The sequence below is a fragment of the Miniopterus schreibersii genome (assembly GCF_964146895.1).
Source record: "Miniopterus schreibersii genome assembly, chromosome: 7".
NCBI lineage: Eukaryota > Metazoa > Chordata > Mammalia > Chiroptera > Miniopteridae > Miniopterus > Miniopterus schreibersii.
Genome location: NC_138108.1, coordinates 79,600,703 through 80,638,202, shown reverse-complemented (window position 1 = coordinate 80,638,202; position 1,037,500 = coordinate 79,600,703). Strand labels below are relative to the sequence as shown.

General features: G+C 41.4%; 1 protein-coding gene across 3 annotated transcripts; it reads left to right on the top strand.

Moving 5' to 3' along the window:
• Nucleotides 1-89,895: 89,895 nt before the first annotated feature.
• On the top strand, nt 89,896-816,307 carry CNTNAP5 (contactin associated protein family member 5; the record flags this gene model as incomplete). 3 transcript variants are annotated; one of them, XM_081142434.1, is made up of 24 exons in its annotated part: nt 89,896-89,977; nt 250,694-250,798; nt 271,418-271,611; nt 399,177-399,324; nt 419,992-420,195; nt 436,213-436,397; nt 449,816-449,959; nt 472,688-472,952; nt 491,311-491,460; nt 494,236-494,407; nt 528,969-529,075; nt 559,183-559,302; nt 585,721-585,921; nt 664,427-664,583; nt 679,482-679,609; nt 679,748-679,918; nt 683,823-684,041; nt 691,375-691,614; nt 705,465-705,686; nt 757,941-758,071; nt 765,166-765,253; nt 804,964-805,182; nt 806,762-806,833; nt 809,253-816,307. In XM_081142434.1, 24 exons carry the CDS (start codon nt 89,896-89,898, stop codon nt 809,447-809,449), a joined length of 3,921 nt encoding a protein of 1,306 aa, XP_080998560.1. In that variant the 3' UTR covers nt 809,450-816,307. The 3 variants fall into 3 exon arrangements, with proteins under 3 accessions (XP_080998560.1, XP_080998561.1, XP_080998562.1); XM_081142435.1 differs by lacking the exon at nt 806,762-806,833; XM_081142436.1 differs by lacking the exons at nt 757,941-758,071; nt 765,166-765,253; nt 804,964-805,182; nt 806,762-806,833; nt 809,253-816,307 and adding an exon at nt 708,992-709,048.
• Nucleotides 816,308-1,037,500: the final 221,193 nt, after the last annotated feature.

The following is a 1,037,500-nucleotide window of genomic DNA, read 5'->3' as shown; positions in this document are numbered from 1 at the left end:
GTGAGAACTGGTATCTTTATTATGTTGAGTCTTTCAACTCATGAATGTGAGATATCTCCATTTACTAGGTCATCTTTTATTTATTTCATTAGTAATTTCAAATAACTAGCTTACATATTCTATAAATATTTAAGTATATATCAAGCTATCCCTTTTCCTTTGTAATTATTGTAAATGGTGTTTTTAATTTTGGTTTTCTTGTGTTTATTTTTTACACATTAAATATATACAATTTTTATTTGTCAATTATACCTCAATAAAGTGGGGATTAAGGGAAAGAAAAAGGTTATTTGTTAATTTAATAAATATCTATTAAATTGGGATATGCCATGCTTCAATCCAACATAGTGGTAAATAAGAAACAGTCTTTGGCTTCATGGAGCTTATAGTCTAGTGGATTATACTTGTCATCCATTAAAAAAATCAAAACCTAGGCTGCCACATGATGGGTGGGGACTCTGGGCTCTATGCATTAGTATTCTCAGTGAACAGAAAGAAGGTGGAACACACAAAACTGAGTGGTAGAAAGGGCAGTGAGCACCAAGTATTCTCCGTGGCCACAGAACAATCTGGTCTATGTGCTTGTGTTGTATTGTCCCAGGGCTGGTTGTTGGGGTTAATGCTAAAGATACTAAGGGCTGTAAAACACCCAACTCTCACCCCTTTCTTCAATTTCGTGCCCAGTAAACACTGTCCTTCTCATAACTCAGCTTCCCAGATATGGCAGAGACAATTACCTTCCTAATACTTTTCTTTTCTCTATTTTTTTTAAGGTTTTTTGGAAAAGTTTTTTTTTTATTTCTTTTTTACTTTTTTTTTTTTAAATATATTGTTGAAAGTATTAGAGATGTTCTGTTTTTCCCCACATTGATCTCTTCCACCCCCCATCCACCCCACCCCCAGGCCTCCACCACACTATTGTCTGTGTCCATGGGCTATGCATTTATGCATATAAGTGCTTTGATTAATCTCTCCCCACCCACTCCCCCACCCCTGCCTTCCCACTGAGGTTCATCAGTCTCTTCCATGCTTCTCTGTCTCTGGATCCACTTTGTTCTTCAGTCTATTTTGTTTATTAAATTCCACATAAGAGTGAGATCATGTGATACTTGTCTTTTTCTGACTGGCTTATTTCACTTAGCATAAAACTCTCCACTTTAATCCATTCTGTCTCAAAGGGTAAGCAATCTTTCTTTATTACAGCTGCATAGTATTCCATGATCTAAACATACCAAAACTTTTTTATCCACTCATCTATTTTTTAAAATTTATATTTATTTTTTAAAGTGTTACAGATTTTCCCCTTTCCCCCCACTGGCCCCCTCCACCCCACTTCAGCCCCCCAAGCCTCCCAAGCCTTTACCACACTATTGTCTGCGTCCATGTGTTATGCATATAAGTTCTTTGGATTTTTGCTGATACATCTCCTAGGGCAAGGGAAACAAAGGAGAAAATAATCGAATAGGACTACACCAAAATAAAAAGCTCGGCACAGCAAAAGAAACCATCAACACAATGAAAAATCATCCCATGGAATGGGAGAACATGTTTTCCAATGATACAGCTGATAAGGGGTTAATTTCCAAAATATATAAAGAACTACAACTTAACAAAAGGAAGACAAACAAACCAATTAAAAAATGGACAAAGGACCAAAGTAGACATTTCTCCAAAGAGGACATACAGATGGCGAGGAGATATATGGAAAAATGCTCAAAGTCACTAACCATCAGAGATGCAAATTAAAATGCAATGAGGTGTCACCTCACACCTGTCAGAATGGCTCCATCAACATGCATGCTGGCGAGGGTGTGGAGAAAGGGGAGCCTGGTGCACTGCTGGTGGGAATGCAGACTGGGGCAGCCCCTGTGGACAGCAGTATGGAGTGTCCTCGAAAAATTAAAAATGAAACTGCCATTTGACCCAGTGATCCCACTTCTAGGAATATATTGTAAGAATCCCTAGCATTATTTACAATAGCTAAGATCTGAAACAGCCCAAGTACTCATCAGTATTCCCATGTTTATTTTTGGTATATAGTAAAGCAACTGATTTTGGGGTGCTGATCTTGGATCCTGTGACACAGCCAACCTCACTTATTCATTCTAGGATTTTTTGTTTCTTTTGTCTTATAGATTACCTTGGGTTTTCCATGTACACATTAATGACATCTCTTCATTTCCAATCTACATGCTTTAATTTATCTTTTATTACCTGAATGCAATGGCTAGAATTCCAGTACTATGTTGAATAAGAATGTTGAGGCAGGCATCCTTGCCTTGACCCCATCCTAGAGGGAAAGCATTCAGTCTTTTGCCATTAGGTAGGGTGCTGTACTTAGGACTTCTGTAGATACATTGGTCTACCTGCTGTGTTAGACCAATTAATATTCTCTTGCAGTCTCAGATGGCAGTTTAATTTATTTTTAAATGCATTTTTCTTTGCATATCAGTTCTCTTATTTCTTTTTCTGTTTTTTTTTTTTGCTGTTTCCAGTCTTCTATGAAGTCATGTAAATGATTTCTTTATTTCTGATGTTTCATTTGTTTTAATTCTAGAATTTCCATTGTTCCTATTTTTAGTTTCCTTTGTGTTGCTGAAATTCCTCATCTGATCATGTATGCCACCTTTTATTCTTTTCCACTTAGTTCTTTTATATATTTATCACAGTTACTTTAAAATCCTTGATCGGGTTGCTGCATAGCACTGAGTGGTGGTCTTGGATGCTTTGGGAGTATTCTACCCAGTTCAGTTGCTTACCCCTGGGTCTGTGCCGTGCTGCTGCTCGCAGCAAATGGCCATGAGCAAGAAAATGCTGACGGTTTTAGACTCACTCTGAGGTAAGGTTCCCTGGGAACTCTCATTCCTTCACGTGATCACTAAGTTTGATCTGAAGTTAGGCTGTCTCCTTCATTCACTTTGCGATTGCTTCCCCTGGCTCTGGACCCAGTGGTAAGAGCACCCATGGGTCTCTAGATTCCTGGGAACAGCCTGTTTCTTTCAGAAATTTAGATCATTTATGTTTCTTTGTTTTCTGAATAGGTATATTTTTGTTATTATAATATCAGTGGGCTAGTCTTTTGCAATTTCTTACAATTTAATAAGAAGAAAAGTACAGTATAATCATTTTAAATAAACATCTTCTCACATTATTCTTGTCAGTGTCTTCTAGCTTATGGTCTCCAAGTCAAAGTCGAAATCTCTAGTACAGGCTGCCAGGCCCAGAAGACCTGGACTTCAACTACCGACCTTATCTCACCTGTCCCTGGTCTTCTCTCGACACATCCCTTGTGCTCCATTGGCCTTGCCATGTCTCTCACAAGCTGTACCCATGTCCACGCTCACTCTTCTTCTTTCTTCCTTCAGAGGTGCTCCTCTCCAAGACCAGCATGCACCACCCTTATCTCCTTCAAATCATAAAGGCACAAAACCCAGAAACAAAGAGAACACAACAGCAATCAAAAAAAGGAAAAGAAAATAGAAGCAAACAACTTCTCGCAGTGACTTTTCCTGGCCATGCTATTTAAAATTGTACCACCGCTCTTTAAGATATATTTGCTCTTCTCCTTCCCTGCTTTCAATTTCTCCACAGCATTTATCGCCTTCATGCAGAAGGTGATGAGGTGTGTGTGAGGGGTGTGTGTGTGTGTGTGTGATTTATTTATTTATCTAATCCTCACCTGAGGATATTTTTTCCATTGCTTTTCAGAGAGAGTGGAAAAGAGAGAGAGAGAAACATCGATGTGAGAGAGACACATCTATTGGTTGCCTCCCCCACACACCCCAGCCGGGGATCTAGCCTGTAACCAAGGCACAAGCCCATGGCTGGAATAGAACCCATGACCCATTAGTCCATGGGCCAATGTTCTAACCACTAAGCAAAACTGGCCAGGTCATATATGTGTAATTTAAACATTTATTATCTTCTCCCCAATTGAAGAATGTAAGCTTCATACAATCAGGGACTTTCGCCTGTTTTCTCTGCTGTTGATTCTGCAGCACTTCAAATAATGCTTGCACATATTAAGGGAAATTCTAGGAGTACTAAGGAGATGAATGAGACAAAGTATGAAGTATATTATTTCCTCTTAAGAAAATGTGTTATGAGAATGTCTGTGCAACCTCACTTAAATAATACTTAATGGAGCCAAGTAACTAAGCCTCATATGGTCAAAGGAAGACATACAATTGATTTATGGAAGGAACTTAAACAAACCTTTTCAAAAATTGAATGAGTAGAAAAATAGAAAAACAAACAAAACAATTAGTAATTTTTCTCAAACTTCAAAACATTAAACCTGCAAGACAGTGTCAACAAATCAACAAACAACTTGTGCTGGCGAGGGTGTGGAGAAAGGGGAGCCCTGGTGCACTGCTGGTGGGAATGCAGACTGGTGCAGCCACTGTGGAAAACAGTATGAAGGCTCCTCAAAAAATTAAAAATGGAGCTGCCTTATGACCCAGTGATCCCACTTCTAGGAATATATCCTAAGAATCCTGAAACACTAATCAGAAAGAATATATGCACCCCCATGTTCATAGCAGCACAGTTTACAATAGCTAAGCTCTGGAAACAGCCCAAGTGCCCATCAGTAGCTGAGTGGATAAAAAGCTGTGGGACATTCACACCATGGATACTATGCAGCTGTAAAGAAAAAGGATCTCATACCCTTTGAGACAGTATGGAGGGACCTGGAGAGTGTTACGCTAAGTGAAATAAGCCAGTCAGTGAAAGACAAGTGTCACATGATCTCACTCATATGTGGAACAGAATGAACAAAAACCACCGATGAACAAAATAGATCCAGAGACACAGAAGCATGGATCAGACTGAGGGATCTCAGAGGGAAGGTGGGGGTGGGGGAGTGGGTGGGGAGAGATTAACCAAAGAACCTAAATGCATATGTGCGTAACCCAGGGACACAGACAATAGTGTAGTGAAGGTGTGGGGTGGGGGATGGGTATGGGGTAGAAGAGGTCCATGGGGGAAAAAGTAGATATCTGTAATACTTTCAACAATAAAGATAAATTAAAAACCCTGCAAGACAGGATGGACTGTTTAGATTCATTAGAATACATTTCTGCCCCATGTTTTGCTGCCTTTAATTTGATTGGCTCTGCCTCAGTGGCCTTGCCACCTAGCCTCTCATGTGAGAGACGGAAGCTGGGTCTGATTTTGGAGCCCATGAGAATGCAGGGTGGAGGAGTTCTGAGAGATGGGCTTCGAGCTCAGTAAGTCCTGGTTTATCACCCAAGTTCCGTATGCTACTACTATCTGTGGAACTTTCTCAAGCCTCAGTTTCCGTATGTGAAAGTGAGATTATTGACCTCATATGACTACTGTGAGGATTAGATATAGCAGGTGTAAAGAACTGTGCACATAATAGTGACTCAGCTGATGGCAGCAATTGCTGAATTAATGTGCTTAGAAGTAGCTTCAGAACAGCCTATGCAGGCTAACCATGCAAAAACACTGGCTGCAAGTCTTCCCCAACTTTTGAAAGACCTCTGAGCCTCAGGGGCATGGTATAGAAACTTTATAGGATACAAGATATTCAGGTATATTTGTTACAACAATGAAAATATGAAGTAACAATTTGGACATGTTTATAAATACAATGATTTTAAATAAATTAATTAGAGGTAGATAATACATATTTATATAGAGAAAACTATATATTTTATATAAAATCATGTGTGTATTAACTAATTTTTGCTGAAGTTTTCCAGGCTCTTCTATGTATCCAAACAAATAGGAGACATCAAAACAGCTCAGTTCTGTGTAATGCAAAGAGAAGGGCACAGCTGAGGAGACTGAAAAGCTGAGAAGAGGGAAAGGAAGCTGTGCTAAGTTGGTGTGTAGGAAGTCATGTCCATATGAGAAGAGGAAACAGAGTTGGAATGTAAAAAATCATGTATCTTTGCCTTTATGGTACTGATTTTCATCTTTGGACAAGTCACTTTACCTGTGAGTGCCTCAGGTGTTTTACCTGTAAAGTGGGTTCTAACATGTTTCTGATTCTACACTTAGTCCAGCTTATCCTAGAGCACTCATTCCCTACATATATACCCCAGTTCCTTCCAAAGACATTTAGACAACTTACCAAAAATGTGGATAAATAAGATACAATAAATTTTAAAAATTAAAGAAAAATCAAGATAAAGTATTAAAATAAAACCACAGCTAAACATAGAAGTGCATCCATGCAGCATCCACTTGCACATTCCTAAAGATGGTCTATTAGTTTAGTTCAGAGTTTCTTAGACGCTAATGCCAAAATAGAGCAACTAGAGGTTACTAGCTTTATATTGTGAAAACACATGCCTCCCTAGTGCTTAGCAGCCAAAAGGCATTGTGTGTGTGTGCGTGTTGATGTGTTGAATAAACCTGGTGTGAGCTTCCTGGGGCTGCACACATTGTCCTGGGAACAGCTGGAATGGAGAGCGTGATCCCACATCATACCTACGTGAATAGGTCTCCAACCTCTGTTTATTTACAATCATCATAGACATATGTGGCAGCTTTGATGCCATATGCACAACTAAGGCACTAGAAAAAGATTTCAAAATGGCTATTTCTAATAACACGGATAAAATAAGTCACCTATTCTGAATCACTGTGATGTTTCAGAGTATCATGTCATCGGTTCAAGCAGCCTAACTCCAAGGATATTAACTTGTGTCTGTTGCTCTAAAAAATGCAGACAGCAACACCTCTACTAGCAAAATGTTTCTGATTTGGAGGAAAAGAAATGATTTGATTTTAAGCATCCTTCAGTGACTTTCCTACATTAGCATGCTCTTTATTACACAGGTCAGCAGAAATTGTGCTTCCCCCACTCCCTGTTTTAGCAGGGCAGCTGCAGGAAAAGAATCTCCCACCTGCTGGCCTTGAAACTCTGATCTTGGCTGTCTCAGGATGCTCATCTGTAGGAGTCAGTGGTGTTTGCTGGATGATTACTGCTCCAGGCACCAACCAGCTATCAAATCAGAATTGGAAAAAACATGGTAATTATCTAATGATAATGTACATAAACCTGTAAAATAGCCTTCAAATATTATGTATTGTTGTTATTGCCCATAGACGAGATTTGTGTTCTAACTACAAATGGAATACAGGGGATACTAGGACTGAGTATAAGTAAAAGTTATGGTGATTACTAATGCATTCTCTGGGCAGACTATAATTGCAACACGACTTCCTCTATGAATAAAAAATATATTTTTAAAAAGTTCTCCCTTCCTTTGAGCAGATGGAGCTTTATACCAGGGCATGCGGCTTGGGTAGGCAGCATGTGCCAGATATCAGCCCCTAGCCACCCCTTTGGCTGGGCAGCTTTGGACAGGTCCCAAAACACAGCAGAGCATGTGCAATCCTGAGTTAGTGCCACTAAATGAATGCCAGAGTAGTGAAAGATTAATTAGAAAATTACAAAGCAATATTATCCTTAAGATATTCAAAGAAGTAAAGCTCACTTTAGGCAAATTTTTTAGAAAGCTTGAGGAAAGACAAAGGAAGAACAATTGCATTTTAAAGACAGGTAGGGTTTGCATGGTAGAAAAAGTCATTAAGCTACTTTCAGTTGGCTGGCGGAAACAGAGTGAACGAAAGTATGAAGATGGTAGAGGGTAATTTGTGGGAACAGCTGGTAAAAGCATTTGGTTGAAACTGTCGATTTGAGAGTGAGAATTAGGATATAAGAGTATAAAGGCAGCTTGGTGTCAGATGCCAGAGGACTTCAGATATTAGAATAAATAATTTGTTTTGGAAATTAACCCCTCGTCTGAGCTGTTTGTAAATATCCTCTCCCATTTGGTTGATGGACTTTTTGTTTTCTTGGCAGTTTCTTTTGCTGTGCAGAAGCTTTCAGTGTAATATAGTCACATTCACTTACTTGTCCCTTACTTCCTTTGCTTTTGGGGTGAAATTCATAAAATGTTCTCTAAAACCAAGGTCCATAAATTTAGAGCCTATGTTTTCTTGAAATACTGCTATTTGCAACAACATGGATGGACCTTGAGAATGTTATGCTCAGCAAAAGAAGTCAGGCAGAAAAACCTAAGAACCATATGATTTCACTCATATGTGGGATATAAACTGAAATTCATAGACACAGACGGCAGTGTGCTGGTTACCAGAGGGAAGGGAGGAGGGGTAACAAAGGGTAAAGGGAGCCAAATATATGGTGACAGAAGACAATTTGATAGTGAGTGGTGGCACACAATGCAATATACAGGTCATATGTCATAGAAATGTACGCTTGAAACCTATATGCTCTTATTAACCAGTGTCACCCCAATATATTTAATAAAAAAAGAGATAGGGTGGCAGAATAGATTTTTAAAAAATAAAGAAATTAAACTCTGTCTTTAGGCAAGAGAAAATCATTGAAGCATTGAAAGCTCACTATTAATTTTATGCCATTATTTTACATTTTATAGAGGAGAACCCTGAGTCACAAGGAGATTAAATGCTTTTGTTCATGGCCCCATCTACTTGTGACAGAAACAGTCTAGTAAAAAAAATCTGTGTTTTTATTCATTCTATTATATTTCACCTTCATATTAAATAAATTATGGTAAGTCTAACCAGCAGTATATTTAGAAAATAAATATTCTGTGGTCAAATAGGGTTTATACACTATATATAATGTGTATCAAAGAAAGGTAATCTATTAATGTAATGCATATTAATAGATTAGAGGAAAAATGTAATTGTATCAGTACATGGAGATAAGCCACTTGATAGAACTCACAGCTGATGTTATACTTAATGGTGAAAGGCTGGCAGTTTTCCCCTTAAAGTGAAAAATAAAACTCGGATGGCCGTTCTCACCACTCCTGCTAATATTTCACTGAAGGTTCTAGCCAAGGCAATCATGCAACAAAAACACACACAAAAAAGATATTGACATTAGAAAGGAAGAAATAAAACCATCTATATTTTCATGTAACATGATCTTATATGTAGAAAATCCTCAGAAGCATTTAGGAATCTATAAGAAAATTTAGAGCTAAAAGTTTAGTGAGATTGCAGAGTACAAGATCAATATGCATAAGTCAGTTATAATTCTACACTAACAATAAACAATCAGGGAATAAATTTTTTAAAAATTTCATTTACAATAGCAACAAAAGGAATATATTAATTAGTGATAAACTTAAAAGGAGTACAAGGCTTGTACAACAAAAACTACAAGACATCCTTAAAAAATTTAAAGAAATACTAAATTAATGTCAATATTTATGATTCACGAATTGGAAGACTTAATATTGATAAAATGGCAATCTTAGCTAAATTATTCCACTGATATAACTCAATTTCTATCAAAACAAGATGAACTTTTTTTAAAGAAATTGATTATCTAGCCCTAAAATTTATATGAAAATGCAAGAAACCCAGAATAGCCAAAATAATAATAAAAAGGGGGAAAAAAAATTAAGAGACTCACACTCCTTTACTTAATTCAATACTTACCACGAAGCTACAAAAATCAATTCTGTGTATAATTGGAATAAGAATAGACAATAGATTAATGAAAAAGAAATGAATGTTCATAAATAAAACCATGCATTTATGGGACACTGATTTTTCACTAAGGTGTCTTGAAAATTCAATCTAAGAAAAAATACTCTTTTAAATAAGTTATGCTGGGACAACTGGTACTCTCATACAAAAGAATGAAGTCGGGCTTCTACCTCACAAGATATACAAAAATTAATGACAAAAGTGTCAAAACCCTGTAAGAGCTAAAATTATCAAACTTTTAAAATAAAGTATATGTGTAAATATTTGTGACCTTAAATTGCTAATTGTATCTTAGATATAACTCTTAAAGCCTAAGCATACAAAGAAAGTACAGGTAAATTAGATTTCATCAATATTAAAAACTTTTAAACATCAAAGGAAAATATCAAGAAAATGAAAACCAACTCATAGAAAGAGTGAAATATTTGCAATTTTTGTATCTGATGAATGTAGAATCCATACTATATTAAGAATTCTTACAACTCAACAACAAAGAGATAACCCGATTAAAAAATTGGCAAAGGACCTGAATAGACATTTCTCCAAAGAAGATACACAAACACATACAAACATGCTAATCACATGTCATTAGGTAAATGTTAATCAAAACCACAAGATACCACTTCATACACATCAAGATAGCTATAATCAATGAGTCATATCATAATAATTGTAGACAAATATATGGAGAAATTGGAACTCTATTTGTTAAAATGTAAAATGATGCAACTCCTATATAAAACAATCTGACAATTCCTCAAAAACTTAAAAATAAAGTTATACAACCCAACAGTTTCACTCCTCAGTGTATACCAAAGAGAGCTGAAAATGTTCACACACAAATGTGTATATAAATGTTCATAGCAGAATTATTCATAATAGCCCCAAAATGGAAACAACCCAAATGATCATCAACTAAGAAATAGGCAAACCAATTGTGGTGTCTATACAATGGAACACTATTCAGCTTTTAAAAAATAAAATATTTATAGATGGTATAATATATATCAATTTTTAAACATACTAAGTGAAAGAAGCCCAGATACAAAAGGCTACATATGGTATAACTTTATTTATATGAATTGTCCAGAAAAGGCAGATCTAAGATACTAAAATCAGACTAGTTGGCATGGCTGGGGGAGAGAAGAATGTGGAATAGTTGCTAGTGGATGTGGAGTTTCTTTTTTGGGGTGATGTAAACATTTTGAGCATTAGTGTTGATAGTCACACAACACTGTGAAATACTAAAAATCATATACTTTAAAGAGGGTGAATATTACAGTATGAAAATTATATATCAATAAAAAAGGTGCCAAATCTAAATGTGAAGTGCAATCCTAGATTGGCTCCTGGAAAAGAAATAAAGACTGCTGAAAAGACATTATGGAGCCCTGGCCAGAGTGCCTCAGTTGGTTAGGCATCGCCCACTCATGGAAAGGTCACCGGTTTGATTTCCTGTCAAGGCACATACCCAGATTGTGGGCCTGATCCCAGGTAGGGGATGTGCAGGAGGTAGCTAATTGATGGTTCGCTCTGACATCTTTGTTTCTCTCACTCTCCCTTCCCTCTAACAATCAATTAAAAAAAATCTTTTTTAAAAAGATGATAATGAGACAATTAGCAAAACTTGAATAAAATCTGTGCTTTAGGCAGCAGAAAATTATCAATATTAAATTTCCTTTTTGGGGATAATTTGGGAAGTTGCACTGAAACACCAGTGGGAAAGGGTTTCCGTGATGGCTGCTTGCTCTCTAATAATTCAGAAAGATAGAAAAATAAGTCAAATGTAGCAAAATGTCAGCAATTGCTGATTCTGGGTGAAGGGCATAAAGATATCCTTAGTATTTTCCTTGTCATCCTTATGTAAGTTTGAAATAAAAATGCTTGTTTCAAAATAAAAACACTTGCGATGAAGTCAAAAAAACAAGTGAACAAAGAAAACCCAATCTATCTAGCAGCACGTGGATATGGTCCTTTCTAAAAAATGGAGAAGTTTCCGGGCTGGGCATGGCTCAGTGGTTGAGCCTCGACCTAGGATCCAGGAGATCATGGTTCAATTCCAGGTCAGGGCACATGCCGGGGTTGTGGGCTCCATCCCCAGTAGGGGGCATGCAGGAGGCAGCTGATCAATGATGACTCTTCCATCACTGATGTTTCTATCTCTCTCTATCCCAGTTAAATTCAATGATTCTTCAAGGTTCCTTATCTCTCAACCTGCTAGTAAGAGTAAATGTATAAAATGCAAAAGTAACCACTGAAAAATAAAATTTCTACTATGCTGTAGGGAAAAATCAGCAACACATGGGCATTTATCTGTTGGATTTAAAAAAATATTTTACTATCCATATTTGCTTGTATGTACTTACATTAATATAGTTTATAAAACAAGCATGTGCCTAGTACCATTTGTTGAAAAGGATCTCCTATAGGGAAATTATTTTGCCTTTTTTACAAATAATTTTCACATATCTGTGTAGCTCTGTTTCTGGATTACTTATTTTTTGGAGGGTTACCTATTTTGTTTCATTGATCCATGTGTTTATTGTGCTTCCAACATAATAACCCCTTGATTACTGTAGATATTTATCAGGCCTTAACACTGGGTAGAATGATTCTCCCTACTGGAACAGTTAGACATCCATAAGCAAAATTTACAAAAGAACCTCAAACCAACTTCACACATTAACTGAAAATGGATCTCAAATTTAAATGTAAAACACAAAATGATGGTACTTTCAAAAAAACTAGAAAAATAGTTCAGAATCCATAGTCTAGGCAAAGTCTTCTAAACTTAACATCAAAAGCATGATTTATAAAAGTAAATATTGATCAATTTACTTCATCAAAATTAAATACAATTGCTCTGTGAAAGATGTGCTTGAGAGGCAGAGGAAGTGAGAGAAACTACAGAATGAAATAAAATATTTGAAACTTACATATCTGACAAAGGATTTGTGTCCAAAATATATAAAGAATTTTCAAAACACTTCCTGTCAAGATGACAGCATAGGTAAAGATGGTACTCAAATCCTCCCACAACCACAAGTAAACTACAGAGCAACCATTATTCTGAACGCCTGAAATCTAGCTGAACAGAAGTCCTATAAATGACAATGTAAAATAGAAGCCACATCAAGATTGGTAGGAAGGGTGGAGATGCTGAATGGGCTGGTGCCCCAATCATGCGTGGAAGTTGAAATTCGGAGTGATCCCCTAGCCTGTGTGGCCCAGGTGGTTGGAGCATCGTCCTGTACACCAGTAGGCGGCAGGTTCAGTTCCCAGTCAGGCACATTCCTGGGCCATGGCTTCAATCCTAAGTCAGGGTGCATGCGGACAGCTGATCAATGTTTCTCTTTCTGAGGAGTACGGGGTTTGGCCCCACACCAGGCCCTCCAGTCCAGGGTTCCAGTGCCAGTAAGTTAAGTGCTCATACCTCTGGATATAAAAACGAGTTGGGGTTGCAGCTGAGTGAGACAGAGAGCAGCTGGAGGCCCAGGCATTCCTCTTAAAGGGCCCCCACGCGGGCCTGCTTGGACTCACTTGTTCTGAGCTCCAGCGCTGAGGCAACAGCTCAAAAGGTACAAGGGAAAGATGGGGAGAAACTGAAATGGACACGGGCCGGAGGGGCAGCTTCCTCTCAAACAGAGTAACTGGCAGAGGCCATTGTTCCCTAGCCGAGCCATTCCCCTGCAGGGCTGGCAGAAGGGTGTCATGTTAGTCCCCAACAGCCTGCTGACACTGTCCGCCCTGCCCTGGTGATTCCCTGAGACCCTGCCCCACCCAACTTGCAGGTCTAACCAAGGTGTCTCCAGTGGCTTTTCCATGCAAACGGTCTCTTAGGTCATGCTTCAGACTTTCCAGAACTCTTTCAAACAAGCAGCATCTGGCCCCTGAATACCCCATACTTCTTGATAAGTGGCCCCAGGCCTGGCACTAGTGGCAGCCAGCATTGGTTCTCATCTTGGCGTCTCCCAGACACCTACGAGACCAGCAGAGTAGCAGCCACCTACAGATCACTTTATAGTTTGTGCCGTGTCCCTGGCAGGGTATACGCAGTGGCTGACCTCGCACCTCATCGGAGGCCCAAAGCCAGTGCAGTCTGTAAACAGCTTCAGATCACCCAAATTATGGCCCAACCACCTCCGACAAGGGGCATGCTCAAGGGGCACACTTGGTGAAAACCAAAGCTCCAGTAAAGCAAGTGCTGCTCCCTGCGGTTGGCCACCACACATCAGCTCCACTGCTATAGTCACAGTCCTCACTACCAATCGGCATGGGTGTCAGTCCGTCCGAGTGACATGCCAAAGCAATCAAGGCTGTCTACAAGGGACTCACTTCAGATCAAAAGACACACAGACTGAAAGTAAAGGATGAAAAAAGATATTTCATCAAAATGGAAACAAGCAAAAAAGCTGAGATAGCAATATTTATACCAGATAAAATAGACTTTAACAAAGGTTATAACAAGTGACAAAGTGGAACTCATTAACTCCACTTCTGAGTATTTATTGGAAAAAACACAAAACAGCAAATTGAAAAGACATATTCACCCATATGTATATTGCTGCGTTATTTACAGTAGTCAAGATATGGAAGCAAACTAAGTGCCCATCAATAGATGAGTGGATACAGAAGTGGTGCATGTGTACAATGGAATATGATTCAGCCATAAATAAGAAAAAAATATTGCCACCAGCAACAGCATGGATGGACCTAGAGGATATTATACTAAGTGAAATAACTCAGAGCCCTAGCTAGGTAGCTCAGTTGGTTGGAGCATCATCCTGATATGCCAAGACTGTGGGTTCAATGTCCAGTCAGGGCACATACAATAGTAAACCGGCAACTACATGGATGAGTGGAATGGAAAGTAGACGTTTCTTTCTCTCTCTTTCTGTTTCTCCCTTCCTCTTTCTTTCCCTAAATTCAATTTAAAAATTAAATAAAAATAGACAGAGAAAGACAAATGCCAGATGATTTCCCTTATATGTGGAATCTAAAAAAATAAATAAATAAATGAACAAGTGGAACAGAAACAGACTCATAGACACAGAGAACATATTGATGGTTACCAGATGGGAGAGGGGCTGGGGGGCTAGGTTAAAAAAGTGAAGGGATATAGAAGTACAGATTGGTAGTGACAGAAAAGTCATGGGGGTATAAAGTACAGGATAGGGAATATAGTTGATAATATTGTAAGAACTCTATATGATATCATATGGGTACTAGGTTTAACAGGGTGATCACTTCGCAAGTTATATAAATGCTAATCATGAAGTTTTACACCTGAAACTAATGTAATATTTTACATTAACTGCAATTTAAAAAGACAAAATAAAAATAAAAAAAATAATAATGAAAAAGAATTTTCAAAACTAAACAACATGGAAACAAACAATTCACTTAGAAAACTGGCAAAAAGCATGAATGGACATTTTAGCAAAGAAGATATACAAATATAAAATAAGCACAAGAAAAATATTCAACAACAGTATAATCAGAAAAATGTAAATTCAAATAGCAATGAATTTCAGTACACACAACACAGAGGCTGAAATTAAAAATAATTATGGGAACACCAAATGCTGGTGAAGATGAAGAAAAACTCATCATTCACACACTGTTGGGGGGATTATGCAATGGTAAGCAGTTTGGTAGTTTCTTATAAAACTAAACATATAACTAGCATATAACCAAGTAACTGCACATGAGTATTTATCTCCAAGATATGAAAACTTATGTTCCATTGAAAACCTGTACTCAATTATGCATAGCAGATTTACGCATAACTGCCAAAAACTGAAAACAATACAGATGTTCTTTAATGGGTGATTAGTTAAATATCCTGGAATCAACCATCCCACAGAATACTACTCGGTAACAAACTATTGATGCACCCAACCATATAATTATTCTGAAAAAAAACACACAAAACAAAACAAAACAAAAAACCACAGCACTAATCTCAAAAGATTACATAGTGTATGATTCATTTTCATGACATTCTTGAAATGACAGAATAAATGTAATAAAGAACAGGTTATAGTTACTAGCATTGAGGGGCCAGGGGAGAGGTGTAGGAGGACAATGAATGCAGTGCTAAAAAGCAACAGGGGAAGACTTTGTGGTGACAGATCCACTCTGTGTCTTGGCTGCATCAATGTCAGTATCCCTGTGTGATATTTTACTATAGTTTTGCAGCATGTTACCACTGGAGAAAACTGGGTGTGTTAGTTTGCTAGAACTTCCCTAACAAAATACCATGGTTGGTCTGACATTTATTTCCTCATGGTTCTGGAGGCTAGAAGTCCAAGTTCAAGGTATCTGCAGGTTTGGGTTGACCTGAGGCCTCTCTGCTTGGCTTGCAGATGGCCGCCTCTGTGTCTGCATTCTAGTGTCCTCTTCTTATAAGGACTTCAGTCAGATTGGATTAGGGCCCACTGTAATTACTTTATTTTCCCTGAATTACCTGTTTAGAGGTCCTGTCTCTAAATATAGACACATTTGAGCTACTGAGTTTTAGGACTTAGTTAAATATTGAGGGTCACAATTCAGTCATTACAAAGAAATCATTTTCTGCATTATTTATTATAAATGTATGTGAATCTATAATTATCTCAAAATAAATAGTTTAATTTTTAAAATAATATGAATCATAAATATCCCTCATTATATTAAGAAAATTGCTGACACCCAAAGTGTTGCAGTTATTTTGAAGTTGTAGGTGCTGTAAGGTAGCAACAGGCTACAATTCATTATTTCATTAAATTGAGCTTTTAATCAGTCTCTAATGAGTATCTTTTGTGTCAAGATATGTAGCTTTTTTAAATATACAGATGAGTAAGATCTAAGTTACTGTCATGGTTAATTTTATGTGTTAACTTGTCTGGACTATGTTGTGCCCAAGTATCTGGTTAAACATTATTTGGAATTTGAGGCTGTTTTTAGATGATTAACATTTAAATCAGTAGAATAGTAAAGCAGGCTGCCCTCCCTGAATTGGATGGTCTGCATCGAGTCAGTTGAAGGCTTGAATAAAAGAAAAAGGGTAACCTCTCTTGAGTGAGGGAGAATTCTTCCTCACTGCCTCCCAGCGGCCCGTTCCTGCCTTTGGACTCAGAGTAAAACATGGGCTGCTCCTGGGTATGGCCAGCCTGCACCTTCAGCCTGGAGCTGCACCATCAGCTCTCCTGGGCCCCTACTGCTGAGCTACCTGCAGATGTTGGAACTTACCAGTCAGCCTACACAATCCTGATTGAATTCCTTATAATAAATATAATAATAATAATAATAATAATAATGCATCATAAATATATACTTTATATCCTATTGATTCTGTTTCTCTGAAGAACTCTGACTAATATAGCAGCTACAAGATTCTCTTCAAACCTGAGAGCCATTTCCGCAGCCCCAGTGCTCGGGGTTTGCCCTTCTTGGTTAAGCACATCTGGGTAGCTGAGTGCTGTATGTCTCACACAGGATTTGGCTGTCAGAGGAACAGTGCTGCTGTTGAATGCCCTGGGCAGCCCAGGTGTGCCTTGCTCTTGGCCCTGATGTTATTTGGGCAAGGGTGCAGGACTGCCCTGCTGTAGGGCAATATCCTTACTATTTCCTTAGTGTCCACCTTCCTGGCTAGAATGAACATGACTGGAAACAGGTGATTCCAAGCTAACTTCTCTGCAATTAGAGCATGGTGTGAATGAAGCTCCCTGAGAGAATGAATATAGTGAGTATGTTTATGCTTTATTACCTATATCTAGAATAGCACATTTGGAAGCCATCAGATAGGTGATAGACAAGTGGATGGATAGATATATAGACCTTTGGAATGAATGAACAAACCTTCTCACATTGTATATGCAAATTTATATCTGAGATGCATTCATGTATGTTATTGAGTCTTGTCTGCTTGTCTAAAAGTAAATGAGTCACACACAGGCTGTGGGTAGCAGGTAAGTACTTTCTGCCACAGATTTTGTTGTCCATAGTGGGTTCTAAAAGGACTGGTTCTATGAACCAGGAGATTGTAGTTCGATTCCTGGTCAGGGCACATGCCCTGGTTGTGGGCTAGATCCCCAGTGGGAGGCATGCAGGAGACAGCTGATCAATAACTCTCTCATCATTGATATTTCTATATCTCCACCTCCCCTTCTCCCTTCTTCTCTCTGAAATAAAAAAAAAGATATATTTAAAAAAAAAAAAAAAAAAGACCGGCAATTGTACCCACATGCAAAGCCTTTCTTCTTTACCCATGGATATATGCTGACTATAAAAACAGGGCAATTGTTGACCTCAAATAATCTCAGTTTTATGTGCAGGACTTCCTGGACACTTCTTAGATATTATTCTCTCTTAATTAAAGTTTGTTCAAGTTAAGTTTTCTAGAGACGGGGCAGACACCAATGATGGCACAACACTGTGAAATCAAGCACTCTGGAGAGCCACAGATGCTGCACTTAAACAGCATCCTTAATCTTTCATGGTGGGCTCACAGCTTCATTTCCAGATGAGACTCGTTAATCGTGGGGCACACCTTACAGATCCATATAACATACTTAAAGAAGGGACACTGACCTGGTTGCCCGAGAGTTGTGATTGCTCTCTTTCCTATGAGTACTAAAAGCAGCGTAGTAAGATGTTTGACTGGACCAAGGGAACCTGTCTTTTTAATATACACTTAACAAGTCAAGTCAACAATCTCATTTAGGGATCTCTCAAGACAGAAACATAGACAAGCAATGATTCTTGATCTTTTCCCCTAGCAGTCAAAATTTCCATCACTCAAGGATTTCTTGAAACACAATGAGTAAATGTCAATATTACTGTTGTTAGGATGTCACTGTATTATTCATAATTGTTTCCTGTGTTCAGGGGCTGGGCTAAGCATGAAATCTATGAGCTGTTCTGACAGGAACACAAAATGAGAGTGGGATGTGGACTGTCATTGATTTTGAAAGTGTGACTGTCCAGGGCTGAGTCCATGAACACTGGAGGGGTAGATTAGGGTTCAGGTGACAGGAGCTGCTGCAGCAGTAAGTGTGGGAATTATAGTAACAACTGTAACTGTGCGCAGGAGTTCCTATTGTATGCATTTTCCTAATGCCTACTTTTTATTCTATATGAGCTTTCACTTCATTTTAAAGATTTTGGCTCTGAAATGCATGCTTCTTGTTCACTGGGCCTCTCTGCACAGAATGTGCCTCCCTTCAAGTTGCTCATTTCCCCCTCCTTGGCACCTTTCCTCAAGCTCACCCTATGCTCTATTCAATAAAAAAGCATTGTGCTGGTTGTACACCCTTGTCTCTCGACTTCAGGCCTGCACTTTTATACTCTGTTGTGTGGTGCTGAAGCTGAAACTAAAAATCACATTTCCACTTTGTCAGTGGCTCTGTTTGGCTCTGTCAGTAGGGGAAGAGGAGGCGCTGACAGGCTGGAGTGGGGGAACCAGCTAGTCCTTCTAGCCCCCTTCGGTTTTGGTGAGGATCCATCAGCTTCAAGTCTTCACTGTGTTGGCTGTAATTCACACCAGGAACAGTAATTTAATTTACTTTTCAGTTTTTCCAAAGTTTGCGGGACTGGTTTCATTGTGTTCCCTCAAAGAATCCCCTCCTCAGGGGTGACATTTCCATGGTAACATTCAGATACACCAACCCCAGGCTAACCCAGGGCCCCTGGACTAAAGGCTTCTGCATTCAGATAATCTCAGCTTTACCCACATGCTTCAGCCAGCCTTCTAGGTGGCAACTAGCTCAGTGATGCTTTAGTGCTCTCTCATCACATTTTAATTCTTTATGCTTGTTAATAATTCTTTATATCCACCTTTTTTCTTCTGCTAAAATATCCAACATGATTTGTCTCCTGCTTAAACTTTACTTGATGGAAGAACTGGTAATAGGAATAGGTCCAGCAAAAAGACCCACAGAAAACAAGATTCAGATATTGGTTTAATGAAGAGTTAGGAAAACTTTTTCTGTAAAGAGCCAGATAGTAAATATTTTTAGCCCCATGGACCATAAAATTGGTCACAAATACTCAATTATGTTGGTACTGCATGAAAGAAGTAATATACAACGTGTGGACATGTGGTTGTGGGCAGGCTTGGCCAATAGGCCATCATTAGCAATCACTGGTTAATGGACAGAGATCCAGGGTGGATTCTGAGATAGGAATCCCAGGACTGGTTGGCTGCAAAAGAGCTCTCTGTCTAAGCAGAAGTTTCATACCTGCCCCTTACCTCAGGCTTTTTATCTCAAAAAGCAGGCTTCCAGGATCAAATATCTCAGTGCTTTCCTCAGCCTCTATACTTCTATGCAACTAAGAATTGTTCATTTGACTTAATTACATATCCAAGAGCAAAATTTGGCATATAAGACAGCTGTAGCAGTGGACCTGCAGACTGACAGCTTGGGGAGCTCCACTGACCTATTCTCTAGAGAAACTGCAGGAAGTAAAAAAAAAACCACCATTTAAGATCTCTGAATATGGTCCTGAGTATACACAGCAAACAAAGAATATGTTTAGACAAGCAAGTCTACTTCAGTAAGAACAGTCAAAATCTTTAATATTTGAGCCAAGAAATATGGGAAACTCACAAGTATGTGAAAATTGAAGATAAAAAACTAAAACATAACAAAACAAAAAAACACAATCCTATATAACCAATGATGAAACCAAAATGGAAATAAGAAAATACTTTGAGATTAAAGATGGCAGTGGACTGAGTAGAAGCTACACTGACACTTGCCAGGGACAAAAATGGAATTACAACTAAAATATAGATAAACCATCCTGAGTAATCAACTGCAACTGAAGATGAGATGGAGAGCTCCCTCATAACCAAGGAGGAAAAGTGGAGACCACACAGAGACTGGTAGGAAGCACTGGATGTGCTCCCACAGGCATCAGTTGAAGTTCCAGGGGGAATATCTCAGCTGTGGGGGTTCCCACTGAGGACTCTGGGACCTAAACCCCAGCCTGGGCTTTCCAGCCAAGAGCGCCGGAACTGAGAAACATGCCCACATAATATCTGATTGTGAAAAGAAGCTGGGTTTCTGTCTGACAGGAAGAAATAACTGATTATGCAGGCACCCTTGTAAGGAGCCAACACACGAAGTTTCCTGTGCAGCCACTCACCTTGGGATCCAGCAGAGGGAGGCCAGAGTGGACTGGAGCTGTGTGGAGTGAATCTAGGGTTGTGAGCTCCAGAGATAGAGTTCAGAGGTCACCCCTCTGGATTCCTGTGCCAAGATATTCCCCCAAACTGCAGAAGACATCTTTCTCAGGCAGACATCTATCTTTCAAGCAGCTTTTCCTGAGTGCAAGCAAGTGCCACACCCTGCTGGAAAACCTCTCACCCTACCCAGTGGAGTTTATATAACCTGAAGCTCATTAAGAGACTGATAACAATCAGCTGCCCCAATCTGTGGAGTTTCTACAGCCTGAGGCTGATTAAGAAAATCAGATTAATCAGTCTGCAGGCAGAGGCAGACCTCAGAGTACTTTGAGCCTTTGCCTCATCTGCTTCTGGACCCAGGCCTTGGAAGAGCAGACTTTGGTGTGCATCTTGGTCCTGTCTAAATGCACCCAGCCCCACAGAGGGTACCTCAAGTTGAGGGTGTTGATAGCTCCAAACAGGGTACTCAAGGCCAGTCACAAATAGCATCTGACACTGGCCTGCACCAGAGACCATCTAAAAAGACTGAGAATCCTAGCAGGTCCACCTAATACATAGAAACAAACCGAAACAGGCACCCAAAATGGGGAGACAAAAATATAAGCCCCAAATGAAAAAACAAGAGAATTCTCTAAAAAAAAAAAAAAAAGCTAAATGAAATAGAGATAAGCAATCTATCAAATATAGAGTTCAGAATACTGATAGTAAGGATGCTCAACAGTATGGAAAAAGATATGGAAAGTATGAAAAATGACCAGTCAGAAATGAAGAATGACATAGCAGAAATAAATAATACATTGGAAGGAAGAAACAGCAGATTAGAGGAAGCTGAGGATAGGATCAGCGAATTAGAAGACAGGGTAGATAAAAGCACTCAATCAGAGACCCAAAAGGAAAAAAAAAAAAAAACAATTAAAAAATAGGAGAACAGTCTAAAGGATCTGTGGGACAACATGAAACATAACAATATTCGCATCATAGGAGTGCCAGAAGAGATCTAAAGTAAGGAAGGGTTAGAGAACGTGTTTTAAAGAAATAATGACAGAAAATTTCCCTAGCCTGGTGAAGGAAAAAGTCACAGAAGTTCAGGAGGCACACTGATGCCCAAGCAAGAAGAATCCAAAGAGGCCCACATCCAGACACAACATAACTAAAATGCCAAAAATTCAAGACAAAGAGAGAATCTTAAAGGCAGCAAGAGAAAAGCAATCTGTTACCTACAAAGGAGCTCCCTTAAGACTGTCAGCTGACTTCTCATCAGAAACTCTACAGGCCAGAAGGGAATGGCATGAAGTATTCAAGGTAATGCAAAACAAGGATCTGAAACCAAGCCTGCTCTATCCGGCAAGACTATCATTCAAAATAGATGGTGAAATAAAGAGCTTCCCAGGCAAAAAAAGACTAAATTAGTTTATCTCCACCAAACCAGCATTCAGGAAATGTTAAAGGGACTTCTGTAATTAGAAGTAGAAATAGAAACATTGCAAGAAATGTTAAAGGGACTGATGTAATAATAATAAGAAATAGAGAGAGAGCCATAGGCATAAAGAATTAAAATGACACTAAATAAGAACCTATCAATAATAACCTTAAGGACTTTAAGGGAGAGATCAACACCAATACAGTCATAGTAATGGGCTTTAACACCCCACCCCACTAATTTCACTGGATAGATATTCCAGACAAAAATTCAACACAGACACAGTGACTAAATTGCACACAAGGTCAGATGAATTTAATTGATATTTACAGAACATTTCACCCTAATGCTGCATAATATACATTCTTCTCAAGTGCACATGGATCATTCTCAAAGATAGATCACGTTAGGACACAAAACAAGTCTATACAAGTTCAAGAACTTTGAAATTATGTCAAGCATCTTCTCAGATCACAATTGCATGAAATTATAAATCAACTACAGTAAAAACACTAAAAAACATTCAAACACTTGGAGGCTAAATAGAATGTTATTAAATAATGAATGGGTTACCAAAGAGATCAAGAAAGAAATCAAAAACTTCATGGAAATAAATGAAAATGAACACACTACTCAAGATCTATGGACACAGCAAAAGCAGTCCTGAGAGGGAAGTTCAGCACTATAGGCCTACCTCAAAAAGCAAGAACCATTTTTAGTGAACTATCTAACTCTACAAGTTAAAGAATTAGAAAGCTCCTGGAAAGCCATCTGGACCAGGGCTTTTGTTTGCTGGGAGTTTTTTTATCGCTGCTTCAATTTCATTGGTTGTTATTGGCCTATGTAGGTTTTCTGATTCTACCTGATTCAATTTTACGTGATCTCACTCACATGTGGAATATAATAAACAAAATAGACTGAGGAACAAAATATATCCAGAGACACAGAAGCATGGAACAGACTGAGGGATCTCAGTGGAAAGGCAGGGGTGGGGGTGGTGGGTGGGGAGAGATTAATCAAAGAACTTATATGCATATGTGCATAACCCATGGACACAGACAATAGTGTGGTGAAGGCCTGGAGTGGGGGCAGATTTGGGGCATATGTGGGGGGGGGATCAATGGGGAATAAAAGGAAGGTATTTGTAATACTTTCAACAATAAAGATAAATTTTAAGAAAAAGAAAATACTTTGAGATGAATGAAATTGAAGATAAAACATCTTAAAACCTGTAAGATGAATATAAATCATTGCATAGAGAACAATTTATAGCTGCAACTCTCTGTGGTATAAAGAAAAAATATTTCAAATTGATAACCTAACATTCCAGCTTTAAACACTGGAAAATAGAAGAAAAGACTTACCTAAAACGAGGAGAAACAATAAAAATTAGAACAAAAAATAATGAAACGGAGCCCAGCCGGGCATGGCTCAGCGGTTGAGCATCCACCTAGGATCCAGGACATCAGAGTTCGATTCCCGGTCAGGGCACATGCCCGGGTTGTGGGCTTGATCAATGACTCTCTCATCATTTATATTTCCATCTCTCTCCCTCCCTCTCCTTTCCTCTCTCTGAAATCAATAAAGATATATTTAAAAAAATAATAATAATGAAATGGAGAATAGAAAAACAAAGAAATAACAAACAAAAACTGGTTCTTTAAAAAGATAAAAACAGCTAAAAAATTTTTAGCTATATTGACTTAGAAAAAAGTAGAGAAAACTCAAGTAAGTAGAAACAGAAATGAAAGTTGGTGCCTTAGTAATGATCTTAGAGAAATATAAAGAATTATAATGGAACACTCTATACAAGTGTATGCCTACAATTCAGATAATTTAAATGAAATGACAAAGTCCTAGAAATACATAAGCTACTGAAACTGAGTTAGATAAAATTAGAAAATCTGAATAGAACAATTTAAAAAGTGGTTGATAAGTAATAAACATATAAAGAAGACTTAATACCAATTTCTCACAATCTTTTCAAAAAATAGAAGAGCAGCAAACACTTTTTATCATTCTATTAGTCTAGTATTATCTTGACCCTAAAACCAGATAAAGTTATTACAAGAAAACAATAGACCGCTATTGCTTATAAGTTTGGATGCAAAATTCTCAACAAAATATTGGCAAGCCAAATCTACTAGCATATAAAAAGAATTATACCCCACAACTAAGTAGAAATGCAAGATTGCTTGAACATCTAAAATCAATTATTATAATAAACCATGTGAATAGAATAGAAAACAGAAGACACATGATTATTTCAGTAGATACAGAAAAGCCATTTGACAAAATCTAATACCTTTTTATCAATTTAAAAAATCTCAAAAACTAAAAGGAAATTGCCATAACATAGTAAAGGGTATATAGAAAAGAAATCCACAGTAAAAAGTATACTTAATTTTGCAAGACTGGCTTTCGCCCATGAATTTAGAAACAAGACAAGAATGTTTGCTTTCACCATTTATATACTGCTTTTTTAGTCAAGTAAATTAGACAACAAAAGGATAAAAAGACACCCAGATTGGCTAAAAGAAATAATATTATCTCTATCTGCAGATGATAGAATCTTATGTGCAGGAAATCCTAAGGCAGTCAGTAAAATACTGTGAGAACTAACAAATGAGTTTAGTAAGGTTACAGGAGGCAGAATCAATACACAAATATCAACTGTATGAGCAATCTGAAAGAAAAATTTTAAAAATATTTTATTTACAATACTATTAAAGATAATAAAACAATTAAAAATGAATTTTACAAGAAAAATGCAAAACTAATACCTTATAAAAATTATAAAACTTTGAAGATATTTTTAAATATCTGAATAAAAGAAACAAATATGCCATGTTCATGGATCAGAAGACTTTAAGCTGTTTAAGATGGTAATGTTTTTCAACTGCCTTCTTTGTAGAAATTGGAAAGCTGATTCTAAAATTAATATAGCCTGGCTGGGCATGGCTCAGCGGTTGAGCGTTGGCCTAGGATCCAGGCAATCGGGGTTCGATTCCCAGTCAGGGCACATGCCCGGGTTTTGGGCGCAATCCCCAGTTGGAGGCGTGCAGGAGGCAGCTGATCAGTGACTTTCTCATCATGGATGTTTCCCTCTCTCTCTCCCTTTCCTTTCCTCTCTCTGAAATCAATAAAGATATATTTAAATAAATAAATAAATAAATAAATAAATAAATAAATAAATAAATAAATAAAATAAGATTAATATAGAGCCTGGCTGGGTGTGGTTCAGCAGTTGAGCATTGACCTAAGATCCAGGCAATCGGGGTTTGATTCCTGGTCAGGGCACATGCCCAGGTTGTGGGTTTGATCCCCAGTCAGGAGTGTGCAGGAGGCAGCCGATCAATTACTCTCTCATCATTGATGTTTCTATCTCTCTCTCTCCCTCTCCTTTCCTCTCTCTGAAATCAATAAAGGTTTATTTTTAAAAAATTAATTAATTAAATTAAATTAATATAGAATTAAAAGGGACATAGAATAGCCAAAACTATATTTAAAAAAAAAAAATCACATTTTTATGACTCACACATCTAATTTTAAAACTTATTATAACACCACAGTAATCAGAAAAGTATGAGACTGCCATAATAATAAACATACAGAGAAACTGAATAGAATTGAGACCCCAATTCTAATTCTTATATCTATGATCAACCTATTTTGACTAGTGGTCCAAGATCTTTCAATGGGAATAGAATAGTTATTACAACAATATGATACTGAGACAACTGGATAACCACATGCAAAATAATAAAATTGGACCATTACTTCACAGCATATTAAAAAATAAGTTAGATGGATCAAAGGCCAAAATGTAAGAGCTAAAGTTAGAAAACTCCTAAAAGAAAACATAGAAGTTACTCATCATGACCTTGGATTGAGCAATGGGTTCTTACATATAACTCCCAAAGCAAGAGCAACAGGAGGAAAAATAAATAAATGGAACTTCATTGAAATTAAAAACTTTTGTGTTTCAAAGAACACTGTCAAGAAAGTGAAAAGAAAATTGCGGAAAGGAAAAATAATTACAAATCATACAGCCAATAAGAGACTTTTATCTGAATACGTGAAGAGCTCATACAGCCTCACATTAAAAAAGACAATACAGTTTTTGAAAAATAGGCAAAAGACCTAAATAGATATTTCTCCAAAAATAACTCACAAATGGCCAGAAAGCATATGAAAAGATGTTCAGCATTATTCGTCATCAAGGAAGAGCAAATAAAAACCGCAATAAAACAACACTCACTAGGAGGACCAGAATTAAAAAGGCAGATAGTAACAAGAGTTGGTGAGTTATTAATTTGTAGTATGCAAGGATGGAAAGAACCCTTGGCATAAGGTGGCTGTATGAATTAGAGGGTTGAGCACCAAGTCAAAACCCTTGCTTGGTGCTGGGGAAACTGAAATAATGCACCTACTTTTGCAAGTAGTTGGCAGTTCTCAAATAATAAAACATAGAGTTACCATACGACTCAAAAATTTTACTTCTGGAGAACTCTTTTCCCAAAAGAAATGAAATATGCCTACATGGAAACTTCTACAGAAATTATTATAGCAGCATTATGAATAATACCCCAAAGTTGGAAACAACCCAAATGTCTGCTAACTATGGTTTAGCATAGTTAGCTAATGAATTTTTAAAAATGTGGTGTATTCACATTAAGGAATATTATTCGATCATAAAAAGGAATGAGGTACTGATATACATTGATGAACCTTGAAAACATTATGCTGAGAGAAACCAGTCATGAAAAACCACATGATATACAATTCCATTTGTATGAAATGCCTGGAATAGACAACTCTATAGATAAAGTACATTAATGGTTATTTAGGGCTAGGCTGGGATGAGGTAAGGGTGTTGATAGCTAAAGTGTATCAGATTCCTTTTTGAGGTGATGAAAAAGTTTAAAAGTTGACTGTGGATTGCATACCTGAGGGCATTCTAAAAATCAATCCGTCAATAAATAAATGTGCTGATCATTTTTTTACTAAAATTATTTTTGTAATGAAAAGACATGTGTTTTGTCTTAAATGTGTCCAAACTAAGAATATAGCCTATGGGTGAACTGGACATGAGTTGTGTGTCTTTTTTCCCCCTACCAAATAAATTAGTATAAATGAGAATTTGAAAAAGTAATATATTGAGTAAATTCTAAAATTTTAGATGTTATTAATGACTATGAATCCAAACTCTCAGTCTATTTTCTTATCTCTAATGTAGGGAGGGTGATTAACATTATCACTTTTAAGATCTGGCCTTCCAGGTCTTATGACTTTATGTAATAGGGTTCTGTATAGTGGTATTCAATGGTAAAGTGTGCCAACTCTGGAATTAGACACATTTTGAGTGGAGTTCGGGATCAACTATTTACTACCTGAGAGAACCTGAGAAGGTAACTAACTTTTATGGATCTCAGTAGCTTAATTTGTAATATGCTAGCATGGAAAGAACCCTTGGTATAAGGTGGTTGTATGAATTAAAGAGAGAACCAACGTACAGCACTTAGCAGGACCCCTGGCACATGTAAAGCATTCATTAAACATCAACTGTCATTATCATTCCTTGGGAAATGTCAAAAGGGTCTTCTACTCAGTGCATAAAATATTCACACAACTACTATAGACCGTGAGAGGTGGCGCCATAAGAGAGTACTTTGCCTGATCACTCTTATTTTGGTTTTAAATACTAATTTGAATATAAAATATATTTGTTTCTCTTTAAATAAGTTGCTTAATGTAAAAATGCACACAAGTATGTAAATACAAATTTAAAAAACAGAGTCCCACAGCATGAAGATTATCACTATTAACATTTTGTTATATAACTCCTTTCAACCTCTTTTGTGTGTGTATATTTTATAGCTTCATTTTGTTGTTTTGTTTTAATTTAATACAATTTTTTTCAGACCAGTTTTAAGTTCAGAACAAAATTGAAAGAAAATCAAAGAGATTTCCCATGTATTTTTTGTTCTCACACATGCATAGCCTTCCCCATTATCAACATCACTCATCACGGCGGCACATCTGTTACAGCGATGAACCGGCATTGACACATCATCGTCATCCAAGGCCCACAGTTTACATCATGGCCCACTGCTAATGTATAATGTATAATGGCATGTAAGCATACATAGCACCACTAATAGTCGTTACAGTATGATTGCCTATATTTCCTATGCTGCACTTTACAGCCTCATGACTATTTTGTAACTACCAATCTGCTTCTCAATCCCTTCACCTTTTCCACCCATTCCCCCCCACCTTCATTCTGGGAGGCTTGTTTTCTGTATGTATGCATATCTAATGATATGTATCCATCACTTTATCATATTGAGTACTTATTTTCTCTGCTCCAAATATATGCTCTGTTTTCTGCCCATTCATCGCTCTCCACCCCACTCCAATCCCCAGCGACCACTCACCCTTTTACTGTCTCCATTGGTTTACCTTTTACAGAATCTCATACAGTTGGAATTCATATAGCATGTAGCCTTTTTTTATTTTTTTTTTAATATATCTTTATTGATTTCCGAGAGAGGAAAGGAGAGGGAGAGAGATAGAAATATCAATGATGAGAGAGTCATTGATCGGCTGCAGCCCGCAACCCGGGTATATGCCCTGACCGGGAATCGAACCCCGATCACCTGGATCCTAGGTCGATGCTCAACCACTGAGCCACACCAGGCAGGGCGCATGTAGCCTTTTCAAGTTAGCTTTTTTCACTTAGAAATATTTTTAAAGGTCTTTTCATGTCATTTCATGACTTATTAGCTTATTTCTTCTTAGCACTGAGTAATATTCCATTGTTTGGATGAACCACAGTTTATTTATCCATTCAACTACAGAAGGACATTTTGGTCTCCTCCGAGTTATGGCAAATATTAATAAAGCTGCTATAAACATCCATTTACAGGTTTTTGTGTGTATATAAATGTTCAAGTCCAGTGGGTAAATACCAAGGACTGGGATTGCTTTGTTTTGTAAGACACCACCAAGCTTTTTCCAAAGTGGCTGTACCATTTCACATTCCCCAAGCAATGAATGAGAGTCCTTGCCATTCCACATCCTGGCCAATATTTGCTCTTGTCCGTGTTCTGAATTCCAACCATTCTAAATAAATATGTAATATCATTTCACTGTTCGTGGTGGTGGTGGTGATGGTGGTGGTATTATTTCCTACAGTTCACATTCAATATTATTTTGCATTATTTTTAGGTGTACAGCATAGTGGTTAGACGATGGTATGCTTTACAAAGTGTTCCCCCTGATATTTCCAGTACCCACCTGGAACCATACATAGTTATTATTGATTGCATTTCCTATGCTATACTTATATCCCCATGACTACTTTGTAACAACAAATCTATACTTCTGAAGCCCTTCACTTTGTTTACTGAGTCTTCCAAACCTCCTCCCCAGCTGGCAACCATCACTATGTTCTCTGTATCTATGAATCTGTTTATTTTTTGTTTGCTTATTTATATTGTTCTTTAGATTCCACATATAAGTGAAATCTAAAATGGTATTTGTCATTGTTGTTTTAACTTGCATTTTAAGGATGACATGATGTTGATGTTTTATAGTATACATGTATATGAAAAACTTAGCAGGAAAATATTTTCTATATCCTATATTCTATATTCTACATAACATACTTTTTTTTTTCCTGCTATGCTTTTGGCTTAATTTCCCAGAAATTTTGCAAACAAATTTTTTTGTTTTGTTTGTCAGAACAGCTTGTGATTACAATGGGTGGGAAACTGTAAAGCATTGTGATTGATTAAGGATGTTGATTTTATAATCAGGCAAACCTGATGTCCAATCCTGGCTCTGAAACTTTCTATGAATGAAGAGTTGTTCCTGGTGCCTCTTTGAAGTTATGTCTTCTCAGAGTAAACTGTGGATAGTACATAATTTTAAATTTGTAATATTTGTGGGAAATTTAAAAGCAATAGTGGATTTAAGCATTTAGCACAATTCAAGATTCATAGGATTTTTCCAATAAACAGTAGTCATTATAGTTATTTCCACAATTTTAATGACTAAACCAAGCCTCATGCATCTATTGCCTCCTCTCCTTCCAGGACCTTTGCATTTTTTAATTAACAACATGATGGGTACCTTTGCCCATGAGGACTTTTTACAATTAAGACTTTTTATTTTAAGGACACAAAATTTTTCCAAAATTTGAATTCACAATGTGTATGAGTTAGGCTGTCATTTTACTTTTGAGGTGGCCCAAAACAGATAAGTAGGTGTTTGTACTCTCAGTGTCACACAGAACTGACAAGGTGAGGTCCAGTACCTGGGCCTCTTGGCTTCCATTTCTTAGCTTATTTCAACATACTCGCTCTGTATGCCCCTTGCAGGAGGGAAGATGTTTTTCACACCTTTTTGTATGACTCATAGCAACCAAAGTAATTCAATTTGGAGAACATTTATTCACACGCACACCCAAATATCTCACACACATCAGTGAGTGATAAATGTAAACACTTGTCAACTCTATTCAGAGTAAAACACCTTAACTGCTGACATTCTAGTGGAAATGTATTACTCCTAATGGTCAGCCACCATTCCTATCTTGGTCGGTAGGATATGTTTTGTTTTGTTTTCTTATAGGGTCAAAAATAGCAGAGAACAATGGTTTATATTAAGTCAGCGAGGAAAGGAGGATTTGTGGTGAAAGAGGTGAGAGAAGACAAAAAGAACTAAGTCTAAGAATCCAACCCATTCATTGAGTTTTTATATTTCCAAACAACTGTTCAACTTAGTAAAAGAATATGTCAGTTAATCAAGATTTACAACTAAAATAAATTATTTTTGTTTGCTTAGCTGTCAGATTACTGAGATATGAAAAAAAAAAAAAAAGTCCTCGAAGAAGCCAATACATCCCGAGGGCCAGAAAGATAGTCAAGACACAACCTAGAGGGAGACAGGCCAGCATCAGACATTGCCCAACAATTCTCAATGATGAAGATTCTTGCAAAGGCCACAGGGCGACTAGTTGGTTATTTTCTTCTGGCACAGAAGCCAACTCGAATGATCAAAGTAAAATTCAATGACTACAGAGGAAAGGCACTTGAGCGGGAAACCCCAGTATCTACTAATGTCCATTCATCTCAAGCTTAATTTTTTCTACCAATATATAATTTTTCTACTTACTGCTGTTCAGTTGAATTTAATAATTAATTTAAAGTGTAATTCTTATCAGAATTGTGGATCTCACAGCTTTAGTCTGTACTGGTCATGCAGTGGGATAGAGAGGGCATGGACTATGATATCTGACAAAACTATTTGGCTTCACACTGAATAAACATAAGCTTTGTCAAACTTTACAAGAAAAACACAATTTCCCTGCTCACAAGAAGGCAGCAAAAGTTAAGTAAAATTTAATATATACACATTCTTGATATACTGTACAAAATGTGCCAAGAAAACACCTTCGGGGAAATAAAAAAAAAATATTTTTCAAAATCCTAAAAGAAATTGATTTTTCACTGAAGAAAAATTGATTTCATTTAAATCTACAATAATCACAACAACAACAACAATAATAATATAATGAACAGATGATTGAATACATCTTAGAAACTAGGAATTGCTTTACATGAATTACCTGTACTAACACAATGTTCACAATAACCCAAAAACCCTACGAGGCAGGTGTTATGCTCATCTTCACTTTTCAGATGAGAAAGTCTTAATACATATATAGATTAACATCACACAGTGCTTGGTGGCAGACTCAGGATTATGACTCAGGTAGTCAGCCTTTAGAGTGCACCCTTTGCCCACCTTGCCGTATGTGTAAGTCAGGATAGATAAAGTCATGCTCCAATAACCATTAGTCTCTAAATCTCAGTAAATTAAAGCAAAAGATATTACTCCCCACTCATTCATGTCTATGTCTACACATAAGGTGTCTAATCCACAATTGCCTCACACAAGGCGTCCACCATCTTGAGTTGACTGCCATGAAAGTGAGAATAAAATGAAATAACTATATTAATGGCAAAAGAAGTAACAAATATTGAGTCAATTTACATTTCACTGGCCGAATCATGTCATATGGTCTTGCTCCACTTACTGGCAGTGGCAAATGCAAATTACCAATGCGGTTACCATGAGAATGACTAGAATACTGGTGAAGAACCTGGCTGAATTCAAGGCTAGCCATCTAAAAACACACATACACAAACATACTTGCAGTCACATGTATGTATGTACTCAAACCCATTGAAAAGCAGGGTATATATTATGTCAACATATAAAAGCAGACTAAACATTTCAGTCCACTATATTTTTCTTTCTTTTTTTGTAACAAATGTATCTTTATTAAAGATTAATTTGTGTTAATTACTCTGAGGACTATATGGTAAACTATGATGCACAATGTCTATATTTTAAAAATATGAATTTGGACATGCAGCATGTCAAATACTTACAGTCTCAAGTAGAGTGAGTCTAACATCAAACTCTGATATTTTAATTAATCTGTGACCTGGTAGGTACATCTTACTAAGATGTATTATAAATTAACTTTTTTTTTACTTGCCATCAAAATAGCAGAGTAAGTAAAAGCAATACTCACTCCTTCCCAAAATCACATCGAAATTACAGCTAAATTATAGAGCAATCATAATTGAAAACCACTTGAAGACCAGCTCAACAGAAGTTTTATAACTAAAGCTATAAAGAAGAAGCAATGTGGAGATTTGTAGAAGGGGTAGTGATGTAAAATGAGCAGGTCCCACACCTATGGGTAGAAATTAAGAATCAGGAGGGATATCTCAACTGTGGAGGTAACTCCCTGACGAGCAAAAAATCACAGCCCCACACTCAGCTTCCCTGCCTGGAACACCAGTGTCAAAAGAAGAATCCCCATAACATTTGGGTGTGAACCCAAGTGGGGGCTTGTATACGAGAGAGAGGAAGGGTGGCTGTAGTCCCTGGTGTTCTTCTTCAGGGGCTGTGCATGGACTAGCTCACTCACAGACTCACTTGCTCTGGCCTTCAGTATGGGGGAGACAACTCAAAGTATCAGGAACATATCGGGGAACATGAATTGACTGGCTTCAGGGTGAGAGCTGAAGGGGTAGGGGTCAGGGCAGTTCTATTTGGGGTAGAAGTGCAAGTGCTATTGTGTGTTTGATCCCGCCTTCCACTCAGGTGGCAGGTGAAGGCAGATGCCAAATCTGAGCTTTCCATTAACCTGTCTAACGCCTTTCACACTGCCACTGTGATTCCCTGAGACTCTGCTCCACCCAACTTATGTGCCTAGATTGAGCTGCTTTCAAAGTTTTCCCACACAACTGGCTTGTCTCATTTTGCACTGCCTACTTTACTAAAAATCTCTCAAAAGTCCACAAACCTCAAACAAGCAGTAGCTGACCTTGGCATGCCGTGAACCCCTCTTAAACAGCCCCAAGCCGGCCCTAACAGCTATCAGTCTCAACTTGAATTGTAACTCTTATCAGGTGGTCTCAACGTGGCATAAACTGCAGCCATGCTGGCCTGGAATGCAAATTCAACTAAGCTGCCACAAACCCAGCACATTTGAAAAAGTAAACATTAATTTATAATAAAAATTGTCAGCAAACTGGGGATAGAGTGAACATGCCTCAACATGATAAAGGCCATTTATGTCAAACCCACAGATAACATCATATTCAACAGTAAAAAGCTCAAAGTTTTTTCTTTAGGCTCACGGATAAGGGGAGAATGTCCACTTTCACCATTTTTATTCAACATAGTACTGGAAGTTCTTGCAGCCTGTACAAATCTTTTCTTCTGAGTTGGTTCTTTTGTAGATAGCATATACATATAACTATAGTTTGCATGACAGGGTTGGGTTGAGCCTCACAGTCCGCCAGCCTGAGGGTCAAGCCCATTCATGAACTGGACAATAGTAATCAGGACACCATTACAAAAGAAGGGCTCACATAAAGCACACATGGGACATTTTTAGAGCACTCAGCTCAGGATATCAAGGAGACTGCACTACTGGGTCCCATAAGACACCTACTACAGAAGCAAATGCAAGAATGGAGGCAAAATGGGGAAACAAAGAAAAAGGCCCCAAATGAGAGAACAGGAGAATTCTCCAGAGAAACAGCTAAATGAATAGAGGCAACAATTTGTCAGAAACAGACTTCAAAGCAATGATTATAAGGATACTGAACAGCGTGAAAAAGGACATAGAAACTAAGAACAGTAACCAGTAAGAAATGAAGAATAATAGATCTGAAATAAGGAATACATTGGAAGGAACAAACAGTAGGTTGGATGAAGCAGCAGACTCAATAATCAAATTAGAAGACAAGGCATAAACATCACTCAATTAGAGGCAAAAAGAAAAAGAAAAGGAAAAAGTAAAAAGCATGAGGATCATTTAAGGGAACTTTGGGACAACATGAAATGTAACAACATCTGCATCATAAGGTTAACCAAAAGAAGAAGAAAGTGAGCAAGAGATAGAGAACCTCTTTGAAGAAATAATAACAGGAAATGTCCCTAATCTGGTGAAGAAAAAAGTCACACATATTCAGGAATCACAGACAGCCCCAAGCACGAATCCAAGGGCACCCACACTAAGACACATCACAATTAAAATGGCCAAAGGTAAAGACAAAGAGAGAATATTAATGGCAGCAAGAGACACAATTAATTACCTTCAAAGGAGCGCCCATAGATGTCAGCTGATTTATCACCAGAAACACTATAGCCAGAAGGGAATGGAATGAAGTATTCAAAAATCCAAGGCCACTCTCTCTAGCAAGGCTATCATTTAGAATTGAAGGTGAAACAAAACAGTTAACATATATTTATTACCACCAAAGCAACATTGCAAAACATGTTAAAGAAGCTGCTGTAAGAAGAAGAAGAAATATATAGAGAGAAGAACATAGACATAAAGAATAAAACTGGCAATAAATAAGTACCTATCATAATAACCTTAAATGTCAATGGATTAAATGATTCAAATAAAAGATATAGGATAGATAAATGTATAAAAAATCATGACACATGTATATGCTATCTACAAGAAAACCAACAAAGAACAAAATATTTGCACAGGCTGAAAATGAAGGGGTGGAAAATAAATGTTCCATGCAAATGGAAACAGACAAACAAAAAAAGCTGTGGTAGCAATACTTATATATGACAAAATAGACTTCCAAAAAAGGCCACAAAGGAGACAAAGAAGGACACTACAAAATTCTAAAGAGATCAAACCAACACGAAGATTTAATCCTACTAAACATATATGCAGGTAATATAGGAGCACCAAAAAATATATGTATTAAAAGAACTATTGGTAGACATTAATGGAGAGATTGACAGTAAAACAGTCATAGTAGGAGAATTTAACTGGTTAGATCTTCCAGACAAAAAAATCAACAAGGAAATAGTGACCTTAAATGACACATTCAATCACATGAATTTAATTGATATTTACAGAACATTTCATTCCAAAGCTGTAGAATATACATTCTTCTCAAGTGCACATAGAACATCCTCAATGATAGACCACATGTTAGTACACAAAATAAATCCTAATAAATTCAGGAAGATTAAAATCATATCAAGCATCTTCTTGGATCACAATGGAATGAAGTTAGGAATCAACTTCAAAAAAAAATCAGTAGACACGTGGATAAAAAAGCTGTGGTACATTTACATAGTGGAATATTATACAGCTGTAAAAAAGAAGGATACCTTACCCTTTGAACTGCATGGATAGACATAGAGACCATTGTGCTAAGTGAAATAAACCAGCCAGAGAAAGACAAATATCACATGATCTCACTTATATGTGGAATTTAACGAACAAAGTAAAATGATGAACAAAATAGGCCCAAAGGCATGGATGCATAAAACAGATGATAAATCTCAGGGAGGAGGGGGAGGGATGGGAAAATAAGTTATGCAAATAACTTATATGCATATATACATAGCCCGAGGGCATAGACGATAGTGTGTTGAAGGCCTGGGATGGGACAATGGCTGGGTGGAGGAGGGGAAGTGGAGTGAAAATAGAGGACATCTGTAATAATGTCAACAATAAAAATAAACTTAAAAAAACAGCAAAAACATTCAAAAATGTGGAGGTTAAATAGCATGTAACTAGACAATGAATGGGTTACAAATAAGATCAACAAAAAAATGTAAAAATTACCTGGAAACAAATGAAAATGAAAAGTCAACAACCCAAAATCCATGGGACATAGCTAAGTAGTTCTGTGAGAGAAGTTCATATCATTATAGGCCTACCTCAAGAAGCAAGGAAAATCTCAAATAAACAATCTAATCCTACATCCAAAAGAACTAGAAAAAGATTAACAAGAAAAGCCCAGTGTAAGTAGAAGGAAGAAAATAATAAATATCAGAATAGAAATAAAAATGTAAAGACTAAAACAAAGAACAATAACAAAAAAGAAACAATACAAATGATCCATGCAACCAAGAGCTGATTCTTCAAAAAGATAAAAAATATTGATTAACCTTTAGCCAGACTCATCAAGGAACAGAGAGACAGCACACAAACAAATAAAATCAGAAATGAAAGAAGAGTACTAACAACTAACTCTACAGAAATACAAAGAATTTTAAGAAAAAAATATGAACAACTATATGCCAAAAAACTGGACAATCTGGGAAAAATGGACAAATTCTTAGAAATATACAATCTTCCAAAACTGAATCAGGAAGAAACAGAAAACATGAAAAGATCAATAACAACTAATGAAATTGAGGTGAAATAAATAAATAATAAATAAATAAACAAACAAACCAAAACAAAAACACAGAACTTCTAACAAACAAAAGTCCTAGATTGGATGGCTTCACAGGCAAATTTTACTAAGCATTAGAAGAAGAATTAACATCTATTCAAAAAACTATTCAAAACTTCAAAAAAATCAAGAGTGGGGAAGACCTTCAAGCTCTTTTTAAAAGGTCAGCATTGTCCTAATTCCAAAATCAGATAAAATCACTACAAAGAAATAAAATTATAGGTCAATATACTGATGAATATAGATGCTAAAATCCTCAACAAAATACTAGAAAATTGAATCCAGCAATACATTGAAAGGATTATACACCACAACCAAGTGGAATTTATTCTGAGGATGCAAGGCTGGCACAATATTCACAAATCAATAAATGTGATATATCACATTAACAAAATGAAGGACAAAAATCCCATGATCATATCAATAGATGCAGGGACATCATTCGATAATATACAGCAACCATCTATGATAAATCTCTCAGCAAAGTGGTAATAGAAGAATCATAACTCAATATAACAAAGGCCATGTAAGAAAAACCTACAGACAATATTATACCTAATGGGCAAAATCTAAAAGCATTTCCATTAAGATCATGAACAAGACAGGAATTTCAACTCTCATCACTTTTATTCAACATGGTACTGGAAGTCCTAGCTAGCAGTAGTGATCAGACAAGAAGAAAAAAGAAGGCATCATAATTGGAAAGAAATAAGTAAAACTGTCATTATTCATAGATGACATGATACTGAACATAGAAGACACTAAAGACTCTACCAAAAAACTACTAGATTTAATAAATGAATTTGTCAAAGTCTCAGGATACAAAATTAATATCCAGAAATTGGTGGCACTTTTATACAACAAGAATAAACTCAAAATGGATAAAATACTTAAATGTAACACATGAAACCATCAAAATCCTAGAAGAAAACATAGGCAGTAAAATCCCAGGCATCTCTCATAGCAATATGTTTGCTGACACATCTTCTAAGGCAAGGGAAACAAAGAAAATAAACAAATGGGACTACATCAAAATAAAAAAGCTTCTGCATAGCAAAAGAAACCATCAACAAAATGAAGAGGGGGCCCGCTGTATGGGAGAACATATTTGACAATGACACAGCTGATAAAGAGTTAATTTCCAAAAAATTTAAAGAACTCATACAACTTAACACCAGAAAGACAAAAAATCCAATTAAAACTGGGCAAAGGACCTGAATAGACACTTCTCCAAAGATGACATACCAATGCCCAATAGACACATGAAAAAATGCTCAATGTCACTAATCGTCAGAGATGCAAATTAAAACCACAATGAGGTATCACCTCACACCTGTCAGAATGGCTCCATCAATAAATCAACAAACAAATGTTGGCGAGAATGTGGAGAAAAGGGGAGCCCTAGTACACTGCTGGTGGGAATGCAGACTGGTGCAGCACTTTGGAAAACACTATGGAGTTTCCTGAAATATTAAAAATGGAACTGCTGTTTGACCCAGGGATCCCACTTCTGGAAATATATCTTAAAATCCCTAAACAACAATCAGAAAGAATACGTGCACCCCCATGTTCATGGCAGAGTTACTTACAATAGCCAGTATTTGGAAACAGCTCAAGTGCCCATCAGTAAATGAGTGGGTAAAAAGAATGGTAGAATTACACAATGGAATACTACCCGACTTTAAAAAAAAGGAACTCTTACCCTTTGTGACAACATGAATGGGCCTGGAGATTATTATGCTAATAAAAATAAGCCAGTCAGGGAAAGACAAATACCACATGATCTCACTTGTATGTGTAATCTAATAAACAGAATAAAGTGATGATAAAATAGGACCAGAGGTATAGATAAATACATGGGACAGAGTCACAGATATCAGAGGGGACAGATGTTGGGGAGATTGGAAGAGATTGTATGCATATATACATAGACCATGGACAGAGAAAACAATGTCGTGAAGGCCAGGGGTTAGGGGCATATGTAATAATGTCGACAATAAAAAAAATGGGCTACATCAATCTAAAGAGTTTTCACACAGTGAAAGAATCCATGAACAAAATAAAAAGACAATGTACTAAATGGGAGAAGATATTTACCTGTGATACATCTGATAAGAGGTTAATATCCAAAATATATAGAAACTCATAAAACTTAACACCAAAAACAAAGACCAAATATTTTATTAAAAATTGTCATATGACTGGAATAGACGTTTCTACAAAGAGGAGATACAGATGGTAAAGAGACACATGGAAAGATGTTCATCGTGAGAAATAATCAGGGGAATGAAATTAAAACCACAATGAGAGATACCACCTCACACCTGACAGAATGGTTATTATCAATAAATCAACAAACAAGTGTTGGTGAGAATCTGGAGCAAAGGGATCCCTCATGCACTGTTGGTGGGATTTGCAAACTGGTAGAGCCACTTTGGAAAAAAGTTTGGAGGTTTCTCAGAAAAATAAAAGTAGATCTACCATATGACCCAGTAAATCCGGTTGTGGATGTTTATCTGAAGAAATACTGAACACCAATTCAGAAAGATACCTGCAGTCCTGTGTTTATTGCAGCATTATTTACAGTAGCTGATATGTGGGAGCAACCTATCGGTCACATAGATTTTAAATAGTTAAATGGTGATTGGAGATAATACAAATGAAGTGTAGGGCACTGTTTCAAAAACAAAATTGAGAAACTCAGAAACAAAAAGGAATATATCATATTGCTTAGAAATACAATAGCACTTTAGTCTGGGTAACAGAGACAGTGGCAGCTTAAGCTGCTGGATGGCCATGGGGAAGAAAGAGAGTCAAGACATACAGTCATGAGCCCCTGTAAGATGGGGATATATTCTGAGAAATGGGCCATTGGCAATTTTGTCCTTGTGAAAACATTATAGAATGCACTTACACAAACCTAGGTGGTACAGGCGGCTCCACAACTAGGCTACGTGGTAAAGCCCATCGCTCCTAGGCTATCACATGTACAGCATGTTACTACACAGAACAACACAAGATTAAATCAAGGACAAGAGAAGTCATGCCAGCAAGAGGCACTGTAAACACAATGTGTATGAGGCCACTGCCTGTGTTACACAGCATACTGTTTCACAGCAAACATTTTTTATAAGTAGAAAGAGTCCACTCTAAAATAAGGATGAAAAGTTCAGCATAGTATAGTAAATACAAAAATCTGTAACATAGTCATTTATTATAGAAATCAAGTATTATGCACTGTACGTACCTGTATGTGTTATACTTTTATACACCTGGCAACACAGGTTTGTTTACACCAGCATCACAACAAACTCAAGTAATGAATGTGTTGCGCTATGACATCATTATGGCGATAGCATCACTAGGTGATAGGAATTGTTCAGCCCCATTATAATCTATGAGACTGCTGTCATATATGGGGTCATATGTGTTGTTTGGCATTGACTGAAACATTAAATTGTGGTGCACAACTACTTTAGAGGAAAAATGAGAAGAACTCAGCCTTCTGTGTAATTCAACAACAACACTTAACCACATTCTCTGTCTCTCTCTGCCAAAGACTCTGACTTCTTTGTATGCAGGAACAATATTTCACTAATTTGTGATTCATTGGAGCCAACCATCATATCTGATAAATTCTCAATACGTATTTGATAACTATCTGTTTATTAGGTAGTAAAGATGCAGCTATCTCTGGATGGATAAGCTACCTGTTCTGTGTTGTCTTACCTAGTAAGGGTAAAAGAGCAAAGCCAGAAAGTACTATGCTGAAAAAGATAACACCACCCCAATAAATCCTCTAGAGCAAGACTAAATATGAGACCAGGACCACTGTGTGGAGCATGTGTAGATTCTAACTAAAGGCTATGTTGCTTCTGTGGAGCTTAGATAATCCAATCCATTGCTGCTAAAATAGCAGGAGAGCTAGTATAGTGTAGCGATTAAAAGAGTGTACTTGAGTCCTGGCCAGTGTGGCTCGGTTGATTGTAGCATTGTGTGATGCACTAAAAGCTGGCAGGTTTGATCCCAAGTCAGTGCATGTGTAGGAGGCAGCTGTCAGTGTTTCTCTCTCACATCAGTGTGGTTTTCTTGTTTGTTTTCTTTTTCTCTCTCTCCCCTCCTTTCTCTAAATTCAATAAAATCAATCAATCAATAAAAAAGAATGTACTTTAGTGTCAGGTTTAAATCCTACCCCTGACCCTTCCCAGCTATGTGACTTTGTGCAAATTACTTAACACCTCTGCTTTACCACCTGTAAAATGGGTAGTAATAGTAATACATACTGTAGTAGGCAGATTAATGGTCCCCCAAATATGTCCACATTCTAACCCCTGGCACCTGTAAATATGTTATTTTCCATGGCCTGGGGGAATTAAGGTTGCTAATCAGCTGACCTAAAAATAGGGAGATTGTCCTTGATTATGTGGGTGTGCCCTAAGCAATCCTCAGAGTCCTTAAATTTAGGAAACACGGGTAAAAGGGTGATTCTCCATTCATGTAGCATTAAAAAATGGCTCTACTGACTGCTGGCTTTGAAGGTGAAAGAAGGCCATAAGACAAGGCATGTGGGCATGTGGGTTACTCTAGACTCTGGCAAAGGCAAATAAGTGGATTCTCACTTAGAACCACCAGAAGAAAGCTGGCCTCCCAACACCATCATTTTTAACCTAGGGAGACCCATTTTGTCCTTCTGACCTCCAGAACTGTAAAATAATAAATGTGTGTTGGTTTAAAAACATAGTTTAATTCTTAAAACATATGTTGAGTTCTGTTATTTTTTTATTCAATTGCATAACTTGTTGTAAATATTAAGTTGATTTTACAATCATTAACAGGTTGTGACCTAAAGTTTGGGAAACACTGGATTAAAGAGGTTAAATTAATTAACCAAAATATAAGAGCTACTCAGTGTTTGCCTGGCCGGGTGTGGTTTAGCCATTGAGCATCGACCTAGGATCCAGGCGATCAGGGTTCGATTCCCGGTCAGGACACATGCCCGGACTGCAGGCTCCATCCCCAGTTGGGGGTGTGCAGGAGGCAGCCTATCAATGACTCATCATTGATGTTTCTATCTCTCTCTCCCTCTCCTTTCCTCTCTCTGAAATCAATAAAGATATATTTAAAAAAAAAAAAAAAAAAAAGAGCTACTCAGTGTTAGAGACAGAATTCCAGTCCCAGATTTCCCAATTGAAAGCTTAGACAAAGTGCTGTTATAGACATGAAATTTTGTTTCTCCAGGGGATGAACAACATATTTATGAATTTGCAGGAGTTTTCATTGGAAACAGTTCACAGAGAAACACAGAAGGAGCTTCCACCTTTCACCCAGAACTGCTCATGTGTGCTTGTGAAGGTTGCCTGTTACCTTAGGTAGCCCTCAGTCAAAGCGCGCTCCTGAATGGTTACTTTGGAAGGCCAGGCGAGGTGGGGGTTGTGCAGAGGACATGGGCACTGGAGTCCAGGAGTACCCAGTGGACTCCAACTAGTTCCACTGGATGTGTGGGCACCATGTACAGTGTGGGGAGGCAAGCTGATGGCTCCAGCATCTCTAGGCTTTCTGATGGTGGGTCTTGTACCCCCCCCCCCCCCCCGACAGCACAACGATCCTCATACAGTACCCAGTCAGGGAGGCCCAGGGAGTCTCCCACATTGGCCAAGATGTCACACGTGAGGTTCTTAACACCCAGCACCAAAAACTGAATGGATAGGGCCTAGCACACCCAAAGCTAGAAAGAGGAATGAACAAGGCCCAAGTGTACTGAAAGCTAGCAACATAATTGGATTGGAAAAAATGCCCTCCCGACACTATCCCTATAAGAACTGAAGGCTTGAGTAGGGACTGGGGGTGGCCTTTGAGATGGGAGACCACCCTTCTCCCAGGTCAGGCACCTGAATAAAACCTCTTTCTTTTTGCACCAGCACCTGTCTCAGGAGTTTGGCTTTAATCGCAGCAGGCAGCAGAGCCTGTGTTTTTTGTTACAGCTAGATTGTCCTTGAATTGGGAATGCAGATCCATTAGGCAGTTAACTTTGAAGATGTTTTGCACAACTGCTGTTTTAAGTGTTTTTATAAAACTCAACACTGTCATTAGAACTGTGAACTCTGCACAGTGGTGATATTGTAGCTCATTAGGTCTGTGCGAATTTTAATAAAAAGGAGAAAAGTTGCATGATATACTTAATGCAGCAAGTTTAATGCTATAATAAGTACATAGCATAGATTTTTTTTTTCTTTTTCTCTATTAGAACTGTATTAATCTTGGATCAAGTACACACACATTCATACACACACACACACACAAGAAACTACCTCACAGTCACTGAAATATAAACATATTTTATCCCAAATGTCCAAAAGCCAAGTGGGAAATGTAACAAAAATTCAACAATAGTAGGAAGGAACAAGGCATAGTAGATTAGGGACAAAATGGATTGGAGGAAAATAGGAAATAGAAATAACTCTTGTGCTTTGTCCATTCTCCTAAGCAGAGAGCTGCAGCCAGGCCTGCTCCCACACCAGCAGGAAGCACTCACCTGTGGAGGTGAACAAAGAGAGGACTCCAGCTTTGCTCATATGTCTCCCACTGCCCCATCACTGGAGTATGAGGGGCCGCCTAGAGTGACTTCCTCACTTGGGTGAGACATTGCCTGACCTGGAAATGAGATGGTGCTCAAGTCCCACTGGGTGGTCCCCCTTGAACAGTATACTCAAGGCAGCCTGAGCATCACTTGGCAAGAATGAGGTAATAGAAGGCATAGTAGGAGGAAATTAAAAAATACATACATATTTCATAATTTTTCAAACATTAAGAATAGATTCTTCTATTTTTTTATTGTCTTCATGATCAAACAAGAGAGACTCAAGGGGTCATCTCATATAAGTCCTAAAATGGGGTTTAAACTTATTCTACATCATCCCAAACCAACAATCAAACTATATGTGGTGAAGGACCCCCCACTGCTAAATTTTTTCAATTATTGTGTAATGGTGCATATGTAAAATATAAAACAACCTGCATGATGTATTAATTTCAACTTCTACAAAATTTCCAAACCTTTTATTTACTTTGTCTACTTATCCCATTTTGGACTGGCAATAAAAACTGTTAGCAATGTTCTATCCTGTTTTAGTCCCTCCAGCATAACTATGCTGATCATTCAATTGTATATCACTGTTACTGCATTTTCTGCACTCAGAGAGAGTGGAAACAGAGCTGGGGGATGGAAAAACAAAGATGATCCAACCCCATGTGTGAAGGGACTCTCAGTCCAGCCAGAAACATGAAGGTTTGATGACAATTTCCAGAAGGGAGTGTCCAGAGAATGTGAATGAGTACTCGGAAAACTATAAGCAGTGTGGTGTACGGGAACTTAGAGCTCTCTCCCTCCCACCCTCATGAGCTGGTCTTTCCATCTGATGAAAGGCCATGCTAGTTTCTCCTTAATTTCTTCTCATTGGTTCTGGTTATACCTGTGAGGCTCAATATCAATTAGGGACTTTATCATCACTAATGAGAGCGAGAGAGAGAGAGTAAGGTGAGAGGGGGAAAAAGAAAAGAAGGAAGGAAGGAAGGAAGGAAGGAAGGAAGGAAGGAAGGAAGGGAGGGAGGGAGGGAGGGAGGGAGGGAGGGAGGGAGGGAGGGAGGGAGGGAGGGAGGGAGGGAGGGAGGGAGGGAGGGAGGGAGGGAGGGAGGGAGGGAGGGAGGGAGGGGGAGAGGAGGGGAGGGGAAGGAGGGAGGGAGGAAGGGATCTCAAATTAAATTAGCTCTAAAAAAAAGTAAAGAGAATTATTTCAAATCTCACAGAAAAGGCCCCATTTTCTGTTCCCAGAATCTCCAGCCCATTTCTCATTGGTTTCCTTGGCACCTTCCCCTAATCCTGTCCTGATGCCAGAGTGCTGTGGAATATGCACATTGTCAGAGCCTCTCACATTCTACTCCTAGAGCTGTTTGCTGTTTCTCCACCTAAAATTACATGACTGATGATTAGGAAAGAGTGAATTCTCTGAACAGAGATTAGGAAACACTCTGGAAAGAAGGAGAATGCACATGGAGGAGAAAGGTCAGGGCCAAAGAGGTCCTGGCTGGCAGCACAGCTTGCTCCATTCCTCTTGCACAGCAGCGCTGGAAACATCGGGTGCAGTCTCTGAGTGCTCCTTAAAGTTAAACAAGCCACTTTCTTTCAATGTGCCCCACATTTCTGGTTAACTCAATATATTGGTCTTCATATTTAGGAACAGAAATATACCAAAATATCCCATTTGAAAAATGAGATATGAAAACTTTTCAGTGACTTGCCAGTGGCTCTTAGAAACAAATTTAAAAAGCTTTAATGTGACCCAAAAGACCCCACATAACCAGCCTCTGCCCCCACATCCAGAGGCTCCTCTGCCACTCTGCCCCTCCTCTCAGGATATTCCCACCAAGCTAACTCCCTCTCCCACCGGGTGTCTAAGGAAAACCCCTAGCACCCTGGGTCATTGCTGTGTTTTTCTCTGCTGAGAGCATTCCTTGCCCCACCACCTGCCTAGTCCGCCTCTGATCACCCACCTGCCGTCTGAGGTCTCAGATCCAGTGTCTGAGTTAGGGGGAGGCCTCCCTCTTCAGTGCAGGCTGTCCTTCAAGCACACTGAACACAGAGCTCTTTTTGCCTCCCTCCTTCCTAAGGCACAGAGGAAAACTGTGATTCTACAGGAGTCGTGATGTCCGACTTCCCCACTAGAATGAAAGCTCTATGAGGATAGGGAACTCGTCTGTTTAGTCTCTCTAGGCTTAGTAAAGCAATTCACATATTAGGCATTTAATAAATATTTGCAAATGAGCACATGAAGCCTTCAGCTTCTATTAATATTAGGTAAAACAGCTGCAAATCTGCCTAACTCCACAGAGCAGACGCTAGGCCAGATTTGCTTAATCTGTTTTACTCTTTTTAATTTTTAATCAATTATCATGGAAGAGAGTGACCCTTGGTTCTGCCAAACACAGCTGAGTGTAAATATGTGGAGGTACAATTTTGAAACGATCTCTTACCTGCAGGAAATATAATTTTCCTGAGAAAAGCAGACGGTTATGTTTGGGGAAACACCCCGATGCACTGTTTGTGGAGGAGGGGAGAAGGCTGGAGTGTGGATGAGGCAGGAAGCAGACAGCACATGCTGAGAGCCCTGCTCCCAAAGCCAGCAGCCTTGGTTTGGGCCCCTCTAGGGAGAAAAGCCAGAGAGCGGGAGGCTGAGCGAGAAGGCCCTGCGTGGTGGTGAGAACAACAGGGACTGGAAGCTGGGCAGTCGGCCGCGAGAGGCCAGCGGGGACAGCCGGTGGAGGCTGGCCCGGGGACATCTGAGCCCGGGGATGTTTCCCGTTCAATTGCAGGGTGCTGTGCAGCTGTGAGGTGCCCTCGGCTCCCTCCTCCACTCCAGACAACCTCAGCTCTAACTCACAGGCGCTTTGTGATTTTGTTTTATCTTTCCTGAAGTATGGAAAGCGGCGGTGGCCTGCCTGGTGTGAGGGGGCGCAGGGCAGAAACCGAACTTAGGGGCAGACAAGCTCTGAAGATATTTAATTAGCAGAAAGCAGGAAACCAGAGGCTCATGAGGCCATAATATGATATCAACTAGAATTCCAAACAGTCTGGAGGAGAATTTGGACTTCCTCAGGCTCAGAACCAGTCCACCTGATTTTATTTAGATCCCAAAGCACTGGGTCGCCCCACAGGACCTCTGCCCGAAATGGAGGAGGTGATGGCCGAGTTGTGCATGTTTGCGTTTACCTGTCCTGCTTGCCCGATCGGGCAGCAACCTGGGACCCTCCACGCGGGGTTCTCGTGGCCTGGAGACTATGCACTTTGACGCACACGTGAAATGCTGATGGCAGCAAAACCCTGTTGAAAATAAAAGCACCCAGTTCAGCATCCTCTGTTGCCATGCTGATTATTGGTGACTATTTTGGACATACACATGGCATTTTTATCTCTGTCTTCTCTGCTCATAATTTATTAGCTAAAGTAAGCCTTAAAATAGAGTGTCTTTGTATAAATGAGACCCAAATTATGTTACTTCTTAAGAACCGCCAGCTGGTATTTACGGTGCACTTCCTGTTCCCTGGCGCTGGGCTGGTCCCTTCCCACCCACAGGATCGAAGTCTCAGGGCAGAGCTGCTTCTCGGGAGCTGAGTGCCCGGCTCAGGGCGGCACAGCCAGAGGGCAGACAAATCTCACACTCAAGAGTGTCTGTCCAAACTCTATTTACTATTTACTAACTACGTCTCAAGAAAAGGTAAAAGTGAATTTGAAAAATAATGAAAACTTAAAAGCACAACTTGAATCACTCACCTTGGAGAGAAAGGAGCCCACTGACCTTCACCAGCGAGGCGGATCGGGCCAGGCCGGGTGGCTTCTCCAGATGCCCAAGGGGCTGGGCTTGCTCAGCAACATAATTCAAAGCTAAACAGTGAGAAAGGAGAGCAATTTGGAAATCATTTCTTTTTAGCAATAGGGAAGTTAGGAAATATACCCATTTTAACTTATTTTTACTCATCTCTACCTTCCATCCTCTTGGCCAACTTGACAAAAGTTTGTATTTGGCTGTTTGCATCCTTGAAAGTAGTATGTTGCTTTGTAGTAGCATGGGGCTTGAGATAGCATATTTCAGTAGTGAGCGGAGGGGGGAGGGAGGCAGGGAGGCAGGAGGGAGGGAGGGAGGGAGGGAGGGAGGGAGGGAGGGAGGGAGGGAGGGAGGGAGGGAGGGAGGGAGGGAGGGAGAGAGAAAGGAGGGAGGGAGGAGGGAGGGAGGAGGGAGGGAGGGGGAGGGAGGGAGGGAGGGAAGGAGGGAGGGAGGGACGGAGGGAGGGAGGAGAGAGGGAGGGAGGGAGGGAAGGAGGGAGGGAGGGACGGAGGGAGGGAGGAGAGAGGGAGGGAGGGAGGGAGGGAAGGAGGGAGGAGGGAGGCGGGAGGGAGAAAGGGAGGGAGGGAGGGAGGAGGGAGGGAAGGAGGGAGGGAGGGAGGGGGGAGGGAGGGAGAGAGAAAGGAGGGAGGGAGGGGGGAGGGAGGGAGGGAGGGGGGAGGGAGGGAGGAGAGAGGGAGGGAGGGAGGGAGGGAGGGAGGGAGGGAGGAGGGAGGGACTGAGGGAGGGAGGGAGGCGGGAGGGAGAAAGGGAGGGAGGGAGGAGGGAAGAAAGGAGAATGCAAGGGGTAGAAAAGTAATATCACAGGCAACAAGTCCTTTTGATTTTAGAGGAATTAGCAGAGAATGTGCTATGCTGCTACCTTCTACCTATAAAATGTACAGATCCCTGAAAATGTAATCAGAACATCAATGTCTGAAACCTTTCATTTACTTTACCGGTGTAAATGCTGAGCACATCTGCTTGCATACGTGTTCATATGCACATGCAATGCACGCACATGAGTTAAACTAACAGTATGTGACACCATCACGATGTTCTAAAATACTTCTTTATAGAATTGTATCGTTAGCACAGCTATTCTGAAGCTCTCACAAAGAACAGAAATAGATCTTTCCGACCCACACGTTTAGCGTTCTCGCTCACATCCTTACCTTCCAGAACTGGCCGTGCCAGGAGGACGGCTGCGGCCCCCCCTGCGGGCGGCGCGACTGCTACGGCGTCGGGCCGGCGCCTTCCTCAGCCTGAAGAGCCTCAGGGCAAGAAGTGCTTCCCTGAGGTTCTTCCTAAAATTTCACCCCCGGATTTTGGCCCAGAGAAACAAAGGAAGTCTGTCAGTCTGTCTTTTTTTTTTTTTTTTAAATAAGGTTCCTTGTGCATTTTCTTCTTTGGTTAAAAGTAACAGCATCTCTGTTTCTTCTCCCTTGTCTCGGTAGGAACCTTAAACATTTTCAATATTCTACATGGATCAGAATCTCAGTTACTATAAAATTATTTTTAAGTCCCTGAGATGAGAGACACCAAAGGAAGAGCCTGAGTCTGAAATGGAGACCAAGGGTGAGGGAAACGAGGAAAATCTCCAGGTTTTCCTTGCAGCCAGTTAACAACACCGTCCCAACCTGTAATTTAACTCAACTCATTATCTGCACTCTGTCTTATTGCAAAGCCCTTTGTTGCCTGAATGTATAAATAAGACACGCTTCTTAAAGAAGGATTTGAACATGTTGATAAGAAACAATGAAAAAAGTATTTCATTAATAAAGAAAGGATGTATTGATGTTTCGGGGTATAGCTCTTGTGTTCTCTCTCTACATAGTTATGTTTGTTTGACAAAGCTGGATCGCATGCACTGTGTTTTCAAACCCTTTGGAAAGATCCTTTCGCCTCCGAGGCCCCACTGCAGGGCTTGCTGCTGACCCTGTGCGGATGCCTTGCCGGGCCTCCGGGGTCCACGCGGGACAGTGTGCAGGCTGAGCTGGGGAAGCCATGTGCAGGCCTTGGTGAGTGGATTGCGACCCTCTTTCCCCCGATTACAATGCTTTTATAATCTTTTCACACGTGATCTCTCTCCTCTCCTGCCTCTCTCTCTCTATTTTTCTCTCCTTTTTACATCTAAATTTCAAATAGTTCACTCACTAAAGTCATTTTTTTTTTTTTTTTTGTGGATTGTTGTGTTAATTTGATTTAAATATTTGTTCTTTTAAGGAACTTTGAAAGCACTTAAAACTTATAAATGTTCAAGTGAAAAGTTGTTTAAGAACCCCAGGCTGTTTCAGTTGGGTTATATCTGCCTCAAATTCAGTCTTTGGAAAATGCATTGGATTCTTCTACACCTTTTCCTAGCTGTGGAAAAACAAATCATGCAGTCAAATTCTCATAATTTTTAGGATGGTTTATTTTCACTTTAGCAAGCTTTTCCCCAAAGATCAATCTTTCTGAGGTGAAGGGAGCAGTGTCTAACTGAAAAGAGAGATAATACACAAAATAAATCAGTACATTATATAGCACATTAGGAGATAAAAGTGCTAAGGAGAGAGGTAACAAAACTATCAGGAGAATACAGATTAGTCTTCCAGCAGAGAGGTAGTTTGCAAACATAAAGAGTGGTCAGGGAAAGTGATTTTGAGAAAGTAATGTTTGAGCAGAGACTTGAATATTGAGAAAGCCAGTTTTGTGAATACTGGGGAAGAATATTCTAGGTAGAAGAAAACATGTGGAAAGACCTTGGTGCATTAGCAAGCTTGGCCCGCCCTCCCTGGAGCCTGCAGGGAGCTGAGTGTGGCTCAGGAGGCTCGAGCCAGCGGGAGGGAACAGCAGAGGCCTGCAGGGTATTTCGGGACACCAGACACTGCAGAACCTTGGAGGTCAGGGTAAGGCAATTGGTTCTGCTCTTCATGACAGAGGGACTCTTTCAGCATTTTGACAGAAGAGAGACACTATCTAAATCCTCTTTTCAAAGGCTCTGCCTCTGTGTTAAAAAGCAGTGAGGACGGAAAAGCTGGTTTCAATCAAGAAGCTTTGTAACAGTTCAGGGGAGAGCTGATAGAGCCCAAATAAGAGGGTAGCAACAGCCGGTGCAAAGGGGTGCAGTCTGGACGACCTCTGAAGAGAGAGTCAGCATGGCATCTGATGGATTGTCCTTGGAGATGAAGGAAAGGGTATGTGCACTGGGCAGCCTCGACGGGCCAGGACTGGGCCTCCTGAGCTCAGCTCCTCTCTCCTTGTGCGTGTGGGAGTCTTATCTTCTGTTAACTGAGGAGCCAAGGTTTAAGATCTAACACAAAGCAAGTCATCACAGAACATCAAAAACAGAGTGGAGCATAGAAACTGTGTGTGCCCCTTTATTTTACAGGTGTGAAAAGTAAAGCCCAGAGAGGAGAACACAGTTCCTCTGGTCCTTTATGCCCCTTTCCCTCCGTTTGTGTAAAGTAAACCTGCAGTAAGCAGAACATGGCACAGCAACATCCACGGATCATGTCCCAGCTCGGCGACGTCAGCCGCGCTCCTGCTCAGGTCACCGCCCGGGATCAAGAATATCCCAGCACCTCGGGAGGCCCCTCTCCTGCCTCCCAGCGGCTGTATGTCCTCCACAGTGACAACCACTCCCTCGAGTCTTAAACCGTAGGTTTTGCCTGCTTTGGAATTTAAAAACAATCATATGGCACACCTCTTTATTCAACATTATTTTCATGAGGTCCATGTGCTGCAAAGTGTGATTGTAATTTATTTTCATTGTAATGAGCTGCTCATAAATATAAAGTAAACTGACCCAGCTTACTGTCCTCAGACTTTTGAGCTGTTTTTTTCTCTCTTGCCTGTTATGATCAGTATTGCTATGAATATTTTAGTATATGTTTGGTGAACTGTTTATTTCTTACCTGAAGTTATACAACATTATAAATTAAAGCTTCACCTCTCTTCAAATAGCCCAGTGGCTTCACAAATATATTATTATTGGATGATTTGGCTTCATCCAATGTGATTCCCCAGAAAATTTGTTATCAGTTACACTTCACAAAAACAAAAATTTGTATGCCTCTCAAAGATGTGATTTCTGCCAACTCACTTGTTCCTACAGATTCTCTAGGAGGTGGCAGGACGCTGTTCTTGCAAAAGGATACTTGAAGCAAGAGAGCATTAAGGAGGGGGTGAGTCCCACAGGGTGTGATTCTTCGTCCAAGCCTGGCCACACACGGCATGGGAGAGTGAGTGCTACTATCCAAACGAAGACGTTGGTTAGAAATACCAGGAATAATAATAATATAATAATAATAATAATAATAATAATACAAGTTCTAAATTATTAAGGTAGGTGGCACAGTAATGCAGTAAATAGAATGGAATCTGGACCTGAACTGCTTGGTTAGATTCTCAGTCTGCCACTTTCCAGCTATACAAACTTGTTTGCCTCGAAGTTATCATCTGTCGGATATGAAAAATAATACTACTGACTTCAGAAGGTGCTGATTTAATGAGGTGACTTGTAAAGGACCAGGAACTCTGTTTAAAATACAGTAAGCATTGCACATATATTGAGTTACTATTTTAATCATTTTTTAGCATGTAGCTACATTATTTCTAGTTTTTTATAACCTCTCAAAATATCTATAACTATTTCTAAACATATATAAAGTATCCTTTTATGTTTTTATATTTAATTTTCTAGTCTTATGTGCTTAATATGGTTTCTTTCTAAAAATAATGTATTTTCTATGATACATCATTAATTTTTTTTTTAACTGTTTCAATGAATCAAGGACAAATCTAGGTGGACTTTTCTTATAGCCTATTTTACAGATTTAGTTTTGGAGACCCATATAAGTTAATAACTTACTCAAGGCTTTGCAGTTTATTAAGTAACCAAATTGATATCTGGTATTCTGCACACCCAGTGGTTTTTTGCTATTTCTTGCTGCCCCCTGTGGCTTAATGGAAAAATTGAGTCTTCAATGGGTTTGACTGTTAAGAGCTAGTTTTAACACCTGTGTTAACTGGATACTGCGGTTGTAAATCTCCATTTTTGGGCTGCAGGAAGGACAAGCTTGCCTACATTGTCAGACCAAATTTTGGTTTCTCATTGATTATTTTGAAAGGTCGTAAAGTAGAGAAAAAAACAAAAACAAAGCAATCCATAAAATAGCATGACTATTTCTGTTATTTCTTTGCAGCACTTTTAAGCTCTATTGAAGCTCATTTCTGTTGTAATTTAAAAATAATTAATAGTAAATAAGAAGGTTCAAGTGAGAGGCTATTGTGTTTTCCATTAGCTGCAACTAAAAACCCGACAGATGCACCGAGAAGCTAAGGACTCTGAGAAGGAACTGGTAGAAGGGGCGCGGTACAAAATATGATATTTGTGCCACAACTAAACTGACAGTAAGATTCCCCATCCTTTCTTTTTTTAAATTCTTTTTTCCCCTAGACCAGATCCAGTGATAGCACACTACTTAAAAATATGCAGCAAATGTGGACAGAAAACGCTTGAAAAGAATCTCTCTGTTTCTGGTACAAGTAGTGGGAAAGGGAACATTCACGGGGCAGATGTGTTCGGATAAAGCCCACTAGTTTTTTAATTGTCATTGCTGTTCTCCCCAGCCTGCCACCCCGCAATCTCAAGTAGCACAGATGCAATGCCAAGTGAGAAAACACCTAAAATTCCAGGGGAGGGTCATCTGTGGTCTCAAAAGTTTGAACAATCCCCACTGATTTTCTTTTTCTTCTCCTGATTTCTTATGTCTTGTCCCCAGAGACAGACGACACACATAGTCACAAAAAGTTCCCTACAAAACAAGAAGAGGAAGTCCTGGTTTTGTTGTCTGAGGATTTTCAGAATGAAAGCTTCAGGGAGATCATAGAGGGGAAAGATCTCAAGAAATTATCCCATAACGTTGTGTGTGAACTTCTGAGCTCGCCCCGAATCTGTGCATGTTCAACCTACAGACCGAATACGTTAGGAACAGAGCCCATGACCACTACCAGGTCTCAGGTGGCCGCTGAGTGCTGCCGAGGAAAGGGGCTGAGCTGAGCTGCAGGGGCTGTGGAAACCGGCCTGACCGGGGAGCCCGCAGGCTGCAGGCCCTGGCTCCTGACCACGACGCCTGCTGGGAGGCAGAGTGCAATGTTTCTAATAGGACTTTGACACTCATTACGTCGTATCCAAATGCATAAATATAGGCCTTAACTTCTGACACGTGAAGGAGCAGGGAATCGTGGCATCTTGCACGGCAAAAAACGCCGACTGATGTTAACTCTGAGGTGACCGAGATGCTGAAATTATCAAATAAACATTTTAAAGTAGCTCATGATCCAAGAAGGTTGAAGGCTTTCGAAACAAATGAAAAAATAGAAAAGCTCATAAGAAAAGATAAAAGATATAAAAATATATAAAATATATTTTAAATATATTTTTAAAATATAAAATATAAATATAAAAAAGAACAAAACAGAAAATTTACAAATAAAAACATAACTTTTTAAAAATTACTGGACGGGTTAAATAAAAATTGAAGATAATAGGGAAAATAATTAATAAATTTGAAGCTGCATCAATAAAAATGATATAATCTGAAAAATTAAGGAATAAAATAACAACAGAAAACAAGGACTTGTAAAAACATAACAGAGCCTCAAAGACCTGTGAGATCAAACCACAGATCTAAAATTTATGTTATCAGAGTCCAGGAGGGAGAGGAGAAAACATGGCACAGAAAAATTACATATATATATATATATATATATATATATATATATATATAAAATAAAGAAACAATAGCTGAAAAAGTTGGTAACATTTATAAATTAAAAGATACAAAATTTCAGTGAACCCAAGCAGGATAAGTTCAAAGATGCCCATGCTCAAATGCATTATAATGAAACAGCTGAAAACTTAAGAAAAAAAGATTAGAAATATATTGAAAGGAATGAAAGAAAAACAAGTAATTACTTATAGGGGAACAGTAATTCAAATGGTGAAATTCTAAGAAAACACAAAACAACCAAGGAGGGCAGGAAAGAGTGAAGCACCATTGATTGTGAAAGTGATGAAAGGGAAGAATTGTGAACTCAGAATCTCCATCCATCAAAAATCCTTAAGGAATAAAAGTATAATGAAGAAATTCTTAGAGGATAAAAACTGATAACATTTGCCAGCAGCTCTAAGAACTTGCTCAAGGAAGCTATTCAGAGGGGAGGGCACTTGCACCACTTGGCACTCTGAACCTGCCGCCTGAAAGAAGAACAACAGAAATTTAAACAAGTGGTTATGTATAGTAAACAATGGCAAACTAGAGCTCTCCTCTTACGTGTTTAAAAATACGTGTGGCCCAGCAGGCGTGGCTCAGCTGTTGAGCATCGACCTAGGATCCAGGAGCTCAGGGTTCGATTCCTGATCAGGGCACATGCCCGGGTGGTGGGCTCGATCCCCAGCAGGGGGCGTGCAGGAGGCAGCCGATCAATGACTCTCATCACTGATGTTTCTCTCTCTCCCTCTCTCTGAGATCAATAAAAATATATTTAAAAAATATGTGTGTGGCAGTAAAAGCAAAAATTCTAAGGTTGCCTGGTGAAGATTTAATATGTAGACATCATATAAATGACAAGTACAACATACAGAGATGGTACAAACTGCCTGCGATGGGAAGGCTTGCACATTCCACTGGAAGTGATAAAACTGTAGGTAAAACTGTGGGACTCCACAGCAAATAGAAAGAGAATCGATTTATTTTTTTTTTTGTACATACATTTAAAAGTTTGTAATGAAAAGGTTAACGAACACAAAAGGTTAAAAACACTAAGTTGTTGCATATAAAGAGGCATAAATATGCCCCTTACTGATGAATTTATTTTCAGCTGACAGTCGTATTATATTGTGTGGCGTTCTGAGTCTCTTTGGAGCAGAGTATAAAGATGTCAAGCCAGTGGGCATTGCCAAGAGAGCGGCTCCTCTGGTGCGGGGATCTGTGTTAGCCAGTGGCAGTAAGAGGGCCTGAGGCCTGATGTAAATTGAAAATGGCAAAGCTAATCATAAATTGAATACACTCATGAAAGCTCCATAATTCTCACTGCAGACATTCTCAGTTTGTAAAATAATAAGAATGAAGGTTCTAGAGAAGACAGACTGTGCTGCTCCTAGCTTATGATCCTGCCCATAAAATCTGCTGAGCCTTTGCTTCTTTATTTTAAAAGGGGTCTGATAGGAAAAACTAGGCTGGAGGAGTCTGTACAGTGCCTGGGACACGGTAACAACTCAGCACAGGTTAGCGGCTATGGGAGTCCGTTCAACATGTCCACGCTCTAGTCTCCAGCACCTATGAATATGTTAGCAGGAGGGGCTTCGCAGATGTGATGAAGTTAAGGACCTTGAGGTTGACATGAATTACTGGACGTGCCCAATGCAATGACAAGGGTCCCTCCATCGGAGTGAGAGGGAGCGGTGAGAGCCGGTCAGAGCCTGTCTGAAGATGCTTTCATTGGCGCTGAGGATGACGGAAGAAGCCATAGCGAAGAACTGCAGCTGGTCCTGGAAGCTGGAAAAGGCAAGGGAATAGAATTTCCCCTGGAACCCAGAAGGAGCCGACTTTCCTGAAACCTTAACTCAGCCTGGTGGGACCCATTGCAGCAGCCTGAGTGTCTGAACTGTAAAATAACACGCTGGTGGTGTTTTAGGCCACTGTAGTGGCAATTTGTTGCAGTATCAATAGAAAGCTTACAATTATTTTAAGCAAATAATTTCTTTCTGGTTTTATTTCAATTTATAAAACTGCTATTCTACCACTTTTGAAACGTTTTTCAAATTCTGTACTATTTATCTTATAGAAAGTGGGTGTTTATAGACCACCCATGAGTGGTTCCTGTGAAGTGGATAGAACTCAGACCTAGAAGCTGGGCACACCTGGACTGGAACCCAGACTCCAGCATTCAGCAGCCCTGCGACCTGGACATGCTGTTCCCTGACTTCTTGTGCTTGTTCCCCCATAACGGATACAGAGACTCAACGGTTGCTGCCTGCAGGGTTGCTGTAAAAAGTGAGCTATTGTCACAAATCATGTAGCACAGGAAATGACTCTGCTAGTGGCCATCAAATGAGAATTATTGAGATTTGTGTTTACCCAATATCCCCACTCTACAAAGGAGAAGACTGAGGCACAGAGAAGGCAGGAGGCTTGGCCGAGTCACATCGCCGATTCCGAGGATGCGCAGGACTGAACACACATCTTCCTGCTCTAAGGCAACTGCAAGCTCATCATGGAGTTGCTGTTTGTGAGTATCTTGACTTTCCTTTTTCTCTAGGAAACTTTGAGGAGTAAGCAGAGGCTTACACGCGAAGACTGTGGGTTCTGCACGTCTCCTTGTAGAAATTACTGCTCTGGGCTCACAGTGAAAACTCACATTTCCCTTTTCCAATCTCCTCTATCACGTGATGAAGCATTCTTTTCAAAGGAGCCTTTTTCAAATTCCAGTTAAAATCAGCTTCAAGTAAAGCTGCCTCCTTTATCCTTGCAAAAATAAAGACCTCCGGTTTTCTCCCCTCCAGCCATCTTCCTCAGAAGTAAAAGCAGTCAGATGTGGAAGGACAGCACAGCGATCCCCGGCAGGCTCGGCCTCCCTGGCCCTTGCTCCCTGAAGCAGCCGGCCGGGCGCAGCCGGGACGGGGACGGGCTCGCGGCTGCTCGCCACCTGGTGGGCACTTTCACTCACAGGAAAGTGTTTGCCAATCTAGTTTAAAAGCATCTTCGGTTGTGTTTTCTGCAGTGAGTAGACCCACTGATAGGAGGACACTTATTAGCCTGACTTTGAAAGAAAAACGACCTGTGTTATTTAGCAATCAGTTGTCTAGCAGTTACTAACTATGTGTTAGGTGTTCTCAGGGAGACCTTAAGCACCCCCAGTGGGGCCTGCAGCTCTCACGGCTTAGTGGAAACGCCCATTGATTACTTTCTTCACAAACTGTTTCATATCCTCCTTCAGTGTTGCCGTGAACTTTAGGGTCTATAGATTTCAATTTTCTTGTTTCTGTTTAAATTAAAGTTATCAGGGTGACACTGGTGAGTAGGATCAGATAGATTTCAAACGTACATTTCTAGGAGACATGACCTGTATTGGCCCACCGCCCGGAGTCGAGTCGCCTTCTGTCACCGTGTGTTTGGCCCCTTTACCTTCAGCTGCCCCCCGCCTTCCCTCTGGTGACCGCCACACTGTTGTCTGTGTCTGAGTCTCGGTTTCATATCCCACGTAGGAGTGGGATCAAATGGTTCTTAGCTTTCCCTGTCTGGCTTATTTCGCTTAGTGTAACTTTCTCAAGGTCCATCCCTGTGGTCACAAACGGCAGCGTTGCATCTTCCTTACGGCTGAGCGGTGTCCTCTGCGCACATGCCCCACATCCTCTGTCCAGCTCTCTGTTGAAGGACACTTGGCTGTTTCCATGTTTTAGCCACGCGAATAATGCTGCAGTGAACACGGGTGCATTTATTTTTGTGATACATGTTTTTGAGGTTTTTTGGGTCGATACCCAGGAGAGGGATGGCTGGGTCATATGGCAGCTCTATTCTTAATTTTTTGAGGAGCTGCCGGACTGCTTTCCACAGCGGCTGAACCGGTCTACATTCCCACCAGCAGCGAGTGACCGTTCCCCTCTCTCCACAGCCTCTCAACACTTGTTATTACTTGTTTTGTTGATAACAGTCATTTTTACAGGTGTGAGGTGGCATCTCCTTGAAGTTTTGATTTGCATTTCCCTAGTAGCTAGTGAAGCTGAGCATCTTTTCATATCTGTTGGCTGTTTGTATGTCTTCTTGGGAGAAGCGTCTGTTCAGGTCCCCTGCCCAGTTTTTAATTGGATTGTTTGTTTGGTGTTGAGTTGTATGAGTTCTTTATAATTTTGGAAATTATCCCTTGTTGAATCTGTTGGTTGCAAATGTCATCTTCCATTAGGCTGGCTGCCTTTTTGTTTTCTTGTCAGTTTCTTTCCTGTGCAGAAGTGATTAGTTTGATATAGTCCCATTCATTTATTTTTGCCTTTGCCTCCCTTGCCTTTGGGGTGAAATTTATAAAAATCTTCTTTAAGACCAAGGTTCATGAGTTTAGTACCTGTGTTTTCTTCTGTGTAATTTATTGTTTCAAATCTTATATTTAGGTCTTTGATCCATTTCAAATTAATTTTTATACACGTGGACAAATTGTAATCTAGTTTTATTCTTTTGCATGTGACTTTCTAATTTTCCCAGAACGATTTATTGAAGAGGCTTTCTTTTCTCCATTGTGCTTTTGGCTCCTTTGTAAAAAATTATTTGCCCATATACATGTCAGTTTAATTCTGGGCTCTCAATTCTATTCCATTGATCTGTGTGTCTGTTTTTCTGCCAATCTCATGCTGTTTTGATTGTCGTTGCTCCATAGTGTAATTTGAAGTCAGGTAGTGTGATACCTCCAGCTTCATTCTCTTATCTCAAGATTGCTTTGGCTGTCTGGGATCTTTTGTGGTTCCACACAAATCTGATGAATTTTGTACTATTTCTTTAAAAAATGTCATTAGTATTTTGATGGGGATGCATTAATTCTGTATGTTGCTTTGGGTAATATGGCCATTTTAACTATTTTGATTCTTCCAATCCAAGAACACAGGATATTTTTTCATTTTGTTATGTCTTTTAAAATCTTTTAAAATAATGCTTTGTAGATTTTAGTATATAGGTCCTTCATATCCTTTGTTAAGTTTATTTGTAGATATTTTATTCATTTTGCTGCAAATGTGAAATGAATTGTGTGTTTTTTATTTCTTTCTCTGAAGTTTCATTGTTAGTATATAGGAATGCAGTGGATTTTTATACATTGATTTTTGTATTCTACAACTATACTCTATTTGTTTATTGTTTCCAACAGTTTTTGTGTGGAATCTTTAGGGTTTTCTCTATTTAGAATCATGTCATGAGCAGAATGTGACCCTTTCACTTCTTCATTCCATTTGGATCTCTTTTATTACTTTCTAAAGAAGGCTTCTTAAAGAGACACGACCAAGCCTCTTTGGCCTGGCTCCTCTTTACACCTGCATCCCCATCTTTGATCATTTCGTAATATTCCACTACACTCATCCTTTGCTAGTCAGACTATACAAATGTAATTACCTGCCATGGACTGAATGTCTGTGTACTCCTCAAGTTCATGTGTTGAAATCTAATTCCTAATGTAATGGTATTTGGAAACAGGGACTCTGGGAGGTGATTAGATTATGAGAGGTGAGCCCTCATTGTGGGATTAATGACCTTACAAAGGAGATACCTGAGAGAGCTCGCGTCCTCGCCTCTACTCTCCACCAGGTGAGGATTCAGCCAGGTGTCCACCTGCAAACCCAAAAGAGTTCTCACCAGGAACTCCGTCAGCACCCGGGTCTTGGACTTCACAAGCTCCTGGACTGTGAGAAATAAATTTCTGCTATTTAAGCCACCTGTTCTATTGTATCCTGTCACAGCAGCCCACACGGACTAAAATAACATCTGTATGTGCCACACTCTCAGCTCCCTTTCCTGTGCACCTGTAATTTTCACTTCATGGAATGACCTTTCTCCTAGTTTTTTAATGTCATATTTTAGTTAACGCAATATATCCTTCAACATATAATTAATATGTTTAATGATATTAAATGTTTAATGATATATTTTGCATTTGCTTTTAAGACGACATTTTAGCCCTGGCTGGTGTGCTCACTTGTTTGGGTGTCGTCCCACACGCGGAAAGGTGGCCTCTGGACTCCTGAGTTGCGGGCTGGATCCCCAGTAGGGGGCCTGCAGGCAGCGGCGGATCAAAGTTTCTCTATCACATCCATGTTTCTATCTCCCTCTCCCTTCCCCTCTCTAAAAATCAATAAAAAATCTTTAAAAAAGACTAGGTTTTCAAGATTTAATTATGTTTGACACTCACAGGACATTTCAATTCAATTAAAAATTTAGTCCAGAGTCCTCTGGCCCATATTTTAAATGCTTAATAGCTACATATGAGTAGAGGCCACCACACTGGACATTGCAACTCTACAGGGTCCTGGGCAGATCACCTTGACATAGTCATGACTGAAAAACAAAAATGGTGGGATGGTCATAAAGAAACTGGCAATACCGGCTGCAGTATCAAAAGAATGATTAAGTATTGACTGGGCACCTTGGGAAAGTGAGAGTTGAAATGCTATCTTTTTCCTCTTTAAATTCCTTGCTTTCATGTCTGGCTGTTTTCCATGAATTTCTCCACTTAGCTCCAACCTTGCATTTTTTGGGGAAGGAGAGCAGCCCCGGCCTTCCAGCCCTCATGCCTGCACGACCCCCTGTGTTAACACTCGATTCACTGACCTGAGCTGAGATGGCAGATTGCTCGGCAGCCTCTCACATTAGATGGGCTCCTTGAGGGTGCAAACTAGATGTTCCTTCTCCCCCATGCCATGGTCACTCATGGCACAGACAAGTGACAATTACTGTTTGCTCAGGAAATGGACATCAGTCTTTTTTCATAAGCCTTAATTAATCATTCACCTGAATGTGACCTGAGGAAAATCACAGGGTCGGATACTCCTGCCTTGTCGCCACAGAAAAGCTGTCTGACTCCATTTATCACATATATTGAGAATAAACTTTTGGACCTTTATTCTATAATATGTCTTTAGAGCATTTTGCTACATCTCATTAGAATTCCAACCTCTTTGGGGTGGGAGTCTTTTCAGGACACTATTAGATATTGCTAAATGTGCTCATTGACCGTGACAGCTCCTGAAGGTAAGGTCTTTTGGGAGCAAAGCAACATGGGAAAGAGGGATTCAAATATCATGGAGCAAACAGGACATGCAAAAGATGGGAAAATGGTAAAAACAGGCATTTCTAATTTCACATCTTTGCCGATCAATAAATCTACATTCTGCTCAAAGACCTAAAGTGGGTATGTCATTAAAGTTCAGAGATTGATTCAGTCAGATCTGCATTTGAATCCAACTTCTTTTATTTCTCAGCTCCGTGACTGGGCAGGTTCTTCATGCTTCTTCAGCTGCGTCTTTCATAACGGAGAAGGGGGCACACAATGTGTGTCTTGCGGGGGCACTTAGGGGTATGATACACGCCTGTTGAACACCTTATGTGATATTGGAGTCACAGCAGGAGCTCAATAATGTCACCACATAAATCCTTTTGCCCTGTTCTGGAGAACATCCATGATCTGTGAGCAATCTGATATGTTGCCCGACTACTTGCCTGCAATAGGCACCACCATCTGTTTGCTGTGTGGGCTCCATGCCCTTGGCCTCTGTCATTTCCATGTGCCTTTTCTGTGTCGGAGTGTTGAGCAGATTTCTCCCAACTTCAGAAGTAAACAGGTTCATGGGTGAGTTTTAGGGAAAGCATGTCGGTTGGGGTGTTCATTGTGTTTGGGGGTGAATAAAGAGGAACATTTCCTTATTACTTGGATTTTGCGAACTATTTACTTTGCCAGCTAAAATGTCTGCCTAGAAGGTTTAATATAGTCTATGTTTATTGGTGTCTTTTGTGTACTAGCCTTAGAGCTGCTTTGTTCATCATCTGTATCATTACAGAGGGCATTTAAAAGTTAAAAACTATACTTTGTTTTTCTACAGTACTTTTCAATCTTACCTGATATGAGCTCTGAATGCACTTAAACAGCATGCACAGCCTCAGCACAGGGATACCTTTATTGCCCCAAAGAGGGAGGCTGCATTCCACGGACTCACATCAGCTCAGGAAGAAAACCTCTCAGAGGTCAAATCACAACTGCCGGGCGTGAGGCTCAATCACAGAGACCCTGCAGGGCCTGCCTGGTTTAGGAGAAATTTGCTGATGCAGTTGGGTTTGGCTGAGCTTGAGCTCGGAGCTCATAATATCCTGTTCCACCTCAAAATCAAATACAAGTCAATCAAAAATTATTTTGGGCTGTACTGGGGAGGAATGATGGAGATGCAGTTAAGCCTAATAATGTGTCTGCCAAGCTTCCTCCGTTTCCACAGCACAATTAAAAACGGCAGCTCCAGGCATAACATCTATCTGGCCCCATCTGGGGTATTTACCTCCTCAGGGTTGTCTACTACAGTCATCATCCTAAGAGGGCAGCTGTCAGTAATGCAGGCTCAGTCTTTTCCATCATCAGTCATACTAATTAAATCAATAGTCCACTAGCAAAACTTGTTTCCTAAATTCTATAGGATTTGGCAATCATGGCCCCTGGGGAAAATACATTTTTAGATTTACTAAAAGAACATTCTAGTTTCTGAGTCAATCTTTTGATGAGTTTAAAAATACTGTAAAAAGAGACAAATAAACAGCTGAGGAAACTGTCAATTAGAGCTCCATAACCTCTCTCTCTCCCAAAATGTACTGAGTTCATCCACAAATATTTAAAAATCTATTTCCCAAACTTGTACACATAATGTATGTATACGCACACATACACAAGCACATACTTACACATTCCCATAGAAATGTATGTGAACTCCTATATGCGGTACATGATGACAACATTGGATTCACCTTTAGAACTCAAGCTGAGTCCCGGGGGTGGGCAGGGTATTTCTATTCTAGTGCTTCCCTAGTGCCTTCTATCAAAAGCAAGACAATGTAGCTAAATTATTATTATTTTAGTGTAAATCTGTAAAGACTTACTTTTTGAGAACATAATTGTATTTTATTTAGCTGAAGTCTCCTTCAGCAAATCACACAGGGATTAGTATATAGGCAGTGCTCAAGAAATATAAGTAAAAGCGTAAATATAAAATACATTCAAATTAGAGTAAACATTAGAGACTAATTGCTCACACAGTTTTGAGGACACGGTAATCAGTGGGTTATGATGTTGGGAAGGTCATAAGAAGGTGAAAATAGGTTACTAGTAAGTGTTTGCAAGGAATTTATATTTATCCATTTTAATTTTAAATGGCATTTTGAGTTTCATTTTTAATCCTAATTCACCCATTCACTCAAACATATAGTATATTAAGTTGCTTTTTTGAATCACATGGTATAGTAAATCCCAGGTTGTCACGATAGACCTTGAGGACAGTAGTGTGTTCTCAAGGAACATGCACTCTAACGGCTTCACCTCTGAGACAATGACAGATTGCTTTAAACAAATTCCTATTTTGAAAACTGAAGAAGGAAAAATATCTTTAGTTGTAGGTGATAACACTAAAGCTCAGGCCATTTAAGTAACACACCCTATGTTGTCTACAAGGGGTTGGTGTAGTTTTCAAACCCAAGATGTCCCACCTAGAAGCTCTTCACTTTTTCTCTGCCCCACAGAGCCTTCAATAGACAAGAGCTTGCAGGTAGGTGCAGGGCCTGGTCTGTGTGATGGTGAGGAACAGGCCCTTTCTATAATAAGGTGCTTAACAGCCGCACAGACTTGGTTTCAGGTGTGATACATGAGGGAGCCACTTACTGACTGCTCTGTGCAGCTCCTTCTCTGAGCAGCATTTAGGCACCAAGGAGTGAAGGTTGGTTCTCTAGACCTTTTCCGCCGCTCTAGCTCCAGGAGCTGACCACATCACCTTGCCTCACCCCAGCCCCAAATTAGTTTTCAATAAAAAGTATTTTGGCTACCAGCCATTTTTAGAACCATGGAAGCTGACTTTAGATCCAGCCTGAGCATGATTCCAAAAACAACACCATAAAGAGAATCTGTGGCCTGGAGAGCTTGGGCCGGATGGACAGAGGCTATCTGAGAGCAGCATCCAGTTCATTAGCTATTAATAACAAGGAGCCTGCCTTCCTGGGCCTGCTCCAGCCTGCTAATAGGTGCTCCCTGGGGGTGGCCTCCTCCCTCCTCGGCTGAGCGGAGCCACTGCTGAGGCCGCTATGGACTGGAATTATTGTTTCTAAGAGCAGGACCTTGCAGAGTTCTAACCTCTGAATGACTTCTGGGTTCACATGGAAGAATTCTGGCTTCCTGGCCCTCTAGCCCCCAGACCCCTCATGCGTTGAGGGCATTTGGCATGTCATCTTCCTCTTCTGTTTCCATGTAAACACCCCCTTTAATAAAGGCACAGGCAATTGATTTAGTCAAAGGTTAACACCAGAGCAATCTAATCTTGCTCCCTACCCTTCTCATTTGGTTCAGCAGATATGAGAAATCACAGCGGAGGGAGGAGGGGAAATCACAAGCCAGCTTTATAACGGGATAAATCAGAGAGCAGCTGGGCAGGGCTTGGTGTAGGGACTAGAAACCTGCCTTTTCAACTGAGGTGTTTGGGTTTTTAGGTTAGCAAGATTCTCATCACTAGGTTTTTTGGGCAAGACACTTCCTCTTTCAAGGGCTCAGTGTTCTGATCTATTAAATGACTAGGGTTTTTAAAACTTGCCTAATTATGAGAATAACAGGAGATACTCATCAAAATACAGATTTCCAGTACCCAGCTCAGATCAATCAAATGTGAATGTTCAGAGAAGAAGAGGGCTCCTCGGTGTTGCTGGTGGCTGGAAGAGCTCAGGCACGTTGGGTCAACCGGCCCTGGGCTCTGGTCCAGCTCTGATGTTTGGTCCATGTCTGATGTGATCCTAAGGCACCATTACATTTGGATTATAGATAAAAACAAAATCAAGGCTCGGGATTTTTTTCATAACTTCTTTGAAAGTGGTAAAATAAAAGTCAGAATGTGAGAAAGTCATGATAAGCCACAGAAAAATTCAAAAGGCAAATAAACTTATTTTGTATCTTCCCAAACTCCCCTTTAGAGGTTCCTGCTCTCTTGCTCTCCCTCCTTTCTCCAGTTCTTTGGTCCAATGCTGAGCTCTGACTTATACAGACTGCACATCATGCCCACCTAAAGCCCTAGCACCCCATCCTGTCATCAACTCTGTCTCCTTAGACAGTATCTGAGAACAAATTAACATTAATGTGTTAATAACTAGTTTGGGCATAAATGTATTTCCTCAGGAAAGTATTTGCATTTTAACTAGAGCTATCACCTACATTTAAAGAATGGTTCTCTGTTGGCGTTTTGAATAGCATGCACTGTCTAGTGAGGAGATTGTGGGGCCAGTGGGTTGCTTCTCACACACTAAATCACATCAGACCATCATAGAAGAAAGTGTATTAGTGGGGCTTTACTTTTTAACACTAGGCTAAAAATCTTTCTTTTTCATCGACATGAAAAAGAATTTTGCAAATTTAATCAAAAACCCACTTAGCCTTTTCTGATGTTACCAACCAGGTTATTATTTTCCCCCATTAGGAGCCTCCCTGCCTCTCAGCTCCTGCCGACACTGACGCCTGGTTCTCCAATGCAAATGTAAGGATCAACTAGAAGCGTATGAAATATGTGCACCTTTGAAAGGTTTAGAAAGGAATTATGATGGTGTCAAAACCACACATTACTGCATTTGAAAATAATGTAGTCTACTTTTTTCTGTGAAGCTAAATGGACACATTTGATTTTCTAAATGTTTGCAGCATTAATACCAAACACTTGAAGATGTTTCTATGTGCAGATCAGACAACAATTGGAGGATGATGTTATAGGAAAAGACATAATTTAAAGAAAAATATCTTCACTAATATTCATCTTACCGAGTTCACATAGCCCTGAATAGGTAGGCCAAATACAGATTTTTGGTTTTATAGAGAAACACACAGTGGCTCCGTGCCGAGGTTCCCCACACAGACTTCTTGGACAGCAGTGGGGGCCCTACCCTCTTTAAACTGAGTTCTCAGGCAAGTGAATGAATTCCCTATACTTTAGATCTCTTATCTAGAAAGTGAGTATTAAAATACTATGCACACAGTAGAGTTTCTGTGAAGAATAAATGAGGTAATGCACCCACGAAGCTTAACATGGTGCACTAGCACCCAGTTACCACCTAATGTTAATCATAAGCATTATTGTTACCCAATTGTCTTCTTACCCAGAGGGATAAGTTGCTGAGGGCAATCTTTGCAAATCCAGCTCTTAATTACAGTCTGTCACTTTGGTCCAACTCATGACCAACTTCCTTACAACATGCTGAATTAAAAGGAAGTCCCAAGGATCCACTTCTCCTTGAGAATTATACCTGGCAGTGTTGTCCCAAGGCACCTGCTCCAGGCTTCCTCCCTGTCAGCCACTTTCCAGGCTGGCGGGACCCTTTCTGACCTTTCCTTAGCAGTGCCTCCTGCAGGTGGGAGGACAAGCTCTAGGAGAAGAGCAAGAAAACACTCTCTCCTTGCTCACTACAGGATCCACCAATAAAAACAACGGACAGACATAGTCATTGAAAATTCAATTGTAACTTGTTCTACATGTGTCCATTTTAATATACTCACTAATGATTTCAATGTCAGTGAAACAGGTGACCCTTGATGAATTCAATAAATATTTATTGAGAGCCAACATTGTGGTGTGGCAAGTGCCATTCTAGGGACAAAAGATAGTGATGAAAAAGACAAATAAGTTTTCACTCACATGACAATATAATAAAGATCATGATAGATGACAGATAGATAGATGATAGATAGATATAGATAGGTATAACAAATGACTCAATATAATTATCATATGTGTCATAAAAGAAAAGTAAAGAAGGTCTAATATACTCAAAGATTGGGGGAAAATAATATATGATAATTGGACAGGTGAAAAACAGATTGCAGTTAAATGAATAAATAAGGGGAAAAGGTGTTCTATTCCAAAGAGAAGAATACACAAGAAGGTCATGTAAAGGAGGGCATAGCAAGGAAAAGCATGGTGCATAAAAGGAATTGCAGACGGAGCAAAAAAGTAGCGGAGAAAGAAGCAAGGCCAACTCATTCATGGCCTGAGATGCAGTATTAAAGACTTAAATTTTTATGACAGCCGTAGAAAATCATTGGAATATTGTTACTAGAAAAATTAAGAGTTTAGGATTATTTTGAAGAGGTCACTCTGGTTGCAATATAGATAAACAGAACTTGTAAAAACATATGGTGGGTATAAGAAGAGATGAAAAATATTTGATAGGGGAGGTAGCAGAAATTCTAGATGAAAAATTTAGTAAAAAGGTATTGTTTCCTACAGTGGGCAACACCAGAGTAAGATCGCCGGGGCATGCTGAGTCTGAGGGCTCTCTAGGGCACCTAAGTGGAGATATTTGGGAGAAAGCTGGATGTGTGCATGTGGAGGTCAGGAGAGTGACCTTGCTTAGCACATAATGTCCAGCTTTGAAGCTGTGGGAGTACAAGGATTACCAAGGTAAAGAGTATATAGCAAAAAATAAAACAACCTAAACTGAACCTTGAGTAACTCCTAACTTTAAAGACTCAATATAATAAAATAAACTTTATAATGGAGCTTTCAGTGAAACAGGTGTTCAGCTAAAAGTAAAATGCTTTTCAAAGTGAGATGCAGCAAGCAGTTATTTGAAATCAGAGAATAGTTATTCAGGAAGCACTGATTCAGGCAGAAACCAAACTAAAGTTCTGATTAGGAGACAAGGGCAATGGGTATTTATCGGAGAGGGAAGAGGAACAGTTACATGGATAAAAGGGAGGCATTTCTACTGATGCAGATGAGGGACCATAGTGACACTAATTCTATCCAATGTTTTTAATTTTCCGTCAATAGTCACGGTCTTGTAAAAATAATATTGGCTCTCTTGTTATCCTTGCAAACAGGTCTTTAAGATGGAATGTGGCTTTAGGCCCAGTCCACAGGTTATTCTGTGACATGCAAAGCAGTTCCTCTGGCAAGGCAGCTCTGACTCCATTTTAAAGTGGTTTTGTTTATATGATTTTTTACACAGGAGACAGTGAATGATTCACAGCAGCCAAGAGGGAAGAGTGTGTCAAACAGGAGAATGGTAGAGTGTGGAGTGCTCCCAGGAGGCCAAGTGTGCTGAGGAGCAGCAGGACCAATGGTTCTACCATCATGGGGTCACTGGTCATCACACCTGGAGTCCTTCTGATGACTTGACATAGTTGGTTTGTGACTGGGAAGGAAAGAAACCGAGAGAGTAAATTTGGATAATGTTTTATGTTTGCCATGAAAGAAAGGAGAAAGCTTATAAAAGTTTGACGGAGACTTGAGGTTGAGGCAATTCAAGTATAAGACTGTAAAGCAGTGACCATATTTAAAAACTGAAGGATAAGATCTTTATACTAGATCTTATCCTTCAGTTTTTAAATAAGTTAAAATTTAAAATTTAACTTATTTAAATTTATTAAAATTTTAAATTTAAATAAGTTTAAAAATAAGTTAATCTATATCTCAATTCCTGAGAAAGTAAAATGAGCCAGAGAAGAAATGAAAATATGGGTTTTAAATTGGGAAGAAACATCCTAAATTGTTTTCTGGTTATTAGGAAATGATAATATATGAACACATGAAAGTTCTAGTAAATGTTTAAATCATTCCTTCCAGGTTTTCCACTCCTGGTTCCAGTGCTGGAGTTTGAGTAAGTGTGACTCACATGACTAGTCTTCCTTTTTCAGTGGCCTTTCGACCAGGACAGCCTAAGTTTAGAACCAATGTAAAGACAAGTGCATGTCACCTTGAAATCCAGTTTGACCTTGATGCCCTGGCTGGACATATTCTGAATTGTTTCACTTAATTGGAAAAAAAAAAAAAAAGATTGAGTGTGTTCTCTTTTAGAAAATAGCAGCAAGGGAAAGCATTTCTGAAAATAACACTGTCTATTTTTTCCACTGTGCAACCCATTCCATGCCTGCAGCCAGCAGGTAGAGGCCAGCAATGGTTCTAGGCCACAGTGTGCCCTGGCTGGCGCGGGGCGCTGCGGACACCCAGGCAGACCACCGGCCACGCACCCAGACCTAGGCCTGGCACGCTCTGTTTCTCAACCCTCATCCAGGTAATCTCTGTAATAATCAGAATACGGTAGGGTTATGTTACAAAAATAATCCGAAAAGTTTATTTCTTGCTTTTCTCACATGCCTATTTCAGTTTTAAGGGGAAAAGGAGTTCAGACGACTGAATGATCCACTATCCCCTAAACATCAAAGCCCACAGCCTCCAGTCTATGGAGCAGGAGAGAGAGGGAGCTGGAAAGTTGAATGTCAGCTTTTGTGCCTCAGTCCAGAGGGAAGCCTGTTATTTCCTCCCACAGTCACGGTGGTCAGAACAAGACACTGGGCCCTGCCTGGCTATAGGGGGCCTGGGGGCTGGGGTGTAATTCATGTGAGTCTGGGAGACACCACTGTTTGGCCACAATCCACTCTTCTGGTCACAGAGCATTTCTTCATTCTTACCCCCCAACACACACACACACATAACACATTCAACTCTTCAACAAGTGAAACAACCCATCATCTCACTCATCCAGGACATTAAGCTCAAAGCCTGGGATCTCTGGGTGATGTTCTATGGTTTCATTCCATGGTTCCAAACAAAACTTGTCTTAGACTAGAGGTCTGTTAACCAAACAGAAAAATCATCTACGTGATCTGTACTGCACTGATAACACGGAATAGAGACAAAGTGACCACAATAAGACCCTGATCCCATTCAGAAAGGGATGGATCCCCAGAAACAGGAACCCGCATCGGGTGAACATTGTCCAAGCCCCCTGCTCTGGGCCAGAGAACCCTTTTTAGCTAAACTTAGTTCTGGTCCCAAGAGCTGGAGGCCTTCATTCTGCCGTCTGCAGTGCTCGCTTTCCCTTTGTCCTTCTGGGGTGTATCTTGCTAGTGTTGAGACTCCCCTTTCTCTTGGGAGCTATACAACTCTCGGAGAAAATGGAAAGGCCTAAGAGTTTTTTTGATTCTCAAATAATTTATAATTTAGCTTAAGCTTCCAATTTCTTAACAATTCAATTTTCTAAAATAAATTTAGTAGGTTTCTTGTTTATTTAATAACAATTTAAAGTCAATGTTTATACTCAGGTTCTCATCCTCAATTCCCCTTTTCATTTCAAAGGGCTGCTTGAGGCTTAAGATGGTTCATTGAAACTTAATAGCTGCAATGACACTCACCTGTGTCAGTTCATTTGGTGGAAAGATTTCACTAGAAGCAGGTCCTTAACCTTCCTGTTGCCCTGTGGCTTCCTTTTTACTTGAGAAGTTTTAGCAATAGGTGTGAATACCACACCTCTCTGATATTTGTCAAGAAGCTGAGTTTAAATTGATCTCTGTCTCTCAAAGATCACTCAATATTATTTCCTAGACTTTAGGATCTCGAAGATATCTGCTCTCTCAATATCGCAAGGCTGGGTCTCTGCAGTCACTCTGTTCTATTTATTTCTGCTTGACACCTGACCAGTTTGTTCCTCAGTTGGAAGCTTTCCGGTGATGACTTCCCAAGTGCGCTCTGCAAATACTAGTCCCCCTGGTATTTATTAGCTCATATACGGACCACTGTAAATGCCTCCTCACCTCTCTCCCAGCAAGTTGCCTCTGCTCTTGTAATGCAGCTTCCGTTTTCCACCAGATTAAGATGATGAAAGCACAATTCTGATCCAATTATCTTCCTGTATAGCCAGGGGAGCATTTATGTGTTGAGTACCTATTCTGTGCCAGATGTGGTTTCATGGGTTATCTTATGTAATCCTTACAGCAACGTGGTAGATAATTGGCCCACTCATTCACCCATGTCTCAGGCACAGGGAGGTGGAGCAACTTTTCCACCTTAAAGAGCGTTACTGGCACAGCTAGTTGTGGACATGGCTGCCTCGATTCCAAACCACTAACTCTCATTTCCTCCCGTTCTCGCCTATGAAGGAGTTAAAAGAATGGGTGCAAACTATAACCTCTAAGCTATTAAGCCAGCGTGAGTCCGGGGGATGGTTTAGATTTTGCGCATTGCAGATAAGGTTTGTCTGAATTAAAATGTCTGAGTCCCAGGTACCTTGGTGTCCTTAAAAAGTCACTGCAATTTAGCACATCTCCTTGATATATTTAGAATGTCAGTTGTAGACTTTTTTGATAGGTTTCTTTCACTTTCTACTTTATAGAAATCTGGCAAGGGCTAGTGTGGGTGAAATGAGGGAAGCCTCCTTCAAGTGCAAAGTGACAAGGACACTTCAAACTGCAACCTGGTGACCACATTGTCAAAATACTTAATTTAAGGAACTGATAGAAATAGCACTTGGATTTTTTTAAATGCAGCAATTTTGTCTCACTCCTTTTCTCATTTCTTTATTCATACTGTGGTACTTTTAGATTTTCTTTTTAACAGAAAATGCTGCTGTTTGGAATTTTCAGTTCACATGCTCTCTTTTCCAGTTCTTCCACACTCCCAGAAAAACATTGCTTAAAGCTGCCATTGTATGTCTTGGAACTTAATGTACTCCATCTTTTCTTCTGAATATTAATCTTGTCATGGCTATTTTTGTTAAAAAGACATAGCCCAAAATAAAAGTAAAAAATAATGTTTGTCCACAGTGTGTTAAATATAGTAGCCCCATGCAATGTTTATAAATGGCCCAAGAAAGTGATATGAATTACAGTTTTCTCAGTGATCATGCTATCCCATCACTCAGCCTTTATTTTTTGCAACTAGTGACAAGCAATCACTTCAGATTTTTTAAAAAATATTTTTCAGTTATAAAACAATACATAATTTTAAATAATGTAAAAGTTTAATAAACTAGAATAACACCATCACAAAAAGACAAATAGTTTAAGATTTTATGCTCATACATTTTACAGAGCTGTTCACATATACTGTGTATATAACATCTCTTGATTTTTCTTAGAAAACAGAGGCATGCCTGATATCTCTGAAAGTATTGGTAATGACTACCATATTCTAATCCATCACACCTCCATTTAGTTAATCCATCTACTACATTTACTTCATCTGCCTTTCAAATTTTTGGAGAGTAGGGGTGTAGGGGTGCTGGAGTAAATATAAGGTTGCCATGGATAGCCTTTTAGTGTTATTTCCTTAGAATTGATCCTCCAAATTGAGATTGCTGGATCAAAGTTTAGTGATGTTTTCAAGCCTCTGAATACATATTGTGAGATTGTTTTCCAAAATGGTCATACAATTTTAGTGTTTTTACAGTAAGTGACTGGTAGTCCTCTTACTCCAGCCAATGCTGAGACTGACTAGAGAAAACACCATCTTTTTTTGATAACTAGTTTATGTTAAGCATCTGTTGTGTATTTAGCACTACAGTAACTGCTGAGATTTTTGAAAGTCCTTGAAGTCACAATATTTCATTTAGGAAGCTTTGCAAACAGGTGCATTGCTAGACAGTTTACAAGTGGAGCATTTGAGGCCAATGACAGTCCAATGATTTGTCTCCAGCCATTCAGTGGAAGAGCTGCGATTGTAGGTCATATCCTGCACCCCTCAGGTGGTCCCTCTCCCTCTTTTCCATCTGGTCTCATCTGGGTGACCAGCGTGGGTGCATTCATGCAGATAGAGTCACCCTCCACCCACACAGCACAAAGACAGGCCCATGGCCTCAGGGTAGCCACTTTGTTTTTTCTTTTTTCTGTTGAACACATCCCCTCTGATGGATCCCGCTAAATCCTTTTAAAATTGGTTTGGACCCATACTGATATAAAATTCTGCTAAGAGCTGAGATAGACGTTTAACTTATCGGGACAATTCTTTTATTTCACAGGAGGAGGAATCCGAGGAAAGGAGATGGGACAGATTCATGATGGCCCAGTGAGGTGATGTGTTCATCACTGGCAGTAAATGTAGGGTCCGTGGAGGAGGTGTAGTACAGACCCGTGCCTGCGCCCCGCACACGGCAGGGGGCCAGTCGCATCTTCTGTTTTCCTCCCTCCCATTCTGTCTTCCTCAGCCACACACTGTTACGAGATTCTTCATTGGAAACATGCAGTGAAATCTCACATCTATCTCTCGCTTCTCACAAGGTTATCTGATTGTAGGTTGACTTTATATTGTTAACCAGCAGTAATTAGAATGCTAACAGATAGATTAATTTAGTCATCATCAGTGGTGTGCTTTCTTCCCTCCGCGATGTCCATTGCTTTGTTGTGAAATTATCTTTTTAGATCATTAATGGACATGCAAAACTAAAGAAAAATTACTAACAGGAAAATTCCACAGTGTTTTTATTCTAGCGCATCTGTCTACATGTCTGCTTATTCCATTATGTTATTAGTTTATATATATTTAGAATTGCATATTCTTATTAAATTTTGACTTCATATTGTATGTTAATTTTCCCTTAGTATATAAGGCAATTTTTAGGTCTACATTTTCTCCATAATTATGATTTGAAAAGTTGTTTAAGTTTTCATTTTATGTATGCATAACACTTATTTACTAACATCATATCAAATGGAAAGACTATTTATATATTTTTACTCTTAGTAAGAAAGCTGGGATAAATGTTCTTATGCATTTTCATGTTTTATCTTGAGAAAACCTTTTCTATGATGAGTTCTATACTTAGAAGGACTTACCTGTGGCCGTTCCAGGAGAGTTCCATCTCAGGATGAGAAAGTATGGGCCTTTTGGCAATTCTCAATGTATACATTATAATTCCCTTCCTAGTGTATGATGCTATTTCCATCGATTCTTACAAACATGTCTAAAGTTGTGCAACCATGGCTAACCCATTTTATTATAGATTTTAAAGTTGTAACCTTTCTAGCATAATAAGGAAAGTTGATTGGGATATGTACTAGTGGAATACACACCTCTGTGCTGGGGTTTAGTTTGGGAAAAATAGGACAACATATGATTCCTCAGCATGTATAATAATTACAAGTGATTAAATAATTGAAAGTTCAGACATTTTTAAATTGCTTTTTCTATTTCTGTAAAAAATGTCATTGGAATTCTGATGAGGATTAATTTAAATCTATGGATTATTAGTATGGACATTTTAATACTATTAAGTCTGCTAATTCATAAAAATGAAATAACATTATATGTTTTAATTATTTTTATCAATCTTTTGTCAATTTCAGTAGATAAGTATTTCACATATTTAGTTAAGTTTATATCTAATTATTTTATTCTTTTTTGGTGCTGTTGTAAATGGGATTGTTTTCCTAATTTTTTTTCAAATAATTATTAGTGTGTAGAAAGGCAATTGATTTTTGTATATTGATTTTGTATTTTGTAACATCACTGAGTTTGTGCATGAATTCTAATAGCTGTGTGTGTGTATGTGAGTGTGTGTGTATGTGTGCGTGTGTGTGTGGAGTCTTCAGGGTTTTCTATATAAGACCTTTTATCTGCAAACAGGGACAATGCAACTTCTTCCTTTTTAATTTGGATGCTTCTCTTTGCTTGTCTTGTTTAATTGCTCTGGCTGGGGTTTCCAGTACTAAGTTAAACAGAAGTGGTGAGGGCGAGCTCCAGATCTGAGAAAAAGCTTTCAGTTTTTCATGGTCGAGTATGATATGTGAGAGACAGGGATGTGTCCCTTCATTTCTTAGTTCTTCCGGCTAGCCTAAGACTTAAATTGATATGAGACAGATTAACGGTAGGAAATGACCAAATTTAATTACAAATGTACATACTGAGGTTTCATAAGAATATGGGGCCCAAGGACAAATCCAGAGTTAAGGTTTATTTGCCATTTTGAGCCAAGGAGAAAGGGGAGAAAGGTAGTTGTCTAGGACTTCAAAGGGGAGAAAGGCAATTCACATAGAGATGGAAAAGCAAATGTTTCGTACACCAATATTTTCTGGTTCATCTTTAACAATGGGACACAGAGAGAATTTTGATCAAGTGAGCCTTGATCTCTGTCTGTCACATAATTCATAGCAAACTAAAGTTTTCTATGATGATGGCTTCTTGGAGCAGGTCCTTTATCTAAATTTTTTTGCACAGTTATGAGGAAGGTGAAAGGTTCTTTCTGAATCTTTTGTTTCTTAAAAATAACCAGCTTAAAATAATCAATAGACCACAAAAGGACATATTTTTAAAGGGGAAAACTCTGCTCCCCCTCAGATGTTAGCTGTGGGCTTTCACATGTGGCCTTTTGTATGTTGAGGAAATCCCTTCAATTCTCAGTTTGTTGAGAATGTTATCATGGAAGGATGTTTAATTTTGCCACATATTTTCTTTAATCTATTTAGGTGATTATATAAGTTTAACCTTTATTTTATTAATGTAATGTATCACACAAATTGTTTTTTGTATATTGAATCATTTTCATCCCAGCGATAAACACTACTTGGTCATGGTGTATGATCCTTTTAATGTGCCTTTAAATTTAGTTTGCTAATGTTTTGTTGAAGAGGTTTTTTGTTTTTTTGGTTTTTTGTTTTTAAATCTATATTTATTAGGGATATTGACCTATAGTTTTCTTGTAATGTCTTTGTTTGGCTTCAGTATCAGTGTAACACTGGCCCCACAAAATGAGTTTAGAAGTGTTTGGTGCTCTTAAAATTCCTGAAAGAATTTGAGAAGAATTGGTGTTAATCATTTGAATATTTGGTAGAATTCACCATTAAAGCCATCTAGTCCTGGGTTTTTCTTTATAGAGAGATTGTTGATTACAGATTCAGTCTCCTTACTAATTATAGGTTTGTATAAACTCTTTGTGGCTATATGATTTGATTTTCTTAGGTTGTATATTTCTAGAAATTTATTAATTTCTTTCAGGTTATCCAGTTGGTATATATTTTTATGACAATCTCTTATGATTTTTTTTAACTTTTGTGGCATTAGATTTAATGCCTTCTCTCTTGTTTCTGACTGTGTTTGAGTAGTCACTCTTATTTTTCTCAGTTTAACTAAAGGTTTGTCAAGTTTCTTTTCAAAAATCCAACTCTTACTTTTCCTGATTTTTTCTATTGTGTACTATTTTTAGTTCTTCTATAATTTTTATTATTTCCTTCCTTCTAAAATTCTAAAATTCAGATGGAACCCAAAGAACCCTGAATTGCTAAATTAACGTGATAAAGAACAAAACTGAATGCATCACTCCTCCTGGTTTCAAAATATATTATAAAACTATAGTAAATTAAGACAGTAAGATCCTGGCATAATGGCAGACACGTAGTCCAATGGTACAGAGCTGAGGGCCCAGAAACGAATCTATGCGTACATGATCAACGCGTCTTCTAGAGGGTTCCAAGAGTACACAAGGGGGAAAAGATAGTCTCTTCAACAAATACTGTTGAGAAAACTGGATATCCCCAGGCAAAGAACTATATTGAACCCTTATTTCACACTGTACACAAAAAATCAACTCAAAATAAATTAAAGACATAAATGTTATACTCATAGGGGGAAAAATCACTCTAAAACTTCTGACAGAAAACATACGGGAATAGCTTCATGACGTTGCCTTGGAAATGATTTTATGAATATGACAGAAAAACACGGTCAAAAAAAGCAAAAATAGGCAAGTGGAGTTTAATCAAATTGAGAACTTTTGCATAGCTAAGGAAATAATCGAAGAAGTTTTAAGGCTACCTATAGAATGGAAGAAAATATTTGTAAGCTGTACATCTGATAAGGCTTGGGGTGGAGAGTGGGTGCAGGGCGGAAGGGGTCAATGGAGAAAAAAGGGGAGATCTGTAATATTTTCAACAATAAAGATTTTAAAAATGAGTAGTTCCTCTAAGTATTCAAGATGTTCCTAGATTCCAAATACAGATGTTTGTTATCATTTAAAAAAAAAAGAGTTCATTTCCAAAATATATAAAGATCTCTTACAACTTAATTACAAAACAAATCTAATAACTCAATTTAAAAAGTAGGCTAAAGACTTGAATAGACAGTTCTCTAAAGAAAACAAAGAAATGAACAACAGGTATATAAAAAGATGTTCAATGTCATCAATCACCAGAAAAATTCAGATCAAAACCACAATGATATCACCTCATATTAGTTAGCATACCTATTATTTAAAAATAATAATTGCTGGTAAGGATAAAGAGAAATTGGAAGCATTATACAATGTTAGTTGAAATGTAAAGTGGTGCAGCCGTTTGTGAAAACAGCGTAGAGATTTCTCCAGAAACTAAACATAGAACTACCATGTGATCTAACAATCAAACTTCTGGGTTTTTATGTAAAGGAATGTAAATCAGAATTATAAAACAATGTTAACACACCTGTGTTCATTGTGGTACTGTTCACAATAGTCAAGATGTGGAAATAACCTAAAAGTGCATCAATAGACGTATGGACAAAGAAAATGACATATATACAGGCAATAAAATATTATTCTTTATACTTAAAAAATGGAAAATATGTAGTGTGTGACAAATGCATAATCTTTGAAGACATCATCCTAAGTAAAATAAATTCATCACAGAAAGACAAAACTTTATAACCCCACACTTATGAAGTACCTAGAATAGTAAAACTCATACAACCAAACAGTGGAATGGTGGGCACCAGGAGCTTGGAGGAGGGAGGATGGAGAGCTGTTAACCAGCAAGCATAGGTTTTAGTTATATGAGATAAATAAGTTCTAGATCTGCTGTACAACGTTGTGCCTACTGTTAACAATACTGTGTTGTACACTTAAAAGTTTAAGATGGTAAATCTCATGTTCAGCGTTCCTACCACACAAATACAAAATAAAATTCAATACATTTAAAATCATTGTCATATCTTATAGCTCTACACCATGATAGTAATATCTATAGCCTTTTCTAAGCCTAAACATGAAAATGGCCTTACTTCAGATGATTAATATTTTGCTTTCTGTACTCAAATCTCCTTTCTTACTAACCTAAAATACAGACAACATTGACCCACTCACTCCATCTTCTCACTGTCTGTATGCATCCCGGGCACACAGCAACCACTGTAGACTGCTGGAAAGGTCCAATTTTTACTCAGCACATGGTACACAGACTCATGGCTTTGAGCCTTTGCCTCCTGGAGAATCCCCTCCTTTATGTCCATAACAGATGAACTCTACCTCATTGATTCCAGGTTCAAAATTCTTAGTCCTGCTGAGTTCCAGATAGGCAGGCTCAATTTATTTCTGTTCTAGTTTCTCTTAATTAAGTTATCATTTATTATATATTTAGTGGATTTGTTGTCCACCTCGCCATCTGCATGTGGGAACATTTTAAGGACAGGGGACATGTGTTTTTTTGTTGTTTGTTTTTTGTCATGGTAAGACAGCTAGTGCAACTGTCATGGGACCTGGCACCTGGTAGGTCTTCAAACGTTTGCTGAATATATAAATTCCACATTGTTTGACTTCTCTAATCCACATACTAAATTCTAAAGCAAAAGTTTTAGAACTACATCAGTAATAAAGTCCCCAAGCTTTTGATTCTACATCAAGAGCATCAAATACGTCTATGGAAATTGCTCCCAAAGATAATATGCGTGATGCTTTTATCAACATCCCCACCATTCAGGGCTGTGCAGAATTAACCCACACGGGGGAAAAGTGCAATTGCATGCCCTGTCTGCAGCTCCTGATAATCAGAGCCAAATAACCTGCAACCCTAAATCAGTCCAAGCAGGGAAATGTGATCTTTCATGAATTAAACCACATGTACCAAAGTCTTTAATTTTCTTCTCAGTTACAATACATTATTAAGTGACATTACCATCTTCCCCCGTTTCCCTCAAAGCACATCTGGTCTGGGCTTGCTTTGTTTTATGTTTGATAGCAGAACAAACGTCATTATGGAGTTATGCAAATCATTCAAAAATGGTAAGCTGAAATAATTAAAATCGCCCCTATGAAAAGCCTGATCAAGATTAAATTGGATATATACTTTATTCATACACACTCTTCCCCCCAAATCTAATTGAATTCCATCCAATCCTGTAAATCTAAGATTGCACACTGGCAATTCATACACTCACGCTGAATCTAGTTCTCATTTTCATCCAATAAAACACTGCTAGAACACCAAGATCTGGATTTTGAAATCCATTAATCTGGTTTTCTGACAAATAAGAAAAAAATTGAAAATGCCATTTTATATAGAATGTCAGTAATATAGCAAGGACATTTCTAAAGAAACATCTGAAGTTTCTCCATTCTCAGTGCTGTTATGGGCAAATGTTTCCCAGAGTTATACACGAGGGATGGCTCCTTCTTAAACCAGGAAATAACACTGAACCAAAGGAGAACTGTGCACTGAGGGTGGGGTCACAGTGGGTAAATTCTGAGCGATGAGATTTCCTGGAGAAGTATTTGTCTAGTAAAGTTTGCACCTAACTTTTGAATTTCATCATCCAAAAATCTGATCTTCCTCAATCTCTAATCATTCTGACAGAGCTTACTGAGCTACAACTTTTTGTTTTTACTCCAAAGACCTCTTTAAATAAATTACTTTTCATCTCTTTTTTCCTGTTATAAATTTTTTAGTCAGGCTTTATTACGGCTATTTCTTTTGGCTGTGTGGGAAACAAACTCTGAAACTTGCTATTAATTCTTCATGAAAATAAGTTATTGTCCACCAGAAACAAATTGCCAGACAAATGTCAAACACTTAAAAAAATTGCATTGCCACTTTCTAAACGTCTTGTTTTTCCAAGAGAATGTAATTATATTTGATAATGACAATAACTGTGATCTTGTTACATCTGTGGAGCTTTGCTATATGAAAAGCATTAAATAGTACCAACCAGGAGATGCTGGAAGTTAAACTATTATGCTTAATGACACTGAAATATGAATAACAGTGACCATTTAATGAGCACTCAAGCACCAAGCACTGCATTTCACTTACTTCATCTCTGATCCGCACACATCCTTACTATTGAACATATCCTGCTTCACAGAGAAAAATAATTTAAATAATTTTCCCTCTGTATCATATGCCTAAATTGAGATGAAAACTTAATATATGCCCAATACTCAGAACACCAAACCTCGAATCCATCGGCTGCCATTTCTTAGGGTAAAGTGTTAGAGATACGTGAAATGAAAGCACGTTGAGTGGAGGAGCCACTTATTATCTCATTGTAGCTCCTAATGCATCTGTAAGCAATGACCTGCCTCACATCAGGACAAAGAACTATAAACTGTGAAACAATTAGTCGCTCCCCTCCTTAATCAGTAAGTTTAAAATCCCTACAATAACTTTTACTTTCTCCCCAAATAAATATTAAGCCTTTAACAAATTTTGTAGTCTGACACTCAGGTAAATCCCCTTTCCATTTGGAGGCCACCAGTGATTCTAGTTGTCTTCCTTCTGGCTATTCTGCTTCCAACCCCAAGTTTCTTAAGTTACCATCTCCTTTTCGCCTCTGTCTGCTCATAAGTTACTTTCCCAGGAACTTTTCCTGGCCTCAGGATAACGTCAGATCCTTTTTCCAGGTGTGAGTTCTCACTGCCTTGGAGCTGGCCTCTCTAGCATGTAATGCAGTTGTAATCAGTTGTTGGACACGGACTATATACACTAAATTGTGAATACTTATAAACATAAACTTTCACAGCAGTTCTCCTTGTCTGCTTGTGGGCTTCCTGGACCATTCCTTGTGCTGATCCAGGTGTTGAGTGAGTCAAAGAAATAGAGGACGTGTAGGAAGCTATAGCCACAGAAACAGAAAGGAGAGAGGGGGGAGGGGAAGTGTGTGGGTGTGTGGGAAGGAGGGGGAGGGGAAGAAAGGGAGAGACGATTAAGCAAATAATTTGTAATTAGTTTTTAAGAATGCTGAAAGTAACATCTGTATGAGAGTCCTCTATATTATCTTGACTTTTTTTTCTTGCAAGTTTGAAAGTATGCAAGATACATACTAAAATGTAAGTATGCATGGAAACATGGAGTTAATACTTCATGACGAGTTTATTGAAAGGTCGTGAAAGTTGTTCAATAATCTCCAAAGATCACAGGAATGAGAGCATTTCAATGACATATTATACTTGTAGTGAATGTGAAATGGGAAATAAAGTGAAGATTCTAACCCAACTCATTCAGCAGAAATGGTTTTAATCCTTTCTGACTAACACCCACAATTCTACATATTCAGTTTACATTTTCCAAGATTTGAGAGATCATTTTGTTAAATAACTTATTGCATGGTCTCTGATAAACAAAGGCTCTTGAAAAGCAATTCTGAGTGGATGAATGAAACACCTCGGGTCTTGTGTAGTACGCAGTATGTACCTTGTATTCTGCTCTAGTGTTGCACTTAGATTGTATCAGGGCTCAGTAAAGAGCTATCTAGTAAGTAATCTTGGCTCAGTCATATAGTTTCTATAAAAACTTCTCAACTTCTCAATTATAATGAAAGGGCAGCCATAGATAACAGCAAACAAATTAGTATGGCTTTAAAAAAAACTTTATTAATAGACACTAAAATTTAAATTTCATGTTATTTGCATGTGTCACAAAATATTCTTTGATTGATTCTACCCAATCATTTAAAAATGCAAAAAAACATTTGTAGTCTGTGGGCTGTTTAAAAGCAAGCATTAGGCCAGGCTGGACATATGGGACAAGGTTTGTGAACCACTATATTTGTACAGTGTCCCAAAAAATGTATACACACTTTAACAGCTGGTAGCTCAATGTTGAAAATAAATATATTTTAATAAACGCTGCCTTTATAATCATTCAAAGTGTATGTATACATTCTTTGGGACACCCTATATATTTGCTTTTTATTTCTTTTTCTTTCCTGATCATTGTGGCTAGAACTTTTAGTGCTATGTTAAATAAGAGTGGTGAAAGCAGACATCCCTGTCTTGTTCCTGATCTCAAGGGAAACACATTTACAAAACAAGGACAGGCTCATAGATAGAGAGGAGGCAGACAGCTCTGGTATGTGTGGGGTGGTTGTGGCCGAGGGTGGAGGGATTGAGCAAAAAGGGGAAGAAAGAGAGAACTCATGGACATGGACAACGTGTGGTGCTTGCAGAGGCCAGGAGGGTGGGACAAGGTGAGAGAGGGCATAGAGGGATAACTGGTGATGGGAAAATAAAGTGAAATAAACTATAATAATAAGAGAAATGCTTTAGTTGTTGCCCACTGAGTGTGATGTTGGCTGTAGGTTTGTCATATACGGCCTTTATTTTGTTGAGGTATGATCCCTCTATTCCCACTTTGCTGAGAGTTTTTACCATAAACAAAATAGAAACAGAGCCACGGACACATGGTACAGTCTGACAGATGTCAGAGGGGCGGTGAGGAAGCGGGGGCAGGATGAAAGCAAGTGAAGAGAATATCCAAAGAACATAATATGCATAACCACGGACACATACAACAGTGTGCTTAAGGTGGAAGGAGGGGAGGGCAGTGTCTGCGTGGAGGAGGCAGAGGGGCAGGGGATGGGGACATCTGTAGTAATATCAACAATAAAAATACAAATAAAGGAAGAAATGTTTGCCCTCAAGTGGGCAGGGTAGGGCAGGGTAAATGAGTGTAGAGATATAGATGGTATAGATGATAGATGATAGATAGATGATAGGTAGATGATAGATAGATGATAGATGATAGATAGATAGATATAGATGATGATAGATGATGATAGATGATTGATAGATAGATGATAGATAGATAGATGATAGATAGATAGATAGATAGATAGATAGATAGATAGATAGATAGATATAGATAGATGATAGGTAGATGATAGATTAGATAGATGATAGATGATGATAGACAGATGATAGATAGATAGATGATAGATAGATGATAGATAGATAGATGATAGATAGATAGATAGATAGATAGATGATAGATAGATGATAGATAGATAGATAGATAGATAGATAGATGATAGATAGATGATAGATATAGATGATAGATAGATGATAGATAGATAGATAGATAGATAGATAGATAGATGATAGATAGATGATAGATAGATAGATAGATAGATAGATAGATAGATAGATAGATAGATAGATGATAGATAGATGATAGATAGATGATAGATAGATGATAGATAGATAGATAGATAGATAGATAGATAGATAGATAGATAGATGATAGATAGATAGATGATAGATATAGATGATAGATAGATAGATGATAGATAGAGGATCTATTGGATATATGTTACTTCTGAGCATTTACGACGCTGAGTAATAGCACGATTAACCAAGATGATGCAATCAGAACCTGTGCACTTCTCCCTTAACAGCTTTGTGCTTTGGACAATGTTACTTAAATTTCATGAGTCTCAGTATTCTTATCTGCCCAATGTAGCTAATAATACATCCTCTAGAATTGTGCCATGAGTTCTAAAAGAAAAAACAAGGTCAAAATTCCTATCGTAGTTTGGTAGTTAATAAACATTGTTCTACTTTCTTCTAGAGAACTTAACTAGTAGTGGCTTAAACAGTACACACACTCATTGTTCTGGAGCAGAAGTAACCCTATTGCAACTAAGACCCACACAATGTCTCTCTTTGCTTTTTGCCCTCTCATTATCCAGGCCATCTCCTCATGTTTCCAAGTTGGCTACTATAAATACAAACCTCCTGCACTCACGAGATATTGTCCATGCTCTGGGGACAACTGCAGGGACAATAGATTTTTATTCACACTCTTCTCCCTGTTCCAAGAGAAGAAAATTTCCTTTCCCCTTGTTGGTCAGAACTGGGCCACACGGCACATACCAGAGAGTCACTCTCTAAGGGGGAAGTAATTTCTCAGGTAGGCTGGTCAAACCCTGATTCCTTCTCCAGCCTGTCTGCAACCAAGGTAGAGGTTGGAAATGGCTGTTGATTAAAAAAGCAGTAATGGCTGTCACTTTGATGGACTTGAAAAACTCAGCATTTGGCTGTTTCTCATGTATAAGCATTTATTATTTATGTTTATATGACCGCCCCATTAGAAATTGTGGGGCACGTAAGAATCACAAAGACAGGACAGAGCATCTCATCTATGGCACTTATTTAACCAAAAGTAAATGATACCTGTGGAGGGACGTCAGTGTTGCTCAATAAATTAATGCTGGCTTATGGAATTATCGTGGTGCCTCTGACTAATAAATTATGCATATTTCCCATAGAATGGGTAATTTTTTTAGGTACATGCATATATTTTTACTCTAAGGATGAATTGACGAATGAAATGCATGAAAAATCCAGTGGTTTGGGGCTGAATAAATTGTCTTTCTTGAGTTAAGACATAATCTTTATAACTCGTGACTGTATAAGAAAAATATTTTTACATGTGTTACTCTATTCACTACGCAAAAGTACCTAAGCCAGGAATTATCACAACTGACAATTTACAGGTGTAGAAAGAGAATCTCAAAGAGACCAATTTATATACTCAAGGTCTCATACCTCCTCAGCTGCAAAGCCAAGGCTAATACTCAGGGTTTCTGATTCTAAGCTCAGAACTCTTTTCATTAAAGCACTGCAGACAGGTTTCTCCTGAAACATGATATATATCACAAATGTCTTCTCAGTGACTGTAGGCAGAACTTCCTTCAGAGAGCCAGAAATAAGTGAAGAAGAGAGGTTTTTTTTATACATATGTTTCTGAATGTGGCATGGCTGGGTTTGTACAAATGCAGCTATATATACTTTAGAGGGTGACATCCTCCCCCAAAATAAATCTAAGAATTTGAAAAATACACAGCTAGGAGGAGTTATCAAGATATTATCCTAAATTGCATTCCTATTGATTATTCATTAATTTAACATCCTGATTTCTAAGGTAAATAAGGAGTCTCTGAATCTGGTAAAAAGCCTGGAAGGTTGACAAAACCATTTTATATCTAACATCATTCATTCATCATGAAATTCTTGAAAGCCTACTATGCGTGCTAAAGACTCAAAGTTGAATGCTAAGTGATAACTACTCAGAGTTAGACAAATACGTGAACAGCACCATGACCATAATCAATAAAGACCTCAAGAAGGAAGTCTTAACTAAATTTGGACTTGAATGCTGAGTGCTAATTAGCCAGTTAGAAAGGAGAGATCCATAGAAGAAAGAAAGAGTAGTGCTCTCACACGGCAAGGCAGGCTACCGACTGAGGAACATGCATTCCAAGCGAAGGCATTTAAAACGTTGTTCTATTTGCAAGAGACAGGTGATGGACATACGTAGTTTTGATGCCCAGGATGAGTGCTCTGGGGACAAGGCTGTGCTTAAGGTAGACCAGGAGAAAGAAGTACTGCTGAGAGGCTCAAATGAATTCTTCTCAACATTTGGCTGAGGCCCATTTGCCTTAATAGAAAAGCCCACTCTTCTGCAAAGCAGACTTTGCCTTCATCACCCTTAGACTTGACTTTCCTATAAAGGCAAGTGACCTGGCTTAGCCTGACTTGAATAACAGGTGACTGAAATCTCTTTACCCCCATAGAGACAAAGAAGCGCTTCATTATGCCAGTTCCAAGTTTTCCTCCCCAGAGAAAACAATCTGCCAACTTACAAGCTCCGATAGCCCTTATTATCTGAACCAAGTGTCACTTAATCACATACCAACTGTTGCCTTAACTTTTTAATGTATTTACATGATGTTTTCCCAAATCATTTTTGGTTCCATAACAGCAGAAAACTTTTTCCCACTTCTTATACCTGTAGGTTTTGTATATTACTGGCTACACATACTATAAAAAGGAAAAATAAGACAAGAACAAAATTAAAACATTAGAAAAAGAAAGAATAAAAGAAAAATAATTAAATTAACTTTCGCTACATCATTTTTTAAAACTTTATTTTGAAGATATGGGTGGCACCAGAAGTCATTGTTCAATCCTTACAACGTATTATATGTAAGATTGAAAAGATCCAAAACTTCTGCTACTGGAAACAGCATAGACTCTGCGTTGTAGACTCTGCTCCCATGCAGAGCGTGCACTCACATGTCACAGTGACTTCCAACTACCTGCTTTCTAAACATAAAGGAAGCAGAATGGGGAGTTTCCATTTTCAAGTGCTGTATGGCTGAGGCCATTTCTTCTGGATGATGTTTAACATATCAGTCTGCTTGCTCTTAGGACCCCATCTATAAATTGGGATTCTATATGTTTTACAGAAATGCTGTATGTCTTACAGGAGGATCACGAAATCAATGAGACAAACCAGCTGTTGAATATTTGAAGGCTAAGATTCCAGCTCATGAGTGGTTCTTTCCCTTCTCCTCTTTCAGGGAGAAAGAAACGGGAGCTCTCAAGGGAAAATAGAAGGGAATGAAAGTTTCCCATTCCCTATTAGGCCATCAACCTGCTCGATCGAAGCAGGGCTTTAAGCCTCTTCAAAACAAGGTGCTCTGGAAGTATGACTTTCTCTCCTACAGCTATCATCATGAGGGGAAAGGAGAGATTATTCTGCTTCTACTCCACTTTTCAAAAGGAATGTTTATCAGACTAAAAGGCTTAGAAAAGAATGTCAATAGGTAAATATCAATCTGGCTGAAAACACTTTTAAAAGCATTAATATTCCACAGCTACTAAAATCTTGCTGGCAGAAGATGGAATTGTTTACAGTGTTGTGTGAGGAGCGGCTGCTGGCCCCTCGCCACACGGAGTGGCCGTATCCTCACTGAAATGCTAGCAGATCTCAGACAAACGTCTGCTGTTCAAGGCTCAGAGCTGCTCTGAGAACAGGTGCGCTTGAGAGACAGGGAAAAGCTACAACTGTAAACAGAACTTCGGTTTCGGTGCAAGGTATGTGCTATTCACTAGGTCTGCATATGGACTTCAGTAAGGCAGAGTTCCAACGTCTGCTAATCACCCGAAGGTCATCACAGTTTGGGAGCTCATGTAACAAATGTCCCTGTCTGCCTTTTAATATATAATCCAAGCACCTTTATTGTCAGAGATTCATTTTAAGTCATTCTGTCAGAAAATAAAGACACCACCTTCCATAACTTTTGAAATAGTTTATTTAAACAATTTTGAGAGGCGTGGAAAGTGGGGTGATATAGTGGAACACTAGCCTCAGTAACTAAAGGCTGGTGTTTTCTGGGTACCATGTTCCCATTTGTCATCAGAGAGGACCTGAAGCGTGGGCTGGTGTGTGAAGCAAGGGCCGAGGGGCTGTGAACGGCTACCACCGTCTTCCAGAGGAACGGTCAATACCTGCTAGCGCTGAAGGTAAGCGTTTCCTGGTATCAAAGTGTTTACTCCCAAGTACATGCTTGAGGAAAACCAAGAGATAGTACAAGATCATATAGTGTATATTGAGAAAAAAAGACAGCAGAATTAATCTGTAGATTAATAAAGAGAAGAATTAATGAATATGTTGTGGTGTACACGTAAAATGAAATATAATACAGCAGTTAAAATGAAAGAATTCGGACCACATGTGTCCAAATGCAAACGTTCCAGAAACAGAATGTAGATAAAATTGCAAGGTGAAAAAGAAACAGTGGGATCCACTTACATATTGGTCAAAGGCGATCGAAGCCGTGCTGTACGTTGCTGAGGAATGAAGATGCGCGTGGTAAATGCACAAACACATGATCTATAAGAATAAGAAACAAACCCACAAGTGTTTACTTCTAGGCGTGATGGGAGGTGGATGGGCGCAGGCAAGGATGCAAAAGGGACTTAAATTACATGTGAAGTATGTTATTTCTTTCAAAATGTCTAAGGGTTAAAAACATATAAAGCTAGATAAGGGTTCATATTTTCTCGTCTAGTCTCTCTAGTATGATAAAACTGGCCGTACAGTGATTTTAAACCTGGGGTCCTCCAAGGCCAGGCTAGGGCTGCAGCGCCTGGGGGCCTTCAGAAGAGAAGCCCCAGCCTCCTGCTCCTGCTCCCCAGGCCGGGCTCCTGCTCCCCAGGCCGGGCTCCTGCTCCCCGGGCTCCTGCTCCCCAGGCCGGGCTCCTGCTCCCCGGGCTCAGCCCCGGGCTCCTGCTCCCCGGGCTCCTGCTCCCCAGGCCGGGCTCAGCCCCGGGCTCCTGCTCCCCGGGCTCCTGCTCCCCAGGCCGGGCTCAGCCCCGGGTTCCTGCTCCCCAGGCTCCTGCTCCCCAGGCCGGGCTCCTGCTCCCCAGGCCGGGCTCTTGCTCCCCAGGCCGGGCTCCTGCTCCCCAGGCTGCTGCTCCCCAGGCCCAGGCTCAGCCCCGGGCTCCTGCTCCCCGGGCTCCTGCTCCCCAGGCTCAGCCCCAGGCTCCTGCTCCCCAGGCTCCTGCTCCCCAGGCTCAGCCCCTGGCTCCTGCTCCCCGGGCTCCTGCTCCCCAGGCCGGGCTCAGCCCCAGGTCCCTCCTCCCCAGCCCGGGCAGCAGGGCCGGAGAAGCCGCCTGGGCTTTGAGGTTCGCGGTTCCGGCCCCGGCGCGCGCAGGGCCTTCCCCCCGCAGGCAGAGCGGGGGCGAGGGGAGCCCCGCGCCCGAGAACCGCGGAACGGGCGGCTCGCTCTCCGGCGGGGCTTGGAGGCAAGAGGGTCTGCACTCCCCCCGCTGGAGGCCCTCAGGGTTCTTCCTCCCGAGCGCGGCGGCCGCTAGGGTCCCGCCGGCGCCGGCCCCGCTCCGGCCAAAGCCGCGGGCGGACTCGGGTCCTGGCGCGGAGGCCCCTCAGCGCGCCCGGCAGCCGGACCCGGGTCCGAGGCCGTCGGCGGGAGCCCTGCGGCTGCGGGCGCGCCGGGGCACGTGCCCCCTCCAGGCTGCCCCCGGGGCTGCGGCCCCTCACTTTGCTCGCGTCTGCGGGCGCCCGACGGCTTCCAGGGGACAGTCGGGGCTCAGGGCGAAGCAGGAGCGCGGCCGGGGGAAGCCGCGCGCCAGAGGCGGGCTCGGGGCCGGGGGAGCCCAAGCTGCCCGCTCCCTCTCTCAACTTAAACCCCTCGGGCGGAGCCCTCGGACGGAGCCCCACGAGCAGTGCGCGCCCCAGCCCGCCCCCTCCGCCCCCCCGCTCGGCCCGTCTCGCGGGCACGGCCGCCCGGCCCCCGCACCTGCGCTCACGCGCCGCGCGGGGCAGCACCGGCCCCAGGTGCCGCGGGGCCGAGGGGCGGGGCCGGGCGCGGGGCGCGGGGCGGGGCGCACGTGCGGGTACAGCCGCCAGTCCTGCTCTCAGCGCCGTCGCCCCGCAGCCTCCACACTGGGGAGCACGCAGGGGAATCGTGTCGCGTTATCCGCCCCCCCCCCCCAAAACAGCAGCAGAAACAAGAGCCTCTCCTTAGTTCTTTGCAGACCTTTCCACGGGATGTTACTCTCGCTGATGCGTTTCTTCCCGCTCCCCTTAGTGTCCCTTCAGCAGCGCCTTCCAAAGCCTGGCTTAAATTTCAGTGCCTTTACCCAGCCCCAAATTTGGGGGCAGGGAGGGAAGAGTCACAGGGTCCCCTTCCCCTTCCCCGCCCCGGGTCCCCCTCCCCCTTCCCCGCCCCGGGTCCCCCTTCCCCGCCCCGGGTCCCCCTTCCCCGCCCCCAGCGCTCCGCAGCGCGGGGGCAGCGCGGGGGCAGCAGCGGGGCCGGCGGGCGCGCCCAGGCGCGGCGGGCGCGAAACGCGGGGCGCGGGGCGGGGCGGGCGCGGGGCGCGGGGCGGGCCGGGCGCGGGGCGGGGGCGGGGGCGGGCCGCGCGGCGGCGCCTATAAGGAGCGGTCCGGGCCGTGCCGACTGCGGCTCGCTCTCCCCGCGCGGCCCCCGCGGCTGCAGCCAGCTGGCGCGGCGTCTCCAGGCTGCGGGCGCGCAGGACGCGGCGGGGCGGCGGCACCGCGGGCGGCCCGGCCCTGAAGCCCGGCTCAGCTCGCGAGGCCGGCGCGGCGGCGGAGCGCGGGGCGCGGGATGGAGTGAGGCCCGCGCCGCTCCGAGGGCTGGGGGAGGGCGCGCGGCGCGGAGGAGGCGCGGCGAGGAGCGCGGCCGGCCGGCCGGGACCGGGACCCGGCTGGGAGCGCGCGCTCGGGGCGATGGATCCGGCGCGGCCGCTGATCGGCGTCGTCACTTTGCTGCTGTCCGGCGTGTGGCACCCGGGATCAGCGGCGACCAACTGTAAGTGGGAGCCGGGCGGCGGGACGGGAGCGCCGGGTCTGGGAAGGCGGGCGTTCCGTGGTGCCTGGTCCGAGCAGAAGAAAGGGGAACGCTCGCCGGGGCGGTTCCCCCGCTCTCGCCATCCCGAAAGTTAGCGGAGCTCGCACGACCCGGCCCCGCCGGGTTTCCTGCGCCCCCCCGCCCCCCCATTGCAAAGTTCAAGGCGGGGGGAGGGTCCGCCCGGCGCCCCCGCGCCCCCGCGCGGTCCCGGCCGGGCTGCCCCGGAGGGCCTGGGCCAGGCTGCCGCGCCGCCGGGCGAGCCGGGGACGCAGGGGCCCGGCCGCCGCACCGGGACCGCGGCCGTCCCCAGGGCAGCCGCGCGAGACGCGGGCCCCGGCTCTGCGCTGGCGGGAGCTCCAGCTGGGCGGCCGTGCAGCCGATGGGCGCCGGTTTAACGGGGCTGGGAGTTTTGGCCCAAGAGTCGTGGCCCGGTGTAGTCGAGCCACAGATCGATGGCGGTCTCTGTTACAGGAGGACAGCTTTGATGCCCCCCCCCCAATCTTTGTGCCCGAGAACACGTAACGAGTGTGCACTAAATGTACGCACTGTTCTCCAAGCTGTAACCTCTGCAAGTGCGGAGCATTTAATTTAATAGGCAGGAAGGCAGGACACCTGGGGATCCGCCACCTGCACTGTGTATTTAAAGAACTCAGTTTGTCAAACTTGAATAAATCTCCAGAACCATCAGAGGTTTAAGCTCAATTGCTCAGCTGCCTCTCTAGGCAGAGAAGGGGAAGTTTTCCAGCTCTGGAAACTCCTAAATGAGAAAGAATGCAATTAAGCCATCTGTGTTTTCCCAAAGATGGTTTACCAAGGTTCCTCAGTTTTCTGGGCTTGCTCCTCTGTCTGCTAACCCCTCTGGAGGCTCAGGAATGTTTAATCATATTGGTACATTTTAATACTATTGCTTGTAAATCTGAACCATCTCTGCAAGTAAGACAACTCGCTGCTCTGAGTCCCTCTTCAGTCCCAGCTCCTCAGGTCTGAGAAGGCTGGCTCCAGTAAGATGCTCAGCCCAGATATACCTCAAGGGAGAGAATTAGACAATTGTTATTCCCCAAAAACCACCCAAAGCAGAGAGTGTGTCTGTCTGTGATTCAAAATTGTAGATTCAGAATCTGTAGTTAGTGCAAATGGCTTCTGAAGGCTTTATTAAAGTTTGAATTCTAAAGCAGTGCTGAAGAGGTCAGCCTCTCTGGAAGGGAGGTCCTAAGGGCCTTGGATTGGAAATTATTTCAGGGAACAGGTAGGGACAGGTTATAATCTAATTTTCTTTCCCTCCTGCCTCCCCTCCTGCTTCCCTTCTGTCTTCTTCGTCTGTTAAGCAAAATTGTTCCCAAGGCGCTTTAGAAATACATCCGAGCCCTTTGGCAAGAGGCGGTGAGGCCCGGTGCCGAGTGGTGCCTGCACCTGCCGGAACGCTAGAGGTCAGTGTTGTCCCGGTGATGCAAAGGTGTGGCGGAGAAGCCGCCTTTCCCTGAGCAGTCACCTATCTGAAAACGGACAATTCTGAAGACACAAGATGGAGTGGGGAGTGACGGCGAAGTAGATAGAACATACTCTATAGGAATAGGATTTGGGCTTTCTTATGTAGTACGTTTTCTTAGGAGCAAAGAAAAATATAAAATGTGGAATGGCATTTTCTGTAAATTAATTGAATTATGGTTAAAATGTTATACTAAGGCTTATAAAACCTCTATGGTATGGGTTTAAGGCTCATGCTGATCATTACTAATGCAGCAATAAAGATGACTCTGAAATTTAAAATAAAACTGTGATAACAAGCTTTAATATTTCATCACTGACAGTTTAATTTCCTTATTTCCAATCACCATTTCAATGGAATGCACTCTGCTTGCTAAATATTTTGGAGCCAGTGTCCTTAAAGAGTATTGATAAATGCTTTTATTATGCTGAACAAAATGTATTAATTAAGTGAACAGTAGGCTAGCTGCAGAAAATTACTTCTGAACTCAGTAGGTCTTGGTAGTCTCCAGAACCTGAAATGCAGAACCTCCAAGGAAAAATAAAAAAGGAACATTCTACAGTTCTCCAGACATCGATTGTCCACACTCTTCGTCCATTAAACACAGGGCTTTGATCTTCCATCAATTCCAATCCATTAATATTCATATGCTTATTTTGAGGAACAGTCCATTTGTGGAAGTTTGTAAATTATTTGAAGAAACTATTTTTTTCAAGTTTATTCTTTCCATATTTTGAAATAATATTTCATGTTATTTGTGACAGTAGCTTTGAAAACGGGTAGTTATCCAAGATGCTCCGTGGTATCTGTGTGCCTGTGAACTCTGTTCAAGTAAAACCAACTTTTGCTTTCATTCTTCTAATAATAATTTGTTGTTGTTGCTAGTGTTGTGTGTGTGTGTGTGTGTGTTTAATTTTCTCATAATCTTATCAAATTTGGACATTTATCTGCAGGGGGAAAATGAATGCTTACCCACTTATAGATTTTATACATTTCTAATTAAACAAAATTAAAATAAAGTCAGGTTGGAAGGCCAGCTACAGTATAGATATTATGAATTTGTGCAGAGAGTTTAATTACCAACCAGTAATAAAAACTCTGCAAATTTCCCCATTCCAGATTTTCAGGATATTAAATAGCTACAACACATTCTTTGGATTTACCCTGAGGGAATTAGTTAATTTCAAATGTAGATATGATAGGCCAGTGTTAAATGAAAAACCCTTTTATATATAACATCAACTCCTTTGACACAAGAAGAAATGATGCAACTTGATATTTAATTGAAGTGAAACCAGGATTTTGAAATGCCATGGAGTTCTAGCCCCAATTATGCCTCAGCTAAGATGCCAGATGCTCCTCAGGTTAAGCAACCTTCCGGTGGTCACAGGCTTGGGTATAAAATAGCAACTGAGATGTATATCTACTCCCCTCAGAACAGCTGCTTAATATTTCACTGAGGAAATTCTTCAAATAGTAGATATGTTGAAAGAACATTATGATGGAAGAACTTGTATTCAGAAGATAAGAGGAATGAATAGGACACTAATAGGGTCACTATTCACTTTATTTTTAAACCATAATCAGATATTATGTGATTATAAAGAGCCTTAATTTTCACCAATAAGTTACTTCAGATGATCTCCAAGCATCTTATCTGTTTGTTGTTATATATGAGGTTCACACAGATAATAGCCTTGAGAGGGAAAAGCTCTTCGTTCTAGCCCTTCATCACAGAACTTCATCTAAAATATACGAGGGTGCCAGTCACATTCATAGATATCTTCAAATAAAGGGATGCACTACAGCTTCAGTCATCTGAACCTTATGCACAAGCCCAATCAAGAGGTAATATTATGAACAGACAAAGGTTAGGCTGATTTCTTTTGAGAGGAAAGTATTTGCGGTATATTTCTGTGGCATTTATAGTCAGCAGACGTGAAGGAAGTATGTAATGCTCATTTGGAAGAGTCCTAAAGATGTCCCCATGGTTGAATGGGCTTGGTTTTGACAATCCATTTGAATCCGCTTTCCTTTCTCTTCACATAGCCCCCATCTCCAAACCAGATTCCTGCTTCCACTACTGGAAAATGTAAAGAAAAATCTAGACTAGCAGTTTTCACACAAAGGCACAGAATTATGAGAAAATTTATTTCCATAGGAATAAGCCTCTCCCTCTCTTATTCTCAATCTGATGAATGAATGTTCTCTAAATTGCAATTTTTCATTTTTCCCCATTCTCCTTACCCTTTTTTCTTTATTGGGATCCAGTTTTCCTTTGTTACAAAACAAAGTTATGTGATATATTCTTTGAAATGTTTCTAAAAACTTTTAGTAGGTGATCAAAGCCCTTTAGTTTATATGTCAGAAATCTGCTGAAATATGGCTTTTATACATGATCTAATTATCCTTGTCATATAAGAAAGTAGGGGGAGGGTCTAGTTACCTGAAAGACCAAAATAGTCATTCACTCAGTAGGACTTTATATTGAAGCTTCTGTGTATTCATTTGGAGCCAACAATGACATTTTTAATTCATAAGAGAAGCTGTCTTCATTCATCAGAGCTCTGACACTGTCTGGCTGGTGTCCTTGTAAAGGTTATGGACTTATCCTAATGTTCTCAGTGTATTAAATAAAGGAGTTAGATCAAATTATTATTAAGGACCTATCTCATCATAATGTATTTTTATCTTTAACTACTGATGTTGCCTACTGATCATTTCATTTGGATACTTCTGGGGTGATTGTACTCAAAATTGTTAAGCAGTTTTATTTATATGAACAACATATTAGGCTTTTAATTTCTAATTAACTGCTATGCACTTTGTGTCCCTCACTTCAATACGCTAAGTCCACAAAATTTGGCCAGGCAACCCTACTAAGTAGACTTTATTAAATTCACCTTACCAATGAGTACGTTTAAGGTTAATAGAAGTTAATAAATTTCCCAGGATGATAAAGCTAATTGATGAAAAAGATCAGGATCTGGAACTATATCTACCTATCTCCAAAGACCACATTCTTTGCAATATATGAAATTAATTCCTGTGAACTTAGGGCCTGTGTGAGCATCTGTGGAAAGTTGCTTTGGAACTCCTATGGTTAGTCTCTGTAGCTCTGTCCTCAGCAAAAGATATGAGGTCACAGTTTCCACCAGAGCCAACTCTTAAGTTATAACTTAAAGCAACAACCAAACATTTGCACTATATCTGATACAAGAGGCCAGACATTACCATGGTCAAAAATAAGATGCTTCACATCTGACATGCACCAGAAGCTTTACTTTTCTTATGAGTTTCCATAAAAACTTGATAAGGAAAGAACATACACTTGATGAAGACTTGTGACCACACACACACACACACACACACACCCCAATACCTGAAAGGCACTGCTATTGATGTCATATCAGTTTATAGATGTCAGACCAAATATAGCACTGCCAAGAACTGAACTTCATCTTGACCGCTCCCCATCCTCTAACTTCTAATTTTATGGAACTTCTCACTCCACAAACAAACCATGCTGTCTCACATTGCCTCCTCCTATCATTTATTTGCTATTTTGTCTGCTTAGTTTAGAAGGCCCTTTCTCATTTTTATCTTCTCTCACTTTCTCCCAATACCACATGCACGCACACACACACATGCACACACACACACACATTTTCACCAGGCTGGGTCAAGTGCCCTTATATATTACTATTATATTTTTATAATCTTTGTCTCCTGATTAAATCGCAAGGTTCCTGATTATCATATTTTATTTGAATGTCTATATTCAATAACTAAAACATTGTACAAATGAATGGATGAGATAATAAATGAATGGTTTCCAACTAAGAATTTTTATTTCACAATTAAAATACTTATATGGTTCTGTAGCTAGAACTTTGAAATTTATTTGTTTTACATTTCTTTTTTAAAATAACAAGTATTGCTTGTTGCTTTGGAGATGCCAAGAAGTAATTAGCATGTGGGGCTGTTAGTGAAAGAGCAGACTCTCAGATCACTGTACTGGACTTGTGAGCTGGGGAAGGCCCTGCACTCACGCAGGCCTGAGGTTTCCATGATTTCATTCAGACATGATTCTACTTATGTGTCAAGTGGCCTTTGGTTCCTAAATGAGAAACCCTCTGTGTCCATCTGAGCTCAGTGCAAAGCTAGAGCTAATTTTATTAACTTGCTTTTGCAATTTTAATGAGTGTTTCCCACATAGTCTATAGATTTACAAATATATAAGAACTCTTCATAGTGCAGGGTTCAGTATAAAAAAGAAAAATGTGGGCTCTATTTAATTGGGCTTTAGCAGTAAATCACTGTAAGGATTTTTTTTTTATTGCAAACCTACAACAGTACCCTAATAACATTATTCTGAGTCTCCAATGTCGTCTCATCAAATTGTGGTGGGGGGAGACTAAAGTGTTAATGGTCTGTGTGATATTCATTTGAAAAATTTATTGAAGAAATGAGTCCCAACTAAAGGTTTTCTTTCCAAAACTCAAGGTTATTGTTTTTTAAAATCACTCTGGAGAAATAAAGATGACTAAGAAGCCCATGACCTCAAGGAGCCCTGAACATGGGCAGCCAGAGAAATACATTTTTAAACATGTCAAAGTGATAAATGCTGTAACAAAGGTAAACACAAGATGTAACGTAAGGCACAAGGGAATCTCGGAGTGCTGGGGCATCCAGGCAAGCTCTCTGAGGGGAATGAAAGTAACTCAGACTCAAACAAAGTCAGACTTCCCTGGCTGAGAAATGCAGAGAGACTCTTCCAGGCTTTCTGAGTGAAAGCGTGGGAGTGGGGTGTGTTGTAGTGGCTCTGAGGGTAGAAAAGAAACTATGGGCAAGCGTGGGGCTCCTATATTTTCACTGGTAAGCTGTGGAGAGCCAGTGAAAGATTTGTACATGCAATTAGATATACATATTTAGATCTGTTTGTAAAACAATTATTGTGAAGAATAGACTAGAATGAACCGAGGCTAATAGCGAGGAAGGCAGTGAAGAGATCAGTGCAGGGACTCAGATGATGATTCATAAGGGCCTGAAGAAGAAAGCGGCAGAATCCACAAGGTTACACAGAATCAGAAGGAAAACAATGGCCAAGTAAATTCCAAACAGGGAAATCTCTGAGCTCGCGCCCCCGCAGAAGGCACGGGTGTGGTTGAATGCCTTCTACAGCTGCTCCCGTGGACAATGAGAGCTCTGGGTGCCGGAAGGGGTGCTCTGTTCTCTGAATGAACCTCTTCCTGGGAATACCGAGTGGCCAGATTCTCCGCGGTGTGTTTCCTGTGTGCGTGATACCCTATAGCCTATGCTCTCTGTGCCCGTCATCCCGACGCATCTTCTACTCGGTAAATTATGCCGGCTTTGTCAGCAGAGTGAGAACTAGTCGTTAAAGATCCTGTAATTAAACCTCCGCATCTCCCTCCTCGCCCCCCCCCCCCCCCGGGGGTGAGCGGGATCATTACCACCCCGGGGTTGCTCCCGGGAAACAGGAGCAAGGGGCACTGGATGTGCCACATTGATTTGCTATCATTGGTGTTTGATTTGCTGGCGTGAATTCTGTGTCTCTACTTTTCTAATTTCTTTTGTGCATATTCTTGGGGGTTGATTAATGCCATCTGTTCACTGGATCAGCTAGATTGAGTTTTAAAGGAAATGTTGAAGATAGAAAGGAAGTGAAGGGAACGCCACGACACCACTCATGATGTGTATTATTTTTAACTAGCCACCTTTGGAAGCAGAGATGTTCCTCTGAAGACAGTCTAAAGAAAGTTGCCTAACAGACGGATGATTGTAGGTGTTAGTCTAGGTTGCTGTTTACTTAATGTACGTGTTCCCTCCCCCTTTCCCGCTCCTCTCTGCCACGTGGCCATGCCTTTGGGGGTTACAGCTGGCTTTTCTCTGAGCTCCTGATTGTGATAAAGTGTGAGAGGAGGGGAGAAGTCTGTGGATCCAGGGCTGTCTCTCGAAACTCTGTGGGCATAATCACCAACCGTGAAACCTCCCAACAAAGCCTGATCTGAGGGCAGCCCTGGCAGGGCTCTGCCACCCTGGCACTGGGAGAGCCCACCTGAAAACAACACCCCCACTCATCTGTCCCCAGACAACTCTCTCTAACTCCATTAGCCTCCTGAAGCTGCAAATATGGGGGGAAGCCATTCAATTCATAGAGATAAGCATTACCACACAGACCCCACTGGAGGGGAACACATAAGAAGGTAAATTGATACTGAACTACACCTGACTCAGAGAAACACCTTTTGCCAAACGAAAGTTTATTGGGTATCTGAAGAGGGGAGAGAATGTTCTGAGTTGGGGGCAAAGAATTGAATGTTCAGGGTGGCAGGAGGAGTGTGTCAGCTTCTGGCTTTGCCAGGCTCAGCCTCCCAGTTCCTTATGAGGCTGAGAGAGCAGCAGGTGGGCAAGGGGAGGTGGTAAAGGATGGTGAGCAGGGCACACGTCACACAGCTCGGGTGTATCTGCTTCCCATCTGGGAATATTTCCTGTGTATACTATCACGGACCTTGGAGAGCCGGTGTAAGTATAATACGGGTCACTCTGTATAAAATGCACAGGATGTGGGCATTCAGTGATCACTGTAATAATAATTATAATTACTGATGAACCTCAACAGGGGTTCTCTCAAGATCAGTTATAATGCTAATTAGGGCAAAGACAACTACATTTCCATTTCCACAAAGATAGAAAGGCCCACCGTCTTTCCTCCCGGAAATCAGAGCCGAGTGACTGCCACAGCAAACAGAAGCTTGTTCTCATTGCGCTCCTATGTCAGAGGGACGCTGGGCAGAATCTGTCTCCACCTGATCAAGGTAGACGATCATTTGGATTTCTCACGTGATTCCTCAGCTTTGTCGTGATATGATCACAGCTTCTGGGCCTTGGCCAGTGGACTTGCTGGTTGAAAAACTCACACAGGGAGCCTCATAAGAGAGCGGGGAATAGAGCTTCATCTATAAAAATAAGCAGCACTCACCTCCTGAACACTGAGCGGGTCCTTGCAGAAGATGTGGGGAAGTGTCTTTGAACAGACTTTGAGAGCTTTAGAGACCCCAGACAGGAGAGTGGGTGACGTGTTCCCAGTACCCTAGGCCTTCCATGTGTAGGAAACTTGGGCAGATGGAGGTAAAATCTGAAGGTTGGGAGACCTGTGTTTCCTCTGCGTGTACTGCTGAATCATGCTTTGTGTGAATAAATACTAGGAGTGTTAATGTAGGGCTAAATCAGGGGCTGGTGCAATGACTGAGGAATTGTACATACTCAGACCACCTTTACGTGCTCATTCACTCATTCATTCATTCTTCATTCATTCACTCACTCAGACATGTCTATGTGATGCAGACACTTCCCTGTCTACCCACAAAAGCCTTTGTTCATTGCAGATCAGTTGACGAGGGAGGATTAGGATTGCTGACCACAGAGCTCCAGGAACAAAAGACAGTGCTACCCCTTCAAAGCAAAGCTGTGGCACTGTGGCCTCTGCACTGTATTCTTACTGGTCCGTGAAGCGCCTGCCCCCTCCCCTAACTTCACCTGCCCTCCTCTGCCGAAGGCCTTCTCCCCAGCTCCCTCCCTCCCCCCTTGTTTCCTCCTTCCCCACCCCAAGGTGTCCTTCCTTCTTCCCCATCTCTATCTCAACTTTCTACCTTCCTTCCCTCACTCTGTTTCAGTTAACATTTACCGGATGACTTGTTTTTATGTTTTAGAGTCAAAACTAATGCTTTTCAAACTTTGCCAGAAGAAAAGAGGGTATGGGAACCAGGGACTCGGAGCTCAGCTTCAGTGGCCACTGACGCATTAATTTCCTGAACTTGATCTTAAACGCTGAGGCAAGCTTGAATTCTCCTCCGTAATATACTCATGTTTATGTTAAGATAAAAATATATTTTCCCAAAATGTCCATTAAAAGTTGATGAGCAGAGTTGATTCACTGGACCTGCGGCAGACGACCCCTGGGCCCAGCGGCACAAGCCTGGGCTTCTGGGTCCTTCTCGTGGTTCATGCCTCCCCCAAGCGAGGGGACGACCGGCCCCGGCTGTCCTCTCACGTGGGAGGAGTGGGTAGCTCCCGTTCCATTCCCGGTGGCCGGGTGTGAGCTGCAGATTCTGATCAACCAGTAAGGGGAGATGAGAAGCTCTCCTCCGTGCACAGGAGGAAGGAAGCCCACAGGCCTGCGTGGGGAACAGCAGTGGAGCTCTTGGGAGGCGCTGTGCACAGGAGTTCGCACAGACCCTCTTCAGTCTGCCCTGCACCCACTGCGGTCCCCTGGCCCTGTGCTGTCACATCACAAGCTTTACCTCTGAGTGGACGAGCTCTGCCAGGTGACAGGATCTGGGTCGAACAGGGCAGATTCTTTCAGATTGGAAGCAGGCTGAGCTCACCGGGATATTAAAGGAGATTAATGCCTCTCATGGTACAACAATCAGGAACGTTTTGACACAATCAGAAGGAATGAAGCCTGCGGATTGTAATTTTGGGACAGGGGAGATTAGACATTAGGTTAAGAAATGTGTCTCTTCCCTGGCAGGGTTTCCAAGCCCACACTGGTGGTGGGTGGTACCTGATGTGGTTCACTTTGTTCCTCTGCTTAGCTGCTGGGCAATGGCTCCTGCCTCACTCTGATGGCTTTAGTTAACATTTACTACATGACTTGTTTTTATGCTTTTTTGGTAGAAGCTAAGGCTCTTCAAATTTTTCCATTGAAGTGCCACTCACCAGCAGAAAAGTGCATTAAGATCCCAGGGGATTTGATATTTAAAGTATTCTGGAGCGAGAATGTGCTGGCTTGGATGGTGAGGTGATTAACCAACATCGAGTAGGTCGAAGGTCACACTGGGACTATAATACAGGTCCTCTGACTCCAAAATCCATACTTTTTTAACTCGGACTGTTGTTTCCTTAAACCTGAATCTAAGGCTGAGCTATTGGTAAACTCGGGGCTGTTCTCAGCACTTCAGAGCCAGTCCTCTCTGATCCCTGGTGAGAAGACCTCTGTCTAGACCACAGACTCCTCCAGTGTGGGGGCCATTTCATTCTAGCCTTGCAGGCGTCCTTCACCCCCATCCTGTCCCCATGGCAGACAGTTTCTGCAGGTCTAACCATTTGCAAAAGTCGATGGTGTTACTCATTAAAGCTTTGCAATCAACTCTTTACGGCCAAGCTCTGTGCCTATGGCTAGTGGCCTTGGATTCCACACTCAGCACCCACCTTTAACATGCCTGTTCCTGTCCCACGCTCCCCACAGACCTTCCTCACTAAATGTATTTTCATCACTACGTCATACCCAATAGTCCAAGAATTTGTTAGATGGATGTTCTGATCTTTTAAGTGATAATGAGAAAAACCCTATTAGTGATATTTAGATCACAGTTCAAATAAGTCAAGGAATAAGTGGCATTTGGTTCTGTTCTCTGTCTTCGGCTGCAGAGTTCATCCAGCCCTAGCCCATAACCCCCTTTCACCCATGGGAATGGGTGGGGAGGGGTTAACAAGTCCATACCCAATACCATTTCTCTTCATTACACTCAGCTGCTTGGTAGAAGCGGACCAGCCTGGGTGTGGACTCCATTCACCGTGGCTGCAGGGACATTCTTGGCTTTATTCTCAGCTCTCCTGCGCTTGTCCCTTTGACCTGCACTGATGCTTGGCCTTGTAAGGTCTGCCTTTGTGCCTGTGCCCCCCTTTTCAGCTATCCTCTTGTCTTAGTTTCACAGAGGCTGAGGAATTTGTCCACCCAGTATCCTCACAGTCTTCACTCTCCCTCTATCAACGGCTGCCCTGGGAAAGGACATAGGGAGTCCTGACGTGGCTCACACTGCCGCAATTAGTACACGCTGGGTTCCTGCTCTCCAGAAGAATTAGCTCCAAGGAATAAGGCCTTAGTATTTAAACTTATTTTAGGAGCAGAACTTTTTGGTTTCCAAGATGAAATCATGCACAGAATTTCAGCATGTGAATTACTAAGATTTCTGCTTCTGGGCAGCGGTGGCGAGGAGCTGCAGAATCCCAGCACTTGCCTCCTCTCCTATCTGGTTTTCACAGAAGGACCGTGAGGACGTCTGCCTTGTCCTCAGTGCAAGAATCTCTAAGTACATTGTCTCATTCACAAACGATAGGGCACATGGAGTTTCCAGTAAGGTGGACTGGCATCCTCAATGATCACCAGCACTTGGCTACTGGGCTTCCCACTTAACTCTCTGCATCAGTCTGTTGAGATTGTTAATATATATATTTTAATTTATCTTTATTGTTGAAAGTATTACAGATGTCCCCTTTTCTCCCCCATTGAGCTCCTCCATCCGGCATCTGCCCCCCCCCCCCCAGGCCTTCACCACACTATTGTCTGTGTCCATGGGTTATTCACATATGCATATAAGTTCTTTGATCAATCTCTCCCCCCCCACCCCCCCCCGACTTCCCTCCAATGCCTTCCCTCTGAGATCCCTCTGTCTGTTCCATGCTTCTCTGTCTCTGGATCCACTTTGTTCCTCAGTTTATTTTGTGTATTAGATTCCACATGTGACCGAGACCATGTAAAACTGAATCAGGAAGAATCAGAAAACCTGAATAGACCAATAACAACTGATAAAATCAAAGCAGCAATAAAAAAACTCCCAGCAAACAAAAGCCCTGATCCAGATGGCTTCACAGGGGAGCTTTCTAATTCTTTAAGTTGTAGGGTTAGAAAGTTTACTAAAAATGTTTCTTGCTTTTTGAGGTGGGCCTGCAGTGCTATGAGCTTCCCTCTCAGGACTGCTTTTGCTGGGCCCCTTAGATTTTGGGTTGCTGTGTGTTCATTTCATTTGTTTCCAGGAAGTTTTTGATTTCTTTCTTGATAATATTTTAAATGTTACCTCTGCTTGCCTAGCTGGGCATGGCTCAGTGGTTGCACGTCAACCAGGAACCAAGCGGTCAGGGTTCCGCTCCCAGTCAGGGTGCATGCCTGGGTTTCGGGGTCCATCCCCAGCAGGGGTGTGCAGGGGGCAGCTGATCGATGTTTCTCTCTCACTGATGTTTCCATCTCGCTCTCCTTTTCCTTTCCTCTCTCTCTAAAAAGCAATAAACACATATTTTAAAATACATATTACTTCTGCCAAGGTGCCTGTTTTTAACCCTTTGGAAATCTGTTTTTTCTTGTTGCTATTTTATACAAATTTCAGGACAAAAGACTCTTATGGGCATTTTGCTGATTTGAAAAGATTGTAGCTAGTCAAAGGAATGACTCCTCATTTTGACCTCCTTAGTTAATTAATAGTCAATAACTAAACTTATCTTTAAAGAAAAGTTATCTTGTGAAGGCCTTTAATTATCTACTCCCATCCCAGATATCCCCTTGGGACCTCCTCAAAAGAAGGGATTTCATGTTATACATCCAGTAAATGGCAAACTAATCACTTGATAAACTGAATTAAAGCTAGACAGGTTAAGGTAAACCCAAGTGGAGACAGCAAGCCTGGATTCGGGGCAGTCCAGGGGCAACCTCTGAATATGGGCACATATGTCAATGCTCCCTCAAAAACTCATGCCTCTAACTCCCTACTTTTGTGAGAGAAATGGAACTTGGCCTCCATCACTAAGGCCCTCTCAGAGACCCATAATGATAATTAATGGACTAGAAGTGGGAAGATTACAAATTAAATAAAATTGCTGCATGTCTGAATTCAATCTCGATTTCAGATTTTAGAACATGTTAATTACAATCACATGCTTGAGTGTGTGCTTAGAGAACCATCCATTAATAACCCCATTGCATGTAGATCTACACAGCACTCACATGCGAAAACAAACCTCAAGTGAATGCCAGCTGTCCTCACTCTGCATAACTAACAAATTTAATATAATAAATAATGTAAGACAGTGTGTGTATATATATAGTATATGTATGTACTACACACACACACACACACACGCACACACGCACATAACATACATAAATACACTTGAGCTACTTTAGCTTTCTTTCATCGTTAACATACCAGGTAGAATTTCACATAGGTATACATTCCACATGAACTGGTTATTTTGGTAAATGTCAAAATTTATTATTCCTCAAGGTCAATATTGACTTGGGTGTCACCTTTGTGATTATTTACCTCTCTAGATAATAGATTGAAGTGGGCATCTGGATGAGAATGAATATTTATTTATTGGATGAGTCTTTCCACGAAGATAGATAAATGCTGTTGGGAGGTGGACGGCATGTTCCATGCAGCTGCTCAGTTTTAGGTGGCCTTCAGCATGCAGCCTTTGCATTTAGGTTTACTCGGGGTTTTTTTTACAAAATTTTTTCCCACGTGGTTTTCTTATCTAATGGACCTAATGCAAAACTTCAAATATGTTCAGCTTGACATTTTAGTAACATAATCAGGAGATAATGATACTTGAGCATTTGGATAATAAGGCTACATGAGATTAATGAGCACCTTCTTTGGAATTTATTTACGCCCAGATAGTGTTACTTGAGAAACACAAAGCTCCCCCCACAATGATCTAATTAAAGAGGAACACAGGAAGAGACATAACATTACAAAGTGGTTCCTTAGGTTCTGAGGTATCAAGTTGATATTTTGAAATAACCTTGTTATGCGTTTTGGAGATTTGTGTGTGCCCATGTGTGTATTTGTAATGGTGCATCCTTCTTATTAACAAAAGTTAGTACCACATGTTTAGGCATCTTTCAACACATCAAACCAGGTTGAAATTCTTTCCGAAACTGTGAGTCTGCAATAGAAATAGTTCATGTTCTTGTCATGTCTCTTTTACTAATTTTGCGTACTTATTAGCCGTGTGTGTGTGTGTGTGTGTGTGTGTGTGTGTGTGTGTGTGTGTATACTCATATTTTGGCTTAGAAAGAACTGGCAAAGCATTCCAATAAAAGCATGATTATGCCAGGTTCTGTGTGATGTTCATGATGTTCTGTGCACATGGAATGTACGTGTGCTTTGCTCTGTGAATGTTCACAAACGTTGCATTCTTGGCTGTGTTCTTTATAAACGAGATGGAATTGTTTAGCTTTCATATTGACAAATCTTTTCTGGTCGTCAGTGGCCTGATAAAGACCTGCACTTAAGAAGGAATGTCACAATTACGCACAGGCTGTGACTTAGTAGTCAAGGGAATAAACCACTAGGAAAATTCATTAGTAAAGTTAATCCAAGAAACATCTGAGCAAGTGAAACAAAATCAATTCAAGGGAAGACTGTAGAACTCTATTGACATTCCCACCCTTGTTCATACATTGTTTGGGGTAAAGATCGCTATCTTTTCTGTGTAAATATTATTTTTGTTGGAAAATTCAATTTGACTTATTGGATTTCTATAGCTAAGTGTTTTGTAACTTCATTGAGGAAATAATATAATTTTGTATATGATGAAATAAAAATTCCTCACTTGGCCAATAAAAGTCTCATGTTACACACAATCCAACTCTCATCTCAGACTAGAAACTAAAGCCAAGAGAGCACCTCAGTGTGTGTGTGTGTGTGTGTGTGTGTGTGTGTGTGTGCATGTGCACGTGTCTGCTAGGAGAGTTTGATTCTTAGAAGAAGCCAAAGACACTGGAGAGTTCTCTGTCCATGACTTACATGTGTATGCACACATATGCACCCACCATCGATTACTTAATGTTTCTCTCATAACAGAAGTTAATCCTGCTAATATTAGGTCAATAATTATCAGTTAGAAGCAATTTTTCCCCAGGGGGCATTATACAATATCTGGAGACATTTTCAGTTGTCACAAGTGGGAGCTTGTACTGGCATGTAGTGGGTAGAGGCCAGGGATGTTAGTCAGCATCCAGCAATGCACAGGATTGTGACCCACAACCGGTAATTTTCTACCCTGAAATGCCAAGGTAGACAAAGCCTGAGAAACTCTGCTTAGATCTGTCATTCATGGATATTCACATGTTAATTGAAAAAAACACACAACAATATCCCATCCAAAAAATCATTTCTTATCAAGTCCAGTCCTATATGAAGACTCTTAAACTGCAAGAAGAAATAAGTCCTGGTCCTGATTTGACCACTTACTGGCTGTGTGACTTTGTGCCTGTTATTACACATTTTCCCCAAATGAGGATGCCACCTGCCCTGAGTAGCTGCCCCTGTGACTAACACATGAGATAAACTGTCTTTGAGAAGCTGTGCACACATACTCATTTTAATTTGTATTATTTAGAGAAGCAGTGACCTGGGTGTAATGTCCCACAGTCTTTCACAAACAAGGACAGCAGGGGTGATGCGGACGCAGTGTGAGCAGGGACCAGCAGGACACGTCCTGCACGGGGAACTGCAAAGTCAGCTTCAGACCACTTTCCAGTTTTTCTAGTTACCTTTTGGTTTAGCTTTCTGTCTCATCTTGGAAACCATCTGTTCCGCCACCTTTGGCAGAGTTCCATGCAAGAGCTGAAGTTCATTTTATGGTACAGTGTTTCCTAACTATTTGTCACTCATTTTCTTTCTGTAGGCTCCCTTGGCACACCTATGTATTTGAGAATTTCTGGGATGAAACTAAGGTACCAACAGTGCCTATGCGATTGCTTCCAAGTGATATAGGAACACTGCCCAGGAAAGGCCATAAATCAATTAATTCAGATGACATTTTCTACCTTATTTAGCAGCTCAAAGATCAGTCAGATAAGGATGCTAGCTTCTATCTCTTATCTGCTCTAATCCAATCTTCAATTTTAAAAATCAATTAAAGGAGACACGCAGTCTTTGATTTGCTTTCCCAATGGAAATGTGATGGTTGGCCTTGGCCTCTACTTTTTTTGAAAAGGCAGGTTACAAATTCAGAGGCTGAAGCACTGGGACATGCAGGCCTTCAGAGTTAGAGTAGGCGAGCCATGACCTGCATAAACCTATGTGGATTTCCACATTCCCAAAAGCATTCCAGAACGGTGGCTGCTTCATCTTACTTTTTCTTACAAGCACACACAGAAAATGACTTCATTGGATAGCTCATGTTCCTGCCCCACAAAAACTATAACTCCAGGGTATCCTTCCTTCCAGTGTACCCAATCCACCTCCAGGTAGCACCAAAACACTTCTCTGAGCTCTGTTCACTGGAACTTCTCAAACCACAGCTTCTCCATTTTTATCATATTTTTTCTATAAATACCTAAGGACAGTGGCCCCATTTCTCTTGGTCTTCTTATGTCTTCTTTTACTTTTTTAGAAATATATTTTTTGATTTTTAGAGGGAGATGGAGAGAGAGAAACATTGATGTGAGAGAGAAACATCGATCGGTGCTTCCTACACACCCACTACTGGGGATCAAGCCCAAAACCAGGGCATGTGCTGTGCCTAGGGATCAAACCCATGACCGTGTTGTGCGTGAGACAATGCTTGACCAACTGAACCACACCGGCAAGAGCTGTCTTTTTTTTCTGTATCTTTCCTGAGACATGACTCTTCCTCTTTGTACTTCCCATTGTCAGGTTCTCTTATTTTGTACATATTATTTTGTGTCAGTGTTCTTTTCAAAATATAGTGTCCCGAATAGAATACACTCGTTCCTTCAGTTTAGCTCTGACTGACTGGGTGTCACAATGTGATGGCCATTGGAGACCAGGACTGCAGAGAAGATTCAATTATGTTTTGCAACAACATAGGCCTTCAGGTCTAAAGTGAACAAAGCTAGAAAGCAATAAGAGCTTATTATCCACAGGCCACTGTTGCCTCTCTTTTCTCCCTCCTACTTCTTTCTCTTAATTAGTCCTCAAATGATATAAATGGCTCTCCTTACTTTGCTTAAGAATATCTTAATATTATCTTGAAGGATTCTCCTAAATTGTGTGAACTGTAAACTCTCACTTTAGCTCTATCTGTATAGATCTTTTCCAGGATCCATTCCAGCCTCCAAGTCTATCTGTACAGATCTTTTCCAGGATCCATTCCAGCCTCCAAGTCTTCAGGATTAATTAATTTTGCCATCCGGTAAACTCTGAAAACCTATACAATATACTTTACATCTTTAAGCTCTTAATTATGTACTGCCTTTATGGGTCTCCATTTTTCTTTTCATTAGTAATTTGTCCAATTACACTTCAGTGTGTGGAATTACATTTTATACAATCTCCCTTTGTAGTAATAGTAGCTACCATTATTGACTGCCTACTGTGTGCCAGACATTGTCATTAGTATCCATTACTACTAATCTATTAGCCCCGCAACCTTGTACACTTAATATTGCTTAAGAAACTTCAGTTTAGAGAGGCTAAATAATTTACCCAAATATACACACTTATTGTGCAGTTTATGCACTTGACCTGAGATCCAGCCCTGGTCTCTGATTCTAAAGCTTTATATTTTTTCCACTGAGGAAAATATTTGAGAGCCTGGCTAGCAGCTGAGCTTCTCATATCATTCTGCTGATTGGAGGAAATCAAATTCATTTCACAAATATTTTTCGAGTTCCTGTTTCAAACCAGGAACTAATTTTAACTTTTCGTGAAGAAATACATTCACCTTCTCAATACAAGCCATGGCTACTTTCATAGTGGAAGACAGAGTCCCACCAGCCTGAGGTTCCAGGTGACAGAGCTTATATTGGCTCCTAGCTAGGAGACCCCATCTGCATTTTTACCGTTGCTTACATCTTTTGAAAAGCCTTGTGGTTGCTCTTATATCTTCAGCAGTCAGGATGTAGGTGCTATGAAATAATTGTATCACTCAGGGTGGCATTATCTCTGAACCCAAGCTTCGCAAATGTAGCTTTAGCACCACCAACCACAGAAAGAAGCACTGATAATGAGGAAACACACACAGAGACATACATACGTGTGCACACAGAAACACACACCACACACACACACACACATCAAAAGAAGAGCCCATCTTTCTGGAGCACCAATATCCTTCAAAACCTAAGAGATGCACCTCACTTTAATATTAAAGAACACACACAACCAATTTCTATATATTAGTTTTGTATCCTGCTACTTTATTGAATTCACTTATTAATTGTATTAATTTGGTCGATTCTTTAAGGTTTTCTATATATAGTTTCGTGCCACCTGCCAATACTGACAGTTTTAATTTTTATTTCCAATTTGGATAAGTTTTATTTTTTTCTTGTTTGATTGCTGTGGCTAGAATTTCCAATACTATATTGAAAAATAGTGGTGAGGACATCTCCCTCATGTTGCTGATCTTAGAGGAAAGGCTTTTACATTTTTTTCCATTGAGTATATAAAGTTAGCTGTGGGCTTCTAGTATATAAACTTTATTATGTTGAGGTATGTTCCTTCTATACCCACTTTGCAGAGTTTTTATCATGGATGTGGAATTTTGACAAATGCTTTTTCTGCATCTATTGAGATGATCATATGATTTCTATCTTTGGTTTTGCTGATGTGATGAGTCACATTACGGTAACTGTTTTGTGGATGTTGATCCACCTTGCAGTCCCTAAATAAGTCCCACTTGATGGCGGTGTGTACTCTTTTTAATGTTTTGTTGAATTTGTTTTCCTAGTATTTTGTTGATAATTTTTGCCTCTATGTTCACCTGGGACATTGAACCGTAATTCTCTCTGCCTCTCTCTCTCTGTTATTTTTTTATTGTCTTTGTCTGGTTTTGATGTTCAGGATATTCTGGCCTCATACAATGAGTTTGGAAGAGCCCCTTCCTCTTAAATTTTTTGGAATAATTTGAGAAGAATAGGTATTAACTCTTCTTTAAATGTTTGGCAGAATTTCCCTGTGAAGTCATCTGGTTCTAGGTTTTTCTGTGTAGGCAGTTTTTTTGATTATGGCTTCAGTTTTGCTGCTAGTAATCAGCCTGCTTGTAATCTCTGTTTCTTCCTGGTTTATTTTGGAAGATTTTATGTTTATAGAAATTTATGCATTTTTTCTTGATTGGCCTATTAGTGTTCATAGTATTCTTTAATGACCTTTTGTACTTCTGTGCTGTGGGTTGTAATCTCCTCTCTTTCATTTCGGATTTTCTTTATTTGGGTTCTCTCTTTTATTTTCTTGATGAGTCTTGCTAAAGGTTTGTTAATTTTATTTATCCTTTTAAATAATCAACTCTTGTCTGGCAGGGCTTGGCTCAGTGGTTGAGTGTTGATCTAGGATCCAGGTGATCGGGGTTCGATTTCCGGTCAGGGCACATGCCCGGGCTGTGGGCCCAATCCCCAGTGGGGGACATGCAGGAGGCAGCCAATCAATGACTCTCTCATCATTGATGTTTCTGTCTCTCTCTCCCTCTCCCTTCCTCTCTGTGAAATCAATAAAGATATATCTTAAAAAATAAAGAAAGAAAGAATTAACTCTTAGTATCATCTTTTCTACTGTTTTACTAGAAAATACACATATGTTCCAGGGTAGGATATAAAATCTTATAAAATTTTCAAATAAAATATGACATTTCAAGCATTTCTCTGGCTTCAAGGTTAGTGGGTTTACTCGTCTCTGATTTAGAGCCTTCTCAGTACAAATCTTTGTGAAATGTACCCCTGAGTCAATCTCTATGGGCTTACAAGTTTTTCAGCTTGGCTTCCATTGAAAATGTCTTTCTCTAATTTTTTTTTTTTTTAAATACTCTCCAGAGGATTTTAGTGATTTTTTTAGAGAGAGAGAGAAAGGGAGAGAGAGAAAAATATTGATCACTTGCCTCCCATACGCACCGCAATCAGGGGTAGAACTCACAACCTAGGTATGTGCCCTGACTGGGAATCAAACCCACAACCTTTTGTTGTACAGGATGATGCACCAACCAAGACACCCAGCGAGGTCTGATTTTTTTTTTTTTAAGATAGAGTTACTAGATTGTATATGTAGAATATTATAGTTGTGTGTATCTTATCTCTCAGTACCTCTGATACAAAGCTCTATGTAGGCAGTGACAGTAATAATACTTTCTGTTTATTCTAATACCGACTGTAGACGTATCTCCACTGCCAGCTTTCTGTGCTGGGAAAGTGGAATGCAACGATATTGACGGAAGGGCCATTCCCCACCTCAGCCCCATCTGCCCCAGCCTTCTCACAGTCTTGCAAGGACTCTATTAGGACTCTTGAGGATTGCATTTTGTGTTCAAGAATTGTTGTGAAATCCCTTAAACTGCATAAGTCACTGTGTGTGTGTGCATCTGTGCATTGTTCTTGAAATAAAGGTCCTATGTTTTACGTGGTTTGCAAAACGTGACCATGACCCAGAAAAAAATGAAGAGGAAAAATCATTGAGAGCCTCATTACCCTGCACAGCCTCGGGAGGTGAGCGGAGGACCTTGCTCTAAATGCTGAGACAGTGCCTCTCACCTCCATGTGCATGAAGCTTGTTCTCCCCAGCTCCTGACTGCGTGGATGTGAGCGCAGGGAGACGGGGGGGTGTAAGAAAGAGCCCTCAAAGAAGAGAAATTGTCTAGAATGTAAAAGACAAGGACAGGAAAGGGAAATTGAAGATTTCACAATTTCCCAATGCCAAATGTGCACATCACAAACAAGCTGGAATTAACATGGATTAACATCTTTATTACAAAAAACAGAGATTCAAAATGAATATTCAGAGCCCGTCCCATTGTCCTTTGCGCTGCCTCCCCTGGCGCCCCTTCGTCCCTTCTCCACAGAGAGAAGGAGGGATGGCAGCAGCTTAATCTCTAGCATTTGCAAGTCTCTGAACAGCCACCTGAAAACAGGTGCCCAACTGAGAAACCATTGAACTTGAACATTTTTATTGCATCAGAATTAAGATGGCTGACAGATCCATTTTTTCCTTCAAATGTCAGGTGCCCACAGCAGTAAACGAATCCCACTTCTACTAGGTCAGGTTACAGGATGACGCACATTTCACAGAAGGAGACTTTCTGGAGAGGGAGGTGAAAAAACATCGCCACAGACAAAGGCTGAGCTGGAGGGCACCGGGGTCCCCCGCGTAATGCTGGGCCAGGTGAAGGCGAAGCTTGGAAATGAGCTCAGGTGGAGCGGAGAGGGGAACTTGTCCTGGGCACACATTTTTTATTAGGTTAATACTGACATGGCCTCTAAAACCTCCAATGTAATACTTTTCTTTTATACCAAAACCTCAAAAATCCCTGAGACTGAGCTTGAGAGGGCAGCATGCTCAAATCCCCTTTGCTCAGTGTCCACCGTGGTCTAAGAAGTGGCCGCTTGCCACGTGGCAGCAGTAAGTACAAGAAAATAACAAGAAAGGCCTGACATTTATGGAACACACTGCAGAGAGGGACAGTCCTGCTGTTACTCTTACTGGCACATAGAATCCTCCTGATAACCCCGCGTGGTCATTGTATGTTGAACCCTCGCTTACAGACAAGGAAACAGGGAGAGTGTCACTTGCCTAAGGTGACAGAGCTGGAAACTCAGGCCATCTGGCCTCAGGCCACTCAGTCGTCAGGTCAGAGGTTGACATGTGATCCTCATTTGACAAAGGAGAAACTGCTGGGTCAGGTGAAGACATTTGCATAAGGCTGGTCACGGCTGCACACAGAGCTTGGCCTTTCCCCAGGCCTGTCCGACTGTGCCTGCCTTTTCCGGGGCAGCGTCTCTCCGTGTAATCTGCGTCCTGCACATCAGTATATTGGAATTTGGCTCTGTAAGGGATACAGGCCCTTAAGTCTAGTGCCTGCATCAAATTAGTTAGAAGGGTGACGCTCAGCTGGCCTTCATGAAGCCTTTCACTCCAGAACACTGCTCGCCTGATGCCACTGCCCTGGACGCACTGCTGTCCAGCTTCTCCTGGGTGCCTGGTACATTCAGGGCCACTCCGTGACTTGGTTATTACAGGGATGAGCCATCGGCTTCTACTCAGAATGTGAAGTTTGCCACAAGCCGGCTTCTCTCCCTTTTCAGTCATAGCTTCCCATGCACTCAGTATGCATTTACCAAGTGCCTGTTCTGTGCAGTTTGTGTGCAATGGTGGTAAAGAGCCCGTCTTTGCCTCATGACACTGCATGTACCTGTCTAGGTTCTTGGCTGAAACATCCCTGTAATAACAGATAGATTAACAAGAGAAAAACCATCAGAACTTTAATAACATGTATATCTCTTATATACATGAGAGACCCAGTAAAAATGAACTTCTCCTGCAAATGACCCAAGCCTTCCTTCAGCTAAAGACAAAAGAGAAATGTCCAGGGGGGGGTGACCAATTATGGGAGGTGAGCAGGAAAAGCACAGTAAAGAGGTAAATTAGTTGTGCAAATTTAAGTCTTAGCCTTCTCCATTGATAAGAGTTTCTAGAGATTGTCTTCTACTTGGGGAGAGAGAGAGACACTAGCACAAGCAGAAATATTCCTGATAAGTGTAAATGCTTCTTATAAGAGGGTAGCTACTTGGTTTTCAGGGCTTCTCCTGTGTCTGCTCTTTCTCAAAAACAACCACCTCAGGATAACCCTGTACCAAAGAGGCATATTTTAGGGTGGTGTGTTGTGCCCTCCTTTACACTGGGAAGCCAGGCTCAGAGCCCCCTCCCCACCAGCACTGTGCCTGGTGCCACCACTGTTTTCATACTATTCCCTGGTCCTGCTGTTCACATGCTCGCATGGAAACAAGTCCCCTTTGCTGATCTGTCACAGCCCTTCCCAAGCCTATGCAGTTTTCCTGGGTCACAGGTGCTTTCTTCGTTCTATATTATCAGTCTCCCTATCATTACGATTTCTACTCCTCTCCAGTAGATTGTTTCTTTAAGTGAGAGTCACTTCCTCTTACCTATCTCTGTAGTAGCAGCAACTGTTCCATTAAACACACAGTTGTGTGTGGTGAGTCATGCTTCAGAGTCACCCAGAGCTGGGTCCAATCCTAGCTCTGCCCCAGAAACACAACCTGCGGGCCTCTGACCAGCTTTCCCTCTCAGGAAATTGAGAATTATTTCCCCCCGTGATTTTGAGCACATTTCTGCCAGGCACAATACTCACATGTGGTTTAGTGGATGCCATTCCTTTTTCTCTGCACCCAGTAGGCGCTCAGTAAAAGTTTCATTGGCCCATCCTGAGGTATTAACTGAGAATTAAAGTTATGGTACTCGGACACACTGGCGGGGAAATGAGCAGCTCATGCACCTGGCTCCTTTCCGATTTCAGGGTGCAGCTCTACACTGTGATAGAGAATACTTTCGACTGAATTTCAATTTCTCTAAAATATCAAGCTCACAAACTGTCTGCAGCTTTGGTTACACTTGGCATACTCTGCTCAGGGCACTGAAATAGAATTTATAGTAGAAACCAGCTCGGAAAACAAGCACTCTTCAAAGTGTGTTGTTTTGAATGAAATAGGCGCTGGGAGAACATCAATGATACTTAATCGTCCTTGGGTGGAGAGTTCTCCAGGCTGCAGCAGGCGAAATGTCCATGGTTAGCCCTGAAAGAGTCTTGCACATGATCCTCCAGTGGGCCCAGCGTTACAGGTGGCCGAAGTGGGACAGGAACTGACATGATGACGAGGGACACTATGTTTCTGGTGATATTACATCCTATGGATACATTGTCATTTGAGGCCTTATCAATTATAAAACCTCATTTTCTTCTCACCTCTTCTCTCTTCTGAAAACACTCAGAATTCTTACAGATAAACATGAAGTGTCCTGTTAGACACAAAGAGGTGATCTGAGGTTTGTTTCTGGGTGAAGATCTGGTGCAAAGCCCTCCCAAGTAGGAGCCCTGGCCTGCTTATGAGAGGCCTGCACTTGCTCCTCTAGAGGGCGTGGTGCTTATTGCCTTATACTCTGAGGCAGAGCAAGTGTTAATGGGGGGAGGTACCAATTATTTAGACTATCGAAAATCAACGCTGCCTCTAGTGTTGCACTATGGTGTATGGACGTTTGAAATGGTTTATGATATGGACCCCAATCTTAAGGAACTTTCTATCTCTTGAAGAAGCTCAGCCTAATTTTAGCAATAAATTATATGGTTTGTAACAGGAGAGCAGGGGCATTAAAAAGGGTATTGATTTGAAGCTTACATAGATTTGAGTTTGAATTCCCACCCACATAATCTGAATAAATGGTCCTAGTTCCTGTGTTTTTGTTTTTTTAATTTGTAGAATGGCTGTAATAGAGTCCATGTCACAGAGCCTTGGTAAGGATCAAGTGAGACAGTGAGATGTCCAGTTTACCTGCCTGACACGTGGTCCCCACGCAGGAGTGTTACTACCATATGCTTTCTTTTCTTCCTTATGATATTCTTTTCAATGCAAAGCAGAATAAGACTTCCCCAACTGTTTGTGAGGAAGAACCAGCCCCTCCCACACTCCTCTCTGGCCCCAACTGTCACAGGCTAACACTTTTGTAAAACACAACAAAACAAGCTACTGGAAAAGTAGAAGAAGTAACGAAATTGTAGGAAACGCAGGCAGCACTTGACTGTTATGTTCCACATAGTGAAACATGCAGCTAGCCTGCTTTAGGCTTCTCCAGGCCTAGGCTGACGTCCGTGCCTCCTCCTCCTGGATGGTGACAATGGTCCGGGGGCCTGAGCTGCTCTGCAGCATAGTCTGCACCTCACACTGAGGAGCTACCTGAAAGACGGTGCTAAGGTCCTTAAATGTAATCTGATTAAGAGTAGAAATTACTGAGTTAATCTGTTGGAGCCTTTACTTCATTGCCAATATGCACAGAAAGACCAGCCTTCATTTGCAAGTGATAATTAAAACTGACCCAGGGAAGTAATCCTGGGTACAGGGACATCAAGGCCAGGAGGAGGGAAAGGCTCAGAGGACAGTAATCGACACACCGCAGGAGATGGCAGGCATTCCTCTCAACAAGGGTCTCAGTGTCTCCCACACAGAGGCAGGGGAAATTAGTGCATGCATTTTTCAGTGCAGAACTTTTACTCATATATAGATTTCCTTTCTAGTTTCCAACCAGTAGTAATTAATAATCATTTTGCTTCCTTGTGAGTGTGGAAATCATGGGCCCTGTAGTGTGAGCGTCCACTTTCTACCTCTTTCACTGCAGCTTACACTTTAACTCACATAAATATATGTGAAATCTCTATAAAATGACAACTGTCTGTGTCACTGCCCTCCATGCTGCTAGGAGACCTCCTTGTCCTGGCTCTGGCCACCTCTGGACTCGGCGCTCCTCCCCAGCCTGCAGTGAGCTTTGCATGTGATGTTCTGGTTGTTCTGAACTGCTCACACTTAGCTTTCCATTCCTTTGCACCTTCCTGTGCTCATGCATGTTCCTCTGCTTAGCCCAGCACCAGCCCCTCCTTGCCCGGCTGACTTCTAATTATCCTTCAAGATTTACTTTCCATGTCCTCCAGAAAGTCTCCCCGACTGCCACCCCTGTCCAGGCTTGATTGTCCCTGCTCTATGTGCCATACCTTCCTCTGCAAACCTCGACTATGGAACCAGCCACATTAATCTGAAACCATCTGTTTTTCCTCATTTCTTATTCATCAGCAAATGCCCAAGAAATGTCTGAGGACTGGCTGTAACTGAGGTAGCTGTCATGGCCCTGATGAGAGGCACTCAAGAGTAGTCCTACATACTGATAAGCCAGAAAACACAATTTATTGCACAAATTGGGCTGAGACAAAGCGGAACCAAAGATTGTCAGATTCACCCACTAGTTAAACAAGAAAGACTCCATCAAGGCAATCTGCAGCCCCACCCCTGGGTACTCCGGTTCTTTGATATAAACTAAATACATGTATGTACATTTCAAGTCTAGTCAATTGTTCATCATCAGCTACCAGGGCAAGTCTCCATATCTGGGTAGCAAAGACCCGAAGAAATATGAGGCCTGGTCTAGAGTGATGGGTAGAGCACTGGATTTTGATTGAAATTTTGGCTTTGCTTCTTACACGCTCAACAGGCTTTTGAACTTTCTGAGTGTTTGTTTCCTGGACTGAAAGAGCGTGGTAATAACCTGTATCATAAGATTAGTTTGCGGGTTAAGTGGCATGATTTACATAAACACCTGGTACAGTGTCAGGCATAATAAATGGTGGCTATTATGATTTGAGGCAACTATTTTTATTCTATTTAAAAGCTTGCTTTATGGAACTCTGCTGTGTAATTTCTCATAGCCTAATGTTGCATCACCAGGAAATAAATTTGGGGGGGGAATAAGCTGAAGGCACATCACAGCATGCCTTTACTCATCTCAAAGCATTCTTAAGGAAGTATAATAAACACCTGATCTAAAGAGTTGTTTCTTAGCCTTTCCTGTATGACAAGATGTTGGAAAATTTGAGTTTTTCCAAACTGTGGAGCCCATACTAAAGAGCTAGGATAAAAAATCATGAAGGCAGGGGGAGATGTCAAAATGATTTACTGGATGAAAATACTTCATGTTGGCATTAAAGAGCGGAGTAGATTATACAGTGTGGTAACAGATACAGATATAGATCCTTAGCTAGCCTAATGGACCAGTAAAGAAGCAGAACAGAGGGCCAAAGAAATGCCTCCATTGAAGCGTAAAAATAGACTCTGCCCTTTGCCATCTCTTGAGAAATACGTGCTCTTGGCTTTTTGTCCAGATGTTTCCTTTTTAATCTGGGTGAGGGAGGATATGGGAATTTGGGCAGTGGGAAAAGGCTTTTGGTTTTCTCAGGAATGTGATGGAGAAAGATATTAAGCATTAAAAATGTTAAAGAACATATTATAGTTAATGCATTAGGACCCTTGGGCTCCTGCCCCTGACAAAGGTGAACCTAGATCATGCTTAAAAAGGAGCAAGGAGCAAGGTTACCTGTCCACTTAGAGCAGCTGGCAACACCATCACCCACCTTCAGTACCTTGGCTGAAGTTGTTTAAGACAAGACTAATGAAAAAATAAGAGGTCAGAAAGCATGAGGAAGGAGGGATGTAAGATTGAAGTTTAAGTTCCTTGGGGTCTTATTGCAGCTCTAAAATCATATTTACTGCAGCAGACTATGGCCACCAGCACCAGGGTAGCTACTCTTCTCATAGCTCCCCAGGCTCTGGAAAACATATAACACACAGCACTCAAGCACTTTCCTTTTGTTCCTTAGCAAAACTGCCTTCTTTCATCTGCCCTTTCTGAAAAATAACACTTGACTTTTCCATTTTCCTCCTTACAACAGCTCCAGAACTTATCCCTTGGCTTCCAAACCTCATTTTTGCCATTAGGACAGAGAGAAGGGCCCTTCTTGTACACAGCAGGGCTCTCATTAGAAAGTGCTTGCTGATATATTCCCACTAATTATGTACCTACCAGAGGTCATGGACTGGAACCAAATAGGTAGGATTATGAAGTCGAACCCTGTGCTTCCTACCTTGTGTGACCTTGACCAGAGTGGGCATGAGCTGAACTGATGTGAAGGTTAGACATATTGTATGTGAAGTCTCTTTAACACACAGAAAGAGCAAACCAATTTTTGTTTCCCTCTCTTGACATAGTGAGATAGCTGAATATGAGCACCTGTAAGTCTAAAATAGATGCTTCCTGAAGACAATGGTGCTTTTCTGCCTTGAAAACCTTTGACAAAGGATGAAGTTCAACTTTTCATATCTTTCCTGACACTGAGACTCATCTAACTCTTTCTAACAGCCCCCAATAACAGCCGCCTTCAAGCCCTCACCTCCTTCAACACTCCCATGTTAATTTACAGCCTTCAGATAGCTGTTTTCTGCATTTCTGGCTGCTCATTCCTCTTGCAATATCCTTCCTCCCACCTCTCCATAGTCCATGCCCTGTCCAACTTTCACAGGTCACCTCAGCCCTCACATTATTCATGACTTGTCCCAGAAGGTTCTGATGCAGCCATTCCTAACCCATGGTGGCGATCATTCTGGTGGAACACAGAAGTTGTGTAAGGTGGACATCAGGCTTTTCCACAATTCCTTAGTTACCTGATCATCACAATCAAGAGCCTGCCAAGTCTGTGTCCCTACGCTGAGCTGCCAGGCCAAGTTTCCACATGTTCTTGGTCACCCACTACTCCATGTCGTCTAAGGGGTTATTCCCATTTTGACTTCATTTTATTTAAGACCCTATCTTTTACTATCAGACACCATTATTTTTAGCTAATATCTCCTAAGTCATCAAGAACTTAGAAAAATGGAAGCCGTCTATTTGGCAAGAAATGACGAAACTCTTTATCTCCCCACCTAACAGCATGCTTATTTTTATGCCTGAGTCATTTCCCTTAAACATTCCCATACCCATGGCCATGGCTGTAGATTTGGCTTCCCTGAGACTGTAAAAATAAAACTCCTATGCCTGTCTCACCTGGGCATCTAAGCTCATCTTCTTCCTCTCTGCTGAATCTTTCCCCTTTGAATTAAAACATGTCTTCCCCCTCTCAACTTAGCATAGCTTCATCTCCTGTTACTTTTGCTTTGTTTTCAGAGACAAAGTTTTAGAAATAATCATTGACATGAAATGTGTCTAATGTATCACCTGTCATTCACCATCTACTGACCAGATGTGAGTTCCCTGAAATTCCTCTCACTCACATTTCCAGGAGGCAGCAGGTGACGGGGGAAAAGGCCCAGGCTCCAAGCTGGGCAGATGTGGGCCGAAACTGAGCTTCTCCTGTCACGTCCCATCTAAACTTGAGCAATTTGACAAATTTCTTTTTAGTCTCATCATCTCCTTCTGTAAAATTAGAGTAACTTTTCCTGCCATGTAGTTGGGGTGTGAACACAAAATGACCACAAACATCAAGCGGGATATACAGGATGGTGGGTACATTGAGCCTTTACTAATCTGACATCCCAACAAGAATTTCTCATGATAGACAATCCCTCTCTCTCTCTTGGAATCTGCTTTACTTTCCCTTCAGTTGTAGCCCTCTTTCCTAGTCTTCTTCCTGTCTGTTTCTGGTTATTCCTCCTCATTTATTTATTTTTTTACAAATTTTTATCTTCTACCAAATGCTGTGTTCTCCAAAATTCTACATTGTCTTTGCTTCCTTTGATATCACTAATAGCTTGAAAATTACTGAATCCTCATGTCCAATGCTGATTTCCTGAGCTCTATTACATGAACTGACTTCATAATCTGGAAGGATCACAGGCAAAAGAATGCCCATTCTGAGCTCATCTCTTTCCCCAGTCAAGCCCCTGCATTTCCTCACTGCACAGCAGCAGTTTTCAGGAGTCACCCTTGATTCTTTCCTCTACCTTGTCTCCCCTGTATCTGATAAATTAACAAGTGCAGCCTCAATTCATGCGTGCTGCAATTTTTACCTGGATTATAGCAAATAACTATTGAGTCACTCTGCCTCCATTTCTTGAGCTTCCAGTTCATTCTACAGATGGACAAATGTGGCTAACTCTCCCAGTCAAAACACTTTGGCAGTTATTGCAGAACAGCGTCTTTTAGAATTGTGACCCTAGAGGTACCAGAAATACCAGAAGCACCAGAATAGGCTAGAGAGACTGTTCAGCGTGCCAATTCCTAGAGTAACTCAGACTTCAATCAAAATTTCATGCCTGGGTGATGCTTATGCACAATAAAGTTTGGCTTTTGACTGTCATTATCAGCATTCTGCCACATGATTTACATGTCCATCACATGGTTTAATCCTTCCTACCACAATGATTGCATAATGTCAGATTCCTCCACTCCTGGTTCACCTACCATGCTGTCCATTCTTCTAAGACTAGCTCACATCACTCATCTCTCCTTTTAGTAGGGTTTTCCAAACGTCAGTCGTTTGTGCTTCCATACATCCAAGAGCACAGGGAAGTTGCGCACTCTTTCTCCATGTACTGTCTGAAAGTTAAAGGTATTGTACATCTCTCTGCTTTAATTGTTCATTTATTTATCAGTCTTCCTCACCAACCTAGAAACTTCCCAGTACTTATATATGGTGCATGGCATGTATTAAGTGCTAAAAAATATTTGTTAATTGAAAAATTATCTCTCTTTAAATCCTTATGTCTGCCAGTTGTCTATTACCAGTCCAGTGGGCTAAATCTATGACTTTCTGAAATTCAAGTATTAACCTTGTGTGGAAGGACTCATATTCCTGTCCAATCCTGATACTTCAGAATAAGTGCTTTTGCAAGCTGCCCCCTGCAGATCAAATCTGCCAGGAATACTTACTTGCCCTTGTGTCTGTCTTCCTCCTATTCTGTTAGGTAAATTATTGTCCCACCTATGCTAGTGATATAATTCCTTATCTTGCAGAGTTTTCTTTAAAGTTATTGAAGTAAAATCAGGATCAATGATGTTGCCAAAATGTTACTGAAGTTTTAGCTACTAATGTATTTATTGTTCATTTTTAGAAGTAATAGAAATAAAGTGCATTTTCAACAGCACTAGTGCATTTTTTACTTATTGCATTTATTCTTTACTCTTACCTTAAGCAGTACAGTTTTCCTTAGCAGTGTTATTAAAACGAATGGACCCGTTAGATTTATTTGCTTGTATCTAAAGCCTTAACTATGAAATGGACTCATTGTCTGTTGAACTGCCATCTATACATCACATAACTGTAAGCAAATAGTAAAATAACAGATCATAACAAATTTCTTCAGAAAACTGTGCTTTGGCCCCTACTCCCTAAAGGGAAACTGTGGGCTCTACTGGAACAGACACAGCTTTTCCAGTCCCACCTGCAGGGTTGGCTCCTGGCTCTGGAAGCCATTAGCTGTGGGGCCATGCACAAGGAGTCATCCCTGACCCCAGGGCTTCCTTCTGTAAACCGGAGATAGGGCATGGGGGCAGAGGTAAGAATAACCCAGAGTGCCTAGTGAGATACCTGGCACATAGTAGGCACTCAGTAAATCCATTTCCTGTCATTTTATGTTTTCTATTGTGGTAGGAAGTAGATTTGATTTTCATAGAGCCATTAAGGAGAAAGTGAGAAGCCAATGTTTTCACTGCTCCAGCCTTTGGTTTTTGTCAGCTTTGACTACCTTCTGTCTGGTTTTTCAGTAAATTATCTGATGTAAGTTTGACTGTAGTCTTTCCATGAGACTCCAAGTTCCTCCAGGACAAGAGCCTATGAATGTCAACATAGAGTGAGTGCTCAGTAAATAAAATATCTGATGGATACACTACTAAAAAGCAGGAATACCATTATGTGAGAGAAGCAATATACTTGAAATAATTCTCCTTTCTGCAAACACGGATTCCTTACAATGAGACATTAAATCTAATAGTCTATGTTTGTAAGACTTTTTCTGTGGTTGGCTAATGTCCACATGTTTACATCTCCACACATAAGAGAAGCATAAAGAGACTTTTATTTCACTGTATATAAGGGGGTCGCTGTACCTTCCCGGATCTGAGCACATAGTGGAATTCAAGGCTGAGAGATGCCTGTATCCACTTGTACCAGAAACCCAGCAGGATGAAGACATCTGTCATGATTAATCAGGCTGAGCAGCTCTCAAGAAGAAAAGCATGAGTGAGTTTGTTTTGCTGTAAAGGCCTGATCACATTAACGTGTGAGAAGGAGGTGACAGTTTACCAGGGAAAATCAGATTGGGGGACCTGTGACACTATTCAGATGCGCACGGAAGACTCCTGTAATCCACAGGAGAGCCCATACCGACCTCTGAGAAACAGTTCAGAAAAGTGCAGCCTTAGGTAGCCAAAAGCATCAACTGCAGGTAGGCCATTTATGGGGCACCTGTGTGCACCTCTGCTTTAAGGGCCCACACAGGCATGGCAGTGCCTGTGGTGTGCAGGACAAGAACATGGAATTGGGCATTAGGCAGACTTTAGTGTGGATCTTGGCTCTGCCACTCCCTGGCTGTGTGAGCTTCTGCATGCCATGTAATTTTGGTATCTACACCTGTAAGACAGAAACTAGAAGACGTTCTCACAGAGTTATCGTAAGGATTAAATAAGACCAAGTTCTTTCACATGTAGTTGTTAAAAAAAAAAGTCCTCACGCTACCCCATCTATTTCTAGGTAACTAGGTAATATGATTTAATAAACATTTAAAAGCCCTTTATAAAATTATCTCTCCCATAGTCTTGCAAAGTGCCAGAAATTTTCCTCATAGTCATTTTGTTCCTGTGGTTAAAGCAAGGAAATTCCTTGTTAAAATGCAATACTCCCCTCAGGAGAGAGATAGCATACCATTGTGAACATTAAATTCAGGTGAACATTTTGGAGGCACCTACTATGTGTCAGGCACTGAGTCTCTGTAGATAGATACACAGATACCTGGTTTGGGATCCTCAAAGGCTTCACTAAGAGAAAAGAAAGTCTGGAAATAGAAGTAGGGACACATTAGTAGCTTAGGGGATTCTCAGGGTGCTGCCTCCCAAACCCAGACCCCAAATCCAGAGAGATTCCCCACCCAGGGCAGTGGTGGTAATGAGCCTGTCTCTGTCCCATCAGAACTCTTGCTGGTGTGTATGTCCTGTGCAGCTCCATGTGAATCCAGATTGTGACTTCATGGAGAATATAAAACATTTCCCCTTCCTCCTTGAATTCCAGTGCCTCAGAGAGGGTCCAACACAGAACATATTTTCAGTATTTGTTAAATTATGTCAAAATGAAACTGTAGAGAAGATCCAAGCAGAGATACCAGGTCCTTTATTTACTCCAGAAAGTAAAAGTGGCTTAGGGCCGTATTCTTGAGACTGCAGCCACAAGTCCTCACGGAAACTCATGGATTGTTTTTTTACCCTTGTGTAGTCTGTTTCTATTTTTTCTGATATTTTTGTCATAGATGTTTCCCAATTTCATTGTTTTAAGGTTGAAATTTTCCTTTTTTGAACTGAAAGCCTTTTATATCCGCCTCCCTCCTCCTCAGTCAACTCTCCTGCCAGACTTCCTTCAGCCGCCCTGCTGTCCTGTCGGCCTTGCTCTCATGTTCCCACTGTTCCACTCTGCTCATGTTTCTCCTTTGCTGAGAATGGCCTCCTGCCCCATCCCTGGCCCAGCAAGATTCTCCTCTTCAGCCACAATTAGAGCCTTCATCCCTCCGGGAAACAGCCCTCTGATGTCATGGCAGCAAACACAGACCTCTGCCTTCTCTGTTCCAACCCTGGCTTAACCAGCGCCGTGCCATTTCGCATGCTCTTAACCGATCTTTTGTAGTTGGTTGATGAGCAGTGCTGTACCTCTCCAGATACACTGGGAGGAAATAATGCCTGCCCTGGAACTGTGGTGAAGGTTAAGTAAAGTAACAAATGAGACAAAGATCACCTCAATAAATATCAGTTCTGATCATCTCTCTTTCCTTCTCTTAATTCTTCAGATAGAGCTAATGTAACCTGGACTTTGGAGAGCGTTTATTTCAACTCACATTAAGACACATATTCTAGACTCGTGCTCCACACAAATGTTTCACTTCTCAGAACATGAAAATATCCTCTCAGCCCCCTAATGAAAGGGCAGAGGCAGCTCTGTTTATAAGCAGCAGGCTGAGCACTGGTCTATGGGGGTCCTGCTTTTCTACTTAGGAGCTAAGAGCATCAATACGTTGGTCCTTCTGTGACCATTGATGGCACATTGACTGCTTGGGCAGCTCAACAGATGAGACCAGTACCACCCTGGCAAAGAACTATGCTCTTAACAACACTGACTTCTACCCCACTTGGAATTAAAGTGTTCCTCTATGATCAATGAATTCTAGTTTTGCTTTTTAAAAAACAATTGTAGAAATTATGTTTACATCCTTCCTCCTATAAAAATATTCACCATGTTAAAAACAAATGAAAGTCTCTCAAAATACCTCCTCCTTCTCCTTCATTTGGGGACACCACAGTTAATCTAGAGCCCCGTAACTACTCCAGAGCCCCAAGGTTACTCCAGAACCCCACAGTAACTACAGAACCCCACAGCTACTCCAGAATTACATAGCTGCTCAAGAACACCACAGTGAGTTCATAAACCCACAGTAGCTGCAGAATCTCGCAGCTACTCCAGAACTCCACAGTTACTCCAGAATCCTCACCTACTCCAGATCCTCAAAATTATTCTAGAATCCCACAGCTACCCCGAGCACATCTTACAAACATCAGTTTTCAGATCTCTCATTTCCTTGGCTCATTCTCTTCTCGGAGATTACTATTCATGGGCCTTTTTTATCTCCTTAATCAGAGAGTACATTTCTTAATATAAGTAACTATTATTTTCCAGGAGTATACAGGAACTTCTGGTTAGTCACAATCAATGAGCACAACACATCATATATTAGTGTTTTATTGCTGTTCTAACAATTAGCACAGACTTGGTGGCTTAAAACAATACAAATAATTTTTCTTTCAGTTCTTTTGTCCAGAAGTCTGAAATTAGTTTCGCAGGGCTTAAATCAAGGTGTCACCAGAACTTCATCTCTCAGGAGGATCCAGGAGAAAATCTATTTTCTTGCCTCTCCTGCCTCACCTACAGGCTGAACTCTTCCCTTGGCTACTGGCTCTTTCCTCAGGTCACCTAATTAGGCACCTGAACTCTATCAGCAGCTTCAGTGATATAATATTTATAAAAGGCTCAACACAGTGCATAGTCAATAAGTACTTAATTATATAGTTTTATTATCACTGTGGTTTTATTTTATTAATCATATTCAGATTTTGTAGTAGAAACAAAAATGTAGCAGAGCCCCTCCTACAATCTCCAGGGCATAGGGTGGTCGTTGAGAATGAAATGAGATGAGGCCCCACAAGGAGGCTGGTCATGTGAGCAATAATCGCTGAAGTTCATTGAGTGGTTTTCATTTGCTAGGCACTGTCTCAAGCACTGTGTGCTTATTAACTTTTATTACCCTCACAACAATCCCCTGACAAAGGTAACCGTATTACTCCCATTTGGCAGATTAAAAAAAAGAGACAAAGTGAGGTTATGTAATTGATCCAGTTTCACACCTGACTTCGGACCAGCGCAGGCTGTCCCTTGACTGCAACTGGATGGATGAGTGTCCCCGTGAATAAGTGAGGAGATGGAAGAAGTACATGACCGCATAGAAGCATTTTGTTTGCTAAGTGGCCTGTCCCCAAAGTACTAGCGCTGCCTTCCTGGAATGAGCGTGATCGAGACCAACCCTGAGCATTTCCAAGCATATCTGTATTATAGGTAAAACAGGCATTTCTTTTTTTTTTTTTTTTAATGATTTCTTCTTGTATAATTTTTTTTTTAAAGTATATCTTTATTGATTTCAGAGAGAGGAAAGGAAAGGGAGAGAGAGAGACAGAAACATCAATGATGAGAGAGTCATTGATCGAGCCCGCAACCCGGGCATGTGCCCTGACCGGGAATCGAACCCCAATCGCCTGAATCCTAGGTCCACACTCAACCACTGAGCCCCGCCCCACCGGGCAAAACAGGCATTTCTTACAGAAGAAAAGTTCATACCTGAAATTTAAAAAATTCACAATATAAAATGGGACTTTCCAATCAAACTCTCTCAAATGACTGGGGAGCTATGATTTCTCACCTGAAGACTTTGGCATCATTCAAACTAAGTTAGCCACCTAGTTGAATTTTTCAGGGTGTTTGTGGATTGGGAATCCAATGCCAGAAAAATCACACAGATGGCAGTGACTCAACAGTGGATAGGCTCAGCTGACATCAGTTCAAGCCTTGTCTGAGGGGCCCCATGAGTGGTCTGTTTTGCTTTTTTCACCAGGATCAGGGTACATTTCCTTTTCAGTTTTCTTTGGACATTATGTGCTGTCTCCACTGAAAACGCATGTTCTTAAGGGCCAGGGAAGCCTGAAGTGGAGCAGTGTCCACTGTGCTTCATCCTAAAATCCGTACTCACTGTGCCCTATTGAATAAAGCTTCACTATTTGTTTTATTATTGTATTTCTCTTCCAAAGATGAAAAACTGTTCTAAAGCAGAGGAGTTTAACTATTGTCTTTAATCCATCATCTTATATACATTTTGCCTGTACAAATCAATTAAAATTTGATTTTGTATTTGTGCAAATGGTCAATAATCCTTTTAGCTTATATTTGATCTCTCTCTTCTGATATTCATCATTTTATTCTTTCTGATAGAAGCTACTCTGACCCTAAATCTATGAACAAAGGAAAATAAGGAAGACCTGGGTTTTAGAAAGGCTTGTAAATCCCATATCTGTGAGGCATCTCTCTGGTCGCTTTATGCAAAAAGACCCTGGAGGAGAGTGTTCTGGGTATTGTCCTCTTTTTCCATTTGGAACCAGCATTCACATTTCTATCCCCACATGGACAGAATGGTCTCTGGGAGGAGTATATCATATCTGTTCATTTGTGATTCATCTCGTTAATTACTAGAAAGTGCTCTAATCTTAGTGATAAGAGATGCAGATTATTATTGAATATCTTGCTATGTGTTTGTTTCTTTTTCTGGTTTCTATGATTTTCTCTTGATGGTTGTCTTATAGTAGCAAAAATATCAAGAAGAACTTGGGACAAGTAATATCTTTCTTTAAAAAAATCCCTAAAGGACCTGAAATATGATATAGACAAATTGTGAGCTCAGAAGTACTAGTTTATAAACTGGTAGAAACCCACAACACAGAGCAAAGTTCATTTAACACTGAATTTGAACTTAAAAGATCAAGTTATATTTTTAAGCTCTGTCACATCCAGTCATGTCATCTTAGGATAATTAACATGCACCTCCAAGTATAACTTTCCCTTTTATAAAGTGGAATATTGATTTTGATAATTTCCTAGATTCCTTACAACTTTAATATTTTATGATTCTAAATTCTACACTTTCAATTTAAGTGATTCCAAAGATATCTCCTGAAATCTTTATTCTTAGCAAAACCAGCCATAAAATAAGAAGGTCTGGTCCTTGATTTTACTAAGTTAAAAGAATTTTAAAGTACAAGAAACATTAAATGATAGTTATAAAAGCACTTAGTCTGACATATAGAATTCAGCACACACTCAACATACTCTTTCTGAGTCTTTCTATTTGCCATGCAGTACAATAAGTGCCTGAAATACAAGGGGGGGGGAGGAAGCAAACTCTTTTCCTAGAGTCTAGTAAGGCTAATAGTTATTTATTCAATTAATTGCTAATTCCAATTTAAGCTATTTAAATATGTGATATTCAAATCATTATAAGACAAGGTTGTCTCTGTTGTGTGATGGGACATCTTCTCTTCAAGAAGATGAACTGATAATTGTAAAAATAACAATTTATGCTTATATTTCATTGGCTGAAACTTAGTCTTATGCTCACTTATAGCTAGAAGGAAGTATGGGGAATGCAGACTTTAGCCATGTGCCCAGATGAAACTTAGTGGAAACCTATTAGACGTCTAGGGAGTAAAGTATCTGGCTCTTACACAAATGGTCTTAGCTTGGAGTTCCCATGGTGATTAAAGCAGCCGGTAAACCTGGCAGCTCTTGCAGGATTCACTGGCTAAGTACCCTAGGAAGCAGAGGTGGGAGATGGGCAGAGAAGTGGGTCTGAAGACAGCAATCCAGTTAAGGAGCTGCAAAAATCTTCTAGCCAAGGTATGAAGGCTTTTGTTATTATGAAAACCATTTGAATGAGTATACCTGTGTCCATTTGGGCCAATGAGATGCGCACCAAACTATGCTGCATTTTCTGGGAAAGAGAAGCCAGGCTTTTTTTTCCATTTCTTTTTTTTTCTGGAAATCATAAGAAAACATGTTGCTCTCACCGCTACAGAAAAAAACTATTTGTTGAAAAACTACAAAATGAGACTTAGAATGAAGCAGATGTTTATAGGAAGAAGAGAGCTATGGAAAGCAAAAACACACCTGCCGATATAATGGAGCAGCTAAGTCAGTGAACCCTAAGACTGTTATCCCTTTGGACTTCTGGGTAACTAAGATAAAGTCATTCCACAATAAGTACATCTGACTTGGGGTTTCTGCTACTTAGGGCAGAAACAATATAACGTATACTGTGAATGAGCCCCAAATAAGTATTAAAGTCCAGGAATTAAGAGCACCATTTGATGGTGTGTATAGTGGTGGGGTTACTGTGATTGTTTTTCAGGCACAGTAGAAACTATTTAAAATATAGGCCTTCCTTTGCTCACTCAACATATTTAGTCAGTCACAAATCTTGTCAATCCTATGACCTTCATATGCCCTACATACTTTGTTTCACTTCTAATGACATCACTCCGTCCATGTTGACATCTTGTGCAGCGGGACCACTACTGCAGGGCTCCCACTGCCGCCCCGCATCCATGCACTACCAGCCCTCTATTTTATTCAGTGCCATACAAATCTGATATTATCATTTCCTGGCTTAAAAAAAAAAAACCCACAAAAAACATTTTCAACAGTAGCTCATTGATCTTTGATAAAGTCAAAACTCCTTAAAAAGCTTATAAAGATGTCAATATTCATGATTCTGTCTACTCTTCCCACATCATTACTCACTAATCATCTACGCTCTCACGGCCAGACCTGGCCTCAACCATTCTGAACCTCTTTGAAATCCTACAAATGCATCCATATGCTTGTACTTCAATTGCCCCCCTATGTGTTTTTCACATTGATGGGAGGGTTGTTCCCTCCTTTATGACAGTCTCATTTCTATCACACTTCAGGTTTGGGCTTCAATGCTCTTCCTTGTGAAAGTTCTCTTCTGACTAAACACTCCAACAATCCTCTGCACTCACTTTTTCTCCTTCTAGGATGACCGTTTGTTCATGTCTCTTCCTTCTTGCAGGTTCTGCTCTGTCCTGTTCACTGTTGTAATCCATAGTGTCCACCTAGAGTGGGAACTCCTTACTAATTGGAGAGAGGGGTCAGATGAGCACAAGGGTAATGGGGCAGACAGTTCATAGCAGGACAGCCAGTTGAGGCAGGCAGACACACTGGTGATTAGTAAAAGTGGTTACAATTATGGAAAAAGAACAGCAATGAATTACTCAGTGCTCTATCCTAAGATCAAGCAAATGACCGTCCTTCAAAAGCATACACATACCACACTGATGAGGTCCCTGACTCAGACCCCGGCCATTTCATTCCCCCGGCCAGTTCCATTCCAAGTTGTCCAGCCTGTTTTCTATGTGCTGCACAGGTGATTATTCAGCCTAATTATGTGCATACAGAGAACAGGCGGGCGATGTGCCGGCAGCCACAGGTGAGCCAGTGTCAGTGCGCCACAGAGCAGGGTCAGAGCTCAGCTGGACTGACTTCAAGCCCCCTCATTTGGTCTTGTTTCTCAATCCCCCGAGTGTCTGTTTCCACATCTTGAAAGTGGAACTAATATTAATTCTGTAAAGAACTGTACAAATGTAGCCTTTGTATGCATAACAGCAACTATATGCTTGGGAAAATGAAACTTGTCATTATAATAACACAAAGGATCCAAGTTTAGGACACAAGAGGGGTGGCAGCCGTGACCAGCAGACCCAGGAATTCGAGTGCTGAGCAGCAGCCCCTTCCTCTCGTTGTTGTGCGCTCAGCGTAAGTGGCCAAGCTGTGATTCACAAACTAGATGATTCATAATCAAAGCAGAAGAAATCCAATTCAGTTCACAGTGTTGATACTAATGTTAGTCTCCATCTGGAGATTTATCAGCTTCACGTCCGTCTGCTTTATAAAGCTAAAAGAGGACTATGTGTTCACAGTCTGATTTCAGTTTCAAATTGAGAAATACTTTCCGAAGCTATTAACAGTAAGTGGGTATGCTCTCGAGGTAGAATATCAAAGCAGCCTACAGTCAGAGGAATGTCTCCTTGCAGCTGCCTCGGTGCTGAGATGCAAAAATCTCCACTCAGCTGCCCGGGGAATTGTCCTGACAGCATTTGTGAAACAGAATTGGGGACACAGGAAGGGGAGGGGCAGTGAGCGCAGGCTGGGTGGGGAGAGGGTGCTTGGCAGGGGTGCGGCATTCTTTTTTTCTATACCTTGTAGAGGGTTATGGACAGTGGACCCTCACAATAATCCTCTGGGATGCTTCAGTTTAATCCAAATGATTTCACTTTAGCCTTGAGCAGAGAATAAGCCCAGGTTACATTTTGAAATTATTACATTTCCTGAAATCTAAGATAGACTCTATTTCATTATAATATTTGGAGATTAGGTTATGCATATTTAAGTAGTGATGAGTATTTTTCTCTCTGAAAGTCTTATTAAATTAGTGACCTATGGCATCTGAGCATTGGATAAGCATGGCATATTTGCTCCTAGGTGTCTCAGACCCATGTCATTAGAAGATGTAATTCTATTATTGAGCTTGGAACGTGCGATGAAGAGGCATGTCACCTAGTCAGTGTTCTCAGGTCCCTCAGCTGCATTATGACATTGTCCTGACAGTGCTTCTAACTGGCACTGAACCCAGACAGTTCTTAATACTAAATACTTGTATTGTTTTCTCATTATTAAAAATCAGGACATTGGAAAACACAAATCAAAAAGAAGGTAAAGATAATCATGATAAACCCACCAGCCGTAGAAAACTAGGGGTCATGCTTTGGACCATATGCTTCAGAACATTTTTAATGCACTGTCAAAATGATTTAATGGTGCTGTCTTTTCAATATATCAATACATGTGCACATATTTCTCTGCCAATACATTTGTTTACAACCTCATTTTAAATGGCCAAATAGTATTCCGCTATGTAGGTGTTACTATTTTTAACCGTTTCAGAATTTGAGTGATTACACTATAATGTAAGGTACACATCTGTTCACCTGTTTGTTTAGACTACAAGAGTCTATAAAACAGGAGCTCTGTTTTGTTTAAATCTGTATGGCAGATGCCTTTCACTTGGTAGGTACTCATTAAATATGTTTGTGGATTTGAATTAACTCTATAAACAAAAAAGCACTTGGAATAATATGCAAAGCCTAGGAAGATCCTATATTAGTTTCCTGTGGCTGCTGAAACAAATTACAACCAACTTGATTTCTTACAACAAAAGAAATGTATGCTTTCACAGTTTGGGAGTCCAGAAGTCTGAAATAACTATAACTGGGCCCAAAATGAGGTGTCGACAGGGCAAGCTCCTGGTGGAGGCTCTGGGGGGGGGGGCATCTTCCCTTTGCCTCCTCCAGCTTCAGGTGGCTGCCGTCCTTCCTCACCTGCGCCTCATCCCTCCAGTCTCTGCCTCCGAGGTCACATCGCCTCCCCCTCTTCAGGTGTATAATCTCCCTCTGCCTAGCTCCTAAAAGGATAAATGTGGTTGCATTTATCGGCCATACAGATAATCCAGGATAATCTCTCCCTCTCAATGTCATTAATTAATCACATCAGTAAAGACAGTGAGTTTATTTTTGTCATATAAAAAAAATTATGAGCTCTTGAAATGAGGACATGGATATCTTTCTTCTCTTGAGGAGGGGATGTGCTTTGGCGCACCAATAATAGTGCATAAATTCAGCCACAGCTTTTCATCTTAGTGCTTTTCAGAAATACTAAGGGCGAGAAGAGTGTGCAGGAGGATTAGATGATCTTGTTCAAAATATCCTTTTCTTGAAAGATTTGGTGTTTGGTGAAACGAGGGCCATTATTTTCTATTGATGTAAAAGGCCCAGTGAGTCACTATTATTCAGTAGCATTATTTGAAACAAAAACCTTACTTTTACTTTTATTTCTAAATAAACTTGGTGGGTATAGCCAAACAGTCTTATGTTATGTAAATGGAGAAAGTAAGAGAAATAAGTAACAAAACCAAACAAAAAGAATCGAGGGAGAGCAAGGAGAAGAGAGCTGAGGCAAAGTCTGCTACACAGAGAGTACAGTGCAGACAGGGTGGGGCCAACAGAAACCTCTAATTTGGTCATTTCTTTCAGCCTGGGATCCCTGGGTCTTTCGTTTAATTAAATTTGCTGTGACATTGGTTAATAAAATCATGCAGGGTTTCTGGTGCACACTTTTATAATACATAGTCTGTACCCTGCTTTGTTTGTCTACCATCTCAAGTCAAGTCTCTTTCTGTTACCATATATTTGACCCCCTTTACCGTTTACTCCTCCCTTCCACCCCGCTTCCCTCTGATAACCATCATGCTGTTATTTGTGTCTGAGTGTTTGTCAATTTGTCTTGTTTGTTCATTGGTTGCTTTCAGTTTTATATCCCATAGATGACGGAAATCATATAGTTCTTGACTTTTTCTGTCTGACTTATTTCACTTAGCATAATATTCTCAACATCCATCCATGTTGTTGCAAATGGCAGCATTCCATCATTCCTAATGGCTGAGTAGTATCCATTGTGTATATGTGCCACATCTTCTTTATCCAGTCATCTAGCCAAGAACACTTCAATTGTTTCCATGTCTTCGCCACCATGGATAATGCTGCAATGAACATAAGGGTGCATATATCGTTTCCAATAAATTTTTGGGGTAGACAGTCAGAATAGGGATTGCTGGGTCATACGGTCTCTATTCTTAATTTTTTGAGGAGACTCCATACTGTTTTCCATAGTGACTGTACCAGTCTGCATTCCCACCAGCAATGAATGAGGGTTCCTTTTCCTCCACAACCCCTCCAGCACTTGTTATTAAGATTGATATTCTGAGTAGAGAGTGAAGTGTGGGGCAGATGGGTAAAGCAGAACCTATTAATTTCATCTTATGTCTCCTGTCTTCAACAATTACCTTAGCATCAGATCTGTCAATAATAATAATTGCTCCCGGCAAGGTGTGGCTCAGGGGTTGGGCGTCAATCCATGAACCAAAAGGTCACTGGTTCAATTCATGGTCAGGGCACATGCCTGGGTTGCCGGCTCTCTAACCACTGAGCAACCAGCTAGGGCTGTCCTGTGACTTTCAAAAAAACTACTTTCAAACATTATAAACCTTATTATGGTTGGTTTTAAATGTATAGGAATAAGAAAATAGTAAAACCAGTATTTATTTAGTGCATACTAATTTGAAATATTAGAAACAGTGAGAACTAAAAATTTCTTTGCAGAAACCCTCACCGAGAACCTTTGAGCAGTGCCAGGCTTCTTCTCACTGCACTGCTCTCTCAGTTCAGACCAGCTCCTAACATTTTTTCTTTCGCAGTCTCCCTGTCACGAAGTATCTCTGAGGGTGTCTTGAGTGTGGAGTTTTTGTCATTGTCACTTCCTCGGAGACATCTTCCTCGTATTCGTCACAACCGCTTTCCTCACTTATACTGACAGGTTTGCCTACACTAAGTCACTCTGGCGTCACATCTGGTCTCCTGCAGGGCAGCCGTGTCAGCATCTCCAAGACCCGCTGGTTGTTCTCTACCTCCATTCGCATTCGGTTTCAGTCTTATCTGCAGCGTTATCACTTTGCACTTCTTCACGGCACATTCATTGCTGTTGTTCAGTTCCCTTTCTCAGTCATCTCCTTCTGTGAAATGCCGCATTCGTATCCCTGGGAACAAGGAGGCAACAGGACTGCACACTTTGCTCTTTGTGAGTGGGCTGAGTACCAGACGCAAAGCGACCTATCACAGCAGACCTCGAGGGAAGTGATACAGCTGGCCACTGACCATGATGGTCATCATTATTTATAGCCTTGCTCGTGGACTAAAGAGCTAGCAGCCAACTTTGTATTTTGTGCAATTACTCACAGTAAATGCTCCCTGATAACTAATATTTGAACCATGACATTGAAGAACTTTGTTATTTAACTGCACTGTGGTGAGTAAATGTGTGCATGTCAGAAGTGTGCCAAGTGAGGACGCTCTGTACCATGAAGTAGGGACTATTATTTTTCCCCATTTTATAGAAAAGAAAATTGAGGCTAAGTAAGATTAAATTATTTGCTCAAGATATTAGTTGGTGAACCCAGAATTAAAACTCAGGCAGCCTCACTACATATAACAACAGAGCTTCATAGTCTTTGGCCTCCACCTGGGTCTTATATCCACAACCCTATCAACAGTGAGTAAACGCTCACTGCTGTTCTCAGGCAGCTCTGCTCCTTAGGGAAGACGGCTGATTCTACCGCAGCTCTAGTTCAGAGAGGATCCTTTCCTCTGCAAACAGCAGAGCCCCCAGCTTCTCCATATCCGTGACTACGGGGGAGACTTTGGAGGAACTAACTGTAGAGCATGTATGGCAGTGCTCACATGTGATGTTTGCTGTGCTCACAGTGTCCTCTACCCCTGATTATGTCCACTTGGTGAGAACTCCCAGCTTGCCCTTTCTTTTCCTGTGTCAGTGTGACATATTGGACCCTCTCCCAACTTGCCTTTCCTCTTCTTTGGTTTTCCCACAAACACCTTTTTGGTGCATTTTAAATTTTCCCTCACCCATTTCTCCCAGCATAAAAAAACTATATGCAATTCTCTTTTCTTCCCAGGTAGTTCCTTAGCATTTCTTTCATTTTCAGGAGAATGTACAAACTCTCATTCTCTAACTGAGATGAAATAAGCCCAAGTATTTGGGGTTGAAGGTATTGAATTGGAGGGCATGATTGTTGGGAAGACCGAAGGGGGTGACGTTCTCTTCTGTCCACTTAGCAAGCATCTACTATTTGTATAAGGCCAAAGGGACCACTGTAGTCTTTGCTTTCATTGTCATTGTCCAGAAGGAATAATAAGTTTAAACATTAGGGCTTAGAAAGAAATGATTAATTGTCCCAAAATGGTGGTGCTAAAGTTGGAGCCACTATAATCCTATAAAGAAACCGTCCTAGGTATGGACCCGTAACCTGCCTGTGGAGAACAGCCCTATCGCCCACCTGTCACGTTTGTAACTTAGGGAGAGAATGGACATTTCAGAACCTCAACGGCCTTGTCTATAAAGTAAAGAAGCTCAAGCTCTCATTATTAGTATCAGAAGGATTTAAAGACAGATCCATTCAAATCAAGCTTGTTTTTGGTACTTGCAAGAGAGGGGACTGTGGCATGTATAGTTATATGCAAAGTTTTATTCATTCATTTATGCTTTTATAGGATCCCTTGATATCTTTGTTCCAATCATTATAGTTAGCGAGGCCATGCACCAGTTTATTAAAGGCATCTTGGGTAGCATGCTGCCAGATGAGTCTCAATACAATACCTCAGTGTGACAGGTGTCGTCAGAGAATTGAAATCAAAATTGTAAATTTTGTTTGGGAACAGATCAGTGGCATAGATTGTCCTTCCAAGATTAACTGTATGATAAATCCAAATTCACACTTCAGCTTTAGTTCCCGGACATTTGTGCTGTCAGACATTATTAGGAGGTTTTGCTTGAAAATTCCCCATGTACTGTGACCGATGACAGTGTCTGATGAACTGAGCACATGGGCAAGGGTATGTTGACATCATCTCGGCTCCTAACAACCTTCACTATAGGAAACCTGATCTTCTGTCACACAGGTCAGACTTCAGGGCCCTTCTCTTATCACTAGCTCTGTACCTGTTCCTAGTGCTCTCTCAGGATCGTTGTGCCTTTGGTTTGAACTGGTCTCCACTCTTTGTCTTTGATTAAACAGATGGATACATGAGATTAAGTCTCTGATACCAACTTTAGAGAAAGTAGGTAGAATCAGGAAAATTCTTTTTGGCGTGTAATACAGCTGGACTTGAGTTAACTTTGGGGAGTTAGGGGGTTGGCCACGGGTGTAAAAAGATTTGAGATGTGAGCCATTCCTTCAGGCTGCGTTGCTGTAAGCACCACAGCGCACAGGGAGGGCATTTGGACATGGTTCCCCAATGCTGCACAGTACCTTCCTCAGGACTGCATAGTAACACTGAAGGAACAACGGCAATAGAGTCTAATGTATTAGAAGTTGAATTAACTCAAGCAATGCATGTTGGCTTCAAAATAAAATAACAGCATATATAGACAAACGATAAAGGAAATGTCAAACAAAATTTAGAAGTCTACTTTTGAAAGGGCCACTACTCTTTAAATTGTAGTATATAGGCATTGAATCTTTTTTTCTTGTGATTATATGTACATGTATTCCTATAGATAATGAGTTCACAAATAGGACCGTGGTTGAGATATTGAAATGCATCCTGCTGTTTTTATTCAACAACATGTTCTGGCCATCTTTCTACATCTCTAAACATGTTTTTATGGGTCTGCAACAATTCATTTTATATAGTCATGACAATTTCCTTTGTACACATTCTTAAGTATACCCTTTAGGTAAACTCTTAGAAAAAGAAACCTCAGTTAAATTCTATAAAAACACTCTAAGCTGCAGATAGCTATGAAGTGGCCTGGGTTCAAATTTCTGTCTCCCTGCTTACTAGCAATATGATGTTAGTTCTTAATTTCAGATTGCTTTTCGGCCCAAACATAATGGTTTTCCCTCCCAAGGATTATTTTTAATACTGTGGTAGAGTCTTCAGCTAGAAACAATTTAGAGTTTTTGATCCTTTGTCATGAACTAGGTATTCCACTAGAGATAGAACCTACTTCTGCCATTTAATCTCAGGACCACAATTTAATCAGCTTAACTTCTTGTAATTTGTGTTACTTTGATGGTAGAGACTGAGACAAGGACTTGGGTGGAGGTAGGTTCCTGGTGAGGTGATTCCAGGTAGAATAAGTAAGAGGGTGGGACAGTAATAGAGAAAAATGGAAGTCACTAAAAAGGGCACTGGTCTGGTAACCTCTGTAGGCAATGGAGACTCAATTCTGTGGGGTTTCCCAAAAGAGAACAGTTTCCAATTTGTCTGCCCCACGGACAGGAAGTTGGGGGTTTAATCACTGGTTGATGATTTCTTCTTGGGCATCAATTCCTCTGAATGTGTGTAGTTGGATTTAGGAGATGCAAAAGCTCTGGAAAAGACACAGGGCTGGACCTAGAAATGAGACTTCATCATTATGAGTCTGAGCTTAGCTAAAACGGTGCACTAAAGTTGCAGATGAAATCATAAGTAGGACAAGGGTATGTGATTTTCAACAGCAAAAACATTTGCTACATATTTCCAGCATAATAGGCAAAAAATCTGATCCCAGAGAGATTAATTTTTATTACTGCCTGCAAACACTAGGACAGCAGTGGCAGATCCAGGCTTCACACTCTAGTTTTTTGGCCCCAACACACATAGTCTTTGCATCACACCAACTGCCTCCAAAAAGCAGAAGCCCTTAATGTTTGTGTGGAGGACCCAGGCTCCCTGGTCTCTTTCATGGCTGCTTGGGCGGAACATGAGGCTTACCTTGTGCACCACTCATCACCCTCCAAATCTCCTGTAACCTCAGGACTTGGACATAGAGTCTGCATCTGTTTTCTTCTGCAATCCCCAGTTCCCCAAGTTACAAAGATAGTGCACATGTACATTGTATCTCAAACAGTGGGTTGCATATATTGATAGGTTGTGGAATTAATTTAGTAGGTCTTGACTAGAATTTTAAAAATAAAATGATGAGAAAAATATCAAAAGTACATGGCTCGTATCATTTAAAAAACTTTGTTTTCATGATGCGTGTGTGTGTGTGTGTGTGTGTGTGTGGTGTGTGTGAGGTTGATGAATATCTATGAAGAAGTTATGATATAATTGGTCCTGGATAAGAATCTTGAAAGTCACTTACTTGTAGATGTTCAATCCTGTTCAAAACGCATGGGACAAAATCCCAGCTCCCCCACTCATTGGCTGGATGTGCTTTCGTCTTCCTATCAGTAAATGTTCCTAACCTCAAGGGCTGTGAAGAAGAGTGAGTGGATGGTGACATATGGGACGCTGAGAACAAGGTATGACATTAAGATCCCTACGTGAGTGTTGCTTGTTATTATTGCAAATGTGTAACCAGTCATCGAAGCATAGAGTTTATGGGTAATCTTTGTTCAAGATGAAACAACAAGGTTGAAAATCACCAACATGTTCAAGTATTTGGAAAGGTACATTATTAGGACTGAATTAAAATAAAATGTTCCTTCAATTTCCCTGCAAAATGCTCCTCACTACCTTGCTCTAGATACACATTGTTGCTCTACATACACATATATATTTTAAAAATTAAACCATGAATTACTTAGGATAATTAATGTAAATCTTTTACGTTGGTAAGCTAATCTCCATTCAAAAATATGCATTTTGTCCAGTATCCTGGAGAATAAATCATCTGTATATCATGGTCCATGCCATATATAGTCTTGCAGTCTAAACAAATGACTCTCAAAAGACCAGCAGAATTATACTTTCTAAGTCAGGAAAACACAGTACCCTGCACTTCCCAACCCTGGCAGTGACCTGGAAACACTGGATGAGTGTGCTGTGTTCTATTTCCTACCCAGGGCAGTCATTTCTGAGTGTAGTGCACACCAAATTCATCTGGGAGATATTGAAGGTAGTTTTCCAGTCACATTAGACCAATTTTCTGAGAAATTCTGCTGCCCCCAGAGCCATTCTGAGGAAAGTGTTCCTGGGAGGTGACAGTGGATCTAAAGAAAAACAATTTTGAGAGTAAGCGATCTAGAACTTGCTGACTGCTCTTTCATGGTTTGAAATCATGTCATGATAATTATTTTTGTAAATATGCAACAATTATACAGTAAGTTGATTTTCACCATTCTTCCAAAACCAACCTCAGAAAATCACAAACACTAAGACTCTAACATGTCAGGAAGAATCTAAGAGATAACTTTTTTCAGAATGTTGGCCGTGATAAGAACCCATTTCCCAGCATCTTTAATGCATTTTGTTATATCTGAGACTTCCAGTGATAAATAGGCTCTGCCTCTGGTGAAAACCCTCAGCTGCATTCATAAGCAGCCTTCCAAATCATTGTAGTCATGAACCACCTCTACTGCTACTTATAGTTTTGCTTTTTAAATCACCTTTTAAATATTAGATGTATTTTTAATAGACAATGTGCATATTCTGAGTGAAAATTTTGTATATGTTAGTTTTATTTTGTTAGTGTACATTTCAATGAGAACATAACAACATGAAATATGTTAGTTCTTACACCACTGAAAATCATCCATATGGACCACCCTTTAGGAAATGTTCCTTATGAGTGTGAGCAATAACATCCCACTTATGGCACCTAACAGCCCTCAAATTCATGTACCTGCTAACATTTCTCCTCTCCAGGCTAAGCTTCCATAACTTTTAACTACCCTCATCTGAAATGATTTCCTGATTGCTCTCCATCCTAGATACCTTTATTTAGATGCTCTCTGGTTTGTCAAAGTAGCTTTTAAAATGTGGAATTTTCTTTAAGGTGTATTGACTTGTCTCTAGAAAATGTTAGTGACAAAAATTCCACTATACCTTTCTCTCCTGAATCACAGACATAAGGGCCTTTCTTCCAGAAAGTGTAAATTAATCAACTATAGGATGAAGGATTTCTTATGGTGCATTTTAAGTTCCCTTTTTGTTTCTTTGATTAGGGACTGGGTAGTGAGAGTTTGCCTCTGTACAAGAACATGCACAAAATATCACACATGATTTTTCCCAAGGGGGATTAGTGTAAGGCAAATGTGCCACCCAAAACTTTTTATTTTGAGTTATTTATAGATTCACACGCAGTTGTAAAAGATAATTAGCAGGAGGCCTAAATTTCTTTTACCAAGTTCCCCCAATGGTTAACATCTTGTAAAATGATACTATAATATCAAAACCAGGAAAATGACATTAATACAGTCAAAATACAGAACATTTCTATTGCCACCAGGATCCGCATATCTCCCTGTTAGAGTCAGTTATTTGTATGAACATAAATTTTCATTACCTGAGATAAATACCCAGAAGAATAATTACTGGGATATATGGAAGTGACATTTTTACTTTTTAAAAATCCTGCCAAATTGTATTCCAGGTGACTCTACCATGTTAGATTCCTTCTAGCAATGTGTGAGTGACCCCGTTTCTCCACACCCTGGACAGCCTTTGGTGTTGTCTCCATTTTTTAATTTTAGGTACTCTGATAGCTTCCGAATCATATCTCACTGTGGTTTAATCTGCATTTCTCTACTTCCTAATGGTGTTGACCATCTTTCATGTGCTTATTTGCCATATGAATATCTTGTTAGTGAAATTTATCTTTGTCTTTTGCCCAACTGTTATTGAATTGTTTACCTACTGTTGAGTTTTCCAAGTTCATTATATGTTTTATATACTACTCCTTTGTCTAATATGTAGTTTGAACATATTTTCTTCTACTCAGTAACTTGGAACTCAATGCCACAAATAGGGAACTTTTAGCACAGAAATTATTTTTCTAAATTACGCTTTTGATGTCAAGCCTAAGAACACTTGCTTTTAGATACCAATGGTTTGTTGCTATTTTTTCTGAAAATGTACAGTTTTATGTTTACATTTAATTTTATTTATGATTCATTTTAAACTCCTTTTTGTATAAGATAGAATTTTGTTAATGTGTTTTAGGTGCTCTCTATTAAGTTGAAAAATGTCCACTCTTTATTTTCTGAGAGTTTTTATCATGAATGAGTGTTGAATTTTATCAAATACTTTTACTGCATTAATTACCATTAGCATATGATTTTTCTTGTTTAGTCTGCTACTATGGTAGTTTCCCTTGAGTCCCTTGATTGACTTTCAAACACTTAACCAGGTTAGGATCCCTGCTGGGGTGAGGGGGTGGAGGGAAGAAACTCACTGGTAATAGTATATAATTGGTTATATATATTGCTGGACTCTACTTGCAAATATTTTCTTAAAGATTTCTGCACCTGTATTCATGAGGAAATATTCCTATATACATACTGTATATAGGGAGTTCTATACATATGTAGGTATATAATGCAGATACATTGAAGAGTTTTCCTTCCCCTCTGTTTTCCAGAGGAGATTATTTAGAATTGATGCTAATTCCATGGTAGAATTCTCCTGTGAACTCATCTGGGTTTATAGATTTCTTCTTTAGGGGAGTTACGCAAACTCTTAATTTAAGCTTCTTAAGAGTTATAGGGCTATACAAATGATATATTTCATGTTGGTTGAATTGTGGTAGTTTTTTAAGAAATTGACTGTTTCATAAAATTTCCAAGTTTATGACAGAGTTTTCTGTAGGCCTCTTATATTTTTGATGTTTGCAGTGATTCCACAGGCTTTACTCCTGATACAGGTTCTTCTCTCTTTTGTCAGTTATGCTAGTTTTCTCAATTTTATTGATCCTTTCAAAGAAACAGCATTTTGCTTCATTGACTTGCCATTCTTTTTTCAGTTTTATTGACTTCTGCTCTTTATTTTTCTTATTCCGCTTTCTTTGCTCCTCTTGTTCTAAGTTCTTGTGTTTGGAGCTTATATTATTGATTTAACTCTTATCTTATGCATGTAGTTAGTCCTATGAACTTCCCTCAGCACTCACTACTGTGGTATAAGTTTTTATATGTTGTATTTCAGTTTTCATTCAATCAGAAGTATTTTTCATTAAACTGCCTCTTTGACTGAGTGGCTTACTGTTGTTTAGTTTCCAAGTGTTTTAGGATTTCTCTGGTTTTTTGTGTTTTTGTTTTGTTGCTACTGGCAACCAATTTTATTCCATTGTGGTCAGAGTACTCACACTATTTGATTTCAAATTTTAAAAGTATTTTGAGGTCTATTTTATAGCTCATATATAGTCTATATAGTCTGTATTGGTGGAACTTTAAATTGGTGTCTGTTTGGCTTCTGTTCGTTGATGGAGCTGAGTTCTTCTGTAACATTGCTGATATGAGGTTCTGTCTAGTTGTTTTATCAGTTACTTAGGGAAACTGTGTTAAAATTCCCAACTATAATTTTGAATTTGTCTATTTTCCCTTTTGATTCTAGTAGTATTTGCTTCACATATTTTGCAGTTCTGTAGTTTGGTGCGAAAACATTTATGATGCTATGTCTTCTTGGTGTATTAAACCTTTTACCATTACATACTGCCCCTTTCTAGTTGTGATTTTCTTTGTTCTGAAGTGTGCACTTTATCTGATATTAATATAGTCACTTCTGTTTCCCTTTGATTAATGTTTCATGGTATATCTTTTTACCTCTTCTTCCTTTCAGGCTGCCTATGCTGTTATAGTTATGAGAAGATATTTATAAACAGCATAAATTTGGCTCTGGTTTATAACCCACCCTGCTAATATGTTTATTTAATTGGTGTATTTCGATTATTTATGTTTGATATATTAGAGATCAACATTTAATTTTGTTTTTTATTTATTAGCTCTGTTTTTGCTTCTCTGCTTTATTTTTCTTGTCTTCCTGTGAATTACTTAAAAAAATTTAAAATTCCATTTTGATTTATGTGGGGTGCTTGTGAGTATTTCTATATATAGCTGTTTAGTGGTCGGCTTAGGTATTACATTATATATAAGTTATTTATCAGAGTCTGCTGGTGTCATCATTTTATCAGTGTAAGTGAAGGATAGAAAGCTTAATTCCTTTTAAGTTCCTTTCCCCTCACCCCTTTATAGCATCTCTGTCTAAAATATTTCCTCTGCGTACATTTGGAACCACATTAGGTGTGTGATGATTGTTGCCTCAACTGTCAACCGTAACTTAGAAAACCGAAGGTGAGGAGAAAAGCTGACGTGATCAGCCCGTGCGTGTGCTGTGCTCTCTTTTCTTTCCTGATGTTCCAAGGTCGCTTTTTGTTCGTTCTTTGTTTAAATGAGGTGCTCTCCCCATTCTTTTAGGGCAGGTCTGGTGATGACACATTTTCTTAGGTTTGTTTTTTAATTTTATTTCCTCTTCGTTCTGTTTCCTCTCATTCCTAAAGGGTGCTTTTGCTGAGATTGTGGCTGACAGCCCTTTTCTTGAGCAGGTGAAACTGTATGCACGTGTTTTCCAGCCTCCGTGGTTTTGAAGAGAAAGCCGCTCTCATTCGAGTTGTTTTCTGGTTTATGGATAGGATGCTATTTTTCTTGGGCTGCTTCTAAGAATTTTTCCTTGCCTTTAGTTTGAAAAAGTTTAACTATGATACGTCTTGATATGGGTTTCTTTGCTTTGATTCTGCCTGAGGTTTACCCACCTTCTTCAATCCTATAGGCATACATCGTGTTAACTTCGGGGAGTTTTCATCCATCACTCCCCCGGGTTCTCCCTGAGCTCCACCCACTCTCTCCTCTTCAGGAAAACTGGTGACAGAGACTTTGAATGTTTCCTTTTTATGGACTAAGCCACTGAAGCTCTGATCTTTTCTCTTTTTTTAAAAGTTTATTTTTGTCTGTTTTCCAGATTGGGTCATTTTTACTGTTCTATCTTCCAATATTCTTATTCTTTTCTGAGTCTCTCCCTTTTTGCTATTGAACTTATTCACTTAAGCTATTACCTCAGTTATTGTATTTCTTAGTTTTAATATTTTCATTTGTTTTTATGTCTTCTATTTATTGCTGATACTGTTCTTTTGTCGAGGTTTCTAATGTTCCATTTGTCTTGTGTGCTCATAATTGATCGCTGAGATATTTTTCAGCACTGCTTTAAATCCTTGTCAGATATATACCTCATCTTGGTGCTGGCAACTATGGGTTGGTTTCTCATTGAGTTCAAGAGCTTGTTGGTATGATGATTGATTTCCAATTCGAACTTAGATGTTTTCATATTTTGTTATGAGAATCTGGATCTTAATTAAATTTTTTGTTTAACTAGCTCTTTTGGACACTGTTCTGATAGTCAGAGGGGAGAGCACCACCATGAGTGCCGTGCATGCAGCCATCAGGTACCTCACTGCCCATTGGCGCCTACTATGGGGCACCTCCTGGTGGCAGGGCAGGGTGTAGCAGCCTGGCTCCCACTGGGGTCTGCATTGGAGCTTGGGTGGGTCTGTTTACTGCCAGTGGAAGCAAGTGCTTGTTCCTGCTTGGTTCCTTGAAACCCCCAGCACCTCAACTGCAGCCTCAGGAGGGGCGAGTGTAGACTCCTCAATTCAGCCTTTACTCAGGAGAGATGGGGTCACAGTTTTTTCTCTGGTGTTTGCCTGAAGCAAAACAGTTACTGGCTGTAAGCTTTCTGACTTACCAGGTTGCTCTTTTTCCGCTCCTTTGCCGAGGAAACAGCTTGTGTCTGGATGTTATTTTGTCTTCTGCCCTTGGTGTTTGCAGGTTGCCAGCTTCATCAACTCCGTGCTTGAGATGTGAGGTAGAAAGAAACCCAAGGGCACTCGCTTCTATGGCACTTCCCACGACCCACGTTTTCTAACCAGCCTGCCTTTTTCGCTCCAAATTTCAGAGTCCTTTTATGCTTGTTTTTACAGTAATGTCTGTAATTTTCAGTTGTTCATAGTGGGAGGAATAGGAAGAAGTCTATCTACACTCTCTTTTCAGAAGGTGAAGACCCCAGTCCTTTTTCTCTTAAGTTCAAGAGGACAGCACAAAGATTGTCTTGGATTACTATGCACCAGACACACAGCCTGCACCATCTCCTTCACCATTTCCCTCCTCTCCCCAACTTTGCATATGAAGTAGTTAGGTTTCAGAAAGCTTAAGAAACTTGCCCAAGGTGGCAAAGATGAAAGACGAAATTGAAGGAATTTTGGTTCCTCGTGGGGTTAACTTCCCAGCCCATGCTGCACCTGCTCTGATGCGCCCCCCTTCAGTGTTCTCTAATATGTTCAGAGTAGAGAAAGCTTTGCAAAGAAATTTAACAAAAATCCTTCTCAAGTATTATAACAACGGTGTGAAATCAGTTACAGTAGGAATTCCTTTAAAAATTACGGAATTTAAGAATAAAGAAACCTAAGAGTTCATTTTACTTACCCCAAAGCGTAAATGTTTGGGTTGAAAATATGTTTCCTAACCCAGCTCTCCTCACCCCCCACAGCACTTTCTGCTACAATGAAGTGGCCGCCAATTAACCGGCTTATCGCTGAGCTGAATGCATCTTACTGGAGAGCAGCTCCTTGTGAATGTTCACAAGGGCACTGGGTGGCTGGAATACCCTGTCACCTCCACTCTCCCAGTGGTCCCGGTCCTCCTTCAGCAGTGCCCCTTGGGCTGCAAGGCATTCCCAGGCCTGACTGCACAGGTGTCCTCATCACAGTCACCTCACCTCATGCCACTGTGGCTTTTCTGCAGCCTGTCTTTCCTCCTGAGAGTGGGGTCAGTGAGAAACAGAGCTCAGTGTTTTCATTTTTACAATTCTAGCGCTGTCTTGGTGATTACATGTTAGCACCTCAGGAAACAATGTTGAGTGGATGAATAGAAAAGGAAAAGAAAGTATAATCACCCCCCAAATGCATCTTATCTTTGTGAGAAGGGATGTCCTATTTGAACAGGGCTTTATTTAACAAAAACCATACTATCTACATTGAAAGAGAATTAGGGATGGTTATAAAATTATACAAACTATCAGTCCCATCATCCTCTAAATCATATCAGACCTTAAGAAAAAACCTTTTGATGAGAATATTTGTTTTCCTCCAATAAAAATAAGAGCAAGGAAACTTGCAAAGAACTGCCTGAGGGTAAACTTTCCCATGGGATCGTATTGATTACTTTAGCTGGGGAGGAAGGCAAAGCCATCGATTTTCCCCCATTCTCTATGAGATTGTAACTAATCAATATCAAATATTTATTGATTAGTCCTTATATGTTCAACAATAACCTAATGGCTAAAGTAACTAAAGAAGAAGCATAATGCATGCTCTTATCTTTTATGTTATTCACAGTGTCATTGAAATGCATGGTGTCTATAGAAGAAATAATGAGTGAACTATTCAAGACAATGGAAGCAGAGCCCTGGTTCATGTCAGAATTTTATATAAACATGGTGGTAGCTTTAAAAGGAAGGGAAATATGCACTAATTGCCTACTATGTGTCACCTATTACACAAGATACAATTATACAGAAAAATCTTTCAAAATATATTAATCTTATTTTCTACAAGTGGGAAATGTGAGGCCTTGGGAGGCTGAATGCTTGCTTAGTGCTGCCTATTAACTTAAGAGGAGGACTCTCAAGTTCAAACAAAGTCTCTGCTCTGTGATGCATCGGGCCTACGGAGCTGCATAACCAGTGATGATTTACTAATGGCATGTGCTTTGGGAATGAGGGAGAGAAGTATAAGAATGGGAGGGAAGGGAAGTGTGCGTGGAGGAGGCATGGAGATTAAAGATGTGTGGGGCTTGGGTGCCTGGAGAAGGGTAGACATGGGGATGGCCAGAGGAGAAAAGATTCCTCCAAACTGAAGAGCAGACCAGTCAGATAGAGACACTTCTGGGAAGTAAAGTAGTGAATAGAGGAAAGTAAATTGCATTCCATGGGAGGAATTGAAATGACATCAGAAGCTTTTGACCAGAGGAGTGTAATCGGAGCATGAGTCAGAGACTGGCCTTGTAGCGGGACTGAACTGATCAGAATAAAGACTTAGTTTCAGTGAGGATGAGCAACTAGGGACTCAGCAGTTTTCCCAGGCCTGGATTTGATACGACAGAGGTAGTGAGAAAAGAGAGACTGAGGCCAGAAGGAACTGCTCCCCAGTTCTGGGGGTGGACTGCATGTGAGGGAAGGAGAGGAATGCCTTGTGCAGCCCAAATCTTCATGTTGTTAGAGCATGGGAGGCAACTGGGAGAGAAGGGGCTGGAACTGTGACTCATGACGTCTGCTTGCATACTCAGAAATGTGACCTTACTACTCTGAAACTCAGGTCTTTTTAAATAAGTTTTTCATGTTTATGTTGGAAATGTAAGACCCTCTCCACAGAGTTGCTAGGAAAATTAAATGAAATAAAATTTGTAAAGCACCTGGCCTGTAACAGGCTCCAGAGACCACTGTGAGGTTATACCTGTGGATGAATGTCAATGCCTTCTTGGGAGAAGAAAGCCCAAGAAGTAGGAAGAAGGTGTGTTTGACTTGGAAGCTCTCTCATGTGTTGTGCTGGGACCCCACACATATTTGGAGGAAGATACTTGACCTGGACCCTAAAGAAGATGATGAGTCCCCAGGTCACGAGGTCAGGTAACAGCCTCTGTGCACTAAGATTCTGAGGTGAAAACAGCTCAGAGCTGTCTGTGGCTACTCCAGTTGGCTTCTGTTGAGAACTCAAAGTAGACCAAGTACAGGGCCTGCAATTCCTGGGGAATGTGGAGCCTTCTGCTTTGCATAGGGCATGTCCTTGTCTTGTGTGCCATCTTTGGGACAGTCTGCGTCAGTGCCCTTTTGAATTTAGATGGATAACATTCTCTACATCACTTCTGATGCCCCTTTATATTTTTATCCTAATATGCCTTCTGAAAAATGCCTCTTTTCAATTCCACAATCTTTTCCCGTGCTTTGCAATTGTACTGCAACAATGTTAGGTTATATTATACCTATTATGTAGGGATACAAACTAAGATACAGGATGGTAAAGGAATCCATTTGGGTCAGCAGCCCCAAATTAGGGCCTATTACAGTAAAGCTAGAGTTATGGAGCTATGAGGAAAGAGAAGGCTTGAAGAGATTCTGACCATCAACTGCTCTCTGTGTTGGCCAACCTTGGAAAGGGCCAGATAATATACATTTTAGGCTTTGTAGCCTGCATTTCCATCTCTGCTGCCTGCCTGTCTCTCCTTCTTCCTTTTTTATTATTTAATAATTCTTTAAAAAGTTAAAAATCATCCCTGCTGGCATGGCTTAGTGGTTGAGCATTGACCCATGAACCAAGAGGTCATGTTTCGATTCTCGGTCAGGGCACATGTCCAGGTTGTGGGCTTGATGCCCAATAAGGGACGTGCAGGAGGCAGCCAATCAATAACTTTCTCATCATTGATGTTTCTGTCTCTCTCTCCCCCTCTCCCTTCCTCTCTCTGAAATCAATAAAGATGTATTTTTTAAAAAGTTAAAAATCATTTTTATCTTAAAGCTGTACAAACAGATCACAAGCAAAATTTGTCCCAAAAGCCATAGTTTACTAATTTCAAATTAGTTCAGTCCTTTCATTTTATAGATGAGGTTCAGTGAGATCCCAGGTGTCACCCTGCTAGAAGCCTCAGATCTCCTCACTTGCATTTTCCTTCTCACTGTAGTTTAGTATCTTTAATAGTTTCCAGTTGTGGAGATGGAAGCAGTTACTTACCTATTTAAGTCCAAGTAGAGCCATTTGAAGGGCCATGGAGATTGGGGCATCAGGCCTTGCCTCTCCCCATCTATGTCTCTCCTCATCACTTACTTTTTAACATAATTACTCATTACTTGGTCCATAGAGTGCTTGAGGTCATGTACAAATGTACAAAATTCCACAATGATTCAATAAATAAGGCAGTTTCATGAGGCACATATAAAATAGGGAAATAATAATGCCAAGAAAAACATAGCAGTAAATAGTAAAGCTTGCCTTGGACTTCCAAGTTCCCAATGCAGAGAGAAATTCATAGTCACAAATCCAGTGACCCAAGCTGGATATGATGGCAAGAATAAGGGGGGGGTCATTCAGATTCTGGGAGCCCTAGATTTTTGTCTCCATGATGTGGGAGTGGGAATCCTCACACTTTGACAAACATTTTAAGAGGAATGGTTTTTCAGTGCTCTTACCAGTTATCAATATCCGACATAACTCCTAAGTCTGACAACTGTGAGGAAGAGAACTCCCTGCCCTCTGACCTCTGGCCTCACTGTGGCTCTCAGGTTTCAGAGAATGAAGGCAGCTCTGGGGCAGGTGGCAGCAGCAGGAGCACATGCCTACCCTTAGGGCAGTGTGACCCATGTCTGCCCCACTACCCCACTGGCCTGAAGGCTTGAGGAGCCAGACCTGGCCAATCCAGCTTCAAAGGAGAATACAAATCATGGGCCAGGCAAAGGCCTTCAACACTGAAACAACTCTTTCAGCACCAGGGGTGTCACTAACACTCACCCTTTTCATTAAAATTACCAAAGGCTCTGCACACAGTAGGTACACAAAGCTATAAGACTTCCTGTCCTCTCTGCTGTAATGTCTGCCCTTTTCCAATGCACCCAAGGGTTTCCAAATTTTCAGGACAAAATTTACTGAAGTTTCCACTTCTGGCTGGTTGGTGGTTCATCATTTTGCTGACTGATAAAACGGTGGCTAGTCTTCAAGTTGACAGGGCCCAAGATGCACAACATCTAATCCTTCCTGATCTGGGCTCCACCCTCACATACACAGTCTCCCCCTCTGTCCCTGGCCTGGTCCCTCCTTAGGAAGGATTAATTTGCCCGTTGCTTCTTTGTTCTGCTTTCTCAAGCAAGCCCATGCATGCACTTGTTGGTCCCTGTCCTAGCACATGACATTATTCCTGTAGAGCCTGCTTGCCATCTCTGCCCCCACTTTCTAGAAACCACCTCCTCATTCCACCTGCTCCTTCTCAGACCATAGTCCTGATCCTGTTTCCACCCTCTGGATATCTTTCTGTGTAAATAGGCTGGGGTGGTGATGCAGTCACCCCACATTAGGAGCTCTGGTAATAAAGTCAAACCAGACAGCAACTGGCAGTTGTCTTCTAATCGTAGAGCACACTGTCCACCAAAGTCTTCCCAAGCTTAGACATTTAATTACCCACCTACCAAATACTGAAGCAGTGGGAATGTGACTTTTACCTGCCATTTCAACAGCCTGCACTCACTCCTTAGCTAGTTAGCATTCCTCTATGGCCACTGAATACTTAGTCTTCTAACCATCTTTCATTATATTTCAGGGATATGCATAGTATCCCTTTATTTCCACAGACATTTCCACATGTCTTCCCAAAATAATATTTAAGAAGTGGGCATAGGATTATGAAAGGATGGGTTTCAGCAGAAATCTATCTCTTGAAATGGCTAGATTTTACAAGATCTTCATGTCATTCATGTTTTTGTTTCATAATTATTGTGATCTAAGAGGCTGAATTTTTTTTTTTTTTTGGCCAAACCATGGCCTGTGGATCTAGGCAAACTTTTGTTGGAATCTTAACCTGGTATATTCTTACTATTCTTACTATGTGGTTTGTCAAGTATGCTGGCTTTTCTTCTCCTTCCTGTCTTACCTGGGAAGTGAGCATGGCTACCTGAGGACTGGCGGTCAGGAATAGTGAATACATTTGAAGCTTCTAGCTGAGGTTAGCATGTGATCGGTGTTCAATAAATGATACCTATTGTCATAACTCACTGTAGATTTCTGACTTGCATTTTGAAGGAGTGAAAATTATTTAAGCTGATTTAGCATCATATAAATGCTGGCTGATTCTCTGTAAATGCCTGACTATGAATGATTACTGAGATACTAGGTGTTTCAGGTTAGTATAGGAGATGGAGGAATCTTTTCCTTTTTAGAGGAACATGCAACCCATAGTCACATTAAAATTTAAAGGATGTTTGACATTGTAAAGGTAAAGCACAACAAAGCAGCAGTTGATATTTCATCTTGCAAATCTCTAGTTTGCGCTTGTTTTCACACTCTCTTTAATCTCCATACTCTGGTACAAGATAGGGAAAATAGCTCATGGAACACAGGCTGCAATAATGATAGCATTGCATTTGCATGCTAGCTTGATGCGGGTGAAAATAAAAATACTTATTTCAACTCAGTATTATCTTGCATGATTTGTGTTACTGATATCACAGCCTCCACGATCAAGAGCAAGCTTGGAAACTTGCAGATAGGACTAAATTATGGGAACGACAAATAATGAGGTGCAATGCATTCTGATGGAGGAGAAATTTGCTCATTTGTGAACTTCAGACTAATAGAGAGCTAATGGATAGTAAATACAGTTGGGTGTAGATAAATGTTGAGTAATGAGTTTTGTAACACAGACTAAAAGAAGGAATGCCTAATGAACTGGAAATGCTTCAGCACCATGAATCAGAGAAGGTTGGTGAGTTATTAGAGGAAATGATATAACTGTGAAGACTCGAAGTATTTCTCCTTTGCAGAGAGAGGCAGATGGGGCCACCAGAAGGAACTCTGGGTAATCAACATCTCATCAACAGAAAGAGCAGAAACTTCGGGGTTAAGCCTACATGAGTTTAATGTCTGATCTGTCATTTTCCAAAGTCATTTGATTGGACAATTCTATTCACTTAGGTGAGCCCTATTTTCATATGAAAATAGGAACAGTAATGTATGGCAGGGTTGTGAATATGGTGTTGTCAGTTGCAGTGATCCCTCAGCTGAACTGACACTGCTCACATTGGAGGCAAGATTTATTTCAACAATGTTGTTGCAGATGGCCTCAAAGCTTTGTTTTGTTTCGTTTTTCTAAATCAAAAAATTACAAAGCATTTCTAATATATGGAGGCAAAGAATGTTGAGAAGGGATGATTTCTCCCTAAATTGTCAAAGACACTATAGGAACTGGTGGAGACCCCAAGATTGCATGGCTCCTGTGCCTAGAACACAGGAGGTGCACAGTGAGGGGCCAATTTGGGGGTAAGGTGTGGGCACAAGATCTTATGGTAACTCCCTCAGGACCAGCAATGCCCACCCATAAGGTGATGGCTTCACCAGCGTTCAGTGTGAGGCTGTGGAATATTACAGGATAAATTAGTCGATCAAAGGCTGCCGTGTGGATACTGCCCTCCTCTTTCTACAAAATCCCAGATTTAAAATGCTGCAGCAAAATTGTCAATTTACCTTTCTGGCTTTTTCCTTGGAGTTTTAGCTCCTTACCAGTATAAGAGCAGACCTTAATGTCCAGTTTCCACAGGAAAGTGCCTGAGGATTTGCTTCTGAGGGAGTCAAGAATGAGTCTGTTCTGCTGCTTCCATTGAGGACTATGTCATCCATTGAGGACAATGTCAGATTTCTGGGATTAGTTCTTTTAACTCGTCATTGTTTTCTACTTTTTTATTTCTTTTGTTTTCTTCCATTCTTTACATTTAGTTTTTTCAGTCAAAATGTATTGAGTATACAATGTGTGGCAATCATTGAGGTAAACTTTTCAGTCTTTTTATTTAGTCTTTAAAACATCCTTATGAGACAAACACCATCATTCCCATTCTCTGGATAAAGAAACTGAGACTCAGGAAACCAGTAACTGCCCAAGGTTGCACAGTTGACAGATATTGAAATGGAGATTCAAAGTGAAATTTACCTTTCCTGTTTTCATTAACATATTCATGCTTGAACTATTTGTATGCATTTGTTTCTATTCTGTTATATAATTCGCAAAGAAATTCAGTGTCCTGTAAGTCAACTTTCACTAATTATCTTCAGTTTCCATTTGTGTTTAGATGAATAACTTACCCAGTTGCCCTAAATTCTGCCCCATTGTATATCTACCCATCAAAACTCATTCAAGTAGACCAAATGGGGCCCTGCTAAAAGAATTAAAGGGAAATCCTTTTGGACAAGAGTTACACATGGTTTCACACTCTCTAATGCAAAAAATTCCAATGCCCTTTCTTGCTGATTTAATCAGTCTCACCGCTTGCAAGTTAAGACTCATTCCTTCAGGGGTCTAGACAACTTTTTCTAAGCATATTTCTCTTAGGCTTCTTGCACAGCCCTCACATGTCTGTCTCCCTAATTATCCTATATACTCTTCAAGGGTAGACAAGCCCTATTCATACAAATGAAATCTAGTGAAACAGTTTGAGCAAATTGTTTTTCTCTCTGTGCCCCAAATAAGTCAAATCTTTTCACTTGTCTCCACTATTTCTCTGACTGGACTATTGTTATAGTTCTCTGCCATCCAAACATGGCCCATTTCTAATAATAACTAGGATTTGGGTGTTCTTTTAGAGCCCATGAAGCTTGTTCATGTATATTACCTCATCAACTTTTTTCAGTTTCTCTATGAGAAACATATTAAGCCTTCTTTTCAGATGAGACATGTAGAGGTTGGGTGACCTGCCCAGAAGATGTCAATGAAGGCTGTTGTTGCTGGTAGTCTAACAACGCATCCCGACTCTAAAGTCCACTTTTAAAAATTCTGTCATGCTGCTTCACCCAGGCTTTATCTCCACCATGATACCTGTGTTTTTTAATCAACCCTCCTCTCAACTTTCATACACTTTGATGGCAAAGAGAGGTGAATTCTACAGTCCTCCATTGTTGTCATATCAGCAACCAAATAAACACACAAAGTAAAACAGTACTCACGTTAAGCAAACACAGATTACAAATACTATTCCTAGTATCCCATCTCCTCCTGCCCTCACCTGTTAATCAACTTTACAGACTTTAATCACCATTACAGGCTTCCTGGCACCACCAGAGCCTGTGTTGTCTGACTGTGCCAGTGGCACTTCATACTGTGTTAGAGTGATCTTGTCTTTCATCATTATTTTCCCTGAAAAATGGTGGAGACAACCTCTGAAGCACATATACAGAGATGGGGCAGTGGGAGGAACCCACACAAGTTAAAGCATTAACAGAAATTAAATTTACTGACTACTACATGCTACAGATGGTTCTAATGATGTTATGTGTATTGAGTCATTTAATTTTCAAAAGAATTCTAGGAGGTGATGTACTACTCTTATCCCCATTTTACAGATGAAGTAACTGATACACAAATAAAAAAATTTGTTCTGAGACAAAGCTAGTAGGTGCTCAATTTGAGATATATATCAAGACAATTCTACCCAGAGTCTGTGCTACATGCCACCATCTACATGTCACTAACAATAGCTTTTATTGACATCTGAGCAGGTCATCCAACCTCTACTTGTCTCATCTGAAAAGAAGGCTTAATATTTTTCTCATAGAGAAATTGAAAAAAAGTTGATGAGGTAATATATATGAACAAGCTTCATGGGCTCTAAAAGAACACCCAAATCCTAGTTATTATTAGAAATGGGCCATGTTTGGATGGCAGAGAACTGTAACAATAGTCCAGTCAGAGAAATAGTCTAGTTTAAGACAAGTTAGAGTTGGAAAAAAATGGCTTGAAGAAAGGTCTGGAGCCTGAGACAAATCGACTTTATTCTTCTGGGAAGAGTGAACTGAGGGTAGAAGGTGTCAGAAGTTCTACTACAGCCATATTACACATACGAAATAATCATGCTTCTGTCAGCAACATCAGTTATCAGTCTCAGGACACTCTCCACCAGTTGTTACCGTCTCCCTTTTATTGACTAATTTGCATATATTTCAATATGTCTCCCTATTATCTATTAAGTAGCCTCAACTACTTTGCCCAGAAGTTAAGAACCTCCACAATTTAGTTTTGCTTTCTCTTCTAATTCATCTCCCATTACATCCCTCCTCACACTGTAAGTTCTGATAATAACAGGGCTCTATAGCTCCCCCTACACCCTCGAGTTTGAGGGCTTTGCTCATGTTCTTCTGTCTAGTGTCTTTCATGTTCTCTGTAGTGAAGCAATTCTTTCAGCCTCAATTCATCTATTTCCAAATCCAGGAAGTCTCCTCTCAGCACACAACTTTGATGATATACCTGTCCTCTGGCCTCCAGAGCACCAAGTACTTACATATATCTGGATATTTACTTAATATAATGACTGACAACCTTCGTTTGTATATCTATAATTCACCACAAGATCCTTGAAGTAAACATTGTCTTGCTCACTTTTGTGTCCTAACATCTAACACATGCTAAGGGTCAAAAGAGGATTGGATTATTTATCAGACTCTGGTTTGACACTTTGAATCCAGCTCTGATGTCCCCTTAATCTCATGAGTTTGACCATTACTAAGCCTACTTTATAGATGAAGAAACTTAACCTCAGAGAAATAAAGTAACATATTCAAAATTGCATATAATAAGCAATAAGTATAATGAGTGATTGATTTAGGAGAGATTCAAATCTAGCAATGTTCAGAGTTTGGCACTGGCTCCCTGGTCTGTACACTGTAACACATTGACTTTCTCCCAAGAAGTGAAATGACAAGAATCATGAGACTCACTGGAGCTAGAAAACAGAATGAGAAGGCGTTTTTGAAACACCCTAACATTCTTTTCTTATCCCCCATAGTTTAGCAAGAAAGGGGCAGGACCCATAGAACATAGAACTTGGCCAAGCCTAGATCACAGGGGTTAGAAAGGTAAGAGACTCTTGGGATAAGTCCAATAACAGTGTAGCTCATAATAAAAGTAGTTGTAGCTAACGTTTTTGATCACTTACTATGAGACATCAATGATTTGAACTGTTTTACATTTTTACATTATGTTTTCTTATAAAACAGGTATTATCCTTATTTATTAAATGAAAAAAATAAGAGAAGTTAAGTAATTTATTCTAATTTACACTAAGTGAAAAAAAAAAAAAAAAGACTCCATAACTCAAACTCAGGTTGTCTGATCTCAGGTTATACACCTGAAACAAGAATATCACACGGCCTCAATAGGGTTGGTCTCCAGTGATGTGCGGACTCCGAGTATGTCAGAAGTGTACGGGAGCAATAGAATCCCAGGCAGGTGGACAAGGGATGGTGCAACAACACAAGGAAGGATGGATGGGAGGGGGCTTAACAATCTGCCCTGGGAATCCCAAACAATTATCACAACCTCCTTTTAACACAGGACTTGGCCCATGTGTAGGAGCTAAATTGCAAATCTAGATACGGGGTCTCCAATTATAGAATAGATTCTACTTAAGCCTGTTTTCCCTGTGTCTCACAGATTTGTGGTTGTGTTCTAATTTTAATTTGTTTTAAGGTATCTTTTGATTTCTTCCTTGATCTCATAGTTAACCCATTCATTGTTTAGTAGCATATTATTTAGCTTCCATGTCTTTGTATGATTTTCAGGCTTTTTTCTTGTGATTGATTTCCAGTTTCATATCACTATGGTTGGAGAAGATCCTTGATATGATTTTCAATCTTCCTAATTTTATTGAAACTTGTTTTGTGTTCTAACATGTGGCCCGTCTTAGAAAATGTTGCATGTGCACTTGAAAATAGTGTATATTATGCTGCTTTGGGGTGAAATGCTCAAAAGATATAAATTAAATCCACCTGATCTAGTGTATCATTTAAGGCTATTGTTTCCTTGTTGATTTTCTTTCTGGAAGATCTATCCATTGATGTCAACAGGGTGTTGACATCAAAGGCCCCTACTATGACTATATTCCTGTCAATCTCTCACATTAGGTCCATCAAGATTCTCTTTATAAATTTAGGTGCTCCTAAGTTGGGTGCATAAGTTTGTAAAGGTTATATTCTCTTGTTGGACTGATCATTTTATCATTAGGTAGTGTCCTTCTTTGTTTTTTACCATATCTTTTGTTTTCTTTTTAAAATATTTTTAATTGATTGTAGAGAGGGAGGAAAGAAGAGGGAGAGAAAAGCATGGATTAGAGAGAGAAACATCAATCGGTTGCCTTCTGTACATGCCCCAACTGGGAATTGAACCCACAACCCAGATATATGACCTGACTGGGAATCAAACCAGCAGCCTTTCACAGAACAAGATGATGCCCAACCAATTAAGCCACTCCTTTGGGACTCTACCCTTTGTTTTAAAGTCTGTTTTGTCAGATATAAATATTGCTACCCCAGCTTTTTTTCCCTTCCCATTTGCATTAAATATATGTTTTCATCCCTTTTCTTTTAGTCTGTGTGTATCTTTTGTTCTGAGGTGAGTTTCTCTAGATATCATATATCTGAGTCTTATTTTCTTATAAATTCAGCTACTACATGACTTTTGATTGAAACATTTAAGCCAATTACATTTAAGTGAATATTGATAACTATATAATTATTGCCATTTTAATCTTTTAGCTATGTTCCTCTGTTTGTTTGTTTTTTCTTTCTATCATCTTTTTCTTAAAGAAGGCACTCTAACTTCTCTTGTACTACTGGTTTTTGGTGACAAACTTCTTTTGGTTTTTCTTGCCTGGAAAGTTCTTCATTTCTCTGACAAGTTAAAATGATAGCCTTGCTGGGTAAAGTAGTCTTGGTTGTAGGTCCTTGATTTTCATCATGCCGGTCCCTTCTGGCCAGAAATATTTCCATTGAGAAATCAGCTGTCAGTCTTATGAGGGCTCCCTTGTAGGTAACTGTCTTTCTCTTGCTGCTTTTATGATTATCTCTTTGACTTTAACCTTTAACATTGTAATTGTGAAAAGTCTTGATGTGGGCCTTTTTGGGTTCATCTTGTTTGGGTCTCTTGCACTTCCTGAACTTGTGTGACATTTTCCTTCACCAGGTTAAGGAAGTTTTTGGTTGCTATTTCTTGAAATAAGTTCTTGACCCATTGTTCTCTCTTCTCTTCCTAGCATGCCTATAATGCAGATGTCATTATACTTAATGTGGTCGCAAAGGTCCATTAAACTATTCTCATTTTTTAAAATTCTTTTTTCTTTTTGTTTCTCTGATTGGCTATTTTTTATATTTTGTCTTCTAAATTGTTATTTTAATCCTCTGCTTCTTCCAACCCACTGTTTGTTCCTTCAAGTGTATTCTTTATTTTAGATATTGTATTTTTCACTTCTGACTGGTTCTTTTTATGATTTCTATGTCTTTTTTCATGCAGTTGTAGTTCTCTCTAAGTTTCTTGTAGTTCACACTAAATCCCTTTAGAACACTTATAACCCTCTTTTTTTTTTACTCTATATCTCATAAATTGCTTGCCTCTGTTTCATTTAGCTATTTTTCTGTGGGTTTCTCCTATTCTTTCATTTTGGGCATTTTTCTTTATCTCCCCATTTTGTCTGCCTATTTGTGATTGTTTTTGTGTATTAGGTAGATCTGCTATTACTCCCAGTCTTGGTAGGGTGGCCTTATGTAACAGATGCCTTGTGGAACCCAATAGCAATCTCCTTGATCACCTGGGATAGGTGTTTTAGAAATATCTATTGTGTGGGTTATGTGGGTCCTCTGGTTGTAATCGAGACTTGCTTGTTATTGGCCTACTTGTGAATGAGGTCAACCCTCAGGCTTGCTGACTGTGAGGATCGACCTCTGTCACAGTGTATGAGCTGCTGTGCACATGCTGAGCACATGAAGGGTAATTAGTATTGCAAGGTCTGGCATCTGTTAAGATCTCCCTTTGTATATGTTGCTTGTGGAACTAACTGGATCTTGCAGTCTTAAGGGGGAAATTCATAGTATTACAGGCCTATCTCAAGAAACAAGATAAATCTCAAATAATCAAACTTTACTCTCAGAGGAACTTGAAAAAGAACAACTATCAAAACCCAAAGGGAAGAGATGAAAGTAAATAATAAAAATCAGAGCAGAAATTAACAAAATAGACTCTGAAAAAAAAATACAAAAGATGAGTGAAACCAAGAGCTGGTTCTTTGAAAGGATAAACAAGACTGGCAAAACTTTAACCCAGGGTGGAAAACCATTTTTCTGTGGGCCATTTGGATATTTATAACATCATTCACAGGCTATACAAAACTATCAACTTAAAATCAGCCTGCTATATTTGGTCAAACATTTAATTAACTCACCCCTAATGTGATGGATGGAACTGCTTCTCTTTGGTGAGGCCTGGGCAGGGACAGACCAAATAATTTTGCAGGCTGTATATAGCCTGCAGGCCAGATGTTTCTCTACCCTTGCTTTAACCATACTCATCAAGATAAAAAGAAAAAAGGTCCAAGTAAATAAATTCAGAAATAAAACAGAAGTAACAGCTAACACCAAAGAAATATAGAGGATTGTAAGAAAATATCATGAGCAATTATGTGCCAAAAATTGGACAATATAGAAGAAATGGATAAATCTCCAGAATCATAAAATCTAAAACTAAATCAGGAAGAATCAGACAATCTGAATAGACCGATTACAACTAGTGAAACTGAAGCAGTAATAAAAAACTCCTAACAAAGAAAAGTCATGGGCGGATGGTTTCAGAAGGGAATTTTACCAAACATTCAAAGAAGAACTAACACCTATCCTCCTCAAACTATTCCAAAAAATTCAAGAGGAGGAAAGGCATCTAACCTCATTTTATGAGGTCAAAGTTATCCTAAGTTCAAAACCAGATAAAGACACTACAAAGAAAGAAAAATACAGGTCAATATCCTGATAAACATAGATGCTAAATTCCTCAACAGAATATTAGCACACTGGATCCAGCAATACATTTAAATGGTTAAACGCCATGATCAAGTGGGATTTATTCCAGGGAGCAACATTGGTACAATATCTACAAATCAATAAGTCTGACACTCTGCATAAACAACATGAAGGATATAAAAACCATAATAATATCGATAGATGCAGAAATAGTATTTGATAAAATCCAGCACCCTTTTATAATAAAAAAAAACTCTCAGAAAAGTTGGAATAGAGGGAATATACCTCAATATAAAATAAATGATAAAGCCAATGTCATACTCAATGGGCAAAATTACAGCATTTCCATTAAGATCAAGAACAAGACAGAGCCCGGCCGGGCATGGCTCAGTGGTTGAGCATTGACCTAGGATTCAGGCAATTGGGGTTCGATTCCTGGTCAGGGCACATGCCCGGTTGCAGGCTTGATCAATGACTCTGCCATCATTGATGTTTCTATCTCTGGCTCCCTCTCCTTTCCTCTCTCTGAAATCAATAATATATTAAAAAAAAAAGAAGAAGAACAAGACAGGGATGTTAGCACTCACGCTCTTATTCAACATAGTATTGGAAGTCCTAGCCACAGCAATCAGATAAGAAAAAATAAATCAAAGGCATCCAAATTGGAAAGGAAGAAGTAAAACTGTCATTACTTGCAGATGACATGATACTGTATAGAGAGAGCCCTAAAGACTTCATCAAAAAAATACTAGAACTGATAAATGAATTAAGTATAGTATCAGGATAAAAATAAATATATCAGTTCCAATTTTATACACCAATAATGAACTATCAAAAAGGGAAATTAATACCTGGCCAGCATGGCTCAGTGGTTGAGCATCGACCTATGAACCAGGAGGTCACAGTTTGATTCCCAGTCAAGGCACATGACCAGGGTTAGGGCTTGATCCCTGTGGGGAGCTTGCACAAAGCAGCTGATCAATGACTCTCTCTCACCAATGATGTTTCTATCTTTTTCTTTCTCCTTTTCTCTCTCTGAAATCAATGAACATATTTTTAAAAGGGAAATTAACAAAACAATCCCATTTAAAATTATAGAAAAAAACTAAAATATCTAGAAATGAATTTAACCAAGGATATAAAAAATCTGTACTTGGAAAATTATAAGACACTGAAGAAAGAAACTGAAGGAGATACAAACAAATAGAAGCATGTTCTATGTTCAGAAGAATTAGCATCATTAAAATGTCCACACTACCCAAAGCAATCTATAGATTCAATGCGACACCAATGGTGTATTTTACAGTAGAACAAATATTTCAGAAATTTATACGGAACCGTAAAAGACCCCAAGTAGCCATAGTAATCTTGAGAAAGAAGAACAAAGTTGGGGGTATCATGTTACTTGATATCAAACTATACTACAAGGCCATAGTAATAAAAACAGCATGGTACTGGCATAAAAACAGACATAGAGATCAATGGAACAGAATAGAGAGTCAAGAAATAAACCCACATCTTTATGGTCAGTTAATATTTCCAAAGGAGGTAAGCACATACAATGGGGTAAAGTTAGTTTATTCAATAAATGGTGTTGTGATAGATGGACACCTAAGAGCAAAAAAATAAAATAAACTAGACCACCAACTTACACCAGTCACAAGAATAAACTCAAATAGATGAAATGTTTAAATGTTAGACCCAAAGTCATTAAAACTCTAGAAGAAAACATCACAGACATGTCATGTAGCATTTTTTAAAATACATCTCCTTGAACAAGGATAACAAAAAATAAATAAACAAATGGGACTACATCAAAACAAAAAGGTTTTGTACAGCAAGGGAACCATCAACAAATTGAAAAAGGAACCACTGAAAGGGAGAACATATTTGCCAATGATACATGTGATAAAGAGTTAATATTCAAAGTTTATTAAGAACTTATACAATTCAACACCAGAAAAACAAACAATCCAATTTAAAAATAGGCAAAGTACCTGAATCAAAACTTCTCCACGGAGGACATATGGATGGCCAAAAAATATATGAAAATATGCTCAACATCACTAATCATCAAATAAATGCAAATTAAAACCATGAGATATCACCTCACACCTGTCAGAATGGCTACCACCATCAAATCAACAAACAAGTGTTGGCGAGGGTGTGGAGAAAGGGGAACCGTCCTGCACTTTTGATGGTAATGCAAATTATATAGCCACTGTGGAAAGCAGTGTGGAATTACCTAAAACAATTAAAAGTGGAACTGCCTTATGATTCAGCAATTTCACTTCTGTGAATTTATCCAAAGAAATCTGAAACTCTAATTTGAAAGAATATATACACTTCTGTGTTCATTGCAGTGTTATTTACAATAGCCCCATAGCCAAGATTTGGGAGCAGCCCAAGTGCCCATAAGTAGACTAGTGGATAAAAAAGGTATAGTACATTTACACAATGAATACTATTTGGGTATAAAAAAGAAGTAAATCTTACCTTTTGTGGCTACATCGATAGACTTGGAGAGTATTATGCTTAGTGAAATAAGCCAGCCAAAGCAAAATAAATACCATCATTTCACTCATATGAGGAATCTAATGAATAAAATAAACAAAATAGAAATAGGCTCATAGATACAGAGGACAGACTGACAGCTGTCAGAGGGGAGGGAACTGGATGAAAAACAACTTCATAGATACAAACAACAGTATGCTGATTACCAGAGGGAAAGGGGTATGGGGGAAGATAGAAGGGGGTAAAGGAAGGATAAATGGTGATGGAAGGAGACATGACTTGGGGTGGTGAACACACAATACTATATACAGGTGATGTATTATGGAACTGTATGCCTAAAACCTATATAATTCTATTAACCAATGTTGCCCTAATAGATTCAATTTAAAAAACAAAAAAACAAATAGGTCTTAGAATTTAGTTTGAAAGCTTATTTAAATCCACTGGCTCACCAAGTGCAGTGCTAATAAATCTATGGGCCAGAATGTATGAAGGATGTACAATGGAGCCAGTATCCTCCTGACGTTTGGACTAACAGAAACAAGTCAGTGTATCAACACAGACCACTTATTTCTGGTCTTTTTCCAAATCCAATGAGGCAGATTTTGTTAGACATATCCTCTTTTTAAAGTGGATTAGTAGTTCTCTCTCAAACCAACCATAGATTACTTATTTTTACCTATCTCAGATGCTGATGGGGTCCCTGACAACATTTCACTATTGGGCCACTGCCAGCTCTGAAAACACTTGCTTATGACTTTTCTAAGACCCACAGTAGATGCTAAAGACAACCATGATCTCCCATAGACTGAACTAAATCCTGAGGCTTCCATCCCCTTCACCTTCACCTGAACCAGAATTAAATATAAAAGAATCAAAATGCATCGTGACCTTTGAGTATTTTTGTACAAATATTAAAAGCAATGCCACAGGCACAGAAACTAATCCAAGTCCCTTGGGCCACTTAAAAGAAAGTAAATCTCTACACAAAACAAATGAAGAAACTGTGAGGTAAAATTGCTAAATAATAAAATAAAGTAAATCATCCCTAGGGAATAATATATCCTGGACTCTGGTTGACTATGCATATTTGAAGAGCACAGGGCAAGAAGTGGGGTGATCAGTCTTCTGTCCATTTGTTGGCTTTGTGATCGCACCTCAGGCAGACCACTTAATCTCTTTGGGGTTCGGTTACTCCTGCTACAGAGAAATGATAACCCCAGTAGAAGTCACAGGGGTGGATATGAAAGCAATTGGAAAGCTGGCCATTCTGTCTTTCTCTCTGCTCTCATTACAATAATTCAATGAGAACCAAGCTCCTCTCTCCACTTCCAAGAAAGGAGCCTTCTTGTGAAAGCTGATCTCTCCATCTGTGCTCTGGAAACTGCCTCCCAGTCCCCCTGGGAAATGTAGCCTGCAAAAATCACTTAACTTCTCTAAGCTCCAGACTAATTATCTATGAATTTGGATTAAAAGTATTACCTACTTTCTAAGACTGCTGTAATGATAAATGAGATAAATCAAGTAAAACACTTAAGACAGTGCCAGGTACATTCAAAGTACACAATAAATGTCAGCCCTTATTGGTTTTGGCTTTCATTTCCCTACATATAAGACATTTCCAAGTGTCTATCATCTTAAATATGTATGTATAATGTAAACATAGCACATTGTATATAATCTAGCCATTCTATATAATATTATTAAAATATATTTAATATGTGAGTTTTTTTAGATTCCACATATAAGTGAGACCATGAGTGTTTGTGTTTCTCTGTCTGACTTATTTTACTTAGTACAACTTGTGGCAATCAATTCACAATGTATGTATGCCAAGTCATTATGTTGTTCACTGTAAGTTTATACAGCCCTATATGTCAATTATGTCTCAAACTGAATAAAACTATAGTTAATCATAACAGTAAATATAAAGTGTATATATCTTAACCACCATCACCTGCAGGGGGCAGATGAGAACAGGAAGGAAGCCAGCAATGGGGAGGAAGTGGCGCTCCTCTGAGCTTTGGCCTTTGGAACTATGCCAATATTTTATGCATTCTACCTCATTTCTCACATTCCCTGTCCATCCAAACTTTTGGACCAAGTGGCTAACATTTACAATCTTCATTCTTTTTTTTTTTTTTTAAGAAAAAATAAAAAAATAATGAATCCCATGTGACTGCCACTCGGCTTCATCAATCATCCACTCATGTTTCATCTATGACAGTAACATTATGTCTTCCACATTATTTTGAAGCAAATTACTGGCACACTATAACTTGTTCATAGATGTCAGTATGTGCCATTGAGAGGACTTTTGACTATATTTTGAATTTCCACTCGGTCCTTAACAAGGGAACATTGCCCATTCGAGAGAGAGTTTTGGTAGACAGGTTGGCGGTTCTACCTTATTTCTCTGAGAAGTACTACATGGCCTATCTTGCTCACAAGTGTGACTTAACCATTACATCTCAATAACTCCCACTTTATTAAATGTTTTTTTGTTTGTTTACTTGTTTGGTTTGGCCAGATTAGGCAATGATGAACACATTATCTAATTCAATGGACATTTTTAAGTCCTATTTGTACTTGATTTTCTGAGGCCTTTTCATACTTTACAGTGAGACAGATTTAAACTAACATTAACCTCTGAGATAATTACCTAACCTTGTTAACTTTTTAAACTCTTTAAAATAAAATAAAAAAGTTATATTGTAAGGCATGTAACATAATTCTTGGCATAAATGGTTATAATATGAATGAGTGTTATTAATATTACTTAATTTCTCATTTGGTTCTATGATACTTAACCCTCTTTGTTTACTTTCTACCCATCATAATTTTAAGTCACTTTTGGCAGCCACAGGTTTGTTAAGGTGGATGTCTTCAGGTACTTGGGCCTGGGCCTCCTTTCTGGCGCTCTTTATAATTGTCATGGGGGAGCACAGGTGTGGTCATTGTTTCAACTTTCATGTCCTTGGGGATGGCCCCGTCCTCCTTCTTACACTTCCTGCAGATATTTCCATTTGGGTCATCTCACAAGCTCCCAAATTGCACATGCTTGAACTGAATGAAATTTGTCACCTTCAGTCCCAAGCTTTTCCTCTATGAATTATCTCAGCTGTCCCAGTAGCTGTGGCAAATGACACTGATGAGACACACATGGAGCACTGTTTTCTGTTAGTTAGCAGTAGAGCCAGCCGTACTGGGAATGGGGGTGAGAACAATTATCACCATGGCTTTCGTGCTAACAGGTCTCTCAGAGGCAAGCAGGAGGTATTTCTACTCTGTATTTAATCCCTCATATGGGATTGCTCAAGGTCAGTTGTCACTGTACTTGTCCAACGCCTCCCATAGATTCCAGGTTTAGCCCCCAGTAACCTCAGTGTCCAGCACCTTGCCTGGCTCCCAGTTGTAAATTAACGCCCAAATTAGATTTTATGTATATCGTTGTCTGAAGTTGAGACCACTTATCGGGACACAATGGCAAAATCCTGTTTTCATTTCTTTTATAGCTGCAAAAAGCACTTGCCAATGCCTGGGTTAATTACACTTTCAAGTTAAAAGTAAACAGTACAGGGATATATGTATTTCATTTGTTTTTAAAAAAGAATAACTGTAATTTACTATCATTATCATCAACCTGAGATGAAAAAGAAGTGTGCATATATTCATTTGCTCCTTTATTCTATCAAAGATTTATTAAATTGCCTAGGTTCAACTCATTAAATTGCACACATTAGATATATACAGGTCGTTGTACATCAATTACACCTCAATACAGCTATTTTAAAAATAAATAAGTAAAAGAAAAACTGAGAGGGAGAAAACTCCACTTTGTACTTGGAAAATCCATTAATTGCTGTGAAAAATGTTATTGAAATTTTCTCCTCTCCCAGAGAGATTTTAAAACTGGACAGAGAAATTAGGTTGGCCTATAAATGTCTGAAAAGTGCCCTCAGTTGTGTGAGAGGAGTTTTCGAGGAGTAGGTGAGCTATCGGATGTAGAAATGTGGGGCGCTCACCTGGTAGGAGGGGTGGCAGCGGGCGGAACCGGGGAGGTCCGGATGTGAGACTACGGGCGTGGGCAACGGAAAGGGCAGGGGTGGATTCGCCACGCGGCGTGTGTGCTTGCTAGGAAGTGGGTGTTCCGTAGTTAGAGTACAGCACCCGCGTGGAATGCGGTCAGCGCCGAGTCCAGGCGCAGAGGTTGCCTGGGCTGCACCTGGTCTGAAGGGCTGCAGAAGGTGCGTGAGATACCGGCATCCTGTTTGGGCAGAAGGGGGACCGATGTGATGTAGGAACCTTGGGTACCTGTTTGTATGTGTATAAATGTACAAAATTAATGGTGGCTTGTAGCTTTAGGAGAGGTATCTGTATGCATGTGCGCGTACGTAGCCCCATCCGTGGCAATGTGCAGCAGAATCCTGTGCTTCTGTCCTGTCCCTCCCACCCCACTCCCACCACAGGCAGCACGCACTCCCCGCGTGGGTTCTGATGGTTGATAAAGGTAAGAGAGGCTTTAGAAGTTATATTAGTACCTCTGGTACTAATTCTAGTCTGTTACTTTCTCAGTTAAAAAAGAGCTTAGCTGCTAGTCATATTGATAGCTTTGCTTTGTGGGGGTAAGGTTTCTGCTGTCCGTATGTTAATTATTTTGGAAAACTTAATACAATCGCATTTGCAGGGTTAGAAGTGTACATAAAGATATGCAGGGAATGTGTTCGGACACACCTGTCCCCTAGAAAACCAGGTCCTCTCCCCTGGAACAAGCATTTTTAACCTACTGTGTGTCATCAGGCATTCTGCTGGTATACAGGCATATACAGACACGTCTCCCTTTCAACACACAGATACTGGCAAACAAACGAACTGCTCTGTATCTTGCTTTTTTTTCAATTAACATATCTCATGATCCCTTCAGATCAATGCCTAAAGAACTTGCTAGTTCTTTAAGATGTATATAATTACTAAATGTGGGTGTACCAGAATTTCTTTAACCCATTTCCAGTATTGGACATTTAGGTTGTAGCTAACCAACCAGTGCCATTAGAAACAATGCTGCTGTAAATAACTTCGTGCACTAGACAGTCTGCATGTTTGTGTACATATGTAAGAAATTTCTAGAAAAGGGATGACTGAGTCAAAACCTATGAACACTTGTTATTTTTAGAGATAGTGAGAAAATGTCCACTACAGAATTTCTTCCCATATACGGTCCAATCAGCAATTGTAAGAGTGGCTTCTTCCAAACATTCTCATGAAAATTGTTTTATTACTTTTTCTGATCTATTCAAATTTAATTAATTATAAATGGTATCTTGTTTTATTTAATTAGCATTTTCTGTCAGCTTTGCTTCATCTGGATTCTGTAAATTTTAACATTTTTTATGTTCGTTGTTGTCATTTTCTGGACAGTTTGTATTTTTAAGTATTTATCCTTTACTCATTAGCCCAGGAGTTGTTTTATCATGAAATTGGTGGCTTTGCTCTTGTTGTCCTTATTTAATTTCCCAGTGACAGAGTCCGCTGATGTTCTGGCTTTTATACTGATTCTGGTTTTGCTGCCTGTGGGTCCGATGACCTTGTCTGAGTATTTCTGTGTGAGAACGTAGCCGTACTTTCCTGGGGGGCATTCGTTTAGAGTGTTCTGTGGATCTTCGGGAAAGTATTCGCTCCAGTTATCAGGCTACAGAGTTTAAAATGGATCGATTACGCTTACTTTTAAAATTATATTCCTTAGGGTATCTATACACTTTTTTTCGCTCCGCTTTGTTTTTCGTGAGATGTTCCTATGTATTTTTTCACCCTGCTCTTCTTTTTTTTATACATCTGACTGTGATAGGAATTACGGCCACAGCAACCTGGGAGGCGCCAGGGAAGCGAAGGTCTGGAGGTAGGAGTGGGCCTGCCAGGCCAGACGGTGCCCTCACAAATCAGCCCCCTGAACACCAGTGGGTTGGCCATCACATTCCTGAGAAGCCAGCAAGTTTAGCCGCTAAATTGGGGCTGTGAAATGGGAGCTCGTGGAAAAGGGAAGCAGGCGTCCCAGTGTCATGGGCGCCTCTGTGGGTCCATAGCCAGCCTCTGGTGTGGGCTTAGGACCTCTCAGTGTGCCCAGGGCCTATGGGGGGGAAGCGCTGAGTCTGGATTGGGGGACAGCCAGGGCAGCTGGATCCCAGAACACCTGTCTGTCTTTTAGTCTGACCATGAAGACCTACCAAGGGAGTGCAGACTGTCTCCTAAATCTGACTCTAGTGATCCTCAGTCACTCAAGGCCATGCAGGAAAGAGAAATCTGGAAAATATATTTCCTGCTTAACAAAGTTCACTCAACACAACCCAGCTCGCCTTTGCTCACGATCGGTTTCCACTCTGAATTATTTCTTATAGACGAGTGTGTCTCATATAAAATACAGAGCTGGGGTTTGCTTCATCCAGTCTTGGAATGTTTTCTTTTTTTAACAAATGAGTTTAGCTATATAGATTTTATTCCATGGTAAAATATTTTTTCCTTAGTTCCTCAAATATTTTCTGTTAATTTTGTCTCTTGTGGCTGCATAAACCTATTCTCCAAATAGCCTATATTTTCTTGGCATTTTTGAATAATTTAGAAAGCTAAGATTTTTATAATAGTGGTTAACTTGAGCTATACTTTGTATACTATCCCTAATTCTCTTTCATTAAAGAAAGACTTCTGATTGTAACCTCTGATTATGAACGATAATTAAACGAGTCTTTCCTCTAACTTGCACTTGCCTGTCACCACCTGTCCTTTGTGATTACTCCTGTGAGTAATGTCAGTGTTCAGTCGCCATCTGTGAAAGATGAGAGGCTCAGAAGATGACTTCCTCCTGTCTTCTAACCCCTTTCCTCTCCCAGCCTTTCTCTCATGCACCATCTCTGCATTGTTAGCATGTAACACAGTTTGCGTTTCTGATATTGTTGCTCCTGACACATTTATGTCATTCCACACCAGGGCACCTCAGGCAGGCGGCACAGTGGATGCAAGTGCCTTGCCCACTCCGAGTACAGACACCACACAGGTGCTGGGACAGGGATGTCACCCCTAGGAGTCGCCCCTCCTCTGTGTGAGGGGTGCAGGCCTATGGGGAGAGGACGCCGACTTCCCCCTGGAGCCTAGGCCTGGTGTGTAGGGCCTGGCTGTAGGGCCACTAGCGGGCCCCTCGGTTCTCTTGCTGAGTCATAGGAAGGGGTATGCGCCCCTGGGAATCTACACTCAGTTGGAAAGTATCCCCTTGCCTGTCAAAGTGTAACATAAAATAAAAAACATGGGAGCAGGTCAAAGACACCAGAGAAAAGGAAAAGAGAGAGATATGCATTTTAGCAATTTCAATGACACTTTGTTTTTAAAGAAGGGACCCAGATTTTATTTGTCACTGCCTTCCTGAAATCATGTTCTCAGTCCTACAGGTAACTTAGGTACAAGATGACCTTAGTTAATGGCTCTTTTAGTGTAAATTGCATGAAATTATGATAAGTGCTCAAAGGATTATTGCAGGTTATGCTCAGTAAACCGAAAGTGTGGAGAGCGCAGGAATCACCTTCCCTTGTCTTTTACTTGCTCACTGGGTCCAGCGTTTGCAGGACTTCATTCCAGGTTTTGGGTGTTTGCTGTCAGCTCTGTGGAAGTGTCTGTGTCCCTGTTGGTGCCATCTTCCCATGAAAGCCGCACCATGCACAGACTGGCCCCTTCATACTGAGCCCAAGGCTTCCTGTGTAGGAGTGGGAAATATGCAGAGGTAGGACATGCACCACATACAGGTTCCACTTTTAAAGCCATATGTACATACAGGCATGGATTTGACACTATGGCTGGCCCTGGGAGGAGAGGAGGTTAGGACAATAAATAACTTAATCGTCTCTCCAGAACTCAGAATGGAATTGGCAGCCAAGCACACATGCACATTAAAGAGAAACAAATGATAATAATGGTCATCACGATGCTGTAAAATGCAACACAGAGCCCTAGGGAAAGAGAGGACTCTCTTTATTGAACCTGCCATGGGCGAGGCACGCAGCTAGCATTTTACTCCTGTGATCTCCTTTCCTCTTTTCACCCCTCCTGAGGGATGACGGCTTTTGGTACCTTAGTTTTACAGGCAATGAAACTGAGTCTCAGATAGCTGAGGTTGCTCCTCAGGGCCCCACAGCGGGTTGGCATTCAAAGGCAAATCTACGTGCCCCCAGAGCATTCTGCTTTGAGAGTGTACCTCCCAAGGACAGCCATCTCTGTTTATTCAGTACATTTACCATTCAAAAACCTTTCACATCTCTTACCTTATTTGATCTTTACAAAGGCCCTTGAAAGAGAACTCACCACCAGAAAGGGGAGCCGAGGACACAGAGAGGGTGAGGAGCCCAAATTCATTATCCATTCGCAAGTGTGGCTTCTCTGATCTCCCGTGATCTCTGTCTGGTAAATGAATGGACTGAAAAATGACTGTATAATCAAAGTGCAATTTGTTCTGGGTGGTACTGTATGAATAATTTATGCAGCATAAATACTGCTAGATGAAGCACTTAACTAAACCCTTGATCAGATGCCTGCTATTATCTGGCTGGCGGACAGTCAAAAGTATGAAATGAAATTTGGGCAAATTCCATACACACTTATTTGGGAAAGGCCCCTGAGGCCAAAGGGGGGACACAGGAAAGGGGGGGAACTATGGAGAGTGTGGAGAGAGTTTGGATTTCCGAGACTTTGGGAAGTCCATATGAAAACAGGCTCAAGCACAGCTCCCTGGCAGAGCCAACCCCGTGCAGGGACTGAGTGCAGGAGGCCTGGGGTCTCCTTCCCGGCCGTGACTGGGGCGGGGTGTTTCATGCAGGTTCAGCTGCAGTGACCGAATCCCACATGGTTAGGGGTGCCTGTCACGTGCACTGATGAACGTGGGTCTGCCACAGTGTGCATTTGCCACTGCATGGGACGTGAGGCTGCCGGTGTCCCCCAGCAGGTGAGACCACAGGGCCTTGCCCTGTGCTGCAAGTGGAGTGGGAAGCGGAAAGCTGCCCTCGGGCACAGACTGCAGGATGACTGGGGCAAAAGCCGAAGGGCAGCCGTGGCGGAGACGCTGAGCACACAGGGTCGAGGCCCTAAGCAGACGACACCTGGGGTTTCATAGTTTTCTATAAATCCATGTTTTCTCTCCCGCCTTCTTCGCACTGACCGTAGAGGGTGGCTCCCCTCCAAACCAGAGCGCCCACTTCTGACCTCAGTTTCTCCAAACCCCAAACCCTGAGCCGCCAGACTGTGACCCTTCAGGGTCTTCCTCGCTCCACAGTTCAACGCAGCCGCTGTGCAGGTCCCTCCACCTCTGTCCTGCCCCAGGGACAGCACTGCTGAGTTTATCCCTCACTTCCCCGGCAGCACCACCTGCGGAGTCTGCTGGGACCCTGCGATGCTCTGGATGTAATGGGGATAGTCGTGTGCCTTCTGAGGAAAATGCAAACTTCCTGAAGGCTAACAGAATGTTTATCTTCCTTTCAGGCCATTGTGCATGAACCTGGCTTGTGGGGCTGTCCCACTAAGGAAACAAAGCACACCCCTCACTGGCTGGCTTGTGAACCCTCGCAGGGTGACCTTCCAGCTGTTCATGTGGGTTGGTCACTGCTTCACATTATGGTCTTCCGTCTCAAAGACATTTCTTTCCCACTCGCCCTGGCAACCTGCCTCGGATTTCCTTGAGTTGACTGTTTGAACGTGGATGTCCAGTTTGGACCCAGCGCTCTATCCCCAACATAGAACATTATTGCCCCTTTGACCAGAAACCGCGAAACGTTATGTAAGAGGTGCTCTGACCAGCTGCCTCCCTCAGGACCGAGCCGGCAGAGCCCTGAGGCTGCTCACCTGCCAGCTCTCCAGCACAGGTGCCGTCCTCCTTCGGCATCGGCTGAGCTCATGCGTAGAGGCTTTGTTTCTCTTTTTAATTTTTGATTAAAAATGTGCTCTTAAAGATAAGTTTACACAAGAAAACTTCTTCTCTTAATGATGTATTACAAAGTGGCTCCCTGTGTAGGCACCATTTGTGTAAAAATAAACAAATAAATAAACATTACCAGCACCCAGAAGCCCCTGACTGGGCCCCAGTAACCACCTCTCCCTCCCGCTAAAGATAACTACCTCTCCTGCTGCAGTAACCATGTGCCCGCTTTCTTTATAGTTTACCTCTGCAGCAAGCATCCCTAACCGCCATATATTTTAACTGTACAAATAGAATTATTTTCTTGTGTTTCGTTTCTCTTGCTTAGTATTATGTTCCTTTGAGAATTTTTCAAGTTATTATTTGTAACTATAGTTATTAATTTCCATTAGTCATTTTGAAAATACAAAATAAACAACAATAATATTTCATACTCATCTGACAAAATGTTTAAAATTACAAAACATTGACAATATCAAGAGCAATAATATCAAATGTTAGCAAAGAGCTGATATCCCTGTGGTAGGAATGTAAAGACATACAGACACTTTGGAAACCAGTTTTCTACTACTGAATACATTTTAAGCACCATATCCTGTGACTTTACAATTCCATTCTTGGATGTACATCCCCCTGAAATGCATGCCTAAGTTATACCAAGAGTCGCATACAACAATTATCCACAGTACCTAAAAACTTGTCACTCTAATTAAGTATCAGCAATCAAAGGATAAATTATATTCATGCAATGAATTATAATATGTGAAAAATCTTTGAGCTTTAAGCTTTTTATGCACTTTTTTGTACACTCGTTCCATTTCTGGCTCAAAATAAAAAGGTTAAAAATAACCTTTATTTAAACAATTTAAATAGAATGAGTACTCTGTACCTCCATGCTGGGTAAATAAAATAATAGATTGGTTAAAATAGCTTGCCCATTTTCTGTGGGGTTATATAATGCATTATTTGTAGGGATTCATTTTTGTATTCTGGATTGGGGCCCTTGGTTTATCACACATTGCAAGTACCTCCTTCCAGGCCATTGTTAATTTGTTCACCCTCTTAGGGTCACACAGAAGTTCTTAATTTAAATTACTTAATTGTTTAATGTGTTTCTTTATATCATTGTGCATCTTGTTTAAGAAATAGTAAGATAGTTTACCAAGTGAAATGTTATTATTTTACCTTTCACATTTTTATTTATAACTCCTTTTGGAATTTAGTTTTATGTATGGTATGAAGGTCACATTTTATTTATTTTTTTTCAACTGTCCCGACATTATTGAAAAGATCGCCATGTTCCCACTGCTTCACAGTGTCACCTTTGCTATAAATCAAGGATCTGTATATATGGATCTGTGTCTAGGCATTCCAGGCTTTCCCACTGGCCTATTTGGCCTTGAGCCAATATCACATGGCCCTAATGACCGTAGTTACAGCCGCTTCTGATAGATGAGAGAACAAATCCTCCCACCCTATTCAGTAGCACCAGTAGCTTTTTTTGTCTTTTGTTTTAATTTTCCACATACATTTTAAAGCCAACTTGTCAAGTTCCAGAACCGAATATGTCTGGATATTGGTCAGGATTGTGTGGAATCAATGGATCAGGGCTGCGTGACATCTTTACAACCTTAAGTCATGAGTTCATGAACCTTCTCTTTCTCTCTTAATTTATTAGTCCTATTGTATATTTTTCTCAATACTATTTTAAAATTTTCCGCAGAGAAGACTGTATTTTTTTGTTATATTTTATTCTTAAGTATCATATATTTTTGAAGCTATGATGAATTCTGTCTAACTTTCAAATATAATCTTATAATTGTTTGTTGCCAGTACACGAAAGGAAATTTAAGTTAGAAAGCTGACCTTGAATTCACCAGCCATGCTAGACTCATTATTTTAATAATTTATCTATGGATTATTTCATATTTTCTATGTATAGAATTATATCATTCATGATTAATAACAGTTATTTATTTCCTTTTCTAGTCCTAATATTTAAATCATTCTTTGGCCTGACAGTGGATAGGTCCTTCAGTACGCCATTGTGGATGTAAGGATAATATACAATCCACCCTTCCCTGATCTCTAAATAATATCTTTCAAAATTTTATCAATAAATATTGTATCTGTTTAGACGTTTGTAGATGCTTTTTATTAGATAAAGAATTTCATTTAATATATGTGATATTTTCTTTCTTCCTCTTTATATATAGATGTGTGTGTGTAATTGTCAATTGCTTTTACTGCATCTAAGACAATATTATTTTTATTTTGTTAATAGAATTAATTTCAATGATTAATTTTAAATGTTAAATCAATCTTGTATCTTAAAATAAGCCTAAATTATTCATAAAAATATACATTTAAATAATGGAATAGAAATATATTTTGATAATGGTTTATGATTATCATGGTATTATTATGTCATGATATGTAAAATCAAAGATTCTGTATATCTTCTTTATATATGATAGATTCAGTTTATTAGTATATATGATACAATCCTTTTATATCTATATTTTATTTAATTCATTATTAATATATTTTAACTTTTTAGTGAAGCATGAAAAACATAAAGAAAATGCAAAAATCATAGCCATACAGCTCAGTGAATCGTCCCAGAATGGACACTCCCAGGTAACTAATTTGGCCAGTAATGTGCTTTGGGTTTTCTAGGTCCGTGGGCATAGAACAGTGTCCTAGACCACGCACCTAGTAAGAGTTATATAATTTTCAGAAATCACCACACCTAGGAATCTGAGACTTAAAGCCAGCAGGTTGGGAGTAACTGGCATAAGGATGATTTATATCCTAACTAAGAGCTAGAAACAAAGTGGAGTGAGGCACTGCGGGGTCACTGTGATCCCGAGGTAGGAACAGAGGAGGGGTCCTGAGGTGAAACTGGCCTGGCCTCCCTGTGACCCTGCTACTACTGACTGGCTGCTGCCCTGGACACCCTTCCTATCTCCTCTATAGCTCAGCTTCCTCGTGTGTAAAAGGAATCATTACCTTCTGTAGAAAAGTCTGCAGAGAAGAGAATGTGCTAGTTTGTAAAACACAACGCATGGCATTCAGTAGATGCTCAATAAATGTTTGTTTTTTTCTTTATATCTGCCTTCAATTAATACAAACCCATAACAATAAAGAAAAAAACATTCAGTGATTTAAAGGTCCAGGGTTTTGTTTGTTTGTTTGTTTTTAGGTGTAAAGAAAGATCTAACAAGAAGAAAACCATGGCAGCAATTACTCCTGAGGGATAGCCCCAGTCAGACATTACCTCAGGGTATGGGTGCCCCTCTGCACCCAGCACAGGGATGAAGTGGGTGTCCCTCTGCACTCGCTACAGGGATGAAGGGGGTGCCAGGTGTTCAGACTAGAAAAGCTGGGACAGGAGGCTCTGCTGTGCGGGCTGAATCCCCTACCTCAGTCCCCACAGCAGGAGTGGAGGACCTGATACTCTCCTGGGGAATGGAGCAGGATCCTGGGTGGTCATTTTCCGCCAAATTATAGGCACAGAGGAATCAAAGAGACAGGAAGGGTGACAGGGACCCTGTCAGCAGCTGGACACTGGCATATTATTTAATAGGATCGGATCACAAAGTGTTTGGGCAAAAGTGCAGTGGATGAAAAGGGAGTGAAGAAACCACTACTGGGGGTTTTATCTGACATTAATTAATTTATTAACCAATATCCCTAAATACGTTAGTGTTAGACACTCTAAGACACTGTTTTTCACACTTGGAAATGCCTGAGGGGCTTACGATACTCATAGTCGGGCTCACCCCACTGTTTCTGATTTCACTGTCCTGAGGAGTGAGCTGGGTGTTGAGATGTTGGAGGCCCCCAGGTCACTCTGCTATGCAGACTTTGGCTGAGAACCTCTGCTCTGGGGGTGCCCAGCCTTTCGGATGTCAGAGTCTGCTGAAAGCGACAGATACCGCAATTACTGGAGAGAGCAACAAGCTACGCATGGTAATAATGGTGACTGGGTTGCTGTGGGCCCTCAGAGCAGGTGCCACTCAGCCAGGCTGATCCTCACCTCCCAGGGCCTAAGCAGAACCACATGGAACAGAGAGGCCACGAGGGAGAGAGGATATTTGGGGGGAGACACAGGAAGCATCAACCGGGAAGGAACAAGGTAAACTAGGAAAACTGACTTGGCCCCTTGGAGCCAAAGGAAGTAGCCGGTGAGGGAAAGAAAAGCTAGGTTGGCACAGGTGCCTCTGAAGGACACAGTACAGCCACTATATTTTCAAGATCATACAATGTGAGTGGATTTAGATAAGAGCCATTAGTCTTAGGGATAGAGTTATATAGAGTCTAGGAATTATCTGATCTAAGGAGATGATTTGATAGGTGAGGGAACCAAGGTGCAGAAGTGTTGCTGAACTTGGCCCAAACCAGCAGCCACACTGTGTGCGGGAGAGCCTGGTTGTCATACAGGCCGGGTGCTGCCACAAGCTTCAACCCCTGCAGCGCCCTCAGGAGAAAGGACATGCATGAGACAGAATGAGCCTGTGTGTCTGAAAGAGTGAGAATACAGATTGGCATCAAGGAAAAGTGGATACCAACTGGACGGAGACAAGTGTGCTGGTTGTCTTGCTGTAGGACCTCAGAGAAGTCCTGGGCATGTCATCACCCACACTCCAGTCTTGGTCCCCAAGAGGTCTCTGTGGGAATCTGCTCACTGTGTCTCTGCTGTGGGGCTGGAGGGTAGATTTGGGAGTGAGACAGATGGGAGAACTAATCATAGTGTCACAGTTGGTTTGGGTTGCCCAGGCCTTCCGGTGTGTTCCCAGCCTTGGCCCCTTCCAGTTTATTGGCGGCACTTCTTTATCTCGAAAGGATGGAAGCTTTTGGTATTAGTGCCACACATTTGCACACTCTCACACACACATGCACACACAGAGTCGTGCACACACATCGATGACCTTTGCTTGGGTAAGCGTGGTTAAAACCATCACAAGCCGCCGGTGATAGTCTTAGCTTAGCCTGCACTAGGCGCAGCCTGACTGAAGCCCATCTCATTAATGCAAACCTGGGTGAAAAGACCCAACCCTTCCCATCCATCTGGCCTTCTAGCGCATGTGTTTACATTTCTCTTCCCTGATTTCCAAACTTACTTTCATCTCTAAATATATCTGAGGCTTTCTCCTTCCTTAGTATTTTGCTCTCATTGAAGTCTGCACAGTCAACACGGTCGCCACTCAGGTCTGGCTCCCAGGATTTTATCATCACTGAGGAGAGACGTGAACCTGAAAACACATGCCTTTGTGGTCAAGTGCTGAGTCAGGCTTTAAAGAGCTACAGTTGGAAAGCTTTTGAAGCATTTTGAATCTGAGAATCACCATAAGAAATGAGCTAAGAAACGCTTTGCCCCATCCCCTGCGGTCCCGAATTATCCAGTGCACCCAGAGTTTCCAGCCCACATCCAGCCCCGCAGCGCTTGTCACTGCCACCCAGGCTGACCTTTCCCTTCCAGGAGCATCAGCTGAGCTTTATAGTGTGCACCAAACAACTGAGCACTTAGCTCTAATTAAACGAGGTTACGTAGAATCACTTCTGTAGAAGTGCCTGCTGTGAACTGTGTGAAGCAGATGCGTGGTACTATTACCCCCATTAATTAGATTAATTGGCTTTGTGTTTCATTTTTCCACCTCAGCTCTTTGGTAAGCTTTCTACTGGAGGTTCCATGTCAGCTGATACATGATGGGAAGAGAGGAGATGCTAAATAGCTGTGGATTTATTGAAGGTGAAATCACTTGGTGGTATGATTCGTGGCTCCTTATACACAGTGGTCTCATTTCTTCCTTGAAAAGTCTCACTCATCCCTGCAGAGGGACAGAGGGACAAGGCCAGAACTCTACCATGCTATATTTAGACAGCCAGAGATGAAATTACTACAACGTGATTGATAACCTGAAGTCCAGGGAAATGATATTGCTAATTAAATCCTGAAACATTAGGCAGGATGTCAAGCACAGATATATTTAACATTGTAATAACTCTTGCTTATTTTACAAAAGTGTTTGCATGTTGAATGATTCTGGTAAAATTGTTTCTATTTGTCAGACCAGGTGTAAAGTGTTCATTTCCATGGTTTCTGCAGACATAGCCTGCGACCTCAGATAAATCCAGGCCCAGAGAGCAATTTCTCTCTCACCTCACATTCCCCCTTCTCTTCAGTCTTTCACTCAGTCTTGAAGTAAGCAAATTCCAAACTTTCAACATTTGGAAACTAAAGTGTGTGGTGAAGTAGCAGGAAAAATAGAAGTAACAAAGCTATAATTGCTGCATACCTATTTTGTGCCAGGTTTATCCACGGTTTACTAACCTTAACAGCCCCATTTCACAGATGAAAGCAAAACAGAGATGTGAAAAGACAAACAGAAAGACCCCTCCCTCCCTCAGTGGGGATGGCCAGGCTGAGGAAGGCACGTTAGGCTGTGAACAGAAAGCTCTCCGCTGCCAATGTCACTGCTCCTCCAACGAGGCCAACTGCACGTCCTCTGGGTTTCCCCTACCCCGGGCTCTCCACATATATTAAAACCTTAAGTTCAATGATAAGGAAGGCTAAGAAAAAATTATCTCACTCTAAGGAGCAGATGGAGGTGAAATTCTTCTCCAGAGATGGTCAGTTTGAAGGGATGCATCTTTAAAGCCAATGAAGAGTGAAGGCAAGCCCATGAGCCTTGGGTCAAGCAGATCTTTTGTCCCATTGGCAGGTCAGACCGAAAACTGCATGACTGTTGACACCTCTGATCCAGGAGACCCTGGTTCTATTTGTGGTCAGGGCACAAGCCCAGGTTTCGGGCTCATTCTCCAGTCTGAAATATATATATATATATAAAATAGAGATAATTTAAGATACCTACCAGAGGACAAGGGAGGGCGGAGAGGAGGACTTCCCAACATTTCCAAAATTGTGTTCATGTGTTTGCTTCGTCCCTGTTTTAAGACGGCCTCAAATATTGCATGTTATGCAGATTTGGACAGGGGTAGCAGGCACAGGCTGCTCCAGTGCAAGGCATTAGATTAAGCATGGTAAAACTGCAGAGTGAGAAGGAAGTCCTGGAAGCATGTTAAATAGGGTAAGGAAGCCTTAATTGAAGCTCGAGAATGATTGCTTTAAAATCTCTTTATCTAGGTTCCTTATTTTCTTATCTGATCGTGGAAGGAAAGATACCCCCAGCTGACCTATCTTACATTCTAACAGGCTTTCTGTCACTGTCCCAATGAATAAACTGATACTGTCCCTAATCCTGAGGGTCCGGCACAATCACAGTAAATTACATGCACGGAGGCAGAGAAAAGTCTCTGGTATTAAATCCCTAGGACCTCATCTGCATTCCACACAGATTGTCAGCTTGCCCAATTCAAGGCTGCAATCTATTGTTGTAATTAGGCTTTGGGAACCTTTTCCTGATTTCTCTTTTTCTGAGATGAGGATTTGCTATTAAAAGTATAAATTGCGAATACATTTCAGGGTATGTATCTTTCATTTTCTCTTAATCTCCAAGAAATTGCCTTTGTTTTTAGTGCTGAATCTGGGTGGCTTTAAAGTGCTAACTCTGGAAGGAGTGACCAGGAGAGGGAAAAATAAGGCTCTTCCATCCTTGAGCATCAGGGTCCTTCCCAAGCTTGAAACTGCGTCTTCAAATCTTTGTCCCACCCGACTCAGCCTCAGCTCCCCCACCTCTACTCTTCTGTGTCCCACCCAGCTCCCTGTCCCTCTTTTCTTCCTGGCTGAATCTTTCTGTGAACTGTCTGTCCTTTGGGCTATCCACGGAGTGAACCTATCATTTTGAGAGTGAAATGAATGTAATTAATCACCATGCCTGGGAAAACATGCATTCATTGAGCCTCCTCTGGCCAGCGGGGACACCTGGTCACCTCTCCTGTGCAAACCTACACTCCAGCACTCCCCACACTCCTCCAGCACTGCTTGTGAGCCACAGAATCTTTCTGACATTGAATCCTTTTATTTTGATATTATTTTCTTTTCACATGCTTTGAATATATGCTTCATCTCACCAACAGGGTTTCTAAGCTCAACACTGAGACTTTCTTCAGTGCATAATATGGTTAGAGTAAACACTCAAGCAGTGAATTAAAACAGAATATGCATTAATTAACACGGTTTGGTTAGTTTTCTCCTTTTTGTAAACTGAAAAGAAGAAAGATGATATTGTTATAGTAGTAGCAATCCCATAGACATTAGCAACAGCAGTCTCTTCAAGGTTTGATTTCTTTAAAAAGAGCTGTAAAGTAGGGTATCGGAGTAAACCTATTATCCATCAATGAGAGTGGCTGTGTTTCTGTGGATGGAGCTCTGGCCTAAGAACATTACCTGACTTGTGTTATACTCCTGACCCTCCTGGAATAGCTGTGTGATCCTAGATGTGTTATTTCCAGGTGACGGGTCCCTCTTTTTGACCTGAATATTGGGTTAACAAAACAAATTGTTCTAACTCACAGTCATACTCTGGTGATACACTGGAAGCCTCCACTCCATTCAGATAACGCTCTGCATGGGGGATGCTGTGTTGTTCACCGCATGGAAGTGTCTGGAATGCCCTAGACAGGAGAAGTAGGTTCTCTAGACAATCTAGTGTCCTAAGTGCACCAGTTCCACTGGCAGACAAGGGCGTGGAGGTGAAGAAGCATTAATTAAGTTGACCACATTGGTAACTATAGACCTGGGATTGGATCTCTGGTTTATCTGACCCTGTAATCAGGAGTTGGATTGTGTCATTGCCTCAGCAAATCCAAACATTTCCTGTGGGTAAATGATTGGGATATGAGACAGGCTGGGGACTGATCTAGGATTCATTCTGTTTTGGTGGCTCCTTGCAGATTCAGTTCACATCTGTTTTGGTGGTGAAGCTGCAAGACGCTGATTTTATTTCTCCATTAACCAAAGGGGGTGTTGTTGTTTTGTTTTGCTTTGTTTTGTTGTTTTTTTTGCATGAGCTAAATAAAAGCATAGGATAAAAAGTCCCAACGTTATATGTTTACATGCTCCTTTCCAATACGTAAGTTGTAGAAAGAAATAGACTCCTTTCCTTACAAACCCCCACCCCATTTAGATGGTGCTTCCTTTAGCCTGCCATCTTGGCACTGCACCTCATGCATAAGCATGACCTGGCTGTGTGCAGAGAATGGATGGAAACCAAGGACCCTGCAGTTCCAGGTAAGCCCATCAAAGAGCCATGAGCTGAGGTATATTAATAAATATATGCTCAGTCCATTGAATGTGTTCCATTCATTGAGAGAAAAGAGGCGTCCTGTTCTTCCTGGCAGGACAAAGGGGACCACATGAGCGTGCTGCACACACAATGCCATAGGGTGACAGGAAGCCAATCTTAGGATCAGCCTTGAGCTGAAAGATGTCTGCACACTGAAAGGGCATTCAGACACCTCCCATGCTTGTCCTCAGGAGAAGCTGCCCCAGAGCTTGGGACTCGAAGAACACAAAAACAGGAAGGTGAAGCTAGAAAGACGCAGATCAGCAGCAGTTCTTCCCAGGGTCGGCCAAGAAAAACTATCAGTGACCAACCATCAAGACCTGAAGAGAGAGGCAGGCCTGCTAACCTGAAAGAGAAGGCAGACTGACCCTCAAATGTGCCGTTCAGCAGTTATTTTGTTTCTTGATGGAAGGAACTGGGGATATGAGCAGAGCAGAGCATTGCTTTTCCTTTGCAGTTTGCTAACTCTGCAAACCCACGGCATTGCAGGCAGAGCTCACTAGAGTGAAGGGGCATGGTCATTCTCACATTTCCTCTGATGGCTTCAGGAAAGCAGAGTTTATGGCTTGTATTGCTATAGTTAGATATTTGAGTATAATGAACTATGTTCAACTCTTAGAGTTAACATTTTCCTGCACAGATAACCATATATTTCCCATGAAATATGGTATAATGGTGACTTGAATTTATCTGACCATATTAGATAATATACTTACAAGTGGGTCATCTGACTTTGCCATTACAGCAATTCTGTGAGGCAAATAGAATCAACTTTATTTTAGAAAATCAACCTCATTTTATAGATCAGGAATTTGGTTAATTAGTATTGCTCCTGGTACTATCCAAATATCCAAGCTCTATAAGCACCACGTAACTGTGATAAAGTAGTAACAATGCTAATATAAAAATAGTACCAATATCCAATACCTAATGAGCACTCACTATGTGTTGGGCACTCAGTGAACAATTATTTCAATTATTAACCTGTAGAGTAGATATATAAGTATTGTCCTATGAACTCCTGGGTTTGTTGAAGAGTTAGATGTAGTATGCATGGTAGAGGGCTTCAACATGTTAAATACTATTCAACAGTAACCGTTCATTTATCATCTTATCAACTGTATAAATAACTTTATCTCTCCAGCTCACTGAACCACATACATCTGGCACTCCTATCTGTTCTACTTTTCTCAGGCACCCTACCAATATTTCTCTCTTTAATTTCTTAATTACAATAACAGCAAAATAATAAGAACAATAATAATAGTTCATTCTTTCCACTGTAGAAGGCTCTCTGGCTCGCAAAGCATTTTATATATTTGATCTACAAATACCCTGTGAAGAGGACCGATCAGATATCATAATTCCCAGTTTCCAGAAGAGTAGATAAGAATCAGACTCACAGGTTTTTAACTAATCCCAAGAGCAAAGTGCAACTCACACCCACAGTTGTATCATTTCCTCCATAGGAACCTCGTGTGTGTCCCTCTCCCTTCCAAGCCCTCCTGCCTAGAAGAGTCCCAAGGCCTTTCTCAAACTCCTTACATTAAGAGTGTCTGCAGTGCTACTTGCTTCCCTGGTGATCTGAGCTCCTGTGCAGTCAGAGGAGGTTCTCCTACAAGGACTGTCTCTGGTTCCATTCTCTGTGGAGGACCTGGTCACTCGCATGGGGGTGGAGGGATCGTGCAGCTCTCTCTGTAGGAAATACTCTTCTGCTTATCTCGCTGGAGTATTAAGAGGTTCAACTCCAGTGTCTCTTCTCTTGTGAAATGTTAGCCAGCACCCCATCCTCAAGCATTGCTCTCTGTGTCTCTCCTGCACCCGGCAATCACAATCCCTGAAGCGAGGGCAGTGCTTTCCTTCCCCACAGAGTCACAGTTGTGTCCCACAAGCAGTCTGTGGGATCCATGAGAGCCAGAACCACACCTGGGGGATATTTGGGTGTCCACGTTCCATCACAGTAGGTGGCAAAGCTTCAGTTAATGTTTGAGTAGATACATAGATGATGATAGATAGATGATGATGATAGATAGATGATAGATAATGATACATAGATAGATAATAGATGATAGGTAGATGATAGGTAGATGATAGATGATGATAGATAGATGATAGATGATAGATTAGGTAGATGATAGATGATAGATGATGATAGATGATAGATAGATGATAGATAGATGATAGATAGATGATAGATAGATAGATAGATAGATAGATAGATAGATAGATAGATAGATAGATAGATGATAGATGATGATAGATAGATAGATAGATAGATAGATAGATAGATAGATAGATAGATAGATGATAGATAGATAGAAAGATAATAGATGGATAGAAAGATGGATGGATGGATGGATGGATGGATGGATGGATGGATGGATGGATGGATGGAAAGATGATAGGTCCCATTGCCTCTGTGAAAAGGAGCTTGTCCATCACTGCTATAAAACAACTGTGCTCTAATGGAAGCTGACATGGCCAAAGCAGTTGCCTCTTTTTCGAGGTTCCTTAATTGATGTTCTTTCCTGCAACATTACCAGTGTAATGTGCTATTTCTTTGTACATGTCTCCCGAACACATTTTCAAATGCATGTGGAGCCTCGATCTTGTTCCATTCACTTGAAAAGGCCAGTGTTGAGGTCTTGAAAAGTCTCACCTCCACGAACCAGTGCGTCTCTTTGGGGTTCGTTCTATGGGGTCATTAGTTACCTAATGTCATTCTCATTTTCTTCCTGGAATGAAAGGGAAAGTTCTGAGAGGACAGTGGCTGTCTCCATTAGCAGAAGAAGGAGTGAGACAACTCGAAAACTCCCAGAACGATTAGCCATGGAAAATTAATGAACTCAGATTTCAGACAGAATGTATGGGCTCTAATAATAAAAATTAGTTTGGGAACAATATCACACTGGGTTCTTTTATATGCCAGTCTCATCTTCAGAAAGCTTGCTGTTAGTAAAATGCTCCCAGCAAGGGGTCTAGCACAAAGCTATTTCTATCTCATAAAATCCATATTGTCCACTTCTAGTCAATAAAATACACTTTCTAATAAAACTTAATTGTGTATGGTCCTGGGGCCTGGAAATCATGTGGATAATTGAAATAAAAGGCACAGACATACAAATAATTGGCTACAGTCAGTAGTCCTAATGATCACCCCACCTGGCTTTTTGGGAATTCCTACATTTATCAACACTCTTTCCCAGGCTCATCAGCCACTATTCCAGATACTGCTCCTCACCCAGCCTCAGCCCAGAACTCCGTGCTCCCAGGAGAAACACTAAGATCGAAAGGTCACTGAGCTAATATTCAGAGCAGCTCGGCTTCACATTGCAAATGCTTCTTCCTGGCTGTGTGACGTGGGATTTTATGCCAGTGTTTCCATTTCCTCATTCCTATAGTTGAAATAAAAGTATCTAGTACAGAGATTGTTGGGAGAGTTAGTCAAAGGAACAGGGTATCCCCACATGACTAGCAGGGCTTCATGCGAACTCCTATCCCTTAAGGAGCACGGGGCCCTCCACAGAAAGGCGAGGCAAGCAAGAAGAGCCTAAAAACTCAAAAACTATAAAACCATTCTCTGCATAAGCTAACGAATGGCCAAGGTTTTACCTTTATGAAGCCTGGTAATTGCAACATTTATGAGCATCCCTGTGTGCGAAAGCGTAAGATGCTTCCCCAGGCAGCTCTAGTTGAGAGCCACGTGCGTATCCAAAACGCAACATGAGCTGTGGGGGCTGACAGCTCCGCTCCCCAACAAGGCTCGCCATGGGAAGTGGACGAGCCCTGGGGGGCCTGATGGCTTTCTGGGCCTCCTGCCTCTGCAAGGAGGGTGTAAGCTTGATTGCCTCACTTCCTCTGTGTTTCTATTGCACTCGTCGGCACGGGTTAGTAAGGATGACTGTGAGAGAGGCAAGGAAAGAATAGGCCGCTAACTCAAAGGGTCATAAGGAGAACTTGCCTTTACCACCGGAGTGTTGCTTCCCTCTGAAGCTGCAAACACCTTTCCCCTTGTGGCGACTCAGAGCTCACCTCGCCGTCTAGCTATGCCCATGCCTATTCCTTCGTCTACACCTGCTATACGCCAACATTTGCATCGCCGCCTCTGCCTACACCCACATCCACATCACCACTTTTCCACCAAAACTTAGGAGTGGAGACCTAGATTTTCGTTTGTTTATTTGTTTTATTGTTTTATTTCTAGAGTTTATACAGCCCCTAATTCTTGTCTGTGTCCTGTAATTCATGCTGCTCTTTGCCATAAGCTAAACAAGCACAGCCTCCTTCATGAATGATGTCTTATCAATGGCCTTGCTCTCCATTCATCAAGCTGTGCCCTGAACTCCTGCATAATGTATTGTTGTGATGATAATAAGCCCTAAATCTAGAGGAACTGTCTAACATTAAAGGAGGAACATTAAAATCATGCCGTCTAGATTGTCAAGGGCATGTGGTCTTTATATTTAAAGATTATGCTGCCAAATTTTCAATTAAATAGGGTTCCATTTTTTTCCCCTAAGAGTATATAGTCTTGTCTTATAATCATCTGAGGCTCTCACGATAGGGGCTGTGACTGTTTTGCCATATGTAGCCCTATAGCTGCAGCTGAATCAGAGAAGCCTGAAAAATGGCCCCAAGCCTTCATGTTTTGAGCTTTCCCATTGCTATAGTCATAGGGTGACTAGAATGAGAGCAGAAACTAACAATAGGGGGAAAAAAGTGGGACAACTAATGTTAACCATAAGACGTGTTTGTGACATGTAAACTCAAGTTTACACTGGAACTAGCTGCTGGCTGGGAGTGGTGAACATCTTCGATGCACATTGTTCAGATTACTTGTCACATTCTCTAGGAAATGACTCCATCAGAGAAGCTCCGGTCATTGTAAACAACATGCTCTTCTTTGAGCATGCTCTATGATTTTTTTTGATTTTTTTTTTTGCCCTTTTATAGGCTATTTAGTCCTTTAGGGACATCCTGTCCCAACTTTGTTAGGGAATTAGACATAACACTCTCTAGGAGGGGTGACCCCTTTTACAGGCTGGATGAAATGTCCCTTCCTGGGTTATCCTATCTCTCACTTTCTACTTTAGCATAATTCATATTTTGTTGTGTTCTGTCCACACATGTTCTGTCCATCAGCTTCTCCAAGACACACATTCTTCAAGGGCTAGATGGCCTTTCCATCTCCAGGTCCCACTGCTTACACCAGGCTCTGATTCAGCATTGGTGGTCCGTGTGTATTTTATGAATGTGCCAATGAATAAATAAATATATGAATAAATAAAGCTGCATATGACCCTTATGATGTCTTTTTAATTTAATTGTTAAAGTTTCTCTTCATATTAATTTTAATCATATTGCATGCGTATATAAATTAAAAAGAGAGAGAAGGCTCAATTTCAGTTGGTTCCACCCAGGGTTTGGTGTAGAGATAATTCCAGTGAATTCTTTTGACCTTGAATGGTAATCTAACAAACTCTGAAACCATTCACGAATTATAGAGATTCAATAGCATAGAACCCAATTACCTGAGAGAAGTCCAGTTCTAGAGAAAGTTTTCATTCATTAGTGCTCATACATTGAGCACACACAAGACAGTGCTCTTTGGGTGCTTTAAGAGAATAAAGGATAGGATCAAAACCAGCCTCTAACTTTAAGGAGCTTGCATTGCAGTGAGGAGTGTGTGGCAGGTATTTCTCTAAATCCTGTTGCCAGGTATGCAAGCAGTGTCAAAAATGCACCAATGGGATGACATTGTGTTGCCATTGATGAGACAGTGGCCAGACTGGAACATATGGAGAAGTCGGTGGTGGTTCTGAGAGACAGCAATGGCAGGACCATGGTAGCCAGGGGATTCTGAGCCTTGAGACTAACATCTTGCTGAAGTAAACAGCATGCGGAGAAGGGTACTGGGTTATAAGCCAGAAAGCAGGCCAAGAGGATACCCTGCCAACACTGTCTCTACCCTGTTTGATCCATAGTTGAGAGCAATTAAATTTTGCTGGATTTCATAAATAAGTTCAGCAGTCATCACAGATTTTCTCAATGAAAAAGAACTGAAAAATATTACATCAAAGAGGAAAGTTAGAGGAAAGTTACAGATGAGCAGGCTGAAGGCAAATAGTTGGTGGAATAGAGGTCAAAGCCCAGAGTCTGCGATCATTTGGATACAACCCAGGTACTGAGAGACACCGAGTGTCTCTGAGCTCCCCTTTCCTTTGCCTCCCCAGGGGTCCTCCCCTATAAAGCAACAAGCAACAAGAGGGGAGGGACATGCATATGCCAACACCTACTGCTTCCTAAACGCATTTGTGTCATGATTTTATACAGAGCAATTATCAATATCTTGTTTTCATTCAGAGAATGCAAAAGAATTCAGCACCACTGTCCTAGAGGATCTTACATGGAGCAGTATTGAAAATAGCTTGATAGGAAGTCTAACTCACAAATGTTAGAGACTGTGACTTTTAGGAATGAGTATGCTGGCTTTTCATGAAGACCCTCAACCTCTGCTCTCTCACTCAGGTTTCTCTAAGTTGAACATTTCCTCCCTCAGCTGCCACACAGGAGGCCGCGCCTGCCCTGGCACTGTCTGAGCAGCGGGGAAGCGGTGCTCTCCTCCCAAACCAAATGCAAGGATTAGGCCCCAGGGTTCAAAGAAAAATTGCTTAATTTTATTATTGACAGAGGAATAAGTGGCTCTATCTCTTTCTACTTAATCTCCTTATATGGCATACAAGAACCAATGGCTTGAATCTCTCTTCAGTGCCCCTCACACGCACGCACACACACCACAGAGTTCCAATTGCTGGAAAAAACCTCAGAATGCTTTCTGATCACTTTCCTGCCTTTGAACAAAGAATTATTCCCATTTGAAAGACACTAAAGAAAATGAAAGTGAAAGAAACCTGCCTAAAGTAGGCCCCGCCCATGAAAAGCAGCGGGCAGTTGGCACTGCGAAGCTGCCTCTCTTGGGCAGCCATTTGCCAACTACCTTCACCTCCGCGGGGGGTGGGGGAGACAGAGCCTAAGTGCTGACACCCAGAGATGGTGCACCTGGCACAGGAGGGAGACTCCTGTGTGCTTGGGTGCGGGGTTCTCCTGAGAATAGCAAAGGGGACCCTGCTTTGTAATCACCTGTTCCCTCTGCTTTCTCATTAGCATGCGCTGCTGCTGAACACAGATGTCTAGTTTTGAGAACTTGTGCCCAACAATGTTATTAATTATAGGGAGGATTTGATGTCTGAAAGTACATGTAGTGGGATTTTGAGCTTTGCATTTCACGGGAAGGATTGAAGTTTGATGCATTTTGATAGCGACTGTAAACAGTACACAGCTGACAAACGCCTCTTGCCAGTGTGTTCAGCCGACAGCATCTTGCCGCTGTACAGCAACGTTTCCTTTTGAAAGGACTCTCGTGAGCAGTACTTAGTTTTATACTCAGAGCAACTCATGTAAAGCAGACAGGGCAGAGGCCACCATGACTATTAACGAAGAAAAGAGGCTGGAGGTGCAGAGAGAACAGATAGGCCTTTGAAGCCAGGAAGCTGGTGCCAGCTCTCTTGACACCTGCACAGGTGTGCTTTCCACTGGAAACTGCACTTCCGATTGGCTCCTAGTTGCTAAATGTCTAGATGCCAAACGTGCCAAAATCACTCGTACCGCTAATCTGTGTTCCAACAGGCATACACACCCTCCTCTCCTGGTGTTCCCAGGAGAGCAGGACGGGAATGTTGGAATATTTTCAAGTCAAATTTGATTTCCCTCAATACTAAGGATCTTAATTCCCCCCTTTTACCTAGGAGTTTCCCTTCTAAAAATTTACTAAATAAAGCAAAGAGAAATGTACACAAACTTTGATGTTCATCTCAGAACGATGAAAACACGTGTTTGAAAATGGACTTAAGCATTAGTAGAATACTTAAGTAATTTATGTTATGTCCATCTGCTGGAATCTTATGAAGTTGTTAAACGTCATACTTACAAAGAATATTTCACAAGATACTCTTGTGACTTAACCTTAAATAAATTAAGAATAAATAAGAATAAAGTATATATCAAATTACTATTAGTCGGTATCTTATAGACTTAAAATTTTTATTTTTCCTCTTTTGTTTTAGTTGTAAAATTTTATTACACTCATTTCAGTAATAAAAACATTTTAACTTTTTTTGTAAAAACAATGAGCTAAAGGAATGTATTCTTTCATTCTGTGTGGTTCATTGAGCTCCTCTTACGTCTGCTCTTTCCTGTGGCTGGACTGCAGCAGGCCCTGCCTGTGGAACGCCAAGTTAGGGGCTGGGGAGTCGGGGGCGTGCACGACAGACAACAGCGAAAACACACACCAAATGAATAATGTAGCATTTCATTTTTTAACAAACACTTTATAATGCCCCCTGCCTGTGGCAGGTGCCACTTACATAATGAGAAAGTGACCTAGGAAGGAGAGAAAGCATTGTAGAGGATCCAGAGCCTGCAGGGCCAGGGAGAGCTGCAGTTTTCAATGCGGTGGTCAGAGAAGGGCTCATCATCATGAAGGTAGCATTTGAACAAATTCATGAAGAAAATGAGAGCTATATCCAAAACACAACCCATTTTTTGAAATCTTGTGGCCAGGTTCGTTTTCAGAATTTTCCAAACTTTAGGAACGTAATTCAATGCATGTACTGTATGTTAACTAACACTCCAGTGAGGTCTGAGACAGTGCCCTTAATCAAACACTTTCATATTTCCGCAGGGAAACATGAGTAATCCCACAAATGTAACAAATAAAGTGTATGTCGGCTCGTATTAGTTCAGGTTAGCTTTCTTCATCAAATGAGCTATGGGAAACGCTGCTTAACTCCAAATCTTTTTGGATTTCTGAACTGCAGATGAAGGTTGTAGAACTGTGATAGACCAAGTTTTAGTGAGGCTCACAATCTGAAATAACCTTCGAGAGGACCCATTGTACTCCAGATGTCTTCCTGACAGCCCTGCAGCCCCCCGGGGCGGGGGCATGCGGGAGAGTTCAGATGTTTGCAGAGGAGTGAGCTCCTTGCTGCTGTGCTGGGGGCTCCCTATCACCAGAGGACCACTGGCTTAGGCTTTGCACTGCAGGGGATACCTGCTCTGCAAGGGAGCTTGGGTAGCCCACCCCTAAGTGTTCTCTCACTCTAAGGGAAGGAGGCCATACAGCCATAACTATACTGATAATCTCCCAATGGAGATGAGAGTTGCTGAGTAGAACCAGCCCTTTACATTTGTGAACATGGTATTGGTACCTCTGAGCGATTTGACAACTATGAGTTGAAGGGATGTTTGAGTCAAGGAGGACACCTTGCTGCATGCTCCCCAACAGGGCTACTCAGGCCTTGCCCACCCCAGGTCTCCCAGGTGACCTTTCCCTGGGGTCAAGGGTTATAAGCTACTCTACTAAATTATTTTTTTTAAACCAAATTACATTGGTAAACATACTTTCTAAAATTTCCAGGCTGTTGCATGATTTTAAATATTCTCATTTGGTTTGGTTTTATATATCCTTAAAGCTAATTCGGAAAATATTTTACCTTGGAGATGTCAGATCGCAATGGGGCAGGGGCTTGTGCTGTTTTTGTTCCCTGCTATACCCTAAGATCCTTAAACAGCTATATAAAGTGATATTTATACATGATTATATGTGCATGCATATGTATATATGTATAAATACACAGAGCAAACACATATACATGGAATGAATTAATATTATCAACAGTTTTCCTTGAACATATTGAATTCCTACAAAATTAAGGGCAAATGTGCCTCTTTAGTTTTTGTACCCAGGTTAGTCACACATGTTCCACGTTTCCTTGGAACTTTCAAGGCTGTGAGTGTTTTAAATTCGTTTTTACTTCCCATCAGGCCATGCAGACCCTCCAGTCAGTCTGCTCATGTCTCCCACTCCACCCTCACCATTCTTCCAGTCATTACATCATTTGAGTTCTTATAGAAACCACTTAATTTTGATAAATGAGAGAGGAGAGGATGTGGCTTCTTCAGACGTTAGATTGTCAGGCTTGTCATGGCCAAGAAAAATTAGATACAGGAAGGGGAGGAAATAGGAGTTTGCTACCATGTGACCCAGGGCCCTGGCTATCACAGAGGAAATGAGCTGAAAAAGCTCAGCTCCACTCCAATGGCAGTGAAAATAGACGTTAATATCACACAGAGGCCAGCTTTACCGTGGCATTATCTGGATTCAGAACTCCCTTTAAGATGTGTAAGTAGAGCTAACAGCATGATTTTCTGCATTACCAATCCTAGGCTAAGCATTTTTATCAAGCAGAAGGAAAAAAGAAAGAAACAAACAAAAAGCCTAACCCCTCTTTAAGGGCCGTCACCAGTTGGGACAGCAGACCTGGAATGAGCAGAGAGGATCCCAGAGAGAAAAGGGTGCTGCCAGGCCCCTGGCACTTCCTCTCCCTGACTCTGACGACCAAGATACCACTCCAGAGCTGAACGGGGACAGCAACACTGGACGACTCACATCTGCCAGGTTAAGGGTGTGTCTCTTGTTGCCCAGTCACCCCACTGGCATCTGTGAGCAGTGCAGGGGCAAATTCTTCTTTAATTCTCACCCAAGGATTTTTTTCCATTGATTATACAGAGTGAGGAAGGGAGAGGGAGGGAGAAACATTGCTCAACATTGATCCATTGATTGGCTGCCTCCGGTATGTGCCCCGACCTGGGGTCAAGCCCACACCCTGACTGGAAATCGAACCCAAAACCCTTTTGTGCATGGAACAACACACCACTCACTGAACCACACTGGCCAGTGAGGAAGAGCAACTTGACCTTCCCAGGCCCATCCTGCCAGCAACAAGAGGGCCCTGGCATTTGACGTTGGGCAGATGTTTCTCCTGTTCTGTAATCTGTCCCAACAGTTGAAATCTGAGCTCCCAAAACCTGTGATAGCTCTGTATCAACACAAAACTCTTGGGATCAGTGGAATAGAGAAGAAATCCTTAATTCTGTCTACGTTTTGAAAAGTATTATAGAAAGTAAAGCACTTAACCCTCAATCAAAATATATTTTTTTTTCTACAAAAGCCTATAAAAACTTATTCCTCATTAAAGAAACCTAGAAAGTTTATGTTTGCTGTTTTATCAAAATATTTACATTTTTTGGCATCTACTACAGTTAGGCCAGTGTGTTAGGAAAGGAAGATTTGAAATGCAAGGACACGTAGTTCTCAATGTGCCCAAGATGTGAGTATCTCAGCTTCGGTATCTTAATTCTATACACTCATTTACTCACACAACGGAAGTTATAGCTACAAGTCAGGGTCTCTGCTAGTAATTTACCAGTTGGCTATAGGTATAGACAACTGGAGCAAATAATCTAGAGATATTAGATAATGAATTTTTGGTAGTTATTACTCAGAACCCCTTTTCCACCTTCTGAAAAGCTCTCTGTCCTTCTCTTGACATGAACGTTTATGCAGGCATTTAATGCCTATTTAACACCTACTGCGTGCCTAGGGGCATGTATAAGAACTGGAGATGCACACATAAGGGCAGCACGTGGGGACTATACGTAGAGGACCAACATGCCTGGGATGTGATGTCCACGCCAAGGCTGCTGAGTGGGGCAGAGAACGGACGTTTCTAGGAAGTAGGGAGAGCACATGTCAAGACACCATGGGAGAGAGACCCTGCCATTGAAAGACTCTAGGGTAATGGATCATTGAACATTGGGAAGCAGCCCATGATATGGGGGGAACTGGTCTGGATCTCACAATGGAGGCCTGTGGTGGGTGTCGGAAATCTGGGCTATAACCTAAGGGCAATGCCAAGGCATGGAAGGTTTCTAAACAGAGTGACAGAAACATACTCCCTCTCCCGTGGTGACTTCCCTTCTCTGACCATCCTCCTGAGCCTTCTTTCAGGGCTTGATCAGTGCTGCTGATCTTGTCCAGAGTTGGAACAGTAATGAACCAGGTTTAAAAATTAGTTCTGTCAATTACTAGTTCTGTTATTTTAGACATTGCAGTGCTAAGATACTCTTCCTTAATCGGACCTCCTAATGAGCTCCTAAATAAGTCTATGTTTTACTACTTTAAAGATGTTCTCCTCTGTTGTCTTGTGAATTTCAATTAAATATCTTAACTAGCTGGCCTTATTCCCTAAGTGGATTGCCAAGATGGATTCATTAAAAAAATAAATATGTATTTATAGAACTCTGTGTCTGAGCGATAACACATGATTTAGCCCCATGAAGTTGTCTCATGTGCCCCCATCTTCTCATCCTAAATAATCCTTCTGTTTCTTTCTGCCTGTGTGGGAAAACACCTCAGACCCAGGAGTCAGTAACAGCTTCTGTTAGTTTAGCTGGGCGTGCACTGCATGTGTACGTGGGTCCTCAGCCGTATAGCAACGTATTGATCATCTGTGAGCACCAGACACCATTAAGAAAACTATGTCTTCAAAGGTGGTGAGATGATAAGTGGAACAAGGGAAATACATTATTGGGCATCCACTAAAACACAATGGCAAGTGCTTTCCCTTTGGTGACTCATTAAATTAACTTGACTGAAACTCTTGAAGTAGATCGTGGCCAATGAATTGTATGGGTAGGGAGGTGGAGCCCGAGAGAGGCAGGAGACCTGCTGTGTGTGCTCTAGCTCACCCATCCCAAGGCACACTAGGGGAGCTATGAAATGCCGGTCCGCTGGTCCCATCCTTGCTCCTGCTGTGCATGTTCCCCAGCAAAGTGACAACAATAAAAGTGAGCAACGATTTAGCTATTATTTACTGAATACATACTGTGAGCTCGGCATTGTGCTAAGCACACTGTATCCGTTATTTCATTGATCTCTTCCATAAATGTGTATGGTAAGATTTACTATTATCCAGATTTGGTAGATGAAAGACCTGAGCCTCTGGAAGCTGAAGCAAATAGCCCAGGGCTGAGAGGTAAAAAGGAGCGGAGCTGGAATCACAGCTCTGCCTTTTGCCAATGCCTTTGTTATTAACCCTTCCGCTATGTACAATATTATAGCCATTATATACAACTTACGAAATTGGAGTTGATATGTCATTATGATTTGAGGTTGGGTAATGAGGATTGCAGATTTGCTGGAGAGAGAGCAACAGATAGCAGATGTGGGACTAGTGGCTGGAGAGAGTCCAGAAAGGTGGGGAGAGAAATGGAGGGCATTCCAAATAAGGCGACATCACGAGCAAGTCAGCATTTTGGAGAGGGACATGACAGGTCTGAGGACCATGAAAGGAACAGACAAGCCGGAATCTAAACTTCAATTTTGAAGAAAATAGCTGATAATCTTTTTCTATTATAACATACACCCCTCTGCTTGGTAATCATATTTCTCTTCTAGTTTCCTATTAAAAGAGAGTTGTAACTCAGAGACTGGCAAATGAAAACCATCCTCATTCATTAACTCTGGTTGCTATGGGAACAGTTGGTGAGGTTCCATACAGCATCCTGGATCCAAGGTCATCTAGACCATCCCTGGGGTTAGTGTCGCTTACAATAGTCCAGGAGGAATTAGCGAACCTAAAACAACCCTGAGACTAAGGCTGACGTCAAGGTCAGGATAACTGAGGGTAGATTTATAAAACTGTAACCCTTCATAGCATAATGACGTGATTTAAATAATTCATATCACCCATTGATTTTCTGAAGAAAGGAGAAAAGAGAATGACTTTGATAAAAAAAATAGACAAAAACAGCAAACTAGAAAAATATATAGAGATAAAATGTGGCGAGGTCATGTCCAATAAATGCTGCTCGATGGATATTTAAAATGACCATCGCTATCATTTCAAGAAGACAGAGAACGCTGGTGCAGAGATGAACTTCTGGCAGCACCATGCTGGACGCAGACCCTGGTTTGGCTGCCTGAGAACTGAGTGCAGTGAGGATGGGGCAGATGCCTGACTTCGTAACCTTTGATCTCATCATGTTTGGAATATGGTCTTCTTACTTACAAATTTTGCTCACTTGTTGAATACCTCAATCCTTGCCTTGCTTTCCTTGCTATAGAGGCAGCCCCCCAAGCCTGGATGTGCCTCGTTATTTTTTATCTGCTTAGTTTAGATTTCCCCAGGCCAGACCATGGCGCAAGTATTCAGCTGCCAGGAGTTTCAGAGGTAAAGAGAACAACAGTAGGGGGCCAGGAAGTGAGACAAGGAATAGAAAGAGGGTGTTCCAAAGTGGGCGTCATCATCTAATGGAGGAGAGGAGAGGTGTGGTTGGAGCTAATTCCACTGGAGAACCTCTGAGGGTCAGTGTAGAATGCACAGCTCATATTTACGCCCCCGGGGTGAGTGAGTTTTTATCAACCCTGGGTTGAAGGGTGCTTTCAAGGAGCAATAACTCTCCCGCACTTCTGTGCTGCCATGTGATGGGAAAAGAGGCCTCCTGTGGGAATAAACAGCCTTCAGATGAAGAAAAACAGGTGCCTCAGTGTGAAGCCTGGTGTGTTGAAGTGTTAGGGATGAGGGGATGGGGTGAGCTCAGCTAGCATCTGCTCTAGCCTCCCCAGCTCAGAGTACTGGCCTCCAGTGTTTGCTCCATAATTATCTTTACAGCGAATGGCAGGAGAAACGCATCCTCCAGCCCGGTGCTGCTTTATCTTGCTGCACATTCAGCCCATACAGGGAGCTTTTAAATAACCTGATGTCCAGGCTCCACTGCGGAGCAATTAATTCAGGATCTCTGGGGTGGGGCCCGAGTATCCGGATTTTAATAGCCAGGGCTGAGAACCACTGTTCTTGTTCAACTAATGAGTACATTCTTTCTACAAAATCCCTGACAGATGGCCACACAAGCCTCTTTTTGAAACAGTTCATGGGGAGGGACTTTGCTATTCTCAGAAGCAAACCGTTTCCTTTTTTGACAACACTAATTGTTCCAATTCTTTTTTTTTTGTCCTTATATTGAGCCAGAACTTGCTTCTGTACCTTTGATCAGTCATCCTAGCTCTGCACTTTAGAACAATGGAAAATGAGTCTACTGCGTTTTCTACATGGCTACCCTTTAGATATTCAAAGGCGGTGATAGTGCCCCAGCCTGACCTTCACTGTTACACTCTAAACACTCTTAGCTCTTTAAACTGCTATTCAACCTCCTCTAGCCATCTTTGAGTTTGCCAATAACATTTTTATCCTGTGGAACTGTCCACTGGACCCATGATCTACATCTGCACATGAAAACAGAAAGAGAACCATGTGTCAAAGTGTGTGTGTGTGTGAGTGTGTGTGTGTGTGTGTGTGTGTGTGAAAGTCTGTTAGTGACTGGCCCACATAAAGATATTTGCTTTATTAGCTCATTAGGAAAAGTTGAATTTTTGCTCTTTCTTTTCCGTCTCCCAGAATTCGCCTTTTCTCATCATGTTTTTTTGTTTGTTTTTTGTTTGTTTGTTTTTTGTCTCTTGGTGAACTTGGTTGAGTCCCTCAATTCTTGCATTACTTGTCAAGGCAATGCAGATATATTTTTAACAGGCATAATGTAGAAGGAAAGAGGGGAGGGTTCCACTGAGGTTTGCCACCTGCCTTTTTAACAAGTACTGAGCCCCAGGATTCATGCAGCCAAAAACAAAACAGTAAACTTCCTCTGAGGAGGAGGTATTAAACTGCTGTGGTTCTCCAGGGAAACCAATTCTTCACCCAGTGACTAGGTCTTTGGAGCTGGGCCCTTTCTGGAAAGTGCAACAGGACAAGCCTTTTCCACACCAGAGACAGCGAGCATGCCCTGCCCCCACGCACTCACAAAGCAGGACTCCAGAGGGCCCTGGAAAGTGCTTCTGAAAGAAAGTTTGAGGAGAAGGTAGGTTTATGCCAGTTAATGTAATATGATCTCAGAAACTCTGACAAATAAAATTGGCAGATGCTTGTAACCAGCAATCTTGATCTGGAAATAGAATAAGACCTTGAGACTCTTATGGTCACTTCTGAAGAACCATAAGGAGACTGTCAGGTATTCTGACATGGCCCAGGGTAGGGTGGTAGAGGAACAGTAATGATGGCTTGAGGAAAAGAGAGAGACTTGATTCAGAGATTCACCACTGATCATCTTAACGACCTTCCGAAAGTGGTCTTTGCTCCCCGAGCCTTGTTTCGTGAATCTGTGAAGTGAAGGAGAAGCGTGACCATCATGCCCATGCCAACCACAGCCCAGTATCCGCTGCGGGCATGACCTGGACTAACATCTGTGCCAGGAAGAGTGTGGACCCAGTGATGTGAGCATTTTGCTTAACAGCAAGAGTTAGAAGAGTTAGAAGGTCTTGGTCATCCCTAGCCCCTGCAGGAGCCCAGTAATGTGATCCCTTCCCATCTCTGTGCCTCAGCTACCTCTTTTGTAAAATGAAATAATAAGAATACCTACCTTGTGGGTTATTGAGAACTGAATGATCAGATACATATGCAAAGCTCCTGGAGCAGAACCTGGCACATTGTAAGCCTGCAAAGGAGTTGGCTTGTATTTAAGAATCCACCCATAAGGGTTCCCGTTAGTTCCAGAGCCTTTGAGCCTCAGTTTTTTTGGTGTAAAATAGAGGGGGAACGCTAGCGTCTTATTTTTGGTGGTTCTGTATTTATTGCAGCATTGATGAGTTGCACTGGGGACCTGGCTGCCTGTCTCCCTCACAGCCGCCTCTTCGTAGCCTGGGCATTGACTTTCCAGCACCTGGCCCTTAAACTGCATTCAGTAAATGTGAACGAATGAGTGAAGTACTGCATATAAATCCACTCGCACCTCTCCCTGTGCCTTGAGGTTTGCCCCTTTACTGCTCTGTGAAGAGGCAGCTAAGTCAGGCTCTTCGAGTCAAAAATGCATGAGGCAAGTTCCAACTCCTGTGTCCTGGTTTCCTACCTTGTTTTCCTCTCAGTGATTCTATCTTTATGGTCTCTTTACTGAACTTTCCCTCCTCACCTCCTTTTTATCGTGTTATACTGCATGTAAAATTCTAATCTATTGCAATTCCTTTTTGAAGAAAGAAAGGGGTAAATACCAAAAGGTAGAAATAAAATACTGGTTTCAAGTAAGTTATGTAACTTCTCTGAGCTCATTACTCATTTGCTAAATGAGATTTATAGGAGGCGATGTTACTAATCCCTCCAAAAATCCCTGTTGTCCATTCTTCCTGCCTAAACTCTAGTATGGTTCAAGCACTCACCTCTTCCACCCAGCTGTGTGCCAATGAGGAGACAAACCTCCTGCTATCCCCCAGCCCTGAAGTCTCAGACAGTCAGGGACGGCTGATATCTCCGCCAGGACTCTCTCTGGCAGGCCTATGTGACACAGGTTTAGTAGAGCAAAGGATTGCTTTGCTCTGAAAGAAGGTTCTTGGGGAGAAACAGCTAATTTTTCTTTCATTAGATGTCAGAACTGTGTTAGTTTTGACAATCTTGAAAATAAGGATGACATGCTAAAGGTGGGTAAAAGAAAATACAGAAAGAACATGGTTCTGGTTAACATTGTTGGGCCACCGAATTAAACAATTTTGGAGCCACTGTCCCTTTTCTTGTTAATAAGGTAATGGATCTCCCTGTTGATTAAATCCAGTTAGTCTGGCTCGCTCTGTTGCTGACTACCCAAGGCTCCCGCTTAGAGCTTTACTCCTGCCAGTGAGCTGCTGAGGACCCGGTGAGATAACGTTTACACATGTGTGCCAGGCATGCTGACACGTTCAAAAGTGTTGGTGTCTTTGTCACAGCCCCCCGCCCTCCCACTCTGAAAGGACACTTCACCTATCTCTGGCTTACCTCATAGTTACGTGTCTGCTTAAAATCTAGGTTGCTGGATTTAGCCATCCGATAGCTAAATGTAATTCATCTTACCACGGAAGCCCACCGGGGTGGGCACCTGACTGCTTTTTTCTGTTGTTCGGGTCAACCTGAGTAGCCCCTCACAGGTGTAGAGCAGCTGTACTTGAGGTGTGTGCTGGTGGCCAGTAACTGCCTGCATGTTGGTGAATGCACCAGTGAACTGCCTTCAGTGCTCAAGAATCCTAGAGTTCCACTCCCAAGTCTCCTTAAGTTGGTGCTCTCCATGAGCATCGCGACCTGGGGAGCAAGGGTACGGGTGTGACTTTAAGAGACACTCACGCTTCACGGGGCCCAGCACTTTGCTCTTCAGTCATGTCCCCTACCAGAAACAACTCTTTAACGCTGAAGTTGCATTTGTGACAATGTGTGTCTCTTAGGCTGTAAAACTCAAGGGTAAAAATGTCAAATAGTGTTGGTCTGTTGGTTTTTACACTCAGATAAGAAATTATTTAGGTGGCAACTCTCTTCATGAGTTGGAATTTTGTAACTATTCTTAATCAGGGCCCACAAACGTCCTCCAGAGTGCACAGTGAGAATGCATCACAGGCCAGATGGCCTCTGTCACAGCTCTCCGCTGGCTGTTGTGGCAGGAAATACATAGACGATATGTAGATGAACAGAAAGTGACTGCATTGCAATAGAATTCTATTTACAAACGCATGTGGCGGGCCAGAGTTGGCCTGTGGTCACAGTTTGCTGAGCCCTCTAATTAATCACTGAAAAGATCAGTTTGAACACTCTGTCTCAGTTTTGTCACTAACACACTGTAAGGCCATCTCGAAGTCATTTAACCTCTCGGCCCCGTTTTGCTCATCTGGACAATGAAAGCCCTGGGCGAGGTGATCGTCACATTCTTCTACAGCAAATATATGACTTTCTGCGATTCCGGTGTCCCAGCAAAGAGGCAGAGAAGAGCTAAGCAGGAAGGAAAAGAAGTTCTGGTCTTTGGAAAGCAAACACTCACCTCTGAGCTCACTATCAAATAACAGAGAGCGTGTCCACCAGTATAAAAGAATCGAGGTTTCTAGGGAAACTACAAGAACAAAAGCAGATCATCCAGGTTTTATAGAACTCGGGGGATGTTTATCTTGAGGGATGGGTACAACTGAAGGAGGAAGACAAGCGAGAAAGATATTGCACAGTGAGCTCCACAAACACTATGCAATATTCTTACGCCCCACAGACGTTTATTCTTAAAAATAGCCTATGCAGTTGATATTTGAATTCTTACCTGAGGAAGCTGAGATTATGAGCAGTTAAGAAATTGTCTCAAGATCAAACACCAAGTAAATAGCAGAGCTTTAAACCCACATCTACTAACTCCCACAGCCACTCTGTTTCAACCACCTTGGACCCTCCTAAGCTAATGAAGACGACGCACTTCCCGCCATGGGAATGAATACACAGAGCTACAGCTGGAAGAAGCTTGTCAATATTAGGGTGACCAAATTAACAGTCTAGATCCCTCTTGTGCCCCAACAGTAAACCACGAAGGAAGACACCACATGTTTCAGTCCTTTCTCCAGGTGTTGGCTGTCTTTGCTATTTTTTTGTTGTTGTTGTTAGGTTGAGGCAATTGACCATGGTACATGAGCAACAAACTATAAACACTGACCATGCAGGTGTAGAGAATTGTGGCATAATCAATTTAAACTTACAACAGAGTTAATTTGACACACACCTAATGATATACATAATTGAATTTTGAAGCATAATAATTAGGTATAAATGGTAAGCTATTGACATAAATGGCTGAAATTAGCATTGCCTTTGCATGGGCAGGCCATGTGTTAAATTTACATTTCTCACTTTGCTAGTTCCTTGGGATTTATAAATTATCAAATTGTTGACAGGTTTTTTTAACTGGGGAATGCAAGGCTTTGGAAATTTGGGACCAAAAGGCTATATTTATTTATGTTGTTTGTTATATTATTTCTTTATACTATACCTTACCAGTTTCACAAAGGCCTTGGAATTATCTGCAATAACGATATACAATGCAATAGGAAAATACACATGCAGTGGGGAAATATGTAATCAATAAGGAATTGATGTTCAGACCATAAAAGAAGCTAGAAGTTTTCTGTCTCTTGGAGCAATGGTGAGCTGATAATCACTTTCCTGAACTGAGTGCATAGTACATCAATTTATTTCTAATTATCTAACAGCCCTGCAAAGTACACAGTCTAATTCCCATTTCATACATAGGTCAGAGAGACACACCTCTGTTTACTAAGTTCACTGAGCTAGTAAATGAACAGAGCTGAGATGAAAACTCAGTCCGCATGACTTCAAATCATAGTCTACCATGCTGGCTAAGAGAGGACTGGAGGTGACATAGGTGAGGGTGGTGACGGGCTGGGAATTAGAAAAATAAAGTCTACATCTGGGCATCTAGAATAGTGAGGCAGACAGAGAGGACAGAAGTTGGCAGCCTTCCCTGGCCCAGGCAAACATACACACTAATGGGGACCACAGGAGAACCCTCTGGAGACCACTAGCACTTCGCAAGCACTCAGTATTTCTTTAATGATTTACTAACAAGAGATGTCAATAAATTCACAAAGATGTTAGTCATGTGGGTGTCAGTACACTGTTATTGTAGTATGTTCATTTTACTTTGAGCATTTTCCTTACTTAAAAGGGACTTCTATGCTGAAAAGAACAAAAATATCTTGAAAGGTGTGCTCATTGCATGTACAGGCAAATACAAAAACAAATGGTAACTGCCCTAGCTCAAAAGAGCTAATAATGTACTGACCTGTGACCACCCTTAAATTAAAATATAAGAAAAATTAAATAATTAGTATAATTAAATTTGGGAAATTTTGTGAAAATTTATCTTTAGATTCAACAGATGATTGTGATTGGAAATTATCTCATGATAAGGAACATATCCTTAATTATGTCTTGTGATTTCAAGAATAGTGAAAAGTAAAGTGAACAAAGGGAAATGATAAAAATGTAGCAGATGTACACAGCAAGAATGGACAGTGTGGCCACGAAGCTCTCTCTCTGGCCAGGCTGGATTCCTGTGCCATTCATCTGAATAGCCTTGGGCAGGTTTTTTACCTTCTCTGCACATATTCCATTTTGCAAAAATCCCACAAGGTAAAGGTTAAATCACACAGTGCACTTCAGTTCATGGCACCAAGCTTGGTACATAATAAGTGCTCAATAAAAGTCAAATATTTTTATTATAATAGTGAATGAAGTGGGCACATGTTTACATGGCTGGTAGGAGGCGAGACATGGCAACATGTCCTTTAAAAAGGAATTTTGTAGTTTAAATTTAGTTACTCTTGATTCCCCTCCTTACATAGGATGATTTTTGAATAACATCAAAAAGGCTTAACCCTACATTAAGCGTAGTTAGTCCACACGGCGTATTTAATGCGTGCCGGGCATTGCTCCAAGTACCTTATTGACAGTATTTCATTGAATCTTTAAAATCAAATTAGGAAGTAGGTTTTCTTATCGTATGCATTTGAGAGACAGTAAATCTAGACACAGAGATGTGAAGTGGCTGGCCAGACGCTGCCCAGGTGGGTGCAGGTGGGCTGACACACGCAGGCCGGGTGGCCTGTTGAATGCCGGATAGTTTCGCTCCAGTGTCCCACCTGGGCAGATGAACCCCTCATGGCTGACTTGGGAATGTTGGCCCTGTTACCAAAGAGGAAACAGGATTCCCTGTCTGTATTACCACCCTACCCTCATCCGTAGCTTGAAATAAAGAGGGAAAAGTAAAAATCAAAATAAGAGTAAGACAAATTTTACTAGAATTTCATTTATTTTTTTTAAAAGAATAACACTAATAGTTCTCATTTTGGAAACTAAGGAATTATGTAGTTACTGTAAGGCTATATGACTGAGTAACTATAATAATCATAACATTAAATATATCGCAGAATATATTTCAGAACCTGTTTCCTATGCATCTCCTCACATTCCTAAATATCACTAACCAAAGAGAAATCCTAAATATAGGCAGAGCATTTAACACCAAAGTTTCTCTAAAATAAATATTAGCTTTCAAAGTTTAAATAAAAGGGATACCTCGAGTTGCTAAGCAATAATGTGTCTCTAAAATATTATTTAACTGGTAATTCTCCACTACTCCTATGACCATTATAAATTTAGAATTATTGGATTTTAAATCTGGAAGCAGACCATGGAGTTTACTTGGTCTCATCCATCCTTTCATTTCAGAAATGGGGAAAATGAAGCCTAGAAATGAGAGCAGGAGGGACTGATGGCAGAGCTGACGTACCCTGACCTCACGTTTGCTATTCTGACCACACCATACTCACACCCCCAGGGTGCAGGGGAAAGAAAAAGCTTCTTCCAGACCTAGGAAGCAGGGCTATGGAAGTAGTTGCTTTGTTTATATCGTTATTGTCTTAAGAAGCCCTTAGAAAGAAACCATCTTATCTCTTTACCCAAACAGAGTTTTCATTTACTGCAAAGGCCTAGAAGGGATCCCACGCCTGGGGGTCAGACACGGTTCCGAATCTGATCACCATGAAGACCCTTCAGCACTGAAATGCTGGCTGTCAGGGACCATCATGCTGCATGAAGTTAAACACACTCTGTTCACCTTTCTCACTTACGGTCACTAAAAGCAACGCTGACTTTGCTTGAAGCTCCCATTCAGAAGGCTGTGCGCTTCCCCCTTACATCTGCGCTACAGAAAAGCCGTGACCGCCTGGGACAGCCTTCAAGGCTGCTAGCCTCCCGGCCTCATCCCGGTAGCTCCTCTGCCTGGCATCTTATTTTCCACCTTAAGAAATGGAGAAAAGGAAGTAACATTTGCTTTTCTCCCACAAAGAACAAGTCATTTAACTTGGAGCTACTGTCTCTGCCTGCATTTTTAAAGAATTAAAATCCCTCCTAACATTCACAGCTTAATCATGTGTTTCACTGCTCCAAGGTTTATCACTCTTCTTTCTTCACTTACTTGGCTGGAGCGTAACCAGACATTCCCTTTCTTACATTTGTATTTAGCCATAGTGCTTGTTTTCAGCGGATTTCAAAATACAACTGTTCTCCTATGTTGGCTGTGAAAACATTAAAATGCATGCCAAATAAGAGAGAACGTACCTGCATCCTCGAAGTCACTCAGCCTTCCGTGCAGAGATGCATTCGGTGCAGACTGGTCCAGGCCTTGTCCTAAGCAGTGGGCCTGCCCCGTGGACCCGGCATCGCAGGAGGGGTATATCCAGGCCTTCGCGGCGATACTAGTATGACATAACTTCAGGCCCTTTGAGCCATAGAAAGAGATAAACCGCAGCTAGTGCAGGAGCTCTATTTCAGAGCATGTTTTTAAATAACGTCTGTTTGAGGAAATAATACTTGAACAAATACCTGAATAAGTAAGGGAGGGGAGAATTCTCAGTGAAGGGGCCGTCCCTGGGACCAAGACACCACTGGTTTCCTGGGAGAACAAGGGCGCTAAGGGGGCTGTGTTAGCGTTAGTGTAAGTAGTTAGGTAGTTAATAAAGGGAGGGAGGAAGGGGAAACAGACATTACGCATATGAACTTGGAAGCTGAGTGAGACGTTAACCCTAATCTAGAGATCGGAACAGGACAGCAAGCTCGCTCCACCGGGAAGCACAGCATCCACAGACAGCCCGAGACCGCTGCGGCCTCTGCCCTGGGACGTAATCCTGGGCAATCCCTGAGCAGTTCCGGAATGGGCAGGCGGGGCCTCCAGGGCACTGCCAGCTGGTACTGATTATGAGGGGTGGGGAGAGTAAGAGGGACAATTCCTTTGCTAGGTCCAGTGCAGTAGAACCCAGAGGAGGGAGCAGAACTGTGGGACATGCGCAGTAGGCGCCGAGAGGGCAGGTAAAGGGGGGAGCCTGGCCTGGGCAAAGGGTCAAGCAGGATGAGGGCTGGAACCTGGGAAGGTCCAGGAAAGACGTTGGTTAGAGGAAGGACACTGCAGAAGCTGGGGGGGAGGGGTGAAACAGATTGGGTAATGTGAAAGAGCTCATTGTTCCTGAAAACCAAGAAAATATATGGAGGATTTTCGGCAACCTGGGAGAAGTTGCTGCTAGAGCCTGCCCACCCTCTCCATCGCCGAGGGTGTGTTATTTCCCTTCACCCAAACAATCTTACCACTGCCTTTAAACTTCTCCCAGCACTTGCCTTTGAAATCCTTTCTCAGGACACAGCAAAGGAAGCCATTTTCACAGGCAACTCACAGGCCAGGGTTTGAATCTCAGTTTAAGAATCAGAGCGTATGATTTTGTGCACTAGGTGAGCCCTGTGCGTTCCTTCCCCACCTCTGAAAAATGTGTAGAGTAACATCCATCACACAGGGCTGTTTTGGGAATTAAAACCAAGTGGAAGCACCTCGCTCAGATACAGTGGCTGTAACTTAGGAGCTGCATGGTTTTGAACTACTTCCCTAATCAGCCTTTGCCACAATTTCTTCTATAAGATGGAAACACCTGCATTGTTTGTGATGATAGAATAAGAAAACAACTTGTAGCTTTTACCAGAATGTCTGGTATACGGTTCACGTTACAAAGACATGAGACGATGTCATATTTATCATCTTCAGCACCTTCCTTCCACCTCCCTGCTGCAGGCATGGAAACAAGTGTTCACACTAAAGACCCGGTTTAGGAAGGCTTGATGCGCACGGCCCAGGGGTGTCTGCAGCCCCATTTCTCGCCTTTGCATCACTAAAGCCTGCAGTGGTGGCACATGAGAAGGTCAGAGGCATTAGACAGAACCTGTGATGACCTTTGTCTGCCTGTCACTAGCTACCTGCCCAGGGACAAGCGCCTTTCACTCTCAGCACCATCACACTCTGGCTGGTATCTTCCTTTACTTTATTCCACACACATTCAGAGGCCTATTCTGTCTCAGGGCACCAGACACCAAAAAAATATACAAAAGTTAAGGATATATAACATTTACTTTGGAAATATAGACAGTCAGATGAGAAGTCCCAAACGGATAGCCCATGGGCCATTCTTGGGTGGTCCATGTGTAAAAAATAACTAACTAAATAAATAGATAAATAATGTTTCAACTTAATACCAGAATTTTTTTATATTAACATTCCTAGATTATTAACTGTTGTCTGTAAAAGTATGAATATTTTACCACAATTAGACGGAGCAGCACAGCAGCTGGCTCATGTACCTTCATTTCGACATAAGCCCTCTCCTCCCAGCAACTCGCTTTCACCCCCAAGCCGCTCATCCGTCTATATCACCTGCGGTGTGGGCAGAGATTATGTGTGAAGCCTTGGTTGACTACAAGAAGGAATGTGGTTTAGACGTGGAGACTCTCCAAATATCCAGGCCACAGAACGCATTGTTCTGGATAAAACATGAATGCTAATAACCTAAACAAAAGTCTCAAAACAGCCAACTGTTTAAGCTGTGATTTGCCTACTTTGCTTCATCATTTATCGCTCATATGGCTTCACATCTGTGAGTCTGTAAACAGGACATGGACTGAATTACACAGACTGTTGTTTTGTTTAAAACTGATGTGCCATAATCCTGATTAAAACATCCTGTTTGGAAATTTATCAAGATATTTATATGCAGTTCTCATTTGAGCCAGTAGGAGCCTGATCACAGTTACTAACCTAAAGCTTAGAGCTAGTTACGCTTGCTTACCGCAGGATTTACGTACGGGGAGCCCAGTGCGAAGACGGGCGCTGCGGCCCTCCACACTTGGTCCGCTCTTCAACAAGCTGGCCGGCTCAAACCGGCGAGGATCGCAGCCTTACCTGCTTGACCACAGCCAGCTGCGCTCAGTCTCCTCTTTTACCTTCATCTCTTTTCCACTTGACGTGGTGGCAGGATGCTCCTTCCACTCCCTTTTCCTCTTGTGTTTATGAAGGTAAAATAGCTTCACTTTTCTCCTTTTCTATTGTCTTTTTGCCCCACAATCTTCCCTAAATTCTCCAATTCAACGTTCCATTTAGTAAGCTGTGCCTCATATATCTTTCTCTTTCAAAATAAAACATTTCTGCTAAAACTCAGGAATACCCGCTCAGTTTTTTCTCCCCCTGAAATCTTCACTTTCAAGTGAAGTTCTACAGTTTCTAGAAGCCATGCTTTTTTTTGTTAATGTTGCGTTTGCTCTTCAAAAAAACATTAAAGAGGCAGTCCTTGTTTAACGTATTTACAAACGTGACTGCAGAGTCAAGATCATAAGAGATTGAAACTTTCTCTCACACTCCAGAGTCCACTTTTACTTGAAAATTTTAACTTGACTCACCACTTAAAGTTAGCAAGTTAAAAAAATATAATTTTTAAAAGGTTCTCACTTTTTTCAACACTTTACAAACTCCTGGTGGGTGGGGAATGGATGGAGGAAAAAAATAAACAAAACAAACACTTCTCTTTTAAAGCATGAGTCCAGGGAAGCAGGTTTTATGTAGAGAAACGGATTTGGTTCCCATGTAGTCTCAGACGCTGAGAACAGTCCCAGGTCACTGAGAACAGATGGCCTCTGTCCATCTCCTGGTGCAGGTGCGCAGGGCCGTCTAGACAGGGACCAAGGACAGCTGAGCGCTTCCCTGCAGGGCCCGGTCATCCTCAGTGCAGGACCAGCCCTGGATGATTTCAAGAGTCAGGAAAGATCATGCACAGGGAACTGCCTTTCCCTCCTTTGGGCTAATAATTGACCCCTGAAATTTGCTGGAAAAGAAAAGAAAAATCCCTAGTGGTGTAAAACCAAGCAGGGAGTGCAAACTTCTGAATGGCAAGAAAAATGAAAGGGAGGGAACAAGGGAGATGGGAGGAGAGGTCCGATGTTGAGCGGAAGAGACGAGGGAGACCCAGGAAGGGGAGGGCATTAGAAACAGCTAATGCTCCTCAGCCTTCCTGGGGGCTGACCTGGGGAGGTTGGGGCCTGGCTGAGACAGAGCAGAACTTACTGGCCTCCAGGGCTGATGAGAGGGTGAACAAGTCCTGCCCCACGGTGCACATTTCTACGTGAGCTAAGACATGATCCCTGGTTTTCTTTGCCTCTCCCTGCAGAAGAGCCTCACTGTGAATTATTAATCACATCAGGGCCCAGAAAGCAGGGCTCTTGATTTAAGGGCACAGTGTGGTGTAGATGAGACCGATCATTTTCTAAAAGTCTATCAGGAGAGTGTCAGGGAAGAAAGTGCGCACAGACCTGGGGCTCTGGGGAGCAGAGGGGAAGCTCTAGACGCAAGGCTGAAACAGTTCCAACTTCCAGGATTTTCTTAGTGTAGCTTCTGTTTGTTTTGTAGCAGTTGTGACGGACATTAGCCTATTCTTCCTGCCCATACATGGCTCTGTTTATTGGGTAGAAAGTCACTTTTCTATTCAATTTTCAAATAAGGGTTGAAAGAGGTCTTGGAGCAAATCTGCCCCGAGGTGGTTGGATGGAAAGGGTAAGTGAGGAAAGGTTCTCTTGATTTTAAATATATCTACAAGAATGTGATGTCAGGTCAGGCTTGGTCTGAACAGAGAGCAAGAAAGGAAGAAGCAGCTGGATCTGCTCAGCATCATCTGCGTTGGGGGGACAGCGACAGGGAGCCCGGCTGCCACCAGTCCTCCGTCGGGAAAGATGGGGTATAAAGACGCACAAACGCAGAGCTGTCCTCACGTCCGCGGGCCGCCTGTCCCTCACCAAACCCAAGCTCCAGGCCCCTGTCTGTTTGGCGATACAAGCTCTCCTGCTTTGAAGTTGCTGCAAACTTAAATAGCTCCCTCCGCGGGACCATCCACACCCAGATGACATACCGACGGCCCCGGCTCCTCGGGCGGGGCCGGCGCCCACTGTGGCCCAGGCTCACTTGTCTGTACTCGGCCTGCCTCGCAGCCCCTTTCCTCCTGGCTCTCCCTGCTGTTTGCTTTGCCTTCATGTTTCCTTCCCTAGCAGACTGTGAGCCCCTCGAGGGCACAGGCTGACCATGCTGTGTTGATCCTTTCCTGCAAAACCCCTATTCCCTGCGTGCAGGTGACGGGCAGTGTGAGGGAACAGGAGGAGCTGCCGGCCGCCCTCACCGCCGCCGAGGGTCCCGGCTGGGCCGGTGGGCTGAGGCCGGCGCGGGGCGACGGAGAGGAAGGCAGGGCGATGCCCGCAGCAGCCGCTGGCCCCAGCACGGGCATGTCCGAAGAGAAGCATCGGTTCATGCACAAGGGGAAGTTAATTGTGGGGATGATGGAAAAACACAATAAAGAAAGGGCACTTTGAAAATAAAAAAACAATTAAAAAAAGAAAGGGCACTTTGAAAGAAAGGTTCAACATGGACAAATTGTCTGTAAAAATCCTTGAATTAGGGATAGAAATTGTAAAGACTTGACATTTGTTGTAAATTTTCACAGAATGCTGCACAAAATATAGTAATTAGTTTTTAGGAAAATAGTAACTGGCGATGAAATGGTACAGTCCCAGAAAAATGAAATTTCTAAGAGCTAAGGACCCAGCCCATTAGAATGACAATGTTCCAATAATTTAAATGCAATGCTCAGTTATTAATTCCTGATTTTTTTAAGGTGCACAGGAAAATGGCCATGTATTCAGAGCCCTTACTCACGCGTAGGCTCAGGGTGAGCCACGGGAAGCCAGCTGTTTCCAGCATCAGGGTAAGGTGGACAGGGGTCCGTCACCCGCCCCGTGACATCAGTCTGTCTTGCTCTTTTCCTCACGTGGGGAAAGATGGTGGACAGACTCCTGGTCAGACACATGTAGAACCTGACCGTAGCACGGCCAAGCTAGCACACTGTCCCCTGCAGGGAGCTGGGTGTGAATCCCCCCTGGGAAGGGAGACGGGGCAGGGAGACAGAGAGGCAGGACAGCCCAAGGACGGGGACCCTCCAGGGGCCGCAGGGTCTGGGGTCAGCAATGGAGAGAGTACAGGAAGGCAGGCAGCACATGGGGACTTTTATGAAGAAATCCACTTTAAGTCTTTATATGTCTTAATTTTTTTCGCCTGAAAGGGCACCGGGCGGACTTTTGTTTCAGTCACTGACATAACCTTTACTTTGCTCTCCGAGAGTTACCTTGGGAGCCCTGTGCAGATCTGACTCGTTCATTGGGCATGATTTAGTACCTGAGTTAGCTTTTCAGAAGTCTTGCCAATATTAGCATTGTGTGCAGACGCTTCTCAAATGAATGGCGCCCTGGGACACGAGTGGAGATGGTGCTATTAAATCACACAGCAGTGTCCTCTGCCACTCTCTGGAAGGAGGGCAGCGGAGCCAGAGCGGTGGCTTCCGGGTGCCACCCTGTGGGTAAAATACCAAGTCTGTTCCAGTCGTGTCTGGAGGAGCCTTCCAGCAGGCTGCTGGGTGAGAGTGGAGCAGAGTCACAGCCAGGGTGCCTTCCTGGGGCCAGATTGAGCTATGTCAGCCTCTCCCCTCACTTGGCAAAGGGTAACCGCAGGCCCAAGTAGACAAATGATCGGTAGGAAGAGCAGGTAAAAGGGCAAGAAGAGCCCACTGGGACGGATCCTCGTGGACAAGCATGCAGGCAGTCAGAGTGGAAAGACCGTGCTCACAGACCCCACGGCCTGTCCCTTCCCTTTAGTGACCTTGAGTCAGTCACCTTGACTTCACTGAGCGTTGGTCTCGTAGCTCTTAAATAAGAAACGCAGCAGGCTCTTGTGGCTGTGTTCTGATCCATTAGCCATTTGAGAAACCCCTGCTTCCTTTCCACCTCCTCCACCCCACCATGTGGGCTGATTTTTCCATTTCTAAGTTGCTGAGAACTGTAGTAACGGCCCATATGTCTGTCACTCAGATAGAAGGAAGGTTATTGCTTTTTCAAAACAGGATAGAGTTACAGCAGGGATATGAAATGTCGGCTTCCACCGAGTCATTTCAGAACCCTATGGGCTCTTCTGCCCTCCGCAAATGCTCTCCTCTTTAGCTCACTGGCCTGAAGCTACCTCTTCTTCTCAGCAAGGTCAGATGAAGACATTGAAGTTTAATTTACGTTATTTATTGAACACACAAATCATGGTGCCCAATATGCCAGCTGTAAAACACCCTTTATAGTTTTTGATCACTGGGAAAGTAGCACAAGACCATCACAAACCTTCAGCACCCAGCTAATCTGAGATTTCTCCAGACATGACATAGTGAATGACTTGTGATGACAGCTCCTGGCTGTGCACCTGGAGTCGCTGGGAGCAAGAATGATGGCGTAGGCAGTTGACCTTAGTCGGGGCTCAGCAAAGATCTGGGGATGGCAGTGCTGGCCGGAGACGCCCTTGAAGGCCCTATTATGCGTACAGTTTCTGCGTTTAGCTCAGACTCTTGACCTTCTCCTATTCCTGGTGCTGGGAATTCACTGTTTCCCTGGAGTCGAGGCCCATCTACCAGAGTGAAAGCAAGGTGTCCTCACCGCACTGGGTATTCGGTGAACTAAACGGCACGCTTTTCTGATACACGTGGTACAGGCTGGATCAAGACTTTCAGAGGAACAGCTCAGAAAGGCTTTCTGTCAGCCAATCTTGGTGGCGGTTCATGTCCTTTACCAGAAAGAGTGACACGGTGACCCTCCTCCTGGCACAGCTGTAGTTCATGTTGGCCAACTTTCCAGCCCAGCGCTAAGCTCGTCTGCTACTGTATGCTCAGCGCTGGCCACAGAACCCACCATGAGCAACACCAAGATGGTGAAGAGTTCTATCTACTTTTCTCTATCAGAATTTAATTAACTATAGTTTACTGTTTTTAAGGCCTCAAGGTTTCTATATCTCAAGTGCTTATAATAAAAAAAATTATGTAGAGAAAAGCTTGATTTTTCTCTCCCAAAATAGCAGCGAAAATGACAGGAATTCTTCAGAAGAGTGATAAATATATGCACATTAAGATAATAATTAATTATTAATTTTAGAGAGGTCATTGCTAAATAACTACTAAAATGTTTATATATTTTAATTAAAATGTCTATAAATTAAATAAATATGAAATATGAAACAGCTGTCACTGAATCACTGAGTAATGACTTTTAACACTTTGAAATCGTGGCCTTTTATTTTGCCATTTTTAAATGCTCTCTCCATATATATATATATATTACATATATAATATATAGTTATATATTATATATATAATTACTATATAATATACATACAGTATATATAATATATATGCAGTAATTATTTTATATATAATTAGTTAAGTATATAGTAATTTAGTTCCTATTTGTATAATGCATATACATGTATATGTTTATATGCTAACAATTACTATATATATGTACATATATATGTGTGTGTGTATATGAATATATATATATATATATATATAGAGAGAGAGAGAGAGAGAGAGAGAGAGAGTAATGTCTGGAGGAGCCTTCCAGCAGGCTGCTGGGTGAAAGTGAAGACAGAGCAGAGAAGAGAAAGGCTTGATTTTTTAAAAATATATAATAATTTATATATATAGTAATTGTTAGCATATAAATATATACATGTATATGCATTACACAAATGGGAACTAAATATACACATGTGTACTTTGTGTGTGTATTGAAAGTTGCTTATTTAAAACTTAGTATCCTGTGAGTAGGTAAAAAACCTGTGGTATATTTACAACATGGAGTACTATGCAGCTATAAAAAAAAGGACCTCATACCCTTTGCGACAGCATGGATGGAATTGGAGAGTATTATGCTAAGTGAAATAAGCCAGTCAGAGAAAGACAAGTGTCACATGATCTCACTCATATGTGGAATATAATGAACAAAATAAACTGATGAATAAAATAGACCCAGAAACATAGAAGCATGGAACAGACTGAGGGATCTCATAGGGAAGACTAGAGTGGGGGAGTGGGAGGGGAGAAAGTAATCAAAGAACTTACATGCATAAATGCATCAGCCTTGGATACAAACAATGGTATGGGGAAGGCCTGGGGGTAGATTGGATTTGGGGCAAAGGGGATCAATGGGGGTAAAAATGAGACATAAAGATAAATTAAAAATAATAAAAAATAAAATTTAGTATTCTGAATTTTTTATACTTCTTATATTGTGATCATCTTCATGTCATTAAATGATTTTTAAGATAAGATTTTAAGTTATTTTTATTAATTTTATATTAAAATATAGTTGACATAATATTATATTAGTTTTAGGGTAGAACACAGCGATATGACATCTATATACCTTATCAGGTGATCACCAATGTAAGCTTAGTAACCATTTCTCACCATAGAAAATTACTGCAATATTAGTGAGTATATTCCCTGTACTATATACATTACATCTCCATAACTTATTTATTTTATAAATGGAAGTTTGTGATTTGAAAATATTTTAAATTAATATTGAAAACTCACACACTAACGTGACAGTCCTTGGGGCTAAAACCACAGTGTGCGTTGGTGGGTTTGCTGTGTCCTTCCTGCTTCGTTCCCGGACCCTCTCTCCTCTTTCGTCCTCCTGAAGTGCCCAGGTCTCGGTCGGAGAGAGTGGCTGCTCCTGCCAGCAGGCAACCCCGTGGGCTGCAGGTTCCCCAAACACAGCAATGGATCAGCCAACAAGGGGCAAGACCCTCGTTCACGCCTCTCTACTGGGAGGCATGGATTAATTTGTTTGGCTGAATAAGGGAAAGGAAACACCACTTACTGAGCTTAATGATGAAATAAGTCAGAGTAGAAAGCTCAGAGCTCTGAAAATGCCTTCCTCCTCGGGGTTTTGCGGCTCCTCGGCCAGGCAGCACTCACGTTTAAGGAGACACAGGCAATCCGTTTTCCTCTGGAAGGCCTGCCGAGCTCTCTGTCCGGAGAGAGAGGGTGACGAGAACCCAGAGGCTGTGGAGTCGGAGCTCTGGACCCAGGCCTGCCTCTTCCCCTGAAACGGGCGCACCTCTGAATTATCTCTTCCTTTGCTACGTGCAATTTTTCTTTTATGTACGAGTGGAAAACTCACATTTATTTTGATGTTTGTGAGGAATAGTTACATGAAGGTCTGCACAGCGCCGGACATGCCCGCGCGTGGACTCCTGTGTGCGCCCAGGTGCGCCCGTGGACACACACTGCCCGCAGGAGCTCCCAGCAAGGCCGCGGCTCGGTGAGCGCTGGAGCGCCCCTCCAGGGATTGGACTAAAGTCCCTGCTACATTCTCTCAGCCTTTTGATTTTAATGATTTACCTTTCCCTTCTCAGCATCCACTCCTGTCACACCTGGGTTATTGGAGATGCTGAGCAACTAACTTAAGTTTTTTTTCTGAGCAAACCCAGTATATGTGTAAAAATCAACACTTTCAAACACCCCGGGCATTGCTTTGGCTGTAAAATAAATTCCTTATTATTTCTTAGTATCTAATTTTTTATTTACCCTTTAAATATGAGTGCTGCTCTGCACTCGACTTTATCCATGTTCTCGATAGTATCATTCAATTTCTGAAACTAAAACCTGGACTGACACTCTAATTATAGCCTGGCTAACCTGACAAAAAATGGGTATTACTTAGCATTTCCCATCTACTGAGATATCCTGTAGTTATTCTAACGTCTTATTTAATGTTACTGCTCTCTTATGCCCTTGTATAGTGCTATTTAGCTTGTGTTCCACTAAGGCCACCACTCCACTTTGTCTCAGTCCCTTAGGGGCACCACTCATTCTGCCCTTTAAGCTTAAAATGTTGTTGTGGCTACGATGGTGGTGGTGGTGGTTTGCTTGTGTGTGGTTTTGTTTTTTTAACTCATGAGATTAGGGCAGGCTTTTAGGGTTCCCACAGTTTTTTTAGACTTTTGGTAGTTCGCCCATTATTATAGGGTTGATATAACTTGTAAATAGATATCAGAAGCGGTAGTTTGAATAAGAACTCTGTATGAAATAAATCTCTGAATTTCAGGGTTCTTTCAAGAAATACTTGTCAAAACTCGTTCCTCATTCGCCCACCCCCGCTCCCTCCCACCCCTGCCTGCCCTGGCCTTGCACAGACATGCACTTCTGCTCACTCTACCTTTAATCAGATACGGGTCCTGGATACTCCACAAGGTCAGCTTTACTTAGGGCAATGTGTGCACATTTTTTTTATCCTTCTAAAAAATCACAAAAAATGACAGTATTTTGTAAGGTGATCACGTTATTATCAGGAGCTGCAGTCTACGAGACCAGGAGTGATCAACATTCGAGCTACAGATGCTCCCTTCAGTTATAGGAAATATAAGTCTGAAAGTTACATGGAAAGAAAGGGAGAGTTTTATTCCAATCCACTCAAAGACAAATGTCCTTAAAACTTCCAACTGCGAAAATCCAAACTCGTGGATTTAGCACAATTGATAGGCCTCCGATGCACATGGGCTGGTTCTGACTTTCAGATTTCAGGGGTTGGCGCTGTGCCTGCCTGAGGCTGCTGCTCATCTGCTCATGTCCGCTCCCGGAGGACAGGGCTATTTTAGAATACACATTTATTTCCCTCAAAACAGGGACGGTGTCAGAAAGTAAACATCTGGTGCTTTTCCCCCATCAGTGTAATTTGGGTGATTCTGCAGCAAATGAAAGAGAAGAAGGTATGTGACCTGAGAAACGTTGGGACTGTGAATATGGACGGAAATGTTTGGTTTCTGGTGTCTCACCCAACAATTAATTTCGGGAAAGAGAATTCTGATAATTTAAAAACAACTGAGTGAGAATGAACAGTGGTCTTTGACAGGACTTCGAAGAGCCTGCAGACTGAGACAATTCCCATCACAGAAAATCAATTTCCTGTAACTGGTGTAGAAGCAAAAATTTTAGGCCAACATCAGAGGTGGTTCTCAAGTGTCTGTTTTCCGCTTGTTTTCTGGAAGACCTCAATGGGGATTTGAAATAGATATTTTGTACCATTATTTACTTTATCTTCTTTTCATCAGCTTGGTGACATTATGCTTAATATTTTATGTATATTTTCAGACCCGGTTTTCTTCCACAATTAGAAAAATAAATATTGGGTGTGCCCTGTTTGCATTGGAACCTTGATGCCAGTGAGAGCTGAAGAAAAGATGAGCGTTCAGTAATAAGTCCAGTTACTGCCCTCCAGTCCTCTCCTTGGCAGGATCCCGAAGCCTGACACTGTGCAAGCTGACAATAAAATGGGAGGCTTAGAAATTTTTATATAATTTTCTTGTAAATTTAAAATGAGTTTTATTATGATTCATTGTAACAAATTCCAACAATTAATAATAATGATTTAAGAATTACGATACTTATTAAACAAAAACTTACAGGGTGGAAAGTTTTTCTGAAAGAAAAGGGGTGGAGGCTGGGTTAAGGGAGTAAAGGGGAGTAGTGGGGGACAACTGTACTGTCAGCAATAAATAAAAATAAAAATAGATTAAAAGTTTTATTGAGCCAAATGCCAGAAAAAAAACCAAAAACACACACACAAAAAAAATAAACCCCAACCAGGAGTGTTTCTGTGTGCGGCTGCCTGGCGCGGCCTGGGAGCCCGCCCCACCCCAGGGTGGGCGCCCTCTTCCCGCGCGGCCCAGGGTGCCAGGCTCCTGCCCTGGTCCCTCCCTGCCTGGCCCACTGTAACTTACTCTAGGAAGCCTGGGATATGTTTCCTGTTATATGCTTGGTAATTTGTTACATGAAGACTCATAGTTAGGAAATGTTTCCATTTCTTCACCTCTGGATTTCAGAAAATGCGCACCATGCCCCTGCTGCTCTAGCGCTGCTGCGGGACGCCCTCTGCAGCACCCCTCCTGCTGTCCTCGGAGCCGGGCCTGGTTCCCTTGTGGCCCCTCTGCATCCACACTGGGGGCCTGGGGAAGACGGTCACGGGAAGGACAGGCAGGGCCCAGAGGACGGCCACGCTCATCCGGCAGGTCTCCTTACATAGACGGAGACAGCCCAGAAAACAAAAACAGGTCACCTTTTAAACATAAAGTAACTTTGCCCTGGCCGGTGGCGCAGTGGTTAGAGCTTTGCCCAGGGATGGCTGTCTCCCTCCCTCTCCCTGAAAAGCAATGGAAAAAATATCCTTGAGTGAGGATTAAAAAAAATAACAAAAATAAATAATGTAATTTTATGTGTTTAATTTTATTTACATATTAATTTCATATCCATATTACATTTTATATATAATATTATTTCTTCTATAAAACCCTTAGGTGTTTCTTTGAGTAGCTATAGCAATTAGTACACTACCTCGCTTTGGGGGTTTATTGAGTAATTATAGAATGAATAAAAGTAAAGTGTATAAGAATTTATGCGATACTGTGTGATTGTTCCTAGGTCAAAATTATATTATGTAGGGCCCGGCTGGCGTGGCTCAGCAGTTGAGCATCGACCTAGGATCCAGGAGATCACGGTCTGATTCCGGGTCAGGGCGCAGGCCCGGGTTGCGGGCTCGATCTCCAGTGTGGAGCGTGCAGGAGGCAGGCGATCAATGACTCTCTCCATTGATGTTTCTCTCTATTTCCCTCTCTCTTCCTCTCTCTGAAATCAGTATATATTTAAAATATATATATATGTTGTATAGGAATGCCTTCCTTTTACATAATCAAGCTTTGGAATATAGAATTCAATTTAGTATGTTAGGCATCATGAAGAGATGCTAGGTGTGTGTGTCATCTATATGCCTATCGCCAGGTTTACCTTTTTCCTTCATTCTTTTGCTTTGTTTCTAGCTAATACCTATCTCCTAATGTATTTTGATTCCAGAAGTAATGCAGCTCTTTGATCGAGAAAGCAGGTCAGGGAGGGAAAGGCGCCCAGAGGAAGGAGGAGGGCCTTAGTTCCAGTCCCTGCTCTGATCTTCACATTCTGCAGCTCTGGACGTTGCTCCCTCCTGTGTGAACTAGTGAAAGCCACATATCTCTTGCCTGTTTCACAAGTTTGTGTTAAAGATAAAATAAGATTAGTAATGGATTCTAAGATATAGAAAATGTTGTATATTCATAAAATGATATTAGTTATACACTGGTGACAATAGTATTAGTTATTAACTGACTATGTGTTAACTGATAGTGTTAGTTAATAGTGGTAAACCTATGCTTAGTAAATTGCATACGATTCTCTCTTCTACCCTTTCCATTTTGATTTAATCAGTAGCTATTCTTTGCTTTATGGTGTTTAGAGATTCAAAATTGTCTATGGGACAGAAAGGTATATCATGATTATAAACTAGGTTGACAAGAAAGTCACTCAAAAATATGTTTAGTTTTAACTTGACTTATGTAGATAAAATTATGTATATTTTTACAGAGCATAGATTTAAGGATAAGCCTTTATAAATAAGATTTCTTCCCCAAAGAATTAGACTTGGGAGGACACTTTTAGTCATCGCATTAATCTAATTCTTCTACTGTTATACAAAAATAGCTATGGTTTGGTCCCTATCTGCCAATGTAGTGTTTATTTATGGGGTTATTGTTTATCCCCACTGGAAATCACCCTCCTGTTCTCTTCAAATGAAATACAGAAAGGCAGGGATCCTAACCACAGCTCTGTGCTCCTCCTTAAATGTAACGGTAGGTGAAGTTACGGACAGCATCTCATCACGTTCTTGAAAAGTTTAAAACTTTTTTTCAGTTACAGTTGACATACAATATTATATTAGTTTCCAATATAAAACATAGTGATTAGACAGTTATATACCTTACAAAGTGGTCATCCCGATAATTCTAGTACCCATTTGACACTGTACACGGTTATTACAATATTCCTGACTATATCCCTCTGCTGCACTTTACATCCCCGTCACTATTTTTATAACTGAAAATCTGTACCTCTGAATCTCTTCACCTTTTTTACCCATCCTCTTATTCCCCTCCCATCTGGTGACTATCAGTTTTTTCTCTGTATCTATGAGATTCTTTCTGTTATGTTAGTTCATTTATTTTGTATTTTTAGATTCCATCTAAGTGAAATCATATGGTATTTTTCTTTCTCTGTCTGACTTATTTCACTTGGCGTCGTACCCTTCAAGTCCATGCACGTTGTTGTAAGTGACAAGATTTCATTCTTTTGTGGCTGAGTAATACCCCATCGTTTATATGCACCACCTCTTCTTTACCCATTTCCCTACTGGTGGTCACTTGGGCTGCTTCCATACCTTGGCTACTGTAAATAATGCTGCAATGAACACAGAAATGCATGTATCTTTTTGAATTAGTGTTTTTGACTTCTTTTAATAAATACCCAGAAGTCGAATCACTGGGCTATATAGTTCTATTTTTAATTTTTTGAGGAATCTCCATACTGTTTTCCACAGTGGCTGCATCAGCCTGCATTCCCACCAACAGTGCAAGAGGGCTCCCTTTTCCCCACACCCTCGCCAGCACTTGTCGTTTGTTGATTATTTATTTTTAAATTTATCTTTACTGTTGAAAGTATTACAGATGTTCGTTCCCCTTTTTCCCCATGGACCCTTTCTACCTGCACCCACCCCCCGCCCCAGGCCGTCACCACACTATGCCTGTGTCCATGGGCTGTGCACATATGCATATAAGTTCTTTGGTTAATCTCTCCCCACCCACCACCCCCACCCCGCCTTCCCTCTGAGATCCCTCAGTCTGCTCCATGCTTCTATGCCTCAGAATCTATTTTGCTCATCAGTTTATTAAGTTCTTTAGATTCCACATATAAGTGAAATCATGTGATGTTTGTCTTTCTCTGCCTGGCTCATTTCACTCAGCATCATACTCTCCAGGTCCACCCACGCTGCCCCAAAGGGTACGAGGTCCTTCTTCTTTACAGCTGTGGTACTGATGATAGCTATTCTGACAGTGTGAGGCGATGCCTCATTGTCGTTTAATGTGCATTTTCCTGTTGATTGGTGATGCTGAGCAGCTTTTCATGTCAGTTGGACATCTGTATGTCCACTTTGCTTAAATGTTTCTTCAGGTTCTCTGCCCATTTTTGCATTTCATTTTATTCTCAAAGCATTTCTTTAGGGGGGTTGATTGCCAGTTTTACTTGATGATGAGAAACTGTGGCTCAGGAAGGTGAGATAACTTACCGACACTCACACAGATGTCAGGAAAGTCACGTTTCACCCCAGATTTCCTTGACTGCAGAACCCAGGGGTCTCTGCTTCTATTATCTCTAGAAAAAGTGAAGCTTGTATCAATCAGGTAAAGAACATTGACTTTGGCACCACAAATTCTGGAAATTACTTCATCGCTGACAGATCCAGGAATTAATACTTGGGTCTCATCACTCCTGTTCCTTAGGCATGCGTTTTTACTCACATAGATGTCACTGACTCAAAAGCTCTCTAATGTTTTCACAAGTACCGGAGCCTGGCAGGCGGCGTCCCCGCCGTGCTCTTGCCCGAGAGCCGGTTTTTGCTTCCAGGGCATTTCCCTTCTCCGGGTGCGCCCTGCCGTGCCTGCAGCGCCTACCAGGGCCCGGCTGTGCGCCGCTCCCGGAGCTCTCCCGCCTCGCCGCAGGCCAGCAGCTTAGCGCACTTCACCCTCCCGCCTGCCACCCGCAGCTCTGCTTCCGTCCTGGAAACATCTGCACCTTGGATACAGAATCTTTGTTGTTGGTTCTCATTAGCAGGAAAGATGTAGCAAATAAACCCCTCAGTGCTGAAGAACTCCCTTCCGCATTTGGCTTCCTCACCTTGTGATGGGTACAAGTCCTTCCATATTTGGCTTAGACGTCACTTCCACCGTAAAGCCCACAGGTTACCTCCGTATGGTTTAGATTCTTCTTTGCTGCGATCACCTAGCCCTGAATACCTACCACTGCATGTGCTGCTGGCATCTCAGAAACACCCATTCATGAAAAAATAAGTCAAAATTTTAGTGGGTGAATAAAATATATGCTTATAAATCAGAGATTGCTTTAAAATTCTTTATTTCTCTGATCCAATTTATAATGTCAGATTTTAAAAGATACATTATCTGCTAATTATTTTATGCTAACCTTGAAAACCATCTCTAAATTATTTTCAATAAATAGTAAAAATTTCTATCTTCTTTTGAAATACATTCAAGTCTTATGAACAATTGAAAGTGAAATACACATTCAATGTGCTGTGATCCAGTGGAATCAATTGATATTGAATTTATGTAACTGTGCTCTGCTGGGTTGAATGGCTTCCCCTCAGAAGCTATCATCTATTGCATTAATCAATCTAATCAAATAGTAAATCATAGTCATTCCTTTCTCTCTTGGCAAATGTATAACACACAGTTAATGTACTTTATTGCAACTCCATTATGGTCTTTTTCTAATTTTTTTTAATGGAAGGCTATAATTAGGTTGACTTAATTTATTCATACATTCATTCAAACCCATTTTTTTAGTATAATTTACAGAGAACTTCTCAAAGTCTGTGTGGAAAGAGATAAAAGATAACATCGTGCTTCAGATGTTCTCTTTCAAGGTGGGAAGGTAGAAATGTAGATAATTATAACAGATCACATTATTAGGTCTAATACATACAGATATCTAGGATTTTATGACAAAGAGCAGAAGGGAGAACCACTCAGATCTGGAACTCAGATGATTCCAGACAAGGTATGCATTTGCTAATGGAAAAAGAGATGCCAGGAGGGTAGCTGGGGAGGAGGCTGAGGGACCTCTGAGGGAGGGAGCAGCAGGAGCGACGGGGAAGAGACAGAGTGACAGAGATGGTTATGGGCTGAAATACGCTGGCTGATGATAGGAATGTTGGATTTGCATATCTCTGAAGAGATACAGCTGGAAATACAGGCAGGAACTACTTCTGTAAGGACGGCATGTTATGCCTTCCCGGGTTTTATTTTCTTGGGTTGAGTTAACCAGAGGAGCAGTGTGATCAGATTAACACTGGGAAAGCACTTTGGTATAGAGTTGTCAGGCAAAATACAGCTACATTTCAGATAAGTGATGAATATGTTTTTACTATGAGCTCATCCCAGTGTCCTGTGAGATGTACACTAACACGAAGTTACTCATTGCAGACTTAAAATTCAACTTCACCTGCATTGGTGTGCTAAATCTGTGCTAAATCTAGCACCTGCATTGGTGTGCTAAATCTGTGCTAAGTCTTAGCACCTGCATTGGTGTGCTAAATCTGAGCACCTCACTCTGCTGGCAGCGTGGAGAAGGAATGGGCAGTGGACAGAGCAGGCAGAGAGGGCAATTTGGGGGACAAGTCATTAAAATCTGGATTCAGCCTTTGAGCCTCAGGGGCAGTGGGGTACACTGTGCTGGATTTCAGAATGCAGACTGCCTGGTTCTGGGTGCTGAGTCAGAGAGGCCCAGCCTGTCTTTAGACCTTTAAGTTTCATTCAAAAGTCAGGGGGTGTTTTGGACCAAGCAGATGATTTTGCTGTGCAGTGTTACATATGCTAAATTGGGGAGAGTGTGGTGTATAATTATGTGTGCCCCGAGGCAGTGGGGCGCCTCAGAGGCTGTAGTGATAAACCCTAGGGATACAAAGACCCAATTAGCTATCTTGGCCCCAGGGAGGCCTTCGCAGACTTGTGCCATATTGTATATATTATGCTTTGAACTTTGTAAACTCCTCTCCCACTCATTATCTCACATTCTCACCCAGTGGTCCCCTGCCAGTCATTATTAACCCACATTGACAGACAAGGAAATCTTATCTGCAGGTATGGAAGTACTTCACTTTAGCTCCCCTGTTAAACCACTTTTTGCTCTTCAAATCTCAGTTGAAACCTTACATTTCCCACCAAAATGTTTACTGCTCACACTTTACTTCCTTGACACTTGTGATGCTAGTATTATTCAATCCAGCACAAGCCTGCTCTCTGGGACCTTATTTGATTTCATCTCATGCAAATTGGTAGAGGGGTAAGCTGCCAACAGGTGATGGCAAGTTTTTGCATCTTTCTGGAAACTTCCACAGCATCTTAGTGAGTGTTGACATGTAAAAGGCTCTTAATAAGAGTTTTATTATCAAACTGTAAGCAGCAGAGTCAGAAGTAAATGTAAGTTTCTTGGTATGAAGACCTGTCCTGCTCCTTCGGGTTATCCCCAGACCCCCTTTTTATTCTCTCTTGTTTAGCCAAGCAGAGGTCTGTTGGGGAGCAGGACACACAAAGAAACTGTAGGCCTATGCACTGCTCAGAAGGTGCCTCGTTCACCTCTGTGCTTAGTGCAGGACTGGACCTAAGCTACACTGGAGAGACAGTGCCTGCATAAACTGTGCTGGGCCACAGTTTAACAGTGTGGCAGAGGGAGGGCTCAGTGCCTGCTACTCACTTTCCCGCCTAAGAAGCCTCGATCCACTTCCTGGCTGCTGTCCCCGACGCCGGGGGTGAAAGGCGGGTCCTCGGTGCTGCCTGGGCCCAGAAGTGCTGGGCCGGGGAGTATGAGCAGGGTCCCCTCTGCGTGCCCCTAAGTAATGGCAGCTGCTTTATATTTATGAATATATTAAAATATTCATCTTACTTACTTGTTAGCACAAGAGCATATGTTCCTTTAAATACATGCAAAGTACACGTCTATATATTTTATAGGACAGTCATTGTCATTCTGAAGTGTAAAATCAGAACCCCTGAAGGACTGGTGCAAACACAACTTTCTGGGACTCAGGCTTCTGACTCAGCTAGTCAGGGCGGGGTCTGGAATGTGCAGTTTTAGCCTGTTCCCCTCGATGCTGACAGCACTAATACTGACCACACTCTGAGACCTGGGGACCCAGGATGAATTGCCTCATATTTGCCTGTGTACGCACCATGCGCATATTGGTTTATATTTGCATCTATTCTATAGTGTGTATTATTTTTGGAGACATATTATGCACATGCTGATCTGTATATTTAATACACACATATACATGTATACAAATAATGTCCATATTTATGAAAGCTGTTTATATGTGCCTGTAAGTATATATAAGTGCATATGAAAAGTTATAAACCTAAATATATATTGTATGATCACACACATGCACACACATGCATGTTTTTGTATAGAAATGTAGTTATAAGTATGTTTATAGGTGATGCTTATGCTATATATGTACATGTGTATATTATTAATGTGTTCCTTCCATTTACAAAAAAACCTCTTATTAAGTGAGACCTTGAACTCCATCATTATGTTACTGCTTGATGCTGAGCAGTGTTGAGTTTCTAGCCTGCATGCCCACGTCTCAGACTTCTTCGGTGGGATGATCTGCCCACCTTCTCTGGAGTCTCTTCCATACTCGCCACATTTCACACATGGAAGGGCCCAGTTAAATAAGTGGCATGTTCTTTTGGAAATACAAGAGCTTCCTACAAAGTCAAATCTCAGTCATTCCATGTCTTTGTCTTTTTCACAACAGATATTTTGATTTTTCTGTCATTAAACTGGCAAAATTAATGAGAATGCAGCACAAACTCAATGTGCTGTGTGCTCTGAGTCATAGCTCCGCCCCTGCTGAGAGTATGTGTTTTCATTAAAGGCAAACATTGTCTTTGGAGGAGAGGAAATGAGAACCATGAGATTAAGGTTTGACACCTACAAGAGCAGAGGTATCAAAAAAAAAAAGGACCAGAGCTACCAGATTTCATGGGACACTCAATATAGTAACAACTTCTCTCCTTCTTCTAACTGTCCTCCCCTTCTGAAGTCCTTCGCACACAGTGAGTCATCTGGAGTAACAAAGAGGCAGAAGAACATGTTGGTCTGGTATTGCTAGCTACTGTGTTTCCCGGGTGTGATCATGGTTTCTGTATATCTCTTGGCAACACACTACAATGAACCTTATCCTTAATACATAGCTATAGTGATGATATAAGGTCTTTCAGTAGCATGCTCTAGGGTTCTTAGTAAAAGGGAAGGGCCAGAAGACACATAAAGGTAGATCTGCTTCCAAAGTTTAGATGCAGACATTGAGATCACTGTTTCCCTAAAACGGCCAGCAAAAGACAGTCAGATAGTAGCCGTATGAAAATCCTTTGGGATTTGTCTGAGTACACATGTCCGGTTGGAGATGTGAGGAACCCTGGGGAAACTGCCCATTTTGAAGCAGTGAAATAGATGTGTTATATTAGGGATGAGAGGCGAGGCGTATGTGGTGTTCTGTCAACATCAAAATTTACCAAGTATAGGGCACTGAGTTGCCCAACCAGAAATATTCTTGGTTTAAAACCTGAGTTTTGCGTATTTTTATATCCATAGCTTTTATTAAGGTGTTCAGCCTGTGGCAGTTCACAACAAACATTCATTGAATTAACTGCCTGATTCAAGCTGTTCCTGCTAAAAGTTAGTCTCCCCTCCCAGCTGCCTGTTTGCAATTCTTTAGCAAGAATTAAGATTTTCTTTCATACAATGAGATAAGGTTAAACGGTAATAATGCAGACAGAGAGGAAACATTGACTTGGTACCTGCAGGTAGACATAATCAATGGCTGGCCACCTTCTGAGATTACAGCTCATTAGAAAGCTGAAAAAGGTCACAGAATATCTGATAGGGGCTGCAGATAAACACAGAGATGAGAGACCTCACTAGTTTCCTGATGTCTGATCTTTTGAGCCCACTTGCAGCAGAGGAAGGTGAGGGGTGAGGGGAACTTTGGAGTCGGGAGACTTGATGCACAGAAGCTTTCCCGGCAGATTCTCTCCCCAGGGACGTTGCTCTTAGACTTTTTGCTTGAGCAGAAAAGATATTGTTAACCCAGTGTAGAAAACAGGAGATCCTGATGGTAAAAAGTCAGAAATGGTAAAGAGGTTTATGAGTTAGCTTAATCAGTGTTTTAATGATTTGGGGGAAGGTTGGAAATCAAATCCTCTTAACAAAATGCAGAGAGAGAATATTTCCACAGTATCCAGAAGTGAAGAGCACTACCTGTCATGCTTTGGACGTTCTCCTGTCATAGAGTGAGATTAATCAGGGCTTCATGGCCTGGGGGATTTTACACCTGGATGTCTCAAGTCTGGTCCAGGCTATTGAACTCAGAACTACACAGAATGGGATTTCAGTATTTGAAGACTAAGGCTTTCCTGAGCTCTTCCATGTTTCCTTCCATCAAACAGTTAAACAGAAATTAAGCAAAATATTTAGGAAATGTGTATTCTAATCATGTGCATCCTCTAACTAATTAGAAATTGTCACTTTAAATTTTATTTCTCGTTTTTCATACAGAAAATATTTGTTGAGCAGCTGCTCCAGGTTCTCTTTTAGGTGCTGCAGGTAACAGTAAATAACACAGAAATCTCTAACTTCATGGAACTTATATACCAGTGGAGGTAAACAAGCAAAATAAATTGTGAAAGCATGTAACATGCTGAACATTTTACATTGGTGGACACCTTCATAAAGTCTTCTCCTAAGCCTATGAGTCAGGGTGAGTCCAGGAGCCACTGCTGACCCTGTGAGGAGTGGAGGACATGCAACTGGAGGGGTCCTCACACATCTGCTCCCCAACTTCTTAGTCCCTTGACCCCGGACATGTTTCTGGACCACCCTTAGCCTCAATGACTTCAGCTCCAGTGTGTGGTCTTCATAGTTCCCTTGAAAGTTTTGAGTTTATTGGAGATCACAGATGTGAAAGAGCATGGAGGTGACCAGTGAGGAGGAGAGCCTGGGGAGTCCTCACACTCTAACATACTTTTATCAACAAAACTTAGATTAATCAAGGAAAAGAATCCCTTTTTCTAAAGAGGTCTTTTTGTTTTGTTTTGTCTTGTTTGTATTTAATACACTGAAAAGAGCTCTACATTTAAGAATTGGCAGGACATTTGTCATTTGGTTGCTGATAAACTCCAAAACACCTTGTAGGTCACAGGGTGGCTCTTCTAAGTGTATGAGATGAGCTCACTAGAGGACACAGCAGACCCTCAGCAAATGCTGTGAAAGTTATGCCACAGAGCCGAGCTGGCACCACTCCGTGCCAGGCTTTCCAACTGTCTCCATTGTAGGCTGTGAATGTCTTTTAACTTCACTGAATTGTTTTTTGCACCTGAAAAATTAGGGGGAAAATCATCTTGGCTGACTATTTGTGGGGCCTTACAGTTGAGGCCTTGCTCCAAAGAAAAAAGAAAACACAAAGCCTTCATTCTTGAATTAAAAATTACAATATTCATATGTTTTGCTAAACACTTTTCTTAAGGACCCTTAAGGATGAACTTTCTCTCTCTTTGTTCCATAATGTGTATGTTATTTAAAGAATTTATTGCTTTGGTGGTCTAAGCAGGGATGTGATATAAGCCACTATTAAGTTAGCCATTGGTAGCAATGATCTTTATGAGCAAACTTCAAGGGTAGCTGTAGAAGTCATCTAACAATAACAGTTTTATCAGTTAAACACAATGGTGGGTGGTAACCAACAAGAAAACGTCTCTTAAGGAAGAGAGGATGAGTGTAGCTTCAAATAATGCACTTTCCCCATGTGTGAGCTGAAAACTCCACTGACAGATTTTACCACACTGGCCCCATGGAGCACTTATTGGATCAATTACCTTAATCTTAAAATCAGAAATACACAGCCTTGCAAATAACCGCTTCCTAGTATATCAATTAATAAAAAATGTATGTAGCATGGATGGACCTAGAGGGTATTATGCTAAGTATAAAGTCAAAGAAAGAAAAATACCATATGCTTTCATTTATATGTAAAATCTTAAAAATGAACAAATGAACAAACAAAATAAAATCAAACTCATAAAAACAGAGATTAAAATTAGGGTTGTCATAGGGTAGAGGGTGGGACATGGGGGTGAGAAGGTGAAGGGAATTATAGTTAATAGTATGGTGATAAGTTTGCATGGTTACAGATGATGACTAGAATTAGTAGGGCAATAATACTGTAAGTTATACAAATGTTGAATCACTATTCTTTACAATAGAAACTAACATAGCTAATGTAATAATGTAAACCAACTATGTTTAAATTTTTTAAAAATGTATGTAGCAAGAGATAAAAAGCTCAATCAAGGTACTTGGCAATGGCAATTTTTTACACGATATCCACTTCTCTGAATCTGCCTCTACCTCATTAAAACAAGAATAAGGGTGAGATAACAGATGTCCCCTCCACTAATAATATCATATGATATCTAGTAATACAGTTGGTAATAGCACTGTATATCAATATTAAATATCTAAATAAAATGATACATAATTTACATATATATGTAAACTCAGTATCTGCAAGACTTTAAGCATTTTCTCCAAGTTCCCTCATTTATAAAAATGATTGATTGTGAGTAATTTTTCTTGGCATCAATTTTTCAGCCTTTCTGATGCTCTGGGAGGACACCACTCAAGGTGCTTATTTTTTATCTTGCAAAGGTAGATTGATGGCTTTTCAGCTATTGAATACTAATGATACAAGCCTGACTTTTCAACATATTTTATGGGAGTCCAAAAGGTTAAATACATACTTACACTTTTTGTTTTTGTTGGTGTCTTTGAAGAAACAGTGTTCAAGAGAAAACAGTAAAATGCACCTGAGGCCTCTGGGTTTTCTGACTAAAAGCCTAGGGAAGACTCTATGTGACCACTCCATTTCACCCCTTTCCTCAGGTCAACACTATGTGTGAGGCAGATCTATATGATCCACACATGTGTGCGTATGTATAACCAGATCCGTCTCACACTTATGTTATATACACACACAGTTTCATAACTAGCTACATACCTTCTTGGTACGTGGGGAAGACCTCAGAGGATGTGTTTTGATGAACTGCCTTTGCTGTGCATTTCAGGGTGAGCTCACCCTCTGGGTTTTTGAACTTTTGTGTTTCCATATATGCTACTTCCATTTAAGAAATTTTACTTGCTTGTTTGGCATCTAGTCCTTGAACTTTTAAAAAATCATCTAATTTGTGATCAGTTACAGGTCCTATGGCTTAGCATCGATCAATATATTAACAAGGATTAGAATGTTTTCATCTGGTATCAGCAATCCCAAACCAAGACCATCTCTACCTTTTTCCCTTCCCTTCACCCCCATCATCTCAGCCCAAAACACACACACAGGACCCTGGCTTTGATCTACCCCACTATGGCCTATACCCTTGTAATGCCCAGGAAACCTAGTTCATGTCATTATTCTTCCATTGGGGATAATTGAGTTCACACTAAATTTACCTTTATGTTTAGTCTTTTTTTCAATTTTAAAACAAAAGACCACAGATTCATAACCCAAATATTGTTTCACCAACAGAAATATAGTAGAGAGGAAGATACTAGGGCTGGTACCATGAGGCTTGTTATAAGCAAAGCAAGGAATACAACTCAGGTCTTTTTTTAATGCATACTAATAACTTATTCTATATTCCAGTCCCTTTTCCCTAAAAGAGGTGAATCCTCCAAAGAAAAGTTTTATCACTGTACTATTTATGAAAGCCACATTTATCGGCAAATTTTGATGTTTACTGAAATAGATGTCTTGGGGAAAATATGGCATAAGCTAGTGATCGGCAAGTATAATTATTACCATGAGTGATAATTGTATTCAGCTTGAAGAGCACATGCTCTTTCTTTGGTAAGAAGCACTCTGATGTTATTAAATCTAGAAGTTAGTCATTATTGAGAAACTGGAGTTTCTGGACTTATTGAAATCTGAATAATTTCAGGTATATTCTTAATGTTAACCACAACTCTGAAAAGTGGGTGTTTTCCTATTAGTTTTTCAAGTGGTAATGGTAATGAACATAGATTGCATGGTTAATTTAAAAGGGATTAATCAAATTTATGAAGGTAAAAAAAATCAGTATTCTTTTTCTTTTATTTCATTAAAAAAAATGGCATCTCTGATATTTTTCCTGAAGCAAAATAAAGAAAATAGTATCTTTTAGTACTTATAAATCAATAGCATTAGCTCATATCTTTTATTCAGAATAAAATGTTTTGATGTAATCAGATGCATAATATAAGGTCATGTTTACCGTTAAATCGATATATTTTTATAGAGTCAGAATGAGACACAAAACTTGTCCTAGTTCTTAACCTCCTAATTCCTGGAATATTCACAAAGAATAATTGGGAGTCTCCACAAATACAATTATCCAAGTCACATTGCATGTTTGAACCACCGTTGTTAAATGTAAAGACTTTACTTTTAGGCATTAAGGTGTGCATTTCTCTTACTTTACTACATTGGGCCAGGAAGAACTTTGGATTACAGATAAAAATTAATTACTATGAAATTAGCAGGATAAATGTGTCATTCTATGTTCAGACAGTAAAACCTCCCAACTGGAGTAAAACCCTCACATTTATATCAAGAATAGAAAAACAAAAGAAAAGAAAACTTGTGCCAGCATTGCATAGCTTCTTGGGTGCCGAGATACGTGAGGAAATATTGTTTGAACATATTCTGTATGGCATTACCAGGAAGAGAGAAGGCTGAGGCGCTTTCCATTTTCCAAGCTCAGAACACATAAGATGATGGAACTATGTGCTCTGAAGGGAACTGAAAGGTGAACTAGATGAAAGGCATAAGGATGCAGGCTCAAGCTTCATACGTCCACTCAACAAAGAGGCCCTGGTGCTCAGGGTGCAGGGAATCTGTTCTGGAGGACCAGATGGAGATGTGGGTGCTGCTCCAATTAACTTATAGTCAAAACGAAGTGATAGACAAATGCATTCCCAAATACGACCTTGTAGTAGGTCAGGTATGCAGGCAAGCCTAGACTAGAAGAGGACCACAGAGAAAGAACAGGTGTGCGGCCCGGCCTGCCGCGGAGGGTTTGCACCTTTCCTTGGTGGGGGTTAGGTGAAGAGAAGGGGAGAAACCCCAAGCTTGGGGAGCTCGGCTTTGCCAGCTTCCTCTGGGTCGCGGGTCTCCAATGAACTTGCACTGGTGCCCCCTCCTCGCTTTTCCCTGCTTTCCTCAAGGTAGTGATCATAATGAGAAGTCTCTGAAAAACAGTACTTATTGGGATACCTAGAAGATAGATATTCAGGGGCAGGGGCTGCAGGGGCTTTTAGAAAGATAGAACAGCATTCCAAGGCCGGTGCAAAAGAAAGAACTGGCCTATTCTGATCCTGTAAAGTTTGATGTGACTGGTGAAAAGGGGGGAAGACAAAGATCAGGCCACAGAGGTAAGCAGGGCCACAGTTAATATGTTAATAATTTGAATATTATTTTTTTAAGCTATGAGGAGCCACTGATGAAGTTTAACATGAGTTGCATGAAAAAACACAAGAATAAGCTGCTTTGTCACAGAGATGACAAAACCCCTTTCCTTTGATGATTTAAGGAGCTGCAGTCTGAGTGGCTTCAGTTTTGGACCTTCCTGGGATTGGGTAGACTAACTATGACGCAGAATCTGGGATCTTCTTTCATCACCATACAAAGGCATTGAGTGGGCCACTTTCTGGGGGCCCTACAGATCCCCTCTCCACCCTTCCCCTGCTCTGGACTTGGGAACTGGGACTTCAGCAGCTGATTCACTTTCTCTCTGCGCTGCTGGGTTCTGCCCATGGTAGGCGTGAGGTGCACACACAGGGCAGGGGAGCATGAAGTCAGAATGTTTGCTCCGTGCCCAGCCGGACGTGGCTCAGCGGTTGAGCATCGACCTAGGATCCAGAAGATCATGGTTCAATTCCCAGCCCGGGCACATGCCCGGGTTGTGGGCTCCATCCCCAGTGGGGGGCATGCAGGAGGCAGCTGACCAATGACTCTCTCATCATTGATGTTTCTCTCTCTCTCCCTCTCCCTTGCTCTCTGAAATCAATAAAGGTATATTAAAAAAAAGAAAAAAAGGAAAGGATTCTTGCTCCTCATGCCATCCTGCCCCTCTCCTTCACCTCCAGCTGCCCTTTGCAGCCCTGGCTCCTCACCTGTCCCTGCGCACTGTGGATGGCCAGGGACTCCGCTGTCCTGTGTGGGTTTCCCTTTACCCACACTCACCTCGAGGACACTGCCTCTTCCACATTCTCCCAGGTGCCTGAGAGTGCCTCCTGCCTCCTGCTGGACCCCAGCCGAGTGCTGATGTCTGAAAGTCAGGTCAGGCATCTATATGGTCAAAAGCAAACTCCACAACACTCTACCTGGAAGCGTCTGCATCATCTCAGCTGTGGTAACTCCGCCCTGCCAGTTGTCAAGCTGAAATTCTCCCACCCCGCTCCCCCTGACTATCCTCTTTCCTCGTGAGGCACACACTCTGTTAGGAAGTCACATTGGCTCCTCCTTCAAAATGCATCCAGACACCCACCTCTTCTCTCCAGCCCGCTGGCTGCTGCGCAGGGCCAAGCCGTCATCACACCTTTGCAGGTTAGTGCAGGATTTCCTTCTATGTTCCCCTTGCTGCTATACTTCCCTATAGCCTGTGCCCAATATAGCAGTTGTACAACTGCATTAAATATAAAATAGATTATGTTACCCCTTAAAACTGCCAAACATCATCTCCTCATATTTTCTCAAAGTAAAGTCCCAGGCCCTCGTGACCTGTCCCAGCTTCACAGGTCACTTCCCTCTCCCTCACTCTAGGTCAGCCCCATGGGCCCCAAGCTGCTGGCCCTCGGCCCACCACTTCCTGTGCCTGCATATCTGTCCCTTAGGTGTCCTCTGGGCCGCCACCCTCAACTCCTGGGAGATGTTATGGTCCCAAGGAGCCCTACCCTGACCAACCTGCTTAGTGTTGCACCTCATCTCTTGCTTCCCCCAACACGCTCCTCCTCCTGGTCTTGCCGTAGTTTGCTTTGTTTTGTGGTATTTATCATTTCTGAGCATGCACGGCGCATGTGTTTCCTAAGGCTGCCATAACAAATTATCCAAAACTGGGTGGCTTAAAGCAACAGCAATGTATTGTCTCACAGTTCTGGAGGTTAAATATTTGAAACTAAGGTTTAAGCAGTCCTTGCTTTCTCTGAGGTCTCCAGGGGAGAATGCTTCTTGCCTTGTCCTAGCTTCAGACAGCTGCAGGCCTTCCTTGGCTCAGGGGAGCATAACTCAGTCCGTGCCTTAGTCTTCACATGATGTCTTGTCTCTGTGTCAGCACATGGCATTTTTATGTGTATCTGTGTCAGTGTCCAAATTTCCCTCTGTTTAGAAGGACCCGGGTCATATTGGATTGAGATCCACCCTTTCCAATGACCTCATCTTAACCTAATTAAATAAAATCTGCAAAGACCCAGATTTCCAAACAAGTCTACATGCTCAGGTACTGCAGGTTAGGACTTAAACATTTTTGTTGGAGGGACACAATTCCACCCATAACTCATGGTAACTTTACATTATGCATGATGTCCCTTGTGTGTGGTCTTTCTCCACTGGAGTTGGGATTGTCCAGGGCAGGGATCTGTGCCTCTTCCAATCACAGATGCTCATATGAGCCTGGGCTATGCGGGTACACAAGAGAGATTTGTGGAGTGAAGGAAATGTCTCAACAACAGGTTGTTTTAAGTATGAATGTAAATGGAATTTTATTTGACATGAAAAAAGAAATGTCTCTGAAGTTTTAGTTTGGCAAACTTAGTTTTGAAAAGCAAACACTGTGTTAAGATTTAGAAAAACACCAAGCTACTCCCCTTTCCCTTGGAAAACAACGCCTCACTGGACATGTGGGATCCCCATTTTACACTGATGATTTTTTTTTTCCTGTTCAACTGCCCATTCATCAAAGTTGAGACACTTATTTTTAAACCAATCCTTGTTAAACCCTCTGGATCTCAGACCTGAGCTTTGGCTGTTCAGCGGATGGTTGATATGTACCTTGGGGGAGAAGGGAGGGTGTGGAGGGAGGAGATGAAGGGGAAGGACAGTATGGGCGGCCACACCTCAGCCCCAGCAGTCAGGAGAAGGGAGGCCAGCGGGAGACAGGGAGGGGGTGGCCCTCATGCTGCCTCCAGTTCCAGGGCTTGTCCTGAGCTCTCATCTCTCTGGCCATAGCCTGTGCCCATTCAGTGCTGATGGCCCCGCCTCTTACTCACCCCAAGCCTGCAAGGAAGTCCAGATCCCTTTATGACTTCAGGACACAGCTGCTGTAGCATCTCTTCATTCAAATGGCCTCCTGGCCGCTCTACTTTTGTTCTCTGTGCTATAGAGCCTTGCCAACACTTGGCACATGTGCTCACTCTTCACACTGTCCCCGATGGTGCCGCCAGCTCCAGAGGCTCACAAGCAGGAGCAGCCAGCTGTCAGAGATGTAATGAAGCCCAAGCTGCACATATTACAGGTATGAGCAAGTCCCTCACACACTGGTGTGTCTAGTCAGTTCTGTGGTTGCGAACATGCAATCTTTTGAAAAGTATGCATCCACTGGCCTCTGTGTGCTTCATTCAGAAGCTGTTGAGTGATCTCAAGTATGTAAAGGTAGTTTACATCCAAGTATTAAGCTAGTAAAATAGCTATATTGTCTGAAAATACAAGCATATCTCTGAAAAGATTTACTTAGAATCATTTTCGGTATAACTTTATAACAATAATATAACAAAATGATATAGAATATATAAATATATAATATATACATAATATAATGCAAGTAATGCAATTATATATGATTATATATAACATATAATATAATCATACTATAAAAATAATATGATACCTCCATTAATTCAGTATCCATTCTCCTAAAAGGATTTCTTTTCACATTGGACACAGCATAGCAGAAGTTATCTGAAGTGTCCCAATTCAGTAAGAGATTGTTGCTATAATATCTAAAGATCTTGCACCAAAAATACTGACTAAAGGGACAACCGCCTCAATGGAAATAGGCCAAATATAAATCATTTCCACTCAGAAGAAATAATTCAGGAACATAAAAGTATCTGGAGAGAAGCTGAATGTGTTTAAAAGTTAGTCATGCCCGTGTGATCATGAACTGTGGCCTATCGACAGTCCTGTGGGAAGCACTCACTGAGTGAGGCCCAGAGGTGGGCTGGAGGAGTGGGGACAGTGCTGGCTGGTGACTCTGAGGGGGAGCTGCTGACTGCACACAGGAACACTCACTCTGCTGTGACCTTCACTCCTGTCTTGTGCCTGTGTCCTGGAGAGAGTCTCACAGGAGTCCCTGGAGCGATGCTCCTAAAAATTCTCACTTTAATGTTTCCAAGTTAGGAACTTGGGAGAGACTCGCGCTCCTCCCTGGGAGAACAGATGTACAAAACATGGCCAGTGAGTGCCTCAGGGCAGCGGTTTGCAGACCTGTTTGTAAGGGCTTGAGAGGAAGCAAGGCTGGCTTTGTGAGCCAGAGGGCCCTCTCGCCACTGCCCTGCTCTCCCTTTGCAGCAGGAAGCTGTCCCATGGGCACAGCCCCGATGGATGGCTGTGCCTGCAAACCAATAAAATGCCAGTTATAAACACAGGCATTTGTCTGGGTTTGGCCTGAGATAGTTTGTCCATTCTATATAATAAAATTCCATGACAAGGAACTTTAAAAAATATACACACATAGTGTGCACCTAGCAGGACTACACAGAAAAACCACCTAGCAGGACTACAAAGAAAAGTGTGCATATTATCACATATGAATATTGCTGTAAGGAAAGGAGAGGAGAGTGAGGTTTTACAAAAGCGAATACAAGGTGGGAGAGGGGAGAAGAAATTGACGAATATGGAACTAGAAATAAGGAACATCATTAGCTCAAGGCTCTGTACTTAAGTCCAATTTCTTTTTTCTAAACAAGGGCACACGAGCTACGGTCTTGAATAAGAGACCTCAGTGTGCTCACGACTTCTCAGGAGTGAGGTACAGTGCAGCCAACCGCCGGCTGCGAGTTAGCAGGGAATGCGGGCCTCTGGTTGGCAGATCCACACTTGTGGCAGGGAGTCAAGGAATTCGTGCTAAGTGATTTTTGCTGCCCTTCTTTTGAAAAATAAATGACACTAGATAAAAATAGCAGCATTTTTTTCTTCTTGATCAGGAAATAATGATTTTAAAAAGGCCCAAAGGGAGAAGACAGTTGTCAAGCAACACAGCTTACATTGTACAAGATTTTAGCTCTGATAAAAAGAAATGGAGCTCTGTCTTACAAGAAAAAGTGTTGGAAGAAAAAGCATGTTGCACTTATTAAAAGCAAGGGACTGGAGAGGGTTTGGGATTCATGTCTTGGATGTCCCACATCGTAGGCAAATTACTTAAACTTTGCCAGTCTAAGGTTCTTCATCGTACAATAAAGATATCTTGATAGGTTATTTTGAGGGTGAGAAGCTTAATTTTAAAAAAATAGGATGGGTACACAGTAGAACTCTTTTTTAAAAAAATTACTTTATTTTATTTTTCCATGACCATTTAAGTATTATTAATAGTTTGTATGAGGAGCAGTTCCTCATTCATATCGTTCTCCATATTTCCACTCAAAGATGATGTACTCACTAACCCATACTTATGGGCGGAGACGCCTGTTGCCACAGGATTATAGCATATTTTATGGAAGTACTAACAAGGTGTTGTCTTGAACCCCAAAGCACCTAGGTTAGCATTACTGTTCCTACAATAAAATACTCACAAAATGCTCTGCTCAAGTGGCTCAGTGGTGGAGCATCAACCTAGGATCCAGGAGATCAAGGTTTGATTCCTGGTCAAGGCACATGGCCTGGTTGCCAGCTCGATCCCCAGTGCGGAGCATGCAAGAGGCAGCCAATCAATGATTCTCTCATCATTGATGTTTCAACTCTCTCTCTCCCTCTCCTTTCCTCTCTCTGAAGTCAATAAAGACTTAAAAAAATACTCACAAAATATATTATAGAGATTAATTAAAAGAAATTATAATGTTAATAAATTAAGTAATTAATTAAAAAATTTGTAAAATGCCAAAGAAGCACACCATGATGGTTGAGGGTCACACAAGGTTATCCATAATGCCTTGATCTCAAAAGTCATATAAAATCTGCAGACTTTCATCTGCTTTCGCCCTTCCCCTGCCCCATGCCTTGGGGACAATGTTGACTTTTCTTCAAGATTCAGCTTCAACCCTTTTCCCAACATCACTCGGCCATGGGACAAGCAGTGTTCACACACCTCAGAGATGGTAAGCGGTCTGGATAAATGGCATGTACACAGTGTCTCTTGTTCCTAAATCAGTTCCAAATAATTCATATGTTTTCATTCACACACTATATATTTTCTTTTCCCTTCTAAAATAATTTTTATTAAATTGAGAGTGTATAAAATAACATTTATCAATTATGTGGAAGACATGAATAATAAAAATGAATCTATATGCTCTCCACCTCAATTTAGGAAAAATAACATCGTCAGCATGTGAGAATCTGCCTGTGGGCCCCTCTCCAATCCTACTCAACCCCAGTCCAACGAGGAGGAAGACTTACATCTCCAGTTTCACAGGACAAAAAAAGTCCCCATTTCAGGAAGGTGAAACCAATGCGTTGCAACCTTAGGATCATAGGCAGGGAAGTGGACCTCACCCTAAGCCAGAGATCTTCCTCCTTGAACCCCCCGTGCGTCACGTGGCGCTGTAGATCCTGGAGATAGGCTCCTGTGTGCATTCGGGATAATTCCAAATTCCAGTAATAAAATCCCCAAAAAGGGTTTGGATGGAGTTTCCTTTGGAATTTCAATGGTGGACATTTAGCCCTTGCTTGGTAACTTAAAGTTTGATTTGGCTAAACCTTGATATATATTGTAATAGTGATCGGCAGAGTGTAGGTAGAAATCACTTGTATTTTTTCTAAATTTTCCAAGATTATAAGATGGGTCAAGAGACTGAGAGCAAATTAATAAAATGGATTGAAGTGAACTAGGTCACTTCTGCAGAATGGTGATAAGGTAGAAAAGCTAGTAGGCATTGGACAGATCTAGTGCCACACCCAGCTCCATGACCTTGGCCCGATTCCTTAAAAGCCCCTTATAAAACCAGGGTTATAATACTTGACTCATAATTAGTATTAGGAAGAGCCTATGAGTTAATTTATGTAAGTCACTCATCACAGTGGTCCTTCCTCAAAGTTCAGTAGATGCTGTGCTATTGCAATGATAGCAGTTATAGCAAATGAAAGGGAATACACGGGCCTACACTGCAATACACTGTGTTATAGGAAGGGAAGCTCTGTCCATAGAATGGCCTCACTGATTACCTCCCTTGTCATTGCCTATCATCACTTTTTTCTCTGCCCTGGGGCTGGGACAGCTTTGTCAGTCTCCAGCTGTGTGCTCCCTCTAAGGCTATTTAAGGCCCCAGAGGTCTGTGTTGGGCCAGTAGGGGCAGTTACATGAAATAGTAAATGGAGAGAAAGCTAGAAGAGAAAGGCCCAGTGTTGCAAGGATTTGCTGATGCAAGTGTGGCTCACTGACTACAGAACAGGAGACTTGGGAGCTGGACCCTGAATAAGACTCTGCACTCGATCAAGATGCCCCTGTGATTCACCCTCTCCATAAGGTTAAGAGGAACTATTCCAGGGCGTACCCCAGGATATCAAAAGCAGGTACCTAGCCATCCTCGGCGGCAGAAGACACAAGGGTCTAGAATGGGGTGAAGTAGAGCAGGGAAATGATCAGAGGAGGAATTCCACCAGGTTCACCTCTTGTAAGGCACACACACAGCAGGAAAAAAATACTACCTTGGCAAATATCAATAGATATCAAACATGAGCGAATGACTACATATTTTCAACTTCTCAGTACTCATGTAGGCTCAGTCTAAGTCTCCCTGACAAATGTAATATTTAGTATCTGATAGCATGCATTCCCATTTTCCTAGTACACTCAGGAATGCCTTCCTCACACATTATCTGAAGAGCTAGACTCTGTGACCCGCTCACCAAAATTCTGTTTGAAGCTCTCAAACCAATGCTACGCATTAAAGGATTTATTTCTTCATTCTGTCTTCTCTTCCAAGGCTTGACTCCTAACCACTGGAGGTGGAACTAAAGCTGACAGCGAATTGAAAATCCTCTGCCTTCTTGCCCGGAGGAAATGCTTGGCAGGAGATTTCCAGTCTGTGCTGCCATCAAAGCTAAACTTAACCTTGTTCAGGAAAAGAACCCTTCACTTTCAAACCAACTCCTTGTCAGGCCCGTTCAACTTGCAAAGTACAATGTTAGGGGGGAATGAAGAAAAATAGCAATGAATGCATTTCAGTTGGAGGTTATGGAGACTTGAAATGATGACTTCTCCTGTTTTACAATGACATTAAATTTAAATATCTTGGTTCACGCGCAGTTACCACTCCCTTCATCTCCATTAATCTTTGCTCACAGTTTTGAAATATACCACTTCTGTCTTCAGCAATGAAATGAAATTTCCCCGAGGTAATAATTGCTTTCCAGTGTGTCTTTCCTCATGTTATTTGATTGTTAAAGATTTCCTCCAAAATGGGAGATATTTAGCGAACACAGTACAATGTATTTCCCTGCTATGTTTAATCTGTTCTTGCATAATTTGAAGGGTTGGGTATGGGAAAAATAGGAATTGAACCCATCTGACCATGATGGATTTGCAAACTCTGAATACAACTCAAACTTTATTGATGCTTTTAAATTATGGCACCAAATACCTGGACATGTCCATATAACATTTATAGCATTTTATGTCTTCATAGCCACAGCTAGCGTTTGCTTAAGAATCACAATTAAATTCAGGATGAGCAAAAAGAGCATTTTACAGTGAAAGTAGAACATGCTGAAGCATTTTGCCTGGAACAGACTTTTATTTTTAGCCTGTCCCCAAAAAATCATTATCTGGAGGCCTGAAATGTCTCAAAAAATCATTACATTTGAGTGCTGCTAGGTCATTTTATAGAGTCCCGTGGGAATACACTTGCTGTCAGACAGGGAAGCTCTCTGGACACACAAACAATGGGTGGTGTGGACAGTCTGCCAGAGGCCAGCCCTCCCTTGTGCTTCGGAGAGACATCCTCTCATGTACAGAGCTATAACAAACGGCAACCACAGCTTCACCCAGTAAATTATACCCAGGATTTTTTTATGAGTTATATAAAAGGTAGCATTTCCATACCTGAAATTCGATGATGTGAAGATCTCAGAATAGTTAATAATATTTATAAATATTATTTTATAAATAATTATAAAATAATCAATAATATTTATCTGCATGCAATAAGCTTAGGTCTTTTTTCTAGTGACATTTTTGGATAAATTTACATGAGTAATAGCATACAAAAGAATGCCAGAAACAAAAGGGTAGGATTTGGGATTTGGCCCTGCACTCTCCCTGATCCACTCCCTTCAGTGAGAACAGTCTTTTTAGAAGAGACTAAATGCATAAGGCAGAACCATCCATCATCCATTAAAGGGAACCAGCTGGTTATGGGGACCACCCAGGCCAGTTTATGGGCCACCCCTGCCTAGTTCCCCTTCCAAAACACAGAAAGACAGGCCCAGAGAGGCCTCATGAAATATTAAGGGGGTTGATCATTAAGGGATCATTAAAAATTAAGGGAGCTGAATTCATTTCACTTGACAAGTTTAGGATTCAAATTTATGCACTCTCTAAACATCATTTCCTTACTCAAAAATCTTTACAGAGGCCTGTTGGATAATCGCAATGCTGTAGTTACCATTAATTGAGCCCATTCTGTGTGCCAAGCACCATTCTCTCTGCTGGTGGTTCATAACAATCTTCATTTGTCACTGTCCCCTGTAGAGAACAGGCACCATCAACCCCATTTTCCAGGATGGAAACTGCAGCACAGAGAAGGGAATGGATTTGCCCAAATTTGCCAAGTCAGCCAATAGAACAACCGAATGTCCAAAGAGAGTGATAGCGCCACAGCCGTGACCTTTCCATTCCACCTCGCGCGGTCACACACTCATTGGTCTTACAGCCAGGCTGCCCTCATGTTCCCAGGCTTGTCCTCAACCCCCTCAGAGCCGTGGTTTCTTCACCCGCAGAGCGAGGGGTGTCTGAGGCTGGAACAGTTCTGGAGGGCAGGTGCCTTTGCCTCGTCAGGTCATGCTCGTGGGACATCGATAACTGTGTTCTTTGTCATCTCAGACATCATGGCTGCCCTACCTGCCTGAGATGCTTTTTCTAAAGATCAATAAAGAAGGTATTTAGATAAAACACATGTGTAAAAACAGTGATTATCTCATCAAAACTGTCTTCAAATGCTCAGTCTTGATTTCACTCCCTTCTGTGACTAGCGGCGAACGGGTCTCCTTACAGCGGCCCAGACATCTCGGAGTTTGGAAAGCCGCCCGTTCCTCCCGGAGGTTTAACGCCAGCTTAGGCCTGTCCTCCCTCTTCCTAAAGTTCTACTCAGAGGATTATTGAGCAACTGCTCTGTGATCGCCACTGTGAGGGGCAGTGACAGTCAGAAGCACGATGTGGTCCCCAGCTCTGGGAGAGCTAGAGGTCCAGAGTGTGCCACATCACCAAGGCCAGACCCTCCCCGGGCGGGCCTCCTGGGGGGGGGTGAGCAGAAAAGCCCCCAGGGGGCGTGCACAGCCCTGCACAGCGCCCTAAGAGTCGGTGGGTGGGCAGGAGGACCACGAGGTGGGGGCACTCGCAATGCGGGCAAAGGCGATGGCACAGAGGGGGATGCAGCGCGCCCGCAAGGCTGCGAATAATGGGCTGGTCTGAGTACAGACGGGGAAATAAGGAGCGTCAGCAGGGAAGAAATAACCGAAAAACAACCACGGAGGAGTATGCAGAAGTGAGGAACTAGAATTTCCTTCTGAGGCATGAGCGGCTACCTACTCCGGGCCCTGTGACGTTTCTTTATTCCTGAACATAGCGCCTGTGGCCGTGCTATGTATGAACGCCCACGGCTCTTTGGGCAGTTACGACTGGACCACTTCGCAGCTTCACGGGCTTGCCGTCTTCCATGCGCCCGTGCACAGAGCTTAGTCCCGTGATAACACTCATAGTACCTAAAAGGGGGGCGAGGAGGTAACTATAACTCAGAAATCACTGTCACGTGAGGCCTTCATCACCTCTGTTTTGCTTGACTTTAATTTTTCAATTTAGAAAAATGATTTGAAGCTTCTCCAGGCTCTAGCATAACATAATAGAGAGTCTTTCAAACCAGACAGTTGAGGGTGTTCTCCGTTCTTACCTCCCTTTCAATTCACCGGGCAATGATGATTCTTATATAACTAGATCTCCTCACCTTCTCTCCATCCCAAATGCCATCCTTTGGTCCCAGCCTTTTTGTTTTTTTCTTTTACTCTTTCTAAAGGCCTTGATTGGGTAGACCTTCCACTAACTTTCACCCTCACTACCCAACCTCCACCTTCCCACAGACGTTTACCACACACACGCCTGCCCCTTTCTCCACAATGAAATCAGACAAAGCTCTAAAATACAAATTGGTGTGACTTTCTCACCCAGAGCAGCGTTTCTCAACATTTTAAGGTTAAAATCTAAAAACACAACCATGGCAGGCCCTATTTTAATATGTCAGTATTCTTTAAGTAAATCAAATATAAGTCTAGACAAAGCTCCAAGCAGCCTCACCCTTTGCCATGTGCGTCTGTCCCCCTTCAGACAGCCCGTCCGTCTGTGCAGCAGACCAGCCTGATGCCTGGAACACTGTGCTCCAGAACTGTTTACTGAATACAAGAAAAACTGTGATAAAACGGAGAAAGTGTGCTGTGCTTGGTCTTGGAGCTTGTTATGCGCAAGCAGAACAGCTCTGGGTACAGAATTATCCTATGAACGCTGAAGAGCTGATAAGGAAGCTGTTTACACCATGTGGAGGGCAAAGTCTAAAAGGCACAGCAGAAGACACCAGAAATGTCACTTTCCAAAGGCATTAGCTAGAACTAGAGGTGATGAGCTTGAATCTGAGAAAGAAAGAATGACAGAAAATAGGAAAATTAACATATGTCCAGTTATGCGCCAATCATCAGGTTAAATGTTTTAAATGTATTGTCTTTTTATTCTCATAACCAGCCTATAATTAGTTATTATCCCTATTACACATAGAGAAGGCTGAGATTAAATAACTTTCAAAAGACATATGATTAGTAAGCTGCAGATTCACGATCTGAATTCACACTGGGCTCAAACCCAAAGTGTGGGCTCTTTCCAAATATACTATAGCCTTCATCTGGTCCAGAAACACACACACACAGCCAGATTAGAATACTGAAAGACTACTGTTTCTGTCTTTGGGTTGGCTTTAGTTTTTCATCTATAAATACCAATAAAGGTTGGTATTTGTTCAAATTATCAGTATATGTTTGTCTCATCCCTTGTAAATAGTTGGTGTTCACCTCAATGGGCTGTGCTATCAGCCAGTCCCCAATTCATAGTTATCTTTTTAATTAGGCATTTTTTCCCCTAAATTCCAATGAGCAGATTAATGACACCCAGAGATTGTAGTGTTTCCTTTCTGAACTTTACACCTAGACCTATGAAAGAGGAAGTGGATTTATGGATGCATGTGGACTGACTGAGCTGCACTTTAAGAGCACAGCTTTTTGAGTGATCAGGGTTTTCTGTGTAATTTAGCTCCACTCAATGCAGGGCCATGGTTAGCTGTTGGAAGTTCAGCTCCAGTGTGTTAAAAAGAATAAATAGATACCTGCTGAGGAAGACAAGGCTCTGGAAAAGATTCTCAACTCAGATGAGCACTGAGATGACAGAAGCTATTTTTACAATTATTCACTTGTCTCCTTTCCTACATTTCAATATTCCATTCATAATTATTTAAGCAATATGCTTTTTTAAAATTTATCTTTATTGTTGAAAGTATTACAGATGCCCCCTTTTTCCCCCCATTGATCCCTTCCACCTGGCATCAGCCCCCAGCCCCAGGCCTTCACCACAATGTCTGTGTCCATGGGCTATGCATATATGCATATAAGGTCTTTGGTTAATCTCTCCCCTTCCCTTCCCTTTCCTCTGAGATTCTTCAGTCTGTTTCATGCTTCTATGTTTCTGAATCTATTTTGTTTGATAGTGACAGTTTATTTTGTTCAGTAGATTCCACATATGAGTGAGATCATGTGACACTTGTCTTTCTCTGACTGGTTTATTTCACTTAGCATAATACTCTCCAGGAATTTCTTAAAGTAAAAGAATCATCTCTACTTTTAACTTTCAAAAACTTTATCTTATTTCATATTTTCCAAATCTTAACATTCTATACATCCATTTCTTTCATTTATTTAGCTTTGCTCAAAAAACAAGTAAATCCTAAAACTGACTTAACATTGTGCTTTTTAATTATGTTGATGGATGGGGATGGGAAGAGGGACACCAGGGTGCATAAAAGAAATGTTAAATTTAGCGAAAATTTTTAAATAGGTAAAATTTTATTTTTTCAAACATTTAATTTTTTCTTATCAGTTTCTTCTAACACCATCCAAAGTAACTTAGCCACCACTCTCACCTGCTCATATTCCAGAAATTTCAAATTATCTTTATTTATTGACTCTTACCTTTTCTACCATGAAAAATTTCTTGTCTTCTAGCTAATCCAGTTAAGCTATGAAGGCATGTTCATAATCCTAAAGGTTTAGTAGCTTTAGCATATTTGTGTTCAGACACTGTCTGAGTGGTTTTTTTTCTGGGGGTGAGCATGCTCCTCGCCTCTGATTGAAGTTGATTCTAACAACAGGCCCCTTATTTCTGACCTCTGCTTGTTGGACCTCACTCTGACTGACAAGCCTGTTATCCTATCAATGACACCCTGGCCTTAAGCTCTGCTTGGATGTGTTGTATGCTAATAAGTCACATTGTTCTTTTAGCTTCATGATGGCACCTCTGGAAGTCTAATGTAGGGCTGACATCCCTAGTAAGTTTTGGGGAAAGAAACATCTGAAAAGCAGGGGGTTAGAAAGGACGGTCTAATGAGAGTAAAGCTCAGTGGTAAACTGAAGGCATATGATATTAGGAAAGCCTGAACTAAGATCAGGTAGTGAGGGTGAAAAAAAGTAAGTGTAAATCTGAGAGACGGTTCTAAACAACACTCCAAGGTAGGACTTATATCTTTTACCCTTTAATTTGAAAAAAATATTTATTGAACATACACATAGTCCTAGATACTAACTACAATAGTAAAAAAATCCTTAATCAACATGATGATTTATATTCCCCAGATAATTAGCACATTGTATACTTCACTTAAAAGAAGTTTAAGAAACATTCATTAAATTAGATTGTCATTGATGAATTAGATTTAAATAGAAAAATAAATAAATATTTCTAGCCTGAGAATTTTTAAAAAAGTATCACCAGAGGCAGGATGGGGAGACAGGCTGTGGGATGGGGTGGTTAATCTGAGAGAAAAGTAATTTAGGAGTGTGTTTGGAACCATTGAGTCTGGGCTTTTTTTGTGTCACATCCATGGTCAGGTGTTCTTGAAAATCAAAGAAAGAAAGAACTAAACTCACAATGGTAGTCAAACAGGAGACTGACCCTGCCATCATTCCAGGGATTTGAAGCAGATTTTCAGACAGAAGATGTACAAATAGTTACAGGGACTTTGGTTAAAAGCCCTGTGTAGACACTGACTGGAGTGTAAAGTGGAAAAGGAACTTTTATTTTCCTGCTCTATATAATACAGGTGATGGGCTCCCCCTGCCCTGCTGCAGTGACCGCTGAGAGCTAGACAGGGCTCTGCACCACTACTGGACTTATCCGGTCCAATTATGATGCCACTAGAAGCACAGGGCATTTCTGCCACATCAAATCTTTCCTAAAATCTCACATAAGATTGTTTAAAAGGCCTGGAAATAATCCCACAGCCCTAATCCTTAGGCAGAACCAACTCAGCTTTTGGGTGCTGCACCCCCTCTGTCCATCCCCTGTCACTGGGTGGAGGGCATTGGGGGGCGGGGTGTCCATCTCCACTATGTTTGAGAAATTTGCCACAATTGCTTCCATTATCTTTAAAACCTGATAGAAGTCCTGACACCTAGAATGTGCTCAGTTAAAGACTGTTGGCTGAATAAATGAACAATAACCCCTGGCATGTCCAACTGAGGTATCTGAAACACAGATGAAGGGAGAAGGAGCTGGGACCCCTGCACCCCAAGTCACAGGGTTTTTATTCACAACTGTTCATAAACATAAAGTGCTTTTAAAAATATCTGGGTTAACTTTACCCCAAAGTCGACACTAGGCTTCTAGAGCTCAGAGGTTGCATCTGTGACTTTAATTCCACTTAATAAAAGCCTAGTGTGCCGCCTGAATTTGGAGATGACCTCGGGATTGAGAAGATATAACCTTCTTTTCATGTCTCATTGAGAGAGCCGTATTTCTTACTCTGCTCAAGAGAATGTAATTTATCTTTTAGGATTTCATGGTGGAAAACGGGGACAGGGTCATATTCAAGAGTCATATTAAAGCATTTGTTTTTGTAGTTTGCTAAGTGAAATTATAAGTAACACGAGGAAAAAAAATAAGTGAAGCTAAAAGTATGAGTTGTCACTTCTAACACCATTGCAGGCACTACACAAAATGCGTGTTTTATGTCCTTTGTGAAAAGTGGACCATTACACTTGCAATGCTAAGAGTAACTTTATTTCTCCTATAAATACAAGTCAGTCTTTTAGGCTCTAAATCCCCATATACAGATAATCTATTGTGGCAATGAAGACCATGCTTGCAATTTAACTTCAGGACCATGTGTAGATCTACTAGTATTTTAATAATAATTAAAAAAATAGATGTTGGCAACAAAAATGTTACTTTAAGTATAATCATTTTAAAGAGTCAATGATAATTTTTAAGAAGCTGTGTAAATATCTTATTTACTCAGAATTTTTTTTGTGCTTTAATTTTTAATTAATGTGATAGAAGGCCTTAGTATTTAACTGTACATTAGAGGAGAACAAATTATTCCTAGTTATTTAGATTGAAAATATCAAATATCATGCTTGATTTGAATATCCATATAAATATTAGGAAGAAAACAATAAGTTACTTTTCTTTTTCTCTTTTTACTTTTTTTTTTTTAAAAACATATCTTTATTGATTTCAGAGAGAGGAAAGGAGGGGGAGAGAGGAAGATAGAAACATCAATGATGAGAGAGTCATTGATGCAGCCCGCAACCTGGGCATGTGCCCTGACCAGGAATCGAACCCCGATCTCCTGGATCCTAAGTCGATGCTCAACCACTGAGCCATGCCCAGCTGGGCTACTTTTTTTCCTTTCTTCCTTCCTTTAGTTATTTGTATTTGTTTGTTTGGTCAGTTGGGTTTTTGGTGGGTAAGAGAGAGTTAAAAGAAGAGATCAGCAAAGCAAGAAAAATAGAGAAGAATTTCAAATTCTTTTGAAAACTATACACTGTTTTGTTATCCCCAAAAGAAGACTCTATCTTTCTTTTGCAGAAAAAAATAGTCAAACCGTTAAAACAAACCTTGTGAAGAAGGCCTAACTAATGGCTACCAAGCTTATGCACAGGCGGCAGGCAGCTCTGACCCAGTGGTCACCACCTGGAGGGAGGAAACCAGAATTTTGGTCCATGCTAGTCCACTAATCAACTGGATAATCCTGGGCAGTCCTTCCATCTCTCTAAACTCTGAGATTCTCATTCGCAATGTGAAGGGCTTGAATTCCACAATTTCAGAGGTTCCTTCTCGTAATTTTTTTAAATTATTATTCATTAATGGATAGCTGACATATTAGTTTCAGGTATACAACATTGTAATTTGACATTTGTATCCATTACTCTGTGCTCATCACATTAAGTCTAGTACCATCTGCTGGTATCCTCTTAGTCTATGAACCTAAGGCTAAGTCATTTTCAAATAGGACTGGGCTTGTCCAAAAGCTACAGAATGGGAGTAGATGAGGTGCTTCCATCACACCCAAAGGCCTGGATCTTTATCGGCCTGGGGGCAGGTGGGGCAGGAGGTGGCCTTTGTTATCAAGGAAACCAGCAAAGATGGCAGGAAAGTTGTGAATTGGGTTAGCATTCTTTAAATAGCCTTGTAACTTCATCTGCTTTTGCAACAAATCTTTTAGAAAAAAGGTCCATGAATGGGCTTTTTAAAAGCATAGTTTGAAAATATTCTCCTATGCTAATGCATTATGTATTTGTGAAGTGTGGTTCATTTTTGGAAAATGATCCTTGGGAAAATCGTTATGGTCTGTCTCAGGTTATGCGTTGAATTGGAAACCGAAGTTTTAGTCCCTAGGTATTTTTTTCCTGAACTTCAATCATCTCTCTCCCTACCCAAATTTCCTCACCCTTTCCCTCCCCTCACATAAATACAGATAAACATCCAGGCACACTTTTAGAGGAACTGACTGATGAACTTAGCTTTGTGCAGACACACTGTCAGAGGCTGAGGTGGGAGTGGAGACTAAAATGTGATGACAACCTGGAATTGATTATTTAAAGCCTGCAGGTGGAGCAGATGGGGCTTTGATTCCCTACTTCCCAGCCATGTGTTTGGTGTGATGTTGGCCCAGGCTCCCCAGGGCTGCCAATCACGGAGGGGGAAGTGGTAGCTTTCGATTGCAGCAGATATTACAGACGGTCATACGCTGCCTCCTGTTCTCATTCTGTGCTTTTTTCTTAAAGGGGGGCGGAGGGGTCCTATCTGTTCTCTTTCCACTGTAAAATGATTCTATGGCCGCGTGCGGGAGAGACGACTCCCTGCAAGAATGGAGATAATGCTTGGTGCATTTGAGTGTTACCTGGAGTCACCAAGACAACGGAATAATCAGCCTAGAAGGGGAATCTTCTACTTCGGGCCCTCCTGAGGCTTTCCACTACCCACACTGTCCCATCATGAATTAAGAACAAAGTGAAAACAACAAACAAATCATCGTTCTCATTTAAGCTAGCCCATCTCTTTTCTGCTTTAAGAATAAGATGTCTAAAAATAATGGGCACTTTTGGATTTAGAATGGTGATATGGACACTTTATTAATTCCCAATGACTATGGGTAATTTAATTAGAGGGCTGGCCTATTCTCAGTTTAGGTGACATCAAGTGTGTGTAAGTGACGTGGAGTTGACAGAGGGAACTGCCTGTTGGCTGGAACCAGGAGATCTTTCTCCTGATCTGAAATTTTCCCACTCTTATCAATTTTAGGGATAAGAGAGTGAATTATCGGACCTGGTCTCCGACAGCCACTGCTCCGATGCACGGGGCCCATGAGGAAAGGTGTCCTGAGGGACCTGCTCTGGATCCTTCCCTTAGCACAGGTTGTTTCAAAGGGTTTACTGGCTTCCGAAGGGGAAATATTGATGCCACAAACTTAGATCTGGGTAAGGGTGTTTCAGAGGAAGAAATGGGCAGTGGGCAGTGGCAGCTGGTGTTGGAAACTGCCCCCGTGGCAGCGCCTTGAGAATGAGGGGGCTGCACAGGGCTAGAGGAGGCAGAGAGAGCTGGGTGTCTGGATAGTGAGGTGCCTGTTTCACCGGCTTGGGCTTGGATGTGACTTTGTTGAAACTCTCCTAAACTTTCTCATCAGTTTATTTACTTCTTTACATCTCTATATTTCTCAATAGTCTAGGAACTTCTTGAGTTATGACACTTCATTTTACTCAAATCTATTCTCAATCCCTAACCAAGGTCAAACATAAAGTAAGCTCTTATAAGTGCTTGTTGGACTGAATTACATTGAAATGATTGGATCACTTCTAGTTCTACTTAGGGGAAAATAGGGTAAGGATCATAATACTAAAAAATGTTAACAGTGACACATAAGAGATGCTAAGAACGTAATGAAAAAGCTAGAGCAGTTTTATACATGTTATATGCTTAAAGAAACATAGAAATGCTATAATAAATATGATGTTTTACCTTCAAAAGGTCTTGAGTTTGCTTGTGGGAGTGTTGTGAAGGGTTGTCAGTTATGGGCAGGTGGTGGGAGCGGTGCTAGTTGAAGTCAGAGGGTAACTGTGGCTACACATGGGAATGGGACACTTCATGGTGTCTGTCATGTGTGCTGGTGTGCGCGTGTGCATGGAACTTTCCTGGGGCTCAGTTCCAATTCTCTGCATTCACGTACTGTTTTCTGATGGCAAAACAGGTGTACGCAAATACAAGATTTGCATTATGTTTAAGTTGTTTCCCAATGTATAAATAGTGTAAAAGATTTGCTTCTCCAAACAAGTGCCTTGGGGTGGGGGGGTGGGGGGGTGCCTTCCCTCAGCTGCCTTTAGGCCCAGAGAGAAGTGCCCGGCTTCCCTCTCTGTTCAGGAACGGCCCTGTCTGCTGAGGCCCTTGTTGTGGTTCCCCCCTCTCTCCTTGGTGAGGATCTGGCTCTGTCTTGTGTTTGTCAAAGACCTCAAAATATTTTTCAAATATTTGTGTTGGGGAAAAACTCCAAATATTCTTTGCCAGTTGATTTTTTAAACACATTTAACAAACAGACAAATTAATCCTTATGTTTCTCACTAATTTTCCTGCAATTAGATGAAATACCACTCCCTCAGAATTTTCTGGACAATCAGCCTCATAATGCTATGTGCCTTTTATTTAAAAATGTCAAATCAATTCTTTATGAGAGCCTTTAATGCCATGAAATTTACCTTTAAACTGAATAACACATTTCGAATTTGTTTTGACTAAAGTATGTCTAGATTTCAGGAAGGAAGTTTGCAATGTCCTGAAAGATCTATTGTAAACAAAATGAAAAAATAAAATAGGAGAGGAGTGTTTGCACTGTTATGTGAGTGCCTTTCTTCCTTCACTCACCATATCATTCTTTCAGTAAGACTTTATGAAAAGCCTATGTGTACCAGATATTTTGCTAAGGCTCCACAAAGAGCAAGCCACTTGTTGGAAGATATGCACAAGTGGATAAAAAACTACTTAACTTTAGATGACCAGTATGCTATGTAGAGCAGGATTCTCTACATGAGTGGGTGGTCAGGGCATAAGAGTCAATCTGGCAGAACACAGCTGTGTTGTCAAGAACACACCTTCCCATTGTGGCTGCATCAAAGATACTGTAGAAAGCATACTTACCAAAATTAGAGGAGGCTGGAAGGGTGCTTACTGAAATGGATATCACATTAAAGATTGTATAGGACCAGGACCATTCTCTATTACTTTGTGCAACAGAAATAAATTATTAAAACTAGAAACTCAATTTTCAAAGACTTTCACACAACTGGGAGTGAGATATTCTTAATTATTCTGTCCCTCTAGATACAATTATTACAAGGAGCTTTAGGGCCTGAATATCGAGAATAGCTCAACAATGTTTCTCCCTTTAATATTCTTCCTTCTTATGGAATAAGCTCAATAGCTGCAACTTGAGGCTTTGCTCAAGCAGTGATTCAAGGAATGGGTGGAGAGTTTGGCTTTTCAGTGAGGCAAATCTGGGTGAGCATTCTGGCCACGCTATTTTCTAGCCTTGTGATCTTGGACAAAATAACATCTCTGAACTTCAGTTTCCCCGCCTGTTAAGGAAATGCATGAATGTTCCTCAAGGTTGTTGTGAGGAGAAGGTGAAATAGCACATGGAAACAAGGAGTGTTGGCCTTGTTCAGAGCAGGTGTTAGTAAGTGATGAGCAATGCCATCTCGCTAATAGCAGTTGCTCTTTCTCTCCTGTTGTTTCAGACAACTGTGATGACCCACTAGCTTCCCTGCTTTCTCCAATGGCATTTTCCAGTTCCTCAGACCTCACTGGAACGCACAGCCCAGCTCAGCTCAACCGGAGAGTTGGTGAGTAGGGTGACTGAATTTCTAAAGCACAGTGCTCAGCAAGCATGCCCTGGGTACATGGAGGAAAGCACACCTCCATGCAGAGATCCTGGACAAGAGCAGTGCTCAGCGGGAGAGGGGCCACAGTGGGATGAAGCACGTCTCCCAGCACAAAATGGATATTCCAGTTATGCTGATTCTTGTTCCCCCAACCCACATATTCCTCCTTGATTATCATGAGAGGCCTTTGAGAAAGTATTAAAAAACCTTGCTTTATTTTTAATGTTTCCATGTGTGTTACACAAATAGCTACCAAAATATATTATTATTACTATAGCATGCTTATAATAAATATGAATGAAATCAACCAAGACTTTCTTATGATTAGTTTAATTTTTACAATAAAAATAATGTTGTTTTTTAAAAAATGTTAAATGCTATTGAGTAAAAGTAAGAATATATATATACACACACACACACATATATATGTGTACACACACACACACACACACACACACACACACACATATATATATATATAAAATCCTACCAGCTAGAGATACCCACAGTTAAATGTTGAGTGTGTACCTACAATGTGTGACAAAAATAAGAGCAGACACCCCTTAACTAGTCTCTTATGTGAAATTTCTTTTAAAAATATGATGTTAAATGTAAAATACACATATTTTAAATCAGATTTTGATATTGGCTTTTACTTTTACATATATATATAATTATATAGTTGATTTTTTAAATTTTTAATTTTTTAATATTTCACATTTGTATATCTAAGGAATGTAATAAACTCATTGCTGTGTTGAGAAATAATTTTGTATGCAATTTCAGTAGGTGCACTGATCTATTAGAAGTTATACTAATTACTCTTAGCTATATTTTGACATGATAAATGAGGCTGATCACATTAGTAAGTTTTCCAATGTTGAACTATCTTTGCATTCTGGTATAATTTCTAATTGGTTATTCCATTATTGACATTGCTTTTGTAGAGTGCAGAATGATTTAAAATGCTAACATTTTAATTGATAACTTAGAATCTTTATCAATTGTGATATTGATTTGCATTTTTTAATTTTTATATTTGTTGTTTGTTTCATACCATGTTTCATAGGTTTTTTATTTAATGGGATCAATAATTTAGAAGTTAGCAAGTTTATGGCTTTGTTGAGGCAGGAATTTAAGAATATTATTTTAAAGAAAAAAGACTGGCCAATTATAGACCCAGCAGAAAAGTATTAATAATGATCTTTTCCTAACACTGTCTTTTGCTGAATACTCTGTACAAAACCCTTATAAGGTGTTTTATCTGTGTTAAGGCACACAGTCTTCACAAAGATACAATAAGTAAACATTATTACCTTTTACCTTCAGGCAGAGTTCTTGATCTCAGAGAAATTTCATAACTTGCCTAAAATCAGAGTTAAGAGAGGGAAATGCTTGGATTCAAATCTTAATTATCTACATAAGAGGTTTTGCTCCTTACAACCACATCAGCAAACTAATTCACTAACTCATGTAAAAATAAGTAAAATAAAAAATGAAGAGGCCTGGAAACTATCGGCCAGGGTTCCAGTGCTGGCTGCATGTTCCTTCCTGCTCCCCACCTCAGGTCTCAATCTGTAAAGTGGACCAATGGGTCCTGCCTTGCAGCATTATGTATAGAATGAGACCAGACTTGCGTTTAGAAAAAGTTCCATCTCTGCAGGGTCAAGAATTTCTCTGGAACAGGGAATTCCACTTGTCATTTCAGGAAAAACCACTGGTTGGCAGATTTTTTAAAAACGTTTTATTTATTGATTGATTTGAGAGAGAGAGGGAGAGAGAAAATGAGAGAAAGAGAGAGAGATATGTCATTCCACTTATTTATGCATTCATTGGTTGATTCTTGTATGTACACTGACCAGGGATTGAACCCATAACCTTGGTGTACTTTAACCAACTGAGCACCCCGGCCAGGGCTCATGTTGGTAGATTTTGATGCCATCTCCAACAGGGCATCTAGAGCCAGAATTTGTCTCATCCCACCCAAATGTGTAGTGTTAGAACATTATCACCGCCTTGTAGTTCCTCAGCAGGTTCTGGGGAATCTGCGAGCCTGATCATAGCCCAGCTCCTCCCATAATAAACAAATATTAACAGGCACAAGTGTCTCTGATCCAGTTTATTACAATTGTCCTGATGACAGGAGAGTCTGGGGGCCTGAGCCCAAGGTCGTCACAGTGTATGCAGAGCTTCTCTTTCTTCTCCCAACCAGAGTCTAAACTAGGAAGGCCCTGCAGGAGACACAGTCATAGAGTTTGGATGCATTGGCCTACAGCTCATGTCTTAGCATAGCTCCCAGGAATGACAGCCTCCCCTCCATTCACCAAGCCCAGGCATGGCTCTCAGTAAGAAATAAGCACAGACCCTAGGAGATATCAGATAACAATTTCTCATCCAAGCCTCGTGCGTTTGAGTCACTCAGACAGCTTCACCAGTGGCAGTGCCTGAGCCCATCTCCCAGCTATTCTGAATTAATTGTCTGGAATGGGACCCAAACACAGATACAGGTAAAGTAAATAAATACAAGCTTTCCAGATGATTTAAAAATGCAACAAGTCTTGCAAACCACTAGATCGAATGCATTTATGAATAACAAATCCTTCTATAAATATTTATTGAGCACTTGTTATGTGTCAGACACTGTGCTAGAACAGGACCCATAGTTGAAAAAAACAGGAGCAAATCCTATGCACCAATGGTGTTTTTTGCAGAACTAAAACAAATAATCCAAAAATTTATGTGGAACCACAAAAGGCACAGAATAGCCACAGCAGTCTTGAGAAAGAAGAACAAAGTTGGAGGAACCACCCTAACTGTAAAACAGTATACTACAAGGCTAAAATAATCAAAACAGCAAGTTTCTAGCCCAAAATCAGTCACAGAAATCAGTGGAATAGAATAGAGAGCCCAGATATAAACCCATGTCTATATGGTCAATTAATACTGGGGTGGCAAACGTAGTTTTACAGTTGTTAGTATGCAAAACACAGTTTATTCTTGTATTATTATTTATTAATTATTGTATTATTTATTTGTATTACAACTGTAAACCTACTTTTGCCCAGCCCTGTATATGACAAAGGAGGGAAGAACATACAATGGGTAAAGATAATCTATTCAATAAATGGTGTTGAGAAAATTGGACAGTATGTGCAAATAAATAAAGCTAGAACACCTTCTTACAACATATACAAGAATAAACTCAGAATGGATTAAAGACTTAAATGTAAGACTCAAAATCCTAAAACTCTTAAAAGAAAACATAGGCAGTAAAATCTCTCATATTTCTCTCTTAACAGTATTTTTTTCTAATATATATTGTCTGGCAAGGGAAACAAAAGGAAAAAATAAACAAATGGGATTACATCAAATTAAAAAGTTTTACACAGCAAAAGGAAACATCAATAAAACAAAAAGACAACCTACTAAATGGAAGAAAATATTGGCCAATAATATATTCGATAAGGGGTTAATATCCAAACTTTATCAAGAACTCATGCAACTCAATACCAAAAAGAAAAAATAAAATTAAAAAATGGGCAGAGGACAGAGAACCTGAATAGACACTTACCCAAAGAGTACATACAGCTGGCCCAAAAATGTATGAAAATATTACTAATCATCAGGGAAATGTAAATTAAAGCCACAATCAGATATAATGGAAGGTCCTCCAAAATTAAAAATTAAAAGGCCTATGGCCCAGAAATTTCACCTCTGGGTATATATTCGGAGAAATATGTACTAATTTGGAAGGACATATGTACCCTTATGTTTATTGCAGTGTTATTTACAATAGCCAAGATCTGGAAGAAACTCAAGTGCCATCAATAGACAAGTGGTTAAAAAAGTAGTTGTGCATGTATAAAATGAAATATTACTTAGCCATAAAAAAGAATGGAATCTTACCATTTACAACAGCATGAATGAAGCTAGAGGGTATTATGCTAAGTGAAATAAGTCAGGGGAAAAAGACCAATACCATATGATTTCACTTATATGTGGAATCTAAAGATAAACAAACAAACAAACCAGCATAACAGAAACAGACTCATAGATACAGTCTGTTAGAGTAGATTGAAGTTTGCCAGAGGGGAGGGAGCTTGGGGGGCTGGGTGAAAGAGGTGAAGGGATTAGGAAGTACAGATTAGTAGTTACAAAATGACCACAGGAATGTAAGGTAAAGCATAAGAAATATAGTCGATGAAATTGTAATAACAATGTATGGTGCCCGGGGGGTACTTCAAATATCAGGGGAACACTTTGCAAAGTATGTGATTGCCTGACCACTATGCTGTACAGCTGAAACTAATACAGAATAATACTGATGTAAACTGAAATTAAAAAATAAGGTGAAAAAATCATTTACATGTATAATGTAAATTACTATGCAATTAATAACTAACTTAGTAGTAGTAATATTGACCTTAGTATTTTGTTATATACATAAATATAAATGATGTGCATGTGTATATATACATACAGTAGGTTATATAGAGTAAGTTAAATATATATATATATATATATATGTGGTTAGATATATACAGAGTCAGAATTCTATATAGAAAAAGGTGCATATATACAGGGTTGAAAATTCATATACATCCATATGTAATAGAATGTGTATATGCATAAATATATGTATATATGTATATATGAATGCATATAATAATATATATACTTATGCACACATAATACATATATAGAATATATGCATATATAGTATATATTATAATAAAATAATTATGTAAATGTTATTAAGAACAGATTGATTCTAGGGGTTTTCTAAATATAAAAATCAGAAATTTAGGAAAAAATGAAAACTTTTTATTCATTTTTTCTCCTAAAAACAGACATGTTCTGTCTCCTCTGAAATGGCTGAGAGGTAATAGTAGTCCCATCTAATGAATATTCCTGTTCTACATGACTTCCTTGAAAACTTCCTCTTTATTTTAAAGACAAAAGACATGAAACATACCTCAAAGTGCAAACTATTACACATAGTTTGAAATCTAGGATACTCTCAGACATATGGGGAGATTTAAAAGAACATCATGCTTTTGATTTGAATTCTCCATATAGTTTTTTAAACAAAATTCACAGTAGGTGCTAAAGAAACCCTACTCTGTGCTGTCACGGCCAGGTTTAGCTTTTCCCTGAATGGTTGGATGGTGTGCCCAGCTGCTTATACTTCTGTTATCAGCTTTTGCCTAGCAGCATACAACCAAATAATGCACTGCTGACCCCAAGAAAAAATATATTTATGGAGGGAACTAGAGAGTATTATGCTAAGTGGAATAAGCCAGTCAGAGAAAGACAATTATCACATGATCTCACTTATATGTGGAATATAATGAACAAAATAAACCAATGAACAAAATAGATCCAGAGACATAGAAGTGCAGAACAGACTAATGAATCTCAGAGGGAAGGTGGGGGTGGGTCAGTGATTGGGAAGAGATCAACCAAAGAACTTATATGAGTATATCCATAACTCATGGACACAGACAACAGTGGGGGGAAGGCCTAGAGGGAAGGGGTGAGAGGGCAGGTACAAGGTAGAAGGGGTCAATGGGGAAAAAAAGAGGACATGTGTAATACTGTCAACAATAACGATAAATTAACAAAACAAAAAAACACAAAAAAGAAAGGCTCCTGATGTCCAACTGGGCTCCAATTTGCAAACAGGGCCTAAGAGCCACTGATAACCAGGGGCCGCTCACACAAGCTGTGCTTCAGGGAGAAACCTGCCCTGAACCGCCCGCCTGCACAGCGTCCCTGCTGCCTGAGTCCGCCCTTCCAAAAGAGCTCCTGGAATCCTGTTTCAACCAATAAAAGTGAGGCTTTCCCCATACAATTGAAGTTGTACAGCTATATCCCCATTAGCATCTTCATTGACCAATCAGAGTGGCCCCACTCTGATGAATCACGACAGTGCTTTTGGGACCAAAGTAGAAGAATTTGGAGTCCTTATTTGCATGAGGAGAAACCAATAGGGGATTGGGGCTGGGGCTTCTCCCTCTGCAAGTCAGCTCCCTCTAGTTCCAGAAGTTCACTTTCCCTTTACAGTGAAGACTGTTTCCCAGCTGGAGTTGAAACATCAAAGAGCAGAGCTCTCTAAAGGAAGAGGGGTGTCACTGAAGAATGCCTGGGGGCCACCTCCCAGCCCTGCTCGCCTGTAGCCTTCCATAGCCGTGCTGAGTAAAATTGAGCTGTAACACTCTTGAGCTGTCTCACAATTGTGCTGTGCAGCCATGCTTATCACAATTGAGCTGTGTGCACTGAATAAAGTTTCCTTCCTCACAACACCCCAGGTTGGAGATCTCTGTTGGTATTGCATTGGCACAATGACTATTGGTTGATATTACTTAGCACTATGATAAGCCCACACTGTTCTAGGACCTTAAGATATATCATCTCCATCCTCACAACTACCCCCATGCAGATGTCATTGCTATCTGTGTCATAGGTAAAAAATGCCATTGCACAGAGAGGAAAATGACAAATATTAGAATAATAATTCTAGGTAGACATAAAGCTAGTTAATGTCTTACAAGATAATGAAATCTGGGGATTATATCTTTTCTATTGCACAAACGTAAGTTAACATGTAACTTCACAGTATTGACCAGTGAGAAGCACAACCAAATGACAAATACGTTCTTGTAGAGACTTAATAATCATTGAGTGAACTTGTTACAAATTGCCCAGGATAACATTGAAAGTTCACACAGTACCCTCTTTTCATTTCCAAGTTTTAGATAGTTTTCTCTTAATAATCCATTCATACATTCACCTAGTTTATGAATGCCTTCTCTCTGTCACCCAGCCTCTGCACACTTGTCAAGGAACATCCAGGTATCCCACCCAGGATGAATTGTAAAACCCTTGGCTTCCATAACACCAAGTCCCCTTGATTGAGCTGAGTGTGCTCAGCTCATCACTGCTGAGCTATTTCACAAAGATGAACTTCCCTGCAGGTCCTCTGACACCACTTAGAGTTAAAGTCTCTGAATCCCCTGGGAATCATAAGCAGGTTTCCCTCACCATCTGAAAGCAGAGTGGTCCTATGAAACCTTTCACAAGCCACAATGGTGTAAAGCAAAGAAGCAATTACCATTAATGGTGTAAAGCAAAATTCCTCTTGGAATTTATTTCCATTGTCAAGTACTCATGTAGCTCTTTTGTAAAATCAAAGTGGTATAATGCAAACTTTCAAAAAGCAAGGAGTACCTACAGGCCTTTGACACACTGTGAACGCGGGTGATTAAGGACGGCTTCACTGTCAGTGTGTGCTCACAGCTCAAGCACACACACCCTCTGACCTCTTCCCAGGAAGAAGTGTGCACAGCTGTTGAGTATGTCCTGTCAAAAGCAGGGATCAATCAGAAGTCGAAAAGAATATAGGAAGGGTGTGCTGATGGGCACCCTCAGAGCCTGAGTGGAGCAAGTCTAATAAGCTCTGTCGGGGACAAACTCATCTTTCTGAGAGAGAAAGCACTCATGCCAGCAGCCTCTGAGCTTAGGCACTGCTGTGGGCACAGGTCTGGGCAACCCACCCACAGAGGGTGTTGGATGGGAAGCCCCCGTAACAGCCTCTGCATGGCCGTCTCATCTAAGGAAGGGATTTGCCAAGTGGAATTTCTGTTCTCCCACCTCCACACACCTCTCAGCCCCCATCTCAACCACTCACAAAGAAATGAAAAGCAACAAAGAAAACTAATTACCTTTGGGAAAAAACTACAAAATAAATGAAACTGGATGTCAGATCGCCATTCACTTAGCTTGCCAAGTCCATCTATATAGCTGTGGCTTAGCAGGGATCTGACTTTGTCAAATGTGATTTGTTTTGTGGCAAGAAAGCTTTTGATCTGGGCATTAAAGTCAGCTGGGCTGCAAGAAGCACTTTCTGTCAGCAGGAAGCCGCGGGGCTGTGGGTTAGACCTGCTCAAAGTGAGGGGAAGGTTTTAAGTTACTTTATATGATTAAAAGCAAATAGGAAGAGTCATCTCTGGCCCCGGGAGAGGAGAGGTTTGTACTTTTCCCCCCATCTCCCTCAAATATAGTTTTGCAAACAGTTATATTTACCTTTTGTTCCTTGAAATGCTGATTATTCTTCTACACTCAATATATTTTGGAGGTGCCTGCTTGTGTAAGGTGAGAATTCGGTTGCCATGGAGAATTTGATTTTTTATGTCAAGGCATTTTGAGCTTTCTGGGCTCATGGGCTAGTGAGGAGGCTTAAGGCTCCCACCTCCCTCGAGTACAGCGTCCACACCTTTTCCTCCCTTGGCAGGGAGGTCACATGTAGCCAAGGACACAGGAAGGTCTGTCCTTGCTCCCCAGTCTGGCATATTCAGTCCCTGTGTGAAGAGTGTAGATTGGGACAGGGCGGGAATCAGGGTTCTCACAATTAGCATGATACCAGTTGTCTAGGGACTTGTTCCAGATACCTGGGTGACAGTCCTGAGGATCCAATATCACAGGCAGCACTCCAACACCCACTTGCAAAAAATAGAGCAAGTCTCCCATCTGGATTGATTGAGCCAGACATGATATGGATAGAATCTAATCTGTTTAAAAGGCAGGGAGGTGCACAGAAAGCTGTCACTGGATTCCCTCCTCTCCCCTTGAAAGGCCCTTTCCTGTTTTTCAGCACCTTTTCATGCACACTCTCCCTGACTCCCGGAAGCATGGACCCTGAGTGGGAACATGGGTGTCACCTGGGAGCTTGTTAGGTATGTAGAACTTGACCTTCATCCAAATCTGCTGGATCAGAACCTGAGTTTCAGCAGCTCCTGCATTTGCAAACTCAAATTTGAAATGCACAGTTCTAGAGCATCCCTGAATCTTCTGCCCCTTCGTTCTTACCCATATATCTCTTTTACTCTGGAATCTTGGGGGATGGAAGTGTTAACCTAAATATAAAAGGTCTTTCAAATTGAGAGGCAACAAGCATTGATTTGAGATGAAAAATAGCTATCAGTGAAGCACTGACTCAGGCAGAAACCCAAAGAGAGTTCCCTTAGGAGACTAAGGCAAAGGTTTTTCTGGGAAAGGGGGAACCACTGCATCAGTAGAAGGGAAGCCTTTCTGTTGGTGCAGAAAAGTGAAAATTGTGATGCCAATTCTAAATGTTTTTAATTTTTAGTCCACTAGTCATAATTGCTTTCTTATTGTGGGGAAAATGAAAACACTTAGGCTTTCTTGCCACCTTCTCTTGGCGAAGGCCCCAGTTATATAAACATGATATAGCACAGTCGTAAAAGACGTCATGCTAGTTAACTAATGTCTGACCCATCCTTGGCTGAGAGCCACTATTGTTGTGGCCCCTATAAAACTGCCCTGGGACTTTCAGAGGTGTGGTTTTGTCCCCAGGGTGTGGTTTGCCTCCCATGTATGCCCAGCTGGCCGCCATCAGGAAGAAGAGTGTGGATTTGTCTATCCTGTACATTCGGTTGGCTGCAACCGAATAAAGAAATGTCTCACCTTCCTTTGGCTCCACAATCTTTTGTGGGACTGTCTGGTTCTAGTGTGAACCTCCTAGGCTTTGATTGTCAGCATTACACTTATTATCTTTGCAAACAGCTCTTTGGGGCACAATGTTACTTTACGTGCAGTTTAAAGGTATTTTGCCATTTCAACATTCCAAAGGTTTGAGACCTAATACGTGCAAGGCAGTTCCTCTGGGATGGCAGCTCTGGCTCCATTTTAAAGTGGCTTCATTTTTATAACTGCTACAGAAGGAAAGCAAAGATGGATAAGTTATTATGAAGAAGGATCGGTGCTAGAAACTAGAAATTAAGCCCGATTTTTATCATTATGTTAATACTAAAATAGTTGGTGTTATTCACATTTTTAAAGATGAGAAAAAAGATTCAGGGAGGTTAAGTCACTGCCCTAAAGATACACAGCTAATTATCGGTAGGATTCGGATCTGAATTTAATTCTGTCTACTCCATATGAACAAATATCTTTATTCGTGTTGACCTGAGTATAAATGCTGTTGGCATCATCGCCACCCTTTCAGGTAATAGTCACCCCTCTCAGGCAATAGCCACCCCTTTCATTTCTAGCATTGCCAGTGTTTTAACAGCAAAGGCTGGACTTTCAGGTATCAAAGGAGAAAGAAAGACGCGCCTTCCATGCCTTTTCAGTGCTCCTAAAGTCACATTGTGGCCTAATATGCTTATGGGCAAAATTGTTCTTGACCTAGATATTTAAAAATGCCCTGGGCCTCTCTCTTACTAAGACAGCTATAGAGCATTGGGAGATGTACATGAGATATGTGTGAGAGAGATGCAGAATAGAATCTGTGATTGGACATGGGCCTTGAGATCCTGTCTCAAATGCGGTTAAGTCCAATGTGATGACCTTTTCTGTTCAGACAGAGTGATTGCAAAGCAAAATGATATTAGGATCATAGGAATACTTTTGCTCACTAAAAATATAATGCTTCAAAATTCTAAATACCCACATTTGGCCAACAAAAGTTATAGATAAGGCTTTGTAAGCCAATCCTTACATTTTTTCCTGATAGCCAGTCACTTCCTTTGACAGGCCAAGCTGACAATTTTTTCTATGTGGTGCTCTTCAGAATGCTTGCTCAGTGAATCACCATTGACATCGCTAATATTTTGCAGAGACAAGATCTTATTTGGAGATTGAGAGGTGTCCATATTTCTATTCCTTGAACAGTGTGGTGGTTATAAGGTCATTCACCTTGTAATAATTATTTGTTGGTGAGAATTTTTTGCCTATGTTTTATTTCACATTTAAAAAAAGAATTAGAAATAAACTTTTTAATGAGGACAAGCTGCAGAGCTGTGCATTGGGTTCAACAATGCCATCCTCAGTGTCATCTTCATTCTGGAGCTAGCATGGCCGCCCAGGATCTCTGCCAAATGCAATGTCCTGGGAAAGAAAGAGCTCTTGGCATTGGCCTCTTGAGGCTTCTTTTCAAGCCACCAATTGTGATTCCTCAGAACAACTGTAAGATGAACATCACCCAGGAATGTGTTAGAAAACGCAGATTGTCTGGGCTTACCTTAGACTACCTGAATCAGAAAGTCCAGTCAAATAACCCAGAAACCCCTGTTTGTCCAGGCTCCCCAAATAATTCTGATGCAGTACAGTGGGAGAACCCATGCTTAGAGCAATGGCACTTTCCTAGGACTCAGGGGTCAGGATCCGAGACCCAGACCACCCAGTTCCTCCACTCCCACATCAGCAGCAGTCCCCTCAGGTCCACTGAGCCATCACTTGGTCATGTGTCCCCCCTGGATGCCATCACCATCAAAGGGAGGAGGGGTTACTGCTGACCGGATATGGGGAGGAGGGTAACCAACCAGGCCGCTTCCTCTCTTCCTCAAGCTGTGCCTCCTGCCTTTTGTCTGGTCTCATTACACATCTTCCAGTCCAAAGAGTAACTTCTTGATGGAGGTTTGAACAGATACCAGGGTTTTCCTCATGGATAAAAATACATGGTGAAGCTTTTGGGGGTAAAACAATTAAATACGCTTCTCTTTAACCAGTTTGTGCCCATAGTCAAAAACCATATGAGCTGTCATATATTATCTTATGTGATCCTTGATAAAGTAGACTCTAACTATATAATTTTTTTAGAAGTAGAGAAATGACTGTAACAAAGTCACAGAGTAGAAAGTAAATCCCAGATGTAGACCAGGCTCCAGCTTTCCCACAGCATTGCCCCAGGAAAGCAGGACAGATGCAGGTGCTCAGCTGTGCTCACAAGAGGAAAGCTCTAAGTGGCAATACCACAGTGTGAGACTTGCAGTTTTATATGACTTCCAATTCACTTCTCCACTTTCCCTTCAGAGATCTTGGGAGAGTCTTTTTTATTTTCCTATATGACTAAAAATAGGAAGAGTGTCTTATCTTGCTGCTGAATCTCTTACACAGCTTTACTCGTGGATGGAATTCAATAATTATATATCCATTAAATCAGGAATAAATTACCCACTAAAATCCCCTGAGCCTGAGCAGCGGATGGGTAGAGTTAGACAGGATTGATTTGAGGAGTTAAAACAGAGTTATGCTTCCCCACTCTGAGAGGAGTTCTGGAGCGAGGTTAGGCATAGAAAGTCCTACAGGGCTGGGAATGTTCCCTGGCTGTGCTGTCTGACAGGCTCACTTCCAGCTACACATGGCTATTGAAATATGGCTACAGCTTCTAAGTTTATAAAAATGCCTTGGTGTTTTTATGCAAGGGGCATAAATTTGAGATGTCATCGTTGGGACTGAAGTCTCCATTTTTTTACACCCGCATGCACTCCTCATCACCTCCCTTGCTTCTTGTGTAACTTCTTCACTGTGTCAGGCGCAGCTGGATATTCTTTCTGATCCATGAGAACCTTAGCAACCCCACTCTCCACCAAGAAGATTCTTGTTGTAGGCCATCCCAACAGAACTATCGGAGCAATGAGCACCAGAACCCTTCAGCTCTCTTCTATAGACACAGAGACGCAGGGGTGTGTGGCCAAATCTGTGCACTGTCACAGGGCTCTTGGTGTCTATATCCCTGACTTCATTTTAGCACAAGGCCATCTTAGAGGCTAAGTCCGGATGGGACCTCTGTTCAAAATATCTGTGGGATTGTGATCTCTGGAGACAGGTTGTGAGGGAAGGATGTGGGGAAAGCTACCAAGAAATGTGGTCTCAGCTAAAGTCTACCTTCCTTCAGATTCCAGAAGAAAATTCTGGACCACAAGTTGCACCATAAATATTAGTCAGGCCTTGAGATGACTGGCTGAGGTAGGGACATCGAGAGTGGTAGCTTCCCAAGCAGGAAGGCTTCTGTTTGTCCCAGAGCAAACCCCTGGAGGAAGGGTGACGAGTTCTGTCAGCACCCACAGCTGGGGAATAAAGCCGCCCTCTAAAGAGGATCTGAGTGGAGCCTGAAGACATCTCCAACAGGACTACTTCCAACCCCAATAGCTCTCTCTTCCCTCACCTGCCCAAGGGTTTTCTCTCTGTGCTGCAAACACTGCCCTGCCCTCCAGCAGTCTTTAATCCCTGCCTAAGAGAGTTGTACAAAATCCCTAGCTGCCTGCTGCTCTGGTATAACCCTAAAGTGCATCCTACACTGTAGGATTATACTCACCGGTGGGAATGGCTGGCTAGGGGATGCACCTTGGATGGACTCTCTTTTATCCCAGTCTCATCTCCATGGCCTTCACCTCACTCCCTGGTGTCAATTCCCAAATTAACTACTTACACTCAAATTCGTGTCTCCTCGCTGACTTCTGGGAATCCCAACTCAGTCTCACCCAGAGAGCCCCTCCCCTTTCTTGTTCGGGAGTCAGCCTGTTAGGAACCTGGGTCTGACTCAGATCCACACCTTTCCCTTCCTTAAAGAAATTTCCCCTTTGAGCTCCTTGGTTCTTTCCTGCCACCTGGCCTCCTGCAGGGCCACTCCATGTTTTCCAATGGGTTTTTGCCTTTTCTGAAACTCACTGGCATTTGGTCACATTCCCATTCTCCTTTTCCTCAGGGACTGGTTAGTCCCTAAGTGTGCAGATAAAAGGGAGGGAGCCCCGATCAGGACCAGTATGCCATGCCCAGGTCCAATTGCACCTGCCTCGCAGCAGAAGGATGGTGCCCAGTGTGCCAGCCATCAGCCTTCCAGACTCAGGAGTTTTCGCCCGGCCACAGGGACTCTCACAAATGAACCAGTGTTCTGAGGAAGTGCAGGAAGCCCTCCTGAGCACTCCAAGCAGGCTTGTGCTGTTATCACTCTTTCCCGTCCTCTACAATGTTAAATATTTATGGGGAGCCTCTCATTAACATCACTAGGTAGTTTGTGCCTGAAACATTTCAAACCTTTGCTCACAGAAGCACTGGCTGTTTAATAATTAAAGATGCAGCTTGTAATTCAACTCAGCATCCCAGTCACTTGTGAGAGTGTCTTGTCACATTTAGGGCCTGTGTAAAACGGGAAGGCACAGGACTGGGAAACCTATTCCCTACAGTGTTCATTTCAGGGTTTTCAAAAGTGGCCAGGCTGTGTGCTTTGGACAGGTCAGGTATGAAAATGTTATGTGAGACTCTTAGCTTCTGCTGGTCTTGTACCAAATGGACTCTGGTTTTGAAAGATAGTTGTAAAATATTGCCTAGCGGAGACCTGCTAATTCATCTTGTGCCCATTTCCAGTGTGTGACATTAGTCAATTCTCATCTCCCTTCCTGAGTTAGAAGCAGAAATAAGTGTAGAAAGGGAATTTCTGCATTTTTGACCAGTTATTTTGTTTCATGCTTAGAGGCTTCCCTAGCATGTGAAGTTGGGAATGAGCACTGTGGTGCAGAGGGAGGAGCAGAGAACTGAGCATCAGAAACCTGGGTCTCATGTCTTTAAACTTTTCTTAGAATTCTCCATGTGAGCCATTTTCTGTTTGTTTAAGACACTGGTTCCTGATTAAAACTTCAGGCAGAGACAAGAGATTAGAACTGGGCTGGAAACTAGTCTCTCACCATATAACCTGGATGGGCTAGTTGGTTTCCTTGTGGCTGCTAGATTCTCTGGTGAATAGAAATTAAAAATACTATTGCTGATTGCTATGAGAATCAAGGGAGACAGTAAAAAGTCTGCAGTGTGCATTGTGATTCTCATGAGAATTGTAAGAAGAGAACAGAGGAGGGGCAGCAAGAAAGTGCCTGTCCTTGCTGCCCAGAGGCTGTGCAGATGAATGGTTAGGAGCTTGGGTTCCTGGCTCTTGGTTTTCTGTGTTTGAAAACCCCCTACTCCACCACTTACTAGTTGTGTGATCTTAGAAAACCTGCCCAAACACTCCAGCCTCAGTTTCCTCACCTGTGAAATGGGATAATAATAATACCCATCAGGCAGAGCTACTGGGATGCTGCCCAGGAGCTAAGGCAGTGCCGAGCACTGAGCAAAGACTGTTAGCTGATGGGGGACAGGAGTGGACTCTCCCAGGGCCTGTGGAAGGGAGGTGGTGAGAAGGAGCCAAGGGCTAACTGGGAGTGAAAAGAACTGCCTAAGCAGGAGGAAAGATGGGTATTTCTGAATTCATAAATTTTCAGGTGTCCTTGGCAATTATAATTCTGACATTAATTAACCATCCATGTTGAGTTTGGGGGTTAGGAATCAGACTGGAGCAGAGTGTCCATCTTTAGATCCAGAAGAAATTTCATATTGTTATTTTTGCTTGTTTTTAATAATCAAAACTAGTATTTTGTATTGAATTAATTTGGATCTTTAAATATATAAATAATGAAGCTCTTATCAGTCAAATACTGGAACTGAAACCTCAGAAGCCATCTCATCCTGTATTTCCCAATTTCCCAAGCCACTTGGCATGTCTTGCGCACCTTTCTAAAAATACAGGTTCCCAAATTAGGCTCCTGAACCATATATCAAGGGTTAGGTCAAGGAGTTTGCTCGTGTGCCCTTCACGAGTTCTCTGGGTGTTTCTGATGTTGAGCACATTTGAGAATCTCTCATCTCATCTACTGGCTGGGGTATAGCTGGGTCTGGAACCAGGTCTCATTTTCAGTTCACCTCCCTCCATCTTTTCCCCTGAAGTCCGATCATGTAGTTGCAGAGTATGAGGCTTGGGGCGAGCTAGCAATGTCCTAGATAGGACCTCCACATCATTCAGCATCCCACGCTTGAGAACTAAGGAAAAGCTCTGATGCTGCTGACATCTAAGGTGAGGTTATTTTTTCTTTCAAAATTAAAATGATTCTTGAAATTTCCACTAAATTCCTCTAAGTTTAAGCCATGGGATTTATGGAAATTGCAGTTAATAATCACTGATACCACAGCCACAATTACCATCAGCACTGTCTTAGTTAGCACCTGTAACTAGCCAGACACAGGTATCTGTGTCCTGCACCTCCAATTTAGACAATGGTTCAGACAGAAAGCGAGCATGGGTACAGGGTGTCTTTAGAGGAACTGCAAATAGTATCTTCAGGCTACTCTCATCACTTGGGAACACGTTTTTTGTTCTGTAGAAAGAACAAAATGTTTGCCATAGCAACCACGGCTACCCTGGGTACCCGGCCCATTGCCTAGGTGCAGGGAGCTCCTTCGAGGCAGGGAGGGTCCCTGGCAGTTGTCACCGAGAGCTTTCCTCCTCTCAATAGCTAGGGCTGAGGCTCCTGGGCTGGGATCATCCTTGATGTGCTAATGAGTGCTAATAGCAACACTTCCATCTGCTTAATTTCAGGGGATTAATAAATTAAGGTTTTTACTGCGGGCAAAAGGGAGATGTCATTTTTTTTTCTCTAGACAAATTTGAAGATCTCTTTGTTTTAGCATTAATTCCCCCTCTGTTTGTTTGCTTTTGGTCAGTCTTTTGTGATTTTATACTTTCAAGGTAATGGGGTGAATTCCTTGTCATTTTTTTTGTTTCATCCTCAACATAATTCTTATCATATGTGCATATGAGGAGAATAATGAGAATAAATCAGGGAAAAACTCTAAACCATGACGAGGAAGCCCAGTTGTGGATTCCTGGGGGTAAAAGAGAAATAGTTAAAGTTTGAGGAGTCTTACAAAAAGTCACAGTCGTGTATCATACCACCAGCTGTCGAGTTGCTATACACATTCTGTGCAATAAACCATATAAATATGACTAATGAGATCTCAGTTTATGAAAGAAGGACCAGCTGATCATAGAGAATAGGTTCAGTGCGAAACGCATAGAAGTCACTTAGAAGGAGCACCCTTCCGCTCAGAACTCACCACTCAGGTTTCTCTCTAGCAAGCTTTAATACTGTTGCTATCGTGGAGTTCATACAACTTGGGTTTTTTTCTCTTAAGAAGAAAGAGGCCTCTTGGAATGGAAAGATGAAGTGGAAATAAAGAGGAGGTGCAGGGTGATTTTACATTTCTTGCAAATGTAAAATCTTCTTTTTGAACATTCCTGCCAGTTTTGAGGACTTGGGGTGTGAAGGTGATACCCTGCTCACCTAGGTGAAGACGGAGCTCAGTGATAAATACGCATGTGCACATGGGGGTGAGGAGAGCTCAGTGATAAGCATGTATGTGCACATGGGGGTGAGGAGAGCTCAGTGATAAGCATGTATGTGCACATGGGGGTGAGGAGAGCTCAGTGATAAGCATGTATGTGCACATGGGGGTGAGGAGAGCTCAGTGATAAACATGTATGTGCACATGGGGTGAGGAGAGCTCAGTGATAAGCATGTATGTGCACATGGGGGTGAGGAGAGCTCAGTGATAAGCATGTATGTGCACATGGGGGTGAGGAGAGCTCAGTGATAAGCATGTATGTGCACATGGGGGTGAGGAGAGCTCAGTGATAAGCATGTATGTGCACATGGGGTGAGGAGAGCTCAGTGATAAGCATGTATGTGCACATGGGGTGAGGAGAGCTCAGTGATAAGCATGTATGTGCACATGGGGGTGAGGAGAGCTCAGTGATAAGCATGTATGTGCACATGGGGGTGAGGAGAGCTCAGTGGTAAGCATGTATGTGCACATGGGGGTGAGGAGAGCTCAGTGGTAAGCATGTATGTGCACATGGGGTGAGGAGAGCTCAGTGGTAAGCATGTATGTGCACACAGAGGTGAGGAGAGCTCAGTGATAAGCATGTATGTGCACATGGGGTGAGGAGAGCTCAGTGATAAGCATGTATGTGCACATGGGGTGAGGAGAGCTCAGTGATAAGCATGTATGTGCACATGGGGGTGAGGAGAGCTCAGTGATAAGCATGTATGTGCACATGGGGGTGAGGAGAGCTCAGTGATAAGCATGTATGTGCACATGGGGGTGAGGAGAGCTCAGTGATAAACATGTATGTGCACATGGGGGTGAGGAGAGCTCAGTGATAAGCATGTATGTGCACATGGGGTGAGGAGAGCTCAGTGATAAGCATGTATGTGCACATGGAGGTGAGGAGAGCTCAGTGATAAACATGTATGTGCACATGGGGGTGAGGAGAGCTCAGTGATAAGCATGTATGTGCGCATGGAGGTGAGGAGAGCTCAGTGATAAGCATGTATGTGCACACAGAGGTGAGGAGAGCTCAGTGATAAGCATGTATGTGCACATGGGGTGAGGAGAGCTCAGTGATAAGCATGTATGTGCACATGGGGTGAGGAGAGCTCAGTGATAAGCATGTATGTGCACATGGGGTGAGGAGAGCTCAGTGGTAAGCATGTATGTGCACATGGGGTGAGGAGAGCTCAGTGGTAAGCATGTATGTGCACACAGAGGTGAGGAGAGCTCAGTGATAAGCATGTATGTGCACATGGGGTGAGGAGAGCTCAGTGATAAGCATGTATGTGCACATGGGGTGAGGAGAGCTCAGTGATAAGCATGTATGTGCACATGGGGTGAGGAGAGCTCAGTGGTAAGCATGTATGTGCACACAGAGGTGAGGAGAGCTCAGTGATAAGCATGTATGTGCACACAGAGGCGAGGACAGAGCTCACTGATAAACTTGTACGTGTGGATCTCGTTCCTCAAAAGCCTCCTCCCATCGCCTCTCCGCCTTATTCATTTCCTAGGTTTTCAGAACTTTTTTCCTCCTGTCGCACATGGTCTTGAATAGCTCTGCTTGAAACCTGAGCACCAGGTGTTCTAAGCTCCCTGGACCTCAGGTTCCTCTCTATGCTGCGGGAAGTGGCTGCTGCGTCACGGGCGTTCTGTGTGCTGAGGTAGCTGCCCTGCAGAGTCTCAGACCCCAGTGTGCAGCGGCCTAAACACAAGGGCCACCGAGGGCTCGTCCATGTGACGGGTATCACAGGCGAGGGCAGGTGTTCGGGTCGACAGAGGTTTTCCTCCGGTGCCGGGGCAGGGGCTCAGGGTGTTTCCTGCTGTGGCTCTTCCACAGCTCGGACCCTGTTGCAGACTGTTCATCAGCAGTGGGTGGGAGAGCGGATAGGAAAGAGGCCCAAAGGCCAGCACAGAGCACACCTTTCTTCCACTCACATTTTTTCTTTTCTTTTTAATCCTCTCGAGGATATGTTTTTGTTGATTTTAGAGAGAAAGGAAGGGAAAGAAAGAAAAAATAATCATTGATGTGAGAGAGAAACATTGGTTGCTTCCCAGGCGCACCCTGACCAGGAATTGAGCCTGCAGACTTTCGGTGCCTGGGATGGCACTCAACCAACTGAGCCACCCGGCCAGGGCCCCCCTCACATTTTTCAGAGAGGACTTGTCTATGTGGCCACGTCTCTAATAGCGGGAGAGCTGAAACCTGCGATTACCCAGGCACGCTCAGTGTTACTGCTGCAGAGGAGGGAGCACAGCTTAGCAAGTGTGGGCTCCATCTGCCCCTGCACTCGTGTCCTGCAGGACATTTAAAACTACAGGCCACAGCAGGTGCTGCGCACAGTCTTTGTTTCTTTCCCTGCATCTGAATCTTCTCAGGGAAGTGGAAAACATTTCATCAAACCAAAGCTTCAGAGCACGAGCTGTTTACTGAGAGAACCCCGCCGTGCACTAGCAGGATGGGCCTGGGCCAGGGTAGGCCTGCCGCATGCTGTCCATCCCTTTGTCCACATGTCCACTCCCACATGACCAGAGGCTCTCTCTGCAGTGGGGGCTGGGCTCAGGCTTCTCAGTTACCAAGGAGAAGTCCAATCGATTTGTCCAAAGATAGCAAGAAAGTAGACTCTGGAATCACTAAAATTATTTTCAGTGACATAGGTTGAAACAAAATTCCCTCTAAATAAAAATTCAATTACCTCCCAGACCCAATGCCTTGAGCAAGGTGCTGGAAGTTGGGGGCCAAAGGCTTTGGTTCCATGTTGGGATGTCCCTGTACGTCCAGCACACTGGCAGGTCCAGGAGAGTGGCGCCCTCCTGCTCCTCTGAGGTGTGCACGGCTGTCCCCTTGGCCCTGGCTGATCTCTCCAGTGTTTCCTCACCCCGCCTCCCTGCCTGGACAGTAGCCCCACCTGTTTCAGGCTGCAGCTCCACACACTGTCTTTAGGCTTCCTGATCACCTGCCCCTTCGGCCTGTCTCTGGTCCTACTGTACCTGCGCTTACCTCTTGTGACACTTCCTTACACATTCCTTTGCACACTTTTCTTTGCACATGTCCTTCCTCAGCACCCAGCGTGTCCCTGGTGCTCAGTGAACATCTGCTGGATGAACGAGCAGGAACCTCTGAAAGGCAGAGCCAGTGATTTTTCCTCTCTGTATCCACAGCAAAACGCTGATGCCCAACAAGAAGTGTTTGGAGAGAGAGAAGCAGGGAAAGGGGAAGGAGGGATGAAGGACAAAGAAAACAAGGGGAAGGGAAGGAGATATTAATGAGGCAGGGGATGTAAAACATGTTAACAGTGAAGGCTGTAAACAAATTCCACTAAGCCTGCAGAAGATGGAAGCTGTGATGACGGGACAGAGAGAGGGAGTCCTGGAGGAAGCAGCGTTTGGGGTGGATCTTAAACCAGGAAAGCAAACTCGGTGGAGGGGAGGCCGGCGGTTGGACCAGGAACTTATCGGGGGCTTAGGCGCAGAGCCAGGGCAGAGCGGGGCACAGAGCTCCTGGCTGAGCCCGCGTCCGTCCTCTGGGAATCACCTGGTGGCCGTGTGCGATGTTACCACCCCTGTCTGACCCCCCTCTAGGAGCCGGCGGTTGGTCCCCGGAAGACTCCAACGCTCAGCAGTGGCTGCAGATGGACCTGGGGGGCAGAGTGGAGATCACGGCCGTGGCCACGCAGGGGAGATACGGGAGCTCCGACTGGGTGACCAGCTACAGCCTCATGTTCAGCGACACAGGACACAACTGGAAACAGTACCAGCAAGAAGACAGCATCTGGGTAGGATGTCTTTCCTCTTCAGATAAATGAAACTGAGATGTGACGATGGCAACTAGTATCTTTTCTGCTGCTTTTCTGTGCCCGGGCTGCGGGTAGCTTACCAGCTGTTGAGTGCTCATTCGGACATGATTAGACTACGTCTAAGCCCATCTGCAGCGTGGCTCTGGTTCCTGGACGATTGAGATGTCTCCTGCAAGTTCAGGGTTTTCCTGCTGTTCTGGGAACAGGGTAATCCACTGACAGAGTCTCACTTCTTTCATCTATGAAAACAGAAATACACCATCAGAGTCAGTTGTGAGTGAGAATGTGAGCCCGTTAGCTCAGTTATGCAGCTGGACCAGCGCTGCCCAGTTTGTGACTCTTGGCATGAGACCCTGCAGTCTCATCTCACGTTGGAGCCACTGTGCCCAATGGCGTTTATCTAAGGTTAGGAAACAATGGAAAGGGTTAAAAATGCAAAACAAATATAAAATTTAAAATCATTCTGTCTTTATAAACGATCTTCAGCTTGGAATTAAAGAACAGGCCCAAACAGGGGCCTCGCACTGTAAGTCCCCAACCTTGAGGTGAGGAGGGGTGCGGAGGCCTCAGACACCCACACACTGAGCAAAACACTGCTTTAGTTTAGAGCATCCCCAAGTGTGATTTTTCCCTAAATATACATGAATTGTGAAGATTTGGCGATTGATGGTATTATCTTCCCTTTCTTAACCCCCTAGTTCCTTCCCCGCTCATCCCTGCCAAGCGCGATTCCTAACTGCCGCGGCTTTCCACGTGGGTTTTCTTGTGCCATCCCCACTTTAATGGGGAAAACCTGCTCTTTATTCTTTGTTATTTCTTGGTTGCCCACCCATCACTATTTCTAACTGAAAATAATGGTAAGTTGAGGACTAGGATTAGTCATGGCAGACTGAATTTGAGAGTATTATCACCATCTTTATTCAGTTACTAGTAACATTAGGTTTTAATACTCATGGAGAGCATGGATTTCTTCATTAAAAAAATAAACTTTTGGAAACTATTCTACTGTTTTCTCAATTTTGAAGCCCCCATACATTTTTACAGCTTTTGTTTTGTTTTGGGTTTGAAATAAAAATTAAACACACCATCCATTTTAAGGAACAATTTTACGGATTTATGTTGACTTTAGAGGGACAAGTAGATGTGGGACTGTTTATTTCCTTTGGAGTTTTCAGTCGGAACGAACTGTTTTTCAGATTCAGTTGCATTTTTGAGATAGTTTGCCTTAATTTTTTAAAAACCCATGAGCTTCATATTCTTTAGAACCAGTAGTCTGCTTTCATCACGGCCTCTGAATGGGGGTGCGGCTCAGGCTCCTGAACTGCTGGCTTGAAGCCGGTTCACTTCTTTGCCCTGTGGGTCTACCTGCATTTCCAAGTGGCTCCAAGCACTTTAGAGACAGGGGCCTGTCCTACGGGCCCTGGCAGCCACCATGCTTATCTTTGCTGGACACAAAGCAAGGGCGAATTTTGGGATGGTTATTTAAAGTGCTGCAGAATTACTAGGGCTTCTAGAACTGAGGGGAGGAGCCTATTTCCATCCCTACCTCCCTTCAAAATAGCCTCAGCCTCCACATTTCTGGGGAGACAGCATATGCTGGGTGGGCAGAGAGGAAGGGACAGGGAACCAGGCGTGCAGCAAGGAGGTGATTCCAGTGCTGGCTTCCCCAGACACTTAGGGGCCTGCAGAGCCCTGGGAGGCAGCAGCTTCAGGGTCAGCTGGCAGGCACAAGCAGTGGGAGGAGAAAAGACTTGGGGAGGGATCATCACAATTCCAGTTGAAAGAGTCGAATACAGTGACATTGGGCATGAACACCATGATAAGTTATGCTCAGAATCAAATCTGGAAAAATGTGCATCTACTTATACCAATATTGAGGAAACTAGCAGCTACTGAACACCAACTGCACATCACATTTGTAAGCGCACGCACACACACACACAGTTGCCTTGCATTCTATAAACTCTGGAGTTTCTATGTTAACATCTCCATGAACCAGAGGCTTGACACTCACCTCGGCCTACCCAGGCTCACATAACTAGAAACCGGTGGTGCCAGAGCACAAACTAGGATTTAGTCCTAAATATACTTGATCGTAAAACTGTACTTTCTATTTCTCCTTCACTACACCTGACTTTTTAATTTTATTTTACTGAATTGCTTTACTTTTCTCATCTTAAACGTACACTTTGTCAGAACCTCTCTGTAAGAAGAATATTAAACCCCAGCGCATGGCAGAGCAGTGACACTCGCCACATGCCTTTGTTCCTCTACGATGTAAATAGTGCTCAGACCCTCAGAAGTGGTTCAGGCATGAGGAAGGCCCCGCAGAGATTCAGGCTACCTAATCATGTGCTTCATAGACACGTGTAAAATCAGAACTGTGGTTAATAATCATTGTTATTTCTACCAGATTGTTGTTGGATAAATTTTCTTGAGGGTTTTTCTCTTTTAATTTTCTTTCAAATTTAAAATTAGAAGTAAGAATGACTTTGTCAGAGTTAAGCCTGATAAAAAAGATGCGAACAATAGTCAAATGACAAGTTTTTTTATAAAACCCTCTAAGCTGTTCTGTTTAACTTTTCAGAAAAATGTCAATATCTAAAAATATCAATGTCAAATATTGACTGACTTAAGGATGGTGTATCAAAGACGGAGAGAATCTTCCGAAGGAGACTCTCACGTGGCCTTTTAAAGATCCCCCATTGTTAGATGATATGGAGTTTGGGATGCTTTCTAAAATTGATTTACCAACCAAGCCACTGCAGTGCACGCTGTGGATGGGATATCAATTTACCAGGACTTGAGAGATGTATTTTATTTTACAAAGTTCACTTCGGAACAAGAATTCTGAACATATATCTGTTCAATGTACAGTAGCAAATATTCATGCCCTAGAAATCCAATTTGTAGTGTTTCTGCTCTGGCCGGCACTGAAAGCGATGTTCGTGAGTGAGGCCACCAAGCAGCGGCTCAGCGATGCGTCGTGATTTATGGACAAGCCGCAGCCCTCACTTTGCTAAATGCTCAGGCGTGAAGGTGTCTCAGTGACAAACTTAGCAACAATTTTAGAATCTTAGCAGATCTAAAATCTCTTCCTCGTTGATTTTGTAGATAGTACAAATATTAAGACTCTAACTCTGAGCAGGACCGTTAGCTGATGTTTCATAAAATGGATGAATTTATTTGGAACAAAGGAACCTCTAATTCTCTAATTAAATCCACCCAGACCAGGGTCCTCTGTCATTTTGAAAGATATGCCAGGAGAAACACTTACTGTCTCTTGTATTCATGAATTATCTTACGTCTTGAGTCCTTGTGAGAGTCTGCAAAGCCTTCATTGATCCATCTTTTTTTTATATACAACTTCTACGTATTCTAAAATTGCATTTTTCTCTATGTGTATTGGCACTCTCCTCTATTTTCTAGAATTTATCACTCTGGATTTTCAAAGACATGTGCTTGTGCTTTAATATATAGTGCCCTTTTTAAAAATCATCTTACCCACATTGCTCATGGTCATGCACAAGTCATTCAGGATCCTTTTCCCCTTCTCCTATTAGACTAAATATCTCCTTTTCAATCAACAGTAAGATTTCAGTGATAATTTTAGTTGTATTTCTCTTGAGCAATCTCCCCTCCCCAATCTTTCTGGGAAAATCAATAATGCCAAGTATTCTACGTATGGACACAAAAGCCTTATATAAGGATACAAGTAAGTTATTTGTTTTGTGTCCAATGTCCTCCTTGGTTGCAAGTTTTACATCCATTTTGGCTACAATAGCATAGTCAGTGAACTCCCAAGAATTTAATAATTTATGACTGGGCAAGAAACAACTACAAGGATTTTCAACCCACAAGATAAACTCTACCAGATATTAAAGTGTATTTCACTCATCTCAAAGGTAATTTCTAACGTCACAGACCCGGAGTCCCATCACCTTTTGCCTTGTTTCTTGGATGTGTAAGATGAATGTATCTCAATTCTCTTAACCTCTTATAACAAGAACTTCACCACAGAACCCCATTGTGCAAAAACCAAGGAGGAGCCTTCCCTAAGTCCCCAACATCATGTCATAAGTGATGAACAGATCAAATCACATTCCCAAATGATTTTAGTTTTTAGGACTTTATTGAGCACATTGGATAAATATTTGCCTTTCTTGAGCACTTTTATACATATGTAAAAGCATTCAAACCAACTTTTTGATATCTAATTCCAAGTGTTTCTGACTTGGAGACTTTAATGTCACCTAAAAACCTTAATGATTTTCACAGTCCTCCTTCTGCATTTTATTTATAAAGATAAGAGAATGTAACAATTAGAAGCAATCTGTAAGGATCCTGGATTTTTCAATTTCTCTTTTCAGAAATAATTTGCCTTTTTAAATGTCATCTTCGTATAATCAATGGTAAAGCCATATCCATCTTTGTGGGATACTTGTTTGACTTGTCCTTTGAAAAAGTTTTCTAATGAACCCCTCTCCACTACTGGTTTCAGACAAGTATATGCTGTTGGTAAATACCTCAATATTGAGCACGAAGAATTAGTGGCCTGATTTACCTATATGTTCACTCATTTCTTCCATGTTCCCATTTATTTAAGCATTCACAATCAGCCTCTGTAATGGTACCATATATTATTCCTGATGCCATAACATAAGAAGGCTCACTCATGAAGGATGCCAGGACCACAGTGATATGGACTTTTGTGAGGGGAAAAAATCTTAAAGAGTTGAAGTCATTGATTAAAACAAGGAATTTTACAAGGCTGACATCTATGAATGAAATCAGAACAGTTTAGAGTATAGTATCCAATGGGTCATAGAGAATCCAGTTCATTTCTCTGGTGTCTATATCCCTGGATGCTCAATTCAGTGGGTCAGTTACTCATAAACTGGGCATTCATTATGAGTAGGCACTCTGTAAAATTAACAAATATATCATTTAATATCTTCTAAATAATTCTAATGACTCATTTCTATTGTATGGAAGAAGACATCAAGGCTTAAAAAGGCCCAAGAACTTAGCCCATGTCACACAAGTGGTGCTGTGGGTCCATAAAGTCTGAGCACCTACACAAACAGATAATGCCTTAGCCCTGGGTAATAGGATGGGAGTTCACACCCAGTATTCTCAGAGTGCTGTGCAACCTGGGCTGGGATTCAGGACACTCTGTGGTACAGCAGGGAAATAACCAGCTCAGCCAAAACAAAGAGGAAATTCAAGTTCCACCTGCATGGTACACCTCCTGGGAAAAAGCAAAACAAAACTGGGTGGGCATGAAGACTCCCAGAATGCATCCCAAACACAGTGTATTCTTTTCAGCTAGTTTCAGTGTATTCTTTTCTGCTAGTGATTCTACTGTTAGTGGTGTGCTCATAACTGTTTCAGAAGAAAGGTTGGGATTAGCTCTTTGACCTAAATCTTCATGTGATTATTACGTAAAACAGATCATCAGGGCTGATGTTGGGAGAGACTGATATTCATGAAGCTAAATCTCTCTCCCTCCACTGGTTACACATTGAACCCCAGCGTTTGCTCCTTCGACATGGACATGAAAATGTCTCCCTCCTCCTGCGCAGGATGGCCTTTCAGATCTTCCAACAACTATGGTCTTTGATCCCATTTAGTCACTGGCACAATCCCTCATCCTCACTGAGCCCAGTACCTTCACACACTCAACTACCTTCACAAGGTTGACGCACGCACCCTCACTAGTCCACCACTCCCCTCTAAATATACTGTATATAATTATTTTATATTTATTAATATTTAGTTTACAGTTTTCTCTTATAAAAATTATGCTTCCTCTTCCCAAACACATCAGTCCTTCACTATAGTCTTCTTCAGCTGGTATAACAGGAAGGTCTAGGTTTCCTGAGCTCTGGAGTCTTTTCTAATGTGAAGGGCTTGTGTGTTACCCAGCACTGTTCTCATGGGGTCAATTGAAAGAATGGATTACACATTTAGTCATGAGTTCTCCAATTTCATCCCCAAATGACTTCCAATCTCTCTGGGAGATGCTCTGATCTTCATGATTTATACACATTTATTCTGCCAATTTGGCTTAGAACATCCTGAGTATTGATCGCTGTTTGATATAATTTGTTCAGCTTACCAATTTTAGAAAACAATTGATTACCATAAACATATATCTTTTAAATTCTCATTATGTGACAAACACTGTGCTGTATGTTGGGCAGAAAAAGGGGCACATGATGTGATTGATCCCTTCTGAGAATGTGCAGGACCATTAAGGAGACAAAGGATGACCCTGCAGGACAGCAGGTGCGGGTGAGCAGCACTGACAGCAAGGCAGATGCATGGGGCTGTGGAGAAGGTGGGCTGGGGTTCTATGCCCAGAAAGGACTTCGATGAGTCAGAAGACAGTGATTGTGTTTGTTACCTTGGCTTCCCAACAACTGCAAAGTGCTGAGTGCCTAACAAAATCTCCACAAATACAGGAAGGATAGAAGAGAAAATGATGGAAGGGGGAAGTGTTTACAGCAGGAGAAATGCCATAAGCAAGATCTTCAAGCAAGATGTGTCAGATACATATTGAGACACACTGAATTAATCAATTAGGTACAAGATTTCCCTTGTCACTTATGGAAGGTAAAGGTGGAGAGGGGGCTGGTCAGAGATGTAGGTGCTAGCACCCCCTGTCTTCTTTACTTACAGACCAAAGAAAGTAATTCATTATTGCTAATTGGTTTTATGCTGATGCTTTTGTGTTAAATAACAAAGATCACTTACTAGAAAATGCTATAAAATACAGTGTTCAAAATTTTGTTGATAGTTTCTCCTTTGCTCTTCCACAGGTACATACATATGAGCTTTTAATATAGATATTCATTTCATACTGGTCATTATTAGAAACTCAGATAAGAACAGAGCATGCTTAGAATCTTGCCCCTGATTCAATGAAGACCAGCAAGGCCAAAGCAAGTTTTCACCATGCACCAGACCCACGGAAATGAGGCATGATGGGAAATGCAGGGGCTGTGATTGGGGTCAGAATCCCTGCACCACTGGTTGCTTGCATGGCATTGAAAATGTCACTAAACCTCACTGTGCAGCTCATTCTCCCGTCCTGGCAGACACACACCTACAATCTTCTAGGCCCTCTGCATGTTCTCCTCCACACTTCCCTGCTCCACTCCTTGGGGTATGGGCTGCCCTGAATGACAGAGTGAGAAATGCATAGGGGGGGAAAAAACCCTTCATGGTGGATCCAGCTCAGAACAGAGAAGAAAAGGCCCTCAAAACCTAATATACCCTCCGAATCGTCCCCATCATTCTATCCTAAGCACTTACTGACCTTAGAGTCTCTTATCGCTGGATGGGGCTCTGCAGAAAAGGGAAACATTGTGGATGCCACAGCTGGTCCTCAAGCCATAATCTGCAGGCTTCCTCTGGCCCTCTTATTTCACCCCGAGTCCTTGGGAGCTCCTCTCTGATGCCCACTTGCTTTCCTTTCTCAGACCTAGAATGTGCTGAGGTGTCTCAGAGAATTTCCAACAGGGGTCTAGCCTCTGAGGAGTTAATACTGCCACACACTTATATATGTGTCATTTAAGCATCTCACATGAGCAGGGAATCAATGTGGAGTTGTAGTATTAATATTCATATGGGCACCTTCTAGGGGAGAGCAGAGGCTGACAGTCTCCTACAAACCAGGTGCATTTGTAATGGGATAGGATCTAAAAGCTGATATCAAAGCTGAGGATCAGCTTAAAATTAATTCTCCCAAATTCACTGTTATTAAATTAATCTGATTGTTAAGGTACTTAGTGGTTCACAGGAAACTTGACTTAAAATCATATTATTAATATGTATAAACCAGTTAGATTTTGGAGATACTTACCTTAGATTAGGAGTAATTGTAAGTAATATCTGAAATTTAACATGTAACAAAGCATTAGATGTTTTATGTAACTATATTGAATTGATATTTGCTAGGTACAATGACTGAGAGGAAGAAATCTTATTACCCCCTATTTGTTTAGTCTTTAATATATACATTTATTAATATTTAGTTTATTAATATATATTTATCTATGACTTTGATAAATGACTAAAACCCTAGAAGGCTCAGTTATCTCCTCTGGAAAGTGGGTACAGTGAGTGTACTCACCTCAAGTGATCTGTAGAGGGGAGACTCTCAAAATTGTATGTTCATCCAATGTCTGACAAGGCTCCATAAGACATGGATTGCTGGGTCCCCCTGCAGAGCTCCTGATCCCGTAGGTCTGGGGAGAGCTGAGAATATGTACTTATAACAAAACCCTGGGAAATGCTGGTGCTACTTGTTGGGAGCTCACTTTGAGAACCACTGTGTAAACTAGAAATGTGTTAATGCATGTAAGCTTTACACAGTGCTTAATAAATAAGGGTTCTCATCACTCTCGTCACTACTAAAGGTAGGTGCATGTGATATACCTATTGAAGACACCCAGAGGACACTCACCCTTACTGGTTTTTCTTTGGGCTTTGTATACAAAATGGAAAGGAAACTTAATAAGTCAGCGTTTTGTGTGTGTGTGCATCTGCGTGTGTCTCTGTGTGTAATAAAATAAATGCCCAGTGGAGAAGGTAAGATCTCCCTGTGGTTACAGGCAAAGCTAATTACCCAGCCAGGCTCATTACAGACAATTAGCTGAGAGTCCTGATAGCCGACAGAAGAGCTAGCGAGAGAGTCTGGGGAGTCACTGACACCTAAAGAAAAGGATTCTTGGCCAAAGTCTGAAGCTCTAGTGTCTACTTGGCTCTAGCCAGACAGAAAAATCACAGGCCTGGCAGGAACCTCAAGGAGGGAAGAGTCCCTCAAGTGTTTAAAATCAAAGTGTGAAGGAAGCAGGCTTCATTAAGTTTATCGTCACAATGATAGCAGTTGATAATATGGAGAAAAACATAACTTGGTAGCAGCATCTTTCTATTCCTATTGGGTATGAGTTCCAGTTGCATAAGGAGAGAGCCCAGCAAAATAAGAGCAGAGCAAGAGCTCACCATGGGCTCACACCTGCTACGATGGCCAGTGTTCAGGGCGAGCACCCTTCCCCTGCTGCAGGGGCCCTGTCCACTGTGACTCAGGGAGAAGCTGAGGGATCTCACTGCACTGTCTCAGCTCTAGCTTTGACAACATTCTCTAACTCAGTGACTCAAGAATTATTTGGAAATTGCTTCACAAGTCCATAGAAAAGGGAACAGTGTTATTTTTTGTTTGTTTCTTTTGTTCAGTTCAGTGTGTCAGTATGGAAAGTAAAGTAAAGGAGTCATAAATACTGGACTGGAATTATTTTGGCTTGAACTTCATGGGTGTTTTGTTGTATAGGAAGAAAGATGTACTGCAAAAGAATCTCTACCAGCCCAGCCGGGAGTGGCTCAGTGGTTGAGCATCGGCCCATGAACCTGGAGATAGAGGTTCTATCCCCTGTCGGGGCACATGCCCCAGTAGGGGGCGAGCAGGAGGCAGCCAATCAGTGACTATCTCACCATCGATGTTTCTATCTCTCTCTCCCTCTCCCTTCCTCTTTGAAGCTCAATAAAAACATATTTGAAGAAAGAATCTCTACCAGAGAATCCCGGGCCCCTAAGATCCTGCCTTATCTAATTATAATTTAGGATATCTGGCATATGTTAGGCACAGTCCGTATGCAATAAATCCAGGCAACTTCAAGAGTAGAAATCCACATCCCTGGTCAGAAGTAAGATGAATGCATGGAAAGGTACACCGTGAGTGGATATGCACAAATGGGCAGCTGACGAGAGCATGAAGGTCCTGACTTGTCAGTAGAATACTTATCGATTTCCCCCCAGTAGCTTTTTTGATCCTGCACTGGTTAATCTACAGATTTGATCAATCTGACCCCATTTATGACACACTGTAATAACTGAGGGCCAGGGTCTATAATGGACCTGGAAAGAAGGCAGGAGGAACTGCTGAGGACCGAGTGGATACCCGTGAGCCCGCTAGTGCGATGTCCTGAACAGCTCAGCTGCGCGGTGGTGACGGGTGAGTGCGAAGGAGCCGGGCAGGTGCGAGGCAGGCGGGCTGTGGAGGAGAGGTGTGTGCACAGCCACGGGGACCGCAGCGGGCCGTCTCCTGCTTCACTGTCTGTGCCGGGCCTCCCCCCGGCCCCGGCGCATATTTCTGCGAGGTGTGTGTTTCAGACCTCGTGTTACTGTTAACGCCGCAAGCATGTGAGAATGCAAGCGTGTCTGTGTGCGAGAGGCAGCACCAAGCCTGGCTGGCGGGGACAGCCTGAGCCACTGCAGTTCACACACACTGAGGGGGGCCCTGTGCTTGCCGCCGAGCCCTGCTCGCGGCCTCACCCTCAGTCCCATCCCGAGCTGGCCGCTGCTACACCTCACACCCAGAGGCACCTCAGCGGCCACCCCTGCCTGTGTGCCATCTGCAGATGCACGGCAGGCGGTTCCCGGAGGATGCCCACCACCCTGCCCAGCTGCGCCTGGATCTTCTCTCCGACACAGCTCGGGGAGGCACCTGCTCAAGACGCCCTGAGTCCTGCTTCTCCATCTTTGGTGGCATTTGGTGAAACTGCTGCTTTTAGGATGCAATACTATCATTTAAGCTCAATAAATTAAATTAATTTAATATAAATTAAATTAATTTAATATAAATTAAATTAATACAGGGGTGGGCAAAAATAGGTTCACAGTTGTATGGAATATAATACAATAATTAATACATAAGAATACAAAATTAAACCGTTTTGCATACTCACGACTGAAAACCTACTTTTATCAACCCCTGTGTATATGTACACACAATATCTTTAATATTAATATTAAAGATACATATGTAGTTAGTTATAGATTTAAATATGAATCTAGATTTATAGATTTAAATACATGTGTGTATATCTTTAAATAAATTTAAATACATATACGGTATATGTATGTGTCTTACATACATGCATATACCTTACATTTTAGCATGTTTCATCTTTATTTCCTTTTAATTATGAAATTTTACCTTTCTTATAGCTATTAGGGGATTTAGAAGATTTTTGCTCTGAATATTTTATAATAAATTTTTGATATTGAAATTACACATAACAATAGTAACACATAAATCAGACCAAGTTATTGTAAGGTTTGGTTACTAATTGCCAAAGTCTTATTGAAAGGCAGAAAACAAGGGGAGAAAACATAAGACTTTAATGATATAACAATCAAGCTGGACTCCAACCTTTTACAATAGAGGTTACCTTTGAGTGAGAGGCACCGTTTGACGGGATTGCAGACTTTTCTTTTGCCTGAGTTCACCTTTCAAGCATGTTAGAAGCAATGGTATTTGAAACACATATTGAGTGTCCACCATGAGCAGCATTCGTGCTGAATGCCTTATAAACCCAGCAAAGGAGAGATTATCCCGCTCAAAAACAAGACAACGGGCTCGCGGAGATAACTGTAAGCGCTGCTCCCTGGGCATAGCAGGGCTGAGACGTAAAGGGGCGCCTGAGCCAGAGCCCGCCCTTCCCCGGCACAGGCCCCCCGCGCCCGCAGCACACCCTGGGCCAGGCAGGTGTGCCAGCTGCCTCACTCCGAGACGTACTCTAGGTCACAATGTTTTGACACCGTCATTATTTCTTGCTTTCTGTAAGCAGGATGACTCCGGGTGAAGGGACATGCTGAGGATGTTTTAAGTGTTGCTCCATTGTTCAATGACTTGTGTGAATTTCTTACATAAACGAGAAAAATAAGCCAAAGAAAATAATTAATGCATTTTGAAAATAATTGGGCAGCACTGGCAGAGTTCTGCATACTGAACACTAATAAAGAGAGTAGAGTCAGAATTAATTGTTTTCCAGTTTAACTTACTTTTGCTTACCCAACAATAAATACAAGGCTGCCAGTAACCCAATATGTACGCCATGGATTTAGATAAGAAGATGGACAAGGAGGATTTGGGGTTCAGACTGCATCAGGATTATATTGCTTCACTTGAGTCTCTTTAATTTAAAAGTATTTAATAAACTCTCTTTTATGAATGAATTTGGAGCATGAACGTTGGATTTTGGCAAACCTGAGTTTGAATTCGGATGACTTCCTAACAGTCCTCCCAAGAGGCCCTTTCCCTCTCTGAGCCGTGGAGTTCACGCCTGTAAAGGTTTGTAACACGCACCTCAGAGTGCTGCAAGGGTTCACGGGGAACTCAGTCTACGTAGGCGTCCCCTGATGTCCCTGGCATATTAGAGGTCCTCAAATCAGCATCTTGAATTCTTATTTGAAGCAAGTTTGAATGTTACCAAGACTCTGTGAAAATTCCAAAGCACAGCTTTCTTCTCTTAAATGCAAGATGGTGAAAAGGGGCCATCTGTAATACTTTCAACAATAAAGATGAATTAATAAATAAATAAGTAACAGCCCTGTTACTGCTCCCTAGTACATTTTCAGGGCCAGGAGCAATTTTAAATTCCAGAGGCCATGACATACTCGGTGCCTGCTGGTGAGAGGGAGAGGGGCCCCTGGGGCTTCTGAGCAGGTGAGCATTTCTCCTATTGGGATGCTGCTGCTCAAGGTGCTCCCACGATAGATGAAACACCTGACATTCTTGTGGCTATATCATAGTTACTAAGTAACAGGACAGAAAGGGAAGTGGGACTGGAAACAGTCAGCCACCTGGGGGGCCAGGCATTTACCAGGGAGCAGATTTGTAGCCACTGATGTTCTGTTTAAATTAGTTCTGGGAAAATCATGTGAGTTTCACTTATAATAAAAGCCAATGCCTTGGTTGAAGATAGATCCTGATGTCAGAAATCTTGCTGCAGGCCAGGAACTTCAGGACCCACTCACCCTGCAGTGCTAGGCAATAACAGCACTGCTGTGCATTTCTGAATGGTTGACTGGCCAGCAAAACAAGCCAGCCAAAATTCTGACTTCTTACTTACTTCTAAAAACATAGCTTGTTTTTCAGTTTGTTTTACTATTGACACAAATTCCTTAACCTCCTTACACTCAATAAAGACATAGTTTAACAAAGATTTTGGTGTGAGCAAACATGGTGTTATTAAGGTCTTAAGTAGCAGCTGGCCCTGGACAGAGATGTGGAAATAAGACCTAAAGCAGGGGCCAGGGGGACATCAGGGCAATGGCGACTCTGCCTGCAGACGGAGACAAGAATAAGTGCTCAGGAAAGGTCAGCGAGGTGTTTACAGAGCCACGTTCAGAATCACGCTTACCTGGTGAGACTTAAAGTACCTTTGAGAGAGAGAACAAATAGAATTAATGCACGGTTTAGAATTAAACCATCTGTGTCCCAGTCCTGACTCTGCCTGTAAGTATTGTGTGTGTCTTCAGGACCACCAGCCCTCCCTGAGCCTCTAAGGATGTGTCTTATTCAAATGCATTACTCTGTCCAGGCGCATAGTAGGTATTCATTAAATTCTGGCTGTGAAGAAATGAATGTTATATCATTTTCAACAAACACTAGCTGAGGGTATATTGTAAAGAGTCACAAGATTGAGCTTTGGGAAACAATACCTATAACATCTTTTACCTGCCCAGAAAATAACAGAAATGCCATCTGTTTGTCTGAAACACAGGACTTGTGCTGGGAACGAGGATAAGTCTGGACAGGCGTATTGGCTGATGTATCTTCTGCGTTTGTGTAGGCAAATTTCTTGTTTACACATGTTTTTCCAGTGTAATTTTTAATTGAGTCACTTTCACTCTCAAAAATTGTCTCGGGTGATAAATTATACGGTCAGTGTACTTCTAGGGCCCATTAATTCAGAGTATGCAAATTCTAATTAGCTCAGCAGAAACAAAGACAGAAGAGATGTAGCATCTTTTGAGCCAGTGTGACTGGACGATGGGTAATGACGTTAATTGATGTTGGACGATCCTTGCCCTGTGTTCATCCAGAAGATGGCCAACAATATTTTTAAGAGTTTAAATTGAAGCATGAAGAAAGGGCTGCTAATGGGGAACACTCTAGTTGTAAGCCTCTGGTGGATTTTACAAGTCCAAGGTCTTACGTCAGAGCAAGCAATAACGCAGTAAGTTTGAAAAAGCCAGTTTCTAAGGAGTTCCTACAGGAGGCTCGTGAAGACGAACAAGAAGGGGCTCACCTTCCTCAATTTTTATTAAAGAGAAATCCATTTATTTGGGAAAAGGAGCCCCATAGAATTTGGGTGAGAAAATAAGAGAAGGGTGTACTTTGGCCTCAAAGCTTCAGAAGAGCCCAGGGTCCCCTCTACTAAATTGAAGTGTGTGGAGGGGCTGCGAGATTAACCACGTTCTTTCCGTCACTTTCTGCTGGTGCGGAAGCCGACCTGCTGTGGAAGGGTGCCTGCTGATGCCCACCCCGGTTCATGGCCCCCTGGACACGCAGAATGTTGCCTTTTTTGGAAAAAAGGTCTTTGAGAATGTAAGTAGTTAAGGATTTTGAGGTGAGATGATCTTGAAATTAAGGAGAACTCCAAACCCAATGACGGGTGCCCTCATAAAAAGAGGAGAGGACACTGAGAAACATGGGAAAGGTCCTGTAAAGTTGGAGGGAGACGCTGGAGTGAGTCGCTACAAGACAAGAAACACCAGAGATGCCAGGAGCTACCAGAAACCAGGCAGAGGTGAGGGAGGAAGCTTCTCGAGAGTTTGAGGAGGAGCATCATCCTACAGGCACTTTGATTTTGGACTTCTTATCTCCAGAATGATGACGAAATAACTTTGGTTTGGTTTGGTTTGGTTTAAGCCACTCAGTTTGTGATAATCGGGATGGCAGCCCTAGGAAAATTCACTTATGACTTTGTGGAATGTGCTGATTCCACACGTGTAGCTCTGAGCTCCTCTCTCAGGGGTGGGCATGTTGACTAGCAGCCCTTGTGTGACACCTTTTAAATTCCTCCTCAGCACCCAGCTCAATGCTACCACTGGCTCAATACAGCCCAAACTCGCTGTGCATCTCAATGCTTTCCCATCCTGGAGCCTTTACTCATAGTAATACCTGGATTTCTCCTTCTACCCCCCACGTCTCCTCAACACACACATCTCCATTCCAGAAATTCTCTCTCATCTTTAAGATCAGGTTCAATCTAACCCCAGGCCCACAGGGACACTTCTGACTCAACCCTTGGAGAAGTGATTTCCTGCACACCCGCGCTCCCTGCACACCTTGTTGGGCCATCTCTTGGGACTTGTAACAGTTCTTCCTATACTTTGTCATAATCCCTCCAAATGTTGCTCCCTGTAAGTTTGTCTTGCCCAAGAAACCAAATGGGGTGATTTAGGAAGATGGAGCCCAGTCTGATTTGTATCCCCATCTGTCTACTTTGCTTTGCACAAAGTAAATGTTCAGTAGCAATGTGCAACCATTGCCCCGGCTTTCTCTTTCCACGGTGATAAAACTAAAATGTTCTCCAAAATTTCTTTTTCATTATTATAAATGAGACTTGAAAGCCATGCCATTGATGCATTTGCTAGGGGTTATTTTTTGCCCATAATTCATTAAAGCTGTCCTCATATAGAACACATATTTATAGGAACAGCGAAACCTTAACCCCAAGCCAAAAATGACCCACGCAAATGGGCTGCGTGAGGAAAACAGGCAGGGCCCTGCAGGGCAGGCCATGGCCCCGCTTGTTCGGAGGCCTGGATGTGGGCAGTGAGCGAGCTGACGAGGAGACGGCAGCAGAGCTGCCAAGGGAGAGAAAAAGAAGCAACAGTCCATTAATTTGTTCCGAGGACAGTTTTCAAGGATCGGCCATGTAATGATGCTCCTAGAATGTTTTTTGTAAATGCTCAAAGATGATATGATGGGCATTCCAAAACAATGACACCGCTGCGGGAAAGGGCTCATTATACCTAATTTTGAAGATTGTGAATCTGTTGCACAGATGGGTTACAGGGTGGCGTTTAGTCAAAAGGGCAGGGCACGTGAAAAATGACATTACAGTGCCCCAGTGGATGCCTCCGATTCACCACACCTCCTCTCACCCTTCATTATCTGAAGAGCATGAAACAATACTGTATGTTTACAATACAAGTCTAATTCCAGCTGTGTGCTGTGCTTCAGAAGAAACTGAGGGATAGAAGAGGCTGTGGCTGTGCTATTACAGTGCTTCATTTAAAGGGAGTCCATTGGACAAAAGCACTGACATGGCAAAGAGAAGGTTATGGCGCTTGCTGTAGAAGACTGGTATCTCTTGGTAATAATGCAAATATCCATCAGCGGTCAGCTGACATTCAACAATGTGAGATGATTTGAAATACGTATAGTGATATTTAGTAATACTCAAAGCAGGCATAGCTTATTTTTTTCCATAAAACAAAACATTTTGATGAGACAATATATTCTCAGATCCAAAATTCATAAGGAACATCTAAAACTTAACACCTGCCCTGGCTGGTGTGGCGCAGTTGCTTGGGTGTTGTCCATACACAGAAAGGTCCCTGGTTCGATTCCAGGTCAGGGCACATGCCTGAGTTTTGGGCTCAGTCCCTGGTAGAGGGCAGGCAGGAGGCAGCCTATCCATGTTCCACTCTCACATCAATGTTTCTCTCTCTTTCTCCTTTCCTTTCTCTGTAAAAATCAATTAAAAAAAAATCTTAAAAAAAATTAAAACACACACAAAACAAATAATCCAATTAAGAAATGGGAAAATGGCCTGAATAGACACTTCTCCAAAGAGGACATAGAGATGGCCAAGAGACATATGAAAAGATCACTAAGCAACATCACTAATCATCAGGGAGATGCAAATTAAAACCACAATGAGGCATCACCTCACATTTGCCAGAATGGCTCCATTAACAAGCCAACAAACATCAAGTGTAGGTGAGGTTGTGGAGAAAAGTGCACTGTTGGTGGGAATGCAGATTGGTGCAGCCACTGTGTAAAACAGTGTGAGGTCCCTCAAGGAATTGAAAAAATGGAGCTGCTTTATGACCCAGCAATTCCACTTCTGGGAATATATCCAATGAAACCCAAATCACTAATTAGAAAGAACACGTGCACCCTATGTTCATTGTAACATTATTTACAATAGCCAAGTGCCCATCAGCAGATGAGTGGATAAAAAAAGCTGTGGTATGTTTACACAATGGAGTACTACTCAGCCATGAAAATGAAGGAACTCTCCCCTTTTGCCACAGAGTGGAGAACCTGGAGAGTATTATTCTAAGTGAAACAAACCAGTCAGAGAAAGATGAGCACCCTGTGACTTCACTTATATGTGGAATCTAATGAACAAAATAAACTAACAAACAGGATAAAACAGACTCACAGATGCAGGGAACAGAGTGACAGCTGTCAGAGGAGAAACTGGTGGGAGGCTGGGTGAAAAAGGTCAAGGGATTAAACAAAGGGAAAAAATAAAAACATCTCATGGACACAGACAAGAGTATGGTGATTACCAGAGAGAAGAGAGATAGGGGGAGACAGAACAGGATGGAGGGAAGATTAATGGTAATTGAGGGAGCTTCGACTTGGGGTGGTGGACACACAATACAATAACACACAGATGATGTATTTTAGAATTGTATACCTGAAGTCTATATAATTTTATTGACCAATGTTGCCCCAATAAATTCAATAAAACATACATAAAATAAATAAAAGTAAATGTTCATTCATGCATGAATAGAGAAAGAGCTATAAATTTAATTTAAATAAATTAAAACACCACGCAATGTAAAATCCATAGCATTCCTCACCTGCAAATCTGATTCCAGGTAATTATAATACACATCACACACACATAGAAGTGGAGTACACTTTTCACACCTTAATTAATTTTGACAAATTACTAAATTTACTGAAGAATCATCCCTTTCACAATGTTTCTCAGAGATCTGTGCAGGGAGAGTGCGCCTCCCGGGAGATGACCCACCTGCCTGCTGCCTGCAGTGTTTGCCTTGTAACCAGGCCACCCTATACTTGGAACTGCAAGCGAGATACTATTTCTATGCTGACATTTTCTTCCCTCTTGGCTGCCAGATGCAGAGACTGTTCAGGTACCAGTCCTCATGATCTTGAATAAGAAAAATTGCTATATATGTAGTTGGAGAGGTACAGGTTCAACCCACCAGGATTTTTTAGCTGAAAAGGTCAAGGGAGAAAGGAAAGATTAGATAAGCACAAGTCTCAGCTTTATTGTGATTATTGTAGCAGCTTATTAGTTATTTACAATCCACCCATTCTAAGCAGGAGTAAAGTGGCTTGAGATGAGGTAAACCATAGGAAAATATCAAAGAAATCACTGAGGGAATCATGGAAAAGAAGACGTAATGGTACAAAGAGAACATAAAGACAGCATAAGGCTAGTGCCACACATTAGACCAAGTACACAGCAGGATTCTACAGCAAGCACTGTCTTTGCTCACATTGCTATTGCGTATGAAATACAAATGTCACTCTAAAATTAAAGATATTAAGATAGAAATAACAGCAATTTATCCCCCATTCCCCTTTTACTTCTGTGAAACCAACACGACACTTTATAGCCCCTGAAAGAGACCAGGACTTTTTGATGGAAGATAGCATAATACTTACCCAAAAGCCTTCCGGGAAGCAGCAACACCCGGGAGGCTTCATCCATCAGTGGGTGGCCTAGAGTGCCATGCCGGGGGTGGGTCAGGAGATAGAGGGGCCTGGGGACAGCAGCAGGCCATGTGAGACAATGCTCTCCTTCCAGAAATTCCACTTGGATAGAGCCCTTGTTTTAAAATATATAGAACAGTAACCACCTGCTCCAGGATCCCTAGGTAAATTCCAAGGACGATTTCCTCTCCCTCCTCCTGCCAAAAAATTAATTGGCTTCATGACCAGACTGTCTTGCTTATCCTGGCTAATTTTTCAAACATCATATGTGATTTAGAGGCTCATTCTTCTTCACTGACACTCTTGTTTAATAAAGTTCCCAAAGTCCAACCAAAGGATACATGGGGATGCCAGGGAGAAGCTGGGTCGTAAATCCACAAGGCCTGGTTTTGACTCTTAAGCCAGCTCCATCATCACCAACTTTCCTGAGCCTGTAACCAATTACCTCACTTCTTGCCTACCCAATTTCCTTTTCCACAGAATGCAAACAGCATCATCTCCCATGTCCGAGTATTCGAGAATTAGTGGGAATTAATATAAAGCATCCTAAAGGTGATGAAATATGGTTGGCATTATTAGCCCCGTTTCTTTTATGCTAACCCATTTTACCAAGGTCTGCTCCCACCCAGGCACAGAAGGGAAAGGAAACCCTTTAACCTCTAGATGTCAGAGTAAAAGCAGTCAGCCTGCCCTTGGGAAGACCAAGATACTCAAACCACGAGCACTGATAAGGGACTTTGGAGTTGAGTAACAAAGTGAGTTCATTTCAGCCATGAAAATATTTGAAATTATTTTTGTAGGTAATTGCCTAAATTGGGCTCTTCCTATAAAACAATACAGAAATGATCCTCTGTCTGATTATCTTTGAGTAAACTAAGTATTGCTCAATTCTACACACACAAACACACACAGACACACACCAATCACCATGGCCAGTAATCAATATGGGGATTAGATCCCACTGCACCAACACTAGGACTACTGATTCCTCCTGTGTCAACAGGAATGAGGCGAGCCAGAGGGCTAGCTCCCCTCTTCAAAGTTCCTTGAGGAAACCATAGAATCAGATGTCTATGAGAGGCAGGTTCAACAGCAAGGACCAAAGGCCAGGAGCAAGTCTGAACTTAGGTTGTCGAATGGAGATATCAGATTCATGGAAGGTGGAGAGGAGCCAAAGCAGATCTGGTCCAAGGTGGGGTCCCAAATGATCCTCTCTACTCTCTGGTGGCTTTGTGGACTTACTCAAAGACCAGAGACAGTTCACACAATTAGGGAGCCAAAAGCTGCCCCAGACATTCTTGCTATTTTGTTTTCATGCTTCCCTGGAATCTCTTTACAATACGTGTGTGTGTGTGTGTGTGTGTGTGTGTGCGTGCCCATGCATAGGTAAGTGTCCTTGAATGTTTGAGTTTATGTCTGTGTGTCTGGATATATTTCTCAGAAGATGACAATTTTTTTTCATGAAAGAGTCCACTTTGTGTGAAGGCCACATGCAGTGTTAGTAACACAGACCTCTGAAGAGATCCCAGCATCACAGTTGACACCCATAAACCGTGTTGCTAGAGGATCTAGGGAGCCTCCTGCTCAAGGTGCTTAGGTTGGTAACATTCATTGTTTGGGGAATGCAGGTTTTCGGACAAGGACCATGAAAAGCACTCCCAGCCTCTCTGGTAGGTGTGCTGTTTGTAATGCAGATGTCTGCCCCCACCTTGGCACAGAATGAAGCTCCCACTTTGCGTGCTCTGTCCACGGGGATCCATAAGTGAGAACTGTCACTCCCACACTGCTCATCAATGCGGGCCTGCCTCAGCCCTTAGGGTCAACTTCACTTTCTGCATCCAATAAGGTCCAACTGGAAGTCGAGCACCTCTGCACACTCCTGCAGGCTAATCACAGCTGGTTGGCTACAGTATCGGGGTCATCATCTCCTCTTGTTCGTGAGGTACTAATAGTCACTTGAATATCCATCACTTCTGTGTTAATCAATCACTGCCTTTCATACCAGCTGCTCTTAAACTCTAAGAAATTTGTACCTAAAAAGGAGGCCTTGAGCCTGTGCCTCCTGAAGGCATCAGAGCATAAGGGTGTGAGGGCAATATGCCTGAGAGAGATTACAGCAAGTTAGGGAAGGGAGGAGGCCCTCTGGCAAGGTTTTCATGCAACCAGTAAACTAATTCATGAGCAAAGGATCCAGACATGAAATTGGGCTGGTGCAGTGTGTGTGCAGTCAGCTTATCCAGGTGACAGAGGGCTGGTCTGGGAGCCCGGGACCTATCTTCTGCTCCAGCAGCACGGCTGGACTACACAAAATTAATGGGCCTTCACATTTCCATTTGCAGCCTGAGAATGGTCAAATGAATGGAGTCAGTCAGTCAGGATTCAGGTCAGTGCAAAGTCAAACATCCACAGATGATCCACAGGAAGCCACCAGAAGACAAATCACAAATTGAAGAGGCTGGAAGAATCTATCATGGTCCTGTCTGAATACTCACAGCCACAGGAAGACAAATCACAAAGTCTCAAACGTGCCTGGTGCCCACAGCTCTCCCTGCCCCCACTGCATTACCCTTGCCTGCTGAGTGAGGCTCGGGGCCTCCAACTCTGATCAGCTGGGCGACTTTGAGCAAGTTGCTTAATCTCCCCCAGCCATAGTCTCCTCATCTATAAAAAGAAATGAAAAAAGTTGCTGAGTCCATAAGATTGATGTGATTATTAAGTCCTATCTCCTGAGCCTTGCATGTGCTAACGGCTCAGCCAATGGCTATCTATAGGACTTTTATCTACAGAATTGGATGAAAGTTTGAAGTACCTTATGCTTCGATAGCCCAGCATCACCACACCTGCTAATCAGTTGGAATTTTCTTGTCTACATGACTAGAAATGACCATTTTAAAAAACTGAATTGACATGTTATTGAGCTGGATGAAATCAACCCCTCAACAATATGGACACAATATCGGTTTCTTTGCAGACTTTGGAAACTGATTTGACTCTGTTTGTTTCTGGGAGAGCGTTACATTTCACCTTCCAAAAAAAGCTGGGCAGCCCTCGGAATGATTTATGAACAGGTCTCTGATGCATAAAATCTCATTTTCTTCAGTGCATTTGTCAAAAGCTTTTCTGATGTGTGTCTTGCATAGGACTTGGTGAGTGTAAACCCCTCGGCCTCCCATGCAAGATGCGTATTTTTGCCGAAACTTTTTCTTGACAGGTCTTGGGAGGATCAGGTTTAACTGATGTGCTGAGGTTCTTCCTTTAACTCCTGCACTGTGAGCTTTACATCCTGTTTTGCTTCCCTGCGTATTAATGCTCCCATCTTCCTGTACGGAGAAAGAGAGGTCATAAAACTCAGCCCTTCCACCAATTAGGCTTTGACTGGCAAGTCACACTCTGCGTTTTGCGAGCTAACCCAGGACGGTGAGCAGACAGCACCTTCTCAGCCTTTCCAAAACGCCCCCATAGAACAGAAATCAAGTGCGCTTTTGGCTGGTTTGAGCATAATGTGGACTTATTGAGTGGAAAGACAGATGAGGGATTTTTTAACATTCTGTGAAGGCTTTAAAATTATTTACTATCCTCATTATCATTAGGAAGTAGGCATTGTTGTATCTATCTCTCCAGTTTTTCATGGAGAAACTCGATCTTAAGATCCATCATTCTTACGCATCACCTGCTCCTGCACTGAAGGCGCACGCTCAAGGGAAGACGGATGGCTGACCGGTGTCCGGTGTCCAGGGGCCTTCACAAAACATAGTTGAAAAGTTGTGAACATGTTTTCTATCAGGATGTGAAAGCTGAGTTCTCAACAAAGGGGATGCTGCTTGGAAGACGATTTGGGAAGAAATGGCTGATGAATTTATGTAGCGTGAACATTTAAAGTAAAAATTCAAATCCTCACCTTTGGGGTCATGGTGATTAATTTTCATTCCAAATGTAACTCTTTTTATAGGCGAGAAATCCAGTAACTATTCCCCTGTGACCAAGAACCCTGCGAGCCGCTGGCAGAATTAATAAAGCTGTCAGGGCTTCTTTGGAATGGTGCACATCTCTCTGTACGTCACTTAACTGTGAGGTGTAAATATGCATATGCACATCAAGAGGCTAAATATATTAGTCTTCTGGGCTTCAGTGCCTGTTTCTGTTCTCGTTTATCAATTTTTATTAAATTAGGGGAGAGTGTTTTGATACAAAAATAAATAAAAGTTATGTAATTTTCCAGGAGAGTGACTTGCATTTTTTATTCTCCCTGACAAGGGACAATATGTATATATATTCCTAATATATGGCTTTGGATAATGTAACATGTTCTGTATATAAGATTATGTTCACAGCCTGGGAGAATTTGGGGAAATGTTCCTGGCAGGCAAACCACTTTTAGGAAGAAAAAGTAGAAAATCCGGAAGCAAAGGGAAACAATGCACCTCCGTCCCCGTGCCTTTGCTATATGCAGCTTCTCACTGGCAGCCCAAGGGAGGCGTCTCTCCGAAGATCCCGGGACAGGGTAGAGGGACATGTGGTCTGCAGGAGACAGCTTCTGCTTATGTCAAGATCAAGTTTAATTCTTCAAAGTAGTGCTGTCATACAAACAAATCTCACTGAGAAGGGGAATGGCCTATGTTTACTGGGTGAACATGGGCCCAGGGCCCAGCTGGAGGCCCTACCCCAGTTGAGCTCTGTCTTTGAGTGGGTAGAGATTGGCCGGCACAGGAATGTCAGGGCTCTGTGGCCACCAGTACTCTTTCTGCTTTGAAACAGTCGAGAAGGAGGACTGCCGCTTAAAAAGAGTAACAAGGAATTCATAAATGGTTTTAATCGAACCAAGTATTGAAGATTTAGTTTAGTTTTTTGTTTTGTTTTCTTCTTCCCTTAGTTTAAGGTAAAAGATTAAAAAAAATTTATTCACTGACTGGTTAGTATATGTTCTATGTTGTTACAAATAATATAAAATTAAGGTCAAGCAAAGGAGAGGTATCATTGTCCCATTTTATAAATGAAAGAATTGTGGTTCGTAAAGATTAATAAATTTACTTCAACTCATAAGTGAGGCAATATTCTCCCTAGCAATGGTGGGGCTTGGGGCAAATTATAAATTGATATCATATTGTACTGCATGCCTGCAGATGTAAAAGCCATAAATCACATCAACTATTAAGTAAATTGTGTTCTCTCCTCCTTTGTTAACAAATATACACTCATAATGAAGTGGAAGTATAGGTTCTCATAAGAATGTACAATGCCCACTGTGCTCTGCTTTCCAACGCCGACCTCCTGGCACCTTGCAAGGAGCAGAGCTCACCTTTCCACACTGCCCATCAGCTGACGTTCGGCCATGCTTTGACCCCAAGGTCGCCCACAATAATCCTATGGTCTGGCCCATCTTCTCTGAGAAAGATGAACCTGGGAGAGATCTGCACAGGCCAAGGAAGTGAGCTCAGGGCCACTTGGTCATGGAATTCTGAGGTCTGAGTATCTGACAGAATCATGGTCCAACCTAGAATGGCTGGGGAGGGAGAGCACAGGTTTCATGAGGGCTCATCCTCTGCCAGGCCTCACAAAGGCCTCATCTGCAAGGAGAAAGTCAAGAAAAAAAGGGCCATGAAGGGGCTCCTCCCACCCTGGTGGAAAGAAAATGCTGCACCCTGGATGTAGTGACCAAAATGAATGGATTCAAACCAACACCATGTGACTCAATAGTTGGTGTTTTATCTATCTACCCTACCTTTGTGCTTCCTGGTACTTTAAAATAAATAGAAATGAATGAATGAATGAATGAATGAATGAATGAATGAATGAATGAGCAAACTAACTAACTAACAAATAAATAAAATGTGAATCAACTAACTTACCATTTCAGGAATCCTTACATGAACAAAATAAAAGGTTTAAAATGTCGGCCTCAGTGCAGAACCTCTTTTGAGGCTCTGAACCCACATCAGGACCTTCATGATGCTGAGCTAGGTGTCCTTCTTTGGTCTTCTTCAATAGGGCCTTAGGAGCACCCAGGACCTCTTCTCTTCTGGTTGAGCCTCTGATGAGATATTTGCAGCCCTGCAGATTCCCCAGCTGTGTTTCTACTGAGTCATAGCACCTCTGGGCTTCTGAGTGTCTGTTGTAGCTGGGAAGGAGAGGCTCTATGCATTAAAAAGGTAGTTTTCAAGTTGAGAAATTTATCTTAGCTTTGTTTTTGGCTTTACTTGTGTGCCTGTGAATTAAACTCCCCATTTGAGACTTTGCTATAGAGAACTAATACCAAAAATTAAGCAGGGAATGAGCTTACTTCTAAGATATTTTTAGTTTTCCCAATTTTTGATCTGGACTTTCAGTTTTCTTTTCCTTAGTTTAGCTAAGATGGATTGCTTTGGATCATGGTGTAGAAACTTTCCCTAACAATAGACTTTACTTTTAAATATGTTATGGAAATGGATGGAAATGGTCTTTAACAGAAACTAGCTGTAGAGTATACACACCAGATGTTTGTATAAGACGTGCTTTCAGAAAGAATCTGAAGCCTGAAAACTTTCCAAAAACCATGCTCTGCACCTTACCTCTTGAGAGGAAGACAAAAAGAGAAAGAGAGACATGGTAAATCATGGAATTTTTTGAGTGAAATAATATAGATGTAGCTCTATCATTACACAGAAGAAAAGCTGAAGGGGTGGGTGAATTAAATTTTAATACAATGTCTTTGCTGCTTACTATTTGTGTTGATGATTAAATTGCATTGGTTAGAGAACCAATTTTTTTATTTTTTTTAAATATATCTTTATTGATTGCAGAGAGAGGAAAGGAGAGGGAGAGAGAGAGAGATGGAAGCATCAATGATGAGAGAGTCGTTGCTCGAGCCCACAACCCGGGCATGTGCCCTGACCGGGAATTGAACCCCGATCGCCTGGATCCTAGGTTGATGCTCAACCCTGAGCCACGCCCGGCTGGGCTAGAGAACCAATTTTGTAAAGAGCCTATTTTCTCATCTGTAATATTGGATAATAGTATCTACCTTGCAAGACTGTTGAAATGACTAAATGGCAAAGCATATGCAAAATACTCTTCAAGAAGCAAGTGTTCAATAAATCATATTCATGCACTATTATTTTATTAATATTATTTTTAGAAATACAAATTTGGAACATGAAAAGAAAGATTTTTTTTTTTTGCTTTTATCAAATGACATTTATTTATTTATTTATTTTTATTTTTATTTTTAATTTATCTTTATTGTTGAGAGCATTACAGGTGTCCCATTATTCCCCCCAATTGACCCCTTCCACTTCACTCCCACCCCCTCCCCAGGTTTTCACCCCATTATTAACTGTGTCCATGGATTATGCGTATATGCATATAACTTCTTTGGTTAATCTCTTCCCACCCTCCACCCCCTTTCCCTCTTTCCTCTGAAATATGATCGTCTGTTGCATGTGTCAATGTCTCTGGATCTATTTAGTTCATCAGATTCTTTTGTTCATTAGCTTCTTCCTAAAGAAGACCCTTCAACTTTTCCTGTAGTGCTGATCGGGTGGTGATGAACTCCTTTAGCTTTTTCTTATCTGTGAACCTTTTTATCTGACCTTCAATTCTAAATGATAGCTTTGCTGGGTAGAGCAATCTTGGTTGTAGTTCCATGTTTTTCATCACTCCCTTCTGGCCTGCAAGGTTTCTGTTGAGAAATCAGCTGACAGTCGTATGGGTGCTCCCTTGTAGGTAACTAGCTACTTTTCTCTTGCTGCTTTTAAGATTCTCTCTTTGTCTTTAACCTTCGGCATTTTAATTATGATGTGTCTTGCTGTGGGCCTCTTTGGGTTCCTCTTGTTTGGGACCCTCTGTGCTTCCTGGACTTGTAAGTCTATTTCTTTCCCCAGGTAGGGGAAGTTTTCTGTAATTATTTTTTCAAATAGGTTTTCAATTTCTTAGACTCTTTCTTCCCTTCTGGCATCCCAAAAATACGAATGTTGGGCCTCTTGAAGTTGTCCCAGAGGCTCCTTATAGTATCTTCATATTTCTGGATTATTTTTTCTTTTTGCTCTTCTGGTTGGGTGTTTTTTCTTTCCTCGTGTTCCAAATTGCTGATTTGATTCTCAGTGTCCTCTACTCTACTGTTGATCTCCTGTAAATTATTCTTCATTTCAGTTGGTATAGACTTCATTTCAAATTGGTCCTTTATTATGTCATTGATTTTCTGTTATTTTCATCATACTCTTACTAATATTCTTGAGCATCCTTATAACCATTATTCTAAACTCTGTGTCTGTTAGCTTGCTTGGACCTATTTCATTTAGTTCCTTTTCTAGGGATTTCTTCTGTTCTTTCCTTTGTGACATGTTTCTTTGCCTCCACATTTTGGTGCTTCCAGGTGTTTGTTTCTATGTATTACGCAGAGCTGCTGTGTCTCCTGGAATCTGTAGAGTGGCTTTGTGTAGTAGGTGTCCTGTAGGGCCCAGTGGCCCAGCCTCCCCAGTGACCTGAGCTGGGCCTTCCAGGTGCTCCCCTGTGTGGGCTGTGTGCACTGTCCTGTTGTAGTTGAGCCTTGGTTGTTGTTGGCATCACTGGGAGGAACTGACCCCCAGGCCAATCAGCTGTAAGGAGCAGCTGCAACTACAGCCAGAGAGCTGCTGTGCTGGGGACACCCCTATGGAGCAGGATTTACTTCAGTGGGGCTTTGGTGTTCACCAAGTGCGCCCCTTGAGTGTGTCACTCGTGGATTTGGTAGGGTTGTAATCCAGAGTGGTGGAGTCTGACCACCAGGTGCACTGTCTCTGAGGTCTCCCGGGAGGTATAAAGTCAGCCTGTGCCAGTGCCTTGCCCAGGGCCACCCAGCATGAGCTACAGCAAACCGTAGTTGGCTGCTGCTTGTGCTGGGCTTGGCGGTGTCCAGGAGAGGCCCAGCTATGAGCCAATGCAGCTGTTGCTAGTGCCAGGCCTGCGGCCAAGACGTATGGGGCATGCTGCTTGTTTGAGAGATTTTAGGAAAGTCCTGAGCATGAGGCTCGAGAGGCCCCTTGCACAGAAAAGCCCCTGGAAACGGCCTGGATGAGCTGCAGGTGGGAGGGGCGGGGCCTCCGGGAATCACGGGGCGGGGCCAAAGGTGAGTCAGGTGCTGGCGACTCAAATATGGCGCCTGCCTGCCGGCTCTGTGGGCGGGGGGGACTCACCACAGGAGCCATGGCCTCCGCCAGCCCTTCTGCCCGGGAGGAAGCCGCCCTCCGCCTCCCGCCCGGATCTCAGGCAGGTTAGTTCCTCCCCGAGTGTCCCAGGTCCTTTCAGGCTGCTGCCCGGCGCTGGGCTCAGAGGGAGCGTCCGAGTGAGTCCGTGCGCAGGCCCTTTGAGAGGAGCTGCTGGGGCTCCCGCAGCCTCCGCGACCCTCAGCCACAGTCCCCGCTGGGTTCACAGCCTGGAGTTGTGGGACGTCTCTTCCCGGCCCTGGAGCCCTGGGCTGGGGGCTGCTGTGGGGCTGGGACCCCTCCCTCCTCTGGGAAACTCCCACCACTGAGATTCCCTCCCGGGTTTCAACCAGGGCTCCGGGGGTGGGCCTGGGGCCTCGTCTCTGGGATTCAGCCCCGATCCCCCCGCGTCTCCCCCCCTCCTCCCAGTCTCGGTGCTGCTTCAGCTCCCTGGCTGTGGGGCTTCTGTGCAGCCAGGTCTCAGGAGGCTCTGAGGGACGGTGGTTCTGTATTTATTTGTGATTTTGATGTGGTTGCGGGAGGCGGCGGGGGCATCTGCTACCTACGCCGCCATCTTGTTTCTCCGACAAAAAAGATTCTTATTTTTAGTTTGTAGAAGTAAGGAATTCAACACATGAATTTCCCAAGGGCTGTCTCTAAGCATATGGTGAGTAAGTGGATGATTCTGTGGGTCATCTCCTCACATACCTCAGTTCTTGATCTTCTTCATCAAAGGAGGGGGTACAACACAGAGGCGGTGGGGACAGCCTTACTCCTGATACTTGTAGCTCTGTGGCCTTAAGAAGCTCATTAAATTGTTCAGCTAAGACATTTGTGGTTATTAAATATGATGCAGGTGGCAACATACCGAGTATAACGCCTCCACATATTGAGTGTTCTATGAGCATTTGTTTTCTGTTCCCAGCCTCATCTCTAACATTAAAATGCTACCACTTTCAGCTGTTCTCATGCTGCTTTTAAAGCAGTTAGTTACCTACAAGGGAGCTACCTTAAGACTGTCAGCTGATCTCTCAACAGAAACTTTGCAGGTCAGAAGGGAGTGGCAAGAAATATTCAGTGATGAAAAGCAAGGACCCTCGACCAAGATTACTCTGCCCAGCAAAGCTATCATTTAGAATCAAAGGACAGGTAAAGAGTTTCCCAGGCAAGGAAAAGCTGAAAAAGCTCATCACCACCAAGCCGGTACTACATGAAATGTTGAAGGGTCTTCTTTAAGAAGAAAGAGAAAAAAATATATTAAAAATATAAAAATATGAACAATAAAATGGCAATAATACATATCTATCACAGCTTAACCTAAAAAAATAAAACAAAATAAATGAACAAACAGAACAGAAAGTGACTCATAGATACAGAGAATGTTTTGGCAGTTGCCAGATGGGAGTGGGGTTGGGGAATGGGTATAAAAAGGTGAAGGGATTAAGAAGTACAAGTTGGCAGTTACAGAACAGTCAAATAGTTAAAGCACAGCATAGGAGATATAATCTACAGTCTGTGGTCTCTCCAGAGAGCCCCGCAGAGAGATGAGTAGGTGCCACTGGTAAACCTGAATTTACAATGAAAGCCTGTGCCTTTGTAGTTCACTTCTTATCCTCACATTAGCTCTGAAACATACATTAATTATAGCAATAATATGTGTGTAAACACTGAAGCTTAAGACGTGTCAGAAGAACTGGTGTATGTGCACAGACCCACGTGACTCCAAAGTGTATGCACAGAGCTTCCCAAAATAAATGAAAAGCAAGCTGCATGTGTAATTTTTCACTTTCCAGTAGCCTCATTATAAAATCAAAAGATTAGCGCCCTGACCAGGTAGCTCAGTTGTTTAGAGTGTTATCCAGATACGCCAAGTTTGCGGGTTCCATCCCTGACCAGGGCACATACAAGGATCAACCAATGAATTCATAAATAAGTAGAACAACAAATCGATGTTTTTCTCTCTCTCTTTCTTGACATTATTTTAATAATATATTTTATTTAATCCAATATATCCAAAATATTATTTAAATATATAGAAAGTAAAATTATTAATCAGCTATTTTGCTTTTTTTGTACTAAATCTCTAAAATAGAATGTTAACTACTTTTTTGAGGTATGATTGACATACAAAATTTGTACATATTTAATGTGTACAAATTGATGAGTTTGCAAATAAGTGTATATTCATAAAGCTATCACCACAATCTCTGACATAAACATGTCCATCACCTCTAAAACTTTTCTCCTACCTTGTTTATTTATTATTATTTTGGAAGGGATAAGAACACACTATAAGATCTATTCTCTTAACAAATTTTAATGTTACAATACAGCAGCATTAACTAAAGACACTGTGCTGTACCTTAGATTTCTCAGGCTTATTCCTCTTGCATAAGTGAAACTTTTTCTGGCAACCACTATTTTTCTCCCTGCTTCTATAATTATACTGTTTTAGCTGCCTCATATAAGTAGTGTTATGTAGTATTTGTTGTTCTGTGTCACTTAGAATATTGTCCTCCAAGTGAGTTTATGTTGTCACAAATGACAAAATTTTCTTCTTTTCTAAGGCTTGGTGATATTGCATTGTGTGTATACACCACACTTTCTTTGTACAGTTGTCTGGCAGTAGACATTTAGGTTGCTTCCTTGTCTTGGTTATTGTAAATAATGCTGAAATAAACTTGGGAGTGCTATTATCTCTTCAAGATCCTGGTTTCAATTCTTTTGGATATATATCCAGGAATGGGAATACTGGGTTAAATGGTAGTTCTATTTTTAATATTTTGAGGAGCCTCCATACGGTTTTACATAGTCGCTACACCAATTTACATTCCAATCAACACTGTACAGAAGTTCCAATTTCTTCACATTCTCACCAACAATATATTTTGTTTTTGTTTTGTTTTTAATGTGTTTGTAATTGATTTGAGAGAGAGAGAGAGAGAGAGAGAGAAAGAAACATTATCGATCAGCTGCCTCCTGCACAACCCCCACTGGGGATTAAGCCCACAACCTGGGCATGTGCCCTGACCGAGAATTGAACCAGTGACCTTTTGGTGCATGGGACAATACTCAATCAACTGAGCCATAGTGGCTAGGGCTATATTTTGTGGTTTTGGTAATAGCCATCCTAACCAGTGGGAGGTGGTATCTCGTTTGCATTTCTCCAATAATTAGTGATGTTCAGCACCTTTTCATACTCCTGTTGGCAGTTTGTCGTGATTAGGAAAATGTTTCTTTGGGTCTTTTGCCCATTTTTAATGGGTTATAGAAATTCTCTGAATATTTTGGATATTAATCCTTTATTAGCTATATAGTTTGAAAATATTTTCTCCTACTCTATATAGATTGCCTTTCATTTTTATTGTTTCCTTTGTTGTGCAGAAGCTTTTTAGTTTGATGAAGTCCCACTTTTCTGTTCCTTCTCTTTTTTTGCCTGTGCTCTGATGTCATATCTAAGAAACTATTGCCAAGACCAATATCAAGAATCTTCTCTTCTTTGTTTTTTCTAAGAGGTTTATGGTTTTAAGTCTTACATTTAAACCTTTAATCCATTTGCGTAAAAGTGATTGATGTACCCAATGTAATCCTTATCAAAATTCCAATTACATTTTTTATAGAAATAGAAAAGTCCTTATTTTCACATGAAACCATAACAGACCCTGATTAGACAAAGCAGGTTTTAGCGAGAACAAAACTAGAGTCAACACAATTCCTGATTTCAAAATATATTATAAAGTTTCAGTAGTCAAAATAGTATGGTAATAGAACAGATGGAACAGAATAGTTATACCAGAAATAATTCCACACATATAGTCAACTAATCTTGAACAAAGGTGCCAAGAATACACAATGGGGAAAAGATAGTATCTTCAAAAAATGGTGTTGGAAAAACTTGATATTCACATGATAAAAATTGAAATTGGACTCTTACATCATATTCAAAGAAGGATATCTTAATTTAACTAGTAATATGTCATTGCTCACTAGCCACATATGGAACAGCCAGACAGATCTTTTCACTATATTGTGCTACCTCTCGAGCCATGGCTCCTCTTTTAGCACATTCTGCATATACTTTAATTTTGTGATGCTTGTGTAAGATTGAAGGGAACAAAAGTGAAAGAAAAAATCATCCTTTACACATCTTTTGTGTATTTTGCCCAATATTGAGTTTCAAAAATCATTGTCAAAATATGCATTCTTCTACCATTATCTTACATGCTTTTGTCCACTCAGTTAAGGTGACATACCTGCTTATGAACCACAGATCCCAGATTGCTCACCTTTGACCTGAGCTCCCACTTTCAAATACAGGATACACAGATCTCAAACATGGGCCCAGACCCTGCCTCATTGTTTTTATGGCTTCACCACCTCCTGGTTGTTGATGTCTTGTATTGACATAGTTTTGTCTATTCCAATGTCTAACCCATTGTTTTATGTAAATCTTTCCTCACTTTGCAATTCATAATCCCTCCATCTGTGATTACCTTGATTCCTGACCCTTGGCTCCCCTATCTTCTTAACATGATTTTTCTAACACGGCATCAGACAACTTGCGTGACCCATGGGTCTCCTCTTTCGCCTTGCCCAGCAGTGCTAGTATTCTCAGCAAGGATTACTTTCTCACTGAGCTTCGGACCGCCTCACCCTGAATTACCTGATGTCATGAGATGCCTTTCCCAGTGGACCACTGGGCACTCCAGTCCTGCATTTGATGTCAGGCTTTCTGCTCACTGGAAACCTTATGTGACTCTTAGTTGTCTTGCCAACCTTTGCTACCAATGGAACTGTCTGGTGTCTGCCAATGGAACAATTTTTATTTTTATTCCTTAATTTTAAGTTCTGTGAGTTTTCTCAGAAATAAGCCTCACATTCTCATTCAGAAAACTTCACAATGAACATTCCTCACTCCTGGGAGATATTTTAAGAGGCACAAAACAAAAAGCATGTAGAACAACTTCTTAAACAAGAGTTTCCCCGTGGATTTAGATTTGCCATGTGCAGTTCTGAAGTTAATGAGTACAGGAAACTAGAAAATAAAAAGGAAGAAAAACTAATACTGCACACCTCAGGGCAAGCTGGGCATGCTTCGGAAATGAAATGAATTAAAGTAAAAGACCTTAACAGGCAAGGTTTTATTTCTGATTTTACTTTAAAGGAAGGTTTGACTGATCCAATTAAAATCTAATTAAGAAAAAAATGGATCAACTTATCTCCCAGTTGTCATTTATGAAAATATAACCCTTAATTTATTTAAACTTTATCTACACCTAGTGAACGGCAAAGTATGGATCCATCAAAATCTGTATGTGAGCAGATAGTGGGGCCAATACAAGGGAGAGCATTCAGGCCCAAATTTCCAGCATTCCAAGTTTGGTCTTACTGAAAACTTCTTTGTCATTCAGGTAATTCAGTGACTTTAACAAAGCCCAAAGCTGATGTTAGTAAACATGTGACATGCTCTTTCCCCCTCAAATTCATCCATGAGAACTTTAGTACTTTTCTTCTCTAGGCTGATCATGAAAAAAAATCTTAATTTGGAGTTATTTTGGGGTGTTACACATTTAAAGATTAACGCAGACAAAGACTGTGCACCAGGGTTAAAGACCAGGACAGTAAGCAGTAAGCACATTCAAACTGAGTCAGATGAAAAACACGAAAAATATTACAGATGTCCAGTCTAAATATTTTGGCAGTATTGGGAATAAATGATATGTGGCTCCCATGATAAGAACAAGAAGCCCCAAAGAAAGGGGGGCACTGGAACATCATTCAGCTGACCACCTCCTACAGGCGATGGTGCTGGCCTAAGATGGGGAAATTAACTTAGTGGCCTTGAAGGGCACCTTTGACCTTGAGATTCAATCATAAAATATCCTTCTTCCACGGCCACGTGTGAAATATGTGTTCCTTTATGAATCACAGCAAGAGCAGGCTCCTTTTAACCATGTCAGGAAAGGGGACACTTGCTAATGAGGAGTGGATACTTTGACCTGGGACTTATTTTTCCATAAATAATCAACAATAGACATTGCCACACAAGGCAGGGCTGGCCTCAGCTCATTAGATGGAGGGTGGGAACCCAGGCCCTCTTTGGCCCTGGGCAACGACATTTTATTGATCATACTTGTCCTCAACCATCTGTAACCAAGAAGAGAAACCATAGAAGTCTGATAAACTACAAGCTCTGCCATTACACTTCCCATGTTTTCAAAATGAATGCCATATACAGGAGCTATCCTGAAACCTAAACAATCTATGTATACTTATTCCTGTCTCCAGGAAACCCCACTAGGCATTTTCATTTCTATGATTGGGTGAAACCACTCCTCATTAATCTTCAACTCCAAAAGATTTACTATATCCTACTATTAAAATAAATAAATTGCATTAAAATGAATATTGAGCCAATCAGCAGTTTTTTAAATTATTATTATTAGTAGCAGTATCATCAACAACTCCCTTAGCATATCAGTTAGGATAGGTTTGTGTGCTAGCAAGAGCAGTTTTAATTAGGAACTGAGGGAGTGGACAGGGAAAGATAGAGTGAAAGTATGTGTGTGTATTTGCTTTTTGCAATCAGAAATCCCGTGACAGGCACTTATGGGCTGGTGGAGCCAATGTGAAGTAACTGTCAGTGCAGGAGTAGAATTTGAATCCAGTTTTTCTGAGGTCAGGGCCCATGCATTTGCAATCATCACCATGTTAACATAGAGAAGGAGGCAGTGCCAGCCTCCGGAACAGGTCCTCTTATCACTGGCTGCGTCAGCTTCCTGCCAGGTGTCCCCTGTTTGAGCTGCGATGTTCTCGCTGTGTCAGGCTGTCAGAGCCAGTTCATCCCCCGTGGATACTGCGGCGTCTTCACTGCGTGTGATTAATGCTAAGACAGCTGAAGGGAGTGTCAGGGCTCAAATGGCATCTTTCACAAAAACAGATGTAACCAGTCCTTAAGTTAGAAATTAGATGGGAAAACAGGATCATGGGACTTGCTCAAGATACACAAGTTCATCAGGCCTAATGGAGCTAATGTCATATTCAAGAGGAGCCTGAAAATAACAAGATTATAATAAGGTATAAGCAGATTCTACTTGTTTAATGAATTTCCACCAAGGGAATCACAAATTACTATCAAAAGAAGAAAATACTTGAAAAGTAATAAAAATGTAATGCATTTGCTTCTATAGACAAGTAATCCAGACTTTAGAAAACATTTACCTTTCCCTGATTATTCATTATAGTCAACTTTGTATGGAAATAAGCAAATCTTAATGCACCAGATAGCCAATCAAGTGTTCGCTTACCCATCCACAGTCAAAACAGAGCCCAAGCAAGTCCTGACTTCAACATTTTCTGCAAATTAGAAGACACTTTTAACAAACAGGCTTCAGGAAGGCGGTACTACACCTCTCCTGGGTGATCAGAAATTTAAGAAGATGAAGGTGGTTTCAAGAGACCCAGGCGTGCCACTCCAGGATGAGAGTTCTGAGTAAGGAACCGTGACTCTGACAAAGAGCACAGACTGCAGGAGGGCTACATCCCCATACAGAATTGCAGGTGGTCTCCATCCCTTGATTGTACCGAAGCTTTAAGTGAATCTTTCTTCTCTCCATCTTTCAATCCTCTTATTCTTTCCCCGGTTTTCCAGTTTTAATCATATCCTAAATTCTGTGTGAGGAAGCATATACTTTCTTATGTAATGCTTCTACCATAATTTACCATGGGCCTTGTTTATGCCTCAGGTCATGATGTTTTTATAGTTTGTTTCTATTTATTCTCTTACTTTGTATTTAATTTTTCCTGAACACTTGCTAAGTGTCAGTGGTTTGGGGTCATTTACTCTGTAGAACTAAAAGACAAAACTTTCAAAATCACCCCTGTTTTCTGCCCCAAAGAACTGATAGAGCTCAATCTTCTGTTGACTATAAGCCAGTGTTGCCCGGACAGTCCTGACTTATGCTTATGGTCTGACATAACTATTTACAGTGAGGTTTTTCATCTTCAAGTGTTCTAGCTTGAAGGATACATTATATGCTCATCCTAGTTAGAACCAAAGGAACTGTGTGTCTAAAATTGGTGACCATGTCAGCCTGCCTTCCCTGTATAGTCTACAATAGATCAGAAACCTCGGATTATGTGAATTGACAAGGTAGTGCCCTTGGTGCATAAGAAATTAAGCTCCAGAGCCTCTCAGAAAACAGAGTCGCCCCCTAGAGTGCTCTGTGCAGCATTAGCTTATACAGTAAAAGCAATGCTAGCTAACTAACATTTGATGACTATATACTCATACTATGCTGTGCTGAGTGCCCTCAAGAACCATCTCGCCCTCAGCAACAACCCTTTGGAAAGGCATGTTTTTATCCATTTTCTTGTTGAGGACACAGAGGTTCTGATAAGTGAAGTGAGATGCCCAGGGGAATTCACTGTAACCTCACTGGCACTAAACTTGGGTGATGTATATGGATTTAATTCATCTTGGATGATGTATTAAAACAGTTCTACTCACAAATTCCAGACTCTGTTCTTGCTTGACTGTTGACACAGTGGTACAATGAGCTGGACAGAGAGATGAGATAGGAGTCCCACCATTGCACTCAATGAGTTTGTGTGATTGCCCACCTTCTGGTGAAATCTGTTAGATTCAGGAACTCATCCTGTCATTCTCCCCTACCCCCCCCATGTTAATCTCCTTACTGCCACCCTACCATATATATATATATATATATATATATATATATATATATATATATATAAACATTTTTTAACAAAAAACAGTGTGCATTTAACCTTTGACCCATGGCTTTCAGCCTTCTAGCATTATCTTTCATTAGATACTTATATGGCTTAAACATCTATTTGCTTAAAGAAAATTCAGTATTTCCCACCTTTCCTTAAACTCCCACTCTCTTTTTAAAGCTTCTTTTTTTCGATCTGTGCTTATTGACATGCAACATAATGTAAGTTTAAGGTGTAAAATGGTTCAATTGATACAGTTACGTATTGTAAAATAATTACTACCATAGCTTTAGCTGGAACCTTCATCATATCACATAATTATCATTTCTTGTTTGTGGTGAGAACATTTAAAATCTATTCTCTTGATGACATTCAAGTCGCACCTCTTTTAAATGTCCAGCCACCTTCTCTGTGGTCACTGCTTACTACGAGTTCCCTACAACACCACTTGAACAGGCTTCTTATGATATGCAGTGGACTTTTGTTGAAACTCTGGTAATAATGAAGAGTGATCGTAACACCAAAGAAGACAATGAGACATTGGAGACTGACTGTCACTTCCCCTGCACTCATCCACTATTCCCCAGCTCTGGAGCATGAACTGGCCTCTCCTTTCATAGACCCCAATTCCCCCCTCAAACACCACATCTTCAAATCAAGCCGCTTCTCTTATTCTATCTTTTTACGTAGCCCCAGGCCCCAGGAAAATAAAAATAGATTTTGATTTTACCTACAATTCTTTAAAAATTTTAAAAATAACAAACAAACAAAAGTTCCTCTACCTGAGAACAACCACTTCATCCTAAGAAGGAGGTGTCCTTTTCCTGTGACTACTGCACTCTGCCATGTAGTACCTTTGTCTAGACCTCCCCACACCAAGATATTTATTGGGCTGTTTCCATAAACAGAGGAGCAAGCCCTCTCTCTTCTCCACCTCCCTAGAACAAAAACATGTGGACATCAGCTTTTAAACTAGCAATTGTCTTCTAGTGATAGAAATAAAATTTATTTAATCACTAAAAACACATTATGAAGCACTTACAATGCTGCAAGGGTGTGAGGAAGATCACAGGCTATCCAGCAGCATCACACTGATCCTCAAGGACCTTGCAGGTCAGGCGAGAGAACGAATCCATGAAGAACAGATGAGAAAGACAAGGAGGGTGGAAACGCCAGGTGGGCCTCCCAACCCCCTCCCCTACCCAGTTACACAAAACTGGTTTGAAGATGAAAAGGAAAGAAAGCATCTTTGGAAATAAATATTCTCTTTAAACTTTAGTAAATTCATTAAAATTAATTCAATGCTTATTTATTTTCCAAACCTGTCCTTTGAGTGAGCGATGGCACCCAGGGACTTGAAGAGTCCTTTAGAATGACATTTGGTGAAATATGCTATTGAGCACTGTGGAAGTAGACAACATAGGCTAATAAAAACACTCTACCATAGAAAGTTCAAGCTGAATAATTTCTTCTCAAGACGAGATATTGCTTTGTTTTTGCACATGGAGGAATTCACAAGACTACCATCTCTATAAGGCTCATGAAGGTCAACCCCAAGGAAAAGCCAGATAATTGAGGAAACTTGGCAAGTGTGGCTTCTCCTGGGACCAATTAGACAAGAATAAGCCAAACAAGTTTTTGCTTTCTTTCCTCAGTGGCTGTTTTGCAGACCCACTGCAGGAGTGTTGCTGACGGGTTCAAAAGCTGGGTGGGACATTTTAAGCAAGAAAGTAAAATGCATCTTGTACGACTTTACTTCCCCACGCTCAAACCAAACAGCTGGCTTTTTAGTAACTCACCCAGGCACTTTCCTCACCCTAGAGTGTAGTCCCTCCCAGGAACCCAGATGGCATTTGTCTGTAGGCAGGTTGTACTTTCTGTCTCATTCACAACTCTGTCCTGACCTGTCATCTTTTCCCAGAATGAATTAGCCCTTTACCATGTTTGAGATGCAAGGATTCAAGGCAGTGTGGCTCTCAGGCTTTCAACAGAGAGATGTCGTAAAGTCTAAATCCATCACTGAAGTAGAGGTTCTAAGCAGTGGTCAAGGGCAAAACATATCATCAGTGGCAAAACAGAGGGCTTTGAAATTAGAAACTAGCTCAGTAATTTGAGTCTAATGATTAGCTACGAAGAGCCTCAGTATACTTACTTCTAAAATGAGAATAATAATAAGTTCTGAGGCTTAGAACTGAAGGGTATTAAAAGTCAGATGCTCAATAGGCTTTGGCCTGTGGTTTAAATAACTGATGTAGCAACCTGGAGCGGCTCTCCCAGCATGCGCCACTGGAACTGTCTGTGGTGCCAGTGTGTGCCCTGGACCTGAGTCAGCCTCAGAGACAGCCCTTGTCAACAGTTCAGATCTCTCCTGCACTTACATGCATCAGGTTCCTCTCCTCAGTGTTTCACAGCTGAGATTTTCCATTTATTTCTGTATAGAATTGAAATATATCTCCTATTGGCTGTAAAGACCTTCAGGACAAGTACTCTTTTGTTGTTATTGTATTTTGCATTTTGCATTGGCAGGAGCACCCCCAGGGCACACAAAGATGCCCAGCTCAAGATTAGTACACATTGAATATTGACTGAATTTTAAATCCTTGCAAAAATATTTCCCACTTTCACAGGTGAGAAAGCTGAAGACCTGAAAGAACAATTTTTCTAAATTAACATGAGTAGCACACAGATCGCCAGAGATTCAAACCTAAAAGTGACTCTCTGGAGTCCATACAGCTTCTACTAAGATAGACAATATCTCATTACTATCTTTTATGTTTTATTTTATTTTTTTAAATATATACTTATTGATTTCAAAGGGAGGAAGGGAGAGGGAGAGAGAGGGATAGAAACGTCAATGATAGAGTCATTGATCAGCTGCAGCCCGCAACCCAGGCATGTGCCCTGACCGGGATTCAAACCTCGATCTGAATCTTAGGTCGACGCTCCACCGCTGAGCCATGCGCAGCTGGGCTATGTTTTATTTTACAGATGAATAAAAAGAAGCTTAGGGGATGGTAAATAACTCACCCAGGCAGGTGCCTGAAGAGCTAGGGCTCAAACCCAGGCCTCCTCATTAGCTGTCTAGAGCTCCTTCCCTCTCACCTGTCTTCTTTTCACCTTGAAAAACATTCTCAGGATGGGCCTAGAGCCTTACCTGTCCTCCCTGCTGGCTGCCTGGGATGTGCTTGCCCAGGCAGGAGCAATGATTGTTGCCCACAGGGACCTGAAGGAGTCAGTCACCCCCAAGTCCTGGGTTGGCATTGCTTGGGAGATCGGCTTTAGTTACTACCTGCATGTTTGTTCTAGTTTTCACTGGAGAGCATTTTCTCTGAATATTTCTGACAAGCAGCCAGGCCTTTTTATTATATGGAATTGTGTCTCTATTCTAGGAGTGCAGGAGTGTAATGCTGTTGAGAGATTAAGTAAAAGAGGTGGAGATTGACCAGCTCAGGAGCACGGGGTGAGCCATCTGCCCTAGGATCAGCTGAGGCACCAGGTGAGTCCAGGTCAGGAGAGATCCTGGCAGGCAGGCCTCTGGAGCCCAGCCCTGGACTCTGTGAGTCGTGCTCTTATAAGCCAGCAGGCCTGCAGGCTTCTCTCCTTTACACCGGATGTAACTTTTCAGCCTGCCGGGTGAAATAAACTCAGGAGACAACAGGATACCTACTCTGTCTTGGCAATGTTATTTTTTGCTAAGAACCTTCGCTTAGTCTGCTGAGACTAAAAGAGGCCTTTTCCTGTAGGCTAGCCCAGTATCTGCACTTAACCTCTGTGCAAGCCTGGGGTGCACCAGAGTAGCTGAACCAGTGGAAATACCAAACTATGTTCTGGCCAATTGATAAAATGTCCAAGCTGTCCAAACGTCTTTGTGGCCACCTGGCTCGCACCCAGGAGCATCAGTCATGTCTGATCTAGCATTTAGAAGGTGCAGCTGGGGCTGCCATGGCCCTTTCTGAAACTGGTTCTCATACTATGGTTCCAGAACCCCGGTGGGCAAAGGCTTATTAACTGTCCTCAGTTCCTCTCTGCTTCTGAAGTTGCTTCGACTTCCCTGCTTTCTCTGTTAGGCTACGAACTTCCTGAAGGTAGACTGTGCTTCATGTGCTCTTTTAGCCCTAACCCTTAGCACAGAGTTGGGAACATCCTGTGGTCCCAAGAAATTGGAAGACACAGAGCAGCTTCTTTGTACAGTTTGCTGTCTGCGCACAGGTCAGCGGCTGAAGTGTGAGCACGCATTCAGTGCTGGGGACTGTCTTTCCCCAGGACCAGGACTCTGTTCAGTGTGTGAGGTCACAGGCAGTTTCTCTTCATTTCCCATTGCTACCTGGGTTCTTCTCTCACACCGGAGTCCTGCAGTTCCACAAGCGTCCCCAGATCATAGTCTTGTGAGTGGTGGCCACCTGGGCTGCCTCCCCTAGCCTGACACTCCTAGTGACACCTGGGCACAGGATGTCTCTCTTGCAGGTCCTCTTATGTAAATGAACGATTCAGTATATAATATATATATTAAGCAGTAGGAGACTAGATTACATAGAGATTTAAGACCTGGGGGGAGGACACCGGGGGGACACTGGGTAGAGGGGACCAATGTGGGGGAAGGGTGGCATCTGTAATTCTTTCAACAGTAAAAAAGTTGCTGGCCAACCTCTGAAAGCTGCTTTCTCTCTCACCCACGGTTTTGGACATTTGTGTTCTCCACATACTCACGGATAGAGCACTGCTGGTTAAAACGGAAATGCTCAAATCTTCCAGCTCTTGGCTATGGTAAATAACGCTGCAAGAACATGGGGGTGCGTGTATTCTTTCAAATCAGTGTTTCAGGTTTCTTCAGATAAATTCCCAGAAGTTGAATTGCTGGGTCATAAGTTAGTTCCATTGTTATTTTTTCTACCAGAGGGCAGGCTGACAGCTGTGTGTGTGTGTGTGTGTGTGTGTGTGTTGTGGGGGTTTTAGGGGCTGCGGTGGGGGTGGAGGGCAAAAAGAAGAGAGAAAAAAACTCATGGACACCTACAACAGTGTGGTGATTGCCTGCCGGGGGAGGGCGGGCGGAAGGAGGTGAGGGAGGCCATAGGGGAGGTAAGTGGTGATGGAGGGAGACTTGGCTTAGGGTGGTGAACACACAATACAGTATACAGATGTTGTGCTGTGGAATTGTATACCTGAAACCTGTATAATTTTTTAAGTGGTGTCACCCCAATAAATTCAATAAAAAAGGAAGAAAAATGGAAATGTTCACATTTCCCCTAGAACATCATTAAATGCAGGGAGTTTGGTCATCAAGGTGCCTTTCATCTGGAATAATATGGTTAGAAATCATATATTTATTTAGTCAATACTCAGTATTTATTGACCTCCCACCATGTGGCAGATGCTTTAAATACATTGCTTTTTCTTTTGTTCACAACACTCAAAACTGGGTATTCTCATATTAACTACGGGAAACCCAAAAGCCAGAGAAGTGGAATAATTGGTGGCGTTGGGGTTCACTTGGGTCCACCTGGTTCCGGCTCCGGCTCTGGCTCTGGCTCTGAAGCCTTCCCCCTGGTGGTGCCATGTCTGTCCCTCCCCGCAGACTCTGGCTCTCAGGAAGGGCCTGCCCATCCACCGGCAAACAGACAACTTGGAAGCAGGCTCGCCATCCTCACAGTTACAGTTTGGAGCAGTGGTTAAAAATCCCAAAATTACTTGGAGAGCTGCAAAGATTACAGACATCTAGGTCCCTCTTGCAGAAATCCTGCTGTCATTGGTCTGGAGAGGGCAGTTCAGGTGTGCACAGTTAGAAATGCGGCTGCAGAGCAGCATCCCGCATTCAGTGTGAGCGTGAATCCCTGGGGATTTGTGAGAAGACCCATGCTCTGTAGAACGGGGGTTGGGCCTGAGGTCCTACTTTGCCCCAAAGCCTGGTGTTGCTGGTCCCCAGACAAACATGTTGCCAGCCAGGCCCTGGAACTCATGCCTTCTCCTCCCCGAGACCAGTCTCCTGTCCTGCAGCTGCTGTGCTCCTGGGGGAGGTTTCCAGCCCGGGCTCTGCGCTCTGCCCTCAGCTGCTCTCCCCCTGCAGGCTCAGCAAGTCCTGTGAAAGTTCCGGTTTTGACGAAAATATCCTGTTAACGAGTAGAATAAAGGGTAGTGTGCAATGAAGTCCGGTCATAAGCTCAGTGCCTGAGTTGAATGCACACAGGGATCACTTAGCTTGTGTCCCCTCCCAGCTGGTCTCCAGGTAACCATGGCGCAGGTGTGCCCGCTGGCCCTGAGGGTGCTGCTCCTCTCGTTCACAGGTACTCACCAGAAAAGCCGCCCGTGTCTGCTTCCCACTCACAAGGAGGTGAACAGCATCGTTTTGATAGGAGATAAACTTTCAACAGTGTCAGCATGCTGTAGGCCCTGTGCTCCACACCTTAAAAGCTTCACAGTTCTATGAGGTCGACCATCCTCATTTGCAGAGGAGCCTGGGCTCCGCTTTAAGCCTAGGACAGCACACAGCTGTCACCAGCCCGCGGTACAGGAACTTGGGCCTGTGTGCTACCTGCTAAGAGCAGAAATTAAGAATAGTAGATGATTTGCAGCCTTTTAGGGCTGGAAACTTAAAAATACATATTTCTAAGCCCTCTCTTACTTCTTGATTCTCTGTATTGCTCCCTCAATAGTCTCCTTCTGTAAAAACAGTGAATTGCTGTGTTTTTATAGAAGCGTGAATCAGACTGTCCCTCTATTAAAAACAAAACACTGGATCAACTATAGAATATTGGGAGTATGTTAGCTATACCCAAAATGAGCAGCACGTGTGTCTACAGATTTAACCACCACAACAAGGGCCTGGGTCTTCAGATGTACCATCTTAGACCCCACGGATTGTCATCTGTTTACAAGTAGCTTAGGAAATTCTCCATTCACCTTTAGGTTTGGATATGACGTAGGGGTTTCCATATGGCTAGTGGTGTTGGCTTTATTTCCATAGTTAAGGAAATACTAATTTGGATATAAATGTTTTATTTTTTAAGCAAAAAAATCAAGAGAAAGCTACATCTATTTTGGTTTAGTGTTCAGAAATATAAAATTTTGAAATATAGTGTGAATTTGAACACTAAAAAATTGGGGGAACTTTTGATTTCAGTAAGGTCGTTATTTCATTTTTTTAAATATATCTTTATTGATTTCAGAGAGAGGAAGGGAGAGGAAAAGAGAGTTGAAACATCAATGATGAGAGAGTCATCATTGATGGGCTGCCTCCTGCATGACCCTGACTTGGGATCAAGCCCAGAACTGATTTCAGTAAGGTTTAAAGACTGCATAATTAAGCCAAACTGCTAAAAAAATTAAGTATCATCCAACATGGCTCCTGGGAGATGCTCCCCATTCGCTTGCTTTCCCTGTTCGGGTTATCAACATACACTCACTCTAAGTCACGTCAGCCAACCAGTCAACGCATGTTTATCAGCAGCTCTGGACACTGGACCTCTCTTCAGCCCTGGGAACTGAACCACTGAGACTAAGGCCTGCCCACATTGGGGTTTCATCAATCATCTAAATGGAAATGTTTTATTTTCCTTATTTTCTTCCTTTTATTGATCTTAGAGAGAGAGGAATGGGGGAGGCATCTATGTGAGAGAGATATATCCATTGGTTGCCTCTCTCCTGGATATCCAGCTGAGGATCAAACCCACAACCTAGGCACGTGCCCTGTCTGGCCTTGAGCCTGAGACCTCTTGGTGGATGAGTCAACACTACAACCACCTGAGGCACACAGGTCAGGTGTCTTTTCCTTATTTTTGAACTAAATATTTGTTTGCTATTCTGACAGTATTTTATCTTGCTCTAATGGAAGACCTCTAAATTCTGATAAATACTTTGCTTTGAAGTTAGTGTTCTTCAAGGTGCTTCATGTGATGGTAAAAAGAACTCTCGGATTCCTGCCATTTTAACTAAAACACCTCCCAAATCTCCCTGTCCAAACTGATTCTCCAACTCTTCCTCCTGCCTTATTTCCCGATTGGCATTTTATACTCTGTAAAATTATTTATTTATGCCTTCACACATCCTGCCCACCTTTCCTGCATTAGATGCAAGCTCTATGGCCAGAGAGGTTTTTGTTAAGTTTGACAGTATGTCATAAAAACCAAGAACAGGACCTAGGAAACAGGAAGCACTCAACAAATATTCCTTGGAGGAATGAGTGAGTGAATGAATGAATTTTAGCATGGATTGGGTAGAAGGGAAATCTGTGCTGGATGGGAGGTTAAACAGAGATAGCATTTTAGCCTTCTCTACCTAACCACAGGTTTAAGGTTTACAATTCAGTTTCCTGGTCCCCATTAATAATCATAATTAGTTACTGTTAATAATGTATTGAGCCTGCAGTGTACGATCAGTGTGATTTTGTGGCATGCGATCCAAGGGCACTGCACTTCTGTGGAAACAGCACTCGGTGTCGGCACATGTCTATGGTGTTGCGCTGCTTCATTCTCCAAAAATCTCTCGTACAAAACATTTTTTCCTTTTGCACCTTCTGGAGACCATTTCACTAATTATAGACACCTTTGATTTTTGCCAGGGATTCAAAGTTAACATTCCCTAAATTGCTTTAATAAAGATTGTTTTTAATGAAGTCAGTGACTAGAGGATTGCTAACAACAAACTAGAGGAAAGAACGTATGGTGTTTCCACCTATCTTAGTTGGTATAAAATGGGTTTTACAGGACTTACATTTATGGCCATTTAAAGAAGTATGTTTAAAGATTTTAAAAAAGGTATGAGTTTGTGTATACAACCTTGTCATCGGTCCCCGTAATATCACAACAGTATAACACTTGAAGCATAAGAAAATTGGTTTAGTTTTACAAACAAAATAAAATAAAATCTATGCATTTTTTTTCAGCCATTACCAAATGTCACACCTGCAATTCAGTCAACAGAAATTCTCTGACTGCTGTTGGCTGTGGTGGTGCGGGGGAGGTGTGTTCTCACAGCAAGGTCGTCTAGGTCACGAGGTGGGCCCGCCCTCTGGCTCCACTGTTACCTGCTCCAGCTTCTGGTGAGCCCCTGGGCCTCTTGAAGCCTCTGTTCCCTATTCTTAAAATACAGATGATTATATCCATACGTCAGAGCTGTTTTGGATAGAAAATCAAATAAGCTTTGTAGAGAAACTGGTGCAATATCAGTAACAGAGTAAGTTCTGGCAGGATAGTAGATGCAGCTATCTAAAGATACAGATACAAACTATTTTGAATGTTGCTTCTTATGTTTACATTTTATTTTTGTTGATTGATATGATAATAATTACATTAATTTATGTTTGTATGTATACATATGTTCATTATTGAAAAATTAGGAGAAAAAATGGAACTAGGATCCCTAATTCTATCACTACTCCCTACTACCATTTTAAATTACTGATAACATTTTGGTGATTTTCTTTTTCATTTTTATTAATTCTGTGAGCATTTTCATAAACGTCATACATATTTATACAAGGTTTATGATACCTTTATCATTCAGTAGTAACCTATGTACTTAATTTTGCTATTACCAATACTGGACATTTAAATTAAATTTTCATTATGAAGTAATTGTGCACATTTTTAAAATTTAAAGATTATAGAAAATAAGATTAAAAATTACACTCACTTGTAACTCCACTGGCCAGAGATAGCCACTGCTAACATTTTAAAATATTTCTTCTGGTGTTTTTTATATGCAGATATCTAAGATTTGATCCAAGGTAGCAGTCATTGTAGGACCTACCAGTATTTCTTTAAAAGGAAAAAAAGATGCTACCAAATATACATTGAACACAATGCTTTCTTATCACTTCAAAGTTTTACTTTGTATGTTTTGAAATGACCCTCTTAAATTACACAGGGAAAGGTTTGAATCATGGTATTAGTATTATTATGCATACATAAAAAGAAAAAATAATATAGAAGACAAACACAACTGTAAAGATATTTCCAAAACTCTTCCACATTTGGAGCCTCTGTCCTGAACCACCTTTGACAGGCCCATGACTGTCCACCACCATGTCCATCCCTGTGGTCTTCCACCTGGGACTGTATTTTCAACACTGAATCGCAGTATAATGTTAACACAATCTTAAAGAGCAGTTACACTCAACCCTTGTAGGACTAACCATGTATATAGCTAGTATAGTAACAAAGATCTGCCTTAGCTCTGCCCAAGTCCACACAGTTTTCATGTGGCCACAGTCTTCTGACGGCTAACCATGAGCCATTCTAGGGACTGGCTGATCTCAGGCACATACAGCTTAGAACTTGTGAAAAAGAAACATTTCACATATTTTTTACATGAGCTTTATTTAGTTTTATCTATTCTTAAATTTCCATTTAATATTAAACTGGGAACACTTCCAGTATCTTCAAGACTCTAAAATATCACTTATTTCAAAGTATTCAACAAATAAAGAGCCAAAATTCCTTAGCTTTGGAGGCTTTCAGAAAATTACCATTATTGAGAACAAAACTTGCAAACAGAAATATATTGAAGATGCTATAATTGCATGTTGCAATATCTTGACATCTGGGAAAACGTTTTGATGGAGCGTCTATTTTTAATTAGATAAATTCATATTCTATATCAGAAAGAAATGAAATTGAGAAAGCTATGACTCCATCTAACTCTAAATCTGATAAAACATACAAGAGAGTCATAGAAGCAATTTATTTGACAAGTTTTGTTGTGTGAAAATATCTATCAGGGAAAAATGCTGTGAAAGAAGACAAAATTGCATATATAAAATATTTGGGCTGGATATATAAACATGTCTGTACCAAAAAAAATAGGATTGAGAATGTCCTCCATTTAGCAAGTTTGCTCTGAATGTACCAGAGATCTAAGTGAATTTTCACAATTACAGATAGTGTGGTGTATTGAAGTCAGCAATTTTCTATATAAAAACCATAATTATGGGGGAAAAAAACTATAAGCAATTTTATTTTAAAAAATAATATAATGTTACCATATTGACAAAATAAATTTTCAATTTCAAAATAAATTTAGCCAGTGCCTTAGCACAAACAGATTGTACTAAGGCACTGGCTAAAGTGTATGAGTAAGTGGAAAAATTATTTTGCTTAATACTTTTAATATTCAAATTTTCCATATGGTTTTTAACAAATTATTTAAATGTACTGTGAAATGGTTATATTTATTTTTGGAAATAATTATATTAGCAAAAATAGTTTTTTTAATTTTAAAAAGATCATTATTATATATTATATTTTATATACTATATTATATATAATTATACATTAACTTGTTATCGAGTACATAAACATTTTAATAATTCATTTTAGTAAATATATACAATATATTACATATGAATAAATAATATATATTAAAATAGACTTCATAAATACTAAATAATAATATTTAAAGTATTTTTTGAAAAATTTTACATGAGAAAACAATCTCTCATGTGATGTGCAACAAGATGTTTCAGCCTGAACGCTCTACATTTTGGATGTTGTGTTTTGCCCTATGTGCTGATTATTACACATATTGAATGGATAGCTCTCTGTTTGCAATCGTGATCCTTTTGTTAGGATAGATTCCAAGTAGTAAATTTTTGTGTCTTGTAATAGAAACATTTTAAAATTAAATTGCATCAAAGTCTTTTGAAAGATTTTATATGTTCTTTGACTATCAGGAAAAAAAAATATTTTTTTAAATATACCTTTATTGATTTCAGAGAGAGGAAGGGAGGGGGAGAGAGAGTTGAAACATCAATGATGAGAGAGTGACTGACCAGCTGGTCACTTTTCTTCATGTATATTATTATTTTAGAAATGAGTTAATTTTCCTTCTGAGTGTCCTTATGTCAGCGGATTTCACCATTTTGTCTGTGATTTTCCTGCAGCCACTTTCCAGGAAGTAAGCATCTTTTCTGAGGAAATTGCAAGAAAGGAGTAATTAAAGGAATCTTGTAGGTGATTAAAAAGTAACAACAATGTGTGGGTAATCCTCTCCTAAGTAGTAGATTATGTTTGTATATTCAAAATAGAAAGTCTTGGAGAGCAATTATACACATTTCTATCACACCTTTTCCTTCTGTTAGTATTTCGGGCTATTCTCTTTCTGTCTCTGCCCTGTGTATGTTTTATATACGTTGGTTCCTATCATAAGGGCCACTGCTCGCTTGGCTATAATATTAGGGGCAGAGAGCGGTCTGGTCACAGAGCAGAGGGCAGAGCAGGCAAGGGGGGGAAGGAGCACCGTCCTGGGTGTAACGAAGAGGGTCAGCAGGGCCGCCGGCTGACCACCGAGGAGGCAGCAGTGGCCAGGAAACTGGCCTGCCTCAGAATAAAAGGCCTGGTCGGCAGAGTTGTCCCGAGGACAGAGGATTTAAGCAAGCTGCTGCCAGGAATGGTCCATTACTCATCTCCCTCCCACACGCAGCCAGCTGTGAGGACTCGGGAGCACTTCTGGCTGCGGGCACAGTGCTTTCAGGACTCAGGCCTCCAGCTGCCTCTACAGAGGTACTCAGGGGGCCAAAGGCTTGACGGGTCCTGGAAAAGCTGGGTGATGTGCTCACCCATGGGATGGAGTTACAGGAACTCCAGAATCCAGGCACCTTATTCAGAAGGGACTTCTGTTTTGGACACAAAGCTTCCTTCACTTAGCTTTGTACGCAGTGCAATGGTGAAAAGTGAAAACTGCGGCATCATTTTAAACAGCGGGAGCTCCCCGAGGCTGCACTGTCTAGGGGCACCTGTTTCCTCGCCACCTTGGGGCGCAGTGATTGCGTGACCAGCCACTCACTGCGAGCTCCCCAGGACGTGGTCTGTGATTGCCGCACCCACTAACCTTTGCTTTGGCGATGTGCTCTGTGATACTTGCAGTTAATAGTCTCTGAGTCTTTATTTTCTTTTCAGAGCAGTGTGTAATCTCCAAAAACTGGCCAGGGGTGCTCGCTAAATAAAGTGCAGTATCGATCACCCTCTTAGACTATTATGCCATTTGCAGTTTGTGAACTAACAGTGCCTTGATGCTGTTTCCTTAACATCACATTTGAGTCTTGTCTCTGTCTCCCCCTGCACTTGCGAAGGGGAATCGTGCATGAAGGGTTCATGCATAGGGTCCTCCTGTTGGCTCTCCTACAGTTAATTTTTGTTCATCTTATTTTGAGAAATGTCCTTTCATTTATTGCATGTATTGTCTTATTAGATTATACTGCTCGGCGTGGCTCACTCCCTCTCATTCCGCCAGACACTTTCTGCACAGCGAGCACACTCAGGACACCACTCCCACCCCCTCCACTGTGGGCTCCTGCAGGCTCGGTCCGCTCTGCCCTGCCCTGGCTCCGGCGTCATGGGCCCTGTGAGCATCCTCTGATGCGTCTGGGGACTGGTCTGCGGGTTACCGTAAACTCCCCCACTTCAGATCACTTGTGTGAGCATGCCGGCCAGCTGAGGAAGATGGTGATAAGAAAGGCAGTCCCTCTACCTCTCGGCCTTTGAGTGCCTGCTCTCTCGCTCTGTGCATTAGGCTCCTCGCCTCGCCAGAGCAGCTCTGAGCCTGAGGACGCTGAGTGCGTGAGGGATATTAGATCAGGAGGCGGTTGACTCTGACTCGCTGTGTGGTTCCCTTTTTGCCTTCTGTGGAATGTGCCTGGTCTGCTGATCTCTGGCCTCAGAGCCTTGGCCTGGTAGTTGAACCCTTTGCTGCTTTCTTTTTCTCGCATTCTGACTACATGTATTTGATCTTTGATTATATAATGGTGGTCCCCTCCTCAGTGAATCTCTTTTTGTACTTGACTACAGCTCACCATGGACTGTTTTCTCCCTGCTTTCCCTGTGTTGCCGAAACACCCTCAGTCCCTCTCAGGAACACTTAAGGGGTCCACGGGGTCATGTAGCTTAAGGCATGTCCTTTGCCAGGTGTGGGGAAGAGGGAGGCGGAAACCTGACATCACTTCCTGGAGCAACTAAAATGAGCAAGTACCATGCGGACACACAGCCGGAAGACATGAAACACGCATGTACACCTGTGCATTCCGTCACGGCACACTTTCTAAGCAGTGATTTTTAAAAGTAGCTGGTTCCCCCTTACGAGCCCGCGTGCAGATGTTTGCGGCAGACAGACCAGGCAGCTGCTCACCCCCACACAGCCACGGGGATGCCTGACCCTCCTCCGAGGCTAACGGCAGCTGTTGATGTGCTAACAACAATCAAGACAGGTGTTCAATTTGGAAACAACAATTGCCAAAAATGCGATTTCTGCCTGTTTCTATGAAACACCAGCACATTAAAGTGGGTTATGGCTTTCAGCTATTTACTAACTGAATACACAGATTGTCTGACAGAACTGCAGGGCATCGTGATTGGGTCCATTATTTGGACACTGTGAGGCCTGACCTGACTCACCTCCCTCGTCATGGTGTTTATCATCTTCGTAGTCAGTCTCTTTGTGCTGGGAGCTCTGCTGCCTGCTGGGAACAATGGTAAACAAGAGGACTAAGGCATAGTTTTACAAGTTGCATGTTCCAGCAACAGGGGGAATTACAGAAATAATTAAGCAAATGATTAGAAACACAAGTAATTTTAACTATGTTAAGAGGAAATACTTTGTGCAGTGAGAATTTATAATTTGAGCATTTAACTTCAGCTAAAGGACCAACGCAGGCCTCCCTGACGTAATTACATGGAAGAAAAATCTGACATATAGGAGGGAAAACAGAAGAGTAGACCCACAGGGGGAGCAAGCTGTGGGAAAGCCCTGAACCAGGGCAGCTCATGAAAGATGCAGCCATGAGAGGAGCCCCCTAGGTCCAGGCCAGGCCCTTCAGGCTCCAGATGGCAGTGACATGAAATCATCACTCAGACCAGGCAGCTGTCAAAGGATCTTATATGCGGAGTGGTATGATCTGACCCCCTTTAAAAATAACATTCTGGCTACAGTATGGAGAATAAATTGGGGGGAGGCAAAAGCAGTGAGGAGAGAATCAGGGACGGAACTGTTGTCAGTCAAGAAGTGAGAGTGGCACCTCCCAGCCCAGGCCTCTAGGTGAGACTTCCGGAGACTTCCTAATGTGCTCTCTGTATTTCCCAAAGTAGTCACGATCCCAGATGTTTCTTTAGAGATGACCTCAGTCATGTATTCACTCACTGAACTCCTTCATAGTGCACTGGCCCTGTGTGAGGAACGGGGGCTCAGGGAAGGAATTGTGGCCCAGGACCAGGAGCACTCTGGAAGAGCAAGGCATGTGAGGCCATCACAGGAGGAGGCGGGAGGACCACAGTTACACTGGAAAAGGTGCTGCCCAGGCCCTGATCCAGAGCAGTCAGGCTGTAGTTGCAGGGACCTGGAGGAACAACATCTAGCCAGATGTCTCTGATGGGTACTGACATTTTTGTTATTAGTTTGAGACTTAGGAGAATTGGAGATAAAACTCCCAAACACTATTTTTTAAAATTAAATCATCATTGGGGTATTAAGAAGAAAAGCTATTATGTTTTTATCTGTGCTCCTTATTGCTCACCATATGAATTTCCTACACATGCTCTCCCCAAATCCTGTTTTGTCCGGGCCTCATTTTTTCTATACAAATTCACTTCCCACTCCTCTTCAGCCATCCTTTCTTGCATTTAGCACTGCCTCCTAAATACCTATCAGTCAGAGATCATAAGATTGCATTTGACAGATTCTCCATTCATTTTGCTTAAGAAAAGAAAATGATTGGTTTATCTAGCTCATAATTCAGGATTGCACCAGTTCCATGTATCTCTGGATAAAAAAACAAACTATGTTCTGGTCTCGGCTGGTGTGTCTCAGTTGATAAGAATGTCCGTCTGCCTGTGCACCGCAGGGTCTGGGTTTAATTCCCAGTCAGGGCACAGGCGGGGTTCCAGCTTTGATCCCCTGCCCCAGTCGGAGTGCATGTGGCAGGCAACTGATGGGTGTTTCTCTCTCACATCGATGTTTCTCTCTCTCTCATTTTCTCTGTGTCCCTCCCTCTCTCCTTAAAAATCAATGAAAATGTCCTTGGTAAGGATTAAAAGTAATAATAATAATAAACGTATATCCTGGATACTTGGTCTCTCTCACTCTCTCTATCGCTCCCTCCCTCTCTTTCTCTTTCTCCGTTTCTCTGTCTCTGTATCTGTCTGTCTCTTTCTCTCTCCCCACCAGTTTTTCTAAGTCTCTCCCACCCACCTCTCCCAATCAATTTCTCTAGCTCCCACTTCTGGTTCACTACCAGGAGACCTTTCCACATGGAAGCAAGTTAGCCACAAGCAGTCCCAGGATCACAGTATGTCAAATGCAGGAGAAGGTAGTCTTCTCTATCTAGTGGTTTGGCTGAAGTCCAAAACCAAGCCCCACCTGGCTCCATCCTGGTGAGGGTATTAATAGTGGACACCAGGAATATGACTTATGATGGATCTATGAGCATCCCTGAAGGGGGAGAACTGTGAGTGGCATCTGTTCCAGGCAGATCGAGTGGCAGGCAATGGATCTGCTGCTTCTCCAAGATAGTGCCGAGTGTCAAAACCGGAACAGGGACTGAGAGAGGACAGTGTCAGGAGCACTTCTCCCAGGGCCCACCTCCTGTTTCTGCGAACTTGGTTTCTCTTCTAAACCTTTCATTCCAACACAGGTGGGAATGAAGAATTGCTCACAAAACCACCTGCATCTGTTGCATCCAGAACATGTTTGTTGGGCATTGATTCCATCTTTGATTTTATCCTGGATGAGAAATTTGAAGATTCAAGAACATTAAGCTTTGCCCCAGCCTTATTTTCCTACCGGTTGTGTTTTGAGTGCATTATGGGGTGTTCCGATCATCTGTGGGCCTTTGGGATTATTCTCGGAAGAATAGCTCCATGTACCAGAAATTAGGGACTCAGAGGTAGGAGGTCAAGGACTTGCTTTCTTGGGCTGAAATGACAAAGACTGAAGATGATGAGATGTTTTCTAAGGTACACTGTATGCTCCACGGGAATCTCTGGAGATCTGGAGAAAAGAAGGATGCTTCAGCAGGCAGATCTCACAGTTTCTCGACGTGTACTGCCTGCCCTCCCCTCTGTCCTCAGAGCTTTAGCACAGTCTCATCTAACACCTTGCTAGAGGTTGGTTAGAGATGCAGAATCCACCCACCATCCCAGGCCCACTGAATCAGAACCTGCAATGTATACAAGCCTGTCAGGTGATTTGCTACCACTTTTTGGTTAGATGAATCTCACTCTGAAAGTTTCAGTCTCAAGCACCGTGCACTTTATGGGGAAAGATTCAAGACTCTACATTTGACCATAATGTTAATGGGGCATAAGTTGTTACCAAACTCTCCCACAAGCACAGAGAATTTTAAGGGAGAAATCTTGGAACTCTCCATATATCTTTTCCTTACATAAAAACTCTCCCTTGATTGCAATATTGGAAGACATTTTTTTAAGATTAGAAAATCATATTTCCTCACATACAGATGAATGCTTGTTGTGACCTCCAAAGCCAGTCTTAGCTGCTTCTCCACAGTTCTCGCTCTGCTCCCCAACCCTTTCCTCCGCCTCCAGCCTGGTTCCTAGCATCATTATTTACCTGCTGCTCAGCTAGTGACTGAACCATTTGGTTTCCATTTCCTTTGGCACAGGTAACCAATCCCAATGTTGCTAACTAATATCAAACCAGATGTGCTAAGAATTTTATTGACTATTTTGTGTAACAACTTGAATTACAAAAAGACTCAAACCAAATTCATGGAAAATTAATGCATAGAAGATTAAAGCCAGAAACTATTTAAACAGGCTTAAAAGGTTAGCAAAGAGGAATAACAGGATCAGATTGTTTGAGTGATAACATAAGAATTTAAGCCAGAGAAAACCTGCCTCTTGACCTAAAGATTTATCTCCTAAATGAAATATCAGCTGTTTTACTGTTTTCGAATTTTAAAAATGAACTAATATATAAATGTAAAAGCACTGCATTGGCAAATTTCCCACATATGGTCCTAAAAAATCATTTTGTAGATTTATAGAATTTGGAAACAGATACTGTAAATGGGGAAAGAGCATGTGTCTGTGGACAAGACTGAGCTGGCTTCCAGTCCCCAGGGCAATGTACTGGGTCGAGTTCCTTAAACTCTGAGTTGGGTTCCATATCTATAAAATGAAAAAGACCTGTTGTACAGATTAAGTGACATTATTTATTTATTAAGCCCAATGTATACTACAGATATTCAGTAATATTAGGACAGAAAGTTGAAAGGTAAATAATGGCAGGAATGAGACTCTATGATGCTAGGGAAACTTTGTCAAGCTAATCACATTTAAAAAATCACCTTTATTTCCATATTGAGCCTCACAGACAGTCTTTGGAGAAGGAAGATGAAAATTTTTCCAATTTAATAGACAGATGGACATAAGAAGCAATGAAGTCATGTGACTGACAAGACTCCCAGCCAGTCTGTGGCAGAGCCAGGGCCACACTCCAGCTGCCAGATAGTGACAGTCTGGGGCCTTTAACCAGAGCTGTGCTTCCCCTAGGCACCAACTACTCTTCATGTGGTGTCTGTCCACTGAGGTTGTGCCCCCGTGGTCCCTGCTCCCTGCCAACCAAGCTTCCCACCAAGATAGTTAAGAGGTGGGAGAGAAAAAGAGCTCTGTACACAATCAACAGAATGCTGGCTCCGCAAAGTAGATGTACCCCAGGTACCTGGGACAGTGTTTCCCACATAGTAGGTACTGGCCATATCTGGTAGGTTAAGCATTAAGTACCTGTTTTTATATTACAACAGGTAATTGTAATATTGGGAGGCCACATAGCCTGCTCTAGGCAATTTTCTCTTGTAAGGGATTGGAATCTGTTACTTTTCATGAGGCTAAGTGGGGATGGATGAGTAATTCTATTAGTTTATAAAGAAGAATCCTTTGGGGTACTTGTCAAAACTGTAGATTTATGTTCCCACCATCACTCAGAGTCACCTGAGCAAGGTGGTTTCAGGACTGTGTTGGTATTTTGGTATTTTGTATGCGACCTACACCCTGGGACACCTGAGTTAGATTCTAGAGGAAAGGGTTGGGGGGGGGGCATGTGTGCACTTGTAACTGTTGGGTGGGAAAGAAGGGAGAAGGAAGGTGCCAAATAAGAAAGGAAACATATAAATGTATGGACCATCCTACTTTGTGGATTGGTAAATTCTTTCTCTTCTATTAATAATCACATTTATCTTTACATTTCTACATTAGGAGAAGTCAAGGTTGGTTAGACTCATAATTTACCATTATAGTTTAATTCCCTTTCTTCCTCCACCATCCCCTGTGCTGTATCCAACCACTCCCAAGAGCCCTTGTGTTGGGGGAAAGCCCCAAAAGTCTAAATTCAGGATTGATTCTGAACAGCCTACACATGGCCTTACTCAAATTCACAATGGCTTTAATAGGTGAAACTTATATCCACGGGCAAAGCAGCTGCTCCCAGTGGTGGTGGCTGGGAAGAATCCACACCCTCCCTGGACAGGATCCCTTTTTATAGGGCGTTAATAGTGAAACTATATAGCGTGTAGTCCTGTAGACCACCAGAAAGAACAATGCATTTCTAGGTTAACAGATAACCTCAGGCAGTTATCACACACTACACATTCTTTATTTTTACCATTTATTTATATTTAAATATATCTTTATTGATTTCAGAGAGAGGAAAGGAGAGGAAGAGAGAGACAGACAGAAACATCAATGATGAAAGAGTCATTGGGGGTCGAGCCCACAGCCCGGGCACATGCCCTGACTAGGAATCGAACCTCGATCGCCTGGATCCTAGGTCGATGCTCAATCTCTGAGCCACGCTGGCCAGGCCACACTACACATTCTTTAACCTCCTTCCTGGGCCTGATGATGAACTTTGGGGGGCATTCCGGTTTCCTGGGTACTCAGCCAAACCTCAGGCTACAGAGTGTTAAATAGTCACAGAAGATTAGAGAGTCCAACATTTCCCAGATGCCTTTACTGCTGGAGACATACTGCATCTAAAGTGAGTTCCCCTACACCTTGGAAAGAGTGAGAAAACAGGGCTCATCAATTTCCATACTGTCTCTTTCAAACAGCCTTTATTTTTTTTTACTTTTCATTTTTAGATCTGTTCAAACGTTTCTATTAGAGAGTTGTCAAAGGCCCCATGGGATTTATGAAAACTTTCATTAAGAAACGTAGGCAACAATTTCAAGGGTAGTGTCAAGTGTCATAGGAGGAGCTGCTCTTCAAAAGTCTGGATGAGGGGCACAGTTTCAAGTGGGGAACCAGATCCACGTGGGAGCTTGAGGCTGGCAGGAGCGTGGGGCCTGAGAGCAGCTTCAGTTACAGCTCACTCGCTAGTGGCCTTATGCAGGTGCAGAAGTAGCCTGAAGACAAATCAACCTCCATGACAGTTTCTTCACTATTTATTAAATGTTTTTTGATTAAGCTGCGACAGTGTCTATAAATAAAACTCATATATGTCTTTTGTAGTTAAAAATGCATCCAACAACCATTGAGCCCTTCATGCTGATACTGTTTGAGAATTTCAAGTACTGTTATTTTACGTCTCCTTAAAGCCTCTTCAGAAGAGCTTCCCTTTCTTACTGTATCTAATAAACTGTCATTTTTCTTTATTCCTTCTGTTAATCAACTGGCTGCTCTAACAAAGTACCCCAGACTGGGTGGCTTAAACCAGGGCATTTATCTCTCACAATTCTGGAGGCTGGGAAGACCCGTGCCAAGGTGCCAGCCAGTCAGTTCCGGTGAAGGCCCACTTGCTGGCCTACGGGTGCCATTTTCCATCTGATGCCTGCCCACATGCCTTTCTTCTGTGCATGTGGGTGGAGAGAGCTCTCTCTCCTCCTCCTCTTATAAATCTATCAGTCCTGTCAGATTAAGGCCCACCCTATGAACTCTTCTAACCTCAGTTACCTCCTAAAAGCTCTATCTCTAAATAGAGTCACATTGGGGTTTATATGACTTTAAGGTATGTATTTTTTGGGGGCCCACAATTCATCAACCATAGTCCTTATGTTCTCCAAGTTCTAATGCCCCCATAGGAAGAAGGCAACCATGTATGCAAGCCTCCTGATAGCCGAATGTGTATTCATTCAATAAAACTGTGTTAATAACCTACTAATCTAGGTTGGGCCCTATATTAAGATCTGGGATTACCAGACACTTAAATAATATGGGGGAATTGGTTATTACTGACATGATCATAGAAATAGGTTCATCATACTGTGGGGTATGAAAGAGGGAGCCCTTACTTCAGGCTATAAATGAAAATTACATGATTCTTGAAATATTAATAGAAAGAGATGTTGAGAGAAAATGGAAGACAAGAAACAGCTTGGTGCAGGGAAGGCAATGGAACCACAGGAGACGATTAGAATAGCTAGGAGCTGAGTTGGGCATGGCCACTCAGTGAGGCCTAAAGGCAGCATTTCAGACTGGAACTGGTTTATAGTAGACTTTGTGTGTCTTGTTGAAGAGTGACTTCTTTGTCCTTGAAGGCATCAAGTATATTTTAACAATGGAGTACAGTGCTTAAAATAAGAATTGGGTTGGAAATGTGTGGGGCAAGGGCAAGAGTGGGTTTGGCAATTGAGTAAGAATTTAGAATTGCTAGTGATGAGCCCTTTCACCAGAAAACTATTGAATGACTAGTACCCAATTCTCTGAATGGGTTGGAAATTACAGTGTATTCAGTTGTAGAACACTCCTCATTGTTTCTCAATTAACCCAGTGCCATCACAGATATTTCAGAGTTACTCTAGCTTGCATGTAAAATTCATACCAAAAATAGTCTGTGAAATAAGTTATCTCAATGATTATATGATTAATCATCTGTCAGGAATAGTTGGGAAAAAATATGTAAGTTACTTTTAAAAATCTGATCATTAACTATATTTATAACAGAAAATGCAAAAGGTCTACATTCTCCCTTATTATCATAGGAATTTGTTCAAGATGTGGTCACTAGTTTTAATATCACTGAAATTCACTGACATAGTCAACCCCTAGTCCTGACACTGGTCTGGTACCTCGGGTCAGAACCCCACCAGAGAAAGATATTAGCAGCATCCCAAAGAAAATCAAGCTACAGGGACTCTATTTCTATTCATGGAATTGCCTAGAAACCCCAAATTTAGTTTCTGCTCCCAAGCCTCTTTCTTTCTCTATCGTAATATACATATTTTGTCTTATGACTTAAAGACAAAGAAACAAATGAAAATTCTGGCTCTGTTCTCAAACCCCTTCAGCCCTTGGAACTTGTCAAGCAATTGGGTGTGTGCTATTTTCTGGATAATCCCACTCCTGTCCATGTGGCAAGGTATACTACGGAGATGCCAGGCAATCTGGCACTATAGGAATAACGTGGCATTCACCAGACGAGGGGGTGGGCAGAGGGGGTGGGCGGTGGTGGTTTGGGCCTGAGAGCAGATACCAAAAATATTAAATCCAGATCACTCCTGTTCTCCATTCATTGGCAACAGTTTGCCTGAGATGCCAAATTTGTCCTTGCAGATGAACTTGGTGGCTTCCTTCATTTTACCATCTTCAGTGATAGAGCTAAATCACAGACTTCAGTTGCTTTTCTTAATAACAAAAAAATAATATACTATATGATATTCTTGGTCTTTCAAAGTATCCTTTGATTTGTTAGCCAAATGGATCTTTTCAGAAATACTATAGTTTATTAATTTGTAAAGAAAACTAAGATTATTAATATTTTTCGAGTAGTGAATTCACAAATAATGTGATAATGATGCCCTGTTTTCTCCAGTTTTCAGATGCTTGTGCCTGGTGCTGGCAACTTGCAATCTCTGACTACTTCATCTGAATTACTTAAATTACAGAATGTCTGTCTGCATTCCATTACTGATTTTCCAGTTTTACAACCTGTAGTTTTCCAGTCTTCAGGAGCTAAGGAAACATAACTCAAATTAGAAAGCGCCTTGCCAAAGCCTGTAAGAAAAGCCATTTCTCCCTGATCTGCAGTGCCGTGTTTGAATATCCATAGTGGGACCTAAGAGACCCATATTTTGTCTTTGGAAGCAGGTACAACACAGAGTAGATTCATGATCTTAGCTAAGGGGACACAATGAGGCACCAACTGACTGAATTACTTTCATGTGGATAATGGACTTAGGGGCCTCCAATTGGTCATATCCAGCTTCCCCCAATCTGAGCTCAGAATTCCTATTTTCACTTTATAAATTAATAATAACCGTAGGTTTGTTTTTCCATTTATAAAAGTAATACATGCTCATTTTATAAATACTATATATTAAGAAGAAGAAAAATCTCTTGTAATCTCACCATTATTTTGGTGTTTTAAAGACCAACCATATATGTATTTAAACACCAGCCAGCCAGCCAGCCAGCCAGCGGGCCATGCACTTGTGTGTACCCTTCTTTGTTTAAGATCGTGTTTGAGACAATCTACTTTATATTATTAAAAATCTATAAAATTATTATTAAAATAAACATTAAAAGCATGGCTTTTCATGTTTGACAATTTTCACCTTGACAAAAAAATAAAAGAAAATGTATTGGAATTGCCTGTGGTATAGGTTTGTATGTCACATGGTAAATGCAGCGGGGCATACTATAGGCAAACGCATCTTTCTGTTTGATTGGCTGGTTTCGTGTGCTACGTTGCCTGTGCTATCCTTCCTCCAACTGGAGGACAGTTAATTATGGGGGTATATTTTTGAGGTTGAAAGGGAGCCAAGACCATCTGCCCTGCGGTTTTCAAATCTCAAGGGTTCCAAGAAGGTGCCACAGAGGTTGCCTTGGGCAGTAGGGCTCCCTGTTGTATTGCTAGAGCTGCCTCACTTCCCTGTTTTTTAAATAGTGTTGTTTCTCAAGAGGATTTATTTAATTTGTGTGTGTGTAAAGGTTTATACTGCCTTGAAAGCTGCTGGTCTTGTCCAATTTCTTACTCCAGGGGGTGGTCCCTCCTCCAACAGGCGTGCCGGGGACTGTTCAGATGGTATTTATCTCCCAGTGAATATCAGCTAAGTGTGCAAGTACACACCCCTCTTTCCCAGGTAAGGGCCTGAATGACTTCAAAAAAACAACCCCCTCATGCCAGCGATTGCTATTTTAGAAATCCAGGTGAAAGTCCCTGTGGGTCAAGTGCACAAACAGCATGAGAAGAATGCTGCTGGGAGCTTCTGAGAAAGAAGGCTTCTTTTTCTTGAGAAAAGTACAAAACAAACAGAAAAGGTGCGTCCTCTTGCCACCCATTGATGGAGGCCTGCGGCACCTTCCATAGCCCCACCGTCAGCCTGAGGATGGGCCAGGTGGAGGAGGGCAGAGCTAAGAGAAGCAGAGATGTGGAAATACGCCTCCAGGTGAATCTCTTCTGTCTGCCGCCCTTCCCTACCTCGCTCTCCACTCCTTTTTGTTTTAGAGCCATAGAGTTAGGCTGGGAGGGACTTCAGTGATGTAAAATGCTATCCTCACCATGCCTGCAGGCCAGACATTCTGGGACAAGCTTAGCAGCACATTGGGTACTGGAGAAAAACCAAGCCTGGGCTGGAGTCGAAGGTCTTCAATATCATTTCAAGTAAGATCAGCTAGTTTTTCTTCCTGGGAAAGTTGCCTGCCTCTCTTATGTCTCAATGATCACAATAGTAAGTCGATGGTCACCATCTATATACCACTTAGGTAGAGAACCGCTGGAAGGGTCTCTTAGAGCCTGCAATGACTATGATGTGAGTGGGAGAGAGCGTCCTTGTGTCTGTGAGAGTGGGAGTGTGCCAATGACAGTCAACACTTAGGAAGACTCTGCCAAGTTCCAGGCTCTAAAGTGAAATATTTCACATTCATGGTCACTAAAAACGTATGAGGTAGGTGTAGGTCCTCATTTTATATGATCATTTACATTAAATAGCTTCAATTAAGACTTCACATCCTTTCAGGACAGACTTTACCTTCAACTTAAATAAGTTCAGGTCTGAGGTTGCAGCCAAATGAGTTAATAATTTTCTTTTAATCCTCACCAGAGGGTATTATTTTTATTGATTTTAAAGAGAGAGGAAGGGAGAAAGAGAAACATCAATGTGAGAGAGAAATGTCGATTGGTTGCCTCCTATACATGCCTCCACTGGGGATGGACCCCCAAACCTAGGTATGTGCCCTGACTGGGAATCAAGCCAGCTGGCCACTAGCCAGCACATGAGTCAATAATTTTAATACTAATGATAGTGATGCTAATAATTTTCAAATATTTTTGGAAATCAATTATAGATTGTGGTGAACTTATTTCATTTTATAGATAAAAACTAAGCCATTCAAAGGTTAAGCAAATGTCATCACATCTCACAGCTTTTAAGTGAAGAAGCTGATTGAATTCAGGTTATCCTCAGAGGGAGCCCAGCTCTGAACCTCTCTGCTAACCATTGTTTACACTCTGCCCAGACAGGCTCCCTCCCCAGCCTCAGTTGATACAGTGATCCAGGTTATCTTCTTAAGAGGATTTTTAGAACATCAAAACTATGTTAAACAAATCTTTCGAAAAGAAGAATCAGCAATTTTTTTAAGTTTTTGCTTCCATAATTTCTGTACATATTCCTGGTCTTAAGAGCAATCAGACACTTATTATTAAAGTCTAAGAGAGAGTGTAAGCACAGATACAAGCACAGTTCAATCAACTATAACGATTTATTATTGAAATCATTAGTTTAAAACAAACAGCCTGTATTAAATTCACACATATACATACATGTTTATATTTATAGGGTGTGACTGAGTGCTACCTACTGTACACCAGCACCTGCGCCAGAGACGGGGAACTGGCAGGAGGACAGGAGATAAGCACCGGCAGCACTCACACATTTTTGAAATTGCAATAGATGTGGTGAGTTCTGGAGTGGAACCTGTGCAAGGCCTCATGGGTGAAATGAAAACACGAGCTTCCCAGGAGTGCTTCCTGGAGACGCAGCTTTGCAGAGGACTGGGAGACAGAGCTGAGGCTGCTCTGGAGAAGGAAAGCGGGGGGCAGGGGCTGCAGTCAGCGGGAGCAGCAGACACATGTCCCACCCGGTTTTGCTGGGCCACCAACTGCAGGATGGGGCTGTTGACAGGGAGAAGCAAGCAGGGCCAAGTCCTAAAGGCCTTCTTTGTCTTGAAGAAAAGCTGATATGCCTATGTTAAAGATAATATCTAATTATTGAATGTTAAGCTAGAAATCACTGTTATAATATTCCTTCAGTTCAAACAAAATGTTCGTGTAGACCACCGAGCCCTGTGCTGGAAGCATGGCCATGCAGTCGGAGACTCCTGGAGGTGTGGGTGGAGGTCTCAGCTCCAGGCTCAGTGCACAGGCTGATCAGGAGACAAGGAGAGAACCATGTGACTTCGTTTATTATTTTTTCTTTTTTTCTTTATTTTTGTTGAAAGTATTACAGATGTCCCCTTTTATATTCCACAGTCAGTCTTGATCATTTTTAAAGAACGTCTACACTTCTATTAAATTTAATCATTGTGATTGTTAATAAACCACAGGAAGAGTTCGGAAAACAGCACTTTCAGCTTTATTTTCATGATTCAGATCATGTCTGAGAATAGATAAAGGATGTTTATAAAATCCTGGGCCAGAGTATTTCTGTCATATTTCAGCTTATTCCAATGTTGATAGCTGGCCATGCAAACATCTGTTCCGTCAGCCAGAGGCCCACGCAGCCAGGCACACCCTTCACCCTCTGTCTTCACCCAACTCCCCATGAATCTTTCTAACCATCTCCTCCACCTGGGTGGTCCTGACCACTCACACCTGAATATCCCAGACAGTTTTGGGGCTGTTTTTTTACTACATGTCTGTCTCCCCTCCTGTATTCTGTATGACCTGCCTTTGGAGAGCAGAAAAGGCATCACATTCATCTTTTTATCCTTGAACGTGGCCCATGGTGCACTCCCAACCTTCTACATGATTGGCCAGCACTGGTTGAGTGAGCAACAAGACATCTATCAGTGCTTTCCTGTCCCATAACTCTATTCCTTAGTCTTTGTAGGTGGTTTTTCATATTCATTTACATGCTCGTTAATACTTAAGGCCAAAGCCCGTGCAATTCTTGCTCTTGGGTTTTCTGGGCATTGATAGGTAAATAGAGAAAAAGTGTACAAACAACTGATTTCAACATGATGCTAAGGAAATGAGGTCTCCTATTTTCCCTGTGCAATGTCTGAACTCTTTCTGCCAGGATTCTGGCTCCTGTTTCCTTAAAGAAAAGGTGAACTCTAAACAGGAACAGGCCCAGACAGGTTCACTATCTCATACTTCAGTTTTGACTTGCACATACCAGATTCTCATCTTCACCTTGGTAAAGTTGTGTTTGTTTTCATGAGTGTGTGTGTGTGTGCATGCTCACACCCGAGTATGTGTTGGCCTAGACTCCTATACATATATTATTTTGTTTTTCACTCTCCTTATGCCCCTCTCAAGTTCTCCTCCTCCTTCCTTCTTTGTTCTCCAGGTCAGCATTTCTCACCCTGGGCACAATTGGCTTTTTGAGCCAGATCAGTCCTTGTCTTGGGGGATGGACTGTGCATTGTGCCATGTTTAGCAGCAGCACCCTGGGCCTCTACTCACTAGATGCTGGTGGCGCCCCCACCAAGCTCTGACACCAAAACTGTCCCCAGATATTAGCAAGTGCCCCCTAGGAAGGTGGAGAATAAAACACCTACACCAGGCAGGCAGTGGCTGGGATCTGATGGACATGCTTTCATAACCAATTGCATAATTTATAACATATATTAAAAGGCAATCATAGAATATTTAGTTATCCTTTGTTTATTAATCCAGATCCTATTATACCCCGACTCTGCTTCCTCCAAGCCAATAGATAAGGCCCCACCTTGCTCTTTTCCCATATCCACACACCCTCCACACTGCAGGTGGGTTAACCTCTTCTCAGCCATCGTGTTCTTTTGAACAATCTCTCTGCTTCTGTTTGGGTCCAAATGTACAGCACTGCAATGAGTACCTTTGCAGTTTGATCTATGCATGCTGCCACTTTTATTCCTTGGTCTGCCTCTCTGGAGTGAGCTTTCCACACTGCAGAGTATGTATATGTTTACTGGAAATGGATGTCAATAGATTTATTTCCTAAAAGACTAAAACAATACACATTTTCTTCAATAATGGATGAGAGGACACACCCTTCTTCCTGCCTACACCCCAATCAGCACTAGCTGCCAAGGCTCCACTATTTTCCAATCCAATAAGGCTGAAGTGCATCCCATTGTCACCATAATTACATTTCCATCACTAGCAGTGATGTTGAAGAGCTGGTTTAACGGAGCATCTAACTGGAATAGCCTCTCATCAGACACTTACAGGTCAAGTGGTTACTCCTTCCCACCTTTAACTTCTGGAGCAGCTTCCCTGGACATGTCAGTGCAGATACAGGCTCACCTCACCTCATGAGCAGCAGTATGACTTCCTGGACCTTAAGGTTTCATTTACCTCTTTCATCAAATAAGCTTTTCCTCCATCAGAAAAATACATAAGGGTTTGGTTATCTTTTAAATTGATTTTTAGAGAGAGGGAAAGAGAAAGGGAGAGAGAGAGAGAGAGAAATATCAATGTGAGAGCACAGCATTGATCGGCTGCCTCCTGCATGCTCCCTACCCCAGGTGGAGCCCACAATGCTGGCGTGTGCACTGGCTGGGAATCCAACCAGCAACCCTTTGGTGCACGAGACAACATACAGCCAACTGAGCCACACCCATCAGGGCTATTTTTAAATTTTAAATTAACTTTTGTTAATTTTTAGAGAGATGGGAATAGATATATTTTCAGCATTATTCAGAGAGAAAAAGATTTTATTCATAATTGAATTGTTCTTTAGTGTTCTCGCACTTTATATTTGTATTATTTGCATGTTGAGTGTGTATTTTCCCCTCAAACAGAAAATCAGAGACCTTCACAATGGCGGGCTCTGCATTTCTGCCCCCCACGTTCAGTGTTCCCAGTGTTGAGATGCACCCCTGGGAAACGGGATCAGCTGTGGAAGGGTGGCTGCTGGTTTTAGCTTATGGGGAAACAGAGAGTTCTGTGGGGGGAAGCCATACATCAGGTCCAGGCGAGCAGCCATTCTGGGGCTCCTGCAGCGCCGTTTAAAGCAGTTACCTCAATGCAGCCCTGCAGAGGACTGGCTGGAGGAGAGAGGTTACAATGTCGGGAAGGAGGCGGCCGGAAGTATGTGTTGGGGCTCAAAGTAAGGGAAAGAATTAGCACTTTTTTACCTTGTACTTTTATCATCGAGCAAAAGGGGGAAAACATTGATTCCACTTTGAATTTTTGAAAATATTTATTCTACTACAAGAGAACATACATTCATTAGAATAAATTTGAAAAGATAACTTTTAATAGACATCTAGCAGTGGTGGTCTAGAAATTATGTTTTTCAACCAAGTATGATTGAAAGTTATTGGAAATACCTCCCAGATTCTGGTCATGGGGTGATTCCAGTCTCAATAGTATGAATTTTGGCATATTCTGGACATTTTAAAACATAAGAAAAAACAAAAAAACAAACCAGAAAGTTGGGACAGATTATATTAGAGCCTCATAAATTGGGAGCAATAAATTTAAATCTAAAATTTCTATTTTGCTATAAGCTATTTTCATATTTATTCACTTTAAAAAACAAATCTCTAAAGATAATAATTCTTAGCTAATATGATGACAAACTCAGAACTTACCAGGGCCACGTCCATACTCTACAGGTTGATTGTCTTCATTTCTGGTTCTCTCAGGAGTCAAGTGAGTAATTTCACTAGTTAGATTTAACCCGTTATAACTTGAGAGCTTACCATCTGTAGTTAGCAGGTTAACCCAAGAAATGTGACTGACAAGACCTGAAGGTGAGATAAAGGGGTAAATGGGCAAAGAGATTTTGACAGCCTGCATTAAGACAAAGTTAATCATAATCATGATCAAACCAACCAGGGAAATAAGTGTGTGTGTAAAATGGTTACTTAATAGAGCTAGTTAGATCCTGTTTGGGGAGTCTCAGCTGAAAAACAAATTGATAGATAACATTTTATTAACTGCTTCGCGATGACCTCTCCGTGCAGTGGGGATGCTCCATGTAGTAGCTGTTCACAGAGCAGGTCCCCAGATAATAAAGCCCCACTTCCTTGATCGCACAGCTTTGTGTGCTGGACCTTCAGTCTGCTAGCACCCTGGTTCTGCTCCTCTAAACTTCCAGGCACCCAAAAGTACTCTTTTATTAACATAAATTGGGTCTAATGTGTGACTAGTACTGCATAGGGGGAGACTTCGCTTCCTCTGTGGAGGAGACCATGATTTTATGAGTAAATATCTCATAAGTTGGTGTCAATGTAGAAGTCAATGCACAAGGCACAGAGGAGAGAGTTAACAGATATGCCTAGATGGGCCATAGACTCCTTCCCAGGAAAGGCACATGATCTGGGCACAAGTTCTCATAGAAGTCAAGAATTTACAAAACAGACATCTCAGCTCCATACTTCTTAACACCTTTAGCTGCTGGGCTTGATCCTAAGGCTTTAGAGAAGCCCCCAAACAGAATTCCATAGATTCAAGTCAGCAGCTAGCCTTATAAACAGCTGTGAATAATTCATGGTACAAGTATGAGAACCCTAAGTGTCAGTACCCTTCAGCAGCACCTCTTGCATCAACTAAACCATCCAAGGGAATCAGGAGGAGCAAGGGAGCCAGAGGCAGGGGTACCATCTGTGTGCGGATGTCACTCAATGCCCACAGCACCCTTACATCACAAGCAAAGGTCACACTAAGGTAGGCAGTCACCTTGGAGCCAGGAACTTCTGCGCCCTCCACCTCTGGCACTTGTTGACATAATTAAAGACACTGAGGAAGTCTCTCCTGCCTAGGCCTCCATTTCTCCATCTTTAAGATGAGAAAGTGAGGTGAGGCCTTTCCAAGCCTCCTCCCTACTGAATCTTTATATTTTAACTATTCACATATTAAAATAAGGATAACTAGGAATCTGGCTGCCTTATTTCCAATTTATTTAGAGGAATAGGAAAAAAATGACTATAAACCTCCACTATAAACCTGCACTGGGAGGGTGAGGACCCTGCCTGACCCTGCTGTGTCCACACCCTCTAGAAGTGGGGGCAGTTCAGGGCTATGTACCCGGAGACAGAGGCTCCGCAGCAGGCCCGGGGTTGCGGCCGCCGCCCGGAATCGATTAGCCTGTGACCCAGCGCATGTTATTTCATATTATGTCTCTGTCTCGCTTTCCTCATCCGTAAGACATAAAAACACCTCTTGCATACGGTTGTTGTGAGAATTAAATGAAAATCTCATGCTTAAATAAATAAGTGCATAAAAATTAGAGCAGACCTAAGTTTACGCTCGAAGCTGAAAGCCGTGTGGAGGCAGCCTTAGGGCTACACAGACGGCGGGGTTGCCGGGGGAGCAGTGGCATTGGCTTCAGTCATGCTGACTTCAGGTCCTACATGACACGAGACATGTTTTGAAAGATAAATATTGCTCTCATTTTTTATATCGTACCTAAGGTGAGCGAGGTCTAAGAATTACTCTTTTTGGAGTAGAAATTCCACAGAGAAATGACAGTTTCTAAATTGCAGACTTTATGCTGTTCCTCTGTGTTCTGTCCCATTCCCTTCTCCCAGCAAGGCTGGCCCCTGGGGCTCGGCGCTCACCTGGCTCGCACCACAAACTCTGCTTCTGTACCCTGCCTCCAGGTCAGCGTCCTGGGAGCTCCTCTATTCTTGGGCCTGTTCTAGAGCTTCGTCCACAGTGTCCCCTTTCTTCCCGAAATTAGCGCCCTCCCTCTCGTCATGCTCCAGGAGGCTGATCAGAAATCCCTTATAGTTTATCACTCCCTTTATTGCATTTATTTTTTAAAGTATAGTTGGCATACAATATTTTATTACTTTTAGGTATAAAACATTATTAGATATTTATATATGTTAGAATCTGATTGCCACACTAAGCCTAGTAACCATCTGTCACTGTGCTAAGTTATCCCACTATTATTAACTATAGCCCCTTCACTTTTTTCACACATCCCTCCACCCCCTCCCTTCTGGCAACCATCTGTCTGTTCTTTGTTTCTGTGAGTCATTTTTAGTTTTTTTTGTTTTGATGGTTTTTGTGTGTTTTTTTTTTAATTTCCACATGTAAGTGAAACCGTGTGGTATTTTTATTTTTCTGACTGACTTATTTTACTTAACATCACCCTCTAGATCCACCCATGTTGTCTCAAATGGCAGTATTTCATTTTTTTATTGCTGAGTAATTATCCATATTTTAAAAATCCGTTCATCTATCCATGCACACCTAGGTTGCTTCCGTATCTACACTATAGTAAATAATGCAGCAATGAGCATAAGGGTGCTTATATCTTTTTAAATTAGTGCTTTTGTTTTCTTTGGATAAATACCCAGAAGTGGAATTGCTGGGTTGTATGACAGTTGTAATTTTAGTTTTTTGTGTAATCTACATACTGTTTTCCATAGTGGCTGCACCACTCTGAAGCCTACAACAGTGCACGAGAGCTCCCTTTTCTCCACATCCTTGCCAGCACTTGTTATTTGCTGTTTTTATAATATCTATTCTGACTGGTGTGAGGTGGTATCTAATTGTGGTTTTGATTTGCATTTCCCTGATGATCAGTGATGTTGAACATTTTTTCACATGTCTGTTTGCAATCTTTATGTCTTTTTTGGAGAAGTGTCTTCATGTCCTCTCATCTTTTATGATCAGATTATTTATTTTTTGTTATTGAATTACATGAGTTCATTATATATATTGGATATCAACCCTTATAGCATATATATCCTTTGCAAATGTCTTCACCCATTCAGAAGGTCATCTTCTGTTTTGTCGGTGGTTTCTTTGCTGTAGAGAAGCTTGTCAGTTTGCTAAAGTTTCATTTGTTTACTTTTGCTTTTGTTTCCCTTGCTCTATGAGACATAGCTAAACAGATATTATTCAGACGGATGTCAAATAGTGTATTACCTATGTGTTCCTCTAAGAGTTGTATACTTTCAGATCTTACATTTAAGTCTTTAATCCATTTTGAGCTGGGTTTTTTTGGATATGGTGTAGAGTTGTCCCATTTCAATTTTTGCATGTATCTGTCCAGTTTCCCCAACACCGCTTATTGAAAAACCTGTTGGTTCTTCATTGTATATTCTTGCCTCCTTCGTCATCAATTAATTGACCGTATCAACAAGGGTGTATTTCTGGGCTCTCTGTTCTGTACCATGGATCTATATGTCCATTTTTGTGCCTGCACCATATTTTTTATTGTTACAGCTTTGTAGTATAATTTGAAACCAGAGAGCATTATACATCCAAATTTGTTATTTTTCCTCAAGATTGCTTTGGCTATTTATAGCTTTTTGTGGTTTCATATGAATTTTAGAATTATTTGTTCCAATTCTGAGAAGAATGCTGTTGGTATTTTGATAGTATTTGAATTGAATCTGTAGATTTTTGGGGTAATATGGACATTTTAATGATGTTAATCTTTCCAGTCCATGAGTACTGTATATTCTTTCATTTATTTAAGTTGTCTTCAATTTCTTTCTTTAATATCTTAGCGTTTTCAGAGTATAGTTCTTTCAACTCCATAGTTAAATTTATTTCTAGGTATTTCATTGTTTTAGATAAAATTTTAAATGTGATTGTTTTCTTCATTTCCCTTCTGATCATTGTTTTTAGTGTATAGAAATGAGACATGTCTACATATTAATTTTTTATATTACAGAATCATTTATTATTCTACTAATTTTGGGTGCATTATTTAGGGTGTTCTATATATAATACTATGTGATCTGCAAATAGTGACAACTTTATGTCTTCCTTTCTAAATTATTTTGCATGTTTTCAGATTATTAACTGATTTTTAAAACTTCTTTTCTTTTTTAAAATTAAAAAGAGGAAATATTAATTCACTTGTGCCAGCATCATTTGTTACAAAAACTATTCTTTCTCAATCGAATTGATATCTTTTTCAAAATCAGTGTTTTCATTACAATGCACTTAATTTTATTCCATTTTTCTATATTTTTATCTTCATTCCTGGTCCATGTTCATTTATGTGTGATAACTTTGGAATAGTTTTAAAATGAAGAAGTTTGGATTCTTGGAACTTATGTTAATTTTTCAGTATTGTTTTGCCTATTTTGGATTCTGGGTCTCTTGAATTTTCATATGAATTTTAAAACCAGCTTATAAATTTTTTCAGACAAAAATGTTGAAACTTGATAGGGATTTTTTAATTTAATCTTTTCATCAATTGAGAGTTTTGCCATCGTAATAGTACTGTCTTCCAAACCATGAACACATTATGTCTTTCTATTTATTTAAATCTTTAATCTTTTCAACAATGTTTTCTCATTGTCATTGTACAAGTTGTACAGTTTTGTTCTTGCATATTTTTTCTAATTATTTACATTCTTCATGACTACCTAGTTTTGTTTACTTTGTTTTCAGAAATTTCATTGCGTTTTTAAACTTCCTTTTTTAATTTAAATTAAAAATAATTTTAGTTACATTCAATATTATTTTGTATTAGTTTCACATTACACATGATATGGTTAGACAATCATATACTTTACAAAGTTTTAATTACTAAGTATAAAACTAAAATTGAATTTTTGTAAAATGATCTTGGCTACTGCAGCCTTGCTGAACTCAGTTTCTCTCCCCAATGTGTGTGTGTGTTCTTCATGGTTTTCTACATATGCATTCATGTCATCTGCAAATAAAGATAGTCTTCTTCTTACTTTCCAGCCTGGAAACATTTTATTTCATTTTCTTGCCTAATTGCTCTGACTTCAACCAATACATCATTACATAGAATTGATGAACGTGACATCCTTGCTTCCTTCCTAAATGTAGGAGGAAAGTTTCCCATCTTTCACTGTTAAATATAATGTTAGTTATGTGGTTTTTAAAAATGTGTTTAAAATCCTCACTCTTAGATATATTTATTGATTTTGAGAGAGAGGAAGGGAGAAAGGAATAAAAATAGGTAGACATCAATATGAGAGGGAAATATCAATCAGTTGACTCCTATAAGCAGCGCGACCAGGGACTGAACCCACAACTAGGTATGTGCCCTGACCTAGAAGGGACCCTACAGCCTTTCTGGTGCACAGGAGGATGCTCCAACCAACTTAGCCACCTGAACAGCGCTATTTACATGTTGTTGTTTTTTGTAGATACCCCTTATCAATTTGAGGAAATTTGAAACAAAATTAAAGAGACTTTCTAATAATAAATTCTTATTTTTCTAATGATAAAACATGCATAAATATTATATTAAATTTAGAAAATACCTAAACAAAACCATTACTAATAACCAATGTAGTATATACCAAGAGGAAAATATTAGATGTTAAGGTTTGTTCTCTAGTTTTCACTTTTGTAGTTAATGTTGTGATTAATATATTTGTGTAAATAAACTACCTTTTTTCTGAGTATGAATTATTGCCTCAAATATTACTAGAAATGGTAATCAAACAGCATAGACATTATGTGTGTATCTCAAGCTCTCTCTTATCTATCATCTATTTTTATCCACCTATCACTTTTGTCTGTATCTATCTGCATATATATTTTTTCTCCATATATCTGCATGTAATATTAACAAAACAAAATTCACCTAAGTAAATTTGAAAATCTAATTGGCTTTATTAAATGACTCATGAATCTGGCAGCATGCTATGTAATAGAGAGGAGTTCCCAGGGCTACAGAAAGGGCAGCATTAAGGCAGACAAGGACTTCATAAACAGAGACAAAAAATTATTTCAGGCAAGTTAACTTCTTTTTGGGGGACAAAGGGTCTATTAGGAGGGTTATCCCATTTTCTTTGTTGATGAAAAGCCCACGTGGCAGATGAGCTCATTAGTGGTGACCAGAATCTCCCAGATTGACCAGTGAAGACTCTATTCCTGGGAGAAGCCGTGGCTACAATCAAGCCAGCACTACATTGTTGTTTGGTGTTGTAGGCTTAGCCCCAGAGGCTCGATTTTGGGCCTGCTGCAGCTTTTTAACAGTAAATACATAAACAAAATCATGAATTTTTGTTTCAATCTACTCCTTCCAAGAGTATGTATTTTTATTCTTTGGTATCTTGCCAAATTTTAGTATTATTTTGTTATTTTAAAAATATTTACAAATTTATTAAATATTTATTGCATAAAATTGTTACTTTGATTAGACATTTATTTTTTTAAAAAAAATATTTCTTTATTGATTTCAGAGAGAGGAAAGGAGATGGAGAGAGAGAGATAGAAACATCAATGATGAGAGTCATTGATTGGCTGCAGCCCGGGAATCGAACCCTGATCGCCTGGATCCTAGGTCGACGCTCAACGGCTGAGCCACGCCTGGCTGGGCTGATTAAAAATTACTTTGCACTACATATTTTTCCATTTGTGTGAGAAGTTTGATTTTCTTCCCTTGTGAATGTCCTTCACAAATCTACATACTATATTGTTGGCACATTCTCTTAAATTGTCTGAGCACTTATGTAGTAAAAGCATTAATCTTTTGTCTATCTCACCTATATGAAGACTGAGGCTTTTTAACACATTAGAAATTATACTTCTAATTAAGTACTGTTTCCTTCAAAATAGTCCTAATGGTAAATTACACTTATTTCAGTGGTGGTTCCACTTATTATAACACCATGAAATATCTGTACTATGAAATGGTTTCAAGATATAAACCATAAAATTAACCCTACCTTCTTTTATCATTGTGAACCCAACTCAGTGTAACCAGCTTGATTACTCACTTATTCCCTAAACTTGAATTTTGAAATGACTTCTGGCTATTCCCAAACTAAAATCCACCTTGAGAGGATGGTATCAAAATCCATCTTGTTTTGGATGGTATCCAAAGGGTGAGATATTAATTCTAAAATACATGTGTTGGAAAGTAAAAGAATTATAAACATTTTAGGCAAAATTAAGATTGTCACAAAATGTAATCTCCCTCCAAATATGACTACTTTGAATGCTAAGATATCTATTATAGTTTCTGATTCATTTAAATAGGTACATACAAGTATGTAGAGTAATTTATTGGAATACAAATGGTTTATTCCTTTTTCACATTGTCTTTTTCTTTATGACGAATTCTCGCACCTCCACACTCATAAAATGCTATTTTTTTATATTTCTTTAACAAATTTATAGGAAGTTATTGACCTTTTTTACAAATCTTGGAATAATAACTTTACTATCTAGACTTTGTGAGGAGATATCGCTTTAGTAACTTTAAAAGAAAATGAGGTGTGATTTTGTTTGTTAGCTTAATTTACCTACCATTTCTAAACCATATTAACATCACATTATTTAGTATATATTATGTGTAATATTCTATGATTCCTTACCAGATACAGATAATTAAGAGTAAAATTCTTGGGCTCCAAAGCACACATAAGGGAGTCTTTGTGCATCCTAAGAGATAGATGGAACTGATTTCCTCATGGCCTTCCCTTTCAAGGCCTTCTTTTTGGTACTGTACCTGATATTTAAAAATACAGATAACCCAGGCTTTTGTGCGTCTTCCCAAAGATGCTACTGCCTTCAACATCATTAGAAATGTTTCCCTTTAAAGTTTTCATTTTTCCAAAGTATTCGACTTACACTGGCTGACACTCTTCTCTGATGTCCCCAGACATCACCTTATCTGTACAGGACAGATGGTGTCTTTGATAGTTACATTCATCTGGAGACAAGAACAGGTTTCAAACATCAAACCAAGAAACTCCTTCCTTTTGGGGAAGTACTAGCAGAAATGTTACAGAGAAGATGCTTCCGAAACACTGCAGGGTCTCTGAGAGCGTCCTGGTTTCGGGATGAGCCCTTTCAGAGAAATTTCTTTCTTTCACCCCAATGCTAAGGTTAAAGTCAAGACAGACAAGGTACGGGGGCAGCTCTTTCCGTCCTGTGACTCTACAGTCAGCCTCTCCTGGCTGTCTCCATTTGTCTGCTTTCTCTGGTGAGCAGGCCAGCCCACCTGGCAGGCACTCTGGCTGGTGTGGTAGAGTTCTCATGGCCTAACCTCGAACTTGGGCCATAGACAGGGATAGCCAATGGGCGGTGCAAAGAGTGCGTTCAAGTGGGCATATTAAGGCAGTTCATCTGAGTAGGTTTTCAAAGCAAAATGTTGAGGGTCAACAGACAGAAGGAGATAAGAGAATGAAGAAACTGAGGCAGAGAGAGTAAGAAGAGCAGGTCAGTCATAGAATAGGAGAAAGAAGTGTTTCCCTACATTTATCAAATAACCTGGCCAGGTTAAAGGATCTGAAGCAAATTGTATAACAATTCGTGGTGCCAAAAAGCATTTTACTTTGAAATTAATGGAGACTGACAGACATTCATCCACAAAATGTCTATTACATCATTTATAATTTAAGTTAGATGCTTACAATACTGAAATGGAAACAATAAATACACTGCTCTAAGAGCTGATATTTGCATGAAAGATTAATCAGGCACATTTAAGTGACTGCAATGACAGACGAGGAAGAAGCACAGGAAGGGCACTGAGCATAGACTTGGGAGGGGGAGGACTCTTAGAGGGGCAGCAACTGTGCTAGAGCAGCAGGGCGCTCTGAAGAAGGCCTCTCCAGAAGGCCAGTGCACGTTCGCCTTTTGATGGATACAAACAGGAAAACCATACAAACGTATCTGCTACAATGGTCTTACCTCATTTCACCAAATCCATCTGAAATAAACATTGTTAAGATGATTCACCTTCCGATGACACTTGAAGTGGTACTGATCACCATCTCAAGGAGAGAACTGAGAAGGAAGACAAGGGGAGTTAATATTGTGCTTACAGTGTGTCCAGGATTGCCTTACCCTAGGGTAACTCAATCACAAGACCCTTCTCTACATAAACGTGCACGTTTTACACATGAGAAATGGAGCCTTACCTCAGTTAAGAGCTTAACCGGGGAGCATATAGAAGGCGCGGGATGGAGCTCTCAGTGCTTCCAGGGTCTGAGAAACTGAGAAATGCTCTGTCTGGCAGAAAAACTCTGGTCCTCCAGCCACTGGTTGGGGCATCAGTTTTATACATTAAGGAGGCCACTTGATTCCTCTGGTTTATGCGGCCGCCTTGCAAAGCAGTGATATCAAGCCAAAGGTGTGTGAATGTGGGGGTGTGCAGAAAGTTATTTTTTAACATCTGTAATAAAAACTGTGACTTAATAACCACATTTCTGGGTAAAAGTGTATGCTCTAGGGCTGAATATAGATAAAATTGCTCTGCTTATGAGACAAGAAAAAATAATTTGGTGTTCCTTCAGAGTGTAAATAGAGCAAGTAGTATAATTGAAAATAAGAAATCAATGAATAGATCCCTCTTTCCAATTCCACAAATCTTTGATAAAGTTATTAAAGTCATAAAATTCTTGAGTAAAGATGTTTTGATTTGTGTGTGTGTGTGTGTTTTAAATGTCCTGACCAGGAATCCAACTGGTGACCTCTTGGTTCCTAGGTTGACACTCAACCACTGAGCCACACCAGCAGGTTGTTTTATTTTTAACAGGAGGGAATTATAAAGTGGCCTGACCTTAGGCCTGGACCAAGGGCAGAGTTGAAGCAGGATGTGCAGGCATGTGACTTAAACAGGGGGATTAGCATGAGGAAGGCCCACAGAGCTGGGTTCAGACCACACTGAGGTGCGTCTCTTTGGAAAGGAGAGACCCAGCTGATATTTTGCAAAAAGCCACAAAAATTCATTAGGAAACAGAAGAAGCACATTTTTAGTAGAGGGTAATTAATGAGATTGTGGTGCTTGGCCTCCCTACGAGGGGTTCAGGGTGTTGATGTGAATTGAAGTCTTTGATTCTTTTTCTACTTCTCACAAAACAGCAACAGAGAGGAAACAATGCAGCCACAGTGATACCATAGGATGAGAGTGTAACACTGAGCCAATGCTCTGAACCTGGGATATTTCTGCAGATTAGGGATCCAGTGCAGATGGATAATGAAGTGCAACCACAAGCAGCTACCTATCTGCCTAAGAAGCACGTTCTAGAGTGAGAGATGCAAAGTGTGTTTCAAATAGAAATGTAGCTGTCTCGTTGCAGGCCTGCTTTGGGTCAGTACAGGGGTGCACCATCTTCCCCTCCATCTCCCTGCACATGATGCTCAAATTATTACATGAATTTTCTATTCTTACAACACTGCAGGACAGAAGTAGTAATAGCTGTGCAAGCATGAGAGGAGACAAAAATTCTAATGGAAAAACTAGATCAAGGCATGGTAATTTATGAGAATCAAAACTATTATCTATGGCTGCCGACAGAATACTCATAGTAGCTCTTTCTGGGGACTACGGTTTTTCTTGGGCTTCATCCCATCTCAGTGTGTCACAGTCATAGGGAGCAAGGACAGGATGGGACACATTTCAGTTAAAGAGAGATGCATTTGATAAAATGGTTGTAGACTGCAGAAGATTGTCTAAGAAATGCAAATGGCATTATGCCTTCCATCAGGCAGATGGAAATCATTTACTATTTGAATAAGAATATTTTATAAAAACTCAACAGGAATCAAGAGGGCAGAATCACAATGAAGCAAGAGCATGTGTATATAAGGAATATATAGGGATGAAGCGGAATGAAGAGACAGCACTGTGCATGGAAATAAAAATGGATTAAATTAAACAATTAAAGGAAATAACAATTTTTAGGTAGAGTTTATTTTCTTTTTTCCTGGAGGTAGTAAAGAATATAAATAATCCTGTACATATTAAAAATAAAGGTGAGAAAAAAAACTCCAATGGATCTGGAAACAGAGTGGTTTTGGTTCCTTTGTAATGTTTACCACAACTGCAAAGACAACCATGAAACACGTTAAAGCAAAATGTCTGAGGCCTCCTACCATCTTGAGGAAAAGCCTCAATTTGTTGTGGGCTAAGTAGTGTTTCAGGGAACAAAAGGCAGAGGAGCATATTTTTAGGAACCAAGGATCTGGGCTGCATTATTTGAAGGCTGGTCTTCCAACATGGGGAAGTAGTTGGGACTAAGCAGAGTTTACACCCAACACCTTTGGGTTGGTGGGCACAGAGACTCAGGAACCTTAAAGTGAGTGTTAATAAGCAAGTTGTTAGCCTTGATCATTTAGCTATTTTAGTTGGTTCACAGTTTTATCTTAAGGAAAAGTATTTTCCAAAGCAAAGAATAAATCATTTTTGTTTATTATCAATATTATTGAATACAAAGACAGGACATTTAGTTGGTTTTAGTTCTCAAAAATTTGATATTTATTTCTGGCTAGATATTCCCTTCTTCTCTTTTTTAAAAAACTGACCAGCCCAGTTGGCATGGCCCAGCCGTAGAGCTAGGATCCAGGAGACCAAGGTTTGATTCCTGGTCAGGCCACATGCTGAGGTTGTGGGCTGGATCCCCATTGGGGACGTGTAGGAGGGAGCTGATCAATAATTCTCTCATCATTGATGTTTCTATCTCTCTTTCCCTCTCCCTTCCTCTCTCTGAAATCAATAAAAATATATATTAAAAAAATGTGACCAGATTTCTCCTTACATGAACTTTTGGTCGTTAATTTTTCATGAATGTAGTTCCCTTTCTTTTTTATTGAAGTATAAGTGTCAAACAATATCTTATTAGTTTCAGGTGTATATCATCATGGTTCAGTATTTACATGCATTATAAAATAGTCACCACATGCCCGGCTGGGTGTGGCTCAGCGGTTGAGCATTGATCTAGGATCCAGGCAATCGGGGTTCGAGTCCCAGTCAGGGCACATGCCCAGGTTGCGGGCTCAATCCCCAGTTAGGGGCGTGCAGGAGGCAGCGGATCAATGACTCTCTCATCGTTGATGTTTCTCTCTCTCTCCCCCTCTCCTTTCCTCTCTCTGAAATCAATAAAGATATATTTAAAATAAATAAATAAATAAAAATAAATAAAATAGTCACCACAATAAGCCTAGTTATTATGTGTGACCATACACAGTTATTATAATGTTATTGGCTATATTTCCTCCTCCATACATCGTAGCTTCATGACTTACTTTACAACTGGGCGTTTGTACCTCTTATTCCCCTTTACCTATTTCTCCAACTCCAACCCCATCACCCTCCTGGTAACTACCAGTTTGTATCCTATACATACAAATCTGTTTCTATCTTGTTTTATTTGTTTTTGTTTTTGTTTTTTAGATTTCACATATAATTGAAATCACACAGTATTAATATTTCTCTATCTGACTTAATTCACTTAGCATAGTACCCTTTAGGTCCATGCATATTGTCACAACTGGCAAGATTTCATTTTTATGGATAAGCAATATTCTATTGTGTATATATATATATTTATATATACATATGTTGTAATATTCCAATATGTAATAATATTATATATTATATCCATTTAACTATTATCCCTTCAACTCTTGATGGACACTTGCTTCCATATCTTGCTTCTGTATCTTAGCTATTGGAAATAGTGCTGGAATAAACATAGAGGCACATATATCTTTTCCAATTACTATTTTATTTTATTTGGATAGATACTCAGAAGTGGAGTTGCTGGATTATGTGGTAAGTCTATTTTTAAGTTTTTGAAGAGACTCCGTACATTTTTCCATAGTGGCTACACTAATTTACATTCCTATATTCCCACCAACAGTGTACAAGAGTCCCTTTCTCCACACCCTCACCAACACTTGCTGTGTGTGTTGTCTTTTTGAAGACAGCCATTATGAAATGTGTGAGGTGATATCAATTGGGGCTCTTATTTGCATTTATTTGATGATTGGAGACTGGAGAGGTTGAACATCTTTTCCTGTACCTATTGGCTATCTGTGTGTCTTCTTCATAAAACGTGTATTCAATTCCTCTGCTCATTTTTTTAAAATTGATTTGTCTGTTGTTTTTTTGATAGTAAGTTGTATAAGTTCTTTATAAATTTTAGATATTAACGCCTTATCAAATGTATAACTTTCAAATAAATTCTCCCTATTTATTAGATTTTATTTTCATTGTGCTAATGATTTTCTTTGCTATGAAAAAGCTTTTTAGTTTTTTGTTTGTTTGTTTGTTTGTTTGTTTGTTTTTTGCTTTCATTGCCCTTGCCAGAGGAGACTGGTCCAAGAAAAAGTTGTTGACTGATGTCAAAGAGCTTACTATGTTTTCTTCTAGGATTTATGGTTTCAAGTCTTACATTTAGGTTTTCAATACATTTTTAATTTATTTTTGGATATGTTTTAAAATAGTGGTCCGGTCATTTTTCTTGCATGTGGCTCTGCAGGTTTTCCAAACACAATTTTTTAAAAATACTCTCTTTTTCCCATTGTATATTCTATAATTCTAGTCTCTTTTGTTTTAGATTAATTAACTACATATTCATGGGTTAATTGCTAGGCTCTCCATTCTACTCCATTGATATGTGTCTGTTTTTGTGCCAGTACCATACTGCTTACTAGAGCTTTGTAGAATGGTTTGAAATCAGGGAGTGTGATGCCTCCAGCTTTGTTCTTCTTTCTTATGATGACTTTGGCTATTTGGGGCCCTTTGTGATTTTATACAAAATTTAGGATTCTTTGTTCTATTTCTCTGAAAACTGCCATTGGCATTTTGACAGGGATCACAATCTGTATATTGCTTTGTGTAGTATGGATGTATTAACAATATCAGTGCTTCTGTTTCATGAGCATGGTACATCTTTCCATTTATTTCTGTTGTCTTCAATTACTTTCATCATTGTCTTATGATTTCAGGGTTAAAGATCTTTCAGCTCCTTGGCTATATTTACTCATAGGTATTTTTTTTGTTTTTGTAATGCAATTGGAAATAAGATTTTTTTAAATTTCTCTTTCAGATAGCTTATTACTTGTTTATAGAAATGCTGCCAATTTCTTTATACTAATTTTGTATCCTGCTACTTTATTGAATGCGCTCATTCTAATAGTTTTTTGTTTGTTTGTTTGTTTGTTTTATGGAGTCTCTAGGATTTCCTATTTATAATATCATGTCATCTGCAAATAGTGATAGTTTAACCTCATTCTTTCTAATTTGGATGGCTTTTATTTATTTTTCTTACCTAATTTCTGTGCCTATGACTTCCAATTCTATATTGAAAAATGTGGTGAGAACGGGCATCCTTGTCTTATTCCTGATCGTAGTGAAAAAGTTTTCAGCTAGTCACTGGTGAGTATGATGTTAGCTGTGGGCTTGTCACATATGACCCTTTTTATGTTAAGGTATATTCCCTCAGCTCCACTTTGTTGAAAGTTTCTATCATAAAGGAATTTTGAATTTTGTCATATGCTCTTTCTCCATCTATTGAGAGGATCATGTTATTTTATCCTTTGTTTTGTTAATGTGATGTGTTATGTTGATTGATTTGTGAATATTGAAACATCCTTTTATTGCTGGAAGTAATGCTGCTTGTTGATGGTGTATCATCATTTTAACTTACTGCTGGATTCAGTTTGCTAATATTTTGTTGAATATTTTTGCATCTATGTTCATCACTATAATTGTTTGTGGTGTCTTTGGATGACTTTGGTATCAGGATAATTCTAGCTTTGTAAAATGAGTTTGGAAGCATTCCTTCTTCATTTTGTGGAAAAAAAATGAGAAGAATGGGTATTAACTATTTTTTAAATGTTTGGTAGAATTTACCCCTGAGGCTGTCTGGTTTTGGACCTTTGTTTTTTGGTAGTTTTCTAATTACTGATTCCATTTAATTAATGCAGGTAATTGTGTCAGGAGTGGGGTTGCCTGCAATTCCATGTGTCTGTCTGTCCTAACAGTTTCTGTGTGGATCCTCTATCATTTGTTGGGTAGAAGCTGTTCAATTGGCCCTCAGTATTTCAAGAGAAGCTGCCGTCTGTGTAGATGCAGATTCGGCATGTCCAAGGACGGAAGTGAGTTCAGGGCCTTTGCTACACTGCCATCCTGGACTTCCCTGTGTTCCTTCATGTTTATAACCACAGTAAGATCTATCATAAATTTAAGAAGCACCCTTCCATTGTGTTTCAGAGATAACTATTTTCCCATGCAAGAATTATTTTTTTTTCTTTTGAAACAGTTCTCCTTAAAGTAGGTTCATATTATTTGTTCTCCATACCTTTAGTCTTTCTTCTCATTACTTTTCTATTTTCTACATAACTTACATTTTCTACAAGTGAATAATACCCTCAAAAGTAAAAAATAGATATTTAAATGCGTGTATTAAAAAGGATTAGGTAATAAATGCTCCAAAGTCTTTTTGAAGTATTTTTCTCTGATAAAAATGTTCCAAGTAGGTGAATTTTTAAAATAAATTTTTATTTTCCCTATCACTTCTTGAAATAGGTATAATTTTTGGCATAGGTGATAACCTTATTTTAATTTTATTAAATAAGACAAGACATATGGAAAGTCTCAGGCTCTCCTTCCCTACCTTTAGCCTTCCCCTGTGTCCAGGTAGAGTGTGGGGAAGTACTGGTGGAAGGGAGCAGAACTGGTTACTGTGACTACAAACAGCCCTGCAGCAGCCTGTCACTGAACCCAGATCCATTTCATTGAGCCCTGTATCAGCCTCACTGAACCAGCTCTTCCTCACCTCCCTGTCTGCTGCATGGGCCATCATTTGTAGAAAACTTAGAAGAGCAGAGTGCCTTTTCTGTAGTCAGTTTCACAGGTGACTACAGAGTTTCTATCTCAGTCACCCTCTTGGGAAGTGACATACTCTTGCTTTCACTTTCAGGAGTGAGTCCAATGTCATGGAAGACAAAATGCTTACATAAGATTTTGGGTTTTACAGCCATTTTTATTTTTCCAATTTAAGAAATCTAAACATACAAGTGAAACTTTGACACTTTAATTAACATTTCCTGGATGCGATAAAAAACCATGGACATTGAAGAGGAAGGAGTGTGTTTCCATGATTGGAAAGACTATTTTGTGAGCTTTTGTTAGCATTTGTCATATCCAGTGTCAACCAGGCCAAGTGTAATGTTAGAATCACACATCTGCACATGAACTGGAAGTGACTACCTCTGTAGTCACCTCTGTGGGTGTTTAGAGCGGGTGATGGACAATCCCTGTGGATGAAACAAAACTTCCCTCTTGCTAAGCCGTGGCAGCATGGATAAGTATATTACGATCAAATGAAAGCGTTAAACTGGACCGTTATCTTCAGTAAAATGATAATAAAAACATGATAAAATCAGCAAGTTCTTTAGAAGATGTAAAAACTAAACATAATGGGTTGCTCCCATTAATACGTGTTCATGCTCAATGATTTTAGCATTTCTCTTTAGAAATATGCTTTGAGAGATATTGATCCATAAAATCCCAACCTGAAATATCATGAATAAGAAATAGCTAAGCACTGCTGGGAGCCGTTACATGATGTCTCGACTCAATACTGTTGGTTTTTCACATCTTAGCTCACCATTTGGTGTCTCATCATAAACGTGACCATGTGGCTTATGTTTATATAACGCACTATCATTCCAAAATCTAGGCTGCCATTCGTATTCTTTAACCATTGTTTACTTAGTGATTGGGGCTTATCTTTCAGCTTCTCTACCATGGGTGACTGCATTCGTTTAGAGGACGGAAACTGTTGTTGGCTGGGCTTGAGGGAATGAACATGATAGCACTCTGGCTGGTGTCTCAGCCTGTACTTTGTTGTCAAGTGTGATAGCTTTCAGCCATCTAAGTCTAGCCCTCTATTTGACCTTATTGCAAATGCATTCTGTGCCTTCTCAGCCTAGCTCTCTTCGCTGTCTACACCCCAATTCTTAGCAATAGATTTTATGTCAAGTGAACACATACTGCCCTGTCAATAATTGACTACACTTGACTTTTCTGTACATATTCAGTCACTTCAAAAACAGCTCTGAGCCTACCTACTGTATGTCAGTCAGTTTTGTCTAGGAACTCAAGATACACCAGAAAATAATAATAAAAAAAGTGTCTTAGATATGGTGGAGAAGACAGACAATAAACAAGTAATAAACAAATAAGTTTTACTCCTTATGATTTTGGTAAGTAATATAAAGGCACTATGATTGTTCCTAATATCTCATATTAATTGCCTGTGCTGGCTAGTAATCAAGACATCTGTTACTATAATTCTACTTTTGAGTACTTCTTTCTTCAGTGGCTTCCTGGACACATCATCATTTGGGATTTCTTCTGATATGTGGTGCAGCTTTGTCAGATTGTCCATAGGATTACTTTCTTTTTTTTAACTTGATATCATTTATTCTCATGTTTCCAAATGTTTATCTCCAAGTACTTCTCCATCCTGAACTCTAGACCTAGATCCACCTGTCTACTCAATAGTTCCTTTGCACCAATTGAACATGCCCAAAATAAAATTACTTTCTCCTCAAACTTGCCCAGCCCTCAGTCTTTGAAATCTTAGTGGATGACAACTCAGTCCTTCCAATAGCCCCCAAACCTTAATATATCACTGCAACATTTCTTCCTCTCACACCTCATAACAATCCTGCAAATATATGTATATACAGAATCCCAAGACTTTTCAGTCCCTCATCACTGCTCCTTGCTCCAAACTACTATCACCCTGCCCCTGAGACTATTCCTACTTCTGCCCCTTATCTTGATGGAATCTATTCTCAACACTGAAGTCAGAGGCATTCTTTTAAAGCTTAAATCAGTTTATTCCTCTCCTGTACTCAATCCCACCTGGTGGCTCCCTATTGAACTCAGAAAAGGTACTTAGAGCACCCTACAAAGTCATGTGACACACTCTACTCCCTGCACCTCTGATCTCACTGTTCTTTACTCACCCAGCTGCACTGGCTGCTTTGCTCTTCTTGAACACGCCAGGACCTTGGTCTAGCTGTGTCCTAATTTTAGGTCTCTCCTCCAGTATCTACATGGTTCACTCTCTACTCCTTTAGGTCTTTGTTGAGATATCACCTTTTCAAGGAACGCTTGTATGATGAGCTTCTTTAATGCTACAAACTGCCGCACAACTTTCCCCTCTGCACTCCAGCTGTTCTGACCCAACTCACCTTTTCCTGGTGTCCATAGCTCCCATGCCTTTCTGTCATACACAGCATTTACTTGCTGCCTCTCCTGCCAGAGTAAAGCTCCATGAGGGCATGAATGTGTTTTCCATTTACTTGATACTCCAAGTGCCATGAAGAATGTCTAGCAGGGTGGGTGTTCAGAACCTTCAGTGAATAAAAAGGGAATGAAAGAGTGCATGTAGTGATTCTTTATTTCTAAAGGAGGAAAGACATGCCATGATGGCAGTTTGTTTCCAGAGCTGGGATCCTTTACTTTAAAAAAATTATTGAATTTTAGGATTAACATAGTTAACAAAATTATATAGGTTTCAGGTGTACAATTCTACAACACATCATCTGTATACCCTATTGTGTGTTCACCCCCTAAGTCAAGTCTCCTTCCATCACCATTTACCCCTCTACCCTCTTCTCCCCCCCACCCCCTTCCCTCTGGAAATCACCACACTGTAGTCTGTGTCCCTGGGGGTTTTATTTGTCCCTTTTTTTAAAAAAAATATATATCTTTATTGATTTCAGAGAGAGGAAATGAGAGGGAGAGAGAGAGAGAGAAACATCAATGATGAGAAAGTAATTGATCGAGCCGGCAACCCGGGCATGTGCCCTGACCAGGAATAGAACCCCGATCGCCTGGATCCTAGGTCAACGCTCAACTGCTGAGCCACGCCCAGCCAGGCCCTGGGGGTTTTATTTGATTGTTTGTTTACTTGTTTTTGCTTAATCCCTTTACCTGTTTCACCCAGCCCCTCACCCCCCTCCTGTATAAATACCTGTCAGTCTGTTTTCTGTATCTATAAGTCTGCTTCTATTTTGTTTGTTTGTTAGAATTTTTTATAATCTTCTGGATTCAGAATGTGACTGCACTAGGAAGAATACCAGAAAAAATTAATGTAGTACATGAGGAAAGAAAGAAAATTAATAGAAGGTAATACAGTAGAACTTTAATTCTAAGAGTTGCAAGACACAGCTGTTGTCTTCCTGAGCTATTTCTCATTGACCTTCCTTCTCACATTTTACATAGCGTGTGTTAGGCACACTGTGTTTGCCGAACTAAGCAAATTCCAGAAGAGCAATGAATTACCAACTATCTATTGGCCACAAAGTTGATGTGGCTGTAATTAGTGGTTCTTGAATAGATTATTTTTTTCAAAAAAATTTTAGAAATCCTAATAGATTATTCATAAAACAGGAGGGTTGTTAATGAGGAGTCTGGGAAAACTAATTTGGGAAATCTTTGCCTACTTTGCTACTACTCTGAGATGCACAATTCACATGAATATGTAAAAGTTTAGAAATCTATTTCTTTTCCACAATAAAGCACCTAATTTAGCAAAATTGGGCTGAGTAATTTCCAGATACCTCCCAGAACATTGGTGCTGCAGAGGGCACAGTGTAGGAAGCACTGGAATGGGTGGTCCTGAAGGTCCCTTACACTAGTAACATGGAAGGGAAGCAGAAGAAAGGTGGGCTTTCCGGCCGAAGACCGGAATTTGAGCTCTGACTTTGTCACTTCTTAGTGCAGTTTCCTTGAGTAAGTCCTACGTTGGGAGGCTCACCTTATTCATCTATAGCATGAGGCTGACGGTAAACTGCTTCACCACTGGCCGTATGTGCCAACCAATAGTCCTTTTCTTCCTCTTAGTCCTTAAGCAGTTATTTCCTTAAACAGTTAGTTAAATATATCAGATTTAAAAATTTATCAAGTACAATCACACTCAATTCTGATATACACTGAAATTCCTTGGCCAAGACTCAGCCCTTCCGTAAGGAAAGAAATGTGGGTGAGTGTCCTTTATACCAGCATCTGTGTCTTTGGGAAAAGAAAATCAACCCTGGGCTGAAGCTGTGGCTCCGGAGGACCTTTCTCTAAAGTGAAGTAGCAGCCAGCCTGAGATTTGCCCAATCCTGCTTCTCAGGGTGTCATTCTAAAGACAAGCAGCAGCAGTACATTCATTACCAGCCGTGTTTCCTCTAGGACACAAGGATATACTCCAATCACAACAATAGAAGGGGTGCATTTATAATTATTGATGAAATATTTTAGTTAGGGTAATTGATTTAAAGCCATTCATTTTGTGGACACTCCGGGACACTCTCTAATCCTCTGTGTTTACAAACTTTGTAAGGTAGATAGCATCGCCCCACTTTCTAAATGCAGACATGGAGGCTCAAAGAGGACTCATGAACTAATCTCAGGTCACGCTGCTGGTAGGTGACTGAGCCGGGGTTTGATGCTGTCTCATTCTGCTTCCAAAATTCATACTGTTTAAATCCTTAATTATAGTCAATGGCACATATGACATGAACCTCCTTAAAATTTATTAGCTCCCACCATGACCAATGTGAGACCCAGAGCAAAACTGAAGAGCAGCTGGGATAAAACAAAATACGATATTGAAACCTCTGTGTCTGCAGAGAACAGATTCCTCATGATATCATTAAATTAAAAACATATATTGTATGCTCGAGGTGTCTCTTGCATCGCCAAGAGGCTGCATGCATCTCTCACTGTATCAATCAATAATAAGGGAATAGAATGCCTCTGGTGTTGGATTCTCACTATGATTTATTCTGAAACTATCACAATGCTGGCAGAAGGGATGGGTGTAATATGCGGTATGGTAATTGCTGTACCTGGTGCATATATACAACAGAGAAATACAGAGAAGTTTTTCTGGGATTTCAGGAAATAAGGCACAGTCACTACTGAAGAGCCATGATGAGGTGCTCATTATATTTCTTCTTTGCCAGACAGAACGTGTCCATCTTGAGGCGTGGGATATTTTACTTGACATTTTGGCTTTCGTTAATCCCTTTGCTCTCAGTACCTACTCAGTACACTGCACTATAGGTTTTTAAGAAATACTTGATGATGAATGGGCCAATTCTTGTGATCAGCAAGTGAATGCACATAGTGGGAACCGGGGCCCCAAAGTAGACCAGAGCACTGGGCGCTGGCATGTTGTCTGTGAACCAGGCTCTGGGACAGAGATTAGCGGTGGGAGGATTACTGGGAGGTGCTGAAAGTCATCAACCATTGAAAGGAAGAGAAGGTAGCCTCGCTAAGCAAGGGGAGAGGCTGGGGCTATGATGCAATCATAACTGAAACCTCAGCCAGTGTCACACGAAGCCCCGGAGTTGGAGAGTTCATCAGAGTTGTCCAAATAGTGCAGAGAGTCTAAGCCTTGTTCCAGACTCCCCCCCCCCCCCAAAGCAGCCTTAGGGCACAGGTCCCAGGGGAAGACATTACCTTGGACAGGAAAGTTCTCTTCAACCAGGAGAATGTCCAGAAAGGGACTCGGTTGAAGACTGTCAGGGACCACTGTCCCCATCAGCTGAGCCAGTGAGAGGCTGGGTCTTGAGGGTTGGTCTGGGACTCAAACTGGCTCCCATCACAGATGTTCCTCTGAACTAAGTCAATGGCATGTCAAGGTTCACACCTGGTGCACATTCAGAGGAAAGGACACAGTGATTAGAAGTTCAGAAGGGCCATTCAGGATAACTGTCAACTTCAGTGTCGGGCTCTGGCTTCAGGAATGGAGGAACCTGAATTTGACTGGTGAAAGTGAGAGGAGTAAGAGAGGCCTGTATGCAGAGGACTGGAGGCCCGGCTTCTGACTCCAGTGGCCCCACGGAGCGATGCTGTGCACACTGATCACTCACATCTCACATCTGAAAGCTATACGTTTGCATATTGATTTCCAAGCCCTTGGGTGTTAGTTGTATTCATGGTAAAGGAAAGGATTAGGCTCTCTGATGAGATGGGAAATGATAAAAATTCACAAAACCTTCTAAAATGCTAATTCACTATTATGGCCTTTTAATGACCTTCATTCAAAGAACAGTTACTTAGGGAAAGAAATGAATTCCCGATAGGGGCCGAGCAGACAGCTTCCGGAGCACCCCTGTTGGGCTCTGTGGATTGGAGGTGTTTCCTTCCCGACCAGTTTGTTCTGTGCCTGGTGCAGGCACAGGGCCCTGCTCCGCACCGCATGCTTTCAGACGTGCGCTATCATTCTGCTTTATGGAGCAAGAGTCCATGTTTTCATATAAAAATGTTGTAAACACTGGCTAGGCTCCCTGGATAACCCATATATTAGCCTTTTAAGTTTATGTTGAAACAATTGTGATAATAAATAGCAAGTTTGACTAATACAATGCTGTGAATTAATATAAAAGAAATACAGAAAATATAGCCTTAAAAATTAGCTTGTAAAACTTGATCATAATAAGAAGCATGCAAAATAACAAAACAAACAAACAAACAAAACACACATGCTGCTTTAGCTGGTCTGGCAGACATGCAGACGAAAGAGGTTATAGGGCACAGTGCTTATGAGGATCCGAGGAAACGAGAAAAGCCACATTCTCAGGTGTGCAGGTCAGAGTGACGCAGCCTGTAAAGAAACCATGTTTACATTATCGAGGTTAACAAATGTGCATACTGTGACTCAGCAATTTAATGTCTAGATATTTATCTCAGAAGCATACTTCACATGGGTGAACTAATGAAACAAATTAGTTTAGAGTCTTGTCTGTAATAAAAAATAAAAGGATTGGAAACAACCCCATCAGTAGAAGAGTGAGCTATGATTAAATATACACAGAAATGAAAAAGAGAGAGTAAGCACCTTGCATGTATTTACTGACATAGAGAAATATCCAAACTATGTTTTCCAGTGGAAAAAGCAAGATATAAAACAGTGGATATACCCATTCATGTGAAAAAGGAAAATAACCCTTCTATTCATACTCCTGCACTGCTGTTAGGATGGGATATCTCTGGAAAGATACAGAGAAAGCCTGCCATGGTCAGTTCTAGAGAGAGCAGCTGAAGGGCTGGGAAGACAGGGCTGGGAGGGAAATCTTTCCTCAATGACCATTCAATTTGTCATATAAAATTACTGTCTGTTTAAAATAAATAAAAATTTCTGAGTCACCTGAAAGCTGGCAGTTTGAAGAAAAGCTGATTTAGGTAGAGGAGGGAAAGAGAGAGAGAAGAAATAAACTTGTGAGAAACTGTGAGGTGACTCCCTGGGTGGCCCCTGTGGTCTCACCAGCACTCAGGCTTTGGCAGAGCACCGAGGAATGTGAGGAGGGGAGGTGATTCATGGGGAAAGGGAACAGAAAGCTGTATCCACCATCCAACCATTTCAGCAGAGTCAGGGATGCGTAGTCACCATCTCTTTAAAGGACTTTGTATATTTGCACAGAAAAAAATCTTGGAGGCCCCTGACACTAAGAGAAAGGTAACTTGTGTGGGAATCAGGAAACTCTATATCTAAATGCACACAGTCAATTATATTACATGGATTATATCATTTAATCTCATGATTCTTTTTTTTTTTTTTTTTTAATATATCGTTATTGATTTCAGAGAGAAAGGGAGAGAGAGAGAGAGAGAAATATCAATGATGAGAGAGTCATTGATCGGCTGCAGCCCGCAACCCGGGCATGTGCCCTGACCGGGAATGGAACCCTGATCGCCTGGATCCTAGGTCGATGCTCAACCGCTGAGCCGTTCCCGGCCGGGCTAATCTCATGATTCTTAACCCTTCCTATGGACTAGATGTAAATGGGGAGCTTTTTAAAATATATACTATGTCAGGGTCCTCACCTCTGACCAATAAGAACAGAATCTCTAAAGGAGGAACATAAGCAGTGATGTGTTTACCTGCTTCGGATGAGTCTTAATGGAGGCAGAGTTAAAAACCTTTATTTATTGATTTATTTTTTACTTTTTTGCTTCAGTTTTAGAACTTGTCAAATTTTGATTTACAAGTATCAAATGGCATTAGAAATGGTCAATGACACGTTTTTACCCTATAGTGTTCTAAGAATAAAGATAAGCTTTTAAAGAGCTTCTTGCAGTTTTTAGCACACAGGAAAATATTCAACAAATGATCTGAATATACATATCACATATGTGTTTTAAAAATCTCAGTGACAAGTGTAAGAAGGTCCTAATTACAGCCATCATGATTGTGCTACCTGCACATCAAATTTAAAAAGGCAGCTCCACAGGCACGTATATATGCATCCAAGTTCTTGATTACTGCCCCCTCCCCACTCCCCACTCCCTTCCCTCTGAAATGTGTCCATCTGCTCCATGGTTCTGTATCTCTGTGTTAATCTTGTTCATCAGTTTATACACCTGACTTACAGACAGACGACAGTGGAGATAAGACCTGGGGGCCTGGGGTGGATGCCGGGTGGAGGGGATCAACAGGGGAAAAAGAGGGACATTTGTAATGCTTTCAACAATAATAAAAAATAAAGTAAATAAATAAAAATAAAACAAAGCAGTTTGGAAAAATAAATATATTTTTAAAAATAAAATTAAAATTAAAAAGGCAGTTCTCTTGGCTTAGTAGAAAGTGCATCAAATGAAAATCAGAGCCATCTCAGCTCCGTTTCACTAGTACCTGCTGTGGGTCATGGGCACGGCTTAGTTCACCTTCGGTTTCTCTCATAAAAAGTGCCCATAACAATACTTACCTTGCAAGGTTATTGGGGGAAAAATAGAGACAATACCGTCACTCCTAGAAGATTTTTAAATAATTGGTACAATAATTAAAGCAACTCAATATGTAATGGGTATTTAATAATCCTAGAAAGGTCAAAATAAAAAACAACAAACAAAAAAAACCTAAGGAAAAAATATATGTGAATAATTGAGGAAAAATGGATTCAAACCATTTTCAAGTGAGAAAATACTCCAACTCCATAAAGAAAAAGAAACTGCACACTAAAGCTACATATGTGAAAGGCATGTTTTTAGAGGCCAAATGTAGACCCTGCATAGACTTTGTGCTCTGTGGAAACCTGGGGACAAGCACAGACCCTCTGCTGTAGACTTTGTGTTTTGTGGAGAACTGGGGCAGCTCAGCATTAACAAGAGAGGAGGTTGTAATGGCTGAAGGAAAAGTAAATGAGCCGTGGTGGGTAGTGTGAAGCCCTGAGAATGGGCAGTCATACAGCTTGGATATTCAGGTCATGTGCACTGGAGGCTTGCTTCTCGGGTCTCTAACAGATGGTGACTGCCATGCTCTTCTGGGTCACAGGGATGGCATAAAGGAAGGGGGAAGATACCTGGACAGAAACTCTTGAGATCTAAATGTCCTTAAAAGAAAACTGAACTCGGAGATTTGGGACATTTCCATTCCCTACTTCCCATTCCAATTCAAGGAAGAGAAAATTAGGGAAATACAGTTGAATAAGGAATACAAATTGCTGGTTATGGACTTGACATTTGACAACACGATTTTAATTTTCTAATCACGTTTAGCATGGCCATATCACTGGCCCTTGGCTGTGAATTGCGTGTACCTCACCTGGTATGGGGAAAATTTATCTGCTCTGATTTCTGGAATCTTATAAGAAGTGTATTAATCTACCAAAGTATGTGATGGAGGTTAAAATGTAAAATTAAAATAACTACTGCATGCAATAGAGAAGCTTTTCCCACAGTGTCCTCTTCTAGCATCATCGCCATACCTTCAAGGACCCGATAGATACGCAACTGGAAAGTTCCAGGATTGAGTTTGGGAAATGCTGGTTTAAATATGTTAAATAGGACTTTTATTTTTAATAACAAGGCTCCTCATAGACTTTAGAATTATACATTATGACTCCCCTCTGACAGATATGATACACGGATTTCATAAAATTGTGGGACTCATGGGACCCAAATAACTTTTTTCAGAAATATTCCAGTAATTGGTAGGAATAAAGTTGAGTAATAGCAAATGTAGGGGAAGATATGAAGGACATAGGGGATGATTTATCTGATCTTAACTTATTGTATATAAATGCTCCAACTATGAGTAATGAGGAAATAGATGGCATGAGTCTATAGCAACTCCAATTTCAGGGATGGATTTAAAAGTAAAGACACTGTGACACTCGGGAAGGGGGGCAAATTTTCAAATAAGACTGCAAAGGAAGACTTGCATTTTACTGTTAGAGGAATATTATTTTTTCCTACTGAAGAGACCTAGGACACAAGTTTCCTGGGAACATCTCACAATGCAGTAAACCAATCTCAGGATGAAACTGGAGGTGTGCGCAGTGGCAGCAAGGGCAGTTCTACAGAACTTAAGTTCCTGATGATATCACACAAGTAGTCAACCCCTAAACTTTCCCTACTTCTGGGCTTGCTAATGGATGAAATATTGAATTCTCTTTTATTTAAACCAATTTGAATCATGGTTTGTGCTATTGCAGATAAAATTGTGCTAACTGGCACATCCATAAATAATTAATAATATGACATCAATTGACAAAGAGTGGAAGAGTAACTATGTCCAAAATAATCATATTTTTTAAATAAGAAAGATGAAATATAATATGTATGTGAGCAAAATATGCTACTGCCTAGAATTTTTTAAACCTGTGGCTGAAATACATTTGAGAAATTTTGCAAACATGCCAAAGACAAAGGCAACAGAAATTATATCCTTGAGGGAATATACTACTACTAGAATTAATGACAAGGATGTGGTAAGCAAAAGGCCGGTAACAGAAGAGTCACAGTGAAAGGTGTCACTGTGTGAGAGGAGCATCACTGTCCTTGACATTAACTTGGAGTCTCTGCCTAAAGAGGAACATTGGATAGATTTTTAATTTGCCTCACTGACAACATTAACTCTTAGAGGGCATAAAAAAATAAAGAGAACTATTACTTCTTATCCACAAGGATATGTTGCTTTATAAATTAGAAACAACAGAAGACCCAGGAAGACACTGAATCTCCTGCATGTAAAGGATACTAAGACATTCATTCAATGGTAAACACAATCATTCTCAGAAGGGGAATTGTAAAAGAAATGTGTCATGAAAATTGGGAGAAAGTCCAACATGAAATTGTGATAAAAAATGTTTAGCAATGACCATGACAAATAAATTGACAAGAAATAACTAAAATATTTGAAATGATTGCATGAGGAGTTCACTGGTAAATTTAGATTTTAGCTAAATGTCTACAAATTATGTAAAGACATGTCATTAATCATAAGTACAAAAGCACTGTAGGATTATAAAGCCCAGAACAATTGAAGCTTTCAAAAAAGTGCAAAGAAAAACTTTTAATTATATTAAATACATTTTCAGTTATATTAGAAGCAATGCGATTTTATTTCTAAGGACCTCTCTTAAATGGTAATTATAAATGTGGACAAAGATTTATGTACAAAAATCTTTAACTCAGTGTTACTTACAATGATACCATATTGAAAGCACTCTAAAGACCTAAAAATAAAGATTTAGTTAATAATGATGGACACATAAAATTATCAACTAATCTATTTATTCTATCTCTGAAATTATAATTATGAATAATTTTGAGGCAAATCAAAAATTTATCAAATGTTCCTCTTTAGGCTGAAATTCCAACAGAAATTACTCTCATGACACCGTTTTAGATAAAAATAGAAGGATACAGTGATATATGTGTACTATAACCTCCCTTTTGTGTGTATGTGTATGCATGTGTATATGTGTACATGGTCAGTATAACGTATATCACTGATGGTGACATTATGAAAATTTTTGTTGTACAGTGACTTTATATTAAAGGGATGTGATATTATTTTTAAATAAAGATAAATTCTTAAACTTTAAGTTTAAAGTTAGATATTTTTAGAAATAACTATATTAAGGAAAATAATGTTATATAAGAAGGAAGAATATGTTTTGATAACCAAACAGAAAGTGAAAGTTTTGGAATTTATATCAAATATCATTTTCTTCAGATTGGAAATAACTGAACCAACATGGTCAGTAGGAAATGGAACTCCCAGTAGTGAAGGGACCATAGCAGAGAATCTAGTGGCTCTAAATGAGTTCATGTTGCCTAGATCCTGTTCCTCCAACTTGTTATATGTTTGGGCACTAAGTGCATTTACAGAAAGACTCAATATTATTTCTTTCAGGAATTATGAAGAGCAGATGTGCTGGATTACTGAATCCCAATTTTCAGGAAAGTAAAAATAATAGAGACCATAAAATATGTGCTAATGAATGAAATATTTATCTTAGGAAAAATTATAGAATGACTGAGTTAATAAATAATGTGTGAGTGCCAGCAAATGCAATGTTTGTCATTACAAACTTGTTAGAGGTCATCAAGAATAAGTCAGACCTACTCCAAAGGAATGAACGCATCTAGCTGCAACATCTTGGTTTCTAAACACCATCCCCCAATAAACATACCCAAGGATACTTAGAAAAGTGAATAATGCCAGAGCTGGGTCACCGAGAATACAAGATGGGCATAAGGCAACATCATACAAAAAGGTTAGAAAGTATTGGAGAATGGGCGGGGGCTGGTTTTGCGGACACAGAAGGAAACCTAAAAGACCTCCCAAAGCTGGAAGAATTTGAAAAAGACAAATCATGACCTTATTAAACAATAACCCATAGATTAAACCATCATCTTGATATAAATAAATAATACATAAATAAGAAGTGAGAAAAGGGACACATTTTCCTTACAAAGAATTCTAATTAACTAAAGTAGAATGAGTAAGAAAAATATAATCTCACCATGAGAATGTAATAATAATAAGCAAATAAGAATTATCCATGGATGCTCAAATTAATGGGGGAAGGTATAAAGAGAGACAAGACATCTGCATAGTCTCAAAATATCTCTCCAAAGATATTTACTAATTACAAAGAGAAAATACTAAATTTATAATAAAGAAGTATACAGACTCCACTATAACTGAATGATCAAGATTAACATCACCAGTAGTAGAGCATATCTATGTGACCTCCCCGTAATCTGATGCACTGGCAAGGGCAGGCACAATGTCACTTCTGTGGCATTCTTGCCAAAAATACATAACCTTAATACCATAATTAAAAACCACCCATGAGACCAAATTGAGGGGCATTCTACAAAATAACTGACCAATAAATACTCTGCAAGTCTGAGGGTAATGAAACACAAGAAAAGGCAGAGCTACTGTCACAGATTAAAAGACACTACAGAGATATGACCACTAAATGTCATGTGGGATCCTGGAAAAGGACAGTAGTATAAGAAATGAAAAAAATGGAAGTAAATACTGCAGGAAAGGTAATAGGATTACCCTAACATAACTTCCTGGTTTTGGTAATTGTACTGTGCTGTGATTATGCCAAGTTGTTCACAGTAGGTGAATTTGGCCGAGTAGTATACAGGTACTCTGAGTTATTTTTGCAATCCTTTGTAATTCTAAAGTTATTTCAAAATAAGAAGTTTAGGAAAAAAGATCAATCCAGATTAACATGTTCTTATATGTCCACATATATGAAATTAAAAATATATATATTAAATAATAATACTGATGAATTAAAACTTTTGGCCACAAAGTGCTGCAAATGCTTTGGTTAGAGCATCACCCTGAAAAATGTCCTCAAGAATGAATCACAAGGTCATTTTAGAATTTGGCCTGCTCCTCTTTTGTACTCAGGTTGGGATGAGTAACAAACTTGTAAGATTTTCCTAAGGTATGAAACTGGAAAGAAGAAAGAATATAATAGATAGGAAGAAGATGGAGGTTGAATGGGCAGGCCTTTCTTGTACCTCTTCCCAGGGCCAGACGGAAATAAAACTAAGATGGGAAACATTCACCTGGGGTTACCAATGAGGTCCAGTTGAGGAGGAGACTGATATCAAGGAAGGACAGAAAACACTTAGAGACTGCACCTGCACAACAACTCAAACAAGGTGGTTGGAGATGAGCCTCACCATCAACCAGTCTGGGAGGAGATTTCACCCATGACTAGCACAATGACATTCAAGACCAAATTACACTAGGAGAACCCAAATAACTTACACAAGGGATGTTGCTAGAGTATTCAGCTCAGGAGATCAAAGAGAATACACCACTGGGTCCCACAAGACACTACATAAGGCCACTCCACAAACACTGGGAGGCACAGTAGTTTGATCAATGAATAGAAGCAAATACAAAGGGAAAGCAAAAATAGGAACACAAAGAAATAACCCCCAAATGAAAGAAAAAGAGAAAACCCCAGAAAGAGAGCTAAAAAATGGAGACAAGCAATTTATCAGATATAGGGGTCAAAGTAATGGTTATAGAGATGCTCAAGGAACTTAGTGAGAATTTCAAGGAATTCAGTGGGAAATATAATAGCATGAAACAAGAAATGGAAACCATAAATAAGAATAAGTTGTTAATGAAGAATAACATATCTGACATCAAGAATATGCTGGAAGGAATAAAAAATAGATTAAATGAGGCATAAGATTGAAGCAGTGACTTCAAAGACAAGGTAGAAGAAACACCCAATTAGAGCAGCAAAAAGAAAAAAAGAATTAAAAAGGAGGAGGATTGTTTAAGAGAACTTTGGGACAACATGTAAAACAACATCGTCTTCATCATAGGGGTGCCAGAAGGAGAAGAAAGTGAGCAAGGAATAGAGAATCTGCTGAAAGCAATGATGACAGAAAACTTCCCTAACCTGGTGAAGGAAAAATCACACAAGTTCAGGAAGTACATAGAATTCCAATTAAGATGAAACCAAAGAGTCTCACTCCAAGGCAAATCATAATCAAAATGACAAACATTAAAGGCAAAGAAAGAAACTTAAAGGCAACAAGAGAGAGACAGAAAGTTACATACAAGGGAGTACCCATTAGAATGTCAGCTGATTTCTCAACAGAAACACTTCAGGCCAGAAGGGAGTGGCATGAAGTATCCAAAGTAATGAAAAGCAAGGACCTGAACCCAAGACGACTCTATCCAGCAAGGCTATCATTTTAAAATGAAGGGGAAATAAAGAGGTTGCCAGACCCAAAAAAAGGCTAAAGGAGTTTATTACCACCAAAAACATGGCAGGAACTGCTACAGGGAGTGATTTTAGAAGAAGAAATCAAGAGAAAGAAGAACATAGATATAAAGGGAAAAAATGGCAGTAAATAAGTACCAATCAATAATAACCTTTGATGTAAATGGATTAAATGCTCCAAATAAATTCCAAGAGAAACCGTAGGCAGCAAATCTCAGGCAACTCTAGTAGAAATATTTGCTGATACATCTCCTAGGGCAAGGGAAACAAAGAAGAAAATAAACAAATGGAACTACATCAAAATAAAGAGCTTCTGCACAGCAAAAGAAACCATCATCAAAATGAAAAGGGATCCCACTGTATAGGATAATATATTTGCCAAGGACACATCTGATAAAGGGGTAATATCTAAAATATATAAGGAACTTATACACCTCAACACCAGGAAGACCAACAACCCAATTAAAAAATGGTCAAAGGACCTAAATAAACACTTCTCCAAGGAGAACATACAGATGGCCAAAAGTATATGAAAAAGTGCTCAGTCATTAATCATTAGAGAGGTACAAATTAAAATGACGAGGTACCACCTCACACCTGTCAAAAAGTTTACCATCAGTAAATCGACAAACAACATGTGCTGGCGAGGGTGTGGAGAAAGAGGAGCCCTAGTACACTGCTGGTGGGAATATAGACTGGTGCAGCCACCTGGAAAACAGTATGGAGTTTCCTTAAAAAATTAAAAACAGAACTGCCATTTGACCCAGCAATCCCACTTCCAGGACAATATCTTAAGAATCCCAAAACACCAATAAGACAATATATGTATCCCTATGTTCATAGCTTTACTTACAATAGTAAAGATCTGGAAATAGTACCAATGGTCCATCAGTATATGAGTGGACAAAAAACCTGTGGTACATTTACACCACAGATACTGTGCAGCTGTAAAAATGAAAGATCTCTCTTAGACAGCATAGAGAGACCTAGAGAGTATTATGTTAAGCCAAATAAGCTAGTCAGAGAAAAATAAATATCACATGATCTCACTCATATGTGGAATCCAATGAACAAAATAAACCGATTAACAAATAAGATCCAGAGACACAGAAGCATGGAACAGACTGATGAATCTCAGGGGGGAAGGCAGGGTGAGTGGGTGGATGGGAAGAGATTAACCAAAGAACTTTTATGCATATGTGTATAACTCGTGGACACAGACAATACTGTGGTGAAGGCTTGTGGCATGGATGGGTGTGGGTTAGAAGGGGGTCAACGGGAAAAAAGGGAACATCTGTAATACTTTCAACAATAAAGATAATTAAAAAAAAGACATAGAGTGGCTGAATGGATAAGAAAACATGACCCATATATATGCTGTCTACAAGAGACCCATCTTGGAACAAAAGATACACACAGACTGAAAGTGAAGGGATGGAAAAGTATATTCCATGCAAATGGAAATGAAAAACAAAAACAAAAAAACTGGAGTAGCATTATACATATATGATGAAATAGACTTCAAATAAAGACCATAACAAGAGACAAAAAAGGCCACTACATAATACTAAAGGGATCATTCCAACAAGAGGAAATAGCCCTGGTAAAAAATATATATATTCACCCAATATAGGAACACCTAAATATATAACAAAATTCTTGGAAGACTTTAAGGGAGACATCAATAGTAATACAGTCATAGTAGGGGACTTTAAGACATCAATGGATAGATCTTCTAGACAAAAAAATCACCAAGGAAATAGTGGCATTAAATGACACACTCGATCAGATGGATTTAATTGATATTTACTGAACATTTCATCCCAAAGGGGTAGAATACACTTTTTTTGCAAGTATAAATGGATCATTCTCAAAGGTAAACCACATATTAGGATACAAAATAAATCCTAATAGAGGGAACATACCTCAATGTAATAAAGGCCGTATATGACAAAACTACAGCCAACATCATGCTCAACGGGCAAAAAATAAAGCAGTTCCCTTAAGATCAGGAACAAGATAGAATGTCCGCTTTCACCACACTTATGCAGCATAGTACTGAAAGTCCAAGCCACAGTGATCAGACAAGAAGAAGAAATAAAAGGCATTCAGATTGGAAAAGAGGAAGTGACACTGTCATTATTCGCAGATAAGATGATACTGTACATAGAAAAAGCTAAATACTTCACCAAAATCTGCTAGATTTAATAAATAAATTTGGAAAAGTAGCAGGATATAAAATTAATAACCAAAATCAATGGCATACTTATACAACAATGATGTATAAGAAAGAAAAACTAAAAAACAATCCAATTTATCATTGCAACAACAACAAAAAGATACCTGGGAATAAACTTAATGAATAATGTAAAAGATCTGTACTCAGGAAACTACAGGGCATTAAAAAAAGGAAGTAGAAGGAGACACAAAAATGTGGAAGAGTATACCATGTTCGTGGATTGGAAGAATTAACATCATTAAAATGTCCATGCTACCCAGAGCATTCTACCGATTCAATGAAATTCCTATTGAAATACTGAAGACATATTTCACAGATCTACATCAAATATTTCAAAAATTTATATGGAACCAAAACAGACCCTGAATAGCCACAGAAATTTTGAGAAAGAAGAACAAAGTTGGAGGGATTACAATATTGGCTATGAAACTATATATACCACACAGCCATTGTAATAAAAACAGCTTGGTACTGGCACAAGAACAGGCATATAGATCAATGGAACAGAACAGAGGCCCCAGAAATTGACCCATGCTAATATAGCCATTTAATATTTGACAAAGATGGTAAGAACTTACAATAGTGGTAAAGACAGTCTCTTCAATAAATGGTGTTGAGCAGGTACATGCAAAAAAATTAAACTAGACCATCAACTTATACCATAATAAACCTTCAACTTACACAAGTATGAACTCAAAATGGGTAAAAGACTTAAATGCAAGTCATGAGACCATAAAGATCCTAGAAGAAAACATAGGCAGTAAAAATCTCAGACATATCACTTAGCAGTATTTTCACTGATACATGTCCTAGGTTAAGGGAAACAAGGGAAAAAATTTAAAAATAGGACAACATCAAACTAGAAGGCTTCTGCACAGCAAAAGAAATCAACCTCAAAATGTAAAGGGAACCTAGTGTGGGGGAGAATATATTCACCAATGATACATCTCATAAGGGTTTAATTGCCAAAATATACCAAGAATTCATGTATCTCAACACCAGGAAGACAAACAATCCAATTAAAAAATGGGCAAAGGACCTGAATGGACACTTCTCCAAAGAGAACATACATATGGCCAAAAGGCATATGAAAAAATGCTCAAAGTCACTAATCATCAGAGAGATGCAAATTAAAATGACAATGAGGTACCACCTCACACCTGTCAGAATGGCTCCATCAACAAATCAATAAACAAGTGCTGGCGAGGATGTGGGAAACAGGGAACCCTAGTGCACCACTGGTAATGGCAGTGCAGACCGGTACAGCCACCTTGGAAAACAGTAAGAAGATTCCTGGAAAAATTAAAAAATTAGTTTGCCATTTGACCTAGCAATCCTACTTCCTAAGAATTCCAAAACACCAATCAGAAAGAATATATGCACCCCTATTTTCATAACAGCTTTATTTACAATACCTAAGATTTGGAAACAGCCCAAGTGCCCATACGTAGATGAGTGGATAAAAAGCTGTGGGACATTCACACCATAGATACTATGCAGCTGTAAAAAAGAAGGCCCCCTTACCCTTTGGGACAGTATGGATGGACCTAGAGAGTATTATGCTAAGCAAAATAAGCCAGTTAGAGAAAGACAAATATCACACGATCTAACTTTTAAGTGGAATCTAAAGAACAAAATAGGGCCAGAAGTGCTCGTGCGTGGAACAGAGTAACAGACCTCAGTGAGGGGGGGTGGTAGGAGATTAACCGAAGAACATATGTGCACTTATGCATAACCCCTCGACACAAACAGTAGCATGGGGAAGACGGGGCTGGGCAGAGGTTGGGTGGAGGAGGGACAAAGGGGAGAACATGGGAGACATCTGTAATACTGTCAACAGATGACAGTAAAAAAATTAGAAAGTAAAAAATAAAGAATGCAGTAGGTAATAAAATCTAGGTCCCAATATTAAATGGAAGAATTGGGCTGACAAATTATCTTAAGAGGAATAAATAGAAAATACTGCCCTTAATTTCAAAATAGCCATTCATACCAGTATACAAATGGAAGCATGGTGTCCACCCTGAACTCAGGTGAGGTATAATGTGTGGGTGACAGCTGCCATTCATTTTACAAAATTGAGTATTTTGATCAAAAGTATATAATCTAGAATATAAAGGGATTTTTATGTTTGTTTTTACAAATAGTATTCTTAAATGCAGGGGTAGGAATGTTACTGGGAAACCCCGGTGGGGCTTGGGGCTGCCTGTCACTGCGTCCAATTCAGCAGAGGCAGGGTGGAATTATATAAGGCGTTTATTGAGAAGGCCAGCCAACCAAGAAGACGGGAGGCATACGAGCATCCAAAACCTGTCTTAAGGAGTGGCCTGAGGGATAAGGTTACATAGGGAAATGGGGTAAACTGAGGCTGGGAACAGAATGCAGCTGTTGTGTAGCCCTGGAGGTCCACAGGCATCAGCTATCATTCTTGGTCATCTGGCGATGTCTGGATAAGGTGATATCTTGACTCCTGGTTGGGTCGGCCTGACCATGCTGTTCACAGATACATTGTCTATTGCTGCGTCACCTCCTTAATTGCTTTGTTTGGTGTCAAGGGGAGTATACGGGGGTAAAGGCCTAGGAAAAAGAAACTTAAGGAAACAGAAGCTTAAACTCCTGTTCACATGAGTATAGGTGTTCTATAATTTATAAGTGATATAATTATATTTCAGTTTAATTCAGGTGCTAAATCTTTGGTCATTATAAGTGCCCCTTTCAGGAATAATAATAAAATTTAGTGGGAAGTAAAAGCTGGTTCAGAATCAGGAAAAGCCTTGCAGTGGTTATTTATGAAGCCTTGGGTCCCAGGTCAATGGAGGTGTTCAGGAAGAGAGGGATGGTCAATTTGGAGCTGAAGGGGCCATGATTCTCTATACTAGAATAAATGACTTTCATAATCCTGAAGAGTTTGCCTAAACTGAAATGCTACGATACTGAAAGGTGGTATGTTCAATTCCTGTTAAGAGTACATACCTAGGTTGTGGGTTCGATCTCAGGTCATGGGGTGTGCATTTGTGGGAGGCAACCAATCAGTGTGTCTGGCTCACATCAATTTTTCTCTCTCTCTTTCCTCTCTCTCTCCCTTCGTCTTTCTAAATATCAATAAAAAATAAAAAAATTAAAATGTAAAATGCCAGGATGCTCTAACAGTAGAGTATGAACATGGGTTTGTGTTTGTGTTGTATTTGTCTGTGTTTGTGTGTGTAATAAGAAGTTGAATGTGCAATCAATATTAATATAAAGTTTCGCATTTCATAGATGCATAAATGAGCACACCAGTCCATGTTAATACGCACTTTCTCCTATTTTTAAGAAGATCTTTACTTTGATGTGAGCTCCCACAGGGGGTCCAGATGACCAACCCTTTTTCTTTCCTTTTAAGCTTAATAAAGTAATAGAAATAAGAGAATTATTCTATGAATCAGGCTCCATACCTCCAGAGAAGTGCTAGGGAAGGCATTATTGATCTATTTCCTTCAACTCATTTCCTGTATTTAAATGGAACTATTGATACCTGTCAACAGGTTTCTCCTGAGATGTGGGGGATGTTAGGCTGTGTCTTGTATTTGAATCAAAATAAGATTAAGATTTTATAGCATTGAAGTAGGAAATGTGAGGAAGTAAAATAAAGAAGTTTAGGAAAATCTTTCCCAATTACTGTCAGAGGCAGTAATTACCAGGTTTCAAAGAGAGTGTGGCAGAAAAAACGAGCTTACCAAGCAGGTAACTAAGGAGGGGGTTATTTACATCACGAACCCATTCTTCCACTATAGGTATAATAGAAGGATTTAATCCCCAAAAATGGTCTGTCTCTTTCCATGTATTTAAAGGTTTAGCATATGAGTCACTCTACTTGAGAGAGAGAGAATGAGGTAAGTGTAGAGTCTGAAGAATTGCAAAACGATCATATTAGGAGCTGCCAATAATTTCTGCAAACAAAATTTGGAATAATGCATCTTATGAATAACAATGTAAGTCATGGCTGGAAAAAAAGAAATTTATTTTGGAAAACTTTATGGTAACCAGAGAATGTAGTACCTACAGATTAAACTTAAAAAAAAAAAATCATGGAAGCTTCTGAGCTAAATATGTGGATAATGCTGGAAGAAAAGCTTTATTATTCACCTTACATGGAAATCCTAAATACCATCTTGATTCAAGTGAGGCTCTTGGCTGGGTCACTAGACAGGCAGCCTTTGGAGCCACAATTCTTATTACTCCTGGCAATTCTAGGAGCCAGTGCGAATTCCTGGGAATGCTGGTTTATGGTTTCTTGTTGCTTTGTACCCATCTGAACATCATCACATTCAATATGCTCGCAGAATTTTGTAAATGGACCCCAATGCTTACTCAAAATCTTTATCAGATGACCTGAGAGGACTGGAATGGTCCAGGTAAGCATATTTACTCTGTTAATTAAGGGCTTCATGAAGACAACAAAAGACCGAGAAGGGCTGAACTCATTCTATGAAACGAACCATAGGTGATATATTTATATAAAACACATATAATGTAATTATATGTAACATTATATATTACATATATATATAATTGAGGTGGCCATTTTTAGTATTTTTGCCTGTGTTTTTCTAGATATTTCTCTAAATATACAAGCATAAGTGTATACATATAAATGTAAAATAATACACATTTTAAAAGGATTTCCTATCATCACATGCGTATTTACCTGATTTTTTCAATAGCTCTTAATATTCCATTATGTGATCTTACCACTATTTCGTTTTTGGACAATCAGGTTGACGTAAATCAGGTTTTCATGTTTCAGAATCTTGCAGACACATTTCTTGTAAATTTGTCTTGTCAGATTGTGTGAGAACAGCCACCTGGCCACTTCCTAGGGTGAAACTGCTAAGGTCCAGGGCATGTGAATTTACATATCTATTCTCGTTGGATGCTGTTTTTTTGACCTCAGTTATTGTTCTGCAGGCATTTGTTAGTCTCTGTTTATGTTTTTATAGAAGGAAACAATGCTCTATCTCAGAATGCCAGGATGCAAGCTCATTTTGCACACTAATTATCTTGCATAGGAGACACACTTCCTCCAATGTCCTATGAAAAAATGTCCCCAGGAGGTCTGGCAGCACATAGGTGCTGACTTCCCTGAGAACTCTGCCCTCAAGACTGCCTGAGTCCAGTCCTGGGGCTCTGCTCCTGTAGGTAGAAACGGTGTGCTCCTGAATGAAGTGGATCCTGAAATAGACCCATGGATGGCTGAACCATGATGGATTAGCATAAAGACTCTCAGGGACAGCAGATGGTCAAGGGCGTTAGAGTTTAAACACATTGTTCCTGAGACCTTGCTTCTGGAAAGCCCTTCCCTTAATTCTATGCTGAAATCCAAATTGGAATTAGCACCTGGGGTGACATAGTTGTTTGTCTTGTTTTGTTTCATTGTTTTTGTTAAGATAGGAATACAGTTCATTTGTTCACTATATCCAGAGCTCTTTTTCTATTTGTTGAATTATTATTAGAATTAATGCAGATTTTGTATACATTTTAATATTTAAAGATGTCATTCCAGATATTAATAGCTGTAGTTCACTGAGACTAACAGATACCATTGTAACAATCTTTTTATTATTTAACAGAATAGGAGTAAAGGGACAACTAGGTAATATAGGCATGCCATTTATGCAGCTTTGCTAATTTAACACTCTCCACTGATCACTGGAGGAAGGGACTGGACAAAGGTAGTTTAGACACATGCCCACTAAGGTCTGAGTGATGTGGGAAGGTGCCTACCTGCCTGTCAGTCACACCTGGGAACAAATTAGTGCCAGGATGGGCTTGGCCACGGCAAGCACCCAAAGCCTGAATATCTAAACTCCTAAACAAGGAGCACGCTCTCTTGCCTGTTTGCCTGCATGCCTGCTCTCCTACGACTCCTGTTGTGGAAGGATGCACTCCTCTGCTCACGGCCATGTGGGACCCACGCAATGGACTAAGGGACTGTAATCAGCCTCAGTGCTGAACTAGACTCAGGTGCCACATGGAAGAGACGCTCTGGACACTTGCTTTGCTTTGGGTTCTACTGGAGCCCCAGCTGCACCTCTCTCAGGCCTGGTTTGAGGGGCCCGAGGCTTTGGGGCCTGAGGAACCAACCAGGCAAGTGAAGCCCCTTCCACATCCCATCCCCCCCGTGCAGGCTCCTGAAAGCGCTCTTTTCAGGGTCACCCCACGAGCCCTACTCCCACTTGTATCTGAGGAATCTGTACCATTAGTTCCTCCAGGAACATAACCATGGAGAAAGAACTGCATTTTACACACAGAGTCCATCTCTTTTCATCTTAAGAACAATGTTGTAAGTTAATATGTATGCGGGAAACGTATTTATACATTTTACGTTGACTGGTAGTAGAGCGAGTGATAAAAACTACCCGCAAACAATGTGTTAAGAAAACTGAGTATTGAGGAAGTCAGGACAATTGCCAGAGGTGGTGACTGGCTGCTCGAGGAGACACACCCAGCTGCTGCTTCACCTTACTGACCAATCTGTGTGGAATTTGCCGTTGGGGGTAAAGGGGAGTCAATATTCCCACACTAGGGTGAGGGGGAGACAGATCATCACTGCAAGTCTTTGAAATCTCAGGACCCAACACTTAGGTCTGTCTCTATCTTCACAAAGGCCTTTCCTTACAGGACCTGCTGAACGCAGCATGCCTTTTGACAGTTAATTACATATTTTGTATTGCTCATACATTTTCTTCCATAGGATTATATTATCCCTTTCCAAATTTGCAATAAAACTGTATTTAATAAATCTTTTTTTCTCCTCTCTGAAGCTATTTTTAAGATGACAGCCAGTCAGTGACAGGCAAGTTCTTTGGGAATCTACCCAGTGCAGGGAACTGATGTCCACTCTGGTGACAGAGCGAGAGTCAGACAGAATCCATGCCTTCGTGAAGTTCATATTCTGCTGGGAAGGAAAGAGAAAACAAGGACACTAAGAATAAATAAATAATTCTAGGTAATTATATGTTCCATACAGAAATGCAAAGTACCGATCAATGTGACACAAAATGACTTAGAAAATGGAAGGCGCACATTTCACTGGGGAGGGGAGGGCTGGAATTTCTGAAAAGGTGGAACTTGAGCTGATACTTAAATGTTCAAAACTGGCAGCTTGGGGTATGGGCAGATCTCGGGGAACTGAGTTCCACCCGGAGGCAACAGGTAGTGCAGAGAAGCTGACGCGGGAGCCAGTGGGGTTTGTTTTCACGGATGTGGCTGGCTGGCTGGGGGAAGGGAGCGCCTCAGGAAAAATGGTAGAGAGGAAGGCAGGCATCCATCAAGCAGGCACTTGTCGAACCTGGTAAAAGTTTGCAGTCTTCATTCAAATTGGAACAGGCTAACAACATCGTGTTTTACATGAAGGAGTGATTTGTTTTACCTGTTAAAACAATTACACAGAGTTTGGGAAAACAGACAGCAGGCAGAAAAAGAGTGACAAAAGTGAGACCCAGCAGGAAGCCATTGCTATAGTTCAAGAAAGCGATGCTTATGGATGGGCAGAATGTCGCAGCAAGGAGTTAGAAAGTGACGGTACTTGGATACAGCCCACAGGAGCCGCTGATGGGTTACCTCTGGGGTGTGAGGCAAAGATGGGAGTAGCATGCCTCCTAAGACCGGACAGCTGGGGGATCTTCACAGGGTGTTGCCTTCACTGAGACGTGCACATGGTGAGCAAGGGGGCGGTGTGAGGGGATGGGTGGGACGGAGGCTTTGCTCAGCTCTACAAAGTCTGAGCTGCCTGTAGCCACACCAGGAGATGTGGCGCAAAACCTGCGAGTCGATTAGACATACAAATGTGGGGGTCCCTGAGCCTGTCAGTGGTAGTCGCAGCCCTGGGAGTGAGTGAGATCATCTAGGAAACATCTTCCTCGGGGTGATGAAGATAATGGGACACAGGATGAAGGGCCTTCAACAATTATAAGAGGAATGGCAGGGCCAGGGTGCAAAACTGAGCAAGAGAGATGGGAGAGAGGTTGACGTGAGGAAGAGGGGGCATCGAGGGTGCAGTGAAGGAAAGCAGAAAAACAGACACGAAGAGGTGGCAACAGAGGACATGGGACCTAGGTCAGCTCTCTTATTTGCTTGCTTTTTGTCTATTATTTGTTTTGTAAATGAGGGTTATTAAGGCATATTTGCATGTCCAGGTGAATGACCCAAGAGTACGAGAAAACTGATGTTAAAAGGGGTAACTTCAGAGGGAAGGCTGGGCAGGAGAATTAAGAAATCCATAAAAGCCCTTAGGCTGGCCCTGTGTGCTAGGGTGGACACTTGGCTCGGCTGACTGCACTGCAGGGGAGGTAGTGTATTGTGTGGGTTCCGGCAGGGCAGTGTTTTGGGGATGGGGAGATGAGCTTGTTCTAGTCTGTTTCTGTTGTGGTCCAAAAACATGAGGGAGTTATCTCTGTGGGAGTGAGAAGGGACGATTGGAGATTTGAAAGAAGCTAGAAGATTGCCTGCAATCAAATTCTTGGACAGTAAAGAGTGAATTTACCTAGCGAAGCATACCTGAGTGGTTTTAGGGGTCTGCATTATAGAAGTAAGTCTACATTTATTTCCTTCCCGAGCTTCATGAGCTTGTAAAAATTTCTTAAATCCTTGAACCCAGTTTCTCCAACGATACAATTAAAGTAATAATTACTGAGGATTTGCATAACAGCCATGAGATATATCAGGCTTCCTAGAAAACAAAGCCTGAGATCAAAGCTATTTGGAGAAATGCAATTTCAGGAAAGTGGGGGTGAAGGAAAAAGGGAGAGAGAAGAGGTAAGAGAGAATACTCTTATACAAGAGGGAGATTCCAAGCCACCAGATCTCAAGTTTTCATAGTAGCCTTAAGAAGCTCCTGCACTTTGTAGCAGTGTGCGCCAGGGATGGAGAGTCGTAATTTCCTCCCTTGGCTGCATCAGTCATTGAGCAGTTAGCGCTCTCCATGTGTTAACTCTTCCTCTCATTTCCAGTTGCCTATTGGTGAGGACAGACTCTGTTCCAAGAAACCATGCCTCTGATGCAGAAGGAAGAGATGTCTGGGCTGCCCTGAGCCACTGTGCTGTCAGGTGGTGGCTGGGCGGGCTGGGGACTGGAGAGCAGCTGCTTTAGGAGGTCTTGCTCCAGAGTGGCAGCAGCCGTGCAGCAGCAACCAGGACATTAGAGCATGCAAAGCCCTGCCGCCACTCCAGCAGGGAGTGCTCGGCGCTGCTGCAGGGACCTCTGAATGGGGTGCAACACCCCGCAGGTGGGTAATGTCCTTCCCATGGTTAACAAAAACCTGGGCTCTTAGGAAGTGTAGGGAGCCGGCCTCACTCAGGCCTCAACAGCCTGGGAGGCAGCCCCTGAGCCTGGAGCCTGCGTTCTAGGCCAGATGCCAGGAGCACCTGCTCCCGGAGCCTGTGCCTGCTCCCTCTCCTTGTCCTCCATAATCGTGTATTCGTTTGTGCGTCTAGTAGGTTAATGTGTGTTCAAGGCCCAACTTCATGCTCCATCCACAGGGCTCGATTTGTTCTCGCTGTTTTCCCGTTGCCTTACCAAGGCCCGGACACACTGGGGCAGTCGCTCATACGCGAGGCAAAGCTGCTGAGCTGCGCCGACTGCGCCTGAGAGACTGGTGGACCCGTGTTTCTCCCACATCTTCCTTTCCCAGAAACCTTGATTCAGTAGAGCTAAACTCGATGTGGGCAAATTAAAAATAAAAAAATTAAAAAGTTGGGGAAAAGATTTTCCTGTGCAGTAAATGTTTAGTATAGACAAGAAGTACAAACAGGAAGTTTGAAAATATCATAAAATACTTTGATTAAAAATATACATCACTACAATTTGGGAGAAAAGAGTGTCTCCTAGAAATAGTAATATGACTCACTGTTTTCCTTTCCAAATCCCACTCAAAAATGAAATTCTGGAATTCCGTTTTTCTTTTTAATTGTTGAGTATTTACCAGTAATAAGATCATAACTGCCTTTTAAACACATTTGACACTATTCGCATAGTCTCTGGTATAGTTAATTAGCCCATAGGGTATATTCTTGCCTTTTAAAATATGTTTTTGCATTTAAGTTTATCACACCAGGGCTGGTTTGTTTTTGACAGGCAAAAGGGGCACATATAACAAATGAATTAATTATCTCCAGAATGAAGATCCTGGGAACAGTTGCACTGGGACAACAAAGAAGGAATTCCTGAGTTTCACATAGAGGAGAGAGACAAACAGACGCAAGGAAGGGTCAGGGTAACTTTGACAAAGAATCTAAACAGCAGCAACAACAAGGAAGACTGGCAGGTCACAGGTGTAAAGGTCAGCCCCAGATTCTCCAGAGAAACAATTCCACGGATGAGTGTCCCCAGAGCATGGCTAAACAGCAAAAGGGAGGTGAATTCGGTTCCATCTCACTATTAACAAACCATGTGCTAGTCCTTGCCCGTGGCCCCAGGTAACCCGCCCCTGACCAAGGGCACTCCTAGGCCCTTCTCTGCTTTCCCCTTTTCACCATTTACTTATTTATTTTGGTGGGTTTAGCTCCTCCTTTGGACCCTCTAGTTCACCTCTCCCCTGAGTACTTCCCAGCTTGGCTGATAACCTCAGGGAGTGACTTCTGACTTCCAAACTGGGATTACTTCTATTCCCACAATGGAGAAAAGTTTACCCCCAGTGCAGGCGTCTGTACGGAAAAGCCAGCTGGCACCCTGGTTTCTGCTTCCTTCCCGGCCGCACCCACTGGCCGGGTCGGCTTAGGAGAAGGGAGACAAAGCAACTGGGGTGAGCACCTAAAAGATGCAGAAGCGGGGCAGAGCTGGGGAGCTAGCCGAGCACCTAACATGCCTGGAAAACTCATCTTTCTAGCAGCTAAGGAAAAATGGCAGCATGTTGGGTTTCCTGCTCTCCCCCAAACCAGTAGAAAATACGCAGTGCCCGGCCAGGCATGGCTCAGCGGTTGAGCGTCGACCTGGGATCCAGGTGATCGTGGTTCGATTCCCGGTCAGGGCACATGCCCAGGTTGGGTGCTCGATCCCCAGTCAGGGCGTGCAGGAAGCAGCTGATCAATGACTCTCTCATCATTGATGTTTCTATCTCTCCCTCTCCTTTCCTCTCTCTGAAATCAATATAGATATATTTAAAAGAAAAAAAAATACACAGTGACAGTTTTGTGGTAAATTAACTATATTCCTTATGATTAAACTCACGAAGGAATTATTTGGTCAGACCCATAAACAAGACACTGAATGTTTTTATGGGCAGTTTATTAAACAGTAGTTGTCCATGAGGTGAAGGAACAGGGGGCCAGAGCGCAGCTCAGCAACACTTCTGTGTAAGATCAGGAGACACATCCTCTCCCTGAGGGCAGAGGGCTGGGGCTGGGACAGCTTGGTAAAGGCATCTCCAAATGGGTGTGAACAAGTGTCCCTGCCAGACGTCAGCTCACAGAGCCGCAGGCTCTCACGTCGTTCTGCGCTGTCCAGTAGAAATGTGAAGTTCTGATGCTGAACCACATGAGTTTAAACCCTGATTCTGCAAATCGCCGGAGACTCGCCATGACCAAGGCCTCTGAATTCTGTGGGTCTGTGTCTATCTAGAGATGCGTATTAGAAAATCTGTCTCACAGAGATTGTTTAGGGAATCAACTAAAATAAATTTCTAGAGTGTGAAAAATATTACATAAAATGCACAATATTTGTTAAGAAGAATGTATACGTGGTTAAAAACTTTAGACAGTTAAAATACTTTATAAGATATCAATATACTTAGGTATGTCAATGAGAACAGAAAAAATAGAAAATTTAAATAGAAAGTAGACATAGTTTGATCAGAAAAATGGATGGAATTGGTAAAGGTCCTTTGGCGAGCTCAGCTGTTACCTGTTCGCACTGCTTTGTACCTGGGGTACCCCCGGGGATGGCCGTGGGGAAAGCAGCCTCCTTCCCCTGCTGCCCGCAGGAAATTGCACTTGCACCGGAAGATGGATATTTGCAATGCACCCCTTGCTTTTCTTTGTGATCTCTTGAGTCTTCTGTCTTAGCTCTCCTGTGGAAAACCCGAACAGGACCAGCGTCAGTCTCCTTCATCCAGAGCACACTTCCTTCTCACCACAGGAGCGGGTGAGGCGAGGCACCAGGAGCAGCGGGCACAGCGGGGAAGGGCAAGGACAGGGAATGAGGCCTGGCTCCCAGTGAGAGTGGGGAGGGGGCAGGAACCTGGGCGAAGGGCGCAGAGCAAAGCGACATCTCTCCTCTCTGCTTTGCGCCCAGGAAATATCTTTGTTGCACAAAGATATTTATCAAGGAAACCTTTTAAAGGGCCAATTAGCACTTACTATACACCAATATTACTTACTGTGAAAAAATTTTAGCAGGAATGAAGAAATATAAAAGCTGTGGAGGAAAAGGTCAGATAACCTAAATGGGATAAAATGGCATAATCTCAATGATTACCTTCCATGGTGGAAAGAAATGGCTTTGATTGCCTTGAAAAGGAAAACAGTTGAGAGAATGCTAATCCTTTCAACCAGTTGTCTTTACAAGTCTGGAGGAATGAGTGAATTAGGTGAAATCTCTGATGGCGCAGTGAGTCCACAAAACCAGGCTTTGTAATGAAGACAGAGCTTTGGTGCATTTTGACAGCCACGCTGGAAATTAAGACTAAATTGCATCATAAAGCAGCAGAGCCTTGTTTTTCAGGTTTGTTTCCTAAATATAATATTTGAATAACACTGATTTTTATTTATAGTTTGTTGTTCTTGCCAAAAGAAAAAAATAGAAGGATGGAAAGAAAGGAGGGAGAGAGGAAACAAACTAAAATCTGCCTTGATCAGTTTGTTTTTTCAGTTGGCTTCGGGGTCAACTGAGGAATTATGAAAAAGAGTTTTGGAACTCTTTTTAAACATGCTCAGGCATGTACAGACCATTGAGGCTAATCTAGACTGACCGCAGGACATGCCAGAAAGTTGGGCAGCTTTTTAGTTTGCTTCGTAACCAGTTCCCAAATATTAGCTTATTTATTTTTGTTAGGCTTTTAATTTTTATTTATTTTTATTTTTTTAAATATATCTTTATTGATTTTAGAGAGAGGAAAGGAGAGGGAGAGAGAGAGAGAGAAACATCAATGATGAGAGAGTCATTGAGCCCGCAACCCAGGCATGTGCCCTGACCGGGAATCAAACCCTGATCGCCTGGATCCTAGGTCGACGCTCAAACACTGAGCCACACCTGGCCGGGCTATTTTTTTATCTAATCAATTAACCTACGTATAGGAATAGAGATCTTGAGTGAGCATAGTTTTTGTTTCATTTGCATCTGTGCCTATGTACTGTTGTATTATTTACTATAAGGTGTAGGACCTGTGTCAGGTGTCACAGTTACTTCCAAATGACGTTGGCCCAGCCTTTGTTTCCCTGGCTGTGCTGGCCTTCCCGTATTTCTGAGATAGGAAGGAATGCTGCATGTCCTTCCAATCCACCTTGGCTGTTACTCTTCAGCTTAGCCAGGATGCACGGCCTTTATTACTGAAATCAAGGTTGATTTCTCCAGGCTCTCCAGGTAAAGACACAATTTCCTCTAGTGATTTCCTAAAGGCCAGGTAAAACTAAATTGTAGGGTTTGAAGATAAGAGGAAAGCTTGGGAATATAAGTAAAAAACAAAAGAAATTACAACAGAAAATCTTCAACTTTATGGTGATATACTAAAGACGCAAGACCCATGTGTGGCCTGGCACCTCTTGGCAGGGACCCCCTGGGCGCCTCTCTCCTTCACCAGCACATCACTCAGATGCAGAGACTCACAACTGCTCCTTTAGGACACCTTTGCTGAGACCTCCTGTACTTCAAAGCCAGGGATGCAGACATCCCCCAACTGACTCCAGGGTCCTGTGAGAGGGGCAGGGTACACTTTCCCTCAGCCCAGGCTCCAGCTTGCCCTGGGCACAGTCTCTGTGCAGGACAACTACTCATGCTATCTTCTCAGGTTCTCAGCACAGTGGGCTTCTGGCTCCACATGGGTAAGACCAAGGGGCCCACTGAAGCAGTGCCTTGACTTTTCACAAAGCAGACATGCAGTTTCTCTCTCTGTGAATAAATAATGCAGTCAGCATTGAAGTAGCAGTCTGTCCAGCCTTCTAGCCACCATGGTTTGAAAAGTTTAGATTAAGCCAGAGAACCCTCTTGTGAGGACTCAGCCATATTTTAAACATTTCTAATACTTAGCTGCTGCAGCCATCATGTGCTCTCTCTAACCATTAATAAAAAGAGATAAAGAGCATGCAAATAGTGGAGACAGAAAGGATGCCTCACTGTGCCTGCAGAGAGTGATTTAGACCCCACAGATAACTTGAGCCCATCCTGACCCCATTCTGACAGGTGACCTGCACACAAGGAGAAGGGAAAGATGACCAGTGAGCCTGCAATAAGCATGCACTGCATGCAGGCTCGCCAAGTATTTTACACATACCATCGCCTCCCACCCTCATCACAACCCCTGAGATCCCCACTTCACAGAGGAGGGGACAAGGCACAGAGAGGAAGAGTAATTCACCAGGCCCCACGGCAATGGAGACAGGATCACAGCCCATGTTGTAGAATCTCACCCTCCCTTTGACTGCACTGCCTCCAGGGATTCATGCATCCCCCGCACTCCACAGGAGTCTCTGCAGGCTCAAATTAGGCTCAGTACTCCATTAAAGTGCGATCTCATGTCATGGCAGTCCTTTATTTAAAATACTTCTTATTAAGTCAACAAAATATCTATTAAAATACATTGTGTCTTACTCTATGGTAAATGCTGGGGTGAAAAAATCTTACAAAAATTAAATGTATTTAAGAAACACAGAATCTTATAGAAGAAAGCAAACATATTCATTGATAAAACAAAGGAATGATCACAGAGGAAAGAGGGAGAGCTGGCTCTGAGCTGTAACAGTCAGGTTTTAAGCATGTGTTTAATGCGTAATCCTAGAGAAGTGTGGGGGTTATCAGATATATATATCTGCAGATCAGGTGTGCATACAGAACAGGAAAATATAAATGAGAAAGTATTCAGTGTCAAAATAGGGTTAGAAATAATGCACAATGGCCATTCAGTGAAGAGGTAGAGTATGGCTCCTGTTAAGAGACAACACTGAGCAGAGAATGGACATTTGAACAGAGACACAGGCCTGGGTTCAAATTCCAGCCCCACTGGGGGTAGCTTGCTAGATTCTAGGTCTCAGTTTCCTCACTTCTGAAAAGCCCAGATACAACATATGATGTGACAAGGACTGAAGTGAGAACATGTACCTGGACTATAATCTCCTTCCAATAAATATTTGTTCCCTTCCTTCCTTTGCATGGGAATTATAATTTGTTTAATGAAACAGTCAACATTTAACACAAGTTTAAATAATTATGAATTATTTAAACTTATGAAGTTTGAATAATTATAGTTTAAGGAAACATGGGGAACTAACGATAGTATTAATTAACACTTATGCAGGTCATATATTAAGCCAGAACTTTGCATTTCATGCAGGAGCCAGTCCAAACATATCCAAGCAATGTGTCTAAATGCATGTAAGACATGCAGTGTGATCCCTCACACACATACACACACACACACACACACACCCCTCTGAACAATCCCCTCAGGAATGACCTCTTATCTGCATTTTAAAGTTGGGAAAATTTTTGAACAGGAATGTTCAATATTGCACCCGTTCTCACATTTTGTAGGTGGTAGAGCACGGTTTGCGCCTCAGCGCATGTACCAGAGTCCATCCTCTTAGCTCCTCGTGGAATGCTGTAAAGTAGCACAAAGGTGTGGAAAAAAGATTGCATGTGCTGTGGCCAGTGACAGTGAATCACCTAGTCCTTGTAGTCTGCAGTCCATGCAGGGATTGTGAGAAATAAGACTCATAAAACGGAATGGGACCAGCTTAGCAGGCCTTGAATGTCAAGCTAAGGATCTCAGAACGCCTGTTTGACTCAGTTCAAATGCTGTCAATATTGAAGTCAGGCCAAGTGTGGAATTATCAAGCTGGAGAGTGTGAACGTCATTACTTAAATCTGGGAATGAAGCACAGTATGAACAGAGCCTGCGTGTCCCTGCACGAGTGAGGTACAAGCGCGTTTATCCAGCCTTGATCCCCGGGGCCCGAGGCGGAGCACGCAGAGCTTCCTGCTTTTATGCACAGAGCGGCGGGAAGGATGATGAACTCCAGCACTGGGAGACACTGCTGCAAACTGCTGGACAAGAGCTAATCAACTTGCAGTTCTAGGGGATTTTATTGGATAAAAGAAGCTTTAATATAAAATTGTTTTCATATGAATTATTATCTCAATTTAATAGATAAAGAAGCCAAGATTCTGGAAGATAATATAAATGGCCTCTGCTACACATAAAATAATGATGGGAGGTGATTTTCAAGGGTACCCCCTCCAAAGCCCAACAACTGCACACTGAACCATGCAGCCAAGGCCCCAGCACCACTTCGCAATGGGGGAGGGGAAACAAGTGAAATGAAGAATGAAAGTGCCATGTGTTTGCCACTTTCTCTGTGCTGCAACCTCGGCCAGGTGCTAGAGACACAGAATTATTCAGGGCAGAGCCTCAAGGTGACTGCTGTCTAGAGGAGACTACATAAATTCTAGCCCTTCATGTGTTGCTATGACAGACTGGACAATAGGGACAAACAAGGAGAGTGTTACCAGCTTAAACAAAGGTTGGGAAGAGCCCACTGGAGAAGATGCTTAAAGAAGGGTTTGCTTGCTTGCTTGAGGGAAAGTTTACCTTTGTTTTTAACCTTTTTTAGACAAAAAATATGTTTTTATGCATTTCAGAGAAAGGGAGTGAGAGGGAGAGGCGGAAACATCAGTGATGAGAGTTATTGATCAGCTGCCTCCTGCACGCCCCCTCCGGGGATCGAGCCCACAGCTTGGGCATGTGCCCTGACCAGGAATCGAACCATGACCTCCAGGTCCATGGGTCAAAGCTCAACCACTGAGCCACGCCCACCAGGCTAGTCATTTGACATGGTAGAAAGAAGTCATGGTGAGGAGAGAGGAAACAGGAGATGGTTTGGAAAACAGAGTTTTATAAATTATACTAAGAAATTTGTCCTTAATCTTAAAGGTAATGAATGAACTCTCTTGTCAGATTAATTAGATGGGAGTAACACTGAGAGAGAAAGATTATCCAGAGGCTATTGTGTTTATTCGGGGAAGAGGTGATGAAGGTGGTGGTGGGGATGGAGGGAGGTAAACCATACACCAGACACTTACCTCTGTTTTCATTCACTCTGGGCCAGACCTCAGAGCTTGCAGCAAATATCCAGATATTTTATCTTGGTTTATTAGCCAAATTTGCATTATAAATTATTTATTTTAGTATGTAAAATTCTTCATTCCTTCTTTTCCTCTCTCCTCCCTCCCTCCCTCCCTCCCTCCCTCCCTCCCTCCCTCCCTCCCTCCCTCCCTCCGTCCCTCCCTCCCTCCCTCCCTCCCTCCCTCCCTCCCTCCCTCCCTCCCTCCCTTCCTCCCTCCTCCCTTTGTGCTTCAAATGTTCCCTTTCAAAAATTAAATGCATATTTTCCCTAGGAAGGGCCATTGCTCCAGTTCTTAACAATTTAAAAGAAAAAAGTTGAAAGTCAGACAAGAGCAGAAACGGAACAAAGGAGCAAGGGAGAAGAGAGGGAGATCAGGATAACCTGAGCCTACTCTATAGTTTTGCCAAAGGCTCACCCTGAGCTTACGTCAGAGTGAGAGTTTGAGATTCAAATCTCAGGAAATGAAAATTTTAAAAAAGACACGTTGTTTTTCATGTTTCTGTCTCCAGTAAGACTCTATTATTTCTCAGGGCAGTTAAATTATCTTCAGAGAAATCAGTTACTTCCATGACAGTGAACTGAGGCTTGTGTGCAGGTGTAGACATTGATATTTGGAAATGAGCTCAGAAAGCTCTGTCTAGGAAATAATGATAAAAGAATTCTAGAACCTTTTACTCATCCCTTGGCCCTCACTGAATGAGCACCAGGCTTATCCTACTCTCTGCCCAATTAAATGTGAGAGCCACAGTCTGCAGTAGCTTCTGGGGTCAACCACTGGATCCTCACAGACACTGACTGCCATTGAGGAAGAAGTGTGGGCCACATCTGCTGCCCACGGCTCCTGATACCTCTCCCTCAGACAGTTCTTGGTAGCCTGGATGGCCTAGGGCTTCCCAATTATCCACTTTGAAACTTGGCCACGGTTTGCCTGTGAAGGGCTCTAGTTTAGAATTAAGACATTAAAGTCAGCTGGTTGTAGAAGGAATTCTAATACCTAATATTGTTTCAATCTTCTAATATCTAATATTGTTTCAATCCCCTCTTCAGTGAGCCGTATTTCATTGAGAAGATGTCTTAAAACTCCTATCTTTGGTTTGTCCACCAAAAGCTGTGAGCATGAAGTCCTCTCATTATGACTTTGTGTTCATGTTTCTATGGAGCATGATTTCTCTAAGATACTCCAAGAAAAAAATTACAAAGTTCCTTAATGAACACCAATTAGGAGAACAGATGCTGCATATCTTACCTTCACTCATTCCAAAATCTGTGTGGAGGCCCCCTCACTTGCCATTCTAGGGGAAGACCTTTCTCTCATGGAGCATGCACTGCTGTGGAGAGAGACAAGCATGCAAAGTGTGATGAGTTTAGAAAGAAAAATACAGCAAGATAGGAGGGAGAGTTGTGCTGGGCAGGGGCGAAGGAGTTGGCAAGATCACCGACTAAAGCCATCACATTGTACATATAGGGGCTGCCAAGCCTGGTGGTCTTTCCATCTTGGATCTTGCTTTTTTCCCCTTTGCCCCATGGCTTCACCCTGGACACAGAAGTCAGACTCTCTGGCTCCAGGCACAGCCTCTGATGCCACATATGTCCTAACTCTAGGTCCTTTAATGCAGGGCAGGCCTCCTGTCAACCCCCCGGCTGAGTCCCCACTCCGAGGAGGAAGTTCAGAGAGCGCCCACTCCTTTTCAGAAAGAGGAGACAGCAGGGGTATTGTGTTTTTTCTGCTGTAGTGATGTGTGAAAGTCTGATTTTGCTAAGTGGGTATTTCAGCTTTTCCAGTCGTGGACCATATGGTCCAGCTGCCATATGTGCTGGTGTTACAGCTCTCAGAGCAGAGTTGGAAACAAATATATGACACTGTTGTCAACACTTGCTTCATTACCCTTCATGCTTACAACAGAAATCTCACAAACTCAGAGCCTCGAACAAACACAGCGATGGCATTGGCAAAGTTGGGTGTCCTGTGCCTGAGCTTGCTCATAGAGGAATGTGTCTTCACATGTAGTGTCCTGGTGAATTAGCAGAGCCTGGCTCACCCAGCCACACTTCCACTTAGCTGTGGGGTGATACACATGGCTTCCACATTATTAGCTGGTCATATCTTATTTTCTGGTAAAAATTGACCCAGACATTTTAATTGTCATAGGGAAGCTGATGGCCTGATTGTACATACAAGGTTTCCACTGTTCTAGGGAGAGTACTGAGCAACTTTATCCAGAAACTTCTTTAATACAAAGATGCTTATTTGAGAAGAGGCTGATGGTGATTTGAGAAGCCTTCAACTTCTACTTTAAAATAGCTTTACCAATGTCATTTCTTAGTGCTTAAAATTCCTGACATTTAGTAAACCCTACTTATGCTTGAATTATTGATGGATCAGTTTTGATTCACAAAGGAACACGCTGGTTCATCTAACTGAGAATGATGAGGAAAAGTGAGAGTTAATCAGCTTGGATGAGGGAATTGGAGGTAGAGACCCGGATGCTCATGGACAAGGGCCGCTGCACCTGTGAGAAGCCAGGATACCTGCCTGAGGTCCGGCGCTGGCCATGGACAGCACTGCAGCCTCAGAGGGAGGACATTACCTGCAGTCTTTTGTCAGCTGCCCAGTAGCTTCTGCCATGAAGCTGACTCTACCCCTCCACCGGGAATGAGCAGGAACACCTGAGCTGTGTAAGGAAGAGATTTTGGTAGCATGTTGGGAGACTTTGTATCTCATGAGATTTGTACCACAAATAATTTGATATGGACAAGTGAATAATAAAGAGGCCAATATCGTGATTTCAGGTAGGATTCCATTTTCTGAAACAGCCACATAGAAACCACATTTCAGGAGGATGACTGACAGCTAAGGTCAGGACAGCGAGACAAGAATCAAAAGGACAAGTTGGGCACAAGGACGCGTGTATAATAAAGGTTTAGTAGGGGCTGGGATGCGAAGGAAGAAGCGTTATACCCACTGAGGGGCCCCTCTACTGGCAGAGACGGGCAAGTCAGCAAGTGCTTCTGCAGTGATACTGTCCTGAGAGTGGAGGAGTCAGAGCACACAGCTCTTCAGAGCAGGGGACAGGACATCCGCGCACGATTCCTGCGAGCACAGCTCCACCTGACTGCTGGCTCCACCTGTGGTCAACATCCAGAGGGAAGGGGAGGTTTTCCCTAGGGCTGCCTGAATCCTCCAGCTTTCCTCTACTCTGAAGGTCATACCAGGCAAAGCAGGCAAGGCAGGGGGTGGCCTGGGTCACTTACGCTCTTTGCACACTATCGGGATCAAGCCAGAGAGGTGGGACCATTGATGCACAGCTATCAAGTTCTGGGTGGTCTTCTAAGCTGAGCTTAGCTGGGGAATCACAGGTACATATGCATACACTGCACTGATGGTAAGGTAGTAGGCACTGCATGAAAAGCTTAGAGGAGAAAAAGGTACTCAGTAGATTAATCCTGCCTTTAACACCTTCAAATCTATCACTTTACAGTTTCTGCCCACCACCATCAGTGGCCAGTGCCAACACCTGCCTCTCCGGTTTCCTCTTCCACCAGCAACTTGTCTGGAACCCATCTCCGCACACACCCCTGTGCAAGCCCTTTGGAACCCTGAAGCCAAGTGGGTTTATCAATTTTAGTTTTAACTCTATAGTTTCATGTTAATCACCCTCCACCTTATTAAATATGTCTTATTAAATAAGACAAGTGCACTTCTAATTAGCTCTGGGCTGCTGGTCCATTCTTAGCTCTAGTTTGCACTCTTATTTGGGCAGACCCCTTTAATGTCTTTCAGAAAATTTAAGTATGATTGACAACTAAATGCCTTGCATGGGCCTTGAGGATATTAATGTCACTGCTTCAGAATATTGCTACATAAAGGTATTTTTACACGAAAATAGGCAGTGGGCTCTCCCTCGCCTGTATTGGTGGGAATGTCTATGTACAATCTCTTTTGCATATAACATTTAATATAAGATTTACAATTGCCCTCGAGAATTTATTTTCACCATTTTCCTGATGAGAAAACCAAGATTCAGAAAAATTATGTTCCTTTGCTTATTCACTCAATCAGTAGGCAACTCTTGAATGACAGTGCGAGCAGCTTTAAGATGCTATTTGTAACTCATTGGTTTTCAAACCACCTCACAGGTGGGGCTGGCGTCACTGGGTGCCATCTCAGCATACCTTGAGAAGGACCAGGCTTCAGGCACCGGGCTAGATGCTCTGGTCGGTAATACATGCAAGCCTTATCCCCAAGGGAACTGCAATGCCTGGGGGATGACTGAGCAAATCGGCAGGCGGTCAGGGCTGGCACTGGTGCCCATCTTCTTTCCATCACACTCAACTCCTTTGCTTCCAACAGCTCCTCAGGCAGCATGGTTTGTGCGCAGAACACCAGACTTGAAATAGGAGTCTCCCCGAGAACTGCTAATATTTCCTGTTTGGTTACTGAGGCAAAAGTTGATTGTTGCACCTGTTATTTCTTATTCAAACTACAATTAGGCAAATTGATAATATCTTCCCCGTGGCACCTGGATCCCTGCAACTTCACTGCCAGTCAAAGTCATCAGTGTGGGTTGTCTCCATATGGTATATTGACTGAATCCAATGAGTTGTTCTGGTGACAGCTCACCCAGTCCGCTCTCCAGTGATAAGTGCCAGCAGTGCTCCTGTCATAGCCTCACAATTTCTGCCCTATTACCTGCTTAATAACGTGGGAGGAAAAATATTGGCAACTTCATTATGACTGCAGGTTCTTCCATTCATAAACCTCCATGTTGTTTAATACCAAGGACTGAGTGACCAAGAGGAAGGAGCTGAGTGTTGATTCGGGGACCCTCCTTTCGTTCACTGTGTGTCCCCTGCAGGCTTAGGATGGGGAAGCTCCCCGAGAAGCCCCGCCCACCACTCCTTCACTTTCACAGGCACATGGAACTCTGATCTGCAAGATTCGTTAACTAAACAGGAAGAAATGGGGAAAGAAAGACTGGCTCCTGCACCTTATTCCTGCATAGCGATGAAATCAATGAACAGCTTTGTCAAGAGCCATATCCATGACCTTTAAAAATAATAACAACATTGACCTCATGACAACAGTGCAAATTCAATATAACAGGGCTTGAGGTAGCGTGAGGGGGAAAAAACAAAGTCCTGAGAACTAGTGTATGTGATATGGTTCAGAATTAACCTCTGAGATTCCCAGAGTCTCTTGGTGAGTGGAGAACACTGAGTTCACTGACCACACAGTTGTGGGGTGTATTGCCAATTCAGAAAGGTTCAACGCGGGCGTGGGTTGGGGGGGGGTGCCCCCCCTAGTGAGAAGTGAGCTGGAACCTTCCTGATGACAAGTGGAGTGCAGTGAACTAAAATGGGCCAGGGCCCACCGAGCGTCTGGTATGGACGAGGCCCTCAAAAATGGTAGCTAGTATTGTGCCTCAAAAATCACTGGGGTGGTTTCAGAAACCTGGCATATGGGGGAGATAATGGGAATAAAATAAGAAGGCCACTAGACTTTAATCAGAATCTCTATAATCCAGTACCAATTTGATAACTTATTGATTTATGACTTATAACCTAATTTAAGCTCTCCAAAACTAAGTTCTTTTATCTCTAAAATAAAGATAATACAGATTTTTCCGTCTTACAAGGATATTATGCTCAAATAAATTGGTGAATATTGTTTGCAGTCATTGTCTGCCTCCCATCATCAAAAAATTACTGATCTGATTTCTACATGAGTTTGTTGTTCCCTTTCTGAACACATGTGCAGAATCACACCACGTGTGCTCATTTTGGCCAGCTTCTTTTGCACAGCATAATGTTTTGTTGCAGTAGTTTGTTATTATTTATCGTTGAGTATTGACTAGTATTCCAATCTGCTAATATTCTATTCTGAGTTCCATTTACACTTTTCCAATCATCTTGATGTGTAAGCTTAGATTTTTAATTTTTACCTTTCTTCCCATGTAAAACACAAACAAACAAACAAACAAGGAAAACATTTGAAGGAATACATTTTCTACTAAGGACTGCTTTGGGTGTGTTCTATGCATTTTGGTAGTGCTTTTATCACCATTTAATTCAAGCTATTTTTTTTTTTTTTAGTGTATCTCGATCTCTTAGATCTTAGGTTGATGCTCAACAGCTGAGCCATGCCGGCTGGGCAAGCTATTTTTTAATTTCCATTGTGATTTCTTCTTCGACCTATGGGTTATTTAGAAGAGTGTTGGTTAACATCCAAATATTTGAGGCTATTCTAAGTAATATATTATTATCAGTTCCTGATGTAATTTAATTGTGGTTAGAAAACAAGCTGTATGGTTTGTCTAAGACTACATCATGTAGAACGTGCTCTCTTAGTGATGCTCCCTGGGGAAAATGTGAAATCTGCGGTTGTGCATGGACATTCATTAGGCTAATTTCACTGATAGTGTTGTTTGAATCTTCTATACCCTTGATGATTTCTTCCACTTACTCAGTCAATTATTGGAAAATGTTCAAACACAACAAAAATTGAAGATTTTCTCCTTTTGTTTCTATCATTTTTTGCTCCCTGTGCTTTGAATCTCTGATGTATCTCCATACACATTTAGGGTTTTTTATGGCTTCATGATAAATTTACCCTTTATAATTTTGAAATGTTTCTTGTCTCCTGTAATATAGCCTACTTTGCCTAATATTAATAGAGGAATTAATAGTGGTTTATTATGCCTACTATTTTCATGCAATATATTTTCCCATCCTTTTACTTTCAACCCGTCAATTTCTTTATCATTAAAATATGAGTATTGCATTAAAAAGCCCATAGGTGGGCCTTTTAAAAAGTCTAGACTTACAATTTCTGCCATTTAACTAGAGTTTTACTTAATTTCTTAATGTGATTATCAATTGGGTAAGCTCAAGTATGCTATTATAAAATTTATTTTTATTTTTTCCTAATTTTTCCTTTTCTTCTCATTTTCCTGTCTTATTTTGTATTAAAGCAAGACTGCTGTTGCTTTTTGTTTTATTTTTTAACATTCTATCCTTTCTTTTTTATTGCTTTTGTGGCTATATCTTTTATTTTATTTTTATGCATCCTGAAAGTATTGTAGTTTACCTCAAAATGACATCATATCATTTTATATATAATGCTAGACCCTTCAATAGTATAATTCTATTTATCCTATATTCCATCCTTCATGGTTTCTTTGACATGTGTTTACTTCTACATATATTGTAAACACCACAGTACATTATTTTTATTTTTATTTCAACTGTGTATTGACTTCTAAAATGTTAAAGAAAAGAAAAGAAAACTAGTCGTTCATATTAACCCACATATTTACTACTTTGAGTGTTTTTTACTCCTTTCTGTACAATGAAAGTCCTATCTGGCATCAATTTCTTAAGATTGTAGAGCTTATTTAACAATTCTTAGTGGTGGTCTGTAGGTAATAAAATATCTCACCTTTTTTTATTAAAAAAAAACTGTTATAGCCTGGCTGTCATAGCTCAGCAGTTGAGCATCGACCTAGGAGCCAGGAGATCGCCATTCGATTCCCGGTCAGGGCACTTGCCCGGGTTGTAGGCTCAGTTCCCAGTGGGGGGCGTGCAGGAGTTGGCCGATCAATAACTCTCATCATTATGTTTCTAGCTTTCTCTCCCTCTCCCTTCCTCTCTCTGGCATCAATAAAGATATATTTTTAAAAAACAGAGCAAAACAAAAGAAAAAAAACCCTGTTTTATATATTTTTTTAGATTTTAAAGTTATTTTTGCTGGATATAGAATATGTTGGCAGTTTCCTACTTTTTAAAAAATATGTTTTTATTGATTTTAGAAAGAGAGGAAGGGAGAGGGAGAGAGAGATAGAAGCATCAATGATGAGAGTCATTGATTGGCTGTCTCCTGCTCACCCCCCACTGGGGATGGAGCCCCCAACTTGGGCATGTGCCCTGACCGGGAATCGAACCTGTGACCTTATTGTTCATGGGTTGATGCTCTACCACTGAGCAACACGACCTGGGTGATTGTTTCTTAACTGTCATTCTTATTGTTGTTAAATCATCGCCAGCCATTCAGCTGGTTTGGGTGACAGTCCAAGCCAGTGAACTTCAATTCCAAGCAAGTGGAATTCAAGCTTCAGGAGAGTAAGGAGACCTTTCCTTATTTTTCAGCTCCATATACAACTTCCTTTGCTGCTGTGTGGTGATTGTCTTTGATCTTGTCAGAAGAACTTGGTGAGAGTTTAGTTGTAGCTTCCTCTAGACTCTATCTGCCACTGCCTTTAATGTTTCTGAGCCGATAGTAGGCTGCTAGCTCCAGGAGGGCTTTGAATCCATACACTGCACACTTTGAGATCTCAAAACTGTGAGACCTTGGGTCTGCTTGCACATGAAACTGCAGAGCTATGAGATTGCACATGATAAGACCCTGGGAGGGTGGGACTTTGGGACTGCAAGAATCTGTGATTACAAGACTGAAAGACAGTGAGATTCAGAGGATTAAGTTGCTTGCCCAATGTTACATAATCATGCCAGGATGTTGCTCACTTTGATGGGAATTCAGGATCCCCTCCTTGGAGCACATAATAAACAAGCTAAGGATCCTATAATGGACTCCATACTAACAAAATAAGCCTTTTGTCTGCAAATATGCAACCAGGATTTCAATATCAGTGTAAGATGTACTCAGTCTATAAATTACATAGAACCCAGAGAGAGCACCCTGTCGCCCTCAGTGTAAGATCCTGTTGAAAGTTCAGTTGGATAAAAGATGCTTCAGGCCCTGGGACTTGATGTGCCTGAGGATGAGCTGTAGCACACATGATTAAGAGGGAGTCCAAAGGAATGAAAGGCTGCCCAATTAGACCATAGAAAAACATGACATGCCTTCACTCTGTCCAAAACATGTCCTGCTGGTGTGGCTCAGTGGTTGAGCATCGACCTATAATCCAGGAGATGGCGGTTTGATCCCTGGCCAGGACAGATGCCTGGGTTGCTGGCTCCATCCCCAGTGTGTGTGTGTGTGTGTGGGGGGGGGCGGCTGTGCAGGAGGCAGCCCATCAATGACTCTCTCTCATCATTGATGTTTCTATCTCTCTCTCCCTCTCCCTCTCCCTTACTGTCTCTGAAAACAATAAAGACATATTTTTTAAATGCAAAGCCACAGAATCATCACACTCCCCCTCAAAAAGATGCATATTAAAGTATCAGCTCAAGTGAATTTTAAAAAGAACTATACTTCACCAGAAAGAGTCAGTCCTAAGTGAGCAAGGGATTGAGGAAATGTTATACCTGTGCCAGTTGCTAAAGTTGGGAGAAGACATATGGAAGGACCAGCCTGCCAGATAAAGATATTCTTTTTTGGATAAAGAGAAATTGAGCAAAACTGAGAAATCTGTGGAATGTTGTGTTTGAATCTTAAGAAATTTCTCTCCACCAACTTATTCTCTTACACAGGGTTTTGTTGCAGATATAGCTGAAAAGTAGGAAGTGGCTTCTTCATAAGCCATTTTGTGATTTTAATGGTGATTAAATCAATAGTTCAATGTGACAGTTATTAGCCAGTGTGTGTTTTCTGTGCACCAGAAATGTCAGATTATTCAAGGTATTTTAGATCCAAGAGTGTGTTAAGGATACACCAAGGTTGAGTTTTGTGTCTTTGAAAATGAATTTCATTAAATAGATAAATCATTTAGTTGGTGTTCACTTTGGCCATTTGAGAAAACAATGGATCTTTCACTTATTGGCTGACATTGAAGGACATTAGCCAGCAGGCTTTATCTATGAATACTTGAGTCAGAAAAGAAGGCAGAGGGTGACTCATAAGGAAGCAAACAAATCAGTGTGCTAGCTGATATGTACGATGGGATTGATGAAAATGTTCTGTGGATACATAGTGGAGCTTGATGGTTGAACAACAATATGAATATCCTTCATGTCACTGAAGTATAGACTTTAAAATGGTTAAAATGGTAAATTTTACATTATATGTATTTTACTCCAATGGGAAAAGAAAAATTTTGACTCTAGAAATTATTTATCCAAATGAATGCCAGGAGGCATAATTTTAGCTCCCATGTTACCTGTTCCTTTGCTTAAATTTCACAAGGAAATGGGAAAATGAATTACATAAAAATTGGATCTTCCTTTTACCTGTCTTGTAACAATCAACAATGGAATCTTGAAGAGTATGAGGCTTGGAAAATCCACAGGCTTTGGAACAGGAAAAGCTTGGAACTGAGTCTCAGACCAACTACTAACCAGTTGGATAACTGGAAGAATTTTTCTTCCCCCTTTTTATTTCTTTCTAGGCTTCAGTGTTTTGTTTATATTTGCAAAATGGTAATAATGGAAAGTGCTTAGCATAGTGGCTGACTCAATTAGTAACAATTACTGCAAACAAGCCTTTCCTTCTAGCAGGGGCTGTCAGCTATCTCCCATAGCACAGGGATGGTGAGAATTAGGAAGAGCAGAACTTCATTACATTATTACTTCTAAAGCTCTTAGGTGTCGCATCTTATGACTTGCTAGGTTTGACTTATTGATGAAACTGAGGGGGCAGATTAAAGAGTAATGTACAGTGTTTCCAAAAAATATAACAACATATAATGCAGAGTTCATTTGAAATATCTGAGGGATGAGAATTTTCCCTGAAAAGCTCTGTAGAGTAACGTGTGGTTTTCCTTGCACTCTGGCATGCGAAGGAGATGCCATGAGCGACAGGCCTCACCGGGCTCCTCTTGTCTCTGCAGACCTTTGCGGGAAACACGAATGCTGATGGCGTGATGCACCACCGGCTGCTGCACCCAGTGAGAGCCCGCTTTGTGCGCTTCGTGCCCCTGGAGTGGAACCCAAGTGGGAAGATTGGCATGCGCGTGGAGGTCTACGGGTGCTCCTATAGTAAGTACCGGGGGGCACTAGCCACACAGTACAGTTTTTTTTTTTTTTAATGGGCTTTAATAACTTAAAAACATTTGGAAATGTGAAATTCAACCCAGGGAAGAGAGAAAAAAATCTATTTAGGAATGAAAGCGCTCGGTTGGAAGTAACAGGTAATAATAGCTTAAAAATAAAGTTCAACATTAAGAGCTTTTGACGTTTGAGTTGCCATTTGTCCTTGCAATAAAATAATAATGTGAGCTCAGCGCTTTCCGAGCAGGGGGTGAATACTCTAAAGCTCTCCCCTCTCTCAGAGCCAGGAGGGGAGACAACACGTCTCCTGCCCCGTGTTCTAGACAAGGAGAGGGGACATTTCAACCCAGTGTAGCCCACGGACGGCTCTCTCCTGGGCTGATGCCAACTCTTCTTTCCTCTGGGAGTCGTTTGTACTGAACTTAAAAGCAGAGCCTATCTTGTGTGAAGAGAAGGTTGTAAACATGGGGAGAACTGGCAACCGCTCTAAAATAAGGTCAAAATTATACAACAAAGGTTTTCATCCCTATAATTCTCCCCCTTCAGGTTTTATATTTAAATATAAAATTGCATAAAAATAGTTTTTGTGCCTTAGCAGTGACATTTCCTGCTTATATGCTATGGTCCCTAATAAATAAACACTTTTGATCACTACCACTTTAGTATAAATTAGTTGAATAGATTCCTGGTTTGAGTTACAGTAGGGCCTAATTAATGGGTTACACGCTTGCACTCTCTTCCACTGTATGATCAACTAAAAGTCTGAAGAATTATCTGGAGAGCTTCTTAAAAATGCATTTCCTTAGCCCTGTCTTGTTCATACTGGACCATGACTTCTGGAGAGAGGGATTCAGAAAGCTGAGTGTTAACAAGCTCCCCAGGGAAGCTAGAGACATAGAGTGTTTACTAAAAATAAAGTCCTGCACAGAGGAGATTTACTTGCAAAATGACTTTATCTTGACCAAGGCCTTTCAGGAAGGATGCGCTTTACAACAGATGTGTTGACAAACCCTTATGCCAAGGAGAGGCTGCCTTCCACTCCATCCTCACAGCACAAAACCCAGGACATCTGCAAGGCATATGCTTCCTATCCCAGCATCCTAGGGCATCCAATTCTCTTATTACCTCTTTTCTTTGTTTTGAAAATTAATCAATTAATTTTTTATTTAATTATATTTAACATACAATATTATATTGATTATATTAGTTTCAGGTGTACAATATAGAGATTTGATATTTTTACACCTTAAGATGTGATCACCACACTAATTCTAATACTCATCTGTCACTATGTAAACTTACCACAATATTATTGTCTACATTCCCCATCATCTCTTTCACCCACTGCCCTATCCCTTGGTAACCATACCTTGGATCTTTGTTTTTGAGTCTGATTTTGCCTTGTTTTATTTGCTTATATCCCCTTGTATAAGTGAAATCTCATGGTATTCGTCTTTCTCTGTCTGACATATTTCTCTTAGCATAATACCCTCTAGGTCCACCCATGTTGTCACAAATGGCTAGATTTTATTCTTTTTTTATTGCTATGTAATATTCCATTGTAATTGTAAAGCCTGAAACCATAAAACTTCTAGAAGAGCACATAGGTAGTAAACTATTTGACATCAATCTGAGTAATATCTTTTTGGATATGTTCCCTTGAGCAAAGAAAACAAAAGCAAAAATAAACAAATGGGACTCCATCAAACTAAATTGCTCTGTGTAGCTAAAGGAACCAGCAACAAAACAAAGGACAACCTACTGAATGGGAGAACACACTTGCAAGTTACATATCAGATAGGGTTTGATATCCAAAATATACAAAGACTGCATACAGTTCAGTAGCAAGAAATAAACCCAATAAAAAATGGGCAGAAGACATGAAAAGACATTTTTCCAAAGACGACAAACACATGGACAACAGACATATGAAAAGATACTCAACATCAGAAATCAGTAGGTTAATGAAAATCAGAACCATAATGAGATATCAACTCACACCTGTCAGAATGGCTTTCATCAGTAAATCTACAAACAACACGTGTTGGTGAGGGTGTGGAGAAAGGGGACCCCTTAAGCACTGTTGGTGGGATTTAAATTGGTGCAGCCACCATGGAAAACAGTATGGAGAGTCCTCAAAAACCTAAAAACATTAGATCTACCATAAGCCCAGCAACTCTACTTCTGAGTAAAGAAAATGAAAACACTAATTCAAAAAGATGTATGCACCCCTGTGTTCACTGCAGCATTATTTATAATAGCCAAGATATGGAAGCAGCCTAGGTGTGCATTGATGGATGAGTGCTAAAGATGTGGTACATGTGCTGTTACATCTTCTCTTGATGGCAGTTGATATTACTAAAAGGTTGATTTTTAAGTACAACATGAAGCTTTCATGTTGAACTAAAAGGGTTATTTATGTTATTACTTCAGCCATCTATTTTGGTTTAATAATCACATTACTCATTAACGTGTCCTCATATTTTTGTTTTCTCTCAGTCCAGTCAGCTGTCCTTGTTTTTGATGGAATTGTTCTTGCTGCAAGAAATACTCATAGCATCACTTTAAATAAAAGACTGTAGGGTTGAACGAGGCCTTTGAGGAGCACATTTAACTTCTTCTGGTGATGGTTCCTTTGAGAATCTGTCTGCAGCAAGGGATTCTCTCTTGATGATAGTGCCTACAGTGACATGCAAATTGTCCTACAGTATTAAGAGGCTCATCAATCTGCTAAGTGCTTCTGACTTTGAAGTAGCTCAGTCTTATGTGGACTCCTCTTCTTCTAAGGGGATAAACTACCCCCAGGAAAATAGCCCTAGGGACAGGAAGTCAGCCCCTTCAGGGGCTGTTGGCACAGAATGTTCCCCCTGGGATGACTGACCCTTAAGCGGGCGCTTGGTAGTGTTTGGTCACTGGTCCTGTGCTTTGGTGCTTTTTCCGTTCAGATAAAAATAAAACGTCTCACAGTTTCTACTCAAACTCACACACCAGCATGTCCTCTGAGTCCAGAACTCCCCTTCAACACCATCTTATCCCCCCTTTTACTGGGTAATTCCAATAAACGTAACATTTTTCTGTCTGGGCTATCAAACAAAACAAGAACAGCAAAAGCCCTGTGGCCCTATTTGGCAGCTCACTCTCCCCCCGTCTCCACGGAATAGCTTCTCCCCAAACCTTGTCTTTGTGACCAGCGCACCTGCTCACCTCCCTTCACACTGCATCTGATTTCAGTTGGTCTTTAGACACATGGTGGTCCATTTAATGTGTCAACTTGGCAAAGCAACAGTCCCCCAGTATTCAACCAAACACAAATCTAGGCGTGATTAATGTCTGCAATCATTTGACCTTAAGGAAAGGAGATTAGGCTCCATTTTCTGGGTGGGGCTCTCAGTCTGTGGGAAGGTTTTAAGGTTCGAGCTGAGGTTTCCTGAGGATGAAGAAATCCTCCCTATGGACTGCAGCGGCTGCTCCTGCCCGAGAGCCCGGCCTGCCCAGGCATAGGGACCTGGTTCTGTTTCTCCCGACTAAAGCAGGATGCTCAGCAGAAACTACTTCAGTCAAGACTTCCAGAGGCCTCCACGTAGCCAACCCAGTGTCACCTCACTGTTCTCACTTTACCCAGCCCTCAGTTGTACTTGGTTCAATTAGCTATCTCTAATTTTCAACCCACTTCCCTTGTCTCTCACTGTGACTGCTACCCCCTCACAGGGCTCAGTCTTGGGTTTCCGCTCTCCATCTGCCACACCCCCATCCAGCTGAACTCACAGCGTTTCAAACATCAACGTGCTGATTGCCTCCACCTCTGGCTCCTGGCCTCACCTCTGGAATTACGCATGCCTTGCACTTCATATGTCCACCTGAAAGTCTCAATATCTAAAGGAACAAAAACAGAGCCCTTGGTTACCCTTTTCTCAGACTCTGCTCACTCACATCTGCCCCACCTCAGCAACTGGGTCCACAGTAAATCCACCTCTAGGCAAAAACACAGGAGGGAGCCTGGATTCCCCTTTCCCCATAACTTCTACTCCTGTGCAGTTTATCTACAGTTCATAGAGGCTCTATCAGTTCTTTCCTCCAAATCATATCCTAAATCCATGCACGTCTCCTGCCTTCCTGAGCAGCAGCCTCTGCCAGCACCACCTGGAGTATTTAAATAGAATCCTACCTGAGTTCCTGCTCCAGGACACAATCTCCCCAAACCCATTTTTCCTGCAATAGCCAAAGTGATCTTTATAAATAAGAAATAAAGTCACACCATCCCCCTACCTACTTCACTTAAAAGTGAAGTCCTTGCCAGCAAGTAAAATTCTTTACTGAGTGTCCCATGCCCACCTCTTTAATTTCCTTCTACTTCTCTCCCCATACTACCTTCTTGCTATGTCTTCATCATGCCAGGCTTTTTCTACCTCAGGGCCTTTGCACTTTCTGTTCCTCAGGTATAGAACAATGCTTCCCAGAATTCATATGTTTAGCTCTTTTGGTCTATGTGATTCCCAATTATAATGTCACATCTTCAGAGAAGTGCTATTTTATTGTCCCTCTAAGTCACCTGCCCTACTTTCTGAGCACCCAGCATTAACCCATAGCTATATGCTGTGTTTTTGTTTTCTTCCTGGGGCCACCCACAAACCAGAATAGTGTTTGCTTTGGCTCACTTGCTTATTGTTTGCCCCCTCAAGTCCTTCTGCCAGAATGAAATGGACCTGCCCTGAGAGCAAGCACCTCGATTATTAAGTGCCAGGGCCTAATAGGCACAGATAGGAATTCAGTATTTGTGAAGTGGCTGGGAACACACACATCAGTTCAGTCTGGCTGACCCAGCATGGACAGCCCAGTTAATCAGCAATTACTTGCTTCTACTACAACCATTCTAAAGAACTATGTTTTCCCTATGTACGTATAAATATTTTTCTAAAAATTACATTTGAGTATATTGCTAAAGACTGGTAGAAATCTTATAGTTGTATAATTTCTTAAGTCTTAAACTTTTCCCATTTTGGAAATTGCTGCATAATGATTCACTCGCTCGCTCACTCACTCACTTGGCAACTTTCATTCAACACTTACGACGTGCCAACCGGGATATAAAGCTTTAGGGATATAAATAATAATAAAAAATTATACTTTTATAAGTCCGATATTTTTCCTTTAAAGCATTATTATGATTGCATTTTATTAGTAATTGTGTGACTGTTTTGTTGACAACTATCTGCCCCAGCTCAACTCTAAGCCTAGACAAGAGGGGGCCTGTCAGGTAGCCCCATGCTCTGCCTGTCAGAGTTGAGTACACAGCATCTTTTCAGTAGGTGCTGTGGAATGATTGACATTGCTGATAACCAAAGACGGGATAACAGGCATGTAAATAAAAGCCTGCAATAGGGATTGTATGTGCCTGATAGAAATCTGCAAAGGAGGCAGGGGGGGATGTAAGCAAGTGCCACTGCTGGAGTCCGAGGAGGGGACATCGTCCCCTTGCTTCCCCCCGAATCTCAGGAGTCCAGTAGTCAGGTCCTGCAGAGAGGGGCCCAGGAAGCAGGAGGGACCCGCAGGAGGGAAGCGGGGGAGCTGCAGGGTTGGTGATGCTTAGTGCACAGGAGACCGGCGATGAGAAAATGTGAAATGAGGTTAGGTCTTTCTGCGCCTGCATTTCCCACGAGGCCTGGTCTGCACCTTCTTTCCTGTAGCTTAAAATAGAACTCATCTGGCCTGCAGGAGCCCAGGCCTTTAGTGAGAGTCCTTCCCCTGAGCCCCAGCCCCTTGCGGATGCCTACCCTTTCAGTTTAAACAGCATTCTCCGCATTGGGAACTGAGGAGTTTCCTGTCTTTCAGTTGCATGTCAACACTAAGATTCTGCCCCAGAGGAAGGCTTGTGCTTTGTTTCGCTTTGTATGCCCTTCCCTCCCCAAGCCCGGCTAACAGCTCCCTGCCCGCAGATGTCCTTTAAGCACAGCCTCTGGACGCTGTGCCTTCTCCTTCCTGTGGGCCCCCAGGCCTGTCCCGCCCGTTCTGCACCCAGCCCTGCAGGAGCTGCTCCCACGGGCCCTGCTGCCAGCACTAGGGGCCCTGAGCACCAGCTTGTCCCCTTCAAGGCTCCTCACAGCCCCGGGCAGAGTGGCACTTGTTCCCAGCCCCTTCCGTCTGCAGCGCCCCCTTGGTCACCTTCCTCCAAGTACACAGACTGTGAGTCTCTCCTAACGCCACGTGGTCGTAACTGCTGCTGCTTTTTTTCCAAAATATCCTTATACCCCTTCATCAGGACGCCTCCTGCTTGCCATTCACGGCCCAGATCAAAAAACACCTACTTGTAAAGCCTTTCTGACTCCCAGACCTTGTCACTTGGCCCCTTTTAGGCTGTGAGCTTCAATTCTACTTCTTGTCTTGTTAAATTAAAGTTGGCTGGCGTGCCTGCCTGCTCCCTGCCTCTTCTGTAAGGCTGGAGCTCTCCTTCCTCTTTGCTCCCCAGGACCTCATTCAGTGTCTGAAAACTGCAGTGAGTTCCACCAAGATTTAATGTGTATTTAATTTTTTACTCAGAGGCTAGCCAGCCTTACTCATTTTTGGAACTTTTTATTGTATTTTTCAAATGTAAGTACTGTTTCTAATGGGGGCCTTCTTTCTCTTGTATGTACATATACATTTTATAGATAATCAAAATTATGAGCTTATTAGAACCTTCCTTATACGTGGGTTTCTCTAATACTTCACACTTTTTCTCATTGAATAATTGAAAGCATACATGATTATAATTCCAAAATGAAGGCTTTTAGAGCCTTATGAACCTATTCTGGTATATTCCTTATTTAAACTTCTAAAAGTAAAGCATGTCCCATTTCCCCTAAGTATTTATGTTTTTAAATCATTTCTCTTTGAAGGCCTTCATTTTCTTTTATAAATGCCAGGGAGACTGTCCCACTTACTGAGGTTGCTGCTGCGTTTATGCTGCCAGGATCAGCTTTTTGCCCTGGTCACAGTGAAACGGGGAGCAACAGATTCCTTTGTGCGTGTTCAGACATAAGCAGTGAACGAACAGTCTGCTCTTAAAAAGACGCGTCTCCAGCGAACACTCTTGACTTATCTGAGCCTGTCTCCCCACCTCCTAATGAGAGCGGTAATTACTTCAAAAACCATATCATTTTTGGTTATGATGTATAAAGCGTAGAGCAGGGTCTAGCAAGTAGCTTGTGCTTAGTAAGTGAGCCTAGTGCTACTGTAAGTGAACGTCCGCAGAGGGGACCCCGGCATCGCACTGCATGTTGCTTTGGGGCAGCATTAACCGTACCTCCCACCGGGCAAGGGCCCTCGCGCAGAGGCACATCCGTGGCTGTGGCTGTTCTGACTTCCACTGTTATAGGCGCAGGGATCTCATTTCACTGCCCCCTCCAGGTTCCCTCTCTAGGCCCGAGAGTAGAATCAAATGTGGTCTCCTAATGCGTTCTACAAGGTCTTCTCCTATTATGATTACCATTGCTACATAATTACACAGAGTGAATAATTCCATGCTAAACCAAGAAAATTATTTTAACCTTCTGAAAGATAATTATTCTGAACGAACTATATTCTCTTCTGGCTTTTTGTCAAGTTCATCTTGGCTAAGAGACATCTTGCATGCACAGATATCTGGCAGCCAAGCTCGCTGCATTATGTACTCATAAGAATTATTGAATATCTATTTCAGCACCATTTTCTCCCAGTGTCACCTCTGTTGTCTAGTGGGGTATCTGGTTTTTAAGTTTTCTCCCTCTGATCAATTCATCAGTCTTTGGCCGAACATGTTCAGGCTGATGAACCAAGTAAATGCAGGACATGGCCATGCTATATCACCAAGTTGGTGACGTAAAGATACACACTTAAAGATGACAGTATAGAATTGTGTAAAATAATTGATCTCTTGTAAAGAAGACAAAAGAAAAGCAGATGAGGAAGTCAGGAGACTCATCATGAGTTATAATTGGTGACAACTCTTTTCTTGGAGACAGAGCCAGTATCTTTCCTCTTAGTGGCAACTTCCCCATCATTAAATGTGCAATCACCATTAGAAATGCCACACCACCATCATGAGTATCTCTTCCCCTACTCTCATTTGTATGCACAGTCTGGTACAACATACTCCAAAACTCTTAACAGTCTTCCAAGATAAGGATTACTACTTGTATGTACTATAGAAGAGGAAACTGACATTTATAAGGGTGAAGTGACTTTTAAATAAATTAAGTAATTTCACCCTGAGGCAAATATTTCTTCTGAGCTCTGAAAATATTTTTTCATTTGCCTCATTGATATGGCAATTTGGTTGTGTCATAAATAGCTCCAATTTGACATATCTTTCCGGAACTCTTAGTCAGCTTGTACCTTCCAGTCACACTCAGTATCTTCTTGTGATATTTATGTATTTATTTATTTATTTATTTATAATATTTATTCCATAGAGATCAGAGTTTTATAATTGTTCTTAATCTGTATGTAGTAGCTAGAATACTTCCTAGGTCTTTTTTTCCTTTTTATTTAAATTATTGGGGTGACATTAACAAAATTATATAGGTTTCAGGTGCACAGTTCTACAACACATCATCTGTATGCTGTGCTGTGTGTTCACCACCAGAAGTCAAGCCTCAGCTCATCCCCATTTATCCCCCTATACCTTCTTCCGCCTCCCCCCTCTCCCTGGCAATCACCACACTGCTGGGGCTGTAGGTGAGTTTTTTTCCCTTTTTTTTCTTTGATCAATCCCTCCACCCCCCAACCCACCCCTAACATCTGTCAGTCTGTTCTCTGTATCTATGAGTTTGTCTCTATTTTGCTTGTGAGTTCATTTTGTTCCTTAGATTCCACATATGAGTGAAGTCATATGGCACTTGTCTTTCTCTGACTGGCTTATTTCACTCAGTATAAATACTGCCAGTTGTCCAAACTTAACATGAGAATCTCTCTTGAAAATTTTTCTCTCCCTTATTTCACACGGTAGATCAATGACCAAGTACTACCACCATTACTTCCATGAAGCATCAAAAATATACGTCTATTTTTTTTTATCTTCCGTCACCAGCCTAATTCAGTTACCTCTTCTATCACCTGAATGTTTTAGCTCAGCAACCACTTTCACTCTTTCCTTTAGTCCATTATCTCTGCTGCAGTCAACAGGATCATCGTTAAATGCAGAGCTGAGCCACTTCCTGCTGAAAACCTTTCCATGGCTCTGCCTGCCCTTTAGAACAAAACTAAAGCCTGTGTGTGAAGAACAGGCCCGGTGGGATATATAGAGAGAGGGGCAGAGAGAGAGAGGTGAGATAGATAATAAATAGATATATTGATAGATAGGTAGATACGCATCTAATAGTGATTTATATGTTTATTTAATCTTGAACTGTCTCACCTTCCAGTTTATGAGCTCCATAAGGTCAAAGACCACATCAACCTAGATGTCCAGTTTTCAGCTCAGAGAAAGGCCAATTTCTATCAACAGCAATTAAATTCATTGAATGAACAAATCTCCCCAAATGGCACACCTGGTAGGTTTCTGAGGCAGGATTTGAACCCAGTTCTGTGTTGTTCCCATACTCTTGGGCTTTCCACTATGCGTCTGAAAGTACACATGGGGAAATTGTATTACAGGGAAGACATTATACTCAACCTTCTAATGCCCATATTATTGTTTTATTCACAAGATCAAAGTGAGCAAACTACCTTTCCTGAGCATATGTAGCTGGTATGCCCAGGGACAAAATCTAGTTATTGACTAGGCCAGAAGCTGCTGGGCTAACCCACTTCTCCTTCATTATCTCTCATCTGTGCTCTCCAGCCTAACTCCGCATGAGATCACCTGATATATATCTTTAATACCTACTCTGGCCATACTCCAACTAAATCATAATCACTGTGTAAGGGCCCTGGCATAAGTGTTTTTTGTTGTTGTTCCTAGGTGATTGCTATATGAATTTAAAGCTATTTTCTCACCTGGCCAGTATTGCTCAGTGGTTGTCAACCCATGAACTAGGTCACGATTTGATTCCTGGTCAGGGTGCATGCCGGGGTTACAGGCTAGATCCCCAGTAGGGGGCATGCAGGAGGCAGCCAATCAATAAGTCCCTCTTATCATTGATGTTTCTATCTCTCTCCCTCTCCCTTCCTCTCTCTGAAATCAATAAAAACATTAAAAAAAAACAAAACTATTCTCTCAAAGTGCTCTTCTAACTCTGAGAGTACATTCTAAGTCTAAATTGTTACTTTCATATCTCTGATTGCTAATCTTAAGAATTTTCAGTGAAACATAAAAACACTTTTAAAGGCAGTATACAGTATACTAAACGCATGGGATGTACAATCAAACCAGAGATGCAAACCTATTTTATCACCTAATAGTTGTGTAATCTTCGACAATCTTGTGTCCACTGTAGACACAGGGTTTTTTTGTTTGCTTTTTCTATGAAAGAACAGGTAATAATAATCCTCATTTTGTACATGCAAATTGCTTGAAATAGGTCTTAGCATGTGATGATAAACATTCAAAAAGTATTAGCTACCAGACTGAGGAATCTCAGAGGGAAGGCAGGGGTGGGGAGAGATTGACAGAAGAAGTTAAATGCTGGTATGCATAACCCAGGGAAACAGGCAATAGTGTGGTGAAGGCCTTAGGGGGGTGCAGGGTGGAGGGATCAATGGGGGGCAAAGGGGGTCATTTGTAATACTTTCAACAATAAAGATAAATTAAAACATAAAAAATAAGTGAGAGAAAAGCATTAGCTATGATTATCACTACCTTCAGCGGATATCTAAGGGGGTCACCCCAGAAAGCTCTCCTTGCCACCCCAGCTTCAGCCGCCCTCTTTGTGGTTGTCTGGTCCTCCATGGCCACTACGACGCACGGCGGAGGCCGCAAGGAGTCGCCTTCCTCTTTGTCTCGCTAAGCTCCATGTGGCCTCACAGAGAACCTCGAAAGGCCACGTCTGCAAACACTGGAGAGGAGGGTCGGAGGGCAGCCATCAGACCTGGGGCTGGGACACCCCAACGTAGCTTTGAATTGTATTCAGGACATCAGAGCATTTTATAACCAGAAAAGGAACCAAGGTCATTCACAGTCATTACTTCATTTTATTGATGAAGAAATAGAGGCCCAGAAATCTCTTTAAATTGAGTTAGTGGAAGAATGGAGCCTGTCTACTCTTCTTTCTCTTAGCTCATATAGAAATATCTAAAAAACTGTTCCAGTGGGAGACACATATACATATAGATGTGCAGTAAAACACATTAAGTGAAAACCATGTTTTGGTTAGTTGAGGACCTAGAAATGTTTCCACAGTCAGCATCACTCAGCAGCCCCTTCCCGCTAGGATCGGGAGACGCAGCAACAACTGAAAGAAGCCCTGCTCCTTAGGACTCAGAGATTGCAAGTGGGGAGGGAAGCAGACAATTCCTGCCCTGGAGGTGAGGAAACCCGGCTGCGTGAGGCTAGCGAGGAGGGGAATCCACGGCTCACACTTTCCCGATGGGTTAGTGTGTGTGATTTTTCTGACCTTATGTCTTGATTGCCATGACCCACAGGCAAAATAGTGGTGATTTTCATGGAAACCTTAAAGGGAAAATGACAAGTGCAGCAGAGGTTTTCCACACAAGGGCAAGGCCTTGCCTCCTGCCGTTTGTTTTACAATCACTCTGTTGAAATGGTCACTGAGTAACTTACTGTTGTTCCTCCCTCTGGCCTCTAGCACTAGGTTCTGTAGATTGTTCTCAAGTAGAGTCATTAACAAAGAATGTTCAATTTTCCTCAAACATATCCCCCCCCCCAAAATAGTAACTAGTCATGGGGGGGGGGGATTGCAGTTCTCTTCTCCAGCTTTGACACAGCTATTTAAATGTCTCCTGTGTGCAAACGCCCTTCCAAGGACCAAGTGTGTGCTGTGGCTGAGGGCCACTGAGGGCCGCCTGAGGCGGGCAGTTCGCCTCTGCGTTCTGCTTTCCCAGGGGCTGCTGCTCAGTGCCAGCCTTTGCCTTGACCATCCTTTCCGTGAACTGCCGAGTAGATCTGTGAAACCCCATCTCCTTCATGAGAGCTTCTGTCATCCTGTCTGCACCTCGGTAGGGGTGACCAGCCATGTCTCACACTGCACTTTTCTCTTGGGGTGACCATATGCCCCAGTTTGCTTCCTGTGGACCTAGTCCATGCTATTGTCCCAGTTTAATTGTCCAGAGCTCCCTGCTCAATCTCACAAGTCCCTCTTTGGGTAGTAAACTGTGGGGACTGTAATTACGCCTTCCTTTATTATATTCTACTGCACTAAAGTGGTTCACCTTCTGTGTTACTGTTACTGTGTCTGAGCCCCTGAATGGAATGACCTGTGTCTTGGTCATCTTTGCATCTCACAGCTCAGCACAGTGACTGAAAAGCGTACAGAATATGCCCAATATCTGCCAGTGAACTTGGGAATAAATACATGAAAGAATTTCAACTGCTTTGGAAGTTCCCTAAGATGAATGGACTATTTTGGCCTAATCTTTGTAATTAGTGAACAGTCCAGTTGAGTTACAAAATTTGAAGTGTGCTCAGGTGTCTACAAGGCTATGGCACGTGCAGGCAGGTCTCACTATAGGAGCTCAAATGACTACTGAAGCTAGGCCTGGAACTCAGAGTTCTGATCTTTTAATACTAGGACTGTTCATCTGTGTTCTCTCCCTGACACCTACCCTGTTTTTGCCTGTTGTCATACATAGAAATGTGAGAAATTCTGTAATAAAAGCTATTCTTAGGAGTTCTCACAGTTAGACTTAAAAACTTACATAGTTTTCATAGTATATCTGAGGTTATAAGCTTCTGGTGAGGCCTGGAAATCTCTCAGAGCTGGTGGAGGATCTGTGCATATCTGAACTGACTGTGGGAACGCATGTGGTTCATGGATCGCTAGCCAAAGACCTGGAGTAAGTGCAAATGCGGTCTGAGTATCATCGTTTTTCTAATGTAGTGTTATGAGAGCAGCTTCCACTGTAGTTGTATTAAAACCATGTTACTCTGAATAGCTGAAGGTGTGAGGGGGATGACCGTCTCACTGTGCATCCAGCTCCTCCTGGCAAGGCTGAGCCTCGGCATTTGCGCCCCTGAGAAAGCAGATCCGTGTCACTGGCCCTCACGGAGCCCTTCCCAGCTCACCTGGGATTCAAGCTTGGAATCTTTTATTTAGTGGAGCCTTTTTTCACTGGTTTGTTGACAAGCTACTAACATCCATCAAATGTGTCAGAATATGCCTCCAGAACTCTGTCTTTCTCAGAAAATAAGCTATGACAGCTAGGTCAGCAATTATGGGCTCAGTGGGAGTCAGCCAGCCAGCACCGCTGGAGTTTCTTAGTGCTCAGGATGCAGGGGAGTGCGCTCCATTTACCCTGACCTGAAAGGGGAGGCTTGGGAGTTGCAGGACTCCCTTCTAAAGACGTCTTCCGTCCACAGCTAGCCCATCTCTCATGTTTTAGAAAGTCTGCCAATGTATGACCACCTTAACAAGCCACAAATTGAATTGAATTGAGTTTACAATAATCCATTTATAAAGGGGGAGAACTTGTCCGCTCCAGGCTGTAAATCCCTAAGACCCGGTCTGGGCGGCACTGTTATGAGTAAGGAGGGATGATGTCAGGAAGAGGAAAACAACGAAATACCAACAGAGCCATGTAAGGCTTCACCGCCTTGTCAGGAGACAAAGAAAGAAACTGGAACCAGCTAATTCCACTGAGAAGGGACCGGATGAGTAGCCAGGAGTGGAATGTGGGACAATCAAACAGTAACAGATAAACTTTCCACAAACCAGAGAGTTCTTTCTACAAACCAAACCTGACCATATGCTTTCCCTACTTCACATTGATAATTATTTCTCTAATGACCTCAAGGTCACACTGAAACCCACATTATTTTATTTTTAAAGGACCCTACATCATAAAACCCCTCACTCTGTCCCCAACCCCTAGACTCCCTCTGCCCGGGGATCCTATGCTGCAGGATTATCTAGAGGGCACAAGCACACAGACGACTGGGACCCAAGTCCGATTTTTCTGTCCTATAGGTCTGCCATGAGGCCCAAATCCTGTCCTTCTAGGCTCCCTGGAGATGCCGAGTGTGCCAGGCCAGAGAGCGCACCGCTAGGGCCTCCGCTGTGGCAGGTCTGATCCTTCTGGGTTGAGATGGACCCTGAGCTGTGTCCCGCGTGCGGGGAACAGGTGGCTTCTTCCCTCTGCTGGCCGGGTGCATAATTGTGAGGGGTCCTTGTCTCCACCTCAGCCCTGTAGGGCAGGGAACTGCACTGAGTTAATTAGGGTCGACCTGTGCTGAGCATGGACGCTGCCATATTAAGGGGCTTCAATAAAGGTTCAGATGCAAAAGCGTGTGAGTGAAGTGAGACCACAGAATCACCCAGGATGGAGGTTCCAGCTCAGCGGATGGTGAGGGTGTGGAGGGCATTGCATGTCCACCCACAGAGAGCCCCTCAGGCATGTGTGGGGTTTCCATGCCCCTTCCAGGAGGAGTCACTTTTCTAAGTGAACTTGCTCTCTGAAGAGCAGAAAGCACAGGGTAATTCATACCAGCTTTTAAGAAAAAGAAAACTTCCTGTTCAACTTATCTTCCTTTAAAATTGCCATCTCCGTTCCTACACAAAGGCACACGCACACTCACACACACATAAACACAGAGGCACACACACAGGCACATTCACACACACACACACACACACACACACTAGCATATACAGGTGCACACACACACACATACACACTCACACAGACACACAGGCACACTCACACACACAAACACACAGGCACATTCACACATACACATACAGGCACACACACACTAGCATATACAGACACACACACGTGCACACTAACACACAGGCATGCTCACACACACACACTCACAGACTCACACATGCACACTTACCCACACAAGCACACACATACTAACATATGCACACTCACACACACACGTACACTCTCACACACTCACACATGCACACTCACGCACGCTCACGCATGCACTCACACACACACACATGCACACTCTCACACACTTACACATCCACACACTTACACACACACATGCACACTCTCCAGCACATGCTGAGTCTCACTGTATGAAGCCAGGGACAGTCTCACAGTACTTAAGATATAATTCTTACCAATCCTCATTTCTTTAATGACAGAACAGGTATCGCTTAATGTCAAACAACTCATTGCTGTGTGTATGTCTTTGGGCAAGAACATAATCTTCCTGTGCTTTGGTTTCCCCATTTCATATATGGGGCAAACATGGACATTGCAAGGCTGTTAAGAATTAAATTAGGCAAATATGCTAATCAGTTCTTTTTGCCATAGAAAACCTATTACTAAATTCAGAGTAAGAAATCTCTGAGTTGCTTAGAGAAGCTTCGTAAGGGGGATAAAAAAGAAATATTTAATTTTCTGTTATTTTCTTTGTGCCCTCAGAACTATTCTGAGGCGATCACACACCACCCTGTCTGACAATAGGAGCCTTCCAGCAGCATTTCCTTCCTTCCTTCCTTCCTTCCTTCCTTCCTTCCTTCCTTCCTTCCTTCCTTCCTTCCTTCCTCCCTCCCTCCCTCCCTCCCTCCCTCCCTCCCTCCCTCCCTCCCTTCCTTCCTTCCTTCCTTCCTTCCTTCCTTCCTTCCTTCCTCCCTCCCTCCCTCCCTCCCTCCCTCCCTCCCTCCCTCCCTTCCTTCCTTCCTTCCTTCCTTCCTTCCTTCCTTCCTTCCTTCCTTCCTCTCTTCCTTCCTCTCTTCCTTCTTTCTTTCTCTCTCTCTTTCTTTCTCTCTCTCTTTCTTTCTCTCTCTTCTTTCTTTCTTTCTTTCTTTCTTTCTTTCTTTCTTTCTTTCTTTCTTTCTTTCTTTCTTTCTTTCTTTCTTTCTTTCTTTCTTTCTTTCTTTCTTTCTTTCTTTCTTTCTTTCTTTCTTTCTTTCTTTCTTTCTTTCTTTCTTTCTTTCTTTCTTTCTTTCTTTCTTTCTTTCTTTCTTTCTTTCTCTCTCTCTCTCTCTCTCTCTCTCTCTCTCTCTCTCTCTCTCTCTCTCTCTCTTTCTTCTTTTTTTCTTCTTCTTTTTTGTGTTGTTAAAGAGAATCCTCTTCCAAGATGCTTGTTACTTGTCAATGGAGACGCTGATGTCCATAACAAAATCATTCCCCAAATTAGGTACCAAACCAGAGGATCAGGGCCAACTGTTATAATAATACCTAATGTGAAAAACCAGCATAAAGTAGAATTGTTTTTCTTAAGAGCAACACTATACACATATGGGCCTTTATTATTATCATTTTAAACCTGTTTTATCCAAGTAAAGCTGGGAATGCTGACTACTTCACATGCTCCAGTGCCTGGGGGATATTAAGTGTTCAGTTGGGGAAAACTTTAATTCTTCTTAAAAAGTTATTTTTTTTACTCTCTATTTTTCCATTTGTGAAACAACTTGTGTGTGGCTCAATTATGAATTAATTAATATTGCACAGGTCCAGGGTGTTTGCTGAGTTCTCTTAGATTGGCATCATGTCTCTCATTAGCCGTCCGTGGTGTCAGGAGGGCAGCCTCCACTCTCCCAGGCTGATTCTGTGATTCTGTGCTCTCCGGGGCCTCTCGCCTCTACCCTCCACACTCCTGCACGTGTGAGCAATGCAGGTGTCACCCCCCAAGGGGCTGTGCCCAGGGAAGGGAAGGGAGCCCTCCTAGTGTGAGTGGGGGCCACGTGCTCGCAGAGCAGGGACAGAGTGCACACTCACAGAGTGCACACTCACCCACAGGCACACACACACTCACACATGCACCCTCACACACACACTCACATGCACTTGCACACTCCTGCTTGGAGGGGAGTCAGGGCTGGGGACACAGTAGCAGAGGAGGTGGGAAAGGAGTACAGAGCCAGACCCTGGTGGATTTCAGAGATCTGATTTAATTTCAATGCAAGGGGTGTTTAGTGAAGGGCTTCAGCTAAGGCGATGTGTAATGTTACTTAGGTTTTATGAGAAGGAGAGACTGAGTCAGAGGGAGGTGAGGGAAAGTGAATCAGGAAGGGGGGAAGAGGTTGCTTTAAGAATATGGAAGGTGACAAGGGCTTGAGCACATGCCTGCTCAGTGTGATGTGAAGGGTCCTGAGCCCCAGACTCAAACAGGATTTCTCCGCCCTGTTCTTCCCATTGTCCCTGTTGCCTGAGTCAAGCCTCTGTCGCTGCAGCAATTCCTTTGGATTAATGACGAAACGAAGGAGTGGGATGCTATTCCGTGACCACTCATTTCCAGGTGTGAGTTTTAGGTAATTCTCACTGTGACTTTTCAGGTTAGGTTTCTCTTAGCTCTATTTTACAGATAAGAACACTTAGGCTCAGAGAAGCAAGACAGGTGCCTCAAGGTTACCTGCCAGTCGGTAGCAAAACCAGAATTGAAGCCCAAGTTGTTAGACATCAACAATATTTTCTTTTGTCCCCATTATATCGGTTGGCTAAGTTTTCTTAAGATCTCATAGCAACTCAGACATGTGTTTTCTTACAGATAACCTATGTCATCTAAACTTATGCCATCAACTTTGTCACTAGATTAGCTAGAGAGCGAGGAGGTGGAATTGGATCATAAATTGTGATGAATTGGAGGAGAGGGGAACCATGCATCGGGGCGGAGGGCTCAGGAGTCGGGGCACAGCAGACCGAGGCGCATGGCACACGTGTGCCTTTTAAGCAGCAACAATTTCGACCCCTGTCCTTGGAAGCCCTCGCCCCCTCCCATGGCGGTGCGTGAACTCGTGTTTCCCGCCGCAGGGGGTGCACCTCTATGTCATCACCTGCCACGTTGGCATCCCTGCCCGCACTTGGCACATCGTGTCCACTCACTCCCACTGCAGCCCCTAAGGGCCTGCTCCGGACCCAGAGTCTGAAGCGGTGGAAGAGGGGAGCCATGAGAAGCGAGCCTGCGGGCACACCCCACACACCATGTGCAGATGAGGAGTTTCGACTAGAGCTGAGAAGCTGACGCGTGGCGGAACGGGAAACTCGAGGCCAACTCCACATCCCCTGGGCAGTAAATCAGAAAAGAAATAGAGTCTTTTGTGTGAGGAGGTAGAGCCTGAACTAGAATGGACTGGACAGGAACTCAATCGGCCTAGTCATAGCAATTGCTATTCATACTCCTACTACTATTGATTTAACACAAATAATGTGCCAGACAGGATGGCGTCAATTTATACGTATTATCACTTTATATGCATTTGCATATTAATTCTCACAGCAGCCTTCTATGAAGGACATAAATTACCCCACTTTATAAAATCAAGTCTTAGGTAGAGTTTCCCAAGGCGACCGGCCCGTCAAGCCATGGCCACTGTACTTCAGGAGCCCCGGCCTCCGCGCACTCCCGGCCTCCTGACTGAGGACAGCTTGCTGCCCATAGTCTCCATGTGCTTTCCGGACAGTCTGGCTCAGCGGACAGACGCAGGGCACCGATGGGGTGGGAGGAGGGTCTGGAAGTAATGGGGTGCTTGTGAAATCTTTCTCTATCTGGGCCAGTTATTTTTAAGGTCTTGTCAGCCATCAGCAAACTTTTGGTTAAAACCAATTTACTCGTAAGGCATAAATTATAAACTTGTGTTTTAAAACTAATTACAATAAAATATGATTTCATTTTTATTTTCATTTCAGAACTTCAGTTTTACAAACAATATTTCTAGGTCATTGGTCAAAAAAATCTTAATATATCATTGTGTATGCTCAAGCTGTGAATTTTAATTTTGGTGCATAATGAAAAATTGAGTTTTTTTAGTACTTTATTTCAAATAAGACTAAACCCACCCCCTCTGAGCAGACATTTGTCACCATCTCACCCACATAAGACATTATATAATGAATCTGTTTCAAGTTATAATTAGCTTTATTTTTCTATTATAAAAGTAATAAAAGTTCATTATGAAGTTTTTATAATTAAAAAATAATGTGAAAATAACTTATAACAACACATCCCAAATAGAGTCCCTAATAACTTATTTTTAAAGACTTATTTCCAAAGCAGTTTTAGATTCACACCAAAATTTACAGTTTTTTTATACGCCACTGACCCCAAACATGCACAGCCTCACCTGTTATCAGCAACCCAAGGAAAACGGTGCATTATTACAACCGGTGAACCTAACTGATACATCATAGTCAATCACAACCTATCGTTTGCTTTCCTGCTCATACATGGTACTGTGCAGTCTGTGGGTTTGGAGAAATGTAATGACATATATAGACCATTAGGTTATCATGCAGGGTATTTTCACTGTCCAAAATATCGACTATGCTTTGCCTTTTCATACTTCCTCTCCAAACCGTGGCCACCAGGATCTTTTTGCTGTCCCCATAATTTTGCCTTTCTCAGAATGTCATATAGTTGGAATCATACAGCAGGTAGTCTTTTCAGACTAGCTCCTTTCACTTTGTTATAAACATTTAATTTTCCTCCATGTCTTCTTATAGCCTGGTAGTTCATTTCTTTTTAGGGGTAGGTAATATTCCATTGTCTGAACATACCACGGTTTATTTATCCACTCACCTACTGAAGGACTTCTTGGTTGCTTCCAAATTTTGGAAATTATGAATAAAGCCGCTTTAAACATTTGCGTGCAGGTTTTTGTATAGACATAGTTTTTACTCCTTTCGATAAATACTGAGGAGTGTGATTGTTGAATAGTGTGATAAGAGTATATTTTGCTCTGTAAGAAACTGCCAACCTGCTGCTCCACATTCTCACTAACTTTTGGTGTTGTCAGTGTTCCAGATATAGGCCATTTCAGAAGGTGCGCAGTGCTATCTCATTGTTGATTTCATTTGCATCTCCCTGATGGCATACGATGTGGAGCATCATTTCATATACTTATTTGCCATCTGTATATATTCCTTAATGAGGTAAAAATCCCTATTAACTTTCTGGCATACAAATTTTAGATATGTTTATACACATCCACTACTGAAGTGTGTCTAAATTATAATTACTTGATCTCCTTTTGTTTTAACAATAGTAAATAAACATTCTTGTATATAAAGACTAGCATGATAACTATCACCAGCACAAGATAAAGGCAGGGATGGTAAGGACGCAATATATTTGCCTGTTTTCCAATAGTAAGTCTTCCTTACTGCATATTCTGTTCTACGGAACCCAGAGAAAATCTCAGAATCCTCAGCACAGGGTTCTTAGAATACAGTACTTTTCAGTCAGAATTGAATACTACACTATGTTTTCACCTCCAACCTTAAGCCTGAGAGGAGGGGATCAAGCAGCTCTTACTATCAAACTAAATAACAAGGAAAACAAATCATGAGATACTGTTATGACCCGGCATCTGACACAGGAGGTCCTGCCATAGGCATTTGTCCTATTCTCAGCCTGTTCCCTCAACAAAACTGATATATCACTAATGAGAGGTTTTGCTTCTAGACTGATGATCAGTTCATTTAACTCAGTGTGTGGTGGTTGCTTGTACCTGAATTATTCCCCCGAGTCTAATTAGGATGGGTCTAGCAGATATACTTCCCCTCAGAACAACAGGTCCTTCCAGGTGTCCAAAACATGCCTCTGAAATGGACAACTGAGCTGGGAAGCAGGACTGGCAGTTGGGGGACATGCACTGATTTTCCTCTCCTCTATTTTGTGCCCAGAATCCGATGTTGCTGACTTCGACGGCAGAAGCTCCCTTCTGTACAGGTTCAATCAGAAGCTGCTGAGCACCCTCAAAGATGTGATCTCGCTGAAGTTCAAGAGCATCCAAGGAGATGGGGTTCTGTTCCATGGAGAGGGTCAGCGTGGAGACTACATCACCCTGGAGCTCCAGAAAGGGAGGCTGGCCCTGCACCTCAACCTGGGTAAGGTCAGGCTGTGGGCAGCTCCCTTTTGTAGCAGATCACACTTCCCTGTCCTCCTAGTGTATTGGCTGGAAGTCCTTGGAGCACAGGCCAAGTGATGTATTTCTCTTATCCATGTTGGAGAAAAAAAATACACATTTTGAAATGGTGAAGCCATATATAGTATTATTTAAAATGAGACTATATTGGTAGGTAAGAAGAGATACAAGCTAATTGCTGGGGTTTAGTTTGCTGGTTATTTATTTAATTATTATCTATCTACCTTTTAATCTGTTAATGTCTTTTTAAAGTAATTGAGCAAGTTTAAAATCACACACTGACCCATGCGCACAGTATAATGAGGCAGGCACACAGTCCATTCCATTCAGTATGTTTATGAAAGTTAAGCTCCAGGAGTGAAAAAAAATAGAGAGGAACATTTTAATTCTTTATTGCTTTTTAGAGGGGAGAAGGGTGTCCTGTGTATGAGGAAAGTCTAAGTTGCTGGCCATTCCTGTGTCTTGCTGAGGGACATACAGCTTTATTTGGGTGTCTCGGCTGTGCCAGGGTGAGCTGTAGGCTTGCCAAATGCCAGCTGCTTTCGTACAGCACACCCCACCTTCTGCACGTTTAGGAGGAGGGCTTCTCACCAGGGGTGGGCTTCTGTCACGGCCTGCCTCACCTCCGGCAGATCTACATTCCACTGCAGCCAACCTCCTGTCCCAGAGGAAGAGGCTCACCCTCCTGTATATGGTCAAAGGCACTTTGAAAGGAAGGGTGTGCCAATTGCAGAAGGCAGGGAGCAGAGTTCCAGAAGATGCAAAGGCAAGTCAAAAAGAAACCAGATGAAGAGCCAGGTGGAAGAAAAAGGAAGTGACCATTTTGTAGGAGAACGACTCCCTGCCTCCCATGAGATAATTGTTTGTATTAAGGAAAGGGGTGGGCATTATACCTGTGAAAGGGGATTATCAGCAAGTATGCACTCTCAGATAGTAAAGGAGGAAGTCATAGCAGAATTTAGTATGTAAGTTCAAGTTGCACGGAAGACAAAAAAAATCACAGATAAATACATTTTAGCAATTAGCAGGAGAGACATGGGAACAAAGATTAGTTCGGACTCACCCAAAAGCCAAACAGTGTAGGTCTTTATCATGAAGGGTTTCTGAGTATCTTCTTAGCCTTGTGAATATTGGCAGGGGTACCAAGGAGAACGTCAACAATCCTCAATGTAACTCATAAAATTGCCACCTAATGCATTAGATTAACTATACACCAAAGACATTTCTACAAGCAGAGTCTTAGAAGAATGCAGCAAGAGGATTTGGTGGTAACGTAATTGCTTGTAGTTCAGCAATTTATCGATGAATTACCTGAAGGGCCGACATACTAATATTCAGCAGAAATGCATTGGTTCATTAACTGGCCCTCAATTTCCAGGGAAGAAGTATGAGCAAATGAAGTGGAGCCCCCCTCCCCCAAGTACACGTGGCTTAGAGAGCACTGTGGGCTGTGGGTGAAGTTACTATCACTTGCCAATATAGCAGGTATCTTCTACTGGGAATATTAAGTCTACCAATTACTGCTATTCAGATTCCCAGTTCCTATAAGCCATTCATTCTCTACAGCTTTGTTTTCTCAGCGTAGCGTGATGGAAAGGAATAGGTGTGGTCATGCAGCAGATTTCATTGTAACTGCAGACGTGTTGGCTATATATTATGGGGAAAGTTGCATAACCTACTAGTCTTTTTTACTTATTTTTAATCTGGGCTAATAATAACTATCTTGCAGAGCATGGACATAAAAACCCAAAAATACTATAGATGAATAATTTATGTCAGCAAGTAAACATAGGGCAGTGTCAAGAACAGAAGTTCCTAATATTCATCTATTCAATAAATATTTGAATGCCCCACGCCCTGTGCTACACCAGTCTTCCTGAAAAGAAATGGGTATATTAAGGCAAATAGGACCTGCTCCTTGTGGTGATCCATAGAAGACAAAGGAAGTCTTTTTTCCCTCCAGATTCCATCTTCCCTACATCTCTAGCCATGGTGGTGACAATGTAAAACCTCATTTAGTAAATGATTCAGTAGTAAGAACAAATTCTGTCTGTATTTTTCATAGTTTGGGAATGCTTTCATCTTTTTATCTGCTCATGGATTCCCCCATTTCCATCAGTCTCCATGGCTGAGTGTTTCCTGTACTTACAAGGTTAGGCAGTCACCTAGGATAGTGGTTTAGTAGCTCCTTCTCTAGAGAGACAGGGCTGTATGTCAGTACTTTACCTCTTCACATCTCAGTTTTAGCCAGCAGATCCCTGAGAGCATTAACTTAGAGGAAATTGCTTTGAATTGTCCTTAATAAAAATTCTGTAATGCAGGTTCCAGGAAGGCAATATAACACTTTGTTTATTGCCGCAGCTCCAGAACCTAGAGGGCACCTACCTGAGATAAGTACATGAGGCAAATGGAGTCCATTGGAAAAAGGGGTTTTCATTTCAAACATCAGGACCTGACACAAATACACACTGTTCCCACTGGACTTGCTCACCGCCAAGTCTATGCTCCTAACTTCCTCCGGAGCTATTCTCTCCCTACAACTCTCCCTGATGTTGCAGAACATCCACAGTGTGCTGGAATCCTAACCAATCCTCAGAGCAGTCCTCGTAGTAAGTAAACATTAGCCTCAGTTCACTCATGTGGAATATTGCGCTCAAAGAGGATAAATAACTAGTTTATTTTGCACAGTTAGTTATTAGGTTAAACTACTATTAATATCGAGTTATATCTAACCAGGTTTTCTTTACTATTATTTTAAGATTATAAAATATGCCAATGGTACATCTGATAAGGAGTTAATATCCAAAATTTTTACAACTCAACACCAAAAAACTCAAAAAAATCCAATTAAAAAATGGGCAGAAGACCTGAATAGACACTTCTCCAAAGAGGACATACAGATGTCCAAGAGACATAAAAAGATGCTCAACATCAATAATCATCAGAGAGATGCAAATTAAAACTATAATGAGATATCATTTCGCACCTTCCAGAATGGCTGCCATCAATAAATCAACAAACAACACCTGGAGAAAACACCCTTGTGCACTGTTGGTGGGAATGCAGACTGACGCAACCACTATGGGAAAGAGTATGAAGGGTCCTCAAAAAATTTAAATGGAGCTGCCTTATGACCCAGCATTTCCATGTCTGGGTATATTTCCAAGGAAACCCAAAACATTGCTTTAAAAAATATATGCACCCCTATGTTCATTGCAGCATAATTTACAGCAGCCAAGAAACGGAAGCAACCCAAGAGCTCATTAATAGACAAGTGGATAAAAAAGCCTTGGTACATAAAAGAGAATGAAGTCTTACCATTGGTGACAGCATGAATGGACCTAGAAGGTATTATACTTACTGAAATAAGTTGGTCAGAAAAGGACAAATACCATGTGATTTCACGTATGTGTGGAACCTAAAGAACACAATAAGTTAACCAACAAAATTGGAACAGACTCATAGAGACAGAGACCAGACTGAACTTTGCAAGAGATGGTGTTTGGGAGACTAGGTAAGAAAGTTTAAGGAATTAAGGAATAGAAATTGGTAGTTACAAAATAGTACAGCATAGGGAACATTGTCAATAATATTGTAATAACTACTTATGATGCCAGGTGGGTACTGGAAATATTGGAGGGAACACTTTGTAATGTATATGATTAAAAAAAGATTATAAAATACGTGTCAGTTTTAGAAAAACTAAAGAAGAAAAAACAATTATAACAAAGTGAAGAAAAAAAATCACTTGAAATCCTATCACCCAGTCATGTCACCTATTAAAACTTGGGTATAGATTCAAGTGTGTTTCTTAGTTATTTACATGATTTTAAAAAACATATTAGGTAATATTTATGTTCCTTTCAAAGTGGGAATAATTCATAGCATCCATAATCATATTTATGTATTTATTTTTTGAGAACTGAAGAGAGGGGGACGTAGGGGAGAGGGTAGGAAAGAGAAGGAAGGAGGAAGGAAGAATCCAGGTGGACCGGCTGCAGAATCACACTGGGCCAACGGGGAGGGAGGTTTTCCCTCCAGCTCATGTGGACGCTCCAGCAGAGTTTCCTTTAGTGACAAGTCTCCAGAGTGAGTTCCTTATCTAGCCTCTGTCTTTATAATTTAGACATTGGATACGGTGGAGGGTTTGGTACCATTACAGGATGCTGAGGGTGGTCCTTGAGGACAGGTAGGCTGTGGTTCTCTCCTTGTGACTCCTTTGCCCACCATCTGACTCGCGTTACCTACTTACCACTACCATGGCTGACTTGGATGGGTCAGTTCTGTGGTAAAATTGAGCTAGGTGGACCCCCTCTGATTACTTTCTAGGGAAGAAAAGTGATTTTTCTATAGCTATGAATAAGCAGGAGATTTCTTCTCTCAGTCCGTAAGGAGATTATAGAGATTCCTCTCCTCAGTTTGTGTGCATCACTCAGGTCACCTGTGGCAATGCACCCTCCTTACATTCATGGCAGCACAAACGCTCACGTACAGGAGGGGATCAAAGAGCAGCAGCATTACCTGACCGGGAACTGCTGTAAGAACTGAGCAAAACATCAATAGAACATGCGGGTCACTCATCCTTACTAGAGCTCGGTGCCTTTGAGCTGAAGCAGAGGTCTGCGGATCTGCAGGAGGTACAGGGGAAGCAAAGTGAGAATCCTGGAATAGCAGAAACAAGCACATGCAATCAGGGTGTCTGGGGCCAACCATGGGATTTACAGGTGAAAGCCCCTGAATGCATGACAACCCATTAAGATATCTTGAGGTATCAGCGAAGGCTCTGAACATTCTCCAAAGAGTCAAATGGACATTTACTTTACCTCTTTTAAAATTCAGGCATTTTAATATGCCAACCGCGTGTACTTATACAATAAGTATATTAAGTACTCTGGAATAATTTTTAAAAGGTGCTGGTTTTTGCCCAGCCAGGCATGGCCCACTGGTTGAACATCAACCTAGGATCCAGGAGATCCAGGTTTGATTTCTGGTCAGGGTACATGCTCAGGTTGCAGGCTTGATCCTCAGTCTGAGTGTGCAGGAGGCAGCTCATCAATGATGACTCTCTCATCATTGATGCTTCAACTGTCTCTTTCTCTCTTCCTTCCTCTCTCTGAAATCAATAAAGATATATTAAAAAAAAAAAAATGGTTTTTTTGAGAACCAGCACTTAAGCACAACACTAGACATTTAAAATACATATTTAATTTATATCATGTGGGGCATTGTACAAACTATATGTAACCCCATTTTACAGATGAAGGAACTGATGGTCAGTGTTGCCCAGTCAGTTTTTCAAAGTCATATATTTGCATAACTGTAGACCTGGAGTTAGAGGCATCTTTAACCCTACACCAATGTGCTGACATTAATGATTAAAATTCGTACACCTTCATAAAACAATTGCATATTAAATATCAGCAAGCCTATATGCATGTGTTAAAATGTGAGAATGGAGAGAGATGGGTGGGAGAGAGGAATCCAGAAAGGCTTTATGAATTAACCTTGAGTTATCTGGAGATTTTATTATTAAAAAAGAGGAAGACAGGCATTTTAGCCAAAGTGTCACTGCATTTTTCATAAATTTTCTCATTCGTGTAATAAGAACTTGTTGAAAAAATACATTAAGTCAGGCACACAGCTAGGCACAAGGGTTTCAAATTTAGATTTAGCAGTCCCCGTTTTCAAGGAGCTCCCAGCCTGATGGAACGACTATTTCTATTTACTCTAACTCTGTAATATTAACTAAAAATATGTAATTATGTATCATCAAAACCATAGCCTTTTCAAAGATAATAAAGTCACAGAAAATAGATACAAATGAGGGACAAAATCTGAGTAATAAACCTTAAATCTGGAGAGTGTTTTATTGAAACAAGAAAGCTCCTGGGATTCTTAGATGGTGGCAGATTGAGTGGAGGCTTCACTGGCATTCTCCCAGGAACAAACTGGAATTACAACTAAAATACGGAAAAAACACCCTAAAACACCAACTGAAGATAGGCTGGAGATCACCCTCACAACCAAGGACCTAAAGTGGAGACTTCACAGTGGCTGGTAGGATGTGCCAAGGTGCAATAGGGCCGGCCGGGCTCCCACAGGCAGCAGCTGAAGGCCCGGAGGGAGATCTCAGCCATGGAGGTTCCCATTGGGAGCTCTGGGGCCTAAACCCCAAGCTGGGCTTCCCAGCCCAGAGCTGAGAAAAGTGCCCACATAAGACCCAGCTGTGAAAAGCATCAGGGTTTCTGTCTGCCAGGGAGAAATGCCTGCAAATGCAGGCACCTCTTAAAGGACCAATGCACAAAACTTTATGTGCAGCCACTCACCTTGGGCTCTGGCGGAGGGAGGGCAGAGTGGACTAGAGTTGTATGAGGAGAATCTAGGGATGCTAGCTCAGGGGATAGAGCTCAGAGGGCAACCATCTGGATTCATGTGCTGAGTCATTCCCTCATACTGCAGAGGACATCTTTCTCAGGCAGACCTTTGCCAGCCAGGCAGCTGTTGTCTGGGGGGAAATAATTGCCCCATCTTTTGGAAAACCTCTCGCCCCACCCTGTGGTGTTTACGCCTTGCTGTGGTATACAACCTGAGGCTCATTAAGAGACTAAGAATAGCCCAGCAGGGTATGGCTCAGAGGTTGAGCATCGACCTAGGATCTAGGAGATCGAGGTTCAATTCCTGGTAGGGGCACATACCCGGGTTTTGGGCTCAGTCCCAAGTCAGGGGTGTGAGGAAGGCAGCCGATCAATGACTCTCTCATCAATGATGTTTCTATCTCTCTCTCTCCCTTTCCCTTCCTCTCTCTGGGGTCAATGGAGATATATTTAAAGAGAAAGAGAGAGAGAGAGAGAGAGAGAGAGAGAGAGAGAGAGAGACTAAGAGTAACAATCAGCCTAGAGGCAGAGGCAGACTTCTGGGTATTTTGATTCTTTGCATGATCTGTTTCTGGACCCCTAGACATTGGTGTACATCTTGGTCCTTTCCAAATGCACTCAGCCCCAGCAAAGGGAGCCAAATGCTTTAGATTGCTGATAACTACAAAGAGGGTACCCAAGTCCAGTCACAAACAGGATCTGAGATTAGCCTGCACCAGAGACCCTCCAAAAAACTCTGGGAATCCTAAAAGATCTACCTTATACATAGAAACAAACCCAAACAGGCAGTCAAAATGAAGAGACAAAAAAAAAAAAAAACACACAAACAACAACAATAAGCTGCAAATGAATGAACAAGAGAATTCAGAAGAACAGCTAAATGAAATGGAGATAAGAAATCTATAAGATATAGATTTCAGAATATTGATCATAAGGACACTCAACAGCATGAGAAAAGAAATGGAAACTATGAAGGAAATTAAGAATGATATAGTAGAAATAATAATAATAATAAAAAAAAAAAACATTGGGAGGAATAAACAGCAGATTAGGGGAAACTGAAGATTGGATCAGCGAATTAGAAGACAAGGTAGAAAAAATAACTCAATCAGAGAACCAAAAAGAATAAACTATTTAAAAAAAACAGGAGGACAGTCTAAGGGAGCTGTGAGACAACATGAAATGTAACAATATTCATATCATCGGAATACCAATAGGAGAAGAAAGTGACCAAGGGATAGAGAACCTGTTTGAGGAAATAATGGCAGAAAACGTCCCTAACCTGCTGAAGGAAAAAGTCACACAAGTTCAGGAGGCACAGAGAGTCCCAAGCAAGAACCCAAAGAGGCCCATGCACAGACACATCATAAACAAAATGCCAAAAATTCAAGCCAATCTTTTTTTTAAAAAATATATCTTTATTGATTACAGTGAGAGGAATGGAAAAGGAGAGAGAGATAGAAACATCAATGATGAGAAAGTCATTGATCAGCTCCCTCCTGCATGTCCCCCACTGGGAATCGAGCCTGCAACCTGGACATGTGCCCTGACAGGGAATCAAACCTCAGTCTCCTGGATTCTAGGTCAATGCTCAACCACTTAGCCATGCCTGGCTGGGCAAGACAGAGAGAATCTTAAATGCAGCAAGAGAAAAGCAATCTGTTACCTACAAAGGAGCTCCCATAAGGCTGTCAGATGATTTCTCATCAGAAACTCTACAGACCAGAATGGCATGAAGTATTCAAGGAAATCAAAAGCAAGGATCTGAAACCAAGACTACTCTTTCCAACAAGGCTATCATTCAAAATGGTGCAATAAAAGAGCTTCACAGGCGAAAAAAAAAAAAAAAAAGGCTAAAGGAATTTGTCACCACCAAACCAGCACTGAAAGAAATTTATAGGGACTGCTATAATTAGAAGTAGAATGTTTGGTAAAGCTCCCTTGCGAATCTGTCAGGACCAGGGCTTTTGTTTGCTGGGGGTTTTCTTTATTACTGCTTTGATTTCATCAGTTGTTGTCCTATTCAAGTTTTTTTTATTCTTCCTGATTCAGTTTTACACGGTCTCACTCATATGTGAAATCTAATGAACAAAATAATATGATGAACAAAATAGATCCAGAGACATAGAAGCACAGACTGAGGGATCTCAGATGGAAGGTGGGGGTGGGGGAGAGGGTGGGGAGAGATTAATTAACGTATATGTTTGTATGCTTAACCTATGGACACAGACATTAGTGTGGTGAAGGCCTGGGGGTGGGGAAAACACGTGGGGTGGAGGGGATCAATGGTGGAAGAAGGGTACATCTGTAATACTTTCAACAATAAAGATAAATTTAAAATAAAAGAAGGTTCCTAACAACTCAAGATATGTTTTTCATTGCTGTAGTGAAACATGAGGATTTGCTCTAATTTGAGGGCTAAGCTCTCTGTAATCATATGACCTCCTGTTAGTGTCCTTTTCTTCAGGTCTTCCTTGAGTACTTCAGAGAGTATTCATTAGCTCTGCATATATTAAAATGGAATTTTTATGATACTGAATATTCTACAGAGGTGAAATTTGTCTTTTCATTCTACATCATCTCTTTCCCCCTTAGTGCTGCCCCCATTTGTTTTCCACCAAGCTCTCCCATTTGATCCATGATATTATTTCCCAAGGTCCTCTATTCCTCTACATAGCTTATGTATGAGTGGTGGATTCAGATGGTCAGAACTTAAGAAACAAGGCAAAAGAGTATCATATTTTTTTCCAGTGGGGGTGGTGTGAGACTTTTAGCTTTGGGGTCAGATAGAGCTGACTTGTAACCCTGATTCTTTGCCTCCTTGCATAAATCATGTGGCTTCTTTGAGACAGAGCTGCTTGCAGGGTTGTCTTCAGAAGCAGTCAAAATAACATACATAAAGTCTTTACCTAATGTGAAAAGTTCAATAAATACCAGTAAATACCAGTATTTATAATCTGAAAAATTAAAGGTGGGACGGTGAGTTCTAAAGACCCAAGAGAGGCAGGCATCAGGTACATCCACATGAATGGCTATTTCAACAGGGAATTGAGCCTCTCTAAGAGTGAGTTTTTGCTGAAATAGAGTTTTAAACAAGAGAGCTTCCAACCCTTTTGCTCAGAGTATGTGAAATTCACAGATTATGAAAGTTACAGTGGCATGCATTTTTTAACAAAGATAAGATTTTTTAAAATTATCTTGTTAGCCTAAAAGTTAGCCACTACATATTTTTATTGTTTTTTTTACCTCCACAACTGTGCAGGAAATTTTTATCTTGCCTTAATCAATTGCAAACTAGGGAAAGCTAGTATTTGGACCTCAGTTGTCACTAAAATAAAACTTGCAATATATAGTCCAGGACAAAGAGTTTTATAATCTTTTGAAAATTGTTTTATTGTTCTCTCTGTAATGACATTTCTAGGCAAGTTGAGGTGTTCCCTGGGATGAGCACCGTTTTTTGTTCTCATAACACCTGTCATGGGTATACAATCCAAAGCCCTACTTGATGGACTGCAAAAATTCCATTTCTGTAATTGCTTAAACAAACCAACTTTCCCTCAGTTTGTTTTAACACATGGCTTCTGAGTATTAGCATAGAATAGGTAAAATGAAGAGTTGAGTCAAATTTATTCATATCTGTCTTTTATTAGTTAATTTAAAAGTAAGTTGATTTGAAAGAATATATGCACCCTTATGTTCATTGCAGAATTATTTACAATAGCCAAGCTATGGAAGCAACTGAAGTGCTTATCAACAGAGAAGTGGATAAAAAAGCTGTGGTACATGTACACAATGAAATATCACTCAGTCATAAAATAAGAACGAAATCTTAACATTTGTGAATTAAGAAGTACAAATCAGCAGATACAAAATAGTCATGGGGGTGTAAATTACAGCATAGGGAATATAGTCATTCATATTGTAATAACTGTGTATCATGCCAGGTGGGTTCTAGAAATCCTAGGGGAAACACTTTGTAAAGTATGATTGTCTAACAACTATGCTGTACACTTGAAACTAATACAAACTAATATTCCATGTAAATTATAATTGAAACAATTAAAAAAACTATTGAAAAAGCAAAAAAAGTAACAATGAAAGAGAGATTCAATAATTTACACATTACTCATATTGAGTTCAATGAGTCAGCTATCCAGGAAAAGGATTATGGTTTTAAAAAGTTTCTTTTTCTCATTATAAAAAAATCATTACACTCACTCTAAAATATAGACCAAAAAATAGAAAATTAAAACCTCTGTGAATATTTTAGTAAATGCTTTCTTGAGTTTTATATTCTTATCTATTTTTTCTATAATTGTAATTTAGTCTATGTTTATATTTTCAATTTATTTTTATATATTTTAAATCAATAAGATGTAAATTATTGGATATCCCCTTTAGTCAATGTTATTTTTTATCTTAAGATAATATAAGTACTTCTTAAATATTATTCAGATTTAGATGCCTTTATAATATGCCATCTGGTGATTCTAAGTTTATACAAAATTCTTTTTCTCTCTTTCCAAATTATGGAATCTTATCTCCAATTTTTAAATTATTGGACATTAAAAAATATTTCATTATATTTTAGATTGCTTACTTAGGGTAGATTTCCAAAATGTAATTTAGGTAAAAAGTTATGAAAACTTTTTACATTCTTCAATATTTATTGACATAGATGTTTTTGTCTGTGTGTGTTTGTCTGTTTTTTTAAGTTTGGTGGATTTCATTTTGCTTTATCTGTGGGCAATGAAAAAGAATTGACTAAGTAAATAAGTAAACAAAGAGCAATATTAATTCAGTTTTGAGGAAAGGTCAACAAATTGCTTTAAATATTTATGAAAATGTCATGAGGTATTTTACATGAAAAGGAAAATGTGTTGACTAAGATTTTTGCTTTCACTAAGTGCAGTAAAGAGAAGTATCTGAATTTTACTTAAGATGGTGTACACTTTTAATCCTTCGAAGGCTTAAGTTTATGAGTGAAATTATTGGATGAAATGATAATAACAAACTTTGTGGCCCGGCCGGGAGTGGCTCAGCGGCTGAGCATCAACCTAGGATCCAGGCGATCGGGGTTCGATTCCCGATCGGGGCACATGCCCGGGTTGCGGGCTCGATCAATGACTCTCTCATCATTGATGTTTCTACCTCTCTCTCTCCCTCTCCTTTCCTCTCTCTGAAATCAATAAAGATATATTTAAAAAATAAAAACTAAAAAAAAAAGTAACAAACTTTGTGGACCAAGGTTAGAACACAGGGTAGGAGGCAGCCCCTGCTTCCTGCTGCTCGGGTGACCTGACCCACACGACGGTGGTGATGTGGTGGCATCAGCTGAAGGGGAATGGGGCTGTAGCAACCAGCTTGGAATTTTACTAGTCGAAGTTGGGACTTGAAGATCCCAATCGACATACTAAGAGAACCGTGATCTAGTCAATGTGACAAATCAATTCATTCACTTTAGTTGTATTTCTCAAGACATTTAAAAACTGTACACCTGATGTACTTAAAAAAGATCATTCAGATATTTTAAAATTAGGACTTGGGATAAGTAGGTAGCCACTGACTAATATAAAATAAAGGTATAACTGTATCTCATATCATATGCCAGAATAAATTCCACACAGAAAATGGGAGAGCTCTTTAATAATCTCAGAATAGGGAAGACCTTTAAAACTATAACACGAATCCAACAAGAAAAAGAAAACACAAAAATATCTCAGTGGTAAAAAGAAACAAAAACCAGAAAAAGAAAATCAAAAGTCAATAAATAATAGCAAAAAAAAAAAATAGTACCAAAATTAATATATTATAGACAACAAACTAAATATAAATTGATAAAAAATGATAGAAAAATAGGCAAGAGGTGTGAGGAGATAGTTCCCAAAAAGATAAATAGAAATAAAAATATTTTAAATCTTATTTATATTAAGAGAAGTGTATACTAAAACTACTCAGAAATATAGTGCTTTTACATCTCAAACAGGCAAATTCCAAAAGCATGAACGTATTTGGTTGACAAGCCTTTGCAGAAGAGGCAGTCTCATAAATTGCTGGTAGAAGCTTAAATAAGCATAACTTTTATAGAGGATGATTTGGCAGTGCTTACTTATCAAAATTGCAGCCATGAAAACCTCTGACCACCAATTTCTCATCTAAAAATGCATACTACAGAAATTCTTGCACACATAAAAATGACCTCTACATATAAAGTGTTTTAGAGTTTTATGTGTCAGGTATAGACAGGAAGCCCAAAGATGTATCAGTAGGAAGCTGGTTAAAAATATGTCATATAAATTATTTGGTTAATCTCTCCCCCCCACCCCCCCACCCACTCACCCCATTTCCCCTCTGAGATGCCTCAGTCTGCTCCATGCTTCTGAGTCACTGAATCTATTTTGTTCATCGGTTTATTATATTCTTTAGATTCCACATGTAAGTGAGAGGATGTGATACTTGTCTTTCTCTGACTGGCTTATTTCACACAATAAAGATAAATTAAAAAAATAAAAACAAAAACAAAATACAACAAAGTACTTTGTAGGAAAAAGAATGCCATATATAATTTAATGGAATACTATAGAGCTATAAAAATGAGAAAGTTTTGTTTTGTTTTTTACTTTTTGATATTTTAAATTATGCTGATATAAGAAACTACCAGGAGATAGTAAATGAAAATGAAAAGGTACAGAAAAATGAACATTGCATTTCATCATTAGGGTAAAATTTAATGAGAGGAATAAAGAATACATATCTTTGCTTGCTTACATTTGCTTAAAATTTTCTTGATGGAGAAACGTGACATTAGTAACCTCAATTACCTACAGGGGACATGGGCCGTACACAGGTGGAGGCAGGGATGAGAGGAAGATTCATTACTGTATCTAAAAAGACAAATAAGAAATAGTATCATTCTTACCTATTCATAATTAAATTTGTCTTTTGAAGCAGGAGTTATAGTGTAAAATATATTAAAATCCTTTCTATTAACCATTATTATTGGCTCTATTAAAGAACTCAGTACATCACTAAACCCCACCCAACGGCACATAGAACAGATAGCTGGATTAAAATTGTGTGATTCCTGTGCCCTTTTCTTTCTTGTTGTGATTTACAGTGGCTTCGAATCTTTGTTTTGGACTTATTACTAAGAAATCATGTTAAATGTCCTTTTCCTTTTTAAGAAAAAGCAATGAGGTACATATCAAATTCAAATTGAAAACTCTAATATTAACTTTATTAACCAGAACCAACAATTTATATAAGGCATACTCTTTCCCTCAACCAATTATTAGCTCTTTTTTCCTAAAATTTTTCTTCTTTTTGTTGCAAATATTTTTATTCTTTTTTATTGAGGTTTAATGGACATTCAATAAAATGCTAACATTTAAATTATACTGTTATGTGTTAACCTATATGCATACCCAGGAAATTGTCACACTAGTCAATATGCCTCTCCTTCCAGCACCTCACATATCCCCACTTAGTAATTTCAGCATTTTTGGAAGATTCCATAAGATTTCCTACAGTTCTGCTTCCTCCTTTCTCGTCTGGACAGCTCTTCTTCTTTGTCTGATTGCACCGGCTAGAACTTGCAGTACAGGTCGAGTAGACGTGGCAAGAGCAGTCATCTCTGACTTGCCCCTGGTCTTAGCAAGGAAACATTCATTTTTTTTCACCATTAAGTGTGATGAAAGCTGTAGGTTTTTGTAGATGATCTTTATCAGGTTCAGCAAGTTTTTATTTTGTTTTGTTTTTTAATTAGGAGTTTGCTGATACACAATATCAGGAATCAATATTGAATTTCTGTTCAATGTTTTTTCTTGGTCTGTTGAGACAATTGTGTTTTATTGTTGCTCTTGACCAATCATTAGCTCTTGGATAAGTTTTACTTTTAAATAAAAGGGGTATGTGACTATATGTGCATGTGTGTGTGCGTGTGTGTTTGGGGGGTTGTTTTTTGTTCTTATTTCTTAACTGCTGCAACTTTTCATTTACCTTCTCAGAAACCCTAGAACTCACCCAAGTCTTTCCATTATTACCCCATCTCCAATACCCAAGTGACATGGAGGCTACCCCGTCCTCCCTGTGCCCTGTGTGCCTAAGCCCCTTTGTCCTCGAGTACATGTAGGCCAATATTACTGCCAGTTTCCCTCTAATCAAATTTCATAGAGCAGCCAAGGTAACCTTTGCTAAATGTTAATCAGAGTTAGTAACCTATGATTAGTAATTCACCTAAGGCTCCCATTCCTCCAAGGTACAATAGGAGCTGTAAACTCCCACACACTAGGACAGTAGTCCTGAGTGATAAAGCCAGACCCGTGTGAACATGACACTGGGCCATACGGGATCCCTTTGCCATGTTCCCAAAGCCTCCTCCAGCCCTGGCACCTGCTTCTCCTGACTGTGTAACCATGTTCCTTGTCTGGCCTAACAAATCTCAGACCGATCACTGCTCCATGAGGAGGCCTTCACAGCTCCCTACCCTGCATTGCCTTGGCTCCCTGCACTGACTTCTGTGCACCACAGACACACTTTCTGTGGGTTTACTTATTGAAAGTCTCTGTAGTAGACCTTCCCAGAGGGCAGTGTGCCTTTTAATTCTGTGTCCCCTTCATTCCCTTCATGGGTTTATTTCAATACCACCTTATAGAAGGAAGGAAGAAGAAAGGGAGGAAGGGAGGGAGGGAGGGAGGGAGGGAGGGAGGGAGGGAGGGAGGGAGGGAGGGAGGGAGGAAGGAAGGAGGGAAGGAAGGCAGGAAGGAAGTTAGGAAGTTAGTTAGGAAGTTAGTAAGTTAGGAGGAAGGAAGGAAGGAAGGAAGGAAGGAAGGAAGGAAGGGAGGGAGGGAGGGAGGGAGGGAGGGAGGGAGGGAGGGAGGGAGGGAGGGAGGGAGGGAGGGAGGGAGGGAGGGAAATAAGACAAATTTCTATGGCATGGCAAGGTGGAAAGGGCCAAGTGGACCTGGACTGGATCCCTGGATGCACCTCTGGGGCATGCAAGCTTAACCTCACTGAGCCTCAGATTCCTCCTTTGTGAAATGCAGATAATAGTTTTGCCTTAGAGAATTAAAAATGGAGGTTATAAAATTTCTACTTAAGTGCTGTTCATAGAGCAGGCAATTGAAAATAACAGCTAAATGATTAGTTCCTTTCCTATGGCTTTGCCTGCAGACTTACCTAGCTCACTGTGAGCTTATCCAGGTCACTCTCCTCTGAAGCACAAGACAAGGTCCACTTTCTCTAGTCAACAGCCATTCAAACAGAGAGAATGAGCATTATTTCTACATACCATGACCTCTATTTTCAGTATCATTCATGTAACCATTAGGATGAAGTTCCTTTATTATTGAATTGTTCAGGTCCTGAAAACATGTCATTTTGTGCCTAGGAAGGGGCAGGGTGTCTATCAATTGACCTAGAATTTGTTCCTGGAATTTGTGGGCAAAGCTTGTAATTCCTTCACAAGCCCAGCCGAGTTCTGGGCCTGCAGAGAGAGAACCATCTTTGCCTTTACAATAGAGAAAGCAGCCTTGCTTGTGGACACTCTTGTGCTAAAGGCTGCCCTCAGGCACAGGTGCCATCCTGTCTTCCTCTCCCCTTCACAGATGACAGCAAAGCCCGGCCCAGCGGCGGCCCCCCGTCAGCCTCCCTGGGCAGCCTCCTGGACGACAGGCACTGGCACTCAGTCCTCATCGAGAGGGTGGGCAAGCTCGTGAACTTCACTGTGGATAAGTACACACAGCACTTCCGGTCCAAGGGAGAGGCCGATGCCTTGGACATCGACTATGAGGTGAGTTGATATTCCCTACAGACCCCAGGTGCCTTGCTCAGGATCAGTATGAAAATCAGTAAACAGAAGAGCAAGAGAGAAAAATCTTACCCTGGGGCTTATCTCCCCTTCCGCTGAAGCCCAGGCAGCCTACAGTGGAGAAGTCCTGGAGAGAGCATGGAGAAAAGGCCCTGGAAATAATGGCGGTAACCCACAGGCATCAGCTAATTGTGTGAAATTTCAAATCAGCAAGTCTCATTTGTATTTCTTTTTTCTTTTTTTTTCCCCTGCTTGTAGCACCATTTAACACTATTTAGTCTCTTGGTTAATTCAGTCACTCTTTTCAAAAATTAAATTCAATTAGCTGTGGTTACATATCAATTATACCTCAATAAAATAGAAATTATAAATACTCAAAGCAATCTAAAATATGCACTGTTGGCACTTGTCTTTACCATTCCTAAGCAAACTTTTGAGTAATACCCATGAACAGTTCTTTCTTTCTTATAGAAGAGGCACAATGCATCAATGCTACAAAACAAAGAAGGTTGTGCAAAGTTCTGCAAAATGGAAGCCAAAAATTAACCATCTTTGCCGTAGTTCAACTCAAAAAATATGTGTCGTGCCTCTACTGTATACCAGGCTCTGCTCTAGGCAATAAAATTAGAGATTACTGAGGCAGAGTTCAGTTGGAGAAGCTTACAGTCTAACAAGCAGCAGACCTGGAATAGCTGGTGCAGAGCAAGGAGGTGAAAGCTATGGTGGAGAGCATTATTGCTCACTGTGGTTGGTGATTCCTGGGGAGAGGGCACTTAGCTCAAATTAAAAAGATGGCCACGGGCTTCCAGCAGGAGACACTGCTAAATCTCAAATGAAGTGTAGGTTTGGCACGATGAAGAAGGTTAGAAAGGTAGGTCAGGCCAGAGACCCCACTGCAGAGCACAGGGCATAGCTGTCACAGTCCATTCTTTATAGGGTTTTAAACAGTTGTGTTGGTGCCAGCTGCTACTGACTCATATGGGCGAACTGGAATTTCAGGAATTTTGTAAGCTGGCTGGTAAGCACAGCCATTATTAAAAATTAAGTTATATAAACTTAGAATTAAATGGAGTATTTTAAAAGGTAATACATTTATTGTTTCTTATTTTACTATATTACATCTATCTGTATCTTTCTACCACTCCATCTATCTATATGTACTCAAGGCTGTAACTGTGTGGTGGGAATGCATTCTATTGGGCTGTTACAGTACATATCTTCCCAAACCCATGTTCAGTAACATTCCTATGACAGCTTGAAATCCACCATGGTGGAGATATTTTCACCAGGGATATTGGAAAATATTATAAATCACGTTTTGATTTGTTTTATTGATTGTCTAAACCACTAATGGACTAACTACAACCTGTAGGCCAAGTGTGACTTAAATCCTGTCATCCTCCAACCTGTATGTTAAGAAAAAATTGTAAAGGGCTGTCAAATAAATTAAGAAATAAAAAAAGAATATGTGAAATAGACTGTATATGATTACAGATAAAAAAAGTTCAGTGAAAATTCAACAAAAGTATTCTATAATAAGTAATTGGTTATATGAAATTTACAATAAAAATTATTGTATATTATTTTTTTGTAAATTATGATTATACATTGTTTATAGCAGTAAAATAATCATATGTCTATTTACATGCACATAAGCACACACACATACATGTCTATGTGTTGGGGGGAGAACAGTGAATAGCCAGATATTAAATATCATTATCAACACACCACTTGAGGCAGGGGATAGAGTGAGATAAAACAAGAGTGAGGAAATAACCCAGATGATGAGTTATGTGAGCCATGTTAAGGAACTTAAACTATGGGGAGTGAGTGAATGCAGAAACTAAACCCAAGTTCAGTTTCCTGACACAACAAAAGTCCAACTCATGAATGAGACAGGTGCTGGTGAGAATGAAAGTGGTTTATTCAAGTGCCAGCAACTTGACAGCATGGGGAATCCTATCCTAAAGCCCATCCTAACAGCTCTAGTCAAGCCAGATAATTATATAGGGTAAAAGGGAAATGGGAGTTGAGCTGGGGGGAGCAGCAGGGGATTTTTCTGCAGACATGCAGCTTGACTTGGCTGGTCATCCTGTTCCTGATACTAATCTTGCTCTCCTATGGTTGGCTGGCGAGTCTGCACATCTGGTCGTTACTGAAAACAGGAACACTGTGCCCTGCCAAGACACTTGAGCAAAGCTGTGTGATTTCACAAGTATATAAATTTCTACTTTATTGTTAGTTAACTTTTGCTAAGATTTCAAGGTTAGCTAGCTCTATGGTAGCATGAGGAGCCGCAAAAGGATTTTTTTGCAGGATGGTGACATGACCAGTTTTATGTTTTAGAACAGTAATTCTGAATGTATGTTTCAGGAGCCAGCCCAATTAGCATCCCATGGAAATTAGTTAAAAATGAAAATACTTAGGCTCCACTTAAACTTACTGAATCAGAAACTCTAACAGAGGGGCTCAGAATCTGTTTTTTAAATCCTCCATGTGACTCTGATGCACCCTAACATTTGAGAACCGCTATTTTAGAGCAGTTACTCTGAAGCAGTTTTTCTGTAACTTAAACTTCTGGGTAGGTGGAAGGAGGGGGTTGCCGGACAGATGGTTGAAAACCCTGTTATGAGACAACTTCAATAATTAGTGGGATACAGAATAGAAGAGTAGGGGTGGAGATGAATAATTAAAAAAATAAAATCTGATGTATTTTTTTATTCAATCACTATCATGAGCTAAAAAAGGTTTTCTCTTTTGATACTAATCTTAATTTAGAATATTGTGGATAAGATGTGACATTAATTAACTTCAAAAGAGAATTTGTCATTCTGACTCAGAGTTCAAGATACTCAGTACATTTTTTTTAGTTGCTTATAACTAGAAGTCTATGGATATCAATCATTCTTATTTTTCAACTTTTTTCAGTGATTGAAAAAAAAGAATATGCACAATATTGAAATTATCTTAAAGCAAAAAGACATCTTTGATGAACCTGAGTACTTATTTCTAAGTCTCACTATTTCCCCATATACCTTACCCCTAATGGCATTAGATGATTGTAAAGTTCAGCTTGTTGCCTTCTTTCACATCTATTTTAAGATTATGCCTATCTGTCTGTGGTCTCCCATGTAGAGAATCTGTGAAATCACAGCAGAATGGCATTAAAGAGAATGTCAGCATTTAGGGAAAGAAATCCAATGAAGTCACTCAACTTATGAAATTGGAAGAGATTTGTTTTAGGAAATGCCTAAACTTCTTGGTACTTCATAAAACAGGGTTTCCTAGTAAAAAACATATCTCGAACTGTTCCTATGAAACAATTTCTGCTTCAGAAAATGAAAGCCCCTTCCAGAGTGTGCAGCCAGCCAGCTTACTCCAATAGTCCTGGAAGGAGACAGATCGACTGGAATGGCAACGCTGGGATGCAGGAGACTTGTATCAGGAGATATCAGGAAAACTCTGTAAAACTGGAGCTCTCCAGTTTGTGAAGTTCCACCACAAAGGCCATTGAAGAGGAAGAGCACAGGGCACAGAAGGCTGTGCTCTAATCACTTTACCATTAACTAGTTGTATAAATCTGGAAAATGAAAACTCTTAGCTTCTGTTACTCAGAAGGAATATTAGCACTCTTATTGGAAGGTGTATAACTGGCTAATATTTAAGTCTAAAGTCTATTTTTTAACAGTATTGCTCATTAATCAGAATCTTAGTGATTTATTTGATTTTTGCTATGGTCTCATATGTGCACATCTGAGCCCTGGACTCCATCAGCTGTAAGGCACACAAACAAGGGCTCAAAGAGTCTTTTGTCAAAAAAAAAAAAAGAAAAGCAGAAACAATGTATCCCTTTGCTTCTCACTGGAATGTCATCCAGGTGAATCACTCAGCCACGCGGCTTTCTCCAGTGCTTCAGGAAGACTCCAGCAATTTGCTTCACTTCCAGCCTGGAGCAGAGGGCTTCAGAAAAGAGAGATTTTAGGGTTGTAGAGACTCAATTTCTCTGAGGTCCTCATAGTCCCTAAGGTCTTTTCTTGTCAAGATTACTGTGATCCTATTTTGCATATCTGTCCTACAAGAAACAAAACTATTGAAAAATATTTTTAAAATATATGATTTATATGTTCTATACTAAAAAGGCATTTTATAAAATAAAAAATAACATATTTTAATAAGACTTATTAGTAAAAAAAAAAACCCTAGATTAAATCAAACCATCTAAATATTAAAAAATTACATATGTGTGTATATATAATCTTCAAAAATGTTTTAAAGAAAATGTGAGATTTTTTTTTTTGTTTTTCGTTTTTCACTGAAAATATTTTATTGGCCTTTTGGATAGAAATGAGAATTTATTTGCCAGGAAGGATGATCCCGTTATACTTCTGCTGGAACCAGATTTTGGCCTCCTCTTTGCTGATTCTGTGTTTGTCCCCAATGCAGCCTGTCTTGCATTTCTTGTCTGCAATACTGAAACCTGGCCTACCCAGCACCACATAGAAGTCCAGGCCATAGATACCAAGGCTTGGGTAATATCTGATACCCAGATCAATGTGTTCTTAGATCCCAAAACCAAAGTTTCCAGTATCTGAGAAGTTATTTTTTTGTAATTCATACTCTTGAACCTTTAGACCTCTCTCCAAGATTTCTTCTGCCTTGGCCCCACAGACTATGCAGTGGACGACAATTTTTTCATTTCTCCTGATGCCGAAGGATCTGACAGTGTATCTGGCTTTGGAGAACACATCTGTATCTCATCATGGCACAGGATCAAGGTGAAAAGGAGAGCCCCATGAGGGAACTCCACACCCACAAGCTCTGCCTCAACATCTCTGTGGGGGAAAGTGGACACAAACTGACCGGGGAAGCCAAGGTCCTGGAGATAGTGTTTTTATAATTGAATATCATGGGAAGTCCTTCTAAGTATGATGTAAATTTCAAAAACCTGGAAATACTGTATATGAATAATTTTGTCCAAATAAAAATGCAAAAAATATATATTCACCTGACCTTTCACAAAAAAATGCATATATAATGATATCACCTCCAAAATAACTTGAAAACATACTTCAAAATTTAATTAAGAAATAAAAACTTCTACAAATTATTTTTAAAAAGGTAATTGAACGGATAAATAGGTAAAGGATATGAATATATTAAAAATACAAATTATTCTTAAATATATGAAAAGATGCTCAACCTCACTCAAAAAGAGAAGTACAAATTAATGGTACAATAATATTTTTAACTTGGATTACAAAGACCAAAAGCTTTAGAACTTTGACCTGGAAATGAAGAAACAGAAGTATTTCATACATTGTTTGTGGGACTGTAATTAATACAATATCAAACAGAGGGCGATAGCTTTTAAAATTTGAAATATGCCCATTTCAACTCAACAATTCTGTTTCTAGCAATTTATCCTACAAGTATATGCAAGTGAGTGCCATGGGCAATATTTTATGAATAATAGAAAATTAGAAATTCCCCAAAAGTCCACCAAAAGGGGGTTAATAAAAACTTATGGTAAGTCCATAGGGAAACAGACCCTCCAGGGTGCCAAGTGAGCTCTGCTACCCGAGAAGCTGTGCAGCCGAGGCCCTGCCCGACAGTTGGTCTGGGTCTGGCAGGACACCTGGAGGTTGTCCTGGAACGCAGGGAGAGGAGGCTGCAGGGAGCGGCCCCCAGTTCATCCCGGCAGGCCCCTGTTCCTGCCCCATGTGGGGCTGTCGTTGCAGTTTCTCATCGCCTCCTAGGTACCAATGAGGCCTTTCACCCTGTCCTCGGAGACTGGAGTGCACCACATAGAGCCGCTCACCTGTCTAGGCTCAGATGCCCAGAAGCCAAGGCTGCCAGAACTAGCACTGTAGTCATCTGATCTGTTTTGTTTTAGTTCTGTCTTTTGGTGTGTGGGGCAGGGCCATGGGCAGCTGCAATGCTTGGCCCCTCTTCCTTTGCTGTCTGTGTGAATCAAATCTACCTGAGCTGAAAAGTAGTTCCTTCTCCTTTACCCTCACCAGCCCATCAGACAGGCCTTGGACCTGGGCTCACCTGTTCCCTGCGTGTGCTCGAAAACCCACGAGGAAGTATTACACACCCGTGAAAAGCATGAGGCAATCCTACATGTTCTGATATGAACCATCTCCAATAGAAATTATTCAATGCAAAGAAAAGTCAGGGTGCAGTGCATTGTAAACACCACCTGTGCTTCAAACACAGAAAAGGCTGTCTAGACTTGAGAGCACAGAGGCAGAAAAAAATATCTGGGGGGTGTAAAGAGATGGAGAAGGCGGATAGTGAGAGTGGGACCCACAGAGAAGTAAGCTAGACATTTGCATTTTATTGTTTTTTAACTTTTTGAATTTTGTATGACATGCAAAAAAAAAAAGCATTTCAAGAAGAAACCAAGTCAAATAGAATATATGACTTAAAAGTTATTTCTTCTAACTTCCTAAAATTGCATCGTCTGATTTGTATTTAGTCTTTTCCAAAAGCACATCACTTTATGTTATTAATTCCTTATTTTTAATCATCTCCCTCATCATCTTTGTCCCAGATATAGGATTTAAGATAATAATAAGGGTGGAGATGTTCTTTTTTACTTTCACTTATTTCTATAAGATTGTGTCTAGTACAGAATAGACAATAAATATTTGTTAAGTAAATGAAGAAAGCTGCTTTTTGTGAATTATGAAAGGTAACAACTCATGCGTTGCTTCCCATCAGAAGCTTCTAACAGGTCTCAGGTGCTCAGAGGTCGCCTCTTGCTTTAGTTGATGCCGCCTCTCCGAGAGCTCAGACACAATTAAAGGACTGACCAGACACAATGCAACCCTTTATTTGGTGTTTGAAACAACTACCAATCACTAGAGAAACTGTTTTCCAAATTATGTGGTAGTATAGTTATTGACCCTTTTTTCCTTTGGAAAATATGTTGCAAAGCTAAAGTAAAAGACCTACACAGAAGACAATAAATAGAAGAAAATAAAGTAAGGAATAAAATGAGCAGATTCAAAGTGGGAGTAATGAGAAAAAAATAGGAGAAAAAGTGTTCTTATTTTGAGTGGCACTTTATGATTTTGTTTAATCCCTTACACAGTCATGTGAGGGACTTTATTATGCTCTATATCACATGCATAAAACCAAGACAAGAGAGACTGATGAATCCCCATCCCTGTTCCCCAACAGCCAGAGTAACAACCACAGGATTTGTGCCCAGGTCCCTGTAGCCATTGGACGGGAGGTCTTTCTAGTCATCAGGCTTTTCTCTGAAGGAGAGTTAATCCTGTAAGATATCAGCAGGTTCTGGAACCTTATCCTGGACTCTATATGAATTCAAGTTGAAACCACATTACCTGGGTCCATGGTTTCTTCCTAGTTTTAAATTTAAGATGTGATCTGTGGACTTGCTAATTTTATGTCCGCTTAGGGGTTATTTTTGGAACAGTGAAATGGAATATAAAGACTTCTCTTTAATGTATATTGAAAGTAAACTAATTGTGTGGAACATGATGGAGGGAATATTTTATTGTCAGTATTATACACAAGAAAGTAATTGTTTTTGTTAACAAGAACTAAAAAACCATAAAAATTCTTGTTTGATTTTAGCTACTGTCAGGGGGGTGGAATAGGATTTAATTATCTAATAAGACATTTACAATTTGCTGAACTTGGGCTAAATTATTGTGATCATCAGTAAAATAGTATAAAGTTAGACAGACTCTAGTCCAATGCTTGTAGGACCTGAGGCAAGAGTGCAAATGGAGTCCCACATACCAAAGTCAAAATATTTGAAGGGTTAACAATAAGAGAAACAACTTTTGAATAAAATATGCTCTCTTCTTCTACTTTGACAAATGTACCTTGACAAACATATCCCACAGGCCCAAGTCTTATCCGCACTGTAAACAGCTGCCCCATGGCCACCCCTCAGCCCTGAGGCCCATGTCCACCACCAGGAGGCCAGAGAGGCAAGAGAACCGTTCAGGGCCTGAAAGCCGTTCAGAGCTGTGCAGGTGGGGAGCGCGGGCGCCGTGTAGGAAGATCATGGCTTAGAAACATGGTGCCAGCTGGAGTTCTTCACCTTTGGCTCCGAGCACCTCCTCCCACAAGTCAGGGGGAGACAAAGGATGGCCACAATGGGCTCTCCTGGTTATCAGTTTTTAGCAGGAGCTCCTCTGGCCTGGCTGTAAGGAGGATACTGAAGTTAGAATTTCCAATTGCTTGAATACTGAAATGTATATTATTTAAGCTATTGTCTAAATAACCTAAGGTAAAAATACTGTACATGCATTCAGACAAAAAATATAAGTATATGTTGAACCAATAAAGTTGTGTCAGCACCTGATTTCTGTGATTCTGTAAATGGGTGTTTGAAGACAGGAACCATAAGCTAGCAACTCCTCAGGTTTGGGCCAAGAACAACACTACCAATGACAAAGAGAGAGCTGAACCCAGCCAGTCAAGTTTCCATGTGTATTCAGGTGCAAAACCTGCCAGGAGCTTGAGGACATTGGGCTGCTCGGGCAGAGAAGCCAGGAGGAGCTGGTTTACATGTCGAGGAGACAGTGGTGGTCTCTGCTGCTATACTGTACATCACCTCTCCTTTTCCGCCCCTCGGGGACACTTCAGGAACTCTCCGAATGGCAGGTGGCACAGTTTGTGCAAGACTAAGGTGGAACTTTCCATTTGAAAATGGGAAAGTGTCAGGCAGACTAGGAAACATAGTTCACCTTAGCCTGGGGCCTGACTCATTGAGAGGGTTACTCTGTGGAACCAGACATGGGGAGCTGGAGGCCAGGCAGCGTGCAGGGTGGGCGAGAAGGGCCGCAGACTGGAGGCTGGTGTGCCAGCATCCCCCACTCCTGACTGCATGGCCTGGTCAAGCCGCTACAGCTCTGTAGGCCATTGGTTTTTCAGCTTTACATTGGAGCAAAGGGTCATATTCAACTCAAAAGTTAGAGAAAAATGAGAAAGAAAGGTCCAAGCAGAGTGCCCACTATACAGGGTGGGACAAAGTAAGTTAACAGGTTTTCATATGGACAACGACGCAACAATTCATAAATAATTACACAAGAATAAACTCTGTGTTTCATGAACTCAAGGTTGTAAACCTACTTTTGCCCCACCCTGTATGAAACCAATCGATAACTGCCACTATTGCTATTACTAAAATAAAACCTTTTCTTTAAAGAAAAAAAAATACATCGATTTTTTTAGAGAGAGGAAGGGAGGAGAGAGGAAGAGGAACATCGATGTGTGAGCAGACCCTCTCTCAGCTGCCTCCCACACACCCCCACCAGGGACCAAGCCTGCAACCCGGCAAGGTGCCCTCGTGGGGCTCAGAGGAACCAGCAGCCTTTTGGGGCACAGGGCTATGCCCAACCAAATGAGCCACGCCGGCCAGGGCTGAAGGCTTTTCTAGGAGAGTGTTGAGGCCAAGGGGACAGCAGTTGGGCCTGGGTCTGAAGTCAGCGTCTGAATGGGGGGTGGACTGGGACGAGGCAAGCACCCTGGGCAGGAAGGCGGCACTTGATATCCACAGGGGAGGCTTTGTGGATCGATGCTTCCTTGTACAAACCTGAGGCATTAGACGGCAGCATGGGTGCTAATAAGACACTTAGCAGCAGCAAAAAGGGTTGTGGAGATCAAGGTTTTTCTTAACCATTTTAATTCTTGTTAATATTTAAAATAATTGAGATTTCTGGTCTCATTTGAAATGGCAGAAATTAATCAACCTTTGACGCATTCTAGAAGGGCCGTGACCTCTCCACATTGTTCAACAAACACCAAGCCGGGGAAGTTTTAAAAGTTTTAAGAAGCATTAAAGAAGACAGTCACTTGGATCCTTCTCACATATGCCTCCCTGACAAAGGGGCTCTCAGGGCGACAGCGAGGAAATGCTGACAAAGAGAAGCCTCAGAAGCATCAGATGCACATGGCAGAAAGGAGCCTGCAGGACAGGGAAAGCCCAGGGTTTAAACCCCGGAGGAAAAGCCAATGGGGGGGATGAGCTCATCGCAGTGAAGGTTTCCTGCATCAAAAAAAAAAAAATCACTGAAAATACAGGGACCGTGAAATTCCAGCCCGGCCCCTCTCTCCCGCTCTGTCTCCTAATTAACCAGACGCTGGGCGAGCCCGGGGCCTGCTGGAGGAGCGCAGGGCTGTGGAGCCCCAGCTCCCTGACCCGGGGGTCTGTCTGTCTATTAATATAAAAGATCACTCAGCTTAATGACTATTAGTTAAAATATCCATGAAAAATATCGCAACCTTCAGACTGCAAAATGTTAGAAAAGTTGCCGTTCATGTAGTTTTATTCAGAAATCACTGCAGTGATGCCACACGGGGCGTTTCTGAAGAGCCTGGGCGCCGGGGGTCCTGCGCCCCCGCCTCCGGCTCGCGGTCCGCCGCCCGGGGCTGCAGCGCCGGGGCTGGGAAGGGCGCTGACCCGCAGCCGGGCCCTGGGAAGGGCGCTGACCCGCAGCCGGCCCCTGGGAAGGGCGCTGGCCCGCAGCCGGGCCCTGGGAAGGGCGCTGGCCCGCAGCCGGCCCCTGGGAAGGGCGCTGACCCGCAGCCGGGCCCTGGGAAGGGCGCTGACCCGCAGCCGGGCCCTGGGAAGGGCGCTGACCCGCAGCCGGGCCCTGGGAAGGGCGCTGACCCGCAGCCGGGCCCCTCCTCCGGCCCCCGCTGACCCGCAGCCGGGCCCCTCCTCCGGCCCCCGCTGACCCGCAGCCGGGCCCCCTCCTCCGGCCCCCGCTGACCCGCAGCCGGGCCCCCTCCTCCGGCCCCCGCTGACCCGCAGCCCGGCCCCCCCTCCGGCCCCCGCTGACCCGCAGCCCGGCCCCTCCTCCGGCCCCCGCTGGCTCGTCCCCCGCAGGCTCGGCCCTGAGACAGGGCGACCTGAAGGCAGCTCCGCTGGGGGAACAGGGGCCTGCTGGGGGCCAGGGGGTGAGAGCCCCAAACCCTGGGCCCCACCCCCAGGCACGTCAGGGTTAATTATGTATTTCACAGGTTTTTTTAAACTAATATTTTCATTACAAAAGGAACTTGTAGCAACCCACTAATGTAATTCACCGCGCCAGCAGACTGAACGTGGACTACCCGCTGCTCTGGCGCACGGACTTCTGAAAAGGCAACGGATAAGACTAAGCATTTAATTCTAATTTCAAACTGACGATAGCTTACAAATAAATGATTGATGTGTAAATGGTGGTAGGAGACCTATTTAATGTGATGTGCAGTTAGAGTCAGTATTATATGTTCTTGGAAATTATATAAAAATAAACTCCTTTTTGAAAGTTATACACATTGATTTTATTTAATATTGCTTAAAAATTTTAACTAGATTTTAGAAAGTTTTGACCAAGTCAAGGAAATAAACAAAAATGTATAAAAGTTGAGAATACAAAAGTAAAATGTTTTAAATGTCATATGATAATCTCCTCAAAAATTCAACCAAATTAGCTAAAATTATTTAATATAAAAGTATCTAGATAAACCAATAAAATTGGAAATTCATAAAATTATATAATAAAATGTTTAATGAATTAAAAAATTCACAATGAAAATTTTCTAAAGAATAAAATTCACAAGAATTAATTTAATGATAAATATGTGACGTAGGGAAAGAAAATGTTAACTGTAGGTACAGGGCCTTACCAAAATATTTTGAAAATAGAAAACATACTGGGTTCTTGGAGAGGAATATGAAATATATTTAAAATATCCATTAATCTCCAAGTAAGTGTGTTGATGAATATAATAAATTTTCAATCAAAATTTCAACAGTCTATTTAAATAAAACTATCCTGAAATGAAACTTTAAAATAAAATGCGTAAGTATATCAAATAATTATCTTAACAGAGTAAAGCAATTTTAATTAAAAATGAGCAGTAGATAAATAACCCTTATTATATATTTCATGTATAAAGAAACAATCTTTAAAAAAATAATGTGGAACTTATGGGGAAAATAGACGTCTAGCAGTAGCCTTTGGTATATCAGTTAGCTATTCAGCTAAAGAGAGGCAACCTGATTGGAAAATGCACCCTCCTGAAACACACCCAAGCATTAGGTAGTTTAAATACATGATGAAGTCACATGTCAAATCAATGAGGAAAAATGGGTTTCTCATCCAATGGTGCAAAGAGAAATGTAATTATAGAAATTAACGTGATTTTTTTGCATAACAGGAAGCATATTCATAAGAGGTCAGGTTTGGGTTTTTTTGTTTTTTTAATGGATTTTATTTATAACTGTATAAAGCACTTTTTAAAAAAATAGTAGATAAAATTTTGTAAGAACATTATAAAGATGTCTCCGTTAACTCACAGGTTTTTTAAAAATAATATTTTCATTACAAAAGGAATTTGTAGCAATTTTTACTGGAAAGGAAAGTGGCAAAGAACACTAGTGTCCCATATCCTTTCCAGAGAAAATTACTATTAAGTTTCTGTGTTTCCTCCAATTCGTATTGTAAGAACAGTTTCTTATTGTTGACCTCATACCTTACATCTGTGACTCCTGCATTTTTAAATAAACATTAGTCTCACTTCCCATTTTAGCACGTGTTTAATACTATTGGCAACTAAGTGGGATTCCATTATATTGATTCTTATTGACTTTCTTTAAAAAGCTGCATGGGTGCCCGGCCAGGCGTGGCTCAGCGGTTGAGCATCTACCTGGGATCCAGGAGACATGGTTCGGTTCCTGGTCAGGGCAGGTTCCCGGGTTGTGGGCTTGATCCCAGGTGGGGGCCTGCAGGAGGCAGCCGGTCAATGATTCTCTCATCATTGATGTTTCTATCTCTCTCTCCCTCTCCTTTCCTCTTTCTGAAATCAATAAAGATATGTTTGAGAGGGGGGAAAAAGAAGAAGAAAAAAAAAACTTTGTATGGGCTATTTGAGATGTCCTGATTTTCATCTTTACAGAACATAATTTGTGAACAGTTGTGCACATAAGGTTTTTGGTATAAATGCAGGCTTAACACTAGGTCTCTCTCTAGCTGAATGGAGGACTATTTGGTTGGTCCCTTGGCTTCAGTTTGGCCACATTCTCTGAGAAGTCTGCATCAGAGAGAAATATAAAATTGTTGATTTTCTTTCATTTTTTCCCTCCTTCCCTAAATTGCTGTTTTATTTAGTATTAAAAAAGGTAGAGAAAGGAAGTAAATTGTTTTGTAAAGTGAGCTCTTTAAAAGCAATCAATTATAGTTATTTTTATGTGGACTGATCAGTATCCTTTAAAATGTAATCAAGTGGCAGCTGTAATTACCTAAGCCACTTGGCTCAAGCAGACAGCTAAATCTACTGAAACTCACTTTCCTTTCCTGTTCCTTCAGAGCTTGTAAGTAAGGTGTTCTCTTTTGTTTTCTTTTGTGTTTTTTCTCCTCATAAAGCTTAGTTTTGGAGGAATTCCAGTTCCAGGCAAACCTGGGACCTTTTTAAGGAAAAACTTCCAGGGATGCATGGAAAACCTCTACTACAATGGAATCAACATAATTGACCTGGCTAAGAGGCGAAAGCATCAGATTTACACTGTGGTAAGTCGGCATCCTTTCAGCTTGCTGGTTTCTAACCCTTTACACCCTCGGCACCTCTCCATCATAGGCTTATAGTTCCCTTTCGGGGGTCCCACCCGCCTCCCATGGAGACCAGGGAGGGTGCAGGGACTGGGTCAGTGTGAATTGTGTTATTGGGAGAAACAAATGCATTAGAGGCGCCTGGAGAATTTCCTGTTCCTGGCTGAGGGCTGGGTGGCAGCTGTGGGTAAGCTTCACACTCCACACGGGGCTAACATGATTCTCTTTATTACCTCTGGGAAATGAAACAATAGAAGGAGAGATTCTATTAAATTCTTATTGTTGATACTTAAAATAGGGCATTTTGAATGAGAGGTTAAACTTTTGGTGTTTTTGAGATTCCCATTCAGCATTCATCATGCTGGCAAGTGAAATAATTTTTAATTACTGAATATTTGTCTTCTCCAATAGATGTGAGTTTCACAAGGGCCAAGGCTGTCGTTTTCTTTGTCACTAGTGCATTCACAATGCCCAGCAGGGTGTCTTGCACATGATCTGTGCTCACTAATGCCATTTCCAGTTCTAACTGTGGATTTGTCTATCTCTCTTTCCAGGTCCATCGGTTTTTGGGTCATACATTTTAGAGCTCTGTACATGCACAGTAAAGATTGTGTCTTCCTATGGAATGGCCATTTTATCAGTACATAATGTTATTTTCTGTCTATGAAAGCTTTCTTTCCTTATTATCACTGGACTGTAGCAAATGTCCTGTATCTCTGCAAAGTCACCTCCAGTACCATCCCCACAGGGAGTGGGTGGGTTCCTCATTACTGCCAAGTTGGGTAGAAGTCCAGGCTCCAGGCTCCATGGGATGTGTGGTCGCCACTGAAACTACAGGGAGAGGCTTCCCACGTTCTGGCAAAGATTAAAATCCAGGCTCCCTACTTAGTCTTCTCTGGCACCTGGCTGGGAGCTTTGGGCACCTTGTCACAACATGGCTGGACAGCAGTGGGCCACAGCTGTTGCTATGGAGCTTGGCTGGCTTAGAGCAGTTACTGTGTGGAGGTGTTCTGATTTACTGTGCTTCCTTTACTGGTCCTTTGATTACACAGAACAGATTTCTCATGCGGATTTTTTTCTGCACCAATTGGTCTCTCTTGGTGCTAGCTTCTTCAGCAGCAAGTTTAGACTATATAAGGCCAAATGAAAATCTAGGGAACTCACCACTGCTGTTCTTTGGGTCTCAAAATCCTTATACATGCTCGTTTTTTTCTCTCCACCATTCTGATTCTTATTAGGTTTATTTTACACATAATCTTTAGGGTTTTTAAGTTGTACTTTGTGGTAGAAATAAAGAAAATCACACTATTTTATCTTCCCAGAAGCAGAATTCCCTAAAACAGACATGCATTTAAAACCCATGACAAGACTGGGCCATCCTGTCATGGACAGGAAAACCCTGATTCTCTTTGCAATCTGGCCACTGGCAGTCTGGTCAAGCTGAGATTTAAATGACCTGTATGTTTATTTTGTCCATTGATAAGTATAAACTATAATGGATATTTTCTATTTGGGGGTTCCATAATTTAGCACATTTTTAAAGTGGCCCAGTGGATTCCAGGGTGTGAGGCAGGGTTGCTCAAGGGAACTCACACTTGGGTTAAAGTTTGTCAGCATTTTAGAAGGTTTGTGCTAAATGTCGGACTGTTAGTTCTGAAGAGTAACAATGATGCTGAGAGGGTTTAGTTGCCTGACTGTGGCTCTAGGGGATACACTGACTGGCTCATCCCTTGACTCATGACAACTCTCCCACCACATGTGCTTAGGTGCCCATCTCCTGATCAAGCTAAGAGCTAGCTTGCTAATGACACTTCTCTTCAGTCTAAGTCAGGAAACTGGGCCATGCAGAGCAGGCCCATCCATTCCCCAGTGTTATTCCTAGGAGATATTTCATAATGTACCAGTTTCATGGACTTTCACCTGCCGATGCAGTGGATCACTCACGGCTAGGAGTGCAGCTTAGATTAACGTCATGACCATCAGCGCCCTGGAGAGGCCAGGCAGTGCTGCTGGCCACTGTGCTAGGAGGTGGCAAAGCAATTGGGAAAACAAGGCGCTGAGCAAACATCGCTCACTTTCACTGCTTTCACCGGGCTCCTCCTCAAAAGCATGAGAGCCTGAGCCTCAGATTTAAATCAGATCCTATGGCAACGTTCAGGACAGAAATCTCATGCATACCATGCGTTAGGAAATATTTTAATGATGAGATATAGTAGATAAGTCGCTGAGTGTGCAATGCAGAAAAGGGGAAATAAGGGAAGACAAGGGAAAACATAAATTTCTAAATATTGGCAGACTCATCATCTCCTTTTCTGAGAGAACCATTAATTAAAAATGTAATAAATGTTTTGTTGAGTTTAAACTACTGTAGCACTTGCCGAGTTTCCTGAAACTTTGCCAGCACGCTTTATTCCTCAGGGCCTAATTGGCCGCATTGTTAACATGAAGCACGAAGAACTCATTTAGCACTAATGTACTTGGAAAAAAATCCCAAGAAAATTGTTTCACTTTATAGGTAGACAACCTTTTGTTTTAACCTTGACAATTTAAAGGGAAAAAAAAACATTATTTTTCTTACAAATTGCTTTCATCACCTTGCTTAAGTGAGAATTCATATCACACACACACACACACACACACACACACACACACATATACCTAGTCTTTTTTCCCCCTTTAGAATTCCATGGAGGAAGGAACGGTTTTCACTCTTAATTACAATTACAAAGTCTTTTATTCCCCTAGTCTGGCATAAAGTTTCCCCAGGACATAGTATCAGCCACCAAGACAGCTTCGCTGCCAGTCACTAAGTCGCTCTTTGCTAAGTGAGGGCCTTTAAAAGGGTGGTGCCAGGGCCCTTTTCCAGTGCTCATAGACTCTCTCCCAGTTACCGAGTCCTGGGGTTTCAGAGTTTAACGGAGGACTCGAGAGCCAACAGATCAGGCTGTGAGTGTATGGAAATGCCCATAAATTACAAAATATGATTTGAGGCTCAAGGGAGCATGGCCTGGGCTTGGTCCAGCACCAGCTTCTCCAGCAGGCTGCACTCAGCAGCATCCCCACAGCAATTTGTCATTCCTTTCTTGTGGGACCTGCCCACTCCCTGGAGACTGAACAGCTGCTCTATGGGGATAATTGGATTTAGTCTTTATAGCTTTATTTGACTATAAGATGATCCTCCGCATCCGGAAATGCAGTAAAACTAACAGCTTAAAATAGACATAAAAATACCCCACTGTTCTTCCTGAAATCTTTCATCCTATGCTAATACACCACAATATAATAAACACTCAGGAAGTGAATGGCCCATTGAAGTGTGTGTACAGTACCTGTAATGTGTATTATTATATAAATAGGAAATAGATTGCCCTGCTAGTTTCCTGAAAATGATTAATTTCATACCTTCCACTTCATACTAAGTGATTCTTTCTCTGAGCTCTCCTTTCTGATTGTTGCTCACCTGTCCTAGAGGCAAAGAGAGTAATATGATTGTCTAGGAGTTGGTTGGGGTCTCACCAATTTATTTTACTGTAAAATGATTTTTTTATTTAAAAGAAGAGCATAATAAAAGTGCTCATGTTAATGTATTTTGTCTTCAATAAAAGGGAAGAAAAAATAAAATAGTTAATAGCAGGACTATGGCTACAAATTGGCTTTGGAGCTAACTGATCCTGTCAATTCACTTCTGTGCCTTTGTCTCCAAATAGTGGAAATCAGGAACCTGGATGGGCCATGGCCAATACTGAGCATTTACAGATACCCACATCATTATGGCCAAAATTGCTAAATAGTTGCAAAATGAGTTTCCACTCAGTTAGGGGGAAGCCGCATAGTCTCCTCAACCCACTGCTCCAGGCGGCACCGGTGCAGCAGGATGGTGGGTGAACAGCTTAGGTTCCTAGTCCCCAATCCAGGCTCTCTCAATGATGCAGCCTCTGGCACGTTACCAAACTTCAGTGCCCTCATATGTAACATGGGAACATCTTAATATCCACTTCAAAGTGTTATTGTGAGGATTACATATCTTAAGTTATATAAAATAAAATTAAATACGTAAGCGGAGACAGTTATAATATCAAACTCAAAGTGCTATTGTCAAGAGTAACTGTGTATTTTGCACAATACAAGGTCCACAGTAAGCACTCAGAAAGTTGGAGCTATTATTAAGTAAAATTTATACTCGTCATTTGACTTAAGTTGCCATGCAAACTAGTATTTATTTGTCATCTTAGATAGATAATTAATGGATCACATACAGTGTTTGCATTCTATGATCCCAACAATAATAAAAGTAGATCAAAGAGAGCTCCTGCTCTACCTCCTGAGTGTGAAGATGAGTTTACTCCAATGCTGTATGAATTATGAAGTGGGCTTTGGATAAAGATATTACAGACTTATCCATCTCATTCATTTGAGGAAATTAATGGCCAGTTCTAGACTAGATTTGGTTAAGTGATGTGCCCCTTTAAAACAAAGCCTTCAGAAAAGCTGTGGGCGGGTATAACAGGCATTCTGAGAAACAGTGTGTGCGGGAAGGGGCGAAGTTTATCATCTTCTGTCTACATCTGGCTGTCATTCACCTCACTGGAGCATGGTTGTTTATTTCTTGTAGCTTTGAAGCCAAGAAAATGCACCCAGAGATAAGTATAAGTCTACAAATGACATCAGACACACATTCATATCTGAATTCACACACACGCACACACACACGCACGCACACACAGTGGCCTGGCAATCTTTGTCTTACCTTCCTGTGACCCAGAAGCTCATGAACGTTGCTCAGAGAAAACTCCCTGGTGTCTAGTGAAGCCTGTAATCTCTTCTGCTTGTCCCTGGGATCATGTTTCATCCCGCTAGTGGCTCTGTGATAGATTACACTTTGCTTGATGGGAGACATCATCTGAAAAAGCACTGACACATCAGGTCTTTTCCTAACACTCCCACTGCCTTCCACTGCCATTGGCCAGCCTGACATTCACATCACCTGCTTCTGGATCTTATGCTCCTCACACCTGGAAATATTACTTCCAAGTTATTAGCATCCAGAGAAGTGACTTCCTTCCTTTCTTTGAGGAAATTGAAATCGTTTCAAGGTCATATGAGAAATAATGTGACTGAAAATTTAAAAAATAAAATAACTGATTTAAATGGTCATCCTCTGTGAAAATTCTCCTACCTTAAATCAGTGCTATGACTTTCTTTTTGAAGGTGACCAGTTTCATTAGCTCATATAAGGAAATCATTACTTGAAGTTATTAGAAACCTAGTTTAGAATGTTGAATATATATATATATATATATATATATATATATATATATATATTTTTTTTTTTCCTTGATTAAAAATTTGGACTATACAGAATGCCCAACCAGCCAGAGAGGAAAACACTGTTCTCGTGTATATGTATTTTATTTTCATATTTTAAATATGTATTTTATATAGCATGGACATATTTTATTGACAACTTTATATCTTGCTTTTCATGTTTATTTTACTTAAATATTGTATGTCTTCAATTTTTTTATTAAAATTATTTAATATCTTTATAAGCATCAAAACATCATTTAAATGTTAAAGAAATTCATTATAGTTTATTTAAGATTCTACCATGTTAAAATTTAGGTTGTTTGAATTTTTACTGCCAAAAATAATAGTGAGATTACAAATGTAATGCAAATATAAATTTGTGACTCAATCCATATTGTTGAAAGTCTTTACCAATTTCCATATCCACTCACAGTGTACAGAGGAGCAAGACTCTCCTGCCAGTTTCACCTCATGCTTTCTGGCTCCTTGAATATTCAAATCATTTTTAAAAGTATGGGGCTAAATGAAAGTTGAAATCAACTCAGTTTCTTTTATGCAAAACTTTCAGCTAATGAGCTGAGCATGTTCTTTTTATGTGTTTGTCCCCCCCCACCCCCCAATAATAATAGCAATGATAGTCCCTTCATTTGGAGACACCTTGTTTCAGAGAATGGTCTTAAAGACAATGTCAATGTTAATGCCACAGGGCATGAGAGGAATGACAGATGGACCTGCGTTTATATTAGTTCTTCTGACCCTGAAACATCTGTGAGAAGCAGACAGGAGCAGGCATTATCACCTACGCTTTACACTAATGGTACTAATGCTCAGGAGTAGGCAAAGTCAGCAATACAGAGTCAACTACTGTGTCATTCACAGCCTTCTCCCTTGTCTTCTGGAAAGCACTACACTATCAGCTGTTATTCATCCATCTCTTCCTCCCAGGGCCCTAAATGACTTTCATGTCAAAGTGAAGAAAAAATATAGGGCTGGACAGATCATGAATAGTGCCTCTTACCTGGGATTTGAAGACCAATGAGGTGTTGCAGAAATTGCTCCTACGTAGTTTGTTAATTGTCAAATAATTTTCTCTTGGGTGTCTCTGCAATGTAAGAGATTAGGGGCAAAATCCTTGCCTTTGGCAAGAGAAAGAAAGGTGGCAGGAGAGGGTGGAGTGTCTGGGGAGAGCCAAATCCCCTTGTACCTAGATGGCTGTGACCTTGGCAGGAGCTCCTAACTGGTCCCATAGCCCTCAGTATGTCCAGCCCCTGGCATCTGGCTGCCAGGCTCTTCCTTCTAGGTTTAAGGAGATGGATGGGATTCTTGCATAGGGATTAAGGGCTTCCTCAGAAACTCAGCCATCTGTCACCAATGGCTCTTGTATTTCTATAAGGTGAATAGAAACTTTTGTGCTTGGGTTTTGAATCCATCATAACCCATTCTTCCAATATATAAAAGTTTATTTTCCACAGTTTCTCATCAGTGCTTCTTCTTTCTCAGAGACTTGTACTCTTCCTGGAACTCACTAAATGCAAATCCTCCTCAAGGCCTCTTATCCTGTGCTCCTCCCATACTAGTTAGGATGCCTTTCTCCATCTTTTTCCATGACGCAGCCCCAAACTAGCCATCCCTCTTCAGGCTGACAAGTACAGTTAGCGCCCTATACTTACCTGATTCTCAGAGGTAGAGCAGGGCTCTGGAGCTCCCGAGCTGTGTCAACCATGGAACCTTGAGTTTTGCCCTGTGGAGAGGCTCAGGGGGTAACTTCAAGCCAGGCAGGCAAACCTAGGTTTCAGCGAGCTACATAGGGGCTTCGGGACAGTGGCTATATAGCAAACAATTGGGAAGTTTCAAAATTATAAAAATGGAACCATGGTTAGGGTGTACTAGTATGAACCCTCCACTTTCTACCCTTAGTGGGTCAACTCCATTGGGTTGTCTGTGCTAAGAAGAGGCATGGGGCCAAGTGCAGGCTGGGTAAATGTAAGCACTATGATCCAGGAACAGAACCCACCATAGGCTTGGGAAAGTAGAGGTGTCCAGGGGCTACATTGCTGGCCGTGCCTATTGCCTCTCAGATGTGCCTTCTCCTCAGAACCTCCCTCAAGCTCTCAGATCCATTATGCGTTCCTTGCTGTGAACCTCACACTTACACAGTATGATGCAACTTAGTGCTTGATTCTTTACTGTCATCATCATCATCATCATCATCATCATCGAAATATAGCTTTTGAGTACCTACTGTGGTCACAGCTAATTATCCTTCCCTCTAATGAGTGGGGAACATTACACCTCTCTCTGCTCCAGCATCCACACGCCATTTCAAAATTCAGAGTTCAACGCTGATGCTCTTACCTTGGCCATCTCCTCGCACTTGCTTTCTGCTCCCCTGCCCATCAAACATTTTGATGGCCACCCCTCTTCTCGTCTCACTCGCCTCTATGGTTAGACATGCACTTTTTGCTTGCTTCACCACCTTAATTACTCTCAACAAATAACTCTGTTTTTCCATTTGGTGTTCCAACTTTCTGCTTCCTTGCTCTGACTACACCTCATGTCCTCCAGCCCACAAGGCTAACAGTGCTTCCAAATATCACACACCAACCAGTGCTCACTATTGCCAAAATTCAAAGACAGCTTACCAGAGATTATAAGGAGAAATCACAGGGCTGGTAGTCAAGAAAGACCTAATGAAAGTGTGGGAACTTGACATGAACATTGAAAAGTGACATCTTTTAGATACCTTCAAGGTGATAGGAGTACAGTCCAAGTCGGGGAATGGTCTATGCAAAAGCCCAAGTTGGGGACCTAAGTGTTTCCGGGAAACAGTATGTTTTATTCTAGTCTAGTTGTTTGCAAGTGTTTTTCCTATCATTCTTAGTATTTTGTAGGCTTCGCAAAATAAACAGTTTTCTTTGTCACTCAGAGTTGAATATGTGACAGGAGATTTATAGATGAAGGTACTACATGTTGAGAAAAAGTATGACCTTCGAAGCCAGTAACATTAAATCTCAGAACTACTGCATAATAACTATAGAATCTGGATATCATAGTCACTCCTGAGATATTATAGGCATTGAATCATTAATAGTTAATAATAGTGTCGCAGTTATATGTATTGCCCCACTTTGCTCATTTCTTATTGTATGTTCCCCACAAAGACATAGTTCTATGATTGTGTCCATCCTGTTCTGTAAATAGCTTCTACAAGTACTATGCTAAAGACTTGAGATCAGTGATTATTAATATGTTAAGGGACACCTACCCCTATAAAAATATAATGAAAACTATGAGCTCATTGTATTTTGAATAGCACTTTGGGAGCACAGAGATGCCCTGAAGCCTATCCATGCACAACAGTCAAGAGCTCCAAGTTAAATTTTAAATTAAGAGAATAGTAGATAATATTAAAGCTTTTCTCCAGTTTTACAAATCCCTAATCATCTTATATAAGTGTTCCTTGTTCAATCACCAGGGATCTGAATAAGTAGAGACTTGACCCTGGATCAGTCCCATGTGGGATTGCTGGGATAGCTTCTCAGAAATTCTCATCTTCTTTCACAAGATTAGAAGATATCTGTATCTGCCAAGGTCCAGGTTATTTGAAAAGGAAAATTTTAATATAAAAATTGTTAGCTACTAGAAGATGGTTAACTACTAAAATGTTGTTTAAGAGGGAAATAGCAATTACAAAAAGTTAGATACTTCCTCTAGGCTACGAGAGAGTGGATAGTGAAGAAACAAGGGGCTAAGAGAGCTCTCCCTGCCCACCTCCCAGGCTGAGATTCGGGGGAGTCATGAGGTTGCCAGGGGAATCATGCAGCCCGCAGAGAGCAGAGATCCTTGCCAGAAAGCGTGGGTCTGAGCTGCCTGTGGAAGCTCACAAATGGGGAGTGTGGGTTGAGTCCACAGCTGGAGCTCAACTGTGCAGAGCCACTGGGCTCCCACTGACAAACAATCATGGAGGAAAAGAACCCGGGAGGGAAGTGTCTTCCAAAGGCTATTCCCCGGGGTGCCCCTCTAGTGCCTTCTACTTTCAGAGCCTAACTTTTGGCAAGGGAACAAAAGATAAATGTTTAAGGGGTCCAACTCCCGTAGCAACAGCAGGACGGAGAGAGTGGCATTGGAGCTGAGGCTTGGAAATGGGTAATTGGGACATTAGTTTTTTCCTTTTAAAAACACAGATTAAAAATTAGATGCCCTGGACATCTACAAAAGAGGTTGGGAAGACAACAGGAGGCACACGCATGTTCATGACTTACTGTCGCCTGCCATAGCCTTGGACAATAATGGCATGTCTCACAAGTGTGTGGATACAGAATCTCACACACAGGTCCGGGCTCATGTGAGGGGTAAAATATCAATTATTTAGCTTGGTCATTACATATATGCTTAATAGTGACACTACATTCACTCTCTTTTATGGATCCATGTAATTTGTTACATGAGAAAGAATTTCTCATGCTCAAAAAGATTAGGGCCTCAGTAGGTAGACATGCATTAGAAGTACCCACACAGTTTACCACGCTACATAAATTGTGCCAAATGTACATATGCCACAGTTCCCACAAAACTTCTCAGATTGTACCAAAAGATTTTCTCATTCCACTTACTCTACTTACTCTCCCTTCCTCCTTTGAAATTGTTTTAATTTCCGGCTATATCTTTTTCATTTTCTCTGGTACCTTAGTTCAGCTCATCACTCCCTGCCTGTCATTCCTCAGGGTTGCCCACTCTTTCCCACGGTGACAGGAAGACCTGACATTCCCCTACCTTCAGGCAAGAAAGTAAGCCCTTTGAAAGGCATTCATATCAGCCCTCATTGATCCAATACAATCAATGTCTCATCTATTTAAAAGTAATGATAATTTAAAAATGCAAATGAAAAGATTGACTATGCCTTTGAGAAAGTAGCTCTGAGATCAGAGCGAGGCCCACAGGCCACATTCAGTCTCTGTTACATTCGGTGTGTCTGGTACACACCCCATGTTTGAACCGATCTGGGGTGATGGAACACCTTAACCCCCAGATCTGCTGCAGGTCTGTGCCGCGTGGGGAGAGCCTGTAAGCACAGAGGCTGCGGGCCCATCCCAGACTGTGGGTCGTTCAGTGCCCACTTCCCCAGGTGAAGGGGCACAGACAGCCCAGCAGACGCCCTCAGCTTCCGAGGCTGGCTTTGGTGCGTGTTCTCTACCCCACGTGCGTGGACAAATAGAATCTTCACGCTGGAAACATATTAAAACCCCCTCCACATGCTGTTGGTAAACTGGGAAGCCTGTGGGTTATCAGACTTAATTCAGTGTGTGACCATGGAAAGAAGCAAGGCCAGCTAAGAAACATCTCTACATGGTTTTGCCCATAAGATTAAGCACTGATGACCAGGGGTTGGTGACCTATGCTGTGAGTCAGGGTCCAGTGGCCATGACACAGGGTCCCTGCGGCCCTCACACCCTCCGCAGGCAGCAGGGGTCCCGGGTTCATAGAGTCCTGAGGTGACCAGGGCACACACTGTTCCCAGAAAGCACAGGAGTCCCAGCCCTCTCACCAGTATAACAAAATAACAACCTAGAAGCCAATAAGTATTTTGAAAATAATACATAATTCCGTTAAAAATTGATGGTTACAGGTTACAGGAAATTTGGAAAATACAGAAAAGTAGGGGGAAAAATGACATGCATTCTCACAATATTATAAAAATGTATATTTTCTAGTCTACTTTTTTAAAGGAATAGTCTTTAAATATTGTGTGGCCAACTTTTCTCTTCTTATCTGGACACCAGTCAGATGGTTTGGAAGGCCCACTCCAATGACCGAATTCTGTCTTACTCACCTCTTCAATGTCCCATCTCCAAAAACGGCCTGGGTCCTAGATCCCAGGGGCTCCACAGAACCCAGGGAAATGCAGGTCAGCCCACAATACTCGCTAAGGTCTGGTTATCTGGAGGCCACTTCGCTTGCTTGTATCAGCTCTTTGTTGCACATATGCAAACATAATTTTCCTCCAGCTTTTCTAAGATTTTTGGATGGGCTGACTACCAAATTGAGAAGAAAAATGTCCAACATTGATTAGGGACGTACATGCGAGGGAGCCAGGAGAAGATGAGACCCGGAGCACACGGCAGGAGGCGCATATGCTCCTCCGGACTGAGAGGGAAGGCAGGGCTCTGGGGCTTCACGGGAAAGCGGGCAGTTTCCGGGTGGATGGGAAAGAGCACGCCTGCGCTGAACAATCTCGCTGGCCACCCAGGGACCATGGGGCACAGACGGGGGTCCGGCAGACAGGCTGTGCAGGTTCCTCCCTGCCTGCCGCCCTTGATTCACCCTGCTGAGGGGGGTGCTGGGGGCGTGTGCTGTGGGGTGTGCTGAGGGGGTGTGCTGAGGGGGGTGCTGAGGGGGTGTGCTGTGGGGGTGTGCTGTGGGGGGGGTGCTGGGGGTGTGCTGAGGGGGTGTGCTGTGGGGGGGGTGCTGGGGGTGTGCTGAGGGGGTGTGCTGTGGGGGGTGTGCTGTGGGGGGGGTGCTGAGGGGGGGTGCTGAGGGGGGTGCTGAGGGGGATGTGCTGTGGGGGGTGCTGAGGGGGGGTGCTGAGGGGGGGTGCTGAGGGGGTGTGCTGTGGGGGGGGTGCTGAGGGGGGTGCTGAGGGGGGTGCTGAGGGGGATGTGCTGAGGGGGTGCTGAGGGGGTGCTGAGGGGGTGTGCTGTGGGGGGTGCTGAGGGGGAGTGCTGAGGGGGGGTGCTGAGGGGGTGTGCTGAGGGGGTGCTGAGGGGGTGTGCTGTGGGGGGTGCTGAGGGGGATGTGCTGAGGAGGGGTGGTGAGGGGGATGCTCTAAGGTTTCCTTCCTGAAGCAGGTTTTTCTATCTGAATTTCTTTAGGCAGATAAAGGGGGGAAGGTCAAAGGTTCTTTCTGAGTCTATTGCTAATTAATAACCAGCTTAAAATTAATATCCAAAAAGGCATATTTTGAGGTACCAAAGCTCTACTCCCCTTGAGACTCGCCTTTAAACTTTCAATAAGAAGTTTCAGGATCTAGAAGCTCAGTTGGTAGGTTGCTCCATATTTCATTGACCTAATCACTCAGTCCTGAGAATAAGGTTTTTCTGTTTCACCTTGTGTCTCATTTCAGGAGGGAATGAGGAGAATGGGCTCCCAAATTAGGCCTGTATTATGTAAGTAAGCAATCAGGTGTTTAATAAGAGGCGTTTCTATGGAAACGAGATGGAAACAAAGGCTAATGTTTAGAGCAGGTTATAAACAGTTTTTGAGCCTGAGTGGCTGACAGGTCAGAAGGTTTCTAGCAGCGGGCTCTCAGCTTCTGTGGTGCGAGGGCGGCAGTGACGACACCCGGGATTTCCCTGCTTTGCCGCTTCAGCGACTCTCCTCATGTCACTGGGGGGTCAGGCAAGCTTTTTGTTTGTTTTTTTACATTCCAAAAGACGTGAAGCATCTAAACATGAGCATTTCCGTTTCTCTGAGGTTCATATGAAGTCAACTGGGTGCAGTTTGCAGGCTTCAGGAAAAAGGGCCGTTTTATTCTCAGTGACTAAGTCAGAGGATGGGAGAAAATTGAAAATGTTGGATCAGAAATTTGCAACCAAGTATTTGAGAAAACTCGAAGAATACAGCATCCAGTCCAGGTTAAAGCTAAATAACAAAAACCTCAAATAAGTTAATAAGACTAGACTAGAATTTAATATCCATAAGAGTGTGTGTAATAGTTTTTACTGAAACACACATTTTCTCTCTAAAATCACCCTCATGTTTCTAACCACAGATAGCCCAATTAAACTGATTTATTTGCAAGTAAGTGTAGTTTCAATAAATTTGCCCTTTTTTTGCATAAATACAAAACAGCAATCGATCATATAGGCTCTTTTAAACCTGCTTTGCTGGAATTTTTCATAAGAAATCTTCAGGTTGAACTTGAAACAGACTTTTGAGTCCAAGAGTCCAAAACAAATACAAAGTCCCTCAGACTATGCCTGCAGGACCTTCAGATTTGGGTTCACTTTCCTCCTCTCAAGTTCCCCCAAATATTCTGATGTTTGTGCACCTGCCAGAAATTGTCCTTCTTTTTTCACCTGGTAAGGCTGCTCTGGTTTTCCAAGGGTTTCACTGGCTCTCACCATCAGTCCTGTTTCTCCAGGCTGTCTGATCACATCTGAGTCCATGAAGGTCTCTCAAACATGACAGCTGAGCAAAAGCCTTGCTAATATCACCAGTCTCCAGTTGTGTCATGTTGCAAAGTGACTAGATTATTATTAAACTTATGCAAATGACCAGATTGCTATGAAAATAATACTCACTGAGTTTTTAAATTCTGGAGGGATGAAGTAGGGAGAAAACGATAAATGTTTTAATTCTGCTTACAAAGGTATAATTTATCCAACTGCTCTAGGTCATGTGTAATTTAAGACAAACAAGTTTCCCTATATCAGGAAAATAAAGTATTAAAAAAAAATTCAACAATATTTTAAACAGAAAGTCATAAAATTATAATCATCTTCATTAATTCAGTCTCATGTAATTAATTATTGTTTATCCTCATCTTTTGTTACTAGTTTTATGAATCCAGTTTTTCTTAGAGTGTGGCAAATCGTCCCGTTTAAAGGTATGATCTGAAAGTTCATCAGAAACCTGTATTTTAGAGTAAGTCAGAATTCTCTCAATGGCTTTCTAAAGATGAAACATATTTGTAAAAACAGTAAAGTGAAACAAGAACTGTCTATAAATGACAAAAAAATAAAAGAAAAAACACACACCTTAAAATGACATGGTTAAAGTTCTAAAAACAATGCAATTGAAAAATAAATTTGCTTTTCTTTATAACACACAACATTTTGAGATAGCTATAATTCCAACTGAAAATATTGTATCAGGACATATCAGAATTTTAGAAATTTCAAACAATTCTTTACCCATATAATACACCTTAGAGGTTTTTCATCATTTATTTTACAATGCTCCCCATGCAACTTAATGTACCAAAAACTAAATTTTGTGAGGTATTCCAGGTCAAGGAAAGACTCTATTTAAACCTTGAATTTTGAGAAGTTTGTCAAACACATGAAAAGGTTTTGACATTTGACTAACAAGATCACAGATCATTATGAAACAATACTTAATTATCCACTTAACTAAAGTGACAATAAAAGATTTAAAGACAAATACAAAAGATTACATAATTGTTAGAAAACTTTAGTTCTTACTATAGAGGGGATTCAGTTTTCCTAAGTGGTCAAGGACCTGATTAACACAACAAAAAGCTCAGACAATTATTTTGGTAAAACACAGAATCTTGGCTTTCCAGGCAGAAAACATTATATAATCTTATTAGGAATAAACCAGTCAGCAGTGGGAAACTGCCTTTTTAATAGAGAAAGAAAACCAAACTAATTTTTCCTGACCTTACTTTTGGTATTTAAATTCACTTAATTAAGTTCATTCCAATTTCATTCATCTTATCACACATGGAATTTTCTTTCTCAAGATTCCATTTCATAAACCTCCTACAACTTTCATTGTAATTCCCTCAAAAAATGCATCTCCATAATTTATACCTTCTTTTACCCAAAAACATGCATTAATTTCCTTTCATCTTAATTAGAATTTTTTATTTTTATTTTTAAAATATATCTTTATTGATCTCAGAGAGAGGAAAAGAGAGGGAGAGAGAGAGAGAGAAATACCAATGATGAGAGAGTCATTGATCGAGCCCACAACCCAGGCATGTGCCCCGACTGGGAATCGAACCCAGATCGCCTGGATCCTAGGTTGACACTCAACCGCTGAGCCACGCCTGGCAGGGCTTAATTAGAATTCTTAACCGTTAGAAACTTTAATTTCTAATAAAAAACTAAAAGTAAGGAGCTAGCTTTCTTTAGATTGGCAAATTTATAAATATATTTTGTAACTTCTAGAAATATAGGTTCTTTTATTTTATTTATTTATTTTTTGTTAATCCTGAACTGAGGATATTGTGTCATGAAAGTTACAAATAAAAAACTTGGAAAACTATTTCTCTAACCTTCTTCCTTGTAGATAAATAAGAAATAGAAAAAAAATTAATTATGTGAATCAAAATCAACATATTCCACCACCCAGAGAGAGCTAGTATTTTGCACATTAGTCTGTTCTATGCCTACCTACTTCTACAGGTCTACTTTATCTGATTTATATGTGCACATTTGTATTATGTTTCCTTTATTTGGTACTATGTTATGAACAATTTTATGTTTACCATAAACATTGCTATTAGTGACAAGAAAAGAGTATGTCATGTGGATATACCATAATTTACCTATTCCTTTAATTTTAGACCCAGGTTTGTATTATTATAAATAATGCTGCTTATTGTATAAGTCTTAGTCCAATGTCAAATTATTTCCTGAAAATAGATTTCTAGAAGTGAAAGTAAAGTACCAAAAAGGACTATTAATATTTTTTAAACTTCTTGATTCATATTTTTAAATAGCTTTGCACAATATTTAGTGCAAGCAAAGAGTGTTTAGAATAGAGTTAGAGCTTTACTCTGTGCCTTGAAACTAACTAAGAGCTTATAGGTTCAGTCATGGGTCTGCTTTTCATGACTTTCCACTTCCCACCCCCAAGGATATCCTCTGGATTTTGCTTCTGGGTAAAAGGCACTGCTCTTTGCAAACTCCAGGAACTCAGGTGGCAGCGGTCATCTCTGAGGCAAAGGGAGTAAGCGCAAAACAAGGTCAGAAACTGGGGGCACACAGGCAGGAGCGGGGGACCTGGGAGCTATAGGCCAGGGACAGGCAAGGGCAGGGGAGGGTCTCTGAGGCCAAGGGCAGTATGTGGCTCTCATGGGACCTCTGCTTACTGATGGGTGTAAGCAGCCCCCTCATGGGAGGCCAGAGGAGAGAGCCACGTGGGGAACCACCCGCCAACCTACCTCGCTCTTTGGCCGTCAGTTGGGTGTTTCCTCCAATTTAAAGATGCTTCTCTCCTGCGTGTCCCTCAAATGAAAAGCCAAGAAAAATTATCTCTATCCTTGAGGTCTCCTTTGGCAGAAACAAAATGCCGCATTGTGTAGATTAATGCCAAGCACCTATTCTACTTTAAATTAAAAAAATGCCTTTTTTTGTCTTCTCACACTTTAATCCAAACCTATCCCCAACCCCACTCCTTTCTACTTATCGCCCCAACTGCAGATCAGAAAGGCTCTCATGCACTCCTGTTGCACCTGCTCCAGCAACACAGACGGCTCTGATGCACGTAACTACGGCTGTGATGATGGCCCATGTCCCCATCCCGACGCAGCACAAGCTCCAGGGGGACGAGGGCTGAGCCTGCCTGTCTCCTGGGCTGCGTCCTTCCCAGCAGGACCAAGCCCGGCCCCTATGAACTACTTAATCCATATCTGCTAAGTAAATCAACTCAAGAATGCAAGAGTCTATCTCCACACATAAAACATAAAAAAAAAAAAGAGCTTTAAATTGCTCCTGCTTTTCCAGAGCTTGTGAATTGGGAAGATAGCTTTAGCTCACAGGGCACCCTTCCCCTTCCATATGCTGACAGCATGCTAGTCAGTCCTGGTTGTTTTCAGACAAATCAAATTAGAAATGGTTGTACTCATTTGGAAAATCAAGAATGGCTTTGAAATCTTTCCCCGCAAATTAGATTGAATCAAGATCATTTTCCCCATCTCAGAGATGCTTGATTGTCTTTGTTTGGTGCCTCATAATTGAAACCCAGCTCTGCACTGCTAACTTTCTTTTTTTCCCTGTTCACCAGGGTGTTGTCATGTCTGGAAGATGATTAAAAACAAAACAAACACCCTCGATGAAAATACTTTGTAAATAACAGCTTAGCACAGTGATATTACCCTTGGAAATATCATATTTAGAAAACTCTAATACCAGTCAAGGCAAGCAGAACTTCAAGCTGGGTCCTATGCATTCCCTCCAGGCCTCAAAATTTGTTTTTTGTTCTGCCGTATTGGACATGTCACCTCCACTCAGGACCAAAGGAAGGGATGCACCAGACTTGGCTGTGTAGCCTTCTAGGTAGACACCCATCCTTCACTTACCCGTCCCACCTATGCAGTCCCTTGCTCTCGCTGCTGCCTTGAACCCCAGACTTCATTCAAACTAATTCTACCCTGGGTCAAAGCCTATTCCCAAACTATTCTTAGAGTTAAACAAACTCAAAAAGAGTCTGAATACTTTGCTACAAATCAATGATAAAGATTTATTCAAGGGTCTTAGGGTTTGCAAACTGAAAACACTATCAGGCAATACCCCGAGTGTTCCAAAGAGGAAAGAAACGATGAGGGTTCTTAGAATAATAACTGTTTTCTTGAGTGGAGTCAGGCCAGCACGCTCAGCCTCCGGGTTGGTCTGTGATGGTGATCCTCCAGAGGACCTGCGGTCTGGATAATGGATGTCAGGTCGTCTTGATAATTCATGACAGGTGGACAGTAAACATTCTTTGTTTAGTCCTTCAGGAGGTAATTAGGGTGTTATCTGGAGATTTCACATATATTTAGGCATTAAATCAGGACTGAAAATGTCCAACCCTTGACCTCCCAGGCTAGTTAAAATAAGACTAGAATTGTCTCCTCAGCCTCAACCTATTTGATTTTTGTAATTTAGCATCTTACTACAGTGAATTCATTTTAATTCGTCACTCTTTCCTCACTACCTATGACCTCAAGTCCTTTTTCCACAGAGTGGCCCACTCTTTAAACCTCTCCCCTTTTACCTCTTTTTCTATGGGGCATATCTGGCAGTGAGACTCCTATGCCTGGGTGCTAAAGCCCCTGGGTCCCAGACCTGTCCGATGGATTTCTGGTCTAGGTACCCTTCCATCTGATGCCAAACCCTCCCACACACACATCAGAGGCATGAGGAGGGTTTTTGTCCTGATGGGCATACAGGGGAACAATGACCAGCAAGTGCAACAAACACTTTATATGATTGTAGTGAGGTTGTGGCTGCCAGAGCCCCGGGACTGATGCAGCTCCTGGGGAGCCAGGCCCATGTCTGAGGCTGCAGCATCCTAATCATGTCAGGTCCCCTGCACATCCTGGGACCTCTGACCTTGCATTCTCCTCACATGCCTTTTGTCTACAGCTTCTCTATTTTCAAGTTATCGATTTAAAGCAGAGCTAAGAATAGCTTTCTGGTGTCTTCCACAAAATAACTAAGTGGCTTTACTATAACAGGCAGTAGGTGGGTTTGGGTAGTGAAACGAATCCAAAGGAATGCACTTGCCAAATCGAGATAACTAGAGAAAGATGGTAGCTATCATCACTGCCCAAAGTTTGATTGAAAAAAGTGCCCACAAGTGAAACATCTATAAGCATGTCTTCATCGAAGGGCCCATTAGCCATAGCCTATGGCCTGTGCAGCCAACACGAGATCAGCAAGTAAGTAGAAATCTTAAAAGGGAGTGGACCCCTAGCAGAGAGATAAGGCAACACCTAGGTGAGAAATTCTGTCACAGTTAGCTTTTGCTGCTAAGGGCTAAAGTTTTTCATGTACATTCATGACCTCAACTGAAATAAGCAAGCACATGCGTTCAGTCAGAGAACACAGTACAGCCATCTGTGAGTGCCTTTCTCCTCACTTCTGCAGGTCCCTGTTCTAGTTGAGTCAACCATGGTATTTTCTTCCACGCTGAGGCCTGGCTAGCAACCCCGTGGCCCATGAACAAGTGGTAATGGGCTCCATGTTTAGGAATGTTTGAAAAACACTGTTTAACACAATTCAGCCTGTCCCATCTCTCTTGCACTCACATCCAGACCATGAAGGCAGTTCCCATATTGTGTCCTGTGTCCTCAGGCAGAGCAGCATCTTCTGAAGCGGGCCCCTGGGTACCACAGAGAAGCTGCTTCTGACAGTTAATCTGATTGGCTCTGGGGTCACATGCAAAGACTTAATAGATTCGAGTTCTCTCTGTTAGGTGCTCCTTGCCCATCTAACTGTGATATCTCCTTTTTGAGCCCCTCCATCGTGGAGGAGGCTTTTTTTGGGGGGGGGGTATTGAATGTCAGTCAGCATTTGACTTTGGATTTGGTGGAAGCCTGTCAAGGATGCGTTTGGAAGGAGGGCGCCACTCAGAACCTGAGTCTCTCTCACTGCTTTCTTCGCATTTCCCTGGCACAGCCCTTGGGCCAGCTCCCAGCTCAGCGGGTTGCCCATCATTTCTCTCACTGCTTCATCTCCAAGAGAGCCGTAGCCCCTGCAGCTCCTGGCCATGTTAGCGTTGACCTAGCATCCGCGTTGTAAAGTATTTTAGGACCCTTTTTCTGAAAAGGGGAGAGGAGAATGCATAGGCAATGGGTTGGTTGTTAGACCCTATTTTTACAAATTCAGCTTTGTTTTTAAAACTATGCAATAGTATCATCTTCTCTGCTTCCTACTTTTACATCTTTATTTATAGAAACTCTCGCTCTGTTCCCTGAAGCTAGAAAGAATGGGTAGGGGAAAGGCCTGGGTTTCCTTCCTTATGCCTCGAAATATTGTAAAGTGAGGGCTTTTTAAATGTAAATACTTGGTTACAATTCTCCTGAGAGCAACAGAAATGATTCAGAGATGCCTCTTCCTGCCCAAAGTGAACAAAGGTGGTAAGGATAAGAGTGTTCAGCGTCAGGTACCCAAAGAAAGAGGCAACCGGTGCGAACCCTAGAGCCTTAGAATCCAGTTCAACAGCCTCAGGTTGCAAAAGAGGAGGCTAAGCCTGCAGAAGTGACCCCAGGAGAGCTGAGCTGGGATCACTCACGTCCCGGGAGAGCTGGGCCAGACGGGGCATGGAAGGCATGTCCCACCCACCCCCTCTCCTCCCGCTTGCCCTGGGCTCAGCACTGGGGGGACACGGCAGGGGCGCACTCTAGAAACAGAGCTCGGGACATCTTGGGCATGAGGGCGGGGACAACAGGTGCAATATAAAGGGGGCGTGGGGAAAGGCGTGGGGGAGGTGGCCTGCAGTGGGCCCAGGACACCATCTAAAGGCAGCACACACCCCGATGCCTTTTCAAGTTTCCTGCTCCCCGGGCAGCAGAGCGCGGGGCACTGCACAGCCTCCCCTTCACCTGTGAGACTCCCTGAGACATGTATTTGGAGCCCTTGACGCCAGAATCTAGCCAGGGACACTTGAGTGTCCCTCAAGAATGTTTGTGTCCCCAGGCCTGTTTCACAAGTGCTTGGGGCCCAGTAGACGCTCAGTGGAGTGGCGGGAGTCAGAAAGGGAGCTCCAAGGCCGCCTGTCAGGTGGGAGTGAGCGGATCAAATAGGGGAAATCTCAACTCCTCTGGACCCCAAATGTCCTGAGGCCCCCCTTCCATGGCTGCCGATCCAGAGGCCACTGGGACAATAGCTAGGGTTGAGCTAAACACTGGATTTTACATCAATAGGATGTGGGGTCCCGAGTGAGTCTCCCTGGGATGCGGCACCTGGCCCTCGGGTTACGTCAAACCGAAATCAGGGGAAACCAAGGAACTTGCCTTCTCTCAGCCCCTTTTGCTCATTCTTTAAACAAGTGACAAGTAGGGTGTAACTATGCAGAGCACCTGGGGTCTGCAAGGAGGTGCCCAGCCTCCTGCTGGACAGTATAAATGCTGGGCGTTTTTTTGATAAATAGCAGGAGCTTTACCCTTTGACACATTAATTACCTTCTGGGATCTAACCTCCAGGGAAGAAAACATCTAGGTGATGAGTGCAAATGATTAATGCAAGAGTGTGCTCATGGCCTCCCTTGATGAGTGAACCACAGGAGGCTGCTCTTGGTGGAAGTTTGTTTGGAGACGGCTGAGTGTTTTCGCAAATACAAGACAATCATACACAAGCTTGGGACCTAGGCAGGTTTTGCAGACTATGACGTGTTTGGGGCTGAGGAGTTAACCTGCTCTAGCGCAGAGCTGCACTATGTAGCCCACTCTGCTACCAGGCACCTTAGCGGGGAGTTGAATTCAGGCCGCCCGTCCAGCCAGATGCTCTCCTTTCGTAATTCCTGACTCTTTTTTTGCATAAGTGGCCCTGGCTGTGTGGTGAACATCAGGAAAAGGCAACCGTCAGGCCGTGGAGAGATTTACGTGGAACTTGATGTGACCATGACTGTTTAGATGAGAACATTGTGTCACGCTCACCTGAATGAGTTTGCTGCATTGTGATAGAGATTTGTTTGGTGTCTAAAACTGATGAATGACAGGATGGGAAACAGCCTGCGGTCGGCTACGGGGTTTGAGATAACAGTTCCAAATGGTTTTCATAATGTAACACCTATTCACAATTCGCAAGGCCCCCCTGCCTTCCCCTCATGCGGGTGAACTGACTCGGCCGCGTGGCTCGGGTGGGCACAGACACCGCCCTTACCCCCCGTAACCCCCTCGCACCCCAGGTAAGCGTGGCCCTGTCCTCGCTGTGCGGAGCATGGTGCTCTTCCTCTCCTTCTGTTCTAGGTGGGGCCCACTTAACACCCCACCCTCCACTCCCAGGGTTTCTGAGAACATAGTAATGCATTAAAAAGCTGGCCCGCCCGGCCGGGCGTGGCTCAGTGGTTGAGCGTCGACCTGGGATCCAGGAGATCTGGGTTCGATTCCTGGTCAGGGCACATGCCTGGGTTGCGGGCTCGATCAATGACTCTCTCATCATTGATGTTTCTATCTCTCTCTCCCTCTCCTTTCCTCTCTCTGAAATCAATAAAGATACATTTAAAAAAAAAAAAAAAAAGCTGGCCAAAATCCCCTGCTGCTTGTAAGTCGGAGTGATAACATCAGCGAGCACACCACCTCATGGTCCCGGGCCCTCCCTGCCCCGCTCAGTGATCAGAAACGTCAGCTTCCCTGTAATCAGGCCCCAGGAATGCCATCTTGCTAGTTTCTCCAGAGCGTCACACCCTCCTGCAGGCCGAAGAGGTTAGCTGGGCACCCTCCGCCCTCCTGCCCCAGTCCGCCCGGGAAGCATCGCTCCTGCAGTTATTTCCTCCACCACTCCCCTGGGAGCCGCTGCCTCCCTCCTTCAGCACATTCCACACTGTAACAGAGGTTCCTCGTGTGTCTCTTTAAAAGGCATCCCTGTGCTTGGCTCATCGATGATTTACAACACAGATTTATTCCGTGAATGGATGTAACTATGTTTACATCTGGTTCTTTAAAAAATATCGATGCCCCGCCACCCCCACCCCGACTGCTCCAGGTCTCCGAGGGCCTCTGCAGGCAGCGTGGTGATCCCTGGCACAGGAGCCGAAAACCACCTGGTGGGTGTCTATGAGCAAAGCTGACGCACTTTCTCCTTTAAAATCTTGCAGCTGAATGTGGGATGATCCTGAAATTAAGGTCAGCTCCAGGTGGTTGTTTATATCAGCTGCCAGGCTGCAGAATAAAAAATGGCTTTTACATGTTTGACTTTTATTGTTTTCCAGGGCAATGTCACTTTTTCCTGCTCCGAACCACAAATTGTTCCCATCACATTTGTCAACTCCAGCAGCAGCTACCTGCTGCTGCCCGGCACCCCCAGAATCGATGGGCTCTCGGTGGGCTTCCAGTTTCGAACGTGGAACGCGGACGGTCTGCTGCTGGCCACAGAGCTGTCTGAGGGCTCCGGGACCCTGCAGCTGAGCCTGGAGGGCGGGGCCCTGAGGCTGCTGATCCAGAGAACGGCCGAAAGGGCGGCTGAAATCCTCACAGGTACATCTGCTCGCAACCTCGCGCTCGCTTTCTGACTCACCCAGATCAACAAATGCTTTGCGGTCTGTTTATGCCGAATCCGGCTCCCAGGGATGGGGATGACCCAGTGTTCACAATTAACTCTCCGCGGAAGGGGCAGCAGCTCTAGCTACGCGGCTTTGGCGAGTCCCTCGGCGTCCTGATCCTCAGCACTCTCATCTGAGAAGCAGAAATAAGATTTCCTAAATTTTTTTCAGTTTAATACCATTGAGCATATTGGAGACCATTTGCAGAGCACTTTGCTCCGTCTCCCTCCACAGACATGGCCCTTGTCCTGTGGAATCTCCACCATGCTCGTCCAGGGAAGGTAGTCCTCCCATTTTATAGGTGAGGAAAGGACGGGTCTCGGGGGCTAGACATCTTCCAAGCTCACTCCGCAAGGAGCGAGGGTGCCAGTTTCATCCTGACTTTGTCCGACTTCACAGTCCGTAGCTCCCTTGTGAGCCACACTGCTGTCGACACTTACAGCCACCAAATTCCAGTTCAAGCAAAATTTGTTTTATTTTTTTATTTTATTTTTTTTAAATATGTCTTTATTGATTTCAGAGAGAGGAAAGGGAGGGAGAGGGAGAAATAGAAATATCAATGATGAGAGAGTCATTGATCGGCTGCCTCCTGCATGCCCCCGACTAGGGATCAAGTCCGCAGGCTGGGCATGTGCCCTGACCGGGAATGGTCCCCCGATCACCTGGATCCTAGGTCGATGCTCAAATGCTGAGCCACACCTGGCCGGGCAAAATTTGTGAGTTTTAAAAATATTCTAAACATACATTTTTAAGTTATTAAGTAAGTTCTGCTACATATGGCATCTGGCAATGACAAGGCTTTTAAAATTGTCCTCAAGTAGTTGAGGCTTAAGAGCACTCACTTTCATAGCAACACAGTATGACTCTAATGTACAGCAATATGGAGCAGATCTAAGACAAGTCCCATTTTACGTGACTCTGACTCTGCTGTTTCTTCAACAGAACAGTGACCCCCCATGTGTCATCTCGCTGATGCCTCTGTCCCCCCAGCAGCAGTGTGCTGACTTAGCTGACGTGTGCTCACTGAGGTCAGACCACCTGCCAGGCTCTGAGCAGGGCTTAGACTTGCTGCTGGGCCAACATTCCTTCCATCAGCCTCCTGGGTACACAGTGTGAGTCAGACCCCCTCCTCTGTGTACCCTGGGCCAGCATCCATCCCGGATTACACCACATGGCATTTTAATTGTTTAAATGTTTTCCTTTCCACACTGTACTTTGAGTTTTGTTATCCAAATTAATTAGAGAAATTTAAGTTAAATTGTAAAGGACATTACTTAATATTTGAGGTTAGGTCAGAGTATGGGACAACCTCAAGGGCCAATAAGTGTACAAAAAGGCCCCTCAGCCCCCTGGGAATAGAAATGCCTGGGTCTGGGCATCAGACAAGTAGGTTCAAAAGGCACCTCTTCTCACTACTCTTAGGCCCTGGATAAGCTTCTTAACGTTGTCTTATACACAGGTGAGAGTGTGTTAGTGATCTAAGCTGCAGGACAAATTACAGCAAAGTTTAGTGGTTGTGAATATCTGTGGTGCCTCAGTGTCTAGGATTCAAGCCTCCAGGGAACCTTGAGGTGTGAGACTGGCTGAAATCAAGTTGCTGGCAGGGGCTGCAGTTGTCTCAAGGTTCAGCTGGGGGTGGGTCTGCTTCCAAGCTCGCTCAGGAGCTGCTGGCAGGCCTCAGAAGATCCGCTGGCATGCTCATCCCGGTGGCCCCTGCAGAAGGCGGCCTGGTGATCACAGCCCCTCCCCCAGAGGGAGGTCCCCAGGCAGAGAGAAGCGGCAGGGGAGACAAAGCCAAGGTCGTCCTGTAACCAGCCCTGGGAGTGGCCTCTGTTCATTAAGAACAAGTCAGTAAGTCTAGTCCTTCCCAGAGCCGAGAGAATCATGCAGGGCGCGGACAGCAGAAGCCATGGGCCCTCTGAGAGCCCACCTGGAATATAAGATAAAGCCAATTCTTACATCATAGGACTGTGATAGCAACTGAGTTGCATAGTGTGTCTAGACTCCCTAGCACCTGTTAGGAAGCTAGTTAGCATTTTTCCTTTCTTTCCATACTGACTCAAGACCTACAGCTAGAAAGGGCCTCACCCCCAGAGTCATAAAAGCCAGGTGAATTCATGCAGTCACAGGACTTTTATAAAATTTTTAAGATTTCCTGTAATGGAGGTGAGTTAATAAGTTAGAAACATACTATTTTTCACGTGCAGAGATAAACGTTAAACCTCAATTCTCCTTATTTGAGGAAGAAAAATGTAAGCTGGCAATTTCTGTCTAATCGGTGAGGTGTTTGAGTACAGAGACTTGTTGGCCTCAGGTCAAAAATGCAGTTTTAATATAGTGCCGGCTCTGAGGCGCTTGGCTCTGAAGCGTCCAGGCATGGCCTGTGTACCAAGCACGTGCCAGCCATTAACCTTGTTGGTGGGTGAGGGTGGCTGGGCAGGGCTGCCAGCGACATGCCGCAGGAGGGGAATCATCAGCGCTGCAGAGCCTCTCAAAAAACCAGTGAGAGGAGCTTTTACAGTGCTCTGACCGAGTTCCTGAAGTTTGTCTCAGGAGTCTCCTGCTTGTGTCTTTTTCCCGTTTTGGAAAAGGTGAACTTCTTTAATTTTTCTTTGAAATGGATTAAGGTTTTGTGTCTGCTGGAATTTTTCTACATGGGGGATAAAAGACAGAGAAAAACAACCTAAGGAAACCAGCTTTCCTCTCCCTTACGGTGTTGAGAACACTTATTTCCCAGGCTCCTAAGATAATCTTGGCTCATGAAAACTGGAAAGTAAAGACCATTGTCCAAATACTTTTTTAGAGGCAATGGGGCTACCTTGACACATGGTACATCACTGAAAACAGAAAATAGCGCCACACTGTATTCACTGTATTAATTGGACAGGGAATCGAGCTATTTCAAGACTGTTTTTCAAAATAGCTCGGGTGTTCCTGACACCTAGGTGAAAACGAGAAGGTGATGTCTGGCTCGTGCACTCCTGCCCCGGAGCTCTGTGCCCTGTGCTCGGCTTTGCGGGTATTTTGGGCTTTCTGCACTGGAGACCAAGGAGAGGAATGCACGCTAAATGCATCCTCACAATAGAAGGGAACTGAATGTAGCTGTTCTGGGAGAGGATGTTCCAAAAAGCGAAGAACAACAGCGCGGTTGTATTTTTCTTTGTTTTTTATTTTTGTCACCTCCTTTCTTCAGAGCCTTATACATGTGCACATGAGGACAAGGCAAGGACACCATGTCACCAGGGTGACGTGGGAGTAGAACCAACTAGTGGCTTGCCAACATGCACAGCAGCAAACTGCGAATCAGAATTAAGCTAAAATGGCCAAGACGGTGTTCAACCTCAGGCCCCTCCTTTGGATTCCCACCTTCACGGTCTTAACGACGCATCTTGCTGCGGCCCACGTTCATGTTTTCATGTTGCCAGTTGCTTAAATAATTCAAATGCAGAGCAATCCGGCTTTAGATGAGAGATTTACAGACAAATGTTCAATAGGCTATTAATGAAAATAGGCTATTTTTGGTGAAAAACTGAGTTTTCCCAAAACAGCTCTGTTACTTGGTGATCCCCTCATTGTCGGATTCCTGCGTGAATCGGGGCCGGCCCCGGTGGAGAGCTCGTGGTCTGAGAGGCTGCGGTCGCCTTCAGCTCAGGCTGCTGTGCACTGCTGTGAAGCAAGTCGTACATATCTGCTTATCAGCACACACTTTGCACACACACACACACACACCATTTATTTAGTGCATGGGACATACTTTCTAAAGACCTTTTTAAAGGCTCAGTGTTGATTCCATGGTAAGAGTGTCACGTAAGCACTAAGGGAACTAAGTGACGTGAGGAACTAGGGAGAGTCTACCTGCTTCCAAAGCTTTGGCCGCTGTGGCACAGCCTTTCCCACTCTGTGGCCCCTGTGCCCTGACCCCGCGTGGAAGGTGGGGCCCCACAGGAGCAGGGAGAAAGCCTGCAAGGACTCCGAGCATGGCGAGCCTTGGCATCCCCTCAGGCCTCAGAACAGGCAAACCTTCAGCTAATGAGCCAACACCTGGTCTCCGGACTGCATGCATTTCTAATCTCAGTCCTCCAGTGCGTCTCCCCAGGTACTGTGTGCCTTGGGGCTCTACCTCTCAAGTCCACACCTGTTCATTGAACAACAGGGACCACGTTCTATTTCTTAATAAAGGAAATGGCTGCTGTTTTAAAGACTCTTTAAAAGATGCTTAGAATGGAGTCTGGTATTTTCCAAACCAACCTGAATTACTAAAAAAAGAGAAATTCTCTAAAGGTAAAGGAGACCACCTGCTTGGTTTCTTTAGAGAATCAGGACAAAGTGTTTTTAATTTTGTGTAAAACACTGTGAGCTAAAGAAAAAGCTGGCACTACTATAATTATTTTGCAAGTGATCTACATTTAAAGTTATTTTTATTTTTCTGATGGGAAAATGCTAGGGAATGAGACTAGGATGAAAGAGGTTTCAGTACTTTAAACTTGAAGTCTGCTTTTTCTACTGCAGCACTTCTCATAATGCAAACTCCCCACTGAGGGCAAGTCTGGGCCAGGAGCTTGCACTCCAGCGGCTGGCGGAGGCAGGGTGCAGAGCGGCTGAGGAGCTGTGCTCGGCACAGACACAGAATCCAAGTTCTGTTCTGTTCGACCTCATCACAAAAGGAGTGGGTCTGGAATGGCTGAAGCTCCCTTAGACGTCCACATAAGTTCTTAAAGAGAAATCTTGGGTCACCCTGTTTGTTATCTTCAAGGAAATCATTAACCCTAGAGTCTTCTTTTGAAAACCATGTAAGTGATCTAGATTAGGGTATTCATGGCCAAGCCCCTTGCCAAAGGCCATATTTTTCCACTTCCTAAATTGTGACCCATACAGAGTTAGGTGGCAAAGATTCAGATCTGACTTTTTTGTGTAACCTTCTTTAAATCACACTAAAATTGCCTCTCTCTCTCCCCCTCGTGTGTGTGTGTGTGTGTGTGTGTGTGTGTGTGTGTTGGTAAGGGGTTATCAGAATATGTAAGGCACTCAAGCTATATTAGCAGAAGTACTAGAGCTATTTTGTGTGGAGAGAAAACAAGACAGAGACATGATAAGGGTCCTTAAACATGGTACAAGCTTCCTCACAGATGAGGGTTTTTATGTGTCTATGTCACTGCAGGGCATGAAACAAGCACAATAAGACCAAACAGCAGAGAAACCACTTTTGGTTTTTATTAGAGAGAATTCCATTCAGAGCTCCCCAGCCTCAGACATGCTGCTCTGCTATCACTGGGGCGTCAGTCCCAGGGCGGAGTTTTCAGCACTTAGGAATGAGTCTTGGAACAACTTAGTACGCCCAGGAGATGGAAGAGGCGGTCTCCACACGGAGACCTCCCACCAGGCAGCTGATTATACCACGGCGAGAGCCAATCGCCGGGCACTGAACAGAATTCCTGGGCAAAAGGGAACACGACTGGCAAAGATCCAGAAACCCACCAGGTGCCATGGAAATTTTTTCAGTTGAAGCAAATGGCTTATTGAAGAGGCCATCTCAGCTCAGCCCATTTAATTCTAGGAGGAATGAGCAATCCTACCCATCATGTGTCTTCAACCGCATTATAATCTCTCAGTATCACTGTAGTTCCCTGAGTGGTGAGCGTTAGAGAGCAGGCTCTCCGAAGATGACAATTAAGCAGTCCATTCGAATCCATTGTTGATTCCCCATGCTTAGTAGACTGCTATGTCCAACTCGCTCTTTCTCTAGCTGGAGAGGTAAGGAAATTCTAACAACATTGCTTGATCAGCAGCCATAAAGGATATTTATGTGATGATTATTGTGTTTCAATTAAATAAGTCATTCTACAGCTATTGTCAACACTATCCCACTTATCATTTAGAATTTATCTCAATTGGTATTCTCTCAAGAAGCCTTCCCATAGCAGGTGAAATACCCTGTTGTCCAGTCTTCTAAATATTTTTCTTTGTAGCATTGAAACGAAGTATGTGTATATAGTTATGTATTAGTTTGCTAAGACCGGCATGACAAAATACTACAGATTAGGTGACTTAGAGATCTGTTTTCTCAGTTTTTGAGCATAGAATTCCAAGATCAAGGTGTCAGTAGGGTTGATTTCTTTTGAGGGCCTCTCTCTTAGCTTACCATCTTCCCTTGGTTCCTAATGTCCCCTTCTTGTAAGGACACTGAGCATATTGGATATGGGCCCACTCATATGACCTCATTTAACCTTAATTACCTCTTAAAGGTCCTGTCTCCAAATACAGGCACATTCTCTGCCTAGGTATTAATACGTCAGCATATGAGTTTAGAGGGAGCACAATTTGGCCCATAACAATGAATATTAATCGCATGTCTATCCATCTCCTCTCACCACTAGGTTGTACAGATCTGTGGGAAAAGGGACACTGCCTGCCTTGCTGACCACTCTGCCCAGGGCCTCATGTAGATCCTCACTTATAGCAGGCCTTCAATAGCTGTTTACCACATGAAGGAATTAACTAGTAGAATTGACCTCCAAAACATTTCTAAAAGAACATTTTAACGGTGAAAAAAGAATTAATGGTGATTTTTAACAAACATTCCTATTCCAACAAATATATGATGCAGAATGTGTCAAACCCAGGAATGTGCTCTATCCCAGGGAGGTATTCATTAGAGGCAGGCCAGCGGAGTTCGCGGAGCTGGGGAGGGCTGGGACGGCTGCGTGGTGAAGGACAGAAGTGCTCACACTGATTAATACTAGTGGCTAGATGGTTTTAGTCTAAAACCCTGCAGTTAACAGAGCTGCTCCCCAAATATTGCCCTTTTCATATAAGCCTTTTGTGTCTAGTCAGCACCTGCACATCAAGTAAACAACGATGACTTCCTGAACTTCATCTCTGCCTCAGTTATGTTCTCACCCATGTCTCTGTGCTTTAGCTAAGACGATGTTGATGAGAAAATCCCATTAGTGAGACTAAAAACTAGGTAGCCATGAGGCTGTGACTGTCACCACAAACTGTCCAGCCCAGCAGAGTCTGACTTTCAGAAGACCCAATATACGAGGCATACCACGTTATGGGAAGCTGAGAAATGCCATTGCCTGGGCTCCAAGATATCAAGCAAGGACGGGGCAGGTTTACCAAAGTAGTGGTACCCTGGGCATCTTTAGCTTTTTCAGGTCTGAGTCATGACCAAAAATCATTTTATTTAACTTACTCTTTGTTCTTCACTCACTGAAAAGAACAACAGAGGTATCTAGGTTTTTATTATTAAATCAGAATAATCCAGTAGTCAAATCTGCTATTGCCTCCTTTGGACTTTCACAGTTTCTACTTTAGGAATTCTTTCCTATGGTTCATCTGCCTCCATTTGATTCAGGAGGCCATGGAAGTTCTCCTCAGTGCTGGCGCTATACTCAAACCTGGGGATGGAGGTGTTGCCCCCCAGGAGCTCACACAGACTGCTTGGAGGGAGACAGGGGGCCGTGGTAATGCAATAGGGCTGTGCTCAGGATACTGGGGGAGCTCAGAGGGGAGGCACCAAGATGGGTGAGAAAGGGAAGTCTTCTCAGGGGTGAGAAAAACATCCTGGTTTTCAAAAATGAGTGTAATTTGGCCAACCAGAGAACAGACAGGTGCTCCCCAATTAGAGGAGAGAAATAGGAGGAGTTCTGGAAGGGTAAGACTCCACAGATGGCTAAGGATGCCTGGCTCACAGAGAGAAAGGCGAGCAGGCAAAAGACGGAGCAGAATTTTGGTCAAGGACACCGAATTTGGGCTATGTCCTGAAGGTTATAGAGAACTACCTGTCTCTGGGGTTGAGCAACGTTTCTGTCATGTAGATGTTTGAGCTGAGTGTTCACATCACCATCACTACCAACACAGACCTGTCTCATTTCCTGCCTCACCCTAGTGGACAGTAACCTCAGCTGTTTTGCTTTCATATGCTGAGCATAGGTTTTGAGGGTCCAGGTAACCTTGAGGTGTGAGCCCGGCTTTTACAACTAGGAAAGGTTTACCTGTGATTTATGGTCCATACCCCAGAGAGGGCTCTGCTGCTGACACCTGGCCCTGGAATTCCGCTGGGGTGATGCTCTGATCAATCAGTGAGCATGTGGAGAGGCAGAACGTGTCCTGTGGATGCTCTGGCGGGACACAAAACGTGCCTCAGACTATGACCCCAGGAACCTGCAATGGTACTGGGGAGATAAGACTTACAGGGATGAACTGTTAATTAATAGTCCAGGGCAGTAAATAATAGGAACTAAGTGTATATATCAAACAACAGATATTACAAGAATTTTGAAGGAGGAATCTGGGCTGGTCAAGGAAAATCCGCTTCATTCATTTTAGGTTTGTTAAGTTATTCATTCCACATTTCAGCACTTTCTACATGCCCTTTACTGTGCTAGGTGACCATGACGAAGTCCAGAAATATATACTCCTGTTTCTATAGTTTAAGAAAGGAAGCATTAGGACCAAGCCTGGGCATTGGAGGACGGGGAGAGGAGTTCAGACAGTGGAAGAACTGGGAGGGCCACATAAAGGGGAGAGAGGCTGGGAGTGGAAGCAGCAATTAGTTAAGTGCATTGAACTGGAGAATATTGAATACAGAAGCCTCACCAAGTAGAGAATTTGTGTAGGAATATCGGGAAATAAGATTGAGAGTACAGGCGGAGACTTGATTACAGAAGGCTAGATTGTCACGATAAGCAGTGTGAGTTTCCTTCCCCAGGCTCCATGACCCACTGGAGGGATATTGGCTGTGAAGTCGACAATAGCTGCTCTTTAGATAGTTCAATCTAACAAGGTCCCTGAAGCAGAAAGAGGTCAGAGGCTGGAAAGAGGAGCCCATCACAATAATTCACAGCTACACCAATAAAGGGTAGAATAAAAGTTGGAGAGGGAATTCAAGAAATGGTGTGAATTCAATCTCATGTATGTAGGAAAGGGTATATATATATATATATATATATATATATATATATATATATATTAATTGATGGACAAATGGTTTCCAAGAGAAACAGGACTCAGGATCTATATTATAGCATAATGGTACTAATAACTGATATGTTCTTTTATGATATAATTGACATTTTAAGACTGCCTTATTCAATTATTTATATAACCTCCACTCGGCTCTCTCAAAAATTGAAACTACCTTTGAACTATGAAATAAAGGTAGTCATGACAGGATATGGGGAAAAACAGCTGCGCTGGGTTTTCTGTGGAAGATAAAACCTAGAAACTTTCAAGTGAAGCTAGGCATTCCTGTCTCTATTTTACAGATGAGAAAGCAGGTATAGAGAGGTTAAGAAATTTGTCTAAATTGCTAGCAATTATAAGTGGCAGGGCCTTGAGTCAGAGGCAACAGGTGAATAAAGGCGTCAAAGAAAGGTGTCTCAGGTTATGTCCAGGGTTGGACGGAGAGTCCGGCCTAGGCCGCAGCTTTGCGTGCCCACGTGTCCTGTGACAACTGATGCTGAGACGTCCTGGGACAGCCACTCACTTCTCCAGGTTTTGTCTTCCAGCCATAAAGAGAGACACTGAACTAAGATGAAGGTTAAAATGAAAAAACCTGTTAGGAATGTGACTGAAAAAGAGAGAAGAAGAGCGAGAAAGAGAACAAGTGCCAACGCTCTGTAACCCCAGATTTATTCTTTTAATCCACTGGTCCCAAACCAAGGGGAGTTCTCCACTCCTACCCATCCCAGCCTCCCATTGCCCACCCACCAGGGAACTTTTGGTAATGTCTGGTGGCATTTTTGGTGCTGGGGACCGGGACCCATTATTAGCACATAGTGAGTCAAGGATTCCGCTAAACAATCTATGCCTCTTGGGATGCCCCACCACCCACAAATAGTCATCCGGCCCAAAGCATCCAGCGCCAGTGTTAAGAAACTCCGCTCTCAGGGAGAACCTTACTCCCAGAAGAGAGTTTAGGGCTTTAGAATATTACTTAACCACTCTGAGTCTCAGTTTCATCAAATGAGAAATGTAAATTGTTGTAAAGACCTCATCACAAAAAGAATTAAAAGGACAAATGTTCAATAGTATTATTTATCTAGCAAAATGAAATCAAAATAATAATTAGCTAGGATTCCAACATCAGTCCCAAGCAGGCATTCTGAGAAACAAATTTGAATAATGCCTAAATTTTTATTAGAATCTGGAAGGTCCACAAAAGGACAGGAACAGAGTTTGAAGGCAGCATTGCCAAAAGAAAGTTGCCTTATGAGACTGTAAACTGGGGCAACCACTTTGGAGACCCCTGGCAGTCCCTTGAAAGATTAAGGATGGAGTAAACATCTGACTCCGCAATTCCTCTCCCAGGTGCACCCTTAAGAGAGCTGGAAAGGTAGGGCCACGCAGAGGTGTGTACATAAAGGCTCATCGCAGCATTGTTCATAGTGCCTCCAAAGGGGAAACAGCTGGTGTCCATCGACCGGTCGGTGCACAGTGGAACCTGGTATATCCATGCACTGGGACATCACTCAGCCGTAAGAGTGTTCTCGCGCTCTACAACATGGATGGGCTTTGAAAATGTTATGCAAAGCAAAGGAAGCCAGTCACAAAAGGAAACTAAGTGAAATGTCCAAAATAGGCAGATCCATGGAGACAAAGTAGATTATTGATTAACTAAGGCTGGAGGTGGAGGAAGGATAGCTGCATGTTACAGCATTTCTCTTGGGGGTTACGAAATGTTTAAAAATTAGTTGTTGTGATGGTTTCCTAACTCTGACTATATTAAAAATCATTACATTGCACATCTAAAATAATGGATTGTATGGTGTGTGAATTTTATCTCCATAAAGCGGTTCCAAAAATAAGAAGGGAGGGAGGGAGGAAGGGAGAGAGAGAGAAAGAAAAAATGAATTCAAGGACAGAAGACAGAACTCTGCAGAGATATTTGCACATCAAAGTGATTCCCAGGGCGGCAGGGCTGACTTTGGAAGTGTGCAGAGAAGGAGCTCAGCCTGGGGGCCTGATATCTCCCCTCTAAATTTTGACTCAGCTTCCAAGTAGACATATGACCCTGGGCAGCTTCTCGGACTTTCTGCTTTAGCTTCTCCAACATGAGGACAATAAAACTTGGTCTCCAGGACTACTGGGAGAATTAGGAATTATGTATTTAAAGTGCTTGGCACATTGTAGGTATTTAGTACTGGTCCTGTGTACTATTAGCTCTTTTTTACCATTGGACTGTGTTTCTAAAGGTCATTTGCAAGTGCAGTTGCAACAATGAAACTGTCTTTTTTTTGGTCTTGGTTTTTCCGTGAGTAGGTGCAGAGCAGCCCACTCATCTAGGCTGGAAGCACCTTTTATACAAATTGCCTGGGATGAATCCTGGGCCTGGGAGCTTCTGCTTTATACAGTGAGAGCAAGAAGTGGAAAATAATGAAAACTTATTTCTTACTCTTATCTCAGCTTAAACAGTTAGCTAGTTTAAAAATAATAATTATAAAAGTTGTACATTTTCTTTTTAGAAACTGAAAATTCCAGTAATCTGTATAAGGAAAAACAATAATCTGTGATTCTCTCATTCAGTATCATTCCAGAATTTCTCTTTGTAGTAATTTTAACAAAATGAGATTTATACTACCTATGTTATTTAGCCAGGATATCACTAGCATTCTTGGACAATGATTTTTAATGACTACATTATATTCCATAGTATTAAATATTTGATTTAAGTAATGTGTTATTATTATTGAAAGTATTGGTAGCTGTGAAATTTTGCTATTATAAATAATGGTGTCATCAACTCTCTTCACCATAAATCTTGGCTGTGGCTCTGTTACTATTTTAGGATTAATTCTTCAGAATAAAATTCATGGGAAATGATGAATGACATTTTTTGGGACTTTGACACTTATTGGTATATTCCTTCCAGAAATAATGTACAAACTTATGCTACCACCAGCAAAGTAACAAGTTGCCTGCTTTCCTATTTGTCCACTAACTGGGAGTATAACTGGTTTTTATTATTTGCCTATCTGGGAGACGGCAAGGAATATTTACCATCACTTTAACCCTTAGAAGTTTTATGTTTGTCACCATCCAGCAGTCTTTCCAGAACCCAAGTCCTACCTTTGAAGCCCCAACTCCTAAGTCATGTAAGTGCTTAGCTCCACAACTACCCATCTCTTCTACCCCTGGAGGCTTTGCCCCTGTTCTCCTCAAAAACTTCTATTTTTTCAGAGCTATTCATTTCAGAGAGGTTTGGGGAGAAAAGCTATCTGATAGAATTGATTTTCCCTAATTTGTGAACAATAAATAGCACTTAAACCTGTACCTTCAAAAGAGTGTTCTCACAAACTAAACCCTGAGAACCTCCAGGGGTGCTATTTGGGGGCATTAACAGAACAAAGTGGACAGGAGTGCCAGGGAAAGGTGGGGTTTCAGAGGAAATACGCAGCGTGTTCCCTGTCAGCTCCTCTAAGCTAGTTTTGTTTTTTTCTAACTTCTTTTCTTCCTCTCCTGAAACCTCTAATACAGTAGTTCTCAACCGTGGCAGCACAATTGAATCTCTGGGGATCTTTGAAATGTGTTGAGGCCCGAGGCCACCCCAGCAGCCTGCATCAATTAGCCTGCCATGGGACCAGGGGCCTCTCTTTTCGGAAGCTGCCCATGTGATCCCTTTGTGTGGTCAGCATCAAGAACTGTTCTAATAATTCTCCTCTAAAGAGCTAAGATTTCCCACAGGCTCCCCCTGCAGGGACTATGCACCATGTAGCACAGAGCAAGAGATCGTATCAGATGGAAAAGCACACCAAAAAGATAAAAAAAAGAAAAGAAAAAAAAGCAGCAAAGCAAGCCCTCATTAAATGAGGATTCTAAAGATAAATCTGGAGGGCGAGGGAATTCTGATCAAGATGGGGGGGGGAGTCCCCCAGCCATATCAAAACTACAACTAAGCTACAGAACAACCATCATTCAGAACCACCTGGAATCTAGCTGAACAGAAGTCCTATAACTAAGGATATAAAGAAAAAGCCACCTTGAGACTGGTAGGAGGGGCGGAATCTAGGAACAGGCTGGGCCCATACCCAGCTGTGGTGGCTAAAAATGAGGGATATCTCGGATGCAGGGGGTTAACCCCTCAAGTAGTGAGGGGTCCCAGCCCCACACCAGGCCTCCCAGCCCAGGGTTCCAGAGCCAGGAAGGGAAGTCCCCACAACTTCTGGCTGTAAAACCAGCAGGGATTGTGGCTGAGTGAGACAGAGGCTTCTGGGGTCCCAGGCAGTTCCTCTCAAAGGGCCTGAGCACTGACTTACTAGGACTCACTCCATCTGAGCTCCAGCTCAGGGGAAGCACCTTGAAAGGCACCAGAGACATACAAGGAAGAACTGAATTTACTGCATCAGGTTGAGAGCTGGCAGGACAGCTTTCTCCTAGACAGAGTGCTGGCCAATTTTTTCTGAGCCTTCCCCTGACAGAGCCTGCAGGCACCGTATCTGAGTCTCCATAAACCTGGCTAGCATTGTGCCACCTACCCTGGTGACTCCCTAGGCCTCAACCCACCCGACATAAGGGCTCACCCAAGCTATTTCCAGTGGCTTTACCATATGAATAGGCTTGAGAATTTTCCAAAAATCTTTCAAACAAGCAGCATCTAGCCTCGGTGTGTATCTTGCCTCTTGCTAAGTGGCCCCCGGGCTGGCAGTAGTGGTAGCTGGCCCTGGTTTGCAACTTGGATTCTCCTGGGAACCTCCAAACCCAGCACAAATAGTAGCCATCTGCAAATTGCTCTTTAGCTCATTCTGGGTGGCCTCAGGCAGAACACAGACAGTGGCTGACCTTGGACTGTACCTCCCTGGAGGCCCCAGAGCCAGTGTACATGGTGGATAGCTTCAGACCACATGGAAACACCACCCAACAACCTCAACAGTGACACACTCAATGGGCACTGTAGCTCCACTGAAGTAAGTCCTGCTCAGTGGGGTGATATTCCACAATGCTCAATGCCAGTCCTTGCAGCCATTCAGCCTGGGGGTAAATCCCTCTCACTGATGTGCCAACATCAGTCAAGGCTCAACTACAACAGGACAGTATACACAACTCACTGTGTGGGGGGGGCACCTGGAGCACTCAGCTGGGGTGATCAGGGAGGCTGTGGTGCCAGGCCCTGCAGAACATCTACTACATAAGGCCACTGCAGGAGACGTAGCAGCTCTACTTAATACATAGAAACAAACACAGTGTGGCTTCCAAAATGAGGAGACAAAGAAAAATGTCCCAAATTAAAAAAAAAAAAAACAGAACAAAATTCTACAAAGAGAACTAAACGGAATGGAGACAAGCGATCTACTGGATGCAGAGTTCAAAACACTAGCATTAAGGATGCTCAGTGAGCTTAGGGGACAGAGGGACGGATTTAGTGAGAATGTTAACAAAGACATAGGTAATGAGAAAAGGAACTAGAACACATAAAAAAGAACCAGTCAAAAATGAATAATACATTAACTGAAATGAAAAATACATTACAGGTATCAACAGTGGAGTAGGTGAAGCACAGGATCAAACCAGATATTTAGAAGATAAGGAAGCAGAAAACTCCCAGTTAGAACAGCAACAAAGAAAAGAATCCAGAAAAATGAAGATCATTAAGGAGCTTCTGGAACCTTCAAGTGTGCCAACATTCATATCAAGAGGGTGCCAGAAAAAGAGAGGGAGCATAAAATTGAAAACCTATTTGAACAATAATGACAAAATCTTCCCTAACCTGGTGAAGGAACTGGACACGCAAGCCCAGGAAGCGCAGAGAGTCCCAAAAAAGGTGAACCCAAATAGGCCCACACCAAGACACATGCCAGAGATTACAGATAAAGAGAGGATTTTAAAAGCAGCAAGAGAAAAGCAATTAGTTACCTACAAGGGAGCTCCCATAAGACTGTAGCTGATTTTTCAACAGAAACATTTTGGGCCAGAAGGCACTGACAAGAAATATTCAGAGTGATGAAAAGCAGGGACCTAGAACCAGCAAAGCTGTCATTTAGAATTGAAAGACATATAAAGAACTTTCCAGGCAAGAACAGGCTAAAGGAGTTCATCACCACCAAACCAGTATTACATAAAATGTTCAAGGGTCTTCTTTAAGAAGAGGAAGATAAAATGAAAACAAGGATAATAAAATGATAAATACACATCTATCAACAATTTAATCTATACAAATGAAATAAATGAACAAGCTGAGCAGACACAGACTCATAGATACAGAGAACGCTTTGATAGTTGTCAGATAAGAGGGGGGCTGGGGGGACCTGTGAGAAAGTGACAGGATTAAGAAGTACAAATTGCTAGTTTTAGAATAGTCTCAGGGATGTAAAGGGCAGCATAGGGACTATAATCAAAAATGTTGTAATAACAATGTATGGTGTCAGATAGATATTAGTTTTATAGAGATGATCACTTGGTAAGTTATATAACTGTCTAATCACTGGGTTGTATACCCAAAACTAATATAATATTGTATGTCATCTGTAATTGAAAAATTAAAAAAAAAAATATTTAAAGTAAACAAATAAGAAAAAAAACAGAACTGGATAGTGATGTGGGAAGGGAAAGAGCCAGAATCGGAAGGCAAGGTATTGCTCTGGCCCTGCCCGCTCACTGAGCAGACTCTGCCCTTCGGCCTGGTCCATCTGTAAGGTAATTAGAGAACGCATCTGTAATTAGACGGACACTTCCTGTGGCCTCTGTGTGTACTTTCTTCCCTGCTGAACCTGATGCCAGCAGGGTGCTGGGCCCTTGGGGCCTATTTACACCCTATTTGTTGAACTCCTTCCTGACCTCCAGCCCAAACAGTCTATAGACTGTCTGAAAATGCAGCCTCATGTGTTATGCAGATGTATTTAAAGTACTATGCAAATGAAGTTAAAAAGTGAAGACCTGCAGCTGGCTATGTCCTCCATACCCCTGACGGAATTCAAATGTTCAACCCCAGGAAACACCTGACAGAGCCTCTACCTCATTAGTGGAATCCCTGTGGTTAGTGTCCAAACCCTGGCCTTGGGAGACGGTAGAGTGGCCAGGATGAGTAGCCTCTGGGTTCTCCCCTTTACCCCACAGGTGTTCAGGGCTTCAGGAAAGACTGCCAGGGAGCTGGCTGCAAACTCAGGAGGGGCCCTCCATCTGGGCTGTTCTGAGCAGATGGGGTGCACTGCCCATTGCCATGGAGCCGGGCCTGCAGCCTTGTGCTGTGCTCTCCCTGGGCTACTTCCACAGAGATCGGAGGGCTCGGGCACAAGTGAGTTGGTAGGTGCTCTGAGGAGCCCTGCAGACCTCTGCTCTCATTTTGAATGCATCATCCCCAGCTGGTTTCTCAGGGATGCTCCAGGAGGCTCTACCAAGTCTCATCTCTTCTACCTCCAGGAATTGCTCCTAATCCACCCCTTCCTGTCCATGTGCACTGTTGCTGCTCTGGCTGAGACCTCATCATTCTGCCCCTGTGGCTCTGTAAGCAACAGGTCCCGCCAGTCCTGCCCCCAGCCTTACCTCCTCTCAGCTCTTATCATCTGCAGCCAGAGTTTTTGAATGTGCACCTCCAGCCAGGTCACTCCCATGTTAAAGACCCCTCATGGACTCCCACTACCTAAAGCAGTGATTGTCATTCCTGGCTGCCCATTAGAATCACCTGGCAGGTAGGGGGAGCTTTTTGAAAATGCAAATACCTAGGCTCCATCCTCAGAGATTCTGATAGAATTGTCCTGGGTAAAGCACCTTCCAGAATCACGCGTCAAAGGACTTTGTTGAGACCGGGTCCTTAGCCCGATGTGCGAGGCCCTGGGTGAGTGGATCCTCCCACCTGCCTTCTGACTGTTCTGCCCTGATCCTCACTCCAAGCCTCCAAGTCTTCGTACAGGCTCTCTCTCCTGGAACTCTAGCTTATTTTTCAAAGCTTTCCTAAACTCTTACCCCCTCTTTCATGATGCCTCCGAGGATCCTCACATGGGGTTGGTTAGGTCTCCCTTCTCTCTTCTCTGCCCCACATTAACTGTGCCCCCAGAATTGCAAGTGTTGCTGTTTGCCAGCTTCCCTGCCTATGCTCCTTGCCTGACAGACTCAAAGGAGAGGGCTGTTATCCACCTTGCATGTGTCTCCTCACTTAACTGTGGCCTTCCGCAGGATGGAGACCATGTGATGTCAATGTCCACACTCGCCAGTACAGGGACCGTCCTGTAGTTGCTGTTTTGTCCATTTGGCTTAACAAACACTGTATTCTTAGGATGTTATAAACACTGTTCTGCATGCTGCTCTGTGAACTGGTATAATTCTCACAACAGCCTGTAAGTGTAACCATTGTCCTCATTGTGTAGGAGAGGAAACTGAGACAGAGTGAAGGAAGGCAACTTAGCACATAGCAGGGCAGAATATGTCTGAGTGTAGAAATGTGTGGCTCTCTGCTCTTGTCATAGACAGACCTTTGCTACTGGACTGCTTATGGGACTGTTTTCTTCAGCAAGCCCTTTGCACCTGAGAGCCTTCACAGAGGACAAACTTTCAGAGGAAATAATTGACACCCTCATGACCAGTTTCCAACACAGTCTCCTCAGTCAGGTTGGCCAGCCATGCAGTGGGCACCAAATATATCTGGGCTGAGAGATCACGGAACAAATGAACTTTTAATAAACACACCTATGCCACCAACTGCCTGAGGCACTGGCTGGCCGATCGCATCTGGTCCCCTTATCATTGACACAGAGTATGACTTTGCAGGTGATAAAACCAAAGCTCAGGGAAGGCAGGTGACTTAGCCAGTGTCACATCAGAAGTCAGGGGAGATGGGAACTGGCTTGTCTGCCCCTCTCTCCAACAGGTCATGGCCTCTGCCTGGCACACCATCGAACTCTAGCTTTCCTCTTCTACTTCTGCCTAGAAAAATACTTTATTTTTACTGAAATAGATATAAGCTACTAGTAGAAAAACATAAGAAAACAAAAATTGTCTATAATCTGACCACCCAAAGATAAAACCACCAGGAACATTCTGAGAGTCTTTTCTTTTCAGCATTTTGCTCTCAAGGGATCAATTAATGTGCTAGTGCCTTTGGTTGTTGTCTACATACAAATCTGTGTTTCCCCTTTTGTTGGTAAAGCAAGCAGCTGAAGTTCAGCCACCTAAAATAATAGAATTAAGTGGTAAAAGGAGAAAGAAAAATCACTCGTGAAGCAGCTGAGGGTTTGGCGTGAGCCAAATGCTGAGTGGGGACCCCTCTGGGGAGGCGCCGGTAGCACAGCGGGAGGAGCGGGAGCCCCGCCCTTCCAGCTCCTGGTCCTTCATCAGCGCCACTCTTCCTGCTTCTCTTGCAGGCAGCGGCCTGAATGATGGCCTGTGGCACTCAGTCAGCATCAATGCCAGACGCAGCCGCATCAGTCTCACCCTGGATAACGATGCAGCCTCCCCCGCTCAGGACGACACCTGGATACAGATTTATTCTGGAAAAAGCTACTACTTTGGAGGTAAATTACTCAGCCTTGAGGTTGAACATAAAGGAGGGAGGGAGAATGCAGTGAGCAATTATTTTACTATGATAATTCTTTCTTTGTCAATTAGAACATTATTCCAACACATACACACAGGCACCTCCTCCCCAAACACACACAGTGGCACCAGCACCCACCCCCAAACCCAAAATGATGGGAAGCAAACTCTCTCACAGCTGTGCAGATATAATTTATCTAGGTCAATGCTGAGGAAAAAAGAACTCTAGCTATAAGAGCTGCTGTTACATAACACATCCAAAGGAGATTTTTATAGCCGTGCAAGCTCTGTGATCACTTTCAAAAGGGGAAACTCAGCTGAAAGCTTGGAGAAAGTACCAAGGCTCAGCAGTGCCTGAAAGAGGAAATATTCAGGTGGGAAGGAGTAGCCTGCATGTTCACCCACCTAGGCCACTCCTCCCGCACTTGGCTATGTCAGTCCCCACATCCCTGGTGGCCATGCCCACGAGTGGGGCAACTAAAAACGGGGAAGACCTGAAGGCCCATGAATGTGCAGCTCCCCATGGAGCAGCCTGAGACCCACCCTCTCCAATGCTGCTGAATCCTGGGAGCGTTTCCTATGACGAAAACACAGGGCAAACTGGTAGAGACAGAAAACATATAATTAGGCACCTACTGCATTTTCATAGATGCATATATATATTTTTTTCTTTAGTTTTTTTCAAAGAATTTTCTTCATTAAGAAAAATAATACTTAATTTCCTGATCATGTGTTTATATTTTAGAAACAGTCTCTAAAGAGTAATTAATATGTGTCTGACCACGAGCAAGACACTTATGGCCCCTGAACTCCAGTATCTGGGCCATGGGGAGATAAAGCAGAATTGTGGGACAGTTCCCCGTGTCCAGGTTTATATGCATAGCACAGGGCTCCCTGACTGGCAAGGAAAGGACAGACTGGCTTCAACCCTGGTAAATACAGGCATTGACTGAGGCTGACCTGTAGCCTCCAATCCTTTCTCCATTGGGAAACTGAAGAGAAATTGTGTGTAAAACCATAAAGTGCAGTCTCTAATAGCATTTACAAATCATTTCTTTCAGACCAGTGGCATGTGGGTTAGCTTTGACATACAAGAGGAACGTTGCACAGAGACAGTAGGCACGTTGGGGTGGGAGGGAAGCAGTGTGCAGGCATCGGCCATCAGCGGTTTGAGCTGAGGGCCTCGGAAGTGCTCTGTCCTACACTCTACCTCTCCTCCACGTGTGCATGCAGCACATCCCTTAAGAGAATACTTACGTTCTCTGCAGATGCCTTAGTTCAGTTAATTCATGCAAGAACTTTGCCCCATTTCACAGAAGGTAAGAGTGGTGTTTGCTTAAATGAAATAATTTGTGTGAGCAGTAGAACCAGGATTCACCCCCAGGCCTGTGTTCTCCACAGCCCACCAGTGACAGCAAAGGGATGCCAACCCATGTAGCACCAAAGCTGTGGAAGCAGGGTCTTGGGGCCCCAAACATATATCCCAGAGACTAGTAATTTTGCACCACATGCTTGCTTCTAAAAGAAGTGCAAAGCAAACTTGTATTTATTTCTATGGAAAGTAATGAGCAATGATTATGCTATGTGAGCACCTGAATGCCTCAAAGTAAAAAGGCCCCTCCCCCATTGAAGACAAGCCCTTTGAGGTGGTTCTTAAGGGCACTGGGCTCAGAATTCTGGAGAAGATGTATCTGTGATTTGAGCAGCACTTAAAGAAATGCCCCACACGTAGACTGTAAGCTTAAAGAAGGTGAAAAATGAGTTTGAGTAATAATAGTCAACTTACATAAATTCTCTCTACAGCTTCAATTAGAAGTCGTAACATTTCTCTTCATTTTATGGTGTGTGTGCTTGTGAGCTGTTAGCCAGCTGCCAGCTGCAGCCCAGCAGTGACTGTCTATTAGAGATGGCTGAAATAATTCCCCGTTATTTATGGGTTATTGCCCTGTTTTCAAGCTTGCATTTCCATATGGTAGGAACCTATTAAAACAATTAGGATGGAGTTTATAAAGAGCTCAAGCACTGAAATACCTATTTGCTTTCTACCTGTCTTACTGAGGAGTACATATGCCCATGTTGCAGCTGTGCTAAAGCTGGATGATGCATTGTTTTTGAAAGGACACCCTTTTAAAGAGGTATGGTGTTAACCTTTCGCACCTGCTATTACAGCCTGACAACTGGGTGTTTAAACCCTTAGCATCTGCAGTGTCTGGATTTGGTTTGCACAGCACTTCAAAACTCCAGTTACTTTTCTACATGTACCTTTCTCAGGAACTAAGCCTGTTGATGCTGACAATTAGCCAGATAATTACTCTGCCACCATCCTTACCCAACACATAATTTCCTTTGAAAGCTAATTCAGGACTGAATTGTGCATTTAGAAGTGTGTTTCAGAACAGAATGGACATCCCCAAGTAGTGACGATGTGTTGTGTTGTTGGGATGCGTGATGTGTACCAGGCAGAGGAATGCCAAGCAGCTCACCAGGAGAAAGCGTGAGGAACACAGCACACACTGTGGCACCAGTGTTCCCTTCAACACAGTTGGTTTTGTTCTGTCCACTGACTGTGGGTGCTCTCTTTTGAACCAATTCTGTCCCCTCTCTGAAAATGCCAGGATTTACAACTAAACTGTGTGCACTGCTGTGAATGAGAAAGCATCACAATAATTAGACCTCAAGGTCTTGTGTCAATAGGTCGCCTAAGCAATGACTGATCATTTCAGCTCTCTTCTGCATTTCTTTCTGTCCCACAGGGTGCCCTGACCATCTCACCGCTCCCCGGCGCTTAAATCCTATTAAGGCTTTCCAAGGCTGCATGAGGCTCATCTTTATTGATAACCAGCCCAAGGACCTCATTTCAGTTCAGCAAGGTTCCCTGGGGAATTTTAGTGATTTACACATTGATCTGTGTAGCATCAAAGACAGGTAATTATTGTCTCCTCCCCCATCCTCCCACCCTCTCTTCCCATTCTCACTGTTCTAAATATGTGTTTCTTTAAGCAAAATTCTAATCCACTGACATTAGCTACATTAGACATAATTGAGTTGCCTAATGGAAAATATTTCTGAAAGGATTTCAGACCCAGAGAAAAATGGTTTAAATTAGTTGAGTCTCTCTTCATGTTGACTTGCAGTAAATGGGATATGCAAATTAAATCAAACTACAAATTTGTGAAAGGATTAAAGTTTTGTGCATAAACACCATTTGATTACTTTGAAGTTAAGAGTAAAGGGGAAAGGAGGGAGGAATCATTTTCCCCTAAACCGTTTCATTCTTCAGTGCAGTGGGTGTCCTCCCTGGCGCAATGAGCCGCAGGCCTTCTGGGAGCCCTGGAGCAGAGGTCTGGGCGGGGTCCTGCTGTACACAGGCGCCCCTGCCTGCCTGGCTTACCCCTGAGCCATTTCTTCTTTGGCCCAGAAGAGACCAGACCCTGGACAGGGAGAATCAGTTCATTCACTCTGCAACCCTTAAATCTGGGAAAAGCTCAGTTTCTCTGTTTTTCCTGGATCTGGATCTGTCTCCTCTTATATGGGAAGTTTCTAGATTCAGAGACACACTGCAGAAGGCTAAAAACAATGGTTCTGAATTTTCAGCAAGTTTTTCATGTCCCCCATGTTTCTTCTCTAGTGCTTGCCTCCTCCATATCGCCCACTCTCCTCACCTGGTTAAAATACCATCTATTAAATGGTTGAATGACAAGGATTAGGTGCAAGCCTGTGTTGGTGAAATAGAGTCTTTACTCAGTTTTCATCAGGGAATAAATTAGCCATTACAGTAAAGCGCAGTAATGACCAAGAAGTGCACCCTTACTTGTAGGACACGTGGCAGCAGCAGCTTAGCCTGGCCCAGGGAGCACTGTGTCAGGGAGGTTTTCAGGAAGCGGTGCTGAGCTGAATCCTACAGGACAGAGAGGCCTGCAAAGGGGGCGTGTGTAGGATGAGTTGACAGGATGCAGCATGTGAAATGGCATAGAAATAGGAAGGGTCATGCTTGCAAGCAGTTCATCAGTTCAAAGACACATCTTTCATTTTAAAATCTGTAATATTTGGGTATATTTTAGAGTCGATGGTAATGGCTTAATTGGCAACATTTACTCATCTTATTGGCATATACCATCGTGGAATGTCTTACAAGTAATGGTGTCTTAGATAAAACAAATACAGCTCCATGAGGATGGAATGGCACTGTTGTGGAGCACATGGTAAGACTGTGCTTAGAGATATGGGTCAGTATTAACATGAAGGAATTTTGAGTGCCTGTGGGATTTGTTTTCATGTTCTAGACAAAAATCAGAAAGGAAGGCAGTCAGATCTGCCTATTGAAAGAATACTCAGGAAAGAGTAAGGAAGCTGGATTGAAGGAGAGCCATCCCAGAGCTTGAGGTAGCTGCCCCCGTCCAGGGGAGCAATAAGAGTCATAGGTCCCTCTAGTGAGCAGCCCAGAATCAGCTGTGCAGACCACAGTCTCCTCTGATGCTCAGATTTTGCGGATCTTTATGAGCATGTTTCTCTGTTAAAACCACAACACACAAGATGGTCATCAAATCGCACAGACTTCCTGGCTCTTCTACTTATCTTTTTTCTATTTGACCAGCTGGACATCTGGGTAATAAAATGTGTGCCTCACTAGAATTTCCTAGTTTAGAGCCCTGAGAATAAAAGATAATACAGAGTGGTTTCTGCCCCTCTAGTCGTTATTGATGATGAGGGTGAAGCATCCGACTCCATCAGCCAGGGCAGCCTTTGCAAAGCGTAGATCAATAGAGGAAACATTTTTCAACAGGGCTCTCCTACCACACTTTCATTTCCAATCAAGGAAGCCCTCGCTTCCACTGACATGAAAGTCATCGCCATCCACCCTGCATCATTACTTTTGTGTAATTGTAGTCTGTGTAATTGTATTACGTACAATTGTGTTTTGGTTAATTGTATAATAGTAAGGGATTGTGCTGAGTTTTGTGGGTAAATGGTATGTTTTTCTTCATTTACCAGACAGGGTCTCTAACAGAAGAAAAAGCCATGGTTAAAAGGCTGTGCTTAATTAATTATCTCGAACTTACATTGAACATTTGTTGGAAAAGGGCAGAGGTTACAAAAGCAGGTGGCTTCTGAGTGTTGTGTTTTACTTTCAATGTGTTAATTAATGTAAACCTGACTTAAGGGCAAGTTCAGCCTTAGACTTCAAGGAGCTTGCCACTTGAGGAAGGGGTCAGGTGTGGTGGGAGAGAGGGGGTGGAGAAGAGCCTACTGTGTTTTTTCTCACCTGTGTTCCTATCTGAAAAGTTCGTGGGGGGGCAGCCTTTGATCTGACTTAAGCATCTCTTCCCTCCCACACCAGTCTCCTCTCTGCCCCTTACTCATGGGTATGTATGGAGACCCAGGCCTCCTTCCTGGCCTCACAGTGGCTGTCCTGCCCCAGGGCTCCCTCTGCTCCCTCAGAGTAATCTGGCCCAGCTGTGCAGAGGAATCCAGACCTGCCAGCCCTTCCATGCTGCCCTCTTACCCAGGTAAAGGCTCCAGGTGCTAGTCACTGTGGGAAACCAGGTAGCATTCAGAGAGGAGGCACACAGGTTTTGAAACCTTAAGTGCGTTGTCTGGTGGGGGTCCTTTAAGCATGTTTCCTTTGAGATGGTGCAATCTTGCGTAGTTCCACTATCCAGCCTGTGCAAGTTCACAAACCATCCTTGGGACAATGCTTTGAGTAAAAGCTGGGAGGGTCTCTTCCCAGGGACCAAGGACTTAAACTAACAATTTGCATCTTAAAGATTGGCAAATTCCAAATCTTCCAGCCTCAGGGAAGAAGGGGCTTGGCATAACTGACCTGGCCACAGTTCCTGTAGCCAGGAAAGTGCTTGCTTTAGGAAAACTGCAAAACTGCCAGGTGTCTGACAGTCCAAGGACAGGTTGGAGAAAGGGGACAGGGTGCCCCTGGAGGAACTGCGATTGGGGCTAGAGTGGAGCACTCCCAACATGCACTTGTACTAGTCTTTCTAAACCTCTGGGATGCAATGAGAGCCACTCTCCCTCCTCTGCAACCAGGATCTCCAGTCTCATGTTCTCCACAGCCCAAGCCCCTGTCCTCCAGGAGCTACTCATCTCTTGCTCCCCCTTGGACTTGAGATTGACAAGACATAATAGTCTAAACTATAAAACGGCCAAGTCACCCTTGATACATGCTTTATTCCTCCACACTCTTTACCACACCCTCAGTTATTCAGCCTTACAGATAGGCACTGAGTGAATGAGTGAAGCAGTTCTAATGTTTGCCCTGGAGTAGGATAAAGTATGATGAGAGGTGTAAAAGCCATGGCAATACAGGGCATTAATATTCCCAGGTTTTAAAGGGAGTAAACTAAGACCTGGAGACATATGTGGACGTTTTCATTGTCAAGACTGAAGTTGAAGTTCAGAGCCAAACAATGCCAGTGACTTCTCTCTTGTATCATCTACTCAAAAGGCACCAACTTGGCAATTTAGTCATTGTGTGTCTGTGGTTCTAAATGTGTAAGCTCATGTGTGCCCAACCCAGAAATGTTTTTAGGGGTATGCAATATATTCAGTTCATTGTAAACCTGAGGTGCCTCTAATGAGATTCCATTTTTAAGAAAGAACATTCAAAGTGATGTGTGATGTCAGGCAGGGTCTGAAAAAAGTAAGGGTGGCTCAGTCCCAGTGGCTCAGGTCAAGAGTACCTTTTGCTAGGACTTTACTTGCCAGGTGCGACCAGTCAACTCCAGGAGCCATGTCCAGTCCTGCAGGGTTCAAAGTCCAGGGCAGAAGCACCAAATCACCAAATGCTGTCTAAGAATTTGAGGAGGAGATAGGATCCCAGCTGTGAAGGCATAAAGAGATGCTGATGAGCTAGCTGTCTGACATGAGAGGAAGTGGAAGTCACAGCTGAGGAATCCCGGTGTGGCTGGCAACAAATTTGAGAGGTCATAAGCCTGTTGAATTCTCAGTCCACTACTCATCAGCTTGAGATATGACACTTATTCTTTAACCATTTAAGCTATGTTTTCTTTTACAAAACCAAGATCATAAAGCTTACATTTGCACTGAGCATGAGCATGTAAGAATCAGGGGCTAGGTGGCATGTCTAATAAGCAGACACACAGTGAATGTTGCCATGTCAATTCCCATGAGCAAATGTTTGCAAGATCTACTTTCCATGGGGAGAGGTGAAGCCCGGGTCTCCCTCTGAAGGTTCTCCAACACCCATCCTGGCCAAAATATCCCCAGTAGTTTCTGGGGTGGATTCCTATAGATATACCTCACATGTGCTCTCCAATCTGTCTGCTGTGACTCCCTTGGACTTTGATTTCCACTTGGCCAGAGGAGCTGCACCTCTGGAAGACCAATCACCACCCATCAGGAAAGTGCCCATCAGTTTGGTGCCCAGGCTGGCTGTGATCATTAGATTCTCCTAAAACTCTGGTGCCCAGGATAGATAGGGTGAAGCCAGCATGTGATATTCTAGGGCACACAATTTAAGGTGGTCCCTCTGTCCATATTCATGCATGTGCAGACTGAATTTATATGAATGAACCTGGGAGTGGATGCCTCCTTAAATGTTGTAGGTGAATTCCAACATATCTGCATGAGAATCACTAGAAAGGCTTGTTAAAATTCCAGTTCCTTGGTACCACCCCTAGAGTTCCTGATATTACTGTGAGGTCCAAGAAAATCTGCATTTATATCAAGGTTTCAGGATGCTGCTGGTGCTGTTGTGCTGGTCTTGGGACTAGATTTTAAGAACCACTGCCCCAAAGCTTCTAATTCTGGAGGTCCTGGGATTACATGGATTCTCTACAAAAGGGATACAGGTATAGGGGGATGGTTTTGCCTCCAGCTGAGCCCCCAAGCAGTTCTCTTCCTGATCAGGGTCTCACAGGTCTCTGAGAAGTCCCAGCAGCTCTGTCTCAATGCCCCTTTCCCAAGACATGTTGAGTTCAGTCTAAGGGACACTGGGGAGTCAACTGAATTCCACCTCTTTCCTGAATTCATCTCCCTGGTCTTTGTCACTGATATCCTCCCTTGCTGCCCACAACAAAGCAAGTTTTCATGAATATAAATAACAAAGATCCTCAGAGGTGCCTGAGTAAAGGGATATTTTGGTTGGAAGGGAATGTGGTCTTAGAATAGCTGCAGCTGCCAGCAAACGTGAGTCATCTTTTTTTTTTTTTTAATTTATCTTTATTGTTGAGTATTACAGGTATCCCATCCCCCCCCCCCCCCCCCATTGACCCTCTCCCAAGGCCTTCAGCCCATTATTGTCTGTGTCCATGGGTTATGCTTATATGCATATAACTTCTTTGGTTAATCTCTTCCCTCTTGCCACCCCCGTTCCCTTTTTCCTCTGAGATACTACAGTCTGTTGCCTGCCTCAATACCTCTGGGTCTATTTTGTTTGTCAGATTATTTTGTTTATTAGCTTCTCCTTAAAGAAGGCCCTTCAACATTTCATGTAGTACTGGTTTGGTGGTGATGAACTCCTTTAGCTTTTTCTTTTCTTTTCTTTTCTTTTCTTTTCTTTTCTTTTCTTTTCTTTTCTTTTCTTTTCTTTTCTTTTCTTTTCTTTTCTTTTCTTTTCTTTTCTTTTCTTTTTTTTTTTTTTTATAAATACATCTATTGATTTCAGAGAGAGAAAGGAAGAGGTAGAGAGAGAGACAGAAACGTCAATGATGAGAGAATCATTGATAGGCTTCCTCCTGCATACCCCCACTGGGGATTAAGCCCCAAACCTGGGCATGTGCCCTGATGGGAATCCAACCTCAACCTCCTGGATCCTAGGCCAATGCTCAACCGCTGAGCCTTCGTTTCTGATTGGTACTTTATTATGTCATTGATTTTCTCAATTATTTTTGTCATACTCTTACTAATATCCTTGAGCATCCTTATAACCATTATTCTGAACTCTGTATCTGTTAGCTTGCTTTGCTCCATTTCATGTAGTTCCTTTTCTAGAGATTTCTTCTGTTCTTTCCTTTGTGACATGTTTCTTTGCCTCCACATTTCGGCTGCTTCCAGGTGTTTGTTTCTATGTATTAGGTAGAGCTGCTGTGTCTCCTGGAATTTGTAGAGTGGCTTTGTGTAGTAGGTGTCCTGTAGGGTCCAGTTGCTCAGCCTCCCCAGTCACCTGAGCTGGGCCTTCTAGGTGCTCCCCTGTGTGGGCTGTGTGCACTGTCCTGTTGTAGCTGAGCCTTGGTTGCTGTTGGCATCATTGGGAGGAATTGACCTCCCGCTCAATCAGTTGTGAGGAGCAGCTGCAACTACAGCCAGAGAGTTGCTGTGCTGGAGACACTCCTATGGGGCAGGACTTACTTCAATGGGGCTTTGGTGTTCACCAAGTGCTCCCCTTGAGTGTGTCACTCGTGGATGTGGTAGGGTTGTAATCCAGCGTGGTCGAGTCTGAGCACCAAGTGCACTGTCTTTGGGCCCTCCCGGGAGGTATAAAGTCAGCCTGGATCAGTGCCTTGCCCAGGGCCACCCAGCATGAGCTACACGCAAACCGTAGTTGGCTGCTACTTGTGCTGGGTTTGGAGGTGCCCAGGAGAGGCCAAGCTATGAGCCAATGCAGCTGCAGCTAATGCCAGGCCTGGGCCACTTACCAAGCTGTATGGGACCTGCTGCTGCTTGTTTGAGAGATTTTAGGAAAGTCCTAAGCATGGGGCTCGAGAGGCCACTTGCACAGAAAAGCCCCTGGAAATGGCCCGGATGAGCTGCAGGTGGGGAGGGCGGGGCCTCCGGGAATCACGGGGCGGGGCCAAAGGTGAGTCAGGTGCTGGTGCTGGCAATTCAACTATGGCGCCTGCCTGCCGGCTGTGCGGGGAGGACTCGCCACAGGAGCCATGGCCTCCGCCAGCCCTTCTGCCCGGGAGGAAGCCGCCCTCCGCCTCTCGCCCGGATCTCAGGCAGGTTAGTTCCCCCCGAGTGTCCCGGGTCCTTTCAGGCTGCTGCCCGGCGCTGGGCTCAGAGGGAGCGTCCGAGTGAGTCCGCGCCGGGCCCTTTAGAGGAGCTGCTGGGGCTCCCGCAGCCTCCGCGACCCTCAGGGACAGTCCCCGCAGGTTTCACAGCCTGGAGTTGTGGGGAAGTCTCTTCCTGGCCCTGGAGCCCTGGGCTGGGGGCTGCTGTGGGGCTCGGACCCCTCGCGATGCTCCCTCAGCGCCCTGGCTGTGGGGCTTCTGTGCAGCCAGATCTCAGGAGGCTCTGAGTGACGGTGGTTCTGTGTTTTGACGTGGTTGCGGGAGGCGGCGGGGACTGTAGTTGCCTGCGCCGCCATCTTGTTGTCCACCTGTAACTAGTCCTTTTGTTATTTTGAGGGCACTTGACTTGCCGGCCCCACTGGAAGTCCAGCCTGAGCTTTCCTTCTAGACAGGCCCGGACTCTGTGTGGAGGGCGGTGCCGTCATAATTCCAGTGGCTCTACTTGCAGTAGTGCTCCAAACCTTCATAAAGATCCAGAGAGGCCCACTCCCTCTGGTTTTCTGGCACCAGCAATGGGTTGCTGTGACCACCTGTCTCATTTATTTGTCCTTCATCAGAGGAGTGACACTGGGAAGGTCTTGGGAGGTCACCAGGTCTGGTTTTGCCTGGAAGGAAAGGGAAGCCGGGCAGTGTCCAAGGCCAGGCGGGGAGCAGGGGCCCTGCTCAGGGACGTTAGCCGCTGCATTCTGCGCCGAACTTTTTGCTCTAATCCTTTCTAAAATTAAACAATTCACTTGTCCCAGTTGAGTGAATGACGTGAACGCCTGCATTAGATTCCCTGCAGCCAATAAGCTATGGTATGTAGCATTTCACTCCATAATCACTCCCGTTTCCTGCAACACTCATTCCCTTGAGAAAAGCACTGGCTCATATCTCTGGTCAAGATTCTGACCTTCTTGGTTTGGACTCAGGGTGCTGTGAACACTGAGGGAGAAAACATTCTACAGTAGGACCTCACATAAGCAGACTCATGCTAAAATCTCACCCTGTGTGTGGGAGTTCGTTAAAAACAGTACTTTATATAAAGAGATTACATTTCAGGGCAGTGCATATGTTTTAGTTATTCCCTGAAATTGAAAACCATTACATTGGGTGCCAGCAAAGTTATTGTAGGGGCGATGCCCACACAATCTGAGCTTCCAGCTCTAGAGTGAGAAACGCTGCAATGTGGTGTTCTCTGAACTCATGGGACAGTGCCAGAATCAAAACTGAAGCGCTTCTGCTGTTATATTTATTATTTTTAGTCTACTTCATGCAGGAAAGGAAAGGTTATATTTTATATAACAGTTACTGAGCAAACAATCTCTCAATATTATTTTATTTAATTCTCTCCATAGTCCTGCAAGATCCTCAACATGGTTCTCAGAGCCTGACTCTCAGCCCATCAGCCCAGCATCACCTGGCAACTTGTTAGAAATGATGGTCTCAGGCCCATTCTGTACCTCCGGGGTCTGAACTTGCAGACAGAGCCATCTGAGTTTTAACAAGTTCCCGGGTGGTTCTGAAGGACACTCAACTTGAAAGCCATGCTTTGCTCCATTATTATTATTTTGCAGATAAGACCAGTGATGTTCATGGAAGCTCAGGAAGCTCCTAAGGGTGCATAGTTAGTATTTGGTGGTGTCAGATATGTCCAGAATTTGCAGATTTTTCTATTCACATAAATGAGGATGACCTCTTGACTAAAGGCCAGAGAGAGGGGAGAGGTGGCTTTGGTAGCCAAACAGGTAGGGTGTGTCACTGAGGAAGTGAATTGAAGAGGAACTGGAAGGCTGGACTGAGTTAGGGAGGTCAAGCAGGGTCTTCCAGGTGGGTAGAGCATGGGGCTGGAACTGAGAAAGCGGGGTACTGTACATCTGTGGCCTGAGCAGAAAAGCCTACATTCCCAGCAGAGGGTAAAAGAAAACTTAAAGCTGAGGCTGCAGTGAATTTGGCATCACACAGCAGTTTAAAATCTGAAGAACACACCATATTGATAGCCAACCCTTAACTACTGCTTACTGTGTACCACACCATTGTGTGTGTGTATGTGTGTGTGAGATATATGCTCACAGCAACTGTGTGAAGTAGGGAATGCTATTAACTCCATTTTGCAGAATGAGATGATTAAAGCACAGAGGCCCTAAGTAACCTGCCCAAGGTCACACAGTGAGTATGTAGCTGAGCTTGGGCACAGCCGTAGAGTCTGGTTGAAGATATTATGCCTGTCTTTGCACTGTGCTATCTCTAACTTTGACGTTCCGAGACATCCTACATGGTTCAGCAAGATTGAAGCAGAAAACTATGTGCCTTCATCTTGTGTTCAAATCATAAAGCAGGTTTTATTAACAGGGAAGAGAAGGGATATGGGCTACAGTCCGTGGAATGGCACAGATGCCAGAAGGGTTGTCATCCATGCAGCTCATTGTCACAACCTTGTGACAAGTCCACTGAGAGAGACTCAGAGAGACCTAAAGGCTCCTCCAAGAGATTCACCTTTATTATTTCTTTGGGCTGATTAGGGAACAGAGGAGTCTGGGAATTAGCTTGGAAGGACTATCTTGATGAGGGAGATTCTGAGTGGAATTCGTAAGGACCTTCCATCTGGAATTGCCCAGAAAAAGTTCTGATTTATTTGTCTGCCCCCCACCACCTGCTTCCTACCTCTTCAAATGTCAGTAGGGATAGGATCTTTGGAGGAGGTTGCAACCTGGATTTGGTCTAAGTAAGTGACCTTAAATAAGTGTGTAGGTATTCTGTCACCAGCCTCACTCCTCACCGCTGTGAAACAGTACTTCTCTGCCTGTGCATAAGGAAGGATACCAAGATACCTTTGACTCATGGAAAACACAGGGCATCCATGAAGCCAAGGGTGGCACCTCACTCTGCCCTGTGAGAAGACAGCAGGGCTCTTCCCCAGCAACTGGTAACCTCAAGTACTGATGCTGAACGCAGAGCCAGAACAGTGAGCTGGGTGAACGATTGCAAGCCCTTCAGATGATGAGGGATTGATTCCAAGAGCCATAGTTTTGACGCTGAGCTAAGATGCGCATGCTCAGATGGAGTAAGAAAATGTGTGCCCAATCAGTACTGCTTGGACATCTCCCCTGAGAAACACTAGCTATGAAGTTAGGATGGTGTTTATGACATGGAAGCTAAGGAAATCTTTTGATCTGGATTGAAACATGAGAAAGGTTCTTTTAGATCCTCAAGGCACTTCTCTGAACTTCCAGACACATACCTTGACTCATGTTTTACTCTGTAGATAACATTTATAAATTAATAATCAGAGGAAAGAGGTTCTTCTTTGCCGTTCCCTTCACACAGTCAATATCTCAATGAAGCTTCATCCAACATCCTGATAGAGTCCTTCCAGCTGTTCCTCACATTTTCCAAACGTCTTCCCTCCCACGTGGCCAATGTCACAGCTGGTTCCTCCTCATCTGCACTGGTGGCCACTGATTGGGCTGATGAGGAAAGCATCTGTGGCCTTTGCACACTGTTTTTGCTCTAGTGCAAATAAATTCATTATGGCCCATGGGTAAGCACCACTTTTAGACACAGCTGGCAGAGAAAAAGAGCTGAATATGTTTTGAGTTGGGGAAAAAAGTAAGACTGACCTGTGATAAAATGTCCTCACCTATTTTGGCAGTGAAACCTAAATTTTAAATGAGCTCTTTGTTATTTTTACCCCGAGTCAAGGTATGTGTCTGGAAGTTCACAGAACAGGAATGTGGCCTCCTGGGTTTTCCTGTGACTGGACTTCTGAATGCTCAGTTAGACCCCACTGCTCCCTTCATGAGGTGTGTGGTCTGCAAAATAGTATACCATTCACTTCAACTCTCAAATACCCAAAGGGAATATTGGCTTCCCTGTTGGCAGATGCGGAAACAGACTATAACATGAGTTTAATAATTTACCTCAAAACAGAATCAAACTCGGGATTTTGAGATGGTAAAGCCCCTTCTGGTTATATTTCAGCACAACTTTGGACACAAGTAGTCACTGGACCCATCATATCTCAGCTCCCCCAGTTGTCAAACAGGTACACAGTGCACATGTCATCGCGGAGTGTATTGAACAAGCATAAAGCTCTGTTATTGCTCCTTCTCTTGGGTTGTGGCAGGACTGAAAGAGCGGGAAGGCAAGAGTTCTGAAAGCGAGAAGCATGGGGGACAGAAATGGGGCTCTATGGGCCTCAGCTGGCCACACTGGAGAAAACCAGGCATAGGCAGGAAAGGGTGATGCTTTCTGAGTAATTTACTCACGTGCATCACCTATTTTACTTTCTGGACAAGTGATTAATGTTTCACTTGGCTTAGGTTACAGACTTAAAAATTTCCCTCCAGGTGTAGCTTCATCTTAAAAAGATCACTTCAACATGACTTTCCAGGTCGACTGTAGGGCCTTTCTCTCCTAAAACCAAGATATACCTGGGACCAAGCAGGGGATGTCTCAACACCTGGGAAGGGCCAAGAGAGACAGACAGAGGCCACTGTAACATGCCAAACTTATGGTCTATGAATAATGCATCCAAAATACTACTAACTCTGTGATGACTGACTGATGTTAGCATCACCTTGCTACTGCTTCACCCATGCTGGAAAACATTTAATATTATTTTATTTTTCAATGGCAGTTTGTGTTCAGTATTATATTACTTTCAGGTCTATACCCCAGTGAGTAGACATCTATATAACTTACAAAGGATCACTCTGATAAATCTATACCTACCTGTCACCATACAGTTATATAATATAACTGATTATATTCCCTATGCGGCACTTTATATCCCCTTAACTATTCTGTAACTGCCAATTTGTGCTTCTTAATACCTTCACCTTGTTCTCCCATCTCCCCTAACCTGCCTCCCCTCTGGCAACCATCACAATGTTCCCTATACCTATGAGTCTGCTTCTATTTTGTTTATTTTGTTCTTTCGATTCCACATGTAAGTGAAATCATATGGCATGTGTCTTTCTCTGTCTGGCTTATTCAATAAAAAAACACAGGGTGGTTGCCCTGCCAGGTGACTCAGTTGGTTGGAGCATCATCCTGTACACAGGAAGGTCACAGGTTCTATTCCAGGTCAGGGAACATATCTTGGCTGTGGGTTTTGATCTCTGATTCAGGCACGTATGGGAGGCAACCGATCAATTTTTCTCTCTCACATCGATGTTCTCTCTCTCTCTCCCTTCCTCTCTCTTTAAAAAAAATCAATAAAAACATATGCTCAGATGAGAATTAAAAAACACAGGGTGCATGAATGGGTGCAAAAACAAGACCATTGCATATGTTGCCTATAAGAGACTCACTTCAAGTTGAAAGACACACAGACTGAAAATAAAGAGATGGAAAAAGATATTTCATAAAAATTGAAACAAAAAAAGCTGAGATAGCAATATGTATACCAGACAAAATAGATTTTAAAACAAAGGCTATAACAGGAGACAAAGAGGGATCCAACAATTCCACTTCTGGGTATTTATCTGATGAAACCCAAAACACTAATTAAAAAAGACATACTCACCCCTGTGTTCATTGTAGCATTATTTACAACAGTCAAGATATGGGCCCTGCCGGGCGTGGCTCAGTGGTTGAGCATCGACCTGGGATCCAGGTGATCAGGGTTCGATTCCCGGTCAGGGCACATGCCCAAGTTGCGGGCTAGACAATCAATGACTCTCTCATCATTGATGTTTCTACCTCTCTTTCTCCCTCTCCTTTCCCCTCTCTGAGAGCAATAAAGATATATTTAAAAAAAAAAAAAAGATATGGGAGCAACACAAGTACCTTCAATCGATGGGTGGGTAAGGAAAAGCATTATTTTCACTGTAATAATTATGTAGGGGGCTACCCCTGCTTTAAATATGAAACTATTGCCAGATGTGATTCTTAAACAACTAGAGGTTTATATATTAAACCAAGTAAATTTGAGAATTACAGAAGCTCAGACCCTGAAATGAGACTTTTATGCCTCCATGTCAGTGTGTTTGGACACAGGTGTTTAGATACACGCACAACACCCGTGACATCCAGGTCCTGGTGCGCTTCTGTTCCTCTTGCTGACACAGCCTGTGCTGCTCATCTTCACGTGACTCAGCAGCTCCTTCGGCAGCTCTCGGCTGTGTACCCTTGTCGTGGGTCCCAGGAGAGAGCGACACAGAAGAGCTGCTGGTTTTCCCGTGCTCTGTGCTCTCATCTTTCTGCTGTTCTTGGATCTGGAGGCTGTTTTACACTATTATGGGCCTTCCATTCCCTTATTCATTTGTTCACTCATTCATTCATTCATTTGTTCACTCATTCATTCATTCATTTGTTCACTCATTCATTCATTCGTCTGCTTCTTGTATTTGGAACTTCTGCACTAGGTGCTGGGTAGGAGCTGAGGATATAGTTGAGCGCTGAACACAGTAGACTATCTCTGACTTCAGAGCTCCATGGAGAGACACAGATTTTGACCAAATAATGATGAAAATAAGCATATATGTTCCCAAATACCGGCATGAGGAAAATGAAGAGTGCCAGGAGAAAACCTGAGAGGAAGGCTGGTTTATATGGAGTCGCAGCAGCGTGCCAAGCAAGCGAGACATGGCCTCATTCTCCACAAATGGGAGGGTCCTGTGGCCACTGCCCATCTTGATCAGGGAATTTCTCAGGAGTCTTCACTCTCCAGGGCCTCCTGCACACCTCTGGCTGGGGATGCTGATCTCAGCCTCCTATCTGTATGTCCTCTGCTTATTTCATTGCTGTGGGGTTCAGGGGAGAAGACAGAAAAATCCTGCTTTCTTCAGTGGTAAGAGGCTTTCTAACTGGGGTTTTAGCCAAAAAACAAATTTCCTACATTTTCCCAAAATACTGTGCTAGGAATTCTGCCTTGCTTTAATAACACCCCCTTACTGAGCCCCCCCCCCCCATGACCCTGGCTCCAGTGGGAAAGGGTTTTCTGCTGGTCATGAATTCTAATATTATGCAGGCTGCACTTACATACACCTAGCCAAATAGGAAAAAGGCCCTGTCTTTCCACCCAAAGTAAACACCGGTGTAAAGGGGGATGGGAGTTCAGCTGGCAGCGCTGTAAGTCGGGAGAATCAGAGGGAGGAGCACTGGCCATGTTGAAGGTCACCCTCGGCACTGCCCTCGCTCTTGTTAAGCAGCTGCCCCCTGGGGCTTCCTTGAGAAGACAGCACGTGGGGAATGAGAACATGTCGGTGGGGACTCGAGCAGCAGTGACGAAAATGATGTAAATTACTGTTGTTTCCAGTGACAGGAAATAATTTTGCAATGCTGGATACAAAGGAGTGTGGGAAAGCCAGCCTTGATCGCCAGCAGGCACAGCCTCACAGCCCTAAACGCCGGGGTCCTCTGGCGGATTCTCTTCAAACCCACACGCTCCACCGTCCCACAGGGGCCCGTAGGAAGAGCCCCAGCAATGAGCTCCTGGCTGCGTTACAGCGTTCATTTGCAGCCACTGTGCTCCACATCATAGTGAGTTCATAACATAATGTTCTTGATAGAATCATCCTAAATGTAAAGCGCTTTTTGATAGGGAAATAAAATATTCTCTTAGTGACGATTTCCCTCATACCTCTCTCTCACTTCCCTAAATATATATTTTATTGCAACTCTAGCTACGGTGAGATTCAGATTCTGGACATGCATTTCACATGCCCTCCCGAACATGATGGAGACTGAGGCATCAATGTGAGGATCCACATCCCCCAGCCTGCCTTTTGGGGTCTCCTACGCCCTTGCCTCTTCCTTCCTATCCACCTTCATTACCTGCCTTTGCCTCCTACTGTACTGATTCATTGTTCTGTCCCTGCATTTGCTGAGCACCTGCTATGTCCCAAATACACACACACACATGTATATGTACACACATGTGTGTACATATATGTGGCTATGTATACACACGTGTGTAGGTATGTATACACATACATGCCTATGTATACACGTGTACGTGTGTGTGTATACACACACATATATGTATATTCCCTGTCTTCAATAAGCTCAAGAGCGGGTGAGCCAGACCATTAGCCAGACATTGAGCACAAAGAAGTTCATGGCACTAGGGGCATGAGCTACACCTGAACTGCATGTTGGGTGGCAAACAGAAATGGGCATAGGGGTGGGAAGTCACTCCCCACATGGCCCAGGGCCACGCCATAGCTGCCAGCTTCATTGCAGACTTCAGGCACTCGCTGCTACCTCACTGAGTTCCCTTTCTAGTTCTTTTTTGCTCAAATTCTGCCCATCTTTCAAAGGCTGGTTCAAATTTTACCTACTCTGTGAAGCCTCCTGACTGCTCCTGATGTTCACAATTATCTTCCTTAGTTAAATGTCTCTGGCACTTTCCTTCTCTGTTTCATTTTGCTCCAAATCACAACTGTTACCTGCTTTGTATCTGTATTTCACCTTCCTAGAGAAAGTCCTTGATGCACTCATTTGAGAGCAAGTGTTTTGCAATTATTTGTTAAATAATTTGAACCTTCGCAGCATTTGATCTTAGTAGCTGGGGATGAACTACATGTGAAGCTTATTAAACTCAATATACTTCTAGGAGTTGAATACAGTGCTGCCTCAAGACATGGAACGAACTTAATATCTTTAACACTTCTGCACATTCCAAACTCTGTTGACTGCTGTCCAAGATTCAGGAATTAAAGCCCTTCATCTCTTTCTCATCTTGAAAACCTCCCCATGTGGTTCACACCACAGAGCTCTCTATTTGAATGGCAAGAGTGCCCAAGACAAGCAGCTGGTGCCAGCTGTCGTCACTCGCAGGGTGCTAAGTGCTCCTTCTGCAAGCGCTCGCCAGCAAGAGTATTTTCGTTTAGCAAGGCCATCATAAAATTAGACACGCGAACCATAGCAATGTATTTGAGCAATGAAGTCTATAAATATTGCAGTGGAAGGAAACATGCCAACACATTATTCTTGTTATAATATTGTGCTTTAAGAAATGATGGAATAGCTCTGCAGAAGGTGAGTCTGAAGAGAAGGCCACTTTAGAGAAGCTTACAGATCTCTTTGGTGACTGTCAGAGGGTATCACCAGTCTCCTGGTAATAGATCTGGATGTGCCCCCTGTGGACTCAGTGAGCTCTAAGCAGCCCTGGAGACTAAGCTGGGGAAACTCATGACATTGTGATTCTTTACTTATTAGAAGTGGAACAAAAAATGTTATTGACGGGTGGCAATGTGTCCGTTGTTTATCAGAAAGTGAAGTCATTGAATAGGAATAAACTTTTCCCATGAGCCCTAAGAGTGGGAAGAGCAGGATTGGAATCACATATCATCCATGCTCTGTCATTGTCTTTATATTTCTTTTTCAAAGTGCCTGGCAGAAACTTACACAGCATTTGGCCATGTCACATTCTCTCGTGTCTTCTACCTTAGTGAACACAGAGAGCTAACTTCAACTTTTCCCAATTACCATCTAAATCATTTTGTAAAAAAAAAAAAAAAGGGATACAGAAGATGATTGTTTTTGTCTGCTAGGTTTTCTCTCATTGTTTCTACATTTAGTAGAATTCAGCCACGACCCAGGGGCCATCCTGGGCTTTATCTGTACTAATTCAGATCTATGGAGAGCAATATTAAAATGTTTAAAATGACCTGCCTCCATTTACAAACGAGGGAACTGAGGTGTGTGGGTGTTAAATGAGTGTTCCAGTAGTATATAGTTAGCAAGTATTTTTATGAAGAGTTAATGGGATCTCAAACAACTTGGAAATAAAAGAAATAATGTTGCTCTCTGAAAGTTAAACTCAACATCTAGTAAATCTCAATGGACTACAGTGAAGACGCACCTTGTGTCTAGGCCAGGTGGGACGGTGTCAGATTAAAGCCAGCACTCCAAAGGAATGTGTCCAAAAAAAGTAGGTTGTAAGAAAACAAATAATAAATAATGAAATCAAATAGCTAAGGCTAATTGTAGCTGAAGAACTGAATTAAGAACTCTTTAACCTCAGGCACTTAAACAATAAAGTCCATTTCTCCAGTGCAACATCGCAGGGGAGAGATGGAAATGGCATCACATACACCCCCTGCATTTCTTACTCTCCATGGCAGGGGGAGGGCCACTGTTGGCCCCAATAGTTCTCGCTCTGTTTCACTGAGTCAAACCCTAATTGGGCCAGGCCAGCCCTGTCCAACAGAGCACTGTGTGATGATGGAAATGACTCCTTTTATGCTGTCCAGTACCTAGTCACTAGCAGCTATTGAGAATTTGAAATGAGAATCTTATGACCGCGAATGTGAAATTTTAATTTAATTTAATATTAATATATTTAGACTTAGATAGCCATGTGACACTCTTGACTACCCTACTAGTTAATTCAGGACTAGACACTGTGCATGGGCCCGCCCTTGTGGAGCTGGTGGTTCCCTCCCAACAGCATGGGCTGCATCTGGGGTGATTCTGAAGATTGGGCTGGGTCTCATAACCGTGACCTGGTGACTGAATACAGTGCCACCCCAGCAGCCGGAGCTGAGCATGACCATGGTCTACCTTTTATAGTGCACCTTCGGCAAAGACATTTACATTGGAAGAGAAAGGCTTATCACTGTTTGTCTTAATTTCTCCAAGGATCCTGGCAGACAAGTGGTTCAATTGGTATTAGTTCAAAATGTCAGAGACTTCATATTACTTAACAAGATAACTTTATTAATTCCAAGTGTTCCTTTGCTATATCTGTTGACCACTCCAAAATGACCTTCTTCATATGGGCATATTTTGAGCAAATGCGTACTTATAATCTAATTATAGAGCGTCAATAAGGTTTTGGTTTCTAAATTCTTAAGAAACTGATCTTTAGGGTTTTTTTTTTTATACCAAATATCATAGTACATGCTAGAGTTATTGACAGGCCTCTAAAAATTGCTACCCAATCCAAGGAGCTTGGAGTAAAAAGGTCCCCTGTTGGGCCAACAAACCCTGTGAGAGTTCACTCACCAGTGTACATTTGGATCAGTCAGTCAGGAAGTAGTGGTGTTAGATCTGAACTCCTGGAAGCACCCGGTTCTGATCTCAAGTTTAACTGGCAGCCTTCCAATATTTTGCAACCTCATGCAGCTTACCTGAAGGGAGAAGACATTTGTGTCAATCTCGTGGAAATGTTGAGCCCTTTGTAAGTCATAGCTTTCAATGTAAGTTTATGAATTGGAATCCAGTAACCCTAGCCTCTTGTGAGGTTTGCCTGTGTGAGCCACAGTCCTGGTAACTAGTGGTCCTAGGAATTTGTCAACACTGGATTTCAGTGCTCGCCATGTCAAGGGCCCAACCCTTGGATGTGGTGCTTTCAAGGTAAAGGCCACTGAATGGATCTCTGTAGCAGAGAGTTGACATCATCAGAGTGTGCAGAGACACAGATGGTCTCAGATAGACACACACCAGACTGCAGATATTAACCCACAACAATTTCAATGCTATCAGTGGGTTAAAAGTAATCTTAAGATTTGGCCCAGTGCTGGCTCCATTGGTTGGAGCATCTTCCTGTACACCAAAAGGTTGCAGGTTTGATTCCTGGTCCAGGTGTGTACAGGAGGCAACCAATTGATGTTTCTCTCTCACATTGATGTTTCTCTCTCTTCTCCCTCTCTCTCCCCCTCTCCCTTCCTCTCTCTAAAATCAATTTTAAAAAAAGGGTTGACCCCAACCTTATTAGATAGTAGTTTCTGATTTTAGAAGTCATGAAAATGACTTAGAAAGGTCCTTTAGAATGCACATTTCTAGACCCTACAAGTCCTCAGAGTCTGATTGAGTCTGATATGGAGATTTTGAATTTGCATCTTATCAAACACCAGGAAATCTGTGGATCAGTCTTTCACAAATATTGTGTCAGCAGATTTAAACAAAGAAATTTCCAATTGAGCTCATTATGATATAACCTCATACAGATTTTCTCTACACAGTGGGGGAGGAGACTCCTAGTTCTGCCTGATGTTAGTGGTATTTTGTGTAAAATGACTCCTTTGTTCATGTAAGTAACATTAAAGGGGTTTCTATACTGCAGGATTATTCTCGTGTGTGTGTGCAGGTATGTGCAGATGTACCCATGACCTGATGACCTGTGCAAGAGGGGAATTAATTAGAAGGTCACAATTTCATAAATATATGTAGCCATGAACCCTTTCTTTCTACAAACTACTCATCCATATGACATACTTTTAGAAATGCTACCCTGGAGTGTAAGAAATCAGAGTAATCACCAGGAGCTGATCGGTAGTTGAGACAAAGTGGTTTCGAAAGCTGGCATGGGAAAGAACTGGGGGTCATAAGTAACGTTAGCTTTTGCTCTCCTCCTTCTCACAAAACAAACATTTACCCAGCAAGGTCATTCTTGTGCCTTTTTTCCTTATAGCTCTAGTGCCCAAGATTCCTGACTTTGATTTGCATACACCCAGATTTACAGTTGCCTTTTAAAGCTCTGTGATCTTACAGGAGCTGTTTAACCTGTGGTTCTTACTTTTGTTACTTGCTCTCTTACGGGGCTCTTTTAATGATGAGCTGAAATAATCATTGTAACGGCCTGACACAAAGTCCAGCACATTAAGTGTAGCATTCAATACACGGTAGATAGGTCAACATTACTTCACATTTATAAATATTTTGGGGAAATTCAAGAAGAAAAAAAAAAAAGCACTACAATGGATGGTTCACTTTCTAAACCTGAGAGATGGCAGATGGGCTGTGACTTCTGGACTCACTGTGATGCCTGCAGTGCTGGTTCAGACAGTGTTCCAGGGGACCCCATGAAGTTTGGCTTCCAGGAGAAAATCTGTGGAGAATCACTAGCCGTGCCTGCCATAGATGTAGAGGAAGAAGAGTAGGATGAGTAGCAACTTTTTTCTTAGCCACATAGGAAAATTAAAGTGAAAAATGAAAGGCCCTTGGTCCCCTAAGAGTGATCATCAATGTGCCATTCAATTCCAGTTAATAAAAACCCAATGATGAGCAGTTCAGGGCTCAACTTTGTGGTGTGGATTAACTGTGAGAAGAGACAGACTAGTGTTGGCCTGGACCAAGCATTCAGTTCTGGGCTAGAACTTAAGCTGTCCCTGAATGCCAGGGAGGTTTTCATGCAGAGATGAGACAGTGAGGGCAGGTGTGCATGTTCGTGTGTGACAGTGGGACATGGAGAGTCCTTCAGGAGCCAGCTGTGATCTTGTCTCCCTAAGATCTTGCCTGCTGTCATTATCTGGGCTTGCTCTTCCCCCTCCCCTTTCCCACCTCCTGGTTCTGTGAAACTTTTTCACTTATATGTGACTCCTTTCTGTGGCCAGGAGGACTGCTCCATCAGGAAGGGCCAAGCTGGCTCTTCCAGGGAGACCCACACTGAGGTTAGAGAGGAAGTTGATTTTCTAATAGGGGAAGCCTAAGGTTCCAGAATTTAGAAATTGGCAGCCACAATCCTTGCACAGGGAGGAAGAGGGTTGCAGACAGAGTGCATGAAGTCAGTGCCCAAAGAAAGCAGAGGCCTGGCCTGGGAGGAGCAGCTCCTGTCATATGCAAGTGCCCAGGCTCTGCTCCTCCAGGGCCCCTTCTCCCTACTGGTTAGAGCTCTTAGCTCTTACTTGCATTCTGTGAGCCTATGGCTCCTCCTTGACCCAAGATGACTTACATTTTGAGCATTTCAAAGTTTTCATTAATATAAATCTTTTTAGACTTCATTTTACATACTTTTAAGTTTAATAATGAAAAACCTAAACAAGTAGAAAGAGAAATATGATTAGTAAGGCAAAACTTTATATTTTTCTTCCCCTTGGATGGTATGGTGTTCTCCAGGTATGCCAGGGTCTGAGCACATTAGCTCAAATCAGATTCATACCCATCCCTAGGATAGATGCAAAGTTAGGGCCAGGGGAGGTGCTGGCTGGCTGACCTGGTGTTACCAGTAACACAGGCGCCCATCAGTGGTTCTGTCACGAGCCTGTGTGAGGCCACTGGGTTTGTTCCAGTCTCTGCCACCACACTTCTAGGGCCCCAGGTGCAGATCTTAACTGAAACAGAGGGATAGCTGCAGAGTTTCATCCAGGAAGCTGGGTGGGCTGCTCAGGTGGACAGGACACTGATGGAACTCAAATGAATAAAAATGAAGTGTGACATTTCTTAGCAGCTCCTGAGGTTAGCAACACAGAGAGCAAATGCCAGATCTGCCTCCATGGCTGAGCAGCAGGCTGAGGCTACCACTTGCAGATCGAACCTCTCTCATCCCAAAGAGGGAAAAACATATCTATTACGAAATAGAAAAAAACACATTCTGTGTCTGTGTCAGAAACCACCTGCAAGATACATGAAAATAATAAAAGTGTACACTTATTCACGTTTTACAAGACTTTATGCAATTCTCCAAATTGTTTGGAGATTGTCTTGATTTTATTAAAAAGAAAACTGAAGTAGAGGTCAAAAGGCCTACTTCACTTCAGATGTCATGCAAGTGGAAAGTGACAAACCTGGGATTTGAAGTCGGTCTCCCTAACCTGAAGCCTAGGTTGCTTGCATGCACCCTGTCACCTCTGTGAAGAAACCCACACTATACCTCAGTTGGGACACAGGAGATGGTGCCAGCCTAGCCTCACTCTGACATCGCAGAGTCTCTGTGCTCAGAAAGGAGAGCCTCGGGTTCAGCCCCTGTCTCCCTGGTTCTCAAACACCAGCTTAAGTTTAATTGTATAGCATGACCTTGAAAGTGAAAAATGAAATACCCTTTCACACATGCCCAAATGGACCAGCATCTGGGAAACACAGGCCCTGCTGGGGTCATGTCCTTTCACGCTTTTATGGGACCTGGTGGCCCCGGAAGTGCCAACAGCTGCCAGGGCCAGACACTAGTCTCCCTGGAAAATAAACCTTGGAAGGAACCTGGGTAATAAAACCTGGAAGGAGTTTGGTAAACCCAATCGTAACTTGTCCTTGGCTTGCGTTATATAATGGGTATTTGGGGGGGGGGGGGTTGTAGTGAAATATTTTTATTCCACTAAGTAAAATCATAGGACTATGATAAAAGCAGTATTTGAAAATCAAATTTAGTACTTCTAAACTTGATCTGCGGGAGCAATGACCGGCACTGACCAGGGGGCACAGGCTTCAGACCTGCTTTAGCCTCAGCATCAACTTCATGGGACTGTCCTTTTGCTAAAGACTTAGAGAGCCCTTGTTCACAGAGATATGTAGCTGCCAACTCATAAAGCTTTGAATACTTTATCTTGCAATAGCACGTATTTTAATAAGATTTATCCAGAAACATTAAAAAGTAGGTGTAACTTTTTAATTTCAAATTTGAGAACTGTGTTCATTCCTTATGAGTAAGAAAGCCAGATGAACGCTAGCTAGCGCTGCCACCTTCTATAACATGGTATGATTTAGGCGTCCTGTTTACCCACTTACCTGTTCTTGCCGTTCTCCCGCAGTCGCAAGGACACAGGGCAAGCAGACGCTCCTGAGCGTGGCTGGGTTAAGGAGCTTTACGTGGGCTTCGGTGTAGCAGTGCCCTCCCCAATGCTACTTCACCTGCAGGCGCCTGAGCTGACCTGATGACACCTGGCTGATGAAGCATGACATCCTTCCCCATCGATACCATTAGTACATTCTTGTGTCCATAGAATTGTCCTTATTTATAGTGGGATGTGAATGATGTCCTAAAATTTAAGAATAAGACCACTCATAACCTGGAGAGCTCCACTGTCTGCATTTCCTAATTAGTCATTGCATTTCGAGGCACATAAAAGCTTTTACCTACCTGATATAACGTAGAGAAACCAGGCCAAGTTTTCCTCTCTAAAAGCCAGAGCCCATCAGTACATGGCACTGTGTTTTCACACCTATGAAGCTCTTCTAGGCCCCTGAGACAAATGGACTGATTGGGGAAATCTGATTCTATTTTATTTAGTCACAATGATAGAGAGTTCTCTTTCCCCGTGATTTAAAAAATGAAGTATTTTATTATTTGGAAAAAGACAGTAGTACCTTTGCTTCTTAAGTCACCAGGTAGCAATGATTTGCTCTTGGATCCATGACCTCACGCTGCTTCTCATGTTTACAGCATTGGGATGGGTATCACTGAGAAATTCTTCTTGATTCAAAACATTCTCTGCTTTGAAGAGACGGCCTTTGAAGAGCAGTGGGCATCTGATGGTCATAAACTTTAGGTTTGTAGAAGAGTAGAGACAGGAGCTTTCCATTTTCCTGTTCATTGGCCTCCAAGCTAGTGCAGGCAGGGTGGCACCCTGCGGTGCCCGGGTCTGTCCTGGACCCCAGCAGTCCTACGGAAATCAAGGAAGGGCCCTGAAAACTCACTGGACCATCTTTACTTTTTCCATTACCTGGTCATCTTCTCAGCAACAACTGACAATTCACTCCCAGCTATGGGCTGGACCCTGGAAAGTTTAGGAGCTGGCTTCTAACACTTTTATTCACTTAATTCCTTAGTGTCTGTGTGTGCTGTAATTACAACAAATTTCAATTATAGTGGAAGTCCAACTGTGGGGTAAATGGGATTATGGTAATTGTTAGAATGGAGAGGCAGGGAAAGAGGTTCCAAAGCTTTGAGAAAAGCTATCTGATCAAGACAGGATCAGTGCAGTCAGCTGCTAATTAAAGCAGACAGACAAAGGAAGGCAACCTGGCTGACTTTTAATGTAGGAGCTTCACCAACAGGCTTACACTACTCAGCTGGCATTTTGAAGACTGTTGAAATGTTTTGTTCTTTTGTCTCTAAGGAAAGAATAGAGAAACGGAAACTGACCTTCAACTCTATAAAAATGGGATGTAGACTCTTAAAAAAGGAAATAACTTTTTATAGAACAGGTATAATTGAAATTTGGAGCATAAATACATTCAGACTCACTTGTAGATAACCATTTACCTGGACATTTGGAAATTTCAAAGGCCTATCAATAGATGTCCTATTTATTCCAATCTGTTACAGGAACTGGAGAAGAGGGAAATATTTCTATAAATGTTCATATAAATACACTGAGTATTTTTTTAGGCTGATTTATGTTTTAACCTTTGACTTCCTCTAGGTGAGTTCAAGTTGGGGGCTTGGGGTGTACATGTGTCTAAACCATGCATACGTCCATATAGCCACCAAAAAGACAGACAGAACAAAACATTTCAGGCACACACAGTTAACCACTGTGCTTTTTTCTTAGACAAAAGATACTTTTCTTTTAATTTTTACATGTGACTTTTAAAATGTCCATGCCTGGATAGAGAGTCATAATGAAAGGTGATCGTTAGGCCTGTACCATTAGGTGGGCTTAGTTCCAAATAGGAAGCGCTACCCACTGGGTTTTGTTTGCAGAGTTTAATAAGGGAGTTGGATGGTGGTCAGTTAGACCTGGGTTGAATGTCTGCTCTTCTCTGGCTGGTGACCGGGAAGCTAACTGAGCCTCAATAGCTTTATGCATCAAACAAGGCTCATTCTCTGGGGCCTCATCTCTTGTCCAGCTAGTCCAGGCCCTCACTGAGAAAGTTTGGGACATCATGACTGTCCCTTCTTAGAGACCGTTTCCTAAGTGTACTGAGTTCTTTTTTGCTGTTTAATAGCAAAATAAAATATGAATATAAGCCCATGTACATATTAAAGTTTCATTGTAAAAACCGTGACTGACCTGGAAATATATAGCGACTGAAATGACTCCCACAGTTACCTCCTATTACTAGATTATCGATTTGCTCTGCACCTTCACAGACCTTATTCTGTAGAACAACAAGGACACTGAGAGTGGACACTACCCACGTTACTCTGCGATGTGCTTTAGCCTTCACAGTGCACTGCACATGGAGAGCTTTCCCATACCCATGTGCATATTCGCTTCAGTGGCCTCTCAGCATTCTGTAGTATGCATGTATCATCCTTTATTAACCATTTCCAAAGGGATAAACGTTTTTCTTTTTTAAATCTGTTAATAATGATAATAATTTTATATGTACCTTTGTATGTAAAAAGGTATTTCTGGGGCATTATTTTAAAAAATAGAATTTCTAGGTCAAAGCGGATACATGATTTTAAGTTTTGCAAATGCCACCCACTGTGTCAGTGACAACAGCCCTCGCTCATAGCACGAGCAGACAAAAACATAACAGGGAAACAATGGAAAAGACCATTGGGACAGTGTGTAAAACAAGGGAAAACCCTCAGAAAACATCAAAATAAAGACACAACAACTATCCAATAATTTAAAAAAAATAATGCAAATAAAATGAGATGATACTTTTCCTTAATACTTGCAAATTAAGAAAAAAAAAATAAAATTCAAGGTTGGCTAAATTGGAATAAACAGTCACCTAAATACTTTTTAGAAAAGTTTAGGGTATTTTAGAGAATTTGGATAATAGATTAAACCTAAAAATCTGTTATTTTCACCAAAAAGTACCCACTGAGGTGACAATGAGACCCACAGAAGCAGGAAGTGGTGGCAACATTCCCTGCTTTAGGCTCTGTAGACAGAAGGCACTCCCAGGGTGAAGCTGGGGCTTGTGCAGAGCTCAGCCGGAGAGCAGGGTGCTCCCCCAGAAAGGGCTGGGGAAGTGGGACCTCAGAGGGGAATCAGGAGCCAAACAGGTGCTGATGGAAATGGGGTGCCCACAAAGGATGGTTTTTGTATTCAGGTAAAATGGTTTACAAGGTTTATTTTTAGTTTCAAAGAGTGATATTAAATTTTTTAAAATTACAAATTAAAAAAAATAATAAAATAAAATAACAAATTAAAAATACTGCTTTGTAACAAGATTTCTTTCTTATTTTTACTTTAATTCAGTTTATACTATTCCATTTGTAAGTCTAGCAAGTATTGGCAATCAGGTCTAAGGGACTTTGAATAATGCTTAATCCCATTTATGAATGTAATTATTTAAATGCCTTCAAATGTTTTAAACTATGTTTATATGTTTTATTTACTTTTGAGGTAGTTTAATTCACTGTATTAAAAAAAAGAATGCCACAAATATTTATAAATTTTATATATTCAGAAAATGAACATTTAACTTTGGTGAACTTAATTTATCTGAGCCATTCTATTAGAGAGAATTTTTTGAAATTGATATTTGCAAGGCTTTTACTCAGATAGGTCAAATTCCCTTAAAAATTACAAATACCAAAGAACTATTGAATTTTTTTTTCCAAAGTTTTGTTACAGTCTTGCTACAAGGAAAAAGATCTATCTCAGGCCAATTCAAAGATCTATTTTGGGCATGTGTGCTTTTTAAAGTACGGCTGATAGACAATACCATGTTTGTTTCAGATGTACAAGATAAAGATTCAACATCCATGTACCTAATGATCAGATCACCTCCGTAAGTCTAGGAAGCATCTGTCACTGCAGAAAGTCATTATGATGTTACTGACTATATTCCTTGTGCTGTACATTAAACCCCCAGGACTTATTTATTTTATAAGTGAGAGTCTGCACCGGCTACTCCCCTTCATTTTTTTCACCATCTTCCTACCCTCCACTGTTCTGCAACCAAAAATTTGTTCTCTTTACCTATGAGTTCATTTCTGTTTTGTTTGTTTTTTCAGATTCCACATATAAGTGAAATCATACATTATTTCTCTTTCTCTGTCTGACTTATTTCACTTAGCATAATACCCTCTAGGTCCAACCATACTGGCGCAAATGGTAAGATTCCGTTATTTTTTATTGCTGAGTAACATGTCATTTTTCAAGAAGAATTAGAGATTCCATGTTAGAATAAAGAATAAATAAATTAAAAAGTCACTTAATGATTTTTAGACTCCTTGACTTGAGGCAAGACTGTTTAATGCCCCAAATAAGGTTCCTTTTAAGGTTGACAATCATCTGACGTTGATCTTAATTCTATTAAAATCCATTATAAATATCTTTAAGCATTTTTTCAAAGTCAAGAAAGCTAGTTGATTCCCAGAAAGGTACAAGTTATGATCTACAGATGCTCCGGCTTAGGTCAGCTTTGGGCCAGTTTTCTTTTTCAGTACCGTATTCCTTCACTCAGAAATGTTAAGACGAAGATTTTGATTATCTTAACTTTATTTATTTATTTATTTATTTTAAAAAATATATCTTCTTTGACTTCTGAGAGAGGAAGGGAGAGGGAGAGAGAGAGATAGAAACATCAGTGATGAGAGAGTCATTGATCAGCTGCCTCCTACACGCCCCCGACTGGGGACTGAGCCCGCAACCTGGGCATGTGCCCTGACCAGGAATTCAACCAAGATCTACTGGATCCTAGGTAGATGCTCAACCGCTGAGCCATGCCCAGCCGGGCTATCTTAACTTTTTAATACTGAATTCAGAAATTTCTGGGATTAAAAATATCATGCTTAGAAGCCATATTCTATGCTAAATGATGAAGACACAGGCAGGGTCCTTGGTGATGCTCCTGGAGCACCTTGGCCACTATGTGCAGGTGCTCAGTCAAGGGCTCCATTACATCCTTGCTTCAAAATCCAATGATAGATCCTGAATGCATTTTCCATTTTGCTTAATAGTCCTTGAAGGGCTTCAGGATTTTTCTGTATTTATAGGATTACACATTACTTAAGTTTATTTTAAATAAGATGCCATCAATCTTTAAATAGGTAAAATGGCTTCATCTTACTTGCAATAATAACTTATAAGGACCTTCTACCAAAAGGAAGAAGAGTCTAGAAGCAAATTACATTAACTCAGGCTTAGGAAATGTAGAAAATATCTCTATTATCTGAAAAAGTGAAATTAAAATAAAAGCAGAGTGGAGGCGGGACTATCTTCTTAGCTACTTATTTTAAGCCTTTCACAAATTAGTAGTGAAGAGAGATTGAAAATGCTTTCCTCACCCTTCATCACTGTAGAGAATTTATAGAATGATTTATATATTATGCTACTTACTTATTCCCAATTAACTGATTTATCAATGTCATTAGGACTTCTTTTCCCACCAAAAATGTTTTTAAGAACTAAACTGGGACCTCCAAGTTTGCTAAGGAATTTCTGGAGTCCATGGGCAGCTATGTGAAGCCCCCTTCCCCCATCCTTTGAGGAAGCGATGCCCTAAGATGCACAATTAGGTTCACTTTTAAGGAGCAGGTGGAGCACAGTCTTGAGGACGCAGACTCAGGGGCCGGTAGCAGGCTCACTTCTGACTCTGCGGCTTCAACTTGGACAAGGAGTTTACACTCATTTTGTAATGATCTTCATTATACAATAAAGGAAATAATATTTTTAAAGGAACATCTCAGATGTGATTGTGAGGGCATGCCAAAGTATATTTCAAGCTTGTGGCTATGGGACAGTATTTTAGAAAGCCAAAACTAGATTGCCTCATGGTGGTGATATTTCGTTAGAACCTAGCCAGGAAATGAATGTTTAGTTAAATATTATTAGGATAATCACAAAGGTCAACACACATTTGTTTTATCTGTTAAAAGTAAGAGGAATCAATGTCACCTAGATAGGTAATTTAAATTTCTCAAACATACCTTTTATCTCATTAAAACCTATCCAAAATTAAACACAGACTTATCAGAGATGCTAGATAGTTCCTTAAAGAGCTCTAAGTTGCAGCATTAAAAAGTGTTCAGCTTCTGATCAATTTGGAGATAGTTACCTTAGGAGATAAAGTTAGTGCCCAGTTATACAGCCCTGACAGCCACAGGAATCTCAAAAGGAGCTGTGTTATTTCCTTGCATCCTTAAAGGACACTACAGAGGATCCCAATGATGGTGTTCACCTGCTCCACCACCTCACCTGGCTTTCTCTCCCCTCTCTAAACTGATCCTCACTTGCTGCACAGAAGTTCTTTTTGTTTGTCTCACTACTACTTCACCAAAAATGTGAGGCCCTTTAGTCTACTCCCTCCCCACCGAGTTCTTATTGTGCTGGTCAGTGGCAGGCAGGTCATTGTAAGCTAGTGAAGGCCAGATAGACTGTGGTTACCTGGAGAGCCTTGGCTGAGAGAAAGCAGCTCCGGTGGCTGTTGCACCCCAGAAACATTTCCATTCATTCATCGATCCATTCATTCATTCATTCAACAGTCATTACTGGGTGCCTACCTTTCTAGCACTTTGGTATCCTGGGAACCAAGCAGACAACCACCAGTGCCTTTATGGAGCTTACATTCTTTTGTGAAGAGACAGGTAACAAAGAAGCCATGAACTTGATTTTTAATCAGTACACCTGTGTGAGCAGATAGTGCGTGCTAGAATGAGAAAGGGAGGCTGGGAAAGGGGACTGGAGGTGCAGAGTGGGGAGAGTTGCCACCTAAAGTTGCATGCTGAGGAAGGCCTCCTTGAGAAGGTGCCATTGGGCAGAGACAAGGTGAGTAGTGGGTCATGTGGGCAAGAGCCTTCTGGGCTGAGGGAACTTGAGTGCAAAGACCCTGGCAAGGAGCATGCCTGCTGTTCTTTAGGGACAGCGAGGAGGCCAACGTGGCTGGAGCAGATGAAGAGAAAGAAGAAGAATAGGGCAGATTCAGAGAATTAAAGGGGGTGCAGGTCAGCAGGCACTGGTAGGTCATTTGAGGATGTTGCCTTTCCCCTGAATAAAGCAGGAAGCCACTGGAGGTTTACTATGATTTGCCTTAAGTGTTACAGGATCTCCCTTGCTCTCATTGGGAACTCACTGAAGGGAGTTAGCGTGAAGGCTGGAAGACCAGTTTGCTGATAATTACAGTTGTTCAGGCAAAAAGTGCTGGTGACTCAAACCCAATGGTATCAGTAGAGCTGATAAGAATAGTCAAATGCAGGAGAGATTCTGAAGGCAGAGCCGGAGGGATGTGCTCCTGCCCCAGATGTGGGCTGTGAGGGAATGAAGGACCTTCAAGTTACAGGGTCAAGACAGTGGTAAGCATAAAGTCGCTGTCATCTGATGGGGAAGGAAGGAGATGGGTGGAAAATGTGGGTCAGGAGGTGAGGTAGGAAGTGAAATTTAGGTTTGGACATGCAAATTGTGAAATATTCGTTAGACGCCTAAGTGGAGTTGGAAGCAAGCAGCTGAGTCTATGAGTTTGTAATTCAGGAGAGAAGACCGAACTCAAAGTATAAACTCTGCATATAAAGTCATGGGAATTGCTGTGATTGATTGTTGCTCTGTAATCTGATTTTTGCTTAAAAGCCAAAAGTTCCTATTTCTTATATGAAACTTTCTACATTATAAGAGAATTGACAGACTGCGTTTTCCAGAAGTGTCTTGGATCCCACTGCTTTCCCAATGCCTTTCCCAGGACCTGCCCGCTCCAGCTGGAAACTCGTGCTATGTCTCAGTTCCAGCTAACTGAGCAAAATAATCACTCTGATCTTCCCCCAGGGAAACTGCAGAAGCCTTTCGGTTCTCCCCGATGCGATGGAGAGAACTGTGCTTGCCCGGGTGCCTGAAACTGGACTCGGGTTTAAATTCTTAGAAGAGTTGGCCCCTAGTCTTTCGACAGCTTATAAACCATTTTCCATCTTTGAAGAGCGTCTCTGCTGTCATCCCTGCTGTGCTTCAGCCTTTAAGGGAAACTTTTGTCTCTTCATATTTCCTTGTGAATTACCCAGCACATCACAACCCAGCAGTGTCGGCAGAACCATGTACCAGTGCAGGCTGGATGGCAGGCAGGGATGATGGCAGGGACCCTGTGAACACTCTTCTTGCCACTCCCTCTCTCACCTGGGCTGTCCACGGCCTCAGCTAGCCATGGTCCTTCTCTTTTGGAAGAACGCTGATTTGCGGGAGTGGTATCAATTCTTACGTAAAATGTATATATAAGTTTTGTCTCCATCGTATTGTTTTTTCTTCTTCCATCCCCAACTTTTGTCTGCCTTTGCGTCAACTCTTTCCTTCACCCCCCTCGGGTCCCACGTGCTACTGCTGTATGGAGGCTGGCAGCTCCCAGTGCCTGTGCCTCCCCTTCCCGCCCGGGCTTCCCGGACGCACTTTACAGCTCCGTGTGCTCCTAAGGAGGTGAAGGGAGCTTTCTTTGTCAGACGTTGCACACCAAGAGATGGCACATCCACTCAGACCCAGTTATGTAGGAAATAATTTTAGGACTTTAGAAGACAGGGGCTCAGATTGATTATCTCCAAGCAGTTTGAGTTAAGCACCCTGCGTGCAAGACTGTGACTGCCCCCCCTCAGTGCAGGCTTCTCACGTTGGTGGCTCTGCACTGCTCTCTTTCTGGGTTCCTGTCTTAAGTGCTCAGTTTATACCAAGTAGAGAGAAAAAGAAAACACCAGCTAAAATGAACTGCGTAAGGAATATGGAAATTATACCCATAAACCTGCCCTTTTCAATAAGCAAATTTGGGTTGTGCGTTTTTTATGCTGAGTGGCTAGCTCACAGATGAGCTCTTCTAATGACAGTGTGTACTGAGCCAGAGTGAACCCAGCTCGAGGCAGCCCTGGAAGCATCCGTTCAGTTTTTTGTCACTTTAGGAATATTAGGTTTTCTCATAAACAAGTATTCATTTTCCCTACTGGAATACAATGTTGGTTCTTTTGAGTGACTATAAAGATATGAATTTCTAGCCTACATTTTCATTGATAAACTGAGTTTATTAACACTTCAACGTAAAGGTCTGTGGGAGGCTTATTAAGGATGTACTCAAAGTGCCCAGATATTTCCATACTTCCCCGAGCCCTCCCCGTGCACACCCAAGGGATTTGGCAATCGTGAGTTTTAAAATCCTCTAGAGCATGGGTTATACGGAAAATTTGTTTTTATTTCTTTCTGGGTTTATAGAATGCTGATTTATAAAATGTTAAGACTCTGCTAGGTGAAAGTAGCAGAATTCCAACTTGAGCTGGCCTGGAAAAATCTTGGGGTATCTCTCAGAATAGAATATAGATTAAATAACCAGCCATCAGAATGTTCAGGGTGCAACCAAATCTTGGTAACAGCAGCAACCAACCACACAAATACTGTCAGAACTCTCTCCATCGCTTATTCCTCCTGCAGGCTACACCCGGGTGCACTCTCTCTCCCTCCCTCTCTCTATCCCTATCTCTGCCTCTGTCCCTATCATTTCTACCTCTATCTCTATCTCTATCTCTATCTCTATCTCTATCTCTATCTCTATCTCTATCTCTATCTCTATCTCTATCTCTATCTCTCTCTCTCTCTCTCTCTCTCTCTCTCTCTATCTCTATCTCTATCTCTATCTCTATCTCTATCTCTATCTCTACCTCTCTCTCTCTGTCTCTATCTCTATCTCTATCTCTATCTCTATCTCTATCTCTATCTCTATCTCATCTCTATCTCTGTCTCTATCATCTCTGTCTCTAATCTCTATCATCTCTATCTATCTCTATTTCTCTCTCTTTCACTGAAGATAAGTTTTCTTCCCATGGTTGAAACTTTGCCACTGAGAACTTCTGAGTTTTCTATTTTACAGCATCAGTTACCAAAAAGAGACTCATCTGAACTTTCTTGGTGACAAAAAGCAAAAGAATTATAAGATAGGAACCTATGGATCTGGCTTTGCTCAGCTTCCCATTTTTAAATCTCTGTGCATGTGTGTGTGTGTGTGTGTGTGTGTGTGTGTGTGTGTGTGTGTGTGTGTGTGTTCAGGGTGGAGGAGTGAGAGGGATGGGGTGGGACAGGGTTTAGAGAGGGCATATAAAATCTTGACAGCTTTAGAGGAGAAACTATAGAGAAAAAAACTTCAAGAGAAGCAATATGTAGGAGGTGGGGGACATAAAAGGGCAAAGGCGTGGGGCAGGTGGTCATTCTTGGAGAGCTGCCAGGCGCCCCATCAGGGTGCACCCAGAGGCAGTGGCCCTTGCTGGATTTTGTAGAGGACACTGATGCTTCACGTTTATGTAACTTCCTACAGCACAAGGTTAGTGGGGGTGGGGACTGCAGTTCATCTGAGTGACAAGCTTGATTTCCTTTCCACCAAGACCAGGAGCTGGAGTAAAACACACAAAGGGTAGCATTCGGAGTAGGAAAGACACCACTTTTTTGGTTTATTTATTTATTGGTTGGATTTGTGAACATGTTCTGTAGCAAAATTACTAGGTCTTATTTTTATTCTTGTTCTTTAAGCCGTAGTTGGGTACCAAGGACTTACCAATAAGCCCTTCCCAAACATAAGCCCTGTCAGCACAATTGAATGTTTGCTGTGCTGAGCAGAAAATTTCTAATAATATGGCTGAACATATGCAGGACTATTAGTTTCTGGGCTTTGAAACAGTCATTGCTGGAGGGTTTCCTACCTATATAGGACATTTAAGGTAATCACACTCTCAGTGGCTGCACAATAAATGCTTTTACTCTATTATACCACTTCTGTTACTTCACTGCTCACACCCTCTCCTTTTAAATTCATGGGATTTTTTTTTCCCTGTAAAGATGGTTTTTAAGATTTCAGTGTTTACCATTGCTTTTACTCTTAATTTGATTCATTGCAAATATTGAGCACTTGCCAGCTTACCTCTTAGTAGTAGCACAGTGTTCAGTATTGAGATATTAATCCATGTATGTAAAAGGCAAAGAGAGTTACCCACAGGCCCCCTGTAGCAAATGTCTGAGCTGGGATTCAAACTCAGTATGTGTGACCCTAAAGTCCATGGTCTCTGTCTAAAAAAAAGGAAAATTGCCTTCACTCCCATTAGCCCAAGAGACACATTTGTTTTCCTATCATTTTTGTAATGCAAAGTGTTTATTTTTTATTATTTTTATTTTGTTGCGGCCATGCTCTATAGCTTGAATTTCCACCGAATCCAGTCCCAGGCCATTATAACCCCATTTGCTAACATCCTCTGTACTAGCTTTATGATAGCATGTTAATTTTATGTACTGCAACTTCCCTAAGGAATTTTCTAATTTTGAACACTTATCTTGATTCATCATGACATAAATGTGAATAATGATAATTAGCATGCGTGATTCCCACATTTTAAATATATCCTAAAGATAGAGCTCTTTAAGCGTGATTGCTGGGTCAAATTATGTGAACGTTTCAGAGAGTTTTTAACGTGTATGGTGAAAATATTTTTTAGAAGAGTTACAGTGTTTTCAGTATAACTAGCAAAAGCATTGTATTAAAGGTGATTTTTTTTTTTTGCATGTTAAATGAGCAGGTACATCTTTTCAAATTTAATGTTGCCCTTTAAAAATAGTTTAAAATAGATTCGTAGCCAATCCCAAATGGAGAAATATGGGGACAGTGACCACAATTATCTGTACCTTTCCCCTTTTCTTTAAAAATGCAAAACCTTTCCAACATGTAAAATTACAAACTGTGCACATTTTGTTCTGTGGAAAATGAAGAGCCTTACAGATTCTGAGCACTGTGTAGTAACGTCAAGTCAATGAGGTTTTGCCCCTGTGTTGAAATCCTTAACTTAGTTGCCTAAATCAGCTTGATACCTTCATTGCCCAATAATTCGACCCATCTCTTGTGGTAAACCATAGTATCATTTTGACAGATTGAAGACTATTTTAGGTAGAGGAGTATAGCAGACCAGCTAACCCTATCAATTCATGCAGTTAGATATGACGTCTTTGTTTTTCTCTCTATTTTAACTATCATCTGAATTTGATTTATTTTGATTGCTTTGCTTTATTTCCTATTAGGTGTTTGCCAAACTACTGTGAACATGGAGGAAGCTGTTCTCAGTCCTGGACTACCTTCTATTGTAACTGCAGTGACACCGGTTACATTGGCCCCACCTGCCATCACTGTGAGTAATTCATGGTTTATCCACAGTAGAATGGGCAAACATCCAGGAATACCATTATTACCTTCAGGATGTTGTCAGCATGGGGCAGGCACTTTTTACTCTCAGTCAACATGTGTTTCTTGAGATAATACAAATGCCGAACATTGTGGTGGTCATGGAGGGCACATGGATGTAAGCCATATTCTCATGGAGTATATGGTCTACCAGGAAGATGGACTGGAAATGGGAAATGTTGAGGTAGAGGCAAGGCAAGGTGCTACAGGTGCACAGAGGGGAGGTATTAAGTCAACTGTGTTGTCTTTGTGGGCTTAGTTATACTGTGATAAGCAACCCAGCATCTCAGTGGCCTAAGTAGCCAGCAGTTGTGCCATGCTCACCACACATAGACAGAGGGCCCTCTTTCACATTGTCTTCATTCTGGGGTGTTGACAGAGGCTCCATCATCTGAAAGTTTGCCATGGCATGAAGAAGGAAACACAGGGAAACATGTGCCAGTTTTAAAAATCTTCTACCTCTAAGTGGCAAACATTATTTCCACTCACATTCACATGGGCACACCTAAATTCAAGAGGGAAGGAGAGCTACCTTATCATGAGATCTGACAGCAGAACCAACATATTGGTGATAACATATGACCACATGTCAGTGTTTGGGCGGCTTTAAATAGAAAGAGTGAGCTGAACTTGCAGTGGGACTATGTTAGGGAAAAAAGCAAAGAAGAAACTGACTATGCAAGTAGTTTTGTTGCTGAAGGACTGGGTAGGTGGAATTTCTCCATCACTACTGGGAGTGAGGTTCTTGCGATATCTTGAGAAAAGGACTTTTCTAAGACTCACACTGAGAATGAGTGGTTTTTATTTGCGTGGAATTATATTTCTCAGTTTCCAAAGTCCCATTGTCTTTTAATGGGTCCTAGAAAATATGCAGCTGGGGGCTCATTAGATCTGAAATCACTGCTGGTGTCCAAAGTTTCTGTTCCATGGTGGAGTTGAGTCTGATGTAGCATCGGGCTATATTCAGTCCATCAGTACATTGTGTGGGTTGCACACGGTCATGAGTCATGTGGGCAGTGCAGCGGAGCATGACCCCTGCAACAGGAGTCCCAAGAGAGCAAGAGAGCTAAGAGCACAAGAGCAAAGAGAGAGAACTTTCTTTGTTCAGGAGTTATGTATCTCAGATTTTCTGCCCTTGCAGTGGCCACACCTATTTTGGCCACCGATCTGCTCCCAGGTGTGACTAATAGAAAAGCATCTTTCCACATCACCCAGACCTTACTAGGCATGAATCTATTGTTCAGTCCCTTCCCCCAGTGATCTGCAGGGAACAGACTTGGAGAATGTTATCTGCGGCTTCCTGGCAAAGCTGTATAAATGGCATGCCTGTATTATCTAGTCTCTCCCTTTCATTCCAGTTAAATAATAACCATGTTAGTGTAATGATATCAGTTTCACATGGCTGGAGAGTGCTGACAGTGAGGAGAAGCCTAGGACAGGAAGCAGGGAATGAGACAGGCTAGTACACACTAAGAATAAGGGGTGAAGGTGAAATGTCAGTGCATAGCATGAGCCTTGATTTCTATAGTTTTACAGTCTTCTTGGGGTCATCAAACAAAAATGCATGATGATATAGAGAAGGCTTGTCATTTAGAGAATTGTATGCCAAACTATGTGAAATAAACTCTAAGTGCATTTGAGAAATACATAATCAGAAGGTGCTGGCATTAGTTGTGGGGAATTTTATGGAAAATGTGAAATTTAAAAATGATATAAAAGTTAGAGGAATGGGAAAAGGACCCTATAGAAAGATGTAAGAGCCATTCAAAGGCCGGAGCTGTCCAGAGGACTACAGCAAGACAATCCCTGAGGCAGCTCTCGCCAGTTTTCCATAAGTCTCTTCTCCTGCTGGAATGGCCCTCAGGAGTGCAGAGGGGGATAGTAGATGAGAGCTAGGCTGAAGTAAGACTCTGATGTAGAATGAGCGCTATCAAAGTTCTCATCCCTGAAGACCCCTCAGCCATTCTGTGCCTTCTTCTGTGCCTGGTAATGTGGCATTAGCCAATGATGCCCACAGAGAAGTTTAATCACATCTGAGAACAAATAGCCCAATGGCCACCATGGGATGGTTTTATTATTGCTATTAGTTGTCTGGGGAAACAGTAAATACCGTCTTGCTCTATAATAAAATATCTTATTTAAAATTTTTATTAGAAATGTGGAACAGTGTAAAGAACAGTAGACTGAGATTGGATTTAAACTTTGCCTAGTTCTTGTACTTGAACAAGTACATGATTTCATTTCTCCAGAGCTACATTTCTTCACAGATCCTATGAAAAAAAACTGAAAAAAATTTTATGCTAAAATTACATATTTTATTTAAGGTTCCCAATAAATACTAATCTATAAGTGTTGAGTCTGGTTTCAGAAATTTTATTTCTAAATAGCCAAAAATAACATATACAAAAAAACATTGTAGAGCCTACAGGGTTTGGCAAAAGTAGATTTACAGTCATGAGTATGTGAAGCACAATTTATTCTTGTATTATTATTTAGTGATTATTGTACTACTTCCCATAGGAACAACTGTAAACCTACTTTTGCACCACCCTGTGTATGGGATGATCCAGATTGTAATGCCAATGCTCTTGTAAGAAGCACAGAGGCAACCAGAATGGCCTTTAATTTAATAGTGAGACAAGCCCAGTCGGGCGTGGCTCAGTGGTTGAGTGTCAACCTAGGATACAGGTGATTGGGGTTCGATTCCCGGTGAGGGCACATGCCCCGGTTTCAGGCAGCAGCCAATCAATGACTCTCTCATCATTGATGTTTCTATCTCTCTCTCTCCCTCTCCTTTCCTCTCTCTGAAATAAATAAAGATTTTTTTGGGGAAAAAAAGTAATAATAGACAAGATCATTTAATTGGAAACTACCTAATTTTTGGCCAAATCTCATGCCATCATTTCTATGAGCTTTAGAGCTTATTCTATTCACTTTTTCTAAAGCAATTTAACAATATTTTAAGGAGTTAATCTCTATGAATTTGTTTCTTTTTTAATATTCTCCATCCATCAGGTTAAAAATAGAATATTTTTAGCTTTAAGAAAACAAAATTGATAGAACACTGTCAAGCTGATGAGCTGAACAGTCAACAGACCAAGCTTATCAGTAACATGCTTTCTCACCACCTTCTAATTCCCCTTCCTGTGAAACTGCTCAGTGCTCACAATGTGAGCAGCAGCAACAATAACCCCCCCGTCTCCTTCTGGAGACCCAGCCAGGACAAAGCAGGAACACTGGTGTGATTAAGAGGTTTGACAGGCACACTTTGGATACCTGTGCAATTTAGGAATCTGTCTTTCGTCTAACTCCCTGCCCCACCCCCACCCCTAATTGGGTAAGGATTATTGTTTTGAGTCACTTGGTAAGCCAAGTGAATGAGACTGTGCTTTCATGCTTTTAGCAAGCACATGTCCCACATGTGGGACATCAGAGATGCAAGCGGTCAAAATAAAGAAGGCAACTCATGGGACACCCTCCTGTGAAAACAAGTCAAGCAAGTTCAAGATTCTGCTCTTGCGGAAATGGCAGTGTCCTTGGTTTGTTGGGGCATATTTTCTTTGATCAATCATTTACAATCAGAACAGTAAGTGTAAGGTCTTCAGAATTTTTAAATTGATAATTTATTGAGTGTTCTCTTAGTCTTTTGTCCTTTCAAGCTCTTCAGGGTTAGTTTTATTGTTTCATTATTGGTTCTTTCCAGTGAATGTGAACCAATAAGGCTGACTTACAACAGATAGAATAAACTTATTTAGCCCTGTGCATCTGGGTGAGCTGAAGAAGTGTCCCATGGACTCTCTGAGAAGTTACAAAACCAGTTATGAGTATTTAGACACAGCAGGCTATTGTTGAAAGTAGATATATCATCAGTCCATTTCAATTTTCTTTCCCCCTTACCTGATGACACATAAAAAACTTGGGTATGCAAGTTAGGTTACTTTTCAAATACACCTTGTTCAAAACCACCTATTTTATGGAAAAGATGATGAATGTGTGGGCAATTCTTATTCAGTCTGTGGCAGCTTCCCCATTTGAGGAGAAAACATGAGATTACTGCTTACCCCATGAGCTTCCTTTGAACACTATTATATTATGACTGCCCATTGCTTTTGGCTAGAAATTTTTTTGTCTAAGTTGTATCCTGTCCTCCAGAATAGTAGCCAAAGGTAAAACAACATTAGCAGCTCAAGTCAAGCCTTGGCCACCTAAGGAACATTCAAGGCCTTTAGACCACAAGACACAGTTACCACGGGTTTTAGTTTTATACAGTGTGCAAGTTTAGAAGTTGTGTATTTAAAGCCAAACTTCTAAGTACTCGGGGTATGTTTTGGTCCTGGTATATCGTGTCTACCTTATTAGAAATCCAAGTTAAGATTGAAAGGTGTTTTTATTATGGGAGCTTACTGTACAGATCCATCTATAACATCCTGGTAAACTGAGATGGGTGTCATTACCATCTTTATTTTATGGATGAGCACATTGAGGCCCAGAAAGAATATATAACTTCCTCCAGATCACAGGGCTAATAAGTGCTGGAGCTGGTACTCTGATGGAGTGAATCAGGAGGCAGATGTCAGATGCTTAGGCCCTATATCTGATTTCCTTCCTCAAACAAATAAGACATTTGTAAACCACTGTGTATGAACTTAGTGACGGGGCGTTCATGACATTCTTCATATTGTTATAGACACACTATGACATTGCGATGCCCTAAATGAGCATGCAGTTCTAGAAGACAGTTATGAGAAAGATTTGTGTCCTAGGATAATCATCACATTATCATTAAAGTAAGTAGATGCATTAGGGTTTGAAGAACAGCTAACAGGACAGACATAAGGACTAGGAAAGCCTACTGAGAACAGAGAGACTGGCCAGAGCCAAGACCTGATGGTAGGAATATATATGCTATGTTTTGGCACAATGCAGATGTTTGCCTGGCTCAAGAGAGGAGCGATGGATAGCTTTATTCATTCCTGAAGCCCAAATGGGACCCCTATAAATCATTTTTCCCTAAGGGAAATCTGAGTACACTTTCCATTCTGACCAGAGCTTTTCACATGTTATACAACTGCCTATAAATACCACCTTAATGATTAAGTCATGAATAGTCCGTTAAATCACGCTTTTGTTTTTATTTAACCATTTTAACGTTTTCCTTTTTTGAGAGGAGGGACTCTGTGTTTTTCCCAAGTATATGTTATTATAACCAACCTTTTCAGTGAGCATCTTCGTGTTATTATTTTTAACCCCACATGTCCTATTGTTTTCTTGAACTAGCCTTAGAAATGGCATCACTGAGTCAAAGATTATGAATAGTTTTAAGGATCCTGATTCATATTGCCAACTTGCTTTCTTAAAACCTTGCTACAATTTATACTCTGATCAATATTTTCTGACATCTTGCCTTACCTTCTCTGTTTGACATGTACTTTTACTAAAACATTTGCATATCAAAGTGGAAATTATAATTGACCGTCATGGTGAGTTCCAGATGAAGCAGGGTTTTGATTTTCAGAAGACGTGTACAATAGGAAGAAGATTGTTTCCACAGAATTTTATTTTATCAAACTATAAGTACCTTCTGAAAGCACATGTGGCATCAGTAACTATGTACTTGATTATACTTTCACAGTGAGTGCAATACATGATACAAGTACTTATTTATTACCCATATGTCTCCTATTGAGTGGGACGTCCCTTGATCTTCTCACTAGCTCTGTGTGGTGACATTCACATGTGCCCTCTTCAGGGCCTCATCACCATTCCTCAGCTTTGCTAATCCCTTCCACAGTGCAGCCTCTCTGACATCCTGATAATGCCTTTCAGCTCACTTTTCAGCTTGGCAAGAGGATGTCAACTTTCTTTCTCTCTTAAGCCTGATATAGTGCTTCTCCCATCGGGCGGTCAATATCCAGGTATTGATTGGAAGCATATCAAGTCGTCTGGCTATCACACCCTACAGCAGTCATCACAGAGGGATCACACTTTTGCTATTTCAACAGTAGGTAAATGGTCCTCTAACTGCATGGCATTTTAGGGTTGGAACAAAAGGTTGAAGGGGGGGGATTTCACTAATAAGTGGGTTTATTTGAAAGCATCACTCATATCCCTTAGCTTGGGTCAACTCATATTCTAAAATTATTCTATGGGTTTCCTGTTAAGATGTAAATAGATGTATCTTCATTCTTAACTCTGAATGTCATCAGCAGATGTTCCCAGCTGCAAGTAGACACCTAAAAAGAACAGAAAAGTCAGTAATGAATTGTTGAGGCCATACCCTTGTTCATTTTATGACACTAACTGCAGATTTTTGTGTCACCATTATTTTTATTCATGTTAACCCTTTATTGTGACTATAAACTCTTTTAGGGAAGGGCCTATGTCTTATTTATATTTTTACTAACTGTTTCCAAAGGTTGATGACATAGAGGCCATGTCACATATTTGGTGAGACAGATAATTAAATGGAAAGAAGTATTTTGGTGTGTTAGACGGGGACTACATATGGACAGGGTGACGTTGAAATCGTCCCTGTGCCTCCAGCCCCTGTCTAATCCCTGGCACAGAGTAGAAACGGGCTGTTTGCTATGCACACACATAGGTAAATGAGATATATGCACACAGTTATGTCAGGTTAATGGGGTAAGTGCACTGTCAATTTCTGGGGAAGGTGAGGAAGTTTCTAGAATAATTGACCTTTGAACAGAGACATGAAAGATGAGAAAGAAAAAGAGCAAGGAGAGGGGAGAGTGAGCAGCAGGCACAAAGGCAGACGGGCGTGAGGGTCCTGCAGCAAAGACATAGCTTTGAGATGCCCAGCAGAGCTGGAGGAGACCCGACGGGGAAATGGAGGGAGGCGCAGAGGCAGAGAAGGAGGCCGGACTAGACATAAGCTGAGAGGCGCTTGCTTCTTGGCTGGACATCTAGAAGCAGCCGCAGTTTGTTCATTTAATTTTAATGCTGGAATTGACTTGCTGATATTTATTTTGTTGTTTGCTTTTTTGTTTATCGGTTTCCTTTTAGGGCTATAACTGTGATGTTATTGTTGAGCATGCACTAAGTTGGAAGGTGTGGATGCAAGAGAGAGATACTGGATGCTATTTGCAATTGTGTGGGTAGCAAATAATGAGAATCAGAGCAAGTTAGAAAGATGGGCTATGACTTGAAAGACATATCTAAAATTGGATTAACTCTTGAAGACAAATCAAGCACAGCAGAGAGAAGGATGCCTGTTAGGTTTTAGCTTGGAAAAGTTCCTGACTGAAGGATGTGGTGACTAAGTTCTGAGCTCCGTCTGGGCCTGGTGGTCAAATGTCAAATCTAGGCCAACAATTTACAAGACTTATAACCTAGGGAGGGTTATATGAGCTCTATGTGCTTTACTTTCCTCATTTGTGATATAGGCTAATAATAGCATTGACCTAGCAGGAGTATCATGAGCATTTAATAAAATAATCCCTGTAAAGTATTCAGCTGGTGCCTGTCAAGTGCTGTAGTCAGTTCAGTTTGGGGCATGGAGTTTGCATGGAGAGACAGAGGTGCCCACTGTGCAGAAGCAGCTGGAAAGCCCCAGCACAGGTCCAGGTGAAGGTCAGAGTCCCTGGGTATATGGTTGCTGAAGCCTTTTGAGTCGATGAAGTCAATGAGACATGGTAGGCCAAGGGTGGAACCTGCAATGCCACATTTTAAGGGGTTCAAGAAGATACAACTGAGACCCAGCTAACAAGGAATGGCAAGGGAGGCAATTAGAACCAAAACAAAGCTGAAACCTAAAAGCAGAAGGAAGAGTTTCAGGAACAGATTATTAACAGAAATGTCCAAATGGCATCCCCAAATGACACATAAAGACGAGTCCATCAGTGTGGTTGGTAATTGTTGAATGACTAGACAGGTATTTAAAAAAGAAACTGGAGGAAAAACCAATAAGGGAAAGAAAGAGACCATTTTCTTATACAGGTGACCCATGACTGTGGCGGTATTGGGATGTATTGGAAGTTTCTGCTCCAAGAGAATTTGCTAACTGGTGATTATCATAGCTGTTGTCAGGGTGAAGTGATTCAAAACTATTACCTGCCTTGATATGAGTGAACTCCCCTTCAGGAGAAAAGACCAATTCCCATTAGTAAACAAGCAATGCAAGGCAGTGTGTGTTTGCATGCATGCTACTGGCTGCAAGGTGGTGGTTACTCATTGAGGGGAGAAGTCAGGGCAGGCCAAGCTGAGTGTGAAAGATCCTCAAAGGACTGACCAGGACTGAACACAGGGCACAGAAGTCTCGGGAGAAAATCAGTAAGGGAGTTAGGTAAGAATGAGCACAGAGTGTTTGAGTTTCACTCAAGGTGCTTGCCTGAGAAGGGAATGAACATTCTTTGAGCTCCTTTCAGTGCGATTCACTGTACTCAGGGGTTTAGATAAATCATCTCAGTTTCTGAGACTCCCTTACATTCTTTGCTGTCATCTTATTTCACTATGGCAATTCTTCAAACACCGGGTCTTCACATACACAAATCTCTTGACCAGAAAGAATCCTTATCACTTTCATGGCCTGAGTCACTCTGTCAACTGGGAGGAGCCTGACCCAGGTCTTTGCTCAACATGGCTTGCCCCTGCTCCTGCAGCATCCGCTCACAGAGGACTCATATGCCACAGTAAAGTTGAATGTTTGGTTCTTGGTTTCCTTTCAGAACTGCAAAATTTTTGTGCATTCCTTTCTGTATATCTGGCATCTACAAACACATAGTAGATCAATAAACACTCCTTTATAGCCAAAATGCTTAAAACCACAGAGCTGTGGAAGGGGGATTTGAACTCAGTTCTAGATGGCTAGAAAGCTTCCTCATCACATTACCACATCTCTAAGTGGAAGAACAAATACTTTTAAATATATTATGGAGCATGGTGGGATTTAAAAACAAAACTGATGCAAAAGCTTATTATCAGAGAGAGGAAAGAATGAAAGGTATATTCTCACCTCTGATTGGTTTTCTTCCTTTTGAACATATCTCAACCATTTAAGAGTTTCACACAGTTGTTTCCTATGTGTTAATTTGTTGTATTTGTTCTTTCCTTCCTTCTTCTCAAACCCCTTTTCCCTCTTTAATTGAAACTACGGTAAAGCTAACTTCAAATGCATTGCGTTGACAGAGTGCAAGAAACATAATCACAAGCTCTGGCTTTATTCCAAGTCCTTAGAAGCAACAAAAAAAATCCCCAAATATGAGAGAATATCATTAACTGGAGATGATTTAATTGTTGATGTTGCCTTCCTTTAGAGAACCATTGATATTTACTTTGAACACCGAGCAGAAACAATGAGCATTTATTTCTACTTTCAATCAACAGAAGACTAATTACCACAGAAATACAAAGCTCCAGTGTGTCTCTGAGTTAGAAGTAATCTAGGCTGGATACATACATATTAAACTCAATACATGAACACACGTCTTCCATCTGTGCCTCAGCTGTGGATTCAGAATGATCTATGTTATATTTATAGCTTTCTGGTCTTAGACAAATAACTTTTTTCAGCCTCGGTTACTTGATCTCTAAAATAATAACTCATTGAAATAGTTACTGTGTGGATTGGAGGAACGAAATGGAAAATATCTAGCATAATATTTGGGATTTGGCATTTCTTTGTTAAATGGTATCTCTTATATATTTAAAATTATGTTTTTGAAAGTTTAGGGACATTTTTCATGTAAGAGATGTTTAATAATTTATCTTCCTATACTACCAAATTATTTAGATCTCGGAACACTTTTTATACTGTAGATTACAGAATTAATATTAGGAATTGCCATCAGAGGAAGAGCTGAGAGGAACTATGTCATGGGAAGAGGGCCACACAGGGCTCAGGAGTTCTGGGTCAGATCTGGCTCTGCCACAGTGACCTCAGCAAGGCACGTGGTTCCTGTAACTCATGTTCTTCAGGGGACAATGCAGGTTAGACATAGACTATACGTGGTCCCTAAGGAAGATGACTTTGATATGCTCTGGAGGAATGAATCAGAATGAGCATGTTGGTTCACTGGGGTGTGTTATAATCACACTGCATGGTTCCCCCTTTTCCTCTGTGCTGTTTTCTAATGTTCTAGCTCAGAATAATATTTACATCTACCACTTAGCCCAAGTCTTATCTAAGGCTTAGAAAACAAGCAGTGCTCTTTCTCACTATTACCTCAAATAACCTTTAAAAGTAAACATTTTAGAACATCAGAGGAGCTTTGTAAGGATCACCAATGTGTACAGCTCTTGCATCTTGCCCTTGCAACATTGGGTTAAGTTAAATCACTGTGGTTTTCATTTGGAATGATCAAGTCAAAGCGTAATAAGCAACAGAGAAAGAGAAGGTGATTTCTCAGTATAACTTATCAGTTTTGTTTAAATAATAGAATGAGATTTTGTCTAAATTTTCATGAAATGAAGGGAATTCTCAGTACGCTCAGTTTGAAGTTTGCAAAAAATACTTTGATTATGTAATTGAGAGACAGAATTCATAAATTGTTTCTTCATTCATTAAAATTCTATAACACAATAACACTCTGACCTATGGCAAGTAATTTCACCAATTTGAGTCTCACTGTGTCATATACCCAGAGAATATAATAGGATCTGTCCCTCATTGCTGCTGGGATACATTCATGAATCAGTGGGCGTGAAAAGTCTTTGACAAGTTCCATTCTAACCTTTCCTTATAGATTCCTTCCTCTTACATATTTACATCATTTTGTTCTCACTGTAACCTTGGTGAGGGACAAGGAAAGTGTTTAAAGGAAGGGTCCAAGATTCAGAGCAGTTGAGAATGGAGAGTCCAAGGACATTTGGTTACAAGACCTGAGAAGGGCTAACCCCCAGGTATTCTTGTTGTCCAACTTTGTCAGTGTGAACGTCCTACAAAAGTTTCTTCGGCTATATCATGCTCTACCTGTTGTTAGTGAAACTCTGATGTAATTTTAAAATTTAGTTTTTGTCACTGTTCTCTAAAAGAAACTCTGAGTAATCATTTCTCAGCTTTAAGTGTTGATATGAGCCTGCTTCTCGGCTCCGTAAGTGGCTCTTTATCTGGAGCCTGCCTGAATCACAAACAGTTCCCATTTGTGGCCCCGCAAGCATCCATGTTATAGCAGCTCTGATCCACTTTTCACTTTTTAAACACATCAACATCTTTCCATCACGCCATTCTTTAGCCCTGGATGCTCTTCCTAACTTTTCTTCCAGATAATTCTGAATTTTACCTCAACACTCTGCTTGAGCATCTCCTTCGTGGGCACAAGTGGCTGCAATGCCCGGCCTTTTGCTCTTTCTTTGGCTGAGTTTCAGCTTGGTGAGGTCAGGCACTTTGGTTTTTCACACACATATCTGGGTGCGGAGCATGTTGAGGACATTGCACATGCAGAGTGAGTGCTGTAGGGGTGGAGTTTCGATTCTGAGCTCGTCAGCGCATCAGGAGCTGTGTTTGTGTGTCTTCTCATTGAAAGAAGGTAAAAGACAACAGATCATGTGATGTCCCACAGATCTGTGAGCCTTTCTTTCTGACCATGAAGAGAAATAGCCTATTTTTAATTTGATGAAAAAAACGGGGTTACTGCTTTGAATTTAAAGCCTAAGTTCTTAGAGATCTCCACATCGAGGCCCCTGTGACTCCGAAACTGGCCTGCAGATCATCTGTCAGTTGGCAGAGCTGACGTGTGTGATTTCCAGACACTGGCATAAGTAGGACTTTGCGTAAGTAAATAGATGTCGAAAATATGAAAAGGAGATGAAGCTGTCCATCATCATGGCAGGACATGTAACTGAGTTGATTATTCTGTCAAGGAGAAGATGTCAAAGTCAATTTTCGGCAGCACAGACTTCCTGCTGGCAGCTGATGTGGTGATGAAGGCCTTGGCAATCACCCCTCACTCCCGTCCCCCTGATCCTGTGGACGTGGTGGCTGGAAGGGGAAGCCAGTGAATCCGTCTGCCAACACATTTTTTAACTTATGCATGTTGATGAAATGGTCATTCAGTGGAATGACCATTATATAACTTGCAGGCTGAAGAGGCCTGGAGCTCACACGCCTTCTGAGTAAGGACCTATGTCCTCTAGCTTCTCTTTAAGATGGCCTGTGGCCCAATGACATGATTAGGGGATTGTCAAAAGATGCAGAAAATAAATGTGTGGGTTTTTTTTATTTTGTCTTCTTTTATGGAGATGAAGCATGAAAATAAGACTTGTGGTTTTTTTTTAATTCAGTTGCCCGTGTTCAATTCCAAGCTCTGGCAATTACTAATTAACCTGGGAAACATTACCCAACTTCTCTGTACCATGGTGTTGTGATCTGTAATGGAGGAATGATATGTCTGTCAGGATCTTTGATGATTATGTGAGATACCCAGAGCAGCAGTTACAGGAGGCCCTTGTTTTCTTACTCTGCCTCATGGACACTCCACACTTCCAGCTTTTCTTGTTTTCTGTGGGTAACACCTAGGTTAGTAACAAATGCTGGCTTCTAGGTGTGGAAAGGATCTTTGACTCTAGGCATGGTATTTGCATCCTACCTCAAGTCAGTGCTGTAGAAACACCCCAATCAATACCTCTTACTATCATTGTGCTTCTCTGGTGTCTGGAAGGTCGGTTGCTCTTAGAAGCTGACTGTCTCTGGCTAGATGTTGTTATGTCCTCAATGAGATGACTATGGAAACCTACCACGCAAGCCCTCTTTGCCGAGTTTTGAGGAGTTCCCAGAGAATGGGACATGCCATAATTTTCTCCCACCACTATTCACACCTCAGTTGCTTAGAATGAAATACCGTGTTACTGGGCACCCTAATTCTTGAAATCACTGGATTCAGAATTAGGTAATAGTAATCAGGATGAGACTTTGAAGGCTAGCAGTAGGTGAGAACCCGTGAGAGGGAAGGGGGGTTTGCCTGAAATAACTTTTTCCATCCAGGTTGCTGCCTTTTTGTTCACTCAGTAGTACTCCACAGAATGCATCACAGTTTGTGTTTCTAGATAAAGCAGCTGATTCTCAGGATCCCTGGGTGAGGCTGCTGGCTTCTGTGACAGGATCTGTCCTGTAGGTGCCACCTGGCACTGCCAGTGTCTCTTGATGGCAGAGGTGAGTTTCAGCCCAGGGGCGAAGGAGAGCTCTTCTCCTAGCACCTACTGATAGTGGAGTTCCCAATGAGTCCCCCTTACTGGTACTGCCAGGTCCACCTGGTATGGTTAGAGGTGGTCCCTTTAGATTCAGTGGGATGGGCACTGGGGGAGAATGTTCCTACCTGCTGCCTTCTGTTGCTACATTAGAGTTTAGAGTCAGAAAACTCTAGACTTGGGTCCCCTTTCTGGGCCAGGGCAAGGGTGGAGAAGCACTGATGATGTGTTGTCTCTTCAGTCCTGAGGTCTCAACTAGGTCACCTTCCTTTTTCGACATTTGAGAGTTCTCCTTGGTTCCTTTTGCACTAAGGAGCAGGGTGATAGCTCTAATTAGCAAGCAGGATCAGGGAGAAACAGGCTAAACCATCCTGTCTGAACTAGAAGCTCCCCAATAGGCTGCAGAGTGCGATTTTTAAATATACACAAACAATACGTGACTTTTTAATTTAAATTTTAAATAGGTAAATTGTTCACGGGAATCACAAACCAATCCCAATGAAAAGATGTGCAGGAAAACTCTGATTTTCATTCCTATCTTCTATCTGCTAGGCCTATCCCCAGACTATAATAGGTCACTTGTGTCTTCTACCTGAGTTTCCTTATAGAAATACAAGTAATACAAATGCATATTCTATACACTGCTTTGCACTTTGCTGGTTTGAAATCATGATCTATCTTAGGGCTCATCTCCTCACAGCAGCGCGGAGGGTTCCATCATGCTGTTCTCATTCGCTGGGAATTCGGTTGTAGAGTTGAGCCACAATTTATTTTATAAGGCAAGTTGATAGGCTTTTAAAGATTTTTTTTCTAATCTCGTACAAATACAGCCACAATGAACTTGAACATAAGCCATTTCTCACACTTGTAGGTATATCTGTATATATTCCCAGAGAGGGATTTCTAGGTCAAGGGATGTATGTTATTTTGCCACATGTTATCAAATTGCCTCCACAGGCATTGAGCCAATTTTCACTGCTGCTAACAATGCATGAGCTGCCAGGCTCCCCACATCCTCACTGACAAAGAGTGTTGTCAAAAGTCTGGACTTTTGCCAGCTTGATAATTATTTCTTGAGAAAATAGAAATAGCTTCTTTAAGGCAGTGGTGCTTAGCAAACGATAGCAGAGCTCTGTGAGTGTCGGGTCCTCCTCACAGCCATAGTTACACTGTTCATGACACTAGAAAGGACCCAGTCTATATCCGTAGTTATGTATTTCTATCTATATTTGTACGTAGTCCTATGTGGATACATCTGAATTAAGAGAAATATGTTTATATATACATATACACATACAAGTTATATATGTTATAGTTACATAGAAGTATATACTTAGAAAACTATGAGACTGTATATATATGTGTGTATGTGTGTGTATATCTGCATATCTATCATCTATCTATCAATCATCTATCATCTATCATCTATCATCTATCATCTATCTATCATCTATCTATCTATCTATCTATCTATCTATCTATCTATCTATCTATCATCTATCATCTATCTATCTATCTATCATCTATCTATCATCTATCATCTATCTATCTATCTATCTATCTATCTATCTATCTATCTATCTATCTATCTATCATCTATCTTTATCATCTATCATCTATCTATCATCTATCTATCATCATCTATCTATCATCTATCTATCTATCATCTATTTATTCTGCCTTAAAGGAGTTCAGAGGACAGCTCTCTATGTATCTGAAGGGATTTACAAGGCAGCAGGAATGAATGCCTTGGGGCCAACAGGAGCTCAGGTTGACAGGCGGACTGCAGAGGGAAGGCGGTGAACAACCCCGCAGGGCGTCACAAGTAATCTGGGGCAAGGATACGCTTTTTTAACTTTCTAATTCTTCAAATATTTTCTCTGAACAGCATGGATCTTTTACTTCTGTATTAGTAGAGATCATTTCAAGTTGCTTAATTATAAATTGAAATCATGTTAAGGTAGGAATAAAGTGAAGGGGGAGAAGACGTGACGGTTGAGAGGCTCTCTGTGATGGTCTTCTCTGCTCCCTCGTCTTCCGGCTTGAAAAGTCCAATCCTCTAATTAGAAGAAGAACATAAAAGTGAGTGCCCAGCTCCCCATGTGATTTCTTTAGGAAATCAAAGCACTCCCGTTTTCAATTTTCTAGCGTGACAACATAAAACGATCTCATTAAGAACCTGGTGAAATATTGGTAAATTTAGGCAAAGTTCAGACTGCAGTGAATTAAAAAAGTGTTTGAGAGTTTGTACAAAAATTGGATAACTTCAGATTTAAGTTTTCGGGAAGCTGAAACTGAACAAAAAGGAAAGCTCACAGGTAATGATCAGTCCAGAGGCAAGCTCCCCATCCCGCAGGCTGAGCAGGGGCCCAGCGGCGAACTGACGCCGGAGACGCTGCTCAGCGGGCAGAGCCGCGCGGTCTGCACGTGGAGGGCCCAGCCTGCTGGGGAAGGGGCTTCGGCTATATGTGCACACAGTGGGTCTCCACTGAGCAGAGCCGTCTTCCCCAGGTGATAGCTGTGTCCGAGTGCAAATAGGGAACTGACTCTGGAACCCAGAGGAGGTGCCTTCTTAAACTGGGCTCTTTCACAAACAAGGGTCTGGGGTTTAGAGTAGCTTTTAAATTACTCAGTAAAACAGATGGTGAAATCTCTCTCTGCCCTAAATTGGCCACAAAATGAATCTTGCAAGATTAAAATGTGAGTGATCTGGAAACACTATAAATTGAAGCTTCCGTATACATCTGATGACATTTTCCATTTCAAGGAGTTTCCTGTCATCCAGAATGAGTTGTTTCCTTTGGGTAGGAGGGTCGGTGGCTGCCCCTGGTCTGTGGGTGTGCAGGCACGTGGTTAGGGAACAGATAGCTCCTGTGTCTGGCAAGCAGCTACATCAGCCCAGCAGCATCCACCCAGCCGCACCAGCCCAGCATTTGGGGGGGGGGGGGGGTTGCTGCTGGCCTGGCTTTGCCTCTCTGGGAATTAGAGTTTGACGCTAAGAGGTGGCATAGTTTCCCCGTCGAGCTTTCATTTACAACAATCTCCCATCAGGAGCTTTAACTCAACAAATGTGACCAGGACAACAGGGTGAGTGAAGACTCACCCGGTTTGGAAAGGGGCTGAAGTTCAGTGTGATATGTCTATTCATAGAAATGAAAACAGATTCCGTGAATGAGCAGAGCCCGCTCCAGGACCCCTTGGCAGGGTGCTGCCTGCGCCACTCAACAAAGTGAGTGTTCCTCTTGGGGCTTCTCCTGGTGGGTACCAAGCTGCCCCTCTTTCCTATTCCCTGTCTGTCCCGCACCGTCAGACAGGAACTGCAACTTCTTCCCCCAGAAACCTTTGGGCCGAGTCCCCTCTCAGGCTGCTCTATGCGTGAGGCTTGGCGTCCGTGTCTGGAGGACGGCCGTGATCGCTGAGCCACTCAGCCCCTGCCCGAGCGACTGTCCTCGCCCCTTGGCCAAGGCTCTGCACCCCTCTCAGAACCTCCTCAGACTGTGTTTTGGGAAGTGAAGAATTCTCCAGGGTGTTCCATTGACTTTACGGTTGTGCCCAGCTCAGGCCTGTTTTCTTCCTCTTGGTCTGTCTCCACTCCAGATAAAGCTGACATTTATCAGGCACCTCGAATACATCAGGCAGTTTGCCTGCATTTTTCCAATACCCCATTTAGTCTTCAAAACAAGCCCATGAGGTAAATATTACTATTAGATTTTACAGAAGAGGGGCTGTAGTGCAGCAGTCATCGGTAGCTCCTCCCAGTCTGGCTCCCCTGCTCTAACTGGTTTTCAGTTTTCTAAGACACTGCTGCATGCATTGTTTGACTTAAAGTGAACTCACAAGCAGCACGGAGATCCTTGGGCATCAAACAAAGCCCAGGTCAAGAGCCCAACGCTCCTGCTTACCTGAAGCAAAGCTCAGACACATCTCTGCGAAAGGCAGTCTGCCAGCCTTGCTGGGGACCTGGGAGACAGCAGGCTGCCAGCGCTGGGCTCAGGCTCCCTCTCTGAGCCGGGTCAGATCACAGTTCCAAAGGGTCTGGGAACTACGGAATCCTGGGCATCCCATATTATTTTTCTAAATTATTTTTAGGATGAGAAAATAAATCACTACACATTGCAACTTTTAAAAAATTGACAAGTATCATATATATCTCAAATTAAAAAAATACATATATTTTATCAACTTTCTGACACAATTTTATAGTACTTTTATTTCCTTGTATCTCTGGAGTACCTCTTCTTTGATTGCCTTGTTACATGATGCTTTATAAATTTTTACAATGAATAAATAAAAATTTAGTTTTCCTCTGGTATATATTTAAATACATCAATCATTTGGAAAATATTTTTTTCAGCTTCACATTTTATTTTTGGTAATGTCAATAAACTTCCAAAATATCCATTACTTTTTTACTTCAATGTAAAACAATGTGAGACTAGAACTTAAAAAATTAAAATACATGTTCCATTTTCTTATCTGGTTACCTAATAAACAAGACTTAATATAATGGGAGTTAAATATTAATATTTTGTTAGTATCCCTAGTACCAAATATATCTATTTTTAGGAATATATTCAGATGTTTATAAGCAAGCATTCAAACTCACTTTGTTTTTAATGCCCCCTCCAGTTTTTAGTAAGGTAAAATACACATAATTTAAAATTTGCGACCTTAGCCATTTTTAGGTGTACAGTTTAGTGGCATTAAATGCATTCGTTATGTGCTACCATGGCCACCACCCATCTCCAGAACTTTTTCATCTTGGAAATCTGAGACTCTATTAAGTAATTAAATGATACATTAAATAATACTCTCTATGCCATGTAAACTTTTATAAATGTGGTTGAAACTGGGGGAAAATTCCTGCAAGTTGGTAAGCCACAAGTAAGATTTAGAAGAATTCCCCAGAGATAGCGATCGGCGGTTACGGTCAGACGTGGCTTCTCTCCACGCCACGCGCACGTCCGGCGCTGGGCGCTGCGGTGGCGCCCCCTGCGGGCTGGCCGCGGGCAGCAGGGGGCCCGCATCCGGGCGGCGGCGGCAGAGGGGGGGCGGCGGCCGAGGGGGAGCGGCGGCCGGGGGGGGGCGGCGGCCGGGGGGGGGCGGCGGCCGGGGGGGAGCGGCGGCCGAGGGGGGGCGGCGGCCGAGGGGGGGCGGCGGCCGGGGGGGAGCGGCGGCCGGGGGGGGGCGGCGGCCGAGGGGGAGCGGCGGCCGGGGGGGGGCGGCGGCCGGGGGGGAGCGGCGGCCGGGGGGGGGCGGCGGCCGGGGGGGGGCGGCGGCCGGGGGGGGGCGGCGGCCGAGGCCGGGCCGAGGGGGGGCAGCGGCCGAGGGGGGGCGGCGGCCGAGGGGGGGCGGCGGCCGAGGCCGGGCCGAGGGGGGGCAGCGGCCGAGGGGGGGCGGCGGCCGAGGGGGGGCGGCGGCCGAGGGGGGGCGGCGGCCGAGGGGGGGCGGCGGCCGAGGGGTGCAGCGGCCGCGGCCGGGCGGGGCCCGTGGAGACTGAGTGCGCCCCGCAGCGCCCGCCCTCCCGCTCCCCAGGCGCCCGCGGCGGCTGCAGCGCTTGGGGCGTGAGAAGCAGGACGGGGAGGTGGGAGAAAGAGGCGGCGCCGCTGACCGCGTGCCGTTAAATATTTTGTTTTAACCTATTGTCATTAAATGTCTTACTTTTACAGAGTCGGCAGCTTTGTAACATGTCAGCTTGGTTTGGCTAAACTGTATTCACCCACATGTTCTTCCCTAGCTCTTTGTACGTAGGGAAAACCACGAGAGACCTCGCGGGCCGGGGGTGGGCGGGAGCAGCGCCACGCGCGGCTCGGGCGGCAGGTCTCGCCCGCCGCAGGCGGGGCGGCGCACAGCCCAGGCCCAGGCCCAGGCCGCTCACGGGTTTAGTTGGGCCCCCTGGGCTCTGGGCATGAACGGGGCCTTGCTCGTGTTTTTCCCCCTCACCTCGCACCCAGCCCGCCTGCCGCTCGGGACTGGGCGGCGCGCTGCGGCTCCCAGGCAAAGACGGCAGCCTTGCAGACGGGCGCAAGCCCTAGCAGACCCTCTGACAGGCCCACGCCTGTCTCCTGAGCCCTGCTCCCCTGACAGCCCCGCGGATGCACAGGCTTCCAGGACCAGTGACCGTGCAAACACATGGCCAGGCTACCGTTAGGGCTTCGCGAGGGGCCGGGAGCTTTAGCTTCTGCAGCTTTGCAATAAATTTATCTCTGGCCCAAAGACTGTGCCTGCGTTTCCTCTTTGGTGGTCATGTTGTTTCACAACAATCAGTATTCTGTGAACCCTGGGATGGTGAGAAAGATTTGTGAGTGTAATCTGGTCGGAAATATCACAGCACTTTGTGTATAAACTGGATGGAAATGCGCATCTCACGCATGGGTTCCCTGGGTAACAAAGTTAAACGTCCTCTCAGCAGCAGTCGTGCGGGGCATTTTGTTTATCTCAGTGTCAAGTATATGTGGATGGCTCATAGTAAAGATACACTTTTATCACTGTTAAGTTTCCTTTTTACAGCTTGAAAATAGGCATTCAACAATTCATACAGCAAGATGCATTCTCTATGCTGTGCAATTGCAAACTAGTAGCTTATTTTAGCAGCCCGGCCTCTGGGCCCAGGGTCCTGGGCTCGCTAACAGTGATGGTAACAGAGACAAATACACACCGTAATTGTCCTCAAGGATGCCCTCAAGGTACCTTCACTAGGACTTCCTTATTTCTCTTTCCTTTTGAGACCAGTTTTAGAAACCTATGAGCCCAGTATAAGTATTTTATGAGTTTTTATTTGTTTTCTGCAGTTAGAGGTGAGAACAAGGAGTTTAGAGTGGGAACCAGTGTCGGTTCCCAGATCCACCCCTTCCCAGCTGGAATGGTTTTGGGTGCAGCTCCCAGGTGCCAACAGCTCGTTTGCATTATTTATAAGTAGAAGTGCTTGTTTCCAGCTTGGCACTCGGAAATCTCCCAGCCGCTGAGCTACAGCTCAGGGAGCAAGGGGAAGGCAGGCTGGCTAAAGGTGGTAAACAATCCTCAAAGCTCCGTGGCTTAGCAGAATGAAAGTTTCTTTTTGGCTGAAGTCGCGCTGTCCTGTGGTTGACCTGTGCCGTCACCTGGAGACTCAGTCTGCATCTGTCTTACAGCTTCACTTCCTTCTAGGAGCTTGGGAGTCTCTGTTTGTTGGTGGGAGAGATGAGATGTGAGAGTTACACATGAGAAGCCTCTGGGCTACATGCACGGGGCACCCGTGTCTGCACCTCACTTCCTCTGGAGCAGCTCTAACCTCGTAGCCCACACGCAACACGCTGTCCTGCCTCTGACTCTTACAGGTGCTGTGACCTGCGCTGCGGAGGCTGCAGGACGGCTCGTCAGCCTGGGACACTCCTATCAGCTGTTCAGGCCCAACCAAAGTGCCATCAAACTAACGCCTTTAGCAAGCCCAGCTGGTCGTTTAGCCAAACGTAAACTAGACTTTGTGCATTTCCTCACCGTACCATGTTACATGCAAGTGGTGACAGGCCCATTTCTTCATTGTTCTGTTGAGGAACAGGAATTGATTTTTCTTCTATGGTAATTGCAGAGCAGAAGTTATGTGCAGAACGCACACCCGATGGTGTGGGAAGGGCACTGATCCGTCAGGGAGCTGCCCACCGGCCAGGCTGCTGGTGCGAACGTGGACTGGCCGTGTCTGCTGGGCACCGAGTGTTCTCCGTCCACACTGGAGGCACGTGTCGGGCGGGCTGTGCTGTGGAGCAGGCGCAAGGAGAGGGGCAGGAGCTGACTACTTCTGTGCGCCAACTCTGTGTGTGTTTGGAGGTTTATCATAAATCTTCTGAGGGTCTATTAGCAGCACTCTTTATGTTAAAAAAAACAGAAACTCAGGCCAGTAATGAGGCTATGTTTCTAAATCCCATAGGCAGCAAAGCTAGCATCTGAGTGCAAAACTCCTTGGATTAAAAACCTGGCTCTTCCATACGCTCCGTGAACTCTGCTCTCCAGGAAGTTGCCCGGTGGTTGTGAGGTCAAGTCTGACTCTCTTGAAACAAGCAAGGAACCACTCCATGGGGTGGGAATCCACTGCCCAATGTGTGGCCGCAGCCAGGGGCAGCAGGTTAGGGGATGCGCTGGATGCAGGCCGGGCAGACAGGGGGCGGCAGGACTCCCAGGACTAGCTTCTGACTGGAGAGAAGAGGTTGGGGATCCTCACTTGGAAGCCCCACTCACCAGACGTCACTGCGAGACACCATCTCCAGGTGCTGGGTCCACCCCCCCTGCAATGTTATGCTTCTTCCTCTGTGGTAGCCTGAACCTATATTGAATCTGTGCAATTTGAATATATTTAGGATTAAAATGACAGATATAGTTAAGGCTTAAATCTGAACATTGTATTCAATCAACTTGTAAACAATTTTTTTTTCCATCAGAAAATAATATTTCTATTTCTCTTTGATTGACGCCTAATTGATTCTTGTTAAGTGCGATGCCCAGATAGATGGAGTCATGGATAAGCTATGGAATCATTGTCTCCAGGTTGGGACATGCACAGACCTGTCCCTGGGCCATGCTTAAGCTCTTTTAAGAAGACCCACATTGCCCTGTCTTGCTCAGTCCTTCATTCTTGCTCATGGGATGGTTGCTATGGTCTCCTCACTGATTTCTGCCCCCAGCCTCTCTAGTCTCTCAGAAGAGCACATCCACTAAGGACATGTGTGGCCTTCAAAGTCCCCTCAGGGACCTGTGCATTCAGATATTTCTAAGTTCACCATCAGTCATTTATTGAATACATACTGAGGACGTGGCTACCTCTGAAAATACAGAAATATTCAAGATCCATTTACAAAAAAAGTCATCAAATTAATGAAGAATATGACTTAACCTCCTCCCATAGCAGACTTAACATTTAAGAGCAGGGACAATACCTTATTGGTCTATGTATCCCCAGTGCCTGACTCTATGCTAACACATGGTTGGGATACGGTACACATTTGGTAAATTCCCTGAAGGACCATGTAAATGTACTCAGTTCTTTTTTGTTTTAATTGCTTTATTATAATTATAAGTGACAATAGTTAGCTCCCATTTATTGAATGCCAGCTGTGAGCAAAACACTGTGGCAGCCCCCTTCCGTCCTTTACCTCATCTAATTCTCATAAAAACTTGCAAGGAAAATAAAACTCAAGGGATTAAGCAACTTGCCAACTATTTGTAAATCACAGGTAGAGTTTGGATTCAGAGCTATTAGCTTCCGAAGAATTTCTAGATCAACACTGAGGGTCATCGAATTAGTGAATTAGTAATCTCTCTTTGTTTACACAGATACATGATAAATATTACCCTCCAACAGAAGTACAGTATCATGTGGCAAAACAAAAGGGGAGGGAAAGATATACAGAGACTTAGTCTGGGCAAAGGTTGACATTCTCTGGACTGTGGGTATGTCGATACTTGTCAGAAACTTGAGTTTTCAGCAACTGGGACAAAACTGTAAAAAGCTCATGATATATGTCACTATTTAATAAGTGTGTCTTTCAAAGTTTATTTAGAACAAGGCATCTTAGATTTTAACTTGCAAAGGAATCACCCAGAGATTTGTTAAAACACAGTTAACACAACCTTAAGCGCAGAGGTTCTGACTGAGTCCATGAGTCCAGATGTGTAGTGATCTGGGGGACGCCAGTGGCTGCTGGCTTTAGGAGCACAGAGGAGAACCTCTGCTTTGAGGTCACTCCTGTAGACACCGCATGTCCTCCGAGGGTCACGCCTCTTCATGCCTCCAGAGTTCCACCTCTTCGCTCCCACGCGCCTGAGGAGCTGGACTTAATTCGCAGGTGGATTGCAAGGAAGAGTTATATTAAGCACATGTGCATATTTCTATTTTAAATACAACACATTATTAAGGATAGTTACTGTGCACTATAGATTCACTTACTGCATCACAGAGGGTATATAAGAGGCACATTAGAGACAAGGTTTTCAATTTGCGTTTAGCAACTATTGCTTCATTGTATCATCCTTTCAGTGAATGTGTTGTTTCTAAAGGAGAAAATGAAATATTGGTGTAGTTTGAGGTGGAGGAAGATGGAGGCAGGCATCTACTTTGCCCTTGGAACCTACCAGAGGCATCAGACATGCCTGTTGCTCTGTTTGAACACTTTGGGCCAAGGGGCAGGACTCCCGGGCTCTGGGGCACTGTGCCCTGGAGGAACCTAGAGCTCCTCCTGGGACATGTCCCGTGACCTAATACCCTGCCCCTCGGCTTTGTTCAGGTTTATGGAAATATAATTTTACATCATAAAGTTCACCTATTTAAAGTGTACAAGTTCATTGTTTTAGTCTATTCACACAGTTGGGCAGTCGTCGTCACTACCTAATTTCAACACCCCAGAAAGAAGCCCCATACTCCTTAGCAGCAATCCCTCATTCCTGATGCTAACCCCTACCCCCAGCCCTGGGAGCCACTAGCACTCTCTGTCTGATAGACTTATTTCGTACGGACATTGCAAGGCTTCTTTCCCCTAACTTGATGCTTTCAGGGTTCAGGACCCCGCCCTGCCGCAGCGTGCCTCAGCACCGCACTCCCGCTGCCTAACCACGCTCCCTGTGTGCAAGCAGCACGCTCCTTTACCACTCACCCCTTGATGGGCATTTGGGGGGTGCCCATTTTTGGGTAGAATTAGGCTCCTATGAACATTCATGCACAGAGCTCACTGGGGACACGTCTTTATTTCTGTAGAGTAGCTCTCTAGGAGTTGAATTGTTGGCTCATTTTCTCTTTTTACAAAGTTTTTATTTTGAAATAATTCCCTGTAAATTGAAAAAAAGTGTACCAGGAGGTCCTCTGGGCCCTTTACCCTGTTTTCCCAATGGTGACATCTCACATAACTGTGGTATGTCATCAAAACCAGGAGAGAGGGGTTGGTACAATACACAAAGCTTATTGGGGTTGTCCATTTTCATATGCACTCCTGCGGGGGAGGGTGTGTGTAGGGGTGTGTGTGGCTCTGCAGTTTTATCACATGTATACTTTGGCGTAATCACCATGTTAATCAAGAGGCAGAATAGTTTGATCACAGAAACTTCCCAGGATGTCCTTTTATAGCCACACCCCCCCTCAGCTCCACCCCAGACTTTACCAACCACCGATATGCTTCCGTCTCCACTCACCTCCCCTTACCTGGTGAAAATGTTACAGAACCATGTCTATTTTTAGCCCATGCCAACCACGTGCAGACTGGGACCTCAAAGATCCGTTTTCCAGTTCAATCCCCTGACACATTTTTTGAGCTAATTTCAGAAATCTCTTTAGTTTTAACATTTTTTTTTTCTTTTTCTCACTGAAACCAGGCCAAGGCAAAGTCCCACAGACCTACTGCACAAGGAGTTTGATAAACTGAATTAAATAAATAGTCAAATGCAAAATGCTTCACAAGCATTTATTTGATAGGATTAATTTGGTTTTATTTATGGCTGTAGATCTAAAACTAAATATGCAGTCATGTGGTAAATATTCCATTTCTGGGAACATAAGGAGCAAGGAAGGAAATAGGACTGGAACATTTTTAAAGCCTTGAAAATACTATGTACTTGTCCTGTAAGTTTTATGTCTATTCCTATATTTTTACAATAAGAACATAAATGGTGGCACAAAAAAGCTGTAGCTCTGCCCTTGGAACTTGAAAAGGTGAGATCTAAATAAAACTATTTGCTGTCTGAATACTATCATTATCTCTAATGAGAATGGGCTTCACAAGGACACTTCAGATTGTACCTCAGGCAATAAATTAGCTGCCAGGACTAGATTCAGACTATTTTCTTTAAATATGAAAACACTGATTTAACTGCTCTGTCCAGCTACATTTTATATCTGCTCATATTAATTTAAAAGTCTACTCTAAAGAGTCTTAATATGCCCATCGATGTCCTTTTCATCGATGGCACAGGTCTTTGTGTGCCCGTGACATCAGACCTTCCCAGGGAGCGCCAGCATTCACCGTTGCCCATGGAGACAAACCTTGCCCCTGACAAAGCTGCTTCTACCTTCCTTCATGCCCCGCTTGTCTTCCCAGCAGGGAATTTGATGGTTGCCCTATGGTGGCCTCCAATAGCAATTTAGAACTTGTAGAAGACATATTGCCTTTTTAAATGAGTGGAGATGATTGTTTAATTTTTTCCCTTTGTCCCTATTATTGTTGTAATATATGTACATACATATATATACACACACACATATACATAAACCAAACATAGGTATATATGCTAATAATTTTCTAATATTGAGCCGCTCCTGCATTTGTGGATTAAGCTTCCAGTTGGCTACTATGTCTTTTTAAAATACACTATTGGGTTCTGCTTGCTGATATTTTATGTAAGTTTTTAATTACATTCATAAGTGAATCTGAAATTTTCTTTTTTGGTGTGGTCTTTGTTAGACTTAGGGATCACTTTTATACTTACTATTGGGAAATGGCACCATAATGCTAGGCCTCGGTCCTTGAGTTCAACTGAGAAAAGAATTCAGAGTTAAAAAATCCAATACAAGTGAAAATTTATTTAGAAAGTCACAGGGGTAGAAAAAGTGAGCCAGGGAAGAAGTGAGCCAGCTGGGCTGTGTGGGCTCAGGAAACAAGTTACAGAGGCAAAGGAAGGGCCCTTGGAGCTTAGGAGAAAGGCAAAGACAAAGGGCCTAGAGGAAAGAGAGGGGGAAAGGTGCTGGCATGCTTGAAAGAGAGAGAGAGAGAGACGGAACATGTACTAGGTTCTTCATCTTCAGGAGTTTTATCTCTTTTCTAAAGGCAGGACTTTATAGAGGAGGATCTCAATAGAATATTTATCAGCTTTTTAGGTGTGTCCTTTCAGGGTTGTGGTCTCTACTAATTGTTCTGTGTGAGGGTAGAGAAATCATTGCATCTGGCCTTGAGGTGAGCCATGGCATTGTTCCCTCTGATTTTACTGATTCTCTAGGCCTGGATCTGAAACACTACTGAGGCCTAGATGTTATCCCTAGTTTGACCAAAACTCTGTCTCTGTGGTCAACAGACCTGAGGCTCTGCTTCCAAGATTATTTGATGTGTATCAGACCTCATTGTCTCCAGGCCTTAATGCTTAGTGGTGTGGTTGTGCAGGCGCTTGTATGGGAGTCATATGATGCTATTCTCCAGCCCTCGTTCCTCCTCTAAGAGGGTCTACCACATGACTAGAGACCTTCCAGGAGAGGAAATGTCAGGGGGTCTGAACCACATGACCAGGGACATGCTAGAGGAGGAAAGGTCACCATGGGGCAAGGTCCCTCCTTACAATTATCCGTTGCTAGGCACCCGGGGCTTTGTGCCTGGGTGACCTTCAGTGTCACACCTCTTGCTCCTATTGTGCTCACGTCTGCCTAAGTGCCTACTAAATCACTTACCTTGTGTAACAATTTGAAATAGTTATTTTTCCCTGTGCTTTGGAGAAGTATAAGTGGCATTGTAATAATCTACACTTTAAAAGATAACATATGACTCTATTGTCTTGTTCTGGGAGAGATCTTTAAATAACTTTTTTGTTTCTTTTATAAGAATAGATCTTTTAATCGTTTTCTATTTGTATTGGGATTAATTTTGGTAATTTTAAGACTGTGAATTACCTGAGATCTAGAACCTGTCTTTTTTGTTTAGTGCTCTGAGAGCCTGGGCTAGAATTACTGAAAAGTTGGTAGGTTGTCCATAAATGTGCATGTGCCTCCTGCCATGCATTATGTTTGGCCCTCCAGGTGGGGCAACGCATTAAACAAGTAGCAGGTTTGTACTTGAAGCACTGGTGGATTGAACATACGTGTTTACCTTCACTTCCTCACAAAGCTTCACATAAACAATAGTAAATGATATAAATTTTCTTAAATTGCCTAGTCTACAGCTAATCAGAGAAACACTCTGAGTCTTAACCACCACCAGACTTTCAGCTTTAGTGATGGGGTGATCATAGAGATCTAAACATGTACCTGGCCAAGAGTTAGGGAAGCTGGGGGGAGAGATGGCCATCTGGAGCAGCAGCCGGCATGGCTCGGCCAACCCGCATTCACAACTGCAGTCTGAAGTTAGTGACAACAAGTGTAACTACAATGGCACCTCACGCCTTGCCCTGACTTTACAAGAGTAAAATGAATGTGCTCTGTCACTTCCATCTTCCCCACTCCATGTAACATACCCCTCTCATTTACAGACCCAACGTCACCAGGAGAAAGTATCTAAAGACACTAACATGGGGGTTTCCCAAGAAATGGTCCAGCCAGGCTACACTGCAGTGAAGTCCTTGGAGGGCACCACACATATCTGCTTAGAGCAATGAGTATTTTAGAGACTAATGTTAAATAGGAGAGGACCTCCAAAGACTACCTGACACTGCAGAGGAGGTAACATGAAAGATACACGCACACAGTTGGGGGAACTATGTTTAAAGAGACGAAAGTGTCAAAGAAACTGTGTCATAATTAATATTTTCACAGATATTGGGGATATATTGCATCAATGAATCAAAAATTGCATGGTATTAAAAAAATATTCATAGGGAAAAGTAAACACTCTATGGAATTTAAAAATGTTACAAGTAAAATAGCCCAAAACTGAAAATCACTCAAATGAAGTAAGAACGAAAAGCCACCATTTCTGCACAGATGGGAGCTGAAGCCTGTAGGTTCTTCAGAATGAGCCTTGGGATTCATGGTCTAAAAATCACCAGGCTCCTTATCACTAAAAAATGTCAAGTAAAGAAACCTGACAAAAAAGAAGAGGCGGCATTGCATGAAACAATGCAATAACCACATCATCGTAATAGTTCGAATTTATCACACACTTCCTCTGTGCCAGGCACTGGGCTAGGGCTGCGGTGGATTATCTCTCGGATCCTCAGGAAGTGGCATGAGGCAGGTGTGTTTATACCTATATCCACACGAGAGAATCAGTGCTTTGAGGGTTCATTAGCTGCCTGTTGCTGCGCAATGAACCCCAGCAAACGTAACATCTGGAAGCAGCAGACGTGACCACTCTGTGGTTTCTCTGGTCCTCGAGCAACTTAAATGGAGTGGTTCTGTCTGGGCCTCTCCTAGGGCTGCAGTTAGTGTCAGCGAGGGCTGTGGCCACTACAGTGTTTGACTGTGGTGCTCTGCCCCAGAGCCCGCTCCCATGACATGTTTCAGGAGCCTCCACAATCACTCCTGTGGGCCTGCCCTCAGGCTGCCTCTGGCCATGGCAATGGGCTTCCCGAGTGACTGATCCAGGATTACCCAAGGTGGGGGCCACTGTCTTTCTATAATCCTCTTGGTAATGACATTAATAAATTTTGCCATATTCTGTTAGAAGCATGTCTGTAAGTCCAGCCCACACCCTAGGGATGGGCATGAATTCATGAGCAAGATGTGAACACCCCAGGAGGTGAGGATCAGATGAGTTAGCTTCATGGAGGTTGCCTACCATGACTTGGCTTATCCAAGCTCTCATAGGTGTAAGTGGTAGCCTTGTGATGCAAAACCACTCAATTTGACTCCTGGGCTCATGTTCTTAACCACTATGTGACCTCCCCAAAATGCTGCTTGGGTGGACAGCAGCACCCTTGCACGTGGTTATTATATTGAGAGTGTAAGAGTGGCTGGGAAGAGCCACCACACCTAGAGGTAACTTCCATGTGTGTGATACGCTATCAAATGCGTTATTGGTTTGGCAAAGAGAACAAGCTATGTATCATGGTTAGTATGTAGGGTGCACTATAAGCCTCTCATTTACATCCACCTTCAGAAAATGCACATGGCTGTGAGAGCAGCCCATGAGTACAAGGATCACCTTGAATTCACTCTGATTTATACAAATGCAAACCCTCTCAAGGCGTAGAACTTTATCGGTAATGAATTATTTGAGGCACCCCTCATACTTGATCATGACAAACTGCAGCTTCATTTTCCTGGGATGGGGCATTTGTCACAGGGACACGTGGCGAAGGTGAGGAGTTGGTGCTCTGTCTTTAAAGCTGTTGGAGCCACTGAAGTCTTTTAAGCGTGGGAAGATGACACACTTGGATATATCCCTGCTGCTCTGAGTTAGATCATTTTGTCCGTAGCATCAGGCAACATCCTGCATTCTCATGCGAGAGACGGCAGGCGCCTCCTTCACATCTTACAGGGATTCATTTGTGGAACTGTGATGAGCTCTCTGTATTTCCCATATCTGCAGATTGGTCCAGGTTCCCTATCTCAGGACACCTGTGTCTTCCTCTCTTTGAACGTAGAGAGACCTGTGTGGCTGCAGGCAGGCTGTGAGCCTCATAAGGCACAGACTGGCCACTTCCTTTATGTTCTGTAGTCTGGTGGCAGAAGCATTGTTGACATATTTTAAGGACTCAGTAAATGCTCCTTAAGTCAAAATAAACTTGATTGGCCACCTACTTATATTAGTTACCATGCTGAGCTCTGGATTGATATAAATAAGATAGTGTCATTTTACTTTATTAGTAAAAAGTCATGACTGTATAAGTTCACTCAGTTTTTCATTCACTCATCAGACCCCTGCTGTGAAGGCGGCACCTGCAGCACATGGCTGCCATTCTCACAGGTCTGTCGCTGCTGGGGGGGCAGAGCAGTGCAGGCGAGCCTCGCTCGGCACCTTATGCAGGCATCCAGGAGGGACACACACATCGGCGCAGAGAAGGGCCGCAGCAGAGGGAAGGGGAGGCCTTTTGAAGGATGTGACCTCTGAGCTGGTGAGAAGAACGACTTTGGTGAATGGAGGATGTGACTCTATCAAGTACTGGGATGCTGGTTTGCTAGGACTTGGGGAGAAAGTCAAGGTTATAGAGGAAGGGAAGGAAATCAACATTGACAGTCAGTAGAAGCAGAAGTCACTGATGCATCCAAGGAATGTGAACAACCATGCAGTTTCCTCCTGCTGCTTTGTGTCTTCCCAGCCCTCTACGAGCGATCCTGCGAGGCATACAGGCACCGCGGGGACACCGCTGGCTTCTTCTACATCGACCCAGATGGCAGCGGGCCGCTGGGACCTCTCCAGGTGTACTGCAATGTCACAGGTGAGGGGCTGAGGGTGCGGACTCCCACTCACGCTCTCTCTAGTTATGGGATGGTACACAACCGAGGGGAATCCCGGGACGGGGGCACTCCTGCAAATAAAAGGCCAAGTTCTGGGGGGAATGGTATTTTAGTAAATAATAAAATTAGCAGCTGGGTTGTTTTCATGAGAGAAGAAAACTTGTAACAGCCTTCACGTTCCACAAAAACCAAGAATTTATTACCAAGCGTTTTCTGGAGAACTTGTTAAAGATATTTTTTTTCTCTTAGAACTCAAAAACCAGAAAGCAAATGAAAACAACCAAACAGAAAACAAAACTCAAACTGAATAGGAAAGCTTGACCCAGGTAATGGGAAAGCTTGATTCATGCCGGGCCTGAGGACTGTGAATCCCACATTCTCTCTGAGCTTCTGTATGTCAGTGATGTGGGAGTAGTAGTTTCTACCCCCTAGAGGTGTGAGAATTAGACACACTTGTGGGTAGTACAGCCACTAGTCAGACCAGTTATCCAGTAGATACCTAACAAAAAGGGAAAGTGAGCTTTTTTGTTTTTTTCCGACAATTTTAGTTATCTTGCCAGTTCATTCTAAAGTGCAGAAGGACCTCATCAGAGCCAGTTGTCACATGGCTTTAGACACAGCATATGAACACTGATTTATTTTGAGAAATAATTCCACAAAAACAAAATGTGATGTAACAGTTTTCTAAACATACAGCATTGTGAGAGCGCTCTCTCCACTGCAAGTGTCGATAAGGGGCGCATCTACGTTTGTGGGCCCAGCACTGACTCTTGGAGAGGCCGTCAGAATCCTGTATTGAAGCAGGAAAGGAGAGGACTGTTTGGGCTCATTGAGGCTTCTCTGCAACAAGGCAACCCCTCTATGGAGCTCTTTCTGCAACCAGACACTGTCCTGGGCACTGAGGCTATGCAGAAAATTGAGACTAAGCCACTGTCCTTCACGAGGCAGTAAAATTGGAGATAATAGCATGCAATATCACAGGAAGAAAGGCAAGCAAACCTTTGCAAAAATGGTGATTAAGGACACTTAGCAATTTGCGCATCTGAAAACAAAGGGCCACTGTTTTTTTCCTGCAGAAAATGCTAGTTACATAGAATTGAATGCCATTTCCTTGCATTTCCATAATCCTTTATCTGCAAAATGCATAATGCTCGCTGCTTCTCCACAGCTTTATAACACAAAATAAGAATTGTGCTGCTGTGTCTTTCATGGTTGTGGTAACTACAGTGTTCAACAACCTGGTCAAGTACTAGGTACGGTTCTCTGTGGACCTTGGTTATTTCAAAATGTAATTAACATATAGATCTCTGGGGGTTCTTGCTAGGAATATAGACTTCCCAGCCCCAGAAATTCTAAATCAGTAAATGCTCCATTACTGAGCTCTCCAAGTGACCCTGGTGCAAACTGCCCCTGGTCCACACCACCAAAACCAAGGAGTGGACTGACCGCAGCATAAGGCAAAGGAGATCGATGCCTGCAGGGGAGAGATCGAGCCCAGCAGCTTCGAGAATGTTTACAAACATCATTAATTAAATCCTCAGCACAGAAATAGGAGGGAGATAGTTTCATCGCTATCTTACACAGAAGGAAGGAGAATATGAGGCTGTCATGAGGTAATAAATCTGGAGCTAACAGTCAAGACTCAGGAGTCAGGCAAATGCTTCTGGCTCAGTAATAACTGTATCACTAAACATTAATTAGATGCTATGTATTGCTTATGTTCTGCTTTAAACAGTGCTTTTATTTTTGTCATAAAAGAAATCAATATTAATTATAAATATTTAAGAAAAAGTATGAAGAAAATGCTAAAATCACCTATAAACCACAATGAAAATTGCCATTGTTATTTTGTTAGAATTTTCTTGTGACTTTTTTCTATAAATGCATATATGTTTTTTCTGTAAATGTATGTTTTTTAAAACATATATATTGAAAGTATGAATTTAATAAGCTAGCATAGACTTGTTCTTATATCAATGAAATATATTTTGAAATTAAAATATGTACATTAAATATAGTGTAAATTTTTGAACTCTAAAATAATGTAAGTTCAGTGACTCAGAGGGTATGGTTGATCCATCGGTCTCATTTAGGTGGAGTCTCTGCCTGTCTTTGGGAGGACTTCTCTCAGGGTTTATGCTGGTATTGTGCCCAGGGATGGCTCAAGATGAATGTCTGCTTGCATTTAAATGTACCTGCCTCACTGATGTGACCCCAGAGGAGTCAAGACCTCTGCTTTCTGTCCCAGATGGGCAAGACTTCATCATGTGTGGTTGGATATTTCTTTAAATATGGGTTTTGGTCACATGCTATTGGAAAATACACAGGTTTTTGGCTTGGTTTTTTGTTTTGTTTTTTTCCTAAAACAAATCTCTGTGTAGCTGAATTATGTAATTCTCATGGTTAACTCATTGTATTTAGTATGTAAATATAATGATAATTGAAAGGTTAAAGTTGGTAGTGCACTGGCAGGCTAAAAAGCTGCCTCCAATGGTGATAAGAATTGAATTTATTTAAGGAAAAGGGGTGGGGGATGGGGTGTCCAAAAGGAAGGCTACAGGGCACCAGGGCACTGAGTCAAAGGGTACTGGGCACATGATGGCAGCAAAAATATATTCAGGACAGTGAGACAAGGAAGGGCACAGACGAAGAAATGTGAGAGCCCAGCTGGGCTGCTCTGGGCACTGAGACGTCAGCAAGAAGGGGCCTTGGAGACAGGGTCAGGGGGTAAGCCCGGGACGAGCTGCTGCTGCCCAGTGCTCCCTGGGTTGCAAGTCTCGTGGGGCCCCTCGGAGGGGGAAGGAGATGGCACTGGCGTGCTCCCCTGGGGGAGAGGGCAGGATGGATCCTCTGTCCTGAGTGTATTTACCTCTTTCTTGCTGGTGGAAATCCTAGGGGAGGTCTCAGGGGAAGGTCTCAATAGAATATTCATCCGCTTTCCAGGTGTGCTCTTTCAGGGTCATGGTCTCCACTGATTGTTCAGCACCAGGGCCGGGGGTCATTAGTCAGTGTAGCTGGTCCTGAGGCGGCCACTGAGCCACTTGTCTGATTTTGCTGCTTTTCTGGGCCTGGAGCTGAAATACAACTGAGGCCTAGATGCTGTCTTTAGGGAGGAAACACTCAGGGGTCTAAACCACATGACCAGTGATATGCTGGGGGAGGAAGGTTACCCTGGGGACAAAGTTCTTTTTCCCCCAGTTTTGCCCCTTGCTAGGCACCTGGGGCCTCCTGCCCTGGTGAGTCTCTGTGCCTGGCCCATGGTCCTTGCTCTGCTCATGTCTGTTTAATAATAATCAGGTCCGTATTTTTCTATTTGTAAAATGTTAAATGTTCTTGAATACGAGTAACATGATACTAGCAAAAGTGTGGCGGGAAGTGTTCAGGGAAGAGAGGGAGGGACAGAGAACGGAACTGGGGTGGAACAGGAAAAAGAGGACTTGGTCTGTGTTAAATTCCCATTGGAGAAAACCCAAAGCTGCTGCTCTCTGCCTTGTCTGTAGCAGTACTGAGTAGCAACAGGGGGTGTGACCAGCCCTGGCTGGCCGGGGCCTGGGCTCTCTTCCTGCACCTGAGCCAGCAGCTGGGTGCTCCTGGCCCCTTCGCAGGTTTCTAAATAAGGACCTGGGCCAGGCGGTCGCACAGGCATCTTCACTCAGAATTCCCTGAGAGATTGTGAGGCTCAACAGTGAAGGGAACTGTCTCCTGAGAGGCCTGCAGGTGTTTGCAAATACAGGTCCTGTGGGTGAAGACGGATGGTTTTAGTTGTGGAAAACAGTTAATTTGAATCCCAAAAGCATCTCTTTAAAATGCACCCCTAGGGAACATTAGCTCTCTGTTTCTGCCCTCATGGTGGCACCTCGCCCTCCTGGAGGTTTCAATCTGTGCTTCTGCTACCAGAGAGGAGATCCCTCAAACTCAAGCAGCAACTGTCTCCCTGATGTAAGCCAACAAAACCTGTGCAAGGGAAGGGAGGCCAGTTTGGGGAATAGCCTGAGGGCTGACCAGGGTCCAGGGTTGTTGATGAAGTGGACTGAATCTAGGTCACTACACATTTTGTGTGCACTCAGACTGCGTCACCTAGCCTTTGGAATCAGTGGGTGGGAGACAGGGCAGGCCCTGAGTTTGGAGGGAGGGCAGACTGAAGTGGGTGGGGAAGATAAAGAATAATTTTCTGCAGGAGTACATATACCTTTGGCCTACTCGCCACATCTAACTGATTTATAATTCATGTCAGCTCAAAAAAATGTGCAGGTTCCAGGCACTGTGCAAACTGCTAATCTTGCTAATACCAAATTGTGTCTGCTTTAGTTTCTCTAGGCTTCTACAATAAAACTCCACAAATTGAGTGGCTTAAAACCAAAAACAAACAAACAAAAAACAGAAGTACATTGTTTCACAGCTCAGGAGACTGGAGGTCTAAAACCAAGGAGCCCCCAGGGCCCTCTCCCTCTGGAACCCGGAGGGGAATCCTCCTTGCTCTTCTGGCTCCTGGCATTTGGCCTAATCCCTGGGCATCCTTAGACTTGCAGAGGTTGTCACCCTGCCTCCATGGGACATAATCACAGGTGACCATCTCCTCTCATGTGACTGTGTGTCTCTTCTCTTCCTATAAGGACATTGGTGATACTGGGTTAGGGCTCACCTTCATGCAGTCTGGTTTCATCTTCATTTGCTTGCATTTGCAAATAACCTATTTTTGATTAAGGTCACATTCACAGGTACTGAGGGTTAGGACTTTACATATATTTGGGGGAAATAGTTCTAATCATAACACTATCATTTCAGGAACAGTCTGTATCATAGGTGTCAACATGAGAAACTTCCATACTGGTAGAAATTGTTGTGAGTTTATTAGAGCCAAATTGATGACAATTGCCAGGTAGTGAAATCTCAATGGATTGAGAGAATGCTCCAGAGAATGGAAGTTTTGTACCTTATTTTATACATTACAATCAAAAGAGGAGATGTAAGTGGGTTACATGAAATCCATTGGTGATAGATAAGGGAGCTGGGAGAAAGCAAAGCGGGGAAACCTCTGGGATTGGACAGAAAGTAAAACTATAGACACACTTCTTTTACTTAGATGGGGGCAATAGAGTTAACAGTCAACAACTAGCTCCGTAACAGCGAAGGAATCGTGGTCTCTGCAGAGTGGTGCCTGTGCTCTGAGGGGTCCAGGAAAAGGAAAATTACTCAGACATTCTAAAGATATGTTATTGTAGTTGTGAAAAGACAATAGATGGGCTCAATTAAGGTAAAACTGACCTTTGTCAAGGAAGATTCTAGCCTAGGACCCACCACAAACTGCTTTTAGTTAATAAGTTTTCATTTCAGACCATCCTTTGTGGTTACTTTAGGTCTCTGAGTTTGCAAGGCCGACATGTAGGCCTCCTCTGAGCTTGTCAGGTCTAGTATATGGCCCCTTTTTGTCCACAGAGTAATCATGGAAACAGCACAACAACAATTAAAATATAAGGACGATGCCAGGGCATGTGTAGTGTGTGTTGGGAGCATGTGGGAGGCCCTAACCCAGGCTCTTGTGCAGTGGGAGGGCCAGTGGGCAGGAGGGCGATGTCTCTGAGACCTGGACAGGGAGGCAGATGCCAAGAAGAGGCACAAAGACATTTCCAGGAAGAGCAAACACATGTCAAAAACAAAGTTACAGGGTTGGTTGGACCTGCATAGTGTGGGAGACACCACACTCACGAAGATGTGTCATTAGTTTAGAACACCGAAAAACGCAGGAGCTGGATGAACAGAGGGAACAGAAGGAGCAAACTGACCTGAGTAGGTGCGAGCAGAAGCCGTTGAAGGTCCACAATCTGAACTGGTTTCCCAGCAAGGAAATCTGCTGTCCCAATTCCAGGAAAAAGAAGGAATGGTTTTATTATAAAGAATTATTTTTAATTGAATTAATTGAGGTGACATTGGTTAATAAAATCATACAGCTTTCAGGCGTACAACCCTATAACACACCATGTGTACATTGTATGGTGTTCAGCACCCTGTCAAGTCTCCACAGTCACCACTGACCCCCATACCCTCTCCTACCTCCCCCAGCTCCTTTCCCTCTAGGAATCACCACACTGTTGTCTGTGTCCATGAATCTTTCTTTTATTTTCTTTGCCTAGTCCAAGAATCCGTAAGCATGCAGGGCTATTTACTTGTCCTGAATGAAGGATGAACAAGTTTCTGAGCACCAGCCACAAGGCACTGTCCTCACACCATACACAGCCTTTAGCACTGCTCCCCTATCTTGAGGACAGTGGCTATTCAAGTGGCTTGCTCATATGAGGATGTTTACAAAGGTAAGGGCATACAGGAAGAAATCGTGGAAAAGGGGTCATACTATAGAGCTAGTAAGAGAAGGGCTGTCCCCATCTCCAGACTCACAGACATGAGAGGAGATTGTTGCCAGAGTAGGAAGGATGGAGCTATGCCCTCCTGTGTGAAAACCACCAGCAAGACCTCAGTCCCTCCTGGTTCTCTCCAGTCTCCTTCCCGTGTCTCCATTGAGCAAATGCTGCTAGAACTCAGGAGGTATCGGCATTTATTGATGCAATGCTTTTGGTCAGTCTTCTGTAGCTCAGAGAAAGCTGCAGAAAGGTAGAAAGTGCGTCTGGTGAGGCAAACGGAAAATATCCATGTAAGCCTGTTTAATGAACTGTCCAAAGAAGTCTGGAGAAAAGAGATTAGAATTCGTCAAGAATCAAAGATGGTGGTGAGGCTAAACTCAGAAGCCTTGCAAATATATAAAGCATGGACTTAATCAATAGACTTCACCCTGAAGTGGAAAAGACCCCCTTTGCGGGTTAAATGGGAATGAGGTTAGGAGGAATTTCAGAAACACATGCTGACTTAGAGAACTGACTGACTCTCAAAGTCAATGCCACTCGATTGATGAATAACTGAAGGACAAGTAGACAACTAGGAGAAACTGACACACTAAAATGACATGTCTTGTTAAAAGGGACATCTGGGTCCTGTGCTATTTCCTGGGGCTAAAAGTATCCTGGCCTGGATGTGGACAACTTCCACCAATGATGTAGAGTTTGTGGTCATTCTGAGCGACCAACCTAATAGGGCAAATAGGAAGGGTGGTATTTAACCAACAAGAAATCCAATGAGGACTTCAAATTCTGCTGCTGGGTGAAAATGCATGTAAGGCGGGCCTGCAGGACAGGTTAGGTGCACTCGGGAAGTGAGGGGATTCTGGGCACTGGGATCAGTGCAAAGAAAAAGGTCAGAGTGAAGGAAGAACAGAGCCCAGCATGTAACAGTGACATGAGTGAAGGCCTGAGGTACTGCTCAGTTGTTTACTGCTTTCCTTGGTGCAATAGTTAACTTTATGTTTCAACTTGGCTGAGCCACGTAGCTCAGGTATTTGGTCAAACATTATCATTAATGTCCCTGTGAAGGTGTTTTCAAGATGTAATTAACATTTTTATTAGTGGACTTTGAGTCAAGCAGATTGCCCTTCAACATGTGAGTGGGCCATGCACAATTATTTAAAGGCCTTAACAGTACAGACTGACTTCTCCTGAGCAAGCAGACATTCCCCCAGCAGATGTCCTTCAAACTCAAACTGCAACTCTCTTCTGGGTCTCCAGGCTGTTGGCCTACCCTGGACAACCCTGCCTAATAACCTCAGGGTCCTGGCAGTCTGGGTGCTTCTACTCTCTGCTCTCCTCCCATGTTCTGTAAATTTCCACCATGGCACTGACCAACTGTATTGTAACCACCGATGTTTACTTGCATGTCCCCACTTGGCTCTGAGCTCCTTGGTGGAAAGTGAGAGACAGGATGTGAAGAATCTCTGGATCTACTTCACATTTACTCATGAGTCTCAGTGTAAACAAAACTCTGAGAAATCACTGTCAAATTAAAGATTGATTTCTACATTTCTTCTTACCCCTTCCTATAACTTGTCTTAGACTAAGGCCCTGTTCCATTTAACCAATACTTTGGTACTGTGGATTCTATCTCGATGTCTAATCTTACCTGGGCTTGATCATTCCTACACTCTCTGCAACCTTTTCTGCAAATTCAAGAGTAAAAGTGTTCAACTGCTCCTCATTATACCCAAGCCCTTTCATTGGTACCCATCCTTCCCCAAAGGCCTTCTTTTCTGCAAATATAGTAATGACCAGCGGGAGTAGCACAAACTTTGTAATCACATTGGAGTTTAAATTTCAGTGCCTGCACATCCCAGCTGTGTGGCGTTGGACAAGTGATTTAGCATTTCCGGGCCTTGGTTTCCTATGAAATGGAGATGATAGAAATGGTTTCCTTTCAAGATGACTGTGAGGGTTAGAATAAAGCCAAAGTTCCTAGACCGCCAAAGTAGGTGGTTATAAAATAGGGAAACTCAGTATTTACTGTGCTCTCTCTCACGCTCACTGCTGTCCTGGTGTGGATGGTATCTTTACAGACACCATAGCGGTAGAAGAGAGGGGTCTCCTCCTCCCAGCAATAAGGCAATTACTCCTTCAGGAGTCCTGAGATTTCTGAGGCTCTAGCAGCCTGGAGGGAGCATTTCTGCAGGGAAGCTTCCAGTATCAATAAAGAAGAAATAGAGGAATAAGGCACCCTGACAAGATTTTCCTTAGAACCTGACATTTAAACTTATTCTACTCAGTTTACATTTTACCATTTTTAATGTTAACAAGACGTCTTGTCAAAGTGTTAACAAATGTTTCCCAGCCACACACTGTCTTTCCTCTGTAGAGTACAGATGTATACTGATATGCAAAATTGTTCATCTAAAACCAGTAACAAAAACACATTTATTTCTTATCTTGATGAATGCAATGCCAATTTCATGCCTCCATACCTGTACGGAAATCATGAGGCATTGCGAGGAGTTTGCTAGGAATGTTTAGTCAAATCTCTAAAGTAAAACTTGTTTCCATTCTCAAGCAGCTCATAATCAAAACACCTTACAAGCCTCCATATCTTATCACTGTCGCTGTTATGACGCTGTTTGTCACTGCGTTGGCAGCAGGCTCTGTTTTCACTAAAACTCATCAAAGAATGCATAATGGAGTAGGTAGAGAAGCCACAACTGAAATCTCTCTAATATGCCTGCACATAATAGTGCAGTATGATTGCAGGTAATAGATTATCACCCAGTCTATTGACAGAAATAAATAAATATGTCCATTCAATTAGTTCTAACAGCTGTCAGCTTTGGTTCCCAAAGTTAGACCTGTCAGTGAGTTTACAGGTATGAATGGGCTGCACAGGATCTGGCCGTGTAGAGGAAACAAGAGTTACCCAGGGAAGAGAATGGAGATACCTGTTGGCACATGTATGTCTCACTCAGCTTCTTAATATGTTGTTTTATTTTGGTAGCTGTATTTTACACCAAAGAAACCTATAATTCACTAGTTGGTGTTATGTCAACCTGTAATGAAGTCCTGTTCTTGTACCTTCTATTGGCATCTTCCTGATGATTTCTACCATAAACACTTCACGTCCAACACACACACACACACACACACACACACGCACACACACAGCAAGAAGGAAGTGTTAACTTCCATTGCACTGACGAAGTCTCCTACAGGAATAAACTGGACTCATATCCTCGAGTTTGTTTTTATCATAAGTTGGACAGCCATCATTGCAGAAGACTCTTGACAGAAAGTTGTCACTTGGTTACAGACTGCAAAAATTGTGCTGAATATCTACTGGGCACTGGCCTATTTCAACTTTTATCACTGTGAAACAGTTGTAATAATTTTTGTTTTATAAATGTGCTGATGAGGCTAATAAGTTATAAAAAAAAGATTCCTTACAGCCATCAGATCTAAAGCTTTTGCCCCATTTGGTGTGCAGTGCTTCTCATAAAAGGACCCTCAAGTGTGGGAGGCAACCCTTCTCCTATCAATACAAGTCAATATACATTGGTCTTCTGCTAGGCCAGGCTCTGATGAGGCATTAGAGATACAGAAATGATTACGATGTAGTCCCCCAACTCCACAGAGACTATAATCTCATGTCCTTGTGGCAAAAACACCCAAGTCCTCAGCCTTCCCACTCTGACTCATAATTCATGCAATAGCAAGGATGATGTTTTAAAAACAGATATCTTGGCTCCCGACCCTCCTTTCTTCTATCTGTGCATTTATGGATTACAATTTTTGAAGGGCACGGTTGTGCAGATATGCGAGCTCAAAGTCAAATGCGTTAAAAAGCAGTCTTAGAACAATGCCTGTACTTATTGCACCCTCCAAATAACTATAATTAGAACTTATTATAATTATTGTCTGTGAGACCAGGAGCAAGGCCCTTGATTGTTGCATCTCAGTTACTCTGTCTGTAAATGGAGGGTGATGATAACAGCTTTTTATTTTCTCTTTGTAGTCAACTATATGAGTTAACATTTCAACAGTGCTGGAGAGGGGCTGACACCGAGCAGGTGGTATGGAAACCCTAAGTCTTTCTCTCCTTTTCTTCTTTCCCCTCCCTTGGAAACACAAAGGCTGTCTTAATGGGCCACAGGCTCAGCTCTCCTGGGAAGGAGCCCACAGGCCGCATCCCTGGGACTCACCCATGGGTGACTCCTGCTGTGGCTCACTAGCAATTTACTCAGCTGGAATAACACGTGTCCTGTCACTGGCATTTCAGAGGGACACATTGTTTTCAGTGAACGAAGTGTTGTCCAGAGGACTTTTTTTTTTTTTCTTTTAAATAAATAAGAAGATAACAGCTGAGAGGAAGGAAGTTCTTTTTAAGTGTATTTCTCCTTGTTCAATGCCTCATGTTGTTGGCCAAGGCATGGCGACCACCTAGGGGTTCCAGAAGGCTGGCCTCTGAGGCAAAGCTGGGATCTGCCTGTGTGAAAGTCCCGAGCTTTAAAGTGGTCTCTCTGGGCTAACGGGCGGCATAATCTCCCGCTAAATTGGACCATTAAATAAAACGACTAGGTCATAAAGATGTAGCATTAGCCTGAAATTAAAGCACCATCACCTTTGAGTTGCCAAGAATTTTACCAGGCACTCAGAGAGATTCTGTTCACACATTCGTTCAGGGCAGCCAGTTGACTCCAAACACAGGGATGGGAAGAGAGGGCTCAGGACCAAGAAGGGAGGTGGGTGCAGTGTGATCCCCACCCATTTACTTGCTTTTTCATGCACTCAGCCCCCTTACTAACTCACTCCCTGATACCTTGCATTCCTTTATTAGTCTCCCACTCATTTACTTCCACATTTATTTTTTATGTGTTGAGTTACTTATATATTATTCATTCATTGAGTCAGTCACTCAGTTATTCAGCTGCTCATTTGGAAATTGTAATTCAAATAAACTTTTGAGCAAGGTCTGGGCGAGGCACCAAGGTTACCAAATGAATGTCTGTCCTTGTCCTAAAGGATCTCTCAGTTTAGAAAGCGAACAGACATTGTAAACAGATATTTCATACAAAATGTGGAAAATAAAATAGAAGCCAAAAGATGCTACAGAAATAGTACAAAGGAGGCCATGGTTGAATCATGGGGAGAACAGAGACTGGGAACAGTGGTCCAGGAAGCTGTCCTGGAAGGGCTGCCCTCTGAGCTGCATTTTCTAGTATAAACAGCTAATAATTAATTAAGCATCTACTAGTATGAGGCCCCATGCCAGGTACTTTATTCTCATGCCATTCAGTTTCCCAGCAATCCTGTGTGGAAGATACCATACTTTTCATCTACATAGGGGTCACTGGAATCTTGAGGCTGACTCGTACAAGGTCTCATGAATGGACATATGTTGCCCAGAAAGTGGAGCTAAGTCTGTGATTCCCATTCCTGGAGTCCTAGGCCTGGGAAAATAGAGGCTCTGAAGCAAAGAAACACCCATGTGTCTAAACAAAGTAGACCCTTCCCCTGGCCTGTGCACCCCCATCTGTTAGTCAGTACCCCCGAGGAAGGCCCTGGAGGGAGTGAGCCTGAAGGAATGAGTCCCCACTACACCCACCTCATCACATGATCATCAGCTTCCTCACCTGTCAGCTGGGGGTAATCTTGCCCACCTTGCAAGGCTTTTCTGAATATCAGATGAGGATTATAAAGCCCAAAGATTCTTAAATTTTATTTCTTCAAAGGATGACCTCAGATGAATATTTAACATTCCATTTTCTAGGCTGTTCCCAGCAATGTTTCCTCAGTAGGTTGAAGACAGTGTTAAGAAATAGCATTTTTCACAAACATCTGAAGACATCAGACTTTGGGAAATATCCATATAAGTTGATTAGCACGTTGCTTAACACTGAAGTCCCCTTCCTTCATCATATCCCCACTGCTCAGTGACTGTAGAGTTGCTCCTCTTAACACCTGCACATAGGGCTTATGCTGATGCCTTCCTAATGGGTATTGGGCAGCACGTATTTATTGCAGATAAGGGCGAACCTTTCCTTCTGTGCTGTGGGAGCAGGGCACAGTCCAGTCAACACAGTCCAGTGTTCACAGCTCAGGGCTCTAGGAGCTACTGTGAACCACCATGGACCTCGACTCCCAAGGACCTCATATGTAGCATCCAGCCTTAAAGGACTTTCATCCAGGCCATTCTGTGGAATTCATACAGCTATCCTGGAGGTACTCGACAGCCATGGAACCCGAGGAGAGTTAGCTTCTAAAAGACTCAGTCACTCATCTGTGCAATAGAGACAATCAGTTACTCTTAATTCAGTGGTTTGGTGTGCTGATGAAATATAATTGAATGAGCCACGCACCTAATCCACTCAGTGCAATTGCTGGCATTCTCTAAGAGCTTCTGAAACGGAAGTTGTCATCACCACCTTCCTAAGAGGACCTAGATGCTGAAGGAATTCGGAGGAGAGCGTGATCAATAAGCCTTCCTGGGAGACACAGGGCTCGATAACTAGCTGGGACCTTGATAAGTAGGTGTTGCAGGTCTGGGCAGAGAGAAGAACAGAGGAAACCCAATCCTGGTGAACTCAGTGGGGTCGCAGATGTGGAGAAGCAGTGAGCAGGTGCCCAGGGCCTTCCCCTTGCTGGAGGGCTCCTGGCTTGCTCCTGTATCTGATGCAGAGCTACTGTTGGCTGAACGCTGCTTGTTCAGAAGAGTGAAATAACAAGTGGAAGTCAAAGGTGTCTCCAAAAAGCTTGCTTGCTGCTCCTCCTTTTGCTGTGAGTCCAGAATGCCAGGGAGACATGATGAATGAGAGTCTGTCTAGATGTCCCAACGAATAAAAGAGCCAAGGTGGGCAAGTAACTTACGATGCCATGTTCTGTGAAGTAAGGGGAGCAGGAAAGCCTGTCACCTCAGAGCCTTTTTCTATCGCTCCTGTGCTCATGCGGACGCACCTCACAAGTGCACTTATTGGCCTTGCAGTCTGTGTACCCAAGGGTTTGAATATGTGATGTTTATGTCTATTTGTAAGGAGATGGTGGTTAGAGATGCTGGCTGGTTAGCCAGGTTCCACAGGGTTTTCCAGTGCGAGCCGTGAGTAATCTGGGCAGCACTCCCGCATCATGTCTGCTTTGGCTCTTCTGGAATATCATCCATGCAGCTCCTGCTTTAGACCAAGCTCTCATTCTTTATTCTGCTAAGCTTATTTTCCTCTCATAGTTATTTTTTTTAAGTTAAATTTATTGGGGTGACATTGGTTAATATGAACATATAGTTCCAGGTGTAGGTTTCTATGTTACAAGATCTGTATATTGCCCTGTGTGCCAACAACCCAAAGTCTTATCTTCTCCCGTCACCATATATTAGGACCCCCTTCACACACATCCCCCCACCCCCTTCCCTCTGGCAACCACCACACTCCTTTCTGTGTCTATGAGCTTCAGTTTTATATCCCACATATGAGTGAAGTCATATGGTTCTTAGCTTTTTTTGTCTGCCTTATTTCACTTAGCATAATACTCTCAAGATCCATCCATGTTGTTGCAAATGGCAGTGTTGCATCCTTTCTTATGGCTGAGTAGTATCCACTGTGTACATGTCCCACGTCATCTTTGCCCAGTCCTCTATTGAAGGACACTTCAGTTGTTTCCATGTATTGGCCACCGTGAATAATGCTCCAGTGAACACAGGGGTGCATATATCTTTGTGAATACATGTTTCTGCATTTTTTGAGTATATACTCAGGAGAGGGATGGCTGGGCCATATGGTCGCTCTATTCTTAATATTTTGAGGAATTACCAGACTGCTTTCCATAGTGGTTGTACCAGTCTACATTCCCACTAGCAGTGAGTGAGGGTTCCCTTTTCTCCACAACCTCTCAACACTTGTTGTTGCTCGTCTTGTTGATAATAGTCATTCCAACAGGTGTGAGGTGGTATCTTATTTTAGTTTTGATTTTCATTTCCCTAATGGCTAGTGAGGTTGCCAAAAGAATAAAATACCTAGGAACAAACTTAGCAAAGTACATGAAAGACCTATATACTGAAAATTACAAAGCATTATTAAAAGAGATTTAAAAAGACATAGCAAAATGGAAAATATCCCCTGTTCATGGATTGGAAGAATCAACATAGATAAAATGGCCATAATGCAAAAGCAATATACAGATTTAATGCAATCCCTATAAAAATCTCAATGTCATTTTATTAAAGAAATAGAACAAGAAATCATTAGATTTGTATAGAACCACAAAAGACCCCAGATAGCCAAAGCAGTACTGGGTAAAGAGAACAAAGCTGGAGGTATCACCCTACCTGACTTCAAATTACACTACAGAGCTACGGTAATCAAACCAGCATGAGACTGGCACAGAAATAGGTCAGTGGGACAGAATAGAGAGCCCAGATATAAAACCACATGTATATGGGCAGGTACTTTTCAACAAAGGAGCCAGAAACACACACTGGAGTAAAGAAAATTTCTTCAATAAATTGTGCTGGGAAAACTGGAAAGCGACATGCAAAAGAATGAAACTGGATTACAGTTTGTCCCCATGTACAAAAATGAACTCAAGATGGATCAAAGACCTAAATATAAGTCCCAAAACAATAAGTTACGGCGAGGAAAACATTGATACTACACTTATGGACCTTGGTCATAGAGGACATTTTATGAACTTGACCCTAAAGGCCAGGGAAATGAAAGCAAAAATAAATGAATGGGGCTATATCAAAAAGCTCCCATGCAGCAAAGGAAACTGACAACAAAACCAATAGGCAGCCAGCCAGATGGGAGATGATATTTTCAAACAGTAGCTCCGACAAAGGTTCAATTTCCAAAATATATAAATGACTCATTAAACTCAACAACAAACAAAACAAACAACTCAATCAAAAAAGTGGGCAGAGGACCTGAACAAACACATCTCCTTAGAAGACATATGAACAGACAATAGACACATGAAAAAATATTCATCCTGTCACAGTTCTTATGAATTTCTCTTTAATTTCCTTAATCAACAAGCGTCCAACAAATCCAGCAAAGTCTGCAAGATCTTGGGCTTGGTTTGCCTCCCAATGCTGACACTTCGTAGTCTTGTCAAGTGTGATGTAGGCGACTTATTTATTTTTTTAAATGTATCTTTATTGATTTCAGAGAGAAGAAAGGAGAGGGAGAGAGAGATAGAAATGTCAATGATGAGAGAATCATTGACCCGCTGCCTAGCCCACAACCTGGGCATGTGCCCTGACCGGGAATCGAACCCCGATTGCCTGGATCCTGGGTCGATGCTCAACCGCTGAGCCATGCCCTGACAGACTAGGTGACTTATTTGATCTCCCTGTTCCTCAGTTTTCTCCACTGTAATTAATAATAAAACTTTTTAACGTTGTTGGGTTCATATTAAATAATTGATGTAACCCCTAACAAAAAGTGTTTAGCATTATGTACACAACACATGGTAGCTATTATTTATTGTTTTTGTCACTCTGTCCCTAGAAATCCTGACTCTGGTTTCTGGAGATGCAGTAATTAAAATAAAAGCAATCGCTTTCATGAGAGCACAATGCCTGAAATAGTCCACGAATATCAATTTGTTACTAATCAATACTACCCTTGAACATGAATGTGCATCATGGTGTCAGCGGTTGAATTGGATAATAACTTTTGCTGTTTGATAATTGTTTGGCCACTTAGTCCTTAGCTGTGTGGGTTTGCGTGTCTGTGTGTGTCTGTGTGTGTCTGTGTGTGTCTGTGTGTCTGTGTGTGTGTTTCTGTATATATGTCTGTTAGTCTGTGCGTCTGCTTGTTAATGTGTGTGTCTCTGTGTGTGTGTGTTAGTGTATGTGTCTGTGTTTGTGAGTGTGTGTGGGTGTGTCTGTATGTCTGTCTATGTGTGTGTCTGTGTATGTGTGTTTCTGTGTGTGTGTCTGTGTGTTTCTGTGTTTCTATTTCTGTGTGTTTCTGTGTGTATCTGTGTGTGTGTGTGTGTGCGCGTGCGTCTGTGTGTGTGTATAGGAGCTCAGACACATGGACTTGCTGGAACACAGTGGAAAAGTTTGAGCACTTTTGCCTGTGAAGCACTGCGCAAAGCACTATCGTGTTTTCACCAAAGTTTCTGAAGTGTCCAAACCTACAGACAAGTTGAAAAAATACTAAAATAAGCCTCCATCCAAGTTTCACCTGAATTCTGTTAACCTTTTGCCACGTTCGCCCACTTGTGCTGCCTCTCTCTCATTCTCTCTCCTTCCTCCCTCCCTCTTCCTCATGAATTACCTTTTTCTTCCAGAACAATTCAAAAATAAGTTGTAGTCACAGTGATATTTAAAGCTAAAAACTTTAGCTTGTAGCTCTTAGAACAAAAGTATTTTTCTACATACCCACAATACCGAAACCAGACATAAAAATGAACGTTCATTAAATCAGCCCCAATAGAATCCCTCCTGCCTCCACCGTGCGCCTTATGGCAGAGTCTGGTTTTACAGTTTTATTTAGGATGAAGCACCTTCCATGCCACGGGTTTGATGGTCACGTCCTTCTAGGCCCTTTTACCTAGAAGGCCCTTCCCCTAACTCATATCATTCTGTTTGCTTTTCGTGACATTAATTTTTTGAAGAGCAGTGCAAGGCAGCTCTTAAGCAAAATGTTCCATGTTTTGGCTTTTTAAAGTTATTCGTGTTAGAATACTTTGGACAGATGACCTGACGGGCCATGTGTGGTCTGCTCAGTGTGTCCCATCGGGAGGGACACGGTCCCTCTGCGCACGGGGTGCTCAGCTCCCTCCCTGGCTAAGGCAGGTCTGCTATATCTCTGCATCCTGAGGGTAACATAATCAGTAAGGTGTCCGTGCCGCTCTGTGGGAATGTCCTGTTCCCCAACATTTCCTCTAAACCTGTTAGGGATCCGGACCCATCTCATGTATTGCACCGGGATTTGCCAGGTGTTGTTTTCTAATTCCGTACCTTTTCTACACGTGTAGCTGTCATTCTGCACCCTTCTCTACCGAAGAGCTTTTATACCTCTCGCCCACCTCCACCTGCCTTTGTGTCACCATAAACTCATAAATTATCCCACTTTGAAACGTTGTTACTATTATTATATTTTTATGTTAAAACTGTCCTGCTGTAACTAGCCATGTTCCCTTCAATTCTGCTCCGTTGCCTTGTCTGCCTCCACTAGTCTTGGAGCACCTCCTCGCTTTGCTTTCTAGCACAAGGTGTTCCAACCTGCCTAGACCCAGACTCAGCTATTTTCCAAAGGAATCTAGTTCACTTTTGTAGCAAATTGCTTTTGGAAGCTAAGATCTAGGTGTTAGGTTTGCTTATTGTTTCTAGAGCAATAAACCCGGACTCCACGTGAAGCAAATTTAGTGACACCGAGAACATGCATGTGCTCCCCAGAGCAGATGTGTCCGCTGAAAGGAACATAGATCATTCCACTCACCTCTCCTCTTCAAGTTTTCTTTTCTATAGCCTCCAGAACCAGAGCATAAAGTCACTAAGCGGAGGAAGTGGACGCTGACATTCACAGAAGGCGCGCCTCCTCTGTGAGCTGATGACGGGAGAGGGGAGTAGGCCTCGGCTCCCTCTCCTTGGGACTGAGGCCAGGCCCCTGCAGCCAGTGCACTGCCTTAGCGAGGCCCCTGAGCTCCATCTCAGCTGCTTAGGTCTTCTAAACAAAGAGAAGGCGCTGCTGTAGTGAGCCGGTGGCCCGGGCGCTGGGTTATACTGTCTTGGAGTTGATCTCATTTATTCACACGATAAATTGGGAGGTAGAAATTTTGTCTCATGTGCATTCTGAGGAAATGTAGGTTCAGAGAGAGCATGACCAGCATGACTCAGATGTGGAGACTGAATCAGGTCCATGTAAGTGCCCCGCTTTTTCTTGAGAAGCACCCAGTAGTCCTGCCACAAAGACACCCCTAAACACCTCATAAAACTTCTAACATCACCAAAGCCCTGTCCACCGCCTCACAGCCCTCTTCCCATCAGGCAATTTTTATTCTGAGGCCCCTTTCTCCCTTCTGCTCAGAGGCTGGGGCCCTGACCTGGGCCAAGCTCCCTCTCGCCCCTCAGCTGCAGTCAGGCTTTCTCAGAATCAGGTGTGGATGCCCTAGGAGGTCAGTGTCACTCAGCCTGTAGCCCTCACCCTGCCACATTCTCAGTCCCTAATCTAGTGTTCTGCACACACTAGGTGTTTAATAAATTTTCCTTGAAAAAACCAGCAAACAGTAAACAAACAAGTAGGACACAGCGTGCATGGGGCCCATTCAAAAACACACCCTCCAAGACCATGACCCTGATTTCCCAGGTCTCTTAGATCTTGGTACCTGCTTTAAAGCAAGCAAAGAGAAAAATAATGTCCCAAATGGTACATAAAAAATAAAGGCGGGAGTGCAGCAGGGGGGTAAATCACAGTCAAGTCTGCTGCATGGAGGCTGTAAAGCGTGGCCCACGCAGGCGGGCGGAGGAGCTGGCTCCTGGCCTGGCGCTAGGGGGTCGGCTCCAGCTAATGCACAGAGCAGGTGGGCACACCAGGGCCCCAGGGCCCTGATGCTGGCACTCAAAGCCCAGAAGCCAGGAAGCAGCATGTCTGCAGTGGGTGCAGCAGGGCGGGCGTCGATTCTCCAGGGCGGCTGGGCTGGTGCACAGGGGAGGGAACACAGTTCCGGGGGGACGTCTGATGCTTTCTAAAGGAGCTCAACTTTGTTTCATACTCACTGTCTCTCTTCCCTTTAAAAGTTGAGAGGGAGGTGGCATTGAGCCCTCTGCACAGGTCCCATAACTGTCTGATACTGAGACGGTCCCTTCTGATCCTTCCTGGATCAGACTGCTTGCAGCGGTTCAGCTCTGATTCTGGGTCAGTCTGTGCCCTGAGCCAGGGACTGCTCAGCTCACCCCCATGTGTTTTGTTAATTTCTCACATTTCCGAACCTGGATTATATCCAGACTACAGGTGAGGAGACTGAGGCGCGGGCGGGTGTCTGACACGCTCAGGAACCTAGTCAGGGCAGAGGCGCCGTGGCCCGCAGAGGGCCCCGAGCCCAGCCGTGCTCTGCTCCGCAGCGTCCGCCTCCTTGCCCACAGAGGGCCCTTCCACGCGACACCTACCCAGCCGTCACTGCTCGTGATTTAAACAGGGAGATAAGACAGAAACATATGAAAAATTAAATAACTTCAGTGCAAAACAACAAGAGATGTCAGTAGGCTGCAGATGTGTAGATGGTAAATGAGTGGTAGGACAGTGTTTTGAGGATTATTTAAGCTGTCCTTACCCTTGGCATAGAAAATTCACTTTGTCAACACAGATAACTTACCAGAAGTGACCCCAGGGACCTTAATATAGACTTGCTTTATTACAGTGGGCGGATAAGTGAATTCGCACATTTTTCAAAGGACTCTAAGCAGCTCCCCACAGTGATTTAAGTTCAATTAAGCTGGGTATTGACAATCTGTAGAGTCCCTTCTAAGTATTGTGATAGAAAAATAGCCCTTTTTTTTTCTGGCTCTGCAAAGAGACAAATATGTGTGTAGAATGAGGTCTTATTAATCAGAGGTGTTTTTTTCCTCTCTTTCCTTCTTCACTTTTGTTTATTATTTTTTTCTGAAGAATGTTCTCCATGGTAACAGATGAAACATGCAGCATCTATAATTATTATTATTAATAATAATGATTATCACAATAATAATAGCAATCAGATAGAATGGCAGGGAGAAAAACATGAAGAAATTAAATTGGCTCTGTATGTAAGCAGCTGTAGCTCCTGAAATGAGAACAAACAGAATCAGGCTGGTCACCTGGAGACCAGGAAGGGGGGTCACACAGGGCTCTTTGGGTGATGACTTGGAAAGATTTCATAACATTATAAATGTTGCAGAAAATTCCAGCATGACTGCTCTGCTGGGACTTGGTACATACTCTCTTCTCCTCTCTTGTTGATGTTGTTGGGTGCATGTGCGTATTGATCTTGTAACTTGACGTTTCTCTTCTTAAATTTGGACCATCACATAACAGATGAAAGAAGAGCTGCTTTGGAAATGCTGGAAGAAGAAAACCAGCAGAATACAAATGATAGAGATTGAATAACCTCGTCACTTGACAAAGATTTCTTGACGGCCTCCCAGGCGCCCAGCGCTGACCTAGGCTCGCTGGGCAGAAGATAGAGACTCCTGTCAATCGGTTGTCCATTTTCAAGTAAAAAGAGGGCACAGTGTCCACCAGACAGGCTTCTCTAACAGCCCCCTCCCTGCCCCCAGCAGATCTCTAGGCAGCCTCATCACTCAGAAGCTCAAGAGTATTTATAACGGTGTGAGATGTTTGTCATTCTTGTGTAAACAACTGTTTCCCCAAATCGACGGCAAGCTCCTGGAGGAGCAGGCAGTACATATGTCCTGTGTATGCACACTCGTGGCCAGCACAGCACTAACTGAGCACGCATTTGAACACAAGAATGAATGATACCTTTTACATCTTGGGAGACCTAATAGCTTTATGGAAAAAGAATTGAAAGCTAAATTCACAGAGCAATTAGAAAATGCTTCACTAATCTACATAACAAGGTGTCCTTATGTGTTTGAAATGGTGCTTTGGAACTCTATCTCATGTGCTATTTGAGAGCCAATGGCCTGTAGTTCCTTTATGTGCACAGGGCATGGTGGGTGGTGTGGCTCAAGGTCATGAGGTCATTCACATTTATGCCAGTTAATGATCATCATGGCTAAAGGGTGCTTTTAAAAACAAATATTTTATTTATTTGAAAAAACACATTTATTGGGATATTATGACATATGACACTGTTTAAGTTTAAGGTGTGCGATGTGTTGATTTCGTACATCTACATATGGCGGAGTGTTAGCTCACAGCTCCGTCACATGACATGCGTATCCACCTTTTTTGTGGTGAGAACAAGATCTAGCTTCTTAGCAACCTTGACATTTATCAGACAAAGTGTTGACTGCAAGCACTAAGCTGTGCATTGGATCTCCAGAGTGTATCTATCTACAAGCCTGTAGCCTTAAACAACATCTTTCCATTTCCCCAAAACTATAGTTATTAAAACAGCATGGCCCTGGCATAAAATAGACTCAGAGACCATGGGACAGAATAGAGAGCCCAGAAATAAGCCCTTGTATTTCAGTCACTCCTATTTAACAGGATGTGAAGGACCCCAATGGAGAAAAGATTGTTTCTTCAATAAATGGTGATCGGAAGAGTGGGTGCCACACGCAGAAGAATGAAATTAGAGCCCTGTCAGCACCACTAACAAAAAGTAATCCAAAATGAAGTAGAGACTTAAACATGAGACCAGCTGCCAGGAAACTCCTAAGAAAAAACATTGGGAGAAGCCCCTTGCCATCAGTGTTCCTGAAGACTTTCTGGATAGGACATCGAAAACACAAGCAACCAAAGCAAGTCAACAAGCGGGGACACATCAAACAAAAATGCTTCTGCACAGCAAAGAAACAATCAACATAATTAAAAGATACCCTATGAAATGGGAGAAAATAGTTGCAAACCACATATTGGAGAAAAAAGCAAATATTTTAAAAATATAATAACTATTACTTTCAACTAACTGAGGTGCTTGCTGAATTGAACAGATTCCTGCCAGTTCAAAGTTTCCAAATGTGTTCTCCTGAGCAGAAAATGTGTCCTGGCTCCCTCGGCGCCTGTGTTCCCCGGGCAGGCGGGGAGCTGGGGCTGTCCTCACCGTGGGCTTGAGCAGAATGAACACTGGGGAATAAATGAGAACAAAAGGCAGGATCAGTGCTTTTTGCAGGTTTCTGGTTCATGAAAATTAAACAACATACTCTGCTGATAAATTTCAGGAAATGTACGGGACACAAATAAATATAGAGAGACACGAGGCAATTTCAGAGTGAAAAGATAATTGAACAGCATGGTAATAATTTATCACCTACGGCAGCAGCCCCAGTACAGGGACGGCGCTCCATCCTGCCTTTTAAGCCCACTTGCCGGATGAGATCCCCGCCCCGGCTCTCTAAGGAGTGGAGCTGAGGTCCTCATTCTAATGTTAGAAAAAAAATTCTAATGTGTAAATTATTTTGCATGCTGGGCAACTTACTATGTGTCCATGTAAAATACATAATTATCATGTAAGTCATTATAGTACTATCATCATAAAAATGATTTTAAAATCCCTGCTTTCCAATGAGGGAACTTCAGCGGTGGTTATGTAACTTGCCCAGTCTCCCAGCACAGGGTCTGACTGAATGGACTTGTCCTGGTCCAGGCTGTCTCAAGACACCCTGCAGACTGCTCGCTTCCGCAGAGGCCAGGGCATGGGCCTTGCGGTGGGGCGTCTGGCGCTGGAGGCAGGCAGCGGAGGCCGGAGCTGGAGTTGGACGACTTAATGATGCTTTTCCAGTCTTAGCATTTAGATGATTCTCTCTCATTCCCTGCGTGAAACGGGACCTTCTTGAGCTATAGGGCAACCTCTGTGGTTTTCTTGTGTGGGAATCCAAGTTCACAAAACTTCAAAAAGGAAGCAATTACTGTTCTGCGTTTTTTTCCTCATGGATTTTGGTGGATTTGGGGAGAAAAGGCTGGGCTGAGTTTGTCTTATCTCCCCTTAAGGTGCCTTTTACTTTATGCTCAGGAAAGAGCCTACAAGCTCTTATGAGGACTGCCTGAGGCCACTGGCAGCTTCTTCCCCTGGGCACTGTTGTTAAAATAGCAGCATCTGACACCAGCGAGGTCCTGATGACTTTATATACAATGGGCAACACCTATTTCTGTGGAAGGCTTAGTAATTTTGTTAATAATGGACCTTCTCAAATAAATCCCCTCACTTAATCTTCACCACCACCTGCGTGGATGGCATCATTGCTGCTTTTCACGTTTTACCAATGAGGAACTGAACCTTAGAATGAGACCATTTGACCAAGGTTGCTTAGCCAGCAAGCACCACGCTGGCAGCCAGTCCAGATCCGACTCCAGAGCTGGCTGCACACACTAATCTCCACCAACCCACTGACTAAATAGCCGTCTTGAATATTTAGCTCCAGGGGCCATGTTTTAGTACAAGCATGTGAGGGGTCACGAGTGCATCGCCTGCATCTACCTAGCGAACTGTTCGGGGCAAATCCTAGTTGTTTGAAAATCCTTCAGAGCTGACTTCATATGGACCTGCCCTGGAGCAACCGCAGTGCCGCCTGGGGCAACCGCAGTGCCGCCTGGGGCAGGTGGCGGGAGCCTCAGCCCTTGGCGACCACCCTGAGGGGCGTGGACCGCCGGCCTTCACTACCGAGCCAGGGTCAGGGCTAATGGGCACTGCTGCCAATGAAGCTGGGCGGAGGGTAATCCCATTTACCCCCTTGCTTTCAGTCTTTACTCTGCCGCCTCCCAGGAGAAAAATAATCAGAGGACAGAAGTATCATTGAGAGGAAACCCAACAGAGACTGAGGTTTCGAGTAATCAGCTCTCCCCCGTCACTCATGCTGCGTTCGCAGGGAGGGCTCGTGAGGGCTGAGTGAATTGTGGGGAGCGCTTTGGAGCTCTTAGCATCCCTTTGTATCTTCTGTATACGGCATTTATCAGTAAGTGCCAACAGGTGATTATTAAAAGTTCAGTTTCCCTCAGGGCCCAGAGGCAGGGTTGGCAACGCGATGGCTTTAAGATGAAAGGTCGACCAGCTCACACAGTTTTCTTTTCACCTTGTTGAAGACAGAATATGATCTTGGCACCGAGTCAATGACTAAATTGATGAATGTGTGAGCAGGTAGGCACATGACTATACAGATAGGAAACCTTTGTTCACTGGGAGGGAAATCCAAATTCCCGTGATGTGATGACACTGTGTGGGTCACTTTTGAAATCGGACAGATGGGCACAGTGGGATTGGGGACACATTCACTTCTCTCTCCAAGGGTTCGTATATCTACACACCTGCATCTGTGTACCCGCGTAGACACAGACGCCAGTTACAGACATGTGGGTGTCTACCACGGCCGCTTCGTGGGCGGGCCGTCAGGCGTCCTGGTAAGAGGGGGGTGCGGTGCTTCTCCTAGGCTGGGGCTTCCTTCTCTGCCTCTGAGCGCCGCGGGCGTCTCAAGCTGTCCGCCCTCGCTTGTCCGTCGGCATCGCGGCGTTATTGAGCAATTGCCTTTCTTTAGTTAGTTTGTCAGCACTTGTCTATAGTGGCACCAGCAGTTTTGAAGTTTTTTGTGTTAATTGTGTAACATTATCATTTTTACCAATATGAATCGTGTCCTGTTTTTATTTTCGAAATCCAGTACCCGTCGTGTTGATCTGTGTTTTAGACTTTGTAGAAAGGGCAATCCCGCCTCAGGTGCACACGGGGGACGGGGGCCGTTAGTGGGCTGGCTTTAGGAACATCCTCAGGACGCATCGGGATGCTTCCGCCACTTAATTAAAAGCACACAAGGCCCAGCCCGGCGCGGCTCAGCGGTTGAGCATCGACCTGGGATCCAGGCGATCGGGGTTCGATTCCCGGTCAGGGCACATGCCCGGGTAGCGGGCTCGATCAGTGACTCTCTCATCACTGATGTTTCTATCTGTCTCCCCCTCTCCTTTCCTCTCTCTGAAATCAATAAAGATATATATATATTTTTTAAAAAAAAAAGCACACAAGGATGTGTCCTTTTAGAGTTGGCTGATATGGTAGAGGCCCCTGAAACCAAGCTCTTTTTCTCTTTCCTGCTTCTCCTGGCTGACCTGCAGGGAAGGCAGTAACGTCGCTTATCCAAGCCTCGGTGCTCTTCTCAGTGGTTCCAGTTAGTGGGGCCTACGTCCAGTGCCACGCTCCTATTCTTGTCTGACATGCCTTGGGCTGTTTCTTCACTTCTTGACCTTGGTCTTCTCACCTGTTAGACTGAGGAGGGAGGGCAGAGGGAGCCGCGTGGTGTCTATGCCGAGTCCCCTTTCAGCCCCAAGAACCTAAAAGAGGGGTGATGCTCTTATGTGGTAAAGATGCTCAGGTGACAGCAGCTTGTCAAGGCTTCTTGTTTCCCCTTTGCGTCATCTGTAAGCATGTTCAGGATTAAATTCTGTGCCAACGGCAGCAAATGGCTCAGCCTAAGTTATCGTTACAGAACGTCGGATGCCTCCCAGATGGTGGCTTAGGTTTTTGGCTGCTTTTCCATCGTAACAGCCCCGCCACAGTGTAGCTGTTTTGCTGTCCTTTCACTTTTATTTTCTTACTGATGATAAAACTGAGCCCCCGAATCTGAGGTGACTTGTCCAAGTCTGTTTTTAGCAGAAAGGGGTTTCGCATGTAGGGCTCTCAGTTTCTAAACTTTGAATCCCCCCGCCCTCCTCGCCTCCAGTCTCGCCCGTCCTAGGCAAGCCTGCTCTCCCTCCCTGACTTCAGGCCTTCGTCTCCGCATGCTCTTTCCTGTAAGCCCCCCAAGTGCCTTTGGCAGACAGGGGTGGCGTGGAGGTGGAATATGAGAACAGCAATGAGATGCCTTGGAGGTCGGTATGGATTGCCCGATTCCGCTCTTGTTAACTGGGTGCATTTTCCAGAGACTCCTGTGCAGCTCTCATTTTCTCCTGGACCTTGTGGTTTTCTGGGATAATCATGGGCGCTGGTGTTTCTCGGGTGAAGGAGGGTGTGTGGGTAGGTGAAGGACTTTGGAAGACTGAGGGCTCTGTTCTTGCTCAGTCACTTACTAACTGCGTGACCCAGAGTGAGCTGCCTGTCTCCTCACCTGCGTTTCCCCACTTCTGACACGGCGGATTGGCTCCCTTCTGATTTTAATAGTGTGGATTTTAATGAGATAATGGGCGTTAAATGCTTAGCACACAGCCTGTGGAGTAAGGGCTCCAAGTCTTTAGCTCCCAAGATTGCTAACCTCCATTCTCTCCCCGAGTGGAGCTCTGTGAGGAGCAAAAATCCTCTGGTCAGATCGCTGGTGCGAGTAGAGCGCCCAGGTGGTGCGTCACGGCTGCAAGGCGAGGCTCCCATCACGCTGCTTGCAAGGGCCTCTGTTTTTTCATTTTTTCAGTGTGACCCTCTTTTGAACTCTCTTCTAACCCTTCCTCCTCGGGTTGTGTTTCTGGGCAGAGGACAAGATCTGGACATCTGTGCAGCACAACAACACAGAGCTGACCCACGTGCAGGGCGCCAGCCCCCAGCAGCCCTACTCCATGGCCCTGGCCTACGGGGGCAGCCTGGAGCAGCTGGAGGCCGTGATCGACAGCTCGGAGCACTGCGAGCAGGAGGTGGCCTACTACTGCCGGAGGTCGCGCCTGCTCAACACGCCAGGTGAGGCTCGCGGCCCTGCCACCCTGCCTGGCCCGCGGGGTGACCGCAGGGCTCCTTAAACCAAGGCGATGGTGTTTGCCCGCAGGGGGCTGCGGTTACTGTGCTGCCCTGAGCGGTGGGGGGCAGGCTGCTGGGGGAGGGCTGGGAAGGGGCAGGTGCCGATCCAATGCCCAGGGTGGGCCAGGAGGCAGTCCCGTGGCCTCTAGGGCTTCTCCTCATCTTCAAAGGGGATTATGATAACGGCCACCCTGCAGCAGGTGTGGCGATGGGACGTGCCTTGAGAGCAATGGCATTTGAAGACACACTTGGACTAGGCGTAAAACAGGCGGAGGTGGGAGCTTTCTGGCGGCTGGAACAGCATGTGAGGAAGCAACAGGATTTCTGCGCATTCGCAGAGCGTGATGAGTTCCGTGTGGGGCAGAGGACATGGGGAACCGTGAGGCCAGCAGGGCGGCAGGGGCCGCCCATGTGCTTACAGCACTAGTTACCGGAAACCTGGAGGCCTCCATGGAAACTCTTAGGGTAACCTTATTTTTAAGTCTTTTCCTGTGGTTATTTTTTAGAGTGAAGTGTTGATTTAATTATTAACATATTTGTAAGAACAAAAAACCAAACCAAACAAACAGAAACCTTCTAGGACTGTTTAAAAACCACTCAGGGATTTTGTAAAATGTCAGGTGGGCTTGGTCGCCAGTCATGCATGCCCTGGGAATCAGTCATTTTTTGTAAATATCAGTTCATCGTTTGTTTCATGCGGGGAAAAGGCTGCCCACCGCAGGGATGTGGGGTGTCCAGGAAAGGTCAGGATCTCAGCATCACGTAACTTACAGTCCAGTGCTTGGAAGTTAGGAGCGGTGCGCGGCCTGAGGGAACCAGACAATGAAATGCAAAGAGGAGAAGGCGCAGACGCCTCACCATATAGCCCACAGCTTCCCAGACCTAGAATCTTTAGGGAGGCCTCGTTCCGCATAAGTGAATTTTCCAGATAATTGTCACTTATTCCTTTAAGCGGCAAAACTCTTTTGAAAGAATTTCTAACTATTTGAAATGAAAATCTTTCTCAAATAGATTACACGCTTCCTTGCCTTCTTAAACAGATAATTCTGAATATAAAATGTAACCTTTTCTTGATGACTCAGTATCACCATTGTGAAAATTAGTTACTGTGCCGGCCGTGGCTCTGAGGCAGGACTTGGGGGCCCTCAGAGGTGCTCCCCGGAGAGATTCAATGCTTCTGTTTGTTCCCGTTTCTCCCTCTCTGGCTGTTAAGCCTTCATGACACTCTCGGCACTATTTGCAAAATGCCTGGGTCTCAAAGCAAGCTCCCCTCTTTATGCTGTGTTGTCGCTAGTCTTCTCGGGATTGGGTCTGGTGGGATTTAGGGAAGGTGTGAGCGTGTGCGTTGTGACGACGGGGTTTCCCTCGGCATCTGCACCCTGTGAGGTCAGTTTGGCTACACACTGCCATTGCACATGTTTTATTTTTTTAATTTTTAATGTTTTCGTTAATACTCACCTGACAATTTTTTTTCCCATTGCTTTTCAGAGAGTGGAAGGGAGACAGGGAGGGAGGGAAAGAGAGAAAGAGGGGGAGAGAGAGGCATAGGCGTGAGAGGGCCCATGGACTGGTTGCCTCCCACACGCCCCGCCCGGCGTGTACACTTGACCATGGATCAAACCCGCGCCCTGTGGTGCACAGGCCGACTCTAACCACTGCGCACAGCAGCCAGGGCTCCACGTGCTTTATTTTTCTAATGTTACTGCCTTTGATGTTACAAGGATATTCGAGGGGGAGGGCCATGGGTTTGGGAGCCGCCACAGTGAGAACGAGGCCTTGACTCTCCCTGCCTCTTACTAGTCATGTGACATTAAATTCCACAAGTTACCCGTTTTCCCCAGTTTCCCCACCAAACATTTACATGAGAGTCCTGAGCCACGGAGGCTCACAGAAGACTGAACGAAGCTTAGCCTGTGCTCGGCACTGGGCCTGGCGCACACGGGGGAGTCCAGCAGACACGGCTGCCCCGTTTCTTTCTTCACTCTCAGCTCCCAGCCTGCAGGGAGGGTCCCAGACTTGTGCGTTGATGGGAAACAAGTTCATGGAGCACGTTATTTCTATTTTAGATGTGTGAATAGAATAACTATAATGATCATAACTCATGTGAGAAAATAATTTCACCCCCTACAGAAGAGGATGTTGCATTTGGGGGTGTCCTTCCAGATGCTCCACCGCATGGGTGTTCACAGAGGCCCGTGTAACACACTGCACGCAGGCTGGGGTTTGCGGGCACCCACTACTCCTCCTTCCCCGGGTCTGAGTCAGAGCAGGGGGAGGAAGGAGCAATGGGCGTGCTCACACGGTGTCCCCTTTCTCCTGGTGGACCGGAGCCTGAGGGGACCCCTCGCCTCCACCTGCAGTGGTTGTGGCACTGGGTGGGGTGGAGCTGCTGGCAGAGCCCCTCCTAGAGACGTGGCCCAGCCTCAGGCCCCCAGGGCAGAGATAGAGCCCCTAAGCCCCAACCTAGGTGTGCTCCCCTCATGGGCATGCGGGAGGGGACAGTAATGTGCCCAGGGCACTGTCCTAGTCAGGGCTCCTATAACTAAACACCGCAGCCTGGCTGGTTCATAAAAACTGAAATCCATTCCTCACTCGTCTGGAGAAGTCCATGCTCAGGGTGCCAGCATGGTTGGGTTCCTGTCAGGGACCTCTCCAGGTCACACACAGCCCACTCATGTCCTCAGGTGGCAGAGAGAAGGGGAGAGCACCTGCACTAATCCCACTCATGAGGGCCCCACCACCTCCCAAAGACCCCCAGCTCCTACGACCATCACCCGCGGGTAAGGCTTCAACCCTATGATTGGATTTTGGAGGGACACAAACACAGTTCCTAACAGGCACATACATGCAGGAGCATTTTCCTAATCTTCCTAATTGTGAAGGCGGCCACTTCTCCGCGGGAAGACCAGGCGCGAGGGGAGAAGAGAGGGACCCACCTCTGCTTACCGGGCTGCCAGCCTGGAGAGCTGAGCACGCGTCCCCTCATCTGCGAAGCCCGGACCCTGTGATATTGTTTTACTCCCTGTATTTCTCCCTCTCTCTCCCTCCCTCTCTCCCTCTTTGTTTCTCTCCCCCCCCCCCACACACACTGTACAAATACCATTCCACATCAATAAATGTGACTTTATGCCAAGTGGTCATTAACAAGAGTCTTTCACTATATGGCTGTGCCATGATGCACATACAAAATTAATAAACCTCCTATAGTTTGGACATTTAGATTATTCCCATTATTTTAATGTTACAAATGCTGCATGAATATATTTACCCGTAGCTTTTTGTGAACAAACCTGACTATATCCTTAAATAAATGTTTTGGATTGCTGTTGCCAGGACAGAGAGTGTGCATGTTTTTAAGGTTTTGCCATGTTGACTTCTACAATGTAACCGGGTTATACCAACCACCCTGCCGGCGCTGTGGGAGTGAGAGCCATTTCCCAGCAATCTGATAAATGCAGAGGGGCTCACGGACAATGATAAATATTGCTGTTAATTAAACACATGGGTAGGCTGACGCCCATAGCTTACTGGAGGTAGATACTACTGGTAGCCAGGGTCAGTAGAAGCTATGAACTGTTACAGTTGTGGCTATGGTGGGCTCAGATTACTGAGAGCATGTGGAGGCTGACTGATTCCTGTAGAGTGTCCACGCTGGACACACTGGACACTAGGGCAAGGAATGAAAGACGGCGGGATGAGAGAAAGTAAGGTTAGTGGCCACCAACAACTGAGTGCCACTAGTGCTTGAGGATACGGGGTACTGTGCAGCATCACCTCGAATTCCACACAGTGAGGGCTGCTGTCCTCACCTGGCACTGCAGGAAGCTGAACCTCGGGGAAAATAAGACCCTTAGTTAACAGCACACGGCTGGGAAGGGCCGGCCTGGTTCCTGAACCCAGCTCTGCCCAAAGCCGAAGCAAGATTGCTGTGCCTGATACACTGGGAAAGGTGGAGCCAAACGTTAGAAGGAAATGGAGCAGTCGGGGGAGATGTGAGTTTACATGATTTTTCTTATTTTGTAGAAAAATGTGGATGAAGAGAGGCGAGCAGCCAGGGCCGCCTCTCCTAGACGGCGCCCCTGCCCGGTGCAGCACCTTCCCTCACTCACGCCCCTTCCCGCAGCGGCTGCCGGTCCCTATAACTGTCCCCTGAGCTGGTTCCCTCTGTTCTGGACTCTGGCCTTGGGGCCATTTCTCCAGTAGCTGAAAGGGAGGTGCAGACAGAAGTCAGGCTGGATAGAGGCCCGATAGGCTCAGACCTCGATCTCCACTGTATCTTTTCATTTAGTTAGTGATTGAACCACGGCACTGCCGTTTTCTACTGTTTCCTCTCATAGTCTTCCTGGACCTGCTGGTCAGTGCCGGCCAATGCAATGTGTCATCTGCCTCGGTAAATAAAGGTTTATACTAGTAACTCTTGGAAGGGACAGAATCCGAAGGCATCAGAGTCCCTTGGAGAAGGGCCTTTGCTGCTCCTGCGCCCTGTAGTTGTCCGCACTGCCTGGCTACTTGCTACCCTGAGCTGCATGCGGGTCTGTGGCCCGACTTCAGGGCAGTTTTCATGTCAGTGTCATCAGCCCACAAGTTCTCAGAGGCACCTGTCAGCAGGGAAGCAGGTGGTTACTCGTCCCCAAGGACAAGGGCTTCCCTGGCTGAGCCCGGGCTTTTCCTCACTGTCACACCTGTGTAGGAATTTTGCCCAAAGTGGAGTTCCTGATGGTTACAGACTATGAGCATAGAAATAGAGCAGAGCCCAGGTTAGGAAACACCAACAGAGGACAGAGGAAGACGCATGGAGCCCCAGCCTGGAAGAGGCATTAATCGCATGGCCAATTAGCTCCATGACCCACTGTCCCTGCTGGAAGGAAGAGAGATGAAAAGGGGAAAGGAAGGCAATTGACTGGGGAGCCAGGGGCTGGGTCCCTGCTGGGAGTGGGCATCGAAGCCCTATCTACCCCAGTTCTCTCCAGTAGCCTCCATGGCGCCTGGTATCCCCTTTGAGACCACTTGCTGGGTATATTGGGTGTGTGCATCTCTCTTCATTCACATGTTGTGTAGTGGAAACCTGTTTGGAATGGTTTCCACCACACAGATCTGAACTCCCTCAGGAGAGGGAAGAGGCCAATGCTAACACATGGGAAACACTGGACATGTAGATGCCTGAACTTGCAACCTATAGCGGATGGAGAGCCAGCCAGAGTTTGCTTTGGTTCCAAACAGAAAGCATTCGCCCAGCAAATGAGTCATGCAAACATGTTTGCCACCTGGGTTGTTCAAGGTCCTCAGTAGAAATAAGGATTCAGTGCCCTTCCAGCCCCCATCTCCCCACTGCCCAAAGTCACCCCTGTTCACTTCCTGATGTGACAGGTGAGTGGTTTCCACCTGGAGCCAACTGCTTCACCTGGTCACGTAGAAAGAAAGAAAATCCTATTTCTTTTAATCTATTCTATAATTATTAATTTTCCGCTTCACTTTGATGATAGTTTAAGTGAGCATATAGCTAATTGGCTATTGGTATATATGTTGATGTGCAGCATGTGATTTATACTCTAAATAAATATATGCTGTAGTAGGTATGAATATGTATATACCACATTACATACTGCAGAGCCTATGCTACATGTCATGTACTGGCATATGCACTCATCACACACTCTTTGTATTCCCAAGTAGATATATAAATGCACTGTGTATATAAACCTTCAGGTCTACTTGTAATATTTAATGTCGGATGTGCACAAAACTAATAATTCTGTTTAGAAATCTGAGTAAGGATTGTGATACATAACAGTCAAATTACTGATAAAAAAGAAGAAACGAAGGGTTTCTGGGGTTCCTGAACTTAAAACACTTTGTCCCCAACAATTGATCAATTAACAGATGTTTACATTTTATTTCATACCATAAGCATTTATAGATTCTTCATTATGCGCCACACACTTTTCTGGCTGGGTGGAATAAAACATTCAAAAAAGAGATCCTGCGCACATGCTTGTAGTAGAGACAACAGAAACAACCAAACCCACATGTGTATGTACTCACACACAAGCATGCACACACATCACATGTCCACATAGTCATACACATTCATATGCATGTACACACACACCACATATTCACACAGAGATGCATGTACACACATATATACACATGCAGATACCACATATTCACACACACACATGCACACACACAAGCATGCATGCCACTTATTCACACTCACATGCACACACATGCACACACCACATATTCACATGCATGCATTCACACATATATATGCATGCACACTCTACATATTCACATGAACATACACAGGCACACACAGATATACACATGCACACAAGCATGCACACACCACATATTCACACACACATGCACACACATGCACACATACACAAGCATGCACACAACACATATTCACACACATACACACATATGCATGCACACAAACATACACACATACCACATATTTGCACACACATTCATGCACACATATATATGCATATGCACACAACACATTTATAAACACATACACACAAGCATGCACACAACATATATTCACACACATATACACACATATACACATACACACAAGCATGCACACACACCACATATTCATGTGCACATACATGCACACACATATACACATGCACACAGTACATAGTCACATGTACACACATGCACACACATATTCACATGCATGTACACACATACATATGTCCATGCACACAATAATTTCATGGAAAATGTGAGGCAGAAAAGTGAAGAAAGATCAGGGTCACACCTGAGAGTGACCCTCATGGGGGTTCTCTTGCACACAGGCTTGTAGGAAAGGCCCTCATGGCTGCTAGGGGTCCTGCCACTGCCCCCAGAGTCTTGCTGAAATCCAGATGGAGGACTCCAGGCTGAGCAACGGCAGAGGCCAGTGAGGCTAGTGGGAGGGAAAAGGGAACAGGGGTAACCGGGAAACGAGATTGGGATATCCGGAGGCTGAGACCAGACCACGCAAGGCTGAGGACTGAGTTTTATTGTGCACAGGGAACTCACTAGAACAAGAGATTTCTCTTTCTTTTCCATTTCAAATCCCAAAGCTAATGTCTGTTTTCTTTTACGTCAGGCTAAACCAGGTATTTGTAATTTGCTAAGCACTTGGACATTTTAGCTCACTGCCTCTCCCTGGTGGGCTGGAAAGAGCTCAGAGCTCCCTGGGAGCAGAAGCCGTTTCTTACACAGCCCTGATCCCTACAGTCCAGCTCGGTGTTGCCCTCAAATCCTTAGAGCCCACTTGCACGGCCTGATTCACGGCCTCACTTATGTTCTTGCTGCCCCAGTGGAACTGGATTGAGGGCACTTTGGCAGCCTCACCCCCCATGTTACTACTCCAGACCCACAGCCATACCCCCACCCACACATCTTAGAGGTCCCTTGAAAGCTGGGGCCTTGTTCCTTGCAGCACACGCCTCTCACCTATCTATGTGTACTTTCTCCTCCAGCCGCTCCGTCCTTCTTCCCCCTCCCTCTTCCCTCCCCCTCCCTTTCTAATCTCCCTCTCTCCGTCCTTCCACAGACACATAGGCACAGACACAGAATGTACAGGTGGAACTGACCCCGAGTCCATGGTCCCTCCAGCACACCAGCCGTCACCATGCTACTGAAGACAGTTTTTGTCACAGGAGCAGCATAGTCAAAGCACAACTGTGTGGGTGACACCCGGACAACAAACACTGGGCAGTGGGTGAAATACTTTAACTAAAGGGCGTTTCCACTTCACCTGCTTTAAACCCCATAAAGGAGCACATAGTTCCTGTGAGGCCTACCTTTCGATTCCCACCTCTGCTAACCATGCTGGCTCCCAGCGACGGAGCGCCTGCCTCCTCTCTGCCCAGCATTTCCAACACTGTTGTGTTTAACCCGCTCGATGACCTTATGCCGTTTGTATTTTCATTCTCATTTTATCGATGGAAGGGGAGGAGATAAGGAATTAGGTGTTTCACCCAAGGTCTCAGCCACTAAGTGCTAGAGGCCACTTTCAAATAAACGCCTGGGCTTTAGCCTCTGTCTGCAGTCCTAAGCAGTGTGCAGAAAGAGAAAGGGGGTGTCTCAGAGAGAAGGGGGACAGCAAGCAGAGGGTGCAGGTGCCCAAAGAAAGATGTTATCTTCATCCTGGCCGTGGACTAGTATGTAACACGGTGCCTTTAAATGCAGTGGTTTACGACAGGCACCTTGGAACAGACTGACCGCTGTCGGAGGGAGGGTCTGGGGGACTGGATGAAAGAAGGTGAAGGGATTAACATCAAACCTGTCGTTGCATCACCCGTAGACACGGACCACAGTGTGGCCATGGCCAGAGGGAAGGGGGGTGAGAGGAGGTGGGCAAAGGGGGACAGAAGGAGGCTTTGCTTGGGGTTATGGGCGCAGGATGCAGTGTGCAGATGATGTTTTGTTGAGGTGCACACTTGAAACCTATATGGTTTTGTGAACCAATGTCACCCAATAAATTCAATAAAAATCAGTCAGCATTCATTTTGCCCACAACTCTGCTGCTTGGACATTGACCAGCAGGACGCGGGCACCTCTCCTTCACTCCGCATCACCGGGGCTGGGCTGAGCCACCCGAAGCCCTGCTCACCCACGGGGTGCTGGCTGTGGGCCCCTGTCCTCTGTGAGGCATGTGGCTGGGATCTTGTTGTACATGTAAAGTTTCTGTGTGGCTGCTTGACTTTGTCATAATGCTGTAGAGAGGTGTCAGGGACAAAGGTCCCCTGAGCGGGAGAGCGAGGTAGGAGCTGTGCTGAGTTGTACGGCCTCCTCGGGGGGCACCACTTCTGCCGCAGTTCAGTTACTAGGACACAGTCTCTCAGATTGGCCCACAGTCAAAGGGAGGGCACTGGAGTCCATATTGTAACGAGGTGACTGTACAGACGTGTTTTAAAATGGCCTTGGCCTCTTCAAAAGGTTGCAGGAATAATCACCTAGCCTGAGAAAATGCAGCCAATCCAGGGCAGTGTCAGGAGCCAAACCAGGTCAGAGCTGATTCATGTTCGGCTCTCCATTTTTACCTCTCAGGGACTTCTGTCATTCTCAATGTGGCGAAAATCTGTTTATAAGAGTTTAGCAAAGGTCTTAAAAATATAGAGACACCATCACACAGATCAAGTCGGCTCGTCTGCTGGACATGACCCACCCTTTCTAATGTCCCCATAGCTGTCTCTGGCTGCTTCACTGTGGGCATAAAGTCAAGTCAGAGGTGGTGGATTTTATAAAGGAGACGTTTACCCTAATGGAGCTGCAGAGGTGGGTGTGTGTCTGAGGAAAACCAAAATTATCCCACCAAATTTATGACGTGATAGGTGTCTCACTGTGAATGAATTGCTGTTCAGACCATTAGTTACTTAAATAATCAGCATGGGTTGCCCAGAAATCAACATTTAGGTCCTGTAGAAGATACTTTTTTAAGTTTTCTCACCACTGTATGAAAGACCATGTTCACTTACTTTATCTCAAATGTACTTTATCTCAAATGTGCTTATGAGAAGAATCCTATTTCCTGATTTTAACCTGTAGTACAGAGGAAACAACATGGAAAGAACATGAATTTGGATTCATTAAACCTGATCTTAAATGTTACTTTTTTTACTAATTAGCTGTAAAATCCTAACAAGTTACATGCATCTTCTGAGCCTCAGGTTCCTTATCTGTAAAATATAATGAGATCAATGCCATGTGTTGCATGTAGGAGACATTCAAGGTCCAGCTGTTGTTTTAGTCAGTATTTTATTGCACTTTCCACAGAACAAGGGGGGATATGTCTCCCCCAGCCACCAGGAGATGGTCTCAGAATCCCATGATATGTATAGTGAAAGAGTTCGATTTGGGGATTTGCCTCTTGTTGGCCGGAGGGCAGACTTACTTTCTACACCACAGTTCTCTTATTTATAAATGTGGGACTTACCCACCTCATAGTGCAGGCGAGAGTGTTAGAGTTAAATCCATGTCCCTTCCCCACCTCTAACCCACTCATCTCTCCTCTCGTTGCAATAACTGGTATCATCAACTGTCTAGTTTCTTAGGTGAACATGCTGGACTCATTTCCTCCTGACCATCTCAGTTCCCATTCAGTACACAGACAGATGCCCAAGCCGTCCACCACCACCGACTTTGACCCCAGCCTCTTCTGTTTAGTTTCACTACTTCTACCTAAATTCACAGCTCGTCACCTCCAGACTGGACAAGAGCATCAGGTCTCTGTTTCCTCTCGTCTTCCAACCCTTACCCCACCTCCCTACAGTTTACAGCTCACACAACAGACAAAGTGATGATCTTTCCAAAATGAGATTCTATAACCTGGCCTCAAACCCTGCCCACTACTCTTGGAGTGGACCCCGGATGCCTGCTGTGGCCCACAGAGCTCCGGAGGCCCCTCCTCCACCGCTCACTGACCTGGCCCTGCCCCTGTATCCTGTTCCTTGCCAAGCTCCCCCCACCTCTTGGTGTTGCACTAGCTGTACTCTCTACTCAGAAGCTTCATCCCTCTTCCCATGCTTGTCTCTCAACTTAAAATTTATCTACAACCCAAGTCTCCACTCCATCACGCTTTGTCGCTTCATCCCATTTTAATATTCTGCAAGGAGGTTATTACTACCTGGTGTTTCCTTCCCATTTGTTTGCTTGTTTACTGTCCACCCCCATGAATAGATTGTGAGCTCCATGAAAGAGGAACTTCTTTGTCTTGTTCAGCATTTTATATCCAAATGCCTAGGATAGTACCCGACTTCTAGCAAGCATTTAGTTCGTAGTTGTTGAGTGCACGAGGATCCCTCCTCAATTAATAGCAAGTGTCACTCATGTTCATATGCTGGAGGGCCCCTGATGAAACAAGCACATTGGGCTGATTCTGCTGCAGGGGCTCTTGCCAGCAGAAAGCAGCCCCTCAGAGCGGGGATGCGAGTGGGGAGCTGCCTTCCACTTCTGGATCATCAGCCAAGGGTTCTCTGTGACCTTGAGAAAGTCAGCTTGGGGGCTTCACGTTTCTCATCTTTAATCGCAGCAGGTTATACTTGCTGTTCTCCAAGGGTTCTTTCTTCCCTGCCTGGCTTTCCATGGCTCTGCGCTAACCAACGCAGGGCGAGATAAAATGCATGTCACAGTTTTTACTATCTCCTCACAGTAAAAAACTAGAGGGCTTGGTTTAAAGGGGGGGGGGGGGGGGAGGGGGAGACTTTTGTCACACTTAAGGCCATGAAATATGATAATTTATTTATATAGTAGGTGATATTTTTTGACACCTCTGTGCACCTGATCTTCTCAGAATACACATTCCATATGGCGATGCGAATTGTGCAGAGGAAGTACGAATCTTCCCCAAGGTCAAAGCCAGCCCAGAATCATAAGAATAACAAATTCTTTCCTGAGAGTATTTATGAATCTATTACAGTATTTACTTTATGAACGCATTCGGCGGGTTGTGAGTTAGACATGGAAATACAGCTCATTTCTCCGTTAGGCCAGATATTCCTCATGGGTTGGCTGGGGCTCTGCTCCAAGTCCTCTCCCCCAGGACCCAGAGTGATGAGCCACTCTTGTGTCCCACACAGCTGCACAGGTGAGGCCTTCCGTCTACTGAGCTGAGGAAGCTCCTCGTGGTTTGTTACTGGGAGTCAGGGCTGAAGCTGGGCTTCCTCCCACCTGAGCCCTCACTGTAACCAGGCCAAAGGGAAAGCAGCAGGTGCCAGGAGGAGCCCAGGGCATCGCGTCACTTGCCTTGGTTCGAGCACTTGGTCTATGACACATCAGCTGGTGATCTCACATAAGACAGTCAACATCTCTAAGCCTCAGTTTCCCCATCTCTAAGAATGAGGTGACAAAAATAACATTAGTGATATCCACAAGAACAAAAATGTTCAGGAGCTTCCACTCTCTAAAATTCAACTTCTCAATTTGTCTAATTTTTTTTTGAAATGACGGAAGTGATTTTGTAAACCAGACTTTCGCTGTGCTCTTCGTTGCTGAGAGGCAGCAGTGGGTGAATTTACTGCTGTGTGCATTCCTCCACGCGCGCATGTGTGTGTCCGGGTAGCCTAAGTAAAAATACCAAGCAGCGTTCCAGGTGTTATAGAGATTGCTAAGCCGTCACCTCAGTGCGGCACAGTAGAAATGTTTTAGACTCTGACGCAAAAACAGCTGAATTCCCTGTTCTGCCACCTATTTGCTGAGTAGCCATTGTCAGGTCATCACTTGAGTCTGTGAGTCACATTTTCTCATCTGCAAAATTGTCACCACCTTTACAGGCTTTCCCAGGGATTGCAATGCGTGTGTAAATGGGGCTGACCATAGTGGCTACTGTCATTTATGTATTCTGCCTACGAGGGGCGTATGTCCTCGTAAGCAGAATGAGAGACATCGCTTACATGCTAGTGAGGCGCAACAAGCTGGGGAAAGGAGAGTGCTTTTACTTGGGTCCATTCCATAGATCTTCTACAGAAAGACACAGATGGAAAGAAGTGAGTCACTGTGGTGGGAAAAGACATGGAGGGGGCCATGCGATTCACCCTCAGAGGATGTGGAGAAGGCAGATTTAGGAGCGGAACAGGTTAGGTGGCTGCTGCTGCTTCCAGAGGAGGAGGAGAGGTGGTGCGAGAAAGGGGGCAGGAAGGAGGGGCCGCTCGACTCAGGCCGGGCAGGCCTCTGCGGATTAGCGCGCTCTCCCAGGTGAAGAGGACGGCTCCTCCGAAGGGGGATCCGATAGACAGGAGGGTCAACCAGGTGGCGGCAGGGAGAGAACTGCGGGGTCGAGGGGACGACAAGCGGAAGGATTAGGGCTGTCTCGGTGGTAACGGAGAGAGGAAGGAAGTGTGAGGTCATCAGACTGAAAGGGAAATAAGAGAGTGATTGGTTATGATAAAAAGCAGGCTCTAAAACAATTTTATTCAGTGGAAATCTGATGTGATCTCCATGGGGGTCTTAAAATTTTCTGAAAGCTACATTATAAAGGTAAAAAGAAAGATATCATTCAGAAATGCTATATAATTTCCCCAATCTCTGAATAAGACATTATCATTTCTGCTTTGTAAACGAGGACATGGAGAGGGAAGGAAAAGTAAATTACACCAGGTCTTAGAGGAGTGAATCCGGGGAGACCTAACTTTAGAGCCTGTGCTGTTAGACGTCAGGGGCAGGTGTCGGGATGAAGGCAAAGCAGCCAGGAGCCGAGTTCAGAGACCTGCTCGGTGTGACGACTCTGCCACGTGAGGGAGACGTGTTCACTGACAGCGCGTTTATATATGACACACGGAGCCGGTTGCAGCAGCGTCTCTGTGTACATACGTCTAACAGGTACTTAAAGTAGGGGGAAAGAAAAAAGAAATATATTAGCATTAAGCCCAGCTTTTGGATCAAATTCTGCAATGTGCCAGGCTTTTTAAATAGGTATTTTCAGTTCCTAGCACAGATGAATCCGAAACCACCTCACTTAATCCCTGCAGTCTCATGAGGTGTAGGCCAGTACTAATGAACAAACTGAGCTTGAAAGAGGTTAAGTACAGTAAGAGCCACAGGACCCTGTCCACGTCTAAAGGAATGCACACCCATCTAGTAAAACCAGCTACAATTAAATTCTGCTTTGTGGACAAGCGAAAACAAGCTTTACTTAAGTCTGCCTGTCACCAGCTACCCCGATGCCAGTTACACAAAATTCCCTTGGACTGAATCAGACTGAGAATGGGTTTTGCCTAGTAAGCCAGCATTATATAGAAACAGTCAGACTTCAGTCCAAAACCCACCTGGCTAATCATTTCATAAGATGCCTGTGAGAATAGAAAACTGCTTCTCTCTGGGAACACAGCCCTGACACGGAAAAGGAGTCAGGTAAGGAGAAATCGGAAAGGAAGTTGCTGACACCAGCAATCCACGTCCACACTCAGCAGAAGGTTTTGATTGAGTTTAGGAAAGATAAGATGTCAGGATGCTGGAGTCTCTACCGAAACCACGCTGAGCGGATTAAGAGGGAGGGAGGGAGGGAAGGAAGGAAGGAGAGAGAGAGGCAGGGAGGGAAAGACAAACAGCCTTTGGGGGAATTATCTCTGAATCAGGATCCTGTATTTTGTCTCATTTTGTATCTTTAATGAAGTAAAAAAAGATGCTCAGCATGGAGACATGACTTTAGAAAATTACCCTGTGTGGTCTTCTCAAGGCCTCAGGTCATGATGTTGATAAACAAGAGCCCTGCCCTGGCCGGCGTGGCTCAGTGGTTAGAGTGTCGGCCCAGGCACCGGAGGGTCCTGGGTTCTGTTCAGGTCAAGGGCACATACCTGAGACGAAGGTCCCAGCCCTGGCCCCGGTCAGGGTGCATGTGGGAGACAACCAATTGATGTGTCTCTCTCACATCGGTGTTTCCCTCTCTCCTCTCTCTCTCTCTCTAAAAGAAAAGGAAAAAAAAATCAATGGAAAACATCCTCTCTCCCTCAGGTGAATATTTAAAAATAAAAAGTAAATAAAAAGCCAAGAGTCCATTGCAGTGGGCACATACTTCTAACAGTGCCACCCACGGGGAGCTCCTTTGGCTGAGATGGGGACACAGTGGCAGCAGGAGCCTGGGGTGGTAATTTGTTGTCAGCTAAGAGGCCCAGAGGACAAGCGTTTCCTCGGTGGTAACACAGAAATTAAAATTCTTTCCAAGTGAGACTTCTCTCACTTTGAATTCTTCAAAATAACCACTGGGTCTTGCCCATTCTGAATACCTAGAGCCTTGCTCGGCACCTCGTACAAAGTAGGTCCTCAAAAAATCTTTGCATGTAAAATGCATGGGAACACCGTCAGCATTCCTGCATCAGACACCACAGGCTAAGCCACGCCGCACTAACAACATAGGGGCAGCAGGTCTTAAGGGCTAAAATACAAGGCTCCGCTTCTCCCGTGGCCTGGGTGTTCCTCGAGGGTCGGCCAGGCCTCTGCTCTGTCTTCTCCCTGAGACCACAGTGGTGGGGTCCCTCTTGTCTCAATTGTCACCTCAGAAGAGGGACAGTGCCCCCGACCTGCTTCAGTCTGGGAGTGACACACGTCTCTTCTGCTCAGATCTCATGGCCCAGAATAAAATACATAGGGGAAGAAAAATAATGTCCCTCCAACTTCTGAGTTCTTGGCTGAGACCCTGGGAAAAAGGAGGAACAAGAGAAAAAGGAACAGAAGCTGATCAGCATGTGTGCGTCCTGCACATGGGGAGACACCCAGGGACAAGACGAGCCATCGACGACGGGGCTGAGAGCTCCAGCTGGGGGGCATCGCTAACAAGGCCAGTGCCTTGTGCAGAAATGACGGGACGGGAAGGCAGCCTCGGCTCCCAGGGGTGGAGAGACAGGCTGATTGCCAGGTTAGTCATACGGATCCCTCTGCGGCCAGCTCCCGGCCGAGGTCCTGAGGTGGCCTCCGGTGGTTAAACTGTATTCTCCTGGGAGAGGAGCAACCTTTCAAAATGTGTGTCCTGCTTTTAGGAAAATAGGGGGCAGGGGAGGGACTTTCTAAGTCTTTGCTTCTCAACTGCCCTCAGCTGGAAAAGATCCTCATGCGAATGGGCATATAGGGGGCGGCGTGACTGCTACCCTTCAGATACCTGCCTCCCGAAAGGGACCAGGAGTGTCCTCCTTCCACGTGCCTGGAAGGTGAAGAAACAGTAATGGGCGCCCGCCAACCGCGGGGAGATAGAAAAAAGGCAGACCCAGGTAAGAACTGAGCAAGGGGCAAGCCCGCAGTGTTGCTGCTCAGCTGCTACACCGTGATCTTTTTTACTATTGTGGACACACCGAAGAAAACTGTGTCAGACCTCTAAAATACTCCGGACTAGTTTTAAAGTTATGCTCCTCATGTAAGCATAAATACGGATAGCCTGAATTTTAGTTTTACCAAAATCAAGTATTTGATTCATATTAAACTTATCTCTACTGTTTAGTTAAAATTAGAGTTTCAGTAATAGTTCATGCGACTGTGGAGACATGATACCTTGAGAGGGTTGTTGTATTCTCTGACGTGTGGATAAAACTGTCTCTGCATGCACGTGTTGGCGTGGAGCTGGAAAGCATTAAGTATGTTTGATTCAGACAAGCATCCCACGTCCTGCTGCTTTATGCGTCCGCGGCCTCTGAGTGCTGCCTGTTTGCGGACGTGTGCACACGTGTAAACCGTGCCTCCAGCCCGCCGCCGACACACTTTCCCACGCGCCGGGCGCTGCCCCGCTCCTCCTGAACGCTGGCGAGCGGGCCAGCGGGGGCAGCTGGGCGCTCTGGGCCGGGGGGGGTGCCACCCTGCGGGAGCCCGCTCAGGGCCATGTGGCCCGTGTGCCCCAGGAGCTCAGGCTGTTCCCGCAGGGGCTCCTCTGCTTCCATAGTCGCAAGTGGGGAGTTGTTTCGATCCTTTGAGACTTTCACTGGTCTTCAGGCATCGGTGAGTAAACCACAGCCGAAGACCAAAGTGAGATCAATACTCTGGATATTAAAATAGTGCCTTTTACGGCAGCTGGAGGCGCCTTCTGGAACAGCTGCTGGGAATGTTAGAATGACTGGGCAGTTGTTAAAATGACTGGGAAGTGAGAGATTGGCCCAGTCCTCTAATAGTGTGAAGGTCTTTACACAGCCTGGCAGCTAGAGAAGGTTAACCAGTAAGTGAAGGACGGGGAGGAAAGATGGCCTGAGGTGGTCCAGGCCACAGGCAGTTTGTGTCTGAGGGCCTGCTGAGAGCATTGCAGGGCTGACCTGCACACCAGGGAAGCGATTCCTCCCCCCGCCGAGTGCAGGCAGAGGGACCCAGGCTCTACGCCATCTCAAGATCCTTTAACCTACAGGCCTGTGTTCTGGGTGCCACAGGGTCTACGTCATTGACCTGACAGCTCCGAGGCACTGGGCGCCCGCGTGCTCGTGCCCGGGAACATCCACCCGCCCCGTGGTGCCAGTTCGGTCAGGATGAGCGTGAGGCCCCCCAGCACCCTCGGTGCCCGGTCTTTGGGGGCTGTGTTCTCTGCTGCCTCAGGGAAGCAGCAGTTTCATTTCTCACCCCCATCGTGCCTGAACACACAGTTTACCTAAAGGTTAAGAATTATGTGTCTAATTAAGAGGATGGAGCAGTTCGACTACATTAACATTAATAGTGCGTGGAAAGCACTCCCCGTGGCAGCATTTTTTAAGCAGTAGCTATCTCCACGTCTATTCTCTTTCCAATTTTTTCCTCCCGCACCACTAAATGAAAATGTAATGGGAGCGGTGCGCTGTGCTGATGGAGGAGGGAGGCGGTAATTGCTCCTGCTGGCCTCTTTCTCATTTCCCCCTCGGCCAGGCAGCCTTCTCCAGGCGGCTTAGCCTTGCTTACGAAGCCAGGGCCTGGGAAGGGGAGCGTCAGGAAGGCTCGGCAGCCGTCATCCTGCGAAAAAATGTGAACTGTCATTCCCCCTGGGATCGGAAGGTCATCAGAGTAGAGAGTGAGTTTTATAAAGGTTGAAGTAAGTGACGAAGGGCGACGCATCCTGGAACCCTCAGCCGTGGGGTGCTGCTGTGTCGGGCTCTCCTGCCCTGTGCCCCTTTACCCCTTTACCCCATCACTGGGCCTGCAGCCCATCAGTGGAAGCAGGCATCACCCTGTTACCCACAAAGTCTTCCACATCAAGAGCATCCGGGATAAACGCGCATGCGAGTCCCACTCAGAGGCTCTGCTGAGATCTTTAGCACTAATGAGAAGTTGAGGTGCCACAGTTCAGCACACGCTGAATCTTTACCAGAGAGACCCGAATCGCCCAGGAAACTGGCGAGATAGAGTGAGATCTTCAACAGCAGTGTCTGTACCAAGGCCTGGCAGCGTCCGGTTCCTCTTCCTTCCACGGGCACCTTATTTCCTATTTCATTAATTATTTCTCATTTATTATCCTTATGTATCATTTATTAAATAATTTATCATTATTTAAATATTTCTTCTGGCCAGGCAGCTCAGTTGGTTAGAGTGTGGTCTCCATGCGCTAGGGTTGCAGGTCCGATCCTGGGTCAGGGCACATGTTTCTCTCTAGCTCTCCAATCAATCAATCAATCAATCAATCAATCAATCAATATTTCTTATTTATCATCTTATTTCCCTCCCTGAGTCTTTTCTGATCCTGTGTGTTTGAGCTCAGGGATTTTCAAGGTGTGAAACATAAAAAAGTTTTATGTGACTTAAAAAATTATTTGCATTTTTAAAAATAGGTTTATTATATATACACATTCATATATATATTTTATTTACACAAACACAAATTAGTGCATTGACCACATGATTGCAAATGTCTTGCTACTAAGAGAGTAGTGTATGTTAAAAATAAGTTAGTAAATTTAAGGTTAATTAAATTCTTAAGAAAGATGTGAATTAAGTAATCTTGCAGGAAGAAATGGTAAGGAACTCAGAGCTGGTTCTGTAAGAGGAAGAAATGTTTAAATAATGAGGTACTTTCCTTCTCCAGATACATAGGATCTTCACACCTCCCCATACTCACAACTGGCCCCACTTCCACAGGCGCTTCCCTGCTGGTAACGCTTTTTCTTTCCTCCAGCCCCAGGCCTGCCTCCCTGTGAATCCCACTCTGACTCATGGGGGCTGGGTTAGCCTCTGTCTCTTCTATTCGCTTTTTACCTGGTTCATATTTTCACTGTATTAAGTATCCACATTTGTTATAACTAGTTGCATAGCTAAAGTTGATGTGCAAATAGTATTCATTTTTGAATGATCAGAGCCTCGAAGTGCATTTAGAAAAGACTAAGTAAGTAATCAGCTTCAAATGCAGTTTCTCCAGAACTGCTCTTAGGAGACTCACCATGACCTCTGTGGTTGCCCAACCCGTGGATCCTGGGGAAGCATCTCTTGAATTAGCAGCATTTTGACAATGGTGTCCTTGCTTCTACAGAGGAGTGGGTTTTTGGGGTCCCTGCTCCACCCTTGGGGAAGTGCTTCCTGCAGCAGTGGCTCTGACTCAGTGTGAACTTGATGCTGAGTCTTGTGAAATGTCATCCCCTGTGGTGGAGCTGCCTGGCCCACCGAGGACTCCCAATGTGATGGCAGAAAGTAAAAACTAAAAACTAGAGCACAGCGAAGACTCTTCTGAGCACAGGCCAGGCCAGGAGGGGACACACCAGTCAGGTCACAGTTTCCTCTCCTTCCTGCTCAGGCTGGATATTGGCTTCTCCGGGTCCCTTTCATGCTCATCCCTCTTTACTCCAACTCTGATGACCCCAAAACTTAACTGTTGCTTCTCTGTCCCTTCACCAGGAAATGAGCTCCCTCAGGGAGGAGCCCTGTCTGACTGTCTTGCACGCCCATGGCTTAGCTCAGTGCTTAAGACATGGGAGGCGCTCAGTTAATGTTTATAAAATAAAGTGAACTGCATACACATGTCATTTCAGAATTTCAATCATATGACAGGCAGGACATGTTAAATCCGCCAAAACACGCTTAAGGAAAGAAAGCAAAGAAAGGAGAACTGCCTGCAACACCCACACCCTCCTTAACTGGAGGCTGTAGGCAGAGCCACCGCCACTGGGCAGGCGTGGGAAGGGCACAGCAGGATGCATCGCCCTCTGGCTCTGGAGGCACCTCTGTGGTAAACAAGAAAATAAACCTGGCGAGTGACAGATCTCCTCAGGGAGCTCGGCTAATGAGTGGCCCTACCTGCTGGTTCACACACTGGGAAGAGCGATGTCTGTGACCAGAGTCTCATCCTTCCTTACCAAGGTCTTGCCCTGCCACCTGAGTCTATCGCCACTGAAAATAATCACTACCAGTTACCAGCTCCTCTCTTTTCAATGGAAAGCCCCTCAAAGTTTACAAAACAGTCATCTATGGTGATCCTCATATTACCTGCTGAGGGAGAGGGAGAGGGGGCAGGTATTTTTTAATCTTTATTTCATAGGTGAGGAAAGTGACAGAGCTCAGCCTAGAACCCACATTCTGGCTAAAAGTTCCATTTCTTTTGTTTATCTTCAGTTCAAATCAAAGTGCATTTCTTTTTTTTTTTTAATTTTTAAATAAATTTTTAGAGAGAGAGGAAAGGATAGGGAGAGAGAGAAACATCAATGTGAGAGCAGAACATAGATCTGCTGCCTCCTCCACATCCCCTACTGCGGATCAAGCCCACGACCCAGACATATCCCCTGACCTGCCCCTTGGTGCAGGGGGTGACACCCAGCCAACTGAGCCACACCTGCCAGGGCAAAATGCATTTCTCTGCGAATGCCTTTGGGTGCCTGGCTTTTTACAAGCTCACGTGGTTCAATATCAACCCAACTCTATATCCACTCTCCATTGTCTCTGTAATCTGCGGATACACTAGTTTCTACAGTTTTCTAAATTTAAAGTAATGGAAATTTTATCTTATCCTTAAGTGGGCTTTTAACCTGATTTCCTAGGGGCTACACCTAAGTCAGTATAATTTAGTGGTCAACAGATATTAATCAGAAGATCTCTTTAAATACCTTGCCTACATGCTGCTCCCTGACAGGGCCTGGGTGGAGAGGCATGCCTCTGGGCTTCAGGCATCTTGCAAGACAGGCTTGACCATTCCTTTCTGCTTAGGCAGGGTCTCAAGGTCAGCCAGGCTCGAGAGACGTGCCTCTCCTTTCCCAGGTCTTTCCTAGTACGTGCACATCCTTGCCTGTGAGATCACCAAGGACATGCAGGAGCTATTTAAAGTCTCTAACATTCCTAGTTCTCCCAGATTTCCCATTAAATCCCATGTAAGCTGTGGTTTGTTCTAGCCGAAATCACAGACTTAAGCAGCCGAGATGCTGCCAGCACTCTGTGTGGTTTTGCTGATGGCTTGGAGTTGACCCCTTCCCTCCTACCCCGCTGAGCTCCCAGTTCAATTAAATAGTACTCCAGCTGTGAAAGGAGAAAGGAGAGATTTCCCAGGGAAATGCCAGTTTGGACTAACTGTGGACTGTGCTCTGATGATGGGGCTTTTAATGGAGCGCCAGGTCCCCCACTGTCTGCAAGATCAGAAGCTGGGGGTTCCTTGGCCTCTGAGATGGGCAGGGAGAGAAACCAGACCTCACATACCCTCTCTTCCAAGCTTGAGTAGCTTCATCCAGATAAGCAATTTCCATTTGGTTCTGCTGCTCAGGTTACGAATTCTGGAATGGTTGCCTTTAGTTGTTTTGCTTGTATTGTTGTTTTAGACAGAAAGTAAGTTCACCAAGGTCCTCACTTGTGCTGTTACAGAAGAGGTGCTGATTTTATCATTTGGAACTTGTGAGAGTGTGAGCTGGGCTTGGAATGAATGACAACTTGCTACCAGCTTCAGGAAAGGATCTTGGCTAATTAGAGTTATATAAAACAGGTTACAAGTGATTTAAGTATTTAACAAAACAAATCGTTTAATCAGTCTGTAAATATTTTCTTACAAACTATAGTAATAAGCATACATTTTCTCATCTATTTAAAGTGGTTTTGCAGGTTTTCTCTGTGGCAATGGTGCTGGTTATAGTGGTGGCCTGTGTGCATATGAATGTGTGTATGTTTGGGGGTTTTGTTTTAACTTGAGAACACTCTATTGGGGCAAAATCTACTGTTTTCCGAAACCAAGAGCAACAATCTGGGTGTTTCTTCCAATTAATCTAAATAATTGACAAGTGTCTATAAGCAGAGTGTGGCTGAGTTATTAATGTTAGCTATTGGGGACCAGTGTGCCTCCACTTTTCCCCAGACATGAGTTAGGTGGCACTGTAGAAGGCTTGCTCAGCCCCTCATAGGCCCTTTAAACAGAGAAGTGTGCAAAACATCTTCTAATAATATGACTATGTTTCTTTTCCTATTTCAGAAAATCTCCAGAAATAAGGGAGATGGCTTTGTTCAGCTTAAACTCTGCCTCCCATTGAATTCTGAACACACTAGATTATACATGTACTATATTTGTTTTTCTACCATTTTCATGGTATAAGAGAAAAAAAATAGTCCTCTAGTCAATCCTCCAAACTATTAGGCAACTAACATGTATTGATTGACAAATCCCCTTACTCTTTTGAGCAATCATTTTATCTACACTATGCCACTGAGGAGGCAGTAAGTTGTGAAAAACCACCTAGGACAATTCACTTTATCTGTTTGCACAGGCCTGGGATCCTTCTAGCTAGATATCACTGAAGAATGTCATGTTTCCAAAGGATAAGGTTTATCTTCCCTGAGACAGACCATTTGCAATATTAATAGGTAAATTAGCAAAGTGTAACAGCCCATTAGACCCACTGTCATAGTTTAGAGTCTGGGTGGGGAAGGAAGCGCAGGCTGTGTGTCAACAGAAGCTCTCTGAAATGACAGGGGCCCTCTGTCTGCAGTGGGGAGTGGTGGCCGCTCAAAGGAAGCCCCAAACTGCTATTAACAAGTGCCCCTCCCCTCAGTGTTTCAAGGCACACTCAGCAGAGGATACTCTGGGGCTTTCAGAGGAGAGCTCAGGATCTCCGTTACTAAGTGTGTGCTCACATCATTGTATTACAGCACAACTACCTGAGCCAATTTCTACCAACGCTTTTCTCACTTATTCAAGAGGCATCTATTGAACGCTTGCAGTGCTGAAATTCTAGTACCCCTACCAAGGTCTCCCTCTACCAAGGTCTGGGTGTAGACACTGTTTTCTACTTGAGAGCTAATATAATTCTCTTATAGTCACTGGAATCTACTACCTTTCTACTCAAAAGACTTTTTATTTTATTTTTAACCCTAACCTGTGGATTATTTTTGTTGATTTAGAGAGAGAGAAAGAGAAGAACATTGATGTGAGAGAAACATCGATTGGTTACCTCCTGTATGCACCCCGGCCTGGAATCAAACCCGCAGCCTGCGTATGTGCCCTGAAGGGGAATTGAATCTGCCACCTTTCGGTGTATGGGATGACCCTTCAACGGGCTGAGCTACCTGGCCAGGGCTCTACCCAAGAAACTTTTGACCATACTGGCTTAAAAGCATCGGCTTTGCAAATAGACTGATTGCTGTGTATCCTTACGTTTTTTTTTTTTTTTTTTTTGGTCTCTTCTTTGAGGCTAAATTCATTGGATGTAAAGTGAGGATACTATCAACTTGTGGGATAGTTTTAGTTGCAGTGATTAAATGAAAGCATTTCTGCCAATAATAATCATAGATGACTCTTATTGAACACTTAGTTTGTGCCAGGGAGTATGTTAAGGGATTTACATACATGACATCATTTAATTCTCACAACAAACATGTATGGGGGAACCATTATTATGTACATCTTATATTTGGAAAGACAGGTGTGAGAAGTAAAACAACTTGTCCAAGTTCACTCAGCAACTAAATGGTAGAGGTTGACTTGGGACCTATGCTGTCGAGCCCCAGCCCTGACCCCCCCACCTGTGAACCCCAGGCCCATCAATCACTGCGCTGGGAACCTCATCCAAATCCAAGTCACCTCCTTCACTCTTACGGCCAGTTCCCCCTTCACATCTGCTGTAGGAATTAAAACTCTATTTGAGTACTTTTCTACCTAATCTCTGAGGCACACAATCTTCAAAGTTGGTTAATAAAGCTTCTTGTTCTTCAAAACGTAAATTAATTGAAAGTGGGGTACATTTGGGTGGAAATCCCGCTGGATGCTGCTTTTAATTCCAACCGCCAAAGTGCGAGGAGTTCATTTCCCTCCTGCTTCTCATGTAAATTAAAGAAGACACATTATTTCCGTTTTCCAGTCTGAGATCTCATCTACTTCACTATTTTGGAGGCTGTGCAGAATAAATACTATAAAATGGCTCATTTCTGCTTACACTTTATTTCTTAGTACCCACATAGATCATCTCAATCACCTATAGAAATATTTGTGTCAAAGGCTAAGGCAGCTGATAAATTCTTTTCCTTGGAGGTTATGAATCTGAGTATCCCAGCACCTCCGCATTGAAAGAAAAATAGTTACATTTGGTGTTTGTGATGACTTGAGGTAGTGAAAATATTTTTACTGCCAACAAAAGCAGTTTTATGGTGTTCAATCCTGAATCACTAAAATCTGGATTTTCAGGAAAGCAAATTGCTCTGCTTACACCTGAGATTTTTAGAAACAAGTGCAATTCATTATCTGGGCGGTCTTCATTGACAATTTTGTTTGTATAGGAAATGCCTTTGGAGAGTCTAGAGACTCTGGACACCTAAAATAAGCAAGCGAGTGTGCATTTGTGTGCCTGTGTGTGCACACCTGCGTTTTGAGTGGTCCTATGAGAAAGAGGGAATGGCACATAGTGGAAATGCTGAGCTGGTGAGCACTATAAGGTCCAGAAGCCTCATGTGAGAATTCCTCTTAGAGTTCTCATTTTTGCTGTTGTTTCCTTTACTGTTGTTTACTTCTTACTCTATAATTAACTTTTCATAGACTGAAGTCAGCTCCAAAATCACATTATGAATACCTTACAGTTGTTTTGGAAACAATATGGTGTGGTGGGGTATTGGATCTGGGATTTAAGCCTTGATCCATCTAACTCTAAAGTTTATTGTCCTATAGCCCTGCATAGAAATTGATAGCGACTCCCCTGCTTTGGAACGGAGAGAGTGATGCCTGATATGGGAGTGGAGGGTAGAATCGATTCAATGTGTTGCTTAGTAACGGCTCACTTTGTGGACAGACTCAGCTAAGTGGGGCAGTCGGTGAGAGGCACAGGCACTCAGGCACTCTGGACCGACCCCTGAGTGATATGTTAGTGGAGTGAGGCAGAGAAGGGGGCATGAACTCAAGGAGGCTTTGAAGGACGACTTGACAGTCTGGGGGAGACAAGAAGGGTAGAGGCAGAGCACTCTGGAAACCTGTAGGACTGTGCTCTGAAGTGGTGGGGCACTCATGAAGGACTGTGATTTAGTGGGTGTGCCCAGTGTTCTCTAAAGACGGCCCACCTACAGAGAGAGGGGACGAGGAAGATAGAGCAGGAGGGAGGGAGGGAGAGAGAGAGGGGCCCCGCTTGCTCCCCGAGCTCAGCCTTTCCCACTGCCCGGGATGCCAGTCATGAAGGTAAAGTGAGCAACACCAACGTCAGCCATGGGGGTGAGGTCACCTTGGACATTCCAAATTCCAACTTCAGCTGCCATCTCAGCACAGGTCTGAGCAACTCTGAGTGCGACTAGCGAAGATTGTTCAGCTGAGACCTAGTCACCCCACAGAATTGTGAGAAGTAAAATACTTATTTAAAGTCACTCATTTATGGGTGACTGGCTATGCATCAGTGGGTAGATGAAACAGTGGGACTTGGAAGCTTAGAGAAAATACGTATAAATAGACAGTCATTATAAGCACCAGAAGATATGAGAAGTTATTTGAAATTTTTATTTATTTATTATTAATTATTTATTAAATTGTTAAAGATTCTAAATAAATATTCCAAATGAGCACTGGCCAATAGAACTCGCTGCCATGGGAGAAATGTCCTGTGGCTACACTGTCATCTGGTGGCCACTTCCCAAGCTTGGCTATGGAGCACTTGTGGAGATTGTAAACAAGGAATGACATTTTTAATTTTGTTTAATTTATTTAAATTTAAACCTAAGTAAATAACCTCCTGCAGCTACTGTGTTATTAAATCTAGTTGTACAGTTTAGGACCTGGACAAATGGGAGTGGGAGTAAAATGACCCTTGACTTTGCAGAAGCTGTTGATGGGATGGGAATTAGCTGACTTGGAGGCGATGTTCCTTTCAGGTTTGGTATGTGACTATTGGGTGACTAGGGCTGAGGCAGCATTGGAGGGGAGTAGTAAAGTTTCCAAGTCTTTTCTTATTATATCTCCAGCTGTGGTACATAATGCCGCAGTGCTCATCACAGTGGCCATCCAGAGCTTCTGCCTTAAGAGCCTGCACTGCGTTAGAGGGAGACCCTGGGTGGTGTGGGGCCCCTGCAGTTTCTGAACACAACTCTCTCTCAGGGATCATTGTTTACCCAGATGTCTGTGTTTAACATTCTCCAGTGCCCTTTAAATATTATCATAAATATTATATATATATATAAGCAATGCGCTGCTCTGGGAGTTTCATTATAGTTCATGGGTTTCCTTTTTAACCAGAATTGCATTCTTCTTAAGTTCCTCTCTCAAGTGCTTAGAGAATATTGATGTGAGAATGTGGTCGGTAATCACAGGAAGCAATTTCCCATCACAAAGAAAGCTACTTCCTGTGCCTGGAAACTGCCAAGGAACCTGTGAGTGACAGACAGGAAAATCCAAGTGAGTTACACAAAGTGTCATGAAAAATAGCTATTTTCCTTTAAGAGCATATATTTTCTTCTGCAAATGTACTTCTGATTTTAATGAACTCAGAGAATCACGAATAGTTACTAGTAGTCGTATACATACAATTATCTATTACAATGTTAGAAAGTCCTATGTCTCCTTAGTAAGTTCATTTTCCCCCATTTGCTTACACTGAATTAGACATTTACGTATCAAAATGTGTACTCAAAAACTGAGCAATTTGTTCAAGTACATTTTACAAGCGCTAATTCAGAATAACGGGGCCAAGTGTGTGGAACTGCTATATTCCTGCAGAGCATGCTGGGTCCCCAGTCACATGCTCTCCAGGCCTTAGTTTGCCTTGTATACATGGAAAGAAACATCGCTCCCTGTAAGGTACTCACTGCTGAGATCTATCAATATGTTTCAAATCCCATATTATAACTAGACTCTGTAGCAGCTGCCAACAAAACAAAATTCTCTAACTGGTGTTTGCTTTGTTGAAATGCAATAATCAACAAGGCTGTTGGCAATGATAGTTTGGAATCGGTGGCTTATTTATTGATTGTGTTTATTTAATCAAGAAGAATCCTGAGGGCTTTGGGGAGGTCTCGCATGGTCCATGCAGCCATGTGACATGGTCTGGCTTCTGTTTTAGAATTCTCAGCCCGATGGATCTGAGGAAAGGGGCTGAGGAGGGGAGCTGGGCTAGGAGCCGGCCCTGCCATGCAAGCCTGAGGTGCCGAGATCCTACCTAGGGCGCTGTCAGCAGCTGAGATAGAGGATGAGGCCAATTTCAGGAAATAAGTCAGTAAGCCTGATGGCTTTAAAAAAGAAGGGAGTGCAGGGAAGTTAGGCAAATAGAATGATCTGGAATTCTAGGATAAGTTGCAGAAACTGGGCTTCCTGAAAGAGGTAAATAATAATGCAATTAATTCAACGTGGGGGGCGGGGGATTCTTTGGTGTGATTAGAAAAGGCTAAGTTTATTTTGGGACATGCAGTTAGCTAGCAAATGTTGTATGTTGGGGGGAATTAAAAGCAAAGGTGTGAACTTGAGTTAGATGGACCTATTAAACAGTAATGTATTACCAAGCTGATGAAAAGTCATTGCCTTTAAATAATGGCCCACATCTGAGATTTAATTATTACAGGGCAAGCTTATTGGTGCCTCATGAAGAGAAGGTCAATTATCTTACACCCAGTTAAAATGTAATATGAATCATTCACTGGTAAAAGTTGTCTATGAAACATGTTAAAAAATAAAAGGTGGGGAAAACAGTGAATTCAGTGGCAAGGTATTTTAATAATAGCAGGCAGATAATTGCATATGAATAATGTTCATACTCAGGATATAAGGGATTACTCATGAGGTTGGTCGTCCTAAATGAACACATCAATCCTTGCCACTGTCCTGTTCTGAGACCATCACATAGTTCTTATAGCCCACTAGTCCCCCTTAGCCTCCTGCCACACCCAGCTTGGCAGACACCACGCCTTCGCCTTCGCCTTCGCCTTCGCCTGGCCTGCCTTAACTCCCAGGTCTATTATGGCGAGTAAGGCAAGGCCACTGTTCCTAGGGAGCTCACAGTCCAATGGAAGAGATAAATCAGTAAACACGTTAAACAGAATCATCATTGTTGGTGTAGGTTATTCACAGAGACCTGGCCCTGGGATTGGGTTCTGGAGCGAGATGAGGTCTAAGCGAATCTTGAAGGACAAGCGAGAATTAGGAACCTGTGATGAGCACACAGGATGTATGTGGACTGGGAGTGAAGCTGGCCCATTTGCAGAGGCTCTGCAATTCAAAACTACATTGTGTGTATATGTGTGTGTGTGTGTGTGTTGTGTGTGGTTTTGTGTGACTGGGGGAGAGTGTTGGGACCAGAGGGAGCTGATTTTCTCTAGAATATAGATCAAAAGGAATTTCAGCTCCAATTTACAATCTCCACTATGGTTCTATTCTTAGTTCAATTGGTTTTGCTCTGAACACTATATGAGAGAATTCTATAAGAGATAAAATTAACATTATTATCTCTTTCTCTTCCATTTTACCTACTGTGCCCATTGCAGGACAAGGAATGTTCACCCTTGGCACTGGTGAAGGAGGAAATGTAAGGGAGGCTAACGGGGGATGTTCTATTCTGCCTTTACACACTCTTTGTTACCACTCCTTTGTCTTTATTCACTGGAGACACTATAATTAATGGATCTACATTACTTCTATAACTTGAGAAGAAACAGGAGGTTAATTTTTTAGTAGCTCTTTTTTTAAATGCTTTAATTTATCTTTATTGTTGTAAGTATTACAAATGTCCCCTTTTCCCCCTCACTGATCCCCTCCACCTGACATGCCCCCTTCAGACCTTTATCACACTATTGCCTGTGTCCATGGGTTATGCATATAAGCATGCAAGTTCTTAGGTTAATCTCTCCCCACCCACTCCCCCACCCCTGCCTTCCCTGAGATCCCTCAGTCTGTTCCATGCTTCCATGTCTCTGGACCTATTTTTTCATCAGTTTATTTTGTTCATTAGATTCCACTTATGAGTGAGATCATGTGACAGTTGTCTTTCTCTGACTGGCTTATTTCACTTAGCATCATACTTCCGGGTCCCACCATGCTGTCTCCAAGGGTAAAGGATCCTTTTTTATTTTTTTTACAGCTGCATAGTATTAAAAGGTGTAAAAGTCTGAGAAGATGATTTATATGATTTCAATCTTCTTCAACTTGTGGAAACTTGTTTTGTCTCCTAATATATATGGTGTGTCTTTGAGAATGTCCCAGGAGCACTTGAGGAGAATGTATATTCTGCAGCTTTGGGGTGAAATGTTCTGTAAATGTCAATTAAATACACCTGATCTAGTGTGTCATTTAGAGTCACTGTTTCCTTGTTGCTTTTTTGTCTGAAGGATCTATACAGTAATGTTAGTGAGGTGCTAAAGTCTCCTAGTATGACTGTATTGCTGTCATTTTCTCCATTAAAGTCCAATACAAGTTTTGTGTGTTTTTTCAGCCTATGTGGGTCTTTTGTTCTGAGGTGGGTCTCTTGTAGACAGCATATATTTGGGTCTTGTTTTCTTATCCCTTCAACTACCCTATATCATTTGATTGGAGCATTTAATTCATTTATATTTAAGGTTATTATTGATAGGTACTTATCTATTGCCATTTTATTTCTTTATGCTTATGTTTCTCTTTCTGTATATTTATACTTCTAATTATGGCAGTCCCTTTAACATTTCTTGCAATGCTGGTTTGGTGGTGATAAACTCCTTTAGTTTTTTTTTTCCCCACCCCTGTCTGGGAAGCTCTTTATTTCACCATCTATTTTGAATGGTAGCCTTGCTGGATAGCGTATTCTTGGTTTCAATCCTTGCTATTCATTACCTTCAATACTTCATGCCATTCCCTTCTGGCCTATAGAGTTTCTGATGAGAAATCAGCTGACAGCCTTATGGGAGCTCCTTTGTAGGTAACAGATTGCTTTTCTCTTGCTGCCTTTAAAATTCTCTTGTCTTAAAATTTTGGCATTTTAATTATGATGTGTCTGGGTGTGGGCCTCTTTGGGTTCTTTTATTTGGGGCTTGTATTTTTGTCTCCGCACTTTGACTGCCTGTTTGGATTTGTTTCTATGCATTAGGTAGATCTGCTAGGACTCCCAGTCTTTCAGATGGTCTCTGGTGCAGGACAATCAATTTTATATATCTTTTAAATTCCATGATTAATTCAATTGCTTCCAGAGTTACTGAGAAGGGCCCTTATTCTTCCTGGACTTTTGTTGTCTTCTCAGGAGATGCATTTAAAACATATTTAAAAACCTTCTATTCAGCACTAGTATTAATTCTTGATTCAAGTTTAAAAAAAGAGTAGCCTTTATTTGTTAAAAATGTCTGGTCAGTCTAAGTTTCATTATGATAGGTAAAATGATTTAATTATTGAGGTCCCAGTTAATTCTTTGGATTCCTTCAGAATGCAGTTTTATTCAAGGATCTTATACAAGAAGACACATTTTGTGTTTGCTGTCTCCTCACCCACTCCACCTCACCACTGTTACCCTCTAAGCCAGTCTCCTGAAGCAGATTCCTTTCACTGAGAAGCATAAACAAAAATGTTCAAATGAGTTTTTTTCTCAAGTTGTCATCAATTCTTGCCTGTAATACTGTAAAAGCATTTTAACAGATACCCCAGTTTCCTGTTTCTTGTTTCAGCAGTTTCTGTTCTACACTGTTGTTTAAAATTCTGAAATCCTGCCTCAGATCACTTTTGCCTTTGGGGTGAGTACAGGACATGTTCACATGTTGCTCAAGGCCTCTGTGACTCTGTTCCCATCTGGACTCTGCAGCCCCTTCCCTAACATTCATCTCTAGTTCCCCTGGGCAGCTGAGCTCTTCTAGCCTCCTTACTTTTCTGCACTGGCCCTTCTATCTAAAACAACCCTATGTCCCTTATTTATTTTTTTAAATTTTAATTTATTTTTTAGCAGCTTAAAACAGGAAATATTTATTAGATTACTTAGTTTCCGAGGGTTAGGATTCAGGAGCAGTTGAGCTGGGTGGTTGTGGTTCTGGATCTCCTGATGTACTTACGTGTCAGCTGGGGCTGTGTCATCTGAAAGCTTAACTGGGGCTCGAGGGAATCTTCTTTTAAAGCACCCAGTTGGAATAGTTTACTAAGCAGTCATAGATCACTGAAATGCATGTAGTCAGATAGCAGCTGACCCTGGAGTTGTGAGAGGTAAAGAAAGATGTCACAGGTGATATGATTTAGAGGTAAGGCCTTGAAGTATAAGTGTTGGTACAAAAAAAAAAAAAAAAAAATTTAAATCAATACTTTTTTTGTTTTAGGTATTTGTATTTTCCTTTTGTTACTAACATTGGAAAATGTAATAGCACAGATTAAGAGAAATTAAGGAAAAAGCATTCCACAATTGTGTGCAGGTAAGGAGATTAAAGTTGCTTAAGGTTTTATCTTCTGACACTACTAAAGGAAACCCAAGAATAAACTGTAGAGAAGCCAGGGGGTTGGCTCTATGGTCTCTGAGATGTGTCCTGGCTGATGAATAGACCTCTTCTCAGTTTAGCTTCTTTTACTTGCTCTCAGCCTGTCCTGGTGATTCCCCAAAGGGGACATCCATCCATCTGTTCTTTTGAAATAGGATAGAGAATTTTATTTCTAGGACACATAAATCTCTTTGCAGAATTTTGAAATTCTTCACAGACAAATGCTTAGTATGGGAAGAAGGCAACATGTCACAGCAGCAAGGGCATGTTTTTTGGACTTTCGTGGTTACAGGTTCAAATCCTGACCTCACTGTTAACTTGCAATTTGCACCTGGACAACAAACTTTAACCTTTATGAACATTACTTTTCTATAAAGTAGAGACAAAATTGAAATATAGTTGGCACATAATAAATGCATATTTGTTCTTTTTATATTAAAAATATATATTTTATTATGTTCAGAAATGATCTCATTCAATGTTATAAAAAATTTGAGGTATATTGCTGCTTCCCAGAGCAGTTTAACAGTGATAATCATTTGTTGAGAAAATAGTGTGTCCAAGAATTTGTGCCAGCTCTGAAATTACAAAGGTAAATATTATGTGACACTATCCTCTTCAGTATGAGGAATTGTAAGTGATAACTGCTGGATCTACAGGGACACAGGGCTAGGCCGCACTTCACTCTGTATTTTCTGAAGTAAGGATGCAAATACCTGACTGCTATCTGGTGTTGACCACGTGCCAAATTCTAAGCACATTCCATACATCTTGAAGTTCTCTCTGATGTCCTGTGGAGTCCCAGGGTTGTGACTTAGATGTCCCACAGTGCCTGACTTGCCCCCCTGAGAATCAGGTCCCTGCAGTCACACCACAGGCTTAGGCAGGTCTGTTCTCAGTAGAATTAAACCATTTTCCTTTCTAGATGTTTTAAAATATTTGAATCTAATATATAATTTTAAATGATGTTATATGACAAATAAAACAGGAAAACAAAACCAAGAAACTTATCTGTTGCGTTTCACCTCAGCTGACTCTAACCAGCTGATGTCCAGAGCTGTCAACGAGCTTTGCCCTAGTTAATGGCCCTAGTAGAGATCCTTGACCATGAACAATGGGACTTCTTATAACCAACTGGGTACAGACATATGGGCTCATTCCGTTCTGTCTGAGTGCTGGTTTTCATGGTTGAATTGACATAACTCCACAACCGTCCCTTCCCAGCCTTAGAAAAAATCCCAACTTTCTCCTTCACAAATGAGTGTTCCCCAGCCTAGCAAATAAACAGACTCAGCAATGTGATTTTTAATAATTATTGTTCTATTTTATTTTTAAGCTACAGTAGTTGTTGTCTCATTCATTAATGAGGCACTAAGTAAGTAATTTGTCTGCAGACACTAGCTCAGAAGGGCAGGGCTAGGGCTGGAGATCTAAGAAGCCTGGCCCTAGAATGCACACCCTTGTCATCTCACCTTCATACAGTCAAACATGAACACTAGCGTCCTTTCTACTGTGAATGCCAGTCACTTAGACACCATTTGGGATAATCTCATAGTTGTATGGTTTGGAGAAACATGGTAAAGACCTCAAATATGAAAAGATATGGATCATTCACTATATGCATGTAAACAACATATAGAACACTTTTTGTAGTGCCCATGCTAAATGTTTAACATTAGCTTTCCAGTGAAGTAAGTATATGGATTTGTATATATGTTTATTATAAATTTACTAATATAAAGAATGCATAGCATACAATTTATAAATAATAGTAAAAATATCTATGAATCTTATTGTAAATTTTGTGTAGCTACGTGACTCTCAGAGAATGTCTCTGTTGATTATTGCCAATTCTGTCATTCATAGCCAACCTATGGTTATAATTTTTGAAAGAGTGTAGCTCCCACATGAATATCAGCTGATATTTTCATCTATGTTAATAAGTAACGTGAAAATGAGCAAGAGGCAGATGCTGGGGCCTCACTCGTTTGTCAATGATGTGAGCGGTTTTTTTGGTGAATTAGATAATAATTTTTTGAAACTAATAAAGTTTTTTCTTAACTTCTATGTTATGTAAATGTAAGGGCTGAAACATGAAACATTTTAATATGCATCATTGTATTTTCTCCAACACTTTGGAAGTCTAGACAATCAGTGAAACAATGAGCCACCCTGATCTTTGGTGCTTGCCAGTTTTTGTGATGTGAATACGTGACCATGGCTGATTTCATGCCTCTGATGTGATGTCAGGGAAGGTGAGGCTGGGGAGAGACTAACGGGAGCCCAGTGTTCTGTGGAATTCCAGTCACACAGTTAGAATAAATACAAATAACCCCTAGAACATAGATACTTGTGAATTGCAGGAAAACAATTGAAAAATAATTATGAGTATTCTCTTTTTTTTTTTTTAAGTAATATGGTTTAGTAATTGTAAGCTTATATAATTTTATTTTTAATAATGATCATGTTTTACAGCCAGCTCACAAAATTTCTGAATACTTACCAAACCGCTCTCTTGAGCCTGCACATGCTGACCTCAGCAGGACACCTCTGGGAATATCTGAAGAATATGGATAGAGGAACTATATAAACTCAATTTTGAATTAGACTTTAAAATATGCACCTGGATTCTTAGACAATTTAAAATCATCTAAAAGAGACCAAGCATCCCCCACACCCAGTGAGATATGAAGCATATCTGAAGAAAAATGTGTTAATAACAGGGAGCTGGTCAGCCTGGGAACTAGGAACCCAGAGCAGGTCCAGATAGGGGGAGCCTGGCCCAGCAGCCTGCTGATGCTCACGTCCCATCCCAGGACTGCCCTAGAGAGTTGCAGGCAAAAGCTCACCCTCTCAGCTCTTTTCTGGGGAAGCCTCGATGGAGTGGATTGGAGGACACCGTTGCAGGGGACTAGAGACCGCTCAGTACTGTGGTGGGTCCTTTGTGTAGGTTTTTGCTTTTGATGGGTAAAGCAAATTTTCTAGACAAAAGTATTTAAAACTATGGAAGTGAAGTTGAAGAAAGGTAAAGTGATTTGCTTTATGTTACTTACCTGTTGAGAGGTAGAGTCGAATGTGAACCTGGAGAGGGACTCCAAAGCCATCACTCTTGATCCTGAAGATTTAGACCTAGACCGAGTGATCCTGGGTGGTAAACCTGTCTGCCATCAGTAGGGCCTGCTCAGCTGGTCCAGAGACAGATGGCTAGCATGGTTCCGATTAAAAGTGAGATGATATCTCAGTGGGAAGTCTGGTGTATTTGGGAGCAATTGCTTTTGAGATTCTGGTTGTGGAAGACTTTTCAAAGCTTTCTTTTGCCTTTGCCCCCAACAAGGGCTCATTTGCACATTAGTCAAAATAGCAGGAAATTATGAATTAATACCACTGATCTCACCCCTTTGTCTTGTACTTTTGACTTAGAATTTCAATTCAAATTAAATAAAAAGGCTTGAAATCTTTTCTCCCCAGAGAAATAACTCCTTTAACTTTTCTTCTCATTTTAAGTTCACTTTATCTTTTATTTTCTTTCTCCTCTCAGTGAAAAGTGTACTTCAAATGACCAGTAAAAAGAAAATTCTTCCCTCCTTGTCTAAATCATTGTCTGGTATGCTATCTAAGGGGAGCTAGGAAGCTGAGTTTATTTAAAAATTCCCTAAAATACCCCCTTCATCCATACACCAGTGAACTGAAGACAACCATGAACAGGCCACTTGCAGTCAGTTGTGGGGTTTTTTTTGCTTTTTTTTGAAGCATCTAAAATGAGTGAGTCAATGAGTAAGTGGCATTCTTTAATTCTCAAGCCTACTGCCATCCAGACAGCATCACCTCATTAAACTCACATGCATACACATACATAGACAAACACACACAAAGTGCATATTTACAAGTACATTTTACTTTTAATTTTCAGATTAAGATTTGGTTAAACAAAATGGTGTTTGATAGCAGCTAGTTCACTCAATTTTTTAATTGAGTCTTCTTTCTCTATTAAAGTTAATAGACTTTTAGAACTTTGTGAGAAAGTGAAATATTTTCCTTCCAACCACCTCATTGTGTAAGGAAAGAAATCTCGGAAAGGTTAACTCAATCCAAGCCACAAAGTTCTGCATCTATTCTTGGCTGGGTCCATTTATACAACTCAGAAGTTCTGATTTTTATAAAAGACTTTCATTAGCAGCTTTAGATTCACAGCAAAATTAGGATGAAGATACAGAATTTTTGTATATGCATCCTGTCCCCAAACAAGCATAACCCTCTTACGATCCACATCTCCCACCAGAGTGGAATGTTTGTTCCAACCGAATCTACATCGATGCCTGATAATCACCCAAAGGCCAAACTTTAAATTAGGGTCAGTCTTGGAGTTGTGCATCCTATGGGTCTGGACAAATGTGTAATGGTATGTATCCATCATCACAGTATTCGGGCATTTTCACTGCTCTAAAGATCCTCTGTAGCCCCGGCCAGTTTGGCTCAGTGGTTAGAGCTTTGGCCCGTGGACTGAAGGGTCCCAGGTTTGATTGCGGCTAAGGGCATGTACCTCGGTTGCAGGCCCGATTCCCAGCCCTGGTTGGGGTGCATGTGAGAAGCAACCAATCCATGTGTCTCTCTCACATCTATGTTTCTCTCTCCCCTTTCCACTCTCTCTGAAAAGCAATGGAAAAAATATCCTTGGCTGAGGATTTAAAAAAAAAAAAATGAAAGAGCCTTTGTAGTCTGACTATTTATGCTTCCCTCACCCTATCCTTGCAAAACACTGGCCATTTTTCTCTATTTTCTAAATTTGAATTTATTGGGGTGACATTAGTTAATAAAATTATACGGGTTTCAAGTGTAAAATTCTATGATACATCATCTGTTTATCGTATTGTGTGCCCACCACCCAAGGTCAAATCTCTTTTATCACTGTTCTCTCAACCCTCTCTACACTTCATACCCACCCACCCCCATTTGCCTTCGCCCCCGGTAACCACCCGTCCACAAACGGTTGCCTTTGTCTATGTGTTTTTGTTTGTCTTGTTCTTGCTTTGGTTGCTTTTAGTTTTATATCCCACATGTGAGTGAAATCATATGGTTCTTGACTTTTCTGACTGACTTATTTCACTTAGCGTGATATTCTCAAGGTCCATGCATGTTGTTGCAAATGACGGTATTGCATCCTTCCTTACGGCTGAGTAGTGTCCCCTGTGTACGTGCCCCACATCTTCTTTGTCCAGTCCTCTACATCAGGACACTTTGGCCCAGTCAGGTGTGGCTCAGCAGTTGAGCATCAGCCTATGATCTAGGAAATCGAGGTTCGATTCCTGGTCCGGGCACAGGCCCGGGTTGTGGGCTCGATCCCCAGCAGGGGGCATGCAGGAGGCAGCCAATCAGTGACTCTCATCACTGATGTTTCTCTCTGTCTGTCCCTCTCCCTTCCTCTCTCTGAAATCAATAAAGATATATTAAAAAAAAAAAAAAAAAAAAAAAAGACACTTTGGTCGTTTCCATGTCCTGACCACTGTGAATAACACTGCAGGGAACATGAGGGTGCATATATCTTTGTCAATAAATGCTTTTAAAATTTTCATGTAGAAACCCAGGGTAGGGATGGCTGGGTCATATGGTAACCCCATTCTTAAATTTTGAGAAACCTCCACACTGTTTTCCACAGTGGCTGTGCCAGTTTACACTCCCGCCAGCAGTGAATGAGGGTTCCTATTTCTCCCCAATATCCTCAGCTCTTGTTATTGTCTTGCTGATAACAGCCATTCTAACAGGTATGAGGTGGTATCTCACTGCAGTTTTGATTTGTGTTTCCCTGATAGTGAGTGAAGTTGAGCATCTTTTCATATATCTGTTGACCATTTGTATGTCTTCTTGGGAGGAGTATCTGCTCAGGTCCTCTGAGACTGGCCTGTTTACTGTCCTCATAGTTTTGCCTTTTTCAGAATGTCATATAGTTGGAATTATACAGTATGTAGGCTTTTCAGATTGGCTTCCTTCAGTTAGTAATATTCACTTAAGATTCCTCCATATTTTTTCATGGCTTGGTAGCTCATTTATTTTAATGTGCTATCAAATGAATAATATTCCATTTGATAAATGTATCACATTTGTTTATCCACTCATTGACTGAAGGACTGCTTGGCTGCTTCCAAGGTTTGGCAATTACAAATACCTGAGATTTTAATAGCCTATGTTTTTTAGAAGAGCTTTAGATTTACAGAAGAATTGAGAGGATTAAAACAGAAAATACCCATATATCCTGTGCCCAATCTCTCCTCTTACGTTAGTACAGTACATTGCTATAATTAATGTTGACACATTATAATTGTCAAAAGTCTACAGTTAATTCAATTTCCTTGAATTGTGTCTTTTTCTGTTCCATTAAGAAAGAAAAGAAGGAAGGAAAGGAGGGAGGGAGGGAGGGAGGGAAGAGTGAGGAGAAAGCAAAGCCACCTCCTTCTGGGAGGTCAGCATGAGGCCTGCGCATCCCTCGAGTGGGCTCAGGAGCAGGTGTTCCAGAAGCAGAGGCCGCTGAGTGGCCGCCTGTTAACAATGCCGCATGATGGCTCGGGGTTTTTTAACCTCCCCCCCGTATACCAGGTACTATTCTATGCACCTGTGTTAGTTCATCACCCAGAACCCTATGAGAAAGGTCCTATTAGCGCCCTCTGTTATTACGGAAACCGAGGCACCTGACATGCACCGCGACCCGGAGGAGCGGTGGACTCAGAGGGTGCAGGGCGTTCTGGCAGGCGCGAGGCCCGAGGGGAGCGGGGAGCGCTGCGGCCCAGGGTGTGCAGGCCGCGTCCTGACGCCCCGCGTGGCTGTGCTAAGCCTGTGTGTGTTTCGCCTGAGGACATGGGGAGTCACGGAAAGGGCAGAGGAGCGGCATGTGCTCAGGTCCGTCCGGGTAGCCGCTTCTCCTGCAGTGTGCACTGCGGGCTGAGGTGGGCGAGGCTGGGGCGGGGAGGAGGGCGGCAGCGGGTGCGAGTGCTGCTGGTCGGCGCGGAGGCGGCACAGCGGGAGCCTCTGTCCCCGAGAAAGTCTGCTCCGAGCAGGCCGCGCTCACCCTCGTTCTTTACGATGCTCTTGGACTTGCAGCTGGAAAACTCATAGATTTAACGTTCCTAAGAATGTTACATATGTGTACCTGCATCTGTACATATAGACATACATGTGCACATGTGTGTGTATACATGTATGTGTGTGTATAAAGTTATACATTACAGACCATTTAATTGGTAGCAAGTGTTAACTTTTTTATAAACTTTAATCAGCAAAATTAGAAAATTTTTGTGTTTTATTTATTGCAAACTGAAACCACCTGAGCTGGTCAGACCCGAATGCAGTTTTGGTGATTACTAGGTGAGCTCTTCTGGGCGTGAGAAGTTAAGGAGCTCGCACAGCACTTCATAAAGGAAGGCGGGCTCCCAAGGTCCTCTTTATAATACTCACCACTAGCCCCTTGTCCAAGAGAGTGGTTCATTCCATGCTGATTTCTGTGCCATGTGGGCCAAAATCTGTGTATTTGCTGGAAGTGCTGATCCCAGGGTCTGGCCTACGTACGTCCCCAAGAGCCTGCCTGTCTGAAGACGTCCTGCTTCCCAGGCCACCATTTAGCCAGCATGTGAGACCCACTCTGACCACCTCCTGTGGACAGACAGCTCTTTTCCTTCCGTAACTGTTTCTGTTCCTCCGGAGTGGCTGCAGCCAGTGTGTCTAACGGCACAGCCTGTGGTGGCAGAAACGTCCCACTCCACACTGTCAACTCTGCAGCCACTGGCCATACGTGGCCCTTGATCCCTCAGAACATGCCTAATGCCAGTGAGGAACTGAATATCTAATAGTAATTAATTTTAATTGAAGTTGAAATAGATTCACATGTCTATTAGCTACAATACTGGAGAATTTAAGACAAGAAAATCCAAGAAAGGGGTTGCTTATGCGTCTTGTGCTTTCTGCCTTGTCATGCAAGTCACCCCAAAGCCTGGGAGCAAGGAAGCCTGGTGGCCTTCTCCGAAAAAGGGGGAAACACCCAGGTTGTAACCACGACGTCATCCTGACGCAGGCACACCCTCCTTTACTCTTACGTGGCTCGGATGCGGTACCTGTCTATAGGTTGGGTGGAGGAGCTCAGCTTAATAACTGAAGATTTCTTTCTCTATGAATTTGCCTTTTCAGATATTTCATTGAAATAAAAACATGCACTATACTGCCCTTTGTTTCTGGCTTCTTTCGTCTGTAACTTTTTCATGGCTCATTAATGTCGTGGCATCTATCAGCACTTCATTCCTCTTTACAGCTGAATAATATCCTATTGCATGCACTCACCATATTTTGTTTATCTGTTCACCACTCAATAAACATCTGGATTAGTTCCACTTTTTGGCTATTCGGATTGAATAGCATGGCTGTGAACACCGTATACAAGTTTTGACATGAGCATGGGTTTTTAGTTCTTGTGGGTGTATCCCTAGGACTGGAATGGCTGGACCCTGTGGTGATTCTGTGTTTAACTCTGAGGAACCACTAAAATGTTTTCTACAGATGCTGCCCCATTTTTCATTTTCTAAGCGGCATTTGAGGGGACCAACTTCTTCACATTCTTGCTGTCACTTTTAAGCATTTATCTTTTTATTTCAGTCATCATCATGGGGGGGAAATGGTATCTCATTGTGCTTTTGATTTGCTTTTTTTTAAATATCCAAGTATCTTGAAAAACTTTTAATGGCAAAGATTTGCTATTTTTTAATTGGGTTAGTTTTGTTTGTATTGTTGAGTTGTAAGAATTCTTTATGTATTTTAGCTACTAGACCCTTGCCAGATATATCATCTGAAAATATTTTCTCCCATTCCATGAGTTGTCAATTCAATCAATACAATCAATTGTACAATTAACTTAAGGGGAGTTTTTGATCCTATTTTTTTCAACATTTTATTGTAAAATTTTCTTATATGTATAATAAATACAGTGAGCACTCATATACTTGTATAGTAATATTTTGCGTTTTTTGCTTTACCACATATCTATAACCTGCTGGTGTTACTTATTTTCCTCCAGCCATTCTCAGCATTCCTGGTTCGACCCTTCTTCAACTTCCTAAAGTTTAATACTTTTTTTTCTCAACAGAGAAACAACAACAACAAAAAAACAAATTAATCTGTGCAAAATGGGGATATCTCTGTTGAAGATCTGATTTTAAGGGGTGCAATCAGTTGTTATAAGGATTTCACTTTTCCGAGCAGTTATGTCCTTCAGACCATGTGGGATGGAGCACGACGGGGTCCTTCTGTGGGTGGATTTGCAGGGAGGGGCTCTCAGAGGAAAAGACCGTAAGGCCACCTGGGCGCTGTGTGTGCTCCAGCAGCAGAGGTAATTGCTTAAGGATGTGGACTCTTTGAGGTCCTGTGAGTGGGAAGTTATCTCCTCTAGTGCTGTATTTTATGTCCCTGGATTTAATAGTGCCAATTCCACGGCTGTTGAGTTTACCTGCTTTATTTGCTCTAAAGAGAAAGTTCAGCAGAATTTTAGAAGGGGCTGGAGAGCTGCTTGTCAAGCAAGGTCTGCCCTGTATCAATTTTGCACAGCACTGGGGAGAGGAAGAGAAATGGAATTTCTTGTTACATGAAAGCAGCTATTAGTAAGATGCAGCTGAATTTAAGATGATTGGCAAAGAAATGGGATACAGCCTTACGGGGATCTGGGGGCACAGTCAAAGGGCTGGTCTGCCCCTTCTCCCCATTCTCTCTTCCAGATTTGTCATTTACTTCAGGGATATCAAAAAACACTGCTTCACAACCAATCTGAATTTTTGAACATTACCACTGATGCTCTTATTTTGAAACATAAACATGAACAGATGTTTACATTATAACCTTAAATGTGCCAGCTGCTCCTGTGTCAGAGTAAGCATCTATGCATTTTATTTAAAAGTGAAACAAAGCTTTCAAACCTCTTTGCTCTCAAACATCCACATAAATTACACATTTATTCCTCACTTCTTCCCTTCCTTCCTTTCTTATTTCCTTATGAAAAAAAAAATCAAGGTTTCTTGAACAATTTCTTCCTTTCTGGATGTACCACAGAAGATCACGCTCAGTGGCAGCAGCCACGTCTGTGAATGCCACACTCTTTTTGCCCACAGGATGAAATCTAGTTGAAGGAATTTTCCCAGCTTTGGTTTGAGTTTCTGAGGTTCTATCCACAGCTGTGAAAGGATGGTTATACCTCTGTAGGCAAATGTGCATGAATCCTGATGGCTGTCACTGTTTGAATAGCATTGCCTTTCAAAATGTGTGGTCTTTCGTGTGTTTTTGTTCCTGATTGTGGTATACAAACTAAAAGAGCAAAGATTACTCCTATTAAATCTCTTTAGTTTTGTATTTTTTATTAAGATAATAACATGAAGGATTTCTCTGTCCACTCGTAATGCACTGGAGATACCTCGATTTTCAGGGGCAGAACTGGTGGCTCCAGATCTAGCTCAGTGGTTGCAAGTGCAGGTATTCCAGCAGGGGGCGCTCTGGGGCTCTCCTGGAAAACAAATATGCTTTGAAAAGATCATTAATGCCCAAATTAAGGATTTGCATTATTTGTCCTGACTGTCTCAAAGCCCTAAAAGAACCTAACAAGGGCGTGCTTGGACAAAAAGTGTGAAACTCTTTATATCATTATTCCAGGAATCTGCCAGGGGTTAAATCTGTTCTCTAAAGCCTGTCCATTGGAAGGATACACAGAAAGTTGTACAGTCCTTAAATGTATACAAAATATTTTATATCATGAAATAATTTTAAAGTATCACTAATTGATGGTTCAGAGTACCTCTTGTATATTTAATGTTTTATCAAATAGTTTAAAAGGTCTGTCTGAGTGTAAATATAGACAAAAAGTCAGAAGGAAAAGTACCACAATGTTTACAGTAATCTTCAGGTTCAAGTGCTCTTGGCAGGGGCCTAAAAATACTGGGCTGCCTCCCTCCGCAGCCCGCCCAGCTCCCACTCCCCTCCTCAGCCTCGCGCCCCAGCTAAACCGGAATCTCCTTATTCCTCCGGCTCTCAGGGCAGCAGCTTCGGGCAGGCTGGTCCCACTGCCTCAGGCCCTTTCCCTGCACACTCCTGCTTCATGTACCCTTTCCTGTTCAAGTGTGACTGAAATGCCACTTGGCTCTTACTGAATACTTGCTCCCACTCCTCAAATTCGTGTCGAAGCCCAAATTCCTAATATGATGGTGTTGGGAAACAGGGCCTTTTGGAGGTGATTAGAGCACGAGAATGGGGCCCTCAGGAAAGAGAAGAGACAGAGCGATGATCTCTCCACAGCAAATCAGAGGATAGCCAGGCACCATCTCTCTGGCTCCTTGCTTTTGGACTTTCCAGTCCCCAGAACTTTGAAAAATATGTTTGTTGTTTAAGCCACAAACAACATGGTGTCTTTGTTATAGTGGTCTGAGCTGAAAACATACTTTTTCCAGGAGGTCTATCCCCTGGAGACAATCCTGTTAACCTCTGCCGATCTCCCCGTGTCCAGCCCCCTCAGTGTCTTCTACTTCTGCTTATTTAGCACTTTCCACTTGATTCTACATTATGTTATATCTGTCTTTATACATCATAGACATATTTTATAGAGTGATTTGTGTGACTCCCCTTTCCATAAAGTGAATTCCATGAGGGCAGGCATGTTTGTTCTACTTAAACTTAGTGATGTACCTCATGTGTATAGAGCCGTGCTTGAACATAGTAGGCACTCTCTAAATAGTTGGTGAATGAATGGGGGTTGGGAATATGAATAATTTATAATAAGAATAGAGGAATACAAATTTGATAAAATAATGATTAATTAAAAATGGAGAGGATAGCCCAGTTAGTGTGGCTCAGTGGTTGAGCAACGACCTAGAATCCGGGAGAGTGTGGGGTTCGATTCCGTCGGGGCGCATGCCTGGGTTGCGGGCTCAATCTCCAGCAGGGGGCGTGCAGGAGGCAGCTGATCAATGACACTAATCATTGATGTTTCCATCTCCCTCTCTCCCTTCCTCTGTCTGAAATCAATAGGCATATATATAAATATATATTTTTAAATGGAGAGGATATTCTGTACAATAAAATGAGTGGTGTAAAAATTAGAGCAAAACTTCAAGCTGTTTGAAAGCCTAGAAATGAACTGGCTTTGTAATTAATAAAGTCACTATCAGCAAACATGCTTTACAGCCCTGTTACCTCTCAAGATATATTTCAGTTTGAGAACACTGTGGACTTTCCTTATGGCCCTTTCCGAGGGGAAGGAAATATCAAACAGATCTTTCTGCCCAGGTCTGTATACCAGGCACAAGGCCAAGAGGAGAATAGGAGTCTTTGTAGGTTTGGCCTTGAGACCAGAGAGTTGCGAAATGGCAGCTCTAATTCTAGGTCACGGTTTCACCTCATCAGAGATTTCATCACTGGTAGCTAAGGGAATCACCGATATGGCAAATGTCCCCTTTTCAAATGTTAGAAATAATTGGTTTTATGTGACTCAGGGTCATTGTCCATCATTTATAAAGAAAAGATTGAACTTGAAGTTTTATGTAGTTTCAACTCTTTTGTTCCTCTTAGCCACAACTAAAACACAACGCTACTGACTAATTTCGGGTCAGTTTTATTTTGAGATAATTTACATTTGTATGAAAATATGATAATATGTGCATTTTCTCCCAAGCACTGTTTGTTAGTCCATTGCTTATTTGTTATGATTTTAGTGTCCCTCATGGTACCTGGGGTAGAAGAATCTCACAGCCCTTCATTGACACTGAGGAGACAGGGCAAGTCTCCTCAGTAGTGATGACAACAGGTCACCTGAGACGGGACAAGAGAGCAGAGGGCCTTTACTCCCTCCAAAAATCTCTCTCAACATTTGAAATAAAGTTTCTTATTTTTAGAGAGAGAGGAGGGTGGGGGAGAGAGAGAAAGAGAGAGAGAGAAACATTGATTGCTTGCCTCTCCTGCATGCCCTGACCTGGGTCACGCCCAGCACCTGGCTGTGTGCCCTTACCGGGAGTTGAATCCCCAACCTTTTGGTGCTCAGGATGTTGCTCCAACCAACTGAGCCGCACCTGCCAGGGCTAAAGTTACATTTTTGATATGGACAAATACCATTTTCTCAAGTAAGTGGGGATAAAAATATATCTAAGACAGATTGATAATTTATTGAGCTGCATCACATAAGATATCATATTATCTAAATCAACCCAAGGTGAAATAAATTTAAGTAAAATTTGAAAAAAATCTCTAACTTCCTCTACCTACCCCATCATCGTTATGTCTTAATAATTTGGAAGACTGATGATCCAGACGTAATACACACCTTTAGACCATGGCCAGGGCTCGCTGGCATTTTCAGGGATGGGAAAGGCAGTGCAGATGGGAGAGCTGGACTCCAGTTTCAGCTCTGCAGTCCCTTCCACCGAGGCTCCTAGCACACCTCCCTCAGTCTCACTTTCTATTTCTGGATTTTTAAAAATTCAGCTATGCAACAAAGGGTGCTCTCATCAGCTTCCAGTGTTTTAAATTTTCTTTTCATGTCAACAAGATTACATAAAATTATTATCCAAATTTTATTATCTTAAATTATAAGTGATGAGGAATAACTTTTCATATACTATCCAATGCTGGCAAGATAAAATTCAAAATAAAAATTATATCAATAATGATGTAAATTGAAACTACTCAGCTGAATGAAGGGAATTTGTATGTCAAGTAATTAGTTTGGCCCGTATGGTGTTTTGGCTATTGTTGTTACTGTTTTCTAAATCACTTAAACATTTACAATTGAGCTTAAATGTTTTTTGAGTTTATAGTTAATAAATTAGAAAATTAAGTAGATTTTTTTTTTACTCACATTTATTGCTGTATGAACTAGACTTCAACTCAGATAGTTAAAATGAAGAGGCTTTGGAGATACCAACACCCCAAGTGAAGGCACCCAGACACTAGCAAACAGGAAAGTTGTCACTACCCAGGGGACTGAGGAGGGAATGGAGGTGAAGTAGTGGGAGAGGCTAACAGGTAAGAGCCAGATTCATTTTAGAAGTTCAACCATTGGTATTTCTACCAAACAGAGAGGAAGCCAAAAGGAAGTAGCCTGACCTGCCTCTCTCCTCAGCTTCCTGCCGGTGTTTCCGTGCCCAGTCTGCAGGCGCAGCTTCTAAGGGCACAGGGAAGGGCGAGCAGAGGCAGGGAATGCACCCTGGGGGCTGGAGGGACAAGGGGGCTACTAGCACAAGAGGGATGTGAATTACTTGCTGTTTGTTATTGTGTCAGACACTGGTGTTTGTCTTTCTTGGAACCGCACTTGCAAAATAGCTTCCTGGGATTGCACAGAGGAACGATGCTACAAATAGTTTCCTTGTGTAGGAGATTTAAAAAAAGTAATACTTTTTCTTTCACCTTCTAAGTTCTAGCTAGGCTAATAACCAAGTTAACAGAGACAGATTAACAAGAGACAGGTTTTTAAAACATGTGCATAGGGAATTTTTAAAAGCATGAAAATTCCAAAGACAGCGAGGTAATATTGGGTATATGTGACATTTTGGGACAAAGGAGAGGGAGGATCGGGAATTAGATTTTAGAAGTGAGAATGAGAGATTTACAGGGGATTGAGAAGAGAGAAACATCCATGGCAGAAAAATTCTCACCAGGTAACTCAGAAACAATGGGACCCAGGGGAATGTAGGTGACAGGCCTGGAGTCCTAGGTGATTAAGCCACGGCTCCCCTCCTAAAGCAGATTTCGCTGTCTGAACCCATTGGGCAGGGAAGGGGGCAGGGTCAAAAGTTCCTCCTGAGTCTTGTTTCCTAACAACTTAAAAATGATATCTCAAAAGTCAGCTTTATGGTGGCAGAAGTTTGGAAGACCTGCTACCACCTTATTAAGAATGTGTGTGACTCTTGTTTATGGTGGCACCAGGCTCCCACACCATGGCTTAGTGATCATATTGCTGGTGTTATTGTTGAGTTCTCTTCAGTGGAAATTGCTCAACAATCGACAACTGTGGCGAATCAGTAATTATTTACACGCAGCTTCTCTTTAATGTTTTCTGACCTAACTACAGAGAAGCTTCAGAAATGGGTTACTTTTGCTCTGCACCCTGGGCAGGGAGCTTGGCCTGTGGCACCCTTTTCTGAACACTGGGTTATAACTACAACTCTCTCACCATGGGTTGTGTTCAGCTCAACAGCGTGTAGAGCAGAGTCTCTCCCTCCGGGGCACAGCTGTGAAGTGGTGATATCTAGCATCATTTTTATTTGATGTTTCTCCTGCCCCAGGCCTTTGTAAAAGCAGAAGCAAGTTTCCCTGGGGAATCCCTGTTGCAGTCATGCACACTGAAGTGCAGCTTCATGGGTGTGCCTGTATCTTAACAGAGATCACAAATGACAACGCCTATGAATGTTCACCAGCTAACATAAATGAAGACATTATTTCTAGACCCACGTTGTGTAAACAATAAATATTTGGGAAAAGTTTTGTCAAATTACAACTTCATTAAGTTAAAAGCGTGACTTGCATACAGATAGAAAATGAACACAGTGAAGATTCACGAGTCCTTAATGAGGGAGCCAGCAGAGATAAAGGCAGGTCAAAGGCCACTTGAAGTACCCAGAATTACAGTTAGTCAGGAAAACCTACTAAAATACGTTCTTTTTATTAGAGACAAAACTGCTTAATGTTTATAGAGCAATAAAGCCATTACTTTTGGAGTTAGAAGTCATTTTTTATCTCTACTGGACAAACATCTACAAGTTAACATGTGCTGTGGCCCTAATCAATAGTAAAGAGAAACTCAAACAAAGATAAGTCCCTTAAAGAAATAATTAATCCCATAGATAATTAAATAATCTTTCAGAGATTTAAATTAAGTATTGGATAGGCCTGTAAAACGATGCTTCAGTGCGACCTTGAGAGGGTACAGTCATACTCTTGTCTTATTTCCAAGTTGCAAAAACCTTTCCTTAACAAAGGACTATGCTGCCCCTTTTTTCTTAAACCACACAACTACCCTGGTTTGTTTGGTTTCCCAATTTTAATAGATGTAAAAGTAAAAGAAATAGTTACTTCCCTTTTAGTTCTATAAATTTCAAAAACAACAACAACAACAATTAAGTAGATCTAGACACAACTTTTGTTTCTTCACCCGTGGTGAATGAAGATGGCAGCTGACACTGGACCTCAGTGCCTGAAGACCGCGGTGGGCTGGAGACCATGGGAACGGGAATATCCTGTGTGGCGGAGGAACTGGTTTGTGGGAGTGTGGACCCAGTACTACCAGAGCCTCTGATTTTCCAAGTGAGTCCAGAAATCCAGACTTTTTATGTTAAATCTCTTGGTTTTTAAATGTTGACAAAATAATTTCTAAAGTTAGGAACGCTGTATGGGTCAAAAATGTAGGCTGCCTCTGCTCATGGAGGTTCTATCATGCAACTTTTTTCTTAAATTAAATAAAACAAGCTTTGGTAGGGAATTTTTAGTTTATTAGATACATTTGTACATGAGCTGTGCTAGAAAACCAGTGGATTTGCCCTATAGGAATTTAGATCTGTCAGCCTAGAATTCTTAAGTATTCTAAGTTCAGTAAAAGGACTTAATGTCCATTGTTCGTCCATCTGTCTTTTCATCCATTCAGCAGATGCCTATTGTGTACAGATGATGTGCCAAGTTCTGTGCTGAACATACAAAGATGGAAATTATTCCATCTTTCTTTGCACCTTGGCAGCCAGATTTTCTAGCCTCAAACTTTTGACCCCAGCTGCCTCCCTAATCATGGCAGAATGACTGCTCCTTTTAGCACGTTTCTGAAGCTATTCTTCTCAGAGTATTTGGGACCAAGTCATTGTTAAATAGAGCAAATAGCTCTTAGTTACTATTCAACCTGAGTTTTCGGTGTCCTCTGAGCTTGTTCTAATTTCTTTTAAAATCTTTCTTTTGGAATCCAAGAAAGCTTTGTCTAAGGGTGGGGAACCTCTTCTGCCAAGGGCCATTTGGACAGTTACAACATCATTTGCGGCCATACAAAATTATCAACTTAAAAATTAGCTATGAAAAAAGCTCCTAGATTTATTGAATTTTGAGTCCTGCTGGTCCAATGTTCCCCACCCCTGAAACAAACCCAAAACACTTTATCAGAGCACATAGTCCCATCACGGCCAGACTCCCTCTCTCTCCAACTTAGTTCAAAAAAATTTCTCCCTTGTCCTCTGTGCTTAACACCCACTAATCAATTACAGCTGGAGATCACAGGGCCTCTTCTCCCACCCCCTTGACTTGCATATTCTCCCTCCCCCATGCCCTCCCCCTCCCTCTCCCTCTTCCCCTCCCCCATCCCCTCCCCTTCCCTCTCCCCCTCCCCCATTCCCTCCCCATCCCCTCCCTCTCCCCCTCCCTATCCCCTCCCTCCCTCTCCCCCTTCCCATTCCCTCCCCCATCCCCTCCCTCTCCCCCTCCCCATCCCCTCCCCCATCCCCTCCCTCTCCCCCTCCCCCATCCCCTCCCCCATGCCCTCCCTCCCTCTCCCCCTTCCCATCCCCTCCCCCTCCCTCTCCCTCTCCCCCTCCCCATCCCCTCCCCCATCCCCTCCCTCATTCCCTCCCCCATGCCCTCCCTCCCTCTCCCCCTCCCCATCCCCTCCCCCTCCCTCTCCTTATCTCTCCTTCTCTCTGGAAGAAGTGTCCCAGACTCTTCAATCTTCTTTGTCAAAATTAATGTCACTTTCCTGATATTTCTATTCTGAGTTTGATGAGCCTCATTTTTCCTCCCATAGCAGTGCAGGTATTCTGACATACTTTGTCTCACCCTGTGTCCCTCTCTTCTAGGGCAGTGTGCATAATTTGAGGGTAATCGCTGTGCCCTAGGCACTTCTATATCCACAGTGCTCCTTGGTGCACAGGGCTCATCAAGGAGCTCAGAAATCAGTGAGACAAGGCAGGTATTTGAATTAGTTATTTACATTGTAGGGAACATGTTATAATGGACCATTTGCTCAAAAACAGAACCCCATCAAGTTGAATACAATCACCTAATTTCACTCTAACAATCTCGTGCACCCCTTGGAGAGGTGCCGCCTGCCGCTCGGAAACATGAGGGCTCCGCATGGAATGGGAGAGGAGACGGGTAGGTTTTTTTCTCCATTTTATTCAGTGGTTCACAACTGACCATACTTCATGGACTAGGCACTTGAGACAGGGACATTAGAAAACAAAACAAAATCCCCAAGGGACTGGAATCTTTCTTGTGATTTACTCTGTCCAGGTGCCGAGAAATAAACAACTAAGTAGTAAAAGTCGATGTGATCCATTCTGTGAGCAACATGAATACAGGTGTTTCAGGAGCCAGAGGCAGGGTCTCCAGCCATCTGGGGAAGGAAGGAAGGCTTATGATGCTGGAAAAGCCAGGCTTAAGAGTGCAGTGTGTCACTGAGTTAGCCTTCAAGAAGGGCCTTCTAGGCAGAGGGTTATGGTGTGTGTCAGGATGCCTCCCTTTACTTGACCACTTCCATCTCCTGTGTTCTCATGGATGCTCTTAGCCTTCTGCTAATAAACTGCTCTTCTCTAGTTGCTTTTAACTATTGTCGCTCTGAGAGGCCCACATGCCCTTTGGATACTGTCAGTTTCTGCAACCACATTGAATGAACATCCCACAAAGATTTTATACTGAGTGGTCTTTGGATTACGGCCCTTAGTGCTTCAGTATTTCATTATCTGAGGATATTTCAGAAAGTATTTTGAAATACTTGAGCTTTGATTCTTGCAAGGAGTACAGACCAGTTTCATGATAAATGGGATCCAGGACATACTGACAAATGCATGCTAATGACTGACAACATAGATTTTATATCCGTGAGCTATACCGAGCAGACATGGGCTACTCCAGTTATGTATGTGTGGCCAGCACTGGTGGGAAAGGAAATTCTTGGGTCAAAATTAGTAGTCCTGTGCATTCACCTACCCCTTTCAATGCCTGAGATAGGTCCTTATTTGGTTTGTAGAGTTATTTCCCACTGGGGGTGGGAGACCAGGTGTTTGTCTTTCATTTTCTCTCAATTTCCTGCAATTTTGAGTTAAGAATAACAGTTATGATGTGATGTCTTTTTGATGCTTTAGAACATTGTTTTTATCCTAGAAATAACTATTGAAATTTATTTTTGGTTTGAGTAATTGATGTTCAGTATATTGCTGTTAAATAGACTTTAACAACAGTTCTTTATGCTTATAAGTTTATGTTAGACTCATTCCTTTTGTAAGTCTAAAAGATTTTAACAATCGCACTTTGAATAAAATCACTCTTTGAATAAAACTTGGCTTTCCTTACAAACCTCATTAAGCACCTTAAATGTTTCAATATGCATTATGGTTCTAATCGACCCAGTTTCTTTGTAAGTAGAGTGAAACCTGGTAACACAAATTTTGATGTAAAACCACCAGTAATTGGCACATGTTCCCAGACCAGCCCTCAGTTCTCAAAGGCTGTGGAGGGAAGCGTGTCAGGAAGAGCCCAGGGGTATTCACCCCTCTGCCGCCTCCTTTTGCCCTCGAGGGCAACCGGGAGTGCCTCTCCTGTGCCCTGTACGCCTGTGCTGATTCTTTCACTCATTTCAGTCCAGGTAGAACAAGGACTGTCTACATGTAGAGGGCAAAACAGAAATCTTTTGGAAAATATAGTCTAAGGAAAGCTCCGACTGCTGTAGTGAGAGTCGCAGCTTCAGCCCTGAGCTGTAGGTGAGGTCAAGTTTCAGACAGGGCTTTACTTTAAAGAAAAAGATGTTAGCTCTGAGTTGTCACTCAGGAGTCACTATTATTAGATATTCATAAAAGGCATCTGTTTCTTCAAAGTCAGCCCAGAGTAGAGACCCATCTAGGAAATTTTGAATATAATATTGCTTGTGAGTTTAAGAAATATATGCATTTTGTATATAATATATAATAACATAATATATAATAGTTATATATAATTATATATAATAGAATGTGTAATGTGTACATTATACTATGTATTCTGTAATAATTAAATATATGGTTATATATGTATTTGGGGCCATCTATACATTAAATATACAATTGTAATTTACTAGAACTACATATACATACAATTTTAACTCTCTAAATATAACTAAAAATCTAGAGACAATCCGGTAAAACCTCTGCTCTATAAAGATTCATAAAGTCATGTCCTTGACTTGTAGAAAATACCCATTGACTTTTAGGCATAGCTACAGCAAAAATTGCTTATTAACTTTTAAGGCAAATAAAAAATATAATTTCCCACAGGAGATAAAGAAAGACAAGGGTACTAGAAATAAGATGACAGGAAGTAAGGGACTGTAATGACAGGCAAAGTGCTCTTAGTGGCCCTAGGAATGAAGAGTGCACTCAGTGCCTGGCCAGGCACACATGGCAGCTGAGCTTAGTGGGCACTTCACTGAGGAGGGTGCCCCCTCAGCACCGAGCACTCTGCCTCCACCATTCAAGCACTGACTATGCGTCGGGCATTGGGCCGGACCCATGCAGGATACAAAACAAGTGATGTCAGACGTCATCTTATGACATTTGGATCCTGTTACTTAGAAAACACAACTTGACTGCCGAAAGGCAGGGTAAAAATAGCAATGTCTTGAGCAGAGATATGTTTATGTCCCTCAGAGAATGATCCCTTGTTTTCATGGCTCTGCCATCCCCAAGAAGCTAGACTTGTCTGCAGGATCCAGGGCATCTCAACACCGTGTTCCCATAGAAACTGCAGCACAGAGAAAGCAACGGGGCTCCTGCCTTTAAAAGACACGCATCACTTATGCTTACATCCCACTGACCAGAACCTGTCACATGGCTTTCCCTTTCTGCAAAGGGGGACGGGAAATGCAGTCTTTATCTGGGTGCCTCTGCTCCCCTAAAAATGCCTTTGCTATAAAGAGGAAGAATCTGTGAAAGGAACAAGCACCGGCCTGTGCCGCCCAGGCTAGTGGACAGACGGTCATGTGGATAAATGAGCACAAACGACTTCAAATCCCCTTCTGCCAGGACAAATTCTGCAGGCTTCAGTGTACCCCAGATAAACCCCCATTAAAATATGCCAGCGCCTATTAAAAATGCAGGTCTGTGTCTCATCTGAAACCAATCCTTCTGAGTCTCCTGAGCAGTTACAGTTTTAAGCTCAGGTGTACTTTCGACTTTGTTCCTCTTTTATTTTTTAACTTTTTAAGTTTGTTCTGAAAAATAAAATAATCTTCACTCCTACATTTATCCCCCACCCTCATGGATAGTTCTTTTTTATATATATATTTTTATTGATTTCAGAGAGAGGAAGGGAGAGGGAGAGAGAGAAACATCAATGATGAGAGTCACTGATGGGCCGCCTCCTGCACGCCCCCTGCTGGGCATCGAGCCACAACCGGGGCCTGCGCCCTGACCGGGGATGGAACCCGGATCGCCTGGATCCTAGGTCGATGCTCAACCCCTGGGCCACACCCGGTCGGGCTGGATGGTTCTTTGTTTAAACTCTCCTCATATCCCTGCCAAGTCCCCTACATGACCACCAGGAAGAGGCAAACGATAAAAATGTGAAAAACCTTGTATTTCTCTGCACTGCCTCCATGCTGTACTGGCAATCGGGTGCCTGCTGAGTGGGGAGACCCGCGCTAGGTATTGAGATGGCTAGCAAACAGAAAAAACAGAATCACTTTTTTCAATGGGCAATTACTAGATGAAGAGTAAATAGGTATTGATTACCTGATAGATTTCTCTGGCATGGCACCTAGTTAGGATGAGAGGAAATACAATTAGGCTCTTGGTCTCTGCAGTTTCCAACAACCTGTGGATAAATATTCATCTCTTGGGAAATTATCCTGGTCTGCAGTAGGGCTGGGCTGGCAAAACGTCTGTGGCGCCCAGCGACGGGGTCCTCTGCCTGATCCCCCACCACTGGTGCCCACCCCCGCCCGCTCAACAGCCTGGGTGCTCCTGCTCTTCAACAAGGGCCTGCATCACCAGAGAGCGTCCCCCACACTTTATTTTCATTTGGCCAAGCTCCCGCTATGTAATTATTTTAATCAGGAGCACCATCTTCTATAACCAGGATAGCAAACGATGCCATTTACAGAGCAGGGAGGAAAATTAAAATGGTTAGATTCCAATTTGATTTGCTGTGAAATGGAGATTCGGAGGGCATGGGGGAGGAGGGGTGTTCTGTCGGCCCCGGTACGGCTCAGGGCCGCCTGCTGCGAGATTGGCATCATTTCTGTGAGAGGTTTTTATTTCAGAAACAAATTGTGTCTGACTTACTTTGTTTTAGCATGATATCCTCAAGAGCCAAGTCAGACAGAAAAAGGCAAGAACCATATCATTTCACTCACGTGTGGAATATGGAACTGAAAGCTACAAAGGACCAAACAAGGAAAACAAACAAACAAAAACCCAAAGACATTCAAGAGTGAGGTGATTACCAGAGGAAAGGGGGGTACGGCGAGGTGGGAGGGGGTACAGGAGATAAATGGTGACAGAAGACCTGACTTTGGGTGCTGGGCACACGGTGCAATACAATCGTGCCCTGGAAGCTTGTCTAACTTTGTTAGCCAATGTCGCTCCAGTAAATTTAATTTAAAAAGAAAGGAAAGAGAAAAAAGAAAGAAAAGAGGAGAGAGAGAGAGAAGAAGAGAAGAAGGAAGGAAGGAAGGAAGGAAGGAAGGAAGGAAGGAAGGAAGGAAGGAAGGAAGGAAGGAAGGAAGGAAGGAAGGGAGGGAGGGGGGGAGTCAGGGAGGGAGTCAGGGAGGGAGGAGGGAGGAATGAAATGAATGAATAACTGTGGAATTTGTACCATTTTAACGTTTAGCGGATGCGTGAGTAGCGTTGACTGTTGCGTGTTAGTGTGTAGAGTAGCAGCGCTTGCCTAGAGGCACTCAATCAATCCTGGTTTAAGCTGAGATAACAGACGATGGGAAGTAAAACACGGCCTGGACACAGGGTCTCGCACACACGGTGCGCAGAGTCATCTGGGGGTCAAGCTGTAAGGCTGATATCTAGTCCTAGCCCCCAATTCTGCTGCAGCCAGTGTGGTGTAAGGCCCTGAAACCTGCGAGCTGAGTAACTGAAGGACACACTCGGCTCCACTCTGTTGCACCTCGTGCATAGATGTCAGCCTGGGAAGGACATGGGGAAGCTGATGTCAAAGCGTAAGCCATGCTGGTTACGTTAACTGTGAAACTTAGGAGGGAGCGAGGGGCACATTTTTACAGGTCACTCTTACCTTCAGCAGGAGTATTGGTTTGTTTCTCTTTAAAATCTTATTTGATTGACTGATGTATGTAAATACAAATACGTTAAAACAAGGTTTTACAGATGTAAAAAAGCATGGAATGTTCCATAGTAAAAGTTAGATATTCCTTATGGCTGGGGATGCCTGAAGTTTTAAGTATCTTGCCAACTCCTGAAAACAGAATTAAAGTTTGGATACAGATGTATCCATATGTACGTTACAGGTTGTGTTTAAAGTCTATCCCCATATCAAATCAGTAAGAGTGACAGGTGTGAAAAGGACAATGGTTTGATCTCACCCAAATGCCCACATTTCCAATCCTACCTCACTCGGACCAAATGACATGCGTAACATAAAATTTTAAATTAAAAACATATAAAAGCTCAAAAATATTATTATTTATTAAGCTCCTCCTAGTGCCTGAGAAAGCTGTCCTACCTGGGTCTGACAATGGGAAAGATGATTTTTCTATTTTCACTCCATGAGCCCACCATTCTACATCGAAAAAAAAAAGTGTAAAAATTGATCCAACAAATGCCTTATTTTTCAGTAGGAACCACAGTCTATTAATTTCCCTGACCCTTATATTTCCTGTTTGTCTTTTGGGACATTTTCCAATTATGTCCTTATGTGTTAGAGTATAAACTATGGAGGGGGAAGCAAAGGAGCTCAGAAAAGCAGAGGCCCTTCCGTTGCCTTAAACAGGCTGCTGAGCGCAGTCCTCACGGATGGGACGGGTTTTCGTGCTCCGTTTCCTTTGGGACCTAATATTTCCATTTTATAGACCCGGAAACATTAAGGCAGCCAGTGAGGTCAGCGCTGTGAGGTCCGTGACTTAAAGGAACAACCTGGATTCGTTAAAGGCCAAGCCTGGCTCTGCGAACACCAGGTGCCGTGTGCCCCCAGGAGAGGGGCAGCCCTGCTGTGGGCGAGCCGTCGGCGGGCGCTGGCGAGGCCGCCGCACATTCGGGGTCCTCTCCGCACACCGGGGGAAATCGTTCAAGCTCCCTGAGTTTCAGCCTCTCCATCTATAACACAGCTATAATAAAACTCCCTTTAAGGATATTAATAGTATTACGTAGAATGATCTAAACCACCTCATACAATTACTAGGAAATAATACATGTTTAAGAAATGTTTAACTTCTCGTTGCCTCCTGTGCTGTGTATGAGCCACAGGGAATACACAGCTTTTTAGTACCGTGCTTGACACGAAGAATGCTTGGACAGTGACTTAAATGAAAGTTCCCGTCTCTGAGTGCGTACGATCTGTAAGAAAATGACTGGAGCACCATCAAGAGTGGCTGACCAGGTAGTAAGCTCACCGTGGGATTGGCGATGGAAGGAACATAATTCGTTATGATATCTGGTCATTAAAAATGATTTTTAAATGACATTTGCTTTTAATTTTCTTTCTAAATGGCAATCTCACGATAGAAATTTGGAACACTTTTTGCATGAGGCTATTTTCAGTGGCTGCAATAATAGCTCCTCATGCAATTCTGTGACGATCCATTTAATTATTTCTCTATTGAAGGACCTTAGATTATATCTGTTTTTTATTCAATAATGCCATGATGAATATTCTTATCAAGAAGTTTTTAAAAAGATTGTTAGAAGTGGATTTGTAAATCTTTAAAAAATATTGCCAATGGTCCTCTACAAAGTATGCCTTAGTTGACATTTCTGCCTAGAATTTAGGTGAGGGTGTGGCTAAGATTTCCACAGGAAAAGGGGAAAAAATGAGCTTGGTCTTTGAATCAAAGGCCTAGTGATGCGGATGTTGGTGGGGGACTGTTTTAGTTTTCTTTGCCTGGAACAGATGATTTCTTTGGGGAGAGTCGTGCAGAAAGACGGAAGGATGGATTCTGAGCCAGGTGAGGTTCTTTCATGAAGCAGTGAAGGGCCATGGGCGACCAAGTCAGCAGTGGTGGTGCTTCCATCCTCCCGTGAGGAGTTTCCTGCTGCCTGATGCCTTGTGTTGACTAATTTATTAGTTGTTTCCGGAGTGTGCATCCAAAGCATCTTAGCTGCTAAATATTGTCACGAAAACTGTTGAAAAACCTAGTCTCCTCTTTTGAATATTTTCTGAAAACATGTGTTCCGTTTCCCCAGTTGAAGCTGGAGTCACATCTGGTTGTTCCTCCCAATTCTCTTCTGCTCTGATGGGAATAGACGGCACCATTGATGAAAACAGAAATAACGTAGCGGCTGATGGTATTTCAGGAAAAAACTATTTTTTGCAATCCCAAATTTTTAAATGACTCAGAAAATAAGTTTCTTTAAAATTTATTTTACTTTATTTTATTTGGTTTCCTTTTTACTGAATTTATTGGGGTGACATATTTTAAATTTTCAGATGACTTTACAATTTTTAGAGCAACTTTTAGTAGAGACTAGATCATGGGAACTGGAGAGAAAAAGGTAGAGCCAGGAATTTTATTTTCCCTTCACAAGCCTGTTGGAGCCTTAAAATACAAACACAGCAATATTCAAGAATTAAAACATTAATGTGACATAGCAATTTGCTATTTGTTTCATTTTTTCTTTTCCTGTGGAAAAGTATATCATTTTTGTGCCTATATGCCTTTAGCTATAAAATTAGAATGCTAAACTTTTGAAGGCTAATGGTAAGTTTACATTTTACTGAATCATACTGAAAATATAATTTCTGAATCCCCCTTTTTCCTTCTTTGGTATATGTCTAAGGTGGCAAAAGGTGTTTTTTGTGGGAGCAACCTAAATTAAGCTGTTGCACGCACTGGGGAGCGTGTGTGGGCTTCCACTGCCATCCTCTCCCAAGGCCACCAGGACCCCCGCGTGTGAAGGTGGCCCCCGCCTACAGACAGAGAAGGGAGGGCGCCCCACACTCAGCTCGGCCTCTGCCCCCTCACGCCGGGTGGGAGCCGAGCCCGGGGCTCGGGATGGCCAGGCAGCTTTCCACTTGGCTTATCTGTGAAAAGCAACCAGTGTTAGAAGCAAACACCAATCAAAAGCATAAACAAAAGTCACAGACGACAATTATGAAGACAGGCGGGCAAACTGAATTCATGTTGCCCTGTTCCCTTTCGCAAATACCAGGCCCCTTTTAATAATTAGGGGCCGTTACAGTTTTCATTGGCTCTGTTAGGAATTTTTAAATTCAAAGCGCTCAAAAATTAGGGAAGATACTAAATGTTACCGATTTGTATTGTCAGGGTTGCTGTGACAAAACAGGTTGGGTGACTCAGACACAGAACATTTTTCTCTCACAGTTCTTAAGACAAGAAGTCCAAGGTGGAGGTGCAGACGGGTGGTTTCCATCGCGCGGCGTCTCCCGTCAGCTTGCAGACCCCCTCCTTCCGCGCCCCCTCCTCTGGGCCTGCATGCCCGCTGTCTCGTCCAGGGAGAGACCTTATAAGAAGCAGTTCTGCTGGGTTAGGGCAGAAGCCTGACAGCCCCGTATTCGCTTAATCACCTCGCTGAAGACCTCGTCTCCAAATAGCAAGACCACCTGGGGTGCCTGGACTGGGTACTTCAACATATAAATCTGGGGGGGAAGCAGTTCAGCCCATAACAGGTAACAAGAGATCACACATTTCATCAATCAGTTAACAATATTTTCTGAGAGCTCGTTGTGTTCAGATCTGCCCAGATCACCGGAAGAGCGATGTGTGTGGGACGCAGAGCAGGGACGAACAGCTGGAGGTCCAGCCTCTCTCGCCCTCGCCTCTCCGCTTGAACACACGGGTGGACGGTGCCTTCATTGTCTCATCTGTTCTCTGAGGCATTCGGGTCCAATCTAAAGCAGCAGCAAGTATCAGGGGCCCTGATCTGAGAGTATATTCCCAGCATTTTCTCTCAAGCATTTACACCAAGTCCAGCTCAGAGGAGCAGGACTGGGGAAGGAGAGGGTCATGGGAAGGCCACGCAGTCAACCTTTTTCTCAATTTCACTCTTAGGAACAAGCCAGCAAATTTAAAGGCTAACCTTTACTGCAATAAATTTCCTTATCAGCGTTAGTCGTTCTTTCCTAAGGACCTCCACGAAGTTCCTCCATGCAAAGTCCTCCAAGAAAGTCTTCCAGGTGACATTCCGTGGTTTCCTTTGTGGTGGCATGCTACTGAGGACATTTTCCAGGGGACGTTTCTGTGTACTCCTACAAAAGTTCTCATGCGAAAACTTACTTTCAGTGTTAAAAATCTTTTCAGTGTTAAAAAATATTTTACCTTGCTTAAGAAATGATAAAAGAACATAATGACCTGATGAGCAAAATAGATCCAGAGACATAGAAGCATGGAGCAGACTGAGGAATCTCAGAGGGAAGGCGGGGTGGGGGTGGTGGGTGGGGAGAGATTAACCAAATCACTTATATGCATATGTGCACAACCCATGGACACAGGCATAGTGTGGTGACGGCCTGGGGCGGGGGGTGAGTGTAGGGTGGAAAGGGTCAATGGGGATAAAAGGGGAATATCTGTAATACTTTCAAGAGTAAAGATAAATTAAATATATATATATCAGAGGTGGAAATTTAAAAAAAAGAAGAAATGACAAGATTTCTTCTTTTTGTGAGAAATGTATAGCCCATGATATATTCCTTTCCCCTTTACTTTCCAAATAGAAATTACAAAAATAATGATTTATTTCAAAAATTTTATGTTCTGTCATTAGGAAATTATGATCTCTACTTTACCATGAATTTATTGACCATACTCTTTTTGAAAGCCTGAAATCAAAGAAGTCAATCAATACAAATAATAGCATTTTTTCCCTCAAGGAATTTAAATCATATTTAGAATACAGAATTTTATTACATATATAATCTTTTATTCCACAAAGCTTTTAAAAGAGTGGTAGGTGAGGTCAGAGTAACTTCATGGGTGAGATAATGTCCGTAGCAAAATTTGAGGAATAGAGATGTTGGGTTGCAAACTTTAAGAGGATTCCAAGTCCTTTTGAATCTTCTGAGTTATCCTTTTGGAAATTTGTACCTCCACAGAGAGAGAGTTGAATGGCTCTTTAAAGTCCAATTTTGAAACTAAACTAAATCATGATTTATAACCAACTTGATAAGCTGAGGTGTTTTCTGTTACCCTGCATCAAATTCCGAATAGAAAGGCTTTCTCTCGCCCCTGGATGGCCTCCTCCCTTCTGTGGCCTGCCAGAGGGGCGTCCTAGGCTGCCAAGTTATAATCAGCAAGGGTCTCTCGTGAAGCCAAGGTCCAGGGACCCGCGACATGGCCTGGTCGGACTTGGCCACAGTCGCCCGCTGCTGCTTCCGTCTGGCTTCACCGGCTGAAGCAGGCACTGGTCCACCGAGAGGTAGAGGAAGAGCGGCTTAGAGAATCTGAGGTCTCTTTTGCAGTCGCTACACTAGCCTTCAATTACTTTTCTAAAAGGCCTGTATCAAGTGCCTAATTTAAGCTAAGGTGTGGTTGCTGTCCACAGGAACTGTTAGAACCTTGATGAACCTGCTGTTATTTTTCTGTTATCATTCCGTATCCCTGTTACCTGTACAACAAACTAAAAACAAGCGCTAGGCGATCTTCCCGGCTAGGTGAAAGCAGCATTGACTGCAGATGGAGTGGGTCCTGGGAAGCTGGACTATATATGTGTAAAAGTCATAGAAACCAATGTTTTATTTCCATGTTTTGTATTTCTGAGTGTGGAAGGAAGCGAACGATCAACAGTGCATTTAAGTTGAACGAGTAGCAGTTTTTCTTTCTCAGTGGCATGTAAAATAACGGCAGAACTTACGATTTTGGCAACTAACGTTTCATAAAGTATCATAGTTTTTATTCACAATTCCAGAATAACCAGGGACACGTAGGATATAATAATACACTTTATTCTGAGAGCTCTTCCAGGTGACCAGAGTTGAGTCTTAGGGGTTGCTTCAGTCGCACGGTTCTACACACCTGCTGACTCTCAGAGCGCCCCCTTTGGTAATGTGCTCGTTTCTCTAACGTGATTGCAGGCTTCTAAGATGACCCAACACCGCATTTGCTGTCTCTGTTAACGGAAAGCCGCCTTAATTGACATGTTATTGACTGATCCTAGTGGCCTCTGAGAACGGCGGCTCCTGCTGGGAGACAAGAGCAGGCTTGCCCTCGGGGCTGAGAGCTGGGTGAGCGCATCCCGTTGGCCAGCCTCCCGGCTTGTCCTCCTGGCAGCAGCAGCCAGGCTCCTGGAGGATGAGGCCTCCGTCATGCTGACGGGTCCAATGTGCACCTAGGCGTCCGCGGTATAGCTACACGCTTCTCGATAACGATCTTGTCTCAGATATTAGGTGAAATAATTCATCTTTGGAGAAATTGTATTGGAATTTTCTTTGAGTGTTTGTACTGCGTATCTTTTAAATAGGAGAGTGGGTTATGTTGTGCACTGTACATTGCATATGTACAGATATATACATACATGTGTGTATGTCTATACATATGTGTGTGTATATATGTATATAAATACATATATTAACTTCAATTATTATTTAAAGAGTTACTAAGTATCTAATATCTGCACTAGACATGTGTGTATATAGACATATAATATCTACAAATGCATATATTTATTATTCAATTGTTATTTAAAGAATCACTGAGTGTCTGATGTGTGCTGGGTATATTATGGTCACTAATCCTCCCTGCCCTTAGGTACATCACTGCCCACTTCTTGTACGCTCACTTCTTGCTCTCCGGAGGCCTATCGTGATACGGACACATAATCACTGGTACGTTTCAGTCCTGAGTAAACTCTTGCCAGTGTTTTCACTTCATTTGGAAAATTACTTTGTATTGACACAGTGAATCAATTTTCTCAACTGATCATGTGATCTATTTTTAAAAAATAAAGTACTCTTTTAAATGGCATAATCCTACTCAGGAACCAAAATTAACACTTTCATATATTTTCTGATTGTAGACTATCTTTCAGAAAAATTAAATGACCTCTCTGGGCTCTCAAGGAACAGAAAATCCTTGAAGGCAGGGAACTCATAATCTTGTTTTCATTTTTTTGTTTTTCATTTTTTTGGGGTGTGTACCCTGCAAGTAACCATAAAAAGTGGAGGGATTGATAAGCATCCCTCATATTTGGGGATGTGACATAGCGGACGCTGTCATGGAGTCCTGTGTTCATTTCCATCATGACACTGGTGATCCTTTGGCCACTCCTCTCTTCTCCGTGTAACTGCCAAGTTCTTCATATTTTGCTCATCAGAGGAGCTGCTCTGTGCCCGTTCTTCCCGGGTTGCTGGCTTGTCTGCTCCCGGTGCTTCCCGGCGTGAGGTGTGTGGGCTTCACCCCCTTTCTCTCTGGGCCGTGCTCAGACTTCTAATGAGAGTCAGACTTACGGCCCTCGGGGATGTATCGGGAACAGAACTAAATGAAGAGGGCAGTTTTGTTTGTTTATTAGCACTAGGAAATGCAAACTCACTTTGTCTCCTTCAAGCTCCCTTTCATGAATTTGCTCACCTGGTATAAATTTGAAAGAAAACTTGATTCTCATAGGTATGTAAAGAAAGGATTTCAGATAGGTCTCTCTGTCTGTCTCTTTGTCTCTGTCTCTCCTTTTTCCTTTCTTAACCACGAGCAGGTAAAGTCTGTCAGTGATAGAATTTTGTACACAGAATCGTGATCATCTCTCCTTGCATCTGTGATGGCACCTATGTGTTTAAAAGTAAGAATTTAAGAGTTATCATTTCAGGTGGATCCAAAAAAGGGATGGAGAAGAGAAGAAGGGAGAAGAAAAGTCACAATTTTGGGAAGGGAAGGGAGGGCCCAGGGAGGGGAGGAAGGACTAGGGGATATGGGAAGAGAGGGAAAGTGAAAGAGCAGAGAGGGAGCAAGATGAAGGGAGGGCCCCCTGAGGAAGTTAAAGAGAGCCTCAGGCGAGAAAAGGCTGGAGGGGGGTGTTTCTAACTTTCTGCAATTTGCATTGAATGTTATTAGCTGATTAAAGGAGACGCAGTAATGGGTGCATCTTTTCAACACAGGCGGCCCCACACAGTGCAGTGCGGAGGAAAGACGCCTGCTGTAAGCTGCCATGGGTTAGTTATTGTCTCGATAAGTAGTAACAGGGACTTCGATGTGGGCCTATTAGCCTGATTGATCACAGTGGCATTTTGATTAACAATGCGGCCTTTGCTCCTTTCCCACTTGGCTCACAGTTATGGACTTATTGAGTGTCTCATATAATACGAGTAGGAGTGTTGGAGACCCCTGAGTGTGTACTTTATACACACGCACACAAGGTGATGAGTAGTAAGCGTCCACACTTCAGAGGAGGCACAGGAGAGTGCTCAGGGGGCCGTCACATCCACGTCAGGCTCGGGGAGAATGCGGGCGGGGCGTCCAGACCGTTTGTGTGTGAGTGACAGACGGAGGTCTCCAGAGGACAGGGGAACGTCAAGGTTGCCGAGGGCCAGCCCCGGAGGCTGCGGGCGGGGAGGTGCTGGGGAGGACGGCCGAGTGGGCGGATGTGCGGGCCCAGGAGAGGGCAGGTGGGGGTCAGAAGCAGCGGCACCTTCTCACGTCCCCACGAGGACAAGGGGAGACGGAGCACCAGGAGCCCCTGACACTGCAAGTGGGAGGCCGCGACTGGGTTTGTCTGTTTCTTTCTCTTTTCTTTTCTTTTTTGAGTCAGAGTGGGAAACAGTGACGAGAACTGGGCCTCCCAAATACCTTTAATGTATATGACACAGATTTTGCTAAAATATATAAATTTCTAATCACTGTGTTGTACCCCTAAAACTAATTTAACATTGTATGTCAGTTGTTGTTAAAAAATTTAAAAATTATTTTTAAAAAATAAAATAAACTACAGTGGAATGAGGGTGGGGGCTAGGGAAGGATAACAGTAGAGCTATTTTTCTGGGGAAACTTTTAGGGAATCATGAGAAGATTGGCAGCATCAAAAGCACACTGATTGGCCCTGGCCGGGGGCTCAGCTGCTGGAGCACCAGCCATGCACCGAAGAGGTGCCGGTTCGCGTCCCGTCAGGGCACACGCCGAGGTGTCAGGTTTGATCCCCGATCCGGGTTCGTAAGAGGAGCAAAGGATCAATGTTTCCCTCTCACATCGGTGATTCTCTCTCTCTCCCCCTTTGTCTCTCTCTAAAAACGTTAAAAAAACATATCCTCAGGTGAGGATGGAAAAAATTTAAAAAGAGCACACTAACTGGATTTTTGTTACACCAAGACAAAAGAGAAGAAATTAGATAATATACATTTCAGTTGGTTTTTCCCCCGTACCATTTAAACTTAATTTCCATTATGTATTTTATTCATCTTCTCTTACAATTATGTATATATTTTTAACAGGCACTAATATAACCAAGTAGATGTTTTGATAACGGAATGAAAGGTAAAACTAAGTAGCTCATTAGTACTTAGCAATTTGTAAGTGCCATTAAACAAGAGTTTTTAAAAATTATAAAGGGGGATATTTGAACATTTTGCATAAGTTCAAACCTTGTAACCAGTTCAAACCTTGCAAAATTCCAAAATTTGAATGTGTAAAATTTCAGCATCAATTATTTAGTGTAATAAAAACGGGGAGTCTTGGGCTCCACTCCGAGTGTCTGGGAAAACTCTGTGAACCCTAGTTTTTATGAGCACACCAGGTTATGTTGATTAAAATCAGAAAGTACATTTTGAGAAACACTAATCTCAGGTTTCTAGAGAGAAAATTAAATTGATTTCTGTCTGCATGTTTAACGTGTTACTCCCTTAGGCAGACGTTGAGCAAAGTTAGAGGAGTTCAGGCACATTGGCCTTTTATAGAAACAATAATAATTTTTAGAACATTTATTTTTGCAGGTATTTGTTTGTTTGATTGATTGCTAGTTAAATACATCGATCAATAGAACAATATAGCTGGGGAGACAATAAAGTTTGGAATATCCCGAAGAGAGTTAGAAATGTATGCTCAATAGAGCCCTGCAGTTTATCAATAAAATAATTATTTAATGTATACACTTTGAAGACCTATGACACCCTTTCATTTTTATCTATCATAGGATTAGGTTTTATAGGTCCCATACATATAGTTAAATCATTATTGGGATTTGGAACCACGAGATCTAAACTAAAGTCTTCCTGCCTGTGTGATATTGGGAAACTTACTAATCCTTTATTAGCTTAAAGTTATCCATAAAATTAGAATGGCTACCTTCACAGAGTGGCTGGGAGCGTAGAATGACACACGTTTTAGGAAACTTGTTTTGAATGCTAAGAGTATAGCAATCCAATTTTATTTCACTGGTTAAAAAATAAAAATGGCAGATGTATTCAAAATAAGAATAACTTCAGGTTTTCCCTGGAACTATACGCTTCTCAACACATCAGCCATTACTTCCTCTTTAATTTCTACATGTTGCTTAAAAGTCAACTTCAAATTTATTTCATTCTAGCTTGTATTAAGGGTCATGTTTATCCATTTTTTCTCACCTGCCACATTGTGAAGGACCCAGTGGCAGGGCTCATATCTGTTTTATATTTTTATACTCAAACCAGACAAGCATCATGTCCACTGTAGGTGTTTTATGTGACTTTGCTGCGTGCATGAATGAACTGGTGTGAGCACCTATCTGTACGCTGATCTTGCGATGCCACAGTGAGAGCAAGGTGATTCAAACACAAATATGTGTCCTTTTCTGGGCCCATCACAAAGATGACAAAACTGCATGTTGTCTTAAATTATGGCATAAAATGCCAAAGATGAATGGACCTACATAAAGATTAAAAGCATTGCAGTCATATTTATTTCTGCAGCAAGTTCTTTTTTTTAGTGGCATCTGTGGGAAATGCTGCTGTGTGGATGTTTCTTTTCTTTGGCATTTAGTCATTTGTTTATTTAGCAAATATCTATTTACTTCCTAGGTCAAGTCAGGCACATTCTACATCTGGGTACACAGTCATGAACCAGACTTCAAAAGCCCTTGCTTTAACTCTAATGAGGGATAACATGCCAGGAACGTGTTACACAAACGAAAGACATTTTAAAAATCACTGCTTCAAGTAATAGTAAATACTGCTAAGAAAGTAATGGAGTGACTTTGGATCCCTTTCAATAGGGTCAGTGCAGGAGAGGGGAGATTTAATTTTAGGATCCAATGATATAACAGAGTCAGCCACTGTAAAAACCCGTGGGAAGGTGGATCTGGGCCGAAGACGGCACGCGTCGAAGAGTGTGTGCGACGGCCTGTGGGAGGCCAGTGCCCCCGGAGTGGGCTGGAGCAGGGCATGAACCGGGCTGAGGCTGCAGGAACCAGACTTGGGGTCTTAGGGGCCAAGGGGAAGAGCCTGGATTGGATTTCTGTGATGGGGTTATCCTGGAGGATTTTAATCAAAGAGATAAATCATCCGACACAGACTTTAAAAGTCCCCCCGGCTGCTGTCAAAATAACTTTTGGGGGGTGGGAAAATAGTGGAGGCAGAAATGTTCCCCTGGAGTCTGTTGTAATCACCTACAAGAGCTTGCTGTGGCTTTGGCTAGGTTCCGTCCCTTACCGGCCGAGGAACCTTTCACAAGTAAGGTATCTTCTGTCCAGTACCTCTGTTTTCTCATCTGTAAAAGGTATGGAAGCATTTTCCTTAGGGTCCTTGTGGAGATTGAGTGAACTCGGATATAAAAATACATAAAACTCCCTGGAATACTTTAAATGCTCAATAAATGCTAGACTTTTAAAATTCAGGGTTATCAGCGCAAACAGACACATTAGCCCTAGTACCCAGACTTACTGCTATCCTGCACTTCTAGCCTGTGCATGCATCAGGTGCCTGACTTCTCTAACTGCCTCTTCCTCATTGCTTTTTCACGGCATTAATCAGTGTGGTTAAGCTATGCGATGGTAATAACTACACCCCACCCCAGGTTTCTGAGGCTTAACACGGGGAAGGGTTTCTTCTCGCATTACGATTTTTCCCAGTACGATTTGATGTGGATATGGGAAGCTCCCTCCATTCTTTTCTCTCCAAGGCTGGAAACTCCTGCTTTCAAGTTTATCATATCAGAGGAACTCTGCAGTAAACTAAAGATTATTCCAGTGCTCTGGGGGTCATGTATTACCAGTTTCCACAAATGTATGGTAACTGATCATGTTCCTGACTGGTTATTTTCACCTGTAAGGCTCACATTACCTCCATATGCTTTTAGCACATTAGAAAGTAAAAAAGTCTGTGAGTCACTGTGCAGGTAGGTTTCTAGGACACAAGCCATGCAGTGGTAGCCTAGGGGTCCAGACCCTGAGCCCAGCTTTGCCTCAGCTACCTTGTGACTTTGAACATATCATATAACATTGCTAGGATTTTTCATTTCGACTCTTCGGTTAAAATATCCTACCCAAATGCAAAATGTTAGTATATTGTCCCATGAAAACTCAAACAATGCAGATAGAATCATTTAACTTAATCATTTTGTCTTTGCCTAACCATGAAGGGTCTGTATGGTACATTCTGGAGAGTTTTGTTTACTTCAGCTTTCAATGACCCCATCAAAGTCACTTTTATCATTTGGTTCAAGAGGCATATCATTAATCTTTTCTTCCCTCCCCCCTTTATGAGCTCACTTCAGTTAAATAAGCAGGGAGAAGAGAATACTGAAAAAACATTATAAAATATTGATTTCTAATGTCATTGATGAACTCTTAATCACACTGTTATACCCATGTTTTTATTTCATGATCCTGACCAGAAGCAATGAGACCAAGATACTTTGATGAACGTGTACACTCTTCTCTGAGATGGATGAGGCTGTTTTTCTTTCTGACTAAACATTTCCTTAGAAATGATATTCTATTTAAAAAGAAAGAATGTACTTTCTTTAGTAGCCAGACTCTCCTTTCCTAAACCCATGTTTTGATGACTTGTATTTCGACCCTGCAACGAGACATTGAGGTGCAGTCACCTCTAATTATTGTGGGTTTGTATTTTGATCATGCAAGGAGACATTTTGGTGCGATCATCTATAATTATTTGGCCTTATAGCTTTGATGGTATCTTTCTCTGCTGTTATTTTAAGCCCACATGCTTAACTTCAGCTTGTGGGGTTGGGATATCTTTAGTATGAGTGAAATCTCATTATTTCAAGCAGTTGCTTCCTAATAATGCCTGAGTGAAAATCAGATCCTTTCTCCTCTTGTGACACAACTCCTCCTGTGGCCACCATGGCTGAAATACTCCTTAAGCCAAGGGTCTAATCAAATATCACCATTTCCATGAAATTAAACCATTTCCATGAAATCTTTCTCAGGACTTCTGAACAAAATTCATACTTTCTTGTTCTGGGCTTCCCTAACATTTGATTAACTGCTCTATTTTGGCCCTAATCTTATTCTGACTTGCATTTCTTTTATCTGTGTACACATACTAGTTCCCCTAAATGTATCAGCTGCTTTCGGGCAATACAGTCTATTAAAATTTATATCACTGGAATATCACATCATGACTACCACACTCATATATATGCAGCATATATACATATGTATGCATATAAAATTATGTATATCATTATATTTAATTACATTTTCATATAAATAAAATATGTAGTTATCATTTATATTTATGTAAACCTTTAAACTTTGTGTCACCCTATGGGTGGAAGTTGTGACAGGTGACTGTGAAGTCATCAGCCATGGGAATAGTTTCTCAAAAGTTCTATGCAGACTTTCTGACTGAATACATTGGTGGGAGGCATCGGGCCTAGTGCAGATGAGCCCCAACTACCACCACTGGGAGAAACTGCTGTCTGAATTACAGGAAAGTCCAAGCACCATGTATGAAGTGGGCATGAGAGTCAGGGTTACACTGCAAGTAACTAGAATTGACTTGAGTTCGGCTGAGAGTGAACTCAGATTGGGTTCAAGTGAGGACTATGTGTGTGGGGGGGAGAGGGCAACCAGAGAAGTGCTCTAGGAGTGACCTGCTGAGCAAATGCTAAAGTGCCTGCTGTAACTGCTCCCACTGACAGGCCAAAAGTGAGGTAAGCAGTGAGGTCCAAACAGAATCGCTGCTTCCTTTCATTCTCTTTACCCACTGTGTGTCTCTTTATTTAACTTTCTAACAAAATTGTAAATACCCGGTAAGCAGGGCCACATTAATCATTTTCCTAACTTCCTTATAATCCCTACAGAACATTTTATGTGGTTGATGTCTGATTTGTATTTTATCAGTTATTTTCAACATAATGCTATACATCTAGTTGCAGAAGCTCCATGGCATACAGCATTCAGTACCGATTCTCTGCTCACATGTCTGCATTGGGGGGAACAGTGTGCTTCATGTGATGTGCTGAGCCCTACACTGGAGAGGATGACTCTGTCTGGGACTTGTTCTCCTGGTCATGTCAGAGAAGCTCCCTGGGGGCAAGTGGAAACCTGCATGTCCCTTAAGGTTTAAGCTCTAAACTTCTGGACTGTCATTTCTGTTCTCCTTCCAAGAGGCCAAACAAGTAGCAAGATGATGCCTAACATCAGTGAGGCAGAAGTGTTTGTTTCGGCCATCAGCCACTGTGCCATAGATTTAGTAATCAGCGCAGGCTGAAGCTGCAACAATGCTCTTCCTGTTGGCAGACTGAGTTTACCAGGATCTAAGGCTATATGCACACAATTTCTAAACTCAGAAATAAAATAAAGCAAATCAATGACAATGAGATTTCAACACAGTAGTATTGTCTCTACATATTTACAGAATGTTCTAGCTCCTGTCTGTTTTGTTTGGAATTAAACTTGTGCTGTTTATAGTGATGGGGACAGGCTGTCCCTATAGTTATCTCTGAGGGTCCACCGTGCTTAGTGTTCCTCAGGTCATCAAGACTTTAAATAGTGCAAGATTCAAGATGGATCTCTAATTTGAATGCTGTTTAACATCTCATAGTGATTAAGCCATAAAATTATACAGCAAACTTGCTTCATGATTTCTCCTAAATTTCTTACATTGGGAAAATTGTAACTTGAATTAAGCATATGTAGCCTGGGTTTATGATTGGGTGTTCTATAAACCTTATTGTGATTTCTCTCTCCTTGAACTATTTCCCTGTACATTCTCTGTATATATCACATAAATGTTTCACTGGAGGAAAAGTTAGGGTCAGGATGTTGTGCTTATTTACTCATTAACAAAACTCCTACATTTGACCTCTGTAATGTCTTAAATTCAGATAAATATTTTTCTAAAACTGTTCATATAGGAATTAACATGAGCTCATTTTATGAGACCTACATAACCTTGATACCAAAATATGGCAAGGATAACACAAAAGAAGAAGACTATAGTCAAATAACACTGAAGAATATAGATACAAAAATCCTAAACAAATTACTACTAAATTGAATACAACAATCTGTAATACTTTGAACAAAAAGATAAATTATACACACACACACACACACACACACGTGTGTGTGTGTGTGTGTGTGTGTGTGTGTATATATATATATATATATATATATAAAATCACAATCAAATATGCGTCATTTCATTCTGGGGGCAGAAGAATGGTTCAACATATGCAAATTGATCAATGTAATGCACCACATTAAAAAAAACAAAGGATAATCCTGGCCAGTGTGTCTCAGTTGGTAGGGCATCATCCCATGCACTGAAAGGTTGCAGGTACAATACCTGGTAAGGGCACATGCCCTGTTTGTGGGTTGATCTCCAGTAGGGGGTGTGCAGGAGGCAGCTGATAGATGTATCACTCACATCAATATTTCTGTGTGTATCTCTCTCCCTTCCTCTCTCTGTAAAAATCAATAAAAAGTCTTTAAAAAACCCACAAAGGATAAAAGTGATCTTATCAATAGATTCAGCAAAAACATTTGATAAGATACAACATCCATTTATGATTAAAAGACTCAATAAAATAGGTATAGGAGGAAAGTACCTCAGCATAATAAAGGCTATATGTGATAAACCATCAGCTAATATCATACCCAATAGTGAAAAACTGAAAACTTGCCTCTAAAATTAGGAACAGGACAAGGATCCCCACTCATACCATTCTTATTCAACATAGTTCTGGAAGCCTTAGAGCAATCAGGCAAGAGAAAAATAAAAGGCATCAAAATTGGGAAGGAAGAAGTAAAAGTGCCACTTTTTGCAGATGAAATAATTCTGTATATACAAAACTCTAAAGACTCCACTGAAAAACTATGAGACAATAAACAAAGTGAAGTTGCAAGATACAAAATCAATGTACAAAAATTAACTGCTTTCCTATATACTAGCAATGGAATTTCAGTAAGAGAAGTGAAAAAACAAAAAACAATTCCTTTTGTAATTGAAACCAAAAAAATAAAGTATCTAGAAATAAATTTAATAAAGGATGTGAATGATTAATGTACTGAAAACAACAAAGCATTATTAAAAGAGATTGAAAAGACACAATGAAATGGAAAGATATTCCATGTTCATGGATTGGAAGAACCAACATAGTTAAAATGACCATATTACCCAAAGCAATATACAGATTTAATTAAATCCCCATCAAAATGACAATGATGTTTTTTAAAGAAATAGAACAAGAAATCATCAGATTTGTATGGAACTACATAAGTTCCCAAAAAGCCAAAACAATCCTTGGAAAAAAGAATGAAGCTGGAGGTATCACACTACCTAACTTCAGATTATAATACAGAGCTATGATAATCAAAACAGCAGGGTATTAGCAGAAAAACAGACATACTGACCAATGGAACAGAACTGAAGACCCAAAAATAAAACTACAGATACATGGACTAACAATTTTTGACAAAGGAATGGAAGACACACAATGGAGAAAAGAAAGCCTCTTCAATATATGATTCTGAGAGAATTGGAAAGCCACATGCAAAAAAAAATAAAACCCAGATTACAATTTATCTTCTTGTACAAAAATTAATTCAAAATAGATCAAATACCTAAAAATAAGATCTGAAACAATAAAGTATATAGAAGGAAACACAAGTGCTAAACTTATGGACCTTGGTCATAGAGAAGATTTTATGAATTTGACCCCAAAGGCAAGGGGAGTAAAGGCAAAAATAAATAAATGATACTATATCAAACTAAAAAATTCTGCACAGCAAAGTAAACCAACAACAAAATAAAAATGCAACCAACCAAATGGAAGCTGTGTAAACAACAGCTTCAACAAAGACTTAATTTCCAAAATGTGTAAGAATTCATACAACTCAACAACAAAAACAAACAATCTTATTAAAAATAGACAGAGGGCCTAAACAGAAAACCCTCCCAAGGAGACATGCAAAAAGCCAACAGATGCATGAAAAGATGTTCAACTTCACTAGGTATTAGGAAAATGCAAATAAAAACAAATATGTGATACCATCTTAAAACTGTTAGAATGTGTATGTTCAAGAAGATAGGTAATAACAAGTGTTGGAGAGGTCTTGAATTAGAAGGAATCCTCCTTCACAACCACTAGGGAAAACAGTATAGCGGTTCCTTAAAAAACTAAGAATAGAGATACTATAGGACCCAGCAATTCCTTTTCTGGATATCTACCCGAAAAACTAAAAAATACTTATTTTCAAAAATATATTCACCCTTATGTTCATTGCAGCATTATTTATGGTGGCCAAGGCATGGAGACAATCAAATTGTCTTTAGATAGAGGATTGGATAAAGAAGATGTGCTACATATATACAATGAAATACTACTCAGCCATGAGAAAGGATGAAATATTGCCATTTGTGACCACATGGATGGACCTTGAGGATATTTTGCTGAGCAAAATAAGTCATTCATAAAAAGCTAAGAGCCATATGATTCCACTCACATGTGAGACAAAAAACTGAAACTCAGAGACAGACAAACAGCATTATGAAGGTAACCAAAAGGAAGGGATGGGGTTAATAAAGTGTAAAGAGGACTAAGTATATGGTGATGGAAGATGATTTGACTTTGGGTAGAGGGAACACAATGCAGTACACAGATCATGTGTCCTGGTGATGTACACTTGAAACCTGTATGACTCTGCTGACTAATGTCACTTCAATACATTAAATTAAAAAAGATTTATTTACTCTTATATTCATTGCAGCACTATTTATAATAGCAAAAACATGGAAACAACCTAAGTGCCCAGCAATTAATGGTTAGATAAAAAAGATGTAGTACATATGTACAATGAAATATTAGCCATAAAAGATAAAATATTGCCATTTGTCTTTGTCACAATGATCATACAAGAAGAAAAGATAAAAGACATCTAAATTGGAAAAGAAGAAGTAAAATTGTCATTATTCAAAGATGACATGATATTGTACATAGAAAACCCTAAAGACTCCACCAAAGTACTATTAGATTTGATAAATGAACTCAGCAAGGTAGTAGGATACAAAATTAACGTTCAAAAATTGATGGCATTTTTATACACCAATAATGAACTCTCAGAAAGAGAAACTAAAGAACAATAACATTTTAAAAAGTAAGACATCTAGGAATAAATTTAATCAAGGATGTAAAAGACCTGTACTTGGAAAACTATAAGACACTGAAAAAAGAAATAGAGGAAGATATAAACAAGTGGAAGAATATACAATGTTCATGGATTGGAAGAATTAATATTATTACAATATCCATACTACTCAAAGCAATCTATAGATTCAGCACAGTTCCTATTGGACCTTGAGGATATTCACAGAACTAGAACAAATATTTCAAAAATTTATATGGAACCAAAAAAGATCTCTAATAGCCACAGCAATCTTGAAAAAGAAGAACAGAGTTGGAGGGATTGCTATACCAGATATCAAGCTATACTACAAAGCTATTGTAATCAAAACAGCCTGGTACTGACACAAGAATAGGCATACAGATCAATGGAACAGAACAGAAACCCCAGAAATCGACCCACGACATTATGGTCAATTAATATTTGACAAAGGAGGCAAGAACATACAATGGAGTAAAGACAGTCTCTTCAATAAATGATGTTTGGAAAATAGGTCAGATACATGCAAATATATGAAACTAGACCACCAACTTACACCATACACAATAATAAATTCAAAATGGATAAAAGACTTAAATGTAAGTTGTGAAACCATAAAAATCCTAGAAGAAAACGTAGGCAGCAAAATCTCAGACATTTCTTGTAGCAATATGTTTGCCAATACATCTTCTAGGGCAAGAGAAACTAAGGAGAAAATAAACAGATGGGACTGCATCAAAATAAAAAGCTTCTGCACAGCAAAAGAAACCACTCTCAAAATGCATGGTTTGGGAGATCATATTTGCCTACCATACATCTTATAAGGGGTTAATTTCCAAAATATACAAAGAACTTATACAACTGAAAAAGAGGAAGAGAAAAATCTAATTAAAAAATGGGCAAAGCACGTGAGTAAACATTTCTCCAAAGAGGATATACAGATGGTCAACAGACATATGAAAAAATGCTCAAGGTCACTAGTCATCAGAGAGATGAACATTAAACCACAATGAGGTGTCACTTCACACCCTTCAGAATGGCTCCATCAACAAATCAACATATGACAGGTGCTGGCGAGGGTGTGGAGAAAGGGGAACCTGGTGCACTGCTGGTGGGAATGCAGACTGGTGCAGCCACTGTGGAATGCAGTATGGAAGTTTCTTAAAAAACTTAAAATGGAGCTGCCTTCTGACCCAGTGATTTCACTTCTGGGAATATATCCCAAGAATCCTGAAACACCAATCAGAGAGAACATATGCACCCTTATGTTCATAGCAATGCAATTTAAAATAGTTAAGATCTGGAAATAGCCCAAGTGCCCATCAGTAGATGAGTGGATAAAAAAAGCTGTGCGACATTTACACTATGGAATATTATGCGGCTGTAAAGAGGAAGGATCTCTTACCCTTTGGGACAGCATGGGTGGAGCTGGAGAGTATTATGGTAGGTGAAGTAAGCCAGTCTGAGAAAGACAAATGATCTCACTTAAATGTGGAATCTAAGGAACAAAATAAATTGACAAACAAGATAGAACTACAGACATGGATCATGAAACAGACTGACAGATCTCAGAGGGAAGGAGGGAAGAAGGGTGAGAAGAGATTGACCAAAGAACTTATAAGCATATATGCACAGCCCATGGACACAGACAGTAGACAGGGGAAGAAGTATGGAGGGGAGGGGTGGGAGATGGGGGGCAAGGGGTAAAGGGGAGAAAATGAGGGACATCTGTAATACTTTCAACAATAAAATAAATTAAAAAAAAACAAAAATACATTACCAACTGAAAATGGGAAATGAAATAAAATAATCCAAAAGAAAGTAAGTAACAATAAACATGGATTATTGACATTACAGTATGTGCTAGACATTTTAATTAAGGGAGTCATTCCATGCAGTAAGGAAAATAATGTGGTCAAGCAAATTTTGTGCAAATTTCCATGTGCCATGTGAAGCCTTTAATTAACCTGTCTTGAGAGTCCAGGAACCTTTAAAAACTTCACATATACTGCATTGGGGGAATATGACATTTACGCCTTTACACCATTTTGACTTTTTTCAATTATTGCCAAGACAAAAACGTATTGAGCAAATGTCACTTCAAAAGAAACGATGACCTAGTAGTGACCATTCCTCCTGGTGGCTGGTATTGACTGCTAAAAAAGAGCAATATAAAGAAAAGGCCTGTAGTTCCATAAAGGGACTTTTAACATCCAGAAATGGTATCCTGATCTTGTTAATTGAGTGGCTTAGAAACATACACAACAAACCCAAAAGAAAAAGCCAGCTTGGTCATTTGTGAAAATCTGAGAATTATTTTTTGTCTTTGAATTCTCTAAAGCAACAGAATTATTTTAATCAATTAAAGACCAAATATACTATATATATATATATATATATATATATATATATATATATATATATATATAAACACACACACACAGCCATTGGTGACAGCGTGGATGAATCTTGAGAGTATTATGTTAAATAAGTCAGATGAAGAAACAAAAAGCATATGGCCAGGGTGGGTGTGGCTCAAGTGGTTGAGCATAGACCTATGATCCGGAAGGTCACGGTTCAACTCCTGGTCAGGGCACATGCCCAGGTTGTGGACTTGATCCAGGCGGGGGCTTGCAGGTGGCAGCCGATCAATGACTCTCTCATCATTGATGTCTCTCTCTCTCTCTCTCTCCCTTCCTCTCTCTGAAATCAGTAAAGATATATTAAAAAAAAAGCATATGATTTCATTTATATGTAGAATATAAAACAAAAACTAACAAAGACTCTAACAAAACAAACAACCAAACTCATATGTACAGAATGGTGGTTACCAGAAGGGAAAGAAGGTGGGGGAAGGTGGGAGGGAATAAAGGGAGATGAATCAGTGGTAATAGAAGAAAATCAGACTTTCGATGGGGGCGTGCAATAGCGTACACAAATGTCAAATTACAAGCTTGTACTCCTGGAAATTATATAATGTTATTAACCATTGTTACTCCTATAAATTTAATTTTAAAAAAACCTGGTGATAGATTTTAAGAATTGCCTGACTTGCTCTTTGACCTTTACTTTGACCATTTACTCTTCTCCAGGTAGCCAGCCAGTTGGAATGTGCCCCTGCCTTCAAGTTTTGCTCAGTTTATGCTTTCATTCAGTTCTGCCCTGACTATTCTAAAATTGTGGCACAGCCTTCTTTCCACACACCTCACTCTTTCTTGGCCTCATGTATTGTTTCCATACCCTACCCCTTTCTAATTACTAAATTATTTATTTATCATTGTTGTCTACTTTTCATAATTACAATATACTCTTTTGAGAGCAGGGTTTTTTTTGTGTATTTGTTTTGGTTTATTTAAATGATTTAACCCAAGTGCCTAGAATAGTTCCTGTAATATTATGGATCTTCAGTAAATATTTTTGTAGGAATATATGTAATGTGTATGTAAAATTATAGTATATATTATGGATATATTCAAGATAGATATGTTATATATGTATAAATTATGCCTTATATTCCTGTCTACGTCTGTTGAGTCTTGAATGAAGGCACATGTAATCTCCAGTTTTTGTGTTTTGTGCTCCATCTAGTACTTCGCAGGGAAGGAAACACAAAGACGACAGCTGGGAAGAAAATTTAGCCATCACCCCCCTGCTCTCATATACGTGTGTGCGCATTTGTTTCTCTTCTCTTCCCTTTCTTCTTGCTCATCAACAATCAGTTTAAACAATTTGCCCCCTTTATTCTAATTTCCAGACATGAGGAAGGGACCCCAAGCCTTAGTGGCACAGGACCCTGATGGGTTCACGACAACACTAAGCCTGTGCTGGTGATGGACTTCTCCAGGGGCTCAGAATACCATCAAGATTTGGTAAAACTCCTGGGAGGGAGCATATGCTCCAGAAGCTGTGCACAAATTGTTCTTTCAGAACTCGTGCCATTTATAACGATGGTAATATAATTAAAACCTTGGTTTAGGTTTTGTACAAAACAGTCCATGATGACATTGAACTTCGCTGTGTGATTTGGATTCTAGATTACGGGGACAGTCGTGAGCAGAGCTAGAGGGAGGGAGAGGCAGAGAAAGTCCTTCCGTTTCTTGGACGCAAAGACAGCATCGACAAACATATGCAAATGCAAAACGTTTTCCCCTGTGCTGCTCGGACTCACCACTGAGAAGATTCACCTAAGCTTTCCCCAGGCCTGAAAGAGCTTTATGCTCCAAATAAACCCAGCAGCCCCCTCGGCCACCTGAGGGCGGCTTATCTGGGCTAAGAATTAGAAAGAAGCAGTACAGTGTTCAATGATTTATAGCTGTTTGAAACAAGGAAAAATAGTTCAGCATTTAGAATATTTGTTTACAGACATTTATAACTGTAACTCTAGCTTTCAAGAAAATAGAAGGGCTTGAAACATTTTAGGCTAAAAGAAGAGTGAAATGCTGGGGTGAGTATGGCCCTTCAGGCTGCCTGCCCTGGCTGCACACCCCGAGAGACTTCTGCCTTTCATAGCACCTTCCTCATCTGTTTCTCGTGACCTAAGGATCTGGGGAAAGCCCCAGGTTGCCACTGCTTTTCCTGTTTGCCTCAGTGATCTTGGAACTTGAGTAGTGAAAACGATCCACAGAAAGTTGCTGCTCTTTGTGTACATAAATAATCTGTTCAATATATGTTCATAAATCAACGGTTGCATAAAAATTAAATCCTGCCTAGGCAAAATTTAATTTCAATGTTGTAGCATTCTCAGACAATAATATTATTCTACTTTAAAGTGGTAAATCATTAACAATTGACCCTAATATTTTTTTCATCTTTAAAATTAAACACATATTAAGTGCCTGTTTTATGCTCAACAGGACCAAAATAGCAATTACGGAAGGGAAGGGAGACCTAACCCCATTCAGCCTAAAACTGTATTTATTAAATACCTCCACCTCTGCCTAGAATTGTGGTTTTCATACATTATCGTCTCATGAATAATAATTTTAATTTACAGAAGTATTTCAAATCATAAAAAAAATATCCAACAAATTTTACTAAACTAAACTTTACAAAGGAAAAACTTAACAAGGGCAAGGTTACGCACTAGCTTTTATGGGTTAAGTATGATGCTCAGAAGGATTGCTTTCCATTGATAGGTTTAAAGAAAAATTAACTTTTGTACCTATATATTAATTTTTTTAGTCTTAAATACGACTCAGTTTATTTACTCAGTTGTGATACCTTCTTGATTTGTAAGCATTTAAGTTCGTGAATCTGCCTCTGAACACTGTGATTAATCAATATCCTGCTATATACATACACACACACATGAACTTATTGGTTATAAGTACAAACATATGTAGATATAGATTTCTATCCATATACATATACATGAGTATAAGAGAGAGAGAGAAACTGGGGGAGAAGAAAAGAAAAAGAAGGAGGAGTATATATGTGTGTGTGTGTGTGTGTGTGTGTGTATGTGTGTGTGTGTGTGTGTGTATGTATTCTTCTCGGCGTTTCTCCCTCAGGGTCTGTGACGGCTGCTGTGCTGTTCCAGGCTTGCCCCTCTGACTGTGAAATGCCTTGTCTTTCAGATGGAGTTCCCTTTACCTGGTGGATGGGCCGGTCAAAGGAGAAGCACCCGTACTGGGGAGGTGCTCCTCCCGGAGTCCAGCAATGTGAATGTGGCCTGGATGAGCTTTGCCTGGACGTTCGGCACTTTTGCAATTGTGATGCTGACAAGGATGAATGGTAATTGGATCATAACCTTTCTGCAGGTGTGGAGGAAGCACATTAATTCATGCATAATATTTCCCCCAAGGGAAAAAGATATGGATGAGAAATCCAGTATACACTAGGGCTTCCTAATGATTGTGATAGTCCTTAACTTTGAAAATTGCCAGTTCTAATACTTTTAGGGCTATGACTGAGGTTTGTGCTATAAAGCATATTGTCCTACTATCACCTCCTTATATTCTGAGCATTCCCTTAAAAAATAATAAAATGTAGTATTTAGTTTTGTGATGTAGTCAGTGTTTCTAAAATGTGTGGAACATAAGTTTGGGGAGGACGAGTGGAAGCAGATAAGGATTTGTAACTACCAGACTGTGTTTTAGCTCTCTGATTTCCCCGCTGTTTTAGTCACCAGCCAAACCTATTACTGCCAATAAAAATACCACAAAGAAAATTGGTGCTTATTGAGCATCTATTTAACCCATTAACAACCTATTAATTCCTTATAATTCTCTCACTTTTGCATCTTAAGGTTGAGGAATGTGGGTTGCAGAGAAGTTAAACAATGTTCCCAAGGTCATACACACTACTAAGGGAGGTGCAGAATTTGCACTCTGGTATAGCTAGCTGGTGCCAGGGTCCCTCTTACTGTCTCACACCAAATTACCTTTGCCAGATACAGGTTAGTCTTTTGTTCCCATGTCCATGATATCAACCTTCCCTCTGTTCTTTGGGTGCACTGCTTGTTTTGCATTGTAATGATTATGAAAAGTGCACAGAACACTTCCAAATCTACTTTGCTTTGAGTGAACTTAGGCATTCTTTGGTTTTGGCTTTAAATTTCACATGTTCATCAAATGCTGCTCAATATTATCAGGGATTCCTAGGTCAAGCTGCTTTCAACTCAGTTGAAATTTATTTAAGCACTTTCCCTTCACTGTTAAACAATAGGGACTGTTTCAAATGAAATTTAAGGGTGAGTTAAAACCTCAGTTCTGGGAGGAGAGGACCAAAGGTTTGGCTCCATCATTTTCTGCTGGATAAACCAACCACCTCTTCAGGGTATGCTGGGGCTGCCAGGGCCCCAAGACCAGGTGCCTGGGGGCCTTCTGCACTCCTGGCACCCTGGCATGAGCTAATTCAGGTGAAGTTGACTGGAGGAAGGATGGTCTGCTTCATTCTTTGGGGTCCAACTTTACCCTGCAGTGACTTCTATCACAGCATCATGGATCCTGCAAATCAACTATAACTCATGTCTCTGTTAATACTTTGTCCCTCAAGACTCACTCCCGTGCAGTAAAACTCAGAGGCAGTTAGCTGAATAGATGAATTTAGAAGACCTCTGCAGATAAGTTATTACTAAATGGCATCTACAAGCATGAGAGCTATTTGTGAAAGGGTTGGATGGTTGTGTTGCCAAGAAAACATGTTCAAAATTCTCTGTAACCAGAAACTTAAAATCACTCATTGTTTATTCTTTAATTCCCATTCAGTATTGATAACATTAGAGATGTATAGATTTATAATCTTGAATGAAAGCATCTTTATTTCATTTTTCATCATCAGAGAAGTTGATATGGGAGGTAGAATATAAAGAATTATTGAGTGGGGAAGTGTTCTAATTACCTTCAACCCTCACTCTGTTTTTGGCTGAATTCTTGATCGTTGCTCACTGTTTCATTTCCTATGGTGTAGCCTTTTCACACTGATACAGTCCTTTCAATAGTGCCTTTGTGCCTTCCCTTCCCAAGGAACAAGTGACCAGGAATGGGCTTAATTTACTCAACGCTGGGAGGCAGCGTGAAGAATGATACCACATCACCTGAAAGTGGTAGATAAGACCATCATGTGGAAATGCCTCCACTCTCTCTTCTCCAGGACTTTCCACCAATCATCTCTTGTACTCAGATTTGAGGTCCTCTTTGGACTTGCTCACTAGTTTGCTACCCTTTGGACCTCTCATCTGTTGACTTAATTCTGTCATCTAGGCTATGCTCAGAACTCTTCAAAATGCCTTTTCACTAAACTCTGGGTCTGTCAATACCTCTGGTAACTCAGAGGTTGTAGCATATTTCATAACCCTTTCCATTTTCTTTAGAGCCAGGACACAGCCCATCTTCTATCTCTTTCTGTGGCAAACAATCTCTGGTAGAGCATCAGCATTTAATTTTAGCTGCAGGATTTGATCAACAACCAACCTACCAAGGATCAAGAAAATGATCTGAACTCCCATTTGTGAAGATGCAGTCAAGCAATTCTCTGTGCAGAGAAAGCAAGAGCATGATAGTCTCTACCCTTGAGGAACGTGTCACACAGTAGAAAATAAAAAGCCAGTTAGTTAGCAATAAATGGACCAGCATGATGAATTTCCTAATAAAAACAGGCACAGTTGTGCCAATACCTGGGGTAGATATGGGCTTGGATAATTAGATTTCAAGGAAAAGTGGTAGCTACAGTTTGAAGGACCAGAAGTTAGTTAAGTTAGTTTAATACAGGCAGGGAAATGTGAAATCATATAAAAAGCACTACTACTTCCCCAAACACTGGTATATTGGTGTGGTTTTTTGCACAGCTTTCATTTGGGGAACTTGCAAAGTGCAAAAACTAACCCAACTGTAAAACAGTTAATCATGTTACTTAACATTTTTCAGCCTCATTCTTGGAGGACGTGGTCAAGCTGGCTTTCCACTTGTTCTTCATTTTTGTTTCAGACAGTCATGCCCCTTTAAGTATCACTAGTCTTCTGCATGTTCCTAAGACACCTCAAATATATTCACATTGTAAAATCTTCTCAAGATCCTGCTCTTGGTAAAGTTAATCAGAAAACTGATTTGGGTTGCTATAGCATCTAGTAGATAGCAGTTTAATATGTTACAACTCCTAGAGAGTGTTGTCACTTAAAAATGTTCCCTATCGTATACTGAAGTGTTGTTATTTAACCTAATATATCTCATGTCTCATATAATAACCCCCCAAATTCTTGAGGTTTATTATTTTCTTTCCCCAGAAAAGGACCCTGAGGCTCTGAGACAGTGGCTTGGTTAAGGTCACATGACTGAAAGGGCAGAGTTGGGCTCCAGTTGAATTCGGTGATCTGCTGACTGACAGCAGGCAAGGAGCTGCCGAGTCAGGATTTTGAGTCGTGGCCAGCAAGGCTGTGAGAGAGACCTTTCCTGGGCCTCTCCAGTCAGGCCACGCAGCCTGACTCTCTTTCTGCTGTGCCAGGCTGTTCAGGGAGCCTCCCCTATCTTCCAGGCCTCTCATAATTGAGCATACTTTATTCTGCTTTAATAAACCTCTGTAACTGGATAAATAACTGGCTCCATATATTTCAGTGACAGCCAAGTCAATGAGGAAAATGAGTGTGTTGTGAGTATGGGTGAAAGTGTGGCAGCTCGTAGGATGGAGATGGGTAAAGGAAGAGAAATTAAGTCGCTCAGTGAGCACCAAAAGCACACTCTTTCTCTTAGGGTAAAGGGAAACCCTAGCTAGACATCCAAATCAGGAGTACCAAGCAGTCGCTTCTCCAGAAGCTTATATCCGGGCCAAAGAGTTAAGCAGGGAGAAAAAAAGAGAAAACTTGTAATGAGTAACAATTTCATAATCAGTGATTGTTCCAAAGGGACTTCTCTTCAATTTATTGATTCAACCTATAGTAATTCTCCATATCAGATGATTTGTGACACAGCTACGTCAGCCCAATGGGCTGCTTGCAGTAGGAAAGAAAAGTGGTGACAAATTCAGCCTAGAAATAGTACAGGCCAGTGTTGGACTGTGTGGAAATGGAAAATCAGACATCCACATAGAGGGGTACAGTGGATGACTGTAGGTGGATATGAAAGATGACAGGACAGGGGTGCAAAGGGTGGTTTGTACAGGGACACAGGGGGTGGATGTACAGGGACACAGGGGGTGGATGTACAGGGACACAGGGGGTGGATGTACAGGGATACAGAGGATTTAAAGAGGATGTTTGGGGTGACAAGTTGGAGGGCACTGGTACATAGTCCAAGGTATGCCTCTTGGTGATGGCACATGGGCCAAATAGGAAGTTTTTTCGTCCCAACCACCAGGTAGTACTAAAGTGAAGCTCTCTTAACAGCCAAACCTTATTTATTTATAAGAATACACAGAAATGTTTATTTGAACCTCACTAACTTAGTTTGTTGCCTTTCACTTTTTCTGCACCCTTGGATAAAGTGATATGGTTCAAAACAGGAAGATAAATGGCATAAGGTTTAGATTCTGGTATAGGGTTTAAATATTTTGCTACAGATTGCTTTTCTCCTGGCTATCAGAGAGTATTAGAAGCGACTGCTCTTCTCCAAAAGTTTCCTTTCTGTACATTTGCCTTCCGCATTTGTCATTGCTAAATACATGTCTAATCCAGTCCCAGGACCTTGGCCTCCAGGAAAGCCCTTTATTCCCTTCCCGTGAGATTTAATGAGCCAGTGCCTTTAGGAGGATGTCACTGGATGTATCCAAGGGGGTTAAGGCTTTGCTGTTTCCTCACAAGGCTCTTATTGACCTCTCAGCCCTCATTTGATTTCCTGGAGCCCGAGACCGCCACCCCTGAGATTTGCTGACTCAGTGCAGTGAAGGTGCCTCTACTTGGTAATATCCTGGATGGGGTGGGAATCCTGAATCCAGAGAGAGAGGAAAGGATTACCTCAGGACACGCTAAGGCTCTGTCTCATTAAAAAATAATATTATACAATCTCTGCTTGTTGAATTTTATTATACTAAACCTGTTTATGAGCTATTCCACTGTTTATTGAGTTTTGGAAGTGCCTTTGCCCCAAGCATGCAGAAATCATGAAGAGTTTATCTGGGCTTTTTCTCACTTAGTCCCTGGATTTCTGCATGCACCCAGCAGAATGTTTAGGGCCAGCGCCTTGTGTTGGAGAAAAGTATGCTTGGCATATAGGAGGCCCTTCGTGCTTTAACTGTTGAACGAATTAATGAAAAAATAATAAACGGGGTTATTTCCTTTCTCCCCACCCTCTCCTCCTGGCCAAATGCCCCCTCCACTTGGAAGTTACAGTCTGCTTTTTATTCATTAACTTTTCACTTGAAGGATGTATCCGGAGGCAATGTGGCACTGGCTTGTTTACACTAATGATCCCTGACTGCATTTCAGATTGTTCTCAGAATGTCTGTGGTGTGTCTGATTAGATAGAATAAAGGGCATCCTACACTCGAGAAAAAGAGAAACGGAGCAAAAATAGGGAATAGGAGCTGGACCATTCAGCACCAACACGTACATCATTATCTTATAGAGTTCTAGATGGATTGAATGGTTGCTATTTTGCCAAGAGTAGCATTAAGGAGTTTCCTTGTTTATATTTAATGATGCCACCATTCTATCATCTATTAGAAAAATAACTAAGATAAGCAATTTCAGACCCATTGTTCCTAGAAACAAAACATAGCTATGAAATACTCCTTTTTATACTTATAGGAAATTATCAAATATGTAAACTGAGGCTGCTCTTACATCCATTATCTGTCAAGCTATACAGTAGCACTTTCTCTAAATTACCCGGGAAGCCACGTTACTTGGGTAATTACAAAATTGTGAATATCAGAAATAGAACTCAAAAGACAATATTAAGATTAAGAGTTTGCATTTATATAGTATATTTATATAACATTTTGGTTTGCACTATTATCACATACCAAAATATTATAATTCAACTTAAAAATAAAATAAGACTTTGGTTTCTAGTTTAATCCTCATGCTGACTACTAAGTGTATGCCATTACTCACCTGATGACAGCAAACCTCTACAAGTGTGCTTACAATTGTCAGTTTTGATCCAACCAATTTAGGTGTATATATTTCACCATGCCTAAGGGGAATATTTTTCTGTTTTTTTAATTTTTTTTATTTTAATTTTTTTTATTATAGGAGCCTTTTTATTAACAGAGATATATTCTATATAGTATATCCTTATTGTGAAATGTAAATATTTTAGATTATTTAATTTAAAAAGTTGCCCTGGCCAGGGAGCTCAGTTGGTTAGAGCATCATCCCAATACACCATGATTAAGGTTTGATCCCTGGTCAGGGAGCATACAAGACAGAACCAATGAATGCACAATAAGTGGAACAATAAATCAGCGTAGACGCTCACCCTCATAGCCACTTAGAATCCTCTCACTTCTGCCCCACATGTTAAATCTTACATGTGAAAATAATAATTGGGCAGGTAGGGCTCTTCTACATATAAATATCTTCTTATGCATATACCATATTTATCAACAAGTCAGTTTGTTCATTTTTTACCAAATGTGAGATTATATTACATATGATATTCCGCAACTTGTTTTCCCCATACAAGACATCTTGGGGAGCTTTTACTTGGCATCATTAAATAAGCATGCAAATGAGCGCATCCTGTTTATTCCAGTGGCTAAAGGGTACCCCATGGTATAGTTGCATCATTACTTAGTTTACCATTCCTCTATGATAAACCTTTTAGTTATGATTTTTCACAATTAAAAAAACAGTCAATGAACATTTTAAGTCTTAATTTATACTTTTTTTCCACTTTTAAAATTGTTATTTCTATTGCATGGACTCCTTGTTTAGAACTGTTATGTTCCCCGCTTTTGTTCTTGGATAGACATGTCCAAATTGCTGAAGGGACCCAGGACTTTATGCAGACCCAGGGCAGTCAGTTCAGGGCGGGCTGCCGGACTCGGGTGAAGTGATCTTCTCCCACAGAGACAGGCAGACTCCCTGGAGGCAAAACAGGCCACAAAGGATGACACTATTCCACCCTCTTTTAGCTCAGAACTCGCTGGGCCCTCAGCAGGCAGGGGCAGGCCTGGCAGAGCCCTGGCGATGCCGAGTTCCACAGTCTCTCTCTGGTTTGTCTTTCCTACCCCGCCGGCGCTGCCCCCAGGCAACACTCGGCTCACTGCACACACCCCAGGGGCTCCGCTTCTTTCAGAGCGCAGAGCCTCTGTCCCTCAGAGGAAAGAGCAGGAAGAGCAGCAAGCGCAGGAGGAAAGGGGGAAGCGGTTCTATCTTCTTTGCGAATATGCCGTGTAGGTTTTTAGTGAAAACATTATGTCCCAAAACATGTAATACATTTAGAACTCACACAGTTGAACTCACACTTAGAACTCACAGCCTGATTTGCTGGCAGCGCCCTCAGTTTCTGTGTGGAAGGTGCAATTTATCCCCAAGCAACACTGTATTCTATAACGGGATGGTCACATCCTGGATTTGTCACTTATTAACTACAGATTCTAAGTCACTCAGCCACTCTGAGCTCCAGGTTCCTATTTTATGAAAAAAGAAATAAAATAAATTATCTCTCGGGGATAGTGGCTGAGTTAGCAATAATTTGTGCTTCTAGCAGATATACCATGTATTTGGTTCTCAAAAATGTGTTAGTCATCATTTCTATTAATTTTTCTATTTTTACAGTATCTTAAATAAACTGTAAAAGGCCACATTTATTTATAGAAGTTAAACTAATTTCTATGAAATGTATATACACATATATAGAGTAATGTAAAATAATTAAAAGAGCATGCCAGAACAGTTAAAGATATCACTCAGCAAATAAACTGTAGGTGAAATGACAAAAGAACACTGAAGGCCCCTCTCCCCAAAACAAGGCTGCCCTCTGAGCGTTCACTAGTAAAATCATCATGTAATGGATGGGTCAGCCTGTGATAGAAAAAAGCTGGGAGATTGCTTGTAACTGTAACCAAAGGGTTTGTGGACTCCTGGAACTCCTGTCAAGGTGACCCTGTGTAACGTCAGGGGACACGGGCCTGGGACATGACTGCAGATTAGTAAACTGAAACCTAGTCAGTTGAATTGTTTCTTGTGTGAAGGAAGCTTGTGCGAGTGGAATGGGCATGGTCAGCCTGAGGCCAGGACAGCTCAAGGGCTCAGGACCTGGTGCCCTTGCCCTGGGAAGGTGTAGACTAAAGGTGGAAAATGACAGCTTTCGCTCCAACTCAAGGGTGAGCTGCTCTCTGTGGAAGCCAGGCCAGGCCAGGAGAAGAAGAGGGCTCAGTGGTTTCAGCAAAGGCTTTGCCATCCAATTCTGGCCCCTTCACTTGCAAATGATGCACCCTGAGAAGTATGATCACCTCTCTTAATCTCAGTTCCCCCTCCTGTACAAGGCAGATAATAACTATAATATCATCATAGGGTTGTTCTGAGTATTAATTGAGAAAAGGTGTAAAACTCTATTTTGATGTTCACGTGGCCAGGAAAAGGCAACAGGCAGCTCCTATGTTCAGCTCCAGTGATGTGAGGTGCTTGGCTGAATCCCAAAGCCATTAGTAGTTTCTAAAAATAGAGGCCCCAAACTCGGGCAGTGCCTCTAACTTATGGATCATTTTCTTTAGAAAGAACTTCTCTCTGTAAAAGGCAATTGTGGTTTTAAGTAGTATTTTATTGTTCACTCTATTACATTAAGTATTTTGGAATTTGGACCCTGCCTGTAAGAAACAGAGACCTCTTCAAAGGTTACATGCTATCAAGAATGAATTGTGGTTTACCTTTGTACATATGTTTCTGGAAGCAGTGTGGAGAGGATTAAGATTAGGGATTAAAAGCAGGGAGCCAGGTTAGGTAATCAGACCAAGGCCCAGGATGAGACTCTAAGGCTCCCAAATAAAACTGAGGCCAGGGGTTAACAACCAAAATTTATAAAGAACACAAACAACTCAATATCAGAAAAACAAACAATCCAGTTAAACAATGGGCAAAGGATCTGAATAGACACTTTTCCAAAGAGGACACACAGATGGCCAAGAGACATAAGAAAAGATGCTCAACATCAGTAATTACCAGAGAGATGCAAATTAAAACCACAATGAGATATAAACTCACACCTGTCAGAATGGCTCCATCAACAAATCAACATACATCAAGTGCTGGCGAGGGTGTGGAGAAAGGGGAGCCCTTGTGCACTGCTGGTGGGAATGCAGACTGGTGCAGCCACTGTGGAAAAGTGTGGAAGTTCCTCAAAAAATTAACAATGGAGCTGCCTTATGACACAGCAATTCCACTTCTGGGAATATATCCGAAGAAACCTGAAACACTGATTCGAAAAAATATATGTTCATTGAAGCTCTATTTACATTAGCCAAGATTTGGAAGCAGCCCAATTGCCCACCAGTAGGTAAGTGGATAAGAAAGCTGTGGGACATTTATACCAAGGAATACTGTTCAGCCATAAAAAAATAAGGAAATTTTACCTCTTGCAATATCATGGATGGAACTAGAGGGTATTATGCTATGAAATAAACCAGTCAAAGAAAGACAAGTACCATATGATTTCACTTATACGTGGAATCTAATGAACAAAATAACAAAACAGAATAGAAACAGACTCATAGATACAGAGAACAGACCGACAGCTGTCAGAGGGGAGGTTGCTGTGGAACTGGGTGAAAACAGTGAAGGGATGAAGCAAAACAAACTCACAGACACAGACATAGTGTGGTGATCACCAGAAAGAAAGGGAGAGAGGGAAAAGAGTTCACTGGGTATTAATGGTGATGGAGGAGACTAAGCTTTGGATGGTGAACACATAATACAATATACACATTATGTATTATAGAATTATACACCTTGGCTGGGTAGTTCAGTGGTTAGAGTGTTGACCCCCTAGGCCAAGGTTGTGGGTTTACTCCCCAGTCAGGACACATACATGAATCAACTGATGACGCTACGTAATTGGAGAAACAAACCAATCGCTCTCTCTCCGTCCCTTCCTCTCTAAAATCAATAAGTAAAATGTTTAAAAAAGAATTGTACATATGAAACCTATATATTTCTATTAACCAATCTAAATCAAATAAATTCAATTAAACAATAAAAATAAATAAAAAAGCTGAGGCCAGTGGATGAAGATAGGGCAGTTGAGCTGAGAGACGTAAAGAAGGTGGGATGGGTAGAAGCTGGTTGAGCAAGAATAAGTGAGGAACCCGCCCTGTGGCTCAGTTGGCTGCAGGTTTGATTCCCCGTTAGAGCACATACCTAGGTTGCTGGTTCAAATGCTGGTCAGGGCGCATATGGGAGGCAACTGATGGATCTCTCTCTCTCTCTCTCAAATCAATAAAGTAAGTGGAAAAATATAAGAGATAGAGACCTGTATGGGTATGGACTGAGCAACTGGGGGCACAGGGCTAGGTCATCCACAGAACTGAGTAGCACAGACAAGTAGGATAAGCAATCCTGGGAAAAGTGGTAAGTGGAGGAGGTTTGGGGATATTAGTTGGAGATGACTTCCATTGACATCCAAGGGAGAAACTTAGGAGGCAGTTTTCCATATTCATGGAGAACACATTTGTGTGTAACAGGAAAGATGGAAACGCTGCAAAATGCTGTAACGAAGTGGAGTAAGTTAGAGGCTGACATATCTCATGGAAATTAGCAACTCTCTGAGAGAAGTTTCCTTGGAGTGAAGGGAGAGAAGGCTGACTGGGGCGTGTGCTTTGAGGAGGGAAAGGGAGAGGAGCCCATGAGCTGGGAGAGAAAATGTGGACAGTTCCATGAAGACCTTTACAGCACATCTGAATGCTTCTTTCTTTCATATTCTGAACAGGTAAATCAATTATGTCTCCTAAATTTTCATCTGTGGTAGTCTTTTTTAATCCATTAATACTAATAAAATCTTGAGGGCCATTTTAATTTCTTTTTTCTTCCATTTGTTTTATTGTTGAAAATATTACAGATGTCCCTGTTTTTTCCCCACATGGAACCCCTCCAGCAGGCATCCGCCCCGCCCCCCACCCCCCGCAGGTCTTCTCCACACTATTGTTTGTGTCCATAGGTCATGTATATATGCATCTAAGTTCTTTGATTAATCTCTCCCCATCAATCCCTACCCCCCACCTTCTTTCTGAAATCTGTCTAACTGCTCCATGCTTCTATATCCCTGTATCTATTTTGTTCATTGGATTATTTTGTTCATTAGATTCCATATATAAGTAAGATCATGTGGTACTTGTCTTTCTCTGACTGGCTTATTTCACTTAGCATAATCTTCTCCATCTCCATGAATACTGTCCCAAAGGGTACGAGATCCTTCTTTATTACAGCTGCATAGTATTCCACAGTGTAAATATACCACAGCTTTTTTATCCACTCCTAATGAAGTATCACTGGGTAAACTTGGGCTGTATTTATATAATAAGACCTAATTTTGCATTCTCACATCTACTTAGATGAGCCCTTCAGTTTCAAGTTTCTAGAGTATTTATACAAGAAATATGGTTTCTGAAAATTTTAAATTTCTGCCACAACCTCCTTGTTTTGCTAGGAACTGGAAACAAGACTCTATCTCTGGTGTGGCCAGTGTGGGGCACGGGGAACAGATATCACCTTCAGGTGTGGACTTTATATGGGACCACAGTAAATGCTTTCCTTGTGTTTTTGGACAGCTGAGTGGCCCTGTAACTCATTTGAGCTTCGTGTCATTTAATCCCCTAGTGCTCTTTTATCTGGAAATCCCTAGAAGGAAGACAAAGTGAAATAACTGCCTTAACTAAAGTTAAGATAGAATTATTGGCAGGCATCAACCCGGTCCTTCAGACTCGCAGAGTTGCTTATGGGCATCTTACTGCCTGTTCTGCCTTTGAAGCCACAGGCAGTGGGGGCTTTGTGTTACCCACTCAAGAGAAGTGTGTCCCTGGCCGGGCGAGGCTCAGTGGTTGAGCATCGACTTAGGATCCAGGCGAGTGGGGTTCGATTATTGGTCATGGCACATGCCCGGCGTGTGGGCTTGATCCCCAGTCGGGGGCATGCAGGAGGCAACCCATCAATGACTCTCTCATCATTGATGTTTCTCTCTCTCTCTCTTCCTCTCCTTTACTCTCTCTGAAATCAATAAAGGTATATTTAAAAAAAAAAAAAAAAAAGAGAGAGAGAGATGTGCAAACTGTCTTGAGACTAATCTACTCAGATTCACACAGGGGCTTCAAAGGGAGTTGAAGTCTGGGGTCCTTTGCATAAATTTCTATGTTTCTCTATCCTATGCATAATGTTTTATTTGTTACTTTGGAGTGACTGAGAGAAGGTATAAAAAGGAAAAACCAAACCAAAACACAACAAAACTCTTTATAGACTCAGTCACCCAAATGACTCTCCTGAAAGAAGCTTACAGAGCAGCAGGTCACTAACACTGTTCGGTAAAAAAAGCAAACAAGAACATGTGACATTTCACCACCATTAACCATACACTAAGGACATCAGAGGCCCTTGTGCTCCACAGTCGTGAATTTGTAAAATCTCAAGATGCAGATACTAAACTGAGAACACACTGACTAATTCCGTGCCATACGTTTGCTCCCGAGAATGTGTTTTCAATTCTTTTTCTTAATGTATAGGTTTTTATTAGGTCATGTGTGTTTCTTGAGATCCACATTCCTTGGTCCACTGATTCCGCCCATGCCAGTCTGATTCAAAAGGCAATGATTTCCCACTATGACACAACCACTCCGTACTTATAAAGTGTGTAAGTAAGTGCCCTGTCCACTTAGGGAGAGCCTCCTGTATTCCAAACAAAGACAAAGTCTGTAAAGTGTTCAAACAAAAGAGAAAGAAAAACACAAGTTAATTGGTAGAAAGTCAACCCTTCAGCTGTAGATCCCCTTCCTAGCACTAGATACCATCAAAATTTGTCTCATTTTCTTACAGTAAAATCCACCAACACCACCCACCCTCCAGATATTCTGCCCATTAATGCTTTCAAAGGTTTGAATTGTATGTGCCACTCACAAATTGAATTAAATCCGATCTTATCTTCACTGTGACTCTAAGAGCAGGAATAAATATTCAAAGGCTCCCTGCTGCCTTGGTTGCCCGTCAGCTGAACATATTTCTCACAGGCATTATATTGGCCAGTGCAGTGTTGGGTCTCACCACACTTTTTTTTTTTTTTTTTTTTTAATTTTAAATTCATTGTCAAGGTTTAAAAATTGAGAATTTTTACATTAATATTCCAGGCTAGCCCACTGGCCTTATGTTCATGAGTAGCATAATTACTGCTTTACTAATGGCTGTCACTGCCTCCTTTGGACAGGACACCTACTCCCCACCAGTCTTCCTGCCTCTCTCCCTCTCTCTTCTTCCCCTGACAGTGAAGCTGTGTGTCAGGTTCCATTTAGCATCTAACACACAGCCAACTTCATGCATTTTTATTCCCTTTCTGGTCCCTGTAGACATTTGACTTTGTATCTGTTTCTATCTCATTAAACAACTTTGGAGAGCAGTTTCATTTCTTTAGATATTTGTTTTAGTTTTCAGATAAAAAATATTTTTGGTAATGGGATTGCATCATCAAACTTAATATGAATGTTTTCTTCTCTTTTATTTGGAAAATATTTCTATTCTTAGAGTGCTTTTTGGATATCCCAACACTTTGACATACAGGCATCAAAGAGACATAGACAAGAGGACAGTGTGTAAGGGAGGCAGTGGTTAGTTTTGATGGGCAAACTTCAGAACTGACCATTTCACCTAGGAACTAAAATGGAGAGAAACGATTCCTAGAGAAACACTGCTTTGAGAGAGGATGGGGATTTTGTCTATTCTACTCAGACTGCTTGCACTCTAATTTGAAATCTCTTCCTGAGAAAATATCCGAATGTGAAGACACAAAATTTGTTCTATGTCCAAGGAACATTCAGAGATGTACTTTCAAATAGAAACAAAGCCTTAGTTCATATGAGAATTAAAGGAGTGTCCCTACGCCCATTTTCAGCATTCCCCATAGGTTGGACACCATGCTAAGTGGCTATGTAATCTCGTTTAACCCTCTCTATAACTCTGTGGTACAGAGTATACGTCCATTTTAAAGCTGAGGACACTGGGGCGATGCAGAAATGGAGTGGTCTGCCCAAGCTAGCACAGCTGGGAGCAGGGGACTGAGATTCCAGGACAAATCTACCTGTTTCTAAAGCTACATCCTCAAAGCACTTTGTCACACTACTGGGTCCTTGCCATGTTTCCCCGATTAATAATCTGGATTATTATTTTTGTTGTCTCTAAACTCAGAGCTATAAGTGATAATGAAATAGGTTGTTTCTTACCGTTTTGTTTACTTCCTTGTGACTACAGAGAGAAAACCAATATGAATCTGCTCCTTCATGCTCTTGTTATCAAGTTGCTGCATCACAAACTTTGTCCTGAATATTGTTCTGTCTTCAAAATATCTATTAATTCAATATCAGTTTCTTACCTGAATTTTTGTTTTGTTTCAGTTAATGGTATGCTCTTATCTGTAGTCCAAAAACACAACTTACAAAGAGAAAAAAAATCAATAGTTTAACTGCATTATTTAAAAAAAAATTTTTTTTCACAAGCTGACGAGTCAGTTTCCTACTTGCATAATTAATGAAGACAAAGCCAAGTCCTTAACTACCAAGATCCTTGAAACACAGAACAAACTGAAAAGCTGTAACGACTGGCTCGTCCCTAGAGTGAAAGGTGACGAGAAGCATCTTGGGCTGACTGGGCACTGTTGGCAGGTGGCTAACACAGCTCCTTGGAGTGACTGGCGCAGGATTTGTGATGCCCGTTTCCAGTAGCTCCTGAGACAGCCGTCTCCTTATGGAGAGGCCCTGCTCGGGGTTATCAGCCCTGGCTGGGCGGGCGGCTCAGCTACAGCAGGCAGAAGCCACCTGCAAACTCTCTGTGTTTCTGGAGGGACCGAGGGGTGATGTACGATCCGCTTGGTTTGGAAGCTGGCCGTGGGTTTTGCAGTGGGCATGCTAGACTCACACACATTTAGGAGATGAAAGGCCCTCGGTGCCCTCCTCCCGGCACCACCCTGCTGCGACTGCCCAACCAGCTGGGAAAAAGAGGAGTCTGGGTAGAGAGTCCCTAGATTATCCACATTTTCTCCTCTCTTTTCTTAAATTTATGTCTTGCAGGACAAATGATACCGGCTTTCTTTCCTTCAAAGACCACTTGCCTGTCACTCAGATAGTTATCACAGATACCAACAGGTCGAACTCAGAAGCTGCTTGGAGAATTGGGCCCTTGCGCTGCTACGGCGACCGTGAGTACTAAGGAAGGGGCTCTTTTTGCCCCGCATGGGCCCGGGTGTTCTGTCCCCTCACCCCGTCCCTGCACTTCCCTGCCGCGAGCCTTACGGGCCGCGGCGGCCCACCATGCTCAAGGGGCCTCTTCTTCGCAGGACACTTCTGGAACGCCGTCTCCTTTTACACAGAAGCCTCCTACCTCCACTTCCCTACCTTCCACGCGGAGTTCAGCGCTGATATTTCCTTCTTTTTTAAAACCACGGCTCTCTCTGGAGTTTTCCTAGAAAACCTTGGCATTACGGACTTCATCCGACTTGAAATAAGCTGTAAGTTCCTCGTTGATGAATGACTCTTGTAGTTGGTCAACAGAAGCAGCTTCAGCCTTATCTTTGCCACCAAGTGCCTGTTTGTACCACAAAACTAATCTCGCTGGACATCTGTAAAATCAGCAATGGCAATTTCTAGTTCTTTCTAATGCTTTTTGCATTATTGTTACCTGTCAGTATTTAATCAGTCATTCTCTCACCAAAATAATGCATTTCCCAAATTCCGGTGGATACCGATGGCAGTGTTCTTGGTCTGATCCATGGGTATTTCTTACCTATGGCTTTAAGCAACCATACCGCAGATGCGTTCATTGCATTTCCACGGAAAGCTAATGTGTTATTTTCATGCATCCTTTTCTTATTGGGGCCCACTTTTTTGTTATATTTTGCTCTGAAAGTAATTTCCTCACTTATGTCACCCCATTAGGAGTGTGTCACCACCCAGCAAGAGTTCCCACTGTTTCTCTCCCTCTTCCCATGAACTCGGGTGTATTTAGTGCATTGGACAGCAGGCTGGATCATTTTTAACACCCTATCTCCTAATTACATGTTATATAAAAAGGGAAAAGTCCTTACATATTGGTTTTTCTATTAACAATAATAACATTAACATTTCTGTTCCTTAAACTTCTACAAATTTATGAATGACTTCATCAAAATTGATTTTCTCTGCATGTCCTTGTTTAAAAGACCATAATCAGGTTTGCCCACCTAACTTCTCTCATATTTATCAAAGGATATTTTTTTTTTCATATTGAGCAATAGAAGTATAAATTTAAAGAAATGTTTTAAACATAGGGATAAGTTTGGTACAGATTCATAAAAATTCCATTCTATAATAAATTCAAAAAAATTGCAATACTTTATATGTAAATTTTTCAGAATCAAATCTAACATCTTTCAAATATCTCTGCAATAAAAAATAATCCACGAAAATGTTTTTACCAGAAAGTTCATCATATATCGCTGTTCTATTTGGCAAAGATCTAAGAGTTTCTGAGGATTTGAAACCGCTTGAGCTCTCTGTGTGCAGTTTGTATCCCCACCTCGATGGTACCATACATGTGTTTCGACAGGTGTGAATTCAGCAGTAATATCTCAGTGATAACAAAAGTGAAAAATCAGAACTTGAGGTCTTACTCTTAAAAATAAATACATACAGGGTGAGGCAAAAGTAGGTTTACAGTTGTGAGCACGGGAAACAGTTCCTATATTATTATTTATTAATCATCGTATTATTTGTCAACTGACAGCTGTAAACCTCCTTTTGCCTGCCCTGTGTATTTGAATCTGCTGTGTTCAGGAGCCAGTAGTAGATCTGCAGTTCTCTGCATTAATTTCCCTCTTGAATATAACATTTTCTAAATGGTAAGTAATAATAAGTGCTCTTTGAGACTTACATTATTAAACATTAAAACTAATATTAGCATTGGTTAGGACTTAGACCAAAAACATTCTTTTTTTGTTGGAGGACTGTTTTATCACTGATGCTTCGAATCACTGGCACATGGCAATCGTGAAACATCTGCTTTCAGCTGTGTGCGCTAGTTTTCCGACTTGCTACACTCAGGGTACCCCCTAATTCCTCCGGCACAGGTGGGCTGTTCGCACTGTCCTGCCTTTGTTATACCCATAACCATGAAGACTCATGTTTGTCATTAGGAGTCTCGTTTATCTGTGTCTAAATGGATGTTTTCTATAGTTTGACTGAGGCAATTGACCATATTACAATAATGTGACCTCATCATAGTCCCTTGAAAGCAAAAGTAATGTCTAACCCACAGAAACTTGGAACCTAAGAGCTCTAGCAAAAGAGCACAATAGTGTGGTGAAGGCCTGAGGTGGGGGGTGGGCGAGCCAGGTAGAAGGGGCCAATGGGGAATAAAACAGGACATCTGTAATTCTTTCAACAATAAAAATAAATTTAAAAAAAAAAAGAAAAGAGCACACAGCCCTGTCAGGAGGAAACAGCAGCAGCATCTGAGCACTTCTGCAGACCTGCCCGCAGCCCAGTGCTCCTTCTGCAATTGCACACGATTCACAGGGGGGAAGGGATTCTTTAAGTGGAAGCGTTGACCTCCTTTTACTCCAACAATTGAGACTGTCACTGGGAGGAAACTCCTGGCTTTAGTGTGAAATAAGGTCCCTGGTACCTAACGGCCTGGAACTGAAACGTGGAGTTGAGTGCCAACAATTTCATAATACGAATATAATAACCGCAACTAAATTTAATAAAAATTAGGCCCCAAGGCCATTTGATTCATTCCAGCAGCAGCTAATGTCACGGCTTATCATGGAAGGGTAATGAGTGATGATTTAGTGTTAATTACTTTGCAATGTCCAATTTGTACTTTCTGGTACCGTATTTTGACTTTTGGGTTGTATAAAAATGTTTTAAATGCAACTGGTCTTACATTTGATGAAAATGTTAATTTCATGAGGATTAATTGATAAACAACCTGACAATTAGGTGCTATTTTTATTCCTATTTACAAATAAAAAAACTGAACTGGAACAAGGCAGAAAACTGGCTTTAGGCCTGGGTGGCTCTAGAATTCAACCTCTCAAATTTTACTTTTAAAGCCTCTACCTTATTGCTTTCCTCCAGGTCAGGGCTCACATTTCCTAGTTACATAAATTCCTGCAGATTGGGGCTTCTCATACCAGGACTGGCCTTCTGCTAGGGTTTAAAGCTGAGGAGGGAGTGGTGGAGGCTGGGGTTGACCTTTGGTGATTCAGATCTTGCAGTGGATGATTTTGTCAAATAAATCCCCGGGTTCTGTCTTAGGGTAAAGGACAGGGGCCATCTTGAGGTGCTCAGAAGGAAGAGAGGGTCTGATGAGTGAAGGTTCCAGCCACTGAAGGGATTGTCTTCTCCTCCACCCCAGTGTATCATTTACCTCTCCACTTCCTTCAGATTTAAAACATTTTTATATAGTAATAGAAAATACAATAGCATATACACAACTGAGAAAAAAATGGGTGAACAAGTCTACTTTTAGAGTCAGATTCTACTTGCTATTTGAAAAACTCTGAAAAAATTATTCACACGTCTAAGAACTTTGATTTTTTTTTTTTTTACTCATAAAAAGGAAATAAAAGTAATGCATTTCTCATAGGGCTGTTTTGAGGATTAAAATTATATAATCTATGGTCAGTGCTAAGTACAGGGCCTGGCAGAGCTCACGGTACCACTGTGCTGTGGCTACCCCTCTGTCTCTCTCACCACCACTGCTGCGGCCACCACCACCACCATCTTCATCCTGTTCTAGGGACTTTACCCCTGACTGGCCCCCTGGCTTGAATGACATGCAGGCTGGTATAGAGGGCAGAGTCAGGAAGGAGCCCAGGGTGGGGAGGGGGCTTGTGAAAACCAGGAACCACCACTGGCAACTGTATTTCCTTGGACAAGACACTTCAACTTTCCGAGCCTTTTTTTTTTATCCTAGTAAAAGTGTGAACACTTATATCACATGTATTAATAAAATAACGTGGAGAAAAGCACTATATAGTCCAGGTGGTGGGTCTTCTCCTCACAGGAGTGGAACTGCCTAGTTAACCCAGAATCTATGGATGTCCAGGAGAACACAGTAGGAGCCAGATAAACTCAGAAAACCCAGAACCTGGGCACAAATGCATGTTTATCAGATCAACATCGCTGCCCCAGGTCCCTGTGCTATTACCTGAATTCTCACAGTCAGGAGGGACTGGCCAAATAAGAGCTGGAGGCTTGGTGTTTGATAGATATGACTGTTAGTGGTAATTTTAATCCTGAAGGGCTTTCACCCGAAGTCTTCTTTACCTGGCTACTGAGGATTGTTTGTTCCCTTCATTCACGGTACGCTCTGCCCTCAACGCACTGACAGCTCCTTTCACCTCCGACCTGTTCCCTTCTCGGTTTCAGCTCCTTCTGAGATCACTTTTGCCATTGATGTTGGGAGCGGCCCCGTAGAGCTCGTAGTCCAGTCTCCTTCTCCTCTGAACGACAACCAATGGCATTATGTTCGGGCAGAGAGGAACCTCAAGGTGACCTCGCTTCAGGTGGACAGCCTCCCAAGGACAAGCATGGAGACTTCAGAGGAGGGACATTTCCGACTACAGCTCAACAGCCAGCTGTTTGTAGGTAGGGGACGTTTTAAGGCATCCTTGCGCTGAAAATCCTACAAACCCACTCTGTGACCAGGTCAAGAAAAACCGCTTTTACTTTAGACCAGGTCAAGAAAAACTGCTTTTACTTTAGACCAGGTCAAGAAAAACTGCTTTTACTTTAGACTGAGAAATGATTCAAATGTGTCCTAAAACATTTACAATGGTAAATTTTATTATTCAAAGTCTTTCTTGCTCCATTAGCCACAGCAATAAGAGAACATGCCGCCTCACAGCAAATTTTGAGGTGATCTCAGACTCTTTTTGTATCTTTTCTCCTTGTAGGTATGACCTTCATTCAGATATCCCGGGGCCCCTATTATTTTTCATCCTTATAATCATATTATACCCTTAGAAAAAGAATAGATCAGCTATTTACACCTTAGTGATGCTGGCTCCAAGTCAGTGGGCCACACTCCCCCCTTTTGGCGGATACCTAACTCCTAAGAATTATCAATAACAGTGTAATAAAATATGCTGCAGATTTCAGTCATCAGTAATATGATGGAGGTTTAAACTAGGAGCTTCTTTGATACTCCCTGAAATCCCATCCCTTGGGTGGCCGTCTTACTCTTGCACAGAAAAGCAGTCCTGACCCCCAAGCAAATGACTCTCCTCTGCTCATTCCCTCTTTGAGTCTCAGAACCAGGGTTAACACAAGTCGTTCATCTGAACTTGCTGCCAGAGGTGCTCATGAGAGCTGGAAAGGCTCAGGCATCATTCACTGAGTCATACATTCATTCATTTCACAGTTACTGAGCACAGAAAACAAGTCAGCTGGATAGACGAGCTGTGCAATGACACTACTCTCAGTGCACAGTCATGTGTGTGTGTATGTGTGTGAGAGAGAGGGAGAGAGAGAGAGGGAGAGAGAGAGGGAGAGACAGAGACAGAAAGAGAGGCAGAGAAAGAGAGGGAGTGAGAAAGCTTAGCTACATTAGTCCAGGTAGAAGAGGTCAGTCTAATACCCATAATTTAGAAAGGACTTTTTATAAAAATGTTGAGCAGGGCACGTAAAGCTTTAAAGTACAAATAGAGCCGTAAATGTTAGAGATACGGTAATGTTATCAAGACCAGAAGCTGCTCTTCCATAAAACTTGAAGTTCAGATGCTTAGAGCCATAATGTAAATAGGTTCCAAATGTGGCCAGTCTCCCAGATTTAGTTTTATTCCACTCTTCTTGTTTACCCAACTCTCACACTACGGCGCCTTCCTGTTGGTAACAAAACACCATCAGCAATCAATGGGTGTTTTTCTTGCTTCCTTTAAATTTGGGTTTGTAAAATTTTTAACTCTGAGGAAAGTAGTCACTAAAAGCACAGGAACTAAAAGAAAAATACCAGAATATGTAATATTTTCTTTTCTCAACAGGAACCATTCTTTCTTCACCTGCCATGTTTTTCATATCTGGCAGAAGCTAAGATATAAGTGATTGAAATTGTTATGGTTATAAGGCATTTACTTAGTCAATAACCTACTTAAATGATATAATTTACTATTAAACTATTTTTAAAATTTATATGGCTGTTTTAATTCTATTTAAACATCACATTTTATTGCTCTGAAGAAGTTTGTTAGTCATCAAGATTTAATGTGTTTTTGGTGTGAAATCAATTCAAGTAGTTTGCAATTTTCATAAATTATATTCATGCCAAAGTTTAATTTATCTTCAGGCAGTATTTATGAATCTTTCAGGCTAGAATGTGTATATAAAGATGGAATAATTTTTGATGCTCTCATGCAAATTTCATGGTGCTATGAAATTATCATATGTTCTGAATATGTGATAACTTTCTGCGAGTCAACAGGGAAAAGGGGCAGCTGTGCTTCATGGCAGGTTTTTCCTCCAGACGTTCCAACTAGATTGATCGCAAAGACAGTGAGTCGTGAGTGAGTGGATGGGTCTGGAGGAGGCATCTTGCTCAAGGTAGAGCCAAGGTCAGCTGTGGTGAGAGCACTTGCTTCTGTGTTTCTCTCCAATAAATTCCAGCTCAGCTGTTACTCAGGTTTATTGAATTTGTCCTAATGTACTTGAAGAAGAAAAATGCTGTTGGGGGTCATTTTAGTTTGTTGGTTTGAATTTTGTTGTTTAGTGTTCAGTGATATGTCCATTTAGAAATATCAGGAGGCTGAAAATGCTGAAGTTGAGTATTTCTATTTTTATAATTTAGTGATTTAAAAAAAAAGAGCAAAATCAAAACAGAGCATCATTCAGCACTGTAACCCCTGGTTGTGTGCTGTGCTCGTGAATACTTCCTGAGCACAGAAATGGGCTGAATTTTATAAAATAAGATGCACTTCTTAGCACTGTCCCTACTATGGGAATGTGACAAGTTGAGTGCTGACACAGTAGTCAATACGTTCAGGATTGCCAGAAATAATATTTTAAGTTATAGGCTTTTATCCCCATGACAGTTACATTTCCAACCATGCTGTTTAGTGGCCATATGTCTTTAACAGAGTAGGAGGAACTTTATAGCATGTGGCTTCTGAAGTGCCTGCTGCATGCATGGACTTCCCGTCTTTGATACACTGGAGGCCTCATCCATCTGCTTTGCTGTTGCTACTAATGTCCAGTCCTTATGAGGATGGGGCAAGAGGAGTCCAAGAGCTGGCACCCCAGGCACTGTGAAACGAGGATACTTGGGTATGGATTCCAGGTGACCTGCCATAGCCATGGGCCTTGGTAGGAAAACAACTAGCCCAAGTGTACTCATCACCCTTACCTGCAGAGTGAAAATGAAGAGCCTGGGGACTAGTTTTTCACTCCTTGAGGGTCGGCTATCTCCATGTACATACTGGGAATGGTGGCTTTATCCTCATGCCCATGGGTATGTAGCTGCAAGAAAAGTCTCCCTCTCTCCAAATCCAATGCCACATTTTCCAGGTGTATTGAAATTATAGAGTGGGCATTTAGTAAAGGTGTTGGCCTGTGAGTCTCACTTGTTTGTGGCTTTGCTTTCTTCTTGCTTTTTTGGTCTTTCATGGAATTTTTTTTTTTCTTTTTTGTGTCAAAATACACCAAAGTTACTCTCAACTTATAACTCCTTGGGGAAAATACTACAGTGACTACAGTGACTTGATAAATTATAAAGCTTCAGAGATCCCAATACATGACTCTTCATCCCCACTGGATGGGAATTAACATTCCCATGTTCAGGTGCTTCATGTTAAAGGTGATGAGGGCACACACGAGAAGTAGAGGGTCCTGTACTCACACTCAAGGAAGGGAAGAGGAACTGAGCTGCTTCCCTGGAGGCATGAGCACTTGTCCAAATGACACATGGAGGTTTCTTAAGACAGGCTGAAAATGATGATAGTCATGATTTTAAGAGTTGATTCATACTTAGTCCAATGGAAGCAACATCACAATGGACACGCTTGATACCAAGGGTGTTCATTCAAAAGTACTTCTGGGAAGGCCGGCTAACTAATGGTGTAAGTTGTCAGGAAGAGTGATATGAAAGTCAAGAGGCTAAATACACATGTGTATGTTACTTGATAGGAGAAACTATGTAAGACACCGTTGGAAGGTGGTGAAAATCACTTAGTTGCAGTACTGACCCAAGCTGTCTAATTAAATAGTTCATTTTAGGATTTCAAGGGGGTGAAAGTATATAGGCTTTGAAGGTTAAGGGATCTTAGTTTAACTCTTGGCTCTGCTACATAAAAAACATTTGATTCTTGACTCTGGCCAAAGCAATGTCTGTGACACTAAGTTTTCTCAACTATGTAACATAAATAATATGGGCAATACCTTTCCCCCATTGAGTATTCAATGAACTCATTATAAAGATTTTAGCATATAGCAAATGTGTTTGATTTTTTTTATAACTAGAGGCATTGTTCTGATTCTCAAACATCTTATAGATTAAGTATGAGCCTCAATTAAATGACTTTCAGAAGCTTTAGTGATAACACTGCATTTTTTTGATGTTCTTTCAACCGTCTCTAGACAAGATGTAGACAAGCAAATAAAAGTATATAAGAGCAAGTGAAAGATCAAATCCGGGTAAGGACCAGGAAGACCATGGGAATGAATGAAAGGATCCTGGTGGGGAATGTGGCCAAGTGGCAAGTGCACCCATGTCCTCTCTTAGTGCAGCTGAGGCTTGTCCTACAGGAAAGCAAATTCATTGTCAACAGACCTCCTGATTCTTCAGTGGAAGACATACTAGGATTTTTAAAATATTTTTTGTTTCAAAAAAATTTAGAAAAAGTTAAAATAAATACTGGGTGGACAAGACATATTTGAACTAAGGAATATATAGGAGTGTAGGTGTGTGTTTTTGTGATGGTATGGATGAAGAAGGGGAACCATGGAGGGTATGGGGGAAGATGCCAGACGACATAAATTCAAGGTATATGAGGAAGTCCAAAGTCAAGACAAAACATTGGGGAACCATTAGCAACTCAGATGCATGGTGCCCTGAAGTCCCAGCAGGAAGATGGAGAAATAAGTGGAGATGAGATCTTTCATGGTAGATCAGCTGTGCTAAAGATACAAGTTTGATTTTCTGCAATAATTGCTCTCTGAAGGGTATCAAATAGGGGTGGCAGAATGAAATTTTCACATGTGGTTGACCTCTCCGATTGCAAAGTGGTGAGTGGATCAAAAGAGTCAGGGCTGAGAGTTGGGAGACCAGTTGCTGGGATTCAAGCAGGGTGTGCTCTGGGTGTGGATGGAAGCAGGTGTGTGCATAGGTATCTGGGAAAGCTGGTACACAGGGCTGGGTGGGGAGAGGGCTGTGAGAGAGGAGGAGGGGGAAGACTGTGGCTGCGTTTTGCACAGTACTCAAGTTGCACAGGGAGTCACAGCGCCAACACTACTGTACGCAGTAGGTGATGTCAGAAATGGAGGCGCTGACAGCCTGACAGGGTGTGAGTGTGTGGGCAGGGGACATATTTTTAGAATTATTTTATACTGGATCTATATACAGGGGTGGGTAAAATTATTTTTGCAATTGTGAAGACATGAAACAGAGTTTATTCTTATATTATTATTAATTTATTGTATTATTTTCCATACAAACAACAGTAAACCTACTTTTCCAACCTCTGTATTACTTCTCCATAACGAATAAAGGAGTCTGACCTCTAGTGTTTTAATCCCTTGCAAAGAATAAAAAACAGTCAGGTAAAAACCGAAATTTAATTTATTTGCCATTTAGTTCAGAGTCCCTTGTGTCATTGTGTTTTGTCAGCGTCTGGGTTGGGCTGATCCCCTTGTTCTGGGTCATTCTCATCATGTTCTCTGTGTCTCAGACGTCGAGGCATGTGTCTGTCAGAGGAACCCCCCAGCCAGCTTTCCATTTATAAGCTTGTCGACTGAACCATGTGCAAAAACATGTGCCCTAGATGCTGCGTTATCCACCTCGGCCAGAAGAAAAGTGCCACTAACGAGACACACGAAGAGTTATTTAAATCTACCACAGGGAGTGACTACAAAATGAGGAAAAATAAGCCAAACATTTGACTACATAAGTCCTGTCCTCTCTGTTCTACACAATCTCCTGGGAAGAAATTACGAACCTTCCTCTATGATCTGCTTTATTTACAATCGATTTATCTTGTGGTTAAAGGACGCTCACTCACTAAAATTGAGACAGACAGGAGAATGCAATTTGGGTTTGACCTCCTGGCCAGCTTGGGTATCACTTACCAGAACTGAAAATACAATGGAGTTTTATCATTACTTCAAGACAAGAGACTGGGTTAATCCTTCGGGAACATTCTGTCTTTAGATGCCGTTAGTGACTGTCATACATATATTTACAGGTCTCATGACCTGGACTGATGCAGGGAAGGCAGGATTGTCTCTACTCCCACCCTATATTGCCACCATCCCCATTTCCAATATTTGTTTGTCTACCCTGCCAGACTAACAGATGCCAGAAAATTTTTACGTTACATATTCATTTCTTTAACTTTCAGCTCTGTTTCTTGTTGAACATCTATATTCCTAGTCTGAGACAGCATATTTGGAATTCATCTCTGTATCCATCCTAGTGGAAATGTATTTTTATCCAGTTATCTGCCAGACCAAGATTTAATAAAGTTACAATAGGAAGAACTAGAAATAATGAGGCACACAAAGCAGAGATGACTTACACAGCAAATCAGTGGCAGCCAGTCCTTGTTCTTTTCCAACACACTTCTCCCCTCCATTAGTACTCCAGGTAGACCTGGAGGACCTGAGTGTCCTCCATGCCCTGTGCATGGATTTGAGCCCAAAGCATTGAGTTTAGAATAGAACTTAAGTTCTTTCATGCTGGACATGTGTCTTCTCTGAGACCATCTAGATGATAGGATTTAGCTAATTTCTTGGCATGTTGTCACTTAATACACACTTTTCTGATATTAGAGGTTTAGGCCAGTAGAGTCCTGGATTTCCAAAAGTAACAAAACATTCTGTATCTTTGAGTCTCATCTGTTGCAGATGTCTCTGAAACCTTCAAGATATAGCCTCCTCAGAAAGTTCGTTGCAATCTTTTTTCTGTATTTCAGAAGAAGAAATTTGTCTTCCAAATAATAATTTGAGGGTAATCTCTGGTATATATATACACACACACACACACACACACACACACACATATATATACACACATACATACGTACATATCATGTGAGGGTTCAAGAGAAGGGATAGCAAGAAAAGTGATTAAGGGTGTTTTACTTCTGAACTAAGCTTTACTGTAAACACATGAAATAGACTTATTCTTATTTGACAGATCAAGTAACTGGTGCTCAGGTGAGTCAGTGGTCATTATGGCTAATCATCTAGTAGCATGGATCTTGACTCCATGTCTGTACTGTCTAAAGTCTAGCCTCTTTCTAGTCCACTGCACTGCCCCGGATAAGCATTGCAATACTCCTTGCAGTTTCTCACTCCCTGAGCCTAACAGCTGCTTCTAACTTTGCCAGAGGCACAATTTCCCTCTCTGTACTCCACTTCACAGAAATGTCTGCTGTGGACCAAAAACACACTTTATTTCATCTGCAAGGAGCATGACAAGTTCTTATCTTAATGTTTTACCTTAAGTATGTAAAATACAAGATTCCACATGAATTACAATCTTTAAAAAAATTTTTTGAGTGGATCTGTATGGGGGGGGGAGGAAGGTGGCATTTGTCCCAGTTTGAAAAGGAATGCATTTTTCATAGACCCTTTAAATTTCTAATTCTCCATGGAAACTTTAATGTAAAAACCCACCACAGCATCACAGCAGAACAAGAGTTAACTGTTGGAAATACCAATACAAACCCTATGATACATTATTTATTTTTTCCTTTTGTTTTTCACCACTTAGGAGGAACATCATCAAAACAGAAAGGCTTTCTAGGATGCATACGCTCCTTACACTTGAATGGGCAGAAACTGGACCTGGAGGAGAGGGCCAAGGTCACATCTGGAGTCCGGCCAGGATGCCCTGGACATTGCAGCAGTTACGGCAGCATCTGCCACAATGGGGGCAAGTGTGTGGAGAAGCGCAGTGGGTACTTCTGCGATTGCACCAATTCACCATATGAAGGACCCTTTTGCAAAAAAGGTACAATAGGCATTTTTGTTTTCCCATTTGCTGTGTTGTGGTACCTACATCCCATGACCCAGTCATATTATTCTGTCACCTTAGAGAGTCCTCAAATTATCATTTAGTCTTCCTCAGTTTATCTGTGTTAAGAGACTCTGCATATCTCCTCAACATAATTGCATATAGTCATTATCACTATATGTGGACACTGGCAGCAAAATTGTACTAAATGGACAGTAAGAGAGCAACAGGCTCTCCATGGCCAAGGGTCAATTTAGCACTGGGAAAGGTGGACTCTCACTTACATTGGGCCACCTGGATCACGAAGGGTGCACTGACCTTTCCATTTCTGATTCCTCAGTCCATAAATGTAATCAAAGTATCATAGACTCTAGCCTGGAGGAACCTTAGATACCCTTAAGCAATTAAATCATTTTTACAATAGGGATAGTGGAGGTAAGCCAGTAAAAGCAGTATCATGCCTTTAGTAAAATCTCCCTATTCTACAGATGACATAATTGTGGTTTGAGGCTTTAAAAGTCCTCCCCAGACACTTACATTTAGTTCATCAGGGGGCTGAAAATAAAACAGAAGAGTCAAAATTCTGTCCCTGCTGCCTTTCTACATCCCCTCAAATCTTATTAATTAACTGCATTGACAAAAGCTAACCATGATGGATGTGCACCTTAGACAAAGAATGACAGTCATGATGTAAATTACCTAGATGAATTCAAGGTAACTCTACAAAATGTAAAATCTCATTTTTCATTGTAAACAGTATTTTTAAATAGAATGATGAAAGATTTGGTCTACTCTCTGTCTTTGCAGAATGCTTAAGTTTATTTTATTGATAAGATGTTTTTTAAGTAAATAAACAAAATATTTAAAGAGCAACATTTAGAGAGACCCAAGGTGGCGGTGGACTAGGTGGAAGCTACACTCACCTACTCCCAGGACCAAACTGGAATTACAACTAAATTATAGAACAATCAACCTGAATAACCAACTTAAGACTAGTTGAACAGAAGTCTAAAACCAAGGATTTACAGAAGAAGCCATGTCAAGACTGATAGGAAGGGCAGGGACATGAAAAGGGCTGACCCTACTCCCACAGGAGGCAGCTGAATCTGGAGGGATATCTCAGCTGCAAAGGTTCCCCTAAGGAACTTAGGGTCTCAACCCCACACCAGGCTTCCCAGCCCAGAGAATCAGAGCCAGGAAGAGGCAGCCACATAACATCTGGTTGTGAAAAGAAGCAGGGTTTCTGTCTGCCAGGGAGAGACAGATAGAGACCCAGGCGCCCTCTTTAAGGGACAGCACAGAAAACCTCATTTGCAGCCACTCACCCAGACTCTGGAAGAAGGGAGGCAGAGCAGACTAAAGTTGTGTGAAGAAAGACTGGGGTTTGTGGCTCCAGGGAGAGAGCTGAAGGGATAGCTGCCAGGGTCCTGTGCTGAGCCCCTTGCCCAAACCACAGATCCCATTGTTCTTGAACGAAGCACTCCACTGCATATGACATCAGCCTGCGGGAATGTGATAGCCTCACCCTCTAGATTACCTATCACTCCAGCCTATAGAGCTCACGCCCTGCTGAGGAGTCAGCTGTCTGGACCCTGGGTATAGAAGGCTGGTAGGACTCAGAAAGTGTCAGTGATTGCTTTGTGTGGCTCTAGGATGGGGGCTATATTTCCTTCACACACAAAATTGGCGCAGAGTCCTTACTTCACATGGCCAAATCTTGGTCTCTTTGGGCCTGATAAACATTACTGGTCTCACCTTGCTAACTCCCTGAGACCTTGACACACCACAAAGTCCTTTAGTTACCTTATGGGAGACAGCTAGCCTTGGTGTATCCTTGGAATTTTACTCAGTGGTCTCAAACCCAACACTGGCACTGAGATTGAATCTATATCAATCTGGTGAACACCTGGTGACTCACTGAGAATCAACCTCTTGCAACTCCAGTACCATCAGAGGTTTTCTCAGTTACTGAGCCTAATAGGCAGCCAGCAGGCAGAGGCAAGTGGAGACAGATCTTAGGATGACCTGGCTCTAGGCCTGATGCTGGAAAAATCTAGCCTTGATGCACAACTAGGTCCTCCCCACTCAGGCCCAGCAGAGGTAGCCACAAACTATGGATCGATTTATAATTTCAAACAGGTAGGCTAGAGACAGTCATAAGAGTATCTAACATTGACCTGCACCAGAATCCCTCCCAAGAGCCCCAAGAAGCAACAAACCTAGTTGCAAGCTTCAGACAACATCCCAGCAAGATCCAATAAGCTACACAAGAGGAGCAACCAAAGAAATATCTCGGGAGGCACCAGATCCTGCTGAAGTAAACTCGGATTCATGTGATCAGCACATGCACAGCAGGTTGTACACTTTGGTTAGAGTCAATCCTCACAGTCATCCATGAGGGTTGACCTGACACATTAATGGGCTATTAGCAATGAAGATTCAGCTACAACTGGAGAGCTCACATAACCCACACAAGGGACATTCCTGAAGCACCACACTCAGGTGATTAAGAAGATTGCACCTCTGGGTCCCAAAACATACCTACTACATTAGTCCACTCTAAGAATACTGGGAGACATAGCAAATCCACCTAATAACAGAAACAAATATGAAGAGGCAGCCAAATGGAGAGACAAATAAACATGCACCAAATGAAAGAACAAGAGAAATCTACAGAAAAAGAGCTAAATGAAATGGAGGTAAGCAATCTACCAGATAGAATTTTAAAATGGATATAAAGATGCTCAAGAAACTTAGTGAGAACTTTAACAGTGTGAAAAACAACATAGAAAGCATCAAAAGAACCAGTCAGAAACGAAGAATACATTACCTAGAATGAACAATACAATAAAAAGAATAAACATTAGATCAGATGAATTAGAAGGTAAAATCAGTGATTTGGCGAACAAGGTAGTATAAAACACCCAGTCAGAGCCAAAAAAAATGATTTTAAAAGTGAAGATAGTTTAAATGACCTTTGGGAGAACATGGAGTACAACAACATCTGCATCATAGGGGTCACAGAAGGAGAAGAGAGACAGCAAGTGACTGAGAACCTATTTGAAAAAATAATGGCTGAAAATGCCCCTAACCTGGTGAAACAAAACTAAACAAAACAAAAACACATGTCCAGGAAGTGCAAAGAGTCCCAAACAAGATGCAGAGAGGCACACAACAAAACATGTTGTAATTAAAATGTTAAAGTTTAAAGACAAAGAGAGAATCTTAAAAGTAACAAGAAAAAGGCAATCACTTACCTACAAGGGAGCTCCATTAGACTGCCAGATGATTTCCCAACAAAGGCATTTCAGGCCAGAAGAAATGGCATGAAGTATTCAAAGTGAAAAGCAAGGACCTACCAACCAAGATTATTTTATCCGGCAAGGCTATCATTTAATATGGAAGAAGAATTAAAGAGCTTACCAAACAAGAAAAAGCTATGAGTTTATTATCACCAAACCAATATTACAAGAAATGTTAAATGTCTTCTTTAAGGAGGAAAATAAAAAAGAATAATAGAGGAACATAGTTATAAAGAATAAAATAGAAATAAATACAATCACTTTAAATGTAAACTGTTTAAATGTCCCAATCAAAGGCATAGGGTAGCTAAGTGAATAAGAAAAACAAGATCCATATATAATGCTATCTGCAAGAGACCCACCTCAGAATGAAAGACACACACAGACTAAAATTAAAGGGTTGGAAAAATATATTTTATGCAGATAGAAATGAATAAAAATCTGGTATAGCAACTCTTATATCACACAAAATAGATATTTAAAAAAAGTTATAGGAAGAGACAAAAGCTATAGGAAGGACACTACATAAAGATAAAGGGAGCAATGCAACAAGAAGATACACCCCTTATGGACATATATACACCCTACATAGGAACGCCTAAATATATAAAGCATATCTTGATGGACATAAAGAAACAGAGATTGACAATAATATAGTTATAATAAGGGATTTTAAACCCCACTAACATTAATGAATAGCTCTTACAGACTAAAAATCAACAAGAAAACCATGACCTTAAATGGCACACTAAATCAAATTAATTGAATTTATATATTCAGAGCATTTTACCCCAAAGAAATAGAATATACATTCTTTACAATTGCACGTGGAACATTTTCTAGCATAGACCACATGTTAGGAGACAAAAAAATCTCTAAATTTAAGAAGACTGAAATCATATTAAGCATCTTTCCTGACCATAATGGTATGAAACTAGAAATTAATCACAAGCAAAAAAACTCTAAAAAACACACAAAGACATGGAAGCTAAGTAACATGTTACTAAACAATTAATAGGTTAACAATGAGATCAAGTAAGAAATTAAAAGATACCTTGAACCAAATGAAAATGAGAACACAGCAACCAAATACCTGTGGGACACAAGGTAAGCAATCCTAAGCAGAAATTCATAGCATTACAGGCTTATCTCAAGAAGCAAGTCAAATCTCAAATAAGCAATTTAACAGTACAATTAAAGGAACTAGAAAAGGAAAAACAAACAAAACCTTAAGTGAGCTGAAGAAAGGAAATAATAAAGACCAGAGCAGAAATAAACAAAATAGAGTCTTAAAAACAATACAAGCTCGGCTGGCATGGCTCAGCAGTAGAACATCTACCTAGGATCCAGGAGATCATGGATCCTGGTCAGGACACATGCTCAGATTGCTGGTTCGATCCCCAGCAGGAGACAGCTGATGACTCTCTCTCATCATTGATGTTTCTATCTCTCGCTCTTCTCCTCTCTCTCTGAAATCAATGAAATGTGTATATGTACAAGTAATACAAAAGATCAATAAAACCAAGAGCTGGTTTTTTGAAAAGATAGACAAGATTGACAAACCTTTAGCCAGATACATCAAGGTAAAAAGAGAGGGCACCTAAATAAATAAAATCAGAAATGAAAGAGAAGTAACAACTGACAACCCAACAATAACAAATTGTAAGAAAATATTACAAACAACTATATGGCAAGAAATTGGACAATATGGACAAAATAGATAAATTTCTAGAAACCACAGTCTTCTAAAACTGAATCAGGAAGAATCAGAAAATCTGAATAGACTGATTACAACTAATAAAATTGAAGCAGTAATAAAAATTGCTTCACAAGCAAATTTTACCAAACATTCAAAGAACTAACACCTATCCTCTTCTAACTATTCCAAAATATTCAAAAGGAGGGAAGACTTCCAAGCTCTTTTTATGAGGCCAGCACTATCCTAATTCCAAACCACATAAAGGCACTACAAAGAAAGAAAAGTATAGGCCAATACCCCTGCTGAAATCCTCAACAAAATATTAGCAAACCAGATCCAACAATACATTAAAAAGATACTACAACATGATCAAATGGGATTTATTCCTAGGATGCAAGGTTGGTACAATATCCACAACCGATTTAACATGATACACTAAGTAAACAAAATGACAGATAAATATCATATGATCTTATAAACTGATGCAGAGAAATAATTTGATAAAATCCTGTACCTATTTTTTTATGAAAACTCTTAGCAAACTGAGAATAGAGGGAATGTACCTCAACATAATAAATAAAAGCAATATTTGACAAACACACAGCCAACATCATACTTAATGGCAAAAAAAACAACAGCATTTCTTTCTCATGATCTGGAACAAGATAGGGCTGTCCACTCTCACTACTCTTATTCAACATAGTACTGGAAGTTCTAGCCACAGCAATCAAACAAGAATAAGAAATAAAAGGCATCCAAATTAGAAACTGTCCTTAGAAAACTGTCATCATTTGCAGATGACAGGATACTATACAGAGAGAACCCTAAAGATTCCATAAAAAAATTCTGGAACTAACAAAGAAATTCAGTAAGTTAGCAGGATGAAAAATAAATCCCTGGAAATTCATTGCTATTTTATACACCAATTATGAACTATCAGAAAAAGAAAAAGAAAATAATCCCATTTATAATTGCATCAAAAATAAATACATAAGATAACTATGAATAAATTTAACCAAGGATGTAAAATACCTGTATTCAGAAAATTATGAGACAGTGAAGAAAGGAATTGAAGACAATACAAAGAAATGAAAGCATATACCATGTTCATGGATAGGAAGAGTTGACATTGTTAAAATGTCCTTGCTACCCAAAGCAATTTACAGATTTAATGCAATTCCTATCAAAATACCAGTGGCATATTTCACAGAACTAGACCACATAATCCAAAAATTTATATGGAGCCACAAAAGGCCCTGAATAGCCACAGCAAACTTGAGAAAGAAGAACAAAGTTAGAGAAACCATGCTACCTTATATCAAACTATATGACAATGCCATAGTAATAAAAACAACATGATACTTGCATAAAAACACACATATAGATCAATGGAACAGGTTAGAAAGCACAGAAATACACCAACACCTTTATAGTCAATTCATATTTGATAAAGCAAGCAAAAACATAATGGGGTAAAAATAGTCTATTCAGTAACTGGTGTTGGGAAAATTGAACAGATATGTGCAAAAAAATGAAACTAGACCACCTTCTTACATCATACACAAGAATAAACTCAAAATGGATTAAAGACTAGGCAGTAAAACCTCAAACATTCCTCTTAGTGATATTTTTTTCCGATATACCTTTCAGGCAAAGGAAACAGGAAAAGTAAATAAATGGAACTACATCAAACTAAAAAGTTTTTGCACAACAAAGGAAACCATCAACAAGGCAGCCCACTGAATAGGAGAACATATTTGCCCATGATACATCTGATAAAGAATTAATATCCAAAATTTATAAAGAACTCATACAACTTGCCCTGGAGGGTGTGACTCAGTTCATTGGAGTGTAGTCCCATGTACCAGAGGATTTCAGTTTCATTCCCAATTAGGGCACATACCCCAGTTACAGGTTCAGTCCCAATCAGGGTGCATGCAAGAGGCAATTGATCAATGTTTCTTTCTCACATTGACATTTCTCTCTTCCTGTCCTCTTCCTTTCTTTTCTCTCTAAAATCAATTTTTTTTAAAAAAAGTCTCAAGACAAAGGATCCACACTGTGCTCTCCCTAGAACATCCATGCCTTGAAAATAATGACAACTCATAGAATTCAACACCAAAAACAAAACAAAACTTCAATTTAAAAAAAGGACATGAATAGACACTTCTCTAAGGAGGACATATGAATGGCCAATGGACATACGAAAAATGCTCAAAGTCACTAAGCATCAGAGAAATGCAAATTAACACCAAATAACATATTACCTCACACCTGTCAGAATGGCTACCATCAATAAATCAACAAACAAGTGTTGGCCAGAATGTGGAGAAAAGGGAACTTTCATACGCTGTTGATGGGAATGCAGGTTGTTGCGGCCACTGTGGAAAACAGTATGGAGGTTCCTTATGACCCACAAATTCCACTTCTGGGTATATATCCCAAGGAACCAAAAGCACTAATTCAAAAGTATATATGCACCCCTATGTTCATTACAGCATTATTTACAGTAGCCAGGGTATGGAAGCAACCCAATTGCCCATCAATAGACAAGTGCAGAAGAAAGCTGTGATACATATATATACAAGGGAATATTACTTGGCCATTAAAAAGAACAAAATCCTACCATTTGCAACAGCATGAATGGACCTAGAAGGCATAATGCTAAATGAAATTATTCAGTCAGAGAAAGAAAAAGACCATGATTTCACTTATACATGGAATCCAAACAGAAACGCTCTCATAGATACAGAGAACAGACTAATGATTACCAGGTGGAAAAGGAGTTGTGGATTGGGTGAAAAGGTAAAAGATTAAGAAGGTTGGCAGTTACAGAACAGTCATGTGGATATAAAGTACAGCATAGGAAATATAGTCAATAATATTTTAATAACTATGCATGGTGCCTGTTGGGTACTGGAAATATTAGAGGGAACATGTTGTAAATTGTATGGTTGGCTAACCACTATGCCATACATCTGAAACTAATAAAAATTAATATTGAATGTAAACTTTCATTTAAAATTTTAAAAAATTAAAAAATAAATTTAAAAAGAACAGCATTTAAATTATTAAAATAAAGTGTTTTAATCACCATTTTAAATACTATTTATATACAAACACTGGTAACAGTTATAAAAAGTCTTGTCAATTTATTAAAGCACATTTCCCAAACCCCTATTCCAAGCAATGCTTTATTTAATCCAATTTCCTGTTGGAACCTAAAAGCAGAAATGAAAGAAGCACTCTGTATGGTCTTTGAGGGACCTGTAATCTATGCTCTTCATCAAATTTCACCAGCCTTCGTCCAGTTAGTATGAGTTACTTGCTTGTCAGTGCTGGAGAGCATTGTGCACCCTAGGAGAAAATTAATGGTACAAATTCTAGAACCCACAGAGTGTTGTGCCCTGTGTTGGAGCTTGAACTAAAGCAGGGCCTGTCCAGAGAGGCTCCTAATGTAGCTAAGACAAGCAAAGTGCTTCTGGGAGGTCTGAACATCTTCCCTGAAAAATTTGAATGCCGCCCTTAGACTGGTTCCACATGCTAGAAGAAGCAAATACAGAATACACACTGCCGAGGACTGCAATGAAGTGTCCTGGCTGTGTTTTACAGGATTTATAGCCAAAGCTTCTGTTTGAGGGGGGAAAAATAACAGTCGACCTCTCTGCATTTTTCCAGGGTCATTGTTCAAATACCTCATAAATCATATTGTTCTGAATTTAGCGTAATTTTTCAATGGCTCCTTTCTCTGAAAGAGCTCTTATGAATTATCTGCTGTCCATGCCACTGTATCATTTGACCGAATTTGTTGGAATATCCTCTGTGCTTGCTCTCCACTTTTTATTTTGATCTATAAGCAAAATGGACAAATATATGTTTAGCCTTTCAGCTTGTTTCATATTTCACTGTTTCCAAACTCTACCTGCCCCCCCATCTCATAAATCTAAGGAAGTACTTCTCTTTATATTCAGCAGTTCCCAAGTCTATAAGATGGACCTTTTTACCAAGTTTATCAGCCATGCCAATTGCCTTTGGGGAACATAGCTTGGGACTGAAATGGAGCCATTAACTACAAGATGGTCCTGGACAAAGTTGTTTTCTGCTGGGGCAGTCTTCTGTGCTAATGTACTATGGAATATATATTTCAGGCTCTGCAAATACTGGAAATATCTGGGGTAGAATTAGGGAGATTTATCCATTAGCTCTGCCTGGGCTAGAACCATGGTCCATTGACCCACTTTCTGTTTCTGATTATAGTGCAAAGAAATAATAATTATATTCACTTGTAATTATTGACTGAAACATTTATTCTTTATCCCCAACCTAGTAAGGAGGATGGTAATATCTGCATTTAACTTTTGAAAACATTGAAGGTCATAGAGGTTTAGTGACTTGCAAATAAATGTTGGAGTTGGAGGTCAACCAGCATCTTTTTGGTTCCTTTTACCCCTATATGACCCTAATTTCATTCTTTATAGGAATGAATTAATAGGATTCAAATAGGCAGTTTTCTGTGTGTTTTTTTTTTAAAAGAGATCATTTACATACCATAATATTGAACTTTTAAAACTGCACAATTCATAGGGTTTTAGCATATTCACAAAGTTGTGCAACCATTACCGCTATCTAATTTCAGACTATTTGTATCATTTCCCCCAAAGAAATGATAAAAATCTCATATCCATTAGCAGAAACTCCCCAATCACCTCTGCCTCCAGTTCCTAGAAACCATTAATCTACTTTCAGTCACTATGGATTTGCCTATTCTGAATATTTCTTATAAATAAAATCATACAATATATGGCCTTTTGGGGTCTGGTTTCTCTCACTTAGCATGTTTTCAAAGTTCATCTGTGTTGTAGAATTTTTCAGTACTTTATTCCCTTTTGTTTCCCAAAGAATATTTCAGAGCCTGGAGGCACCACATTTCATTTATCCATTTATCAGTTGATGGTCTGGGATGTCCCTCTGTGTGTGTGTTATGAATAATGCTGCTGGTAACATTCCTGTACATGTTTTAGTATGAACTTATGTTTTCTATGCCCTTGCATAGAAACCTAGAGGTGGGTCATGCCATAACTATATGTTTAAGTTTTTGAGGAACTGCCAAACTGGTTTTCAAAGTAGGTGCTCCATTTTACATTCTCACAGGCAAAATATGAGGATTCGAATTTCTCCACAACCTCACCATACTTGCTATTGTCTCCCTTTCTGATGATAGACATTCAATAGAGCTAAGATGTTTGTATAGTACATTTTATATCCTGAATTTTGTATTTCATTTTGTAGACATTCTTGTATAATTTGTCAGTTTTAATGATTGCAGAGTAGTCCATCTGGTGGAATTGTTTCTGTATATTTAAGCCCTCCTACCACCAGAGCATTTTAGCTTAACAATAATGGGGCTCTGTTTCCAGATCTGCTTGTGTTCAGATTCTGGCACATCTACAATCTACAGGTGGGACTATAGTTGTCTAACTCAACCCTATGATTTCTGGTTTTCTCATCTATAGATGTAAAAAATGTGGAAAATTCAGGAATCCCTCACAAAGGGTTGTTGTGAATGTGCAATGAGCACTTCACAAAGCACTTGGGATGATGCCTCACATAGAGTTTCACTAAATACTTGCTCTTATATTGTTAAATTTTAGATTATCCTAATTTTTGCATGTAGATAATTCTGTGATAAATACATTAATCAATTATTTCCTTAGTAATAGGATTTGAGTGAAAAAATAATATGTATACTTAGGTACACTTTACTGGTTGCAAAAAACCTACTGAAAAATTCTCTAATATTTACCTTCTTGACAACTTATTTTTGTTTTACTTTTTATTACAGAGAAATTCAATTATATACTCTAGTAGAGAGAAGCGTTTTTGAACCTCATGCACCCATTATTTAGCTTCAACAATTATCAACTCATGACCATTTTTTTTTAATCTAAATGCTCACATCCACTTTTCTTCTTTTATTATTTTGAAGCAAATGCCAGATAACATATCACTCTATAAGTGTTGCAATATGTATCGCTAAACAATAAGGACATAAAAGCACATATTCATAGGATCATTATCATAAAGTATTTTAAGAACTTTTTTTAAATATTATGCAAATAGTTTCATTTATTTTTAGTTTGTTTGATGTTTTCCTAAATTCATTACAACCTAACTGATTTCTAGGTCACCACTAGCTTACTCATTACCCAGGATTGTCTTCATGCTTGTTCTAATTTTTAATTTAATTATATCACTGTTATTAAGACCATCTATCGTTTATTGAGTTCCTACTATGTGCCCTGACTTTACATAATTACTTCAAATCTTTCTACCCACCACAAGCCTGAATTCATCCCTGTTTATGTTTGAATAACCTGAGGTTAAGTGGGAGCCCGTGAGAACTAGAGAATGGCACACCAGGCTCCAAGTCAGTCAGACTGCGTGGCTGACTCAGACACGCAGCTTCTGCAGCAGCCCCGGTCTCCGGGCTACTTCTCTTAGTTCGTTCCACAGGTGAAGGCCTGATCAGCCTTGAGCTCCTCTTTCAGATCTTCCCAGGCTACTCTGGCCCCTGGAGACATTCAACTCTGGGAATGATTTACTGTCGCTCACACATCATACACCAGGCTACCTTCAATCAGTGTTTCATTTGTTTGTTTGTGTGTTTGTTTAATGTGTGTCTTACCTGTTCAGAATATAATCAGCATAGTTCCTTCCACCAGGTAGGTGCTCAAGAGATGTGCTAATATTGGGATTGTGGTCTGGAAGTAGTGTGATGGTCATTGATAGAGACTTTCAAAGTTAAGATTTGTCTTCTATTTATCTTGATGATTTTGGATGTTCAGACAAATCAACCAGAGAGCTTAAGTAAACTCTTAACTTATAAACTATAAGAAACTGAGAGAATAATAGAATCCAGGGGTTTTGCTGAACTTCCTTTACATTGAAACTGATAATACCTAACCAATAAAAATAGGGGAGGAGGGATGAGAGAAATTTGGTAGGACATTTCTAGTTAAAAAATTTTCATTTTAATTAAAATTTTAATTTTAATTTTCTGTCTTAAGTATAAAGAAAAAATGCACTATATGTGTCCATATTTAATATGCTACATAACAGAATGCTCTGAATCATACTTACTTTTGAACACACACACAAACCAAACATCAAATAAAAAACATTTTTCTGTTAACTAAGAGGTAGTAGCTCACAAGGCAGGCAATATGTCCCCAAGGAACTTAGTTCACTCAAGGAAAGTACTTGAATCAAGCTGATAATTAACCTGAATCCTCCCTGCCACAAGTCTCCACTGCACATCTTTGCAATCAGGAGGAATGACGTGACCTGTGTGGCAAGTGTGATGTCTTTCTCTGAGCCTTTAGCAAAAGTAAACTGGTATCCCCAACCTGCTAACAATATGCATAAATAGGCAACCTTCATTTTTTGTTGGTACAGTTGCAGGCTGTTATAGAGTTTTCACAAAAGTAGAACAAATTTGCAATAGAATTAGAAAGCAAAAGCCAGGTTTGATTATGTCCTAGTTACCACCAATTCAGTGAGAGAATTTCACGGGGAACTAGGAACATACCACATGTCCGTTGGAAAGAGAAATCTATTATGCCAATACGGCTCACGTTCCCTGTGCTATTTCCATGACAGGGTTTTGCTGCCAGATCTAAGCTATGCTGTTCTAGGAAGAAACCTTTGCTGTACAGACAAAACTGAAAGTGAACTTCAGAGTAGTCTCAATTAGAAGAAGAGAATATCTCAGCCTCGGTATAGATGCACAGACAATAAACAGGTTTTATAAATAAAGAAAATTGGAATGAGTTCTGGCTGAATTATCTTCTGATCTGGGAGTCTGAGAGCAAACGGGTGGGAAACCCTCGAGTGCTTTCCACACATCATCTTATTATCCCCAGGAACATTGAGGTAGGATTCATGCTTCCCATTTCCCGATGAGAAAACAGTCTTCACAGCTCCCACCTTCCTGCCTGGGGCTGGCCCAGCGAGGCTTCCGATCCAGTGCTGGAGCCAAATCCCGTGCTGGCTCCGTGAAGCTGCAGTGGGGCGAGGACTGCCCAGGAAGGCCCTGGGATTGGCCTGCTCCTGCCCATGGAGAGCCATCGGCGTGAGCTGCCTCCTTTCCTCGCGGCGGGGGCAGAACGCTATGCGATGTGGCACCGAGGCCTATTTGTCCCAGGCTTTTCTCTTTGGAGGATTGGATACCAATCCCTAGACATCTAAAAAGCCAAGTCTGGTTGTAGGACGCCTATGCCTTTCTTACAGTCTCCATGGATCCTTCTCTTCTGTTTCCATGGGGCCTCTCACTTCCCCCAACACCACGGAGCACTGGTGCTGTCTTGCACAGTGTCCGGCTCTCACTAATCTAAAGCCCACTTAAGACCCTCCTGATGCACAGAAAACACAAACCAGAATTGTTTGCATCTCCGTTTTAAAAGTAAGATGGTCCCAGTGAAATTTCTCTATACTATGCTGGAGGCAGGGACATTTTATCTTTGCTTCTTGAAAAATGAGCCTGACACTTGGTAGTTATTCCGCAAATATATATTAAACTGGACCTAGATTTCACAATGCAAACCCCAGCTTGCTCCTTTAGCTGTGCAATCTGCTCAAGGTTCTTAACCTCTGTAAGCCTCAGATTCTCATTTGTAAATGAGATTAATGACTTCTGCCACTTGAGAGTTATTGTGGAAAGCATATCATATAATTAATGTACAAACCCTCACACAGTGTCTGATGCATAGGATCAATAAACAAGCTATTATTGTTCACTGAATAGTAAATTCATATTTTAATGTGTTTTCTCCTCTTATATTTTGCAGAAGTTTCTGCTGTTTTTGAAGCTGGTACTTCAGTTACTTATGTGTTTCAAGAACCCTACCCAGTGACCAAGAACCTAAGCCAGTCATCCTCAGCCATCTATGCAGAGTCAGCTGCATCCAAGGAAAACATCACACTTAGCTTCATGACAGCTTGGGCACCCAGCCTCTTGCTCTATATCAATTTTTCTCAGGACTTCCTGGCTGTCCTGCTCTGCAAGAATGGTGAGTACTGATGGCAGAAAGCCTGACAAAGAGTCATGCTGGGATAGAGGAAAGTGTATGCTCTGCAGAACTCTGCAAAATTTCAACCTAAATTTGGTCTCACCTGAGCAGCTTATTTCCAGACCTCCAGGCAAACCCTTGATTATGAGTTACACTTAGTATTCCAGGCCAGGTTCCATTCATCCCTGAAGTCTCGAATACATTGACTTTAATTTACCTCAGCTGTGCAGCAGTAATTCTTTATTATTTGGTCTGTGCTAGAATCCATCAAATGTAAAAGAGAAGATCATAAGTGTATCTGAATTTCAGAAGGACACTTGTCACATATATCCTGTCATCTGTAGTGCGGTCTCCTTTACTGAGACTATTACAGCAAGGGGCATACATGCAGGCTGTATTCATAGGAGTGAGTTGTCTGCGTTTTGAAGAGAAGGGGTGTATGTGAGTCATAACCCTGTGGGATATGGCTCTGTGTTCTGAGAATGAGATTCTGAAAAAGAATGTGAAAAAATTATGGACTATGTGAAGATTAGAGGGAGAAAGGAGTTGGAACCCACTTTATATGGGGAAGAGGAAGGGTGCCAGTCTTGACAGCTGTTAGGAAAAGTAAGGTTTTCTGCCCTCAGGACTTAATTCCAAGCTGCCATAATAAGGACCATTGACACAGTCATGGCAAGGACACTATGAGGTCAAATTCTAGAGGAGCAAACAATTATTAGGATAGGCAGAGAGGGCAAAGATGTCGACATCCCTGTAGTCAGGTCTCAAAAAACACCTTTCTGTCATCAAGAATATGCCTTTTCTCTTCTTGCGATTTGCTGATGTTATGAGATGCACCTGGGCTTCAGAACCATCCCCACAGGGTGGGGCATTGAAGGAAAGAGCCTGAGATGTGCAGCTCAGCTTGCATTGTGCCCCTCCAGACCTCAGACAGAATTTTAGCTATTTCTCTTGCTCTACTTTTCCTTGTTTTTCTTTTTCTTGTTTTCTTTGTTTCATCTTGCTTTAACTATTTACAGCATTGAAAATGGAGACTGATGTATGCGCCTAAAACAAGGATCAAAACTAGAAGGCCTCTGAGTTGAATCAGGCCTGAAGCACATAATAACAAAGTACAACTAGAAATAACAGGATTCATTCATTCTAAGAACAACATGACGGAAACAAAAAGGAGAGAGGGAGAGAGAGACGAGAATGACAACTGGTAACTACAGGACTATTTGGTCTTGAGGAGCCTTCAAAAGAGTAAAGAAACAGCATGGGCTTTAGACCCCTTGTCAGCAGACATTTGCATGATTAGAACCATTAGTTCCTAGTCTTTCACTCCATCTTGCCCTGTGAGGTTGACCAGGCGGGTGGAGGACACTGAGGCTTGGGTTAACTGATTAACAAGGCCAGCCAGCTAATTCATGGCATAGCTGAGACTAGAAACCATGTCTCCTGATAATCAGTCCAACAACCTTTCCTTTAAACTGATGACCCTGCCATGATGTGGTTGAATTACAAGTAAGATAGTTCCAGAGCGTGGAGATGCAAGGTTTTGCCCAAGGCAACTCTTGTGTGCAGTCCCCTAAGCACATCGAACCTGCCAGGCTGTTCCTATGGACATAGACAATGCACACCAGAGATCACTATATCAGACTAAACACATTTCTCCATGCACTCTATTATAACATATACTCTCTGCTGGGCTCTCTTCTAATTAATGTGCACATTAATTCTTACAACAGCCCTGTGTGATTGGTGGTGTTAATATACCCAGCACTGTATAGTTATAGAAACTAAGACATAAACATTTAATATCTTGATTAAAATTCTACAGCAAGTAAAGAGAAGAGCTGGGATTCTAGCCTCTCTCCCAAGTCTGGCAACATGTTCTGTACACTTCGCTGCAACAGCTAAACTAAGAGTGTGATTTATTTTTGAAACACATCGTGTTTTGAAAAAATTTGAATTTATTTAATTGGGAAGGCATTCTTGAATTTTGCCTCATTTCCTATTTTCTTATACTCTAAAGCCTCATGTCACTGAAAGATGTACTTGACCCAGTGGATACTTGCATTTTTAAAACCCTGGCTACACGGGGGAAGCAAAGAGACACTTGTGCCTTTCTTGCTTGTTTGTGTGAAGCTTAGATCTCAGTGCAAATGTAACAGTGTAGGCCTTGCAGCTCCGTCTCATAGGACATAGGTGTCCAAGTGTGGTTAACAGTGGGGTGCACCCCTCGCTTTACTCAACTGCAGATGATCACCTCCCAAACCCCCAACCCCACTCCCCCACCAATGGTTTAGAGAACTCCTATTGCAGTAGACAGTGATGGGTGACTCAGAGAGTTAGGATCCTGGACATATCCTGCCATCTCTGTTCACTGCAGAGGCATGACTAAGATATGTGCTCATTCCTGTATCCTTTCACTGACTCTCTAGCCCCAATGCACAGTATCAGGGACTCTAAAGACCAACAAAGATAAGCACGATAGGCTGTTTTCTGAACAATAAAAAAGAGAGAGAGACTCAAAAACTTCCTTAAACTTCCCGGAAGACAATCTAGATATACAAGGAAGCCAAGTAGCTCATATGTCTCAAGCAATCCAACTAGAAGTTAGATTTTGCCTAACTTTAAGGATGAATCTCCTAGGAACGCAGGGGTTATAATAATAAAGTAAAATACCTGGAGTGATAGTGGATTCCTTGTATTGGAAGTCATCAGAGAATAACTAAATGATGATTTATTGGGGATAGAATTCCAGCAGTGAATGACACAGCATAACAACCTCCGAGTATCTTTCCAAGTCTGAGGTTTTGTGATTCTGTATTGCTTTCCTGTGTAGTGGGACATTTATATTTCTCTCTGCTAGGGCTTCACTTGCGGTCTTTAAATGCTTCAATGAGGAATTAATGATTGGCACCCTTACAGCTTGTTCCCAGTATGTTAATAGTGTTAGGCCACTGGTACAATGCCAGTGAATAATATTGGTCTCACTGTACTATACAGGGGCAGGAATACTTTAATGTGACTTGGATACACTTTTGTGAAAAATATGCCTCTGAAAATACTAATAGAAGTTAAGAATATTTACAGGTTGAAAAAAGAGATTAGGAGAGCAAATCTGGTAAAGGGCTCACTGGGAAAAGTCTTTCTCTGGAAGGTTTTATAAGACTGATTCACACCTTTCTGAGACGGAGCTGAGAGTCTTCTGTTAGTACAGGTTGCTTAACCTTTCTTTGATTTAAGGTGCCTTTGGGGATTTGTTGGAAATTAGGATGAGAGAGTCACTCTTCAAAGCGGTTCTTTTTGTCTCTCAGGAGGAAGAAAATGCCCACAGCATGTCAGATGAAATGGCTCCCGTCGCGCACTCTGGGTCAGGAAGCCAGGGGTGAGCACGGGTGGGTGACCTGTGCAAATACTGGACAAAATTCTTGGCTTGCAGATTCATTTATAAAAAGGTGCCGAGGCTGAAAAAGAGGAGCAATGTGACTCAAAGTCATGTTTGCAAGCCTCTCCCTGGCAGAGGCTGGATTTGGCAGGTTCAGAATTCTTTGCCCTTTATCTTTTTCTTGAAATTTCTCCCACTGGAGACTTACTTAGGTTAAGCTGCCCTCTTATCTTTTCAAATGAAAACAGGTCCTTCTTCTTAAAGGAAATATCATTTTAATTCCTGGGAAGAAAGAATAGTGGCAGAAGAGAGGCATTTCTGAGTCAGAGTCTCGGGAGAAAGGAGCCCTTGTGGCTTCACAGCCGGGGCTTTGGGCCACCGGCAGCGTCTCAGAAACCTGGGCACTGGTGGAGAGGGGCCCGTGGAGGAGGGAGAGGGCGTGGAGACAGAGACGAGGGTGTTCTAAAGATCTGCTACACTTTCACAGCGCTGCACTGAGTGATGGCTCGGCCTCTCCATGGTTCCATGGCGCTCTCTCCCCAAATCTCTACATTTAACAAAGACTCACCGACAGTGCACCGTGTGGCAGGCACTATTTCATGTACCAGAGAGACCAAGGTAGAGAGGGTCCTGTCCTGCCTTTAAGGATCTATTCTGGGAAGAGAGACATAACACATACTAAGGTGACAATATGACCTGAAAGCTAGGATAGCATCTATTAGAGGTCCAGTAAGGCAAAGAAGAAAAGGGTGAGTGGGGGGGTCAGAAAGCTACGGAGACAGTGTCCCTTGTGTTGGGCCATGAAACGTAAGTAAGTTTCTCCAGGCAGACACTATATTTTTAAAATAAAATAAGATGCTTCTTTATTCTTCATTTTCTTGATTTTAATACCATTGTGCATGGAATTATATATATATATGTGTGTGTGTGTGTGTGTGTGTGTGTGTGGTGTCCCAAAATATGTATACACACACTTTGATTATAAAAGCAATGTTTATTAAAAATACATTTAATTTTCAAAATTAAGCTACCAGCTGTATACATTTTTGGGGAACACCCTGTATATATTTCCCCAATCAATCCCCTATTCTACTCTTTTATCATCTGTCCCTCTTAGCTCCCTGATAGTAGAAATAAAAAATAAAATATAATCTATGACCCTGGCCCAGGAGCTCAGTTGGTTGGAGCCTCATTCTGTGCACCAAAAGGTTGCGGGTTTGATTGCTGGTCAGAGCACATACCTAGGTTGCAGGTTTGATTCCCAATTAGTGTGCATATGGGAGGCAACTGATTGATATTTCTCTCTTACATTGAGCTCTCTCTTTCTCTCTCTCCTTTCCTTTCTCTAAACATACCCTGGAGTGAGGATTAAAAAATATATGTGTTTATATAAAATATGTGTTAATTCTAAGGCCATCAGTCTGTAGTCAGATCATTTTGGTGCAGTCTAAACAGGACTCCTGTTCACCTTCCCCTGGTGGCTACCCAGTGCCTTCCAGCTCTGAATCATTCCCCTGACTCCTTTTAATTAATTTATTTATTATATATCTTTATTGATTTCAGAGAGAGGAAAGGAAAGGGAGAGAGAGAGAGAGAAACATCAATGATGAGAGAGTCATTGATCAAGCCTGCACTGGGCATGTCCCCTGACCAGGAATCGAACCCTGATCGCCTGGATCCTAGGTCGACGCTCATCCGCTGAGTCACGCCAGGCTGGGCATTCCCCTGACTTTCCTTCACTATTTCCTTTTTAAAAATTTATTTTCAGTGTTGAAAGTTTTACAGATGTCCCTTTTTCCTCCATTGACCCCTCCATCCTTCCCCTCACCCCAGGCTTTACCACACTACTGTCTGCGTCCATGAGTTATGCGTATAAATCTCTCCCCTGCCTTTTCCCTCTGCTATGTGTTGGTCTCTTTCATGCTTCAATGTCTCTGAGTCTATTTGTTCAACAGTTTATTTTGTTCATTAGAATCCACATAAAAGTGAGATCATGCGATATTTGTCTTTCTCTGCCTGGCAATAGCTAAGATCTGGAAACAGGCCAGGTGCCCATCATTTCCTTTTCATCGATCTTTTTTAACATGTACATTCATGAGATGTGCTGTCTGTGCGTGTGATTGTACACGCCTTGGAGGGAACGATAGACCCAGATGCTTTACATTTCCAGCAGCCTGAACCTGGGAGGCAGGGATGAGGAAGGCTCCAGAGAGGGAGTGTCTTCAGTGCCAAACTCAACAGCTGCTCCCTGGGCTGAGCAGACCTAGGACAGTCCCACCAATGCCTCTTTCTCAGGGAGACTTTCAAAATTTAATCCTGCCACCCCTCCCTGGCGCCAGCATGCAGCTATGTGCTCGTCTTCCTCAGAGCATCAGGAGTTGGGATACACAGCCTGAGAAGAGCGTGCCGCAGACGCCTGTTTCCTGGCCTTACTGCGCCCTGACCACTCAGGCCTCTGGGTTTGTGTCAAGCAAACTTTGCTGCTTTTGAACTTTAATTTCCCAAAGGTCTGTTGATATCTCCTGGACTCTTTTTAGATTTGTTCATTTCCTTCATTTCTGGGCATTCAGATAATCTTTTCCTGGGAAATCCCAGGTCCTGCTGGCTGGTCCATTCTCTGTCTCACAGTAATGTGGATGTGACGCTGTGACCCTAAGAGATCGATCAAGAGTCCTTCCTTCCCACCTCCTCCAGTGGGAGCACAGTGACATGGGCAGGGATAAATGGCACTTCAGTGTCCTGCCTTCAATCCATGTGCAAGGGTGGACCTGAGGAGAAACGGGGCATGATGAGAAAACTGCGTCCTGTATATCCTGGCATCTTTCTTGCCCCTTGTCTCTGCTGCAGGGATTTTTATTTTTTAATGCTGTGGTGTGTTCAAACAGTAAAGCCCTGACTCCTGTGTCTATATTTAGGTTGAGGAAGTAATTAATGTTAAATGAGATCATAAGGGGAGAGCCCAGACCTGAAAGGTTTAGTGAGCTCATAAGAGGAGACACCAGAGCCTCTCTCTCTCCCTTCTCCACCTCTCTCTCTCTTTCTCTCCAACTCCCTCTCTCTCTCTTTCTCTCCATCTCTCTCTCTCTCTTTTTCTCCACCTCTCTCTCTCTCTCTCTCTCTTTCTCCATCTCTCTCTCTCTCTTTTTCTCTCCATCTCTCTCTCTCTCTTTCTCTCCATCTCTCTCTCTCTTTTTCTCCATCTCTCTCTCTCTCTCTCTTTCTCTCCATCTCTCTCTCTCTCTCTTTTTCTCCACCTCTCTCTCTCTCTCTCTCTCTCTCTTTCTCCATCTCTCTCTCTCTCTCTCTCTCTCTCTTTTTCTCTCCATCTCTCTCTCTCTCTTTTTCTCCATCTCTCTCTCTCTCTTTCTCTCCATCTCTCTCTCTCTTTTTCTCCATCTCTCTCTCTCTCTCTCTCTCTCTCTCTCCATCTCTCTCTCTCTTTTTCTCCATCTCTCTCTCTTTCTCTCCAACTCCCTCTCTCTCTTTCTCTCCATCTCTCTCTCTCTTTTTCTCCATCTCTCTCTCTCTCTTTCTCTCCATCTCTCTCTCTCTCTTTTTCTCCATCTCTCTCTCTCTCTCTCTCTTTCTCTCCATCTCTCTCTCTCTTTTTCTCCATCTCTCTCTCTCTTTCTCTCCAACTCCCTCTCTCTCTTTCTCTCCATCTCTCTCTCTCTCTTTCTCTCCATATTTCTCTCTCTCTCTGACATGTGAGGACTCAGTAAAAAGGTAAATATCTGCAGGCCAACAGGAAAGTCCTCACCGGAGACAGAATTGGCTGTTGCCTTGAAATTACTGGCTCCCAAACCTGTAAGAAAAGTAGTTCCTATTGTCTGGGCCACCCAGTCTGCAGTATTTTGTCATAGGGGCTCAATGAAGCTGAGACAAAGCTCAGATGAGGCCACAGAAGTAGATGTAAAGTATATAGCCTGTAAAGTGCAAAATACATTCTATTTTTCTCATTGATTATAATAACAGTATAGGAGAGACCAGGTCCTCCTGGCAAGCCTGTCTTTCGGTGTATCTTCTTCTCAGAAAGAGAAAACGCATGCTTGAGTTATCAGAGCATGACAGTGAAAGCCAGGATTCAAGATAGTTGGGATTAAATTTTAATGCAAAGAGGACATGGAAGTCTCCCACTGTAGAGGCAGAGCACCTAAGGGGGGCATTGCCCCGGGGAAGGAAAATATGAGGCACATTGTGCCCACCTTGCCCCGCAGCTACTGCTACTAGGCACCGGCAGCAGCTTTTTCTGTACAAAAGCATGAAAACAAAGACAAAAATGTAACAACACCTTTCCCTGCCGCCCTCTGAGCCAGGCCTTTGGGGAACTTGTGGTATGTCTCTAGAAGAAAGAGAGACATATATGGAGAAAAATATATGTTACAAAATCTGAAGAGCAGGGTATATGTGCAGAACTAATGAAGAGCTCTGCTCAGCGCAAGGCCGAGCCCAAGGAGACACAGCTGGGGAGACAGGCAAGCACTTGGGAAACGCCACCTCGGCCCACCGCTCCGGCTGTGCAGCTGGCTGGGTGGCACGTGCAGCACTGAGGAAACCAGACCGCGGGCCAGGGCAGCTGCCGAACCAGGCATGTGAGGCCCTGGGTGAAGAACAGTGACCAAGCACGAGTGTGGAAATAAGGCTAAGGAAAACGACAAAATACAACGAACTCTACAGACATCTTTGTAGCATCTACCCCATGCACCTGCTAGGCCTATCATGCCAAAATACCACAGACCCGGTGTCTTAGTGTACACAATTTATTTCTCAGAGTTCTGGAGATGGGAAGTCTGAGACCAGTGGGCCAGCAGGTGTTTGGTGAGAGCTCTCCCCTTGGGTTACAGAGAGCTACTTGCCCTCTATGTGCTCACATGGCCTTTCCCCAGCAAGTGTGGGGAGAGAGAGGGAGAGAGGGAGGGGGGGAGAAGGAGAGGGAGAGAGAGAGGGAGAGAGAGGGAGAGAAAGAGAAAAGAGAGAAGTAAGAACCTAAACCCACTCTCTGAGGTCTCTTCTGAAAAGGACACCCATTGCATTGGATCACAGCTCTACCCTTATACCTCCTTTGACTATAATTACCTCTTAGAGGCCCTACCCCAAATAGAACCACATTGGAGGCAGGCTTCATCTTGTGAAGTCTGTAACGCTTGCCATGTGCCAGATGCTGCCCGTGTGCTCATAACAGAAGAATGGGTGTGCGATAGTTGGCTCCCGCAAGATTACTGCGGTCAGTGTCCACGGGCCATTCACCTTTGTAATGTCAGCATCTAGCTGAGGACCTAGTGCATGGTGAGCCTCAGTATTCTTGGATGCAAATAGGAATTTTCAGTCTCTTAGGAATGGAAGGTACATACCTAGCAAGTGTGAGAATAGCTCACAGAAACCAGGAGAAAACCTTGTAGGGTTACAGCGGGGCCAGGTGGGGCAGGGAGGGCAGCTCCTCGGCGCACCACGCAAGGCCCCTTCATGCAGATGGGCGTGAGTACACACGTATGAATGACTGCTGATGGTGTTTGCTTGTCTGTTTTGTTGTTGTTAATTCTCACCCCAGGATGTTTCTTCCATTGATTTTTAGAGAGTGGAAAGGAGAGGGGAGGGGGGAGTGAAACGTCTATGTGAGAGACATATCAATGGTTTGCCTCCTGCATGTGCCCCAAACAGGCCAGAGATCAAACCTGCCGTCCAGGCCCGTGCTTTTGACCAGGAATCAAAGCGACCCTTCTGTGTACAGGCTGATGCTCCAGACACTGAGCCACACGGGCCAGGGCAGAGTTGACGTCCTCAACACTGCGCTTCCTGAGGTCCCACTCCATCACTTGTAGCGTGTGTGTGAGAGGCAGGGTTGTTGGGCAGCAGGGCTCTCTGGGGCCTACATTCTTTCGTATTATTTTGAGGACCTCTGGGGTCTTCTCACTTTGTACATTCCCAGTTTAGACACCTCTTCAAAAATTTTCCAAGAATTGAGCAACACTCTGTTTTCACAGCAAGGCTGAATACTTACAATGTAGTGTGAGAATCAACAGAATTGTTATCTGCTCTTATGTGTCATTGTAAGAAGAGAAAGGGCCTTGGTTTCTTCCTCCGTGAAGTTGGGAGAATTGGTCAAGAGTCTGGCACAGTGTCCTTGGGTTTAATGAGATTCTGTTTGTAAAGGGTTTGAGGAACTCAGATAAAAGATGTGAGAGAAACACAAAAAGGGGTTATTACAGAGCAGACCAAAGAGCATGCTGCTTACTGAGCTACCTTCATTTCTTATTTTTTAAGCCAGAGTGGAGAGACGGGGTGCTGGATGCTTAGCTTTTGAACTAAGCCTCTAATGAGAGGCTTAAGGATTTTAAAAGTAGTTAAGTCTGTGTGACAAAAGCTTTTATCAGAGAAAAGATCCGTTTTCACTCTACTTATACCACCCGGCCTATAACGCCCACGTCGTGAAATGTGAAACAAACGCAGCATGAAGCCCGGGTTCCAGATCCCTTGCTTCTCCGTGCAGTTAGTCTGGTTTAGGGCAGCAAAAAGGCCTTGAGTTCTCACTGTTTCTCTTGATTTAGTTATTGAAGACATGCTTCCTCCCTAATAAGTAGCTTGGCCTCTCCGTGTTTGGAAAGGAGGGCTCTGGAAGTGGACTCCCCTGTCTCAGAGCTGAAGTGGGAGACAGTGACGTGTTCAAACTCCTAATTCTGCCTACACAAAACTGGGTCAACCAGCAGGACACAGTCCTTGGCAGCTGAGAAGTACAAGGGGCTTTGTGTGCGGGGAAAGGCAGCCTCTCAGCTGTATACATCACTCGATTCGTGCTCACAGTGGTGGCATGGAGTCACTCCTGACACCTCCCACCTCACAGATGAGGGGCCTTAGGCATAGACAGATTAAAGGACTCTTCCCAGGAGACACAGCAAGGAACCAGTTGGGCTGAACATCAACCCTACCAGTCTCACTCTAACGTGTGGATATTCTGCTCCATTCTCTGACCCTGCCTCTCACGTGTGTGCTGTCATCCGGGAAGGGGCCCTTTTCTCTCTGGGGTTTGTTAGCTTTTGTGCAGGTTGGGCACTCTGTCAAGAATGTTATGCTCACTTCCTGTGGTCCCCTACATGGCCTTGTTTACAAAACTCTGGTTAAAAGACGACTCAGACAGAAATGATACTAGTGCCCAAACCCTGCTGAGATATTTAAACTATATTGCCAACCAAGGAGGTGCCGGACATCTCCTTATATTGGCAGACTGCACTCTGCTGCTCACCGGAGCACACAGGACTGATGACCACGTGAGAACTGTTACATTTCCTGTGATGCCAAATTCTGTGCTGCAGGCTGCAAGGTGTAGCTGGAGTCCCAGCTCTGAGACTTGCTAGCTAATTTGACAGTAACTGTCAATGGACATTTTGAAGTGAAGTAGCATATGGGGTATGCTTCTTTTCTGAAACCGTGATTTGGATGTTATTATAGGGCCAGGCAGAATGTTTTTGGTTTAGAAAAACCACATGTAATACTTGCCTATTTTTATTTAAACATAAGGGATGAATGCACAAGTGTATTGTCCCTCTCTTTTTAAACTTCACGATAACATAAAGAAATTTAAAAATGGAAAAAGGTAGGAAGTCAAAAAGACAACCAGAGCAGAGCTTAGGATGGGTGAGAAGTGTCACCACATTTTGGAGATCAGACAGCATGTGGAGGAGGGAGGCAGCTCAGCTCCAGACTCTGCGAGGCCTGGGAAGGGGGAGACATCTGGGCGAGGCTCAGCCCTGGGGTTCTGTGCCTCATGGCGGCACTCGAGGCATGATGTCAGGGGAACAGGGGAAATTATTTAGGGAGCTGATGACCCTAGACACAGGTTTGCCTGTCCAGGCAGATAAGCAGGTTTCTTTCTGCCTCCATCTCAGAGGTCCAGAGGTATAGTCTGTAGCTCACAGAAAATAGATCAGAGTTTTCAGAGCCAAAGGCCAGACTGAGTTACAGGGCTGGAGACAAACATGAAGTGACATCTGTCCACAGGGCTGTGGAACCCTGGCCTTATTTTTTTCCTTCTTCCAAGAACTCTTATAATCTGGCTTTTCATTCTCCTGCAAGACATCAGGTGGTTTTCAATAGAAGAACTTTATAGCCCCATGAACTACAGAGATGCCCCATTGAAAAAATAGCTTACCCATATGGTCACCTGCCAGTGAACCCCACCTGCTGACACTCAGCCCTGCACATGGAAAGTTCAACCCCGTGTACAGAGCCTCAGCCACAGTGTGAGCAGATAATCAGGGCCAGCCGATACCTCCAAGGTGGAAGATGGAGAACTTTTATCTTTTAAATTTTTTTAGGTACTTCACAATTTTTAGAGAAATCGGTTTCAAACTAGAAATCTATGCTTATTCACATTATCGGTTATGTGGGACGGATGGAGAAATAAAAACATTTTCATACACAAAATGGCAGAGGTACCTCATGCCACTGTCTGAGGCTTCGTAATTCCCTTTACTGAGAGGCTACTTGATATGCATGTTAGTTATTTGATGCTGTGTAAAAAATTAGCCCAACACTTAGCACCTTAAAACAGCAAGCATTAATCACCTCACACAGGGCCCTGAGAGGTCAGGAAGGCGGGGTTGGTTTAGCTGGAGGGTTCTTGCTCATGGTCTCTCATGAGGTCAAACTCTGGGCGGCCTCAGTTAACTGAAAGGACTGGACAGTCTGCTTCTGAGACATCCTGTGGCTGCTGACTGGAGCTCTCAGTTATTTGTTCTTTGGTTGTTCCATAGGGCTGAACAGATGCCCCTTGGCCTCCCCTAGAGAAAGTAGTGAAAGGAGAGAGGGCAGGAGGGACAGAAGGTGGAAGAGATGAAGAGAGAGAGGGAAAGAGAGAGAGACCCAAGAGGATAATACCTAAGACAGAACTTGAAATCTTTTAGTCTAAATTCAATAGTGACACCTGGTACAATGTGAGGTTGCGGAGGGAGGTTACATAAAGGTGTGAATACCAGGAGACAGGCATCATTGAAGGCCTTGTTAGAGGCCACAGTGTGCTGTACCCAAAGAAGAAGTATATAACAAGAAAGCTGTGGGCTCTGGGAAACAGGTTACCCACCTCAGAACAGGCAAGGTGATTTTAGGGTAACTGCCTTGCAGAGCCCTAGTTAGCAGCCTGTCTAAGCTAACGGTTCTCAACTGGGCATGGTTTTGTCCCCCAGGTAACACTTGGTAAAGTCTGTGGGCATTTTTAGTTATTAAGGTGAGAAGCAATACTGATATTTAATGGACAGAAGGTAGGGATGCTGCTATACTTTTTAAAGACCCAGGATAGTCCACCCACCGACCCACCTACACACACAAACCTGCACACACACACACACACACACACACATACGTGCATGCAAATAAGTATCTGGCCCAGATATCAGTAGCTGTGAGGTTGAGAAACCTGGTCTGGAATGAGACACAGGACAGAGGGCTTTTGGAGGGAGGCTCTTAGAGAAAATATGTAAGTCATAGCTCTCAGCAAAGGGTGATATTTACATCAGGCAAACAACATGGACTTTGAAATTCAACCCAACCAAGATTGCTGCACACCTGTACTGGGGGTCAGGGGAGGACAGGCCCATGTGTGCCTGGGTCCAGGAAAGGTAATTCCTCACCTATCATAATGAAAAGACAAAACATAATGTCTAAATTTGATAAGAAATAGCAATACATTTGATAAAATTGAAGGAAGATAACAAGACCACTGATAGAATAAAGGTAATTGCATATGAGGAGGGGCACCTGGGAGTAGGAAGGAGTGAGGCAGGGATTGCTTCCTCATAGTAAGTCTTTCTATACTGTGTAACTTTTTAAATGCAGTATTTTTATAATCAGTATTTACATGCATAAAATAAATCTATTGCTTAAATATCAAGAATGAGGTATACAGTTTAGTTAATAGACAACTACTTCTTTTTCCCACCAATAAATGCATATAATTATGTAAAGGATGTTGGTTGAAGACATCTGTGATGACTATGTGCACAGGTGCACACATACCTGGTTTCAAAGTTTTCTCTTAGTGAATTGAGTCCTTCCACAAATGAAAGGAAGAATAAATGAATGAAATAATTTAATTGGAAACATTCAATATGACAGGTGATTCCACTTCTTATTTAGATGGTCCATTGCGAGACCACTAAGAAGTGTCCTCATTGTCAGACCTATCTCAGGCCTTCACCTCCTGAGCTGCTAGAGCAGGACTCCTTCTTCTCAACCTTCTGCATGTATGTACCGCATCCAAACGCAGGCCTGTAAATTAGCTGCCCTTTAAATATTGGCTTTATTAGGGTGGTTCTGGCTTCTTTTGAAGGAAGAATATGCCCTAGCTGAGAGATGTCATCCATTCCCATGAATTCAGTTAGTGAGTATGTAGACCTTTGTAGCTTAAAGAGAATTCAGGGGCAACTTCATCCCACTGACTGTCCCACAGAACCCTCCAACTCCACACGTTGTAAATTGACCTCAAGCTTAGGCCCACCTCCCAACACACACACACACACACACACACACACAGAGCTAGATCTTCTCTTGCTTGAGTTTCCCCTTCTCAGAAAAATGTTCTGCATTCAACTCAAATGCCCAAGTCAGAAACCTGCTTTACTGATGCCTCAATCTTCTTCACCATCCCCAGAACCCATCAATCACATTTTATTCAATCTCTTTGCATTTATTACTTCCTCAGTCTCATTTATATCTACCCAACTTTTTATGCTCCCACTAGGATTATCTTTGTTCTGGCCACCTTAATCTCAGAATCAAAGTATTGCAACAGCGTTCAAATACTTCTCCCAACCTCTAGGCCTGTGCCCTTTTAATTCTTTCTGACCAGGGTGATCTTTTTAAAATTCAAATATATTCATGTCATTCATTTTTCGACAACTCCCCATTGCCCTTGAGCTAATTTCCAAACTCTCCTCAATCCTAGATTTTTGCTTTCCTGTGAAACTTTAATTCTCATCATTCTCACACCCGCTGTATGCTCTCCACACATTGAATTATGTTTAGATCACTGAGGGCATCGTGGTCTGTGACACCTCAGCTTATTACACACTTTGTCACCTTTGCTTGCAACAGCCTTTCCTTTCCCAGCTCCACCCCTTCTTTGCCGGCAAACTCCTAGATTTTCAAGTCTAAGTTCAATGTCACTTCTGGGAAGCATTTCCAGTTCGCTCCCAAAGGTGGTGGAAGGCGACTCCCCGATGACTTCTGCAGCAACCTGTATACAAATGTTCACGATCCCTGTGAACTCGTGGGGTCCATCATCATAACACTAAGTGAAGGAATCAGCACTAGTCTAGTGCCATTCAAGGACCAGGTTCTATACACGACGATTATGCCCCCAGTATACACATTTTCTAGTGAAACTGCTTAAGAGCTTTTGATGACCACAGGGCACATTTTGTGTTTGTGTTTGTGCAAAAGAGCTATTTTAGAAGCTTATTCTTGTGGCTCAATCTTTAAAAGATTTCACTGTCATATCTTCCTGGTGCACTACAGCACAGCTAAGAATCAGAGAGAATAAATTAAAATAGATAACAACTTTACTTAAAAATATGAAGCTAAGGTGAGAAGAAAGCCTCACGAAGTAGAAGGTACTAAAAACAGATTATTCATATCCACTTATTTCTAATCTTGATAGTTTGATAGGTATTTTCCTTTGAAAGTATGTTAAAGGTCTGAGAAAAAATATATTCAAAGAGAAGCAATGTGAAACAGATAAAATTTTGCATTTAGAAAACATAGAAAAGTAAATGCGACCAAGCGTCAGTTTGTGAGGTAATACTGTTGTGTTTCAGTTGTTTGTGTTGCCATCCTTAGATGGGACCTTCAAAAAGATAAATGCGATTTAAAGATAAAATTCCTGGTGGTTCAAATGAAAGCACAGCAATAAAAATCAAAGAAACAGCTCACATAAATCCCCCTTGAAGGTCCTGATTTCCAGCTCTCTGTAGCAATAACCAAGGAAGCCTGGGTGTCCTGTAACTTAGGCTACTGACATTTGTCAGACTTTTCAATAAAATGGCAATGCAAGACTAAATCCATGCAGGGTGGGAGATAAATTAGCACACAGCCAAAAGTACTGGAGAAATGAGCGCTGTTTTTTTAGCTGAAATATTTTTTTGATAAAGTAATAATGCCCTGTAATCTCTCTGCAGCTTTAAATAACAGCCGGTCTTCACGCCAGCAGCTTAATTTTGTTGGCTGTCCTTGCCTTACAAATATATTTAGTGGAGTTTGGAATATCATTTTGTACTGAAAGCTGAAGTCTTTGTAGGGCCGAAGCTGGAAAAGGGCAATAAATCAAAAATAAAGTGAAAAGGAATAGAAACGGGCGATCGGGCCCATTTCCCTGGAGCAGGCGAGAGGGCTCTTCTACTGCGGGCAGGTGCCTTGCATCCGTCATGTCTCCCTGTTAAGTGCCTGTGTTGTAATGATATTGACTTATATCTACATTGCACCCTGGTTGGCGTTGCTCCAAAAGTGCTTAAGATGCATCTATGGGAAACACACGCTGAAAATAGCATCATGAAAATATACAACCTCGTTTTTTCCCTCCTAAGTTTATTCTTCCCAGGAAATTGTCCTGAGATGTCCAACCGTAGCTTTTCCCACTTCTTTTCATTTGTGTCTGACTTCTTGAGGTACAGCACCACTATAAACTTAAAATTATTAAACCAGTACTAATATAGTCCATGATTTACATTTGCCAGATTGGTTACTGCTGAAAATGGATCGCAAAGAGAGAACGTTGCCTTTTGCAGGGTTTTGTTTTGGCAATAAAAGGAATAGCTATGACTATGCTAGAAAGCCAGGGAGGTAGGCTGTTGCATTAGTTTTTCATTGCTAAGTAACACCTTCCAAAGACTAAGTGGCTTAAAAGAGCTCCCATTTCTTATCTCACAAGTCCCTTGGGTCTGGAGTCCAGGCAGTTTATCAGGGTCTTCTGCTCAGGGGATCCTGGGCTGCAGTCAAGATGTCACATGCGCTGTGGTCTCATCAGAGTCTCCACCAGGGAACAATCTGCTTCTAAGCTTCCTTGGGTTGCTGGCAAAACTTAGTTCCTTGAGGATTTAGAATTGGGGTCCTGGATTCTAGCTGGCTGTTGAGCAGACATTGCTCTCAGCCTACAGTTCCTGGCCACTAGGTATTCTCCACAGGCCTCCACAGCTTACTTCCTCAAACCAGGAAGGGAGCACCAGCATCTGCACAGATGGATAAGCCCAGAAGTGTTGTTGCAGGGGGGGCCTCTGCTAAGGTTCTGTTTGTTAGATGCAAGTGACAGGTCTCACCTCCATACAAAGGTGGGTCATATGTAGGGTGCAGACCCAAGGCCTACTTTAGAGGCTGCCTACCACATTTCCAGTGCTGTTTGGTCATTAAAACTTGGAACTCTCCTATATTCACTCAAAGAGATAGGAACAAGTGACTTATATATGCATAAAACAAAATTCATAAATTTCAAAAACTTAATGTTAGAAGAAACCAAACATAAAAATGTGCGTTCTCTATAATTACAATGTTTTTATAAATTTCAAAAACACTCAAAATTAATCTAAACTATTAGAAATCATAATAGTGGTTATCCTTGGGGGAGAGTGACAATAAGGAGAAGTGAGGGGGCCTTTGGGGTGCTGGACTGTTGTCTCCTGAACTCAATGCATTCCATTGGAGCATCATGTGCCCTTTCCTAAACGTAGTATAATTATACATTATACTTCAATAAAAATTAAAACAAAACTTAACAGCCCTGGCCAGATTGGTTGGAGCATCATTCTGTACATCAAAAAAAATTTTTAAAAAAAGGTTGCGCTTTGTTTTCAGCGAGAGTGCACGACTGGGTTTTGGGCTTCATCACTGATCTCGGTTTATAGGGGAGACAACCAACCAGTCAACCAATGAATGTTTCTCTCTCTCTTGCTTCCTCTCTCTCAAACATATCCTTGGGTGAGAATTAAAAATAAAAGGATAAAAAAATAAATTAAAATAAAATAAAAACTAAACTAAAACCCCAGGTAATGTGAGACTACTCACTTTATTTCTATGAGTCTCAATTTTCTAATCCTTAACGTGAGGTTGGCCTTGATGATTTTTAAGACCTTTCTAACACCATGTGGTTAAAATTGCATGAAATATTGAGGGAGCTATAATTCCTCATTGGATGGTTGTGAAGTGCCCAGAATTTGTACTGTCTCTAAGGAGAACATCATTCATTCTCCACATACTTCCACTTAGAAAACATTGGCCTTGGGAAATCAAATTAATCTCAATGAATGCATGTCTTTTTAAAGTTTCTTTCAGCTCAGAAAATATCTATGACCTATTGATTTGGCAATTTCTTCAGACCAGGCACCAGTGGCATAGCAAGGGTGGAGGCCAGCCGCAGGCGGGGTCTGACCTAGGGGCAGGTGAAAGGGAGTGCATTGCAGAGAATTTAAAACAATAATAAAGCTAAATAAAAATTGGTCTCCTCTGTTATCACCATGCACCTGCCCCTCGAGGTGACACCCTTGCTCTAACACTCCTGCCCACCCCTACAGCTCCACCACTGTCCCTAACTGGGCAGGCCACTGCCAGGGGATTCGTTAAGCACTGGGCTGAAGGAATAGTTAAGCCATGAGCCTCCGTGCTGGACAGTGTGACACTGAAGCTGAGGAGATGGATGTGCACCTGCTAAATAAGGTCTATTCTAAAGACCCCCACTTAGCCCAGCCAGGTGGCTCAGTTGGTTGAAAATTGTTCCATACACCAAAAAGTGTGGGTTCAATTGCCAGTCAGGTTGAGTACCAGAGGCAACTGATTGATGTTTCTCTCGCACATCAATGTTTCTCTCTTTCTCTTCTTTTTCCCTTCTTTTCTCTCTAAAATGAACCAAAATATCCTTGGGTGAGAATTAAATAAATAAATAAATAAATAAATACATAAATAAAGTGAAATAAAGACCCCCTCACAGCAGGGCTTGGATTCTCAATCAAGGCAGGACACTTAATGTGCTGTAGCCTCGTTTGTCTATCAGCTGCCTCCAACCCCAAGGAAGCTGATGGCCGCCCCTCTGTCTTCCTCTCCTTTCCCACCTGCTGTCCCAGGCCTAGCCCACGCCTCCTGACACTGCTGTAACAGCCCCGCAGGCTGGTACTGGGCTCTGCACTACCCTTCCCTCTGCCTGCAGCTTTTTCACTAGATGCCCCTTGTTCATTTTCATCTAGGCCCCTGTGAGCATGATCTTGTCTGAGCCCTTCCCTGCCCACAGGCTGCAGCGAGAGGACCCCACAGATGGGGTCCTGCAGGGGGCCCCACCCTCTCTCTCCACCTTCCACTCTGCTTGCTGTTTCCTCATTAACTTATTACCTGACATCATACAGGGTAGGGCAGAGTAGGTTTACTGTGCTCTTATGGAAAATAATACAATGATTAATAAATAATAACACAAAAATCAGTTTTGTTTCCTGCACTCACAACTGTAAACTTATTTTTGTCCACCTTGTATTCTATGTTTGTTTGTTGCCTGTCATGCAAGCTCTGGAGGCTCAGACTTGACCTTTTACTGCCAGACCTAGACTGGAGCTCAGCACACTGTAAACATCCACTCAATTGTTAGTTGACTGAATGACTGAAAGTTCAGTGTAACTGCTGTGCTCATTGTAATATCAGATCCCTACCATCACCACCTGGTTCCTGTTTCCTAGTGGTAAATTTTTTCTAACTAATACAATGAGGTTTGTTAGAAATTTTAATCATCTATCACACTAGAATTTCATCATTATTTTATTTAAAAAACAACAACAAACAATTGGTGATGCTGTTAATGGAGCGTGTCCATTAAAATCAGTGTCCAGCCCATTGTAGAATTAAAATTACCTTTAAAGTAAAAGTTGGTCCTGGATCTGATGGCCTGAGATTCATTTGAATGATTTATTCCTTTACCTTCAGGGGTAAATTTAAGGACCAGGCTAGACAATACAGTTAAGAGAAGGAAATAAGAGTGGAAGTAAAAGTAAGCCGGAACAGAGTTGGGAGGAAAGAAGAAAAGCAGGGGAATAATCCAGGCCACCTGTCTCCTGTTCCACAGGTTTCCTGTCAGAACTAACTCCCTGCTACAGCCACCCACTTACCAGGGGTCCTTGTCCTGAAATTCTCCCCCTGCTTCCCCTGCCTTTCCCTGGAGGCTGCAGCTTACCTACCAGGCCTCATCGTGCAGGGAGCCTAGCCTGGGGCTGCAATTGTATGTCACCCGAAGGCCTTAGAGCAACATGACTGTAATTTGTAAGCTATCTGCTTGACTTTCATGGGTTTTTTTTGTTCCATTTATTTATTTAGTTAGTTAGTTAGTTCGTTAGTTAGTTTATTTTTGTTTAAAATATTATAGACGCCCCTTTTTCTCTCCAATGACCCATTCCACCCTCTTCCACACCCCATCCCAGTCCCTTTCCCCACCATTTTCCTGTCCTTGGGTTGTGCATATATGTGTATGAGTTCTTTGGTTACTCTCTCCCCCTCCACCCACCCGCCCTCCTCCCTCCCTCTGACATTCGTCAGTCTCATCTATGCTTCCATCTCATTGAATCTATTCTGTTCATCAGTTTAGATTCCACAAATAAGTGAGATCATGTGATGTTTGTCTTTCTCTGCCTGGCTTATTTCGCTTAGCATAATTTTCTCCAGGTCTAATTTTACCCCTGGATGATCCTTGGTTCTATGCTCAGGAACCTCAGGTTCATCACTTCTCATCGTCCCACCCAATGTGGGTTCTCAGAACCTTAGCTGAGAGGCAGGCGTGGGGAGGCTGAGACGGGTGTTCTGCAGTAGGAGCCTCCGAGTCTCCTGGGGTGTACTTTTCCATCCTGATTCTTCACTTTCCTTCATCACAACAGTATCCTATTTAAATCTTTTCCTCACCCTTTGGGACCAGCATTAGGGACAATTTTGACCAATCTATTAAACAGATCATTGCAGTCATACTGTTGTGTGATTATGGAGCACAGATCATCGGAAGAGCCATCCTGGATGCCTCTGAGTGAATTTTTTGTGGGAAAACATTATGCGAATGGCAGCCCCTTTCTAACTATGTGTATTATGGCTATTTCTGAAAAGTGTTTATGTATCTAGAAGTTATTTAGTTGTTTCTTTAAATCAAATTTAAAAAAAGAAAAAGAAAAACAAAACTTCACTCAATGAAATCGAAGAAACAGATCAGCATTTCAAATGACGCGCAGGCAAACTGAGGCATTTCCCTCCGAGGCTGGGATGTGTGTACAGATGCTGTCTCACCCCACAGCACTGGCTGCAGGTTAGCCTGTGTGGAGGGCGTTTGGGGGTGCCGTGTTAGACTGTGCCTGTTTTACCTGCTGAGAGAAATTTTTTTTGAAAATCCTAAATTTTTGGCAGAACTTGAGGTATGTGCATGTTAGCCACAAACGTCTGGAAGATGTGGTTACTGAGCCCCAGCTGGACCTGTGTGTGCTGAGCTTCGTGCGGGAAGGTGGGGACCCTGCCTGTTCTCAAAGAGCTCACGGTCTTACAGAATAAAAATAACACAGGAAAAACATTCAATATGGTCATAAATGTTATGATAATTTATCACCAGTGCAAAATAACTTCTAGCAGTAAAAGGGGGTGCTCATTCTGATTTTACCCTCACAGCTGGTGTAATTGGGCACTTTTCCTGACCCACCAGTCACATGGTAACTTCAGCTACAGTTGACAAGCACAGTATAGGGAATATTCTGGGAGAGGAAAAGACCAAGTGCTGAAGGAACTCACTACTTCATTGCCATATTGAACTTTAGAGGACACTGATATTTCTGAGCGAGTGTGCTGAGTGTCAAGATCACCTTCTATAGCTGATCCATCATCAAATGCTTAATCTCCCTGACCACCAGCAACCCCTATTCCTGCAATGCCCCTCCCCACCCTCACACACTCCACCCTGGCAAAGAAACTGTACCACACTGGTCCCATGTCCCGTAGTTTCCATGCAAAATGGTTTACAGAGCAAGGTTACAAACATTTAGGTTTTAACCTTGAATTTATTGCACACTAGCCATACAGTTCTGCAAATCAGTAAACTTCTCCATCCTCAAGAAGGAAAAATTACCCCTGCTCACATTGTTCCTTGGTGCCCCCGTCAGACTGGAGTGTGGTATAGTAGCTACAAACAGACAGGCATGAACTTCAGCTCTGACACCTACTAGCTGGTGACCTTGGATAAGTCCCTGAACATGTCTGAACCATAGTCTCTCTATGTGCAGTAACTACAGGACCACAAAGGGCGGTGATGAGACTAACAGCAATGACTGGTATAGTACATGAGGTTCCTAGCACAGTGCCCACCACAAAATATTCATCAACAGCATGGTGAGGAGCTGCCATCGTTACTGTGACCGCTGTAGCTGCTGATGGCATCACAGGCTGGCAATGAGCAGCAGCTCAATGTTCTTTTAGACAGGGGACTGTGCCCTTTCCCAGAACCACCAGGGAGTAGTTATTCCTTTTTCCATCTTGCGTGTTATTTTCAATTTTCTTGATAAAATGCCAGAAACAGATTGCTGCTCATTCCCTTGCTGCATTCCCAAACAGGAAGTCGCATGCTTGCTGGCAGGTGTGGGCTTTGCGACGGGGGAATAAACAAGAAGCTATGATGACACAGTTTGCAAGAGTGGTTTATCCATTGTGTGCAAGGAAGGGGATTATTAGTTAGCAGCTCACTCTGAAGGGCACCCAGGACCGCACAGCCAGGACAGCATCGCTCAGCATTGGCACCTGGTGCGCGATGGCGTAAGAAAGCCTGTGTCACAGGTGCTCCCAGTCCCTGAAGTAATTGCCTGCCCACAGGACTATCAGACAAGCAAAAGATCTTATGCTTTATGAATTAACATTCATTTCCAGGCATTCTTGTATTTCTGGATCTAATGTATTTTTCCAAGATCTGAGAGATAAGACAAAGATTAATTTACATTAATGTTGTTTTCCCCCACCCACCCACATTTTTTTCCTTGCAAGCAATAGAGTTCTATTCATGCAAATATCACAACTATTCATATATTCTTAACCGTTGTAAAAATGGCAGAATGACCAAGAAAGAAAACAATGGCAAAAGTTGAGAATTATTAGATAAATAAAGACAATTATTTAAGCCATGTATATTTAGAGTTCTTGTAAAAATATCATGTTCTGCTAAGGTCTGCCTATCATGTACTTGGGATACATTTATATTCTTAAAGTACCTGGAAAACTAATTTATTTGCCTACAATAGAAGTTATTTACTATATTGGTTTCATCTCCAACAAATACTCGTTTGTGGCTATGTCAGCCTTGGAAATTATTTCATATAATTGTTGATCTAAAATCCCACTTAAACCTCCATTCCCTTGGGAAAGGCCTTTCCAGGTGACAGGGCACAGCCATGAGAATCCACTCCAGACATTTGATGTTGACTGTAGAGCAGCCTCATGCTCTGTGGGCAGAGCAGAGAGAGTTGAGGACATTACGAGACAAAGCCGAACCTTCGGGGAGAAATGAATATATCATAGAGACTCCCGCTCCAACGTGGACCCCTTTTCGTTCAGAACAGCTTTTGAGAGGCAGACACTTGGCTGGTATAATTTAGGGCCTGGGGTGATGACTGATCACTCACCTTTTCTTCTGGAGCCTGGGAGGAAGGGAGGAATCATGCTTCCTGCAGTAAACCTGCTGTCTTGCCTGCACCAGGTGTCCTTGCAATGGGGCCATAGTGACAGCTCCTCCAGCACACCAGGAACCACTGGAACTAGATCCATGGGCGGCGTGTGGGATAATTCTGTGGGCAGAATACAGAGCTTTTACAAGAACTTCAAAAGGGTCTTTAACTAGAGAATAAGAAGGCTCAGGAGTCTTTCTACCACATTGTTTTATTTAATAAAGGAGGGAGAATTTAAATACTTAAATCTCTATTTTGGGAACTCTTGCATTTTAGTATGCTTTGCTATTTTTATATAACTGAAATACTTGTATATTATATCAATCTAATATTTTATTTTCAAATTCTATTTTTAAAATCTGAATCATTGGATTTTGAGACCTTATTCGGAGATTTATGACTGTGCTAACTTTTAAAACTGAAAACTGCACCTTATTTTAAGAAATTTTATGATCGTTTCTCCACCCCTTTTAAAAACCTTACCAAAGCATTTACTCTCGTTAATCTCCATCTCCTGAGTTACTAGTAAAGCTAAATATCTTAACTTAGTTGCATGGCTGTTTTATTTTTCAGTCTTGGCCCCATGGATGGTCAGATGTTGATGGATGAGGCTTAGAATTGGGAGCAGGAAACCAAGAGAGGTGGAAGTGGGAGGTACACAGAGAAAGCGGGGAGACTAGATGGTGAGGGAGGCTTCCAGGCTCAAATCCCAGCTCCACCCCAGACAGCAGCCCGAGCCTCCCTGTTCTCCCCTCCTCTGTTTTGCTCCAGGACTGAGAAGTTCTCAAAGTGTGGTCTCAGGCCCTGCAGCATCAGCGTCACTTGGTCATTTGTTGTAAATGCACATCAGATGCCGCAACCCTGACCTGCAGAACTGGAAACTCTGGGGTGGGGCACAACGGTCTATGCTTTGAAAAGCCTACAGGTGAATGTGCCCCAGGCTCCGGTTTGAGAATCTCAACCATACCCAGATAATATTTCCAAAACTTCCCTGCAACAGAACTCACCTGGGAGGATAGTTAACTGTCTTCCAGTTCTATTCCTGAAGATTTGACAGGGGGTTTGTGATGAGGCCGCAGGAATGCTGCTTGTTAGTGTCTAAGTGGACTGATTCTTCATCAGGAAACTACACCCCTGCAAACTTCTTTGCATGTCCCCTGGCACCCTGTGTGCTGATGATGGGCCTCAAAGGTTCTCAGCACCAAGTCCCCTCAACCCCACAGTGTCAGGCACACCTGGGTGGCTCACCTCCCTGGCCTGGCCATTTCTGAGCAGCCAAGGTAGCAGGTCACTGCAGCATCTCTTCAGATATGATGATGCCAAGGCTGTGAGGCCTTCTAGACCTAACCCCTTGTCCCCAAGATAGCCTACAGTAACCCAGGCTGTCTTCCCCCATCAGGTTTCTGGGAGAACTCAAGCCATATGGACAGTAGCTCCTCAGTTCGGGACCCTGGGCCTCTCATAAGCAGAGCAATACCTGAGGTCAAGGGGAGGAAGTCATGGTGGCCATAAGCTCACATAACCCTTATTTGATTTTGAAATAAAACACCACTATTTCACTAATCATTTTGTGTAACATATTTGCTTCTTTATTTCAATTATCAAATAAATGTGTTGTATTCTTTTGTAAGCAGCTCTATGTCTGGGTAATTAATACAAGGCTCACTGTATGCTGAGGAGCGTAACGGCGCAAGCAGCTGTGTTCCTTAGGTGTTTTCTCCAGTTTCTCTGCTGCCTCTGTCGCTATCAGCTGTCTTGGATCAAGGGCCGCAGCGTACAGGGAGCCCTTTGACTGCTGTCTGCAGTTATCGCTGCCTGGCTGAACTGGACTCCGGGTTAGGAGGGGACGGAAGGTGGAGGAAACCAGTCGCTGAGTCAGCGCCAAGCTGCTGCTCCTCAGAGCCGCCCTAGCAGGTGCAGGGCTGGATGGGCCGGCTGGAGAGCAGAGATGATGTAGGTGACCAGCACCACGCGGAGCACCGAGGCCACCACGACCAAGACCTCGCGAGAGCAATTGAACCTCTCGGGGCTGTTTCGTGCCATGAAGTTTGATAATGATGCCGACTTCTCATTATTTAAAAATGTGTTATGAAAAAAGGACATGTTAAATACCTAAAACCATACGTGCCACATAGTAGGTTTTCAAAAACTGTAAGTTCCCTTTTCCCCTTAGTTGCTTCTCAGCTGTGTTGGTGTTGATTTGCCTGAGAAATGGCTTCTCTGTAAGTATAACCTATTTGCTTAACAGATACTTGCCAAAGACTCACTATAAGGCTGGCACACAACCCAAGAGATAAAAGCAGATTGAAAGGGAGCAAACCTCTGAAACACTTACTGCAAACCAGGCACGGCGAGGAGTGTAATTCTATGCAGTAGATGCTATTAGTGTCATCCCCAGACACAGCTAAGGACACAGGCGGAGCAGGTTTAAATACGCTGCAGATAAAGAAGCAGATCCCAGATTTACACCTCATACAGAAGATCCTCGAATAATCTCCTTTCCTTATAACACTGATGAGATAGGTAGGAAGTAATTCTTGTTATATCAATTAGCCTGTGGTGAAAGTGCTTCTGCTTTAAGTTATATCTTTTTGCTTAAAGACCGAGAACCCATTGACAACATTGAGGACTTGGTGTATTCTGCTTCCAAACTGATGTTCTTGACCATTATGGCCCAGACTTTAGCTCTGAGTGCTTCTCAGTCTAGAGCCTAAAGGCAAGTGTTTTTACATGAAAAGAAAAAAATGTGCCCCCTCTACACACACAGATATTCACAACTGATGTTTCTCTTAAAAAACAAAATTGTTTTACCTCACCAGCTGTACTTTGTTCTGAAGAGTGAGTTCACTGAGCACAGATCCCCAGCGAGAACTGGCTAATTAAGGTGCAGGTTTCCTAGCGTCTGTTCACAGTCGGAGAGGTGGTGTCTGTTTAGATACTCAGGCTGTAAAGTGTGGTTCTCTGCAGACAGCCTCTGCACGCTGGTGGCAGGGATTGCTTGCTGAACGGCACTGGAAACAGGTACTGGCACAGGTGACCTGTAAGGAACAGGACAGCAAGTGCCACTGAATCATGTCTAGGAAGCTCTGGGCTTCCTAGTACCCATGGGCTCAACTGGGAGATGGCATTAAAGGTGCCATTCAGCAGGTACCTCCTCAACACCTTCCAGCCTTTACCATATTTGCTTTCCAGATACCGTTAGAATGACTCACAACTCAGGCCTGGTCTGAAGGGTGATTGAGAGGGTTCAACCATACAGCACAGGAAAAACACTCAGCATAGTGCCTAGCCAGAGAGCATAGGTAATAATGACCTTTACTATCTACCTGTTGCTATTTAGATACAAGTATAAACGGGCTATGCATACTATTTTAGAATTATTTTATTTTAATTTATTAATTTTTATTGTTCCAAATATTACAGATGTCTCTTTTTCTCCCCATTGACCCATTCCATTGTGCCCCACCCCCCTCCCCAGTCCCTCACCACACCATTGTCTGTGTCCTTGGGTTATGCATATATGCATATAAGTTCTTTGGTTAATCTCTCCCCCTCCACGGACCTGCCCTCCTCCATCCCTCTGAGATTCATCATTCTGACCTATGCTTCCATGTCACTGAGTCATTTCTGTCCATCAGTTTAATAAGTTCTTTAGATTCCACATATAAGTGAGATCATGTGATGTTTGTCTTTCTCTGCCTGGCTTATTTCACTTAGCATAATACTCTCCAGGTCCATCCATACTGCCCTAAAGGGTACGAGATGCTTCTTCTTTACAGCTGCGTAGTATTCCATGGTGTGAATGTCCCACAGCTTTTTATCCACTCATCTACTGATGGGCACTTGGGCTGTTTCCAGATCTTAGCTATTGTAAACTGCGCTGCTATGAACATAGGGGTACATATATTCTTTCTGATTAGTGTTTCAGGTTTCTTAGGATATATTCCTAGAAGTGGGACTACTGGGTCAAATTTTTAATTTTTTGAGGAAACTCCACACTGTTTTCCATAGTGGCTGCCCCAGTCTGCATTCCCACCAGCAGTGTACTAGGCTCCCCTTTCTCCACACCCTCACCAGCACAGGTCTTTCATTGATTTGTTGATGGAGCCATTCTGACAGGTGTGAAGTGATACCTCATTGTGGTTTTAATTTGCATCTCTCTGATGATTAGTAACATTGACTACTTTTTCATATGTCTCTTGGCCATCTATGTGTCCTCTTTGGAGAAGTGGCTATTCAGGTCCTTTGCCCATTTTTTAATTGGATTGTATGTTTTCCTCTTGTTGAGTTATATGACTTCTTTGTACACTTTGGAGATTAACCCCTTTTCAGATACATCTTTGGCAAATATGTTCTCCTATACCGTGGGTTTCCTTTGTATTTTGAGACGAATTTCTTTTGCTATTCAGAAGCTTTTTAGTTTGATGTAGTCCCGTATGTTTATTTTTTCTTTTGTTTCTCTTGCCCTAGAAGATGTATCAGTGAAAATTCCACTATGTGGGATGTCTGTGACTTTACTGCCCATGTTTTCTTCCAGGTCTTTTGTGGTTTCTCTACTTATATTTAAGTCTTTTATCCATTTTGAGTTTATTTTTGTGTATGGTGAAAGTTGGTGGTCTAGTTTCATTTTTTTGCATGTATCTGTCCAATTTTCCCAACACCACTTACTGAAGAGATTGTCTTTACTCCACTGTATGCTCTTGCCTCCTTTGTCAAATATTAACTGACTATAATTGTGTGAGTCTATTTCTGAGATCTCTGTTCTGTTCCATTGATCTATATGTCTGTTGTTGTACCAATACCAGGTCATTTTGATTACAGCGGCTTTGTAATATAGTTTGATATCCAGTAAGGTGATCCCTCCCAATCTGTTCTTCTTTCTCAAGATGGCTGCTGCTATTAGGGATCTTTTTTGGTTCCATATAAATTTTTGGAATATTTGTTCTAGCTCTGTGAAATATGCTGTTAGTATTTTAATAAGGATTGCATTGAATTTATAAATTGCTTTGGGTAGTATGGACATTTTAATGATGTTAATTCTTCCAATTCATGAACATGGTATATTCTTCCACTTGTTTATATCTTCCTCTATTTCTTTTTTCAGTGACCTGTAATTTTCAGAGTATAGGTCTTTTTCATTGGTCCAAAGGTTGTGGGTTATTGTTAAGCTGATTAACATTGTAGAATTATTTTAATTTCATATTACCTCATGAAATTTTTTCATACTGTTATATAAGAGCAAGTAAATAGTATTAGGTTATATAATTTGTTTACATCTCCCCTATTATTAGTATTTGTTCATTTTTGATCTTTTGCTATTGTATGTTTATTTGTTTTTTTAATTTATGATGAATTACTTATCACTATATCTTTGGGACCTTCTTTGTTACCCTGGGTGATTCCTAGAGGTGAAATTGCTAGATCTGCAAGTACACACATTTTTCAGGTCTTAGATATACCATTGCCAATGAGCCAGTTTGGTGCAAAAGGTCCCACGTGGCACCTCTGGTGAAGCTTCTAGAAGGCAGCAGATTTTGCCTGGTGTTGAGCGTCTTCCAGAGTTGCCACATCCAGTGGCCTGGTACTAATGAGGTCTGAGTCATAAAATCAAACCCTGGCATGGCATGCAGCCCTACCCTGACCCAGGTTTCTGGACAATTTGTATTTGTTGAGTGTTTCTTATGTGCTTTGCAAGGCTGGAACATACCTTTTTTTTTTTTTTTTTCCAAAATCTAACACAACATCTGTGAAATAGATATGAATATTCTTATTTTGCTCTAGGGGACAGAGAGGTAGGTGACTTGTCAACACTGACACAATAGAAAATGGCTTCCTAAAGTTTTCTATCCCGACTGACGGAGGAGCAAGACCTCCTGCCCCAGATCACCCATACTGTTATCAATTAGGAGGACACTAGGGTCATAAAACACACCACCTCGTGTGATTTGCAGTTAGAGGAATGACACTATCTTCCTTCCTCTGAGCTAGACTGAGAGAACAACCATCAGAGAGAGAAAAGAGAGCGCTGACACTCAGGCCGGTCATAAAAAACTTGAACTTTATTCTCTGGTGTACCAGAGAAAGATTTAAAGACAGGAAGGATAGAAAGGAAAATGAAGAGACATTGGATAAAATATAAGATTTCTCAAGGGATTACTACTTTTAAAAATGGGGTAGCTAGAAGCTGATTGAGGATGGCTACTTACCACAGAACTTGTAAGAAGTGTTCAGGCATCAGTGGATGGTGAGCAGAGCACTGGGTAGGTGCAGAGCTGCACACCAATATGGCTGTATATCGTTAGTGTTACTCAGAAGTTAGTATGTTAGGCCAGATATTTTATTAAATATCATCTAAGATTAAAAGTGGCCTTGCCCTGTTCCATGTGGTCCAGTTAGTTGAGCATAGTCTCTTGTACCAAAAGGGCACATGTTTGATTTATGATCAGGGCACATGCCCAGGTTGTGGGACTCGACCTCCAGTAGGGGGCAGGCAGGAGGCAGCCGATTAATGTTTCTCTCATATCGGTCTCATTCTCTCTCAAATTAATAAAAACATATTTTAAAGAATAAAAAAAAATTAAATTAAAAGTGGCCTCTAAAATGAAATTATTTGTGCCACAGACAGCTCACCACTTAGCCAATTTTCAGGTCAACATGTATGCCCATCTGTGTATTGTTTATGGAAGGGAGAATTGATTATAGTGATCTGCTTTCTCTCTGGATGTGTGAGTCTTCAGGAGGGGATTCTTGGCACGTTTAGACTTAATGACTGTCACTGCTTCTTCCTGCCAGTCCTCAAGAAAGGCTAGTGGAGTCATTTCCCATGGGCACCCGAGCACTGGTCTCCTGGGATGAGAGCTGATGAATGAGACTGTGTCTGTGATAGCTTCCATCCATGCTCTTGAAATTCTGCAAATGAATTCTTCCTACATCGAGGGGGAATAGACCTTGGATTGTTTTGAAATTGCTGGACTATCCTTCATGAGTGTCAATGTATAAATGTGCTTCTTACTCGAGTAGACCATAATCCTTATTGAAGAGTTATTAATTACACACGCACCTAGTGTTTGCATTTCAGCTTTCCTTGGGGAGCTCAGGGCACTTTGCAAATAGAATTGCAAACAATAAATGATGCCTTTGATTTCTAAGAAACCAGCCTCTAAGGGTTTAAGTTTAAGCCTCTCATCATTCTTATAGAAGTGAAGCCCTGGCAACCCAAGGGCAGGAGTAACCACCTCTCACCTCCTATAAGAAATAATTGGAGACTATTAATCAACTCTTAATGTACCACAGTGGCACCTGCACATGTGAGGGAATGACTTTGTAAACTTTGTAACGAGGCTTTAAAAACCAGGTAGATGACATTTAGTGGCTTTTTGAAGAAAAAAACATGGGTTTATCCTAACTTTGTACCATCAGAAATTTTCATTAATCAAAAATGAAGACAAGGGGAGGGGGAGTGAACAGAGCATGGGCTACAGTTTCACAGCTCTGAGTTAATTACTGGCTTTGAAGCACCTTGGGGTCTAAATTTCATCTTTGGCTGAAACAGCTCATTTCTTTTCCAACTGAAGGGAGTTATCTAGATGGAATATATATAAATGGGGGGACTTATTTGTTTCACGGCTTGCTCTATTCTCTGTCCCTTGCCCAGGGAAAACAGAGGAAGGATTATTTGAGCCATTTTTTGGTTTAGCACAGAATTCAACTACAATTGAATTAGTACATAGCAAATGTGATATTTTATTCACACTTTTGTTTATAAAACAGTACATAAATAATAAACACTTGTTACTTTTTATACAAACCTACTTCTCCTAGGAAATCATCTGTTCTAAAATTTCTCTTTCACGAGGCAGAAATTTAAACTTGAGATGAAGATTAGGTCTTTCAAAATTCTTTGAGGCTGCTGCCCACCTAGCAAATTGTGCATACTCAATTGATATCAATTGGCAATGAGACCAGCTCTCTAGGCGGCTGTTTCTGTGTTCAACACCACACTTGCTTCTTTCCAGTTCCCTGTTGGGTAAATTGAGCTCTTAAGTAGAGCTCTTTTCAGAATCATTTTAACAGCAACAGAAATGATGATACAGATGATTGAGCCCAGAACAACTAGTGATGGTGATGATGGTGATGAAGATGCATTCCATCCTGATTCCATATGGAATTTCTACAAATGTAGCTTCAGAGAGCTTGAACAGAAATCAAAATAATAATCATGAGAATAGCTAACATTTATGAATGTCATGCGCCAGATCCTCTTAAAGTACTTAATATAGCTCTAATCCTCACAATTTTATGAAGGACATACTATGATTATACCTGCCTTGCACACAGAGGAAGTGAGGTATTGGAGTCCATTTGATTTTCCAGGGCCTCACTGTTCCCTCGGAGAGAAGCGGACTGACTCACTCTAACTCTTAATCTGTCTTGTCTGCAGAAAACATGTTGACACGCAGGCAGGCTTCACCATGCATGGTACTCCACAACAGTTCTGGCATCGGAAGGGGCATGGGGCATCTTACGAAAGAACGTGGATTTTATTCGTATACATTATAACCAGCCTTTGAGCTGGGAAGCTGGGGAGAACTAACCTGAAGGCAACAATGCTAACTTACTAAGAAGCAATGTGTTATTACACATGGCTGACTGTGAGCGTAACAGGGCTGCCGTCTACACCACCTCCTGTCAGTGGCTCTTAGACTCCATGTCCAGCCTCCACTTCTCTCCAAAATTCTTTCTATATAAATTGGCTTCTCCTAGGAAATCATCTGTCCCTACATTTCTTGCTGTTTTTTGCCATGTTTACTTTTATATTTATATTATAACTTTAATGCCTCATGTAGTAGTTTAGTAGTTAAAAGCTATTTTTGTCCTATTTTAAAACTTGTCTTTTTATTCCTATATTGCCTGTCTCATCTACAGCTATTAATTAATTTTTCCTCCATTCATCAGATGACTATTAACGCCTGTATGTCAGATGCCTTTGATAAGTACCGAAGATACGGAGATAAGTGGCACAGACAGGATCTCTGTCCTGGTGGCCCTTGCTTTCTCTGGGAAGAGCCACATATGAAAATAACCAGGCTAATAGAAATATACTTACACACTGTGAACAGCTTCATGTGAGAAAATACAGAGTGCATGAGAGCTTATAGCAATGCTGGGGGAGGGCTTCCCTGAGGGGGTGAGCTTTGTGCTGAAAAGTGAGGGCTGGGGAGTCTGGCAGGGGCGGGTTGATTCAGTAGGGCAGACAGCGTGCGTGCAGCAGCTATCTTAAGACGGGATGGTGCGTGGAGGAACCGAAAGGCAGTCCAGCTGGCCACAGAGCATGGGGGTGAGTGTTGCGAAAGGGGTTAGAGAGTCAGCTGGGCTCCATCACCCCAGGCCTGGGATCCACAGGTCAGGGTTCTCATCTTTGCCTTAATATACCCAGCCTCCCACCACATGCACTGCCCTTGCTGTCTGTCCCTCTCTCAGATTACCTGCACTCTCCTCTTAGCTGAGCTTGCCTTCACTGCACACATGGGGTGTTATTTATTTATTTATTATTTATTTATTTATTATTTAATTTATTGGAGTGGCAGTTTTAATATGATCATATAGGTCTCAGGTGTGGGTTTCTATGTTACATGATCTGCATACTGTACTGTGTGCTCACCACCCAAAGTCAAATCTTCTCTCATGGTGGTTTCCAGAGGGAAGGGGGTGGGGCTGAAGGGGGCCATAGGCCTTTAAACGGTTTGCCCGTCTCTCCTTCTCACCACCCCTTCACTGAGGCCTGGCGTTTTCCTCTGTGATTTTTCTAGATTACATCTTACAATATTCTCTCCATTAGAACCTTCACAGACTCTTCAACCTCTGCAGCATAAACCCAAACTCAGTGGGACAGAGCCCTGCAACAAATGAGCTAGCCTAGTTTTACATAGAAAACCAAGCTTCCTGTCAGTTTCCCACTTTAACCCCTTTTATCTGAACTAGAATGTGCTGTCAGTTATGAAGGTGTTACTGCACTAAAGGGGGTCCATTTGTCTGAGTGCATCAGACAAATGGACACAAGAGGACACAAACAGGAGCTTGCAGCAAACAAAGTAAGGAGTTGTTAGTTAAGGAAGTGACCCAGCCCAGAGACACAGGAAAGCTACCTCTCAAAGACCTGGCTCCCCAATGATTTCCAAAGGGTTGGTTATATAAGGGAAAATTCACTACTCATGGTGACTGAGAGAATTAGGGCCATGGTCAGTAGAGACCAATCAGTCTCTACTGATTGGTCGGTGCTAGGGTGGCGTAGTTGATCAGTGCATCTGGTCCTGATGTCAGCCATGGTGTCCCTTCATCTGGTTTCACTGCTTTTCTGGGGCTGGAGCTGAAATACAACTGAGGCCGAGATGTCATCTCTAGTTTGATGAAACTCTCTGTCTGTAGTCAACAGACATGAGGCTTACTTCCTAACATTATTTGATGCTGATCAGAACCTCACTGTCTGAAGGGCTTAGTGATAATGGGAGGAGGCAGTGAGTCAGGGTGCTGGAGGAGGCCAGGATGAATCAAAAGAAAGAAAGGAGAACATGTCATATTAAAAAATGAAGTTTTTACAAGGAGACAAAGGGCTGCTTGAGGAGTTCTGGAGACCTCTGCTAAATGTTGGGGAAACACAAATGTAATCACTTTATTTTTCTTTCAAGAAAAACATACTTACCTCTTTCTTAACTTTCCCATAAGTGAAAATAAATTTGACATAGCAAAAGGTACCGTGAGTCCTGTTTCTGTGCGCAAGTTTCCTGAAGTGCACTTACTTACTCAGTTGGCAGCACTTACTAAATGAAAGGCTCAGTAGAGGAAAAATAATAAGGCTTGCAGGGACATGAGCCTCTTTGGGCCAGAGAAAAGGACATTAGGAGAGGATCTGTGGAGATATGGTTAGTGGGCAGGCTAAGGTAAGTGTAGAGAATATAGGCAGGTGTTGGGTTTTGTTATGTTGATAGGTAGACAGTTCCCTTCATGGTTAAGTGAAATGTGTCATTGATGCTAGAGAATATGTTGGAGAAAGGGTGCTCAGTGGTAGGGCAGGGACTGGCTCAGGTGTTGGAGAATATCGGGGGGAATCTCTTAAATGCAGGGGTCCCTGTCTCCCTGTGATATGCTCCCATGGAGCCTGTGATATTTCCTCCAGGTCATGGCATTTGTTTTACTTGTAGATGTAGGTTTACTTCCTGATATCACTAGGAGGTGGGAGCTCCATGAGAGCAGAAACCTTGGCTCTGTAGTCCGAGGGCTCAACAAAAGAAAGGCGCATAGTAGGCACTCAATAAGCACTTGCTGACTGACTGACTAATGGATGCCATGATCATATCACACTTTATTTTTGTGGTTTGTAAAAGCAGCTCTTTTTTAATCTGTAAAAACATGAAGGATTAATTGCATGTCCTCTGATCCCTGCCCCCCCCCGCCTAAGGACCCCTATTGTTTGCTCTTTTTCCTTCCCTGTATTCTCACTACATGACATTCACCATCTCAGTAAAGAACAAGGTTATGTCACTTCTCTTTATTGCATATGTAACGTTTAACTATGTTTTGAGAGGTTAAACTAAATGGTTAGGCGAGGACATGCTGTGTGTAAGCGTGTAGCTATGCAGGTGGGGGAGTGTGAGTGTGTTAGTGGCTGCAGGGCGGACGTTGCTCTCTGTTGTTATTTCAATTCCAGTGTACCCCACGTTCAAGAAGGAAGAACTGGGGACAAAATGAGAAAGTGTAGGAAGTATCCGGGCTATTACTGTCGCCCCCTCTCTCTGCTCTGTCTCAGCTCAGCAGGTGGAGACCATCCCCCAGCTTCTTATCTTCCTCATGTGGTTGTTTAGCGGGAGTAGCATAGGCCTGGGGTTCAGAGCCTCACCTAACCACCGAGATTTCAGTAAGTTTTTAATTTCTTCCTAAGTTTTATTTTTCTCATATCTAACAGAAAATAACTATTAGAAACCCTTGTCATGTCCTTGCCTTTGAGGCAGAGAAGTGACTGGGTCCTCTTAGGAACAAGGGCAATGGGGAAGGGCCTGCAGGCTCTGACTGCATCCTGGGACGTCCCCAAACACCACTGTATTCCCTCAAGTGAAACGTGATATTTAAGCTGTCAAAGGCTTAGCAAGGGGCAGGCACTCAGCAACCCTCACTCCAACCTCTCCTGTTAGAGCATCAGTCAGATGCAAATCAACATCTTGTTTCTTAGGCCAATGTTAGAAAGGGAAAGGGGGATCCAGAATGGACAGCATCCTAGACAGGGCCCTCCCTCCTGGGCAGGTGGGCTCCACCAGCAGAACTTGGACGAGCCTCACCACTCAGGAGAGTGCCCCAGCCGAAGGTCTTCCTGCCTTTATACAGGATCCTGTGGTTACCTATGGATGGCTTTGCATTGTGAAAAGTGCCTCAAGATATTTTCGAGCTAGTCACACTATTTGATAATGATCTGAGAAAATGGTTTGGGAAATCATCTCTAATTGAGACGATTGAGATGATTTTCCTTGATGGACGGTCCTGAAGCAGCTTTGACCACTCTGCCCGCTCTGCACTTGGCAGGCTGCATGGGACAGACGGGCATCGGGAAGGGCAGGAGAGTGGTGCATCCTGACCATGCTGTATTTTTCACGTTTAAACTTTAAAATAATATATTATCCTAGGTGGACTAGACACGCTTGTTTTTGAACGTTACTTCGTTGGCGCTGTGTTAAGTGGAGCACACAGTACAGACCCCGAGCACAACCTTCTGGCCTGCTTCCTACAGGCAGGGTGGCCTCGCTCCCCGGGGTAAGGATGCATTTGTGCTGTGGGCCAAACTGCCACTCACCCCGCTCCCTGGAATGAAATAAGTAGAACACGTATCAGAGCTGTCATCCAGAGTAGGTCATCTGAAGCTATCTTTTATGTAACATTTAGAAAAAATAAAATAAAGTTGGAAAAGATGGTGGCTCAGTAGATGCAATGTCGTCCTGAAGGGACACGTCTTGGGTGACGTCCAGGGTTTCAGTGGTTACTGCCCCCACGTATGCCCCTGAGCACGCCTACCTCCCACCCACCACAGGCCTGCGCCTCAACTGCTTTCCCTTCTCCTGCCTTTGACCCATGATTCCCCCGGTAAAACCCGCTTTTTCTGCCTTGTCACATGGCTAATGTTCATGGGTCCTTGGGGACTCCCACCGGGATTGATCGCCTGGGCAAGCCTTCCCCGAGTGTCCAGTTGTGTTACCTGGACATGTCTTTCTCCGGCACTTCTCTACCCATATTTAATAGTCTTCTTATTGTCCGAGGTTATTCACTAGACTGCATGTGTCTTGAGAGAGAGCCTGTGTCTTTCTCCTCTAAGCCAGGGTTTAAACACCTTGCCTGGCACATCATGGGCGCGGACTTCTTTCCTGCAGGTTGGTGTGGGTCCTGTCCTGGTGAGCTCTGCACTGGGCTCCATGGGAGATGTAAGGCCACGTGCAGGAGCTCCCTGTTAGGAGAGGTAGTGGTTCTCAGTAACATTTTAGCCAATCAGGTAACAAATCACAAATCATGACCCAATATTTCTGCGAATTTATTTTGCTTTATACTGTTAATATATGTGGTCATTTTTTTTTTAAATGTTCAAAACACACACATACAATGACCATTAGTTCCAAATATTGTACCATTTTAAGTGCCACAATCAAAAGCATTTATATTTAAAAACAAATGGGTAGTAAAAAGTGAACATAAAAATAACAAAGTCACCTCATCCTGAATACTTTAAAGACTAATTATTATGTTGAGTCCTAATGACTACTGACTATCTTTCCATCCCATAAATCATATACAAATAAAAGGAGAGAGTTTCTAAATGGAAGTGAACTCTAATTGGGTCTCGGAAGAAAGCAGAGCAGATCTTTAGAAGCTCGAAGGATTCTCTAGGCACATAGAGAGAGCATCACCTGCTACCCCCATGGGGTTCTGTGGGCTGTGCTTTGTATACACACACATTGTAAAGACTGAATTCAGGACACCAGCCTGAAGCAGAGGACTCTGCTTAGTTTCATTCATACATAGCAACTAAAATATCAAAATCAAAGAAACCCCTAGTTTTATAATTTAATGCATTTTTCTTTTGTTGAAAAATATCTGCTCTTCCATGATACAGACAGCAGAGGAATGGGTCTGGACAGGATGTCATGGAAAAGGGGCATTAAGTCTGCATTTATTACCAGTAATGGGACTATTTTCTATGCAAATGGCTTTTGAGTTAAAGGTAAAACAGGTTGTAGAATATTTTCTGCAAACGTAAACGGAAGCACTGAAATAGAAGGTAATCTTTGCTTATTAAGGTGCTTAAAATAGGACTGAATGAAGTAAACCAGAACCCATCACCAAACAGGCCAGAGGATTTGGTACCTGTTTATTGCTTCCTCTGAGAGTTTTCAAGGTTGTTTTTGAATAAGAAATGAATCGAGCCCCAGAAAACCATCAGAGCTGAGTGTATCTGGGAGTGCTCAGCACATTGCAGCTACTGACTCATGAGAAATTCTGAGGAGCTGAGAATGTTTTCTTTAGGGTGGCCAATTCTTTTTCATACTAATCTCTTCTCACCTTGCCCAAGATAGAAACTGGGGAGAACAACCTGAATGCTTAACTTTGCCATGAAAATTGACTTTATCTTCCATGGAGCTTGAAATTCTTTTCAGTATAAACTCTCTCTTCCAAGAAGCTTAACAATATAAGATTTTCTTTTCTTTTTTTTTAATTTGAAGACATCTCATTAAATTTAGCATTTAAATGTGCATGCAATGAATTGAGGACGAGCTCCGGACAAGTGAGTCTGGCTTCAGAATGACCACAAAGTGGGTTTTAGTGCTTTCTCTATGACTCACTCAGTGGAATCATCACTCAGACGCACACCTTCCTGCCCAGGACTTTTACGAAACACTGTGTCTTCATGTGGCAGGTGCCGAGGAAGGGACACAAACATGGCTGTGCCCTTTGGGAAACATGGCTCACAGGGAGGGGAAGTTCTGTGTTCATGACTGATACGCAATGTCCAACCAGGCCAGACGACCTGGGCTTTCTCCTTATGCAGAATTAGTGTAACATAATAAGGACCATAACGTATTTTTGCAGGTCCAAAGATGAAATATAAGAAAAATACTGTATTTAAGATAATCTCTAGAACGAAATGGGCAACCAATACTATTTTAATAGCACTGATTATAACCCTGACAATGCTAACATTTGTAGCCATAACAATGATAGTTATTAAAATTATTATCAACTGTTAATTGTTGGCATTATGTATATTTAAGCAGAGGTGAGATAAAATATACTTCATATATTGCTGAAACTACCTGCTACTTATTCATTCTATCAAAAATATTCATTAAATATTTATTGAGCCCCCAATACATGCCAGACATTTTTCTTGACAGTAAAGTCACCCCATAAAAAACATGGGCAAAGTTCTCTGATAATGTAGCTTGAAATTAAATGGCGATGCCCGGCCAGGCGTGGCTCAGCAGTTGAGCCACGACCTAGGATCCAGGTGATCAGGGTTCGATGCCTGGTCAGGGCACATGCCCAAGTTACGGGCTGCAGCTGATCAATGACTCTCTCATCATTGATGTTTCTATCTCTCTCTCTCCCTCTCCCTTCCTCTCTCTGAAATCAATAAAGATATATTAAAAAAAAAAAAAAATTAAATGGGGATGAAAATCACTAAGCAAGTTTAAAAATGTACAAATTAAGAACTGAGCAGATTGGTGGTAAGTACAATCAAAACTTTTTTTTTGAAAGACTGGACCTTTCCAATGATGGCTGACTGAGACCTACACTAAGGTGGTCTTACTGACCCAGCCTGGGTTTGTGGGGATTTGTACAGATGAAGCAATATTTTCCCTAAGTATGGGGAGTCATACTCTGTTCTAAGCCCATCCATTTTATTAAATACCTGCTCCTATAAAATTTGCATTTTAGTAATGGCAGATGGGCAATAAATAGTAAATGCAGCAATTAGTGAAATGCTGCAAGATAATAAGCTCTATCTTGAAAGAAAGAGCAGGGGTAAAGGAATCAGGGATATGATGCCTGGAGTGGGAATCTTGCAGTTTGTAACATGATCACCAGAGAAGAACGCCTTAAACAGGTGATATTTAAGCAAAGACTTGAGGAAGTTGAGGGGGGAGGAGCCTTATGCATATCTACTGATGACAGTTCCAGGCAGAAAACAGAAAATGCAAAGTCCTGCCCAAGACAGATATTATCGCTGTGTGCTTTTGTCTGGTAAGGAGAGCAGTGGCTGGTCCCCAGAAATAAGGGGGGTGTCGTAGATGAGGAGGGGGAAGGACAGTGGATGACTTAGAACTTTGTAATCACAACAGAGATACCGCATTTACTCTGGGGAAGATGAGGAGCTATTGAGGGCTTGGAGCAGAGGAGTGACTGACCCGATTTACACTTTAATGAGACTGTTCTAGATGCTCTGGTGAAAATAGTCGGTAAGAAATAAACAGAAAAAGAGTTGTTCAGAGGTTATTGAAATATAGGTTGACTGGATAAAGGTAGTGAAAATGACATTGGTGGGGATTGAAAGAAGCAGTGAGATTCCAGATGTATTTTGTGGAGGACATAAAAGTATGTCCTATTTTCCTGTACAAAGGGTATGAGAGAAAGAGACATCGAGGACTATTCCAAGCTTTTAGGCTGAGACCTGGGAGAACAGGATCACTAATGCTTGAGATGGGAAAAGTCATGGAAGGAACGCACATCTGCACAGAAGATCATGAGTTCCGTCTGGGGCATTTTAAGTTTTAGGTTAGTAGGCATCCAAGTAGAGATGTCAAGAAGGTAACTGAAGAGAGGAGTGTGGAGCTGAGGGGTAAAGACCAGCTTGGAGATATACATTTGGAGATTGGTTTGTGTTTAGATAATTTACAACCCTAATTTACAACCACCTTAGAATGTGACCTTATTTGGAAATAAGGACCATAGCAGATGTACTTGGTAATGCTTCAGGAGTTGTATTGTAGGCCAGAAGAAGGCAGGTCAATGTGGTGGCGTCTATGGTTGGGGGAGCTAGAGAGGTTTCCTTTACTGTTCCTGTAACATAGGAAACATGTGGATATGAATAATGCAGTAGAGAAGATGACTTTTTTTAAAATGCAAAGGAAGGGGGATGTTGTTTTCAGATAGGTGGAGAGGATGGCAATGAATGAATAAACTAATATTAGATAAGAGCATGGGCCGTTCTTCTAAGGTAATAGGACTGTAAAACATATGGGTTCAGAAATTGATAAGCTAGTGAAGGAATTTATAGAAGTTCTCTTCTGGTTGCTCATATTGTTAGAGAAGCAGTAGGCAAAGTCATTGACTGAGCGTGAGGGAAAAAAAAGAGGTAGAGATCTGAAAAAAGAGAGAAGACATTAAATAGCTGTCTGAGCCTGTAAGTGAATGTACTTAGGAAATATTTAGGAAATACCCTGAGATTGGGAGGATACAAGAAAGGCCCTCTAGGACTTGGTGGTGATAAATTTAAAGTTGCTTATGAGCAGTCCACGTGGTTTGCATTTTTTTCTCCCACCTAAACTGTACAAAAGTATGGTAAGTGTAGGTTGGCTTTTAGTAGTTATGGTCCTGCCAAGCACATGTCTTCACTTAATGAAGTAAGAGAGGAGCGACTTAAGTAACACTGTATATGAGAGATGGGCATAGTGATGGGCGGGGCAGGAGAGCAGAGGGGATGCAGGCGTTGAGGAGCACTGCATATCAGTGAGATTAATCCTACGCTAAGGGTTGTGGAAGCCTGGGCATTCGAAGAAGGGATCCAGAAAGGGAGGAGCCTGTAGTCAGAGAGCGGGATGCTTGTACTTGGAATTATGGAGGGGCTGTATTTGTTAATAATAACAAATACTGAATTCCGTTATTGGTTCCACCATGCACTAATCAATAATGAATAGTAGTTAGGAAAATATTGTTAGATGGAGGTACCCAGGGAGCGGTGCATGGTACCGGAGGCATCACTGTGTGGATCGCACCTGATCCATGAATGAAGAGAGGCCTTCTAGCAAAATTCTCTAAGAGGTGCATTCCAGGTGAAGAGCCGAGAAAAGCAGGTGTGAAGACCCTGAGGCAGGAATGACCGCAGCACAATAGGGGAACATAAAAGAGGTCAATGGTGGTTGGGGCTTAGTGAGTAAGGGCAGATGTGGAAAGAAATTATGCCAAGAGGTACAGGAGGAGATCATATAGGGTTTTATAAGCCATGGCAAAAAATTGGATTTTAATTCTCAGTGCATTGGGAAGCCGAGTCATTTTAATACATTTTAGACAGTGGCATTGAGTTTACACTTAAAAAGCTTATTTTGACTGCCCCGTAAATAATGGATAGATGTAGGGGGAAACAAGGTAAGACCTGGGAGGGGAGGTAAGTTTTAGATACATTGCAATGGTCCAGGTGAGAGATGGTGATGAACTGGATGAGTCTGTATGGTTGAGCTAGAAAGAGGTGCAGAAATGCAGGATTCACTTTGTAATGGGCTCCTGCTTGCAATGATGGCCCAACACCAGCATCCGTTTTCCATTTGATGTTGTGAGACCAGGTGGTGCTTTATGTCTTCCCCTAGATCTATATGAAAGAGAAACATCCATAAGTTGCCTCCCCATGCAAGTTCTGACCAGGGATCAAACCCTCAACCTAGGTATGTATCCTTCCTGGCAATTGAACCCGCAACCTTTTGGTGTACAGGATGACTCTCCAACCAAGTGAGCCTCCCTGCCAGGGCCCCAGGCCAATTTTTCAAAATTGTCTCCCTATGTGTAGATCAGCCCAGTCACACAGGCATTTAAGGCCCTTTAGGGGATCCTTTTTTACAAGAAAATGTGCAGATTCTTTGTCATTTTAGTACAAACCTTCTCTATGTGACAGTCCACTCTCTCCCAAATCCCACTTGCTTTGCAGGGTCTTAGTTTTTTCCGTCTTTCAAAATGAGGAGGTTGGTGGGTGTAAATCTGCTAATATCTTGCCGGGACTGCAGGCCCCGGCGTTGCTTTGAGCCTGGTGAAAGCCAGCCCATCCTTTTGCTTCTTGCTCCATGGCTGCAGAAGCACAGCACTTTTTGTTCTTGTTTTGCCCAGCTATCCTCCCTTCCTTCAATAAAGCTTGTCTCTGAACACACTCTCTTAGTGCCTCGGCCCTGGTATCCGCTCATTTCAAACCCACAATGTATCTTCTCATTATCTATCAAATCACCCACAGTCCCTTTGCTTGGCACCTACTCAGTCATGTACCTGACCACACCTCTCTTTGGAGGCAGCATGGTATAGTGGAAGGAGCACATACTTTAAATTTCTGTGTTCCTGGCTTTAAATCCTATTTCATTATGAATATTATCACTATTATTATTATTATTATTGGGGAGCTTTTTACCTCTCTGAAATTTCATTACCTAATCTAAAGACTTTATAAAAATATGTCTTGTACCAATTTAAGTGCCTAATACCTGGTAAGCATATATTAGCAGACAAGTATGGCCGTTACTTTGTCTCCTTCAACTAGGTTATAACTCCTTAAAGATATTACTACAGCACCAAATGGAGCAGCTTGCCAGGCAGATAAGGAGGCAGAGGGTTGTTTCCAGCTGAGGGGGGAAAAAATCAAACAGGCACAGAGGCAATAAAGAACATCATTTGAGGGTATGCTGAGTGTTCAGGTGTAATTAATATATGAACAATATGGGTGTGATAAAGTTCAAAAGGTAAGAAGACAGCCTTGTGTGTCAATCTAAGAGGCTGGAATGTAGCATGTAGAATTAGAAAGCCTCGGAATTTTTTAAGTACCAGAGTCATATGGCCAAATACGTGTAAAAATACACTAATGGTAGTGCACAAGACAGATTAAAGCAGAAATGTTAAGAAAGTGGGCCCAAGTAAAACAGAACAAAACAAAATGATGTTCTTGAACAACTGAGATGCACAAATTTTTACCATACGAACCACCTTAAGACACTAGGTAATAACTGACCTTTTCAATCCTGAGATTCTTTTCAATAATTTTCCCATTCTCATGAGAAGGTGATTGACAAGCAAGATGTAAACAGTAAAATCTATTGCTAAGAGGTACATGGCTATTCTTTATTTAGTATTAGAGCATCTTTGAAAATAGGTCCAACAGAGACACACAGGGAAAAGGCCATATGAGGACAAAGGAGGACATTGGAAATGTGCATCCACAAGCCAACTATGCCAAGGATTTCAGACCAGAAGCTATGAAGAGGCAGGAAAGGATACTAGCCTGGAGCCTTCCAGAGAACATTTTGAATGTCTGGCCCCCAGAACTTAAGGAGATAAATTCCTGTCATTAAAAAAAAGATAGGTAAAAATAGTTCTGACTTCTCTCAAGAAAGCATGACTTTTCTTTATCCTGAAGCCAGTTAGATCTACATAGATGTATACAGATTCTAGCACTGGTCAACTGGAAGCCTAGACAAATCCAATAATAAGCCTATCATTTTTCACCTCCAGACATTTGGAGTATGGATGCCCAAGGGTCAGGACTGCAGAGAGGAACTGCTCTATGGGCCATGGCCATATATCCAAGAAATTGTCTAGTTGCCCATGTGACCAAATTTGAATAGTCTGAGTTGTCCCTTTGAAGGGGCAAGAATTTATGCTCTGCTGCTGGGAGAGCAACAAATTCTGTTGGACAGCTGAGCTTGTGAGGTGGAGAGAGCACAGGGGACAATGGCACTGGCAGCCTAGAGTTCCTCGCTCCTACTTCAACTCGAGCAGCTCCACGTTTTTCTGTTTTCTGTAATAGCCATCACTGTATATTTTATTTGAATAAAGTGCTCTAAATTGAAAACAGCTTGAGAACCATTGGGGTAGGTATATACGGAAAATCCAGATGCACGGAAAAGAGATGGAACCCTAAACATTAGCAAGAAGCAGAAGGTTCAAGGTAGTGTGAAGGATTGAAAACCTGAATAAATTCCCTGAGACATCATGGCCTTAGATGCAGGTAGGAAGGAGGGCAAACCAGTGTAGACACCACTCAATTCCAGGTGGGGCCTCCAGGACTTATCCAGGTGTTTGGCATGTCACTTGGGATTTTCCAAACAGGTGTTGCTCCAAGTCCAGGTCAATAAACTCCAGGGTGAAACAATATCTATGAATAAGTCCTTGGTCTCAGGACATACTGAGAATAAGTAGCACCTGGCTGGGTAGTTCGGTTCCTTAGAGCATCGTCCAGATACGCCAAGGTTGCAGTTTGATCCCAGGTCAGGGCACATACAAGTATCAACCAATGATGCCTAAATAAGTGGAAAACACATCAAGTGTTTCTCTCTCTCTCTCTCCCTTCCTCTCTCTCTCAAATCAAGAAAACAAAAATTAATAAAAGAGAATAAGGATCACCTTTATTAATACTATTTCAAAGAAGTTATTTTTTTAGAATTAAATTTTTTCTAAGTTCCACTGAATATTTTTGGGTCTCCCTTTCTTCCTCCCTCCCTTCTTTTCTCCTTCCTTCCTTCCTTCCTTCCTTCCTTCCTTCCTTCCTTCCTTCCTTCCTTCCTTCCTCCCTCCCTCCCTCCCTCCCTCCCTCCCTTCCATGCCTCCCTCCTTTTCTCTCCTTCTCCTTTCCTTCCTTATTTCCTCCCTTTCAATTTTACCGAATATTTATGATGGACCAGGCACTGGAAATCTACAGATAAATGAGGTATGTACAGATTCCCAAGGAGTTAACAGATTGTGTGAGGGACAGGCAAGTAAATAGACAATATGACCCAGTACATGCTTGGATAGGGGCGAGCACAGTGTCTATAGGAGCAGAAGAGGGCACCTTGGAGAAGCCAGGAAAGGCTTCCTGGAAGAGGTGACCTTACAATGAACTTTGGAGAGTGGGCAGAAGGAAGTTTGATTAGAAAGTTTAGAGTGGAAGAGCATTGTAGGCTGAGCTGATCACGTGGGGTCATTGTGGTCCATGGGAAATCCATGTTTCTTGGAGACAGCTAGATTTAGTTTCTAAATGAGTCCACCACTCACTATGAATACTGAAAAATTATTTATCTCCCTGCACCTATGTTTATTAACTTGTAAAACACAGGAAATGAAAACAAATATATTCTGATGAAGTGGAGTCATAGCAGAAACTCAAGCATGATGTCAGCCACCAGACTGTAACTTTGTCCATAAAAAGTTTAGCAGAATATGACTCCCCCATGTTTGATTTAAAATAGATTCATCATTGGTTTAAATATTTTTTATAATAATAATAAATTCCCTTCCCACTTAAAAAAGTGACATTGAAATTACCTATGATCTAATTCTAAAAAGTAAAACATGCATAGATTTTGCCTGAAGACCTAAAAAACGTTAAGCCTGATACCACTAGAGTGCTCCAATCTTAATCAGATCTGTTAACATTTTTACAGAGTATTTGCTGGTGACAAAAGGTCATTCCATTACATCTATGTTTATTCTAGAATAATGTTTGGAAAAGCCCTAAGTGGGGCTCAAATCAATTTCATTTCTAATCTCCACATTGTGAACATTTTACCTCAGTCTATCTGTACACACACAAAGAGATATGCTCTCTCTAATATATACTAACATAAAAAAAGAATTGAGGCCACATAGGAGAGGAGGCATGATAGTGCCTTGGATAAACTGTAGTGAACTCCTGGTCAGAATTGCCTATATTTTGGTTTATTAGATTCATAGACAGTGCCTTCTCTCAGTCAATTGTCTATGGGACTATAAACTTGCGATATTTACCATTTTGTTAAACACATAAGGAAAGATGGGGACAGGAAACTCTAGGGGAAAATTGAAGCATGCAGAGAAAGCTTATAGCGGGGGCAGAGCAAGGCCTGACAGCAGGGGGAGGCAGGAGACCCTGAGGCCAGCAGACAGGACAGCGTCCTCCAAGAACTTGATGGCATCACCAGAGGACGCCCTGGAAGGAGAGAATTGCCCCTTACTTCACTGACTAAGCAGATGAAGAAGATGCCTGGGAAGGGTGGCTAATTAGCCTCTGTCCCGGAGCCCACACTATATCTCAGCCCAGTGCTTCATAGCAGACTGAAATTTTAGTGGTGTCAAACTTAATGTTTTTGTTGTTAATCTTCGCCCAAAAATATTTTTCCACTGATTTTTAGAGAGAGTTGCAAAGAAGGAGGGAGGGGAGGAGAGAGAGAGAGAAACTTAGATGTGAGAGAGACACATCAATTGGTTGCCTCCCACTTGAGCCCTGACCAGAGCCAGGGATCAAACCTGCAACCCGTTACATGCTCTTCACCAGGAATTGACAACCCTTCAGTGCACAGCCAAAGCTTTGACCACTGAGCAAAAACAGCCAGGGCGCAAACTTATTTTTCAAAGTTATGCGTTGGGTTTTTCATTCCTATGAGTTATATGAGAATGGGTTAGGGAAATGTTTCAGGATATCACATTGGGGAATTCTAGGAGGCATTATTGCATAAAACATCTAAGAAAATGAGATAAATATTTGTTGGTCTGTAAAATAACTGGTTGGGATGTTTTATATTTTAATTAATTTATTTTTAATTATAGTTGACAAATTATTATATCAGCTTCAGGTGTACAACATAGTGATTCAACATTTTTGTACTTTACAAAGTGATCACTGCAATGAGTCTAATAACCATCTGTCACCATAGTTCTTATGATGTCATTGACTATTTTCTGTGCTGAATGTTACATCCCAACGACTGACTTTGTACCTGGAAGCTTGTACTTCTTTATGCTTTTCCTCCTTCCTGATCCACTCCTGCCCCTTCCTCTCTGGCAACCATCAATTTGTTCTATGAGTTTGTCTCTGTTTAATTTTGATTTTTTCATTTGTTTTGTTTTTAGATTTCACATATAAGTGAAATCATACATTCTTTGCCTTTCTCTGTCCAACTCATTTCACTTAACATAATACTCTCCAGGTCATCCCTGCTATTGCAAATGGCAAGAATCCATTCTATTTTAGGGCTGAGTCATATTCCATCCTTTGTATAAACCACATTTTTATCTGTTCATCTACAATGGATATCTAGGTTGATTTCATATCTTGGCTTCTGTAAATAACACTTCAGTGAACACAGGGGTGCATATATTTTTTCAAATTATTATTTTTGTTTTCTTAGGATAAATACCCAGAAGTGGAATTGCTGGGATGTATGGTAACTCTATTTTTAATTTTTTTGAGGAAACACCACACTCTTTCCCATAGTGGCTGCACTGATTTGCAATCCCCCAACAGTGCAGTAGGGTTCCCTTTTCTCCACATCAGTGACAACATTTGTTATTTTTTTCTTTGTGATAATAGCCATTCTATCAGGTGTGAAATATCCCATGGTTCTGATTTGCATGTCCCTTATAATTAGTAATGCTGAATATTTTTTCATGCGTCTGTTGGCCGTCTCTGTATCTTGTTTGGAGAAATGTCTATTCAGGTCCTCTGCTTATTTTTTAAATGGATTGTTTGTTTTTTGACATTGAGTTGTATGAGTCCTTTATATATTTTGTAACGTAACTTCTTACCAGATATATAATTTGCAAATGTTCTATTCCCAGTCCGTAAGTGGCCTTTACATTTTATTGACGGTTTTCTTCACTGTGCAAAAGGTTTTTTTTAGTTTGTTGTAGTTCCACTTGTTTTTGCTTTTGTTGCCTTTGCCCAAGGAGACATATTAAAAAGTAAATATTGCTAAGAAGGATGTCAGGAGTTTACTGCCTTGGTTTTCTTCTAGGAGTTGTATAGTTTCAGCTACTGCATTTAAGTCTTTCATTTGTTTTGAGTTTATTTTTGTATATGGTATAAGAAAATGGTCTAGTTTCACTTTTTTACATATATCTGTCTAGTTTTCATAACCTCATTTATTGAAGAGACTGTCTTGTCTATTATTGCCTTCTTTGTCGTAGATTAGTTAACCATATAATCTTAGGCTTATTTCTGGGGTGTCTATTCAGCTCCACTGATCTATATGTCTGTTTTTGTGCCCATACTATACTAATTTGATTTTTATAGTTTTGTAATGTAGTTTGAAATCAGGGAGCCTGATACATCCAACTTTGTTCTTTTTTCCCAAGATTTCTTTGGCTATCCTGGGTCTTTAGTGGAAAATGTCATTGGTATTTTAATAGGTATTGTGTTGAATTGGTAGGTTGCTTTGAGTAGCATGGACAATTTAACAATGTGAATTCTTTGAGTACATGAGCACAGTATAGCTTTTCATTCATTTGTGTCTTGTTAACTTTCTTTCATTACTATCTTATAGTTGCAGAGCACAAGTCTTTAGTTTCTTTGATTTATTTCTAGGTATTTTACTGTTTTTTATTCAATTGTAAATGGGGTTGTTTTCTTATTTTTTCTTACTGATAACTCATTATTTTTGTATAGAAAACAATAGAAATCTGAATGTTAATTTAGTATCCTGTAACTTTATTTTATTCAGTTATTAGTTCTAATAATTGTTATTGGGATGTTTAGGGTTTTCAATATATAGTTTCATTTCATCGGCAAATAGTGAGACTTTTATTCCCTTTATTTCCTATTTAAATCATTTTATTTCTTTTTCTTGTCTGATTGTCTCGGCTCTGACTTCCAATATTATGTTGAATAAGGGTAATGAGAGTACACATGCTTATCTTATTCCTGATCTTAGAGAAAAAGCTTTCAGCTTTTTGCCATTGAGTATTATGTTAGTTGTGGGCTTGTCATATATGGGCTTTCCTATGTCCCTTCTATATCCACTTTGTTGAGTATTTTATAATAAAAAAGAATGTTGAATTTTGGCAAATGCTTTTCTGAATCTTTTAAGATGGTCATGATTTTTCCCCTTTATGTTGTTTGTATGGTATATCACATTGATTAATTTATGGATATTGAAGCATCTGTAATTCCTAGAATAAATCACACTTGACTATGTTGCAGCCTCTTTAATGTATTGCTCTATTTGTGTTGCTAATATTTTGTTCAGAATTTTTGCTTCTATCTCTATTAGAAATATTGGCATATAATATTCTAATTTAGTAGGATCTTTGTCTGGTTTGGTATCAGGGTAACATTGGAATCATAGAATGAGTTTGAAAGCCTTTCTTATTTGTTTTTGTTTTTTTGTCTTTTTTACTTTGTTATGTCCGTTATGCTTCTTTTTTATTTTTAAATTTATTTATCTTTATTGTTGAAAATATTACAGATGCCCCCTTTTTATCCCTATTGATCCCCTCCACCCCACATCCACCCCACGTGTCTGTGTCCATGGGTTATGCTTAGAAACATATAAGTTCTTTGATTAATCTCTCCCCAGCCAGTCTCACCCTTCCCACCTTCCCTCTGAGATCCCTCAGTCTGTTCCATGCTTCTATGTCTCTGGATCCATTTTGTTCATGAGTTTATTTTGTTTATTATATTCCACATATAAGTGAGATCATGTGATATTTGTCTTTCTCTGATTGGCTTATTTCACTTAGCATAATACTTTCTAGTTCCCTCCATACTGTGCCAAAGGATAAAAGTCTTTCTTTTTTACAGCTGCATAATATTCCATGGTATAAACATGCCACGACTTTTTTATCCACTCATCTATTGATGGGCACTTGGGCTGTTTCCTTCCAGATCTTAGCTATTGTAAATTGGGCTGCTATAAACATAGGGGTGCATAAGTTCTTTATAATTGGTGTTTCGGGTTCTTTAGGATATATTCCTAGAAGTGGGATCACTGGGTCAAATAGCAAGTCAGTTTTTAATCTTTGGAGGAAACTCCATACAGGCTGCACCAGTCTGCATTCCCACCAGCAGTGTACTAGGGTGCCCTTTTCCCCACACCCTCGCCAGCACATGTCGTTTGTTGATTTGCTGATGGAGCCTTTCTGACAGGTGTGAAGTGCTACCTCATTGTGGTTTTAATTTGCATCTCTTATTTGTTTTTTTTTTAATAATTTGAGGAGGCTAGCAATTAACTGTTTTTTGAATGTTTTGTTGAATTCACCTGTGAAGCTGTCTGGTCCTAGACTTTAGTTTGTTGAATGTTTTTGATTTTTTTGATTACTGATTCATTTTTCTTTTTATAGTAATAGGTTGGATCAGGTTTTCTGTTTCTTACTGATTCAGTCTTAGAAGATTACATGTTTTTAGGATATTATTCATTTTTTCTTGTCCAATTTGTTGATGTATACTTGTGCATAATATTCTTTTACAATACTTTGTATTTCTGTGTTGTTAGTTATTACTTCTCATTCATTTCTGATTTTATTTGGGCCCTCTCTCTCTTTTATTTCCTTATAAGACTGGCTAAAGTTTTATCCATTTGTTTATCTTTTCAACAAACTAGCTCTTAGGTTTTTTATCTTTTCTATTGATTTTTTATCCCTATTTTATTTATTTATGCCCTGATCTTTATTTCCTTCCTTCTACTCACTTTGGACTTTGTCAGTTCTTCATTTTCTAGTTACTTTATGTGTAAAGGTTAGATTATTTATTTGAGATTTTTCTTGTTTCTTGATGTAGGCCTATAGCACCATGAATTTCCTTCTTTTAACTGCTTTTGTTGTGTCCCAAAGATTTTGGATCACTGTTTTTCCATTTTCATTTGTCTTAAAATATTTTTTGTTTCTGCTTGATTACTTTATTAACCCATTGATGTTTAATAATATGTTGTTTGGCTTCCTTGTGTTTGTGGTGTTTTTCAATTTTATTATTATAATTGATTTATGGGGTGTTTTTTTACCATCAATAATGAAGAAGATGTATGATATGATTTCAATATTCTTAAAATTATTGGCACTTGTTTTCTGGCCTACCATGTGGTATATTCTGGAAAATGTTGCAGATACACTTGAAAAGAATGTACATTCTGCTGATTTAGGGTATAATATTCTGTAGATATGTGTTAAGTCCATCAGTTCTAATGTGTTGCTAAGGCCACTGTTTCCTTGTTGCTATTCTGCCTGGATGATCTATTCATTGATGTGAGTGGGGTTTTAAAACACCTTACAATTATTGTGTTACTGTCAATATCTCCCTTTATGCCTGTTAATATTTGATTTATGTATTTATTTGCTTGACTGAGGTGTTTTTGACATAAATTGAGATGTTAAGGAAGCTTCAGAATTCTTTAACAGGGTCCCTGTTGAGATTACTGACATCTAAAATGAATGGTTGTGAGGCAGGTATTAGAAAGATATGTATAAAATGGAAGTGATTTCTAAAATGGACAAATAAATACAGAATATGAATGTGTGTACTCATGAGCCAAAGTGTGGGATCATAAAAGACTCCAAATTCCCTCAAGGAATGTGATACTTATAATTATGTCTCATATATAATTATCATATGCTAATTAAGTTTATTTGATTGAATTAAATATTAAAACACCCATATTCTTAAAATTAAAAGAAGCCTGAGGAGCATGCCACCCAACCACAACTAGCGCACAAGATAGGTCCTTAAGTTTTCTTTAGGATAGGCAGCCAGGGTCCCTTTGCCAAATGTCTACACATCTGCACAACCGCCCCCCCTTGCCCAACTCCTATTAGTACCAAATATGCTAATGATAGAGAGCTATTATTAATTACTTAAATGATAAAATAACCAAAATATTAATATTTGGACATTTCTGATGGACATTTCTGATGGTTTGTTCTCTCAAAAGGAGAGAACAAACAGGAAAGCCAGGATTGACTGTAGGAAGCTTCTCCTCTTATCTGGCTGTTAGGTAATGGCCTTATAACCCAAAATTATATTTTCTTCTGCCTTAGGTTACTTCACATTATATTTTCTGAAATTTCATGAAGACAATTAGAAAGATAAGGAGTTATAGGATATGGTAGGAATTAAAGAAAGAGTGGAACAATGTTTTATCGTATTAAAGTTTTCACAATCCAATTACAAAATAGACTGGTTGTTTTATTTTATAAACTGATATTTTGGTTTCTGATAACATCCCTCCCTAGACACACACACACACTTTAATTTTGCAGCTATACTAAGAGATTTCTTTATGGGCCCAAATACTACAATAATAACATATCTTTTAAAATTTAAATGATAAAAGAATTAAAACATGGATTCCTTTGATTTAATTTAAATTTTCAATTTAATTGAATAACAATGATCAATTAAAATACAATTTAATCATGCTTTTACACTTTATGGGTCTTATTTTTAATTCTAATTTTTAACATTTACTTTTCAAGGAAGCTTACAAGTTCACTATCAGCTGAGTAAGGAGGAAACCCATGTGTTCACCATTGAAGTAGAGAACTTTGCCAATAGAAGGATGCACCACTTGAAGATTAACCGAGAGGGAAGAGAGCTTGCCATTCAGGTAAATTATTTTCCTTTTTTCATTCAGCCAGACATGCCCTGGATGCTCAATAAGACTTTTTTGAGCTACTATCCCGAGCTAAGTGTGGAACCAAGTTCTGGAGATAGAAATGAACCACATTTGGCCCCAGTCTTTGAAAATATTGCATAGTGGTTCTCAAAGTGTGCTGCTCCCTTTCCACCAGCATCAGCATTACCTGGGGCCTTGTTAGAAAAGCAAATTCGTGGGCCCCACAACAGACCAACTTAATCAGAAACTTCTTTGCAAGGGAGTCAGCAGGTGATTCTGATGCCTGCTTAAGTTTATAACTCCTGAACTGTAGCATAATGAATGGGAAGACATACGGGTAAAGAGGAAATCGTGAGAGGCTGGCAAGGGCTAAGACCGAAGTGTGCCCAGGTAAAATGAGAGCATGGAGGCAGGCACTGGGCATCAGTACCAAATTTCTGGGTGAAGTTAGGACTAAATGGAGTCTTGAAGGTGATTATGAATTGCTAGGTGGAGAAGAGAGAGCAAAGTGCTCAGGCAGGTGATCCATGTGAGCATTTGCAAAGCTGTTTAGGAGAGTATAGTATGTGGCAGGCACTCCATAGAATTCCAGTGCAAAATTCTTTGTGTAAAGAGGAGGCAGGAGACGATGGCACATCACAATAGATAACTGGCAGAGTCCACATAATCTTTTTTAGAATCATGACCTGAAGTTAGCCCTTAAATCTTACCAGCAGTCACCCCTTATTTTTTTTAATCCATCCACTTTCTTGATCCCCTAGGTGATAATTTTAAGGCTCCACATTTATCCTTATACCACCAACAATCTTAACTGCATATTTACTCTCAGCAGATGACTTTTTTCTTCTTTCTTGTGAGAAAATTTAGCGTTCAGAAGACAATATCCACATATTCTCACCACCACATTTACTCACCTACCTGCATCTGTGTCTTTGTGCTCATTCTGTGTCCTGTTGTTGAATATAAAGATGAATGGCCCTAGCTAAGGCCTGACCCACCACTCGTGGGCCAAATTTCATACTTACTCAAAAACATTCTTCCAGCATTATCCCTTTCCCTTCTCTTTTCAACATTTTCCAGTTCTATTGGATGGCTTCCCAAAGCATAAAATAATGTAAATATTACATAAATAATAAACAACAAAAACAACAAAACACTAAAAATCTTCCTCTGGGGCTGGGAAGGAAAATGTCTATCCTCTTATCTGACTTTATATACTGCCTCATTTTCTCTTGTAGTTTATTGCTCAAATCCATGGAGATATTGTTTATATGCTTGGTCTCTGAATTTCCCTTTCCTATTTCCTAAACCCACACAAATGATTTTTCTCCCTGTGCTACAGCAAAATAATATTTCTCAAGACACCAATGGCCTTATCTTGCAAAATCCACTGGTCTTTCCTTATTCATCTTCTCATCAGCATTTGATACAGCACCTGTTGTCTGCTCTTGGGATGTTTTTCATCAGGCTTGGAGGCCAGGCTTTCACCTGGTGTTTCCTCCTGTCTCTAATTTCTTTGGTGGGTCCCCCTTTAACTTCTAAATTCTAACCATTGGAAGCTCCCAGGACTCCATCTTCAGAGTCCCCTCTTTCTTATCTGGACTCATTCTGTAGCTAATTTCACCTACCTGATCTCATATATTTAAATGCTATGTGTGCGCTGATGAATTAATCCCAAATGTATCTCTACACTAGTCCTTTCCCTGAATTCCGGACCTATATATCCAACTGCCTCCTTGACATATCTACGTGGATTCACTTAGATATCTTGAATGTAACCTATTAAAACTGAGTTGCTAAGAATCTTCCTCCAAATACCCACCACTCTCCATGACCTCTCCCATCTCAATTAAGGCTACTCCACTCTTGCAGTTGCTCAATGTTAAATTGTGGTTTCATCTCTGATTCCTCTCATTTTCTCACATGCGACATCCTGTTGATCAACAGCTTCTACTCTGCTCCAAGCCACTCTCATCCTTTCCTTGATTATTATAGGTTATAGGTGCCCTTTAACGGAAGGACCCCTGCTTCTTTATTTTTGTTTGTTTCTCTGAAGTTTATTCTCAACACAATAGCCAGAGTGATTCTGTTAAAGATTGGACACATTGTGGTACTCTTCTGTCCAAAGCCAAAGACCTTGCAGTGGCCTAAGAGGCTCTCCATGACCCAGCACCCTTGCTACCTCACCTGTTACAATTTTTGCCCTAACTCCTTGTACCCACTCAGGCCTCCTTTTACTTCCAGAGTCCATGAAAGGCTTCTGTCCTTCTAAGGCCATGGGTGTGTGGACATGGGCCATGAGTGAAGTCTAGGTGGACTGTTGGTTTTCTTGATTGGGTGGAAGTTCAGGATGAATTGTCAAATATATAATACAAATAACAATCCCTGAGTGATTATAACTTAATGTGCTTACCTCTAACATTTACTCTTTAAATAAGAGGGAAAATCTTAGGAGGAAATTTGAGTCTAGGCCAGGTTGAAGGAGGAGAGGGGTGGGAATGATGAGTTCCTGTTTGAAGATGTTTTGACTAAGGTCCTGAGGGGCATCTGGGATGGGTCCTGGTGCGCATTTGTATACAAGACGCCTTTTTCCTCCTCTGTATGTTTCCTGACTTCTTTTCCACAAATGAAAGACACAAACAGGGCATTGAGAAAATAATAAAAGGTGTTTCCTCTTCTCCTACCTCTAAAGCATTCCCACCAGTGAATTAATAAGGTGACAATAAGCACACGGTGGTTGAGGACAGACAATTTCCAAAGCACTGAAGGGAGCAGAGAGAATTGTTTGTTAACCCAGTAACATAACACACTTGCCCCCCTGGCCCCCTCCTTTCTCGCTCAACCTCCTCTCCTTCCTCCCCACTTAGAAAAAGTTGTTCAGTTAAAACAGAAAGGACAGCTTCGCCTGCTCCTCCATTCCCCAGGCCCGTGGAGCGGGTCTCCGGCAGCACTCAGAGCCTGTGAGTGAGAGGGGCAGGCAACCCCCGCTCTGTGCAGCCAGCCGGAGGCACCAGCACTCAGAGCAGATTCTCCCATCCCCAGGCCTGGAGTCCGGAGTCGCCCCTCCCCTCTTTTCTCTCAGATGATAAGAAGAAGACCTTGGGGCTGGGTCTGTAGCCAGAAGCAAGAACTCCTGGTAATGATCTGAGAATTGTCATGGGGTTAGTGTTTTTTAAGACACAGGTGCCTGGAAAAATGCCTTGGTTGAGAAGGTGAACTTGAATGCCCCTATTTAAAATGCACTTATGAGTACAATCAAACTTCTGAAAACTAATAACAAAGAAAAAAATCTTAAACACAGCAAGAGAGAAATGAAAACCTCATCTATAAGGGAGAAGCAATTCTAATAACAGCAGATGCCTCATTAGAAATCAAGGAGGCCATGATTTAAGTGCTTAAAGGAAAAAAAAAACAAAAACTGTCAATCCCAGATTCTATATCTGGCAAAATTATGCTTCAGAAATTAATAGGAAATAAAGTATTTTGCCAAACAAAGAAAATTGAAGGGAATTTGTCACCAGCAGATCTATACTAAAAGAATGACTAGAGGAAGTTTCTGAAACAGAAATGATAAAAAAGAATCTTGGAAACCCAGGAAGAAAGAACAAAACTATGGGTAGATACACTTACCTTTTCTTGAGTTTTGGTCAGCACTTGAAGTAAGAAAAATGTCCAAAAAATAAAAAAATGAAATATAAATAAATAAATAAATAAATAATAAATTAATTAAATGAACTTATGACATTAAACAGATTAAGCCCATTTGCAAAATGCCAGAACAATGAAAAACTGAATAAAGGAAGTGTCAAACATTTTTTGAAACCAAGTAGCTAATTACTTCCTTTGAGAGATGAAGATCTCAGGGTCAAGAGAGGCATCCCCAGGGTGCAACAGGCCTGGGTGTGAATCCATGCTCCCTTACTTACACATGTGTCTTGGGCCAGTTACTCACCTTTCTGAGCCTCAGCATACTTACCTGTCCAAAAAAGGGGGGTTTGCAAATGGAACTGAGCTCAGTCTGTTCTCGTAAAGATCATATGAAAGAGCAGAGCTAGGGAACCAAGCATAAGGCCTGGAATCTGGGGTGTTTTCCTCCCTTCCCCATCTCAACTAGTGACTGGATCCCAGATTCTGAGATTAGTCATGCTTCTTGGACTGTTGACAGCCTTCAGCCATCCAAAGGCCTGAAGGACAGTGGTTCTTCACTGTCACTGCCTCACTAGTTGTAATTAATAATAAGAAAATAGTAAACCATAAAGTAAAACTTAAAAAGCCTAACATAGTGATGCACCTCCCACTGAATACTACAATGATGGCCTAGCCCATGTCACACATACACAAGGTATCCCCTAAAATGTATGCACACTACTAACAATTAATTCCAATGAGTTAAATTTGAAAGGAAAGAAACATCCATTAACCTATCAGCTTTTAGTAGTGTGTACTTCTCGGGGGACAGCCTATAGAAGTCCTAGGAATAAATATATTCACTGGCCAGTGTGGTCCTGCTGGTGGGAGCACCGTCCCCTGCACCAAAGGTGACGGGTCCCATTCCTGGTCAGGGCACATACTCAGGTTGCCCGTTCTGTCCTTGGTCGGGGCGTGTGCTGGAGACAACCAATCAATGTTGATGTTTCTCTCTCACACCCATGTTTCTCTCTCTCTCTTTCCTTCTCTTCCTCTGTCTCTAAAAAAATCAATCAATCAATCAATGCCAAAAAATAAAATATTTGTGGCACTCCCCCTTTTTTACTGCTTTTGCCTTATGCATTTGCTAAAATTTTCAAACTGGTAACTCAGTACCTGAACCAGTGCTGAGGTGCCACCATCCCATGTTACGTCCGGACCATCTCCCAGCTATCTGTACTCCATCAGTAGCCTCAAATCTCCTTTGAGGCATCCTACCTTCCTCTCCAAACACCTACAAATCCTTATTTTTCTAAAAACCCTTTAATTGCCACTTACTCCCTCTCTCTGTCCTTAGTCACCTGGTAAGTTCCCACAAGCAGAGCAGCAGGACAGGAATGACTGTATATTTGGACAGTTAGCTCTTCCATGTGTCACATTTGAGCAGGGCCTGTCAATGCCCAGGGGATTGTCTCCACAGGAAGCTGACCTTGTGGAGCCTGGGGAGGGGGCGAGGGCAGAAGCCAGAGGAATCTCAGCTAAACCTTTATTTTTCTGAATTCTTCTGCTTTCCACTCAGCAGGAAATTCCCGCTCACTTTAGCCTCCCCCCAACCTGTACAACAAATCACCCCTGTACCCGGCTGGAAGGGCAGTTTCAGAGGACAGGCAAGGCCGGTAGGGCTCTGAGGGAGCACAGGGAGGAAACTCCTGCGGGGCAGCCTGAATCCCTGAGTGTTAAACATCCTGGGAGTGGGACCTCCAGGGCAGCCGAGGCCTCCTGGGGGTGTGGCAAACTCTGTCTTCATAGCCCACAAGACAGAAAGGGAATCAATACAGGGTGTTTCTTTAACCACTCAGCAAACCTGTCCTAGGAATTCTTTTGCCTGTTTTTTGTAGTAAGCCATTTAGAAAACATGTGTTGATGAGATATCCGTATTCTTATAAAGCCAATAGTTTCGTGGGGAAGGGAGAAGAGAGAGAGAGGAGAGAGGTGGATCATTATGATGCAGCATAATGCAAGGTTAGAGCAGAAAAAGGCACCATTAGACAAAAGAGGAACAATTCAACTAAGCGAGGTATCAAGGAAAGCTTCCTGGAGGGGGTGGACTCTGGGAGCACTTAAAACAGTGTCTGGCACACAGGAGGTACTCAAATATTTGTTAACTAATATTGTAGAAATTTAGAAATAAAAACTCACAGTGAATGTCTAAAAGTTGCTCAAATACCTAGAGAGGTGTGGAGGGTAAAGCAAATCCACAGTGCGTGTGGGCGGCCGCGTGACCGGGGCCTGCTCCGTGACACTGTTGATCTCCGGATGGTATCCATTCCCAGTCTGTGAAACAGGGATGATACTGCTTATTTCATAATGTTCTAAAGAAGAATGCATTTTGAAAGATGCCTTAGTACTGTGTCTCTTATAATGAGTGTTCAATAAATAACAAATATAACTACAGCCTAATTCCATAAATGGGGGTGTAATAAAGCATATAACAACACACACAAGTCACAGCCCGTGACTTTCTCACTACGTGGAAAGCTGGTGCAGAGGGAAAGTCGTGGCAGTGGGAGCTGCAAAAATGGTTATTAGTCTGATCAGCCACTGCCCCAGGGGAGCCAGGGCCAGGCACCCAGATAAAAGCATCTTAGGTTTTCCTTCTTACAGGTAAACTTTAAGATACTGAGAATCCTTTCCAGGGATATCATCATATATTTAGAGTCTGAAGGAAACTGGTAGGGTTTGACTAGACTGAAAAAGGTGAAACAGATGGGGGGATGCCGCCTTAGAAAGAGGAGGAGGGTAACGAGATGGAACTGAGTTAGCAGTGGCTGAGTTGGGGAGGGTTTCCTAAAAATGATCCTAGCAACAAAGTCCTGAAGAATCCCAGGAGCGACTTTTGCTTACACCTCTGAGGAAGGGTTCATATAGGTAGCAACCATCCAACTAGCCTCTCTTCCCCAGGATCAGACTTTTGTCAAACTGAGATATTTGCTCAAGAAAATGCGCCAGTGTCCACACCTGAATGAGACAAGGTCAGAATTAATGTAGTAAAGGGAACAGTGATGGCTCTCAGGACAAAGCGGGGAGGAGGGGGGAGATGGGGAGTGAGTGCCTGTTTTCCCTTCTATGCTAACCCTGCACAGCATGCGCCTAGCTTCTAAGGAGGTTTTATTTGCTTGATTGTTTGCAGCAAAGAATTTGTTGAGAAAATCTCAGTGGGTAGATAAATACCTGTAAAAGCTGTACATAATTTCCCAGGGAGAAGACTTGTGTGACAGCCAAGAAGAAAGAAAGGGGTGTTTTGCGCGCATTGTGGGAGAATTAATGAGGCATTTCTCATCTCCCCGGGGGAAGCCCAGAGAGGGCTGTGCTCTGTGTGTTCTGGGCTATTTTCAGAGGAGGCGTCTCACGCCTTTGCGTGCACTTTGTTGATGTGCCTTGTTTCTGTTTCCCTGCAGGTGGATGAGCAGCTCCGGCTCAGCTATAACTTCTCCCCAGAAGTGGAGTTCAGGGCTGTAAGGTCACTCACCTTGGGCAAAGTCACAGGTTTGTAGTCCAGCCCACACCTTTCCAGTGGGCTTTGTTAAACTAAATGAATGAATAAAATGTTTTCATCGGGGTATTAAGTGATTCACATCTGGAGCTTCTTGCACCCATAATATCCAAGACCTAGAACTAAGATTTCTGGTACAGGAGAAGCTAAGATGTGTGTGTTGGGGTTGGAAACTGGCACTTGCATCTACATTATAAGAGCTTGAATAAGGTAAATTAACAAAAAAACTATGTAATTTTTAACTCAATTTCTAATTTATTTATTAATTTAAAAGGCTTACTTAAATTTTTACTTAAATTTACTTAATTTTTACCTAAAGACATTAAGGATTAGAAAACCCCAATTATTGGAGTGCTCAAACTCTTATTCTCCTTACTAATTCATTGACAATTGAAAGAGGGGAGAAATCTCCTTCTATAATAGTGGATTTCTTTTTCTACTGGAAGTTCTCTATATTTTCATTTTATATCTGATGAAGGCGTTTATTAACTGCAGGGAAGACTGAAACTTTATTGATGAATTTAACATAATTTTTATTACTGGTGTTATTTTTAAACTTTAATTTCTCTTTGTGTTCTTTGAGTAATTTCTACTTTGTCTGATTAATACAGCAATTCAGTTTCACTTTAGTTAGTATTTACCTGGTCTATTTTTGCCATATATTTTCTTTTAATATTTATTTTCTATGTCTCATGTCTGATCTTATGAAAACACAGATTGAATTTTGCAATATATCCAATTTAACCAACTGTTTTATAAATTGGCAAAAATGCCCTGGCTAGTTTGTCCCAGTGTTTAGAGCGTTGGACAGTGGACTGAAGGGTCCTGGGTTCAATTTCAGCCAAGGGCACGTACCTCGATTGCAGGCTCCATCCCTGCCCTGGTCAGGGCATGTGCGGGAGGCAACCTAAGATGTGTCTGTCTGACATCGATGTTTCTCTCTCTCCCTTCCACTCTTTCTGAAAAAGCAATGGAAAAAATATCCTTGGGTGAGAATTAAAAAAAAAAAAAAAATTGGCAAATGTAACTCCCTTTACTTTTTTGGGTTACTTACTAAGGTTGAGTTTGTTTCTGCCTTCTTTTCTGTTTGTTCAACTTTTCCTGTGATTCCGTCTCCTTTCTTACTCTTTCAATCACAGTACATTGGAGAAAACAATAACCGGGGGCATTTTAAGGAAGGATGACTTCAACACAGGAAACTGGTTGCTTACAAAGCTGTGGCAGCACTTAGGGTGTGGACTCCGGTTAGTCTTCCAGAATGACTCCCCAGAAAGTTTTTGAATTGATTAATGGGGAGCTGTCACCTATGAGGACACCACTGATGCCAGCCCGGAGTCCGAGGGCGCTGGGACCCAGTACTGCATGTGGTTCCCAAGTCTCTCAAAAATGGTGGCAGGGACACTTCATGTCTCCAGGGCTTTGCTGGGCAGTGGAAAAGGCTGAGAAAGCAGGACAATGACCCCGATCTCACTGCAGCCTCTCAGACCCACAAATTAGGCGCTCGGACTTTCAGAGCATAATGTGCATCCAGAAACCTGCCTGCAGTCAGGTCCAAACCGTGTCCATTTTAGTCCAAAATGCAGATGAATGAGCCAATTAGGTGACCAACCTCAAGGTTACGTTTCGTGTTTGCTTCTTGCTCCGTTCCCTCTTTCTGCTGACAAGTATGTAAGGCACGCGCTGCTGATTTTGGTTTGCCCATGTAGTCACTAGTCTTCTCCTGCCCCATTCCTTCCTGTTTCCCAGCCTTCTACTTACCAGGTTTTTTTCTTTTCTTTTTTTCCCCAATTACAGATGAAACTCAATATTATATTAGTTTCTGGCATACAGCATAGTAGTTACACATTTATATAACTTATGAAGTGACCCCTCCCATAAATCTAGTGCCCACCTGGCACCACACATAATTGTTACAATATCATGGACTCTTTTCCTGAACTGCCCATCCCTGTGGCTACTTTGAAATTGCCAATCTGTCCTTCTTAATTCCTTTATCTTCTTTACCCAGCCCCTTCACCCTCCTGCAATCTGGCATCTCTCAGTTTGGTGTCCGTGTCTACGAGTCTGTTTCCATTTTGTTTGTGCATTTATTTTGTTTTTTAGATTCCACATATAAGTGAAATCGTACAGTATTTGTCTTTCTCTGTCTGGCTTATTTCACTCAGCACAATACCCTCTAGGTCCATCCATGTTGTCATAAACGGTAAGATTTCATTCTTTTCTTACGTCCCAGTAATATTCCATGGTATTTATGCTGCGCATCATCTTTATCCAGTCATTTATTGACTGACATTTATTTTGCATTCATATTGTAGATATTGTAAATAATATTGCAATGAACATAGAGATAAATACTCAGAAGTGGAATTGCTGGGTCATAAGATAGTTGTCTTTTTAAATTTTTTTGAGGAATCTCTGTAATGATTTTCATAGTGGCTACATGAATTTGCAATCCCACCAGCAGTTGGTGAGGGTGTGGAGAAAAGCTAACCCTTATCGCCACACCCTCACCAAAACATGTTTGTTGATTTATTGATGGAGCCATTCAGACAGGTGTGAGGTGATGTCTCCTTGTGGTTTAATTTGCATCTCTGATGACTAGTGACATTGAGCTTTTTTTCATATTGCTACTGGCCAACCGTATGTCCTCTTTGGAAAAGTGTCTATTCAGATCCTCTGTCCATTTTTTAGTTGGATTATTCATTTGTTTTGTTAACTTGTATGAGTTACAGTATTTATAAATTTTGGATATTAACCCCTTATGAGGTATATATCTTCACACATTCAGTAGGTTGTTTGTTCTACCTGTTGATGGTTTTTCTTTGCTGTACAAAAACTTTGTAGTTTGATGTAGTCCCATTTATTTATTCTTTCTTTTGTTTCCCTGGTCAATGAGATATATCAGAAAAATATATATATTACTAAGAACATTGTCAAAGTGTCTGCTGCCTGTATAATCTTCTAGGAGTTTTATGGTTTTGGGTTTCATATTTGTCTTTAATCCGTTTTGAGTTTATTCATGTACATGGTGAAAGACTGTGGCACAATTTTAATCTTTTTGCATATGTCTGTACAGTTTTCCTAAAACCATTTATTAAATAGACTGTCTTCATTCCATTGTATGTTCTTGCCTTCTTTGGCACAGATGCATTAATCATATAGACATTTTTTTTTTTCTGGAGTTTTTTTTTGTTTGTTTTATTGACTTATGTGTATGTCTTCCTGCCAGCACCATGCTGTTTTGATTACTATAGCCTTGTACTATCATTTGATATCAGGTAGCATGATACCTCCAACTTATTTTCTTCTTCAAGATTTCTTGGGCAATCCATGGTGTTTTGTGGTTTCATGTAAATTTTAGTGTTATTTATTCTAGTTCTGTAAAAGATGCCGTTGACACTATAGATTGCATTGGGTAGTATGGACATTTTAATGATATTAACTCTTCCTATGCATGAGCATACTATGTGCTTCCATTTATTTGTATCTTTCTTAATTTCTTTCTTTACTGTTTTATAATTTTTTTTCAATATAGTCCCTTTACCACCTTGATTAAATTTATTCTTAGGCTTGTTTGTTTTTTATGTAATTGTAAATGGGATTGTTTTCTTAATTTCTCTGATAGTTTATTATTGGTGTATACAGATGCAAACAATTTCTGAATATTAGTGTTATATCCTGCTACTTTACTCCATTCATTTATTAGTTCTAATATTTTGTGTGTGTATGTGGAATCTTTAGGATTCTCTCTATATATAGTATCATGACATCTGCAAGAAATGACAGTTTTGCTTCCTTTCTAATGTGAGTGTCTTTAATTTTTCCTGTCTAATTTTTATAGCCAGCACTTACAGTCCGATGTTGAACATGAGTGTAAAAGTGTACATTCTTGTCATGTTTCTGATCTTTTAGTATTTCCCCCAGTTGATTATGAAGTTAGCTGTGGGTTTGTCATATATGTGTTTTTTTATGTTGAGGTGTTTCCTCTATTCCTACTTTGTTGAGAGTTTTTATCATAAATGGATGCTGGATATTGTCAGGTTCTTTTCCTACATCAATTAAATAATCATATTATTTTTATATTTCATTTTGTTTATGTGGTGTATCACTTTAATTGATTTGCAGATATTGAACCAATCTTGCATCCCAGGAATAAATCCCACTTGATTATGCTGTACAGCCAAAATCATTGACTAGCATTTTATTTATGATTTTTGCATCTATGTTCATCAGAAATATTAGCCTATAATTAGTTTTTATAATACCCTTAGTTTTGGAATCAGGGTAATGCTAGCTTCATAAATTGAGCTTTGGAGCCTTCACTCCTCATGACATTTTTGGCATAGTTTAAAGATAAGCATTAACTCTTCTTTGAATGTTTGGTAAAATTAAAGTGTGAAGCCATCTAGGACTAACCTCTAACCCCTCTTCCATATTGCAACCATCAAAATGGTTCTGTAACTATGTTCAAGATGCTCTGTCACTATAAGTTTCTTTCTGTTCTGTTCATTTATTTTGTTCTATAGATTCCATATATGAATAAATCATATGTTATTTGTCTTTCTCTGTCTAACTTATTTCACTTAGCATAATACTCTTGAGGTCCTTCCATGTTGTTGCAGATGGAGGGACTTCATTCATTTTTATGGCTGAGTCACATTCCATTGTGTATATACACTATCTTTTCTTTATCCATTTGTCTATTGATGGACACTTAGGTTGCTTCCATATCTTGGCTTTTGTAAATAATGCTGCAATGTAGGGATGCATATGTCTTTGCAAATTGAAGTTTTGAGTATCTTCAGACAAATAACTTAAATTAGGGTTTTGAGTACACTTCAGATAAATTGCTGGCTCCCTCTTTGTGTCTTGTTATAGCTTTGTTTTAAAGTCTGTTTTGTCTTATATAAGTCCTGTTTCCCGAACTTTTTTTTTCTTTTCCATTTTCATGAAATATCTTTTCTTTTAATCCCTTTTCTTTTAGTTTGTGTGTTTTGGGGTCTGAAATAGGTCTCTTGTAGACAGCATTTGTATAGGTGTTATTTTCTTATTAATTCTGCCACACTATGTTTTTTGATTGAAGAATTCATTTCATCAATAAATTTAAAGTAATTGATTATAGGTATATAGTTATTGCCATTTGATGCATATTTTGTATCTTTTCTTTCTTCTTAAAGAAATTTTTTTTCATTTCTTATAAGACTAGTTTTGAGGTGATTAATTTCATTAATTTTTCATTTCTGGGAAGCTCTTTATCTTGCCTTTAAGTTTAAATTGTAGCTTTACTGGGCAGAGTAGTCTTGGTTATAGGTCGGTGCATTTAATCACTTTAAATATTGTGTGCAAATCCTTTCTGGTCTGCAAACTTTCTGGTTAGAAATCAGCAGACAGTCTTATGGAAGCTTTCTTGTAAGTGACTAATTGCCTTACTCTTGCTGCTTTTAACATTCTCTCTTTCTTTCACCTTTGTCATTTTAATTATTATGTACCTTCGTGTGGGCCTCTTTGGGTTCACCTTTGTGACACTGTGTGCTTCCTGGATTTGTATTTCTGTCTTTGCCAGCTTAGAGAAGCTTTTGGTCGTTATTTATTCAAATATGTTTTCAATCTCTTGTTCTCTCTCTTCTCCTTCTGTTAATCCCATGATGCAAATGTTGTTACACTTGCTTTTGTCCCATAAGTGCTTAAATTATCCTAACTTTTAAAAAATTCTTTTTCCTTTTTGCTGTTTTGATTAGCTGTTTTCTGCTGCCTTATCTTCCAAATCAGTGATTCTATCCTCTACTTCTTCTAGTCTGCTGATACTTCTTTCTAGTTTTTTTTTTTTTAATTTCAGTAATTGTATTCTTTATTTTAACTGTTTTTATGTTACTATCTCTTTGTTGAAATGCTTCCCCTCAGTTCATTGAACATTCTTATAACCACTATTTTGAACTCTATATCTGGTAGACTGCTTCCCTTTATTTTAATTAGTTTTTGCTGTTGTTTTACTGAGTTTTTTTGGATATGTTTCTTTGTCTCATTTTGGCTTCCCCTCTGTGTACTGTTTCTGTGTGCTAGGTAGATCTGCTACATCTCTCAGCCTTAACAGGGTGGGCTTATATAATATGTGTCCTCTTGAAATTGAGCATTGATTGCTGTTGGTACATCAGTCAGTAGTATTGACCTTCTGGCTGACTCACTATGAGATTTGGCCATGACCACAGCATACAAGCTATTGTACAGGGGCTAATCCCACAGTGCAGGATTCACTCCAGGAAGGAGCAGCTACTGAGACCACCTTTTGAGTTTGTGACTCATGAAGCAAGTAAGGTGGTGCTCCATTGTGCTGTGAAGACCAGGTGTGTTGGTTCTAGATCCTCTTGGTAATGGCTTCAGGTCTGGCCAATTTCAGCCACTGTCTGTGACTGGCCCGGGGCCATCTGGTAGGAACTACAAAGCAACCAGCAGTTGGTAGCTGCCTGGGATGAGCCTATAAGTGCATGATAGAGGCTAAGCTGTGAACTTAGGTGGGCTTAGGTGGGCTTCTACCCATGTCATACCTGGGGCCACTCATTCAAAGGTACAGGGCACGTTGGGGCCTGTTGCCACTTGCCGGCTGCTAGTAGGGTGCAATTGCTGAAAGAACCCACCTATGGTACATGAGATGGTTGGTGTGGGGTTTCAGGAAGTTATCAGGGTGGGGCAAATGGTGTTTGCCAAGTTAAAACAAATTTAGATTTGGCTTCTACCTTCAGGCTGTGTGGGGGGAGGGTTCAACACAAGAATAATGGCAGTTGCCCCTTCGGCTCTTGCCCTGAAGCCACACAACTCAGTTTCTCTCCATGTGTCTCTGGTGCCTTTCTATCTGCTGTCCATTTGCTGGAGCTTAGGGTGAGTGCCTGTGAGTAAATGACTCTGTATACAGGCCCTTTAAGAGAACTCTGAGTTTCCAGCAGCCTTCCATGTCACCCAGATAGATGGAATCATCATTGATTGTCACAGCAAGATGCTTTGGTGCTCCGCTTGCTAGCACTGTTGCCCCAGTTTGGGTGCCTAGTGTGGGGATGAGACCAATGACTCTTCAGGGGTGTATTCTGTAGCTGAGATATCCATCCACATTCTCAACTGCCACATGTGTGGGGGGGACCAGCCTTTTTCAGGTCTTCACCCCTTCTATTAATCTTGACTTGTCTTTATATTCTCAGTGGTAGGGCTTCTGTTCAGTTAGTTTTCAGATATTTCTCCCAGTTGACTGTTCTGTAGTTTAGTTGTAATTTTGATGTGTTATGGGAGGAGGAGGCACAGCATTTACCTACTCTGTCATCTTGACTGGAACTATTTACCAGGTTTAATTTCCTTCTTTCTGTAGCAAACCCTTTTGATTTTTTTTTTTTGTCAGGCATCCTTTACTTAAAATTTGTCTTTATTTTACCTTGTTCTTGGAAAATGATTTTTTTAGACATATCTTTGAATATTGAAGGTTATTTTCCCTGAGATTTAGAAAGAACTATTCAGGTGTGTGATGGGGTGAACTCACTCTGGCTCATAAAAACCTATGATCACATCTCTGCCCAATTCTGCATTCAGTGATGTTACAATGGCAATTTGAAAGTATCTATGCTAAGGATGATGTTAGTCAGAAATGCTACAAGGCAGGGCTCACCTCACTGCTGCTGGAGAGCCAGTTTTGAACCCTCTCTAGAACATTACTGTTCTCTTCTTCCCCTTTTCTGTTGTAGCTGCTGACAAGCTGCTGTCAATCTTTCCTGACTTTGAAAGTTCTGTGACCACCCCCACCCCACTCCCACATGCTACATTTAAGGTCACCTAATTTGGTGTTTTGCAGTTTTATTTCCAATTGTGTGGTTGTAGATTTCTTTTTATGGTCTGATTTGATATTTTATGTTTTCTATATTATTCATTAGTTCTTTGTATCTAGTTCATATATGTTTTTATATCTATCTACTCATTTATTCTCAAAAATTCTCAGTATAGTAAGGAAGAATTCATTCGCCTATTCTTTCTATTCAACTGTTTTAGACCTGCAATCAATAAACATTAGACTTTATAACTTTATTTCCATGTCTCTTAGTATAGTTTTATAGTAGGTTGTACTCTTTGTCTTACTGTCTTTCATTCTGGGCAATTTATTGAGTTTTATCTCTAAATTTATGCATTTTCTCTTTATGTCTAATAGTCCAATGAATCTATTCAATGAGTAATTCATTTTTATTGATTTTCTAATTTCAAACATATGTTGTTTTTTTCTCAAACATGTTTGTTAAGATAATCTGTCTTTCTCTCACTTTTTTGTTGTCTTTTTGTCTCTAAGTTAATATTTATTGAACATGAACATTTTATCTCTGATAATCCCAATATCAAAGGTCTATAAGGATCTAAATCTGTTATTTTCTGTTTTCTAAATTTTTCTTATAGTAGCTTGTTTTCTTATGCTGTGTGTGTATATGTGTGTGCCCAAAATCTCATATTTGGTTGAAATTAATTTGAAACACTTGGTGATCTGAAATTGGGAAACTTTCTTCCAGGCAAGATTTGTGTTTACTTCTACCAGGTGCAAGAAGGTACTACCAATTTAGGATTATTCCACTTTCTCACTTTGAACTTTTTCTGAACAGACAATGAGTATAAATCTGAGCTCCAGGCCTGTATGCAAGCATGCCCCTGGTTGAAGTCTCAGTACAAATATTGCTACTATTAATACCATATATGTCATTTTTTAAATATGTTTTTATTGATTTCAGAGAGGGGAAGGGAGAAGGAGAGAGAGAGATAGAAACATCAATGATGAGAGAGTCATTGATCGGCTGCCTCCTGCACACCCCACACTAGGCATCGAGCCTGCAATCCGGGCATGTGCCCTGACCTGACCTCCTGGTGCATGGGTTGACACTCAAGACCACTGAGCCATGCCTGCGTGGCTAATACCATACCATGCCATTTTATTATTATTTTTGTTCCTTTTTTCCAATTAGAGCCACATTAGAGATGGGCAGGTTTTGTGCTTACCCCTTTACTGTTATGTTGTGTTTTTATAACATACTTTTCACTAAAGCTTCATGTGGGAGGCTTAGGTTCAACATCGTCAATTAGCAAGGGTTCAAGGCTTGGATCCCTCTTCTTCAAATGGTCCAGGGATTTTCCCCTGATAACATTATAATGTTGATACATGGCCAGTGCTTTGGATTCATTGTCTGCCCCCCAGCCCCCAATTTCCCAAAATTTATGATTCCTCTTTGTTTCCTGAAGCTTAGCAAGACCTTAAAATGTTAGTGGTTTCAATAAAGCAGAATTACTTTTTTTGGGTATATAGTCTATTATATGTCCTCTGCTACTTAAGTAGTATACCTTGAGTCATTTAATTCTCATTTCAACCAAATCAGAAGAATGTTGGGAGGAGAGATAATTAGGGCTATATGACCTCAACATCCAGGCTTTTCTCCTGGCATCCACTTTGTGCAGTGAAAGCTCTAGAAACATCATCCTGTTTAAATTTTTTCTCCATTAATCTTGCCACTGTATAGGGCTTTCCTGGGGCTCTTCTGTCTTTTGAATTAAATCCATAATACATGAGACCAAAAAGATAAAACTTTAAAAGAAGGTACTAAATTATGAGGGGAATCTTGTCATTTTTTTTTTAATTATTTGTGAGGAAATAGAAGAAGAACTTGATTAAAGTTGTGGAGAAGCACCCAATAAAATATCTTCGTCATGCTGAGGGTAGGAGACTCCTGCTTGCTGGCCTGTCTTCCCATCCAAACTCTCGTTGAACTGACAGGAGGGTAAGGACTCACCATTAACCTTGACACTTCTGGTCTATGAAAGGTCTCTGGCTAGAGGTGAGGAAAGGTGATGCATCGGCATCATTTGTATGGAGGAGCACTCGTGCTGGAGACCATTAGGAAATAAGCCTCATTCATCAGAAAGATTGTGGGTAGGGATGAAGGATATGAGAAAACTTGTGCAGAGATGAATAAGTAGTATTAATGACCAATGCAGCACTACTCCACAGTTTTACAAACGTCTCTGACTCTCTTGGACATTTTCACTCTAATGCAAGGATTTGCATGCATTTTTTATAGTAGATACCAAGGGCAAACAACTGTGTTCAATTTATTGTCCCACTTTTTTTTTTTTACCACTAATAAAATTCCACTGTAAAGCAAGTTATTCATTTTTCTTTCCAATGCAATCCAGCATTTTAGATGACAGTAATTTAGTACCAATGATGGTTGTACATGTATGTGCTACAAACATAGCAGGGTGAATAAAACTCTCTTTCCTAAGAACTCCTATGATGCAGAGAAGAGTCCACAGAAGAAGCTGACGTAATCATTGATACTGCGTTGTGGGTGTTCTCCTTCAGTAAATCCTGGGATGTTGTTAGGTTTATTCCTGTGTTTACTGACATTCCTGGACTTTCAAAAAAGATTTCTTGTTTTGTTCTATTGCATCAATGGGTTTAAGAGAAATTAACATTAAAAAGAAAAAAAGAGAATGCATATTTAGAGGAGTCATCCTGTTAGACAAGATCACCTGTTTCTGGAAAATTACTTAATTTTTTAGAAGATATACAAATGCATTCTTTAAACTCAAACAGGGTGACTTCTCTGTGTGTTTCTAAGTCTCTCTCTAACTTGTCCCTGGTACAAGATCATACACTTTCAGCTAGATTTAGAAATTTAAAAAGCTTGAAACTTCTAAAAGAAACTAAAGAAACTGTACCTTTCTTATTTTACTTTTATTTTTTCTGGTTTTAGTTTTCCCTAATTTACTGAGCCAGAATATATCATTAAATTTGATTGTAAAATAAAAACCAAACCAACAATTTTTGGTGCAACTTAGAATGAAAGAATTTAATATTGTTTTCATCTTGAGAGGAAACTTCCTACTCTACTGCTGATTTAGAGATTAGTTACTTTTTAAAATACAGAAACATGTTAAAGGTTAGGTGGGAAGTGAATGTAGTACTGCTTTAGCTACCAGATTCTGAATAGATATTAAAATGAGAATCTGCTCCTGGCCTGCTTACAGGAGTATTTGTTTATGCAGCCAGCATTTACTAATTCCTGGCCTACTTGCCAGTTTGATAGGCCAAAGCTCACACCTGGCAGAGACATTCTTCTCAGATGGCTGTTTCTGCTCTCATGTAGCTTCAAAGTTCATGTGGCCCTGTGAAGCCATAGCCATTGGGAACAATTCCTTCTGGCCTGCATAACACCCAGCTAATCTGGAAATTGCAGGGCTGGCTGTGAGCGCTTCTCTTCGCCTGTTAGAATGAAGTGAGCTCTGATTGCCTCTATAAAACAGGGATCTTTAATTCTCCCAAATCCCTCCGTTTTGAACTTGAATCCTACTGTGTGTTCTGCCACATCAGAGTATTGTTGAATAAATTCCCTGATTGTTTTCATGTTAAACCATTTTCCAAACATCTTGTAGAAGGTGAGTTATGGCTGCCATTTTTACAAAGCGCAGCAGGATTCATGCATGTCAATGAAAGGTGGGTACTTCAAAGTGCTCATTTGGAAAGACTGTTGCTCTGATTCTTTTTTTTTTTAACACACAGTTGAGCACTTATGATTCAAATCTGGTCCAGGCAGTTGATATTAAACTGGAAGCAAATTTACAGAGAAAGATGCAGCTTTTTATAGGCAAACTAACTCTTATTTGGCTCTCTCTCCTGTAATTACTGTTGTGTGGTCATGGTGAGGTTTTTTTAACCTATAGTACCTGGTTGGTAAACGGAGGAAGCTGACACTTAATTCAATTAATTCATAGGGCCGTGTAAGGAGTCCATGAGGTATTCTATGCAAAGTATTTAGTATTTAACTCTCAGCCAATAAATATTAAACTGTTTTTGACTTTTAAAGGTTGTGGGAACATAACCGGGAGCTGATGTTTTACTGAGCCTGGAAAGGTGACCCTGTGGTAGCCTCAAAGAGGCACTGAGATGTGCCCCAAATGGGCAGTTGTGACCCGGGCGCCTTAAGACCTGTGTGAGGCACTCTCAGTCAAGGCCCTGTCAGGGAAGGGTCAGGCTCGCACCAGCTTAAGCAGAGAGGACAGCAGAGGACATAGCAGTCTCTGGAGGTGGGAGGCTCAGAGTGCAGGTTTTGCTTCGGGCACAGTTGGGATGAAGTTCAAATATGACTGTGATTCAGTCTTTGTGACTGTCTCTTGCTCCATTCTGACTCTTCTTACCTCCCTGTAGGAATTCCTTCTCAGGCAGAATTTCCCCGAGAGCAGAGTAGAATCAGCCATTTCATGCTTAAATATTTGCATTTCAGCAACCCTCTTGGGAGGAAAGACTCTCATTTCTAACATTTTTAGAAGAAGTGCTAGAATGTGCCTCAAAGTACCAGTTTGTGTCAAGTGACAACCCCCGATGGTGACAATGTTGAAGAGACTGGAATACACCGACTCGCCATGACTGGGCTACACACCCAGCTCTGGCTCTGGAGGGGGAAGGGACTGCTCTATATTAACCACATGTTTTGAGAACTGGAAAATGTTATTTCCAAAAGGAAGCAGACCCTTCTTACCAGAGAGTGAGATGGGCTGTGAGGAGGAAGACTACAAGAATCCGAAACACGACCCCCTTTTCTGGCTCACACTGCTGTCCCTTTTAGGCAGGAGAGACCAGGGTGAAGTTACGGGGGGCAGCCTGGGAATGTGCATATTTGCGGGCTGTGTGGCGCTCAGGTACATCTACAGTCCACGTGTATTGCAACTGAAAAGATAATAGTTGCAAGACACTTTTAGGAAATGGGTGTTACCTTCTTTGGGACAGGCGTGTGGCTTCCTGAGAGGCGCCTCTGAAGAATTGTTCCATTGCAAATGCGTAGGTTTCTCAGTGCCTCTCCTTGTCTATAGTAATTTTTAGATCTTTAATAAATAACATTTCCAAACCACAATCCTTTTCTGACTCAAATCTAACAGTGTGGGTAATTATCTCATATGCTGTCCAGGAGTTTCTTGGTGAAACTATTTCTCTAAGTGATAAAATGTTTTGGATTCATTAATGTAATCTGACCTCCCCTTGAACAATGTGGGTAGAGAATTCTGAAATATTAGTCTCAGAATCATAGCTTTCTAAATGCACACATCTTGTACTTTCTACTTTGAAAATAAGCAACGTTGAATTGCACTCAGTTATATGGGATCCTTTACTGTTTCTTTTAAAAATAATGGACTGCATTTTTTCCCATGGAGAAATTCAGTAGGTGGTTTAGTGCCATCTCATGACCAGGAATACGTGTTGTTTTCTAATATAAAAAGCAACATTATTTTATATTTTAAATGAACCTCTTCATGGTAGGAGCCAGGCCTACTCCGTGCTTTCACTTTTCGTAAAAGTCCAGAAAAGCACCCTTGGCCAGCATGCCCCTGAGGGCCTTGTGCAGCGTAACCACTTCCCGCTCTGCCCGTGTGGGCGTGCGATCAGTGAGTGAGGCAAAGGCCGCTGTGGGATGCTGTTTCCAACTCCAGACAGTCCTCAGTGGCGAGGCGCTGTGGTCACTAATCTACTTCAAAGAGGGGCCTTCAAGGAAGCGCCGGCTTTATGCCTGCCTGGCTGTGCGAGCCGAGGGTGTCTCATGTGGTCCCTCAGAAGCCAGGACACAGCTGGTATGGATGAAGTGCTCAGATTAGTCCTCATCACACAAAAGTGACTGAGCATCGCTGTGGACCGTGCGGCGTGCTAAGCCATAGAGATTCCAAAACAGACAAGCGAGCCGGGGGACTGTCCCTGTCTAAAGATCCTGCTTACATGAAAATACACTTCTTTAACATGAAAATTATCAGGGCGAGGTCAGGAATATTAAAATTTTATTAAGGTTTTGGAGTATCTCTTTTAGGTTATGCTAAATACTATGTTTCCTCACTAATCAAATAATAATAATAATAATAATAGGATAACATTTATAGCATATTAATAATATAATATAACAATAAGTGGCAGTTATTTTTACTATTATTATTTAATAACAAACAGCTCTGTGCTATTTCTAAGTTCTTTTTAAAGAAACATTTCTTAATTCTTATTTTTATATTTATTTTATTAAAATTACATTATATTATATTAGTTTTGGGTGTACAACATAGTGGCAGGACAATTATATAACTTATGAAGTTATCCCCACAAAAAGTCTAGTACCCACCTAGCACCATGCATAGTTGTTACAATATTATTTACTGTATTCCCTTTGCTGTACTTTCCATCCCTGTGACTTTTTGTAACTTCCAATCTGCACTTCTTAATCCCATCTCCTTCTTCAACCAGTCCCCCAATCATCCACCCATTGGGCAATCCCCAGTTTCTAAGTCCTTATGTTAACTCATTTTTTTCTCTTTCCAACTCAGGAAGTAATTTCTATTATTATTTCTGTTTTATAGATGAGGAAACACAGTCACAGAATTAAGTGACTTCCCCAATGTCACAAGGCCAACAAGTGGTAGATGTAGTGCTTAGAACTAGAAACTGAGCCTGGATTCCACTCCAGTAGTGCTGCCACAGAAGAACATGACGTATTTCGGATAATGCTCACTCTTGTTTCTGAGGCTCCTGAATAAAGCCTGTTGTCCTCAGCTGTGGTGTACTTCACGTAGATGTAGGGCCAGACTTTAATTATTGATGACAAATAGCCTATTTATTATAACTTGGGCTTTAGACCCAGCAACCCTGGGCTCCAATCCATAACCCAGCCCTGTTTAATTGACCTGGAAGAATTACTTCATTCACTGAGCTTCACTTTCCTGAATTGGAATATAGGTTATAGTATTGTAAAGCCTGTTATTATTCATATGATTATGTGATACTAAAATGAAAGCATCTAGTATAAACACTAACATGTAATAAAGGCCCAATAACTGTTTGTAATAGGAGCAACAATAATAACATAAGAAGCCACCCAATCCAACCCAACTTCTGCATCTGACAATGACATTGGACTCTAACTGTCTCCCAGATATGCTGGAATGGTTGGCAAGAAAAAGAAGTGGGAGTTGCCCACTCCTTGCATAACCACTCCTGCATTTAACTCTTCCTTTCTACTGTGGGGCCGGGACTGAGGGGTAAGTCACTGTGGAGCCCTGACTCCAGCTGCCGCTTGGTAAATAGGGAGTGTGTAGATGTGGCCGGTTCTTAGTTTCTGATGAATCACCTTCAGAGAGATAAAGCAGGCCAAACCCGCCTGACATTATTAAATGTATGCTCTCAGGCATCAAGCTGCCGCGGATGGGTTGTGTCCATGGTTTGCAATACCCGGTGGATCAACTACACTTAAAAGCATGGCCTGCAGTCTGATTGTTAAAGACACGGACCAGCACCTCCATCCCTTCCCATCCTCAGCCTGGGTCTTATTTATGGTTTTACCTCCTTACTACCTAACATACTGGCAGGCACACATCAAGTTCTTTATAACGTTGTTGTTTTTTAAAGAAAATATACATAATATGTAAACGTTACAGCTGAAGGAATGAAAGGCAGTTACATTAATGTGCTGAACCTCGTATAATTAGATACAGCTGGACCTTGGATGAGGGTCCCCAGCTCTTACACTGTGTCTTTCCTCACAGTGGTGCCTGGCAATAAGCGGAAAATGAATGGGCTTGGAATCAGGCATTTTAGAGCTCAAATCCTATAATGGTCACTTACCAGCTATGTCGCTACCAGTTCACCTCTGAGCCCTGGTTCTCTCCTTTATAAAGTAGGAGTCCTGACGATTGCTTTAATGATTTACTTGGAAATAAGTGGTACTGTGTGTCACATAACGGTATTTGAGAATAGCAGCTATTGTTAATCTGATCATACAGCCACACCACCTCTAATTCCCTTTGGCTGATACCCCTTTTCCTTGCCAACAGCCCTGCTATCAGTTTATTTCCCCTTTGTCTGGGGGATCTGAGGCAGTGCTGTAAGTGTCAGTGTTGACAGGGTAATGAGGTAAAGAGGATCCAAGCTAACAGCATGAACTCTCTGCAGCAGTCTCTTAGTTACCTCTCCTGAGCTTGGTGAGAGTGGATGCACCTAGTTGGTCAGAAGCTGAAAGGAAATGTTTGCAACTAGGAATATTTCCCTAGCATTATATGTGGATAATTCATTCAAGGTACACCTTTTGAGTATCTATTTTGTACAAGGCAAGATATTAATTGAAACTTAGAACATTTTAAAGAGGTAGAGCCTAGGGTCCTTGTTCATAAACTGATGAAGCACATATCTATGGAGCTAAGACATTTAGTCATCACAATATGAATAGTTTTGTTAAGTGTTATGCAGATCAAGAGTGCTTAGAATTCATAAGAGGGAGAGCCCAGTTCCAGCTGAGATGATCCTGAGTCGTGTCATGAAGGGGACTCCTCCAAGTCTAGTTTTGAAGCACAGCTTTGGTCTGAATAGATGGAGTGCTCTCTGGGAGGGGAGGCTGGTGTGAACAAATACGACAGTAGGAAAGCAAAGTGTGTGCTGGGAACAGTCAATAGTCCGTCTTCAGCTGGTCTCCTTCAGGCAGGGGCATAGAGAGGAATGAAGAAATTCAACTGGCAGCACATTACAGATGACCCAGAGTGTTCTAAAGGAGTGCAGACATCACTGTGAAGGTGGGAAAGGCCACTGACAGGAACACTCGTGGTCACAGCTGCTGTTATCTCTTAGGTGGGTAACAGGTAGGAGAGAGAGACTGGCGTGGAAGCCACGGCAATGCCTGTCCTTCAGGTAGGAAAGGCCAGGTGTCTCAATAGTAATGGAGCCGGGACAGGTGCAGGGGAAGGCTCTGCAATAGGAACTGAAAATGTGGGTAAATCACCGCATAGGTGAGTGGAAGCGTAAGGTGGATGGGAGAGGGGAGCACAGGAGAACAGAGGAAAAGCTATAGCTGAGGGCAGTCATTACAAAGGGTAACCCAACAATCCTGGTCAGGCCTGAGCCATGCTCATTAACTTGGGGTCTGCTTTACAATGGATTACAAAGCTGATACTTTACACTCCTTCTTCAAACCACACTCCAGCCTGCTCCTCGGCGTGTGAGACCCCTATCTCCTAAGACAGGTGGAAGAGCCACAGACCAGGTCATGCTGAGGAGCCCATCGTGGACCCTTCACAGTGGCGATCTCCACATCAGTCTGCCACTGACGGGGTGTCTCTCTCCCATCCCATGGTTGCTCACATTCCCTGGCTTCATTTCTTATCTGTATATGAAGCTGTTTCCCTGGGGATGACTGGTCTCTGAAGGCGGGACCTTTTGTCACCCACATTCCTACCACCCCACCGTGCAGCACGGGCCTTTGCGCTCTGTCTGTTCTCCATCTGTATTTACAGACAGTTGCTTTGATTAGTGTATTACAGATAGAGTGCCTGTTTTCAGTTCAGAAGGAAAATTCCTGATTTTATGATCCATAGTAGGGTGAACACCATCCTGGCCCGCCATGGACCGAGGGATTCCCAGGAATGTGGGATTATCAGTGCTAAAGCTGAAACAATTCTGGACAGTACTGGACAGTCACTCTATGCCACACTTAGTTTAGGGGGTTCGAATAAGTTAATGGAAGTGGACTCAGGGGTTGAGTACAGGATACTTGAGCAATTGGGTATCAGTTTTTCACAGTCACATCTGAACCCATCTGCCACCTTCCTAGCAAATGTGCTATAGGTTGACCCAGGTGAGGCTGAGAAAGAAAGAAAATGGACCAATTGGCCTACTAATTAACACTTACTGAGCCCCTGCTGGGGTGCAGTTCATAGCAGCTACATGTCTTGAGATGACTGGAGAAGGGGGTGAGGTTGTTTCTGCCCTGAAACTCCAGTGGACTTTGTGGGGACACAAGCAGTGATGAACAATTAATCTCAAATTCATGGAAATTGGATTCTAAGGGAATTAAGAAGACAGAGACAAAGGAAATCAAAAGTAAAACCATCTATAACCGGGATGCTGTTCCCCTGTGGGTCCTGAATGGATGGTCAGACCCTGGTTCACAAGCCCATCATTCCACCTGTACTTAGCAGAGGTGTCTTTCCATTAGAGAGGCATCATGAAAACACTGGGGTGTCAAGTGCCCCTCATACCAGCTGCTCTGGAGCTCTGAACAGCAAGTCTCATGAGTATTCTCTATGCCAGCAATAGCTCACATTATCCTGGGACCTGTGGAGGTGACCATGCCACGTGTGGGAGCAGAAACGTGGCTGTGTGTGTTGGTAGAGTGATTCTTCTGAGACATGAATGGCCTTTTTCATACATGAGAGCCAGCTTAGCTTTTCAAGATTACTGTGGGGTTCCAAGGTTGAATTATCTTTTCTTATCACTCTGAGTGTATTCATGGTCTGCATGTGTGTGTCCCTGTGTTTTGCTTATTTCTGCATAGTTGTTTTCCCCAAAGTGCCTTCTCTCTGTTATGTCATTTGATCTCTCTTGTTACTATTAGGTGATTTTATCACACTTCTAATGACCCTGGGTTTTTCCCCACATACAAGAATGGTGGTTAGAATGCATTGATGGGGAGCTACACTGAAGGATATGGGTAGGCCTTTAATTAGACAAATACCTGCTTTATCTTTAGGCTGTTCTTCTTGAAACATGCATATTTCCTAGGAAAGTATTTTCTAATCCCCTGTTTGGAGAGTGAGAGTTTCTGAAGGTCATGCTGAGAAAGAAAGTTGGTAGGTAGCATTATTTGCTGAAGAAACATCTTTTTTATTTTATTTTATTTATTTTATTTTATTTTATTTCATTTTTCTCAGTGAGCATCCTTGGCTCACCCTTGGACATTTCTCTCACCAATCTGCCATAATCCCTCAGTATCATCATAACTATTTATCAATTTCTTCAAATGCTGTGGGTAATTGAACTTACAAAGTGCAAAATTGGAACTATTCTCTTTTTTTCCAGGATTTCTGACTTTGTGAGGGAATTGATGCAGAATTAGCTCAGGAAAAAAACACACAAAACACTTTTGGTTCCAAATATAAAACCCACTTATATCAGTCAGGGTTCAACCCATGACGCCTAACTAGTAGAAGATAATAGATGTGATTTATTGCAAAGAATTGGTTGACGTGATTACGTAGTCTGGGCATGATGTCTAAAATTTATCCGCTGGCCATTATGAACTACTGGAACCCCCAGTCACCAGACTGTGAGGCTGGGACCCTCTGTCACATGACTGTGAAGATGGCACTCTCTGGCATGGGCTGTCCCCAGGTGGACTTTCCTCTTCAGAGGAGCCTGAAGAGCTGCTCTGAGCCTACATTCTTGCAGCTGATCGAACCATACCCACGTAGATTACCGAGCATAACCAGTTAACTGATTCCAGATTTTGGTCATATCCACAAATCAAATTTGCAGGAATAACTGGGTTAGTGTTTTAAAAACAAGGGTCTAGAGCCTGGCCACATTGTCATAGCAATAGACCCTAATGTTCCCTTGTCTTTATTTCCCTATTTTATTGAAGTAAAATTTACATAATATGAAATAAACAATTTAATATGTATAATTAAGTGATACTTAGTACATGTATAATGTTGTGCAACCATTACTTCTATCTAGTCCCAGATATCCACAAAGCACACCTTATATCCAATAAGCAGTCCTGCCCCATTCCTCCTTGCTCTTGGAAAACACCAACCTGTTTCTGTTCCTATTGATTTACCTATTTGTGATACTTCATGTATGTGGAATACTGCATCGTGACCCTCTATACCTGGCTTTTCCCACTTAACCTAATTCTGAGGTTCAGCAACACTGTAAGAGCTTCACTCCTTCTTATGACTGAGCATGATTCCATTGTAGGGATGCGCCACATCTGCTCATCTATTCATCCGCTAATGTCATTGGGGCTGTGTCCCCTTTTTGTCTATTATGAATAGTGTTCTGTGAACAGGTTTTCATTTGCATACCCTTTTCCAATTCTCTGAGGTATATGTCTAGGAGGGAAACAAGTCCCTGGAAAGTCATCACAACCAAGGCTTGGCCCTGTGGAGCCACTCAGGAAATCCTGCTCTGTGACCTGTGCTCCTCACTGCCCCCTCCTGCCACACAGAGACCTCTATGCAGCATGCCTGGGGTGTAGACTCTCTTGAAGACCCTCCCTGTGCACATCCCTGAGCAGGCAATCTCATGGCCGGATGGACTTGACCCTCCTAAGCCTTAAATATCACATAATTAGATGAGAATTGTCTCGGGGTACATTGCAAGGTTCCTGTAATATGAGGTTCAAAGAGATTTTTACAGAAACCAGACGTGGAACAAGTAGTAGGATCGTAGGCAGGAGAGTCTGTATATACAGGACCTGTGACTGAGCAGCTGCTTACACTCTCTGGGTACAAATTCACTCTCTGAAATGCCAGGGTCTGTCTCTGAAATGCCAGGGTCTGCCTCATCTTGGAAGTGTATGCTAATGTTGAGCATTGTATCAGTTTGCCATATATAAAATTTTACAAACTTTGACTTTGAAAATTCTAATTCCAAAGCAGATCCTAATGTCATTTTTTAATACTATTAACAAAACAAAACAAGGGAGACAGGAAGCCAGTTATGATGACCTAAATTGATGGATTGTTGGGCTGTAAGTAAAAATATTTTTCAGTATCTGAAAAAAAGAAATGGAGCTTCATGATGTTGTGAGGTGAAATATTAACTCATATTCAATAATTACATTTCAGCCAAAGTTTGGATATTTTAAAATATTTTACATTAGCCTATGGAACTTCAGTCTTTCCCTCCCTGACCCCGGGGAAGCTGGTTCTTATCTGGGTACCTGGCACCTGTGCCTGTCACTGACTGCAGCTGCACGCACTGCCTGGCACTGAGCTGTCGGTTAGTGCACCTGTTCGCGTGAAATAGAGCGTGGCTTCTGCACGTGGCTGTGGCCGTTCAGGCCACTCCTGAGCTTTTTGCTTTTTCTCTGCATAGGGAGAACACGGGGTTTGGGGCCACATGCTGCCCACTTCCACTGTGGTCTGGATTCTCCAGTGTAATCCTTTTGAGAATCCTTAAAACTCCTCGATAAAAATACAAATTCATGGCAATTTAGGGATAAGTCACATAAAGCTTTTAGCTTCACTTCAGGGAAGTGGATTGGAGAAATTTGGGACTCAAGGTGCTGGACATGCCATGGGCTTTAAAAAGGAATGAAGAAGGATTTCTAAGATCTGAGGCAATAAAACTCGGAAGCTCCAAGCAGGGCGTCTGGATCCCCCGTGCTCTGTGGTAAAATCTGGGTCACAGCTGCGCAGGATTCATCCCTTCTGATCCTATGAGAGCATGACTTGGTACCTTTTCTCCCACCAGAAAGCTTTTCTGTGTGTCACTCGTATCTACCCGTCTGGCATCCTTGTAATCAGCTCTTTCTGAGGCTTTATTAGCTTCAATAAGACAGTGATCTTGTGTGAGGCTGGGGAAAGGAAATTTCAATCAAGGGCAGCTGCAAAATGTACAAAGTGGGTGTGATGATTAATTTTGTGTCAGCTCAACCTGTTCACGAAGTGCCCAGGCATTTGCTCAAACAGTACTCCATGTGTGTGTATGTGAGGGAGACTGTTCGAGGCTAACATTTGAATGAGTAGACTGAGCAAAGCAAATTGCAATCTCTAAGGTGGGTGGGCCTCATCCGGCCCCTTAGAGGCCTGAATGGAACAAACAAGTGAGCAGAAGGCAGCTCCTCCTGCCCGCTTCCCCAGGGGCTGGAGCCTAGATCTTCCTGGCCTTCCATGGGGACTGGAACCTCAGCTCTCCCGGGTCTGCAGCCTCCTGGCTTGGGACTGTCAAGGCCCCATTGGCCCTCCTGGGCCTCCTGCCTGCTGCCTGCAGCTCTTGGGGCATTTCAGCCCACATAATCATGTGAACCAATCATGCATCATGAATCTTTTGCTATGTATGTGTGTCTTCTCTGGGCTCTGTTTCTCTGGAGAGCCATGGCCAGTGCAGGGGGTTCCAGTTCCAATACTGCCCCTAGTCACCTGGATGTCACTGGGAACAATGGTCTCCCACAGTTATCAGTGAGACCTGAAACACATGTCTCTCTGGGGTCATCTCCTGGGAGTGCTGGAATTCAATGAGTCACATCTAAGTTACTAGCCAGTGCAGTTGCATTGCAACGTGTCAGTAATCTCGGAAGCACTGGATTCAGATCTCACTATTGTCCTTCAATTCCTGGACAGTGCCATGTGGTCATAGCCACTTGAGGACCCTTTCCATCCAGGACTTCCCCAGACAGCGAGGGAGGCGTTTCACCTACTTTTATATCTTAGCTAGCACTCTCGCCTCCCCAAATAGTGTCACCAAATGTATGCCTGTCATTTGGGAGAGAGCCCCTGCTTGTTTATTAACCATCCTCAGGGGCTCCTCTGAGCCACAGGCCGAGTGAAACGTGCACGGGTTACCAAGGACAAGGAGAGCCCATGAGCCCCACCACCTGTGGACTGAGCCTGGAGCTTGGCTCAGCCACCACTTGGCAAAGACCCATTTTCCTCATCTTCAGGGGTCCTGGTTTTCTTATCTGTCAGACAGGAATAATCATTACTACCCATCAGGATTGTTGGGCGATTAAGTAATTGTGTGTGTGAGAGTATGTATAGTACATTTGTGTACACACGATGTAGTGCAGTCAGTGGCTATTTAGAAGCCACGTGGAGGCATAGTTACAGAAGGGGCGTCTCAGAATGCAAACGGTAGAAAGAATTCCTCCAAGATTCAGACCAGAAAGGAAACTTGGCAGATGAGGAGCTCCTTCTAGCTCTCTGTGCTACAATATCTTCACTCTCTGCCCCACATCCTGTGTAAAGGCTTCATTCTGCAGAGCCAGGAGCTAAGGCAGGGTATGGGGGTGGAGGGTGGGAAAAACAGGTAGGCCCTGGTCTTCAAAAGTCACAATCGTTCTTTCATTTGTTTTACTTTACCTGTAAGATGATGGTTTTAAACGGGAAGAGGTAGAATACTTAAACATACATTTTTTGTCTTTTTTATCTAGAAAGCTGTTTTCCAAGGTGTGGCATTGTCTTTTTTTTTTTTAATTGTCACCTGAGGATATTTTTTCCATTGTTTTTCAGAGAGAGTGGAAGGGGGAGAGATAAAGAGAGGTAGAGGGGAGAGAGAAACATTGATGTGAGAGAGACACATTGGTTGATTGCCTTCCTCATGCCCCCCCATGGGGATCAAGCCTGCAACCAAGGACCGTGCCCTTGGCTGGTATCAAACCCAGGAGCCTTCAGTCCATGGGCTGATGCTCTAACCACTGAGCCAAACTAGCTAGGGTGTGGCATTCTCTTGTAGACCCCTGTGTGCAGTGTTTTTGTTTTGTCTCTGTTTTTGTTTTTTAAATATATCTTTATTGATTTCAGAGAGAAGAAGGGAGAGGGAGAGAGAGAAATAGAAACATAAATGATGAGAGAGTCCTTGATTGGCTGCCTCCTGCACACCCCTGACTGGTAATCGAACCGCAATCTCCTGGATCATAGGTCAATGCTCAACTGCTGAGCCACTCCCGGCCGGGCTTTTGTAGTCATAGACGCAAGTGCTCCCCTGTGATACACCTGGTGTTTGTTGATAAAATTAAAATACAAGCACTCTTCTCACCTGTCACTGCTGATGCCACAGTTCCTGGGATAAGCAAGCACAGCAGCAGTTGCTCTGCTACTATCATTAGTTCACATCAGGTTTTCCTCTTGCCCAGTATATTCTTTTTGCTTTTATTAATTTGAGTGATTTAAATTAAGATAGCATTATCTCCACTGTTATCTGCTGTTTCTAGGATGATGGGAATAAATATTTTAAAGAGAGTTGTTATTTTTAATCGAATGACTGAGTTTCAGTCAACTATCATCCATTGTCCCAGCTACTTCCCCAAAATTATTCTATGGTATCTATGATTCCACAGAGGCAGGGCTTTTGGAGAATTAGAAATAATCTACATAGAACTCAGGATAATCATGCATTGGAGTAGTTATTTTTATCCTAATGTGAGAGGTAGGAAAATTAACTTTCAGTACCATGCCCAAGGTTACTCTGGCAGCTGAGAGTAACTCCTGTCCCCTTGCCTGTTCCTCTCCAATGCCAGCTCGTTTACAACTTGCAGCACCTGAAATCATTTTGCTGAACCCTTTCTTTGGCCACTGACGCTTGATTTCCTGTCCACACGGAGCCAGGAGTGTCAGGGATTCAATGACTGCGGGAGCAACCCGCAGTCAATGATAATTTGAGCTACTGTACACGTGCCCCAGCTCCTTGCCATCAGTGGGCATGCGCCTGATAGGGTTTTTCAAGTAGGATTTGGTTCTTTTGCTTTTAGCAGTGGCTGGTTCGATAATGCCCTTCACTAGTTATTTTCCATCATTATCTTCTCTACCACACCCGTGTTTCCTTCACTTCCCAAATACACCACCTGCACGCCAAAGCCTGCCTTAGCATCGGCTTCTGGTGGCGATCAGGTTATAACACTCATCTCTTCTCTCTTAACTGGCTGGCCTGCTATGCAAAGGCAGACTGGCCTGACTCCAGAGATCACTTTTATTTTACTGTGTAAAAGAGTCCTTAATAAAAGGCTTATAAGGCACAGACCCCATTTGACAGCTTAAAATCTTAGAGAGATGAGTTTGGTGCAGGAAGAGTGAAGGGGAAATCAAATGGTTGAGTCACAGTAAAATATTAGCTTAAAGTCTAATTGGAAGACTTAGTTCTGGGTGGTGAGTACATGTTAAAGACCTAAGGTGAATGGCCCACAAACAGGTGTATGGAGTCCTGGAAGATAATATACAAGCTAATGTTGTTGAGTATTTACCATGTCCAGGCCATAAGTTAAGAACTTTACCTTCATTATTACAATTGATCCTCACAACAAACATATGAGGTTGAATCTGAAGTACCTACTGCTGTGTAAAACTACCCCATAACTTAGTATTTAAACCCAACATCTATTTTCAAATTCATGATTTGTCGATGAGGGATTTTGGCAGAGTTTGCCTTGTTGGAGTCTCTTGTAAGTATCCAGTTAGTAGCTGGGCCAGTCGGAGGATCTAAGACAGATTTACTCACACGTGTGGAGCTCTGGAAGGGGCATCTGTAAGCCTGGGCCCTGCCTGGCCCTTCTCTCTCCGTTTAGTCTCAAGTTCTCTCCATATGGTCTCTCTATCAGGACAGCAGGGCTTCTTACATGGTAGCTTGGGGCCCAAACCCTCAAGGCAGAAGGTGCCAACCCTTTTGAAGGCTAGTGTTGGAACTGACACAGAGCCCTGTGCAATGCATTCTGTTCATCAAAGGAGTCACAACTTAACTCATATTCAGAGGGAAAGGAAATTGACCGACCACTCCAGAGAGGCATGTCAGAGACTGCTCCCTCCTAACTTACCACTACACTCATCCCCATGATATAGATGAGGGCACAGTCCAAGAGACATCCTGTAAGTGTCCTAGGGGTACAGTGTTAATAAGTAGAAGTGTTGAATGTTGAATCAGGGAATTTGAGTCATGGGTCATGATACCTGTATCTAGAGGGAAAGCTGCATAGTGGAATAATTGAAAGAAAGTACAGAGAAAAGAACACCTTGCGAGCAAGGTGTTAAACCAGAGACTGTTAACAGCCTATTTAATATTCAATATTCATTCTCCTCTTCTTAATTGAACACAGGGGTGGTTTTTGTTTTTGTTTTTATTTTTGTTTTGAGGGAGAGATGTTCCAGGTTACAAACAGTATATTCTCAGCCTGCTTCTTGAGATGAGAATGCTCCTATGACACTGACCTGGACAATAGGCTCCAAGAATCACTAGGGGTCGCAAAAGGCCTAACTTAGCAAGTGTGTGCCCTTTTACCCTTTGCCCTCCTTACCCTTCTGCCGGGGACATGGTGGTGGTAGATGGAGCTCCTAAAGTCATCTAATGGGAAAGAAGATAAAACCTGTGGTCTGTGGAAAGGAAAGTGTTAGTCTAGAAAATAATTCTGTGTCCCTACCGATGTCTGCGGCCAAAACATCAACTCTAGACTGGTTAGTGTCAGGCTTCTTATTAACCAGAAATAAACTATGACTTTATTTGAGCTACATTCTCTCTCTCTCTCTCTCTCTCTCTCTCTCTCTCTCCCGATACATGCAGTCAAAAGCAAATTATAACTAACAGGGATAATTTGTGGTTTTATATTTTCTGAATCAGATCAAGAAAGAGTAAAGGAAATGCTACTATTTCTGCCAAATCTTAAAGCTCCAACGGAGGAACAAGGAGACAAATTACCAAGGCTTGATGACTGGGGCTGAGCCAGCTCCTTAGGGTCCTTGCCCTACAGGGAAGTCACCAGATGAGTAGTTTGCTCAGATCTGGGTCATTGAAACCGGTTTCCTCTCCTTTATGCTGAAAGCCACCTGGTGTGTATCAAAGAAAACAGTTCAAGGGATAAAACAAGGAAGTGTGCGCTTAAGACTGAAACAAAAGCTATAGATGATGAGTTCTGTGGTCTGCAGTGGAGGGAACACTCTTGAAATTGGCATGGTTGGGGGCTGCCTGGAGGAGGAGGTTTCTGGGCTGGGCCATTCCCCAGAGAGTGGGTCCTGCACTGTAACTGGGGTGTGTGTGCCTGTTCTACAAGCCAAGAGTTTCAGCCTTCACACAGACCACACGGCCAATGCTTTGTGCACAGTTCATCCTGAATTTTATTTTTACTGAATTAAATGTGTGGTGTGATTTGAAGCAAACTGAAAAACACACTGGGTCCAAATTGCCTCTTGTATGAAATCCCATAAATAGTTTTCCATGAAGCTATTCCAGATCCACTACAATATAAACTGCTGCCCTGAAGAGGAGCGTCAGAAGCCTTCATCAAACTCCCTTACCTCGCTCAGTTGCCCTCAGTTAACAATTTTCATCAGGAAGGAAGAGAGTTTGGCTCTTGGAAAAGAGCAGTCTTTGCTGAAGACAGTGAATAAGTTCATGGGGAAAATATTTACCAAGGTTCAAGAAAGAATTTTTAGAGTAGAATTTAAAAGTTTAGTCTCTGAAACATTTATTCAACAAAATAAAATGCTTTGCTGCCATTGCCACACCTGGACTCTGTCCGGAGTCAGGCTGTATCATGTGAGACCTTGGACAAGTTAACCTTCACTCCTAAACCTTAACTTCTTTCGTCTGAGGCATGGAGATTAACATACTTCCTATTTTGTGATGATGTGATCATCACAACCTGGCTGCTTATTTCACTTGAGCAGTGCAAAGCTGGTACATAACTGATGTCCCAGGAGTGTCAGTGGTTATAAGAGGAAGCCAGGGTGTGACCTGCAGGCCAGAGTTGAGCTCACACAGAAGGGTTCACACCTCAGCTCTATCACTTATTGGCTGTTACTTTGGACATATTTTTCACCTCCTTTGTCTTCATTTCTTTACCTGTAAAATGGGCATTATCAGACCAAAGATGTCGGTGCCTGAGGCGTGGGGAGCGGCCCGGGGCGTGTATTAGAGATCTTCTTGGTGGGTATTGTGCAGGCAGGCCTTGTACACAGCACTGCGGGACAGCAAAGTCAACACTCAGGCTGACCTGGGAAAAACATCTTACTCATCTATCAGGAAACAATAGTCTGCAGATTTCTACAACCCTTACAAAATTTTGTCAATTAAAAACTCTCTTTGGGAAATGAAAGAATAATCTAACTAATATTTGTTAATATTGGAAACATTGAGAGTTAGAGTTTCATTTGTAAAAAGCTTATTAAGAGAGGTTTTAACTGTGCTTGCCTTCCAGTTGTGCAACAGAACACAGAGGGGGGCACCTTCCCATGTCTTGCTGGGTGGGCTGTCCTCCCCCTTCCTAAAGGCAGGGCAGGGCAGCTTCCAACATTCTGCCCTTTGTGTTTCCAGTCTCAGGAATGTCTTGGAACGTTACTTGAATGTGAACTTCCCTTTTTTTTCTGGGACACTGACATCCTTTTTGTCATGAGCCATTTCCATCATCAGCATCCATTCACATCCCCTTCACTAGTTTCCTGGGGCTGCAGACCTAGTGTCTCTTCCGCAGCACCAGGGTCTGCATTCCCATATTCAGCTCTTTCTTCTATAAATCCACTTAGATTTTAATTTCCTGTGTTGCCACTTTCTGTTTCTTTGCTCTAATTTTATCTTTGCTGACCAATTCCTTGTTTAGGTTATCTATTTTTGTAATGTCACATGGGTTTATGACTGAGAGACCTAGAAGAGACACAACTATGTTCTTTAATGTCTGTGTGTGAGCTGAGGAAAGGACAGCACAGGGACAAATCACCAGTAGCCTTGGGAAGAAATGATGAGACTGGCCCCTAACCATGACTTATGTCTGTTATTTGCATATTAATTTGTGGAACAAAGAGCTAACAGCAGAGTTTGTACTTTATGTAATTATGTTTATTCCACAATCACTGAAACTTGAATCCATGTCATTGCAGGACCAGTATTATTTAAATGGTGGTATTGAAATCTGTGCATATTAGAATCAAAATTAAGTGGATATGTGGGCAACTGTCAACTTTATTTAATAGAGATATTTAAACAAGAAAATGATCATTGACTTATAGCTAATTAGATATTCCCATCTGGGCCTGTTTTAAATTTGGAAACTTAGCCCCACTTTAGCATTCACAAGGAGTGTTCCTATGTGCGCTGCTTTCCCATGGCTGCTGTGTCAAACTACCACAAACTTGGAGGTTCAAAATGTTGGCCTAACATTAACATTGACTAGATGCTTCAGCACCAAATGGATTTATTCAGGGAAGAAAAAGGGATGCAACTCATCGCATTCAGACATGGCAAGCCCCCTGTACACTCGGCCTATGAGCCAAGATGGGGAGGTGGGGAGGCGTCCAACCAAGGGAAGCGGGAGTGAAGGGAAGGGGAAGCGAGAGCCACCCAGCTCTGCTGCAGCATAGAGTTCTTCCTGTGGAGCTGTGTACTCTCGAGATTGCCTGCAAGACCTCCACAAGCCCCAGCTCCTTCCATAGACCCCCAAGCAGAGTGTGTTTCCTTAAAGTTTCAGTTAGCCTTTATCAAAACAACAAATTTATCTCCCAGCTCTGGAGGTTGGCGTGTTAAGTGAGCCTCTGAGCTGCAATTACGGCATCAGCAGAGCTGAGTGCCTTGTGCAGGCTCAGGGAGACTGTTCTCTCTCCTTTTCCCACTTGCAAGTCTTGGCTTGTAGCCCTTTCCTGGATTTGCTGGAGCCTCTTGCTCCTGTCATCACATTTCCTACTTCTGCCTTTGAACCCTGGATACCTTATATGGATCCTTGTGATGATCGAGTTTACTACATAACCCAGGACAATCTTTGCCTCTACAGAACCTTAACTTAATCACAGGAAAAAAGTCCCCTATGCCATATCCAGTGACCTGTTCACAGGTTCTGGGGATTAGGATGTGGATGTCTTTGGGGGGAGAGCATTATTTATTCTCTGCTACACCATGCATCTTGGAAACCAAACCTCAAGGTGTATTCTATAATCAGCTCAACTTTACCTATAAAATATCCGAGGCTTAGAGGTGAAGTGTCTTCTTTATGGTCATCATGTTAGAAATATTATTTTAGTGAGTTACTGTCATTTAATATAAAAATTACCTATCATATATTGGGTGATAATCTAGACCTACAAAGATAAATATGTCTTCCCTCCCCCCTCCCTCCCTCTCTCCCTCAGACCCTGGGAGCAGCACACATCCTGTCAGTTTCCCAGGAAGGTCAGCTGGCAGATCCCGGGGCTGCTCTGACCCAGCCACGCCTGGACAGGTGGCTACTGGGACACAGCTTCCAGGCTTCCCTGGCCTCTGTACCTAATGTGCTTTGCACCAAGCCTTGTCCCAGGGGACCTGAGAAGGCTCCTCCTTAAAGAGGTTTTCTGTAGCCCCACCATACCACAGTTCATTTATATTTACTAGTTGACTGTCTAAAATTACAAGATGGGCCATTTGTACAGCCAGAAAATTGCTGGGGGTTTGGTGTTAAGCTCTGGTCTGTGGGTTGAAGGAAATTCCACATAAGAAGAGAAGCACAATGGAAGAGCTAAGAATTCTAGCTATAGTGTTTTTGAATCCCTATAATTTTTTCCACCCCATCTGCAGAGTGAGTATAATGCCAAACTCCTCCATCTTTTCCAAGTCTTAGAGCTAAGGCGTGCCATTTGTATGATGCTTTATGACATAATTTGATAGGTGCTCAGTGATTAGTATCACCTAGTATTATTATGGAGCAGTACTTCAAAAGTCATCCTGAGTGACACATAATATTGACTAGTGGTTTGTGGCAGGTGGACACAAATAAGCAGCAGAACACACACATACACACACACACACAATGAAGCAGCACTAAATATAATTATAACCAATGGGGCAATTTTACCCATGGCTAGTATCCATTCAGGGCCTAAAGAATAGCTCTACTCTTTCCTTATTTAGAACAGCCAAATTTAGGTCCTTCGACCTAGACATCAAGCTCTTTATAAAGGTCAATATATGACTCACCCAAAATAATTGCCCTTTAAACAGAATGTGTGTGTATATATCCCTCCTAGATGTATATATATATATCTCGTGCTTCCAGAGTTTGGTTTGCATGCAACTGACATTGCTTGTTGTCTACCCAATATTAATTTTGAATTTCTCCCCTTCCTAACAGAATTCCAATTTTATTCAAGCATCCATGCTCCTTCATGAAGCCATGTGCTCCTGGAGGTGTTTTCTTCATCTGTAATCCCCAAGGGTTCCTCCTAATTCATCTGAGCCTGTGGTTCTCAAGGCTTTGTGCAGGGGCCTTTGGAAGGGGAGAAACTACAAGGTCACAACTATCTTCATTTTACAGTAGGCATTATTTATCTTTACACTCTTCTTTATCACACATGTAGAGTGGAGCTGTTCAGAGGCTACACAATGTGTGATGATACCAGCACCTGGACAGCTAAATAGAATGTGTTCTGTAGGTTCTTTTAAAATTTTCTCAGTTTTAATTCTGAATATCGTGGATGTTGATAGATATAAAATAGGTACCGATATCTGAAATCTCTTCAGGGTTTTTAAGAGTGAAAATAGGTCTGGAGAACTGCTCCTCCATTGCCAGTGATGGCACATAAACATGTGGTGCACCTTGGCCCGTTGGAGGGATTCTGAGGGTGGCTGCCTTGCATGGTACTCAGAAAGGGTTCTTCTTTCTTAAAAAGAGACGTAGGATGAGGCGGTGTGTTTTCCCCTCTGGACTTTGTTGCATGTGGATGTGATGCCTGGAACTCCACCACCACTATACCCCAGCCTGAAGATGAGACAGTCACAGAGGCAGCCCTCAGACGTCAGCCCCAGAGCTCTCGTCTCTAACACCTTGTTTTGAGATCAGGCATCCCTGTCTCATTCACATCTCTGCAAGTTAAATCATGTGTTACTTGCAGTAGAAAGCCTCCTAAGGAAATCTGCATTATGCCTACATCTGTAAACAAAAAAGAAATAACATCAAATCACTGAGGGTGCTCAGTGTGGCGCTACTCTTTTTGGTGCTTTTAAACCCACAGCTAGCAATTCTGTATCAGAGTGAAAGATATTTCTATAGCTTATTTTTGGACTCTGTTAAAAGATTCCCTGTTGGGACATGCAGGACACTAGTTCTGCTCATTTCCTTTAACAGAATAAAAAATATTGGTATAAATCAATACACATGAGTTGTCTGGGTCTGACTGCATATCAAATAAATAATCAATACACCAGGAAAAATTATTACTATTTTTTAACTTGAAAGAATTGAATCTGTAACATCAGCCTGCAAACCCTAGTCTTAACTTCAGGAAAGTGAAAAATAAGCAGAATTGGCATCGAGAGTATATTATCTAGAATTTTTAAATTTGGATATATTGCTAAGGTTTTACTGAATAAGTCGTCACTGCCCTATATCCATAAACCCAATTAAAAAATGCAACATAGGGTCCAGCTCATGGGTTCAGTTGAAATAATAAGTTCTCAAATGGTAGAACTTTTGTTTCCCTAGCTGACTTGGTTGTTTCTTAGGCTTCCTGTACTATATCATTAGTATCTAGCTATCTATCATCTATCTACCAATTTCCCTTTCTGTCTGTCTGTATGTATTTTTACTTAAAGAAGAGTTATAGAGGATCTACCATGTGCAGGCCTTGTACAATGCAGACTCATTCAATCACCAAAAATATTTAACAATTTTTGTGTCCAAGATACTGAGTTAGGAAGGAGGCAGTTAGAGGTAAGCAAATACGCACACTTTCATCGTGAAGCTGATGGCTGGGGCTGATGCAAAAAAAGTGAACCAATAATTACAACAAATAGGCACACACACTCAGTTACAAAGTTTGCAGAAATACATTGGAAAGGAAATCAGTTAGTGTCAGTGCTAGAGAATTAGACTGGGGGAGCAGGATGTGCTCCACAGTAGAGTGTCCAAGGAGATCCCCGCTGAGGAGGGATCCTCAGCCTAAGCCCCAAGGGAAGGAGCCTGCCGGGCAGCATTGGGGCACCTCCTGGCAGTGTGGAGGCTCTGGCTCTCAGAGCCTATGGAGTTACTACCTGCATAAAAGACACTGTCACCTGTAGCAGAAAAGCTTGCAAGGTGACTCAGATTCCTTCTAAACAGCTCAGTTAGCTTTAGCTAACACGATACTGGGAATGATTAAGATAACTATTCCAGAGCACTCTCGGCAGAACTGCAAGAAATATCAGCCTCATTCTCATCAGGATCTGGCCTCATCAGGGAGAGTTCCTCATAACCCACCAAGAGTGTGAATATAGAGGCAGAGAAACTGTTTGCTTGGAAATGGCCAGAAGGAAGAAGTTTGAGATGTATCTAAATATTCCCGACTGGCTGCATTGCTGATGACATTGAGAAACATTATTTTCCATTCATTAGTTCCTTTACCATTTACTAAGCACTTACTCTGTGTGCTGGGCACTGTGTCCCAGCTACTGTGGTTAGAAATCTGAAAAGGACAGTTTTCCTGAAAGCAACAAATTTCAGTCTAGTTGGGGGACAGACCTTTCAACATTATCATGAAATAAAACAAGTACAGTGGAGGTCAGTGTGCAAAACGCCTTGAGGAGATGGAAGGTCGTCCTTCACTCTACCTGGCCCAGGCTCTTCTTTCCAAAATCGTCTTTGGCCTTATTTTAAGGCAGGGTTAACTTGATATTTTGGTGTTTTGAAACGTGAAGGACTTTCTCCCTCTCAGCCTCTTACAAGCTTTGCTTTGTGTCTGAAACATTCTTCCTGCCCTTTCATTGTTTATTTTTCACTTAAGCATCTATTAAAATACATTTGTTCCAAGGTACCTTTCCTGCACCAGTGTTTCCTCAAGTATATATATATATATATAGTTTATGAATTACTCATATCATAATTGTCTAAGAATGCAAATTTTGGGGCACCTCCACACCTCCACACTAGAAATCCAGAAATAGGCATTTTCATACATTCCTCTAGAAATTTTTGGCATACCCAATTTGATCACCACTTTCTTAGATTGTGTCAAGGGTGCCCCCACAGCCACAAGGATCTCCCCCAATCATAAGCCTTATTACCTGAAATCATTGCTAGTCTATTAAATTCATCCTCTGTATGAGGAATGTCTGCTTGCTAGCCATTGTCGGTTCACTGTCCCACACTGAGCATGGTTGTCATAGAGACCCAAGTAATAAATGTAGGGTTTACAGAGGAGAAGCAGATGTTACCCAGGTGGCTATGGGACAGAAAGGCCTTCCCAGGCAGAGAACAGCGTTTACCTATCTGGGCACTGGGAGCAGTCAGGCTGTGTGTAGAGCAGATGGGGCTGCAGGGGTGGGTGGAGTTAGAGAGTAAATGGCTATAAGTCACGCTATGGAGCTGACATTTCTCTTCACCCTATCAGTAACCAGCACTACATAATGGACCTGGAGGGTACTGGGCTCAGTGAAACAAGTGAGACAAAGACAAACATAGTATAATTTCACTTATATGTGGAAACTTAAATGCAAAATAAAGGGACAAACAAAATACAAACAATAGAAACAGACTCATAGATACAGAGATCAGACTGGTGGTTGCCAGAGGGGAAAGGGGTTAGGGAATTGAGTGGAAAGGTGAAGGGATTGAGAAGTACAAATTGGTAGTTACAAAATAGCCGTGGGGATGTAGAGTACAGCATAGGGAATATAGTCAACAATATTGTAATAACTATGTGTGGTGCCAGGTGGGTACCTGAAATATCGGGAGGAACACTTTGTAAAGTATATAATTGTCTAACTACTATGATGTATACCTGAAACTACAAAATAATATTACATATAAATTGTAATTGAAAAATAACTTTAAAAAAATGAAAATACTCTAGAGAAGTGTGAAGCATGGCATAATAGAGAAAAAGGAAGATACATTCAAGAGACCTCGGCAGGAGGCCTGGGCTGGCCATGGACTGGTTACTTGCTTTAGATAAGTACTTGATCTATACCTTAGTTTTCCTAACGGGTAACTGGTAACTGAGCACGATTATGTCAGCCTTTCTCATTTCACAAGGATGGCAATTTACATAGGAAGGACAGATGAGCAGACCATGAAAAGCATAAAAGCATTATGTGATGCCAGATATTTTTGTTTAATACAATTGACATCCCCTTTCAGGATTAAAAGCTTTATCTGAGGAACATTGTTCTTGGACTGTGGATGCTCCTGGCAGTTAAGTCTTCAGGCTGCTGATCTCTTACCTGAAAGTCACAGTGGACTCTAGGGAAGACTCTTTACTTTTATACACTGCTCACACCTTCCATTAACTTTGGTTTCCTTTATTTATATTTTAAAGGAACAATGTTTTACTCTTAAAGCTCAGGTTGTGTCGATCTGTATGGCTTGTAGTTGGACACTCAGTATTCAAATGTCATAAGTGGCCTTTGATTTATAGTAAATATTCTTACATCCTAGAGCAATGTCTGTTTTTAGCAAATTGCTGATGTTTTTTCTATTTTTAATATCCATGAAAAAAAAATGTCCTCATTGGCTCTGTCACTTTTTAGTGTCAAACAATTGTGAGAATGGGAACTGTTACATGTTCTGGGATTAAAATTGATTGTGGGCTATTTTTTGTGGCAGCACAGAATCCACTTGGTTTAATAGAGGGACATAACTTTGCTTTGAGGAAGTGAACATTTGCAAATTAACGTAGAAAGTAGAGTTTTAAAATGCTTGAGAAAGGTAGTCTGTGATAACTTAAGCAACGGAGTCATTCAAAGTTTCAGTATGAGGTTTATTCGGTTGTGCCCTTGGCAGGTGGGAATTCGGTGGGGAGTCCCCGCCGCAGGCACGTCAGCATTGGCATCTGCGTTCTCCCGCACAGACGCGGAGGGCCACGCCGAGGGCCACTGCGTCTAGCCAAGGAGTCTCCAACTCCTTGGGTGAGAATTAGGACGAATAATAACAATTAATAATAATAATAATAAGTGCACTATGAGCACTAAGCTAAGAATCATACTTCTATGATTATATGTATTTCCACCACAATTCATGTGGCTGACACTATTAATCACCATTTTACGGTAGTCACAACCGAAGCTCAGAAATGAGAACATGCAAGTCACACGTGCCTGTTTCATCAACTCAGGCCCAGCTCACTTCAAATGTGCTTTTCCCGGCACACCAATCTATCCATCAGGATCCGAGGACGGGGTGGGGGGAGGCTAGTGAAAATCAGAAGCCATATATCAGTGATTTTTAAAAATATTTTTATGAATTTGCTGGGGTTACATTGTTAATAAAATTACATAGGTTTCAAGTATACAATTCTATAACACATCATCCGTACACTACACTGTATGTTCACCAACCAAAGCTGTCTCCTTCTGTCACCATAGATCCCCCTTTTACCTCCCCTACCGGCTTCCACCCCCCTTTCCCTCTGGTAGACACCACACTGCTGTCTGTATCTATGTTTTTGTTTTTGTTTTTGATTTTCTTAATAATTTTTAAAGTGTGGTGAGAGAGAGAAATTTTGTCATTTTCAAATAAGAAGCTCCACAGGCTGTTGTTTTCTGTAAGATACTTGTGGTCTCTCACTGTGGTGGTACATATTATAAAGCGAAACCTTGCAATCCTCCTTGATCGGCTGCAACGTCTATATGCTAGCAGAAAGTCTTGGAGAGAGTGAGAAACGGAACAGAGGCGATTTCCAGTGATGGGGCCTTGGTCACATCTTCATTCCACCACTTCTGAGCCGTCACATTCCCCGTCAAGTCTGTCTTCCACATTCACTCTTTAGCTCAGTACACACAATGGTCCCCTCACCTAGTTCCTTATGAACCTAATGCAACTGTAACCTAAAAACTGAATAAAATTAATTAGAAAATGCATTATATCTTTAATATAATAGAGTTTACTGGATTTGGGGAAGCATTCTACCAAAACTGTCCTTTTATTACTTTTTTGCAAATTATTTCTCAACTAATTTATGTAAAAATATTTATGTAAAAATGTGTTTTTGAGAGATTTTTAAGGGGGCAGCGTTGCTTAGATAAGGATTTTGGCATTTCGAGTCATAGAGACTTTGGTTTAAATCTCAGCTTTGCCAAATGACCTGCTGTACATTTTATAACTTGTATGTCAGTGTCTCCATCTGTAAATTTTGGATGGGGGTGATAATAGAATTTAAATGAAAGAAATTTTGAGGGGAAGAGAAATGATATTTCTAAAATAATTAATGAATAGTTATAGGTAGGTATTCAATAGATGGTGAATATTGAGTGTTGAAAGCTTTTAATTATATTAGCAAACAGTTTCCCCCTACCATATGTTAGTTAACAATATTTTAAAAAGCAAAAATAATTTAGAACCATCCTAACATTTTTTTTTTGGCCTCTCTAGCTCTGTAATAATCTGAGAAATCATATGGAGCCTCATACTGAGATACTTTCTCCTATTAGGAATTCATGTTTTCCTCATTTCTGTTCAGAAACATCTCAAAGTTTCCATCCTTATTATACATCTAGAATAAATACACTGCCTTAGAAATAAGACTTTATTTAAAACAGTTCTTTCTTTAAGGCGAGAATGTCATTCCTGGCATTTCCCCTGATTCCTCCATGTGCCTATTCTTGTACCTGGAGCTTGTATTCATGGGAGTCACCATAGTGATGACCTTCAAAGACCTTGGCAGCATCCTGAGCCTCTTTCTCACTGAGTTCTGGGAATGAGACCCGGCACTTTTAACGTACACCCTCAAGGCAGAGCTACAATGACATGTCACTTCCCACTGCTTCCAAATCCTGCAATGCAAACCCTTCATGCCGTTTCATACTTTCCGGGGCCTCTTCCTCTAAATACGTCTGCTCTGTAGCTCTATCCCTTGATTACTGTCAACCAGAAGCTAACGAGCATTCTGGTTACAGCTGGTTACATTGATTTCTGGTGCCGCTCAGCAAATAGCACCCAGTCTTAAAGCTTCTTGACCTGGAAAACTGTTGCATAACACTGTCCAAGAAGTCTCTTATGAGGTGAAGATTTCTTAATCTATAATGAGAAATAAACCTATGTGATTCTTCCATTAGTCAGTAACGAATATGCGCCAACCCTGTAGGAAACCTGGAGAGTTCTGAGAGAATTGCAGACCTAGAGGGGTGGGAAGAACTATGAGCAGCAAAGGCATCCAGGTCCTACTTCCATTGCCTGTGAATGTGTTAGGTAAGCATTTAAGGGGAGTTAAGTTTGTAAACAAAATTAACGTTGCTAATCAGTTGGCCTTAAAATGGGACAATCATCCCAGAATATCTGGGTGGTCCCAGTGTAATCTCAAGGGTCCTTAAAAATGAAAAAGGGGACCAAAGAAGAGAATTAGAAGTAGGTGTGATGGAAAAAATGCACAAAAAATGCAACGTTTCTGGCTCTGAAGGTAGAGGAAGGTGGCTATAAACCAAGAAATGTGAGTGGCTTTTAGGAGCCAGAAAAGACAAAGAAATGGATTCTCCCCTGAGACTTCGAGAAGCAACACAACCCTGTAGCACCTTGGTTTTAGTCCCATGAGACCCATGTTCAAGACTTCTACAGGATGTAAGATGGTGAATGTGTGTTGCTTTATGTGGTTTAGTTTAAGTTTGTGGTAGTTTGTTACATGGCCATGCAAAATTAATGCACTTGGCTTTTTTTCCCTTTTCCTGTAAGAAGAATGACAAGTGAGTGAGGTTTGAATGGGTGTTGAAGGGAGAGAGTATAATGAGGGCAATATTAGAAAATACATTATTAAACGATGTCAAGTTCTCATTTTCTTCCATATTCTCATTGCATCTTTTTCTAAATGCTGGAAACAAAGGCTTCCTTGGAGATCCATGGACACACCCTTTGGCAGTTTATGAATGGAAATAAGTTATACTCTACAGTGGTAGAGAGGAAAGTCCCTGACTTCTTCCAGAAAATAAACAAAATATCATAATAAAATAACTATTTGAACCATCTATGAGTGTCCAAACTATTATACATCAAGAAAAAAATGTCGCCCGGCCAGGCATAGCTCAGTGGTTGAACGTCTGCCTAGGATCCAGGAGATCACAGTTTGATTCCCGATCAGGGCACAAGCCTGGGTTGTGGGCTCATCCCCAGTCAGGGGCGTGCAGGAGGCAGCCAATCAATGACTCTCTCATCATTGATGTTTCTCTCTCTCCCTCTTCCTTCCTCTCTCTGAAATCAATAAAAATATATTTTAAAAAAGAAAAGAAAAGAAAGTCCCCTGTGTATTACAGTTTTATGTAATTTCATCATAGCAATTTGTTCAAATGATTCCTGTTAGAAGGAAGAAATGGGCCACTGAGTAATCTTACTACAAATCTTGAAGAAAATGAGACTTTTGGTCTTGCTATGAATCATAAATAACTGCCTCTTCATCTTTTATAAAGACTCAAAGATACTTTGAGAGATTGAATGCTGTCATAGAAAACCCATGCTCAGCAATGAGTACCATGGACAGGTGAAAATCTTGAATGGAAGGTCCATCTACATAGGCCACTTAGTACTTAGAATGTGATAAACTTCTGGGAGGACCACTTTGGCTTATTATCTCTTGGTCTGCCTCTTTTCATTTACTTCCTTCTATATATTTGAACTAAATGTGTAATAAGCAGTGTAGTATGTTTGAACTAATCACCAGCATTCATTGATAAATGGTGATGGACATAATTATACATTCTGTAAAACATCTAGAGTGTAGAAGAGATTTATTGTCTGTGTTACAGCTCATAAAATATGTGAAAAAAAATTAAAATTTGGAAGCATTGTCTCAAAGCAGAGATGGCCCTAGCAGGTTTTTAATGACCTGTGGTTGATCTATTGATGGTTGTAGTGGAAAGAGAGTTTGGGAAGAAGAGATGAAAACAGATAGTGGATGATTTCCCTAATTCAAAAACAAGATGATTTCTGTAATTTTGGGCATTATTTAAAAGATATGATGACTGCCAGAGGGGTGAGGGTTAGGGGACTAGGTAAAATAGGTGAAGGGATTAAGAACAAATTGTTAGTCACAAAGTAATTTGGGGATGTAAAATAGAGCATAGGGAACATAGTCAATAATATTATAATAACTATATAAGGTGCCAGGTGGGTCCTGCAAATACTTGGGAGATCACTTTATAAAGTATATGACTGTTTAACCACTATATTGTACACCTGAAGTTGAAACAAAATAATATTGAATGTAAAATTAATTAAAAATTAAAATTAAAAAAAGAAGATATGAATCATAGTTTGAAAATGAAAGGTGATTGTCTTTCATGTTGCAGAGAATGCTGTATTAGATCCTGAAGTCGCTAAAGCAAACAGCCTGGGCTTTGTCGGATGCCTGTCTTCAGTCCAGTACAACCACATCGCACCCCTGAAGGCAGCTCTGCGCCATGCCACCATCGCACCTGTGACCGTCCGAGGGACCTTGACAGAGTCCAGCTGTGGCTCTGGGATGGACTCAGATGTGAATGCAGTGACCACAGTGCATTCTTCCTCAGGTATACAAGAGAATGTCCAATGGAACTTACTTCAGTAGCACTATTTCAATGTCTTCAAGAAGCTTCCAGGTTAAAGACTAGTTCCCTGTATGAATGCAGATGGTTAAGAATTATGACTGATTTCTCATGGGTGATTTTCATATTTAGTTAGTATAGTCTAATTTTTAATACAATGAGTAGTTAAAGCTAAGTGCACATTTGTGCATATTACTGTGTAGACACACAGGGTGTCACAAAAATGAATATACACTTTAACAGCTAATAGCTCGATTTATGTTTCTTTCTTTTCAGATTTAACCCATTGGAATTAATAATGGCAGCTAAAGTGTGTATACATTTTTGGGGGACACCTGCATATAGTCTCTACTGTTTAAGTGGCTACGTCTCTAAGGATTGAAGAGTTTAGGGCTCAGAAAGGCAAGTTGCTTGTTGACTAGAACAAGTCATGTGACTAAAAGCCACCTTTCTTGATACAGGAAAGCCCAACAGACTTCCATCTATAGTCTTCTGTTTTGCACTCCATAAAGTAACTTTTTTATCTTGTCTTAGTCACAATCATCCTGGGTGTCTTGAAGTGTTCCTGGGATTTGTTTTAATCAGGTGTGGTAATCAATCGTCAAGTAACTTATTGACTATGAGCACAGAACGGAGACTGAGTTTCTCTGCCTGCTCATCTCCGATCTCTCTCTGCCTTCTCCTGCAGCAATGAGGTGCCACAGAAAGAGCCTGAATGTCACAGCTGGCCAGACTTGACTTAATTCCAGGTCTGCCATGAATGAACTCTAGAGCTTTGGACAAGTTATTTATTGGCTTCAATGTAATGTCCTTATCTGTGAAACAGGAAAAATAATACTTGTGCTGTAGTTTTTTCCTGAGGATTAAATGATACAACGATCATATTGACAGGAGCTACAGGTTCTGAAAATTCCATGTGCACTCTCTGCCTATGGGGGGTGCCATGACCACCTATCAGTGCGCTTGCAGATTATTTAAACGTGTATCTAATTCGATGTCACCAGACCAAGTGGCAGGGCAACGACTCAAACCCATATCTATGTGCTATTAAGTGGGATACACTAGTCCTTACCCCATGTATGCTAATGTACATAAAGTAAAACACCTCTCCCCTTAGTGAGGGTTTTGGGGTGTGGCTTCTTCAGCACGCTTGTCCTTCTCTGTCAATGGACTCAGTGTCCTCTTGCAGCAGAAGCAGAGGGCCTGTGCTCTGAGGTGAGAAGCCATCACCATGCATAGAGACTGTCCAGCAAAGCACAGAGGGCAGGGCAGCAGGGGCGCTGTGGGCCACAGCGGACATGGGCAGGGCACGACTGTCCTCTGTTCCAACCCCTGACCCGACACCTTACACAGGAGCTAACGGGGTCATGCAGCTATGGGGTGTAAGCGGTGTGCTTCAAATGCTTTTTTATGAACGTTTCCTTGATTTTATTCCATAACCCCAGCCTAGCCATTTTAGAGCACCTGGCCTAATCCTCAGGTGTGTCATCCCAACTCCACATGGTAGCCCTCTTCCCAGGACTCTCAGGGAGAAGTGAAGTTTCCTGTCTCTTATTTCTTTCAGACCCATTTGGGAAGAGAGATGAGAGGGAACCTCTCACCAATGCAGTTCGCAGTGACTCGGCTGTCATTGGAGGTAAACTATTGTTTGTTGATGAAAGCAGAAAAGACAAGAGTAATTCTGTCCTTTGGCAAAGTGTATTTGCATCCTTCCGTAGTGATGGCCACCCAGCACCAGGACCCCACGGTACCTGCAAGTCCATGAGCCTTTTCAGCAATAGCCCTGTGTGCCGTGTGATGAAAACACCCTCCCCCTCCCCCTCGGCAGCAGCCCCGTGGATGCACCCGGCCCTGGTGCATCAGGCAGCTGAACACTGAATCAACAGCTGGATAATTGGCTTGGAGACAGGCAGTGTGCATTGTGTTCCTCTCATCCAGGTGTCGGTTTTTCTAAAGCACAAGCAAAGCAAACTGATAAAACTGCATATGGGAAAGGGCCACACCGGGGCAGACAGATGGGTGAGCTGCCTCCTGTTGGGTTTTCTCCATAAGGGATTTGTGTTGTGCCTAATGAGCCGGGTGAAGCCCCAGCCTGTAGTTTCAAACCCAGCAGCACAGGTACGGATGCAGATCTCCTCCACTCTGCTGTGAGCTCAGCTCCCTGCCTCCCTTGCTTTCCCATTGTCTCACGGCCTGAGGCCTCACAGCCCCTCCGATTCCCCAGCTTGCTGCAGTCTCCCCTTGGCAGCCTTGATTTTTCTATCTGGGCCTTGCAACACAGAATGCCTCCCAAACCTTGCTTAATGTCAGATGCCAGTGGGATAGTAAATTTGTTTCCATTGGAGGACCCCAGTCCTGCCTTCTGGCAGGTAGGCGGAGTTCTCCTCTTAAAAGTCAGCAGTAGCCACTTCGTTAACTTCTATTTAATGAGCCCCAGCTTTTCGCCAGACCTTGTGCTCAATATAGAAACATGAGGATGAAAGAAATGGGCCCTGCTCTCAAAGAACTCCTGGTCTGGTGGGGGACAGGCCAGAAAACAGACGGCACAGAGGCCGGAGCAGTGCTCGGAGGGGGCGCACAAACAGCTGTGGGAGCTGCATCCAGTGAGACTCGGGGGAAGGAAAACCCGTCCTCAAACGTCTGACGTTAATTTCTGCTTCAGGGAAGAGTCCAACCTGCTTTCAGTGTGGCATCAAGGGACATAGGAGAGAATTTGGCACCTGTTTCTCTTCCTATAATTTCTCATTTGACAAGTGGAGAGAAGACCTTTGTGACTGCTCACTTTTTCCCACCCATGTACATACTTTTTTAAAAAAGTTATCTTTATTGCTGGAACTATTACAGATGTCCCCTTTCTCCCCATTGACCCCTTCTTCCCCATACATACTTTTGTAAGTACAGTTAAGAGCAGGGAAGTCATCCAGCCCCAGGGGAACCCTCAGGAAGCTTGCAGAGCCTCCAATGCTGAGGACTCCAGGTGCCGAAGGAGAAGCAACCGGTTCTGCATTTCACAAATCACAACACAGGGTGTTCAGAAATAACTGTAAAATTAGCGTTTTTATCAATATCCATTCTACTTAGAGAAAAACAGCAGAATATATACTAATATTTTATAATATTAGTAATAATAGTATTAATATAACATTCATAACAACAAATCTTAGAATATAAGATAGTTTCAAGCATGTTAGTGCTGAGACACCTACATTCTCGGGTAGGCGTGCCCTCCCTTTTAGAAGTGGCAGTGTCCACATTTTTAACACCCCTTTGCTGACTTTGCTCTTCATACCCCAAGAGCCTTCCTGGCAAAGGTAGAAATAAGACCTCAGGGGTCAGCAAGGGCAACTTGCCAAGTAGGTCCAGTAAAACCATACACAAGCAAAGTAGGAGCAATCGAACACAACTGGACAGAAACTTGCATTTTAGCTGGCTCTGCGTTTCCAGGGGACAAAGGAGCACCATCTCTGAGCTGGCCTGCGTCAGGAGCGCGCAGAGCACTGCAGGCACGCCCGAAGTGTTTGGGAAGCATTTGGTTATTAATAAAATGTTTTAGCAAAGCAAACATATGTCATCAACACTTTTGCATCAGGAGAGCATTATTGCGATGCGAGATAGTTAAATATTATTTCTAGGATGCAAAAGCAGTTCTAAAATGCTTATTTGCAAGGTTAAAAATGTGCTAATTGCAAATGATACTGACATTCTTTAGAGCAGGTCTTGAAGAAATGTACTAAAACACATTTTGCTAGCCTGATTGCGTATTTATTTGATGGCATCCTTAGTCCATTAAATACAGCCTCTGACTGAAACTGGCTTTCTCCCTGTCCTGGAAGAGAGGCTTTTGTAACTGAAGACCACAGGCATTTCAGCTGGTCTTTGTTTCTGGGCATGTGGCAGAGTTTCTGGTTTATTTTGTTCTGTTTTGTTCTGTTTTATTTTGGTTTGGTTTGGTTTGGTTTTTCCGCGTAAGTGGCTTCAGTGTCTAGACTGATCCTCTCTCTGAAGTGGATGATCTGTGACATTACCTTTCTCTCGTTGGCCACCTTTCCCAACAGGCGTAATCGCAGTGGTGATCTTCATCATCTTCTCCATCATCGGCATCATGACACGGTTCCTGTACCAGCAGAAGCAGTCACACCGCACTAACCAGATAAAGGAGAAGGCATACCCAGCAGACTTGGACAATTCCTTCAGAAACGACATTGACTTGCAGAATTCAGTGAGCGAGTGCAAGCGGGAATATTTCATTTGAAAACCTACAGGGTCAACTAATACTCCTTTGTTGTTAGGTTTTTCCTCCTTTGCATCTATCTCCTGTCTCTTAATTCTGGTCATTTTCTTTCTCTTATTTGTTCCCCACTTGATTTTGGAACATACCTGCATCGACCACAGTATTTACCCCCTTGACCCAGCCCAGGAGACCAGGCAGCTATGGCCGCTGTCTTCCTCTTTGACCTATTGTGCTGGCAATGATCACGCGAGAGGCTGACGTTACCACTGTAGACAAGGAGGCGACTCGCGTGTGCACATGTGCGTGTTCAGTCCTGCACTCCTGTTTCTCAGATGCACCTCAGTGCCGCTGCCATCAGTCGGCAGGCTCACTCGAACCCGAGCCCTGTGGCTAAGCCATTATCAGTCGACTATGAGATCCTCCCCATCTCAAGTCCACTCCTACCAGGGAGCTCAGGGTAGGAAAGAAGATGCTGGCCTGGTTTCCTTCAGCGGCACTTTAAAAGGAAGAGTTGGTTCATTTTTCTTACCATAGACATCCCATTGACCTAACTCATAACCTTTTTTCCTTCTGACTCTTATCCCCTGACCATTTGCAAATACAGGATTCCTGATTGTAGTGAGCTGTTGTGCTCCCGACCTACCACCCTCTCCAGGCCGGCACGCTGGAACAGCGCACTGCACCCTAAGCATGGAATAGTAGCCTACAGCTAGGAGGGAAGAGCGCAGCTAGGAAGTAGATGTTCTATAACTGCAGAAATGCCTCTGCCAATTTCATAAGGAAAGTTAGCCAGGTCGTTCCTGGGTTTTACACTAAGGTATATATACATGAGTATCTGAAGCATAAAAAATTCAAATAAGAGTCTGAAATAGTACCTCGTTCCATGAGCTTAAGCCATCTAGATTCAGTTTAAAACAAAACAAAAAGACCACATGGAAGAATAGAAATACCAAACAGAATCCTTCCCTTCCATCCATTCACTACAGATCTGGTGAAGAGAGTGATATTTCAGAGCAAGCGTAATGCCCCACCTCTGTCCACGGAGCCATCCCTGGGGCGGTTGAGGATTCACCGACATATGAGGCATGGTGGGCTACAGCGAACACTCACTGCTTAACTTTGGAGGAGCCCATAGGCTCCAGAGCACATCACATCTTCAAATCCGCCTCATCTGTGTATATAAAGGCATATGTGTGCACACACACATGCACGCACACACGCGTCTTGTGGGCACAGACTGCTAGACAAGGTGGTGACAGATTTCCTAATCTCTGCCCCTTTGATGACAAAGCATCAAGGAAACACAACCATTCCTTCAAGAAGGCATCCCGAGCTCACTCCCCAGGTGGAGGTAGCAATTTTGCTGCAGCAATATGCCTCACTCTCTGCCTCTGGGCCGTCTTGGAGAAAAACATAAGGGGAAACCATACAAATCCTCCAGGATGCTGGGAAAGCCAATATAATGATCCACGGATGTGGAGAGTTCTTGCTGCTTCTCCTTATGAGACAAATTCTACTGGGGAAACAATTACCCCCTCTGTGTTCTCCAGCCTGGACAGTCAGTATTCCATCTTGTCCGCAGGGTGTGTCGCCTCTAGGTATTAACATGGTCCTGCAAGAGAAGGCTCCCAATGAGGAATCCATGGGCTGCATAGGTTTCAGATCCGTGCCAGGCTCTGCTTTCAGAGAGCGTGGTGTAAGGACTCAGTTTGTAGTCACATCTCTCAACTTGAAAATTCTCTAACTGCACAGGCTCTCCTTGGAATAGTCTCTGAATTGTTACTTAATCGTTCCATCATTTCCATTATACATTTCCCTAGTAAATTTATCTTAATGTGATTCTAACAAAGGCACCATTTTTTCTTCTAGCTTTAATAAGATGAATGATCTATTAATAGGAGGGAAGATCTTTAAATCCTGCTTTCTCCTGTCCTGTCCTCTCCTATTTCCACTTTCACTTTAGAGTTTTCTATTTCTATAAAAAGTCTGTATAAATCAGCCATTTGCTTGGCTATGCAGTCCTTTGTCCCCTGAGAGAAAAGTCTCCGTGAAATGTAGTGGGTTTAGCCCGAAGCCTCTGCGATAATGAAATGGAGAGGAAAAGGAAGGTGTGAGTAATAAAGCTGGAAAAAACAAGGACTCTATTTTGCTGATGCTGTGCTGACAGAAGAAATGGAGGACTAGAAAGACCCACCTAGAGTGTTTGCTTTTCTCATCTACATACACATGCTCACAGCAGCTCTGTAGGTGAAGAATTTGAGGTGCACCATCCCTGCCGCATCTGCCCTGGAGAGCCTGCCAGCGTCCCTCGCTGCATGTAGGGACTCTGTACACAGCACACTATGGACCACAGACCTAAAGACAGATGACCAGACAGCGCATCTGCATGCCACTCTTAGCAGAGAGTCTCAGGGCTATAATAGAATTACTTTTACAGGGTGGGGTTATTTCATCAACTCAGCAAATACTCTTTCACTGGGTTTTATATGAGAGCAAGCGAGCTGCTTCCTCCAAAGAAAACACTATTTGCAGATAGAAACAAGAGCTCACTCTGCCTGTCTTTCCTTCAGTGGTACCACAACCCATGTAGCTTTGTGCGTTTTTTAAATTGTCTGAGTTTTTCGATCCTTGAACAATTATACTATAAGAAAATTTTTGAAAGCCTTCTAACCCCTCCTTCACCATGGATTCTGCTTCAGTAATCATGTTTTCTGAACTCCTGCTCTGGCCAACAGGACCACCAAGTCTCCATTTGAACTCTCAGTCTTTGTCAAGTGCTGTTTACACAAAAAAATAATGAAATGTGGTCACTGTACAGTAAACCAAAAATACCTGTGCAATTTCACGTTCTAAGGGGGCTATTTCATTGATATCCTTCCACCGAATAAATCTACTTATGCAAGCAATAGTACATCCCTTTACCATATAACATATCTAACACCCACTCATCATCCGTTGTATCAATAAGTTAGATTGCCATGGTTTCTATGGGAATTCATCTGGAGAATTCAAGATTTCTCACTATTCTAGATATATTTTTTATGAATAGCTTAGCCTCTTTTATTCACTCTCAACTGCATATGAGAGATTTATCTTAAGGATCCTAGGGCTGACTTTTTAAAAACAAGTATCATTCCCTTTAGTATTAACAGACATGGTAATAACCCGACTTCCCCCTTTTGTCTGACGCATGCCCAGCATAAGGTAGTAATAGGAGCAGGACCAGAACAAAAGAAATAGATTGCTCTCTCTTTCTTTCTTCATTCATGAAATATTTATTGAATGCCCGGGAACCCAGGGACTTGGCCAGACATTGAGTGTACAGATATAAATTACACCTCAGCCTAGCCCTTGGGTAGTGCGAAGTCAAACACATGTTGTAATGGGCACGTGTTGTTATGGCAGGGCATGCATAGAGTGCTATCGGTGGATAGCAAAGGTCCTGCACAATTATTTTTGTAAAGCCCTTGCTAGAGACTTAAAAAACAGGCAAATTTCTGGAAAATATTTGTAATTTTTTCTTGGTTATTACTTTCACCTTTAATAAGCTGCTCTTGTCTCCTCCTCGAAGCAAATGCACATCAATGCAGGTATGTTTCTGCAGAGGGAGAGAGCTTGAATCTTTAGGGACAGCAAGAATAAATGTCCCTGTCTCTCACATATATCTGGGAGGCTGAATGATACTTATTCACTTCTGGTTGGGGGACTCTGGAAAAAACTCTTCCCATCAATCAGTCCTAAGTGTCAAACAATTTAGGGACCCTCTTCTCCACTTCTGCTCCCCTCCTCTTTTCTCAGTTCTAACATCTGGTTGGGACCTATGCATGCCATTGCTCTTCCAGTCCTTCCTAAGTGGTCTTTGTTGTACTCCAGCTCCTCCTACAACCCTCTTTTGTCCTAATGAACTATTTGACTCTCTGAGAACTAGATGAAGTGTATCTTTGAGCAAATAACTGACTAAATGTTGTTGTCCATTTAAGTGAGGTCTCAGCTCTGTGCTCTGGCTGAATTTTTTCAATCCTGAAAGTCACACGTGTCTCTTCTCTTCAGGAAGCTCATTCAGTTAGAGGAGCAGATCTGGGGGCTGTAGGCAGAATCTTCTCCAAGATGGTCAGAGAGGTAGGAATCAGGCCATTTGAATTATTTCTTATAAAAAGGCTCCACAACTTGTTCACCAACACCTTGGCTTCCTTCCAGGTCTCCCATAGCTACAACCTAACAAAACCACCTGGTAACACCAGCCTGCACAGGAGAATTCCAGACATTTTCCCTTGACCTAAATAACTGGATGCCTTTAGTCTTCAGTTGTCCTAAAGGTCACAAGTTGACCCAATAAATAAAGAGGGCCCTTTGTTCCCGCAGATGCAAAGGTGATTAATGGAAGAAGTTGAAGAGAAACTCAAAACTTTCAGAATATTTCGAGCATAGCTGACTGCTATTTCATGTCTCTCATGCAGTTTGAAAGTGTTTTCTCTAAAAGACACACAGTGTAATTGGATTACTTCCTTACACTGTCCTGGAGTTGTCCTTAACCGCTCCTCCCGTCCCCTCACCCACACACTTGTTAAGCCATCTAGATTTTATATATTGGTTGTCCATAACTTTTATCACTCTTTCATAAATTCCATATAGTTGAACCTCCTAGAAAGAATTAAAATGCAAGAACACAATATACAAACACTTCGTAACAATAGGGCTGCTCTCCAAGCTTTCTGCAGGACATTCTGTGCACGTCTGATTAGTAGGGAGACACACACATTCCCTTTGAGTTGTCATTTATTTTAAACCATCGTTTAAGGTTTTAATATTTCACTCTTTGGCTATTTTAAGTAATTTTTCTCTTATTTTGCACTAAGGTACTCTGAGAAAGAACAAAAAAAGCACATTTTTTAGTGAAATATTGTCCTTTGTAAGCTAGTTGTCTGTCTTTTGTAGTGTTTATAGTCCACAAAGTGGCTGAGCAGACATGAGCAAGGCTTAAGACAAAAGTTGTTTTTGGTGCCCCGAGCACACCTGCTGGGGCACGTTGAGGAGGAATGTGTGGCAAAAATCGGTTGCTGACCCAGGTGAGGAGGGCCACTGACTCCACCATGGACCAGTGGCAACAGCTCTTCCCACTCTGCTGGCTCCTAACTCAGGAGTCTCTTTAGTGCGTTTTGATCATAGTCTCAAACGTTAGGGAAAAAGGCAACATCATGGGCTTTGCATGAAGAATTCTTTACTGCGCTTTGTATGGCATTTTTGACCCTTCCCAGCTCTACTCCAACCACATCTTTTTTTTTTCAAGATTTTAATTTCATCAGAAATTTTCCAGGATCTTTAGAGCTATCACCATAATCATCTAACATGCCCAGGTTGAGCACCTACATACATCTTTAAAGAAAAGAAATGGCCAGAAAGCCCCTAGTCCACTCTCTTGAACTATCCTGATTGGAAAGCCCATTGGTGGAACCCCTGAGGTCCCGAAGTCCATAGGAATGTCATAATGAAAAAAGTATGGCACTCTGCATTCCTGGAAGGGACTGTTCCAGGTACCTGCCATCTAACACTGCCCGGGAATACTGTCCTCCTCAGTCCTCCCTGGTGACACAGAAAAATTCTTGCAAATAATGGTAAAAAATGAGAAGAGTAGTCCCAGGCCATGACCAAAAGCGAAGCTGATTGCTTTAGTGACTAAATTGCATCTTATTTTAATTAGCATCATATGCTTCAGCCTCAGGTGCCAGAATAATCTCAGAGCACATGCAAAGGTACTGTGCATGCAAAAGAAGTATCTTATTACCCTGTAGAGTCTTTGGGAGACCCACAAAAAGGAACTTTCAGTGGAATGTTAGGGGATAATATTAACAGGCATCTACCTAGTCATGCATTTCCATACTGTCAACCCCATCCCACAGGTTTACATGAACTATTAACACAGTTCCTTCTCCCTGAATGTCAGTGTCAACCTGTGTAATCTTATCCTGCCTAAATACTCACACAAAAATACCAAACCTTGCTTAAAACAGCCTAGTTACATTGTGAGAGGGACTTTGTGTTTCATGAGGTCCAACACCAAGCATTTTTCCTCCTGAATATGGTCGTTTCCTGCCTTTCTGACATCCTGCGCTGTCTCAGGCTGTCACTTTCATCAGTCAACTGGCAGAGGCAAAAGGGTGCACAGCGGCCACAGGGAGCAGGAGTGCTGGCTGAGGGGAACCAAGGCTCTGCCCCGTGAATGGTAGGTGAGGAGTCAGCCAGGTTTTTCTGTGGAGGTCCAGATAGTGAATATTTTAGGCTTTGTAGTACGGACAGTCTCTGTTGCAACTGCTCAGCTCTGCTGTTATAGCGGGAAGGTGGCCATGCATAGACACATGGGCATGGCTACGTCCAGTAAATCTTCATTTGTGAAAACAGGCGATAGGTAGATTTCATCCCCAGCTTGCAGCTTGCTGGTCTCCTTGACAGAGCATTGAAGGGTCATTTTCAGATGGGACATCCCTGTCACCCTGGCCTGAAGTCCTTTCTGAGGAATGAGAAGGAATAGGGAGATTAATGTTAACAATTAAACAATAAAATGCAAAACACTTTCCCCAAAAAATATACACATCAGAGTCTTTATTATGGCAAAGGTCCCAGCAGGTCGCCTCTCTTCCTGGGTCTGCCGGAGACTAGCTTTTTCCTTTGACCTCCTGACTTCTGTTTTCAAAACAGAATCCCCAGTGATGTTGCCTCTTTCCCCCAGTTTTGTAGACCATGTAACATGTCTTAATACACTGTATGGGGAGAACTGAAAGTTAGCCTTAGATTTCTTTGTTTTCTATGGTTACTGTTGTACAGAAGAAAGATTTAAACTGTAAATAATGTATATTTAATAAAGAGAGAATTTTGTATGATTTTCTGTGGAAGAAAACAGTGTGCCCTCCGTGTTTCCTTGAGTCTGTGAAGAACCAAGAAACTCCACGCTCGGCTCCCAACCACCTTCCTTTGGCCGGGCGGGGGGCTGGAGGAGCCTGGGTCCCCCGCTCCCCAGCTTTACGGATCCCAGCAGGCCTGCAGGTGCTGCCCTGAGCTTTCTTATTGCTCAGCTGAGCTACACTGGCCTGCAGGCTGCCTCACCTGTGTAAACGAGCAAGCTATTGACTTGACCAAGTCACACTCAGGGCCCGGGAGCCATCGTGCTTACCTGCCCACGGGACGCGCAGGGCCGCCTCTTAGCCCTCCCCTGGGCCCGCTCACAGCAGCCCCACTTCTTACTGCACCTCGCCTTCCTCTCTGACCTCGTCTAACCCAGCAGGGGGTTGGTGTGTTTGAGCACCAAGCCTGCATCATCATGAAACAGAACTCACACCCTACGGCCTTACAAGACTTCTGTGTACGAGGTAGTCAGTCAGCACAAAAATAAAAAATTAACACAGTTTTAAACAGAAAAGTGACACTATCAGTTTTACCTTTTAAAAAACATCAAATTGCTACATGGAAAGTAGACCCTAGAAAAATCAAGGGAGGAGAGAGCCAGTAGCCGAGAGCGCTGACGATGGCTTGGGCGAGGGCTGTTGTATCGGAACTGGAACAGTAGCTGGGTCCAGACAGAAGCAGAGGGTTGCTGCTGGGCAGGGAGGAGCGGTGAGGGGTAGGAAGGGGCCAAGAGAGAGCAGTTTCTACTGAAGCAGCTGAAGCTGAACAAATGCATGTGAATAGTATTGTTTTGAGGATGTACCTGTGAAGCGAGAAGGGTGGGTCATGAGTTCAGTTTGAGCTTTCTGTTAAGTTTGAGATCTCAGAGAGGCAACGAGTGTAGATGTGGAGCAGGTGTCTGGTACATGCCCGCAGCAGAGGTGTGCCGTTTGGTCTGGAGAGGCAGCTGAGGATGTACGTACATGTGTATGCGTGCATGGGTATATACTGTATACATGTGTGCGTGTGTGTTTGTGTGTGTGTGAGCAGGGGGGTTGGGATCATGTAGAGTGTGAGTACAACTAGAAAACAGAGCCTGGAACAGTGATCTGTCAGAGGAGATGAGCCAAACATTGAGGAAGGAGGAGAGTAGGTAAGCAGGAGCCCAGGAAATAAGGTGCTGATTTAGAAAAAGGTGGCTGTCCTTCAATGCTATGAGAGACTCAGATGAGACTAGATGAGCAGCATGGGATTTAGCAAAATGAAGAGTGGGGAGGAAATACCATTTGGAGTGAGCTGAAGGGAGGGGGAGCCAGGCACAGCATGCAGTGAGGCTCAAAGCAGTGCGTATGGTCCAGGCTCATGCGTATCGGAGCCAGGCAAGCCGGGCTCCAATCTCATAAAATCCCATTCTCCAGGTTTGTGTTTACTTGAAATCAACTGTCCACCATCGTTCTCAGTTTTGGCAGATGTAAATTCGGAAGCAAAAAACAGAAGCAAAAAGCTTCCGAGGTTCTGGGTACTAAGTGAAACAATATATGCAAACCAGTTAGCTGAGTACGTGGTCAGCGAGCCCGCCCAGCACTACCTGTCGTCGAGTCCTCACCACTTACTAATGTACAGAAAGCAGCGGCGGGTCCCACACGGCCCGACCCAGGGACATGGGGAGCAGGCCCGCTGCTCAGCAAGGGGCGCCTCTGCCTGTGAGCGAGTTGGAGTCAGAAGAGGTCGTCGGGTCTGGTTCTGGGCTGAGCCTTTGAGATGCCCTCCCCCGAAAAAGGAATCGTCATTGTAAATAATGAAACCAGCCGGTTACCTTGGAAGAAAGTTGTGCAGTAATTTGTGATAGAGAAGCTGACCTCTGGCGAGGTCGGGTCCGAGCCTCAATGCCAGCTCTCTAGTCAGTAACCCAGTGAGTCCTTTCTCACCTGTGTTCTGCCTCTTCACTTGATAGATTTTTTTTTAAATATGTATTAAGCAGATATCACTTTCTCCACCCTCTTTTTCATGAGCTCCTTTCTCGTCACAGAGAGAATCAGAAAATAAAACGAGGAATCACGAAGGACTGAATCTCCGCCTCCGTTGCATAGCTGTATTTGGTTTGAGCCTATGAAATAAAAGGGTCCAAAAAGATGGCTCTTAGTCCAGACAGACATGTAACATGTGAAGAAAAAATTCATGGCACTTAATACTCTTTTTAAACTGTGTATTAACTGATTGTACTTTCAGTGGTGGTTCATAAAGAGCACATTTCCAGCAGCCTGAAGTTGAGCAGGTGAACAGCCTCCCGGCCTCTGCACGCCTGAGTCTGGCTGGAAGCACCCTGAATGTCTGTGGGCTGTGGCTGACACATCCTGTCACCAGCACAGGTGGCCGAAAGCGGGGTCTGGAATGTGACGCCTCCCTGGGAGGAGCGTGAGCGTTCATGACGGTGCTGGCTGGTGGAGAGGGCGAGCCCCACTCAGCCGAGCCCTCGAAGTGCTCCAAGTGTGTGAACAGCCCTGAGAGGGCCACAGCCTGCTTGGGCACCCCTCCTGTCACTGACTGGGAGGGAAGCGCCATCCGGGGGGACGGCAGGAGGATGCTCCTGAAAGGGCTCTTGGCTGACACTGGTTTGTAGAGGGTGACAACTTGTCCTGGTTTCCGAGGGCCCTTGTTGTGTGGGAAGCTCTCGTGTAAGAGATAAAGGTTTTCTGAAGAGAATCAGCATGCGTCCAATATTCTCACACAACAATACTGCAATAATAATGCAATTACCAATTGCTGTGGACCTACTGTGTGTCGAGTGCTTTACACCCGTTATCACTTACGGTCACAATAAAACTATCAGACAGGTGTTGTTTTTCTCATTTTGCAGGGAGAGTATCTTGCGTAAGAAAATTGCTTTGCTGAGAGAATGGCATAGTCTTCAATGCCACTTACTTTTGTATTTAATGTCCACTCTGTAGCTTTAGGCAAGGTTTTTACTCTATCTGTGACTCAGTCTCTCATCTGAAAAATAGGATATTAACACCTATTTTCCAGTAAAGATTTAACCCTTTTCAGCCTCAAACGACACTCAGCTCCACCCAGGTGCTGCTAGAACTAATTCAAATAACAAATTTTGGCCATGGTGCAGTTTTTGCTGTTCCTACTACTCAATAAAACTAGAAGAAACTCTCCATCTAAAAAGGTAAACAGGTGCTAAAAAGAGCTGCTAAAGGCCACAAATACAAAAATGACACTTTCTAGACCTCTAACCAGTTACTTTGAACCAACATTAAAACTGAGATGCCAGTGGAGTGTGACTTGGGAGTAGGAGACATCTTATGTCTGCAGGAGGCCCTCTGTGGTAGACCTGCTCTCAGGGCCGCCTTGTCAGCAGAGAGTGTACCTCATGTTTTTCTGGTAGATGTCCAAAGAGGCAGAGTCTCTCCTTGAAGGAAAGAAGACTATTCAGTGCTCACTTAAAACTAGAGCCAATGGGAAACATTTTCAGCACATCAATGTATAAGTGAGTAAAAATCCGGTGCTCCTTCCCAATAAACAGGTGGAACTCTTCCACACCCCAGCTGGGCCTTGGAACAGCATTTGTGCACTAAGCAGTGGTGGACTCCAGTCCTGTGGGTCTTCCCTCCGTGAGCTTATTAAGGAATCTTTATGATGCGACATTAATTGGGAGCCTGCAGTGTGCTAGATACTGAACTTACCATTGAACCTTTCACTATCTACATTTTAAAAGGCAAGCAAATTTACACATCAAACTACCAGAAATCAAATAGACAGGGATCAACTTAATGTGTGTACATATAGGTCCTTTAGCATTTTATCCTACATGAAAATACATATTTTTAACTTGCCACCCTTTAAGATTTGTAAGGTAACTTCATAGTCTTACTATTACACTTTATAATACCACCTCTATTGAATATTACCTGAGAGTAACCATTAATTTTCTGACAAACATTAGTCATTCAACAAACATTAGTCAGCTCTTTTGATGTATATTCTGACTGAGGTATTGGGAATAGTCACATAATAAGACATAACATCTGCTAGCAAAGGGCCCAAGGTCCAGGTGGGGTGGCCAGTAGGTAAACAACAAGCCTATGTAGCCCTCGCTGTAGAGAATGCACCCGAGTTCGAGTTAGCACAAACAAGCAGAGAGCAGACACTTGAAGGGAAGAGATGCTGTGTATGGAAGGTCTGGAAAATGATGAGAAGTTAGGTTAAAAATGGCACTTAAGAGGAAAAAAACAGCATTTGAAAGAAGGCAGAGAGACAAGAACGAGTGTGGCAGTTCAGGAAACTCTACAAAGCTCACTGTGACTTAGAATAACATTAGAAAGTTATTAAAAAATAACAGGCAGCATAGCCAAGATGTGAGAATGAACTTTTACATGAAAGTTTGGGCGTTGGGATAAGACAAGCAAAGATGACAAATAGAGGACATGCTAAGAGTGAAATGGAATCACATCTGGGTTCTATCATGTCCAAGCACACATTGCATGGGATTTGATGTCAGAGGATTTCTATCCTGTCTGACTTTCTCCTTCCTGTGTATACTAACAATAGTTGAATCACTTGAGTTTTGGGTGTTTAATTTTAAAATGAGTTTAAAAATATTTACTTTATGAAGTTTTAATGAGTAATTAATAAAATAAGAAATATGAAAGATTTTTTAAACTCTAGAGAAAAATGCAAATATTTGTTACTGTTATCACACTTGCCAGCCTGGAGAGAAAGAAATATTTATCAATTACAGCAGGACTGGATGGCAAATGTTTCAGACTCTCAGGGCCAGTCTCTGCCGTGACGTCTCAATGCTGCCTTAGCTGTGAGAGCAGCCATGGACATGGGGAGGCAAACCAGCATGCTGTGCTCCACCAAACTTCACGATGGAAAATGAAATTTAAATTTCGTACAACTTTCATGTGTCATAAATATTATTCCTCTTTAGATGTTTTTAATCATTTTAAAAATCTGTTGAAAAAGCATGCAAAGTTTGCAGGTGGCACTGAAGCAGACAGCTGGCCAGACTTGACTCACAGACCATAGTTGCTAACCCCTTAATTAGACAAATATTTATTGAATTGGATGTCTAGCCTTTCTCAGTGTGAATGGAGATATAAAATTTATGCTTTTTCTTTCTTGGAAAATTATACCATTAAAATTTTCAGACAAATATAGAAAATAAGGCTGACACTGCCCAGCACTCTCTGAGAAGTGCAGAATTCAAAAGAGGTCTCGCCCCGGATGGGTTCTCAGCTGGTTGGAGCATTGTCCCCATTCACCAGCATTGCAGGTTCGATCCCTGGTCAGGGCACATACAAGAATCAACCAAAGGCTGCATCAATAAGTGGAATGACAAATTGATCTCTCTCTCTCAATCTCTCTCTCTCTCTCTCTCCCTCCCTCTATTTCTCTCTAAAAAAAAATCAGTAAAAAGAAATCAAGGCTTCACTGGGAGGATGGAAAGCCCAGGGGCCACTTGGGCCAGGGCTTGACAGACATGAGCTGGATGACCTCAGTGTCTGCTCATCTCAGAGAGTTGCCATGGAAATAAAAAACAGAAGAGGTCGTGACTACATAAACACTTGTTATCCATAAAGCATATATAAACAGAATTTATGCCAGAGATAAACTCTGTTGTAATCTTGCTTGTTTGGTTTGGGAGACCCAAAGGAAGTTATAAAATTGTGCAGAAGCCATAGGGTATGACTATATCATAGATTTAACAGAGTGATCAAGTTAATTAGGTTGAGTCAATTTAAAGAAAAATACACATTATAGTGGAAGAAGAAAGCTTTGTTTCTCAGAAGAGTTGGTGTCAATAGAGAGGAAGATCAGTAGGACAATTCTAAACCCCCAAGCCTGTGTTGCACGTGGGTGACGGGTATGTCTTAAGATATCGGTCCCGAAGCCCTCAGTGAGGACTGGCAGGCATTTGGGTGGATGCTCCTGAAACGACGGCCAGTTCAGAAGGAACATCTCAGGAACAGTGTGTTCCTGGTCTTCATGTTGGTGTTGGGATAAACAATGCAAACTAGGTAGCTAAGCAGAAAGCAAAAAGAAAGGCTATTTAAATCAAATTTAGGAAGACTACATCTAACAAGACAATGATAAGCAAAGGAAACATAAAAAGAAAAACATGAAAATTTGCATAAGACAATTGCTTAAAAAGTTTTGTGGTGTTCTAGAAAAAAAGTGCTCTTCACAAAAAGCCATATGAACTCTGAGAGTTTGTATGACTATTTCACTTCTTGCTTTTAACAAAGCTGATGTGAATTTTGGAGTTGAATAACTGTCATTTGGTTGCAAGGTCAAATCTAAATGTTGAAAGGCAAGGAAGAGCCAGCAGCAGTGTCATATTTAAGTCAGAAGAATGGAATGCCAGCCCTTCAGGCATTCAATGGGCTTGGCCATGGTTCCTGGCATTGACCATGTCCTCCAGAGGGGAGAGGCAACATTCTGAAAGGCAATAGGTCAGCCAGAAAGGAAAAGAGAAATCCTTAAGAGCCACCAGATAAGCCATCGGGATAACCTAAAATGGCATTAGATGTTATGGTGTTTCACACAGATTCTGAGAAGAACAAATATTTCTAGAATAATTTAATTTATTTCAACCAAAAGGTACAAGATTATGGAAACAATATCAGCCATCTATTTTTAAGAAGGCTTTGATTAATTCTATCTCAAAAGGAATTTTTCTTAATAAATGATGAAGATTTTAGTACAATGTTTAGCAGGAAACAACTGACTTTAAGAGTGATTATTTATTAGTCTTAACTAGAACCATAAATATTATTTAGCAATAATTAGTCCTAAAATAAGATATATTTCACAACTTAGGATAACTCCTCTTAAAAAATTGAGAGTCCACTTATCAAATATGTAGGTAACTTTGCTAGCAGAACTATTACTATAAAAGAAAAATATATATTTCAAGATAATATTATACAGTGGCCCAGGTATGCAATAGGGAAAAAAGATGACAATATTTTATGTAAACAAGGAAATATAACAAACCCAGATAATCAGAAAGGGAAACGATTTGTACAGAAGAAAATAAACTGAGGTCAAAGAAGATCATACTTCTAATGTAAACAGAGGTCAGAATGAAGGAAGGGCTCCTTCTGCATCGTGCATTGCTCATCTCTGCCATGACCTCCACCCCCAGGCCGCCCCGTGGCAGCCCCTGCTCCCTCGGTGATGAGGACTTCTGCATGCATTTTGTCTCTGCAATGCCTGCTCATCTCTGCGCGTCCTGAGGGCAGCGGCGAAGCCTTAGAAGCTTCCTTCACTCACTCCTGAAAACACAGAAGGCTTTGGTTTGGGGATGACTTATTACTATTCTGAATGGATCAATGGTGAAATGTGAGACTAAACTTCCATGGTAACTTTAGTGATAAATGTGGGACAGAGAGGCCTGTGATGACTGTTCAGAAGATAATATCAAGTAGTTGAAAATATATCTCACAAAATATTCATGATCTGATAAAGACAAAAATGAAGTAGAGCGTAAATCCCCAAAAACCTTGGAGAAAAGTGTAAAATTTATTCATCTCAAAAAACATAGCTGTTTTCCCTAGTTTCTTGTGATAAAATTTTATTGAATTTTCTATATTGAGTTTCATAAATGTCCTTTAAATATTAACCTCATGTTAAGTGTTTTTAAAAGTTTCCATTTTTTATTTCTCACTGATAGACATAAAAGACTTCAGCCAATTTATTAAAATACATCCCAATAGTAGCATAGTAACTGTTACAGGAATATCAACTTCCATTTAGTTTCAGTTATTGGGCTAACTGTTCTTTGGCATTATTTTCATTATGATAAAAATTAAAAATAAGCAATAGCCTGGCCGGGCGTGGCTCAGCGGTTGAGCATCAACCTAGGATCCAGGCGATCAGGGTTCGATTCCAGGCCAGGGCACATGCCCGGATTGTGGGCTAGGCAGCCGATCAATGATCCTTTCATCATTGACGTTTCTATCTCTCTCTCTCCCTCTCCTTTCCTCTCTCTGAGATCAATAAAAATATATTTAAAATAAATAAATAAATATAAGCAATAATATTCAAAACTCACATAATACCACCCACATGCCAGGTTTTAATGGGCTCAGAGATACAGGACCACTGATGCTGGTCCTTTGATGGAAGGCATTACAATCAGGCTGAGCTAAGGTCATGGGTGGTCAGTGCAGCACCATTTAAACTGGGCTCCACAAAAGAGCTCCGACAATTGTGCATATATGTTCTATGGAATATTAAAGTACCACAAACATAAAATATGTATGTGAATAAATAATATTTGAGGAGTCAGCATCTCTTCCTAACCTGGAACTGCAAAGGATGTGGACAAATTGCAAGAATCTCTGCAGTAAAGAGATGATGAATCTTGTTTGTCCCACATAAACCTAGAGGCCTGCAAGCCTCTGTAGCTCTCAGCTGGGTGACTCTAGCAAGGATCTCAGCAAAGAGGGCCCTGTTCCTTCCATTTTGATTTTCACCATTAGTCTATACCAACCCCAAAACACATAATAATATTAAGGAAACATGAGAGTGAGGTTGACAAAATTAGTTACCTCTTTGGGAAAAAAATAACACAGGCTAAAAAGCATTAAGAATTGTAAAACTGTGCCATGAATGTGATCAAGAATTGAAAGGCGGGTGGGTCCGAAGGGGTGAGCAGGAAAATACAAGAGCGAGCGCACCGCTTGCCTCCCTCAAGCTTTGTCTTCCTTTGTTAGGTGCAGAGTTCAGAAGTGGTCTTAGTTACCTTCATCGCCTCTCCTGTCCTGATTTTTTTTGGCTCTTTCCATCATCACAAATGGACTTTAAAGACACCTCGTTGTCTTAGCCTTTCTTCACACTCTTTTGTCATAAAGAAATTCCCCACCGAGTCCATTTGAATAGATTAAATCCCCTTAGACCCTGAGAGCCTCCCCCTGGGGGCGAGCACAGGGAGGAGGCTGAAGAGACAATGGACAAGCAAAGCAGACCCCAAAGGGAAATGAGGACAATTGTCATTCAGATGAAAATCCAGACGTGCTGGGGAGTGGCGGGACGCGTTCCAGTTTCTGAAATTAGAACAGGAAAGCACCGGTCTGGTGGGAGCCAGGCTGTCGGTTTTGAGGAGCACTTTTCTGAGCTGCTCTGTGGAAGCTGAAAAGCTCCCAGGCATGAGCGAGCACTGTCCCCAAAGCTCATTTCACACAAGTGAGAGGTGGCAGCTGAAACGGTCAGGATGCGTCTCCGCACAGGTAAGAGGGCCCAGGCGCTGTGCTCAGGTTGGGGCGAGCGAGGCAGGAGTCAGGACGGCAGGGCTGTGCTTTGTCAGTGTTTGCGCAAATATATCAACACTCGCCAATGGTGAAGAGGGTCCCAAACGCACAATACAATGGCTGTGGAGCCTCTGCAGGGACCCGAGGTGAACACTGCTCCTTGACTGCGGAACCCGTCCCACCGGCAGACTTCTCCAGGCAGCTGTGTGGGCCTAGGCCAGGCCTTTGCCATCTGGGCCTCAGTTTTTCTTCTTAAAATGAATGGAATAGACCAGATGTGTTCTGAGCTTCCTTCCCACCAAATGTATCATTTTACAATCATATGATGAAAAAGATAAAAGTCCATTGAGAGTTCATAAATATTTTCAGAAGATTTGAGGGACAATCATAGAAAACAATTTAAACAATCCCCTCATTAAAAAAAAAAAAAAAAAAAAGAAGAAGAAAAAAACATGAAAAGAAATCTTGGTTTCTGCCATTGTTACCAGACTAAAGGGGTCCATTTTCCTGTGTACATCAGCGTCCAAAAAGTCCCAAGGGGGAATTTGCAGCCAAGAAAGTAAGGGTTTATTTTTAGGAAGTAGTCCAGCCCATAAACAGGTGAGCTAATGCTCAGTGACCTGGCTCCCTGATGGCTTCCAGGGAATGGGTTATACGGGGGGAAAATCATTAATCATGGTGACTGAGGAAATTAAGGTCATGGTCAGGGTCCTGGTCTCTACAGATTGGCTCGTGCTAGGGTAGGGCGTGCTTGGTCAGTGCACCTAGTTGCTATGTCAGCTATGGTGTCCCTTTATCCGGTTTCACAGCTCCTCTGGGCCTGGAGCTAAAATACAACTGAGGCTTAGACAGTATCTCTAGTTTGATTGAAAGCCTGTTTTTGTGGTCAACAGACCCAAGGTTTTGTTCCTGAAATTATTGTATGTCGACCAGAACCTCATTGTCCTGAGAGCTTAATGAGGGAGGGAGGTCAGGGTGTTGGATGAGAAAACTTCGTATCTAAAAAATGACAGTTCCAGCCCTAGTCAGCTTGCTTCAGTGGTTAGAGTGTCAGCCCTTGGACTGAAGGGTCCCAGGTTTGATTCCGGCCAAGGGCACATACTCCAATTGCAGGCTTGATCCAGCCTAGGTCTGGGAGCGTGCTGGAGGCAACCAATCGATGTGTCTCTCACATCAATGTCTCTCTCTCTCTCTCTCTCTTTCCCTCCCACACTCTCTGAAAAGCAATGGAAAAAATATCCTCCGGTGAGGATTAAAATAAATTAATTAATTAAAAATGACATTTCCAGGCAGTTATGCCGTGATCAAATTCTGAAGTGAAAATAGTGATGAAAATTTTTCTTCTAGCTGGCACCTTCTACCAAGCTCCCCTGCCAAGTCCCGCACACTATGCATCTTCTCTAATTCCCACAGCACCTCTCAAAGCCAGTCCCAGCATTCCCAGCTCGCTGAGGACAAAACTCAGTCTCCAAAAGATCACATAACTGCTAAATTACCTCTCTTCTAGGCACTGTTGGAAAAGGGACAGCCGGGGTGCTGGATGAAGTGATCCCAAGTGCCTTATTTGTCAGCATAATCAACACCACCACATTCACTGCCTTGTGTGATCTCAAAAGGAGTGTCCTGAGGGAAGAACCAAATCAAGGGATGACACTTTGGAATGTGATACAAAGTATCTGGTAAATACGCTATCTAGTGCTTGATTCCTCCAAGAGTGGTTCTAAAACAACCCATGAGTTGATTGGGGTAGGACTGAAATACTCATCAAGTCACCTGAAAAAGTTAAAACAATTAAAACCAAGCTGAGTAGAAAACAATATTTGACATTTGTTGAAATCATTTTTTTAATTTTTATTATTATTTTGAGAGAGAGAGAGAAATATTTATTGTTCCACTTATTTAAGCATTCATTGGTTGATTCCTGTATGTGCCCTAACCAAGGGTCAAACCCACAATCTTGGCATATCTGGAAAATGCCCCACAGCTACCCGGTCAGGGCCAACAGTTGTTGAAATCATAAAATGTTAGGTATAATGCTACAAACATGACATTGTGATTTCCTTTAATAAAACAGCCCTGTGAAATAGGCAGTGTTTTTTTCTTTCCTTCTTGACTTTCAGATAATGAAGCAGTCTTAGAGAGTTTAAGCACCAGGGCCTTGCAGCAAGGACTCAAGGACAGGTCTTGAATCCAAACCGATCCTTTCAGCCACTGTGTTCTGCATCTATGCAGCAGCCTATAAACCATGTCTGCAGTGAGGAAGCCTGGGCCGAGGCCTGGGGACGTCAGGGTTCGTTTCTCATACTAGGCAAGCACATGCAGACTCATGTATCCCAGTATCTTAGGTGCATACACTCGAGGCTGGTGTTTCAAGAAGTGATTAAATGCTTTTTTCTGAGTCAAGCATCCAGCCAAAATACTCAACTCAATTAGCACACAAGTTAAAGGCTCTAGGACCTATAAATTGGGCTGCTTTCCAAACCTAAAAGTCACTGACCTAGAAGCTAAGCTATAGCCACCTTTCAACTGTGATGGAGAGGACCTGTGGTCATAAGAGCAAACTAGCTGGAGAATTACTATATTTGTGGATATTGGGTGCCTCACCACCACCCACTTTTTGTTGTATTTTCATTCATTTTTAACCTGGATAGAGATGGATACTATTATGTAAATTGTAAAAATAAGACATAAATATGCTGGGTGCCCCAAGGAAAATCAGAATTGGGGATTACAAGACCCAATAATAGGCCACAGAAGAAATCCTGAACTTCCCTTAGTCTAATATACTTCGTTTTCAGATGAGAAAACTGCAAACAATTGTGCAACTTGCTCATTCACCTCCAACTTGTTACTTAAAATGTGTGCAAGTTCGGGGAAGGTACGTTGTCTAGATCCTCAGGGGCTTCCTCTGTAATGCAGGGATAATGGTAGTGAAGAGCACTGCGCGGGCCGCACCAAGAATTAGAAGAAAGACTGAACAGAAATCATCAAGGACATCACCCGACAAGAGTTCAGTAAATGCTGACAAATTTCAGCCCACGTCCAGCATTTCCTTCTGAGGCCTGTTGGAGCATCACCTCCTCTGTGAAGCTCCCACGCCTACAGGGGGTGGCCCGCGATGGCCACCTGCTACCCCAGAAAATGAACTATTTAATTATACATCTGTAAACAGTTCATGCACCAGACTTCAGCTCTAATCCCAGGTCCTCTGCAGAACATATCCTGAGGTTTCTCCAGTCTTTCCATACCCCCCACACGCCCATCCCAATTCCTCAGTCATGGTAGGTATCCAGTTAACTTTTAACTGAATAATTAACTTTTAAAATTATTTAATCAACATAAAAACATACTTATTTTTAAAAATGCAATTGTTTGAAGAGTCATAATTAAAATAACAATTCTCTGCCTCCCCTACCTTGTCCCTTGATTTTAACTCCCCAGAGAAAAGACTTTAATCTATTTTAATTGTTCCTTCTGGTACCAATGTCTATTTTTTGAAATAATTTGTTTATGCTGCTAACTTTTGACTTTTTGATTTTAGATATCACTGTGCTTTTCTTTCTGTGAAAAATGAGGATTTAGCTTTCTTATACACCCTCTACCACTCACCCAGGAGAATTAGTGCACAACTGCTGGTCACATCGATCAGGGTGACACACAGATGTGCCAACCTAAGTCAGTGCACAAGAAGTGCATTTGTTCTCTTGTAAATCTTTATGTTTCTGTGTCTTCACCTGCTTGACTGGCTATGTGATTTTCACAAGCTTATCATTAAACTGCCTAAGTGTGAATCTTTTTTCAGTATAAAACAGGCCGGGGATGAGGTTCCATTTCTGCTGCCCTCCTGCAGCCCTCGATCTGCCTGCTCCAGTCAGGCCCTCTCACCTCCAGGCCCCTCACTAAGCTGTGCCCCTGGATTTCCTTCACTGTCTTCTCGGAAATACACTGTGCTTTGTTTTCATTTATCCCTTTTCCCTGCTCTTTTGTTCTCTCCCTCTTTTGGGAGAGTGTATCCTGAGAAAAACATTAGAGAAAATAAAAATTTAAAAAACTTGCTCATCTGTGAAGTCCCAGATTTTTTTCCAGACTAGATGACTAGCTATATGAGGTTCAGAAGTTTGGGCTTGAAAATATGCTCCCTTAGAGTTTGGAAGGCACGGCTCCTCTGCACTGTCAGCTTCTGATAGGGTGACTGAGAAGCTGACCCCCTACCCTACCTCTTGGTTATATGATGACTGCTTAATTACACTTTGCAAAACATTTCAGGACTTTCCCTTTGCAGCTGTTCTGAAACTCCCTAATTACAGTGCAGGCCCAAATGCTCTTCCATGCATTGTGCTCTGCTCACAGCAAGCCCCTCTGGGCTAGTCTGAGAACCTCTAGCCGGCTTTGATAAATTCCTCCATTCTCCTTTATTTGTGTTCGTGGAACAGAATGATTTGAGGGACCTGGGTCTGACTCTCTCTTTCTTTTTTCTCTCTCTTCATCATCTTACTCTTCTTTCTGAGAACTTTCCCTAAAGTTATCTACTCTGTTCTTAAGCTTTGAATTTTTACTACTCTAATTTTGCTTTCCAGGAGTCTTCATATATTGTCTTACTGGTTCCTTTATTATAATATCTTATACTTTTAGTTCACTTCATTTTTACCTTTTATCAAAATTAACTGCATTACAAATATGAGTCTGAGCAAATCTACACTACAAGTTTGAGTGAATGTAGCAGTTTTGCTCAAATTCACTTTGTAAAATAGATATGAGAAAAACTCATGGGTGAAACTTGCCTTCTGACAGACTGCACTGATTAAACTTGATTTGCTCAAACATGCAGTTGTGATATGGGTGTGAGGAATGCACCTGCCCAGAGTATTAGTGAGGAACAGTAGGGCTGTGGGTGAGGAGAGCGGACTAGCCACCTCCCTCTCTGCCTGGGCCTGGTTCACTGCTTGTCCTCCCGGGAGCTGGTAGCCACGGGTGACCCCATCCCATGAGCTGGTACTCTCCTGGCACACGCTGTTAAAACAAATGCGGCATTCAGGAATACTTGCCAGCTGGTTTTCCCTCTACCAAGGTTATTTTATTAACTGAATTGTGTCACCCCCACCCCAAATTCATATGTTGACGCCCAGTCTTACAATGTGACTGCATTTGGAGATAGGGCCTTCAAAGGAGTAATTCAGGATTTTCATATGAGGTCATAAAAGTAGGTTCTCTAACCCGGTAGGACACCAGGGAGCGCTCTCCCTCTCTGCGCACAGGGAAAAGGTGATGTGGGGACTCGGGGGAAGGCGAGGCAGCTGCAGTCCAGGAAGAGAGCACTCCCCTGGACGTCATGCTCCAGAACTGCGAGAAAATGAACGTGCATTGTTTAAGCCACCCAATCTGCGGTATTTTGTTATGGTAGCCCTAGAAGATTAATACCATTATCTAATAATCAATTCAAACTTTTTCTAATTACTTCATGGCCTTTCCATACTGAGTCCTGTGGAGAAAATCCAATCACTAATTTCCGGAAAGAAAGAACCTCCGTTCTCCACTCCTGGTATAAAACTTTGCCTCTGTGACTTTCAGGTGGCTTTAGAAAACTGAATTCTAGAGTTGGTTTATTTATTTATTTATTTATTTATTTATTTATTTATTTATTTTATTTTTTTATTTTTTTAAATATATCTTTATTGATTTCAGAGAGAGGAAAGGAGAGGGAGAGAGAGAGAGAAAGATCAATGATGAGAGTCATTGATTGGCTGCGTCCTGCATGCCCCTGACTGGGGATCGAACCTGCAACCCAGGCATATGCCCTGACTGGGAATTGAACCCAGATCACCAGGATCCTCGGCAGACGCTCAAGCGCTGAGCCACGGCTGGCCGGGCTAGAGTTACTGTAGATCTCAAAGAGAGTCTCATTCAATAATTTTAAATGTCCTGAGTCAGTAATTAAAACTTCACTGCACATATGCATAAAACTCCTCTCATTCCCAAGGAGGGGCCACTGCTGCAGGCTAGAGGGCTGCTTACAGTGAGGGGTGGGAGGTTGTGATTTTCTTGCTCAAATACCCCATCCTTGAAGCACTCCACTCACAAGCTGATGTTTCCAGTTCCACTAGAAACAGGCAGAAGGGAGGAAAATGCATTGCTGGACTCACTGCACAGGTTCACTTGAAGAGCAAGTTGCGATGGGTTGGGATTGCTCAAGCTTGTTTCTGGTGCTATGTCTGAAGGCGGGTGGTGAGATTCCTGCCCGAAAAACATAGAGAGAAACATGAGCAAACACATACAACTTCAGTTGCTTCAGTGGGGCCAACTGTCATTTTTATTCAATTAAACATCTTTCCAGGTTTATTGAGATATAATTGGGAAATAAAAATTGTACCTTCCAGTGTACTACATAATTTAATATACATATATAATGTAAAATGATTGTCACAATCAAATTAATTCATACATTTATCAAAAAGTGGGGACTGGGAGGTATATTCTTGTTTCATAAGTATGAAACTTAATTCATACATGAAATGTTATTTGTATGTGAATAATATCCCTAGAATATAGATTTACCCTGTAATTGGCTTGCCTTTTTGTACTGTAATGTTCACTTAATTTTACTTTTTTTAATTTTTTTATTTCTTATTGGTATGTTTATATAGACAAAGTTCATTAAAAAAACATGTTTGCTTTCCATATTTCCTTTCTTTGCCAGTGATATTATTAGTTTTATTGATTATTAATACGGATAAAAATGGCTAGCTGAGGTTATGGAATAAGCTATTTGTGGCCCTGGCTGGCAGTGTCTGCAGGCTTGCCCTGGGCTGAGCATCTGACCCAGATGTGTCTGTGGCAGAGAAGCTTAGGAAGGTGTCCTGCCTTTACCAATGGCCACGTGCTTTTGTAACTAGAATTCTGTTCCCATGAGCAACCCCTGTGCACCCGTACGGGGTGAGAGATGGTCCTGTCTTCTTCATGAACCCTCACTTGTCACTGCTCCAGAGCATAGTTCAGCCCCTTATCTGAGCCTCACTGCACTCCATAAGGACGTCTCCACTGCCGTGTATATGACCTGCCCACTTATTGTGGCATATTTCAAATATAAATAAAAATACAGAAAAAAATAAATTCTCCTGCACCAACCAACCAGATTTAACAAATGGTAACACTGCCATTTTGAGTTCAGATCTTTCATTACTAATTGTTTACAATATTATTATTGAGGACATAAAATATAATGTATACCACTAAAGGCAGTTTTCTTCTCATTCGGATTCCTGTCCATTCATTGGTGAAGGTAACCAGTATTCTAAAGTTGATAAAATGTTTTTCTGAATGAAAATAAACTTTTTTCCATATACTAACTCTATATCTGTGTGGCCATCAAAATATATCATCTATATAAATAATTAATTTACATAAACATATACATATTAGATAAATGCATAGTATTTATGTACATTGTTAAATTTCTTTTCTACTTTTTAAAATTTTTTAATTAAAATACATGGCATCATAGTACTCATATCCTCATAGCTGTTTATTTCCACTCAGCGTTAGATTTTCAGGTTTTATCGGTTTGGGCCTGATCGTCCCTGAGGGCAGTTGTTTAGAACCTTCTGTGGCATATGCCGCTGTTTACCCGCTCATCTAATGATGGGCATCTCCAAAGCCAGCCTGCTCTCGCCTCCAGAGCATACAGTGTCTGCTTCTCTACATTTTCGCCAACTCTTAGAATCTGTGGTCTCTTAAATACTTGTGACTTAATGGGTGTGAAATGATATCTCAGTGTTTTAATTTGCTCTCTTTCTAATTACTGGTAAAGTTAATGTGTTGAGCATCTGCCCTGTGCCCATCACTGCTCTCACTTCCTGGACAAATGACAGAAAGGTGCCCACTCCTATAGAGCTGATAGCTGGTGACGGCAGGGGCAACAGCCGATAAGCAACAGCAATAACACACAAGTAAATTAACAAGTACGTAAAACCTTCAAAGTACATCGCACACTTATTCTATTTACAAAACTTCAAACATGCTATTCAAAATACAGAGTAAAAAAAGACACGGAAGCATAGAACAGACAGAAGAATCTCAGAGGGAAGGGGGAAGGTGGGGGCCTGGAGGAGACTAATCAGAGAACACGCAGGCATATATGCATAAGCCGTGGACACAGGCACTAATGCAGTGAAGGCCCGGGGTGGAGAGGCAGCAAGGTGGGGGGGGCAAGGGGGGAAATAAGGGGACATATGTAATACTTTCAACAATAAAAATAAATTTTAAAAAAAAGAGTTAATTGTATATGCCACTTGTTATTTTCTACCCAGAACAATTAAGATACAGCTTTTCCTGCCCACTCAATTGCTTTCATAGCAGGCAAAACAACCCATATCGATGCAAAAAATATATCATAACTTTGGTTGGCCTCGACACTTTGGGATTATTACCTTAAATTAACTGCAAAGAGCATTGCTTTTTTCCTGATGAACATTCAGCTACCTATTGCTGCATAACAATTCACTCCAAATCAGTAGCTTAAAAGATTAGCAATAATCTATTTTGCTCAACAATTTGGAGGCTGACAGAGTTAGCTAAGCAGTTCTTATTTGGGATTTTTTATGCTATTGCAGTCAGCTGGTGGCTGAGGGTGGAGTCAGGGCTGGAGCCTCCAGGGCATGCATCTCTAAGATACTCTCCAATTTGTCTGCCCTTAGAGCTGTCCCAGGCAGGAGAACATCTTACCTGTTGGCTCAGGGCGGCTCTTGGAATGAATGTCGTAAGAGAAAGGAGCATCATTCCTTTTTAAACCAGCTGTGGAAGTAAGGTCATGACATTTTTGCAACTTTCTGTACACAAACGCAGTCTCAAAGATGCATCCAAGTTCATGGAGACAAAATGTAGGCTGTATTTTGATGGGAAGGGTGTCAAATAATTTGCAAATATTTTGTAAAACAACTACAATAGCAAATCATCATCATATGTCAAAACAAGCCATATTTCTGCTTAAAGCTACTCATTTTTTAAATACCTAAAAAATCAAGCTCAGTAGATTTAGCAGGTATATATACAATGAACGTAAATAATTTTGTTGAAAATCCTTTTCTAAGACTGTTCTCAAAAAGAGAACCTGCCCACCCTAAAATAATCCCCATGGACAGCAATTTCTCCCATGCTGAATGATTTTACTGTCAGAATTTTATCTCAATGGGAAAAAAAAGGGGGAGGGAAAGAAATAGCTGTGTTAAACAGACTGCTGCAGTCAGCACGGCTAGATTTCCATGGACAAGGGTCCTTGACAAAATTACCGGGGACAAAACAATTTTATAAAAGACAAGAAATCCATCAAAAACGTGATACATATTTAACTAAACAGATATGTCTCTACCAGCGTACACTATTTCATGCTCGAGAGTTTCCGCTGCACAAGCCTCCCGCAGCGGATAACAGCAACTGGGGACATTAGATCAAAACTGACTCAATGTTTTTGATTTTCAAGGCATTTTGATAGATGCTAAGAATAAAATAAAACAAAACAGAGCAAAAAAAATACTTTGGCTAGGTTTTCTGTCCTCTAAAAGTTTCGGAAGTGTAAATATATATGCTTAAAAATAACCAACTGTAGCAATTAAATAAGGACAATTCCGCTCTGCCCTCTGGAACGCTCCTGGATGCCTGATCAGTTCTGAGCATGCTGCTCACGACAAGTCTTTATTCCTGGTTAGGTTATGATGTTCTCAGATTCCATTCATTTTTTAGATAAGAAAAATTAAGGGTGAAAGACGTCGTCACTGAACAAATTTTTATTGAACACTTTTAGTCCCTGTGCTCAACTACGGATCACATTCACTGCCAAGATGTACATTACGTGGGAAACACAATGCCCGGAAAGGACCTAAATATTACATCTCAGTTCAGAGATGGGGAGCATGGCCCTCATCTTGGGGTGGTTGGAAAGTACTTATGGAAAGTCACAGCTGGCTCTTGGAAATGATGAGGTGGAACTCAGATAATCAACAAAGGTGTAAGAAACAAATAGCTTTAGCAACAGGAACAGTTTTAAGTTTTTATGGTAAGATGGAGAAAACCATTAAAAAAGTGATTTTCTATCTAATATATCATCTAGCTGAAAGATAAACTGGAGAGAAAAGTAATAAAACATTTCTCTAGTATTGTATATATAGAATGCTGAGGGGAAAATGTCATTATATATGTCATTCAAATAAGAGTTTGTAGACCCTTTGTGGATTCTTTATGAATTTTTGAATTTATTCTTTGTGTATTAAACGGAAAGTGATAGTTTTCATGACACAAAGTCTTTGACACATAAGAAGGGAACATATTCAAGTTACAGCAATCAGGTTAACTCTGGGAACTGTGCCATGGATGCAGGGAAAGTGCTCTTCCCTTTTCCCCGCTTGTTCAGAGCCTGGGAGGACGTCCCCTGAGGGCTGCAGGCAGTCACCCCGGGACCTCAAGGGAGAGCCTGACAGTGACTAATACAGAAATGTGGTGGAGTAGGACAGAGAAGAGCAGAGACATAAAAGAGAGTAATTTACATTTGTCTCAGAATACGTACCTATAAAGCCAGTCTTATCGCTGAAATTTTCGCTATGTGAATTTTTTGCTTAAGTCAACCTGGGCTGTTTTTTTTTTTTTTCTTTTCTTTTTTATTGTCAACTAAAAGATTCCTAAGTAACACATCATCTTAAGATGTAGCATCAGATAATACAAAAAAATCAAACTATAAACACAAACAAATTAACCAACAATATCTAATTTTTAATTCATCAGTTATTTATCAAGTAGTTATTTTTAGTTTTACCTTATAAATATATCTCTTACCTCACTGAAATATAGAGGAAAAATTATTTGTTCACTTGTCTTAAAGGGTTCATGACCCAGTAGGAAGTTCTCTATGCAAATGGTTCTAATATAGTGTGATAAAAGGTATAATGCAATAAGAAAATGTTAAGATAAATGTTACTTAGACCTGGAACATCTAGATCTGTTTTGCAAAAAAGGAAGGCTCCAGCTGGGAAACATTGCCTACAGTGAGGTTTAAAGCATCCTCACCATAATTGTTACTCTCTACTTTGCAATATTTGCATCACAGGGCATTACTTTTTGAGGGGACATATAGTTCTATTTTTCTTTCCAATTCCTTTTCACTGCAATAGTATTTGAACTAACTTCAGTGAAATAGCATGTTTGGAAACCCTTGGTAGTAATAAAACACCAAAACTCCAGGTATCCAGCTCAAGGTATTGACCTAATCACAGGAAGTATGGCTGTTCATGAACAATTTCCCAGGGAAGGAAGTGGACCAGAGTCCCTGGAAGTCACCAGCACGTTCTGTGGTCTTGGAAGGAGGTTCACATCTTTGACATTTAAATGTAACTTTCTTGGAAAATATGCATTTCTTTGTATTCCTCAAAGACAAGGAGAACACTAATGTGCCTGTGTTTTGGCAAAATTATCTCTGAGATAAAGTGATATTTGGAGAGCCAGGTAGGTCTGTACAGGGTCATATTCAGATGACGGCATGGCCAGTGGCTGTGGAAGAGAGGAATGGAGACTGTAACCCTGCACACCTGTCTTTTTGCCTTGGCTTCTTGAAAACTGAAAGCTAGGAAGTGCAACTAGAGCAACAAACACACCTTAGGTGCCTGAAAATCTGTAATCTCTTTCATTCTTTTGTTTTTATTCTCATTTTCTTTTTTCCAAAATTTTGTTATGAAAATTCTCCATAATAGAGATTTATGGGTGGGTCCTAGCTCAGCTGTGGTGCGCCAGGCTGGGCCGGCCTTGCCGTGAGGCCGTGGTCCCCCTGGAGCCCAGATGGGGCCCCTGCTGGGCGGCAGCAGGGTGGGCACTGGGTGCAGGCACTGCTCTCTCAGGAAGGGACTTTCAGCTTTGGAGTCCCAGGAGGAACTGCAAGACACAGTCAGCCAGTAGTGCCAGGCAGAAGTCAAGGATCAGGACCTGGGCCATGACCAACTTGAACCCCACAGGGAAGTCCACAAGGTCAAACGCGCTGTTAAAGGCAGGCGAGGAGCAGAGGAGCAGGAGAGACACGGGCTCCACAGAAGAGGCCGGTTCTCGGGCAGGCTTTTCATGAAGGGCAGGCCCTTGCAGTGGATGGCAAATGTGATATCAACTGTGCAGTTGATACCACAGTTAATTCATCCATTTCTATATACGAGGCTGTTTCTATATCTATTCCCACCACAAGGCTGTTTCAATATGTTGGTTACCATGCATAACACTTTATGAAAATATTCTTTAATTAATCTTGTGAATATATGTTTTTATTTATCTTGAGTAAATACATAGTTTTAAGATTGCTGGAGCAGTGTGTGTTCACTTCCATTTATCTACTTATTTACTTATTTATTTATTTTAATTTTTGTTTAAAATATTACAGATGTCCCTTTTCTCCCCAGTGACCCATTCCACCCCATCCCACCCTCCCTCCCCAGGCCCTCTCTACACCATTGTCTGTGTCTTTGGGTTGTGCATATATGCATATAGGTTCTTTGGTTAATCTGTCCCCCTCCACCCATGAGCCCTCCTCTATCCCTCTGAGATTCCTCAGTCTGATCCATGCTTCCATGTCACTGAATCATTTCTTTTCATCAGCTTATTAAGTTCTTTAGATTCCACATATAAGTGAGATCATGTGATGTTTCCTTTCTCTGCCTGGCTTATTTCGCTTAGCATAATATTTTCCAGATCTTTTCATATGGTCCCAAATGGTACGAGATCCTTGATGTAAATGTCCCACAGCTTTTTTATCCACTCATCTACTGATGGGCACTTGGGCTGTTTCCAGATCTGAGCTATTGTAAACTGTGCTGCTATGAACATAGGGGAGCATATATTCTTTCTGATTAGTCTTTCAGGATTCTTAGGATATATTCCTAGGAGTGGAATCACTGGGTCAAAAGGCAGCTCCATTTTTAAGTTTTTGAGGAAACTCCACACTGTTTTCCACAGTGGCTGCCCCAGTCTGCATTCCCACCAGCAGTGCACCAGGCTCCCCTTTCTCCACACCCTCACCAGCACTTGTTTGTTGATTTGTTGATGGAGCCATTCTGACAGGTGTGAGGTGATACCTCATTGTAGTTTTAATTTGCATCTCTCTAATGATTAGAGACGTTGAGCATTTTCTCATGTGTCTCTTGGCCATCTGTACATCCTCCTTGGAGAAGTGTCTATTCAAGTCCTTTACCCATTTCTTAATTGGGTTGTTTGCCTTCCTCTTGCTGAGTAATATGAGTTCTTTGTACACTTTGGAAATCAGCCCCTTATCAGATACATGCTTGGCAAATATGTTTTCCCAGACCGTGGGGTTCCTTTGTATTTTGAGGCTGTTTTCTTTTGCTGTGCAGAAGCTTTTCAATTTGATGTAGTCCCATATGTTTATTTTTTCTTTTGTTTCTCTTGTCCTAGGAGATGTATCAGTGAAAATTCCACTACCTGGGACGTCTGTGACTTTACTGCCTATGTATTCTTCCAAGATTTTTATAGTTTCAAGATTTGCATTTATGTCTTTTATCTATTTTGAGTTTATTTTTGTGTATGGTGAAAATTGGTGGTATAGTTTCATTTTTTTGCATGTACCTGTTCAATTTTCCCAGCACCATTAATTGAAGAGACTGTCTTTACTCCACTGTATGCTCTTGCCTCCTTTGTCAAATATTAACCGACCATAATGGCGTGGGTCTATTTCTGGGGTCTCTGTCCTGTTCCATTGATCTATATGCCTGTTGTTGGACCAATACCAGGCCGTTTTGATTACAGTGGCTTTGTAATACAGTTTGAAGTCTGGTAATGTGATCCCTCCCACTCTGTTCTTTTTTCTCAAGATGGCTGCAGCTATTCGGGGTCCTTTTTGGTTCCATATAAATTTTCGAAATGTTTGTTCTAGGTCTGTGAAATATGCTGTTGGTATTTTAATAGGAATTGCACTGAATCTATAGATTGCTTTGGGTAGTATGGACATTTTAATGATATTAATTCTTCCAATCCATGAGTGTGGTATATTCTTCCACTTGTTTAAATCTTCCTCTCTTTCTTTTCTGAGCACATGTCTTTTACAACCTTGGTTAAGTTTATTCCTAAGTATCTTATTTATTAGTTGCATTGGTAAATGGTATTTTTTTTTAGTTTCTCTCTCTGAAAGTTCATTGTTGCTGTATAAGAATGCCACTGATTTACAGAAGGTTGATTTTGTATCCATCTACCTTGCCAAATTTGTTTATCACATCTAGCAGTACTCTGATGGAATCTTTAGGGTTTTCTATGTACAGTATCATGTCATCTGCAAATAATGAGTTTTACTTCCTCCTTTCCAATTTGGATACCTTTTATGTTTTCTTCCTGTCTGATGGCTGTGGTGAGGACTTCCAGTACTATGTTGAATAAGAGTGATGAAAGTGGACATCCCTGTCTTGTTCCTGTTTTTAAGAAAAATGGTTTTAGTTTTTGCCCATTGAGTATGATGCTGGCTGTAGGTCTGTCATATATGGCCTTTATTATGTTGAGGTATGATCCCTCTATTCCCACTTTGCTGAGAGTTTTTATCAGAAATGGGTGCTGGATTTTGTCGAATGCTTTTTCTGCATCTATTGATAAGATCATATGATTTTTGTCCTTCATTTTGTTTATGTGATGGATCACCTTTATTGATTTGCAGATGTTATACGAGCCTTGCATCCCTGAAATAATCCCACTTGGTTGTGGTATATGATCTTTTTAATGTATTGCTGGATCCAGTTTGCAGTATTTTAGTGAGGATTTCAGCATCTATGTTTATGAGGGATATTGGCCTGTAAATTTCTTTCTTTGTAGTGTCTTTATCTGGTTTTTGGATTAAGATGATGCTGGCCTCATAAAAAGAGTTTAGGAGTTTTCTCTCCTCTTGAATTTTCGGAAATAGTTTAAATAGGATAGGTGTTAACTCTTCTTTGAATGTTTAGTACAACTCGCCTGTAAATCTATCTGGCCCAGAACTTTTATTTGCTGGGAGTTTTTTGATTACTGCTTCAATTTCATTAGTTGTTATCAGCCTACTCAGGTTTTGTGCCTCTTCCTGATTCAGCTTTGGAAGGTTGTATGCTTCTGGGAATTTGTCCATTTCACCCATGTTGCCCAGTTTATTGGCATATAGTTGCTCATAGTATTTTCTTACAATCCGTTGTATTTCCATTGGGTCAATTGTTATATCGCCTATTTCATTTCTGATTTTATTTACTTGGGTCCTCTCTGTTTCTTAGTGAGTCTGACTAAAGGTGCATCAATTTTATTTATCTTCTCAAAGAACCAGCTCTTGCTTTCATTGATTTTTTGTAGTGTTTTTTTAGTCTCTATGTCATTAATTTCTCCTCTGATCTTTATTATGTTCTTCCTTCTACTTCCTCGGGGCTTTTCTTGCTGTTCTCATTCTAGTTCTTTTAGTTGTTTTGTTAGATGGTTCATTAGAGCTTTTCTTTGTTTCTTGAGATAGGCTGGCAATGCTATGAATTTTCCTCTCAGGACTGCTTTTGCTGTGTCCCATAGATTTTGGATTGTTCTCTGTTCATTTTTGTTTTTTTTTCATGATTTCTTCTTTGATCTCATTGGTAACCTATTCATAATTTAATAACATGCAATTTAGCCTCCATGTGTTTGAATATTTTTGAGTTTTTTTATAGTGGTAGGTTTCTAGTTTCATGCCATTGTGTTCTGAGAAGATGTTTGATATGATTTCAGTCTTCTTGTATTTGTAGAGACTTGCCTTGTGCCCTAACATGTGGTCTATTTTTGAGAATGCTCCATGTGCACTTGAGAAGAATGTGTATTCTGCTGCTTTGGGGTAAAATGTTCTGTAAATGTCAATTAAATCCATTACATCTAGTGAGTCATTTAATGTCTGTGTTTCCCTGTTGATTTTTTGTTTTGATGATCTGTCCAGTGCTTACAGTGGGGTGTTAAAGTCCCCCACTAAGATTGTGTTGCTGTAAATCTCTCCCTAAGGTTCCTCAAGAAATTTTTTATATATTTAGGTGGTGCTCCTATATTGTGTGCATAAATGTTTATAAGGGTTATTTCCCCCTGTTGGATTGATCCCTTTAGTATTATGTATTGATCATCTTTTTCTCTTTTTATGGTCTTTATTTTGAAGTCTGTTTTGTCAGAAATAAGTATTGCTACTCCAGCTTTTTTTTTCTTTCCATTTGCAAGGAATATTTTATTCCATTCCTTCACATTTAGGCTCTGTGAATCTTTTGCTCTCAGGTGGGTCTCTTGTAGACAGTATATATTTGGGTCCTGTTTTCTTATTCATTCAGCTACTCTATGTCTTTTGATTGGACCATTTATTCTGTTTACATTTAAGTTTACTATTGATATATATTTTTTTAATGCCATTTCCCCCCTTTATACTAATGTACCTTTCTCTCACTATTCTTTCTTTTTCTTAGAGCAGTCCTTTTAACATTTCTTGCAATGCTGGTTTGGTGGTACTGAACTCCTTTAGCATTTTTTTTTTTTGTCTGGGAAGCTCTTTATTTCACCTTTAATTTTAAATGATAGCCTTGCTGGATAAAGCATTCTTGGTTGCATGTTCTTGCATTTCATTATTTTGAGAATTTTATGCCACTCTCTTTTGGCCTGGAGAGTTTCTGTTGAGAGATCTGATGTCAGCCTTATGGGGGTTCCCTTGTAAGTCACCGCTTGTTTCTCTCTTGCAGCCTCTCTTTGCCTTTGACATTTGCCATTTTAATTATGATGTGTCTTGGAGTGGGTCTCTTTGGGTCCCTCTTGCTTGGAACCCTCTGTGCTTCCTGAACTTGTGTGGCTTTCTCGTCGCCCGCATGGAGAAGTTTTCTGTCATTATTTTCTCCACCAAGTTCTCTATCCCGTGCTCTCTTTCCTCCCCCTCTGGCACTCTTATAATGAGAATGTTGTTTCACTTCATTGTGTCCCAAAGCTCCCTTAGACTGCCCTTATGCTTTTTAAGTGTTTTTTCTTTTTCCTGCTCTGATTGAGTGATTTTTTTCTACCTTGTCTTCTAAGTCACTTATTCTATCCTCTGCTTTATTGAGCCTGCTTTTAATTCCTCCCAGTGTATTCTTGATATCAGATACAGCATTCTTCATTTCTGTCTGATTTTTGTTCATGTTATGTAGCCCTTTCTTTATGTTTTCACTAAGTTCCGTGACCTTACCATCTGTTGCCTTGTTTTTCTCATTAATTTCCTTGAGCATCTTTATAACCATTACTCTGAACTCTGATTCTGATAACTCACTTAACTCCATCTCATCAAAGTCTTTTTCTGGTGGTTTTTCCTTTTCTTTAATTTGGGGGTTGTTTCTTTGTCTCCCCATTTTGGTGGTTCTTAGTGTTTGTATCTATATTTTATATATATTTGCTGTCTCCCAGTCTTATGAGGAGGGATTTTGTATTGTGAGTCCAGTGGAGCCCAGAGGTGTGTTTTTCTTATACTTCTGAGCTCTTTGCTCTAGGTATGTCCCTTTTGTGGGTGTCCCTTTAGTTGGTTCTTTGGGATCTAGATTGTTGTTGGTTCTAGATTGTTGTTGACCAGTCCTTGGGAGGACTCTCCTCTCAGGTTGGCTAACTGTGTGTCTCAGCCCCAGCTTCATCCTGTGAGCTGTTGTACAGGTGCTGGCAAGGCTGGAAAATACACAACTAAACTTTCAGGAAACAAGGAGTATCTTACAAAATATCTTGACAATCACAATGAAAACAATCCAAGTGAAAATAGAACTGGGAGAGTGAAGGGAGAACATAAATTCAGACCCTAGGATGTTTCTTCAATGCTCTCTACTTGCAATATGTCTACTCAAGTATGTTTCTCTAGTTTTTCCAAGCTGGTTACATAGCATTTTAGAAATAAATCGAGTCCATGCCTGGGAGGAGGGGCGCTCTGCTGCTTCTCACAGTGCTGTCATCTTCCCTCCCCCTCCATTTATTGTTATCCCAACACTGTAATGGAGTTGCTATCACATACACCTCTACACATTGGTTGTTAGTGGTGTTGAATTTTGACCATCCTAGTGGAGACAGTTGTTGCTCACTGTAGTTTCATAGTTCTTCTGTCGCTTAAAATTGTAAGCAATATTTCATGTACTTCTGGGCCATGTTTATGTCTTCTTTTACAAGATGTCTTAAAGTAATTAGTTCACTTTTTCTTATATTGTATTTTTATTATTAAAGTGTAGCAATTTTAAAAAATAAAACCTGAATACCAGTTCTTTGTGAAATATGTTTTCTTTTTTATTCAAATGTATTCTCACTGTTTGTGACTTATTCATTTCCTTAATGATGTACTTAATCAGTAAAACTTTCTACTTTGACAAAAGTCCATTTGTTTATTTTTTCTATTATTCTGTTTTTTATTATTAATAGTTGTTTATAGTTTGCTTAGTCCTGAAAACTACCTTAGTCCCTTTTGAAATACAAACCTAAAGACAAGAAGTAAAAGGGTTTGGAGTAGACATGTGTTTTCTATGACAAAATTTTTCCACTTATTCATCTTTTTGTTTTTTTAAGTTATCTTCATGTACCAGGGACTTTGCAGAAATACTGTGGTGAACAAAACAAAAGGATCTCTGGCCTCCTAGAGGACTGAGAGGAAGCAAATGAGGTGGGGGGGGGGGCAATGAGAGGAGGGGATATTACTTTAGGTAAAACCGGCAGTAAGTGAAAATGGATGAATTACTATTTAGATAAGGGCCATCTTAATAACAAAAGTCATACAGCATATTTGAGGGACCTTATGATGAACCAGAAAGGCAGTCTGGCTTCACAAGTATTATCAATTAATTTTTTTACTACTTTATTAAATGACTATTAGAGCAGAGATAAAATAAAAATGGAAACACAATAGAATCAATAAAACCAATGGTTAGTTCTTTGAAAAGATCAACAAAATTGACAAATCTTTAGTTAGACTTACAAAGAAAAGTAGAAAGAAGACAGAAATAACTGAAATAAATAATAAAATGCAACATTTCTACTGGCCTTACATAAATATAAAAAGAAATTTAAAAGAGTACCATGAACAATTGTACAAATAGATAACTTAGTTTATAGTAGCAAATTTCTTGTAAACATGCAAGTTCCCTAAACCAACTCAAAATAAAATAAAAATTTCATCAGACCAATAATAAGTAAAAATATTGAATCGATAATTAACACCACCCTCCCCCCCAAGAAATAAAGACCCAGGACCAGATGGCTTAACTGTAGAATCATATCAAATATTTAAAGCATAATTAAAACAGCCTTCACCTGGTACCAAAGCCAGATAAACACATTATAAGAAAAGGAAACGGCAAACCAATATTCTTTTTGAATATAAATGTAGAAGTTCTCAGTATGATACAAACAAACTAAATCCAATGGCATATTAAAAGGATTATAAACAATCTGTTAAAATTCACCCAAGAAAAATTAAATGATCTGAATACACCTGTGTCTATTAAGAAATTTAAAGCTTTGCCCTGCTGTTGAGCATCTACCTAGGATCCAGGAGGTCAAGGATCGATTCCCAGTCAATGACCCTCTGTCATCATTGATGTTCCTTTCTCTCTCTCCCCTTCTTCCTTCCTCTCTCTGAAATCAATAAATACATTAAAAAAAAAAATGTAAAAGCTTCTACAACAGAAAATCCCAGGCCAAGTTTGGTTTACTGGTGAAGTCCACCATACACTTAAGAAATAAATTGTACAAATGCTCTACAATCTGAGAAGACAGAACATAGAGAATATTTCTAACTCATTCTATGAGGACAGCATCACCCTAATACCAAAACCAGACAAAGACACTGAAAGAAACAAAAACAAAAACAAAACAACAACAAAAACTACAGATCAATAACTCTTATGAACATAGATACAAAGCCTTCAACAAAATATTATTGAATGAAATCCAATGATATAAAACATTTCTACATTATAATCAAGTGGGATTTATTTCAGGTATTCAAGGCTGGTTCAAAATTTGAAAATCAATTAATGTAATCTATGACATCAACAGGTGTGATTAAAAGAATCCAAAACCATATCAATAGATGAGGGAATTCATTTAACAAACTCTCACACCTATTCCTGATAAAAACTCACAGGAAACTGGGAATGAATGGGGAACTTTCTCAACTTGATTAAGGGCATCTACAAAAATCTTACAGATAACAACATACTTAATCGTGAAAATCTAGAAACTTTCCCATTAATATCAGGGATAAGACAAGAATGTTTCCTCTCAACACTCCTTTTTAACACCATACTGAAAGTTCTAGCTAAAGTAACAAGACTAAAAAAAAAACAAACAAACAAACAACAGTTATACAGATTAGAAGGAAAGGGTTAAAATTGTGTTTGTTCACAAATAACATGATTGTCTATATAGAAAATCGAAAGCATCAATATGAACAACAGAATTCTTGGAAGAGTGATCTTAGTACAGATGCAGAGCACAGGGTTCCTATACAGCAATCAGTCTTTTCTCTATACAAAAATAAAATTTTAAATATAAAAAAGATACCATTTACATTAGCATCCACTAAAATGAAATATTTGGGTAGAAATCTAAAAAATCTATGAGGAAATCTACCTCTGATGTAAGTAATCAAAGAATTAGATAACTGAAGAGATACCCCATGTTGGTGACTAGGAAGACTCAATATTGTGAAAATGTCAGTTTTTTCCAAAATGATTGATAGACTCAATGCAATCCCAATCATAGTTAAAGCAAGTTATTTTGTGAATATTTACAGACTGATTCCAAACCTGGTATGGAGATCCAAAAGGCCCAGATTAACCAACACGATGTTGAAGAAAAGAACAACATCAAAGGACTAACACTGTCTGACTTCAAGACACACTTTAAAGCTGCAGTATTTAAGACAGTGTGGAACTAGGGAAAGAACAAAGAAACATCGATGGAACAGAGTAGAGAGCTCAGAAATAGACCCGGGCAAATACCGTCAACCTATTTTTGACAGATGAACAAAGGCAACTCCCTTGATTCCTCTCGGCTCGCTTGTGCTCTTGGCTTCCTTGCATTCATTTGTTTCCTCAGCAGCCATGTGGCCCCGTGGATCCCACCTGCAATGGGCTGCTGGACTGCATGGTAAACACAAACCTCGCTGGCCTGATGCTGGGCGGGACTGTGCAGACATCGAAAGGGAACCCTGGATGCTGGCTCTGATTTTAGCTCTACTAAAGCCCCAGCTACACTTCTCTGACTGGACAAAGGGAGATGGGACTTTGGAAATCCAGGGATATACTTCTATGCAAATTAAAGTCACTCATTCTCCTGTGCAAGTCTCAGAAGACTCTTCTCAGGATAACACAAGAAATCCACCCCCACAATACAATTTAGAATTATTCAAAAGATGAAAGAAGTATTAATTTTACAAAACATGCACAGGATTTTATGCTGAAAACTGCACACCACTTGAAATCTATCAAAGGTGATCTAAATTAATGGAAAGACATATCAGGTCCAGGAATTGGAAGACACTACAAAATATGTTAATTCTCCCCAAATTAATATGTAGTCTTTCTTAGCACAAGTCCTATCAATATTCTAATAGGATCTTTTTGAGGATATAAACAAGATTATTCTAAATTGTATAGGCAAAGATAAAGAAACTAGAATAACTAAAACAATTTTGAAAACAGAATAAATTTAAAGGTTAAGTTCTACCAAGTTTCAGAACTTATCATATAGCTACAGTAATCAAGATTAAAAATTAAATTAAAAAATTTGTTCTATGGAAGTTTCTGTTAATAGAACAAAAATACGCTCCTGAATGGGAGAAAATATTTGCAAATATGTATGTGACAAAAGACTAGAGTATAAAACATATAAAGAATTTTTAAAACTCAAGAGTAAACTAATAAACAATCCATTTAAAACATGGACAGATGACACGGAAGATGTACACATGTAAAGACACACACGGTTAGATATTATATATAATTAACCATTGAAGAAATGCAAAGTAAAGCCACAATGAGCTGTCTTGCACATTTGGCTGATTAATATTCCAGTGTGTGTGTGTAACAATTTCTTTATCCATTTATCTATTGATGAACATTTAGGCTGTATCCATATCTTGACTATTATAAATTGTGCTGCAATGAAGGTGGAATGCATGAATCTTTCTAAGGCAGTGTTTTGTTGTCTTTTAATAAATAATCTGAGTGGGATTGCTAATCATATGGTAATTCCATTTTTAATTTTTTGAGGAACCTCCATACTGTTTTCTATAGTAGCTGCATCAATTTACATTCCCATCAAGTGTCCAACGTTCCCTTTTCTTTACCTCCTTACCAACAGTTGTTACCTTCTGTCTTTTTTTATAATAGCCATTGTAACGGGTATGACCTCATTTTTGACCTGTATTTCCCTGGTGATTAATGATATTAAACATCTCTTCATGTACCTGTTGGACATTTGTATGTCTTTTTTGGAAAACTGTCTCTTCAGAACTTTTACCCATTTTTTAAAGCAGATTGTTTGTTTGTTTTGCTATTGAGTTGTAGGAGTTCTTTATTTATTCTGCATATTAACCCCTCATCAGATAAATGATTTGCAAATATTTTTCTTTATTTAATAGGTTGCTTTTTTATTTTGTTGGTGGACAAGCTTTTGAGCTTGATGAATTCCCACTTGTTTATTTTTGCTTCTGTTGCATTGACTTTTGGTGTCATATTTTTAAAAAATCATAGCCAAGACAAATTAGTTTTTCCATTAAACTTATCAAATTTATTTTATTCCTTTGTTCTTCTTTCCTTTGGTTTGGAAGCCTTTCTTTCATTTGCACTATTTTTATGGCTTGCATTAAAATGTAACACATACCCTCAAAAAGTTTACCGTTTATACCACCACCCTCCTTTCCAACAACAGAGGAAATGTATAATATTTATTTGTCTACTGTGTTCTAGAATTTTAGTTCTGCCTTGCTTTAAAATTTAAAAGTATTCATTATTTTTATTTTCTTTTTCAATAGATTCCTTATTATTTTTTTATTACATTTATAAATTTATATGCTCATAATTGCACCTTGTGTCCCCTCCTCTTTGTTTTAATACCCTTTTTTCCTGAGCTTGTTTCTATGAGAATCTGTGAACTACAAACTACTTTTGGCTGAAAATACCTTGAATTTATTCACCTTCTTGAGTGACAGGTTGCTGTGCAGAGAATTCTAGGTTGACAGTTATTTTCCATCAGCACAGCGAGAATAATATTATTCCAGCTTTTCACTCTTGTCCCCAAGACTTGGTGTTGTATTTATGTCACCTCCATTTCTGAGTAAGGAGTTAATTTTATCTGCCTTGCTCAGGACGCGGCGTGCTTCGGGCCCCAAGGAGCCCGTGCCTTTCCTTGAACCGAGAGAACTCTCAGCCCCTTCTCTTCCTTTGCGTTCTTTCCCATCCCGTCCTCGCTCACTCCATCCCTGCTGCTGGCGCGGGGCGGCCTTTGCTGTTTCATCTCCATCTGTAAAGCGTTTGCCCACAGCTCTCAGCTCAGCCGTCCAGTCCCGGGGTAAACTCACCTGTTACAATTTTAATTGAAGCTCTCCAGTTACATTATGATAGCTGCCCCATTTTAGTTTTATATTGTATTTTTAAAATTTTGATTTCTAGTCCTGTTTTTATCCCATTAATAATTTGAAACATTTTTAGTATCTCTTGTAACTACTTATCTCTCTAATGCTTTTCTTTGCTTTTCCCTCATGACCTGTGGGGTTTGCATGTTTTCTTTGTGGGCCCAACTAATAAACTTAAAGATTACCTCTCCTAAAATACTATTTTAGTCTTGCTTTATGGAGGTATCATCAGTGAGCGAAGTGCATTGCTCACAGACCAGGTTTTGCGTTAAAATCTCTTTGCAGGTTCGTGTTTGTATGTGGCATGTAAACTTGGCCTCTGCAGGTGTGGGTCTCATATCTCACATAAGTGCTCATTTTTATTTCACATTTCCCTTAAGTCTAAAAACAAAAAAACAAAAACAAAAACAAAAACAAAAATCTATTTTAGAGTTTCCTTTATTCAAAGTCCTTAGTTCCAAGCTCCTCTCTCTATAGCTCATGTCTCTTGCCCTAAAACAATGTTAGGAATGCATCTCCTGACTGAAAGCCCATATCCTCATAGAAACCGCTCCTGGCTGCAGCATCAGCAGCTTAATCTGTTTAAAAAACCCAGTCCCTTCAAAAGGCAGGACTGCAAGCTTTCAGTTTGCAGCTGGTGCAGGATGCAAAAAAAGACTGGTCAGTCTTGATTCCAATGTGAGAGACTCCTGAATATGTTCTCCCCTGTCAGTCAGTGGCTTTGCCTTATTATTAGCATAACTGTTAAAGAGAATACCTATTGCGAAATCTTCGATGGCTTCTGTTGGCTGATGGACACCAAGTGCTGCGTAGTTATCTTGAAAATTTATACTTACTCCTTAGCATTTTTTAAACTATATGCACCCAGATTTTAAACAGCAGGCTCTGTTCTGTTGGTGTTTTCACCCAAGCTCATTTATGACTCATTTACAGTTGTTTTTTTTAAGTAAAAGAAAATACTCAAGTTTGGAAATTTCCTATTTTAATTTCCACTTGCTCTTCCCAGGTTTTTAAAGTGATATCTCCCTTTATAATTTTGAAAACTGAGCCACAGTTTACATAGCTTGGAGATAAACAGAATAAATTTTAACATCAAGGTCGTGGCATCAAACCTCTGAGGTTCATTTCAACAAACCTCTGAGGTTCATTTGAGGAGGGTATTGTGCAGGTGATGTCAGATAAGGCATTGAATCTTCTTAATTAATTAAAATTATTAGAAATATATGTTTCAAGAATAAGACAGTTAGATGACAATCATCAATAGCCTTGGTCAAGGTAAAAAATTAAAACTACTTATCTAGTAACATTAGAAAAATAAGATATTTTCTTATCTTTCATTGGATAAAAAGGAAGGTACCACATTACAGTTCTGATAAATAGCATTTTAATCTGCATAGAACATTTCCCCCAAAATCTGTATTTAATTTTATGATTCTGTGTGTTCAACTCTTAGAGAGGGAGATGGACTCTAAAATCTCCTTCTACGGCATGTGAGGAGATGCAGCCAGAAAGACCTGAGATCCCAAAGTCCCACCCTGGCTGGCAGAAGAGGTGAGGCTGCTGAAAACAGGCCCGGCAAGGGGAGTGACCAGAGTTCTGTGCAAGGCCCTGTAGTATCCCCAGTACAGGTCTTTTACCTCCTTGGTTAAATTTGATCCTAGATATTTTATTTTTTTGTCTCAATAGTAAATGGGATTGTTCCTAGTTTCTCTTTCTGAGTTTATTATTGGTGTATAAAAATGCCACATCTGGGAATATATCCTAAGAATCCAGAAACACTAATCAGAAAGAATGTGTGGACCCCTATGTTTATAGCAGCTCAATTTACAATGGCTAAGATCTGGAAACAGTTAGAGTGCCCATCAGTAGACAAGTGGATAAAAAGCTGTGGGACATTTACACCATGGAATACTATGCAGCTGTAAAGAAGAAGGATCTCATACCCTTTGGGACAGTATGGAGGGACTTGAGAATTTTTGTGCTAAGTGAAGTAAGCCTGTCAGAGAAAGACAAATAACAAATGATCACACTTGTATGTGGAAACTAATGAACAAAATAAACTGATGGACAGAAGAGAATCAGAAGCATGGATACCAGGAACAGACTCACAGCTGTCAGAGGGGAATGGGGTTGAGGGACTGGGTGAAGGAAGGGGAAGGGATTAGCCAAAGAACATACGTGCATAACCCATAGACACATACAACAGGGTGGTGATGGACAGTCGGAAGGGGGGCAGGGGCTGGCTGGAGGTGGGCAAAGGAGGGGAAATGGGGACATCTGTAATAGTGTCAGCAATAAAAATAAAGTAAAAAAAAAAGAATGCTGTGCAGGCAGGAGTTATGCTTTCAGTAGCAGCACTGGAGGGAAAACCACAAGGACTGGTAAATCGTTTTCTGTGCTAAATCAGCTTTCCAGATGCTAGGTAAGACGTACAAGGTCAGAAATAGAAGAAAAACTTCAAACTCAGGGCACTGGCCTTTTTAGCATTTGAGTTTCCTTTGCGTTCCAGAGATGCTAGGATTCGCTGAGGACAGTAAGGACAACACTAGCAGTGAGGCAGATGGCATGGCTTGTTTAACCTTTCTAGAACTCCACAGGTCTGTAGTAGAGAAACGGAGGCTTACAGGGTAAATAACTTTCCCGAGACCACAAAGTGAGAAGTGAACACGAACTGTCCATGCACTTCTAGAACCCTTTGGTCAGTGGTTTTTCAGGGTATGGACGTCAAACAATAGAAGATGGTTTTGTTTGAAATTAAAAACAAAAAAGATAACAGAGATAACATAGGGATTAGAGAAGGCACCGCAGAGAGGCAGGGAAACATTTCACGTACCCTGACAGATTCAACTTGCTAAAGCAGAATTTGTAAACACCACAGGTGGCTTGGTTTTCTCACTCCGGAGAGCAGAGCATTTCCTCCGGCGTCGGAGGTGCCCACTAGGCCCAAGCGCCCATCTCCAGCGGGAGCAGACAGCTCAGGGTCTCAGCGAGGCAGGGCGGTCTCAGGGGACTGTCCCAGGTTCCCCTCAGAATACGTTATGCGCACATATCTTTATGAGGCACGGTTCTGATATACACGTTAGTGGGTACTTCTCACTTAACAAAAAAGGGCAAGTGATCACGTAAATCTCTGGGTTCTGGTCTTCCTTATGACCTTTTTAAGATTTATTTTGCCACACTTTAGTCTCACAAGGATTGCCGATACATTTCTTCACTCTCTTGGATTAAGTCTTATGATTGGCTGATCACCCTTGTTTTTTGAGTGAATTTCTAAGAGAAGTTGTTTCTGCCAATAAGATATCCTGTGACATTGGTTTAGTCCAATGTAGGCATTCCTTCTGTGCGGTGTCCCTCCTGGCTGGTTGTAGCCAAAGAGGCTTTTCCACTCTTTCAGGCGCAAGCGCTATCGACTCAGGTCAATCTGAAAACGAATTTCCAGGTGGGTAGATCTGTGGAGACCACAGCCTTCCCTCTGCCCCCGTGGGACCTCCACGCGCCCCTGCAGCCCAGCTTTCCACCGCAGCTCTGCAAGTGACACTCCTGTTTCAAGTTAAGGGTCACATGAAGTTTAAACTACAATTCCAAGTAAAGAACATTAGTCTCCAAAATGTTAGGATGGAAGTCTAATATAGTGAGTGTTTAAAGGGGGCTCAACACCACTTATAAGCAGAACATAGAGGCTTCACCCTTACTTCTTCTGGAAGGAAAGAAGAAAGGGCCTCAAAGTTGACTTATCGAGCTGAAACAAAGTGGAGCCACTGCTTCATGTAAGTGAGGCTGTATCACCGTGTGTGTGTGTGCATGTGGGTGGGGGAGAGGGAGAGGGAGAGGGAGAGGGAGAGGGAGAGGGAGAGGGAGAGGGAGAGGGAGAGGGAGAGGGAGAGGGAGAGGGAGAGGGAGAGGGAGAGGGAGAGGGAGAGGGAGAGGGAGAGGGAGAGGGAGAGGGAGAGGGAGAGGGAGAGGGAGAGGGAGAGGGAGAGGGGCTTGGTAATGACAGTCAACACCCAGAGCAATGTTGGGTGGTAGGATTTTATTCTTCATTATGATGCCAAGATTTTTATGAAATACAGTATATAAGTCACTATATTTCAGCTCTGCCTCTCTCTATTTTAATCTCACTGAATCAGACTTTTAATTGCTCTGAAACTGAAGAGAAATAAGCCTTAAAAAACTAGCAATTTATCCCCTACCCACGGAGTAATTTAAGATAGCTCTTTTGTGTCACCCTGTGTAAAATACTACAGTTGATATTTTATTTATGGAAATGTAAGTGTACTAGTAATTTTCTTTGCTTAAAACAGATGTGTTTTGAGGAAAATACATATTTCCCATGTACCCATTTATAGATATATGGTTTCTCTTAAGAGCTGAAAATATTTCTACATTTTTTCTCTCAAATCCCCTTGGAGTTAATTATCTGCTTATGGTTTTAATTTTATTTTATAACAAAATAGAAGTTTAATTTCATTTTTAAAACAAATGTGATTCAGGTCACTAACTCAATTAAGGCACTTGGCTTCCAACTAGAATCTTGTTTCTAGTAAAGTCAGGTTTCTACCCCTTACTGTTTATCTTCCGATAAAACAGCGTCTCAGAGTAGAATTCAGCTTCTTTTATATATCAGAATTGAAACTATGTGTGTCTATTTTAATCCTGTATACATGCATCATTTATGCATGTGCAATAAGATAAACTACATGCATGCATTAAAATAGATGGCAAATTCTTCTTTTGTCTTAAAAGTGTCCCATGATTTTTGAAAAAGTTTGGTTATCTCTCCAGTCCAAGTTGGTGAAGGCAGGAGAGGAGGGTGAGCATGATGGGTGCATTAATTTTCCCCTTGGAATGTCACCCCCCGTTTCATCAGACACCACAGGACGCTGTGCACCTTCTCCCAGAAGGTGCTCACAGCAGCGGCTGCCCTCGCCCTCCCCACCCCAGCCCTCACGCCCTTCCAAGACTAACCATGCTTGAGAATGGGTTTGCATCTGAGGGTGAAGGACCTGGAGCCCTCTCGGGGGAGAGGCTGAGCCTGCAGTTACTCCCACCTGGTACTAACTACCTTGATTTCTGGCTGAGACGGAACTCAGATTTCCCATTTACATCAGGTTATGCAAGGTCTGTGCTGGCTTCCCTGCCTCCTTCCTCCCTCCTTCCTTTCCCTTCCTTTCTCTCCTTTCTCTTCCTCTTTCTCTCCTCTCTCCCAAAAATATGTGCTTCATGTAAAACCATCACATACCACCCCCTCAGACCCTTTTCCTCTCCAGTTGCTTTGGACATCCAAAGAGATGGCAGAAAGTCTTCCATCACAGGAGAATAGTGTGTTTCCTCTCATGGTTTCAGAACGCAGTCCCTTTTAATCCCCCACCAGAGACGGGCTGCTCTGTTCCCGGGTCCTGTGGGAAGAAGCCTTAAATCAGGTGAGGGAAACTGGTGTAGGGACTTAAGGCCCTGCTGGGGAAATGGGAGTGCAGGGCTTTTGTTTTTCCATTCTTTATCTTGAGAAATATTCATTTCATTCTACAGAAATCTTTAGAAATGTCAGTTCTACCCAGACCTGAATTACCACAAAGCTGGCATTCTGTGGAGATAGATCCTAAATAATGTGCTCTGGGAAATCACTATTCAATCCTGTTTATATGGCTCCCTTCCCCTCAGGACGCTCTGACCTCCTATCTGCATTCAGCTTAGGCCGGAGACAAAAGCCTTCGTTTCCTTGTGGTGGCCAGTTTACGGAAAACAGCATCTTACTGTCTTAAGGGGGATGCACAGGCAGGGACTACGGCATTGAAGTGAGTCCTGGGTGGGATGAAGCTCCCTCCCTGGGCACTCAGAAAGCCAGGTTTCCACAGCTGCAGGGATCTGACGCCCAGAGGAGCACGTGCTGCCACTCGGGTCAATCTCGGGTGTATGGGACTGTCTGTCTCGGACACTGCACCTGAGCAAAGCCCATCTCCTCGGCCTGCCAGCCGCACTCAGCTCATCGGCCCTCTTCTTCCCCACAGAGGCTCCTTTCACATGAGTCATGCATGTGCATCTCCTTCTACCTTTTAGATCCTTTCTGTCAGCTCCACTCTGTCTACACCCAAAGGAATATTCACTATTTGCAGGCTGAGGCTCCTGGAGTGGGCAGGAAGGAGAAGGTCCTAGAATATGCATGACCTCAGTGCTGGGTTTTGAGACAGGCTACCTCCACTGCTGACAACAACCTTGACGGAAAGGTGAACGGTTCTTGCTCAGGCATCTTCCAGGCAGGAACCTACATTTTAATTAAGTACTACCTCTGCCTGGGCAGGTGGAGGGCCCGCCTCTAAGGACTGAAAGCTGCAGCAGTCTGTTCGCTGTCTTTTTATCCTGCCAGCCCCACACTGGAGTTTTAAAATGCCAGTGCCCAGCAATGACATCAGAGTGTCTAGGATGAACTCCAGGTCTAAATATTTTTAAAGCTCCTTAGTCGATTCCACCGCACAGGCGCATTTGAGAAGTATTGTGTTAAATCGTCCCGACCTTTGCAATTAGGTGCTTCTTTTATATATCATAATTGACACTCTGTGTGTCTATCTTAATCCTGTATACATGCATTATGGATGCATTGTGAGGGGACATGGAAAACTTGCTGAAGGAGTTAAACTTACAGCACTTTAAAAACTGTTTACTACAGTTATAATAAAGCCTTATCGCTGCCATGCTTGAAGCTACCGCCTTGGGAAATTCTCCACAATTCACATTTCCCCCCTTTTCCTGCCTAGACAAGAAAACTGGGCTTGTAAATACCTAGAGAAAGTAGAACTGATATATTAGTTTATTAATATATTATTAGTATGTAATTAGCTTTTTTATTGACAAAGATCTTGTCTTCTATTCTAAGGCTGGTAAAGTGTGAAATTATACCATAGAGAAAGGGATAATTTTCTGAGAACTTCCATCTGAGAGATTGTGAGGCTCAATATTCCAGTGTTGTCTTACCTAAAAGAAAGTGTCTTAAAAAGTCAAAGTTGCTTATGACTGTTGGCCTATCTCCTTCTTTTGAGACATCAGAATACAATTGCCAGAGTTGCCTATGGCGAGCAGGCCCTTTATTAGCTCCTTGCTCTCATCACTTTGTAGAGACTTTTCCACACAGTCTGTCTTGGGGCAAGTGCATGACCCATCATCACAGCCTCCTGGGCTTGGGTGGCAAGCTGACCACACAGGAGCTAATCAGATAATCAGACTACATTTCTAGGGATCTGGAATTTGGACAGTGAAGGACATATAATCAGTGAGATTATATATAATGGTTTTTTGCTAGAGTCAGTGACCATGGAAGCAGTCACTGGAGCAGAGAAGGCACAAGCAAGCAGAGAAAGTGATGGAATAAACTCACTGTGCAGAGACACACAGACCTGCAATGACATACAAGCCGGGGAATGATGGGCAATAAGTCTAGATCCCTGGGTTTCCCTTCTTTGTCTGCAGAAGTATTCTCTGGATCCTAGAAGTCCAAAACCCATGGTGTTGGCTGAGCCACACTCCCTACGTAGCTCTAGAAAGGAGCTAGCCTCCTCTAGCTCTTGCCGGAATCCCCGGGGTTCCTTAACTCGTAGACATGTTGCTCCCAACTCTGTCGCCATCTTCACATGCTGTCCTCTACGTTTTTGTGGGTTTCTGTTTTTCCTTCTGGCAAGTAATTGTATTAGGGTTCATCCTAATTCACTATGACCTCATTTTAACGTAACTAATTAATCCTCAAAGAATATATTCAAATAAGTTTACATTCTGAGGTTCCTGGTGGAAGTGAATTTTGGGGGGGAAACTATTTAACCTGGTATAATGATTAATTTATGAAACTGCTTTGCCTTGGACCTGGGCAAATTCTATTTCAAGTAAGCTTCACACGGGGTGCCCATTGTGTAGAATTAAGTGATTTCAAGGCATGTTTTTCACATCACTGTGGTAAGTTGGAAAGAGGCAACTGAGAATGAAGCATAGTTGTTAGTTTCTCTTGTGGCCAAGAGCATAGATCTACTAGACCCTGGATAGTAAAGATCACAAAAAAGAACATAAACTTGGAAGAATCTTCTCAGAGGTTATAAAAGGTAAAACTATAGTATAAATTTAAAAAACTGCAATGAATTTTCTGTGACAAAACAGAATTTAATCAGATAGTGGTGCATTGTGCAGAAACATCTTCTCCCTCATTGCCTTTTTCTTTCAATATTTAACATCTTTCACCTGGATGTGTCACTGTTCATAGACTGTCCTGACAATAGAGGGCCTAGGGTAAGCTTCTACCTTCAGTATTTAGACAAGGCATCCATACTGTCCTAAGCATTATGATATATCCCATTGTAGGTAGCCTCTGGCCATTTCTGTGTGAATCCCCTTCTGTCCCTCATCTACTTAAATTTAAAGCATCAGAGAGACCACTGTTAGAAAATCTAAGCAAAATCAAATATTCCTTTGGGGTTCATTCCTCTATAAAACCTGTATCCTTGCCCTGGCCCACATTGCTCAGTGGTTAGAGCTCTGGCCCATGCACGGAGGGGTTCGCTTCCTGCCCCCAGGTCAGGGTGCCTGCGAGGGTCAACCAGCCATGTGTCTCTCTCACATCGATGTTGTTCTCTCACTCTCTCGCTCACTCTCTCTCCCTTTCCTCCTCCCTCCCCCTCTTAAAGCAATGGAAAAATATCCTCAAGTGAGGATTTAAAAAAACAAAAACCTGTATCCTTAACTTACATTGATATTTGGGCCACAATTTGATGATGATATGTTCTTTTGTGACAATGATGCTTTTATATATGACTTGTTGATTGACAAACAAAAAAGAATATCCTATAGGTCACTAAACTCAGGGAACTTGATCAGATCATTGAATGTCCCCAGATCCTTGCTCTGTGCAGGAGAAAAGGCACCAGTAAGTAAACAGCACAGGAAGTGATTTCCGAGAGTCTTCTACCAGACCATGTTACTTGGAGCAAATAAACTAACATTTTGACTTAGGTTGCTTTATTTGTAACATTTCTGAAATAAAGCACAGTGAAACATACAGTAACATACAGAAAAATACAGTAACTGATCTACTGAAGAATAGTAAAATCTCCCTGGTATTGAAGATTACTTTATTAATTTTTTTTAAATAGAAGGGCTTTATGATAGGCAAGTTTCCTCAACATATTTCAATTGATTTTCATATTAATCTTTAGGTTCTGTGTTTTAATCAACAATCTGAAGATGGTAAAACTGGGATTTGTGTAAATTGATTGATTTGTCCAAAGCAAACAGAATGGTGAGCAGCACACCGGGGATTCAGATGAGGTCCGTTGCCTGGTAAAGACTCTCCTTGGTTTGCAGGGCTGTCTGTGCAGAGCCTGGTCCGGATGATCTCTTGAGGTCATCTGTAATCACAGTGACTATATGGATGCAGCACCTCCCTACACTTCTCTCCTGTCCCACTGTCCTCCTGCTGCTCCTGCAACATAAAATTTATTCTCGGTCTCTGTTACCTGAACCCGTCTCCACCCTTTGCCCCATTCCCACAAGTATAAAAACAACAGCTCTCACTTAGCAGTTGGCCAGTGTCCGTATTGTCTAGAAAAGTCAGACAAATAATACATTTTATGTGGTGTCTTATGGAGTAAAGGGAATAATGCACAGCAGGGCCAGCTCATCAGGTATTCTGCTACAGTCATTTCATACATATTCTCACTTAAATTGCATCACCAAAGGCAGGAGCTGGTGATGCAAACATCATTCCACAAGCCTGCAGAGAGAGTCAGGGACAGGAGAGGAACAGCCACAAAGATTGCTTCTGTGAATTTATCCCCACCCACAGATCTCTACAGTGCCCTTTCCAGAGGGAAGCACTGAGTCCAGATAATTTAAATATTTAACCCAAGATCAAACTGCTTGACTTTGAGCCTGGGTCCAAAAGGACATTTTCTGGGTCCAATCTAACCACACCGTCTCCACTCTTCCTTCTAACTCTCCAGTCTAACCACACTGTCTCCACTCTTCCCATCCTTCTGCTCTAGTTCAGTCTGGAAGGTGTTCACTCTATGTCTCTGTGTCTCCTCTGTGTCAGAGCCTGTTCCAGATGTTAAAATAGAGCCTAGAACCTGGTCCCTGATCTCACTGAGCTGATACCTAATTAGAGAGTGACTGACAATAAACCAGGAAATTAGCAGGTAATGGAAGGGACCTTTGGGAGTGTTATGTGTTATAAACAATATAACTTCAGTATGTATATTAGAAAGTACTGGGGTGGAGGGTGCTATTTAGATGAGGTGGAAGAGAAGATGATTGAGAGAAGGCCCAGGGAGGCCAGGATGGCGTTGGCATAGGAGGACCTGAACGCACCCACTCCATGAGCAAACTCAAATAAATGTGTCTACAGAGAGCAGTTACTCTTGTGGGACAACTGAAGCCAAATAAACAGCTTCTGAACAACAAGAGAAAAGACTAAACAGAGAAGGCTGGGAACATGGGAGCTCCCCAGAAGCTGCTAGAGGAGCTGGGCAGTGCCATCATTTACATTCCTCTTGATTTTGATGAGGAGCGAGTGAGCTCTACTTGGGTGCTTTGACCTGACTGGAAGACCAACACAATGCATTTTCAGCTGCACTGCCCAGGGCATTTATCTTTGAACACAGGGAACAAGCAGGAACTGTAGGACATCACCTGGTCTCCCTTCCCAGAGCTGCTTTAGCCCATCAAGTTAGGGCCTCAGGTGCTATAAGCACTTGTCCAGCTCCAACTGTCTTCTTAAAACTGCACAGCACATAAAGCTTACACAGAGGTTCATTCTTCACAAGACCACATTCTATACAACAAAGGAGAGAGAATGTACAGAGAAGTCCAGGAGTTGTGGGAGTTCACCAGGGACTGCAGGAATTCTCCAGGGTCAAAGAATCCAGTGACCACCACTGTTTTCATTCTAAGTCTCCTCCATAGGGTCTCTGGGGTTGGGGGGTTCTATCCAGGTGTTCTGGCCTACTTGCAAGGTCACTGCAGCATATGCTAAGACACAATGCCAGAGCACATTTTGGCCCCCAAAAAAGAAAGCAAGTGGGACCAACAAGATATTTCTACACACATCTCACCTCCCTACCTAGAGCTGTTTGGTCAAGGCACGCCAGTGTCCCAGACACCTCAGGCATCCACTCAGCTCCTAATGGTCTGCCAAAGCCACCTGGCACAAATAGCTGACACAGAAGCTGCTCTACACAGAGTGGCTGCTTTTTCAAGGCTGGGAGATATAGATATTTTGTTTGAATTATATAAACAAACAAACATAGAAAGTCAAACAGTGAAAAGACAAAAGAATACCTTAAAAATAAAGAGATAAGAAAAATCCCCAAGGGTGGGGGACCTAAGGAAAGGGGAACAAGTAATTTGCCTGATAAAGAATTCCAAGAAATATTCACAGGGATGTTCACCAAAGCTGGGAGCAGAATAGAAAAACTTAGAGAGAATTCAACAAAATGTTAGAAAGTAAACTGAAGAACCAAGCAGACCTGAAGAATATAACTGAAATGAAACATACATTAGGAGGAATTGACAGCAGATTAGCTTACACTGAAGAATGTATCAGTGACCTGGTAGATAGACTAGTGCAAATTAACCAATCAGAACACAACAACAACAAAATTTAAAGAGAAGATAATTTAAGGATCTATGGAATAACACCAAGCACTCAAACATTCACATTATATGGATCCTAGAAGGAAAAGAGAGAAAGAAACCAAAAATTTATTTGAAGAAATAGTGGCTGAAAACTTCCCTAACTTGAGAAAGGAAACAGATATCCAGGTCTATGAAGCACAAAGAATTCAAAGCAAGATGATCCTAAAAAGACCTACACCAAGGCATTTTAAAAATGTGTATTTAGAATGGCAAAAGTTAAGATACAATCTTGAGGAACACAAGAGAAAATGAGTTACATACAAAAAAATCACATAAAGCCATCAAATGATTTTTTAGTAGCAATTTTGCAGGCCAGAGGGCATGGTAGGACATCATTAACGTGCTAAAAGAAGTAAAACTACAACCTAGAATAATTTAACCAGCAAAATTATCTTTCAGAATTGAAAGAGTGATAAACAGTCCCCCAGACAAGCAAAAACTAAAAGCAGTTATCACCATTTAATCAGCTTTACAAGAAATCTTGAAAGTTTCCTTTAAGCAGAAAAGGAAAGGCCATAATCAGAAATAAGAAAATATGAGAAAAGAAAATATCTCACATGCAAAGCCAAATATTTATAAATACAATGAATCAGGCATTTAAGTAGCTACTAAGAAGGTCAAAAGAGAAAGTATCAAACTCAACTCAAACTACAATAAGTAGTTAGGAGAGACACTACACAACAAGTTCTAAACTCTGACATCGATAATATAAAGGCGTGAGAGAAGTAAAAATGTAGTACTTACAGTATATATTCAAATTTAAATGCTTATCAGCTTAAAATAGACTACTACCATATAAAAATTATACATAAACTTCATGGTAACCACAAACTAAAACATACTAAAGACGTACAAGGAACAAAGTGAAAGGAAACCTAAAAACAGCAATATACAAGGAAAAAGATCATGAGAAGAAAGAAAAGAAAGGGAACAATAAAAACAACCAAAAAGCAATTAACAAAGTAGCAATAAGTACATACTTATTAATAATCACTTTAAATGTAAATGGGTTAAATGCTCCAATACAAAAAGAGAGTGGTTAAATGGATTAAAAGTAAGTTCCATCTATATGTTGCTTATAAGAGACTCCAAATGGAAAGGTAAGTACAGACTGAGAGTGAAGAGATGGAAAAAGGTATTTCATGCAAATAAAAACAAAAAGAAAGCTCAAGTCCCAATACTCATATCAGACAAAGTAGACTTTAAAACAAAAATGTAAAAAAAAAAAAAAAAAGGACAGAAAAGGCCATTACATAATTATAAAAAGGTCAATACAAGACCTAGATATAATAATCATAAGTATGTATGTACTGACACAGGAAAGCTAAATATAAAAAGCATTTATTAATGTACATAAAGAGAGAAATCTAAATAGTGCAATAAGAGTAGGGGATTTTAATACCCACTCACATCAATGGATAGATCATCCAGACGGGAAAATAATATGAAAATAATGGCCATAATGTCATATTAGACCAGGTTTAATAAATATTTGTAGCATGTATCATCCAAAAACGGCAGAATACACATTTTTTTAAAAAATGCACATGGATAGATTACACTTTAGGACACAAAACGGGCCTCAATAAATTCAAAATGATGGAAATTGAATCAAGTATCTTTTCTGACCACAATGGCATAAAACTAGAAATTAACTACAGAAAGAAAATTGAAAAAAAACAATGTAAATATGTGGAAGCTAAACAACATGCTACTGAACAACCAATGGATCAAAACAGAAATAAAATAGGAAATCAAAAACTATCTTGAAAGAAATGAAAACAAAAATACAGTTTTTAATAATTTATGAAATGAAACAAAAGCAGTTCTAAGAGAAACATTTATAGCTATACAGGCTACCCCTGGAAACAAGAAAAAAATCCATATAAACAATCTAACTCTACACCCAAAGGAACTACAAAAAGAACAAACAAAACCCAAAGCAAAGGGAAGGGTTGAAATAAGATCAGAATGAAAATAAATGAAATAGGAATTACAAAACAATAGAAAAGATCAGCATTCTTTTATGATAAAAACTTTCAACAAAGTGTGTAGAGAGGAATATATCTCAACATAAAAAAGCTATATATACCAAAAGCACTGGCACTACCGCACTCAACGGTGAAAAGCTGAAAGCTTTTTCTCTAAGATCGGGAACAGGACAGGGATACATACCATTACCACCTCTAATCAGCATAATACCAGAAGTCTAGCCACAGCAATCAGACAATAAAAATAAATAAAAAGTGTACAAATAGAAAATGAAGAAGAAAAACTCTCAGTATATGCAGATGACATTATAATATATATAGAAAACCCTGAAGACTCCACCAAAAAACTATTAAAACTAATATAGCAGTTCAGTAAAGTTGCAGGATACAGAATAAATATAGAGAAATCTGCTGTGTTTCTAAACATCAATAATGAACAATCACAAGAAGAAAATACTCCCATTTACAATTTCATCAAAAAGCATAAAATACCTAGGAATGAATTCAACCAGAGGTGAAACATCTGTACTTTTAAAACTATGACATTGAAAAAAACACACAAAAAAAACCTGAAGCAGATACAAATAAACAGAAGGATATGACATGTTCATGAATTGAAGAAATTAATGTTGTTAAAATGATCTTACCACTTAAGGTAATATACAGATTTAATGCAATCCCTTTTAAAATATCAATGACATTATTCTCAGAACTAGAACAACTAATCCTAAAATGTATATGCAACTGCAAAAAGACACTGAAAAGCCAAAAATTTCTAGAGAAAGAACAAAGTGGGAAGTTTCACACTCCCTAATATCAAACTATGCTACCAAGCTACAATAATTAAAATAATATGGTACTGGCATTAAAGCAGACATATAGATCAATGTAATAGAATACAAAGCCCAGAAATAAGCCCACACTTATGTGGTCAGTTAATGTATGACAAAGATGGAAAAGATATAATGGGGTATAAACAGTCTCTTTTACAAATGGTGTTGAAAAACTGGACAGATACATGCAAAAAACTTCCTTATACCATATACAAAAATAAATTCAAAATTGATTAAAGACTTAAATGTAAGAACTGAAACCATAAAACTCCTAGAAGAAAACATAGATAGCAAACGTTTTGACACTGTTCTTAGCAATATCTTTTGGACATTGCTCCTTGAGCAAGAGCAACAACAGCAAAAAAAGGTGACTACATCAAACTGGGAAGAATTTCTACAGCCAAAAAGCCATCAACAAGGTGAAAAGGCAACCTACTGAATAGGAGAAGATATTTGCAAATGATACATCCAATAACGGGTTAGTATCCAAAAATATAGGGAACCCATACAACTTAACACCGAAAAGCATACAATCCAATTAAAAAATGGGCAGATGACCTAAAAAGACATTTCTCCACAGAGGACATACAGATGGGCAATAGACATATGAAAAGATGCTCATATCACTAGTCACCAGGGAAATTAAAATTAAGGCCACAATAACATATCACCTCGCACCTGCCAGAATGGCTACCACCAACAAATCAAACAACAAGTGCTGGCAAGGACGCAAAGAAAAGGGAGCCCTCGGGCCCTGTTGGTGGGTTGTAAATTGGTGCAGCCATTATGGAAAAATGTTTGGAGATTCTTCAAAAATTAAAAATAGAGCTGCTGTAAGATCCAGCAGTTCCATTGCTGTGTATTTATCCAAAGAAAACAAAAACAGTAATTGGAAAATATATATGTATCTCTATGTTCATTGAGCATCACTAGCAATAGCAGAAGACCTGGAAGCAGCCTAGGTGTCCACTGATACAGAAGAAGTGGTGCACACCTGCGATGAAATAATACTGGGCAATAAAAATGATTAAATTTCTACCATTGGCAACAACATGGATGGACCTAGAATGCCAAGTGAAGTAAGTCAGAGAAAGACAAGTATCGCATGATTTCACTTATAGGTGGAATAAAACAAATAAATGAATGAACAAAACAAAATAATAAAAGACTCATACATACAGAGAGCAGGCTGCTGATTGCCAAAATGCAGGGGTGGGGAGATGGGAAAAACATAAAGATATCCTTTATTGGACTGACATATAGTGATTAAAATTAGGAATAACACATTGCCCAGTCTGATTAGCCAATACTAAATAAATTCAATAAAAGTATTAAAAGTAAAATAAATAAAATGAAAGGAGGCCAGCATGCAAGAAAGAAGCAGATATACATGCCCTGGAGGAAAGGAAGAGCAAGTCCTGAGGCCCTGATGCAGGACTGAGCTGCAAGCTCACATTATAGAGAGAGAGTGTGTTCCTGGAGCGTGGAGATCTCTCTTCTCCGCTCATCACAAATGAGAGCTGTTGTTGCTTAGACCAGAGGGAAGCTTGTGCCCTGGACAAGCAGGACACAATTCCATCAGGAGTCAGGAGGCCATGCATCACTGCAGGAGGTGGCCGCCTGCTCTCTGCTGGGAAAGTCCCTCCTGCAAGCCCTGACCAGCCCAGGCCCTCTCTGCCTGTGGGACCCATAGAACCCAAGCAGCAGCTTGGTTTTGTTCAAATTACAGAAGTGGTCTTTCAATGCATAGATTCTAGGCAAAATTCATGAAATTGCTGGAGAGTGATTGCCACAGCAACTTGCAGAATTTTCCAAGGGGGACTACAAATAAACAAAAGGGCGGGGGGAGTAAAAGAACAAGGCATTTCGATTGATGTTAAGCTGACTTTTCTTTATTTCCATAAGGTCACATTTAAAACTTTCTGCCTCTGGAGGCTTAGAGCGGTTGGGTGTTTGTTATGGAAAAATGGACAACTTTTCTGCTTCTCTTCCAGGTAAGTCAGTGCAATTGATGACATTAAGGGAGACAGATGCAGAACCATTGGAGGCCCTGCTCCAGGTAAAGCGCAGGGTCTCATAAAGGGCACTAAACAGAAAGCACGGAGGGTGTCCTCTCAGTCCCATGAAGTGGTTGGCTCCTTCCCTCGCCCTTGTCTCTGCCGCCCCTGCCACTAAATGGTATGTTGATATTCAAGGCAACAGAATCCAGTGCTTCAGGTAAACTTTACTCCTGGGAGAGCCATTCTTTGTGTCTTTAAGTCTGAAAACGCTGATCAGATCTAAAGGGGAGTTGATGGTGCTGCAGTTGCCAGTGGTGTTGTGTTCTTGTTTTTTGTTTCATCGTGTTTTTCCTGCTTAGGAAGTTGTGGGTACAATATCTAGTGTACACAATACTGTTAGAAACGCCCCACCAGCCAGCCACTCGGGAAAGTGGGGTGTCTCATGTACAGTGACCCGTTTACTGAGCTCTCACTATTAAAAAGTACTATGTTTTCTTGTAGGAACATTCACTCTTACCCTAATATTTGGCTGCAAGGGTCTGGGGCAATATATGGAAACAAGGGAGTGAAGTCAGCTTCTCACCTGGTTTGTACCAAAGAGCAGCCAACCTGAACCCATCCACGATGGGGGGGGCAACAAGGAATCGCTCAAGGCTCATGGTCCTCATCTTTTGCCAAAAAAAGGTCACACTTTTTGTCATTTTGTGTAAACAATCAATCAGGTAACACTTTCCAGTTTGACTTTCTAAAACATTTCAGTTCACATTGGCTTTCCGACGGCTCCCACGCCTGTTCAGGGCCGGGGTGCAGAGATGACCAGGAGCCTTGCTGCCCCTGGCCTCACAGTCTCGTTAACAAACAAACCGGCCACGCGGCAGGGCGCGGGGTGACGGTGGTGTCCTGCTGCCTGGTGGGCACTGAGTGGCCTGTAACGGGTACAAACTAAGACTCGAAGCTACTATGACCCACAGGCTTCTAAGGTGAACAATCACATTCTGTTAGACTCAAAGGGTGAGAAAAGCTAAGCAAATGAGAGAGTTCTGATATTGAGGGAACCCTGAAAAATGTGAGAGGAAGTGCAAGACTGGAAGGAAGAGGGCACGTTCGGCGGATGTCTGAACAGCCCCTGAGCGGATGAGGAGGAGGAGGAAGTCAGGCTAACAGGACACCTAAGCCAGCTGCACAGAGGAATCTCCACCAGGCAGCTTTAGCAGCTCTCCGCGCCCTGCCGCCTTGCACAGACTCTCCTGGAACCTCGGGCAGGGCCAGGCAGCTGCCGCATCCAGGTGTGCCGACGTGCAGCGGGGCTGAGAGCCTGAGCCTGGAGGGTCACAGGGTGGACTGGCCCACCCAGCTGTTGCTGCCATTCAGCCGGCCTGGCTTCCTGCTTTCTTGCCCCAAGACCCAGGGCTCTGGCAGATTTCCCCTTCCCAAAGAAGTTGACTGTCTACTCTAACTTGGGAATACCTTCTCCCTTCCAAACTTGAATTTTTTCTTTGGTTCTCTTAAAGCACATCAACCCTTTAATTATACAGGATAGATGACAAACAGGAAGTCACAACGGGAAGTTAACAAGTTTACACATGCTGCAAGGTTTGAGGATCCAGAGACTTGGCTCTGTTGGTGGCGGCAGGACTGGCACAAGGTGTTAGACCAGTGGGTTCAGACCGGATCAGGGTTCAGCAACCTCAGGGCTTGAGTTCTGGCTAGGAAAGAATTCAGAGCCAGGACCCAAACTATAAAAGAACATTTATTTATGAAATTACAGAGGTAGGAGAAGTGATTCATAGAAGAAATGGGCTTAGAAAACAAGTTATAGAGGCAAAGGAAGGGCCCTTGGAGTTTAGGAGTGAGGAAGGTAATGGTAATACACCTGGGGGGAGTGGGTAGGGGCAGAGAAAGGGACAGGGAAAGGCATGGGTGTGCTCCCTGTAGGGAGAGCACACTGGATCCTCGGTCCTAAGGGTTTTAAGGGCGGCGATTTTAGGGGAGGTCCCAGAGGAAGACCTTACTAGAATATTGAGCGGCTTTCCAGGTGTGTCCTTTCAGGGTCCATGTCTCCACTGATTGACTGGCTGCCACCAGGGCAGGGGGTCATTATCCAATGCAGCTGGTCCTGAGGTCAGCCATGGCATCGCTTGCCTGGTTTTGCTGCTTTTCTGGACCTGGAGCTGAAACACAACTGAGGTCTAGATGTTATCTCTAGGGACAAAAGGTCAGGGGGTCCAACTGCATGATCAGTGATATGCTAGGGGAGGAAAGTCACCCTGGGGGAGAGGTCCCACCCTACAATTGTCCTTTGCTAGGCATCCAGGATTTTCCTCCTTGATGAACTTCTGGACATTTCCCATCTTCCTCTCTCTGCTCATGTCTGTCTAACTGCCCACCACAGCTTCAGGTCTGTCTCAAGTGCTTTCCCTGAATAATTTCACTGAATCCTCACCACCATTCCATGAAGTAAAAAACTGTTAATTCCTTCTTACTGGTGGGAAAACAGAAGCTTAGGAAAGTTAAGTAACTGATCATTAGGTGCATCTGTGGTAAAGATTGGGCATTAGCCCAGGTATGTGTGATTAGAGCCCTGACCTTAACTACAGTATTATAACCACAGAACCTGGCCTTATCCTGTTTCTAACAAGACCTGGATCCAAGGTTTATAACTTGGATACACCACTTACCAGCAACACTTGTGAACACTTAACTGCTAACCCTTGAAACCCTGCCCCAAATCCTAGATCAGGAGTGGCATCTCTGAGCCTGGCCTACTGTCTCCTTGCCAGTCAACTTGCAAATAAACTTCCTTTCTTCTCTCAAAAGCTGGTGTTGTGCTTCTGTGTGCATCAGGCAGCAAACCTTTGTTTGGTAACAATATGACATGGTCATGTGGCAATATCAGGTAAGAGGCATCCCTGCCCATGGCTGTGTTTTTAACTTTGGGGCTCAAGCCCCAACCCCACACAAACTCCTGACACCAACTCTAGGAAGGCCTCATGGTCCTTCTACCCCTCATCCAGCTGGATCATATCTTTGGGGCTGAAGACTGAATCAGACAGAGCAAGGCTAGCATAAGGCAGTGTGGGTTTGGGAATGAGAGTCCTCCAAATTTAAATGTGTGACCTTGAGTGAGTTACTTCTTTATCTCACTGAGCTTTACTGCTCACATATACAATGAGATTTTTTTAAAGCATTGTAAATGGGGACTGAAGGAGGAAGCATATAAAATACCTATTAAAATGCAAATGTATAACAGAGGCCTAATAGCCGGTGGTGCTCAGGGGGAGTGGATGATTTGCATTTCTGAGAGGCTGCGCACCCAGGAAGCTCTAGACACACAACTCCACCCTGCTGACCTGCTGCTTCTGGACGCTTCCTCCCATGGGACTGAAATTAAATCTCGTAGAAGCCTCAGTTCTGGCCCAAAGAAGGAACTTGTCTGCAGAGCCTTCTTTCCAATCAGTGAGGCCAACCCCACTCTGTGCCATTTCTTACCTTTGCCATGGTGGCTGCCTCTGGCCTTGCTCTCCCCTGCTCCCTCCACTCATGCCAGCTCCACTGCTTCCTAACTTGCTGTTAAAACAAAATTGCCAAGTATGTAAGAACTGTTTTTAGGGACTAATTGCTCCTGAATGAATACTGGGGATTCACACCAGGGTGGAGAGTGGAGCTTCAGTGCAGGAACTCCTCAGCTGTCCCTTTGATTTCTCAAAGGTCTGCAAGCTGCAGAAGAGGCCACTGTATTTCATAGGCCCAGGAGGCAACAGGCAGACATGGCTGGGCTTCACATGCTCAAAGCTTGATGAGAAAACAACAGGCTTATTCTTATTTAAAATAAAATCACACTTAGACACCTACACCTCCCCCCACCCCCCCCACCCCCGACTAAACATGGTGCTTGCCTCCTCCCACAACCACATCAAAATTACAGCTAAACTACAGAACAACATCATTCAGCACCAACTGAAATCTAGCTGAATGGAAGTCCTACAACTAGGCAATTAAAGACACATGAGACTGGTAGCGGCAGAGATGCAGAACAGGCTGGTCCAAAACCTACTTGTGATGGTTAAAAATCATGAGGGATATCTGAGCTGTGGAGGTCCCCTCTGAGGAGTGAGCGGTCCTAGCCCCAAACCAGGCTCACCTGCCCAGAGATCCAGAGTGAAGAAGAGAAGTCCCCATAACTTCTGGCTATAAAAACCTGCAGAGATTGTGGCTGAGGGAGACGGAAGCTGCTGGAGTTCCCAGGCAGTTCCTCTGTAAGGGCCCATACATGGACTTACTCAGACTCACTCTCTCTGAGCTCCAGTGCAGGATCAGCAGCTTGAAAGAAACCAGGGACAGATGGGGAGGACTGAAGTGTGGGGCCTTAGGATAAGTGCTAGGGGGACAGCTTTCTCCCAGACAGAAGTGCTGACAAGGACCATTGTTCAGTTTCTCAGACTTCCCCCCACATAGCCAGCAGGAGGACACTGTATCTGAGTCTCTATCAACCTTACTGATACTGTTTGCCCCACCACCCTGTGATTTCCTGAGACCCTGCCCCACCCAACTTTGAGACCCCCCGCCCCCCAAGCTGTTTCCAGAAGCTTTTCTATAGGAATAGGCTGTCTTGGCTCAGCTTCAGATTTTCCTAAAATCTCTCAAACAAGCAGCATCTGGCCTCAGAGTGCTGCATACCTCTCCCTAAGTGTTCCCAGGCCAGGCAACAGCAGCAGTTGGCCTTGGTTTTCAGCGAGGCTTCTTCTGGGCATAGCCAAGTCCAGCACAAGTAGCAGCCATCTGCAGATTGCTTTGTAGCTCATGCTGGGTGGCTTTCAGCAGAACGCAAGTGGTAGCTAACCTTGGCCTGCTCCTCCAGGAAAGCCCCAGAGCCAGTGCACCCAGTGGAAAGTTTCAGGCCACATGGAAGCACCACCCAACATCCTCCACAAGCAACTCACACAAGGGGCAGGCTCACCAGACCCCAGAGCCCCACTGAAGTAAGTCCTGCTCTGTGGGATAGACCCCTGCACAGCTGATCCTCCAATTTGGTCAAAGCCAGCCCTTGTTGCCAATAGGCCTGGGGGTAATTTCCTCCCATTGATGGGCCAACAGCAATCAAGGCTCAACTACAACAGGAGGGTGTGCACAGCCCACAGGTGGAGCATACCAGGACTGCCCAGCTCGGGTGACTGCAGAGGCTGTGCCACTGGGCCCTGCAGTACAGCTACTACATAAAGCTAATTAAGAAATATTCAAAGTGATGGAAAGCAAAGACCTACAACTAAGAGTACTCTACCCAAAGCTATCATTTAAAATCAAAGGATAGATAAAGAGCTTCCCTGACAAGAAAAAGCAAAAGGAATTTATCACCACCAACCCAGTATTACAGGAAATGTTTTAGGGTCTTCTTTTAAGAAGAAGAAGAAGAAAAAAGAATAAATAGTATGAATAATAAATGGTAATAAATACATATTAACAACTGAATCTAAAAATAAATTAATTAATTAATTAATGAACAAGCAGAACAGAAACAGACTTATAAATACAGAGAAATTTTTGAGGGTTGCCAGATGGGAGGTGGGTTGGTGGGGTGGGTAAAAAAGATGAAGGGAATATGAAGTACAAATTGGTAATTGCAGAAATGTAATGGAGATGTAAAGTACATCACGGAGAATATAGTCAATAATATTGTAATAACTCTATATGACATCAGATGGGTACTAGATTTATCGGGATGATCTCTTAGTAAGTTGTAGAATGTCTAATCTCTGGGAACACCTAAAACTAATATAATATTGTATATTAACTGTAAATGAAAAATAAAACAAATTGTAAAAAACAAACAAACAAAAATGATTAGACGAGAACATCTGAGCAGCCTTGGGAGAGCTCTATAGAGGCAGAGGCCCAGTGGGCAGGGGAAGAAATCTATGAGCACAACTCAAGTCGCAGCTGTGCTACCAGAGAGCTATATGAACATCAGCTTTTATACCTGTTACAGGAATGTGGTGTGGTTGTTTTGTTTGCTTTACAGCTCTCCATCCAATATTTGCAGCTTTCCTGCTTTGTTCCAGGTTCCAGAAGGCTTACTATTGGAAAACACGCCCTGGGAGGCCGTGCAGTGTAGCTCAGGTCAGGAGAAAAGGGACATTGAGAGTATTGCCTCTCTCTCCTGCCTTCCTGAGGAGTGCTGGCAGTGGCTACCTTTCTCCATGGCCTTAACTTCTGCTGGGGAGTCCCCTTCCCATTTGTAAGCCCTTGTTGGATTCCAGAAACACTGTCCCTCTATCCTGTGTCCCTTCATGCGAGGAGTGAGTACGTCTGAGGCTAGACCCAGGACCTGGTAAAGCTTCACCCTCACTCAGGGGCCCCCTTGGCCTGGTCCACCACTTCTGCATACCCCCCTCATAAAGCTCTTCTTGGTTTCACACATACTGAGCCGTCACATTCCTGCCCCACCTTGACTAGCAACATTAATACCTAAAAGGGCTGGATTGTGAGGTTATGAATACATGTGCAATGCTTGTGAGTTTAATAGGCCTCGCATATGTGGTAGCTATTGTAATAGTCCTTATTTACTTCTGGGTGAGGGACAAGTCCCCAGCACATTCTCTGCTGACCATCACAGCTGCTAACATGGCCACATTGCCACAGGGATTTGGCACCCAAAGGGCTGTCCCTGTCCTGCACAGGAGAAGCACATGTGTGACAGCACATTTATGTGGCTGTCCCTTACCCGAGCTTCCTCACCTCATGATTTGTGGACCATCATTTCATAACCCAGCTGCATCCCCTCCCTCAGCTCCACACCCCTAGCTGTCCGTTATGGAGGCAGCAGCTGGCAGAGGTCTTACTGGGCTAGGAATAAATGTCAGAAGAGGGAAGCAGCTTGACCGAGACTTCCCAGAACCTGGGACCAAAGCCAAAACCCCACACCACAAAGACATCAGTAGTGAGAACCGACCAACCCAAAGACCAGAGCCTGTCTGAAACTACTAATGATGGATGCTAATTAAGCTTCTGTGAATCTTTTTGTCCTGCTGGTTAAAGATGTATATATTTCATAAATTTCATGTTCTAATTAATGATTTTATGTTCTATATATTACCTTGGCTTATAAATTCAAATGGGGTTCTGGATGTTCTTCCAGTAGGAAATGTATTCCATAAATGTACGATTGCTATTAATCTTGATTTTTAATATTTAATTTTAAAATGAATAATTAGCCCCATTCTAATTCCATATTTTTATGGTATATCTGGAATTCTTACTTTCATTCATGTACAAGCCAGAGCATCTCCCTCTTCTGGGCTGTCATTTGCTTTGAAATGTCAAGATTTGTGTCACCTTTGCATTCAGTCTTTGCCTTAGTGAGGGCTCCTGTTAGCAAGTCAGACATATTGGGGCTGAAATGAGCAAAAGTGGAAATTACTAAACAGATGTCAGGTAGTGACAGAATAGTGAGGGATGGAAAACCTGGCTGGTAAATGGACAGGAGCCAAGGCAGTCCACAAGCAGAATCTCAGCACTGAGTGAGGGACACCACTGCCCTTGTCACTGGACTCAGGCCACCAAAGTCACAGCCAAGACTTCTGCACTGGACATGGCTCAGCCCCTGCTATTGAGCCCAGAGACTAGATAGAACCCCCACGCCCCTCCTCAGGCACAGAGAGTCCTGCCCTGGAGCTGCCCTTGGCCTGATGCAGTGGCCCGAGTACCTTTCTCACTTAGGCCCAGTCACACGTGCAATTCTCATACAAAAGGCTGAAAGAAAAGCTCTGAGCCACCCAGATGTCCAGCAGGACTGCATTCCCAGTCGATAGACATTTCAGCTCCTGGGACTTGAAAAGGACCAAGCCCACCCGGCATCATTTCTTGTGGCTTTGACCATGCTGTAGACTAGTGGAGCCCCAGAGCCCACCCTGCAGTATCCTTACAATTAGTGAGGCAGTTCCTGCTGGTGTGTGAGTGGCACATTCCTTTTCTCTGTTAAAGAATTTTCCCCCTTTCCTCCTTTGTTTTGGAATCACTGAATATTTAGTAACTTCCCCAAATTTCCCTTACTTTGACTGTGATTAACAGTCTGGGCTTTAGTGGCAGAATGCCCCTCACTTCCCATGAGTATTTTCAGGGCTTCAGACCTGTCTTTCTCTTTACCAGCTGTATTTATCTCAATCACCTTGAGCCTCACATTCCTCCTCTGAAAATAAAACAAGGGTAGTTTGTGAGAACTCCTAGGTGTTTGTGAGAACTCACTGTTTCGGTACAATGCTGCTCAGAGTGTGGTCTGAGGATAAGAGTAGCTACATAGCTTGCAGGGCCCAGAGCAATATGAAAATGAAGGGCTCCCTGTTCAACAATCATCAAGAATTTCAAGTTCGTGAAAACAGAGCAGAAAACTAAGTGTTAGGCCCTTTGGAGCATGTGTCCTGTGAAACTCATACCATTGTAATTAGCTAGTTATTAATAATAGGAAGGAGCAAAGGGGAGGCCAGACATTGTAAGCATGTCATTTGGGCAGCTTCACCGGGAAGCTGCAATTTCACACTCCTCTGGAAACCATTGGCCCATTCCCCACAGATTACTGTGCAGTGAAATTAGGGTAAGTCTGGAAGATGCCTGTCAGTCAAAACTTGGGGCAGAGATCACTAGCCAAAATGTGTGGGACCACTGCAACCCCGAGAAAATTTGGGAATATATAATCCCTCAAACAAAGGAGCTCACACTCTTGTTGCTCTTGGCTCTCTTGCATTTGTCTATCGTGAGGACTCCACGTGCAATGGACTGATGGGCTGTGTTAGAGAACACAAGCTAAGCTAGCCTGATGCTGGACTGGACCATGCCCTAACATGGAAAGGAAACTCTGGACACTGGCTCTGATTTTAACATTGATGAAGGCAAAATGAGAATTCTTCCTTGGCAAGATGGTGGGAGAGAGGACCTTGGAAACTCCGGGATTTAATTCCACACAAATAAAAATCACTTGTCCTCCATGTGACTCTCAGGAAATTCTTTTTTTGGGATAACTCAAGAATTCCATGCCCACAAGCCACAGGTGGATTGAGGACCTCTGCCCACCAGGAACAAAACTGCACAGGTCACATGTCTGTGGAACATTATTAGTTACTGGTCCAGAAAAAGCACAAAAATTAAGAGGAAGCAAGAGGAGATTAAAGATGGTGGCAGACTGAATGGAAGCTACAGTGACATTCTCCCTGGCACAAATTGGAATTACAATTAAACTATAGAAAAAATGTCCTGAATAATCAACTGCAACTGAAGACCAGCTGGAGATCACCCTCCTAACCAAGGAGGAAAAGTGGAGGCTGCATAGAGACTGGTAGGAAGTGCAGAGGCACAAGAGGGCTGGCTGGGCTCCCACAGGCAGCAGCTAAAGGTCCAGAGGGATCTCTCAGCTGTGGGGGGTTCCCGCTGAGAACTCTGGGGCCTAAACCCCAGGCTGGGCTTCCCAGTCCAGAGCATCAGAACCGAAAAAGGTGCCTACATAACATCTGGCTGTGAAAAGCAGCCAGGTTTCTGTCTTCCAGCAAAACAACAGCTGGAAATGCAGGCACCCTCTTAAAGAAGCAAAGCACAAAGTTTCGTGTGCAGTTACTCACTTTGGGCTCCAGCAAAGGGAGGGCAGAGTCGACTAGAGCTGTGTGAGGAGAATCTAGGGTTGTAGGCTCTGGAATAGAACTCAGAGGGCACCCCTCTGGATTCCTATGCCAAGTCATTTCCCCATACAGTAGAGGCAGACATTTACCTACCACATAGCTTTTGCCTGAGGAGGAATCAATTGCTCTACCCTGCTCAAAAACCTCCTGCCCTAGCCCATAGAGTTTCTACAGCCTGAGGCTCATTAAGAGAATCAGATTAATCAGCCTGTAGGCAGAGGCAGACCTCAGAGTGCTTTGAGTCTTTGCCTGATCTGTTTCTGGACCTGGATATTGGAAAAGCAGACTTTGGTGTGTACCTTGGTCCTGTTCAAATGCACCCACCAACAGAGGGGACCTCAAGTCCTGGGTTGTTGATAGCTCCAAACAGGGTACTCAAGGCCAGTCACAAATAGCATCTGACATTGGCTTGCACCAGAGACCCTCCAAAAAGACTGAGTCTTAGCAGGCCTACCTAATACATAGAAACAAACCCAAATAGGCAGCCAAAATGGGTATACAAAAAAAGAAAAAAAGACCCAAATGAAAGAACAAAAGAAGTCTCCAGAAAAAGAGCTAAACGAAATGCAGCTAAGCAATCTATCAGATATAGAGTTCAGAATACTGATTGTAAGGATGCTCAACCACATAAAAAAAGACATGGGAAATATGAAAAATGACCAGTAAGAAATGAAGAATGACATAGCAGAAATAAAGAATACAATGGAAGGAATAAACAGCAGATTAGAGGAAGCTGAGTATTGCGTCAGCAAATTAGAAGACATGGTAAAAAAAATCACTCAATCAGAGACCCAAAAAGAAAAAATAATTTAAAAACAGGAGGACAGTCTAAGGGAGCTGTGGGACAGCATGAAACATAACAATATTTGCGTCATAGGAGTGGAGAAGAGATTGAAAATAAGCAAGAGTTAGAGAACTTGTTTGAAGAAATAATGGCAGAAAACTTCCCTAATCTGGTGATGGAAAAAGTCACACAAGTTCATGAGGCACAAAGAGTCCCAATCAAGAAGAATCCAAAGAGGCACAAGCCTAGACACATCATAATTAAAATGCCAAAAATTCAAGACAAAGAGAGAATCTTAAAGGCAGAAAGAGAAAAGCAATCTGTTACCTACAAAGGAGTTCCCATAAGGCTGTCAGCAGACCTCTCATCAGAAACTCTACAGGCCAGAAGGGAATGGCATGAAGTATTCAAGGTAATGCAAAACAAGGATCTGAAGCCAAGACTACTCTATCCAGCAAGGCTATCATTCAAAATAGGTGGTGAAATAAAGGGCTTCCCAGATAAAAAAAAAAAAAGAAAGAAAAAAAGGCTAAAGGAGTTTATCACCACCAAACCAGCATTGTAAGAAATGTTAAAGGGACTGCTATAATAGGAAGAAAAGAAATAGAGAGAGAAACATAAGCATAAAGAATTAAAATGGCAATAAGTAAGGAACTATCAATAATAACCTTAAGGACTTTAAGTTAGAAATCAACAGCAATACAGCCGTAGTCATGGACTTTAACACTCACTGACTTCACTGGATAGATCTTGCAGACAAAAAGCCAACACAGAAATGGTGACTAAGTGGCACACTAGCTCAAATGGATTTAATTGATATTTACAGAACATTTTATCCCAAAGCTGCAGAATATACATTCCTCTCAAGTGCACATGTGTCATGCTCAAAGATAGACCACATGTTAGGATGCAAAACAAGTCTTTACAAGTTCAAGATGACTGAAATCATATCAGGCATCTCAGATCACAAGTGCATGAAATTAGAAATCAACTACAGTAAAAACATTCAAAAACATTCAAACACATGAAGGCTAAATAGCATGTTATTAAACAATGAATGAGTTACCAATAAGATCAAGAAAGAAATCAAAAACTTCCTGTAAACAAATGAAAATGAACACACAACAACTGAAAATCTATGGGACACAGTGAAATCAGTCCTAGAGAGAAGTGCATAGCACTGCAGGCCTACCTCAGAAAGCAAGAAAAATTTTTAGTAAACTCTCTAATCCTACAGTTTAAAGAATTAGAAAGGTCCCTTGTGAAGCCATTGGGACCAGGGCTTTTGTTTGCTGGGTGTTTTTTTATTACTGCTTCAATTTCATCAGTTGTTATTAGACTATTCAGGTTTTCTGATTCTTCCTGATTCAGTTTTACATAATCTCACTCATAAGTGGAATCTAATAAACAAAATAGACTGAGGAACAAAATAGATTCACAGACATAGAAGCATGGAACAGGCTGATGACTCTCAGTAGGAAGGTGGGGGTGGGGTTGTGGGCAGGGGAGAGATTAATCAAAGAACTTATATGTATATATGCATAACCCATGGACACAGACAATAGTGTGGTGAAGGCCTGGGAGGGGGTGAATACAGGGTGGAGGGGGTCAATAGGGGGAAAAAGTGTATATCTGCAATACTTTCGACAATAAAGATAAATTTCAATTTAAAAAATTAAGAAGCAGCAGCTAAACATTTTATAGTAATTGTGCATTGTCATGAAATCTAAGTTTGTCAGGGTCAGTGTATGTGTCTGTTGAATGCTGAGTTGCATGTGGGGTGAACATTGCATTAGTCATGCCCAGTACGATCATTAGTCGATTGAGTTTGATTAAAAATGAAAAAAATAAATAATGGTTCCTTGTGACCATTTGTCTAAGAAGCACTAAGCTAATAAATGCAATAAGCATCTGACTGCACCTGACACATGATTATACATTCAATAAAAGTTACCTGCTGTTCCTGTGATTATTCTCAGCATGGGTTCTTTTGTCGTGGGGCATGTCGGCCTGAGTTTCCTTTTCAGACTATTTCTGTTTAGACCTTTACTTCTCCCCCTGAATATCCCTTCAGGATCGTCCACCCCCTGCTCAGGGCATCCCAGCCCCCACACTGTAGTGGGATCAGTCGCCCCTCATCTGTGCCCCTCATGTCCCAGGAGTATTTTCAGGGCTAACACATTTTACTGCATTAATCTCCTTTGCTCGAACTGTTTTCCCGGTCACACTTCCCACTGTCTCCAGGAGACCTTGAGGTTGAAGACAGCATTTTCTCCTTACTTTGATCTTCTGCAAAGCAGCCCATTGGAGTTTTCTCCTAGAAAATTAATGCTGACTCATTTCCATTGGTCAGAGTCAAACTCTTACCTCAGACCCTGCCAGTGTGAGGCGTCTCCTCTGGCTGATTTATACTGATATCCTTTCACTGTACTAAACTGTAGCTATGAGCACGACAGCTTCCAGGGAGTTCTGTGAGTCCTTCCAGTGACTCACTAAACATGGGAGTAGTTTTGGCCTTCAAAACACCAACCACCAAGTGTACAGGGCACAGGTTCCTCCCAAAGACAGCCCTGGTTCCTGGCAAGAGCTGCTCTGCTCTGCCTTTGTCTGAAGGTTACTCTCCATGGGGACTCCTAATTAAATTGACCAACAAGGGTTGTTTCCCAGGAAAGCCTATCTGTGCCAAAGGAAAACCCATGGAAACACTTCACTCTTAACAAAGGAATGCTGCTTGTTTCTGTTTTCTATTTTGTATTTATTTTTTGTTCTAAGAATCTTTCCTAATCCTACAATACAAAATAACAATTATTTATTACAAATGGTTATTAAACAACTGTTTAAAATACAGAATATCTTGAAACCATTCAAATTTTCAGCATTAAGATAAATGATTAAATAAATTATAGTGCAAACTTCTAATAGAATATTATGCAGCCATTATTGAGACTGGTTAGTAAGAATTTTTATTTATTTATTTATTTATTTATTTATTCATTTATTATTTATTAATATATCTTTATTGATATCAGAAAGAGGAAGGGAGAGGGAGAGAGACAGAAACATCAATGACCAGAGAGTCATTGATCGGCTGCTTCCTGCACACCCCCGACTGTGGATCGAGCCCACAACCGAGGCATGTGCCCTGACGGGGAATCAAACCCTGATGGCCTGGATCCTAGGTGGACGCTCAACCACTGAGCCATGCCTGGCCAGGCAGAATTTTTAGGTACATCTGAAAATTCTCATGAGATAGTGGTAAATAGAAAAAGCAGGGTATAAAATTTTATTTGCCATATGATCTTAACTCTGATATTTTACTGCGTTTTCTAAATTGCAAGTAACTAGAGTGTATATTTTTGTAATAAAAATAAATAAATTTTACTGTAGTAGGAGATTTGGCTTTGTAAAGTTACACTGAGCTTGGGGAACCAGGGATGGACCATGTTTCTCTAACTTTTCTATATATTACTTAAGAGGGGTCTCAGGATAAAACCTAAAGTAGTTTGAAAAACACTTGAAATACTATATTAGGATTTTTATTCTATTATAATTATATGTGTGAAATATTTCAATGTATTCAATAATGTATTGATGTTAATAAAAATTGATTACTTACCTTCAGGAAAATAATTACAACAGAAAAGACCATGAACATTATTTTCCAATTATGTATTGCACATACAGGTTTTCTACTCTTTTAGACTTCATAAAATCCACGATATTCATCAACATGAAAATTCTATTCCCTTAGGTGGTGCATGAGCTGCAGAAACTTTTTAGAATTCAAAATTAAAAGAATGTTAACCCAAGGTTCAATTCCCAGGAGAGTATTACTCTGGAAACATTACCCCTTGTGTTCACCCTATGGCTTGTGCCCTTTGCCGCATCCAGACGTCCCACAGCCTTTCCCCCAGGGTGGGCAGTACGCCTGGTAGGACAGCCGTTGGTTCTACCAGATACTCAGACACGTTTGCTCTCTCTGCTGTGTGAGCCAAGCAGCACTCCTCCGGTTTCTGTCACCCACTTCACCTTGACGCGCCCTTTCAAACACCTGTCTTCTACTCCAACCTGCAACTCATTAAGATAATTGACTTTTTAAAACATTTACTTTAGCTAAGCATGAGTTTTACTCCTTTAAATAATGTGATGACCTGACTGGTTTTAAACAATGTTAAGGTGAGTGTAATGACAAGTGCCCTCACTAGGAGATGACATGGGATTAATGGTGGGGAGTAGCAAGTTCCATTTCAGTGAACAAGATGGAATGGATTTACCCTGAGGGAGTGACTAGGAGAGACACCCCCAGGCACCATCTGACAGCAAGGGGTGAGGGACACAAGGGAGCTTGGCAGAGAGAAGGTCAGGGAATGTAATTCCTGAGCAACACCAAATTCCCAATAATTCACAGCAAGTGAAGAAAGTGATGTTTCCGGGGGTCATCAGAACAAAGTGTGTGTTCTGGCTGTCACCCTGCTTGTTGTGTGAAATTAAGCAAGGCTGGGAAGTGGAGCGCAGGCTTTGGTGGTGACAAGTGGAGGGGTGTGAGGATGGAAATGTGTTTGCTTACAGCATATAATGCTAAATCATGAAGAACTCTGAGTTAAAATAAAATTTTAATTTTAATGACAAAATTTGGTCAGAAGTGCCAGAGAATATGCAAGATGACTTAGAAAAAAAACTTGGGAAGTAACTTAGGTTAGCCCAATAGCCTGGGTGCTGGAATAAGACAGTAACAGTGACAGGAGCAAGGAGACAGATGCAAGGACTAATAAAGAAAATCAATTAGATTAGTCGTTTAGGACAAGGTTGACTCCCTGTCTTCTGGGTTAGCAACTGGTGGTGCCAAACGTAACATTAAAAAGGATCAGTTTATATGGAATATAAAAAGAATTTTCTTGAGATCATTTGGCTCAAGGGACTGATGTATCACACAGGTGGAAATGACCTGCAGGTGGTTGTATTTGGATCTAGAATTCAACTGCAGACAGCAATTAGGAGTCATCCCTTATCCAAGAATGTAGCTCTGCCTTTAGATATTGACTGTGGATGCTTCGGGTGAGATGCTGTTAAGGACAAGAGGCCACTGATGATTATCATGGTGACTAATATTTCAATGCTACCCTTCAGAATGTACCTTTTTAATATACATTTTATTCATTCCATCACAATAAGTAATATATGAATGATTAACATCATCTGCATTTTTCTAAGTGTAACAGAAAGTTCGGGAAGTTATATATTTTCACATTAAAAATTCAGCATAAAGTAATAGATCTAGGGACTCTCTGCTACCCTGATCTTGAGTTGTCCAACCACAAAAGATAGCAGACCCTAGAGTGACCTATGAGAAATCTGCAAAGCCAGAGTACTGTCAATTATGGTTCCATTTCTCTCTTGTCACTCATGCTTGAGATCCTCTGGCTATTGGCTTCTTGAATTTAAAGTATACTCAGTCACCATTAAAATATGTTTTTATTGAGCCTATATTATAAATATTTGTTTCCTTAATATGTGGCAATAATTATTACCATGAATTGGCCCTTGGGCGGAATCCATTCACCAGATTTTACCTAGCTTTGTAGGAAACTCCAATGCTTTATCTCTCAAAAAAAAAAAAAAAATCTACTTTTTTCTAATGTGCTATGATAAATTTGAAAAGACTCCAATTACTGGAGTGACTGACTCCATCAACTGGAAGAGCCAACAAAGTCTCTTTTTCAAGAGGTAAAAACTGGATCAAGTGAAAGATATCAGGCTTGGAACATGGAAGTTTAGTGATGGTAGGGAACCATATTTCTGTCTTGTGAACAGGAGGTAAATATGAAAGTTCTAAAACCAAGCCTCCTGGCCATCTGACTGGCCCAGCCTCAGTCACATGGCTCAAATGCAGTCACAATTAAGTTTTACAAGCAGTTTTCCAGGTGCCCCTAAATCTAACAAATGAATGGGAAGGAGCTTCTGTTCTTGTGAATTCAGTGCATGGCATGTATGTTTAACCTCTGTTGTGTGTCTATTACAAAGGCAAACTTTTCCAATATCATCTCTGTCAGGAAGGAAAACAAGTTAGCATTATAAAACTAAGCAAGATTTTTGTTTGTTTGTTTTTAATTTCAGGAAACTATTCAATTTAAGGAACAGTTTTAGGGTACGGCCTACCGTGTGCTACAAATAGCACTCAGCACCTCCTCCCTGCTAAATCCCTTGGGAAACCATGGTGATACAAATGTCAACAAGAAGCAGCATTCGTCAAAGCCTTACAGTCCAAGTGAGGAGAGGGTGTGGAATGTCAGAGATAACTATCATTAACCTGTCTATTTAAATTCCTTCTAGCCCTGGAACATCTTTCAAATTGGGCTCCTTTTTGGAGGGTAGGAAAAATCTTTGAGACTATAGGAATCCAAAGCCAATAATAAATTAATAATAATCTTAATAAAAACAGGGGACACAACACACATCAAAAGGATAAAGCAACAGGCCTATGGAAGGTGCTTCGAGAGGTAAATATTCAGAGGATCAGGAGCTTCCCCCTGGGATGGTGAGGTGAAGACACACTGTTGACAGTCACAGCCCTCTTTGATTTTTATTACATCTTTTCCTCCAAATTCCATACCAAAATCTCTGGTATTTCAAATTACAGCTTCATCTTCATTTCCCCTGGGATGCATTGTTTTATAGTAAACTTAGCTTTTTAAATAGTGTGACACAATGCTTTTCCTACTATGTGAGTTACTGTATCAGTTTTGTATGCCTCTTCTAAGAACCAACTCTGCTTTCTATATTGTAAATGTAGAACCTGTCTCACATCTGGGGCAGGGTCCTTGGAAAACTTCTGTGACTGGAACTTTATCCATGTCTGGTAATTATAGGATGGCTCCCAGCCCTCATGGAGGAGGCACCAGCCCTTTTCACTTATTTTAGATGTTCTTAGTGCTCTATAAGCTGATCTTTTATTTCAGAACATGATAAAAGGACAAGAGAAAGATTAAAACTGAGTTTGCCCAGCTACATTCCAAGGAAAGAAGAGGGGCCCCCACCCCTCTATAAGCAATCAATGTTGGAGAATATACTATGGGATGAATGAGGATTGTGGAAGCCAGTTGACAGGTGACCAACTCATCAAGACTCATTAAGTCATTAAGTGTTGGGAACTGAGGCTACAGGTAATACGTTTTGGGTTTTTTTCTCAATTCACAGTTCATTAATTTTTTCCATTTCTAAAACACTGCAGTATTTATTGTCTGGACTCTGAATCAGCCACTTAACATAAAGTTAACTGTGGGAATCTGGGCATAAGTCTTTCTTTAATTGGCTATGACCTTCTGGAAGGCAGAGCCAAGCCTTGGCCTCCGCTTGCTCACCCACAGGGCCCAGCTTACCGCCTGGCCCCTGTGCTCAGGAAGCCAGTTCAGCATGAATGCATGCACTTGCCTGAAGCTACCAGGCTCCTGAAACATTTCATTGGTTTTCAGCTATTCCAGGGATAATTTCCAACTTCCAAAACATCTACTAAGATGGCATGCTTTGCACAACCAGCCAGTGGAAATTGCTACTATTGTGATTCCACAACAGATGGGAAGATTTTGTAGTTGGAAAGGCATGAATAAATTAGCCCCACATTAGGACAGACTCCACTTTGTTTTCGTTTTAATTGCCATGAAGAAACATCTTTTAAGACCTGTGGGATACTAGGCTTTCAAGGTAGAATGGGGACGATATTTGGGAGATAGGAGTGGTCCTTAGAAAGCCATAAGGGGAGAAGTTGTATAGATAAGATGACTAGAAAGGGGTCTACTTGTCTTTATTCCTGAAGGGCAAACGGAAGCTGGGTGAAGCCGCGGGCATTGGCCTAGGCTCAGATTCCCGCCAGGAGCGCAGCCACAGCGGGAGCAGTCAGACGGGGCTGCAGATGGTACCTCCACACGCGCACTTTCAGGGGAGCCCCCTTAGGGGGCCAAATCACAGCCGCAAAAAGAGAAAGAGGAGGTTTTCCAGCTCTGTCCAGCCGCTGCAATGTCATGAAAGTATGCACTTGGGTGCTTAAACGTGTTACTTTTAATCCGTGACAGTAGTGCACGTGAGGAGTTTGTTTCAAATATCGCCCTCACCTGGATCTCCAAAACAGCATTTCCCATACGCAGGACACACTAGACTACGCCGTTAGTAGCCCATTTTTTAAAATAGTGGTTTAAAACAACTAGACAGAGATGTTTAAAAGGATGTATGGTTTTACTTGCCCAATACCAGTTTTTCTCAACCAGTGGGGAGGAAACACCCCCAAAGGAGATCAGCGTTGCAGGGGTGAAACGGTAGTAAGGCGGTGTCAAACGGCATATTCAATAGTTGGCTATGACCTTATATTTGAAAAATAAATATGTATTGTTTTCATACTGCAAACTGTGAACATTCATTTTCTTAAAATCTTCTTGATTGGAGAAACGAGGGATGTGAATAGTAGAGAAGCGCTAACGTAGACCATGAGTCTGCTGTGTGCAGAGCACACCTCTCCTGGCTGTTCTCTCTCCTCTTCACAGCCCTCAGGCCCATGGGCCCTGCACAGGGGACTCTCTGTGGTTGTGCCTTATCACATGCGGGCTCCCTCTTGCTTCCTTCTGAGGCTCTAGGCAAGACTTTGAGGACACAAAGGTAAATAATGAGAAGCCTCTGGCCTCAAGATGCTCCCACTCTTGTGCAGAAGACAGTCAAATAAACAGGGGGTTGAAACAATGTAGGAGATTCAACTGCAGGGTGCTGAGCAAGGGTAAGAGGACAGACGGTAACCCAGCACTTGAGTTAAACAGGCAAATAAAATAGCTGATAAAATACCTTTACAAATACTCAGCAAGACCATTTCTTCACAAACATAGATCAGTAAAGACCACCTATCCTCAGGGTTACAGGGGCTTAAAATTATGTTTACATGCTTTCTTTCTTCTTTCCATGAAAAAAAAACACTTTGTTCTCAAGCCATATATTAGCTTCAATAGAATTTATTGCTGGAAATTCAGCAAAATAATTTCTGGGTGTGTTATTTTCAAGTATTTGATTGGAAAAAGTGCCCCTTCTACCTTCATTACATAGAGCATGGGGCATTATTTAGAACCTTTTCAGGGAAAAATATTTCTAAATCCAATTACGTTAGTGCAGTGACTTTTTTCTTTCGCATGTATAAATATCTCAGTTGAGATGTTGAAAACTATTTAGGTCCCTATTTATCTCTGCTTTACAAGCGGGTCCTCGCTTCTCCTCTCAGTGTGAGGCCGAGAGCAGTGGTGAGTGACTGGGCTGCCCCACTAGCAGAGAGGAGGCTGAAGGCCCAGTTTCTTTCCTACCTCCTCAGTGTTGCCGATGGTCCCAGGAACCAGGGAACTGGGCTATGGTGAAAAACAGTAGTGTTCCATCAGAAAGTGACTCCCATGAGCCATTTTTCTTTGCTTCCTTAAGTGATTTAGGCTCACTGACCACACAGGGCAGGGGGCATAGTGGCCAGGTCTGTCCAGGACTAAGACTGCTTCCCCATTATGACCATCAGGACTGCAAACTTGTTACCTGGCTTCTCTGAACCTCTCCTCCTCTGTGGAATATTAGCCATGGCACACCTCCCACGTGGGATGCCATGAGGACTAAATGGTGGAAACTTGGTGCTGAGAACAGGGCCTGGCCCACAACCTATGGATTTTGACTAGTTCTCTCAGCTCCATGGGCAGACCAATAGCTGTAAAATAAACATAATAATGCTACTTATTTGAAAATATTGTCACAGTTGGATAAGTTCATATATACAAAGAACTAAAGCAGTGTCTACATATCACAGGCATTAGATAAATGGTTTTGTTTTACTGAACAAATGTTAGACTATTACATTTATTATATGTTTTGAATTACTTGTGTGGCCAGACATTTGTTAACCTCCTTTAGTTTTTATTTTCACAACGACCTGGTGAAGTATTAGTGTTTGTTTTACAGATGCCCACACTGAGGCTGAAGCTCAGGGAAATTGTGTTCCATAGCATCACTCAGTGATTGAGACAAAATTTATATTGAGTTGACTAACACAGAGGTTGTTCTTTTTTTTATGTTGATTTTATATAAGAATGTATGAATTCATATACATATTTTCTTCTTTTGTAGGGCTTATAATTACTTTTCAAAAAAATTTATCTTTATTGTTGAAAGTATTACAGATGTCTCCTTTTTTTCCCCATTGATCCCCTCCACCGGGCATCCACCCCACCCCCAGGCCTTCCCCATAACAATGTCTGTGTCTGCAGGTTATGCTTATAAACATATAAGTTCTTTGATTAATCTCTCCCCACCCAGGCTCCCACCCCCGCCTTCCCTCTGGAACCCCTCAGTCTGTTCCATGCTTCAATGTCTCTGGATCTATTTTTTCATCAGTTTATTTTGTTCATTATATTCCACATATGAGTGAGATCTTGTGACACTTGTCTTTCTCTGTCTGGCTTCTTTTGCTTAGCATAATACTCTCCAGGTCCTTCCATGCTGTCCCAAAGGGTAAGAAATCCTTTTTGACAGCTGCATAGTATTCCATGGTGTAAATGTATCACAACTTTTTAACACCAAGAGGAATGACTCCAGAAAATTTTATTTTCACTAATTAAAAAAATAAAACTCAGCCATTGCTTGGAAAGCATTTCTTTAAGTTAAACAAGTCCAATAAAGTATTTTTTTTTTCTCACTTAAACATGATATGGCTGATGCAAATGAGTCAGCCAAGACCGACTGAGAAGAACTGGGGGCCTTTAGCCAACAAAAGCAGTGGATTCACTCATTCAGTAGCCACAAGGGTGGTTGGCTTGAGTGGTTTTTCAGAATAATTCACTTTTTTTTCAGAATCCTGGGACCTTCCATACATTTTTAAATGATCTTTATGTGTGCTGGAAGACTGGTGTATATGTGTGAGCACATGAGCTTGGTTTTTATGTGGTGCATTATAAACAGGACCTCGAGGCTAAACCATTATGGCTGCATTTAGTGAGTAGTGAATAATAAATGGAGGAGGAAAATATTGAAAGGAAAAAAAATTAAAAATCTATGTAAACAGAGCTATAACCTGGGATACAGATAGAGGTGCAACCTAAACTGTGTCCCCCTGAGATAAAGGGGAGGCCACCTTTTATAGTGAAATTTTCTGCCCAGGCTCTCAATTAGGTCTGTTTTATGTAAATGATGTACCCAAATTAGATAGTTCTGATTGGACAGACCAGGTCTCAGTCCATTGGTAGAAAGATGAAACTGAGTTTCCCTGCAGTGGTTGCAAGCAAATGGAGCACAGTGCAAGAAGCCTGTGGTTCTGAGGTTCTTCCAGGTGTAGAGTAATGAGAAGTCCCTGTCAGCAAATAGCCACTAGGCTCTTATTATTTATAAAATGTGGGTCCTCTGTGGACCAAGGAGTGTCCATCTTAGTGGGTAAATTGCTTCTCAGGCTCACAACAAATGAATCTTTCTTCTCTGGGTCCACAGACCCATGGGTTTATGCAAAACTGTGCTGCTATGAGATTTCATCGCTCACTACCACAGAATAATTGTTAAGAACACATATATTATAAATAGCTCTATGTTTGAATATTACCCTTAGGGGAGTCCCCTTTTGCAAACTATTTAAATTGTTGTAAATTTCCTTAAGCTCTGAGTTGAAGAAAATGATATATCACGTCCCATAAGGAGCTTTTGATGATTAGTGAGTTCTCTGGTCGTACTTCCTACATTCTCTTTTTCCAACTTCTCCATGCACCTGGCTCAGCTCCCACACTCCCTTTTAATGCTGTTGGCCACACTTTTTTTCTGCTGTTTTGCTCAAGCTGTCTCTATCTGGATCACTCTTACTCCAGATCTCATAATGGCTTATTTAGTTGCCTTTTTCATGTATCAGTTCAATTGTCAGCTTCTCAGTGAGGACCTTAAGGACTTCACCTAGAACAAGTGCCTTGCAAGTTGGTGCAGTTCCTCTAGATTCTCCTCCATTGTGCCCTATCATCCATCTCCAGGCTGGTTAACAGGGCCCAGCTCAGCATTAGGGCAAATAAGGACATAGGCTAGTGTCCAGAAGGAAATAAATGTCAACATAAAGCATCAGAACTTACATAATAAGACACCAGGAGCAATCAGGAGGAGATGAATGGAAACAGACTGAGGGGTTGGAGGTAGGTGGGGAATTGAACTATGCATTTAGATAGGCAAGAATTCATTGATGTTGGAGTAGTGACCTACACCTAAGGTTTAGTATTCTCAAAAGGTCAACTAGAAGTAACCTCAGTGTGCTGTGGGTATGGCTCCTTAAAGCTCCAAAATGGTGGTTAACAGTAAATGCCACAGAGATGGCAAGACTGCAGTGCCACAGTACTGAGGCAAGGGTCACGAGGTCTAAGGAAGTGAGAGTGGATTTGCTATGTAAAACCTGAGAAAACATCCCTTGACTATGTGCTCTAGGTAGGCCAATAGGACACCCCTTTACCTAAGATAAGGAGGTATGTAGTGGAGAGGGAGACGGAGCATCTGACAGCATTGGTGTTGGCTCTGCTCTGCAGGCTGGATATGTTAGCTAGAGATGCCGCCATGGACCTGGGCTTCCTGGAAACAATGCAGCTGTAGGGCAGGGACTACCGAGAAGGGGATTCTGCAGTGGCAGAGGCAAAGCAATGACATTCAACAGTCAGAGGCAAGCCTTGGACAGGAACACTCAATTGGCAGTGAGAATGTCATATTCCCTTGAACCTGTGGGGATGGATAATAGATCATGACATTTAATGAGGCAAGATAGTCAATCCCCTTTGAAAGAGAGTAAGGAGGTTCATAGGCCCAGAACCCATCCACTGAAGCAGGATTTTGCAATGCTACCACAAGTATTTATGTTAAATATTACCTAGATAATTTCTGAAAGATACCTGCAGTAATATATAGGGTGGAGCAAAAGTACATTTATAGTTTTGATTATTTGAAACACAATGTTTATTCTTGTATTATTTATTAATTATTGTACTATTTTCTATATGAACAACTGTAAACTTACTTTTTCCTCCCCCTGTATTGGACTGAATTTGTACCGGAGAAAAAGGATATTCAGCCTTTACAAGGGTTCTTGGCCGTGAGCTGTGATATATCACTTGTGCCAGAGAAACCGAAACACCCTCAGAATCTTCCATCAAGTAAGAGCCCTATTGAGGCCACTTATAAGTGGAATTCTAGGCCAAGTCATTTCTCAATTGATTCAGTCTTTCTTCAGACCTTCCCTGCCATCACTGCCCTAGTCTCCAAGTGTATAATTAGAATAGATATATTTAGAACCTGGCAGAACCTCATTTTGGCTCCGTGATTTATGGACTAAGAGCCATGCTAATCCTAAGAAGTAAGTCAAGTCCTTGTGACACTGTCCACCTCAACAATGGTAGTTAAGAGACGTGATCACGCGTTCTACAGGATTTGCGGAGATCAAAGCCATCATTAAAAATTTAAAGCTTTCTGGGATGCTATGGTGGTGCTTCCCCTCATAGTCATATTAATTAGTTTGGCCCCTGCAAACAAAGATGACTCTTGGAAGATGACAGGGGTCTACTGTAAACTTAGCCAAAGGATAGCCATGGTTGCACTGCATATATAATGTGACATTTCTACTAAAACAGATTAACACAGATTTTCACACTTACTATTGGTCTATTAATCTAGTTAGCAGACTCTTCTTAAAACAGGAACAAAAGAAGCCCCCTCCAGGTTTATTGACATATAATTGACATACAACATTATAATTTTAAAGTGTACAATGTGATGATTTGCTGCACATATACATTGTGTACGGTTAACTGCAATAAGATTAGTTAACACACGCTTCATCTCACATAATTACCATCTGGTTATTGTTATGATGAAAACATTCAAGTTCTACTGAAAGAAACATTGGCATATAAAATCCAGTATCGTTACCTGTACTGTAGTGACCATGCTGCACCTAAGTGCCCAGAACTTACTCATCTCATAACAGAGAGGTCCTGCTCTTTGAACACTACCCCCTATTTTCCCCTCTCCTTACCTCCTGGCAACCACCATTCTCCTCTCTTTTCCTGAGTTGAGTATTTTTAGATTCCACATATACTTGAGAACGCATAGTATCTGTCCTTTTTCTGCCTGACTTACTTCATTTAGCATAATATACTGAAGGTTCCTCCATGCTGTCAAAAATGGCAGGACTTGTTTCTTTATTCTGGCTGAATAGTAATTCACTGTGCATATACAGCACATTTTCTTTATACATTTATCCATCAACGGGCACTTAGGTTGTTTCATGTCTTAGCTATTGTTGCAACAAACATGGAAGTATAAATATCTCTTTGAAATCATGATTGTATTACATATATATGGAATTGCAGAGTCATAAAGTTCTTTCTTTCTCTCTTTCTTTCTCTCTTTCTTTCTTTCTTCCTTCCTTCCTTCCTTCCTTCCTTCCTTCCTTCCTTCCTTCCTTCCTTTCTTTCTTTCTTTCTTTCTTTCTTTCTTTCTTTCTTTCTTTCTTTCTTTCTTTCTTTCTTTCTTTCTTTCTTTCTTTCTCTTTCTTTCTTTCTCTTTCTTCTTTCATCTTAGAGAGAGGAAGGGTGAGAGAGAGAGAGAGAAACATCTGTATGAGAAAGAAACAATGATTGGTTGCCTCTCACATGCATCCCGACTGGAACTGAACCCACAGCCTGACGGGGAATCGAACCCAACCCCTTTTGGAGTACAGGATGGCGGTCCAGCCAACTGAGCCATACCATCCAGGGCAAGCAGTCCTATTTTTAATTTTTTGAGGAAGCTCCTCCATGCTATTTCCCGTGGTGGTTGTACTAATTTATATTCCCACCAACAGTGAACCAGGGTTTCCTTTCCTCCACATCTTAACCCCACTTGTTTTCTCTTGTCTTTTTGATGACAACCTTTCAAACAGTGTGACGTGTTGACTCATTGTCATTTTGAGTTACGTTTACATGATGTTTAGTAATATTAAGGACATTTTTATTATAATTGTTGGCCATTTTTATTACAAATATCCCCCCCCCCCCATTGGTCTCCTCCTCTACCCTGCAACTTTGCTCCAGGACTTCACCACACTATTGTCTGTGTCCATGGGTTATGCATGTATGCATATAAGTTCATAAATTAATCTCTTCCCACCCACCCACCTGCTCACTTCTGCCTTCCCTCTGAGATTTGTCAGTCTGTTCCATGCTTCTATGTCTCTGGGTCTATTTTGTTCATCTGTTTATTTTGTTCATTAGATTCCACATGTGAGTAAGATCATGTGACACTTGTCTTTCTCTGACTGGCTTATTTTGCTTAACATAATACTTTTCAGGTCCCACCATGCTGTCTCAAAGGGTAAGGGATCCCTCTTTTTTACAGCTGCATAGTATTCCATAGTATGAATGTATGAGGAGATGCTTGATATGATTTCAGTCTTCTTGAACTTGTAGAGACTTGTTTTTTGTCCTAACATGTGGTCTGTCTTTGAGAATGTCCCATGTGCACTTGAGGAGAATGCATATTCTGCAGCTTTTGGGTGAAATATTCTGTAAATGTCAATCAAATCCCATCATCAAATATATGGTATGCAAAGATTTATTTTTACCATTTCATAGATTGCTTTTTAAATTTTGAGTGTTTCTTCTTTTGTGCAGAAGTTTTTTATTTTGATGTATTTTCACATGTTGACTTGTCCTTTTGTTGGTGGTGCTTTTAGTATCATGTCCAAAAATTATTGTCAAGACCAGTGTCAAAAAGCATTTTACCTATTTTTTTCTAGGATATTATGGCTTTAAATCTCATATTTAAGTCTTCAATCAATTTAAAGTTAATTTTTGTTAGTAGTATAAGATAGGGCTATTTGGGTTGTTGTTTTTTGTGGTCTTTTATGAATTTGTTAATTGTTATTTCTATATTTGTGAAAAATGCCATTAGAATTTTAAGAGGAATTTCTTTGAATCTATAGGTAATTTTAAATACTATGAATATTTTATATTAGCTCTTTCAATCCATAAACAGATATTTTTCTATTTATGTTTATCTTTTTCAATTTCTTCAATCAATATCTCATTGCTTTCAGCATAAAGATCTTTCACTTACTTCGTTAAATTTATTATTAAGTATTTTCTGGTTTGATGATATTACAAATATGATTGTTTACTTTCTGTTTTTGATAGTTTATTGTTATTGTACAGAAATGCAATTGTTTTAATTAATTTTGTATCCTGCAACTTTATGGAATCTGTTTATTAGCTCTAACAAGTTTTGGGAGGAGTCTGTAGGATTTTTTTACCAACAGAGATAATCTGTCCGGAGCGGGAATAGTGAGTTTGGGCGTGCCGTCTTGTTCCTGAGTCAGAGGAAAAGTTTTCAGTCTCTCACACTTGAGTATAATGTTTACAGTGGGTTTGTCAAATATGGCCTTTGTTATGCTGAGGCATATTCCTTCTACACTCAATATCTTGAGAGTTATTATCATGAAAGAATATTGGTTTTGTAAAAAGCTTTTTCTGCATCTATTTAAATGATCATATAATTTTGTCTTTTATTCTATTAATGTGATGTATGCCACTTTATTGATTTTCAGGTATTGAACCACCCTTGCATCTCAGGAATAAATTCCATTTCATCATTGTGTATGATTCTTTTAATGTGCTGTTCAATTCCTTTTTTAAAAAATCCTCACCCAAGGATATGAGTTTATTGATTTTAGAGAGAGAGGAAGGGAGAGGGAGAGAGAGAGTAAGATTGATGTGAGAGAGAAACATTGATCCGTTACCTCCCATATGTACCACAGCCAAGGATTGAACCCACAACCCAGGCATGTTCCCTGACCTGGAATCAAGCCCACAAACTTTCGGTGCATGGATGACTTTCCAACCAACTGGGCCACACTGGCCAAAGCTGTGCTCTTCTATTCTGTTTTGTTCACTAGTATTTTGTTGAAGATCTCTGCATCTATGTTTATCAGGAAAATTGGCCTCTAGTTTTTGTTGTAGTATATTTATCTGACTTTGTAATTAGGGTAATGCTAACCTCAAAACATGAATTAGAGTGTGTTTCCTCTTCTGCAAATTTTTGAAAATTTTGAGAAGGGTTGACATTAATTGCTTTTTTAAATGTTTGTAGAATCCACCTGTAAGGCTATCTGGCCCTCATCTTTTCATCACTGAGAGATTTTGGATTACCAATACTATCTTTTTACTTCTGATTGGTTTGCTTTGATTTATATTTCCTCATGGTTTGGACATGGTAGGTTATATGTTTCCAGGAATTTAACCATTTTTCTAGGATGTTCACCTTGTTGGTGTATAATGGTACATAGTATTCTCTTATGACCCTTTGTGTTTATGTGGTATCAGTTTTAATATCTCTTCTTTCATTTATAATTTTACTTATATGAGTCTTCTCTTTTCTTGGTTAATCAAATGCTATCAGATCTAGAGGGATTAATAAACAACAATACAGTAATACTGGGGAATTCAATACCTCACTTTTAGCAATTGGTAGACATTCAAACAGAAATCATCCAGACACAAAATCAATAAGGAAATGTTAGACCTGAACTATATCTAAACTAAATGCACCTAACACACACATCCAGAGCATTTCACTCAGCGGCAGTAGGATACATGTTTTTCTCAAGGGCACCTGGAAGATTCTCTAGGCCACATGTTAGGTCACAAAACAAGCCTCAGGGAACTTTATAAAGATTAAAATTATAGTATCTTTTCTGACCACAATGGTATGAAACTAGAACAGTAGCTGGAGAGAAACTGGGAAATTCACGAGTATGTGGGAGTTAAACAACACACTCCTAAGCAATCAATGAGTCCAAGAAGAAATCACAAGAGTGATCAAAAATGTACTGAGACAAATGGAGATGGAAGGACAGCATGCCAAATCCTGTGGAATGCAGCCAAGGCCCTGCCGAGAGAAACTGCTGATGATAAATGTCTACTTTTAAAAAGAATCTCAAATAAACAACTTGTCTTTATACCTCAAGGAACTATAAAAAGAAAAACAATCTAAGTTCAAAGTGAGTAGAATGAATGAGAAAACAAAGATCAGAGCAGCAGTAAATAAAACAGAGAATAGAAAAACAGTAGAAAAGCTCAACACAACTAAAGCTTGATTTTTTAAAAGAATGAACCAAACAGACAAAAAAAGCATTAATTTATGTGGGCAGGGCATCCATTTTCACTGCCCCTGGACGTGGTTCATTCTACTCTCTTTTATAATGTGAACCTAAGGGACCCCACTCATGTCCACTCTGTCTAGAACAACTTGATAACCTAGGATGCTGATGACATCATGTTAATAGGGTCCGATGAGTAGGGTAACAGGTACATTAAATACCTTAATAAGACACTAAAGTTCCAGAATGAAGGAGGGTCTCATCAAGGATTGGGGGGGGTGCCACAGAAATGAATGTTTGGGCGTTCAATGGTTTGAGGCATGGGGAACCTTGGGTCTAAGGTAAAAGGCAAGCTGTTGCTGCACATACCTGCTATCTTTAAGAAAGAGGCAGGGCACTGGGTTGGCCTTATTGGGTTTTGCAGACAGCATGTACTGTATTTGGAAATACTCCTCTAACTTACTAAACTAGTGACTTGGAAGTCTGGCAGTTTTGAGTAGTGTCCAAAACTAGGGAGGCTCTATACTAAGTCTAGGTATGGTACAAGTTGCCATGTCACTAGAGAGATATGATCTGGCAAATGTAGCATAGCTACAAATATACAGAATATATAAGGACGCTGTGTGAAGTTGGCATGCCCAATGGAATATTTACACACACACCTTTGTGTTTCTAGAACAAGGCCATGCCTAATGATGGCAGGGGACTACTTGTTGTTTGAAAAGCAGCTCTTGTTAATATGAACCTTAGTACAGACTGAGCTCTTGTCAATGATATATCCAGCTACTATCTAACTGGAAGTATTGATATTTTGGATAAGAGATGACTAGTAGTCTCAGATAAGGTGCCAGCCCAAGGAGAGTATTATTTAGCATTGTAGAACTATCTTCCAAGCGTTTGTGCTGAGTCAATAGCTAAGATAGGGTGTTATGTTCCCAAAAGGTCGACTTTAGAGCCTGAAACGGGAGATAGAAGTAAAATGCCCCTGTCACCATCACTCGCAGTGACGTGCTTATGAAACTTTTTCTCCTTTCCCCCCACAAACTTAGGCTCTGCTGCAGTAGAGAGTCCTACTTCTGTGGCCGAGGTAAGGAAATACTAATAATCGGGACAGAGATAAAGTATTCCACAGAACTCAAAGTACAGTGATCATGTGGTCATGTTAGGCCCTTGTGCCAGTGGGCCAGAATGCAAAGAGCGGGCTACTTACTGCAAGGGTAATGAACTGTGATGGTCATCTTGCCGAGTTCCTGTTTCACAGTCAGGGGGATGCACTAGAGGGACGCCTGATGCTCCCATGGAGGTGGTAAGAGTGAAGGGGCTATATTAACACCCTCAGACCAACAGAGGTGGGACACCAGAGGGTAAGGGACGTGTCTGCTATTTGCCATTCAGTTGGAATCAACTCCAGGTCCCCCTACGAATGATGATCTAGATGTTCTGTCCTCAACAGCCCTGCTCAGCTTCTGCAGACTCATAGCTGTGGCCTCTTTTATGGAGTCAATCCATCGCGTAATGATCTTCCTCTTTTCCCGCTGCCTTCATTTCCCCCAGCATTACTGTCTTTTCCAAAGAATCCCGCCTTCTCATGTGCTGAAGTAGGAGAGCTTCAGTTTTGACATTTTTGCCTCCAGCGATGTTTCAGGCCTAATTTGCTCTAGGACCCACTCATTCATCTTTCTGGTGGTCCAGTGTCTCCGTAGAGCTCTCCTCCAGCACCATATATCAAACGCATGCTTTTCCTCATATCAGTCCTTTTCACTGTCCAACTTTTACATCTGTACATAGTAATTGATCATACAAGGGTGTGATTATCTTAGCTGGGTCTCTTATGATACACCCTTGCTCTATGTGATCTTTCCTAATCCTTCCATTGCCGCCCTTCTTGATTTCTTGGCAACAGTCTCCATTTGAACTGATGACTGAACCAAGGTAAGCAAAATCTTTTACATTGTTAACATCTTCAGTGTCTAGGTTAAAATTGTGTACTTCTGCAGTCATAATTTTTGTCTTTTTGATGTTTCAATGAAGTCCTGCTTTGGCACTTTCTTCTTTTGCTTTCATCAGAAGTTGTTTCAAATCACTGTTATTTTTTTACAGTAAGATGGTGTCTTCTGCATATCATAAGTTTTTGATATTTCTTCCACCAACTTTCATGCCTCCTTCCTCTGAGTCCAGCCCAGTTTTTCATATATTTTTCATACAAATTAAACAGGTAGTTAACATGTCCCCTTGAGTGACATCTTTGACTGTAGGAAACCACGCCATCTCTCCATATTTTGTTTTGGCAGTGGCTTTCTGTCCACAACACAGGTTCCACAGCAGGGCAATCTAGTCTAAGACACACCCATTTCTTTCAGAGCAACCCATAGCTTTTCATAATTGACAGGGTCAAAGGCTTTACTGTGTGCAGTCTGAAAACTAACCTTCTTATGCAATTCTTTGGAGCATCCCAGTGTCCATCAAAAGTTCTCAGTCACATCTCAAGTGCCTCTTGTTTTTTTGAATCCATCTTGAACACCAAGCTTTCTTGCAGCATTCACCTTGAGCATCACTTTATTTGTGTGGGAAATCGCAGCACTGGTCCTATAGTGACTGCACTCCTTGGCATCTCTTTACTTGAAAATTGAGATGTACACTGAATGCTTCCAGTCTGTAGACCATTGTTTTGTTTCATATTTGTTGGCACATTTTTGTTAACATTTTTGACAGATTTAGCCTCTTTGCCTTGAAATTATTCTATCGATATCCCGTCTACCCTGGCGATTTATTTCTTCTCAATACTTTCACGGAAGATTTCACTTCACTTTCTAGAATAACTTTTTAGAATAACTTTATTTTCTCCTGGTCAGATAATGTGCTTCCCTGTTGGTCATTCGGCATTGTGAGTCTAGCATTAGACTTCCCTTTTATGCCTTGATGCTTCTCATAGGGATCTCTTTCTTTATGTTCTATTTTTTCTCTTTACATTTATTATTGTAAAGTTATTTTTATCTCCATTGATAGTGGTTAAAAGACTATATCCAGGATTCTAACACTGCTTTTGTAACCTTTTACTTTCTCCTCTCACCTGTCTTTAATTATTTGAGTTTCTCTTGTCACCCTTTTGACTTGTATTTCCTGTTTACTCCTGGCATGGTCCCATCGCAGTCTCCCCTAATAACATTTCTAATTTCAGCCTGTGGTTCTTCTGATGCTGCATCTATTCATTTTAAGGGGGCACATCTGTGGACTTTCAATTCACCAGGAATGTTATTTACATTACACATTGACACTGAATCTTCTAGTGCTTCGTCTTCAGCGTTACTCTAACGTTTGGTAGAACAGTTCGTGGTCAGTACCACCGTCAGCTCCTGGTCTTGTTTCAGCAGAGGGAACACAGCTTCTCCATCTCCTGCTTCCAACAGCTTAGTCGACTTGATTTCTCTGCTGGCCGCTGGTGAAGCCCATGTGCACAGCCATCTGTTCTGCTGTTTGAAGCATGTGTTTGTGATGGACAAGTTGTTGGCTTTGCACAAACTCACAGGCCAATCTTTTGCTTCATTTCTGATCCCTAGTCCTAATTCTTTGATGATATTTGATTCTAATTTATTTTCTACTTCTGTGTTCCAGTCACTTGTAGTTATCGGTGTTTCTAGTTTTGGTATGAGTTCAAATTCTTCTTGATACTAGCATATAAGCTTTCGATTTTATCTTCATTACCCTGTAATTGGAGAACAGACTTGAATGATAGCTAATAGTTTTTTCTAGAAGTCTGATTGATGTTATTTGCTCAGACCTTGCATTGCAGCCCCCAACTGCCAGTGCTACATCTTGTCTCAATATTAAAGCTGGTTGGTTTCTTCTGAGCTTGTTATGTCCAGAGCAGAACACTCTGTAGTGGCCGGACTCTAAGTGTCCCATCCTCATGCACTTCAGTCCTCTAAGACCGAGCCCTGCAATGTTCAGCATTCCACCCACGATTTCCAACTTCCAGTTTTCTCTGGTTCGTGTTTCTTTCGTTCCATGTTCCGACTGAACGTTGTGCAACATCACACTTTCCTTCCCTTTTGTACCCATCTGCTGCTGGACCCCCTCTGAGCTTTGTTCTAATTGCAACATTAGCGACAATGCAACCCCTGAAGGCCCTCTGCTCTTCTCCAGAGACTGAGTGCTTCCCAACTTGGGAGTCTCTTCCTTCAGCAATAATTCATATTTTATTTCGGACTTTCTCAGCACAGGGTCTTCCAGGTTAAAGGGAGGAGGAGGGGAAAGGAAACACAGCCATGGCTCACCACTGCTTTCAGCTGCACAGCACATGGGCCCTAACCACGTGCACTCAGGTGTGTGGTGTTCTAATCACCACATGCCTGCAAAGTGTAAGTGCCACTATGGGAAGGACACAGAACACCTGGGCCTAGCAGTCTGGGCGATGCCACCAGGCACACAAACGCGCATAACTGAAGCGAAGGGTTCTAAAATGTTGGGTAGAAGAGAAAAGTAATAAAATACGTTGTGCCTCAAGTCCCGCTGCAGCAGTCACCACCCATAACCCTTCGCATTTAGCCTTTGTAGAGACTGTGGTTAGTCACCTGCTTGAAAGACACACTGCCACACAGCGGACGTAATGTAGGGTAAACATGGGTCTGAGCCATACAAGGAGTAAGCAGGCTTGCTCTTCTTGGGAACCATTACCTGTTTCCTAAACCCACCTGTGATCCCAAGGACGCCTGCTGTGACCGGCTATGCGCAGGTGCTATTAATTCACACAGGTGCCACCTGCGAACGCTTTACCTTGGGCCTTATTGCATCGGCTTCTCCTTTCTCACCCTGGAGCTTCTCTGGCTCTGTAGCATATGCTCACAGGAATCTGCTTGTCACTCACTATGTGCAACCCAGAAATAAACCAAAGTTAACACTCGTATGATCACCTTGCCCACCCGAGAGAAGTGGGAAAGTGCCTCTCCCCTGGTCCTCCCAAGCAAGCGATTCTGGAAAGCATTCCACAGGCCTGTCAGAGGGCGCTGGTGATGGACACACCACTAATGCAGTTTTCCTTTTTTTATTCTTCACCTGTTTGCTCCCCTGTCCTTCACACTTACTACCCGTGATCACATTTTCAAATAAAAACCTTTGTCTCAAGCTCTGTGTTCAAGGAACCAAGGCTAAGGCATTTCAGAATTTGTGTATTCAGTCCACATTTTTAAACTTTCATTGAGAACCATTAAGACTCGAATGTAAAAGAATGTCATATTTCAATAAGTTAGCTTGATTCTCTCAGGAGAAATGTATTTTTTTATATATTGCTGAGCATGTGAGTCATATACAATATGAAAAGTCCCTGCAAATAGTTGTGTGTTTGTCTGTCTGCCTGTATTCTCCCTGCTTGGGCACTGTGTGTGCAATAAGGTGAAGAGATCCCCTTCTGGGTCACTGAGGGGGAGCCCACCAGAGTTGGTTCAGGGTAAGGTGAAAACTCAAAGCAAATTATCAGAGAAAATAATTTAGGGAATGAATTAAACTAATTAGCTGGCACATAAAACTAATCAACACCTGCACATAAAGCCGGTAGCAGGGAGTAGGAATAGGTGTGTAGTTCTGGAGGGCCTGCTGAGATCCGCACTGGTGACTGCTCCCTATGGGGATAGGACAGTGCCCACAGTGTGAGAAGCGGGGGGAGTGTCTGGGGGCATCAAACATCAACCTCAGAGGTCAAGTTCTTCTCTACTTCCATGGCTTCATGATAAGCGTGATGTCCAGGGACCAACGGTTACAGCATAAATACTGCTCTTCCGTCTTCCCCCCAACACAACCGTCCTACACAACCAGGCAAGAGTGTAGATGGGCTTCAGTCATTCCCCACGCCATGCAGTGGGAGCCACACACGTGCAGGGGGCAAAACCCTGCATCAGTTTGAAGAATCATCACTTAGTGTGGTGAAGAATGTAACAGATACTATGGCTGTTTATAAGAAAACAAATACAAGAAAAATACAGTATCTGCCCTAGTTCTGTATTGTTAATAGATGCTATAAAGTCAGGTAAAAAGAGATTTGAGAAAATAAAAAGTTTGAAGGCTCTCTTTCCGTCACAAGCTCTGGGCTGGTAAGCAGAGGTTATTGAACTGTGGGCGGAAAGTAGGAGATGTTAATAGAAAATCTGTGCCAGTCATTGAGCTAAATGTCTGTGTACCTTTAAACAAGCCTAGGAATTAGAAATGACTGCATCTAATCAAAAAGTAAGAAAATTAAAACAGAAGAGGTTAAATAACTTGCTGCAGGTTCAAGTTCAGGTAAAGGAAGGCCAAGGATTCAACCATGTGCAGGACACTTTATCTACAAGGGAGAAACTAACAGAGATGAGAAAGTTTATAACACAGGATTTATTATTTTTTCTTCAATTATATTTGCAGTTCAGTTTTGCAAAAGATATAGCATTTATTCAATAAGCAACTATTAATAGCTCTATCCAGCAATGGAGTTATGAACACAAGTATCTTCACTCTTTCCTCTGGGAAATGAGTCTCACTACACAGGGGAAAATAGTTATATGACTTGGTAGTTGCTATAATTTGAACAGTTTTATAATATCAGTTGCTTTAAAAACCAAACATGGTGTCCTGGAAATAGCAGGACTTTGGAACTAGATGATGTGGATTTGAATTCACCCTCCACCTATTATTAACCATGTAACTACTGACCAATTACTGAATGTCTCTGAGCCTAGGTGTTCTAACTATTAAAGGGTACAATAGTAACTAAGAAAAATAACTATTTTTTTCAAAGCTTTTTATATCCTGAAGATTTTAAATATAGTATTGTATCTAATATAATAATATCAAGCTTCTTATAGTTAAGGAAACATGCTCAGAAAGTTGTAGCAGGTTTCTCAGATCACAGTAATATTTAGCATTAGACTCAGGATTTGAACCCTCAACTACATGACCTCCAAGTTCATGCCTTTCCCCGATATGTACTCTCTGCCTCTAGTTGTAAAAATTTATTTGGGAATTCCAAAATATAATATATAAAAATGAACAAACAAACCGTCAGCTTAGCTGAGTCCCTGACACGTAAGAGGGGCTGAGCAAATGCTGGCTCTTGAGCCAGTGTGTGTCCCAGACCAAACTCAGGAGCTTGAGCTGAGTATACAATGTGAGAATTAATGACTGCCCAGTGTGGAGTGACATAGGAAAAGGAATTCATTAGAAAAATGAATCTGTATGTTCTCAGCGGGCAGGAAATGTATATGATTATTTCTGTGTCCCCAATTCTGTCCCAGTGCCTTGTGAAATTAAAAATAAAATGACTGGGGAAAGGATAACCACGCCCACGCACACGATTCCAGGTTAATATGCACCACAGCCGAATAAAGAAAGAATTTTTTCACTTTTATTTCTAAGCCTGGTTCCTGATGGTGAAGGGACTTCCAGTGCTGAGCCTCAGGCGCACTCAGAATGCGGGTCCTCAGGAAAACGGCGCTGTTGTCACCGTGATTTTCCAGATTAGAAGCCAAAGGCCTGCGAGTAACAAAGGCAGGTTTTCCTTCTTGCAGGAAAAATGAACCGAGTACAGTGAGCGATGTTAACGAAAGCACCACTTTGTTGTGATCCGATTGACTGAGGAGCTTAATAACAGCACACATTGGAGGGTTGACCAAGAAAATTTCACAAAAAACTTGTGGCCTTAAGTCATACTTTCTCAGTAATATTTCAATTTTGTGAATGTGAGCTTCTAAACAGCTAAAGAGTTATCTTAAGGCACTTTTAAGTTCAGGGTGGAAAGCAGCTGACAGCTGAAACATTGATAATCTGACATGGTCCTCCATGGCTGCTTCTTCAGAAAGCATCGTGGGGCGCTAGAGCTTCTAGGGACTGCATCCAGAAGCCTCAGTGTTCACCTCTAGACCTAGTGGTGGCCTGAACAAGCAGGGTTCCTAAGAGGGTGGGCAATATAAAGGGCACTGGCCCCGGGAGTTGCAGACCTGGGTCCTTGCTGTGGCTTTATGGATGCTGAGATATGGTCCTTATAGGACTCAATCTCTGAATCCTCCTAGTTCCCATCGTTCAAATTAAGTCCTTGGGTTTCTCTCTGAGACAACTTCAGAGAGGTTTGCATGGGAGGAATTACTCTGCATAAACACAGGTCTTTCCAAAAATTGGAATAAGTTCAGAAGGGAAAGCAAAACGTTGTCATAGTGATGTTACATTTTATGTGTGTCCCGGTGAAAGAGAGGAAGACATCATGGCACTTCTTAGAGATCCCCGGTGGATTTGGTGTGTTTGTCACCACAGCCCATTGATGAATCACCTGAACCCAGACTGATATTCATGATTTTAAGATCTACTTACTGTTCCTGTTATTTTACCAGAGTGTCTGTGCTTGGGGAAGTCATATGTTTAATCATTACAGGGAACCAGCAATTATCCATATTCTCGAAGTCTTTCCAACTAAACTATTACAATTTTAAATACAAATCTTAAAATGGATTTTTTTTTCTTTTTGGATATACTGAAAGAGTTGCATAAGTTAGAGAGTGCGAGTCCTCCCACGGGCACTGTCCATCGCTACATGTTTGATTTCAACCCTTGACCCCTCAATCTGCCCCCTGGTCTCTTCTCTGCTTTCCCCATCTCTCTTACTCACCTCTTCCCCTTCTACCTGTTTCTTTTTGTTTCTCATTACTTCTATTTTCAAAATCAAGTGTCAGGATCATTGTACCTACCCCACATGACTGGAAGATAAAGGTCCAACTCAATACCGTATATAAAACCTGGAACAGGGAGTGTCTTAGTCTTAGTTGGTATTTTGTTATACCAACCTGAGCAGACTAAGTGGCTTAAACAACAGAAATTTATTTGCCATATTTCTGGAGGCTGGGAAGTCCAAGATCAAGGTGCTGGCCAATTTGATTCCTGGCGAGGTCCCTCCTGCCGGCGTTCAAAGGGCCATCTCGTCCCTGTGTCTTCACCTGGCCCCCAGAGACAGAGCAGTCTCCTGTGCCTCTTCTTAGAAGGACACCAGTCCCATCCCAAGGCTTCACTGTATGACCCACTTGCTTTCAAAGGCTCTACCTCCAAACACCATCACATTAGAGGCTTGGGATCCAACAAGAGTTTTTCAGGGACACAGCACTCATTCCATTAAAGGAAGTGAGGACCTTCTCCGTAAAGAACCAGGAAAACACTGGCAAAACAATTGTCAAAACCAAGTTATTCAGAACCCTGGAAATTAACCAAAGCCTTGCAACAGTAGGAGGAGTACTTATTTAATAAAGAAAGTGCTAAACCTTGGTAAGAACAGAACACTTGGTGTTTTTTCACTTGCCCATGTCCCAGTCCCTTCTTTCCGGCTCTGCAGCAGCCTTAAAAACCAACAGCCTCACAGTTACTGGAGGAGAAATACCAGTTTTGGAGACTGGAGTTAGCTCTCTTCTGTTTCTTTATGAAGCACTTTCTATGTGCACTTACCTTCTAAGACCTAGGAAGAAGTGAAGGATTTTTAGTCATTTCAATGAGAGATCAAATGCCCCAGGAAAAGGTGGGCTGAATACGGGGCTAGCTCTGTGTAAAACAGCCTATTCAGGAGGCCTGTCTGCTGTGGCACAGAGTTTAAAGCAGACTATCCAGGGGTAGGGGCAGGAATCATGAAAACATTTTTCAAGGGATGGAAATCCCAGGTAGTGCTGGCATCCTGGCTGTGTGTAGATAAAGACAGAGTCACAGGAAAGGGAAACAGGGAGATGGAGTTTGGGGACTAAAAGAAGTCCAGTTGGGTTTGTGATTTCTTGATGAATTTTTTAAACTTTATACACTTTAGGCTTCTTTACATTTTGCTGTTTGATCCTGCTTTTATTAAATGTGTTAACATTTATCAATTCTTCAGGCACTTTTAAAATTTTTTATTTATTGTTTTAATTAATTTTTATTGACTTCAGAGAGAGGGAGAGGGAAAGAGAGAGATAGAAACATCACTGATGAGAGTCATTGATCGGCTGCCTCCTGCACGCCCCCTGCTGGGGATCCCTGCAAACGGGGCCTGTGCCCTGACTGGGAACCTTGATCTCCTGGATTATAGGTTGATGCTCAACAGCTGAGCCATGCTGGCTGGGCCAGGCACTTTTGAGTAGTTTCTTAGTTAATGTGGGTATTTACCACATCTCTAGAGATGAAAGTTTAATTACTATTTTATGTATTCCCTTCACTATGCTGTGATAGAGGTTGACATCTCCTGCTTTAAACCCATACAGAGCCCAGTCAAAATTACTTTCCTTAACTAATTTGTGTATTCTGTCTTAATTCACAGGAACAAACTCAGGGACAAAAATTTCATTGTAAAATACATACTTTCATTTTTTTTCCAAAAAACTCCCTCATCACAATGAACTCTGTATTTTCTCACACTGTATTAATGAAAGCCCTAACATTTCCAGGCCTAATGAGTACTGTAAGCTTTCTCCTCACATGGATTCATTGTTTATGGCTCTTGTTCTGGTCAACTCCTTTGTGGTTATTATTACTGCTACTGCTAATTACATCCATTGTGCAATTTATTTATTTATTATTTATTTATTTTTTATTTTTGGTAGCAGCATTCTTCTGTTTGGATAAGGTCATTTTTGACAGAGGCAGAAAACTTGGTAATAGTGTTATCTTACTCCAAAAAGAACTTGGCTGTCAAGTGTCCATGCCATTTATGAGCATCACATTTCTGGTATAACTGGCTAAGAAATTTTCTGTGGTTCAAAGTACAGACTCAAGACCGAAATGGTACGACACAGCATCCCTCATGAATTTCCTCAGGACGCCACGTCAGCAGAGCCCCTGCCAGAGGCGACCGCCAGACCAGCCTTCCTGCCGGCCGTCTGCCCCGTTCTGAGTCACCCTCCTATTATGGTGAGACCGATGACTGCCTAAAATATTTCCTCTGATCCCTTTTCTTTCATGAAAATAAACTGATACGTTTTCTAATTTATTCCACAGTGGGTGGAGAACATAATTTATATTATTTCTACACTTCCATATTTATAAATGTTTTGTTTATGATGACCTAGGACATGATTTACCCTTGAGAACTGTTCATGTGCACTTGAGAAGTGTGTGTTTTGTTGTAGTTGGGCGGAGTGTTCTTTAGATGTCTATTAGGACTCAGTGATCTGCAGTCTTATTCAAAAGTTCTACTCCTTGTTGATCTTCTGTCTAATTGTTCTATCTGTTATTGCCATGGGATGTCAAACTTTCCAGTTATTTTATTGAATATTTTATCCCTCCCTTCATTTATGTTAGTTTCACTTTTTGCATTTTGGTTTAGGTGCAGGTATGTTTATAATTACTATCTTTCCCTAATGGATCCGTCTTTTATTATTATAATAGGTCCTTCTTTAGAATGTTCTAAAATGTTTTAAACTTTATTTTAAATTCTATTTTTAAACCATTTCTTGTTTTAAACTCTGCTATGTTTAATATCAGTATAGCCACTACAACTTTTCTGTTGTTTGTATGGTATTTGCTCTTCTAATTTTTTATTCTTAGTCTATGTGTTTTTTAATCTAAAGTGTGTCTTCTATGCACAACATATAGTTGGGTTGTGTTTTACCCAATCTAACAATCTCTGACTTTTTGTTTTTAATATATCTTTATTGATTTCAGAGAGAGGAAAGGAGAGGGAGAGAGAGAGACAGAAACATCAATGATGAGAGAGTCATTGGTTGAGCCCACAACCCGGGCATGTGCCCTGACCGGGAATCGAACCCCGATCGCCTGGATCCTAGGTCGATGCTCAACCGCTGAGCCACGCCTGGCCGGGCACAATCTCTGACTTTTAATTAGATTGTTTAATCCAGTCATGTTTAATGTTATTATTGATATAGTTCAACTTATGTATGCTATTAAAATTTTGGTTTTCTGTATATGTCACATCTTTTGGGGGTTTTTTCCTTCCTCCTTTACTACTTTCTTCTACATTAAGTTAACATATTATATTGTGGCATTTTAATTTCATTGATAATTATTTTACTATATTTTTGAGATTTTTTATTGGTTGCTGCAGGTTTTACTGTATACATCTAAACTTATTAGAGTCAATTTCAAGTTTATACTAACTTGATTCCAGTAACATATAGAAATAGCATTCCTATACAGTTCTGTTCCTTTTTCACTTTTGTGACATTGTTATATATATTGTATCCATTAATGTTATGAACCCAATAATAAATTCTTAAAATTATTACTTTAGCATCTGCCATCATACCCTTAGCACATTACAGCTTTGCTTTCACCCACCTCCTTTGTGTTATTTTGGCAAATATATTACACCTATACTACATTTCTAAATATTGTTTCATCAACACATTATATACATATTATTTTATACAATTGATATTAGGTCAATTAACAAAAGAAATGAGAAAATATGCATTTACAGGCTCTTTATAGCGAAATAACTTCAGAATTTCTATTGGTTGTTTTTAATAATGTTTGTTCCTTAGTCATAGTCCCTATTTGATGTGATATTTTCCTTTGCTTTCCATTACTTCTTTCACTGCGGTGAACTTCTTTATTATGACGATGTTGAAATATTTTGTTGTTAAATCCAAAATGTAATTGCTCTCACAGGTCACCTGTCATCACCATCTCTTCCCAAAGCATGGGTTATGATTTCCTTTTTCTTTGCATATCTCATGTTGGAAAATGGACGTTTTAGATAACTTATTATAGCAACTCTGGGTACTGTCCCCTGCCCCTCTGAGGTGTGTTATTGGTATCTGCTGGCTTATTTCTTTAGTTACTTTAGCCACGTCAGCACATCACCCACCCACTCTCATAAACCACACTAAGCCTCTAATGTTGCTCCTGAGGGAGACACTTCTTCTGATGTGCCCAGAGTCACTGTAGGATGACAGTAAACAGGAAAGCCCCTCCTCTCTTCTTTTCCTGACCATGTCCAATTGTGATGTTCTCCTAATCCCCAGCAATCTCTCTACTGTTTTCAACAATATGTTGGGAAAGAAGTTTCTCTCTGAACTAATCTAATCATATGATGGCTGTGTGAACAAAATGTTTCCTGAGATTGGAGTTTCACATTTATTCTAATTGAAGTATGGCTTCTCCAAACTTCCTTATTCTCTGGTTCCCTTCTGCAATCTATTCTCTATAAGATTTAGGAGCCACTATTACTTTCACCTCAACCTACCCATTCTTGAGAGTGTCCTCATGCTTGAAACTTATCCCACTCTGCTGTAAAGGAAGTACGTCCCTTTGAGGCTACATTAGGAGCTTTCTGATGTACGGCCTTCTTCCTAGTCCCAGGCAAAAACCTGTGAGCCAGGGCTCTCATGCTGGGGTGGGGCAAATGGACATCTTGTCTGGGTCACACCCCTGCTCCAGGAGCTGAGAGCTCAGCGGAGGGGGAGATAGCAGCCTCCCGGCTTGAATCTCCTGAGTTGTGACTACAGGTCATGAGCTGGAGGAAGGGCTCTCGGGGCTCAGTATGCTCAGCATGCCATGCCAGGTAGAGCTTCTGTTTCACTGATGTGTGATGAACATAAAAGGGACACACTCACTCCTTAATTACATCCATCCAGGACTTGGCCTCAGCAACAGTCAGCTGGCAGTATAAGAAACACTGAAGCCCTCTTCTTTCCAGACTCAGAGAGATCCAGCCCTCTCCAAACTTTCTCTGGGACAACAGGAGACAGAGTTTCTTTCTCCATTAGACTCTTTCTCCCCAAGCAGGTATCTAGATTCTTTTGCTTCCAAACCACAAAAGAGAGTTTAACCCCCAAAGGGCTGATACCTCTCAGAGCTATAGCACAAAGCAGCGTACAAGTGACTACTGATCCCAGATCTTTAAACCTAAGGGCTCCATTGATAATCTTCTTCCTGGGAACATTCCTGGAGGAGAAGAGGGCAGGTATAGGACCTGTTTTCAGAAATCTCACCAATTGCTCTCTTTTACCTTATCTTTAACTTTCCCTTCCATCCACTGGCCTAACAACTTTATATCTTTCTGGGTTGTAAGCATTAATTCTAGAGGTATTATTTTACAAATATTTCAAGGCTTATACTTTGGATTTTGCTTTTCAAATGTGAAAGTCAAATATTAGAGGTCTCTTCTCTGATTCCTTAGTGACGATACTCCTTGGACTTAGCAGCCTGGATTTGGATATGAAAGGTATAATGGGAATATAGATCAGGAGTGAATATACCCATTGCTTAAAGCTTCAAAAAAATCTGGACATGTGTTACAGAACAAAAAGGGGTTGTCCACTTGGTGCTAGCAGAGCTAGACACTGAGAATTTCAGAGAAGTACTGGCTATGATATTGATGAATGGAACCATCCAGGAGAACAGGAAGCTAATGCACAAAAGCCTGAACTCCTCCATGGGACATATTTACAGATTATACAGGACAAAATCACAAGAGAGCAGGGGTGAGGAGCTCAGGCTCTTTCTGGAAGCTGATTGGCCAGAAGTGAGGTGTGGATAAGGAATCATCTTCAGGTCCTAAAGACAGCTCTGAGAATTGCCTGGCTTCCCTCTGCCCAGTCTCAAGGGAAAGTTTCATCTTTGGGAGGATCAGGAGCTGAAACAACTTAGGTTAAGATGTGATCTTTATCTTGTCAGAGGTCTGGAACCTGTGACCATTAGTCAGGTCTGAAATATTGTCTTCTGCTGCCTTGTGGTTGCTGATTATCTGGGGGAAAGGCAAGGTCTCTAAGGGGTAGAGAGAGAGAGATGACAGAGAGAGGCAGAGAGAGACAGTGAGAAATAGTGTATATGGACCTTCCTCTTCCTGGGTCACTTTCTCTACTTTATTAGCAAACTCCTAGTCATCCTGTAAGATCCAAACCTCTGTGATAATTTAATTTCTTACTGATACCATTGTAATGAGCTAGTTGTTAATAATAGGAAAGGAACAAGAGGAAAGCCAGACATTATAGGCATGTCTTATTGGCAGCTTCGCCAGGAAGCTGTGACTTAACACTCCCCAGGGAACCACCGACCCGTTCCCTGCAGATCACTGGAGGAAGGGACTGGAGAAAGGAGAGCATGGCCATATTTGCAATGAGTTGGGGTGACACAGGGAAATTGCCTGTCAGTCAAAGCTGGGAACCATGGATTGGCTAGAGTAGGCAGGGCTGTTGCAAGCCCGTCAGAATTTGGGAATACACAATCCTGCAGACAAAGGATCACTCTCCCTTGGCTCTTGGCTCCTGGCTCTCAGCATTGGCTCTCTTACATTCGCCCATGTGGCCCACAGCCATGTGGCCCCCGCATCCAATGGAATAATAGTGCGGCTGGGAACACAACCTAAGCTAGCGTAATGCTGGGTTAAACTGTGTCCCAACATGGATTGGAAACCCTGGACACTGGCTTTGATTTTAGCTCTACTGAGGGCTAAATGGAACAAAGGAAATGGGACCTTGGAAACTTAGGGGTTTGAGTCCACAGAAATAAAGCTCTCTACAATACCTCACTCTCCCGTGCCAGTCTCAGAAAATTCCTTCTTTTGGGATAGTGCAAGAAGCCCACTCCCACCAGCACCAGTGCAGACGGTGAGCTCTCCCCACCGATAAACGCTACCACAGAAGATTATTTTTTATGCCACTTTGTGTGCTTATAATTATTTTTTATTTATTATTCTATATCAATATTGTTTGTGTTATTGTCATTGTTTGACTTCTCTGCCTTCCATTTTAGACTATGAGCACCGTTAAGTGTTGGTTTTGAAGCTCTGTTACCATATAATACACCTTTATGAGTGGATCAAGGGATAAATAATGAAGGAAGGAATGTCATACTGGAAGAACAGAAATCAGGACAGTGGCATTAGCTATGGATCTACAGCACAATTTGTATTAAAATTTTCCCATAATGAAAACATTTCCAGAACTTCTGATTTCTGGGAGTTATAAGTGGTTTATAGGAAGTTAGTGCTATTCCTGGGCACAGGAATTGTTTAGGTCAGTAGAGTAGATGTGGGAGTGTTGGAGGTCAGGAGACAGGATTCTAGTTTTCATTTTGCCAACGTGCTCTGTACACAGACCTCAGGTTCTCTTATGTTAAGAGGAAAATTAGGAAGGTTCTATTGTACAGTGAAGGTTACGACTGGCTTAAGATATCAAGTGATACGACTTTCACGGATCCAACATTCTAAAGTACAAAGTGAGGCATGACTCTCTAACTCATTACCTCCTGTCTTGATTCCTGAAGATACAGAGCAAGTTTTCCCTTTTCACCTATTAATTAAGGACTGCAGGGGAAGTAATTCACATCGCAGGGGCATGTCTACAGATTTTTGGGGGTAGATAATCTTAATTGCTTTCCAGCTAACTTTACAGGCAGTCTATGAGAAATGCTTTTCTGAGCATGCAAGGAATCTGAGAAGGCCAAGGGGATGTAGGTGCCTGTCATAGACCAAATTAAATAGTAAAAAAGATTTCAACAATAGCTGATTATGCACATCTCTTCTCAACTCAGTGTCTAGTGGTGTCACTGAAATTGTTCACGGTGAACACATTTATAAATATTTAAATCATAGAAATCAATAAAGCTACAAATTCCCCCTATTTAATCCTACCCCTATAGTATTTTACAACATTACTTGGGACAAAGAGAATCATGTTATCTATGATAAAGAAATGCAAGTACTTCTCAGTAGCAATCAAACGGCACTTTTCATCTTAGGGTATTATAGTTTGCTGGCCTTGGATTCAGGACCTAAGTTCTTATTTTGGATTTGTTATCTCTGCCACCTGATAGCCATACCATTGTAATTAGCCTAGCTATTAATAACAGGAAAGGAGCAAAGGGGAGGCCAAATATTATAGGCATGTCATTTGGGCAGCTTCCCCAGGAAGCTACAACTTTACACTCCTCAGGGTCCAATGGAAGGGAGATAGACCCATGACCAGTAAAGCAGGGGGTGACATAGGGAAGGTAGTTGCTTGTCAGTCACACCTCGGAACAGGTCATTGGCCAGAATGGGCATGGTCACTGTAAGGGATCAAAACATAGGAAATTGCTCTCTTGGGCCCTTGTTGCTCTTGGCGCTCTTGGACCTCTTGAGACTTAGGGCACACTCTCCTAGCTTCCCAGCATTTTCCCACATGGCCCACAGCCATGTAGATCCCCCACATAATGGACTAATGGACTGCAATTAGCCTGATGCTGAACTGGACCTGGCTGCAATGTGGAGCGGAAACTCTGGACACTGGCTTTGCTTCTAGCTCTGTACTTCTTCTGTAACTAGACTAAGGAAAACGAGACTTTGGAAACCAGGGATATAATTCCATGCAAATAAAAATCACTCATCCTCCCATGTGAGTCTCAGAAAATTCCATTTCTCAAAATATCATAAGGACTCCACTCCAGCACTCAGAGAGGAAAGAGATACTCTAATTTCCCTAAAAACAATATAAACCACTTTATTTTCTTGGATTCTGTATTATTAGTTTTAAAATGAAAGGATTGAACTAAAGATTCTGGAGTCCTAGAAAATCTTCCATTCCTACTGATTTTGACCTCAGGCAGAAGAAATATATGCTGGAGGCTGCTTGCCTGACAAAGAATGCAAAATTATTTAATAGAAGAAAAAAATGTAAAAAGCCTGGTTAATGTCTCTTAAGAGAACAGATATCAGCCTATATTGGCAGAAAGACATTCCTTTTAGCAGACCTCTTCTCATCTGTACAGGTGAGAAGAGGTTTTCCCCCTGGTTTTTTACACCAACCTTTTATCTAAATGTGTCCTGACGCCTTTGAAATCATTTTGGTATTCATGCCCTTCTCCTTTCTTCACAGGCTCCATCAGCAGGTGGCCTGAATTAATCCTGGTCTGCATTTAAAATAATGAATACTCACTCTCAAATGATCATTATATCAATTTTATTATCATTCCTAATTTCTTTTTCTTATTCCCCCATTTTTGCTTTTGGGTGAAGAATTTGCAGAAAATTATAGGCAATTTATCCATTTATTTCTGTTGAATTACTGATGCTAAAAAATGTCCTCTTCATTTTGAATGGGCAAGAAGGCTGGTCGTAGGCAACATTACAGAGCAGGTGAAGCTTGTCTTTATCATTCTCTCTGTTTTCTGTTTCTGAAAAGAAGCATACTGAAAACAATAGGAAACAATGATAAATAGCCACCATTCATTGAGTTCTCACTATTTCAAGGCACTGTCTCCTGGGGGGATAGCACTGATCCCTTTCTCAGCCCAGTCTGCCCCCTTGCTATTACCCCATCCAGGGAATGGCCACATTCCTGACCTTGCTACTCCTTTGAGGTCTTTGTTATTTCACAGCTTTCTAGCCCCTCAATCTCTCTCTCCTATCCTAGCCCTTCAATGCCCTAATCTCATCTGCCTCTCACATAGAAATCATCTGATATATTCATGGATAAATGTCGTAAATGAAAGTTTAAATCATTATAAAAAGGGGTTTTATACACTATGGGAGATTGAATAAAAGAGGGGGAAAATACCAAATAGCAGCAGATATTTTCCTACATGGCATTGTATAGCTAAAAGTCTGCCTAGCACGCATGGTCCTGCTACAGCTGAGCTCTCCAGAAGCACGCCTGACACCGTGGGAAGTGTGAGGTGTGCGTGGGCATCGACAGCTGAGGAATCAAGTCATGTTGTAACGCAGGCCCACACTTCGCAGCCACATCAGTGGGACTCGCATGAATATTGGCTGAGGGAGTGGTCTCAAGTTGGGTCAAAGGGCTGGGATTAGATACCCCCGACTTGCTCAGTTACCACATGGGAGCTACTGCAAAAGGCATATGTACGGGTGAGGCTAGTCCCCGCAGCTGGAGCACACTCCAGAGTGCCTGACAGCTGGGTGCTGTCTGCTGAGGGCACCCCTCTGCCACTGGGCAGGGAGTGCTTCTTTAAGTGGAGGTTAGGCCGTGTATCTTCATGCTGACCACACCTCATGCACAGCTTTTATTGTCAATCCTTGGTCAGATGACAGAAAAATTAAAGTTGAGTATATTATTGAAACCAGACATAATGGTCCCTGGACTGCCTGTCACTACTTCAACCAATTAAGCAGAGACAAGGCTGAATCATTTGAGCATTCATTCCACTTTTGCCTGCAAATGGGAGAGCAGTGGGATCCATTCACATAAAATGGGCTCTGCTCTTCCCTTATTACATGGCTGGTTATACAGGGCTGCACAGAAAGCAGAAGGGGGTTGGTTGGATGGCTGCAGGGTCTGTGGTCCATGTGTCTCCTTCCAGGATCTTGAAGTCTGATAACAAGGTAGTTAATTTTCAGTGTTGTTAAAACACAGTTCTGCCAGGTCCTAGGATCTGTGAATGGTCAGCATTCCTGGGGGGATGTCAGGCTCCAGGCACAGCAACCAAATCAAAAAGCATCTTGTCCTTTGTCTGTTCCCAAAATGCATTTTCTTTTCTGAGCAATGGATCCATCCACGCCCCAAGGTGTCTCTTCTGTTTACAGCTCTGTTTCTCTTCCTGCAGCACATCCTCCAGTTTCCCGGGGTCTGTAGGAAATCTTCTTATCTATAGTCAGTAAGGCGAATAATCATTAGACACCCATGGCCCTGTTCCTGTTAGGTACCCTCCCCCCTTTCACAGAGCAAGATCAACATCTCTGCCCCCAACAGTATGATCCATTTAATCTTCAGAAAAGTGATAAATTTAAAGTTTATAATTTTCCAATATGTTGCCTTTTTATATCTCTGAGTTTTTAGAATGCTTGTTCTCTCTTTCTGGAATTTTTTAAGTAACCCAACATCCACCTCCTTCAAACCAAGTATAGAAGCATGGTCCCTGGGTACTTGCTTGATGTTGGGACAGTTGTTGACATTCCACTGTAGAACTCCAAAGTGGGCTTTCTTCTAATTTAGCTCTTCTGAGATACACAGTCAGTCATTTGTGTATCAATCCTTCTACTAGGTCATGAGCCCCTAGTCTGAGGCTGTGCTGAAATAGAGGCATGTCACAGGTATCTGCAAGATTGAATGGGTAGCAGCCAACAGAAACACACAGAGGAATCCCAAATGCTTTGTTTAGCGAACCTCAGTAATACTCTTTCACGTTTTCTAATTTTCTGCAGATGGATGGCATTGACATCTCTTTCTGCACCCCAGGTCTTCATGGACTCCTCCCAAGCACAACAGTTGGTAGCATTAGAAGGTGTCAGGTGGTGCTGGGAAAGCCATCATAACCTGAGGAAAGTCACACCATGAGATCCAGGGCACCAAATGTGTTCTGAATTGTCCTGACGTATGAGCTACGGGCAGGCAGCCCACCATGTGGAGTGAAGTACATGGTTTCTCCTCCAGAAAGATCTTTCACTGCTGCCAACAAAGTAAATTAGGTTGCCAGGCGCATTGGCACAGGGATGAGAAAATATTGCTGACAGTAGTCTGGTGGAAAACAGTTATAGTGCCTTGCACTTGGTAGGCTCCTTTGAACAGTTCCAATTACTTTGACATCTCACTTTCTTGAGTGTCTCTGGAATCATGAGCGTTGTAAAGGCACAGGGTGTGGCACACATTTCAGAGGCGAGAGGTGGGGACCTGGAGTATCTCAGCGTTTAGCCCCAGCCGTTGCCCGTTACATTACTCTGCTTGACCTCAGCAGAGGTGGGGAATCACCCCTCTCCATGCAGTGTGAAGAAATCTGCTCGGTGCAACAAAAGCAGCATGGTTCTTGTTTATTTTTAAGGCCAAACCTACTATGCCAAAACTCACCTCCTCTTATCCACTTCACGACTTTATTCCTGTAATTACCCCCTTCTTTCATATAGTGTTTTGCCCTCCTCTCTTTAGGGCAGTATAATTACCTTTAAACAGGACATAAGATCTTCCATCTTAAAACAAAATGCCTCTCTTGACACACGCTCGTTTGTGTGTTTTTATCACCCTTCTTTAAAGCCTTCTCGAAGGGCTCATCTTCTGTGACTCTGCTTCACCTATTGTTTTCTCTGAGACACTCCCAGTAGGCTTTGTCTCTGCCTCCCCATGGAGCTGTGCATGTTCTCGTCAACATCACCGATTTCTCACATTCTGCCAAGTTCAATGGTCAGTTCTCAGTTTCTATCTTATCTGAGCTTTCAGCAACATCTAACCCACTTGATCATCTCATCCTTCAGCACATACTTTCTCTGGCTTCTAAGATACTGGTTTCTTCATTATTGAAAAAAATCTAATTGATGACTTTTTTTTGGTTTTCTTTGCTGAGTCCACCCTCTCTCTATGACTTCTACATGATGGCATGCCAGAGGGCTAAGGTTTAGACTTATTGCCTTGGTGCCATGGGGTATCTCTTCCAGTCCTAGGGCTTAAAATGTTATTTATATGCTGAAAAGGCTCAAATATTTCTGGTAGCAATCAGAAAGACATTTATATAGCAAAGGGCTGACATTGCACAGTACATAACTGAAGTCATAACAATATGAACAGCTGTGACTAAGTTTGCCCAATGTCAGAAAATGACAGCTACATCACTTCTACCACCTGACTACCAGTGATTGAAGGAGCATCAGTTGTGTGAGGGATTTCTGTTTTACAGAGATGCTAAAGTGTAAAAGAAAAATGAGCACTGGAATCCACAAAAATGGCATATTTCTCTGCCTCGTCCATACCCTTGCCGCATGACTGAGACAATGCAAACTTCCCATGCCCCAAACAGAATTCTTCCCTCACAAAACCCCCAAATCTACTCCTTCCACCCTTTTCTCCAGGTCCTTTGTTAGGTAAACCATTTACCGAGTTTCTCAGGCAAAACAAAGAGAAAAACTGAAGTAGGAATGAGCTAGTTTTGGCTTCACCACATCTTTCAAATCACAAGTTGAACTACTGCATGGATTTGTTGGATCTTTAGACGTGTGAATGCAGTGCTTCCCTCTCCTCACCACGGCTGCCTTGCTCCAGCAGCATTATCTCTTCTAGAGAGCCTCCCAATGTCTCTCCTTGTTTCTACTCCTGAACTGTATTTTTAAATCTCTAATATAATTAAATTCCTCCAGAGTTCACAACCTTCCATTGGTTTATCCCACAGTTTAAATGAAAGAGTAAGTCCTTACCTTGACATTTAAAACCCCACCTTGTCTCAGCTTGACTTGTAAGCCTCCTCTCCCACCTCCTGTTCCACCCCCTGCCCAGCTTTCCTGCTCCGCTCCAAGGTGACAGGCTAAGTGCTTCTCCAGGCTCCAGGGCCTCTGCTAAAGCGTCACTTAGACAAGGCTCACTTCTCTTTCATTCAAGTACCTGCATAAATGTCTCCTCAACTGGAGAAGTTTTAATTGGCCACTTTACACAATGTAGTGCCTCAGCTCCCAGTCAGTTTCTGTCTTCTTTCCCTGCTTTAGTTTCTAGCAAAACACCCCAAACACCTCTTTTCACTGAAGATTACACTACAAATTTCAGCTTTTATTTGTTATTGACCTCCATGAATATGAGCTTCCCAAGTGGAGTCAAGAATTAGGTGTCTTGCTCATGTCCTTGTCTCTGTTTTTATGAATTTATTTAAAAATATTTTCAGCTGTATTGAGGTAAAATTCATAAAAAACTTGTATGTCTATAAAGTGTACAACGTGATGATTTGACATATGTATACTTTGTGAAAGGTTAATTAACACATTTATCCCCTCACATACATAGTCTTTTTTTCTTTCTTTTTTAATTTTTTTGGTGATGAGAATGCTTAAGGTCTACTCTCTGAGCAAATTTCAAGTACCCAGCACTGTGTTGCTCACTGGACTCACCAGGCTGCTCATTCAAGCTCCAGAGCTCATTCATCTTATAACTGAAGGCTTGTTACCTTTAAGCAGTATCTCTCCACCTCCCCTACTTTGAAAACCCTGCTAACCTCAACTCTTTCTGTTTCTATGAATTCAACATTTTATTTTTTTTTAGTTTCTACATATAAGTGGCATCATACAGTATAAATTTTTCTCTTTCTACCAAATTTCACTTGGCATAATGTCCTCTAGGGTCACCCATGCTGTTTCAAATGGCAAGATTTTCATCTTTCTCATAACCAAAAAAATTCAATGAATTTTTAAAATTTCCTTTGGATATATAACTAGAAATATAATTTCTGGATCATATTTAGTTCTATATGAAATTTACATTCCCACCAACAGTGCACAAGGATCTCCTTTTCTCCACATCTTTGCCAGCATTTGTTGTCTTTTGTCTTTGTAATAATAACCACTACAGCAAGTGCGAGTTTATATCTTACTGTAGTTTTCACTTGCATTACTCTCATGATTGGCAATATTGAGCACCTTCTCATGTACGTGTTGGCCTTTTGTATGTGTTCTTTAGAAAAATGTTATTCAGGACTTTTTAATGTTTTTCAATCATTTGTTTTTGCTATTGAGTTGTATAAATTCCTTATTTTTTATATTAACCCTTTATCAGGTATATAATTTGCAATTTTTTGTCATTCCACATATTTTTTGGGTTTTCAAGTGATATCATTAAGAAAATGAAAAGACAACCAGCAGATGTGAGAAAATATTTGGAAATCATATATGTGATAAGGAACTAGTACCTAGAATATAAAATAACTCTTTAATATAAAAATTTTTAAAAATAACCCAATTAAAATGTGTAAAAGATTTGAGTAGATATTTAAAAATATATATATGGAGTGGCCAATAAGAACATCAAAAGATATTCAACATCATTAACTATTAAGAAAATGCAAATCAAAACTGTGAGATACCACCTTATATCTATTAATATAACTATAATCAAAGTATGGGAAGAAACTGGTGGGAATGTACACGGAAATGGTATGGTCACTTTGAAAAACTGTCTGGGGGTTACTCAAAAGGTTAAATAATGCAAGTAACATATAACTCAGGAATTCCGCTCAAGCATATACACAAGAGAAAAGAGAGTGTGCCCTCCACTATTTTTAAGCACATTTTTGTTTTTTAAATGGACTCATTTAATATTTTCTTTATCTTAATCTGTTTGTACCATGGTAGATTATGAACTTTTTAAGAGCAAAGACTCTTTCTTATTTATTTCTGATTCTCTAGAAATAAGTAGTAATATTAAGTAGGCATACTATTTGTGTAACGTATAAAGTAAGCATTTGCAACACCTGGCATAAAGGTACAAAGGAGATATCTCATATAAGGTAAGTAATGCCTTTGCCCAGAGGAGTTTCATAAAGCTCTGTCAGTTAAGACTTTACTGATAATTAGTTTAAGATTATTTTATACTTCTATAGGTGAACTTTGAGTTAAAGAGGTAGTCTTAGAAAGATTAGGGAAAAGAGAAGTAAGAAAGCCTAAAGGATTTTAGCTTCTCAATTTTCCTAGAATCCAGTTAAGATTTCCATAGTAAATTTTATGGGTGTCATCAGCTACTCATTTGTCATGTGAGACTGCCTAAATTTCATGAATACCTATTAAAATTTGAATTTTCAAATGTCTTCTGGTCTATAAAATACTTCCAGATGTCTAGTTTTCTCTACCCAACTCTGTGACCTAAAGCTCCCAAATACATAATTTTACAAAAGATATGTGTGTGTAATTGAATATAACTGGTTGAATTAGCTCAGGCCAGGAGTCTCAGTTGGTTGGAGCATCACCCCACACACTGGAGGGTGGTGGGTTCGATTCCTAGTCAGGGCACACACCTAGGTTTCAGGTTCGATCCCCTGTCTGGCCAGGTACAGAAGACAACCAACCGATGTTTCTCTCTCACATCAATGTCTCTCTCCTTCCCTCTCTCTCTAAAAATCAATAAAACCATATTCTCGGGTGAGTATTAAAAAATGAAATGAAAAGCATTGGCTAAATTAGAAGCTGGGAGGGGAAAGGTAACAGAGAAGAACATTTAGGAAAAGAGGCAACTGGAGGGATGCTTAACATGCTGACACTGGAGTGCAAGTCATGCCACCAGCCATTCGATGTTGGGTCCAGTGTCTCAGGAGATGATTCACAATGAAAACAGTGTTGGTCTATAGAGGCCAGAAGAGAGGCTAACTCTGTTTACAACCACTTCGTGATATGGAAAAGCAGTGTTAGCATAGGTAGCTAGGTATTAATAAAGGAAGGGAGCAAAGGAACTGGGCCTTAGTAAGCCTAATAAACTAGGAGCTGAATAGGAAAATAAGCCTACTACATTAGGAAGCTACAGCTTCACACACTCCCCAGGGGACCACGGCATCCTCCCCAAAACAGGCAGGAAGGACCCTTAGTGATCATCACCAAAGGGAGAATAAAAAGCAGGGGGGATTTCTCTGCTGGGGTTCATGCCCAGTAGAAGTCAAGATGGCCCAGGGAAAGGTGCTTCTACTTTGTCATGTACAGTGGACACTAAAATGGTGACCATAAGGGGTGGGGCCTAGCCTGGGGAAATAATCAGATTGGATAAGGGACAGAGAACCCTGGACAATCTAGGAAATAGATTGGTTAGGAGGAGGGCTGATCATAAGCCCCTGAAAGATTGGAAAGTTGATTGGTTTTTGTCTTCCTATCCAAAGATCTGACTTTTGGGTTCAGATAAGAAATTCTTCCCCTTTGGGTGTAGTACTGCAGACATTGGTGTTCAGTGCCTGAATATGATACCTCATACCACAAAAATGAACACAGTTCAACAGCCATGTTTCTGCTTTACAAGATTTATGAGTCCATTGCCCCTCGACTGCAAAGGTGAGCTGCATCTGAGCATATGGGCCAAGGTATAACCCTTGTCACTGTAGTTCTGTGATGAAAGTCCCAAAGATACCTTTAACTACATACAGACTTGGTTGAATCTCAGGAACTTACTGAATATTGATATCTCTGTAAAATTCCTTACTGAGTGAGTTGAGAGTGAGCTCTGCCAAAGGATAGCTGGAGATCATTGACATCTACAAAGAACTTAGTATTCATTTAAAAACTAAAATCGTGGTAAGGACTTGGACTTCAGCAGGAGTTGAGCAGGACTGGGAGTTTTCTACTTAATTTACTTTATCACTTAAAGGTAAATTTTAAAAATACCTTAAAAAATAATGTGTTTCCCTGTGATTAGACAATTTCAAGAATCCCATGGGCATCTAGAGTAAATTCCAAAGTGTTTTTGGATGTGGCCTTCCAGGGTAAGGACGGAAACAAGCTTTGCCTTTGTGAGTATTGAGTCTCCAGAGCCCAGCATGGTTCCTGAATTAGCTGGTCTTTTTTGTTGTTGTTGCTCTGCCTTGTCCTCTACAACATTTTTTTCCATAAAGTTATACATTCCCTGCTCTGAAGTCTAAGCAGTGATATCAGAGAAAACTAAGCATAAAAGTAAAACAGAAATTTTTCATTAAAAGTACATGCCACAAGTGACTGTTTTTCATGTTCTAAGTCTGACTTTGCCTCCTAGAATTCAAGGTCTTATGGGCAAAGTATGAGCTCTTTTTGAGCATCATCATTGTTTTAATAAAGTCAAATCAGCCTGGGGAATTTGTTTTCACTAATGACCCAGATAAAGATCTTCACCCACAAATTTACAATACAATGCTTAGATTTATTCGTGGTTTTGTGAACTTATGTTGTTAGCTCTCTTAGCATTTGACTAGGGAGCATTTCTTACTGCCAAACAATAGCAAAGTTTCTCTTTAATCCTACTAATCACTTGGATTCTCTCAACGGAATTCCTTTTTTATCTTTCATTATCTGTTTTCTCTTCTTTTTCTTTGACCTGAAGCCATTTTCAGGAAAATTAGTTGATAGTCACTTGAATTGAGTAAAATCAATTCATTGTTTTTATGACTTAATACTGGGATTTGTAGTTGCCCCTTAAAAACAGAATCTCAGACTTTAATCAAAGCAATGGTAGAAAAATTGAGGGTGAATGCCTCTAAAAATCCAACATGAGTATACCATTTCTTTGCTTAATTATGATTGTTGGTCAGATCCTTCTCACAAGTCTAAGGATATCTTCAAATATCAAACATATCAGAGCTATCCTGTGTGGAGCTGATAAGCATAAATCAGCAAACAAATTCAGAAGAGAGAAGTAGGAATACTTTTCTTTATGAGACCTTATGCTTGATTTTCAGTAGGCACATAGCCTGAGGACTTTTAAATTTATGGTACATGGAATATGATTTACTCTTAAGCTTGAGACAAACAGTACATGAAAATTTCTATTTTTTCTTCTGTTTGAAGTGTGTGTTTTCACAGTGAACCTTGGGTTAATTTGTTTAACTGTCAAAATCTCAATCTAATTCCAAGCTTTAGTGGGAACAAGCAATGACCAATTACAAAAACAAACAAAATAACAATAAAACACTTTTTAAAAAATATATTTTTTTACTGATTTCAGAGTGAGGAAGGGAGAGGGAGAGAAATAGAGAAACAGAAACGTCAATGATAAATCATTGATCGGCTGCCTCCTACTGGGGATTGAGCCTGCAGCCCAGGCATGTGTCCTGACCGGTAATGGAACAGTGATCTCCTGGATCATAGGTCAATGCTCAACCACTGAGCCACACCGTCCAGTCAACAATAAAACACTTTTAAAATATCTTGCTTTCTTCTCTATTGTCTATGTTAGTAATTTTTCTCTGAAATATGATATTGAAAGTTGGCTAATGCTGAGCTTCCTTTTTAGATTAAAGACATTGTGGTACTAGTTCTTGGACTTGTGCTAGTTCTTGGACTTGTGTTCAGATACACCCTTCACATCTATTTCCTGCAGTCTGCGCTCTGCCATGAGTTTAGTGATTGTGGGCTTCACAACACCATGCACTGACAGAATGATGTATGGGATTTTCCTGTGAGCAGCACAACATCTGCATCAAATGTCCCATCTGCCCATATTCATAGTGATTCTGACACAGATATCTCTTTCTTTTTGCTGGACTCTTTCCTTTGTGAAGACTCAAGTTGTTTGTTTTAGGTAAGCCCTATATCAATAAGGGCTTAAATTCTTTGAAAAAAGAAAACAAAACAAAATACCAGGGGTTTATTGAAAAGAAAGCTGGCCTCCTAAAGTTAATCCACTTAAGAAGCACAAATATTCAGTCTTGGTATGGGAATCAGTTGAGGCAATGGGTAAAGTTATTAGGTCTGATAGTTGTTGGGGAGACTGTAATAGCTATCATTTATAAAGCAAGTATCGTGGGTTTAGCTTTTTACCAGGAGCCTTACATGTAATATAGATCACCCTTGTTATCAGTGCCACGTACTAAAAGCCTCCTCTGTGTGTGATCCTGACCAGGCACCACTCGCCTCTCCATCTGTGTAAAGGCAGCCTTTAATTTATCCATAGCACACCATGCAGCTACGTGCACTCAGCGCCAGCTGCGTCTGTGTTATTCTAGCTGATAGTAATACCGAATGCAAAGAGAAAATAGTAACTATAATACTAGACACTATTTGTTAAATACTATTTATGTGTGAAGCACTATGCTACATGGCGATATTGGTCACTATATGATATAGATATAATGGATCATCATAATGTTGGCCACTATATGATAAACACCTCTACTTGTTAGACAAGGTGCCAACGTTATTCAAAGTGGTACAATAAAAGTACACAAGTTTTACAGGCAAGGCAACTGAGGGTTAGAGACATTAAATGCTTCGCCCCTGGTCACACAGCTAAGCAAGACAAAGGCTCTGAATTGAGCCTGGGTTAGGCTGATCCTGCAGCATGATCTCATTCCACTTTGCTACACAATGTATGTGTGTGAGTGTGAGTGTCTGCTTGTGTTTGTGTGTGTGAGTGTGTGCATGTGCAGGTGTGTGGGTGGTGTGTACATGAACACAATGAAGGCATTCATTTTATGCTGCCCGACAAATCTGCAATAAAGGCTCTCAAGGAAAGATTTATAACTCACCACTGGTCTTTTTAAAGAACTAACTGAAAAAACACATTATTTAGAGCAAAACAAGTCCTTAAAAACTAAATCTGATTTATTTATTTATACCATGATTAAGGTAATGAATTTGATTTGCACTTTAATATATATATATATATATTTAAATTCCCCTCATTCAAAAAAGAGTATTTTCTTACCTACTTCATTTATGGGATATATGATCCATAATTTAGCAGCCAAGAATATAGTAATCATATCTATTTGTAGAAAAAAAAATCTAACAATAAAACTAAACTGAGTGCTCTACAGCAAGGCATCTAAACTGGGATCACCATTATCTATAGTCAGAATTAAAACAAAACAAGCAAAAGGCCACACACAGTTGTGGCTGCTTCAGGCCTTGATTCACTAATCACTGCCCTTCTGTTTTAGGAGCTCAGACCTAACTAGCAGCTTCATTACTTATGGTTCACAAGGCTGGGACAATCATGGTGGTAGCATGTAACCCAGCCACACAGGTTACCACATTCTAGGTATTTCTAGCTCATGACAAAAATGTCTTTCTAGTAAAAAGATAAGAGATTGAACTAGTACATTTCTTTGGTCACGGCCAACATATGGTATATTTAAAAGGGTATTAGTTTTCTTTTTTAATGTGTCTGGACCCTTGGAGAATCTCACAAGGAGCCCATCATCCATTGGCAATGAAGTCTGGATCCTTCATTTCACACTAGCTTCTGCCTCCTGGCTCATCCCTTGATCCCCACAGCTATAGGCAAATGCCCTGACATGCTTCTTGTGCCTTGACACTTATTTTTCTTCCAGTAATTAATAAAATATATTTCTCTTAAGTCTTTCTTCCTCTTCAAATCAGTTCTCTCTCTCTCTCTCCATCTTTTTTTTTTTTTTTTTTTTTTTAGCTTGGATTACCCTTGTGCATCAGTTAGGTGTGGGTCTAGTTCACACTAGCAGATAAATGTTCCAGATATTTTGGGGGAACTTCCTAAAGAAAATGAAAAGATCCCCTTTCCTCTTCACCACCATTTCACTTGCTCTGTAGCTTTTCCATTTCGGAAAGCATGCAGAAGCATCCTTTCTGAGCTGATCTTCTTGAGGAGATCAGTGACCCATACCTTCACCTTAGCACGATCTTAGTTAGCACAGTCTTTCCATTTTTTTCCTACACTTCTTGGACACTCAGCTCTCAAAGAGAAAAGATATTTGAGAAATTACTCAGAAGGAATCAAGACACAATGACGGTGAGCTGGAGGGGATGCTTGCAGGTAAAACTACTTTTATTTTCCCTGAAACAACAATTCATGGACATCCATTTATTCCTAGGCCAGGGTTTGAATTAAGAGTATTCAGAGTTATTAAAGAATTGTCTGTAGACTTAAAATGTTCATGAGTGATATCTTAGTTGTTAGAGAAGAAGAGGACCTTATTGTACATAAATGTGCTCACCAATTTAGTACATTGTTTATTTAATTCTCATTTTAAACTGTTGAAGTAAGTGTTTGAATTACTGAAATTAAGTCTTAGATAAACTTGTAATTACTTTAAATTCAGATAACAAGTAGGTGAAAAAGCATGAATTCAAGGCCAGGTCTACTTACCTTCAAAAATGACATTTCTATTTCATTGCACATTTCTTAGGAATGATTTTAGAAAAAACATGTAAATTAGCAAAGTGCGTTTTTTGTTACAGATGTATATTTTTCTAGCCTCCATTTTTTCTCTATACAAACTCACCCTTTATTAGGTTCTTCATTCACTTGACAATAATCTAATAATAACTATCTATGCATTTAATATTTGATTTTAAATCATTGTATGCCCTCCACTAAGAAACTGTGGGATGATGATAAATTCCATTTCTGCTTAAACATTTTTGAGGCACCAATGATCTCTGAATGAGAAACAAAGTAGTTTGAGTGGAGAAGGGACATGAAGCTTCCCCAGTAGGGAAGCAATCATCAATAAGCATACATCATGAGTCAACAGAGGTTCCTGACAGCTAGAATCCTCCACTGTTCTCTTTGGAACTGGAATAGATGCAGTGTTCAGCACTCGATGGTGAGGTTACAACTCTGCTTCATGCTAACTGCATTGATACTAGAGGAGTAATGCATTAAATACTGAATAAAACTCCTTAAAATAACCAAGATAAACTGGAAATGAAAAGATAGGGAGAGGCCCAGAAAGTGATGAGAATGGAATTGAGGGAATATCAAGAGAAAAGCTGAAAACAAAACAAAACAAAACATGGGTTTAGCCTGTGGCAAAGACTTAAGTTGACATCTTTTCAAATATTTAGAATGAATTAGAAGAAATTCTTGGGGTTCTATTTTGTAGCCATAGAAAAAAGAGCTAAGATTTACAAGTAGAAATTATTAGGAGCTAGATTTGAGCTTAATGGAAGAGAGGACTTTTAGATAATTAGAGTTGTCCTGAAATGGAATGAACTGCCTGGTGAGGCAGTGAATTCCGGTCTCTGAAAGTGTGCAATAAAAGGCTACATGATCACTTATTTGGAATTTATGCATCTATTTAGAGGGTTAATACAGATGACCTAATCTCACTTTCCATTCTGAGAGCCTATGATTCGATACTTGGCTGTGTCTGCTCCGAGACTGTTTTAACTTGATTACTATAGCCTGAGCTAACATAGTTTGGTGGATCTATGACCAACTCGACAGCCTCTTGATTTTCTTTTCTAGTATTTTGTTATCTGTTATATACCTTTTTGAAGTCTATTACAGTTAGAGTCAATAAATTGTCTCTCTTAAATTGATTGGTAACCATAGCCCCAGCCAGCTCCTTCTTCCACAGAGAAAGAGGACAATCAGCCATAATGTGTACTGAGGTGAGGGCCAATAACTATTTTGAAAAATCTTTTTTTCTTCATAAATTTCCTATGTTTTTTTTTGTTGTTCATTTTTTCTATTTTCTCCTTTACTATTCAGTTTGTGACATCCTGAAAATTGTTGTATAAACCAAAGAGTTGAAAATTAGGATCACATAGAAGTCATTTCTGAAATGAGTTTAAAGCATTGTAAGATTTTGAATTTGTGGGAAGTTACCATACATGCATATACAGTAACTCTCAATTGATTTAGTCAAGAACACAGAACTAAATAAGAGTGGGTCTCTACAGAGTAAGAGTCGATGTAACATATTTCAGTAGGCACTTTACTCACCCCTCCTGTCCACAGGAGACACACTGCTACCCCTGACACTCCTACACTGGGACAATCCCCAAAAAAGTCAAAGAAGTTGAGTTCTTGCTAAGTCCCTGTCATTTTTACTTTAGTTTATATCACATTTCCAGTAGATTGTACATTAATAATCTATATATTTCCATTTAAAGAAACATTCACAATGAACATGAGTACATTGATGTGACATGACAAGCAGATGAAGTTCAACACAGGAGTAGTAAATGTGGTATCAAGATCCCTGCTACCTGAACAAAGGAAACATATGATTTACTCTGGGCCATTCAAGTCAATTATTGTAACTTGATGTTTTCATTTTTCTAATTTAAGTATCTTATTTGTTTTTATGTACATTTTGTTATTTTCTGGTTTAAACAGTGCTTTGTTATCTCTCGAACGCATTATGGATTTCCAACTTGCTTCAGGCCCCGTGATTGTATTGCAGAGGCATGCAACTCTTTCTAATCTTCAACTGCCTGCTCATTTAATTTATCTGTTGTTTATCTCTGTTGCAAATCATTAATAACAATGACAAATTAAATGCAACTAACTCTCATGCCTATGGCACCTCGCAGGAAAACCTCCTGGCTGAATAAGCTTCTATTTATCATCTAGCTTTAGATTTAGCCTGTTGGCCATTTTTCAATCCATTAGACGATACTTCAGATATAAACCAAGTTCAATCCATAGTATCTAATTATCTTATAGAATTCAAACATTTTTGAATATTTTTTCCTCCGTGATCTGTAGCAATGTGCATCTCTTTATCATAAATACATTATGTTCTTCGAGCAAATACAGTTGATTTTTGTTGTAGTTAATATGTCTAATGATTGATATTAAAGATTACAGATGATGGTGAGTATCAGATGTTATTTCTACAGCTTGAAAGCAGATTCCCCAGTCGACTTTCCATGCTGTCTTTTTATTGTTTTTCAAATTAAGGACATTGTGCATGCAAATCACAGTGGCGTAAGGAATGCGTCAGTCACAACCTTTTAAGATATTCAGTCATCTGTCCCTTGTCCAGCACCCTGGGGAAGGTTTATATGAAATTTATCAATATATTTAGTTACAGAGACTTAATTACAAGATGTCCAATACTTAAGGAAAAAAAGTTTCTTTTGAAAAATCTTAGTGCTTTTTTTGAGATAACAATTTGCAAAATTATTAATTTTCTCTTTGTTGACAAATCACAATGAGAATCTTCCATGGCAGATCTTTCTCTTTCCAAAATCCTTTTAAAATGCTTCCTATGATTCAAAGATTACTTACCAAATTAACTTTTAAATTGATGTTTTTCTATTGTCAATTAGACAAAATTAAGATTGACTTAGAGATAGTCTTCTTTGATTACTGCCCTTGATTATAATATCAAAATTCAGAAGACCATATAGCTCATGATACATAATTTTGTAATGTTACAAGATGCCTAGAAAATGGATAGAAGGCATTAATAAATTCAGCATCATTTGTTCATAATTTACAACTAAACTGGATGTTAAAGAGGAAACTTGTTTGAGTCTTATGAAATACTGGAATATATTAACATGAAAGTTAAGAAAAATGCATGCAATAAATGTAAGTCATTTTATTAATAAATAGTTTTATGTAAAAACTAGCCAGAAAATAAGACCATGCTTTCTGTAATTTTTTAAAGGGTTCTATGATTATGTGGTCTAGTGTCTGATGTCCTTATTCTCATAGAATATAAGAATAATATTCCTTTATACGACATGCCTTAGGAAAGAAAATGTTTTGTTTTCTACAGGGAAGCAAGTAAACTGTCTAGTGTAGTCTAAGATTATTAGCAACTTCCATGTTATTTAGAACCTGGAGTGGGCCTGGTGTTATTCTGCATATCTAAGATTTCCATATAACCAAGTATTTTTTATCTTCACCCAAGGGTATGTTTTACTGATTTTAGAGAGAAGGGGAGGGGGAGAGAGAGACAGAGAGAAACGTGAATTCAAGAGAGACATCGACTGGGTTGCCCCCTATAATGCGCCCCAACTGGAGATCAACCCGAAACCCAGTCATGCACCCTGATGGGAATCGATGCTCCAACAGACTGAGCCAGAACAGCCAAGGCACTATTTTTTTTGTTAAATGATAATCATTTGGCTTGGCCGGGCATGGCTCAACGGTTGAGCATCGACCTAGGATACAGGCGATCGGGGTTCGATTCCCGGTCAGGGCACATGCCCGGGTTGCGGGCTCGATCCCCTACGGGGGGCATGCAGGAGGCGGCCGATCAATGACTCTCTCATCATTGATGTTTCTATTGCTCTCTCTCCCTCTCCTTTCCTCTGTCTGAAATCAATAAAGATATATTTAAAAAAAGATAATCATTTGTTTAGTTTATTACTAATCTTTATGCTTTTATTTTTCTTTAATATTATGTAATAATGAGCAGTGTCCAATAATAATATTTATACACTAAATTTAGCCAAGTTGAAAAGTGAAAGATGAAAGAGAGTTATACCTATCAGAAGAAATTGTACAGTGTAAAAAAGCACATGTTTAAATGACTAATTTGGTTTTACGGTACATTCAGATGATCATCTACTTGGGAAAATGTGCAATGTCTATTAGTGGAAAATGAGATCAGCTAAGTTAATCAAGCTTGCAATGCAGAAAGCCTTGAAAGCAAGGGGGAGATGTGCAGAGTGTTGTACTAGGAAGGAGGGAATCCTGGCTGACTTTTGACCAGAGAAGCATGGATAAAGGAGAGTTCAGAACAATAAGCCAGCCTGAAAGAATTTGGGTGTAAGTGAGGCAGAATAGCCTGACATGTTTTTATTTTTACTTTTTGAGTGGGGTCCGTGATACTGCTCAGACTTGGTGAAATACACGTAAAAGCTATTTATCATCAGGATTTCATCAAATATCTGACAGCCAAAATAACAGATGTGCCCACCTGTCCTCACACAGGATAATCCTGCTGCCTGACATGACCATTTCTGCTTTGTCTCTCTGTTGCGTGTCAGCACAACTCTCCAAATGGACCTCTTCTCTCTACCTTGCTCTTAGAAACCCTCCCAACACTCCCAGTTCCCGACTCTCCCTCCAGTTCCTCCCAGCCACTCACAGCCAGTCTCCTCTCTTGTGCAGCCCAGCCCACTTATCTATCTTTACCCCACTCTCCCTTCATGTTATCTCCTAAACCAACTTTCTCTCAATTCCTCTACTACTACCACCCATAAACCAATCCGTGATTCTTTTAAAGGGCTGTCATTAGTTTTACCTTCTTAATATTCTAACTCGTCCCTTGTCTGCATGGTCTGTTTAGTTAGTCAGCATCATCTTCTTACCATCTCTAGCCCAAATCAGTTCATTCCAACCTAATTACACTGACCTATTTGTTCCCCACAGCTGAAAGCCCACATTTCTCTTCCTGGGGAGCTAAATGTTACTTTTAAAAAATGTATTTACTGATTCTAGTGATAGAAAGAAAGGGAGAGGGGGAGAGAGAGAGAGAGAGAAAGACAGAGAAAGATGGATTTGTTGTTTCACTTAGTTATGCATTTATTGGTTACTTCTTTTATGTGCCTTGACTGGGGATCAAACCTGCAAACTTGGTATATCAAATATTACTTGTTTCAAACGATACAAGAAAAATTCCATCTTTTTCATAAAATATGTGTTTCTCGAATACATTAGCCTTATAAAAATGCTACATTTAAGAGATTTGGTAATCAGAGTATTGATTACAAAAAAACAAAACCTGATGTGATGATAAAGTGCCTTAGATCTCTGCGCACAGTGTGTGCTTACTGTATGCGTATATAAGTGTGTGCACACACTGTCCTACACATCTTCTCCTTTTTCTGCTCTTTAGATTGAAAGTAGTTTGAGATTAGGGCTCAAGAAAACCACTCAAGTTTGTACTTCCCAGCATCCTCTTAACTGATCTTCCAGTTTCCCTTGAGTCCACCGTGTTTTTTCTCTCTATCCCCTTGCCTTGGATCTATTATTGCTTTTACCCTGTATTATTACAATCATCTTTTAGTTTGCCCTGATGCTTCCAATCTGCAGATTCTCCCTCAACTCAGACTTCTTACTTCCTTGCCCCAATCCTTCTGGGCCACTATGTTGTCCAGAATTTAGTACCAACTATTTAACCAGCAACCCAGAGCCCTGGTGTTGTGCCTGAGGCCCCCATCTCCTGGCCCTTCTTCATGTATGTGATCACCATCTCAACTGCGCTGACTTCCCAAATCAAGTCGAACACTTTACTTGTGTGTTTTTTAATGTGTTCTTTTTCTCTGGAATAATCACCTTCTCTTTATCTTCCTGATGAGCTCCTGTTTTTCCTTCAATATGCAGCTTAATCTCGTAGAAATATTTTTGTGGCTCTTAGGCACCTTTTCTGGGTTCTCTGATGTTATGTTACTGGTTTTTTGATACTTGCATAATGTGGTGATGATCAATTTCTAGGCTGTAAATGGTTGCCAGCTGGAAACATGCATTTCATTCTTAAAAATGCAGGAGGAGGAAAAAGTGTTTGAGGAAGGAAGGAAGGGAGGAAGGAAGGAAGGAAGGAAGGAAGGAAGGAAGGAAGGAAGGAAGGAAGGAAGGAAGGAAACTCGTTCTTTCCATTCTTAGATGTTCCCACCTCCAGTAAGGCATCAGCATTGTAAGCTTCCTCCGGTGCACTATGCTGTGAGAGTGAGGCTGAGGAACATTTACAGGTATCTCCTTGTGTCAGTGCCTTCAGTTGAGCAAGTTTCCAAGCAGAACTCAACTGTCTCATTAATGCATTAGTCAGCTTCTCTACATACTATTTTTTATTAATCTCTCTCTTTCTCCCTGTCTCATAGTCTATATTCTGTCATTACTTTTCAATGACAAGATTGCGTTGAATTTATTTTTTGACTCAGAAAACTCTTCTCATGTTGGTTGCCCGGCTTTCCCAACATTGCATATGAAGTATTCTTCTCCCATTTCTATTTGAATCAGTGAATCTTAGAAAGTAAAAGATGGAAGTATCTTCAGCAACCATTGAGTCCTACTCTCATTTTCTGAAATGAGTAAATGAATGCATTGAAGGAAGAAAAGGTGGGAAAATACTGTCTGACCCTCCAATCCACTGTGGTGGGTATTTGTCACTTGTTTTGGTGGCCTACTATCTGGAACCCTTTCCTATATTTCAGAAATGATCCACTTAAGAGACAGAGTTTGCCTCACATTTTAGAACTGAAACCCCACCTACATTTATAGCCTTCCTGGTTGCTAGGAAGGCCAAGGCTCTGCCATCAGATGCACCCACCTTGGACATTAAGTAGAAAGCTATCTATGCAACTGAAGTGGGCCTCCCCAAATTTCTTAGCAGAGGGGAACATGTTATGACTTTCCCAAAAAGGGGGTGCAGGGATTTCCAGGACTGTCCAATGACAAAGGAGTGAGAGAGGCGCACGGCATCCAGGGTGACTTTCCTGATTTCTGCAATTAACAGCTCTGCGGCCTGAGTTTGTCTTTGTTCTTGTCTGTGAAGTCACAAAAGCCTAGTTTCCAGCCTTCTCTGAGTTCCTAGGAATAAATTTGTTCTCTGTTGAAAAGTCAGTTTTGTTTCTTATAACTCTTTAATTCTTTAACTTAATTATTATTTTACTATTTAACTGCTACTTAAATTATATCTCATTTGCTAATTTCTTCAGTGTCTATTTTCTCACAAAAATCTAAGCTCTATGAGGAAGAGACCTTATCTGTCTTGCTTGCTACAGTATATCTTCTCTGCTACAACAGTGCCTGGGCCACCGTTGGAGCCTGGTAAAGATTCGTTTTTATTAATAAATTAATAAATGAATGCAAATTTTTTCTCCTAATTATTTTAAGTTCTCTTTTCCCCTCAAATACATACTTTATTTTTTGGTGTATGCCTTTTTCTTCATATTTTTTTGTTTGTTATTGTTACATTAGTTTTTCTCAAATGTGTGGGGTCGCCAGATATTTACCTATAGTTATGAATAAAAGTCAACTAATGGTACAGGATGATGCCTTGAGCTCTCTCTGTGCTTGAGTAGCTTGGGTCATCTGTCAATTTCTGGGTCCAAAAGAGATGGGGGAGGGGCTAACTATAAGCCTGTGCCTGGTTAAGGGCTGTTTTGAATAAAACACTTTATTATACGTGCTTAAAAATAGAGGGGATGGGAAATTTCCCACCTCACTTTCACACCACAGTTCAAACACTGTTTTTACTAGGAGGAAAACTAGTGATGCCTGTGCCCAGGCAGAAAGTAAAACCCCACTGCAGGGGCCTCTCAATTGGCCTCACTCTACAGTGTCTGTGTCTCTACATGCGTAGAGTGAGAAAGAGGTAACCTAATACTACTAACCAGTTAATTTCTCTGATCTCTGCCTTCTTCTTGCTCTGGCTCGCTGTGCCCACCAATATCAACCCTCAGCTGCTCCCCTAGAGGACAGTCACAGCCCCAAACCCCTTCAACTCCTGTGAGCTGAGTTCTCACCACTGTTGTAAGGTCCTGCTCTCTTTCTGTCTTCCTGAATACCATCAGCATCCCTGGTGTCCCTTGTCTTCCCATCCTGTTACCTATTTACTTCCTTTGTGTAGTTTTTCTATTTCACTGAACTTTGGGGAGAGTGGTAGGCAAATGTGGCAAATCAGTTAGCATCTTGAGCAAAAAAGTCAAAAGAGGGTGTTAAAAGTACATACCTCTAGATTTTGCCCTAGTCGTTTTAAGTATAGTTTTAAAGTAATTTCTATTGAGGTCTTGGTTGTGTTCAGCTGGTCTAGGTCTGTGGGTCAGCATTCAGGATGACCTGCCTTAGCCTGGATCTGGACAAAGCTGTTGCTCAACGCTGTGTAGACCCTGAGAATAAATATTCATCTAACGTGGACTCCAAGAAGGATTTTATCTGCCTAGATGGACTCCTCATGGTCAACCAAGGGCTCATATTTTTTAAAAAATTAAATCCTACTGGCCACTTGTTGACAGGGACTCCTCATGTACTCCATTTACTGGGAGAACCTCAAACTGAACCCTCAGTTTCTCACACTGTGCCCCACTTGTTTATGGCCATCTGGTCAACTACTAAAGGGAAACCTTGGTTTCATCTTTCTACCAATGAAATGAGACTTGTCCTATCCAATCAGAACTGCACAATATGGACACCTCATTTACATAATGGATCTAATTGGGAACCTGGGTGAAAACTTTTGCTATAACAGACAGCTTCCCCTTTGTCTCAGTAGAACACAGTTTAAGTTACTACCTGAATCAGTATCCCCCAGGCTGCAGCCCCTTTTTGCTCAAATAAATGCTTTTTAGTCTTTATCACAGTCTAAATTAATTTTGGTTGCAGCTGCCCCCTTCTATAGCACCTCTGAATAGAAATCTAGTATCTACTATACAACTTCTAATTGATTCACCTGTAAATTATTAATAAACACGTATTATGGGGGGAACAAGGAGACAAAGAGGTAAAGAAAGAGCAGAAGTTCTTTCACTATTGCGTAAGTTTGAGTGTAAGTTATGTGTTGAGTATGGTATAAGTTCTGGGGCCATAGTAGATTTCATAGCTGTACAGGTAAACTTTCTGATTTCATTTGCCTTAGCAATAAAAATAATACGATGAGGTTTACATCTAAGAGGCTCCTGATTTTCAGCTTCCTATAGACATACTAAATCTACAGCTATATGCAAAGCAATTCCATCTCAAAGAAATCCAAAAACTGGCTGAGCGACTCCTACACATTACACAAATGAGAAAATGTCTGCATCAAAATGAGAAGGAAACACTGAGACACACTCTCACCATAAACCCCTGACACAGCAACATAAAAATGGGATGAAACTCACAATGCCTGTCTTTTCCTTAAGGAGTAAAGTGTTTGAAACCAACATTAGCACCCAAATTTTAAGACTTAAACTGAGTGACGGATCCATAAAATCCTAAGCAGGACTTGCACCCACTAGGCCCACAAGACTATGCTAAATGAAGAAATGGTTCCTAACTGCTTAGGAACTCCCTGGGGCTCTCCCCCAAGGACTCCCTGGGGCTTTCCCCCAGGGCTCAGCACAAAGGGAGCAGACAGAATTGTGGATCCCCCAGTCTTCCCCTGAAAGAGGCTATGTGTATACTTTAAAAGATACTGTCGGAATGACTGATGTGTAACTGAGCTCATGTCGCACAGCCAACTGCAGTTCTTCCTGTAGACTAGGGTTACCAATGGGAACTGTCTTCACCACCTCCCACTGACCTGCTCCAGGTCAACAATGCCTCCCCGGAAGGAGCTTGTGCATATGTCTGGCAACCCTGGATTTTGTGGCTGCTACCCAGGAACACACCCCTCAATTACCTGGCACTGGCAGCCAGTAGGGTTTGCATTCACAGATCCCACAAGACTAAAAAAACAAAACATTCTTAACTGGCTCAGGAACAGGAATCAGACAAAAATGCCTGACTCCCAGTCATTCCCTAAAAATGTCTGAATACTTTAAAAGATGCTGCATGAGATTCTGGCTTTCAATCAGCTTACAATTAGTTATCCTTAATCTTCCTATGTCTCTCCCTTCAGGACACTAACGAGTCTTGGCTCACCCTCAGCTCCTGGGAGCCACTAAGAACAAAGAAGTTGACATGGACAATCACAAAGGTGTGAGAGACAACCTAGAACTCAGGCCCAGGTAAATGATAAGGTTCACTATCTACAAGAAACCACCCACCAAGGTTGAGGGAGGTGTGTTTTATCTAATATGCAGAAAACACACAGAGAGTCAAGGAAAAGAAAAAATTAAGGGATTATGCCCCCTCTCTTAAATATAAATAAATAAATAAATAAATAAATAAATAAATAAATAAATAAATAAATAATAAATATCTCCAGAAACAGTACTGAATGAAATAGAGAGAAGTGACTTACCTGATAAAGAGTTCAAAATAATGCTCTTAAAGATTCTCACTCAGGTCAGGAGAAAAATGCATGAACAGAATTTCAACAAAAAGACAGATAATATAAAAATACACCAAACAGAGATCACAGTGACTGAACCGAAAAAAAAATAAGGAAGGAATTCAGTAGTATACTAGATCCAGCTCCACTCCCCCCTGCGCCCAAATTTGCAAATTCAAAGATAGGTCAGTGGAATTCATTCAATCAAGAAAAATTGTTTTTTAAAAAATATAAAGAGTAAAGGTGCTTATGGGCCTTGGGGAACACTATGAACAGGTTAATGTATGCATTACAGGGGTCCCAGAAAGAGAAAGGGGGCAGAAGGAGAATCAGGGTCTAAAGAGAAGGGGGAAAGTGTTTATTCAAAGACATAATGACTGAAAGCTTCTATAATTTGAGGGAAAAAACACAAATCCAGGAAGCCCAGAGATTTTCCTAATGAGAGAAATCCAAAGAGATTCATCCAATACACATTACAAAAAATTGTCAAAAATTAAAGACAAAGCAAAAATAAAAGTAAATATACAAAAAAATAAGGAGAGCAGAATCCTGGCATACCACCCAAAAAAACCACAAAGAGAGAGAACAAGAGAACAGTAAGCATATCAAGCATCTTTTCTACCAAAATTGCATGAAACTAGAAATCAATTGCAGAAGAAATCTGGAAAATTTAGAAATATGTAGAATTTAAATAACTTACACCTAAACAAACATTGGGACAATGAAGTAATCAAGAGGAAAATTTAAAAAAACAGCAACCATGAGACAAACGTAAATGAAAACACTACATTCCCAAACCTCTGTCATGCTGCAAAGTCAGTTTTAAGACGGAAGTTCAAAGTTCACAGCAATAGATATTACGTTAAGATCAAGAAAGACCTCAAAGAAAAAACAAATAAACTTACACCTTAAAAAACTAGAAAAAGAAGAAAAACATAAGCCAACATTGAGTAGAAGAAAGGAAATAAAAAAGATCAGAGGGAATAAATGAAAAACAAAAAGGCTATGTAGAAGACCAATAAACTAAGAACTGCTTTTATAAATAAACAAACTTTTAGCTAGCATAACCAAGAAAAAGAGAAGAATCATGTAATTACACTTTAAAAAATGAATGAATTCCTAGAAACATACTACCTACCAAGTTTAAATTATAAAGAAATATAAAACCTGAACAGAATAACGACTAGCACTAAAATTCAATCGGTAATCAAAAAGTTTCAAGTAAAAAATGTCCAGGATCATATGATTTCACTGGTGAGTTCCACCAAACATTAAAAAATAATAATAAATAAAAAATTAATAGCTGTGCTTCCAAATTCTTCCAAAAAGTAGAAGAAGGAATACTTTTAAACTTATTTTCTGGGGCCAGCATTAACCTGGTACTAAAACCACATAACAACACTACAAAAAAATAAAACTATAGGCAAATGTTCCTGAAGACTATGGATGCAAAAATTCTCAAAAAATTAGCAAACTAAACTTACCACGCATTCAGAGGACCATACATCATGACCAAGAAGGATTTAGCCAGTGATGCAAGAATCGACATCTGCAAAACAACCAACATGATACACCACATTAAAAAATGAAAGACAAAAATCATGACTGTCAGAATAGATGCAGAAAAAACATTTTACAAAATTCAACAGCAATTCATGATTAAACACCCAGTAAGATAGATATAGAGAGAGCATACCTTGACATAATAAAGATCATATATAAAAACCTACAACTGACATTATACTCAATAATCAAAAGTCAAAAGCTTTCCTCTTATCATTTTTATTTAACATATTAGTAAAAGCAAGTATACAAGAAAAAATAAAGACATCCAAATTAAAAAGCAAAACGTCTTTACTTGCAAGTGACATGATTTTTTTTATAGGAAACACTAAAGACTCCACCAATAAAAACTTTTTAAAATTAATAAATGAAGCTCAGGTGACATGGCTCAGTGGTTGAGCACTAACCTAAGATCCAGGAGATCGAAGTTCGATTCCTGGTCAGGGCACATGTCCTGGTTGTGGGCTCCATCCCCAGTCTGGGGCATGCAGGAGGCAGTTGATCAATGACTCTCTCATCATTAATGTTTTTATCTCTTTCTCCCTCTCTTTTCCTCTCTCTCTAAAAAAATAAAAAATAAATTAATAAATGAATTCAGTAAAGTTTCTTGATAAACAAAAAATATACAATATAAGTTGTATTTCCATACACCAACAATGAAAAATAAGAGAAATTAAAATGAAACAATCCCACTTGCCGTTGCATCAAAAAGAATAAAATGCCTTAGGAAAATTTAACCAATGAAGTGAAAGATCTATACACTGAAAACTATAAAACATTAGTGAAAGAAATGGAAGAAAACATGAATAAATAAAATAGATATTCCATACTCATAGGTTGAAAGAATTAACATTGTTAAAATGTTCATACTACCTAAAGCAATCTATCAATGCAGTCTATCAAAGTTGTAGTGATATTTTCACAGAAATAAAATAATAATAATAATAATAATAAACCTAAAATCTGTATACAACCACAAAAGATCCTGAACAGCCAAAGCAATATGTTGAAAGAACATAGCTGGAGACATCACATTACCTGATTTCAAACTTTATTACAAGCTACTCTAATCAAAACAATATGTATTGATGTAAAAAGTCATATACATCAATGGGGCAAAACAGAAAGCCCAGAAATTAACATATGTATATATGTTCAATGAATTCATCACAATGGATCCAAAAATACACAATGGGAAAGAATAGTTTCTTTAATAAATGAGGTCGGCACAACTGGATGTACACATGCAAAAAAATGAAACTGGATGTCTATCTTAACTCACACACAAAAACAATTTAAAATATATCAAAGTCCTAAATATAAGAAGGAAACCACAGAACCCCTAGAGAAAACTCAGTATTCAACTACTTGATAATGGTCTTGGCAATATATATATATTTAATATGACACCAAAAGCAAATGCTACAAAAGTAAAAATAAGTGGGGCTATATAAAACAAAAAAATTTCTGCACAGCAAAGGAAACCTTCAGCAAAAAGAAAAGGCAGCCTATGGAATGGAAGAAAATATGTGTAAATCATTTATCTAGTAAGGGTTGATGTCCAAATATATAATGAACTCATAAAACTCGATAGCAAGAAAACACAAAATCTGATTAAAATTTAAGAGGAGAACCCTGGCTGCTTGGCTCAGTTGTTTGGAGCGTAGCCCCTTACACCAAAAGGTGGCAGGTTCAATCAGAGGTCAGGCACATGCCCTGGTTTCATATTCGATCTCTTGTTGAGGTGGGTGCAGGAGGCAACCAATCAACGTTTCTCTCTCACATTGATGTTTCTATCTCTCTCCCTTCCTCTCTCTAAAAAAAAAAAAAAAAAAATCAATTAAAAAAAGGTATACAAATTGGGAAGAGGAATTGAATAGAATGCTTCTAAAGATAACTTAGACACGGCCCACTGGAACATAAAAAGGGGTTCCTGTCATTACTCATAAGGAAATGCAAATTAAAAGCATCAGTAGATGTCACTTCACACCTGTTAGGATGGCTGTTACCAAAAGGACAAGTGATAAATGCTGATGAACATGTGTAGTAAATGGACACTTGTACAGTCTTTGTGGGAATGTAAACTGGTGCAGCCACTGTGAAAACAGTGTGGACATTTCTAAAGAAACTGAATATGGAACAACCATATACATTACCCAGCGAGCTCACATCTGGGTGTGTGTCCAAAGGAAAGGAAAACAGAATACTGAAAAAATATACTCGCTCCCAGGTTTATTGTGCCATTATTCACAGTAGCCAAGGTACAAACCCAGAGTACATAAATTAATAAAGAAATGCAGTGTAAATATACAATGGAATATTACTCAGTCATGAGTACAAAACAAAAATTTGCCTTTTGCCACAGCATGGATGGTCCTTCAGGGCATTATACTAACTAAAGTGAGCCAAACAGAGAAACACAAATAGTCTATCAACTCATTTATTTGCAGAACATGTGCATATATATGTATGTGTGTGTAGATATATACACACACACACATATACACATATATATGTAGAATATAAACTTATATACAAACATATATTTAACATATATATTTTAACATGTACATGTATGTAAACACATGGGGTGTTGGGGAAATAAGGTGAGGTTGGCAAAGGGTTTAAACTTTCAGCTATAAGATGAATAATCTCTGGTCACAAGGTGAGAAGACTGTCTTATATAATTGAAATGGTAAATGTTAAGTAGCTAAATGGGAGAATTATTTCACCATGTATATGCATATGAATTATGTCAAATAACCATGATATACACTTTAGATATTTTACACTTTTGTCTTATATATCAGTAAAGCTGAAAATTTTAAATTAATAAAGTAAACTAAATAAGATGATGCTATGTAATTTCTGGGGTTCCTTTCAGCTCCTTTTCTTATGAAGTAAATAAATAATTTGTTTTCTTAAGCTGGAAAGATTTTGCTACTCATGACACTTATGAAAGTTAATTTGAAGAGTAATTGTCCCTGCTAAGATGAATTGTAATACTTTCACTTTGAATATTGAGATCCAAAAGGATGCTAAATGTCTCGAAATCAACAGAATCAAAGGCAATCAGTGTCACTGCAGCAAATATCAAATGCAGCCCCAGAAAATATGAGATCATGAGTCATAAAGATCCCTTCTGAGCCATGAATTATATTTAGCGGAGACAGTACACACTGTTCACTTTTGAGTTTTATATCTTCAGCTCACTCATTTTCTCAGGTGTTAACAGGACAAGATGTAAATAGTCCAGGAACTATTTTTTGAAACACAAGCTATAAAATTAATGGCCTTTGCAGAAGATTTTCATATTTCTCATCACGATAAACAAATTGGACATAAAACAGCCTAGCAGGATGGGCCTTTGCTGGGAGAGGAGTGTATATGGAGGGGAGTATTAGGTATTGGGTAGTCATTTGACCTTTAGTTAGAAAGGGGGAGAGGAGGGAAGGTGTTTTTAATTATATTGGTCTGAAATGACAGGTGTTCATTAGAATAATTAAAAAGCACAAGGCAAGACAGTCAAACTCTGGGTTTCATTGTAAGGCAAATGTCTGAGGATTTAGTTTAAAAACACAATTATTGGGGAGGTTAAGGGAAGCCAAACATAAGAGGTGAGGCTCTGAGCTTGTTAGCTTGGAGCCAGTTGCTCACTGAAGTGGGACCTCTTCAGGGTAGACCCCTTTATAATTTCTCTCCTGTGCAAGCCACCACTCATGCAGAATGACAGAGTGCACAGGACTGCTTGACCTTAATGGGGGAAAAGTCAGCAACCAGAGTCCTTTACAAGAAGACATAGTAGAGAAAATATGTCAGAACATTAAAACATAAATTATCACTTTCCTTCCTGTAAAAAAATAAAAGATATATGTTACACAGACAAGACGAATTTTCCAACATTTATTGTATTAGGGTGGGATGTACACAAAGATAGTGTGTATACAAAGGTACTCTTTTAATGCATATAAATAATAGTTGGAGATAAGATTCCCATTTTCCCAGGGCATTCAATTCAGTCTGTGTTTGTTTACACAAATGTCTATCACTTATTTTAGGAAAGCCATCTACAAAATAGACAAGGCCTGTCATACACTTATGGGGAACTGAATCTTGGCCATTATATATGCATGTGAATTTTTCTGTGATACTAAATACAATGGAAGATAAGGGGAATGGGGGACCTCTGTAATTCAACAAGAAAAAAGAAAATAAATAAATAAACGAGTGAATATATATACATATGTCAGGAAGCTTCCTCAGTAACAAACCGCACGTGCATGAATTGTATTTTTTTAAGCCTCATTCTAAAATATTTTTTCCATTGATTTTTAGAGAGAGATAGTGGAAGGGCGGGAGAGGGAGAGAGAGAGAGAGACATTCATGTGAGAGAGAAACATTGATTGGTTGCTGCCCTCACGTGCCCTGACCTGGGCTGGGAATCGAACCTGCAACCCAGGTGCATGCCCTTGACCAGGAATGAAGCCCAAGGCCCTTCTCTGTAAGGGCCAGGAAGCCACTGAGCCAAACTGTCCAGGGCCACCTGCATGAATATTGGTTACTTGATGGGAATTTATAAGCTGATATTTACATCCAATAGATCATAATATCCAACCTCTATTTAAGGATTATCACACACCAAAATCGATCCCAAGCGTCTTTCACAAATTAGCTTCTGAGAATTAAGTACGATTATTATTATTCCTGTTTTGTAGGTGGTCCCACTGTACAAGAGAGGTTAAATAATTGTCCCAAAGTCCTTTAGCTGCCAAGAAGTAGAGGCAGCTTTTGAATCAAAACAATCTGGTTGCTGGTCCTGAGCTATGGTAGGAAGTAACCAGCAAATGCTCAATGCATGGCGATTATGCACGGAGGAGTGCAGACCAAATGGGAGCCCAGCCCGTGAAGGACGCCCTCCCCCCCCTTAAAAATACTGAATAACTGCCAGGCGATCACCAAGGAGTGAGCCTAGTGAAAGAAGGTGTGTGAGTAAACAGGACTGCTCTTTTTGCAAGATTAACTCGTGAAAAAAAGACTTAAGGTAGATTTTATCCAATAGATGAGTTTCTCATAGATGGAGAGGAGATTAAGATTATTCCAACTGATGAAGTTGTGGTAAGAGGCCAACAGCTATGAAGCACCTACCTGGTCCCAGGAGGGGGCGCTATCCTTGTGAAAGCCTAAGTGATGGTCATCATTTAACAGGCAAGGACATTTCATTTCTGAGAGGTCAAACAACTTGAATGAAATCATGAATATCAACAGAAAAGAACCCAGATTTGAATTAGAATCAATAAAATCCTAATTCTACTTTCTTCCCTTAAAAAAAAAAATGCTGTTACTGCTGGCTAGCTGTCCCAGTGAATAGAACCAGCCTGTGTGGCACAGTTTGCATGTGGCCTGATCTGAGCCACGGCCAGGGTGCAGGAGGGCACTCGACCGTTCCTTCCAGGCGTCTGCTGCTGCTCAGCTTAGACTCCCTCCTTGTAGGGTGGGGAGCTCTGTGGGTACGCTTGTGTAGGGAGCATGCTGGGAGTGAGAAAGACGGGGTGAGGACAGCTGGCTTCTTCTGTTTCCTACCTTGTATGCTCTCTCCTCTCTGCACTGGGCACCACAAGGACCGTCAGAACAAAGAAAGTCCCATATCACTGCTCAGGCTGTTCGGGGCACCTTTGTCTCAGGCACATTCTTAATCCGTCTCCTGTGCTCTAAAGTCCGGGGCAGAAGGCACTTGTTAGCAGCATGTCCAGCAAGGGTCTGATGTCTGGAAGGGCTCGACCAATGGAAGGCCCTGAAATAAGAGTGAGGCCAACAGGAAGGGGAAGCCATGCTGTTCTTTTTCTTTTTCTATTTGTCTCAGGTGACATTCCTTCTGTGGCTCCATTTCCTGTTTAATTGGGCCACAAGGTTTCAGCCTCTGCAAGGTGACCAGTTCTTGGGCTCAATATTCCTGCCGTCTCCCATTGTCCCTTGAAGTGTTAATGGCTTGTTAACCTGAGTTCCTCACTGTCGCTGGCATAGATCCTAGGATCTCCGTGTCCCTTTTGGTCTGTTTCCTGGTTGGCTGCAGGCAGTACAGTTGGAACAGATGTGATCTGCTGGGCAGACTGAATTCTGAAGGTGGATACTCGGCCTCCTGGCTGCCGGAGCCCCTGAGGGGCGCATCTTCTTCACCTCTTCTCTGATGGCCATTAGGGCACCCCCAAAGCCCTCATGCTGGCAAGCCTGCTGCATCAGTTTCTGCTGAGTTTAACTATCAAAAGGGCTCATTTCATAATGACCCAGTCAAGCTTCTATCCAGAGGATCCTTAGCCATCCTACCGCAAAACATGTACCTTTGGGGTAGTTAGAAGTGCTGCTTGGTCTCTTCAGCCCCCTACAGAAGCTGAGCTGGCCTCTCAAAAACACTTCACACTTCAAAACTCCCAGGGGCAAAGGTGGAGCTCTGTGAGGTTTCTCTTGAAACTCCCCACATGTTCATCAAGGTGAAGGGACATCACCCCTCCTGTTCCTCAAGCGGGGACGTGGGGAGGAGTAGCCACGATATGTCAATAACTCTTGGAACAATACCTAACACCTAATATCTGCCAGACTTCCAGAAAATACAAAGTCAACGCAAATGAAAACCTGGGGAAACTTTGCAATAAATAGTACAAATAAGTAGTAACAACTTTAATAAACAGTCATAAAATTAATGTAACTTCTTCATCAGTGTTCTAGCACTGTGCTTTGCACTATGGGAATATTTGGCAACTATTGTTTTGTTATTTGTCTGTTAAATGTAATAAAAAATGGGAGACAGTCTCATTCTGGCATCCAACGTGAATATTGTTTAATTAGCTTATTGAGTAATTAATACACGAACATGTTATAACACTGATACTATTCAAATTAGTACATAGTGAAAATTATATACTAATGTACCATGTTCTTTGACTGGCCCCACCTGCCCCTCCCAGCAAGGTAGCCCTGCTGTTGGTCTCCTGTGTCCACCCAGAAATACTTTATGCACAGAATATGAAGTATACTTAAATCAATGCTGCATATTTTACAAATTGCTCTGTCTGGTGTTTTATTTTTAGTTTGTGTTCTACACCTCAGAGATTCTTGCACATCGGTACATAGATTTCTCATTTTTTTCCACAGCAGTAAGACATTCAGTTACATATATTTACCACACGATCTTTAAACAGTGATCTATTTATGAACATTTAGTTATTTTTCATCTTTTGCTAATACCCACACATACTCTATATGCAATGTGTACATTTCTTTGTCAGCAGGAAATCTCAGTGCCGTGCCAGGTGTACCTGCATTTTAAATCTGGATGAAAGTTGCTAAATTGTCCCAGCACAGAGATGCTGTTTTTCTCTCCATTCTGGGAAGTTAAAGGGGGTGTGCTTCTCTGTCAAACCATGAAGTGGACTATAGACTTGTTTGCAATTTACTACTTAAGCAAAACTGATATCCAATTATAATTTTAATCTTAACATTTCTAACTTTGAGTGGAATTGTGCATCCTTACAGCCACCTGAAGCCATTTGGATTTCATTCTCTGAGTTGTTTGTCCACATCTTTTGCAGCTGTTTTAAGGGGCTCATTAAATTTTCTGATAACTCTTGTTGCTGTTTTTATTAAAGATGTTATCTACCTGCCTATAACATATATTTCAAAGGTGTTTCTCAACTTGTAATTTGTCTTTTGACTGAGATATTAACATGCAAAGAGAGAGAGAAATGTAAATTTGTTCCACTTATTGATGAATCATTGGCTGATTCTTTCATGTGCCCTGAGCAGGGATTGGACTCCACTCCTTGGTGTATCAGGAAGACACTCTAACCAGCTGAGCTACCTCATCAGGGCTCATTGCATTGTTTTAACACTATGTCAAAATTCATTTGACTACAATTGTAAGGGTTTAATTTTTTTTAATCTGTCTTCTTTTTTTCAATCCTTGCCCAAGGATATGGTTATCGATTTTAGAGAGAGAGGAAGGAAGGGACGGAAGGAGGGAGAGAGAGAGAGAGAGAGAGAGAGAGAGAGAAACATTAATATGGGAGAGAAATATCTATGGGTTGCCTCTCGCACACACACTGACCAGGGCTGTAAGGGTTTAATTCTGACTTTTAATTCCTCCCATTGATGTATCTGCCTAACTTATACCAAGACCATATTGTTTTGAAACACTGATTTTTTTAATGTCTTAAAATCATTCAGAATAGTTTCTTACTAGTTTATTTTACTTAAAAAAAAATAGTTTGACTTTTTTAGGTGACTTATACTACCTCATATATTTTTAGGATCAATTTCCCACATTTTTGCAAAATAGCTTGCTATAATTTTGATATAGAGTACATTGAATTTGTAGATTGTTTTGTAGAGAATTGATGATTTAGAAATTTTTAGTCTTTTAATCCGTTAATGTAAAATAAAATATTTTTATTTGCTTAGACATTATTTTAGCTTTCTCTAAGTAAATTTTTTAAAAATATGTCTTTATTGATTTCAGAGAGAGGAAGGGAGAGAGAGGAAGAGAGAGAAATAGAAACATCAATGATGAGAGAGTCATTGATCAGCTGTCTCCTGCACACCCCCCACTGGGGATCAAGCCCGAAACCTGGGCATGTGCCCTGACCAGGACTCTAACGGAGATCTCCTGGATCCTAGGTCAATGCTCAACCACTGAGCCATGCCAGCTGGGTATCTCAGTAATGTTCTGTAATATTCAAATTACAAACCTTATATTTCTTTTCTAAAATTTATTATCAAGTATTTTATTTTTCTTGGAAGCTACTGTGAATGGAATTGTTTCCTTCTTTTATTTTTAGATTGATTGTTTCTTGATAGTGTGTAGAAATAAAATTTATTAATATTTTTGTATATTGATCCTATATCCTACCACTATGGTAAAAATTATTTTTCTAGCTCTTTTTTCCCTTTTTGGTATATTTCTTATTGTTTTCTACATACAGAATTATGTACTCTGTAAATATGTTTTTATTTTTCTTTCCCATGTTGATGACCTTCCTTCCTTCCTCCATCCCTCTCTCCTCTCCCTCCTTCCCTTCCTTTCTTCCTCCTTCCTTCTATTTTATTTCACTGCCTAGAATCTCCAGCACAATGCTGATTAAAAGTAACAAGAGCAAGCATCCTTAGCTTCTTGCTATTTCAAGGAAAAAACAATAAATTGTTACCATATGTAAGATGTTAGCCATGAGATTTTCATAGATAGTCTCCAGCATGTAAAGAACTTCCCTTATATTCCCAATTTGTTAAGAGTTTTATCATACATTTGAATAAACAATTGTTAAGTTTTATGCATTTTTTCTAATTATTATATTAACTTTATGTATTTTATTAATTGATTTTCAATTGTTAAAACAACTTTGCATTCCTAGGATAAACCCTCCTTGGCCATGGTGTGCTTCTATGTGTTGCTTAGATTCAGTTTGGTATATTTTGTTAAGGATTTTTACATTTATGTTTATGAGTGATATTAATCTGTAGTTTCCTTTTACCTGGTTGCCTTTGTCTGGCTTTAGTATCAGGATAATACTGGGCTCATAAAATAAGTTGAGAAATGTTCCCCCATTGTCTCTTAGCTGAAAGTATGAATAATTGGTATTTATTTTTTAAACAGTTGGCAGAATTTATCATTGAAGCAATCTGAGTCTAAGCTTTTCTTAGGGGAAATATTTCTAATCATCAATCCAATTTGCTTATTTATTTTCTATTTATTATTTTATTTTATTTTTTTATAGTCTTCAGTCAGTTTTGGTAATTTTTGTCTTCCAAGAATTCCTCGATTTTATGTAAATTGTCTAATTTGTTGCATATAATTTTTCTATTTTTTTTAAATATTCTGAAGGGTTGGTAATTATGTTACCTTTTTCATCCTTAATTCTGACAATTTGTGTTTTTTATTACCTTGTTCTGTTTGTACGAGGGATTGGCATTCTTCTTCTGTAAAGAACTAGATTGTAAATGTTTTAAGTTTTACAGGCTATACAGTCTCTATTGCAGCTAACTAACCCTGTACATTCGTATGAAAGCAGCCATTAGACAATACATAAGTGAATGGGCACTGTTGTGCTCTAATTAAACTATTTTGTAATACACAGTCTACAAGGCCATGGTTTGCTGATCCTTGATATAGATAAAGGCTTACCAATTTTGTTGATCTTTTCAAAAAAACAATTTTTGTTTTCACTTACTTCCTTTATTGTTTTTTAATTGATTTTAGCTCTATTTTTTATTATTTTCTTTGAATTCAGTATTCTTCTGTTTTTCTTTCTCCTTATGGCAGCTTAGCTAACTGATTTAAGTCTTTTCTTTTTTTTTCTGACATAGGCATTTAAAATATATATAGTTTTAAGCCCAAAGTATTTTCTAACTTCCCTTTGAACTTTTTCTTGACCCATGAGTTATTTAGAGGTGGATAATTTAATTTCTAAATATTTGATAATCTCTCATATTTCTTTTAGTTGTTGATTTCTAATTTAACTTTGTCATAGTTAAAGATTTTTTGTATGACTTCAGTACTTCTAAATATATTTGTTCTGTTGTCTGATATATGGTCTGCCCTGTATGCTTGAAAATGAAATATATTCTTTCTTAGTTGGATCAATTGTTCCATATATGTTAGGGCAAGTTAATTGTAGCATTGTTCAACTCTACCTATTTTCTGTCTAGTCATTTTATTAATTATTGATTGTAATGTGCTGAAATTTCTGAGTAACCTAAAAAAATTCCTTTATTTTTTATTATATGGGAGGTATGCTAGCAATTATTTCTATTCAGCTTTTTTTTTTTTTAACTTGAGGATGTCTTTATTTTACCTTCGTTTTTGAACAATAATTTTATGTATAAAGGATTATTGGTTGACAGCCCTATTTCACACCCAAATCCCTGTGCATGTTTTTCCACTGCCTTCTATCCTCCATTGTTAAAGATGAGATGTCAGTTGTTAATTTTATCTGTGCCTTCTTGAATATGATGATTTTTCTCTAGCTGATTTCATGGTTTTCTCTTTGTTATTGGATTTTCTATTTGTGAATCTTTTAGTATTTATGCTACATAAGATATTGGCCTATGTGTGAACACAAGAAAATAATAGAAATACATGGTTCACTATACTATATTAGTATGATATTTTGCTTTATTTTCACATGTAATTAGTATGGCTCTGCTCTTCCCTTAATTATCAGCATTTCTTTAAAAAAAATTATATCTTCTCTTATTTACAGTGTGTATCTATAGCTGGTTAACTTTGTGGCCTAATTAGTCTTTCTTTTTAATCAAGGGTCAGCAAATTATGGCTTCTCAGACATATCTGATTGTATCCATTCATTTATGTATTGTCTATGGCTTTTATATACTGAGATGGCAGACTTAAGAAGTAGCAACTGACAGCATATGATTTTTAACTCCCATAATATTTAATGTATGACTTTTTTTATTTTATTGATTTTAGGGAGGGAGGAAGAGAGAAACATCAATTTTGTTGTTCCACTTACTTATGCATTCATTGGTTGATTCTTGTATGTACACTGACCAGAGATGGAACCTGCAACCTTGGCATACTGGGAAAATGCTCAAACCAATTTAGCTACCCTGCCAGGGCTACTGTATAACTCTTTACAGGAAAAAGTTTGATGACTTAAGTATTTAATAACTTTGAATGCTTCTGATTTTATCTTATTGTCTCATTAATTTTATTTATTTATTTATTTATTTATTTATTTATTTATTTATTTATCTTTATTGGTTTCAGAGAGAGGAAAGGAGAGGGAGAGAGAGAGACAGAAACATCAATGATGAGAGAGTCATTGATCGAGCCCACAACCCGGGCATGTGCCCTGACCGGGAATCGAACCCCAATCGCCTGGATCCTAGGTCGACGCTCAACCGCTGAGCCACGCCCGGCCGGGCTGTTTCATTAATTTTAAAATATTTATGTGTAGTCCCCATTTTTGTCTGCTTCGTAGCCTTTTTTCTTTCTTTTTAGCGAGTGTTCTTCTCTTCTCTTCATTATACTGTCCCTAACATTCTATTCTCTTTCAGTACTTACTATCATGAGTAGTATTTTTGTACATTGTGTTGTTACCTTTTTAAATTATTTCTCTGAATAAAATTTATTTTCTCTACTATTTGCAGATTGATAGGGAAGTATCCTAAGCCAGAGAAATTCTGTCTAGATCAAAGTAAAGCTCATTAAGACATATAATTACCTTGACCATGCTGATTTGTTTTTAACTTCTTTTTAGTTAATAGAGATCAGCAGCTGCATGACTGCACCAAATGAACAATTCTCTTTGACGGCATGCTCCACAGACAGACGCCTTTCTACTAAAATGACCTCTGGGTGTTTCCTCGCTCAGGTCTGACTGCTCTGTTCCCTCATCATGTGAAAGTGTATTGAAGAAAGGCTGCGCAACTGGAGTCAACACTCCCTTTCATGCTTCAAAAAATAATATTAGTTTGCCCTTTCAAGACAGTCTCCTGCTCTAGAGAATTGTGTTCAGGAAGGATCCACATCTTTCTGAGCTGTTCAGCTGTAGATGTGGTTTCATGTGTCTTCTCTCATATGTAATTTTCAGTGCATGGGGTAGCTCCTCCTTGAACATTATAAGGGCATTATGTGTAATTCCTAGTTTTATTAAAATTCCAACTTGAGTTTCATTTTTATCATTGTTTTGAGAATGTTTCTTTTTGTTCTCTTTTCTTATTTCTTTAATTTGGAGAATGTGGCAGAAATGCCTTTACATATAATCTTAAATATGAAATTATAATTAATATATAACATTTAATGCACATACTATGTTCTAGACATTGTTTCAAGTGCTACAACTCTATTAAGTTATTTAAGTGTAAGTCCTAGAATATTTAATATGTTATTCATTTGTTTTTATGCATTTTCATGATGAGCAGAGCATTGAATGTTTTTAGCAGACTTTAAAAAATATATGACTACAAAATGTTTTTAAAATACTGATTTTTAAAGTAATATAATTAACAAATTACAATGTCTTGAATGTAATCATGCTAGACCTGTGGATTCTAAAACCTCAAGAACCAGGAAAGTATGGAAATAAATCTACAATTCCAGATTGGTACACACCAATATTGGTACACACCAATATGTGTAATATTATATAACATATCATATACTTATTAACTATTGTTTCCTTGTCTTTAATTTATGCAAAGCACCTGTGATGAAAACAATGCAAATTTATATTACCATTTGGTCAATACATGTTTCCTTGATCAATAATAATTGTTAACTTTTACTGATTCTTTAAAATGTTTGTGACTTTAAAATGTATTTTTATGTTTCATTCAACTTCTTAATACCACTTTATGACATAGGTTCTATTATGATTACTACCCTGTTTTGATATTAAGAGATGAGGTATAAGGAACTTAAGTCTCTTGACAGAGAACATATAACTAATAAATGGTGGACTAAGATTTGAACCCAGGCTGTCGATTTTTAGGACTTTACTCTGAACTATTACATGGAAACAACTCTCAGTATGCCCTCAAAGTCATTCCTTCACATCTGAGATCTGGGAAGCTTTTGTTCGTTCATATGTTTAAAATATTATAACAATTCTCATTACATAAAAATACTAGGAATTCTAGGTGACACTGAGTTTAAACTTTTCTGATAATTAGTCATCTTTAGGAGTTTATTTTTACCATAAGCTGTAGTAAAGTTGTGTTCAGAAAATTAACCTGTTTGTTGTAAAGAGAGACCAGCCAAGGAAGACTTGGTGACCTCTCTGCTAACATGGGGCTGATCTAGAGGAGCAGGATAGGCTGTACAATGCTAAGGGATTCTGACAAGTTTCTAAGCAGAACAAATGCAGCATGTTTGGGATTCTGTCCTGTCGGGAGAGCAGGGTCCAGGCAGGCTCCCAGCTGTGTGGTTGGGTTTGAACCCAGCTTAGGTTGTCAGTGTCTTTCTTCCTCTCCAGCCACCTTTCTCTCCATCGCTGTTATCTGTTGGCTCCCTGTCCTCTCAGTACGCCCTGTTTGTCCTGTCTAGGCACTAGCTGTCTCTTTATGGCTCCAGTCCACTTTTCAGGCACACCACATGTTCTTTCTTTCCTAGATCTAATCTTGCTTTCACTGTCCACCAGAGACCTGCCCCAGCAGGCCCGCCCACCAGCATGGCCTGGGCTCTCTGATCATCCCTCAGCTCTGGCACCTGAAACAGGAAATTAGCAAGGAGTGGGTATATCTGGTATTGAATGTACTGAGAAAAATGAGTATGGAAATCATATGTAAACAGACGATTTAAGGCTTATTTAAAGAATCCACAGTTTTTATACATTTTCTTATCCTCACCAAACTTTTTCGTTTTCTTTCATAATTGGCCTGAGTTCTATCTACCTATGTCTCAGTAGCAGCTTTAAATGGCATGGCACAGATGAGCAGTCCTATGAAGTACTGTGATTATAAAGTCCAAGCAAATCACAACCGAATTTGAAGTTCAATTATAAGTGAGAAGGTTGAATGTCACATCTATAATACTTTCCTGTTTTGACATTATCGGATTCTGTTTCTACTATGTTTTATCCTTAACGAGTTTAATGTAGTTGCTTGATTTATTTTTATGGAGTTTCTGGGTGAGAAATTGTTCCAGGAAAAATGCTGTCTCTAATCTTTGTAAGAACTGTGCAAAGTAGATATTATTATCCCCACTCTAAAGATGAGAAGATAAGGGTCTAGAAGGTAACTGGATGCTTTCTTTGTTATGTTGGTAGATTAAGCATAGTGCTCTATCACCAAATCCCATGAGAATTATATTAAAGATGCATTTACAAGCATAGGTATATAATGAAAAAGAAGCAGAAACAACTATACTTTTTTGGAAGCTGTCAATCAGACAGATGCCTGGAAACTGATTTAACAGACCAGAGAGGGCTATTGCCTTGGCAGTCAGTATATAACACAAGAAAGAAGAGAGGAAGGAAGGGAGGAAGGAAGTGGGGGGAAGGGAAAGGAAGAAAACCCAGAATGTCTGTAACCTGGTACTTCCAGGTACTAATGATTATAAGAATGAAGGCAGGGCTAAGAACATTATAATTCATTTACACCAAATACATTTATTCCTGTCCCACTCTCCCTAGTTGGACAAATGATTCACAGGAAAAAGAGGAAATATTTATTCTTTAGAGAAGATAAAACAGAAGCTTTCGGGCTTTGGGGACACCAGACATAAGTCAAGGTAACGATGTTGAAGTGGACATTTAAATGAAAAATTATAAATATGAAATTAAATTAAAAATTGTAAAAACTCTGAATACTCTGGAAAAAAAATTCTACAAGCTTCCTTGAGAAAGACACACACAAAGCCTCACAAAAGTCAGGCTTAGAAAGGGAATAGAAAGGAATCTGATCCTCCACAGCAACTCTGGATGGAAAAAGACAATGAATGTCAATATGAAACTAAAGTTTAAGCTTAGAAACAATGCCTCCTAATCTGGATTCATACATAACCAGTTTATCCATTTATTTTGAGGGCACATTATGCAGGAGAAGTTCTATAAAATTTTATATTTCATCACTTTTTCTCAAAAAGATACCAAAAGATACCCTCTATGAGAAAAAGAGAGTGGAACAGAGGGCTATAAGCCAAAGAGAGAAAGTAAAATATACAAGTTAATTTTAAAGTGTCATCAAGATGCTAGCAATTAGCCACACATGGCTATTGACCAAATTCAGATGTGGTCTAGTCAAGGGTTGGTAGACTTTTCTCTAAAGGCCTAGGTAGTAAATATTTTAGGATTTGCAGGCCAGACAACTCTGAACCTTTCATTCACAATAAATAACAAATGGTGGAGGCTTTATTTCAATAAAACTTTATTTACAAATCAAGTGGCAGGTAGAGTTTGGACAATGTGTTTGTTGATCCCTACTCTTAGTATAAAATGCACTATAGATTTCAAAATTTAGTACAAACAAAGAAATATATAAATACCTCAAATCTATGTAGTGACATACTAAAATGATGATTACATTTTTGTTGTTGATACTATTACAGATGTCTCCCATTTCCTCCCTGGCTTTGCCCACCTCCACCCAGCCCTCCCTTGCCCTGGCCTTGAACACACTGTTTCCTGGGTCCATGTGCTATGCATATATGTTCTTTGACTAATCTCTTCACCTTCTTTTGTCCAGTTGTTCCCACTCCCCTACCATCACACATTTGTCAGCCTGTTCCATGTATCCATGCCTCTGGTCCTATTTTGTTCATTAGATTCTACATATAAGGGAGATCATATGATATTTGTCTTTCTCTGACTGACTCATTAAACTTAGCATAACATTCTCCAGGTCCATTCATACTGTCTCCAAAGGGTAAAATTTTCTACCTTTTTACAGCCATATAGTATCCCATGGTGTGAATGTCCCACAGCTTTTTCATCCACTCACCTACTGATGGGCACTTGGGCAGTTTTCAGATCTTAGCTATTGTAAATAATGCTGTTATGAACATAGGGGTGTTTTGGGATTTTTAAGATATATTCTCAGAAGGGGGATCTCTGGGTCATAAGTCAGATCTAATTTTAATTTTTTGAGGAACCTCCATACTGTTCTCTACAGTGGCTGCACCAGTCTGATCCCCACCAATTGCACACAAGGGTTCCCCTTTCTCCACACCCTCGCCAACACTTGTTGATTTATTGATGGTAGCCATTATGGCAGGTATGAGGTGATATTTCATTTTGTTTTTAATTTGTATTTCTCTGATGAGTAGTAATGTTGAGCATTTTTTTATATGTCTCTTGGCCATCTGTATGTCCTCTTTGGATATTTCTATTCAGATCCTTTGCCCACTTTTTAAAATTGGGTTGTCTCCTTGGTGTTGAGTTATATAATTTCTTTATACATTTTGGAAAATAATTCCTTATCAGATGTATCATTGGCAAATATGTTCTCCTTTACAGTGGGCCCCCTTTTAATTTTGTTGATAGTTTCTTTTGTTGTGCAGAAACTTTTAGTTTAATGTAGTCCCATTTGTTTATTTTCTCGTTTGTTTTCCTTGCCCTAGGAGGATGTGTTGGCAAAAATATTGTGATGAGAGATGTCTGAGATTTACTGCCTATGTTTTCCTCTAGGATTTTTATGGTTTTGTGACTTACATTTAAGTCTTTTATCCATTTTGTGTTTTCTCTTGTGTAAGTTGGTGATCTAGCTTCATTTTTTTGCATGTACCTGTCCAATTTTCCCAGCACCGTTTATTGATGAGACTGTTTTTACTCCACTTATGTTCGTGCCTCTTTTGTCAAATATTAATTGATTATATTTTTTTTAATTTATCAGTTTACATAGTAAATATTATTAAAATAAATTAGCCTGTTTGGTGTTTACTTTTGTATCTAGTGGCTAAAAGTTTACACTTACACATGCAGCTCTTCTCTATTCTGTTGGACAGTGTTGTCTAGGATGGTGGCTATGCCTCCAGCAGAGGGCTTCCCATCTGAACTGGAGTAGATCAGAAGCTCCAGGAGTCATTCATTCAAGAAGGTACAAGTCATAGAATTGTAAATATTACTAAATAAATATGACAAGAGAATCATGTGGGAGCAAAATGGTTCAGGGTTGAACTAATTATGTTTATAGATAACTAGCAAACAAAATATAGAAAGCAATAATAATAAACCTCAACCCCAACAAAACTAAAACATATACATAAAAGGAAAAGATGCCATAATATGTGCATCAACTATGAATAGCAGCTGTCAAATGTTCATAAAAATATAAACACTGAATTTTGATTCAATTATGATTCCTCTGTGTTGGGAGGATGGAGGGGATAGAACATTAACAAGTGTGTGTGTGGGGGGGAGGGGTAGAGTTAGAGGGTGAAATGAAATAAAGAGAAATTTTCATATTTCATGAAGGAATGCTGCTAGAAAAAAATTAAAATTAACAGTAATAAATATCAGTGAAGTGTTTAGAAATGGATAGCAAAAGAGTCAGCCAAAAAACCTAATACCTCACTTGATGTAATTGGAATTGGGTTAGAAAAGTGGGGACAAGCTAGTTTTTGTAAAAATTTTATGGAATCAATTTTTTATATATGTGTGTAACTGATAAAATAAACTCAGTTATATAAATGAATGCATTTGCGTATAATTTTCACTATGGATGAATAGAAGAAAGAGAAGGAGAGTGGTAAGTAAGTAGGGTGTAGAATTTGCTCAGTGTAACATGGCTGGTGATTGGGCTCAATAATCTGAAGTAGATCTATCTGACTTTATTACATAATGTTGCCTGACAACAGAAGTAATTGAACATGATCAATGGCATGACAAATTAAACGCCAGCTTGCTACACAGGCATTAGCAGGAGATTCATGACCTCATCTCACTCACATCTTTGTGTCCTTTAATTCCAAGAAAGGTCTCTGCTCCAATCCTCATGCACTCCAATTCAAAGTTGCTGACTTCCCAAAGACTCCTTCTGAACTGCAAACCAACGTTTCTTCCTGGCTGAGACACTTATTGACTCCCTTCAGCACAGGAGAGAATGGGGATGCGATCTTTTGGATCTAGCCCCTGCCTTTCTTACCTGATTTTTTGTAAAAATTCTACCCGTAAAGGCAGCTCCAGAAGCTGGCTTTGGGTAGAAGTGTAGACCATCTTCTCCTGCATACATGATCTCCATCAGAACCAAAGCTACTCAGTAATTATTAAAGATGTGGTTGTTAAGCAAATGCAGTTTCCAGAACATTCCTCTCATTGCATCTTCCTCATATTGCTGCTCCTTTTTCCTTTTTCTAATCACAGACTAATATTCTCTGAGCTTTGCATGTTCTGAAATGCTTGCAATTTCCCCAACACATCTTAGCCTGTCACAGTCTAGACCTTTGGGCTCTCTGTTCCAGTTCCCAGAGGCTCACTCACCTTAACCCACCTGACTGACTAACCTATTTCCACACCCCATTCATGGATCTCCTTGCCTGTTGAAAGTGCCCCTTATTCCTTGCCCCCTCCCCACTGTGTACACCTCCTATAGTGCTGTCCCTGCGGTGAGCTACCTGAGAGCAAGAAGCATTTCCCTTCCCTCCTTTTATCCGTGGACCATAATACAAGTCCTGCAGAGAGAAAGCCTCCCAAGTCTTCCTCCAACGTGTCGTAGTGAAGACAATTTGGCAGAAAACAGCTCGGAGTGGTGAACGATTTCAAGTTAACTAACAGCTCTTGCAGTCTCTTTTCAACTTGTCAGAAGTGGGAGCAGAAATGAAATTTCTCAATACTTACAGTAAAAATGTGTAATGAAGTAGAGCCTGATTAATTTAAGGCTGTGCCTTAGGAACACGTTGAATAACAAAGTGTGTAATTTTAAGCTTTTTTTTTTAAATCCTCACCTTAGGATATTTTTTCCACTGCTTTTCAGAGAGACTGGAAAGGAGAAGGGGAGAGAGAGAAACATGGATGTGAGAGAGACACACAGAGTGGTTGCCTCCCACACACGCCCTGGCTGGGGCTGGGGATCGAGCCTGCAGCCCAGGGACGTGCCCTTGGCCAGAATGGAACCCCAGACCCTTCAGTCCATGGGCCGATTCTCTAACCACTGAGCCAAACCGGCTAGGGAGAAATTTTTACGTTACAATAAAATTAAAAGAACTATGACTATACATGCACAAACAACATTGTATTGTTTCACTTCATTAACAGAGCACCGGATGAACAAGTGGGCAGTGCCCACAGTTCCAGCTCCCCTGGGGAGGGAAGCCAGGCAGCTATCAGAATACGGCACCTTCCTCAGCTGAAACCAGCTGCGGGATCCGGGGAGGCAGGATGCACTTCGGCGAGCTAGGCCCAGGCAGGGTTGCGGCCGGAATTCTTAATGCCAGTCTTCATGATGACGTGTAAACCATAAGTAAAATAAAGGGCTTCAGAGGAAATGGCTAAAGCATCTTGTTTGAGAGCCAGTAGGTAGGTTGTTCCTGTCATTTTGCTTTTCCCAGCAAATCAAGTAAAGATGTCCCACACAACTTGATGTTTCAGCAGCTATGGTTAACAAACAGTCTTGGCTGAGAAAAGTTGGTCTCTTGAAAAAATATGGCAAAACTCTCAAGAGTAACAAAAAGCCAGAGTAGAAAGTGCGCTGAGAACATGCCGCCTGTTTCTCCTCGAGGGGCCCTGGCTGTAAGCACAGCGGCATTACTGATTCCTGCGATGTGCTTCTGTTCATGATTTTGATATTTAGAGAACATGGTTTAACTTTTTTTCCTTTGTAGGTAGATATGTATATATAATTTCTTGTAAAAGGCAAGTTTCATGGAACTTGAGCTCCTTTTAGCCGTTGAAGCAGAAACCATTCACTTAGGAATGTAATCAAGTTCTAACCCGCAGGTATATATTGAGAGTTTGCCTAATTTTTTTAATTGATATTTTTCTTCTCTTTTTTCATTTATGCTATACATCTAGATCTGTCTTACCTCCTAAAAATATTTACCTAAACTTTATTCTATCTCAGGACAACATTCCATTTCTTCATCTTTCTTACTCCAGCAAAATGTTGACAGCACTCATGTTATGCAGCTATAGAATCACCCATCACCCATACGCAGGTCTATCTAATTTCTGCCTCTAACACTATTTAGTGAGTGACTTATATCTTTTATTCACACAAATATTTTGATCTCCTCTTAGCTTTTGTGATCTTTAACTCCCCATAATATTAAAATTAATTTTACCATTTTTGAAAGAACTTTCCACTAATACCTAATTCTCTTTTTTCCTATGGAAGGCTTTACCTATGTCATCCTATTTTCTTCCTTAATTTTTCCATCTGACCTTCTCCCCATAGAAATCATATCACTTCAGCCAGTGCCTCTGTACATTGAGTCCTCAAAGTTGCTCTCCCTCCACCTAAGACCACTTCCAAGTCATCATAAGCTTACTGCACATTTCTTCTCTCCATCACAGAAGGACATTCAACTCATTCTTACATAGAGATGGGAGGAAAGAAATTACAACAAACTAACAATATCTGGCTCCAAGAGTAAAAGTAATGGGAGTAAAAAGTATTCACTGCCAACCTAAAAAAAATTTAAAAATAAAAATAAATAAATAGCCCGGCTGGAGGTGGCTCAGCGGTTGAGCATCAACCAAGGATCCAGGCGATTGGGGTTGGATTCCCAGTCAGGGGCGTGCAGGAGGCAGCCGATCAATGACTCTCATCATTAATGTTTCTGTCTTTCTCTCTCCCTCTCCCTTCCTCTCTCTGAAATCAATAAAGATATATTAAATAAATAAAAAAATAAAAAAATAAATAAATAAATAATACATAAGTAAATAAAAATCTAGAATCTAGTTTAAGAGGCAGAGTGTTTATTTGGGGTAAAACTTGCAATTCAGGCAGCACAGATTCAGACAGAGACCCAAAACCTACCCTGATTACAAGGTTAAAGTAAAGAGTTTTATGACAAAAAGAAAAGGGTTAATTACAAAAAAAGCCCTGCTGGTGCTGACAAGCTGAGCTGCAGTTAGTTATGCAGGATTGGTTACTGATTCCACCTTCCTGTAGAAGGCCTGCGCCCATCGGTCTTTGCGATCAGGGTGCCTGCCTTCCTTCTGCCTTCAGGAACCTGCCCGAAGACTAAGGAAAAAGACAAGCTACGCAGCGCCTCTGGAGTGACTGCTCCAGCTCCGGTTACAGTGGCCCCATTCATGGCATTTTTCAGGTCCTATACGAACTAGATCATTGAAATGACCAACATGTTCCTCCTTGCTTCTCCAGCTCAGCCTTTATTCTGCTGATTCTGGTTTCCCTAAGCCCTCTCTTCTCACCATCCCCTGGTTCTCGTGTGCCCTCTGCCCTCATTCAGTTCTGCACATTATGACTCAACCCCCACACTGGTCATTCCCACTTGAGATACAGTCTGCATAGCATCCCCACAATAACTTCCATACAGTAAAGTTCTCCTTAATCAAAAGCCTTCGGTTAGTGCAGTGCTACTCAACCAGGGACATTAACATACCCCTCACCCCACCCCATGGGGACATTTGATAATGTCTAGAGAGACTTTTCGTTGGTACAATTAAGGTTGGAGTTGTTCCTGGCATCTGGTGAGTGGAGGCCAAGGATGGTGCTAACCATTCTACAATGTACAGAACAGACTCCACAGCAAATAATTATTTCATTGCTGATTCAAGTGCCACAGGTGTCGAGGTTGAGAAACCTTGCTATAATAAATAGGCGTGCCCTCTGAATTTGGTTTGATGATACTTTACCACTGTAGCATCCATTGCTTCCTAATATCAGCACTACACTCTTAATCTTTCCATCACCCTCAAAACATGCCTGAACTATTCTGGTCTTCTTTCCATACAGCAGTTCCCTTTCTCTACCTTCAGATATTTTTAAAAAATATTTTAAATTTTCTTCTTTACTAAACTTTAATATGGCCTCCATGTTAAAAAGTGATCCCCTTTGTCCTATACCATCAGGAATACAAAACCATGATGGAGGACCTGGTCCCCTGGGGCAAGTCAGAACCAAAAGCCTGTCATGCTCCCAGAAAATGTCCAGGTAAGAAACATCCAAACCTGTAGAGAATTTTTATTAGTTTATTTGATCCAAACTGATGACACATGCTGGGAGCAAGATCTCGAGTGCTCTTGAGAATGACAGTTTTGTAGCTTATTTTATACATTAGAATCAAAGGAAAAGATGTAAGGCAGGTGGGTGGAATTCATTGGTGGCTTGTTAAGGAGGTGAAAGCAGGCATAATTGGGAAAGCTCCAGGACTGGATAAAAGGCAAAATGGAAAAATCCATTTTTGGTCCTTTACCTTGGTGGATGTGTAGCCTAACCTATGTATCCTTACAAGTGACCCAGCATAGACCAGCTTCATTTAAAATTCATGACTTTGCTTAGATCAACCTGCAACCCATTTAGATCACCCTAGATGTTATAGGTTTGTGTAACCAGATCCCGTAATTTGCTGAGTTTAACAGAAAGGCTGAGACTTAATTGGTTGACTCCCTTCCATACCGATGCCCTCCCTGACACTGAGGACTGCCAGACCTGTCTTTCAAGGACAAGCCCAGGATGACTTGCAGGACCGGGTGCTGGTCCTGCTCTACCTTCCGGGACCTGGCCAAAGCAGCCGGGAGGACTCTTTACTGACCTCTGCATAAACTATTCTCGTGATACCCTCATTAGAATACTGAATTATAATTCCTGGTGGAAATTGTCTTCCATTTGTGAACATGCAGGGTGTGTCATGGTATGTTTCCTAACTGCGCCTGCTCAGGAATGTCCCCAGCTACACCTGCGATGATGAAGCTCACCTCAGTGTTTAGGAAATTCCCTGAATGAAGATGAATTGGATCCTTTTTGTTCAGGGACACACTACTTCGGCGATGTGACCCCACTTCCACCCTCCAGGAAAGTTTTTGCTGCCAGCAGGCAGTAAAGTACCTTCCTTCTCATAAAATATTCTCAGAGTTGCTTTTTGTCTGGAAACGAGTAACTGGACCTGGTTCAGTCCAATGGCAGGTACAAGATAGTTATTAATTAACATTTGCAGCACATAGTATAGGGATGGATGCAGGGAACAAAATAACAATAAATGATTCTGTGGTCTGGTTATCTGGTGCTGGCCATTGTGCCTTCAAGAGGCAGGAAAAGAAAATCCATATGATATTTCAAAAGTATATTATCTTATGTGCATAAGAATATCAACATAAGAAACATCCAAACAAGTAAGAATTTTTATGAGTTTATTTCAGACAGACTGAAAATTGCTGGGAAGCAAAATCTTAAATGATTGAGCAAATGCTCTGGAAAATGGCAGTTTTACCACTTACTTTATACATCAGAATCAAAGGGGAAAACATAAGGGGGTTACAAGAAATTCACTGGTGATGGGTTAGGGAGGTGGGAGAAAGAAAAGGGGCAGGACTTCTGGGATTGGATTAAAAGTAAAACAGATAGACAGGTGCTTCTTTTACATAGGTGGGTATAGGATAGTTAGCAGTTAACAATTAACATGATAATAATAACAATGAGGGGCTCTGTGGTCTCCTGTTCTGGTGGGAGATTGTGCCTTGAGGGGTCTGCAAAAAGAAAATTACCCTGGCATTTCAAAGGTATGTCATTGTAGATGCAAAAAGACAATAGACAGGCTCACTTAAGGTAAAAACTGACCTTTGTCAAGGAAGATTCCAGCCTATGACATGACTACCCACCATGACTCACTTTTAGTTTAAAAGTTTTGATTTTAGCCCTGGCCAGCTCAGTTGGTTGGAGTGTTGTCCTGTACACTAAACAGTTGCATGTTCAGTTCCTATTCAGGGCATACAGGAGGGAATCAATTGATGTTTCTCCCTCACATCAATGTTTCTCTCTCTCTCTCCTCCTTCCTCTCTCTCTAAGAAAAGCCAAAAGATATCCCAAGGTAAGGATTAATAAAAAAAAGCATTAGCCTGGCTGGGCATGGCTCAGCAGTTGAACATCGACCTAGGATCCAGGAAATCTTGGTTCGATTTCCGGTCAGGGCACATGCCAGGGTTGCATGTGCACATGCCCCCAGTAGGGGGCGTGCAGGAGGCAGGAGATCAGTGACTCTCATCATTGATGTATTTCTCTCTCTCTCCCTCTCCCTTTCTCCCTCTGAAATCAATAAAATCATATTAAGAAAAAAAGAGAATCAGACATTGTTGAACCTAATTGGCTGGGGAGCTAAATCAGACACTGAGCAGTTTTGCTTCACGAGGAAGCTACCACTTCACACTCCAGGGGATCACAGCATTGCCTTGCCAGGAATAACACCCCCCCCTTCCCTACTCTGGTACTGGATTGTTGGGTGGGGTGGGGAAGAGCAGGGGAAGGTAAGCACATGGCACAGTAAAAGTAAAAATGGCACAGGGGGAGGTGTTTGACCATAAAGGCCTGTCAGTCTAACTGGGAAAGAGATCAACTGGCTAAAGTGTGAACCCATCAGAAACCCTTGAAAGTTTGGGAAGTTGATTGGTTATTTTGAAAAAGCTCTTGATCTTTCCCAAGCCCCAGATAATATAACCCCAGGAAAATAAAGAAGAGCTTTATCTCTCCTTGGTGACTAGCCCTTGCCCTGTTCGTTCAGGTGTTCCCTCTCCATAGTCATGTGGCCTGCGCAGCCAGGTATCCGATGGCTGTGTGGACTCCAAATGCTGATTGCTGTCAGGGGCCTGATACCACAGCACAAACTTGGATTGCAGCTGGGGACACAAGCTAAGCTAGCAGTATGGTGAGAAAGGTTGGACTGGACTGAGCTTGAATATTGTTGTGTGCAGTGGGAACAGCACTGGGTGTCACATTGGACCTGGGTTCAGCAACCTTGGTACTTGGGTTCTGGCTAGGAAAGAATTCAGAGCCAAGACCTGAACTATAAAAGAGCATTTATTTGGAAAATCACAGAGGTGGAAAAAATAATTTCTAGAACAAATAGGCTTAGGAAACAAGTTATAGAGGCAATAGAAGGGCCCTAGGAGCTTGGGAGTGAGGAAGCTAATGGTAATGTGCCTGGAGGGGGGGAGGAAAAGAGAAAGGGAAAGTGTTAGTGCTGGGTCATCCATCCTAATGGTTTTAAGTGTGGAGATCTTAGGGGAGGTCTCAGGTGAAAATCTCATTATAATATTTAGCAGTTTTCCAGGTGTGTCCTTTTAGGGTTGTGGTCTCCACTGATTGATTATTTGGCACCAGGGCAGGAGCCATCATTCAATGCAGCTGGTTCTGAGGTCACCATGGCATGGCTTGTCTGGTTTTGCTGCTTTTCTGGGCCCGGTGTTGGAATACAACTGAGGCCTAGGTGTTATTTTTAGGGAGGAAAGGTCAGGGGGTCCAAACAACATGACCAGTGATATGCTAGGGAAGGAAAGGCCACCTGGGGGCAAGCTCCCACCCTACAATTGTCCTTTGCTAGACATCCAGGACTTTCCACCCTGATGACCTTCTGTACCTGGCCCACCATCTTTGCTCTGCTCATATCTAACTGCCTATCACAATATGGCACAAGAACTCTGGACATTGGCCCTATTTCTGGCCCTGAGATTTTCATGGTTGGATGGACAGAGATGGGACACTGGGGACCTATGAGGGGCAGCCTTCTCTTTTCACCCAAATAGATCTTATCACCAGACCTCATCCTCCTTTGCTGGCCCTGAAAATGCTTTTTCTTGTGACACTGCAAGGACCCTACTTCTACTGGCAACAAAAAATCTATTCGAGCTTTTTCTTTAAACTCTGAAAAACACTCTATAAAGCCTTATGGTCCATTCTCATCTCCTTTGTTTCCCTGAAAGAAGTCTTCAAAGTGGAGGCTGGCATGCTAACTTTCAGTAGTTCTCAGAAAAGAACTGCCTGGAGGCCTTCTCTTTGGATCTCAGGTATGATGCAGACTTTAGTGATCAGAGCACAGAGAAAAGCCTTCTTGTTCCACTTAACATGTAGGGTTCCTGTGAATTCAGACTTTGGATGCCAGAAATTGGAATAGGCTTCTGATGAAACAGTTAGACCTAATGACTAGCAATCATAACCCTGAGCGAATGGGGAATTTGCTCCCCATTTTCTAATCAGAGTTTTTGTTCAGTGTTCCCGCATTTTTAAAGTAATTGATTTAGGGGATTGAGGGATGGGGTACAGAGCTCCTAAGAAATTTTCAAAGAAAAAAATAGGTAAAAAGTGGCTGCTTGGAAGAATGAAATGAACTAAGTAAATTTAGAGATGCTAAATACTGTATTTCCCATGTGGTGGCTCATATAGCCCACTGGCATGCAGTCACAGACTTTGTGGTACCTTGGATTATGATAAAACGACTGCAACAAAGTTAAAATTATTTCTAGTGCTTTTAGCCCTAGAAAGCAGAATGAGCACATAAGATTACCACCCTTCACAGGATGCAGGCTGGGCAAGAGGAAGAATGTTTTTCTGGGTCTTGAGAAGAGAGGGGAAGAGATAAAAGGGAGAAGGAAGATGCCCTGGCCCAACCAGAAAGGACCAGTAACAGGGAAGGACTGAAACGCAGTTAGGCCCAGCTGTGGCTGGAGGATCTTATGACCAAAATTAAATGGGAATTAAGATAATTAACAAAAGGTGGTAAAGTAATAAGCCTAATCTGAACGGCGTACTGCTACTCAGTTAAGAAAGGGGCTAATTGAGACAATATGGAACAGTGGGGATTAGCAATAGCTATATATTCAAAACACAAAGGTTTTTTTAAAACATATGGATGCTCAAAATTCTTATTCAATCAACTAGATCTGAATCCTGCAGGTGGGAACTACGCAATTGCATTTAAAAAAATAGTTTCCTTGATAACTGTAGTGTGTCAGGGTTTTGAATCACCATGTTAAGTTCATGAAATTAAGATCTTGAAGAGGCTTAGACAGCACAGTGAAAATAATGAAGTATGGTGCCTGGAACCAGAGGTTGTGGGAGGAAGTGAGATATTTGTACTTGATATTTAATTAGCGGGACAGCTTAATGTTATTGAAATGAGCTAACACACCACCTGTATGGCAGGGAGAGGGAGTGCAATTTCAGATTTTCACTGGAATTGGGCTATGACCCATAGAACAAAGTGTACATAAAAAGTTTAATAATTTCAAAGGCACTGGGGCATAGAACAATGAGCATTAATTTTCATAAGGTTTCCTGGCAGTGGTAACGTAGTCCAGCACTTACAGAGGGGTTTGTAAAGATAACAGGTGGTGTTTATTGACCAGAGAAATGGGTTTTGGAGAATGTGGTTGAAAAGGTACCTGCCACCATACCTGGTTACTGTATTCGGTACCTAAATTTTGAGGCATCAAACACACTAGGACAAACATGAGAATGTTTGAGACACTATTGTTGATGAGCTGGCATTCTCCGTAATACTATATAACTTTAGGTAAATTATTTAATCTCTCAATGCCTCAGTAATTTTGTAACTAAATAAAATGCTTCCTTTCTCTGCTGGCCTTCAGGCTAATAGCGCTTACTATAGATATGCTAATTAACTAGAGAAATTCTGCTTTAGGCTTAAACAGCCCCCTGGTCAGCAAAGAGGTGGGAAAATATGCACAAAATAAGGGCTGACTTTCAAAGATTCATAATTGAATCTCCATAACTGAATTCAGATCAATCAATGGAATAACCAAGAACAAAGGGATTGAGAAATTGTAACTGAGTAGAAACTATATTTTTTAACATGACCTTTTTTCATTTCTTTCCGTTTGGTTCAAACTGGTCCCTTCGGCATCCTGACTAAACTGCCTCTTTCTCCCTTGCATGACCACTCCCTTAATCTTTAGGCCTTCGAGACAATGAGGTTCTGATCAGCTTGAAATAATTTTAAGGAACAAAGTGTCAGGCCTGATGACCTCAGAGACAGAGGTTTTGGTCAAACTAGAGATAACATGTAGGCTTTGGTTGTGTTGAGCTGTAGGCCCAGAAAAGCTGCAAAACAAGATGAAGGGCTGATATCAGGACCAAGAGCACTGGTCAACAATCCCCTACCTGTTATAGAAATAGATGTGTGTATGTATTAGAGTCAGGAAGATAAGTTTGATGTGTGTATTAGACTTGACATAAGTAACTCCGTTTGTGTGGCTGAGTGTCACCGTGACCCTGCGTGCCCCGATAAGATGAACACTGTGCAGCCCCGGCCTCCAAGCAGGCCCGCGCTCTGCGGGACCCGATGAGACACTGAAGACGCACCACACCTTCAGCTGAGCTGTTAAAAGCAGCGGCTTCTCGGCCACATCCTCGGACGCTTGTCTGCCCTCCAGGCTTCGTCCCCAGCTCCGGGAAAGCTGCCCCTGCCTCGCTCTGCCCGCATCCCTCTGCGAGGGCTTCCAGGGGGCTGCGGTGACCGACGCCGTCGGGCCGCACCCAGACCTCGTGTGTGTCTTTCAGCGGATACTCCGGGTGGCCTGCTGGTGCCGAGAACCACCGGGAACTGGAAAATAAACCCTGTGAGATTTGCTTTATGTTCGGCTCTGTCTCCCTTCCTGAACTTGAGTTATTGGCTCGGTCTCATTGAACCAAAGTGTCTCTCGACCCTCACGGTGGCAGAGCCACGTGTTGGGAGTTAGACCACCTGCGTTTACGTCTCCAGAGAAACTGGGACACTACCCTAACCCCAACCAGTCAGTAGAGACCATGACCCTGACTACAACCCAACTCCCTTAGTCACCATGGTTAATAATTTGTCCCCTGGAAGCCATTGGGGAGCCAGTTCTTTGGGCACACCTGTTTCTGGATGTGGGCCACTTCCTAAAACTAAACTTTACTTTCTTTGCTGCAAGCTTCTGTTCTTGTCTTATTGGGCTTTGATGTGTGCAGGCAAATAAACCCTTTTTAGCCCTGAAACAAAATTTCACACTCTTCCTTGGATCCCTTTTGATGCCTACCTGTCTTTTGCCAGAACCAGCCATTAGCATCTCCCCTCCTCCTTTCCTTTAATAATACTAGATGTCTGAATTTCAGTCTTTCTTAAGGGCACAAAATTTGAGATACATTAGCTCCTAAACAAATGATATTCTCTCTCTTGGTTCTCTTGGCCCTTTGGTGCTCCTGGCTTGTGAGACTCACATGCTCTGCACTTGCCCACATGGCCAACAGCATGTGGACTCCACACAATGGAACAATGGGCTACCACTAGCCTGATGTTCTGTTGGACTCAATTCCACCATTGTAAAAGAAACTCTGGATATTGGCTTTGCTTCTAGTTTTATTAAAGCTGCAACTACATGTTTCCAGGACTGGCTTAAAGGAAATAGAACTTTGAAAACCAAGGGATATAATTTCACACAAATAAAAACCACTCATTCTCCAATGTGAGATTTAGGAGATTATTTTTCCCAAGATATCGCAATAACCACACTCCCACTGTCAATAGATGAATTTAACCTGTGCAATCTTCTGGTAACAAAACTAGGGATATGAGTCCAACAATAAACCTGCTTCACTAAGAAGCTGCAGCATTCAGAGGCTGCCCAGGAGACTGTTGCATTCTCCATCCTTCGGACCTAATCCTGGGAGTAGGAAAAAAGAATCCTTACAGGTCATTAGCCATGATTACCAAGGAGAAGGGAACATTTCTCTGCTGGGCCTGGGCCCAGTAGGAGCCAAAATAGTGTTGGGGGAAGGTCCTTCCACTTTCAGGCATGTGCAGAAGGAACTAAGATGTTGACCATAAAGGCCTGTCTGTCTAGCCTGGGAAAAGATCAGATTAGGTAAGAAACACAGAACCCTGGAAGATCTAGGATGTGGATTGGTTAGGGGGTGGGCCCCAAATCATCCCAGGAAGGAAATTGATTGGTTAGTTTGAAAGAGCTCCTAGTCCTTCCCAAGCCTGAGATACAGTAACCCTCAATTTTGCAGACCTTGACTTAAGAGACTTTGGATTTCACAGACAAAATTTTTGGTCCATATTTCATATGTATAAATTACCACCTTGTTAATTTTAAAATGCTTTTAACCAAGATTTGCTTATAATTAAGTTAACAGTTTATATTTTGCTATTAATTGTTATTTTTAACAAATTTTAATGAATAGACTGTGTGTTAAAAAAATGCTGTAGTAATTTCACTGACATAAATATTACATATCTACAAGTATAGTCTACATACTTAAATCCAAGAGTCACCACTTCTAAAGAACGTTAGGTGAATGATTAGCATGCGATCACACCATGTAGAAATTGGCTCCGTTGTTGCAAGGCTGACGTTCCTAAGTGCGCTAAGCCAAGTTCCTGCCGTGTGCATTTGTTTACTCACGGTGACTGGTGAATGCACACACTTACTAGACCTATTCAGTTAAATTTAAAATTACAGTAATACATACACAAAACTTTTCTGTGAAATTAAACTTTTCATACATACTTAATTTTAATTATGCAAATGTGTCTACATAAGTAAAATCTGGTAAACTAACTAATTTTTCAATTTTTTAATATACACATTCAGAAAATCTACTTCATTATATAACAGATTTTCAGCTTTAAGGGATATGCCCTCACCCAAATTAGCCTGTTACATTGAGGTTTTACTGTAATATTATAGAGCCTAACAAATCTTTTTCTCTCTCTCTCTCCCACAGGGTAACACACTCACCAGTCTGTTCACACTTTCTCTCTCCGTAGCAGCCGTGTGGGCCTGGCAGCCACCCGGGGCCCGGCTGCCACACAGCTCCAAGTGCGAACTCCAAACATAGGCCCAAACACCAGCCTAGGTGCCAGGCAGAGAGCGGGGGTACAGAGGCTACGCTGGCTGTACAGGAACAGAAGCTGAACTGGACTAAGCCTCCACATGGACTGACCAATGGCACAGAATTTGTGAACACTGGCCTTTCTTCTGGGCTTGATGCAGAGCTGGGATTTTTCACGGTGGAACAGATGGAGGTGAGACACCCGGAACCTGGGGGCAGCCTTCTATTTCTATTCCAGTAAACCTACCACTGCAACCACTACACCTCATCCTCCATGAACGGTTCCTCTGAAATGCTTTCCTCTTGACTCAAAGGGCCCCATTTCCACTGTCAACACACCCATCTTCTCAACTAGTCCTTCTTGGTCAATAAACCTTCCCTTGCTCCAAAGTTTGATCTACTGAGTATTGGCCTTTCTTTTGAAGCATTGGGTGTAGGAACCTTGGACCTGTAACAATTTCCTTTTTTACAATCTATCTTGTATTGTTGGCAGTATTACAGATGTCCCCCACCCCCATTTCCCCCCTTTTCCTCCCTCCATGTACCCCTACCCCTACCCCAGCCCCCACCACACTATTATCTGTGTCCATGGACGATGTACATGTGCGTATAAGTTCTTTGTTTAACCTCTCCCCTTCCCCTCACCCCCTTCCCTCTGAGACCTGCCAGTCTGTTCCATGCTTCCTTCCATGGCACTGGACCTATTTTGTTCACCAGTTTTTTTGTTCATTAGATTCCACCTATAAGTGAGATCCTGTGGTCTTTGTCTTTCTCTGGCTGGCTCATTTCACTTAGCCTAATAATCTCCAGGTCCATCCATGATGTCACAAAGGGTAAGAGATCTTTCTTTTTTACAGCCATGTGGTATTCCATGGTGTAAATATACCTCAGCTTTTTTATCCACTCATCTACTGATGGGCACTTGGGCTGTTTCCAGATGTTAGCTATTGTAAATTGTGCTGCTGTGAACATAGGAGTGCGTATATTCTTTCTGATAGTTGTTGCAGGATTCTTAGGATATGTTCCCAGAAGTGGGATCACTGAGGCAATGTCACTAATCATCAGGGAGATGTAAATGAAAAGTTATCAATGAGTTATCATCTCACACCTGCCAGAATGGCTCCCATCAACAAGCAACACTGCTGGTGGGAATGCAGACTAGTGCAGCCACTGAAAAATAATATGGAGCTTTCTCAAAAAATTAAAACTAGACCTGTAACAATTTCATCTATAAGATGGAGATAATTTTAATAAGACCCAACTCATAAGGCTTGGGGAAAGTAATTGGACAAACCTTAAAATAATTTCCGGAACACTGTAAGCTGAATACATATTATGAATTTTTATTGAAAATACATTATATAACCATATCATGAACCATATATGAGCACAAGTGTAAAGTTTTATGTTAAATATGTTTAAATACTAATCTCGTCTATGGCTTGCCTATGAGATAGACTCCAAGATTGTGTTCCATAACTGAGGAAACAGATGCTAGCATCACAGCCAGTCAAAGATCATGGTGGAAATGAATCATGGGACTATCCAACTCTAAACCCATGACCTGCTGGTGCTCCAGGTTGCTGCTGCATCTAATTCTCTAATAGCTGGGGAACACTAAGGAAGTACGAGTGTTTTTGTGACTGCGGGTTTATGTGTGGTTGTGTGCACCTCTTTGTATATATGTGTGTTTGTGTGTTGTAAGAAATAAAGTTTGTATCCTCTAGAAATAATGTAAAACTGATACCCAGTATTCTATAGCCCCAAAATAATTTTCATGACCAGCTCTACACTCTTGCCAAACAAAGTATCGATTATAATGAGCAAAACTCATTTCAGAATTGATTGTGCAGAATGATAATGAAATACCTGTGAAACAAAATTCAATTAAGCCTAAATAATATAATTTAAAAATAAAAATAAGAAGTAAAAACTCCTGAGGAAACTAATTTAGTCAACTATGGATAGTGTTCCTTCAAAGGGAAATCTGAAGGGCTTCAGTGTTAATATTCCAAGCATTCTATGATAATTTAAGTAAACAGAGCAGTTCTAACAATCTTTGAACATGGCACATTGCTATAAAAATGTAAGAGCACTTTGAGCTTTTAGATTACCCAAGGGGGATTACGAATTTGCTCCTACAGACTTTGTAAATGGACAAGAAAAGTGCAAAAATGATGTGTAGACATCTCTCTGTCTCACATACACACAGGTACACACAGTATTCTGGCTTTAAACATATTTTCTAAAAACCCATTTATCATGTTATTTCATTTTTCCCTCCCTGATCTCTTTTAGTTATGTGCCCATTCTTAATCCCTTTTCTGAACAGTTTAAGCCTAATCCCTGTAGCAATATGAGGTAGCGAACTATGTGCTATGAATTGGATTAGATGCCAAGAGGAGATACCTGAAAGCACCTCCTCAGGGACAGAGCAGCTGGACTCCTCCCCACCTAACCCTGTGTGACGAACAAATATTATTCTGTAAAGAAGCCTTGATGTGGACATGGTGAAGGCTCATGTATCCCTACCAACCCAAAGTTTCCGCTCCTCATCCCCGCCCTTTGTTGTCGTTTTAGCAATGCTGACGGAATACCACATCTCATAATTTGAGCAGTGATTCAAAAGTTTGTGTGGCCGTGGGTTACAGTGTGACAGCTCATTAAAATAGAGCCATGGCTAAACCAGCTAAGCTTGAGTTCAGGGAAGCAGACGTTACTGGACTCGACTAAAGGGGTCTGTTGCCTGTGTGCCTCAGAGCCCAGTAAGACACAAACAGGAGTCTGAAGCAAAGAAAGTAAGGGCTTATTTTAGGACATGGCCCAGCCAGAGACAGGTGAGCTAATGCTCAAAGACCTGGCTCACCGATGATTTCCAGGGTATAAATATTATTGGAAAAAAATCATTAATCATGGTGACTAAGAGAATTAGGGTCCTGGTCAGGGTCATGGTTTCTACTGACTGTTCGGTGCTAGGGTAGGGGGCAGTTGGTCAGTGCACCTGGTCTTGATGTCAGCCATGGTGTCCCTTCATCTGGTTTCCTGGCTTTCTGGGCCTTCAGGTGAAACACAGCTGAAGCTGAGATGTATCTCTAGTTTGACAAGCACTGTCTCTGTGGTCAAATACCCAAGGCTTTGTCCCTAAGATTACTTGATGCTGATCAGTACCTCATTGCTCTGGGCTTAATGATGAAGGGAGTCACCCCAGGGAGAGAAGGCCATTGAATCAGGATGAGGCCGGTCTGAATCAAGAGGAAAGAAAGGAGAAAAGGTCGTATTAAAGAAATAGTTTCTATGCGGTTACAATTCCTCAGTCCATTTGTTCCAGGTTGACCCCTGCTGGTCTGAGTTCAGTTATGGAGACTCCTGCGAATCTCAAAAACAGTCATTATTGTGAGAATTATCCCCAGCCCTTTGCTGACAAGGGGGCTGCTCAAACCTAAAATGGAATTTATCTAGTTAATTAACATATTCCAAGAGGTTACAAGTTCAGAAAATTATATCCACTAAAGTTTCCCAGATCACCATCCATCCCTTGTCTCTCCAACAGTCCCCACCTTGAATTCTCATGTGTTGAATTGTCATCATTGTTTTGCCATTCATGTTTGTTTTTTAATAAGCATATTTATGTCTTTAATTGTACCAAGTTTTTTGCTTTGTTTTGTTTTGTTTAAATTATCATTCTATGTTTGTTGGGTACAAAATTATATATTTGTACTTTTTAAAACATATCTTTATTGATTTCAGAGAGAGGAAGGGACAGGGAGAGAAAGAGAGAGATAGAAACATCAATGATGAGAAAGTCGTCATTGATCCATTGCCTCCTGCACACCCCAGCTGGGGATGGAGCCTGCAACCCAGGCATGTGCCCTGACCAGGAATTGAACCCCGATCTCCTGGGTCCTAGGCTGATGTTCAGCTGCTGAGCCATGTCTTATTGGGAGATATATTTGCACATTTAATTACTATTAGGTACTTTACCTGTTTTTATTTTATTGATAATTTTTAATGTTTATAATCAAATTGCACACTTGATTTATAGATTTTTATTTCATTAGTATATGTGTTGCCAAAGTGGGCATGTAGATTTTTAACTTATCTACTTTTATTTTTATTAATTTGCACTTTTTAATTTTAACGGATAAAGGAAAGTTTATATATAGGTATAGAAATCGCCCAGCAGGGCGTGGCTCAGCTATTGAGCGTCGACCTAGGATCCAGGTGATGTGGGCTTGATCAATGACATTTTCATCATTGATGTTTCTGTCTCTCTCTCTCCCTCTCCTTTCCTCTCTCTGAAATCAATAAAGATATATTAAAAAAAAGAAAAAGAAATGTAGGTGACTGCTCTATATTCACGCCTAATTGCACAATTTATAAATAAGTAAAAATATATATTTTATTTTTATGTGTTAAAGGAATTTTTTAACAAAATAATTATAGACATATGTATTTAGTCTACATTTTTATTCAATTACCTATTTTTTTCTTTAGGTCTTCTATGTGCTTATTAGAGGCCTTTTTCCTTTCTCCCAGCATCCACTTCCATACATAACATGGGGATAATGCCAGAACCTTCAGAGATTTGAGAGGAATTTCCCATAATAAGTTCCATGTAAAAATACCTAGTGACTTCTACAGTCACACTCAACAGATGCCAGTTTCTTACCTGAATTTTCACTATTTTGTACAAATGTACTACTCTCTACAGACAAGGTTGTAATTCTTCAAAGGGTGGGGATCATTGCACATATTTTTGTAAACCCTGTAACATCTAATATAGGACATATTCTTAAAAAGAGGTAGTTGGACAAGAGCATTGTGTAGGAAGAGAGCATTCTCAAAAGTGGCTAGCGGTGCTGAATTCCCACCGCTCCAGATGAGAGGCTGCTTCTCTCCAGCCCCCCGACAGGTTCCTGTAAAAATGGCTCCTTTCCATTTTGCCCTCCTGTTCATTAGCTCTTTCCTCTAAGTAATTATTTTAATGTTTATCAGGACGTTTTCTAAGTAACTGAAAAGAAGGTAAATCTGACTTCTAATCTCTACACCCTCTCGCTTGGGGGAAGTGGAAAGCGCATGGGGAAGGAGCGCGGGGGGAGATGGTTTTCCTCACTTGCCTGATGAGGGTTGTCCTGCCAGTGGGGCTCTAACCCAGAATACTCGCAGGATAAATGTCAGAAAGCGGAGATCACGTGGCTCTTTCTAGAACTCTCTGTAATAGCTAAAATATTTGGTTTTCAATACCAGACAAGGTGTTCCCAACTGCTTTTAATTCATAATTGTTCCCCATTATGAATTTATTCGTTATGCAGTAGGAAGCCAGGAGTTAGCACAGGCTTCAGCATCCACTGGAAGCGCAGGCTTTCCCGCTGCTCTGTTCTGCCTTCTGCAGTGTTGGCTACTCTACAGGCCATGTCTTCTTTTGCTCATAACTTATGTTAACAATGTTGCATATTTCTTCCTTGAAATCATGATGGAACTAAAGCCTGTGTTCCTTTAATCTTTCCTTAGCCTAAGAAAAATGTTTCCTCAAATCCGCAGCACCCCCGCCTTGCATCTCACCTGCTGGCCTTTAGTCACGTGCTTATTCCTGAAGCAACTGCAGCCAATAGCGTCGCCTTGAGACAACGGGCTCTTTTTTGAGCTGTTTCCCAACGGGCACCGTTGCTGCTTCCTGAGGCTTACCCATGATGCCCACTGAACTCATAATGATGTCTCATTATTACTGCTCTGATTCATTTTCTTACATTTAATTTGAATGCCCTTATTTTTGTTCTTTCTTAGATGCACAACATACATTTAAAATAGTAGTTAATTAAGCTTCAGAAAGCTGAGGGAGTTTTTAGATGCTTGCTAATCTGAAATTCTTAAAAAATCCATGAGTGCAGATATAAACATTTTGATTAAAAATGTAAATGTTGTGCAATTTCAAAGATCTCTTTTTACTAGTATTACCACTTCAAATATTCAGTAGATGTAGACCCTTCTATTATGATCAACTCTATCATACAGTGTCTAGTTTTAGGCAATTAATTTTTTAATTAATTTTTTTCAATATAGTTTACATTCAATATTATTTTGTATTAGTTTCAGGTGTACAGCATCATGATCAGACAATTACATACTTTACAAAGTGTCCCCTCTGATATTTTGAGTTCCCACATGGCATCACATAGTTATTACACTGTTATTGACTATATTTTCTAGGCTGTACCTTACTAGGCAATAAATTCTTAACAGTCAATCTCTACTCTCCTATGAAATGAAAAAATTAAATATCATTATACCATATTGCTGTTCAGTTCCTGAGTATTTTTGGAAGAAGAGAACTGTGTTCCATCATAGCCATGTAAGCAGTGGAATATATCTTGGGTTATCTGAGGTGGAGAAATGTTAAGATCTTTTGGGATTTGGTGCTTCATAATGGTTTATCCAACACATCCATTAATCTCTTGGGATTCTAAAAGATACAGTGCAGTACACAATACAAGAAGTTTCCAAGTTTCTCTAATCCTCAGACTTATACAGTTCTTAATATTTCTTTCCAGAAGTAAAATTTAATATTTTCTGTTAGTTTTCAATAAGAAAGTTATGTGTTTTTAATGGCTTTTGTTTTTAATTATACAATTTATTCACTCCACAATCTATCTTGGAGAGAAATTGTGTAATGAATTATATGAAACTTCCTAAAGGAATAGATATAATTGAATATACATTCCTCTTTAGTATGACACTATTTTTTTTTTTTTAAGTTTAGTACATTACAGTCCACATGTATTGAGTTTCTACTTTGAAGCTATTGGACTACTATTCATTTCCCAGCATAGGCCAGTATTGTTCTGGGCACTGAAAGTTTTGGATGAATGAGACTCTGTGTCTTCCCTAAACGAGGTTGTAAACTACAGATGGAGAAAACATTAATAGAAACATGCATTATAAAAATTTTTAAAATGCCCTAGTACAACAGGGAGAGGGTTGAGCGTAGGCTTTATACCCGGCTGTGGACTTGCGCTCAGAAAAGTTAACATTACTTCATGGTCAAAAAACGGAGCAGAAAAAAAAAATCTTAAAATGCACTAAGATATCTATTAATTGTAGAAAATAAGAAATTTCAAATAGGCTTTCAACTCAAGAAGTTAGAAAATACTATGAGAAGCCTATTATAAGTATGACAGAAATGTAATTATACAGATAAAAGTAAACAATAGAAGAGAAAATTAATAAAATCACTTAACAGAATCAAGTAGAATTCCTTGATATCAATCTGCTGCTAGTTATTCTGGGCTCATTTATATTCTAAAAATGTTCCAAACACATCCCTTCCTCAGTGTCTACATGGTTAAGATCATTAATTTTGGAACCAAACTCCAGGCTAGAAACTTAGCTTTACTTCATCTCTAAAAGAGAGGTATTTAAAGTACTAAAGTCCTGTAATATAGTGAGAATGAAATTGGTTAATATAGATTGAGCACCTAGAGCTATGTTTGGCATAGTGACACTGAACAAGTGCTAGCAGGGTGGAGCTGGCAGTGTGATATTCTGGTTAAGACTGTATTTCCTGGTCCAGATTGCCTGCGCTCAAATGCCACCCTCGTGAGGCAAAGGTACATATGTCTCTGGAGCTCAGCTTCCTTACCTGTAAAACTGGAATACATAATAGTACCTACCACAAGAGTCTGTTGTCTGAACCAAATCAGACAGCACATGTAAAATATTAAGAACAATGAATAATACATATTAAGTACTCAATACATTTTACTTAATATTGTTACTGTTGTAACCAGTATTGATATTGAAGTAAATAAAATAATCTGTGGCAATTGCAGTAAAAAATAGCAATAAAGAGGGAAAATATGGCACATAAAAACTTTTATATAAATTATGATTTTGTTGCCTCCAGGCTGTATATTCTTGTAAACTCATTCTGAGCTTTCTCATCTCTAAAATGGAGATGTTAATATCTACCTCATCAGCCTACTCTTTAAATTAATATGAGGTAATGCAGTTAACATACTAATTATTAAAAACAGAATTTCTTTCTCCTCTGCTTAAAATAGATACAAAATTTTTACCAGCCTTAGGAGCTTAGGTCTAGGTTGTGTGGCTTCATTCAGCATTAATTCCCTTTAATGAGAGTTCTGAGTGTTCACAAACTAATCAAAGGTTAGGGCCTGTTACCCTCTTTAAGTGTCTTTCATCTTCTCTTTCATAGGAGAGAACACAGATTGGAAGAAGCTCTCTCAGCCTTTCAGTTTCCACAGCTGTCTCTTTTCAGAGCAAACATTCAGGCTGGGATTTTGCTGTTATTGCTGTTGGCTGTTTCACTGTTGGTTCATAATTTTCCACTAAAGTTAGGTTATCTTCTTTCTGAAGAGAAAAGAAACACAATTTTGTACTGATATATGAAAAGAAAATAGAACTATAAAGAAAAAATGAACTATTTCATTGTTTCACTCACCAAGTTGACAATACTTGACCTGATTATATGGATATTTCCCAGAAATAAAATTTCTCTGCATATATTAGAAATAGTTACACATGTATGCCCACATGTGTGTAAGCAGGTATGCATACATGTATATATTTTCCTCCTTTATTTGCCTTCTCTCCTGGTCAGTATTAAATACACCTTGATATTTAATATAGATATTATGACTTGGTTTTTCATTCACAGAGTTGTGGATCTAGGTACAAGCAATCAATAAACTTACTGCCGTTCTTTCCACATTATTCCATGAAGTTGATGTTTGCGATCAGGAGCCGTGGGAGGTGAAGCAGCTTGCCCCAGATACAAGACACCTGGCAAGTGGTGGACTCTAGAGGGAAACAGTCTCTCCCCAGCCTCTGCTCTTAACTGCAACGCTCTACTTCCACTAACACATGATAATTCAGAAGGGTTTTCAAAGGGAATCAGTAAATAAGTCTTTAGTTTCACCTTTATTGTTTGTTAAGAAAATTTTCCATATTAAATGTATACTTTATAAAGATACATGACTACAGTCGTACCATTAGCTTTATTTTTTTTCTCTTTAGCTACTGATGAAAAATAAAAACATAAACAACAAGAAAAGCCTGGCCAGGCATGGCTCAGTGGTTGAGCATCGACCTAGGATCCAGGAGATTCCCGGTCAGGGCACATGCCCGGTTGCGGCTCAATCTCCACTCGGGGGCGTGCGGGAGGCAGCTGGTCAGTGACGACTCTCATCACTGACGTTTCTCTCTCTTCCTCTCCCTTCCTTTCTCTGAAATCAATAAAGATAAAAACACACACACACAAAAGAAACAACAAAAACAAACAAACAAACAAAACAACCATATTTTCCAGGATAACTGTGTTTTGCTAAAGACTGAGAGCGTTAATGTTGCTTTGATAAGCTATTTAATTTTAATAGTATTATATATCAGATAAGTGCCCAGGCTAACAAATATAAAAATATAAAACACCATTTAAAAAATTCTATGTGATTTAAAAGACAAATGCATGAAAAGTACAAATTTATATTATTAGGCGCACAATGTATAAAGATTTAATCTGTATTATACTAAAAGGAAAGGAGAGAAGGTCTATAAATGTCAGAATTTTCTGTGTGGACATGGTAATTTTGTGTCTGTTCATATTAGATTGTTATATCCTTACGATATTGTATGTAATCCCCATGGTAACCACATATACATGGACATACACACAAACTCTATAGCCTATACAGAAAAGGAAATGAGAATTGAATCAAAATATAGTCCCTATGGAAATTAGCTAAACACAAAAGAAAGCACCTATGGTGAAAAATAAGGGACCAAGAAGCTATAAGGCACACAGAAAACAAACAGAAACTGATAGGAATAAGTTATTTATTTGAGTTACTTTAAACTTAAATGAATTAAACTTTCTGTTTAAGAGGCAGAGATTGACATAATCGATTAAAAAATGGACCAAATGTATGCTCTCTTTAGATCACATTAGATCTAAAGACACAAATAGGTTGAAAGCAAAAGACTGGAAAATGATATTCAATGAAAAGAGTTACCAAAATAAAGTCGGAATAGATAGACTAATAGGAGACAAAATAGAGATTAATAAAATTGACTTTTTGCATATAGGAAGAAAACTGACAGCACTGAAGGAAGAAATAGCTCTAAAATAATAGTTGAAGGATGAAATATCCTACTTTCTACACTGGATAAATCACCCAGACAGAGGTCAATAAGGAAATAGGGGCCTGAACAACACCAGAGACCTATTAAATCTAGCAGACATGTATAGAGCAATCTAAACAACATCATCGGATGACACATTTTCTCAAGTTTCCATGGAACATTTTCCAGTGCAAACAATATGTGAGGTCACAAAACACTCTTAATGAATTTTAAAAGACTGAAATCATATGAAGCATTCTTTCTGATAATAAGAAAACTAAAAATAAATAAAATTAAAACTGAAAAATTACAAATATACTTGGAAATTAAACAACAAATACCTAAACAACCAATAGATCAAAAAAAAATTACAAGGACATTTAGAAAATACCTTGAGAAAAATAAAAATGATAACACAACATACCAAAATTTAAAAGAGTCAGCAAAAGTAGTGCTAAGAAAGAGATTTATAACTATTATGTATAAGAATATGTTAAAAAAGAAGAAATATCTCAAATCAGCAACTTAAGTTACTAAAGAAAGAAAAGCAATCTAAATCCAAAGCTGGAAGAAGAAAAGGAACAATAAAGTTTAAAGTACAAATAGAAAAGAGAAAAACAAGAGAGAAATTCAAGAAACCCAGAAGTTGGTTCCTTTAAAAGATAGCAAAATTGACTAACTTTTGTCTACTTGGATTAAGGGGGGGGGGGGAGAGAAATCTCAAATTACTAAAATCATAAAGAAAATCGAGACATTGTTAAATGAGAAAAATATGAATGAGAGAATACTATGAACAGCTGTATGTCAGCAGAATGGGTATCTTCGGTGAAATGGACATGTTCCTATAAACGCACCATGTACCAAAACTGATTCAAGAAGAAATAGAAAATTTGAATTAATCTATATTAGGGAGGAGATAGAATTAATAATCACAAACCTCTAAACAAAAATAGTTGAGGACCAGATAATTTTACTGGTGAATTCTACCAAACATTTATAAAATGAACACTAATCCTTCTGAAAATATTGAAGAGGAGAGAGTACTTTCAGGCCAGCATTAGCTGATACCAGAGCCAGACAAAGACACTACAAGAAAAGCAAGTTATAGACCAAAACTCCATATGAACATAGGTGTCAAAATCTTCAACAAAAAATGAGCAAATCTATTTCAGCAGCATATTAAAAAGATTATACACCAGGACCAACTGGGACTCATTCTCAAATTGAAGGGTGGTTTGACATGAAAAAACCATATTTTACATTAATAAAATAAAGGAAAATACTATATATTATTTATATATATATAATAATAATAAAATACATAAATAAAATGAGGGGATAAAGAACAGTTGACCATCTCCATTGATGCAAAAACTTATTTGACTACGTTCCATGTTTTTTCACGATAAAAGCACTCAATCAACCGTGAATAGAAGGAAATGTCCTCAACATAGTGAATATCATACACAAAACACACACACACACAGCTAACTTCATGCTCGGTGGTAAAAGAATAAAATATTTCTCCTATGAGCAGGAATAAGACAGGTATGACCACTTTCATAATTTTTATTCACTGCAGCGTTGGGAGTTTTAGCAAAAACAATTAGCCAAGCAAAAGAAAAAGGTTCCATGTTTTTAATTCAGTAATATGAGCCAGAGTATCTTGCAGTGAATCTATTGCTCGTTAAGATTAAAATAACAGCCCGGCAGGGCGTGGCTCAGCGGTTAAGCATCGACCTAGGATCCAGGCGATCAGGGTTCGATTCCTGGTCAGGGCACATGCCCAGGTTGTGGGCTGCAGCCGATCAATGACTCTGTCATCATTGATGTTTCTATCTCTCTCTCCCTCTCCTTTCCTCTCTCTGAAATCAATAAAGATATGTTTAAAAAAAAAAGATTAAAATAACAATAATATAAATATTATAAAATAGAATATAAGACTACTAAGAAAACTTGTTGAAAAATATTATTTAAAAATATATTCATATGCATATGTGTGTGCATATACATACATACAGTTATAGATTGTTATGTATATACTAATGAGAGTGTGAAGAGATGGCCATATTAGTGCATTATTCTTTTAATGTTATAGATCTTCAAAGTAATTTGGCAATATATACCAAGGAAATTTAAAACTATTCCTTTCTTTAATTAGTTAAACATTTGGGATCCTTAAACAATAATCCAACATATGAGGGCTTTAAATATACTTTAAGTCGGTAGTCAGCAAACTTCTGATGTGGCTTCTCTCAGGTCAAATCTGACCTGCAGCTTTTTTTTTTAAAAATATATCTGTATTGATTTCAGAGAGAGGAAGGGAGAGGAAGAGAGAGATACAAAACCAATAATGGGAGAGAGTCATTGATCAGCTGCCTCCTGCATGCCCCCTCTCGCCCCACATTGGGCATCCAGACCTCAACCCAGACATGTGCTCTGAGCTGGAATTGAACTGCAATCTCCTGGATCCTAGGTTGATGCTCAACCACTGAGCCATGCCAGCCGGATCCCATTCCCTTTTAAAAATAATGTTTTATGGAAAGACATAAATGTCTTTGTGTGTTGTCTATAGCGATTTTTGTGCTGCAACTACAGAGTTGAAGATTTGTGAGAGAGACCATATGGCCAATAAAACCTAAAATATTTAATATCTGATCCTTGACCAAAGGGGTTTGCAGACCCCCTATTTATTATTTTACACTAAAAATTAAAACAATTATTTTAGAGGATTTTTAGGTTTACACTAAAATTGAAGGAGAGGTACAAAAAATTCAAATCCTCTTTTCAAATCATTATTTATTAGAGAAAAAAGTTGGGAACAAATTATATATCTAAAATGCTACTAGTTTGGTAAATTATAGTTTTAAGACATTTAATGTTACTATAAAATTTAGGTTTAATAGAGGTTTTATTATATTTATTACTGCTGCTTAGTGGTATCTCTTTTACTTTGTGCTGTCCTGCTTCTATGTATTTGTCATAAAACTGTTAAGTGTCTGTTCAAAAGCAGTCATAAGAGAAGATTCTGGGATTCCAAAGATAAAAGGGCAGATCTAAATAATTCAGAAACAGGGAAGAGTCAGGGAAATCCAGAAGTTAATTCCCAGTGGCAATGGCTGAGAGGAAAGCCTCGACATTTCAGAAATGGTTATACTGACATAAATTTCAGTGGTTGTCAGTTTTCAAAGCGTGTGGACTCAAATGATTTTGATAGGCCCTCGGTGCTCTTGGCATTTGAACAGGACTACTTTTGACCTTCTCTTCAACCCGCCGCTCTGATACTAGTCAGTTTTGATGTAAAAACAAGTACCAGAAGCTTTCTTCTTACTCTGCTGGTCAGCTTGCATCTCCAAACAAGTCTCTGTCCTGTGGTGTAGGGAAGAGAAATGAAAACAGCTCAGGGTGAAAGAGTCCAAACTAGGCTTTGAGGGGAATACTAGTTTGTGTTCTAGATTCTGCATAGTAGAATATCCGGGGCTCAAAGAAGCTTTATTAACCTTACCCCTAATTCAATCTGACGGTGGGGTGGCAGAAGCAGGACAGCTAATGTCAGTGGGTTCACGTTAGTGAGTAAATTCATTTGTTTTTACTCTCTGCACCAGTGTGCACATGCAATGAGGGGGAAATAAAATGAGGGGGGAAAGTTCAAGAGCAAGAAAGTTTTTAAAAACAATTTCAAGCCTTAGGAGATGTATCCTTTGACTGAAACTATGAACTTCAGACATTGCACCTGTTTGATTTGCACAACGTTGTGTAGGTCGAAGCCCTGGAAAGCTTGTGCTTCAGGTTTTTCTATAAGATCCATCTCTTTAGATCATCTGGAGTCTTAGAAATCCCTGCCTCCACCTCTCTCAACCTCCACCATTAACTTCCTTTTATCCAACCCTATGGTTTTCTTGCTTTGCCCTTGCCACTGGCCACTGTTACCTCATTTCTGTTTTAAAAAATCAAGGCTTTTCCCTCAGGAGTCTTTGCATCGCCTTCTGCATGCAGCAGCCCATCCAGGGACTGTTCTGGTTCCCTTTCTCACTATTTCTGTTCTCCACGCAAACGTTCCTTCTTAAGGGAGGAAATGCTGTGCATTTATCCGAGCCCCTGACTTCACCTCGGCTTTGCTGACTCCATTTCCAATTCCATCACCTCGAGTTTAGCAATTATCCATACATAAAATCATCTGTACATTTGTCTCAATGTGTATTTACTTATTTCCTAAGTCCTTGTTTTGTCTCACTGCGCTCTAAGTGCCATTAGATAGAAGTCTTGTCAATGTTGTTAGCTGCATCTTTGGGACCTGAAACAGCACCCTGCACATGACAAACTCCCAGTGTTAATTTGTTTGTGCAGGAAAGATCTTTAAGCTTATCTGTGACAACTTCTTTTTTATGTATAGATGAAGAAAGAGTGTCTCTTGAACTATTGACCCTTACTTGCAGTTTTCCCAATCATCTCTACTGATGGTTTCCAGTTTTCTAATTAAGTTTTTTCTCTTGAAGATCAGGTTCAGCAGTTTCACTTCATGACCTACGGCCAAATTTATTGTGATATTACTTTTAAGCAGCACATCTTCATGGTTTACTTGTATTTGTAGAAGAACCATAGGGTTTACCATCCTGCCCTCTCCTTCCTACCCTATGCCATCGTTCCCCTTTCAGCTTACTCATCTACTGTTTTATCTTCTGGGTATAAGTCCTCTTAATGCACTGCCTGCTATTAGGCTCTTCTTTCATTAAAGTGCTCACATTGCGACCAGACTACATTCTACAAGACACCAATAAGCACATAACCGCAATACTTATTTAAGAGAAGCAGCAATCTATGGTCTCTTTAAATAAAGGTAATAAAAACCAAACTCCTCTGTGGCATTTAAAGTCATCCTCAAAAGCTCCCCAACCTCAATTTCTAGTTTGTTTCCTATCCTGCCTCCTTTACACCATGTTCCCAGTGTTTGAGTCACAGTCCATTGCCAACCAGGTCACTGCCCAGCCTATCTACCCACTCTCGACACCCCTGCTCTATTGGATGAGTCACTTCTTGAGGCTTACCCAGTTCCAATATAATAAACTCTGAGAAACTTTCCTTAATTTCTCATTTTTACTACTAATTCATCTTTTATTACTGAATGTATTCTTTTGAAAAAGAAATATATTTTTATGCTAATCAGAAGGAACTCATTATATAAGTGGTTCTAAGTGAAGACACCTCTCTGTGTACTAGAGCCTTCAAGGCCATCGCACCCCAATGATTCTTGACTCCTAACCACTGGTTATGACCACTCCTTCCTTTGAAAACCCAGAGCATCTGATTACTGCATTAAGACTTTTCTCATATAGCCTTTCCTAATATTTTTTTTTCCCTTTAATCTGTCCTGGCTTGTGAGTATTTTGATTAACAGGATAAGGCTGAGGTTATATGCAGATCACTCTGAGCTCAGCCACAAAAACCCACTGCAGGTATTTCTGGGCTTAGCCATAAAAGCCTACTGCTTCAATCCTGAGCTCTTTTAATCTCCACCTACCAAGTGAAAAGATTTTTGCCATGCTGGGGAGACAGCATGGAGATGGAGAGAGGTACTGCTGAGTCCAGCCATCCAGCTGTAACAATCGAGGCCACAAGCCTGAGGGAAGTCCTTTTCCATGCTCCAGACTGGCCTGGCTGCCAGCTGCCATCCACTTATTCTGTTCAGTGGATGCCATGGGAGGGAGAAGAACTGCCTCTCACCTCCCCCACGCAGCACATACACCTGAGTTCTACCCATATTATAGACACATAGAATCATGACATATATTAATACTAATAATTTTTTAAATCTCTTAGTTATTAGGTATTTTTATTATACATTTCCCAGAACAATTCCCATTTTATAGTAAATAAAGTAGATGTTAAAGCTTTGAGTAATTTCCTAAGGCTATCCAACTAACTGGTGGCCAAATAGGCTTCTAGCTTTGTCTTTTGTTTCCAAATTCTGTGCACTCTCTGTACTTGGCTGCATCCACAATAACTTTTGTTTAAATTTACCTCAATTATAACAAATAGTGGAAATAGAGAGGCATTCTAGCCAAAAGTTTAGATAGGGTTGTCAGACTGAGCCAATGTAAACACAAGGTGTCCACTTAAATTTGAGTTTCAGAGAAACAAAAATAAATTTAGTATAAGTATGTTTCATGAAATATTTGGTACTTTCTTATACTAAAAAAAATGGTTATTTTTCTGATTCAAACATAAATGTGTGGTCTGAATTTCATCTAGCAGACTTAAAGACAGAGAAAATACTTATTATGACTTTAGAAAGGATCTCTGAAATTCAGTTATCTAATCTCTAAAATGAGGGCAACAAAGTTTCCCACACAGGAGAAGTAAGGAGATAAAGTGAGTGAGGCAGTACTCAGAAGAATTCTTAACTTTATGTCTGCTTACTTTAGATGCTCAGGAAATGTTTGCTCAACTTTAAATAGCCTCAGTCTGATTCTGTATCTCAACCTCTTTTATGCATATTAAAGCCACACAAATCTGCTTTACCCTCTTTTTTTATTCCATGATTATCCCATTCAGAAATAAATAATTTTATGTATTAAGAGCTTTCTAAAAGTCTGTACTGTGTTGTGTAAAATTATATTTAGTTATTCATATATATGAATAATTCATATATATACACACACAGACAGTGAGGCAAAAGTAGGTTTACTCTTGTCCATGTGGAAACTAATACAATAAATGAGTAACAGCACAAGAACAAACTCTGATTTTTGTACTCACAACTGTAAACCTACTTTTGCCTCACCCTTTATACATATGTGCCCTCGATTCCTTGTCATACTGTTCAGCCTGAATCCTTTGAACTATTTCTTGGCATTATCAACCTTTTGATATGAGAAAACAGAGGCTTGTTGACGCTAAGCTGCCTGATAAGAACGTATGGGTAGTAAACACTCTTTGAGGAAGGAATGAAAGAAAAAGAGGATCTCCTGAAACCTCTGCAGAACTCAACTAGATAACAAATGCCCATCTCACATTGCTGCTTTCTATTTGGAAAAATCACCTTTTTTTCTGTAGAACTCCTTTGAGTGCACAACTTTCAAATATTTGTTAGCAAAGGAAGTATTTTTCAATTGCATTCTATTCTCTGAGACATAATAGGTGAAAAGTCACACATTCATAATGTCACCTCAAATGCTTTGTCTCATGTAGATAAAACAGGATGAAACATTTCATGATATTTTTCAATGAGAAAACCAACCTTTTGAACCACATATGTTTCTCGGCCACATAGACTTTTGGACAATAAAAATATTTTTAGGGCATAAGTCAGGTCCTTCTTTGCTCACCCAGAATGACAGCTAGTATATCTCACTTAATCATGGGCTTTTGAAGATCCATCTACCAGCATTTAATAAACAGCCAACAGGAGATATATTGTACAATTCAACAATACATAAAATCAGAGCTGTAGACTTGACAGGAACTGAAAATATTGTCTAGTTCAGGCCTTCATTCTATAGATAATAAAACTGAAGTTCATAGATGTTAAATAAACCAAGGTCACACAGCTTATTAGTGCCAAAGCAAATCACTTTAATGAGTATTTATCAATAATTGCTACATAGTTAATTCAATGTTGGTGAAGATTCTGGGTAGTTGGGTTTTCTCTTACCTTTTTTTTTTAAGAAGCTTATATCTGCTCAAATGATACAGTAAAGTGTTATATAAAATGAGAATGTTAGCATTTGATTATAAGCCTGAGGGATAGTTTCTCATAGTATCTATTTACTAGTGCCTTCAAAATTGATAACTCCAGAGCACCCTTATGAGTTTCTGACCCTTAAATCCTACTCTGAATTTGACGTTTCCACTTTAATGTGACACAGGTATTTCAAATTAAGTAGCCTTGACATTCAACTCTAATCCCACCCTGGTCTTTAGCTTTTCTACTACAAACACACATTTGTGAGTTTCCTTTGCCTTCTTTTCCCTGAGCACTTGGACACAAAATTAATTTGGTTTAACTAAGTCAGCGTTTTTGACCTGGGTACATGCTGATTTTTGTTTGTTTGTTTGTTTGAAGCCTCAGCTTACCTAGTAATGAGTAATTTTAGAGGGAACAGCACTGCTTTCCTCTTAGTATATTCTTTTTTTCCTGTTTTCAGTAAATCCTGATGCCTGCCAGTTTGATCCTCCTAAGAGCAATTAGAAGCAGAGTCACAGTCCCAGAGAAGGGAGGAAAAGCAGAGGAGAAAGGTCTAAGGACACCAAAGAAGGATTGGGGAATACCACTGAATCAGGTGCCAGCTGTTTGCCTTGTTTCTGTAGATTTTTTAGTTGCCTTTTCTCAGTTTAATATTTGCCTCATTCCAGTGTCTCCCTCCCAGGCACTATAAGGAAAACAGGCTTCTCATTAGGAAAAAAACCATACATACACACAACAAAAAGCCCTTAAAACATGCCACTGCTCTGAGTTGCCAATGTGCTTGCAATTGCTATAGATGAGGATCATCACCCACATGTACCCAATGAGCAAAATAAACAAACAAACAAATAAATAAAAATGGTGCCTCCTAACTGTTTTTCTAACAAAGTAATCATGTTACTTTGGAGGAAAATAAGGATGGAGTTCAGATGCTCCTTTGGGGAAATTGGTATCTCAGCCTGGTATAGTACCAAAAAAATATGTATCATTTATTGAATTCCTGATGTTTGCCTCATACTTTACATAGGCTTTACATTCAATTCACCCTCATATCCCCTGTGTGAGAGGAAGATGTTACCGGCCCCTTAGATAAGGAAATGGAGATGGAGTGAATGACCCATAATCACCTTGCCAGCAAACTGCAGTCAGGAATCTAATCCACCTTTGTCTTTTCTCAAGGCTACTATTGACAAGGGCCTCACTAAAAAGGTAGAAGTGTTATGTTCCTAGGGTTGTGAGTAAGTAGATACCAACCTCAGGTGAGCTCATGACCTTTACTGCAAAGTCTAAATCGGTAAAAGTGTAAAGCTAGATGCAAGGGGAAGGGTTTTTAAGGTAAATACAGTCAGTAAAATATGGTCTTGCAAACCCAGAAGCCAGGAGCTGCATGTGGGGGAGCACACCTGGAGAGTTCACTGCTTTGAAGAACTCTTATGGAAAAAGGGTACCCCTTTTACTCTGGAAATTCCACGCCCATAGAATCTGCTCTAAAAACCATTCCTCTTGGGATTAAAACGTCAGGAACTGTCTAAAGGAACTATTATTTATAGTACATTCGATTTCATCAACATAAAAACATATATTTGTTGATAAAGTTACTTCTTGTGGCCACATATGAGCTAAACTGAAAGACTTAGAATTATACAATCTTACAATCAGGAGATAAATTACATGTGCATGCAAACTTTGATACACCATAGGGATTCCCACTACAATATTTGTCATCAGGTGACTCCTAGTCTGAGCTAACACATGTGGGGTGAAGGCCTGGGGAAAGGGTGGGACAAGATTGGAGTAGGTCAATGGGGGAAAAATTGGGACACCTGTAATACTTTCAACAATAAAGATTAAAAAAACACAACACTTTGTGTTAGGGAGATTTGCCGAGGGAAAGACATATGAGGCTTGTTGAGAGTTAAAACAGATTTATTGAAAACCACCTGGGTGCAGGTGGGGTGAGGCTTAATGGGCAGTCACCACCCTGAGGAGGGAGAGACTGATTTTTATAGGACTTAGTCGGAGGGGAGCGGGAGCTGGAGTGCGGAGTTGGGTACATGATCAATCTTGTTTGTTCTTTCCGTGTTCTTTCTGTCAGTCCTGGAGTCAGGTACAGGTGTTCTCACTGGTCCTTTGTAACGGTTTGGCAGGGTTTGTGGTCACTTTGTGATTTGTAGGTTGTTAAGCTCCTGCTTCAGTGACCACTCCTACCAAGAGGGGAGTTTTGGACTCGGGTAGCCAGGGACCTTATACTTTTGACACTGGTGTACTCAGTAACTCAAAAAGAAGCCCTTTCTGTTAGGAGACAGTTGAATTTCCAGAATACATTTCTGTATTAAGTTATATCTATTTACTCATTACCATTTTCCATTGTTTCAAGAGTTTCCTTCAGATGCTCCACAGATAGTCACAGTTTTTAAACTGACTACTTAGTAAAAGTCTACTGGTCTTAGCTTGAAAAATACTAAATGAGTCATGTCAGGAATGTGCAGTTAAAAAAAGTCATAGGTGATTCTGGGACCAAGCTGGTTTAAGGCACGAGTTTTGATTCAGTTTCTCTGCTCCACTCAGTCTCTGTGAAATTTACATTCCCCTGGATTCAATCTTCTATGCCACTGAGCCAGAGGGGTTATTCTGCTGGTGGGTGCTGAACCTAACTATTAATGAAAAAATTGGTTTTGTTTTTCCCTATAAAGGAAGGGAGAATTGTGGATACTGTTTCCATATTCTATAGTGAAGATGGAAGGAACCTATAGTATTAAATAAATGCAGGCCCACTAAGGACTCAGCCATTTAAGTTAAAAGTTTATATAAATCTACCAGGTAAATAATCCCATTCAGTTGTGTACTGGTTGGAGACAAGAACGACATGAAATGAATAGTGGGAAAATAAGTAATACAACTATATTCTCATTTATACATAAATATATGTATGTGCATATATGTGTGTGTGTATATATATATCTTTATAAATAATTTTTCCACTCAGTTTACAAATATTGTCTATAAGGAGCATTAATGGTACTTAAAATTGAAATTTAGTTCATAGGTATTCAGACCAAAATGAATCCTGGTCTTATCAAAAGTGCAGAACTAGTTAACCATCATTTACTTTGAGCTATAACTAAAAAATGTACTAGAATTAATTCAGCCTATGGACTATGTTTTCTGGTTGTCCAGAGAATCTCAAAACTTGAGCATAGTTTAAAATGATCCTTGACATGAGGATATTATTTTTAAATATAATGTCCAGCCTGGCCGGGCATGGCTCAGTGGTTGAGCATTGACTTAGGATCCGGGAGATCGAGGTTCAATTCCCAGTTAGGGCACATGCCCGGGTTGCAGGCTCAATCCTCAGTCTGGGGCGTGCCGATCAATGACGACTCTCATCATTGATGTTTCTATCTTTCACGCCCTCTCCCTTCTCTCTCTGAAATCAATAAAGATATATTTAAAAATAAATAAATAAGTAAATAAATAAATATAAGGTCCAACACGCAGGTGTACCCACACACACGCACACACACACAGATAGGATTTCATAAGCAAGACCTAGAAGGAATAATAGGCAACTGAAGCAGATCCACTGGATTCCAGATATTAGAAATATTAATATAAAACATTTTATTTCTGTTAAAAATAAGACAATAGGCCCCAAATGGGGTTACTTATGCTAATCCCCTCATCACAAAATGGAGACTTAATTACTGATTTGCTCTCCCAGAAATGGAATCTTAGCCAGGCAATCAGGAATCACCTGATCAGCAATAGTTAGACACTTGCCATCCCCTAAAAAGAAGTTACCTTGCAGTAACCAACCTGCTTTTTCTGCCTAGAATCGCATGCTTATTTCCACTTCCTTTGTTCTTTCATTTTGTACAAATCTTTAGATCTCCTTTATCTCTGCTAGGTTAGAGGTTGCCCTATTTAAGTCAGTTTTTGCTCAAATAAACTCTAACAATTTTTTAAAAATATTTTATTGATTTCAGAGAGGGGAAAGGAGAGGGAGAGAGAGATAGAAACATCAATGATGAGAGTCATTGATCGGCTGCCTCCTGCACACCTCCCACTGGGGATTGAGCCCACAACCCGGGCATGTGCCCTCAGTGGGAATCAGACTGCAATCTCCTTGATCCTAGGTCAATGCTCAACCATTGAGCCATGCCCAGCCAGGCTCTAACAATTTTTCATATGCATTAGTTTATCTTTTAAAACTCCATTTAACATGATAAAGTTAAGTTTGAAAGTTTTGGAAAGAAATGTAAACTAAAAATTTGACATCAGATTTTTTTTTAAGTAAACATATCTTATGTTTTTAAAAAAGTTCTGTTTTCTATTTCTTCATACATTTTTAAAATTTTTATTGATTTGAGAGAGAGAAAGAGACGCAGGTTTTAAGGTTTGGCTGGTGACACCTACTGTGAAAGAATACACAACTGAGAGAAGTGATAGATGCAGCGAGAAAATTTATTTTACTTTCCAAGGGAGGAAAGGGCCCATGTATCACTAGTAAATAAAGGGCAGGGAAGAAAAGTGGCTTGCATTTTTAAAGAGCAAGAAGTTGCCCTAGCTAAGTGACAAGGAAGATAGGGGGGTTGTGTTGAAGTTGACCAGATACCAAGGGTTGTCTTGAAAAGTTACAGTTTGTTTTCTTTCCAGGAGGTAGTCTGGCAGATGTCCTAGGGAGATGTCTTATCGGTATTTTTCCCAAGCCTATAAACAAGCTAAGAACAAAAGTTATGAAGAGTTCTAAAGAGGCTTGTTTGAAAAGGAGGGAAAGGGAACTTCCTGCTAACTAGAGACCCCTTGGTGAGAATTACCCCTGAGTTGTTAAAACAGCAGGGAGCAGGGTGATGCAAGAATGTAACCTTGAGAGTATAGTTTTATCTCATCCTGCTGTTGGCATAGGGAAGCCAGCAATCTCCAGGTTTACTTATCAGGTGTTTCTGGTACATTATGGAAGGCCACAGCAAGGAAAGGGAGAGGCCTTTCTTTGTCCTTACAGAAGGGAGATAGAGAGAGGGGTAGATTGATTTGTTGATTCATTTATTTATGCATTCCTTGGTTGATTCTTGCATGTGCCTTGACTGAGAATTGAACCTGCAACTTTGACATGTGGGTTTGACACTCTAACTAACTGAGTTAAGTGGCCAGGGCTCTTCCATGCTTTCAATCTCAGTTATAATGTATAATAGTACAAAGGTAAACTGAAGAGAAAATTATGGCCTAGAAGATAGGTCAGGAGATAGTTTCTAGAATAAGCCATAAAATCAAAATAATAAAAAATATAGAAATTAGCATAAGTAGCATAAATAATTTGGTGTTAAAGGGTAACAATGAGATAATTGGAGTTTTAGAGGGAAAAAGAAAGAGATGGAAAATGGAATGTTTTAACAGCAACAGCAAAAATAACTGAGAAATTTAAAGAACTGATGAAGACATTAATTTACAGATTCAAGAAGCCCCCAAAATCTCAAGGAGATTAAGAAAAAAGGGATGCCTAAACATATAACTGGGAAAGTGCAAAAACATCCAAGACAAAAATAAATAGCTAGAGCATTTTCTATCTTAAGGAAAAGGAGAGATGAAAGGAAACACAGGCTTACGCTAACTTCTCAACAGCAGAATGGAAGTCACAGTAGTGAAATGATGCCATTGACGTGGGGGTGCAAAACCTTCCAAAAGCAGAGCTACATCACAACTAAAATTTTAAAAATCCTTCAAGAATGAATGTGAAAAAAAGACTTTATCTAGCAACTGGAACTGAGAGAGTTTGATGCCTAAAGAATAACACACTGTAATTCTTTAGGCAAAAGGATAACAAAACCAGAAGGAAGGGCAGAGTTGTAAGAGGGAATTAAAATGAAACAAGCATGTGGTTATATTTAAGTGAAGTTTGACTGTATAAAGCAATAACAATATAATATTAGCTTTAAAAATTCAGCAAAATAGAATTAAAATATGATATAACTATAAGTCATAAGGGGCTAAATGCAGTTAGAGTAATCTAAGATCCTGCATTTTCAGTGAGAAGGGTAGATATATAATTTCTAATATATTCACTAAAATACTTGAAAAGTAAACTACATTTACAGTAAGACAGGGAAAAATAATATAAGATACATCCAAAAATATGATGAAAGAAGTGAGAGAGGCCCACAGAATAAGAAAGCCAAGGAAACCTCAAACTTATCAGTAATTAAATAAACTGTAAATGAATAAGCTGCTCCAGTGAGAAAGATAAGCCGTGGTGACTGCATGAAAATCAAATCCTAATATAAAAGACTAGTGTGCAATATACTGTTGTAAAAAGTAAAACTAAAAATAATAGACCAAAGTATGGAAGTTTACCTACAGAACATAAGACAAAGTCAACTTTCAGGAAAAAAGCAATACTAAAAATGATGATGATTTTATAATGGTAGCTGGCTCTGTTCACCAGGATGAAGTGTTTAAATGTGTGTGTATATATATATATATATATATATATATATATATATATATAATTTATATGTATAGTATGCATATAATTTCACAATATCAAAAATATTAAGCAAATGTTGATGGATATTCAATGACAAATAGATATATCCACAATAGTAATGGAAAATATTAACATATTTCTGTGAGTTATTAGTAGGGCACGCAGAAAATACTTTCGGTAAGAATAGAGAAGTAACAGTATTAAAACATATGAACAAATATATGAAAATTAGAACTTAAAAACTGGATTAAAATTATGACAGTTTCTCTGACGATAATGCATGAATGATGGAAACAATAACAGAGATGTAAAGATTAAGTTTACATTATGTGTAAGCATTATAATATACAAGTAAACCATGAAATAAACACAATTATAATACAATGGAAAAATATTTGATGATTAATCAGTTAATGATTAATAATTAAAAACTGCAAATCAAAAGTATAGCTAATGGTATATTTAGAGGAAAACATATGGCCTTAAGTGCATATGTTAGAAACAATGAAGGTCAGTAAGAATACTAACAAAAAATACTTGTCTTGCTAAATTACAAAAATTAGCTAAATACCCAAAATCACGAAGGAGGATATTATAAAGATAACAGCAAATTTGATATTTTGAGGGAATCTATAATATAAAAGTTAATTCCTCAACATATTGACATAATTGATAAGTCTAAAACCTGATTGATCAGACTAGAAAGGAAGATGAAAGAGGGAGAAACAGTGAGTGAAGGGAAAGGAGAGAAAAGAAAAACAAGTAAAAATTAATATCAAGTACAAAAACTCTTATACCACTCCAGCTTCTTCAGAATTAAAATCATCATAGGAGGATATTATGAATAAATCTATGATGAAAGTATATAAATATTTATGAAATATATAAATTGTTAGAAAAACATCACTTGATAAAACTGACACAAAAAGATAAAGAAATCCTGAATGGTCACTTAATAATTAAAGTTATTGATTTTAAAATAAAAATCTTCCCATAAGCATTTTTCAGGCCTAGATGACTTTACTAGTGAAACCATCAACCCCTAAAGTGATAAATTGTTCTAATCTTTAATTATTGTAAGAATAAAAAAATAAAATGAATCCTTTAAGTGATTTTATGAAGCTAATAACTCATATTAAATAGGACAAAGTCATCATGTAAAAGAGAAATTTATGGGCCAATCTCATTCTTGAAAACATATTTTAAAATTCTGTGCAAAATATTAGCAAATTAGATACATTAATATACAACAAAAGGCTATGATTATCTTCCTAAATTGATTTTATATCAATAATTCAAAATATGTTAGAAATATAGTAGATAATTTTTTCTTTATTAACATATCAAGAACTTTTTATGAATATTAGAATAGATAAAGCTCTTTGATAAAATTAAACATCTATGTATGACTTAAAAAAAAACTCAGAAATTCAGAAGCCTAGAGGAGATTTATCTATATGATAAGAGTATGTAAAAATGCACGGCAAACATCACACTTCATGATGAAATGATGAAGTCAGGCTCTTTGAGATTGCAATAAGACCAGGGTGCCTGCTGTGGCCAATGCTCTTTCACACTGTATTAGAGATTACAGCCAGTGCAGGAGGCAAAAGAAAAAGAAAAAAATTATTATTATTCATAAACAATTTGAGTTTATAAACACTAAAAAGGAAGACAAAATAAATTGGTGAGTTGAACATTGCATCTACAGACAATATATGAAAAATCAAATACTATTCTTAAAGACAACAGTTACCAAAACATCAACAATATTACATACATAGAAATAAATCTAAGGATGTATTTTATATTTATCTATCTTTAACATATTGACTTATGAATTTAAACAATCCCCATAAAAATTCTAGTGTAACTATAGACCACATCCCCTTCCCCTCAACACATGATGAGTATAAATGTAATTGAGAAATACAAGCTGTGGTTCTTTGTTACTACAGAAAACTAATCCCTCCTGATTTTACAATGTGGTATCATTGTGTACGGGGAAGGGATGTGGATCTTGTCAGTAGTTTAACTTTTAAAAAATCTGGACTATGTGCCATATGCTAAGCACTGTGCTTTAAATTTTGCATTTCTTCTGGGTGTGATTTAGGATAAAATCACTTAATTTATCTGAATTTCTGTCATTTCAAATATTGGCTTGCTTGCATGCTTGTGAAAAAATGCAGATAAAAGATGTTTATCACATAATTAACTGACTCAAATGGCATGCTTTTGAAAATGACAGTAAGTACACACTATACAACCCACTGGTATAACAGGCACAATTACTGTTCCTAACTAGAGAAAATGAGTATAAAGTACTTGGCACTGGAGTAGGTATTTGAGCCCCTTTCCCGCCCACTCACGTGACTTAGGAAGCAGCCTAGATGGTGACCCCCAGTTCTTCCCTTAATTATATGGGATGCGTGAAACTACAGGGTTCATCTCTTGGGCTGTTGCTTTGTTTATGCAAAAAGCACTGAAAGGGCCTTTCAAAGACAGTCTTTGTTCTAACCATTAATAAAATAAAATGAATATGTATATAAAAAGATCACTAAAAAAAGCCTTGTAGCCCAGTCAGTGTGGTTCAGTGGTTGAGCATCGACCCATGAACAGGAGGTCACGGTTTGACTCCCAGTCAGGGCACCTGCCTGTGGTTAAGGCTTGATCTCCAGTGGCCGCAGGAGGCAGCCAATCCATGACTCCCATCATTGATGTTTCTCTCTCTCCCTCTCCTTTCCTCTCTTTGAAATCAATAAAAAGATACTTAAAAAGAAAAAAAAGTCTTGTAGAAGTGGAGCACAGAAGGAAGAACGTGTAGTGGGTAAGTAGGAGGAAAAGTGGGAAGGCCGAAGGGTTCAGAGAGTGGGTCAACATAATACGTCATATGAACGCTAGTTCTGTCCTTGGTGTTGGATGTTTGGATGTGGTGTCCAAGGGTTCATATTACATAGTTAATGATATTAACATCGGTCGAACACTTACTCTCTAAGTTGCAGTGCGTGGTGCTTTATATACATTATTTAATTAAATCCTCAAAGTGACGCTGGCTCTTCATATTTCACAAGTGAGGGTACCACATTTAGGAAAGATCTTCCGACATGTCCCAGAGCATACAGTTTAGTAGCTAGCAGAACTAGGAATTCAAACCAGACCTTTGTGTTTGCAAGGATGTGCTCATAGGTCTGCCTGACAAGCTGGGAACACCTGGTGTCACGAGCACTCTGGCTGTGAGTATAGTCTTTCCTATAAGTCTCGATGTCCTGACCCCCAGATAATATCAGGGGTGCCTGGTTGAGGCTGGGACCCTAGGTGGTCACTTGGCCCTCTAGGTTCCCAACACCAAGTAACAACAGTGAGCCAACACAGGTGACTATGCTAAGTTAGCTTTTATTACTTGAAGGTTTAATCCAAATTGTGAACATATCAGAACACACACAAACACATACACACACACACACACAAGAATTTGGGGTTAAAGAACTGAAAGTCCAAGGATTTCAAATGTCCTCTGGTCCAGGCTATTCAGAGAGCAGTGGTTACTGGTGACTCAGAGTCAGAATCCAGGGTGTTCATGTCTTGCACGGAAGCCTGCTGGACTAGCGCAAAACAGCAAGGCCCCAGATAATCAAAGGCCACCAAGCCAGACACGTTAGCTGTCAGCCCAGCTCATTCATAGGGAAGGTGAACTGTTCTTAGTTTCACTTTTACCCTTCTCATGGAGGCGTCTCCCTTCATCTGCACTTGTTAGCTTGTGGTCCCCTGAGATTAGCTTGTGGTCTGAGTTCCAAATCAGAATATCTGGCAGTGTCTGGGAGATGCTTAGTCGTTGTTATCACATGGGCTCCTGGGTCGCCTCCCTCTGACTGGTAGCCCAGCACCTGGCTGTTGGCCCAGGCCTGTGTGTGTCCGGATGATAAGGCCCAGGCTTACGATGGAGTTGGTGATGCTAACTCTGCGCTCCCACCTGGCATGACAGAGAAGGCACCTGGGCCGGATGGGGAGCCTCTCTGTGCGGCTACCACGGCTGCTCTGCTGAGTGATGAGTTAGATTTCAATCCACATTTTCTCAGTTGCGATAATGGGACCACTGTCTACAGTGTTCTTTTAAATCCCAGAAATTATTATTCAAACAATTTGGCAACTCAATACAGATTAATTCTGAAGAAAGACTCAGACAAGTGTGTGTTAACTAACTGGACAATAACAAAATAGCATTTGCTTATCTCCTATTCTTACCTCAACTCCTGTCTTAATTATGTAACCCTGCAGGAAGGCAGAATGGCTCACTTCTGAATATTAAATTTGCTTGCTTGCTCGACTTCTAGCCCCTGCTTGGACAGCGAGACTTCTTGAAAGATAAACTGCTAAATTACCAGAGGTTGCTGAAGGTCAGCAGCTTCTACCTAGCAGGAAATAAATCTTAAAAGGAAAATACCTTCTGCCATCCTTTGGCATCTGCTCTCCTGTAAAATCCTGTCTGTCTCCAACTTCTTCTCCATCAAAATATTTTATGTCTGCCCTAGACACCTGAGTTTTCATTCCTCTGAACTCAAGCACAGTGGGTGAGTTCTTTCAGATACTCCAGTTAGAGAAAATTCTGCACATTTATGGAGAATTGGGTTAAAAGGCAACAGAAAAAACACTTTTTGTTCATCTTCTGTGTAGAGACAGTCTGTCTCCACAGCACCAATGTTGTCCCTACTCATTGTAGAATATAGGTCAGTGAGCCGTAGGACCCATGGTCTTTTTTTTAATGGATCTTTGTCACTATAAATGTCACATAATAACGTCACCCATTATTTTATAGAGTTCTGAAAATTACTAAGATATTTTATTATTTCAGAAATTACTTATTCTGAACAACTTTCTGAAGCCACTAATTGCCACACATGCACACAACCTTTCTAAACTATATGTTGTTTATTTATTTCGAACCTGTTGTGTGTGTGTGTATTTGTGTGATCGTATGTCGGTATCTGCTAGTTTGCCAGGCCCATGAGGATGATTGTTTTCTACCCTAACACATAGTAGGTGGTGTGTTCAGCACTAAATAAATGAATACGTGGGTAATAAGATGTCTAAATGCAGCGTTGCCCTACAGAATTCCCTTCAATGTAAAGACCCAGGGACACTCTCAAAGCTCATTTTGTCATGGGTAGCCTTTGTAGTAACAACAAGGAAGAATAAATATGAAAAGAATACTTAATGGCTAGGGGAACGACAATAGCCTTGCAATTAGCTGTTTATATGTTGTTGTTTTTCTCATAGAAAATTTTATTATGCATGAAATTAAGGATTCCTGCAGTTTAGAGCTCAGGAACTTAAATTTTGTGAATAGCTGGGCTTTAATTTACTTTTCTTATTTCCTCCAGTGTTAATATTATTTAACTTTTGAATAGGCAATAAATTCACAGTGTTCAAAATTAAAAAATATAAAATGGTATTACTGAGTGAAAAATTTCTCTCCCACATCCATGTCCTCTAGCCTTATTTCCCTTCCCCATGAAATAGAGAACAAAGTTTCTTTGTATATTTCTGGAGATATTTTAAGATATATAAGGCTATTTAAAATTTTTCAATATATTTTTAAAGGATATTTAAGATATATAATGATACACACACACATACTTTTTTATTTCTCACTTCCCTTCTATTTACTACTTTGTCTGCTGAACAGCATATGTTGGAGCTGTTTTTTTATCAGTTTTCAAAGGGAGGATCTTTTACCTTGTGCTGTTTACACTCCATTTTCTTGGCCTGAATGCGCTGTTTTGGAATTTAAGCGTCATTTGACCTTCTCTTGGCCCATCCAGCTTTATGGCATCTTGTCATCCTCAGATATATCTACAATCGCCCCCTTCAATGACTTGGGCATTCAAACATTTCATCAGCATTCCACACAGCTTCAGTTAGCACAGGATATGGTTCGCCCCGTCCGTACCTGACGGAAATCAACACTGCTCTCGGGACGGCATCGGATGTGGTTCCTTGCCTTGTCTTTCTCCATTACTTTTTCTTTCTCCCTCGCCCTCTCCCTCTCCCTCTCCTTCTCTGTCTCTTTCTTCTTTCTTTCTTTCTTCTTTCTTTCTTTCTTTCTTTCTTTCTTTCTTTCTTTCTTTCTTTCTTTCTTTCTTTCTTTCTTTCTTCTCTTTCTTTCTTTTTCTTTCTTTTCTTTTTCTTTTCTTTCTTTCTTTCTTTCTTTCTTTCTTTCTTTCTTTCTTTCTTTCTTTCTTTCTTTCTTTCTTTCTTTCTTTCTCTTTCTTTCTTTCTTTCTTTCTTTCTTTCTTTCTTTCTTTCTTTCTTTCTTTCTTTCTTTCTTTCTTTCTCTCTCTCTCTCTCTCTCTCTCCTTCCTTCCTTCCTTCCTTCCTTCCTTCCTTCCTTCCTTCCTTCCTTCCTTCCTTCCTTCCTTCCTTCCTTCCCTCTTCCTCTCTTCCTCTCTTCCTCTCTTTCTCTCTTTCCCTTTCCCTCCCTCCCTCTCTCCCTTCCTGGTATAATTGACATTATTGTGTCCATTTCAGATGTACAAAGTGATGATTCAATACATTCATATATTGCTGTACGATTACCACCATAGGATTGAATAGCACATCACCTCACATAATTATCATTTCTTCTCTGTGGTGAGAACAGTTAAGATCTAGTCTTTTAGCAACTCTGAAGTATATAACACAATGGTGTTGGCTATAATCACAATGTCGTGCCCGAGATCTCCAGAATATGGTCATCACCTAAGAACACATTTGTACACTTTGACCAACATTTCTTCAGTCCCTGGAATCACCATTCTACCCTCTCTTTCCACATTATCGGCTGTTCTAGATTTTGTATATAAGTGATATCATACTGTATTAATCTTTCTCTGTCTCTCATGAATAATGTTTCATCACACACACACATATACACACACACATATATGTGAACACACACATATACCTGAACAATATTCTTTCTTATGGCTGAATAATATTCCATTATACACACAGGCACCACATGCACACACATGTATACACACACACACAAACACATATACATACATATACATATATATATATATCATATTGTCTATATCCATTCATCTATTGATGAACACTTAGGTTGTTTTTATAGCTTGTCTATTATGAAGAATGTTGCAATAATCATGAGGTGCAGAATATTTTTGATGTCTTTTTTATATTTCCTTTGCACATATACCAGGAACTGGAGCTACTATATCTTATGGCATTTCTATTTTTAAGATTTTGAAGAACCTCCATGCCATTTCCACAGTGGCTGCAGCAGGTTACATTCCCACAGGCAGTGCACAAGGTTGCCTTCCCTCCACATCCTTGTTAACACTGTCATTTTTGTCTTTTTTTTAGAGTAGCCATTCTAACAATTGTGAGGTGATATTTCATTTTAGTTTTCATTTACATTTCCCTGATATGAGTGATGTTGTTTCTTTTTATGTACCTGTTGGTTATTTGCATATCATCTTTGGAAAAATGTACTCAGATCTTCTTCCCATTTTTAATAAAATTGTTTGTTTTGATAGTGAGTGTAGGAGTTATTTATATATTTTAAATATTAATTCCTTATCAGATATGATTTAAAAATATTTTTCTCCCATTCCATAGACTGCCTTTCCATTTTTTGATGGTTTCCTTTGCTTTACAGACACTTTGTTTTATGTAGTCCCATTTGCTTGTTTTTGCCTTTATGCCTTTGCTTTTTATATCAAATCCACAAAATAATTGCCAAGACTGAGGTCAAGGAGATCACCATCTATATTTTCTTTTAGTTTTATGGTTTCACATCTTACATTCAGGTCAATCCATTTTGAGCTGATTTTTGCATAGGGTCGAAGATTTTGGTCTAGATTCATTCTTTTGCTGTGGCTGTTTTCTCAACACTGCTCATTGAAGAGAGAATGCGTTCCCCATTCAGCATTTCTGGCTCCTTTGTCAAACATTAGTTGATCGCCTATGTGAGGGGTTATTCCCGGGCTCCCTATTCTGTTTCATTGGTTAATGTGCCTATTTTTATTCCAGTACTATACGTTTTTAATTACTGTGGCTTTGTAGAATAGATTAAAGTCATTCAATGTAATGTTTACAGCTTTGTTCTTTCTCAGGATTGCTTTGGCTCTTTAGTGTCTTTTGCGATTTGGTACACAAATTTTAGGATTCTTCTTTCTATTTCTGTAAAAAAGAAAGTCCATGGGATTTTGACAGGGATTCCATCGAATCTATAGATAGCTGTAATACAGATATTTTAACAATGTTAATTAGTTTAATTCATAAACATGGGATATCATTCCATTTTTGTGTTTTTCACTTTCTTCATCAAAATCTTGTAATTTTCATTATACACATCTGTCACTTTCTTGTGAAAATTTTTCCCATGTATTTTATGCTACTGTAAATGTTGCTTTCTTTGTCAGGTATTTCATTGTTATTGTATGAAAGTCAACTTATTTCTGTGTTGATTTTGCATCTTGCCTCTTTACTGAATTTGTTGATTTGCCCCAACAGATGTAGGATTCTCTCTACATAAGATCATACCATCATCAAACAGCAATTTTATTTCTTCTCTTCCAAGTTGTATGTCTTTTATATTTTTACTTGCCTAATTGCTCTAGCAAAGATATTCAGTACTATGTTGAATAAGAATGATAAAAGTGGGCACCCCTGGCTTGTCCTTGATCTAAGAGGAAAAGCTTTCAAACTCTCATTGTTGTATATGACCTTACTTGTGGTTATGCAGTACGGCCTTTATTATGTTAAAGCATCTTCCTTCTATCCCCAATCTGATGATCGTTTTATCATAAATAATGTTGATTTTGTCAAATGATTTTTCTGAATCTGAGATGATAATATGGATTGTATTTCACCCTATAATGTGTTATATCATGTTTATTAATTTGAATATCTCAGGAATAAATTTCATTTGATCACGGTGTATGATCATTTTAATTTTCTTTTGAAAAATCAGATATTTCTATATCTTCATGATTCAGTTTGGTAGGTTATGTTTCTAAGAATCATCCATTTCTTCCAGGTTATCATGTTTCCGGCATCCAGTTGTTCATAATATTCTCTTATGATCCTAGGTATTTTGTGGTATCAGTCATATTTTCCCCTCTTTAGTTACAGATTTTATTTATTTGAGTGTTCTCTTTATTTTTTTCTGTTAGTCTAGCTAAAGGGTTGAGAGTTTTATTTTTTTTTAAATCAGTTCTTCATATTATTGACCTTTCCTATTGTTTTTCTTGTCTCTATTTCATTTATTTTCCTTTTGATCTGTTACTTTCTCCTTTCCACTACATTTGGCTTAATAATTCGTTCTTTTTTCTCTAGTTCCTTGAGGTGTGAAGTGTGAGCATGTGTGTATGTTGCTTTTAATTTGACACCTTTTTTATTGCTGTAAATTTCTAAGAACTACTTTTGTACTATCTCATAGGTTTTGTGTATGTTTATATTTTGATTCGTTTCTGGGATTATTTTTTATTTCTCTTTTGATTTCTCCTCTGTGCCATTGGTTGCTCAGGGGTGTGTTGTTTATTTTTCAGGTCTGGTGATTTTCTAGGTTTTCTCTTGTTAATTTCTTGCTTCTTACCACCCATGGTCTGAACAGACACTTGGTATGATTTTAATCTGTTTAAATTTGTTAAAATTTGTTTCGTTGCCTATCATGTGATCAATCTTGGAAAAGGTTCTGTGTGCACTTGAGAAGAATGTGTTCCCTGCTGCTGTGGGATGACACGTTTTAAAATATATCTGTTAGGGCCACTTGATACAAAGTACAGTGTAAGTCCAATGTTTTCTTTCTGAATTCCATCTGAATTATCTATTTATTGCTGAAAGTATGCTATTGAATTTTTTACTGCTGCCATGTTGTCGTCTACTCGCCTTTCACATCCCTTAGTATTTGCTAAATTTAGTTCCCTGTTCCAGCGTCAGGTGAGTATATATTTACAATTGTTACATCTTCTGAGGCCTTGATGCCATTATAATGATAACGATAATATAATTTTCTCTTTTTACCATTTTCGACTGAAAGTCTCTTTGTCCGATATAAGTACAGTTTCCCCACTTTCTTTTGTGTTCCAGTTAAACATATATTATTTCCTGTCCCTTCAGTAAAGACCTTCAAGCTAAAGTGAATCTCCTGTGGAAAGCACATGTAGTTTGGTCTTCCTTTAATCTTTTTTAATTCACTCAGCCACTCTAGGACTTTGCACTGGAGAATTTAGTTCCTTTATTTTTACAGTAATTGTTGATAGGTATGTAATTGCTAATAGTATCTTATTAACTGATTTCTGGCTGTTTTGTAATTCCTTTTTTATTTATTTATTCTTTCGCTGTCTTCCTTTGTGACTTGGAGTTATTCCTTGGTGGTGTGATTTGCTTCCCATCTCTTTATTTACTGTAGATTTTTGCTTTGTGCTCACTGTGAGGCTTATAAAAATCAACTTAGTTATAATAGTCCATTTTAGGCAATAACAATTTTGATTACATGGAAATATTTTACCCTTTTATTTTCCCCTCATCGTTTTATCTTTTTGATTTCACAATTTACATCTTCTTATACATCCAGCAATAAATTATTGTAGCTATAATTATTTTTCATACTTCGGACTTTGTGTCTTCATTACGAAGTTCATCACAGCACCAAGTACAGCCCTAGAGTGTTTTGAATTTGACTATATACTTCCCTTCCTGCTGTTTTAGATTGTCATGTTTCCACGTTACTACTTAGTGTCCTTCCACTTGAGCTTGAGAACTCCTTTCGGACTTTATTTTCAGTTCGCCCAGCCGCTCCGTGTCTTTGGTTGGAGGGCTCACTTCGTCAGAGTAGGCGGGTGGGCAGGGTCTTACTGACGTCACCCCAACGGCTGCTTTCCGCGCGGCGCGCCCCCTCCTGCCCGCGCCCGCCTCTGCGGGCGTGGGCGTCCGTGGTGGCAGGTTCTCATCCGCTTCTCCTTGTCTTTTTAAATAAACTATACATTTTTGCTTAGTGGTTGCCATGTGGTTACATAAAACATCTTATAAATATAGCAGTCTTTGTTCTGTGGCAACATAACTTTGATTGCATAAAAACTTTCCTCTTTTACTTCTCCCTTTCACGTTTCCGATGTCACAATTCAGTTATTTTAATATCGTTTCGTAACAAATCACAGTCGTGCCGACCAAGGGCTGCGGGGCCCGTTCAACGCCAAGAGGCAGCCAGCGTGGGGCGTGGCGGGGGGACGTCCACTCTCGCAGGCCATCCCGGGTGCGGGGGCAGGCCGCGGGCCAGCGGGGCGCCGGCTGCGAGGCCCGGGCGCTGCTCTCCGCGGCCCCGGTGTGGGCGCCGCTGCCCGGCCCGCGCTGCGCCGCGCTCTCGGCGGAAAGATGCGGGCTCGGGCGGGGAGAAGCGGGCTCATCGCGGGGCGGGTCCCCCCCTCCCTGCCTGGTCCCCCTCATGCAAATAAGGACTCACGTCCTCGGCTGGATTGGTCTAAAGGCACTGCCCTGATTGGTCAAGACAGAGCCACTCCGGTGGGCTGGAGCTGTGAAGCTCCTATTGGAGGAGGAGCGCGTCAGTCAGTGCGCTGGCCAAATAGGATTCCAGGGGCTCCTCCATAGACCGGCTCAGGGCCAGGCCCGCGGGGCGGCCCCGAGGGAACCGCTGCTGGGTCCCGCTGTAGGCAGTGGGCCCGGAGCCCGCGACAGGCGGCGTCCTCTTCCTCGGGCTCGCGGGGCCACAGCTGGTTTTCGTTTGCTTTTCCTTTCACCTTTACATTCTAGTTAAGTGGTTAACACATTATTATATCATGGGATTGGAGTTTTCTAAATCCGACTGTATGTTTCAACAGTGCGTCATGTATTTTCATGTTACCGCGTCTTTTTATTCCGGCTTAAGTAAATCTTTCCTGCGTTCCTCCTCAGGCCAGCTTTGTTCCCAGGAGAAAACCTTTTCTTCTAATTTTTACCATCGACACTATCATAGATGCCCCGTCCCCTCCTCCCCCCACCCTCCCCCGTCCCCGCTCCCCCCTCCCTCTTTCTTCCTCCCCTCCTCCCCTCCTCCCCCCTCCCCTCCCCCTCCTCCCCTCCCCCTCCTTCCCACATTCTTCCCTCCTCCTTCCCCCATCCTCCTCTCCCTCTCCTTCCCCATCCTCCCCTCCCCCTCCTCCCTCTCCTTCCCCCATCCTCCCCTCCTCCCTCCTTCCCCCATCCTCCCCTCCCCCTCCTCCCCCTCCTCCCCCTCCTCCCCATCCTCCTCTCCCCCTCCTTCCCCATCCTCCCCTCCCCCTCCTCCCTCTCCTTCCCCCATCCTCCCCTCCTCCCTCCTTCCCCCATCCTCCCCTCCTCCCTCCTTCCCCATCCTCCCCTCCTCCCTCCTTCTCCCTCCCCCTCCTCCCCCTCCTCCCCCTCCTCCCCATCCTCCTCTCCCCCTCCTTCCCCATCCTCCCCTCCCCTCCACCCCCTCCTCCCCCTCCTCCCCCTCCTCCCCCTCCTCCCCATCCTCCTCTCCCCCTCCTTCCTCATCCTCCCCTCCCCCTCCTCCCTCCTTCCCCCATCCTCCCCTCCCCCTCCTCCCCCTCCTCCCCCTCCTCCCCCTCCTCCCCCTCCTCCCCCTCCTCCCCATCCTCCTCTCCCCCTCCTTCCCCATCCTCCCCTCCCCTCCACCCCCTCCTTCCCTCCCCCTCCTCCCCGTCCTTCCCTCCTCCCTCCTTCCCCCCTCCTTCCACCCCCCAGCCCCCACCCCTCCCTCCGGCCCCCTCCAGGCCGCAGTCTGAGCCCGTGGACCGCCTGTGTGCCCTCGGGCTGGCCTCCAGCTCCCCCCAGCCCCCAGGTGCGTGGCCTGCTCCCCGGCCCTGCGCCGGTCTCTGTGTCCCCTTCAAGCCCGGGGGCCCCCGCCGGGTTAGAGGGCGCCCGGCCCCAGGGGTTCGCAGGCAGCCCTGAGCACTGCGCCCCGCGTCTCCTGCCTGGAAGGTCTCTGCCGAAAAGAGCTGCTGATGGGCCAGTGGGAGCTCCTTCGTGGGTTAAAATACTACTTTCTTGCTGTTTTTAGGGTTTTTTCCTTTGCCTTTGATTTCCGACTTTCACATAATGGTCTTGAAGAAGATGGGTTTGGACTGAAACAATGACATGTGAACTCTGCTGGGCTCTCCCCTGACGTGGGAACTTCTCAGCCACTATTGTCTTAAATAAATTCTCTGCCATTTTCTTTTCTTGTCTTCTAAAACTCTAATGATTTTGATATTTTTTCTTTTGAGGGTGTCCTATAGATCATGTAGACTTTCTTCACTTTTTAAAAAAATAGATCTCTTTTCTTTGCTTTCTCCTTACTGGGTTAATTCAAAATTTCTGCCCTATAACTCAGTGACTCGATCTTCTTTTTTGTCTATTCTGTTGCTGATTCTCTCTATCGTATTTTTATTTAATTCACTGAATTCTTCAGCTTCAGAATTTCTGTTTGGTTCTTTTCTATGATTTCTATCTCTTTGCTAAATATCTCATTTTGTTTGTGTATTTTTTCAGACTTCATTAAATTATTTTTCTGTTTTCTTGTAGCTCATTGAGTTTCCTCAAGACAGCTATTTTGAATGATGTTTTTTCCTCGAGTAAGTTTCAGAGTCCTGTGTATCTGTGTTTGGTTATGGGAGTATTATTTTGATCTTTTGCTGATACCATGCTTCCTTGGTTCTTCATGTTCTTTGGAGACTCGTATTGCTGTTTTCACATTTGCAGTAGCTTGATCTCTTCCCGTCTTCACTCGTTGCCTTCAGGCGAGTGAGAGATACTCATTGTTGCTTTTATCTGAGGCTTTCTCTGACCTGTCAGGACACTTCTGCTCCATGCTCTTGTTCTTTCTTGAGGCAGAATTCTCCTCTCAGAAAGCTCACCAGGTCAGCTGCTTGAAATCTCTGTTTTGTTTTCCGTAAGGTGGTGCTGCATCTTGAGAGTATGGTTTATTTGTCAACTATAGACAAGAAACAATATATGACCTATTTTTGGATGTATTTTCTTCCTAGTGGAGCCTGCTCTCACTGTTTTCTTTGAAAGAAAGACCAGACAAGGTGCTGGCAGGATAGTGAGGGTAAGTAGGGTTTGGTGCTTGAGGTGTTGGGGGTACCTGCGGGGCAGTTGAAAGTGTTAGGTGAGGTTATCCCTGTTCCTCGTGGGTGGGCTTCCTGCTGGAGTCCTAAACACAGCCAGCAGAAATCATATCCCTTTCTTTTCTTTTCGTGTTCTTATCTGCCTCTGCCCCAGTCTTCTTCTTCCCCACCAGTTGTGAAGGTCTTGACTCAGTACTCTGGATGCATGAAGAAATGGTTTCTCTAGCACCTACAAGACTCTCCCTTTCCCCTACAGCAGAGGTCATTTCAGGCTAGGCTCAGCCCCACATATGCCTTATTTCTTTCTTTATTTATTTAAATATATCTATTGATTTTAGAGAGAGGAAGGGAGAGGGAGAGAGAAAGAGAGACAGCAATGATGAGAGTCATTGATTGGCTGCCCCCTGCACATCCCCTACTGGGGATCAAACCTGAAACCCAGGCATGTGCCCTGACCAGGAATTGCATTGCGATTTTCTGGATCATAGGTTGATGCTCAACTGCTGAGCCATGCCAGCTGGGCACGCTGTGCCATCTTGAAGAAATAATGGTACTAGCAAAATTCTTACCTTGTCCAATGCATCCAAACTAGTATTTTATTTTATTATTATTATTATTATTGTTTACTCCAACAGAGTACTGAAATATCTTTTCTGGAAACTTGGATTTCTAGAAAGGCTGTCTCATCTGTGGGTGTCAGCTCAAGTCAGCATTCTCCAGGTAGCCCCTGGCCACAGATGAGAGAGGTTGAAGCTGGTTCATAGGCTCCTGCTGACTCCACAGCTTGCTCCATGGCCTGTCTATCACTCAATGCAAGGGGGGCAAGATTCCTTTAGGTCTCTGGATGTATAGTGCTGGGTCCTGCAACTCCCCCAGAGACAATTTTTGTTTATGGATGTATGCTGAATTTTAGTCATTAAAAGAGGTGACAAAAAAGAGGGACAACATATGCAGCCATGATTCTAACCTTGATTTTCAATTTGACTGTTTTTCTATTTGTTATATTTAGCCCTGATTAAAATTTATTCAACTATCATAATTGTGTGCTTACTCTAAAATTAATTTAAACATATTATTAAATATATTATTTATAGTTCTATATGGTGTTCTTTGATCACATTAGACTGGGTATTTCAAGACATGATTGCCTAGCAAGACCTGTAGCAATAGCAGATGGATGCAGTGACTCCTGCACTGACTAGAGGGCAGTTGGAGATTTGGATACACTTGGGGAATGGTTGGGCTCTTGGAAAGAATGCATAAGACAGAGAATTAGATCACACATTTCTTAAATCCCCACTACATGTAGTATATACTATATTCCTAATTAGTCTGAGGTTCTAAAAAATGTATAAATTATTTTAACTTTAGCAAAGACATGAAGAATAAAAACAAAACTGCTGTCTCACTATCATAATTGTAAATAGAAAATTATATTACTAACCTAGCTGTGGTACCTGTTGCGTCAACTGCAGTTGCTTCCCTTTTTGGTGATTACCAATATCCCGAATTTGATTTTTATTACAACCATGCACATGTACATACTCTTCTCATAAATATACACATATATAACACTATATGTGTAATCATGTTATATGTACTGTTTGATATGTTTATCTAAGTGGTTAAGTACTGTATGTAGTTTTGTCAGCTCTTTCAATCAATAGATTTGTTAAATTCTCAATGTTGATATTTATTACCCCAGTGTTTCTAGTTTCATTGATTTGTAGTGTTCTGTTGTACCAGTAAACCACAACTAATGTACCCGTTCGTCTGCTGATGGACAGAGGAGTGTCTGTGCATGTGCATGTGTACATGAGCACACACATATGTGCCATGGATATTTCTAAAATACTTGTACAGTTATAAAAATTAAGATATGTGTCTCCTTTATAAATATATGAGAAATTCTCTAAGGCATATATTTATGAGTGAAATTGCTACATGGCAGAATATGTGAATCATCAACTTTAATATAAAAAAACAAATTGCTATTCAAAAAAATTGTAGGATATTGACGTCTGTAATCATGCAAACGAGATAATTAAGAAGGCATTTCTATTGATCTGCATATTCATCAAGACCAGGTAATGGCCGGCCGGCGTGGCTCAGTGGCTGAGCGTCCACCTAGGATGCAGGAGATCGGGATTCAATTCCTGCTCAGGGCACATGCCCAGGTTGTGGGCTCGATCCCCAGTAGGGGGTGTGCGGGAGGCAGCCGATCAGTGACTCTCTCATCACTGATGTTTCTCTCTCTCCCTCTCCCTTCTTCTCTCTGAAATCAATAAAGGCATATTGTTAAAAAATAAAATTAAAAGTAAAAAAGACCAGGTATCATCTACTATTCATCCTTCTTGTACTTTGGAAAAAAAAAGAGGAATGTAAAACAAGTTTCATTGTGGTTTTAAATTATTTAATCTCTGTGAGAATAAGCAAATTTTCATAAGTTTATTGTTAGTTAGAATTTAATTTTCTGTTAATTAACTTCATAATCTTTTTCTATCAGAATGTTTATCTTATTCCAAGTTATTTGCAGTTAATTTATTTTGGATACTGAATTTTCATGTAACATATTTGTTGCCAGTAACAATTGGTGATGTATCCTGTCAACTTTGGTACTTTTTGATGTACAGGAATTTAAACTTGCTAATAGATAAATTTATTCTTTTCTTGTATGGCTTCTGATTTCTACTTGTTTATTAATTTGATAATCCCTTCCCTATGTTAAGATGATAAACATTTTTTTAAAAATATATCTTTATTGATTTCAGAGAGAGGAAAGGAGAGGGAGAGAGAGAGATAGAAACATCAATGATGAGAGAGTCATTGATCAAGCCCACAACCCGGGCATGTGCCCTGACCGGGAATCGAACCCCGATCGCCTGGATCCCAGGTCGACGCTCAACCGCTGAGCCAAGCCCAGCCGGGCAAGATAACAAACATATTTTAATATATTTTCTCTAAAGGCCTTACAATTTTGCTTCCCCCTCTCATTTTTATTTGTCTTTAATCTATTTTTATATCATATAATAGATTCAATTTTACTTATTCAAGAATCATTTTACGAATGTTTCATTTTTTCTCAGTTATTTAGAAAGCCATTTTAAGTCACTTAAATGTTCATGAATGCATTTGTCCATCACTAGCCTCTATTGCTTTGTTTTTTTCTTTCTTTTTGAGGGGGAAGGTGGTTTGCCAATCAATGTCAAAGGTATGCTATCATAATGATTGTTCTTCTGCAAAAGTGAAGTAGCTTATTTTACTACAAGATCTTCATGAGATATAATTTTCATACTGTACATTTCACCAATTTTAAGTGTAAAATTAAATGTTTTTAGCAGACTCACATAATTGTACAGCCTTCACCACAATCTAAATTTAGAACATTTCCATCACTCCATGAAGAAACCTTTTACCCCATAACAGTCACTTTCCATTTCCCACCCTTCCCATAGCCATAGGCAAACACCGATCTACTTTCTGTCCCTAAAGTCTTGCCTATTCCAGACATTTCATGAAAGTGGAATTGTACAATATTTGTTCTTCTGCGACTAGGTTCTTTCATTTAGCATAAGTTTTCAAAGTTAATCCCTATTGTAGTATCGATTCTTCAGTACTTTTACTGCCACATAATAGTCTGTTTTTTGGATTTATGTCACGTAGCCATTCATCACTTGTTGATGGACATGTGGATGGTTTTCACATTTTGACTATTCAGCATAATGCTGCAGCCTTAGCTTATAATAATTTATTTCTTTTTAAATACCATTCAGAAGCTGTTACGTTCCATGACGTATCCTGAATTTTAAAAGTTAAATCCATGTGTAGAGATATTTGAGAATAATTCACATACCTACAATACTGTGTCTTTCATAAAGAAAAATATATACAAACATACATGTGTGTATGTACAAGATTTCCTCTTCAATTTGGCTCATGCACAGATTTTATTAAATTTACACATAGAGTCTTTTATTTCATGACTACTATACATGTGTGATTTTTTTAAAATTGATTTTAAAAAATAGAAGGAGAGAGAGAGAGAGAAACATCAATGTGAGAGAAATACAATGATTGGTTGCCTCCCATTGGTTACCTGATCAGGCAATGAACCTGCAACCCAGGTATGTGCCCTGACCAGGAATCCAACCCGAGACCTTGTGGTGCACAAAACGATGCTCTAACCAACTGAGCCAAGGTGGCCAGGGCTACATGTATAATTCTCAAAAGTCTATGTTGTACAAATTGATAAAAATTATTTAATTAATTTTTATATCGACCATAGCTAGCATACTTGCTGAACTTTGTACTTTATATCTGTCTTTATAACACCTGTATTTATTTGTGGGGAATCATATTATATTCAATTAATGACAGATTTGCTCCTTCCTTCCAAAGTTTCTGCCTGTTATTTGTTAATACTGCTGGTTTGGTAAGAGCCTCTATTTATTTCTCTATTAATAGAAGCAATAATAATTAACACATTCTTCTCATATCTGAAATGAAAATAACAAGTTTTAATGTTCTACAATTAGGCATGGTATATAATTTGCAGACAATCTTTATAGTGTAGAAAAGTTTCCTACTGTTTCTAGCTTTCTAACAGTTTTAAAGCAAATAGAGGCTAAAATTGATTAAATACCTTTTTTACATTTATTCTGAAAATTTTAAGTATTTTCCCTTAAATTTATAATGTGGTAAAGAATGTTGACACACTTTTTAATGTTACATAATTATTACATACCTGAGAACTTAGTTTTATCATATGATATTATTTTGCACATTACTGGATTTTATTTGCTAAGAGTTTAGAAACATTGGCATCTATATTAATGAGTGAAAATGTTATGCAAATATAGTACTTAGCAGGTTTGGTCTAAAGATTATACTAACTGTAGAAGAAGATTTTGGGAGAATGCCCTCTCTTTTACTTATCTTGTGGCCCTATGGGTCTAGTAATATTGTCATTACTGGGCATTTAAAACTCACCAATAAAATACTATTTTCTATTTACATTGTTTTCCATTTAACAAGTTTTGCTGACTACATGTTTTTAGGAAATTGCCTCTTTTAAGAGTTTTCAAATGTATTGTTATATTTTTGAGATTAAATGTGTATTGTTAGTTATTTTAAATATTTAGTGTAGTTAAATGTGTATCTCTTGTTTATAAGTAACATTGAGTGTATGCCTTTGTGTGTATGTTTTGTTTCTTTGCCTCTAACTCTCAATAGTGTCAGACATTTGCTATTTTATTAGTCTTTTCAAAGAAATATAGAAATGTATGGCTTTGTTATTTTCATTTTATAATTATTTTCTGAAAGTTAAGAGTAGTTATACAAGGAAGCATCAAGTGGAGACTCCTGAAACTGCCCCTGTCTAACATAGAAACTCACCCTGGCTGGTGTGGCTCAGTGGCTGAGCATCTTCAACCCATGATCCAAGAGGTCAGGGTTTGACACCCCCTCAGGGTACACGCCCAGGTTTCTCGGCTGGATCCCCAGCAAGGGGAGTGCAGGAGGCAGCCGATCAATGACTCTCCCATTGACGTTTCTATCCCTCTCTCCCTCTCCCTTCTTCTCTCTGAAATCAATAAAAAGATATTTGAAAAAATTCAAAAGCAGTGTTTTATCACAGAAGTAATTTCATCAATTAGAACCATCATCAAATTCTTAAAAGTGCAGTGGTTTCCATCAAAACTGGAATCTGTTTCCTTTTATCGACTTTAAAAACTACAACTTGTTTCTACACATTGCAAGTTTTGACACTAATAGCCTGGGACAATGTATCTGCATAACATCTGGCTTTTGGTATATAACCACCAACATGGTAACTACATTTTATTTTCCATCTCTATCATTAAAGGTATTTAGAGCAGCTTACATTTATGTAAGAAGGATGACAGCACATAGGCTTTTCTTGCTCCAGGGCAATATCAACGGTCTTCCTCTCTGTCACAATATTGTCCACAAGAATATGACAGGCAATTGATTATCAGGGGTTATCAAAATGAACATTGAAGACATCAAATCAGCCCTGGCCGGTGTTCCCAGTGCTAGAGCATCAGCCAGTGCACCGAAGGCTCATGGTGGGTTCTATTCCAGGTTAGGGCACATACCTGGGTTGCAGGTTTGATCCCCAGCTGAGGTTGGGGTGCATAGAGGAGGCAACCGTTTGATGTCTCTCTCTTCCCTTCCCCCCCTCTCTTCTACTATCTCTAAAAAATCAATGAAAAAATATCCTCAGGTGAAGATTAAAAAAACAAAACAAAAAAGTCAAAATGATAATAATTGAAAATCAAATTAACTATAGTTAATATAATTTTTATACATTAAATTGAGAGTTTAGATAGATTACAGCAGTGACTTTCAACCTTTTTCATCTCATGGCACCACAAATAAATTTTTACTAAAATTCTGTGGCACACCAAAAATTATGTAAGATTTTTTGCCAATCTGAGCAAAAAAATAGGTATAATTTTTTACCAGATGGCTATTGTTGTGTTGGCTGTCATTTTTGTATTCAACAATCTAGGGAAAAGAGGTCATGCCCCTGACTAAATAGTTAGGTATTGCTTGTTGTTAAAAATTCTTGTGGCACACCGGTGTGCCAGAGCATACCAGTGGAAAATCCCTAGATTACAGGATTGTTTATCATATTGTTACTCTTATCCATTACTTGTGAAAATTACAATTGTCTCAATGTTTGGGGAATTAGCTTGCAGTACCCCAAAAGTAATAATAGTAATATTAATTATAATACTAAAGACAAACTTTGAAATGGCAATCCTGTATGTGTGAACCAACTTTAAATAAATAAAAGATCTGTGGTATGTAAGAATGTATGTGCCACCCTGGCCGGTGCAGCTCAGTTGTTTGAGCAGCGTGCCATGCACCTAGAGGTCCCTGGTTTGATTCCTGGTCAGGGCACATGCCCTGGTTGCGGCCCTATGCCCAGTAGAAGGCAAGCAGGAGGCAGCCAATCGACATTTCTCTCCCTCTCCCTTCCTCGCTCTCTAAAATCAATAAAAACATATTTTTTTATAAAAGAATGTATGTGCAGTTATTTTTATTGTAGAATTGGTTGATTGCCAAAAACAAAGAGCAAAAACCTAAAAATATTCCTAACATCTAGATATACATAATGTGTTTTAGCTAATAAAGTTGAAGTCTAGCTATAGCTATTTACCTTGTAGAATTTTCCCTGGTGTATCATTAGGCAAAACAGTTAAGCGGTGCAATGCAGACCTACATTAGAAAAGTAAAAACAAACGGAAACAAAATCTTACTTATATTTATGTTTGCATGAGCTTAGGCAAATACTCCAAATGATTGATTGCTGGCTGAAGAGTATAACTGTTGGTGTTTTATACATCCATGTGTTTAGAATTTCTTTTAAAATTTTGATTTTTTTATTTAACAATTTTAAAAAAACATTGGATTTGCAAAGTAATACTGTACCAAATGTGCACTCAAACTGGGTGTAACTGAGTCCAGATGTCCTAACTCTTAGTTCACTGCCATTTTCCTAGATATTCACTTTTTCCATTCTAAGTAATTGTTATATGTAATTATATTTAGAATTTCTACCTCAAGGGGAATATTTAATGACTATGTCTTTTAATATTTTGATAACCTCTATAATTTCTGGTAGCTAGTGTTTAGCAGTCAATAATTTATGAACCCATCAGAGTAACACTTTATTAATCTGTAAACCATTTAGAACACAATTTGGAGACTATCAGTGAGCAAACAAAACCTCGGAGGACCTAGAAAGTATGTCTTTGTGATCATTTTCTCAATCATGTGCATTCTATCTCTAACAGAATTCTTGAACTACTTCCTAAAACTAAATATTTATGATTGGCTCATGGCATTAATCAAATAAGTTAGATTTATAATAATGGCTGTTAAAGTAGAGCTGTGATGTCTAGTTAAAAAGTGAAACTTATCTTGAACAAGGCAGAGAAGACTGAAAAATAAACTGACAAAAGAAGAGCTGGAAAGGTAAACTAAATAAGTAATAGCCATTTGCAGATAATGTATATAAGTAGAAATATGGGCATAGGTTAAGGGGAAACTTAAGTTGAATCTCCAGTTTCTGCTCTCAATATCCCTGCTCCAGTTAACACAGAAAAGCATGGTGTTGTTCAATAAATGGGACTACCACACACACACACACACACACACACACACACACACACACCTGTGTAATTCAGGGTGACCATGTGTCAAATAAAGCATAATGTATTCATACCTAGAATTCTTTCCTGGTGCTCTCTCCTCGTGTTAAGGGAGACTGCAACACAATAAAAGCAACATAAGAAGTGAGTTCATGGCTACTTGAGGCAGACTCACAAATAACAATAAATTCAGGAAAAGGGCAGTAAAATACTTTCTAAAAAAAGAAACAAATACCGCAAAAGGAACGAGGCTTAGAAATATTTAGAATAAAGAAATGTTCAAAATCAGAAATCAATGTTACACATCACATTAGCAGATTGAAAAAACAAGACTCTACATCATTTTAACAGGTAGAGAAAAAGATATTTATAAAATCAAAAATCATTCAGCATTACAGTGTTTAGGAAATAATAAGTACATCTAGGCCCTCTTCATACCTTGATGTAATGTGTCTCTAAGATGTCTATAGAAATCATCACACTTAGCCTTGACACATTACAACAGTTCTATAATGTCAGGAACATGGCCAGAATCACTATGGCTTCTACTCACCATTGTTCAGAGCGAGTTGACTAATCAAATACAGAGGGAAGAAAGAAAAAGTAGAGAAAGACAGAGGGAAGAAAGTAAATAGTATAAACTCAGTAGTAATTTAACAATCATTAACACTTATTCATGAATAATATAATTTTCTACAAAAAAATTCAGAAGGTGTAATCAAAGTTATCAAAGTTTAGTGTTAAAAATCCATCCAACAGAAATCACTATCATCCTCTTTTTTATTGAATTTATTGGGGTGACATTGGTTAATAAAACCATACAGGTTTCATGTGTATAATTCAATATAACATTATCTGCTTACTGCATCGTACTCTCACGGTTACAGAAGACAGTCAATGGGAGCACCGGGGAGACTCCCTTCTCAGCAAAGACGGCCTTGGGAGAGGTTCTTACACTGAGCAAGTCAAAAGCTAGAAAGAGGAGTGGACAGGGCCTGAGTGCACCAAAAAGCTAGCAAGGTAATTTGGTAGGGGGGAAAAAGCCCTTTCCTCCCTATCCCTATTAGAACAGCTGGCTTGAGCAGGAAGAAGACGGTCTTTGAGATGGAGAGAGAGGATCTTTGAGGTGGAGGGAGATGATATTGATCTTCGAGATGGGTTTCTGCCATTCTCCCAGGTCCTATGGCTCCTGAATGAAAACACTTTCCTTTTGCACCAGCACCTTCCTCACAAGTTTGGCTTTCATTGAGGCATTGAGGCGGGCAACAAAACCTTTGTGGTTTTTTTGTTCAGTTACATCACCACTCAAAGTAAAGTCTCTTTTTGTTCCCATGTATCCCCCCTTTCCTTCTGGCTATCACCATGCTGTTCTCTGTCTTTATGTGTCATATATATGTTTTCCCCTTAATCACTCAAACTCATTTCCATCTCACAGCTGTCTTTGTGTTCTATGTATCTCTGATTCTGTTTCTATTTTGTTTGTTAAATTATTTTGTTCATTAGGTTCCACATATAAGTGAAGTCATATAGTATTTGTTTTTCTCTGACTGGCTTATATCACTTAGCATAATTATCTTCATGTCCATCTATGCTGTCCTAAAGGGTAAGATTTCCTTTTTTACACCTGTATAGTATTTAATTGTGCAAAGGTACCACAGCTTTTTTATACACTCATCTACTTGGATTGGGCACTTGGGTTGGGTACTTGGATAGTTTTCAGATCTTGGCATTGTAAACAATGCTACTATGAACATAGGGGTGAATATATATTTTGGAATTGGTGTTTCAAGATTCTTAGGATATATTCTTGGAAGTGGGATCACTGGGCAGTTCCATTTTTAATTTTTTGAGGAAACTCCTTTACTGTTTTCTTCAGTGACTGCACCTGTCTACATTCCCACCAGCAGTGCACTAGGGTTCTGTTTTCTCCACACCCTCACCAGCACTTGTTTGTTGATTTATCGATGGTAGCTATTCTGTCAGAGATATCTCACTGTGTTTTAATTTGCATCTTTCTGATGATTAGTGACTTTGAACATTTTTTTCATATGTCTATTGGCCATCTGAATGTCCTCTTTGGAGAAGTGACTATTCAGATCCTTTCCCCAAGTTATTGTGTTTTTTTAATTTTTTTAAATCTTCACTTAAGGATATGTTTTATTAGTTGACTTTTCAGAGAGAGAGAGGATAAGAGAGAGAGAGAGAGAGAGAGAGAGAAACATTGATGTGAGAAACTGATAGGTTGCTTCTTGGACTCGACCATACCTGGGATCAAACTTGCAACCTAGGTATGTGCCCTGACCAGAAATGAAACCTGCAATCTTTTGGTTTATGGGACAATGCTCCAACCAACTGAGCAACCCAGCCAGGGCTCCCCCCCCCCTACTTTTTTCGCCCAATTTTTTTGTCTTCCTGGTGTTGAATTGTATAAGTTCTTTATATATTTTGGAAATTAACCCCTTATCAGATGTATCTTTGGTGAATAAGTTCTCCCATTCAATGAGGTTCTTTTGTTGATGGTTTCCTTTGCTGTGCAAGGCCTTTTTAATTTGATGTAGTCCAATTTGTTTATTTTCTCTTTGTTTCTTTTGCCTGAGAAGATATATTGGCAAAAATATTGCTATGAGAGATGTCTGAGATTTTACTGCCTGTTTTCTCCTAAGTGTTTTATGGGTTTACAACTTACATTAAAGCCTTTTTTTCCCATTTTGAGTTTCTGTTTTTGTATGGTATAAGTTGGTGGTCTAGTTTCATTGTTTTGTATGTATGTGTCCCAATTCTCCAAGCACTATTTATTTAAGATACTGTCTTTACTCCGTTTTATGTTCTTGCCTCCTTTGTCAAATATTAATTGACCATAAAGGTGTAGGTTTATTTCTAGGGTCTCTTAACTGTTCCATAGGCCTGGTCTTGTGCCAGTACAAGGCTGTTTTGATTAAAATGGCCTTAAAGTATAGTTTAATAGCAATTAGTGTGATACCTTCAAATATTTATGGTATTTTGTGTTCCTATATAATTTTTTGGAATATTTGTTTTAGTTCGTGAAATTTGCCATTGATATTTTAATAGGAATTGTGTGAATCTATAGGTTGCTTTGTGTAGTATGGGCATTTAAAAAATGTTATTACTTCCAACCCATGAGCACAGTATATACTTCCACTTACTTGTATCTTCCTCAATTCCATTCTTCAGTTTCCTATAATTTTTTGAGTACACATTTTTCACATCTTTGGTTAAATTTATTCTTGGGAACAGTACTTTTTTTTTACTTTTTTTTACTGCAATAGTAAATGAGATTGTTTTCTTAATTTCTCTTCCTTATAGTTTATTTTTGGTATATAAAAATGCCATCTATTTCTGTATATTAATTGTGCATCCTGTTATTTTACTGAATTTATTTATCAGTTCTAGTAGGTTTTTTTTAGTGGAATCTTTAGGGTTTTCTATGTACAGTATCATGTCACCTGCAAATAATGACAGTTTTACTGCCTCCTTTCCAATTTGGATGCCTTTTATGTTTTCTTCCCGTCTGATGGCTGTGGCTAGGACTTCCAGTGCTATGTTGAATAAGAGTGGTGAAAGTGGACATCCCTGTATTGCTCCTGACATTAAGGAAAATGCTTTTAGTGTTTGCCCATGGAGTGTGATATAGCCTTTATTATAATGACATATGGTACCTCTTTTCCCACTTTGCTGAGAGTTTTTAACATAAATGGGTTCTGGCTTTTGTTGAATGCTTTTTCTGCATCTATTGATAAGATCATGTGTCTTTTATCCCTCATTTTGTTTATGTTATTTATCACATTTATTGATTTGCAAATATTATACCTATCTTGCATTGCCAGAATAAATCTCACTTGATTATGGTGTATGATCTTTTTAATGAATTGCTGGATCTGGTTTGCTAATATTTTGTTGAAGATTCATTGTCTATATTTATCAGGGATATTGGCTTATAACTTTCTTTCTTTGTAGTGTCTTTTTGGGTTTTGGAATTAAGATAATGCTGGCCTCATAAAATGAGCTTGGGAGTCTTCACTCTTCTTGGATTTTTTGAAATAGTTTGAGAAGTATAGGTGTTATTTCTTCTTTGAGTGTTTGCTAACATTTGCCTGTGAAGCCATGTGTTCCCCAACTTTTGTTTACTGGGAGTTTTTTTGTTCGTGCTATGATTTTATTAATTGTAATTGGGTTATTCAGATTTTATGATTCTTCCTTATTCAGTTTTGGAAGATTGTATATTTCTAGCAATTTATCCAATTTGTAGAGATTTTTTAACTCATTGGTATATAGTTGTTCATAATACTTTCTTCAAATCCTTTGTATTTCTGTGGTGTCAGTTGTTACTTTTTTTTTTTTTTATAAAGAATTCTTACAACTTAGTAATTAAATTTTTTTTTGAATATATCTTTATTGATTTCAGAGAGAGGAAAGGAGAGGGAGAGAGAGATAGAATCATCAATGATGAGAGAGTCATTGGTTGAGCCCGCAACCCGGGCATGTGCCCTGACTGGGAATTGAACCCCAATCGCCTGGATCCTAGGTCGATGCTCAACGGCTGAGCCATGCCCGGCTGGGCAGTTACTTCTTTTTTATGTGTGATTTTACTTATTTAGGCTCTCTCTATTCCTTTTTTTCATGAGTCTGGTTAAAGGTTTGTGAGTCTTTATCTTTTCAAAGAATTATCTCTTGGCTTCATTGATTTTTGTGTTGTTTTTTAAGTCTCTTTCTAATTTATTTCCACTCTAATATTTATTATTATTATTTTACTTATTCTATGCTTTGTTTGCTGTTCTTTTTCTAGTTCTTTTAGATGTTGGGTGAGATTGTTTATTGATATATTTCTTGATTCTTAAGGCAAGCCTGTTGGCTTTGAATTTTCTGCTCAGGACTGCTTTTGCTATGTCCCATAGATTTGGGGTTGTTGTGCATTTATTTTTCATTTGTTTCCAGTTTGCCTATGGTTTTTTCCTTGATCTCATTGTTAACACATTTATTATTTAATAACATGTTATTTAGCCTCCATGTATTTGAGTATTCTTCAGTTTTTTCCCCCTTGTGGTTGATTTCTATTTTTATAGCATTATTGTCAGAGATGTTTGATATGATTTTAATCTTCTTATATTTATTGAACCTTCTTTTGTATCCCAACATGTGGTCTATCCTAGAAAATGTTCCATGTACACTTGAAAAGAATGTATGGTTTGCTGCTTTGGGGTGAAATGCTCTAATGATATCAATTAAATCCTCTGATCTAATGTGTCATTTAAGGCCACTGTTTCCTTGTTGATTTTACGCTTTTAAGATCTAGCCATTGATGTCAATGGAGTATGAAAATATTCTATAATGACTGTATTACTGTAAATCTCTTCCTTTATGTCCATCAGGATTTGCTTTATATATTTAGATGCTCCTATGTTGGGTACATAAATGTTTTCAATGGCTATATGCTGTTTTCAGTTGATCCCTGTATGTTTACTCAGTGTCCATCTTTATCTCTTATTATAACCATTGTTTTTAAGTCTATTTTATCTGATATAGGTAGTGCTACCACTACTTTTGTTTGTTTGTTTATTTTCATTTGCATGAAATATTTTTTCCATACCTTCACTTTCATTCTGTGTGCATCTTTTGTTCTGAGGAGGATCTCTTGTAGACAGCATAGGGTCATGTTTTCTTATTTATTCAGCTACTCCATGTCTTTTGATTGGAGAATTTAATACATTTACATTTAAAGTTATAACTGATAGCTACTTACTTATTGCCATTTTATTCTTTATACCTATGTTTCTTTCTCTTTCTATTTCTCATTTTCTTTCTTCTTCTTCAAGTGAGCCCTTTAACAATTTTTTGCAATACTTGTATAGTGGTAATGTATTTCTTTAGCTTTTTTTATTGTCTGAAAAGCTCTTTTTTGTCTTTCTCATTTAACATTGTAAATGATTGCTTTTCTAGATATAGAGTAGTTTTAATTTTAGTTCCTTGCTTTTCATCGCTTTGAATATTTCATGTCAATCCCTTCTGACCTGAAGTGTTTCCTTTTATTTGTTTTATTTATTTTATTTAATTTTATTTTACTCTAGTATTTATTTTTTTCTGAATTTCTTAACCTGTTTTTCTGTTTGAGAAAATTCTTTCCTTTTCTTTTCTTTTTAAATTTATCTTTATTGTTGAAGGTATTACAGGTCTCCCATTTGCCCCCCCAGTTGACCACCTCCACCTGGCTCCCATCCCCTCCCCAGGCCTTCACCCCGTTATTGACTGTGTCCATGGGTTATGCATATATGCATATAATTCCTTTGGTTAATCTCTTCCCACCCTCCACCCCCCTTCCCTCTTTTCTCTGAAATATGATCGTCTGTTGCATGCCTCAATGTCTCTGGCTCTGTCTAGTTCATCAGATTCTTTTGTTCATTAGCTTCTTCTTAAAGAAGACCCTTCAACATTTACTGTAGTGCTGGTCTGGTGGTGATGAACTCCTTTAGCTTTTCGTTGTCTGTGAAGCACTTTATATGACCTTCAGTTCTAAATGATAGCTTTGCTGGGTAGAGCAGTCTTGGTTGTAGTTCTATTCCTTGTTTTTCATCACTTTGAATATTTCTTGCCACTCCCTTCTGGCCTGAAAAGTTTCAATTGAGAAATCAGCTGACTGTCGTATGGGTGCTCCCTTGTAGGTAACTAATTGCTTTTTTCTTGCTGCTTTTAAGATTGTTTCTTAGTCTTTAACCTTTGGCATTTTAATTATGATATGTCTTGCTGTGGGCCTCTTTGGGCTCCTCTTGTTTGGGACCCTCTGTGCCTCCTGGACTTGTAAGTCTATTTCTTTCCCCAGGTAGGGAAAGTTTTCTGTAATTATTTTTTCAAATAGGTTTTCAATTTCTTGCTTTCTTCTCCTCTGGCACACCAATAATATGAATGTTGGGATGCTTGAAGTTGTCCCAGAGTCTCCTTGGACTATCTACATATTTCTGGATTCTTTTTTCTTTTTGCTCTTCTGGTTGGGTGTTTTTTGTTTCCTCATGTTCCAAATTGCTGATTTGATTCTCAGCATCCTCTACTCTACTGTTGATTCCCTGTAAATTATTCAGTTCAGTTCGTGTAGCCTTCATTTCAAATTGGTACTTTATTATGTCATCACTGGTCTCAGTTTTTTTCATAATACTCTTACTAATTTCCTTCAGCATCCTTATAAACAAAATTCTGAACTCTGTATCTGTTAGCTTGCTTGGTTCTATTTCATTTAGCTCCTTTTCTGGAGATTTCTTCTGTTCTTTCCTTTGTGACATGTTTCTTTGCCTCCACATTTTGGCTGCTTCCAGGTGTTTGTTTCTATGTATGAGGTAGAGCTGCTATGTCTCCTGAAATTTGTAGGGTGGCTTTGTGTAGTAGGTCTCCTGTAGGATCCAGTGGCTCAGCCTCCCCAGTCATCTGAGCTGGGCCTTCTACGTGCTCCCCTGTGTGGGCCGTGTGCACTGTCCTGTTGTAGTTGGGCTTTGGTTGCTGTTGGCATCACTGGGAGGAATTGACCTCCAGGCCAATCAGCTGTGAACACCAGCTGCAACTACAGCCAAAGAGCTGATATGCTGAAGAACCCCCCCATGGAGCAGGATTTACTTCAGTGGAGCTTTGGTGTTCACCAGTGCGCCCCTTGAATGTGTCACTCGTGGGTGTGGTAGGGTTCTAATCCAGCATGGTCAAGTCTGACCACCAGGTGCACTGTCTCTGGGGCCTTTCAGGAGGTGCAAAGTCAGCCTGTGCCAGTGCCTTGTCCAGGGCCACCCAGCATGAGCTACACAGCAAACCATAGTTGGCTGCTACTTGTGCCGGACTTGGCGTTGTCCAGGAGGGGCCAAGCTATGAACCAATGCAGGTTGCCACTAGTGCCAGGCTTGGGGCCACTTATCAATACTTATAGAAAACACTGCTGCTTGTTTGAGAGATTTCAGAAAAGACCTAAGTATAAGGCTTGAGAGGCCACTTGCAAAGAAAAGCCACTGGAAATGGTTTGGATGAGCCTGCAAGTAGGGAGGGACAGGGTCTCCAAGAATCACCAAGGCAGGGAGAAAGGTGTGAGTCAGGTGCTGGTGATTCAGAGGAGGCTTTTGCCTGCCAGCTCTGGGGGAGGTGGAGGGCTCGCCAAAGGAGTCATGGGCTCTACCAGTTCTTCTGTCTGGGAGAAAGCTGCTCCTCCATATCTCGCCCCAATTTCAGGCAGATTAGTTCCTCCCCAGATGTCCCAGGTTCCTTTCAAGCTGCAGCCCTGCGCTGGGGCTCAGAGGGAGTGTGTCTGAGTGAGTCCATGCACTGTCACCTTAAGAGGAAAGTCTGGGACTCCAGCAGCCTCCATGGCCCTCAGCAGTCCCCACTGGGTTTCACAGGCCGAAGTTGTGGAGATTTCTCTTCCCAGCTCTGGAGCCTTGGGGTGGGGGCCTGCTGTGGGGCTCGACCCCTCACTCCTCTGGGAAACCTCCACTGCTGAGATGTCCCTCCTGGGTTTAAACCACAGCACCGGGTGTGGGCCAGTGGCCATGTCTGCCCATTTCAGCCCCAATTCACCAGTGTCTCCACCCCTCCTACAGGTCTTGATGCTCCTTCAGTTTCCATCTTGTATGGCTTCTGTTCAACTAGATTTCAGGACGTTCTGAGTGATGACTGTTCTGTATTTTAGTTGTAATTTTGATGTGGTTGGGGGAGGCGGCAGGTACAGCTGTTATTTACACTGCCATCTTGTTTCCTCCTGAAGAGATTCTTTTTAAAAATTAGCTACAAGCTTTTGGGAGCTCCCTTGTAGGTAACTAACTGTCTCTCTTCTCCTGCTTCTAAAATATCTCTTTATAATTAACCTTTGCCATTTTAATTATGATGTGTGTTCTGTGAGTCTCTTTGAGTTCACCTTGATTGGGACTCTGTAGCTTCCTGAGCATGTGTGTCCCTTTCCTTCACTAGAATAGGGAAGTTCTCAGCCATTATTTCTTCAAACAGGTTCATGATCACTTGATCATTCTCTTCTTCTTCTGACACCCCTATGATGCAGATGTTATTAACCTTGATGCTGTTCCAGGGGTCCCTTAGAATTTCCTCATTTTAAAATTCTCTTTTCTTTTTGTTGCTCTGCTTGGGTGCTTACTGTTGTCTTCTCCTCTAAATCACTGTCTTGAATCTCTTCTTCATCTACCCTGTCATTGAATTGTTCTATTGTATTCTTCATTTCAAATAGTGTATTCTTCATTTCTGCCTAGTTGTATTTTATGGTTTCTATGTCCTTTTTTATATTTTCTATTTCTTTAAATTCACACTGAGGTCATCCACTCTCCCCCTAAGGTCTTTGCACATTTTTATAACTATTCTTTTAAACTCTGCATCTGGCATTTTGCTTACTGATATTTCTTTAAATTCTTTTTCTGGCGATTTCTCCTGTTCTTTAATTTCGGGCATATTTCTTTGTTTCCCAATTTTGTCTGAGTTTTTTGTTGTTTGTCTCTGTGTATTAGGTAGATTTGCTATGACTCAGGCTTATTATGAGGCTTTCTGATATATGTGTTTTGTTTTTTGTGTGGGTTTTTTTTGTGTGTGTCAGTTCTACAATCTTCTAGATCGTCTGAATTAGATGCTTCAGGTTGATTCCTGTGGGTTACATGCCATTTCTTGTTGTAGTGGAATCTTGAATGCTGTTGGCCTGTTTGTGGGTAGATTTAACCTTCAGGCTGGCTGATTATAAAGATGGGCCTCATTCACTGTGTATGGATTGTTGTTCAGGGGCTGTTCCCCTGAGGCAAGTTTGTTCTTAGCATGATATGGAGTTTCTTTTTAGCTGTGCCATTTGTGTAGCTAGTTAGGTTGTACTCTGGTGTGGTTTGAAGCCCAGCAATAGTTGTATTGTTTCTGGGCCAGCTTGACTGGTGTTCTGGTGCAGGTTAGTGTCAGAAGTTGTATGTACCCAACCTTAGGCCACCCATCTGGCACTACCAAACTATTCACAGTTTATGGCTGTCTCTGTTGAGCCTGGGTGTGTGCGGGAGGGACATGCTGTGTACAAGGATTGACTACTTGCAACTCTGAGTTGTAGGAAGATCAATAAAAGTCCAAGGATCCCTGAGTTTGGCATCCACTTCTCTGCTACTCCAAACCCCCACCTAAAGGTTGCCTGGAGTAGCCTTCCCTCTACCAGAGCACAGGGTGAGTGCCAGAGAGCTAGATCTTGTGTATTGGCCCTTTAGGAAAGAACCTGGGATTCTAGACGACTTCCTCTTCTACCAGAAGGACAGAGTCCCCTCTCTGATTTTCACTGCCTGATACTATGCAGGCTCCTCTTCCCAGCTCTGGTGCTCTGGCTTTCGAGTGTTGGCATGGGGTTAAGACCTGAAGCCGCTCCCAGGGGTTGACTTCTGCAGCCAAGATATCCCTCTGGCTTCTCAGCCGCCACACCTGAATGCAGGAGCTAGCCTTCTCCACATCTCCACCCTACTTACCAGTCTCTGAGTAGCTTCTTCTATGAATCCTTGGATATAATATTCCTGTTCAGCTGTCCTTCAGTTGGTTATTCATGTTGGTTGCTCTATAATTTAGCTGTAAATCTGGTTTGGCTCCAGGAGGAAGTGAGTGTAAACTTCACCTGCTTTGCATCTAACTTGGATCTCCACTACCATTTTCATTGTAAGTGATCCAGGGCCAGTTGTCTTTGTGCCACCGTGTTCTGGGGTAGATTTCTAAATCTTAAACTGGTTTCCCACATGATTATAAAATATATTATTCCAGGTAGGGAGACAGAAAATATTTTATTTAACAGTTTATTTTATAAAAATTTAATTTATAACTTTCAAATATCTAGACATAGAGTGTGTGGATTTTTGTTTGTATGATTGCCATGGGTCCTACAATTGTTAGATCTGAGCCTATCTGCACATTTTTCTACATCAACTAATTTAAAAAAAATAAACAGGACAAACAATATATTTGGAATGAACTATCTGCAATCCATATGACAAATAAAAGGATACGTATGTTTTAATTTCAAAAATATTTCTAAAAATCTATAAGAAAAAGGTAAATTACACACAACAATTGGCAGAGTTTGGGAGCAGGCAATGCATAACGGAAAAAATCCAAATTATCAGCAGTTAATAAGCCCTGTCAAGGATTCAGAAAAGTGTGTGTGTGTGTGTGTGTGTGTGTGTGTGTGTGTAGTAGGGTGATAGTTTTTTATAGTACTTTTGAAAAGAAATTTGTCAACATCTATTAAAATGTAAATACATATAGCCTTTGACCCAGTAATGTCTTGTGTGAATAATAGTAGAAATATCAACTGTTAAATTTCTTTTAGAGACTACTTTAAAAAGACATTTTAGAGCAATGAATATTTACATACATCTTCATCTCCACTTCTGGGAATTTATCCAAAGTAAATAAATTTAAAAAGATTTATGCCCATACAAGTTGTTTATTGAAGATACTCTACAATAACAGAAAGATAAAATAGCCTGCGAGGAGGGTTAACAAATCCAGCTGGGGAGGAATGATTAAGGGCACCACACTGGAGTCATCACCCACTGACAGTGTGAAGCCATGAAATACAGTAATAATACAAGATTATAAGATGATATAAAAGTATATGAGTTTAAACATGGCCTCAAATCAAACATAATATGAAATTATGTTTATATTGTAATTAAAATGAAGACCAATCTGTAACACTGTGTTTAGCAATTAGAAGAATATGTGGAGGAATGGAAACATGTTCTTCTATTTTATTTTCACTTTGACTTTAAGACACCCAACAGGTTTTTTTGATTGCCTGCTCTGTAACACATTTTGTTGAAAATATAGTGATGAAAATGGCTTATATGGACTGTGTTCTTGAAGAGCTTATAGAGGTAGAGCCTGGTGTCAAACAAATTGTTAGACATACTGTATGAATATAAACTTAAAATTGATATAGGGCAGTTCCATTTTTAACTTTTTCGAGGTAACTCCATACTGCTTTTCATGGTGGCTGCACCAGTTTGCATTTCCACCAACAGTGCATGAGAGTTCTCTTATCTCTACTTCCTCACCAACACTTGTTGTTTGTTGATGTATTGAAGGCAACCATTCTGACCAGGGTGTGGTGATACCTCATTGTGGTTTGAATTTGCATCTCTGATGATTTGTGATGATTATCATCTTTTCATATGTCTATTGCCCATCTGTATGTCCTCTTGTGACCCAGCAATTCCACTTCTGGGAATATATCCAAAGAAATCTGAAAAACTAATTTGAAAGAATATATGCACCCATGGATTCATTGCAGCATTATTTACAATAGCCAATGTTTGGAAGCAGCCCAGGTGTCCATCAGTTTATGGGTGGATAAAACAGCTGTGGTACATTTACACAGTGGAATACTCCTCAGTCATAAGAAATAAGAAAATCTTACCGTTTGGGGCAGAATGGATGGACCTAGAGAGTATTATGCTAAGTGAAATAAGCCAGTCAGAGGAAGACAAGTACCATATAATTTCACTCATATGTGCAAACTAATAAACAAAATAAACTAACAAAGTGGAGAAAAACTCATGGATACAAAGAACATGAGGGTGTTAAAAGGGATAAAAGGGTAAAGAGATTAAGCAAAGAAAGAAAGAAAGACTTGTGGACACTGATAACAGTATGGTGATTGCCAGAGGGAGTGGGGGGTAGAAAGAGGTAGAAGAAGGTGAAGTTGAGATAAATATTGATGGGAGGAGACTTGACTTGGGGTTGTGAACACACAATACAGTATACAGATGATGTATTGTAGAATTGTCCATCTAATACCTGCATACTTTTATTAACCAATGTCACCCCAATAAATTCAATTAAATAATAAACACTGCAAACTAAAATAAAATCAGGCTAAATTTTCTTATTAAAGAAAAGCATAGGGTCTATGAAAGGAACAACTCTCAGAAGAAGTGCCAAAGCCTGAACGATCAGGCAGGTTTCCCACATATTGGGCCAGATTTGAGTGGTGGAGTTACATTAATACAAGGGACATAGTCCAGGCAGATTATACAAAGTCATTGGAGACAGAGACAGATAGACAGAGAGAGATAAAGAGAGACAGAGAAAGACAAAGAATATTAATAACACTGTAGCTGTGTCACCAAGGGAGTCTTCAATCTGTTATATCTTTTCTGTTTAGGAGAGTAAGGGATACTACCATATTATAGCTTATTCTGGAGAGATTTTTCTTTAGTTTGGTAGCAGTCTCTCAGGAGAGCCAGGTGAGATGGTAAAATGCCTTGGTTGTAGTCAAGGGTACATGTTGTTTTGCTCTATGATGTTGGCTAAGTTAAGTGGTTACAGGAATGAACACATATGCAAACAATATACGTCCTTGTTCTAAAAAAACAAAACCCAAGCCAAATACTTCCAGATGTCTTGTTCCTCTCTAAGGGAATGCTTGCAAGGTAGAGTCAACTACCTTTCTCTACTAATAATCAGACGTCACTGGGAGACAATCCAGTGCTGGATGTGCATTGACCTCCCCTCCCAACCACCTGAGTTGGTTCTGCCCCTGCAGTGCACAGACTCACAGAGAATAAGACATGCAAAGGACCAAGGTCATGCTGCAGTGTTTCCATAATTATCTCATCACTACAGCTACCACCAGCTTACTCTAGGTAATGGAATAGATAGAGAGTGAGATGTTTGAAGTGACTGGAAGCTGCTTTGGAATGTAAGGGGACTGAACTTTATCATTGTGTCAATACAAAAAAGCCCTTGGTGGCTTAAATAAGAGTTGAAGGTAGAGATCACACTATCATCTTGAGGTGTCAAAATTCCAAGAAATAGGAGAGTTTTTAAAATTCTCCTGTAGAGAAGCAGCACAAGACATGTAGTATGTTGGAAAAGATTAGGGGCTTCATAGGGCTGCTTGGAGGGCAAATCTCAAGGCCTTTGAGAGCATCAGTATCCTTACTTGGGAAAAAGAAGCAATGTTGTCTGCTAGGGTTACAGCAGTCACTGCCCATGCCCTGCACATACTCCTTTGGCCTGCTTTCAGGTGAGCTCCACAGCTCCTAGGTGCTCATGTGGCATCCTTGGTTTCTCTGGGGGATATTCTTTAACCTGGAGACTGTGCCAGGAGCAAGACAGAAGAGCAGAGTCAGATGTTAACCCCCAAGGAGCAAACATCAATGAATAAAGAATGGAAGTTGGAGAGTATGGTGAACAATTACACTGCCTTCCTTGTTCTTTACTGGACAGAACGGAGGGACAAGGCACACAGTTGCTCAGAGGTCCCATTGGAAAGAGGTCTCAATTGCCCACAGTGGTAAATTATTGGCATTTACATCCTCTCTGCTTCACTTCCCTGTGCCCTCATAATGCTTTCTGGGATCATTTTCCAAAGGAAATACCTGCACCTATATTCCTACTCAGAGTCTATTTCAGAGTCAACTCAAACTGAGATATTTTGGAATGAACATTACATAATAAAAGTAGAGCAAAAAATGCTTCTCCATTTGCTAACCGCACAGACTATGCAAGTGTGCTTAGCAGCACGGCATCCTGAAACTCAAAAAAAATTTAGCAAGGATCAAAGAAAAGAAACAATCACATAAACCTTGAATAGAGCCTCCAAATGCTGCTGGAAATATAATTGCCAACTATAGATACTATTTTCCTCAGCTTCATCTCAGCTAGGTGCCCCATATGATTACCAATAAGATATGTGGGCACCCGTGTTCTTGAATAGAAAGAATTGTGTCTTCCCCTTGTACCCTTCTCTTTCTCTTAAGGGAATGTGGACGCAATGGAGAGTTGCTCTCGGCCAGGCAGTAAGGGAAACACTGTAGGGATGTGGAAGCAACATGACAGACAGTAAGAGCTTGGCTCACTCACACTGAGGAACTGCCACACCAGCCTTGGGCTGCTCTGCCTGCCCTTTCAGTCTCGGCTATTTTGAGTTTTAGTTACAACAGATTAACCCATAACCTAACTAATATTCACCAAAACCTAAGATTAAAGACATTTAACATGTCCAAGCTAACATCTATGAGAAGCCCTCACATCTTGAATGGATGGAGTAGATGAACTTGAACCAACACAGCTGGAGAAGTACACATCCTATGAAATTCTATCATAAAATATGGCATGTTTTATGTGCATTTGCTTTTTTTCTATGAAACAGTTGCTCACTTTGGGATTAAAGAGTTTTAAACAAAGTTGTGATTATAGCTCCAGGTTATATTGATCTTTCTTAATGCTTATATTGTAAATTGTATATTTGCAAACTTAAAATAGTATGTAAACTCCATTTCTGATAGTATTGTGCACCTTCCAACTCAAAAGCAAACAGCAGCAACAACAAACAACAACAAAACTAAATCATACGTAAAAGATAGTTTTTAAAGTGTTTGAGGTAAGGAAACTCTATCGACTCTCAGAACAAGCATATCAAAACAAATAAATTATGAAATCCGGAACTCGCCCGGCCGGGCGTGGCTCAGTGGTTGAGCATCGACCTAGGATCCAGGCCATCAGGGTTCGATTCCCGGTCAGGGCTCATGCCCAGATTTCGGGCTGCAACCGATCAATGACTCTCTTGTCGTTGATGTTTCTATCTCTCTCTCCCTCTCCTTTCCTCTCTCTGAAATCAATAAAGATATATTAAAAAAAAAGAAAAGAAAAGAAATCCGTAACTCAAAGAATGAATATCAAAGCAAAATACAAAATGTAGAGTAACACCAAAGCCCAGTTCCAACACGGGCACCTTGCCCGGTCAGGGAGCATTGGATCAGAGATGAGGGGCCTGAGCTTGAAAGGTTGGGTCCTGCGAAAGAGACCCAGTGACCTTGGGTCAGTTGCATTGACTGATTTTGAAGTGCCCGACAGTGTTCAGATCATTAATTTAGCCACTCAGGATTCTTGAAGATTAATATTAAGCAAATGAGAGATCACAATGAAATCACCAGACCTAAGGGAAACATACCACCATGAAGAGAGGTCAAGAGTAGAAAGCAAAACCAGAGTCTAAGTATTCAAAAGTCTTCAGATATTGGAATTATTAGATACATTTTTAAAAATGGGTTTATGAAATTAACATGTTAGTAAGCAACACATGATTAAAATAGTAATGCTAATTCCAAAGAGAACCAACAATTGAAAAAACAATAAAGAATGAATTTATATTATCAAAATACAATAAATGGTCTAAATAGTAAATTAGATATGGCTTAATAAAAAATAAAATAAATAAGAGAACATATCAAAACTTTTAATTTTGGTAACTAACATGTTTGCTTATATGTAAAATTTAAAATAATTCACAGACAAATTATTAAAACTTCAGCAAGGCGACTAAATAGAAAACTAACATAATAATCTGTGCTTTTATTTATTAAAAATTAAGAATTTGAGATAAATAATTTATAAGGTATTAGTTATGATAACAACAAAACTATTAAGTAATAAGGAATAAATTTAATAAAATATGTCCTAAAGAAACAGAAAAACATATTGCTTCACTGAACAATGTTAAAGAAGCCCTAAATAATTGAGAAAGCATACTATGTTTTTGGATAAAATCATTTAATATCATAAGGAAGTCAACTGTCTTCAAAATTACCTATAAATTTTGTACTAATAATCAGTGTTTCAAGTATTTTTTATTATTATTATTATTATTATTATTATTATTATTATTATTATTTTAATCCTCATGTGAGGATATTTTTTCCATTGCTTTGCAGAGAGAATGGAAGGGGGAGAGAGAGAGAGAGATAGAGAGAGAGACACATCAATTGGTTTCCTCCCACACTCGCCCTGACCAGGGCTGGGGATCAAGCCTGAAACCAAAGGTACATGCCCTTGGCTGGATTCAAACCTGGACCTTTCAGTCCAGAGGCTGATGCTTTAACCACGAGACAAACTGGCTAGGGCTCAAGTATTATTTTTGTAAGTAAACTGATGAACTGATTCTAAAATTTGTGTGGTAGAGCAAAATCCAAGAATAAGGTGTTTGAGCTTGCCTACCATATATCCAGATATATAATGCTGTACTAATTAGGCACAGAGACTGATAAATGGAACAAAAAGCAAAACTAGACTCAAACCCATAGATAACATGAAAATTTCAAGTGATGGGCATGGCTGTGTAGCTCAGTAAGGAGAAAAATGGCCATTCATAAAAGGTCCAGTTATTACATGGAAATTAACTGGGTCATAATCTTATACTCCACACAAACTAATTCCAGTGTATTAAAGAGGTAAATTTAAAGACCACGTTCTAACATTTTTAAGTTGATATAAGAAAACAGCTAGTTTCTCACAGTAGAGAAGTATATCTTACACAAGATGTAGAAACTCTGACAACAAAAGGGAAGTTTGAGATTTAGGATATCAATGAGAAAAGCACCATAAGGCAGTTAAAAATACAATCCCTATCCTGAAGAAAACATCTACAATAAATTGTTTTTTGGCTCAAAAATTATAAAAATGCAAATAATTCAATGACAAATAAACAAAGTGTAGACAGGTATTGCACAGAAGAGGAAATAAGAAAAGATGTTTATTCTGTTTAATAATCAGATAAATGGAAATTAAGATTATAATTTATAAGATTATAAATTTTAACATCTATCAGATTGTTAACAATTATACAACCTAGCAACACCAAGTATTAAAGAGGATACCTGTTAAAACAGGTGGTTCAGCAGTTGGGCATCAACCCATGAACCAGGACCTTAAGCTCCCTCCCGATCGGGGCACATGCTGGGGCTGCGGGCTCGATCCCCTGTAGACGGTGCGCAGAAAATCAATGACTCTCTCTCACTGATGCTTCTATCTCTCTCTCTCCCTCTCCCTCTCTGAAATCAATAAAAAACATATTAAAAAATCTCAAATTTATCACCTACTATTGGTTGTGTGTTTTGATACAACCCTTTTAGAAAATGTTTGGCCTTTTCTTGCACCATTGCATAGTAACATATGTAGTGACCTAACATGTTCACTCCTAATTATACATGTTAAAGAAACTCTAATATATGGACACAGGAACAAGAAAGTCCACAGCACTTTCATGTGTAGATGCATGTGTATGTGTCTGTGTCTGTGTGTATGCTGTTTGTAAAATAAAAAAATTAAAAACAATAAATGCTCATGCTAAATGAGTGGATAAAGTATTGTACATTCATTCAATGTAGAATCTTATAAAGAAATAAAAATAAGCTGCAGGTATAAGCAACAGCATATAAGAATCGTAGAAACTTAAGTCAAATTAGGCCATTATAGTAAAACTAACCAGCAATAGAAAACAGTATGTTCCTTAGGCTAGCATACATTCAGAAGTGGAACGAAGAGCTTCTGTCTGAGAAGGTGGCAACTGGGGGACAGGGACAGAGGTAGATCACACTCTTGGAACTGTCTTGCTGCTGTTCTAGACCTCAGCACACTGGTGGATTCAGGGGTTCATTTTCATATCCCCCACCCTTGATATGCACTTCACAGATTCTTCAGTACCTATGAAATGAAGACATTTAAGCCCACATGAACGAGACTGTGTAGATCACACTTAGGGCAGCTAAATTTGAGGCAGGACACAGGGACATGCACTCCCCAGCTCTAGCCCAGCTTCTCCACTGGCTGGCCAGGAACCTGGGAGAAAACGTTTTAAATCCACTTCATTTCCATTATTTATAAAATGAACGTACTACATACTGATCGGAAGAAGACAATCTGTGTATGCATTAGCATGAACATTGTGCTCCTTGCAGCATTAGAAATGCCCTCTCATCAGCCGCCTTGCGTGCATTGGTGCACTGTCTTTTGGGGTGCCGGCGTGATGAAGGGTGGTCAGAAGGGGGAGCTAAAATGGCAGAAAATTGCCATGAAAATGGACTTTCTGTTTTATTTTTAAAGGGATTAGTTGTTTTGATGTTTTGCAAATTTAAAGTGATATCTGGACTTGTAATCCCCTGAACTGCAAGAATATACATGAGATATCTACCAAATAGAGAAGGGGACATTATTTTGATCTTCTCAGTAACCTCATTCCCTAGGAAAGTAACTGGCATCTTTTTTTCCTTAATGTAATAAACGTGTGTCAAGTATCTATGTATGTCTATCAACATGTTAGACATTTACCAGGCAGTTAGATATGTTTTTGAATAAATAAATGAATGTACATACCTTAGTATACAATGTAACCAATATTTGTCATTGAAACCTCAATTTAGTTTAAGTAGGGAGGTTTTATATGTTTTATATACGAATACAAAAATTTTATAGTACAAAGTTTTGGGGATTTGATTTAAAATTTATAGTGTACAACTTTTACAGTAATTTTTTCTGTAATTACAAAATCCAGTCATTTAAAATATAGCAAATGAATTAAAACTAAAAGCCAGGAAAAAAAATCACATTTCAATGCCGAGAAACAATCACTTAATATTAAAGTGTTTTTATATCTTCTTATATGCATGTTTTAATTCCTTCCATTTCAATGCAGCCATGCTTTGCTGGAAGGCACACTTTCTGTTAAATGAAGGAGAAGACTTCTAGAGTAAAATGAGCCAGGGTTTTAAACATTTGTGTAGAAAGATATACTGCACTTTTTATACACCTAAAATGTTATGTTGTAAATATTCAAAATAGAATGAATTCCTGTCTGAATTTCCTGTTTTAATTTCATATCTAGTTTAGATTGGGGACATGAGCTGGTGAAATCCTTAGGTCTCTGCCTGCCTGCAGATTTTGCGATGTCCGGGGCCACAGTGTTTGTCTCAGCAAACAGATAACCAGAACCTCAGCACCCAGTGGCTGCGTGATCTTAGACACATTCAGGACATTGGAGCTGGCAGGCAGTTTTTAGAGAATTTCTGTCCTGGAGTTCCAGGGCTCGTCAATCTGTTAGTGAACAGGACATTATGCCAAATTTAAGTGGATTAACAGCAATGGCTTTGGGTAATGAGAAAAAATGTTAACACCATTTTATTGTTTCCTGGAACAGAAATAAGAGACCAATGGCCACAAGAAAGATAGGAAAAAATATGATTTGAAAATGTATCCGTTGATATGTGAAGAGAAAATGCAGCCTAACAGTCTAACCCATGAAGAGGCCAGTCTCTGTTTTGAGGGCACATTTTCCATTCTCCAGATAAAGGCACATTTTGTGTGGTCTATTTTCCTCCCCCTAAAATTCTTAGTCTCTGTGATGTAGCCAAAATGCTGACTATAAAAAGGGAGGAAACAGCCACAATTCACATAATACACCAAGCTAATTTCATTTTGAGGGTGAACTGAATTGGAAAAATCTCATTTTCTTAAGAAAACTTTGTATCTCATAAAGTCTTTATGTGCTTTGGAGGAACAGCCTTTGCCCTAAGGAGATGCTGGTGCCCGGCATGGAGAGAGCGAGAGGGAGGAAGGAAATGAAGAAGGGAGCGTCTCTGCAAACAAAGCCAACGCCAGACACTTAATTCCATCATTTCCCCACTATTTCTTGGTTGATCAACCATTTTTCCCCAAGCAAATCCTCATTTATTTGCTTTTCTTGTACCTCTGCCTGTGGAAATTACAATCTGCTTTTAATTACACCCACCCACCAGCACCACCTGAAGATACTGGGGGGGAAGAGAAAGAGCGTGAAGCAGCTTCAGGGAGATTTTATAGGCACTGTGATGACCTTTCACTGTGAATTATTAGCAGGGAAATACAAATTTATATTTTTCATATTCTAGGGGAAGTTGTTCTTTGTTATAAGATGTCACTTGCAATCTGCAGTGACATTGGCCTAGAGGTGTAAAAATGCTGTATTTTGCCATTGGCAGGCCCAGTCTGATCTCTCCTCAGGGGACAAGGGCGTTTCAGGCGTATGTGTGACAGCTCAGTGTTCCTTCACCTGGGTCTTCTCTCTTCAGTTATTAAATATGCGGGATGTGCGTCATGCACTCAAGCCTGAATAATACAAGACTCGTGAAAGCCTGCACGAGAGCTTTTATTTTTATTATTAACATTAATCATGTACTCTGCATTCACTCTTCTACTTTGTAAACTGAAATGTCAATAGGATAAGCAAGCCCCCGTCCCGCAGGTAAGGACAAACAGCTTCAGCATGACAACAAATATATTACCTTAGTTTTTAAACAATAAGAGAGTGAATGATAGCTCCTCTTCACAATCTCTCCTGGTGAAAAGAACAATTTGGCAAGTGGAAAAATTAAAGTTTAAGATGTGAAAAAAAATTTTTAAAGAAACACAGGTTGAAAGTGGAAGAGATAGGATTGAAATCCAAGACTTTCTCTTTTTTTCTACCAAATTTATTGAGATATAATTGACATAAAACCCAAGAGCTTCTTATTCTGAAGTCTAGAGACCTCTCTGGTACTTCATATTGCCTTGGTAGAGCTGAATAAATATCAGTGTTGTGTGAGCTGCTCAGTTACAGTTGCATTTGGATTATACCAGTAACCATGCTCAACCTTTACATTGCTCAGGATCAAACCATGAGTATGTCATATAACTGCAAACAATAGCTATCTCCTTTGCATAAAATGAATGTAATAACTAAGATATGTAGTAAATTCTTCAGTTTATCCATAGCCTTACATATGTTTTAACCATAGCATATGCTCTATGAGTGCATGAATAAATTAATAGAAGTTCTAATTTAATTATCAAGCTATTTGTGAGTCCATGCTGATGAGGTATCTGGGTAGAATGCAATAAGAAAACTCCTTGGAATGGCAGAGAAGAGCTTTCTTTACCTAAAAACTTATTTCTCTACTCTCACCTCTATATAGCTATACATTGCTTAACAATGGGGATATGTTCTAAGCAATTTGTTGTTAGGTCAATTTGCATTGTGCAAACATTACAGAACGCACTTAGGCAAACCTAGCTGGTACAGCCTACTACACACCTAGGCTGTATGGTCTAGCCTATTGCTCCTAGGCTACAAACCTGTACAGCATGTTACTGTACTGAATACCGTAGACAACTGTAACACAGTGGTATTTGTGTATCTAAACATAGAAAAGGTACAGTAAAAATATAGTATAAAAGATTACAAAATGGTACATACACCTGTATAGGGCATTACCATGAATAGAACTGCAGGACTGGAAGCTGCTCTGAGTCATGAGTGAGCAGAGAGAGAATGTGAAGGCCTAGGACACACTGTACACTACTGTAGACATTCAACACTGCACACCTAGATGACACTAAATTTATTAAAATATTTTATTCAGTAATAAATTAAACTTAACTTACTGTAACTTTATTAATTTATAAAATTTTAAAGTATTTTTTAACTTTTCATGTCTTCTATAATGCTTAGCTTAAAATATAAACCGATTATACAACTGTACAAAAACGTTTTACTTATATCTTAATTATATAAACTTTCTATTATTTATTTTTACTTTTTAAACATTATTGTTAAAAGCTAAGGCACAAAACACAACTTACCCTAGGCCTACACAGATTCGTAATCATCAATATTACTGCCTTCCACCTCCTCATTGTGTCCCACTTGAGGTCTCCAGGGGCAAGTACTTGCATAAAACTGATAATCTCCTGTGACAGTTTGGAACACTTCCTGAGGGGCTGACCAGGGGATCTTCTTGAGGAGGGGTCACTGTTTTCAGAAACATGTCTATGGCATGTCATTTTTAAGCATAGATTTGCTTGAAAACAGAAAGTTCACCATAAACATTCCTTTCCATTAATGAAAAGGTTTGGTGCTGGGGTCCAGGTTTTCAAATGTTTTAGGGGCTTGTTGGGGCCTCCCATAGATTCTTCTGAACGTGCTATTGAGAATTGTCTTGGGGGGTCTTCTTCTCCTGCAGTTTCCTTTTCTCCTGCGTTCGCCTTACCCATGTGATCCTGCTCCAGTTTCAACAATTCCTCCTTAGTTAATTTCTCAGGAGGCACCTTTAGTAGTTCCTCAATGACATGCTTATCCACACCTGGTTAAAGTCATTTGCTATCTCAACCACAGCCTCGCTCATCTATGCAACCTCCTCACCCTTGGTAAATTT